Raw genomic sequence first — 1,153,433 nt, forward strand, 5'->3', positions numbered from 1 at the left:
TGTTCCTGAAGTTAAATACTTCTCCCCCACGTTTAACAGTAGAGCTCTGTTTCCTTGGTGTTTTACGGGAGGTCTGTGCGATCTTTCACTTGCAATCTGATTTGCGTTCTGAGAGTGCGTTTTGAAATACATACTGGTTTTGTTCTGACTTCACGAAACCAGGCCGTAATGCCTTTTCGTAATTTCCAAGTTTGTAGCACAGAGTAACGATCCCTTCTGTCTACTTACAGCAAGTAAAAACGTTATTTAATTGTAATTTTCACTTCTGGTGCGTTTATTTCGTAATCTAAAAAATTAGCTTCACTATATTTGAGTACGTTTCCTTTGGTTTAGCATTTGCGACCCATAAAGGACTTCTGTTGCATTTTCAGATGTCACTGTTGTGTTTAAGGAGTCCGTGTTCACTTGGTCATTCGTTTGCTACGTAAATATAACTTCTATTCTGTATGTTCTAGACTGTGTTCGGAATCGATAAAACGCCTCTGCTCATGTAAGTAAATGGTTGTTAATAATTGAAAGCTTTAAGTTCTGTTTGAGCATCCTGCTCCGTCCGCTTTATGAACCACCGAAATTCGTTTTTCTTTAAAATATTTTTATTAAAATCCTGCTCTGTCTGCTTCACAGACACGTATTGTTGGTTACTTTTCTTGAACTTTTGATTGTATTACCTGTTATTTTAGTACTGACAAACAATAATAATTTGTTATTTTCAAACTATGTGCTTTAATAATTTCACTCGTGTGCTTTGGTAAGTTCTGAAAATGCTGTTTGATCTGCTTCATAGAAAGGTGCAATTTGTTGCCCTTTAAAAATTATTTTGCATTTGTAGGTTCACTGTCTGTTTCACAGACGAGCATAGCGCTTTAAGTATCAGCTATCTGTTATAATTATTGCAAGAACTGTTCCTGAAATTTTTCTTAAATGCTTGTACATTTATCAGAATCTAAAGATTTGTTTTAAATTTGATTGTCCTTGTAATCGAATTATTGCTCGATGTGGCGAGTCAGTTTTATTTGTCTTCATAGTTGTAGTAAAGAACAGACACCACATATAAAATTCATATGAGGAAGACCAATTGATCTCTTCAGAGCGGATGTACACCAGCCTCGAACTCTTACGGCAATCGGCGATTTGCCGCGAATAATGAGGAAAATTACATTAGTAGTGCGTGGACAAGCTGAGAATTTGGGTCTGACCGTAGGCGTGCTAAAGTAGTCCGTGCAAAATGGTCCAAATCGCTCTAAGCACTACGGGACTTAACATCTGACGTCATTAGTCCCCTAGAATTTAGAACTACTTAAACCTAACTAACCTAAGGACATCACACACATCCATGCCCGAGGCAGGATTCTAACCTGCGACCGGAGAGATCGCGCTGTTCCAGACTGTAGTGCCTAGATCCGCTCGGCCTCACCAGCCGGCTAGTATGTGCAATTGAGGTGACCACTGTGTCGGGATGGCTTAATGGTCAGAGCATCTGCCTAGTAAGTGGGAGGCGCGGGATCGAATACCGGTCCGGCACAAATTTTCGACTTTTCCCATTGATTTAAATCAATGTCTAGTGGTAGCAAGTGTCATTAATTTCTCTTTGTGTCAATTAATAAATAATTATTTTATTAAAAGTATTTTGTTTACGCTCATCATGGTACTAGTCCCAATCCTAGCTTCCTACAAGTTCAAATACACAGAAACACTCTTTATTGCATGATTACCAAATCGCAGAACAATCACTGGAACGAGTTACTTCCATAAAATATCTAAAACTATGCGTTTGAAGGACGTTGAATCAAGAATAAGGCAGATGTTGCACTGAGGTTCATTGGAAGACTACTCAGGGAATCTAGTCCAACAACAAAGGGAGTATCTTACAAACCTCTCTTTCGACCAGTTTTTGAATACTGCTCGTCAGTATGGGATTCGCATTAGCCTGGACTGAGAGAGAAATTAGAGAAAATCTAAACTAAGCACTTAGTAAGACCGAAATCGTCACTGAGGTGCTTACCCACTCCCATGACAGATGGTACAATAGAGGTGGTCTGCATGACGGTATGGTCTATTGTTAATGTTCCGAGAACGTATTTTCTTAGAAGAGTTAGCCAGTACATTGCATCCTTCTAGTCATACCTCGTGAGGACAACATCAGTATAAAATTAAGTATTTACAAACATGTTACACTGCACAATGAAGCAGAATTGCATATTCCCGATATGCTGTAGTTAGAATAACGAAACAGCAATTAACATGTTATTCAAACGAGCATATATTAGTCTATAGTGGCAATTTTTTTATTTTGGCTACTGGGGTTTCTGTACGCAGTATCATGCATCGTCATGCGTGCTTCCAAGTAGGTGTGTCAAATACACACTTATAATCTGACTCATGTTGACTAGCTGTTGTGACAAATACACAGCTACTTGTGACTAGATTTTTGTGAGTGGGCAGAATTCTTATGTTCGTTCCGTTGCAAACATACGGATTGTACGTGAACTTTTTTGCCACAAGCGTAACGCTGTGCTTTTCGGGATGGGCAGTCTTGGCGTTTAAGAGGTGAATAGCACCGGGGTCATGACTTAATTCAGTTTGCCTGTTTAGACAGCTGCATGGCGAATTGTTTACACAGCGTGGCGTGCAAAAGCTACTGCTGCCTAATGGGTTGGTTGCTAGCAAAGAACTCAATTTGTCAAATTGCTGGCTGCTCAAACTTATCGGCCGAACACGACACCTGAATCGTCTCGATCTAGTGTTTGCACTGCGTGCTGAAACGATTGATCGGATTGTTTCAAAATCTGCTCTCTAAGTTCGACATCAGTTACATTGTACACGATCGCAACACGCAACATAACTTCTGAATTTAAAGCACCACAAGCACATCTGAATTTGCATTTCCTCGTCATACCTTGCAAACCTGTTACCCACTCGCAGTAAGTTTATTCTGGCCGTTTCTTGCAATTAAAGAAATAATACCTAGTGCTACACATCCAGTTGTTGGTCATAGTAGTTAGTGAGTGAATCTACAACCTGATCATAGGAAAGTTCACTCGGAGAGGCGTTAGGGAACAACTTGTGTATGAGTCTAAACACTGCACTTCCTATAATGGACAGTACCTGGTACGTGGGCTTCAAACGGCTGCAAGCACTCGAGCCATTTCTCTTCTCGTTCGTGAAACTGACGAAAAGGCAATACAACATTTGGAGCTGATGTAGGTGTCGTTTGTTGATCTATTGGGCGCGCAGCATTGACCAGAAGCTGCTGCCCTGTGTTTAAAAGTGTAGATATTTGTTGGCTCTGAAACTGAAACATCTGCATTAGCTGCAGTACACGTATCGCTTGCAGCTGAGGCGCCTGTGCAGTGAGTAGGTTAGGTGGGTTTTTTATAATGGGAGAGAGAAATGTAATAAACAGACAAGGCAAGCAATAAAAATACGTGCACAAGCAAAGAAAATTTCTGCAATACCCACCTGAAAACACTGATTAGCAACAACGCTATAAGAGACACTATTAAAGCATCGCTGAAATGAAAAAGACAAGGTAGAATTAAGACGGCCCTGATCTTGCGTGGGTGGGGGAGACACTCCGTTGGTGCTGAACGTGCGTATGGTCGAACCATGGATATGGGCATTATCCATGGTGTCCCTGGAGTTTGACAGCGTTGGCCTGGAGGGCCGCCGTTGTTGCTTAAAGGAGTGCAGGAATTTGGCGCATAAGCTGGTTCAGAGTCCGCAGAAGCGTACTGAGTTCGCTGGTGTCCAGGAGGATGTTATTCCGATGAGCAGTTTGATTTTCGTAGCGGTCATTCTAGCTCTCACCAGCTCCTGAGACTGGCAGAGCCGACGATGAGAACGCTGGAAACAAGAGAAAACCTTGGGGCAGTGTTTCTCGACATTCCCAGAGCTTTCGATGGCGTCGGTGTGCGTGCAAGCCCCTCGTACTCGGGGTACCAACATAACACGCAGTCCTCCTCAGCGGAGTGAATATCCCACGTCAGAGCAGAAGATGGTACGTCCACAGACCGACAGGTACGTGCTGGTGTTCCACTGTACACTGCCGACATACCACGGGTGGAAGGCGTCGGATTGGCTCTCTACGCCGATGACTCAGCACTGTACCCCCACAGCACGAACGAGCACACGGTGCTCCAACTCGGGTGCGGTGGATTGGGTTCGTGGTGGGCGGTTGCAATGTAACGCAGCAGCAGTGATCTTCATCCGAAGAATGTTGCCGCCAGACCTTCAACCTGTCGAAATCCTGGGAGCATCCTGTTGTAACGGCGACCGGAACAGTCGCGGGGTCGTAGTGACGGAAACGCGGGGGGACCAGTGGAGCGGCCCGCGAACAACACAACGGGAGAGGACGGACACGACCAACGAAGGACCTTACGACACAATAAGAACGGACAACAGAGTCACGAAAACCAAACAAGACAACCACGCCTTTTTGTAACGAAAACATGAAAGTCAATACGCTGTCTAATGCGAGGCGATATGTTCTGAGACGTATTCAAGGTTAGACTGGCAGGCCGAGCTTTTTTTTCTTTATTGTTATTTTTATCACCTTATACAAGGTGGGCTGTCAGCAGCAGAGTACGCCGCTCTTCAGCCTTGAGTTTCACAAAAAGTAGTACATATAGGAGGCACAGAGAAAAACAATCAAAACGGCGGACTAAAATTGTAGGCACTAAAAAACAAAAAACATGGAGGCGTTCACGCTGGACGAGAAATATCACTAACACTAGTTGACACGGCGCACATAACATGGATGACGGCGACGGCACACGTGAACAGTGGTGGCGTGACGGCGAAGAACACAAAACACAAACGAAGGCACACACACGAGACACTGGTGTGCGAGTCCGGAGACCTGCCAAGAGAGGAGGAGGAGGAAAGGGAATGGGAGAGGGAGAGGGGGGGCAGATGCCATGGGCAGGGGGGATAGTGGGAGGGGTGGAAGGGGGGAGCCCAGGGGAAGAGGGGCGGAGAAAGGGGGATGGGGAAAAGGAAAGAGAAGGGAGGGAGGGTGCCAAGAGGAGAGGACACAGGACGTGGGGGCGGGGAGGATCAAAGTTGACAGGAGGGGTAGATGGAGGGGAGGAGGACATCATCAGGGAGGGGGAGCTGGCAGAAGCCACCTTGGGAAAGGGTAAGAAGGGTGGAGAGACGGAGACCGAGTGGGATGTGGGAATACAGGCGCAGCAGCGGGCGGGGATGGGAGAGGATGGGCGAGACAAGTGGGTGAGGAGGGTCGAGTTTGCGAGAGGTGCACAGGATCCGTATCCTTTCAAGGAAAAGGAGGAGGTGGGGGAAAGGAATGAGATCGTACAGGATTCGCGTGGGGGAGAGGAGACGGATGCGATAGGCGAGGCGGAGAGCATGGCATTCAAGGATTTGAAGGGATTTATAAAAGGTAGGGGGGACGGAGATCCAGGCAGGATGGGCGTAGCAAAGGATAGGGCGGATGAGGGATTTATAGGTGTAGAGGATGGTAGAGGGGTCCAGACCCCACGTATGGCCCAAAAGGAGCTAGAGGAGACGGAGTCGGGAGTGTGCCTTGGCTCGGATTGTCCGGAGATGGGGGGTCCAGGAGAGACGACGGTCGAGGGTGATGCCAAGGTACTTGAGGGTGGGAGTGAGGGCGAGAGGACGGCCATAGACAGCGAGATAGAAATCAAGGAGGTGGAAGGAAGGGGTGGTTTTGCCTACAGTGATCGCCTGGGTTTTGAGGGATTGATCTTGAGCAACCACTGGTTGCACCAAGCGGTGAACCGGTCAAGATGGGATTGGAGAAGGTGTTGGGAGCGCTGCAGGGTGGGGACAAGGGCAAGGAAGGCGGTGTCATCAGCAAACTGGAGAAGATGGACGGGGAGTGACGGCGGCGGCATGTCTGCTGTATACAAAAGGCACAGAAGGGGGGAGAGGACAAAGCCTTGGGGCACACCAGCGGAGGGAAAAAAGGTGTAGGAGTCCGTGTTATGCATGGTGACGTAGGAAGGACGGTGGGAGAGTAAGGAGCCGATCAGACAGACGTAGTTAATGGGAAGGGCGAAGGTTTGAGCTTGAAGAGGAGACCCGAATGCCATACGCGGTCATAAGCTCGTTCGAGGTCCAGGGAGAGTAAGATAGCGGAGCGACGTTAATTAAGCTGGTCAGAAAGGAGATGAGCAAGGTGAAGGAGAAGGTCGTTGGAAGAGAATGACGGCCGAAAGCCACACTGGGTAACGGGAAGGAGGCGGTGCTGGCAGAGATGCTGGTGGATGCGTCGGGTGAGGATAGATTCCAGGACCTTGCTGAAGACTGAGGTAAGGCTGATGGGACAGTAGGAAGAGATGGTGGATGGCGGTTTGCCAGGTTTAAGGAACATCAGGATATGGGAGGTTTTCCGTGGACAGGACTACATTGTAGAGCCTGGCCAAGGTGGAGAGGAAAGAGACAGGAGCTTCATGAAAGTGACGGTAGGTGACACGATCGTGACCAGGAGCGGTGTTGCGTTTTGTGCAGAGTGTAGCAATGAGATCCTGTGTAGTGATTGTGGCATTGAGTTCTGTGTGTGCAATGTTGTCCAAGTACTGGAAACCAGGTGCGAGGGGAGGTACAGAGGTGTCAGTTCGATCACAGACATCTGGGAAGAGGGAGTAATCGAACTGGGGATCATCGGGGATGGAAAAGACATCGGACAGGTAGGAGGCAAAGTGATTGGCCTTACTAAGGGTGTCAAGGAACGGGTGATCATCATGGAGATGAGGATAGTAGGGGGAGGGTTTAGTTCCGGTAAGGCGACGGAAGGCTGACCAGAACTTGGACGAGTTGACAGGTAGGGTAGCATTTAAACAGGTGCATGTCTGTCGCCAGTCCAGTCATTTCTTGGCTGTGAGCAAATTACGAATGTGTCGTTGGAGTTGCCAGTGGCATCGTAGTGTGTCCAGGTCACACATGTGGAGGAAGGCACGGTAGAGACGTAGAGACGGCGGGATTCACGGAGGAGGAGGACGGCATGTGGGGCTAAGGTAGGACGGTGGGGGTGGATAGCGACAGTAGGGACGTGGGCCTCAAAGGTCTCAGACAAGGTCTGCTGGAGAAAGGAAGCAGCATGGGTGTAGGTGAAGGGGTGACTATCGACCTGGGTGGAGAGGGTATCCCGGTAGGCATTCCAGTTGGCATGGGAATAGTCATGGATGTACTTAGGTGGAGGGTCATTACGAGGGTTGGGGTGGGGTCGACGACGATCTGAAATGGTGAGGAGGAAAGGGAAATGGTCGCTACCAATAGGCTCCAGGACATCCACCGTTATGCGGCCTTGGAGGTTGTGGAGGAAACGACAACATCAGGAGTGGAGTTGGATTCGGGACGGGTGTGCTGGGGGATGGGGATGAGGTCCCCTTGAAGGGAGGAGAGAAACCGATGCCACCGCCGTAACTGGGCAGCGGAACGACTGTGGATGTTAAGGTCGGCGGCGATCACGTAGGAGGAGAAGGTACGGTCAACATGTGAGAGGAAGTCGAAGGGAATAGGGGCATTATGGCGGACATAGATGGTGGCGCAGGTAACGGTAAGGCTGGGGAAGAAGAGGCTAAGGATCAGGTGTTCGGTGGGGTTGGGAAGGAGAGGTTGGAGCAGAACAGGGATCTGGCGGCGGTGACCAGTGGCAACTCCGCCACGCGCAGTTGGGAAGGGATTATCACAATGGTGAAGGAGGTAATGCAAAGTGTGGACGGTGTGGTGGGGTTGGAGGAAGGATTCATTGAGGAGGAAGACGTCCACGTGGTGGATGGCAAGGGTGTGCAGGAAAAGGTTCTTGTTGGCAGGAAGGGAGCGGATGTTGTTGAAAAGGATATGGTGCTGTCGCGCCATGACAGGGATTTAGACAAGGGTGTCAAGACGAGAGAAGGTGAAATGGGCCTGGTTGTAGGAGTAGGTACATTTTCAGGTGGAAATCGGAACGGGCAGCGAGGGATACCTGTTGGAGGGTGTGGGGGCGCTGAAAAGGATGAACTTTCTGAAGGCCGATGGTGAGGAATCTGATGATGTCCTCAGCGGTAGGGGGTGGATGAAGGGAATTGCTGGGAGGGGTGGGGGCGTCCAGAGGGCGGACAGGAACGGTGAGCTCCGGAGTGGTAGGAGGGGGTCGGGCTTTACATTTCTGGGAGTAAGTGGGGTGAGGGAGGTTACAGGTATTACAGGAAAGGGGGGGGGGGGGTGACTGGAGATTGGGGCACTGGCAGGCCGAGCGACAGGCAGGCGTTTAAGTAGTCGACCGGGGACGCCGCTATTGGCCGCTGCAACCACGTGTTACACTGTGGCGCCCTCACTCTCAATGCGGGCCAGGGGGCGCGCGCCGCCACAGCTTACGGCGCGATGGTACAGAGAACTCTATGGGTCTTCGACGTCCATGACGCCTGGCGGGGATTCAAATTCCGCGGCGCGGTATACCAGACATCCATCCCATGGAGCAAGACGGCGAAGTGTCTAGGTGCTACCCTAGACCAAAGGCTTTCCTAGGACCCTCATAGCCGACTCGACAAAAGCAGAGCCAAGGGGCGCCTTCGCGCTCTTTACCCGCTGCTGAACACCCAGTCATCACTGCCGCCACACCTCGGCATCACGTTGTACCTAACACTGATTCGACCAGTGTGGGAATACGCAGTTGTGGTGTGGAGAAAGGCCGCAAATTCGCTCGTAGCACCACTGCGTAAAATCCAAAACTGACCTCTGAAGACGGCCGGTGTGACCTTGCGGTTCTAGGCGTTTCGGTCTGGAACCGCGTGACCGCTACGGTCGCAGGTTCGAATCCTGCATGGGGCATGGATGTGTGTAATGTCCTTAGGTTAGTTAGGTTTAAGTAGTTCTATGTTCTAGGGGACTAATGACTACAGATGTTAAGTCCCGTAGTGCTCAGAGCCATTTGAACCAATTTTGTGACCTCTGAAGACCGCTCTTCGTTCCACTCGCCTGCTGCACAAGAACAGATTTAGGACAGATTTGGGATCATCGCGAGGTGCGTCTACGAGAAGACGGGGCTATCCCGTAACCGGATCCGTGATTTGTGCCACCAACCACAGCACAGACAACAACATTTTATCCTGGCCTGCTTCGAGAATAATTTCTTGCAGCAGACACAGCATGTCATCACCACATCACTCAAAGACAATTCGTATAGGTAAGGTTCTTTTCTTTTCTTCCCTGACAGGAACAGCAGGAACAGCATTTTATGGTTACACTGCTCAACATGCCGAGCAAGGAAAGCTCACCAATGGAGCAATAGCGCCAGAACCCGTGACTTTGCCTGAAAATGACAACTAGGGAACTTGAAACGTTGCCGCAGAATGACGCCTTGACTCGGTTGATAATTCAGCATGCTTGGAAAATAAACATATTAGTTTAAAAGCTGATTATGTTTCTGTAGGACAGTTTTGAACAATTTTGTGTGTGTGTTTACCATGCTATATTTTGCGACTGTAAATACTCAGCATAGCAAGCTGAAGTTTAATTCACACATATAAACCCTTTCACTTACGATATATTCATTATCATAAATCGAGAAACAAGCAACATAAAACTATTTTTGTTACTCACTTTCCTCTTTTAGTCATGTGTAGCGGTATTTCCGTTTTAGACAAATACACCACGTACTTCAAAGAGGTCACGTATATATCTGGTTCCACTACTACCGCTGAACAGGTCAGACGGAATGGACAGTGTCTTGAAAGGAGGATATAAGATGAACATTAACAAAATCAAAACGAGGATAATGGAATGTAGTCAAATTAAATCGGGTGATGCTGAGAGAATTAGATTAGGAAATGAGACACTTAAAGTAGTAAAGGAGTTTTGTTATTTAGGAAGTAAAATAACTGATGATGGTCGAAGTAGAGAGGATATAAAATGTAGACTGGTAATGGCAAGAAAATCGTTTCTGAAGAAGAGAAATTTGTTAACATCGAGTATAGATTTAAGTGTCAGGAAGTCTTTTCTGAAAGTATTTGTATGGAGTGTAGCCGTGTATGTAAGTGAAACATGGACGATAAATAGTTTGGACAAGAAGAGATTAGAAGCTTTCGAAATGTGGTGCTACAGAAGAATGCTGAAGATTAGATGGGTAGATCACATAACTAATGAGGAGGTATTGAATAGAATTGGGGAGAAGAGCAGTTTGTGGCACAACTTGACAAAAAGAAGGGACCGGTTGTCAGGACATTTTTTGAGGCATCAAGAGATCACCAGTTTAGTATTGGAGGGCAGCGTGGAGGGTAAAAATCAGAGAGGGAGACCAAGAGATGAAAGCAGATTCAGAAGGATGTAGGTTGCACATGAAGAAGCTTGCACAGGATAGAGTAGCGTACAGAGCTGCATCAGACCAGTCTCAGGACTGAAGACCACAACAACAACAGTAGAACCTGAAATCAAAGAAAGTGAAGTGTTAAATGCAACAAAAAATACACTCCTGGAAATGGAAAAAAGAACACATTGACACCGGTGTGTCACACCCACCATACTTGCTCCGGACACTGCCAGAGGGCTGTACAAGCAATGATCACACGCACGGCACAGCGGACACACCAGGAACCGCGGTGTTGGCCGTCGAATGGCGCTAGCTGCGCAGCATTTGTGCACCGCCGCCGTCAGTGTCAGCCAGTTTGCCGTGGCATACGGAGCTCCATCGCAGTCTTTAACACTGGTAGCATGCCGCGACAGCGTGCACGTGAACCGTATGTGCAGTTGATGGACTTTGAGCGAGGGCGTATTGTGGGCATGCGGGAGGCCGGCTGGACGTACCGCCGAATTGCTCAACACGTGGGGCGTGAGGTCTCCACAGTACATCGATGTTGTCGCCAGTGGTCGGCGGAAGGTGCACGTGCCCGTCGACCTGACACCGGACCGCAGCGACGCACGGATGCACGCCAAGACCATAGGATCCTACGCAGTGCCGTAGGGGACCGCACCGCCACTTACCAGAAAATTAGGGACACTGTTGCTCCTGGGGTATCGGCGAAGACCATTCGCAACCGTCTCCATGTAGCTGGGCTACGGTCCCGCACACCGTTACGCCGTCTTCCGCTCACGCCCCAACATCGTGCAGCCCGCCTCCAGTGGTGTCGCGACAGGCGTGAATGGAGGGACGAATGGAGACGTGTCGTCTTCAGCGATGAGAGTCACTTCTGCCTTGGTGCCAATGATGGTCGTATGCGTGTTTGGCGCCGTGTAGGTGAGCGCCACAATCAGGACTGCATACGACCGAGGCACACAGGGCCAACACCAGGCATCATGGTGTGGGGAGCGATCTCCTACACTGGCCGTAGACCTCTGGTGATCGTCAAGGGGACATTGAATAGTGCACGGTACATCCAAACCGTCATCGAACCCATCGTTCTACCATTCCTAGACCGGCAAGGGAACTTGCTGTTCCAACAGGACAATGCACGTCCGCATGTATCCCGTGCCACCCAACGTGCTCTAGAAGGTGTAAGTCAACTACCCTGGCCAGCAAGATCTCCGGATTTGTCCCCCATTGAGCATGTTTGGGACTGGATGAAGCGTCGTCTCACGCGGTCTGCACGTCCAGCACGAACGCTGGTCCAACTGTGGCGCCAGGTGGAAATGGCATGGCAAGCCGTTCCACAGGACTACATCCAGCATCTCTACGATCGTCTCCATGGGAGAATAGCAGCCTGCATTGCTGCGAAAGGTGGATATACACTGTACTAGTGCCGACATTGTGCATGCTCTGTTGCCTGTGTGTATGTGCCTGTGGTTCTGTCAGTGTGATCATGTGATGTATCTGACCCCAGGAATGTGTCAATAAAGTTTCCCCTTCCTGGGACAATGAATTCACGGTGTTCTTATTTCAATTTCCAGGAGTGTATTGTGTTTTTAGGAGCTAATGACTAAATTATAATCAGTGACAGAAACCTTAATCAGTGAGAGAACTGATGGCACATAAGTTTACCACCACAATGGCTGCTGGGACGCTACTCAGTTTCACAGTAAACCACTTACGAGATAGTGAGGCCTTCGCCCATACTTACATTTGACGAGATGAATTGCCATGAACAGTTTAAAGTGACAGTTTCTGGCAGTACTACTATTTAAATTATAAAACTGCTGGAGGAATTGCTATCCATTGGCATGGTAGATCTTGGAGTGCATTGGAAACTTCGTCTAATGAACATGAAAATATAAGAGGATCTAAAATTACTACTGGAAAGAAACTGACGTTGTAAATAATTTTTACCTCTAATAAGGATATCATGGCCTCAAAAATAATTGCTTAATATGTGTGTACACAATGGAATGCATAGACAAAACGCTCGTTTTAGGTTGGTGCATACGTTCGTAGCGTTTTTCCATAAATTTAATAAACACAACTTATACACAAAACAGAGGCTTTAGTCATCAATAACACGTGGCTGCGAAATTTAATTTTCGTTCAAAGCTTTTAATCTTGAAGGGTGATGTTTATTAACTGCTGGCCCCAGCTGAAGAATGCGATGTCAGATTTTGGCTCTCACACATGAGAAAACTTTAATAATGCTATAAAGAATTGTCGTATTTATACAATATTTAAAAAAAATTAATGTGTTATTGAAGACACTTACAGCCTATGCTAGTAATCTGTAAACTGTTTACAAATGTATTCAGTAAAAAAAATCAAACAGCATTCTTTTTTTTCACAGACCCAATCTCAATTTAATTTCAACATATTGTTACTCTTACGGAGATACTGTACTTTTTCAGTACACTTTCTCTTTATAATGAAATTGTATCTCCGCGATTTTCTCCTATGCTGTCGCTCTACCATTATGTCTTTTTAGAGACCAGCGCTTGTCAACCATTATCCTTTCATCCCACCTGCCTTGATAATGTGATTCTATTCCTTTTATATCTTTAGGAGCTCTTTATCCATGATCTTGGCTAACGTCTCCAAGTTTTTCAGGGATGAAATCAAGATGGCTACGAAGAAAATGGATTTTAGGGCTCGTATTGTCTCTAAATTTTTCAGAACTGTCAACATATTTTCCACCAAGAGTTTGAAATTTGCGTGTTTTCTAATCCCTAAGAAGTCACCAACCACGTTCTTAAATCACGTCTAAGCAAGTAGCTCTTCATGTGTTACTACGTTTTCAGATATTTCTTCTTTCATCATGCTTCTCATGTCCGATCCCACAAATATTCCTTCTTTGTACTTAACCTCAGAAAAACAAGACAATGCTTTGACTATTGTTTCAACATTTCCTGTTTAATATGAAGTGGTGGCAGGATGATTCTCTCTCGTTTCACCAGAGACTCTCTTTTGACATTTTTCACCCCAGGGTTCATTGCTGTCCTGGCAGGCCATTGTATTCTGCTCCAGTGCGAGTCACGGGTGCGACTGTCACAGAGGCAAGGGAAACAAGGAAACTTCGAGAAGCCTGACTTTTATCCTAGCAGCATTCCTATTACATTCAGCCGTCCACATACAGTCCATTGGTTTTTCGAATAGTTTAATAGCTTCAGCAGATTCTCCACATTTGTAAGCGCACAGAAGATACTACTGATACTGATCCATATTTATTTCCATTGTGTAGAAGTACGGACTGGAGGCTTCTTTTGTTAGACTCTATAAATAGTGTCCATTCATTCGTGTTGTGTGTAACACCATAACTTAATAACACACCTTCAATGTTCTTACATTCAATGTTCTTACATTCAATGTTCTTACAATAAACAAGAGAGCCTTCAGTAGTGAAATACTCACGAAATTCCGATTCTCTTGATCGAAATCAGTAGAATTTTGTGGCCAGGGTAAGCAAAGCCTTTCATCGACATCGTCTTTTCGCAGAGCCAGAGCTCTCACCAACTCATTCAGATCTTCTTTTGTAAACCACTGGCCGGCCGCGGTGGTCTCGCGGTTCTAGGCGCGCAATCCGGAACCGTGCGACTGCCACGGTCACAGGTTCGAATCCTGCCTTGGGCATGGATGTGTGTGATGTCCTTAGGTTAGTTAGGTTTAAGTAGTTCTAAGTTCTAGGGGACTGATGACCACAGCAGTTGAGTCCCATAGTGCTCAGAGCCATTTGAACCATTTTTTTTGTAAACCGCTCTTGTTGTCCTTTTGTACATGTGGAGTCATAATCAAGATCTGAAGTCCACATGACGATGATGATGATGTTGGTGATTCTGAAGTAGTGGGCGGCTCAGGTAGGTGAATATTAGTACCATGTCGTATGAGTCTTATGGCCGATTTTAGGTTTGGATAAACAAGTTCTTGCATACTGTTCTAGTAATGACAGCCAATTTTCACCTTACAAAAACAGAAATCATGTACATGGTTTTCTTGTTCTGTCCACACGACTGGAATACCCTACGGTACAGATTTCTGCTTGCGTTGTGTCCATTTCCTCAACCCTGCAACGCATGTATGACAAACAGACTGTGCCGAAAAAGTTTTGTTCTGATCTCCTAACTTATGGGTATTGTGGCATAGCCGCCTCACTGATGACCGTGGAACACGACTAGAACAAGCCATTCTTGAGCTCAGTCTACAGGTACTGAGTGCTTCTCACAATCCTCTAACCTACAAAGGGGAGACCGGAGCAACGTCTAATCTTGACGTCACCTTAGCAAATACGGCCACGGCGTGCCGTGTGAAAAGTTAGAAGTTTGCGAGTGGAATGACATCGAGTGATCACAATATCTTACGCTACACCATCACTGGAAAGGAAATGCAGGACGCCACATAAAACGTGCACTTAAGGCCCAAATATAGGCTCAAGGGTGATAACTGGAAAGAGCTAAGAAGAGTGTTTCAGTGTCCAAGAAGCCCACGGCTGGGTGATAATGCAGATGTTAAAACGCAAGAACTGACAGTGGCTATACATAAGGCAATTGAGGCATCGACAGCTATCAGCAGAGGTCATTCTAAAGGAGTACCTTGCATCTGGACCGAGGTGATGCAGAAACTAAGATGCGAGACAAGGAGAGCCATGTAGCTGTACCAGACCAGCCTGGCCCAGGAAGAAAGTCCAAAGGTCACGTAGATACGCGGTATGTCAAACAACGTTGTAAGGAAGAGTTGTGAAAAACATATATGGACAATGGAAGCAATTCGTGAAGACTAACTCAGAAACCGATCACTGCGTTGTACAATATAAAATAATCTGCTAGAAAATACGATCTCCAACGGTCTTATCTACGCTCCAAAGGAACAATGGGGCGGTAACAGAAAGTTGGGAGCAGTCAGCTGCCCTCACAATGGAAACACTGCTTCCTGACAGTGGAGAAGAAGGCGAGACGGATGATCAGCATAGGTTACGGAAAGCGTTATGGAAAGAATGTACGAACGATAAACTTCTGCACCTCTTCGTAAAAGAAAAAAATAGGCGAACAATTTTAAGACTGAAGAAGGAAAAATCTCCAAGAGTGAACGGGATCCCTGCCGAAGTAACATACTCCTTTGTGACGAATTAAATAGTTACATGTGCCAACTGCACAGTAAGGGTCTCTTGCAAGGAAGAACGCTGAAGTGGTAATAATTAGTAAAGAGCAAAATAAGGATCCAGTTATATCTAAACCCTGCAGATCAATTTGTCTTTTGAACGGTCTCGGCAAGATATTTGAAGAACTTCTTTGCAAAAGATTATAAGATCACAGACTGTTACATTGGATGATCTGTCGCCACTACGGTTTTAGAAGAGGCAAGTCAACTGAGGATGCAATTAATAAGGCGATTTCGCTAGCGACGGATACTCATTCTACGTACACTCTAGCTTTCGATAACCTACGGTGGTCGTCTTTCTTTGGGATTTGGAAAGTACCGAAGCACTGTGTAATTTCCTGAGAGATTATTGCCACGGGCGACATGCTTCTTTAACATGATCAGGAAAGAAAGTAACAAAAACAATAACATAAGGCTGTCCGCAGGGATCAGTGCGCTGTCCGGAGTTTTGGGATTTAGTACTGAAACCCATACAACAGGATGTTACATGACAGGGGTAATATAAGCGGATGGCGGCGTTTGCAGATGACGTTCTGTTCGTTGTAAGTGGGGACTCCAAAAGAATAATAGAAGACAAATGTAATGCGCCTCTCCATGAACTTGGAGGTGGTGTCGAAACGTTAAATTGTCACTAACACCTCAGAAAACAACGTACCTCCTGCTGAAAACGAAACTAATAAGAAACCCTAAAATAAAACTAAATGATGTAAAGATTAGGAGAAGCGCAGTAACGAGATATTTAGGGGTCTTTCTGTACAAGCGGCGTAACCTTGCACATCATGTACAGGAAACAGGCAGAAAAGATACAAACGAGATGAATAAAGTTATAACCGTTGCAAACAGGCAATTCCGGCTTCCTTTGAAGACAGAGTATAGCACCAATCTACATTAGCATCAGTCGTATGATATTGTGTGATTGTCTGGGCTCATAGAGTACAGCTACAGAAGCCAGGCTCAATAGAGAAGAGCTGAATGAGGCTAGTAAGATAACGAGTATCTGCTCCACTCAGTATTTCTAGAAATATGCCTAGTGGACTTAGAAATTATGAAAAGGTAAGCCTTTTACTGGATAAAGAAAGGCAATCAGATGGAAGTACGAAGAGTGCCTGGAACTGAAGCCAATACGAAAAAGGCAATAAAAGATAGCATATTACAACTTTGGTAAAATGAATGGGCCACTTCAGGCAGTGGCACAAGAACAAACGATTTTACCCCTAAATCAGAGAGAGATTAAAAATTAGATTTATTAACCCATCGAGCTGAGAGCTACATTATATGACTGGCCATGGCCCTTGTGCCATGTATCTATACAAAATCAGAAGACGGATAAATGATTGCTACGCCTGAGGCACTGTGTGCATACCAGAACACAAATTGTGGGGTCTCGCGTTCCATGAAGATACAGCGCGTAATGGACGTCAGGTTTTAAGGATACTGGATCCCAAAGCAGCGCTAAGGAGCGAGTCGATTTGGAGCATCTTGTACAATGCTGCAGCCACAGTATCCAGGAACTCTAAGGAAGACTTCGCGAAGCATTCAACCATGTCATCATGCTGCCATCCTGGTTAGACAACATACTATGCAGATTGAGAGAAGATGACTGAAGTTGGCGACAACCGTGTGAAATACTGTCGCAAGAATCTGCCTAGCGTTGGTGCAAGTGATCATGGAAGTGTGGACTTTAAGAAGTAACGGTGATGGATGGTCATACTTGCTGTAGTGGAAACGCTGCTGACGTGCAACCCGACGCTCAAGGAATCCAGGCTGCTGACAGGATAGTATGAGGGCGGATCCAGTAGCGGTGACAACCGTCTACAAGTTAAATGCGCCAAAACAAATGAACAAACACAGAACAAATTCTGTAGTGTTCGTCGCAGATTAGCAGCGGGTATGGGATTAAGGGTTTTAATGTAGCTTTGTAGTAGCAGAAATAGTTGTAGTCTTTTTTACCTCTCTTCTTTTAAATAAATTGCATATGGGAAATAAGTGATACATAAATAATTAATATCCAAAGAAATGGGATTTCATGGCCTATTTTAGCTTTTCAGATACTAGGCTGTAATTATGAAGAATATGTAAATTAAAATACAAATAAAAAATTACAATCAGTAAATAAACCCATAGCAACCGGAATATCAACACGCAAAACAAAAACGCTATGTATTTATGTACCAACATAATGTAGCTGTTATTTCTAAATTCTTCTAAACTAAACGAGCGAAACGATGTGAACAACAACTAGATAGCGATAGTTCACAAGCAATAAGATTTCTGGCGAGTCTACGTTTACACCTTTGCCTACAACGATGGTGTTTATTTATTGACATCAGGGGAATAATGTACTTGGAAGCATGATGGACGTTCTGCAAACGGTTTGTTTGTCATGGTGTGGTTTCAATTGGTCACATTGAAAGGTAGATTACTATGAATATGTATGAAACCATTTTAGGTGATGTATTTAATGGTGCAGATGTTCTTCCAGTTGGGGTCTGCGTAGTCAACAATGATAATGCCTCCATTCACATTGCTGCAATCTTTCCAAATTGGTTTTCTGAATATTAGATTCATACAACAATTACATCTTTTGTGACTAATACAAACGCAGTTTTCAAATATTCTGGAAGCATTTGCTTTGTATTTGCAAAGTACTTAAGTGCCCACTAACGTCTCGCAAGAAATGGTAACAGTTTATGTGGAACGGACTAATAACCCTCGATCATCATTGACCTGCAAGAATTTTCTGGATAATGTGGATATAAAAAGCAGCGTCGCAGATTACTACATTCATTCTGTGCAGTGCCAGTCTTGACATCAACTTCATAATTTTTCAGTATCTAATTCAATATTATAAAAAGAGTAAAAGACTATTTTGTTCTAGATAATGGTGTCATCTTCTAGAAGTCGAAACTCAAAGTGATACTACCCAAAACGTCTTTATACATAAGAGGAACTATAACAAACCTATCACGTGACTCTGGGACTCTGTCCATCGTCGTTCATCCTGTCAATAGTCTCTCAGTCCTAGTAATAAACCTGACTTGATATCCCTCTAAACAGAGATTCCTTTAGCAGGTGTCGGTGCAGTACCGAACCAGTGGGTTTCCTACACCCTACAAACATCACAATCGTCTGCTTTCTTCGTTCCTCGGCTCCTAGATTATTACGTGTCTCGAGCACAAGTCATGTAAGAGCCTACGGAATATCAGACCAGCTGCGTGGCTGGATTGAAGAGGTTTCAGCAAACAGAACACAGCATGTTGTTATCAATGGAGAGACGTCTACAGACGTTAAAGTAGCCTCTGGCGTGCCACAGGGGAGTGTTATGGGACCATTGCTTTTCACAATATATATATAAATGACCTAGTAGATAGTGTCGCAAGTTCCATGCGGCTTTTCGCGGATGATGCTGTAGTATACAGAGAAGCTGCACCATTAGAAAATTGCAGCGAAACGCAGGAAGATCTGCAGCGGATAGGCACTTGGTGCAGGGAGTGGCAACTTACCCTTAACATAGACAAATGTAATGTACTGCGAATGCATAGAAAGAAGGATCCTTTATTGTATAATTGTATGATAGCGGAACAAACACTGGTAGCAGTTACTTTTGTAAAATATCTGGGAGTGTGCTTGCGGAACGATTTGAAGTGGAATGATCATATAAAATTAATTGTTGGTAAGGCGCGTACCACGTTGAGATTCATTGGGAGAGTCCTTAGAAAATGTAGTCCATCAACAAAGGAGGTGGCTTACAAAACACTCGTTCGACCTATACTTGAGTATTGCTCATCAGTGTGGGATCCGTACCAGGTCGGGTTGACGGAGGAGATAGAGAAGATCCAAAGAAGAGCCGCGCCTTTCGTCACTGGGTTATTTGGTAAGCGTGATAGCGTTACGGAGATGTTTAGCAAACTCAAGTGGCAGACTCTGCAAGAGAGGCGCTCTGCATCGCGGTGTAGCTTGCTGTGCAGGTTTCGAGAGGGTGTGTTTCTGGATGAGGTATCGATTATAATGCTTCCCTTTACTTATACCTCCCGAGGAGATCACGAATGTAAAATTAGAGAGATTCGAGCGTGCACGGAGGCTTTCAGACAGTCGTTCTTCCCGCGAACCATACGCGACTGGAACAGGAAAGGGAGGTTATGGCAGTGGCACGTAAAGTGCCCTCCGCTACACGCCGTTGGCTTGCGGAGTATAAATGTAGATTTAGATGTAGATGTAGATCACGTCAAATTCTTGATACGTTCCTAACCTGGCGCCGAAGTTACTGCGGCAAGTTTCATGAAATTATCTGCGTAAGACATATAAGTCAGAGCCATGTTGAAAGTTGTTATCAGATAATGTTAAAAGCTGATTATATATTTCGATTATTAAAATTACATTGATTCACCGTAGTGTTAAATCACGTTAACTTGCTAGGTTACTCCATATAAAAAGCAGTGCATTATATACTTGTAAATATTTTTGAGAGAAACACTGATAAATCCAATTATATGTACACAGCTACAAAGCTGCTGTAATCTACAGAATTTAAAATGGTGTCCATTAATTCAAAATAATGAACAACTGGTGTACACTATTTTAAATTATTAACTGTACCAGACGATGATTTATTATCGAAATTAGTTGCCATCTAAGAGGGATTTTTAGCAGCACTGTGATGCGTACATAAGGAAATATTTTATAAGAGCTGTGGAGCACGAACTAAAGAAGTTTTTGTAATGATAGAATCACCGAATTTCTGTGGAACACTATGTACGTTGTACGTGACACAGAAACAAGAGACAGACTTAAGGCAAAGGTTCCAATGGATGGTGTCATGTCATATTGCTTTATGGCAGCTTTGATAATTATCTAAGCGGCCTACCTTACTGAATATGAAACAAGACGGTCTTTAGTCCATACAACATCTATCCTGTGAAGGACATTTCATTCAAGCCAATAAAGTTGCACTCCATCCCGAGTGGGTAGCAACTGTGACTTTAGACAATAATAGTTCTTATTATCGCTCCTACATAACGCTGGCACTGTTCTTTAATTTTAATCACAGACTAATTACTATTGCGAATCTCCGTAGGTATAGCTGCTGAAATTATCAACGGTGCAGAACACACGCAGGACATGAAGAGGAAGCAGTACTCCAGAATGGAGTGGTTGGTATTGTGTTGTATGCTCAGAGTTACTCAGTGTCTACAGTGGACAAACACTCAAAGATAAATTTTGGAAAGGGCATAAAAGTTCAGGAAGAAGGAATTAAGATTCAAAGGTCTATCAGGAACGGCTTTGACCAGGGAGATCACCTGAACACAACGGGCAGTGTCTTGACAAGAGATTAGAAGACTAATACCCTTAAAAGAACGCTAAGGTCAGGGTGACCAATAGACCATCCAAAATAACACATTAATTTTAGCGTTTACATTTTTACATACAACATAATAATTCTTCATCCAAAATAACACTTTAATTTTAGCGTTTACATTTTTACATACAACATAATAATTCTTCAAAGTTTTCGGCTAACTTTTGGGAAATGAATTACCATGAAATCTAAAGAATCTCGAAAACGGCAAGAAATTCTGGGAAATGAGATATGTTTAACGCAGCGTACTTTTCACGTGTGCGGCTCTGAAGCCTGAGACGCTCCAAGGAGAACAATCCAACAAGTAAAGGTGCCCATTAAAAGCCTGACAATAAATGTTCGGGAATAAAATCGACAGACTTACGTTGACACTCGTAGTGGTAAGTGAAACATTGATAACAGTGACTGCAAACATTGATTACATATCGTGGAGTTATGCAGTCAAAGTCTGAGAGTTTATTGTTATTATCGCTGATAAACCAATTGCATGAGGATGAACTTCTCAAATTTGTTGGACAAATTCGTTCGAAATGATGTATTTCTTTGAAGTGAAATTTGTTACAAGTTATGCTAAAGAGACGTACTGAGGACTGATATAAACATATTGTTGTAATTATTATATTTTAATATTTTGTATATTTTAATGTTGTTATTAAACTTTTACGTATAAATGGCTCGTTTAAAGAGATGGAGTTAGTACGTTTACGTGTTTATTTGGGGGTGGGGGGTGGAAGGGGAGGTAAACAGTAACAAACGGTGACCCCAGCTCCATAGAACGGATCCCTGAATCCATACCTGGACGAGGTCGAATTAATCAAAGCGACGCTAAGAGGAAACGAGACGCTAAAAGTTGTCATGAGTTTTGCTGTTTGGACAGAAAAATACGTTGCCAGACAAAGTTTAGCTTCCTGAAGGGGAAGAGGAGACGAAACGAGACTTCTTAGAGTGAAAGGACTATGATGTAATTTCAGTGATTACAAAGCCGAGTCGCATTTACAAAGTATGAACCCACTTATCAGCATGGTGTTGCACCCTTCCTGGCCTGGTTACAGGCATTGATTTTGTAGCGAGGAGTGACATAGAGCCACTGTACGTTCTCCTAAGGCAAGCTGTAGTACAACTGTTGTGACTGGTCCTTGATATCCTGCTACTGGGACGGAGTAGACGTCCGAGCTGGTCGCACACGTGTTCCATCGGGGATAGATACGGGGACCTTGCTGCCTACGGCAGCACTGTCCTGCTGAAAAATGGCAAGACATTACTGTCGTGTGAGGGCCGAAACACGAGAAATTAGAATGTCCGTGGTGTATCTTTCCTGATCCACAGCCGTAATCAGAAATCACACCTAAAGGCTCCCCAGTAGCATTTTCATCATCGTAATCGTCTTGGACAGTTTCCAGCCTCTTGCGGGGTCTCTATGGAACATAGGCCTCTCCATCGTCTTCTGTCTTGCACCATCTCTCCGTCTTCACCTTGGTCCAGCCTTCTCCTTTCTTCTTTCTTCTGGACGCATACCTCTGCTCCTTTCAGCCATCTGTCTCTTGGTCTTCCTCGTGGTCTCTTTCCTTCCATTTTCATCTCGTGTATCCTCCTGGGTATCCTCTTTTCCTCCATTCTCTTAACGTGTCCATACAATCTCAGCCTTGATTTCTGTGTCTCGTCCTGTAATGGTTCCACCTTCATTAACTCTCTGATTCATTTCTTAACCTGTCTATCTTTGTTACTCCAATACTCTTTCTCAAGAATTTCATCTCACTAGCTTGTACATTGCTTTACTCTCGTCCTTTCATAAGCCATGTTTCTGATGCATATGTCAGGATTGGGACATAAAGTATGACCGATATATAACCTTTTTACTGATTTGGGGTACATCGTCGCTCCATGTCAGGCTTCTGACACTCTTCCGAAATGCTTCTGCTTTTCTCCCTCGCTCATTTATTTTTCTGGCGTTTTTTCAGTCTCCCTGCATTAGACTTCCTAGGTACTTGAAACTCTCCACTCCCCTCAATCGTTCCTCACAAATTGTTATTCCAGTTGTTCCTCTCTCCTTCTTCCTTGTTGTGATAATCATCCCACATTCTTGAACTGTTCGTTCCCATACGTCTAACTGCTCTTGTACTTCCTCCTCCTTATTCCCTAACATCATCAGGTCATCTGCAAATACCATAGTTTTCATCTTCCTTTCACCAACTACTTGTGCTACTGTACTCATTACATCATCCATCACTACAATGAAGAGTAATGGTGGGAGTACACTTCCCTGGCTCAAGCCATTCTTCTGTTCAATCGAAGGTGGTCTCTCTCCTCCCACTTTCACACAGCTCACACTTCCATGGTACAATTCTCTTATCCTCTAAATAACCTGTTTTGCTACTCCTCTGTTCTCCAGGGCTTTCCACACTTTGCTTCTACGTACACTATCATACGCTTTTTCAATGTCCGGGAAGGTCATTAGTACACTCCTGGAAATGGAAAAAAGAACAAATTGACACCGTTGTGTCAGACCCACCATACTTGCTCCGGACACTGCCAGAGGGCTGTACAAGCAATGATCACACGCACGGCACAGCGGACACACCAGGAACCGCGGTGTTGGCCGTCGAATGGCGCTAGCTGCGCAGCATTTGTGCACCGCCGCCGTCAGTGTCAGCCAGTTTGCCGTGGCATACGGAGCTCCATCGCAGTCTTTAACACTGGTAGCATGCCGCGACAGCGTGCACGTGAACCGTATGTGCAGTTGACGGACTTTGAGCGAGGGCGTATAGTGGGCATGCGGGAGGCCGGCTGGACGTACCGCCGAATTGCTCAACACGTGGGGCGTGAGGTCTCCACAGTACATCGATGTTGTCGCCAGTGGTCGGCGGAAGGTGCACGTGCCCGTCGACCTGGGACCGGACCGCAGCGACGCACGGATGCACGCCAAGACCGTAGGATCCTACACAGTGCCGTAGGGGACCGCACCGCCACTTCCCAGAAAATTAGGGACACTGTTGCTCCTAGGGTATCAGCGAGGACCATTCGCAACCGTCTCCATGAAGCTGGGCTACGGTCCCGCACACCGTTACGCCGTCTTCCGCTCACGCCCCAACATCGTGCAGCCCGCCTCCAGTGGTGTCGCGACAGGCGTGAATGGAGGGACGAATGGAGACGTGTCGTCTTCAGCGATGAGAGTCGCTTCTGCCTTGGTGCCAATGATGGTCGTATGCGTGTTTGGCGCCGTGCAGGGGAGCGCCACAATCAGGACTGCATACGACCGAGGCACACAGGGCCAACACCCGGCATCATGGTGTGGGGAGCGATCTCCTACACTGGCCGTACACCTCTGGTGGTCGTCGAGGGGACACTGAATAGTGCACGGTACATCCAAACCGTCATCGAACCCATCGTTCTACCATTCCTAGACCGGCAAGGGAACTTGCTGTTCCAACAGGACAATGCACGTCCGCATGTATCCCGTGCCACCCAACGTGCTCTATAAGGTGTAAGTCAACTACCCTGGCCAGCAAGATCTCCGGATCTGTCCCCCATTGAGCATGTTTGGGACTGGATGAAGCGTCGTCTCACGCGGTCTGCACGTCCAGCAAGAACGCTGGTCCAACTGAGGCGCCAGGTGGAAATGGCATGGCAAGCCGTTCCACAGGACTACATCCAGCATCTGTACGATCGTCTCCATGGGAGAATAGCAGCCTGCATTGCTGCGAAAGGTGGATATACACTGTACTAGTGCCGAAATTGTGCATGCTCTGTTGCCTGTGTCTATGTGCCTGTGGTTCTGTCAGTGTGATCATATGATGTATCTGACCCCAGGAATGTGTCAATAAAGTTTCCCCTTCCTGGGACAATGAATTCACGGTGTTCTTATTTCAATTTCCAGGAGTGTAGATGTATTCCATATTCATAGTGCCGTTCCTGCAGTTGTCTTACAGCAAGAATTAGATCCACCGTGTACCTTCCTGTTCTGAAGCCATGTTGCTCCTCCTTCATTCTTCCTTCTAATTTTGCCCGAATTCATGTTTCCAAAATTTTCTCAAAAATCTTTGCACAATGACTCATCAATATTATCCCCCGATAGTTCTTGCACACAGTATCCTATTCAGGAGACGGTAATTCCATAGTCCCACTGCTGATGGTCTTTGATGGATGGGTGGATTTGAGATTGTTGGGTGCTAAAAGGCGTCGTCATCAGCGCCCTTTCTCAAATCGTGGTACGGAAGTATGAGTACATATAGTTGTTAAAACGAAAAACAAAGGCCGTATAAGTACAGCTGCAGCCATAAAAAAAAATCATATTCAGTCTCCAGTATATCTATTCACGCCGCTGTCATTCGTTAGTAGTATCAGTAAAACAGTGTATGGCATTAAGATAGCTGGTTAATCACGGTAATAATATATTAAAACCGTGCAGGAGTCCTGTCGCCACACAAACTGTCAACAATTTATTTAGTAGTTTTCGTCATCGCCTGAAATTGAGGGTAAGTTCCTATCTAAGCTACAGGCTTCCCTCTTATCTACGTACAAAACACGCGACGTTAAAATCTAATGCAACGTGAGTGTAACTCCGTAAACACTGCAGTCCGATGGGTCTTCAAGAGATACACTTCCCGGTAGCGACACCGCTCCATCGCAACCCTCTGTGTTGTTGTGTTAACAACCGCCTACGTATGGAATGGTAATTCCCCGGTTCGACAGCTTTTGGTCTCCGACCAATGATGCGGGATGGCGCAGAATGTTACAGAGATCCGTTACTGTACTAGGATGCTAGGCGCTGACATGAAGGGATCACGATGTGTTTACCTGCACAACACAGTAATCCTCCATTGTGTTGGCCAGGCGTGGTCGACTGGAAGTTCGAATACGAGTACTGGCCTTATGTTCCCATGCAGTCCAACATCGGTCCACTGTCACATTCGAGTAGAGCCGGCCGCTGTGACGGAGCGCTTCTAGGCCTTGAGTCTGGCACCGCGATGCTGCTACGGTCGCAGGTTCGAATCCTGCCTCGGGCATGGATGTGTGTGATGTGTTAGATTAGTTGGGTTTAAGTACGTCTAAGTCTAGGGGACTGACGACCTCAGATTTTAAGTCCCATTGTACTTAGAGTCATTTGAACCATTCGAGAAGGTATGGCAGTTATCTCTGACATTACCGGTTTTCAGTTATACCGCTTCTTCATCTCTAGTGTTTTTTTTTTAAAAAAAAAAAAAGAAACCTCAAAACACCCGGTTTCTGAAACAACCGATTCTCGTTTTTTTATTGCTGTTATTTCCATCAATAAACTGAGACATAAAACAAAGGTTCAGAAACGCCCATAAATTTTTGCATTATATGTTTATAGATTCTTAGAATCAACATATCAAATAAAATAGGAAAATAAAAGAAAACTTTGTCTGTCCACAGTTCTCTAATTATTTCGAAAAGTAATAATGGGTTCAAATTACCAATATTCTCGTATTGATTCTAATTCTTTTGAAACTTTGTTCAAAACTCATGATGCAATCGAAGATTATACCACGTTTTGGGCGTTACGAATAGACAGTGCTAAAGTGTGAAATCTTAGGTTGGAGAATGTTTTTCGTGTTATGTTGTCCGTTTCCAAGAGCTACAACCAGATAAAGGTATATTATGTACGAGCAGGCACAGCAGCTACTTTCTGTTTTTATTGAAAGCTAAGAATGAATGAATGAATGAATGAATGAATGACTGTCTTCAGAAACGATAGGGCAGGTGTGGACAATTCTTTGACACTGCTCATGCATTGGGGTTTTCTAACTGGCCACGCTGGCACCAGTTATATTTTTGTCTCAGAAAAGCTGTACTGATTCTTACGTAATGTGTTTGTTGCTAGTTTCTAACTGCCGATTTTGTTGTTAAAACAGCAATGATTACTTTTCCCTTATTCGATGATAAGTCAATTTTTCAAATCACTGATAATCTTACGAGTAAATATAACTTATTCTTTCATTTTATTTGTAAACCAAAAAATTTAGCACTCTTGCTACGGAAAACTGATACGCTGTTTGTTTAATCCTGTTATTATTTTAAAAAATACTGTTATGACTGAGACTGAACAAATACTTAAAAATATAGGTTATTCCGAACTAAAATATCGGTATCGGTAGTAATCGGTTATTTTTCTTCCTAGCCCTACACATGAGCGCCACTCAAGTCTGAATATGAAACGGTTCGACCAGACAGATGGCCACATGGAGATCCACACTGAGAGCCATGTTAGCCCCTGCTGGTGCTGATAACGCTGTCTCACGTGAGTACGCGGAACTTCAGTGTCCTTCACGGTGATCACTCAGTACTTGACGCTGTTCACGCCCCTTGCGTATCCTACCAGGCCTGATTACAACATTAAACACGAACAACACTGACTCACTCTAGTAGCCATACTACCTCTCACATAGAACGGTGCAACTACAATCATTTACACATTCGCCGATCGTGAGTACGTGTCCCTATAAATTGATATCCGATAATGTCTTCTGGGTGCTTCACAAATTTTGGCAGGCAGTTAATACTCTCATCCGTGCAGACCACAACCAGTCGCATAGATCCAAAGCCACTATCGGCATCGTCCACGGGAACTCCGCGTCAGTAACCGCTACACCACGCTGCGACGTTGACCAGTAGCATCATCTCTGAGACAGGTAATACTGACATCGGGGGTAAGGAGGCTCGTGAGGAGGCCAGCAGCACACGTCACTTTCGCTGCGACAACGGACGGCGGAGACGACTTTCGCAGCGGGATTCCGCCGAAGTGCTCGCGCGCAGTGCCGTTACACTGCGTAAGGAAAGGGCTCTCGTCTCCTCGTTTCGCGGCATCCCGTACCTTCCCTTCCCTTCCCTTGTCTGTCCTGGTCGCACGCACTTTCCCGGCGGCGGGAGGCACGAGTAGCACGGGAGAAACCCCTGTGAGGCCGCTAGTTTCCGCCTGCCAGGTCACAGGCGCGTACACCGCCAGCGACAGTGTCCTTGTGCTACGAGTGTCATTCCTCCGACTCAGGTCGTGGTCGAGAAAGTGTTCTGTCAAAGGTAGGCGAGGTGCGGATTGTGAACTGACTAGTGACTAAATTTTAGTTACGTTTTCTTCTTGTCTATCGCATTTTTAAACTTACGGAAATATATTTTAAGCAGCGTACACACCAGACGTTATTTGATAGGCCTACTACGTCGACGTTCTTTCGGTTACGTGTCTAATCCAACTAGGTTTCCACTTTTTCTTTATCGATGCGCATTTCCAGATACATGTTACATCTTGACGAAGTCCATTTGTACTCTCTGAGCGACAGTTTTACGTACGACGAAGGATACACAGTGTACTAGTTTCGTCCACGCCCCTCCCTCTCTACTTCCCCCTCTTTACAACTCTATTCGGTAGAGAAGTCCCTGCTGTTATGGCTCCGTATTAGACGACTTCAGTCTAATTTTACCTGCATGGAAATTGTGTGGAAGGAGTACTATCTTTCTTGACTCAAATTGGAACATTCGCTCTGAGAGAAAAACTATGCATTTCCTCGTAGCATAACGTCACAGTGTCTCCTCCTGGAGTTACTTTGATAACTCTAGCGATGCTCTCGCGTACTTGACAACTCCAATGGCGAATCGTGCAAATCTTCACAGATTCTTCTCTATCAGTTGTGTAAATCCAATCAGTACGGCGAACATCGCTCGACAGTCTACAGTTTTTAACACGGTGTCTTCGTCGATGAATTAGATTTCCTTAATATGCGTCCAAGTTCAGCATCGTTCTTACCTACAACAGAGTCGCCAACAACATTTAACCTGAATGAGATTTTCACTCTGCAGCGAAGTGTGCGTTGACATGAAATTTCCTGGCAGATTAAAACTGTGTACCGGACCGAGATTCGAACTCGGGAACTTTGCCTTTTGCGGGCAAGTGCTCTATCATCTGATGTCTGCAAGGTCTGCAGGAGAGCTTCTGTAAAGTTTGGAAGGTAGGAGACAAGGTACTGGCAGAAGTTAACCAGTGAGGACGGGGCGTGAGTCGTGCTTGGGTATCTCAGTTGATAGAGCACTTGCCCGTGAAAGGCAAAGGTCCGGAGCTCGAATCTCGGTATGGTACATAGTTCTAATCTGCCAGGAAATTTCACATTTAACCTCTCTGAACGGGCACCCAAAGATGTTTTATGGATGCTGACTGACTCCATTATTTTTTTACCTCTTTACTCACATTAGGTTTAGCTTGTTTAAGCCAGTGACAAGTGTGAGCGTGTGCGCCAAACAGTTGCAACCTACATGCCTTCCTCGCCTTCACAACAGTTTCCTACTCCTATAAGCTCCTCGCACACGGAATTACAATCTCCGCGAACACCCTCCAAGGAGCTACCGACATCATCTGCCACATCATGTGTGATGTTGTTGCTGTTGTCTGTAGACTGGTTTGATGCAGCTCAGCAAGGTAGTCTGTGCCGTGCAAATCTCTTCATCTCTGCATGACTTCTGCATCTCACATGCAAGTGAACCTGTTTATTATAGTCAACCCTTGATCCCCCTCTACAATTTTTAACTTTCCACATTTCCCTGCATTTCCAAATCTACTTTTTCTTAATGCCTCATGATGTGTCCCAACAACCAATCCTTTCTTTTAGTCAAATGTGCCTTAGCGTTATTTTCTTCCGGCTCCCTTCAGTACCTCTTAATTGGTTTTCTGTCTAATTCAGTCCTATCTTATCGTCAGCATTCTTCTGTTATCTTCTTTTATGTACTGGCTATCGTCCACATTCAATTATAAATAATGTCACACCCCACATAAATACTTTTCAACACCATTTCCTAACATTCAAATTTGTATTCAATGCTAACATGTATTTCCGCTTTACTCGCTGTTGCCAGTCTGCATCGTTTACGCTTCCGTCACTGCTAGTTACTTCGCTGCAAAAATGGCAGAACTCATCAACTTTTTCAGCGCCTAATTTCCCATTGTAATTCCCTCAGCACCGTCTAATTTAATTCAGCCACACTAAATTTCGTCTGTTCCACTTTTGTTGATACTCATAATCTCTTCTTGTTCAACTGACCTTCCAAATTATATTGCGTGTCTGTCAAAATTATACTCATAATGTCACCAGAGATCCAAAAAGTTTTTATTTATTCGCGCTGAAATTAGACTTCCTTCCAGAGTTCTTCTCAGTTTCTATTACTGCTTGCGCAGTAATAATATATTAATATATGTAACTATTTGCACACGTTACTGATGGTCTGTTTTACTAGACATACTGCTCTCGCTTTTGATAATACTGACCATTCGAGCTGACATACTGAGTAGTGCATACTGGTAGCCCGCAGTCCAATAATTTTTCATGTTATGTATTGCTGAAGGAAGCATATAACAAGTTTAATGGCGATAGGTGGAAATGAGTGGAAGACATGTAGGTCTCCCTCCCATAAGCTGTACAGGCCCATGCCGTTCATATTAATCTTAGTAACCTTTTAAAGCCATATTGACCGTTGATCGACAGTGACAGATTCAAAAACATGAAAAAGTTTTATGAAGACAGTTTTCACTCACAAATTTTCTTGACTGATTTAAATTATTTAATAAAGCAACATGTTTCGAGGTCCAAACCTTATCTTCAGGCACAATGGTAGAAAAAAAGAAGTGCAGAAGAATTAAAGTTTTTCTTTGCAATCTTGGCATGTGCTGTCACAATCCCGTCGAGAATCCTAATATGATGGAATATCCACATCTGCATCTACACCTACATGCCTACTTCGCAAGCGAAGGGTATCCTGTACCATCACTAGTCATTTCCTTTCCTGTTCCACTCATAAAGAGAGTGACGAAGAAATGACTGTCTACATGCCTCCGCTGTTGTTGTGGTCTTCAACCCGAAGACTAGTTTGACGTACCTCTCCATGCTATTGAATCCTGTGCGAACCTTTCCATCTCCGAATAACTATGGCAACCTACATTGGTTAGGTTAGGTTAGTGTTCTTTTAACGTCCCGTCGACAACGAGGTCATTAGAGACGGAGCACAAGCTCGGGTTGGGGAAGGATGGGAAAGGAAATCGGCCGTGCCCTTTCAAAGGAACCATCCCGGCACTTGCCTGAAACGATTTAGGGAAATCACGGAAAACCTAAATCAGGATGGCTGGAGACGGGATTGAACCGTCGTCCTCCCCCCCCCCCCCCCCCCAACCTACAGCCTTCTGAGTATGCTTACTGTATGCATATCTTGGTCTCCCTTTATGATTTTAATCCTCCCCCCCCCCCCCATAATTCTCTCCAATACGAAATTGATGATCCTCTGATGTCTCACAATGTATCGTATCAATCTTCATAACTCTTCCGTAGCACTACATTTCGAAAGCTTCTATTCTCTTTTTGTATGAACTGTTAATGGTCCATATTTCACTTCAGTATGTAGCTAACTCCAGACAAATACATTCAGAATAGTCCTCCTAACATTTAAATCTACACTAAAGCGCCAAAGAAACTGGTACACCAGCCTAATGTTGTGTAGGACCTCCCGCGAGCACGCTGAAGTGCCACAACACGACGTGTCATGGACTCGACTAATGTCTGAAGTAGTGCTGGATGGAACTGACACCATGAATCCTGCAGGACTGTCCATAAATCCGTAAGAGTATGACGGGTGGAGATCTCTTCAGCACAGCACGTTGCAAGGCATCCCAGATATGCTCAATAATGTTCATGTCTGTGGAGCCTCGTGGCCAGCGGAAGTGCTTAAACTCGGAAAAGTGTTCCTGGAGCCTCTCTTAGCAGTTCTGGACGTATTGAGTGTCGCATTGTCCTGCTGGAATTGCGCAAGTCACAATGGACATGACATGAATGGACGCAGTTGATCAGACAGCATGCTTACGTACGCGTCACCTGCCAGAGTCATCACCTGCACACGCCCCACACCATTAAAGAGGCTCCACAATCTTGAACATTCCCCTGTTGTCATGTAGGATCCATGGATTCATGAGGTTATTTCCATACCTGTTCAAGTCCAACTGCTCGATACGATTTGAAACGAGACTCGTCCGACCAGGTAACAGGTTTCCAGTTATCCATAGTCCTATGTAGGTGTTGAAGACCCGAAGCGAGAAGTAAAGCTTTGTGTCGTGCAGTCATCAAGAGTACACGAGTGGGCATTTGGCTCCGAAAGTCCATATCGATGGTGTTTCATCGAACGGTTCGCATGCTGACAAATGTTGATGGCCCCGCAGAAGTGTTCTGCAGCCATCTTCAAATGACGGTTCTCTAAATTTTCTCAACAGTGTTCCTCAAAAATAACATCTTTTTCCTCCAGTGGATTCCCATTTGAGTTCCCGAAGCGTCTGCGTAATACTTGCACGTTGTTCGAACCTATCGGTGAAAAATCCAGCAGCTCGCCGCTGAACTACTTCGATGTCCTCGTTCAATCCGACCTGGTGCATATTGCAAACATTCTAGCAATACTCAAGAACGGGCGATACTAGTGTCCTCTTTTAGACATGAACCACACTTTCCTAAAATGCTCCCAACAAACCAAAGTCGACCATTCCCCTTTGTTATTATAATACTCACATGTTCGTTCTAATTCTAATCACTTTGCATCGTTACGCCTAGATTTGTAATCAACCTGAGTCTGCCAAGTAGCACCTTACCAATTCTGTATCGAGCATTACGAGTTTATTTCTTGTGCTCCTTTTCTGCTACATTTTTCTACATTTTGAACTAGCTGCCACTCACCAAAAAAACTACAAATTTTCTGTAAGAGATCGTGTACCTTCCTACTCTCACTCAACGACGGTATCTTCCCGTATATTACTGCCTCATCAGCAAATAGCCGGTGATTACTAGTCGCCATGTCCGCTACAGAATTTATACATTTAGAAAATAACAGTGGTTCTATCACACCGCCCTGGGGCACTCTTGGCCACAGCCTCGTCTCTGATAAACACTTGCTGTCGAGGATAACGCACTTAAGAATTCTTTGAATCACTCACGTAACTACGAAACTATTCCGTATGCTCTTAGTGTGCAACGCGGCACAGTGTCAAACGCTTTTCGGAAATCTAGGTATAATGGAGTCTTCCTGTTGCCCTTCATCCATAGTTTGCAGTATGTCATGTGAAAAAAAAGGAAAGTTGAGTTTCACGCGAGCGACGCTTTCTAAAAACTGTGCTGATCTGTGGAGAGAAGGTTTTCGGTCTCAAGGAAATTTGTAAAATTCGAACTCAGAATATGTTTGACAATTTTGCAGCGAAATGATGTTACGAATACTGATGTGTAACTTTGCGGGTCCGTCCTTTTACACTTTTTACGTATAGGGGTCACCTGAGCTTTTTCCCAGTCTTTTAGGACTGCGCTGGGCGAGGAATTCGCGATAAATGCAAGCTCAGTAAGAGGCCAGTGCCGAAGAGCAATCTTTGTAAAACCGAGCTGGAATTCCATCCGCACCTGATACCTAATTAGTTTTCGACTCTTTCAGTTCTTTCTCTACACCAGGCATATTTGTTGCCGTGCGGTCCATTCGGGAGGCTTTGCGACGGTCAAACGATGATATTTTTGTACGATTTTCCTGCTTGCACGATTTTTCACGCGCGAAATTCAAAACTTCGGCTTTCGTTTTGCTATCTTCAACTGCCACACCAGACTGGTCAACGAGTGATTGGATGAAGCCTTACAACCGTTTAGCGATTTTTTATAATCCCAGTATTTGCTCGGGTTTTCGGACATATGTTTTGCTGAGGTATGTCGGTGATAGTTACTGTGCTCTTCGTGCATAGATCGTCTTACAGACACACTAATCTCTACTAACCCCTGCCCGTCGTCATTTGCGTGTTATCTTTTGAACCGAATGTGCACCAGCCTTTGTTTCCTCAGCATTTACCGAATTTCAGTTCTAAACCTTTCCGTCCCTGATGCACTTACTCGGCACATATATCTCCAGAGTACGATTTGCAATCCATTTAAACTTTGCCAAAATTCCTCTACATTCATCATAATGGATCTAAGTGCTGTCAATTCATTGTCTAAGGGGGAAGCTAACAACTGATTGATCATTTGCTATTTCTACCAGAAGTACTCTCCTAACATTCTTGATTGATTTATTCACTTTAGAAACCATAGTCCCTATGATGGCATTTCTGTCTCTATATTGAACCCGTCGATAAGAACAGGCCTGTTTGTAGCTACAAGGTCTAAAATATTTCCATTGCGTGTGGGCTCGCTAACTATTTGCTCAAGGCTGTGTTCGGAAAACGTGTTCAAAAGTGCTTTTCAAGACTGTCTCTCTGTATCCACTGTAATAAATCCGTGCATATCCCAGTCTACACTCGATAGGTTAAAGTCGCCTCCAAATAATATTGCATGAACTGTGTATTTGTATGCTACTGACAGCAGTCTTTCATTCAATGACTCTAAAACTGTCAAGGCGGAATCGGGTGGCCACTAAAAACGTCCAACAATTAACTTGATTTCACCTATGTCTGTTATATGCCGCCGGACTACTTCACTGTCACACGCAAATTCGATCTCAATGGAGACAATACTTCCGTCAGCTGCAATGAGCTCTACCCCCTCCCATAGCGTATAAGCTATCTTTTCAACACACAGTCCATGAATCACTAGATATCTCAGAGGTTTCTTTTTCGGCTTTTAGCCAGCTACCAGATCTCGGTCCCGAGAACAATTTCAGCGCGAGATATTTCCTGAACGGCAATAAATTCGGCGAGTTTGTTAGTAATAATTCAACAATTTACTGATCAAATTGAAACAGTCACATTGCAAGTGATAGATAACACCAAGTTCTGGGGGACTGATGACCACAGATGTTAAGTCCCATTGTGCTCAGAGCAATTTGAACCATTTGATTCCCTGATTTCCTCTACGCTGTAATTTTCAGAATACATTCATAAATCTAATCTCTACCTACCATTACATCTTACTGCCGTTTCAATTCTGATCATATTTACCTTTTCGATACAGGGAAAAACTCAATATGTATTTCTAGTGAAAGCAGCAACCTTTGCGTGTTGCGCTGCAATCGCGTTGCAGCATTACCGAAATCCACAGTGTAACTCAAGTTTCGGATGACTGCATGACTGCGTAAACAATATCTCACACACGTGAGAAAGCAAATGTTAACAATTTGTGGCATTCCCAGGGATTTACAAAAATCAGTCTTCTTCTGCGTGCTGTATAGGTCATTATTTTACATTTTTAAATGTATTTGCTGCAGTACAGCCATTGGTTGATGTAAAGATAAAAGCGAGAAATCGGAGGCTTTTACTAGCTATTCTTAAAGTTATTTGCCGGAATACTTCCATTTAAATATATCTGACGTTGTCAGAAGAGCACGTAGCAGTGGTACGCAAACAATAACGCGTAAAACTATAAACATTTTGAAAACTTCCTATAAAACTTTGTAATATTTTCTGAATTTTCTATAAATTGTCTCAGCCGTATTTAGCACCATAAATCTTTTTGCAACGTGATAACCACTTTCAGTAGCTTAACTACCATCTTCAGATCTGAGGATAGGCAAACCAAAAGAAAATTTATATTGCTATTGGTTCATTGTTAAACAATTTACAGAGAATTAACGTACCACGTGTAGTGTTATAAATGCACTCGCAGCGTACAACACAGTTGCGTTGACCATAACATTCTTATTTTAAATCATCAGGTAACATGTGATATGAATACCCTAAAGCGAATGTAAGGGAAAATGTATTATGTACTGGCAAATAATTAAAAATAAGAAATAATTGCTGAGAGAAAGGATTAGGTCGCTGAAAGTACCGCGCTACCTGGGACAGCAAAAAAATGGTTCAAATGGCTCTGAGCACTATGGGACTTAACATTTATTGTCATCAGTCCCCTAGAACTTAGAACTACTTAAATATAACTAACCTAAGGACGTCACACAACACCCAGTCATCACGAGGCAGAAAAAATCCCTAACCCCGCCGGGAATCGAATCCAGGAACCCGGGCTGGGGAAGCGAGAACGCTACCGCACAACCACGAGCTGCGGACTGAGACAGCACCTGAAACATAAATCCTGTGCAGTATCATAAAAAATTTTATACATTGGAACGTCCATATAATCATTTCCGTTACAGTCATAACTACAAGCAGATTTGCGTATGAAAAGGTAGAAGCAAGGCACAAATGTTTGTTTTTAGTTAACAGCGCATAAAAGTAATACGATTATTGAAAATAGTAAAATGTTCATAGTGAAACAGCGAGCGAGGTGGCGCAGTGGTTAGACACTGGACTCGCATTCGGGAGGACGACCGTACAATCCCGCGTCCGGCCATCCTCATTTAGGTTTCCCGTGATTTACCTAAATCGCTCCAGGCGAATGCCGGAATGGTTCCTTTCAAAGGGCACGGCCGTCTTCCTTCCCCGTCCTTCCTTAATCCGATGAGACCGATGACCTCGCTGTCTGGTCTCCTTCCCCCAACCAACCAACCATAGTGAAACACAACATGTAAGCTGTGCTTGTAATCAAAAGTAAAACATGAAATATACATACGATATCGTTACAAGTCCAAACAGTAAAGATATATGCACACTGGGTGACACATGACTTCCACGTACTCGTAACTACAGCTATACTGACCGTTGTGTTTTCATACAGATCGAGAGTTAACAGTTACAGACACTGTCAATAGTTAGCGTTTTGGTATACAAGCGACAGGCGTGAGAAAAGATTTTTTTTCTCTTTTCTCCTCCTTTTTTCAAACAGAAAGAAATTAATTTAAAACTATGTTAATGCATTAATAAAGAGTACGAACCTACGTTCTAAAGTTTGTAAGATTATACGTTTTTCGTGCATAAGTTAGACGAAGCAAACAAATGCTGTAGTTTACTGCAAGGCATAATTCATCGTCATTCATTACCAATACAATATAAGTTAATAAATATATTCGCCAGTACACAACGTGGAACAATTAATAACATATATTTAACATGAAATACAACTTTTGAGCACGTCACGGCATTTCATGGGCCGTGACAGCAAGAGGAATCGTTGTTGAGTTTGCAGGCGCCACTTAACGGAGATATGTTTCACTAAGAATACTTTTCTTTCAAATGGTTCAAATTGCTCTGAGCACTACGGAACTTAACATCTGAGGTCATCAGTCCCCTAGAACTTAGAACTACTTAAACCTAACTTACTTAAGGTTATCGCACACAGCCATGCCCGAGGCAGGATTCGAACCTGCGACCGTAGCAGCAGCGCGGTTCCAGACTGAAGCGCCTAGAACCGCTCGGCCACACCGGCCGTCAATGCTTTACTGTTTCAATAATCATATTACTTTGATGCGGTGTTAACTAAAAGCCTAATATTTGTTACTTACTTCATTGCCTTCATAGGCAAATTTCTGTTTGTTGTTACTGACTGTAATGGAAATAATGATACGGACGTTTAAATGCATAAAAGTGTTTACGACGCTGTACTGGCTTTTGTTTCAACCGGTGTCACAGACAGCACGGTACGGTGTACAAACTAGACGTTTCTTTAAATAATTATTTCTTATTCTTGTTTGTTTGCTAGTACATGCTATATTTGTCCTTACGTTCGTTTTAGGCTTCACGTAGCGCATTTTACCTGAAGATTTAAAGGGAGAATGTTATGGACCATGCGACCCCGTTGTACACTGCGAGTGCATTTATAATACTACATGTGGTATGCTAATTGCCTGTACATTTCTTAAAAGCAAGCCAACAGCAATTTTTATATAACTTGATCACTTAAGCCAGGTTTTCTTTTGGTTTGTCTGTCCTCAGATCTGAAGATGGTAGCCAAGCTACCCAAACTGGTTATCATTTTGTAAAAAAAAAAAAAATAATAATAAAAAAATATGTTAGAAGCGACTTACACAATACATAATAGATTTCGAAAGCTTTAGCCGGCCGCAGTGGCCGAGCGGTTCTAGACGCTACAGTCCCGAACTACGTGGCTCCTGCGGTCGCAGGTTCGAATCCTGCCTCGGGCAAGGATGTGTGTGATGTCCTTAGGTTAGTTTGGTTTAAATAGTTCTAAGTATAGGGGACTGATGACCTCAGATGTTAAGTCCCATGGTGCTTAGAGCCATTTGAACCATTTTTTTTAAGCTTTGAAAAGTTATACAGAAAATTTTTAATCCTTTTATAACTTTACAGTTGATTATATAGTTCCATTTGTTGACTTCTAGATAAATCGAGAATTCTGAAACCGCTAGTATAGCATCCTAAATTAAAATCACCGTCTCTGTATTTACGACGTCTGACAAAAATGAAACAGGACTGCTCTCATTACTAAGGAACCACTGGCGTATCGTATCATTGCGGGTGTGTTTTTAAATCTTGAACTATGTATTCGCTTCGTGACCCTTCTATAATTTCAGAGGTAGTCGATGAGGAAATTAATACACACTGGAGCTCTTTCCTTTTTATCTTACAGTGGAGCGGAAGACCACTTCTGTAGTAAACTTCTCGTCCACTGCCATTGAGGTAATCTTTTTTGCTTAAACTTGCCACAGCATCAGGACAGACAGGACAAAGCTCTTAAACCAGTCGTGTACTGATACGCTGTTTCAAATAGTTCCTCAGTGATTCCCACTTCAGTTTTCATCAGACCTTGTATTTCTCCGACGTGTTTCTAGTTCGCTGCAACAACGAAGCGAGTCACGTATCTGGAAATAGAAGTTCGTTCCAGCCTATACGAAGCGCCTCAGAACAGATGAGTGGAACTCTGGGCACGTCTCACTAACGTTACTGCACATGGTTTGTTAGAGAAAATTCTGTATGTCTCGCACGATCAATCTCATCTCGACCTTTACGTCCTATTACAAGTGATACTACTGATCATTCTTTTGTAAGATCATTTCAAAAGGGCAGAAGGAATTGAAATCAGCTTATTATGTGAAACCTGAAGACTTTCGTATAATTATCACAGCCACACAAAGGAAAAACGTCTTCACGTAGTAATTTTATACAGGCTGTGGATTCAATTATCAGCCTCCGCTGAGCGGCCAGCGCGGCTGATTGCAGTGCGGAGGATCCGGGTTCGATTCCCAGTGCTTTCAGGGATTTTTCCTTGGTGACAGTCCAGTAACGGGATGCTCTCTGCTTCATGTTACTGACTGAGGAGGCATTTGACAAAGTAATAGTGGTTCCAGATCGCGAAAACTGACAAGGACTGGGAGAGCGGTGTGCTGACCCCACGCCCCTTCATACCGCATCCAATTACGCCATTGGCGAAGGATGCCAGCCCGGTTGGTTCTTACCGATAGGCCCTCCAGGGCCTGTGGATTGAGTTTACGTAGTTTCCTATGTGGACTAATTTCGAAGACATTATTATCAATATCTTTTATAACAGTGGTATATACACATATCAAAAAAGTTTGGCATCAACCCGGTTCCCAGAACTCCTGAAGATAGATGTAGACTGTGGATATTGTATCACAGACACAGTCCCTTTGACTGTTCATAGATGTCACTAAAACCGCCCAAAGATGTAAACAACCATGCACGAGCAGCGCCTATTAGACGGAGGGGCTCCGACAGACAATCAGTTCCAGTCATTCAAGGAGGTACGTACGTCTCGTGTTGTCTTGTAGTTAAATCTAGCCTAGACAGTCAAAACCGCGCTTCGATCGTATCCGCATTGTTACTTTGTGCCAGGAAGGGCTCTCAAGCAATGGATGTGTCCAGGCGTTTCGGAGTAAACCAAAGCGACGTTTTTCGGACACGGAAGAGATACAGAGAGACAGGAACTGTCGATATCATGCCTCGCTCAGGCCGCCCAAGGGCTCCTACTGCAGTGGATGACCGCTACCTACGGATTATATCTTGGAGTAACCTTGACAGCAACACCAACATGTTGAATAACGCTTTTCGGGCAGCCACTGGACATCGTGTTACGACTCAATTGTACGCAATAGGCTGCATGATGCGCAACTTCACTCCCAACGTCCATGGCTATGTCCATCTATACAACCACGACACCATGCAGAGCCCAACAACATGCCGAATGGATTTTTCAGGGCTGGCATCACGTTCTCTTCACCGATAAGTGTCGCATATGTCTTCAACCAGTCAACCCGGTCAGGCTGAACGCCTAAGACACACTGTCCAGCGAGTGCAGCAAGGGGGAGGTTCCCTGCTGTTTTGGGTGGCATTATGTAGGGCCGTCGTATGCCGCTGGTGATTATGGAAGGCGCCGTAACGGCTGTACGATACGTGAATGCCATCCTCCAACCGATAGTGCAACCGTATCGGCAGTATATTGGGGCGGCAATCGTCTTCATGGACGGCAATTCGCGCTTCCATCGTGCACATCTTGTGAATGACTTCCTTCAGGATAACATGAACCCTATCCAACATGCCTGGGATAGACTGAAAAGGGCTGTTTATGAACGACGTGACCCACAAACCACTCTGAGGATCTGTACCGAATCGCCGTTGAGGATTGGGACAATCTGGACCAACAGTGCGTTGATGAACTAGTGGATAGTATGCCACGACGAATACAGGCATGTATTAATGCAAGAAGACGTGCTACTAGATATTAGAGGTACCAGTGTGTACAGCAATCTGGAACACCACCTCTGTAAGGTTTGGAAGGTAGGAGACGAGATACTGGCAGAAGTAAAGCTGTGAGTACCTGGCGTGAGTCGTGTTTCGGTAGCTCAGATGGTAGAGCACTTGCTCGCGGAAGGCAAAGGTCCCGAGTTCGAGTCTCGGTCGGGCACACAGTTTTAATCTGCCAGGAAGTTTCATATCAGCGCACACTCCGCTGCAAAGTGAAAATCTAATTCTGGGAACATCCCCCAGGCTGTGGCTAAGCCATGTCTCCACTATATCCTTTCTTTCAGGAGTGCTAGTTCTGCAAGTTTCGCAGGAGAGCTTCTGTAAGGTTTGGAAGATAGGAGACGAGATACTGGCAGAAGTAAAGCTGTGAGTACCGGGCGTGAGTCGTGTTTCGGTAGCTCAGATGGTAGAGCACTTGCTCGCGGAAGGCAAAGGTCCCGAGTTCGAGTCTCGGTCGGGCACACAGTTTTAATCTGCCAGGAAGTTTCATATCAGCGCACACTCCGCTGCAAAGTGAAAATCTAATTCTGGGAACATCCCCCAGGCTGTGGCTAAGCCATGTCTCCACTATATCCTTTCTTTCAGGAGTGCTAGTTCTGCAAGTTTCGCAGGAGAGCTTCTGTAAGGTTTGGAAGATAGGAGACGAGATACTGGCAGAAGTAAAGCTGTGAGTACCGGGCGTGAGTCGTGTTTCGGTAGCTCAGATGGTAGAGCACTTGCCCGCGAAAGACGAAGGTCCCGAGTTCGAGTCTCGGTCGGGCACACATTTTTAATCTGCCAGTAAGTTTCATGCAATGTGTGGTTTTCATGAACAATAAAAAGGGCGGAAATGTTGTTTACGTTGATCTCTATTCCAATTTTCTGTACAGATTCCAGTCCTCTCGGAACAGAGTTGATGCAAACCTTTTTGAGTGTATTTTGTGATAATGTATATAGACTTTTCTAGAGACCGAATGTTCCTCTGTAGGATTCAATATGATTTCCACAAGCACCGATGGTGTAAAAACAAATTGCTTTCTTAATGAGATCTAGAAAGCACGGAGTAGTGACGTTTTGTTTGTTGACTTATAAGAGCCTGCAAAAGAGTTCGAGGCCATCTTCTTATAAAAAAAAAAAAACACACGTTCATACGGTATAGCCGAAGAGATATGCCATGTAATTAAAGACTTCTATCATCAGCATCATCATCGTCATGAAATCGACTATGAGGGTCCTGTTGATCATGCGCCGGCCTCACAATGCTCCTCCTTAGATGGCGATCTGGTGCACTTTGGATCCAGTTGTCACGGACTCCTAACTGGCAAAGATCCTTCTGTAGCTCTTCCTCCCATCCCTTTCTGGGTCTTCCGATTGGACGAGTACCATCAGTTCTTCCCATAAGTACGACTTTTGACCGAGAGGCGTCTGGTCTCCTATCATTGTGGCCTACCAAGCTTATTCTCCTCGCTTCCAGTTTTTGAACGATGTTCGGTTGCCTCATCAGCTCATACTACGTCTTCTTTCTACGTCTCCCCGAGCTCTCTTTTTGGACAAAATGGTTCAAATGTCTCTGAGCACTATGGTACTGAACTTCTGAGGTCATCAGTCCCCTAGAACTTAGAACTACTTAAACCTAACCAACCTAAGGACATGACACACATCCATGTCCCAGGCAGGATTCGAATCTGCGACCGTAGCGATCACAAGGTTCCATATTGAAGCGCTTAGAACCTCACGGCCACATCGGCCGGCGTCTTCTTGGACAGGCCCAAAGATCTTTCTCATAATTTTTTGTTCGAAGACCAACAAGTTTTCTTCATCCTTCTTTGTCGTGCTTAGGGTTTCTGCCCCATACAACAATACCGGCACAATCACGGTATTTTATGCTTTAAGTCTGGTCTTAATTGACAGATTTTCGGATGACATTATCTGCTTTAGACTGAAATAAGTTTTAGACCAATTCACAATGCGTGTGTTTATTTGCTCTTTTAAATTATTTTGCATGTTGAACCATGTATCAAGGTACTTAAAATCTTACAGTTCAACAGATTTCCATATCCCTACCTGTTATAATGGGATGTCATTATGGTCTTGTTTTGATAGCTCCATTACCTCAGTCTTTTCCGCATTAATCCATAACGCGATCTTACTTGCATTCTCCAGTAGGTCCTCTAAAGTTTCTGCCATTTCTTCCTCTGATTGTTCTAGAACTGCGATGTCGTCTGCATAACCCAATAAATCTGAACTATCATTTAGCGTCACCTCTTTGTTTTCCCTTTTCATTTCTCGCATTACTTTCTCTTGGACCAGATTAAATAACAATGAAATAACATCACCTCGTCTCACACCCGTTCTGATATGGAGTTCCTTGGACATCTCCCATTGGTATTTTACTTTGGCTTTTGTCTCCCCTCTGCACACCTTGGCCATATTAACTTCATTGGTGTACCAAGCTCTCTCAGGATGTTCTACATACTTAAACTGTGGATACTGTCATAAGCCTTGGACAATTCCAGGGACGCCACCAGAAACCGATGGTAGAATTTCCAGCACTTTTACTAAATTCGCCTCATGGTGAAAATTTGATCGATGGTCGATCATCCATCCAGAAAACCTGCCTGGTACTCTCCTACAATATCTTCAGCAAATGGCTTAAGTTTCTCAAGTGTTATCAAAGGTAGAAGTTTATAAGGCACACTTAAGAGAGAAAGGCCTCTGTAGTTTTTACAGTTCCTATTATAGTTCTTTTTTGTGCTCTTGGATAATGACGGCTAATTTCCACGCTTCTGGAATTTCCTCTTTTTCCCATATTTATTTTATGAGACTTTATTGCTCTTTCTGAAGTGTTTCTCCTCCTGCCTTTAACATCTGTGTCTTTATCCTATCTTTTCCTGGTGCCTTATTATTCTTTAGTTTCCTCATTGCTCTTTATACATCTTGTCGAGTCATTTGAACGTTTGCGGCTTAAGCAAACAAAATTTAATACGGCGCTCTTAATGGGAAGACGTTGTGAGAAGCACAAGCAGCGTCTGGCGTACCTCAAGGTCGTGTGACTGGACCAGTACACTTCACGATATTGTCCATGACCTGATGGACAACCTCTCTGGCTTTCTGAAGCTGTTAGCAGACAGGGAGCTTGCATAGGTATACAAAAACCATCGTTTGACTGCAGCAATTTTCAAGCTTCTAGGAGTGTGCACGTGGAGAGATTTACGTGGGACGACATAAATCTGCCAGTGGGGTGGACAGACGCTAGACTCCGAGCCACCAAGTCCTCTCCCGTGTCACCTTTTCCACCTGAGTGTAACACTTGCACCCAACGTCCTCAGTTATTTGTTGGGTGTATCTCAGTCTCCGCCATCCGGTACAGTTTTTGCCCTCTACAGATCTGTCAGGTACCATGGACGTCATTCCTTGACAACTTAATACGTGTATTATCCTGCCTTTTTTTTCTTTTCAGTTTTTTCCACATTTCTTTCCTCGCTGATTCTGTGGAGAGCCTTCTCATTTCTATCTTATCAGTCCATTCAATATTCTACGTCCTTCTATAGCACCACATATCAAAAACTTCGATTCTCTTCCTTTCCGGTTTCTGCAATTCACTACCATAAAATATAGTGCTCCTTCTATAGCAACTCATATCAAAAACTTTGATTCCCTTCTTTCCGGTTTTTACAATTCATTATCATAAAATGTTGTGCTCCAAATATACGTTCTCAGAATTTTTTTCCTCAAATTAAGTCCGATGTTTAATATTAACAGACTTTTTTTGACCTAGTATGTCCGTGTAACCTGTGCTTGTCTGCTTTCTGTGTCCTCCTTGCCCCGTCTGTCATCTTATTTTCCTTTCAAACAGGCAAAATTCCTTCAGTTTGTCGCCCCACCTTTGATGTCAAGTTGGGCCCTAATTACAATTTTTGCTACTCCTCATTGCTTCGGTTTACTCCCAGTCCATGTTCTGCGCTCATTAGGCTGTTCTTGCAATTCTTCCTCACTTTCACTGAGGATAGCACTGTCATCAATGAATCTTGTTGATATCCTTTGACCTTGAATTTTAATCACACTGATGAAACTGTACTTAATTTCCTTCACTACTTCTTCGATGTACCAGCTGAACATTATGGAGAAAGACGCCATCCTCACCTTCGCCCTTTTTAATCCGAGAAATTTATCATTCGTCTTCCATCCTTATTGTTCCCTCTTGGTTCTCATGTATAATGTGTGTTACCCATCTTTCAGTACAGTTACCCCCATTTTTGTGAGAAATTCTAACATCTTGTACCACTTTACGTTGCCAAAGTTTTTCCCTAGCGCGACAAACCCTGTCACTGTATACTGATTTTTCTTAAGTCTTCCTTCCATTATCCAGCACATCAGAACTGCCTCTCTTTACCTTTCCTAAAATCAAACTGATCGTCACCTATGCGGTCCTTAGTTTTCTTTTCCATCCTTGTGTGTATTATTTTTGTCAGGAACTTGTATGCATGAGGTGTTAATCTGATTCTGCTATATTTCTCTCACTTGACATCTTGGGGATTGTCTCCAGACTCATAGACTGAAACATGCCACCTTGAACAGTCGTTTGGCTGCCATTGTCGCCAGTGATTTCAGGAATTCCAAGAAAATTTTACCATGCCTCCTGCCTTATATGACCGCAGATGCCAGACTCAGATTTACTGGAAGAACCCTACCGAAGTATAATTCACTCAGCCGCCCGGTGAGCACTGCTTTCCTGGCGGGAAGGCGTGCCGGTCACCGGCACAAATCCGCCCACTGGATTAGTGTCGAGGTCCGGTGTGCCGGCCAGTCTGTGGATGGTTTTTAAGAAGGTTTTCCATCTGCCTCGGCGAATGCGTGCTGGTTCTCCTTATTCCGCCTCAGTTACATTATGTAGGTGATTGCTGTGCAAACACTTTCTCCACGTAAGCGTACACCATAATTACTGTACCACACAAACATTGGAGCTACACTTGTCCAGTGTGAGAGGTTCCAAGGGAAGGGGAGGTGGAGAGTCCACTGGGAGCCGAACCGTACAGTAACCCAGGGTTCGGTGTGGGGCTGCGGTGGGGTGAGTGGACTGCTGTAGCCTGTTGTGTACCACTGAGGGCTGCGGCGTGGACGAAGACTCTCCGTCGTTTCTAGGTCCCCAGTTCCATACAATACAATACCTATACAACAATTCACTTACGACAGAACGCATTCGCAATACCCTCATCAGTTATGTTCTAAGGTTTACTTAGTCATCATGAATGTGTAACAGAAATCAAACGATTGTAGTGTGAGTTGCTGCAAGAAATACTTTGTGCTTCACTTAGAGCATTACTCACAAGAACCCATGCTAAAAATGAATCAAGAAATATGTGACTTTCCCCAAAACACATCCCGCGTAATGTCAATGATGGTAAATAAGAGAAATTCGGTATTATGAAGGCCTGTGTCAACCGTCTTCCGTACCGCCAGCTAGCTTCGAATATAAGAGGTAGACAGTAAACTGAACTCGTTTCAAGATATGCATTCAGTCACACACATCGACGCGAGATGTGCAAAGCACAAATGCATATGTGAATAAAGACTGCAATTTAAAATAAGCATAAACAGTCTCCACCTCAGGGAACCTTTATTTTTGTGGTTACTGACCATCTTCAGACCTCCTCCAGTGTTGGTAGGCGGTAGTGGTGCACGTAGCAGGCATTACGAACTCCACGAACGTCAACTGCTGGAGTTCGTAACACCTGCTCCGTTCACCGCCACCGCCTGCAAACAGGTCTGAAGGTGGTCAGTAACTGACCGAAACCGGTTACCACATAAATAAAGGCTTCTTGCGGGCGAGACTGTTTACGACAATTTTAAAGTACTGTTCTCCATGAGAAATGTTGTCAAAAATTAAGAGCTGTAACGTCACGTAAAAAATTCTCTGTGTCCCTTAAAATTTTGTCTTAGTTGTTTTCACTATTTCATACGAGTTCTCCCTTAAACTTTAGCATTTCAGCACTTTGTTCGTTTTTTAACTTTGTTTGTAGAATGCCAAACCTGAAGTAAATGTCCTAACAAATCCTAGCTGTTATTTCAGTAAATATGAATGTTCTGAAACGAACAAAATAGCTATGTAGTAAGGGTTTCAAAGAACGTCTGACACATAATCAAAGCTACTGAGATGAGGTCGAGCTACTTCCGCAGGCTACCTGTGTTTTACAGCCTTAATTTAAGACATGTTATTCGTAGTTTGCTGTAAATTTGTAATTTTCTTTTTCTTTTTTTTTATCTTAGCCATGATTTGAAACGTGAGTGCTGTAAATTACACGACCAATCAATGCATCTCAAAATCCGGATCTCAACAATTGCGGGCAACGAACTACTGATTTAACCATCCCAGCACGCGCTACGGGCCAAATTAATGCTATAGCCTATGACGATACTCTCCCCGTTTCCCAGCGATAAATGAAATTTCTGAGTAGGTCCGCGTTGAGTGCTAGAGTGGTACAAATAAATGCAGTTTAACCTTGCAGCAGTATAGAGCGCATTTATTTCAACTGTAACAATTCATTATTGTCAGCTTAACGTTTTTCAAACGGGCTCTAAAATTGCCAGGACACACAAAACTGCCCCACATTTTCTCGATAAGAGCAAGATTGGTGACACCTCTTGATATTCAAAAGTATCCGGTCATAAGAAATTCAAGTCATTAATACACTACTGGCCATTAAAATTGCTACACCAAGAAGAAATGCAGATGATAAACGGCTGTTCACTGGACAAATATATTATACTAGAACTGACATATGATTACATTTTCACGCAATGTGGGTGCATAAATCCTGAGAAATCAGAAAACCGCCTTGATACGCCTAGGAATTGAGTCAAACAAAGCTTGGGTGGCGTGTAAAGGTACAGCTGCCGATGCAGCTTCAACACGATACCACAGTTCATCAAGAGTAGTGACTGGCGTATTGTGACGAGCTACACTCCTGAAAATTGAAATAAGAACACCGTGAATTCATTGTCCCAGGAAGGGGAAACTTTATTGACACATTCCTGGGGTCAGATACATCACATGATCACACTGACAGAACCACAGGCACATAGACACAAGCAACAGAGCATGCACAATGTCGGCACTAGTACAGTGTATATCCACCTTTCGCAGCAATGCACGCTGCTATTCTCCCATGGAGACGATCGTAGAGATGCTGGATGTAGTCCTGTGGAACGGCTTGCCATGCCATTTCCATCTGGCGCCTCAGTTGGACCAGCGTTCGTGCTGGACGTGCAGACCGCGTGAGACGACGCTTCATACAGTCCCAAACATGCTCAATGGGGACAGATCCGGAGATCTTGCTGGCTAGAGCACGTTGGGTGGCACGAGATACATACGGACGTGCATTGTCCTGTTGGAACAGCAAGTTCCCTTGCCGGTCTAGGAATGGTAGACCGATTGGTTCGATGACGGTTTGGATGTACCGTGCACTATTCAGTGTCCCCTCGACGATCACCACAGGTGTATGGCCAGTGTAGGAGATCGCTCCCCACACCATGATGCCGGGTGTTGGCCCTGTGTGCCTCGGTCGTATGCAGTCCTGATTGTGGCGCTCACCTGCACGGCGCCAAACACGCATACGAACATCATTGGCACCAAGGCAGAAGCGACTCTCATCGCTGAAGACGACACGTCTCCATTCATCCCTCCATTCACGCCTGTCGCGACACCACTGGAGGCGGACTGCACGATGTTGGGGTGTGAGCGGAAGACGGCCTAACGGTGTGCGGGACCGTAGCCCAGCTTCATAGAGACGGTTGCGAATGGTCCTCGACGATACCCCAGGAGCAACAGTGTCCCTAATTTGCTGGGAAGTGGCGGTGCGGTCCCCTACGGCACTGTGTAGGATCCTACGGTCTTGGCTTGCATCCGTGCGTCGCTGCGGTCCGGTCCCAGGTCGACGGGCACGTGCACCTTCCGCCGACCACTGGCGACAACATCGATGTACTGTGGAGACTTCACGCCCCACGTGTTGAGCAATTCGGCGGTACGTCCACCCGGCCTCCCGCATGCCCACTATACGCCCTTGCTCAAAGTCCGTCAACTGCACATACGGTTCACGTCCACGCTGTCGCGGCATGCTACCAGTGTTAAAGACTGCGATGGAGCTCCGTATGCCACGGCAAACTGGCTGACACTGACGGCAGCGGTGCACAAATGCTGCGCAGCTGGCGCCATTCGACGGCCAACACCGCGGTTCCTGGTGTGTTCGCTGTGCCGTGCGTGTGATCATTGCTTGTACAGCCATCTCGCAGTGTCCGGAGCAAGTATGGTGGGTCTGACACACCGGTGTCAGTGTGTTCTTTACACCATTTCCAGGAGTGTAGTTGCTCGGCCACCATTGACCAGACGTTTTCAGTTGGTGAGAGATCTGGAGCATGTGCTGGCCAGGGCAGCAGTCGAACATTTTCTGTATCCAGAATGGCCCATACAGGACCTATAACATTCGGTCGTGCATTATCCTGTTGAAATATAGGACTTCGTAGGGATTAAATGAAGGGTAGAGCCACTGGTCGTAACATATCTGAAACGTAACGTCCACTGTTCAAAGTGCCGTCAGTGCGAGCAAGAGGTAACCGAGATGTGTAACCAAAGGCACAACATACCATCACGCCGGGCGATACACCAGTATGGCGATGACGAATACACGCTTGCAATATGCGTTCACCACGATGTCGTCAAACACGGATGCGAGCATCATGATGCTGTAAACAGAACCGGGATTCATCCGAAAAATGACGTTTTGCCATTCTTGCACCTAGGTTCGTCGTTGAGTACACCATCGCAGGCGCTCCTGTCTGTGATGCAGCGTCAAGGGTAACCGCAGCCAAGGTCTCCGAGCTGATAGTCCATGCTGCTGCAAAAGTCGTCGAACAGTTCGTGCAGATGGTTGTTGTCTTGCAAACGGCCCCATCTGTTGACTCAGGGATCGAGACTTGGCAGCACGATCCGTTACAGCCATGCGGATAAGATGCCTGTGATCTAGAATGCCAGTGATACGAGGCCGTTGGGACCCAGCACGGCGTTCCGTATTACCCTCCTGAACCCACCGATTCCATATTCTGATCAGATCTCGACCAACGCGAGCAGCAATGTCACGATACGATAAACCGCAATGGTGATAGGCTGCAATCCGACCTTTATCAAAGTCGGAAACGTGACGGTACGCATTTCTCCCCCTTACACGAGGCATCGCAACAACGTTTCACCAGGCAACGGCGGTCAACTGCAGTTTGTGTATGAGACATCGGTTGGAAACTTTCCTCATGAGAGCACCTCTGATGCAAGAGGTTCGGTTTAGCGAATGCCTGGAACAGGTTACCTGCAATCTTGTGTAGTGCCAAAAGTGAAGTTCACAGGAAGTACTCTTAACGTATGGTTCTATTTTCCGTGGTTAGGATGTGGTCCACTTTATGTTCTAAAGGAAACGCTGAAACGTCCCATTAGAAAAGTTAATTAATTACTGTGCTGATAAACCTCTAACAGTATTTGAGTTTCAAGCGGCTGAGCAGAACTGAACGCACTCAGACATTTCTCTCTTTACCGATTCTGATCAACACTAAACTGACAGACAATATTTTTAGCGCAACGCAATCTGACTTTCAAAAATCCCAACAAAAGAATGGCCCTGTCTAACATTAACCTATACCTTTCACAAATCACTTACCTCACCAAAAACCTTCGTTACTCGAACTACTGCAATACAGCGAGCACCACTACTGCCAGCTAAGTAAAAGATTCAAACTACTGAAGGCACTAACTACTGATAGGCATAGTTAGTAAATGAAAGATTATGATAGAGGACAAACGTCGTATTTACCTTAATAGCGTTTAAAAGTCATAATATATTTAGCAGTTCATGACATCCAGTCTTTTAAATTTCAAAACACCGCCATTTCTCTCCCCACGTCCACCACTGCTGACGGCTCACCTCCAACTGCGCAACGCTACGCGCTGTTAACATCCAGCTGCCCAACACTACAATGGGAAACAACAATGCAAACTAGACACAGACTGCACACAGCACAGTCAGTGATTTTCATACAGAGCGCTACGTGGCATTACCAATAAGAAAACATAAACAGCCTACTTACATAGCCCCCATGCTCCTCACAAAAATTTTTACATATTGTTTTGGGGCAGTGGCCAATACAGATTTGAAAAAATTTATCATAATTACAATAACAAAGAAATCAAATCCACACACTTACTGATGCAATGTTGGTCAAAAGCTAAAATTTTCTCACAGTCCATAATGACAGTCCTGATCTTTCATCACAGTAGAATAGCAGTGTCTTTCTCAAAGTCTGAGCAGTAAAAGAAAATGCACACGGAAGTAGTGTTGTCCTTCCAACAGAAAGACAGTGCTGACTCTTGACATGCAGACAGGTAATGGGACACAACAGAGCAAACCCACAGCAGAGTCAGTCGAAGTTTTGAAGTATATTGGTAGGTAGGTCATCACAGAGCAGACCCACTGTATTCCTCGTAGAGATTATGGTATTGATGGGCCACCAGAGGTGCAGACCCAGTGAAGACCTTGTAGAAATAATGGTATTGGTGAGTCATCAAAGGTGTAGACCCACTGTAGTCCTTGAAGAGATGGCTAGCAGCCATCCATTGCGACTGTGCAGGTACACAATCACCATTGAAGAATATAGCAAGTCCATAAACCACCACTTGTGCACTCACAAAAATTTTTTTGGAAATGTCCTTAGAACCAGCAATGCTGCTACCCAGTTCCTTGCTGTATTATTAACACATGTGCAAACACTAACAGTCCTAACTTCTCGCATATCGTCCATATACTATGACCAACAGAAATGTGTGCAGTGAAATGTAACTAACAAGTTACTTAATTTGATGAACTGGTGTCAATTACAATTTTATAACATAAGAATACAATAACAAAGGTACAAAATACATCATTAAAACATAATAATACAGATAACATTTGTAGTAATACAGGCTTTGCAAATCAATAGAAATAAACATATACATTAGTGTTACAGGAATTATGACATAAGTAAATACATAAAGCAATGAGAATAGTTTTCGAAACATTAATTTCACGTATGAACATTGAAGCAGAACAGAATTAATAATGTCTAAACATCTTTACAAAGTCAATAACGTATCATTAATGCAAATTATATTTGAGGATAACAGTATTCCTCATCATAGTGAGTGTAGCTGAGTATTAGAAAACTTCTACAACATAAATCCTATCAGAAAAACACATAAAGACAGGAAGAACACAAATATACACAAGGACACACAAACACATAGCGGAATAATACAAAAGGAAAGGACAGGGTTTGTTTTACTGCAGCATTTTGCAAACAAAACTTTCTTCACTTCTTGGAGATCTCCCTTCATTCATCATTATTCCCAAACAGTCCTGTCTATACCTCCTTTCTGTATTCTATTCATATTTCTTTCAAAATAATTATTTATCATTGTACAATACTCCTTTTGGCCCAAAAATTTTTCATATAACTTCTCAATGTTTTCTTTCCCTAATCTCCATAGTCAGTTTCTTATATAGTCTACCCCCTCTTAAGCTAACTTAAATCTACTGAGCTCAGGTGCTAAACTAATTGACGAGGCAATGCAGCAGAACAAAGCAATTAACACAAACAGCAATGGCAAAAAATGCAAGTTGGCAAAGCAAACAGCATTATAGAAAATAGTAAAGGAAATATAACTAATATGAGGCAATGAGCAGCATCAAGAAAAATAAATCAGTAGTAAAACTAGCTTAATACAATGTAAAATTCAGTAGAACTATGCCTGGCAAACAGCAGCAGCAAATACAATAACTTATACCTCAACATGACAAAGTTCAAGCAGAAGTAATATTACAGTAAAGATAACAATGCAGATAAGGGAAATGTATATTCACATCTTAATGTCTATGTAATTAAAGCGGTGCACCACAAGAAGTTATTCTACCATAATAATTACCAAGTACTTGAAAAGAAAATTATGTATGCAGTTCCTGTGAAGGGAAATGTCTTTTAGTGCTCCCTCATTTTTTTGGAAGTATATCATAAAATTATTATTTACTGGATCTGTAATCAGAAAATATTTATATTAGTACATCTATTAAATTTTATTTTAACCTATGCTGTAGTGCAGCTAGAATCTAGATATTAAACAAAATAGGCAAATTTATATATAAAGCAACATATGAAACGTCATTCACTAGGCAAATGGCGTCTCCAAAGGCAAAAAATCTCTCAACTAGAAAGACAATAGATGTAAAATGTTTCTCATCATTTCATTAGGCATTTTAGTAAATATCATAAATTACGAGCTCCACAATGTAATCATATGTTTTCAAGTTTGATCGTGTCGTATTTGCGATGCTTTCTACAAATGAATGTCAATAGCGAGGATAATGGCCTCCTTTTTTCCTCCACTTGTCCCTCTGAAAGGCACACACTAATGGCTTTTTTCCAGGCGACTGTCGCGCAGCTGGATGCCCATGACGCATTACGTGAAGGTGGTCACTTAACTTTCTTACCGAATTATTTACATCAGTTTTTCACTACAGTGACAGTCTCATATAAAAATTTCACAGGTCGAGAATTTGTGTTGCAAATGTGTAGAAACAAAATCCTATGAGTATAACAGTGTGCAAAAAATTTTCGCCTGCATTGTGATACATTCACGCATTTACACACATTTCATAACTATTAAAGTACGATTCTCAGCTTATTGATCATAAACATACCTTAACAGCATAATACACATTGTCATCGTAATAATATCATAAAAACTCAGCCAAATCTCAAAAACGTCGTAGCTTTCTACAATAATTTCAAAACCTAAAAAGAATTCTCTCTCATTTCAATAGTGTCATCTACTAGCAACGTACTTAAAAAATCATGACCCCATAACAAATGTGACATTCAGACCTCTCATAGTATCACAATGGTTCCAAAAAATATATGAACAGTTCACAAAGTACAGACAAAATACAATTTCATAAGTGTGAAGTTGTCCAACTGTGTAATTACGAGCCGGCCGCGGTGGTCTCGCGATTCTAGTCGCTCAGTCCAGAGCCGTGCGACTGGTACGGCCGCAGGTTCGAATCCTGCCTCGGGCATGGATGTGTGTGATGTCCTTAGGTTAGTTAGGTTTAAGTAGTTCTAAGTTCTAGGGGACTAATGACCACAGCAGTTGAGTCCCATAGTGCTCAGAGCCATTTGAATTTTGTAATTACGTAAACATCTGTCACTGATGTAGTAACATAAATGTTTGTCTCTCCCAGTTAAATGATCAGATAGCTGTGTAATTTATGTGTTATAGAAATATAGTACCGATGTGTAAAGTTGTGTAGACAAATACCATATTAGCTAGGGCTCCTTGTGATTGCCAAACACATGGTACACAAAGTAGGCGTGTACCACCCTGAGGATTAATGTAATTATACCCTCAAGTGTTACAGATTACAGCAATGGAATGAAATGTACCACGGAAAACTTTCTTTGTAATTCAAAAATCTTGAAAAAAATGGTTCAAGTACAAGATTAATCAATCAAATGCGTGTCCTGTAGCGCTAAATGTGCGTCTTGGTGTAAGATAATTCTGTGGAAGTTTCGTAGTTATCGTCCTCTGTAATCAAAGTTCTGCTGAAGTCAATGTACTTACCTCATCATAAACGAAATTGAAATGCTTTGCGTATAGATATCGTAGTTATTATGCTTATTGCGGTAATGAAAAAAGTACTGTACTGTAACATACTGTTGTGCTCCGGAAAAGGCTGTCTCATTGTGGCTATACCACAAAAGTTACTACAAAAACATGTTTTACTTTCCTGAATAATACAGAAAAGCTGTGCAGATATAAAACAGATACAGCGCAAAAGCAACAATGTAAATTGTGTCACATATTAGCAGTGTCGTGATATAATCGTGTAGCTATCAAAGAAACCAAATGCTAAGTCATCTTTAATCTCATCGAATGTACTTCAAATAAAGAGTATCTTTTCAAGTACCAAAATGTTGCAGTAAAATCTCATTAGCAGTATATGTTCTAAGTATGTATGCCTGATAGTCGTTACGTAATCATGCAACTAACAAGCAAGAATGTACAAATAACAACACTGTGTCGTCTGTTCACTATAACAATGCATTCGTAATTTCTGTTTAAATAAGTTCTCTTGGTTCTTGACTGGATATTTAACTTCAAACATTGTTGCATGTTGACAGATTCTAAGTCTGACAAAGCATACCAGTAAAGTGAAAAATTTTATAGCAAAGACTAAGTTAAAAAGCAGATTCTCTCTCAATAAACGGTTTTACATGTGAAATGTGGTGCAATCCTTTACTCTTCATAGTACTCAGAGTTTCAAGTTGAACGCAATTATCATGCAGTATACGTCGGTAAAGAATACTGGAATTTTTCTCAAGGTTAGTGTCTATTTTATTTTTCTCTGAGCCAGCCGGCGCACGCGGCTGCCTGCGGTGCGAGTCATTGTCTGTCTCTTTGTTGGCGCGTGTCGTTATTAGGATTAGGAGACCTAACTTCTACAAATTCACCTTGTCGAGAGGGCCCAGCTCTGTTTGAATCCCGCCAGTTCTGATGCAATTCAGGTTTGTCGTTACGATCATATCGTCTGTCGTCATGTCGGTCGGTAGATTCCATAGTTTCTTTCTTGTCGGTCACGTGGTGGAGAATTTCTCCCTGAATCGTAACTGCGCGCTGGACCGTTGCGTCTAAAGTTATTCTGTCTCTCTTGATAATAATTATTTTGGTTCCCATATTGTCTGTTTCTCTGATTGTTTCTGTGATACTCACTACTGCGGAGAGGTGATCTTTCCCTGTAATTATTACTACTCTGCCAACGGTTGTCATACGGCTGGTGTCTGTTTTGGTCACGATTTGTGTTGTGAGAATAGCCTTGTCGTGTCCAGCTATTATTTCTTTCATCTCGAAATTGTGACGGATGTGACCTGTAATTGTTGTTTTCTTGTTTTCGCATCCCGCAATTGTCATTGTCGATTTCCAATTCTTGTAAGAGTCCCTGAAAAGCTTCAATGTCGTCTTTGCAACGTCCTGCCAAAATAATGTGTTGTAAATATTCAGGCAATTTGATTAAGCAAATGCGGATGAGTTCTGAGGGGCTGTAAGGATTTGACAGGTACTGATTCTTATGTAACATGTCTTCAAAATATTTCACAAGACTGGAGAATTCAGATTGTTCGAAATGTTTCATCATTATGATGCTATGTTTTACTCGGTCTTGTGTAGCTTGAGACCAATATGCTGAGAGGAAAGCATGATAAAATTCTCCTTCACTGTGGCAATCGTGAATGACCGATTGCATTCTTACAGCTGGTTCATTCTCTAAATAGCCACACATTAATACTAATCTGTGCTCTAATGACCAGTTGGGAGGAAAACAATGATAGAATTGATGAAGCCACGCTTGTGGATGAATGTCGTTGCCGGAATTCTTAAATGTTTTGAATTTACTTGTAGTAATGAACAGCTTATACTCAAAATCATCGTCTCGACGAGTAGCATATCGGTCATTGTTACGTCGTGTTGGCGGTTCCATCTCAAAATTCGGTGCACCTTACCAGTTTCTTTCATAACTTCCGAAATGCCCTGTGTTATTATTTTGTGGCTTTTCCGTATTTCTAAGTTCCTCTTCCGTGTTGGAGCGCGAGTGTCCTCTGAAATATGTAATTTTTGTATTACTTGTGCCAACTGATCTTGTACTTCCCAGATTTCTTTTTTGTGTTGCGTATTAATTTGATTCTGATTTTCTTTGAATTTCTTAATTTGTTCATACTCTTCTGTGACAGTGATGGCTACAGGTCTTGTGTCATTCAGATCATCGTCTACCTTTGCAGATAAGTTAGTGAACTGATCCGAAAGTTTGGCTACTTTCTCCGATAGTGTACTTATTTCCTCAGTGTGTTTTTCTGAACCAAGTTTCAGAGTGTCCATTTGTGTTGAAATCGTATCTACTGTGTCCTTTAAGTTTTCCTGAGTTTTTGCAAGTAGCGTAACCGAATCGGTAGATGCAACTGAGTCAATTTTAGCCCACAAGGTCTCATGATTTTCATGAACAATGGTTTGCAGTTCCTTTATGGCTGCTTCGTGTTTTTGTAATGCATTTTCATGCCGCGAAAAAATAGGTTGAAAATGCTCAAAAATTTGTGTTTTTACGTCATTACAGACTTTTTGACATTTCGATTCAATGTTATGTAACTCAGTAGTTAAATCATCATGTGTTTGTTCAAGTGTGGTGTCTAACTTTTGAAGCTTTTGCTGTGTTTGTCTCTGATTTTGTTCCATTGTGTATAACTTTTGAAGTTTTTGCTGTGTTTGTCTCTGATTTTGTTCCATTGTGTCTGACTGTTGCTGTGTTTGTCTCTGGTGTTGTTCCATTGTGTCTAACTTTTGAAGATTTTGTTCCATTGTGTCTAACTTTTCAAGCTTTTGTCCCATTTGTTGCATTAATTGTAATAACAATGCACTGGTGTCTGAAACATGTCCCTCAGTGCTATTCGGCAATGCATTTGAACCCCCAATATTCGCGTTTTGAAAAACAGAAAATGTGTCTTGACTTATTTGAGAAAATGGCGAGGATGCAAAACCTGATTCTACACAATTTGCAAGATTGTGTCCTGTCATTTCGGATTCCTGAAGCAAGCTGTTGGCGACCGATCGATCGATAATGCGTCCCTGTTCACTAATTGTTTCACTGCCTACACCATTATTTGCCGCCCGCTCCATTTCCCTATGCACAGTTACCAAATTACTACTTTGAATGTCTGTTAATTCATTACACAATGGTGCTGGTAAGCTACGCTCGACGTCACTATTATTTCTCAATTTACTTTGGAGCCTAGTATTACGTTTCTCACACGCCATTATTGTCACAATATTTCACACGACAACACAGAAAAGCACAATTTGAAGAACAAAATAAGAAAACATATTAACATAGCATTGAAAATAATATCTCGTTAATTGCAAGCACAGCTGCGAAATACTTGGTGCAAATCTACATGCATGCCGCAAATGTTGTACTGTACAAGAATGAAAAACTACAACTACAAAGGAAATTCTCTCTACAATTACGCGCTAGCAATAAATAAAGGCTGCACTAATTACACAAACTACAAGAAAAAATCAGAAGATTCCAGTGAGGTATCCTCGGCTAAGGGTCGACATATGAAACGTCCCCTTAGGAAAATTAATTAATTACTGCGCTGATAAACCTCTTACAGTATTTTATTTTCAAACAGCTGAGCAGAACTGAACGCACTCAGACATTTCGCTCTTTACCTATTCTGATCAACACTAAAATGACAGACTATATTTTTAGCGCAATGCAATCTGACTTTCAAAAATCCTTACAAAAGAATGGCCCTCACTAACATTAACCTATACCTTTCACAAATCACTTACCTCACCAAAAATCTTCGTTACTCGAACTACTGCAACACAGCGAGCGCCACTACTGCCAGCTAAATAAAAGATTCAAACTACTGAAGGCACTAACTACTGATAGGCATAGTTAGCAAATGAAAGATTTTGATAGAGAACAAACAATCTATTTACCTTAATAGGGTTCAAAAGTCGTAATATATATAGCAGTTCATGACATCCAGTCTTTCAAATTTCAAAACTCCGCCATTTCTCTCCCCACATCCACCACTGCTAGCGGCTCACCTCCAACTGCGCAACGCTACGCGCTGTTAACATCCAGCTTCCCAACACTACAATGGCATGCAAACTAGCCACAGATTGCACACAGCACAGCCAGTGATTTTCATACAGAATGCTACATGGCGTTACCAATAAGATAACATAAAAAGCCTACTTACAACGCTAATGTGGAAAGATACGAACAAATTGCACAGCAATGTGTACTGCACACAGTAATTCGGAGACGGTGACTGTGTATCAGCATGATAATGTAGACTGCCACAAAATAGCAATTGTAAGGTATTGGTTTGTGGGGTATAATATCCATGAAATGAACAGCCCAGAATCGTTACCAACCCAGTGCAACACTTTTGGGATGTGTTACAAGGCTTTGCTACAGACCCCAGGGTCCAACATCAATACATTCCCTGGTTTCGCCTCCTGAATGCTTGAATTGGCTGCCATTCCCCCACAGACTTGCAGTCACTGATTGAAAGTGCCCGCAGCAAAGTTTAAGTCGTCATAGAGGTCAATCGCGGGCACAGCATACATTAATGTCTACAAATAGGTGTTCGGATACTTTTGATGAGATAGTGTGTTTTCATATTGGTGGGTGCAATTCACCAACAGAAGTAATGCGTACTTTACAATGTTCATGGGAAGAAATCCCCAAAGTTGTGAGAAGTATTTGACTACGAAGCCTTTGGACGAGAGTTGAATGAAAAGTAATGGCTCTACCTCTGTTAATTGGATATGGATGGGAATATTTTAATAAATCGAACGCAGAAATTATCCTTAGAATGTGATCTTTAATTATCAATATTCACTTTTCCACATAATCACCAGCCAATTGGATTCATTTCTGCCAACGATGAACAAATTTTCTGAAGCCGTCACGGAAAAAGGGGACACTCTATTTCCGCAACCACAGTCTCACAGTTCTCTCAACGTCTTCATCAGAGGCATAATGATGTCCCGGCAGATCGTCTTTCAATATGGGGAACAGATGGAAGTCAGGCGGTGCTAAATCTGGACTGTATGGAGGATGCCGTACGGTGGTGAGATTCAGTCTCTGAAGTTCTGCTGTGGTGGCACGTGAAGAGTGCGGTTTGGCACTGTCATGCTGAAGGAAAATATTTCCCTTTTCCTATCAGACCCTTGTTAACCGTCGTTTTAGAGTCCGCAGCGTTGTTATGTAACGCTCTGAATTTATTGTTATTCCACGATCACGGAAATAAACATGGGTAACTTCATTTGCGTCCCAGAACAATGTGGCCATGATTTTTCCATCAGAGGGCTGCGCCTTGAATTTCTTTTTCTGGGGCGAGTCTTTGTGTCAATATTCCATAAACTCACGTTTCATCTCCAGGCCGTAATGGTGTACCCACGTTTCGTCTCGTGTCGCAATTGAATGGAGAAAGGCGTCACTTTCTTTCTCGTAACGCGAGAGAAGTTCCTGGCAAATTTCAAATCCGCGCGCTTTCATTTCAGGAGTCAGCATCTGGGGTACCCATCGTGTACAGATCTTCCGATAGACAAGAAAAGCAATAACGTGACCCACACGTTCTTGTGTAATGCCTATTGTGCTTGCAGTTTCTCTCTGAGTTATACGACGATCGTCCTGAATCAATCTGTCAACATTTTGCCCGTGAAACTCGGTAGCTGCTGTCACAGGACGCAGGTTTGTTTGTTTGTCACGAATGTCAGATGTTCCCGCCTCAACATCTTTAAACGTACTCGCCCAACGGCGCATAGTACTCAAATCAACACAATTACCATAAACTGCTTTCATTCTCCTATGAATCTCCTTTGGGGTGACACCTTCTGCTGTCTTCAATTCAATGAATGCACGTTGCCTAAATCGCATTGACCGACCGTCTGTGCAGGGTTCCGTACTTTACACTGTAACAAGACAACTGTTCAATGCTAAGGTTTTCCGCCAACTGTAGCTATAGATAAGAGGCTACGGAACAAGCCAGTACCTGCAGCATACCAATGTTGCCAACTGTTGAAGAGCTACAAAGGTGGAAGCATTACTTTTCAATCAACCCTCGTATAAAACCATGGTTTGCTAGTAAATTTTCGGCTGTCACACTGATATCAGGTGGTCCAGCCCTATTGCTCAATAATTTTTAAGGACGAGAAAGCTACTTTGAGTGGGATTGTTCCGATGGGGGTCACGAGTACCTGAATTCAACACCTTATAGCACGTCATCTCTCATCAACCTGCACTTTAATGTTTGTTCAATTAATTGTGAGCATTTTGTTTCGTTTTTTGGGAGTAGGACGGCAGCTTGCTCGAGCCAGTTTATTTCAAATGGACGATCATGCAGTTGCTTCAGTAAGGAACTAGTGGCATTGATGGATTAGTTGCCTTTGAATCCGAAACTGCTATTCGAGACAAGACACTCCTACAGCAACATATTCGAGTTTACTCCCTTTCCTTCATTTTATAAATCTTTACCACTAAAGAAAAATCAATCATTTTCTGTACGTTGCTTACCCTTCTGGTGTCACTGCAATATGGCTCTGGCGGTCTACTAGGCACAGCAGTGGACTTGGAGTCCAGGAGGTCTCGGGTTCAATCCCGCATAGTGACAGGTTCTTTTCCTCGTTCTAGTCCCACTAGGACGACCCCGCGTCCACTCATCATGGTGCCAAATTAATACCGGGGTCTTTCCGGGGGTTAAATGCGACCCTCTCCTAGTGCCTCTGGGTTCAAAAATGGCTCCGACCACTATGGGACTTAAGGTCATAAGTCCCCTAGAACTCAGAACTACTTAAACCTAACTAAACTAAGGACATCACACACATCCATGCCTGAGGCAGGATTCGAACCTGCTACCGAAGGGGTCGCGCGGTTCCAGACTGTTACGCGTAGAACCGCTCGGCAATCACGGCCGGCAGTGCCTCTGTGTACGAAGTCTGTACTCTACCTATAGTTACGGTAGCAGTCTGGTCACAGGCTTGCACCACAGCCTTACCTTTACTACCATATTGTTCTTAGCGGTATGGCTAATTTACAAGTATGAGGAGATTAGTAACGGTAGCAAAATACATATCGCTACAAATTTTTTTTCCTATGCAAACTTGAGTTTCGTCGTCCTACGTTTCTGAGAACGAATATCCTCTGGAAGCTTATTATTCGGTCTTGTCTTCCTAGAGTCACATTATCCGTTCAGTATCAGTTTTCACTGCACCTGGGAGTGAGAACGCCAGTAGCAGAAATCCTCGTAGCAGCCGGTCGTATCTCATTCCCCGCTGCTGTGAGTACACTGCTGACAGTGTCGTATTAAATTTAGTAGGTACTTGATTTCGAGAATAGCTAAGTCAGTGTCTGGTGCTTATTTTATCAATACATCAGATTCAAACAAAGCTTACAATAAGAATATATGAGGATTAATACAACGATGTCATCATAAATTATAAAGGTCACAAAGGCTACAAAAGGTCACATTTACAGCTGCTTATGGAATTTAATGCTACAATTAAGGATTAAAAATCAACTCTGCAATGAATGTCTGTTATTCAGCAATAGGAACATAAGCAAAGTAATTCACGAGAATGTATATAAAACTTTGGTACGCTCAATACTCCGAGAACCTAACATCAGGTGCTAGTAATTTTTTTTGTTTTTTGGATGGCTTAGCCACCATTGTCCGACAAAAAGGAGGATTAGGAGATTAGTGTTTCAATTCCCGTCAATAGCGTGGTCACTAGCTCTGGTTATGGAAGCATGGGAAAGGAAATCGGCCAGCCCTTTCAAAGGAATCGTTCTGACATTTGCTTGAAGCGATTTAGGGATATCACGGAAAACCTAAATCAGGATGACCGGATGCGATTTTCAATCATCGTCCTGCAGAATGCGAGTCCAGTGTGCTAACCACTGCGACATCTCGCTTGGTTCCATTATATGGTGATAGGGAAAACGTAAACAAAAAAAGGAGAAAGGAAAACAGTCAAAGAACAGTAAATAAAAGAAAATTCAAACATACAGAATCAGTGACAATAATAGCATAGAAACTGTTTATGTAGACTGTGAAAGAAGATTGCCACAGAACAACTCAGAGAACTGAAAGAGAAGTGGAATACGTCGCACCTCCAGGACTGTTACTGAGATGGTGACCATCTCAGCTAAAATATCCTCAGGCATGTATGCGTCTCCCATTGGTGAGTTTTCGAATTTCTGCTTGTTGAACGCAATGGCTAGATGCACGGCGAAATAAACAGAGGAGTAAAATATGGTCTGGAGTGTTAAATATGACCTGGAGTGTTTTGATCGACTAAACAGAGTTTACGAAACTAAGAAGCCAACTTGACTGAAACTAAAACTTTAGAGTCACTATTTGTGACGAGAGGATTGTCTTATGGCAGCTAGACACGGACTTATAACTGAAAAATCAATGAGTTCTGCGAGCATTCGGAGAGATGAATATTCGGAATTATGATGAGAGACAGGACAACATGTAGTTAGAGTAGGAAACAGACTGGAGCGGAAGACGCAATTACTACTACAATGAAAATGAAATGGAAATTTATGTGACATGGAAGATGGACAAAGGAAGCTCTTTATTAGATTTTAAGACATAAAATCGAAATGATGTACTAGTGAATGGTGGTTAGATGGCTTCAGAGCATATGCAAGAGCAACATGAATCGTTTGGACATGTGTGAAAAGTCGGTATACGGATGCGAACGGCTGATGATGATATAAGTGACTAAACATCGCGGAACTAATATAACGGAGAACTGGACAGATCAATGCATGCAAAAAATGTATTGAAATCCAAGGGCCATCATAATTTTTTTTTCACTCGCCGTCTTTCTATGGAAAAAGTAAAGTGCAGGTGAACATTTTCCGAAAAACAATGCAACCACCGTAATACCTCAAACTGTAAAGATTATTAAAAAGTAACCCATTATCCATTCTGTGAAACTAGCTGACTTATTATAACGAAATTTGAACAAGTTTCGATTATCTGTGTACGACCAAGATCAACAAGCATTTACCTATGACGTTGATTAGGATTCAGAGAGCACTGATTTACATTGGAACAGTCGAATGTATCTGCCATTGTTGGAATAGGAGAAAGCGATCGTAAGCAGATAATCAAAGACAAAATTACAAAAAAGTTTAAAAATTTTTTGTTTAATTTTTCAAAATATTTAAAACTTTTATATATTTGTCTGAATCACATTTTTTTATACGTCTGTGTAATTATTTTCGTTGCTTACGTCTTTTAATATCTCCTGCTAAGCTCTGTTACCTGTTGTGTAATTATTTTCGTTACTTATCTGTTTTAATATCTTCTGATAAAATCATGAGAGAGAAAGAAAGCTCTATGTTTCAATTTCTGTTTCAGTTAAAGTAGCTAAATACAACAGATATTACCTTAATGTTTAAAATAAGAATGTTACGGACGATGCAGCAATGTTGTACATTGCTAGTTGCGTTTATAATATATACCACATGTGATTTGAAGAAATACTTAACCTGCCGAAACTGATATCACTTTGTAAATGTTTTTATGTTAAATGGGATAGAGGGAGTACATACCACATTTTTGAAAGTTTTAAAAAGTTTTGTATAAAGTTTTTAAAAAAATTGTGATTTTATACTTGTCTACAAATTAATTTGGGAGCAATCAAGCCTTGATTTTTTAATTTGAAGGGCTCTGTTAATGAAAAGCAGATATCTACCTTTCACACTGCGTACGGGACAAAACTTTAATGTTGTAGATTTTTATTGTAGTATATAGTATAAAACACTTTAGCTGGGCAACCAAATCAGAAGAAAATTTAAAAAGGAAACTCTCTAACTACTCAGTCTTCAAATTGCGAGTATCAAGATCCATATTCTAATAATTTATATTATCTACATAGCAACTAACACAGTTCTTTAAAATATAGCGTTATAAACAGGACGTTTGATTTACAGGTGTAGTTAAACAAGTAAATATTAAGCTAGTAATAAGAGACAAAGAACAGCTGTTTATGTAATAGAGGTTTAACAGCTCGTTTCAAAGCAACAGCCTTGTTTGCTGTTTGCTTTCTTAAGTCTAACAGGCATAAGAACGAATGGTAATTCATAGCTGAAACATTGCGCAGATGAAGCTTATGTGTTTATTTGTCTTTTGTTAATATATTACGTGACCCGTACGAGATCCCTAATGGTTCTGCTTATTGATGGAATTCGCGGAATGCGATGAATGACTGATTGAATGAACCTATGTATCAGAATGGGTTTTTCCAGCAGAAAAGCTTTCAGCTTGAGTTTGAAACTTTGTATTTTGACACTAACAGTTTTGACTGCAAGTAAATATCAGAGTAGTGCACATTTTTGTAATGATACTTGCGGATATTGTCACACATCGTTCAGCTGTGTTGGATTCGGTGCCAGGGTGCTTTCACTCTTATAAAACACGTTTGTTCTCCACAATAAATCACATAAGCCAATAGATATACAGCAGTGTCTGTATAAGAGTCACTAACGCATTACAATGGAACCTATGACGGACAGACAAATTGCAACAACGTGACCTTGCTTTGAGACTACGATACCTCAAAATAGAAACATGCAAAGTAAACAATTACCGTCGCCGTTACTAATCATGGACTATATCTTAGTCATAAGGTATTTGAAATGATCTTTTGCATAAGGTCGTCAAACTATGCCTTCCACGAGAGGTTCCCAGACACCAGTCAGTCTCGAAACTCTAGAGTCTTCTGCTGCATTAACCAAGTTACTAATGCAGAAGGGCAAATTAGCAACATTAAGAGAACATGCTGCAATAAAATAGAAACATTGTGTTCTACTGCAGTGAATGTTGGGGACTGGGTTGCCTCCAATTCAAAAAATGGCTTAAATGGCTCTGAGCACTATGGGACTTAACATCTGGGTTCATCAGTCCCCTAGAACTTAGACCTACTTAAACCTAACTAACCTAAGGACATCACACACATCCATGCCAGAGGCAGGATTCGAACCTGCGGCCGTAACGTGACGCGGTTCCAGGCTGAAGCGCCCAGAACCGCTCGGCCACACCGGCCGGCTGCCTCCAGTTCGTAAATTTCGAGCGCTAAGACAGATAGCAGCAGGCGGAGGCTATGAATAATGCATTCCTCTCGTTTTATTTCGCTCTTTCTTGTAGAGGCAACAACATTTCCATACTTAAAATTAGACGAGCTGATAAGCATACTTTTAATATGAATATCTTAGATGGAGGTTCAGAAAAGCATAAAGGATTCTCTCTCATAAGGTGCGCGTTTGCCTACCAGGAAGTAAGCAAGGCATGTGTAAAAATCCACTGAATGCATGCGTAACCAAGGAGTTGGAGGAACAAAGGTAAGGTGGAGAGAAAGCACCCCTCATTGTCGAGTTATCTTATCGTTCAGGGAAGCCATCACACCAGAAAAAGCACTGCAGCAGCAGCAGCAGCAGCAGCAGGCGATAAGCCACGACCCCATTCTCGGGCACGCGGACGCACGTCTGGGACCACAACTGTGGTCAGGAGCGAGCATCTGAAGGACGTGTGTGTTTCTACCACTTGAAGTGAGTCCAGAGAGGACAAAAGTATATGGTACAATAAAAATAAAGCTAGAACTGCCATCTATGTTTAAAGAAATCTTCAGGAAACAACGTAGTTTATAGAACGGAATTCTACCAAATGAATCCCTGGCATAAAATTCTGTCGTGCTTAAAATCGTTTGATGAAACATTCATGGTGACGAGATAGGTACGCGTATGTGAGCTGAGTGGTTAAACAGTACGTTGCTGGAAGTGTCTACGAAGCTCTGTCTCTCCATTGCGAAAGTAATTCAAAAGAGACATTCACCACATTTTTTCGCTTGTAGGAAGTGCACACAGAGAACAGCTTCCCCATGAACTGGAGAGGACTGTCGTCAATCAATCGACTTCCGTCAAGTATCTCCTACGTACCAACAATCCATAATATACGGTGCTCTTTGGGGGTATATTTTTACAGCGAAAATTAAGTGGTGTCCATATAATGTGTATGCATATTGGTTTTCACTTATTCGTGATGAACTGTGAATATCAAATACTCAGTTCTTGGTCTTGCGGTAGCGTTCACGTTTCCGGCGCACGGGGTCCCCGGTTCGATTCCCGGCGGGGTCAAGGATTTTCTCTGCCTCGTGATGACTGGGTGTTGTGTGTTTTTCATCATCATTGACGCGCAAGTCGCCGAAGTGGCGTCAACTAAAAGGACTTTCAATACGGCAGCCGAACTTCCCCGCATGGGGCCTCCCGGCCAACAATGCCATACGATAATTTCATTTCATTGTGAATTTTAAATTGTAACGACATCATGCTTATGTGTACCATTCGATATATGTTATGTTTTAAGTGATACTTTGGCTCTTCTTAATGTTCTTCGCACCCGGTAGCTGAGTGGTCAGCGCGACAGGCTGTCAATCCTAAAGGCTCGGGTTCGATTCCCGGCTGGGTCGGAGATTTTCTCCGCTCAGGGACTGGGTTTTGTGTTGCCCTAATCATCAGCATTTCCTCCCCAATGACGCGCAGGTCGCCGACGTGGCGTCAAATCGAAAGACTTGCACCAGGTGAGCGGACTACCTGACGGGAGGCCCACGTCACACAAAAAAAAAGAAAAAAAACTTAATGTTACACTTTATGTACATCGTTCGTAGCTATGTGATTTGTTTTCCAAGGCCAAATGACAAAAATTATCGTTGGTCGTGAGCAGATCGTGCGGTACTCGGCGATAGCCACCTGCTATCTGCTTTGTCGGCGAGCACGAATGGGTGAGAAAATGGTCCAAATGGCTCAAAGCACTATGGGACTTATCTTCTGAGGTCATCAGTCGCCTAGAACTCAGAACTACTTAAACATAACTAACCTAAGGACATCACACACATCCATGACCGAGGCAGGATTCGAATCTGCGACCGTAGCGGTCGCGCGGTTCCAGACTGTAGCGACGAATGCGTGAAGCTGCGCTCCCGAGCCGTGAGGGCACACGGAAAGTTTAGGTGAGGTTCGCCGCGTGAGTTGTTCTCTGAGCGACTTTTGAGCTGCTCGCTTGTACGTTGCTTACTCCTTTAGGCATTTAATTACTTTTGAGTACTCTCAAGGATACAATTTATTAATTACACTGGTGTGCAAAATTAAAGCAATAAAGGAAATTTTGCAAGGTTGCTTTTATTTTGCCACAAAACAGGTGATAGTGATGTACTAACAATGTAAAGAACACAGAACGTTAACAATATCAACATGCATAGCTATAGACAAAAATGTTCTTAGTTTTTTTCTATCTTAACCGGTTTGCACACTCAGTCCGTCAACTGGTTAATGCGCTCAGCATTGGGTGTTACTACCTCTGGCAGCAGTACAGGCCTGAAACGACGAGGCATTTTGTGAGTGATGTCATTCAGATGTTCAAATATGTGTGAACTCCTAAGGGACCAAACTGCTGTGGTCATCGGTACCTAGACTTACATACTACTTAACTTAAACTAACTTAAGCTAAGAACAACACACGCACTCATGCCCCAGGGAGGACTCGAAACCTCCGGCGGGATGGGCCGCGCAATCCGCGACAGGGCGCCTCAAACCGCGCGTCCACTTCGCGTGGTAGTGATATCATCAGTCTCTGCAGAGCTGCTCGCAAATCTTGAAGAGATGATGATGGATGCTGACGTAATGCAGTCGTTCTCCCTAGCGCATCCCAACATGCCTTGTGGGATTCGAATCTGGAGATCGAACAGGCATAAGGGGAAATTAAGTGGAATGGATTCCATCAATAGAGGCAATGGAGTAATTTCCAGTCACAGATGTGATATGTACCTGTCGGGTGAGCTGTGTTGTATCTCAGTTAGGTAACTTAACGACTCTCCATTAATTCTATTATTTTACTGTGGCGCCGGCAGCTGTGGCCGAGCTGTTCTAGGTTCTTAATTCCGGAAACGCGCTGCTGTCACAGTCGCAGGTTCGAATCCTGCCTCGGGCATGGATGTGTGTGATGTCCTTAGGTTAGTTAGGTTTAAGTAGATCTAAATTCTAGGGGTCTGATGACCTCAGGTGTTTAGTCCCATAGTGCTCAGAGCCATTTTTTTTTTTTTATTAACGATGGGGGTCCGTGTGCCAGCCAACCGGGTTGTGGCTTGTGGACGGTTTCCCACATCCCACTACGTGAATACCTGGCTGGTACACAATTTCCGCCTCAGCTACACAATTCGTAAATGTCTAGAAAACCTTTACACACTGTCACATGGATAGTGGGACACGCAGGCAGTTGGTGTAGACACCTTCCTCCAGGAGGGTTGTGGGATGGCGACAGGAAGGGCATCAGTTCCCCTTGTAACTATGCCGATCCCACGTCGATGCGGGACAAAGGCAAAAGTAAACGATGAGGTATAAAGGAAAATAATTAGGTTCTTGCCTTCATAGTTGACTAACATCACTGTGCAGACGAATATAGTAAACGTCGATTTTCAACGATATATTGGGTGAGTCGGAGGTAACGGAAATGAATCTGATCACAAAGTGGAAAGACAGCAATGATTATTTCAGCTAATGAACAGTTTGGTTGAATGACACAATACTATAGATTACCACCGTGATTTATGACGTTCATGGCATATAGCAGCGCTTTTACTAATAAGCTCTAAACAGCGTTGCCAAATGACGTAAACAATTCTCCTGAAAGTCCAGCTGTGCTTGCCAACGCTAGCACAAACAATCAATCTAAACCAACTATCCTGTCCGCACTGCATCACAGAACTGTAGGCCTTTTACTAATGTTGTTAGATTTTTTGCGGCCTAATCGCACAAAAAGTGGAAAAATATTACAGTTTGCTTTATAAGATGTGGCTATTCAATAAAAAGGACTTTGAATATCCTACTACCAGCTTTCAGATCCACAATTTGGTAACAGTAACGTCTGTGAATCGTTCCGATATGAATATTACGCGTCACTGTCAAGAGCACGTAGACATTATTACAACAATTCTGAAATCTCTGCTCATGCTACACTTCTAGATTAACAAAAGGCGGCCGGCCGATGTGGCCGAGCGGTTCTAGGCGCTTCAGTCTGGAACCGCGCGAACGCTACGGTCGCAGGTTCGAATCCTGCCTCGGGCATAGTTGTTTGTGATGTCCTTAGCTTAGTTATGTTTAAGTAGTTCTAAATTCTAGGGGACTGATGACCTCAGATGTTAAGTCCCATAGTGCTCAGAGCCATTTGAACCATTTTTCACAAAAGTAGGTATGTGAACTCTGAGTTGGTTCTCTGCTGTATGGCGTTAGAGAAAGCTAGAGACTCGGGACATCAATTAGAATTCATCATAAGGTTCTTCAGTCAAATATAACGGAATTATGTGTCCATGACATGAAATGTCGTCGTGCTGGAATGTATCACGCCTTTGAACGGTCGCAACTGACGAAGTTATTGAGCCTAAGAAGTCTTACATATGGGCTGACTGTTGTGGAAATCCAGTAGCAACAACGTGTGATGAATGGTACGCTTCAAGACAGCTGTATATTCCCTAGCACTAAACTGCACAGTTCGCTGCGTCAAACACCTTGTCGTTTAGCTGCCGTTTCACCGACATCGTTCATATAGGTGGCTTCGATGGCAGCACCTCAGCGTGTGGTACTCATTCTTAGCTGCGTCGGCGTCGCAGCTTTGCTCTACTAAACCAACTTAAATCTTCTTCTGTGCCCATTCTTCGTGTACACAGATGACAGAATAAATTCTCTTTGATCTTGAAGCCTGTTTCGAATCTCTCTTAGAACGTCCATGTCTACTAACGACCTAGCTCTCATTTCAATGTCAAGGAACTGGTCACAACTTTCTGTTTCACTACGGTATGCTGCACATTGCCGGCCCTGGTGGCCGTGTGGTTCTAGGCACTTCAGTCCGGAATTTCGAGACTGCTACGGTCGCAGGTTCGAATCCTGCCTCGGGCATGGATGTGTGTGATGTCATTAGGTGAGTTAGGTTTAAGTAGTTCTGAGTTCTAGGGGGCTGATGACCTCAGATGTTAAGTCCCATAGTGCTCAGAGCTATTTTTTTGCTGCACATTCAGATCTCCGTCATACTGACAGATAAAATAAAATAGGTCTCTCTGATTAGATGCGACAGTTTATACGTCAGCGCTTGATTCGTCCAGGAAACCGGGCCAAGACCTGGAGTGTAAGTTGCCCAATGAGCACGCAAAAACTTAGAAGTTATTTATGTGTAATGACCAGCTTATGCGATCTTAGTGTGCTATTTAATGCAACGTAGGCGATGGTTCAGACCTTTATTCGTCATGCAATGTGGACTTAACACTATGAGAAACCGAGTGAACGATGGCCTACACATCAGTTAGGTAGCTTACCTAGAGTTTAAACTTATCATGATCGTGCAGACTCTTCCATTACTGTGTACGTCTACTGTAGGTTTGTACAGCCAACAGATGTAGCATGCACCTGCAGTCTGGTCTATCTCCAAACATTTTCGCTATTGTATACTACGGGTTTGCTAAACGGTGCACGACATAATGGACGATTCTCAATATAGCATTTGGGCAGCATGTTTGCTTATAAACCGGTAAACAGCCAAACGCAACGTTTAAAGGCTCAATGTGCCCAGTTTTACTTGAATGTCATGTACGCCACCTAGATGGGGTCTAATCTGTTGGCCCTCTTGTTCATATGGAATCGGAGTTTCACCCTGTCATTAGCTCATCTTTCCTTCCTTTGTAGCCATGTAGTGTATTCGGTAAACTCAAGAGGTAAAACACTCTCACAAAGAAGAGATATACTGATTCGGCACATAGTGTTAATTAGTTGCACAGAATAAAGTGTTTAATTTGTTAAAAATGAACTGGCGCGCGGGATTAGCCGAGCGGTCTAGGGCGCTGCAGTCATGGACTGTGCGGCTGATCCCGGCTGAGGTTCGAGTCCTCCCTCGGGCATGGGTGTGTGTGTTTGTCCTCAGGATAATTTAGGTTAAGTAGTGTGTAAGCATAGGGACTGATGACCTTAGCAGTTAAGTCCCATAAGTTTTCACACACAAAAAAGTAACTAATGTATTTACAGGTTACGTTCTATGAAATCAAAGTAAAGAATTATTGTTAAACATTTCTAACTATATCTCTATGTAGTAAAAAGCTAAATCTTTATACATGACTTTCCTCCCTAAAAGCAATACTTTTACTTCTACGATAAAGTATCATGGCTGCAGGAGAATGCTGCAATGACCATGTCTTACACTACGACGAAATGTTGACCTATTAGTTCCTGAAAGGAGATATTTGCCTCTTTCGTACGTTTAATATATATATATATATATATATATATATATATATATATATATATATATATATATATATATATTCAGACAAAAATACAGAAACGTGATCTTCAGTTTTCTTCCACGGTTACTACAGATAGCTTAACCACCCTCCTCGTTTCCTAAATCTGAGAAGCTGACACACAGTATGCAAATGTACAAGCGCTCGTTAGCTGCAGCCAAATTCAGAAACTAGAAATTGAGTTGTGTTATCTGACGTCCTAGTACGTCATAGATTACCTAACATCATACGCAACTTCAGTGAGGTAAGACAAGCCGAGTCACGTTACCAGCTCCAACTCCCGTGCTACCTTGATCTCAGTTGCGACGAGAGTGGGGTAATTTGATACTCTGCATGCAAACCGGGTTTGGAGACTGCGTTTGTTTCGTAACTACTAGAATGTTTTAGCACTTTGTTTTCGAAGCAATCACGGATCCCTCGCACGCGGCTGAAGGAACAAGTGATGACTGCTTTCCTAATGAATTCATACCGTTCTGGGCCGGTCACGATTTCCGAATGGCAATCTGCACAGCAGCTCCAACAACTCGTCGAAGGCATCTCGGAGAGAAATAATGCTCTCGCGCTTCAGTCACGACGTGGCGGAACAATAAGCAGCCGGCACGCTCTCCCTGCATTTCTAGCAAACGGGTGTTCGTTATTTAACAGAAGTCATTACGACAAACAATTCTAACAAACGCCCGTGTAGCGTTCCGCTGTGCTCACGGAATGGGGCTGCCAGAAGAGAGCAGATTTACTCCTTTCCAAACCACAGGAAACAGCGAAGATTGCAGTTCTGTAAAACGGAATTTCGTCCAAAGGAGGGAAGTGACTCGGCTATAACCAGTCTGCTATACTAACCTGTGACACACCTGAGCCCTACGGTTATAGTAATCGTCCAAAGTTTATTTTAGGAGCCGCTCATTTTGTTTTGGGTCTAATCTATTTCTGTGAATCTGTTAACAGCAGATGATAACGACAACCACTAATCGCTTCCAGGCAAAGTCTACAATTTAAGAAAGGATAGTTTATTAATCAATTTCATGGCTACTCTTCTGAATGATCGTAGATCAGCTTCCGAGAGCAACATAGACAGCGAAGGGTGCATCTAAGTTTACTCACTTCAATCATTTTCAACATTTGGTACTCCTCATCTTATGCTTAACGTGTGAAGATGGTGACTGTAGATCAGTAATAGTTTCTGCAAGGCCTGTTACATCACCCTAGAGGAATTCCTCCAACCATTTAAAGAACATGCAGAGCATTAGAAAATTAAAGTCTATGGATTCCAGAAAAAGCAACCTGTGAGCGTTCCTAGAAGTACCCAAACAACGTGAAACGTCAATCGTATACATCGTGGAAAGCCAGTGACCCAACATTTGAGCACTTATGACAACCACCTGACCCTAACGAAAATATGTGGTATAGAATAGAAATCAGACGTAAGAACGATCGTGGAATTAGTGTTAGTGATTTATGGAAATTAAAGGAAATATCAATGAGTCTATGGCGTCAGACTGTAAATTTAGATCAACTTTACCTCAAAGTGAGTCCAACTATGTCGTTTGGTATATAAACGTTGAAGTCGGAACGTGAACATGTGCTTCACCTCCTCACGATACGAAAATACTTTTCGTAGAAGACGATGTGTAGAAATTCAGATTATATGCGATATGTTTTTGTTGGTACGAACTGATTTGAAGTGTTTAAATTGTAGCAAAATGGAACAATAAACGTCAACCTTACTGACATGGTAATATTTGGCAACGTCTGGAGGAAAAATACAGCCATCGAAAGATTAATTGGCAAATGTTTATTCAGTTTAGATTGCCATCTGGTAGAATACCCGATAACATTTCAAAACCATCAAACGCCGGAAAAGCCTAATATAATTTTAAATTACCGGTTACGACCAATTAAGACACTCAACTGATATCATGATGTATATTAGTCACAAAGCGGTTCATCATAAATAAACATTTCCTCTGCCTCCATTGCGTGAATCTGAAAATCACAAATTACACCCATAGTTCTTTCTCATTTTCTTTAGTGTATTTTACGAAAATTTTTATTTAGGCTTGTGGCGAATCACTAGTGACCCAGATTCGTCACCTCTTCAGATAATGGGGCAAATTTACAGAAACGGCTAATATGAAATTATCTTGTTTCCCTTGTAAAATAAATAAATATTAAATATTTTTCAGTACTGGGTAATCAATACTAGCTGTTTCCAATGATTTCTTTCTTAGAAGGTAACATTAACATGAGGCACATAGACAAATAGTTACCGGTGATTAAAAACGTATAAGTGATGAAGTATATCTAGACATCCAACAAAAATTGCTACGGGATGTCATCTCGTGGATTCCCCCTATCCTTATGGCATTAAGACGATTTTTTGCCTATCCGCTTCGTTTCTACAGCCTGCGCGCTTTCAAGCACACTAAAATCTGAGGGTGCCTGGATTTCGCAGAAACGGGAACACGTTCTTTGTGAAGGCGTGCGGTGAGTTCTTGGGCCTATGAGTGTTTGTGGTTTGAGCGGAGGTCGGCATTGCTAGACACAGCAGTGTCTTTCGGTGCTTCATATTAGGATTACTACAAAGTTTGGTTGTACTGAGAAATTTATGGCGTAAGATAGTTCCGCTTCAGAGCACCTAGCATGAACCGGCCTGCTGCGTGCTAATAAGTACAGTGCACACTAGTAACTTCTGAACTATGTCTAGGCGCCGCAACGTAGATGCAACCATAACGGAGGGGGATCTATGGAAGTAGCAGACAAACTGTGGTCCTTGAAGAGGGACATAGCCCTTTTCAGTAATTAGAGGGGGTATGGGCTGGATTATTAATTGATATGACTTTGTAACATTAGCCTATTGATATGACCTTGTAACATTAACCAACGTGTCCTTGCTGTGCTGGTACTGCAAATTGCTGAAAGCTTAGGGAAACTACAGCCGTCATTTTCTTCCCGAGGGCATGCAGCTCTGCTGTGCGGCTTAATGATGACAGCATCCTCTTGGGTAAAATATTCTAGACCTGAAATAATCCCCCACACAGATCTCCGGGCGGGGCCTACTCAGAAGGATATCTTCGTTAGGGAAAACAAAACTGACATTCTACAGGGCTCCTGGAAAGGTCTGCACAGAGTTATCAACACAGATTCAAATAGAGGCCCTGCAGGAAGAGGTCTAATAATAAATAATGATACAGCAATGTGCATAGTGAATGAATTGTAACAGCTAACGTAGCCAACACTCACCACACCAGTACAAGTTTATGTGCCAACTAGCTCCGAAGACGAGGAAGAAATTGAAAGAATGTTCATGAGATAAAAGAAATTACTCGGATAGTTACGGGAGAAGAAAATTAAACTGTGGCAGGTGATTAGCATTCGATAGTAAGAAAAGAAAGAGGAGAAAATTGATAAGAGAATATGGACTGGGAGAAAGGATTGAAAGGGGAAGCCGCCTGAGAGAATTTTTCACAGTGCATAACTTAATCTTGACTAACACTTGGTTTAAGAATCATGAAAGAAGACTGTATACACAGAAGAGACCTCGTGTCACGGGAAGGTTACAGATTGGTTATATAATGGTAAGACAGAGATTTCGAAATCACGTTTTAAACCGTAGACCATTTCTACGAGGAGATGAGATCTGGATAAGCTGAAAGAACCAGAGGATGTTGGAGGTTTCAGAGGGAACATTTGCCAACGAAGAACTGAAACAGGGGATATGAATACATTAGAGGCAAGGGGTAGCACTGAGAGATGAACTAGAGAAGGCAGCAGACGATCACAGGTTACAAAGACAATATTTGGTAGAAATCTTGGATAATACGGGAAATACTGAGTTTAACTTAGGAAATGAGAAAATATAAAAACGTAGCACATGAAACTGGTGAAAGGGAGTACAGACGTCTGCAAAATGAAACTGACAGAAAATGCAAATTGGCTAAGCGTGAACTGCTAGAGGACAAACGTAAGGCTGTTGAAATATGCTTGAATAGGGGAAAGATAGGTACCTCCTATAGGAAACTTAAAGAGATCTTTGGAGAAAAGAAAAGCAGTTGTATGAATATCAAGAGCTCAGATGACAAGACAACACAAAACAAAGAAGGGAAAGCTATATGCACGGTCTACATAATTGAAATGAACTTTAGGACAAAATTATGGAATGAGAAGGGACAGTAGGTGAAGATGAAGTGGGAGATTTCGTACTGCGCGAAAAATGAAAAATTTGACAGAGCGATGAAAGATACAACTAGAAACAAGGCCACTGGCGTTTACGACATTCCCTCAGAATTACTGAGCGCATTGGGAGAACCAGTCATGACGAAACTTTCCACGTGGTATGCAAGATTTATGGAAGAGGGTAAATACTGTATGGCTTCAGAGAGAATAAGGTTAATTCCAAAGAAGGTACGTGCTGACAATGGTGAATACAGCCAAAGCATCACATTAATAAGTCATGGTTGCAAACTGTTGACTCGAATTATTTACAGCAGAATGGAAATACTGGTAGAAAACCGAACTAGGGGACGATCAGTTTATGTTCCGGAGAAATATAGGAACACGCGGAGCAATATTGACCCTACGACTTATCTTCGAACGTAGGTTGAAGACAGGAAACGCATTTCCAAATTTAGAGAAAACTTTTGACGTTATTCACCAGACTACACTCTTCTAAATTCTCGAGGTATCAGGGACAAAATACAAGGGATAAAAGGTTATTCACAACGTGAACGGAAACCAGACTGCAGTTATACGAGTTGAAGGACAGAAGAGGGAAGCTGTAATGGAGAAGGCAGTGAGACATAGTTGTAAGCTATACCCCATGTTGTTTAATATGTACATACATTGAGCAAGCAGTGAAGGAAAACAAGGAGAAATGTGCAAAAGTAACTAAAGTTCATGGAGAAGAAATGAAAAATTTGAAATTAACTGATGGCAACTTATTCTGTCAGAAATGGCAAAGAACTTGTAAGAGGAGTTCAATGGAATTTATAGTGTCTTAGAAACAGATTGCAAGATGAACATCAACAAAAGTAAAACAAAGGTCATGGAGTAGAGTCGAATTAAATTAGCTGATGCTGAGGGAATTAGATTACGAAATGAGGCACTAAAAGTAGTGAATGACGTTAGGTATTTGGGCAGCATTCTAACTGGTGACAGCCGAGAAACAGAGTATATAAAATCTACATTGGCAATAGGACGACAAGAATTTCTGAAAAAGATGGATTTGTTAATATCTAACAACAATTTAAGTGGTATTTAGTTTTTCTGGACTGTAGCTTGCACATAAGTGAAACTTAGACAATAAGCAATTCAGGCAAGAAGAAAATAGATGCTTTTAAATGTGCTGTTACAGGAGAAAGTTGAAGATTAGATGGATAGATCGAATAACTAACGAGGAGGTGCTGAATCGAATTGTGGGAAAAAAGTTCTGCACAGTTTGAATGAAAGAAGTGATCGGTTGGTGGGCTACGCCCTGAAGCATCAAGTGATGTAAGTTTCGTGATACAGGGAAGTGAGAGGGTGAAAACTGTAGTGGGAGACCTATATGGCTATATATGAATGCAGTAAAAGGTAAAAATGGACCTGGCTTGGACTAGTCCAAGGGACATGCACTCTTCGGACATGAAGAGACTTGCACTAGTTACGTAGCGTGGAGATCTGCGTCGAACCAATTTTTGCACCGAACACAGCAACAACATGAGGAACGACTCCATAAAGTCTTCTGCCAATACCTCGTCTCCTACCTTCCAAACTTAACAGAAGCTGTCCTGCGAACCTTGCAGAATTAGCACTCTTGAAAGGTTCGCAGGAGAGATTCTGTAAGTTTGTAAGGTAGGAGACGAGGTACTGGTAGAAGTAAACCAGTGAGGACGGGGCGTGAGTCGTGCTTGGGTATCTCAGTTGGTAGAGCACTTGCCCGCCAAAGGCAAAGGTCCCGAGTTCGAGTCTCGGTCCGGCACGCAATTTTAATCTTCCAGAAAGTTTCATACCAGCGCACACTTCGCTGCATAGTGAAAATTTCATTCTGGTTACATAAAGTCTATCTGTTAAGGGTACAGCGTTGTGTCATGTTTGTATTGAATAACGGTCACAGAAGAAAGAAGGTGAAACCCGGTGTCGGCGCATAGCCTACTCCTTTCGAATAGCAGCAAGAGGAACGCCCAAGTTTATCGGCCCCATCTGACGAATCACTGTCAACAGCCTGACATGCTCTCACTCCGAGAGACTGAGGACAGGTTGGAAATGTCATCCAGAACGTCGGCGCGACGACCGGTGGTCAGAACTTTTACGCCACGGACTCTCGTTCCATAGTAACCCAAGCACTGGTGAAGAAATTTTCTTCTGGCACCGGGGCTCGAACCGGGAACAAATCGAGCGCCACCATAAATAAGCGTCAGCAACCTCGGTTATAAATAAGGGACATCGCTTTCGTACTGAACTACTAATTCTCCCTTCGCTCAGGGTGCGAATCGAGTCCCCATTTCCAGAAATTGTCGATCGTTTACATTTGGGCACAATAGCAAGGAGAGGTCGACCTTTGGTCTGCTAGGAAACTCTAAACAACATCTGACGACATGGCAAATACGTAAGTTTTAACGAGATGAAAGGCGACATAATGTTGTCACAGTTGTAACTATGCCGAGCGTCTACTGGAGCAAGAAAAGGGACGTAATCTCTCAGTTTTTCTCGGCGACATTGTTTACGGTGTGTTTTCCGATGTTCTATCAAGCTAATGGTTTTATTTTACTGTTCGATGTTCGACCACCGACCCTGTCGACTACTTCAGATGCTGCGACTGTGTCGCTAGGTATATTCACTGCCTGGATTCCAACCAGACTGTGAACGTGGCATATGACACACACACATACACGCACTAATCAGCTGTTACCGACGACTGCTGCAAACGTAATCACGAAATAAAATATGACGATACCAGTCACTAACATGGTGCAAAATACCAAGTTTCTGGAACAATGTCATTAACTAGTCTTGTAAGCAGGCTGTTTAGGTTTTTATATTGGTAACGCCACGTAGCGCTGTGTATGGAAATCACTGGCTGTGCTGTGTGCAGTCTGTGGCTGGTTAACATTGTTGGAATATTCGCTATTGTAGTGTTGGGCAGTTGGCTGTTAACAGCGTGTAGCGTTGCGCAGTTGGAGGTGAGCCGCCAGCAGTGGTGGATGTGGGGAGTGAGATGGCGGAGTTTTGGCGTCGGATGTTGTCTTTCAGCATCGTTAGAGATGTCGGTCGATCACGATACACTTGCGACTTCAGGTAACCCCAATGCCAATAATCGTACCGACTGAGGTCTGGGGACCTGGGAGGCCAAGCATGACGAAAGTGGCGGCTGAGCACACAATCATCACCAAACAACGCGCGCAAGAGATCTTCCACTCGTCTAGCAATTTGGGGTGGAGCGCCATCCTGTATAAACATCGTACGTTCCAGCAGGTGTTTATCAGCCAGGCGATTCTGTAACATATCGGCGTACCTCTCAACCGTCATGGTAGCAGTTACTGAAGTTTTGCTGTCCAGCGCCATCTGTCGAACATGTTGTGAACTTTTTTTTGTTTTGTTTTAATAAAACCCCATGTCATTCCTAGCACGTTTGTACATTTTTACCTCTCTATCTACATTATTAAGTTTTCAAATTTATACTGACTTTTAGATCACCCTGTATATATACTTGAATATTTCTGGTATCTCAACTGCGGATTTTTCAGCGCTCATTTAACTTTAGGACTCTGTATCTCAGAATGAACAAAAATGGACTTGTGCCACTATTGAAATAAGCCCTTCATATGATTCTTCATATTTCTGCGGCTTCTTCAATGATCTATTAGATTTCGAGCGTGCAGACGTAGAAACTCCAGTTCCTCAATTGATACTTTGACCGTGTAACCTTAGGCCAACTTCTCCCTGTGCTCAAAGTCTGAAGCAACTGCGCTCGCACCCGTTATTCGAAATAGGAGAGCGGCTGTATATACCCAAAATCTAGTGGATCAAAGAACGGGACAGTTTGAACACTGCTCGAGTGTCTAGCCCTTCAACAAACGCCTGCACCAGATGTGCCCGGAAGGTGTTGCCCTGCGTAGCAGAGGTCGCTTGCAGGAGTGTAGAGACAGCGCACAGCGTACTGTGTGGAGCTCTGCCCCCCGAGCAGAGGAACCCGGGCGGTGCCGGCGCGGGGACAGCCCACCGGCCAGGGAGGGAGGCGCGCCGCCGCTCAATGAGACGCTCGGTGGCACCAGAGTGTCGTGATTGGAGGAGCCGGCCACGGGATGAGAGAGAGTGACCCACATCTGGGCGTACGCCGGGGATGGGATGTGGGTCGGCGCGGAGCGGCGCTGCGCCGCGCGGCTCCTCTCTCGGCCAGTGTGCCGGCGACAGTGACAGTGCGTGCTTCAGCCTGACATGCAGACCGGCGGACGCAGCTGACGCCAGTGCCTCAGTCCTGACCACCGCGCCAGCGCAGCGCCCGCGCCCGCGCCTGCGACAGACAGACTCCGCCGGCAGAGTCCGCTACAGACGCCGCGGCCGCAGGTGAGCTCCGCGCATGCGCGCTGCGGCCACCAACAGCTGATCGCTGGCCGCGCTTTTCGACTCGCGCCGATGGGCCGACAAAGTCGCTGGAGCGCCGTAGCTGGCTGGACCTTACCGGGACCTATCCCTGCGTCTATACTCTCCAAACGACAGTGAAGTGCATAGCAGAGGGTATTCCTCTTTGAACCATTTATCATAAGTCTTCCCGTTCTATTCACATATGAAGCGCTGGAAGAATGATTGAGCCAAACGTTTAGGTGCGCGCCCGTGATATAGTCCAGACATGGTCAGTCTGGGGCGGTCTGCAGTGTATCGTAACCGAAGAAAACATCACTAGCCAAGATCGGTAAAAAGACATTTTACTGAATGGCCGGTTACGATAGAGCTACGCTGTCATCGTGGAATTTGTAGCACGTAGCGTTTCTCACACGAACACACTGAAACTGTGTATATTTTCTAATAATATCAGTCAATTTCGATTTTGGTTTGTGAAGTTTTTTTCAGCTATGATACATTTACCGAAACCTTGGCTTTCCGATCAGCACGGGAGCGATGCATTTGGGATGTAGTTGATTCCTAGATTCCTCGCTTAAAGCTAATTCTTGAAATTTTGTATGCTTTCACGGGACTGTCTGTCTTCAAGCGTCTACCAGTACAGGTATTTCGGCGTTCTCATGACACTCTCCCCTTTGTTAAATAGATTTGAGGCTATTTGTCCTGCCCTACTATGTATACGTTCAATAACGTAATCGTGTTTGGTATGGGTCCTACACAGCTGAGCAGTATTCTACGACCACTTTGTGGGCTGAATATTTTCCCACTACCTTGTCAATGAACAAAAATATACCACTTCCTTTACTTGCGACTGAGCTTATGCAGTCGTTCCATTTCATATCCCCACAAATGATTTCAACCTGATTTTTGTATGAGTGTACTGTTTAAAATTGTGACTCTCTCGTATTGTAGTCATAGGATCCTACGTTTCTTGTCGTTTCTCCGTCTCTCTCCTCCTCAAGCCAGGCAGCTTTTGAGACCCTTATTAGCTTGTTTTTCTGATTACGATGCTGTACTATCTCCAAGGTTTACGAATAAAATCTGTTTCCAAACAGGCGATTCGTGACGTGATCTGTGCGTTCCACATCACTCCAGCAATGTATCAGCGAAATGTGAAATCACGCTAATCTCTGTGCTTTGCCACTGCGCTATCTCATGTAGTCCTATAGTGAATGTCACCATAATTCTGCCGGTTTTGCTTCTACGTAGTCTCAAACCCTGTGTTGATAACAAATCTCATATGCGATTCTGACCGACATTTCTCTTCCGTTTGTTTTACCATTCAAATATTCGAGTTTTTCTTTAGATATGGCCCTCGATTTATACAAACGACTTGGTACTTTCTTCCTGGGATTTAACGTCAGCCCTTATCGTGGTTATCAGAAGCGATGTAAAGCTTCAGATGGACGTGGCTAGTGATAAATTCTGTAATTGTGAATATCGTTTTCTCTACCCTACATCCAAACTCTTTCAACGCTTCGTTGCCTATTATAAGGAAGGTAAACTAGTACGTTGTTCGAGCATTTTTCTACCAACCTGCTGTCACTAGCGTGCTAGTTGGTCGTCCATTTTTACGGTGAGAGTGGCGTAGGTGGTTCCGTTAAAACCCGCTGACTATTGAAGATACATCAAGTCTAGGAGAATGTGAAATACAATATTTACTAACTAACATATCCAGAATTATTCCTACGTCGGTATATGTGCCGTGTTCGATAGAAATACAGAAGCTCAACTGTTCCTTATCAATCATTAAGTTAGATAAGAATATTCACAAGGAAGTAATTCTGCAGTTTTTTAATTGGCTTTCGGAACGTGTCCATACAACCATCCCAACAGTGGAATGTCATTTATGAGGATACTAACGTACGGACAACACATCACCCGGTACACGAGTGGAGAAAATCTTCGACCCTGCCGGGAATCGAATCAGGGCCCCTTCGCTTAGAAATACGCAGAGCTGAGTCTGGAGTTAATAGTTGCGTCTGTGTCAACGTCATTAGAGACTAAGATGCTACAAAACTATGGAGACAGGAAATCTCCTGTGGCCTTCTTGATGGAAATCTTACCAACAATTAACCTGAAGTGATTTAAGGAAACAAAAGCCAACCTAGTTAGGTTGACTGAAAAACAAAATTACTCCCACTACGTCACGTGTCGCAGCACTCAGTTCCTGTTCCGAATAATACTTGACTACAGTTAGCGCAATACCTGTGCATTCTCCTCTTTGTCCTCGGAGTTCTCTTTTCGTTCCGTGGTATAATCGTTTGCTTTCTTACCAAAATCTACTCCAGAAAAATACGTATGAGAGAACGACGATACTTAGATAAAAGAGATAAAATGACGATGACAGGCCAAACGTAATCAAACTCATTCAATACAGAGAAGTCGCAGTTGATGGGAGGCGCTTATATGAAACATTTGTTGTCGCTGTAGAATAGAAGGGGCAGCCTCTTTGAGTTTTCTGATTTTTGGGGTCACTTTTTAATTGAATTCTGCGCTGCCTGTCTGTCAGTTCTTCCTTAATATGAGCGTCTCCTCGCAGGAAAGATCTATCCTTACAAGTAGGGATATGTTAGTTATATACCAAAGAATAGAACTCATTTTATGACTGTTTCTTTGTAACAAAAAGATCATGCTGCTTTACATGGGAAAATAACTACAAATCCTGTTGAGGAAAAACTGTTATTTTCTGTGATAAGCTAAGAAATACTCATAGTTACATGCTATAGTACATGGTTTGATTTTCACCTGTAAGGTTCAGAATGACCAGTGTACACTTTCTGTGCTAGTCGCTGAATGACCATCACTTGAAACACATGATAAACGATTTCTAAATGGACGACAATTTATGAGAGTTCTTTAATGGGTTTTATTTATGATCCCCATTTAGTTTCCTTTCTAATGAAGACACAGGGTTTTCATTTGTACTGTTAGGTCCGCGTGTATAACTGAGCCGGACCATAACAGTTCCTTGCTGCTGCTTGTAGACTCGACTCGCTGGGTTGGTCGTGTATTATTTATTTATTGACTGTACGGGCGACGATCAGGCGCTTCGATATTGTTTTTCAATCAGCTCGACGAATGCAGGTTTTTCTCCAAGTTCTCCGCCACTTATATATGCTGAAAGCATTACCCAAGGGATTGTAACTAATATTATAGATTTAACTATCGGCTGACACCATAACACTACCGGTCTAGCTTGGGCAGCGATCAACACACTGGAGAAGCATACGGAAGGACGACGGCTAAATCCTGCGTCCGGCCATCCTGATTCAGATTTTCCGTGAGTTCCCTAAATCGCTCCAGGCGAAAGCCGCGTTGGTTCATTTGAAAGGGCACAGCCGACTTCCTTCCCCATCGTTCCCTAATCCAATGGGACGATAACCTCGCTGCTTGATCCCCTCCTCCAAATCAACCACCCAACCATAACACTGCTCTTACCACACGACCCAGAGAACAGAAGCCTTAGTATACATGTCGTAGCAGCTATACGGACCCGGATGAAATTATGTAATGCTTTTATTATACGATAAACGAAACTGAACACTATGTTGAGGATGTTCATGATAGTATGTGGAGACGCTATTAAACACGATTAAGTTTGTAATAGGCGGCCTGTTAAAACTGTTCTAGTATTGTGATTTTAAATGGTGGTTATGTGTTTTCTGTTGTGTTGGATGAAGAGCCAATACCGTGTTACTAGAGGAGGCCGAAATGCACGCGTTTTAGCACACGCAGGGTGGCGTGAGGAGGGAAGGACTATACTGATGTGAGATCTGGAACATGATAAGGAATTTGAATTCAGAAAGCGGACGTAATTAGTTTGCTACTTAACTTTAATCCATTAATGATGAACGTCGCTCCGTAAGGCGTTCGATACAGTTCCGCACTGCCGCCTGATAAACAAAGTAAGAGCCTACGGCATATCAGACCAGCTGTGTGGTCGGACTGAAGAGCTTTTAGCAAACAGAGCACAGCATGTTGTTATCAATGGAGAGACGTCTACAGACGTTAAAGTAACTTCTGGCATGCCACAGGGGAGTGTTATGGGACCATTGCTTTTCACAATATATTTAAATGACCTAGTAGATAGTGTCGCAAGTTCCGTGCGGCTTTTCACGGATAATGCTGTTGTATACAGAGAAGTTGCAGCATTAGAAAATTGTAGCGAAATGCAGGAAGATCTGCACCGGATAGGCACTTGGTGCAGGGAGTGGCAACTGATCCTTAATATAGACAAATGTAATATATTGCGAATACATAAAAAGAAGGATCCTTTATTGTATGATTATATGATAGCGGAACAAACACTGGTAGCAGTTACTTCTGTAAAATATCTGGGAGTATGCGGAACGATTTGAAGTGGAATGATCATATAAAATTAATTGTTGGTAAGGAGGGTGCCAGGTTGAGATTCATTGGGAGAGTCCTTAGAAAATGTAGTCCATCAACAAAGGAGGTGGCTTACAAAACACTCGTTCGACCTACACTTGAGTATTGCTCATCAGTGTGGGATCCGTACCAGATCGGGTTGACGGAGGAGATAGAGAAGATCCAAAGAAGAGCGGCACGTTTCGTCACTGGGTTATTTGGTAACGGAGATGTTTAACAAACTCAAGTGGCAGACTCTGCAAGAGAGGCGCTCTGCATCGCGGTGTAGCTTGCTCGCTAGGTTTCGAGAGGGTGCGTTTGTGGATGAGGTATCGAATATATTGCTTCCCCCTACTTATACGTCCCTAGGAGATCACGAATGTAAAATTAGAGTGATTGGAGCGCGCACGGAGGCTTTTAGGCAGTCGTTCTTCCCGCGAACCATACGCGACTGGAACTGGAAAGGGAGGTAATGGCAGTGGCACGTAAAGTGCCCTCCGCCACAGACCGTTGGGTGGCTTGCGGAGTATAAATGCAGATGTAGATGTACATGATTCACAATATTGTCTGTTCAGAAGACATATAGCAAGTGAATATGGCACCTTGCTAGGTCGTAGCAAATGACGTAGCTGAAGGCTATGCTAAACTGTCGTCTCTGCAAATGAGAGCGTATGTAGGCAGTGAACCATCGCTAGCAAAGTCGGCTGTAAAACTGGGGCGAGTGCTAGGGAGTCTCTCTAGACTAGACCTGCCGTGTGGCGGCGCTCGGTCTGCAATCACTGATGGTGGCGACACGCGGGTCCGACGCATACTAATGGACCGCGTCCGATTTAAAAGCTACCACCTAGCAAAGTGTGGTGTCTGGCGGTGACACCACATTTTCATTTACACCTGATAAACCGCAATAAAAGCCGTTCCCAGTAGAATATTGAGCAACTAGTTGTTGGGTGATCAGGTTCATATAATCTACCCAAAGGCTAAGCTCTGAAGACGTACATAAAACAATTTATTCGACTACCGCATAGTTCGTACAGTAAATCATTACGCTCAGGTGAATAATTGTGTGTTACAACACAGGTCGTAGCAAGAGGACGAGGATAGTATGTGGCCAAATTTTACCTCCATATTTCAGATCATCAGCTGAATGCTCTCACTAGAACACGAAAAAATTCAACATCCTTAGCAACTTAAAACTCAACGTCCTTAGCAACCTCACTATGTTCCCATGAAAGAAAGAAAAAATTCGCAGTCATCAGACCAATTGGTTGTCAACCGTCCCAGTAAAGATGCACGCCGAATAAATTCGGTCAAGTCTTGCAATTGTAAAACCACGTACACTACTAATACAAGGCAGAAACATTGCTGTCGGGACAGATCGCCAACAGCTTACTAGGCATGCGGAAACTGAAAGTGACAGGCAGAGGCCTGGCTTTGGATCCCTGCCAAAGCGAGCTAGCAATTCATATGGTAATGCGTCCGTACAGCTATGCACGAAATAACTTAATCGCCGGCTAGCGCGGCATGATGCGATGTGTGGGTGCCGCTTCTTGTTCTGACGGTGGTGCGGTATCAGTGGCCTTTCCGGGATGGCGGAGTCACGTGGGCTCCTGAGTCACACGGCCTGTGTCACGCGACACAGGTTCCGGGGAAGCCGGTGAGTGAAGCGGACATCCCGGAGAAAGTAGCAGTGAGCCGAGGACAAAAGAGGCTGTTAGTATACGCCTGTAAAGCGTAAGAAAATAGTTTATAATTGAAATACCAACTCCGGCGTTCACTGCTTCTCATGGTTGATGCAACATTCGAATCACGGCACAATTGCTTAGTGATAGTGTGGCACTCATAGTAACAAATCTGTTCCCGCCCTCTGATCATAATGACTAAACTGTGTTAGCTGCAGAACAATATAAATTTACCGAAGATGTTACTCAGATCCGTTTCTCGCCACTATCTGGGCCAGACATAATGTTCTTTTTCCATGGGACTCTTCTTTTTTTTTTGAGTATATGTGATCTTGTTAGAAACTCAGTTTCAGAAACAGAGTACTTTGTCTGTTACTGACAGATATAGTGTAACTTATTGAGATGTTCAAAGAGACCACCTTGCATCTGCAAATACCTTGCTGCTCGCTGGAACATACTTTGCTGGACCCTACGCAACACAACTGCACCCACCATTGCCAGAGAGGCATGCACGTGAGCTATTAGATCGCGTAAATCTATGAGTGGACCACTGTAAACTTGTTCCTCTAAGTTTTCCCACATTTGAAAATCTAGTAGATTAAGGTCTGGGGAACGCAGGGGTCAGAACAATGGACTCCGAGATTAAACCATATCCATGGAGACATTTTACTTAATTAGCTACACGCATCCATTCCGAAGTGTGGCGGCGCAGCGTCACAATAAAACCATAGCTGTTACCGAACACCAAGTGAAACATTTTCTCAGGCGTCAGGCAAACTACTGCAAAGAAACGTACAATACATGCAACTTCGAAAAGGCGCAAAATCATTTGCCCTACTATTCCAGCCCACAGGTTTGTGACATGTGGATTGTGCTCCTACCAATAATGGCTACTGTTGATGTTAAAAGCACCTTCACGAGTGAAGCTAGATTCTTCAGTCCGTATCAAGTTGTTCACAAAATGTTCTTCATCTTCCACTTGATGGAAAATCCATTCACAGAACTGTACTCATCGAATCCGGTCTTCTGGCCGCTGGTGTTGAGTGTAATTATATGGATGAAGTTGTGCGTTGCGCAACGCTTCAACAACCAGTCTTTGAGATATCTAAAACTGCCTTCCAGTATCACGGATACTTCGTGGAGATGATTGTGAACGGTCCAAGAATCGCGTCCGCTGTTTGTAAAGGACGTCTAGCCCCTCGATGACCTCTGTCCATTGCCTTTGGATGAAGATTACTGGTATCCCGAAAGCGCACTTCCAGACGACGAAAAACATTCTTATCGGGGTGGCTCCTTTCGTCGTTTGTGTACTTCACCGCGGAGCCGCCCTACATGAACGTGCCAGAGCAGTTACGCCTTCGTGTAAGGTGAGGTTAGTAGACACATGCATGCAGTTTAACTATGAACAGGCGTCTAAAAAAGCAAAAACCAAAAAGGCTGAGACAGCAGTGTGGGGTGATGTACATTCCTCTGTACATTCTGTTGCACTGCAAACTATGACAGTGTTGTCAGCTATGAGTTTTCATACATGTGTTTTCAAAATGCACCCGCATCTGATTTTCCTAGATAAACTTCCGCTTGCGGGCGCGAGCGCGCGTCTATGTGTATGTGTATCTGTGTTTTGTAGTACTCCAGTTGGAAAAATGACTATCTAAGCCACCTACACGAACTCTAGAGCTCAACATTATCAAGCAACATGCTTTTCCTTGCTGTATGAGTCAAAATGTTACTTTTATAATGTTTTTTGTTACTTTTGAACTATTAATAGGGTTAGACAGTAATTGAATGCAGATAATTTGTACAAATAGTAACTAAGAATGAATTTAATGAATTTCCTAATACATATAGACAGCCGGCCGGGCTGGCCGAGTGGTTATAGGCGCTACAGTCTGGAACCTCGCAACCGCTATGGTCGCAGGTTCGAATCCTGCCTCGTGCATTGATGTATGTGATGTCCTTAGATTAGTTAGGTTTAACTAGTTCTAAGTTCTAGGGGACTGAGGACCTCAGAAGTCCCATAGTGCTCAGAGCCATTTGAACCATATAAACGGATAGTAAAAAGTCTTTTGTCTGTCTTACAGGTCATTATTTTCGTGCCACGTGTTTAGTTTCAAAAATCACAGATTTTCATTAAGGCGTAAAAATGATGCAAGAGTTCCAAGATACACGTCTGCGCTTAATACTCTCCTACCTGCTGTTTACAGGATTTTTATTGACCACTTTTTGCGAAATGTTATTGCCACAATTTGAGTGTAATACAATGGAGACACAGCAACCGCCAAACAGATATTTATTGCTTATGCCGCTAGTGAGTCGCTGAGGGACGTGCACGTTTCTGGTAAGTCGTGTTCCGTTGTGTGAGGGCAACCTTGAGATACCGTTGCGGTAAGGTCAAGTTGACGGAGAACAGCAAGTCCGCCGCGACAATGAGTCCTCTGTCTCACTGTATAACCGTAGAAGATGGCGAGTGCTCTTAGGAGGGGCCGCACTCGTAAGGCAATAACCGTAAGCGGTGGGGCGACGCTATGGCAGCAGCAGAGTCAGTGGGCACTGCCTATCAGAGCGGCAACTGGGCGCACGCGATGGGATGGCACTGCTGCGCCTTGCCTTCTGCTCGTCACGCACTGGGGACAACCTCAGGCACAAGACTCAAGGCCCAAGTACACCGCTCAAAATTCCTATACCAGGAGCGACAGACAATCGTGGCATTTAACTTATTGTGCGTATAGAATACAGTAGAAAGAATGCGTGATTAAATTTCTACAGCCGCCACTTCTTACGGCAACAGTGGCTTAAGGCGCGATGCGTATCGAGGAATTCTTAAATTATGCAATATCAGTAGGTCATTCCAAGCTGCTCGAGAAATTCGGGCCGCGGGGCATACGCCTTACGAAAGAAGAAAGGAAGGAAATTTGAGTTTAACGTCCCGTCAACGTCGAGATCATTGGAGACGGAGCACAAGCTCGGATTGCGGCAAATGGAGAAGGAAATCGGCAGCTCCCTTTTAGACAACCCGCCATTTACCTTGGCCGATCTGGGGAAATCACGGAAAACTTAAATGTACACTTTTGGCCATTAAAATTGCTACACCCAAAGGCAATTCAGATGATAAACGGGTATGTTATACTAGAACTGAGGAACCGAGCGACCGCTACTGTCGCAGGTTCGAATCCTGCCTCAGGCATGGACGTGTGTGATGTCCTTAGGTTAGTTAGGATTAAGTAGTTCTAACTTCTAGGGTACTGATGACCTCAGAACTTAAGTCCCATAGTGCTCAGAGCCATTTGAACCATACTAGATCTGACATGTGATTACATTTTCGCGCAATTTGGGTGCATAATTCGTGAGAAATCAGTACCCAGAACAACCACCTCTGGCCGTAATAACGGCCTTGATACGCCTGGGCATTGAGTCAAACAGAGCTTGGATGGCGTGTACAGGTACAGCTGCCCGTGCAGCTTCAACACGGTACCACAGTTCATAAAAAGTAGTGACTAGCGTATTGTGACGAGCCAGTTGCTCGGTCACCTTTGAGCAGACGTTTTCAGTTGGTGAGAGATCTGGAGAAAGTGCTGGACAGGGCAGCAGAGCAACATTTTCTGTATCCATAAAGGCGCGTACAGGACCTGCAACATGCGGTCGTGCGTTATCCTGCTGAAATGTAGGTTTCCGCACGGATCGAATGAAGGGTACAGCCACTGGTCGTAACACATCTGAAAGGTAACGACCACTGCTAAAAGAACTGTCAATTCGAAAAAGAGGTGACCGAGACGTGAAACCAATGTCACCGCATACCATCACGCCGGGTGATACGCCAGTATGGCGATGACGAGTACACGCTTCCAATGTGCGCTCACCGCGACGTGGCCAAACACGGATGCGACCATTATGACGCTGTAAACAGAATCTTGATTCATACGAAAACATGACGTTTTGCCATTCGTGCACCCAGGTTCCTTGTTGATTACACCATCGCAGGCGCTCCTGTTTGTGACGCAGCGTCAAGGGTAACCGCAGCCATGGTCTCCGAGCTGATAGTCCATGCTGATGCACACGTTGTCGAACTGCTCGTGCAGATGGTTGTTGTCTTGCAAACGTCCCCATGTGTTGACTCAGGGATCGAGACGTGGCTGCACGATCCGTTACAGCCATGCGGATAAGATGCCTGTCATCTCGGCTGCTAGTGGTATGAGGCCGTTAGGATCCAGCACGGCGTTCCGTATTACACTCCTGAACCCACCGATTCCATATTCTGCTAACAGTCATTGGATCTCGACCAACGCGAACAGCAATGTCGCGATACGATAAACCGCATAACTTTCCTCATGTCAGCACGTTGTACGTGTCGCCACCGGAGCCAACCGTGTGTGAATGCTCTGAAAAGCTAAATATTAGCATATCACAGCATCTTCTTCCTGTCGGTTAAATTTCGCGTCTGTAGCAAGTCACCTTCGTGGTGTAGCAATTTTAAAGGCCAGTAGTGTAGATGGGTGGACGCAGATTTGTACAGTCATCCTGCCGAATGCAAGTCGAGTGTGGAATCCTCTGCTCCACCTTGCTTGGTCTTACAAATAGCGGCAGCCGTCTCCGACGGGGAGCGAGTAGCTACTAGGTGTCTTGGGAAGGTAACGTCCAATTAGGCGCGAAATGGAAACCACTACGAAAATCCGATGAAACTTTGCACAGATGTGTTGGGCAGTGTCTTTAGTTTGCATCTCAATCGCTTCACGTCACTCTTTTCAGTTCAGAGTGCAAAGAGTTCAAGTAGAAATGCCTAAGCCCTTAATTGGCTCCCTCGTTGTTCATCTTTGCTCACATTACTCACATGAACCGCTGGCCTCGAAGACAGTGTTTGGGCACAAACAACGAAAGGCGGACCAGCGTTGAGAATTGGCGAAGAGCACTGGCGGCTGCTTTCTTTGACGAGGATGATGGAAAGTCGGAGCGGCGACTATTTAGAGAGGTGTGGTTTCCATTTCGCGACCAATCGGATCTTACATTCCGAACAGCCCTCGTATTTCAGACGAGTTTTACAATTCCTAACAGCGCCCTCGGTATTACACAACAACATTAAGACCTTTAGTAGGTACCTTTTCACTGACATCGATTTCCCGTGCGACCTGCTCGGAGCTCAGCATTAGCGAAATATGACTTACAAAGTGACAACTGTGACGCCGCAAGCTCGTTCTGGGGCCCGATTTCCCTTGAGCTGCAGTGGTGCTCTATCTAGTTCTTTGCTAGTTTACCAGTCGCAGTGGCCGGCGCGTGGTAGCATGTCACTCTCTCCTAAACCCATGACCAGATCTCTTCAGTGGGTGCAGCAGATTACGAAAGGACGCAGAACAAGTTGTCTTGCGTTATCTTTTTGAAAGATTATGCAATAGTACATCCGGGTCTTCGACGAATTCCGACATGTGTCACTAGACGTTTCTTCTTCTGAAACAAGATCTTCTCACAGAAACCCAACATACAAGATCAATTTCTGAATAAGAAACCTAGTGCGTAATCCTTTCCTATATGCAGGATGTGTGTGTTTCTACTCCCAGCTACTTCGCGCAGTTGCGCTGAGATGCTAATCATTTGCATGTCCAAGCCTGCGTTATACTTGGTAGCAATTTGACTTATCTTACATGCTGCCTTCGTGGTGCTGCATCTTTAATGTTGAAATTTACTGCCTGATGAAGAGCACTACATGTTCTACATGGGTTTTAGTGCGGCCAAATGTATAACTTCCCTAACAGTCGTTGTAGTATCTGCTCTAAAGCTAAACCTGCTGTCACATAAATTTAATTAACCAAGTAATAATTATAAAACGAAAGATCGGCAAATTACGCTTTCATGATCTTTAGCTAACAAATTTTTACCGTTCTATCCCATTAACTTTCACACTAAAATTCCACAAATTAACACTCTACCATTACTTGGAAACGCCTTTTACTATCAAACAAATCGTACACAATGCACCCATATTACTAAAACCACTACATCGCTGAATGGGTTCCCGTGGACTGGCATGTTACAATTCGCCAGCCACTACGACAGATGAACTCTAGCATAGAGCTGAGGCAGTATGGAATGATAGAGATTCCATTTACTGATCTGTGACTGAGCATAGTAGCTACGTTCCATTATGGTTCAAAATACGGCAAAAATATGACTTTATATTCGCCTAATTAACTGCATACTCTGTTAGTCGTCTGTTTGTTGCGTCGCAGGTCACTCTCGACACGTAGTATCGCAATCCCCAGTTTATCTCAATTTCATTACTTTATCGATAGTAACTTGACAAACGGGAACTTATCCGTTGGCAGGTCATCTTTAACCGTACGGGAGAGTGAGGGAAATAACACTGAAGAAAATTATAAGTATGTATCCCACGGCTGTAGGAATAAAAGTCGATGTTAGCAATGAAACGAAAACCGTTCACAAAGGGCTCATTTTGAGACGAACCTACAGGTCACTTTGAATTTGCGTGTCGGTAGCGGAATGCCAAGGCTGCGAGCAGACACGCAAACATTACTGCGTTTCAGACACGCAAGCTCTCTACAGAGATGATGTTGGATTCAGGAGATCCTTTGTAAGTTGGTTGTTTAGGTTGTTTTTTTTGGTAACGCTACCTAGCGCTCTATATGAAAATCACTGACTGTGCTGTGTGAAGTCTGTGGCTAGTTTGCATTGTTGTTTGCTATTGTAGTGTTGGGCAGTTGGCTGTTAACAGTGCGTAGCGTTGCTCAGTTGGAGGTGAGCCGCCAGCAGTGGTGGATGTGGGAAGAGAAATGGTGGAGTTTTGAGAGCGGATGATCTAGACGTGTATCCATCATAGACAGTAAATTTCTAAGACTGGATGTGATGAACTCATATATATATATATATATATATGACTTTTGAACACAATTAAGGTAAATACATTGTTTGTTCTCTATTAAAATCTTTCATTTGCTAACTATGCCTATCAGTAGTTTGTGCCTTCAGTAGTTAGAATCTTTTATATAGCTGGCAGTAGTGGCGCTCGCTGTATTGCAGTAGTTCGAGTAATGAAGATTTTTGTGAGGTAAGTGATTTGGTGATTTGTGAAAGGTATAGGTTAATGTTAGTCAGGGCCATTCTTTTGTAGGGATTATTGAAAGTCAGATTGCGTTGCGCTAAAAATATTGTCTGTCAGTTTAGTGTTGATCAGAATAGGTAAAGAGCGAAATGTCTGAGTACGTTCAGTTCTGCTCAGCTGTTTGAAAATCAAGTAATGTAAGAAGTTTATCTGCATAGTAATTCATAAATTTTTTCTAAGGGGATGTTTCAACTTCTGGCGCCCGGGAGACGGTGAATATTCCCCTTTTCTAAGGGGACGTTTCACCTTTTATTCTTCATTTGTAAGCGACAGTCTGGAAAAACCGATTGAATCATTTAAACTTTCATTACCTCCATGATTATTTTTAATATTTACCGGTTAGTGTATATTTCCCAGGGGTGACTGCGTTATAATCTGGACGACGGATGTAAACAGAGATGAGATAAGAAGCAATGTTAGAGGTTGTCAGGACATCTTCGCGTGCCCATCAAGGAGAAGTGTCAAGCATTACACTAAGCTTCATACGGGACACATTTCACTCGAGAACACCCATGTTGCTATGCAGAGAGCAACATAAACAGGTGGAGAGCTTTTACGTGTCTGTGCCGGTGCTACTGTCGTTGGTGTTACCGCAGCAGCGGCGTCGAGGAGGCAGTCCCAGCTGCGTGGGCCTGACGGATACAGCGGCTGTCGGCGGCCCGTTACCGGGGGACGGCTTCCACAGCCAGACCGGTGGCTCGTGCGTCTGTGTGGCATTCCTGCCTGCCGACTTCTCTCCAGCCTGGGCCACGTACACTCAGCCGTGTCTTCTTTGTCCTTTCATTCCACGCTGGGCCGATTCAAACGGACAGAAAACGTTAAAAAAGGTGAATAGTTCTATCACCGCAAGAGAAAGAATCACCATACGACTAGCGAATCACTGTTGACATTTTTTCCGTGGCTAAACTACACTACTGGCCATTAAAATTGCTACACCAAGAAGATGACGTGCTACAGACGCGAAATTTAACCGACAGGAAGGAGATGATGTGATATGCAAATGATTAGCATTCGCATAAAGTTGGCGCCAGTGGCGACACCTACAACGTGCTGACATGAGGAAAGTTTCCAACCGATTTCTCATATGCAAACAGCAGTTGACCGGCGCTGCCTGGTGAAACGTTGTTGTGATGCCTTGTGTAAGGAGGAGAAACGCGTACCATCACGTTTCCGACTTTGATAAAGGTCGGATTGTAGCCTATCGCCATTGCGGTTTATCGTATCGCGATATTGCTGCTCGCGTTGGTCGAGATCCAATGACTGTTAGCAGAATATGGAATCGGTGGGTTCAGGAGTGTAATACGGAACGCTGTGCTTGATCTCAACGGCCTCGTATCACTAGTAGTCAAGATGACAGGCATCTTATCCGCATGGCTGTAACGGATCGTGCAGCCACGCCTCGATCCCTGAGTCAACAGATGGAGACGTTTGCAAGACAACAACCATCTGCACGAACAGTTCGACGACGTTTGCAGCAGCATGGACTATCAGCCCGGAGACCATAGCTGCGATTACCCTTCACGCTGCATCACAGACAGGAGCGCCTGCGATGGTGTACTCAATGACGAATCTGGGTACACGAATGGCAAAACGTCTTTTTTCGAATGAATGCAGGTTCTGTTTACAGCATCACCATGGTCGCATCCGTGTTTGGCGACACACATTGGAAGCGTGTATTCGTCATCGTCATACTGGCGTATCACCCGGTGTGATGGCATGGGGTGCCATTGGCTACACGTTTTCGGTCACCCCTTGTTTGCATTGACGGCACTTTGAACAGTGGACGCTACATTCCAGATGTGTTACAACTCGTGGCTCTACCCTTCATTCGATCCCTGTGAAACCCTACATTTCAGCAGGATAATCCACGAACTCATTTTGCAGATCCTGTACGGGCCTTTCTGGATACAGAAAATGTTCTACTGCTGCCCTGACCAGCAGATCTCTCACCAACTGTAAACGTCTGGTCAATGGTGGCCGAGCAACTGGCTCGTGACAATACGCCAGTCACTACTCTTGATGAACTGTGGTATCGTGTTGAAGCTGCATAGGCAGCTGTAGGTGTACGCGCCATTCAAGCTCTGTTTGACTCAATGCCCAGGCGCATCAAAGCAGTTATTACGGTCAGTGGTGGTTGTTCTGGGTACTGATTTCTTAGGATCTATGCACTCGAATTGCGTCAAAATGTAATCACATGTCAGTTCTAGTATAATATAATTGTCCAATGAATACCCGTTTATCACCTGCATTTCTTCTTGGTGTAGCAATTTTTATGGCGAGTAGTGTATTTCAGTGACTCAACAGGGCGGTCGGAGGAAACGTTGTGTAAGCTTGTGTCACACGCAATTCCATTAATGTTGCAGCCAAAACACACGACTGATAGTGAAAGGAGTTCCACTTGTTAACCATGATTAACTATACGTACAGTGATGCATAATAATCAACTGAATGTTTGGCGACAATAGTAGAAACAAAAGCAGATAAACAAAATAATGTGATAGATATTGTGAACTTCGTTCACTATTCGGTCAGTACTCAGAACAGGAAAAATATTGACATAATGATTCACACAGACATCATACGTACGAAGCTCGTGATCTAGTGGCTAGCGTTGCTGCTTCTGGATCACAGGGTACCCGGTTCGATTCCCGGCCGGGTCTGGGACTTTCTCCGCCCAAGGACTGGGTGTTTGTGTTGTCCTCGTCCTCTCATCATCATACGGAATATGCCGAGACTCGAAATGGAAAGACTTGGAACTTGTTCAAAATGGTTCAAATGGCTCTGAGCACTATGGGACTTAACATCTGAGGTCATCAGTCCCCTAGAACTTAGAACTGCTTAAACCTAACTAACCGAAGGACATGACACACATCCATGCCTTAGGCCGAAGCACGCAGAACCTCTCGGTCACTCCGCCGACGGGCTGTAACTTGTACGGGCGCTTATGACCACGATGTCGATCGCCCCACAAACCAACATAATCATCATCACAGATGTAACATGACATGTAACGGTCGATTTTTATTATAAAATATGTAGACTAGAATGGATGAATATACAGCACAAAATTTCATGGAATATATAGGGTGATTAGAAAGGTTGACCAGAGATTATAGGAGCTGATATAGGACTCTGAGTACAACTTTGGAAGCAATCCTAAACCAGCGAAAGCTCTGCAATGTCAGAAAAAGTAAGGACAACAATGCACATGCGCCTTAAGTTCAGCAAACATAGCGTACTGTTTGCTGAATAATGTTGTACATTGCAGAAGGTGTTCAAAATACTTACCACCACGTTCCGCCGGCCGAAGTGGCCAAGCGGTTCTAGGCGCTACAGTCTGGAACCGCGCGACCGCTACAGTCGCAGGTTTGAATCCTACCTCGGGCATGGATGTGTGTGATGTTCTTAGGTTAGTTAGTTTTAAGTAGTTCTAAGTTCTAGGGGACTGATGCCCTCAGAAGTTAAGTACCATAGTGCCCAGACCCATTTGAACCATTTGAACCACCACGTTCAGTACAGGCGGAAAATCTTCGTAGTACTCTATCAAGTACACCAAGCATCGCACGAACCTCGTAAGAGAGCCGGCCGCGGTGGTCTCGCGGTTCTAGGCGCGCAGTCCAGAACCGTGCGACCGCTACGGTCGCAGGTTCGAATCCTGCCTCGGGCATGGATGTGTGTCATGTCCTTAGGTTAGTTAGGTTTAAGTAGTTCTAAGTTCTAGGGGACTGATGACCACAGCAGTTGAGTCCCATAGTGCTCAGAGCCATTTTTTAAACCTCGACAGAGGCTGCAAGTATCCTGTGCTGTGTTGCTGATGTAGCCTACACGAAACTTGGTGAATTGCTTGTCCGTATGGTTGTTAACAAATGGTTCAAATGGCTCTGAGCGCTATGGGACTTAACTTCTGAGGCCACCAGTCCTCAAGAACTTAGAACTACTTAAACCTAACTAACCTAAGGACATCACACACATCCATGCCCGAGGCAGGATTCTAACCTGCGACCGTAGCGGTCGCGCGGTTCCAGACTGAAGCGCCTAGAACCGGATTTAAAGAGTTTTTAAGACCGTTATTTACGGTGTATATCACGTACATCATTGTCTGCCCCTGGCAGCGGAGTGGTCAGCGCGATGGAGTGTCATACGTAACGGCCCGGGTTCGAATCCTGGGTGGGTCAGAGATTTTGTCAGCTCAGGGTCTGGGTATTGTGTTGTCCTTATCATCATCATTTCATCCCCATCGACTCGCAAGTCGCCGAAGTGGCGTCAACACGGAAGACTTGCACCGGGCGAACGGTATACCCGAGGAGAGGCCCTAGCCACACGGCATTTCCATTACCTCATAACTGTTACGTCCTCATTTTCCAAAGAACATTTCGGTGTTTTAAGCCGGGACACTGGTACATAGCTTGATACCCAGGAAATGTAAGTCACCATTTGTTAAAATCTTACTTGTCGCATATTGGTGTCGAAAATTTCTAATACTACCACCATTCGAAATAGGAACACCCGAATAGTACTCGGTTCGTTAGCGACCTCGAGTGCACAACAGAGCGAGGTTGCGTAGTGTTTAACACACTGCACTAGCATTGGAGAGGACGACGGTTCAAATCCGCGTCCGGCCGTGAAATTTAGATTTTCCATAATTTCCCTGTACCACTCCAGACAAACGCTGGGATGGTTCCTTTGAGAGGGCACGGATGATTTCCTTCCCCATCTTTGTAACAATCCAATCTTATACTTCGTTTCTAAAGGCTTCGATGTCGAAGGGACACTAAACCCCAATATTCATTCCTTTCTTGGATTACACAGGCAGTTGTCTAACAGAGTGAGCGTGGACATTATTAACATATTTCCTAGTACTTGTTACCGTAAGGCCATTAGCGGCCCTACAGCGCACTACTCGAGACGTGAGGCGCCATACACACCAGCAAAGCGACATTGTAGTGAGGGAGAGGTGGCTGCGGAAGAGAACGCTGGCTGCGTCCGTGATTGCGTCGGCTCGCTTTGTGACAACACCCATTCAGGCGCCGCGCCGTGTCAGATTCATGGGTGGTCGCCTTAGTACTTTGCCGGCCGCGTATGCTATATCACTGTGACGTTTAAAGCAAGGTCAATTTATTACACCGAGACAAGTATTCGTGTTACACTAAACTACTCAGAAAAAAATGTAGGTACCTTCATTTGCCCGGCAAGCGTACATTCCATGTCAACGAGTAACTAAAACCACGGGTTTATTTCCTGTTGATAACCTGTCTCAATGAACGTCTCCTCAGTCTCCTCAGGTTTGTTTAAAAAAAGAAAAAAAACTTTGTTTTTCCATAAAGGACGGAAGCTATATCCTATAATTTAATTGCAAACATGAATGAAGCTCTCTGGTAATAAATTCAAGAATTTTGCTGACATTGTCCTTATAGACTAAAAGTGCACACCCCGATGACAACATACCCAGCACACATTAATCACAATGTTGTAACGTTTCTTCCCGGTCTTTCTGTGCTTTTTATTTCTTTGCCTTAAAAGCCATTCGTTACGGTGAATCAGGTAATAGTTATAGTCTTGATAAAGCGCACGACATGCCACCATGTAGGCTGAATAACGGAATTTTTGGTAGCTGGACAAGGCTTTGAAGACAGCTCCTAGTCATAGATCCACGCTAATAACGTAACCATAAAAAAACTAAATTAACTCTCTTTCTGAAAAAAGAATTTACAGAATGTAGAAGGAGACTAACAATATTGTTTTGAAGAATCAGGTGAAATTTTATCAGAATATAATCTTATCCATATTGTAATGTTTCCCCTCCACGTTCACGTCAAATGACTGAAGTGTAGGTGACGCAAGGTTGAAATAAACGTATTTTAAGGCAGTTGCATTGGGGGAAGTAGATGCCGTAATGTAATTCGAAGTTAAACGTCTTTGGGAGTGATTGGCATACATTAAATGCGTGTAAGTCGTGGTTGTCATCTTAACGGATGTAACGTTTCATACAAAAGCTAAATTGAAAAACAGTGAATAGCTTTGGTTTGGGAATACAGTTATTCGTCGTTGCACACATACATCATAGTGGCAAACAAGTGTTTAACAAAAAACTAAACCAATATTTAAGTTTTTTTCACAATACAACCAAATTTCAAATTTCTGTCATAGCTCGAGGCATATTATATTTTTAAACAATCATCGTTGTATTTTAAAATGTTGGGAATATCTGTATGCACGAATCCAACCGTTTGAAACGCAAAAAGAAATTTTCAGAAGCTGTATCGATAGGTTCACAGATCTTTAATACTGGAATAAAATATAATACTCATGATATTTTGTCGTAACTTCATGGTACATTGATTCTTAGTTCACAGTCGAAAGACAAAGGATTAACTACTACGATATTACGTCTACAGCATGTAATGAAACCCTTTTAGAACGGACAATATAATGTCTGAAGATACCAGTTCCTCTACTTTCGTTACGTATCAGCCTACGTCGCCTGTCATGGCAATGTTGTTCTTTCAATATTTCTCTTGGCCATCTCAGTGCTCCTAGTTCCCCGATCGACACGTATTTACTATATGAGTGGTGCTCAAGATATTTATTTCTCCATTGTCTGCTAGAGTTCAGTTTTAATACTTTGTTGGACAGCTATCACCTGTACCCTTTTTACTTTTTTGTGTGTAACTACTTACCGTTCTTCCCAGGTACATAATTTCTGCTCTCTTAGGCTTGTTTTCTTTCTCTTTTGTCAGAATCCATAAATTATTTTCACACAAGACACTAAGAAAAATCTTATCTTTAATTCTTAAATTTCATTATGAACTGTCTTTGTACTTAATTTCTTAAATTTCTGTAGAGTGAACTTTTATTGTAACTGAACTTTCCTATTTTATTTCTAGTATCTACTTTTGCGCGAAAAGACAAGTGGTAAAAACTAAAATAATGCAAATTTTCATTTGTTTATTTTTGTCGAACAACTAAACATCATGACGGTTGTCAAAAAATTAAGGCTGTGCTCTGAAGCTATAAATCAAAATGAGGAGATGCTGTTTACAACTAATCCTCATCATCAGCAGTTGTTGACTATTGATCGGCATATAACTCTGTTATCATATGTTTAATACTATGTGTACTTCTTAATCTCATTCATGCACTGCTGTCATGCACTGCCTGGTTTAAAATAAGAAGTAAGGGTCTCATACCGCCCCTGAATTTCTGTGTAAGCATTTTACCTCTTTCATCACTTGTGACGCTACCCTCCTTCTCTCCATAACAAACCGCAGCTTATCACATTTTGTTTTATCTAATGCTTCCATCCAATCTATAAACATCTACATCTACATCTACATCTACATCCGTACTCCGCAAGCCACCTGACGGTGTGTGGCGGAGGGTACCCTGAGTACCTCTATCGGTTCTCCCTTCTATTCCAGTCTCGTATTGTACGTGGAAAGAAGGATTGTCGGTATGCTTCTGTGTGGGCTCTAATCTCTCTGATTTTATCCTCATGGTCTCTTCGCGAGATATACGTAGGAGGGAGCAATATACTGCTTGACTCTTCGGTGAAGGTATGTTCTCGAAACTTTAACAAAAGCCCGTACCGAGCTACTGAGCGTCTCTCCTGCAGAGTCTTCCACTGGAGTTTATCTATCATCTCCGTAACGCTTTCGCAATTACTAAATGATCCTGTAACGAAGCGCGCTGCTCTCCGTTGGATCTTCTCTATCTCTTCTATCAACCCTACCTGGTGCGGATCCCACACTGCTGAGCAGTATTCAAGCATTGGGCGAACAAGCGTACTGTAACCTACTTCCTTTGTTGTCGGATTGCATTTCCTTAGGATTCTTCCAATGAATCTCAGTCTGGCATCTGCTTTACCGACGATCAACTTCATATGATCATTCCATTTTAAATCACTCCTAATGCGTACTCCCAGATAATTTATGGAATTAACTGCTTCCAGTTGCTGACCTGCTATTTTGTAGCTAAATGATAAGGGACCTATCTTTCTATGTATTCGCATCACATTACACTTCGCTACATTGAGATTCAATTGCCATTCCGTGCACCATGCGTCAATTCGCTGCAGATCCTCCTGCATTTCAGTACAATTTTCCATTGTTGCAACCTTTCGATACACCACAGCATCATCTGCAAAAAGCCTCAGTGAACTTCCGATGTCATCCACCAGGTCATTTATGTATATTGTGAATAGCAACGGTCCTATGACACTCCCCTGCGGCACACCTGAAATCACTCTTACTTCGGAAGACTTCTCTCCATTGAGAATGACGTGCTGCGTTCTGTTATCTAGGAACTCCTCAATCCAATCACACAATTGATCTGATAGTCCGTATGCTCTTACTTTGTTCATTAAACGATTGTGGGGAACTGTGTCAAACGCCTTGCGGAAGTCAAGAAACACGGCATCTACCTGTGAACCCGTGTCTAAGGCCCTCTGAGTCTCGTGGACGAATAGCGCGAGCTGGGTTTCACACGATCGTCTTTTTCGAAACCCATGCTGATTCCTACAGAGTAGATTTCTAGTCTCCAGAAAAGACATTATACTCGAACATAATACGTGTTCCAAAATTCTACAACTGATCGACGTTAGAGATATAGGTCTATAGTTCTGCACATCTGTTCGACGTCCCTTCTTGAGAACGGGGATGACCTGTGCCCTTTTCCAATCCTTTGGAACGCTTCGCTCTTCTAGAGACCTACGGTACACCGCTGCAAGAAGGGGGGCAAGTTCCTTCGCGTACTCTGTGTAAAATCGAACTGGTATCCCATCAGGACCAGCGGCCTTTCCTCATATGTATCTTTTCATTCAAAGCTCTTGATGGATCACAGATATTAATATAAACATGCACTGTTTTCATGTCTTCAAGATTATGTCAGAACAGTTCTAAATGGCGTCACGTAACAGACGTTCCTATTTCAATCAGCATTGTATGCTCCACATTCTGGAGCTACGATGCTTACAAGGGGAAGGTGTAAGACACGGCCAACCGATTCGGCTTTTGGCAGGTGATTTGTTAACAGCCTAAAATGAAATGTTCTAAGATATTTTGATTCAGTAACCCCCAGTTTTTGAGGATACTACGTCTAAAGTACATGACGGGCAATGTACATGTACATCTACATCATACTCTGCAAGTCACCCTATGGTATGAGGTGGAGGTTGTTTTTTCTACCACTCAAAATTGTACGACTCAAAATTGACGAGAGATAAATCGAGAATTTTCTTATCATCGTTTATGGAGTCCGGAAACGCATACTTTTCTAGAAATCGAGGAAATAAAGTTCTACGACTGCCGCTTAGGAACCCATAAGGTAAAAGATATTCAACAAAAGCCCCATTGGCGTAACGACCAACACGTGGTGGCTGGGGAGCAGACAATATTTGTTCGATTCCCAAATGAACTCAGCCGTTTTTTTTATTTATATTTTATTCCGAATCAAGATCGTCAGGACTAACAGGATTCATATGGCAAGTAAATCAATAAGGAATACGTGATTAAATGTCTCAAACGACTTAGATTAGTAAAGAATTAAAATTTTAGTTCTGGTTGATTTATAATGTCTATTTCACTCACTGTGTTACACGATCTCACTTTCCTTCGAACAAATGGATATATGTTACTTGTCATATAAACATTCGAAGCAAATACACTTGCGGCGTAATGAACATCTAATGAACGCAGTTTTCATTCAGTTACATCGTTGCTTCCAAAGATTTGATGGAAAACAGACATAGTTTACATTTAAACATATTTCTTTTTTGAGAATTAATTTTGATGCACACCACGTTCCTGGCGTTGTAAGAAAACGTCTGCGGTCCCTCTTGACGAATTCGCAACAGTCGTACCCGGAATTATTTTCATACAAGAAGGCTTCAGATTTTAATTCTTTGCTCTTCCAAGTAGTTTGAGACATTTATTTGCCTATCTGGTCATTATTACTGGCGGAAAAATTACAAACTAAAAAAAAAAAAGATGCAGGATTAATTGGGTAATCGAAGACGGGTTCTCCCCTCTCCAGCGAAATGCCTCGCATGCTACGGCAGCGGTGCTTTCAAAAAAATGGTTCAAATGGCTCTGAGCACTATGGGACTTAACATCTGTAGTCATTAGTCCCCGAGAACGCAGAACTACTTAAACCTAACTAACCTAAGGACATCACACACATCCATGCCCGAGGCAGGATTCGAACCTGCGACCGTACAGGTCGCGCGGGTGGTGCTTTTGTTGAACAGAATTTACCTTGAGGATATATAAGCGACAGTCTTGAAAGTTAGTTTTCTAGCAAAATATGTGTTTTCGGATCCTATATATGACTAGGTATAGCACCCGCTGGTTTGCTCGCCTAGACCATATGGCCCGCATAGAATTTTTTTCTGTAATCGAATTTTTATGTTATTCACAGACTGCAACATCATCTAAAGTTTTGACGCTATTTAAGGCCATAGAAGCGTCGTCATTGCCGAATGTTCTTCTGACGAAAAATCAATTCTGGTAGCTGGAGTCTGCGGTCGTTGTTGTTGCTGCCTTCGAGTTCGTGCGCTGATATTTCCATAAAAACTTTCATCCCTTGACATCTATTTCTTTAGAACTAATGTTCAAAGATTTACATTTAAATAACTTTTAATCTAATTAAACGTTTTCAAATATTTTTCACCCACTATTTCATCTACTCAGGTGTTGAATTTCCAAAAAACACTAAAGCAGATTATTTTTAATGTCTAACTAGAAGACAAATACAAATTTTAAGAGATTTGGTTTTTTAAAATGCTTTCATAATGCAATATTTCGATGAAAAATTTCGTCCCCTATTTTACTCCCTTAGGGATTGAATTTCTAAAAACAGTGAAACACTTTTTTCTGAAACACTTTTTTGAAATCAAACCAAGAAGCCAATTACAAATTTTCTTACATTCAGCTTTAAAATTCTTTCGTAATGAAATAGTTTCATAAACATTTTCGTCCCTCTTTTATGGGTTAAATTGCCTAAAAGCAATGAAATATGTATTTTTTTGTTTGTAACTGAAAAATCAAACAGCAATTTTCATAGATGTGTCTTTAAAAATGCTTTTGCACTTCTTTAACGAAGATTTATTTTCAGAAAACCTTGCGTCCATTATTTCATCCCTACAGGTGTTGAATTTACAAAACTGCTGAAACAAGTGTTTCTTTATTTCTGACCATGGAACCAAATACCAAATTTCGTATTCTAGCTTCAAAACTGCGTTCATAGTGACATAATTTCAAAAACTCTTTCATCACGTATTTCATCCCTAGCGGGTGCATTTCGAAAAATTCCTTCTTAAACAATGTCTATTGTAGACGATCAACACCCTCTCTGAATAACCATCTTTGGGGTTGAAGCTCTTTTCTTCCGTGTTTGCTTTAACAATACGTATGTTTTTGGATAGGGCCCACTCGTTCTCTGCCTTCAAAGAATTATTAGACAAGACCAACCTATAGAGCTGTGACACCCCTCCCTAGCACCCCCCACACACACAAAAAAATACTAAGACCTACTGCCACTCTCTCTCTCTCTCTCTCTCTCTCTCTCTCTCTCTCTAAAATCTACTGTCACCCATCTCTCTCTCTCTCTCTCTCTCTCTCTCACACACACACACACACACACACACACACACACACACACACACACACAGATTCCTCTGAAAGATTCAGAACAATAGCCAGGAACACCTTCAACTTTTCCACTGTCCACCGTGTTTGTTTTTACAGCTGGTAAACAGTGTAACAGTGACAGTGGCAACTCAATATATAATGTTTGACAGTGATGAAGATGAATAAAAATAAAATTTAAGTGAAACATTATTTAAATAGACACACACACACACAAACACACACACACACACATAGAATTAAATAATTTCAGGCATAGAAATAACAAGTTTTCAAATCGTAATTTTGGCTTGAACTATTTATGTACAATGAGGTATAAGTGGTTGCAGATGACAAACTGTGGAACAAAACGGTCACTGTAGAAACACATCAGAAAAACCACACCATGTGCTAAAAAGGCATGAATTCATAATTTATGTGTTTTTTCAAATATCTGTAATTAATATTTTTTAAAAAATATGTATACAAACAGCAAAAAACACTCTTTATCTTTAACAGATGAAAAATAAAAGCCCACTGAAGATGCTACAACTGCAGTGAAAGATGTTTGGGTTAAAAAACAAAATTATGTTTTGCTAAAGGCGGACCCTATCCACAAACATACCCTCTCTCAAGTTTCTATCCTTAGCAGTTTGGGCCCGACGCTGATGAATCAGTCAGTCAGGAAATCGATCACGTCAAGTTGGAGTCACTTGGGTGTCATGAACTTTAGGGGTGTCTTTCTCAAAAGACGGGAAGGAATAGTGACAAAATTTTGTATATTCTTTCGTTTTAGATTGTACACAAGTGACTTGCTAAATATGAGCGGAATGCGTTGGCCACGCCTAAGGCGTTCCCCTTGTTAGAGCAGAGTTGGAGACGTGGCGCTAGAGGACGCCGAAGCGATAAACAATGGCGAGGCGGCAGCGGAGAGGGCCCGCCGAGTTGATGGCTGTAATCAGCAGCGTAACGGATATCGGCGCGCGCCCGGCGCTGGTGGCTGGTGGGCGCCTCCAGTTATGCGCTAAGTGGTCGTTGTTTTTCATTTCAATTGCGCCCCCCTCCTCCCCCTCCTCCTCCCCCCCACCCCTTCCCAATCTGGGCGCATCGCGCTCCGCACCTCGCCGCGAGACAACCTGTTTACTGAAGGCCAGCCCTTTCCTTTCCCTGGTATTACGGCCCGCCGCGGCCTGTCCTGGAGAACTGAATTCTCGTCGTAATGGCGGCGTTTCTTGCCGAGTATTTGTTCCCGCGCAGGAAAGTGTTTCTTTGTTTATCTGTCGCCATTAGCTCCAAGCGGGCGTACAATCCCATTAGTGTGCCATCTTTACTTAGGGCCCGAGTGTTCCACGCAACTGACCGTCTCCTGAGGTGAGAGCCGATCAACATCAGCGGTTTCACAAGTAATCGCTTTTGCCTCGCTAGTGATTCCAATACGAGTATCTCATTAATCAACTGTGGATTTTATTAGATCATCATCGAATCAATTCACACAATTAAGAGTGTCGTACCGTGTTCTGACAGTTTTTTCTAAAATTTGCAGGTAAAAGCAAGAAAAATAAGAAAGAAGACTCCGATAGTATGAGGTTAGATTCGGGTAAACGTCTGGGACATGCCACATTAATATGGTACAAAATGGAACGAACATGTGATATCAGTAGAAAGAAGTCGAGTGTTCTTGTGAGGATTCTAAGAAAGACTAAGGTACCTGCACTACCGTGTAGACGGTAGTGCGACTTATTCTTTAGTACTGGCCTGGAAACGAATGGAACATCAAGTGGTGCCCAAAGTGGAAGAGTAAGTTTTGGGAATCGCCTGTACAGCAGACAGCTGAGCACATCGTGCGATGCAAGATATGTTGGACAAACAAGGATAAGGTTCTTGATCGGATATAAGTGCATTAAGATACCATCACGCTATATAATTACGACAAATTAAAAATAGCTAATCACATGAGATGCTCGAACAGTTTAACTCACAGCGCATTACATGGCTAGACGGATGGATGGTTGACACGTGAACAGAATCCGCGAGGCGTTTTGCCGGCGTTTCTCCACGCTCATTTGGACAAAATATGGGTGGATCCCCAATCTCCATCTCAAATAATTCGATACATAAATAGTTAAAATTTGATGTCACACTGAACAAAGTTTGCACCCTTCTCAGACATGTGGTACACACGACTTCCCTTCACCGGACGGCGACAGATCGTGCAACAGTGGACCCAGCACGGCGCACTAAACACCAGGAAAGAGAAAGACGGCAACAGCTAATCAAATATAGCTCCAGCTTTTCCTGGGCTCCTCGCTTTTCCTTCCGAAATTTGCAGAAATTCTCCCATGGAACTGAGAGACTACATCCGAGAGGAGAAAAGATACGGTTGGGATTTTGGTTCATCCGTAGCTTCAGAAATTTTGCTGATAGTATACGGCTTGGAGCAAAATATTTAATTCCAAACTGTAGTGCATTCTTTTTAGTTGCTAGAAAATTGATCACTTCGTCAGTGAAACAGATGGTAATTAGTTATTAATTGCCATTTGCCAGCATTGTGTTACACGGGCCAAGTGGATAATTTCTGCAACTTGTTCAAGGCAATTATTTGTTACGGGCATTGTTATTTGTACAAGACGTATCTTCATACGTACTTACCATTTCTTTCTTAACGAACTTAAAAAAAATTCCTTCCCTGCATAGCGTAACTATAGAGGAATTGGTTGCTGTTGTGTTTCTTTTGGGTCTATGTCTCACGTATACTGGAGTACATAGTTATTTTTTCTGTACCTGCTGCAACATTCAGAAAGTTGTGCCATCATTCACGAGCCACCTTATTTAAAACATCAGCGTGGTGTGGAATTCACTGGCCACCACTTACAGGGAAATGAAGAAAACATAGAAATGAAAGGAAAGGTAAGGAAAGAAGCTTAATGTACGGGGGGAGAAAGAACTGCAAATAGGTACTCACGAAATTAAATGCAAATATGTTTAGAACATGAGTTTTTAACAGGTTTATAAACATATCTACATCTACATCTACAAGGATACTCTGCAAATCACATTTAAGTGCCTGGCAGAGGGTTTATCGAACCACCTGAACAATTATCTTTTATTCCAAACTCGTATAGGGCGCGGAAAGAACGAACACAAATATCTTTCCGTACGATCTCTAATTTCCCTTATTTTATCGTGGTGATCGTTTCTCCCTATGTAGGTCAGTGTCAACAACATATTTTCGCATTCGAAGGAGAAAGTTGGAATTTCGTGAGAAGATTCCGTCGCAACGGAATACGCCTTTCTTTTAATGATTTCCAGCCCATACCCTGTATCATTTCAGTGACACTCTCTCCCACATTTCGCGATAATACAAAACGTGCTGCCCTTCTTAAAATTTAAACCTCTCTAGTGATAAACCAGAAACTTAACAAAAAGCAAGTAACCACTTGGCAGCATTTTTCCTCGGTCGAGAGCGCCACACGCGTTTCTCCCGCGAGACAGGGGGTGTATAATTGCTGCTAGTCGGTAGGTGTGTTACCGGGTTAACATGGTCGGGCATATGAAATCATTTTCATGCAGTCCGCCTGCTTAGCTGGGTGATACCGTGCTTGCCTCCCTTACAAGAGGGGTCGGGTTCGATTCCCGGCCGGGTTGGAGATTTTCTCCGCTCGTGGACTGGGTGTTGTATCGTCTTCAACATTTCATCCTCACTCCGGCACGCGAGTCGTCCAATGTGGCGTCGAATGCAATAAGAATTGCACTTGACGGCCGAACTTCCCCGAACTTCCTGGCCAACGATGCCATATGCTCATTTCATTTCCATTTTGATGCAGTATGGACGAACATTGGATAACGTGCATTATCAACTTTCCAGACTTTAAAGCTCCTCAATTGGCCTCGCGAGGCTCAGTGCACCCTGTCCCGGTCATCCTACTACGGAAAAATCCGTGCCAGTACCTGGAATAGACCCCAGGTCTTCCGCATAACAAAGCGCAGGGCGCTCAGCTACGGAGGTGTACACTGTAAGGAATGTGCGCTTCTAAACATTAGCTAATAAAAGATCTTTAAATAGCTGGTGAGCAAACTGGCGAATAATCAGAAAACAGCTTGTAAAATTCAAGAAATGGAAAGACTGAGTTGCTTAGTTTCAAAACAAGAGCCAGTGTCTCTCAGAGAAGTGAAAAGTTTCTTAACACTGAAAATCTAAAACACTATGCTGTAATACTATATTTTACGGCGTGATGGAGAGAACACTGAAACTGACAAAGAACCAATTGCACTTTTTTCCCCCTTTTTTTCATAATACAGCAGCAGGAAGTGAAAGCCGGCCGCGGTGATCTCGCGGTTCTAGGCGCTCAGTCCGGGGCCGCGAGACTGCTACGGTCGCAGGTTCGAATCCTGCCTCGGGCATGGATGTGTGTGATGTCCTTAGGTTAGTTAGGTTTAAGTAGTTCTAAGTTCTAGGGGACTGATGACCACATATGTTAAGTCTCAAAGTGCTCAGAGCCATTTAGAAAGTGAAAAACGAGATAAAAGACGAAGGCCTAGCGGCCGGTGACCAATGGAAAAATCTCAAAACTGTGTGCGTAAGAACGTGGTAGTCGTTGGCATGCTGCGTCTGGAACGGAAGGCGTCTGTGGAGAGGAACGTATCGCGAGAGGATTCCGTTTTCTTGCGCCGTTTCGCTGCGGTTGGAACTGTGGATGGGACTGTAGCGAATACTCGCAATTACGGATGTCCGTGGAGCGTGACGGCGAGACGGTGAGTTGTTTACACAGGGGCGCAAGTAGAGCCTGAAGCTGATGTGGGGCAGTGGGTGTTGGGCCGCCGCGAGGCGCTGCGCCGGCCGCCGACGCCCGAGTCTCGCAGTGTGCGCCGCGGAAAGCGCCTAGACGCCAAGGCTAGATCCCTCGTGAACCGAGCAGTACTGCTTCCACAAACTGATCTCTTACCCTGCAGCAGTAGGGTGCAAGTCCCCATTCGACCACGTCAATTTAAATTTCTCACGATTTCTCTAAACCATTTGATGCGAATACCGCGGAAGATATTATCTTACTTTGCCACAGACACTCCATTCGCCAACTCTTATCCAACAGAGGTAGAAATCATTCTCTTACATTAGCAACGTCTGCGAAATAGGGGCGTCAGAGGTATCTGCATATGTGCCCAGCTTATCACGTTTCAACGATTGGTAGGACACAAAAGTACTTCTACGTCTTATCGTGTTCTCATTTTTCTCCACAGTGACTGTGAAACACTAATATAAATCACAATTAATCTGCAAATCTTTTCATTACACAGTTACATACTTGAACGATGATACATAAAGTAATACTGGGAAAAGAAATCGACATGCCACTTCCATTTCTACAAATGCATAGACAGATATTTGAAGTGTTTGCATTGCCAAGTTTCCAGTAAAGATTAATAAAGTCACATCCTTCGAACTGCGCATCGTCAAAAGATACACACAAAATGTGTGCCTCTAAGGTTTCATTATATTTGAACATGCTTTAAAACAGATCTGCAGATAGTAATCGCTGTCCACACAAAATGTGTGCCTCTAAGGTTTCATTATATTTGAACATGTTTTAAACAGATCTGCAGATAATAATCGCTGACCAAAACAGTATGTCTAAGGACCTAACTGGCGGAAATAAAAGAAATTTACTCTGCATTATCTGCATCACCGTTCTATTAGCGACCATGTCGCATCTTGTGATGCATCGAAAATAACACACTTACGTAAATGAACAGTTAAAAATATGTTTTTAGATGTAGTTAACTGAGATGACGCTATAGGTCTTACACCTAGTATGACATACTTTTGTACAGAGTGTATTTAACTTAACAATGTGTGTGGAAGGCCTACAGCATCATCTCTGTTAACTACGTCTAAAAACATATCCGTAACTGTTTATGTAAGTTCGTCATTCTCGATGTACACATTGCACAGGAAATTGTGTATGACGTTTAACATGTGTGAGACTGCATAAATGGACCGCAAAAAACCTTTAAATACAAGATCTACAAAATTCCGCCATTAACTATGTATAAAGATCTACTAAAAATTGCGCCTTTACTGAAGTGTGTAAACACTGCAGTAAAGGCAACAGAACAATGCAGACCGTCACACATCAAAAACGAAAATGGTATAGCAAATATAAATAAATGTAAATCGCAACTCGTAGCTGAAAAGTTATTTATAAACAAAGTTTTCAAAAGTTGCAGGCCTTCACAATCATTTCTGATGGATCAAATCAGATTATTTATGTGATCTAACAAACTAATGTGTTCTTTACCCTGATCTGATAGATTTCTTGCTATATTGACTTGGAACCGTTTGAAAACCCGCTGTTGTGAATGTAGTATCCTGTGCTATTTGTGCAGATGCATAAGTTATTACAAAGATGTGTCTACTTGTGTTTATATCATCGCCGCTAGACCAATAGTAAAATCGAAACGTTCTAATTTTCGAACTTTGGACTCAGTTGCCCTGGACCATTCTTCCTTGGTACAAAATATTTCATACGTCTTCCTTCAACATCCCTGGCAATTCGTTCCATCATTGCGCAAACAATCTATACGACTGACAGATAACGGTGGCCACTTTTTGTAGTACAAAATGATAAATTCTGTCAACTGTCTCAAAACTGAGAACATAACTGAATTCGTACAGCTGACAGTTGTCAGAAATATCTATACTGTTACGCAGTATGCGATGAAACATCTCTTCAGTATCGTATTAAACTTCTATTTTTAGTTGGCTACAAGTCTGACGATGAAGTGTGTTTCAAAATGTACGTTCACGGCTAGTGAAAACTCTCTCGTTACGTCCGTTGACGGAATATATCCTTTCGCTTAACTCATTGCTAGAGATTCTAAACAGAGCACTGCGTACACCATAAAAAGAGAAAGTACACTATATGATCAAAAGTATCCGGACACCTGGCTGAAAATGACTCTCAAGTTCGTGGCACCCTCCATCGGTAAGGCTGGAATTCAATATGGTCTTGATGACAGCTTCCACTCCCGCAGGCATACGATCATTCAGGTGCAGGAAGGTTTCTTGGGGAATGCCAGCCCATTCTTCACGCAGTGCTGCAATGAGGAGAGGTATCGATGTCGGTCGGCGAGGTCTGGCACGAAATCGGTGTTCCAAAACATCACAGAGGTGTTCTATAGCATTCAGGCCAGGACTTTGTGCAGGCCAGTCCATTACAGGGATGTAACCACTCAGTCACAGGCCGTGCATTATGAATAGTTGTTCGATCGTGTTGAAAGATGCAATCGCCATCCCCGAATTGCTCTTCAACAGTGGAAAGGAAGAAGGTGCTTAAAACATCAATGTAGGCCTGTGCTGTGATAGTGCCACGCAAAACAGAAGCGGTGCAAGTCCCCTCCATGAAAAACACGACCGCACCATAATGCCACCGGTTCCGAATTTTACTGTTGGCACTACACACACTGGCAGATGACGTTCACCGGGCATTCGCCATACCCACATCCTGCTATCGGATCGCCATGTTGTGTACCGTGATTCGTCACTCCACACGACGTTTTCCCACAGTTCAATCGCCCAGAGTTTACGCTCCTTACACCAAGAGTCGCATCGTTTGGCATTTACCGGAGTGATGTGTGGCTTATGAGCAGCCACTCGACCGTGAAATCCAAGTTTTCTCCCTCCCGCATAACTGTTAATACTTGCAATGGATACTGATGCAGTTTGGAATTCCTGTGTGATGCTCTCGACATTACGACCCTCTTCAACTGTCGGCAATCTGTCAGTCAACAGACGAGGTCGGCCTGTACGCTTTTTTGCTGTACGTGTCCCTTCACGTTTCCACTTCACTATCACATCGGAATCTGTGGACCTAGGGATGTTTAGCAGTGTGGAAATCTCTCGTACAGACGCATGAAGCAAGTGACACACAATCACCTGACTACGTTCGAAGCCGGGAGATCCACGGAGTGCCCCATTTGGTCTCTCACGATGATTAATGACTACTAAGGTTGCTGATATGGAGTACCTGGCAGCAGGTGGCAGCACAATGCACCTAATCTGAAAAACGTATGTTTCTGGGGGTGTCCGGATGCTTTTGATCACATAGTGCATATTTGCCTCTCCTTGTTGTTGTTTCAGAGAAAAAGTAAAGTCTGTACAACACTTAAATATAAGACTTCCAACACTGCAGAAAGGTGGTGTTTGTATCACTGAATTGGTGTTTTTGACACATCGGTACATGTTGCACGAATACATAAGACAGACGTCAACATCATCTACGAAATAATTTCGTTTGCACAGTTTATTAAAGTTGACTTATAATTCGTTCAGACGAATAAACAAGAATACTCTATCAAAATACCGGAATTATGGTGTGCGCTTATAAGGCGTCTGTTGCTAAGGACGCCAGCCGCTGTGACCGAGCGGTTGTAGGGGCTTCAGCCCGAAACATCGCGGCTATTACGGTCGCAGGTTCTTCGAATCCAGCCTCAGGCATAGGTGTGTGTGATGTCCTTAGGTTTACGTAGTTCTAACTCTAGGGGACTGATGACCTCAGATGTTAAGTCCCATAGTGCTTAGAGCCATTTGAACCCAGTACATTTAATCTAATGGGGAAGATTAGGACTAGTGTTTTTAGGCATAAAAAGAAATTTCGTATGCCTAGATACCTTATAAAGGGCGAAACAATAGCTGGAGAATAGCGCGCCAGTCTTGTGGATCTTCTGTGTGGAGAAATACATAAAATGAGACCGGACTGCAAAGGAAAAAGAACTGTATTTCATTTCTCTCTTAATAGGTAAAACCGAGGGATTTAAAATAAGAATTGTTGAAATTTCCACCTTAATATCTGGATCTGGCACCCTTATATTCCCACCTACTCCCACATCTAAGAAATTTATGCCTGGAAAACGTTTTGAATTTATCATGAGTTTGTAGTTGCCTTGATGGGTAATTTGCAAATTTTCCACACTCGAATTCAGTAATGGAACTGATTCTACATCTACATCCATACTCCACAAGCCACCTGACGGTGTGTGGCGGTGGGTACCTTGAGTACCTCTATCGGTTCTCCCTTCTATTCCAGTCTCGTATTGTTCGTGGAAAGAAGGATTGTCGTTATGCTTCTGTGTGGGCTCTAATCTCTCTGATTTTATCCTCATGGCCTCTTCGCGAGATATACGTAGGAGGGAGCAATATACTGCTTGATTCCTTGATGAAGGTATGTTCTCGAAACTTCAACAAAAGCCCGTACCGAGCTACTGAGCATTTCTCCTGCAGAGTCTTCCACTGGAGTTTATCTATCATCTCCGTAACGCTTTCGCGATTATTAAACGATCCTGGAAGGAAGCGCGCTGCTCTCCGTTGGATCTTCTCTATCTCCTCTATCAACCCTATCCGTACGGATTCCACACTGGTGAGCAACATTTAAGCAGTGGGCGAACAAGTGTACTGTAACCTACTTCCTTTGTTTTCGGATTGCTTTTCCTTAGGATTCTTCCAATGAATCTCAGTCTGGCATCAACTTTACCGACGATCAACTTTATATGATCATTCCATTTTACATGATTCCTAATGCCTACTCCCAGATAATTTATGGAATTAACTGCTTCCAGTTGCTGACCTGCTAAATTGTAGCTAAATGATGAAGGATCTTTCTCTCTATCTATTCGCAGCACATTACACTTGTCTACATTGAGATTCAATTGCCATTCCCTCCACTAGGCGTCAATTCGTTGCAGATCCTCCTCCATTTCATTACAATTTTCCATTGTTACAACCTTTCGGTATACTACAGCATCCTCCGCAAAAAGCCTTTATTGAACTTCCGATGTTATCCACAAGGTCATTTATGTATATCGTGAATAGCAACGGTCCTACGACACTCCCCAGCGGTACATCTGAAATCTCTTACTTCGGAAGACTTCTCTCCATTGAGAATGACATGCTGCGTTCTGTTATCTAGGAACTCTGATTTATTCGATGTACGTTGGATGATTTGCATTAACTTGAAAAAAAATGTCGAAAGTGCAGTACTGACCTACAAAACACAGTGCGCCGGGATAAGACCTATTTTCGCCACGTACTTTCCACTGGGAACTAAATGCTTACAGTGACATAACTGCAGACGCGAATGTGCCTGTTGGTGTGCATCCTGCTTTTCCCAGGCAGAGGAAGGCGAGAGTCTGGTGCGGTAGCAGAGCAGTTAACGGGTAGCCGCGATCCCCTCATTAGCCAGTGGCTGCGCGGGCCACTTAGGAGAGGCGATACACGGCTGCAGCACCGACAGCTCCTTCTGCGCGACATCTTATTACGCCGTATGCACAACCATCATTTTGCGGTCGCCTTCCTGCAACCTGTGATCACATCAGTTATGCCAGACCTTAATTATTCGCACAATTGTCAAGAGCTCAACCAGGCGCTCCCGCATTCTGTTATGAATTTCAATAAGACTGTTGCATCTTTAGCGGATGGGAAGGACGTAGTCTTCGGTGGTTAATGAAATGGCGGTATAGGACAAAAGCAGGCAACAAGAAAGCGTCTTTCCTTGAGTGTCCAGCCTAGCAGTATCGCTTACAAGTCCATTACATCGTAAGAGCCAAATTTTTCATTAGTTACTGGCTTCTTACTTTCAAACTGCTTAATAAGACATCACGGTAATTGTCTAGGGTAAGGTATGTTACTCACGTAGTGGCCGGGGAGAACGAAAAACATGTTTTTATCAGATATCTAAGATATTCTACAATAAAAAAAGAGTTGCTCATTCAATATGGCTTGACATGGTTGCATATGTGGAGTACGCGATCTTAGTTTTAATTGCACATTTATAAAATGATGACCGGCTTCGATTGCTGCAGTAAACATCTTAACGTCATTAAAAGATCGTCATTGGGAGTAACACCTCACACGTAGTGAAAGCACGAACTTAGTCACCACTCACAGATTTTAATGATCTGAAAACAGTTGCTGGAACAATCGAAATCGGCCGTAACTTTATAAATATTCGATCAAGCCAAATTAATTGTATATTTCATATATTCTAGGTTACATAGGTACTGTCCTCTCATTCTTGCTCGGAGACCTATTGATCTTGCCGGAAGTTTGCATGTTCTCATGAGATAAACAGAAAACATATATTAAGCACTGATAAGGAGAGGACAGAGTGCATTAGTATTCCTCAGACCGTTGTGATTTACCGCTGTTGTTTTTATCATTCTATTTTCATAGATGTTGCTAATTACTCGTCTCTCTTTGTATCAGTATTCTTCTCGAGATTTCGTCCAGTTTATACTGTCAGAGTCATCTTGGACTAGCCAGAACAAAATGTTTGTACTTACAACTTCCTCCTCTGAGCGGTGCTGTATAAAATATCTTCAGTTACAAAACAGTCCAGAGCACATGCAAAACTAGAGGAGATCCATACTTTCAATTACTCGCATTTGTGTTGAAGGCAATTAAACGTTGTAATTTACTGTACTTTAAATAATAAAAAACAGAGTGACTGTTATTTAATCTTTTCCTGTTTCTACAGACAAAATTTGGGAAGGGCCACAGAACTGTATACCATACCACCTGATGGACTCACCTGATTATCGTTGTCATCGTATCACAAATACAACATACAGAGTCATCATGGACATTTAAAGAGATTGTAGCCTGCGTTAAGAGGGATAGCGGTAAGCGCTAATTATCTCCTCCTAAAAATAATGTTTCATAATTAATTGGTCGTTTGCTGGTACATGTATGCAGTGCTGGTGTATAATGAAATCTTACTGCCACACTTGCATAGCGCACCTCTGGAAGAGTTCAAACCAAATAGTGCAGGCCGATGTAAATAAGCGATATGCTATCATAGTTTGTTTCTTTTATTTCCATCCATGATCACAATACTGTCAACTCCTTAGACGTCCGGTTTCGGCCAGTGATGACCATTTTCAGACCTCCGTGGTGGTTCGCGGCTTCAGTTTACAGCCTTTTGACTCATTAGTAAGCGCGAGATGATTTCCGAAGATAGTCATCGCTGACAGAATCCGGTAGTTTAAGGACCTGACAATTTTGTGATCATAGACTGGAATAAGAGAAATTTATTCTGCACTATCTAGATCACTGTTCTATTCGCAACCATGTCGCAGTTTGTGAAATGATACTTTGTTCTCGCTCCTCTAGCGGCGTGCTTCGTTACTGTAGTGAGAGGATTTAAACTAATACCAGAACCGCGTAAGTGTACCTGTAAACGAACCACTAATTACGTAACTTTATTTTTACGAAGAGAAAATTAGCACTTTATTACTATCCCTAGTAGAATTTAATGTATTTCGACGGAGAGCTTGTGTAATAGTGATATATATATATATATATATATATATATATATATATATATATATATATATATATATATATATATATGTATTCAGTTATCAGATGTGCCACTTGTATAGTATGGTGTTGACTACATGGAGCGTACAAGAGAAGCCATTTTTAAAGAGTCCTCTAAATTTTTCCAAGGGTAGGAATGCCACGTCCGGTGGTTTCGTGTCTACATTGTTTCAATAGCCGCGTCACCGGTGCGTGGCGTGGCGCAACGGTAGCTTCGCATAGTGTCCAAATATTTGACAAGGTAATGGCTGCCGTGGTGAGGCAGCAGAGCCGGCGCTCTCTCCTCGCTCCTTTCCCTGCGCACCTTTTCCTCCCGCTTAGGCACGTCCGCGTGTGAGCGTGAGCAGCGCGCAGGCCACCGAACCTGTTATTAGTCCTCGGCTGCAGCACGTGTACGCTTGCTCGGACCACGCCTGCCCGACAGGGACTCCACGTGGCTCAACTTTTCTTACCGAGCTCTGCCGTGAGCCAACGCTGTAGCCTGTCCTTCCACATACGGACATCCATCATCAAGAGGAGGTTCATTCCGACAGGATACTGTAGCCCGTCACATCCCCAGCCAAAGAAGGATGCAAGACGTGGGCGTAACGCTCAGTCGACGAGGTGATTAGAAATGGAGAAGATTTTCGGATCGGGGAAGAAAAACGGCCGTGCTTTTTCATAGAAACCGTCCTTGCTTTCGCCACACGCTTTAACTTGGATGACAGGATGAGGATTTTAAATGCCGTCCTCTCGAACACGGATACAGTGAATTCAGTGGCTTACCGCAACACCACTTTACTCGATCCTGGCGAATGAGTTGACATTGGGTGAAGAAAAAACCGCTGTATCATCAAGAGAACCGAAATAATGTGAAAAAAAGCTACTTAAGTTTGCAGTCAGGTTGAACATTTTACCCGGACGCTAAACACAATGCCTTTGCTTGGCTTGTCGGTCAAGCACAAGGGCGGTGAAACAGGAATTTATTGAATTTTTGTCACAGCAAGACTGTAGCCTCAGATCTCCTCTAAGAGCTAGATACGAGCCGTCAGTGCGCAATTAATTGCTCGTGACTCTCTAGACAAACTAATAACTGGAAATCACGAGTTCTCATTCAAATCAGTAACAACGACTGGTTATAATTAAAGTGCAGCCACTCACACAGGTCCAGCGTGGCCTGTAACTATCGCATGACAACGAATTTTATCCACCAGGTGCAAATGTGGCGATATGAATGCCAGATGGACTTACACAAATGTTTCTTTATCTGACAGATTAGGAATGAGACATGGGAAAATGAATCCGAGCACAATGGGACTTAACATCTGAAGTCATCAGTCCCCTAGAACTAAGAATTACTTAAACCTAACTAACCTAAGGACATCACACAAATCCATCCGAGGCAGAATTCGAACCTCCGACCGTAGCAGTCGTGCGGTTACGGACTGAATCGCCTAGAACCGCTCGGCCACCGCGGCCGGCGGACAAGGGCACAATAGGTCAAATAAATGATTGGTTGGTTGGTTGATTGGGACCAAACTGTGGGGTCATCGGTCCCATCGGATTAGGGAAGGATGGGGAAGGAAGTTGGCCACGCCCTTTCAAGGAAAACATCCCGGAATTTGCCTGAACCGATTTAGGGAAATCACGGGAAACCTAAATCAGAATGGCCAGACGCCGGTTTGAACCGTCGTTGGGGGTTTCTTTTTGGGGAAGGAGACCAGACAGCGAGGTCATCGGTCTCAACAGATTAGAGAAGGACGGGGAAGGAAGTCGGCAGTGCCCTTTCAAAGGAACCATCCCGGCATTTACCTGAAGCGATTTAAGGAAATCACGGAATCAGAATAGCCAGACGCCTGTTTGAACCGTCGTCCTCCCGAATACGAGTCCACTGTGCTAACCACACCGCCATCTCACTTGCTCAGACAAACGAGAAAGGCATAACGTTTATAATATTTTAACAGTCGCTTTCAAAATTTTTTCAATATAAGCACCGGAGACGTCGACGAGGTGCTACACAGCGCCAGATTTGTGTCTTGTGACCAAACCGGGAACTATTTTTCTTTTTTTTTACAGCGCAAATTGGAGAGTGACATTTACGATAAGTTGGCAGTGCTAATAAACGAGCAACTCTGCGTGAAATAACTGCAGAAAACAATGTGGCGCGTACGACGAACGTATCCGTTAGGACATCGCAGTGAAATTTTGAGGTAATGGACTATGGTCAACACGAATGCTTTTGCTCAGAGCACATCGTCTGCAGCGGCTCTCCTGGGCCGGTAACCCTATCGGTTGCAACTGGAAAACTGTGACCTGATCAGGTGAGTCCCAATTTAGTTTGGCTAGAGCTAATGGTAGGGTTCGAGTGCGGTGCATACCCCGAAGCCAAGGACTCAAGTAGTGAACAAGGCGCTGTGCAAACTGGTGGCGGCTCGATGTGTGGGCTGTGTTTACGTGGAATGGACTGGGTACTCTAGTCCGGTTATTGACTGTAAATGGTTCAGTTAAGCTACATAGAGACTATTTGCAGCCATTCATGGACTCCATCTTCCCGAACAACGAGATCGTGTCACCGGCTCACAGTTGTTCGCGATTCCTTTGAAGAACATTTTAAGCAATTCGAGCGAATGACTTGGCCACACAGATCGCCTGATATGAATCCAATCGAAAATTTATGGTACATAATCGTGAGGTCAGTTCGTGCAGAACATCCTGCTCCGGCAACACTTCCTCAATTATGGACGGCTATAGAGGCAGCATGGCGCAATAATTCTGTAGGGGGCTTCTAGCGACTTGCTGAGTCCATGCCACGTCGAGCTGGTGAGGAGGTCCGACACGATATTAGGACGTATCTCGTGACTTCTCTTACCTCAGTGTATAACGACCTGGTACCATCACCAAACATAACAAGACAACTGAGAACAGTCTTTTGTAAAAATACACACGAAACAGACGACGTATCAGAAAGCAATGCAGTCAGAGGTATTGTATTGTGTAATATTGGACTATTTTTGTCACGAAGACGAAGAAAATAATGTGTGATGTATTTCATGTCTTAATTTCATTTCGCGCACAGTTCACTTAATAAACATTGGGAATAATCACTTTAATCTACAACGAATTTGAACAAATCATTCATTTCACTAACAAAAGTATCACATGTTTATTTTTTCTACTACTACATGCGAAATTTTTATTTTAGCATAACATATACTCTGCAGCAATTGCTGCAATTCTCATTTTTCATTTCACTAATTTATATCTGAAACCAATTCACGCAGTATATCAATTCAGCACAGAAAAAATGTGCACAGAGATGTTAAAACCAATTCATGTTCTTCAAAAAATATACTCTTGAGGATACAAAATATACACTATTTAGTTGTTAATTTTTTTAATTCTTTCTTTAATGTAAATAATTTGAAATATATGTTGATAAAGATGAAGCTTTGTATGGACATGTGTACATCATTGTAGTTAACCGCATTTCAATACAATAAAAAGCTTCTACTTAAAAATAGTTGGCGTAGTCGTTAAGATCAGATGTGGGCGTCTGCACCTGCCACGACCTTTCTTTCGATGCTGTGATCCAAACTTTCTCTACGATAGTAATGTTTTGTGCATTAATTTTTCGTTCACACAGTCGAAACGAACTGCAGATGAGTCTAAAAGGCTGTGAGAAAGATTATCTTTGCTTGTTTCTTTATTTACAATGTGGTTTTTTTGAATAGGATATGCTACAAACTAATTTCAGTTTTTAATTTTGCATATAATAACCTGTTCTGCTCTAAATGGGTCGTCCCTCTTGAGGCATACTCAAAAAAGTGAGGAAATATCGAATTTCTAGAGTAAAAAGTACAGGAAATTTAAATACCAGTGTTACAGACGCTGCTCCTAAGTGTGAAGAACAACTTTCGACAAATTCACTGACCTCATCTAAGAAGAAAATGAGTGAACAAATTGATGATGCTGTGTACAGCACCAAAGACGAGTTTTGCAGTGGATTTAGATTAAAGATACTTCTCCATATGATTAATTCTTCATGTACTCGTGGTAATTTTGGGTCAAAGGGCCTAAGACTGTTTGATGATAGTGACAGATTTGGTATTGTAATATACATATCTTGTGAACAGTTTGTACGTATGATGTTAGAACAAGACTTCTACTCTCCATGGGAAGATTTATGAGGCGAACAAGACTGTTTTACGCCGTGAGATGAGGTGTAGGCAGAGAAGGTCTGCACCAGTTACTAAATTCACTGATTATAACAGAATACTCCTCGATGCTCCTGAAGTTGAGTGCACGGAGGACATGAAAGTAGCTGTTGAGGAACTTGTAGGTATTAACAATAAAGGGGAAGAAAGACACTGTGTAGCGAAGACAGGTAGATCTATGTGTCTCTTGTGTGGAGTCTGGATGAAGAGAGGCATACATCACTTCTTAGTGTATCGTCTGTTATTGGTGTGGCTACAGGGATAATCTTAGACTTACAGGTAATCAGCAAAGATTGCTCTCAGTGTGACAGAAGAAAGAAGAATAATGGCAGTGAAGAAGAAAGGTGGCAGCAAGAAGACGAGAATGTGTGCAGCAAGAATTATCAGGGGTCAAATGGTGGGATGGACGCAGGTGGGATGAAACTAATATTCCAGTTGAACAATATGGCGTTAGATATGTGAAGTACCTAGCTGATGGAGAGTCTAGTGCTTTTAAGACAGTTTTGGAAAGGAATCCTTATGACTCAGAAACAAAAATTGAAATACTGGAATGTGTGGGACTTGTTCAAAAGCGAATGAGAGGTAGACTTCTCAAATTGAAATGAAAGGAAAGAAATTAGAAGATGGAAAGCCGGTGGGAAATGTTAACAGAATGACAGAAAGGAAATTAAGCTTTGTAAATACATTCCGGGAAAGCTATCAACGATAACTTACATAGTGTGATAACATTGCAACAACCTGTGTGGGCAATATTGTTTCAAAACTTTCGACTGATGGTAAACCTCAACATTCCCCTTGTGACATATCGTGGTGTAAATATCTTCAGGCAGAAGGCAGTGGAAAGCCATACAGCAACAATCATGGTTTTCCACTTGCTGTTTTACATTTTATAAAACCGACTTTCAAGTACCTAGTGCTGAAAGAATGTGTACATGGGAAAACACGTAATACAAATAAGAACGACACTCACCTTATATGGATGCGTTGTCCAAAAATAGTATTTTTGTCCTCAATTGTGGCGAAGGTAGTTCAATGTGACGCCTGTCTAGTGTTCAATAGTAGAAATTTAGGTAGGATTAAGTGCCTGCAGAGATTAGGTTTCCAACAAAGGTGCGTTCACACGGAAGACATTGAGAAGCACTGATGAAGCGTGACTGGACAAAGCTCAGGCAGCAGAAGGAAAAATGCAGAAGTTGGATAGGCGAAGGAGAAAGAGGAAGATATTATTCCAGGAAGACGAGGAAGAGATTATGGATGTGAACAGCATTAGTCGCTAGAGGTATAGCAATATTGTCAAAAACTTAAAAAAACTTTAAATGTGAACTGCTGTAAACTGACTTAATTTTGAGCTATAATGTACCTTTTTTCAGAAACTCCAATAGCTAACATCCTGAAATCTGGCATAGTTCTTAAGAATTACGTAGTGAATGATCCTGTGCGGAACTTCTCCGTTATCTTTTCTCTGAGAAAAGTTCTCCTTTAAAATTTGAGAAAAATAGATGAGTCTTGGGTAACACAAAACTGTCAAATTAATTTCAAAGCAACTATGACCTTCAGCAAAAGTCTGTTCCATACGTTTTATTAGCCTCTCATGCAAATTTAAACAGCGAAATTCCAGTCAAATGTAAACAGCGAAATTCAAGTTTTATTGCTTGATTAGTTTACGAGAAAAGGTACATTATGGAAGAAATGATAATTAAAAATTCAAATCCTTACCAAATGTATGACTATGTGCATTTTCAAACAAAAATTGCACAAACTATCAAGCATTACGTTGAACATAATAGTCTCAAGTTTTACTCTTTTAGCTGTAAGATTTTTGGAAGCATATATGTTTGAGTACAAGGATTTATTGTACTCTACATCTGTACTTGAGACAGTAGAATGACATTCCAGACAACTTCAGGATTAATGTTTCCCAAGGTCTTCTCTAAATCCCTCAACGCAGAGCTAGGACGGATCATTCGAAAAAGACACGATTAATTTTATCCTCATTTAGTTTTTTATGTTATAACACCAGAAATGTATGCAATATATATATCGTGTATTAGGACATCAAAAACAAAAAAGAAGAAATCATTTTTGTGTGCACCTCGCACGCTCCCTGTAACCGCTGTGCCAGGTGGCAGGAACCGTTGCAGCCGGAACATTAATCATCGAGAGAATTCCCGAAACTCTCCTATTGAACCAGCAACGAAATAATTTTTATTAGTGGTTTTCAATAAATTTTCAGTCGTCATAAATAGGATAATTAAAAAATATTAACTATACCAAAATGGTGAAACAAATGTCACTTTCTTCGCCCGCAAAACCAAGACAAACGCGTGCACCAAAATCAGATTTTTGAAGATATCACAAAACGGTTATGTACGGTCATAGCGATTTCAATTCAGAGTGTCGGAATCAAAGTCCGATCAAAATCGTGTGTACCATTATCAAGTCATGTTTTCCACAATTTGAAAAATATGTTTTCGAGAGAAACACGTTTAGAATTTTCGGTTACATGATATGTAGTTAAGTTAAAATACCTCTAGTCAGCGATCCCTGTATCATGCAGCAATCCTTCCAATCCCAAAGGAGGTCCTCCTCCGTCTCCTTCGTGATGATGATCGTCCTACGGGCCTCTTTGGCAGCTTTTGCCATCCGCTGCTCTGCCCGCTCGATACGCTTTTCATCCGGGTGTTCACATAATTTGTAACAGGGTGGTCTGAGCTCAAGCTCGAACGCGTTCATTATTTAGGCCGTTGTTAAAACCACATGCTGCAATGTTCACTATTTTTTTCCCTCTGCGAATCGTTTTCGGGGGCGCTTTCTCACAAATGGCCATGTAACTCGATAACATAGTTTCTGAAGCACAGTACAATGAAAAAAAAAAACATCCCAGAGCACATTTTAAGCGAAAGAAAGAAAAATAATATTTTGAAATTGTCAAAGAGGGCTACACTATTAATTACTCCTTTTTTAAGCTTGCAGCAACTTTGTTACCTGGTCACACAGTTTGGCACAATGTACTTCGTTGTTCTTTTAATCATGCAAATGTTCCTTTCTTGTATCATCCTCATCATCATCATTTAAGACTGATTATGCCTTTCAGCGTTCAGTCTGGAGCAGAGTCCCCCTTATAAAATTCCTCCACGATCCTCTATTCAGTGCTAACATTGGTGCCTCTTCTGATGTTAAGCCTATTACTTCAAAATCTTTCTTAACCGAGTCCAGGTACCTTCTCCTTGGTCTGCCCCGACTCCTCCTACCCTCTACTGCTGAACCCATGAGTCTTTTGGGTAACCTTGCTTCTGCCATGCGTGTAACATGACCCCACCATCTAAGCCTGATTGCCCTGACTGCTACATCTGTAGAGTTCAGTCCCAATTTTTCTTTGATTTCCTCATTGTGGACACCCTCCTACCTTTGTTCGCATCTACTTGTACCTGCAATCATCCTAGCTACTTTCATACCCGTAACCTGAATCCACCCAGCTTTCGCTCCCATACAACAAAGTTGGTCGAAAGATTGAACGCCTCGCGGGATTAGCCGAAAGGTCTTAGGCGTTGCAGTCATGGTCTGTGCGGCTGGTCCCGGCGGAGGTTCGAGTCCTCCCTCGGGCATGGGTGTGTGTGTTTCTCCTTAGGATAATTTAGGTTAAGTAGTGTGCAAGCTTAGCGACTGATGACCTTAGCAGTTAAGTCTCATAAGATTTCACACACATTTTTTTTCTGAAAGATTGAATGGTGCACAGATAATCTTGGTACTGACTTCCTTCTTGCAGAAGAGAGTAGATCGTAGCTGAGCGCTCACTGCATTAGCTTTGCTACACCTCGCTTCCAGTTCTTTCACTATGTTCCCATCCTGTGAGAATATGCATCCTAAGTACCTGTTTTAAGTTTGTTCCTCCTATTTGGCACTCAATCAGTTTATATCTCTTTCCCACTGACATTACTTTCGTTTTGGAGATGCTAATCTTCATCCCATAGTCCTTACGTTTCTGATCTAGCTCTGAAATATTACTTTGCAAACTTTCAATCGAATCTGCCATCACAACTAAGTCATCCGCATATGCGAGAGTCCTTATTTTTTGTTTACATATCTTAATCTCACCCAGCCAGTCTATTGTTTTCAACATATGATCCATAAATAATATGAACAACAGTGGAGACAGGTTGTAGCCTTGTCTTGCCCCTGAAACTACTCTGAACCATGAACTCAATTTACCGTCAATTCTAACTGCTGCCCGACTATCCACGTAAAGACCTTTAATTGCTTACAAAAGTTTGCCTCCTATTCCATAAACTCATAGAACAGACAATAACTTCCTCCTAGGAACCCGCTCATATGCCTTTTCTATATCTATAAAGCATAGATACAATTCCCTGTTCCACTCGTAATACTTCTCCATTATTTGGCGTAAGCTAAAGACCTGGTCCTGACAACCTCTAAGAGGCCTAAACCCACACTGCAGATGGACACAAAAAAATGTTGTTCGTTCGCAACATTAATCTGTTCATATTTCATTTAGGATCTTGATTTCTCTTCTTTAATAAAATGCCAAGGCACTGTCTTTTTTTATGTCTCTTACAGAATCGAAATTTATCCGCAAAAATTTGTAGTGATCGTTTATTGTGTCCTTTTGCTTGTGATATTTCAAACACATCTGACATTTTCTTGTAGAATCATGCATACATATTTTAGAGTTGTTAAATTCTCATTTGATGACGCTGTGCATATACGAAAGGCAGGACTCTTGTTATTTAAAAATTCGTGTTGTTTTCAGACGATTTGACTGCTGAGACACTGGATGAGGATGCATCTTTGACATTTCGACGAGTAAGGAAGAGATATCGACGATTTTGAAATCGCTGAACTCAAAACAGGGAGGTAAGCAACAGCTTCTTCGTTTGCCTCTTTCTCTCTCTTATTGCAAACATTAACGTCACAATCGTAAGTTTCTAATAGAATATGCGTTTATTAAAACATTCAGTCGCCACTGTGGGGGTGAAAAATCTTTAATTGCATGATGTAATTTGATGGATGTTGAAAGTTTTTATATTTTGAGCCATCATCGATGAATCCGGCTTTCATAGCGTATAGGAAGATTCGGTGTAGAGGAAATGATCCTCTAAATGTACACCTTATGTGACATATCTTTTTATGGAAGCGCGTTGTAGGTAATACTTGTCGTACAATACCTTAATATAATCTTACGTTAACTTATTCCACTTCTGATAAGTTACTGAAAATTTTCAAGCACTCATCACATTGCTTATTTCGTGTATGTTAAAATTTTGCTCAGAAGGTTTCATTTTGTCGTGACGAGGTGCCTGTCGTTACATACATCGTTTATATTCACGCAAATTTGTTTTGGCATTTGTTGTCTTCGGCTTTCTCGAGATACAAAGCATAACAAAGATTTCATTATGATTCCGCATAAATTGACTAGTGCGTAATAGTTAGTATCAGGGGCATATCGCAGAAGATAGTCAGTATGACAAAAGAATAATTTCACTCCTTTGAAAAAGTATCGTGAAGACTGTTGTTTCAGAAGGCTTTTTCTAGAACTAAACTAAACAATACATATATTTCATACAAATTTCCTGCACAGTTTTAATACGCAATAAGCAACCTTTGTGAACGAAGTATTTAATATGGTCATTAACGCCAGTAAATTCTAGTAGTAAGCAAAGTAAGCAGTAAATGAACTACGAGGCCCTAAGCTTAACCGTGAATAACTTCTAACTCTGATATTTGTTCTGCATAAGTTCGCCAGTAGTGTCTTCTGTCTTGTTTTTTGTGCTACGGAGGCTGATACAACGAAAGGCCAGATATGCCAAATGGAAGACACTTCACCATAGATAGGACGATGTTCCATATTCGCTCTACAAGAAACAGACAATTCTGTGACTGTTTCCTTTGTCTCCTGTATCTTGATCCCTTTTATGATATTTCACAGCTGTTACTCCGTGTTTTATGTTGTTTCCCATGCGAAAAAACGTAACTTGGTCACGAAGAAAGCAAATCACATAGCTCGATTGGAACGTTAAATGAAGATAATGATTTATATTACTTCTGCCTGTTTCATTGAGCTTAAAGCTTTGATCACTATACTAGTGTCTCCGTGTTTCGTGTCTTTAGGCTCTATGGAGCAAGGCGATACAGATACTGACATAATGGATCGGCACTCGTCAGGCGTAAAGGTACGAAGCCTGTCCTAGCCATCTAGAATTGAGCTTTCTTTGAATTGCCAGACTGTTGTCTTTTACAGTTACCACGTCCATAGTTACCTAACTGAGTTAAATGTTCCGCGCTTGATAACCGTGAAGTCGACAAGACGTCAAACAGTGCCCTTCCTGAATACTTCCGGCTTCATTTACTTTTTATACATTTCTGGTTAATACCTGGCATGGCGGCCGTAATATTCTGGATATAATTTAACTGCTCCATCACCACTCTTAGCTGCAGTCGTCCTGTTTATAATCTCGTATTTCGTCTGTACTGATGTGAAACAACGAACTGTATTGAGTGTGAAAGATGATCAATATTGTTGCTGATAACTCTCCCGGGTTATATGGCCGTGGTCCCTGAAATACTTCTATTCCTAACGTTTCGTCCAATACTACGTTGGACATCTTCAGAGGTATGGCTGGTCCTGTTGAGTCCTGCCGACTGACCAATATTGTCACTTGGTGAGCACAAACATCCAGAAATTTATCAGCGCAAGAAGAAGGAATACTTCTGAGAAATTGCTTCTGACAGTTGCATGAAACTTTGAAATCTGGTTCAGTGAGGGGGATAAACTCCTGGCAATTGGTGACTTAGTTAAAGATCTAAGGTCAAGAGACTGCAGTTCAAAATACTTAGGAAGAGAAGTGCCACACCTTGGGTCTGGTGCGACGATCTACTTTTGTCATTGTAGGAGGAAGTAAATGAAGTTGTCAGTTTCATTATACGTGACCTTCCGCTTGAATAGTCACAATTTTTCGAAGGTAAGAAATTGTTGCTAGTGACGCTAGGGCACCATAGAGTGGGTATCTGATTGGTTTCGAAGATAAAAACTAAATCTTTTCAAAACCAAAGACTGACAGTCTGTGGCCATTTTTTTAATTAATTAATTTATTTATTTTCTTCAAACCATATTAGTAGAGGAAGTATTTTCCGTGTCATACCTGTTGAGGAAATGTCGTGTACGATATCCGATTTTTAGGATCACAACACATTTTTTTCTTTTTTCAAGTCATCAGACCCCTGACTGGATCAATGTGGCCCGCCAGGAGGTCCTCTCCTGTGGCAACATTTTCACCTCAGAGTAGCACTCGCACCCTACGTCCTAAATTATTTGTTGATGTATTCCAATCACTGTCTTACTCTACAGTTTTTACACCCCAAGCCCCATCTAGTACCATGAAAGTAGTATGTGTCTCGCACACTGATCAGAATAATATTTCATTAAAACTGCAATAATTACTATGTCACAAACGTGGTGCGCATCATTTTTGTACTTTAGGAGGTAAGTTAGGCGTTACACAACAAATACCATCGGATAAAAAGTTACATTGTTCTTCCATTTAAGGTGGCTGAGCTGCTCATGTCTTTCGCCCCTCCAGACGCTAATAGGGCCATCGCAAGCAAGAGTTTAAAAAACAACTGTCAGTACAACGATTCGAGGACAGTGAATAAGCGATAATGTAGATACATAGATGAACGATCTCTCAGGTCGCAGAATTACATCGCTGAGGGTTGTAAAGCCTGTTCCATTAAACGAAACTTCCTGGCAGATTAAAACTGTGTGCCCGACCGAGACTCGAACTCGGGACCTTTGCCTTTCGCGGGCAAGTGCTCTACCATCTGAGCTACCGAAGCACGACTCATGCCCGGTACTCACAGCTTTACTTCTGCCAGTATCCGTCTCCTACCTTCCAAACTTTACAGAAGCTCTCCTGCGAACCTTGCAGAACTAGCACTCCTGAAAGAAAGGATATTGTGGAGACATGGCTTAGCCGGCTGTGGCTAAGCCATGTCTCCACAATATCCTTTCTTTCAGGAGTGCTAGTTCTGCAAGGTTCGCAGGAGAGCTTCTGTAAAGTTTGGAAGGTAGGAGACGGATACTGGCAGAAGTAAAGCTGTGAGTACCGGGCGTGAGTCGTGCTTCGGTAGCTCAGATGGTAGAGCACTTGCCCGCGAAAGGCAAAGGTCCCGAGTTCGAGTCTCGGTCGGGCACACAGTTTTAATCTGCCAGGAAGTTTCATATCAGCGCACACTCCGCTGCAGAGTGAAAATCTCATTCTGGAAACATCCTGTTCCATTACTTTGAAAGTCCATGCAACGACAATCGGAGAGAACTGGTGTTGAGTTGCCTGAATTAGAAATTACTACAAAATTACTCAATGTCTTACTTTCTCCTTCTACAACTGTGTCTTGTATGTTTGATATACTTGTCATAGATATTAGCTTCATACTGCTGTGAACTTCGCTGCACGTGTAGAGAGACTAATGTTCGCGAGATGATAGATCTGCGTGGAATACAGGTATGTGCTGACCGGTATTTAGAGTCTGTATCGGAGTGAGTAATGGTTGGAGGGTAAGGCAGGATACGGTAAGAGGAGAACGCCATCAGCAGAGTAAGCTATAAGTGGCGTGCCAAATAGCCACTGGAAAGTGAGCGGCCTGGTCGTTAGCATCCAAGGGCAGCGGTTGCCGGCTTCCGTGGCGTGCGGCTGTGTGCGGGGCTTTCTCTAGGGACGGCCGGCAAACACAGTCCCGGCCCGGATATCCTCCAGAGCTCTCCCGAATTCGTTACTCGAAACTTTGGCGGAAACGCCTTCTGCGTGCTTGCGTGCGTGCGTCAATAAACACCGAGCGCGGCCACATCTCGTAAATTCACTCAGCAGCTACGGCCACTGCATGAGGCAGTTGGGAGATACAAAGCAAAAAGTCCAATAACACAAGACCACACAACTGTTGCTTCACTAGATTGCTGCGGGAATATTTTACGACCAGATTGAAACCGGACTTTTGCTGATGTTAAAATAATTATGGGAGTTAGCAGATCAAACAAATTCAGAAGATAAAGCTAATTCTCAACAATAAAGACTCTGGCGATATCATTATACTGTCGTAGAATCCTTTTCAATCTTCAGCCTCTCCTAGGTCGTTCGGATTAAAACGAAATGCACCGCGAACTCAAACTTGACCGACAAATTGTTAGTCCATGAGTGCTTTGGTAGAAGGGTACTTCGTCTCCGGTGCTTGTCACAGAGTAATAGCAATTCGACCCCCCATTTATCTTTGTATTTTTGTAATATCTGTATTATACTGTATTTGCACAACAGTGAAAATTCGATGACATGCGGTGTACGTCTTGTTTGGTAACAAGCTTGTTCCATTGATTCACGATACTTGCTGCTGGCCACAGTAACGCACATTTCATTTTTCACCCGCAAGCATGCATTGAGTACTATTCGCTTGTGACTCGGGTTTCTTTCCCCGGCGGTGTTAGTTGCACCTTTACAGTGACACATGTATGAGCAAAATGTATAGGCTTACTGATGAAGCACTGGCCGAGATGTGTGTACTATTCAGTCAACATAATACGGCACATCGAAGCTATGCTGAATTGCAAACACGGCAACCACATCACAGTACTTTTGCCTCTATACAAAGGCACATTGGAGAAACAGGATCATTGCATTACAGTTATTACGACTTTGTTACTGTAGTCTACAGTTCGAAGAATGGTATGAAGTATATCTTCACTTTAACCGAGTCGTTTCATAGCTGCATAACAACGCCACCTGCTCTGACCAAGGCTCACAATTCCTTCCCGTATCCAATTAATTTTTCCTTAATGCCCCAGGATGTGTCCAATCAACGGGATCCTTCTTGCAGTCAATCTGTGCAATAAATTTCTTTTTGTCTCGATTTTATTCACTGCGTTATCATTAGACAATCTGTCTACTTTATCTTCAGTATTCTTCCAAAGCACCAAATTCAAAAGCTTCTATTCTCTTTTTATTGTAATGTATTCCATACACATTTCAGATCCTTATAAGTAAACACTGCTGGCAAATACTTTCGGAAAATATGTCCTAACACTTAAATTTGTGGTGAACACATGGTGTGTCGTGGCGCGATCACTCTGCTTTTAAAATAATTGAAAAGCCACGATCGCTTCAATCGTTTATTGGATGACCGGTTTCAGCACTCTGAAGGTGCCATCATCAGATATGTGAAGGTATAACATAACAGGTTTGAGGGAGGGCTCACATGAGTTAACTATATACACTCCTGGAAATTGAAATAAGAACGCCGTGAATTCATTGTCCCAGGAAGGGGAAACTTTATTGACACATTGCTGGGGTCAGATACATCACATGATCACACTGACAGAACCACAGGCCCGTAGACACAGGCAACAGAGCATGCACAATGTCGGCACTAGTACAGGGTATATCCACCTTTCGCAGCAATGCAGGCTGCTATTCTCCCATGGAGACGATCGTAGAGATGCCATTCCCACCTGGCGCCTCAGTTGGACCATCGTTCGTGCTGGACGTGCAGACCGCGTGAGACGACGCTTCATCCAGTCCCAAACATGCTCAATGGGGGACAGATCCGGAGATCTTGCTGGCCAGGGTAGTTGACTTACACCTTCTAGAGCACGTTGGGTGGCACGGAATACATGTGGACGTGCATTGTCCTGTTGGAAGAGGAAGTTCCCTTTCCGGTCTAGGAATGGTAGAACGATGGGTTCGATGACGGTTTGGATGTACCGTGCACTATTCAGTGTCCCCTCGACGATCACCAGAGGTGCACGGCAAGTGTAGTAGATCGCTCCCCACACCATGATGCCGGGTGTTGGCCCTGTGTGCCTCGGTCGTATGCAGTTCTGATTGTGGCGCTCACCTGCACGGCGCCAAACACGCATACGACCATCATTGGCACCAAGGCAGAAGCGACTCTCATCGCTGAAGACGACACGTCTCCATTCGTCCCTCCATTCACGCCTGTCGCGACACCACTGAAGGCGGGCTGCACGATGTTGGGGCGTGAGCGGTAGACGGCCTAACGGTGTGCGGGACCGTAGCCCAGCTTCATGGAGACGGTTGCGAATGGTCCTCGCCGATACCCTAGGAGCACAGTGTCCCTAATTTGCTGGGAAGTGGCGGTGCGGTCCCCTACGGCACTGCGTAGGATCCTACGGTCTTGGCGTGCATCCGTGCGTCGCTGCGGTCCGGTCCCAGGTCGACGGGCACGTGCACCTTCCGCCGACCACTGGCGACAACATCGATGTACTGTGGAGACCTCACGCCCCACGTGTTGAGCAATTCGGCGGTGCGTCCACCCGGCCTCCCGCATGCCCACTATACGCCCTCGCTCAAAGTCCGTCAACTGCACATACGGTTCACGTCCACGCTGTCACGGCATGCTAACAGTGTTAAAGACTGCGATGGAGCTCCGTATGCCACGGCAAACTGGCTGACACTGACGGCGGCGGTGCACAAATGCTGCGCAGCTAGCTCCATTCGACGGCCAACACCGCGGTTCCTGGTGTGTCCGCTGTGCCGTGCGTGTGATCATTGCTTGTACAGCCCTCTCGCAGTGTCCAGAGCAAGTATGGTGGGTGTGACACACCGGTGTCAATGTGTTCTTTTTTCCATTTCCAGGAGTGTATGTCCATATGGTTTTATAAATGTTAATTATAACATTACAATTATTACAGAACCACATACCTGAAACCTGGATTAACATTTATAAAAGCCCTCCCTCAAACCTGTTGTGTTATATCTTCACAGATCTGATGATGGCACCTTCAGAGTGCTGAAACCGGTCATGTAATAAACGATTGAAGCGATAGTGGCTTTTAAATTATTTTGAAAACTTAAATTTGTTTTCAGTAGTAATATATTTCTTTTCTTGGAGACCTATGTTTCTTTCTATTGACGGTCAACATTTTATATATCCTTTGTTTCTGTCGTCGTCACTTATTTTGCTGCCCAAAGGCAAAACTTGTTTACTTTTTTCAGCGCCTCACATAATTAATTCAACCACTCAACGCTGCCATTATTTTACTTACACATTATAACCTCTTTTGGAGACATTATCCATTCCTTTCAGGTAGTGTTCCCAAATGCTTTACCGCAAATGACATAATTCCCTTCCTAAATCTCTTCTTACTTTTCCTTTTCCGCATGCAGAATGTACAGAGTAAAGAACATGAGAGATGGACTACAAAAATCCCTTTGTCCATTTTATTGCTGAAAGAACAAAATTTAAAAATCCGAGAAAGGAAAGAGGTCTTTTAAATGAAGTATCATATAATTCCAGAGCTGAAAGTTAACGTCTACGTGCGTAAAGTAAAATAAAGCAGTGTGGTATGAATACCTGAGAGACCCAGAAGGGCAGGTTAACCGCCTAATTGGAAAGGTCTTTTCGATCACCAGCGTTTGCAGGCATCTTTCCTTCGCGGCGTATGAGAGCTGTGTGCGTAAGTATATCTGTTCACAGTAGGTGACTGTAGTGAATGTATGGTAGTGTAGTATCATGTTCGTGCTGGAGGTGACGAAAGAAGGGAGAGGTGAAAGCCGGTAGCGGAACATAGCCTACTCCTCTCAAAGACCACAAGGGGTCCGTCGAGCTTAACGTCACCATCCGATGGGCGGATCACCAACAGCGTCGCATGCCCTCACTTCATGAGGCTCTGTGGAGAGGTTTGGAATTTAATCCAGGACAGTGGTTCAAGGCATGACAATTAGAGACTTTGTGTCAGCAACCCTCCTGTCCCCTCTGCCGTCAAGGGAGGTTTGTCAACGGCGAGCGTACCCGGATGGTCGCCTGTTCTAGTAGTGGCCACACGCAACCGTACTTAACTTCGCTGATCCGACGGAAACCTCGGAACCGCCGCTAAGTAAACGTACTTGAATACTTCAAATATTGTCCTCTATTCTAATCGGAAGCTGCCTAATTATATGAGCATTTAAACTCGATACGTAAAATGTTTAATATGCGAGGGTAATCCCAAAAGAAGGTCTCCTATTTGTTTTATAAGTACAGAACTCTGATTGAGTGACAGTTGGTCACACTGTTATGAAGAGTTCTTCACGCGCTGTGTGTAAACATGCGCACGGCGCGCTGAGGCGCTCAGTCGTGCCTTGGCAGCCGTTGAGAATGGAGCTCCAGTTGGATGTTACCGCCAAGTGCGAATTGCGTGCAGTTATTCGGTTTTTTGAACGCAAAGTTCACTGCGCCGATTGAAATCCATCGCTGATTGACGGAAGTGTATGATGAGTTGTGCATGGATGTCAAAAATGTTCGTAAGTGGTGTAGAGAGTTTGCAGCTGGTCAGACCTAAATTCACGACGAACGAAGGAGCGGGAGACCATCAACCTCTGAGGAGACAGTGTTGAAGGTTGAGCAAAGCATGTGTGAAGATCGGAGGATCACCCTGTATGATCTCTGCACATTGGTTCTTGAGGTTTTCCGAAGCACCGCTCACAGAATTTTAACGGGAACATTGAACTACCGGAAGATGTGCGCCAGATGGATGCCACGTATGCTGACTGAGGACCACATGCGGCAACAAGCTGATGCTTCCCGCTCATTTCTTCACCGCCTTGCAGCCGAACAGGACAACTTTCTGGACTCAGTTGCCACGGGTGACGAAACCTGGGTATACCACTTTACACCTGAGACCAAGCAACAATCACGCCAGTGGCGGCATCCTTCTTCGCTAAAGCCGCGGAAATTGAAAGAAACATAATTTTCCGGTAAAGTCATGACAACCGTTTCTTGAGATCGGAAAGGGATTTGTTGGTCGACTTTATGCCCACTGGGACCACAGTTAACGCTGACAGGTACTGTGAGACTCAGAAAAAATTCAAACGGGCAATTCAGGACCGGAGAAGAAAAATGTTGAGCAAGGGCTTACACATTCTCCATGACAACGCTCGCCCACACATCGCTCGGCAAACCATCGCTCTCCTGCAACAGTTTCAGTGGAACATAATCACCCACCCACCCTATAGTCCTGACTTGGCACCCAGTGACTACCACCTGTTCCCTGGGTTAAAAGAACATTTTGCTGGAAAGTGATGCAGTTCCGACGACGAGGTGAAAGAACAGGTTCATAACTTTCTGAACAGCATGGTAGCGAGCTGGTATGACATGGGCATACAAAAACTGCCTCAGCGTCTACGAAAATGCATAGACAGAAATGGTGATTATGTCGAAAAATAGCTAAATGTTTAAGCTGTAAATTGATGTAAACCATTGTAGAAATAAACAGTTCCACGTTCTTATTAAAAAAAGAGATCTTACTTTTGGGATTACCCTCGTACTTATGATATGATTTACAGCTATTACGCTATTACGGTTGCTAAGGAACGGAATTCGTGGCGGGCCGCATCAAACCAGTCAGTAGACTGATGACAAAAAAAAGAAGGAATGAACACTGTAGCACTGAATATTCTCTCAAGCATTACTATAATCTGCTAGGTGTTACAAGACTTCGAGAGTTTCAAATAATATAGCGCCAGAATCGGGGGGCCAATCAGTCTTCAGTCTGTTCTAGGATTCTTGTCTTTTTTCAACTCAGCCAATGATATTTAAGAAATTCCAAGTTGTACATTACCTCTTAATCCACGGTAACAGTAGGTTCTCCTATAGCTGACTGAGTAACTCATTTCAAAGTTCGCAAAATTGGCAAGGCCATATCACATAGTAAACCACTGGGCTGTTCGTGTCTGTGCTGTTTGGACTGAAGATAGCTTACTGTTTAAAAGTAGCAACTGCTTACAGCTTGCACTGCTTGATTGCTGCCTTTGCATTTTGTCGTGACAGCCAACATAAATTGTAAGTAGGCTGTTTAGGTTTTTTATGTTGGTAACGCCACGTAGCGCTCTGTATGAAAATCACTAACTGTGCTGGTCACTGCCCAAATCAATTTGTAAAATGTTTTTGGGGAGCATGGGGGCTAAGCAAATAGGCTGTTTAGGTTTTTATGTTGATAATGCCACGTAGCGCTCTGTATGAAAATCACTGGCTGTGCTGTGTGCAGTCTGTGGCTAGTTTGCATTGTTGTCTGCCATTGTAGTGTTGGGCAGCTGGATGTTAACAGCGCGTAACGTTGCGCAGTTGGAGGTGAGCCGCCAGCAGTGGTGGATGTGGGGAGAGAAATGGCGGAGTTTTGAAATTTGAAAGACTGGATGTCATGAACTGCTATATATATTATGACTTTTGAACGCTATGAAGGTAAATACATTGTTTGTTCTCTATCAAAATCTTTCATTTACTAACTATGCCTATCAGAAGTTAGTGCCTGCAGTAGTTTTAACCTTTTATTTAGCTGGCAGTAGTGGCGCTCGCTGTGTTGCAGTCGTTCGAGTAACGAAGATTCTTGGTGAGGTAAGTGATTTGTGAAAGGTATAGGTTAATGTTAGTCAGGGCCATTCATTTGTAGGGATTTTTGAAAGTCAGATTGCATTGCGCTAAAAATATTGTGTCAGTTTAGTGTTGATCAGAATAGGTAATGAGCGAAATGTCTGAGTACGTTCAGTTCTGCTCAGCTGTTTGAAAACCAAATAATGTAAGGGGTTTATCAGTACAGTAAGTCATTAATTTTTCTAAGGGGATGTTTAAAAATGAGCTACTTCGCAGCTGGAACCAGTGGGTTTGGGTGCGGCGCGAGGAAGGGCGCTGCAGTGCGATATCGAACGCAGGATGCCTTCCTTTCTCTGTTCCGTTAGTCCGGAAAGCAGGCCTACGCCGCTCATAAACACAGGCCCGCATTCCCCTGACCAGCCTAACAGAGCAATAAAAGCCACTAACGGCCGAGCCGGCGCCCGGTCATGGCCTTGTTTTTGTTCTAAAGCGTTTAACGTCAGTTTCGAACAGATAAAAAAACACTATCATGCGTTTTTTCCTTCCTCCGTTCCTCCAATATTCATTTATATTTCCGACGCCGCTATAGGATGTATGAAGCTTATTCAATAAAAAATAGCAGTAATTATTATTCTTTGTGCCCACCTAGAAATCGCCTTTGAATTTATAGAGCTGTTCTTTTCTACTTTTCCTCCCAACAGCTCTTGATCCATTCGCAGAGTTTCTTTTTCTATTCTGATATCCTTCCTGTCGAAGAGGCTGCTAACCGTGTTTGTGACTGTTAATTTTGGCTCGAAATTGTGTTTGATCTTGAATGATTTCTTCTTGTACGTCAATATCTTTGATTTTTCTCTAATATCCAGGATATACAATCTAGACTGGCAATAGCAAGGAAAGCGTTTCTGAAGAAGAGAAATTTGTTAACGTCGAGTATAGATTTTAATGTCAGGAAGGCGTTTCTGAAAGCATTTACGTGGAGTGTAGCCATGCATGGAAGCGAAACGTAGACGATAAATAGTTTAGACAAGAAGAGAATAGAAGCTTTCGAAATTTGCTGAAGGATAGATGGATGTATCACGAAACTAATGAGGAGGTATTGAATAGAATTGGGGAGAAGACAAATTTGTAGCACAACTTGACTAGAAGAAGGGATCGGTTGGTAGGACATGTTCTGAGGCATCAAGGGATCAACAATTTAGTACTGGAAGGTAGCCTGGAGGGTAAGAATCGTAGAGGGAGACCAAGAGATGAATACACTAAGCAGATTCAGAAGGATGTAGGTTGCAGTAGGTACTGGGAGATGAAGAAGCTTGCACAGGATAGAGTAGCATAGAGAGCGGCATCAAACCAGTCTCTGGACTGAAGACCGAAACAACAAAATCCATTTCTTTCCGTTATACATGGACAAAGCTAAGTTCAGAATTTTGGGATGAGCCTGCTCCTATTCATTCCATGTAGACAGCCATAACTTTATGATCATTATTTTCTGATGAATATGCACTTCATTTTCCACAACCTGATAATTTCCTTATATTTCTTCTTCATGTAAATTCCTTTTTCTCATTTTCGATCCAGGACGTTTCTCAGGTTTTTCTTTCTTATTTTTCGATACATTTCCTTTGAAATCTGCCACAAATTATCACAGTTTCAAATTCATAAAGAGTGGTTACGTAATACCGTAAAGCTGTTTTAAAAACGGACTACTTCACAAGGCGCCGGAAGAATATTAAAAAGATAATGAAGGTAGGAGACCGTGCTGGAATAACACTTGCAGGAAACAAAGGAGAAGTTATTTCTGGCGTCGAGCTGAACGCTTCTCACGCCTCTGAGCGTTCTCTTCCGCCTCGCGTAGCTATTAGACAGAGTGTTACGGTGAGAATCTGAACTGCGTAATGAAAAAAGTCTGCTTCCTAAGAATACGTTGGGCTTACGTCACGGCAATGTTTTGAAGAGTTTAACTTCTTTCTTGTTTACTCACGAACGATGACACATCCGAAGCCGGCTCCTGTGGCCGAGCGGTTCTAGGCACTTCATTCCGGAACCACGCTGCTGCTACGGTCGCAAGATCGAATCCTGCCTCGTGCATGGATGTGTGTGATGTCCTTAGGTTAGTTAGGTTTAAGTAGTTCTTAGTCTAGAGGACTGATGACCTCAGATGTTAAGTCCCATAGTGCTTACAGCCATTTGGACCACACATCCGAAGATATTCGTCCTGAGTTTGAAGCTTACACTTTGTCCGTGTTAGCTTTCAAATAAACATGTTTTGGGAAAGCGTAAATTGACCTAAACATGGAAGGATTAAATATAAGAAAACTGTATTTGCCCAAGGCAGAATCATTTTCCGAAACATACATCTGAATGTGTGTTGCTGACAAGCTACAATTGTGTGCTGGACGGCATTTCAAAGCTCGAAACTCTGCTCTCACTAACAACTCTGTTACCAACTAAACTGAAGAAGAGACTGCCTGGCGCGTGGGTATTAACGAGAGACTCTGAGCCGGGCCCGTCAGTGGTGACTTGATTGCTAAGCTGTTAATGGCAACCCCTGTTGTCCATCACGCAGTTTTAATCTCTCATTACGTTTCTTTACAGAGTGCAGTCTGCATCACAATGATGGGTAACGTATTAGTTTGCCAACAGCCAGGACTCATTAGCCCGAAATGCTTTTAAACTCGGTTCAAATGGTTCAAATGGCTCTGAGCAGTATGGGACTTAACATATGAGGTCATCAGTCCTCTGGACTTAGAACTAAGACTAACCTACGACTAACCTAAGGACATCACACACATCCATGACCGATGCAGGATTCGAACTTGCGACTTTAGCAGCAGCGCGGTTCCGGAATGAAGCGCCTAGAACCGCTCAGCCACACCGGCCGGCTTTGAATCTGTCTGGACAACCTTCTGCAGAATGCTACATTCATAGCAGAAACCACCGCCACGCTGTGGATATATCCCTTTTCCCATGGGTGCTAATTCAGCAAGGTGGCCAGATGAACTACTGAAGAGTTTGGAAAGTAGGAGAGAAGTAATGACAGAGACGAAGCTGTGTAGGTCGCGCCTGGGTAACGCAGCCGTTAAGAGAATTTAACAGCCGTGAAAAGCTAACTGCGGAGTACGGATGCTCGCCCGCCACACAGTTTTAATATAGTTTAAAGCTTAAAACGGTTGTGCTATTTCTATCGCTTCTTTTCGTAATCTGTAGGGGGAAGAGTGGAGCGTAGGCAAGGCTCAGAGTTAGAACAGTTAATATTTTCATTCCGTTCGCGAATATAATGTTTGAGCCAGTGAAAGATAATGCCACTAAATATTCTTCGCCATGCTCTGGCGAGTGAGTTGCAGAGTACAGAATAACTTTCCCCAAGCAACACTCGAGTATGTGGCCAAGTGGGACAGAGGTTTAGCGCAATCATCTCTGTACCCAAAACGAAGCAGTTGAATGGAGTCGTATTTCTCAAGATGCATGGCACATCTGTTGCGTCCTGGTCAAAAGCAAGATCAAAAACCAATGTTTCCGTAACGTCTATGTCGTTTTAAAAGGAATAAAACTAGTTTCATGCCCTGATTTGTTACTGTGGACACGACGACAGTTCACCACTTCACACCAGTAACGAAATAGTAATCAAGGTAATGACTGTGAGTATGTGGTTCTTCATCAAAAAAGGCTAAGTCGATTTCCCTTGGTTTCTAGGACGCTAAAGCTATTTTATTGTTTGATTCTTTGCGGTGGGTGAAACAGTAATGTGTAATACTATGCAAGTCTTCCCTTACAAACAGACGAAAAGAAAATACATATGATAAAAACAGGACTGGGAAAGAATATTTTGTAATAGAACAACACACCTGCTCACACTTTTGGCAATAATAAAACAAGTGTTTCATGTATAAACTTGTTGAAACATCCTACTCATTCATCATGTCTATCACCTAACTTCTAAATAAATGTATGGTAGATATGGATAGACATGGTTTAGGGTCCAATAAAGAATGTATGACAGCCGTACAAGGGTGTTTAGGAGGCCACTCATAGTTACGTTTGGGATACTTAACACATACTAACACGATTCTCTGAAATAGAAAAGGGACTAAGTCGAAAAATGATATCATTTGGGATCTAAATTTTAACTTCAGTCCGAGGAATTTCTCCTCGCACTTGTGATGACACAAAAAGCCTCAACGGCGCTGAAATCAGCGTTCAGACAGTTGGTGCTCACATCTCATCGCCATAGTTCGGATTATTTTTTAATATAAATGTGTCAACAAGTTCTCTTACGTCTAGCACTACCATTACGGCTATCTTCTACCAATGTTTGCATGTCTAATTGCACGGGCACAGATTTTCCTGTAAGGAACCGTAGACAAACACACATTGGAGTCCTCTCGAGAAACGAGGCCAGTTCCACACTGTTGTGCTCAGCCCCTTTATTAGTCGAGAATAACACTCCTGCGACTTGCCGTCTGCTTGTGAGTGGCGTCATAAACGATCTCTCCCGCACCTGCTCTCAGCAAAATCACAAGCAGGCAGTTCTGCAATGCTGTGACAAATATCGCAGATTAAACTTCAACGCCAAGCATCATACCAAAGCGATGTGCTAGCGTTAGCGAGTGGAATATCCATCCCTTGTTCACTCTGAGTCCATTTCACAGTCTACGCTTTTTTAATAGGATGGTCATTAAGAGACAAAATGTAATATCTGCAACCTGATATATCGGTTTCCGGATAGCGAAATTTAGCTCCCCTAACATTTCGTTTGTACATTCATTAAAAAAGTAGGCTTTTCATGAAGTGCTATACGAGGGTAGCCTCAAAAGTAAGGTCTCTTTTATTTCTACAATGGTTTACATAAGTTTACAGCTTCAACATATAGCTATTTTTCGACATAATCAGAATTTCTGTCCAGTGGATGCATTTTTGTAGACGCTGTGGCAATTTTTGTATGCCAGCTCCGCGGCTTTGGCGAAGAAGGATGCTGCCACTGGCGTGACTGTTGCTTGGTCTCAGGTGTAAAGTGGTAGGCCGAGGTTTCGTCACCCGTTACAATTGAGTCTAGAAAATTGTCCTGTTCGACTGCAAGGCGGTGAAGAAACGTGCGGGAAGCATCAACTCGTTGCCGCATGTGGTCCTCAGTCAGCATGCGTGGCACCCATCTGGAGCACACCTTCCGGTAGTTCAATGTTCCCGTTAAAATTATGTGAGCGGTGCTTCGGGAAGCCTCAGGAACCAACGTGCAGAGATCATCCAGGGCGATCCGCCGATCTTCACGCATGGTTTGCTCAGCCTTCAATACTGTCTCCTCAGAAATTGATGGTCTCCCGCTCCTTTGTTCGTCGTGAATTTCGGTCCGACCAGCTACAAACTCTCTACACGACTTAAGAACATTGTTGACACCCCTGCACGACTTACCGTACACTTCCGTCAATCAGCGATGGATTTCAATCGGCGCAGTGACCTTTGCGTTCAGAAACCGAGTAGCTGCGCGCAGTTCGCACTTGGCGGTAACATCCAACGGGAGCTCCATTCTGAACGGCTGCCAAACCAAGACTGAGCGCCTGAGCGTGGCGTGCGCATGTTTACACACAGCGCGTGAAGCACTGTTCATAATAGTGTGACCTACTGCCACACAAACAGAATACTGTACTTATAAAAAAATTGGAGACCTGACTTTTGGGATCACCCTCATATATACGACACATCAGATTACGAGCATTTGCTTTTGGTGGGACTCCAGGACTTACAAGGGAGGTATAACCCAAAGGGTCATCCACTTCAATCTTTTTTTATGTTATGGGACTTAACTGCTAAGGTCATCAGTTCCTAAGCTTACACACTACTTAACCTAAATTATCCTAAGGACAAACACACACACACATGCCCCAAGGAGGACTCGAACCTCCGCCGGGACCAGCCGCACCGTCCATGACTGTCCACTCTGTTCATCTTTCGCGTGTCTGCAGTACAAATGTAGACGTACAAATACTGCACTACCGAAGGTTGTAAGAAACAGTGTGAAAAGTTTGTAAGGGTGTTTCAGGATGGGTTCTGTTGAAAAAAATTGTTAAGGACAAAATTCAATACGTTGAGCAGTTTCCGCGTTAATTGATATTGCAGTTAGCCAATCTGGGCGTTGCGCATGCAAATGCGAAAGGCCCGCCAGAGGCGGAGTCGCCAAACGTGTTCTTCGTTTGGTTTCCCAAAACAGAACAATAGAGCGATACAAAAATTGCAGATGGGACGGTAGTAATGATAGAACCTGAGCTCAAAATGGTTCAAATGGCTCTGAGCACTAGGGGACGCAACATCTGAGGTCATTAGTCCCCTAGAACTTAGAACTACTTAAACCTAACTAACCTAAGGCCATCACACATATCTATGCCCGAGGCAGGATTCGAACCTGCGAGCGTAGCAGTTGCCGAACCTGAGCCGAAGGCTGAGCAGTCTCGTGCGCTGTCGCCTACGCTATGTTAAGGACAAAATTCAATACGTTGAGCAGTTTCCGCGTTAATTGATATTGCAGTTAGCCAATCTGGGCGTTGCTATGAGAACAACTGACACTGATTGTATCTGGCAGGCCGCTTGAGTTTACGCACGCAATCGCCTGATTATCTAACTTCAATGTTGATTAGCTTGGAAAAGGCGCAACGTATCGAATATTTTTCTTAACAAATGGTTCAAATGGCTCTGAGCACTATGGGACTTAACTTCTGAGGTCACCAGTCGGCTAGAACTTAGAACTAATTAAACCTAACTAAGCTAAGGACGTCACACACATCAATGCCCGAGGCAGGATTCGAACCTGCGACAGTAGCGGTCGCCCGGTGCCAGATTGTAGCGCCTTTTTCTTAACAGTTGTTTCTCAGCACAACCTACGTTGCAACATCCTTACAAGATTTTCAGACTGTATCTGACCATCCTGTATAGTACGATGCCTTTTCCAAGCATTTTCCAGAAATCGATGTCCAGACTCTTACGAGCCTGTTGGATATTATATGCTGAGCACCAGCAGTGGAACAGTGGCGCTATCGCATCTGCCTATAGCGGCAAACTACGTAGTAATCTATTCGTACTGTGTTCAATTGACCCCATCTTTTTTCCTAATCTTCCGCCAAACACTTGTTTCGTTACAACGAATCACGTATCTTCTGAAAAGAAAAATAATAATAATTATAATCATTAGGTGCAGTCCTGGTGCAGTATAAAGTGCTGTAATATAGAATCGTGATGAATATTTCTTTGCCATTACATGCATGCACGTATCTCAGTGAAATTGTACCAGGCAATGCTTGCTTTGGATGATGTACATTCTATCTTCAATAAGTGCATGAATGAATAGATAAATAAATGTTCACTTTATCACGATTCGTTATTACTGTAACGTACGCTGCACGTCGGTGTTTCGTAGTGAAACCATACTGGACTATCCGAGTGCGATGAGTAATGTACACTGTATTTACACAGTACACGCATGATAAATGGTTCAAATGGCTCTGAGCACTATGGGACTTAACATCTGAGGTCATCAGTCCCCTAGAACTTAGAACTACTTAAACCTAACTAACCTAAGGACATCACATACATCCATGCCTGAGCCAGGATTCGAACCTGTGGCCGTAGCAGTCGCGCGATTCCGGACTGAAGCGCCTAGATCCGCTCGGCCACCGCGGCCGGCCATGACAAATAAATGATCATTTCATCATGATTCCTTTCTATATCTTGTTCCGAATGTAAACCAATACTAAAAACAGTTATAATTATTTCTTTCCGAAGAAACAGAAACCGCTGGAGTAAGAGAAGTGTTTGGTGGAAACTTAGAAAACGTAGAAGAAAACGAGACTCCAACGAGGTAAGGGCAGAATTCTCGTTTACCGCCTTAGTCGGTTGCGTTAATGCTGTTTATCGACGACAAGCGCTCTCGTATAGTATTCAATATTCTCTTCAGACTTCTAATCCTCAGTTCTCAAAAACACTCAAGAGGCATCGCGTGCAGAATCAGTACTTATGACATTTAATTGATCAGTGAAAAACAACTATCCGCAAAGTCAAATACAGCTGGGCATCAGTTTAAGATTTTCGATCAGATGTGTGATGTGTGTGTGTGTGTGTGTGTGTGTGTGTGTGTGTGTGTGTGTGTGCGTGTGTGTGTGTGTGTGTGTGTGTGTGTGTGTGCGTGTGTGTGTCTGTGTGTGTGTGTGTCACTTGGGGAAAAATGCTTTGCAATTGTCAATGCGTGGGTAATACTAAAACGAGATTTAAAAAATGGAAAATGAAAACATTAGTTGTAGCACTAAGGTAAGCAAAACTCAAACCCTTTCCTTATTCATTCCGGAAAAGTGATGTGGCTGAAGAAGTAATTGTTTCACGCATCCCTAAAAACAAATTAACCGCCTGAAGAGGTGTGACCCAGTAATAGGAAAAGAAAAAAGCTGGCTGACATAGTAAACCTACGGCTACACACGAAGTACGCAAGACACCGTATGATGCGTGGCGGAGGGCACCTTGTACCACTACGGCTATTTCCATTCCTGTTCAAAAAATGGTTTAAATGGCTCTGAGCACTATGGAACTTAACATCTGAGGTCATTACTCCCCTAGAACGTAGAACTACTTAAACCTAACTAACCTAAGGATATCCATGCCCGCCTCCCCCCATGAACCATGGACCTTGCCGTTGGTGGGGAGGCTTGCGTGCCTCAGCGATACAGATGGCCGTACCGTAGGTGCAACCACAACGGAGGGGTATCTGTTGAGAGGCCAGACAAACGTGTGGTTCCTGAAGAGGGGCAGCAGCCTTTTCAGTAGTTGCAGGGGCAACAGTCTGGATGATTGACTGATCTGGCCTTGCAACATTAACCAAAACGGCTTTGCTGTGCTGGTACTGCGAACGGCTGAAAGCAAGGGGAAACTACAGCCGTAATTTTTCCCGAGGACATGCAGCTTTACTGTATGATTAAATGATGATGGCATCCTCTTGGGTAAAATATTCCGGAGGTAAAATAGTCCCCCATTCGGATCTCCGGGCGGGGACTACTCAGGAGGATGCCGTTATCAGGAGAAAGAAAACTGGCGTTCTACGGATCGGAGCGTGGAATGTCAGATCCCTTAATCGGGCAGGTAGGTTAGAAAATTTAAAAAGGGAAATGGATAGGTTAAAGTTAGATATAGTGGGAATTAGTGAAGTTCGGTGGCAGGAGGAACAAGACCTCTGGTCAGGTGACTACAGGGTTATAAACACAAAATCAAATAGGGGTAATGCAGGAGTAGGTTTAATAATGAATAGGAAAATAGGAATGCGGGTAAGCTACTACAAACAGCATAGTGAACGCATTATTGTGGCCAAGATAGATACGAAGCCCACACCTACTACAGTAGTACAAGTTTATATGCCAACTAGCTCTGCAGATGATGAAGAAATTGAAGAAATGTACGATGAAATAAAAGAAATTATTCAGATAGTGAAGGGAGACGAAAATTTAATAGTAATGGGTGACTGGAATTCGAGTGTAGGAAAAGGGAGAGAAGGAAACATAGTAGGTGAATATGGATTGGGGCTAAGAAATGAAAGAGGAAGCCGCCTAGTAGAATTTTGCACAGAGCACAACTTAATCATAGCTAACACTTGGTTTAAGAATCACGAAAGAAGGTTGTATACGTGGAAGAACCCTGGAGATACTAAAAGGTATCAGATAGATTATATAATGGTAAGACAGAGATTTAGGAACCAGGTTTTAAGTTGTAAGACATTTCCAGGGGCAGATGTGGACTCTGACCACAATCTATTGGTTATGACCTGTAGATTAAAACTGAAGAAACTGCAAAAATGTGGGAAATTAAGGAGATGGTACCTGGATAAACTGAAAGAACCAGAGGTTGTACAGAGTTTCAGAGATAGCATAAGGGAACAATTGACAGGAATAGGGGAAAGAAATACAGTAGAAGAAGAATGGGTAGCTCTGAGGGATGTAGTAGTGAAGGCAGCAGAGGATAAAGTAGGTACAAAGACGAGGGCTGCTAGAAATCCTTGGGTAACAGAAGAAATATTGAATTTAATTGATGAAAGGAGAAAATATAAAAATGCAGTAAATGAAGCAGGCAAAAAGGAATACAAACGTCTCAAAAATGAGATCGACAGGAAGTGCAAAATGGCTAAACAGGGATGGCTAGAGGACAAATGTAAGGATGTAGAAGCTTATCTCACTAGGGGTAAGATAGATACTGCCTACAGGAAAATTAAAGAGACCTTTGGAGAGAAGAGAACCACGTGTATGAATATCAAGAGCTCAGACGGCAGCCCAGTTCTAAGCAAAGAAGGGAAGGCAGAAAGGTGGAAGGAGTATATAGAAGGTTTATACAAGGGCGATGTACTTGAGGACAATATTATGGAAATAGAAGAGGATGTAGATGAAGACGAAATGGGAGATACGATACTGCGTGAAGAGTTTGACAGAGCACTGAAAGACCTCAGTCGAAACAGGGCCCCCGGAGTAGACAACATTCCATTAGAACTACTGACGGCCTTGGGAGAGCCAGTAATGACAAAACTCTACCAGCTGGTGAGCAAGATGTATGAGACAGGCGAAATACCCTCTGACTTCAAGAAGAATATAATAATTCCAATCCCAAAGAAAGCAGGTGCTGACAGATGTGAAAATTACCGAACTATCAGTTTAATAAGCCACGGCTGCAAAATACTAACGCGAATTCTTTACAGACGAATGGAAAAACTGGTAGATGCAGACCTCGGGGAAGATCAGTTTGGATTCCGTAGAAATGTTGGAACACGTGAGGCAATACTGACCTTACGACTTATCTTAGAAGAAAGATTAAGAAAAGGCAAACCTACGTTTCTAGCATTTGTAGACTTAGAGAAAGCTTTTGACAATGTTGACTGGAATACTCTTTTTCAAATTCTAAAGGTGGCAGGGGTAAAATACAGGGAGCGAAAGGCTATTTACAATTTGTACAGAAACCAGATGGCAGTAATAAGAGTCGAGGGGCATGAAAGGGAAGCAGTGGTTGGGAAAGGAGTGAGACAGGGTTGTAGCCTCTCCCCGATGTTATTCAATCTGTATATTGAGCAAGCAGTAAAGGAAACAAAAGAAAAATTTGGAGTAGGTATTAAAATTCATGGAGACGAAGTAAAAACATTGAGGTTCGCCGATGACATTGTAATTCTGTCAGAGACGGCAAAGGACTTGGAAGAGCAGTTGAACGGAATGGACAGTGTCTTGAAAGGAGGATATAAGATGAACATTAACAAAAGCAAAACGAGGATAATGGAATGTAGTCAAATTAAATCGGGTGATGCTGAGGGAATTAGATTAGGAAATGAGACACTTAAAGTAGTAAAGGAGTTTTGCTATTTAGGAAGTAAAATAACTGATGATGGTCGAAGTAGAGAGGATATAAAATGTAGACTGGCAATGGCAAGGAAAGCGTTTCTGAAGAAGAGAAATTTGTTAACATCGAATATAGATTTATGTATCAGGAAGTCCTTTCTGAAAGTATTTGTTTGGAGTGTAGCCATGTATGGAAGTGAAACATGGACGATAACTAGTTTGGACAAGAAGAGAATAGAAGCTTTCGAAATGTGGTGCTACAGAAGAATACTGAAGATAAGGTGGATAGATCACGTAACTAATGAGGAGGTATTGAATAGGATTGGGGAGAAGAGAAGTTTGTGGCACAACTTGACTAGAAGAAGGGATCGGTTGGTAGGACATGTTTTGAGGCATCAAGGGATCACAAATTTAGCATTGGAGGGCAGCGTGGAGGGTAAAAATCGTAGAGGGAGACCGAGAGATGAGTACACTAAGCAGATTCAGAAGGATGTAGGTTGCAGTAGGTACTGGGAGATGAAGCAGCTTGCACAGGATAGAGTAGCATGGAGAGCTGCATCAAACCAGTCTCAGGACTGAAGACAACAACAACAACAACAACATCCATGCCCGAGGCAGGATTCGAACCTGCGACCGTAGCAGCAGCTCGTTTCCGGACTGAATCGCCTAGAACCGCTCTCCCACAACGGTCGGCTAGAAAATCTCTCGAAATAACTTTCGAGAACACAAATGGGCACTTTTAGGGAAGGATAGCAAAGCACGTGCTAAAATGTGTTCAATGCCCTCTAGGCAAGCTGTGTAGACCACAATAGCTTTCCTTATGTCTGCACGAAGTTCCCTTCGCCACTGTAGCTGAGTGGCGATCCATCGGGTTGCTTTGCGCGATACATATCGCGAGAATGATGTGTATTACTGTACAGTTCTCATTAAGAAGCTGCACGTGTTCGTGATCTTCGGCACGGTTTTTGAGTTAATCTCACAACACCCAGAAGCGGTTAACTTGCCAGAGAGAAAGATAGGTCGGAGTTCTGTTTGTTTATAAGCGCGTAAATTCTATTGCTTCGTTGCCATTACCCAACAAATTTTGTTCGGGCCTGGCTATTGAGGAACTCGTTCCTGACTGCACTGTATCGTTAACGACTATGAAATAATGTCTTGAAAGAAAACGAGTTCGCCTTTCCGCTACCTTTTAAAATTGTATCTTGCTTTTTTCTGGAATATTTACGAGCTGTTGGCTGCAGGCAACTGATATATAGGCGCTACAGCAAGAGAACGCTCTCTAGAAAGATAGCTGTTTCGAAATGCTGCGTCACGTTTGATGACTAATGAGTCGCTAAAATTAATTGCATCACTTTCGCAGACACTTCTTGCTTTAGCACCAGTCTAAACCTTTGTGTCTGTAAAGAAGTTAGTTTAGCAAATTACAGAAACAGAAACGATGCATAGTTCAGAAGAAACTTCCAAATTTACAGCCGCATACGTGGTTTCTGCGAAATACGAGTATTTACTGTGTCTATCGCAAAAAAGAAAAAAAAATTGCTATGCGCAGACATGAATGCATAAGAGGAAAAATCTTATCGTGTTTTTATAGCTTATTTGGTATTCAGACAAATATTTAATGTAATGTTGAGTTAATAGGAAATATTCATTTCTACAACTTGGCATTTCGGAGTATATTTACACACACACGTTTCACATTATATCCACAAAGGTAACAAACTACCGATTTTTCTGTATACATCTTACTTTCTGATTCATTTCACTCTTTGCTGTACAGAAAGCAGACTGATATAAATCCTGCTATGCGACAGCACAGACTGATCAGGTATTATTATAGAACAGCAAAGTTTCCAGTGCGAATACAGTAGTTTTCTGGACCAAAGTCTGAACAAGACTGGGAAAATTCTTCACCCTAGAGAGGACAACACACTCAGATATATTTTATTGTTTGTAAGGTTTGTGAACTGAATGAAATGGTCCAGAAATAACTTTCCACAGAGGCCCAATCTCTTTCGCTGCTAAAGAAAATCATGAAAACCTGGCCACTTAGAACAGCAGTATGCAGAGAGTATTTTCCAGTCATACTAGAATTTGATCATAAGCTACAGCAACAGCAACCGTGGCACATCCGACAAGGTTCATGTCTCCTCTCCTTTATTATACAATGATTCCACGCAAGATGCTGTCCTAACAAATGTACTTCATTTGGATTTGCGCTATCTCGCCGAAGCTAAATGACGCCCCACTTTACAACGTCATGCGCATTTAGGTTAGGTTAGGTTAGTGTTTTTTAACGTCCCGTCGACAACGAGGTCATTGGAGACGGAGCACAAGCTCGGGTTATGGAAGGATGGGGAAGGAAATCGGGCGTGCCCTTTCAAAGGAACCATTCCGGCATTTGCCTGACACTATTTAGGGAAATCACGAAAAACCTAAATCAGGACGGCTGGAGACGGGATTGAACCGTCGTCCCCCCGAATCATGCGCATTTCACAGTTTGATCAGAGTACGGCAATGCCAAGTTTGCAGTGTGGTTTATCTTTTGCTACAGATAATTTTGCTATTAGACTTAAAAAGGATAGAGTCCAATGCGATGAGGTTATTAGTGATGAACCAATATCTGAGCCAGCCGCGGTGGTCGTGCGGTTCTAGACACTGCAGTCCGAAACCGCGGGACTGCTACGGTCGCAGGTTCGAATCCTGCCTTGGGCATGGATGTATGTGATGTCCTTAGGTTAGTTAGGTTTAAGTAGTTGTAAGTTCTAGGGGACTGATGACCTAATATGTTAAGTCCCATAGTGCTCAGAGCTATTTTTGAACCAATATCTGAGTTGTACAGCGACGGTGCAGGGAATCTACCGAGGCATATTTAATGGAAGAGGATAGAGAAACCACGGGAGCAAAATTCTGGATGACTAGTCGGGATTAGAGTTCCGACGATACGGAATACAAAAAAACCTAATTCTACCATGTACCAATAACACATGTTGTACGAGGACATCTGTAAGAATCCGAGATTTGGGTGGAAAAATTTCGGATACTTTTCGGATACTCAGAAGATATCGCAAATAGAATATTCCATTCTTCAGTCACTAACTAGCACGACCGTTCAAAATTTGGAAGTTCGTTTCGTCAATGCCATAGAGGGACTCGTGTTGAATCCATGTAAATACTTGTGAGACAATCAACACCCTTGCAGGAACATTATATTTTTCCATTGTGTCTGTTTACGTATATTGTGCTTGTCTGCAGATTTTATGTATTGCATGAGAGATATGATATTCATTCGAAGTTCCCATTCCAAAGTAGAAAAAAAATCATAAAAGATATAATAAGTATTAGAGCAGGCAGTATGTAAACGTTAACATTGAAAACAATAAATTGTTATTAGCTACAAAAACAGAATAGGTCCGTCGTTACCAAAGAACATATCTATAGAACTATCAAGGTTACCGATAATAATACATGCGTCGTGTAAGTGATTGTTATCTTAACAACAAGATCTCTGGACGTACATTAACGCCTTGAAACCAACGTAAATGTTATTAACCAAGCAACTAAATGTTAGTGCGGATTAGGTACCTCTCTCAGATTCGTTTTGTACCGGTTGAAACGTTCCTTTCATCTGTACTCGAAATTTCCGAAGCTCCGCGCGGAATCAGACTCGCAGCCGTGGCTAGAATAAACGCTTTATTGGAGACGTGTGATACCCAATGCAGAGTACTGCTCCTCAGATTTAGTCAAATGTGTTTATTGTCGGATCCGGATTAATGTTATGCACCGCTGTACATATAAAATAAAAGTCGCTAGCCTCGTTTTGACCCGTGAGACAGGGTGAAACTTCTTACCACTCTAAAGTCTATACCACTTCCTATCAAGCACTCGCATGCTCACTAAAAGGAAGCAGAATTAGACTCCTACACATGGGACTGTTCTTCCGGTAATTGAAGTCTTTCCGTATTTGAAAAGTAGTTTTGTAGATGACGAAAGATCCCCTACTCCCGATCAGGAAAACACCACTTGTAGCCCAGAGGGAACCCGACTTCAACATCCGCTCCTCGCCAATATTTAACAGTCAAGCCTTTCAGTCAATCAGACTTAGCAGATGCATGCAGACGATTTCACTGGCCATTTCTCTCCCAACACTAATGGCACCACGGCAAAACATTAGTTCCTGCTAGGTGTTTGAAAACACCTTATTTCGTGCGATACGCACTCGCTCTCGAACCAGCCCCGTAGGCGTACGTATAAAAAGTCATTTAGGAGCTTCAGGGATAGACCAGCCCGTCATCTTCAGGCTGGAGGAATATCCCCTGTCTTCCGTGCACCAGAAGATAGCCCTGCCGAGCACAATAGCGAATAGAATTGGTACAGAGGACCTGAGTGCAATGGTACATCAAACGGTGCCGATTGACAGTGAGTATAACTGGAAACTAATTTTGAAAATAAAAGCAAAACACTGTCACTTCTTTGATTGCATTATACTGTTTTTCTCTCTGCTCATCACCGAAGTGCATTACACTTACGTTTTCGGTGTCGCAGGTTTAGTTACATGTATTCTGATAATCTGATTAATACTCGGGTATACACTACGTCATCCCATTTGTTTCTGAAACGTCTACGAACTTTTTGTCCCAGGCCCCAGATTTTTTATTTCAATCGATAGATCGTGTTGTGATGCCTGCATCGAAACTATCGGTCACTGGTTTCAACAACTTCTATGAGCTTAAGGTGCTGCTATAAGGAGTAAATATTTTATGTCTATGGAAGTCTATATATATATATATATATGACCATTTATGAACATTAGCTCCTTACTTTGTTCAGGATTCTACTCCAACTGTACAATTTTGACGCTGAAGGTTAGAGGCACCGTGTTCGTCAAGAAATGCATATGTGCCCTCGCACATTGTAGTATACTACACCCCTGTTGGGTCTGGTAGTGTAGTGGCAAACCGCATGGCTGAAAATCGAAAGTCTGCGAGGGTGAATCCCGACCGAGGCTGAAAATTTTTAGCCTTCCTTTACATTAGTCTTGGCCTCTCAGTGATGTGAAGCTGTACAGGAACGACACGTGGTTAGGATTCCACGATGTACTCTAGGCCCCCTTTCCCCTGTCGGATTACTGGGCGCACCCAATCTCCGAATTGGTGTCCAAGTGAAGAGTTGTACCAGGTGACATTCCTTTTGAGAGGTACCTAGACAATTATGACATACAACTATTTACATTCCACCTCAAACAATAAGCACGCATAAAGGGAGGAAGTAACGAAATGAAACTTCACCGGTTGAAAGAAAATTTGATGTGATTTCAGTGATTACGAAATAGGAAATTAACAAAGAAGGCATCAGTATGAGCCCTCATATTGGTATAACGCTTCTCCCTATCTCGTCAGGATTCATGCACTGATTCGGTAGGACTGAGTGTAATAAAGCTGTTGTATTCTGTCCTGGAGCAAGCTGCCCGACAACTGCAATAACTAGTCCTTCATACCCTGGGTTCTGGATCTGGGACGCAGTTAACCTCCGCTGAGAACCCACACATGTTCTGTTGGGAAGAGATCTGGGGATCTTGCTCTCTATTGGAGCACTTCAGTGTCACATAGACATTTCGTAGAAATGCACTATGTGATCAAAAGTATCCGGACACTCCCAAAAACACACGTTTTTCATATTAGTACCACCTACTGCCAGGTACTCCATATCAGCGACCTCAGTAGTCATTGGACATAGTGAGAAAGCAGAATGGGGCGATCTGCGGAACTCACGGACTGCGAACGCGGTCAGGCGATAGGGTGTCACTTGTCTCATACGTCTGTACGCTAGATTTCCACACTCCTAAACATCCCTACGTCCACTGTTGCCGATGTGATAGTGAAGCGGAAACATGAAGCAAAAGCGTACAGGCCGAACTCGTCTGTTCACTGACAGAGATCGTCACAGTTGAAGAGGGTCGTAATGTGTAATAGGCAGACTTGTATCCAGACCATCACGCAGGAATTCCAAACTGCATCAGGATACACTGCAAGTACTATAACAGTTAGGCGGGAGGTGAGAAAACTTGGATTTCATGGTCGACCTGCTGCTCATAGGCCACACATCCCGCCGGTAAATGCCAAACGGCGCATCACTTGGTGTAAGGAGCGCAAACATTGGACGATTGAACAGTGGAAACACGTTGTGTGGAGTGACGAATCACGGTATACAATGTGGCAGTCCGATGGCAGGGTGTGGGTATGGCGAATTCCCGGTGAACGTCAATCTGCCAACGTGTGTAGTGCCAACAGTAAAATTCGGAGGCGATGTTGTTACGGAGTGGTCGTGTTTCTCATGGAGGGGGCTTGCACACCTTGTTGTTTTGCGTGACACAATCACAGCACAGGCCTACATTGAAGTTTTAAGCTCCTTCCTGCTTTCCACGGTTGAAGAGCAATTCGAGAATGGCGACTGCATCTTTCAACACGGTCGAACGCGTGTTCATAATGCACGGCCTAGGGCGGAGTGGATACACGACAATAACATCCCTGCAATGGACTGGTCTGCACAGAGCCCTGAGCTGAATCCTGCAGAAGACCTTAGGAATGTTTTGGAACGTCGACTTCGTACCAGGCGTCACCGACCGACGTCGATACTTCTCTTCAGTATGCACTCCGTGAAGACTGGGCTCTCATTGCCGAAGAAACCCTCTATCACCTGATTGATAGTATGCCTGCGAGAGTGGAAGCTGTCATCAAAACTATGTGTGGGCCAACATCGTATTGAATTCTAGCATTACCGATGGAGGACGCCACGAAGTTGTAAGTCATTTTCAGCAAGGTGTCCGAATATTTTTGATCACATAGTGCATGTGACATGTGAGGACGAGCACTGTCCTGTGGCACCACAATACTGTTACATCAGAAGTAACACACGAAAGACGACGAATGTCTGTGACGTACCGTTGTGCCGTTAGAGTTCCCTCTGTCACTACCAGACATGACCTGAAGTCATACGACTTTGGTCGCCACGCTAAACGTGGGAGATTGTGACCTCTCCCCAAGGCGCTTCCATATTCGCCTACATTGGTCATCCGAGGTAGACAAGAAAAGTTTCCTCACGAAGAAAGCAGTGCGGGGCCATAGCAGTCTGTACACCCCGATCATGACACTACCCCAATCGGAGCCGTTTGCGTTGTGAGGTTAACACCAGCCTACGGATGGGACGGTAATTCCTTAGACCGGATGCTGCTACTATCCGACCATCGGTGCGGGATGACACCGAATGTTGCTGGGAATCCATTTCATGTTCTCGGATGGTGTGCGCAGATACGAAAGGGTTACCGTGTCCTCGGTGCACAATATAGCGTTCCTGCCTTTTGACGGTCAGGCAGGATCGACCGAAACCTTAACGACGAGTATGCATGTCGTCACGTTCCCATGCATTCCAACATCGAGTCGTCCGAATGCCCCACAAGTCTCGATATTGCACGATTCGACCATTCATACAATGGAGATCCTCAATGAAGCCTCTTTTAAACTCTGAAAGACACTCGCAGTCACGAATACGAACAACCATCAGCTGTAAAAGGGAATGCCGACAGTGAAAATCTGCGCCGGACTGGGATTCGAAACCGGAGCTCCCGCTTTACCAGAGTGGTCGCCTTAACCGCTTTGGCTACCCGCGGACCACTCACGGCCACACATAAACGTCCGTATGTTGTAGTTCTTGCGTCACAAACTGTATTCGTACACATACTACGTAAGTCCCGTACAAGGGGAGTGCATTTTAATTGAAATTCTCTGCCTGGTATCGGCGTATAAATACGATACTGTAATGCCTGTGCTGTTAAGAGGAGCAGTGGAACTAAGCGTCCACGTCAGAGGAAACTTGCACGGTTCTTCTCGGCAATACAAGCCCGCTATATCATAATAATCGTCTTTTAAACTCTGTCAGGTCCTGATAAAGTTGTCTCACGTACGTGCGAGGCCCCTCCCTGTCCTGGGGATCACATTCGTCGCATTTCACACCGCTTACATGTCCTATTACGTTTGTCAACACCAAGGTGTAACACGAACAACACTAACACCCTGTAGTGGCAGTTCTACCTGTCACAAAGAATTGCATTACTACCTATTCACACACCCACGTGTACGAAGTTACACTACTGGCCATTAAAATTGCTACACCAAGAAGAAATGCAGATGATAAACAGGTATTCATTGGACAAATATATTATACTAGAACTGACATGTGATTACATTTTCACGCAGTTTGGGTGCATAGATCCCGAGAAATCAGTATCCAGACCAACCACCTCTTGCAGTAATAACGGCCTTGATACACCTGGGCATTTAGTCAAACAGAGCATGGAAGGTGTGTACAGGTGCAGCTGCCCATGCAGCTTCAACACGATACCACAGTTCATCAAGAGTAGTGACTGGCGTATTGTCACGAGCCAGTTGCTCGGCCACCATTGACCAGACGTTTCCAGTTGGTGAGAGATCTGGAGATTGTGCTGGCCAGGGTAGAAGACCAAAATTTTCTGTATCCAGAAAGGCCCGTAAAGAACCTGCAACATGCGGTCGTGCATTATCCTGCTGAAATATAGGGTTTCGCAGGGATCGAATGAAGGGATCGTAACACATCTGAAATATAACGTCCACTGATCAAAGTGCCGTCAATGAAAACTAGAGGTGACCGAGACGGGTGATACGCCAGTATGGCGATGACGAATACACGCTTCCAATGTTCGTTCACCGCGATGTCGCCAAACACGGATGCGACCATCATGATGCTGTAAACAGGATTTGGATTCACCCGAAAAAGGACGTTTTGCCATTCGTGCACCCAGATCCGCCGTTGAGTACACCATCGCAGGCGCTCCTGTCTGTGATGTAGCCTCAAGGGAACCGCAGCCATGGTCTCCGAGCTGATAGTCCGTGCTGCTGCAAATGTTTTCGATCTGTTCGTGCAGATGGTTGTTCTCTTGCAAACGTCCCCATCTGTTGACTCAGTTATCGAGACGTGGTTGCACGATCCATTACAGCCATGCGGATAAGATACCTGTCATCTCGATTGCTAGTGATACGAGGCCGTTGGGATCCAGCACGGCGTTCCGTATTACCCTCCTGAACCCACCGATTCCATATTCTGCTAACAGTCGTTGGATCTCGACCAACGCGATACGATAAACCGCAATCGCGATAGGCTGCAATCCGACCTTTATCAAAGTAGGAAAAGTGATGTTACGCATTTCTCGTCCTTACACGAGGCATCAGAACAACGTTTCACCAGGCAACGCCGGTCAACTGCTGTTTGTGTGTCAGAAATCGGTTGGAAACTTTCCTCATGTCAGCACGTTGTAGGTGTCGCCACCGGCGCCAACCTTGTGTGACTGCTCTGAAAAGCTAATCATTTGCATATCACAGAATCTTGTTCCTGTCGGTTAAATTTCGCGTCTGTAGCAGGTCATCTTCGTGGTGTAGCAATTTTAATGGCCAGTAGTGTACTTTTACGTCCGATCAGTGTATTTTAAAATTCTTCTTCCCTCGTGCGGAACAGCGCCACGGCAGGAATTACGAGTTAAAAAGAGAGACTCCTTTTGCAGTGATAGTTATCTTTTAGCTCACTGTATTCTGAAACGGCGCAGAATACGAACTTGGCGTTAGGGCAGATACAGTGGAGGAGGTACCGGGAGGCAGCGGCGATGCGGCGACGCTCTACCCTGCCCGGGTAGACGCAGACGCTGAGACAGACGCGGCCACACCTGGTGACCTGCTGACCGCTGCCGCCGTACTCCGAATTCCGATCCCCGGAAGCTGCTCGCTCGCGGCGGCACCACCAGCACAACATCCTTCCCCGTAGCCGCGGGGCATCCGCTGAATCGCCACCAGCGTGCTGCTTCCCAGACACGACGCCAGAGATATCAGAGCGGACCCGATTTTCTCATCGACCGGAGCTTTCCAAAGATCTCGCCATCTAGAAACGGATTCTACCGCACGTGCGCGGTGGGTGAATTTCCTTTATCTTCGACAAAAGCAATATCAGTAAAGGGCAGCGAGGAAGCAGAGTTGTGCTAACTTATCTCTTTGCATCAAGAATTGAAATCGTGTCTTTCCGTTAACAATGTTGCGATAGCCGCACGGGAGGAAATGGAGCGGGAAAACAACTACGATGTTTTTCGCTACGAGCTGAAAACAAAAATAAAGGTATCGGGTCTCCAATGGGCTACAATTCGTCGAAGTAGCTCGACGTTTCGAAGAGTGTCGTCCATTGATAAAGACCAGAGTGCGATCTTCGTCAGAAAACACAGTAGTAACACTGGAAACCTTAGAACTTCATGTAACTTGACAAAATAGCGAGTTACATTCTCGTGATTTGTCGCTATGGTTGGGTCTACCACTATAGATTGTACCCAGCCGAATGATACATGTTTGTAAATGAACTGACATCTCGCAATGTTATAGGGTATCGGTTGTTATAAAACGTCCTGACGACTAAGTACTAGTCTGAGATTAAACTTGTACATCAGTAACAATAGCGACAACAATTACAAAAATCCTAATTTATTATCGTTTCGTGATGCATTTTGAAACCTATCGAGTGGTCTACAATTGGCATTTACAATACATCTACATCTACAGCCATACTTCGGAAACCACATTACCAGTGTGTGAGCGGGGGTATTTCGAGTGCCACTCTCATTTCTTCCCTTTCCTCTTCCAGTCACGAATGCTGTGCAGGGAGCCCCTTGTGAGCTTTAATCTCTCTCATTTTATCTTCGTAGCTTTTTCGCGAGATGCACACACATGTTACTTGACTCTTCAAGGAAGGCAAGTCGTCGGAATATCAACGGTAAACAACACCGCAATGCGCGATGCGTATCTTACTGCCATGGGAGTTGGATGAATGTCTCCGACACGGTTTAGCGCTTACAAGAAACCGCGACAAAGCACGCTGTTCTGTTTCGGATATTCTCTATTTCCTGTATCAGTCCTACATGACAAGGCTACCAGACTGAGGAGTAATGCTGTAATGCTCACGTATCGACTGGAGTAAGGTGTTGTAAGATACCTCATCTGTAGCTGAACTGAACTTGTTAACGCTTTTTCCAGTGAAACTGTCATCTGCCTTTCCTACTACATGGTGTTTCACTTTAAATCGTTCCGTACTCGTACTCCATGACGTGACTGCTTCTAGTGAATTTTTGCCAGTCGCGTGACTAAAATAACGGGTTTTCCACCTGTTTATGTACAATATGTTGTATTTAGAATTAGTAGCCGTCATTTCTCTGCACCCTGGCCGTCCAGGTCACCTTACCTCAATCTGTGTGACTTCTGGCTGTGGGGTTATCTGAAACATGTTGTGTTCAGTGCTCCAGTTAAGACCGTAGCTAAACTGAAGGCACGCATTGTCAAACGCGTTCTGAACGGTATGATGTAGCACAACCTGTTTCCCGAGTTCAACTTGTGGCAGAAAACGGTTGACAGTATATTGTCAGGCCAGTCTCATGACTGTTAAAGCTTAGCAACGTATTTCATCAAAATCGGATCACGAAAAAAAAAGATATTGTAACTGAAAGTTTTGTCCAGGTAATATTATTAATGCGAAAGTAGCGCTGTCCATCACGTTTTCACGACCAACCCAATGAACCAAGTTCGATGAAATTTGACATGGAGACAGCTTGAACGCTGAGGAAGAACGTAAGCTGCCTTAAAAAATGAGCAGTCCACAATTCTTATTGATGTGAGGAATATTTTGCGAATTACGAAAAAAATTTGCTCTTTGAAAAAGTTATCTATCCTCTGACTTATGATCTTCATTATATTTGTCAAAATGCAAATGTTCAAATGGCTCTGAGCACTATGGGACTTAACTACTGTGGTCATCAGTCCCCTAGAACTTAAGAACTACTTAAACCTAACTAAGCTAAGGACATCACACACATCCATGCCCGAGGCAGGATTCAAACCTGCGACCGTAACGGTCGCGCGGTTCCAGATCGACGCGCCTAGAACCGCTCGGCCACTTCGGCCGGCGTCCAAATGCATTTATTGGTTGATATGTGCTACGTGATCAGGTTTATCGCATTGAATAAACCTTCAGTGTAATCAATCCATATTCCCATAATTGACACGTTGTATACTTCAGTAACACGATGCATAGATGTCCTCGCCTGCCCAAGCTCCTCTGTGCGCAGTGCGAGGCAGCGACGCTATACACGTCGACGCGCCGTACGTTAGGACAGCTTGGGTGATGTGGAGGAAGGGGGGTGGGGGGAAGAGGCAGCGGGTCGCACATCATGGTTCAAATGGCTCTGAGCATATGGGACTTAACATCTGAGGTCATCAGTCCCCTAGAACTTAAGAACTACTTAAACCTAACTAACCTAAGGACATCACACACATCCATGCCCGAGGCAGGATTCCAACCTGCGACCGTAGCAGTCGCGCGGTTCCGGACTGAAGCGCCTAGAACCGCTCGGCCACCGCCGCACATCATGATCTGTGCTTACCTGGAAGACAGACAAATGAGGGCAGCTGACATTATTGCACGGACACTAGATCACTTACTCGCCACTACTCATCATATCAAAAATACTGATTTGTGAGCACAGCTGCTGGTAAGAGCTAGTTTTTTTAACAAAAGGAATTTTCAAAATAGACCGCGTCCACAAATGTCAATTTTCATTTCACAAGGAAAGCATTGTACAAAGCTAATTCACACAGTAAAGACATCGTTAAAGAAATTGCAATGTTGGTCTAAAAATTTGCCCTTCATTGCAAAGCCGAGAACTTTTTAAGCTGGTCCTAATATGAACAACGACCCGATGAAGAGATCATATTTCGTAAAAAGACCTGCCAGAAGAGTAGAATTCATTGTGCGGCGCAGCAAGTAGGGCTGGCCTAGCTGATTGACTTGCGGCAGGTTTCGCTGCCGCGGGCCGGTGGTTCGAAACCGGTCGGCGGCCTCGCCGGCGGCTGCGGCTGCGCCGGGGCTGTGGGGACGCGAGCGCCGCTTCTGCCAACTTTCCCGCAGCTAACGACACCCCGGGGCGCGCCGGCCGTCATTACGGGCGATCCGATCTGGCGGCCGCTTTCAGTTGGCAGCCGCTGCGCCGCCCTCATACTAATGCGCCAGAACCGGCGAGAGAGTGCGCCAGAGGAAGCAGGGCTGGATGCTGAGCGGTCGGCGGGATGCTTTGCATAGCCGGGAATCGCGCCGGCCGGAAAGGCAAAGGAGTGCGTTCGCATCTCAGCATGCATTGTGGCCAGAAACGGGGAAGAGCTAACAAGCACTGCGAGGCTCGTTAGCGGCTAGCGCCAGGGGTAAACAGCTCAGCTCTTCCTGCTGCTCACCTAAGCGATGCATACCGAAACTAGCGGAGACTGTTACGGACTTCTAGATTCGCTCATTGCGAAAACAAATTTCTATCGCTTACCTGCGTAAAAAGTTTTCAAGAATTTCTTATAATGGACTATCTGCGCAGTATCAGTTTCGTTATGTAAAACTGTCTTGAACATCACGAATCACTGCAGATTTGGAAGACGAAAATTAATGTTTCTTCGCATTCAACCAACCGCAGGACAGCGACAGCCTCCACGTAGTCCTGTGGACAAACTGGTTTATCACATCACCTAAATCTGAAAGCAATGCCGCCACTAGCAGAGCCACCGGTACGGCTTTCCAAACTCCTAACAGGCAGTGTCTGCTCCACTCTTGTTTTAAAATCCGGCTTTCATGCGAACTTCAGCTACACTTTCGAATAAATCACCATTCGCTCTTAGCAGCAGATGATTTCTAGTGCAAGAAATTTTCAAACGCTACTCTTAATCATTCTACTCGTTCAGAATCGAAGTTTAAGACTAGTTGGATGACAAGGCTAACATACGATGAACCGAAGCGTGAACATTGTGAGGAGAGTGAATGGGAATAGATTAGAAAGACGAATAGGCCAAGTAAGAACTAATGTGAGTCAATGACATAATATGGGAATTGCATAAGGATTTCAGTCACCGGTATGTAGGTTTACATACCAGTATCAACAGCTGATGACGATGAAATAATACTTCTGAGAGAATAACGGAAGTCATCAAATAAAGAAAGACAAAAATCTAACAGACCTGAATGAATGTAGCGCAACAGCTGGATGGACAAGATCAAAAACGGGTGAAAGGCTTATAGGACAGCTACGCATAGGATAATTAATGGAATTTCGGGGAAAGGAAACGTAAAGTTTTCAGAACAAATTTTCAATCTACAGCTCAATGTGCGCTGACTTGAAAATTCCTGGCGGATTGAAACAGGACGCCGCATTGGGACTCGAACATGGGATTCTCCCCTTTATCGGGCAGATGGTCTGCCGATTTCATTTTTTTCATCATTGATCTAGTCATTTTACTTGGGTGGATGTCATATGATACCTCTTGAAGTTGACCGAACACGCTGAGGTACCGTGCCGGGTTGGCCGGAGGAGCCGAGCGGTTCTAGGCGCTACAGTCTGGAACCACGAGACTGCTACCGTCGCAGGTTCGAATCCTCCCTCGGGCATGGATGTGTGTGTGATGTCCTTAGGTTAGTTAGGTTTAAGTAGTTCTAAGTTCTAGAGACTGATGACCTCAGAAGTTAAGTCCCATAGTGCTCAGAGCCATTTGATTTTATCGTGCTACCGAATCACGATCTAGGAATGGCCCTCACAGCTTCATTTTCATCAGTAACTCATTTCCTACATTCTAAACTTCACGGACGCTCTCCTGTTCATCTTGCGCTACTAGAACTCTTGGAAGAAAGGATATTGCGGGGGAATGCCTTCGCCATAGCATAGGGAATTGTTTCCAGAATGCGGAAAATTTGGAAATTAGGAGAAGAGGTACTGGCGGAAGTGTAGCTGTGAGTGTGGGTCCTAAGTAGTAATTGGATAGCTCAGTCGATGGAGCACTTAGCTGCGAAAAGCAAACGTCCTTTGTTGGAGTCCTGGCGAGGCAAGTTTCAGACAGAGTGTTGTTACGCTGCAGTGTGAATATGGTAAAATTATGGCAAGTCAACTTCATCGAAACTGTTGATAAGAGGCTGTCTGATTTGTAATTTTTGTGATACCTGTAGCCTTTCTTTGATTTTGGTATAGTAACTACTTTGGCACGTTTCCACTCACTGGGAAAATGCCTCGGCGTTAACAGTGCATTGTCAAATGGTTCAAATGGCTCTGAGCACTATGGGACTTAACAGCTATGGTCATCAGTCCCTTAGAACTTGGAACTACTTAAACCTAACTAACCTAAGGACATCACACAACACCCAGTCATTACGAGCGCATTGTCTATGGCGACCAACAATCTTTTAGCACTTGAAGGCAAGCTTTTCACCATCATGTTGCTTGTCCCTTCAGTATCGGGGGATTTACATGATTTTAGGTCAGACAGTAGGAAGAAACAGATTGATGCTTAGGGTAAAGAAGACACGTAAAGTTGCAGACAGACACAATTAACTGACCATTACACAAAGCTTTCGGCCACAGCCTTAGTCAGTAAAGAAGAAACACGCAGCATTCGTACACACAAGCAAGCACACCTCATTCACACACGACCGCCAACTCCGGGAGCTCGGACCGATATCAATACGCATCGTGTGCGTTACGTAAACTTGAACTCATATAACTGATTATTAACAATGAGTGAGCGTAGGTGCTCAGGTACAAATGAAACACTACGTAATAATTTACCTTAATTTAATAAATCTTGTTTCAGTGGTAACAGTACATGACCGACTCGTCCCTGAGACAGGTTTTAGTATAGAATACACATGTACTGAGTTGTAAAATGAATGCTAATGCGACTAGTCGAAATTTGCGTCCTGCTCGTTTTCAAATTGGGAGGAGTACATACTGAGTACGAAACAGTCTCACTTCGATCAACAGTAGTGCTGGACGACGATGTAATATTTACTATATTAGTAGCTTCCGTGTGTCAGTGATTAGTTACTGAGCAAAATTACATTAATACATCAAGAAAAATAGTGACGGATAATTTACATGACGCCAAGTTACAAAACATGGGAATAGTTAGTAGCACAATTCTTACACTGATATCGTGGATATACCAAATAACTTAGTGAACACACTCTCGTAAAAGCACTAGTGATCCAATAAACAGCATTTCAGTGAACGAGGCTGCACTGCCGATTACTAGCCTCGGACTGACATCTAAACCCTGAACGACGTTAGCCGTAAAGCAGTACTCTGATGCAAACGGTCCACTTTATTCGTGCAATGCTAGATTGCCCAGTATCCGTGCAAAATCTGACAGTCAACTACTGACATGGCTACTAGTTCCATAACAGTAGTTCCCACATATTACAACGAAACACATAGGAGCGGGCATAAAGGCATAAAGAGAGAAGTGACTGAACAAAACGGACACAACTTCTAAAAAAAAAAAGTCAGTATTGTTACAATATCTTGAAGGACAAGACATAAAGAACACCGGCTTGGAGAATCAAGGCTTGAAATCGTGACGCTAAAGAAGAAAAAGTCGTGAAAAAAAACCTGTCCGTCTGATGGAAGAAATAAATGAAGCAGAGAACGAACGCCGTAGCAGTCATTTGCAACGTGTACCTTATCGGACAAGCAATTAACGCGATATTTATCTTCGTTAATGAAACGCTCAGTCAACTGCTAAGGACGGGCAACAAGTGCTTGAGCTCCATGTTCGGCGAAGCCCATCCAGCAGCTGGTTAACTGGACCAACCAGTCGCAAACAACATGTGTTCTCCCCAAAGGCTTCGCAACCCGCCTAAGACAACTCGTGTCCGTGAAATGAGGCGTCAGCGCACGTGACAGCCGACTGTCAAGATTGTGCCGCGCGTTAAGGCCCGCCGGCTGCTCGGCCGGCCGCAACAGCACGGCGAAGCGTCATCAGCAGATTCTCCGCCTTAAGAGGTCGCCCTTCTTTTATTTTGTTTAATTTACTGTAAAGGAAACTCTCTTCCAAAACAAATGGACTATAGTGACGTGTGAGGCTGCCACGAGAAACTTTATGTGGTCTGAAACCGACGTAAATTAAATGCTCTTGAAAACATTGCAGGGAGTAAAATATGATTATACGACTAATGGCTTAAGGCACCATCCCGCAGCCACTGTCGAGGGATGAGAGAGGGGAAAGTGCTTAGTGAGAGGAACTTATGTTCAGCCGTTGACAGCAAAATCTGTCCACGCGTACTATTGGCGGCTCTTGACAGAATAATAAGTAAGATGTCAAACAGTTTGAAAAGCTCCAGTCGTGTCTTTCTATGCATTAAAGCGTTGGCAGATTTCTACGTGTGGTTTCAGGCCGCTTGCTCAATATACTGACATAGGAAACTCGTGGCCTCTGTGTTCTCTCAGTGCAGTTTGTCTGACGGTAAAAATTGTTTCAGTCAGTATCCTGCTAAACAGAATGAGGTTTTCACTCTGCAGTGTAGTGTGCGCTGGCATGAAACTTCCTGGCACAATCAGACTGTATGCCGAACCGAGACTCGAACTCTGGACCTTTGCCTTTCGCGGGGAAGTGCTCTACCATCTGAGCTACCCAAGCACGACTCAAGCGCCGTCCTCACAGCTGTACATCCCCCAGTGCCTCGTCTCCTACTTTCCAAACTTCACAGAAGCTCTCCTGCGAACCTTCTGCAAAGGATAAGGTCCCGAGTTCGAGTGTCGGTCCGGCACACAGTTTTAATCTACCAGGAAGTTTTGTATACTGCTGTTTGATCTGAAATATTTCTTTAGTGACAATAATAACGTGAATCTATACGACCGTGAAAACAGTATAGTATCGCTGTTCAACGTTGACACATTCAAAATCCTTAACTTCGATTGATAGTCATGGATTTACCCTCATGACGAAGGTCTTCCACGACCTCCAAAATAAGTCTGCCGTCAGGCCTGTGCCCACCAGATGGTGTCTCAGGAAAAGTTGAAGTGTTTCACATAAGGAAACCTTTTTCTTTCTTCCCCGGCTTTCTACGATACTTCACCCTTGTTAGGACGTAACTTTTAAATGGTCAGTTCGGATTTTGAGCCCCACCAATCGAATTACTTGTTCGTTCGTCTTGATTATCTCTCTCTCTATTCATCCATCATACACAATAAAAGAAATTATTGCGTTCAAAAGCATTCCATAGCGGTTTTTGAAGAGATGAACAGACCTGTCTGCAAAATGGCCTTTATTATTTTATATTTTTCTAATAACGCGTTTTACTTTATTTAAAGCATTTTCAAACTGTCTGGCACGATGGATGTTAAATACGTAGGCTGCCGTCCCTGCAGATGTCTGACAGGCCAACACCTTTGTCAATATTTTAAGAACATTACCTGGTGCCCTGATATAAAATAGTGTTGAGTACATGGGATGTCATGTTTAAGATACATAAAAGACGTGAGTAGATAGTTGCCCTTGTCGAATTTTAAGAGACCTCGTGCTGTGTTCTTGTAGAGTATATTGCGCTGTCCAAAAGACACTAAAAACGGGATGAAGCCTAGAGAAATGCATCATAAAATGTAAATACGTAAGAAATGCCGTTTTACATCTTCTGGCCAAGCAAGTAATACTGGATGGCACCAGGTAATGTTCTTAAAATATTGATAATGGCGTTGGCCTGCTAAGGTACTTGCAGGAACGTCAGACAATGTGTTTAACACCTGTTGTACCAGCCAATCTGAAAATGCCGTAAACGAGATGAAACGCGTTATTGGCAAAACGTAAAATGATATAACCTGCTTTGCAGCCAAAACTGTTTATCTCTTCAAAACATTTATCACTAGCTGCTGTATCACGCCGCTATGAATTAGAGAAAGTTCTTACATAGTAATGTTTAATTTCGCCGACCTTTCGCCTAAAAAACTCCGCGTCACACAGGTTTTTAAAGTTTCATGATCTCTGATCGGATCTCTGACACATCCATTCTGTACTGTCGTCGTCTATGAACAACAGCAAGTATCAGGAGACTGCTGCAAGTACGGCAGAGTGTTTTAGCAAGCCCAGGACTTCATTTTTGGTGAGATATGTGTCTCTGTAATCACATTTTACACATGCGAATTACAGCTTTCTACCTCTTTAGTTTAGGAAGAGTATGTTCGCTGCAACATACTGTAACCTATACAAAAACTGCAGATATCGTTCATGCTCTTGCCGTTTCGCTCCCTTGGCCCATATTTTCCTCTCATTCTGCCTGCCTTTTACTCCCTTATTGTACCATTCCGATCGTGCAAAACTTTATTTACTACTTTGTCCTCTCAAATATTATATCAGTTACTTCATCACATATAATTCTAACGTAACTGTATCCGTCTCTACGGTGACTCCCATTTCGCACATCCCAGAAAGCTCGTTGCCTTTCATAAAATTTTAACGTTGTTTGTACACAGATAAGCCAAAAAATTATTACCACTGTCAATCACGAGACTGAATGCTTCCTGGTGGTGTTCTGGGCACTTGACACGGTAAGGGAAGTAGGTTCTATAAGCGGATCAGCGACGAAAGGTGAATCATTCCCGCGACGGCGCGAGTGACAACTGGGGAAATCCACTGACTGATAGTTATGGCCCAGTTCCTGGTAATGGGCATCAGGTAAACGGTGAAGGTGGTCGGCTGTTAGCATGGTACTGTTTTGAACATCTCTGGAAAGTAGTGAAAAGTCGAGAAGGCGACAAACTGTTGGACGTCCGGTCCCTAACGGGAAACGAGAAGTTTGCCCGCTGAGTACAGTGCTGGTGCAGGCACAGGCGTTTCGGAACACAGCATTCAGCACACATTGTTGAAAGTGGGGTTCCCCATTAGACTACCTCTACATGTCCCCAAGCTCACGCTCGGTTCCCGGCGGGGTCATGGATTTTTACCTGCCTCGAGATGACTGGATGTTTGTGATGTCCTCATCATTTCATCATTATTCATGAAAGTGGAGAGACTGGACTGAGCGCCCGACAAACCAAACATCATCACCCAAGCTGACAGAACGACAATGTCTATCACGACTGCAGAGAGCACGAGATCATCGAGATTGGACCGCTGATGAATGGGAAACATGTCGCTTGATGGGATGAATCGCGTTTCATCTTGCACAAGGGCGACGTTCGCGACCGAATACGTCGTCATTAAGGGGTGCGACTGAACATTTAGGTATAGGCGGAGGCACCATGACAACTGTAGACGACATGAACATTGTTCCCAAATCACCTGTATTCCTTCATGCTTGATGTCCCCCAAGAGATATGGCATTTCCCAGTAGGATATCTACTCGTGTCACAACGACAGAACGGTGATACAAGGTTTCAGAAGCACTATAGTAAACTCACCTCGACGTCTTAGCAACTAAATTCGCTACATCTGAACCCAACGAATGAGTCCCTAGGGTGGTATCTAGTGTCAACTCGGTGTCCACAAACCACAGGGCGTAATTTACGGTAACTGTGTGACGCGAGCGTGGACATCTGGTGCGTCATATCTCCAATTGCCTATCGAGGATTTTTTGAACCATTGCATGCAGAACTGTTGCTGTTGTGCGTGCCGAAGGCGGACAGACATGATTTTAAGCATGCAATTGTGACGTTCCCAACGAGAGATCCGACTGAGAGAGTAGTCTGCTACTTCAAGTTTTAGCTACGAAAGACATTACCGTAGGGTCATCGCATATTCTGTCAAACAGCTTCTGAACCTAGTACGACAGAAACGGTCAGTTTCTTACCTATGTCTTGTTGATAGTGAACTAATGATTCGTATGTTAAGTAGTAACTGTCAACAGAACATTAGGTCACAACAAGAACAAGTCACTGTAAAAAATCTTTTGTGGAGCACTTTGGTCATTTTCACGAATCATACGGAAATCACCCCCTGTTGTTTTTTTATCCTGTAGTATATTGCGATATAGATTTATTTCAGGACTCGTTTAAATTTTTGTCCAAATACTGCGGTATTGTATAAGTTCGTAGCGGTTCTCTGTAAACTTAATAAACACAACATATACATTTAACACAGACTTTAGTTATCAATAATATATTCTGATTCACTATTTATAGTATTGTGTCAACTCTGGGTAGCTTCTCGGTTCTGAGACTGTAGAAATCACGTGGTTTTGAGGCGAAGAACTCGTCGGTCCGTGTTCGGAGAGCATTTTCATTCGGAAACGAAGTTCGTTCGAAGCTGCTCGATAGATAGTGGAAAAGATGAAAAACTGAGGGCACAAGATCAAGCGTGAGTGCGAAGTGACTTCCCAACCAAATTCCTGCACAGAGGTTCTTGTCAGTCTTTCAGAATGCTAGCGGGCGTTACCGTGGAGTGGCATCACTTCACGGTCCTCCTAGTCGTTGTTCTTGGATTGCGTTTGCAAGTCGTCTAAGTTGTTAACAATAAATATCAGCGGTGGTGATTATACCTCGGGGAGGCAATTCATACCACACCACACCGTCACTGTTCTACCAGATGTATTATCTTTTGTGGATGTGCTCAGGTCTTTTTAAGGGGAGTAGCTGCTTTGTTTGGGATCAACCATTGATTTATTTTCCTTATGTTAACTGTAACGATTCAAGATAGGAATGGTCGGTGTTGCTCACGAGCCAATTGATGACGAGAGAGTAGAGAGGCATATTTGGACACCCGCTGATTTTTGTTATTTTGGCTTGGAGAAAGCGCCTTTTTAACCTTCCACATTGTATTCAAATGTCACACGATAGTGGAATGACCACATTTCATAACATTTGCCAGTTTTCGAGAACGCTAATATGGATCATTCTGGATTAATGCGTTTAAACGATTTCCATCAAACCCCGAATGCCTTCCCGAACGTGGAGAATCATCGATGTCAAAATTATCCTCCCTAAAACGAGAAAATCATTTTCTTATCGTGCTCTGTCCAATGACACTACCCCGCGCACGGCGCAAATATTTATGACTGCCTCTGCTTCTGTCACGGCTCTGTTGAACTCAAACAGAAAAATATGTTGGAAACGTTCCGATTTATCCACATGGCACTTCCTTTTGTAGCGCGTACAATCCTACTATCACCAAGCCGGCCAGAGTGGCCGTGCGGTTCTAGGCGCTACAGTCTGGAACCGGGTGACCGCTACGGTCGCAGGTTCGAATCCTGCCTCGGTCATGGATGTGTGTGATTAGATTAGTTAGGTTTAAGTAGTTCTAAGTTCTAGGGGACTGATGACCTCAGCAGTTAAGTCCCATAGCGCTCAGAGCCAATAGAACCATTTTTTGAACTATCACCAAATAACAAAATCACAGTATGTGAACTCAAACAGCAACAGTGAAATACAAATAAAAAAATTTCAGACGACAAATAAACCGATAGCAACAGTAATACCAACAAGCAAGATAAAAACGCTACGATGCTGTGCATCAAGCTAATACGTATTTTGGAATTCACGAGCACGTACTAAATCAAAATACGGACCAAGAGTCGAAGAACGATTTCCGAATCAGCTCTTCTCGACATACTGATATTGTCAGTCAGTATTTGCGTACACATATTCGCAAAATGAACCTCTGTAGCACAGTTCTAGTCGCTTACCAAATATTACAAATATTAGTTTCTTGCGCCTTGGGGTATCATTTATGAAACTCGCGTACATAGTAACTAAGTGCTATAGAGAACAGCGCAGCGTTCTTTGATGAAGTGGAAACGAGCTGTCGGTGCAGCCGAAAGGCAACGTCTCGCATTTACTATGCGGCGGAGATAGTGAAGCACAGCTTTCGCTTTTGCTAACAGTGAATCGTCGGCTGTCGTTTGTAACACCTATGCAAATGCTGCTCTGAGGCCCAGTTACAGGTGCCTTGAAAAAGTGTGTACTAGTTTTCGCGAGACGGGCCTTGCAGCACGTGTGTTGCATCTGGGAACTGAGCTCGCATTAGCCATTCATCTGGTCCAGCAAGACTGCATCCCGCTCTCAGAATACAAAGTAGCCCGCGTACCACGTTTCATGTTCACGTTCTCTGTCCTGAGCATTTAGTGTGGTACTGGATCTCTTGCTTCAGTGCATAGATACCAAGTTAAGAAGTCAGCTTTCTATTAACTGTGAACGTTTCACTACTTTTTTTTTTACTTTTTTTGTGGCAGAGGCACGGGAACCAATTATGAATGAGCGAGAAAGCTACCCAAAGTAACATTTTTAAAATCGCATTGCTCTCAAAGTTTCCATCGAGCGATTTGGCGTAGTAATAACGTGTAGGACTCGTATTTTAGATGATGATGCTACAAATACCAACTCGTCATCCTAGATTTATGTTTTTGTTGACTGCCCAAAGCATTAAAGGCGGAAGCTGAGATGATCCCTTTGAACGGTTGAGGCCTATTTCCTTCTCCATACTTCTCCAGTCCAAACTTGTGATTTATCTCTGATGACGATGCCGTCAACGGGATGTTAAATTCAAAATGTTCTTCCTTCCTTCCTCAAAGCTTCCGCAAGGCAACAAGAGTCTTACATAATGCCAGCATAAAAAGGCAGCTCTTTGGTAGTGGAGTGATCTGTAAATTACCTGTATTGGAAGGTTGGGAATGGGAATGTTGAGGTAGCTGATTGAATGAGAAGTAGTCGCTCCATGATCAAGAAAGCTGACAACGGTCCAGATAACAGTTTGTTGACCCCATGCCTTCCATACCGCGTGCGATGAGACCGTTGGCAGAGGATGACGCGGCCATCAATCGGTCCCAGTTGACCCATTAGGGCAAGAACTACGAATTTTGATTTGCTTTACAGCGAAAGAGAAACAAAACAATAACCAAAAAGTCAAGCTGTTCGGCAGTGCACATGCGAGGAAGCAAAATACTGCGTGGTAATATTTAATATGGTGCTGCCACACCTCGTCCATTGTAACATAGTCAGAAGCTCCTTGGCATGCTGTTTACAAGGTGGTGGAGCTGTTGCTTACCCACTCTTCCAACGCGGCCGTCACGGGGTCATCCTGTGTGGGACGACGCACTGCAAATGGCCAATCGGGTCAACAGCAATCAAAGCAGGCCGTTGCATACGATTGATTCGTCCCACCTAGAGAAAGATGTTCACGAAGTAAGCTCAATGTACTTGTGTATAATCTTGGGGACACAAATCAAGGGATTGTAGGGCTGGACGGTACGTATAAAGATCCTGTCCCATTACTGCACGCCACTCAAGCCACCCACTGCAGCGATGAAGGCATCCGACATTCTTACAAGAAACCAGCTCGAAACGTGAGTAACGCACCTGCCCGTTAAACCTATGGATATACAAGGCTGATATGGTCACTGGCTGCCTCCACATCCTTCTACGTCGATGAACAGGTGTCAAACAAGCCCTACATCCGTCAATTAAGAGAAATAGACATCATTGGTCCACGTTCCATTCCAGGTGTTTCCTTATCCACCTTGCTGCACGGAAAGGCCGCGCGGTTAGAGGCGCCATGCCACGTATCGCGCAGCGCCTCCTGCCGGAAGTTCGAGTCTTCCCCCGGCATTGATATGTGTGTTGATCTTAGCATAAGTTAGTTTAAATAGTGTGTATGTCTAGAGGCCGATGACCTCAGCAATTTGGCCCCTTAGGAACTCACACACATTTGTCAACCTTCTACGCGCACGACGGTATCGTGGGGTCTGACCTGTTGTTGGTAATAGACGCCTAGATGCCAAATTGCTCTTGTGGAGAGGTCGTACGATACCGGGTCGACACAGCCTTCCCAGTTACCTTCAAGAACGCACCACACACTTCCACTGTGTTTTCCTGTGGATTTCTTCAATGCATAATTCATCAGTAGCAAGTAGCTCGTGATGGGAACAGCTGGGAACTACTAGGGGGCAAGTGTTCAATATTTCGTGTCTTAAAAAAGCGGCTGAATCATCGAATGACTTCGCTACGGAGCACGCCCATTCGCCTGGTAGCTTGCCGTCCTGACCGCCTTTTCTGCCGCGTCGCGAGGTGTGCTTTGGCAGCTCAGATGGTAGAGCACTTGCCCGCGAAAGCAAAGGCCCCGAGTTTGAGTCTCGGTCCGGCACACAGTTTCAATCTGCCAGGAAGTTTCAGTAAAGGCACTGGTTTCTGGGACTCAACTGTAGCGAGAGTCATAAGTTGTATTTTTTATCGAAATGTCCTGGGAAATTAAAATTATACTATGAACCTTTACTACAACCACGAATCTTGACCTTTTTCAGACAGTATTTTTACTTCGTGAGCTATCCAGGTATGTCTCATGACCCACACTCACAAAATCAACTGCTGTCTTTCATGGATTCACCGTGATTTTCGTTTAAACGGAGACTGAAATGTATGTGCAAGCGAGAGAAAGCAGTGTGACATTCCGATTCGTGTACTTGTCTGAAAGTCTTGCAGAACTTTATCAGCCTAAATGCAAAATTATTCTCTTACGAGTTTCGTAAATCATTTAGTTACACCGAACGTCTCTCTCTTTCCGGGTGATCAAAAAGTCAGTATAAATTTGGAAACTTAATAAACTAACGAATAATGTAGATAGAGGGGTAAAAATTGACACACATGTTTGGAATGACATGGGGTTTGATTAGAACAAAAAAAAAAAGCAAAGTTTACAAAATGGCTGACTGATGGCGCTGGACAGCAACACGACAGTGACTGCGCATGACAATCGTGTATAAAAGGAGCTGTAATGAGAGAGAGAATCAGATGCGCCAGCAGTCGCAGCACGTTGACGTTACCTAAAAGGTGCTTTTAGCGAAGCTGTATTATCAGAACGGGGAATATGCTAGTTCAGCGTTACGATCCCATCGCCATAGGAAAGGGGTTCGAACGGTTAAAGGTCCGTTAACAAATGCAGCTGTGGCGAGAATGATTTCGAAGTTGTTTAGACTACAGACGTCGTAGTGACCGACTGAGCACAAGGCGTAATGCTGCTGAGACCGTTCAGGAAGAAATGCAGACCGTAGCGGGATCGTCTATGTACGGGGAAGTCAGCGCTGGTGCAGTCGCACGTTGCACCGGAATTCCATATACAACTGTTCGGTTGGCACCGAGGCGTACCCTCCGATGCTATCCGTACAAATTCCATCGGCATCGTGAACTATTACCTGGCGAATTAGTGAAGCGGAGGGCATTTGCGGTGTGGGCGTTTCAAAAGATGGCGGAAGATGACGATTGGTTGAGTAACGTGTTGAGGACCGGCGAAGCTCATTTCACGCACCGGGGGTCTGTCAACGCCCACAACGGCAGAATTTGGGCTACCGAAAATCCTAGAACTGTCGTGGAAACTCCATTGCATGACGAGAAAGTCAAGGTATGGGTTGGATTTACCGCATCTACCGTTAGCGGGCCATTTTTCTTCGAAGAAATACGTGATTCTGGTTTTGTAACTGCTACCGTAACGGGTGAGAGGTACGCCGATATGTTACAGAATCGCATCATCCCCAGTATGGCTGATAAACACCTACTGGAACGTACGATATTTATGCTGGATGGCGCTTCACCCCATATTGCTAGACGCGTGAAAGATCTCTTGCGCGCGTCGTTTGGTGATGATCGTGTGCTCAGCCACCCCTTTCGTCATGCTTGGCCTCCCAGGTCCCCAGACCTCAGTCGGTGCGATTATTGGCTGTGGGGTTACCTGAAGTCGCAAGTGTATCGTGATCGACCGACGTCTCTAGGGATGCTGAAAGAGAACATCTGACACCAATGCCTCACCGTAACTCCGGACATGCTTTACGGTGCTGTTCACAACATTATTCCTCGACTACAGCTATTGTTGAGGAATGATGGTGGACATATTGAGCATTTCCTGTAAAAGAGCATCATCTTAGCTTTATCTTACTTTGTTATGCTATTTATTGCTATACTGATCAGATGAAGCGCCATCTGTCGGACATTTTTTGAACTTTTTTTGTTCTAATAAAATCCCATGTCATTCTAAGCGTGTGTGTCAATTTGTACCTTTCTGTCACCATTCTCCAGAAATGTGTTGGCAGTCCTGCATCCAAAACGTACACTCATTCGTCGCTTACAGATTGTCAAGGCTGTGGAGAAAGGCGAAAGTGCGACAGGGACGTTGCGTCACAGCAGAGCGGTACAATATGAAGGCGCAGAGGCAGGCCGCCTCTCTCCTGGGATGGGCCACGCCGGCCATTGTGCGCGGGCGCTGGAGCGCGCTGATGCGCTTACCCAGCTAACTCGCACACGGTGAGGGTGAAAGCCTGCAGCCAGCGACCAGAATAGAGATATTGTTGCCGCAGTGCACAAAGTTGTTACGACGCGTGTGTCCAACAGGATCGCTCCATCTCCGACTCCGAACGAGGTAACGTAGCAAGTTACCCGCATTCGGGAGAACGAGAGCTCGATTCCTCCCTCCGCCCTCCAAACTTGGGTTTACTGTCTTTCTTGTAAATCACTTAATGCAAATTCTTTGTGAAAAGAGTACGGCCGGCTTCCTTCCTCTTCTTCTCCAATCCGAGCTTGTGCTCCAGCTTAACTGACAACATCATCAAAGGGATGCTAAAATCCAATCTTTTCACTCAACTACTTACAGCAATAAGACCGTCACTGGCGAAGAATATTGTTGGAGATAGAAAGTGTGAGTTTGCGTCGTCATTCAACTATAATACTATTTTACACTATATCCGTGGAAATATAATTTTTGTCTCACAGTAACAGGGAATCCTAGTCCGTTTAAGTTCCTGCTCTACTACAAAAAATTCTTGAGCTGAAATGGCTGTAAATATCGAGCATCTTTCACCCCCTTGAAGCTACTCTCCACCGGCGTTAAGAATGGCCAGAGAGTTATAAAACAACACCAAAACATGTATACGATTTCGGTACCCCCGAGATACACAGTATTTTCATGTTTTTCTTTTTTACCATATCAGCAGATCTGTAAGGAACAAATGAAATAACTGCGGCAGGTAATTCTATATTAAAAATAGAGTAAATGAATATGCTGATTACTATGTTTTGAAGGGCACTAGAATAGCGCTCCGCCATAAGTTTCCTCCACCCTCCGTGAAGAGTGACTTATACATCATACACCTCTTGCCTTGTCGGCGCTAATTTCTGTACACATTAGTATTCTGTCTCTTGTTTGGCTATTTACTATTCGTGTCCATAAACGTCGTCTACATCGTGTTGATAGCTTACGTGGCACCCGACTCGCTTGCCATACTTCGCTCACACTGAGCTTCGCGGCCCTCCCGTAACTTTCTCATTCGTTTCACAGACGTGGCCCCAAAAGTTTTAGACTGTGCTACGCGTCCATATCGTTCTCTATTGATAATAGTTCATCTTTCCTTTATGTGTGAGCTTCATAATTTGGCTTCTTGCTAATTGGAATTTTTAATAACTTACATCATAATCTGTTGTTTATTTATGCTCATGCTGCTTTATTATTGTTGTGGTCTTCAGTTCGAAGACTGGCCTGATGTAGCTTTCCACGCTAATCTACGCTGCTGAAGTTCATCTCCAAAATATCATTACAACTTAAGTCTATTCGAACCTAACGGTTGTATGTATTCCTCGATCTTCATTTTATGCTCCACACAGTTCCCTACATTGCCAAATTGAAGCTTTCTTAATCCCTCAAGCCGAGCGATGTGGTGCAGTTGTCAGTACACCGGACACGCGTTCGGAAGGACGACGTTTCAAATCCGTTTCCTACCATCCAGATTTAGATTTTCAGTGATTTTCCTAAATCTCTCATGGCAAATGCCGCGATGGTTCCTTTGAAAGGACATGGCTAATCTCCGTCCCCACAAGTTGAGTCCAATCAACCGATCCTCTTTTTACACAAGTTGTGCTATAAATTTCTTTCTTTATTCAGTTCATCAGTACTTTCTCATTGGCTACTCAATCTACCCATAAAGTCTTCAGAATTCTCCTGTAGCACTATATTTCAAAAATTTCCATTTTCTTCTTGTTTGAACTGTTTATTGTCCTCGTTTCACAAGGCTACAACTCAAGTCACTTTAGGAAGATATAAAAAAGCTTCTAACTGTAGTTATAGGAATTACACTTCTGTTTCATTCACTTACTCATATATAACTAATACCTCGTTGTGCCAGAGCGCAAATCGATATCCCAATGGATTGGCCTCCACTTGATGTTACGATGGCGCAACGTACAGTATTTGTGTTCAGAGAAGTAGCTATGTTCTTCTGTTAGGTTGTAGTGACACGTGAACAAGTTAAAATAGACACCACTGGCGTCATATTCAACCATTAGGTCATATAACTAATAAAGAAAACAAATGTGACATGATTCCGATTTTATGGATACTTGTTTACGAGTGTAACCAATTGTCACCAGCTTACTGTAACGATGCTTTTTTAAGAGCTGACGGTGGGCGTAAAGCCACACCCGGTTATGTTTCTAAAGTTTAGTTACATATCAAAGACATCAGTGTGTTTAAAAGATCAAATAGATCTCATTGTACGACTGTAAATGGATCTTAAAGTCTATTGTTACAAACTAAAAACCGGAAAATGAAATAAATACGCTGTATTCTGATTGGAAACGAGGCAACGAACACATTTCAGATCATCACCCGTAACACATGATGAAGGGGGCCAAGGTCACACGCCGGAATTAATTTTATTTTTAATAATCAACTGCCTCAATTGCACCGTTTACCTAGAATTTACCTACGTTTCAGTCGGGATAAACCGGCCTTCTTCAGAATTGGGGCTGTTGATTATTAAAATTAAAATTAATATTTATACAGTTGCTGACAGGGCCGCGAAATGTTGAAGACGCCGGAATGTTGTACAGAGGTGTGGAATCCTCACCTGGGCTCCACGCCCCGAACTGCATTTTCTAAAAACAAAACAATGAAGACTAAATCAACAGCTCTTCGTGGCTGATACTCAGGCACTCAAACAGGGGCGAAAAGAGAACAACTGAGTTTGTACGCCCCTGATGCGGGAAAATGAGAATCTACATGGCTGTGCAGAAACTATGATACGGCCAGCCTGAGACTAATGCCTAGCATATTTCTCCGGCGGTGTTTGCGGTGGCGGGGTTGAGCGGGCAAATGAGAGCGAAAAGCTGGTAGCCTGTCCGCTATTAGTTCCGCCGGGTGGCCGCAGTTCCGGATGGTTGCCGCCTGATGACGGCTCATTACGGCAGATAAGCCGCCGACACCTGCCGCCCAAGGTCATGTCCAGTAGTTCTGGTACGCCGTACTCGCCCCTTCCGATCCGTGAAGACAGTCGATTTTCTTCCATAATCTCCAGTTTCTGCGGATGATTCTGCAAAGATAAAGCTTTTTTAGAAATTTACTGCGAAACATAGGTAGGTCTACAAAGGAGCATAGCTTCATAGAAATAATGGTTGTGGACGAACTCCGTAAGGAGGTATATTAAAACGCACATACCCATGTAAAAAGGTTGAATATATTTTGATAATACACTACTGGCCATTAAAATTGCTACATCAAGAGGATATGCAGATGATAAACGGGTATTCACTGGACAAATATATTATACTATAACTGACATATGATTACCTTTTCACGCAATTTGGGTGCATGTTGTTGTTGTTGTCTTCAGTCCTGAGACTGGTTTGATGCAGCTCTCCATGCAACTCTATCCTGTGCAAGCTGCTTCATCTCCCAGTACCTACTGCAACCTACATCCTTCTGAATCTGCATAGTGTACTCATCTCTCGGTCTCCCTCTACGATTTTTACCCTCCACGCTGCCCTCCAATGCTAAATTTGTGATCCCTTGAGGCCTCAAAACATGTCCTACCAACCGATCCCTTCTTCTAGTCAAGTTGTGCCACAAACTTCTCTTCTCCCCAATCCTATTCAATACCTCCTCATTAGTTACGTGATCTATCCACCTTATCTTCAGTATTCTTCTGTATCACCACATTTCGAAAGCTTCTATTCTCTTCTTGTCCAAACTAGTAATCGTCCATGTTTCACTTCCATACATGGCTACACTCCAAACAAATACTTTCAGAAACGACTTCCTGATACATAAATCTATATTCGATGTTAACAAATTTCTCTTCTTCAGAAAAGCTTTCCTTGCCATTGCCAGTCTACATTTTATATCCTCTCTACTTCGACCATCATCAGTTACTTTACTTCCTAAATAGCAAAACTCCTTTACTACTTTAAGTGTCTCATTTCCTAATCTAATTCCCTCAGCATCACCCGATTTAATCTGACTACATTCCATTATCCTCGTTTTGCTTTTGTTAATGTTCATCTTATATCCTCCTTTCAAGACACTGTCCATTCCGTTCAACTGCTCTTCCAAGTCCTTTGCCGTCTCTGACAGAATTACAATGTCATCGGCGAACCTCAAAGTTTTTACTTCGTCTCCATGAATTTTAATACCTACTCCAATTTTTTCTTTTGTTTCCTTTACTGCTTGCTCAATATACAGATTGAATAACATCGGGGAGAGGCTACAACCCTGTCTCACTCCTTTCCCAACCACTGCTTCCCTTTCATGCCCCTCGACTCTTATTACTGCCATCTGGTTTCTGTACAAATTATAAATAGCCTTTCGCTCCCTGTATTTTACCCCTGCCACTTTTAGAATTTGAAAAAAGAGTATTCCAGTCAACATTGTCAAAAGCTTTCTCTAAGTCTACAAATGCTAGAAACGTAGGTTTGCCTTTTCTTAATCTTTCTTCTAAGATAAGTCGTAAGGTCAGTATTGCCTCACGTGTTCCAACATTTCGACGGAATCCAAACTGATCCTCCCCGAGGTCTGCATCTACGAGTTTTTCCATTCGTCTGTAAAGAATTCGCGTTAGTATTTTGCAGCCGTGGCTTATTAAACTGATAGTTCGGTAATTTTCACATCTGTCAGCACCTGCTTTCTTTGGGATTGGAATTATTATATTCTTCTTGAAGTCTGAGGGTATTTCGCCTGTCTCATACATCTTGCTCACCAGCTGGTAGAGTTTTGTCATGACTGGCTCTCCCAAGGCCGTCAGTAGTTCTAATGGAATGTTGTCTACTCCGGGGGCCTTGTTTCGACTCAGGTCTTTCAGTGCTCTGTCAAACTCTTCACGCAGTATCGTATCTCCCATTTCGTCTTCATCTACATCCTCTTCTATTTTCATAATATTGTCCTCAAGTACATCGCCCTTGTATAAGCCTTCTATATACTCCTTCCACCTTTCTGCCTTCCCTTCTTTGCTTAGAACTAGGCTGCCATCTGAGCTCTTGATATTCATACACGTGGTTCTCTTCTCTCCAAAGGTCTCTTTAATTTTCCTGTAGGCAGTATCTATCTTACCCCTAGTGAGATAAGCTTCTACATCCTTACATTTGTCCTCTAGCCATCCCTGTTTAGCCATTTTGCACTTCCTGTCGATCTCATTTTTGAGACGTTTGTATTCCTTTTTGCCTTCTTCATTTACTGCATTTTTATATTTTCTCCTTTCATCAATTAAATTCAATATTTCTTCTGTTACCCAAGGATTTCTAGCAGCCCTCGTCTTTGTACCTACTTTATCCTCTGCTGCCTTCACTACTACATCCCTCAGAGCTATCCATTCTTCTTCTACTGTATTTCTTTCCCCTATTCCTGTCAATTGTTCCCTTATGCTCTCTCTGAAACTCTGTACAACCTCTGGTTCTTTCAGTTTATCCAGGTCCCATCTCCTTAATTTCTCAAATTTTTGCAGTTTCTTCAGTTTTAATCTACAGGTCATAACCAATAGATTGTGGTCAGAGTCCACATCTGCCCCTGGAAATGTCTTACAACTTAAAACCTGGTTCCTAAATCTCTGTCTTACCATTATATAATCTATCTGATACCTTTTAGTATCTCCAGGGTTCTTCCACGTATACAACCTTCTTTCATGATTTCATGATTTAATGCATAGATCCTGAGAAATCAGTACCCAGGACAGCCACCTCTGGCCATAATAACGGCCTTGATGCGCCTAGGCATTGAGTCACACAGAGCTTGGATGCCGTTTACAGGTACAGCTGCCCATGCAGCTTCAACACAATACCACAGTTCATCAAGAGTAGTGACTGGCGTATTGTCACGAGCCAGTTGCTCGGCCACCATTGACCAGACGTTTTCAGTTTGTGAGGGATCTGGAGAATGTGCTGGCCAGGGAAGCAGTCGAACATTATCTGTATCCAGAAAGGCCCGTACAGGACCTGCAACATGCGGTCGTGCATTATCCTTCTGAAATGTAGGGTTTCGTAGGGATCGAATGAACGGTAGAGCCACGGGTGGTAACACAACTGAAATGTAACGTCCACTGTTCAAAGTGCCGTCAATGCGAAAAAGAGGTGACCGAGACGTGTAACCAATGGCACCCCATACCATCACGCCGGTTGATACGCCAGTATGGCGATGACGAATACACGCTTCCAATGTGCGTTCACCGCGATGTCGCCAAACACGGATGCGACCATCATGATGCTGTAAACAGAACTTGGATTCATCCGAAGAAATATCGTTTTGCCATTCGTGCACCCAGGTTCGTCGCTGAGTACACCATCGCAGGCGCTCCTGTCTGTGATGCAGCGTCAAGGGTAATCGCGGCCATGGTCTCCGACCTGATAGTCCATGCTGCTGCAAACGTCGTCGAACTGTTCGTGCAGATGGTTGTTGTCTTGCACATGTTCCCATCTGTTGACTCAGGGATCGAGACGTGGCTGCACGATCCGCTACAGCCTACAGCCATGCGGATAAGATACCTGTCACTGCTAGTGATACGAGGCCGTTGGGATCCAGCACGGCGTTCCGTATTACCCTCCTGAACAGACCGATTCCATATTCTGCTAACAGTCATATGTTCTCGACCAACGCAAGCAGCAGTGTCTCGATACTATAAACCGCAATCGCGATGGGCTATAATCCGACCTTTATCAAAGTCGGAAACGTGACGGTACGCATTTCTCCTCCTTACACGAGGCATCAGAACAACGTTTCACCAGGCAACGCCGGTAAACTGCTGTTTGTGTGTGAGAAATCGGTTAGAAACTTTCCTCATGTCAGCACGTTGTAGGTATCGCCACCGGCGCTAACCTTGTGTGAATGCTCTGAAAAGCTAATCATTTGCATATCACAGCATCTTCTTCCCGTCGGTTACATTTCGTGTGTGTAGCACGTCATCTTCGTGGTGTAGTAGTTTTAATGGCCTGTAGTGTATCTACTGCGACCAATTATTGCACCCAGTCACAACTGCCCAACGTCTAGGTTTATATGGTCAGACCCATTTACGGTGCAATGGCCGCATAAATTGAAATGTGGAGACGACAAACACCAGTTTGAGTTTTGCTCAGTAAATCTCGGACAAGGAGATCGCTCTCAACAGTGTCCTCAAATATGTCCATCGGTATTATTTGTCAGTCGAGAACGTTACTAGGTTGCTGGATGAATGACAAATAATCAGAAGAATCAGACGACAGTGGAGCCGTTCATCAAGGATACTTGTAGTCTCCACAAGATGTTGTAGAAATGCTAAAATGTCACCACTGGAAGTTGCTGAAATGTCTCCCAGAAACTGTAAACGGGAGGCACTGTCATTTAACACGTATATTAACACACAATTTAAAAGGACTTTGAGCCAAATTTATCTGATGCTTAAATCGAAAATGGAAACAAAATTCTTTTGAATATTCAACAAAAGGTTTATTTCTTCTTGAAGTCTTTGGGTCCAAAAAACAGAATTTCTCAGTTCCTAGATGCAGACTCAAATAACACTTGGAAGAAAAATAGGCGAAGTCACTACCCGAGCGTATAGTATGTCCTGTCTTAGTTCTGAGCTAAAGCCCGTGTCCAGAACCGGACATAAAATTTGTCTAAGTTTAGTAATCACCACTGAGGCGTTCTCAAGTCCGAAAGTGGGACCCATCCCCAGAAGCGCGACGTTGAAGACGGTGGGTGACGGCGGCGAGCGGTGGACAGGCCGGCAGCAGCTGCGGCGACTCAGATGAACGTCAGTCTTCAGCTGCCTCTCGCGGCCAGAGCGCGGTGTCAAATCCTGGCTGTGAAGGTGACTACAACTTTCTTGTTCGCTGGTTCCCTTGTTGATGAATGCATAATGTACTCCGATCGGCGCTGCACACCACTGCACGTGTCGGTTTCTGGCCTGGTGTGGCCGTTAGTATAGCCCTCTGATGGATGACCCGCCGGTCGACTTTTGGTAGTGGTCCGGAGATCGGCTGCTGGTAATGGGGAACTGAACGCTGTGGCTCGCGGTCCGTCGGCTGTCGATGCTTTCCGGAGGGTGGGCCATAGCATTTGTCAATCTCATCAAAATTATTCAAATGGTTCTGAGCACTATGGGACTTAACATATGTGGTCTAGTCCCCTAGAAGTTAGAACTACTTAAACCTAACTAACCTAAGGACATCACATACACATCCATGCCCGAGGCAGGATTCGAACCTGCGACCGTAGCAGTCACGTGGTTCCGGACTGAGCGCCTAGAACCGCTAGACCACCGCGGCCGGCGTCAATCTCATCATTTAAGGCTACATGACAAGAAACAACAGTAATAAAATCAAATATATTACATTTGCGTTTAACAGCGCGGAGACAACGGGTTCATTACAGATGGAACAGAATCACAGACTGGACGAGGATCAGGACGAAAATCATCTGTCTCTTCAAAGCGTTGTCGAATTCGGTTTACTCGATGAAGGGAAAAAACCTTAATGAGGTTGCCCGGTCTAAACCAAGAATGATTGTTCCCCAAAACGGGAGACGATTGCCGTAACTACTTGCACCACATCATTTGCTCGTATCAAGTAACACTCTACTTCCTCCTACACAAATTCCACAGAACGACCATGACTACAACATTAGGCATTTTCGCTATTACGTGCAGGTGTACCAATAGAAGTTCCCACGCATCCTCCGCTATTAGAATATGAGTTTTTAAGAAGGCATCGCGCGTATCCGCCGCCCCAGGCGGCGTAAGACGGCTTGTATTGTGGATGGTTCAAATGGCTCTGAGCACTATGGGACTCAACTGCTGTGGTCATTAGTCCCCTAGAACTTAGAACTACTTAAACCTAACTAACCTAAGGACATCACACACAGCCATGCCCGAGGCAGGATTCGAACTTTGCGACCGTAGCAGTCTCACGGTTCCGGACTGCGCGCCTAGAACCGCGAGACCAACGCGGCCGGCTGTATAGTGGAGACATAGATTTGGGTATAAATATAGTTGAGTTGTCGACATCAGTTACCACGCGTACTCGCTCCAAGCATAAATCAGAAAACTAAATAATGGCTTAATTGCAAACCTAACGCTCTATTTCTTGCAGTGAAACCAAACGGGTGGCAGCTGAGGGTTTCACGAACGAGCGCAACATCCAGCGTCATATTACCACAAGTTATCTCGTCTTAGAAATCTGCAAGAGAGTCCAGATTCGGAGCAAATGACAGCATGACGTTTTCTTAAGATTTCGTTTGCATAATGTGGTCATCTAAATTCAATAAACAAAAAGTTTTCCGCATATAGAAAATTCGGCAACGTCGTCAGGAAAAGCATTTTAGTAAACTCTCAGTGTATTGCCTTAATTTTTTTACCTGAATAAAACTAAAACGAAAACATCTATGTCTACATCTACGTGATTATTCCGCTATTCACAATAAAGTGCCTGGCAGAAGTTTCAATGAACCTGTCTCTCTACCATTCCATTATCGGACGGAGCGCAGGAAAAACGAGCACTTAAATGTTTTTGTGCGAGCCCTGATCTCTCTTATTTTATCGTAATGATCATTTGTCCCTATGTAGGTGGGTGACAACAGAATGTTATCGCAGTAGGTGGAGAAAACTGGTGACTGAAATTTGAGAAGATCCCGTTGCAACGAAAAACTCCTTTCCTTTAATGATGGCCACTCCCATTCACGTATCATGTCTGTGACACTATCTCCACTACTTCGCGACAATACAAAACGAGCTGCCCTTCTTTCCACTTTTTCGATGTCATCCGCCAGTCCCACCTGATGCAGATCCCTCACGGCACAGCAATACTCCAGAATAGGGCGAACAAGCGTGGTGTAAGCATTCTCTTTAGTAGACCTGTTGCACCTTCTAAGTGTTCTGCCAATGAATCGCAGTGTCTTGTTTGCTCTACCCACAACATTATGTGATCGTTCCAATTTAGGTTATCTGTAATTGTAATCCATAAGTATCTCGTTGAATTTACAGCCTTATGATTTGTGTGATTTATCGCGTCGGGCATGGATGTGTGTGACGTCTTTAGGTTAGTTAGGTTTAATTAGTTCTAAGTTCTAGGCGACTCATTACCTCAGAAGTTAAGTCGCATAATGCTCAGAGCCATTTATCGCGTAATCGAAATTTAGCGGATTTCTTTCAGTACTCATGTGAATAAATTCACCCTTTACTTTATTCTGGGTCAGTTGCCACTTTTCGCACCTTACATATACCTGATCTAAATCATTTTGTAATTCGATTTGGTCATCTGATGACTTTAGAAGACGGTAAATGACAGCATCATCTGCAAACAATCTAAGATGGCTGTTCAGATTGTCTCCTGTATCGGTTATATAGATCCGTAGCAATAGAGGGCGTGTAACACTTCCTTGGGGAACACTGGATATTACTACTGGTTTACTCGATGACTTCCCGTCAATTACTATGAACTGTGAGCTTTGTGACAGGAAACCACGAATCCAGTCGCACAACTGAGGAGATATTCCATAGGCACTCAGTTTGGTTAGAAGACGTTTGTGAGGAACGTGCAGGTCTTCCAGAAGACGCTGATGCCAGTTCCATCTTTGTACATCGAATATTTCCGCTTGCTTCAGTGAGCTGAATGAAACATAAGACATTATGCTTGTGCTCCATGCAGGACGTGGCAACTCTGCTCCGTCCCCCCCCCCCCCCCCCCCTGCCCCCTCCACGCCTTGATGACGAAGTTCAAATGGTTCACATGGCTCTGAGCACTATGGGACTTCACTTCTAAGGTCATCAGTCCCCTAGAACTTAGAACTACTTAAACCTAACTAACCTAAGGACATCACACACATCCATGACCGAGGCAGGATTAGAACCTGCGACCGTAGCGGTCGCGCGGTTCCAGACTGCAGCCTCTAGAACCGTTCGGCCACCCAGCTGGCCTTCATGGTGAAGTGCCAATCACAAAAAAATACTTTGAACGGAGTCTAGCATACGTTCTCGCTTCCCACGCTCGGGTTCCCGAGTTCGATTCCCGGCGGGGTCAGGGATTTCCTCTGCCTCGTAATGACTGGGTGTTGTGTGATGTCCTTAGGTTATGTTTAAGTAGTTCTAAGCTCTAGGGGACTGATGACTATAGATGTTAAGACTCATAGTGCTCAGAGCCATCTAGCATATGTTTCCATGAGATTGATTGTGTACATGGGAGTCAGAATTTCATGTTGTTAGCCAAGCAAAATTTTACCTTAGCAGAGTACACGACCGTGAATAACTTGGGCTTTGAAAAGCACAATGATGAGACTTTTGGCCTTCTTCATAGGTCGTTAACACACGTAATGTGAGATGTCCTGTTGTTGGAGCAGCTTTCGTTGAGAGGTAGTCGCATGGGAAGCGGTGACTCTACTGCACTTCGTGGGAGATGTAGGTGGCGAGTGTCTGTGGCGGTTTACTGCGCATTATCAATAATGTATCGACACACGAGCGTTCACATAGCCAAGCATTATGTATTTTTTTTTTGCCAGTTAAAAGACGATAAAACATAAGCTCTACTTCAAGAAGAATAACAGGACATCAATATTTGAATTTACGATGAATGGTAGAAAGGACACAGAAACACAGTACTAGAACTGGATATGCGACAATGGCGAAAAACGAATAGCATATTTCCACCCAGCGGCGAACATTCATTTCTCACCTTTTTTACACTATTGGCCATTAAAATAGTTACACTACGAAGATGGCGCACTATAGACGCGAAAGTTAACCTACAGGAAGAAGACGCTGTGATATGCAAATGATTAGCTTTTCAGAGCATTCACACAAGGTTGGCGCCGGTGGCGACACCTACAACATGCTGATATCAGGAACGTTTCCAACCGATTTCTCATGCAAACAGCAGTTAACCGGCGTTCCCTAGTGAAACGTTGTTGAGATGCCTCGTGTAAGGAGGAGAAATGCGTACCATCACGTTTTCCACTTTGATAAAGGTCGGATTGTAGCCTATCGCGATTGCGGTTTATCGCATCGCGACATTGCTGCGCGCGTTGGTCGAGATCCAATGACTGTTAGCAGAATATGGAATCGGTGGGTTCAGGAGGGTAATACGGAACGTCGTGGTGGATCCCAACGGCCTCGTATCACTAACAGTCGAGATGACAGCTATCTTATTAGCATGGCTGTAACGGATCGTGCAGACACGTCTCCATCCCTGAGTTAACAGATGGGGACGTTTACAAGACAACAACCATCTGCACGAACAGTTCGACGACGTTTGCAGCAGCATGGACTGTCAGCTCGGAGACCATGGCTGCGGTTACCCTTGGCGCTGCATCACAGACAGGAGCGCCTGCGATGGTGTACTCAACGACGAACCTGGGTGCACGAATGGCAAACCGTCATTTTTTCGGATGAATCCAGGTTCTGTTTACAGCATCATGATGATCGCATCCGTGTTTGGCGACATCGCGGTGAACGCACATTGGAAGCGTGTATTCGTCATCGCCATACTGGCGTATCACCCGGCGTGATGGTATGGGGTGCCATTGGTTACACGTCTCGGTCACCTCTTTTTTCGCAATGACGACACTTTGTACAGTGGACGTTGCATTCCAGATGTGTTACGACCCGTGGCAGCAGGATAATGCACGACCTCATGGTGCAGGTCCTGTACAGGCCTTTTTGGATACAGAAAATGTTCGACTGCTGCCCTGACCAGCACATTCTCCAGATCTCTCACCAATTGAAAACGTCTGGTCAATGGTGGCCGAGCAACTACTCTTGAGCACTACTCTTGGTGAACTGTGGTATCGTGTTGAAGCTGCATTGGCAGCTATACCTGTACACGCCATCCAAGCTCTGTTTGACTCAATGCCCATGCGTATGAAGGCCGTTATTATGGTCAGAGGTGATTGTTCTGGGTATTGAAATCTCAGGATCTATGCACCCAAAGAGCGTGAAAATGAAATCACATGTCAGTTCTAGTATAACATATTTGTCCAATGAATACCCGTTTATAATCTGCATTTCTTCTTGGTGTAGCAATTTTAATGGCCAATAACGTATATCTTATGTCAATGTGTATCTAGAAAGTGATATGTACACCATGGTACTGTAGAATTCCTCTGGTGAAATAAATTAAATCAACAGAAAGGGAGAAACGCTAATAGGCAACACAGTTTTCCAGATCGTCAGGAAAACTTAACAGTAGAGTGAGCCTCGTAGCAATGTTTTTACTTTGCAGCAGACATACCCCTCCTCTCCCTCCCGTGCCGAATGCTGAGGGAAAGCAGCTGACAGTCCATCAGCTACCGCTGGTGAAGTGTAAAGTGGAACTGCTAAAATACAGGACAAGGATTATTGGAAATACAAAAATATGCCACTAACATAGGGACTGATTTAGCATTACAAAATTGTATCTTTTGTTATGAGTACTACGTTATTAGTGTTCTGCTGTATCAATAGGCTTTTTCTTTCCCCACTATAGTATCGCTGAAACATTAGAATGAAAGGAGAACTGTACGATCGTTTTCTGTTTTCTGTTTACGTCACAGGAAACACCGTTTCGTTTGAACACAAGCCGGTAGTACATCTAGATTGCAGGCTGATTAGAAAATGGTGCAAACCAGGTAAATAAATTCGTCATCCATCTTTAACTGACGGAGTAGTAGGCAAATGATTCGCGAAATACAAATGTGCATCGTAGGGAGTGGGTGAATAAAGACTCACTTGTTAAGGCCTGTTCATTATAAGCAGAGCGATTATCTAGCGAAGTGCGAGACGTTTCCTCACTGACAAATGACCCACAGAACGCTGTACTAAACCCTTCTGTGTTCAAGATCTGCTGTGGGTGGTGGATATCTCGAATGGTGGACGAATACTGTCTCCGCATAAGTCTGTCACACTTGCCATTAGTTTTGAGCCTAATTTCGGAACTAAACTGGAATGGATGATCATGCTCTCCACGTGACTTTCGAACATGTTTATTTTTGGTCTTAAAAGCTCGTTTGCATTGTACACTAAAAACGCCACAGATGTCCGTTGCAAGTCGCCGGTACGATAAGTATTTTATAATTTGGTCTTAAATGTTTTATAATACCTTCTAGATGAATAGCGACTCCCATCGGTATCCGGACACACTGGGAACTTAACTCCTGTATTAAGAAGGTGATATGGAGCCGGATTTTTACTATACATAATAATAAAAAACAACTCTACAGTATATATCGTTTTAATAACGTTCATATCATGTGGTAGCCAGCTGTCAACCAAGTATGAAAGATCGTCGGTTAACGATTATGTTATGTTTTGGAAAAGAGCAAGATGGATTCGTTTTATAGTTAAAAACACAACTTTTTTGCTGCAGTGTATCTTATTTCTTCCACAAGCGCTTCGCCTTATGCTTCAAGCCATCTTCAGTGAGCTCTAGAATCAAAATGGCTCTCAGCACTATGGGACTTAACATCTGAGGTCATCAGTTCCCTAGAACTTAGAACTACTGAAACCTAACTAACCTAAGGACATCACACTCGTCCATGCCCGAGGCAGGATTCGAACCTGCGACCGCAGCGGTCGCGCGGTTCCAGACTGAACCGCCTAGAACCGCTCGACCACACTTTCCGGCGCTCTACAATCATAAAGTTTTGTTTTGATATGCGTCGTTTGTGAATTATAAAACAGTTCACGTTTTATTTTTTACGTAAATAAGTGATTACTTTCAGTTTTTGAAATTTTGACTGATATCTGCGTTTCCTCTCATCTGGTCACTTGCTGGAGATTGCACAATAACTTCACTTAAGAAACGTAAGCACACTTTCGAGTTACGAAATTTTTTATTCACAATTTTCATGTTCTTTGCGCTAATTGCTGTGGAGCACTATTATTCTTCTGTCACTAGCTGTAGATATTTTACTGAAAACTGAGATTTAAAGTCGTAACTTCAGTATGTATACTTTATGTCTCTTTCTGTTCGATTTGTTTATGCACATGTTGTCAACCTAACGGAGTATACGCGGAAAACTAACGTACGTTCATTTTTATTCTATTTATATCTGTGTGTATTTCTGTGTGTGTAAGAGAGCTCTCTTGTGTGCACGCACGCAGACACACACACACACACACGCACTCACAGATATAAAGACAACAAAAATGAACGTACGTTAGTTTTCAGCATATACTTCGTTAGGTTGACAATATATACATAAAAAATAGAGAGGGAGATAAAGTGTACACAGAGTAGTTACGAATTTAAATCATAGCTTTCTGTAAATTATCTACAGCTAGTGACAGAAGAGTATAGTGCTCCACAGCAATTAGCGCAAAGAAAGTTCGGAGCTTGAAACTGTGCTTATGATTTGTAAGTGAACTTCAAAAATTGTAAGTAATAGCTTATTTGCGTAAAAAATAATACGTGAACTGTTTTATTATCTATAAATGGAGCATACCAAAAGAAAACTGTATCATTGCAGATTTCACCGAAGAAGCTTTATACTAAAAGGCGAAACGCATCTGGAATAAATAAAACACATTGCAGCAAGAAAGGCGTTGCTTTATTTACAAAACGAATATTTCTGTGCTTGCTTCGGATGATGGCCACGCAAACAAACTTGTTAAGTAGAAGATGAATTGCCCAGTTAGAACGAAAAACCTCTCACTTCCGCCACCATGCCATTTCCTTAATTGCAACTCCCAGCGCAGCTGCGACATCGTTATTATCATGCGTGTGGCTGAGGCAATCACCTCGCCTTCCGCAGAAGCGGCTCTCTAATAGCTATTTGGTCCTCTAGATTCAGCTTTCCTATCGTTTCACTAAATCGATTAACACGAATGCCACTATGGTTTCTATGAATAGGAGCGTATGCTGTGTATCTTCATTTATTAAGAAAATAGAAATACAAACCTATAGAATCTATTTCGACCAATTTATTCGTTCGAGAGACCAGTGCACGCAAATTAATTTTCACTAAAATATCTATACACGTGATACCGTCTAAACTTGCTGTGAGTAATTCGAGAAAACTTACGAAAATGTGAGTGAATTTTTTAATGCTTCTTAAGATGTGCAACTTCTCGTCTCTGTTACGATAAAGTTACTGAGACGATACTGTGCCAGAGTCTTGTACTCGGAGAGAAACTCGCCGGAAGCTGCACATGCAGACGATACTTTTTTGCATGTTGCTTCAAAATGCTGTCAGTCAGTTGTGAACAACGAGAGCCAGCCTGTCGCAGCAAGTTTCCACCCTGGACGGCGCGCTTAAAGGTAGTTTTTGTGTGAAAACTCTTGATGCTTTCTATATAAAACGAAAAATATTAACATGTCACATCTTCATTCTTCGTGTGTACATCTCGTAGTCACGTTGGCGACGAACACAAATTTCCCAACGAGAGACCAGTTTGTTGACCCGTCTCTGAAGAATGTTTGACTTCATTGACGGAGACACAGCGTCACCTCTTTTTCCACCGCTCCATCACTATCAAAGTGAAGCTCTCGAAGGTGTCCTTTAAGTTTTGGAAACTGATGAATATCGGATGGGGCCAAGTCGGGACGGTATGAGGAATGATCGACGACACCGAACCAAAGGCGTGCGTTTGTTGCAGTGTCGCAGCGCTCGTGGGCTGGCATTGTCACGATCAAGGAGAGATTGTTCCGCTTGTCTTCAAATTCGAAACTCGGTTACAGCACTCTGTTTCTCAATCACTGGCAAAGTTACGTTACGCACCGCAGAGTTATACGCTACAATTCGCAGTCCTGTAGCGGCAGAGGACTGCAAATATGTAGACATGAAGAATAAAGATGTAAAATGTTAATAACGTTTGTTTCATTTTAAAAGCTGTGAGGGTTTTCATGTAAGAAATTCGGCAGCTTTACTTTTCAGCAAGCCCTCGTATAATGAAAGGACGCTGCGGCAAACGCTGACACATACATTTTCTTTGGACATTGTTTCTGCTAGCGGTTTTGTTTTTCATTTATTTTTCATAAGATTCCATCTTTGCGTCTAAATATGTCATGACTAATCCCTCTTTAATCTTTTCTTGTACTGTCAGGGTGCCCCGTGCTTCGGAGTCCACATTAAACTTTAGTCCTCCCAACCCCTACACAAAGTCTCACTGGGGAAGTTCATTTAAAGCTCAGAGGAACACGAGTTCACACTACCTTCAATGGTATCAAGACTCGTAACACACTGCGATGCTCAAACCAACCTTCGGATTGAGGACAGCTTTGCTTTACTTATTTACAATTTTGAACACGGCTGTTTTTCGGCTGTTGTCCCTTGCAAAGTGCACGTACCAAAGGCTGGAACGTTTTTAAATTTCAATTTTTGACTTAAGCATGTCTGCTCTAAACTTTGAATATTGCCTACTCGCAATCCAACTTTACAGTTTTTTTTTTAATTTTCATTCTGATGAAGACATCCTTAGACGTGCAGAAAACGTAGGTAAATGTATTAAGCAATTATTTGTTGCAGCCGGTTGTCTGTGTTCTTATTTATTATGCATCCTGCAGCTATTCACATAGATGCCATGTACGTCTATATCCGCAGGTGTCCAGAATGTGGCAAATGGTGATATTGTTTCACAGCTTCGACTTCGTATACGTCACTTTCCGTCCAACATAGCCACAATCTCTGATCTTTTAAGTCTGCTGTCGTGTGCACGTATTCTGGCACTCACACATCATCTCTTGTACGTACGCACAAATTTATTCATCGTTCCCGTGTCGTTTAAACGAACAATCTTAAAAACATTGTGCATGCTCTCAAAAGAAATTTGTATTTCAATATACTTATTTCAGGAACAATACGTATCGTTAATAGTGACGCTTATATTCTTAATATCAGAGTGGTCACATCGAGTATTAATGCATTCATTATTCTGTCATGGACAAGAGAACCAATCTGTTAGATACCACCATCGTAATAAATACGTACTAGAGCGAGTTAAAAATTTCCTGATGCAATAGTTTTTTAGATCATTGATTCTCTTGTCCACTACGTCCCCTTTTCATACAACGCGCTTTGTACAAGGTTTTACCAGTTTCGACACCGGAAGTTCGGTTGTGCAAGCGCTGAAAAAGCCTACGCACTGCTATCTTCAACCATCCATTGGATTCATATTTACTTATATGTTAAGAAAAGTTGGTCATAAGCTGCTAAAATTGACGAATATTGAGGGTGTTTCACTAAATAATGCTTCTAAATCCTTAGAATTTTGCTTGTCAGAGGATCCTTTCAGGCAGCAGTATTACCCTATAGAAAGATTATTTTTATTTTCTTTCGCCCTGTAGACCTCTTTCATTTGCGATTTTTTTTCATCCAACTGAGTAGAATATCATTGCAAAGTAGCCAGTGTGAGCTCATCTTTAGCACGGCGAAAAACAGTACCTACAAAATTTGCAGCAGAAGGAACCTAATCTGCGGTTTTGGTGGAGAGTCACCGGTTTCTCCCGCTATTTTCTTCGCTGTTTCTTTTCTAATATGATATTGTGGATCTGCGTCTCATTCACGGGTACAAATTGCTGTGCAAAATTAGTTTCTTTTATAATGCTGCAAACACTGCTGATAAATTAGAGTCTGCATTTCATTTTTATTAGTCTGTTGTCAAGATTTCTTAATGTTAGTTGATCTTTTGAACTGTGCCGTATTCTTCCTAGTCATAAGCCTAAGATGTTAGCAATTTCATGCAAGGCTAATAAAAAAAAATGTTTAAATGTGTGTGAAATCTTATGGGACTTAACTGCTAAGGTCATCAGTCCCTAAGTTTACACACTACTTAACCTAAATTATCCTAAGGACAAACACACACACCCATGCCCGAGGGATGACTCGAATCTCCGCCGGAACCAGCCGCATAGTCCATGACTGCAGCAATGTTAATCTGCGTTTTTTTCCAGTATCAGATATTTTCTCGCCTTTTTGCTTGTTGTTGTAGTTTTGGGACATTATTCACGTTAATTATTTTGAAGAGACATATGATTAGATTTGAATACAGCTACCTTTTCGTAACTGTTAGACATAAAGGGACAGAGACCTGACGTTCGCCAACGTCGAATGAATTTCGTGTCCGTGGCACCTGGAGGAAACATACACTCCATATCCACTTCAGGCAGCTCTATAAACATGACTATTCCTCAGAAGAAGTTTGCATTTGACGTATGCTATTTCGCAAGTTAACTGAAGAGATTAAACAGAAAGGATATCAACACTTATCCATATTAAGCCGACGTGATTTGCCTACCACCGCACGTTATGAGACAGGAAAATTTAGCCCATTTTTATGGCTTCTACAATTTTCAGACCACAGCTGTAGGAAGAGTACATAACAGACAAGGATTCATACTGAATGAAAGAAATGTATTTTATTTTTTTATTTTGAGCTTTTCCTCATTACAGAGGCTTATCTCCAATATAATAATTTACTTGGAAATTACAATACAAACAATAAACGTTCTTAAACTATACATTCAAAATATTCCTCCAGGTGTTTCGATCTTGTGTGTCCTCTTCCTCTGCGTCCATTCTCCTCATTGTGTGCTGCACATTTTGGAGCCAGGTGGTCATAGGTCGTCCTCTTCTTCTTCTGCCCTCCGGTTCCCACTCCACTATCAATTTTGGTGTTCTGGTTTTCTCCATTCGTCGTACATGCCCGTACCACTGTAATTTGTTCCTATCCATTACGTCATATATTCTTCCTTTTATTTCCATGAAAGAAATGTATACATATTATAAAAATGTATGTATGTATGTATGTGTGTGTGTGTGTGTGTGTGTGTGGGGGGGGAGGGGGGGGGGGTTCAAATGGCTCTGAGTACTATGGGACTTAACATCTGAGGTCATCAGTCCCCTACTTAAACCTAACTAACCTAAGGACATCACACACATCCATGCCCGAGGGAGGATTCGAACCTGCGACCTTTGCAGTATCGCAGTTCCTGACTAAAGCGCCTAAAACCAGTCGGCCATCGCTGCCGGCGTGTGTGTGTGTGTGTGTGTGTGTGTGCGTGCGTGCGTGAGTGTGTGTGTCCCCCCTCCTAAACCACTGGACCATTTCATCCAAACTTGGTACACGTATCCCTTACAGTCAGGCAACAATCGCTGTGGGGGTAAGTACCACCTACCTTTCATGTCAAGGAAATATGAGGTTATAAGGAATGAGATGTGTGAGCAAATGCCGTATATTGCATGAAGTTTTAATACGCTTATTCTTTACTGCTAAGGCACTCCTGCAGTGGAGCCATCTTAAGAAAATCCTTGACAACAGGCAACACATTTCATAGTTTTCAAATGGGAAACGCAAACGTCTTTAGACAAAAACAACAGCCGTCTATAGTAGTACGAAGAGACGTTGCCCTAGAGACGTCTAAAAAATTGCGTTGTAAACACGCGAAGCAACTGTGGTTGCACATTTGTACATGATGCATATTTCTGTATACGATTGCTTCATAATTTGAGAGGTAATTTTACGAGTACATGGAAAATTTTTTTTTCGATATTGCACTACAAACACAGTTCATTTTTTGCTTCCGTTTCTGACAGAAAACTGGCAAAATGAGGATCCGGGCAACGCCGGGTTTGTCAGCTAATATTCTGATATAATGATGGGTCCACATCAATCGGTCACATTGTAGATCTCCCAGGAAAAAGATTTAAGTGCAAATGAGGGCTAATCTAATTCGCTTTCTCCTGCTGCCTCCACGCGCGCGGATAATGTCGGAGCAATTCATCCGCCACAATATCCATATCTCATGTTGCCGAGAGCGCCGTGTGGTCCCGCCATCACGCCCGGCGCGGACAATGGGCGGCTGTGATGGACGATAGCGGCCGCTCGCGCCTAACCGCCACTTTGCGCTGCCCCTGATTTGAATATCGCCGTTTACTGTGCGCCGTCATTACAGCTGGTAGTTCTTTCCGCTGCGGTCAGCGGCCGGCGGCTGTTATTTGAGCTGGGCCCGAAGGGAAAGGTTAGTGTTCGGCGCCGCCCGGCATCCTCGACCTTCGCTGGAAATGTTTCCTTACGTGACCGATCGAGATGGTGAGTATTATCGCTCACAATGCCAATCACTCACGTACCCGTAAAAGAAAAAAAAAGTTTTCACATTTGACAGGCGCTTTACCACATGGTACCTCTTGGGAAAGTAAAAACGTCCTGTAATTTATCTTCAGGACTATTGAGAGTGTTGATCCTCCGGAATTGTTTCCACTTATAACTACTCGTTGTGGTTTGCACGTTATTTCAGAGAACATTTGACGCAGGAACTTCCCTTTCTGGAAAGCCTCACAATCCGCTTTTGCCATACAAACAATAATAATAATGTCGTGTGACGAGGGCCTTCCCGTCGGGTAGACCGCTCGCCTGGTGCAAGTCTTTCGATTTGACGCCACTTCGGCGACTTGCGCGTCGATGGGGATGAAGGTGAAAGATGATGATTAGGACAACACAACACCCTGCCCCTAAACGGAGAAAATCTCCGACCCAGCCGGGAATCGAACCCGGGCCCTTAGAATTGACAGTCTGTCGCGCTGACCACTCATCTACCGTGGGCGGACATACAAACAACCACAATCATCATCTAAATGGTTAATTATTTATCAGCTACCTTCGTGACCACTAGGATAACAGCGTTCAGTGGAGTAAACAATTGGGTAAATTAATCGAGTAAGCATAATTCGCAATACTTTTCAGTTAGAAGTGTCTCATTATACTCTCTCATAATTATCGGCTTATTTTGTCACTGCTTTCTTGTCGGTATATCCAGTCGCAATGCGGCGGAAGTAAGGCGAAAATAAGTAAAGTACTTTAAAAGTAATAGCGGACAACAGTGACAATATGTAAAGTGGTAAGTGCACGTCTCTTAAAGTCATCTAGCTAAGTCTTGAGGTTCTTATATTCACATCTCAATACCCATGCTTAATGGTTTCATATGAACTTTAATTTACCCAGTCACAATACAACTTATTAAAGCAATTTATATGTTGACTTTACTGTCTTGTCTCGCATTCTGATTCAGGTCCTTAGTAAGCTGCTGGCTGATGCCACGTAATAAACTAAGAATCTTATTAGGAAAATTAATAATGTTTTATATTAGCCACTCCTTATGCAAAGTATCTGAGGTTCTAGATTCAAGAATGTATGTACATTTAAATATGAAACAGTAGCAGTACATAAAAAACAGCTACTTCTCAGGACCAGTTTCGACAATGAATCAAAAATGAAACAAAATACTGTCCACTTCTAAGAAAGTACCAATAGTCTCGGGAGATATTCTGGTCAACGCAATGGATTCAAAGATCCCTTTATTCAGAATTTCTTTGTTTCTCCTTGTAGAGTTTCCAGAAGTACTACAACTAACCACCAATGTGAGCAACATGACTAGTGAATTTACGGACTGTTTCATTTAGATACGTGCTCTATTCCTCGACATACATTATTTCACCAGCCATTGTACGAGTTCCTGCAATGGTTAATACGCGGAATTGGAGGTTTTTTCTGTCGTTTCCTGAAAATCACATTAGACTATCGCACAAACAAATTACTAGACAGAGCACATCGCTTTCTCCTTCAAATCAACTCCAACTGAGAATTTTTCTTCGACTCTAAGAATGCCGAAGTCCGAGACACGTCAAATTTTCAGCGTCCCTCCTTCATTTTCCACTGGTGCAGAGTGATGCCAGAAGACAACCGGTCACCACTGTTTCTACTCGATGAATAGTGCGTGTTGCCATTTAAACACTATACAGATTAGTGAGGGTTATACTCCATGGTACACGTCGTTACTTCAGGGAAAACCAGTAAACTCCCGTTTAAGAATAACTGTGAAATGCACGCTTCCAAGCTACCATTAACCGCGTCAGAGAATTGTGATATAACACAATTTTAAAACCTCTGTGTCTAGTGGTAGGCTGATTCGTGGTTGTCAATTGTTCCTAATCTATGCGCTCGGCGTTTTATGTCATACATTTGCCTTATAGACAACTTAAAAACTACACTGTCTTGTAAGTAGCCCGCAGTTCATCCCTTTGTCACGTGCAGTGGGAGTAGTATAGAATCTGCAACACTCCGTTCCGGCATTTGGAGGTACTCGACTTGCGTCAGACACAGCCGTGATAGTCCACGCACTATGCCCTGATCAGTGGTTGCAATGTTAACCTTTATGTAAAGCTGCTTTTACCTTTAACAGAGAGAAAAAGTTAGAAATTGTCTTAGAGCCATTATGAAATTAACAAGCTTCACGAAAAAAGTCATGAATGAGAGCAGTGACAGAAGGGTGTTGGTGTCCTTTTGTAATGCACGAGAACTGCAACTCCGAAGACATAGGACCTACAAAGTACTCTCGGACTGAAGCAAAGTAGATTGAATGTCAAATCAAAATCAGGACAGAGACTTCTACTTATTCATCTATACCCAACGAGTCACTGCAATGGAAAAAGAACATGTTGACAACTGTGATAAAATTACTAAAAGCAAATGCAGAAAGGGTAATTTTAATAAATAAACAGATAAAAGTTAATTATTAATCATTACTAAAACTGATCTCAGATAAAAGAAAGTAAAAACAAATACGCTACTTGTTATGACTGGAGCCAAAGTAATAACACAGCAGCTGCAGACTAGATGTGTTGAAGGTGGCCACCGTAGAAAACGTAGGAATAATGTCATTTTAGAAAGAACTGTCAGAACACCAAATTAACGCAGTGTAATCATAGTGTTGCAATGCTGTGGTAGATTGCTGTTGTACGTTTCTGTGACACGTGAAGAGACAAGATGAAAAAAAAAAGCAATAAGTACTGAGGTAAGAAATACTGAATTGAGAATCTAAACGAATATTTGACCTCATAACAATCATAAATTAGTGTACAAAAACTATTATGCACTTTATTATATTTTCAGATCCTATTAGTTCTACATCTACATATATACTCCCTAAGCCACCATATGATGCCTGGCAGAAGATAACTTGTACAGCTACTTACCCAGTCCTCTCCTAACAGACCTAGGAAAAAACACTATCTATATGCCTATCTACGAACTTTAATTTCTTTTATCCACAAGGTCCTCCAGCAAAGTATACGTTGGCAGCAGAAGAAACTTTCTGCAATCGGCTTCAAACGACGGCTCTCTAAATTCAATAGTGTTTCGCGGAAGAACGCCGTCATCTCTCAATGGATTCCCAATTGAGTTCAAGAAACATTTCCATAATATTCGCGTGCCCATCGAACATAGTGGTAACCCGCCTCTGTATTTCTTCGATGTCTGCCTTTAATGTAACCTGGTAGAAATACTCAAGAATGGGTCTACTAGTGTTCAGTAAGCTGTCACTTCTGTAGATGAGCTGCAGTTTCCTAATGCACGAAAGTCAACCATTGACCTTCCGTGCTAGCGCCCTGAAATGCTCGACCCATTTTATATAGCTTTGCAATGTCACGCCTAGGTATTTAATATAGCTTTGCAACGTCGCGCCTAGGAATTTAATACACTCCTGGAAATTGAAATAAGAACACCGTGAATTCATTGTCCCAGGAAGAGGAAACTTTATTGACACATTCCTGGGGTCAGATACATCACATGATCACACTGACAGAACCACAGGCACATAGACACAGGCAACAGAGCATGCACAATGTCGGCACTAGTACAGTGTATATCCACCTTTCGCAGCAATGCAGGCTGCTATTCTCCCATGGAGACGATCGTAGAGATGCTGGATGTAGTCCTGTGGAACGGCTTGCCATGCCATTTCCACCTGGCGCCTCAGTTGGACCAGCGTTCGTGCTGGACGTGCAGACCGCGTGAGACGACGCTTCATCCAATCCCAAACATGCTCAATGTGGGACAGATCCGGAGATCTTGCTGGCCAGGGTAGTTGACTTACACCTTCTAGAGCACGTTGGGTGGCACGGGATACATGCGGACGTGCATTGTCCTGTTGGAACAGCAAGTTCCCTTGCCGGTCTAGGAATGGTAGAACGATGGGTTCGATGACGGTTTGGATGTACCGTGCACTATTCAGTGTCTCCTCGACGATCACCAGAGTTGTACGGCCAGTGTAGGAGATCGCTCCCCACACCATGATGCCGGGTGTTGGCCCTGTGTGCCTCGGTCGTATGCAGTCCTGATTGTGGCGCTCACCTGCACGGCGCCAAACACGCATACGACCATCATTGGCACCAAGGCAGAAGCGACTCTCATCGCTGAAGACGACACGTCTCCATTCGTCCCTCCATTCACGCCTGTCGCGACACCACTGGAGGCGGGCTGCACGATGTTGGGGAGTGAGCTGAAGACGGCCTAACGGTGTGCGGGACCGTAGCCCAGCTTCATGGAGACGGTTGCGAATGGTCCTCGCCGATACCCCTGGAGCAACAGTGTCCCTAATTTGCTGGGAAGTGGCGGTGCGGTCCCCTACTGCACTGCGTAGGATCCTACGGTCTTGGCGTGCATCCGTGCGTCGCTGCGGTCCAGTCCCAGGTCGACGGGCACGTGCACCTTCCGCCGACCACTGGCGACAACATCGATGTACTGTGGAGACCTCACGCCCCACGTGTTGAGCAATTCGGCGGTACGTCCACCCGGCCTCCCGCATGCCCACTATACGCCCTCGCTCAAAGTCCGTCAACTGCACATACGGTTCACGTCCACGCTGTCGCGGCATGCTACCAGTGTTAAAGACTGCGATGGAGCTCCGTATGCCACGGCAAACTGGCTGACACTGACGGCGGCGGTGCACAAATGCTGCGCAGCTAGCGCCATTCGACGGCCAACACCGCGGTTCCTGGTGCGTCCGCTGTGCCGTGCGTGTGATCATTGCTTGCACAGCCCTCTCGCAGTGTCCGGAGCAAGTATGGTGGGTCTGACACACCGGTGTCAATGTGTTCTTTTTTCCATTTCCAGGAGTGTATATGTTACTGTGTCAAGCAGCACAGTAATAATACTGGATTCCAACATCAAGAGGTTGTTTTTCCTTCTCATTTACATTAATTTATATTTTTATATATTTAGAGCAAGGTGACATTCATATCACCAACTAGAAATTTTGTCTAAGTAATTTTGAATCTTCCTACAGTCACTCAATTACGACAACATCCCTGCACCACAGCGTCATCTGCGAGCAGCGAGAGACTGCTGCTCACCCTATCCGTACACTTTTAGGTATATGAAGAATAAGTGCCGTCCTATCACACTGTCCTCGGGGACTTCTGACGATTCCCTTGTCCCTGATAAACACATACTGCCGAGAAAAACGTACTGAGTTCTTTTATGTAAGAAATCCTCGAGCCGCTCAAATATCTGGGAACCTATTCCGTACTCTCGCACGTTGCTTAACAGACAGCAGTGGGAGACATTGTCAAACGATTCCTGGAAATCTAGGAATAAGGAATCTGCTTTTTGCCTCTCATCCATGGTTCTCAGGACACCGTGAGAGAAAAGAGTAAGCTGAACTTTACATGAGCGATGGTTTCTAAACCAGTGCTGTTCTGTGGACAGAAGCTTTTCCATCTCAATAAAATTTAATATATCCGAAGCGAGAATGTGTTCTAGGAAAAAAACTGAAATACAAGCCGTAAATATATACATCGGTTTAGACTCTTGTGTAAAAGACGGAAAGTGGATAAACATAGTGAAAGATTAAAACTAGCAATTAAGAATAAGATAGGTCCAAGTATTTAAAACTATGAGCCATAAGCTTCTCATCTAAGGGTTTAGTATTTAGCTGCATTTGAGACCCTTGATAAGAGAAGGTTAGTGATAGGTTGTGATGAATATGCTAAACGTAAAGGACAAGATTGCGGCCACAGTGTACCTTCAACAGGCTATCCACATAAAGGTAGGGAAACGAGACGGAGCCTGTGCTATGGTGGCTGTCTTTGAGTTTCATCTTTAGCACATCCCCCCCCCCCCCCCCCCCTCTTTCTGCAGAAAAATTCGACGCGAACGTATAGGCGAGTCATATCGATATAATTCTACTTTAAATGGCTACGGAAAGAGATAGTTTAACAGTTAAGGCCAGTTGCAGTGTCTATGTAATTCTTGCTAGCAATAGACAACTAACAAACACGACTGATAGTTCAAATTCTGGAATGTTGCTCTTATGTTTGTTTTGGAGAGTCGCCGCCAGGGGTAGACGTGTGGTCTCACGCGTCTTGTCACGATTCGCGCGGTTCCCCACGTCGGAGGTTCGAGTCCTCCCTCGGTGTGTGTGTGTGTGTGTGTGTGTGTGTGTGTGTGTGTGTGTGTGTGTGTGTGTCTTGTCCTTAGCGTAGGTTAGTTAGCTTAAGATAAATTAAGTAGTGCCTAAGCCTAGGGAACCCTGACCTCAGTAGTTTGGTCTCATAGTCCTCACCACAAATTTACAAATTTTGTGGAGCGACTGCAAGAGAATGGCTGTGTAAAGAACAACCGTAACTAATCACTTCCGTGTTGTTCCATTATGGTTGGTGTATTCACCTTCCTGCAAGTCTGACTGGGCTGCGCTCACTTTCCTCATTCCTTTAGTTTAATTTATTTGATTGTTCATTGCCGTCTACGTAGTCTCCATATTTAGGCCACAGAGTAGAAAGTAACGTTGGTTCGGCAATGTAAGCCGTAATAAGTTAGAGTTTACTTCTGGCTGTCGCCTCCGTTTGTCCCCCCGTCACGCTACTTCCTGTTTGTCCACAGACGTGGCCTTCTTACAAACCTCTGTCCTTCCGAAACACTTTCTTCGACTTTCCCTTAATAAGACGCTCTTCATAAGTAGTTCGTCGCGCATTATGCTCCTCGGTACGCTTTCCCTTGTTTTTACAGCCGCGTTCCTACTGCTGTGCATGCGACATTCTTCTTGAGACTTTCGCTCGCTTTGTTCAAAAAATTCGGACTGTTTTATTACGTTTTATGCATCCAGTCTTGCATAATCTGCCTCATCTTCGAGTAATTTTGTAAGCAAAGTTTCATCTACATATACATCTACACGAACACTCTGCAATTCACAGTTAAGTTCCTGGCAGAGGAGTCATCGCTCCACCTGCACATTATTTCACACTATGGAAAATAACGCGGACGAACGAATACCAAATCTTTCAGTGTGAGTTCTTATTTTACTACTAGGATCATTTCTCCCTGGTTATGTGCGTGTGTCAAATAATATTTCCTATTTGGAGGAGAAATTCCGTGAAAGATCTCGCCGCAACAAAAACGCCTTTGATTTCATCATTGTCATCCCAACTCACGCATCAATCACTCTCTCTACCTCCTGTTCCGCTATAATACAAAGAGAGTTGCCATTCTTTGCACTTTTTCAATGCTCTCCACCAAACTGTCAGATACGGATCCCACACCGCGCAGCAGTACTCTAGAAGAGGACGGACAATCTTAGTATAGGCAGTCTTTTTAGTAGATCTGTTGCATCTTCTATGTGTTCTGACAATAAAACGTAGTCTTTGGTTCGTTTTCCCCATAGTATTATCTACGTAATCGCTCTTATACAAGTTACTCGTAACTGTAATCCCCAAGTATTTTATTGAATTGACTGCCTACAGATTTGTTTTCTTTTTTTTTATTTTATACTAGAAATTTAACGGATTCGTTCTAGTATTCACGTGGCTAACCTCACACTTTCCATCACTCAGAGTCAATTCCGTCTCAAATCGACTATTACCGCCGACATTCGTGAATACACCTATCAGCCGGCAGGAGTGGCCGAGCGGTTCCAGGCTCTTCAGTCTGGAACCGCGCGACCGCTATGGTCGCAGGTTCGAATCCTGCCTCGGGCATGGATGTGTGTGATGTCCTTAGGTCAGTTAGGTTTAAGTAGTTCTACGTTCTAGGGGACTGATGACCTTAGAAGTTAAGTCCCATAGTGCTCAGAGTCATTTGAACCAATACATCTATCAGGCAGTTATATCAACGCGAAATTTTATGATGGTTTCTTCATTACATCACTACTGCTAAATTTCTTTGTTTCTAGATGACAGATCCTATGTTCAACATTTCCAGTGTAATAAGGTATGCGAATACTGGCAAATCTTACTTTTTCTGCGTTAAGGACATCACGTGCCATATGACGGCCTAGAAAATTATTAGTACCTGGAACTATTGAATAGTTACAGTGGTTTTCATATTCTGGATTGGTTGGTTTTCTTCCTACTCGCGTTTGAGCGAGTTTAGAATCATCATCAACAACAACAAGCTGCATCTTCAATTATGAACGCTACGTTCGTTTACCGGAAGCTCTTCTTAAGATTCACCTCCAGTGTCTGCAATTCTCAGAGATTCCTAATCGACGGCAGACCTTAGCACTTCATCTACACAACATTTACGGGGTTTACGCGTTTAAGCATCAAGTCGCTTAATTAGTTATTCCTCCTCTTCACCGAAACATATATGACTCATTGACCAGACCATTTAACGTCTGAGTAAGTTGTGAACAAGACATAAAACCTACCTTCAGATTGCGACAGCAATATTCGTAGGATTCAGTCCACGACTTCTCAAACTCACAAATCTACAAGTCCAACACTTAAAGCTACAACCGACCGCAACCCTGTTACTCAGACGATAGCACCTGCGCCCGGTCATTTAGGCTACAGTAGAGATTGTGTATTTGCACTTCTTCCAAAATGTGCTTTCTTATCGGATCAGAAATTGCTGCAGCGCAGGGTTATTGCACATTATTGGAGCAGTTTCATGACTTTGCCGTAGGTATATTTTTGACACGATACTGAATAATTTAGCTGCCACAATATGGAAAGTGAAAAAGTTTTGCATCGTTGTAGCAGTTTCCGCATTCTTCCAGCAGAGTCACTCCGTTAGGAATTAATAACATGGCCACCGGATATAAAGAAACTCATATTCTGCTTATATTTCATTCATACTGCTCGGAACGTGTTTTTTCGGTGACGCACTGGTTGTCTTCGTCATTCGGGAATGGTATTTACTGTTTACAGCCGTAGACTGCCGTGGTAAGGAGTAAATGGATGGGCCGATTGACAACGATCGAAGAGACGACTGAGCGGATGCAAGCGAGTTTCCTTGGAAGATCTAATGGAAACAATTGAGACAGAAATTTTTTCGCTTGTGGTTTCTGCAAGCTTTGATCGAGGAATTGAGAAGCTTTCAATTTTCCTATATAAATGTAACATTATGTGGAAAAGGGGCGGCTTTTACTGTGGAAAAGTGTTATAATTGTCGACGAAGCAACATTCTTAAAAAAAATTTATAAGTATAGTGACCAGACGCAGTATGTTAATGTGATGTACAAGAAAAGTTTGCATTGTGGTGCAGCGCATTCGAAACTCAACAAACGCTAATGTCTTCTGTACACAATCTCTTAACAACCGGCCGCAGCTCGTGGTCTTGCGGTAGCGTTCTCGCTTCCCGTGCCTGGGTTTCCGGTTTCGATTCCCGGCGGAGTCGAGGATTTTCTCTGCCTCGTGATGACTGGGTGTTGTGTTATGTCCTTAGGTTAGTTAGGTTTAAATAGTTATAAGTTCTAGGGGATTGATGTCCATAGCTGTTAAGTCCCATAGTGCTCAGAGCCATTTGAACCATTTTTTCTTAACAACCACTTTTCCTCAGACAATTACAACACAAATAGCTATCTTCCAAATTGGATCATGTCACATACAGAGGACGACAATATGCATTTCATCTAGCAACTAGATGGTATTCCACCCCACACCTCTCTAAGGTCGTGATGTGTCGTGTACGGGTTGGTGATAGCAAAATACTATAATGGACTCCATGCTCACCTGCTTAACCCCATGCGATTTTTTGCGTAGGGTTGTGTGTGTGTGTGTGTGTGTGTGTGCCTTATTTATCAACGAACTGGGAGTTAATATTGCAAATTCCTTCAATCAGGCTGATATGAGCTTGTTACTTCGAGTTTAGGGTGTACATGATTACAGAATTGTATCTGTTTAATAAGTAATTATTGAGCATACATTGAGCACTCGTTACAATAACGTTATGAAATTTCCTGCGAAACTGCAGACACGAAAGTCTCGTGTAACAAAAATAAAAAAAATAAAAAAAATAAAGCTGGTGACTTACGTTAATTGAGCGCTCCCGCCATTTCTAACCTCTCTGTGCAACAAGTGCTACTCTGATGCAGCGTTTTCTCTCCCTGGTGAGCATCCGTAGCTTCAGGAGCGCAGCGCACATGTCAGATTAACAGGTTTGATGAATTCGTGTGAGGCCTTAAAGTGGCGAACAATGGCGACAAGTGCGGAGGCCCTCCATCTCTCAGCGGTAATCCCACGCGCTCGTGCCAGCAGCCACTGGGCAGCTGCTGTGGCCCGCTGTGAGCTAATGAAATGCGGGGGCGGTAGCCGAGGCCGACAAGGTAATTTAGCCGTCGCCGTTCGTCTTAATTTCCACTACCGAGGGTGCTGGTTAGATTAACGTGCATTGCGTGTCTTACTCGTACGCAGCCAGCGAATGATAACAGTCACGGCCGGCAGTAAATTACATGCACTTATATTCAATCCGTCCTGAAGGTATCGCACCTAGAATTTACCGCAATTTAGTTCAGTTCATTATTTACAGTTTAAATTCCACATTCTCTTTAAGACTCAAAGGCACGGTCCTGGAAGCCCTGTGGCACATAACGAAGTGTTTAGCATATTATGCCTTCTCAGCATTTGTGTTCTTGAAACAAATTTTGCACTGTGATTAACATGACAATGATAACAGTTTCCCCGTCAAGACGATTCTAGTTAAGTGCTCTAGTCGGTTTCTGACGAGCAGCACGTGTTCGTTTCTCCTATATGACTATGGCAATAGCCTCCGTAGCTGGCCAAGCAGCCACATCTACACTTATTGTTCAAATGCCTCCTTATGATGTGTCGTGGGCGATATTTCTTGCACGAATCTCATTCTTTCCACCGTTCCTCGTTCTTCCCCCACTCCGTTCCCTCCCAATTTCCATTCGAAAATGATGTGATGTAGGAATGATTAGCGGTAGACCACTCAATGAACTCAATGAATCAGAGTTTCTGCTATTTTAGAATCACAGCCAGTTTGTATGACACTGCCACTGACTGAACATCTCATGGCGCTTTTGTGCTGACTAAATGAACCCTAAACTGTATGTGTACATTTTTTCTTCTTCCTGTTACATCGTTCCACCAAATCTGCGTCGTTAGTGCTGCAAACTGAGGAAATGTTCTCAAAAATCGGTGAAATTTCAATTTTAGTAGCTAACTCCTCAATGGATTTCTCCCAGGACTCTTTTATCGAATCTCAGAATTGCAGCTGCCTTGCTTACAGCTAGTTTTATGTGCTCATCCCATCTCAGGTTTTTGTATCCCGCCTGGAAGGCGGCGCGTGGGTTGTATAAGGAAAAGGTAAAACACGTCGGTACTGGTGTATGAATTTAAATCCCCTTTACTCAAGCAATAAGAATATATAACTTGGAATGAGGTGCGAAGCTGAAGCGATGTGTCCTGGGTGGCTGCACCTGTTGAAATGGGCAGAATCTGTAGCGGAGCTCGTAGAGCTGCACAGCAGCAGCTAGAGGACGATGCCGTTGGTTTCTCGTGGTTGTACCAGACTTTGAAACTATGTGGTATCGTTACTATCGATACCACACAGATCAATCCGAAAGCTTACTCCCAGTCATTTTACGGTTGTGATTGTTGTCAGTAATTGATCGCCAATGACTTAAACAAATACGACTATGACATCTGCGCGCGATAGTTGTATTTTTCTAATTTACGACCAACTGATAATCCCTTTACCAAGTATCGATACTCAGCAGGCTTTCACTAAATGCGCTCAATTTTCTAGCTTTACGAGTTCCATAAATACAAACGCATCGAACGAATGCCACACGGACGACCCATCTTCACTACCAGGTATTACACTGACCAGTGATATTAATGTGAGCACCTCTCAGAGACTGACTAACAGTCTTTTGCAGCGCGAACCTCTACGAGACGTACAGAAAGAAAGTCAGTGAGGCTTTGGAAGGTACCGGCACGGACGTGGTGCCATCCTAACTCCAGTGTCGTGGCCACCTGCACGAGGTTCCTCGGTTTATGTTCCGTGGTGCGTATAGCCCGGTCGAGATGATCCCAAAGATTTTCGAGCGGATTTAAATGTGGGGAATTCAGTGGCAGGTGGAGTATGGTAAACTCATTCTGGCACTCTTCGTTCGAACGACGCACGGACACAGCGAGCTGTGTGACTCGTTGCATTGTTCTGCTAGTAGATGCCATCGTACCTCGGAAAAACAAAGTCCATGTAGAGGTGTAAACGGTCCCCAAGGATATATTCATACATTAATAAACTAGAAGCCCGCCTCGATTGCGAAAAAGGCACCTAGGTTTCGGCGTAGATGCAGTTTTTGGCGGCTCATGGCCCATCGAACATAGGCCGATGTGAGGTGCAGCGTGCACCATTAAGTTAAGTAGTGGTTTTGCCTTTGTACATTTGCACTGTTTGTGTTTTCCTTTTTTTCGTCTATAAATGTGTAGCCATGGTGTTCTTTCAATCACTGACAAAGGTCTCCTTAGACACTTGTGGGCTTTATCGTTCTGAAGAAGGTGTAGTTATCTACGCCGAAACCTAGGTTAACACTAGGTGCCTTTTTCGCAATCGAGGCGGATGTCTAGTTTTTTAATATATTAACCAACGATTGCTGACGCGCTGCGATGTTGAAGGTTCATATATTCATACTTTGTTGATCCAGTGTGCCTTCTAGAATGACGAGATCACGCAGGGAATGCCCTCTGCCCTGAACCCTTTCTGCGATTGTTACAGGCTTGTTTCAAACGTTTCACGCTGAACATGCCAATGGACATCTGAAAATGCACCTGTTGCCACTTGTGGACGTCGGGTTGCGGCACTGGCGTGCGAATTCTAGCCTTCGACAACGATGAATGGCAGTCGTCAGACGTACGTGAACTAGGAGCCTGCTGCGAAGGCTCATACGCTACTGTTTTCAGATAACAGTCGTCGAGGAGACACTGCTAGGAGCCTCTTTATTCTTCTGGGCAGTCAGTTGCTCAACAGTAGCACGTCTGTTGTCCGTTCACATCTCTGCAGTCGTCATTCTCTCCTGTCATCCACGGCCCGTGGTGCACCGAAGTTGCCCCGGCGCCGGTTTTAGGTTGCGCTCATTTGCCATGTACGGTGTACTTTATAGCACAGCGGCACGCGAACAGCTTACAGACTTATCAGTTTCGGAAATGCTTCCGCCTTTGGCTCAAAAGCCAATGATCATGCTCTTTTGGACATCAGATAAATCGCCCCGTTTCCGCATTACGACAACGACTGCACTATTTTCAGTGCCCCCGCCCCCACCTCCCCTACTAGATTTGTATATCCCCCACTGCTAGTGCTACCACATTCCATCTGTGAGTGGTTGTTGCACGTTGGCGTCGAACACAGGCGATGGTCACGTTAATGTTACTGGACCATGTATTAGTGTTGGTAATATGAAACGGGATGCATTCAGTGGAGCACAGAAGAAATAAACCCTTTCCAGACCAGTGGGTCAGTCTGGACCCATTACAGGCTATAGATATTTCTTCAGCGTTCGCGAAAGCCTACTGGTTCCACAAGGCACCAATCCATTCTAGTTTTGCAAAAACAGACATAATGTCTTATGGGACAACAGCAATCAGTGAAATTATAATGTTACTTAAAAACCATCTTGATTGCAAATATTTTTATTCATATGACCGGTTTCGGTTCATTCAGAACCATCTTCAGATCTGATATTTCAGTTACAAGAGTAACCCGTCCAAATCCAGCAGTTTTCACATGCTACGTCACATGTGGATTTGGACGGGTTACTCTTGTAACTGAAATATCAGATCTGAAGATGGTTCTGAATGGACCGAAACCGGTCATCTGAATAAAAATATTTGCAATCAAGACGGTTTTTAAGTAACATTACCATTCTAGTTTGTAAACTAGATCATTAGATGGCAGCAGCAACATGATGAGAAAAAATTTCAGTAATTGAAAAAGTTGAAATCATGTTTATTATATTTAGAGAAAAATTTAAAAATGAAACACAATGTTTAAAATTTATTTTCGAAAGCCATCGTTGGCGACCGAAAAGCGGCATGCTGGATTCTTAACCCTCCAGCAGGATCGTCCATTGACGATTTAGATAGCAAATGAAGCGGAATTTGAGAGTCATTATGCGGCCCCAACCGTTGGCACAAGAATTATTTTTCTCTCAATAATAGAGCTGTAGGTGACACAGGAAGGCCTTTGTATAAAGTATTTACTGCTGGTATCTAACCAAGGCAAACAGCTGAGAAGCATCTAAAGAGTTACGTGCCAAAGTACCTTGATTTGGATTTATCTGTCCTTCAAATTCTTCAGGCACAGTCACATAACAGCCATTCGCTGTTAGCGAATTTGACCTTGGAAGTCGGCCATTTTCACATCAGTCACTGACTTAGCAGCGTTTTCAACTCCTCAGTAGCATCTTACGAAGTACGTGCTGACAAACAAACCATGTTAGCTGTAGATGGTAGTATCAATTACTTCAGCAACAACCTTGTGGGTTGAATTTTTTTTTTTTTCACTATTCTGATGACAGTCTTGATGTGATAGAAACTATATTCTGTTCGAAGGTACCACAGGCTCTGAATATAGTGCATTGACTAAGCCATGCAACCGCTGTTGCGAAGCGAGAGCGATTGGCTCCAACGCCAAATCCTGTCTATTATTGTATTTGACAACGTATTTTACTCAATATATTATGATATTTGCCAACTGTCGAATTTGTCAGCAATACGTAGGAATCACGGTCTTTTTTTTATCATGGTATCTCCACCACGACCCAAAGTATTGCACAAACGTTTTAAGATAATTCAGATTATTATTTTTACCGATGGATAATTTATTCAACCACTAAATAAATATGATATTTGTCTACTCAACTACTAACGAAACATTCTTTTTAGATAGCGTGTTCATCAATCAATTTTCGTGGAGTCCTGTTCTAGATGACGACGTCATTCAAACGTAGACATAGTGAACATACTTTCTTTCCTTTCGGTCTTCAATCGACGTAGTTAGTTGCAAAAGCAATGTCACATAATCAAATTTATAAATGCTTCTTATATTTTGCCAGTTGATCTTACAGACACTGCACTCAACTAACTACCTACGACAGCTACGAATATAATTGATGGTTTTCCCTGTCTTTAGAGTGAATTTCGATATGGCTCTCTCTAATGACCTACGTTTGGTCTTAGTAGCCGCTGAGGAACTGGCGAAAATTGTGATACTTTCGTACCTTCCACGTCGCTGAAAGATAGGCCACCACTGCCCCTTACGAACTGCAATTGACGATTCGCGCACACGGTACCGGCACACGACGAATTTACCTCACGATCGGCGAAGAAAAAAAGTATTCCTTGTATCCAGCCCACGTCCTTCACTGCAGTTGTTTGAACAAGTTCCTCCAGCTTCGTTCGACAAAGTTACTTAGTCACAGCTCCACTGCTAATTTTCCCCTGTTCCTCTTTTCCTGCACTCAGAAAATCCTCACACACGACCTTTTGGCTGGAAGTTTAAAGCTGTCTCCTGCTCATCATAACTTTGTCGAAAGTTTGCGAGGAAAACTCTCAGAATAACCGAAAAGACGACGTTTATACTCACCTGAACATAAACATACTACTTTCCAAAATATTCGCTTTAATCGCGACTAATTGAGTTTGTTAGAATTTATTCCAGTGTTTCTTTCATCTCCCTTATGTAATGGACTTTCAAACTTTCACTCACGCCCCCCCCCCCCCCCCCCACACACACACCAAAAAAAATATAAACATAAAATATAAATAAAAAATTACAATAAAGGAACAGTATAAAACGTCGTTTACGGACGCATAAAACGTTCTCAAACGGGGCAAAAATTGTAGGTTTTCGCTCAGCCATACTAAATTACATAGCACGCCATTCCCGCACGCCGTTACAGCATTATATAGTGATTAGTGCTATGGGGTTGCGAAATTAAAGTCTACATCCGACCATCCAGATTTAAATGTTCTATGGTTTGCTGAAACCACTCAAGACGAATAACGGGATGATTCCGTAATAAAATTAAGAAAATAAAAAAGAAACGTCCGAGTTTCTGCTCCATCCATTCTTTGTTCTTACTCCCTGTGCTGCTTCCTTACTTTTTAGTGCACTGCAGTCAATTTGTAGTTACTAATGGATCTTTTACTGCCACAGTTTAATAAGTCACTAAAAGAACAAGTTACAATACCGGTAGGAGGAATGTATGGGAGGATTCCAGCAGTATGTGATTGGAAAACGTTTTCAAAGACTCAGTTGTGCTGTCGAATATTGTTGATGTAGAGTAAGTTATCGACGAAACTACCCCTCACATAAATATAACAGCTGATGGGAGCCATACAGATTATAAGGGACTAATGGAACACTTCGTCAGCACTTGCATTGTCTTAAGAAGCGTTACACTCACCTCAGTTGCCATAAAGTGCTAACGGTGTGGTAACACACTGTTACGGCGATGTGTCCTTATGGGAAGCATGTGGAAGTGAATTGTGGTCTACTGCAAACAGACACATAAAAGAATTTGTAGCGAGCAACCCCATGAAAAAACCTAGTGCAGTAGCTGGGGACAGAATCGTCATGTGCTTTTCACGTCTTATATTCCTTTACATGAGACATGAAAGCATTTGTAACGGAAGGATCGCAGTGGGCCAGGTAGAAGCTGTAAGGTAGCGGTTACAGAAGTTATTCAAGTGCGATGACTGTACGACCATTTGAAAGCCATTAACAGATGTCCATCTGGGGACTTCAGGCAAGCAAACGAGCGAACGGCACGGAGGAGTAAGATGCTTGAATTTCGCAGCTTGCTACACAAAGCGCCGTTCGGAGACTTTCACGAGCCCAATAGAAATTTCATTGCAGGAGGTGCTTGAACTTAATCTCAGAATAATTGAGGGCGGTTGGCCAGAGTTTCCCCTCGCCCAGCAGTAACGCTCTCACCATTCTGAGCGCCAGGCTAGGCCACGCCAGCGAGGTGGCGGCAGCCGCTCTCGGAGATCGTGATTCAAGCGGCCTGTGGGCTGTTGCGGGCAACTCCTCCGTCCGCTTTTCTCGGCATAAACGCTTCTTCGATTTATGTGCCCATTCATTGGCCACAATCGTGGCGATCCATCTCTGTCGAGGTTTTCACTTGAATTCAGAGAAAGGAAACTTTGTGCGTCATCGCAAGCAGCGGCTTCGTTAAGGGCAGTCCTTGACAGGCGGAGCAAGTAGGATAGTGGGTACTTGCCTAAATACCAGCGTCCTTTCCCCAGAGACGGTGTGCACCCAGAGAAATTTCCAACCCGTACCGACAAGCGGTTCAGAAAAAGTATATACGAGGGCTGTCCAGAAAGTATGTTACGATCGGTCACGAAATGGAAACGACTATGAAAATCCGATAAAGCTTTGCAAAGATGTGTTGGGCAGTGTCTCTAGTATGACTCTAGTTAGAATTATGTCGTTCTTTTCATTCCTGGGCTCTTAGTGAGCGCGTAAAGATGTTATAGAAAATAGTGTCTCCCCCCAAGTACGAGGGCCTGGTGAGAATTTTCCCCTGAAGCTATGCAGCCAATATTACATAACTGTCGTGCGGTTTCATCTTCAAGACAATTCTCAGCCTCATTCTGCAGGGGCAATGAAAATGTTCCTGCATCGTTTCAATTGGAAATGTTTGGTTACCCACAATACAGCCCGTAATTGTCTCCCACTGAGTTTCATCTCTGCTCAAACGAACCGCTGGCTATTAAGACAACATTTTGGTACAGACAACGAGCTTTAGGCCAGCGTAGAGAATTGGCGGAAAGCATGAGGGTATTGGAAAGTTGGTACAACGCTACGACGAATGTCTGAGTCAGAACGGCGACTACGTAGAGAAGTAGCTGAAAGGTGTAGCTAACTGTTACAAATGAAACATTTCTGATTTTCACTGCGATTTTCATTTCGCGATCAATCGTAACTTACTTCCTGCACAGCCCTCGTAGATTATTTAAACAAACAGTGATTGAGGATGTAATCTTCGTGCACTTATTATACTTTATTGTACTGTCGTACGAAGGGGTGCTGGACAGTAACGCCTCCCAATTCATTATTTGTAAACTCTTAAAGCTTTTTAAATAAATAAGCGTTATTAACATTCTACATCTTTAATCTTCATGTCTACGTATGTATTTCTCAAAATAGTAACATTAGCGTCAAACACTTTTCTTCCAACGTGAGACCAGTTCATTGATATCGTCACTATAGACCGTTTGACTTTTGTTGACGGAACCACTATCTCACCTCTTCTTACGCTGCTTCGTCACTATCAAAGTGAAGTCCTCGAAGGTGTCGTTTAAGTTTTGGCAGAGATGAAAATAGGATGTGGCCACGCTGGGACTGTACGAAGGATGGTCGATTACAGTGAACCCAAGGAGTCAGATTGTTACAGGTAATGCAGCACTCGTATATGGTCTGACATTGTCATGCTCTACGAGGTGTATTCAAGTTCTAAGGCCTCCTTTTTTTTTCTCCCGTCTGGAAAGAGATAGAAACATGCGCATTGTTTTACAATGACGCCGCGTTCATTGTCAATACGTCCCAGAGATGGCAGCACCGTACGGGAGATGGAATTTTACCTCCAGCGGCGAGAATGAGAACTGTTTTAAGTACTTAAACCAATTGAAATTCATCAACAGTTGAAGGAGACATGTGGTGATGCAGTTATGGATGTGTCAAAAGTGCGTTCGTGGGTGCGACAGTTTAATGAAGGCAGAACACCGTGTGACAACAAACCGAAACAACCTCGGGCTCGCACAAGCCGGTCTGACGACATGATCGAGAAAGTGGAGAGAATTGTTTTGGGGGATCGCCGAATGACTGTTGAACAGATCGCCTCCAGAGTTGGCATTTCTGTAGGTTCTGTGCACACAATCCTGCATGACGACCTGCTATTAGAAAAGGGTCATCCAGGTGGGTGCCACGAATGCTGACGGACGACCACATGGCTGCCCGTGTGGCATGTTGCCAAGCAATGTTGAAGTGCAACGACAGCATGAATGGGACTTTCTTTTCGTCGGTTGTGACAATGGATGAGACATGGATGTCAGTTTTCAGTCCAGAAACAAAGAGCCAGTCAGCTCAATGGAAGCACTCAGATTCACCGGCACCAAAAAAATTTCGGGTAACCGCCAGTGCTGAACAAATGATGGTGTCCACGTTCTGGGACAGCGAGGGCTTAATCCTTACCCATTGCGTTCCAGAGGGCACTACGGTAACAGGTGCATCTTACGAAAATGTTTTGAAGAACAAATTCTTTCCTGCACTGCAACAAAAACCTCTGGGAAGGGCGGCGTATGTGCTGTTTCACCTAGACAACGCACCCGCACATCGAGCTAACGTTACGCAATAGTTCCTTCGTGATAACAACTTTGAAGTGATTCCTCATGCTCCCTACTCACCTGACCTGGCTCCTAGTGACTTTTGGCTTTTACCAAGAATGAAAGACACTCTCCGTGGCCGCACATTCACCAGCCGTGGTGCTATTGCCTCAGCGATTTTCCAGTGGTCAAAACAGACTCCTAAAGAAGCCTTCGTCGCTGCCATGGAATCATGGCGTCAGCGTTGTGAAAAATGTGTACGTCTGCAGGGCGATTACATTGAGAAGTAACGCCAGTTTCATCTATTTCGGGTGAGTAGTTAATTAGAAAAAAAATTGGAGGCCTTAGAACTTGAATGCACCTCATATGTGCTCTCCAATTCTGGACACGTGCTTTCAGTTTTCTGAGAGTCTCGCAGTACCTTGCCTTCAGGCAAGAATTCCAAATTCAACACACCTTGAACATCCGAGAACACTGTGAACATGACTGTCTGCTGATGGCACAGTCTTTAACTTTTCTTGGCCTCGGTGACGGTTTGTGGCGTAACTCCATTGATGCTCACTTGTTTTCTGAACACTTCTTTCGCCACACGTAACACTCGTCACCCTCACGCTCTAAACGTTGAAGAAGTTTTCCGACAGATGTAGAACCTCCCTTGTTTCACGTCACGAGTGAGCGTTCGAGCCACCAGCGGTGCACAGTTCTGTGGTGATGGCCTGTACACGCTCTGGTCGCATGCTTCACTTACTTCACTGCTGTGTCTTCGTCGTCCGACAGTTCACCAGCCCGATTCCGATGAGTCCCTTCATTTACCGTAGGCGGACGTCCTCTCCGAGCTCAGTCACACATGGCAACGTTGGCGCCACCGTTTCCTTCCTTACGAGCACGGTCAGCCTAATGTCGCACCTTACTGATGTCTTCTGTGGGTTCTGACTGGACGCATGTTTTCTGCGATTGGAAACTAGATTACAACACACCGTTTCTCGTGCTAGTTACATTACACGTCGCCACGTTACACGCTGCAATTTCGAGCCATTTAGCGCCAGTGGGCTGCAACTTGTGGCAGCGAAGCGGGGAAATCGACCGAATGGTACGCAAGCCGTGTAACACATCAACCGATACTGAGAACAGAATTAAAGATTCGGTGGAACTACTTTTCAGCACGCCCTCGTACTTATCAGCATGATAATGTAGACTTAATACTCGTTAATGCAACCAATAAACATCTCGACACCACAATTACTATTTTTTCTCCCTATTAAGAGTACTACTGTTTACGAGCATTACACCAAATGGGTTTCACGTTTATTGGCAGAACATCATCACTGGGGGTTCTGTAAATATTGCATATGTGAGACGTTTCTGCATATTGATTCTTATGAGCTTAAAACAGATTTTGATAATGAATGTGATGTACAATTTACTTACAGCGTTTACTGTTATTTTTACATATTTCCAAGCAAATAGTTTTTTCTCCAGTTGTTGTCAAAGGGTTTTCTCGGAAAGGCTTTGTGTCACTGTCCCTACTAGCGGTGTTTTTTTTATTTTTTATTCCGTTCGGTCTCTTTCTACTTCACTTTCCATTCGTAAAAGTCGCAAAAATTGCCTTTATATAAATTTTCCTATGGATTCACTTGTTTAATGTTTACCCACATACCACTCCCTCCCCTCACCGTCCCCAAATGTAGAAACAAAGCCGCCACCGTTCCTCTCTCTCTCTCTCTCTATGTTTTTAACCTGACGGTTTTGAGAGCGAAACCGTTGTCAAAGAACTCGATATGTGTTTCGTAAATTAAAAGTACAAACTAATATCCCTTTCGTGTACTGTATTTCATAGTCATGCATCAGTGTATTTGTTTCGCGGGGGCTGAAATTTTTGTAGCTATTTAGTAGCGATTTGCATCAGGTTAATAGAACTGAATACTTTTAGAGTACGAAACTACGCGAGTAACGTCGGACTGAAACCAGTATTTCAGTTCTGAAACTTCGCAGTAAGGTAACGCTCTCAGTACGAGAGGAGAAAGACGCCTCGAGGGATATATTCGTGGTTAAGATAAGATAAAAGATAATAATACAATATTGCGCATAGCTAGAATTTTAACGAGTCCATCTTATACTACAAATAGCTTTCACTGCCCAGAGTAGCTGGCAGTAGATATGCGGTGAAGTGATCATGTTTTCACTTCTCCTGTGCAGAAGCATAATCATTTGTTGGAAAATTCCTTGTTGATAGTGTATTTATCTGTTTCTATTAGTACTGTATGTTCATGAAGTACTTAGCAATTAATGTAAGTGTTCGGCACCTAATATTAAACCCAAGTTCCACTACCTGTGCTATTACACTTGACTGCATGAACATGGCAAAATATTTACAATATATCTAAACACCATTTAATTGGCATGTAAACTCATATCCGTTTTTGAGAACCAGAAATAAGTATTGCACTGTGGTGTCAGTATAAGGAATAAACTGCTCCAAGACAACACGGAAACATGTGTCATACATGGCACATCAGCCTGGATTCACTTAGCGTGGTTGTAAAACCTACATGGCAAGAGGTATTGAATGTACCGGTAAAAACCGACTTGCAGACAGGTGTTGGATAGTATTTTTACTAAGGGAAATCGGAAACCGTTGGGAACATTTCTGGATGAAATTAGACGTGGCCGGATCAGTACAGACGAGAATGTTGGCCCCTGACTGCACGAGGTGGATCGGCTGTACGACGTCGATGCTGTGGTAATACCATTGCTTGGGAAACGTTTTTAGGAATGAGGAACATGCAAGGCAGCCAATGTACTACAAACCGGCGTCAGGCATCTCTGAAAAGTACGATGTATGGTCTCAAAAAATTAAAGAAACAAGAGCTGCAAACATAACGCCATTACTAGCCTTCAAAGTATTCACCATTAGCTATAACACAAGTCTGGAATCGGTTGTAAAACTGTTGAGAACTGCCAGCAGACGCTTTCTGTGGAATCGCCCGAAGCACCGTTGTTACGCGTTGTCAGATATGCACATCATTACATTAGATGGTACGTGATGCTACCAATATGATCCGGAAACCAAGCGACAGTCAGTCGCATGCTGCTCATCGTCTTCCACGCCTCTTCAGGAAGAAAAATCACGACGAATCAAATCCTTGCTGCAAAAAAGGCGATCAGCATGTACTAATGTATTTTGCTAAACAACTTTTTTGGGGGGGCTGGGAAGACATTGAACACCATGCCACTGACTGTCGCGTCACCTCCGGAGCCTGGTGGTACCACAAGGTACCATCTGCCGTAATGATGCGGGTATCAAACAAACCGTGACCACGGCGCTTTGATCGATTCCACAAGAAGTGTTTGCAGACAGCTTCCAGCAGCTTTACAACCGATTATAGAAGTGTGTTGTAGCTAATGGTGCTTATTTTGAAGCCCAGTGAAAGTATTTTGTTTGTAACCCTTGCTTCCTTTATTTTCTGATACCATTCAACGAACTCTTCTGATGCGCCTTGTATGTACCAAATGTTCAAATGTGTGTGAATTCCTAAGAAACCAAACTGCTGATGTCATCGGTCCCTAGACTTACACACTACTTAAATTACCTTATGCTAACAGCAACACACACGCACCCCTACCTGAGGGTAGACTCGAACCTCCGGCGGGAGGGGCCGCGCAATTCGTGACAAGGCGTCTCAAATCGCTCGGCCACTCCGCACGACTTGTATATACCACTGGTAATCAATAGAAAGTACCATATGTAATAATTGTTTTTCTCCTGATTATTTGGTAGGACTGTTTATTTTTCTCCTGATTCATTGGTAGGACTATTTACCACTGCGTACCTCATGGCAGATTTAAAAATTAGTAAAACAATGAACCAGAGGCTGTAGTAATGTGTGAATGAGTTGCGTTTGTGGTGTGTGTGTGTGTGTGTGTGTGTGTGTGTGTGTGTGTGTGTGTGTGTGTGTGTGTGTATGTGTGTATTGTCTATTTTTGATAAAGGCCTTCTTGGCTGAAAGCTAACGTTCCAACAGTCTTTTTGTTGTGCCTTTCGGCGACTCAGCACCTCAGCTATACGGTGAGTAGCAACTACCCTTTTCATTATATTGTTAAGTTCGATCCAGGATTTTCCATTGTTTAATACACTGAGCCACTTTATTCATTCCTATTCCCAAAGAGCAGATACTGTCACGTATTTCATCGTTCTGTTGAAAAAAAACCGTTTGCCATTTAAGTACCCTAAGAGTCCTAAGCAGCTGAGTACCTGCCCTGGCTAGAGACCTCACGGCAGCCTCCGGCTCACACATTTCCCTTCGCGCTGCCCTATCTCCCACCTCTAACAGGCTCTGTAGGCTCGGCCACCCTCAGGCGCATTCCTTTCACAGAAACAACCCTCTCAGCGAGTGCGTTGTCTTTCCAGCCGTAAAATTAAGTGCAACGGTTTCACGGAGCCTCATCTGGAACGTCATGGAACACGTTACAACATTTTCAATATTATTAAAAAGGTCCACAAGGTGTACAAAATGGAACGATGAAATTCGAGGGGCTGTACAGGCGATCTGAGGCGCAAGAATAGACACCCGCGTCTGGAAATGTCATCCAATGCCGCGACGGAGCGTCAACTTTACTGGGGCCAACGCCTGCCACTAGGCCGCCCCCTGTTGTTTCGTGTGGTGACAGACCGCAAGCAGTCTTGACAGCATTCAGAACGTTGCATGACCTATGAATGCGTCCACGTTGGTCACAGCGCCGTACACTACAACGATATGGGGCTCCCAAAACTAGATTTCGTTATCCGATTTCCCCACGCCTCTTCCAGAATCGATTATGGAACTGCGGTTCTAACTCCCGGTTTTTCTCTTCTACAATCGACATCCGCTCCCATTTAAACGTCCAACAACTTTTAATATGTCTTGTTTTTAACAAATTTACCACTAATCAGGACAGAGTGACTTTTTGTGCAGTAGAGGGAAAGTAGAACAGACTTACAGCCGTTGTTCTGATTTAACCGCAACATTTGAATTCCTGAGGCCATTTGCGTAAAACAACTGACGATCGGAAAACCGATATTTGACCTATCTAGCAAAATCGCTTCAGGCCTTAACATGTAAACGCGACTGCGAAAAGCGGTTGCTGTTATTCGGTTTTCCTATCCCAGAAGTTGTCTCTCGTATAAACGTAGGAGTGTAGATAGTTAAGCTTAACGGTGGCAGCGTACACACTTGTTCGCTGAAGGGTTTCCTAGCAGCAGGCGCGTCACGGGTCTCTTGTGCTCGATTTGTGCCTCCTCTCGTGACCTACGAGACGACAGAATGTTTTTACAGATGCTATAGTTTTAGAAGTGTTTATGTATTCCACTGACTTCCTTCCTGAAAATACCGTAGTGGCTTCAACGTGCAATGCAGAGGTCTCCAATGTAATCCAGGATATTGCGCAAACTCTGGTGATCACGAAGTTTACGCCACCACTCGTCTTCACCTTTGACAGAAAATCAAAGGGAAAATTACGAACAGAACGTTGCTGTTACCCTCTCCAAACACCGGTCACAACCGACGTTGCTTAACTTCGGTGATCTGATATTAACCCATGTATTCCACGAAACAAAGCCGTCAGCGGTGTAGGGAATGATATGGAAGGGACGCGATAAGTTCGACGTAGTGAGCGTAGATTCCCTAATATGAGATAACGAGCCTGCCATTTATGCAGGAAAGAGACTATGTTACTCCAATGAGTTATTTTAACGGTAACGGTTCACTGTTCCTGAAGTAAATTAAATTCCACTCGAACGTCTTTTGATAGCAGGTGACGTCGGGAGACGAGTAACCTTTCAGCTCGCTAGGTGTCAGACATTGATAAACCACGTCACCTTGCAATTTCTAACTCTTTATCGCGACTCTTCGCCATATTAATTATGTGCCAAAAGTCATCGTCAAAGAGCGGTACTCTCCACACACTCTACGGAAGTTAAATATTTGCGATTCAATTTTCACTACTCAATTACTGGAACAGATACTGGCGAGCAGGCTACGTCGATAGTAGTCGTGTTCTTTCTCTTCAAAGAGACAAAAGAAAAGAAAAAAAATTAGGATCCAACATCGCGTCGCCGACGAAGCTGCTTGAGATGGAGCTCAAGGTCACAATGGGGAAATAAAATGGTTATGACCTTTTCAAGAGAAACTTTCCCGACATTTACCTTGAGCGATTTAGCGAAATCACGGAAAACCTAAATCTTGATGGATAGTAGGGCATCCGAACTGCAGCCTCCGGAATGCGATCCAGTGTGCTACCACTGATCACCACACTCCGTTACTTAAAAGGGCAGAACAAGTCCCAAAAGCATGTTCCATCCACCGCGTTAATCTTATTTCATAGTTCTTCCATGACAATTGCAACGCAATCACAGGCCACTCGCACTTGTTCCAGACAAGACAATTTGTTCTGGTAGATTATCGCGAACATGACACGACGAAATCTCTCACGCCTTCACAAATCGTGTGACAACAAACTTGCCTAGATTTGGGAAAACATACAGCATGAGCGTAGTTCCATTTTTCTTATCCTTGTCTATTACATACTGTTATTCCCATTAAAAGCAGAAACCTTGTAGGCGCTTAGAATGATGTTAAATACAGACTTTTCTTTCTAAGATCTTTCCACTTCTTAGCACGTCTGAATACGTATCTCACAATTTTACAAAGGTTTCTCACTCGCTGAAGTTTAGTAATGGGTTGCCTAGAACCTGGGTCGTAGTGGTTCGCCAGTCACTACGATTAATGGCATAGAGCTGAGGCAGCGTGGCGGAATGACGTGCACAGTTCTATCATGGAGCTCTCTCTTCGACTCAATGACCAGCTGCATTGTTGCAGATAGAGGTGACAGCTGTGTGTAGTAAATTTCGCACCCTGCACGTACACAAATCACTTAAATTTTCATGGAGGGTGGCTCAAATAGAACGACCAGCTTCAGTTGTAAACTGTGGTATAATTGTATGGCGTAAATGATTTTCCTTGTGATACTGCTGCATTATAGCTCTGAAAATTTTAAGCTCATTCGTAGAGGCCTCAGTTCACTTTTCCCAGCGAAGTACTAATATTAGAACAGCGTTTTTTTATCGTAAAGATATTTTACACGAATTCAGAATTTACCTGTAACGTTGTGGCGAGACGCACATTTGATCCAAGAACTTCACCATCCGGAATAACCGTTTCTTGTTGAGATTACTGTACAGAATTAAAGTCAAATTGTGGTGACAAAATTTAAGCATCCTCTGATAGGATTACACTGTACAGGTAGCAAGAAGGGCCACCCAGGACGACCAGCTTCAGCTGCAAACTGGAGAAAAATGTGTGTGAAATCCTATGGGACCTAACTGCTAAGGTTATCAGTCCCTAAGCTTACACACTATTGAACCTAAATTATCGCATCGAAAAACACACACACCCTTGCCCGAGGGAGGACTCGAACCTCCGCCGGGACCAGCCGCACAGTCCATGATTGCAGCGCCCTAGACCGCTGGACTAATACCGCGCGGTTGAACTGGAGAAGTGCAACGAGTGAAAACCGTATTCAACGTCAAGAGACATGCAGCAGAGAAACTCAGGATGTTGCAATGGTCTCTCCAGAGGGTAACGAAAGACAAACGTAACCTTTCCCCTCACAAAATTCAGCGGTACTAAACTTTGAAGGACGGGGCTGAGACCTTTGCAGAAGGAACAGTCGACACGCGTCAGACCAGTGATGAGACACAGAATTGGTACTACTGGGCTGCTGAGAAGCCACACATTCAAGCTGCTGCTTCATCTTACCAACAAAAAATCACTGTTTGGTGCGCAATCAGTACACACTGCGTTATTGGGCCCATTTTTATTGAGGAACTTGACACAACAGACAAAGACAGACGGGAACATGAATTTCTACCGGCCGGCAAGATCCGCCGAATTCTTCGAAACTACCAGTTCATGGAGAATGGAGCGTGTCCACACTGTGCTGCGGACATCTTCGATTTCTTTCGGGACGACGGACGGCGTCCGCAGCTTTTTTTCCGTTCGTTGTATCTGTTCGGGGCGGACGTCGTAAGACATCCGTTTAAGTTCGTTGTTGATCGATTAACTCAGTTTTTTTTTATTACAGAGGGCAGCTAACCCTCTGACCGAACACGCTGAGCTACCGTGCCGGCTAACAGCTCTTGGTCATGCGGTAGCGTTCTCACTTCCCGCGCTCGGGTTCCCGGGTTCGATTCCCGGTGGGGTCAGGGATTTTCTCTGCCTCGTGCTGACGGGGTGTTGTGTGCTGCCCTTAGATTAGTTAGGTTTAAGTAGTTCTAAGTTCTAGAGGACTGATGACCATAGATGTTAAGTCCCATAGTGCTCAGAGCCATTTGAACCATTTGAATCTTTCGGGACGTTCAGAGACCAGAAGTTTCACTGGAGATGGTGTGGCATGGCCCTCTTATAGTCCTGATCTCAACTCGTGTGATTGTTTCTAATGGGGTTTGTCCAGAGTCCATAAGGTTGCGCCTGCAACACTCTAGGTTACTGATACTGCAATTTCCACAGAGATTCATGCAGTCTAAAAATGATGTTCTCCAGAAAGTCATCACGGAATTCAGTTCAAAGCTCTACACACTCACTGCTGCAGCAGAAAAGCGCATTGGAAACCATTTGTCCTAAATTTCAGGTCGTCTGCTACAGCATAAATGTGATAAGGAGAATCTATCAAACCATGCTATACTGTTATAGCCAATAATTTTCTAACATGTGTTTTACACCACACTGTATGTAATCATGAATTCTTGTATCACACTATGTACCTGTAATACGTAAAGTTTCATTATTTACTACACTTCAATGTGTTCCAATTTTAATGAACCTAAAAGTATCTCGCATAATTCGTAGCTCCCAAACATGAAAGGTATACATACGTAGCAAATCGTTCCAAAGCGATTCATTTCTGTAACTGCTATAAGTTATATTTGCAGATTACTTACAAAAAGTAAATGCACTAATGTATTATCTTATTTTACTTACTCCCATTGCCTGCATCATTATAAATTTAATTATGAGGACAGCAAACATCCATCAACTTTAATGTTTTCTCTTTGTTGGGGTAATTATCATAATATTATAATTAAATTTGCCCTGACATTTAAGTCTCGTGTTTATCTACGATAATGTTGGAAGCTGAAGAAATGAATTACAATTTGTACAAGAAGACCCCGGTTCGAGTCCCGGCCACGGTAAAAAAATTATTTATTTCTTCAGCTTCCAACATTAATACAATTTATTATATTATTATTATTATTATTATTATTATTATTATCACTATTACTACTTTCAGAAATTACAGAGTGAATGAAGCGCGTCGAAAACAATCTTGTGAGACGTGAATATGAGCCGAACCTGTAAAAAAATCCATGTCTGGTGCACGAGCCAGACACTCTGCTGTTTGTACACAGTTTTACATAAACGTTCAGGAGGTACTTTACACGCGTAGGCTCCATCTCGTCATCATTCAAACAGTCAGACAACTGCACAAGCGAGACACGGCTTACAACGTTCCCATACATGTAGCGGGCACAAGTTCACTCCTTAGATTAAAGCGAAGTTTTCCCAACGAATGTACCTGTCCGTAGAAACAGTTCACGAAGAACAGGGACTCAACCAGTGCGGATCACGGAATACGTATCTATCCTTCTAAGGACTGTCGCAAAACCTGTTCCTAGTTACAGGTTGCGTACCTAGCAGGGGCAGCAATAATTTGATTTTCGATATTTCGCTTAGTTACTGGCCGAATTAAAATATTCTAAATGCTCTCATAATGTACTCATTAAGAGGTATAATACTGTGTTAAAAGTATGGCATATCAAGACAACTGTTATACTTAGAAACTGAGTGTTTGTCCTCAGGCAGCGTAACTCATGGCGCGCAAGTACCCGGATTTCATTCATCAATTATTTGAGAATGACAGCACCTTGCGACTTCCAGCAAACCTTACACATAACGTCAAACCTTTTTAGCTAATACCCCAACAAAATGATGAAAGAAAAAAGGTTTATCGGTCATTACACTGTCGCTGTTCCTGTAGTAAAATTTCAGCAATAGAGATGACGCTATAATTTATTATTTCTTTACTACCAACTCCATTCACAACACAATCTGCAGACGGTATCCATGTATACCACTAAACGTAACTGCAAAATTATTTAATTGTGTGCCACATAGTTCACGAACTACGACGTCTTAAACATTGAGCTGTGTGAAAAACTTGCTTTTGCTTAAAACAGAGCGCAAATTATGCAAACTATACTCATCCAGTGGTTCATAATGAGAGCACTTAGAGACTTCCAACAAACTTTAGGCGTAAATTCGAACTCTGTCCAAGCTTACGTTCTTAACGTCAAATATTTAAAACAATAACTCATTTGTAAATTAATCGCACATATGGATGGATGGATGGATATGGTGGAAATGGGTGCTCAACAGTGTAGTCTTTAGCACCCGAACGGAAATAACAACGGACAAGTGTCACTAAAATGCAGCAAGTGCTAAAATAGGACTAAAATTAAAGGTGAAAGGCTACATAGGCAGTTTGCACGTCAACAGTTGCAAAGTGGAATGCAGCACATAAAGAGGATAACTGCAAGAGAACGTAGGTGAAAGGGTTAAAATGAAACACATAGCACATGTTTGGAACTGGCCTATTACAAGTATAAAAGGAGTGGTAAGCCACTCGGCAACACACTAAAAATTCCAACCTAAAATTTTTGGCTGAAGGCCAGAAACATCACAGTACCTTAAACCTTTCTTGACACTCGCCTCGTCATCGGCTAGAATCGAGGGCGGATCACCACTAATATTAGCGCGAACTGCTCCACCTGGTCACTTCACACTCAATGGAGCACGTTACCGGCGGCGATAGAGAGCACTGGGTGCACCCGACTGCAAATTGTTGCTCATGTCGGCACCAATGACTCCTGCCGTCTGGGTTCAGAGGTCATCCTAAGTTCGTACAGGCGGCTGGCGGAGTTGGTGAAGGCGGAAAGCCTCGCTCGCGGGGTGGAATCAGAGCTAACTATTTGTAGTATCGTTCCCAGAACCGATCGCGGTCCTCTGGTTTGGAGCCGAGTGGAAGGCTTAAACCAGAGGCTCAGACGATTCTGCGGAGAGCTGGGGTGCAAATTTCTCGACCTCCGCTATCGGGTGGAGAAATGTAGGGTCCCCCTGAATAGGTCAGGCGTGCACTACACGCCGGAAGCGGCTACGAGGGTAGCGGAGTACGTGTGGAGTGCACATGGGGTTTTTTTAGGTTAGAGAATTCCCTCCCTAGGCCCTACAAGACGCCTCCTGAGACGCGGCAAGGCAGTAGGCAAAATGCAACAAGGAATAACAATATTAATGTGCTTATAGTAAACTGCAGGAGCGTCTATAGAAAGGTCCCACAACTGCTCTCATTAATAAACGGTCACAACGCCCATATAGTACTAGGAACAGAAAGTTGGCTGAAACCAGACGTAAACAGTAATGAAATGCTAAACTCGGATTGGAATGTATACCGCAGAGATAGGCTGGACAGTGAAGGGGGAGGCGTGTTTATAGCGATAAGAAGTGCAATAGTATCGAAGGAAATTGACGGAGATTCGAATTGTGAAATGATTTGGGTGAAGGTCACGGTTAAAGCAGGCTCAGACATGGTAATTGGATGTCTCTATAGGCCCCCGGGCTCAGCAGCTGTTGTGGCTCAGCACCTGAAGAATAATTTGGAAAATATTTCGAGTAGATTTCCCCACCATGTTATAGTTCTGGGTGGAGATTTTAATTTGCCGGATATAGACTGGGAGACTCAGACGTTCATAACGGGTGGCAGGGACAAAGAATCTAGTGAAATATTTTTAAGTGCTTTATCTGAAAACTACCTTGAGCAGTTAAACAGAAAACCAACTCGTGGCGATAACATATTAGACCTTCTGGTGACAAACAGACCCGAACTATTTGAATCAGTTAATGCAGAACAGGGAATCAGCGATCATAAAGCGGTTACTGCATCAATGATTTCAGCCGTAAATAGAAATATTAAAAAAGGTAGGAAGATTTTTCTGTTTAGCAAAAGTGACAAAAAGCAGATTTCAGAGTACTTGGTGGCTCAACACAAAAGTTTTGTCTCAAGTACAGACAGTGTTGAGGATCAGTGGACAAAGTTCAAAACCATGGTACAATATGCGTTAGATGAGTATGTGCCAAGCAGGATCGTAAGAGATGGGAAAGAGCCACCGTGGTACAACAACCGAGTTAGAAAACTGCTGCGGAAGCAAAGGGAACTTCACAGCAAACATAAACATAGCCAAAGCCTTGCAGACAAACAAAAATTACGCGAAGCGAAATGCAGTGTGAGGAGGGCTATGCGAGAGGCTTTCAATGAATTCGAAAGTAAAGTTCTATGTACTGACTTGGCAGAAAATCCTAAGAAATTTTGGTCCTATGTCAAAGCGGTAGGTGGATCAAAACAAAATGTCCAGACACTCTGTGACCAAAATGGTACTGAAACAGAGGATGACAGACTAAAGGCCGAATTACTAAATGTCTTCTTCCAAAGCTGTTTCACAGAGGAAGACTGCACTGTAGTTCCTTCTCTAGATTGTCGCACAGTTGACAAAATGGTAGATATCGAAATAGACGACAGAGGGATAGAGAAACAATTAAAATCGCTCAAAAGAGGAAAGGCCGCTGGTCCTGATGGAATACCAGTTCGATTTTACACAGAGTACGCGAAGGAACTTGCCCCCCTTCTTGCAGCGGTGTACCGTAGGTCTCTAGAAGAGCGAAGCGTTCCAAAGGATTGGAAAAGGGCACAGGTCATCCCCGTTTTCAAGAAGGGACGTCAAACAGATGTGCAGAACTATAGACCTATATCTCTAACGTCGATCAGTTGTAGAATTTTGGAACACGTATTATGTTCGAGTATAATGTCTTTTCTGGAGGCTAGAAATCTACTCTGTAGGAATCAGCATGGGTTTCGAAAAAGACGGTCGTGTGAAACCCAGCTCTCGCTATTCGTCCACGAGACTCAGAGGGCCTTAGACACGGGTTCACAGGTAGATGCCGTGTTTCTTGACTTCCGCAAGGCGTTTGACACAGTTCCCCACAGTCGTTTAATGAACAAAGTAAGAGCATACGGACTATCAGATCAATTGTGTGATTGGATTGAGGAGTTCCTAGATAACAGAACTCAGCATGTCATTCTCAATGGAGAGAAGTCTTCCGAAGTAAGAGTGATTTCAGGTGTGCCGCAGGGGAGTGTCATAGGACCGTTGCTATTCACAATATACATAAATGACCTGGTGGATGACATCGGAAGTTCACTGAGGCTTTTTGCAGATGATGCTGTGGTGTATCGAGAGGTTGCAACAATGGAAAATTGTACTGAAATGCAGGAGGATCTGCAGCGAATTGACGCATGGTGCAAGGAATGGCAATTGAATCTCAATGTAGACAAGTGTAATGTGATGCGAATACATAGAAAGATAGGTCCCTTATCATTTAGCTACAAAATAGCAGGTCAGCAACTGGAAGTAGTTAATTCCATAAATTATCTGGGAGTACTCATTAGGAGTGATTTAAAATGGAATGATCATATAAAGTTGATCGTCGGTAAAGCAGATGCCAGACTGAGATTCATTGGAAGAATCTTAAGGAAATGCAATCCGACAACAAAGGAAGTAGGTTACAGTACGCTTGTTCGTCCAATGCTTGAATACTGCTCAGCAGTGTGGGATCCGCACCAGGTAGGGTTGATAGAAGAGATAGAGAAGATCCAACGGAGAGCAGCGCGCTTCGTTACAGGATCATTTAGTAATTGCGAAAGCGTTACGGAGATGATAGATAAACTCCAGTGGAAGACTCTGCAGGAGAGACGCTCAGTAGCTCGGTACGGGCTTTTGTTAAAGTTTCGAGAACATACCTTCACCGAAGAGTCAAGCAGTATATTGCTCCCTCCTACGTATATCTCGCGAAGAGACCATGAGGATAAAATCAGAGAGATTAGAGCCCACACAGAAGCATACCGACAATCCTTCTTTCCACGTACAATACGAGACTGGAATAGAAGGGAGAACCGATAGAGGTACTCAGGGTACCCTCCGCCACACACCGTCGGGTGGCTTGCGGAGTATGGATGTAGATGTAGATGTAGATCATGATTTCATACGGGATACTCTAACCGTGCTGCTAGAACATGGGCCTTCACAAGTACGACACATATGAACCTGTTCATACATGAGAGTTCGGATCTTTAAGGAATGGGGTGGGGGGAGGGGGTTATTGGCTTAGTAGTAACTGATAATGAGGTAGTGCTGATAACGGAACTGTTACAGATTCCGCCAACTAAAATTAAATAGAATTGCAGCTGTTCTTTCGCGGCCCCCTGAGACCTACCTACCAATCCGAGGCTGTTTAGCGCGCAGACAGGCAAATAGCAGGAGCAGCGGCATTTAAATTACGCAGGCGAGAACAGCAGTGATCATAAGATCGGCGCTCGCCCGCCGCTATCTGTTATCGAGCCCGCCGGCGCGGGCGGCTGTGCCCTCCAAGTGCACCGGGCATCTGGTAGCACGTGCCGGCACCGGCGTTCACTGACACCCAGCGCGAACTGCTCCACCTGGCCACTTCACACCCAGCACCGACGACGCTAAGTTACCTTCCAGACATCGCGGCTTCTCTGCCGCTAAACTACTGGTAGCTACGCGTGCTCACTAGACATCTTTCGGCACCACCTGTCTAAGAATCTACTGGGTGTTACAAAAAGGTACGGCCAAACTTTCAGGAAGAATTCCTCACACACAAATAAAGAGAAGATGTTATGTGAACATGTGTCCGGAAACGCTCAATTTCCATTGTAGAGCTCATTTTAGTTTCGTTCACCTAAGCTCAATGGAGCACGTTATCTTGATTTCATACGGGATACTCTACCTGTGCTGCTAGAACATGTGCCTTCACAAGTACGACACAACATGTGGTTCATGCACGAAGGAGCTCCTGCAAATTTCAGTCAATGTGTTAGTACGCTTCTCGACAGTAGATTCGGTGACCGATGGATTGGTAGAGGCGGACCAATTACATGGCCTCCACGCTCTCCTGACCTCGACCCTCTTCACTTTCATTTATGGGGGCATTTGAAAGCTCTTGTCTACGCAACCCCGTATTGTGGACGGCTGTGATGAAATACGCCATTCTCCAGGGCTGCATCAGAGCATCAGTGATTCCATGCGACGGAGGGTGGATGCATGTATCCTCGCTAACGGAGGACATTTTGAACATTTCCTGTAACAAAGTGTTTGAAGTCATGCTGATACGTTCTGTTGCTGTGTGTTTCCATTCCATGATTAATGTGAAGAGAAGTAATAACATGTGCTCTAATATGGAAAGTAAGTGTTTCCGGACACATGTCCACATAACATGTTTTCTTTCTTTGTGTGTGAGGAATGTTTCCTGAAAGTTTGGCCGTACCTTTTTGTAACACCTTGTATACTTACTACTTCTGTTGTTATTTTGTACATTCCGTTTGTTCTGAAGGGTTAATTTTCCCAAACAATTATTATTACACTGCCGGGAAAAAGAAAATCGCAGCACCAAGAATGAGTTGTGCTGCCGGCAGGAGTGGCCGTGCGGTTCTAGGCGCTTCAGTCTGGAGCCGCGCGACCTCTACCGTCGCAGGTTCAAATCCTGCTTCGGGCATGGATGTGTGTGATGTCCTTACGGTATTTAGGTTTAAGTAGTTCTAAGTTCTAGGGGACTGATGACCTCAGAAGTTAAGTCCCATAGTGCTCAGAGCCATTTTTCGAACTGTGCGACATAAAGTTGGTTCAAATGGCTCTGAGCACTGGGACTTAACATCTATGATCATCAGTCCCCTAGAACTAAGAACTACTTAAACCTGACTAACCTAAGGACATCACACAACACACAGTCATCACGAAATAGAGAAAATCCCTGACCCCGCCGGGAATCGAACCCGGGAACCCGGGCGCAGGAAGCGAGAACGCTACCGCACGACCACGAGCTGCTGACGGACGTAAGGTTGTTAGGCGTGTTTCTGCATCTAAAAGTGATGTCTGTTCAAATTTCACGCCAGTCGTATAACAGCGGTGCTAGTAGCGTCACAGTGAGGACTCAAATCAGGTTTGCTTGAAATACACGCTGTAACGGCCGCGAGCGTTAGCTACCTTTCAGATTGGACGTGGTAAGCGAGAGTGCCTTTAAGGCGACAAAGGCGCTATTCTCAACAACTCACTGAGTTTGCACGAGGTCGGGTAATAGGGCTACGAGAAACTGGATGTTCGCTCTGCGATATTGCAGTAAGACGTGGCACAAATTTAGCCACTGTACATGATTGCTGGCAGCGATGGTGACGAGAATGTTCGATCGCAAGGAGACCAGGCTCCGGACGGCCACGTGGCACTGCCGAGAGGGAAGACCATCGTGTTTGGTGAGCAGTACTTGGCACTGCATTGCCACAAGGAACTGTTCCAAATCGGTTACTTCAGGGAGCTCCGAGCTAGATAACGTGTAGCGTGCATTCTACTGACCGCAAACCACCACAATTTGTGAGTTCAGTGGTGTCAAGCGAGCTCATTGGGGTGCTGGGTGCAGGTCTGTCGTGTTTTCTGATGAAAGCTGACTCTATCTCGGTGCCAGTGAAGGCAATGTGTTGGTTAGAAGGAGGCAGGCTAAACTCTGCAACCAACCTCTCTGCGTGCGAGACACGCTGGACCTATGTATGGAGTTATGGTCTGCGATGCGATTTCGTTCGATAGCAAGAGGACTGTTATGGTTATCCCACGCATGCTGATTGCAAATTTGTACATCAATCTGGTTATATGGCTTGTTGAGCTACCATTCTTAGAAATCATCCCAAAGGGGGTTTTACAAAGAGACAGCACTCGCCCAGACATCGCTGCTATAAACCAACATACTCTATAGAGCGTCGTTATTCTGGTCTGCTCGCTCACCAGATCTGTCTCCAACCGATCACGTATGAAACATCATCGGACAACTCCAGAGTCGTCCACAACCAGCATTAACCGTCCTGTATTCACCGACCAAGTGCAACAGGCATGGAACTCCATTTCACAAACTGGCATCCGCCATCCTGAAGAGGCACATACTTGCATTCAACATTCTGGCGATTACCTCGGTCATTAATGTATCAGCATTTCACATTTACAATGGCCATCTCTCGCTTACATTAACCTCTGATTTAAGTATGATACCTAGATAAATGTATTCCCGCAACTTGATACTCTACATTGATTATTTTTTTAGTGTTTCGATTTTTTTCGTCAGTGTATTATACACTCCTGGAAATGGAAAAAAGAACACATTGACACCGGTGTGTCAGACCCACCATACTTGCTCCGGACACTGCGAGAGGGCTGTACAAGCAATGATCACACGCACGGCACAGCGGACACACCAGGAACCGCGGTGTTGGCCGTCGAATGGCGCTGGCTGCGCAGCATTTGTGCACCGCCGCCGTCAGTGTCAGCCAGTTTGCCGTGGCATACGGAGCTCCATCGCAGTCTTTAACACTGGTAGCATGCCGCGACAGCGTGGACGTGAACCGTACGTGCAGTTGACGGACGTTGAGCGAGGGCGTATAGTGGGCATGCGGGAGGCCGGGTGGACGTACCGCCGAATTGCTCAACACGTGGGGCGTGAGGTCTCCACAATACATCGATGTTGTCGCCAGTGGTCGGCGGAAGGTGCACGTGCCCGTCGACCTGGAACCGGACCGCAGCGACGCACGGATGCACGCCAAGACCGTAGGATCCAACGCAGTGCCGTAGGGGACCGCACCGCCACTTCCCAACAAATTAGGGACACTGTTGCTCCTGGGGTATCGGCGAGGACCATTCGCAACCGTCTCCATGAAGCTGGGCTACGGTCCCGCACACCGTTAGGCCGTCTTCCGCTCACGCCCCAACATCGTGCAGCCCGCCTCCAGTGGTGTCGCGACAGGCGTGAATGGAGGGACGAATGGAGACGTGTCGTCTTCAGCGATGAGAGTCGCTTCTGCCTTGGTGCCAATGATGGTCGTATGCGTGTTTGGCGCCGTGCAGGTGAGCGCCACAATCAGGACTGCATACGACCGAGGCACACAGGGCCAACACCCGGCATCATGGTGTGGGGAGCAATCTCCTACACTGGCCGTACACCTCTGGTGATCGTCGAGGGGACACTGAATAGTGCACGGTACATCCAAACCGTCATCGAACCCATCGTTCTACCATTCCTAGACCGGCAAGGGAACTTGCTGTTCCAACAGGACAATGCACGTCCGTATGTATCCCGTGCCACCCAACGTGCTCTAGAAGGTGTAAGTCAACTACCCTGGCCAGCAAGATCTCCGCATCTGTCCCTCATTGAGCATGTTTGAGACTGGATGAAGCGTCGTCTCACGCGGTCTGCACGTCCAGTACGAACGCTGGTCCAACTGAGGCGCCAGGTGGAAATGGCATGGCAAACCGTTCCACAGGACTACATCCAGCATCTCTACGATCGTCTCCATGGGAGAATAGCAGCCTGCATTGCTGCGAAAGGTGGATATACACTGTACTAGTGCCGACATTCTGCATGCTCTGTTGCCTGTGTCTATGTGCCTGTGGTTCTGTCAGTGTGATCATGTGATGTATCTGACCCCAGGAATGTGTCAATAAAGTTTCCCCTTCCTGGGACAATGAATTCACGGTGTTCTTATTTCAATTTCCAGGAGTGTAGTATAGCAGCAAAGAACACATTTATATACAAACACAAGAAATTTGTGTATTTATATTTGACGCCTGGACAGCAACACTGTGTGTCACTTCATGTTAGTTTTTCAGACCTCCTGTAAACCGAGCAGCTGGCAGTTCGGCACGTGGTATTGTCCATTCCTCTGGTCCATAGTCACAGCGCAGTCATGCGCAGCACTTTCAAAATAACCCGTTCAAGACGTGACCACATATCCCTTGTCAATTTCAGATGTGACTGAGTCTCGACCGTTCGCGGTGGGGAAGACCAAACCCTGCAACCTTGGGTTTTGACTTGGGATGGATATTAGTTCCAGTATCCTTTCCACTTATCGTTGACATCGAAAACGTATGTGATCGATGTGATGTACGTGACAGCCGTATACATGTTCCATTATCGAAAGCGCTACTTAGAAATGAGTCCTCAAGGGACTGTGTCTTTTTAAGAATTTGTATCTAGACAATTTTTGTTCTGAGATACGGAGGAGCAATATTGAATTCAAGAAATAACTACTGAATAGAAGTAGACGTGAAAGAGCCAGTAATGGGTCTCATGCCCTTATTCAGACGTACATCTATGGTTATTTGTGTCTTACTTTTCCTATACAGGTGCACAGTATTCAGCAACTGACTACCCAAGTTCAATTACAGCGTCTGTAGCGTATTTCCATTTGTTCCCCACTACTTACAGCTGTTTTGTAGAGCAGATTTACTCTTGGGCCAAGCTTCACTGGCAAGCTATAAGGTTGTGTTTGCTTGACTTTTGTACTTGAGATTTTAGTGTGCTTTTCCAGAAACCAGATGTATGGAATGGTAATGTCACGAGAGAGACAGAGACAGAGACAGAGACAGAGAGGGGTGTTTCAGAGGGATAGACAGAGAGAATGGAAACTGATTCCTTTTGTGACACTAATTTTTTACGGGAGTTCTGCATATCCATAAAAACCACATCTTCCTTGCAGAATTTTTTGTCGTGATATCGCCTCCATTGTCGTTTCAGTGTTACGGTACGAAAACTGTTTTATTGTATGTAGCAGAGTACACTTCGATATACAGTAAATAGATAAGTAATGCAAGGTCCATTAAATTGGCACTAATTTCACTTCAACTCTTTCCATGGCTACTTGTTCATCCATTGTTCCACCAATAGATAATGACTACTAAAACGCTTTTTAAAGAAAGTATTTTGAGAAACACTATAGACAGCTAATTAAAATGTGTTGTTACTACTAGTTTCTGTGCTGATCGTCGTATGTTCGAAGACGTATTGCAGTACAATTTGATTACGGAGTTAATCTGGTTACGTCTAGGCTATACGCAAGAAACATAAAAAAAACATAAAGTACCCCACTGATGTTACACAGACGATCGATATAATTTATTTTAGCATTATTAACAATGAACGTTACGCAACGTAACATCCACTGTGTTTCATATTCTTGGCAACAGTTTATCGTACTATTAATATAATTATATGATGAATACTTGAGTGACATCGTAGCGCTGTTCATTGTTTGTCGGCGTCACTCAGTGATAAGAGGACATTGGACTCCTATTCAGGATAATGGTAGTGCAAATAGTCGTCCTTATATTCAGATTTACATTCTCTATACTTTCATCAAATCGCTTAAGGCGGATGCCGGAATGGCTTCTTTGAAAGGGATCGGCTGAATTTCTTCCGGCTGAGTTCCTTGTTCCAGCCGAGCGGTTCTACGCGGTACATTCTGGAACCGGGCGATCGCTGCTGTCACAGGTTCGAATCCTGCCTCGGGCATGGATGTGTGTGATGTCCTTAGGTTAGTTAGGTTTAAGTAATTCTAAGTTCTAGGGGACTGATGACCAAAGCAGTTAAGTCCCATAGTGCTCAGAGCCATTTGAACCCAGTTCCTTGCGCCATCCCTTTGCAGTCCGAGCTTGTGTTCCGCCTGAAATGACCTCAAGATCGACGGATCTTTTCTTTCTTCTCGTTTTCGATCTATGCTTTCGGAACTGTAATCTAGATTTCACGAAGCTAGTTCCGTAAACAGTGTAATGTTCGTGTCATTTAGAATTTGACCAATACAGACTAAAACCATTTGTCGCAACAAACAGATTTCAACGTGGCATTTTAAGAAGGTTCACAAAATTATGTTTGTTTACTTTCTGAAATTGTTGACCATTCTTAGTACAAAATAACATTTCTCATTAACGTCGCTAGAGACCAGTTCTCGTCAGATCAGAATGCCTTTGTTAACTAAATACGAAGCAGTGTCCATTTCGTTCGTAATCATACTAGCGTAACCATAGATACGTGTACTGGCACTGACTCTCATTAAGAGAATTACGGAGAACTGTTTTACCGTGACACACGACCGCGGAAAGTCGGCATCATTGGCTCCTGAGCACTGAATGACTTGCTTCAACACCTTTTCCTATTATTTTATCGACAATTTCCGGCCGCAGTCATTCATCTCCGGACGCATTTTGATAAACCTTTTTGGTGTTTAAAGCTTATCGTTTCGAGATATCAACGAAACTTTTTACGAACGAAAGTGTCCTTGGAACTCAATATCACATAGCTTCCTTACCATATGCCGCTACTACAAGCGAACTTCCACAAGTGACCCGGCACACCCAGCTCTTGACCGAAGGCAGCAATGCCAGGTGATCAGCTACAGTCAGGCTACGCAGGTCGCTACGGTCTCTGGAAAAACGTGTCATCCTACTTTCGTCAACTCTTGTTTTACTCTCATATTTTATTGAAGTCATGAGAAAATCGGTGTAAAGGACAACATCTCAACGGCATAGATCGTCCTTTATTAACAGGCATCATCGTGTTGTCAAAGGTGGAGATAATGGTCTTTTATGATACCAGTAAAATATTTTTAGATGTTATTTTCTTCCTCTGTTGCATTTAGCTAACATAGCTTTAGATCTCCTCCATAAAATACGTAATGGTGACCATAAGCGTACACCGAAACAAATTTCTCTTCTAGTGTGTCATTTAAATACTATAATAACAACGACATCGTCGAAGTTCTGACAATGTATACAGTGGTACTGTTCGTGTGACGTAACGTAAATGGTGCATAATGTTTGGGAACGGAGCTTCGAGGCGGACTGATGGTTACGTTCCTTCCTTTTGTTTGTAATACCGAACTGCATAGCAAGGGTCGTTATCTTGCAAACACGCAGAAAAATCGCTCGTCGGATAGCAAATGGGCTCCTGTACATGTACGCGAAGACCTCCTCTGATTACGTCTAGGACGCTTTAACTAGGGCCGATTGATGCGGTTACGTCACGACGCACTGTCGTTAAGTGAAAAGTGTGCGTTCAGGCTGCAATTACCGGCTAATGGTAAGTGGTTAGGCGGCGAGTTGGCGCCGGACTGACGGCTGTCCGTCTGGAGTCTGCTGCCAGCAGATCCTCTGAGGAACAGGCAGCGCGGCCTACTCACTGGCTCTCGCTGCTTGACTTAAAAGCACGCTAGAGGGCAGCTCAGTTGGGACGCGTCTACTGTAATGAGCGGCACAGTACGCCATCTTGATGATGGACGACGATTCCTCGTGAAATAAAATTCACAAGAATTGCTGCTCAGCAAGCTACAGCCAACGTAACTCTAAGGCTGTCTGTAGAAACCTACAAAATGGGAACTCCCTCTCGATGCCACGCCACATATTTTACCCTCGATAGCACTTCACATGTGCTACCCTCTCGATACTACGTCACATGTTCTACCCTCTCGATACCATGTCACATATGCTACCCTCTCCATAACACTTCAGACGTGCTACCTTCTCGATACTACATCACATGTGCTACCATCTTGATAGCACGTCATACGCGCTACATTCTCACTACCACGTCACGAATGTTACTCTCTCGATACGTCACATGTAATATACTCTCGATACAACGTGAAATGTGCTATTCTCTCAATAACACATCAAATGTCCTACCCTCTCTATACCATGTTGGTAGTACTAAGCTCTCTATGACATGTCGGATGTGCTACTCCCTCTATACCATGTTAGCTGTGCTACCGGTGTGTACCACGTCAGATGTACTAACGAGTGAGGTGGCGCAGCGTTTAATACACTGGACTCTATTTGTGATAGCAAGGCCCATCTTACCATCCCGATTTAGTTTTCTGTTGTTTCCCTAAAGCCCCGGAAGCCCAGGACAGAACTGCTTCTTAAGCAAGTCCACAGCCTATTTGCTCCTGCATCTCAGTGAAACTCGATCTTGGACTCCGTTTCTCGCAACCTGGACGTCACCAGAACGTCAAATTCCAAACGTAATTTTTTTTCATATATAGTACATGATCGGTATGACAGGTTGGGCAAACACGTGGCCAGACATGTGCTTTCATGACTGCGTTTATTCTACGACAATGCAAGAACAGAGTAGTTCGATGCATTGTTGTGCTGAAAGTATTGGCCCTCTGCAGGGAGTATGAACAGGTGCAGATGACCCGCTAGCAGATTCCTGCATAGTTCGACTCTGAAGACGCACAAGAGGTCCACCAGTAACGTATAGTGCTTCCCACATGAGGACAATGTTACCGGAATGAAATTTACCTTTATATCGAGAGAGGTCTACAGCAATATAGTCATTTCGATACACACGTGGGGTAGCATAACACCAACACATGCACCGTGAATCATCATAACAGTCGACCTTTCCTTTTTATTTGGTGACTCTAAGATGTATATTCCTGCACTTATAAAGTGATGAAACGATACTCGTAAGGGATTATGGTCTTTTACCTGTGTGGGGTTTTAGGTATTAACGTTATTGTCTCCCGCCAACGAAATTAGTTTGTTATTGCACTGTTGCTAACTCTATGCGCAATTATACCGGAGCTAGTCAACAGAGAGTCCTTTTTTCCACACTTTCTTATCTTACCGTAGGTGGTTCATTGCATCCAAGCACTGAATGTGAGCAATTGGCACAGTAGCCCTTGAAGTGTCCAAAGCCAGCGCAACATTGAACACAGGGTGATTCAGACCTCAGGCGTCAATGATCTGATCATACTGAGGCTTAGCTTCGTGCCCTTCGTGTGGACTAAGTTTTTAAAAAAATTACTTATTTTTCTATCCTTGAGAGAGACAGCTTAACGGAGACAGCATATCATCCCTTGAATAAACTTTCACAATGAATTATTAATGATGTTTCACGAAATTCTGTTGTTTTACTCCTTCCACTGTCAAATGTAGCACTAATGCATCGTTGCAACCTAGTATAAATTTTATTCGTGAATTCAAAGTTATTCCAGATAACATATTAGAATTAAAATGTTTAGCACTGAATGAAAAATCGTAACAGTATGCACGACGTTTACAATTATTCGTGTTAGCGTATTCATATTTTCAATTGATGGGTCGCGTGATGCTACTAAATTATCCTTATAACTTTCACGAAGCGAGTTCCTAATTCCATTTAGTTTCAAAAAGTCTTGTCTTCAGTAACCGATGTATGAATAAAGCTGCAATTTGCATGCAGACCACCAGGAACTCAAGTGAACCAAATTCCAGGCCGGTAGCTGGAACCTAGCGTGTAAGAATAAGGCGAAAACGAACAAAAATGTGTAGAAAGCGGCCACTCTTCTTAATTAAAAGCACGGCTGAGATTGCCGACCGGTCTGACTTCCTAAATACAGTGTCGTCCGGTTGGTTAACTGCACACGCTGCAGACTCAAAAGATGAACATGTCCATCTTACACAGCCATATCCCGACCCCCTTTATTATGGGAGATCATATCCGCTGGAATGCGACTTTAGGTAGATGATACAAAGAAGTGTCAGAGGACATTGAATGTGAATGTCGACACATCATTCTACAAGTCATAGAATTTAATTACACTTGATTTCTGGAATAAAAGGGAGTGATAGTTACTGTTTTTTGTTTTGTTTTTATTGTTATCTGCAAGCGGGATAACGCACTTTTTGCTAAATTCCCAGACTCTGGTTGGAAATGTAAGAATGAAAAAGGAGTATAGTGAAACGAGACTGATTAACTGCGATTCGGATGTCTGATACAGACTTTCTGTCTCAGCGTCTTCGTGGTTCTCAATATAATACGAACCAAATGCAGGAATAACCTTTAAATGAGTGCATGCGTCACTCTTCCCCACACAGTGAATCCACCTGAGAAGGTAGTACGCCTATTATGGAATCCTATAACGTTTCCACAGTCGACTATGATGTTTCTTCGTCGGATGCATCAGTCCACAAAAAGAGTTCTGACTTACCCAGGAATTTCCCATTACTGGATTTCTCATCCACTTCCTTTCCACAACAAACCTCGTCCAGCTAGTAGCAAATGTACTGCGGGGAGACAAAGAAATAAATAAAAACAGTCCACAGTTACCATTATACGGTCATCAACCAGGTGTACATAGACTCAAGACATGCAATAGATTGAGGATGGAAACAAATAAGCTGAAATACTTTAGAAACGAAGGGATGAGTATCTGCGTTTTATTTTTGTACCAACGGGAGAGTATACAGACAGATATTTAGAAGCTGTCTTACACTACATGGAACACTCAGAAACGACTTCACACTGGAGTGTCGATGTGAATTCAGTATAGTGGGAAATGCTATCTCCAGGAGAAAAGGAACAGTGAATTTCTACTCTTACATCCATGGCAGAATCCTGATCGAAGGTGATCTGCTGATGATACATGACGAAGCTGTTAATGGCACAAAATATTGAATGAACTGATCTGGCAACAGAAAATATACAGGTATATTATTTTCTCAAGGGGATTAAAATAACAACACGTGGGCTATTCTTTTAAAGACAAAATTGACTTGGTATTACCTTCTTATGAATTTATTGTCGTTAACTCATAATGTAACTTCGCACACCATATAACGTAGACAGTTCCTGAACCATAACAGCATATGGTTCCTCTGAGGTAAATAAAGCAGCTTTATCAGAATCTTCCACTCGCGACGCACATTTAGAAGCACCTAATAAATCTCCTACGCTCAACGTACGAATTTCTGTTTAAGAGTAGTAACACACTGATGAGCCTGCTACGGTCGCAGGTTCGAATCCTGCCTCGGGCATGGATGTGTGTGATGTCTTTAGGTCAGGTTTAAGTAGTTATAAGTTCTAGGGGACTAATGACCACAGCAGTTGAGTCCCATAGTGCTCAGAGCCATTTGGACCATTTGGACACTGATGAGCCAAAATATTATGGCCACGTACTTAACAGCTTATTTTTCCGCCCTTGGAGCGAAATACTTCACTGATTCTGCTTATCAGGGATCCGAAATTCTGTTCGTGGGGTTATGGAGGTATGTCATATTAGGTGTCAACGCACATGCCATGCTAAATGACGGGCTGCTGATCTGTGTCAGCAGTGATACCGCCCGATAGCGACCCAGATGGGTTCAATAGGATTTACGTCAGGCGAATCTGGTCACCGAGACATCAGTGTGAGTTCACTATAATGCTCCTCAAAGCACTGTAGCACGGTTCTGCCTCCGAAACACAGACAATATGACGACGCCGTCCGGGAAGACATCAAGCATGAAGCGATGCAGGTAATTCGCAGCTGTCAGCGTGTCTTCGATTACTATCACAGGCCCCATGCAAGCGTATGACAATGTCTCCCATATCATAATACTGCTCCCACCAGCCTGCATCCGTGGCGCGCTGCACGTTGCGATCCGTCGTTCACCTCGATGACGACGTTCATGGAGACGACCATTGAACTATTATAGCAGAAATGTGAATCACCTGAAGAGCATACATGATTCCATTGAACGGCTGTCGGATCCCGAAGGTCCCGTTCCCACTGCAACCGTGACTAATAATGTCGCATGGTCAACATGTGAACACGTGGGGGGGGGGGGGGGGGGGGAGACTGATGCGGAGCTCCATGTTTAACAACAATGTACGATGAACAGTGTGCCCCGAAACACTTGTGCGTTGCACCAGCATTGTGCTCTTACGATAGAGATGCCACAGATCACCATCTATCCTACTTTACAGAGCAAACTAACGTCCAACCTTTTAGCGCCTAGTGGGAGTTTCACTGTCCTGCTTCTTTCTGCAGACGCTCACGACAGTGGCGTGTGAACATTCGACCAGCTTCGCCGTTTCCGAGGTACTGGTTCACAGGCTCTGCGTAATAACAATCTGCCCTTTGTCAAAGTCGCTTTTCTATGTGGGTTTCCCCATTTTCGGTCCATATCTCCGCAAGGGCGATCCCCCGACCTTGTCTGCCACCCTTACGTACTTCTGTAACTGTGTGACGTGCCCGCAACGCCACCAGGCGGCATCCAACGTCACGGTGGACAGGGTTCATACTATCTTGGTCTATCTCAAATACTTGTTTTATGAAGGCAATTCGTTACAAGTTGACGGGAATTTTTGCGTAGAATTCTGTTTTTTATTTCCTTGATCTCGGAATAATAGGCCTCATATCCAACACAAGACAACTAGTTATGCAGCGTTGGGCGACATCTCGAATCTTGGCTTTTTGGAAATCACAGTCGTCCTTAATAAAAAAAAAGTTACGTTCCTTTAGACTTACTTCGCGTTTAGTGGCATATTATATCTTTGAAGTCCAGTTTTGAAACTTTCGTACTTGCCAGTTTTCACAGAGAATGAAAATTGCGACTTCCAGTTTCAAATTTGACAGGGTTATACCATTTTATTATAGTGAACTTCAAAAAGGACTCTTGCTTTGTTATCTCAAGTATCCCAGAATAAGTTTCCATAGGTATGTGCCGGCCGGTGTGGCCGAGCGGTTCTAGGCACAACAGTCTGGAACCGCGTGACCACTACGGTCGCAGATTCGAATCCTGCCTCGGGCATGGATGTGTGTGATATCCCTAGGTTAGTTAGGTTTAAGTAGTTCTAAGTTCTAGGGGACTGATGACCTGAGAAGTTAAGTCCCATAGTGCTCAGAGCCATTTGAACCATAGGTATGTAAGGTAACGAATTCATACGGAGTAGTTCCTTTACAAACGAGTGGAATAAGGTCCAGTGGAACACAAATAAGATTATATTTGCATCAACTCCCAGGAAAATTCGTGCCGTATTTGAACCGAAGAAATTTGGTTCAAATGGTTCAAATGGCTCTGAGCACTATGGGACTTAACTTCTCAGGTCATCAGTCCCCTAGAACTTAGAACTACTTAAACCTAACTAACCTAAGGACATCACACAAATCCATGCCCGAGGCAGGATTCGAACCTGCGACCGTAGCGGTCGTGTGGTTCCAGACTGTAGTGCCTAGAACCGCTCGGCCACTCCGGCTGGCGAAGAAATTTGGTATTAAATTCGAAAGGAAGTATATGACAACAGACAATTTGTTGGCATTACATAACTGTACATAATGTCTGATTTTTAAACTTGAAGTTCGAAGTTCCAACGTGTCCTTCTAAAAGTCATAGCACTTAAAACTGTGGGTATATTACTGGAGAAGCTGCACTGACAAAGCATACGCTGTAGTGGGTGGAGGTACGTGAGGTGCAAGTTGCCGATCAACCACACACCAGGCATGTGTGTAGGGTGACGAATCATACACACGTACAAAGAAGGGAAGCAGTGAAGCCTGACGTTCTTCGGAAGTGCTTGAACATTCTTTCCTGCACGTGGCGCGGCATTTCCCTGCTCATATACGGCATGTGGAGCCACTTGAAGGTGGGAGACTACCTCTATCTCTCACTGAAACAGTAGCTGCTATCTTGATTGCCCTCAGACTGCATGATGCCTCCAGATCTACTGCCTCCACCTACGCCTTCACTTCTTCGTTATTCCGCTCGGTAATGTTGACTGCCATATTAAAACAACCACAGTGTCTTCTAACACGTTTGGGGACAACACTGCAGGATATGTTGCAGCTCGTTATGGAAAAGTTCATCTCTCCACTCAGAAGCGTTAATATGCCCAAACATTTCCTGATAGTGCAAGCCGACAGACATGAGAGTTAGGGGTGGGTTGCAGCACCCCCTCCCCCTTCCCGCGGAATATGGACGCCCTTTCCAAAGGTTCAGCCTTCAATAGACGGCGTCGAACAGTCTACACTGATAGGTCCACGTCTTTCGCTGAGCTGTAAGGTTGAACCATAACGATGGACGAAGCTGTGCAGTTCGTTATGGCCATGCGAAAAAAATGGCAATCACATCGTATTGTGGTGTCATTGCGTGGCTCTGAACCCTCTCGATGCTTTCTATGAACCTGTTGCATCCACTGATATCACTGTGGCAGCAGCATACGCTGTACGACGCTAATTCTCGCGGCACGACAAAACAGTTTTCTAGGGATCGATCATTCTACACTTGTCCAAACTGGAGGACATGCTGACGTCTATGAGACATACTGGAACGTACTACCATCTTTCGCTTGACAGCTCTTCTGTTACTAATCTTGGAGCAACACTGTACCCACCGCCACGTTAAAACAGATGGTGCTGGGCCTACGTGAAATTCTCGTGTCTGCGATTTCACCATTTATTCCATAATACGCCTGTTCATTCACATCTTGTATTCTTCCTAAATAGTACCAACTTTCACGCAGATACCGCGTACGAGCCTCATTAAAGAAGCAAGTCGTTTTACGGCTGTATGGCTCTCACAATATCTCACTTTACCTTCACACTCACAAGAGACAACGACTATCGACCCACAAAATTTTTTTACACCATCTAACTACTTGAATCTTGACGAATTCTCGCTATTTCACTGAATCGAACCAGTCTAGGAAGATTATAAACAGGACAAACTCTGTCAAAATATATCACACAAAATCACCGAAAGAAACAGAAATGGTACACTGCGCAAAGGAAAGTAGTCAACAGAAATGGAACTAAAAGAAAAGCTTTATTTAATTAAACACAACTGGATCCCAGGCCAATTTAGCAAAAATAATAAAATTTTCACCAAGCTTATGACTTCACTACAGCACAGGAAAATCGTTATAAATTATAACACGTCTCTACCAGTCTGTTATCGAAAACTCTGCTATTCAGTTCTCCATTTCTGCATCTTTTCCTACGCTAGAATGCCTTATTAATTTCTACCCAATCCCACTCGTCTAACATAGATGAAGTGGTTCAGTGTTTTATCTTTGTGCCACTCGGATGGCTGTTAGCTATCCAAGCCTACACTCGTCCTTGGCTTCCCGAGTTCTCCGCTACTCTCGCCAACCCCATCCCCGCCTGGTAGCTGCCACTTTTGGTCTGTCGTCCAAGTCCCTCTGCCCTCTCACGATACGTTGACCCCATCATTCAGTACTCACCGATTTTCCGTTCCCTAACCAATTATCTGCCTCGGAATTGTTAATGATCATCTTTTACGATTGGTGTAAACATTCACCTTCTCTGCAATACTTTGATGACACCAACCTTGTGCCACACCATGAACATTCCATTGCTTAAGTACTACATACATGTTTTCATCGTCGGGAAGCGTGGAACCCCGGATACCTATTTTCGTGTGAAAGTTCGCAGGACTACGTAAGGCACAATACTAATCTAGGCGGAACATCTACCGGTCGTCTTGCCCAACTTATCTGCTAGTTTCTAAGGAAACTTCACGATAGGGGTCATCTGCAGAAAACACCCATGACGCATTATTTGTATATCCCGTGGAATGTACGTTTTCGAATCCCTATGCCCCGCTGCTTCGTCTCCCAATAAAAAAATATAGGTTATTCCTTGGTGATCATTTGAACTGAACACCATGAAGACAGCACGCAACAACCTTCAAATTGGTATGCAGTGTATTATATTCTCGGATGTGCAAATGATTAACATTTCAGCGCAGCAGTAATGCCGTATAGATTTTGTACATCAGGAAAGATTAGTAGCGGATTTCTCATTTGTAAATCATATTTGAATATTGTCTGATTTTGAGAAGATCGTGCTACACATCATGTACGACTGAGAAACATCTACCGGAACGTGTCGGAATTTGATAGCGAAGGGATCGTGGCCTATTCATACTGATTTACCGTTCCGTAGTATTGAAGCAGTCATTAGTCGGTCTCACCGACTGTCAGATGTATGTGGAATCGATGCGCTGAGGAGGGCCATACTCAGTGCCATACCGTATCTCCGCGACAAGGAGTGACTAGAGGCCAGGAGGAGGTACATATTGAGCGTCCAAACGTGGAGAATCCTACAGCCACTCCACATACCTTTCATCAGGAAGTGGGCTTGTTTGATGCGTAACGACATATCGAGCACTACAGACTGTCAGAAAGTGACCATTGTTGTTGCTTATTTTCTTGTCGCGGCGGCAGAGAGAGGGGCTCCGTCAGTGGAGCGCCCAGCGACAACAAGCCGCCGGCCGCGGTGGTCTCGCGGTTCTAGGCGCGCAGTCCGGAACCGTGCGACTGCTACGGTCGCAGGTTCGAATCCTGCCTCGGGCATGGATGTGTGTGTTGTCCTTAGGTTAGTTGGGTTTAAGTAGTTCTAAGTTCTAGGGGACTGATGACCACAGCAGTTGAGTCCCATAGTGCTCAGAGCCATTTGAACCATTTTGACAACAAGCCACAGGAGTGGCACCACGTCTGCTTTTCAGACTGGCCCCAGTTTTGTGTGGAGCGTAACGGCTGATACGTGTTTAGAGATTCTGAGGAAAGCGAATGTTTCCAGACTGCTGTCGTCATCGCCATACCCTCCCGCCGGAGGTTCGAGTCTTCCCTCGGGCATGGGTTCAAAATGGTTCAAATGGCTCTGAGCACTATGGGACTTAACTGCTGTGGTCATCAGTCCCCTAGAACGTAGAACTACTTAAACCTAACTAACCTAAGGACATCACACACATCCATGCCCCAGGCAGGATTCGAACCTGCGACCGTAGCAGCAGCGCGGTTCCAGACTGAAGCGCCTATAACCGCACGGCCACACCGGCCGGCACATACCTATGGAAACTTATTCTGGGATACTTGAGATAACAAAGCAAGAGTCCTTTTTGAAGTTCACTATAATAAAATGGCCGGCTCGGGCATCGGTGTGTGTGTTGTTCTTCGCATAAGTTAGTTTAAGTAGTGTTTAAGTCTAGGGACCGATGACATTACCAGTTTGGTCCCTTAGGAATTCAAACACATTTGAGCATTTGAACTCAGCCATACAAAATCAATAACAAGATCGCGCAGCCGATAATTCTGACGTCAATTCCGTGTTAAGGCCGTGTTAGTGACGTTATTTTTCAAGGTAAAGCTAGGCTGAATGTACCACTCCTGTCCTACCTCGACGCAGAGCGTGTTCGACTGTTGAGCTGACGAGTATACAAGGTGTTACAAAAAGGTACGGCCAAACTTTAAGGAACCATTCCTCACACACAAATAAAGAAAAAATGTTATGTGGACATGTGTCCGGAAACGCTCAATTTCCATGTTAGAGCTCATTTTAGTTTCGTCAGTATGTACTGTACTTCCTCGATTCACCGCTATGATTTCATACGGGATACTCTACCTGTGCTGCTAGAACATGTGCCTTTACAAGTACGACACAATATGTGGTTCGTGCTCGATGGAGCTCCTGCACATTTCAATCGAAGTGTTCGTACGCTTCTCAACAACAAATTCGGTGACCGATGGATTGGTAGAGGCGGACAAATTCCATGGCCTCCACGCTCTCCTGACCTCAACCCTCTTCACTTTCATTTATGGGGGCATTTGAAAGCTCTTGTCTACGCAACCCCGGTACCAAATGTAGACTGTTCGTGCTCGTATTGTGGACGGCTGTGATACAATAGGCCATTCTCCAGTGTTACATCAGCGCATCAGGGATTCCATGCGACGGAGGGTGGATGCATGTATCCTCGCTAACGGAGGACATTTTGAACATTTCCTGTAACAAAGTGTCTGAAGTCACGCTGGTACGTTCTGTTGCTGTGTGTTTCCATTCCATGATTAATGTGATTTGAAGAGAAGTAATAAAATGAGCTCTAACATGGAAAGTAAGCGATTCCGGACGCATGTCCACACAACATATTTTCTTTCTTTGTGTGTGAGGAATGTTCCTGAAAGTTTGGCCGCACCTTTTTGTAACACCCTGTGTAATCGAGATGTCTCAGCAATTGCAACAATCTGACCACAATTAGTTAGAGAATGGCACGTCACCCCACGCAAGCCACAACGGCTGACGAACTCTGGTGTAGAATTGAAGCAATAATGAACGTACCCGTATGTGTCACTGAAGTTTGTTTCGTTTCTATTACTAGTTGTCTTACAGCTACTCATGCTCCCATAAGCTGTAGCTATTTCTCCTAAACTTAATATCCTGAATATCTTAAATCACCTAAAAATTTAATCATGAAATGAAAATTCCTTATTTATTATGCATTATGGTGTTCCAGATTTAATGACTAGCACTGTGCAAATGGTAGAACGTTGTTCTGCGATTTCTCTTGGTTCGAATTTACTGGCGTAATCTTTTATACATATTGCAGCGTTCACAATTGTCAGTACTTTTACGGCGTTTCAAAGTACTTGCTACCAATGTGAATGACCACAGTATGGGGTAGAACTTTGGTTACGGATGAAATGTTCACTGACGCTTCCTGGCGACGTAGACATTGCTTATAATTGATTACGCCCTTTAATATTTTCCACTGTGTAGGTACCCTGCGGCATTCTTATGCATGTATGTGCCTATGAGGCAGCTATGAGCTCAATGTTAAACGTGGCAGGCTGAGCTTCTAAAATATTTCTGTCCACTCACAGTAGACCTGCTATTTCGGTGAAAGCTCGTCGTCCCATGGCCGGCGAATTTAATAAAACTATGCCTAGCTTCGTCGGGAAGTGTCAGCAAACATTTTGTCTCTAACAAAAGGTGTCCTGCATGGCGTGATCTACACTGTCCGGTCACGTTAATGAGTCCACATGTCAAAAGCGAGAATAATCACATTTTTCAAGACGGTGCGCTGTGAAATGCGCAGAAAGAGGGTCAGTGTGATTCTGGAATATACCGACAGAGATGTGAAGCCATTCCAAATGAATGTATCGTGACCGGCCGCACTAGATTTCTCTGTTCAGGATCCATGGTGCATACAGCCCGATCGAGAACATCCCATAGATTCTCGATTGCATTGGAATCCGCGGAGTTCGGTGGCCAGGGGAGTAGAGGAAATTCCGCTTGGCGCTCTTCGAAGCACGCACGTACACTGTGCGCACGTTGCATTATCCTGCTGGTGGATGCCGTCGTGTCGAGGAAAAACAGACTGCATGTAGGGGTGGACATGGTCCTCAAGGACCGATGCGTGCTTGCGTCCATTCAGAACGGCGAGATAAACAAGAGATGCCATGAAAATGTTCCCTGGACAGTAATGCCCCCTCCTCCGGCTTGGGCTCTTCCGACTTTTGTTGCAGTGTGTTTGCCACACACGTCAATGGCCGTCCATCACATGAACAGGCAATCTGTTGAGTCTCAGTGGACGTGCAGTTGCGGTACTGCTGTACAAGTTCCAGCTTTCGTTGCCGAAGAACAGCAGTCAGCACGGGTGCATGAAACAGGTGGCTATTAAGGAAGCTCATACGCAGCAACGTTCGCTGACGAGACATGTTGGTAGCCCCTTAGTTCATCTCGACTACCAGTTGCTCAAACGTTGCATGTATTATTCACCCGTATACGTCTCCTCAGTAGTCGTTCACCGCTGTCATCTGCGGCTCTTGGTGCACCACACTCTGCTCGGCGCCGGTTTGGGATAGCGTCATTTTGCCAGGCACGATTTCCGTCAGCCGAAGAGGCACGCGAACAGTTGGCAAACTTATATGTTTCGGAAATGTTTCCACGACTGGTCCGAAAAGCAATGATCATGCTCCTCTAAACGTCAAATAAGTCGCTCCATTTCCGCGTTACGACAACGACTTGCAATGTTTCTCGCGTCTCACCAATCGCTTTATACAGGGTGGTCCATTGATAGTGTCCGGGCCAAATATCTCACGAAATAAGCGTCAAACGAAAAAACTACAAACAACGAAACTCGTCTAGCTTGAAGGGAAAAACCAGATGGCACTGTGATTGGCCCGCTAGATGGTGCTGCCATTGGTCAAACGAATATCAAATGCGTTTTTTTTATAAATAGTAACCCCCATTTTTATTACATATTCGTGTAGTACGTAAAGAAATATGAATGTTTTAGTTGGACCATTTTTTTCGCTTTGTGATAGATGGTGCTGTAATAGTCACAAACATGTAAGTACGTGGTATCACGTAACATTCCACTAGACAGGACGGTATTTGCTACGTGATACATTACCCGTGTTAAAACGGAACGTTCACCAATTGCCGAAAAGGTCGATATCGTGTTGATGTATGACAACTGTGATCAAAATGCCCAACGGGCGTGTGCTATGTATGCTACTCGTTATCCTGGACGACATCATACAACTGTCCGGACCGTTCGACGGATAGTTACGTTATTTAAGGAAACAGGAAGTGTTCAGCCACATGTGAAACGTTAACCACGACCTGCAACAAATGATGATGCTCGAGTAGTTGTTATAGATGCTGTCGCGGCTAATCTGCACATCAGTAGCAGACAAATTGCGCGACAATCGGGAATCTAAAAAGCGTCGGTCTTGAGAATGTTGCATCAACATCGATTGCACCAGTACCATATTTCTAAGCACCAGGAATTGCATGGCGACGACTTTGAACGTCGTGTACAGTCTGCCACTGGGCACAAGAGAAATTACGGGACGATGACACATTTTTTGCACGCATTCTATTTAGCGACGAAGCGTTATTCAGCAACAGCGGTAACGTAAACCGGCATAATATGGACTTTTGAGCAACGGAAAATCCACGATGACTGCGACAAGTGGAACATCAGCGACCTTGGCGGGTTAATGCATGGTGCGGCATTATAGGAGGAAGGATAATTGGCCCCATTTTATCGCTGGCAATCTAAATGGTGCAATGCATGCTGATTTCGTACGTAATGCTCTACCGATGTTACTACAAGATGTTTCACTGCATGACAGAATGACGATGTACTTCCAACATGATGGATGTACGGCACACTGCTCGCGTGCGGTTGAAGCGCTATTGAATAGCATATTTCATGACAGGTGAATTGGTCGTCGAAGCACCACACCATGGCCTGCGCGTTCACCGGATCTGACGTCCCCGGATTTCTTTCTGTGGAGAAAGTTGAAGGATATTGGCTATCGTGATCCACCGACAACGCCTGACAACATGCGTCAGCGCATTGTCAATGCATGTGCGAACATTAGGGAAGGCGAACTACTCGCTGTTGAGAGGAATGTCGATACACGTATTTCCAAATGCATTGAGGTTGACGGACATCATTCTGAGCATTTATTGCATTAATGTGGTTCCAAATGGCTCTGAGCACTATGGGACTTAACTGCTGAGGTCATCAGTCCGCTAGAACTTAGAACTACTTAAACCTAACTAACATAAGGATATCACACACATCGATGCCAGGGGCAGGATTCGAGCCTGCGACCACAGTGGTCGCGCGGTTCCAGTCTGTAGCGCCTAGAACCGCTCGGCCACCCCGGCCGGCATTAATGTGGTATTTGCAGGTAATCGCGCTGTAACAGCATGCGTTCTCATAAATGATAAGTACACAAAGGTAAATGTATCACATTGGAACAACCGAAATAAAATGTTCAAACGTACCTACGTTCTGTATTTTAACTTAAAAAACCTACGTGTTACTAACTGTTCGTCTGAAACTGTGAGGCATATGTTTGTGACTAGTACAGCGCCATGTATCACAAAGCGAAAAAAGTGGTCCAACTAAAACATTCATATTTCTTTACATACTATACGAATATGTAATAAAAAAAATGGGGGTTCCTATTTATAAAAAAAACGCAGTTGATATTCGTTTGACCAGTGGCAGCACCATCAAGCGGGCCAACCACAGTGCCATCTGGTTTTCCCCTTCAAGCTAGACAAGTTTCGTTCTTTGTAGTTTTTTCGTTTGAGGCTCATTTCGTGAGATATTTGGCCCGGTCCCTATCAGTGGACCACCCTGATCACGACCCCCCCCCCCCCTGTTAGTACTGCCATCTGCCGTCATGAGGGGTTATTGCGTGCTGACATCGAACACGGTTGGCAGTCACATTAATGTATGTGGACCGTGTACACCAGTAAACGTTTATCGCAATGACTTTGAAACTCCCTTTATGTGGTCGGACGCCTCCAATAATAGGCTATAAGAAGATAGAACAGATGCACACCACCCGCTCGGCCCCTCTCTCGGCGTTGGGAGCAGTCGGCGTTCTCGCTTAACGGCGAGCGACGCAAACTCGGCCCGGGTAGCGGCCGCGCGACACGGCCTGCGCCTTGTAAGGGGACCTCCGGCGCAGCGGGGAGCCGTGTCCTGGCCAGCAGAGGCGGCCGGCGCGGCTCTGCAATTAGCGGCCGAGTTACGACCTGCCACACGGCGCCGCCGCTTCTTGCAGACCTGTGGCGCGCGTCCGTTCCACCGCTCCGGCGCCACAGCCTGCAACAGCTGATGCACCGGCTACCGTCGCTCACTCACGTCCGTGACTTTACTGTGAGCCAAGGTCTATCAGCTTGTTACACTTTCTTCAGCCCTCTGGCTACTTCAGTCTCGGAAACGTGCTGATAGTTCACTGGACTGCACCAGTGTGTTAAGACTATCAAATAGACAACGACGGAAGAAATAAACAATAGCGAAGAAAATACAGGATATACAACTTCAAGATGACCATTCTTTAACAAAACTGTATTCCGAGCACAGTCATGAGTCACTACTCGCCATTAAAATTGCTACACCACGAAGATGACGTGCTACAGACGCAAAATTTAATCTACAGCAATAAATTGTTGTGATATGCAAATTATTAGCTTTTCAGAGCATTCACACAAGGTTGGCGCCTGTGGCGACACCTACAACGTGCTGAGATGAGGAAAGCTTCCAACTGATTTCTCATACACAAACAGCAGTTCACCGGCGTTGCCTGGTGAAACGTTATTGTGATGCCTCGTGTAAGGAGGAGAAATGCGTAACATCACTTTTCCGACTTTGATAAAGGTCGGATTGTAGCCTATCGCGATTGCGGTTTATCGTAGCGCGACATTGCTGCTCGCGTTGCTCGAGGTCCAATGACTGTTAGCAGAATATGGAATCGGTGGGTTCAGGAGGGTAATACGGAACGCCGTGCTGGATCCCAACGGCCTCGTATCAGTAGCAGTCGAGATGACAGGCATCTTATCCGCATGGCTGTAACGGATCGTTCAAGCACGTCTCGATCCCTGAGTCAACGGATGGAGACGTTTGCAAGACAACAACCATCTGCACGAACAGTTCGACGACGTTTGCAGCAGCATGGACTATCAGCTCGGAGACCGTGGCTGCGGTCACCCTTGACGCTGCATCACACACAGGAGCGCTTGCGATGGTGTACTCAACGACGAACCTGGGTGCACGAATGGCAAAACGTCATTTTTTCGGATGAATCCAGGTTCTGTTTACAGCATCATGATGGTCGCATCCGTGTTTGGCGACATCGCGGTGAACGCACATTGGAAGCGTGTATTCGTCATCGCCATACTGGCGTATCAACCGGCGTGATGTTATGGGGTGCCATTGGTTACACGTCTCGGTTACCTCTTTTTCGCATTGACGGCACTTTGAACAGTGGACGTTACATTTCAGTTGTGTTACCACCCGTGGCTCTACCGTTCATTCGATCCCTTCGAAACGCTACATTTCAGGAGGATAATGCACGACCGTATGTTGCAGGTGCTGTACGGGCCCTTCTGATACAGCAAATGTTCGACTGCTGACCTGGCCAGCACACTCTCCAGATCTGTTACAAATTGAAAACGTCTGGTCAATGCTGGTCGAGCAACTGGCTCGTCACAATACGCCAGTCACTACTCTTGATGAATCGTGTTATCATGTTGAAGCTGCATGGGCAGCTGTACCTGTACACGCGATCCAAGCTCTGTTTGAGTCATAGCCCAGGCGTATCAAGGCCGTTATCACGGCCAGAGGTGGTTGTTCAGGGTACTGATTTCTCAGGACCTGTGCACCCAAACTGTGTGAAAATGTAATCACTTGTGTGTTCTAGTATAATATATTTGTCCAATGAATAGCCGTTTATCAGCTGCATTTCTTCTTGGTATAGCAATTTTAATGGCCAGTAGTGTAATAAGGTTCCAGTGCTCTGGTGCTATAACATGCAACAGCTGAAACAGTACTTGCTGTCAACCATGTCCCCTTAATTTCTAAATCAGCTGAGAGATCTCTTTAACAAATAAAGGAACTTTTCTACTGATTACGGAGCGCCTTAGTGACGAGTCGGCAGCAGTAGTGTTTCTGTCAGAGTCTCCAGAGTAATCTCATTGTCTACATTGTAGACTTCTCGTTCAATTTCTGAGGAACTGATAAAGGTGGTACGGCACATGTTCTGCGATTTTTGCAACATTCATGATTTACGGAAGAAATGATACAACAAGAAATTTTGTCTGAAAGAGGGTAACTACAGTTGACGTCGAAGATTTGAAATAAGCTCATGGAGATGATTCTCTACTGATACACGGTCCTCTCAATTCGAAAGCTGCCGTCACTCAGTTGAAGATGACCCTCGACCACGCAGGTGCTCTACCTCACTGATATTGCTCAGAGACAGAAAATAAACGATCTGGTGCGCTCTAACCGTCATCTGTCATCGAACTTCTGGGTAAGATCGAAATTTTGACTGTCTCTTGTAATTAGCTTTTAACCAACGAAATGAACATGCATCTGTTTTGGCAAGGTTGTTCTTCGTTTGGTTATCGAAAACTAGATGGAGCATCGTGTGAATGTTCGAAAGAGTGGAGATGAATAACGAAGAAGCAATCATACAAAGGAGATAAGTTTTCTGTTGATGTCTGCGACATTGCGACAAAACTCGTCATCCCAGTGGTTTGACTCGCGATATCCGTCCAAAAAAGCATCTCGGTATCAGACCATAGTCAAAATGATTCTAACGGCCTTTTAATTGTTTTAGATGTCACTGGAATCGTCCAGTTCTCCTACATTAATTTTTGCGTCGGCGCCAAAAAGCCATCCACCATTACTGTGCAAGCTTCCGTAAAAGAGGCCACGCCTGTCCACTCACCTCCGTCAGTTCTCAGACTTTGCTTAAAACCCAGATGAATGACCTCCCCTAGCTGCATTCCTCTCTAGAACGCATCGATGCTGAGAAGACGTCCTGTAGGCACGCACCGTTTATGATGTTAATGAGAACCGTTGGGCCAGTCCAGGACATTCCAAAAATATTTTGAACGTAACTGCGCATTGAAGTTGAAACATTGCTAGGAAATGAACGTGAATAGAAGAGGGGACAGTTCTGTTGGAGACATGGTCCTGTCAAGTTATCATATTTAAACTCCACACCAGCAGCCTCCCTTTCGTTCATTCAGTTGCCAGTCTTCCAATAGATCGCTTCAACACAATCCTTAACAATTGCAGATCTTCGTGTGACCTTTCGGATGGAATAACGATTCCCGTTAAAACAATAGCTGTTGTATTATAACGACTCTACCTCGCTATGGAGTGATATGATGTAGTGATTAAGACAATGGAGTTGTATTGGTGAAAAGCAGGATCAATTCCTTGTTGGGTTATCCAGATTTAGGATTTTTTTGATATCCCTAAAGCAGTTCATACGAAATCCGCAATGGTTTCTTCGAAAATGCTACGTCCAGTTCATTTCCTCATTTTCGTCCTGCACGAACTTGTGCTCCGTATCTAACAAACTTGTCATAGGCTGAGCGTTTAACTATAACTTTTCTTTCTTTTTGTTTCGTTTCTTTTTTTTTAACTAGAAGTATATCTATACACAGGGGTTGAACATAATATGGAAACACTGCGAGAAATGCACGTTTGAATATACACTCCTGGAAATTGAAATAAGAACACCGTGAATTCATTGTCCCAGGAAGGGGAAACTTTATTGACACATGCCTGGGGTCAGATACATCACATGATCACACTGACAGAACCACAGGCACATAGACACAGGCAACACAGCATGCACAATGTCGGCACTAGTACAGTGTATATCCACCTTTCGCAGCAATGCAGGCTGCTATTCTCCCATGGAGACGATCGTAGAGATGCTGGATGTAGTCCTGTGGAACGGCTTGCCATGCCATTTCCACCTGGCGCCTCAGTTGGACCAGCGTTCGTGCTGGACGTGCAGACCGCGTCAGAAGACGCTTCATCCAGTCCCAAACATGCTCAATGGGGGACAGATCCGGAGATCTTGTTGGCCAGGGTAGTTGAGTTACACCTTCTAGAGCACGTTGGGTGGCACGGGATACATGCGGACGTGCATTGTCCTGTTGGAACAGCAAGTTCCCTTGCCGGTCTAGGAATGGTAGAACGATGGGTTCGATGACGGTTTGGATGTACCGTGCACTATTCAGTGTCCCCTCGACGATCACCAGAGGTGTACGGCCAGTGTAGGAGATCGCTCCCCACACCATGATGCCGGTGTTGGCCCTGTATGCCTCGGTCGTATGCAATCCTGATTGTGGCGCTCACCTGCACGGCGCCAAACACGCATACGACCATCATTGGCACCAAGGCAGAAGCGACTCTCATCGCTGAAGACGACACGTCTCCATTCGTCCCTCCATTCACGCCTGTCGCGACAACACTGGAGGCGGGCTGCACGATGTTGGGGCGTGAGCGGAAGACGGCCTAACGGTGTGCGGTACCGTAGCCCAGCTTCATGGAGACGGTTGCGAATGGTCCTCGCCGATACCCCAGGAGCAACAGTGTCCCTAATTTGCTGGGAAGTGGCGGTGCGGTCCCCTACGGCACTGCGTAGGATCCTACGGTCTTGGCGTGCATCCGTGCGTCGCTGAGGTCCGGTCCCAGGTCGACGGGCACGTGCACCTTCCGCTGACCACTGGCCCCAACATCGATGTACTGTGGAGACCTCACGCCCCACGTGTTGAGCAATTCGGCGGTACGTCCACCCGGCCTCCCGCATGCCCACTATACGCCCTCGCTCAAAGTCCGTCAACTGCACATACGGTTCACATCCACGCTGTCGCGGCATGCTACCAGTGTTAAGGACTGCGATGGAGCTCCGTATGCCACGGCAAACTGGCTGACACTGACGGCGGTGGTGCACAAATGCTGCGCAGCTAGCGCCATTCGACGGCCAACACCGCGGTTCCTGGTGTGTCCGCTGTGCCGTGCGTGTGATCATTGCTTGTACAGCCCTCTCGCAGTGTCCGGAGCAAGTATGGTGGGTCTGACACACCGGTGTCAATGTGTTCTTTTTTCCATTTCCAGGAGTGTATATGAAGATGCTAGCCAAGCCTGCGGTTCGCGTTTTGCACTTGACCACGAACTGCTCTTATGCAACACCCGCAACACATTACAAGTGTCATTCGTGGTCAGAAGAGTGTTCTGTGTAGTTGTAAGTGCATTATGTCATACCTACGTGAATTCGAGCGTAGGTAATTACACACATAAAAAATAGTTTTGCATCACCCCAGTTGTCGGAACACTTGAAGATAGACCTTGACTGTGGATTCTGTATCATAGACAGTCCCTTTGACTGTTCAGAGATGTCACTAAACCCGCCCAAAGATGTAAACATCCATGTATGAGCAGCGCCTATTAGATGGCGGTGCAAATGGGCCCAACAATATTCCGAATGGAACGCACAGGACTGGCATCACGTTCTCTTCACCGATGAGTGTCGCAAATGCTTTCAAACAGACAATCGTCGGAGACGTGTTTGGAGGTAACCTGATCAGGCTGAACGCCTTAGACACACTGTCGAGCTGGTGCACCAAGTTGGAGGTTCCCTGATGTTTTGGGGTGGCATTATGTGGAGCCAACGTACGCCGTGGTTGGTCATAGAAGGTGCTGTAACGGCTGTACTGTAAGTGAATGCCATCCTCCGACCGATAGTGCAACCATATTGGCAGCATTTTGGCGACGCATTCATCTTCATGGACGACAATTCTCGCCGTCATCGTGCACATCTAATGAATGACTTCGTTTAGGATAATGACATCGTTCGATTAGAATGGCCAGCATGTTCTCCAGACATGAACCATATCGAACATGCCTGGGATGGATTGAAAAGGTCTGTTAATGGACGATGTGACCCACGAACCACTCTGAGGGATGTACTCCGAATCGCCGTTGAGGAGTGGGACAATGTGGACCAACACTGCCTTGATGAACTTCTGGATAGTATGTCACGACGATTACAGGCATGCATCAGTGCAAGAGGGCGCGCTACTGGGCATGAGAGGTACCAGTGTGTACAGCATTCTCGACCACCACCTTTGAAGAATTTTTTGATAGCACAGAGCTGAGGAGAGAGAAGTAAGTTTCGTGGCACCCGTGTTACGGCCGCCCTGTGATTGCTCTCCCAGATGCCATCTAGTGCTTATGGGCGCATTCTTTCCTCATTTTTGGAGAATGTAAATTTCGCCATCTGCAGTAGCCATGTTCTGTACTCTGAGCAGCTGGCTACTTATTTGTTTTGGCACGCAGCTTGAGTTGCCCATTTGATTATCTTGTGATTTTGTCTCATTGAATTTTGCAAACTACCCAGGTAATGGTAACTTCTTGCATTTTCTCCACGCACTTTGCCTCATAATCTGGTACCTCCGAACAATGCTAGCATAATTCTTTTGTAAAATCAAACCAGATTTTTAGACAACTTTGTTGTGTTTTAACACATTGTATATTGCGTCCAATAGCTAGCGAATATTAAAATCTGTTAACACTGAGACTTGATTTAAATTATAAGATCCTGTAATTGTCCTACAGCTTTCCATTGTTAGGAGACCCGCTAACAATAAGCTTGTTGTTCTCACTGTGATTGTGTTATCGTTGTGCAGAGTGGCCAAAGTAAATGATCATTCTGTTGTTACTCAGTAGAGGTAACGAGCATTGTACTCCTTTGTCTTGTTTGACTATAAACCAGTTTCTTCACTAGCGAGAGCTCTGTGGAATTCCCCTAGAATTATAGGTTTGTTGACTGTTTTTTCATGACTATTTAGCTAACTATATTGCAGTATTCAGGCGTAAAATGCAACATTTTATAGCAAATGCATTGCGTAGTGCACGTCTAGGGTCACTGCCCACGCAAACAGCTTACACTTTCAAATAAGTAAATAAATTAATAAAAAAGCGTCATATCTCTGGCCTTTATCAACACAGTTCTTGTCAGCACAATAAAGTATCTTCTTATGTCTTGGGAAGATGGTCATCTTTGTCAAGAAGCAGCTTCGAGGGGCGCTTAATAAAACCCATGGTGAAAAACAGCCAGGAAACGGTGTTTTTGTGTGTGCTTGAAGAATCTGCATACAATGGACTGGCTGTTCGGCAGGCGCCGAAAAACCAACACAACAGGGTACGGTGGCACGAGCTACGTCTTGCCTGATGGCAAAGAGCGATAAATATTTATGCCCAGATGCTTACTCGCCGCGGCGGTAGCTGTAAATTTGAGATGCAGCCGCAAGCCGGCAGCAGCGGTAGCTTGAGTCGGCCGACCCCGGGTCATCAGCCAAAAGAACCGCACAGCGTCCTTCCGCGAAACGGGCGAATATCGTCTGACCTGTACTTGCTGGCCATAAAATGTCAGTACTTGTGCAATGTTGCCTTCGTAAAACGCTTGACTGGTCACAGTACAGGGTAAGGAGTGCTGACCCGTGTGGAGACATCAGAGGGGAACACTACATATTTCTCACGCTGATTAATTTTGCAACAAGTAAGCCACTGTAAACGGCATTTCATTGCCACCAACTGATCCAGTAAAGTAAAGATGTAATGCTACCACATAATTTTAATATTAACTAGTTAGATTTCCTCATTTTTCTTACACAGTACCCATGTAATAGCTTTGAAGAACTCTCTCACATTTGATCTTTTCTCTTTTAAAAGCTCTATATTTTCGGTGTAATCGTTCGTGTGCATTTCACACGTAGCGTGCAGGTCAGGTGACGGTAAGACAATCAGTTTCTTAACGCATTTTACTGTTCTTCATCGTTGAAAACAGTTGTTCACAGACGTGCGACTAAACGAGCTTCGACATTACGCCAGTTACCCTCTCCTATAAACAGGGAAATCGATCTCGAAGGAAATGGTTGTAGAACTGTAGAATACTACTATCTGCCTTTTGTATTTCCTGTAGCACCACAGGTCAGTTACTTCCAGCTCCAGATCAGCTATAAAACTGTTAAATCGGAACTGGGAAACTATTTTGAGATTACATAGAATAAGTGGCAAGCGTTCGAAGTCTGTGAATCTTCAGTGAAGATAATTTTGAGAACTGAGCAGCATTTTCTTTGTCCAACCGATTTTCTCAGAATGACAGTTTCATCTTGAATTCTTGTCGTATATGGTCGATGAAATTCGTTGTCAACAGAGCCTTACCCTGAAGTGATTTGTTAAAACCGTTCAGATGGCTGGTTATATCAACAAGGAATGCTAGGTCAATTTTCCATGAAGGGAGTTTCGGTTCAGTGACGTGTAAGCGTTTTAAATGTTGTCCCCCTCTAAGCCAGCATGCCACACTGTAACAATGCCGACTTCCGTTCTAGTTGTCGATATTTTCAAGAAACTTCTTGAACTGACGTTGTTGAAACCCATACGACAAGTGTTATGAACAACAACAGTCATCACGAAACATTCTTATAAATTCTCCTAGTGAATCAATCAGCCAATACCTCTTATTTGATTGGATGCTGGTTTTTTTTCCATTTTGTCTATCAGTTGCGCTATAGATCCTGATTTACTTCCCAAAATGATTGGTGATCTGTTTGAAGACGCAGAAACTAACAAATTCCACAATAAAGTCATATTTTTTACACTTTCTCCAATGCTCTTGAGAATGTCACATCCAGTTGTGTCATTCATTGCTACAATGTCCAAAAGCTCTCCTCTGACCCCAAGTCTACTGTTTACGCTTCTGACAAAAATAGCTAGCTGGGCCGTGCCCGTGATACCTACATCCATCGAACACTGAGGAATATGCAACAAATTTTCTACATATGTTTACAGGGTGACTCTGAACGGAATCTGTCACATCAAGTATGTGACGCGTGGTTGTCAGATAGCGACACCTCGCTGTCCTGTCTGAAATGGACGTATGAGTTCAGCTACAACTACCAAGCATTCTCTTATTAAATCACCAGGGCGAAAAAGTTTCGCTAGAAATAGTACACTTTTGTAGCTCACCCGATGAATAGACTTACTGCATTTTTCTTGGTCTCTTTACTCCTATTCAGCGAGCTTCCTTTTAAGTTTTAAAACTTCTTGAACACGGCCGGGTCCTTGACATTTCTGTATTCGTATTTTTTGACGGGCGAAGACAAGTAGCGCCTCTGTCAATTAAACTTCCTAAAAGTATTCTATTTCTTCTTTCACACGGAAAAAATTTCGTGAAACCGTATTTTTATGAAAGAAGATAAGAGTCAGTCCACTGTGGATTGAAGTGCGGAGACATTGCCCGTGTTACACAGCGATGACTTCCAGTGCTGCTGTTGGGCATTGTCACTGTCTAAAGTAACCCCCCCCCCCCCAAAATTCACAGTTAGAGCTCCTCCCACACTGTCGCGACCACAGTGGGCGCGAGCATTTCCCCACTCTCCGCCATGCCCCTACCGCTCTACTCGTGAGAAGAGCCTGGGCAGGCACGAGTGCTCGCGCTCAAAATCAGCGAGTTGTTAAGCCTCAAGCTAAGTGACACTGTTCAGGAAATAAATACAAGCAAATGTATGCCTAAGCTGTGAGTTTATTCCGACGACCTAAGAGGTCGACAAATATCACTCAAACAAATATCACATCGACCATAAACCAAGCTTAATGAACATACATCTACAGTAAATTGATGAAAACAGAATTTCTGCCCTTGTAGTAGACAGTAAGGTATCAACAAGTTACATTACGCAATGATGTTGACCAACAACTCATCAACCACGTACTACCCTGAAGAGCCAAAGAAACTGGCACACCTGCTTAATATCACGTAGTGCCCCCGCGAGGACGCAGGAGTGCTGCAATACGACGTGGCATCGACTCGACTAATGTCTGAAGTATTTCTGGACATCATGAATCCTGCAGGGGTGCGGGCTGATCAGGGCGGAGGTTCGAGTCCTCCCTCGGGCATGTGTGTGTGTGTTTGTCCTTAGGATAATTTATGTTAAGTAGCGTGTAAGCTTAGAGACTGATGACCTTAGTAGTTAAGTCCCATAAGATTTCACACACACACACACACACACACACAAACACACACACACACACACAGACACACACACACAATCCTGCAGGGCTGTCCATAAATGCGTAAGAGTACGACGAGGTGGTTGCAAGGCATCGCAGAGATGTTCAATAATGTTCATTAATGGGAAGTTTTCTGGCCCGTGAAAGTGCTTCTGGAGCCAGTCTGTAATAATACTGGAGGTGTGGAGTGTTGCATTCTCCTGCTAGAATTGCCCAAATCCGTCGGAATACACAATGGACGCGAATGGATGCGGATGGTCAGAAGGAATCGTTAAGTACGTATGCTGTGTCCCATATTTCTCCAACCGCACACGCCCCACACCACCATTACAGAGCCTCCTCCAGGTTTCACAGTGTCCTGCTGACATACAGGGCCGATGGAATCATGAGGTTGTCTTCGTACAAGTACACGTCCATCCTCTCGATGCAATTTTAAACGAGAATCGTCCGATCAGGCAACAGGTTTCTACTCATCCAGAGTCCAAAGTCGTTGTTGACCGGCCCAGGCGAGGCATAAAGTTTTGTGTCGTGCTGTCATCAAGGGTGCACTGGTAGACCCTCAGCTCCGAAAGCCCATATCGATGATGTTTCGTTGAATGTTCCGGGCGCTGACACTTGTTCATGGCCCAACACTGAAATCTGCATTAATTTGCGGAACGGTTGCACTTCTGTCATAATGTAAGATTTTCTTCAGTCGTCGTTGGTCACGTTCTTGCAGGATCTTTTTCCGGCCGCAGCAATGTCGGAGATTTGATGTTTTACCGGACTCCTGATATTCGCGGTACACTCGTGAAGTGGTGGCACGGGAAAATCCCTACTTCATCGCTCCCTCACAGATTCCGCGTTCCATAGTTAGTGTGCCGACTGTAACACCACGTTCAAACTCACTTAAATCCTGATAACCTACCGTTGTAGCAGCAGTAACCGATCTAACAACTGCGCCAGACACTTGTTGTCTTATATAGGCGTTGCTACTGCAGCGCCGTACTCTGCCTGTTTAAATATCTATGCCTCTGAATACACGTGCCTATACTACTTTCAAAAAAATTTCGAGTGGCTCTGAGTACTATGCGACTTAACTTCTGAGATCATCAGTCCCCTAGAACTTAGAACTACTTAAACCTAACTAACCTAAGGACATCACACACATCCACGCCCGAGGCAGGATTCGAATCTGCGACCGTAGCGCTCGTGCGGTTCCAGATTGTAGCGCCTAGACCGCTCGGCCACACCCGGCTGGCCCTATACTAGTTTCTTTGACACTTTAGAGAATATCACAGCTCACTAAAAGCCAACGTCTGGCTCCTCGGCCGGTTCTTCACCATGTGAGCGAGCTTGGGTCACCCTGAACGTTTCCTGGAATTTATACGGAGTAAAATTGTTCTGTCCAGTGCTCATGCCAGTTCTGTGGGGGTCCTTTAAACTTCCATAATAGTGGACGCCGAGATCAGCACGGAATTCGCTCTCTTGGATCGTTGTGTTCGTAGAACGCAACTCATGTCCCGTTACGCCATGAGCTTCCTTGTCTTGGCGGCGTGTGGAAGAGGTTTCGTTGTGTTCCAAAAACGACGTGGTCGTTTCCAACCAGCATGTAGCGCTAGAAAACTGTGCACTTCTTTCTGGCGCAGTGAGTATTCTTACCGCTGCAGCGCAATTAATAAATTATTTGCGAATTCATAACTCTCTTTACTATAGCAAACCGCTAGCGCGTTTTGCGATTCATCCTCGACACGCTTCCCCGTCATCTACCCAGCCCTCACTTTGACTGATGTAATAGGCGTCTCTTCTCACCATCTGTTGTCTCAACGATCGCAACACAAACTGCAGTTTCTCTGCTTTCTTCGACATTTTGATAGCTGTGAAATAACGGAGAAGCGATAGTTGGCATAACAATCATACACCTTTACTCAATGAGACATTTCAGAGAAGACTGTGTTTTAACACAGGGCTTTCGCAAACAGCTTGATAATCAGTGGCGATGCGCCACCACACATTCTCCTTCTTCGTTTTTTTCCCGGCACTGGAACTGAAATAGACTATCTCTGACATGAGCCTCACCACACGGTCTGCACTAGCAACAACGGCTAAGGAAGCAAGCTAATAAATACACTACATTCGAAGGTGACTGCATGCTACCATTTCACAAAGTAAATGAACTGAAGGCATTGGAAATACCAATCTGTAATTACAGGATTATTTGAAATCAACCTTGTCGGATGTATTAGAAGGTTTGTAAAATTTACCCCTGTTAATGTTGGAAGAAACATCGTGTATGTGGAGAGTATCATTCCACAGACGAATTAAATTATAAATAAGTTACCTACGTACGTCTGGTGTCAAGCGAAAGTCTAGCAAGTCGTTCGGTAACTCTGATCTCCTAGATCCTGCAAACAGCACTGCGATACCAGTCAAAGAACCATTGCTCTCTGGAAATGAATCATGGACGCAAACTGACGTCGGTTCCTATTCAAAATATTGCCTATTTTTTGTATCCACTCCCCTCTACAAGTTCATGAAGGTTCTGTTATTACTATTATTATTATTAATATTATTATTATTATTATTATTATTTTCCTGTGCCAACCTTTTCATCTCAGAGGACCAAATGCAGAGTACGTCCTCAGTTAGTTGTTGGATGTACTCTAATTTCTCTCTTCCTGTGCCGTGTTTACCCTCTACAGATCTTTCTACCATCATGTAAGTCACTCCCTGATATCTGAACATAAAAGTTATCATCCTGTCCATTCCTCTTATCAGTATTTTCCATGTGTTCCTTTCCTTGTCGATTTTGTAGAGAACCTAGTCAGACCACCTAATTTTCGACATTCTTCTATAACGCCACATCTCTCTTCCGGTTTTCTCACACCCATGGTTCACTACCATACATTGTTGTGCCTCAGACATACATTCTCAGAAATTTCTTCCTCAAATTAAGTGTAAGGAAATCTGAGAATAGCTTCTATACTGCTAAACGGAACGGGGCAGATAAAAATGTTTTAAGGAGCCGACGTTGATTGGAAGACATCCAACAGACAATGGAGGACTTTAAAGACTGGCCCTCTTCGATTTTCTTCCCAACTAAATCATCCTGACGAAGTTGTGAAGGGAAACTCGAAAAAATCGCCTTTGAAGATATCCGAACTCTGTTGAGTACAGCTTGAGTACAGCTTGTTAACACATTCACCGGTAGCTGAGTGCGCAAAGAGGTGCAAGAGAGTGTCTGCTTCACATGCAGAAAGTACTGTGTTTACATTGCAGCTGCTCCTTTCTTTTATAAATATACCATGTTTAACTTCTGTAAATTGTTTCAGTTATCCCGTAGTTTCGAATTATTATGTACATATATGAGGAAACAATAATTTAAAAAGTTAACAGGAAAGTCCATTGTTTATTATTTCGGTAGCCGTCAAATCCCTTGTTCGAATCTCACTAATAGCAATATTTCTCTTTATTTTTATTTAAATTCCATATTTATTAACAGATGAAAATGTTAACTAACATTTATTTGCACGTAATGTTTTAATAGAAATATCATTTTTTTATCTACAAAAATCGTAAATTAACATTTATTTGCGCATAATGTTTTAATAGAAATAATATTTTTTTGTAATTGCTGGCGAAATGGAAATGAATTAAACATAATACGCTCATACGAAATGCATTATTCCAAAATAAAAAAAATTACCTCAGTAATCCGATTTAATCTCTAGAATAAAGGAGTATTTTACATTCTATTTTATTTCTCTTATTTTCGCACCAAATTTTTATTTATTGTGAATACTTGCATTTTTATGGTCGTAATAATTGAAATAAAAGATTTTAGTCTTATCAAAAAATTATGCATTAATATTTGTTCATTAACATCCCATTTGTTATGATATTTCAATAAAAATAAAAAAAGTTTACTAGTGAGTTACGAACCAGAGACTTTACACAATTACTAGGCTTCCACGCTACGCACTCGGCTACCAGTGAAAATAATAATAAGCTTTCACTGTTTTCTGCTGAATAGTGCTAGAAAATCTAATCTTCTCCGATGACATTTTCAACTATTTTTGATAATTCCGTCGTCCTACTTTAGGAAATCGATGTCCAGGCACTGATTTTAAAAAGTGTGAATGAACTCGATAAGGGCCTGCCCCTGAAGTCCCGTGCGAATTCTATTCGGAGATGAAGAGATTGACGTAAGAGAGCAAATTTTGACGTTGCTGAAGAAACCAGTCATGAAATGAAGAAAAAGATTCAGTCGCACTTATGGTTTCTGTCAGCTACCGAAGAAACTCTCACCAGCAGCTGTAGTCCAACCAGTATTTTCTACTAGGCACACAGCCTTAATGGGAGGCCGTAGATGCAACATAGCGGTAAGATAATGACATCGAATAAGCGCAATGCAAGCTTGTGTAATGATCTGGATACAATGAACTGTGCAACATTCGCCATTTGCAGCTCGCATCTTTTCCCATTTCTCTACTCGTCATAAATTCGCGCCGGAAATGACTAGGTAAAAGTGGTGGATGGCTACGTGACAGGCGAGGAGTGGAGAGGAGGATCTGAGAATCTGGAACAGCTAACAGTTCTGCGGGGACGCAGTTTGCGGTAGGCGGATTAGGCAGGCGCTGGTACCTTCCGCTGATGCGGCACGGCGCGGCGCGGCGCGGCCTGCCTGCGCTCAAAAACCGCCGCCAGACTCTGCTCTCGCATAGTCCACGTCCTCGCACTGCCTGAGGATAATCTGAACGCTGCTACAAACTGCAGTTTAGACATCCCGCATCTTACACGTCTAATGCAGTAATTGCGCTTGACTCCTTCTGTAAAAAATTGCAGCGAAATTAGAAGTTATGCTCGAGGGAAATGTAAGCCGTGAATAAGCAAGCACAACTTTTCTTTCACATCTAACAGTTCATTAAATACTGCCCATACATATCAAAGGAGAGAACGTGCTGGTACTAATTAATACGCGAATTTCCTTTTGAGTCATCATTCTCCACAGTGGTTTGGTGCAACAAGCCACGATTAACTTTCCTGTACCAACCTCTTATTCTCGCAATAGTACGTCTACACAAATTATTTGTCGATACCTGCCATTTACTGTCTACCTCTACAGTTTTCTTCCTCTGCAACCCCTTGTAGTACCATGAAGCTTACAGCCTACCGTCCTACAACATCTCAATCGTCCTACTCCGCCTTGTTATCAGTGTTTTCCGCATATTTCTTTCCTCTTCGATTCTGCGGAGAGCCTCCTCATTTGTGATCTTATCAGTCCATTCACTTTTCAATATCCTTTTACAGAATCACATCCCAGACATATCAGTTCTCTTCATTGCTGCTTTCCTCACAGTTTATGGTTTACTTCTACAGAGCTGTGCTCCAGACCTACATCGTCTAAAATTCCTTCCTCAAATTACTGTCAATGTTTGATACTAGTAGAGTTCTTTAGTCCATAAATGATCTCTTCTTAGGGCGCTGATGACCTCGATGTTGAGCGCCCATAAAGCCCCAACACACCACCACGGTCTCTTCTTCTTGTTATGTCCCCCTTCCCTCGTCCGTCGCACACTGTAATCGCATTCGGGAGGAGGACGGTTGAATCCCGTGTCCGGCCATGCTGATTTAGGTTTTCCGTGATTTCCCTAAATCGCTCCAGGCAAATATCGGGATGGCTCCTTTGAAAGGGCAGGGCCGACTTCCTTCCCCATCTTTCAATAAACCGTCGAGACCTATGACCTCGATGATTGGTTTCTACCACCAAATCACCCCCCGATCCCATCGTTCGTCATACGTTACTTTGCTGCCAAGGTAGCAGGATTGTTTCATTTCGTCTACTTCACAGTCTCCTACTTTGATGTCAAGTTCATCGCTCATCTCATTTCTGCTACTGGTCACTTCTTTCATATTTCTTCGGTTTACTCTCACGCCGTATTCTTTGTTAAGTAGACTGTTCATTCCATTCAGTATTTCTTGAAATTCTTCCTCGCTTTTGTTGGCGATAGCAATTTAATCAACGAATCTTATCGTTGATATTCTTTTACCCTGAATTGTGGCCCCGCCCTGACTCAATCATTGGTTTCCGAAACTGGCTCTTCGATATTTACACTGAACATTAGGAGATAAAGACTGTACCCTTGTTTCACACCCTTTTTAATCCAAGCATTTTGTTATCATATACTAAATAACTATCAATAATTCCCTCCACTTTTGTATGTTTTAAAGCTCCCTCTCATTTCTATTATTTGCACTCTCCTTATTCGTAATCTCACAAATCTCTGCATTGTACCTATTACCATTTGCATTGTAGCTACTACCATTCTCACTAAAGATTGTTACGACACAAATTTTTTTCATCAATAATTACCGTATATTAACAGATTTGTACATACTTTCAGTTAACACACTTTTTCATACATTTTCATAAATTCAGTCGCTCTTCTTCCTCCTTCCGCTTCTTCAGCTTATCTGTGACCCGATGTTACGTTATGGGTGCAATTCTCCAGGTATTGACTCAATCTTCTATTTGGTTTACCAACATTTCTTCTTCCTCCTGGATGGTAGTGAAATAATATTTTCCGTAATGTTTCAATGGGCAACTAATATTCCTCACTGCACAATTTCTTTCTATAATTTACTACTTTGTCTCCTAAACCGCAGCTATCCAGTTGGTTGCAGTTTTTCAAAACGACGAGCATTGGAGTGGTCAACATAGTTTCCTTGATATGAGTCTGAGCAAGAAAGTCAGCTTAAATTTTCTTGCAGGTAATTGTGTTCGAAAGTCTCCAGTATGTGGTGAAAATGCATGTCCGAACTCCATGCTCACCACACTTGTTTCTATTTTAAGGGAAAATGGCCGAAACTACCGTTTTATATCAAGAATTTAGCAAGGTCAGCGTAGTCTTCTTCCTTAAGAAACACAGAGCAGTTCGTTTCAAACGTTCACACGTTTCTTTTTCAGTTCAGGAGTCAGCTGGCGTGGTACCTCAGCTAATAAAATCTTGAGTATATCGCGCATAACACCTCATACTGAAGCCTGGTTAGCCCTAAATAAGCAGTTTCCCATCACAATTTTCTCTAGAGTCCCAGCGAAATCGGACTATGAGACTGCGCCGCTAAAATCAAACCATTCCCGAGCTTTCTTCTCAAGCTGTTTAGTTGCTGCTGGGAAACGTGCAGCACAATCTGTAACTGTTGCTTTTGTGGATTTCACTAAGTGTCATATCTTTGTCATTCAACAGGCGTCCAACAGAATTGCTGAAGAGGTAGTCGTAACTATTTTTATCCGTACACCACGCGCTTAGTTTGTAATTCCAATGAAGAAAATTATTGGACAGTACATTTCCTCAGGGTAACTGATCAGACATAGTTAATGCAAAATGGTAGACGTTCAAGACGTCCCATGAGAGAAAACTTTTCGTTTTACGAATATGTGTACTTTGAGCAAATTTATCAAAAGTAACCATGTCGAAAGTGATGGCAGTGGAAGTAGCTTTTGATAAGGCAATATTATAGCAGAATAATGCTGGACGAAAACCAGTTTTCAGAGAGCTGGCTCGCCCGTCACTGAAGCAGATACTCGCAAGAAATAGCAGAGTTAATAAGAATCAAGCAACGTGTGAACCATAACTGCTGCCTGTACACCCTGTTTCTGACCTACGTGTTCTACAGGAGCCCAGAGCGTCGACAATGTTTAGACCACATATCGTCTGTTCTCTTCTACGTGACGAAGGACTTCCTCTTTAAAATCAAGAGTGCTGTGCATACGTGGAGTTTCACGGTGAACACTGCTGGTTGCGAACGAACCAGCTTCTCGCAGCGGTTGTTATTGTCGGACGAAAGTTGTATTAGACGTCACGATTGAAACGCCGACTGAGAACGGCACCCTCTTTTCAGTTCGCGTCCTCACCGTGAAGCGGGAGATTTGAAAGTGGTTCGATCTTCGAACTTATTCCATATCCAAACGATACATTTTCGGAGAAGTATTTCGTATTAAAACTCTCCACAGCCAGTAGTGCCCTGCAAAAGAATTTGTGAAACACCGGTTATTTCTTCTACTATGAGCTTATGTAATCGGACTAAGCGATTTTTAGGTGTATATGTACTTCTAATACGGGACATATCAATACTAGTGCTATTGTCAACGTTTATTTGTATAGACTAGTCATGACAATTGCGTCCTGGCGATTATTAATAGCAGCGGGCGGTGGCGAAAACCCATCGTAGCGTGATAATTACCGTTCACATGAACCAGGGGATAATTCAGATGAGATGTCCCTCCCCAACTGCGAAGTGATTGTTACAACCCTGAGCGTATCACGTAACTTGATTCTGATCACTCACCAACACATCACCGAAATACATTTTTTCAGTTTCACAAAGACGCGCTGGTTTATAATTCTCGTGAAGTATGCTGCAGATTTCTTTCGCAATACAGAGTCCGGTTATCTTTCGAACGCTCTAAAAATTGAACACTTTGACCCAGTACATTGGGAGTGAGTCTTCAATCGCTGCTTACAAAGCTGGCAATAGAAATACACTGAAGAGCCAAAGAATCTGGTATAGGCATGTGTATTCAAACAAAGATATATGTAAACAGGCAGAATACATGCTGCAGTCGGCAACGCCTATATAAGACAAGTGTCTGGGGTAGTTGTTAGATTGGTTACTGGTGCTACAATGGCAGGTTATCAAGATTTAATTGAGTTTTCAAGTGATCTTATACTCGGCGCATGAGCGATGGGACACAGTATCAGCGAGGTAGCAATTAAGTGGGGACTTTCCCGCACGACCATTTCACGAGTGCATCGTGAATATTAGGAATCCGGTAAAACGTTAAATCTCCGATAAATCTGCGCCTGGAAAAAGATACTGCAAGAACGCAACCAACGACGACTACAAAGAATCGTTCAATGTGACGGAAGTGCAACCCTTCCGCAAATTGCTGCAGATTTTATTGCTGGGCCATCAACAAGTGTCACCATGCGAACCATTCAACGAAACATCATCGACATGGGCTTTCGGTGCCGAAGCCCCACCCGTGTACACTTGACGGCTGCACGATACAAAAGCTTTACGCCTCGCCTGGGCCCGCCAACACCGACAATGGGCTGCTGATGACTGGAAACATGTTACCTGGTCGGACACTCTGATTTCAAACTGTATGGAGCGGATGTATGTATGGAGACAACCTCATGAATCCATGGACCCTTCATGTCAGCAAAGGACTGTTCAATCTGGTGGAGGCTCTGTAATGGTGTGGGACGTGTGCAGTTGGAGTGATATGGAACCCCTGGTACGTCTAGATACGACTCTGACAGGCGACACGTACGTAAGCACCTTTTCTGATCACCTGCGTTCATTCATGTCCATTGTGCATTCCGACGGACTTGGGCAATGCCAGGAGTACAATGCGATACCACACACGCCCAGAGTTGCTACAGAGTGGCTCCAGGAACACTCTTCTGAGTTTAAACACTACCGCTGGCCACCAAACTCCCCAGACATGCACATTATTGGGATGCCTTGCTACGTGCTGTTCAGAAGAGATCTCCACCCCTCTTACTATTACGGATTTGCGGACAGCCTTGCAAGATTCGAGGAGTCAGTTCCCTCCAGCACTACTTCAGACATTAGTCGAGTCCATGCCACGTCGTGTTGCGGCACTTGTGCTTGCTCGCGAGGCCCTGCACTATATTAGACAGGTGTACCAGCTTCTTTTGGTCTTCAGAGTAGATGTATCACCGTGGTACACTTCTACAGCATCCCACAGCAGTTCATATGCTGATGATATTAAGTTCTAATCATACAATGAAGACTTTCACGACCGGATGATACTGTTGTTGATAATTCTTCCGGGTTATATGGCCGTGGTCCATGGAATACTTCTATTCCTAACGTTTCGTCCAATACTTCGTTGGACATCCTCAGAGGTATGGCTGGTCCTGTTGAGTCCTGCCATACCTCTGACGATGTCCAACGTAGTATTGGACGAAACGTTAGGAATAGAAGTATTCCATGGACCACGGCCATATAACCCGGAAGAATTATCAACAACGATATTAAGTTCTGTTTTGTTTTTTTCAGCGTGATGTTATCTATTCTCAGCGCCCCAGTGACGTCTCGATTATCAACACCACTGTCATTACCAGGAGCAGCTAATTTCCTGTATACTTATGTGGTCTCCTTTAAAAAACTAGTGAGCTAGTAATCGACCATTATATATCACCCTGTCGTCAAGGATACGGTAAAAAGCTTGTATGCTTCTGTTGCTAAAGATTATTTCAATAATTTTTATGTGTATTTATCAGAATTGTGCGCCATTCTTCGATGTACCAATAAAAGTATAATCACTGTGCCGATAAAAATTGTTGCTACACAGTTATTTTTCAGTTGCCTTATTGCCAAAATCCCATTAAGCAAATGCTTAGAAAAACAGTAACTTCGTCAGACAGAATGCTTTTCTTGTTTGTAACATAGCGCTCAGCCATGTGTCAGAGTTTTGGTTCCCGATGTGTCAAGGTGTTCTGCACAGCGATCTGACACAGCACGTCGACGACGTGGTCAAGAGGAACTCTCAGCTGAGACTTCATAAGGACGTGGCCGCAAAGGACCTCGTTCTCGTATAGGAGGTCTCACTTCTTGCCTTTTTTTGTGCACGGTCGTACCATCTGACATAGTTTCAGAGATTCGCTCCATTGTTAGCCAGTCTCGGGTGATGCTGCAGTACAGGCGATGTTAAACTGTAAATGCAATACCACCTGCCGTCGGCTTGGAGAAGGCAGACTCAGGTCGGCGCTTGTTTTCCGAGAAGGTCGGGCTTCGTGGCCGGGCCAGACCGGCACGGCTCGCAGTAAAGTTGTCAGCGGTTATCCGCGGTGGGAATGCAGGAAGCCGCGCCGCGCCGACCTCTGCAGCCTCTCTTGCCGGGTGACGCCGCTCTGCTGGAATGCCGCATTAGCGCCTCGTCACACGATGACCAATGGGGGAATTCCGTTTTCCTTCACTGCGGGCCGTCAAAAATACAACACCAGGAAGGACAGCAAATAACGCTGATACATTCCACCGTGTGCCCTAGAGGTGTTGCGACTAACTATGAAGGATTGTAGAGGGAGTCTCGAGGAAGCAAGTCGAGGATAGGAACCCGTGTCCGGAAACGCCATCCAAAGACACTACAGAGCGTCGAAATTATAGGCTTCGACCCCAGAGCCTGCCACTATGTTATCTCTTCGGTAGAAAACGTCACGTTTTACGCTGACGAACCGTATGCGGAGCATCTCGCAATGTTGCTTGTTATTCAGTGATAGCAACTGATTTCCGCGATCGCCAGTGGATGTGTCCTACCAATTCGGTACTCTATTGCCTCAGAGGATAATGATTTCTGACACTGGTTTCCATCTGCTGTTTATTTTTCTCCTGTATAGCGAGAAACATTGGAAATTTTAGACGTTTCCACGAGAAAAATGAACTGCTTTGGAAATTCGCGTCCGAAACCATCATCCACCAAGACAGAAGAGCACACATTCATAGAAGAGAAAGCCGTTCGCAATAGCACCTAGCTCCATCTTCTTCACTGGCGATCGTGGGAATCCGTTGCCATCACTGAATAACGAACAACATTGCGAGATGTTCCACCTACGGTCCGTCAGCGTACAAAGTCACGTTTTCTGCCGAATGGGCTGCCTGGTGACAGACACCAGCGTCTACAGTATCAAAATGGCTTGGTTCAAATGACTCTGAGCACTATGGGACTCAACATCTGAGGTCATCAGTCCCCTAGAACTTAGAACTACTTAAACCTAACTAACCTAAGGACATCACACACATCCATGCCCGAGGCAGGATTCGAACCTGCGACCGTAGCGGTCGCGCGGTTCCAGACTGAAGCGCCTAGAACCGCTCGGCCACACTGGCCCGCGTCTACAGTATTAACGCTCTCTAGCATCATTGGATAACTTTTCTGGACAATCGTTTCTATCCTCGGTTTCTTCCTCAAGACACAGTCTACAATCCTTCGAAGTTTGTCGCAACATTCCTTGGGGTCCCTGTGTAATAAAATGAACACCTGATAAAATTTGTAAACACAATCTTCCTTCCTTTCCTACGTTGATAAAATTTGTAGGTGATTTGGCTGTACACATGGTGCGTCATTCATTGCAGAGCTGCCATCTGTGCCCCAGAGTTAGTTCAAAGTGGTTCAAATGGCTCTGAGCACTATGGGACTTAACATCTGAGGTCATCAGTCCCCTAGACTTAGAACTACTTAAACCTAACTAACCTAAGGACATCACACACATCTATGCTCGAGGCAGGATTCGAACCTGCGACCGTAGCAGCAGCGCGGTTCCTGACTGAAACGCTTAGAACCGCTCGGCCACAACGGCCGGCCCAGAGTTAGTCAACAGTAATGGATGACTACAGGCAGCGTGCCAGCTTCCAGCAAACCATTGCCAGCTGTTGTTAGTCGATGAGATATGGGGAGAATCGGCTGACCAGGACAAAGTAGATCAGGACAGCATGCGCAACATGCTTTTTTGCGTATCTTGTAGAAAGATGAAACGTCTGTCGCCGCAGATTATCGGCTATGGCACCTCAGATTGTCACATCAGGTGGGCCGTATCACGAAAACGAATGCAATCTGGAAACGTTCGTTCTCCTCTGTGTCTCCACAGAAAGATCTGTACATCGTCATGCTGTACGCAGAACAGACACGTCTGAAAAGACGATATCGAGCAATTCCTGTGTCCAGTAGCTAGTTCACCCCTCTTTTGACAAATATCACACCTGGTGTAAATATTCTCAAACTGATTACGGAGCTTTGTTGGTGTTAGGGCTATTGAATTTCCTCTAAAACAAACTACGGCCCTGCAGTCTTAGGGGTGGGTTATACACTGTTATACATGTACCCTAATAACAGCACCAGATGTCCAAAAACGGTTTTATCATGCAAGCACCAATCACAGACGTAGAGTTAGACATATACATGGTGTAACAAAGAGAATCATCCGGTTTGGCCATGTCGATATTTCTGAAACTAATAAACATATTCAATGAATTTTCTTTTCTGATGAACAGGAAACTCAGAAAGCTTTTTTCGTACCTTTTGATAGGCGTCGTTCAATATGCCCCCTTGAGATGGACGGTACATGTCACTGAATCATTCATATTGTTCCGACACTGCAGCCAGCATGTCTTGAGCTACAGATTCTATAGTTGCATTTATGCGATGTCCCTGTTCATTCATTGCTACTGGTAACGGATGCCCATAAACAGAGTCTTTTATACCCGCCCCCCCACACCCCCACAGGAAATAATCACATACAGTCAGGTCCGGTGATCCTGGAGGCCGGTAATGTAAGGCTGATTCATTTGGTCCTGTGCGACCGATCCATCGTTCAGTCATCCTTTGATTTAATAAGTTATCAAGCATATCGAGATATGTGCTTCTTGTAACAGTGTCCTCGGCAAAGAAACGTGGACCGTACGTCTTTCCCTGTGAAACTGCATAAAACACATTAAATTTTGTAGAGTCCCTCTCATTTGGTACAAGCTCATGTGTTGGTTTTGTACCCCATACTCTCACATTATGACGGTTCACCTTTCCATTTAAATGGAATGTTGTTTCGTCATTTAACACTAAGCGTGAAAGAAAACTGTCATCCTCCATCTTGCCAAGACGAAATTACGGAATTCCTAGCGGGAACCGCGTAAAACTCTATAGTTTTCTCTTTCCAACAGTACGTTGTTCACGTACATACCTCAAATAACATAATAGTTATGATTTTTTAAAGTCGGGTGATTCTTTTCTATTCGCCCTTTATTTCAATAAAAAGTAAGTAAATAAATTCAATAAAATATATGGTGAAAGAGTGGAAACAAATAATGAATGTAGTCGATACAATAGCGAAGTTAAGCTTGAATTCAATATATTACTCAATTTGAAACAGAAAATATGTAAAGGCCTCGCATCAACTGATTAAAAGCGTATGGACTATCACGTCAAACTGAAAGAAATGAATTATTGTCTGTGCAGTTAAGATTTTGGAACAGGGAATAATCTTTGGCTGATTTCCCAATTAAATAACCTACCACAATAGAAGAACCAATAACAAAGCTCTACCATGCATCAATATTAAAGTTAGTCACTGATGCTACTCCATCACTCACAAAAGTTCATCACAAAATATAACTCTCAAAATTAGTCTTTCAGACGCAGAAATTCAGACTTGAAAGTAATGTAAAAATGCCTAATTTGCCAAGTGCTGCCTAAAATTCTATCAAACACAAAATTTTAAAGTATTGTAACGTCGTGGCTGACTTGACAAAAACTGCGAATCGCTGGAGGTGTTCACCGGCACAGAATCAGCACTGACGTCTCGCCGAATGACCGACAAAACGACCGCCAGCGAAGCGACGGCTGCGTATTTAAAACCTTGGAAATCCATGCCACGTTAGTCATGTTCACAATCTCTTAAAACTTTACGATAAGATAACCGTAATTTAAACTGTTGTGTTGGCAGAAGAGCCAACACCGTGTTACTAGAGGAGGCTGAAATGCACGCGTTTTAGCTCACGCAGGCTGGCGTGAGGAGGGAAGAACTATACTGACGTGAGGACTGGAACATGACAAGGAATGCGAATTCAGAAATGGACGTAATTAGTTTTAGACTTAACTTTAATCCATTAATGATGAAAGTCGCTCTTGACGGAACATGATACACAATATTATCTGTTAGTAACTGAATATGGCACCTTGCTAGGTCGTAGCAACTGACGTAGCTGAAGGCTATGCTAAACTGTCGTTTCTGCAAATGAGAGCGTATGTAGTCAGTGGACCATCGCTAGCAAAGTCGGCTGTACAACTGGGGCGAGTGCTAGGAAGTCTCTCTAGACCTGCCGTGTGGCGGCGCTCGGTCCGCTATCACTGATAGTGGCGACACGCGGGTCCTACGTATACTACCGGACCGCGGCCGATTTAAAGGCTACCACCTAGCAAGTGTGGTGTCTGGCGGTGACACCACATAAACTGCATTCTTTTTCTTAACACTATGCGTACTGAAAGGAGTGCATTCCCACAGTGGTCAGTTTCTGACAGTAAAAACATTACCATGTACATATTATGTTGTATATTAATAAAAACATGACGTTGTGCTATCATACACAACTGTCAAGAATAATCAGTAAAGGTATATATTTCACACATGTAAGTGTTGTGTATCAGGTCAGGAAATATTTTCCTGTTGGTTTAAGTGGTGCCGTTGACTTTTACTTAGCATTGTCCTCATTTAAATTATGTTTAACATAAATGGAGATCTGATTCAGTCAGGCAGAGTAATGCTTAATTTAACACAGTAAAAGCTTAGATGTCTCAACCTAAATACACTTAGGAAGAGGATGATATAGCGCATCACATATGACCTTCATAATACGTGTAAGTGTGGAACACTTCTAGTTTTGTTTAATTTCATTGAAAGGTTTTAATCGAAGCGTCAGTATTCTGGACCCATTCAAGTTACAGTCAGTGTCCATCAGCATGCATTCACTGTACATTTCAGTTAGTGTTCGACATATTGTTAGTGATTGCAGCCATTTTGCTTAACTAGGAGCGAAGTATGAATCGTTTCTGTAGTCGTTGCTTTTGATAATCCATGTCATTTAAAAACCAAGAGTATATACACTACTGGCCGTTAAAATTGCTACACCACGAATATGACGTGACAGACGCGAAATTTAACCGACAGGAAGAAGATGCTCTGATATGCAAATGATTGGCTTTTCAGAGCATTCCCACAACGTTGGCGCCGGTGGCGACACCTACAGCGCCCTGACATGAGGAAAGTTTCCAACCGATTTCTCATACACAAACAGCAGTTGACCGGCGTTGCCTGATGAAACGTTGATGTGATGCCTCGTGTAAAAAGGAGAAATGCGTACCATCACGTTTCTGACTTTGATAAAGGTCGAATCGTAGCCTATCGCGATTGCGTATCGCAACATTGCTGCTCGCGTTGGTGGAGATCAAATGACTGTTAGCAGAATATGGAATCGGTGGGTTCAGGAGAGCAATACGGAACGCCGTGCTTGATCCCAACGGCCTCGTATCACTAGCAGTCGAGATGACAGGCATCTTATCCGCATGGCTGTAACGGATCGTTCAAGCACGTCTCGATCCCTGAGTCAACAGATGGGGTTGTTTGCAAGACAACAACCATCTGCACGAACAGTTCGACGACGTTTTCAACAGCACGGACTATCAGTTCGGAGACCATGGCTGCGGTTACCCTTGACGCTGCATCACCGACAGGAGCGCCTGCGATGGTGTACTCAACGACGAACCTGGGTGCACGAATGGCAAAACGTCATTTTTTCGGATGAATCCAGGTTCTGTTCACAACATCATGATGGTCGCATCTGTTTGGCGACATCGCGGTGAACGCACATTGGAAGTGTGTATTCGTCATCGCCATACTGGCTTATCACCCGGTGTGATGGTATGGGGTGCCGTTGGTTACACGTCTCGGTCACCTCTTGTTCGCACTGACGGCACTTTGAACAGTGGACGCTACATTTCAGATGTGTTACGACCGTGGTTTCAACCTTCATTCGATCCATGCGAAACCCTACATTTCAACACGATAATGCACTACCGCATGTTGCAGGTCCTGTACGGGCCTTTCTGGATATAGAAAATGTTCGACTGTTGCCCTGGCGAGCACATTCTCCAGATCTCTCACCAACTGAAAACGTCTGGTCAATGGTCGCCGAGCAACTGGCTGGTCACAATACTCCAGTCACTAGTCTTGATGAACTGTGGTATTCTGTTGAAGCTTCATGGTCACCTGTACACGCCATCCAAGTTCTGTTTGAATCAATGCCCAGGCGTATCAAGGCCGTTATTACGGCCAGAGGTGGTTGTTCTGGGCACTGATTTCTCGGGATCTATGCACCCAAATTGCGTGAAAATGTAATCACATGTCGGTTCTAGTGTAATATATTTGTTCAATGAATATCCGTTTATCATCTGCATTTCTTATTGGAGTAGAAATTTTAATGGCCAGTGGTGTACATCCTGCACAAAACTTGTTAATTGGAGACTTGATTTGATGTCCTTGTCTATTATGCAAGTCCACTAGAATCAGTATTTCCTATTGTAGTATTTGAGAATACTATTTCTCTGGCGGAAAAAGACAGCTTGGCAATCGGCCGCTCGTCCGTTGATCTTCAGAATCTTTCCTCAAAATTCCAGTCCGTTACCTGCAGTGTCCTTCTTACTGTTCTCTGCCCCTTGCTCTGGCCAATCCCGCAAAAGTCCATTCCGTCGCCTGTATGACCACCTTGATCCAAGCCAGGAAACATCCAGGCATGCAAACACACACTGCGCCTGCTTCTGCTGCCGCGTCAAGTGTAGCCGCACCGGTGGTTGTCATGTTGACAGTCTGAGGCGCTCCAGACATCGTCGCATTTTTTCTCTGGACACTTTTCCTGTTGCAAGCTAGCATGCTGCCTGACTCAAGGTACTTGGCGAGGACGCACTACACTTTATGGCCAGGTGCTAGTTGCGTGGGGCCGCTGAGATCCTGCGAGGTGTTGAGCACAGCCATCCTGAACCGGTCGATTCCACATTCACATGACATTTATGGAATCCCAACCAATGTGAACAACAATGGCATGAAGCAATAAACCGTGGTCTCGATAGAGCACGATTCTGAGGCATTTGAATTCCGACACTTGTCGAGAGGTGTTTGTTGTTCTTTTACGAGACGTAACAATCAAAACAAACCACATTCAAATGCCATTTCTGAATGAGAAAGACACTGTGTAATCTGCCCTTGTATGGAGGACGCTGATGCCGTTACTCCTGGGGGTATTGAAATGCTAAGTTGTTACTTACATAAGCATGCAGTTGATTGCATGCTGTCTGATGTATTTGCAAGCCACCTTCATGGCAGTTTTATTGGCAGCAATGCAGATTTACGAAAAGCCTCTGATTCCGAAGTACGACCATATTGAGGATCTCCGGAAATACGTGACAGAATGTGGGGCTGAGTAACTCAGTACACTCTACTAGCTGGTAAACGAAACTAATTTAACCTCTGGACCAGTAATCAAATGCGAACTCTCGCCTTTCGCTAGAAGGACCCTACTGCTAAGTTTACCTGTTCTGTATTCTAATTACAGTCGTTTTCTACGAAGCTTTCAATATAACACAGCTGATGAGTTTAATAAATTTTTAAGAACTTTCTGTCAGTTACATTTACCTTCAAAAAAGTAAACGATTTGTGATCATACACTGATAAGGACGGATCAATGAAAATAGGAACAGCTATCCACGTATGCCTTTGCGACACACCATTGTAACTTCAATTACGTCAGTGTCTTCTTGCTGCTTTTAAATTCTACAGAGCTCCTCCTGCTTATCTTGCTGGATTAGGACCCCTGAGATTAAGGTGTTTTTAAAATAGCAGTCAGTTACTGAAACAACTGAAAGTCTTTTATTCAGAATACGGAGCACCCGTGAAACATTGGTACCTACTGATAGAATTTAAACTCTTTTATTGAGAATATGGAGACAAAGACGTTTTATAATTTAATGTGAATAACGTAACTTAACAATGTTCGAGAAACTAGTATGTTACGTACCCACAACGAGCAGCAGACGTGGATACTTCCCCCAGTTTCATTGATAAAAATACATAATCATTATTAGAATTTTACGTATCGCCTGCACTTAGATAATATCAGGCGGCGGGCGTCACGTATTTGATATTCACTCCTCGTGAGACATGGTGAACCTATTTTGAAATCATTAAAAACGTAGTAATCTGGATTCTTTAGAGGTGTGGGAACATATCAGCTTCACTTTTCATTTTTTATACAAGGATATTATCAGTGACAGCATACAGCAGCTTACAGAGCTATGAGTCGTGGGCAAAATCAGTATTTTTATTTTGTTTTCATGAAAGAGTGAAAGAAATGCTGCGACTACGTGAACTTACTTATCTGTAGATGTTTATATCCAAAACACAATGAAAAGTATTATAAATATCTAAGAATACTTCTCTTTCTGTTTCAGGTAAGTTTTCAGCGCTTGACACCTACATCATTATATTGCTCCGGCGCTCTTCAGCGTTTAGAGAATCTCTGGTATGCGCCATTGATGTGGTATGTAATAATTATTTTACAAACATTTTGACCGCATATTTTAGGCGATGTTTTCCTGAACGTATCAAAATGCAGGTGAATTTAACGAACTGGCATAATGACATTTGGACATGTCTCACAGTTGATCATTTTCTGTCTTTACAAAATCGTCTGCAGTTCATGAGTGATACATACACTGATCAGCCGTAACAGTACGACCTCCGACCTACTTTCGATATAAACATGTCCAGGCGATCTGGCGAGGAATGACTGATACTTAGACACACAGGGTACATGTGGTATCAGTGAGCGTGCTGTCCGTGGGTAGAAAGGGGAAGACGCTCGATCTGTCTGACTAAGGACAGACTGTGATGGCACGGAGGCTCGGCATGAGCATTTTGGAAACTACACGACTTGTCGCATGTTCGAGGAGTGTCGCGGTGAGTTTTTTTCAATAAGTGGCGAAAGCAAAGAGAAACCACGTCCAGACGTTAGGCGGCCACCCCTCATTACAGATGCTGGACGTCGTAGGCTGGGCAGACTGGGAAAAAAACAGGACAGGCGGCCTCCGCAGCCTACAACCATGCATGTGCCAATGTTAGCTCCACGACATCGAGAACTACGACTTAAATGGGCACGTCGCCTTCAGCACTGGACGTTGGCGCAGTAGCACAGCGTTGCATGGTCTGATGACTCCCAATACCTTCTTCGTCATGCCGATGGGAGAGAGCGCATCCGCCGTCTTCCAGGAGAACGCTCCTTGACATCTGTACTGCGGGGCGGAGGCAAGCCGGCTAATGGTTTTATTATGATCTGGGAAACATCCATTTGGACATCTATGGATTCAGTGGTTAGCTCGTGCAAGGCACTATGACGGCCAAAGAGTATCGCAGACTGGTTTTCAGACCGCGTACACCCCTTCATGACGATCATGTTTCCCAATGGCAGTGGCATTTTTCAGCAAGGTAATGAGCCATGTCTCAAGGTCAGGAAAGTGATGGAGTGATTCGAGGAATACAGAACCAAGTTCGAATTGGTGTGCTGGCCCCCCAGTTCATCATACCTGCCCAATAGAACAAATGTGGGATGTGATTGAATGTGGCGTCAGAGCTGATCACTCCCCACCACAGAGTTTATGGGTATCAGGTGACTTGTGTGTGCAGATGTGGTGCCACTTGCCTCCAGCGACCTACCAAGGCCTCATTGATTCCATGCCACGACACGTCGCCGCTGTTATCCGTGCCAAAGATGGACATATCGGCTATTAGGTAGATGGTCGTCATGTTCTGGATGAACAGTGTAATTCAGTAGCCATTATTAGCATAGACATCACAGCACCTACAAATGGTGTACTTAAATTGATATTTGGTCTACTTCGAGGAGAAACTCCTACCAGATAATGTAATTAATGTTCATAGCGTTATTCACTTTTATTTACCACGTTATAGTGTGTGTATGAAAAATAGATGCTTCCACTACATATAGATGTAGTAATGAATCAATAAGCAAAATAAAGATTTTAACAAACATGAGCAAGTTGTCATTTAGAGTAAAGGATAACCTCCTCTATCAGGTGTAAGTAACACAATAATGCCGTCATATAGTCACATACGTTACTATCACTCTCGTTGCCAGGTTTTGACCCCATAACAACGCCGCTACTACCTGTGCCACAACTTTAAGTTGGCTGGTACCTCTAACCAAGAACCTAAATGGAACTAAGATTACTCAGATTGTGCTCCCCTCAACTGAATCGAACTTCAGCACATAAATAAATGAAATATACAGTCATAAAACTCTTTCATAATCTGTCAATGAAAATAAAACGTCCAACAGACACCAGTAGCGTTTTCAAATGTAGATTTTGTTTCTCCTTAATAGCTACCAATAGACTGTAGATGAATTTTTGAACAGAAGCCGGGAGAGCGCTGTGCTGACCTCGTGCCCCTCCACCTCCTCCTTCAGTGACGCCTGTGAGCTGAAGATGACAAGGCGGGCGGTCGGCACCGTTGGGCCTTCATGGCCTGTTCGGGTGGAGTTCACTTTAATTTTAGGCAGTTATAAACCTGTAAATAGCCATATAAGTTTTTTATTTGTTTACGACGTATATTGTTCAATTCTTACTTTTCACAGCAGAACATTTATGGTGAATATGATCTACATGATATGTGACTTAAACATACACTCCTGGAAATTGAAATAAGAACACCGTGAATTCATTGTCCCAGGAAGGGGAAACTTTATAGACACATTCCTGGGGGCAGATACATCTCATGATCACACTGACAGAACCACAGGCACATAGACACAAGCAACAGAGCATGCACAATGTCGGCACTAGTACAGTGTATATCCACCTTTCGCAGCAATGCAGGCTGCTATTCTCCCATGAAGACGATCGTAGAGATGCTGGATGTAGTCCTGTGGAACGGCTTGCCATGCCATTTCCACCTGGCGTCTCAGTTGGACCAGCGTTCGTGCTGGACGTGCAGACCGCGTGAGACGACGCTTCATCCAGTCCCAAACATGCTCAATGGGGGACAGATCCGGAGATCTTGCTGGCCAGGGTAGTTGACTTACACCTTCTAGAGCACGTTGGGTGGCACGGGATACATGCGGACGTGCATTGTCCTGTTGGAACAGCAAGTTCCCTTGCCGGTCTAGGAATGGTAGAACGATGGGTTCGATGACGGTTTGGATGTACCGTGCACTATTCAGTGTCCCCTCGACGATCACCAGAGGTGTACGGCCAGTGTAGGAGATCGCTCCCCACACCATGATGCCGGGTGTTGGCCCTGTGTGCCTCGGTCTTATGCAGTCCTGATTGTGGTGCTCACCTGCACGGCGCCAAACACGCATACGACCATCATTGGCACCAAGGCAGAAGCGACTCTCATCGCTGAAGACGACACGTCTCCATTCGTCCCTCCATTCACGCCTGTCGCGACACCACTGGAGGCGGGCTGCACGATGTTGGGGCGTGAGCGGAAAACGGCCTAACGGTGTGCGGGACCGTAGCCCAGCTTCATGGAGACGGTTGCGAATGGTCCTCGCCGATACCCCAGGAGCAACAGTGTCCCTAATTTGCTGGGAAGTGGCGATGCGGTCCCCTACGGCACTGCGTAGGATCCTACGGTCTTGGCGTGCATCCGTGCGATGCTGCGGTCCGGTCCCAGGTCGACGGGCACGTGCACCTTCCGCCGACCACTGGCGACAACATCGATGTACTGTGGAGACCTCACGCCCCACGTGTTGAGCAATTCGGCGGTACGTCCACCCGGCCTCCCGCATGCCCACTATACGCCCTCGCTCAAAGTCCGTCAACTGCACATACGGTTCACGTCCACGCTGTCGCGGCATGCTACCAGTGTAATGACTGCGATGGAGCTCCGTATGCCACGGCAAACTGGCTGACACTGACGGCGGCGGTGCACAAATGCTGCGCAGCTAGCGCCATTCGACGGCCAACACCGCGGTTCCTGGTGTGTCCGCTGTGCCGTGCGTGTGATCATTGCTTGTACAGTCCTCTCGCAGTGTCCGGAGCAAGTATGGTGGGTCTGACACACCGGTGTCAATGTGTTCTTTTTTCCATTTCCAGGAGTGTACTATGTGAGTACATTTTTCGTTCGACAACGTCTAAGGGTAATAATCATTTTCCAGTAACAGTGTGTGACATGGATATCTCATCCTTCGCAAAAGTGGTGACTATTAATTTGCGTTTCGTAAATTGGATGATTTTTCCGAATTCTCTCCGAGTGAAACTTACTTTATATTGGTCTCTGCAGTGATTTGTTTCCGAATGTACTGGGGCGTGATACGGCGGCATACAATTATTTATGGGATTAGTATACTACCGAACAGTCCCGAACAGAAGAATAAGGCACTGTAATGCTTGACATCTATTCTAACACACAGGAATATTTACTCAAATAATCACGATTTAAAATGCCTTCATGTTATTCAAATTATTGTTCTAATTTACCGCATAACTTAATTAGTTTAAACTGCGGCATTAATGGGGCCATGGATTTGGCTCAAATATTGATAAACATCGAATGATATTAGATGGCGTTGACGTTTCTCCATTTAGTTGTAACTGAACGATCTGTAACTCGCAGCATTCGCATATTGTGTTATCATATAACCGCATTCAGCAATGAAACTGTGGAGCTGGACTCGCACATACTTCTTCTGATGGTTCCTGGTGATAGTCAGACCTATGTGACGGACAAGATGGCGAAAGAGCTGAAACCATAAATATGTGGTGGAGCTGAGACGGTAATCGGTTGTGATACTAAACTGCATACTCACTTACTCGCCTCAGTGCCTCAGTGAAACGTCTTGATCGGCGGTGGTACTTTATACAAGATGCCCAGGCACGTACACACAAACACAAACACACACACACCCACACACACACACACACACACACACACACACACACACACACACACACATGCACACATACACTGAGAGAGAGAGAGAAAAGGGGGAGGGGAGGAGAGAGGAGGAGGAGGAGAAGAAGAAGAAGAAGAAGAAGAAAGGAAGGTTAGTGTCTAACGTTCCGTCCATAGCTAGGTCATTGTAGCACAAGCTCTGATTACGAAAGGCTGGGGAAGCAAGTCAGCCAAGCTCTATCCAAAGGAACCACCTCAGCCTTAAACTGGAATATTGTGCTGGTACCATCACGGCTTGCAGAGATGCGGTAAAATAAAATCTGCGTTTAGGGAGAAGTAGGTCATAAGAACAAGTAGCATTCTCCAGTGACTCTTGCGATAGTTAATTCATAAACACTGCCGATCTTCACGCATTACATTCTAATGGATGTCAGCTATCGGTGAAACAACTGGTTTTCGGTTTATCGGTTTCTTTCAACGTTAGTTTGACCTGAATATTGAAACCGCTCATAACCGCTTTGTAACATAAACGGTTTCCAATTCTTTATTATTACTTGCTGTAATTAATGTAGAAATCGAACAAACGTTGAAAAATTTCGACTTATTCATATTCAAAATACGTAGAATCACAATATTAAATTAAACAGGCACATATAAAAGGATCTTAGTCCGTCTACCGGCCGGCCGGTGTGGCCGTGCGTTCTAGGCGCTTGAGTCTGGAACCGCGTGACCGCTACGATCGCAGGTTCGAATCCTGCCTCGGGCACGGATGTGTGTGATGTCCTTATGTTAGTTAGGTTTAAGTGGTTCTAAGTTCGAGGGGACTGATGACCACAGATGTTAAGTCCCATAGTGCTCAGAGCCATTTGAAACATTTTTTCCATCCACCGTTCGCTGCTTTTCTTGAAAAGTGACACGTGCTTGAATGCTACAAAAATTACCAGTATTCTCCTATTGCTTCTAATTTTTTGAAACTCTGCTCAGAAACCATGTTGTAATCGAGCATCGTATTTGTGTATTACGAATAGTTTGTGGGATAGGGTGCAAACTTAGGTCGAGGAACTATTTATCATGTTAATTTGTCCGTTTTCAATACCTAAAGTCAGATAGAGGCATACTATTTAGACACAGAGAGCAGATCAGCTACTCCCGATTTTTACTGTAAACTATGAATGAATTGTTATGTTTTATGTTTTCTCCTTATATGACATGCAAGTTTCTTGTTGCTCCTCCCGTATTTAATCTTTGAAGGGAAATGGGGCAGTATACTTTATTGATCCCGCACTACGTAAAATACTTTCAGGCTGAAGACCGTGTCATTCTGCAGTAAAAATAATGTCGACGACAACAACGCGAGACCACCGTACAGACACCAGAGGGTGCAAGTCTCGCACACTGCATGTAGACGCGTAGGATATAAATAGGCCGCGCCACATGCTAATATGTACATTACTGTCACAACAATGCTGTACCAATTCGTAAGCCATGCGTTTCTTGCTCGTTTTTGTCGGCATTGTTATTGAAAGAGCAGTGATCGCTTCTCCAGTTTTCCATAAATACGCAATATTTTAAACCCACAAAAATCTTACAAACTGAAATTCCTCTGTTTTAAAAAGGTTTATTTAAACACGAAAAATTTTAGCACTGCTGCTATGGCTAATTGATACTTGGATTTTTTTAACAGGTTTCTAGAAAACAAAATAACACTTCTTATAATTAAGACCATTCAAATACCGAAAAATACCGGTTATTCTGAACTAAAATACCGGTATCGGTTCTTCCCATCCCTACTCCTCGGCAAGTGTCCTAATATACATTCATGATGCTACGTTTAACGTATGGTAGGAAAACGTGACATTCCTAAATGATTTCGACTTTACACCTCAGTCTAACGCATCCCGAGGACCATCACTACTTCAGTAACAGTTCGCATCTCGATGGAAAGCTGTATTGTTAAGATCAGCTGATTCGTAGAGCAGTACAATAGTCTGGGCGACTTGGCAGTGGAAAAATGACGTACATGTCAGCTGCTGGGAGTCATGTGTGCATGCCGGAATACGATACGAGCAAACCCACAAGCTAAACGAACTCGAAAAAATATGTTTGCAATTGTGATTTATTGCCATATTACAATTGTGCATGTAGGGCGGGCCTTTAGTTGTCCTTTTAACGTTTCAAACGTTATGTGGAGTTTTCTCAGTGCACACGCGAGTAGCGTTGTTTCATGAGATATCTATACTGCTTTCATTTAGTGCCTATAAAAGGCTCACATTTTTTAGTGTGAATATCGTAGCGTGATGCTCAACAGTAGTGTTACATAACAAACCTCTTTCCTATAACAGCGCTTCTTTTATACCACATTTTTTCAAATATCAAGACCTCAGATAGAAGGCAAAAAATTTTTTTAATGAAAACCAAGATTTTAGTTAATATTCACGACAGGAATCAAATAGAAATCGCGTCTATTTTACGCATTTTTAAACGAATTATGTTCGTAGGGTTTCATGATCTGCGTATCTACAAATTAAATTTTTGAGTTATCAACCGTTTCATGGTTCAGATATTTTTCATTTTCTATTTTCAGTTTTTCTAATATTGTGACCAGTGGGGGATAGACTTTTCTGCGATTCCAAAATGAAGTCATAGGTTGACTCATTGAAATTGGAACTCTGATAATCAATTACTGAGAATTTTACAATTTAACTAAAATAAAAACTGCCGGGTTTTACCCCATAAATTGGAGTAAAGCTTTGCAGTGCAACTGTTTGCCCCATTTAAGATAAATATGGATAAAAATGTATGACTGTATAAAAACACTTGAAATAATTGTTTGTAATACTGTTGTGTTGTAGCGAAGTTGGCCAACACAAAACTGAACAGAAATATCTCGTGACTTTGAAAACAACGCTTAAAAATACTTCTACAAAAATAATACTTTCTTCTTCACGAAAGAAGAAATAGTAGTGTAACCTAAAACATTTCCATTGCTGAGACTAAGCTATTCGGGTACCGAATAAGGAGTGTAGATTGTTAGGTTCTCAGACTCTTCTTTTAGTTCCCAGGCCCTTGCTGTTCTTCTTCGGATATTTTTTCGTCAAATACTAAGTCCATATCTATATATGAGCTCCTTTCATGATTTCAGAAATGTGAAGCTGACTCTGAAGAATAATCAGCTGGCTGTTTGAACTGTTTTCTTCCTTTTTTTTCACTGATGTAATGCAATCTAGGTTACATCCTTTTTTTCTGTAGTAAGCCCTTTTCTTTCTTGGTACCCCTTCCCGTGTATTCTTCTTCCCTTCGTTCTTTATTCGGTGTCGACGTTAGAACCACAGATTTCGATGCTTTGTCAGAAGACAACGGAATCATACGTTTACGTGAGATAATTTCACGTAGTGTGCACTAAATACCATCTATTGCGGGGATTATCATTTCACCAGTTTCTGACAAATACGCCACTGTTCATTGTTCATTTTGGGGACTACTGGGAACAGTTATTTCCATGCGGAAGTGAAGCTTTAATTCAGTAACAACAACGAGCTATGCGTTGATTATTCTTCTCAAAACTTACGTTATACAACGTTCAAGTAAAACATCAGAAAAGTTATTTGTGTGTGGTAAGACGCAGACTTCTGTAAGTTTCTCATCTGTGGAGCAAACTGCCGCAAAACCTTCGTGGAACAATAAGTTACAATACGACAAACCTATTATATAAAAAGGCCAGTCGGAGCTCATTTGCAAAAACCGTTCACGTAATTGTTGACAAACACCAACAGTAGTGTGTAGTTACTGTTCTTTGTACATTAGATTATACATTCCATTACAATAGTGAGTACACTGCACCCTATTTCCACCAATACGAGGGTCAGTCCCCATTTTATCAATGTGCTGCGCCATTTTGTTTTGGTCCCTCTAGCGGCGTGATGCGGTACTCTGGCGCATGGATTTTAATGTGCACCAGCACTACAAACATATTGCAAACAAACAGAAAATTACCTAGGTAATTTTTTTTTTCAAGGTGAAAAATATAACTGTATGGTGATAGGAATCTTGATTTTGTTGTTGTCTTCAGTCCTGAGACTGGTTTGATGCAGCTCTCCATGCTACTGTATCCTGTGCAAACTTCTTCGTCTCCCAGTACCTACTGCAACCTACATCCTTCTGAATCTGCTTAGTGTATTCATCTCTTGGTCTCCTTCTACGATTTTTACCATCCACGGTGACCTCCAATACTAAATTGGTGATCCCTCGATGCCTCAGACCATGTCCTACCAATCGATCCCTTCTTCTGGTCAAGTTGTGCCACAAACTTCTCTTCTCCCCAATCCTATTCAATACTTCCTCATTAGTTATGGGATCTACCCATCTAATCTTCAGCATTCTTCTGTAGCACCACATTTCGAAAGCTTCTATTCTCTTCTAGTCCAAACTATTTATCGTCCATGTTTCACTTCCATACATGGCTACACTCCATACAAATACTTTCAGAAATGACTTCCTGACATTTAAATCTACACTCGATGTTAACAAATTTCCCTTCTTCAGAAACGCTTTCCTTGCCATTGCCTGTCTACATTTTCTATCCTCTCTACTTCGACCATCATCACTTATTTTGCTCCCCAAATAGCAAAATTCCTTTACTACTTTAAGAGTCTCATTTCCTAATCTAATTCTCTCAGCATCACCCGACTTAATTCGACTACATTCCATTTGTTGATGTTCATCTTATATCCTCCTTTCAAGACACTGTAAATTCCCTTCAACTGCTCCTCCAAGTCCTTTGCTGTCTCTGACAGAATTACAATGTCATCGGCAAAACCTCAAAGTTTTTATTTCTTCTCCATGGATTTTAATACCTACTCCGAATTTTTCTTTTGTTTCCTTTACTGCTTGCTCAATATACAGATTGAATAACATCGGGGAGAGGCTGCAACCCTGTCTCTCTCCTTTCCCAACCACTGCTTCCCTATCATGCCCCTCGACTCAAATAACTGCCATCTGGTTTCTGTACAAATTGTAAATAGCCTTTCGCTCCCTGTATTTTACCCCTGCCTTCCCTTAATCTTTCTTCTAAGATAAGTCGTAAGGTCAGTATTGCCTCTCGTGTTCCAGTATTTCTACGGAATCCAAACTGATATTCCCTGAGATCGACTTCTACTAGTTTTTCCATTCGTCTGTAAAGAATTCGAGTTAGTATTTTGCAGATGTGGCTTATTAAACTGATTGTTCGGTAATTTTCGCATCTGTCAACACCTGATTTCTTTGGGATTGGAATTATTATATTCTTCATGAAGTCTGAGGGTATTTTGCCTGTTTCGTACATCTTACTCACCAGATGGTACAGTTTTGTCAGGACTGGCTCTCCCAAGGCCGTCAGTAGTTCCAATGGAATATTGTCTACTCCGGGGGCCTTGTTTCTTTTAGTGCTCTGTCAAACTCTTCACGCAGTATCGTATCTCCCATTTTATCTTCATCTACATCCTCTTCCATTTCCATAATATTGTGCTCAAGTACATCGCCCTTGTATAGACCCTCTATATACTCCTTCCACCTTTGTGCTTTCCCTTCTTTGCTTAGAACAGGGTTTCCATCTGAGCTATTGTTGTTCATACAAGTGGTTCTCTTATCTCCAAAGGTCTCTTTAATTTTCCTGTAGGCAGTATCTATCTTACCCCTAGTGAGATAAGCCTCTATACTTACATTTGTCCTCTGGCCATCCCTGCTTAGCCATTTTGCACTTCCTGTCGATCTCATTTCTGAGACGTTTGTATTCCTTTTTGCGTGCTTCATTTACTGCGTTTTTATATTTTCTCCTTTCATCAATTAAATTCAATATTTCTTCTGTTACCCAAGGATTTCTACTAGCCCTCGTCTTTTTACCTACTTGATCCTCTGCTGCCTTCACTACTTCATCTCTCAAAGCTACCCATTCTTCTTCTACTGTATTTCTTTCCTCCGTTTCTGTCAATTGTTCCCTTATGCTGTCCCTGAAATTCTGTACAACCTCTGGTTCTTTCAGTTTATCCAGGTCCCATCTCCTTAAATTCCCACCTTTTTACATAGCACAGTTTTTTCAACAGTTTTATGTGAATAGCGAACAAATTATCACGAATCACTAAAACGTATTCATCGTTTTAATCTTTTCTTTATGAACCAAGCCAATATGTTCAATCGACATCATCGTTAGTTTTATACAGTGTAGTTATATAAGGGACGGAGAAGTTCACTAATGTTTCGTAAGTAACATCGGAAGGAAATCATTTTGTGTGCCACAGACAAAGAGAACTGCACTACTCAATACTCAGTTAGACGTATGAGAGTCCTCTCTGCTTTTAAAACAGGTAGTTACACAACATTGTTGCAACCGCTGCGCACAGAGCCATTGTCTCCATCCTGCTGGCTTATCTCTACAAGCAGCGGAGACCATGTAACCGGTTAATTGCTCGGCGCGTCCTGCACCTCCGCGGCATTGTCCTATGGCAACCACAACATCCACTGGAATGCTGCTAGTACTTGTAAGGAAGAACACGCTGTAATAATAGCTGCGTCGTTGAAATACCGCCGAGAGGAAATGTTCTTGCTACACAATGAACCCAGAAGTACAGCTGCAGCGGCATTAGAGTATCGTAGCTGTGTTTGTACGCTAACATTTGCGCTTTTTTCGTAGGCTCCAGATATTCATTCACTGACGAAAAGAGGTACACGCGTCTCATATATTTTACTGTGAAGCACTGGTCGACTTCTTCTGGGTGGTCACCAAAGCCGCAATAAATTTAAAGAACGACGCTGTCAGGTTAAATGAATACTTTATCAAGGGCTACTAGCTACTTTCAGGCGCACTCATTATCAAGTGCACGATGCATGTGGTGATCTCTGTTTTTTTTTTTTTTTTTTTTTTTCTACTTACGAAGTATCAAGTGTCGTCGCCTGTTGTAGATCTGAGAATTAGCTCGCGGTTGAAACTAGCTAGTAGTTCTTAATACAATGCTCATTCAATACTGCTTGAAAGAAACAATGTCGTTCTGTGGTTCGGAAAGAAAACCACTGCTTAACTGGCTCTGAAAGCAGACAAGTAGTAAATGCGGCAAGCAGCCGTTTTGCTTGAGTGTAGAGAGAATGCACCGCTGCCTTCAAGTCATTTCGTTATCGACTCAGGTTAGGTTATAGTAGCAAGCTAGAGACCAGTGAGTCGAAGGGGAGTGTGGATGTTGTAGCATCGGATGCATTAACTGTTGACTTTATATCCTCAAATTCTGGCTATCGCGCCGTATGCAATGCTGTATGTTTCCACAAGTTAACATTACTCCACATTTTAGTGTTAATTGTTGATTACAAAAGATCCAATTTTTACAAGAAAAGGTTGATGCATTAGTAATTACTATACGCTTAGTCCCGTTTAGCAAGAGACACAGAGGGCTGCGAGAGAGAGTACAGTAGGACAGAGTCAAAGCCAACTCTCTCTTTTCTTTGCTTTGTTGCATCTCTCTCTCTCTCTCTCTCTCTCTCTCTCTCTCTCTCTTTCTCTTCCCAACATGTATCTCAGTCCCTAATGTTCTTTACCACGTATGCAGTCCGGTACATGTCTGCGAATGTGGAAAGAGTAGGGGGCGTAATTGTGGAGGGAAATGAATGGAAGATATTTTTTCTCTTAAGTACATGATTTATGACGGTAGCTATTATGCGTTAATTAAGGCTTTACCTTCCGTAAAACCACTGGCAAGCTGCGTTTGCTAGAGATTAGAAGGGGTGGAAGTGGTTCGTCACTGTACTACACAGATAGACATTTTATTTCTTCTTAAGCAAATGATTTATTACAGGAAGCGCTGTGCGGTATTAAGACTTAACCGGCTGTTAGTATTTCTTCCCCCGCGTTTCTCAGCCAGTAATATTCTTTGTGTAATGTGTAGCTATATTTCTTGTAACACATTCGTCCTTCGTTCAAATGAAGCGCATTATAACACAGCTCCTGTATGTTCTTTGTGCTGGTTATAAATGGTCTTAGATTTCATTTTTTTCTTTTGCAGAACTGACATTTCCATGACAACTGCAACGGAGGAATAACATAATTCTACTGCATAAGAACCGTTATAGCAAAAACAAAATTTCGTTTCCATCCCAGTATTAATGAACCAAGACAGCACTCACGTGTTGTTTTAAAGTCTTTGCATCAAACTTCTAGCTGTGATGGATCACAAAATGAGGAAAAACTTTTGTCAGGGACAAAATGTTCGCTGACTCTTCCTGGCGACGCTAGACATCCTGTACTATTCGCAGGCCCTGGGGCAACGAGTTTCAGCGAGCTGTGATCAAAAGTATCCAGACACTCCCAAAAACATACGTTTTTCATATTAGGTGCAATTTGCTGCCACCTACTGCCAAGTACTCCATATCAGCGGCCTCAGTAGTCATTAGACATCGTGAAAGAGCAGAATGGGGCGCTCCGCGGAACTCACGGACTTCGAATGTGGTCAGATGATTGGGTGTCACTTGTGCCGTACGTGTGTACGCGAGATTTCCACACTCCTAAACATCCCTTTGTCCACTGTTACCGATGTGACAGTGAAGTGGAGACGTGAAGGAACACGTACAGCACAATAGCATACACGCCGCTATCGTCTATTGACTAACAGAGGTTGGTTCAAATGGCTCTGAGCACTATGGGACTTAACTTCTGAGGTCATCAGTCCCCTAGAACTTAGAACTACTTAAACCTAACTATCCTAAGGACATCACACACATCCATGCCCGAGACAGGATTCGAACCTGCGACCGTAGCGGTCGCGCGGTTCCAGACTGAAGCGCCAAGAACTGCTCGGTCACCACGGCCGGCTGACTGACAGAGACCGCCGACAATTGAAGAGGGCCATAACTTGTAATAGGCAGACATCTATCCAGACCACGACACAGGAATTCCAAACTGCATCAGCATCCACTGCAAGTACTATGACAGTTAGGCGGGAGGTGAGAAAACTTGGATTTCATGGTCGAGCGGCTGCTCATAAGCCACACGTCACACTGGTAAATGCCAAACGACGCTTCGCTTGGTGTAAGGAGCGTAAACATTGGACGATTGAACAGTGGAAAAACGTTGTGTGGAGTGACGAAACACGGTACACAATGTGGCGATCCAGTGGCAGGGTGTGGGTGTAGCGAATGCCCGGTGAACGCCATCTTACAGCGTGTGTTGTGCCAACAGTTGCACCCCTTGCTGTTTTGCGTGGCACTATCAAAGCACAGGCCTATATTGATGTTCTAAGCACCTTCTTGCTTCCCACTGTTGAAGAGCAATTCGGGGATGGCGACTGCATCTTTCAACACGACCGTTCATAATGCACGGTCTGTGGCGGAGCGGTGACACGACAATAACATCCCTGTATTGGAGTGACCTGCACAGAGCCTGACCTGCGGGAGTGGAAGCTGTCATCAAGGTAAGGGTGGGCCAACACCATATTGAATTCCAACATTACCCATGTACGGCGCTACGAAGTTGTAAGTCATTTTCAGGCAGGTATCTGGGTGCTTTTGATCACATAGTGTAACAGTTTCAACAAACCAGGTGTGCTTGGTGGTACCTGCCCCAGTAAAGTAATAGAATGATTATCAACAAATAAAAACCTTAAGAATTTGTGTCTCTGGATGGAGAAAGCTATTTTAGTAGCGAACCACAAAGCTTAACTTTTTCTTTTGGCCTACCACATTTCACGCGGACCTGACGTCTGAAATTGTAGTCAACACACGTTCACACGTTGCGTATGTACGCCACAAACTGCCTACGCCCTGCTGCCTCTCAGGTAGATAAACTAACGTCGCCAGGAACCGTCAGCGAACATTTTGACTCTAATAAAAGTTGTTCCCAGTTACATGATCTATCATCTCTATGTATTTGATGCAAAGATCTTTAAACCGACTGTACCTGGTTCCACTTGAGTAAATGCATCGATAACTAAATGAATTGATAACTGTGGCTAGATTAAGAAAGAGACTGAACTACTCTCACAAATCATTATTCCTCTGAAGTCTAAGAGCAATAGCAAACTCTACCCACTCCTTTACCTGTATCATCCTGAATTTGTATATGAAGGGTAAAAAAAAGGAATGTATTCAAAACTTTAGTCCATAAAATTATTGCTTGCCTGCGCAACTTTCAATCTTTCGCCCTCACGTTAAGAGTAATGATGATTTCCAAAAGATATCGTTAGCCACCCAGTGTGGCATCTACAAAAAAAAAAAAAAAAAAAAAAAAAAAAAAAAAAAAAAAAAAAAAAAAAAACAGACCAGAGGGAGTTGTGGGGGTGAGAGCACCAGTTCAGTCAGTGAACGAACTGACCCTTATAATTAACGTATTTCAAATCCATCTTGGCTCTGGATCTATTTACAGTTTGAGTTTTGGCTCTAGATCTGAAAACAATTCACTTTGTAAGCTACTGAAGTGTCAGTTTTTCTCACTGCATTTACTTCTAATTAATGCTTACACCGCGATGTGTCGTCTGCACTCACATTTGTTATGTATTTCTGTATTTGGCATCCGTATTTTGGCCTAGTTTCACTTAGACTTGAAGCGATACACATTTTATAACGTAACACACAGTTACATATTGCACCATTAATCCTTATTACCGTTCCTTTTGTAAAATATATGTTGTGTGCTTTGGATGTGTAGTGTATTTCCCTATCGTAATCCTGTAATTGGCATTTGCACAACTGCAGAATTTCTCTCTCTCTCTCTTTTTTTTAATTTCACATTTGTTTCTGTGAATCGATGCCATTTCGAATGTCACATCGTAACCTAAGTTTGAAAGAGGAATCTCGTGCATACCACGTGTGTAGTGTAAACTCGCTTCTGTGGTTTTGTACCTGCTTGTATGTGGAGTTTCTTAGCGGAGGTACAGCATTCACGAAAACGCATGTGAGTAACTGGCTAAAAACTACACCTGTGCTGACCAATTTATCACACGAACAGTCGTTGTACGGTGCGCAGATTCGATACCGGTCTACCTCACTTTCCTGTCTCTCAAGCAACCACTTCATACATTATGCTACACGAATACATTTCAACAAATCGAATAATCTAAACGACAGCGGCGTCGTGCAACTGAAAGGTTGGATACGTACACAGCACCATTCGAAGTAAGGAGAGAAGAACGATAATTTGTTTTGACAGTACAACTGCGAACACAACCGCCGGGGAAGCATGTCGGAGGCGCATTCCACGTTTTGCGGCTGTAATTTACGCCCGTGATTTCCGCCAGAGGCGGTACACGTGTGCGGCGTGCGGGCTGGACGACTAACGGGGACGTCTGCGTCAGTCGCCGCTGTGCAAACTGAGGTAGACCGCGTACCACATGAACGCGCCAATACGAGACTCCATTCAGTACGCCTGGCTGTTGGCTTTTGGCTCCAGTTCTTACATGTATCTGTATCAAACAAGTCGTAGTAAAGCTTAACACTAAATTCGTATCCCTATCCATGTTTACAGTCACCTCATGGCATATGTACTTCCCATTTAGTAACAGGGCAACAACGGCAGCACCAGGAAGGATACAAAATTCTAAAACTTTATTTATTTTGGTTATACAGAAAAATCAGGAAGAATACATGATTAAATTTGTAGGCTTTGTGGGCGTATACGTGGTGTGAAAATTAGTACAAAAAGCTGCAACCTCTGGCAGAATGAACATGCACCCCTTCTTGCAGCGGTGCACCGTAGGTCTCTAGAAGAGCGTAGCGTTCCAAAGGATTGGAAAAGGGCACAGGTCATCCCCGTTTTCAAGAGGGGACGTCGAACAGATGTGCAGAACTATAGACCTATATCTCTAACGTCTATCAGTTGTAGAATTTTGGAACACGTATTATGTTCGAGTATAATGACTTTTCTGGAAACTAGAAATCTACTCTGTAGGAATCAGCATGGGTTTCTAAAAAGACGATCGTGTGAAACCTAGCTCGCGCTATTCGTCCACGAGACTTAGATGACCATAGTCACGGGTTCCCAGGTAGATGCCCTGTTTCTTGACTTCCGCAAGGCGTTCGATACAGTCCCCCACAGTCGTTTAATGAACAAAGTAAAAGCAAATGGACTATCAGACCAATTGTGTGATTGGATTGAAGAGTTCGTAGATAACAGACCGCAGCAGTCTTCCGAAGTAAGAGTGATTTCAGGTGTGCCGCAGGGGAGTGTCGTAGGACCGTTGCTATTCACAATATAGATAAATGACCTTTTGGATGACATCGGAAGTTCACTGAGGCTTTTTGCGGATGATGCTGTGGTATTTCGAGATGTTGTAACAATGGAAAACTGTACTGAAATGCAGGAGGATCTGCAGCGAATTGACGCATGCTGCAGGGAATGGCAATTGAATCTCAATGTAGACAAGTGTAATGTGCTGCGAATACATAGAAAGATCTCATATCATTTAGCTACAAAATAGCAGGTCAGCAACTGGAAGAAGTTAATTCCATAAATTATCTGGGAGTACGCATTAGGAGTGATTTAAAATGGAATGATCATATAAAGTTGATCGTCGGTAAAGCAGATGCCGGACTGAGATTCATTGGAAGAATCCTAAGGAAATGCAATCCGAAAACAAGGGAAGTAGGTTACAGCACGCTTGTTCGCCCACTGCTTGAATACTGCTCAGCAGTGTGGGATCCGTACCAGATAGGGTTGATAGAGGAGCTAGACAAGATCCAACGGAGAGCAGCGCGCTTCGTTACAGGATCATTTAGTAATAGCGAAAGCGTTACGGAGATGATAGATAAACTCCAGTGGAAGACTGCAGGAGAGACGCCCAGTAGCTCGGTACGGACTTTTGTTGAAGTTTCGAGAACATACCTTCACTGAGGAGTCCAGCAGTATATTGCTCCCTCCAACATATATCTCGCGAAGAGACCATGAGGATAAAATCAGAGAGATTAGAGCCCATATAGAGGCATACCGAAAATCCTTCTTTCCACGAACATTACGTGACTGGAATAGAAGGGAGAACCGATAGAGGTACTCACGGTACCCTCCGCCACACACCGTCAGGTGGCTTGCGGAGTATGGATGTAGATGTAGATGTAGAAATACTGGCTCTAAAACAGCTGAGCATCGAGTCGTGTAAGACATAAGAATATGCTTCAACTCTGCGCCAGAGTTAATCAACTGCAGTGCCTGGCGAGTGGTGGCGCGCTTGTGTCTCGGTAAATAAATAGATGTCGTGTGACTAGGGTTCACTCTCGGGTAGACCGTTCGATTTGATGCCACTTCGACGACTTGTGCGTCGATGAGGATGAAATGATGATGATTAGAACAACACAACACCCAGTCCCGGAGCGGAGAAAATCTCCGACCTAGCCGGAATCGAACCAGGGCCCTTAGGATTGACATTCTGTCGCGCTGACCACTTTTTTTGTTCGTTGGTGATCGGTGTGTTTTTGATCGTTGTGGAGTCACATGACATCCATTTGAGTTCGTTTGTTGATCCTTCCACTCAGTTTTTTATTACAGAGGCCAACCAGCTCTCTGACTGAACACCCTGAGCTACCGCGCCGTCATTTTAATGATGATTATTAGAACAACACAACACCCAGCTGCCGGGGGCTGTGTCTCTGTTACCTACGGCTAATTGTTTTCATTGGGTGAGGGAGCTGGAGAACGTTCTCGCCAGGGCAACCGTCGAACACCTCTATGTCGTAATAAGTCAGGACAGCACGATGAACATACGGTATTGCGTTGTCTTGTTGAAAGATTACGTTATAAGGAATTCAAAAATAAGGCACAGCCATCGGACATAACACGTAAGAAAATTAAGAAATGCAATCCAATTTACGGGCTATGCAAACCAGAGCTGTTTGTGTAGTGTACCAAATGGTGCCCCATACCAGCACTCGAGATGCTGGGCCTGTATCACGACGACGGATGCCATCTAAGAACGTTCGTTACTCCTCAGAGCCTTCACACACACAGACAGTCCATCGTGCTGCTGTACGCTGAACCGTGATTCCACTTAAAAGATGGCGTGATTCCATTCCTCTGTCCCGTGTCGCCACTGGGCGCAGTGTGTTGGACGTTTTTCGCTGTGCTTTCATGTCAAGGGAAGCCACCACAACAATGGTCGCCATGCCGATAGGTCGTGGTGCTCCCGACGTCGTTGCACTGACCGTCTGGATCCTGGTGTTGCTGCAAACAAGTTCGTTTCCTGACGCAAAGTGCATGACGTGGCTGTTCATTCATACGTGGCCGAGCCAACAGTGTGCTTATCCTCTCGGTCGCTAAACACACGTAGCTATGGAAATTCTGCATTGCCTTCAGTAAAGCCCTCCTAAACTCATCGATTCCATGTTCACATTACAATCGTGGACTCCTGACCCACGCAAGCAGAACGACAAACACCAGTCTCGATAGGCTTGCAACTGTCGAATTCCGACACGTTCTGGTAGCTGTTTCTCAGAGACCTAACGCGATCTTCTGGCTTAAAAAAAAAAAAGTGGCTGTCGTTGCTTGTCCTTTTCTTTTTCTCACTTGGTGCTATAGCTCTTCAATTACCAGAGATGTAGTCTCAACACAATATTAGAAACACTAAGATATTTGACTACTACAGGAATCTGTCCGTCCTAGTTAACCACGAGGGCTGCACTATTGAAGAAAACAAATTTCGAAAATATGTGAGGTGCCGAGCAACACTCTCATCGAATATCGCGCCTCACTTGTAACGTGATTTCTGTACAAGCATTGTGCATAAGGATGCCCGTTGTAAATTTTACAATTACGCTGCAAGGTGTATCGATTAAATCTTCTTCAATACGCTTTCTTGAGACGAATAGTCAACCCTTCTCTGTCACCATCCTGGCCGATACATATCACCTGTGCTGTTGATTTCCTAGTAATGTCTGTACTGCAGCTGTACAAAACGGTATTGAAATCCCGCTCTTAATCTAGAAAATAGGCTGTAGCTGGTGTTTCAAAGGGTCATTTAAAATCACCTTTAGTGAAATCTCAATCCGACTTTAACCGTCTCACACACGCGGACACGTAACAGTAGGTCTTGAAATTTATCCAACTGCCCTTTGCTAATTGACCTCTCTCATCACTGGTGCGCTTTTATATGCGCCATTACTTAGCGGCACAAATAACTCAAACATGTTCTTCCATTCATAAACCTGTGCTTATTACTGAGTCAACTTCTACTTACAGATTTTCACGTCAGTCTCTCCTAGTAACACGCACTTCAACGTGGTGTCGGCCTTGTTACTATGGATTTAGCGATGTTAGTGTCAGAGGGTCGTGGGATGCCCTTCCTGGCACCACCCTACATCTCCCAGGTCGGAATTAGTGTACCCCAGCTGTCTGCGTCTAGAGTAAGCCATGAAATAGTGCAAACGTTTTCAAGTGTCTCCGAGTCGGTTAACTGAGGTGGGACGTGAGGACCAGCTCTGTATTTGCCTATCGGTATTTGGAAAACCGCCTAAAAACCACATCCAGGATGGCCGGCACACCGGCCCTCGTCGTTAATACGCCGGGCGGATTCGATCCGGGCCGCCGCGCCTACCCAAGTCCAGGAAACAGCGCATTAGCGGTCCCGGCTAACCTGGCGGGTTCGTAATACATACTACATATGACTTAAAAAGTAATAGCGCAGTTCTTATAAATGCGTTGCTACACCTTTTCGGCCGTCTAGGACCAAAAGTACTTCCCCATTTCGTTGGTCTGCTAACACGCGGTTGCCGACAGGCAAATAACACCTCTCGTGGACATTCCCTCAAGGCAGTTATTTGACGAGTGGATCCTCAAATGTGCACATATATTTTATATTTTGCGAGCATCTGCACAGTATAAACGTTTAGCATGATAGTAGAAACTTCGCAACTGGCCTTGTCCTATTGCGGCCCTCTGAACCAACTCTTGCATTTTACTTGCGTTATGGAACATGAGGAAGATTTCTTTGTTGGCTTATCGGTAAGAAGTCACGAGTCTAATCTGATTTCTGTTAAAACCGAAAAACGTCTAAACTCCACGAATGTGAGTGAGCACTGTGGCGAAGTTGTATCGGCACGATGAACAGCGTCTCACACAGTTGAACTGATTAAATTTGTAGTTTGAGATTCTGTCACCAGAAAGGTTGTGACAGCTCTCATAACGAAAAGGTATCGTCACTGTACATTCACCAGGCTTTCTACAACATCTAACATGCATTTGTTACTGACCGCTTTGCACTTCGGAAAACAATAATATGAGAGAGGGAGGACTACAACTCTTACAGTATGTATCCACAGGAATGTGACGAAAGCTCAATTCGTTCGAAATTTCAGCAGCTGCTGATACCTTGCTGAACTCCAACTCATCCATCTCTCCGAATGTTTCCGAAACCATGCAGTTCAAAAATATCTGTTAAGGATGGTCAGTCTCACCTGAAATCATTTCTCTTTCTCCAGATGGTCTTTTTCTGTGATGTTCTGGTTTTAAATTCGGAAATGTTGGCTGAATTCCAAAAATAAATCGGATTACCATCACTGTACGTCTTGTATTTACATTGGTGACATCTGCTGCTAAAACATTCATCTGAATTCAAAGTCACTTCATGTAATGCGATTGGTTCTGTCACTCACTCCTTTCACTTCTGGTAATGATTTCTTAATGTGCTAAGTATCAAGCTGCACCGTCGATCGGAGTCCAAGTTGAACTGTAGGTCTCCCTAAAACTTGTTTCGTAAGGCAGTTCGAAAGATGGTGGAAGATGTCTGTGTGCCATCTCCAACAGAACCAAGCCTAGGAACGTTCTGTGGTGTTCAACTCAATCTACGGGTTGATAATAGTTTTATCTCATCTTAAACGGAGAAGTACTGTTCTTCTGAGGAAATCTGGGTGATTAAGGTTAATTGTCAAAGGTCGGTGAGGTGTTATCTCCCGTGGAATGGCCACCCATCTCACATAAAGAAATGCGCCATGCCGTGGCTCCCTTACGTGCCACATCAAGTGCTGGGTGCACATGTGTTGCTATTACGTCCTGCTATCAAATGGCCGTGGAGAAGCACGGAACAGCGTTATAACGGCAATCCTGCCGCGTTATGGTCCTGTTCTAAAAAAGAAAAGTAAAAGAAAACTTGTCTGTCGGCCTGGAATAAAACGTACTCGGGTGAATTTACTAACATTCAGTAGTTGTTACTTTTAAACTTTAAGACACACTGGAAGTGACATGTAGATTGGAATTATGACTAAAAATTATATGAGAATATAAACACACGGTGCTGTATTTGACACGGATTACTGAACGACGATTATAGGTGTGCAAGGATAGAAGCACACTGGGTGGAGAGAGATGAGGGATTAGACCAGATCAGTCGAAGTACTGTGCAAGAGTATACTCAGAATCTGAGGAGTGGGAAGGGAAGACGCAGTGGGGAGGACGCAACAGATCTTAATTTCGCAGCGATTAAGGAAATAGTTACGAGAGTTCACGACATATGGTTCCGGTTACACTTTCTACGAGTCAGTATCCATTATACGTCCCGTCTTTCTTCGAGCTGAAACCGAACTGATACATCTGCCCGTCTGTGTAGCCATAGGGGGAAAGCTGCTTTCTTTGCTTGGTACACTCATGGCACCGTAGCCCGCTGTCAGTAGTTAAGCGACTGCTGGTTTAAGAAGTATCACATGATTTCTCCTTTTTTGTGCAATATCAGATGTTCTTCACGACCGGAAACAGAAATCGCATTGGACTGTTCTTACTGAGTGGAATTTTAAAGATACATGAGAAGGAGATCTCTCCGAAAAGGTACGTGTGAACCACAACTACAGTAGTAAGATTAAAACACTGACCTCTCCATTACAATTCCTTGCCTCGTTTTTTCTCTCCCTTTCACAGCCTGTATTGCAAGAGGTCGCTTGCTTTAATCATAAACATATGTCCATGTAATGAGAAATGTTACTTTCGTTAAATAAAGAAAAGTATTATCTCCTCAACAATCTCCAAATGGTGAGCTACACCCGTAATTTTTATCTGTGAAATTAGTGAATTTACTCATGGCACTTTTACTGCCTATATCTGCGGTCACATTCAGCACTCAAATTAATCATCAAATTAACTAATTTGGTACGATTTTATTTTCAATTGCTGGTGTATCCATGTATCATCACAATAAAATGAAAGTAGTGAAATGTTGGAGGAGTGCGAATGAGTACAGTGGCGTATTTCAGTTTACAAAAATATTTACAAGTTTTTTCAGACTTTTATAACTACAGTCGAGCTGATAAATCTTACAAAGAAAATGACAAACATAAATCAGGAATCCCACATCTCGTGGTCGTGCGGTAGCGTTCTCGCTTCCCACGCTCGGGTTCCCGGGTTCGATTCCCGGCGGGGTCAGGGATTTTCTCTGCCTCGTGATGGCTGGGTGTTGTGTGATGTCCTTAGGTTAGTTAGGTTTAAGTAGTTCTAAGTTCTAGGGGACTGATGACCATAGATGTTAAGTCCCATAGTGCTCAGAGCTATTTAAACCATTTGAACCATAAATCAGGAAAGTGGTGGTGCTTGACTGGCAAAGCATTCATTGGGGTGGGAACTATACAAATTCTCACATACGTTAGCCCCTTTTACAACGGAATAGCACTTTGCTCACATGAATCCACTGTGAGGCCGAATTCGATTCAAATGGAATCAGCTGCGACCAAGGACATCACAGACTATCGTTCATGGAGAACAGGAAACTATGACTATCATTTAGCAACCCAACGCCGCTGCACCAATACTGTACCGCTTCACCTTGATTGAGGCGGCAGCAGAAAATAGCACGCTGTAGGCGAGGAGCCTAGCGCAGGAGCCATTGCCACGAAAATTTTCAAACTACGGGGACTGGTGTTCTGATCATTAGACCGCGGAAAATTCCCAATCAGAACCCTAAAATCCCGGCAGATTTCAGTGTAAGATGCACCTGCTTGCTGGTCTGGCCAATCAATTTGACTCACAGGCACGATAGCACATGCTGGAATTGTCAAATGTCATTCGGCCCACTGAGGACGAGTAAGCTCACCACGGCGACACACGATATATCCGAAATGATATACAGTTGCACTGTCGGTACAGTTGGAAACTTAGTCCACCTGTAGCTGCAGACTGTAAGTCTCACCCACTAGGGAAAGACCTGAAGTTTTCCACCAGGGGAGGACCAGATGTTGAAGAAGGCAAAGAATCACAATCACTTTCCCGAATTAGCAGAAAAAACTGTCTCCAAGTTGTACAAACCAATCGAACTGTCCTTCATTCACTGAATTTTCCCTCTTGAATTTTCTGCTGACCTGGTAGACAATCCAGACATAATACCGGGGTACCAACACAGGGGGAGCAAGCCCCTGCTTTGCATATTCTGAGAGGAGCCAATCAGCGACTCAAAATCTCTCTTGTCTGAGAGAAGAAGATTTTCGACTAGGGAGTCGTCATTCTCTTGATAAGCATGCATTCTTTCGGCAAAAGACATCTATCTAGAGGGGACCATAGTACCTTATTTACAGAGAGATCTAATCTTTCCAGGTCGATAACTTCCAATTTCTGAAAGAAGAATGTTAAACTTCTCAGACAATCGTGACCATGAAATATATGTTTTGCTGCTCCAGGCGATTGTCAGGGTAGTTACAGTCTTGCGTCCACTAAACGCACGCACCAGCCGCTCTGTTCGCATTGTCCCAGCTTCTAACATGAGAATGCTTGTAGTTTTATGACGTCTTGCCATTTGCACGAAAGCTCAGTTTACAGCAGTCTCTCGTAAATGACTGGCCGCCTTCGTGACAGTCTGCCGCCTGGCCCAGTTTAAATGTTTTGCGCGCTGCCGCCCTCCATACCCTAAGTGGTAAGAGTGGAATGCCATGGGCCGAGGTCCTTCTGCAGGTACAATTCACAGTGCGCTACTTCCGCGAATCACTCGTACAGCCAGTTCGCTGGACGCAACATTTATGGTCCGCAATCCATCTTTCTCCCTGTTCGCCTTTGCCTGCACCATGATCCTTCGGGTACAAGTTCTCTACAGGCTAGGCATGCAATTATATGAACATTCTGCCCACAGTTTCCTCATTTAAAAAAGTCATAAGCCACACTTACCAAATGTACTACTGGGGAACACAGATATCATGACCTAAAATACGAAATTAATCTGACCGACAGAGCCAATATGGCTTTTTCGTGTTCGATTTTATCGTCTTTCTGCCATTTCTTTCCAGCATACATTGTTCTGTTACAGCCTGTCTGTCTTATTTCCTATAATGCTTCCTTCCTGCTGTTCTCTCTACCGCAAATTGAATCATCCTGCATTCTGTGAGCTCGCCTCTCACTCATTTCCTTTTTAATTACCCCTCTTCTTTTCGGTTACGTACTGTTTCTTAATTACCATTATAATTATGATGATTGTTTCGCGGGTGTTCATTAGGAACACACTAATGGAATGTTACTAATAGTTTATTATATTTTTTGTGGGAAGCTAGTCGTGAATTATATGTAGTAACAAACTTAGGCCACGAGATCCACATAAAACTTCAGCTTTCAACCATGTATCAGTCTTAGACGACATTCTGCTTTGCGAATTACTATTATTCCCCATACACGCCCTAAAATTCAGTGCGCTGTCCTGTTAGGAATCGACTGCTTCCTCCGAATGTCCGCGACCGACAACAACTGTAGACTCAGCCTCAACAGCCCTTCAGATGGCTGTAAGCACTATGGGACTTAACATCTGAGGTCACAAGTCCCATAGACTTAGAACTATGTAAACCTAACTAATCTAAGGACATCACCCACAGGGTTCGAATCGGCGACCGTAGCAGCAACGCGGTTCCTGACTGAAGCGCTTAGAACCGCTCGGCGACATCGGCCGGCTCAACGGCTCTTGCGCAGGCGTGTGCTCAGAACAAGAAACAGCGAAACTCTTTGTTTATCCGAGAGATGCTTAACAATAACATGTTGTCGCACCTCACAGAAGCTGTAATCTGTTCTCGTATCGACCGAGACGCAGCATCGCTGATCTACAATGCCTTCGCAAATGTTCCTTCCTCTACGGTGTCCATTGTTTCCCCTAGAGTTTATTCTTCGATCTGTCTGTCTAAAAAGTTTCCATTTCGCCCTTCTCTAACCTTTAATCCTTCTGCAGAAACATGTTTAATAATGTTTTTCTTTCCTTTTCTTTCTTATAGACCCGTCTCATTTTTCATTCGTTTGACACACTGTAGACTGTTAACGAAGATCGTACCATATGAAGTAGATTATCAGATATGTGTATGACTGGATACCTTTAAGTTATAGATCCAGCACGTTCTCTGTACTGTGAGTGTTCATTAGAGACAAAGCTACTGACAGCAGCGCCCCAGAAAAAGATGACAGGACGGTATTTATATGTCATCTGATGAATGTTAGCGTGTCTCAAATGTAGAATAATATAAATTATTGCAGGGGAATAGAACAAAAAATTCTGTAGTCTTCGAATGCAATATCAGTGGCGTGCTACTTGAAACAGTCATATGGATTATATACCTAGGTGTAACGTCATAAAGCGACATGAAGTGGAAGAGCACGTAAGGTCGGTTGCAGAGAAGGCGAATGGTCAACTCCGGTTTGATCGAGAACCAAAGGGGCCGCGTGCAAAACACTTGCGCGACTCATACTCGAGAACTACTCGTGCATTTTGGATCCGAGCCAGGTCAGATTAATTGCAGATATCGAAGAACGCGCTGTTACAATACTGACCGGTAGGTTTGCTGAACACTAAACAGTTACGAAATTGTTCTGTGAAGTCATGTTGGTACACGACGTTCTTTTTTTGCGAAACACTATTGAGGAATTTTAGAGGACTGGAATTTCCTACAGATCTTAGAACGTTCTACTGCCGCCAATACGTATCTCCATTAAGTATCACGAAGAAAGGTAGATCAGGCTCGTACGGAAGCATACAGACAGTCGTTTCTGGCTCCCTCCATTTGCGAGTGGAAGAGGAAAAACAGCCATTTAGTAGTAGAACAAGGTACTCTCCTCCATTAACCATATGGTGGCTTGCTACGTATGTAGGTAAGATAATTTGCTCTCAGAGAATGACAGGAAAACTATTCCCAAAGCATTTGACAGTGTTTCCGCCAACTCGTATATTTACAGCAGACGGTGGACTGTGATCCTTTCCATTCTGATAGCTCCCATCAGGCATTGCGCAGGATAAAATAGTGGTTGAGAAACATAGTAGATTAGTATGAGGAAGGAACGAGGTTCAAATCCTCGTCCAGACATTTTCATTTAGGTTCCAACTAATACTCACAATTCACTGCGGACAGATGCTGGGGTGTTTCCATATAAGGCCATCACTGGCTTCCTCGTACTTCTTCAACTGAGATTTTGCTGGTTCCAATTGTCTTTGATGCTAACGCAAAATACAACTTTATGTTCCCTTCTTCCTCACAACGCCAGTAAGTGTCTGCTTGACGAAGCGGAAAATGAGACTCAGAGAAAAAAATAAAATTTTATGTTTTCTTTGGCTCCTTGCGCTCAATGAATAATAATAATTGATATCTTTACAGAGCCGTGTAACTATGCCACCCTCACAGTTCATCTACGCAGTGTAACTGTCACTTGATAAGCAAAGAAGACGTTTTATTTTCTGACCTGAACAAAGGAGTTTCACCCCTGCGTTCCTCAAACAGTTTTAATAAAACGCGCCAGCCTCGCTTTGGCCCACGAGTAAGGGCTAATTATCTGAAGCAACAGACTTCATTGTAAGTTTAATGAAACTTCGCCAAGTCCATTGCTTTGACAGAAGCTTCCTCCAAATAAGAATTAGTTATAAACTTAGAATGAAGCCTTCGTTATAAAATATTGCTTGCGGAGATAAAACATCAAGCGTATCACAAGACTGTCATATAATATTTATTCCACGATTGGCAGGACACCCATATAATCGTCCCACACTACTTTGCTGAATTCTATATCGCCATACGTCTGAACTTCTCTAATTCAGGAAATCTACCAAAAATTATCTTTCATTTAGCACTGTATTCAGAGAGCGATTGGCTTCACTGGATGATTGCAAAATTACTCCCCAAATCAAAATTAAGATTCAATGAGTTACTACTAAAAACATTTGTTCCTTTAAGGCTCAAAAACTATTTGGTAATCCTTTGGCAGTCACTAAGCGAGATGACACAATGGTTAAGACGTGGGATACGTTTACGAATGCAGCAAATTGCTAATTACCATCTAGTCCTTTTAGTTTAGACTTACCACGAATTTCCTAAATCGGCCTATGCCAATTTTCGGGTAGTTTCTTGAAGAAGACTACTGTAGCTCATTTTCTTTCACAGCTGCGCTCATCTTCGATTTTTAACTATGTGGATGATGAAGACAGTTTCAACTGTAATCTTTCTTTCTTCACTAATTAATTAGATTCAATTCAGTACCATTACTCAAATGAACTTTTTCCGATCTCGCAATTTATTAACTCTGGTACCAGCATCTCATTTCTTTAATACGTAACATACATCCTTGAACCTTCGTTTTAGGGAGGACAGTAACACGGGAAACTGCATCAAACCATTATTCGAACTTAACACCACAACAAAAATAACGTCAATAACTGCACCCATTGCGAAATGCAGCGCAGTTCCCTTAGCAACTTGGTTCGCGCAGAAGAAACACGAAAGTTCACATGGAATTGAACTTGGATCAGCGGCTTTCGGCTTTCTTCAGCGACGAATTCACGATTTTTCTAATACTTGCTGATCATTGTCGAAGAGAGTGGTGGGGACCATATACCAATGTGTAAATATGTCTCGCGCACACAGCCGAAGAGGTTCTGCAGGGAGGCCGGTCAGTCATACTTTGGACCGATAGCAAATGGTTCAAATGGCTGTAAGCACTATCGGACTTAACATCTGAGATCATCAGTCCCCTAGACTTAGAACTACTTAAACCTAACTAACCTAAGGTCAGCACACACATCCATGTCCGAGACAGGATTCGAACCTGCGACAGTAGCAGCAGCGCCGTTCCGGACTGAAGCGCCTAGAACCGCTCGGCCACAGCGGCAGGCGGAACGGAAGCAAGCTGGAAGCTTGTCATCCCTGCTGAAGGAGGTCTGAGGACTGCAGTATCGTCATAGGTTCTTCTCGCCTATTTTTCAGCCATTCAGTGAATATCTCTCCAATGGATCCGTATTTTAAAACGGTAATCTGCGGGCGCACCTGCCAAAGCACGCGAACTCCCTCCTGGAGGCTGGGATAAGGGCTTATCTGCTGAAATTGGCTCGACTGAACATGATTGAAGCCAGTGGAAACTTAGTTACGTCGTGACAGGAACCCTACTCACACACGAAATGACGTCTGGAAAGCCATTGTCAAAGAGTGGGACAGCGTGAGCTGAAGCGTCTTGACTACCCCGTGGACATGTAAAGGAGGATCCAAGCATGTTACAATGCCCCAGGTAAAGCAGAAAGGTGTTGAACGCTATTAGCAATGGGGTTTGGAGTTTATTACGTGCTTACGCTCTAGGAGGACAAAAAAGAGAGAAAAAGAAAGAACGCATGACGAAGGAATTATCCGAATGGGCGGAGATCGATATGTGATGTACATGTGCAGATAAACAAACGATTACAATTTCAAAAATAAAAAAAATGGGTGATTTATTCAAGAGAAAGAGTTTCCGTATTGAGCAAGTCAATAATGCGTTTGTCCACCTCTGGCCTTTATGACTGAGTTGTTGGGTGCCCTCCTCAGGGATATCGTGCCAAATTCTGTCCAACGATCGTGTTAGATGTCAAAATCTCGAACTGGTTGGAGGGGCCTTACCGTAATGCTCTAAACATTCTCATTTGGCGAGAGGTTCGGTGACGTTCCTGGCCAAGGTAGGGTTTGGCAAGCACGAATGCAAGCAGTAGAAACCCTCGACTCGAGCGGGCGAGCATTATCTTGCTGAAATGTAAACCCAGGATGGCTTTGCAATGCAAAGCTGTAGGTTGAATGTCGTCGGTGTACCGCTGTGCTGTGAGGGTGCCACGATGACAACAAAGGGGTCCTGTTATGAGCAGAAATGGCAGCCCTAATGATCACTCCTGGTTTTCGGGTCGTATGGCGGGCGACAGTCCGGTTGGTATCCCACCGCAGTCTGGGGCGACTCGAGACACGTCTTCGCTGTTTCAAATGGTTCAAATGGCTCTGAGCACTATGGGACTCAACTGCTGAGGTCATCAGTTCCCTAGAACTTAGAACTACTTAAACCTAACTAACCTAAGGACGTCACACACATCCATGCCCGAGGCAGGATTCGAACATGCGACCGTAGCGGTCGCGCAAATCCAGACTGTAGCGCCTAGAACCGCTCGGCCAATTCGGCCAGCCTTTTCGCTGGTCACCGGGGCTTAATTCGAAGTGGGACTCGTCAATAAAGACTATTCTACCCCAGGCAATAAGATTCCAGGTCGAAGAACCATTTGTTTGCCTGTAAATATGCATTACATCAACCGATTTCCGTTCCATCGAATAATTGGAATTCTTTATTTACTTAGGGTCTATTATCGCCACCCATGGATTAGAGTGATTACAGATTAACCAGTGTCTCAGACCACCGGAGACATTTATGTGCTAAGCAATTATGACCAATAATTTATCTGCGATGTTATGTGTGTTTTGAGGGCAAACGAGAGATATTAAAGAGTGGTGATTTCACAGTACTGAAGTATTATACGTAAATTCGTTGTTACTGTTAATTCAGAAGTTAGAAATTTTTGCTAAAATGATGGTGTTCTACATCTACATCTACATGGATACCCTGCGAATGACATTTAAGTTCCTGCCAGAGGGTTCATCGAACCACCTTCACAATTCTCTATTATTCCACTCTCGTATAGCGCGCGGGAAGAATGAACACCTATATCTTTCCGTACGAGCTCTGATTTCCCTTATTTTATCTTTGTGATCGTTCCTCCCTATGTAAGTCGGTGTCAACAAAATATTTTTGCATACGGAGGAGAAAGTTGGTGATTGGAATTCCGTGAGAAGATTCCGTCGCAACGAAAAACGCCTTTCTTTTAGTGATGTCCATCCCAAATCCTGTATCATTTCTGTGACACTCTCTCCCATATTTCGCGGTAATACAAAACGTGCTGCCTTTCTTTGAATTCTTTCGATGTACTCAGTCAGTCATATCTGGTAAGGATCCCACACCGCGCAACAGTATTCTAAAAGAGGACGTACAAGCGTAGTGTAGGCAGTCTCCTTTTAGGTCTGTTACATTTTCTAAGTGTCCTGCCAATGAAACGCAGTCTTTGGTTAGCCTTCCCCACAACATTTTCTGTGTGTTCCTTCCAATTTGAATTGTTCGTAATTGTAATTCCTAGGTATTTAGTTGAATTTACGGCTTTTAGATTAGACTGATTTATCGTGTAACCGAAGTTTAACGCGTTTTCGTTGTAAGGTTTCCCTTTGTGCTTAGTTTGAACGGTCCTTCGTGCACGGATGCACCAAAGAGGCTCGAAAAAAAAGCTATCCTCACTGTTAGAGGAAGGCAGTGCTAACTAACTTTGTAGATGGCCCAAAACTGTTCAAATGAGCGGGTTGGCTGCGAAAAGTAGTGTCTTCCGCGGAGCAGAGCGTATTCTCCGAACACGGAAGTGTTAAATAAACCGTACAGCAAGAGCTCAGCCTCATTCGGCCTTTCCTTTTTGGCAGCGTAGACGCGCTTCCGTGACTAGTGCAGTCAGTCCCGACAACATGGTCCAAACAGTTTAACTCAGGAGGTCGCTCTAATACTAAAGGTTAGCCGGACAATACATACATGGTATTGTCGGCTGCTAGTTGCGACAATAAGACCATCTAAAATTACGATGACCATTCAATTACGACCGCAGCCTAACCACCTGTACATGTGTATCACACATTACGATTTCCGGCCCATTCGCAAAATTCCTTCGTGGTGCTTAAGTAGCCTTTGAGGCAATGGTCATCTGCCTCGTTGTAGTGCAATGTTTCATAATTAGACCACTTTTCTTTCTCGCGCTCGCCTAATTTACTTCTTCTTTCTGAAGTGTTGCCGCCCGGAGTGGACGAGCGGTTCTAGGCGCTTCAGTCTGGAACCGCACTACCGCTACGATTACAGGTTCGAATCCTGCCTCGGGTTAGTTAGGTTTAAGTAGTTCTAAGTCGTAGGGGACTGATGACTTCAGATGTTAAGTGCCATCTGTACGTGTTCAATAATTTATGCGTGCAGTCACCAAGCGATGTTTCCCGCTTCTGTAATCTCTATATCCAAGTACTTTCGCCATAGATTTCAATACATTTTTACCTTGAGTGAGTTGCATTACTGATGCAATTTTGATACTTTTTTTGAAATTATGCCGTTTAAAATAGTCTGCAATCGCCTGTCATTCCAGTAGAGCTATGCTTCTGTCTTGAATCTGTCATCACGCCGGTCTACTTCTAAGTGATCGTGCACACAAGATCGAATCAGAGAGGAGGGTAATAGGTTTCCAAGAGACGCATCCGGTAACGAGCACGACGTTTTCACACCCACATATGACCGCAGATACTCAGGTAGCCCAGAATTTTTTTTTTCTTTTGAAATGCTGTGTGAGAAGTAAAGTCAACACCCTTACCGTTCGTCCACATACCGGCGCCAACATTGCCCGATATTTATGGGACGCACCCACACACTGCAGCCAAAATTCTTTTGAATCCGCATAGAGCCAACGTAAACATGACTGACGCACAGATCGCGGCCGGTGCGTTTGCGATTTTTAGCGTGAATAACATTACTTCACTTTATCCTGAGAAATTTCAAAGAACTCAGGTTGGAAATAAATGTGGCGATGACGACGACGACGAGGAATGATCAACAAACGAACACATAAACTCGGTTTCGAAGCGGTAAAGATAGAAAACAAACAATGTTGGAGCTAGTGTGTCATCGGCTGTCGATATTGGCCCAACGTTCTTTGATGTTCGGTCGAAATACCGACAAGCAGCGAAGTCTAATCATCATTGGGGCCAACGTTGTTTACAGTGCTGTTTCACCGAACCACACATTGGACGGACACTGTTGGCACGTGTAGAGCAGGCCTTACTGACTCCGCTTCACTAAAAGATGACAATAGAAGCATGTAGAACCTGTTTATCACGGCAATTACACTACTATCCATTAAAATTGCTACACCAAGAACAAATACAGATGATAAACGGGTATTTATAGGACAAAATTATTATATTAGAACTGACATGTGATTACATTTTCACGTAGTAACAGCCTTGATACGCCTGGGCGTTGAGTCAAACAGAGCTTGAATGGCGTGTACAGGTAGAGCTGCCCATGCAGCTTCAACACGATACCACAGTTCATCAAGAGTAGTCACTGGCGTATTGTGTTCGAGCCAGTTACTCGGCCACCATTAATCAGAAGTTTTCAATTGGTGAGAGATCTGGAGAATTTGCTGGCCAGGTCAGCTGTCGAACATTTTCTGTACCCAGAAATGCCCGTACAGGACCTGCAACATGTGGTCGTGCGTTATCCTGCTCAAAGGTAGGGTTTCGCAAGGGTCGAATGAAGGGTACAACCACGTGTCGGAACACATATGAAATGTAATATTCACTGTTCAAAGTGCCGTCAATGCGAACAAGAGGTGACCGAGACGTGTACCATTGGCACCCCATACCATCACGCCAGCTGATACGCCAGTAAGGCGATGACGAATCCACGCTTCCAATGTGCATTCACCGTGATGTCGCTAAACACGGATGCGACCATCATGATGCTGTAAACAGAACCTGGATTCATCGGAAAAATGACGTTTTGCCATTCGTGCACCCAGGTTCGTCGTTGAGTACACCATCGCACGGACTCCTGTCTGTGATGCAGCGTCTCCGGGCTGATAGTCCATGCTGCTGCAAACGTCGCCGAACTGTTCGTGCAGATGGTTGTTGTCTTGCAAACGTCCCCATCTGTTGACTCAGGGATCGAGACGTTACAGCCATGCGGATAAGATACCTGTCATCTCGACTGCTAGTGATACGAGGCCGTTGGGATCCAGCACGGCGTTCCGTATTACCCTCTTGAACCCACCGATTCCATATTCTGCTAACAGTCACTGGATCTCCACCAACGCGGGCGATACGATAATCCGCAATGGCGATAGGCTACAATCCGACCTTTATCAAGTCGGAAAAGTAATGGTACGCATTTCTCCTCCTTACATGAGGCATCGCAACAACGTTTCACCAGGCAACGCCGGTCAACTGCTGTTTGTGTGTGAGAAATTGGCTGAAAACTTTACTCATGTCAGCACGTTGTAGGTGTCGCCACAGGCGCCAAGCTTGTGTGAATGCTCTGAAAAGTTAATAATTTGCATATGACAGCATCTTCTCCCGGTCGGTTAAATTTCGCGTCATCTTTGTGGTGTAGCAATTTTAATGACGAGTAGTGTGTGTTCGCCTGTGAAACTCGCAGCCGAGTCCGCCGCCAGTGTTTCCCACGCAGTGGCGCTTCCGGCAGCGCCGCCAGTAGGGTAGCACGTGGCCGGCGCGCGGCGCGCGGCGCGGCTTGCGGGCGTCCTTGAGCGAGAGCACCCAGCGCCGGAGGCTGCGCTGGCGGTCGCGGTCGGCGCCCGGCCGGCCAGCCCCCGCGGACTAACGGCAACTGCAGGCGGCGGCTGCCGTTACCCCGGCGACGCGCCGCCGACGCGGGCGCCGCTCGCACCTGCTGCGCGTCAGTCGGACATGCAGCCTGCCAGCGGCCGCGCCGCCGCGACGCGCCTCCTCCTGCCCCCGGCCGACGTACCGCGCTCCCCTCCGCGGCGGGCACAGATCGTCCTTTAATGACGCCCGCCGACGCAGTTTCGTTTCCGGCCGGCAGCCTTTCAGCGTCGCCACGAGCTTTCCTGTGACTCAGTGTCGTCTTCTGCCGGATAATCCATCACCCTGAGGATTCTTTCGCGTATTGGGAAGTATGGTGAGTAGAACGAACTTATTTCGAAATTTTTTTGTACTCAGCCTTGAACTTCTTTGAAGCCCATAATACAGATGACCTCATACACGTTACTTTTACTTTCGCAATCTGTGAATGACAACAAAATTTACGAGCACATATTTTGTACAATGCGATGGTCCCGGGCGCGAATCCGACCGTCGGATTTGTGTCGAGGTTTAGTGAACCGGCCAGTCTGTGATGGTTTTTAGGCGGTTTTCCATATGTCTTGGCGAATGCGGGCTGGTTCCCCTTATTCCGCCTCAGCTACACTATGTGGGCGATTGCTGCGCAAACAAGTTCTCCACGTACGCGTACACCACCATTATTCTAACACGCAAATATAGGGGTTACACTCGTCTGGTGTGAGACGTTCCCTGGGGGTCCAACGGGGGCCGAACCGCACAATAACCCTGGGTTCGGTGTGGAGCGGCGGAGGGGAGAAGTGGACTGCGGTAGTCGTCGTGGGGTTGCGCACCGCTGCGAATGCGGCGGTGACGGAGCCTCTCCGTCGTTTCTAGGTCCCCGGTTAACATACAGTACAATACAGTACTACGCGTTTGTTTCAGCCACTTTCGTGGGTCAAACGCACGGTCGAATTCAACTCTTCTGCTTCGACAGGTGACGTCTCGTGTGACGTCATAAGTTTACGATGCAATCTGTAGTTGTCTTGATAACTGGTGAAAACTCGGCTGTTTATTCCAGACATGTAATGATTTACGAGACTGTCTTCGGTAGGCAGCTGTGAGCACACCTTAAGCTCTTGCGAGTGAAACGAGTAGTGATCTTATTTATAATTTCACTTCTTACAAATATTTGATTTTTTTTTTCGAAAGTGATGTGGAGACGTGGCATATTTAAAATGGATTGCCTTTTTTGGGGTCCTATTGTTGTCAAGTTATATTTGCGATAATCACTATTATGATTCTGTGAAGTGGGTATCTGGTATCGTTGTCCTCGTTTGAGCTATAGCTGAAGTGGAATATTCGGTTTTTGTTATGAGGTTTTTCGTTGTTTCGCATTCTTTCTGTTAATTGTCTCATTAATTTCGTTTCATTAGGCGACTGAAATATTTCGCCAAGTTTTTTTGTTTGTTGCCGAAATTATTTATCTTGTTTTCGCCATGTTGAAGGCTGTAAAGGCCTCTTACAAAATATCATTTGTGGTTGTCTTACTAACTGGTGTAAACTATGCTGTTTATCAAGATATGACGCCATGGGTCAAAACAGATGGGTGGTATCGGACAGTACTCTAATCCCACTTTCGTTTACAGATGAAACGTTGGAGGAATGATTGCTTATGCATTTCTGCGTTCGCTATTACTAATCTAATATTAACTTCACGTTCACTACGTAAGGGAAAGGTGGAAGTATGGACAGTTTTTGTCGATTCTGCCGTATACCTGGATACAATAACAAATTGACTGACAGCTACTTGCTTACATACGGCTACCTTAGCAACAACCAATCAGAGCACGAATTTGCTCATAGCTAGTGTCATGTGCACAGTTGTCATATCACTCTACTACCTCTGCTCTAAACAAGTGTGGTCCACCACGATTGTTCTTAAAAAAAGTGGTTCAAATGGCTCTGAGCACTATGGGACTCAACTGCTGTGGTCATAAGTCCCCTAGAACTTAGAACTACTTAAACCTAACTAACCTAAGGACAACACGCACATCCATGCCCGAGGCAGGATTCGAACGTGCGACCGTAGCGGTCGCGCGGATCCAGTCTGTAGCGCCAGAACCGCTCGGCCACCAGCGGCCGGCGATTGTTCTTATATGCTTTGTTTTACAGTGCAGTGCAGTTGCGAATCTTAGAGAAGTTATAAAACTATCATGATCCTGCATAGCGAAATCGATACTGCACGTTCAAGGGGAAAGAATTAGGTGTAAACGTACTCAGTACGGAACTGCACAGCTGCTGATACCGAAGACAGCCTAAGTTACATACCTGTTGGCTTCACACCTTACAGCATTTCTCTCAAGAGACAAAGGTCCAGCTTTGCAACCCACGTCTATACGCATTTCTTAATTACTCCAGAAGTTTCACTTCTCATTTTTCCTAGTAGTTGGTGTAACTTGCATTCAGACAATCCATTCGAAATTCTCGAAAGGTAACACATTTTCCGAATCGGTGATTCGTATACTTCCGTAACTCCTCTGATTCTGAACGTGGTCCAATAACTGATTTTCAGTTGGTGATGCGCCACATTACTTGCGTGATATACAGTTCAAAAAAATGTTCAAATGTGTATGAAATCTTATGGGACTTACCTGCTAGGGTCATCAGTCCCTAAGCTTACACACTTCTTAACCTAAATTATCCTAAGGAGAAACACACACACCCAAGCCCGAGGGAGGACTCGAACTTCCGCCGGGACCAGCAGCACAGTTCCATACTGAAGTGCCCTAGACCGCTCGGCTAATCCCGCGAGGCGATACACAGTTTTCCGTATGCAATTGGAGATCTGCATAAATCAGATGGTTGAGGTTAAGAAATCTTATTCAAAAATAGAAAATGTTGACAATTCATAATGTAGGATATTCCTGAAATCATAAGAGTACAAAAATGGAAAAACACAGTATAAAAGTTTCGAAGCATACTGAGCTCGAAAGGTTTGATATTCACGTTCGCATTATTACTTTCATGAACAACGGTGAAACGCTGTTAATAATAAAGCTGTACTGAAATAAAGAAAAAGAATAGAAAAAAATTAATGAAATCGTTTCATTGCGATAGCTGTTCTTTTAGATGTGACACAAAGTAGACTGTGTACTAACGGCGGTCCTTGACTTCATGTTTAACTACGGAGAAATTTACTCATGGCACAGGTACAGAAAAAGAAACCCGGTTAAAATAAACCGCAAGGAATTGTATGCTTTCTTGTGATGCAGGTAGAGTTCTCTCCTTGTCTGCTATGGGGAAAGTGGAGTTCCTGAAGTTCTGTGTTAAATATAATATGCGCTCCTTCTCTATAGGCCTTTATCAAAACGTGTCACGAACAATGCCACTATAATTACCAAATCGAACTTTGGTTAGTTACCTTTTTCTGTCACTACAGGAATTATAGTGATCTTCGAGCTGTACACAAGGTTTTTTGAGGCACGTTAGATGGTGTCCACAGCGATGAAGTCATGTGAGAGATCATTTTACTTCAAACGAGAACTGAAATAATCTATAAGCTGCTTTCTGTCTTTCAGACCTGATTATAAAGAAGTGTGGAGAATCCCAGTTAAGCCGACCAGTATTTCTACATGCTTACTTCCAAAAAGGTATTTGTTGTACTGTTGTAGTACTGAGAGGATCAGTCATCTTTTAAAGGTTGATCTGAACACTACAGTGCTTTCCCAGGCGTAGCGTCATTCCACTGCTCTCCTCGGCTAAAGTTTAACGTGAAACCTGAACATGTCGGAGGTTTGAGCTTTCACTCACACGGAGCACTGTAATAAGCGAAAGTTATGTAGCGTGCCGCTGGATTCAGCAAGGGTAAATTGCTGGTACAAGTTCTTTTATTCTCCGTAGGTTTACTTCATGATCCGTTTACGAAGTGTGTAAATATCAATTACTAATCATTACCGTTGGATACGTTGCGGTTCGAATTCTAACAGAGATATTACAATACGTCGTGTATGTGAATACAAAGACCTCTGTATTTGTTTAGATATTGCCAGATCTACCTCCACCAATGTCCTTCTCATTGAATTCAATGAGATCCCACTTCACCTGATGTATGAACGTCTCGACCATACGTACTGAAGCGAACGCTTCTAGTTACGAGCGAATCTCTTCTACACGAGGTCCGCGACTCAGTGAATGATACTACCACTTTAAGAATTTAGCAGAAGTGAACTTTGACATACCCTATTTTTCTCAAGAGTATGCCTCTTCAAAAATCTTAAGCGCTTTTCTAGTAATTTTTCCTTAACCCATCACCATTCGTTAAGTCAGAACTCATTAATTAAATGTGGGTAGTTATCGGCTGATAGGATATCTGAACTGATCGGAACTATTAGTGACTCTGTTACAGCCGGTGGGAAATGATGCATATTTTCCGACGAAAGGAAGGATAAACTCTCCTATGAGGAATAAATAACGACGTGCTAAATTAGAAGACCTCGAACATGCAAAAGACGTCCACGAAAACAGAACAGCGTTCATCCCAGATTCATACTCTTCATTTTCATTAACAAAAACTTTTTCGAGATCTGCAAGACTGGTATGAATATACCAGCTGGAAACACGGAAGTAACAATCATTTGCCGTCGCTGACAGAATTACAGCGACATCGGCGAACTTCAAGGTTTTTATTTCTTCTCCCTGAACTTCAGCTCCATTTCTCAATTTCTCTCTAGTTTCCTTCACAGCTTGTTCAGTGTACAGACTCAATAACATATGGGCAGGATACAACCCCGTCTATTACTGAAAACTGTGGGAGTGACTTACACCCTCCCCATTAGGGTCAATATTTTTCTTGAACGAATGCACGCTCTGTGTAACAAATCCCTCGTGGGCATTTCAACGCTTCTAAAGCAGTCCTTGTCCACTGCTTGTGACGCAGGTGTGAACTGGAAACGAGAGGCAACACCCACAGCTATAGCAAGGCCAGAAAACCTCATGTATTGGCGAACAGGGAGCGTCGAGCCTAACGGAGGTCGGTTATAAAAAATCCCACGAAATCACTAGAATAAAGTGCTTCCAACAGTCCAGGTATCAAAATGACAGTGCATATGGAGTTAAAAAGGATGAAGTGCAACGGTCGAGCAGTTCTGCTTAAACCGCACACTTCTGTACTAAGGGACGCTTAGAATCGTGCAAAGAGCGACGTCACCTGAAACGAATGATTTGGAGAGACGAACACGCTACACCATGTGGCAATCTGATGGAAAAGTTGGAGTTTGGCTAATACAGCATGAACGTTACCTACCATCATATGTAGTACCAACGATGGAGAGAAAAGGAGGTTGTATTACGGTATTGCGGTGTTCATCGTGGTTAGGATGTGGTCCCCTTGTTGTGCGTGCCTACGGAGTATCGCCTCAGCTGTGCGACTGGATTCGTGATTTCCTGTCAGAAAGGTCACAGTTCGTAGTAATAGACGGAAAGTCATCGAGTAAAACAGATGTAATATCCGGCGTTCCCCAAGGAAGTATTATAGGCCCTCTATTGTTCCTGATCTATATTAACAACATAGGAGACAATCTGAGTAACCGTCTTAGATTGTTTGCAGATGATACTGTCATTTACCGTCTTCTAAAGTCATTAGATGATCAAAACGACTTGCAAAATGATTTAGATAAGATATCTGTATGGTGTGAAAAGTGGCAGTTGACCCTAAATAAAGAAAAGTGCCAAGTTATTCATATCAGTACTAAAAGAAATCAGCTAAATTTCGATTACGCGATAACTCACACAAATCTGAGGGCTGTAAATTCAACGAAATACTTAGGGATTACAATTAGAAATTACCTAAACTGGAGCAATCACACAGAAAATTTTGTGGGTGGAGCAAACCAAAGACTGCGATTCATTGGCAGAACACTTAGAAGGTTCAACAGGTCTACTAAAGAGAATGCTTACACCACGCTTGTCCGCCCTATTCTGGAGTATTGCTGTGCCGTAAGGGATCCGCATCAGGTGGGACTGACGGATGACAACAAAAAAGTACAAAGAAGGGCAGCTCGTTTTGTATTATCGCGAAGTAGGGGAGATAGTGTCACAGACATGATACGTGAATTGGAGTGGCAATCATTAAAACAAAGGCGGTTTTCGTTGCAACAGGATCTTCTCATGAAATTTTAATCACCAGTTTTCTCCTCTGATTGCGAAAACATTCTGTTGGCACCCACTTATATAGGGAGAAACGATCATCATGATAAAATAAGAGAAATTAGGGCTCGCACAGAAAAATTTAAATGCTCGTTTTTCCCGCGCTCCGTTCGAGAGTGTAACGGTAGAGAGACAGGTTGAAGGTGACTCATTGAACACTCTGCCAGGCACTTTATTGTGAATAGCAGGGTAATCACATAGATTTAGATAGATGTAGATGCTTAAGAAAATGCTAAATACTGAAGGACATGAACACATTTTACAGCATTGTGTTATACGCACAGTATAAGAACGTGTAAGAGTCGATGATGGTATCAGCATTACGATACACCCTGTCATAAAATATCATATGTGAGGCAATGGTTTGTGGACAATACCATTCCTGAAATTGACTGGCCAGCCCAGAATCGCGACCTGAACCCACTGGAACTCATTTGGAATGAGTTAGAACGTCACCTTCGCTTCACAATCCGGTGTCTAACATCACTATCTTCACTATCTTCTCTGGTTTCGGCTCTTGAGGAAGACTGGAGTGCCATTCCTCCACAGACATCCAGACACGTGATTGAAGAGTCTAGAGCAGAGTTCAAGCAGACCAATAGGCAATTGATGTACCCCATATTAATGTTCACTAATATGCGTCCTGATATTGTAATCAGAGAGTTCACAAACTGTTTTAAATGTTTGACGCCTAAGTATTTGCGTTAATTTTAGATCTATATCATTTTTTATATTAACTATACTGTGACTGTTTAATGAAAACGTCTTAATTTTACAACTTAATGTACGTGCGTGAGGTTGGTTGAATAGCTAACATCGAAAGCCCATATAAACAAAAAAAAACAATGAACAACACCTGTACGGCAGTTCATCCATATAGGTAAATTATAATAACGTTCGACAGCTCGCAAAGTGTTGATCCTAACTTTGCACACGGAAGCTAATCATTTGTTACTAATATGCGTAACAATATCGCAAGGAAGTTGTAGCACTTTGACAAATGGAAGACATTGTTCTAACATGGTGCTGAAGTGGTTTTTTATTCTTTTAACTAGCTTAGGAAGACGCTCATGACATACAACGTTGTAATGCCTTGTGAGATAGAGAAGAAGGAACAATTGCTAGCTCATGAGAGTGCACAATGGAAGAAAGAAGGCATTGTCCTCAACGCAGTGGCGCGGGAGGCTGTCACGGCCTCAGCTTCCCCACCGGAGAGGAACGCGTGCTTGCTAGACAGGCAACATTCTGAAAGCATCTGTGTGCACCCGCAGGTTAAATTCTAAAGGAATTACTACTTCATTACGAACTCGCGACAGAAAAAGGATTCCATCGAGGAACTTCCTTGTTCGCACTAAGTACTTGATTATTGTCCAGATCAACCCTTGCCAGAACGTGCCATGCCAGATATTATTCTGAAAAGGACCTCACGCGAGACTAGTAGCTTCCCTTACAAATAAGGAGACTTGTTCCAACTTGACCGAAAATGGCGGTAACGAATTGTGCGTAAAATTTTAAATTGGATGCTAATGAAGCTTTTATCTGTTAATGTAGACATACCAGACGCATTACTTAGTATTAAAATGTGATGACTTGCCTTACTTGCAGGGCAGTGTCGTCATTTGATATGATTACGACACAAGTGTTCGTATCAACTTGCAAATAAATTCATATTATAATAATAATCAGCGAAGCAACGACCAAAAATGACACTTCTTAAAATAAAAAAAAAACACGCTGACATGTCGAACCGTTAAAAGGCTCTTAGGAGATTTAAGACGACAGAAAATGTCTCCCATATGAGGACAAAGCGTGGAAGGAGATGGTAAATCCTTATTCTTTTGCCGTAATGGACACATTGCTGATAGAACGACAAGATGAGCTACGGTTACCCGCCGTTCAGATAAAGTAGCGACTTACGAGAAATGGGACGAGCAGAGTATTTAGCCTTTTAAAATGTGACTCTGCCGATGTCAGAACTCTAATCGCTCAGACGAAGCCGCGACGGACGAATTATTGGTGCCTTGCAACAAAAAACAAGATTGTAAATTAAAACATACTAAATAAGTTTGGAGCTTATGCATCAAATATATCATCGACTTTGCTTTAAAATCAACACAGATTTCCTCTGCAGCTTCTGGCAGCTGAGACCGCGAGATCTGCATATCTCTACATGTCCACCTATTGCAGCCATGTAATTGCCACGAAATGTAACGATTAATTACGTCCAACTGATAGAACAATGAAATTTATCAGTTAATGAAGCAACTCACTATCATCCAGAAATTAAATAGTAGGAGACTGCAATGGGCTGGACACGTGGCTAGAATGGAAAACAACAGAATCACCAAGAAAGCATTTGAAGGAACTCTCCGGGCCACAAGGCCATTGAGCCGCCCCAAACAAGGTGGAACGTTAACATAGAGGAGGACATCGCAGCATTAGGAGTTTCCACATGGAGGAGAGATGGCTCTCAATGGCTCTGAGCACTATGGGACTTAACATCTATGGCCATCAGTCTCCTAGAACTTAGAACTACTTAAACCTAACTAGCCTAAGGACATCACACAACACCCAGCCATCACGAGGCAGAGAAAATCCCTGACCCCGCCGGGAATCGAACCCGGGAATCCGTTGGTAGCTCATCTCTTGTGGATACTATTGGCGGTCCGTCGTCATTGGATAGAAAGGAACTATTGCACACTTATTCTGGAGAAGGGTTATTGGTTGAATGCCGCCAACGGTATCCACACGGGATGAGCTACCAACGCCCCCTTCTCTGCATCAGAGCGGGAATATTAGCCAATGACTATAGCCCACCAAGGGTAGCCATATGAATTTTAACCAATACTATCACTTCCCCAACACGAACGCGTGAAAACTCCGCCTTTATAAGAGGACGCGACACTCGTCTCTGACAGTGTTCTAGCAGTAGTGGACAACAGAAGATCCTGAGGAAGATCCCAGCAGAGGGGTCGAAACGTCGATCACTTTAGAAGAAACAAGACGCGGCCTAATAACCCAGAAGATTTTAACTTCAGTGACAATGGCCACGAAAGCCTGCAGTCTTACATATTCTCTGTTGTTTCGGAACCTTAAGTTTGGTACCCATCACGTCCAGGAGGCACAGTAAGATACAGTTGGCCGTCAGATCGAGAGCGGGCCCTTGGCTCGTCAGCTGTAGTTGTTAGCGGATAAACACCTGGTGTGGCTATAGCGAGTGTGTTTGCACAATGCGGCAGGAAACTCCCGTTACAACAGGACCAGGTAATTAGCGAATTAAGTGCAGCGCGTGCCGGCCGGCGGGCGCAGGACGAGGTCAGCGCGCGAGCAGCGGTCGCCGGGCAGCCCAACCTGCTGGCGGGAGAGTCCGCCTCCCGGCTGTACCGTAACGCCCGCAAAAAGGGAATTAGTCCGCCCGGCTGGCAACGCTCTTCAGGGTCGTTTTGCCTCGGGATGATGAGCGAACGCACTTTGTCTTTCGTCTGCGGCCCTGAGTGACGTCCTCTAGAGTAGCGTTCCGTGGCGTGTTGACGGGTACAGAGAAGCAAAGAATGAGTAAGGTTTAACGGCCGTCGTCGGAGAGGTTTAGAGACGGAGCACAAGCTCAGATTTGTGATCGGAAGGAAATCGGCCGTCTGCTCTCCAAAAGAAGCGTACTGTTACTTACCTTAAACCATTTAGTAAAACGAGTGCAAACCTTAATCTAACTGGCCAGAGCTGGATCTGAACTCCCGTTGTCAGGAATATAAGTCCAGTGCCTTACCACTGCGCCACCTCGTTTGTTAGCTGAAACACATGTATGGAAATCTTCCTCCCGTGTTGGCGAAAGATACAGTGAAGTCAACTGTTCAATACTCACAAAACATATTCTTCGTGTATATACATTTTTTTCCTTCAGCTGTGTTTATTGATGTTAGCGGTACAAGCCGGGCAGCTACATCCTCAGTCATCTGGATGTCAATATTAACACCAGTTACATGTACCAAAAATAACGTCTAGGTAATAAAAGGTACAAAAGTAACGTCCTTGTAGTTAACTAGCGAACCTGGCAGTGTTTCGCAATTGCTAAATATCTATGGGAATTAAATGTACTTCCTAATCTCCTTCCCCCATCTTTCTCCCTCTCTGCCAATTTCCTCCTAAACCTGTCCATGTCCAGTTTCTCCCTCCTCCCCCCCCCCCCCTCTCTCTCTCGGTGTCACGTTACCACTCCCTCTGATCTACAGCTGTGTGAAAACAAACTTCATTGGGAATTGCAGTCACTTAAAATGAATAAGTATCTGAAATTATATACACTGAGGTGGAAAAAGTCATGAGATACCTCCTAATATCATGTCGGAGCTCCTTTCGCCTGACATAGTGGAACAACTCCACGTGACAAAGACTCAATAAGTAGTTGGAAGTCCCCTGCAGAAGTATTGAGCCATGGTATGGTGCCTCTATTGCCGCCCATATTAACAGCGTTGCGGGTGCAGGATTTTGTGCCATTATGTCACTTATATGTTAGATGGGATTCATGTCGATCTGCGTGGCCATATCATTCGCTCGAATTGTTCAGAATGTACTTCACACCTATCGAAAACAATTTTGGCCCTGTAACATCACGGCAGGCAAATTTCTCTCCTTCACAGCTCCTCTGTGTTACCACAGATGAACTTTCACTGGTCTCATTTGTACTAGGATAACAAGACAAGCGAAGTGCCCATTTGATTCCACCGGCCTAAGTGGAGTGCATAAGTTGTTGTCCCCTGCGCAAAAAACAGCACGTAGGTCGTGAATACGTTATCTTGAGGCTGTAATAAACTCTCGTCGACGAACTGATATTCTACGAATAATTAAATACTCTATTAGTTTGTTTATACGGGATGCCACTCGCTTTTTATTAGCAGAATACGAGAAACTGCACAGTTGCATTTTACTTAATGAATCACAGATAATTGGCATTCTTCAAAACAAAATAATGAACTGTATAGTTGCATAATTACTATGAAATTGTTCTCAGTTATATATCCAAATAATCAGAGCTTGCTAATGAAATCCTTAACCGATACCGACTATGACATACAACATGTCTCTCTTCCGAGGCTGCCGAACCAGCTCTGATCTTACAGCCGAACCACTTCGTCCGCCATCCCAGTTAGGCGCGTTCCAAAGATATCCGAAGTGCTTCACCTGCCTTTTCGTTTAGTAACTGTTTATTATCCTACTGGTAATCAACGTTTTTGAAATAATGGAATGATAGTCTGCTATTGAGTGATATTTTATTTGAAATGCACGTAAATTCGCTGTTGAGTTTTTCTCATATTAATAACAGATGTTTACCATTTTGGAGCTGCTTCCGAAAGCAGCAGCCAATCACAGTGAAGGATCACAATTTACGCGGTCTTCCTCACGGTCGCCGTATCGAATAACCCATCTGCCACCGGTATCTCACACAACATTACGCCACCTTTCCACTGCTGCCTTCTCAACTCCTCTAAGAAGAGCTTCTTATGGCTGAAGATGATGGCTGCAAAGCCAGAAATATTACAACATGTCGTATTGACATCCAACACCGAAATAATAAGGTGAAGCGAAATAAAAGAAAGAATATGTGACGTAATGGATAGGAAGAAATTGCAGTGGTACGGGCATGTAAGACGAATGGAGGAAGCCAGAATACCAAAATTGATACTGGAGTGAGAACCAGACAGGAGGGGAAGAAGTGGACGACCTATGACCACCTGGCTCCAAAATCTACAGCACACAATGAGGACAATGGGCGCACAGGAAGAGGACACACAAGACCGAAACACCTGGAGAAATATTTTGAAAATATAGTTTAAGAACGTTTATTCTTTGTATAGTAATTTCCGAGTAAATTATTATGTTGGAGAAATGTCTCTGTAATGAGGCAAAAGCTCAAAATAAAAAATAAAAAAATACAATCATCAAGCTTCTAGTTCCTCTATCACCCACAGACTTCGGCGACATCATCAACTACTGCGACCTTGTTTCAGCTCAGATGATTCAGTGAACGACAATTTTTAACAGCGTTGCTGGATGACCTGTATCACTCACTTCAACTTCCTTCCCCTCTTCTATTAAAATTTGGTACAGTTCGTCTCCATAATGCAGACTTTTGATTTGTTCCTGCAATACGTCAGTCTTTCCTTCAGCATCTAATAGAGGTTTTCGTTTTACATCTGGAAGTTTAACACCTTTCTTTTTTACTACCCATACGTTAACCTTCCTTTACGCTGTATCGACTTTCTGCTCTATATCTCTCTCATCCACACTGGCGTAGCTTGTTTGGAACTCATTCACAACAGGTCTATACTACTTCTTTTCTATTTCATTCTAAGGTTTCTTATTTTTTCTTTTTCCATCCGTAAGTTCGAGTATTTCCTGAGTCGTTCATGTCTTCTGCACCTCTGATTTCGCTATACTCTCTGCGTCCTGTTCTGACTCAGTTCCCTTCCGTATTAAATTCCCGTCCTCTTACATTTAATTGCTCTCGGAGCTTTTGCTTAGACCATTGGTCACTGACACTGAGAATTTCACTCTGTCCTAAATTTTTCCTGTTCCAAAACATTGTACTCTTCTTTCTTTATCGTCTTGTTTTTCAACCTCCTGTTCACAACCACTAGGTTATATGTCATTTTAGTCCGAAACTTTTTCAGTCAAATTATTGAACGTAACGCGACATAAAGTTCTTGAATGGCAAACACTTATTCAGCATTATCTCTTACGCATGAGCTGATATACGACTTTTGCGATGTACTTGAGGCAATGAATCATGTTGACTCCTTCTCAACTCATCAATGGCAGCAACATCGGTGTCTGTTCTCGAGATTAAAGATCTTCCTGATCTCTTCGCATCTGCCACTTATACCGCTGCTTACTATTTTCTCCATAAGTTTAGTTGTCTTGGCCGGCCGGAGTGGCCGAGCGGTTCTAGGCGCTACGGTCGCAGGTTCGAATCCTGCCTTGGGCATCGATGTGTGTGATGCCCTTAGGTTACTTAGATTTAAATAGTTCTATGTTCCAGGGGACTGAAGACCTCAGAAGTCAAGTCTCATAGTGCTAACGAGCCATTTTTTTAGTTGTCTTGAGTATAATTTCTAATGAGTCTGCTTAATGCCACGCATCTTTTCTGCACGCGTACCACTGATCTCGAAACGGGCTGCTACATTGTTTGGATCTCTATACAATTGTTAACATGTGCGCCATAATTTGTCCATAATGTAGGAAAGACGTGTCCTACAATAAAAGTCTAGTGTGAGTAATCACTGTGTTTTAAAGCTGTTTGTTAAACAATAATAAAGTCACAGTAATATGAAAACAGAGAACGACTTAACTCGATGCCACGTGGGGCATAGAAGGAAAACCTAACGGACGTAAAAGTGAAGAGCAGAAAGCAAAAGACGGTGGCTTACGTATCAAATTGATTAGTTCCTGGAACACTGCATCACGGACTACCACTGTTCGAGCTGCCGGCAGCTACGAGTCGGTAGCAGTGCTCGCTGCTGCTGCTGCCGGAGATGTGTATGATGTTCAGTGACCCGCGTCTCGGGCCGCGCTATCAGTTACCGCGCACCACCGGCGCACACTGCGCAGGCGCAGACGCGGCCGGGGAACCCCCCACGCGGCCGACGGCCGGCTGCGCGAGATGGCGTGCGCAGATGGCGCTGGCGGCGCGGTATCGCACAAATCAGCGTGACTGATGGCGACGCTAATGCCGCCAGCCGCGCCATTACTGGCCGCAGCCACAGAGGAGCTGCCGCTCCCCGCCGGCTGAGTTTTGTCTCGAGACGAACAACATTCCTTATCGGCGGACCTGCGCCTTTGGGCCAAAGAAACTATGCTGTCGCGTTGTCGACGAGATTACTTAGTTACCATGGACAGAACAGACAAAATCTCTTGTGGTGTTGCGCACACTCCTTTTTATGCTGCGACTATCTGATCCTTTTTGCTTCACACAACGTCGAATAATGTCTGTGACACGTTCCTCTTCTTTGCTTCACCTGTAAAAGTAATGCTCTGACATTCCTTCCATTGCCAAAATACCTGTCCATTTGCTTAAGTTTTTGTGCAGGTTATGGGGAAAAGAGTCATTTAGTTCAGTTTCCTACCTCACAGACGACATCTCGCTTTCTATGTTGTACGTACTTAAGCAATTTTATGTTTTATTCCTTTTTTCAATAAGAATTCTTGAATTTCTTCCTTCTGTACATATAATACACTAATAATACTACAATATATCTGTATATCTGCAAGATGGTTATAATCAAACTTTCGCTACTTGAGAAAGAGGAGACGGAAAAATATTTGCCATTTCTATACCCAGCTTTATACGAATGACGTTCAGACTGTGCGTTGCACGATTTGCGTTCTTAGTAGTGTTAGTTTCATGTGTGTTATATGAGACGCTGCTCGACCATTGTACCGCATCATTTTTTTCGACTCCCTAAGCTAGCTGGACCGCTAGTAGCACTTTGGAGCTCAAGCGTGCTTTCTTCTGCCGATTGCATGCCATTTTACACAGCCACCCTCTTCGGTGCTCGATGGCGTCTGTCCCTCAGTACATAATGTATTCTCAGTCTTTGAAACTTCCTAGCATGTTGAAACTGTGTGCCGGGCCGAGACTCGAACACGGGACCTTTCCCTTTCGCGGGCAAGTGCTCTACCAACTGAGCTACCCAAGCACGACTCACGCCCCGTCCTCACAGCCTTACTTCCGCTAGTACCTCGTCTCCTACTTTCCAAACTTCACAGAAAGCCAGGAAGTTTCATATCAGCGCACACTCCACTGCAGAGTGAAAATCTGATTCTGTCTCCACAATATCCTTTCTTCCAGGAGTGCAAGGTTTGCACGAGAGGTTATGTGAAGTTTGTAAAGTAGGAGACTAGGTACTGGCGGAAGTAAAGCTGTGAGGAGGGGGTGAACGTCGTGCTTGGGTAGCTCAGATGGTAAAGCACTTGCCCGCTAAGGGCACTATGGGACTTGACTACTGTGGTCATCAGTACCCTAGAGCTTAGAACTACTTAAACCTAAGGACATCACACACATCCATGCCCGAGGCAGGATTCGAACCTGCGACCGTAGCGGTCACGCGGTTCCAGACTGAAGCGCCTAGAACCGCACGGCGACACCGGCCGGCCCCCGCTAAGGGCAAAGGTCCCAAGTTCGAGTCTCGGTCCGGCATACAGTTTTAATCTGCCAGGAAGTTTCATATCAGAGCGCACTCCGCTGCAGAATAAAAATCTCGTTCTCAGCCTTTCTTTACCTGTGCTTGTTGCTTCGAGTATCCATTCCACAATAACACCACCGATAGCCTGACTAGTCCACGTTCGAAGTCACTGAGCTTTCCTGACCGACCCATTCTGCTGCAACTTTTATGCTGACGGGTCTGCCTCTTCTGGCATCTTGTCATCAGTTCCGAATTACATGGGAGTGTCTGTGGATACTCTTGATCGTATAGTGTACGTAGTGTCTCTCACAATCTTTCTATTAACAATAAATAAAAGGAAAGGTGAAAGAAAGAAAGAAATGTGCGAACGCTTACAGATGTGTCAGTGCCGCATACGGACATTCACCCTGTCGGATTTCAGGCTGGTTGTCACATGCATATTCCTGACTGCAGTCTGTGACGACGTGCTATGGGACTGATTTATAATCACTTCAACAACACGTCCTCATGGTGAATAATTTAATTAGGAAATAGACCTACACTGACTGCAGTAAGCAAAAACTGTAAAAATTATTGCAATTATCACGGGAATACTCTGTGATAAATCGATTGAGCAAATTTCGTGTACTTTATTACAACTATTCCAGTTTCCCATCGGATGAATACAATTTACTAAAACTTGATAACGCAGTTAACATAAAAGTTCAGCATTTGTTTGTTTTTGTCTGTTATTGCAAAACTCCTTAAAATTGAAACATCAGGAAGGATACATGATAAACTACACCGCAGATGAGGGACAGTTAGCTAAAAACTACTTGTCCAATATTAAAAAGTTGAAATTTTTTTTCATTTTATAGTAGTCACAATAGTAGTACAATGAATCCTTAATGGCTACACAAAATGGTTCAAATGGCTGTGAGCTCTATGGGACTTAACTTCTGAGGTCGTCAGTCTCCTAGAACTTAGAACTACTTAAACCTAACTAACCTAAGGACATCTCACACATTCATGCCCGAGGCAGCATTCGAACCTCCGACCGTAGCAGTCGCGCGGATCCAGACTGTAGCGCCTAGAACCGCTCGGCGACTACACAAAGCTCATGTGCCCAGACCTCGCACCTTCCACAATGGACACAGATTTCTTCAAAAAAATTCATCACAAACGAAGTTGGTTTTAAATACCATATCTGCGATGCCACATATGTCTGCTCATCTCGTTTACTGTTTAGTTCGAGGAACATTAAAACGATTAAAAGTAGTCCTTTCGGTCATTCCGCTTTCCAAACCGTTTGAAACAGCTTGCTTCATTGCAGTCGCACCATATTCCTTTCGATACCCGCCTGTAAGCATCTTCTCGAATCTTGTGATCACGCCCTAAAACAAAAATAAAAAGTTACTTATATAACCGACACTAGTTGACACTGCTACGGTCCGTACTACTCGACTGACACTGAACATGCTGGTAACAGAGACCTAATTCAGTGAGTTGGGATTTCATTATTACAATACACTCTGCGTTAGAATACTTAAGAAACAATTTACTTCTTCCCTTCAAGAGTATAAACCGATGCAGAAAATGACATGGTTCACCCTCTTCGACACTCAAAAAAAAAAAAAAAAAAAAAAAAATTATTTGTGACGGAAACTCATCAGTTATGTCATAAAAGTCGCAGCAAACGGTGGAGTAATGAATGCCGTTTATTGCAAGCTCTGCCTGAGCCCACTTTTAACGGCAAACCGCATACACAGCGTGTGGCCCATGCTTCCCACCGGCCATTACTAAGTACCGTTCCCCTAATAAGGAGAATAAAATATTATTGGCGTAGGCGACAACCGCCTGCAGCACGGAGGGAAAGCAATTTCGCCTCGTTTCGCTGCCGAAGCGCCCTCGCTGGTTGAGCGAAAGTACGGCGTAACTGTCTGAGCACCTGCGGCCAGCTTCCCGTCCTCCCACGGAGGCGTCGCAGGCTCGTTCGCTAAAGGAAGCGCCAGCTTCGTGGGAAGCGGAGACCGCCGCTGCGGAAGCAGTCGTTGTACACCACGAGTGGTCCCACGAGTTCAACCCATCTCCGTTCTTACGTAACAGACCGGCTTCAAAGGTAAGCGATTAACCTGTGGGAATCGTATAGTTTTCTCAGCTGCTTGCTTCTTTGGAATCTTAACTGCTACACTGTGTACTGTAATTCAGAACGACTTTCTGCTTAAATCATCTTTTGAAGTCTATAATCGCAAAAGAATACGCACTGTGGCGTAACCTGTATACATTTCCAACAGTTCGTCTGATCTCGCCGGTGTGACAGTCTAAGCAAACTATTAATATTGTGTCTCCTAATGCAGCAACACATATTTTTGTCGTTTACAAAATAATGTTATCGATGAATATCGTACAAAATCCTGACTGCTGTAAAAAACACACTACTGTTTCTTAAAATGGTAACACTTTCTCTACAGTCGCGTCACTCACACCAGCCTCTATCCAGGTGGTCGCTCGCGCTTACAGTTGGCCGTCCGCTTACATTTATCTTTTCAAATTATTCATGCCGAAGTGGAAGTTTAGATTCAAGTTACATTTTATAGTTGCCCCTTTACTCTCACATATTACGTTATGGTCTCGTTCCCCACGTGATCCATCGCAGGAATGCGGCTCTTTCTCCTACAAAAGTTCAGTTCCACTGTGAGATATCTTTGCATTGTCCCTCGTTCACCATTTAAAATCTTCTATTCCAAATTTCTTCCTCTTTTGTAGACAATAGGTCAGTGTACGTTGATAAATTTGTGCTCCACGGTGCAGATTTCAGCTCAGATGTTGCACACTTACCCTGTTCGATTTTACACTTTATGCCATCCATGGCTCATAAGTATTTAAACGATTTGTAACCTTCAGTCTTCTCTATTTTTGTACTTCATCTTATCCTAGTTGCACACTTCACCTTATCCTAGTTGAACACTTCGTATATTTCTTATTGACTGTTATTTCATGTTTTACATAGTCTTCTTTTAACCCTAGAAGCACATAATTTACACCTTCAGCTGCCATTAACTGACTGCCGTCAAAACGTAATGTGTATCTTCCTCGTATAACTATTTACGATACTTTTTACCAAGTCACTGTAATTTGATCTAAGTACATCTCGAAAAGAGTTGTTCTTATAATACATTCCTATCACATTCGATTTGCGACCGCAAATTCTACAGAATTTTAGTCCCATTGGTACATTGTAGTAGTACAGAATTACTTGATGCTTACCATGTATCAGTTTCATACAACTATTCCACAAATAGCTCTGCAATTTATTTCACTGTACAGGCAGAAATCTCTGTATGGTAAGCAGCTACACGGTGCAGTAAGAATATTTCCAAGTCATAGCAGCATCTCAAAAATATTCTTCAGTTGTTACTGACGAATGACATTTCAGAGAGCTTATATGCGAATGTAAGGTTTTTATGCATTCCGCTAAGTTCATGTTTTACAAGTGCGCTAGTCGGCCCGCAAAAAAATGTAGAATCAATAGGTTTTGGCGTGCCAAATACCAAAGCAGTTTATCACCGCAGCACCTTCTCCACATTTTACTGACTATATCCCCAACATGGTCAACGGATCACACACCAGGGAAAAGATCGGAAGCGAGAAGAGGGGGTTTGTGTATTGTCAAGGGTCCTAAAATGTCTTGAAACACATAAAGTAGTATTTCATCCTTGGAATAAAGTTCAATGACGGCGCTCAATGAGTCCCACTTTGAGCTCTACAAAATTTCTGATCTAACGATCACTATTGAGAGTTATCTAAAGTATTGTCGCCCATTAATAAATAATGAAATCCTATACCATACTGCCAAGAAATTCGGAAGCTTTCAGTAAAGTTTTCTACAATTTTCTTTCGTCTCTGCCACCAAACTTGTCCGACTATTGTCGTCCAAACTGACAAACAATTCCAAAAGACGTTTAGTTGCCATTTGACAGTCTACTGTCTGTTAAAAATTCCATGTACTTGTCTTTGAGTTCTGATACAACGATGTAGCACAAGTCAAGATAGTTTTTAACTTAAAGGCTGGCCGGGGTGGCCGAGCGGTTCTAGGCGCTACAGTCTGGAACCGCGCGACCGCTACGGACGCAGGTTCGAATCCTGCCTCGGGCATGGATGTGTGTGATGTCCTTAGATTAGTTAGATTTAAGTATTTCTAGTGCTGAGCGCCATTTGTACCAGTTTTTAACTTAAAAGGAGCAGACCATCTCTTTTGAAGCTGCACACCCTCTGTGACAAGTAAAGGCATGACGGAGGTGATATTTCAATCCCACGTATAGAACATATGTGCCAATATATTTGCCCAGATGGTTGATGTGGGATGTTGCGCACGTTCAATTATTTCGGACGTTCCAGGATGATTTTTACCACAAAATACTCCATGATACTGAAATATGTAAATTTTATCTGAGGTAAATAAGTTACGAATGCTAAATAGCGTGCCGGCCGGTGTGGCCGAGCGGTTCTATGCGTTTCAGTCCGGAACCGCGCGACCGCTACGGTCGCAGGTTCGAATCCTGCCTCGGGCATGGATGTGTGTGATGTCCTTAGGTTAGTTAGGTTTAAGTAGTTCTGAGTTCTGGGGGACTGATGACCTTAGATGTTCAGTCCCATAGTGCTCAGAACCATTTGAACCATTTTGCTAAATAGCGTTTCGGTTCACATTTGGAACTCAAAGCAGCGGCGAGTCTGCGCGACGCGGATTCGTTAATTCGTTGGTAGGTTTCCGGAGGTGTTCGGCTCCAGACGTGTAAGCACAGTCACGCACTTCCCTTAAATTACGGGCCGGTGGTTGGTGGACACGGAGTTGGCGTCCGATAGCGCCCCAGGTGTGGTCCATTGGGTTGAGGTAAGACAAATTTGGTGATCAAGACATCAACGTGAGTTTGCTGTCATGCTTTTCAAACCACAGCAGTACGAATATGGTCCTGTGAGAACAATATTATCCCACCCGTCGGATAAGACGTTAAGCACGAAGGGATACAGGTGATCCACAACAATGTTCACTGCCAGATGTCCAGTGGAGAGCAGGTAAATACCCCGCATGGTTTAATACTGCCATCACCAGCCTGCGCCCGTTGCACGGTGCCTGTTTCGAGCACTCGTTCGCCTGGATGACGGATCATCCAGACAGGACCCAGACCTTCTGTAACAAGAAACTTTTAATCTGACCAGGGACACGTTTAAATTGACCCACGGTCCAATCACGATGATCTCCTCCGCAGTACAGCCGTAGCCAACCAAGTCGTTGTATCCACATGGGAACACGTACGGGCCTTCTGCTGCAGACACACAACAGCGTGTCCTGCACGGTATACTCTGTAACACTGGTTGTTCTGCGTCGTCATATATGCCATAGATCGCAGCCTATTCTGTTTTACAGAACTGGCAATTCTTCTCCCTCCACATTTTGTAATGAGACGTGGACGTTCAATACTTCGCATCTACTCGTAGGTTCGTCGTCTTTCAGACACTTTCCACGGATGCTCACAACAGGGTCCGTGATACTCCGTTCCTGGCGCCGAATCACAACAATTCGCTCTTTTTCAAAGTATCTTATGCCGGTGGATGTACCTTTTTGCGGCTCGTATCGTCGCTGGATAATTGCCCATCCGTCTCTTCCCCGCTTATACAGGATGAGTCAGGAGGAAAGGTGCATGCTTTGAAAGGTGATAGTATTAGCGATTCTGAACAAGAAACGTCATCTGAACACATCTCTTTTTCGTAACTGTTTCCGAGTAAGCTAATCTAAACAGTAGCGAACAGGACAAATGCTGGCAATACTAAATGAAACATTGTGATCTAACGTTTTGTTTGTTTACATTTCCTCACAAAATAGGTTCAAAAAGTCCACAGTTAACTGCAATACATTTTGCACCCCTTTCAGACGGCTGTTATTTAGTTCATTTCATCACATTCGTACAGTCCTTTACTTGAGGCAAGCGTCTGAAATACGAGCCAGAAGTTCCTCCCTTGTGTCCACTCTTCGCTTATAGACGTCGCTCTTAAGCCAAACCACAAACAGCAGTCGAATGGAGTAAGACTGGGTGACCTCGATGGCTAGGAAATGACTCCAAGGCGAGCGATCCGGCTCCCAGGAGGCGCCTCTGTGAGGTCCTGTGTCACTGGCCGTACGGCGTGTGCAGGATCTCCGTCGTGCTGAAAATAAATACGACGTCGTGTTGCGAAAGGAATATCTACCAGATATTGTGGTAATACAAAAATAGTTCAAATGGCTCTAGGCACTGTGGGTCTTAACATCTGAAGTCATCAGTCCCCTAGACGTAGAGCTACGTAAACCTAACCTAAGGACACCATACACCTCCATGCCCGAGGCAAGATTCGAACCTGTGACCGTAGCAGACGCGTGGTTCCGGACTGAAGCGTCTAGAACCACTCGACCCTGGTAAGAAATTTTGAAGGAAATAAAGACTGGTCATCACCAACACCGGGTTGAAATCGTCAATAAAGACAGTACTGCAGAGTCCAATTCTCGATTTGGTCCTATCCTATTCGCGTGTGACTGTTCGTGAAGAAGCACAAGCGACTGAAGCATGATTTTCAAACAGTTGTACGTAGTATAAGGTTATGGAAAGGGTCTATGTTCATTCGAAGTCTTTTGTTCAGTATCAGCAATACTATCACCGCTGAAAGCATGTACCTTTCTTCCTGACTCACCCTGTATTCTGTCCTTACTGCGTCAAAGGCTCGCAACAACACCAGATGGCATTCACTGTAGCGGTAAGCAATGGTCATAAATAATATTTTGGCTGGTCAGTGTACGTATAGTAAGCAATTTATCGGTAAGTGCTAGGTCATCTGCTAATGAAAGGAAGTTAACGTTAAGCAACATTAAAATACTGTTTCTTTTATTAAGCTGCAGTGCAGATAATTAATTTTGGTTAGCGTGATATGGTGTCTATTTGCGATGGCGAACACAGTTCGTTTTAGCTGCTGCTTATCACAATTGCAGCGAGCCTTTCTGCCTGATGCATATTTTACCTCTGCCAACAAAGCCCCGTCCCTATACTTATGTACACAACCAGACACGGGGTGGTTCACTGCAGCCTAATGTTGCGTCTTAACAGCTTTATCTCCTGGTTCCGTAGTACGCCGAAGCGACACGGGCGGAACTGCAGTCGTTAATTCGTGGCGTCGGCTGTCGCTAATGTACGCCTCGACCGGCGCGTGCTGGCTTTATCGCGGCATCGGTCTGGGGTCGGACGAGGTGTTCCATAAATATGGCCCGTCGTAACGAGAAGCGGGCGTCCCCTGCTCGCGCCCTACTCAGTTCCGGATCGGACGGCCAGATAAGATGACGGCGACGCTGCTAAATCTCGGCCCGTGTAACGCCGAAAAGTCCGCCAACAGGTTCTGCCACCGTGTCGTGACCGCAAGACACACCGCTTTATCTCCGTAGGCGCTGCCGTACCCGTGTTCAGAGAACGAGGTGCCGCAGCGCCAAAGCCTGGGCTCGCTTCCAGAAGGATGTACAACGACCTGCGCGATTTGAATTTGCCGTAATTCTTCTAAACCTCTACAAGACGATGTGGAGACGATGCTTCCAGTACTTATCAACTCATATAATACAAGGGTCGTTCAATATACAGGCTGTTACAAAAAGGTACGGCGAAACTTTCAGGAAACATTCCTCACACACAAAGAAAGAAAATATGTTATGTGGACATGTGTCCGGAAACGCTTACTTTCCATGTTAGAGCTCATTTTATTACTTCTCTCCAAATCACATTAATCATGGAATGGAAATACACTGCAAAAGGACGTACCACCGTGACTTCAAACACTTTGTTACAGGAAATGTTCAAAATGTTCTCCGTTAGCGAGGATACATGCATTCATCCTCCGTCGCATGGAGTCCCTGACGCGCTGATGCAGTCTTGAAGAATGGCGTATTGTATCACAGCCGTCCACAATACGAGCGCGAACAGTCTCTACATTTGGTACCGGGGTTGCGTAAACAAGAGCTTTCAAATGCCCCATAAATGAAAGTCAAGAGAGCGTGGAGGCCATGGAAATTGTCCGCCTCTACCAATCCATCGGTCACCGAATCTGTTGTTGAGAAGCGTACGAACACTTCGACTGAAATGTGCAGGAGCTCCATCGAGCATAAACCACATATTGTGTCGTAATTGTAAAGGCACATGTTCTAGCAACACAGGTATAGTACCCGTATGAAATCATGATAACGTGCTCCATTGAGCGTCGGTGGAAGAACATGGAGCCCAATCAAGACATCACCAACAATCCCTGCCCAAACGTTCACAGAAAATCTGTGTTGATGACGTGATTGCACAACTGCGTGCGGATTCTCGTCAGCCCACACATGTTGATTGTGAAAATTTACAATTTGATCACGTTGGAATGAAGCCTTATCCGCAAAGAGAATATTTGCACTGAAATGAGGATTGACACATTGTTCGATGAACCATTCGCACAAGTGTACCCGTGAAGGCTGATGATAGTGCCTGCACACGCTGTACATGGTACGGAAACAACTGGTTCTCCCGTAGCACTCTCCATACAGTGACGTGGACAACGTTACCTTGTACAGCAGCAACTTCTCTGATGCTGACATTAGGGTTATCGTCAACTGCACGAAGAATTGCCTCGTCCATTGCAGGTGTCCTGGTCGTTCTAGGTCTTCCCCAGTCGCGAGTCGTAGACTGGAATGTTCCGTGCTCCCTAAGACGCCGATCAATTGCTTCGAACGTCTTCCTGCCGGGACACCTTCGTTCTGGAAATCTGTCTCGATACAAACGTACCGCGCCACGGCAATTGCCCCGTGCTAATCTATACATCAAATGGGCATCTGCCAACTCCGCATTTGTAAACATTGTACTGACTGCAAAACCACGTTCGTGATGAACACTAACCTGTTGATCCTACGTACTGATGTGCTTGATGTTAGTACTGTACAGGGATGAGTCGCATGTCAACACAAGCACCGAAATCAACATTACCTTCCTTCAATTGGGCCAACTGGCGGTGAATCGAGGAAGTACAGTACACACTGACGAAACTAAAATGAGCTCTAACACGGAAATTAAGCGTTGCCGGACACATGTCTACATAACATCTTTTCTTTATTTGTGTGTGAGGAATGTTTCCTGAAAGTTTGGCCGTACCTTTTTGTAACACGCTGCATAATGCTCCAGTTACTTCTTTTTCACAGCCCGTAACACATACAAGAAAACGTCATTTTTGCTGTTTCAAATTTGTTGTTGATTCTGCACGTGTGCGAAGTTTCGGGCCATTTCAGCATATGGCTGGACAGTAGTGAACTATCCAAATGGTGCCTGTTGAAGACACTCGTTACACGTAGCGTCCCGTGACTGAAATCTGTGGTATGCAGAAAGAAACCGTTGTGAACACCCATAACATTTGTGTGCAGTTTATGGTAATATATGCTGTTGATTGAAGTAATGTTCGGTGATGAATAGGCCTAAAGTGCGACAACGCGTCAGGAAGTGCAAAAACGGAGCTCAACGGCTGACCACATTCGGGACGTCCTGTCAGTGCTTGTACAGAAAAATTTAAGTGCTCGTTTTTCCCGCGTGCCGTTCCAGAGTGGAACGGTAGAGAGACAGCTTGAAGGTGGTTCATTGAACCCTCTGCCAAGCACTTTATTGTGAACAGCAGAGTAATCACTTAGATGTAGGTGTAGATATTACCGACATGGTGAATCACACGGGTGACACGATTTGTACATAGCTGCGCTTCACAACTCTACAGTTCATCTACGTCTACATCTTCATGGATTCTCTGCAAATCACACAAGTCCTTGGCAAAGGTTTCACGGAACCACCTTCACAATAGTTCTCTATCACTCCACTCGCGAACAGCACGCCGAAAAAGCGAACGTCTATATCTTTCTGTGAGAGCGCTAGTTTCCCTTGTTTTATTATACAGGTCCCTATACAGGTCGGCGTCAACAATATATTTTCGAATTTGGTGGAAAAGGTTAGTGATTGAAATTCTGTGAGAAGATCCCACCGCAACAAAAAACAGTATCCCCTATTTCTCGACAATACAAAACGTGCAGCTCTTCTTTGAACTTGCTCGATGTACTCCACTGATCCTGTCTGGTAAGAATCCCACGCCGAGCAACAGTACTTCAAAAGAGGCCAGACAAGAGTGGTGCAGGGAGTCTCTTTAATAGATCTGTAGAATCTTCTGTTTAGCCATTAAAACGCATTCTTTGGTTCGCCTTCCCCATAACATTTTCTATGTGTTCCTTCCAATTTAAGCTGTTTGTAATTGTAGCTCCTGTCCGTCCCCTGTAGTTGGGTGGTCAGCGTGACAGAATGTCAGTCCTAAGGACCCGAGTTCGATTCCAGACTGAGTCGGAGATTTACTCCGCTCAGGGAATGACTGTTGTGTTGTCCTAATCATCATCATTTTTTCTCCATCGACGCGCAAGTCCCACGATATTTACATTTTTTTTTATTGTAGCTCCTGGGTATTTAGTTAAATACCCAGGCCTTTAGAATAGACTGATTTATCGTGTAGCCGAAATTCAACGGATTCCGTTTAGCACTCATGTGGATGACCGCACACTTTTTATTACTTAGGGCAATTGCCAATTTTCGCACCATACAGATATCTTTCCTAAATCGTTTTGAAATTTGTTTTGATCTTCTGATGACTCTATTAGACGTTAAATGACAGCATCAGCGGCAATCAACCTAAGACGGTTGCTCAGATTGTCTTCTAAATCGTCTGCACAGATAAGGAACAGCAAAGGACCCGTTTCATATCTGGAATGACTTCACCTGGTGTACACATGGAGTGCACATTGGATTTCTTCCCCTTCTTGACAGCCATGTCCATAAGGAGCACCATAACGCGCCTAACATTGGAGCTCCAAACTAGCAATGTCCCACTCACTGTGACTGCCTGATCTTGTAGGCTGAGAGGTTTCCTCTAAAATACAATCTGCTGCGTCTGGCTGGCGGACAGTATCAGCCACAGGCAGCACCTGCAACCTGTTTGTCACACGGGCAGGCCTTACGTTCGGCCCCTGGAAAGTCTTTCCGCGTCTGCCACGCCCCGAGACGACACACTCGACCACAGGTGAGGGGTCAACCTCTGTGCGAGCAGCAACTGGGTTAGCCATCGATGCGGACCGATCCGCAGACTCGTGGGTCATGCTGGACGTCTGTTGGATCCCCACACCCAGTCCACAACAGTGATTTCCATCAAGCTGTGTAACGGAAGCCATCACAGCCTGGAGCTGAGATTGAAGTGTCACCAACTCGGCTCACATCTGCACACAACAATCACAGACCCTAACCATACTAAAGACCGTCGTTTCTAGGTCCCCAGTTCCATACAATACAATACATGTAATATGTATAGGTGCTGCTGGTCAATTTTCTCTGCTCTCTGGAGTTGTGGCAGCTGTTCTATGGTTTCCCCACCTCTTCTGTAGATGGTCAGCTCCTAACTCACGTGACTGCCATGAGATGTCACTGCGAGCACCAATTAAATGTGAAGCAGATAACGATATATTACACCCTCATTAGGAATCAGCCGGACCAGCCATACCTCTGAAGATGTACAACGTAGTATTGGACGAAACGTTAGGAATAAAAGAATTCCATGGACCAAGGCCATATAATCTGAAAGAATTATCAACAACAGTACCATTCGGTCGCGAAAGCCTTCATTGTATAATTATAAATTACTAATAACGAGACCCAGCTGGTACAGTTTGTCTGGCGGTACAGTTTGTCTGGCGTGATGATAAAAAATTACAAGCACAAATCTTCTTCCTGAACAATCTATTTATTAGTTTGGTTTGGTTTGTGGGGCGCTCAACTGCGCAGTCATCATCACCAGTCCAATTTTATTCACAGCCCAATCTAGCCACGGTCACTAATGATGATGATGATGAAATGATGAGGACGACACAAACATCCAGTCCCCAGGTAGAGAAAATCTCCAGCCCGATCCACAGGCAGCAACGCTAGCCATTATACCACGAGCTGCGGACGTAATTATTAGTGACCACTGTTTCAAAAATCCCTACTTTAGTTCCTGAGATTTGCTATCACATACAGACAGCAAAACGCAGTGGGGAACTTTAATTTATAATATACACTCCTGGAAATTGAAATAAGAACACCGTGAATTCATTGTCCCAGGAAGGGGAAACTTTATTGACACATTCCTGGGGTCAGATACATCACATGATCACACTGACAGAACCACAGGCACATAGACACAGGCAACAGAGCATGCACAATATCGGCACTAGTACAGTGTATATCCACCTTTCGCAGCAATGCAGGCTGCTATTCTCCCATGGAGACGATCGTAGAGAAGCTGGATGTAGTCCTGTGGAACGGCTTGCCATGCCATTTCCACCTGGCGCCTCAGTTGGACCAGCGTTCGTGCTGGACGTGCAGACCGCGTGAGACGACGCTTCATCCAGTCCCAAACATGCTCAATGGGGGACAGATCCGGAGATCTTGCTGGCCAGGGTAGTTGACTTACACCTTCTAGAGCACGTTGGGTGGCACGGGATACATGCGAACGCGCATTGTCCAGTTTGAAGAGCAAGTTCCCTTGCCGGTCTAGGAATGGTAGAACGATGGGTTCGATGACGGTTTGGATGTACCGTGCACTATTCAGTGTCCCCTCGACGCTCACCAGAGGTGTACGGCCAGTGTAGGAGATCGCCCCCCACGCCATGATGCCGGGTGTTGGCCCTGTGTGCCTCGGTCATATGCAGTCCTTATTGTGGCGCTCACCTGCACGGCGCCAAACACGCATACGACCATCATTGGCACCAAGGCAGAAGCGACTCTCATCGCTGAAGACGACACGTTTCCATTCGTCCCTCCATTCACGCCTGTCGCGACACCACTGGAGGCGGGCTGCACGATGTTGGGGCGTGAGCGGAAGACGGCCTAACGGTGTGCGGGACCGTAGCCCAGCTTCATGGAGACGGTTGCGAATGGTCCTTGCCGATACCCCAGGAGCAACAGTGTCCCTAATTTGCTGGGAAGTGGCGGTGCGGTCCCCTACGGCACTGCGTAGGATCCTACGGTCTTGGCGTGCATCCATGCGTCGCTGCGGTCCGGTCCCAGGTCGACGGGCACGTGCACCTTCCGCTGACCACTGGCGACAACATCGATGTGCTGTGGAGACCTCACGCCCCACGTGTTGAGCAATTCGGCGGTACGTCCACCCGGCCTCCCGCATGCCCACTATACGCCCTTGCTCAAAGTACGTCAACTGCACATACGGTTCACGTCCACGCTGTCGCGGCGTGCTACCAGTGTTAAAGACTGCGATGGAGCTCCGTATGCCACGGCAAACTGGCTGACACTGACGGCTGCGGTGCACAAATGCTGGGCAGCTTGCGCCATTCGACGGCCAATACCGAGGTTCCTGGTGTGTCCGCTGTGCCGTGCGTGTGATCATTGCTTGTACAGCCCTCTCGCAGTGTCCGGAGCAAGTATGGTGGGTCTGACACACCGGTGTCAATGTGTTCTTTTTTACATTTCCAGGAGTGTATATTGATGTTCGCGTTTTACTGTACATTCAAGGTCGGTAAAGTAGCATATAAGGCCACCTACATAATATATCAAAGGTGTTGGCAAAGAATTCCAGAGAAGTAAAAAGATCCACATTGTGTTAAGAGGACATCATATACTTACTTACTGCAAGGTGCCCAATATAACACGGGTTCGGAAGAGATAAGAGAGTCTGAATTGCACAACTAACCAATGCTGCCTCTTTATCGGATTTTGCCGCAGAGTATCTTTTATTTGAGGAATTTCTACTGGAGAACAATTCTTCAATATTGCAACGACGTTACCAGTGCAAGTCACTCCTAAATTTTCCGGGCCAGTTTTATTTTGTCCACGGTTCCACCCTACACCAACTTATCGAATATTTCCATTGATGACTTTGGGTCTCCGTCGTTCTCCTCGAGCTCTTCGCGATTACACAACCAATGCCCCAGCTAAAAGCGTTTCGGCTGACGAGCGAATAGACATTGTCACGTCTGGTTGTGGAGCTCTCCGGCTCTCACTGCATGGTTCGCACGTGATAGGCATTATCTCATTCACAAGAGTCATTTATTTATGCGGCAAATGGGCTTGCAGTCGGCATCGTGACGATCCACAGTCACATTTGCAGTCTGCAAGTCAATGGACAATTTCATCGCGTGTTCGTAATGTACCAGGGTCGCTAGACTCTTTCCTAATCCATTCATGGATGGTAATTCCGGATTTTTCGCTTTTCACTCCACCACTCATAATTAAAACTGCAATATCACGGCATTAAATTATGAATTTTTATTTTAATTACACAGTATAGTAGAAATAGTACGTGATTAAACTTGTAGATTATTTTCGGCTGCACAGGATGCGAAATTTACTACGCACAACTGGTATCTCTGGTAGTAACAACGGCTCTAGCCCCGTCGCGTATTGGGTCGAACTGAGAGTTTGGTAGATGAGGTTACGTCGTTTCAGGTCGATTCAGCTTCATGAAAGGTAGCATCTATAGTAGTGACTTGCGAGTGGTGTCACTCACTCTGTATCGGGGTAGGTCAAGTCACCGCTAGCATAATACGATCTTGACGTTTCTTGTTGAACCGCATCGTCACAGAGTCTCTGAAGGTAACGCACAAGGACCGGCCTTAACACGTCAGAAGGTTAACTCCTGCTGCCCAAATTAGGGGCTACGAGAACCAGAGATGATAGTGTTGTGTGACACAACATACCATCAGGCCTGGTACTAGGACCGTATGACGCAGATGCATGCAATCTGGTGACGCCCGTTCTCCTCGGAGACTCCAGACAGGGTACATCCATCGCAATACCGGAAATCATCTGAAAAGATACCGTGGCGCCACTCCTGTACCCAGTATTGCTGTTGGGCGCACCACCATACCTCTCTCTGCTGCCGCTTCAGAGAACGGCACAACAGTGGTGGCATTGATGACTGTCGTTGGAGCTCCTGACGTCGTCTTATTATCAATGTGTATAACTGTCCTGCAGCAGTCAAGTCCGTGTCCTGGCTCAGGGTTTGTGAAGTGGCTGTATGATCTTGCACGGCCTAGCGAGCAATGGGCACGGCCTAGAGAGCAATTCGTCTGCTCTCTTTACCGACCGTCTAATGGGGCAGCTGAGATCTAGCACAGCGTTGAGCAGAGCTGTTGGTGTTTATAAGACAGTATTGGGTTTGTTTAGCATGAGCAGCAATACAGGGTGTCTCATACTGGCCTATCACAAAAGTCACCAAGCGCCGACGCCAGACGACAACACACCGCCGTCGTGTTGGTTGCCAGTTCAGCCCCTGCGACTACACGACATTCCGACTCGCATGATTTGCAGCGCGACCTGCAGAGGGCTTTCGCACAAGCGGACCACAGTACAGAGTGCGTGTAAGTCAGCTCATACCACGAACCTTTTGCTGCATCCGCCAACGTCACGGTCAGCCAGTCAGGAAGAAGTGTACCTCCCCCGTGCGAGTATTTAGGGCCGCGTCTGCGACGATTTTGGGAATTACGATACAGCCAGCCAAGGGAGGATGTCTGCTCCGGATCCAGCACGGCCGACAACACGCCGCCGTCGCCACCAAGGATCTTCGGAACCGGCTCGAGGTCCTGTCGGTATTCTGTCAGACTCACTTTGCAAGACTGTACAAACTGTGAACCCGTACAGACGGTAACTTAAGTGTTAATCTCTTCCAATGTGCGCCGCCGTGCCAACCGGATGTTGAGGCGGTCGCCCTTCCACGACCAGTGTTAGCAGAATATCCTGGGGCGATCTTGGGGGACCAACGAAGTGTTCCAAGTTCAGGGAAAACACTGGAGCCTCCAACAACTGTCCTGCGGTTTCCTGACTGTCGCAAATTGGTTTCAAATAGCCTACTTTCCTGCAGACGACACACATCGCGTCTACATACGGGCAATATGTCTAATGTGCACCAAATGACAGTCGGACCAGGACCGCCGGCTTGCACATTGAGAAGAAGCGGGTATAGAAGGAGAGAGACTCCGAGAGGCCGACAAACGTAGCAAGCAGGGATCACGACTCTTCGACTTACTTGTACACGACGAGCTCTCCGCGCATGACAATAATCACAGGACGCAAATTGACGATGTTGTCATCACATGACGTCTCAGCAGAAGGCGAGTTCGCCTGGTCCCCCCCGCGGACACCAGGAGCATTTACTATGCATATCTAACTTCACCAAGTGTCCGCCCCGATAGCTGAGTGGTCAGCGTGACGGATTGCCGTCCTACGGGCCCGGGTTCGATTCCCGGCTGGGTCGGCGATTTTCTGCGCTCAGGGACTGGGTATTGTGCTGTCTTCATCATCATCATTTCATCCCCATCCGGTGCGCAGGTCGCCCAGTGTGGCGTCTAATGTAATAAGACCTGCACCAAGGCGGCTGAACCTGCCCTGCAAGGGGCCTCCCGGTCAATGACGCCAAACGCTCACTTCCATTTCACCAAGTGCCAAGTAATTCCCTCGCCCCTGGCGTAAGTTCACGTAATTCAGCAGTCTGGGCAACTATGGTTCAATAAGGGTCGGACAAGGCCACTGCCCGAGTTCTGCTCTCAGAATCGGATGCTGATCGGACGATCACATCTCCAATTAACGAGTCCTCATCCGAGATACGACATTGGGAACAGTCAAACCGACGCTTGTTCTAGAAACCTGGCGGGTTACCGATCCGGACCACATAGGACTTGTGGTGCTGGTTGAGCCGCAGCCATGCCACCACGACATGTGTCTGAGTACAAAATACTGCGTGAGCAACCAACATAGTTCCTCAAAGTTTCTGGACAGTGACAAGGTGGACTTATAAGGTGGACTGACGATAAGCCTTACGTGGCAGTACAGCAAGAACCGGTGCAGGTAATTATCCCACCCATCCGTATACTCGTCGAAACTGGCGAAGGGCATCGAGGGTGGCGGGTAAGAAGTCTGCTCTGCTGGCGCCCGGCCCGCGACCAGCATAGCGTGAGACTGGGTCAATTCCAGATTCTGTTCCCGCAGCTACTGCTTCTGCTGGAGCTGGTGCTGTTGTTATTGCTTCTGAGGGCGCTACTGTTCCGCCAGCATTGCAAAATGACGCTCGATGGTCACCACAAATTAACGCTAAGTGAACAAAATACTAGTAAGAACGTCCTCCATCGCCACTATTGTAGCTGCATTGGCGTGACAACACCGCTAAAGGGCTCTGTTCACACATACGTCATTAATCAGCCGCCAGTGTGTGCTCGACCGGGAAACTGTGGACATAATCCCAGAAGATCGAAAAATTGATGTGCGGATCAATCAGGGAGGAGCAAAGAGTCGAACACGTGTAGAGATAGCACGGAAGAAGCATAAACGCGACCAGCGCGAAAGAACGGAACAACTTGCATCTGGAAGCAAGAACATACGGGATGCGGATGACAAGTCAGCGTAAGAACTGACTGGCACGGTCTATCGCCACCGACAAGTAAACACCTAAGTATGTGCTTCTGCCTGTACTATACTCGTGCGTGCTATCCCTTATAGTTATCCGCACTACTCTCCCATGAGACGCTTGCCAGCTCACCTGTGTCCATATTTATTTCCGCTGGCAGGGATATTACACTACTGGTCATTAAAATTGCTACAACGAGAAGAAATGCAGATGATAAACTGGTAGTCATTGGACAAATATATTGTATTAGAACTGACATGTGATTACATTTTCACGCAATTTAAGTGCAAAGATCCTGAGAAATCAGTAACTAGAACAACCACCTCTGGCCGTAATAACGGCCTTGATACGCCTGGGCACTGAGTCAAACAGAGCTTGGATAGCGTGTGCAGATACAGCTGCCTATGCAGCTTCAACTCTGCACCACAGTTCATCAAGAGTAGTGACTGACATACTGTGACGAGCCAGTTGCTCGACCACCATTGACCAGACGATTCCAATTGGTGAGAGATCTGGAGAATTTGCTGGCCAGGGCAGCCGTCGAACATATTCTGTATCCAGAAAGTCCCGTACAGGACCTGCAAGATGCAGTCGTGCATTATCCTGCTGAAATGTAGGGTTTCGCAGGGATCGAATGGAGGGTAGAGCCACCGGTCGTAACACATCCGAAATGTGACGTCCACTATTCAAAGTGCCGTCAATGCGAACAAGAGGTGACCGAGAAGTGTAACCAATGGCACCCCATACCATCATGCCGGGTGATACGCCAGTATGGCGATGACGGATACACGCTTTCAATGTGCGTTAACCGTGATGTCGCCAAACACGTATGCGACGATCATGATGCTGTAAGCAGAACTTGTATTCATCCGAAAAAATGTCGTTTTGACATTCGTGCACCCAGTTTCCTCGTTGAGTACACCATCGCAGGCGCTCCTATCTGTGATGGAGCGTCAAGGGTAACCGCAGCCATGGTCTCCGAGCTGATAGTCCATGCTGCTGCAAACGTCGTCGAACTGTTCGTGCAGATGGTTGTTGTTTTGCAAACGTCCCCATCTGTTGACTACCGGCCGCGGTGGTCTCGCGGTTCTAGGCGCGCAGTCCGGAACCGTGTGACTGCTACGGTCGCAGGTTCGAATCCTGCCTCGGGCATGGATGTGTGTAATGTCCTTAGGTTAGTTAAGTTTAAGTAGTTCTAAGTTCTAGGGGACTGATGACCACAGCTGTTTAGTCCCATAGTGCTCAGAACCGTTTGAACCATTTGAACCATTTGTTGACTCAGGGATCGAGACGTGGTGGCTACACGATTCATTACAGCCATGCAGATAAGATGCCTGTAAGCTCGACTGCTAGTGATACGAGGTCGTTGGGATCCAGCACGGCCTTCCGTATTACCCTCCTGAACCCACCGATTCCATATTCTGCTAACAGTCATTAGATCTCGACCAACACGAGCAGCAATGTCGTGATACGATAAACCGCAATCTCGATGGGCTACAATCCGACCTTTATCAAAGTCGGAAACGTAATGGTACACATTTCTCCTCCTTACACGAGGCATCACAACAACGTGTCACCAGGCAACACTGGTCAACTGCTGTTTGTGCATGAGAAATCGGTTGGAAACTTTCCTCATGTCAGCACGTTGTAGGTGTCGCCACCGGCGCCACCCATGTGTGAATGTTCTGTAAAGCTAATCATTTGCATATCAGAGCATATTCTACCTGTCGGTTAAATTTCGCGTCTGTAGCACGTCATCTTCGTGGTGTAGCAATCTTAATGGCCAGTAGTGTAAACCTGTATTTGTATTATCACGAATAAACGGTAGTGCCTCAGTATTTATGGCACTTGGGAGAAAACTTTCTTTCTGCTATTTTGTCGAAAACTGACTTTTTGAGACCATAGCTGTATACAAAATACAAGTTGCTTGTTGAAAAGAAGAAAACAGCCACCAACCAAATAATACAGCTTATTTACGCAAACGAAGCCGTTGTCGATTTCGAAGTGAAAGTTCATCTTTAGGCAGATGTTCACATTTATGTTACATTTGATCTTATTTACATTAGTTATTGGGAAAAAAACAGTCAACAGCTAATGTAGACGTGTATAACTCTCTGAAGATATGCCTGTCGGTTCGAAATCGTAACGGCGCTATTTATGTACACAAATATCATTGTTAATAGTGGCTGGTTGCTGTTTTCTTCTTCGTAAAAATTAACTTGTGAAAACTTCCTTATTATCACTTAGAACGTGACAGTTTCCTGGAACGGCATTTAGAGAGTTAGTTTATTTTCTAATGTGTCTCACTTTGCTGCGAAGATGTGAGCAGCACAATTGTGTAGTATCCGAGTATCACGAGTGTCTTCACTTATACACACGGTTTCGTATTGCAGCCCGTACTTCTTTCCAACCTGACTGAAGGTATATAATAGTACACGTTTGGTGTGTTGAAAGATACGACGTTTGCAAATGCACAGGTGGTATGCAACGCGAGGTGAGGTAATCGCCGCGTCTCGGTCAACAAGAGAAGACGTTTACCTCTGGCACCAACCTGTTCCTGTGAGCCGAGTGATCAGGCCGGAGACCCATAAACTGTGCCCTCGGGTCGCAGCGGCGTGCCAACCCATCGCCGCCGAAGGCACCTCTGGCCCCGCGACGCGCCACTGTCTAACGGATAGGCAGCACCGCGAGTCTTCTCTTTATCACTACCGCTGTTCTTCCTACGCTCAACTTCTCTCATCTGCTATTGCAACATCGTAAAATTCTGTAGTATTGTCAATTTAGTTCTGCAATTTAGGACATTAAAAGAAGGCGCCCTATTCACTATCCCCTGTCACTATAATTTGTCTTTTTTCTGAGGGCTATTCTTACCTTGTACTGCAGTGAGTAACAAGGAAAAGAAAATCATGTAACTGATCTCAAATGTTTGGTCTCTTAATTTCTGTACCATAAATAATACACATAAGAGACCAAGCTTTACCAGAGAAACTCTAGAAGGAAATTTTGAGTACTCATTGTTCCATTCACCGAGATTCATTCTGGGATAAAGCCATGTAAGTCAGCTACATAACTAAAGATGTGATAAATAATGGAAATTTTATACTGAGTGGGCGTATAAACTAGTTCTTTCCACAAAAAGCTTGACACCATATCTTAATACAGTCTCTCTTTAAAAAGTGGTTGGCTCCTATGTCCTAATAAAATAGCATGCAAGGAGGCCACCCTTTTATAATACTGATTAATGTTTGAGTGATTAGAAGTAACGTTAAGTCGTTACTTCTCGCAGCACGGCGTTATTAAAAGTTATGTACAGAGCAATCCATAAGTGTGAGATACTGTTAATTGGTTCAGATGGCTCTGAGCACTATGGGACTTAACTGCTGAGGTTGTCAGTACCCTAGGACTTAGAACTACTTAAGCCTAACTAACCTAAGGACATCATACACGTCCAAGACCAAGGCAGGATTCGAACATGCGGCCGTAGCGGTCGCACGGTTCCAGACTGTAGCGCCTAGAACCGCTCGGCCACACTGTCCGGCTACTGTTAATTGGAAACTTCTACTGTGCGAATCTAGTGCCTACAAAAACCAATGGACACACGAAAAGAATAGGAAAAATAAAAGTAAGTTATAAATCACAGTCTATTTAAACCTTGTTCCAGGAAACACTAAATGTATCCTAACAAAATGTGTATAGTTAAATAATATTATTTTGTCGATCACAGATGAAGCGTAAAATGAATAGGTGAAACATAACTGGTTAACACAAAATCAACAATGAGTAGCAAATTACAGACATTAATTTCTCTTGCCTGTGTGATAAACACGTGACAGTTGAGGAAGAAAAAAATGATTCAAATGGCTCTGAGCACTATGGGACTTAACGTCTGAGGTCATCAGTGCCCTAGAACTTAGAACTACTTAACTAACCTAAAGACATCACACGCATCCACGCCCGAGGCAGGATTCGAACCTGCGACCGTAGCGGTCGCTCGGTTCTAGGCTGTAGTGCCTAGAACCACTCGGCCATGCCGGCCGGCAGTTGAGGAGGAATATCAGAAACTATTAAGAATGTAATCATGATGACAGGATAAAAACCACGTAATTTGTTGCACCATATTGGTACTCTGTAGCTCCGTCAAATTTGGACTTATGAGTGCCTACTTTAAGGAAAGCTCTAGTGAATGGGCTAACACAAGTTACACTTGTACCGATGCAATAGCGACACACAGATTTCAGTTCGTTTCCGTTACAAACAACTTGAATCCTGTTACACAGGGAGGCCATAACAGAACTGGCCCAAAGCAATGTTTTCTGGTATTCGAAATCTTTTCGGATAGTTGGAATTTTTATTCTTTACTGAACGATTTTGCGACATTTTGCCACTAAGTTCTCCATTACAGACTTAGCTGTAGGGTTTGCCGAAATACTTCCTGTCTTAAACTCTTGCTAAAATGGTTCTGCACACGTTATCCACAAACTGTGCTTTGCATAACACTCGGAAATGAACGCGCGCTGTTTAACCGAGATCGCCCATTCGTGTTCCACTCAGCTGGTCACTAATGATCACTAAACGTATGTAGTCCACTCATTCGCTCAAACGTTCTGACCTAGCGACATACACTCCTGGAAATTGAAATAAGAACACGGTGAATTCATTGTCCCAGGAAGGGGAAACTTTATTGACACATTCCTGGGGTCAGATACATCACATGATCTCACTGTCAGAACCACAGGCACATAGACACAGGCAACAGAGCATGTACAATGTCGGCACTAGTACAGTGTATATCCACCTTTCGCAGCAATGCACTCTGCTATTCTCCCATGGAGACGATCGTAGAGATGCTGGATGTAGTCCTGTGGAACGGCTTGCCATGCCATTTCCACCTGGCGCCTCAGTTGGACCAGCGTTCGTGCTGGACGTGCAGACCGCGTGAGACGACGCTTCATCCAGTCCCAAACATGCTCAATGGGGGACAGATCCGGAGATCTTGCTGGCCAGGGTAGTTGACTTACACCTTCTAGAGCACGTTGGGTGGCACGGGATACATGCGGACGTGCATTGTCCTGTTGGAACAGCAAGTTCCTTTGCCGGTCTAGGAATGGTAGAACGATGGGTTCGATGACGGTTTGGATGTACCGTGCACTATTCAGTGTCCCCTCGACGATCACCAGAGGTGTACGGCCAGTGTAGGAGATCGCTTCCCACACCATGATGCCGTGTGTTGGCCCTGTGTGCCTCGGTCGTATGCAGTCCTGATTGTGGCGCTCACCTGCACGGCGCCAAACTCGCATACGACCATCTTTGGCACCAAGACCTCACGCCCCATGTGTTGAGCATTTCGGCGGTACGTCCACCCGGACTCCCGCATGCCCACTATACGCCCTCGCTCAAAGTCCGTCAACTGCACATACGGTTCACGTCCACGCTGTCGCGGCATGCTACCAGTGTTAAAGACTGCGATGGAGCTCCGTATGCCACGGCAAACTGGCTGACACTGACGGCGGCGGTGCACAAATGCTGCGCAGCTAGCGCCATTCGACGGCCAACGCCGCGGTTCCTGGTGTGTCCGCTGTGCCGTGCGTGTGATCATTGCTTGTACAGCCCTCTCGCAGTGTCCGGAGCAAGTATGGTGGGTCTGACACACCGGTGTCAATGTGTTCTTTTTTCCATTTCCAGGAGTGTACTTAATGATCACTAAACGTATGTAGTCCACTCATTCGCTCAAACGTTCTGACCTAGCGACGTACTTGGGACAGAACACTTCTGGGTATGTGCACATGCAGACAAGTGATAGCGATCGATTGGTGCAGCGAAATCGCAGTTTCCGGCATTTACTGTGATGGGCAGTCCTGTCCACCAACAAATCTCAGTTCCGCGTCAGTCTCATAAATTTCTGGGCCAGGAGCACTGCCCTCGCCTACCTTATGGTGCTAATGGCTACCAGCGATCTGGGAGAGAAAATACGTGTATCCGAATTCTTTTGAGTCACCTACATTGTACAACGCACGTCTGTGCTGGTACGTCGCCTGAGCTGGCTTGCCTCCAAAAGGGACCACGATGTTCCGTAAGCAGGGTCGAGCGGCTGCTCCTTAATGGAACTTGTCGCTGCCAGACGCATCCTCTCCGCACTGGGAACTCTCGCGTGGGACGATCAGTGGAGTCGGACTACAATGTACTGGCAGTTTCGCTCTGTATAAGGCGGCACAGAAGCCGTAGAGAGGACACCAGACAAGGCGAGGCGTGGGCTGTGAACAGGATGCGACGCGCGACCCCAACTGTCTCCGCTATTCTCGCTGCAGACTAATTACACAGGCGCTCCGGGCAAATCAGGCCTCGCTGAAATGAACCGTTCTTGTCTACAAGTACACGCCACGCTTGGCTGTAAGCGACTACTAAAATACCACAGAGTGTACCAAAGTAGCGGTCCGCGTTCAAAAGAATTGTAGCTAGGAAACCATTAGAAATGGAGTGACACAGTTGGTTGGTGCCAGAATTAACGGCTATCAAAGATTTTTTTTTAACGCCAGAATACTCGTAGAGCATTAACGATACTCAAGTTCTGCTCATGTAGAGGTCAGCATTACAATATCAACAGTCCTGACTACTACACTACTGGCCATTAAAATTGCTACACCACGAAAATGACGTGCTACAGACGCGAAATTTAACCGACAGGAAGAAGATGCTGTGGCACGTAAATGACCGGCTTTTTAGAGCATTCACACAAGGCTGGCGCCGGTAGCGACACCTACAACGTGCTGACACGAGGAAAGTTTCCAAACGGTTTCTCATACACAAACAGCAGTTGACCGCCGCTGCTTGGTGAAACGTTGTTGTGATGCATCGTGTAAGGAGGAGAAATGCGTACCATCACGTTTCCGACTTTGATAAAGGTCGGATTCTAGCCTATCGTGATTGTAGTTTATCGTATCGCGACATTGCTGCTCGAGTTGGTCGAGATCCAATGACTGTTAGCAGAATATGGAATCGGTGGGTTCAGGAGGGTAATACGGAACGTCGTACTGGATTCCAACGCCCTCTTATCACTAGCAGTCGAGATGACAGGCATCTTAGCCGCATGGCTGTAACGGATCGTGCAGCCACGTCTCGATCTCTGAGTCAACAGATAGGGACATTTGCAAGGCAACAACCATGTGCACGAACAGTTCGACGACGTTTGCAGCAGCATGGACTATCAGCTCGGAGCCCATGCCTGCGGTTACCCTTGACGCTGCATCACAGACAGGAGCGCCTGCGATAGTGTACTCAACGACGAACCTGGGGGCACGAATGGCAAAACGTCATTTTTCCGATGAATCCAGGTTGTGTTTACAGCATCACCATGGTCGCATCCGTGTTTGGCGACATCGCGGTGAACGCACATTGGAAGCGTGTATTCGTCATCGCCATACTGGCGTATCACTCGGTGTGATGGCATGGGGTGCCATTGGCTACACGTCTCGGTCACCTCTTGTTTGCATTGACGGCACTTTGAACAGTGGACGTTAGATTTCAGATGTGTTACGACCGGTGGCTCTACCCTTCATTCGATCCCTGCGAAACCCTACATTTCAGCAGGATAATGCACGACCGCATGTTGCAGGTCCTGCACGGGCCTTTCTGGATACAGGAAATGTTCGACTGCTGCTTTGGCCAGCACATTCACCAGATATCAGACCAATTGAAAACGTCTGGCCAATGGTGACTGAACAACTGGCTCGTCACTATACGCCAGTCACTACTCTTGATGAACTGTGGCATCGTGTTGAAGCTGCATGGGCAGCTGTACCTGTACACGCCATCCAAGCTCTGTTTGACTCAAAGCCCAGGCGTATCAAGGTCGTTATTACTGCCAGAGATGGTTGTTCTGGATACTGACTTCTCAGGATCTATTCACCCAAATTGCGTTAAAATGTCATTACATGGCAGTTCTAGTATAATATATTTGTCCAATGAATACCTGTTTATCATCTGCATTTGTTCTTGGTGTAGCAATTTTAATGGCCAGTAGTGTATATTTGATTCATGCGGGAAGGATACCAGTGTCACTGACTGGTGATGTCTCACCGCTATCATTGACGGAAATCCACTAAAAGAAGTCAAATGGAGTGACATCACGAGGGCGTGGGCTGTTGTCACGGGATCATGCACTCCTCCAGCGCGATAGTGCGAGCCCACATTGGAGTTTGAAAAGGCGTCATGTGCTGAGTGACACATTTCATGTGAAATGGATGGGTTGTGATGGTCCTTTCGCATGACCCCCACTCTCTCCCGATCCTCTACTCGAAGACCCGCCTGTTCGAATAATGGTGATGGGTACAGTTTTCAGTCCCTGTTTTTGGCCAGGAAAGGTGACGGGAGCTGGTGGCGTAAAGTTTCTGATCACTGCTCTTTGCACCAGTGTCCTGGATTAAATTTCAAACCTCCCCGCAGTGTTTCATGAAGTGAGAGCGGGTGACACTGTTGATTGTGATCCGCCCTGTAGTACGCGGGAACGTTAAGTTCAGTAGTCGTCTTCCATGGTCCTATTCGGAAGGAGTACTATGTGCTGGCGCTGGGTTTTACTCTCAATTTTCTCTCAACTTCGTCGTTATCACAAACAACAAGCCGGCCGCTGTGACCTAGCGGTTCCTGGTGCTTCAGTCCGGAACCGTGCTGCTGCTACGGTCGTAGGTTCGAATCCTATCTCAGGCACGGATGTGTGTGATGTCCTTAGGTTAGTTGGGTTTAAGTAGTTCTAAGTCTAGGGGACTGATGACCTCAGATGTTAAGTCACATAGTGCTTACAGCCATTTGATTTGAATCTCGGTTCTGTGAGTTCCGTAACCTGTACAGAAAATTGGAATAGAGATCAACATAAACATCATTTCCGCCGTTCTTATTGCTCATGAAAACAACACATCATACAGTGGGACCTTCAGAGGTAGTGGTCCAGATTCCTGTACACACGGTACCTCTAATACCCAGTAGCACGTCCTCTTGCATTGATGCATGGCTGTATTCGTCGTGGCACACTATTCACAAGTTCCTCAAGGCACTGTTGGTCCAGATTGTCCCACCCCTCAACGGCGATTCGGCGTAGATCCCTCAGAGTGGTTGGTGGGTCACATCGACCAAAAACAGGCAAGTTCTATAGGGTTCAGATGTTAAGTCCCATCGTGCTCAGAGCCATTTGAGCCATTTTTGAACAAACTCCAAAAACATAACACTGCATTGTACACGAGTCCATTACACTCACGAACACTGCACATACGACACAATTCTCATATATCCTCAAGGAAAGGGGTCCGTCAGGGTGCGTGGAGGTTGCTTCTAACCACGACTTTTCAAAGTTTATTTTCAACTGGTGCTGGAAAGCACCAGTCGCCCTGTGAGAGTCACTCACTTTTTAATAGAACATATTTGGCGCATATGATCACTCATTCAACGGGGTTAACGGAAATGCGTCCATATTATCTGCAAGCCGGAAGGTAGCCCCCCCCCCCCCCCCCTCCAGATTACTGGAAAACCGGTCTCGGCATTCGCAATATGGCTAGCACGAACCGAGAGCTCGGCCAGGAGACGATATGTTACAGAGTAAGCTGTTTGAACTTCTGGGAAGAAGACCTCAGTTTGTGGCTGACCCTTGAACACTTTAACGGTGAGAATAGACAGAAACGTAGAGTCGTAACTGGCGAATGTAAAGTAGTTTTATAACGTAAGTTGTCTAGAATGCCTCTTCAAAGCTACTCGGGAAACTGTATGATTAATTTAAGCACGTTTTACAAGTGAGTGGCCAGCACTGTTCGGAGCTCACCGAGCAGCCGACACGCAGGGTAGGCGGCCCGACGACACGGGCAGCGCGCCTCCCGTGTAACTTTCCGGAGTCGTAAGCGAGCAGGTAAGGCGATCCGATCCGATCCGCCTGTAACAGTACTCCACGGCTGAGCGCCGTAAGCCGCAGCGCTGCGCCGACAGATCCGGATTCCGGCCCGGAAGGGCATTAAGGACTGCTTCTGAAATACGGCCGCCACCGCGTCTGTCTGCGCCACAGAGCACACCGACAAACAGCGCTTTAATTTCCAGCCTCCTCTTTTTTCTTCGTTCGTTACTTCGTGACGTCTCAAAAGACTTCATAAGAAAAGGAGTCGTTAACCCGAAGGCTGATTTGACCACCTCAGTCAGTGCCCAAGAAGGCACTTTTTTTTGTTGGATGTGGTAGAGCATTGCCTTCCTCATCCCTAGGAACTAACTAGCCTACTTGTAACGAAACATGCAACTAATCGTAAAAAGTTAAGCATCACGCAGTTTAACTAGGATCTTTTACGACCATTGTTACTGTGTCAAGTTATATGGTTGCAACTGGTACGCTATTCCGTGTACACAATTTGGACAAACCGTGTTGATACACCAACAGATCGGGCAACTTTATTCACTGTGTGGTCACGGAGATGTCCGGTAACTATTGCTCATTTCTGCCATTCTGGCACGTCTCCGCGCCTACCCATTTTACTGCGTTGATACCATGCAACCGACTGGCACGAAAGCATCGCTCCATTGTCGTGACGTACATCAACGGTGTGGGCCACATTTCCAGCCAGGACCAGTTCTATACCACTTACAGCGTTCCAAAGCGATCGTTTCCATTTTGATGTAAAATTGTTCAAAAGTGTGTGAAATCTCATGGGACTTAACTGCTAAGTTCATCAGTCCCTAAGCTTACACACTACTTAATCTAAATTATCCTAAGGACAAACACACACGCCCATGCCCGAGGGAGGACTCGAACCTCCGCCGGGACCAGCCGCACAGTCCATGATTTGGGATGTAATAATGCTTTTCCTTGTGAGCTTACGATATGCCAGGAAGGTCGCTGACAACCTAAAACATGCACTGACTGCGTAACAAAAACGCCAAAACGTTTATGTTAGTTTCTTGTAGAAATTGCGTATCACAGTGATACCATTCAAGATAAGTTGTCAGTCTTATGCCGAAATTTGGATGAATATCAAATTCCGTTTTAAAACAACTGTTTTCGTTGGCTCGTGTATGCCGAGTGAGGTAACTCTGATCAAACACTTGTATTATCGCCGAAAAAGTTGTTAGTGGCTTCGAGCAACAATCGTGTATGAAGAAAACGAAGGTGTTAGAGCGTGCAGTGAAAAAACGGTAAAAGATAACAAACAAAAGTGAATGAACCAACATAAAGAAGTTGGATAGTTCGAAAATGTAGATCAGAAAAGTTGTAGATGGAACAAATCTATCACGCATGTACAAAAAACAGGAGGCACGACGCTACTAAACAACATTTTAGGTACGTACGGTAAAACGATCAGTTTACACATAGGAATGAAATATAGGAAGAAAAAAAGGACGTGAGTAGTAAGACGGAACAGTAAATAAGTGAGTAGCAGTACCTCCAGTATGTGCAAATATTCACGTAATACAGAAAACTTCTCTTCGTTTTCTGTAATTACCAGACGTCGGCGCCATAACACGCAAAGAGTTTCCGTTTGTTGGAACAGACTATGTGGGAGAAAAAACATGCCACGTAAAGACTTGCGCTGTATATAAATTAAAGTGTAAAATCAATTCAAATGCTAATATCACAAGATGTTAATGCCGACTCTTGAGTGACTACCAGTTTTACTGTCCGCGGCGGCGAGCAAGCTTTCAAAGCAACTGCCCGCCGCCAGCTGCCTGGCCGTAACATAGAACGTAAAGCGGATTTTCATTCAGCTCATCAGCTTTTGCGGCTGGGAGAAACTCTGCGTTCCTCTGATCTCCCTGAGATATGCAACCTCTTCTCAAAGCCTCAGAAAAAGTAGGTTACGCGTACTAATTACATTGACATTTCAAGCAGTCAGCACAAAACGAACTGCGTTGATTTTAAACTAACTAAAGAGTTGTTTAGATGCAAATCTTCACACTATTTTTGAATCATCGTACGACTTTCATCACAAAACTACGTTAAATCAGTACGCTATTAAACAATACGGCATTGAACCACGTTGTTCTGTATGTAAAGTGAGGCAGCGCACCATTCTAGCACTGGATTCGTTTGTAGGAGGCAAAGAGTTCGAACTCCGGCCCAGTCTTCCTGATTTAGTTTTCCGTAGTTTTCAAGTATAATATACAAGGTCTTTGTCCGTCATAGGTACAAACGAAAGGGGCAAGTAGAGGACAATGAAACAAACAAATAATCCTAACATAGGTTTCCCCGATACGGCGTATTACGACTGTGTATGGAACGCCTTACAACAGAGAGTCCGAGAATTTAAACTGAAGATATGCATTTGAAGGCATGGGCCTACAAGTGATCCATTTGGCCACCATTCATGTGAAGGCACTCGTGCCAACTTCATATAGTGGTTCAAAATGGTTCAAATGGCTCTGAGCACTATGGGACTCAACTGCTGTGGTCATTAGTCCCCTAGAACTTAGAACTACTTAAACCTAACTAACCTAAGAACATCACACACATCCATGCCCGAGGCAGGATTCGAACCTGCGACCGTAGCAGTCGCACGGTTCCGGACTGCGCGCCTAGAACCGCGAGACCACCGCGGCCGGCCATATAGTGGAAACCATTGATTTTCGGACCTATATTTGCTGAGATTGTTGTCCTCTTCCAACTTGCTAGACACACTGCCTATGAAACATTCCATCGCGTTGTCGTCAGATTTGCGTATAATTAGGACAATGACATTCTTTCCCCAGATTCTACCCAAGTAATATTGAAGGAGCGCCATGACTCACAGATGATACATTAGAACCGAAATGTGCATGAAAATGCAAAACCGGCCAAAGCAGAGTATCGGTAACACTTTAATTCGGAGTCCGGTGGTGGTATGCTAGAAACTCTGTCCAAACACACAGTTTCAGATTTCTGTCAACGTTCAGCTTCAAAAATTTCCCCTTCAACAATGTCGAAATCGATTCCTCCGTCCATGTATACGCAGACTCTGATATTAGTGAAACCAAAACATGTCATATATCAGAGTATGTAGCATGGCAGGACACATTGAAGACGGCTTTTAAACATAATAGTGACTTCAGCTCTCTTATTTACACAATTCATATGAGATTTTTGGGTCACTGTTGTCAATGCATTAGCGAATATTAAGACCACATACGTAATTTAAAAGGTTTGAGCAATTTGCTATTACCCTGGACTTAAACAAAATTTTCTGTACCTTAGAGATATGACACCGAAATACAGAAATCGCTAGTGGTAAGAAATCACTTCAGTATGAACGACTGTAGGATTGGTAACATTCTTACCTGCAAAAATTCGTTTATCTTTATTCATCGATGTTTCATGACATACTCAGGCGTTACGCTTCTTTCGCTATTATTTTATCCACTGTCTTATGTTTTTCTTTTAGAACTGATATACTGAACGGATGAATGTGGCAGTTCCCTTCAAGTAGATTCAACGGAGCCTAAAACTAAGCAAATATTTTGTTGAACAATCTGTGACTGACCGATTGTTCCAAACGGGAGGAGGGTCAGGCATATACCTTCAATTACTGGACAGGACTGCAGCAACTGAGCTATCCTAACACGTCTCACTGCCCCTAACATGCCTCACTGTCCAAGTTCTAAATGCTCTTTAGTTTCTCTCCATACCGTCAAACTCCGCACGGGCTGTCCCTCAATGCTGCAGAACCATCACTCTTGTGAAGAAAGATATAATCACAGCCTTTGGAATGTTACTCAGATTTGCTATTCACCAGAATATACGACCTAATTGACATTTTGTGACACAGTAAAATAGGGTAGTCTTCGGAAATTATGAAGAAAATTAACAAAATTTCAAACTTGCAGTCGATACTCACATTCGGATAGCGCAATTTAGAGCCCGTAAAGACACATCTGGGCCGAAGGACCTATTCGTTACTCAGTTTTGACGTGTCACGAAATGTTCATACTCCAGGGAAGAATAAAAATATTTAATTTTGTTAATTTTCTACAATTTTAGCGACGTTGACAAAATGTATTATATGTTATTGCCAACCGATAAGACACGGGTTAAAAGTTTTGTGGTTTTCTGTGGTAAAAAAGTCCATAGCGACGAGATCAAGCCTTTCGCTGGTCACCCGTCAGTTTGGGAGGAACACAAGTACACGAACAGAACGATGAATGTAATCTCTTGGAATCTATTGCCTTCATATGTTCTGTTCACTGAGTAGACGGAGAGAAAATACTATTAAAGGGTGACTTTTTCGAAACCCCCGTAATTGTCTCCATTTACGACGCAAAAGTTTGAAATTTTTCTCAAACGTGCGAACGCCCTTGCTCTATAATTGTGCAAAAGCGTGGGGCCTTGTGACGTCAGCCTCAGGCTTCAAATAGCAGGGTGTCGACAAGTGCGGAAAAAGACCAGAGCTCAGTAGTTGATATGAGGTGTAAGGTGCGTTAATGATGTCACACTGGTATCGAATTTAACCTCAGTTCTTCCCAATGCCACCGTGGACGTGGCACACGTCGGGAGGTGGTCACACCGCCTCTTACCTACGTTTCACCCTTTCGTTTCACGCCTCTGCGCTCAGAGTTGAAATCAAGCTTTTTCTTTTGGGTGGCCGACAAAAACATTTCAGAGACACCGTCGCTCATAATCGACACAAAAAGAACTTAGGGAGTCACTGAAATGACCGCTTCCCTAGGGACGTTGATTTCCACATACAGGGTGTGACAAAAAAGTACGGCCAAACTTTCAGGATACATTCCTCACACACAAATAAAGAAAAGATGTTATGTGGACATGTGTCCGGAAACGCTTAATTTCCATGTTAGAGCTCATTTTAGTTTCGTCAGTATGTACTGTACTTCATCGATTCACCGCCATGATTTCATACGGAATACTCTACCTGTGCTTCTAGAACATGTGCCTTTACAAGTGCGACACAACATGTGGTTCATGCACGATGGAGCTCCTGCACATTTCAGTCGAAGTGCTCGTACGCTTCTCAACAGATTCGGTGACCGATGGATTGGCAGAGGCGGACCATTTCCATCGCGTCCATGCTCTCCTGACCTCAACCCTCTTGACTTTCATTTATGGGGGCATTTGAAAGCTCTTGTCTACGCAACCTCGGTACCAAATGTAGCGACTCTTCGTGCTCGTATTGTGGACGGCTGTGATACAATGCGCCATTCTCCAGGGCTGCATCGGCGCATCAGGGATTCCATGCGACGGCGGGTTGATGCATGTATCCTCGCTAACGGAGGACATTTTGACCATTTCCTGTAACGCTGGTACGTTCTGTTGCTGTGTGTTTCCATTCCATGATTAATGTGATTTGAAGAGAAGTAATAAAATGAGCTCTAACATGGAAAGTAAGCGTTTCCGAACACATGTCCACATAACATATTTTCTTCGTTTGTGTGTGAGGAATGTTTCCTGAAAGTTTGGCCGTACCTTTTTGTAACACCCTGTATATCGCGGTCGGAAACAGTTCGCAAAGCTATGAGTAACAGGACAACCATTGACACTTCTGACAACCATCGGTCAATTCAACCGTTCTGTAAGGACGCCGTAAGCTGCAGCCCCACTGAAAGTGATCGCTCCCCTTTGGAGTACAGCGCGTCGCAATTTTTGCTCCGATATACAACGCAAAACCACTAGGGACCATTTAAAACCATTCGACGAACGTTGAAACTTGACTGGAAGCAAAAAAGAGTGTATATAGTTTTCCAACCATCATGTTTCGCGCCCTCCTGTGACGTGATCACAGGGGTTTGCCACATTGACATGTGCGTGAATAAAAGGCAAATGGTCCCCCACTGCCACTTGTGTATCTTTGGTGGACACTTCAAAAATGTACCCATACAGATAAAGCCAGTCACTGATGACTGGGCGCCGGTGTGACATACAACCATTCTGACATCCCTGAGCTGAATGGCGCAGCTAGCACCTGCTGGCCTCATGCGAAATTTGAGGTCGCAGGGTGCCTCGCTTTTGCACTACTGCAGCGGAAGGTTGTAGTCGCCTTTGAGCCAAATTTCAAACATATACGCTGCAATGGGAGACAGTTCCGTGTTTCAAAATGTGGTCTTCTAATTCACATATTTCAGTAGCAAATATCATTTTTCGAACCAAATTAAAGTCTAATTTAATGCAGTTCCTCTCCCCAGTTGAACTACTGTTTTTAAAGCCGTAGCGCAGTTCCCTTCACATCTGAAACCAAAATAAGTTCACACATACATGACAACTTGGGAGTGGAGACATAACATCAGAGGTTCTGAATACAATGCATTTAAATTGAAATGAGTGTATAGTAGTGAGAATTGTTGCTTACAGTCTAATTCAAAGCCATTTCTTAGGAACCTAACCGTTCACAATAAGTTTATTTTGGAAAGGGGAGGGGGGTTGAAGGGTTTTGAGTAAATAATAAAACTGAAGCAAACGTAATAAGACAGCGTCTGACAGTTACAAAAGTTCAAGGTATAATAATAAGTGCTTGTAAACTTCTTAGGACCCGTTGCGAGATACTTCTTACGCGACTAAATTGTATTGTATGTATAGTATGTACAGTATATCGTTTCAATGATGCTTTTGAATGTCAATCTAATTCGAAGGTTTGAATTACTGTGTTGACGGAAGCATTTTCAGTGAAATCATGATAAACTGGTGACTGTCCCTTATGTATTATGAGATGCTAGTTGATAATTATGGTAAAGTAGTTTGATTCTTAACAGGTGAAGTACAGCTGATCTCCTAGTTCATATGTCGTGTGCTGCAAAGGTGGCAAGGTTATCTCCTATACTTCCCAGTAGTAACTCCAACGAAATCGTTATGGATTATGTGCACTGCACAATTAGTCTCAATAAATGAATGCGATTGGTTTTCGCACGCGACTATATACAGACGCGAACTACACACGCAAAAAGATAGCCGAAATATCTTAAAACTTCTGAGTTTTGTGCGAAACACTAAATGATAAGAATAATGACTGTTTCCACAGGACTGACTTTTACTTCTTCAGTTTATGTTTCTTCGGAAAATGTCTCTCATAAACCCACAGTTTAACGCGATATTAAAAATGAAAATAACGAGACGCTTGTCCTAGAAAAAAACTCCTTAAGAGCCGGAAAAGGATATTGTAAATGAAATCACTTGTCGGCTCTCTGTATTACCAGTTGGGCGGCAGCATCACATTTATTACAGGTAGTTTAAGAAAAAATCCATTCTCGAGTTTCTGAGAGAGGATGCAGTTTCTTCCGGAAACCACATGTAAGGGTCACTTTTTCTCTAATCAACAACTTCAATAGAGCTCACTGTTACAAAGTGACTATTCAAGCTGGATCCTGAGTTGTTGTTTCATTTACTTCTCACATAAAAAGAAAATGCAAAAGTATACTTCGTAAGGAATCACGGAGCAGCTGAGATCCTTGAAGAATCGCTGCAAGAAAAGGCACTGGGGTGCAAACTGTAGCCTCTAGTGTACCTCAACATCCCAACCAGTGATGGTCCGATCCGCCGGTAAGAACAGTGCGATGCGGTGGAGTGTACATTAATTTCTTCATTTACTTTTTCTGTGAGCAAATGTCGTGTATTTGACTGCCCCATTAAAATAAACATAATTAAGCTTGCGCTATAGTACAGAAAATAAAAATATCAATTCTAAGCCTGTATTCTCCAATTCTTCATCTTATCGCTTTTTGACGTTTTCTAACTGGTTTACTAGGGCGATTTTGTCATGATATTTAACTCTTTCACTATGTCTTACTTTTTGGCATATGTGCTTCTTGCTCATTTAAGGGGAAGTTCTGCCGTTTCTTGACTCTGTAGTACAGCAAAGGTTAGTTGGATGAAATGTTAAGCACTTGTTAACTGCTTATTGGCAGTTTTAAATAACGAAGGGCGTGGTCGTGTGGGGCTAAACAGCCTCCATAAATTATGGTTATCGACCACTGTCAGGCAGCATCAAATCAGAAGGCATGCAACATGGCTGTACAGCTCCTGTCTGCAGTACAGCTTTTGAAACTTCCACATTCCAGCATCTTCTAGAGGGGGAAATGTATTTGACAAGCCACTTTAAGCTTCTTGATTCTCAAAAAGCTACAACACAAATCAGTTCCGCCTATATTGCCGAAAGGGACAAAAAAAACGATTGGAAACTCTAACACAACAGATAGTCTTTCTGTTGCTTTCCATCTGTTCTACAATCTCAGCAGTTATATAATACGACTGCTTGTAGTGATAAGAAGTGGGAATTGTTCATGGACCTAGCACGAAGCGACGTTAATTACGCGATGCCTTCGCCCCACGCAAGGCACAGTTGCCATTACGCGACAGATGACAAATGCCCGCTGGGAATATTAATGGTCAGCGTATGACTGCAAGAGGGCCTCTATAACCGTTTAGTAGCGCCTCCTGCTGCTCTCTATTAATCCGTCTGCAGGGAACAGAGTAAGATCCCGATGATTTGCTGCAAGCGATCTCAGATCTGTAACCGCGCGGTTAGAGGCATCATTACGCGGACTCTCTCGCCGGAGATTCGAGTACTCCCACGGGCATGGGTGTGTGTGGTGTTCTTAGCGTAAGTCAGCTTAAGTAGTGTGTAAGTCTAGGGAGCGATGACCTCAGCAGTTTGGTCCCTTAGGAATTCACACACATTTGAACATTTTCAGATCTCTAATAAAACCCAAAGCGGCAAACTGTTCACTCTCTTTTTGAACAAAGCTGTTCCGAAACGCCATGAAAGTATACATGTTCTTGTATAATCGTAACACTTATGACCTAACTCAAACCTTCACCGTAGCGGAACTCCTGCGTTTTTCAAACTCTTTAATCCTTCACTTGGTTATACACCCTCATATCATTTCTCCCAAATGTGTACAGTAGGGTCCACAGATGAGGGTTGATGGTGTTTCTAAGAATAGAAGGAATTTGGTGGAACTTAACTCTTTCAGTAGGGGCGTGAGGTGTTCTTGGATAGCCGGCCGGGTGGCCGAGTGGTTATAGGCGCTACAGTCTGGAACCGCGTGACTGCTACGGTCGCAGGTTCGAATCCTGCCTCGGGCATGGATGTGTGTGATGTCCTTAGGTTAGTTAGGTTTAAGTAGTTCTAAGTTCTAAGGGATTGATGACCTGAGAAGTTAAGTCCCATAGCGCTCAGAGCCATTTGAACCATTTTGAACGTTCTTGGATAGTTAACTGTGACTGACGAAGGGTAAAAGCAGGAAAATTGGAAATTTGTGGTAATATCTTATGGGGCCAAACTGCTGAGGTCATCGGTCCCTAGGCTTACCCACTACGTAGTCTAACTTAAATTAACTTACCCGAAGAACAACACACATATCCATGCCCGAGGGAGGACTCGAATCTCCGACGGGAGGAGCCGCGTGAACCTTGACAGATCGCCTCCGGCTTTGATCTACATTTCATTATTGCGTACGCCACTGTAAAGTGACAGTTTCAGTCTCAAAACGCATAATTTCATTTATGTTCAAGGAAAGGTGCTAGCGTAAATCAGTTACTTTAAAGATATCACGCGCAAATATTTCAGTGACCATGTTCTTGTGTGGAGAGCTATATTGGACGTTCTGCCTGACTTTCTCTTGATACTGATCTCAATGACTTTTCAGTGCACGTCTTAACGAGATTCTTTATGAATCCATTTTACTGTCGAAAATGAGAGAAAAAATACAGACTGATTTATAGTTATTGAACAATATCCTGCTGCTACGATTTCGCCAAAGCTGAAGGAGACGAACTCTTAAGACAGGTCAGAGATTGTTGTTTTTACACCGACTTTATACGGTTTCCTTCTAAACTCCGAGTGTAACAGGACAGGCATGAAAAGGGAACGTCATTCTTGAAAAGCTTTCTCGTGTACGTCAGATGTGGCTACCGATAGTGCTCAGGAAGTGCAGTAATGGGAACTTCCTTCTTCACTAAGCTACTTTGTAAGGTAAGACACACCAAGAAACCAGACAATGGAAAAAGGCATAAACAAATGTTAGCAGACTGTACACGATCAGTTCTTTGACCTGGAAGGTGTCAGGTGATGAGTTCGCGGACATTTTTACACCTATGTCGTCGTGCTAAATGTTGCCGAAAAATCTTTTTTTCTTCCCTCCTCCATGCTGTTACCGTTTGTTGAGCGTAAACCAATCATACAACATGTTCACCTTCATGTCTCTGTGATACATTCCTGCGCATGAAGAACGAATGAAAACGCCCCGTTTTTCTGCACAAAAAAATTCTTGCTTTTGGGTGTTGCTTTCGATCTCAGTGAAATAACGAGTATGAACAGGAACCGCAGGCTTTTCCGGATAAATGAAACGTTCCTTCTTCAGTATTAAGAATTCGTTTACACGTACCCTCAGCTTGTTCGTTAAAGACCACTACTGTGATTTAGTTCAGATAAACAGCATGATTTAAAATAAGTGTTATGTTTATGATTCTGGTGAGTTTACGCTTACTGTTCATGGTAGCCGTTAAATGTAATTCTTCATTCTGTGTCTGTGACAGCATTGTGCTCTCCTTTGCTTAACCGTAACTGATACTGCTGTCACTGAAAGCGTTACCCCGGGATATCAAAGCAGCGAAACTTTACAAGTGCTGCAGCGTGCACGTGTACTGCAGAGCGTGGATAAAGCACTGCTCTCTCGAGAGCTGTTACTCTTATGGCGTCGCGAAACACGCCGCCGCCTCGGCCTCACATGAAAGCGTCTTAATACAGCGGAGATTTATGTTAGATACGTTTAAACACGTTTTACATGTATCGTAATGAGGCGCTGCACAGCTGGCCGTGGTGTTGCCATAATGGTATTGCAACGCTCTCGGTTATACAGTCGTGCACGTAAAATCGCGTCCCTGCATAACTGACGCATTTTCGCTGCAATGACTATATCACGATGTTGCTGACTAACTCATTTTGTTGCTGGTGTAGTATCGTCGTTTCGATCTGACGCTTGGTTGTCTTTTGCGTTTTTTTCCAAAAAGTAGATATGTACTGTATTTTCTATTCGTTGTTTTGTTCATAAAAAGAATCAGATCACATCCTCATAAGACAATACTTTTCTCTTGTTTGCAAGTTACGTCATTTTATCCCCAGTCAATTATTCCTACGACTGTGCTTATTCCAGGCAATTCAGTTCGTAACTAAAATTTTCCTTCAGTCTCAGAAATATATTCTTATGCTCAAAATATTGTCCTGAAGGTGAAGGAATCCTGTGAGTATGCTAAAATATAGGTTATATAGATTTAATAACAGCCATTCACATGTTATGAAAGAACTATATTCCATTAAACAAAGACCTTTTTCGGAGATTTTCTGTTCATTTGCTGATTTAGACGATACACACTTTAGTCGCTGTACATGCTTGGCCAGACTGTCAGTAGGAGAAGTTCTGACTAAAAATGGTAAAACTACGGTTGGCCTTACTGAGAATAGTGACCAAAAGTTTGCTTGAGCTTACATGGAATACTTCGTTTGTAATATATAACCCTAATGAAGCAAGAGCTGCATCGTCAGCTATAAATGAACATAGTATGTTACTCGTGTAAAAGGCATCGCTATGACGTCAAAAAGTGCGTTTTGCAGCATTTAAATGGCGTCGAGTTCCAAAGAGTTTACTGCTAAAAATAGCTTTACTTGTACCAAAAGAATGTGGGAATCACGCAGCAAATATGTTCTGCTTCGTATGAAATTATTATCTGTCAGAATGCTAAGTGGGATCTAGTGGAAAGCTGTTATAGATACAAGTGCTTAGATGCATTTTTTTTTTATTATACCTTTCTATAAATTAAATTGTATTAGTAAAGTTCCCACACTCATTCTCCCGCTGAAAAAAATTATCCCGTAAACTTAGCAAGCTGCTCATATAACATCTGTTGCATGGATGTAATTTTGTCTGTTATGAACTAAGTATAGCTTCCAGTCTGTAGATAAGCACCCATGTCTGTTATTATTTTCACTCGATAATGTGTCGTCAAAGTTCTCTCAGTTCTGCAATTGTATGGTTACGTCCAAGTTATTTTACTGGTTGATCCACAACCGTATGGTCTGCTGAAGCTAACGCGTGGCAGTTAGGCAAGCATCAAGCAGCCTAGATCTTAAGGCAAAGCGAACTTCCTCTTTACCTGTATAACACTCTTCGTAATGAACATGGTACTGATGCGAAATCTGAGCGTGTTCTGAATAATTGTGCGGATCATGCTGTGAAGTACAGAATGCCTGATCAATTTCTCTCGCTAAGCAGTGAGCTCATTGTTTTAGGTAAGTAAAATTTTCGCATCACTATTGCGGGTACAATTCAGTTGAAAACATTATTAACACTGAGATAGCAGCATATTTATAGGTTTCTTTGTAGGCTGCTTTTACCAGGGTATTAATTCACAGTAATTCTTATACGTGAACGCTGCACCGTCTCCTAAATTTGCAGGAAATTATACGTGGTAATTCAAATAGCTGAACCCAGTTTAATCACTGTTTACTCATGTCAGTATAAACTGGACATGAACAATCTACAGACCATTGGAAAGAAGAAGATTTTAAGTTTTGATTATGACCGCTAGAACTCTGATAGTTTGATAAACGATAGCTAGAGTGGTCACGCTAACAGAAGCCAGTTCACGTCTGTTGTGAGGAAGATAGCAATGATGCAGAGTAAGGTTTTTTGCGTTCTTGAGCTCGGAAGGAGTGGGTCGGTTGTACACATTTAGAATGCATTTCGTCTCCGATTCGGCACTAGCTGTGTTAAGGAGTTTAAGCAGTTTCAACAAAGTGCATATCTTTGAAAACAACGAAGCATGGCCGAGATCCTCTCATTTCATACTCTCATTTCATTCATACTTTTTTCTTGCGGAGCTCTATGATAGTTCAAATGGCTCTAAGCACTATGGGACTTAACATCTGAGGTTATAAGTCCCCTAGAACTTAGAACTACTTAAACCTAACTAACCTAAGGACATCACACACATCCATGTTCGAGTGAGGATTCGAACCTACGACCGCTGCAGCAGCGCGGTTCCGGACTGAAGCGCCTAGAACCGCTCGGCCACAGCGGCCGGCTGGGCTTGGTGAAACAGGCAGTTTACGTTCCACCTCTACCAAGAACTCCGGCCGACCTGCTGATCAGTGCCATAGCTGTTGTGAACTCATTAACTCAAGAGGCGACCCTGCTCGTATGAGATGGGTTCGGCTACCGCTTAGATGTTTGCCGTGCCACAACAGGGGGACACCATAAACATTTTAAACCTATGTTTCTAACCTTTAAAACTTATAAAGTCCACCTGTACATAGATTTCTTAAATTCGCTTTTTATTTCAAGGAAAAAAATTCTATTAAACAGTCTATCCTCTTTGAAAAACTTAGTAATTACGCTGTAAGCAGCAATGTTGGTGTACCACATCTATCCAGCGCAGTACGTGTCAGGCGCAGTTGTCGCTCTCGGTACATGACTGCCCGTCTCTCCTGCTGTCTGCAACATGTACGGCCAGTCTCATCACTACCACCTGTAACGGTCTGTCAGACAGGCTGCGATCGCATCTACATCACACCACATTTGTGTCGATGAGAAATGGTTACATTACTAACAGCATTTAATAACATTCATATAAACACACTCTAAGAGAAGGGAAAAATGACGCACCGTGAAGGAATTATCCGAATGGGACAGAAATCGGTAGGTATGATGCACATGTACAGACAGACAAATGATTACAGTGTCAGAAGAGTTGGATGATTTATTAAAGAGAGAAAGTCTTACAAATTTATACAGGGTGAAAAGTATTTAAACCGACAAACTCTGGCAGGTTGTAGGGGACATCAAAACAAATACTTTTCCCTAATGTCATTTTTATCTTATGAGGATTATTTAAACCGGTGGAGGCCGTATTACGCTCTTCAGTTGTTAGAGGCTGCATTACGCTCTTCAGTTGTAGGCAACTGCTGTCCACCAGTGTAGTAGTGCATTGTCTCTGTTTACTAATGGAGCGATACACCTGGAGTGAGTACACTGATATGGTTGGTGCGTACTACGTAGCGCACAACAACGGACTAGCTGCACAGCGGGTTTATCAACGACAATATCCTAATCGCCGTATCCCGCATCATACGACCTTTGATGCTGTGTACCAACGTCTGCGTGAGACCGGGTCATTTAGCAGATTACCTGGACAGGGGTGCCGTCACACGGTAAGAACGCTGCAATTTGAGGAAGTTGTTTTGCAGCATGTGGAGCGGGATCCTTCAATCAGCACTCGTACAATTGCACTTCACATGGGGACGAATCAGACGAATGTAAGAACAGTCCTTCGAGAGCAGTTGCTACGTCCATTTCACTTACAGCGTGTCCACAACCTGGAACCAGTTGATTATCCACCCAGAGCACAGTTTTCGCAGTGGTACCTGGAACAGTGTGAAATGCATCCTACATTTCCATCCTCTGAGTTGTTTACCGATGAAGCAACGTTCTGACATGATGGAGTCTTCAACATGCACAATTCACATGTTTGGGGAGCGGATAACCCACATGCCACAGTTACTAGCGCTCATCAAGTGCGGTTGTTCGTTAATGTGTGTGCCGGTATTGTTGGGGACTGTTTAACTGGGTCGTATCTGCTACATAGGCCAGAGAGATGCGCAACCTTGTTTACGCAACTCCTGTAGCATCAGAAGAGGATCTGGTTGCCTGGATAGTAGCAGCAGCAGGAACAATTCGGGATACTGCTGGGGTTTTTGCCAGTATCAGACATAACATGAGCCGACGGTGTAAACTTTGTTTACGTGTCAACGGAGGCATTTTTGAAAATCTAATGTAATTGAAATTGGGTTGTGTTAATGTGTTGTCTCTTGGTCATAAAAATGGAAAAGTGTATGTTGGTTTAATTAATTTGCTGTCAGAGAAATCTTCCTATGCCGGTATAAATACTCCTCAAAGGAAAAATTACATTAGGGAAAATTATTTGTTTTGATGTCCCTTACAACCTCCCTGAGTTTGTAGGTGTATATACTTTTCACCCTGTATAATAAAAGGATGGTGCACCACTAAGGAATTATCCAAATGGGACAGAACCCGGTAGATGTCATGTGCATGTACACAGAAACAAATGATTCCAATTTCAGAAAAATTTGGGTGATTAATTGAAGAAAAATAGTTTCGCAAACAGAGCAAGTCAGTAACGCGTTTGGCCACCTCTGGCCCTTATGCAAGCAGTTCTTGGGATTGGCACTAGATACATGTCATGTGACTAGGGCCTCTTTCGATTTGACGCCACTTCGGGGACTTGCGCGTCGATGGGGATGAAATGATGATGATTAGGACAACACAACACTCAGTCCCTGAGCGGATAAAATCTCCGACCCAGCCTGGAATCGAACCAGGGCCCTTTGGATTGAGTCTCTGTCGAGAAGAACAATTTTTTTTTTAATCTCATTTTTTTGTTCGTTTTCGTTCGTTGTATCTGCTCTGGGCGGACGTCGAAAGACACCAGTTTCAGTTCGTTGTTGATCCACTAACTCAGTTTTTTTCTTACAGAGGGCAGCTGTCCCTCTGTCCGAACACGCTGAGCTACCGTGCCGGCGACCACTCAGCTACCGGGGGCGGACGGCTCGGCACTGATTGATAGAGTTATGAGTAATTGCTGTAGCCACAGTTCTCGTCTCCAAATCGACTTTCGCAACGGCAGGTTGTAATCCTCCTGTCATGGGGATATGCTGTTCCACTTCAGCTCTGGTGAGTTCGGGTGGTATCCCCTGGCCTTTTTCCTCGTCCGCTGTGTGCGCTGAGACCGGCGCGACAGGCTGTAAGGCAGGTGCCACTCCGGCCGCCCCTCCCGTCGCGGGGGCGGCTGATGCTGCTCCGTTGACTCAGTGCGGAGTTACCGACCGCAGGCGCAGGCCCCGTGGGCCGCCAGCCGCTCCCACCTTGCGCTGTACTCCCCATTTTCCACCCCGCCGACAACTTTGCACTTCGACCGCCGTCTCCGCGTATAGGGAGCAAACCAACACAGGCTGTGGCTCCGCCTCCCAGCCGTGAGAAAAGGTATATTCTTAAAGCAGCACTGTGCTTTGCAGCTGAAGTTAGCGAGCACGGGAAGTGGCAAATAGATCCTCTAGTGCAGGCAACTTGTAAGTGGGGCACCCACAGCCGTGAATATTCATCTTGGACGCAGCCGCGTCCCCTGTGGGCGGTTCCAAATAGGAGGGTCATTCAATGATTAAAGAGACAAATTGGTCTGGGGAAAAATCTGTTAGTAGGGCAAGTTTGGTACTTTTATGGCTTTAATCTGGTATCACTTGGATGAGCCCTCATCAGCTAATGCATCACATTGTTTTGTTTATAACCTCAAAAATACATTTCAAGTTGGCGCGCCCGCTTGAAACGATCACATTAGTTGAACAACGTTCTGTTATTCGTTTTTTACTTGCTGAAGGCGAGAAACCAGTGAATATATACAGTATACTGTCTACAGTTTATTTCGAAGGTTGTATGAATCGTGCAAATTTTTACAAGTTTGTAGAGCAGTTCAAAAATGGTCGCGAGTCAGTGACTGACGAACACCGTTTTGGCCGACCAGTTGCAGTTTCAACTCCCTCACTTGAAAGTCGAATTGATGACATTATACGTGCCGACCGCCATGAGACTGCGGAAATGATAATTGATAAGGTTCAAGTTAGTACTGGTACAATTCATAACATTACCTGTAACAAGCTGAAGTACCGCAAAACAGGTGCAAGATGGGTCCCAAAGGAGTTGACGCGGCTACACCAGGAAAAAAGATTGAGAGCGTGCACAGAGCTAGAGGAATGTTGTAAAAGAGAAGTTGAGCACTTCCTCAACAAAATTTTAACTTGTGATGAAACTTGTGTTTGCTATTATGAGCCAGAATCAAAAATACAAGGCATGGAGTGGGAACACACCAACTCACCTGTCATCAGCAGAATGCTGAAGGTCCAGTTTTTTTGTGTTTATCTCGAAGGGCAGAATACAGTGGACAGCCTATACTATTCGGATTTGCTTTTAAACAAGGTGAAGCCAGCCATGTGAGAGAGACGTCTTGGATCTCAGAGGAGAAGTGTGTTTCTCCAACAAGACAACACACGTCCTCATATTGCTCAACTTTCCCGTTAAATAATCGACAAAATGGGCTGGGAAGTACTGCCTCAGCCCTCTTACAGTTTGTAAGAAGCACGGAAGGAGGCATTACGTGGGAAGAGGTTCCAGAACAACGAGGACGTGAAAAAGTTTGTGGCAAATTGGTTCAAACATCAAGATAAAGAGTTCTTTGCAGCCGGAATAAAAAAGCTTGTACCCTGTTGAAACATGTGCATAAATGTTCAAGGGGATTATGTTGAAAAATAGAAAAAGTATTGTCTTCTAAAAATAAACACTTTTTTCTCCAGACCAATTTTCCTCTTTAATTATTGAATGAGCCTCGTAGATTGGATAAGTGATCACTATTATACGCTTTGTTTTGAGACCCATCCACTAAATAAAAATTTGGAAGCTTTTAATCCATGACATACCGTCTTTTAGTGGTGTTTTGTATTTGACAGAAACTCTCTAATGTTTTAATCATATTTCACCTGAAGATGTGGCTTTAACGCCACGAAACCGGTAGCGGTACAGTAATAAAGAAGCAAAATACAGCTGAAGCGATTATTAATATCCAAAATCTTCTAATGTTCCGTATTACTCATTCGACACTTAAAATGTTCCTGTCCATTTTTTCATCGTCACTAGCAACACCACCACCAACAAGGCCAATAAGGCTTTGCTGCCTATCCCGAACCATCAGCTGGTGTTCTTTATAGTGCTGCGCTTCCTCTCCCTTTTGGCTGCTACCCACGATCAAGATTCGTTAAAAATTGGCTTTCATTTTTTAAATAATCTGTTTAGTCAAAAGAATCAGCTCATCTCTTTGTAATGTGGAATTGACCGCTATATGTCACGAGAGGTCGACCCGCCATTATGAAATAGGGCCGAGAGCATTGTGACGTCCGTAAAATTGTAGTAATAGCAAAATAGGCCAGTCAGGAAAATTCAGTGACTTCCAAAGTGTCCGCAGCTCGTCGTCTAGTGGCTAGCGTTGATGCCTTTGGATCACGGGGTCCCGGGTTCGATTCCTGGCCGGCTTGGGCATTTCCTCCCCCCCGGGGACTGGCTGTTTGTGTTGTCCTTATCATTTCATCATCATCATGCACAGATTTTCACTGTTAGAATGTGGTCAATATATTGTGCTTAACAAAACGCTAAATGGGGAACGATATGAACACAGTTTGCAGCATTGTATGCTGGGTACAGTAGAGAAGCAGTTAGGAGATGATGACTGTGCTAGCGTGACATTGCATCCTGTCATAAAGCAGCATCCGTGAAGCAATAACATTTATAACATTTCTGAGATGGACTCGCATGTCCATAGTTCCAACCTGCACCCAGTGGTTTATCTTCGCTCTCGAATCCAGCGTCGATTATGACTACCTCCTCTGGTTTCGGCTCTTGAGAAAGATTGGGCTGCCGTTCGTCCACAGACATTCAGACGCCTCATTAAAAATGTCCTTAACAGAGTTCAAGCCGCCACAAAGGTGAAGGGTGCACCCACCGCACATTATTGTCCACTAACAGGTATCTGGATACTTTTTATTATGTAGAGTATGTCGATGTCACGTCAAAACTATACCACACCATCGTTTAAAATGTATACTTGTTAATATATTTGTTTTCTTAACAGACTTTCGTTACCATACAGAAATCTCGCCATTACAACCATTTCATACATTTCATAAAATTTCACACGCCTGCCTTTTATATAGCAGCAAAACCTTCAGCCTCATAAAATGAAAAAGGGTATGTTTCTCAGTAGTAGTGGACCCACAACATATCCTTCGGTTTCTAACTAACGTCACATCAACACTAGACTTAGACTCGCTACGACAACAATAATGGCGTTATAGATCCCTTGCTGAAACGGACATATAAGCGAAATGCGTTATAAATAGAAAATTGATAAACGGCCACTGAAGATTCCACAACTGATGTGAAAAACATATGGGTATACTCAAGTAAATACCTATTTTATGATATATTTTATACAAGGATGGGCACAGAGCTTAAATAATGATAACTTGATTTAAATAAACGTGCCAATGAGAAAGACTCACGGTTTTTAATCCACGTGGTAGCCCATAATGATGATAATTGTGTGACGAACGTAACTACAAGGACTGATTAGAACAGAAGAGACGTTCCGAAATCCAGCCCTCCTAAACTATGAGTTGAAATCAATTAGCGCCTCTCTCCCTGACCCCAAAAACCAAGAGTGAACCACACTTATGAAGCCGTCAGTTTATTACACAGCGTGACTCGACAAACCTGCTCACAGCGAAAATCTTCTGACCTGCAGAAGAGATCAACATTCCACTATCACGCAGATAAATATCAATAGACGCACCTATAACTGTCGTATGACATTTTAACATATTTTGTAATAGTTAATTACCGACATGTCAATATCAGCATTCATTCACCGAGAGAATTTTCTAATAGTGCTTTCTATCATCGTGCTTAAAGGCACAAAATCTTACCCCAATCGCAACACTCGGTTGTTAAAAATGAAACAGTATGCAAATTAAGGCTTCTTTTCCTCAGTATTTATCTGACATAAACAACATAATACATAAACCAAAATTTTGCGTCTTTCGGGTGAGTTATTGCATATTGATAAAGTCCAGTATTAAGAGTTTTCATATTATTTCTCTGCATCAAAATGAATTTTTATTTTTTCTTTCTTAACTGCGTAAGAATACAACAGATCACGGCATTTTACATCTCCTGAGTGCTGCAGAAACTAGCGTGTAATAATATTCATGTTTATATATTCAAACAGAGCTATCATAACTTTTAATCATTGTCTTGCTTCAAAAGACTTGTCATACTGCCAAGAGCGGGACGTTTCTCAGTTTGTCTAGTTCATGAACCTACCATCGAGGAAGAAATAACTTTAGTTCCATTACAAGAACGAAAACACATCAAGGTATGATTGTAAGAAAAATGGCTCTGAGCAATATGGGACTTAACTTAAAACTACTTAAACCTAACTAACCTAAGGACATCACAAACACCCATGCCCGAGGCAGGATTCAAACCTGCGACCGTAGAAGTCGCGCGGTTCCAGACTGTAGCGCCTAGAGCCGCTCGGCCACCTCGGCCGTCTATGATTGTAAGATACATGTTGTTTGTGAAGACTAAAGCACAAAATAACTAGCAAATGTAGAGTAGCAAAGAATGTAAACCACTCGAAAGGCATTTTAAAGAAACTAGTTAAGTGTTGTCCAGTATTAACCAAATAGCTGACAGAACTAAAAGAAACTCACAGAGCAGCAATCAACATAAAAATTATGACATTGTCTATGTCCACTATGAATTACCTTCAGCACAGCTGCAATAACTGCCTTTGCAAACAAAGTTAGACTTTATTCGCGACCGTTAAGTACGTAAAAGACAACTTCTCAGTCAAGATCGAGATATATTTGCACAAAGCAATTTTGTAACAGAATCTTGGCAATTTATGTGTTTACAGTGTTCAGAGTAAATTGTTGTATACCGGAGCGGTAATTAGAGTGTCGTTATTTCCCCGTATTTCTGTATATCATGAAACAGTAGTTCAAATGGCCCTAAGCACTATGGGATTTAACATCTGTGACATCAGTCCCCTAGAACTTAGAACTACTTAAACCTAACTAACCTAAGGACATCACACACATCCATGCCCGAGGCAGGATTCGAACCTGCGACCGTAGCGGTCACGCGGTTCCAGACTGAAATGCCTAGAACCGCACGCCCACACCGGCCGGCTGAATCAGTAGTAATCATGAAATTAATACAGATACTAATGGCTTGTGTGAAAAAGTGGACGCCACTAGTCGAATGTTAAGACAGTAAATCGAGTATCAAAAAGTCCGTAGACTACTTGAGAAATTTTCGAAGTCTCTAAATTCAGTTGCGACTGCTGTGATTCTGAAAGAACTTATTACCGAAATCGGTCTTCCAGTATCTTTTGAGTGAGTTAGTGGGAATGCCGCCAAGTTTCACGGTTTTTATATTGTTAACAAACACTATGAGTATGTTTCAATTCTGTTAACAAGGAACGGTATTGATTCCCGCCTATAGAAGTCTTTGGTTGTTAAGAACATATGGTCGGCGAGACTCCACATGGATAGACTGTAAGGCGGCTATAGTGGCCTAGCGGTTCTAGGTGCTTCAGCCTGGAACCACGCGACCGCAACGGTCGCAGGTTCGAATCCTGCCTCTGTGATGGATGTGTGTGATGTCCTTAGGTTAGTTAGGTTTAAGTAGTTCTAAGTTCTAGGGGACTGATGACCTCAGATGTTAAGTCCCATGGTGCTCATAGCCATTTGAATCATTTTTAATAGACTGTAAAAAAAATCGGTTACCCGTCGCGCGTGTTTGTTGGGTTAGTAAATTCTACAGTCTCATAATAAAAAAAATCCATGAACACAACAGAAATGTTGCTTTGTGAGTGTCAGACTGTGTGCCACTTGGTCCGAAGGGCTGTACAGCAGGTAACTGCTCGCAGATCAACGACGTGAACACGCTTTTAAGGTTTGCGAAGTTACAGCGCTTCGCAGTAACAGGAGCGAGTCCTGTTAAAATGCCTGAAGGGCTAGAGACACTAACGAAGTACTGTATTTCTGACGTTATCGGCCAAGAAATTTTATTTGAATGGTAAACTTCAAACACTAGAAAAAAAATTATAGCAGTGAGGAAAATAAGCAAGAAGGTGCTTTAATAACAGACAAAAATTTGAGTGGGAGGTAGTGCTCGAAATTGTCTGAACACGAAAAAACACTCGTAGCAATGCGTTTCTAGGTAGTAAATGGTAGACAAACTGAAATGATGGAGGTGACATTGGGGGTAAGATGAGAATATGACACGATTCAGAGAATACGATCAACGTTCCTGTGCCTACCGAAACCTAGAATTGTATTACAGATAATTATTTCTATCATTACTAAAATGGAGAGGAAAAACTAAAAGACTGCACAGTATTGGTCCAAAACAGGACTGAAAGTATGATTAAAAATTCGTAGGGCACTGAGTTGAGACTTTAGGACAACCTTGCTATTTACAAAACATTACTAACGAAATTGGCGTGATACAGATGTAATTCTTTTTATGAACTGCATTATCTATAATTAAATTTAATTATTATGGTTAGTTTTCATACTTAATGTATTTTAAAAGATATGGAAGATGTAGTTCTCAGATTTACTGGGTAATTGCAGTGAAGTCAAAGAGAAAGATTGCTCGGAAGAACCTAGTAGATTACCCGAGGCAGCTATGAGCTGCAATAATATACTTCACGATGTTTGCCATTGACAATGAGTAAGCTATCGCGCCACAAAAATTGTTCCACACACTCTTCAGATTTAGTATATTATTCCTGCCCATCTCAGAACACGTTCCTGCTAAGGGTTTGAAATTTGAGGATCAGAGGATCAACAATAAAACGAACCCCAGAAACCAACAGTAGTGCGTTAGGTGTTAATGTGTGTGAAATCTTATGGGACTTAACTGCTAAGGTCATCAGTCCCTAAGCGTACACACTACTTAACCTAAATCATCCTAAGGACAAACACACACACCCATGCCCGAGGGAGGACTCGAACCTCCACCGGGACCAGCCGCACAGTCCATGACAGTGCGTTAGATCGCGTGGAAATATTTAGACGTTAAAATCTTCAACCGGGAAGTGTACACATTGTTCCACAAAGAAAAATCTCACTGTAACTGGAATTTATGATCAAAATTTGAGACGAATTTCGCACCAGATACTGGAAAAGCTTTAGAAGCTTTCGTCGAGAAGCTCATCAATAAACAGCCTTTCCAGTCTTCGCCTCACTTTGCACATTGAGTTCTGTATGCAGGAAGGGTACATCTTAGCCTAGATTGGGAAGCGAGTTCCACACATGAGCTAAAGTGAATGCAGACTACTGGCCTTACTTGAGAAGGATGCCATATTTTAAGAGGACGGGGAAATGGAACATTTTGTGGATGTTTACTATCAACTTTGGTAATGTTCCACTGTTTATTATCGTTGGTGATATTGGCTTGCCCGACTTTTTACCTGATATTACCCCATATGATTCTCGATGGACACTTTAAAGCTAAGGAGCAGTCTACCCTGAAACTACTAAATATGAATGGAAGCAATATCACGAGATCTCCCAGAAAAACTTGAGCAGTTATCTGTAATTGCAGCAGCTTCATGGATATTTTTATCTTTTAAGAGGACTGAAAAATAAAAATCGTATAGGTTTTTCTGCTTTTGTCACGTAAAAAAGAATTTATTGTACACTGAACTGAAAAAAGCCGTGGGATAGCAATATGAGCATACATAGGTGGCGGTAGTATTGCGTACACACGGTATAAAAAGACAGTGCATTGGCGGATCTGTTACTTGTACTCACGCGATTCATGTGAAAAGGTTTCCGACATGATTATGGCCGCACTACGGGAATCAATAGACTCTGAACGCGGAATGGTTGTTGGAGCTAGACACATGGGACGTTCGATTTGGGAAATCGTTGGGGAATTCAGTATTCTGATATCCACAGTGAAAAGGATTATGGCGTAACTATTTGAAAAGTGAATGAAATATGGTAAATTATTCTCTTACATTTGGAATGAAATGTTTTCTTAAAAAATCTCTTTTATGTTTGTTAAAAGCCACGACTAATTATTCTCAGGGCGCTATTGCCAAAAATATAATACGTATTCCAACGTGAAGACATCCGTCTTACTCACGATGGATATAAAAAAATCTTTCTTTAATGTTACCTGATAGGGAAATTTAACACAATACTTAGTTAATTATTTATTTTTCTCAGTAAGGCTTGATGCTCCAGCATAGCGGCCTATGTGCAATGGCAGCATATACAATTGAAGTAATTGTTTTTAATGAATCTATACCTAAAATGAAGCAGAAAATTTTATAAGACGCCATTTTCTATTTATTGAGAATAGATCCTTTCAATGCTTTCAGAATTAAATGACTGCTAAAAAAGTTTTTATTATTTTAATACCCATGGCGTCTCTTCAAAAATCCACTTATACAGCCGGCCACTGATGGCCGAGCGGTTCTAGGCGCTTCAGTCTGGAACCTCGCGACCGCTACGGTCGTAGGTTCGAATCCTGCGTCGGGCATGGATGTGTGTTATGTCCTTAGGTAAGTTAGGGTTAAGTAGTTCTAAGTTTTAGGGGACTGATGACCACAGCAGTTAAGTCCCATAGTGCTCAGAGCCATGTGAACCATTTGCACTTACACAAAATGGCCAGGGCAACATTTAATTGTTGCGTAATTAAATAAGGGACAGGGAAGGTACTTTCTTGCTACTAACAAAAACACGCGCTACATTGGATACTGACGTATATATTTAACAAAAGTTATAATTACACTACATATACTTAAATTATTTACAGACCGTGATCTATATGCGACCTTCAGCTAGGACCTCAGAACCAAGAATACGAAAGAGAAGCAGAGCATAAAGAAACAAAAGTTCTTTTCTCATATATTACGAGACAAATATCGTGCTTATTACAATCCTAGGAGCGTGTGCAGCGCTTTCACTGTCGCTGAATATCAATTACTAGATTTTATATTCCTTTTTTTAAAAAAGCAATGCTATAGGGTGTGCCGAGGATGTGAATTTTCAGGCTTTACCTCTCACCATGGACAACGGCATTCACGTAACGACCGAGTACAGCAGCGTTTGCGTAGAGTTGTCAGTGCTAGAAAGCCAGGCAACACTGCGTGAAATAATCGTCGAAACCATTGTGGAACGTATGACGATGGTATTCGCTAGAACAGTGCGCGCGCATGTGGCGTTAATGGGCTACGGCAGCAAACGACCGATACTATTGCCTTTAATACCAGCACAAAGTCGCCTGCGGTCTCGTGACCATATCTGTTGGACCCTAGACAACTGGAAAACCGTCGCCTGGTCAGATGAGTACCGATTTCAGCTCGTAAGAGCTGATGGTAGGGTTCGAGGATGGCACAGACACCACGAAGCCATCGACCCAAGTTGTCATCAAGGCAGTGCGCGAAGTGTTGGTGGGTCCACAATGGTGTGGGCCGTGTTTACATGGAATGAACTGGGTCTCTGTCCAACTGAACCAGACTGGAACTGGTTATGTTCGCCTACTTCGAGACCACTTGCAGCCGTCCAAGGACTTCATTTATGTGGATGACAATGCGCAATGTTACCGGGCCGCAATTGTTCGCAACTGGTTTATAGAACATTCTGGACAATTCGAAGGAATGATTTGGCCACCGAGATCGCCCTGCATGAATCCTGTCGAACGTTTATGTGTCATAATCGAGAGGTGAGTTCATGCACAAAATTGTGCACGGGCAACATCTTCGCAGTTATAGACGGCTAAAGAGGCAAGGGACGAAGAGTGACGTTTTGAGTCCATGCCCCGTCGAATTGGTGCACTACGCCAGGCGAAAGGAGGACTGCCGGTCGGGGTGGCCGAGCGGTTCTAGGCGCTTCAGTCTGGAACCGCGCGACCGCTACGGTCGCAGGTACGAATCCTGCCTCGGGCATGGATATATGCGATGTCCTTAGGTTAGTTAGGTCTAACTAGTTCTAAGTTCTAGGGGACTGATGACCTCAGATGTCAAGTCTCATAGTGCTCAGAGTCATTTGAAACATTTGAAAGGAGGACCGACAGGATGTCAGCAGGTATCCCACAGCTTTTGCCACTTCAGTGATATATTTTTTGTGTAACTTTCATTGCCCCATCGCATGTGGATGCTATTATTCCCGCACACCCTGTATTGTGTACACTGGCCGCTTAAAATCCTCACTACAAGCAATTTGGGCATCAAAATAGAAAAACGCAACTGAAACTTCCACTGTATCAGTTCACCGCTCTACGCAGAAAAAGCGCCGGAAACATAACGCGGCGCCATTTAGCTTTAGGCGACTGCATTGTGTGGGATCGGCGTGGCCACAGCGAAAATTGTTATTCCATTGTCCAGGCTCGGCAATAGCAGAGGGCGATCAATCGAGAGAAATCTCCTCTCTTCTTCTATTAGAGGAAATGCGCGAATGAAAGCGTGTCTGTAATATGTATTGGCGACGATAATAACAGCACATCAGACGCCATTAGGACTCGTCTCTGCGCAGCCGGACGCTCAAGTCAAAAGCTGTCACGCACAAAGAGGTGCGAGCTTTGTTAAGCGAGGTGAGCGCGGCGTCCGTGGGTGAATGAAGGCGGGTGTGAATGAGAGTGGCGGCGAGGTCGTCGTCCGGCTTCTTTGGGGATATTTCGATGGCGGGAAGCGCGCAGACATCCGCTGGACGGACAGCCTCTTTGGTTCAACAACCGCGTCCTGCGGACGGCCCGAGCGTCCGGCGCCGCGGCAGTAGCGCCGTCGCAGAGCCGCGGGGCGCCACGGCAGTTCCCGCCCTCCAGGTCAGTGCGAGCGGGTGACGCTCTTATTAGATGCTAAGTGCTTCTCGTGACTCACTCGCGACACGGGGCACACCGGCCGTGGCCTGCATTAGCAAACAGTCGCCGCCTCCGTGTCCGCTCACTTATCGACTCCATCGTCAGCACCGGGAAGCGGCCCTCTGTGCTGATGGTGCGACTTTCCGTTTGGAAGCGTCTGTCCACTCCCGCTGCAATTACCGTAAAACTGAAAGGGTGAACAGGTAGCTCGCGAGGGGTCGTTCACCCGCAGGGCTTTGAAACGGTCTTTCAAACACATGCAGTTTCTCGTCCAGCTTGGAGAATAAACTGTTGACCATTAAAATTGCAATATCCGATAATCGTCAAATTAACGTGAAATGTACTCCGGGCTTGGCAACGGCCTTGCCGCAGTGGATACACCGGTTCCTGTCAGATCACCGAAGTTAAGCGCTGTCGGGCGTGGCCATCTGGGCCGCCATGCGCTGTTGCCATTTTTCGGGGTGCACTCAGCCTCGTGATGCCAATTGAGGAGCTACTCGACCGAATAGTAGCGACTACGGTCAAAAAAAAAAAAAAAAAAAAAACATCATAACGACCGGGAGAGCGGTGTGCTGACCCCACGCCCCTCCTATCCGCATCCTCAACTGAGGATGACACGGCGGTCGGATGGCCCCGATGGGTCACTTGTATCCTGATGACGGAGTGCTATTACTACTCCGGGCTTGGATACGTAAATAATCAGCACTTCGGTGCAACTGCACAAAGTAGTTAGGAGTAACACCATCTGCATATTGTGCAGGGTGTTCTGAAACTCAAAATGGTTCAAATGGCTCTGAGCACTTAAGATCTGAGGTCATCAGCCCCTAGACTTAGAACTACTGAAACATAACTAACCCAAGGACATCACACACACCCATGCCCGAGGCAGGATTCGAACCTGCGACCGTAGCAGGCACGCGGTTCCGGACTGAAGCGCCAAGAACCGCTCGGCCACAGAGGCCGGCCGTTGCGAAACTATTCGTTCAGATTAATACACGTGGTAGAGAACATCAAAACAAATATATTTCGATAAGGAACATACGGTCTCTGACATGACTTGTAATATTGGGGAACATTTTGTTAAGGTTTCTGACGTAACCTGTTGAGTCATTGCCAATGACTTGGAATGTGAACCGAGATTCAAAACTATTCTGTGTACGCTTGTTTGGCCACAAGTGAATTCACACGGTACTCGACGACGTGCTGATCAGCAACGATCCGGTGTTAATATGGGCGACGGCAGTATCGGTGATAGGTTGACTGGACCATAAATTCTTCCATTCGCCTCAGTGAATGAAGATATCGCAACTTTGTAGAACATGTGTCGGAAAATGTACGAGATATGTAAGAAAAGTAATGAGACTGAGTTTTTTATCTATCAAAATTTTCATTTACTTTTTTTTTAAACAATATTATTTTCCCTCAAAGTAGTTCCCCTCCGGCAGCTACGTACCGGCGGGGTAACAGTTGGTAACAGCGCTGAAAGGCTTCAACTCTTAAGTTCTTTAAAATAACGATTATGTTCTTTTGAATGTTCTCCAGGGTCTGCAAAAGACATTTTTCAATTTCGGATAAAGAAAAATTCACAAGGACTCACATCAGGTGAATGCCTTTTGAGGTCAAAAATTCTGTGATGGAAGTGGCCGTGGTACAGGGGGGGAGGGGAGGGGGCGTTGTCGTGATGCATCATCCATTTGTGTGCAGTGTACAAAACATCAATCAAAATTCGACGTACGGTGAAAGTGTTTACGCTTGATAGGTAAATCATCATCCTTATTGTTAAACATCGGTCTGTCTCATAACAGCACTCACATGTTCGACGTTTTCGCCGGTTTTTGAAGCTGAAGGTATCCCTCAGGGACGTTCATCTTCAACGTGTTCTCGGGCTTCCAAAAATTATTTGTGCCAGCGAAAAATGTATGCTCTTGAGGACGAACATTTCCCCTAACACTGTTTCAACGCCGGCCGGGCTGACCGAGCGGTTGTAGGTGCTACAGTCTGGAACCGCGCTACCGCTACGGTCGCAGGTTCGAATCTTGCCTCGGGCATGGATGTGTGTGATGTCCTTAAGTTAGTTAGGTTTAAGTAGTTCTAAGTTCTAGGGGACTGATGACCTCAGAAGTTAAGTCCGATATTGCTCAGAGCCATTTGAACCATTTGAACTATTTCAACTTTTCAGATGACACACTCACGAATTCCTTAAGTTAAACACAAAACGTTGCTCTAAATTCCACCGTTCCATTTTCGTTACACACAACAATAACGCAACTTCACTGAAGGCGCTCTCAAAAATCACATGATGGCTGTTCGGAGCTGAAACTCGGAGTGAGCATCTAGAACGGATGAACACAGCGGTATACACAAGGAGAACAACACAGCTTTGCCAGCTCGCTTGCAGTGTTGTCAGCATCATTATATTTCTCACACATCTTGTATCTCTGAATGTTCAAGTACGATGTGGAGCCGGCCCATTTCAGCATTGTTGTCAGGAATCATCTGAGAGCCACCTTCGGGGTCCGATGGATCGGTCGAAGTAGCTGTGTGGCCTGGCTACACATGACACCTGAACTTACGTGCCTGGACTTCTTGCCCGCAAATCGTGGCCGTGCGGTAGCGTTCTCGCTTCCCGCGCCCGGGTTCCCGGGTTCGATTCCCGGCGGGGTCAGGGATTCTCTCTGCCTCGTGATGGTTGGGTGTTGTGTGTTGTCCTTAGGTTAGTTAGGTTTAAGTAGTTCTAAATTCTAGGGGACTGATGACCATAGATGTTATGTCCCATAGTGCTCAGAGCCATTTGAACCATTTTGAACCTGGAGTTGTTCCGCTGGTGGACATATGAAGCAGCTGGTGCGTGAAACCGTTGTGCAGCAGAAGACCACCTCTTCGCTATAATTGCTGCGGCTACTGGTACCATTATCGACAAGAAAGGGATCTTCGGACGGACATGACAATCAACGGTTCCAATGATGTCCTGCGTTCATACGGGCCAATCGTCACTCATTCGAGCAGTTACTGGGACTGCCGCTGCTGTAATTAGCATGCTAAACTACCTTCTGTGTAAATCGTCCCTATGTCGGCACGGTGACCATTGCTACGGCTTACCTTGAGACGGCAAGGAGACGCGTGCCGATAATGGTGAGTCCAACAGCAATACTGGACACGTGGTCTTTTCAGACGCCAACCACTTCTGTGTGCAGCATCATGTAGAACCTGTCCGTGTGCACGTGCTCTGAAGGGAAAGAACTTTGTCAGAATACATTCATCATCATCATAAGGGGCCAGTAATAGGCTTGATGGTATGGGGTGGCAATGGGTACAAAACACGATCGCTTCTGCTGATTTGGACACCAGAAGCTACTTTCAGACGCTTTAAGGCTACTGGAAATGTATTTTTTAAGTCACCTTGAAGTTATGTTCCAACAAGATAACATCATACTGCCGCAGACGCTATCTTCCAGCAAGATAACATAACACTGCATGCTGACCGCTCAGTCCTCACCTAGTCCGATACAGAGAGCGTTCGGCTGTTGTACTGGATAGTATGTTCACATGATCTCTTACGCCAAAACTTGTGATCATGGGTGGCCACCACCATCCAGTCACAATTACTGATGAGCTCTGTCACAGAACAGAAGAAGTAGGAAATGCCGTACCCTGTCTGTCACCCAAGCTTAGTTTGTCTCAATACCTAGTTGGGTAAGAGCCGCAGTCGGTGCCAGAGTAGCAGTTCTTGCTCTTTGTACTAAATTACACTCCATTTGTACACCAAAATCAACTAGAAACTGTAGGCCATTGTGGAACGTTTTCTTTGATTTTATGTGTGTGTCTGTGTGTGTGTGTGTGCGCGCGCGAGTGAGTGCGTGCATGTGATTGTGTTGCTTTGTGCATTTAGCTACTGTTTTGAACGTGTGTAGTTTTTGCTCTGTATTTTAGTTTTATTTCTGTAATTCAGCTTGTATTTTAGTTTTATTTCTGTAACTCAGCTTGTTTACGATACGTGTATCATACTCACTGTCGATTGATGATTGATTTATTGTTTGCACTTCATAATTGCTGTTGTTATGTAGGACCCTATTTGCTCTACAAAACATGTGTCAGTACAGCTTGCTTTTGGTAATGGGGATTATTGTAGTGTAGTATTGTGTATTGGCTATAGATTTCAGAGTACGCTGTAGTTCTTTTTAGGTAGTTATTCTTGTTTCTGCATTTAACTTCCTGACATCACTTCCGTCAAGGACACGGCGGTATCCAGCTGAAATAACTATGCCGGAAGAAGTTTTCGTCGTCAAAAGGTAACTGGCGAAAAGAGGAAAAGAAAAGGAAGTAAGGATGAGTTTACAAATCGATGTAGCGGAGATTACTAACGCGATGATTTTATTTTATTTTATTTTATTTTTTTAGCCCCTCCACGCTCACACCGGCTTGATGGCCACCTCAATAGGTCTACTGCCATCTCTGCATAAGGGTTAGTTTTCATTAAAGTGAGGTATCTCAGGATGTGGGTACTGCGATGTTTGCGCTGGGTGCCGGTGTAGAGTTCTCGTTCAGCGTCAGCTCCGATAGGTCATATATCGGATGCACAGTGTAGGGTGAAGTTGGCGGATTGTTTGTGCTTCAGTGGGCGAGCTCGTCGGTGTCCCTGCTGTGGCCTGTTGGTCATCTCTAATGGTAGCTGGTAATTACCAGTCAGTGTTGCTGATATGCAGGGGCTTGCCGACGTTTGTCGCTCGTTAGTGTATGTTAGTTTACCATAGGTGGCTATGTCCCAGCTAGTAGTGTATTTGGCCGCTTGTTCTTCCACCTATGGTTGTGATCGTAGTTTCCCAGAGTGAGGATGAAAGTATTGTTCGAGTGTCTCGAGTTCCTGTATAGTCGTGTGGCGTGATTTTGGAATACTTCCTTGAGGGTATCAAGGCGGGATTCTTGGTGAAGATACACCGTTGCGTGTGTAGCGTGGAGCGCTGCTAATGATGCGTAGCACTTTGTTCTGTATGATCTGCAGGCGATGCAATCGTGTAGGAGCTGCATATTGCCAGAAGGGAGCTGCGTACGTCATCAGAGGTCTAATCAGTGTCATGTGTATGGACCTCGGCGCCCTCCTGTTCAGTGTGCTTTCCCTGTCGAGCAATGGGTAGAGTTGTTTGAGCCACGCGCGCAATCTGTTGACAACGTACTTGATGTGCCCCCCCCCCCCCCCCCCATGTAAGTTTCCGGTCCAGCCAGACACCTAGGTATCTGACTTTCTCTCGGAAACGTATTGGGCGTGTATGTAGTGTTATCGGTCTACTGTGTTGATGTTCGTGCAGCAGTTTCGGTCTCCGTGTGAACAGAACTACTTCGCACTTGTCGATGCGATGATGCGTTCCTGTGCCTTTTATGGAATGACACCGCAAGGTGACGTTGTTGGTATATCAAGGTAACGGCCAGCGTTCATTTTCCGCTCCTCCTTTCTTAGTACAGTCATCTACTTCAAATACTTTAAAGTGTGTAACACGCATGAACAACTTGGACATAAAATAGAACTGAAGGATATGAAACGGCGCAAGTAATTGAGGGAAGACACTGTGTCACTGTTATAACACATTCCCGGTATTATTGTCTCTATTTGAAGACAACAGAGAAGAAATCATGAAACATAATTAAATTTCAGAAGAAACAAATAAAAACTTTGTTGATTGTCGATGACACTGTATTTATGTCGTAGAGAGCAAAAGACTTGGAAGAGCACTTGGACAGAGTTGATACTGTCTCGAAAAGAGGAGTGAGATAAACATAAAAATGTTAAACAAGATTAAATAGAATATACACGAATTAAATTAGGCGGTGCTGAGGGATTCGAATGGGAAATGAGTTTTGTGACTTGGGTTATAAAATAACTCATGATGATAGAAGTAGACAGGGCGTAGAAAAGCAGACTGTCAACAGCAAGAAAACCTTTTTAGAGAAAAGGAAATGTGTTAACATCATATATAAATTGTGTTTTAAGAAGTCTTTTCTGGAAGTGTTTATGTGGTGTGTTGTTGTTGTTGTGGTCTTCAGTCCTGAGACTGGTTTGATGAAGCTCTCCATGCTACTCTATCCTGTGCAAGCTCCTTCATCTCCCAGTACCTACTGCAACCTACATCCTTCTGAATCTATATAGTGTATTCATCTCTTGGTCTCCCTCTACGATTTTTACCCTCCACGCTACCCTCCACGCTACTCTCAAATACTGAACTGGTGATCCCTTGATGTCACAGAATATGTCTTACCAACCGATCCCTTCTTCTAGTCAAGTTGTTGCACAAACTTCTCTTCTCCCCAATCCTACTCAATACTTTCTCATTAGTTATGTGATCTAACCATCTAATCTTCAGCATTCTTTTGTAGCACCACATTTCAAAAGCTTCTATTCTCTTCTTGTCCAAACTATTTATCGTCCATGTTTCACTTCCATACATGGCTACACTCCCTACAAATACTTTCAGAAACAACTTCCTGACACTTAAATCTATACTCGATGTTAACAAATTTCTCGTCCTCAGAAATGCTTTCCTTGCCATTGCCAGTCTACATTTTATATCCTCTCTACTTCGACCATCATCAGTTATTTTGCTCCCCTAGTAGCAAAACTCCTAATCTAATTCCCTCAGCGTCACCCGACTTAATTCCACTACATTCCATTATCCTCGTTTTGCTTTTGTTAATGTTCGTCTTATATCCTCCTTTCAAGATACTGTCCATTCCGTTCAACTGCTCTTCTGCTTTGCTGTCTCTGACAGAATTACAATATCATCGGCAAACCTCAAAGTTTTTATTTCTTCTCCATGGATTTTAATACCTACTACAAATTTTTCTTTTGTTTCCTTCACTGCTTGCTCAATATAGAGATTGAATAACATCGGGGAGAGGCTACAACCCTGTCTCACTCCCTTCCCAACCACTGCTTCCCTTTGATGTCCCACGATTCTTATAACTGCCATCTGGTTTCTGTACAAATTGTAAATTGCATTTCGCTCTCTGTATTTTACCACTGCCACCTTCAGAATTTTAAAGAGAGTATTCCAGTCAACTTTGTCAAAAGCTTTCTCTAAGTCTACAAATGCTAGAAACGTAGGTTTCCTTAATCTAGCTTCTAAGATAAGTCGTAGGGTCAATATTGCCTCACGTGTTCCGATATTTCTACGGAATCCAAACTAATCTTCCCCGAGGTCGGCTTCTACTAGTTTTTCCATTCGTCTGTAAAGAATTCGCGTTAGTATTTTGCAGATCTGGTGAGTAGCCTTATATGAAAGTGAAATGTGGAGGATAAACAGTAAGGCAAGGAGAGTAGCTAATAGAATCTTTTGACACGTGATGTTACGTCAGAATGCTGGATTTGTTGGGCAGATCGGATCAGTAATGAGAAAGTACTGAATCGAACTGGGGCGAAAAGAAATTTATGACACAACTTCACTAAAAAGAACGATAGCTTAGCATGTCACTTCCTGAAAGTATTAAGGAACCCTTAGTTTGGTAATGGAGTGAAGTATTAAGGGGGAAGGGAAGAAGAGGAGAGGACAGTGGTGGGAGATCAGGCTTTGCTGTAGAAAGCTGATTCAAATGGATGTAGGTTGTGGTGGTTATACAGACAGGAGAGGCTTGGACAGGTTGGACTAGAGTGGAGAGCTGCGCAAAAGCAGTCTTCGGATGAAGACCGCAGCAGCAATTACTTCCATGTTGTGAATTAATATCAGTGGATGAGTCGTATTTGTTAGGAGTGGAGAACAAAAAAAATTATTCAAATGGCTCTAAGCAATATGGGACTTAACATCTGAGGTCATCATCCCCTAGACTTAGAACTACTTAAACCTAACCTAAGGACATCACACACATCCGTGCCTGAGGCATGATTCGAACCTGCGACAATAGCAGCAGCGCGATTGCGGACTGAAGCACCTCCGAAATTCCTTCACCAAATAAGACGAAGTAAATATTCCAGAATGCGAATCGAGAATAGCTGCCAACATGAGTAATTTAGAAGTAGATATTGTCGGGGTAATGAAGCAACTTAAGCCACTTATTAAAAGCAAGTCTTCTGGTCCAGACTGTACACCAGTTAGGTTCCTTTCAGAGCATGATGATGCAATAGTTCCATACGTAACAATCAAATACACCCGCTCGCTCGACGATAGATCCACACCCGAAGACTGGAAAGTTGCACAGGTGAAACCAGGTGTTCCAGAAAGGCAATAGGAGGAATCCACTAAATTACAGGCCCATATCATTAACGTCGTTGTGATGCAGGATTTTGGATCATATGTTTGGTTCGAACATTATGAATTATCTCGAAAAGAACAGTCTATTCGCATACAGTCAACACGGATTTAGAAATTATCGTTCTTGTGCAACACAGCCAGCTCTTTATACATACAAAATTGATTCCGTATTTCAAGGTTTCGAATAGGCTTTTGATACCGTACCACTCAAGTGGCTTGCAGTGAAATCGCTCGCTTGTGGATCATCATCTCAGTTATGTGACTGGATTCATGATTTCCTGTTGAAGTAACTGAAGGAAAGTCATGGAGTAAAACAGGAGTGAAATCTGACGTTCCCACATGTTATGTTATGAGCCCTCTGCTTTCCTTATTTATATAAACGATTTAGGAGACAATCTGAGCAGCCGTCTTATGTTGTTTGCCGATGATGCTACCTGTATCGTCTATTAATCTCAATAGAAGATAAAAATAAACTGCGAAACGACTTTGAAAACGTATCTGAATGGTGCTTAACTTGGTAATTTAACCTAAATAATGAAAACTGTGAGGACATCCATATGAATACTAAAAGGAATCACCTAAACTTCAGTTACACGGTAAATCAAACAAATCTAACGGCTATAAAACCAACTAAACACCTACGAATTACAATCAGGAACATTTTAAATTGGAAATAACACATAGAAAATGTTCTGGGGAAGGCAAAACAAAGACTGCGTTTTATTGGTAGAACACTTAGAAAATATAACAGGTCTACTAAAGAGACTGCCTATACTACGCTTGTCCGTTTTCTTTTGGAGTAGTGCTGGGCCGTCTACGACCCCTGCCGGACAGGATTAACGGAGTAAATAGAGTAAGTTCCAAGAAGAGCAGCACGTTTTGTACCTACTATCCCGAAATAGGGGAAAGAGTGCCACAGACATGATACAGAATTTGGATTGGACACCATTAAAACATAGGCGTCTTTTGTTACGACTGAATCTTCTTGCTTTGTTGATGCCGACCTACATAGGGAGAAACGATCATCATAATAACATAAAGTAAATCAGAGCTCGTACGGAAATATATGTGTGTTCGTATTTTCCGAGCGCTGCTCGAGAACGGAATAGTAGAAAAATTACTGTGAAGATGGTCCGATGGTTCCCATGCCAGGCACTTAAGTGTGATTTACAGAATATCCATGTAGACGCAGAGAAATCTATAATACTCGTCGTTGTTGTGTCATGACTGATTCTTAACTGTTGCTGTTGACACATGAAACAGCTATATAAATCACAGCCTACGTCAATAGTCTGCTACAAAAAAAAAAAAGAAACAATACTGAAATATGTTTGACCGACATCGATACATTTACTGCACGTGTTCTTGGCTATCAAAACAACACAGGTAAGTCTTCAACGTGTCACACGTTCCGGTAACATGCCACCCCACTTTCTGCGTCCATCTTGCTACGTACCGGCAACATCAATGCTGGACGACTTATCTACCGAACAGAAGTGGCTAATCTCTCCAGAGTCTAGCGCCGAAAATGGTTGGTATCATAATGATTCCAAGCGTGCAGTCTCTTCGTCAGCTTCTTATATTCACTTCAGCGTTACACGTAGTTGTATAATCTGCCCCTACTGTCCTGTTGCCGGCTGTCCCTGTTCAGTGTGACACCAACCAGCATGCCGTCTGTCCGTCCTCTTCTACAGCTTGTGCTGTATGCGAGACACGCTGATCCACTAACTTCTTACGGCAACTAGTCGTGATGCCACATAAAGCGACATGTATCGGTGTTGTACACGCGATGGAAAAAATAAAAACAACGCCACGGAGTGAAAACCTCACTTCTCGAGCGTGTTTTCCGGAACGCACTATCTTTTTGCATCGCATTCCACAGTAACATCTGTGGAAGCACTCTAAGCCATCAGTACATTACCGTCCTGCGTCTCATTGAAGTATGAACTGGAGGAGGATAAAGCAAAAAATCTGCCAAGGCCTATCCAAAGGAATCATCCAACCGTCACCTTAACTGACATTAGGAAACCACAAAAGCGCAAATGAGAATGATTGATATGGTATCTGAGGACCACTCATCTCGAATGCGAGTCCAGTACCTGTAAACATTCCTTTAGAAATTTTTTGTCCATGAATTGAGGACGTTTCTTTATAATGAATATTTTGACAACCGGAACTAAAATTGGTTTGATCCATTACCAAATAGATGTCGCTTGTCAGCTATACTCTTCAGATTCGTAATACTTCTGCGTTCTTTAAGGTCAACGATCGCCCTTGAGATGCTGTAGTTATTTCGCCATTCTCCGAATTTAATGTCGGTAAATGTTCGCTGTATTTCATCGATATTTGCACTGTGTTCTTTCACAGTTCTTGGAAAGAACAGTCTCTCGAATCATTTTGTCTATTTTATTTTCAGTCAAAGAACTTTTACAGCTATTATAGGTTTCGACGTTCATGTCCCCTTCAGATGGCCAACTCTGTAGTTGCTCTCTAGACTTCTGGGATCGTCGACCTAAAAACTAATGCATAACTGAACATTCAACTGTTGATCAGCTTCTGAGCAATTGGCAATAGGTTTGGAAATTTGTGGTAATGTCTTATGATACCAAACGGCTTAGGCCATCGGTCCCTAAGCTTACACACTACTTAATGTAACTTAAACTAAATTACACACACACACTATATATATATATATATATATATATATATATATATATATATATATATATATATATATATATATATATATATTGTTGTGGTCTTCAGTCCTGAGACTGGTTTGATGCAGCTCTCCATGGTACTCTATCATGTGCAAGCTTCTTCATCTCCCAGTACTTACTACAACCTACATCTTTCTGAATCTGCTTAGTGTATTCATCTCTTGGTCTCCCTCTACGATTTTTACCCTCCACGCTGCTATCCAATGCTAAATTTGTGATCCCTTGATGCCTCAGAACATGTCCTACCAAACTGCCCCTTCTTTTTGTCAAGTTGTGCCACAAACTCCTCTTCTCCACAATTCTATTCAATACCTCCTCATTAGTTATGTGATCTACCCATCTAATCTTAAGCATTCTTCTGTAGCACCACATTTCGAAAGCTTCTATTCTCTTCTTCTCCAAACTATTTATCGTCCATGTTTCACTTCCATATATATATATATATATATATATATATATATATATATATATATATATATATATATATATCACTTTCTCAAGTTTATCAATAAACGAGACATCACAGGGTTAAATCTACACTGACAGAAATGGAAAGAGCAAAGCAATGAACATCTGACCGAAACCTAGTAGACGGATACCCCATACTTTCCATGCCTGTGGGATTTGTTGATGATGGTGTCATCCGTATGCGAGTTTATTTTCGACATTTTCAGTAGTAAAAAAAGCTGTCCAACAGCCAAAGGAAGGTGTGAATACATGACAGCTACTGGGTGTGACAAACGTTACTGCAGCTTTTCTGGTGGCCGATCACAACACAACATGTCCAGAGAATGGGCAGTTTATTGTCATCTTTCGGACGTTTAGAAACGCTGAATCATTGGCATGAGATACAGGGTTACATCATGCTGACAGACCGCACAGGCAATGACTGCAGAACGAGTGGTGACGCCATAGTCTCAGGAAAGCACGGCAGCGAGGAGAGCAGGCGAGGGTACTTTCAGTCAGAAAGACTACGCCACAGCAAGATCGTAGGAGTGTTCGACTACGTCGAATAGACGGATAGCAACTACTGAAGTCTGGGAAGAGGTTACGCGCAGCGTCGCCACGAATAACCGTGTACAGAATCCTGGCGCTTGATTGAGATATCGAGTTGCCATATATCGTTTACCGCGATACGATAAACCGCAATCGCGATAGACTACAATCCGACCTTTGTCAAAGTCGGAAACGTGATGGTATGCATCACAGCAACGTTCCACCAGGCAACGCCGGTCAACTGCTGTTTGTGTATGAGAAATCTGTTGGAAACTTTTCTCATGTCAGCACGTTGTAGGTGTCACCACCGGCGGCAACCTTGGGTGAATGCTCTAAAAAGCTAATCATTTGCATATCACAGCATCTTCTTCTTGTCGGTTAAATTCCGCGTCTGTAGCACGTCGTCTTCGTGGTGTAGCAATTTTAATGGCCTGTAGTGTAATTCCTGTATTTCCTCTGTTGGTCGTGGGTGCCTCTTCCTGCCTTTAGCAACTCTAACCAGCTGTATACCTGACGTTGCCGTGTGATTATTGTTTCCAAACGTCTGTTAGTCCATCTTCTCCTGCCCCCGCTCTCTGTCCATCTCCACTTCTCCCTCTCTCTGACGTCTCCTCCTCCCTTCTCTCTCCACCCATCTACTCCTCCATTCTCCCCGATCATTACTTTCCTTTCATCTCCTCCTCCCCCTCTCTATGTCCATCTTCTCCTCTGTCTCTTTCCATTTTCTCCTCTCCTCTGCCTGTTCCTCTTCTCTTCCTCCTCCCTCTCTCTGCCTATCTCTTCCTCCTCTTGTCTCTGTTCATCTCCTCCTCTTTTATTTCTCTGTCCATCTCTTCGTCTTCTCTCTCTTTGTTTGTTTCCTCCTCCCTCCATTTCCTCCTCCACCTAAGTGGGCTCATCTCTTCATTCCCCTCGCTGCCTTTCCAGCTCCTCCTACTCACTTCTCTCTCCACGGTGTCATGCACGCCGCAATAGAAGGCTCGTATTTCTTACCTCATATAATTTCTTTCCTCATTGTAAGTAATATGTGCATCAAATTTCGTTGAAATCGTTTCAGGGGTTCTGGATGAGCTTTTAACCAGTGGTTTTGCTCATGTGTGTGGTAGTCATATATACTTAATATATATTTAACATACTTCATAAGTATTTGTACACATATTTCATCTGTACCTCTAACAAATTCCACCCTGCAGTTTCATTTTCAGGCAGATAAATGCTTATCACCTCGCTTCTTCTGATCTGTATGCTGCATAGTGATATAACTTTGTAGGTACATCCAATAGTTTATGTCCCTACTATCTGCGAAATGTGTCGTGAACAGAATTAGAAGTAAGGAAGTAACAAACCAAAAGGTCCTGCAGGATTCGGTAGTTTTTCGTGCATCACAGTATTTGACATCGTATCTCGTGAACTGTGTGCTGTAAAGTGGTATATTTTTGTAGGTACAGTCAACGGCAGGTGTGGATAACGTCTGCCAAAGTGCGAAGCAAGGAAGCCAATAAATTTCAATGTCTTGCTTGACGTGGCCGTTTTTCACGCATCTAAATGCTTATGACGTTGTAAATCCTGTACTATGTGTCGTACAACTCAATAGTATGTATGAATACTGTCTGCAATATGTGTTGCGAATACAGTTAGTAGAAAAAAAGTAATCAATTAAAACGTAATATTTCAGCTGCAGTTTTACTGCATGAACAGTGAGAATGTAGTAATAGATAAACTTTATTCGTTTCATCCTTTTTTAGGGCTGTCAGGGAGAAAAAACTTCGTGGAGGTTTCAAATTATGTGCAATGTTTGATGCAAATCTTTAAGTATGATCATTCTCAAATACTGGATCACTCGTCGTGAGCTACACAGCTTTTTCACCCCCACAGCTTTGAAAGGTAGGTTGTTCTTATCCCTGCAAAGACGATTTCCAGACAGTGAGTAATATGTGTACGAAATTAAGTTGAAATCGGTTCAGTTGTTTAGGGGGAAATGTGGTACAAATACACATAAATTCCTAGATACATATATACCGGGTTATCAAAAATTCAGTATAAATTTGAAAACTGAATAAATCGCGGAATAATGTAGATAGAGAGGTAGAAATTGACACACATGCTTGGGATGATATGGGGTTTTATTAGAACCCAAAAAGCAAACGTTCACAAAACGTCCGACAGAAAGCGCTTCATCTGATCAGAATAGCAATAATTAGCGTAACAAAGTAAGGCAAAGCAAGGGTGATGTTCTTTACAGGAAATGCTCAATATGTCCACCATGATTCCTCAACAATAGCTGTATTCGAGGAATAATGTTGTGAACAGCACTGTAAAGCATGCCCGGAGCTATTGTGAGGCATTGGCGTCAGATGTTGTCTTTCAGCATTCCTAGAGATGTCGGTCGATCACGATACACTTGCGTCTTCAGGTAACCCAAAAGCCAACAATCGCACGGACTGAGGTCTGGGAACCTGGGAGGCCAAGCATGAGCAAAGTGGCGGCTGAGCTCACGATCATAACCAAATGACGCGCGCAAGAGATCTTTCACGCGTCTAGCAATACGGGGAGGAGCGCCATCCTGCATAAACATCGTACGTTCCAGCAGGTGTTTATCAGCCAGGGCGGTGATGATGATATTGTGTACCACGATTGTCACTGGCGTTTTGTCGTCTAGCGCCATCTGTCAGACATTTTGTGAACTTTTTTTGTTGTTCTAATAAAACCCCATGTCATTCCAAGCATGTGTGTCAATTTTTACCTCTCAATCTGCATTATTCTGTGTTTTATTAAGTTTTCAAATTTATACTGACTTTTTGATCACCCGGTACGTACATCTCATTTTGTAATATGCACGGATATCTTTCCTGTTCCATCAGTTTTCCATGCTATTTTTCTACTAGAGACACTACGGAAAGAACTTGTTGAGGTAACGTCGTGTTTCGCACAAAGGGAAGCTGGGAATGGGAACAAAAAATGGTACGTCACAGGGAGAATGTACGCGTTTCATGCAAGGATGGTTTTTAACACTCACTAAGCGGAGATCATAAATTGTAATCTGGCGGAGACTAGCCATTATATGACGAGAAGACTCGATCTTGTATCGCAGCTTCCCGGGAGGATCGTTAATCATTGGCCAGTAAGTTAAATAATGCATGAAGGCGGATGGAAAAGCGAGCCAGCTAACTGGTCGCGGAGGGTATTTGCAGGGCTGAGGCGTCTGGCGCAGATGTCAGGCCGGGAGACGAACAGCGGCGGTGAGTACATCCAGCAGCTGCTCGCCGGTTATCAGCGCGTGGCCGGCTACAAATGGCCGCGCCGCGCCACACGTCACGCCGGCCTCCACAATGAGGCGGCGCGCGTCTCGACCGCCCAGGCGACGCTGCTTTGACAGCCCCAGTATTGGAGCTTCCAGGCACAAGCACTCTGCAGGACGCTCCCGGTGGTAACACGTAAACATGAGCTCTGCTCCAATTATCGTCTTTAGAAACAAACAAAGAGGGATAATAAGAGTATAGTACTTGACTTAAAAAGTGAAGGAGAGGACGAAAGGAAGCATGACTAGTTGAGACGGTATGGGGTGTTGCTGAAGTGACTGTAAAATCTGCTGGCCTGCTCTACCTCGCGAGTTCGCTACTAGGAGCATTCTTAGCTCTCTGCAGCAATGCAGATTATCGTGAACCGGATGTTCACAGCTAGTTAACTACTGTGGCATAGATGTAGCATGTGTATCTGCATCAGTTACATGCAGACGCGGTGTTCGCGGCTTTACGAATTGATATACGAGGGCTATCCACAAAGTACACTACGTTTTGGAATTAAAAATAAATAAAGTATTGGAATTTTTTTATTGTATACGGATGAAAGCCACACTTAAATACTACTTTTCTACATAGTTGCCATTTAAATTAAGGCTCTTATCGAAGCGATGGACGAGCTTGGAAATTCCTTCGTCGTAAAATTCGGCCACCTGCGCCTTCAACCACGTGGTTACCTCTTCTTGAAGCTGTGCGTCGTCATCAAACCGCTTCATTGCTGGGAATAAGAGGAAGTCGCTCGGTGCCAGGTCGAGACTGTACGGCGGATGAGGAAGCAACTCTCACTTAAAAGATTCGAGAACTTCACGAGTGGCATTTGCCTTGTGGGCCCGGGCGTTGTCGTGAATCAGACAGATCTTTGAGCCCAACTTTCCCCTGCTCTTCTGAGGTTGTACAGAGTTTGGCAATACCTTTGAGAGATTATTGTAGTGCCTCTTTCCAGGAAATCCACAAAAATCACACCTTTTCTGTTCCAAAAGAGGTAAGCACGTGGTTGAAGGCGCAGGCGGCCGAATTTTACGACGAAGGAATTTCCAAGCTCGTCCATCGCTACGATAGGTGCCTTAATTTAAATGGCAACAATGTAGAAAAGTAGTATTTAAGTGTGGCTTTCACCTGTGTATAATAAAAAAATTCCAATACTTTATTTATTTTTAATTCCAAAACGTAATGTACTTTGTGGATAGCCCTCGTACTTAATGTACCCGCTGATCATCTGCTGCCGGCCGGAGTGGCCGAGCGGTTCTAGGCGCTTCAGTCTGGAACCGCGGGACCGCTATGGTCCCCGGTTCGAATCTTGCCTCGGGCATGGATCAGTGTGATGTCCTTAGTTTAGTTAGGTTCAAGTAGTTCTAAGTTCTAGGGGACTGATGACCTCAGATGTTTAAGTCCCATAGTGTTCAGAGCCATTTGAACCATTTGTAAAATCTAGTCAAATTTACGATGACCGTATGAATCTACTTATCGTTTGACGTTGCACACCCTTTGGCCTGGATGCAAACAGTGATTCGATCGGGCATGGTGACATAAAGCCATTGATCGTCTCCTGAGGCCAAATGGCCCAGCTGCGGCTGTTCTTGATATCCTGAACACTGGGATGGAATTGACATTGTCACAAGTCAACAACGCACGTCGTCAATTGTTTGTTTCCTCATTCACTCTCGTGCTATGTGTTGAATATATTATCGGCTGCAAGTTTAGTTTAGGCAATCGGAATGTATTCACCTGGAGGTGAAGAAATCGCATACCGATAAACAAAGCAAGATTAAGAGCTGTGATAGTGTACGTAGTGTCTGTCCCACGTCCATTGCACATTAAACACAACTTCAGTATAATTCGTTTTATTTCATATAGTCAAAGATATGTGAATGATTTATGGTCAGAAATTCAGGGTGAGCAAAACGTGTAAATATTGTCAATCTTGTCCATTGATGAGAAACAGCATGAAAGAATGTCTGCCGTAAAATATGTGAGGGTAACTATCCAGAGCGACGTGAAGTGGAATAAAACAAACAGAAGGAAGAAGCAGAGAAGATCAGCCGAAGAGCAGCACGTTTTGTCACATGATCATTTACAGAGTTGCTCAACAACTCTAGTAGCAGACGCTAGAAGAGAAACATTGTGCAACACGGAGAGTTTTACTACTGCAATATCGACAGAGCACTTTGCAGAGTGAGTCGAACATGTTACTTCCACCTGCATGCTTCTCTCGAAATTTACACAACGAGAAACGTCGATAACTTAGAGGCAATATAAAATCTTACCTATAATTATTCTTACCATGCGCTATTCGAGAATGGAACAGTTAGTGGCACCAGGTGTACCCTCCGTTAGGTTTCGTGCAGAGTATGATGTGGATATAGGTACAGATGTGGATGTAGAAGGATTTCAATCTCAGCAGTTCTATTTTGTGATTGCACTCCGTACAACTGATATGATACCGAACTATAGTTAGTGTCACTGTGGACTTTACCCCATGAAAACCACGAAAATGTAGATGAAACTTCGTAAATAAAGGTTATTGGTTCTTATTATCAACACTCAACACTTAAGCCACTCTCAATCAGAGCACTACTTCATTAGTATTTAATGTCGTGTGACTAGGGCCTCCCGTCGGATAGACCGTTCGCCGTGTGCAAGTCTTTCGATTTGACGCCAGTTCGGCGACTTGCGTGCCGATGGGGATGAAATGATGATGATTAGGACAACACAACACCCTGTCACTGAGCGGAGAAAATTTCCGACCCAGCTGGGAATCGAACCGGCCCTTAGGATTGACATACTGTCGCGCTGACCACTCATCTACCGGGGGCGGACACTTCATTAGTAACTGCCTCGTATTACTAAACATATTGATGCTCTCACTACGCTTCCCTTGCTTCACTCATCAGTTACATTGATCGGATTTCATACCGGTTACTGTTCCACTTAACAGACAACTCTTCCAACTCTGACCAACTGAGAATTCTGACTGCCTCAACCCGACTCAAACTAATCAGTGCTAAATAAAGACGGACACGTGCTCGATTGAAACCCCACAGATTGTCGACACTACAATGCCCGAGAGCCTGTTGGGTTACCACAGGACTTCGCCTTAGGAGAAACGGAACGCCTGCAAAATTTAGGTTTGTGTATGAAGATGTGAACCTTCGCTTAAAGTAGTGGGCGGTTAAGGGGAGTGGGCGCCTGGTCCCCATGACAACTATCATTCATCACTGCACCCTCTGATAATGGTATGATCGAACTAGACACGTTCCATTGAGAGTTCGGTTCAATAGTATCTGAGTGTCTGAAAGCAAGAACGATGGCTCAGCAAAAACTAGTCGCCACCTCTTCACGCTTACTGTCATCTCTTCCTCAGTCCGCCCCCGGTAGCTGAGTGGTCAGCGCGACAGACTGTCAATCCAAAGGGCCCGGGTTCGGTTCCCAGCTGGGTCGGAGATTTTCTCCGCTCAGTGACAGGGTGTTGTGTTGTCCTAATCATCATCATTTCATCCCCATCGACGCGCAAGTCGCCGAAGTGGCGTCAAATCGAAATACTTGCACCAGGCGAACGGTCTACCCGACGGGAAGCCTTTGTCACACGACATTTCCATTTATCTCTTCCTCGATGATTCCCACATCTGCTCGTCCACTGCTTCCTACATCATTCTGTCGGGATATATCTACAACTCGCATACTACGTCTTGCACCAGCTTTCAAAGGGATTCAGCTTTTGACTTAATGCAGCGAAAGATACGTGGCCAGTAATGAAAGATCGAAAGTCATACTTTTTAAACTTCAAAAGGAATTACCTCTCTCCTTGCCTATGCTGTAGTACGAGTCACGGCTAGCATTGCTACTGATTGAAACTTCCTACTAGATTAAAACTGTGTGACGGACCGAGACTCGAACTCGGGACCTTTGTCTTTCGCGGGTAAGTGCTTACCAACTGCGCTACCCAAGCACGACTCACGCCACGTCCTCACAGCTGGCGGAAGTAAAGCTGTGAGGACGGGGCGTGAGTCGTGCTTGGGTAGCTCAGTTGGTAGAGCACTTAACCGCGAAAGGCAAAGGTCCCGAGTTCGAGTCTCGGTCCATCACACAGTTTTAATCTGCCAGGAAGCTTCATATCGGCGCACACTCCGCTGCAGAGTGAAAATCTCATTCTGGATTTACACTGATTCATTGTAACGTCCTTCCATGTGGAACCTTACGTCGAGATGGAAACAATTTCATCGACTACGTGAAGGGTGTTTTAAATTGCTGCATCTTAGAGCGTTTTTCGGGAGGGGGCAGATAGCGGTGCAGCATTTCCCAAACATGTGGACTCGCACGTGGAGGAGCGGATGTTCACACTGGCCGCGTCCGTGACGGCCGCCAGACCGGTTCCCTGCAGTGGCTGCGGCTGTGACGTCTGCAGTGGTCGGCGACGCTCGACGTAGCACACGCACGTGTTTGTAGGCTTCGAGATGCTCTCCCCAGCGTCTGGTGAAAGTAGGTTGGGAGAGCTAGAGCAGATTATCCTCAACCTGGAACGCAACTCAATATGAAGACAAAATGTTTAGTTTAGCGAATCGAGGATAATGAGCTGACGTGTAACAGAAGAAATTGTAATCCTGCGACTCTGAGTAGCTTTTGTTTGCCGTTGAAGGTCTCATTAACTGGTTAACCATGACTGTGATGCTATTAGCTCTCGGTGAGGACCTGGGGTTAAAAATGATATACGCATGTTTCTTCCTTATCTGCACCGTTTACAACTTGTTAAATTGTCAATCTACATTTGTTGACCGTCACAAGGACAAATTATAAAAATACACTCCTGGAAATGGAAAAAAGAACACATTGACACAGGTGTGTCAGACCCACCATACTTGCTCCGGACACTGCGAGAGGGCTGTACAACCAATGATCACACGCACGGCACAGCGGACACACCAGGAACCGCGGTGTTGGAGGTCGAATGGCGCTAGCTGCGCAGCATTTGTGCACCGCCGCCGTCAGTGTCAGCCTGTTTGCCGTGGCATACGGAGCTCCATCGCAGTCTTTAACACTGGTAGCATGCCGCGACAGCGTGGACGTGAACCGTATGTGCAGTTGACTGACTTTGAGCGAGGGCGTATAGTGGGCATGTGGGAGGCCGGATGGACGTACCGCCGAATTGCTCAACACGTGGGGCGTGAGGTCTCCACAGTACATCGATGTTGTCGCCAGTGGTCGGCGGAAAGTGCACGTGCCCGTCTACCTGGGACCGGACCGCAGCGACGCACGGATGCACGCCAAGACCGTAGGATCCTACACAGTGCCGTAGGGGACCGCACCGCCACTTCCCAGCAAATTAGGGACACTGTTGCTCCTGGGGTATCGGCGAGGACCATTCGCAACCGTCTCCATGAAGCTGGGCTACGGTCCCGCACACCGTTAGGCCGTCTTCCGCTCACGCCCCAACATCGTGCAGCCCGCCTCCAGTGGTGTCGCGACAGGAGTGAATGGACGGACGAATGGAGACGTGTCGTCTTCAGCGATGAGAGTCGCTTCTGCCTTGGTGCCAATGACGGTCGTATGCGTGTTTGGCGCCGTGCAGGTGAGCGCCACAATCAGGACTGCATACGACCGAGGCACACAGGGCCAACACCCGGCATCATGGTGTGGGGAGCGATCTCCTACACTGGCCGTACACCTCTGGTGATCGTCGAGGGGACACTGAATAGTCCACGGTACATCCAAACAGTCATCGAACCCATCGTTCTACCATTCCTAGACCGGCAAGGGAACTTGCTGTTCCAACAGGACAATGCACGTCCGCATGTATCCCGTGCCACCCAACGTGCTCTAGAAGGTGTAAGTCAACTACCCTGGCCAGCAAGATCTCCGGATCTGTCCCCCATTGAGCACGTTTGGGACTGGATGAAGCGTCGTCTCATGCGGTCTGCACGTCCAGCACGAACGCTGGTCCAACTGAGGCGCCAGGTGGCAATGGCATGGCAAGCCGTTCCACAGGACTACATCCAGGATCTCTACGATCGTCTCCATGGGAGAATAGCAGCCTGCATTGCTGCGAAAGGTGGATATACACTGTACTAGTGCCGACATTGTGCACGCTCTGTTGCCTGTGTCTACGTGCCTGTGGTTCTGTCAGTGTGATCATGTGATGTATCTGACCCCAGGAATGTGTCAATAAAGTTTCCCCTTCCTGGGACAATGAATTCACGGTGTTCTTATTTCAATTTCCAGGAGTGTAGATAAACTGTATTTTGTATCAATTATCCCAAAAACACAATTTAAAAAAATATGATATCCAAAAAAGTTAATAGTGAAAGATAATTGACCAATAACTAACAAAAGCATCTATTGTGTAAGATGGACCTATCGTCGAAACAGCTGTTCTACACTGATGGAAGATTCACACACACTCTGACAACGACTCCACACTACGGATATTATGTGTCTATTTTACAAATTGCACACTGTGTACGCATCTGGGCAGACTGTCTAGTACAATTTCTGTATATTGTATAGCCTCCAAAACTACAATGGCTCATTGCTACTCGAAGGAGGACACGCACATGAATTGACGAACTTGTTTGTGAGCGAGTTTGGTACAGCATAAGGGCGTGCGCTGAAATTGGCTTCTTACAAAAGAACCTTTCCCTGACGCTATAGGGACGGCAATGGGATGCGCTCGAGAATGTTCTGAATGTGATATAATTTCTCAAAATATTCCACAGCCATATTGTATTAGGCTGTGGCTCCCTACATCTTATGATGCCCAAAATCGTCCCTGTAGGTGGCATTCTTGATGCACTCCCTTAGTGGCCGCTGTCTGGGTTGATACTGCGTTTGCAAACGATCAATGACAAGGCAGAACGTGCACTAGAAAAAAGAGACATTTCACTCCTACTGCAGGGGAGAGCTATTGATGGTTTTGAAAATAATTTACTGTCTAACACAACCACAAATTTTAGTACGAAATTACCAGTTTCGGCCTTCAATCCAATGGAAATTGGGTTTTTGCAGTGGTTGAAGTGAAACGCGGAATCTGTCTTATGATCTGAGAATGGTCAGTGACCACCGAAACAAGTAATTTAGTATCGAAATTGTGGTGACTCTGTCGAATAATAAATTATTTTCAGAATTTGCTCTCATCACTTGCGCTACACACACTCCTATAGCATTGTGCCTTTGCAGCAGAGGATCTTCCAACACTCTGAATGGGACTTTGTTCCGTATTGATGCTGTAGTGTTGTTGACCAAAAGTAGCTCCTGGTGTGTTGAGGCGGTACTGATGGTAATCTGCATGGATCAGTCCTCCAGAACCAGCAGTACAGACATGTACATCATGCTTGAACCATCGGTGCCAATATCGGCACACAGCTGATAACTATCTTGGAACGTGGTGGGCCATTCTTCGGTCCAGTCTTCTGGCTGGTTTGATGTGGCCTCTCAGGAATTCCTCTCCTATGCCGGCATCATCGTCTTGGACTAAGACTTACATCCAACGTCTACAATTGTTCGTTGAATGTGTTCCAATCTCTGTCCCCCTCTGCAGTTTTTACCCTCTAATACCAAGGAAGTTATTCCCTGATGTCTTAACACATATCCTACTAGCCTGTCCTTTCTACTTTCAATATTTTCACATGTTCCTCTCCTCGCCTTTGCGGAGAGCCTCATCATTTAGTATCAGTCCACCTACTTTTCAACGTTATTCTACAGCAGCACGTATTAAACGCATCGATTGTCATATTTTCCTGTCTTCTCACTGGCCATGTTCTACTGCGATACAGTATTGTGCTCCAAACGTATATTGTCAGAATTTTCTTTCTCAAATTGAAACGTATGGGTGATACTAGCAGACTTCTTTTGGCCAGCAATGTTCTCATTGGTAGTGCTTGTCTGCTTTTTATGTCCTTATGTCCGTCCATCATAGGTTAATTTGCTTCCAAGGTAGCAGAATTCCTTAACCTTTGTGGTCTCCAATTTTGATGTTGAGTGGCTAATCTCATTTCGGCTACTCTTCATTATTTTAGTCTATCTTTCGTTTACTCTGCATCCATATGAGTGCTCATTCCATTCAACCGATCTCGTAATTCTTCTTCACTTTCACTGAGGATTACAACGTTATCGGAAAGTCTCATCGTTGGTGTCCTTCTAGCTTGAATTTTAATTCCACTCTTGAACGTTTCTTTCATTTCCGTCACTGCTTCTTCGTTGTATAGATTGTACAATAGGGGCGAAGGATTGCATCCCTGTCTGTATATTACACATCCATCCTTGTCGATTACTCCTATTATCCTTGTAACTGCGAATATCCTGCGCCGCTCTACATTTTTGAATGCTTTTACTATGTCGATAAATCCTATGAACAAGTCTTGATTTATGTTAAGTCTTGCTTCTACTATCATGCGTTTGTCCTGGATTGCCCCTTTTGTGCCTTTACCTTCCCAAAATCGAAACTTATCGTCATCTAATAGATTTTTACTTTTCTTTTTCATTCATCTGTATTTTATTTTTGTTAGCAACTTGGATGTAGGAGTTCACTGTGCGATAAATCTTGCTGTTAGTATCTTCGGGATGGTGTAGATAATACTTTTCCGAAAGTCTGATGGCGTGTTTTCAGACTCACAGATTCTACACAGTAACTTCGATAGTCATTGGGTTTCCACTTCCTCCAATAATTTTAGTAATTGCGAAGGAGTGTTATCTACCCCTTCCCCTTATTTGACCGAGATCTTCCAAAACTCTGTTAAACTCTGCCTCTATTACTGGATCCCCTTTGCCTTCCATAGTCACTTCCATTTCTTCTTCTATCATGTCATGAGACAAGTCCTCACCCTCGTAGAGGTCTTCACTCTCCACGTACCTATCCTCTTACTTTACTGAGTTTGACAGTGGAATTGTTATTGCACTTTTGATGTAGCCGCACTTGCTTTCAGTTTCACCTAAGGTTATCTCGGTTAACTACAAGAATGGTCTAGGTGCATGCCGTCCTGGAGCTTTCACAATATTTACTGCTGCTATAAAATGGTTGAAACAAACTCTATCTGTGTAAAAGGCAATGCCCTGACTAACTGACTCATCATCATCGTTCACCCCAAACCGCTAAGGTTAGAAACTTGAAATTTAGAGAAGGTGTGAATAATTCATTGTAAACGTCGTTTTAGAAGGGATTTTTCGAAATTCCAACCGTAAGGGAGTGAAATAGGGGATGAAGGGTTTCTCTGAAAATATCACTGTTAAGGTAATTTTGAAACCAAACCTACGAAAATTGGTTTTTGGTTTCTCGTTCAGAAATAAAGAGATGAGTGTTTCAGTATTTTTGGAGATTTAAGCATATGGGGGCGAAATAGTGGATGAAAACTTTTCTTGAAAATATATCGTTATTAAAGGACTACTAAAGTAGTTTTAAAGCTACATTTATGAACATTGGAATTTGACTTCTCGGGTACAAATAAATAAGCACGTGTTCCAGTGTTTATGGATACTGAACCCCTAAGGGGGCGGGGAAATAAGAGATGAGATTTTTTTATGAAAATATTTTATTCTCAAAGCATTTTTAAATCTAAATCAATGAAAATTTTAATTTAGCTTTTCAGTTATAAATAAAGGAATAAATATTTCACTATTTTTGGAAATTCAGTACCCTCTGGGGAAACTGGGGATGAAAGTTGATATGGAAATACTTTATTGTGCAATCATTTTTGAAGCTAAATCTATGAAATTTGTATTTGGCTTCTGTGTCAGAAATAAAACATACGCAGGTCACTGTTTTTGGAAGTTCAACCCCTAAGGAGGTTAAGTAGGGTCAGACTAATTTGCGGACTCATCATCGCCATGGCCAAACCGCTGAGGGTAGGAACTTGAAGTTTCGAAAGGGTGTGGACTTTATAATGTAGGCATCGCTTAAGAAGGAATTGTCCGAAATTCCACTTCTAAGGGGGTGAAGTAGGAGATGAAAGGCTTTTTGATACTATGTCGCAATTAAGGGAATTTTGAAACTGGAACTATCAAAGTGGTATTTGTTTTCTCAGTCAGAAAATAAAAAGAACATTTTTCAGCATTTTTGGAAATTCGATCACTGAGGGGGTAGAATTGTGGGCGATAGTTTTCTTGAAAATGAATAGTTACTAAAGAACTATTAAAAGATTTTAAGGCTACATATGTGTAACTGATACTTCACTTATTGGTTAGAAATTAAAAAAAATATCCTGGTTCAGTGTTTGTGGAAATTCAACCAATAAGGGAGCGGAACAGGGGTGAAAATGTTTAAGAAAATATTTCATCACATTCAAAAAATTTTAATGCCAAATTTACGAAAATTGATATTTCACTTCTCAGTTAGATAGAAAGAAATAGTTGTTAGGGGATGTCAGTTGCTATGGAAATATCTCCACAAGAACGCAAAAGACGTGATTAATAAAAAGTTCGGATTCCAGCTACCAGAATCGGTTTTTGGTTGGAAGTACATCGGAAAAGATCATGGTTATATGGCCTTAATTAACGTGAAAAACTTAGAAGGTGTTGCAATTTGTGAACGACAGAAGAATTCGATTAAATACAAACATAAAAATCTCTGCAGGCCATGTAGTCTACTCGAGGGAAGCAGCGGGGGCCCAGCTAGTAGATCGCATTTTCAGTAAGTCAAATTCAGGAGGCAAGGGGTCAACAGCATTATATTTAGAGCGTGGTTCATATCCAGTGTACACAAGGGTATTTAACTGCCTGCTATTGTTTCCCCAGAAATTTAGTATGCGTCATACAATATGGAATAGGACTGCAGACAAACTAAAATTGAAATACATAGTATTAACTTTGCTGGATTGTATTGATTTTATATTTTGTTGTGAATCGGCTTTCAGCACTCTAGGCCTTTTTCTCAAGAATGAACCGAGAGTCGTGTGGAGCTTCTAGCTAAGACTGCTTTTAATTAATGTGGGTGAAATCTTATGGGACTTAACTGCTAAGGTCATCAGTCCCTAAGCTTACATACTACCTAACCTAAATCATCCTAAGGACAAACACACACACCCATGCCCGAGGGAGGACTCGAACCTCCGCCGGGACCAGCCGCACAATCCATGACTGGAGCGCCCCAAGGCCGCTCGGCTAATCCCGCGGGGCAAGAAGACGGCTGTTTGCAATTATACGTGATATTTAAAGACTATGCATACATGAGAGAAATACAAAATTAGAGTGCTTCATCACGATATGGGCACAAAACAGTAAGTATTATGTAATGATACACGTACACTGAGGTGACAAAAGTTATGGGACACGTCCTAATAGCGTGCCGGTCCTCCTTTCGCCCGGCGCAGTACAGCAATTCGACATGGCGTGGACTCAACAAGTTGTTGGAAGTCCCCCTGCAGTCGTATTGAGCCATGCTGACCTTATAGCCGTCTATAAATGCGAAAGTGTTGTCGGTGCAGGATTTTGTGCACGAACTGGCATCTCGATTATATCCCACATATCCTCGATTGTATTCATGTCGGCCCATCTGGGTGACCAAATCATTCGTTCAAATTTTACGGAATGTTCCACAAAACAATCGCGAACGGTTGTGGCGAGTGACATGGCGCATTGTCACGAAGTCCATGAACGGCTGCAAATGATCTAGAAGGAGCCAAACATAACCGAGGACCGTGTCCATTCCATGGAAAAACAAAAAACAGCCCACACCATAACGGAGCCACCATCAGCTTGCAGAGTGTCTTGTTGAAAACCTGGGTCCATGGCTTCTGGAGTCTGCGCCAAACTCGAATCTTACCATCAACTCTTACGATCTGCAAATTGGGACTCATCTGACCATGCCACGGATTTCCGTCGTCAATGGTCCAACCGATATGGTCAAGATCCCAGGAGACGAGCTATGTCGTGCTGTTAGCGGAGGCACTCGTGTCGATCGCCTGCTGCCACAGCCCATTAACGTCGAATTTCACCGCACTGTCCTATCGGATACGTTCGTCGTACTTTCCATATTGATTTCTGAATCCACGCAACCACCGCTGCTCTCTGTCGTTAAGTAAAGGCCGTCCGCCCCTGCGTGATGTGAGGTAATGACTGAAATGTGGTACTAGCGGCACATTCCTTACATCTCGGAACCTTGAATTCCCTAATTATTTGCAAAATGGAATTTCCCATATGTCTAGTTCCAACTACTATCCCGCTTTAAAAGTCTGTTAATTGCCGTCGTGTGCATATAATCCCATCGGAAACGTTTGGACACGAATCACCTGAGTACAAATGACAGCTCCACCAATGAACTGCCTTTTTATACCTTGTGTAAGCGATACTTCCGCTATCTGTCAATCGCTTTCTCGTGACCTTTGGCACCTCAGTGTAATGTTTTAGGCTCTGAGGATGGAAGTATAAATCCATAAACGCATTGTTTAAGTGACTTAAACATACTGAACTACACATGTTATACAGATATTAGCTAAAATCGCTAAAGTATGATAAACTGATAAATGTGGAGACGGCCTCCCGTCGGGTACACCGTTCGCCGGGTGCAAGGCTCTCGATTTGACGCCACTTCGACGATTTGCGCGTCGATGGGGATGAAATTATGACAACACAACACTCAATCTCTAGGCGGAGAAAATCTCCGACCCAGCTGGAAATCGAACCCAGACCCTTAGGATTGACATTCTGTCGCGCTGACTACTGAGCTACCTGGGGCGGACGGTAAACTGATATTGAAATATGCGTAAGAAGGTGTGTGCAAATAAACCATATATTACATTGTAATCCAAGATTAAAGGCATGTGAATGTAAAGTGCAGAACAGTATACCAAGCGATTTCTGGCACAGACTGTTAATACGTTGGGGATCTTGTTGAGCCGGCCGGGTTGGCCGAGTGGTTCTAGCCGCTACAGTCTGGAACAGCGCGACCGCTACGCTCGCAGGTTCGAATCCTGCCTCGGGCATGGATGTGTGTGTTGTCCTTAGGTTAGTTAGGTTTAAGTAGTTCTAAGTTCTAGGGGACTGATGGCCTTAGAAGTTAAGTCCCATAGAGCTCAGAGCCATTTGAACCATTTGACCTTGTTGACCCTTAAGAGAGAGTGGGAGAAGGGGGGAAGGGGGGGAGTTGAGGGGGGGGGGGGGGAGAGGAAGGACACACTGGAATGTGAGTAGGAAATGTTACGTAATTTACAACAAGCATAACACCATAGTATGAGAACAATGTTAAACGGTTGCACCTTCTTTAGCAAGTGTGAATAGCTTGGATCTGTATTTGATCATTAAGCTTTAAGTTAGGATTCTGTGACGTTTATGGACTGCTACTGTTTCCATCAACATTAGCTTTGTGCTTTTATTTTACCTATGAAATACATCACATTTGATATCATAATAAAGTCATTCATTAAGAACATTCTTAAAAAGAGAGACTCCTTTTTTTCTAGCCTCCAAATCCTTTCATGTTCAGTCAGTCTGGCTTAATATAAAATAAATATTATTTTGGAACATAATACTGTGTATTCCAGTTTTTAATGTCTATGGTCCTCCAAGCACCGATTGAATATTGCATTCAAAGACAGAAATTAAACAGTAGCTCTATTCACAAGCTGCGACATCGTCGCGAAAAAACAGTGACCCGTATATTTAATAAGTTTCCTTTAATTTACGTCTTTAAGTTTCCTTTAATTTACGTCTATGGTCATAAACTTTTTGTTAACAGATTACCGGTTTCGGCCTTTAATGACCATCATCAGATCTGTTTCTGTTAGGACTTTGTTTTTATGAAACAGATCTGAAGATGGTCATTAAAGACCGAAACCGGTAATCTGTTAACAAAAAGTTTGTGACCATAGACGTAAATTAAAGGAAACTTCGTAGCTTTATTTTTTGGAAGTAATAATTGAAACGTTATGACAACCAATCTTAGAGCTCCTGTACTACAGTTGCAGAGTTCTCCGAGCAAGACAACGTTCCCCACCGCAAGCACTGCTCGCTCTTTACTTAACAGAGGGCTACAAATGATTCGAGACAGTTTTGCTATCTGCTAACTGTCGACTATTCTGCGCCTTGTTAATGTCGGCACTGTACACGGCGGTTACTCAGTACATTAGCCGGTGCACGGTGTCAGAGCAGCGGCCGCGGCTGAGTGGTCACACCCACGGCCGGTAGCCTCCACGTGCTTGCCGCAGACCACCGGCGAGGCAGCGTGTGACCCTGCAGCGCGGACGGCGACAGCTGTCGGCTGGGTGCGGTGAGGTGCCCCTCCGCCTGCAGGCACCTCCTAAGTGATAAAGCTGTCGTTACCGTAATGCCCTTCAATTTGGACCCGCGGCGCTTGGTGGCAACGCCCTCATGCATTATTCACGGCCCGTAGCACCTCCAGGGGAAGCAGCACGAATCCGGCGAAACGCTCATGAAAATTAAACAGCGACCAGCCGGCTATTAAACATTTCGCGCACGTAATAATCGATAGCTCCGTCGACGTTATATGTTGTCTTTAATTTATGTGCACAGCAATTACTTACAATAAATAAAAATTACATAATTCGTTTAGCACGACAAAGCACCTGCAGAAGTAGTCGGAGCTGAAAGGAAAGTTGGGAACCGAGCACGCGCATCAGACAGAGCGCCGAGTGGACCGTGGTTACTCGTTAATGATTTCCCAGAGTTGCCTCTGAAAGGAAATTCGCGGAAACTTGACTACAAGTTCTAAGCGCCCGCACTGCCCGCTCTTCTGCTAATCCCCTTATTAATCGATCAAAAAATGGCCACTGTGCTTTGATTTTATCCATACTGGATGAGAGGTCGTGGTTGTGAATGTCAATGTTACAAAATATATCGGCTCAACCACTTGTTTATAGCGTAAAACACTAACCTTTCGGAAGTCAAGCTTCCATCGTCAGAATAATAAAAATTAAAAGAACCTGTTAAAACTCGCTAAAATGGAACAGCCCCAGGCACAATAAAATTGATAATAAAATTAAAACATCGTGGCTACTTCCCTTGTTGCAGCCGTATCTTCCCATGTTGACGACTATGTGGAGATACAAAACGTGCTACTCTTCTTAGAACTTTCTCGATGTACTCCGCTAGTCGTGTCTGGTAAGGATCCCAGACCGCGCAGCAGTGCTCCGAAAGAGGATGGACAAGCGTAGCGTAGGAAGTCTCTTTAGTAGATCTGCCGAACTGAGTGGCCGAGCGGTTCTAGGCGCTACAATCTGAAACCACGTGGCCGTTACGGTCGTAGGTTAGAATCCAGCCTCGGGCATGGATGTGTGTGATGTCCTTAGGTTAGTTAGGTTTAAGTAGTTCTAAGTTCTAGGGGGTTGATTACCTCAGAAGTTAGGTCCCATAGTGCTCAGAGCCATTTGAACCATTTTTAATACATCAGTTACATTGTTTAACTGTTCTGCAAATAAATCGCAGTCTTTCCATTCACCACAACATTTTCTGTGTGTTCTTTCCAAATTCAAATATTCGTGATTGTAATTCCTACGCATTTAGTTGATTTTACAGACTTTAGATTTGACTGATTTATCGGACAACCGAAGTTTATCTGATTTCTTTTTGCAGTCATATGATGACATCACACTTTTCATTATTTAGGTTCACTTACCAAGTTATGCACCACTCACATACGTTTTCTAAGTCGTTTGCTATGTGCGCTTTCCAACTTAAATTGTTCGTAATTGTAAATCGTGGGTATGTAGTTGAATATAAGGCCTTTAGAATAGACTGATTTATCGTGTATTCATTTTAGCACTCACATGGATGATCTCATATTATCGTTTTTCAGGATCAGTTGCCAATTTTAGCACCATACATATATATATTTTCTAAATCTTTTTGCAATTTATTTTGACCTACTGATGACTTTGGTAGACGATAAACGACAGCGTCATCTGCAAACAACCTAAGACGGCTGCTCGGATTGTCTCCTAAACTATTCATACAGATAAGGAACAGCAGAGGGCCTATAACGCTACCTTGGGGAACGCCAGAAATCACTTCTGTTTTACTCGATGACTTTCCGTCAGTTACTGTGATCTGTGACGTCTCTGACAGGAAATTACGAATCCAGTCACATAACTGAGACGATATTCCGTAAGCATGCAATTTCACTACAAGCAGCTTGTGTTGTCCAGTGTCAGAGTCCTTTTGGGAATCTAGAAATACGGAATCAATTTGAGATCCCTTGTCAGCAGCACTCGACACTTCGTCTCTGTACGCAGAACACAATGCTTTAAAATGTGTTCTTGTCGTTTCACATTTAGCGTTGTTTAAGCTTAACAAGGGGACCACAGGATAACCACGAAAACACCCCAATAGCGTATCACAACCTCTTCCAAAACTCATTGTTGTCCTTACACATGATGGGAGGTAACCTTCACCACGTATTCGCCAAACCCAAACCCGTTCATCGGACTGCCATAGGGTTATTGGACAGCTTGCGGCACTTTGGAGGTCATGAGTGATTCCAACCGCTGATATCATGCCTTTTTTTTAAAACCATCTTCCGCAGTCTGCCTGTTTGGCTGTGTTTGTTGTTTCGCGTTTTCATTTCACAATACTATCAGCGACTGTGGATCCAGACAGCTTTAGAGGGATTGGAATATACTGATGTGTTTGTTACTACAGTGGCATCCAGTGACTAGTCCACGTTCGAGCTCTCCTGGTCGCACCATTCTTCTGTTACTGCTTCTCTGCTGACAGTACAATACTTCCCGGCTCCTTTTATACTGGTGAGTCGGCCTCTCGTGAGACATCTAGTTGTCAGTTCCTCATTACATAGAGACATCCGGATACTTTTGATCAGATAGTATAATACCGGGTGATCGAAAAGTCAGTATAAATTTGAAAACTTAATAAACCACGGAATAACGTAGATAGAGAGGTAAAAATTGACACACATGCTTGGAATGACATGGGGTTTTATTAGAACAAAAAAAAACAAAGTTCACAACATTTCTGACAGATGACGCTGGACAGCAAAACTGCTACCGTGACGGGTGAGAGGTACGCCGATATGTTACAGAGTCGCGTCATCCCCAGCCTGGCTGATAAACAACTGCTGGAACGTACGATGTTTATGCAGGATGGCACTCCACCCCATATTGCTAGACGCGTGAAAGATCCCCTGCGTGCGCCGTTTGATGATGATCGTGTGCTCAGCAGCCACTTTGCTCATGCTTGGCCTCCCAGGTCCCCAGACCTCAGTCCGTTCGATTATTGGCTTTGGGGTTACCTGAAGTCGCAAGTGTACCGTGATCGATCGACATCTCTAGGGATGCTGAAAGACAACATTCGACGCCAGTGCCTCACCATAACTTCGGACATGCTTTACAGTGCTGTTCACAACATTATTCCTCGAATACAGCTATTGTCGAGGAATGATGGTGGACATATTGAGCATTTACTGTAAAGAACATCATCTTTGCTTTGTCTTACTTTGTTATGGTAATTATTGCTATTCTGATCAGATGAAGCGCCATCTGTCGTACATTTTTTGAACTTTTGTATTTTTTCGGTTCTAATGAAACCCCATGTCATTCCAACCATGTGTGTCAATTGGTACCTCTCTATCTACATTATTCCGAGATCTATTCAGTTTTCAAATTTATACTGACTTTTTGATCACCCGGTAGTTCCTGACGCTCTAGGAAAGCATCAAGCATTAAGTAAAATTGTCTTGAATTATAGACCACTGACGGAACTATTTTTCGAAGCAGATGAAAATTTGATTTATTCTTAAGATTTCTTTGGATGAAATTTGAACCTATCTTGAATAACATACAAGTTTCCCACTCAACGAAAAATCGGTTATTTCATTAGAAATGAGTTCTCCTGCACTTGCCATCGACAAGTTCTCAGAATCCTACAGACGTCGTTGGCACAGCAGGATCTGCATCTGGGTGTGTTTGCTTCATGGACTGATAGTGCGACGACTGGAACATTCCAGCATTTAAAGTAAATCGAAAAACTAATTCAACTTCGAAAAAGGCACTGATGCCAGTTCTATCTTTCTACACTGAAGAATAAACGAGTTGAATAAAATGTACGATTACGTGTATATTGAGTGCCATGCTTGCAAAGCTGCTTCGCTCATCCACATGCTCCGTATCATCTCTGAAGCAATTTTGAACAGTGTATCTATTCGCTGATGAGCTTCCAGCAGTAATGGGTAAACACTGATTTGCCTCACTCTTCGACAGTTCAATGAAGCTCGACGTTTTCCAATTGGAGCACGTGATCTAATTAAACATACCGTTTCATTCATAAATCCATGGATCGCTTTTGGCAGATATTTACAGTTAACGGTTTCGCAGCTAATGAGTCATCATCAGAAATAAATAATCATTGTGCTCACTTACTATTAATGTTTAGCCACCGCTATGAATACTTGATTGTGGCTTTCGTAACAAAAAAGAAAATATGGATATTTGGATGTGACAGAGACTCATTGGAGTCGAAACCGCCGGCTAACTGTAATTGTCAAATCCCGTCCAGAGTCTTATGAATGACAGAGTTTCCAATTAATGTCGGTGTAACTCCAGTGCCTCTTCAAACTGTTTTCTTCGCTTCACAGCCAACGACTGGTCAATTTTGAGCCATCTGCGAAATATGAAAGCGTTTCCTTCTTAAAAAAAGAAGAGTCGTGTAAAAACTTTTGCGACAAAGATGCCATACAGTTTAGCGGAGTACGGCAGATGGTACCGCCTTCGCTCCTGGTTTGTAGGCCAGGGAACAGAGCGTAGCGGCGCAGACTCGCCTCGAACAGGTTCTCAGACGACGGAACCAATCGGCGGCTGGAGAAACGCTAAGCGGCGGCGGTGGCGCGATCGCATCGCAGATAGTATCGGCCGCTCGTCTAATATACCTGTGGGTTCTCCGCCGTGCACACACGGCTGCCCCCGCCGTCCCGTCCACGGCCCCTGAGCGCACCACTCAACAGGCCTACTGGTATGCGCCTGCCTCGTTCGTGCATATTTAAGCCTTAATTGTCACCAGCGTCAGGCTGCTAGATCCATCTCGGCGGCTGGCGCTGCTGAGCGACCGCGGCACGAACCAGGCCTTCGATAGTCCATAGAGCGCTTCCATACTCCAGTCGAGAAACTTCTTCCAGTTTTTATTCTGATAGCTGGATACGTATCATTCAACACCGATTTCTATCTCCTACAGAGAAATATTCAAACGTAGTTCGAAACGCAAATACTGCTAGATTTTATTTACAGTCTTACATACACCAACTCGAGTATTTGACAAATGAAGGGATATAACAATACTTTTACGAAGAAACCGATACCGCACCCTTGAAACCTTCAGTGCAATTAAAACTAATTTTTATACTAATATTTCGCCTGTTTAGGTGTCTTACATTTACTGTGACGTGGTTGTTAGATGTATGTGGTCATTTCTACTGCAAATCATCGAGACAATTACAGCTACAGTGACGGAGATGGAAAGCGTTGCACCGTGAACACCTTGACCTAACGCTGCCAAATTGACACTCCAGTCTTTCCATGCCTGTGCAATATAACGATTAAAATTTCATGCTTATGTAAGCTTATTTTCAGCATTTGTACAAATGGTGACTGGCATGAATACGTAATGGCTGCTAGATGTGCCTAACGTTACTAGAACTTACCTTGATGGAGATCCCATCATAACATGCCAACATGCAGCTCATCGTCAGCCGTCAGACTCAGACAAAGGTGAGCTCACTGGTACAAGGAACGTCGCAGCGTCATACCGATATATCACACAGGCTATAGGACGACGACAGAACGAGTGTCCACGGCATACATTCAAGGTAACAGAGTATATCAGGGCAGACGTTACAGGCAGAGTATCGCCATAAACAGTCGGGAACAGATACACTGTGTCATCAAAAGTATCCGGACGCCTGGCTGAAAATGACTTACAAGTTCGAGGCGCCCTTCATCGGTAATGCTGGAATTCAATATGGTGTTGGCCCACCCTTGGTCTTGATGACAGCTTCCACTTTCCCACGCATACGTTCAATCAGCTGCTGGAAGTTTCAAAATGACTCTAAGCACTATGGGACTTAACATCGGAGGTCATCAGTCCCCTAGACTTAGAACTACTTAAACCTAACTAACCTAAGGACATAACACACACCCATGCCCGAGGCAGGATTCGAACCTGCGACCGTAGCAGCAGCGCGCTCCCGGACTGAAGGAGCTGGAGAGTTTCTTGGGGAATGGTGGCCCGTTATTCAGGAATGCTGCACTGAAAAGAGGTAGCGATGTCGGTCAGTGAGGCCTGGCACGAAGTCGGCGTTCCAAAACATCCCAAAGGTGTTCCATAGGATTCAGGTCAGGATTCTGTGCAGGCCAGTCCATCATAGGGATGTTATTATCGTGTAACCACTCAGCCACAGGCCGCGTACTATGAACAGGTGCTCGATCGTGTTGGAAGATTCAATCGCTGTCCTCGAATTGCTCTTCAACAGTGTGAAGCAAGAAAGTACTTAAAACATTAATGATAGTGCCACGCAAAACAACTAGAGGTGCAAGCCCCATCCATGAAAAAACACGACCACATCATAACACCACCGCCTCCGAATCTTACTGTTGGCACTACACACGCTGGCAGATGACATTCACCGGGCATTCGCCATACTCACACCCTGCCGTCGGATCGGCACATTGTGTACCGTGATTCGGAGGCGTGATATGTGGCTTATGAACTGCCGCTCCACCATGAAATCCAACTTCTCTCACTTCCCGCCTAACTATCATAGTACTTGCAGGGGATACTGATGGAGTTTGGAATTCCCGTGTGATGGTCTGGATAGATGTCTGCCTATTACACATTCCGACCGTCTTCAACTGTCGGCGGTCTCTACCAGTCAACAGACGAGGTCGGCCTGTACGCTTTTGTGCTGTACGTGTCCCTTCACGTTTCCACTTCACTATCACATAGGAAACAGTGGATCTAGGGATGTTTAGGAGTGTGGAAATCTCGCGTACAGACGTACGACACAAGCGACACCCAGTCACCCGACCACCTTCAAAGTCCGTCAGTTGCGTAGAGCTCCCCATTCTGCTCTCTCACGATGCCAAATGACTACAGAGGTCGCTGATATGGAGTACCTGCCAGTAGGTTGCAGCCCATTGCACCTAATATGAAAAACGTATGTTTTGGGGGGTGTCCGGATACTTTTGATCACATATTGTAACTGGTAGCCAGAAAATTTATCCATATCGTCCCGTCTCGCCCTATAGTTATCCAATGACGACACTTTTCCAAACACTACAGTCATCAGCAGTCTCAGATTCTTGCCTACACCATCCGTCAAATCGTTTATGTAATGGTGCATAACAGCCGTCGTATTACCCCGTCCTGGGCCACTCCTGACGATACATTTATCTATTATGGACACTGTGTTCTATTACTAAAAATTCTTCGAGCAATTTGCATGTTTGAGAACCTATTCCGTATTCTCAGACCTTCATTAACAGTGGGCAGTGTGCACTGTATCAGGTGTTTTCCGGAAATCGAGGAATATGGAATTTTCGTGTTGTCCTACAACAATGGTTCAAATAATGTTGTACGAGAAGAGGATAAGCTGTGTTTCGTACGAGCAATGTATTCTAAATTCGTGTTGACTGGAATATGCTCAAGAGTTCTGCAGCAAAACGATGTTAAGAATATTGAGCTGTAATTTTGCCAGTCCGATCTTTTAACCTTATATACAGGAGTCACCTGCGCTCTTTCCCAATCGCTTGGTACTTTGCATTGGGAGACAAATTCGCGATAAATTCAAGCTAAGTGTGGGGCAAAAGCTGAAAAGTTCACTCTGAAACAGCTGATTGGGATTCCATACTTACCCGGCGCACTACTAGTTTCCAACTCTATCTTTATGGGAAGTTAATTTTTCGCGGAACAGTTCGGAAGTTCAACGCTTTTCTCAGCTTAGAGGATGTACGAATACAGAGTTAAGCACCACACACAGACACATACCTAAATACTTCATCATTGAAAAGATTGACACGTATTGAACGGCTCTGCAAATCCTGGTGAACTGCTGCTAATATTTATTATTTTGAATCAACATGGATCGCAGAAGATGCTGAAGTCAAAATTCATTCGCTCCAACAACAAGCAGCAGTGTATGGCTATGTTACGGATAACGCAATAATAATGAAATTAAACTTTTTCGACAATGCTCACTTTCTAAACTATACGATCTGAGCAAATAGTTTAGGAAGCAATATGTACTGCCATTTCACAAATTCTGCCTCCAGTAAGATCAACAAAAATGTTGCAACAAGTACGAGGTACACGGAACCATGCCGTTCACATATTTCGTGTCCCATTAAATTAACATTGTTATTGTGATAACTTGTCTTCTGTAAAATTACCGTTATATAAGGGGCGACCAGAAAGTTTCTGCTCGCATCTCGTGGTCGTGCGGTAGCGTTCTCGCTTCCCACGCCCGGGTTCCCGGGTTTGATTCCCGGCGGGGTCAGGGATTTTCCCTGCCTCGTGATGGCTGGGTGTTATGTGATGTTCTTAGGTTAGTTAGGTTTAAGTAGTTCTAAGTTCTAGGGGACTGATGACCATTGATGTTAAGTCCCATAGTGCTCAGAGCCATTTGAACGAAGGAAGTTTCTGTTCGAATGGTGGGTCGGTGCTCTTATAGACTCGGCGGATTCGCGCTGGATTGCATATATGTCGCAGAAATGCCCTCAAACGGAAGATTTTTGATCGCCTCTTCCACAAATTGTGATTCGGCTGCCCGTACCTATGTGCTTTCATGCAACCCGCAAAGTTATTTCTTCCTTTCAGAAATCACATGCGAGATTTTCGTATTCTCTCTCTCACTACACACAGAGCATTAGTCCTACAGAAAAAATGAAGAGGACATTTGTAGGATATTTAATGTAGCTAAATTTTGTATTGGGATATGTTTTCGCTGGATGCCAGAGTTTTCGAGTTATTCAAGAGAAATGTGCAAAAGTGGCCTCCAAACGCAACTCCACCCCCACACTCAGCCCTTGCCAGTCAGGATTTCTTGTATATTGTTCGTGGCCCTCTCTCGCCACTGTACAAAAACTTCCATCTACTCGAGCTGTTCCCGATATTGCATCGTTTTTGGTCTCAATTGATTCGGCTATTACGCCCCACCATATTTAACATTATTTGTTTCAATGTGCCTGTGAGGGTAATGAAAAAAAGACGACTTTTGTAAACGTTATGTTAAATCTAATTAAGTTGACAGTTCGATCCTACTAGCATTGTAGTTTCGTAGACAGAATGCCTGACGAGTACATCGATGTAATTGTTATTTTATACTATTAAAATTCACAAAATTGTATGGTAAAACTTGCACAAGCGTCAATTTTACTATGTCTAAGTCCTCGACTAAGCCAGTGGCCTAATAAGGCCAGTCAATGAAGACCAAAAAAGGTCGAATTTGTGAAATAATTGATGCAGACGGAAATTTTTGTGCAGTGATAGGAAAGAGTGCCTTGAATAACATACAAGAAATGCTGACTTGTGGGGGCTGAGTGTAGGAGTGCGGCTGTACTTGACGTACTGCCGTCTCTAGCAAAAACGTATCCCAGTACAAAATTTAGCTCCATTGAACTTCCCCCGAAAAGATCCTTTTCATTTTCCCGTACGACTAATAATTTGTGCGTTGCGAGCGAGAGAATACGAAAACCTGGCGCGTAGTTATTGACTGCCACTGCGGGATGCATAACACGACATCGGTAGGGGCAGCTTGACTACCCTGTATACACTTATGTAAAAATAACAAAATCAGTCTTATCTTTTCTAGCAGAAATTGCAGAGAAAATGAGAGTTAAAAATATAATAGGAGTTAAAACTATCTTGCCGTATTTTATACTGTTAAAATTCACGAAATTGTTTGCTAAAATTATTGTTATTGGCACTTGCTGCTGCCATTACTCTTAGAAATATTGTAGCCTCCCATTCTCCAAAGTGTATGAAATTGGAAGTCACAGAAGGGGCGTCTATTTCTGGACTCGACCTATAGTTACTATTTTGGTAGTGCTAAAAAAACTTAGGACAAACACGAAAAGTATGGCTCAGGATGAATAATGTCAAACCTATCACAAGCTGCTCTGCGTCTCAGTGGCATATTAAATCATACCCACATAAAGCCCACTTGCTACTTTTTCTCGCTGTCTCTTCCATCGTACAACAGAACTAATCGGTCATTCTTCACACACATGAGGGAATTTTATCTTTGCCTTCGGTGAATGTAATTAACTTTTTTATCATTAGATTAAGTCGCCTCTGAGGACTATTATCTGGGAACGCTACGTGTAATGTCTGTCGTAAATTTCATTACCATCCAGAGCGAGATGTTGTGGACGCTTGTGTTCGACATGCGTTTATTTCTCAGCTCAATAGGCTGGATAATTTGACACGACAAGGGCAAGATTGGCTTTCGTGTAATATGCAATCACGTTTTTTTTCTATCGTAGAACGTATGGTGTTCAGAAGATCAAGACACGGCATTGGTCACTGTGGTAGTTAATGTACGGTATTCATTATAGTTTGTCCCGTCGGAAAAAAGGATCATGGGCGACACAAACGCTCATGCATAGTTCAATTACCTCTAAGTATCGAACATTAGAGGTGTCTCCAGTAGGATGATAGCCAGGAGGATAATGACGCAATCGAAATGTAGAATTACGTATTGTGTAATTACTGTCCCAGTCATTTTCCATAATAGTCGTTGTGATACCCTCATTCTATTTCACATTAAGAAATTCATCTCTTTGTTGCAAGGACTTCCCTATTCCTTGACAGACAGAACGTTTCTGCATTTTAGAAAGTACTTTGGTAACCAGACGTGTTTTGTATGCTTTAGACATCCAAGCTTATTGCACATCGAATACGCAGTTATCGCACATATTTTTGTTTTACGTCACAGTTTGTCAGCAGTAAGTGCAATAAGAATCTCTGTGATATTACTTCATTTCTGTAAACTCTGGACTTTAATCCTGTAACGACTCGTTGTCGAACGAACTTAAAACTCCGTAAAACAAATTATTCGATTCAAGGCTATAATTATAAGAGTATAGATATGAATCGAAATTATCGTGGTCTGATGAAGCAGAAATACTTGAATTTTGGGACAATCTACTTCTTGTAATCCCTGAAGATGTAGATTTACCTCCTAAATACTGCTATATTATATTATTTGTCGTGCTGTTTTATGTTGTGTTGGAATATTATTTGGACGAGATTATTTTTGTACTGTTGGCTTTCGATTCATGAATTGTTAACTAAACTCGTGGTTTCCGTAATACGTTGACTGACGAAATCTTGGTAACACTGTTAATGCTATGTAATTGCGAGTTCTTGAGTCTGTAAAGAATCGCCATGTGATGCAGTTTCGTTCGCCACGTCTCCAACGTCTCTCCAGATGCACGTCAACGTAGATATCTGGAACTCTCTAGATATTTATGAGAATGTAATTGTAGAGGAATAATTTATTTCGAGTCTCATCTATTAATCAGTTGAGATGAGATCTTTCATTTCTTCTGATACGATAAAATATATCTATAGAGCTGTAGTAGTTACAAGACAATCATAACGAGAACAATAATCCGAACCAATAGACAGAATAATTAATATTCCAGATAACAGCAAAATGTGCATATAAATTAGAAATGATAGTATTGTTCATATCTCTCTGAGGATTATAGAGCCTTTGATTTCTGCATACGTCGCACAGTGTCAAACAATCATTTCAGTAATAAAATTTTTCATATTAGATTGTGAAATTACAATACATAGATAACAAAAGGAAATTACTTTTTAAAAATCTGAACTGCCGTAAAAAAGATAAGACAAAATATTTATTTCTCGCAGCTTAAACGCATTAGTCGACTTCAAGTTTTCTACTTTAATCCACAAACGGATCAAATATGTCTGCTGCATGACTCCGAGAGAACACAGATAGATAAATAGACAGACAGAAAATTGGTCTTTTAGTTCCACATATTACTGTAACAATTCCATGTGCCAGATTGCAGTCGCATATATATCAGTACATTATCCACCCATTCGTGGTCATTCAAGTGTCAGGGCTGCGCTGAATAATAATCACGACCAGAAGAAATTTTCATAAAATGATTTCCCCATTTCAGGTATAGTTCTAACGGACTCTTCCATCCAATACGATCCTGACATTCTTGAGTCATCAATCTAGAGTTCTCCTGTGGACATTTAATACATTATTCTTTATCGCATATTACTCTTCAGTAAGTTGCTTCACAACTGATTGCATAGCGAAATTTGTAGCCACTCAGCTGGTGAGAAAGCTGTGATATAAATTTTAAATGTGCTGCCGGTGACAGAATCTATATTTAAGACTAAATTAGTGTATTAAGCATACTTTTATTCAATTCTGGTTGAATATGGAACATTTCTAATAGGATTGCTAGTAAAAAATACGACTCTTTTCTCTATAAGAACCATATATCAGCAAATACAGCGATGCTCTAAGTACAAGATAGATGATTATAAAATGTGCCATTAGCGTGATTACAGGTGCTGAACGACTACGCTTCGACGAAGAAGGCGTGCTCCATAAATCAGTTATAGCGGAGAAGCACGGGAGGAAGTTGCAGACCAACTATGTAATACTGGTAGAATTTGGCTGTTTGCACTTGTAATAAAAATTATAAAAATATCACCCAAAACGATAAGTGAGATATACTATTGGGAAGTCATCAGTTCAGAAGTAGCGACCACGCCCTACTTTGCCCGAAAGAAATGATAAATAACCTGTAGGTGCTGCCAGTATGGTGAAAGCTGCCTTTTGTAATGACGTGCTGCTTGTTAGATCTTGCCACGGATCTGCACAATAACGAACAAATGGGCACTGCACATTAAGTAGACGTGCGGAATACGCCACCCGCAGCCATCGCAAAGCCAGAAAAGTAGAGTACTGCTCACCGCTAGCACCTCACTTAGCGTCAGCCTAGGCCGAGTCCAACTCTGGAGTGCTTTCACGATTCGAGTCCATGTTATGAGAAAGAACTGAAGTAAATTTGACACCAGAGAACGGATTGTTTTGAGGACAACTGGACACAAAATCACAATCATTCAGTAAGACAACGCCTATTTGATGCAGCCATTCTTGCCCGTCTTCCTGCGTTGATACAGTCCTGTAGTGAGTGTTGCAGCTCATTTCACAAAACCTCCTCGCAGCATGCATGTTGCGTACCTACGTCTTTATTTTTTTCTTCAGGGATTCTCTTTGCGTAATTTGAGTAAAAAATTAGGTTCCCATTTTTTAATCCTTGTGCTGAAAAACTGCGATCACATAACAACTTCTGTTACTCTACTTTATTTGTTCCTCCTTCCTTTTCCAGTACTCTTTCATTTACTCCCTCTGATGTCTTTTCCTTTGTTCTGTCCGTATTGTTCGTAATTTCTTACTTTTCAGCATAGAAAGCATCCTAATATTAATATTTTGTTCTCAAACATTTCATCTTGCTTCCCCTCGCCCGGGTTCCCGGGTTCGATTCCCGGCGGGGTCACGGATTTTCTCTGTCTCGTAATGACTGGGTGTTATGTGATGTCCTTAGGTTAGTTAGGTTTAAGCAGTTCTAAGTTCCAGGGGACTGATGACCATAGATGTTAAGTCCCATAGTGCTCAGAGCCATTTGAACCATTTTTTTAAAAAACATTCCAAATATTTGTTAACTTTTAACTCAAGTATTATTTTTCATACAGCCTGTTAATGAGCTGTGCGATTTACACATTTATCCTTATCAGTTACTGAATCGACACACTTCTCGATTTTAGTCACACCGTAAGATGTGATTACAGTGTAGCAAGAACACTCCACTATTCCTTCTTTGATTGTGCTCTATAAAACGCTTAATAGTATTGAATTTTCCACACTTAACCTATTTATTTTGCTGTTATCTGACATACACTTGCAGTGAAGAAGTGTGGCCAAAGTAACGATATAATAGAATACAAGAGATTCAGTTTGACGCAGATATCAGCACCTCAGTTCCATCTTGCGGAGGCAGTGTCAATCACTGGCACCTAGTGATAACTACTGGAGTCCCGGATGGCTGACAAAGGATCTTATCAGTACTGAAACACGAGAACCCCAGTACATTCCAGTCGGAATAGCAAAGAATAAGTAGGCAAATTTTGGCTCGCACACCTTTCCAACCTTAGTCATCAGACTGGAGGTGGCTCCTTCAGACTTCTGACTTTCTAACCTTTTGTTTGTGCTGTACTTCCCTTTCACGCCTATGTGAAACTTGTATCGTTCTGCTGCTGATGCCGTGTACGAGCGCAGTCTGGAAGCCTCTTATTGTGGTATCAGTTAACACTTCTCATTATCAAATAATATTATTCAACACCTTGGATTTGCTTTAATTTCCGTATGGTGAGAACAACATGTAGGCAGCTTCCTTGCCATACAAATGTTCAAATGTGTGTGAAATCTTATGGGACTTAACAGCTAAGGTCATCACTCCCTAATCTTACACGTTACTTAACCTAAATTATCCTAAGGACAAACACACACCCCCATACGCGAGGGAGGACTCGAACCTCCGTCGGGACCAGCCGCACAGTCCATGCAGCGCCCTCGACCGCTCGACTAATCCCGCGCGGCTCCTTGCCATACACATTTGGAGAATTACGCGTCATTCATGACTAATGACACCGGGAGGAACGTTGACAACAACATCCCGTCGTCATCATTAGGGACATCATTAGGGTGTAAACTTTGTTAGGTGGACAGGCAAACTGTAAGGAAACAGCGTCATCTTGCAGAAGAAACCTCGACGATAATCGCCTAAAGTCATTTAGGGATACCGAAACAACCAAATTCAAGACAAATGTCGTAATTTTCCTGCAGAGGCTATCTCTGTATTAAGAAATGTGGTAACGGCCGGTTGCGACAGCTATATCTTTCTCAAGCTGGTAATAATATATTTTTCAATAAAGAGGCGGTTACTAAAAAACAGGCGACTACAAAAAAAATGGTTCAAATGGCTCTGGGCACTATGGGACTCAACTTCTGAGGTCATCAGTCCCCTAGAACATAGAGCTACTTAAACCTAACCAACCTAAGGACATCACACACATCCATGCCAGATGCAGGATTTGAACCTGCGACCGTTGCGGTCTCGCGGTTCCAGACTGTAGCGCCTAGAACCGCACGGCCACTCCGGCCGGCTCAGGTGACTACAAGCAACCACTTTGGAGAGACCTTGAGGCCCTGACTGTTGAACACGGATTTCTACTTCACTCCCTTCGAATATGAATTGCGCGTCTTAGCCAAAATCACTCTTATAAAATGACCCACTTCGAAGAGGAAATAATACGACACTGTTAAGACAAGCTTCTGGGATGGCGACCCACCTCCGTAAGAAGACAAAAGTCTGTACCACATTCTGTGCCTGCAGTTCATTCGTCGATACTGACGTACAGTACCCTTGCTTCTTCAGATCAGTTTCAGTTACTGACGTTCTCGTCATATTTAAAAACACTATAAGCCACTGAAAGATACTTCCTCTGTGTATCTACTTTTCTTTTGGTTTCACAGTTGCAGCTTCACTCCTTTATATTCCAATTATTAAACTTTCAGTTAACTATTCTTAACCGCATGAAGCTTCATATATACGGGATTCACCTTCCTGTCATTATTTTTGTTCAGGTGTCAAAAACTTCGCCACCGAGATATGTTCAGTGGTCTCATTTCCGACATACATCCTCCAGGGTATCCGACCCTTCTGCGGGCCAGCCTCTCCGGTACATCGCCAGTGGGTGGGTGCCTTCGCGTAGCCTGCTGGCTGCACCTTATAATTACGGAGGTTAATTAAAAATCATCACGTAGGCAGCGCCTCCCTGCCCTCCCGGTAATAGCGCTCGGCCCCCAGGACCCTCACTACACCCTGCTCTATCACGTATCAACCCACTGCTCTTCTGTTCTCCTGAGCACAACGTTACGGTCTTCTTCAACATCATTCCTTACGAGGGAAAGGTGAAAATTTCTCGGGCTATCTATGAAAGGCTGTTTAAGGATACAGGCTACTTTTTCCGGCTCAATATTATGTAAAGATCAACACCTATTTCTTTCAGGCACTGTTTATAATGTATATATTTTACAGATTTTTTGTTGATATCGGGTAATGCAGCACACTTTTTAAACAAATTAGAAGTATTTTCAATATATTTTAACATGTTTAGGGTTATTAAAAAAATTGATGCAATTTTTTTTTTTTTCAAAATGCTTCCTCAAATTGAGGTACCATTTAATCCAGCGTTATACATTTGAAGAAGACCAAATTTTTACCTCATATGCATGACAATTTGGCTGAGGTACTAAACCTATTTAATTCTACATTTTATGTATATTACAAGGATAAAAATACTACATCTTACATTTTAATTTTAATAATTTTTTCCTAATTTTTTTTCTATAATTTAATTGATTCTACAATAAAGCTTAGGTCTGCTACATAAGTATGGACAACTGAAAATTACAGAAAAATGAGAGCAATGCCTTATAAACTTTAGGAAATATTTGTACCTGAATTCTGAAAAATACAACTTGCGAGAAATTGCGAATGAAGATATGATTTCAATTAAACTGTGCCACAGAACATTCCTGAAGCATAGTCTTCATCCTGCAGCATTTCTTCATCTTCAAGCTTCCTCTTGGCAGTCCCTTTAGCACTTCTTCCTTCTTCGGTAACTTGAAGACCGAATCTTTCAGCTTCATGCACCCGTTGTCTGTCACACGCAAGCAATTGATCTTCCATATTAGAGCCACGTTTTCTGCCTAAATTTCTCGGACTTTGCAGTATTTCAACAAGGCGCCATTACACACCCTCAAAAATTTCTTTTAAACTGACAATGATTGCGCAAGCACACTCTTTGCTACACAATATTACTAACTTTTTGAACAGAAAACGGCAAAGACGCTGTTAAATATCCATATGAGAGAAAAATTTCCTTTTGTTTCTCACATTAAATATAACTGCAGTAGACGTTGTCCATCTGTTAATGATGGAGTTTCTAACATTCTGAGATACACAGCTATAATTTTTTAACGATTAGGTAAACCGGCCTGTAAGTTAGTAGCCAGTTTCTAAATTTTAAGCATATAGTATTCCAGGTCAACAAATAGTTTCGTAGTAATCGCTTCTTAGTTGTAGTGGTTCATTCCCTATACTACTAGGATGTGAACAACATTTTTGTTTTCTATTTTTCGTAACTTTCAGATATTGAACTGTCATGCGCTATAGTTATTGAACTCGGAAACTCTTTGCAGAGCAAATTTTACTGGAACGCGTTCTCAATGCGCGTAAAACGATATGGGGAATTTTTCATCTGTGCGTGGCCCTTAACTTGCCAACGCATTCGCCGTGATGCGCCATGATTACAGTATGCATCGCTTTACCAGGCGCCTTACATGCGCTTATAGTCTGGCAAACGATGCTAAAATATTGTACTTTTACCTGTCAGACAAGTTTTTCTTATGGCGTAATTATTAAAGCCCTCAGACAAATATCATTACTAATCATAATCCAGTCTTTGATTTCTTTTTTCATTGTCATTAACGACCTTCCGTGTAGTGTCTGGGTAAAGAAATCGAAATTTAGAGACTTAATGCCACAGATGTTGTAAGCTGAACATGCTCGTTCCGTGTGGCTATTAGGCCGCGCCATTTTGTTACACTAAAACGAACTACTTAAAAAGCCTTTGCAACGGACCCGTTCCTCTTCGCCGCTCTGATGAGGATGGCTGCAGAGACTTCTGAAACGTCTGTTTTGTTGTGTATTTCATTTTTATACTAAAAAATGAGGCAGCCTAACACCCTAATGCATTTAAGTTTGTGAACTTTCTGCGTTTTTGGCAATAACAGTCAACATTTCGAAGCTAACGCAGCTTCATAATGTTCTTAGGTCAAGATCTAGGTGAGGTTCCACTACAAGCCCTCCCCCCACCTACGTACCTCCTTCGGGAAAGTTGAAGCTGAATATTCTCTGGAACGCATATACGGCTTCAGGCGGGGCCGCTGTTTTGTCTGGGAACGAGACTGGTCTGTGTCTCACTAATTGGACGCGGGTTTCAAGCGGCGGCTGACAGCTGACAGGCGTGCGACACGCGAGTAACGTGATCGTGATCGTGGCCACGGGTCACGACGGGAACGGAGGCGCTACAGAAGGCCTCTGATCGATTCGTGGCTCGGTGAAGCATGACGCTCCTGTCTGCTTCCTCTTTGTATCGTCTTCAAAACACTTGCTCCCTTATGCGCCCATACTCAAGTTTATTCACTGCTGAATACAGATCAACCGTGTCGCTCAACAGTTGACACACCCACTCAGTGGAAGTTCAGCTTCGCCAGGCCACCACACACATTGCACCGAGTGGTTATATAATCAAAGTGCAGCTATTCATGAAGGTCCAGTGTGATCTATAATTGTAGTGCGAGGTGCCGGGGCTAGCAGTGTATTTAACACTAAATTCTTCTCGGATCTTCATATGGAAATGATGCTCTAAGCCCCCCTTTTCTAACTCCTACTTTTGCTGTTGCATATGCATTAAGAAGAAACGCGAACTGACTGTAATCGACCCTGCAAGTGGAGTAGAAAAGAGTTTGGCACCTGCAATAATTTAATTGGATAGAAATTAAGGAAAGTTTCACTAACATAGTGAGAAATGAAAGGGTTACTCTACCGGTTAACAGAATGAAACTTGTGTCGAAAATAACAATTTGATTTATTATGACTAAACTCAAAATAATAAACAAAACACACGAAACAATACATCAGATTAGATACTCAAATAAATACTGTGAAGGCGAAGTTGTCCATTAACTAGATTGTGACATTTATGACCAAGTGGTATGTGGAGCCAATTCCTTGCAAATCAAATCTTAAAAGAAACACCCAGCCAACCCAACATTAATTGCTGCTACAGTAGTGATAACTCAGACAATGAACACCCAAGACAGAACAAAGTTAGAAAAGACGAACAGGCGCGCTCACCTAGCAAAATTCCCTGATTTGGCGGCGCTGCGGACGTACATTACCAAGCAGTCTTCTTAACTGCAAGGACACGATCTGGCATACCGGAGGCGATGGCTGGTTGCTTCGACGTCCCGTCGTGGTGATGATAATGTCGTGAGTATAGCCCGAAACAAATTCTCCTGGTCTGGTTCTTCCAGACTAAAGACTTCATATCAACACAAATACGCCTCTGAGGGAGATGAAGGGCTCGCTACACGATCACGGTCGGTACGGTGAGTGATTTTAACAAGAGAAGTCACACAGTAACTCCGGTACAGTCAATTTTAGCCAAAACTGCTCGAGTTGGAAAACATAGGACGCTCGTACGCAGAACGCTCAATTGCCAACTGTACTCGGAAAGTTACGTTGAAGTCGAAACTTCAGCAACTTCGTCAAACAGTTACAATTAAATGAAAGTATATTAGACAGCCAACGGAAGGCAGGCTGTCCAGAGCAGCGAGAGCTCAGTCTTGTAACCTACTCAGACCGAAAGGCGAGAGCCGACCATCTCAAGAGCACCTGTACAAGCCGAACACAGAACATTCTCACCCCCACGACAGTGGCCATGGTTAAACGTTCCAATCAGCAACTCGAAAACCGGCGGAAAGTTCCACTCTATTGCCGACGCACTAATATTCCACCAATGGAGATACCTGATGCCAATTTCTGCGCCGATTTTGCTACGTCACAGAGCTATCCTCTGAGAAAGTTATGATTTTGCAGAAAACGCGGGAATTCGTCCGCCAAGACTGCCTGGGAACACAAGTCATTCCCACGCCTCGCTGGTAGCCCGCCAGAAAGTGTTTTCAGTAAGTTTCTGCGAAGTAGCGGAATCTCTAGCCCAGCGTCTCCGTCAGACCCGTGTGGGCATGTCTCTCCCGCCCTTATGACAATGACGGCGTCTGGAAAGCATCCACTAAGCTCCCTCACACCTTTTGGCTTAACCCTTTCAAGTTCAGCAGAGCCCGCCTGTCACCGGACCACCCGGGTGACGAGAGACGCTGCGTGGGCAGTCCGCATGTGAAGGAATAGCGACTTTTCACCGCATGCAATTAGAGAGGAAGGTCGAATTACTCATAAATATGAGAGGAGGCTCATGCCATCTCTCAATGGTATGGCGGCGAAACCTGGCAGATTTGATAATGCATTAATGCGGGACCGAGTTACGCTGGCAAAAATAGTTCACATTTTGGCCACCAGGTGCAAATCTGGCGCCGTGCATTGTTTGTATGACAGTATCACAACCATGCTGTCATTTGATAAGCCAACACTTGAGTAGACAGCGTGGCTATCGAGAAGTGAGACACTGTGAAACTGTTCTGTGTCAACGGCAGCGATATTGAGGGAGTACCGCCGAGTGAAAGATCTGAGGAGAGGCCTGACGTTATTAAATGCCTTAAAGGTGATTTTAATGGAATCTGAAGAGACGAGGATCAAGTTTGGTACCTGGAAGAGGGAGGCGTCCTATCCCCAATATTGACGAGGTTCCTGTAGCTGTAACTGAACATTGATGCGCAGCAACTTTCTGAATTTACTCTTCTCATTCCGGCACGGATAGAAGTTGATGACTCGTCGCAAGGCAAAATTTTATGGAGTGACGCGGCAAATTTTACAGTACGGAGTGCAGTGGATAAACAAAACAGTCGAATCTGGAGTACTAATAAACAGCATGTTGTACACGAAGAGCCATTGCACACGCCGCATATAATTGCGTAGTGGGGATTCACAAACACCTTTATTCTCGGTCCTTTCTTGTTTGAAGATAATACACTGAGAGGGACTGTCAGGTGTACTGTGACGGCTGCACGTTATCGAGACGTCCTTGTGTAGCATATTATTCCTGCTTTGGAAGAGCGCAACTGTTTGAAAACCACTGTTTTCATTAAACATAGGGAACACCTGATTTCTCTCGCCCAGTGAAAGGCCTGCTTAATGAATCTTTCCACGAATGTGTTCTCTCCAAAGGTTTTCCAAATGAAGGGCATGCAAGATCACCTGTTCTGAATCCATGTGACTTTTGGCGCTGGGGATATCTAAAAGAACACGTTTGCCAGGGACTTGTTTGGTCTGAAAACCATTATGCAGGAACACATTGCTCAGGTTCCATTGTAACTGCTGGGAACATCTGTTGATCACATAGTTTTCGAATGCATGCTGCCGACGCTCATATTGAACAAGCTGTATAGGCGTCGGTTAATAATAAAATCAACATTTCGCATTTATCGCTTATGTGATGTGTCCTTCCGACGTCTCGTTCCCAACCCATTACACATGGAAACATTTCTATATGTCTTTTATTGCATTCACTGTACCAACTTTGCACCTGGTGGCCAAAATTGGAACAATTTCCGTTTAGCGTAGATCTTTTCCGTATTAACGCAAAAATGTCTCTGAGCACTATGCGACTTAACATCTGTGGTCATCAGTCGCCTAGAACTTAGAACTAATTAAACCTAACTAACCTAAGGACATCATACACATCCATGCCCGAGGCAGGATTCGAACCTGAGACCGGACTGAGCGCCGGCCGCCTGTTAACGCATTGCCGGCGTCTGTGGCCGAGCGGTTCTAGGCGCTTCAGTCCGTAACCGCGCTGCTGCTACGGTCGCAGGTTCGAATCCTGCCTCGGGCATGGATGTGTGTGATGTCCTTAGGTTAGTTAGGTTTAGGTAGTTCTAACTCTAGGGGACTGATGACCTCAGATGTTAAGTCCCATAGTGCTTACAGCCATTTGATTTGAACCTCGGTTCTGTGAGTTCCGGAACGTGTACAGAAAATTGGAATAGAGGTCAACATAAACATCATTTCCGCCGTTTTATTGCTCTTGAAAACAACACATTGCATGTTGTACCATCATACAGTGGGACCTTCAGAGGTAGCGGTCCAGATTCCTGTACACACGGCACCTCTAATACCCAGTAGCACGTCATCTTGCATTGATGCATGGCTGTATTCGTCGTGGCATACTATCCACAAGTTCCTCAAGGCACTGTTTGTCCAGATTGTCCCACCCCTCAACGGCGATTCGGCGTAGATCCCTCAGAGTGGTTGGTGGGTCACATCGACCAAAAACAGGCAAGTTCTATAGGGTTCATGTCTGGAGAACATGCTGGCCACCCTAGTCGAGTGATGTCGTTATCCTGAAGGAAGTCATTCACGATGTGTGCGCGAATTATCGTGCATGCAGACAAATGCCTCGCCAAAATGGTGCCGATATGGTTGCTCTATCGGTTGGGGGATGGCATTCGCGTATCGTACAGCCGTTACAGTAACAATGCGGACGCGATCGAACCGCGGCATTGACCGTCTAGACATGGTTGAACTACAGACAATGTAGCTCCTTCCTGGTGGAATCACTAGAACTGATCCGGACTCCCTTCGTCTAATAGACGCTGCTCATTCATGGTTGTTTACCTCTTTGGGCGGTTTTAGTGACACCTCTGAACAGTCAAAGGGACTGTGTCTGTGATACAATACCCACGTCATAAAAAAAGACTTTTATGGCTTGTATGGCTCTCTTACGTCATTCACTAATATCTCTCTTGGCTCGATGTCTATGCCACAGTTGCATACCGCATATTCTTCCCCTCCATGCGGTTTTAGTAGACTTCTGAGCTTTGTTCGCGTTCCTGATTACTGCACAATTGTTTATTTGAATCAATGATTTATTTCAGGTTATATAGTCTCAACCTATTATTCTACTTCTTTCCTCTTTACACGTAACTCCAAATGCACGACAGTGATCCTTAACAATGGAAATACAGTCTCGAGCTTCGGGTGCCGGACCGAAAGCAGTTATGATCAGTCAAGAAGGTTCGTTTACTTGCTCTGTATGTGTCTTGCTAAATACGCACGTATGGTAAGTACAAACACTCTTAACCGTCATCTACCCCAGAAAAAGGCAATATACGTTCACCAGTTCGTGTACGCACTAGACGTCAGAGGCCATTATTTAAAATGCAAAAACAATTACACCTCTGGTTGCACGTCGAAATCTCGGACTCGCTACTGACTTTCACCCATTAAGTGCCTTCTTCTTAAACGACGCAACCCATTATTTGCATTATTTATGGGCGCAGATTTGATCAGTACTTAATGACTTAATCGTACGTGTCTTCGACGTTCACGTCTGTGAGCAAACGCAATTAATAACCACAGTTAGTCATTGGTCTGGGTATTCGCCAGACCGTTTTCTCGAGATGCGTGCCGCATAAGGAGCTACCTAATTGCTTGGAAACTTTTAGGTTTTATTTGGCTGGTTCCATATTTACAGACTCTTTCTCACAACCGCAACAGGAGACTGTTGCAAACTTTTCAGAATTAGCTTCTCCATGTTTAAGATGGTTCATTGCGAGAGCCTAATTTTGGACTTTACTTTTTAAGCAGGTGTTTAGGTGTTTAAGCCCCGTTGACACTTATTTATTTCTTTACAGTTAGTTCGACTTAAGTTTACTTCCATTCATTCTTAACAAAAATTTGCTAATTTCTAAACATAATAGATATTTATAACAAGATTTACTGCGTAGGAACTAAATTAACTCGTTGTTAAGTCGATGCTACTTGTAAAATGATATACACGACGTTTGTTTTTCTCTCGCTACTGCTTCTCAAGCCTCAACTTGTTTCATTCCTTTGCTGCTTTGCTGAAATGCGCTGTTGTCAAACTTTATTACTTGCTACCGGCGAAAGTTTATAGCTGCACTGGATTTGCGCACAAGTAGAAACAAGGTAATAACTCCGGTCTGCATGCTTGTATTGCAGTTGCAGGCTTGAGACACACCCTCTAGCCCATATGTAGTAATGCTTTCGGAACCGGAGAAACACCCACTACGCAAAAGTGCCCATTTTCTTTACAGAGTTATCTTTATTCTCCATCATTTACAACACCATACTTATTTTGTTTCTTTCATTTCCACATCTGATCCTCTGCACCCATTCCTGATGCTCTGGCGTTTGAACTCGAAACCGTCCTCGTAACAAAACTCAGAAAGTCGATTAAGAGGAAGTGACTTCGTCACTTCAAAATGGTTCAAATGGCTCTGAGCACTATGGGACTTAACTTCAAAGGTCGTCAGTCCCCTAGAACTTAGAACTACTTAAACCTAACTAACCTAAGGACATCACAAACATCCATGCCCGAGGCAGGATTCGAACCTGCGACCGTAGCAGTCGCGCGGTTCCAGACTGTAGCGCCTAGAACCACTCGACCACCACAGCCGGCGCTTCGTCACTATTTCGATTTAAAGCGATTTGTTAGTTTATTTCTCCTGTTTTACAAGGAATTCCCGAAATTTCTGCCTAAGTGCTGCTCAGTGTGAGCTCTTCCACATAATTTTTTTCATATGTCATGCACGCTGAATAGTTTGTACTGATTTGGTACAGCAAAGGGTCCTCTGTTTGTTTCCCTTTGGCTTTCATTTTCATATTATGTCTATGTAGCCTTATTTATGAGGCACTCTGAATATCATGCATTTACGGCTGCTCGTAGAGAAACGGTCTCTGACAGGCAATCACATTATATCAGCATTAAACCATTACCGGTGGCAATTTGTTATACTAATATTTCTGATCGCATCGGCTCGACTGCAGTACGTAGCTGCACTGAACAGCACCTTGACGACAACTAAACCAAATTCTTCTGTTCCGTGAAGGGCATCCAGCCACATCAGTTGACTGCCCGCTATGCCACAACACGGTCGTACACAAGGAATCTCAAACCACAGGTCACTGGCGATCCGCTCTTCTCATGAACCTATTCCGCGCAGTCGGCCTCTGTTCTAGGCACTTAAGTCTGGAACCGCGGGACCGCTTCGGTCGCAGATTTGAATCCTGCCTCGGGCATGGATGTGTGTGATGTCCTCAGGTTAGTTAGGTTTAAGTAGTTCTAGGTTCTAGGGGACTGATGATCTCAGATGTTAAGTCCCATAGTGCCATTTGAACCATATTCCGCGCGTGCTTGACACAGATATTTCTTGCCGACACACAGATGATTCATCCCAGAAATGTTGTTCCAGTTTCTTCACTGTTTAAAACGAAGATTTTCTTGCTGCCATATCCTAGTATATCCACTATATTTAACTGTTGCAAAAAGTGAATGTAGTCATATAATATGATTGCATTGAAAGTATACAATCGGGATGTTACAACAAACAATTTACTTTCAAATTACTGTGGTTGAAGAATGTTCACCAATCGCTAATTTTCAATCTTTGTACAGTAAAGAGCCAAAGAAACTGGTACACCTGCCTAATATCGTGAAGGGCACGCGCAAACACGCAGAAGTGCTGCAATACGACGTGGTATGAACTCGACTAACGTCTGAAGTAGTGCTGGAGGGAACTGACACCATGAATCCTGCAGGGTTGCCATAAAATCCATAAAAGTACGAGCGGACGGAGATCTCTTCAGAACACCACGTAGCAAGTCATCCCAGATATGCTCAATAATGTTCGTTTCTGTGGAATCTGGTGGCCACCATAAGTGTTTAAACTCAGAAGAGTGTTCCTGAACCATTCTGTGGCAATTCTGGACATTTGGGGTGTCGAATTGTCCTGCTGGAATTGTCCAAGTCCGTCGGAATGCACAATGGACATGAATGGTTGCTGGCATCAGTAGGATGTTTACGTACGTGTCGCCTGCCAGAGTCGTATCTAGATGCATCAGTAGTCCCATACGACTCCAACTGCACACGCCCCACACCATTACAGGGCCTTCATCACCTTGAACAGTCCCCTGCTGACATGAAGGGTCCACGGATTCATGAGGTTGTCTCCCTACCCGTACACGTCCATCCGCTCGATACAATTTGAAACGACACTCCTCCAACCAGGTGACATGTTTCCAGTCATCAACAGTCCAGTGTCGGTATTTAAGGGTCCTGGTAAGGCGTAAAGCAATGTGTCATGCCCTATCAAGGGTACACCAATGGGCCTTCGACTCCGAGAGGCCATATCGATGATGTTTCGTTGAACGGTTCGCACGCTGACGCTTGTTGATGGCCCAGAATTGAAATCTGCAGCAATTCGCAGAAGGGTTCCACTTCTGTCACGTTTAACGATTCTCTTCAGTCGTCGTTGGTCCCGTTCTTGCAGGATCTTTTTCCGGCCGTAACGATGTCGGAGATTTGATGTTTTACCGGATTCCTGGTATTAAAGGTACACTCGCGAAATGGTCGTACGGGAAAATCCCCACTTCATCACTAATTCGAAAATGCTGTATCCAATCTCTCGTGCGCCGACTATAATACCACTTTCAGACTCACTTAAATCTTGATAAGCCACCATTGCAGCAGCAGTAAGTGATCTAACAACTGTCTTATACATAGGGGTTGCCGACTGCAGTGCCGTACTCTGCCTGTTTACAAATCTGTGTATTTGTATACGCGTACCTATACCAGTTTGTTTGGCGGTTCAGTGAATAATGGTCTCATTAAAACTACGTATGCTGCTACGGTAGATACCCCAAGGCTATTATCAGCTTCTCAGCTGCAGACCATATTTATTAGTTCCCGAGAGCTGGTAGTGTGAGAAGAGAATGTTACCAAACAAATAAAAAGGATATTATTTGAAATTATTGTGCTGGCCAGGCAGCTTTTAACTCTTCTCGTGTGTCATGGCCATCTAGATCTCTTTGGCTGTTGGGAGCCACACAGCTGACACCCGTGACCTTCTTGTTAGTTGAGTCATATTTCATCGTTTTAGATTTTTCTCTTGCTCGCATCTTCTATAAATGTTGCATTGCTTAGATAGCATATGTGCACTGTTAGGATCTACACATTTTCGACAGTCTTCCTCGTGCTCCGCTTCTTCAGATTTCACATAGACTACTGTTTTATACTCACATCGCTTCAAGAACTTCTGAGTTGTGGAAAAGACCAAGCGGGTCTATAGAAGCTGGAAGAAAGTCTACTACGTTGTTCTGAATGAAAATGTATGTTTTATTTCGCTTCCCTGAGGAATATTTTCCATTTCCTGTTGGGTGTGGTGCGCAGTCCCGGTCTGTCTTCTCTGCGCCTTCATAGAATTGACAACTGAAGGCAATTTTTATGAGTTTGCTTTCATAACTTTCAGCGATGGCTGTTTTATTTATCACATCTTCTTGTGGATACCATTCAGTGCTGATTTATTTAAGACCGTGTTCTTTGTATTATGTGCGAAATATTGTCCAACACCTCATAATCTACGAAGTACGTGTAGTTGGCCATTCTGATGCCGAAGTAGTAGACGATACTTCCAGGTAGGCTTCATGTTTGACGCTGAAAATGAATACTGAAAGGTGGGCAACTTCGGAAAAGGAGTTTCTCAGGCGTTCGGTTTCAGCTGACGTGTAATATTCGTCATTCACTCTTCACCAGATTAAAACACGTTCTGGAACACGTGGGAGATTCCAAATGAACCAAATGATTATGCACTACTTGTTTATATAGCCTCGTCCCGGTTTCAACGGAATATTCCCATTTCCGTGTTACCATGCCATAGATATTGGCAGCTCGACTTAAACTCTGCTTCGTTTTGAATTTTTTTTAAATACATGTAAGTCTTTCAACAACTTTCATGCAACCTAACTTTAAATAAAATTAGAATTGTATTAGTACCCTCAGCTGCTAACGGGCGCTAATATATATCAGTGGGGACAGGTCAAAATGTGTGCCCCGACTGGGAATCGAACCCAGGATCTCCTGCCACGTAAGCTCGACATGTCCGAAAGAACAGACACCACATCCATATAACTTTAAATAATCTTTCATACTGTACGTTTTTGAACCTCACACGCGTTCCTCTTACCTTCAGTTTCTTAAACAATAATATCTTTAACAAAGTAGATCAATAACTCTTCAAGTATGGTTGAACAGTGAAACAACTCTATCGAGGAACCATTCTGTTTTTGCGATTTCTTCCATCGAAGACTGAAAAATTAGTCAGCTTTATCTATAAGAAGACGAAATTTAGTTTTTTATTTACAAAAAGACATAAAACCTAAACTTTATTTAGCATGCTAGTTGTAGATTACACTTCATTTATCCACATCAACTACAAAAATGGTTCAAATGGCTCTGAGCACTTTAGGACTTAACTTCTGAGGTCATCAGTCCCTAGAACTTAGACCTACTTAAACCTAACTAACCTAAGGACATCACACACATCCATGCCCTAGGCAGGATTCGAACCTGCTACCGTAGCGGTCGCGCGGTTCCAGACTGTAGCGCCCAGAACCGCTCGGCCACCCCGGCCGGCCCACATCAACTACACATTTCGGCAGATCGTCACTGTTTGTTCCTGTTATGAAAACACGAAGATGAGTTAACTTAAAATATTTGAAGATTTTCTTAAAAAGAAAACAGCCGAAACATATGTTTTTCAGTTGATTTGGATAAATAATGTATGACTTAGACAGTTCTTTTCGTGTATATCTTTAGAAAGTATTCTGCGAAACACTATAAGAAACTGACAGTTGTTAGTGCCGGAAAAATAAAACTTCCGTCAGTTTGCCCATGAGCTCTCTGTAATTTATGTATAGTAAAAACTACTTCGAAATGGCTTTCCGGCCAGCGGTCATAAATTCGGTAACTGTGGCCCTACACGTCGGTGACGGCTGTGACTGTCGTCAGGCGCACAAGCGCGGCAGATGGAAACGTTTATTCAGCTGGCCTCAACGGGACAGCTTATTAACCCAGCGTAAACACGTGCGCCCCTAAAAGGCGTGGACGCGCCTGTCAACAAACACGCGCAGCGCGACGAGACACACAAATGCAAATGCCGGCCGCGCCGAACTGTGATGTATGGTTCGCGCCACCAGAGGAAAGCCGCCAGCGGGCCCGGATCTCTCGTTCACTACAACACAACGTGGTGTCACTGGCCTAGACGATGTGAAGATGAATAGTTTAGGTTCAACTGGCGTACAAACTAGAATAAAAGAAAGAGAAATTTCTCCCGACTCCCCAGTTCGTCGGCATATTTCACTCCATATAGCCACTTGTTAACCTTAGGTATTGTGTGTTGAACCGGGGACCTAGAAACGACGGATAGGCTTCGCCCCGCCGTAGCCCTCAGTGGTTCACGACCCCGCAACAGGCCACAGCAGTCCACCCACCCCACCGCCCACCCACACCGAACCCAGGGTTATTGTTTATTGTGCAGTTCGGCTCCCAGTGGACATCCCCCTTCCCTCCCCGGGAACGTCTCATACCACACGAGTGTAGCTCCAAATGTTTGCGTGGTAGAGTAATTATTGTGTACGCGTATGTAAAGACAGTGTTTGCGCAGCAATCGCCGACATAGTGTAACTGAGGCGGAATAAGGGGAATCAGCCCGCATTTACCGAGGCAGATGGAAACACGCCTTAAAAATCATGCTCAGGCTGGGCGGCACACCGAACCTCGACAGCACGCCATCCCGCTCGGGAAGCAGCACGTTAGACCGAGCGGCTAGCCGGGCGAGCCACCTTAGGTATGATCCCGGACTATCTGGCTGCAACAGCACTTGTAACACAGATTGCGTTTCACCTGCTTTGCTTTTCTACTCTTCCTTAGCGTCTGTCCGTCCACCATAGAGTCCATTTTTTTCCAGGATTTGGGAAATACTGTTGTTTAACGTCGTGGACAGATGCCCATAAGCCGAGCGGTGTAAGGCGCTGCAGTCATACACTGAGCGGCTGGTCCCGGCGGAGGTTCGAGTCCTCCCTTGGGCACGGGTGTGTGTGTTTGTCCTTAGGATAATTTAGGTTAAGTAGTGCGTAAGCTTAGGGACTGATGACCTTAGCAGTTAAGTCCCATAAGATTTCACACACATTTGAACATTTTTGAGATGCCCATTCTGATGCTGCAAGGTCTCAAGGTAAACTAACAGAGGGAAGTCATATGCACAGTCTGTGAACAGTGTAAACTTAGTCCGCCGCATTATTGTATTTCAGCTGTTTGTATATGTATTCTTTGCGTCGGAATTTGGCGATCAACCCAGCATTTATCTAAACGAGCGTGGGAAACTGCCTGAAAACCACATTCGGTCTGGTCGCTGTACAAGCCACCTGTCGCTACTCTGTCTCGCGGATGCGATCTTGCACTGTCTCCCCCCCCCCCCCCCCCCTCCCCCCGCCCCAAAGTCTCACAAGCTGCACATTGAAAGTTACGTTATACGAGCACATTATTATGTTAATACTTACAAATGCGTTATTAATAGACGTAATAGCGACACCATTTAGCCTAAGAAGACGATGATTGTCTAAAAATTATTCCCTGTCATGAGGATCAATTATTGAACATCCAGCTCATCTAAAATCAGTTGCATTTCGATCCACACAGTTGAATCGAACATACACAAAACTTACAGCATTTTCTTACAGCTATGTGGCGAGGATCCATATATTATACACTAAGGTGACAAAGGTGGTGGTATAACTCCTGATATCGTCACGGACCTCGTTTTGCCAAGGTTAGTGCACCAACTCGACATGGTACGCACTCAACAAGTCACTGGTTCCCTGCAGAAACAGTGAGCCATACTGGCTCTGTAGTCGTCCATAAATGCGAACTTGTTGCCGGTGCAGGATTTTGTGCACTAACTGTCCTATAAATGTTCGATGGGATTCGTGTCGGATGATCTGACTGGTCTAACCATTCGCTCGAAATGTCCACAATGTTCTTCAAACCAATCGCGAACAGTTGGGTCGCCTGGTGATATGGCACTTTGTCATCCATTAAAAGTCCATCGTTGTTTGAGAACATTCCTTTAAAAGAATACACTGGGCAGTTTGGAGGGCTATAGACGATGTGGACAGGCGGCCCTCCACCGCTGACGTAAATGAGGTGGTATGTATGTACCAGTCAGTTTTATGGAATTAGTGTAGTAAGATGGGTTGACTTAAAGATGTGGCACAATAGCTAAAAGGAACTATGGTGTCTGGACGTATCCATGACTACACCGTGAATGTAGTTGTCCCATTCGCTTATTTACCAATGCAGGCTGTACGAGGTATCTACAAGAAGTGATGTGCCATTCATATCCCAGTTATCCCACTGTGGAAAGGGAACCTACAGTTTTACATGGAACTCGAAACACTTGCCGTTCCCGGAAAATCGTCACCTTGAGAGGTGTATCGACCATGGTCGATCCCGCGACCTCTCAGTTTAGAGTCACGCTCTTCGTCACTCAAAAAAAGTGGCGGCAGCCTGGAAGCGGAGAAGAGCGTCACACGTTGTCAAATCCGAAAGAAATGCTTTTGTCAGTAAATGCATTCCATCTCAACCATTTTCCCAGCAAAAATATGGAACAGTATTGCATACAACAGACATTTGGAGGTAAGTACCTTATAAAACTCATAGTTCACATCGGTACGTAAATATGCAAGTCCTTAATGGGCCACACCACGTTATAACTGGGCAGTCGCTGGCTGGAGGTGCGTTGTGCGGTCCGACAAGTCGCCGTTTTACCTCGTTTCGAATAGTGCAACGACGGACCGAAAGTCTCTTTTAGCCCGCAGTCTGCAGAGAGTATCATTCAGATCGGAGGTTTTGGGGGTGTTTCTCATCCCATGACTTGGATGCACTTAATCATCAGTGACTAACATAACGGAAGAAACATGTTAATCCTTTTTCCTCAATGACTTGCGGACACTATACAGTGTGCTTAAAAAAGTTTTCCATGTTTTGAGTGATGATATTCTGGATGAAAAAAAGACAAAGCTGTCCAGAAAATATGGGCTATAAAATGCACACCTCAAGAGCTATGAGTACTTGTTCATCTTCCTTACTGTAAAACATCTCGCCTACTGCAGGTTCTTTACTATTTCGAACGACCTACGGAGTGCAGTAAATAAATGAGGACACATTCCTCTGCCGTTATCCAAGGATACAGCATCCAGTACACATTTGTTAGTGTTATTACTGTACACCGAATTCACATATCTAGGTAAGTGGAATGCATACATTTATCCTAGTGGTACCAGTACGTGTTCTGATAGGTTTTTGAAACGCTTTTATGTTGTAGTTTTACCTTCGCTCCTAGCCTCATAATGGAAATCTGTTATTCCACTCGGGAAACTGTATACATGATCTCCTATTATGGTCTGACAAATGCATCTACCCAGAACTGTGAATACGGTTCACAACAACCCTAACATATGTTTACTGCATACGCTGTGCATGGACGATAGCAGAAGAATGTATCCTCGTGTTTTTACTACATTTCAAAGAGCTTTCAGTGGGAGAGAAGTGTTTCACAGTTGCCACGATGAACAACTGCTCATAGTTCTTAATGTTTGCCGTGTTAGCTGGACTTCTTTTCTTGTTTTGATCCATACTACCAACTCACAAAACATGGACTTTTTCAACACAGTGTATGGACGCTATTATCTGGAGGCGGTGTTAATACGGTATCAGCGTGGCATCTCTAGTAGGGGAGAAGGGGGGGGGGGGGGGTTTCGATATCATCAGTATAGTTATAGAAATTAACGTAATTGGTTTAGGGCGGGCATGGGCTACCTTTTATGAAACGAGGACATTATTCACCTCAAAAAACCTGTTTTAGAAGGTATATTCAATTTGTGTATAGTCTTATTTCACTGAAAAAATACGGCAACCAGCCACTTTTTAATGCGTTTTTTATTTACGCCAATATGCATTTCGGGTTTGCACCCATCTTCAGCTGGCAAATTACATGGATCTTCAGTTACTACAGTAGTACAATCTCGACAGCAGTTTGTATGCTGCTGTCGAGATTGTACTACTGTAGTAACTGAAGATCCATGTAATTTGCCAGCTGAAGATGGGTGCAAACCCGAAATGCATATTGGCGTAAATAAAAAACGCATTAAAAAGTGGCTGGTTGCCTTATTTTTTCAGTGAAATATTATTATCCACGGCCACGGAGCTCAACAGTCCAAATAAAATGGACAAATTGTTATTGTGTATAGTCTATCTTCGAACGTTAACATTCATTTTCGTGTCGTGAACACTGTTTCTTTATGTAGACGTTTACAATCGCTGACTTAAAAAAAATTTTCTGTTGCAAAATTCTGCAACGCCGTTAACAAAGATACAATGCTCACGACATGTAAATAAATGTAAACACTGAACATGGGGTTCCTGGCATCTTGAAATGTCGTCATGAAAAAAATAAACGACTATACAAGAAACACAGGCAGCTCATTAGAGTGTTTGAAATTTAGTATGTTAAAGTATTAGCATCAGTCAGTCAGCAGCAGTCGGCCGAGACACAAGCAGCAACAGGAAAGTTACCGATTTTGTGATATTTACGAGTTCCTAACCAGGAGCGAATTGTGTAGTTTCATCTGTGTGCTTTGGTAGTTTAGTTTCTGAGTGTCTCCTTGTTGATTTAAGGTGAGTTACAACGGAAATTTTTTTCACATTTTCGAATATATATACAGGTATATATCACTTATAAACTCACAAGGGAGTATTTTTTCTAATATAATCTACAACGGTTGAAAATGTTAAAATTTTTACGTGCACTACTTCAAGATCTAATAAAATCGGCAATTTTTTATATAGAAGGTTGTGGATTGCTGAGTTTCAAAGGCTAAATTACGTGTTTGTATTGGTAGCACTGTCAAAAACAGTATCGTATCGTTTCATAGTACAAACACGCGTTGTATGTCGAAGTGATAACCTTCTTCCGAGGAAAACTGACGAATAGACTGGGAAATCTCTCAAAATGTGAAGTATGATGCCAAAACGAAGTGTTTTTAAGAGACGTGGATTTCATGCTAATAGATTTTCGAATAAGGGGAAACATTGTGTCCAACACGTGGTGCGTGTAGTTACAGACAATGAAATACAGGCAAACTCGTCAATATCTAGAGAAACATCCATTAGTGCTTCAAAGACTAACATAAAACGTTGTGATATTTAGTATAAAACGTTGCGACACACAGTTTTCTCAATACGAAAGTGATGTAAATGATAAGTTATATTGTGATACATTTACACATCCTAACAAGGGTGTTAGGTGAATGTGTGTTGTAAAATATGTGGAGGGCCAGTTAGTTTACATGAAGACAGTGAGGTATCAAATGGAATAGCCAGGAAACTTGTTAACTGTGCCAGTTGTAAATATGCTCATTCATTTTGGAATTTTGATAAGTCTAAAGATAATTATTTTGAAGTAAATGTTAGGTGGTTTTATGGATTGAGAGCTATTGGCAGTTGGCGGTAGCGTGTTTGTTACTGTTAGAAGTAGTTTATCTTGTAGCGAAACAGAAGCAGACAGTTCCTGTGAGTTATTATGGGCAGAGGTCATTCTTGGCAACCGGAATAAAATGATAACTGGACTCTGCTACCGACCTCCCAACTCAAATGATACATTTGCTGAAAAGTTCAAAGATAACTTGCATTTAATTTCAAATACGTAACCGAATCACACAATTACAGTTGTTGGTGACTGTAATTTACCCTCGATGTGCCTGCCAAAAAGCATGTTTAAACCCGAAGACATAAAATAAATACAGAGATTAGTGAACACAGGACTGTCGTAGCGAGACTGACTGTTGTAAACCCCAAATCCTCCGAAAATAAACGAAAAATATACCTATTCAGAAAAGCAGACAAAAATTCGCTTGACGCCTTCTTGAGAGACGATCTCCACCCCTACAAAATTAACAATGGAAGTGTAGACCAGATGTGGCTTGAATTCAAAGAAATATTATCGACAGAAATTGAGAGATTTATATCAAATAATTAACAGAAGACGGAGCTGATCTTCCTTGTTACACATAACGAGTCGGAAGATTGTTGTAGAAACAACGGCCGCCCGGGGTGGCCGATCGGTTCTAGGCGCTACAGTCTGGAACCGCGCGACCGCTACGGTCGCAGGTTCGAATCCTGCCTCGGGCATGGATGTGTGTGATGTCTTTAGGTTAGTTAGGTTTCAGCAGTTCTAAGTTCTAGGGGACTTATGACCTCAGCAGTTAAGTCCCATAGTGCTCAGAGCCATTTGAACCATTTAGAAACAACGAGAAAAATATGCTAAATCCCTACCAGGTAGGACTGACTGAGTACATCGAGGAAGTTCAAAGAAGAGCAGCACGTTTGGTATTACCATAAAATAGGGGAGATAGTGTCACGGACATGGTACGGGATTTGGAATAGACACCATTAAAACAAAGACTTTTTCGTTGCGGCGGGATCTTCTCATGAAATTTAAGTCACCAACTATCTCCCTCGAAAGCGAAAACATTTTATTGATGCCGACCTACACAGGGAGAAACGATCATCTAAAGAAAATAAGGGAAATCAGTGCTCGTACGGAAAGATGTAGGTGTTCGTTATTTCCTCGCGCTGTTAGAGAGTGGAATAATAGAGAATTATTGTAAAGGTGGTTTGATGAACCATCTGCCAGGCACTTAAGTTTGATTTGCAGAGTATCCATGTATTTGTCAAAAAATTCTTTTAATGAGTGATCGCACGGGCATAAGTTATTTCTGTAGCTCTACATAAATTAAGCCATGATTCCTTTGTTAATTTCGAAAAATTTAAATGTCTCAGTCACTTGAACTTCTCCATTACACAGAAGCCAAACTGGAAAAATACGAAAAGCGAAAATATGTAAATACACTACTGGTCATTAAAAATACTACACCACGAAGATGACGTGCTACAGATACGAAATTTAACCGACCGGAATAAGATGCTGAGATATGAAAAATGATTAGCTTTTCACAGCATTCACATAAGGTTGGCGCCGGTGGCGACACCTACAATGTGCTGACATGAGGAAAGTTTCCAACCAATTTCTCATACACAAACAGCAGTTGACCGGCGTTGCCTCGTGCAACATTGTTGTGATGTCTCGTGTAAGGAGGAAAAATGCGTACCATCACGTTTCCGACTTTGATAAAGGTGGGATTGTAGCCTATCGCGAATGTGGTTTATCGTATCGCGACATTGCTCTTCGCTTTGCTCGAGATCCAATGACTGTTAGCAGAATATGGAATCGGTGGGTTCAGGAGGGTAATACGGAACGCTGTGCTGGATCCCAACGGCTTCGTGTCACTAGCAGTCGAGATGACAGGCATCTTATCCGCATGGCTGTTACGGATCGTGCAGCCGCGTCTCGATCCCTGAGTCAACACATGGGGACGTTTGCAAGACAACAACCATCTGCACGAACAGTTCGATGACGTTTGCAACAGCATAGACTATCAGCTCGGAGACCATGGCTGCGGTTACCCTTGACGCTGCAGCACAGACAGGAGCACCTGCGATGGTGTACTCAAAGACGAACCTGGGTGCACGAATGGCAAAACATCATTTCTTCGGATGAATCCAGGTTCTGTTTACAGCATCATGGTGGTCGCAACCGTGTTTGATGAAATCGCGGTGAACGCACATTGGAAGCGTGTATTCGTCATCGCCATACTGGCATATCAGCTGCCGTGATGATATGGGTTGCCATTGGTTAGACTTCTCGGTCATCTCTTGTTCGCATTGACGTCCTTTGAACAGTGGACGTTACATTTCAGATGTGTTACGACCCGTGGCTCTACCCTTCATTCGATACCCGCGAAAGCCTACATTTCAGCAGGATAATTCACAACCACGTGTTGCAGGTCCTGTACAGGTCTTTCTGGATACGGAAAATGTTCGACTGCTGCCCTGGCCAGCACATTCTCCAGATCTCTCACCAATTGAAAACGACTGGTCTATGATGGCCGAGCAACCAGCTCGTCACAATACGGCAGTCACTACTCTTGATGAACTGTGGTATCGTGTTGAAGCTGCATATGCAGCTGTATCTGTACACTCCATCCAAGCTCTGTTTGACTCAATGCCCAGGCGAATCAAGGCCGTTATTACGGCTAGAGGTGGTTGTTTTGGGCACAGATTTCTCAGGATCTATGCACCCAAATTGCGTGAAAATGTTATCACTTGTCAGTTCTAGTATAATATATTTGTCCTATGAATACCCGTTTATCATCTGCATTTGTTCTTGGTGTAGCAATTTTAATGGCCGGTAGTGTACATCCTGGTCGGAACACACTGTGAATACCTCGCTGTCCCTCGTAAGAATTTCTTCTGCGGGCTGGATAACTGCGCTTAATGATTCGTCGTTTTCCTTTAGGAGAGGGGGGAGGAGGAGGGGGAGTAGACAGGTAAACATGTCAACAACCAATAGGCGCAGTGCATGACGGACTAGCATAATTTGTAACATTTTCAGTTCCATATCGAGGAGTCAGTATACCGTGATCATTATCTACAGTTCGAGCTCATTCGTAGAATGTTTCACAGTACGCGCACCTTGCAGCAGAATCGACGCTCTCTAATCGCCAGTGACTCAGGGGACTGCTGGAGACGCGTGGTGAGCCAGCGGAGCAGCCGGACCTGCGTGGGCACGCACTTTCGCTGGCCATAACTCTCTTACCCAACCGCCGGACCGCCGGCCGCCCACACGTCGTCTGCAGAGCCGCCAGCTGCCAGCCGCCACGTCATGCCCGCTGGGAAGTCCCGCAGCGGCTTTTCTTGTCCGGACGCCTCTCTCTCCCATTCCATCATCCGAAGTCTGCTCCTATAACTGAGAGCAAAGCAATCTTTGTCTCCAGGAGAAAAAGGAAGGTTAGTGTCCGATGTCTCGTCCGGCCTGCAGCGTGTTGTACGAACATTCGTCGTATTTCGTAAGGCCATGTCTTGCACATGAATGAGTATAGAAAGTTGGGCTTAATTTTAACTCCCCCAAGGCACTATTTACTTTTTTTCTTTTCTTTCTCAAAAGGACCATCCGATTTTGCAAGAGTATATCGTTTGCATGCTTGAACAGACATCCTTGGGGTATTTTTTACAATTATTTTTAGGATCAAAGATTTCATTTACTCGCATTGTACAAAAAAGACGCCATTTTCTTGCTGCAATATATTTAATTTTTTCCAGGCGCGTTCCACCTTCCACTCTAAGGCAACATAAGTGGAATGATACAGTTTTGATACGCTTGTAGATTATAAAACAGTTCGCGTCTCATTTTTCCGTAAAATCAGTGACTGCTTACAGTTATTCGAGCTTTTGGCTGGCGTTTCATCTTAGGTTGGCACATATAACCTCACTTACGGAACATAAGCACATTTTCACGTTACAAACATTTTTCTTCGGAGTTTTCGTGTTGTTTGCCCAAATTGCTGTAAAGCACTATTATTATTCCCTCGTCCACAGAATATTTAAACCAAAACCCAAATCAGCCGAATACAAAAAGTTTCAGCCACAGCTATTACATTAACACTCATATTTATACAACTCGTCCTAACTACCCCCCCCCCCCCCCCACACACACACACACACAGAGAGAGAGAGAGAAAGAGAGAGAGAAAGAGATTAAATCAACAGAAATAAACAGACGTTAGTTTTCAGCACAGACTTCGTTAGGTTGGCGATATGAATGCAAACAAACTAAATGAGAAGAGACAAAATGAACACACAGCACTGACGACTTTAGATGGTCGTTTTCGGTAAAATACCTGCGGCTAGTACAGAAGAATAACAGTACTCCGCAGCAACTAGCGCGAAGTACATGAAAATGGCAACTTGAAAATTCGCTTATGTTTCGTATGAGAAGTTGTAGCGCCACTTACAGCTTGTGAACAGACGATGAGAAACGCCAACCAAAAACTCGAATAACTGTAAGCAGTCACTAATTTACGGAAAAATGAGACGCGAACTATTTTATAATCTACAAATATGGCATATCAAACGAAAACTGTATCAAGCTAGATATCACTTGTCTTAAAGTAAATGGTAAAACGCACCTGGAACATTTAGAATGCTCTGCAGCAAGAAAAAGGCGTTTTTATTTATAAAACGTATATTCCTTGCCTTACTGAGGATGACTGACACGCAGACAAACTTTTTTTCATTTGTCTTTCACAAATGTTCACTGCACACGCCAGTTAACATAGGACAAACGTCCGGGCGACAGTCAAACTCGTCCCATAGTTTGGGAGTGTGGAGTTAGTCAATTTATTGCTGTTGCTATACAGCGTCGCTGTTTATCAAAGTTGTTGGACAGAGAGGCACACAGACGCACTCATTCACAATCCATCATTTAAAAAATAATATACCGTGAGGTCACGAGATGTTTAAGGCCAGTGGTGCAATGCCAGATCCAGCCACCCGTCAAGGCCTAACCTTCGTAGGCAATGAAGTGCCCTTCTAAACACACCTCAAGACACAGATTGACTGTGGATATTGTATCACAGGCACAGTCCCTTTAACTGTTCAGAGATGTCACTAAACCCGTCCAAAGATGTAAACAACCATGCATGAGCAGCGCCTATTAGACGGAAGGGGTCCGACAGCCGATCAGTTCCAGTCATTACACCATGAAGGTGGTACACGGTGCTTGTTGTCTGTAGTTCAACCATGCCTAGACGCTCAATACCGCATTCGGTCGCATCCGCATTGTTACTTTGTACGAGGAAGGCCTCTCAATAAGAGAAGTGTCCATGCGTCTCTGAGTGAACCAAAGCGATGTTGTTCGGACATGGAAGAGATACAGAGAGACAGGAACTGTCGATGACATGCCTCGCTCAGGCTGCCCAAGGGCTAGTACTGCAGTGGATGACCGCTACCTACAGATTATGGTTCGAAAGAACCCTTACAGCAACGCCATCATGTTGAATAGTGCTTTTCGTCCAGCCACAGAAGTGTTACGACTCAAACTGGGTGCAACAGGCTGCCAATAGGGTGCATAATGCGCAACTTCACTCCCGACGTCCATGGCGAGGTGTGTCTTTGCAACCACGACACCATGCAGCGCGGTATAGATGAGCCCAACAACATGATTAATGGACCGCCCAGGATTGGCATCACTTTGTCTTCACCGATAAGTGTCGCATATGCCTTCAACCAGACAATCGTCGCGGCCGTGTTCGGAGGCAACCCGGTCTGGCTGAACGCCTTAGACACACTGTCCAGCGAGTGTAGCAAGATGGAGGTGCCCTTCTGTTTTGGGGTGTCATTATGTGGGGCTGACGTACTCCGCTGATGGTCCTGGAAGGCGCCGTAACGGCTGTACCATACTTGAATGCCATCCTCCAACTGATAGTGCAACCATATCGGCAGCATATTGTCGAGGCATTCGTCTTCATGGATAACAATTCGCGCCCGTATCGTGCACATCTTGTGAATGACTTCCTTCGGGATAACGACATCGCTCAACTAGAGTGGCCAGAATTTTCCCCAGGCATAAACCCTGTAGAACATGCCTGGAATAGATTGAGAAGGGCTGTTTATGGACGACGTGACCCACCAACCACTCTGAGGGATCTACGCCGAATCGCCGTTGAGGAGTGGGACAGTCTGGACCGACAGTGCCTCGATACTATGCCACGACGAATAGAGGCATGCATCAATGCAAGATTACGTGTTACTTGGTGTTAGAGGTACCGGTGCGTACAGCAATCTGGACCACGATGTCTGAAGGTCTCGCTATATGGTGGTACAACGTGCAATGTGTGGTTTTCATGAGCAATAAAAACGGTTAAAATCATGTTTATTTTGATCTCTTTTCCAATTTTCTGTACAGGTTCTGGAATTCTCGGAACCGAGGTGATGTAAAACTTTTTTTGATTTGTGTATAATCAGTCCGCACAGTTGCACCTGTTGAGACGCAGAAGGCGAAACGCCTTTCCTTGCTGCCTGATTCCCATCGTCACTCTCTCATCAGGTGACGGACGACCAAGCAAGAGAGAAAGAAATGAGCAGACATTAGTTCTCAGCATATAATTCGTTTGGTTGGCAACGTGAACATAAACAAACTAGCTAGATACATCAACGAGACGGCTGTCTGTAACAACATGAATAGGGAACTTATAACTGTCGCAAAGATAGTTTCGATCCGTAAGTTAAAATTTAACCAAGTTTCTATCTTTATGTGTGTAGAGCATAGACTTGTGAAATAGGACGAGTGTTTCTGAAACTACCTATTCATTTGTATTGTACAGGTTACATCATAGTATGTGGCAGCGGGTACATATTGTACCAAATACATTTCCCCCTCCCTTCCCTCTTCCATTCGCGATTGTTTTATGTATCTCCACTGCAGGATGTGATTTTAGTGTACTTTTGCTTCGGAAGAAGATGTATTTAGAAATACCGAAACCATGGCCAAGGATTTCATCAAATATTTATCCTGCAACTGTTTGGCTGTTATCATTTACCGTGAAGAGGAGAAATACTTTCTGCAAAGCGTGTTCTTTGGCTTTCTTACTTTGACTAAGCGAACACGTAAAGAAGCACATAGCTCTTCATTATTCTTGTTTCTCTTCTCCGTTAATCCAGCTTGGTGACGCTCCCAGACGGTCGAATACTGTTAAAGAACTGGATGAAACAGGGTTTTGAAAGAAAGCTTGTTCGCCAGTGAATTTCACTTCCTTAGGATACTGCCAATAAATCTGAGTCTAGCAATAAAAACAATAACTCATGTATTAAATATTAGTCTTTAGAACTCACAGACCCCTGGCTCACTGTAAAATGTCTTGCTTATCGAGTTACTCTTACCTAATGATGCTTACAATAATTATGTCAGGGTTTACTTTTTGTGCTTCCGGAATTCATAGAAGTTCCCTACGTGCCAAAATAATTATAAAGAAATAGCAATATAATGATGATAACTGCAGATACATTGCAATGATTACAGGCGGAAGGAAAGTGGGAACCACAGTTTTGCTTCGCATTGTTATATTGTTTTCAGAATGCATTTTAAACACTTTCAATTTTATACGATTTTACAATACGATATACAGTGATCAGTCAAAACATTATGACCACTGCTCACCGCGGCGTTGGACACCACCTGGTGCCGTAGAGGACACGTGACGCAGTAACAAGAGTATGTAAGCGGAGCAGACACGGAAGGGGAATCACCCTAGCAAAGATATGTACTGCAAATGGGGAAATACATTGAGATGTGTGACTCCGACAAAGGATAGATTATTATTACGCTGAGCCTGTGAACGAGAATCTCGAAAACGGCTAAAGTTGGTCGAATGTTCACGTGCTGCTGTCCTGGGCATCTACAGAAGGAGGTGGAACTACCACTACACCCTAAATGGATAGACGTCCACGACTCTTTATAGAACGTGAGATTCGGAGACTTATCGGCTCTGGAAAGTAGGATAGATGGTGATCTGTGGCACCTCTGGCGAAAGAGCACAATGCTGTTTGCAAGCATATGTGTTTCAGAGCACACCGTTCATCGTATATTGCTGAAATGGAGCTCCGAAGCAGACTAGCCCCACTGTTCATATGTTAATCTAGTTACATGTTGAATTACGATTTCAGTGGGCACGCTACCATCGGGATTCAACCGTCGATCAACAGAAAAATTTCGGCTATTCGAGTGAATCACATTTTTGCTACAATAGCTCGCTGGTCGTCTCCACGAATGCCGTCATTGAGGTGGGCTTGAAAAGCGCAGCGCGCTACGGACGCAAGCTGATGGGAGCAGTATTGTATTATTGGAGATTCTCCTGCGCTTTCTTGGGACCTGTGATAGAAATCGAGGACACACTGTCAGTTACGAACGACCTGCATCCCATCGTGTTTGGTGTCCTCTCCGACGGCCATGTCATCTTTCAGCAGTATAATTGGCCTTGTTTCGGAGACAGAATCGTGCTACAGTGATTTGAGGAGCATTATAGTGGATTCACATTGTTGTCTTGGTGGCCATATTCCCCTGATGTAAACCCTATGGAACCTACATGGGTTGCCGTCGGGTGCCATCACCGTGTTTGCAAATCAGAGGCTCGTTATTTAGGTGAATTATACGACCTTTGTGTAGACGTCTAATGCCACCTCCCCCGCCCCCCCCTCCATAAATTTACCAACAAACTACACTCCTGGAAATGGAAAAAAGAAAACATTGACACCGGTGTGTCAGACCCACCATACTTGCTCCGGACACTGCGAGAGGGCTGTACAAGCTATGATCACACGCACGGTACAGCGGACACACCAGGAACCGCGGTGTTGGCCGTCGAATGGCCGGGTGGACGTACCGCCGAATTGCTCAACACGTGGGGCGTGAGGTCTCCACTGTACATCGATGTTGTCGCCAGTGGTCGGCGGAAGGTGCACATGTCCGTCGACCTGGGACCGGACCGCAGCGACGCACGGATGCACGCCAAGACCGTAGGATCCTACGCAGTGCCGCAGGGGACCGCACCGCCACTTCCCAGCAAATTAGGGACACTGTTGCTCCTGGGGTATCGGCGAGGACCATTCGCAACCGTCTCCATGAAGCTGGGCTACGGTCCCGCACACCGTTAGGCCGTCTTCCGCTCACGCCCCAACATCGTGCAGCCCGCCTCCAGTGGTATCGCGACAGGCGTGAATGGAGGGACGAATGGAGACGTGTCGTCTTCAGCGATGAGAGTCGCTTCTACCTTGGTGCCAATGATGGTCGTATGCGTGTTTGGCGCCGTGCAGGTGAGCGCCACAATCAGGACTGCATACGACCGAGGCACACAGGGCCAACACCCGGCATCATGGTGTGGGGAGCGATCTCCTACACTGGCCGTACACCTCTGGTGATCGTCGAGGGGACACTGAATAGTGCACGGTACATCCAAACCGTCATCGAACCCATCGTTCTACCATTCCTAGACCGGCAAGGGAACTTGCTGTTCCAACAGGACAATGCACGTCCGCATGTATCCCGTGCCACCCAACGTGCTCTAGAAGGTGTAAGTCAACTACCCTCGCCAGCAAGATCTCCGGATCTGTCCCCCATTGAGCATGTTTCGCACTGGATGAAGCGTCGTCTCACGCGGTCTGAACGTCCAGCACGAACGCTGGTCCAACTGAGGCGCCAGGTGGAAATGGCATGGCAAGCCGTTCCACAGGACTACATCCAGCATCTCTACGATCGTCTCCATGGGAGAATAGCAGCCTGCATTGCTGCGAAAGGTGGATATACACTGTACTAGTGCCAACATTGTGCATGCTCTGTTGCCTGTGTCTTTGTGCCTGTGGTTCTGTCAGTGTGATCATGTGATGTATCTGACCCCAGGAATGTGTCAATAAAGTTTCCCCTTCCTGGGACAATGAATTCACGGTGTTCTTATTTCAATTTCCAGGAGTGTATCTGATCCCTGATAAGATGTATTTCGTTTAAAAGAAGGACAAACAAACTATTTAGCCGGTGGTCATAGTGATTTGGCTCATCAGCGAACAGGGAAACGCGAATGCAGTGACTGAAAAATGTGGTAACACAGAAGTGACGTACTTAGAATATCTGAGTCTCCAAACATACTAGTGTTTTCTACTAGACCAAGTCAAACTGAATAATAGAACCTCTGCAGATAGCAAAAACATCACGTCAATCCAAAATCTTTCGAGAGTGACTTAGTAAAAAATAAATTGAACGTCGTTGATGCTGTCAAAGCATAGATCCTTCGTATGAATTCCTGAACCTTGTCGTTTTGCGTTGAGTTGATAAGACCAAATTATTTCACCTGTGATTATGTTTTCTAGGAAATAATTGTCCCTGTCTTGCATTTCAGTCAAATCGCTGCAGGCGTCAACGCATCGTTGCTTTTGTTCGGGAGCAAGGTGGCCATGACAATCTTTACACACACTCCTCTCTTCTTCAAAACATTTTAGAGAATGCCTTGAACACTTTCTTTACAGACGTTGTGACGGCCGGACGTCCATTACTTAACATTGCCTGCTCACAACTTACTGTAGAATGAACTTCTGTTATTCGAGTGGTTAGTTAAGATTACTCCGTAAGTACTTCTCTGGCATCGCTCATACACCAGGAATAAAATCAGTCTCGGAATCTTTTGGACTGACTATCTGTTTTACGAACAGGAAGTAGATGGCGATATAGTACACCGCAGAAATACTCTCTGACTACAGGCGTCAGTTTCTTGCAATCTTAATGGACGCCTGGACGCAATCGACTCTTTCCCCTCGGTCTCGCAGACATGGGAATCTGAACACACACCTACACTTGCGTGGAATCTGGGAGCCAACACTGAAGGAACAGAAGAAAAGACAAAGCTGGAAAAATTCCAAAACTGGATGCAGTCTTTGACTCCAGGACTCACTGGAGAAATTCTTCAAGAAAGATTTTGGCTGCATATTTCCCCCTCCTGGAGACTGCCATCAGAAATCAGAGTCGGAGTAGCACGAGGGTACAACGAAAACTTCACTCGTTGCAAGCGATGTGAATAGAATAGCGTAAACAGTGAACGGCAGCCGGTGACGGTAGCCTTCGCCTAGGCTGGGTGACATTCACCATTTTACAACTATATCCACGCTCTACAGGGCACTGTAAAGCACAGAATGATTTTTTTGACGAGATATAACAGTTGGTATGGTAGATGGCAGCTTCTTTCAAACATGGATAGATGCAAATTAATATGGAGAGGCAGGAGAAACAGTCCTGAAATCTTCTAATATAGAATTCTTGACTTAGTGACGCCGATTAATTATGTAAGTGTAACGTTGTAAGCCGTCTTGATATGAAAAGAGCACATAAAGGTCTCTTACGGAAAAAGTACATGTTCGACTGCGATTTACTGGTGGAGTTCTGGGAATGTGTAACACACCTATAAAGAACACTGGTGCTTCTATTCTTGAGTACTGTTAGAGTGTTTGGGAACCCAGACAGGTCTAATTAAGAAATACATGGAACCAAATCACAGGTTTGCTACTAGATTTGTTACCAGTCGGTTCCAGTGGTAAGAGACTATTACCTAAATCCCCCGTGAGCTTAGATGGGAATTTTTCGAGAGAAAAAGACGATCTTTTAACTAGACGCTGTTGATGAGTTGTGGAGGATCAAAATTTGTGGCACATTGCAGAACCATTCCACTGCCTCCAACATCCATGCCGCAAAAGGACTTTCAGGAATATATCACATACAGAAATTTACAGATATAAATTGTATCCTCAGGAAAGAGAACGAATGAATCAGCAAAGTTCATTATTAGCAATTGTACAAAGCTTATCGTGCTTCACTGCTGTACAAAGGATTCTTGATTATGGAGAGGTTTATTCATTTATAGACTAAGGTTTCAGAAGACGATGCGCGAAAACTACAAAATATACAGCAAAACGACACATATCAATGGACAGAGCAGCATTCCAAGTTTTTATTCGTAACACGCACCATAGCGCAATAGAACTAGACGGCGGGCGTGTCAGAACGCGTAAGTAAATCATTCGTTCCATGTTGTCGCAGCGAATTAGTTCGCCACTTCAGGTAGACAACTCAGTGAACACGCATCCAAAGCGTGCTGCAGTTGCATCTTCCTGGGCAATTCGTTTTATTGACTTCAATGAACTGCTTGCACATGATGACATTTGCCATGTCACAAATGGTACCCATACTGAGTACCTGTACTGTAAGTTAAACCTTGGAGAGTTGGCCTGTCCACTTGTATGTATCTATTTTATGTATGTTTTGTAGTTGTGGACAGCCCTCTTCTGAAAACCCTTATGTACTTACGAGTAAATCTGTATGTAGATGCAGATGGATTATATGTATGTCATTTTTCACCCCTGTCCAAGTAATCCGAATTATTAAATTTAGAAATATATAGCTACCAGAATGATAGTCTGTGAAAGCGTAGGGGTTTGTTGCTATAGCAAAATGTAACGCATCTGCTTCTGAAGTAGTAACGCCACAAGATGTAGAGGGTGGGCTAGAAGTCCCCATACCCCCTGGTATCGAATGCTAATTGATTTTATTTATTTTGGCACAAGTATTACTTACATTTTAACTGTCCAATGTGTATGCATGTTCCCCTACATGTTGGCCCGCCGGTGTGGCCGTGCAGTTTTAGGCATCGCGTGACCGCTACGGTCGCAGGTTCGAATCCTGCCTCGGGCATGGATGTGTGTGATGTCCTTAAGTTAGTTAGGTTTAAGTAGTTCTAAGTTCTAGGGGACTGATGACCTCAGATGTTGAGTCCCATAGTGCTCAGAGCCATTTGAACCATCATTTTGAAAACAGCTTTTCCCTACGCCTCCGTGTTCCTGACATATTTTTTAAACGTGTCTGGTGTTGCAGAGCAAGTAGAGCAGAATGCATCCTCTACACCATTGCGCAGTTCTTCGTTTGTAGCGCAGCGATGTGCAGTTCCATACGCTTTAATGACCCCCATAACGTGATGTCAGGTGTGGTGAGGTCAGAACTTCTTCATGGTCATTTCAAGGGAAATGGTGTTGCTGATGAGTCATGACCTATCCACCGTCCTTCATTTAGGAAATCATGCACTGCAAGAGCGTAGTGAGGAGGAGATCCGTCTTGGTTCAAAAATATGCGTTCTGCGACGACCTTTTTCTTCAATCTGAGATGTTAACCATGTTTGTAACATGATTAAATAATCTGCGTCATTCAAAGTCCCTTCAAAAAATTGCGATCCAAGCAGATGTTAAGATGTCATCACTGCGCATATCATTACGTGAAGTAGGTTCTTTCCTAACTCGATTGTGGAAAGAGCATTTTCCTTGGCCCAAATGACTATATTTCTAGTGCGTGATCTGTGATAAATGGCACATTCGTCAGAAAACATAACCTTGACATGGTTCACTGATTTTCTAAACCGAGTTAACAAAATACGGCATGCTAAAACGTGCTTATTCCGGTCTGTATGTGATAAAGCGTTTACGAACGTCGGCTTGAAAGGTCAGACTTTAACGTCTTTTCTCGTGTGATCTCGCACTGTTCCCCTCAGTATACGGAGTTCCGAAGCACTTTTACGTGTCGACGTCATAGGAAATTGTTCAATCGAAGCATAGAATCCAGCACATGTTTCTTCTCACGTCTTCTTTCTTCCATTCTGTAGGAGCGTTGCCTTTCGTGGTGGGGCCTCGTTAGGTCTTTCCTGATAGCTCCCATAGTCTGTCTCTGGGGCATCAAGTATCGATGTCACCCTCGATATCACCCTGCCAGTGTTTTACACTTGGTGACAGAATAGCAAGTTTGCTCTGATGCCGATAGCGGTCACGTGGAATCTAGTGGACCCAATGGTTGGCGCCTGAACTAAGAGCGCCTTCTGCCGAGGCAATGTAGGATGGCCGGTGGCAGCCCTTCAACCATCTAGGGCTCAGAGCCGTTCTTGCTGTAGTCCTGTGAGCCTCTGCCTAATTAACATTGTGATAGCTGGATGCTGTTTCTTGGTGCATTATTTGTAGTGTGTCGTTGTACGAGAGAAATACGAGTTAAGTAAATCTTCGGTTTTCTGTGATAGCTTGTTCGCTAGTCGTTTCTGCTCCTGTTCAGCTTTCCTCCGACGGCAGTTGCCGCGCCACTCTGTAATCCACATCTCCTTACAGTTGTGTACGAAGATCTACAGAATACTCTCATTCTCTACCCTGTGTGTTGCCGTTCGTGCACACCCACACACTTGTCACTAAGCGCTCCATAGTAACGTAAATATGACCACTCACATCTGTGGTGGCTACTAATTAAAATTGACTGCGACTGTGAAAAAATGTGAACGTGAATTCCAATAATTGGTCAGACGTAACATAGCAACCAGCCTGCATATTAATACGAGGGTACTCCCAAAAGTATGTCTCCCATTTTTTTATAAGTACATAGACCTGCTTTATTTCTACAATGGTTTACATCAGTTTACAGCTTTAACATTTAGCTATTTTTCGACATAATCACCATTTCTGTCGATGCAGTTTTTTAGACGCCGTGGCAGTTATTGTATGCCCATGTTATACCAGTTCACCGCCATGCTGTTCAGAAAGTTATGAACTGGCGTGATTGTTGCTTGGTCTCAGGTGTAAATTCGTATGCCCAGGTTTCGTCACCCCAGAAAGTTGACCTGTTCGGCTGCAAGACGGTGAAGAAATGCGCGAGAAGCATCAGCTCGTTGCCGCATCTGGCACTCAGTCAGCATGCGTGGCACCCATCTCGCGCACACCTTCTGGTAGTTCAATGTTTCGGATAAAATTCTGTAAGCGGTGCTTCGGAAAACGTCAGGAACCAAAGAGCAGAGATCATCCTGGGTGAACTTAACGCATGCTTTGCTCAACCTTCACTGTCTCCCCAGAAACTGACGGTCTCCTGCTACTTTGTTCGTCGTGAATTTCGGTCGGACCAGCTGCAAACTCTCTACACTACTCTAACATTCTGCATGGTGTCTGTCTGTTCTAAGTCGTGTCTCCCTACCACTTTCGCGCAACGACGCTCTGAGCGTGTTTTTTAGGGAATTGACTAGTTTGAACCTGGGACCTGTTGCTGGTAAGGAGACGCCAGACCACACTTAATGATTTCAGCGTCAGCTCCACTGCACCCCCTGTAAAAGAATCTTAATACTAACTAAATTTAGTGGAAGGGGTTTAAGGCTTTCCTATTTTTAGTTAGCAGGTAAAAAAACGTCGAAAAAGCAATTAAGTTTACCATTGGAATTTTTATTCTACTCACAAAACATTGTTTATAAATTGCGCTATTGATGTAAGGAAATATTTTCATACAGGATGATAAAAACCAACTACGTTCAAAAAAATGTGAACGAATATTCCCTGAATGGGTTTCCAAGTTCTATAATGGATCGAAGGATGACCTAGGCCATATCACATCTATAATCTAGGTTTAAATTAAGTTTCATAAAAGAGAAAACTATCAAAAATGATCTACAGTGACCCTCAATTATCTTTAATTACTTATTTAACTTGTCATAAATTACAGTGGCTGATTTATCTTCTCAGTAATTATATAACAGAATAATCATCGCGTTTCAGATTTTAATTTCCAGTAGCAAATGTGAACACCATGAGCTTTAATTGACTATCGACACGAGTATTACGTAAAAAGGGGATGTAACAGATGAGACTTGTGCAGTTCTGAGTGAAGCCTTATGCGCTCTTATGCGGCATCACGTGCGTTCATTACCATGTCTGTGGTTAGGCAGTGTCAGGGTCGGCGGGCGGCGCAGCTCCACACGCCTCGCCATCTCGGTAGCAACTCTCCAACATCTCTTTACTACAATTTACTGAAGTGGGTGTAAGAAAAAGGTATCTGGCTGTATTTTCAACTGGCCAATCAGGGTCTCAACGTTAACCTTAAGCTCTGCCTACAAAAATTCTGTCAATCCAATGAGAAACGTTATACTTTTCGTGGTGGGGCAATGTTTTTAATGTCTGCTACGTAACAGAGACGCGTATAGTCTCACACTAAAACTTGCAGCTGCTGTGGCCCTTTTAGTGTTATCGTAACATCTATACCGTTCTTCTGGAGGGCTCTATCTTTTAACATGGGCTAGGCGCTGCTCTTCGCGATCGGCGGGCGATGTGGGTGTCCTTTATCGTAGGGCCTTCTAGCCTACACGGCTCTGCTCTCGGCTTCTGTTCTCGTTTCTCCCCTCGGAACTGCGTCTGTTTCATGCATGCATTTAGGCGTTCTTGTGTTAGTCAGTGGTATTCCATTTGCTCACTCGTTGATCGTATTACTTTGGTTGATATAATGTCAGGATTTATTCGGAGCTATGTGACGTACTGCCGGACTTGCTATCATGTCAGGGTTTCCATGGAAGGTGTTGGATTTGCCTGACACCTTACACCACTTACAAACATTTTTGACATCCATGTACTACTCACCATACACTTCCGTCAATTGGCGATGGATTTCAATCAGCGCAGTGCCCTTTGCGTTCAAAAACCGAATAACTGCGCGCAATTCGCACTTGGTGCTAACATCCAACGGGAGCTCCATTCATAATGGCTGTCAAGCCAAGACTGAGCGCCTCAGAGCGACGTGCGCATGTTTACACACAGCGCGTGAAGCACTCTTCATAACAGTGTGACCAACTGCCATACAAACAGAGTTCTGTACTTATAAAAAAATAGGAGACACTTTTGTTATTACTGTCGTATTTGATATTAAACATGGGTTACAGAGATACGGGGACTTCTCGCTCACCTTATAGGAGACCTTGTAACCTCCCCCTCACTTATCGACGTTAGTGAAAAATTAAACCTTGTGCTCCTAATGGAAATTTGCGAAAAGCAATCGTCACCAAAGTTAATTTGTCGGTAAAGAGGGAGGAAAGGGTTACATCTAAATGAAAGGGAAAATGCAAATGAAATTGGTGGAAATTAATTTTGAGAAAAGGGTAAAATTAATAAAGAAAGTAAATTTTCAGTCGTTACGTTAATAATTAAATGACGTTAATTAGATATTTGAGATTTGGGGAAAATGACGGTCGCCAGTCCTATGAACAACTACTATAATAATTGAAAATGAAAGATTAATGCACACATAATTAGTACTAAAAGCGTGGCAACTGAAGGTTGACACGTGTTGTGTGAAAACTGAATGTTTTTCAGAAGTAATAAATTTCGCTACACTCTGACTTGATTTAGCAAATGAATGAATAAAACCGGAAAATTGAAAGTTAATTTAGTGACTGAAATTAATAGTGAACTTAGTTTCTGAAGCACTACGAAATTCAATAATATAAGATTAGTCTTGGGCTACCTCAACAATCATTTCAAAAGCTACTTGAATCTACGCAATTTAGAAAAAAGAGATTTAACTTTGAACTTGAGTTAAATGATTCTGAACAATTAACAATAGTAAAATTGAGTACATACCAAGCTGAGCTGTAGTCACAGGTAAACTAAAATATGGTAACAAAACTCGCACTCTTAATTTGTGCTTGTGTAACATAAATATTGTAGCCAGCTATGAATACTTTAACTGAACTAATTAAAGCCGTGAAATGGAATGATATTACTTTAATGCTGGCGTTTGAATATCAACGACACTCGGGTTCATTCCGGAAAAGGAAGGTACCCTGCTTGGTAATGCAATTGGGACAATGAGCAACAAAGGTTCATGCTACGTTGTTGTAATTTTGTGAGACAAATTGAACAGTTTGCAAAGCTGAGGTCTGCCATACAGTTCTAAAACTTTTTGTGCTTCCAGTCTTCCTTGTTGGTTGACTGAAGGTTTGAAGTCGTAGATCGAGGAGGTGGCGACAGTCACTCATTGTCGGCCGTCGCTGTTGCAAAAGCTGGATGTTGGCGCGCCTTCTTCCCGACACGGTCACCGGGCAAAACGGGCTCTCGATGTGCGCCAGCTAATGCTTCCCGTCCGCGACACCGTGTCAGAAACTATCATAGCAAGTCGAGCGGAATCACATGCTGCCAAACCCCGAAAGCGCGGCAACTCGCGGGAGCGTCACACAACACACCTGCTCCACCGCCCTACTCCAGCCAGACTCTCCCTGCCCGGGCTCCATGCGGCAGAGTTAATCCTACCAAAGATTCTAAACTCTTCGGTTCTCCACACGACCAATCGATGTAATCGTTCGGTAGCATAGTTTATCCTAGGCCAGACCCAGCGTAAAAATACAAATAATATTTACAAAACAAAACAATTATACATCGACAAATAGTAATACGATTACAATTTATAAAGACACAGAAATGTCATATCTTCAGGTAAAAAAATTAGGAAAAAAATTTATAGTACACTAGATGGAAATAGGAGGACATGCATTTCCGGCGTTACAAACTGCAGAAATAGATGTAGGAGGAAGCAATGTGCGGGTGGAGGCGAAGGTGGAGCCGCGCATCCGGCCCCCGCAGCGGGACTTTCACTGGCTGGCGCTGCCGTCGCTTAATTACGCGCCGCTGCGCGGTCGCAGCCGCAGCGCAGCCGCCCATCCGGGACAAGGCGCGCGCCTTTGATCGCCGCCGCCCGCCGCGCTGTCCCAGATACCGCCGGCCCCGCCTTATCGCGGCCCCATCGCCCAGCTCCAGACACTCCTTTCGCTCGGCCCACAATGACGTTTTCTCCAGAATCGCCGGTCAGTACCTACCTGCTCGCGTTCCGCCAGACAATGACGCCTCTGGGTGCCGCTACCTGTGCCGGGTGGATCCCGTTCCGGAAAGCCGACTCGACCGGTTTATCCGTTTCAGACACGCGTTGCGCCTCTAAACGTCTGATCCCGGAGTGGGCGGAGCACGCATTTGTCAGCACCAGCCCAGATTTCCTCTCGCCTCGTCACCTCCGCGCTGCTCGTTACAGGTGCGAACTATTTACACTCAGTCGCAAAAGTATTCGGACAGTGGGAAGTTTCACAATGAGTACTCGAGAAACACAGACTATGAAACCCAAACATGTTTATTAGCAATATATATGCATAACTACATTAATTATAAAATAATTATTGTATTATTTCGTTTCCAAAACATAAATAACAGAAAAATTAACAACAAAAATGGAACATCCTGCACACTCTTCTGCTACAAAAGTATCTGACACTGCCCAATAAATGTTCATAAGTTGTACGACGAAAATGTCAATACCTTGTGGGTTCACCTTTCATTTTCAATACCTCCTCCAATCTACTAGGCATACTTTCCACGAGTTTGTTCGTGAAATCTGGTCCTATATTTGCCCATTCTTGGCGCAGTTTCTCTTTCAACGTCTCCTTCGTATAGATGTCGTCCGCGTGGAAGGTCCGTTTCAATTCATCCCACAAATGTTCGATTGGGTTAAGGTCTGGTGATTGGGAAGGGGGATGCAATACTTTCGGGCAATTGAAGAGCAACCGCATTTGTACAATATGCGCGGTATGCTTGAGATCATTATCCTGATAAAAATGAAAGTTGTCCGCGATACCTAGATGTCGTGCACTCTGCTTCAAATGTCCTCGCAGTATATTCAAATACGCTTCCTTGTTCATCGTATCAGCAATGAACACTAAATCACCCACACCATTGCCGGACATGCATCCCCACACCATGATGCTCCCATCTCCAAACTTTACTGTCGGTTTGAGGTTCCTGGGATTCAGCTCTTCATTGGTATTTCGCCACACGTTTGCCTTTCCGTCGCTTTGCCGTAATGTAAATTTACATTCGTCGCAAAATATCACCCGATTCCACCAAGCCTGATCGTATTCGGCGTATTCCCTCGCAAACTGCATACGTTTCTTCTGGCTCACTGCATTTATGAATGGCTTTCGCGGTGCCTCTCGACCATGGTACTGCGATCGTCGTGGTACTGTCCGCACGGTTTCGGAATGAACTTTTATACCAAGGTATCCCTCCACCTCACTTGCAATTCGTGTGGCAGATATTTTCGGATTCTGTTGTATCTCGCACAATCACACGTTCATCTCTCTGTGAAAATGTTCGTGGCCGTCCTGTACTGCAACGGAATTCCAATCGGTCTTCTTTCTGGAACCGTTTACTAATCTCGTGAACTGTACTTTTCTTCATGCACACTATTGCGCCAATTTCCCTGCAGGTTTTCCCCTTCGCGTGATGATAAACGACAAGTTGCCTTTACTCGAACGTAGAACACTTCCCTCTACGTCCCATCGTCGACCTGCACAGTCTCGCGATACGTATTTACTAATCATCGCTATCGTCTTACGGAAATGTCGTACAGACTGCAGTCGCTTCAGCCTCTGTGCGTCTCGGAATGAACTATTCTCTCACGTTTGCCGCCTTTGTCCGAATACTTTTGTTGCACCTTCCCATGCTGTTTTCAGGAAATATTACATGACAGACACATGTCCAACAACAATTCTTCATATTTGACGCGTATTTCACGTTGCGACATCGTACCCAGAGTCCCAAATACATTACAAAGTGCAATTTCTGTATTTGTTCATGCTGCATACTGCAAAATTATGCGCCGTTACGTGCTGTCCTAATACTTTAGAGACTGAGTGTATCTCGTGACTTATCCCTCACTTGTGCTCTCTACTAGCTGCTAAAGCTCCCACGCCTTTCTTTATATCACGAATACCTTCACCTACCATAAAATCAAATTCTGTTTTCCCAGTGTATTCCCTATTCTTTGCGAACCAAAGGCCGGGTACCCCACATCGCTCCCCACATTCCCTCTTGCTCACGTCTGCATACACTCCACATCCTTTGCTAAGGTAATTTCAACTGCCTTTGCCTACCATAAAATCGTTCGTGAAATCTACCCTTCCTATCAACTAAAACCTACTCTGCCTTTTTCTGTTCGGATTGATGGCTCCATCCAACACTTTCCCTGCATAATTGCAATATTACCCGCCTCTCACGACCTACATTTCACATTTTCGCCCTTCCCAATACCCGTTGCACATCCTTTCTCATTTTACTTCTAAATATTTGCATACAAACTATAAGAAATGTTGCCAGGAGTCCAAACATCCTCATTATTTCAAGCTCCGCGTCACATCGTATTTTAATCTATGTATCGCCTTTTCAACACAATGAGAATTTTGTCGAATGGTGCCGCCACGGAAAACACCGGGGCCGCTTCAATATAATGCTACACATCGGGCGTTTAGTAAAAGTGTCACATATTCCTGCAGGAGGTAGTATTGGTTAAAACTAGAAAAAAGTTCATATGATTTGTCTGGAAACCAGTTCCTCTTGAGATACAGGCGAATTTTTTCTCTCATCCCCATCTGTTTATTGCGTAGGATGGTCCAGTGATCGTGACCGGGCCACATATCTCACGACATACGCGCCAAACGAAAAAACTACAAAGAACGAAATTTGTCTAGCTTGAAGGGGGAAACTAGATGGCTCTATAGTTGGCTCGCTATATGGCGCTGCCATAGGCCAAAAGGATGTCAACAGCGTTTTTTTTTTTTTTAATAGGAACCTCCATTTTTATGACATATTCGTGTAGTACGTAAAGAAATATAAATGTTTTAGTTGGACCACTTTTTTCGCTTTCTGACAGATGCCACTCTAAAGGTCATAAACATATGGCTCACAATTTTAGACGAACAGTTGGTAACAGGTAGGTTTTTAAATTAAAATACAAAACGTAGGTACATTTGAAAATTTTATTTCGGTTGTTCCCATGTGATACATGTACCTTTGTGAACTTATCATTTCTGAGAACGGATGCTCTTATAGTTTGATTGCCTGTATAAACCACAAAAAAATTGTTCAAATGGCTCTGAGCACTATGGACTTAACTTCTGAGGTCATTAGTCGCCTAGAACTGAGAACTAATTAAACCCAACTAACCGAAGGACATCACACACATCCATGCCCGAGGCAGGATTCGAACCTGCGACCGTAGCGATCGCTCGGCTCCAGACTGTAGCACCTAGAACCGCACGGCCACTCCGGCCAGCTAAACACCATATTAATGCAATAAATGCTCAAAATGATGTCCGTCAACCTCAGTGCATTTGGCAATACGTGTAACGACATTACTCTCAACAGCGAATAATTCGCCTTCCATAATGTTCGCACATGCATTGACAATGCGCTGACGCATGTTGTCAAGCGTTGTCGGTGGATAACGATAGCAAATATCCTTCAACTTTCCCCACAGAAAGAAATCCGGGGACGTCAGATCCGTTGAACGTGCGGGCCAATCCACCAGTCATGAAATATGCTATTCAATACCGCTTCAACCGCGCGCGAACTATGTGCCGGACATCCATCATGTTGGAAGTATATCGGCATTCTGTCATGCAGTGAAACATCTTGTAGTAACATCGGTAGAACATACGTAGGAAATCAGCATACATTGCACCATTTAGACTGCCATCGATAAAATGGGGGCCAATTATCCTTCCTCCCATAATGCCGCACCATACATTAACCCGCCGAGGTCGGTGATGCTCCACTTGTCGGAGCCATCGTGGATTTTCCGTTGTCCAATAGTGCATATTATGCCGGTTTACGTTACCGCTGTTGGTGAATGACGCTTCGTCGCTAACTAGAACGCGTGCAAAAAAAAATCTGTCATCTTCCCGTAACTGCTCTTGTGCCCAGTGGCAGAACTGTACACGACGTTCAAATTCGTCGCCATGTATTTCCTGGTGCATAGAAATATGTTACGGGTGCAATCGATGTTGATGTAGCATTGTCAACACCGACGTTTTTGAGATTCCCAATTCTCGCGCAATTTGTCTGCTACTGAAGCTAACCAGGCACGACAGCAGCTAAAACACCTACTTGGGCATCATAATTCGTTACAACTCGTAGTTGACGTTTCATATGTGGTTGAACACTTCCTGTTTGCTTACATTACGTAACTATCCGGCGAAAGGTCCGGACACTTGGATACCGAGCAGCATACATAGCACACGTCCGTTGGGCATTTTGATCACAATAGCCATACATCAACACGATATCGGCCTTTTCCGCAATTGGTAAACGGTCCATTTTAACACGGGTAATGTAGCACGAAGAAAATACCGTCCGCACTAGCGGAATGTTACGTGAAACGACTTACTTATACGTTTGTGACTATTACAGCGCCATCTATCACAAAGCGAAAAAAGTGGTCCAACTAAGACAGTCATATTTCTTTACGTACTACACGAATATGTAATAAAAAATGGGGCCTCCTATTTAAGAAAAACTCAGTTGGTATTCGTTTGAACTATGGCAGCGCCATCTAGCGGACCAACTATAGCGCCGTCTGGTTTCCCCCTTCAAGCTAGACGAGTTTCGTTCTTTGTAGTTTTTTCGTTTTATGCTTATTTCGTGGGATATTTGGCCCGGTCACTATCAATGGACAACGCATGTGGTTGCCTCGCATCCTGAATCATTATTTAGCCCTTCCCCACAGTACGAGTAAATTACGCACTTTTTCAAATATACCTGCCTCAATTCTGATTACTCCAGGGCCCCTCGACGAACTTGTGACGTCACATTGGTCGCCTTGTCCACCATACTTTGCGAACGCTCGGCTCCGTGCTGGGCCAAAGTGATATCACTATGTCCATGAAAGATACCCTCTTGGGGACAACTTTGTTGTGTGCTATGGTCGGCATGGTTGCATTTAATGGTGCAGTTAAGGATTATTTAACTTTTCTGAAACAGTTTATCGCACCCTACTGAAGATGCTTGCTGCCGCTTGTAAAACCTGCAGTGTCACGTGCTCTGACGTAAGCGCCAGGGCCAGTCTTCTTCCTGGGCTTTATATTGGTCACACGTTCTTGTAATGTCTGCACATTGCCGATGTGCTGGGCTTCCACCAATGCCTTTGAAGTGAAATGGTAATTAAATCAAGACCTTAAGTGATATACATCAAAGGAGACAGTTGATAATGTGTGCTCCGACCGAGACAGGAAACCGGGATCTCCTGCTTACATGACAGACGCTCTATCCACCTGAGCCACCGAGGGCACAGAGGCTAGTGCGACTGCGGGAATTTATCCCTTGCACGCTCCCCGTGAGACTCACATTCCCAACTTAATGTCGACACACTAAATTCGTAGTGCCCCTGCACATTACACTCATTACTCGCGGCAGACAATCTTACCGAGTCCCGTAAGAGTTCGGGCAATGGCGCATTGTTGTTGCTCGCTATATAGATCAGGGGCCTGGCGATTACTGCCATAGTCTAACCTACGGCCAGCAACAGCATGCCAAACCGGACGCGAGCTGGATGTGCAAGCCGAGGACCGGCCTGTTTCGGCTTTGCTCGGACCTTCTCAGAAGTACCCGACACCTCGCGACATTTCAATTAGAATCACGGTGTGACATATTTCGGTAACACAACTCTCTTCACTTCAGCAAAATTGTGGTGTCAGCGCCGTTTACCCTTCGCTGTTTGTTAGTGGTGTTAAAGACGTTCACAGGTCCAGTGGATATTTGCACAAAAAGAGACATTCTAGCGATCTATCGTCACAAGCCTTTAATAGTGAATGGGATTTACCGAAGTGAGTGATGAGATATCTCAGTACGCATTATGAAGTCGCATAAGCGACGTGTACTCCAAATTTACTATGAAACTACTTTGTTACACCATGCATAAAGAATTTAAAGATTTGGTTAACAATGAAGAGCAAAAATTACAACGATGGACAGACGGAATTCATTGTTTTACTCAACAAGAAAAATCTGCAGGCATGGAAGACGTGAAGAAATTGGTGGTACGAATAATAAAATTTCTGAAGTCGCACGCATTATTCCACTGTCAGTTCCAGCAATTTTCTATGGAACTGAATGAAGATCGTGGAGACTTAATATATTGCTGCGAATTACGTTGTTGAAGGCAAGGGGCATACCTGGAACGATTTTTCAAATTAAATGTCACTATTGTTGAATTTATTAAGGAAAAAGGAATGCAAGAACGCAAATTAGAACGTCCGGAATGGATTTACAGACCTCACATTTTAAGTGGACTTGACTGCACATAATGCAGGTTGAGAAACAACTAATTTCTGATTTAATGAGGATGCATATAAAAAGAAAATCGCACTGTAGAAGTCACAAATTCTGAAAAACATAGTCCAGCTCCCAAGCTAAATGACATTAAGGAAAACGCGACGTTTGAAGAACTGGTTTTGTCTTTGAAAGAATTACAGAGATGGTTTGCTGAACGTTTTGCTAATCTTACATCTGTTTTCGAACTGTTTTCGAGACCGTTTGCCTGTTCAGTTGGAAGTGCCTCCGTGCATCTGCAGACGTAACTGATTAATCTACAAAGCAGCTCCCGTTTTAAAGACAAAGTCTTGAGCGTTTTCATCAGGTGGAGTTTCCACATCTCGATAACGAGGTTGCAAATGTGATAAAATATTTCGATCAATAAGTGTGTGCGAAAGACTTTTATCGAACATGAAACTAAGTTAATCACCATTACGTGGCAACCTGAGTGCGAAAATCTGTGACATTGTCTTTGTCTGTGTAGATGCCGACAGTTCTACCACATAAAAATTGTTATCCCTCCAGCATGCAAAAAATAAGTAATATCAATTTTTTTGTGTTGTACATTATTGAGAAATATCATGTCAAATATGAAACCAAGTCTTACGCAGCGCGACTACATTGCCATCAAAGTTTTCTCCCGTTCCCCCACCTCCCACTCAGACATTGTGGTTTGGAGATTGGGCAAGCGAGCTGAATACATGGCAGCCCCTGGGCTGACCCATCACAGAATACCATATCTGCCGTTTTCCTTGTGTAATAGTACGCCTCCACTACACTGTTTACAGAACAGTTTGTTCACACTGCACAGAATGACTAATCTTGTTCTGCTAATGTAATGCGTGGGCTGCACAACATATACTGATTGATGTAGCAGATCGTAACACTGCTAAGACTGTTATTAGCGCCACCAGCAGTGTCCTGGAAATCAGCATCATTCAGACATGAGCAATGAACTCCAACAATAAGACAGCCTACACCTGCAAATACTACACTTGAATCTTCATCAATAAAACGACCCACATTCGAAAAATATTGGGTTCTGGACATATAGTTGTAGGACATTGGTTTCAAACTTTGATCAGTACTATTTCCTATAGGTATACGTCACATTTCTTTTGAACGTCTTGTATAAAGCAGTTACGTATTAGATCAAATCCTTAGTTACACCCTGCTCAAATTATCATCCTTTATGAATCCTCTGATTTTCTGTACCGAAGAATTCGAAAGCTCGCCAGACAGTATGGAATTCGATTTCGGCCGGTGGGCGGAGCTGTTAGCACTGAGAGCGCTAGCGCAGCCTGCTGCGGAGTCACACGCTATTCCGCTGTCCAATTACAGCTCCCGACCGTCCTATAAATTCTGCACACAACGACACGGGACTCAGTCGTGTACGCATCGCTATCGTCTCGTTGTCGTAAAAGCACCGTTCGTTCTTGGTCTCCGCTTTCGCTGAGTCTCAGATTTTCTCTCACCGGCTTACTCGCTGTACTTTATTTATATGTAGTTCTGTCCCCGCATGTCTCGTTGTCTTTTACATTCCCATTTGGCGATCTCTTTTTGACACTCCCAGACAAGCCAACCCAAGCTCATCGGGCCTCTTATGAGTCGCCCCCGACGTTTCGTCGATAATAAGAAATTCTTCCACTGGAATGTAGCATTTCAGTGACAGAATGTCTTGAAGCTGCCTTTCTAGGAATGTAATTTGCTCTTAAGGATGGCTTGCTTTACTCATAATTTCAACTTTGGATAGGAAACATAAGGGTTTACTTAAGCGTGGGAAAAGGTTTTTTTTATAATTTCCCATTGCTATCAAGCGCAAATTAAAAGGTACACACAATACTAAAAGTTCTGACAAACTTCAGCAGCACGGAAACTGAGGAGTAATTTCAACAGATGCTTCAGCACACTATTTTGTGACACACAAAAACCTAAATATCTACCGCAACAGGCGTAATCCATCAAACTTATAATTTTTATGATTTTGTGAGAAAAACCGTACATTATATATTTCAAGATCACTATAAAATGAGATACTGCCGAAAAGAGATTGTCGTATGTAAATAAAGAGCTAATAAAATCAGGGTGCAGCCAAAACCAGGAAAATACTTAATATGTCATACTATTTTAATGACATATTCCAAATGACTATAATGTCGTACTTTTCGTCTATTGATGTCAGTAGCATTTCATAATGTTTCAATTGCAGAAGTATATTTGACTGATTCACATATAATTGTCTCTTTTTCCAAATTCAGTCCAAGGAAACGGTATTTCTGTGTCAATGTCTTTCATTGAAACAAGATCATCAACCGCCCATGTACCCTAGGGTGTTACTGCGCCGCAATCCAGGGTTCGGGGAAGCGCAACGACCCGTTTCGAATCCATCCGGCGGATTAACGACGAGCGACGGAGCACCAGCCAGCGTAGATGTGATTTTTAAGGTTTCCCTCATCTGAACAGGTGAATACCGGGCTGATACCCAAGTCCCGCCTCAGTTACGCGGTTCACAAACGTATCCAAAACATTCTCACACTTTCCCATGGGATAACACTAGACGCGGGCATATATGCAAATTCCGTCCCAATGTGGGGAGGGGGCCCGCATCTCGTGGTCGTGCGGTAGCGTTCTCGCTTCCCACGCCCGGGTTCCCGGGTTCTATTCCCGGCGGGGTCAGGGATTTTCTCTGCCTCGTGATGGCTGGGTGTTGTGTGATGTCCTTAGGTTAGTTAGGTTTAAGTAGTTCTAAGTTCTAGGGGACTGATGACCATAGATGTTAAGTCCCATAGTGCTCAGAGCCATTTTTTTGTGGGGAGGGGTGGCGCGAGGAAGTGCATCCAGCCACCCTCTACGACTAACATTGCCGAATACAGAATAACACGTCAACCCTGAAAAGATATAGGAGAAATATCGATTGAAACAAGATAGCCACGAAAAAAAGAGCGCTCGCAGCTTACTGCCAGTATATTATCACCTGTCATATAAGAATTGATGTATGTCTATGTGTCTAACAGTGCAATTACTATAGATCAAAGATGAGACAACTGTACCACGCCTGTAACTATATAATGTCTGTGTATATGAATTACATCATTTTCGCTGCTCTTAAATTGTAATACCACTACATGTCCAATATCCTTGTAAAAGTGATCTAAGAATGAATAAAACTACTGCCGGCCAGACTGGTCGAGCGGTCCTAGGCGCTTCAGTGTGGAACCGCACGACTACTACGGTCGCAGGTTCGAATCCTGCCTCGGGCATGGATGTGTGTGATGTCCTTAGGTTAGTTAGGTTCAAGTAGTTCTAAGTTCTATGGGACTGATGACCTCAGAGACATCTGATTTGAACCAATAAAACTACTACTATATTTGACTGTCTCAAGAAGAACGGACGCGTCGTGCATGTTTTCTAGACACCGTCCCAGTGGTTGGTTTTGATGCTTAGTAATCAACACAAATCTATGACACATTCCTTAGTTTTCCCCTCTTCAGTCCATGCCTTTTCTGTTACATCTTCATGACTGTTCTGTGCGCTATGTATAGGAAGGAAGTTGGAAGTGATGCTGAATGGTTGTTTTAATAGCAGAATGTTACTAAATGGTGCGAGAGCACATCTATTTAGTAACAAGGGATTATTTCTGAAAATTCGAATTCAGCCTCTATTAATCGTGAGGAAAGTCCATGCCGGCCGGGAAGGCCGAGCGGTTCTAGGCGCTACAGTCTGGAGCTGCGCGACCGCTACGGTCGCAGGTTCGAATCCTGCCTCGGGCGTGGATGTGTGTGATGTCCTTACGTTAGTTAGGTTTAAGTAGTTCTAAGTTCTAGGGGACTAATGACCTTAGAAGTTAAGTCCCATAGTGCTCAGAGCCATTTGAACCATTTCAACGAAAGTCCATAGGATTTCTTGAAAGGCGCCATCTTTACTTGCATTAGCTGGTGTTGAATTTTCCGTGTTGGTTTTGTTAGCTGTTAGTTTTCCTGGTTGTCAGAATAGATAGAGACAAATGTACCACCGTGTATAAAATTTAATGGTAGGACTTTGCATGTTGCTCATAGTGTACTAAGATCAGTGACGTAACTGATAATCTGCGTGAAGTTCTGTTTTAATTGTTGCTACCCACAATTAGTTTCGAGTGTTAAACACTCGCCATGAAGTGTATTGCCTCGTTCATTTCTCCGCTCCTGGATCTACTGTCTCATTTGTTTGTATTAAATTTTCTCTCCGCGTGCAGTTCCTCAGCGTTAATTTAATTACATTCACAAAAACTATGTAGGGTGGCCACATGGTGTATTTTTTTTAATTGCTCTAAGTGAATGATGCCGTCGCCTCCTGTGGATACTCAAGATGGAAATTATGTGAGTAAAATAAACATATAAGGAAACTTAACGAAAGTGTCAAAATACGTCGTAAAGCCATTCCCCATTTAATTAAAGTTAAACTCGAGAGAATTTGCAGTCGTATTTTGAGCAGTTCGAGAGAAGTGAAAATACGCAACAGTTTGGTGTAATAAACATCACATGATAAGTATTTCGCCATGAAAACATGTTACTTGCAGGTTTTATGAAACAGTTGACTGCGATCATGCATTTAAAAAATATACCTGGAAAAATTATACGGCGAGGAGAAAAGTGGTCGCAGCGAGCAACTGGTCCTAGTGGTAAGAGGATGAGTGGCGAACGCTACAAATACGTACCCCGAGTCCCCTGCTGTTAAAACTGTTTTCAAAGTCACGTAAAATTCGTAATCGTGCGCTCGGTCCATAACTTCGGAAGTGTGCTATTGCGTTTGTTCTTGCACGCAAAACGAGTCTGCTGCTCAGTGTCGGTGCTGGAAGAGGATTAACGACAGCTACAGAAAAGCTGCTTTTGTTCTCAGAATGGAATCGCAAGAATGGAGATGCTCCGAGTTCCATATCTTTTCACAAGATCCTCTCTACCGCATTATGTCCGTACCAATGTGAAATGAAATGATATTGATGTAGTACCGTTTTTTATTCTTGGACGGAACACTACAGTATTCGTAGAAGTGGTATTTCGAAGGTCAAAGGGCCTGACATTTCTGAGATCGAAAGCATTTCGCATTTGTGCAGACTTCTTTCATTGGAATACAAACACTAAGATAAATACGAGGGCTGTCCAGAAAGTAAGTTACGATTGATCGCGAAATGAAAATCACAGTGAAAATCAGAAATGTTTCATTTGTAACAGTTAGCTATACCTTTCAGCTACTTCTCTACGTAGTCGCCGTTCTGACTCAGACATTCGTAGTAGCGTTGTACCAACTTTCCAATACCCTCATCATAGAAGGCAGCCGCCAGTGCTTTCCGCCAATTCTCTACGCTGGCCTAAAGCTCGTTGTCTGTGCCAAAATGTTGTCTTCATAGCCAGCGGCTCGTTTGAGCAGAGATGAAACTCAGTGGAAGAAAATTACGGGGCTGTATTGCGGGTAACCAAACATTTACAATTGAAACGATGCAGGAACATCATCATTCCCCCCTGCAGAATGAGGCTGAGAATTGTCTTGAAGAAGAAACCACACAACAGTTATGTAATGTTGGTTGCATAGCTTCAGGGGAAAATTCTCACCAGGCCTTCGTACTTGACGGGAGACACTATTTTCTATAACATCTTTACGCGCTCACTAAGAGCTCAGGAATGAAAAGAGCGACATAATTCTACCTAGAGTCATACTAGAGACACTGCCCAACACATCTTTGCAAAGCTTTATCGGATTTTCATAGTCGTTTCCATTTCGCGACCGATCGTAACTTACTTTCTGGACAGCCCTCGTATGTGTAAGAAATCAAACGAAATGAAATGTAATGAGTCTGTTATCAGCCACTGCAGATCATCGGAAAATATTCCTGCACAACCTTCGAAATTTTGTCAGTGGAGATCCGGTTCACCCTGCATAAATTTCAGTAAATAGTTAATAGTAGAATTAAAGCCAATGCCAGCTCCCGAAGGGCAGCTTATTCTTGATGCCAGCCTGAAATGTAGAAGCTGCTTTTTCTTTTATAACCCGAGTCCTACTCAGAATTAGGCGTCCAAGTATTTTCAAACTGACTTCCGCAGTGCGATTGATCGACAGCTAGAAACATCTTCGCCGGCCGCTGTGGACGAGCGGTTCTAGGCACTTCAGTCCGCAGCCGCGCTGCTGCTACGGTCGCAGGTTCGAATCCTGCCTCGGACATGGATGTGTGTGTAGTTCTAAGTCTAGGGGAGTGATAACCTCAGATGTTAAGTCCCATAGTGCTTGGAGCTGGGTTTAAGGATTGACAAAGTGTGTGCAATTTTAAATTGAGGAGGGATTTATCCGATGTTCAGTGCATCTTTATAAAATTATTAATTTCACTCAAGATTTTCCCTGCTCCCCTATGTGTTTTACAATTCTGTGAATATCTCATTAAACCCTGCTGCTTTTCCAATTTTGAAAGTTTTCATTGCCTCTTTTATCTCCTGTTCGCCGAAGAGATGTGGTAGGGTGATGGTATGCTGTAGGTCGTTCTCGATCTGTTTCGCTCCTGATTTGTTTGTATTTCGGTGCTGCGGTCCAAGTGAACTTGTGTTTATTTGCAGAGGGTTTGGGAATAATATTTCTTATTCCCCTTGAAATATTCCGATTAGCTACTTCTAAAATGATCACCAAGTATATTTCGTAATGCTGGGTGTACTGTTAGCTTCCTCAAAGCTCCGTTTGGGGCTATTGTTGGATTTTGTTAACGGGTATTTTAACACCAATGTTGATTTTTTTGAGAGGCACTGTGAGCTTCCTGGAAAATGTTTTAGTTCTTTTCTTGAATTATCCAGTGGTAGTTTGTTCTCGTCGGTGGAGAATATGGATAGGTCAGGGTTTGTATCCGTTTCCCATCTGTCTCTTCGGAACATTTTAAATACCTGGGTATCATAATATACGTCGATCCGTTTGGACCTTTTTTTTCTTCGTTTCCGTCTGCATCATCAGGTTGTGTTTCGGTTGTTAAAATCTCCCTCATACAGTCAAATCATAGTCGCTGCGGAAAAGACTAGTGTTTACTAATTTACGTTTGGTGGTTTCGGCTGATCTAATAGCCAGATCTTTAAGTTCTATCATAATTATCGGTATGGCATTAATTTTCTGGCTCGTAACCTCAGAAATGAACGGATCAAATGAGATGCGAAAGGTTTTCCAGGTCGTTCATCAAAGCAGGTTCGTATGCGTGCAGCCATGTGTACAAACACGTTGTCATCTTGGAAAACGTGGGTGTCCGCAGTACCATAAACATTTCGCAGGACGAGCAATACTTGATAACCGAGAATGTCGAAATTAATCATCCTAGTTCAATTGCAAGGTAAAACGGCCGAGTTTACCGGAGTATAATTCGAAATGCTATTGTGGATCTATTGATAGATAAGAGGAACATTGAAAGCGTTTTATACCTTGCATCTAGCCGCTGAGTTGCTATCACGTAACAGAACTATAACGTCGATGTCACTATCATCAGCCAATTTACTCAGGCAGTCGAAATTGTCTTTTGTGGGGGACGCTTCGTCCAACATTTTTTACATGTGGACTCCGAGGATAGCTATTATCTACTTCTGTTTGCTGTTGCTTTCGTTGTCCGTGACATATCTAGTTCGGCCACCTTTTGTGTAAATCTGCTATTGCAGTCCGTTGCCCGCGGCGCACCATCTTGGAAGTTCTACAGATATGTGTTGCTATTTTATGAGCATGAAGTTGAAATTGTATGTGAACGGTCACGTCCAAAGCCCCCAGAGTTTCTTCTTCTTCGCCTTCCACTTCGGCCTCTGTACTTCGGCTAATGCTGGCTTTCCCTGCATGCAGATAGCTTATAACTATTTCAGGATATCTGCCACCATTCATCCATTATACGAGACTCATATATCCGTCAGAACACTTATCAACTGCCTCTACAATATTATGAGAGCTGCTCGGAAAGTGAGGTCCGATTGGTCGCGAAATGGAAATACAGTGCAAATCAAAAATGTTTTATATGCGACAGTTTGTTACACCTTCCAGCAACTGTTGTACACAGTCACCGCTCAGACTTAGATATTTGCGTTATATTGTACCAACTTTCCAATACACTCGTGATGCAAGGCAGCCGCATCTGCATTCCACCACTTCTCTACGCTGGTCTGAAGTACGTTGTCTGTGCCAAAATTTTGTCTTCATTACCAGCCGTTCATTTGAGCAGAGATGAACATCAGAGGGAGCCAAGTCAAGGCTGTGTGCTGGGTGATCACACACTTCCCATCGAAAACGCTCCAGGACCTTCCTCGTTCCATTTCGCTACCTACTGGAGCTTACTTTCCGAATGGGCTCATAAACACTTTGGACTTGTCGTTGTCTTCTTCATTCCTTACGTTTCCCTATGGGAAGTCGCATTTTCACTGCTTGAACTCTGCTACTGTCTTCGCACGCCATATCCGTGTAACTTTGTAGGGTCTCAAGATCGGTAGCAACTACCATAAAAATGTTGTAGTATTATACAGGGTGTTAAAAAAGGTGCGGCCAAACTTTCAGGAAACATTCCTCACACACAAAGAAAGAAAATATGTTATGTGGACATGTGTCCAGAAACGCTTACTTTCCTTGTTAGAGCTCATTTTATTACTTCTCTTCAAATCACATTAATCATGGAATAGAAACACACAGCAACAGAACGTACCAGTGTCACTTCAAACACTTTGTTACAGGAAATGTTCAAAATGTCCTCCGTTAGCGAGGATACATGCATCCACCCTCCGTCGCATGGAGTCCCTGATGCGCTGATGCAGTCCTGGAGAATGGCGTATTGTATCACAGCCATCCACAATACGAGCACGAAGAGTCTCTACATTTGGTACCGGGGTTGCGTATACAAGAGCTTTCAAATGCCCCCACAAGTGAAAGTCAAGAGGATTGAGGTCAGGAGAGCGTGGAGGCCATGGAATTGGTCCGCCTCTACCAACCCATCGGTCACCGAATCTGTTGTTGAGAAGCGTACCAACATTTCGACTGAAATGTGCAGGAGCTCCATCGTGCATGAACCACATATTGTATCGTTATTGTAAAGGCATATGTTCTAGCAACACAGGTAGAGTATCCCGTATGAAATCATGATAACGTGCTCCATTGAGCGTAGGTGGAAGAACATGGGGCCCAATCAAGACATCGCCAATAATGCCTTCCCAAACGTTCACAGAAAATCTGTGTTGATGACTTGATTGCACAATTGCGCGGGGATTCTCGTCAGTACACATATGTTGATTGTGAAAATTTACAATTTGATCACGTTGGAATGAAGCCTCATCCGTAAAGAGAACATTTGCACTGAAATGAGGATTGACACATTGTTGGATGAACCATTCGCAGAAGTGTACCCGCGAAGGCCAATCAGTTGCTGATAGTGCCTGCACACGCTGTACATGGTACGGAAACAACTGGTTCTCCCGTAGCACTCTCCATACAGTGACGTGGTACAGCAGCAACTTCTCTGACTCTGACATTACGGTTATCTTCAACTGCACGAAGAATTGCGTCGTCCATTGCAGATGTCCTCGTCGTTCTAGGTCTTCCCCAGTCGCGAGTCATAGGCTGGAACGTTCCGTGTCGGGAATGTTCCTGTCGGGACACCTTCGTTCTGGAAACCTGTCTCGATACAAACGTACCGCGCCACGGCTATTGCCCCGCGCTAATCCATACATCAAATGGGCATCTGCCAACTCCGCATTTGTAAACATTGCACTGACTGCAAAACCACGTTCGTGATGAACACTAACCTGTTGATTCTACGTACTGATGTGCTTGATGCTAGTACTGTAGAGGGATGAGTCGCATGTCAACACAACCACCGAAGTCAACATTACCTTCCTTCAATTGGGCCAACTGGCGGTGAATCGAGGAAGTACAGTACATACTGACGAAACTAAAATGAGCTCTAACACGGAAATTAAGCGTTTCCGGACATATGTCCACACAACATCTTTTCTTTATTTGTGTGTGAGGAATGTTCCCTGAAAGTTTGGCCGTACATTTTTGTAACACCCTGTATACCCAGATGAAGAACAGTGACCGAAACGTTGCTACATCAATATATGACAGGTAAATTATGTAGAAAAACTCATTGTCTCTACTATGGCAGCATACTCATTTAAAGAAGTTTCCTTATGGGAGAAAACTCCTAACAACAAATCGTGCCTGGGCAGAGACAGAAAAGTGGGAGCCCCACTCCTTGGCTAATATCGAGCAAAGGTCATAACGCAGCCAGATGACATCCTAAAAAGAAATAGCCAGAAGAAATCCGGATTTGCGATCCGTATCGAAACGACTATTAAGGACTCGCTACTCTTCTTCACAGTTTTCGAAGAACTGGTGCAGCTCCTTACCGAGGAGAGCTATAAACCCTAACTGTCATTCAGTATTTAGATGTAACTGCTCCTAGGACGATGGTACATTCACAACCAAATATGGCCTTCACATATTAGGTTGGACCTTGTTTTACTCTGCCCCAGCCTTAGATGTGGCGAAAAGTTGTCTCAGACACGCGAGAAGCCAGCTCACCTGTTGGGGAGACAGTTGAATGACGGGTGCGACAAGAGCAGCTGATTGGGTCGTCAGGGCAGGGCCCCCGCTGCGATAAGTGCGCGCGCAGGCTGCATTATTCACCAGCCAGGTGGCAACTACCTGACAAGTCGCGTCGTACGCAAAAAGGACGCCCGCCGACAACAAACGGACGCGACGCGCCGCTGCGCCTAATTGGCAGAGTGCCGCCGCCTTAGAGCCGCGTCACCGGGCGTAAAAAGTGACGGCAGCACCGGGTGGACGCCAGGAATTTTCATGAGAGGTGCCACGTTGGATACAATTCTGCTCTAGAAACTCGCTGTGTCCACGAACGCGCTGTGTGTTTCCCGATCTGGAAGCAAGCTGGCAGTTAATCTGACAACTCTCAGTGTCGAGTACATAAATTCTTCCGGTGGAGTCGATTCGAACGGTGTAGGATTCAAACAGGTACTTTAAAGAACATAGATTTAGCGTCAGGAATAGCAGTTGCTGCATCGCTGCTTTTTCCAGCCGTACGCATTCTACTCGACGCGCCGTGTCAGTTTCGAGCTGTGCTTTCCATACCTACAGGCAGCCGGTATCGGATAGCTTAATCCCACTATCTGCTGTCGACAGTTATCTGTCGCGACAGAATTACAGCCACATATTTCAGCTGCCAGAGACAAGTTTTATCCTCGAAGCCGTATTAGAAAGCTTCACTAGACAGCAAAACAGTGTTAGGCATTTATGACGTTCTGAAATGTGTACGCTTAAAACACTGGGAAACATTGGTCATCCGTTGCCCATATATGAGCCACCTTTCTTAGCCAAGCCGGCCGCGGTGGTCTAGCGGTTCTAGGCGCTCAGTCCGGAGCCGCGCGACTGCTACGGTCGCAGGTTCGAATCCTGCCTCGGGCATGGATGTCTGTGATGTCCTTAGGTTAGTTAGGTTTAAGTAGTTCTAAGTTCTAGGGGACTGATGACCTCAGATGTTAACTCCCATAGTGCTCAGAGCCATTTGAACCATTTCTTAGCCAAATAGGATCACGGAATTTACCAAGCGTTCTTTGGATGCTTATTCGTTTCAGATATCAACATTTAACAGCCAATGAGCAAAATAAAAACGATTCGAAGCATTTTAATAGACATTAACAGTCCCATGACAGTACTGTTTCGGCAGTATTAATTTGAGATGTCTTAAACATTGAAGTGACAAAAGTACGGGATAGCGATATGCATATACCTATACTGATGACGATAGTGTAGCGGACACATAGCATAAAAGAACAGCGTATTGCCTGAGCTGCCATTTGTACTCAGGTGATTCATGTGAAAAGGTTTCCGAAGTTATTACGGCCGCATTACGGTAATTTAAACGGACTTTGAACGTGGAGTCGTAGTTGGAGCAAGATGCATGGCACATTTCATTTCGGAGATCCACAGTGTGAAGAGTGTGCCGAGAATACCAAATTCCATACATTACCTCTCACCATGGACAACGCAGTGGCTGATTACCTTCACTTAGCGACGGAGGGCAGTGGCGTTTGCGTGTGGTTGTAGGTGCTAACAGACAAGCAAAACAGCGTGAAATACCCTTAGGTATCAAAGTGGGACGTCGTAAGAACGTATCCGTTGGACAGCGCTGCGAAATTTGGTGTTAAGGGCTATGGCAGTTCCGACCGACAAGGCCGCCTTTGGTTACTGTCTTCTGCGCCTCTCCTGGGCTCGTGACCGTATCAATTGGACCCCAGACGCGTGCAAAATCATGGTCTGGTCAGATGAGTCCCTATTTTAGTTGGTAAGAGTTCATGGTGGGGTTCTGGTTTGGCGCAGACCCTACGAAGCCATGGACCCGAGTTGTCAACAAGATACTGTGCAAACTGGTGGTGGCTCCATAATGTTGTGGGCTATCTGTACATGGAGTGGATTCTGGTTCAATTGAACCGATCATTGAATGGAAATGGCAATTTTGGGCTATTTGGAGACCTCCGAAGATCAGTTACAGTTTTTATGGATGACAATGGGCAGTTTCACTGGGCCTCAGTACTGTTCGCAATTCGTTTAAAGAACATTCTGGACATTCGATAAATCCTATCGAATATTTATGGAGCACATCGAGAGGTCAGTTCGTGCACGAAATCTTGCACCGGCAATACTTTCGTAATTATGGACAATTATAGAGGCATCATAGTAGACCCGCCAGGGTAGCCGAGAGCGCTAACGCGCAGCATCCTGTACGCGGGTAAGCGCGCCGGCCCCGGGTAGAATCCGTCCGGCGGATTAACGACGAGGGCCAGTGTGCCGGCCAGCCTGGATGTGGTTTTTAGGCGGTTCTCCACATCCCACTAGGTGAATACCGGGCTTGTCGGATCGAATCCGCCTGGCGGATTAACGACGAGGGCCGGTGTGCCAGCCAGCATGGATGTAGTTTTTAAGCGGGTTTCCACATACCACTAGGTGAATACCGGGCTTGTCCACAAATTCAGCCTCAGTTACATTGCTCGCAGACATCTGAATCCATTCGCACTATTCCATGGATTACACTGGACGCAGAATGTTGGGGTACACTAATTCCGTCCCAGGGGGTATGGGGTGGCGATAGGAAGGACATCCAGCCACCCCGTTCAATTAACATGCCATATCCGTTTAACCAACAGTCCCCACAAATCGGGATAAATGCTTGGAAAGAGAGACAGAGGCATAATAGTTCAATATTTCTCCTGGAGATTTACAACTACTTGAATCCATGCCACGTCGAGTTTCTGCAGTAAACCCGGCAAAACGATTTCCCACATGGCCCTGGAGGATATCCCATGACTTTTTTCACCTCATTGTGTAGTGTCAGTCATTGATAACCTTTTCTGGATAAAGGCCACTTCCAGATTTCCCAATTTCTTAAGCGAATCTTATCAGTGTAGTAGATCCTACATGTCATACAATGTTATTTACCCATCTGTCATTAACTGGGCGTTACAGTCTTTTCTTATCACAAGGAATCCAGCAAAGTCCTTCGCTCCATCTATCAACCGTTAGCGCAGCTGTACATTGTAGCGAACTTCACTTTTATTACGTTCATAATTACGCTGGAGATAACTACATGAACACCGAGGATGCAACTATGTCACTGTCTGATAACGTACGTGACTGTTATTCAAAAAATGTCACATACCGACTTAAAAAAAGAAATAACTGAAAACTTTCCAACACTACGCTTCCTTTTGCGCACTAAACGTTAACATTAATATACATAAATTAGCATTTTATGCGGTAACTTACAGTAAAGGCGGAAGGTATCTTGTGCCACCAAGCGTCATTGTAGAGTGATTTAGTAGTACAAGAAAGTTTATAGCCTAGAGAATCGCCAGTGAAACATGGACTGTGGGAAAACTGGAACAGAAGAGAATTAAGGCATTTGATATGTGGTGCTACAGAAGAATGCTGAAAATTTGATGGACTGATAAGACATGTAACGAGGAGGTTCTCCGTAAAAATAAAAAAAAAAATCGAGGAAAGGAACATGTGGAAAAAACTAACTAGAAGAAGGGACATGTAAGACACCATGGGATACCTTCCATGGTACTAGAGGGAGCTGTAGAGGGTGAAAACTATAGAGGAAGACAGGTATTGGAACACATCCAGCTAATAATGGGGATGTGTGCTCAAGTGCTATTCGGAAGACTGATGACACTAAAAAAAGGTGACAGAATTGTCGTTTTTGTTGTAATCGGAAGACTGGTTTGACGCTAATTCATCGTATGCATGCTTCTTCATCTCAGAATTACTACTGCAACCTACATCCTTTTGAACTTCTGTATTCAGTTCTTAGTCTCCCTCTACAATTTTTACCCTCACCTCCATCATCAAACTAATGGTTCTTTGATGCCTCAAGATGTTTCCCATCGACTTACTTTAATTAAGTTATGCCTCAAATTTCTTTTTTACCTAATTTGATTCAGTATCCTCTCAAGTTCTCCGATCCGTTCATCTTAGTAAAGTGCATTTTAAAAGAACAGATTGCGGAAACGATGGCATTCTTTACATTAAACAAGCAACACTATTTTCATCTTCCTAGAGTCACCTTGGAAGAAACTGTAACTATACAGTAACGAATTAAGCATGGGTCCTCGTTTTTGCGAAGTACACAAATCATAGCTTTTTGTTATCCAAACCTGCTTCACCACAGCTGTGGCAATCTTGAGTGTTGTTTTTTTTTTGTATTTTCCTGAAATAACAACAACATATTTTTGGGTTAATGGATATGATACACCATATTTTGTTATTTAAATTGTATGTGCAATTTACCTTTTATTTTACATTGTGTGTGTCCTTTGGTTGCCAACCAAAATCAGCCACAAGTCTAAATTAGTGCACCACGTCATCTGCAAACATGAGAGATATTAGAAAACCATCTGCATTGAATTTTTTGTCTGTTATCCAGTCTTCAAAATGTGTGTTCTGAAGAAATTCGTGGCATTCTCCCCTCTTTGGTCTTACCATTGTAATATTTTTCTAATTCTTAGCTGTCACAGATTTGTTTTTGTGTAGCTGAGCTGACCTGCGGACATCGGTAAAAGTTTTGTGAAGGCTACCTATGACGAAGTATTTCGTGTAGCTTGCTATTTATGTATCATGTTTCGTATTTTGACAGTGTTTGTTCACGTTTTCTCACACTCTTTTCTAAACACTGCTCTAGCTTTCACACACGTTTCACGGCGCGAGTTTACGTCTCTGGTGCACTTCCGACTGTCATTTGTGTACTTTTTTGTTTTGATTGGGTCTCTCCCGTTTGTTTCCTTTCTCTCTCTCTCTCTCTCTCTCTCTCTCTCTCTCTCTCTCTGTGTGTGTGTGTGTGTGTGTGTGTGTGTGTGTGTGTGTGTGTGTGTGTGTGCTTGTGTATTTTATTTTATGTTGTCCGATAAATCGTTGAGAGTGCTGTATATTGTTTTGTTACATAGTGCTGTTTGGTCATTGATAACTTTGTTCCCTATGTGATAGCTTTTTGGATGTGGTAATTTTCTCCAGTTGTTAAAATTGCTCCAGATGGTTACTGTGTTTTAGGATTTGGACGTCTGTTTCCAAGCCACTGGGGTGATGGTTATTTTTGATGAGGTGGTCTGCAAATGTGGAATGTGTGTTATTTATTTATTTATGCATTTATTTTACCTGGCAAGATTAGGGCCTTCAGGCCCTCTCTTACACCTACCCAGGCATACTCAAATTGAACGAATTTCAGTTTGTACAGAACATTAAGGACATATAACGTGTTATACAGTATTAATGATAAAGAAGAAAGAATAGAGATTATAACAGTAGTACAATGATAATTATAACAAACAAAATAATAATTATAGCAATCAATAATAATAATTATAATAATGACTAAGTATATGAAAGTAAACATATTTTTCTTTTATGAATGACAGTCCTTTTGCTAGTTAGGAATTTTCTCGTTATGTTCTTGCAGCTTGTGAGTTATTCTCATCGAGCAGACATAAGACGATGGAATGGGGTGAAAGAGATATACAATAGGTAGCTAGGTTAGAGGAAGAGAAATGGAATGGTAAAATTAGAAGCTATGATGGAGAGGAGAAAGAAAGAGATGAGAGGGGTACGACAATGGTGACTATACCGTCCCTAATATGTGAGTTTTCAACGCTCTTAAATGTTCCGAGTATCTTATCCTGAAATGTCTGTCCGATATATAATGGATCATAGTCTTTGCACGTTAGCTGGTGTATACCAGCTTTGTTGAATTTACCTATGGCGGTGTAATTACACAGTTTACGTTCTTTCCTCGCCTGTCTAAGCTCCATACTCGCCGTGTTGAATAATTCGGAGCCAGTGTCGTTCACTGAAGTGGAGGCTGGGCGAGAGCTGGGAGATGTGGGTTAATGGCAGCCCAGAGCGGTGCTAATGAGGCGCCGTGTTCACAGGCCAGATGAGATACCGTCGCCGGGCGGCTGGCGGCCATCGGCAGAGGTCGCGACCCGCGTCGCCTTCCCAGTGCGGGCTTAACCGGCACACGCCGCGCCCGGGAATCGGAAGGCGCCGTAGCGCGAACACCACGGCGCTGCAGCCCGGTTTCCGTCCCCCGATTTACTGCCGGTGGCTCGCGGTAACCAAAAGTGCAGATGCCGCCTTTCTTGCTCCTCCATGTGAGGTCATTAGGGTCGAATTTCTCTCCGGTATCTCTCGGAATTTCTTTTTGCTCTCTGTGCCGGGAGGACAGAGGTTTCAAGCGACGCAAGTCTTCCTCCCAAACCTTCTGGGAATCAGAAGGTAGATGGTGCATATAAGTTTCGATGTACGAGGGGTGCTGAGTAAGTAATGCAACACCTTTTTCTTCTGCAAGCAAGTTGGTTTTATTCAGGATTTTTCGAAGTATATTTCAAATGCATGCTCTCAGTCTGTTGTTCCATAATGCTTGCAGCAATTTGTTTTCAGCGTGAAATGTTTACCGTCTGATATTTATTACACTAAACTGTTGTGTATTGTCACTTGCCTCGAGCTATTACTTAGTTAAAATGCGAGTGTGCTGCAAATGGTGTAGAGCTTAAATTTAATTAAATGACTTTACGTCGTATTCGTGAAGTTTCCTTTTTATGTTCACTGTCACTCATGAAATTTCCATTCGGAGTATCCACTTAAGACCATGATCTTAGTCACTTTGCGCAAGAAAAAATTATACCATGTGCCCACCATATTAATTTTTGGCGAATGTAATTAAATTGAGACTAAACAGTTGCGCGTGGAGAGAAAATGTGATATAAAGAAATGGGACAATAGTTCCACGAGTGGTGAAGTAATCGAGACAATGTATTTCATGGCGAATACTCGAAAATAACTGTGGATAGCAACAATCAAAATAAAATTTCAGAAACTTTAATGGTAATGTCACTGTGCGTGGTATCATACAGAAAGACTTGGACCAGGTGGCCGAACATCCCCAGATGTGGTCTCCTGCCAATAATGCCACATGATTATTGTTATTATTTTTTCCACGTTCTACTTGACTGGCGGCAGTGACCGTCCTAGTTGGTTTTAGGTTACGACACAAAAGGTACCAAGTTTGCCGGCCGGTGTGGCCGAGCGGTTCTAGGCGCTTCAGTCTGTAACCGCTCAACCGCTACGGTCGCAGGTTCGAATCCTGCCTCGGGCATGGATGTGTGTGACGTCCTTAGGTGAGTTAGGTTTAAGTAGTCCTAAGTTCTAGGGGACTGATGACCTCAGAAGTTAAGTCCCATAGTGCTCAGAGCCATTTGAACCATTTGGCACCAAGTTTGAGCAGATGCGCATGGTCGCCGTTCTTTGTTATTGTACCCAAAATCGCATGCTGATTGCATGAAATTGTGCTAGAATTAAAGATGGCAGTAAGACATAAGTCAATGGGAATGGCAATGCATCTCGCAATACGATGCAACATATTTTGCAAATTTTTCTTTTTTTTTGTGAGGGAGCAATATCGACTGTTTACAAGATGTTGCAGTATCTGTCCAATGACCCTGGCTTCAGCACAAACTGCTGTGACGGCCGAGTTGCATAACGTGCAGTAGATGCGAACGGTAACGTACAAAGTGGATGAAGTCCAGTCACATTAGTGTGACCACCTGCTAGAAGCGTGAATAACCCACTTTTGCACCATCCACCGGTGTGAGATGTGCAGAAAAAGAGTCAATGATGTTCTGGAAGGTACTGGCAGGGATGTGGAGCTGTGGCCAGCTGCGGTAGGTTTCTCGGGTCAGGATCCATGGTACGAAAAGCACAATCGAGGTGGTCCCACATATTCTCAGCTTGGTTTAAATACGGGGACTTTGGCGGCCAGGGTAATACGGTAAACTCATTCTGTTGCCCTTAGAACCACGCACGTACTCTGCGAGCTGCGTGACACGTTGCATCGTCCACCTGGTAGTTGCAATCGTGCCGAGGAAGAACAAACTGTGTGCGCGGGTGGACATGCTGATAATTGTGTTGATCCATTGTGCCTTTCAGAATGGCGAGATCACCAGGGAACGCCACGAAAGCATTCCCCAGACGTTAACGACTCCTGCTCTTGCCTGGACCCTTCCGATGTTTGTTTCAAGGTGTCGGCTATCTGTCCAGTAGAGCACAAAACGTGATTAATTAGGAAAAGGCCACCTCCCGGTATTCGGTTGCAAATCCCAGTGTTCGTACCGATGGAACGCAGTCAGCATGGGTGCATGAACCAGGTACCTTGTGCGATGGTCCATATTCAGCACGGTTCGCTGAACGGTCGTTGCAGGGACGCTGTTGGTAGCTACTTGGTTCATCTGTGCTGTCAGCCGCTGAACAGTTGCACGTCTATTCGCCCGTATACATCGCGGCCAAACAGAGGTCGTCCACACCTGTCATTTATGGACCTCGGTGCCGGCTTTGGATAGTGCCGCTTTGCCATGCACGGTGTACAATTACGATGGCACGCGATCAGGTTACAAACTTGGCCGCTACGGAAACGCTTCCACCATTGGTCCGAAAGCCAATGATCATGCCCCTCTGGATGTCAGATAAAGCGCTGATTTTCCGCATTATGACAACGACAGCACTGCTTTCCACGTTTCCCCGACACCCTCCACTGCAAATGGTGTCACCTGCCGTCTGTGATTAGTTATTGCACGTTGACGTCGAACGTACGCGGTGGTCAAATTAATGTGAGTAGACCGTGTATGAAATAAACTACTGGAGTGAACCACAGTCGAAGGCGATCGCTGTAACAGGGAAGCTCTCCGGACTGGAATGCTGGTCTCCCTTCAACGAAAACATGGGGTAACATTCTAAGGAACCATCTGCAACGATCGTCCATAGGTTTGGTAGAATAGTCAGTACTGCTTGAAAGTATACAGCACTTTATATATTCGCAAGTCATGTTGCCCACGGAAGATTTCTGGATTTCTTTGGTCAGTGATCCGTTCACGATGCTCGTCAGATATACAACGCAGCTGATCTTCAGGGTCAGATGGCGGCTATCCATAATTCTGTTTATCAGTGACATCTGTTTTACTCCTATGCCACAACATCTGGAGCCTTTTTATTGAGGAGCAGGTTCAAATGCTTCAAATGGCTCAGAGCACTATGGGACTTAACATCTGTGGTCATCAGTCCCCTAAAACTTAGAACTACTTAAACCTAACCAACCTAAGGTCATCACACACATCCATGCCCGAGGCAGGATTCGAGCCTGCGACCGTAGCCGTCACGCGGTTCCAGACTGAAGCGCCTAGAACCGCACGGCCACATCGGCCGGCTATTGACGAGCAGGACTGCCGCGTCAAAGCTCTGTATATTTAACTGTTTTCTTCTAACCCTCTATCACTATATCACTTTTTAAGGTTTTCAAGCTACTGCAGAGAGAAGAAGGAAGCGTTGGGATTAATCACTCGTCGACGAGAAGATTACTGGAAGCGGAGCCTTACTCGAGCGATAAAAAAACCTAAATGCGATTCGATGGGTGGTAGTCTGACGTCCGTTCCTCCCGCAAAAAAGTACACTGTCCAACGCTGGGCCACTAGCACTGTTTCTTTCCATATTTTTGTAGCAAGAACGCTGTCTTTAGGTTACTACGTCAAAGCGTGTGTAAAATGAAGGAAAACTTAATTCACAACATTCAATTATTATAAATTCCTGACTTTTTTTTAACTATTCAGTAACTGAATATAACAACTTTTTAATAAATGAAAAGCATTGTATTGCTAATCTTCTACAGGATTAATTTCTTCAGGTTTAACTGACTATCATCGCCAAAGAAGCTACAATGTTCATAAACAACGTTAGAAGAGATTTCACTCTTCTGCACGAAGCCACAAACATATAGAACATGTTATTTCCGGCAGGGCGGTGGTAATGCAATTTAAAAGGTAAAAAGTTGAATAATAAATGACTATAAAGGGAGCAAATAGGATAAACGTTAACAGTTAACTCGAAAAGCAATCCCTGCATAACAGTTTACATGAAATAAACAAACCCAATAAAACAAAAATAAAAATACAACAAAAAATATAAAAACAAAAAATGTAGTAAAATTATTTCTATTCTATTGGTTTTTTTTATTTAATGTAAAAATTACACAGGCTTTGCTTTTCGAATTAATTGTCAATGTTTTTCCTGTTTGCTCCCTCTATATTTATTAAATATTCAGCTTCTTATCTCTAACCTGCTTTCCCACCGCACTGTCAAATGGCTCCCACTGTATGTTTGTGCCTCGGTCCAGATGAGTAACACCTTTCAAAAATGTGTGTGGAATCTTATGGGACTTAACTGCTAAGGTCATCAGTCCCTAAGCTTACACACTACTTAACCTAAATCATCCTAAGGACAAACATACACACACCCGTGCCCGAGGGAGGACTCGAAACTAAGCTGGGACCAGCCGCACAATCCGAGTAACACTTTTCCCAACATTGTCTACGAACATTGTACTTTCTTCGGCTACGGTAGTCAGTTGAAGTCTGATAATGGACTTGCAAGCAGAAAAACGGTTAACCTGAATAAATTAATCTTGCAGACTATAGAACGTAAACAATATATTGCTTTGCATGTGTTGTGGCGTAAGTCTATCAAGAAGAGATCGAAGAATCATTCAAAATAACATTTTTTTTATTACATAGACTCGTAAATTCTACTGGAAGGCATGCGATCATATTTCTGTAGTTAGCAAATATATGATTTAATTTTGTGTGCCACTTTCCCTAAACGATTTGGTGACGTCAACTTTCATCCATTCTCAATACAGTCATTCGCATACCCTTTGTTTTCTGGTGGGTAATCAACCAGTCAGTGATGCCGGTCAGATATGGAACTAGTTAATTAACTGCTGAATATTCATCAGGACGCTGGATCATCCCGGCAAAGATGTTTCGGCCTGTATTCTGTTTTAGGGACACTGTAATTACCGCACTGCTCAGGTTGATAGGAAATAATTCTTAACAATTGCAACCTTCAAGTGGCGAAAACTTCATACTGCGACATTTTCCCCAAACTGATCAAGGGTACATAAAAACGCATTGTCGTTGTACCACATAAGACAAAAAAATCGAACGTCCTCAGATCCTCGCGGAATTAAAGGCTAGAGTTCTACGTCTTCTCGCTTGTTTGGTACAAGGCCGTAGCAAATCTCAAATAAGGAAGGAGTGGGTGAGGAGACGCCCGACATCTTTTCAGATAATTTTTCCTGCTAATTGCTTCGTAAGACTCCTTGGGAACTGAAATCTTGAGGACTATATGGAGATCAGGAGCCTAAATTTGCCGATTGCGGATCCATTGTCTTAACCACTGCACTGTCTCTGTTTGCAAATTCTTAGTTCACGCTAAACACGTGGCTTTACCTCTATGCCAACTGAGTCATTAAAATAAGAGAACCGTTAGGCAGAGATAACTTTCTATCTACTGACGATGATCGACGCGGTTTTATTTGCTTAGTTGCTTAGGAGTAAAAGGAACTGCACACCTATTCTGGTTTTATGAGTGGCCAGAGAGAACAAAGGACAATACAAGGCAATCATTTTGCTACATAATACTTTCCAAGTTTATCTTTTAAAAAGGGATGATATATTATTAATATCGGTTTTTCACTGGTATTCGTATCTTGAATTTGTTACGTAAATGACCAGTGAGCATGTATGTTGAATGTTGTTGTCGACGGATGGAACGAGCACAGTTATATTTAGAAGCTTCGTTCTTCATTCCACAATAAGCAGACTGTTCAAAAATAGATAGTTACAACAATAAGTGCTTCGACTTCATTCTAAAATGCAGTTTTGGTCGCGATGTGTTCCAAGATGGCCGGGCGCGGTGGCTCCGTTACCTGTGGCCGAGGGGTTTTAGGCGCTTCAGTCCGGAACCGCGCTGCTGCTACGGTCGCAGATTCGAATCCTGCCTCGGGCATGGACGTGTGTGATGCCCTTAAGTTAGTTAGCTTGAAGCAGTTCTAAGTCTAGGTAACTGATGACCTCAGATGTTAAGTCCCATAGTGCTTAGAGCCATTATTTTGTTCCAAAATGATTTCTTCACCCAGGAGCATGAAAAGAAGGAATATCGACAGCTGTATCAGTGCAACACGGCGAATTCTCGACAAATGACATTTTACAGTTCCTGAGTTGATGCTAGAGATCTAATTCAATCTAAACGTGCTCATTGCGAAGAATATATAACGGGTGTCAATTACTGAGGAAACATAATAGTTTTTCAACCGGTTACCGTAGTCAGAGCAAGTAACAGGTGACCAAAATAAATTCTGACAGCAAAATGTTTCAAGTCTGCTACGGAATAAGTCTGCAAAGGGGAACAGCTATTTAGAGAAAAGTCTCATTCAACTGTTACGCTCCGAATTTACAATGATCTCTTCGCTTTAAGTTGTCATCAAATACCTAAAGTACTTTTCGTACCAGTTTTGCTTCGGTCTTGTGCGATAGGCTTGTCTTCGACAGTCCGAACTGTTAATACCTCGCGATTGCCAGTATGAGAATGAAGGGAGAACAGGCACTCATGGTTTCGTCGACAAAGAAGTCATTAGAGACAGTGAATAAGCTCGGGTTGGACAGCAATGAGGAAAGAACTCATAGTCGGCAGTTAAAAAAAAAACTGCAACAACCCTAAAAGACGTAAGAAAATCATCGTTCAAGATACCACAAGAGATTCATGAACGTCCTTAAGTATTAAGCAATGTCTTTAAGAACATGTTATTTGAATTACTGCTGAGTACAATTAACTAGTTACTGTTCATCAAAACAACAGAAAATTGCTAGTTTCTCCTCTCTGAGTTCTATCGAATTTGTCGAGTTTGTCTTGTGGCCCACGCGCCGAGTTGGTGAGGCGTCTCAATCTCACATGCAGTACGCGCGCGCCGAACTCTGCTGCCACAGGTGTTATCCAAGCTGTCGGTTCCACCTGCCTTGACAAGCCAGACAGCGATTGTAGAGATAAGTCATCACGCCAGGCATAGGTGTCAGGCATAGGTGCACCCACGTCGGCTGCCCCGTTCGATAACCCGGCAGCTGATTCGGCTCCTGACGCGTGGATGAAGAGCTCACCTTCCACCACGCAAAATGGAAAGAGACAGTCGCCTTTCATGAATAACCGTTACCTTTTAATCTTAAGGTGAGGCATCTAACGCCCCGTCAACGTCGAGAGTAAACGCAAGCTTCGATTGTACGGAGTAGGTAATCACCATGGACTTGGGTGTGTTACACGCCGTCATTAAACTGAAGTGTTCTAGAGAAACAATGGAACACCTGTGTGTGAATAAGATTTGAACCTGTCACTTCCTAGTACAAGTATATTGTCTTAATAACAGTGCCTCTTGGCTCGGTTCGCGGCTGGCGTTTCGGGCAAACGTATTGCAACACGGAATCTTCATGTTAAGAAAAAAATGTGATTACTCACATACCCCCTACCTCTTTCCTCTCTCCCCTGCCCCCCCCTCTCTCTCTCTCTCTCTCTGTCTCTCTCTCTCTCTCTCTCTGTCTCTCTCTCTCTCACACACACACACGCACACATAAAAAACAAACACATAGATAGATATACCATCATATGATTTGAAATCATCATATCTGTCAAGAAAATGCCGTAATTCATAGACGCCGCCCTAATACTCCAAGCTGGGAACAATTTTCGGTGGTATTTGGTTTTAAAGAATCTAATTCCACAACAGCTCATTCTGCGCTCTTGGGTAATGAGTGAAAGATACAAAAAAAAATGAATTAAAATCTTACGCTACTAATAAATTATAAATTTGTCATTTCGTTTCGTCGTCTGCAAACAACGTCAACGCATTTCCTTTTTTTCCGTAGGCATTTCAATTTGCAAGACAGAACGCACCAATCAGCTACGAGTTAGCCCTTAGAATTTTAATTGATGTTCACAGAGAGATTATTTTCATTGTTCCAGTTCATTCTGGACAAAAAAAGAGGACGGATGGGTCATGGTGTTGCCAACAAAACAATCACACAGCAGATGTAAGATGACGTACACAAACGCCGAAAATAAACTTTGTTACCGGTGGATTAGAAGATGAGCCCTGCTTTTTTCCGTTCCAAAGTCAAGCGAATGACAGACGCACCCCGTGAATCCGTATTTCAAAAACGTTGCTTAAGGAGTGGTTATCCATTTTACTGCTATAGGAGAAGATATGCCAATCACATACATGATTAAGTTTTACTGACGTACATGTAACCTTTCTTTTATCTTACAACGGCTTCGTCAGTAATAAGCACTTCGCTTGTAGCTGTCAGAGGCATCTTTACGAGTGAAATGTTTTCACTGTTAACCCTTGCCTGTATACATATGACAGAAAACTTCTGTAGTGGTAGATATTATAATTTGTTTCGAATAAGCTATGTATATGCTGCAGCTTAAAGTCGTGTTTCTCTCTTTTCCAGGTAAGTCGGGATAAACTGGCACTAAGCACCGCAGCTTTTTATCCTCGATGAAATTTTAGCTGTGGAGGAATTCAAGAAGGTAATTAATTCCTACGGGACTCTGTATTTTAATACGTTCCTTAAAATAAAAGAAATTAAAAAACGCTGTCCATTTTCAACTGTAGGAGAAAGTACGGCAAACATATTTGAGACATGCTTCTATTTTACTTCGTATATAACACTTTTCTTTTGTTTTTTAAAGATTTCGACGGAAACTAGCACTTCGTACGTAACAGCCAGTGGTTTTTTTGTGTGTGGAAGCTTGCGTCAAGATTTATGGGTATACATAGGTCTACAGAAGCAAGCCTCCACGCTTATCTCTTTACAGCAGAGAGAATACCTGTTAAATACACCTGTTAAACGGCAATGACGTTCGTTGCAGGTGGTCATTGACAACTCTGCCTTTTGGAAGACTTTTAAAATTGTGAGGCATATAACTGCAAATAGATTTAATCAGAATCTCATTAACATATCGATAAATGAAATTAGTAGATGTAGAAATCAACATTGACAATTCTAACGCTTACAACAAGTAACAATAAGCATTCTCAAGTTGACTAGGTTTTTTGGTGTCGTTCTGTCATGGTTTATATTCAATGTATTATCTGTAATAATCTGTTCAAAGTCCTCCTCCTGTTGTAAAATGGGAATTCCACTTTTCAGCGATCAGTGGCGTAATGCCTGTATTCATACGAGATCTCTGTCTCTGTGTACAGTTTGGGAACACGAAATAGAGATAATTGATAGCTGAATGTTTGACTCCGTTTACGAAGCGTACATGGTTGATTTACCTGGTATCTGTTCAAAGCCCTCCTCCTGTTGTGAAAAACGAAGTCCACTTTACAACGATCAGTGGCGTAATGCCTGTATTCATACGAGATTTCTGTCTCCGTGTACAGTTTGGGAACACGAAATAGAGGTAATTGATAGCTGAATGTTTGACTCAGTTTACGAAGCGTACTTGGTTGATTTACATGATACGAGGATAGCTATGACCTTCAGGAATCACGTTTCTAATGTGGAGAAAATATCGGTTAGCCGCAAAAGTTCTTACATGGCTGTTTTAACTATATTGTTTTTCAGAAAAAAATGATCTTATCCAATAACTGTCGGATTTCCTGGTGCTGTGACTAAAATGTCCCTCCACAAGAAAGTCAATCGCTGATTTTATAACAAAACGTGATGTCTGCCACTGAAATATTTGTGCCAAAAAGGAAGCATAATTGGATGAAATGATTCACCCTGAAGTTTATTTAACAGCAAAGTGATTGTAATGTATTGACTCCAACATTATCACAGGTAATTGCGCCACTCGGAGTGTCGACACAGTTACCAGATGCCTGGTTTCTGTGGACACGGAATACATGCTTCCACTGATGCATAAGTGGCATTGTTGTACTAGTAACTACTCATTTCCAGTTTCAAAATAGGCGAAAGCAAAAAATGAAGACTGCTGGCACTATATCGTTCCTTTTAAGTCAGCAAATTTCAAATCAGCGCACACTTCGACGCAAATAATCTATTTTAACGAGCACAGCGTACAAAGAGTATAGTGAAAGTGAATTTTGTATGATCTCGCATTGGCAGGATAAAACTGTGCACTACACTTTGACTCGAAACCTTAATCTTTGACTTTCGCGGAGAAGTGATCTACCGACTTGAACTATCCATGCACATACAACTCATGACCTGCCCTCTCACAGTTTTCCTTCTGCCAGTACCTCTTTCTTACTATCTAAACTTCACAGAACTTCTCCTGTATATCTTGCGGGACTAGCCCTGGCGGAAGAAAGGATATTGTGGAGGAATGGCTTAGCCACAGCCTTGGAGAGCCTTTAAAGAATGACTGGTTACTTTGCAGCAGAGTATGCGCTGAACTGGAACTGCGTGGCAAATTAAAACTGTGTGCCGGACCAAGGGTCGCTACCGAAGTGCGTATCAAGAGTCGTACTTGGATACCTCAATCTATAGAGCATTTTTCTGCGTAGAACATTTTACGGGGTTCAAGTTCCAATCCAGCACACTTATTTAACCTGCCAGGAAGTTTCAAATTAGCGCATACTCTGAAGCAGAGTTAAAATCCATTCTGGCTCTTGTACTGGATAATCATTAAATCACTCATGAGATTCAACTAAGTGTGTTACTAGCCCATCAATAAATCAACTACGCTCATGTACAGCGGAATTAAACACCTACGTACGAGCATGCAGCACCCCTTCTCTCACTGTCAATGGTGGTGATACGACGTGGCGTTGTCTCCATGGGGCACCGAAAGCGTTGGGGGATCATCCTGATCCATGGTCGCTCAACCGCTGCCCCTAGTTCACTAAGACTGGCCGGTGCTGTAACAAAGATGCGTGTCTAGCTCAGTAGCGACACAGATTTGCTCAACGGAGTAAGGTGAGGTGACACGTGGGACAAGAATCCTCTACTCCGTGGCTATTCCGACACACTTCGGAAGCGATCAAGTGGTAGGGCCTTTTTTTGCGTTGTTGATGGTACAGGTCACTTGCGAGTTGCTGTAAACGTACAAGTGGATGCACATAATCGGGGGGGGGGGGGGGGGGGGGTACCTATACTATTCCGTAGGAGATTGTTCTGGAAGCTCACTTCACCCAGTGTAAACAACATCGTCTCCCACACGACAATACCTTCACTAGGTGCCTCATGAGTTCTAGCAGAGTCTCTTGTTCTTTCGACACACTCGTACCCTCGCATTTGCTACTAACAAAGGCAGCAGGAACATTCTCTCTCTCTCTCTCTCTCTCTCTCTCTCTCTCTCTCTCTCTCTCTCTCTCCCCTCCCTCTTCCCCCCCCCCCCCTCTCTTTCTCTCTTTCTCTCTATGTCCGTCTCTCGCCTGTTTCTCATTCTCTCATACGCTCACTCAAGCACACTCACATTATCACAACAGTCATCTCTAATAGAATTCTCATGTGTTTACAGTAGATTTATGACTCCATTGCACATGACTCCCAACGATGCAAAGTATCTGCTTAATTTGCTTAATGGCTAGCGTATGTCATGTCAAAACTCGTTTCGGCTTATAAATGGGCGGGAATTCTGCATTTTCTTTTCTTTTTTTCTTTTTTTAGTCATCAGTCTTTTGACTGCTTTGATGCTGCCCGCCACGAAATCCTGTCCTGTGGCAACCTCTTCGGTTTTTGCCCTCAACACAGCTCCCTCTAGTACCAAGGAAGTTACTCCCTGGCGTCTTAACAGATGTCCTATCATCCTTTCCCTCTCCGTGTCAGTGTTTTCCACATATTCATTTCCGATTCCGCGCAGAGCCTCCTCATTCCTTACCTTATCAGCCCACCTAATTTTGAACACTCGTCTGTAGCACAATGTCTCAAATGCTTCGATTCTCTTCTGTTCCGGTTTTCCCGCTGTGTTCCAAACGTACATTCTCAGAAATTTCTTTGTTAAATCAAGGCCTGTTTATGATACTAGTAGACTCCTCTTGGGCAGGAATACCCTTTTTACCAGTGCTAGTCTGCTTTTGATGTCCTCCTTGGTCCATCCACCACTGGTTATTTTGCTGCGACTTCGTGACCATCAATCCTGATGTTAATTTTCTCGTTGCTATCATTTCTGCTACTTATCATTACTTTCGTCTTTCTTCGATTTTCTGTCAGTCCATATTCTGTAGTTAATTAGACTGTTCACTCTATTGAGCAGATCCTGTAATTCCTCTTCATTTACACTCAGGATGGCCTACAAATCCAGTACGACCATGCCTAATGAAGCATGACGGACTGTAATGCTGTAGTACTGTCATCTGCTTCCGGATACAGGGAACCAGCTTGAACTGCGATAATTGAATCGTTAATAATCTCTCCCGTAGCTCCTGTCAGCGCGGCTTAGCCCTGCCGATCACGCCACATATCTGATCGTAGGATGGACTCGTGACCATTCGAGGCAGAACTGGTGAAGGCGCCTATTCTTCGGGCTATGGCGACGTCCTGGACGTGACAGTGCGTGTGCAGCGAGTCAGCAGAGAATTGAGTGCTGGTGTCGATGACATTTGCATGACGCCTGTGACGTTGAGCTAGGGAGCAGTGTTGTCGTAATAGACAGTGCTGCCTCCGCTGCAGCTTTGTGCGGTACGTGCGCCAGACTGCACCGTTCTGGCGATGTGCGCAGGTCTGGGTTGCTTGATTACTAGCAATATCCTGCACCGCACGACGGTTTACCATACCAGCAACGGACAGAGCTAGAACTGGATAATACGCTGGAATCTTGTTACTCACAGGTGGGCCGTCTGTAGATTGTGTAACACTTGTGACTGTTCGTTTGTTTTGTTTCTCTTTAGGGAGCAAAAAGCAATTGGGGTCACACGCGCCCAAGTCAAAACTATAGAACACGAAGACAGAGAGGAGTTAAAAACCGACTATACGTCAATCCTAATGGACATAACAGAAGTCAGCTAAAAACAAGCACCGGGAAAAAGGGCCAAAAAAGACATTTATGACGTGTACTACTGTCGGCAGCTCGAGAGTACTGCAATGTAGGCAGTTGCACCCTTTACGTACCGCTGGTTGTCTAGAACATTTGGGGCTGAGCGCGTCTTTTCTGGTAGGAGGCACAGTCTTACTGTTTCGTTCAGCAGCTCCCAACTCTCAAGCGCTCTCCTTTAACCGAAAAAAAAATTATTCAAATGGCTCTAAGCACTATGGGGCTTAACATCTGAGATCATTAGTCCCCTAGACTCAGAAGTACGTAAACCGAACTAACGTAAGGACATCACACACATCCACGCCCGAGGTAGGATTCGAATCGTAGCAGCCGCGTAGTCCCGGACTGAAGCGCCTAGAACCACTCGACCACAGCGGCCGGCCTTTAAGCGAAGCGAGGGCATTCTTGCTTCATGATTAACGTGGAACGGTCGTAGGTAGTTCATTCACACCAAAACTTAAGAACGGTTTGCAAATGATGATGAAATAAGAGTTAAGAGTTTTCCGTCGGATAGTAGAGCAACAATCAGAGATTAATCGGTTTATTCGTGGAGTGTGCCTGTATTTACACATGAAACCAGAGGACAAATCAGCATAGTCAATCTTAGGCAGTAGCATCCGTTGGCAGGCTTTATTATTACCCGAACAGTTTTCAAGTTTACCGTGACCTTTCATAACGTTTTATTTAGGGAAGCAATACAGCAATAGTGAAAGTTACGGTGAAAGTGGAACTAAATTTAAGCTGCTAACATGAGAATGGTTGTATCTCGTCATCGTTAGGCAGTGTGTTACTTGTGAACTCAATAACTGAAGTAAATTATATGAAACGTTATCGTTCAAAAGAACCATTTGAATTAAGAACTGATGACTTTAATATTCGTAACCGAAAAAGTCACATTTTTGTTTTAGGTGATACGGTCGGGTTTCGTTTGAAGAATATTCTCTTTGTTAACCATCCTTTACCCGTGTTTGTTCGAAGCAAAGAAAACAGTTTCATTTAAAAATCAGCAATAACAGCAACAACAGCTACAAACATCAGAGGAAAGCTACATACTTATGTCCAGTTAGTCTTGGGCTTTTTTCCTCCTGCATTTGGTGAACTTACATGTATTATTTTGTGATGTAGTTTTTTATTCTGTCCACACAGAGTTGCCGCTCGGTTTGAGGCATTATGTAACGGATTGAGCGGCCCCTCCCGCCGGATTTTCGAGTCCTCTCTCGGGCATGGGTGTGTGTGTGTTGTTCTTAGCATAAGTTAGTTTAAATAGTGTGTAAGTCTAGGCACCGATGACCTCATCAGTTTGGTCCTTTAGGAATTCACATACATTTGAACATTTTTTATTCTGTTATATCTTCCGTACACGGTAATCACTGGAGAACAAAGAGGCTGTTGATGACAATTTGAGAAACATATTAACGCTGGACCCTCTACAGCAAGAAGTAAATTTGGTAAGACGTTGCAATCTACTATCAGGTTTATGCAGCACCTAAAACTCGCCATTGCGCTCTCAACTGGATGGTTTCATCTTTTATCACATTTCGGTTAAAATGAAGCGAGGTCATTTCGAAAAATGTAAAATTTTGAAAAGTGTGTGAGGGAGGACACATTCATAGTTTTCCCGATTGGGTTCCGAAGCCATAGGCAGGGGGGAGAGAAGACTTAACACACTGTTTGGCTGAGTGTTGACGACGCCGCGAACTTGGGCAGAGGTCAGTGGCACAAGTGCGCCGAGGTGAGTCGTAAATCACAGGCTGGTTTCACGCGGCGCTCACTGGGCAATATTTCACGCCGCCCGTGGCACGAGCTAAGCGCTCCCCAGCGGGGTCCGGCGCAGCGCGCAATGGACGAGAGGCAGGTGAAGGCAGGCGCCGGTACAAAGGCTCGGGGCCCGGCCTCTCCACAAATCAACCTCCGCGCCCGCCACTCTCTCCTCGTCTTCGTTTTCGACTCTTCACTGCCAGTGCTCGCTTCGCCCGTTACAGCTGTCGGGAGGACTGCGTGAGGCGGCAACCACCAAGCAGACAGAAAACACACAGGGACACTATTTCAAATATCACTTGTACGCTGACGACCTCTAGTTATACCAAATTTTAAGTCTAATTGATTTGTACATAGTCATCCAGTGACTTACCTGCCTCATAAGAGTGGGTGCAGAACATGGATTTGAAACTTAAACCACTGAAACAGAAGTTATCTTACTCGCTCACCAAGGTTGTTACTCCTCAGATCAGGAAATCTCTTCCACCCTTAATTCTAAATGGCAAAGAAGTAATGTTCTCTCTCTGCAAAGAACTTGGGTATGCTTTTGGACCATTATGAAGGTGCAGTCTGTAAGGAAGTGTCACCATCACTTCATTCAGTACACACAAAAAAAAGGATTTCCTCTCAGGCTAAGAAATAACTCTTAGAATCACTAATACTGCCCACAATTGGCTATGGTGATCCTATTCTGCAGGTTCTCACATATGAGAACTCACGCAGGCTGGAACTAGCGTTGACTGTGTGTGATACATGTGTGAAGTTAGTTACTTCTCCCATATCACTCCTGCCTATGAAAAGTTATCATGGATATGCGCTGTTAAGCATAAAGACTATAATTCCCTGTGTTTGCTCTATCGTCTTCTCAGTTATTGCACTCCCTCTTAGCCATCTTCAGCCCTTACACTACAACCTGAACAACACAACAGAAACAATCGTTCTCAACAAATTTAAGATCTCTCTACATCACAACATAATACAGACCTTCTCAGAATCATTTTTTGTTCAAATGGTTCAAATGGCTCTGAGCACTATGGGACACAACTGCTGTGGTCATTAGTCCCCTAGAACTTAGAACTACTTAAACCTAACTAACCTAAGGACATCACACACATCCATGCCCGAGGCAGGATTCGAACCTGCGACCGTAGCAGTCGCACGGTTCCGGACTGCGCGCCTAGAACTGCGAGACCACCGCGGCCGGCTCATTTTTTGTATCAGGGACCCGACTCTGGAATGTGCTTCTTCGAAATATCGGAGAAATTAAACTCCTTTCAAACCCGCTAATAATAGCTGTAACCTGATGCACACGTAAACTTGTGTTTCTCACTGTGACAGCGTTACCGTTGTGCACAGTGGTCAAACTCACTTATATTAAGAATCTAGAGCAAAGACAGGGACCCAACTTTCAACTTGTCTACAAGCCACTCCAGTCAACACCTTCTCCCTAAACAGTTTTCCATCCTCCTTGTCTTTCTTAACAGCTTTTGTAACTCTCAGTTCAATCTTCTCTTTCACTATCCGTTTCGTAACTGACGATACTAAATACGAATTCAAGTATGCTCATCTTATCAATATTATTGTAATTCTTAATACCTTTATAATAATAATAATAATAATTATTATTATTATTATTATTATTATTATTATTATTATTAATTCCAATCACTCTTATCATTTCTTCTTATTACTTGTGTTGGTAATTGTAATTGCTCACGTAATAACTGAAGCAGAAATATGCATACGAATTGAAAACGTTTTTGTAATTTTGTTAATGTGTTGTTCCTAGTCTGATAGAAGGCCTTAAGGCTGAATAAACATCCAAAAATAAAACAACGAAAACAATGCTGTTGCGGATGCAACTCGTTCCCATTGGTGCAATTGTCAAAAGGGCTTCTGTGTTCAGGACACAGTTGAAATCAAATGTGGTGGCTACGGTTACACACTCACGTGAAGCAAGGAGTGGGGTCGTGTCGTTCTTACGAGATATTACGCTGATTTTAAAATCATTATGCTTATCCTTAAGTAGTCATGGCAGGAAGCTTTACTACTAGTAGCTATGAGCTTTTCTGACATATCAGTCACCAACTAAATGGTTGATCCTAAGTTACTCGTGAGGACCTCGACTGCATGGAAACGATTAAAAACAGAGAATAAATTAATGATAATGTGCGAATAATGTTAGAGTCTCACTTTTATCCACGTGAAGTTTATTCCGCGATGTAGTAGACAATTATACTTAAAATGTGCGAAATAAATAAGGTAAATTGTAAAATATTGTTTTGGTCTTGCCCATTATAATCAGAAAAATGGATAGTCATATATCACTAACCCAAATTTGATCGTTCTCAGGATACTTTCACTTTGCACTATTAGAAAGACAATTCACAATACCACTGTAGCATTATTTTGGAAGTAGGCTGTTTAGGTTTTTATGTTTGTAACGGCACGTAGCGCTCTGTATGAAAATCACTGACTGTGCTGAGTGCAGTCTGTGGCTAGTTTGCATTGTTGGAATAGTCGCTATTGTAGTGTTGGGTAGCTGCATGTGAACAGCGCGTAGCGTTGTACAGTTGGAGGTGTGCCGCCAGCAGAGGTGGATGTGTGGAGAGTGATGGCGGCGTTTTGAGAGCGGATGATCTGGACTTGTGTCCATCAGAAAGAGTAAATTTGTAAGACTGGATATCATGAACTGATATATATATATATATATATATATATATATATATATATATATATATATATATATATATATTATGACTTTTGAACACTATTAAGGTAAATACATTGTTTGTTCTCCATCAGATGGTTCAAATGGCTCTGAGCACTATGGGACTTAACATCTATGGTCATCAGTCCCCTAGAACTTAGAACTACTTAAACCTAACTAACCTAAGGACATCATACAACACCCAGCCATCACGAGGCAGAGAAAATCCCTGACCCAGCCGGGAATCGAACCCGGGAACCCGGGCGTGGGAAGCGAGAACGCTACCGCACGACCACGAGCTGCGGACTGTTCTCCATCAAAATCTTTCGTTTGCTAAGTATGCCTGTCTGTAGTTAGTGCCTTCAGTAGTTAGAATCTTTTATTTAGCTGGCAGTATTGGCGCTCGCTTTATTGCAGTAGTTCGAGTAACGAAGGTTTTTGTGAGGTAAGCGATTCATTATTGTTAGTCAGGGCCATTCTTTTGTAGGGATTATTGAAAGTCAGATTGCGTTGCGCTAAAAATATTGTGTGTCAGTTTAGTGATGATCAGAATAAGTAAAGAGTGAAGTGTCTGAGTACGTTCAGTTTTCCTCATCTGTTTGAAAATCAAATAACGTAAGAGGCTTATCAGCACAGTCATTTATAATTTTTCTAAGGGGACGTTTCAGTTTATTAAAAGAGAGACTCCACAATACGAACTAATGCAGTAAAAAACCTAAACTAAAGCTGTAGTGTTAGTTCTTTTTCAGTAATAAAAAATTTGGTATCTGAGCTGTGACACTTGTCACCAAAACACGAAACCACCGTGCATTCATCTCTCCATAGTTTTAAGTAACTTCATTCTACACATCAAATTCTAATTGTTACGATGCGTATGCAACGCATTTAAAAGACTCACACAACGTGTCAAGGTGATTTGTCTGTACCATCACGAGCGATGTAATGACGTTCAAATCCTGTGCAGCGCTTAGGCGTTATGTCGCATGTGATATAGGAGCCAAAAATTTTGGTGTCAAAAATTCTGTTCGGTGCATCTGAAACCTCACTCCATACACACCAATGAAATTTGCTCCTAGAAGCAAACATGGCCTAAAAATTGGTGTTGCAGCAGGTGATCAGGACCGCCGATTCGGTTGAGGCGTTAGTCACACAGCATGTGCGCACCACCTGGCAGGACCAGCAGTTTCCAGCAGATTTGTCTAACACCGTTTCACTTCCATTCTCATCAATTCAGTGAATGGCCCAAAGGCAAGCCGACGCCAGCGCATAGTTTCCTTAGATCAGGCTTATCGGTTTGCGTTCTCCAGTCCGTTCATCCATTCCACAAGTGAAGCTCAGCTTGTGTTCCCTCCATTATTTTACCCTGTGCTTGAAAATAAAGTTGAGCCCTGCTGAGTGCTGGACCGGGACTCTAATTCGAAATCTTGCCATATGAGGGTCTCTGCTTTAATTCTGCCATGAGGGCGGTTCGCGAGTCGTTCCGATGTGATGGAAATAGTATGTGTTGTAGTTCTTGCATTAATTCCACGTGTAGAAATTTCACGATTTGTTTCTGTGTGGGATCACAGGTTATTACTTTTTTAGTATAATATCGATCAACTATTGAGCTACGTTCTTGACAGACTGTAAGACTGTACCGGAACGAGACGAGAATACGAAACAATACGTTTCGCGGGCAGTACTCTTAAATGCAGCAAAACTTGTCTGCGTAAGTCCTAAGCACATCACACTTCAGCATCAAGTCCATGTTGCGATTGATAAGAGTGCAGGCATCTGCCGTGCATTCGGCCGAAACTCTGAGACATCTGTCACACATTCAATTGAAGAATAACAACACCATCAATCTCACAGCCTTGGCAACAAGGTAACTTGCACAATATTTCGCCAAGACGTGCCTCACCACTATCAGTGTTTCCCTAAACGCTACTACTGCGAGAACACGTGTGCAGAATACGGATCTCCGGGGGACACTTTGCTCCTTTCAATTGTTCCCTCAAGTTTGGGAAGTTAGGCTTACTATCTTTTTTAGGGTCCCGTATCTTAGTCGGTGAAAGCAGATCCTTATAGGATCACTTCGTTGTCCGTCTGTTAAGACTCCTCTTTCTCAGGAACACATAGACGTATCACGTTGAAATTCATATCACATACTAAGGTCTACGGTCCCTTGACAAAGTAAAAAATTTAAGCTTCTAAGTCAATGCAATCCAAAGGAATGGCCGTTTATGGCACATATTTTAATACTCGCGAGCACACTCATCACAACCTGTAGATGGACTATTTATAGGTCTGTATATAAACAAATTTGTGCGAGAGCCTCAGACCAGGACTCCTGCTAGCACTTTTCCGTTTTTTTCTTTCTGACTAGCGGTATTTTCTTTTCTGTATTCTCTCATTAGAGTGTTTTGTCGGTTCCGCCTGTTGAGTCACGAACTGTGTCGGATTTGTTGTTGACTGTTGACAGCCGGTGCGGTCAGCGTACGAATGCGCACCTTTACCTGCAGGAATGTTACTGGGCAGGCTGCAAGACCATGTACGTGGCCAGGCCTTCACGCAAGCAACTGAAAACTGTCATATCATAGAAGTTCCGGTCGTTTTAGAGACTCATGACTCCTCCCGCCCCGTCCTTGGATCCGTTCCTGCGCTATCCACTGCAGGGTGAAAAGATTGTTTATAAGATTTCATCTGTAGCAACACAAGACGATATCTCAGAAGAACAACCCACCATATATCGCTCTCTGATGCAGTCGGAACTTGTTATGGTGATAGGAGGATGAAAATAGTGGAACACCTGTTTTGGCTTACGTACCAACACTCAATAGTATGTGAGGAAACATCGAAATTTCGCACCCGTGTTCAGAAACAAGCTTATGTTTGGTTTTGTTGTCACGAAAGTATGCGATATTAATATTCTTCATGACATCATCGAATATAATGGAGTTAATGACAAAGGAAATAATGAGTTTAAATCTTGCTATAAATGGATTTTATCATCACATTTGCTACTGATAAACACCTTCCAGGAAGCTGCTACCAACAGTTTCCGTCTGTCTCAAGACGTTAATAATAAATTTGGTCCTCGAGTCTTTCAAGACGTAAAACAGTTAACGGAACGAGATCACATTGCCCAAGCAACAGCTAAAAAATTTTGGAAGTTCGCGAGAGAAACCTATCACCGGTTTCTGAACGAAGTTCTGCCAACTTACGTTACTGTACATTATTGTCTCTTGGGAGTGGGCAAAACGATCCCTCCTTATACGATAGGCTGTTTGTCGATGAAATCGGAATACCGACAGGATATTTAAACGCAATTCTGTCAAAGTTTACTCCATTCGGTAAATCGTGCGACGTTAACTTTTACTGGCGGGTGTAGAATTACATGTAAAATCCCTACTCTCAAATATTTTTTTATTTTCGATTTTTACGCTACTTACACTGCAAATAAACTGAAATAATGCTCACCACATTGTATTTATTAATATTTTCATCAAACGCATGAAAAGGAAAGATAAAGGAAACTTTGATATGGTACATACAACTACAGTCTGTAGCAAAACAATTCGTGTAACGCTCTCTCACATCGCACAATTTGCCAACAAACAAAGCGTAACGCATCATTTCACCAAATATTTGCGAGGGTAGTTGGTAATGTGGAATGAAATGTATTTTGATGCACTGTCCTCGGAGTATGATTTCTTTTTCTTTCTCGATGGGCTGATCTTTTTCTCCAGTGGGAACTTACTGTTCACGTATAGTTGCCAAGGGCTGCTAGAAGCTCAAAATGAAGCTAATGGAATGCGAAGTCCTTTACACCTTACTTACAATCCTTTCTAGACGCTTTAAGAACAATCCTTTCTTAGAAATTTGTTTTAAATACCAAATTTTACTTTGCCTTTCCTTTTCTTGCCTTTTACGAAAATTTTAATGAATGAAATAGACTGAGCAATATTTCGAGGTATATGCAATCTAAGTAACACAAAAATTGAGACTGAAACAATAAAAAAAAGTTTCTACGTAGGAGCTCGACCCCTCGAACCTCGGATTACCGTTGTTGCTTTTTCCGTTGAGCCAAACGCTGCCTGAACCCAACGCTGACATCCTCATCCGAAAGCCTATTTTTTTCTGGCGATTGGCCACCTGGAGTTCCCACTTCTGTCACTTTTATTTCTGACGAAGTACTGCGTATATCACAAATTTGGATGAAATCACTGATAGCGAGGAGGTGCTGTCCCCTTGTAGCTTCTCCTGACAACCTCTAGCGACTGTCATTGTCTTTTCCTTCGCGAGGCGGTTCTTGCAGTCCTGTCCCCAGGCCCTTACCGCGTCCACTTTCTATCTCCAGCATGCATGTAACGATTCGTTGCCGTCTCTCGCCATGTGGTAATCCATATGTTACTGCGTTCCAAACATGTAAGTCGACATCAGAACACAGAATACAGGTGCCACAATATTGTCGACAGGCCTTCCAGTCATCGTCTGCTGCCAGTTAAGAACAAAACAACTGGCGCGAGAAGAACTCTGCTTAATAACAGATGCGAAATATAAACGTATTTCATGACAGTCATATAACATTTCTCAACGAACCGTCTCTTCTCATGTACAGGTTTTACAATGAAACTTTTTTACTTTTGGTATTTTTGTCTGATACAGAATTAATTTTATACTTATAATGTTCGTTTTATTATCTACATACTTCCATAAGACTACACATTTCAGATCACTTTTGAGTCTTTTTTTACCGATTTCGTGATAGCTTCCTTTTTGGTTCGAGGACGACGCTCTCTGTACAATACAGATTTCTTCCGCAATAACTGCATGCTCGTTATAACTGAAATTTTTTTATCTCACAAGTCTTGTTTAGTCGACAGCAGAACATGGAAATCTTGTATGCTCGATGCTCTGCAGCTTGCAATATTCCTTAAAAGTCATCCAGCTGCACACCGTGAACTGTACCTGCGAGTGAAACAGGAATGGAAGCGACTAGCAGTGGTACGGGGTACCCTCCGCCAGGCACCGTACTGTGGCTTGCGGATATGTATGTAGATGTGGAACACGCAGGAGGATTCGATGTTTACCTGGCAGTTGTTCCTGCCTGATAATCGTAATAAATTTTCTCTTTGGTTCATCTCATGTTTAGAAGTTTGTCCACTAAATATCATAGCTCTTATTGTAATTTTTATTTGCAGCCAGAATATCGATACCATGTATTGCTAGTAAACTAATCGCCGTAGTTGGATACTCAGATTTGCCCCAAATAGCTATCAGTGTGCTTCCTTACGTCCGAAATACACCTTTTTGCTACTGCCTCTATCCCTCATTGTGCGCAGGGTCGGCAGGGTTAAGTACGGAATTGGCATGGTTAATTTTAACGGGTGGCCGGGCCCTTCTTGCCGCCACCCCATGCCCCCGGGACGGTAGTAGTGTACCCCAGCTGTCCGCGTTTAGTGTAAATCGTGAAATAGTGTGAATGTGTTTGAAATGTCTGCCAGTCATGTAACTTAGGCAGGACGTGGGGACCAGCCCGGTAATCACCTAGTAGGATGTGGAAAACCGCCTAAAAACCATATCCAGGCTGGCCGGCACACCGGCCGTCGTCGTTAATCCTACGGGCGGATTCGATACGGGGCCGGCTCGCCTACCCGAGTCCAGGAAGCAGCGCGTTAGAACTCACGGCTACCCTGGCGGGTTTACGTCAAAAATACACTATTTCGTGTAAATTCAGAGCAGTCTCCCACGCCCGGGTTCCCGGGTTCGATTCCCGGCGGGGCCAGGGGTTTTCTCTGCCTCGTGATGGCTGGGTGTTGTGTGATGTCCTTAGGTTAGTCAGGTTTAAGTAGTTCTAAGTTCTAGGGGACTGATGACCATAGATGTTAAGTCCCATAGTGCTCAGAGCCATTCAGAGCAGTCTGACAAAATTATTATGAAATAAATGAAATTTCATGTGTCAATCAGACACAGATGGCTTGTAGATAGAAGAGTATTAGCGGGTTGCACCAAGAAAGATATGTTTCTAGTGTATGTACGTATGTGTGTGTGTGTGTGTGTGTGTGTGTGTGTGTGTGTGTGTGTGTTTACGCACGTGACCCTACGCAAGCATGGTCGCTCTGTTTTGATGTACGTTCTTCTTATGTAGCTGCTTGCATATCAAGTAAACCATAAATGGTGTACGTGCGCTGAATCTCGTTGGCAAGTCAACGGACGACCAGTCTTTAAAGCGTCGACCCTAGGTTGTTCAGTTCAACAGACCAACCGCGGAGACAAATTCAGATCAACTATGATACGCCTTCTCTCCCTACTCACCACACGATTTGCTTTACTGCATGTTTTTCTTTATTTCTTTATCAGCAACAGTTTCTGTTTCTTGCGTGTCCCAGATAACTCTCTGCTGCTTTTTCTCTTCTGTGACAATCGATTGTGGAACCAGTAACATTGTCGTCCTCAGCCTACGAGGCTTCCTTTTTCCTGTCTGGAATAACATGAGTAAATGTGCCCCCAGCTGTAGTGACATATTGATGGTATTAACTCACTTCATTTCGAAAACATCCCTCTTCAGTTTCCCATTGTGTTCCAACCCTTTTCCTAGTGTAATTGTAATAAACACACCTTACACGACTTGATCAAGATCCCGGCTCGACATCACAAAGGAGTGCCACGAAATACTGCAGTCTATAGTTCCACGTTATAATTCAGCGAAAAATAACTGGGTATCCCTAAAATGAAGACTTCACGAAAACTCCATTACATATGTATTCAATTATTCTTCAAAAACGAGAGTAAAACCTAAATTTTAGGACACATCGGATAGAGAGCATAAAGCTTTTATAAGACCAAAGTTAAGATTTTGTCACACATCGTTCTAAGTCTGCATGATGTAAGCGATATCGGTTTCAAGATACATCCACGAAAATAAATCCTGGAAAGAACATAACTAGTTTCAAATTATTGTATACTAGGTTACTCTGGGAAGGCCTGACTGATCAATAATTATTCATACAGAAAACACCGTTTTATTTTCATTTTATGTGGACTGAATGGCACCTTTGGATTCACGGAAGCGTCCCCTCAGTTGGTAAAAAGCAGTGTACGAAATAGAAGCAGTAGCATTGATTCTTTGTCGATTTCACGAGCGGAGCGAATGGCTCTCACCATATGGGAAAAAAGCCAGCGGGTACCACTTGTGGTTGGCCGCAGTGAGCGCTCCAATTTTACCGTTAGGGACCTGGAGTAGCTTTCGACTGAAAGAGAAACCGTACGTCGCTATGAAAGAGTAGCTGCTCGAATTGTTTCCGGCTGAGCTAATGCAACAAAACGAACTACTCCTTCTTACTGCCACGCACACCAAAGAATCTCTGCCTTTTTTTTTTTTGTAGTTCTGAAATGTTCAGAGCTATTAAAAAAGCGACGCCCTTTGAACTGCGCTGCAGGATGCGGAGTACTTTTATAGCAAAACGTGGCACCCACAGAGATGGGTTACAAGATGCGAACAGCGTAGTCAGCAAGTGCACCGGATTGCACGACTCGTACAAAACATTGGAAGAGAAGCACATTCCTACGTTTTCACACGGCAACAGAATTTGCCTCGTCGACTTCACTTTCGCGGTAATATATTTAAAACACTTGAGTCGTAGCGCCGAATCGCTTAGCCTGAACACTACGTCATCAAAAGCGTGCATCTGAAACGAATGAAAAAAAGTGATTTCAGGATAATACCCCATTTTATCATTCAGTTCATTCAGACCCTCAGTATAGGAAGCAGTACGTGCAGAAGTGTGTAAAACTCATCGAAATGGCTCTAAGCACTATGGGATTTAACATCTGAGGTCATCAGTCCCCTAGACTTAGAACTACTTAAACCTAACTAACTAAGGACATCACACACACACACACACACACACACACACACACATACACACATACACACATCCATGCCCGAGGCAGGATTCAAACCTGCGACCGTAGCAGCAGCGCGGTTCCGGATTGAAGCGCTTAGAACGCTCGGCCACAGCGGCTCATCATCATCATCAAAGAAAAAAAATCTGCAATTTATAAAGGGTGCTCGGTAATTCTCGTGACAGACTTCTAGGACCTGTGGAGTGGAGCGAGTACATAATATTTCGACTTAGAACTCATGTCCGAAAAGGTATTGGTTTTGTTCTACGACGATTTCAATTCAGATGTTTAACTTCTTCTGCGAAAGTAAACAGAAAAGTCTGTGAGTTGTTTGTCCTGGTGCGCAATAGGGCAGACGTGTATTACGTCACACGGTCACCTGATGTCACTCAACATCTGCTTTGCAGTGAGACTCGTGTAGAGACAGAGGAGAATCTGCTGGCAGAAGTTGTGGGCGCTGCACTAGAAATTGAAGTGACACCAGGAGGAATGGAGAGTGTGTATCGGAATATGCTTCGTAGATACTAGGTCTATAACGATGTTGGTGGTCGCCACATCGAGCCGCTGTTGTAATGCATAAGTACTGTTTTGTATGCTCAGTGTGCTAAATTTTTTTTGTTTTGTTTTGGAATAATGAAACACGTAATGTTTAAGTTTTAATACAAACAACTGTGCTTGAGTGATAAATGGATGTTTTGTTATGTATCCTTTCGAGCTGCTACCTAATAATGCTGCTGCGTCACGCCTAAATCAATTCCTCACGCAGAAGTGGATGAGTTAAACATCTGAATTAAAACTGTCGTAGAACGGAAGCAGCACTTTCCGGACATGGGTTGATATTTAAAATATTATGTACACACTCCTCTCCACAAGTTCTAGAAGTCTGCAGTGCTAATTTCTAAACACCCTGTATAATATATTAAATTTTCAAGGTGTGTAAAGGTATCCGACAAGGGGACGGTCAGACCCTTCTTCTATAAAACTTAAAATAAAACCACACGGGCATTGGAATATTGTATTTCTTTATATGTACGGTACATGAAGTTTAGAATTCAAATATCATTCTTTCAAAACAGACACAACTTTCAAAAATTTTAAAGATGATGATGGACTTTGAAGTTTTCCGAGAGTCCTTAATTGACTAAAGGACGGACGATTGTTCAGCGGGTTACGTGGTTGTGCGGTGGAATACTAGCTTGTCCTGTGGTTGGTCTGGATTCGATTCATGGCGAATGCAAATTCTTAAACAAAGGAGGACGTGAATAAGGTTTTCTTTCCAATAGATACATTGAAAAAAATGCAGGGTTTCCCGCGGTGTGCTCGATGCCGTGAAAATTATTGTTTCCCACGTTTTTACGATGCTTAATACTGTCACTGTTTTTATTTTTGCCCAGGTATTCATATGAGTTGACTGGTCCCTTGTACGCACTATTCACTGATGTTGTAGTCATAGGATTCTACGTCTTTCCTTTTTTGATGGGCGTAATTTTATATAATTGTAGACTTAAAGCAAGTTACCAATCTTAGCACCACTCTGAACCCTTACGAAAATGTGGTTGGAAATTCATGTAGCTTCGTTTAGACGGTACTTCATTACAGATAAGTGCGTCGGTTGCAAGAAGTATAACGCTACTAATAATACTGTCTGCTCTGGGGCACACCTGAAATCACTAGCACTTCTGTCTTCAGCCGCCACCCTCATCCCCCCCCCCCCCCCCCCCCCCACCGCCAAAAAAATCCTGTTTAGTCGCACATGTAGTCTGATGCTCCATCTGATCATACTTTCGTTAATAAACGTTGGCGTGGTACTGAAACAGATTTTATCCAGAAGTCAGTAAATATTGTATCCTCCTGTTTACCTTTAATAATGGCTATCTTCTTTCTTTCTTTTGCTACTGCCTTCATCCCGCGTTGTGCCCAGAGTCAGCGGGGTTAAATACGGATTTGGCATGGTGAATTTTGAGGGGTGGCCGGATTCCCTTCCTGCCGCCACCCCATACCCCCCAGGACAGAAGTAGTGTACCCCAGATGTCTGCATCTAGTGTAAATCGTGAAATAGTGTGAATGTGTTACAAATGTCTGCGAGCCGTGTAACTGAGACGGGACGTGGGGACCAGTCCAGTATTCACCTAGTGGGATGTGGAAAACCGCCTAAAACCACATCCAGGCTGGCCGGCATACCGGACGTCGTCGTTAATCCTCCGGTCGGATTCGATCCGGGGCCAGCGCGCCTGCCCGCGTCCAGGAAGCAGCGCGTTAGCGCTCTCGGCTATCCTGGCGGGTCGAACACTGGTTATCAGAAACGTTAAAGTTTGGCGGGTCTGGGGGGGGGGGGGGGGAAGAGTGATAGTGTGCAGTTTCTTCATCATCTATTTCATGATCGAGCACATTGGTTTAAAAGGAAAAAGCTTGGCGTTTTCTAGGTGTTTGTGTTTCGTAAGAGGAATAAACTAATGTATTTTTCTCTACTGTGCCTTTCTATAGCTAAAAATACCTCTAATAATTCAAAATAGCTGTATTGTAAATACGTTCAGAGTGTTAGACATTTGCTCCTCTAAATATTCCGCAAAAAGGAAAAAAGCTGGGTGGATAACGACTCTAAGTCACCTAGCACTGTGCTTTTTCAATTCCGTTGCCAGGTAAACATCAACTCTGGTATCTGGAACTGTGTGTGCTGTGTCGGCTACTTTGGCTTCCCTTTTTCCATGTCTCCCAGATATGTTAGCAACACGTTTCGCTACGTATATTCATCTTATTTCTCTGCAAACGAACAATCAAACGCCAACAAACACTGAAATCGACCAATTTATAAACCATAATTGCTTCAATATTTTGCAAGATAAAACGGTGATTGCACAGCAAAATACCCTTTGTGTGCTATCGTGTGGTGACAGTCTTGTGTGTGTGTGTGTGGTTGTGTTTGTGTGTGTGTGTGTGTGTGTGCGTGTAGTGTGTGTGTGAGTGTGTGTGTGTGTGTGTGTGTGTGTGTGTATAAACCATAATTGCTTCAATATTTTGCAAGATAAAACGGTGATTGCACAGCAAAATACCCTTTGTGTGCTATCGTGTGGCGACAGTCTTGTGTGTGTGTGTGTGTGTGTGTGTGTGTGTATGTGTGTGTGTGTGTGTGGCTAATTTACACACAGTTCTCACTTCGGTCCATTATCGACGGAGGTGACGTTGTAGTAAAGGTTCTGTATTAGGGAGCATAAGATTACGACCATGCGTGGTCTTTACTGATAGTATCTACAGTTTCATAAGCGCAATTCAGACAGCTGCTGGTATGATTTCTTAGACGAAAACTGGTAATATTTATACGACTCTTCTACCGTTCCGCTAGTAATGAGCTCGCGGCCGTGAGAACGTAGCAGTAAAACCTTCCTAGTTTAGACCTCGCTTGGACTGGCTAAATCCTCCCTATAAACATTAGCTACGTTAAAAGAAAACCAAGAACATAGTAAAAATCACCAGCTGGAAATCTCAATTGCAGCTATAGAACTGGTCTCTAAATAGCGAGACTGCGAGTACATGGCCCCTAATTAGCAGCAGCGTGAAATTTTTGATACCATCTCGCGTTACCGCGTGTAAGCAGCTTCCAGCGGTCACCTGCGGCTACGAGCCCGTGGTCGGCCAATCAGCGGCGGTGAGCCAGTGTCTGCATCACCAGACCGGGCCACCGCCCGAGGACGGCCACCGCCAACTCCGCCTGCCCTGTGATCGCCCGACAGTCGCCGGCCCGCGATTGTGGGTCAGCGATTTGCAATGTTCCGCTGTTCCCGCGCCGTCCGGCGACTTGCCTCCGACGCGATTATCCTCTAATTTTCTGCGCACCGCCGTTCATTGACTCCTCCGGTCTCGCCCGGAACGTTAATTTTCTATGAAGCGAGCGACTGCCACCCGACCTGTGCCGGTCGTAATTCATGCCAGCTCCAGGCGGTCCAGCCCGCTGAGGACCGCAGCAGAACACTGTCCTGTTATTGCGCCAGTTTCCTACGTAGCTATTAATTTAATAACAAATAAAAGTAAGAGGTTACACAGCCTCATACGTTAACAAGGTTTTCATTCAGATGGCGATTTAAGTTTTACTGCCGAGAGGTAAACACATTAGTAAAAAAATTAGGCATCACTTTGTCCTCGACCGTGAGTGTTCATCAGAGACAAGGGTATCATCAGGAGAGCCCCAGGTAAATGTGAAAGGGCCGCTCTCATTCCCTATGCACAGGATGTTTCAGAAAGAATGATCTTATTTTGGACGGTAACAATTACGAAACATGAGAAGTGCCGGGGGGAAATGTGTCTTGTTCGAATGGGCTTGGTCCCGAGTTTCAGAAAATCGCCGTAGGATTTCAGCTAGTCTGTCTTCTCAGTTTGCATCCGGTCAGAAGTAAAATGGCGCCCGCTCAATAGAAGGTACTTTGTGTGCTGCCGTTTGGAAAAAGTGAGTTAGAAATTTCTGTCCTGCGTTCTTTTCGTCGGTAATTTGGCACTGATGCGCTTGCTCCCAAAAACATTCGTCATTGGTATCGCCAATCTGAAGAGACAGGGTGCATGTGACACTTCTCGTGAAAATGTACGCGGCCGCTTCTGTTTTCAGAAAACACTGACTGGAACAAGCTATCTTGAAATGCTGCAGAACTGGCTCTTCCCCCAACTTCAGCAGGACTCCGCTGACTTCATTTTCCAACAGAATGGAACTCCGTTACCCTGCCAAAACAATGTAGATCTGTTTCTCAATGATACTCTGCCTTAACAGTGGATAGGTTTCACGGGAGCCCGAGGCACTCTGTAAGTAGGCTGTTTATCTTTTTATGTTGGTAATGTCACGTAGCGCTCTGTATGAAAATCGCTGTCTACAGTCTGTAGCTCGTTGGACTCATTGTTGGTATATTCGCTTGTGTAGTGTTGGATGTAAACAGCGCGTAGCGTTGTGCCGTTGGAGGTGAGCCACCAGCACTGGTTGATGTGGAGAGAGAGATGCGAGAGTTTTGAGAGGTTTCTATAAGCGGACGATCTGGACGTGTGTCCACCAGATAAAGAAAATATGTAAAGATGGATGTCAGGAATTGATGACTTTTGAACGATATTAAGGTAAATACATTGTTTGTTCTCCATCAAAACCTTTCGTTTGCTAACTATGCCTATCAGTAATTAGTGCCTTCAGTAGTTAGAATCTTTTATTTAGCTGGCAGTATTGGCGCTCGCTGTATTGCGGTAGTTCGACTAACGAAGACTTTTGTGAGGTAAGTGATTCATGAAAGGTATAGGTTATTGTTAGTCAGGGCCATTCTTTTGTAGGCATTATTGAAAGTCACACTGCGTTGCGCTAAAAATATTGTGTGTCAATTTAATGATGACCAGAATAACCATGAACCATGTACCTTGCCGTTGGTGGGGAGGCTTGCGTGCCTCAGCGATACAGATAGGCGTACCGTAGGTACAACCACAACGGAGGGGTATCTGTTGAGAGGCCAGACAAACGTGTGGTTCCTGAAGAGGGGCAGCAGCCTTTTCAGTAGTTGCAAGGGCAACAGTCTGGATGACTGACCGATCTGGCCTTGTAACAATAACCAAAACAGCCTTGCTGTGCTGGTACCGCGAACGGTTGAAAGCAAGGGGAAACTACGGCCGTAATTTCTCCCGAAGGCAAGCAGCTTCACTGTATGATTAAATGATGGTGACGTCCTCTTGGGTAAAATATTCCGGAGGTAAAATAGTCCCCCATTCGGATCTCCGGCGGGGACAACTCAAGAGGGCGTAGTTATCAGGAGAAATAAAACTGGCGTTCTACGGATCGGAGCGTGGAATGTCAGATCTATAATCGGGCAGGTAGGTTAGAAAATTTAAAAAGGGAAATGGATAGGTTAAAGTTAGATACAGGGGGAATTAGTGAAGTTCGGTGGCAGGAGGAACAAGACTTCTGGTCAGGTGACTACAGGGTTATAAACACAAAATCAAATAGGGGTAATGCAGGAGTAGGTTTAATAATGAACAGGAAAATAGGAATGCGGGTAAGCTACTAGAAACAGCATAGTGAACGCATTATTGCGGCCAAGATAGATACGAAGCCCACACCTACTACAGTAGTACAAGTTTATATGCCAACTAGCTCTGCAGATGACGAAGAAATTGAAGAAATGTATGATGAAATAAAAGAAATTATTCAGATAGTGAAGAGAGACGAAAATTTAATAGTCATGGGTGACTGGAATTCGAGTGTAGAAAAAGGGAGAGAAGGAAACGTAGTAGGTGGATATGGATTAGGGCTAAGAAATGAAAGAGGAAGCCGCCTGGTAGAATTTTGCACAGAGCACTTCTTAATCATAGCTAACACTTGGTTTAAGAATCATGAAAGAAGGTTGTATACATGGAAGTACCGTCGAAATACTGAATTGTATCCGATAGACAGAGATTTAGGAACCAGGTTTTGAATTGTAAGACATTTCCAGGGGCAGATGTGGACCCTGGCCACAATCTATTGCTTATGACCTGTAGATTAAAACTGAAGAAACTGCAAAAAGGTGGGAATTTAAGGAGATGGGACCTGGATAAACTGAAAAAACCAGAGTTTGTACAGAGTTTCAGGGAGAGCATAAGGGAACAATTGACAGGAATGGGGGAAAGAAATACAGTAGAAGAAGAATGGGTAGCTTTGAGGGATGAAGTAGTGAAGGCAGCAGAGGATCAAGTAGGTAAAAAGACGAGGGCTAGTAGAAATCCTTGGGTAACAGAAGAAATATTGAATTTAATTTATGAAAGGAGAAAATATAAAAATGCAGTAAATGAAGCAGGCAAGGAATACAAACGTCTCAAAAATGAGATCGACAGGAAGTGGAAAATGGCTAAGCAGGGATGGCTAGAGGACAAATGTAAGGATGTAGAGGCTTATCTCACTAGGGGTAAGATATATACTGCCTACAGAAAAATTAAAGAGACTTTTGGAGATAAGAGAACCACTTGTATGAACATCAAGAGCGCAGATGGAAACCCAGTTCTAAGCAAAGAAGGGAAAGCAGAAAGGTGGAAGGAGTATATAGAGGGTCTATACAAGGGCGCTGTACTTGAGGACAATATTATGGAAATGGAAGAGGAAGTAGATGAAGATGAAATGGGAGATGCGATACTGCGTGAAGAGTTTGACAGAACACTGAAAGACCTGAGTCGAAACAAGGCCCCCGGAGTAGACAACATTCCATTAGAACTACTGACGGCCTTGGGAGAGCCAGTCCTGACAAAACTCTACCATCTGGTGAGCGAGATGTATGAGACAGGCGAAATACCCTCAGACTTCAAGAAGAATATAATAATTCCAATCCCAAAGAAAGCAGGTGTTGACAGATGTGAAAATTACCGAACAATCAGATTAATAAGTCACAGCTGCAAAATACTATCATGAATTGTTTACAGCCGAATGGAAAAACTAGTAGAAGCCGACCTCGGGGATGATCAGTTTGGATTCCGTAGAAATACTGGAACATGTGAGGCAATACTGACCTTACGACTTATCTTAGAAGAAAGATTAAGGAAAGGCAAACCTACGTTTCTAGCATTTGTAGACTTAGAGAAAGCTTTTGACAATGTTGACTGGAATACTCTCAAATTCTAAAGATGGCAGGGGTAAAATACACGGAGCGAAAGGCTATTTACAATTTGCACAGAAACCAGATGGCAGTTATAAGAGTCGAGGGTCATGAAAGGGAAGCAGTTGTTGAGAAGGGAGTAAGACAGGGTTGTAGCCTCTCCCCGATGTTATTCAATCTATATATTCAGCAAGCAGTAAAGGAAACAAAAGAAAAATTCGGAGTAGGTATTGAAATCCATGGAGGAGAAATAAAAACTTTGAGGGTCGCCGATGACATTGTAATTCTGTCAGAGACAGCAAAGGACTTGGAAGAGCAGTTGAATGGAATGGACAGTGTCTTGAAAGGAGAATATAAGCTGAACATCAACAAAATCAAAACGAGGATAATGGAATGTGGTCGATTTATGTCGGGTGATGCTGAGGGAATTAGATTAGGAAATGAGATACTTAAAATAGTAAAGGAGTTTTGCTATTTGGGGAGCAAAATAACTGATGATGGTCGAAGTAGAGAGGATATAAAATGTACACTGGCAATGGCAAGGAAAGCGTTTCTGAAGAAGAGAAATTTGTTAACATCGAGTATAGATTTAAGTGTCAGGAAGTCTTTTCTGAAAGTATTTGTATGGAGTGTAGCCATGTATGGAAGTGAAACATGGACGATAAATAGTTTGGACAAGAAGAGAATAGAAGCTTTCGAAATGTGGTGCTACAGAAGAATGCTGAAGATTAGATGGGTAGATCACGTAACTAATGAGGAAGTGTTGAATAGGATTGGGGAGAAGAGAAGTTTGTGGCACAACTTGACGAGAAGAAGAGACTGGTTGGTAGGACATGTTCTGAGGCATCAAGGGATCACCAATTTAGTATTGGAAGGCAGTGTGTAGGGTAAAAATCGTAGAGGGAGACCAGACATGAACCCCACTTGATTTTTTTTCTTTTGGAGATATGCGAAGGGAAGAGTGTTCATATGTCCTTACCTCATGACATAGAAAAAGTGAAGAACCAAATAACAGCCGCCATAACTTCTGAAAAAATAAATATGCAGTATTGTATAAAGGGTATAAAGAACTTAGTTATCGTCTATACGGTGTTTGTGCTACTGCTGGTGGACCACATAGAGTATTTGTAATAGTATAGCTAAAACTTTAGGATTTCCTTAGTATTTTGCAATTATTTGTAATAGTACAGCTACGACTTTAGGATTTCCTGAGTATTTTGCAATTCACCCCATGTTTGTAGCACTTTTTTTTCAATAAATATGAAGTAAGATCACTCTTTTTGAAACACCCTGTACATAAACGTTCTGAAGGCCGGGGTGAGCAGCATTCTGCGACTGTTTCCTGATGACGTTGTAGTATATGAGAAAGTATCTTCTTTTAATATCTGCAGAACGATACAGGATGGCTTCCACAGAATTTGTATTCAGCGTCGTGTGTGGGAGCTTGTTTTAAACATATAAAAATGTAAGTTAATACAGATGAGAAGGAGCAATAATCCCCTAATGTTCTAAAACAGGTTTGGTACAGAAGAGCTTGGCACAGTCACATCAGTTAAATACCTAGACGTAACCTTGGAAAGCTATATGGAATGTAATGAGCACGTAAGGACGGTAGCAGGTAAGGCGAATGTTCGACTTTGGTTTATTGAGAGAATTTTGGAAAGTGTAGCTCATCTATAAAGGAGACGGCGTATACAACCAATTCTTGTGTACTGTTCGAGTTTTTGGGATCGCCACCAGCCCGGATTGACAAAAGGCATCAAGCTATTCAGAAGCCGGCTGCTAGATTACCTTTAGATTCGATAAACGCAAGAACGTTACGGAGATGTTTGGACAAGTTAAAAGAGTGAGACAAGAAAAACTTCCAAAAAGAGCTCTGGTAGGTACAGAAGATGTAAGTCCATCAGCAAGATGGAGAGACTAGGTTAAGGATGATATGAACCGAAGAGGACCATAATGGGAGGAAATGCTGAGCTAGAGACTGTAGGAGGAAAGAGAAGATTGGAAGAGGCTATGCCAACGACCTGCATAACAAAAACTGCTTCTGCAAGAAAAAAGTAGAAGAAGAAATCGAGGTGCATTAGGACGGCTGAGTGTTAATCAAACCACGAACGCATGTGTGTGTGAACTGGGCTGTTCTCATCTTGCAAGATGGAAGTGTCCACAGCATACTAATCACGAAGTTATAAAATAAAGGGCAACAATTGGTCACGAAAGATTTTGAATTAAACATAATGGATTACGTTCATTGTAACCTGAATGAGTGATCCCAAGGTGTGGAGCGAAAAACTACCCCACAGACCTGATCTTCACCCACCTCACACTGTTGGTTGAACTCCCCGCGGGCAGTTGGTGCGCTCTGCGCCTTGCACCGCTTGAAAAGACGCTGAAACGTGGCAGTTATTTCCCTGGCCACGTTTTCCTCCGAACATAATATGAACCAATCTATTAAGTTAAGGAAAAGTATAACTTTTTGTAGACACATCGCAAAATATGCTGCCGGAATTTTACAGTTTATTAGTGTAGCCCACATCTAAATCCGACGTTTGGTTCGAGTATCATGTTATTTTTAAGTGAAAAGAGCATCAGAATTCTGGGAGGAGGGCAGGAACCGTGTTTAGCCACTGTCACACAAGCTGACGAGGCTCAGCATCGGGAGACGCGAGTCTGTTGATGCGAGCGGAAGCCAGGTCACAGAGAGAGGAGAAGGAGGCGTCCCGAATGTCTTAGGAGTCTGGCGTAGGAACACCTCCGTCGAAACTAAAATGTAGGGCACAGTTTGAGCGGAGAGACACCCCTTGGTAACAGCAAGAGAATGTACTCATCACAGGCCCCGCTGGATGGGAGAAAAGAAATAGTCCAAGCGTACAAAAAAAAAAAAAAAAAAAAAAAAAACTTATGTATCCCACAGATTGATCCTAAAAAATTACAAGAAGGGCTCGTGACGAGTATAAGGTTGGGATGTTGTTGTGACCCATAAAGAAAGCTTAATAACGGATACTGGGAAAAACGAAGAGCCAGATGTCACATGCTGAGAAAAAATGTTGGTGGTGTCCCCTTGTTGTAGGTAGATCGCAACGGATGTTGGCTAAGGTAAGGCTAGGTACCTGATGGCAGCTACATCTCAGCGGCGCATGTTCGCCAAGTATAACTACGTACAGTCGTGTAGGGAGTGAATTTTATTGCAGCTAGAAACTGACAATACCTACAGATGTAGTCGTGATTAGATAAGATGAACAAAGCTCATGCCCTTCTATTGTATCGAGTCTCACAGTGGCACTGGGAAGTATGGTAAGATTATTATCGTACTGTGCATATACTCAGACTGCGGTAGATAATCTCAGATGGCCTTCTTAAAAGTCGTGGTGAAACTTGTGAATGAGGTGTTCAAAAAATGGCTCTGAGCACTATGGGACTCAACATCTGTGGTCATCAGTCCCCTAGAACTTAGTACTACTTAAACCTAACTAACTTAAGGACATCACACACATCCATGCCCGAGGCAGGATTCGAACCTGCGACCGTAGCGGTCACGCGGTTCCAGACTGACGCGCCTAGAACCGCACGGCCACACCGGCCGGCGTGAATGAGGTGTTATTTAATAACACAACTAGCCTGGTGTTCCACATATAATAGCCCATGTGGAAGCTTAAATGGTATGATACCGCACTGAAGCCGCCAATTCATCAAAGTTAGTCGGGTAGATGATTACTTTTAACTAGTTGCTTCTGTAGAGGCTCCTTGAATTCTAGTCTGATACACATTATCTTTGATTTGAAGTTGATACTAATGTACACCAACTTAATTAGAGGATACATGTCTGTGTTTACCAACGGGTTGGGGATTTCTTACTCACCACCTTAGCTCTTCCCAGGCCAATAATTTCAAAAGTTATGCGTGTAGCAACAGCTTGGGTGCCAAGTTAGAACTGGTATAGTACAGGTAAGGCAGGTCAGTTATTAGAAGGCTGCAGCGGCGTCAATACGGACCGACTGGCAGAAACCAACAGGTGGGATTGCAGTAGAACTAGATCATGCGTGCCTGAAACTCAACCAGCCACGGCTGCGAAGAGATCTTTTTCATAGACGTGTTTCATGTTTCGCACTTTTAAGCTAAATTTTATGGCTCGATGCATCAACATTAATTGACGGGTGAATGAGTTACAGGCAGAATCACGACTGGTGAGACCACCCTAGAAGTCTCCAGTCAGCTACTGAGTGTAGCCTTGTGTGGAGTGAAATCGTAGACAACAAAAAGATCAGAATAGAAGCTTTTAAATGTGCTACTACAGAAAAATGTTTATGATTATACGGTTCTATCAAGTAACTAATGAGGTATTGAATAGAATTGTGAGAGAAAATAAATTTATGCCACACCACAAGGGAAGGGACTGGTTGATAGGAAACGTTCTGAGGCATCAAGCAGTCGCACTTTGGTAATGGAGGAAAGGGTGGATAGTAAAAATTCTAGATAGAGGCCACTGCCCGAATTTAGCAAGCATCTAAAATGGATTTATGTTGCATTACTTATGTAGATATGGAAAGACTTGCATAGGATATACTAGCGCTGACAACTGCATCTAAACTTGGTTGGCTCTGAGCACTATGGGACTTAACATCTTTGGTCATCAGTCTCCTAGACCTTAGAACTACTTAAACCTAACTAACCTAAGGACAACACACAACACCCAGCCATCACGAGGCAGAGAAAATCACTGATCCCACCGAGAATCGAATCCGGGACCCGGGCGCGGGAAGCGAGAACGCTACCGCACGACCACGAGATGCGGGCGCATCTAAACTTGGACTGAAAATCACCACAGCAACAATATGAACAGCAACAGCAGGGACGGAACAGATGTCATACCTATTCGTAGCAGCGACACTAGAGTGAAGCATTTGGAGTTCATTGTGCCAGTAAGAACTATCCTTTGATTCGAATTCCACGCGGGTTCATGGCGATACTGTGTCGACTAAAGTGCGGCGGAAGAACGCAGATGCATGGGACATACTTCGCACGTCACGCGAGACCGCTTCTTGTTCCACCAACAATGCATCTGTGAGCGGAGTTTTAGGTTATACTAGTTCTGACTGTGCGCTGTGTATATTTCAAAAATGTTCAAATGTGTGTGGGACTTAACTGCTAAGGTCATCAGTCCCTAAGCTTACACACTACTTAATCTAAATTATCCTAATGACAAACACACACACCCATGACCGAAGAAGGACTCGAACCTCCGCCGGGACCAGCCGCTGCGTATATTTCGTCACATTAGTCTAGTCGTGGAGAATATTATGTATGGCGTATTAAACGCTTTTCATGGACAGTAACGGCAAAATGAATCACTTGGTTTAACCCAAAGCGAGAAGTGTTTTCTTTCCTTAGTTGTCCTATGACGTCCTTCCAATACAGCATTTGTGTGACATCAGCTACTGGATGAAACGTCTGGTCATTGATGCTGTGTGTGTGTGTGTGTGTGTGTGTGTGTGTGTGTGTGTGTGTGTGTATGTGTGTTTTTGTGTGTGTGATCTGCTCTGTCGGCCAGCCGCTGGATGCGATAGTCTCAGATCTAAGGGAGGCGGGGCTTGGAGAAAGCGGCATGTCCTTCAGTGTAAGTGACTACCTCCAGTACCATCGCACTAGCGACTTTTAGGGCCCTCGACGTCGTAAATGGGTATGCAGATACGATAGCCAATTCTCAGGATAAAATTAAATCCATGCGGTCATTTGTGAAGGAATTGTCTAATCAGCAGCAGTAGGGTGAGGATACAAAGTAGTGGAAATGTTTCAGTGACTGTTAAATGGGATATATGTACAGTATTTAATAATCAGTCTGAATATAGCAGGTGAACTACATAGAAGCTTAGTTCCTACAGGCAATAATACAGCTCTCTTAAGAAATAGCTTTGCGAGACTGTTATTTGAAAAATTGCTCCATGGTACTGACAAAGGGAGGAGGGGGGGGGGGGGGGACTGAGTCAGTAATTAAACCACTAAAGACTAAGGGCTCTCATGGATACAAGGGGTATCTAGCAGAATACTGAAGTACTGTTCTGCATGCGTTAACCCAGTACTTCCCCACATCTCTAAAGTTTCCTTTCGTAACCCCGGTTCCCTTACCGAGTAAAGTACTCCGCAGTGAAGCAACTTTAGAAAAAAAGGAGAAATGGACAATGTACACAACTTAGACCTTTTTCTATGCCACCGATGTTTGCTAACGTTATTGCAAAAGCAAAATATTCAAAGATAATCGATCATTTTAATTCACATATTTTGCTGTCAAATGTACGGTAGGTTTTAGAAGTGATTTAACAACTGAAAATGCTATGTTTTCATTTCTCTGTCAGGCTATAGACGGATTAAATAAAAGGTTGCGAAATTTAAATAAGGCGTTTGATTGTGTTGATTACAAAATATTTCTGCCATTATGGAATAAAGGGAGTAGCTCACAACAGGATCACCTCTTCTTTGAGAACAGACAGCAGGTTATTCTCCGCAGTATTGTGAATGGCTACGACGTGCAGTCCCAAGGGGGCAAAGTGATGTGGGAGGTGCCGTAGGAGTCAGTTCTGGGGCCGCTACTGTTTCTTTTTTTATATAAATGATATGCTTTCTACTATTACAGGGAACTCTAAAATATTTCTGTTTGCTGATGACACCACCACGGTAGTGAAGGACGTTGCGTGCAACGTTGATACAGTATCAAATAATGCAGTTCAGTACATAAATTCTACATCTACATCTACATCCGTACTCCGCAAGCCACCTGACGGTGTGTGGCGGACGGTACCCTGAGTACCTCTATCGGTTCTCCCTTCTATTCCAGTCTCGTATTGTACGTGGAAAGAAGGATTGTCGGTATGCTTCTGTGTGGGCTCTAATCTCTCTGATTTTATCCTCATGGTCTCTTCGCGAGATATACGTAGGAGGGAGCAATATACTGCTTGACTCTTCGGTGAAGGTATGTTCTCGAAACTTCAACAAAAGCCCGTACCGAGCTACTGAGCGTCTCTCCTGCAGAGTCTTCCACTGGAGTTTATCTATCATCTCCGTAACGCTTTCGCAATTACTAAATGATCCTGTAACGAAGCGCGCTGCTCTCCGTTGGATCTTCTCTATCTCTTCTATCAACCCTACCTGGTGCGGATCCCACACTGCTGAGCAGTATTCAAGCATTGGGCGAACAAGCGTACTGTAACCTACTTCCTTTGTTGTCGGATTGCATTTCAAGGCTTGTAGATAATAAACTGGTGTTAAATCACATTAAGACTCAGTTTTCACAGTCTCTGACACACAATTCAACAAAAACTGACTTTTTGATTGCACAGAATGGGTATATGATTAGTGAGACTGAACAGCTCAAATTCCTAGGCGTTCTGCTAGATAGTAAGCTGTCATGAAAAGCCAATGTTCAGGGTATTGCGCAAAAATTAAACGCTGCTTTGTATACCATTAGAACAATATTTTAAATAAATGATAGTTCATCACTAAAAGTACTCTACGAGTACTCTCCTTATTTACATTCGCATATATCGAATGTTATTATTTTTTGGGGCAACTCTTCTGATTCGTCAAGGTTATTTTTGGCTCAGAAAGGGGCACTTGAAGCAATATGTGGTGTAAGTTCGCGAACCTCTTGTCGATCCCCGTTCAGTAGTCTGGGAATTCTGACACTGGCTTCTCAATAGATATTTTCTGTAATGTCGATTGTTGTTACTATTATCAGCTTATTCCTGAGAGTTGCCAGTTTAACACTAGGCAGAAATGCAATGTGCATTTCGAGCGCATCTCCTTAACTCTTGTGCAGAAAGGCGTGCAATATTCTGCTGCGTTCATTTTCAGTAAGCTGCCACTAGAATCAAAAAATCTTAGCAGTAATCCAAGCACTTTCAGGTCCAAACTGAAGAGTTTACTCATGGCTCACTCTTTCTGTTCTGTCGAGAAACTCCCGGAAATACTAAAAAAAATTAAGCTAATTACTGTGTTACGTTGTTGAATAGGTTTATCGAAACTTACGGATTGTCGTCGGCAAGAATTCATGTACGTTGCATTTTATGTATTGTTACTCCTCTGTCATAATTTCCCATGACAACGGAGATTTGTTGCTTAATTTGATTCTACGGAACATGGCATACCAACTTTTACTGAAGTGACATTTACTGGCGAGATCAAGCATTACCAATCACAGTATTTAAGTTAAAGTATGAATAATATGATGATCTCCGCGCAAAAAACTTTTGCTTCGTTCGAGTTCAATTAGTCTGCTGTGTCACTGCAACTACTACACTGAGGGTGGAGGAGGAGGAGGGAGAAAAACTGAAATTCTGGAAATTTTGTACGTGACAAATGATTTACTCGTTATCGATAGTTCCGTGCCCCGTATTCCACTTTCCTCTTGATTTAAGTTTCTTTCCTAATGCACATATCGGTATTTCTGGATGAGAACAGGTAAAAGAGCCAATGTAATGAATTTAAAAGGACATTACTAATTAATGCTTCATTAAAAACTGAGAAAGGTGCTCCGTTAAGGTACATATAGCACGGATGGGAAATTTTTGACTGGTGCTATTCAGAAATAAGGTTCAAGAAATTTTAGAAGCGTACAAAAAACGTGAAGTCTGTAGTATAAAATTATTTCTTCTAATCTTTTTACATTCCGTAGTCGGTGATGGAAACGACCATTTTCCTAACAGCAAAGTTAAGGTATTGGCACATGGCTCACAGTGTAATCGGAAGAGCGTTTCTCACCGTCTTTGGTCTTTAGCGATCCTGGGACATACTACAACCCTACCAATATTGTAGAAACTTGGCAGTATGTCGGTCATCACGCTGACGTCTGGGGTTAACATCATATTTCTAGTACATATTCCAGTGCACTTATTTACTGGGGATATTAAAACGCCTTCGGTCTACAGGATCGGCATCCATCTAAGACAGATGCACCCTTTTTATGTTGGCTATGACCTGGGTTGCACCTGTTGGATGAAAACGACCAAGCACGGAGGGCTGTTTTGGTGGATGAATGCTCCCGTCAGGACTACGTGATGCTCTAACTGCCTCCTCACTTTGTAGACTTGAACCCCATTAAACTAGCTTAGGACGATCTACAGTCTACATAGAACATTTGCAGCCGTAACGCAGCTATCAGAGCCATTGGTAATCACCAGAACGCCTTTATCTAAGAAATAGAGGCGTCACCACAGGCCGTGTTAGGCGGCCTGTGATCTGGTCTTCAATACTGGAAGTAATTATGGATAGTGTATTGATATGAAAGGGCATCAGGCACTTCCTTGATTAATATTAAAGTATATGAAATAATGGCCGCTATCGACAGGGGATCTCAAGTTGATTCCGTATTTCTAGATTTCCGGAAAGCTTCTGACACCGTTCCTCACAAGCGACTTCTAATCAAGCTGCGGAGCTATGGGGTATCGTCTCAGTTGTGCGACTGGATTCATGATTTCCTGTCAGGAAGGTCGCAGTTCGTAGAAATAGACGGCAAATCATCGAGTAAAACTGAAGTGATATAAGGTGTTCCGCAGGGAAGCGTCCTGGGACCTCTGTGTTCCTGATCTATATAAATGCCCTGGGTGACAATCTGAGCAGTTCTCTTAGATTGTTCGCAGATGATGCTGTAATTTACCGTCTAGTAAGGTCATCCGAAGACCAGTATCAGTTGCAAAGCGATTTAGAAAAGATTGCTGTATGGTGTGTCAGGTGGCAGTTGACGCTAAATAACGAAAAGTGTGAGATGATCCACATGAGTTCCAAAAGAAATCCGTTGGAATTCGATTACTCGATAAATAGTACAATTCTCAAGGCTGTCAATTCAACTAAGTACCTGGATGTTAAAATTAAGAACAACTTCAGTTGAAAGGACCACATAGATAATATTGTCGGGAAGGCGAGCCAAAGGTTGCGTTTCATTGGCAGGACACTTAGAAGATGCAACAAGTCCACTAAAGAGTCAGCTTACACTACACTCGTTCGTCCTCTGTTAGAATATTGCTGCGCGGTGTGGGATCCTTACCAGGTGGGATTGACGGAGGACAGCGAAAGGGTGCAAAAAAGGGCAGCTCGTTTTGTATTATCACGTTATAGGGGAGAGAGTGTGGCAGATATGATACACGAGTTGGGATGGAAGTCATTACAGCATAGAAGTTTTTCGTCGCGGCGAGACCTTTTTACGAAATTTCAGTCACCAACTTTCTCTTCCGAATGCGAAAATATTTTGTTGAGCCCAACCTACATAGGTAGGAATGATCATCAAAATAAAATAAGATAAATCAGAGCTCGAACAGAAAGGTTTAGGTGTTCGTTTTTCCCGCTCGCTGTTCGGGAGTGGAATAGTAGAGGGATAGTATGATTGTGGTTCGATGAACCCTCTGCCAAGCACTTAAATGTGAATTGCAGAGTAGTCATGTAGAAGTAGAAGTATATGTAATGTATATATAATATCAATGTATGACACTGCCTGCCCGGCTAGCCGCGCGGTCTAACGGAGAGCAGCGCGCTTCGTTACAGGATCATTTAGTAATCGCGAAAGCGTTACGGAGATGATAGATAAACTCCAGTGGAAGACTCTGCAGAAGAGACGCTCAGTAGCTCGCTACGGGCTTTTTTGAAGTTTCGAGAAAATACCTTCACCGACGAGTCAAGCAGTGTATTGCTCCCTCCAACGTATATCTCGCGAAGAGACCATGAGGATAAAATCAGAGAGATTAGAGCCCACACAGAGGCATACCGAAAATCCTTCTTTCCGCGAACAATACGAAACTGGAATAAAAGGGAGAACCGATAGAGGTACTCAAGGTACCCTCCGCCACACACCGTCAGGTGGCTTGCGGAGTATGGATTTAGATGTAGAGATGCTTCCCGAGTGGGAAGGCTTGCCGGTCCCCTGCACGAATCCACCCGGCGGATTAGTGTCGAGGTTCTGTGTGCCAGCCAGCCTGTGGATGGTTTTAAGGCGAATGCGGGCTGATTCCCCTTATTCCACCTCAGGTATACTATGTCAGCGATTGCTGTGCAAACACTATCTCCATGTATGCGTACACTGTAATTATTCTACCACGCAAATCTTTGGGGTACACTCGTCTGGTATCAGACATTCCCGGGGAGGGGGGGGGGGGGGGGGGGGGGTTCCACTGGGGACCGAACCGCACAATAATTCTGTGTTCGGTGTGGGGCGGCGGTGGGGTGGTTGCACTGCTGTGGCCTGTTGTTGGGTTGTAAACCACTGAGGGATTCGACGGGTCGAAGCCTTTCCGTCGTTTCTAAGTCCCCAGTTTCTTACAATACAATACAATGTATTACATTGGCGTGTTTGCCTCAGGTACCATTTGGGAATTCCACCGATTTCGCAGAACATGCCGATGACACAGTGGATGTAGTCACTGCTACTACTCGGAGGAGGTTCTTACTGGGTTCTGAGCTAGACTGGAGATCTTTCCAGGACACTCACTTAACCAGAGAATGTGTGGGAGAATTTATGGAAGTCGTGATGTCCAGTCGGGCGTTATGGTTGCTAGTCCTACGTTCCCATGCTTTTGTTTGACGTTTATGTGATCCCCTATGACAGATTGGCCCGAACGCCACGCATTTTATGTTCCCATAATTATTTAGTGGGCGCAGAAGGTGAATCTTTAAGCTTCAGAACCGCTTGTGGAATAAATTAAGAAAATTACTGGCAACTGAAGCGGGAACCGAAGCAATTATTTCAAGGATAGTATGTTGCTTGCAACTAATTTTAGGAACAAGTCAATTGTTTTAACAAATTCAGTAATAAATAGTGAGACCGGCTTAGAGACACGGAGAAGTGCTAAGCATACCCCATAGCATATCCCTATACTCTAGATGGGTATCCCTGCTGCACGTGCCATAATTTTGACACTACACCTTTTCAACACACTCTATCATCGTCTACTTGTGCGTCTCGTGGACCTTCACATGAATGCATTTTCTATCAACGAAAAAAACTGTTAACAAAGAGGACACAAGACGCTCACAGTAGAAGGTTTGATTTGTAGACACCGTATACAAAGGCTAGAGAAAAACGTATGTATACGATTCTGCTTGTATGATCTGCTACTATATCTGTGGATTTCATATACAGACATGAAAACACAAAACAGCTTGACAAGAAAGAGAATGAGAAGGCGGGGATCATCAGTCTGTGAAAGTTGACATGTTAGTAGACATCCCTTGTAAGTATGTTGCTACGCATTAATGTACTTCCGTGAAGATTTAATTAGCAGCACATTCATTTAATGAGATAAAAGTAGCGAAAAGGGAAATAAAATCTTGGAAGTACGAACGGAAATTCCTTGTAAACATATGCTACAGTTTGCTACAAGCTTCCATTATTTGCAGCAATGATTGCATTACGTGACGCCTAAATATTATCTCATGAGTAAATAGGTCACAGTTATTAAGTGGCTCTTAATTATTTCTGAGATAAATAATGCAGATGCCGCGCAAAGAACTAATTACAATGAGGGGATGACTGCGCTAAATACTCCCATTATACTGTCTGTTAGCTGGCATTTAGTAAAAATATCCTGTGACTTCATCACACAGAAAACAGGACCGTGGCAGTTCCTTATTACACTGAGACGCGAAGACTGAATTATAATTAACTAAGAAGAGTTCGTGACATTATGAAATAAAAAGCCTTATTTCTCAGGAATTTTCAATTCATTTCATCACAGTACTGAAAGAACCAACTACCGAGTTCTGGAAACGACACTCAAAGTGAGTATGAAATCCACTTTCATATTCTCTACTACATACCAATAAATGAAACATTTGGCAATTTTATCTAAGTACTAATTTTTACTACTGTTTCTATATTACACGCCGCTGGCTGCCTTCTGTTGGTCCTTTATATCGTCATCCACGGCAAGAATCAAATTAAAAATCAAGAAATAAGATGCATTTTCAGGAATTCGTCGGAAACTGCGTTTCTCTCTTTGGAGAAGTCGATTGTCTGACAGTATTATCACCGTAATCTGTTTATTTTTTGCGGGATTCGACTTGCACAAAAACTAAGTGGATCTATGAACTACCATAGACCTTTTACCACACATTGATCAAAAACCATTAAGCACTTATATGATTACATTAACAATTACACAAAAAATACAGTCACCATCTCTTCATTATTTTTGTTTACCTGTCTCAAACATATGTCGATGGCGATGTATTCTAATTTAACTATCCTGTTAGTATATTATTGAGATGAGGAATAATTTTACATTAAACATACTTCATATTTGTTGAACGCATCTAACATTTATTGTGTCATACTTGCGGGTAGCACCAGTCAAGAAGTTTCGAGGCTGTGCTCTTCTAAATTCTATCACGATCCACTAAATTTCTTAGTTTGTAATAATTCTTTAATTAGCAAGGTCCTATTACATTCATTACATTGCCTCGGATGTTAGTTCATCTTAAGTGTATTCCAAGCAGAAATACTGACATCTAGGAAAACACTTTAAACAAAACGCAAGGTGAAATTTGTTCACAGACCAGGATTTTGACTGATATCTGCTTTCATAGTCGCACACTGCAACTTCGTTTTGAAAAAGTTACGTTTAATTGCAAATTATAATAAATGGTATATACTTCACGATACTTCATTTCGAACATACGCATAGTTCTCTCCAAATACGTCTATTATCGCTGGACAGCGAAAGAAAGAACATTTTATTTGTAATGGCTGAACCTATTGATTAACATACAAGGCTTCTGTAATCCCGGTTTGAAACTTCTAGGTCTTGTGGAGGGGAGCGAGTACACAATATTTTGAAAGAAACCCATTTCCGGGATTGTACCGTTCCTGTTTTACAACATTTCAATTCAGAAGTTTAATTCATCCACTTTTTTTGAGGAATTGAATTAGGCTTCACGCAGTACAGCTATTAACGAATAGTTAGAAAGGAAACAAACGAAACATATGTTTGTCACTAAGCACATATGTTTGTATTAACGCTTAAACATAAAGTATTTACATAATTCCCAAACAAAAAAAGAACTCAGCATATTGTATATACAGAACGTAATGTTCAAGTGTTAATAAAAACAAATGTGCTTAAGTGTTACATGGGTGTTTCGTTTTGGTTCCTTTCGAATTGTTACTTAATAATTGTACTGTGTCAGGCCTAATTTAATTCCTGAAGCAGAAGTGGATGTGTAAAACATCTGAACTAAAATCGTCATTGAACGGAAACAGTGCATTTCTGGACATGGGTTCATATTCAAAATGTTGTGTACTGACTCCCCTCTACAAGTCCTAGAAGTTTGTAACGGTAACTCCCGAAGATTACAATCGGAAGACTAATGACAGAATTTGTATGACTAAGAAACGAAACGCAAACCAACAGGAAAGTGAAAAATGGTACTTGTGTTATCGATAGTGGATAAATCATTCCTAATGTGTAACGTTGATAAACTCCGAATTGCTTTTTTTTTTTTCATTAAGAGATGCTTCATTATGCAGCTCGTTGGATTTTTCCTATGAATGTAATCTGCTTCCCACGTACACTGCTACGGGCGCAATCGGTCGCTATTCAGATACGCTAGACTCGAAGGCAGCCGACTCGTATCTTAATTCTCACCACTGTTAATAGAGTGACGATGAGGACTGGCGTGTGGAAGATGTTCAGCAGGCTGCGCGCCTGTGTCTTACATAAATTCCAAACCTGTTTGTACTGAATCGTGGACTGAGGACACGGAAAGTCCATTATGATGGTGTGTCCGTCATACGGAACACAGTTGGTGCTATTGTATAAGAGTAATCTACATGCCGGCATCTAATTGAACCACTTCGATTTCCCGCACCTTCTATAACAACATAGGCTCAACACCAAGCTGTGCTAATATCCGCCTCAAATTTCTGCACTAAACAGCTGAATTTAAGTTTCTTTGCTATGGGAACTGTAGTATATATCATGTCGCAGTAGCACATTATGCACAGAATTAATAAACAATATGCTGCGTGATATTTTATTGCCGGCCGGATTGGCCGAGCGGTTCTAGGCGCTTCAGTCTGGAAACGCGCTACCGCTACGGTCGCAAGTTCCAATCCTGCCTCGGGCATGGATGTGTGTGATGCCCTTAGGATAGTAAGTTTTAAGTAGTTCTAAGTTCTAGGGGACTGATGACCTCAGATGTTTAGTCCCATGGTGCTCAGAGCCATTTGAACCATTTGATATTTTATTTTTATATATAGGCTTATTTCAGCTTTATTGTCTTAATCAGCACATTTCCTGACGCTGTAAACGCTTATATGTCAACTACAGCATACTTGACGGATATAAAATGTTTTCAGTTAAGTTTTAAAGTAAACAACAAGCTGTCAAACTTGAATTTCTACGACTGTCAAAATAATAAAATATGTATTATGATATACGTGAAGCATAAGATCATCGGACAACTTCCAAACGTAACTGAAAAAATATTACATTCAACAACTACAGACAGCAGCAGTTATTTACTCAAAGTTCACGCACGTCCTAACTTCAGGATATGTAGATGAACGCAATAAATCTGAAATAAGCTTATACACAACAATAAAATCTCAGGCAGCACATCGTTCACTAATTCTGTGCAGCTGAACTTACTTAATTTTCGCTAAAGTATCCGCGCCCACAAAGACAGAAAACGTACCCACCGCGTCGTACCCCTCGTTGACATGATGAGGTCAGACTACTTCTGCCACTGACACAAACTTTCCTATGATTCCATTCTACCTTCAACACACCAGTCAACGCGTTGGTGGAAAAAATAAATGAAAGTTGATTAGTATTTATCGCCCCGTCGACGACGATGTCATTAGAGATGGCGCATTAGCGTCAACTGGAAAGGCGGTAAAGTTTTCATAAACCCGAGAGTTGGTTTTAGAATCAAAGGGCATTACTGGCAATGGTCCCGTTATAAGAGCTATGACCTTTCCTTACTTCGACCTGTCCAGTGACATATCCAGCCACCCACAGGTGACCTACAGTTTAATGTGGGCTCCGGGAAGTGGAGCATTTTGGCGTTTCTCACGTAAAAAATCATTGTTGAGGTAAATGGAACAACAAGTGGCAGAAAAAATTTTGGAACGACTGGAAGTTGAAACCCGGATTTTCAGTGTGGTAGTTTGACGCTTGACCTACTAAGACAATGAGCCACACTAAAAAACGGAATGAAGGAAGAAACCAGCAGTCCGCATTACGAAGGAACCATTCCGGAATCTGCCGTAATCTGTTTAGGGAATCACGGGAAATCTAAATATGGATGGCCATATAGAGCTTTGAAACAGGATTCTCCCGAACGCGGGCCCAGTTTCTTAACCAGTGTATCTCACAGATAGGTACGCATGTGCAGCCTTCTTCTTTTGTCGTCTTTCAGCCGATACCAAAACTTTTGGTACTCGTGAGTTTATATTTTCGCCCTTTCATAAGATTTAATACCTCTCGATTACAATGTCACAAAACACGTTGTTGCGTTGATTCCAAAAAACAAGTTGTTTGTGCTGCTATAACGTTGACTCGCTTTTGACTGTAAACAGTGGTCTTTCAAGTAACTGCCACATAAAAGTTCTATACACGGTTTGATGGTAGATTACGAAACATTATGTTTGCCAGGTTTCAGAATATAATATGCAAATCATTTAAAGCGTCTGTTAATCTGCTCAAATGTTCTCTAGTATTGCGTATAAAAGTGTACTTTTTAAAGAATCATAAATATTTGCTATAATTTAATTATAATTCAGATTCTCATATGCCATTGGCCAGAAAGTTCCTGCTAGAATTTGTTCTGACAACGATGACGTCAATATGACGGTATGGTTTTTTTTTCGCTTCTATGCATCCCAAACAGAAACAAATATTTTTTAGATTTGTTTGTTTTTAATAGACAGCTGTGTATTATCGGCTATCATAATTGAACTATCCCGCATCTCGTGGTCGTGCGTTAGCTTCCCACCCCCGGGTTCCCGGGTTCGATTCCAGTCGGGGTCAGGGATTTTCTCTCCCTCGTAATGGCTGGGTGTTGTGTGTTGTCCTTAGGTTAGTTAGGTTTAAGTAGTTCTAAGTTCTAGGGGACTGATGACCATAGATGTTAAGTCCCATAGTGCTCAGAGCGATTTGAACCATTTGAACCATAATCGAACTAAACCACCTTCCATCTGAAAGTAATATGAGACGTAGAAAATACAGCAGGTACGGCTTATTTGATTCACTGCGCAAATTTTATGCAGCTTTCTGGCTGTTTCCACATTATTTTACTTAAATGCACATATGACTCTTCAACTACGTCCTACACACAGGAATGATCATAAAATGGCACAGAACACATTCTTACAACGCTCATGATGTGGTAACCAGTATCACGAGCAGCGCCTAGCTTATGAAACCAGTGCAACAACTAGCAACTCCATGAGGGCTAACAGTGACGTTACTGGAGAACGCAAGTTGGACAAAAGACGCTACATCGTATCTCAATACTCGACGCGTAGAATTTTAAAAGCAGATATATTTAAGGTTAGCCGTGCCGTTACTATTTATGACGGTAGTTTAAAAACAACGAACAGAACATCGTTAACAGTCACGACCTACTGCCTCAATTTTGTAAAACGCGTTTTACTGTTTAATATACATCTTCTGATACATATCCCCTACACTCAACTTCGAAGCTATGTTATTGAAAGTAAGGAGATATTTGGAACTAGCTTTAAACTTTAAGGAGAGAGAGAACAAGGACTCAAAGCTTCCCGATAACATTGTGATACTGGTGGAGATTACGAAGGACTTGTAAGTTAATTTGGATGGAATGGATATTGTCTTCAAAAGCGCTTGTGACGTGAATATCAATAAAAGTAAAACAGGGATAATGCAGTTCAGTCAAATTATATCAGGTAATCCAGAGGAAATTCGAGTGGGAAATGAGACAATAAGAGCAGTAAATGAGTTGTTCTATTCGTACTTTGGACGGAGTGGAGAGAGTATAAAATGTATAGACTGACAATAAGAAGGAATGTCTTCTGAGAAACAGAAATCAGTATCATCAAATATACATTTAATTGTTAGGATCTTTTCTGAAAGTATTTGTTTGGAATGTGGCCTTATATGAAGGTGAAATGTGGTCGATAGGCACTACAAACAAGAAGAGAACAGAAGATTTTGGGGTATGGTGTTAAAAAAAAGGACATTTAACATTACGTGGGCACACAAGATAACCAATAAGTACGTACCGAATCGACCGGAGCAGAAGATGTATTTACGGTACAACGTGACTAAAATAAGGGAAAATCCTATAGGTCACACTGTGAGACGTCAAGGAATATTTAATCTGGTGGAGGGAAGTCTGAGAGGATGGAGGGGATCTCCACTGTAGTATGTAGATAGTTGTGGGTGTAGGCTGCAGGAGTTGTGCAGGAATAAAAATAGTTATGCTAGGCCATGTGGAGTTGAACCAGAGCAGTCTGCGGAATGAACAACAAGTGATTGTGATGTTTTGTCGAAATGCACTGTTTTCTACTGATAGGCGAAGACACACAATATATAATATCACTCCACTCATTCACTCGTATGTCACAGATAAGTTTTCTTTAAGTTGTGCTCCACAGCTCTTATAAAAGACATTTTTATGTATAACCACCAAACGCTACTATTTTTTAATATTATTATGCAACCAATTTCAATACTATGTGATCATCTGACACCATTTTAAAAGTCTAATTATGCTAGGTGACGACATACTAGTTGGCTAATTGCAGAAGAGTACAGATATTAACGGCTTCGTGGTGATTATACATAAAAATGTCGCACGTAAGTGCTACATCATTACCTGAAGATGAAAAAGTAACATTAGAACTGCTCTCTGTGAGATTATCGCGTCGAATTGTGACTGCTTACGTTGCACAATGTGTTGTTTTTGCCCTACTTGCCACGTGGTTAATCCTTAGCGGAGTAACGGGAGTTTCCGCACTAGAAAGCCAACACCGGAGCTAGGGGCCAGAGGCAGACACGCGCACCGTTTCCAGGGTTGTTTCGCATTCTTCCGTCTGAGCGGACGAGTCACGCGTGACGGTATCCACAGGCGGGCAGTCGTGGGCGTGGGGAGAGCAGGGAGCACAGAGCAGGGAGCACACATCAGCCCCGTCGATAGCATCGGCTGTTGGCGGCAGGTGCCGGCGCGCAAGTAGGTCGCCCTCGTTCCTCCGCGCGCACTCTGCAACAATCGGCGGCGTGAGGGCCTTTTTGTCGCGTCCTCAGTGGCGGACACACTGACCTCCATCGCGTGCGCTCATTGGTCCCCCACCACAGCCGGCCGGGTACTCTGGCGGAGGAAAGTGCGCAAACACAGTGCCCGCCGTTCTTCTGGCCTGCCCCTTGGGAACCGCCGTCTGGAGCTGGACGTGCGCGCCGTCCCGTATCCCCGTTTCTCCAGACGCGCGCACTTTCGAACCGCCCTTCCGTCGGGCTTATTAGCGCCATAAAATATCGAGGCTGTCCAGTGGCCGAGCTAGGAGAGACTGAGCGAGGCGCCGCAGTGGCCAATATATTGGTCTCGCACCTGAGAAGACCGAAATTCACGTCCCTGTCTGGAAATCCACTTTCAAAAACAACCTGAAAAATTAAAGCTGTGTGCCGGACCAGGATTAACGTCAATTTTGTGCGTTCACTTGCTACTAGACGGTATACGTTTCATGCTCGGCCCGTTTTCAATCTGTTACTGAATTGATACGCACAGTATGTATGTATGGCGGGCACGATACGTTCTCGGTTCCTGAAGATCATTCTTATCTGAAGATGGAGGAGGAGGGATAGGACGAGGACGGAGGAGGGCTACGTCCATGCTGAGATATCCAGTTGTCACGACGACCCGCCCAGTCTCCCATTCCGACGCTTCACAGAAGTTCTGCTACACACCTTGCGGAAACAGCAGTCGTAGGAGAAAAGGCTCAGTTACACCCTTAGATGTTGTTTGTAGAATACACTCTAAGATTTTTTTTTAAAAAAAAGAGAAGCATCGCTAAGTAATTACCCTGCTGCCCGTCTGGTTGGCCGCAAGGTCTAACGCACGGCTTTCCGGGCTGGGAAGGAGCGTCTGGCTCCCGGCATGAATCTGCCCGGCAGATTTGTGTCGAGGTCCGGTTAACCGGCCAGTCTGTGGATGGTTTTTAGGCGGTTTTCCATGTGCCTCGGCGAATACGAGCTGGTTCCCTTGTTCCGCCTCAGTTACACTATGTCAGCGATTGCTGTGCAATCAAGTTCTCCACGTACGCGTACACCACCATCAGTCTACCACGCACATAGGGGTTACACTTGTTTGGTGTGAGACGTTCCCTGGGAGGTCCACCAGGGGCCGAACCGCACAGTAACCCTGACTTCGGTGTGGGGCGGCGGAGAGGTGAAGTGCATTGCCGTAGTAGTCGTGGGATTGTGGACGGAGCCTCTCCGTCGTTTCTAGGTTCAAAAAAAATGGTTCAAATGACTCTGAGTACTGTGGGACTTAACATCTGAGGTCATCAGTCCCCTATAAGTTAGAACTACTTAAACCTAAGTAACCTAAGGACAGCACACACATCCATGCCCGAGGCAGGATTCGAACCTGCGAACTTAGCGGTCACGCGGTTCCGGACTGAAGCGCCCAGAACCGCACGGCCACCATCGTTTCTGGGTCCCCGGTTAACATACAATACATACAATACAATTACCCTGCTAGGACGGTAATCGGTTGAAGTGATGTACATCTAGAGACAAACAAATGATAATAATTTCAGAAAAATTGCATGATTTATTCAAGAGAATTAACTTCACAAATTGAGCAAGTCAATAACGCATTGGCCCATCTCTGACCCATACACAAGCAGTCGGGTTGACATTGATTGTCAGAGTTGTTGGATGTCCTGAGTTATATCGTGCCAAGTTCTCTTCAATTCGTGCGTTAGATCGTCAAGATACCGAATTGGTTGGAGGGCCCTGCTCATGATGATCCAAAAGTCCTCCGTTGGGGAGATAACCAGCGACCTTACTGGCAAATTTAGGGTTTCGCAAGCATCAAGACAAGCAGTCGAAACTCCCGCCGTGTGTGGGCAGACATTATCTATGTCAACGTACCACTATACTGTAAAGGTGCCGCGGAAACAACCAAAGACGTCGTGCTATCAAAAGAAATGGCGGGCGACATTCATGCTGGTATCCCACTGCCGTCCAGGAAATATCCAAATCCGTCGTCGCTGGTCATAGGGGCTCAGTTCGGAACGGGAAAAATTCTACTCCGGTCAATACGATTTAAGGCCGAAGTTTCAAAACAGCGCACACTGCGCAACAGAGTGAAATATTCAATATTTGGTTTTCCGTAACTTCCCACAATCACTTAAGGCAAACGTGAAAACGATTCCTATGAAAAGAAGATGGCTTCTCGCGTTTGCGTGTCTTCTAACTTATTTGTCAGAGTTGTTGGATGTCCTGAGTTATATCGTGCCAAGTTCTCTTCAATTCGTGCGTTAGATCGTCAAGATACGTCGAATCCCTCTCCTGTGCCAACCTCTTCATCACTGAATTGCACATGCACCCCACGTCGTTAATTATTTGTTGGAAGTGTTCAAGTCTCCTACAGTTTTCGTTCTCTACAACTCCCTCTAGTCTCACCTGATGTCTAAAAGCATTTAACATTATCCTGTCCCTCCTTTTTGTCAGTGTCTTTCATACCTCCATTTCTCAATGATTCTGCAGAGAACTTCCTCGTCCATTGTCTTCTGTAACACCACATCACAAACGCTTGGATTCTCTTCTCTTCCTTTTCCCCACAGCCCATACTTCACTTGCATATAATTTGTGCTCCAGACATACAATCTTTAAAAAAACTTAACTCCGTCCGAACAGGCCTTGGAAGGCCCAATGGTACCGACCGGCCGACGTGTCATCCTGAGCCGTCACTGGATGCGCATATGGAGGGGCACGTGGTCAGCGCACCGCTCTCCCGGTCGTATGTCAGTTTACGAGACCGGAGCCGCTACTTCTCAATCAAGTAGCTCCTCAGTTTGCCTCACAAGGACTGAGTGTACCCCACTTGCCAACAGCGCTCGGCAGACCGGATGGTCACCCACCCAAGTGTTAGCCCAGCCCGACAGCGCTTAACTTCGGTGATCTGACGGGAACCTGTGTTACCATTGCGGCAAGGGCGTCGACAATCTCAGACTTACCTTGCTCAAATTAAAGCCAATTGACACTAGAAGACTTCTTTTGAACAAGAATATTCCCTTTCCTTGTCGTAGTCTGCTTTTTATGTACTCCTTGTCTCGTCCGTCTTGTGTTATTTTGCTTCCCACATAACAGAATTCCTTAACTTCGTTTAATTCGTGGCTACTAATTTTGCTGTGAATTTCATCTCTCATTTCTGCTACTCTTCATTACTTTAGTCTTACTTCGGTTGACTCTCAACCACTATTCTGCGATCAGTAGACTGTTCATTCCATTTAGTATCTCTTGCAACATTTTCAAACTTTCGCTGAGAATAAATAGCAATGTTATCTGCGAAAATTATCGTTGATATTCTTTCACCCTTTATTATAACCCCATTTCTTCCCTAAGCTTATCCAATACGAGTTTGTGCTTCACCTTTAATGAACTCGTCATCAACAAGCGTTTGATCTTGATCATCCATTTCATGGTATTCTGATCATCGTCTGTCCCTACGGCTCCTTCCAAAGTTAAGCTACCTTTTTATAAATGCATTATCCCACTAATCTGTTACCTTCATTTTGACAAATTTCCCAAAAACTTTTTATTTTGCTAAATCGTACAGATACCACTTCGTTTCGTGGTATACTTGACCACATAACTTTTGGCATCCTTTCGTTGCACGAGATTTCAAATGTTCTCTTTTCCACCGGCAGTTTCCTCACAATCCACGTCAAAGTACAATACAATGACGTTCTAAAACGGTACAGTACGTAGAATGACTTCCCCATTCGCTCTTTGGTTGATACCAGCACTACCTGAACACCTACAAGAGTAGAAAAAACATATTATTTTCGATAACTAACATATATTTCTTGCAATGATGTTATGAGTCTCCATTTCGGCTTACGAATGGTACTTGCGAATGGTACATTAGCCCATAACATAGTAGAAATACACCGACGGAAAAAATCGCAACATAAAAAAATAATTCATGTAGACTAATGACTTTTTGGGAATACGTTTGTCTAAGTAACATATCTACATCTACATCTACATCTACATCTACATTTATACTCTGCAAGCCACCCAACGGAGGGCACTTTACGTGCCACTGTCATTACCTCCCTTTCCTGTTCCAGTCGCGTATGGTTCGCGGGAAGAACGACTGTCTGAAAGCCTCCGTACGCGCTCGAATCTCTCTAATTTTACATTCGTGATCTCCTCGGGAGGTATAAGTAGGGGGAAGCAATATATTCGATACCTCATCCAGAAACGCACCCTCTCGAAACCTGGCGAGCAAGCTACACCACGATGAAGAGCGCCTCTCTTGCAGAGTCTGCCACTTGAGTTTGCTAAACATCTCCGTAACACTCTCACGCTTACCAAATAACCCTGTGACGAAACGCGCCGCTCTTCTTTGGATCTTCTCTATCTCCTCCGTCAACCCTATCTGGTACGTATCCCACACTGATGAGCAATACTCAAGTATAGGTCGAACGAGTCTTTTGTAAGCCACCTCCTTTGTTGATGGACTACATTTTCTAAGGCTCTCCCAATGAATCTCAACCTGGTACCCGCCTTACCAACAATTAATTTTATATGATCGTTCCACTTCAAATCGTTCCGCACGCATACTCCCAGATATTTTACAGAAGTAACTGCTACCAGTGTTTATTCCGCTATCATATAATCATACAATAAAGGATCCTTATTTCTATGTATTCGCAATACATTACATTTGTCTATGTTAAGAGTCAGTTGCCACTCCCTGCACCAAGTGCCTATCCGCTGCAGATCTTCCTGCATTTCGCTACAATTTTCTATTGCTGCAACTTCTCAGTATACTACAGCATCATCCGCGAAAAGCCGCATGGAACTTCCGACACTATCTACTAGGTCATTTATATATATTGTGAAAAGTAATGGTCCCATAACACACCCCTGTGGCACGCCAGAGGTTACTTTAACGTCTGTAGACGTCTCTCCATTGATAACAACATACTATGTTCTGTTTGCTAAAAACTCTTCAATCCAGCCACACAGCTGGTCTGATATTCCGTAGGCTCTTACTTTGTTTATCAGGCGACAGTCAAGGAAAATAGCATCTACCTGGGAGCCTGTATCTAATATTTTCTGGGTCTCATGAACAAATAAAGTGAGTTGGGTCTCACACGATCGCTGTTTCCGGAATCCATGTTGATTCCTACAGAGTAGATTCTGGGTTTCCAAAAACATGATACTCGAGCAAAAAACATGTTCTAAAATTCTACAACAGATCGACGTCAAAGATATAGGTCTATAGTTTTGCGCATCTGCTCGACAACCCTTCTTGAAGACTGGGACTACCTGTGCTCTTTTTCAATCATTTGGAACCTTCCGTTCCTCTAGAGACTTGCGGTACACGGCTGTTAGAAGGGGGACAAGTTCTTTCGCGTACTCTGTGTAGAATCGAATTGGCATCCCGTCAGGTCCAGTGGACTTTCCTCTGTTGAGTGATTCCAGTTGCTTTTCTATTCCATGGACACTTATTTCTAAGTGATTAACATCGGAAGATCACAGGTTAATTTAAGTGCTAAATAAGCCATTGCAAATGTGAAATGCTGGTAAAATTATGTAGAATAATAACCGGTGGAACCGACAGAATGTTTAATGTAAGCATGAAAATGTGCATGAATTGTTTTGTACAGTTGTCGCATGTCAGTTTGTGGGATGGACTTTCATGCGTTTACACTGGGTCGGTCAATACAGGGACAGTTAATGTTGTTTGTGTATGACGCTGGATTTGTCTACCGATGATGTCCCATATGTGCTCTGTTTGAGACTGATCTGGAGATCGAGCAGGCCAAGGCATCATGAAGACTTACTGCAGAACAGCGGTATGTGAGCGGGCGTTTTCTCGTTGGGAAACAACACCTCGAATGCTGTTCATAAATGGCAGCACAACAGGTCGAATCATTGGACTGGCGTACAAACTTGCAATCAGGATGCTTTGGATAACCACTATATTGCTCCTACTGTCAACTAATTCGCACCCCAAACCGTAACTCCAGGTGTAGGTGCAGTGGTCTAGCAGGCAGACAGGTTGGTTGCAGGCGCTGAACTGGTCTCTCCTAACCAACTCACGGCCAACACTGATACCGAGGCAGAACCGACTTTCTTCAGAAAACGATAAATCTCCAGTCCGCCATACAGTGAGCTCTCGACTGACATCACTGTAGAAGCAAATGAAAGTGGTTTGGTGTCAGTGAATGTACACCTATGTACGCCAAAACGCGTCTGACACTGTGGTGCCAACCGCTGCTTACACTGCTGTTCTAGATACAGTACGATACGCCAGAGCCTTACGCCTTACGCCTTCTCTCTCAGTAGTGCTACGTGGTCGTTTGGAGCTCGGTCTTCTTGCGACCGTACATTCTAGTGACTCATCAACTCACCACGTCCAATCTCAAAGATAACTAACGCTCACGACCGTTACAGCGTGTATTTAAAGCACACCTGATTTACCGCTACTAGCGGCACTCTTCTGTCACTGGCACGAAATCTGAGTAGGCATCATCTGTCAAATGTAGAAACACGCGTATCAGCTTTCGTTTATGTCGCACAGCTCCTTCGTGTTGAGTTTTTTTCCATCAATCTACTTTTCTCTATTTTTATAGCTTACGTTTGCTGATAACGTTGGTATGGAAACCAAAAATATGACAACGAATCAATGAAAAAATGCTCATCCTTCATAGCTGCATAGTTGAAAATATACGAAAATTTACTAATTAGATCGAAACCGTTAGCTCTGTCACCAACTGAAACAGTAACGATATCGGAGCAGTCGTTTGGTTCTTGTTCATTAAAAACTTTGGTAATAAAGGAGTAGAGTTGCTGTCAGTATTCATTAAAAGATTCAGCTGTACACTTATCAACTCTAATCTAAAATATAACAGTGTTACTGTTTGCGTTACTGCTGGTCCTCGTTCGGAAAGATACACCTGCAATATTTGCTGAAGCAAATTATTCCGCGTAAATGTTTTTACTATATTATCATGCTGCAGATTACAAATTATATTGCATTCTACAGACGAGCTGGAAAAGCAAATACCGTTAGAATGCATTGACGACAAGGATTAAACAACTGTGACATTGATATCCTCGTACAGATTCTAAAAGCTAAAACTTAGGCCCAAGTTTCGTTGACTGTGCCATTTCAGACAATGACTTTTAGTGCGTATCTACATTTCTTTATGATACAGCGTCGTTTAATTGAGGTTTTTTTATTAACCTCCCCTCCGTACCCCCAGAGTGAAGCTTTATGACACAACCCTTGCAGACGCAGAAATACTTTCCTAAGCCGAGTTCATTTAACAAAGAATATACTCGAGATGAGGTTTAGCAACTGTTTTTTTGGTTAATGTGGTGTGATTTATAGGCCCGAAAATTGCCCTCCACCACCTGTTTCGATATAGCTATGAAAACTAACGTCATCGATAGCTTAGCGGTTTACTAACAGTAGTTTTACTCATAAAATCGTCAACTGGTATGAAACTGAAATGTTGTTCATTTCTGCTACGTAACATATTTGAACACCTCGGAGGATTTACACTATGTGATCAAACGTATCTGGACACCTGGCTGAAAATGATTTACAAGTTCGTGGCGCCCTCCATCGGTAATGCTGGAATTAAGCATGGTATTGGCCCACCCTTAGCCTCGATGACACCTTCCACTCTCGCAGGCATATGTTCAATCAGGTGCTGGAAGGTTTCTTTGGGAATGGCAGCCCATTCTTCATGGAGTGCTGCACTGAGGAGAGGTATCGATGTCGGTGTGAGGCCTGGCACAAAGTCTACGTTCCAAAACATCCCACAGGTGTTGTATATGTTTCAGGTCTGTACTCTGTGCAGGCCAGCTCATTACAGGGGTGTTATTGTCGTGTAACCACTCCGCCACAGGCCGTCGTTTTGAACATGTGCTTGATCGTGTTGAAAGATGCATTAAAACGGAAACAATGTGCAACTACAGTATCACTTCAGGTTCATCTGATTTTATTCTCCACCGTTTCCTTCATTAATGTGAATGAGATTCGCACCGCGTGTATGCATTTATCGTTGCATTTCTTCTTCTTTTTGACTACCGACTTGCAGGAAAATTTTTGTTCCTTACATACATAATGAATTTCAACGCAACAGCTTTAAAATTTCCATAATTTCCACAGCAGGTCCTCTGTTTAACGAGCAAGTTCGCATTAAATCTGCGTCCAAGAGCAGCGAGTTCCGTCCGTAATATTCTCTCTTTCAGCTAAAAGTTAAACTTCTACCAAAGGAAACGACGGCATAGTTAGTAATAACAGAAATTGAGAATGCTGAGGAAGAATTGCCGTAGAGAACCATTTAATAAGCTGTGATATATGCAGGAAGTGAAGTGTAAGGCTTAATATACCAACGGTATTTCAATATTCCTATGGATGTCACAAAGGGAAATTGCATATTCCTTGTGTCATTATGTAAGCTTCCTCTGGATTATCCTTCTTTTACAAAGTAATTCACTATTAAAATTGGTGGGCGGTGACCTTCCACTTCTGAGACGGGTTGCAGGCACTCTCCTGGCATTTTCTAAGCAGGGTGACGAAATACGTACGCGTCGAAAGACGGATACTTTTCCGAACGATCCGACACTAAAGAAGCCTGGCACGACTGTCTTATGCTTGTTTTAATAGGTACATACTTGTGACTTTTTTTTACTTTCTTTATTATCAAGGCTTTAATTCATCTTTCGTCTAATCCACGCCTTTTAAAATGAGTACACTATTTGATCAAAAAAAGTCAGTATATCTGTTAGTTGGGAGTAATAGGGCGTGTATCCACCATTTGCCTTTACGACAGCTTGAACTGTGCTTTCAATTAGGTGCCTGGTTGTCTGTGGAGGAATGGTATGCCATTCTTCCTCAAGCGCTGGAACCAGACAAGGTAGTGATGTTGGATTCCGGGGTCTGGAGTGAAATTGGCGTCATAATTCTTCCCAGCGGTATTCCGTTGACTTCAGGTCGTGATTCTGGGCAAACCAGTCCATTTCAGGAATGTTATTACCCACAAATCATTGCCTCACGGATTTTGTTTTATGAAAAGGTCCATAGTCATGCTTATACGAACAATCGTCGTCTCCGAACTGTTTCTCTTCTGTTTGCAGTGTACAGTGCTGTCAAATACTTTCATGTCCTTCGGGATTTAGCGTTCTCTTAAGTTGAGCCAAGGGGATCACACCCTAAGCAACGAAAAACACCCCTACACCGTAACTTCACTATTAGCGTTACACATGATGGCAGGCAATGTTCTCCAGGCGTTCGTCAAACACAAACTCTTCCGTAAGACTGACGCAGGGTATGGCGAGATTTTCATCTGTGTCTCTCATTTCCACTCATCCACCGTCCTATGGCGTCGCTCCTCAGACCACCTTAAGCTTCTCTTCGCACTGAGTACAGACATTTGTTGCTTATGAGGAGGTACTATACCGTTGTATCCCATTCATTTTAATCCCCTATGCACAGACGTGCTGCTAGCTGGAGAGCTGGCAACACTTTGGAACTCATCACTGATTCCTTCAGCTGATTTAAGCCGATTTTTTACAGCCACCATCCACAGTGCTCAACGGTTCCTGTCCACCATTACACGCTGTCTACCTGGTGTTGGTGTGGCTGTGGTTGTTCCTTGAGTTTCCACTTGATAATGAGATAGCCACCAGTCAGACTTGGGCAGTTTTAGAAGAGATGAATTGTGCGTGATATACTTGTTACTCCAATGACAAGAAACATTTTCATACTCTAAGTATCGACTGCGATGGAACTATTTAACGCAATTAATGACTAGATATAGCCTTTTTCGTGAGACTGTTGTTGTAGAAGACTGCCTTGTTTATTAAGCTCTCTTTGTATTCAAAAGTTTAATTTACGTATCAAGGTGTCAGAAAAGACAAATACACAAGAACAATGACGAAATGTGATATACACAAACAAGCGTAAGAGGTGAAGAAAAACCCAAATGTGCAGACAATGCAACTGAGAAAGAAGGAAGACCAATATAAAAGTGTTGTCGATCAAACGCAGAGCGCGGCGGCCTTACCCCATACATCATACCTGTCATCAGCTAAGATTAGCAGGGAATGATGATGAAATACAGCTTTCATGAATATTCCCCTGGCGTCTGTTCTAAATTACTGGTAATTCTACCCATCAAAGACTGTGATGGGTGGAAAGAGAAATTAAGTGCAATTAAATTAATGAGAAAAATTCCCGAAAATTATAGTAATCAATTATTCTATGCTTTCAGGCAGTAGCTCAGTTACGCCTCTGTCTCCTCGTCTCTCTCTCTCTCCCTCTCTCTCTCTCTCTCTCTCTCTCTCTCTCTCTCTCTCTCTCTCTCCTCTCTCTCTCTCTGTGTGTGTGTGTGTGTGTGTGTGTGTGTGTGTGTGTGTGTGTGTGTGTGTGTGTGTGTGTGTGTGTGTGTCATGCCTTCTCGTCGCTCTATAAACAGGTAGAATCACCGCAAATGAAGAAAACGGTATCACTCAAAAATTGCGTTTTTCTGAATATTTCTCAAGTTTTTTTCCTCAGATGCTGTCCATTTTGCGGACGTCAGAAACTTTTCTCGGCTAAACCGTTCTCGTACAACCAACGAACTCTACGAAAGATGGTAAGCACTTATGTTGGTGGTGCTAATTCAATAGGATCCTTTTCTTTGCTAATGAAAAAAAAAAACACTACGACTGTTATGTTCCAAAGAGCTCCGTCCTCAGAAGACAGACTTCCACAACACAGAAATGCAGAAGTTGACCCCACCATGCGACAAGTACATCAATTCCGACGGCTATTACGCCAAAAAATAGATCAAACAGTGCTATATCTGCTGCCAGGAAAGTTTTCATGTAACTATAGCCGGCCAGTGTGGCTGAGCGGTTCTAGGCGCTTCAGTCTGGAAAAGCGCGACCGCTGCGGTTGCAGGTTCGAATCCTGCCTCGGGCATGGATGCGTGTCATTTCCTTAGTTTAGTAAGGTTCAAGTAGTTCTAAGTTCTAGGAGACTGATGACCTCAAATGTTAACTCCTATAGCGCTCAGAGCCATTTGCACCATGTAATTATACTTCCTTTTTTAAAACGAATTGGGAATCTAAATGACTGGATGACCCTCGTAATTTTTTAAATTATGGTTGTAGTTGATCATTCGTGACAAAGTTGCTGCGACAGTACTAGCAGCTTGGGATCTACTTCATGGAATTCATCTCACTACAAGCCAGAACCTATTCGCACAGTTATGGTCCATGTTTCTGAATTATGGGATTACGTTTGAATACGAAATGTGTTACACTCTAAAACAGGAGAATTCCAGTTTGAATTACGTTCACAACTCGATGGAAGTGAGATAGCGATTGTAATTTAACAACACACATATACCCCGTCACTCCAAAAAGTTTCAGGACTGGATTAATAAAAGAAAATACAGAAAAATTATGATGGTGGTTTTAATACTATAGTTGTTCTACATGGCATCTCCCCACTTCAGTACATCGCCCAGAATATTCATAAAACCATCCTGAAACTGTCAGGACATCTCTCTTTTGAAGTTTTACAGTTGGCGATCGCAGTGATTTGAAAGTGAATTTCTGCTCTTTGTTGTTTTGTGGTGAATTTGTATTGGTAACACCACGGCTCGTCAGCTGCAACGATTTTTACCAGGTAAGAATTCTCCGCGTTTCGCATTTCAGTCAAGTCGCGGCATGCGTCCACGTGCCGTTGTGTCTGTTCAGGAGCAAGGTGGGCGGAATAAATTTTACACACATTTTTCTCTTCTTCAAAACATTCTGTAGAATGTCTTGAACACTTGACTGTGAGATGTTGCTCCAATGCGATTTGTGACACAACGACGATAACGTACTTACGGCCCCTCGGCCGCTACTTAACACTGCCTGCTCACAACTGACTGGTCGAATGCATATCTATTGTTTGCGGTTGATAGTTCAAGCTGCCACCGTAATTACCGTGCTAACGTCGCTTATAGGGCACGAAGAAAATCAGTCTCGGATATTTTGGGCGGACCGAGTACAGTGTTAATCAAACTAAAATGTGATCACATTAAAAGCGAATGACTAATTTGCGCTTTTATTCATTCAGGTATTCTAGTACTTGCGCCGGTGTATCTGAACATGGAATCTTGTTCGTCCGAAACGCGTCAGATTTAATGTGATCAGGTTTTAACGGGGCTAATATTATAGGTATGACTGTGTGAATTATTTTTATAAATTGTCCGTTTTGGAATATTTTAAATTATGTAGTGGAAAAGAAAACTACTTGCAGAGTAGTCTTATGACATCGGCTGTATCAGCAATGTCTGACAGATGAATAAATCTATGGAAATTATGGTACTATTTTATTTTAACTAATGAATGTTTCAGCGGATATGTTTCAACTTTAAAGCTGCAGTGATTATTATTAAAGAGAATCCATTATTATATTAATATGTGTGTTGCTATTGGTCCCCACAAAACTACATTTTATGACTGTAGAATAACACTCCCAGCGCAGTTGCTAGTAGCGCCTTCATGAACGTTATTAAAATCTGTTAGAAATGATTACGATTAATTTAAAAAGAGGTAGCATATTAGAATGATACTCTTTCTCCACGCATCTGCCCGGCGTCTTCATTGAAACCAATAAAAAAAATACTGCACTGTTACATAAATCTCCATTAGTAGTAATATAAATCATAATAAAATAATAAGTTCCTTTTCAAATGCTCACCAGAACATAAGACTTTTGCATCGTCTTTAATCTCTGTAGAACACATGACGGCTTAATCGCACGTAATGAATATTTGTGTCTTATTAGGCGAATATCTGAAGATATAATTACGTTAATTTCCCTCCTCCTGTATGAAATCGAAGTCAGCGAGCTAATGTACATATGATGGCAGAAATTAAAACAACCCATACAATGTCTCAAGTGTAGCAGCCATACACTACTAGACCTGAGACATACTTCGCTTTCTCTTAAAATATCGTACTTTTAACACTGTTTAACACAAACACTACAAGCTGACAGATAAAGGGGCTCAGCATATATTTCCTAACGATCACGTTCACAAAATAAAGATTTTTCAGCTTCATTTCGGTTTCAGTATTACACGAGTAGATTGGTCAAATTGTGGTCTTCTCGGACACTCCTCTACACTGACGGCAGTATATAAGCTCACCATCCCTTCTGTTCCAATAACTGATGATGGTAACTATTCAGTGTACCACAGTAGCACGTAGTGATGCTAAGGAAGAGTAGTTTGCAAACCGAATGAGTATTCTTTAGTGCAACTGTTCATCTGATTTAATTTACTACTTTATAACGTCAACCTCTGTCGCGATTTGTTCATGTTAATGCTAGCAACTTGACAACTCTTCCCGACATTATGAATATGCAGAATCTTTGTTTGTCTCTGCTACAGTGACACCGTTTGCATAATTATTGGCATTACCTGTTCAGCGTGTGAACGTAGACAGTTATCGCGATGAAGCATAAACATGTTGAGCCAGGTAGAAGATAAATTTGTACACATCCCGTATCATACTACTAGTGGTATATACTTAATTAATATTTATGAGTAAGAACTTGCGAGAATAAGTTTTCTTGCACTAGAGGTAATGGGATATCAATCAGTGTGCAACTTTAGGTTGTCTAATTAGTTTTTGTCACTTACTGTATATATCGACTTGTAAAGATATCGTTCGTGTACCAGTTCCTTTGCTGCTGCATTATGCAAATATATCATGTTTTTGACACTGTGGGTGTTTAAATATTCAAAAAGACCTGAAAATAAGTTCGTTGCTAAGCCAAGTGTACATGTATGAGGAAGCCAGCAAGTTAAATGTCGCTTTTCTCACCCGCTCCTGCCCCTCATCATTCTCCCTCTCTGCTTCTCTGTCTATGAAGCACTCGTTTATAAACACGTATCATGTCTTCCTATCTTTTAGCTCAGTTCCAAATTTCAGATTATTTTTCCTATGGTACGACATCCACTGAAGATAGAGATTTGTGAGCTTGCGGCAAATCAGTATTGTGGGTACTTGTCGCTATCTGTACAGCTTTTAAATTATGCAACTTTTCACAATCATTATAATACTCTCGTCAATGGGCTTCTATTTTAGAAATATCTGCAGCTGTTTCAATTGATGTAGCCTTAAAAAAACAGTAGTTGGGTATGATAATAAAAGATAACGATTCACGTCAAAGACTCTGCATTTTCCTTCTGCGAGTATTTAGATAAGTCCTGTAGATTACAGGTGATTAATTGGCACAGCATTCAAGTATAGTAGGTGACAATCTGGCAAACTGCAGCAACTGTGTTGGCGCATATTCACGGTATTTGAGTCAAATAACATGAATAAACATTACTCATGTAGAGAAAATTCAAATGTTCAAATATGTGTGAATTACTAAGGGACCAAACTTAGTCTTACACACTACTTAAATTTATGCTAAGAACGACACATACACATGCCCTAAGGAGGACTCGAACCTCCGGCGGTAGGGGCCGTGCAGTCCGTGACATGACGCCTCAAACCGCGCGGAAACTCAGCGCGGCTAGAGCAAACTAATATCTAGTCATCGTTAGTTTCACATCAAATAATTTGAGTTGATTGTCGGAAAGACAAAAAGCGAAGGAAGTTAAGGCACATTCGTTTATCAGAAATTGCTCCATGTTTCATGTTGTTGTTGTTGTTGTTGTTGTGGTCTTCAGTCCTGAGACTGGTTTGATGCAGCTCTCCATGCTAATCTATCGTGTGCGAGCACCTTCATCTTCCAGTACGTACTGCAACCTACATCTTTCTGAATCTGCTTAGTGTATTCATTTCTTGGTCTCCCTCTACGATTTTTACCCTCCACGCTTCCCTCCAATGCTAAATTTGTGATCCATTGATGCCTCAGGACGTGTCCTACCAACCGATCCCTTCTTTTAGTCAAGTTGTGCCACAAACTTCTCTTCTCCCCAATCCTATTCAATACCTCCTCATTAGTTACGTGATCTACCCATCTAATCTTCAGGATTCTTCAGTAGCACCACATTTCGAAAGCTTCTATTCTCTTCTTGTCCAAACTATTTATTGTCCACGTTTCATAGGTGCTACAAATCTGAATGAAACTGTGTGAGTTAGTGAATATGGAAGACACCCCGAAAACAACTGTGCCGAGACTAAGTCATCATTTATTAGGAAACTTTGTTGCCGTTACTGCATTAACCTATATTCATTTAACTTTAAATCTGATAATTTTCTGTTTTAAAGTACTTTGGATAATTTGATTTCTTACATTTTGTATCTGAAAAGGAGATGACCTGTTACATGGCATACGAGTAATGCTTTTATTCACATGAAATATTGTTAGCGGGCACAGTTTGCGAATTCATATATTTGCTTACTTGTCCGTAGTTCTGCCATAATCAACCAAAATTACTTAACTTTAACCGCAATTGCTAGTGTTGAAGTCGTGACAACGAAATAGCATAAATGTAAAGCAGCCGTGAGTAGGTCTTCAGTGCTTGGCTGACACTAGGTAGCACATGTTTCCTTGCACTTTGCCTTTAAAAAATGATAACTCTTACTCTGAAGAAAACCGGACTTCGACTAGTGTTATTTGAAATTCCGAACCACGCGGGATGATGGACAGTCTGCATCCAGTTCGCCGCCGATTTGAATGTGGGGCGTTTCTGCCAAGTGTGTACAGAGACAAATGCATAGACTTTAGCAGCTGACGACTGAACATCGCATGTTGTGCCTTCGTGTACACAGAGGGTGTTGAAAGAAAGTACTCCATGTTTTGAGAGGTGGTAGTATGGACCAAACCTGCTACATTGGGACTTAGCGCCTGCAGTATCAGCAACCAACATGACACGTTGCTTGGAAGAGGCCTAACACAGTAAGGACGATTTTCCGAAAGACGTATAGCCATACTGAACTTACACCAGGAGACGACCCAAGCGCTGCTGGAGGCCGAGGGCGACGGTCCTACACTTTTCTGTATGTGATCGAAAATAGGGTCGGCTCTGTATCCTAGCACCGACTGATATTTAGGGTACAGCAAGGGTCGGTTCGCTCTGAGTTTCCTGGGACAGGTACAGATTCCGCAAGGATTCCATCAATTATGATCTCAATCGAGAGCTCCCCCGCTTCTCAACCCAGTAGTTAGCAGCTGTCGACTTCACAGTGTTCGTTGCCTCCTCGCCGAAGAAAATCGAAGGATCGTCGTCATGGCAGACGCTGTGGACTTGTAAATTTAGTCCTATTAAAATTTCAAAAGGCTACATTCTAGTCTTAGAACTGCTCCTTATGGGATTTAAACTTTGTTCATGCAGTTTATAATTTAACACTGAGCGTCCTACGGTACATTTACTTAAAAAAAATGCATGTTTAATGAACTTAGTCACAATGTAACCGTCTCCGGCCGGCAGAAGTATTATTGTTCTACTTCCATAAGTGACTTATTTTATGTTTGGTTTCAATCCACGTCGGAGTAAATGTGTTATTAATCTTTGACAAATTAACTCTTTCAGTCATTGCTACCTGGAAATCTTTTGTCCATAGGCGGACAAATTAAAAACAAACGAAAATGTCCAATAAACATGGGCTCCAAAATGCATTCCTCACGAGCTACGAGTACTTGTTCATCTTCGCCACTGTGAAAGACATCTGTTCCACTGCAAGCGTTTTGCTATTACGAACGACGCACAGAATGCAGTAAACAAATAGGAACACGTTTTACTACCGTGCGTCCCGTATCTACTTCAGCACAGAGAACATGAGCTCGACGGTCGCTTCTACTTGCTAGTGCATTATAGATGTCTGCCATATATATTGTGGAATAATAGGCTTCCGTTATGTTGGTAAGAGCAGAGATAAAACCACATCGTAAAAGCATTCCACAGACTTATCAAAACAAAAACTGGTTCCATTAGGGCTAATGCATAGGCTGCACGTATCCGGAACTGTGAGTATGGTTTACAGCAACAATACTAACGGATGCTTACTGCATGCTGTATCCATGGACAATAACAGAGGAATGTGTCCTCATTACAAGAGCTGAAATAGAAAATGTTTTAGTGCCAAATCTGACACTGGACAGGAGAATGGTTCAAATGGCTCTGAGCGCTACGGGACTTAACTTCTGAGGTCATCAGTCCCGTAGAACTTAGAACTACTTAAACGCAACTAACCTAAGGACATCACACATATCCATGCCCGAGGCAGGAAATGGTTCAAATGGCTCTGAGCACTATGGGACTTAACATCTATGGTCATCAGTCCCCTAGAACTTAGAACTACTTAAACCTAACTAACCTAAGGACATCACACACATCCATGCCCGAGGCAGGATTCGAACCTGCGACCGTAGCAGTCACGCGGTTCCGGACTGAGCGCCTTAACCGCGAGACCACCGCGGCCGGCGAAGCAGGATTCGAACATGCGACCGTAACGGTCGCGCGGTTCCAGACTGTAGTGCCTAGAACCGCTCGGCCACCCCGGCCGGCACAGGAGAATGAAAACACAATTATCTCTGTTTGTATATAACTGATTTGTGTCCAAAAAATTGAGAAGTATTCTGTTACCACAGAATTTGATGCTCACAAAAATAATTAGACAAATTAGAAAATAAATGCTTATTTTATTAACAACGTTCTAAGTCCATACCAAGAAACTGACTGCTGACCACTCATCCGCCACCGCCTACCATCTTGGTGTGCGTGTCTCAGCATGCTCAAAACACTGGCCGAAACCGGTTCCCATCAAATAAATTCTTTTGCGGTCGAGACTGTCTGTGTCCATTTTCAAAATACTTTTTGCCAGACCGCTGTTCTCCACGAGAAATGTTCTTAAACATTGTTAAATGATGGGCTGGTTTGTTGAAGAGGAACGAACGATTTTGTCCCCCATCCTTCCCTCAATCCGGGCCTGCGTTTAGAGTCTAATGACCTCGTCGTAAACAGGACGTAAAATTCTAATATTCATTTCTTTTACATGATATTTCACGCCAGAAAGAAGATACAATCTAATGAGTGGACGGGAGCCGGCTGCCCAACGCCATAAAGAAGACGAAGTGCAGTTCACCTGTTTCATAGTAGCCGGCCGCTATGGCCGAGTGGTTCTAGCGCTTCAATGTGGAAGCGCGCGACTGCTACGGTCGCAGATTCGAATGCTGCCTCGGGCGCGGATGTGTGTGATGTCCATAGGTTAGTAAGGTTTAAGTAGTTCTAAGTTCTAGGGGACTGAAGAGCTCCGATGTTAAGTCCCATAGTGCTCAGAGCCATTTGAACCATTTGTTGCAAAGTATATGACAAGTGGTTTCTACCATCAGTCTTAATCACTACTTTAGGAAGGACATAGTAATAATTGATGATTATTGTGCAGCTGTACCGTAGAAACTCAGTCAAAAAATGTTCTTCACCATAAACGTGCATTACTAATTGGAAAAATGTAGGGACTGGAATAGGAGTTGTTAGAGCGTCTACCAGAGTCACCAGCATTCTTCTTTATTCAACTGTTCTTGCATATTTAAAAATAATACGACTAGAGAACGTTTTGAGTACAACAAAGGTGTCATTGTAACACCAGGATAGAATGTGCTCACAGATAAACGCAGATTGAAATGCATCAACTGTAGAGAGAACTACACCGAAATTCTACTGTATTGCTTTTTAGCTACAAAAAGCCTTATCTCCTTGGAAAATACTTTTAACCTCACTCTCATATTATCTTTCATGGTTAAGGGCAGCTATATAGGAAGAAAACGCTAAGCAGTCATATCGTCATCGATTGCAAGCACTTCAGCATTTAGCGGTACTGAAGTGACTGTTACGCACACGCAACTGTTAAGAATCAACATGTGGTTGAGCGGCGGTAACGGAGAAAGGCGGAAAGGGGCCGGGTGAAACTGAAGGTAAGGGGGAAATAAAAACGGCGAACCTACCCACAAGTTAAGCCCCCTCCTCTCGACACTCAATTTGCATCGACTTAAAAGCGAAACGAGGCGTATCATTAGGCGAAATCTCCAGCTAGTAAAACTGAGCTGTTACCAGGTAATGAGTGCGATGTTTGCCGGGGAGGGATTCGCTTCCTGCTCGTTACTCTCACCGGCAGTGGCATGAGCCTAACGCTCTCTGTACACAGAGGAATCGCTTCGCAGATGTGTTTAGCGCCACCTGTCCGGGGCACTAAGTGGCGAGCAAACTCAATGGCAGCGTCAAACTGTATGCCATTCCGAACTGCAGGTAGCGGAAGCCGCACCTACTCCCGTCTTGCGAGGGTCGCTAATGACATGGACGCCAGTCAGTATGGTGGAACTTCAAACAGCCAAGGTGCAACGATTTAGATTTGGTAGTGAAAGACTGTGATTTTTAGATAAACATACACTTATTTACCGACACTGTCCCTTTTCTGGATTAATCTACTTTGTTAAAATTTTTCCTGATCAGTAAAGTCCTCGCTTGAAGTGCAATTCGAGGGAAGTCAGTTATACATCAATTTACTGTTGTCACAGCCTCTTCGCTGAATTCTAAAATTTACCTTGGATGTACGCATTTTTAGCTTAAATTTACCCATATTACCTGGAACTCGATGAGATCTGCGGCTGTTTTATGGATTTTACAAGTGACAAGTTTTGCTACTTGAGTCACATTTAATAGTAGAAACTACTGTTATTTGTTAGGGAATTTTCTGGATTACTAAAGTTCACCTGCAGTTACTTGAGAGGTGGCTTTTCGGGGCCGTGGAATGGTGCGTTTCGGCAGCATGTTGCAATTATCAGGAGCCCGCCTACCATCATAAATTGTTTTGTATGACCGCGTTTATCACATACGTGGTGTTTGGTTATTGTTGTATGTGCTGCTGAAGTTAAGTGGCGAAGTTTCTGCAAAGAGTTTTCCTGTGAATTACAATCCAAAAAATAGTACCTTTACATGACGTTTACACAGGACAGCAAATTAAACGACGTACATACAAACAAAAAAGTTTTGCATCACCTCGGTTCCGAGGGTTCCAGAACCTGTACTGAAAACTGGAATAGAGATCAACATAAACCTCATTTCCGCCCTCTTTATTGCTCACGAAAGCCACACACTGCTTGTTGTACCACCATACAGCAAAATCTTCAGAGGTGGTGGTCCAGATTGCTGTACACACCGCTACCTCAAATAGCCAGTAGCACGTCCGCTTGGATTGATACATGTTTTCATCCGTCGTGGTATACTATTCACAAGTTCACTGTTGTTCCAGATTGTCCCACTCCTCAACGGCGATTCGGCGTAGATCCCTCAGAGTGGTTGGTGGGTCTCGCCGTCCATAAACAACCCTTTTCAATATATCCCAGGCATGTTCGATAGGCTTCATGTCTGGAGAAAATGCTGGCCATTCTAGTCGAGCGATGTCGTTACCTTGGAGGAAGGCTTTTCCAAGATGTGCGCATTGGGGGTGCGAATTGTCGTCCATGAAGACGAATGCCTCGCCAATATGCTGCCGATATGGTTGCACTATCGGTCGGAGGTTGTCATTCACGTATCGTACAGCCGTTACGGTGCCCTACATAACCGGCAGCGGCGTTACGTCGGCCCCACATCATGCCATCTCAAAACAACAGCGAACCTCCACCTTGCTGCCCTCGCTGGACAGTGTGTCTAAGGCGTTCAGCCTGACCGAGTTGCCTCCAAACACGTCTCCGACGATTGTCTGGCTGAAGGCATATTCGACACTCATCGGTGAAGAGAACGTGATGCCAACCCAGAGTGGTCCATTCGGCATGTTGTTGGATCCAGCTGTACCGCGCTGCATGGTGTCGTGGTTGCAAAGATGGACCTCGCCATGGCCGTCGGGAGTGAAGTTGGACATCATGCAGCCTGTTGCACACAGTTTGAGTCGTAACACGACGTCCTGAACGAAAAGCATTATTCAACATGGAGGCGTTGATGTCAGGGTTTCTCCGAGCCGTAATCCGTAGGTGGCGGTCATCCATTGCAGCAATAAATAACCCTGTGGCGGCCTGAACGAGACCTGTCATCAACAGTTCCTCTCTGTCTGTATCTCCTCCATGTCTGAACAACATCGCTTTAGTTCACTCCGAGACACCTGGACACTTCGCTTGTTGGGAGTCCTTCCTGGCACAAAGTAACAATGCGGGCGCGGTCGAACCGCTGTATTGACCGTCTTGGCATGGTTGAACTACAGACAACACGAGCCGTGGACCTCCTTCATGGTGGAATGAGTGGAATTGATCGGCTGTCGGACCCCCTCCGTCTAATGGGCGCTGCTAATGCATGGTTTTTACATCTTTGGGCAGGTTTCTTTCCTTTTCTTTTTACCACGAAAACCTATATACACAGTACTATCGCTATGTTTCTGTATCTCACAAATGATATGGTGGAAGAACATTAAACTGATCCATATGTGAAACTATCACATTATAAAGGTATCTTGGAGCTGCTTCGTCTAAAAGAAGCACGTTGGTCGCTAAATACACACAAGGTTTCAGTAGCGAACCAAGCGAAAGAGAAACGCCGTATCTTTTCCAGGCATGGCTGGAAGCGCTATTCAGCGTATACCGTCGAGCGAAAATGATATATTTTTGTTGTACGCGACCGCAGCACATTGTCAGTTCGAACGATGAATTCATTTTTACGATGTATGGCAGCTCAGTAGGAATTTAATTCTTACGAAAATCCTACGCTGAAATCTGTCGAACAAATATTCAATTTCTTTTGGAGGTCATCCCGATTTCATCAAGAAAGTACGCTTCGCTACTCATCTACTTATCACACTTCTTTAAAAGTAATCATCTTAGATTCGCAGCCTCCTGTTATTTGGCCCACAGTTTGCTAATTAAAGTTGAATATTACTTTTACTTTTGTTTCACCAACTTCTAAATTAAATTTTTCTCTTTATTATTGATATGAATATTATCTATTAATAACAAAATGCAACGAAAGGCGTTACTTACACACAATGATGCTCTAGATATCGATTAATATACTAAACATTAAACTTTTTAATTAGCAAATGAGCATGTTGCTGCTGATGTATTACATGAGGCTAGCAATTTAATTTACATGTACAGAAATTGAAATATAGCGGAATGTTATGTAATATTAGTAACTTACCTTTCTGTATTTATTGCATGACATTAACATACTATTATTTGCTCCTTCAGTACGAACGTTAAGTAAAAGCAATTGTTACATCGCTTCTTCAGTATGAATGTTAATTTAATGTAATTCTTACTACATGATTAAATAATTAAATTGAGATTTTTATGTACATCCCTCAGATTCCGAGTATACAAAACAAAAGTTGTTTTACGTGAAAGACGCGCTATATTCTCCACCTAGCTTGCCTGATACGTCGTGAACAATAGAGCAGTAGGTTGCTCTTTGAAAGAGCGTGGCAAGTTGCACGTTGAAAAGTGTTATCCCAGCACTTTCATTTCCTCGCAGTATATTTTGCCTTTTGTGCATCGCGATGCTTGTGTTGGCTATAATCTGTGATATATTGCTGTAACGAGTTTCGAAATACCAATACAGGCTCTTAACAGCATCTTTGAGTGATCACTGTAAAGTCTTTGGCGAGTCGGTTTGTTCTCGACCTACAAAGTATGATATCCGTTCGCGCATTTAGGAGAGTTAGCTTTCTCGTTTCAATGTGGTTCGCCATTACTCTTGGTCACTACTTTTTCGGACTTGGAATGGTAAAGTCCAAGAGGCACTTTTTGTTGTGTTTCTGGTGTTGGGAAAGAAGCTGCCTTTGTCTGGCTGAAGTCCACGCTGTTGAGCGAGCAGACATAGCAATGTCTAAGGATCGGTTGACACGATCTCAATTTCTTCACTGCTGTGACTTCAAGTCAATGTTTGGAGACTGGTTTAGGAGCGTTCATGTGTATTATTACAGCGTAGATGTCCGAAAACGCGTTTTCGCACAATGTGATAAATGCTCAAAGGTTGCAGTCAGGAACTGTTTGAAGGCTGCGTGTTGCATCAGATATGACTTTATTTCATTCCGTGTTATTATGAATACAAAGATATAAACTTTTCCCGAAGTTCAAAGATTTAATTTTCAAGGAATCAGAATCACGTATTTCAAGCGATGTTGAAGATTAATCATAGAACTGTAAGTGAAAGTATCTCAACTGAGCAGTAAAATTTTCCATAAATTGCTTGCTGAATTAACGTCCTATGATTTCATTTCCCAGAACCATACCATTATTGATGTTTGATCTGTTTGAAAGAGCTACTCTGCCACGCCGCTGTCTTGCTGTGTTATGAAAGTTGAATACCTGAGTCACAGTCACTCTGGCCTCTTCCCGCTCGACTACTGAGTAGGAAGCGAGAATTACGAACCATAATCTGATATTTAGTTTGCCGATGGTAATGAAAATGTCGTCGCGTGCTGGACCGCGGACTGCCACTATGAGACATCGTGTTGTGCCTTATGTAATACGATAACTCCGATAATCTACTACTTTTTGCAAACTGAACTTATGTACACACAAAATGGGAAACAATCCCACTGCACAGCTGGATGCTGTAAGTGGAAAGCTAACACATGTTGAAAGTAATTTATTGCCTTTATTAACCTGACCATTTATGTGCTACTGACACACATTAGATATGCAGCCTCTCATTTCTTCACTCCGCTGCAGAGTGAAAATCTCATTCTGGAAACGTCCCCCAGGCTGTGGCTAAGCCATGTCTCCGCAGTATCCTTTCTTTCAGGAGTGCTAGTTCTGCAAGTTTCGCAGAAGAGCTTCTGTAAAGTTTGGAATGGGGGGGGGGGGGGGGCGTAGCTCAGATGGTAAAGCGCTCGCTTAGCTTGCGAGAGGTACTGGGATCGATACCCAGCGCCTCCAGAATTTTATGCCGGCACGGTAGCTCAGCGTGTCCGGTCAGAGGGTTACGCGCCCTCTGTAATAAAAAAACTGAGTCAATCGATCAAAAACGAACATAAATGGATGTCTTACGACGTCCGCCCCGAGCATATGCAACGAACAAAAGCAAACACAAAAAAAAAAAAGAAGTTGGTAGAGCACTTGCCCGCGAAAGGCAAAGGTCCCGAGTTCGAGTCTCGGTCGGGCACACAGTTTTAATCTGCCAGGAAGTTTCATATCAGCGCACACTCCGCTGCAGAGTGAAAATCTCATTCTACTTTCTACTTATTTTCGAATCAAATCACATAAATAGGTTTGTTCTGTTGGACATTATAAATTTACATTTTGTTTATTTTCATCGTATCAGCGCTCATTTATCATTGACTATGAGTGCTTCTGCGCGTCCACACACACACACACACACACACACACACACACACACACACACACGCACACGCACACACGCCGCTTGTCCTGTTTCACCAATATGAAGAGTCTAAGACGTCTGACATCTGTAACGAGGTGCGTTCGCCCAACCCCACAACGGCTGCACGTGGTTTCAACTGGGTTTCGCACTCCTGGAACTCCCGATAAGTCGTGTAGTTTCCGAAAAGCTCGTGCCGAGCCTCCGGGCCATCACAATCTGCTCTCAGTCAAACTCAGATATATCGCTTGCACCCGGACAGCACCCACACTGATACTAGGCACCTACATATACCCTGTGTGTTTGCAGTCATTCCTCGCCAAGCCTTAATGGGTTTATATCGATATTAGGGCAGTCGTCATAATTTTCTGGCTATAAATGTACACTTACTTAAATAGATAGTATTCCACAGCTTTGCGAAAAGGCGTTTTCTATGAATACCATCAAAAAACTGCTAAAATGTTCACGAGGGGCCTTCAGTAAGCAATGCAACAAATTTTTTTCTCTTTTAATTTCGGTTGAAAATATGCTGAATTTGCTGTGGGACAGCCAGCATGTGTGGCCGTGCGGTTCTAGGCGCTTCAGTCTGGAACCGCGTGGCCGCTACGGTCGCAGGTTCGAATCCTGCCTCGGGCATGGACGTGTGTGATGTCCTTAGGTTAGTTAGGTTTAAGTAGTTCTGAGTTCTAGGGGACTGATGACCACAGATGTTAAGTCCAATAGTGCTCGGAGCCATTTGAATTTTGTTGTGGGACATGGCGAAATATTCCCACTTCATACCCTGTAGTTTCATGAAGTTCCAATAAGTTGCGACGCTGTATGTAGCCTTCAAAGTTACATCTGTCAATGTGGTGATTTTCTTTTTGCGGAGCATAGGCGGTTGCAGAATATCTACGGAGACCTATCAGTGAACAAAACCACGACGAGTCGTTGAGCGAGGGGTCTGTCATCACCTCAACGTGGTCGCGCAGAGTTGTCTGATCTCCCTGTCTGATCACACAGCTACCACTCCTACGATGTTGGAACGTGTGGACTATCTCCTTCGAGGTGAAAGACGGATGCAAACGATCTACTCGTTCTCCACTATAACGCAAAGTCTCAGACAAGTCTGTGCACCCGGGAGGAGTTCAGAAAACTTCATCGGACTCTTCTTCTTCAGCCACCCGACAGCTCGGATCTCGCATAGCAGTGTCACCTGGCGAGGTATGACAGCTAGTCAGACACACAGGGTGTAGTATATGTGAGCTTATTGTCCGTGTGGAGAATGTGGAAGGCGGGCGAACTATCTAATTTTGACTGCGTGCAGATTGTCGGGTATTCGAGGAGTGCTATGGTGAGTGTCTTCAATACGTGGCGAATCCAAGGCGAAACCACGTGCAGACGTTGTTAGGTTTGGCGACCACCCGTCCTTCAGATGTCAGACGTCGTAGACTGGCGGAACTAAAATCAGACTTCGATGCTGGTCAGAGTACAAGTGTGTCTGAACACACAATGCACTGAACACTCCTAACGATGGGCCTCCGCCACCAGCGACCCACGCATGTGCCAATGTTAGCACTACGACTTCGGCAGCTACAACTGAAATGTGCTTGTGAACATCGGCACAGGGCGTTCCATGGCCAGATGAATCCCATCATGCCGATGGGAGAGTGGGAATACTTTGCCTTTCAGGGGACAGCTCCTTGCTTGACACCTGTACTGCGTGGGCGGAGACAAGCTGGCGTCGGCTGCATAATGGTCTGGAGAACATTCATGTGCGCGTCCATGAGTTCAGTGGAGCTCGTGCAAGGCACCATGACGGCCAAGGAGCATCGCAGACTGGTTGCCAGCACGTACACCTCTTCATGACGATCATTTTTCCAGATGACAGAGGCAATTATCAGCAAGAGAACATGACGATCATGTTTCCCGACGACAGTGGCATTTTTCAACAAGACAATGCGCCGTGTCACAAGACCAGGATTTTGAGGGAGTGGTTCGAGGAACGTAGTTGCGAATTCCAATTGATGTGCTGCCCCCAACTCGACAGATCTGAACCCGATCGAACTCATCCGACATGTGATGTAACGTGGCGTCAGAGCTCATGTACGACGAACGTATCCGTTAGAACAGAGAGGCTAAATGTGCCGTTAATGGCCGAGCGGTTCTAGGCGTTTCACTCCGTAACCGCGCGACTGCTACGGTCGCAGGTTGGAATCCTGCCTCGGGCATGGATGTGTGTGATGTCCTTAGGTTAGTTAGGTGTAAGTAGTTCTAAGTTCTAGGGGACTGATGACCTAAGATGGTAAGTCCCATAGGGCTCAGAGCCATTTGCACCAAGATCTGTGCCACGACGCCTCGCCGCTGTTATCCGTGCCAAAGGTGGACATCTCGGCCGTTACGTAGGTAATCGTAATGTTCTGGCTGGTCACGTTCTTGGATCAAAGAGAAACACACAGAGTATAAATTTCATGTAAACGCCAACGAATTGGGTGGATGAGATCAAACACATGGAGTGCAAATATTTCTTTCTGACGTTAATTAGGAAAATTGCAATCTAAGAACACTTCCAACAAGGCCTGGAATCAAATCCAGGTCACCGCGATCTACAGGCAGCGACGTTAACTACGAGGCCACGAGCTGTAGGTATCACTACCGTAGTAATGTCAGACAAATTAGAACTCACGCGGAAATATTTAGGTGTTCGTTTTTATGACGTGTGATTTGGAAAGTACCGGCCGAGAAATAGTCGGAAAGTGGTTCTCTGACTGCCATGAAGTTAAGTGCGAATTGCGAAGTCGTCTTGTCGCCCTCGAAATTAGCAGCCAAACCACCACCGGCGCCACGTGCGTCGTAACGCCAGAAAAGCGCACCGTAAGTCACAGCTGAATTCGAACCATCCGGGCAGGAAATAGCGAGGTTACGCGAAAGCAGCAGCGGGCGGCAGCAGCGGAAGGTCGTTAGACGTGGAAGAAACAGGCAATAACCACGCTTACACGTGTGCGTTTGCGCGAGTGGGCTGCCATTAGAGGCGAGCGGTGTGAAGCAGGCGACGACGCGCGTCTCGCCTAATGACGGCCCGCAGTTGGCGCCATTACGGCCGCATTCGCTGCCGCTGCCGCATGAGGCTCCGGAGCCCGCGCCCCCAAATTATCACCAGGCGCGGGGGTTTCATGCCGAGGGCTCGCGCGCTTAGCTGGGAAAGCGCGGTAAACGCCAGCGACACGCCGCCACCTATACTCCTCTGCGCTCGACCTTCCTGCACATGGCAGCAGTCTAGGGACCTGATCCACAAAGGAGCCTATTCCAAAGTGACGACAGCTTTGGCTAATTTAAGGTAGTCATTCCACTGGTGACGAGGCATTTCGCTACCTTTTTACTAGTGACTTCCAACTCTTGAAAGAGGCAGTAGTTGCCTCGTGTTCGTCGTCATCGCTGTTGTAGATGTCGTCATCTTCGAAGTTTGTCGAGCTCCTCGGAAGTTGATGATTGGTCGTGTTTATTTCCTTACAATCTAGTACAGAAATTAACGCCTTAGCGAGCCGATCACACACCGCATGGGAACGATGCTGTGAGCAAGGAAAAATTCGGCTAAAAGCGGGTATCTTCAAGGAAGCTAGGCGTTTCGAGGTGGTCGACTTCCACATCCTCCCAGGGAAATCTTCATGGAGACCCTCACTAAAGCGGGTCTGCCGCATCGCCGTGACAAGATGTCGATTGCCGCGGGTCCTTGACTCAGCCAGATTTCTCAGATACATAAAAAGTACCTTCTCAGCATGAATAAAGGCGTGATGACTGGAGGGCGGGGGGGGGGGGGGGGGGAGGAGGTGAAGGTGGAAAAAACTCTCTCTTTTCTCCATCGCACAAAGCCTACAAAGGACTCAGTTTTCGACTAAAGGTTGAGGCCATTCTGGCCCAAAATGACATTTCTTCAGCCCTGTGTCTACGAGGATTGCCTGGTTTGGGTGAAAGCCTTCGCCTAAGGATTCACAGTCTCTCCTCAGGTAACGAGACATTTGACTACTTTAACACAGTCACAGCCTACGCTCCGGAGAAATGTGGAACCACATGAAGCGATTCTGACCCTACGACGCGTACCATAAGATAGGTTAAAAAGAGGCAAACCTACATTCGTAGTGTTTGTACATTTAAAGAAAGCTTTTGACAATGTTGACTACACTAGCATCTTCTAATTCTGGAGGTAGGAGTGCTAATGTACAAGGAGCGAAAGGTTATTCACAACTTGAACAGGACCATGACTGTAGTTGTAGGAATCGACAGTCATAAAAGGGAAGTCATAGTTGAGAAGGGAATGTGACAGGGTTGTTGTCCATTCCTGATGTTATTCAGTCTGCATCTTGAGCAAACTGTGAAGGAAACCAACGAAAATCTAGGAAAAGGGATTACAATTCAGGGAGAGGCGATAAAACCTTTGAGGTTTCCCGGTTACCCTGAAATTCTGTCAGAGGCAGCTAAGTACTTGGAACAGAATTGATAGTTTCTTGAAAGGACGTTGTAAGATGAATTTCAAGAAAAGTAAAACAAGCGCAATGAATTTAGTCGAATAAAATCTCATGATTTTTGGGGAAATTGTATTAGTAGAAGAGATACTTAGAGTAGTAAATGAGTTTTGCTGTTTCGGCAGCAAAACAACTGGCGATGGCCGAAGTAAAAATGCAGTTTGGCAATAGCTGAGAACCAGGACATCGCTAGCATCCGATATAAATTTGAATGCTATGCAGTCTTTTCTGGAGATATTTTTCTTGAGTCTAGCCTTGCACGGAGGAGGAACACATACGAAAATGTGTCGAGACAAGAAGAGAATAGGTTTTGAAACGTGATGCTTCAAAAAATGCTGACGACTAGATGGATAGACAGAATAATTGAGAACGTACTGCTTCACATTGCGGAAAAAAATAAATTTATAACAAAGCTTTACTGAAAGAAGGAATCCGTTGATAGGACACATCGTAAGGCATCAGGGAAAAGTCAATTTGGTTATGGATTGAAGTGTGGATAGGGATAGAGGGGTAGGGAGTAGAAATTGCAAAGGGATACGTAGGCATGAATACCGCAAGTAGATACAAATGTATTGGGTTCAGGTAGTTATAGATGAAGAAGCTTACACAGGATAGATAAGCGTAGAGCGCTACATCAAACCTGTCTTCGTACTAACGACGATAGTAACAATTTTTGCTCCCTAAGAGAATCAGCCTTTGTATATCTGAAACCAATATGACTTGACTACCTTAACACTGTCATAGTTACTTCTAAACTGAAGAGCCATTTAGATATATCAATAGAGCTATAGTTACTGCAAAAGTGACAAGACATGGTTAGTCCCCAAGTGACAAGCCATTTGGTTGCCTGAAGAGAGTCATAGTGATGTCTTATTGTAAAAAGTATATGTATATATGGGCTTATGAGGCTGAAGTTTTCAGTGGACATGACTTAAGTCAACACTCCATAAAGTACGTGCTCCCTCGTGTAAAGTTCACAAGGCACTCACTCAGTCTAATACCTTGCACTTCAATGGAAAAATCTTACGCACTTTTGAAAGAACTAATAAGGAAATTTTGCAGGTTTAAAGAGACTTACATTTATCCGAAAATCGAGTCCTTTCATACCTTATTTCATCCAAACCAGAACCCATAAACCTTTTCACTTCCTGTCGCCACTTGCCGATTCTTGAACGCTTGAAGCTGCGGAAAACCATTTCCATGTAACTTCGTTAACATACGTTGTGGGAAAGGACTGAATTTGAATTTAATGCAAGTAAAATTTTCTTAGTTCTTACATTTCTTTTATCTTGCGTATGCCTAATAAATACTTATGATTATAGTTACAATACGTCATTTTTAAAATGGACGTTCAAATTTTTGCATGAACCTGAATCTCAAATTTCTGTTCTTTTTTAAAAAGAAATAGTTATTCACTGCAACGTTAATAAATATTTCTGAATGCCCAGAAGGATTTCAATTATTTTCGTCTTTAATTTCATCAGTTCATTAAATTATAATTTTTATTGCAAAATTATATACAATTAATTAATGCATCTTAAATACTGCGTTATAAGCATTTAATTTGGAAAATGTTCTAAATAGCTGTTTTATCGGATTATCACAAAAGTTTCCCTAGCAGTGGGACCTCAACCTGAGGCTCAGCCTTAGGGTCTCTTTTACGAGTAGATTCTATGTACGGTCCTGATCCCGGACGCTCTCTGTCCGGTAGACAATATATCTTTTTCCAAGTAGCTTCGTAACGCTCAAGTTGTTCGTTTCATTAACTTACGTTAAAAACAACTCCGAAAAAATGCAGCAGGAAGTCAATTAATAAAGACAACGTTTGTTCTACTCCACAAGTATACGAAAGAACTTGCTCCTCTTCTAGTAGCAGTCTATTGTAGGAATGAGGAGGAACGAACTGTTCCAAGGCACAGGTCATTCCCGTTACCCAGAAGATTCGTCGAACAGACAAACACAACTGTAGGGCTAAATCACTTATGTGTCTCTTGAAGAATTTTGAAAGACGTGTTATACTTATGTATTAAGACCTTTCTGCAGGCTGAAAAATCTCCTCTTTTGGAACCGACATGGATTCTACGAACGACAGTCGCTTGAAACGCAGCTAGCTCACAAGATACAGAAGGCGCCCAACTTAATTCTGTTTTCGTTGACTTCGAGTAGGCATTTGATATAGTTTCGCACTTAACCTAATGAACAAAAAACGACACGGAATATCACTTCAGGTTTGTGACTGGGTTAAACAGTTCCTAGCAAACAGAGTGCAGCATGTCATTTTTGACAGAGTGAAATCTTCAGACATAAGAGTAATTTTTTTTTGACATATATCAAGAGCGTATCTAGGACCATTGTTTCAAGGCTACAGGGATCTCTCCTAACAATCGTCAGGTGCATTTTTTCTGGCGTTTCGGCAGATATTTGCAGTTTCACCTCTGAAATTTATAGATAAAGTGGACCCGAACAAACGATCACCTTCATATGTTTCACGTGATGCCCAATGTTAACGCAAAGTGTCAATGTGTTTCCCGCTACAGAAATCATTTTTAAAGAGGAAATTTACGTGCCACTTCGATAGAGTGGTCTCAGATTACTCTAGTGAGATATTTGTTTTACAGACATGTAGTAACAGGGATAGTAAAACACAAAGAATAACCAGTATTCCATTATTCCCTAAAAAACATCTTGTTTGTAACGGGAAACAAATCGACTTGTTTGTGATTTGAATCGCTTCATGCGAGACTGATTCATTTGGATTCAAAAGAAGGAGAAAATGTCATAACGCTCCAAAATAAAAATGTCTCTCTGTCCTAATGAACTTAAAGGAGGTCCCGAGACTATTAAAGCCAAGGAGCGAAAAAGAAATTTTTGTAACCAGATTTTTTTATTTTCGCCTTATCTTATAATTTTTGTCTTTTTTCGTTAAAGCAAAGGCTTTACTCGACTTTAAATTACGACTGGAACGGTGTAATAGGTTTCATGTTTTCGTTGCAAGTTTCAAATGGAGTACGCACCGTTGTAAAGCTTCCTGACAAATTGTACTGTATTTTTACTGTTTTATTTGGGTTTTTAATCTGCAGTAAGCACATACATCTGACCAATTAAAACTTGGTATTCGGCTATCACTCCTTGACTCATGCACGACTTCTGACCCATCCCCTCCACCCTCTCCATCCTCACCCATCATGACTTTCATTCTGGCAATGCTTCGAATACCTGTTTCCTACTCTCCAATAAAACAAGCTCTCCCGCTTATCTCGCTGAAAAAGCACGCTGTTTACAAAGAACATCGCGGAAAAATTGCTTAGCCATAGCCCAGAAGTTGTTTCTGGAAAGATTTCTTCATTCTGCAGCAGACTGTGCGCTGTTGTGAGCCTGTGGATGGCAGTTACTTATTTCTGGCACTGTGCTATACAATTATTCAAAGCTACAGAGTAATGGTCTCAAGTATACTCACTCTTTGTATTGCAACTATAGTGTGACAAGCAGGATTCTAGGGTTCGATTCCTGGCACCAATCTTCCTTTTATCTTCCTTTTATATGCAACTAAGTTCCACAAAGCAAGTCAGTTTCCAGTATCAATATTATCTCCCTTAAAATATTTTATTCAACTCGTTACATTGCTTAATCATACAATGGTTGTCATACATTTTCTGCAGTCATTAATAAACATGCAATGCGAAGTGGCAGAATTTACCACTGTCTAAGTGTTATTATACGATTCGTATTGTATTCGTTTTCTTGAATGTTGTGTGGAAGCCGGCCGCTGTGGCCGAGCGGTTATAGGCGCTTCAGTTCGGAACCGCGCTTCTGCTACGGTCTCAGGTTCGAATCCTGCCTCGGTCATGGATGTGTGTGATGTCCTTAGGTTAATTAGGTGTAAGTAGTTCACAGTCTAGGGGGCTGATGACCTCAGATGTTAAGCCCCATAGTGCTTAGATCCATTTGAACCTTTTTTTGTGTGGAATATAGAAAAACAGTAAGTTTTTCGTAGCATATCAGAACTAGTTAAATACCATTCGTATTACAATTTCCAGTACTTTTTAATGCAAGCATATTCGGTATAATATTTACGTTCACTGTAATAACTAATGAGAATCTTTTCGAGTTACCTGCTGTTGTACTATGCGAACGTACTAGTCATCTCTGCAAAGCACTGTGACTAAACCGGCACACTATTTTTGTGTCTATCAGCTCCCTTTAAATTGTCTGCAAGCAATGAATGTGCCTCAGTTCTGGAAAAGACAGTCGGAATTCAAGTATCTTTTGTTGTGATGCATCCGCTGGTGACTGTGATATCACAATGTATTTCATGCATATCGTACGTACGTACCCAATGCAACAGTACGTAATTTGTTTATAGGACAGTGCCCTCTTTTCTACCTAAATGGCTTATCTGGGTTTACAACTCTCAGTTGCTGCCAAGTATAAACATGTTTCCTTACGGAACCGCACGAGGTCGTCACCTTGAACAGAACTCGGAATATCCGTCTCAGAAGCCACTAACGCTAACCACTAGCTTACTAACAAGCTAATTTGTATAGACACCCACAGAGAGCCGCCAAAACCACTGAAATTGAATTTACATTGCTTACAACTGAAAATTTACTACTCCCACAAATCAAGCACATTACCACACCAACAGAATTTTTGACCAGAAAACAATTTTTACTAAAAGAAAGAGTGCTACTGCAATTCGGCTCTCGGGAAAAAAAATTATGAGCGATATATGATACTGTTAAGTCATAACGTCTGGTGCTATAGAAAGTAGGTACTCTGATACTTGAGCAAATCTACGGAGAGATGACACTCTGTATCACAAGAAGCGTAAGTATTGAAGTGTGAGTAACTGCTTGCTGTTTTAACATAAATCTACATGTTCGATGTCACGACAACGCAGTGCGAATTGCAGGGGCTTTTAACATGTCATTTCTGAGAAGTACTGTTTGCGCTCCTAGTTGTCCACACATACTGTACTATGCTGAATGTCGATACTGTTAAATTTCTTGAGGTATTTGTGCCTTAAAACATCTCGAGTGGTCGCTTCATGCATTGAACAGTTTGCATCCAAAGATTATTCTGTTTTCAGCAAAATCATCGGCCTAAGGTTGCAGCTTACTCTTTCAGTGCACATGACGTCAGTTGCTTTGTAAGTCACGATTAAATTACCACTAAAATATTCTGCAATGATATAGTATAGTTTTCTCTTATCCGCTACACTATCCAGGAAAATAGTTAAAGCAAAACTCTCCATTAAGGTATTCACTAACTTGGTAACAATTGCAAATCCCAATTTTTCTGACGTGCTATAAAATCGAAAGTAATGAAATGAAATCAATGAGGTTTTTTGGAATTACGTACATTATAAACAATCCAAGTGATCAATGCTTATACAACTAACACCCTGGTAACATCAGTAAAACGTTCAATAGCAAACCTGGAATGGAAGTACCTGCGCTCTTCGTCTGAAGATGTGCTATAATTGCGATAGATATCACGAGACGAGGACATACGCCTTTTACTTCTCGGCTCAGCAGTGAAAAAGTGAGTTTCTGTAGCTGACTGTTTTATTAGTTTCTCAAATGAGTGTGTGTCAGGTCCTTATTCGACCACGGTCAGCTGTTACTAACAAAATAGTTTACGCGACTTTATAATTGCATAAAATGTGTATGACAACAGCACAAATCAAACTTGGGATCCACTGTAGAGTTCCAGGACTTTTTGTACTGTCTTCCATTGAATGCCCTAAATAATGAGATTGTGTATACACTTTTCCTTTGTCACGCGTGTTTTCGTCTCTTCGCAAGCAGAGAACGACCGCAACAAGCAGTTGAAAAGACTTATTCTAACAAAAGCAACGAAGGATAACCACAAAAATAAATCAGAAACTCGGATGAGAAATTTCTCTTTTCGCAGCGGTAATCTTTCAACTCACTGTAATGTGATTCATAGTGTATTACACCTATACATACAGGGCGTCTGCGTGTCCTATTGCACTTTCCTGTATGTTATTGTGGTCACAACGTAGACACGTAGACGCCCTGTAATCGCATCTGTACGACTCAGTATACGAGAGGCAAATTCAGTTAAGAAGCAGCTGCAGTTAGAACTCAATAATACGATGTATGGTCGCGTCTGAGTGACAGAGTTTTTAAGACTGTTGATGAGCACCGAACAGACCTTTTGCCACTCCTAAAAAAGAAATATTCTCCTGCTCTGCCGTAGAGCACTGATTTAGAGGAAACTTACAACTCAATTAAAAAAATATTAAACAAATGATATGTACACAATTCAATTTATATTAACAACGTCACACCAAACCTGATAGTAGTATAAGAAAAGGGACGATGATCAGTATTTAACATCCCGTAGTCGAGGATATCATTGGAGATGGTGCTTGTGCTCGAGTTGGGAAAGGACGGAGTAGGTAACAGCCAGTTCCCTGCAGTTGTCTCAACTGATGTACTGAACCAGAGCGGATGTAAATTTGGATGGTCGAGTGGTGTTTAACCCCGTCTTCTGTCGGAGATGACGACGAAAGGAAACCTGATGTTTCAACATCTTGTGTGACACAAAGGCAAGCATGTTTGTCGCATAAGTCGACAGACTGATATTTACAACAAAAATGGTCTTGTTTAGCAGACGTAGAAGTATAATAGAGCAGGAGCCGGGAGAAGAGCTTTTACTTGTATCTGCTTTTGCCGCCGAGCGTCAATCAAGAATAGCTGTGCTGTGTAATGATATTATAGAAATACATCAGTGATCAGTATCTCCGTGGAGATGTTGAAAAGTTTGTTTACATTGATAAGATCGATTTTATTTTATTTTTATTGCTTTTGAGAAACTTCTTCATTTCCAGGAAGTAATTTGTTTCCATTGTCATACGTGATCCGTATAGTACACGCCAGTAACGAAATATCTTTCTTAAGTAAGGTGTGGTGTAATTTCGAGATGCATGAGCGAATTTTCGTAAACGAATTAATCCATGAGCTTGAATTGGTGACTTCCATTCTCGAACTGAAGTATAAATTAAATTAATTTTAACTAGGGATTGGGAACTACTCGTAATTCGAACTTTGAGAACGTTATTGTAAGAATTGACCCCAGCACCAATGGCTTTTCTTTTTCATCAGTCTTCTAACTAATTTGATTCAGCGCATTACGATTTCCTGTCCTATGTCAATCTGTTCATCTCGGAGTACCATTTACACCAGCACCGTTAATTGTCTGATGTATATTTTTCCATACCTGAATTTTCCTATGATTTTTGTCCTCTGCTGCTCTTTCCAGTGCCATGAAGGTATGTCTTAACATATGCCATACCGTACTGTCCCTTCTTCACAGTAGTTTGCAAAGTCACAAAATGTAGATTCTGCAGAGACCTCGTTGCATATATATAAGTTCATTTAATTTTCAATTTCCTCTAACACCATGTTCCAAACGCTAAGATTACCTCCTTTCCCAGACGCACGTCCTCAGGAATACTTTCCTCCAATTAAGGCCAATGTTTGATGCTACTAGATTTCTCTTAGCTTTGATACAATTAGACTTCTTCTAGCGAGGAGTAATCCCGTTACCTGTGCTAGTCTGCTTCTCATGTCATGCTTTATTTGTCTATCATACCCCATTTTAACTTTAAAGCAGTAGAATTTCTTCTATTCCTCCATTTCCTGGTCGACATTTTGATATTAAGACTGTCGTAAATCTCATTTCCACTACTCCCCAGTATTTCTGTCTTTTTTGGTTTACTCTCTAACCGTATTCTGAGCTCATTTTATGTTTCGTTCTGTTCAAAAGATCCTGTAATTCCTCCTTAATGTTACAAAGGATTTCAGTGTCATCGGTTGTTTGCACATGACGCTATCATTTATCGACTAATAGAGTCATCAGAAGATCAAAACAAACTGCAAAACGATTTGGAAAAGATATCTGAATGGTGCGAAAAGTGGCAGTTGACCCTAAATACAAAAAGTGTGAGGTCATCCACATGAGTGCTAAAAGGAACTTGTTAAACTTCGGTTACACGATAAATCACTCTAATCTAAAAGCCATAAATTCAACTAAATACCTACGTATTACAACTACGAACAACTTAAATTGGAAGAAACACATAGAAAATGTTGTGGGGAAGCCTAACCAAAGACTGCGTTTTCTTCAGTCTGGAACCGCGCGACCTCTCCTGTCGTAGGTTCGAATCCTGCCTCGGGCATGGATGTGTGTGATGTCATTAGGTTATTTAGGTTTAAGCAGTTCTAAGTTCTAGGGGACTGATGACCTCAGAAGTTACGTCCCATAGTGCTCAAGGCCATTTGAACCATTTTTAGAGTGAGTTTTATTGGCAGGACACTTAGAAAATGTAAAAGACCTACTAAGGAGACTGCCTGCACTAGGCTTGTCTGTCCTCTTTTATAATAGTGCTGCGCGGTGTGGGATCCTTACCAGATAGCACTGACGGAGAACATCGAAAAAGTTCAAAGAAAGGCAGCACGTTTTGTATTATCGCGAAATTTAGGAGAGAGTGTCACAGAAATGAGACAGGATTTGGGCTGGAAATCATTAAAAGAAAGGCGTTTTTCGTTGTGACGGAATTTTCTCACGAAATTCCAATCACCAACTTTCTCCTCCGAATGCGAAAATATTTTGTTGACACCGACCTACATAGGGATGAACGATCACCACGATAAAATAAGGGAAATCAGAGCTCGTACGGGAAGATATAGGTGTTCATTCTTTCCGCGCGCTGTACAAGATCTGAATTTTTAGAGAATTGTGAAGGTGGTTCGATGAATCCTCTGCCAGGCACTTGAATGTGATCTGCAGAGTATCCATGTAGATGTACATGTAGATGAGTGTCATCAGCGAGCCTCATCAGTAATTTCTTTCACCATGAATTCTAATCGCACAACGAACTTGTCCGGCCTTTCGCGATTGTAGAGATCAAAGTGTCTTGACCGTACATTCTCAGTTCAGGAAAGGAGCGTTAGCGCACAACAGCTTTCTGGAAGGTGGGTACACTTACATCTACGAAGAGAGGCGATGGCGTGCACGAGAAATATCCCATTTATGTGTCAGTAGGCCGCGGAAAGGTACGCGACGAGCGTAGGCTTTACGGTGGGGTTCAAGCAGTCAGTGGAGGATGTGGGAACTTGCTTCCCTCCCGCAAAGAGTCGCTATTTGCGCGGATGACCGCAGCCGGCGCCTCCTTTGGCCGGTGCTATTGGAGAATAGGCAGCCGCCGTGGCGCCGGGGCGATCGCAGGCCGCGATGCCGCTAATGGGGAGCTCCGCAAACGGGCCGTTTACTGCTGCACCGCGCTCTTCGTTTTGTACGGCGGCTACTGCGTTTCCATCAGCGGGCGGCGTTCTATCAACTCCAGAAGCACCTCGTCCTCATATTTACGCCGGCACTGACTTCTCGAGTAAGTGAAAGTGCTGCGGCAGTCTGGCATACACCGTCGATACACTCACAGCTGTGTGTTATTATTGCGAGACAGCTGGAGAAACACTTCATTGTCAGTTAACGTCATATGCGCCGTATCATTAACGTTTTATTTAATTCTTATTCTACTTTACCTACGGAAGAGTTATAATATTTTTGCGTCCCACACATTAGTAAAAAACAACTATTTGATTTTTCTTCCACTTCACGACTTTCAAACACAATTTTTTTTTCAAAGAAATAATTACTTATTCTTCAAAAGAAGACTGTACTGAAAAATTCTGACGTTTATGACCCAGATGCAGCAACAACTGTGGAACTGGATAGTTTTGAGCTGGAAAACTATTTTGCCGATTTTCACGCCTATGTTGTAGCTTTCTCAAAAAATGGTTCAAATGGCTCTGAGCACTATGGGACTTAACTGCTGTGGTCATCAGTCCCCTGGAACTTAGAACTACTTAAACCTAACTAACGTAAGGACATCACACACATGCATACCCGAAGCAGGATTCGAACCTGCGACCGCAGGAGCAGCGCGGCTCTGGAATGAACCGCCCGGAACCGCTCGGGCACAGAGGCCGGCGGTAGCGTTCTCTTCAGTTACAGTTATCGTGGTATACACAATACATTAAATAATACAATGGGGCATTCCATGCATATTTCCTGCTTTATACCTCCACAAACTGGTTTTGTCCGAAGAGTAGCGAACAAAAGTTCATTTTAATGTGTAGATCTACCAGCCTTTCCTGCAACAGGTCGTATCGTCTGCTATTTATTATCAGCCAACTGTTCTGAAAACGAAACGTTATTCTTCAGTAAAATGTCCGTGGATTACAAGAGAATCTCAGTTAAATAGATGTGTAAGGTGTTGTTCATACCTCTCATGATCCTTATGGAACCTAAAGAACGACAAGTGTGGTGTCTTCGTTTCATACCTACTGTATGTGGGTCCGCCTTGATGCAAAACACTTTTGTTATTTGTTTATTTACTCCCAAATTAGCTCAAAAATGTTCAAATGTGTGTGAAATCTTATGGGACTTAACTGCTAAGGTCATCAGTTCCTAAGCTTACACACTACTTAACCTAAACTATCGGAAGGACAAACAAACACGCACACACACACACACACACACACACACCCATGCCCGAAGGAGGATTCGAACCTCCGCGGGGGACCAGCCGCACATTACATGACTGCAGTACATGACCGCTTGGCTAATCCCGCACGGTCCCAAATTAGTTTCAGCGACAATATCGACATCATAAATGGATTCTTTGATTCTAAAGAATACAAAAATAGTATAATTATAAACATTTTAAAACATTATTACATATGTACTATTTGGTTCCAAACATTCTTTTCTGCGAATAATTTCATAATACTTTATTTACTTGACGTCACAGTATGGTTTTTTGGTATTGTTGCCGGTGTTTCCGATCGTTTTCTTGTCGTGTTTCTCGGCGTACATCGTGTTAAGTGCAACTGTATTAGTAGCTGTCAGTAAATAAATACGATAACTTGAACTTATGTATGTCTGCGTTGTACAATTGTGGTTGCGGTAGGGTTTTGGATACAGTTTTGGTGTGTACTAGGTTGTTACATAGCTTATCATGTACTCACGTTTGTTGGACGGCTTGCAGCTACTTTTAGACACAGACAAACAGTAGCTGCATGCCGTCCAACGAACGTGACTACATGACAAACTACGTAATAACCTAGTACACACCAAAACTTCATCGACAACACTACCGCAATCTCTCGTTGCGGATGGCTACCGACCTTAGCTCAGCAAGCAGTACTGTCTACAGTGGAACTGTTTTCTTCATTATCTATAGTCTTTGGTGTGCAGAGTTTTGTTTCGTGTGGCGCTAACTTTTGTATACAGAAGGAGACGTCGTGCTAACCTCAGTCCTCTCCTCTAATGAGTCACGCTAGATTGACGGGAAGCTGTCAGTCGCCGTCGGGTAAATGCGATTTGTATCGTGTGACCTGGCCCCCATCACAGAAAGCGTCGAGTGTCTTCAAGCACTGCGGGAATTTATTTATGTTGTGCCACAGCGTTGTAAGCGATAAAGCTGCAATTTTTGTTACCGAGAGAGGTGGCGCACAACGTTCTCTCATTCCGGAGGACGAGGGTTCAAACCCGCGCCTGGCCATCTAGATTTAGGTTTAGCGTGATTTCCGTAAATCCCCCCAAACAAATACCGAGATGGTTCCTTTGAGCGGCCACGGCCGAAATCCACATCCGTGACACAATTCATCTAAATGGTGACGGGATGTTAAACCCAATCTTACTTCCTTTTCCCTTTTTTGCAACTTTTATTGTTGTTTTTTTAATAGCGTTGAATACAGTATTAGTATCGTAATTTAGCGTGTCTTAATCTGCTTTGGTTCTTGCACTGCATTAATTCCATGTTATTTTTTTTATAATTACAAGTCTAAATACATGCATTGCCTAGCATCTAGTACAATAACCAGTCAAAAACTATCCTACATGGGAGGAGGAGGAGGAGGGGATTAGAGTTTAACGTCCCGTCGACAACGAGGTCATTAGAGACGGAGCGCAAGCTCGGATGATGGAAGGATGGGGACCCATGCCCGGGTTCCCGGGTTCGATTCCCGGCGGAGTCAGGGATTTTCTCTGCCTCGTGATGACTGGGTGTTGTGTGCTGTCCTTAGGTTTAAGTAGTTCTAAGTTCTAGGGGACTGATGACCATAGATGTTAAGTCCCATAGTGCTCAGAGCCATTTGAATTTTTTTTTTTTTTTTTTTTTTTTTTTTTTTAAGGATGGGGAAGGAACTCGGCCGTGCCCTTTCCGAGGAACCATCCCGGCATTTGCCTGAAGCGATTTAGGGAAATCACGGAAAACCTAAATCAGGATGGCCGGAGACGGGATTGCACCGTCGTCCTCCCGAAAGCGAGTCCAGTGTGCTAACCTACATACTCTGTTGACGGGTTTCTTTTTTTTACATTTGCATGATTGCTCTGCATTTCACACATAGCGCCTGCCAGAGGGTACTTCAAACCACCTTACGACTATTTCACTACCGCTTACCACTCTCAAACAGCGTTTGGGAAAAATGAACACTTAAATCTTTCTGTAGGTGTTCTGATTTCTCCTATTTATTAGATTTATCTTATTTTATTATGATCATCATTTCTCTCTATGTATGTAGACAACAGTAAAATATTTTGACATTCAGGGGAGAATGTTGGTGATTGAAGTTGCTTGGAGACATCCCACCGCAACGAAAAACGTCTTTGTTTCAATTATTGCCGTCCCATCTCGCGTATCATATCCGTGATAGTGTCTCTCCCATTTCGCGATAGCACAAAACGAGCTGCTCTCCTTTGAAATTTTTCGACGTCCTCCGATAAGCCTATCGGGTAAGGATCCGATACAGCACAGCAAAACTTCAGCAGGAAACGGACAAGTGAAGTGTAAGCAGTCTCTTTACTAGACCTGTTGCACCGTCTAAATGTTCTGCCAATAAAACGTAGTCTTTGGTTTGCCTTCACAGAACATGCGATCGTTCCAACGCGACGGCACGGTAGCTCAGCGTGTTCGTTTAGGGAGCTGGCTGATCTCTGTAATAAAAAAACTGAGTGAAGAGATCAATAATGGATTTCAACGGATGTCATATGATGTCCGTCAGGATCAAATACAAAAGAAAACTTATAAATTGTTCCTAATTATAGCTCCTAGGTATTCAGTCGAATTGACAGTGTTTAGATTTGTGTGATTTATCGTTTAATCAAAATTTAACGGATTTCTTTTTGTACTCGTGTGGATGACATCACAGATTTCCTTATTGAAAGACAATGGTAAATTTTCACACACATCGTGTCTAAGTCATTTTGCAGTTGGTTTTGACCTTCTGATGACTTTACTAGAAGATAGATGACAACATCATCAGGAAAAAAAATTTAAGAAGGTTGCTCCTAAATCGTTTATGTAGATTAGGAACAGCAGTGGGCCTATAACACTTCTTGGGGAACGCCGGATACACTTCTGTTTCATACGAGGGTTGGAACTTTAATAGTGGCAACTATTTATTTACAGCTCGTACAAAATAGATACGTGTTTCAAAGTTTTACTGACCTTCAAAGTAATCACCAGCATTGTGTATAACCCGTTGTCAGCGATGTGGAAGTCGTAGGATACTCTTAGCAGTGCCAGTTGTGTTGACCTAGCGGCGCTGTCTATTGCCCGACGAATTTGTAGCAGTTTTGAAGTGAATGCCGTGAAGTGTTCCCTTCACTTTATAAATCAAGTTGAACTGACGAGGTCTTGAGTCAGGGGAGTGGATTAGGTGGTACAGAACTTAGCACCTCATCAGTCGAACAAATCAGTAACAGCTTTCACTGTACGTGCTTGAGCATTGTCCTGCAAAATGATGATCAGGTCCTGCAGAAAGTGTCATCACTTCTGTCTCTGAGCTAGTCGTAGGTTGTGCTCCAAAAATGAAATGGGTCGCTTTGGGTAATGTCATTTTTGCGCTTTCTACAGATGTCAATCGCATGTAGTTCTCTTAACAAAGCTCGCTAGGAAACTGGTTGAGACGGCTCAGCGTTTACTAGCAGCAACAGTTGAGGTCAAGTTTGAAACCTATTGCCACTGACAAGGCGTGGCATCCGCCTTTGCGCTCTGTGGGTTATGACATTTCTACGATCTCCGTTCTCAGTTCGTGTTACTTGGCTGCGAGTAACACACTGTACCTTACAGATATACTAGACAGTCGTCGTTGTTACATTACCATCTGATAACTTCATACACGGTATGAGACCTGTCAAAGACGGTAGCTCATTTCTACCACTGTGTCACGTCTTCACATCAACCCATGTTACGGAGCTGATTCTGTCGCGGACACACCACTTCACTGTCACAAATGGCGGCGGAGACTCACATGACTGCCTGGAACAGTTCCAGGCCACCTATAACGCTCCAGAGCGACCAGTTATTACAGTCTGGCGGAAAAAACATCAAGAAGGAGTTGTGTGGTACGAAAGTCTGTTCAGATTTGGTGCCAGTCGCAAAAGAGTGACGCTAGCGGCGCGACTGTGTGAATGCAAATGAGGCTTCCTTTAAATACAGGTCTGTAACGGTCGTGAGCGTTGTTGATCTTTGGGATTGGACGCGGTGCATTAGAATGCCTTAAACGCGACAAATACGCCGTTATTGACACTTCACTGACTTTGAACGAGGATGTGTAATAGGGCGACGAGAAGCTGGATGTTCCCTCCGGCATACTGCAGGAAGATTTGGTAGGAATGTAACCACTGTGCATAATTTGCTGGCAGCGGTAGCCACGTAAATGTATGGTCGCAAGAAGACCGGGCTCCACGCGGCCACATACACCCTAGCACTACCTAGAGGGAAGAACATCGAGTTCGGCATGCGGTCCTGGCGCATCGTACTGCGTCTGCAGCAGCTTTTGAGCAGCAGTTGGCACCACAGTGGCACAATGAATTGTTACAAATCGGTAACATCAAGCACAGCTCCGAGTCACTCGCCCTCTAGCGTGCATCCCACTGGCCGCAAACCACCGCCATTTTCGATTTAACTAGTGTCAAGCGAGAGTTCATTGGAAGGCTGACGTTGCGGACAGCTCAGGTTCTGCTTCGGTGGCAGTGATGGCCGTGTGCTAGTTAGGAGGAGGGCCTGGAACCAACCTGTCTGCGTGCTAGACCACTGGATCTACAGCTGCAATTGTGGTCTGGGATGCGATTTCGTATGACAGCAGGAGCAATGCTGTGGCTATCCCACGTCCCCTAACTACAAATCTGTACGTCAGTCTGGTGATTCGCATTGCCGTGGTGCCATTCATGAAGAGGATCCTAGGGGATGTTTTCCAACAGGATAAAGCTCTACATCTACATCTACATATATACTCCTCTAGCCACCAAGCAGTGTGTGGCAAGAGGGCACAATTCGCGCCAAGGTCATAATTTACCCCCTTTGTTACACTCGCGGATCACGTGGGGGAAAAACAACTGTCTGAACGCCTCAGTACGAGCTCTAGTTTCCATTTTCTTTGAATGGTGATCACTGTGCGATTTGAAAGTTGGTGGTAATAACATATGCTCTACATCCTCGGCGAAGATCGGATTTCGGAATTTAGTGAGTAGCCCTTCCCGTTTAGCGCGTCGTCTATCTGCAAGTGTGTTCCACTTGAAATTTTCTATGAGATTTGTAACGCTCTCGCGATGGCTAAATGTACCAGTCACGAATCTTGCTGCTCTTCTTTGGACCTTCTCAATCTTTTGAATCAGAACCAACTGGTAAGGGTTCCATACAGAAGAAAAATACTCCAATATTGGACGAACTAACGTATTCCAAGCAATTTCCTTTGTTGAAGGTCTGCATCGCTTCAGGATTCTACCATTAAACCGCAATCTAGAGTTCGCCTTACCCGTTACTTGTGTAATCTGACCATTCCATTTGAGATCATTTCGAATAGTCACACCCGGATTCTTGACGGATGTTACCGCTTCCAAATACAGGGCATTTATTATGTATTCGTACATCAATGGGGATTTTCGCCTTGTTATACGCAGTAAGTTACACTTACTAACATTGAGAGATAACTGCCATTCATTACACCACGCATTTATTTTCTGCAAATCCTCATTGATTTGTTCACAACTTTCGTGTGATACTACTTTCCTGTAGACTACAGCATCATCGGCAAACAATCTAATGCCGCTGTCAATACCATCAACCAGATCGTTTATGTAAATCGTAAAAAGCAGCGGACCTACACTCCTGGAAATGGAAAAAAGAACACATTGACACCGGTGTGTCAGACCCACCATACTTGCTCCGGACACTGCGAGAAGACTGTACAAGCAATGATCACACGCACGGCACAGCGGACACACCAGGAACCGCGGTGTTGGCCGTCGAATTGCTCAACACGTGGGGGCGTGAGGTCTACACAGTACATCGATGTTGTCGCCAGTGGTCGGCGGAAGGTGCACGTGCCCGTCCACCTGGGACCGGACCGCAGCGACGCACGGATGCACGCCAAGACCGTAGGATCCTACGCAGTGCCGTAGGGGACCGCACCGCCAATTCCCAGCAAATTAGGGACACTGTTGCTCCTGGGGTATCGGCGAGGACCATTCGCAACCGTCTCCATGAAGCTGGGCTACGGTCCCGCACACCGCTAGGCCGTCTTCCGCTCACGCCCCAACATCGTGCAGCCCGCCTCCAGTGGTGTCGCGACAGGCGTGAATGGAGGGACGAATGGAGACGTGTCGTCTTCAGCGATGAGAGTCGCTTCTGCCTTGGTGCCAATGATGGTCGTATGCGTGTTTGGCGCCGTGGAGGTGAGCGCCACAATCAGGACTGCATACGACCGAGGCACACAGGGCCAACACCCGGCATCATGGTGTGGGGAGCGATCTCCTACACTGGCCGTACACCTCTGGTGATCGTCGAGGGGACACTGAATAGTGCACGGTACATCCAAACCGTCATCGAACCCATCGTTCTACCATTCCTAGACCGACAAGGGAACTTGTTGTTCCAACAGGACAATGCACGTCCGCATGTATCCCGTGCCACCGAACGTGCTCTAGAAGGTGTAAGTCAACTACCCTGGCCAGCAAGATCTCCGGATCTGTCCCCCATTGAGCATGTTTGGGACTGGATGAAGCGTCGTCTCACGCGGTCTGCACGTCCAGCACGAACGCTGGTCCAACTGAGGCGCCAGGTGGAAATGGCATGGCAAGCCGTTCCACAGGACTACATCCAGGATCTCTACGATCGTCTCCATGAGAGAATAGCAGCCTGCATTGCTGCGAAAGGTGGATATACACTGTACTAGTGCCCACATTGTGCATGCTCTGTTGCCTGTGTCTATGTGTCTGTGGTTCTGTCAGTGTGATCATGTGATGTATCTGACCCCAGGAATGTGTCAATAAAGTTTCCCCTTCCTGGGACAATGAATTCACGGTGTTCTTATTTCAATTTCCAGGAGTGTATTACGCTGCCCTAGGGCACACCTGAAGTGACGCTTGTTTCTGTTGAAGCTCACATACCGCTGTTGTAACCTAATACTCTCTACAGGGTGTCGACATGTTGCCTTGGCCTGCTCGATCACCAGAACTATCTCCAATCGAGAGCATATGGTACATCATCGGAAGACAAGTTTACCATCATCCACAAACAGCATTAACCGACTCGTATTGAGCGACCGAATACAACACGCATGGAACTCCATCCCACAAACTGACATCCGGCACCTGTACAACACAATGCACGCACTTTTGCACGCTTTCATTCGACATTCTGGCGGCTACATGGGTTATTAATGTACCAGCATTTCACATTTACAGTGGCTTGTCTCGTGGTTACATTAACATGTGACCGAGCGAGGTGGCGCAGTGGCTAGCACACTGTACTCGCATTCGGGAGGACGACGATTCAATCCCGCGACCAGCCGTCCTGATTTACGTTTTCCGTTATTTCCCTAAATCGCTCCAGCAAAAAGCCAGGATGTTTCCTTTGAAAGGGCACGGCCGACTTCCTGCCCCGTCCTTCCCTAATCCGATGAGAACCATGACATCGCTGTCTGGTCTCCTTACCCAAAGAAACCAACCAAACATTAACATGTGATCTTGTGATGTTAATCACTTAAATGTGTTCCCTTGACAAATGTACACTACTGGCCATTAAAATTGCTACACCAAGAAGAAATACAGATGATAAACTGGTATTCATTAGACAAATATATTATACTAGAACTAACATGTGATTACATTTTCACGCAGTTTGGGTGCATAGATCCTGAGAAATCAGTATGCAGAACAACCACCTCTGGCCGTAATAACGGCCTTGATACGACTGGGCATTGAGTCAAACAGAGCTTGGATGGTGTGTACAGGTACAGCTGCCCTTGCACCTTCAACACCATACAATAATTCATCAACAGTAGCGACTGGCGTATTGTGAGGAGCCAGTTACTCGGCCACCATTGACCAAACGTTTTCAGTTGGTGAGAGATCCGGAGAATGTGCTGGCCAGGGCAGCAGTCGAACATTTTCTGTATTCAGAAAGGCCCGTACAGGACCTGCAACATGCGGTCGAGCATTATCCTGCTGAAATGTAGGATTTCGCAGGGATCGAATGAAGGGTAGATCCACGGGTCGTAACACATGTTCAAACTGCCGTCAATGCGAACAAAAGGTGACCGAGACGTGTAACTAATGGCACCCCATACCATCAGGCTGGGTGATACGCCAGTATGGCGATGACGAATACACGCTTCCAATGTGCGTGCACCGCGATGTCGCCAAACACGGATGCGAGCATCATGATGCTGTAAACAGAACCTGGATTCATCTGAAAAAATGTCGTTTTGCCATTCGTGCACCCAGGTTCGTCGTTGGGTATACCATCGAAGGCGCTCCTGTCTGTAATGCAGCGGTAACCGCAGCCATGGTCTCCGAGCTGATAGTCCATGCTGCTGCAAACGACGTCGAACTGTTCAAGTAGACGGTTATTTTCTTGCATACGTCCCTATCTGTTGACTCAGGAATCGATATGTGGCTGCACGATGCGTTACAGCCATGCGGATAACATGCCTGTCATCTCGAGTACCAGTGATACGAGGTCGTTGGGCTCCAGCACGGCGTTCCGTATTACCCTCCTGAAACCGCCGATTCCATATTCTGCTAACAGTCATTGGATCTCGACCAACGCGAGCAGCAATGTCGCGATACGGTAAACCGCAACCGCGATAGGCTACAATCCGAACTTTATCATAGTCGGAAACTTGATGGTACGCATTTCTCTTCCTCACACGAGGCATCTTAACAACGTTTCACCAGGCAACGCCGGTCAACTGCCGTTTTTGTATGAGAAATCGGTTGGAAACTTTCCTAATGTCAGCACGTTGTGGGTGTCGCCACCGGCGCCAGCCTTGTGTGAATGCTCTGAAAAGCTAATCATTTGCATATCACAGCATCTTCTTCCTGTCGGTTAAATTTCGCGTCTGTAGCACGTCATCTTGGTGGTGTAGCAATTTTAATGGCCAGTAGTGTACAAATGTATTGCCGAAATATGATTACTCTACATTAACTAATTCTTGGTGCTCCACTTTTTTCGTCAGTGTATTGTAATGTATTATGTTACCTTGCATATTAACTTACTTAGTAGTCTATAAATTTTAACAAAGCAGTCCCAAAATGTCACAAACTGTTTATGCGCTGTTGTGTAAGTTGACACACATAGTTTTATCAGGAAAGCTGAGCCGTCGGTAGTGTCGGCCTTACAGGTGAGAGTGACTGCTGCGTCTGTGTTGCAGGCATGAGGATGCGGTGGGTGCTGGTGGTGGGCGCCGTGTCGCTGCTTGTGCCGCCGCCCGCCGCCTGCGCGCTCCGGTCGCTGCAGCGAGGACACAGTGAGTACTCTGAAGGGCACCACTTCCCACTCCACCAGTGACACTGTTTGTAGACTGAAGCGCCGAGTGAATATTTGTACCAAGGCCGGGAATCGCACCCGGGTCTCCAGTTTATTACGCAGGTGCGTTAGCCACTTAGCCACCTTCGCACAGTGGTTCACGCAACTGGCCGGATTACCCTGGCACGCCTCTCTCCTCGATCCAAATTCTCACTGTCGCCCCAGTCTACTTTAAATTCCCCGTCACGCACGAACAGAATTTTCGAGGCTCTCCATGTTCTGGAATAGCACCTCCGAATCGAACGTAAATGGGGCATCCAGCCTGAAACCCATGTGCAGGTACTTACACAAAACAAATGACACAGCTTCAGAGTCTTTACCGGTCTCATACAGGTATGGATATGTGTATGTAAGAGGCCAGTGTTACTGTCCGTCCCCGGTAGCTTAGTGGAAGCCGCCACGGTAACTCAGCGTGTTCGGTCAGAGGGTTAGCTGCTCTCTGTAATAAAAAAAACTGACTTAATGGATCAACAACGAACTGAAACGGGTGTCTTGCGACGTCCGCACCGACCAGATGAAACGAACGAAAACGAACAAAATGAGATCACAAAGGAAAAGTGGTAAGCGCGACAGAATGTCAACCCTAAGGACCCTGGTACGATTCCTGGCTGGGTCGGAGGTTCTCTCCGCTCAAGGACTGGGTGTTGTGTTTTCCTAATCATCATTATTTCATCCCCAACGTCGCCGAAGTGGCGTCAAATCGAAAGACCTGCACCCGACGAACGGTCTATCCGACGGGAGGGCCTAGTCACCAGTGTTATTTCATTTGTATAGTTTTAATTAACACCTGCCGCCCGGGTATGGTCAAGCGGTCTCGGGCGCAGCAGTCATGGACTATGCGGCTGGTCTCGGCGGAGGTTCGAGTCCTCCCTCGGGCATGGGTGTGTGTGTTTGTCCTTAGGATAATTTAGGTTAAGTAGTGTGTAAGCTTAAGGACTGATGACCTAAGCAGTTAAGTCCCATAAGGTTTCACACACATTTGATTATTTTTTAAATTAACACCTCACAAAAATAAAATTACGCTAGGGGAGTGCAAACAAAACAAAATTACAGAGCGTATTCCACCTTATCGATAGTCCGCGTCGTTTTGTTTCGCTTTGGATCCTGCAGCGACGTACTGCCGTATTGTGGGGCGGCAATTTCAGTGTATACCAGGAATGCAGACGAGCCCCTTTTTAGCCCTCTACCAGCAAGTTGTTATCAAAATTGAATTCAAAATGTTCAAATGTGTATGAATTCCTATGGGACCAAACCACTGAAGTCATCGATCCCTAGACATACACACTACTTGAACTAACTTACGCTAAGAACAACACACACACCCCCATGCCCGAGGGAGGACTCGAACCTCCGGCGGGAGTGGCCGCCCGATCCGTGACATGGCGCCTCTAACCGCGCGGCCACTTACCGCGGCCAAAATTTAATTAAACGCCGGCAGTCGGGCTCATTCATTGGTTGTAGAGTTAACATCCGTTGTTCGTATTCGCTTCTAACAATAATCGCTTGTTGTAATCAGTACGACCCTATTTAACGTTACTGCTATGAGTATGTAACGCTCACGAAACCGCCTCCGTAGCCAATAACTAAAGTTTTGGAACCCAGATGGAAATGTTACCTGTCCGGAAATAGTAACAGTTACTCATGGCTCATGGGACAGATTGTCTTTTATGTGCTAAGAAACAAAACGTCGAACTTAGAAGAATACATGTTTTGCATTGCAGAAGAGCATTTTGAGTTGCGGAAGAATAACAAACATGAGGATTAGTTTCACAATTTATTACGTGTTTCTTTATGTGGGCTACCATAAGGAGTACAGTTATGCTATTTGAACGAGAAAACTCATTATTTTCTCTTCCGTTATTACTCGACAAACTCTATTATGTAGGTACTAAAATGAAAGCTGATCTAATATGGCAAAATTCCTCCCACGATGAGTTTTGTTTCACTTCACGGAAGCTTGCTTACAGGCATCACATTGAATCCAGTGCCCCGCACTTTAAGTTGCCGAAATTTTTTCGAATGAGTGTTTGTGTAGCAATTTGACAGTTTTTGAACTACGTCGATAGGAAGAACTCACGCCGTTGGAAATGACAACCTTATTTATTTCTTCTCCTTCAATCTGGTTAATTGCTCAAATGGTTCAAATGGCTCTGAGCACTATGGGACTTAACATCTATGGTCATCAGTCCCCTAGAACTTGTAACTACTTAAACCTAACTAACCTAAGGACATCACACAACGCCCAGTAATCTGGTTAATGGCTCTGAGCACTATGGGACTCAACTGCTGAGGTCATAAGTCCCCTAGAACTTAGAACAACTTAAACCCAACTAACCTAAGGACATCACAAACATCCATGCCCGAGGCAGGATTCGAACCTGTGACCGTAGGCGTCGCGCGGTTCCAGACTGTAGCGACTACAAGCGCTCGGCCACCCTGGCCGACCTTCAGTATGATTTTACAATTTAAGGCATATATGAAAACAAACATCTGACAGTGCCAAACGTCGAATTTTATTTTATCTACGAGTGATAATTCGGGAAATTATGGCCTATGTGCCAGCGCCGACTAAGGCGACAAAAAAAAAAATTAAAATTTTAAATAAATAATATTTGAAATGGTTAAGACTACCGAAAAAAAGAAAATAAAAGTAGGTGGGCTCGCTAACGCGCGCCTGTGTGTTGGCGCTAGACTTGGATTTAAGCCGTTCGAATCCTGGAGATGGATAAAATTTTAACTACCAGTATTTGGGCGGCAGGGAAGGAGAGGTTTTGGCGTAAGGCTCCTAGTCGCCAGTGTTCTCGCCAATTTTCTGCTTTAAATTCCAAAACACCTCACAGTGTTTCATGACGTGTCGACACCTGACACTCTTGACGATAATCTCAGCAGGCCCTTGGTGCTGTTCGATAGGAGTACTATTTGCCAACACCGCCTTGCACTCTCCCCATTCTCATCATCATCATCATCACCACACAACACACGTACAACATTACAGTATACGTGCATTCGTTACGCTTACTTACAAAATACTCATGCGACAAACTTTTCAAACAAACGCAAGGAAAGGACCAATTTGCGTGAAGGAAGAACACACTATCCGACAGGTGGCTGAGCCCACCCCGAGGGTATCCAAAGCAACAACGCCATACGACACTGACATGTGTTACTATTTATGACTGAATAAAACTTGGATGTTTTCCGAACAAGGTGCACGGATCACACGAGAGCTCTAAAGACTGACAGCACACATTCAACTTTCGCCGAACACCTAATGAACGAAAACCATAACCACACTAATATCTAAAGCGATCTATACATCCTGAAACTCAGCAAAAGTCTTTACCGACAACTAACAATGGAAGAAAATTACTACATACAAAAGTCTATAGTGGAAGGGAAATATATAATAAACGAAAACACACCACTTGGCAACAACACACTCTTTACCGCTCTGAGAGAACTGACCCAGGGCACAGTAAAGAAAACACACACACGCAAAAGTACCATTCCCTCATCACAAACATAGACATAAATAAGGAACAGAAGTCGTCGCAACTCCCGCTACAGTTTTCACAGCGTTCTCGCAACATGCGATATGCTTCTCGCGACACACGCGAACAGCAATATGGCGTAATGTTTTGATCATAAACAAAGTGCGGAAGTTTTGCTTTTCTGTCTATAAAAGTAGCTGCAAGCTGTCCAATGAACGTCGGTACACGACTAACTAAGTAAGAGCCTAGTACACACCAATACTGTATCCACAACACTACCCCAATCCCAGTTGTATAACGCTTACATAGGTAAGTTCACGTTTTAACATTTGTTCACTAATCGCCGCTCACACAGATGCAGGTGACGTGATGTATGCCGAAAAAAACGGGAACAAGAAATATATCGCAAACAGCGACAACAAGCCTGAAAACATGCTATAACGTACAATAAGTAAGGTAGTATGAAAGTATCCACAGAAAACTATATTAAAAAAAAATAGACAGTACAAATGTAATAATGTGTTTCTCCATGTTATTTTCTGCATGTTCTAGATTTAAATAACCCACTGATGCTAGCGATATTTGTCGTTGAAAGTAGTTTTGGGAATAAAAAAAGCAAATACCGGCCGTCGTGACCGAGCGGTTCTTGGCGCTTCAGTCTGGAACCGCGCTGCTGCTGCGGTCGCAGGTTCGAATTCTGCCTCGGACATGGATGTGTGTGATGTCCTTAGCTTAGTTATGTTTAAGTAGTTCTAAGTCTAGGGGACTGATGACCTCAGATGTTAAATCTCATAGTGCTCAGAGCCATATGAACCATTTTGTAACAAGCAAATAAATAAGAAAAAGTGTTTTGCATCACGGTGGACTTACAATTCCCTTATTTTTGTTTTTCTATGCGAACACGGACCAAATGGAAGAGCTGCAAGATAAAGTTATTGTAGCCTAGGTAGTTTTACAACTCTAATCTGCAAGCACCTCGGCATCTGACTAATACTCTCGACTCTTGTCAAGGAAAATCAGGTAAAATATTTTAGTCGCATTGCCAGAAGGCAAAAGACATTTGAAAGGACGAGGACAGCGGGAGAAGTCGATGGCCGAAGACCTAGACGTCGCTCACCTTTGTGGTGGACAGGCCAGAGCTCAACGGGGATGCGCAAGCAAGTCAGCATGCCTAAGACAGAGCTCCGTGGACTAACCTAACCTAAGACAGGTCTTCAAGGAAATTACAATGTGACGTCACTACACACTTGCGTAGGGATATTGCGCGTAGCCACTTAGAATATTTGCGGATACGTTCGCACAGTATTAGACAGCCATCTGTGTGCTGAAATCAGCATCAGTAAACTACTGCCTCGGGTCAAAAGAGCCTGGCGCGCAGTACTTCACCTACCTGTCAAACTAGACGCAGACCTGATGCTGCGATGTAAACAATAGCTCCAGATGGCCTCACAAAATACCTGTTTCGTTTAGTGGTAATGTAGTTGTATTAATCCGCAGTTTTGACATTTAACTATACCGCTATTAGATATTTTATGCTTCTTCTGAAAAATTATTTACGGTGTCGCCATCTTCCTGTCCCGGAGTATGTATAAAAAAAAGATAATGTCCTCGATATCTCCATAAGAAGCAGCCCACCGAATACGGGAAGTTAGAATTACTGCTCCTTTGTATCAACGTAAGGAATGGAATGTCCGTGAAAAAGAAAATAAAAGACCAGTAGCGGACTAAAACGGCCGAGTCTGCGGCGGAACAAACGACCGGGTGGCACAAACTACCACGTCCAGATTCCGGCCGGAATGTAAAGCGGCTGCGGACCCGTCCGGCGCCCGGGCCGGCGGCGGCGGCGGCCGCAAAGGCAGCGGTCGCCGCGTTCCTGCACGCGCCGCGCGCATTATGCGTGAAGGTGACGGCAGAGTTACCGGGGAGCCCCCCGGCCGCGTCACCCGCCGGAGACTTCACGCTAAACGTCCGCCAGCTCCATCACTGTCCCCCGCACCTTCACCACTCATACGTCTGTACAGCACACCTTCTGCTCGTGCTTTTTCTCCTTTTCTTACGCGGAAAGCAGATATAAACTCCCACTGGATTTTTCATTTGGGTATATTGATTCATGAACAAGGTTCTCAGAGTTGTTTTCCATTTGCGCAATGGCTAACGGTCACTCTGAATGCTAGCTTGAAAATATGTACTTTCCAAACGTTTCCAAAAAGAAAACAGGCAAGAAACAGATGCACCACGAAGCAATTATCCAAACGGGACGGAAATCGGTAGATATTATGTACATGTACACGCAAACAAACAATTACAGTTTTTCAGAAAAAAATAATGATTTATTTAAGAGAATGACCTTCACGGATAGATCAAGTCAATAATGCGTTGGTCCACGTCTGACCCTTATGCAAGCAGTTATTCGATTTGGCACTCATATACCGCTGTCGCAACCCAACATGCTCTACAGTGTCGACATGTTGCCTTGGATCGCTCGATCACCATATCTGTCTCCAATCAGGACATCTGGGATATCGTCGGATGCCAATTCCAGCATTATCCACAAACGGCATTAACCCTCTCTGTACTGATGGACCAAGTGTGACAGGCATGGAGCTCCATCCCACAAACTGACATACGGCACCTGTGCAAACACAAACAATGCGCGTTTGCATTCTTACATTCAACATTCTAGCGGTTACACCATTAATCTACCAGCATTACTCGTTTGCAATGGCTTATCTCGCGTTTACATTGACTTATGATCTTGCAATATTAATCACTTAAATTCCCGAAATTTCTTTACTCTAGAATAATTTTTTTCTGTGTTGCGATTTTTTACCGTCAGTGTGTTTCCAAAATTATTTACAATCAAAGAAATTTTTAATCTTCACGAACACTTCAAGATGGTTTATTTATCACTACAGAGCACAAAATGATGCCACGAATTCAGGAAACTTCAACCACTGTCAAACATGTATGTGTACTATGTCGTGGCCGAAACCAACTAGTTAGAAGATTGATACATTCAATCATTCATACATTGTTCATTTTGTATCAATGGATAGTGATAACAGCCGCAGGAGATTTGGCACGGCTTCGGGCTTCCTCTTCCGGCAGACGTCCGAGTACCAGGTGAAAATTTACCCCGGCGGTGAAATTACCGTGCCGCGGGAAGAACAACCGTTCGCTCACGCCTGATCTCTGCCTCGCTCAAATGACTGAAAAAAACACAAAACGAACACGTTGTAGTTATATGTTTCATTGTAACTACTAAAAAAATCATTAACGTTCGTATATAACATATTGTGTAGTACACTTTATCATGACTCTTGGATGCGACAAAATCCGCAGTGGTACAGCACAAAATCTGTATCACAACACGTTACAAAAAAGTCAAGAGAGTGGAAGCAAGATAAAGGTCAGGATGTGTTAAAAAGGATCTAGGACCGAATTTTCGTTTTTTAAACTGAACAATTTTTCTTATAAGTCAAAAGAGTATTTGAGTAAGAGATTGAACAACTCGTGAAAATACTAAAACTATAAAGATAACAAGTGCTAAGGTGCACACCGAGTGATGTAGCGCAGAGGCTGATATGAGAAAAGTATTAGTGAGGAATGAGATTTGGTCAAATTGATTAGTTTTCCGTGATTTACTTATATACACTCCTGGAATTGGAAAACAGAACACATTGACACCGGTGTGTCAGACCCACCATACTTGCTCCGGACACTGCGACAGGGCTGTACAAGCAATGACCACACGCACGGCACAGCGGACACACTAGGAACCGCGGTGTTGGCCGTCGAATGGCGCTAGCTGCGCAGCATTTGTACACCGCCGCCGTCAGTGTCAGCCAGTTTGCCGTGGCATACGGAGCTCCATCGCAGTCTTTAACACTGGTAGCATGCCGCGACAGCGTGGACGTGAACCGTATGTGCAATTGACGGACTTTGAGCGACGGCGTATAGTGGACATGCGGGAGGCCGGGTGGACGTACCGCCGAATTGCTCAACACGTGGGGCGTGAGGTCTACACAGTACATCGATGTTGTCGCCAGTGGTCGGCGGAAGGTGCACGTGCCAGTCGACCTGGGACCGGATCGTAGCGACGCACGGATGCACGCCAAGACCGTAGGATCCTACGTAGTGCCGTAGGGGACCGCATCGCCACTTCCCAGCAAATTAGGGACACTGTTGCTCCTGGGGTATCGGCGAGGACCATTCGCAACCGTCTCCATGAAGCTGGGCTACGGTCCCTAACACCGTTAGGCCGTCTTCTGCTCACGCCCCAACATCGTGCAGCCCGCCTCCAGTGGTGTCGCGACAGGCGTGAATGGAGGGACGAATGGAGACGTGTCGTCTTCAGCGATGAGAGTCGCTTCTGCCTTGGTGCCAATGATGGTCGTATGCGTGTTTGGCGCCGTGCAGGTGAGCGCCACAATCAGGACTGCATACGAAGGAGGCACACAGGGCCAACACCCGGCATCATGGTGTAGGGAGCGATCTCCTACACTGGCCGTACACCTCTGGTGATCGTCGAGGGGACACTGAATAGTGCACGGTACATCCAAACCGTCATCGAACCCATCGTTCTACCATTCCTAGACCGGCAAGGGAACTTGCTGTTCCAACAGGACAATGCACGTCCGCATGTATCCCGTGCCACCCAACGTGCTCTAGAAGGTGTAAGTCAACTACCCTGGTCAGCAAGATCTCCGGATCTGTCCCCCATTGAGCATGTTTGGGACTGGATGAAGCGTCGTCTCACGCGGTCTGCACGTCCAGCACGAACGCTGGTCCAACTGAGGCGCCAGGTGGAAATGGCATGGCAAACAGTTCCACAGGACTACATCCAGCATCTCTACGATCGTCTCCATGGGAGAATAGCAGTCTGCATTGCTGCGAAAGGTGGATATACACTGTACTAGTGCCGACATTGTGCATGCTCTGTTGCCTGTGTCTATGTGCCTGTGGTTCTGTCAGTGTGATCATGTGATGTATGTGACCCCAGGAATGTGTCAATAAAGTTTCCCCTTGCTGGGACAATGAATTCACGGTGTTCTTATTTCAATTTCCAGGAGTGTAGATTCGTGGGACTGGTTACCATGAGATTTCCGTCTCTGTTGAACACAGACTGCGTACCTACTCAGATGACCTAGGCATTACTGGATATTAAACGTTACCTTAATGTATTGCGTTGTATAAAGAATGAACGCAGCGGAGATGAAGAGATCGGTACACGACAGAACGATGAAGTGAGATGAAATTAGTCAAAAGACCGTACACTCGACCCGAACTGGAAACGTATGAGGGTGACTAAAGAGCTTACGGCAGCCTCTGTTTAGTGTTTTGTATGCCCTTCGAAACTGCGCCTCAGAGACGAGATGTACTGGCTGCTCTTAGTCCTAGCGCGTTTGCTTGAAAGGGGGCTATTGTGAAAAACGTGTACATTTCTGGCCTAAATAAACAGTCCTTAAATCTTAGGCTGAGAAATTTTCCCAAAGCCGCTTGTCCACAGTACTGTAAAGGTAATTGGGGATATTTTTTATGGGTCGCGCTCTGTAGCAGGAGACAGTTGAATGTGCAGCCGGTGGCCGGCGGCGGTGCGTTACGCCGGCGACATTACGGCCGCTAATAACCCGCCTACTAGGCCGATGAATAATAATTTGCATAGCGACGGAGACGATGGACACCAGGAGCATTGGTACCCAAACGAGGAGAGAAAACGGAAACCTAAGACAAGGCACTGCGAGCAGTAAAAACGCAATAATGGCTCTTTAGGTGTGCAGATTTAATTTAGGCTTTTGTTGGTGCATTTTAATGTAGATTTTTCTTTCATGCTGAACAGATGTGTTATTAATTTTTTTTTAAAGAAAAGACGCCACTTTTCGTCTCGGAAATGTGATCGAATTGCACAAAAAAGAACTATACACCACGAAGGAATTATCCATATGAGAAGGAAATCGGTAGATGCGATATGCATGTACAGACAAACAAGTGATTACAATTTCAGAAAAAATCTGATGATCGATTCAAGGGAAAGAGTTTCACAAATTGATCAAGTCAGTAATGCGTTTGTCCACCCCCGGCCCTTATGCGAGCATTTATTAGACTTGGCATTGATTCAGACAGTTGTTGCATGTCCTTTTGGCGGATATCGTGCCAAATCCAGGCCAACTGGCGCGTTAGTGTGTCGAAATCCCGAGCTGGTTGGAAGGCCCTGCGCTTAACACTCCAAACATTGTCAGTTGTGGAAAGATCCGGCGAGCTTGCTGGCCGAGGTAGGGTTTGGCAAGCATAAAGACAAGCAGTCGAAACTCTCGTCGTGTGCGGATGTGCATTATCTTGCTGAACTGTAATTCGAAGATGGCTTGCCGTGAAGGGTAAAAAAACGGGGCATAGAATATCGTCGACGTACCGCTGTGCTATAAGGGTGCCGCGAAAGACAGCCAAACGGGTCTGTTATGAAAGGAAATGACGCCCCGGACATCGGTGTAATTCTGACGATGTAAAGCGACGATTGGACAGAATCTGGCACGATACCTCTTCGGAGGTCATGCAACAGCTGTTCAATCAATTCCAGCTCAATAACTTCTTGCATAAGGACTAGGGAGCGACCAAAGCGTTATTGGCTTGCTCAAGCCCTTTTTTTTTTAACCAAACATCCAATTTTCCTGAAACTGAAATCATTTGTCTTTCTGTACATTTCCATTGCACCTACCGATTTCCGTCCCAGTCAGATAATTCCTTCGTGCCGCGTCACCGTTTTTTGTCTTAGAATGTATTTACCATGAGAAAACGCAAAACAGCTATGCCCTGCACACCTAATAGTGGTCCACTAGTGTTTTTATTGCTTGATTAATTTTATTTAACCTTAATTCTGAACTTTGGTTGTGTTCCAAATGTGAGATACACACTTACTGGTTTTCTACAAGGAACATGTATTGGGAAACGCAGGCTTGGGCGCTGGAGAATGTCGAAATCTGGGAACGAACACATGTAACGATTTGTTCCCATCGTCCCGGTGCATGAATACGAGAGATATGCAACCCTTCAGCCATCTGTGTACTGCAGATCGACGATGTAAGCCTAATAACATTCTTCTGCGTGCACTACATTCCTTCACATAGTTCTTGTGTGCATCGTACTGCGAACCTTGTGTTACTGTCAGTCCAGTATTGTTCCTGAGAGCAGTACAACATATACCAGTACACAGCTGCGGACATGATGTACATGGTGCCTGTATACGGTAAAGCGTATTGCAATGGGTGAACTGCTGCAATATTGTATGCGGAACGTTTTCCCAACAGATGTATCCCACACCATTCCACGTTCGCGGTCATCGAAAGACGCCTCATGGAAGTCGGGAAGCTGCACTCAGATGCTGCACTATTGGATGTAATACTCCTAGATATTCGGATGGACATGTGGCTGCAACACCACAGAGCTCCAGCACACTGTGACGTCGATGTACGAAATCACTTCATTGTCACATATCTCATTCGATGATTTGGTGGGGGTGGACCTGTTCCATGGCCAACACGGTCGCCAGACTTGACACCTCTCAACAATTTTTTGTGGGACAGTATAAAGATTCTGGGTTATGGCACACCTGTAATGTCAGCGAAGGACCGTCTTGCTGAAGTCCACGAAACAACTGAAATACTTCAAAGACAACCGCACGTATTGGCTCATGTGCGTGAGGCTCAGTACCGCTGTGGGTGCACAACAAAGCTTTATGCCTCGCTTGGGCCTGTCAACACTGACATTGGGCTGTTGATGACTGAAAACATGTTTCCTGGTCGGAAGAGTCTCGTTTCAAATTATACCGGGCGGTTGGAGACAACCTCATCAATCCATGGACCCCGCATGTCAGCCGGGGACTGTTCAAGCTAGTGAAGGCTCTGTAATGGTGTGGAGCGTGTGTAGTTGGAGTGATATATGACCGCTGACACATCTGACAGGTGACACGTACGTAAGCACCCTGTCTGATCACTTGCATGCATTCATGTCCATTGTGCACTCCGACGGATTTGCGTAATTCCAACAGGACAATGAGATATCCCACACGTCCAGAATTGCTAAACTCTTCTGAGTTTCAACACTTCCGCTGGCTACGAAACTCCCCAGACATGGACATTATTGAGCATATCTGTGATACCTTGCAACATGCTGTTCAGAAGAGGACACCACCCCGTAGTATCTTACGGATTTATGGACAGCGCTGCATAATTCATAATGTCAGTTCCCTCCAGCACTACGTGAAACATTAGTCAAGTCCATGCCACGTCGTGTTGCGGCACTTCTACGTGCTCTCGGGGGTCCTACACGATATTAGGCAGGTATACTAGTTTCTTTGGCTCTTCGGTGTACCACAATACGCTATTGCAATAATGACTCACATCGCTCGGACATTCGATAATCTCTGGTGGCCCAGAATGTTTCAAAGGTTAGACTAGGACATTCGGACGCATCTCAATTACCGCACAACAGTTTCCTAGACTACTGCAAAAACCAAGTAGTTGAATGGCGGCCAGAAAGTAATTGAAAAGATTACCAAAGGCGGTCCTCAAGGGTCGATCTGCGGTCCCATCTTCTGGGATAAAGCAAGGGAACCCCTCTTACAACTTCTATATGGGGATAACTGGTTAGACAGAATTGCCGCCTCCTCAATGACCTATTAGTTGTAGTCGCTGCAAACAGAGCCCAGCTAGAAGAGGAAGCCAGAGCAACACTACAAACAATTACACAGTAGCGTCACAACATCAAACTCACGAGAGCCGAAAACAAAACAACATACACATTACTGAAAGTATCACTCCAAAGGAATCTTTAGGTTAAAACAGGGGACTCAAACATCAAACGGGCACCTGTTATACTCTATCTTGGGGTACATATAGATGAAAAATTGAATTTTCACGAACACATAAGGCTAACAGCACACAAAGCAGAAAAAATACGACATAAACCAGTGAGCATACATTCAAAGCAGTACATGCTATCTCTACCAGTCATATGGACATACCATTATGAACTCTTCGAATTAGTACTCAGCTCCGCATCTAGCACAAGGGCACACACACTGAACCTGGTCTCCAGAAAGCACCAGTCAGACAAGTTCAGAGACGTATCCTGGTTATCTGGAGCCGTCGGCACCACCTCACTGGATGCACTGTGTGTGGTGCCTGGAATATGCCCTATAGATATCACAAATACGGAGCTAGGTACTCGTTAAAGATGGAGAAACTAGATAAGGCACACACAATAACCACTGTATCGATACAGACTGCACATGCTACATTTCTTAAATGGGTACAGACCTTACCCCACGCACTTATACCGCGTTAGTCTGAGGTAGACACACACACACATGAACATTCGGGGAAGAACACACTGCCTTCTGCGGGCAATACGCGAACAATAGACATACACCACACTTAGACTACATATACGCACAGCACTAAGAGACGAAGGGCAATGCATACACCTAAGTACATTAACAAACAGTATTTCAAAAACAACATATGAACAGTACCTGCGGGCAAGACAAAACAGGTAGACCTACATCCAACGTAACAATAATCTCCAGGGGGTGCACAACGACGCATGCATCCAGTGACATTGGAGCAGGAGGAAGGGGAAGACGTAAATAAGACACATACAACTATCAGTCAGAACTAACTACACATTTTTGTTGTGACTGCTGGTCAACAGCTCGATGAAACCATTCACAATCGGTAACGCCACTAACAAGTCTCTCTTCTCTCTTATCATCTTTTCACATCCTTCTTAAAACAACAAAATTTTACTTATCTTTGTCGAATGCTGTAATAAAACTAGACAAATAAACCTACAAAAAAGGTGGTAGATGAAAATTGTAAGATGTACGACCTGTTTTAAAACACCAGGAACAGGTCAAGAAATTGGCAATAAATACACTCCTGCAAATGGAAAAAAGAACACATTGACACCGGTGTGTCAGACCCACCATACTTGCTCCGGACACTGCGAGAGGGCTGTACAAGAAATGATCACACGCACGGCACAGCGGACACACCAGGAACCGCGGTGTTGGCCGTCGAATGGCGCTAGCTGCGCAGCATTTGTGCACCGCCGCCGTCAGTGTCAGCCAGTTTGCCGTGGCATACGGAGCTCCATCGCAGTCTTTAACACTGGTAGCATGCCGCAACAGCGTGGACGTGAACCGTAAGTGCAGTTGACGGACTTTGAGCGAGGGCGTATAGTGGGCATGCGGGAGGCCGGGTGGACGTACCGCCGAATTGCTCAACACGTGGGGCGTGAGGTCTCCATAGTACATCGATGTTGTCCCCAGTGGTCGGCGGAAGGTGCACGTGCCCGTCGACCTGGGACCGGACCGCAGCGACGCACGGATGCACGCCAAGACCGTAGGATCCTACGCAGTGCAGTAGGGGACTACACCGCCACTTCCCAGCAAATTAGGGACACTGTTGCTCCTGGGGTATCGGCGAGGACCATTCGCAACCGTCTCCATGAAGCTGGGCTACGGTCCCGCACACCGTTAGGCCGTCTTCCGCTCACGCCCCAACATCGTGCAGCCCGCCTCCAGTGGTGGCGCGACAGGCGTGAATAGAGGGACGAATAGAGACGTGTCGTCTTCAGCAATGAGAGTCGCTTCTGCCTTGGTGCCAATGATGGTCGTATGCGTGTTTGGCGCCGTGCAGGTGATCGCCATAATCAGGACTGGGACTGCATACCACCGAGCCACACAGGGCCAATACCCGGCATCATGGTGTGGGGAGCGATCTCCTACACTGGCCGTACACCTCTGGTGATGAACGAGGGGACACTGAATAGTGCACGGTACATCCAAACCGTCATCGACCCCATCGTTCTACGATTCCTAGACCGGCAAGGGAACTTGCTGTTCCAACAGGACAAAGCACGTCCGCATGTATCCCGTGCCACCCAACGTGCTCTAGAAGGTGTAAGTCAACTACCCTGGCCAGCAAGATCTCCGGATCTGTCCCCCATTGAGCATGTTTGGGACTGGATGAAGCGTCGTCTCACGCGTTCTGCACGTCCAGCGCGAACGCTGGTCCAACTGAGGCGCCAGGTGGAAATGGCATGGCAAGCCGTTCCACAGGACTACATCCAGCATCTCTACGATCGTCTCCATAGGAGAATAGCAGCCTGCATTGCTGCGAAAGGTGGATATACACTGTACTAGTGCCGAAATTGTGCATGCTCAGTTGCCTGTGTCTACACTCCTGGAAATTGAAATAAGAACACCGTGAATTCATTGTCCCAGGAAGGGGAAACTTTATTGACACATTCCTGGGGTCAGATACATCACATGATCACACTGACAGAACCACAGGCACATAGACACAGGCAACAGAGCATGCACAATGTCGGCACTAGTACAGTGTATATCCACCTTTCGCAGCAATGCAGGCTGCTATTCTCCCATGGAGACGATCGTAGAGATGCTGGATGTAGTCCTGTGGAACGGCTTGCCATGCCATTTCCACCTGGCGCCTCAGTTGGACCAGCGTTCGTGCTGGACGTGCAGAACGCGTGAGACGATGCTTCATCCAGTCCCAAACATGCTCAATGGGGGACAGATCCGGAGATCTTGCTGGCCAGGGTAGTTGACTTACACCTTCTAGAGCGCGTTGGGTGGCACGGGATACATGCGGACGTGCATTGTCCTGTTGGAACAGCAAGTTCCCTTGCCGGTCTAGGAATGGTAGAACGATGGGTTCGATGACGGTTTGGATGTACCGTTCACTATTCAGTGTCCCTTCGACGATCACCAAAGGTGTACGGCCAGTGTAGGAGATCGCTCCCCACACCATGATGCCGGGTGTTGGCCCTGTGTGCCTCGGTCGTATGCAGTCCTGATTGTGGCGCTCACTTGCACGGCGCCAAACACGCATACGACCATCATTGGCGCCAAGGCAGAAGCGACTCTCATCGCTGAAGACGACACGTCTCCATTCGTCCCTCCATTCACGCCTGTCGCGACACCACTGGAGGGCGTTGTTGGGGCGTTGGGGCGTTGTTGGGGCGTGAGCGGAAGACGGCCTAACGGTGTGCGGGACCGTAGCCCAGCTTCATGGAGACGGTTGCGAATGGTCCTCGCCGATACCCCAGTAGCAACAGTGTCCCTAATTTGCTGGGAAGTGGCGGTGCGGTCCCCTACGGCACTGCGTAGGATCCTACGGTCTTGGCGTGCATCCGTGCGTCGCTGCGGTCCGGTCCCAGGTCGACTGGCACGTGCACCTTCCGCCGACCACTGGCGACAACATCGATGTACTGTGTAGACCTCACGCCCCACGTGTTGAGCAATTCGGCGGTACGTCCACCCGGCCTCCCGCATGCCCACTATACGCCCTCGCTCAAAGTCCGTCAACTGCACATACGGTTCACGTCCACGCTGTCGCGGCATGCTACCAGTGTTAAAGACTGCGATGGAGCTCCGTATGCCACGGCAATCTGGCTGACACTGACGGCGGCGGTGCACAAATGCTGTGCAGCTAGCGCCATTCAACGGCCAACACCGCGGTTCCTGGTGTGTCCGCTGTGCCGTGCGTGTGATCATTGCTTGTACAGCCCTCTCGCAGTGTCCGGAGCAAGTATGGTGGGTCTGACACGCCGGTGTCAATGTGTTCTTTTTTCCATTTCCAGGAGTGTATGTGCCTGTGGTTCTGTCAGTGTGCTCATGTGATGTATCTGACCCCAGGAATGTGTCAATGAAGTTTCCCCTTCCTGGGACAATGAATTCACGGTGTTCTTATTTCAATTTCCAGGAGTGTATTACCACATTCAGTGTTCCTTGTTCCCTGCTGAATCCTTCAGCAGGTGACACTGTCACTCGGCGATAGGTCCCGACCGGAACGGCCGCTCGCTGCTCCCGATGTATATGCGACATATGCTGTCCGCAATATTAGATTGCAGATGTGGTGTCAAAGCTACATTTGTAGGTGAGGGGGGCGCGGTCAGGTAGTGGAAACAGTCGAAAGTTCTTGCATCCGAAACTGAGAATATCATAAAATGGCATTAGACATGGGGTAAATGGAAGAATCAGACTCAGAGTGCGAAAACGCAGTACAGAACAGGCTGCCATGCCTCTAGAATGCCTTACGTAAAACTATTCACAAATCACTTGACCTCGTATGAAAATCTTCCGAAGACATCTCCCAAATGAATCTCTCATTGTTTCTCTAAATGGCTCTTAGTGACTTCAATACTTGTTTCTCAGTACTCTCCGAATGATCTCTTTAATGAGCCAGCTCATGAACTGTGTTCTTCGTTCCCCTCTCTTGCCCTCTGGGTGCTGAATTTCCCACCGTACCGGCTTGTTATTGGAGGACTCAGTTTGCAATGCCATCCAGTGAACGATCGATCCTGGATAACTCCACCCTGTCATGGTGCTGGTCTTTTCGATCTCACTTCAGATAGTCCCTGGTTGGTGGCTGCATACAGCACATGCACTCTGACCAACTTCTGTCGCAGCACCATCCATTCACTGCAGCCAGTTCCCTAGCGGATTACACGCCAGATTTTCTTGATAAAACAGCTGTCAATCCTCTAGGTGCTTCTCTGCATGCCTGGAGCGCCAGAAAGGCTGCAGCTCATCAGCAGCTGTTTGTTTATGATGGGATAGCCTTTGCTGATATGTCTTAGGTCTTTTAGAAATTGACGGGTTCCATCAGCTGTCAGTCAGTTTTTGAATGAGAAACCCCATTCAGAGTGAAGTACAACAGTTGTAAACCGCACCTGTCCGCCTGCTGTGGCTTTGGGGAAAGTATCACTATAACAAGGCATGGATAAACTGGAACCAGTTTATCTAGTGGCATTCTGCAACGCATTACAATAGGTATGGCCACCTGTCCAATGAAGATGAAATGCAGCACCGTGCAAGATGATAGATGTTACACATATTAGTCTATCAATGTATTTCCCACTATTCATCAAGTGAACTATAGTTAGCAAGCAAAGCTGGCTTATTTTATTTGAATTTCACAAATTTGGGGTACTCTAAGTCATTTCAGTCCACTATTTTGAACAGTGAAACTCTACGAAGACGTCATTAAAACACGCATGCTTAAAGTGCAGTTTCCAAGCGATAGTAATGGAAGAAAGTATGTTGTGGCCCACTCTGCACTGCTGCCTTGTCCGTCCCGTAGATCAAAAACAAAGATCACTCCTTCCCCTCTTTCCCTTCTCCTAAAACCTAGGACAATTGTGTAAGATATAAATAGTGGGAAATCCAGAAACGTGAGAAGGGACGTTGCCCTATTGGTTGAGGCATCCTGGCACAGCATGCATGGTTGCCAGCCTCTTTAAAGATGGCGGATCCAGTATGTCCAACACACTCTTTTTTTTTCTGTTGGCCTAATAGTTTTAATATAGCAACAGAATAAGAAAATCTCCTGTGTGTTTTTTGAAGGACAGATATAACTTTGCGGGTTGTATAAAACGACAGCGGTAGGGGCAGGTGAACCAGCCTGCATGTACCTGTAGATGAGATTGAAAGTGAATTTTAACACTCTTGTTTCTTTGTTTCTTCAGGGTCTGCCCCTAATCTACATCGCTTGGTGATGTTACATAGAACAACGAGGTTATCACATTCTTAATCCATACTGTACAGAGTTGGATTTTCGTTTAATCATCTTGCTGAAATCTACTTTCGGCGATTCGCGGTAGAACACGGGGAACATTCTTCCATCTGGGAGAAATAGCCACCAGTGACATACTGTCGCAAGGTTCGTCAGTAGCGTAGAACAAAGCAATTAAACTGCAGGCAAAGTCATTAAGGCTCCATTCATATGACAAGGCAGCTGGAAAATAATCTGGATGTGTGTGCGAATGGAACTACCTGTTTGCATGCCGAGTGTGATAGAATCACTAAGTTTGGTTAAGGGGTCATTAGTTGCTAATTTAGACTTGCTAGACTAAAATGATCTAGGCACGCAAAATAAACATAGCCAGAAGCAAACCATCAGTACATCTGAATTGTGTGCAAAAGTGGATCATTTGAGGGTGTCGCGAGAATAGGTTTGGAGAAGCTGTTCTAGGAACTCGAGGATATGCGTAATACTCACGGCCATTTAATGACAATACCCATAACACAGCACAAACTTACGACTGGAGATAAACCAATTGTGTGTCGAAAACTATATGGAGTCCCCCCACTCTTACAGCCGTTTATGAAAGAATTAACAATTGGCAATTGAACGGTTGTGTAATAGAGGAAAGCCATTGTGCCTAGGGAGCTCCTGCCATCATTGTGCCAAAGAGGTCATCAGACTGAGCGAAGAAGCTTGGGTTTTATCGTGGATACCACTACAGAATAGTGAGAGAAGTATATCATTTCCCTAGAATTATAGAAACTCCGTATAATTTTGGATAGTGTAATCACTTTCGCGCGGTAGACGTAAAGAGTTATTATCATCAAGTGCCAGAGGTTCTAAATACAGTGCGCCTTTTCGAACAGTATACACACCCATATTAATGTCGTCTAGTCGATCACCATATACTTTTGGATCAGATGGCGATGCAGGATTCACATAACGCATCATGTTATAAGCGGTTAACAGGGAAACGAGTTCATCTCCGCTGGTGTACTCAGTTTTCTTCACAATTTAATGTCCGTGTTAATACACATCAGTTAAATGAATATTACACTAGAATAATGTGAGACTATTCTATCGAATGTGCACGTAAAGTTCCGCTTTAAAAATCATTTCGGTCGTAATGGGAAACGAAAGCAGTGCTTTTCGTAGACATAGGGAATCGCTCGAAAAACGAGATGAGCTGTATCGTGTAACATCGGCGCGATCGCTGAGGCAGAATGAGTAAAGAAAGTAGACTGCTTTAAGCAGTACTGTTAAAAAAAATTAATCACTTATTTTACACCTCTGTTTAGAGGATCCTTACGAGAAAAACAGGTACATTTAACAAAGTACCCTCTGTACAAGGTAGTTAGTTCAATATGTTGGAGACTTAGGTACAAATTCAACAGTACAAGGAAAAATGTCACACAGCATTAAATAGAATATTCTGAGCAAATGCACGTTATATTTAGAAACAAAGTGGAAAATAAAACTTTAAGAGAACACTGTTCCTAATAATCTCTGGAAATACCTTTTTCCCTTTCCAATGGCTAAAGAAAATTTTTTGTAAAAATTTAACTCATATGCAGTACTAGTGACAACAGCCCCCCCCCCCCCCCCCCCGCAACTCACACTTGCCCCCTTGCCCCCCAGCTCCTCACCACTAGCGGTATGTACCGCCTGCTGACATGTCCCGTGTAGCAGAAGCCGTATCAAAATTCCTACAGCAGTTTCTGAGATAAATTATCACATACAGATAGAAAAAGTGGGTTTAAATTTGTAACTCGTATGTATGAAAGATTCTAAGGAGTCTGCCATTCAGTGGTCGATGGCACTGGTATTGTTTCCACAGCGGCTGCATCAGTTTATCTGTTAGTGAAACCGTAACAAAAATCCTACAGCAGTTCCTGAATGAGTCCTTAATATACAGACAGAACTGTTGGTGGGGCAGATGATCTGCACGTGTGAGTTATTTATATCAGAATAGATTATGTTAGTCAGTTCTTCACAATGATGGGCGATAGTAGAAAGTCTCTATGAAATGGACAGTTGCACAAATGGTTTCTTGACTAGCTCAAGCGTATTGAATGTACCTATAGAGAACACGGTTAATGGTTGTGCTATGTAGGAACGTATTGCAGCAGAGCTATTTATTGAATTGCGACCCTGACTACAGTCTTAAGGAACGGAAAAGCTGCTGTCAAAAAGAAATACACAACTCACTCACTTTTTTATGGTAGGAGTGAGTCTTGAACCACGGATCACTTTTCAGCCTTTCGCCTCTAGTCAGCACTGTAACAGTAGTTTAGTATACATACATATTCCATTTTTTAAGGATAGCATTCACAGTTTGACCACTACTGCGTTTTTCTGAAATTACAAAAAGTTACTGCAGATAAAGTAAGGCATTTCCAAAACATGAATAACTGTTCCAACGTATGGCATTATCATTTCCGTAGAAACAAATATTATATTGAAATTTAAAAGTGCTGCAGTCGCGAAAATCAAGTCAGTATTGTATTCAGTAGTGTGCCTCCTACATATCAAAACACTTCACGTCAATGATCAGTAAGTAAAACGAAATTAAGTAAAAATAGTATAAAAACCGGTTACAACTTAAATAGATTTGTCAGAGGTTGAAAATACCAACCCAGTTGTTAATTTCTTTATTTTCACACGATCGGTTTCGGACTGTTATAACCCATCCTCAGGTGTCGTAGCTGTGGTCCCCGAGAGCCGCGTGTGCCAGGCGCGATTTGCTGCCTATGAGCGCAGAACAGGAGCAGCGAGGGAGAAATAATAATAAATGGAAATACGCACTGATTAGAAACAAGACCCATTTAAACATACACTAAAAACTTCCGAATAACGTTAATAATCATCCGAACAGCCTTTGGTCCGGGTTAAACAATTTATAAATTTAGGCACTAAAAATCTTACTTAGTACCGTTCTACCTGTTAAAGCAGCTACCTTTTCCAACATGATTTCTGGTGTTGTTTTATGAATGAAAGCGCACATTAGATGCAGTAATTTGTCTCAGCTATGTTACAATCATTAAAACTGATACTAAATCCTGAACTCTAAACGGGTGTAGAGTCATTTAAGCAATATATATACAGGGTGGCCAGAAACAGTCTGAAAAGCTCGTAAGAGTACTGCTGAAGAGTTTCTGCTGAGAAATAATTCTTGAGAAAAAATTCAATACGTTGCTTCCGGGCTTAAATAGCGTTGAAGTTAGCAACTCGTACCGTTGCGTACACACATTCAAGAGGCCCTGCAGGTACAATGAGTTTTAATTGTTCTCATAGCATAGATAATAGCACACACGATTGCTTAGCCTTTGGCTCTGGTTCCATCCTTACTACCGTCCCCGTGCCCAGTTTTGTGTATCGCTCTCTTGTTCAGTTTTACAAAAACCAAACGAAGAACACATGTTGAGACACCGTCACTGGCAGCCAGGCCGCTTGTATTTGAGCGGGAAGCTACCTAACTGGCTAATTACAATGCTAATTAACTCGGGAACAGCGCAACTTAACGAATTTTTTCTTAACAATTACTCAGAAAAATCTACCTTGCAACATCCTTATCTGCTATTCAGACTGTTTCTGACCACCCTTTATATACACTTTGCAGTTTCTGTAGCAACGACTATGCTCCTTAAACAGTATTTCAGTACATCGGCGGCTTACACACTGAAGCGGTAAAAGTCATGAGATACCTCGTAATATCCCAGACCTCCTTTTGCCAGCCCTCGTACAACGTCTCGACGTGTCATGGACACAATAAGTCGTTGAAAGGCTCTGCAGAAATATTGAACCATACTATCTGTGTAGACATCCATAACTCAAAAATGGCTCTAAACACTATGGGATGGTCATCAGTCCCCTAGACTTAGAACTACTTAAACATAACTAACCGAAGGACGTCACACACATCCATACCCGAGGCAGGATTCGAACCTGCAACCTTAGCGGTCGCGCGGTTCCAGACTGTAGCCCCTGAACCGCTCGGCCACAGCGGACGGCCCGTCCACAACTGTGAAAGTGTTGCCGGTGCAGGATTTTTGTACACGAACTTAACCTCTCGACTGTATCCCGTAAATGTTCGATGGGATTCATGTCGAGCGGTCTGGGTGGCCAAATCATTCGCTCGAATTGTCCAGAATGTCTTCGAACCAGTCGCGAACAACAGAGTCCCAGAGAATAACATGTCATCCATAAAAATTCTATAGTCGAGTGGCAACAAATGGTTTCCAAGTAGCCGAACATAACCATCTCCAGTCAATGATCCGTTCGATTGGACCAGAGTATACAGTCCATTACATACAAACACAGCCCACACCTTTATGGAGTCACCGCCAGCTTGCACAGTTTCTTGTTGACAGCCTGGGTCCACGATTTCGTGTGGTCTGCACTACACTCGAACCCTGCCGTCATCTCTTACCAAATGAAATCGGGACTCGTCTGGTTCAAATGGCTCTGAGCACTATGGGACTTAACTACTGTGGTCATCAGTCCCCTAGAACTTAAAAACTACTTAAACCTAACTAACCTAAGGACATCACACACATCCATGCCCGAGGCAGGATTCGAACCTGCGACCGTAGCAGTCCCGCGGTTCCGGACTGCGCGCCTAGAACTGCTCGGCCACCGCGGCCGGCGGGACTCGTCTGACCAGGCCACAGTTTTCCTAGTTTTCCTATCATCTAGGGTCCAAACGATATGGTCACTAACCCAGGAAGGCGCTGGAGGATATGTAGTGCTGGTAGCAAATGTACTCGCGGCGGTCGTCTGCTGTGGTACTTGTCTGTTAGCACTGACACCTCTACGCAAACGTCGCTGCTGTCGGTCGTTAAGTGAAGGCCATCGGTCACTGAGTTGTACATGGTGAACGACACTGCATGAAATTTGGTATTCTTGACACACTTGAAAGTGTGGATAGTGGAATATTGAATTCCCTAATTATTTTCGAAGTGGAATGTCCCATGCGTCTAGCTCCAAATACCATTCCACGTTCATAGCCTATTAATGACAGCTCCGCCAATGCACTGCCCTTTTACATCTTGTGTACACCTTCTGCATAAGTGCATATCGCTATCCCATGTCCGGCCAGGGTGGCCGAGCGGTTCTAGGCGCTACAGTCTGGAACCGCGCGACCACTACAGTCGCAGGTTCGAATCCTCCCTCGGGCATGGATGTGTGTGATGTCCTTAGGTTAGTTAGGTTTAAGTAGTTCTAAGTTCTAGGGGACAGGATGACCTTAGCAGTTAAGTCCCATGGTGCTCAGAGCCATTTGAGCGTTTTTTTTCTATCCCATGACTATTGCACCTCAATGTAAGTTTGAGCACAAGTACGGACTAGAAGGGACGTTAGGCGTGTCCTTCCAAAAGAAAAGTCCCAGAATCACGTAAAACCTACATCTGGATGGCCAGACGAGTTTTTGAAACGCTTTCCTGCCGAATACTACGAATCCAGAGTATTATGACTGTGCGATCTCTGTCTGTTTTTCTTGGCTCTAGAAGACTAGACCCATTATATACAGAACATTACAAAGAAAAGAAACTGCTTTGCTCCTGCAATAAACAGGAACTATGTCTGAAGACTGATATATAATTACAATTCCTCGCCTGTGTTTTCAGTAATAGACGAGTAATTTCCTTAAGCAAGCACTAATTTTAGTTTTGTTACCCAGTTTTGCTGAGTACAATCTGAAAAATGCATACATGTATTCTTTACCATAAAATAACGCTTCCTTTCTTAGTAAATAGCTTTCATTGAAGTAGGCCAACGGTATTTCTTGTGAAAAGTAGTACATGAGATTCGTACGAGGGTTGTCCAGAAAGTAAGTTCCAACCTGTCGCTAAATGGAAACCACAGTGAAAACCAAAAACATTTTGCTTGCAAGAGTTAGCTACACTTTCCAGATACTTCTCTACTTAGTCGCCGCTCCGACTTAGACATTTGTCGGAGCGTTAAACCAAATTTCCAACACCATCGTCATGGAAGGCAGCCCCCTGTGTCTTCCCATAATTCTCTACACTGGTCTATAGCGCGTAGCCTGCGCCCAAGTGTTGTTTCCGTATCCAGCGTTTCATGTGAACAGAGATGATACCCAGGACTAGCCAATTACGGCTGTTTTGTGGTTGATCGAACATTTCCCATCGAAAAGGCTGCAGGAGCCTCTTCACTGCTCCTGCAGAGTGCATCTGAGAATTGCCTTGAAGAAGAAATGCCTGGCAGTTGTGTTAGGTGGGCTGCATTCAGTAAGGCGAAGCCTCTTAGCGGGCCCTCGTACTTGGCGGGAAACATCTTTGTTGTAGGCACCTTTACTCGCTCAAAGTGCGCTCACAACTGGAAAGAGCGTATTGATGCGATCGACTGTCATACTAGAGACACTACCCAACACATCTGTGCAAAGCTTCGTCGGGTTTTCACTGTGGTGTCCATTTTAGGACCAATCGGAACTTGCTTTCTGGAAAACGATCGTGTTTCGAAGAAGATACGGTAAAAAAAGTGCCCACTCAGAAATGATGCAGTGAACATAATTAGCGCCAATACTGTGAAAGAGAAGGCAACAATGTTTTGCATTCACATCTAGCACACTGAAATTATGCATTTTTTCTTGGTTATTTTAAGGAAGAAGAAAGGTTAGAGTTTAATATCCCATCGTAATCGAACATCGAGATTGTTGAGGCAACAGGTAAGTTTGATAAAGGGGAGTGGAGAAGAAGAGGGAGGCAGCTGTAAGTTGTTTTCAAGGAATCATTTCAGGATTCGTATGCGAAGACTTACCGAAATCGTAGAAGAACAAAAACAGAATGCCAGTAGTGGAATTTGAACGCCTCCCCGGTATCACAACCTGTTCTTCTAGCTGGGTAAAACAATTTTTCAAAATCATTGACAATGCAGATGCCTGCAACCGTAGATTACATTAAAACAAGTTTCACAGCGTGCTTATGGTGCGCTAGTTCGGCTACAGTAAATACTATCGATACTTCCTACACATTTACTGCTAAGTGATCGGTAGCTGGTCTTATAATGCTGGAGTTGGTAGTATGAGCTTATTATTGATACGTAGGAAACTGCAAAGATTTTTTAGTATGCAAATACGATTACGGCCAACTTTATAATTTCGTGAATGCTCTAATTTTTACCTTCTTTAAATCCTCGCTGCGTTACTACTTAATTCTATGGTGAGCTACATTAAGTATTTTACAATTCTGAGTTATTTAACAGATTTAGAAACTGGATCACGAACGTCCAATATGTTGTATTACGTTTTCGGTATTTCTAATTGATTTACAACTACAACAGAATGTACCACCACGTACAATGTTTGGATTATGTAATAGACATGGAATCGTTTCCCTTATAACGCGTGAAAAATATTCGCTGCGGACAGGATTCGAACCTGTGCGGGGAGACCCCATTGGATTTCGAGTCCAACTCCTTAACCACTCGGACACCGCAGCTACCACCTCCGAGCACCAACTAATGCCATAGAACGAAGGGGTATTATGTGCTGCTATCAATAACCGGTTTTCTAGCGGAAATATTCTGCAACAAGTCTGTGGTGGGGTGCCACGGTAAAGTAACTGACGTCTACGGCGACTCCAATTAAATAGTAAATTAAGTTAGTTAAATTTCAAAAGAGCACTCACCGTTCTTCGTTTTAGCAACAAACAGCAGCGAGGATTTGCTAACAACAATTACAGTTATCTAGATACACTGGGCATACGAATGTCGTAACTGAAAAGCCATGATCTTAAAAACCTTATGGAAGATCCTCAGTCGCTTCGGGTACACAAGTGCACAATGAAATATAACGCTGCTTGGAGCTTAAATAATTTGGTCCCCCTAGAGGTCCTGAGCCATTAACAGATATTGATCTTCTCTCTCACCAAGTTCCAGCTCAGATGTTCGCAATTAATACGGCACATCAGCTTTTAAGGTGTTTATCAATCGCAGAATGTGGACGTTTCTTTTGCTGTTTTCTTGCGAATTTCATCAATGTTAATGCCGGACACTACATAATCTATCTCCTTGTTCTTTCCTCGACCGTTTTTCACTGCAGTGTAGTGGATTTTGTTGACCGGCTCTTCAACTCTCACATACCAGGTGATCAAAATGTCAGTATAAATTTGAAAACTGAATAAATCAGGGAATAATGTAGACAGAGATGTACAAATTGACACACATGCTTGGAATGACATGGGGTTTTATAGAACCAGAAAAATACAAAAGTTCAAAAAATGTCCGACAGATGGCGCTTGATCTGATCAGAATAGCAATAATTAGCATAATGAAGTTGGGCAAATCAAAGATGATGTTCTTTACAGGAAATGCTCAATATGTCCACTATCATTCCTCACCAATAGCTGCAGTCAAGGAATAATGTGAACAGCACTGTAAAGCATGTCTGGAGTTATGGTGAGGCATTGGCGTCGGATGTTGTCTTTCGGCATCCCTAGAGATGTCGGTCGATCACGATACACTTGCGAGTCGGCCCGAGTGGCCGAGCGGTTCTAGGCCCTTCAGTCTGGAACCGCGCGACCAATATGATCGCAGGTTCGAATCCTGCCTCGGGCATTGATGTATGTCATGTCCTTAGGTTAGTTAGGTTTAGTAGTTCTAAGTTCTAAGGGACTTATGACCTCAGATGTTAAAGTCCCATAGTGCTTAGAGCCATTTGATACACTTGCGACTTCAGGTAACCCCAAAGCCAATAATCGCACGGACTGAGTCTGGGGACCTGGCAGGCCAAGCATGACGAAAATGGCGGCTGGGCACACGATCACCACCAAACGACACGCATCTGTCGGACATTTTGTGAACTTTTTTTTGTTCTAATAAAAACCCATGTCATTCCAAGCATATGTGCCAATTTTTACCTCTCTATTATATTATTCCGTGGTTTATTAAGTTTTCAAATTTATAATGACTTTTTGATCACCCGGTACATTTAACTTCCAGTCACATGACTCACTCGTGCTGGTATGACCGCGATAAAATTCAGCGAAGTACATGGCCAGCATATCGCGTGATGGACAAGAGTCTCCACAAATCTTTTCAAAAATTTATTCCTACTTTCTTGGTTGCCTTTTTTTTTTTTTTTTTTTTTTTTTTTTTTTTTTTTCAAGTAGTAACTACTGCTTCACCGACACTAGGCATCAGACGTAGCGCGTGATATTTCTGTAGTGCTGCAGAAGTCCCAATAACCATACACTTATTGGTCAGCTTTCCTTCTAATCTTTTAATATAATAAGCCTAAGAATTCCCATAAAAATGTAAAAATGAACCACGATTCATCGTTCAACGTCCCGATGCTTCCTAATGCACCAATAAACTCTGGCGGGTTCGAATCAAAACCGGAGGTTGCTTTCCTATTGCAGCTCCCCAACGGCAGCAAACCACAGTGTAGTTTCAGCAGGGGTGAGCCTGCCTTTGTAGCACCCACGCCAGAACCTGTCCTTGGGTGTTGCAGCGCGGTATCAAACACTCTATGACCAAACAGCTCCGAATGTGCCTATGAGGATCCACCTGTCTGCGGAGATGATTTCACCCGTGCGTCCTCGTCTCTCGCAATGACCAGTTTCTTTCCACATGCAAGGTTACGCCTTACCGCCCCCGTCCACCCCAGCATTACCATCATTGGTATTTCATCATCAAGCATTAACATTTTGGATCATACATAAATTTGTTATAAATATAGAGTTTCTGAGGAACTGTTTTCTCATCAGCATAATTTCGTTTTATATTTTTGTCAACTGAAACCGAGCTTAGTGTCAACATTATCACATGTGGTAGTCTTACTGGCTGATGACAGAATATGCGTGTCTTAGGTGTTGAATTCAACTAAAGTCATCGTATTTCATACATTTTTAATTTTTTGTACTGTAGTCTTCTTTTGAAAACCAATTTATTTGACAAGATCGCTGATTTGACGTAGTTATTGGATTACTAGTTTCAGGAATGCGTTTTGCCATCCTCAGATCCATAAAACCATGCAGTCGTAGTTACATCATACAATGCTGGCACCACTCAGTCTCATTGTAACTGTAGAACATTCATAAACAATTCATAAAAATGATCATTTCTCAAATTTTTATGAATATTGTGTATTCATCATGTGACAGAGTGGTGCAATCATTGCACGACGTAATTACCACCTACACAGTCTTAGGTTAAGAGGGTGGCATTAAAGGGCTAACGAAACTAGTAATCCAGTATTTGTGTTAACGTAGCGATCTTGGCAAATAAATTGGTTTTCCTCCTGCACTGAATGATCATGTCACGTATCCATAACATTTTTCTTTCTTGTAATTTGGTGTGTGAACTTAAGTTTCTACTGTGATAATCTGCACATGCTCTCTTAAAGTAATATTTTGAATTATAATTTGTTGGGATGGTGTTACGGGAAGGAAGCTGCCGAGTTAAAAAATGAGGCCCTTCTGATGTACTCGTATGAAAATTGGATAGTCGAAAGTATGGTGCAACCCCCAACTTCAAATAACTCCAGCCGCCACTGCTAGACAGTCACCAACGAAGTACACATTATCTTAGATTTCGATGCTCTTTGTAAAAAATCGAGTTGCCTCTCTCACATGCCCTTGCCGCTGGCTATCACATTTATAAACAAAGTAAATCTATCCTGTTATCGGTTATTTTAACCCATTCTGCTACTTCACCACTCAGCATTCCTTCATAAATTATACAGCGAAGCAATCATTCTTTTATTATTATTATTTTTTGCTGGTTTTATTTGGCAAATCCTGATTTTGGCTAGTGCCTAGCAATATTCAAAGACTGACGCCCGAACAACAGGGAACTGAGATGCATTGAGACTAGAAAATAGTGCATTCATAGTGGCTAGGCACTAGCCGAAATCTGGATTTGCCAAATAAAACCTGCAAAGAAAAGGACGCCTATTGCTGCTCTGTATACTTTATAAATCAGATCACAGTCTCTGAGTGCACCTACGTTCCTAATGGAAGGTGACCTGATCAGCATTCCTTTCTTCGTGACATTTCAAATGGTTCAGATGGCTCTGAGCACTATGGGACTTAACTTCTGAGATCATCAATCCCCTAGAACTTTGAACTACTTAAACCTAACTAAGGACATCACACACATCCACGTCCTAGGCAGGATTCGACCGTAGCGGTCGCGCGGTTCCAGACTGTAGGCCTAGAACCGCTCGGACTCTCCGGCCGGCTCGTGACATTTATACAGCAGGTTATCACCGTGTGACTGACACGAGATGAGCAGCTGTGGTCATCAGTCAAAAAGAGCAGATACCGAAGAGTGTTAGTGTTCCGAATTGACCATGACAAGCTATTCGTAAAGCAAAACGTTAAACTATGACAGACAGTATATTGACTTGAGCATTTAGTTTCGATAGGTATTGGCTGTGGTGTGGTTCTGTAGGCTCTTGTTTGGAAACCGAATAACAACCTCTGGCCGGCCTCTGTGGCAGAGCGATTCTAGGCGCTTCAGTCCGAACCGCGCTGCTGCTACGGTCGCAGGTTCGAATCCTGCGTCGGGCATGGATGTGTGTGGTGTCCTTAGGCTAGTTAGGTTTAAGTAGTTCTAAGTTATAGGTGACTGACGACCTCGGATGTTAAGTCCCATAGTGCTCAGAGCCACTTGAACTTGAACTTCACCTCTGGCAGCAGTGCGATGCGCTAGCCTTGACCGCCTGGATAAATTTCCTTTATTGCACCGCAGCACCCTCTCCAATATCACCTTCCAGTGGAAGCCTAGGCCAGCTACGTTGCGTGCTTAGGGAAAACCCGTTATTAGGATTTCCGCAAAACAAGACGCTAATATGACAGAGAAAACGATTTACAACCCGAACTCTAATAGCTCCCTACGCCAACTGCTACGACTTGCTGTTTTTGCCTGAGCCCACGTTCACCACTACTGTGTTGGTAGTTCCTTCTACTTTGTGGAACACCTTCGTGACAGCAGTTCTTCAGCTGCGCTCAGTAGCAAGAGACAACAGTCCACTCACTTTAAAGGTAGTACTCTTCTATCTGATGGTTTTAACAGTACCCAATCGTAAAATGATATTACTTGAGAAATTTACCACAAGGACCATGTACACGAAGGACAATAATGCCAATAGCTCTTATTTAAGCAGAGCTTCTCCGGGAGTCGTTGTGAATGACTTTTCAGTCACAAATACCTTGCTAAAACAGAGTAATAGTTCACAGTGTTCTAAAAACAAAGTCAATCGAGCTGTAACTGACAAACAAAGAGGTTTCGGTATTGTGGCCCTGGATGAGAACGTAGCTCTACACATCGAAAAAAAATACAAGTTTTAGACTACTGTAGCAAACAATGAAAGGACAATCAAGACTGAGTTTTTGATTAGCTCTTATTTAGGCCCTCATCATCAGTGGCACGGCTCAATTAATACCAGTTGGTTTTCCCTTCATGTCAGATGGAGGAGGAGGAGGAGATTAGTGTTTAAAGTCCCGTCGACAACGAGGTCATTTCAGACGCAGCGCAAGCTCGGGTGGGGGAAGGATGGGGAAGGAAATCGGCCGTGCCCTTTCAAAGAAGGAACCATCGCGGCATTTGCCTAAAGCGATTTAGGGAAATCACGGAAAACCTAAATCAGGATGGCCGGAGACGGGATTGAACCGTCGTCCTCCCGAATGCGAGTCCAGTGCGCTAACCACTGCGCCATCTCGCTCAGTTTCATGTCAGATGAGCTAAATTCTCCAAAGTACGACAGTTGCCCCGTCGTTGAGTTCACGAATTAGAAATGTTGACTGCTGGGAGTCACAATGTGTGTGCAGAACCTTCTAGAGGTTCCTGTAACAGTGCGTGCATAAACTCGGCCGACGCCTTTCCACTCTGCCGTTTCGCGCGTATAAGAACACCGTGCCGTATCCAGTATTCAGTGTATTTAATTCCCAAAGGCAAAGGTCGCGACAGATTTCGAGTGTTACAGAATTCAAACTCAATTGACGCGGCTTGAAGACCGAAAAGATTTTATTAAAGACAGTGACTGAGGAAAGAGAATTAATCAGAAAATATATTTACGTTTGCAAGAGAGTTGACTAGGGAAGCATTATTATCTTACTTGTTCGAAGTCGTCTCTACTACTTTGCCCTTGCTCAGTATCCGTGACCCACTCCCAGCGATGACGTATTGTTGCTTTCGAGCTGAAGAATCCACCAAGTCAACTTGGAAAAGTAACTTCCACATCAAAGGAACTATGTCGAAGATTATTGACAGAGATCGGAAAAGTGAAAGTATGAGGACGCAAAATCAAGATAGTTTCAAGGAGTGAATCATATTACAAACAATGTCGTTTGTAGCTGTTTTCAACATATTAGTGACATACGAATATACACAAACAACGGGCATCTTGCAGCGATGTAAGTTCCTGAGTATTTTTCTTCAGTTGGGTTTTAAGACCTCTTGTTTAGTGATAATCAATGATAGTATATATTTCTGGTTATATTCCCAGGGAACGAAAATTAGCGTAACATGTTTTGTACTTACGACGACGCACGTAATATTCCATTAATGGGAAGCAACTTACGTACTGCGTGAGTTCTTCCCGTCTTCAATATTGGTCATAAGCAGTCGTTCTTCCATATGCGGTTTATTGTAACGGGAAGAAGCCCTGACTTGTGGTACCGTGCTAAGTAACCTTTGCCAAGCGTTCTATAGTGGTTAGCAGAGTATACGCGCAGATACAGGTACGCTACAACGCACTGCCGTCTAGTGTCCCTCGGGTAATGGCGGACTCGGATCTAACGCACAGATCCTGGTGGATTATGCGACAGCCATGCTGTGAGCAAGATCCGTGGCGGCATTGGCGATCATTAATCACTTTACAGAGCAGATGTCAGATGGCATTGTACATGGCTCAAGTGTATCTCGATTCGAAGCATCTACATCTACACTCTGTAATCCGCTGTGAAGTATATGGCAGAGGGTACATCCCACTGTAATAATCCCAATCCAATCCTAAAGAAAACAGGTGCTGACAGATGTAAAAATTACGGAACAATCAGTTTAATAAGTCACGGATGCAAAATACTAACGCGAATTCTTTACAGACGAATGGAAAAACTGGTAGAAGCCGACCTCGGGAAAGATCAGTTTGGATTCCGTAGAAATATTGGAAGAGGTGAGGCAATACTGGCCCTACGACTTATCTTAGAAGCTACATTAAGGAAAGGCAAACCTACGTTTCTAGCATTTGTAGACTTAGAGAAAGCTTTTGACAATGTTGACTGAAATACTCTCTTTCAAATTCTGAAGGTGGCAGGAGTGAAATACAGGGAGCGAAAGGCTATTTACAATTAGTACAGAAACCAGATGGCAGTTATAAGAGTCGAGGCGCATTAAAGGGAAGCAGTGGTTGGGAAGGGAGTGAGACAGTGCTGTAGCCTCTCCCCAATGTAATTCAATCTGTATATTGAGCAAGCTGTGAAGGAAACAAAAGAAAAATTCGGAGTAGGAATTAAAATCCATGGAGAAGAAATAAAAACTTTGAGGGTCGCCGATGACATTGTAATTCTGTCAGAGACAGCAAAGGACTTGGAAGAGCAGTTGAATGGAATGGACAGTGTCATGAAAGGAGGGTGTAAGATGAACATCGACAAAAGCAAAACGAGGATAATGGAATGTAGTCAAATTAAGTCGGGTGATGCTGAGGGAATTAGAACTTAAAATAGTAAAGGAGTTTTGCTATTTGGGGAGCAAAATAACTGATGATGGTCGAAGTAGAGAGGATATAAAATGTAGAGTGCCAATGGCAAGGAAAACGTTTCTGAAGAAGAGAAATTTGTTAACATCGAGTATAGATTTAAGTGTCAGGAAGTCATTTCTGAAAGTATTTGTATGGAGTGTAGCCATCTATGGAAGTGAAACATGGACGATAACTAGTTTGGACAAAAAGAGAATAGAAGCTTTCAAAATGTGGTGCGACAGAAGAATGCTGAAGATTAGATGGGTAGATCCCATAGCTAATGAGAAGGTATTGAACAGAATTGGGGAGAAGAGGAGTTTGTTGCACAACTTGACTAGAAGAAGGGATCGGTTGCTAGGACATGTTCTGAGGAATAAAGGGATCACTAATTTAGTATTGGAAGGCAGCGTGGAGGGTAAAAATCAACCTTTTCATCACTTTGAAATCTTATCGTGATCTCACTGAATATTTATGCAGCCTGTTTCAGACAATACCTCACTGTAGATAAATGCATCATCTGAAAAAATCTAAGGTTAGTATTAACATTGTCTGCAATGTCATTAATATACAGGGTGAGTCACCTAACGTTACCGCTGGATATATTTCGTAAACCACATCAAATACTGACGAACGGATTCCACACACCGAACGTGAGGAGAGGGGCTAGTGTAATTGTTTAATACAAACCATGCAAAAATGCACGGAAGTAGTTTTTTAACACAAACCTACGTTTTTTTAAATGGAACCATGTTAGTTTTGTTAGCACATCTGAACATATAAACAAATACGTAATCAGTGCCGTTTGTTACATTGCAAAATGTTAATATCATCCGGAGATATTGTAACCTAAAGTTGACGCTTGAAACCTCCGACGTTCAGTTGCGTGTTGTAACAAACAAAGGCCACGGTCGGCGAGCAGCATCTGCAGGGATATGTTTACGATGACGACCGTGTTTACGAGTGTGGCTGTGGTGCATTGTTGTGGTTTGGTCTAGCTGTCGCAGTGTCCGCTTGTAGCGCTTGCTGCTATTGTTATTCTGCATTCGCCTCCGCACACAGACCAACTGTAGTACACCGTGTTACCAGACGTCTGTGGTAGTGTAGTTTTGTAGGAACTGTGACCATGTTGTATTCGAACTCTGAAAAGGCGGAGATGATACTCATCTATGGCGAGTGTCGACGAAATGCAGTTGAAGCCTGCAGGATGTATGCAGAACGGTTCCCGGACAGAGAGCATCCAACGTGCCGCACATTGCAAAACATCTACCGCCAACTGTATGCAACAGGTATGGTCGTAGCACGCAAACGGGTCCGTAACAGGCCCGTCACAGGAGAAGCGGATGCAGTTGGTGTGTTAGCTGCTGTTGCCATGAACCCACACATGACTACACGGGACATTGCGAGAGCCGGTGGACTGAGCCAAAGTAGTGTCATGCGCATACTGCATCGTCACCGCTTTCACCCGTTTCATGTGTCGCTACATCAGCAATTACATGGTGATGACTTTAATCATCGAGTGCTATTCTGTCAGTGGGCATTAACAGAGAATGCGTTGCAGTTCTACCTGTTTACCAATGAAGCGGGTTTCACAAACCACGGGGCAGTGAATCTACGGAATATGCATTACTGGTCCGTGGACAATCCTCGCTGGCTCAGGCACGTAGAGCGACAGCGACCGTAGACTGTAAATGTATGGTGCGGAATCATTGGCGACCACCTCATTGGTCCTCACTTCATTGCAGGGGCCCAAACAGCTGCAACATACGTCGTGCTTCTACAGAATGATCTGCCAACGTAGCTCGAAAATGTCCCACTGGAAACGCGTCGACGTATGTGGTATCAGCATGATGGTGTACCTGCACATTCCGCAATTAATACTAGGCTGACCCTTGACAAGATGTTCGACGGGCGTTTCATAGGAAGTTGAGGACGCATAAATTGGCCAGCCCGTTCTCCTCATCTTACACCTCTGGCCTTCTTTCTGTGGGGTACGTTAAAGGAGAACGTGTACCGTGATGTGCCTACAACCCCAGAGGATATGAAACAACGTATTGTGGCAGCCTGCGGCGACATTACACCAGATGTACTGAAGCGTGTACGACATTCATTACGCCAGAGATAGCAATTGTGTGCAGCAAATGATGGCCACCACATTGAACATCTATTGGCCTGACATGTCGGGACACACTCTATTGCCGGCCGCGGTGGTCTCGCGGTTCTAGGCGCGCAGTCCGGAACCGCGCGACTGCTACGGTCGCAGGTTCGAATCCTGCCTCGGGGATGGATGTGTGTGATGTTAGGTTTAAGTAGTTCTAAGTTCTAGGGGACTGATGACCACAGCTGTTAAGTCCCATAGTCCTCAGAGCCATTTGAACCATTTTGAACACACTCTATTCCACTCCGTAATTGAAAACGAAAACCACGTGTGTACGTGTACCTCACCCCTCATGGTAATGTACATGTGCGTCAATGAAAAAGACCAATAAAAAGGTGTTAGCATGTGGACGTTAAGTGCTGTTCCAGTCTCTTCTGTACCTAAGGTCAATCACCGTTCCCTTTGGATCCCTACGTAATTCTGTGCTCTCCGATACATTCGATCGAACAGTGGAGGAGTGGAACTCAAGCGTCAACTTTAGGTTACAATATCTCCGGATGTAATTAACATTTTACAATGCAATAAACGGCACTGATTACGTATTTGTTTATATGTTCAGATGTGCTAACAAAATTAACGGGGTATGTGTTAAGAAAATACTTTCGTGCATTTTTTTATGGTTCGTATTAACCAATTACACTAGCCCCTCTCCTCAAGTTCGGTCTGTGGAATCGATTCGGGGATGTGGTTTACGAAATACATCCAGCGGTTATGTTAGGTGACTCACCCTGTATATAATGAACAGCAAGGGTCCCAATAAAATTCTCTGCAGCACACCCAAAGTTACATCTATATCTGTTGAAGACTCTCTACCTAACTTGCTGCATCCTTCCTACCAAAATATCATCAATCCAGTCACGAATTTCTTTTTATATCCCATACGAACGCACTTCTGATAATAAGCATAGATGTGCTACTGAGTCAAGTACTCTTTCGAAGTCAAGGAAACTACATTTACCTAACTGCCTTGGTCCAACTTCATACGTGCAAAGTGCGGCCTGGTTTTCACACGATTTGTTTTTAGAATCCAAGCTGATTGTCATGGAGGAGATCGTACTGCTCGAGATACCTCATTAAGTTTAAGTTCAGAATATGACCTAAGAATCGAAAATATATCGATGTCAAGGATATTGGACAGTAGTTCTGTGGATTACTTCTACTATTCTTCTCGTAATCGGGTGTGACCTGTGCTTTCTTCCTACTGCAGGACATGACCATTTCATTTGTGGTACCTACGACATATTACAGTTAACAGAGGTGCTAACACAGCCGCAAATTCAGTATAGAATCTGATAAGGATTCCATCGGTCCCTGGAGCTTTGTTTAATTTTAATGACTGCATATGTTTCTCAACGTCACTAACAATAATGCTATTTCATTCATCTTTTCTGTGATACGAAGATTAAATTGGCCCAGTTCTCCTGAGTTTTCCTTTGTAAAGAAATATTTGAGAACGAAGTTAAGCATTTCAGGTTTTGCTTTGCTTTGAACTTGACCCATAGTTGTTCTACAAGATCCTGTCCTCTGCAAAGAGTCCCAGGTTCCTCACTGAAATATGACACTTTTTATTTTTTCATCTACTTTGTTGAAGATATAGATCCTTCTTCTTGTTTTAGTTGCGCTTTGCACTTTGGTATTAACAGTTGTCACAATCTCCTCGTTGTCACTGATACTAATTTCGATATGGATATCCTCAAAGAGATCGTGTTTATTTACTTCCATTAGCTCTAAAATATTTCCATTAGGCCTATGAGTGCGGCTCCGAACTATCTGTTCTCAGTAGCTCTCAGAGCAGGCATTTAGTAATGTTTCTCAGGATGTCTTGTCACGCCCATCACTAACAAAACCAATTTCCCAATTGATTGTTGGATGATGACAGTCTCCAGCGATGATTACAGTATGACTGTGGAACTTATAAACAATCGAACTGTTCTCCAAAGTTTTCGATTACATCATGAGGTAAGTCTGGTCGTCGATAGAAGGATCTCATTACAGTTTTACACTAGCCGCCGAACTATCTCGCATGCAGCTTCAATTTCTATCTTCGTGGATTTGAGTTTCTTGTCTACCGCGACCAATACACCACCTCCATTTCCCATTTTAGCATGTCCTTTCGATACAAACTTAGATTTTCCCTAAAAATCACACTGCTATCAGATTCATGTTTTAACCACCTTCATCTGCCTATTATTATGTGAGCTTGACTGCTTTACAGCAGTGCTTCGAACTCGGACACTCTGCTGCGAATGCTTTGACATTTAACTGCAAGAATTTTAATACTCTCGCCTTTGTGGAGGGGGGGCATTCCTTTGCATCTTATATTAATGTTTACGGGCATCCTACAGCTGACGTTATCTGGACTGGATGGAGAGCCATCTGATCTGAAAATCCCTTGTGTGCACCCCACATACAGTCCGCTAAACAGGCAGTAGCCTCTAGTGTATAGCGCGCACCTGATTCATTTAGTGGAACCCTACAGTTCCCAACTCTGTGAAGCAAGTCCAAGAAGTCGCAGCTTAGCCTGTCACAGAACCTTCGAATTTCTTGTTAAATTCTTTCACTTGGCTCAGAACCATGTGACGACGATCCATTCTGGGACAATGTTGCGAATTGTGAACTTCGCTGAAACTCCATGCACGTGGTTGGTCTTCTCAACTTTTTCTGCCAGACTAGAACGATCCAATTACGAACTCAGAGCCCAGAGGACAGGTATCGTTCGTTCCAACATGCACCACTGTTCTGTTACTGACAATCCTGTCTGTCAGTGTTGGTTGACTGTTGCATTTATTCGTGTTGATACTACTACTAAGTCTACTGCAACGTCTTTGGAGCAGATTTATCCTCGTGATGTTCTCTGTTATCGGACGTTCATGGTAACCATGTCTCAAGTTCGTGGTGTTGGTGAAACATCGACAAATTTTTTTATTGATAAACCACTGTGATTTGGAACCCGTAGGTCTTGTAAACTGTCCATGATGATAATATCTGTGTCCTTTTCCGTGGTAGAGGTGTTGATATGAAATGTAAAATAGTTGGTGATATGAGTGTATATAATACACTACTGGAAATTGAAATAAGAACACCGTGAATTCATTGTCCCAGGAAGGGGAAATTTTATTGACACATTCCTGGGGTCAGATACATCACATGATCACACTGACAGAACCACAGGCACATAGACACAGGCAACAGAGCATGCACAATATCGGCACTAGTACAGTGTATATTCACCTTTCGCAGCAATGCAGGCTCCTATTCTCCCATGGAGACGATCGTAGAGATGCTGGATGTAGTCCTGTGGAACGGCTTGCCATGCCATTTCCACCTGGCGCCTCAGTTGGACCAGCGTTCGTGCTGGACGTGCAGACAGCGTGAGACAACGCTTCATCCAGTCCCAAACATGCTCAATGGGGGACAGATCCGGAGATCTTGCTGGCCAGGGTAGTTGACTTACACCTTCTAGAGCACGTTGGGTGGCACGGGATACATGCGGACGTGCATTGTCCTGTTGGAACAGCAAGTTCCCTTGCCGGTCTAGGAATGGTAGAACGATGGGTTCGATGGCGGTTTGGATGTACCGTGCAATATTCAGTGTCCCCTCGACGATCACCAGAGGTGTACGGCCAGTGTAGGAGATCGCTCCCCACACCATGATGCCGGGTGTTGGCCCTGTGTGCCTCGGTCGTATGCAGTCCTGATTGTGGCGCTCACCTGCACGGCGCCAAACACGCATACGACCATCATTGGCACCAAGGCAGAAGCGACTCTCATCGCTGAAGACGACACGTCTCCACTCGTCCCTCCATTCACGCCTGTCGAGACACCACTGGAGGCGGGCTGCACGATGTTGGGGCGTGAGCGGAAGACGGCTTAACGGTGTGCGGGACCGTAGCCCAGCTTCATGGAGACGGTTGCGAATGGTCCTCGCCGATACCCTAGGAGCAACAGTGTCCCTAATTTGCTGGGAAGTGGCGGTGCCGTCCCCTACGGCACTGCGTAGGATCCTACGGTCTTGGCGTGCATCCGTGCGTCGCTGCGGTCCGGTCCCAGGTCGACGGGCACGTGCACCTTCCGCCGACCACTGGCGACAACATCGATGTACTGTGGAGACCTCACGCCCCACGTGTTGAGCAATTCGGCGGTACGTCCACCCGGCCTCCCGCATGCTCACTATACGCCCTCGCTCAAAGTCCGTCAACTGCACATACGGTTCACGTCCACGCTGTCGCGGCATGCTACCAGTGTTAAAGACTGCGATGGAGCTCCGTATGCCACGGCAAACTGGCTGACACTGACGGCGGTGGTGCACAAATGCTGCGCAGCTAGCGCCATTCGACGGCCAACACCGCGGTTCCTGGTGTGTCCGCCGCTGTGCCGTGCGTGTGATCATTGCTTGTACAGCCCTCTCGCAGTGTCCGGAGCAAATATGGTGGGTCTGACACACCGGTGTCAATGTGTTCTTTTTTCCATTTCCAGGAGTGTAGTATGTAATAAAGTGGTGGTACATCCTCTGAACTGTTGACATAGAGCTGTATCCCTGTTCTCTCAATGGCTACCCTAATAGCCTCTTCAACGGGGTGAATGAGATCCCAAAGCACATAAATTGAGGATGCCCAGAGTTCCTTCCTGTCTCTTAATGCCTTTTCCCCAAGTGATACCATTATTCGTAGTACATTTTAACTGTCAACGATTAATAGACCTCCTACTATTCTGCGTTTGTCTCCTCTTGACCCAGGACAAAGTAGGTTTCCCAACAGAAGAAGTAAATCTCACTGGCTGAATGGCAGTTTCAGTGGCAGGCAGCACCTCGATCCTCTGTCCTCCACAGTCCTTGACTACCGTGAACAGGATGCCTATACCTACCACTGACATTACACCCGCAGTCAAGCAATGTCAGAATCCTCAAAGAAAGCTCATTACTTTACCCGACAAAGAAGGACGTTTTTGTGATTTGCAAGTAAGTTTAATTTAGAAAGTCAGACGGCTGGTTTTAGTATCTTGTGTGCCAGTTGACAAGCCACATAAAGGAACTGGGTTGGAATAAATTTAAAACTCTTATATGTGTCCAAATATTCGTGTTTAAATATTCGGATTAATGATCGAACTGGTAACTGGTAACCGAGAGCTCCCGTCTTTTACAGTCACCACAACATGTAGGGTCTAGTCTTCACGAACAATCATGTAGATTCAAGCGTCCACTGTGTCTTCCATTGTCAAAAGTATTTCATAAAGAGTATTACTTTTATGCACTTGCTTGCGTGCGAGGGACTCGAGAGCTTTTTCACAATACGCGTGTGCTATATTTCTTCTGCTGTCAAGCACGAGACTCTCGGTTAATTATAGGTGTACCGATCAGCGCTTTGGGGGCTGTCATCTCATTTACTTCCATCGCTATAATGATTTACTGGTCTGCACGGAACGCATCGTTAACGGCGCGCGTTTGCCGAAAGCGGAAAAATTCATCATTTTTGATCTCAGCCTAAAGAGACCGTAATGCGATTATTAAGCTGGGTATAAATCTCCAGCGGTGCTATCAGCAGGAGATCTGGGAGCCTGACACGAAAGTAAAAGACGACCTCGTGCCGGGAGCGAGTGGCTGGGGTCACCTGGAGAGCTGGAGAGCCCCGCTGGAGTTCGGAGGTCAAGGCGACCGCTTCCAGCAGGAGCTGAACCCGGCCCAGCTTAACGATACGGTTCGCAGTGACTCGTCCCATAAAATGGTGGAACTGTGTTTCTCGCCAGACTACAAGCCACATATCTTGTATACTGCCTAACTTCTCGAGTATATTTATGACTGTCATAAACGGTAAATCAAGTCAGAAAAAAATGGCTGAGTTAACTTCAGAATATTCGGAACATTATTGATTGTTATATAATTTTTAATAATAGAAAAGCGGGAGAATAAAGGAGTATTCTATTTTACTTGACCTTTTCGTATCCGGAGACAATGTTTTTCTGCTCAGAATTTGGCTACGTCCACTGCTTCCTTGTTTCCCTGCCACAATTCATTCAGGATGTATTTACTGGGACAGTTAGTATACGTAAGGACATGTTCCATATCTTGACATTCGCTACAATCACATATGTCGTCAAATTCAACTTCAAGCCCCTTTGGATCTGGTTGGCGTTCACTGGTGCTACATCCATTCTGATGTGGTTCACGCTCCTTCAAACCTTCCACTCAACTCGCAGCTGGGTGTCTCCTGTATATGAGTTTAAGCTTGTTAAGTTCTTTTTTCACGAATCCCTTGCTTTATTTAAGTCTCCCGGGTCCTGGTGTCTTCAAAGGTGTGACTAAGCTTCTTATTGTATTCATAACCAATTTTGTATAAAATCAATCGGTGTGGGTTTCACCCAACAGTTGTTAGTCGGCATGTTTTATTTAAGGTTATGTTGATCTTTTTGGATGAAAAGCGTCAAGCCATTCTCAGCCTGATATTTTTCATTTTATTCTATATGCGAATAACATCTGACACCGATTAAAGTTATATGTAGACCTGTCAAGCCATTATTTTTTATCCAAATGAGGGGTATTATGACAGTAATTGTGAGAGTCGAGGCATAATTATTAATCTCCTTTTTATATGGTAACTGCGAATTGGTTTATGTATGTAGAATATTTGCTTGCAAACCAAAGCGATGAGCATTCAGCGCTGAAGCCACCCATTCACAGACTCACAAGTCAGCAAACACCTCCACTGACTGTGTTGCCAATCTGTCCTACAGGTTTTGGGCACATTGCGATTGCGTAGCGGACCCTAACTGCGCCCTCTTTATGGCAGCTTTCACCATCCAAAAACAGGAGGCAAAATGGCGGAGTGTGGGATAGTAGGTAACAGACAGGGCTAGCAGGTAGCATTGTAGCAGCTGGCGTGCCCAAACCATAGACCCAATCACTATACAATCGCCTACTTAAAGGCGAATATTTAGGTGAAACCCACATGTCAGTGGGAGGTTGGAGGTTTGCTGAACCTGATCCCCCCGCCCCCTGCTGAGCAGATCACCAACTCTTCTGACTGTGCGTGGACACACTGCAAGTGCATGGAAGATCTCACCTACCTGCACTGATGGAGGGTGGGATGGGAGGTAGCGATTGGCGCAACAGGCAGTGGTCTGCCATCAAACTGATTCACCCAGACCATGGACCCGACCGCTATAAATCCGTCCACACAAAGGCGAATGGGTCAGGGCAGACACACTTGGCAGGCCAGGTCAGCTGACTGGTCGGCCTGTATATAGAGTGAAGGGCAGTGACTGGCACACACTGCCATGCTACTCCCAGAGGATTTTTGGGGCAACTTAAAATTGGGTTGCCAACTGAGGGCAGAGGTGCTCTTAGCCGCTCACAAGGCAGATATGTGGGAAATGTATTGTTCTGCTGGCCCTGTATTAGCGGAAAAAGCAGTAGATTATTGCGAAATCTGGAAGTTGAAGAGTTGCCCTTGGTCCTAGTGAATACACTGAAGAGAGTCATGGCGACAGGCCTCCTGCAATGTGTTTTCTGCACAGGTTATGGCTCTTTGATCAGAGAGGTCACAGAAGGCAGGTCAAGTGAGAGGAAACTTTCCCATGGTCGTGAAATCTAAAACTTTGTTGTTCTGAAAAAGACAGTTAAGAGAGAAAACTACTCGTTATAAAAACGTTGTACAAGGTTATTGTCTAGAAGTGGACAACGTCGACGAGTAAGTGCATTTTTACCTAAAAACCTTTCATTGTCGTACCGGTAACTTTTTCCCACGGCATCTCGCTGGTTCAGAAATGAAATTTCGGGACTGCACTTTTCAGGAAGAGTCAGACATTATTCCCCTCCCTCCCCCCCCCCCCCCCCCCCCCACATACATCTCGACTATTGGCCACGAGGAGAAAATTCGAGAAATTAGAGCCAATACAGAGACGCACTATTCGCAAGTGGAACAGGGTTGGACGGATCAGATAGTGGTACCGAAAGTACCCACCATTGGGTGGCTGGCGGAGTATGATGAAGATGTAGAAGTAGCCACCACTCTTCTGCACGGGGACAGCGGACATCCGCCCCTGTTACAAGAAAGACTTGGACTGTGTGTCACTGCGAAATTATTTGCTAGCGACCTCGCTAATTCCGTCGTTTCGCGGTGTGGATTTGCACGTCGGGTCCTCCTCAGGCCGAAAGCTGCGGAAGGACCGACGAGCCGCAGACTGGGCCCAGCGACCGCAACATAAATGGAATTCTGCGGCCAGACGCTTCCCGTTCTGCTCCATGGGAACGAAAGCGCTCCTCAGCCGGCGGAATTGGTCTTCGACGGGGCTGCGCGGACGTGTCCTTCACGCTCCACGCCTTGGAACCATTCTGCGTTGTTATCCTGGCACAGTCTGCCCAGTCTATCGTAGCTGTGGCATGTTGTGTGTTCACGAAACAAGTTACTCCTAATAACTAAAATACCAGAACTGTGTAGAAGATAGAGGAGAACAGGGAGTACATCAGTGTAGATTACGTCAGAGCAGGGAAGAACAGAGACTTCAAATAGCTGGTCCATATGGAATGCTCCACTCGCATTACAAGCGACGGTTAACACGAAATATACAGACAATTCTTAATCATTGCAGAGACAGTAGTTTAAACGTCTGTTTCTTCTGCTATGATACCATTCTTATCAAAATGGCTCTGAGCACTATGGGACTTAACTTCTGAGGTCATCACTCTCCTAGAACTTAGAACTACTTCAACCTAACTAACCTAAGGACATCACACACATTCATGCCCGAGGCAGCATTCGAACCTGCGACCGTAGTGGTCGCGCGGTTCCAGACTGTAGCGCCTAGAATCGCTCGGCTACCCATGCCGGCACCATTCTTATCACTGCAGCTAATAATGTCTGATGTCTTGAATGTGGAATTTGTTTCTGCTCTTCCCAAAGTGTGGTGAATAGTCGTCGCCAAAGTTTTGGTCAAATTCATCTAACTTGCACGGAACTCTCACGCTCACTGTAATTATGGTCAATAAAGTTTTGCTCGGCTCCTTGAGAAAACTATAAAAAACCATCTCATTTTATTTAAATCGAGTTAAAATGTTTGTCACTTTGTAAAAGGGGTATTATTGTGCGGGTATAGAAAACATACGATTATAGCCTCTTGACTGAAATGATTTCCTTAATTCTGCGGACAGTTTTGTACCAGTGAAAACTAATTCTCTGGGCCTAAATCGGACCCAATCTTCCTCTGCTCCACAGATCAAAGAACATATTGTTTGAACCACTCAATTTGTCCTTGTACATGGCGGTTTCTGCGGCAGAACTATGATGACTGCCAAATCCTACTGCCTCAAGAAGGATCGCCCCGCCACTCGCTTCAGTATCTGACCTGTGACGAAGTTCTCTGCAACAGCTCGGAGTTTGTGACAATTGCTTCGTAGCACATTAATAATGTTACCGCGAGCTTTTCTTCTTAACAGCACGATGTCGTTAAAGCCCATCTTTACTACAATATACTTGCTCCAGTTTCTTGCAACATACGCAAACGCCCTAGACGGTAAATACGCACAACAGTCGGCGAAGGACCAGTCAATCGGCGGACTCGCACCAACTCTTTGTACAGCTATATTTGAGAAATAGTTTAGACAAAGGTCACCAGCCTCGCTTTAACCCACGATACGAGATTAAAGAATCACATCTGTGACGAAATTGGTAACTATGTGGTAGGATTCCGAGTGCATTTATAAGGACAGCAATGAAGCTCTAAGAGCTGAAGCCGAATAAAAATGAGCGTGAAATGCCATCAGTCATGTCTTTTATCCTTAACTTTCCGTTAGTCGCGCCCCTTTTCCTCCCTTCCACAGTCGCGCTGCCCATGCAAGGTGTTTTATCAATTTTTACAAGTAAATAAAATTTACAAGCACCTGTGCTCTTTGTAATAGCTACTGACTGAGATTGGGCTATGGCATAGTAGAATGGAAACTCGTTTCAGAAATGTGATTATAGTGATCATCACGTTCCAGTAATGTAATGACAGGGATCGAGAAAAAGTGCCAAAAGACAACAAACCGGACCTGTGAGTTATCTACAAGTGAATTGAACAATGAGTCTCAATAACCGTTGAATCGAAACTACAGATTTTTCTCAGCTCAGAATTACATGGATCAACTGAAGTTATACTGTTTCCTGTATGGGTAATGGCTTCTGCTATTGTATGACTCGGGACGGTCTGACCAAAAAAAAAAAGAAAAGAAAAAAAAGTGTACCTCTCACTTTTCAGTCAGTATTTGTTATATTACTCTGTCAGCGTGATGTATTGCGTTGCCCGAGAGATGACTTTCTCCGTCATAGATTTATACAACTACAACCGCTGTACCACACGCCAGATCGTTAAACCACTTTCTACCAAATTTCACGATGCTATGATAAAGGCTTTCAGAAATAAAGTTCGTTTTAGTTTATATCACCATCAATTAATAAATTAATGCCGGCAGCGGTGGCCGAGCGGTTCTAGGCGCTTCAGTCCGGAACCGCGCGACTGCCACGGTCGCAGGATCGAATCCTGCCTCGGGCATGGATGTGTGTGATGTCCTTAAGTTAGTTAGGTTTAAGTTCTAGGGGACTGATGATCTCTGATGTTAAGTTCCATAGTGCTCAGAGCCATTTGAACCATTTAATAAATTAATGAAGACTCAGTACTCCTTACACAGAAGCCGGATGGCAAAAACCGGATTCCGTATGAAACTTGCTCACACAGAGTTGTTAGTGCTGAGATGAATGCGAGTCAACATGGGGGCCTTCCTCTCTTCCCCTATAATCTGAGTTACAATCTTTGCCTACAATGACTTCTCTCATTCAGTACCTCACACAGTTCCAGTTTAGAAAGCACGTGTTGTCTTAGCAAACAACTGTTCATAACATTCACTTCCAAATTTGTAATTTAAGGACTGCCAATAATTAGAGAAATTAATTATAAATGAAATAGAAAATTTATAAGATATTAAATGAATAGGAAAAAACACACAAAACTTTAAACAATGCCAGTCCCCTCAGCATGCATTAATCACCTCCATTACCATCACAACAGATGTCTTATTGGTATTTCTTAAACTTAACCAATGGAAAACTTCAGGGCTAAGGAAGATGCATTCTCCAGGAAGCCGGTTTTGCAGAATTCTACATCCGTGATCCATGTTACCATTACTTACCTCTATGCGAGTAAATCCCTGATTGCGGGGGACAACAAGCTAAATCTCTGTAACCGGATATCCAGCAAACCATTACCAGCCCCAAACCAGTCCGTGCCCAACGCGTGTGTGTCGTGAGCTGGACCACAGGTAAGGTAGCGCCGGCGCCCGCAGTCCCAGAGGAGTCAGTCAATGAAACCTAACGGATTCACTACGCCTGTCCCTGCACAGCCTGTTCTTTCTGGGTCACCTATAAGTTCCCATTCATTCTGCCGGTTCTGCCATAGCCGCAGCGTTGTTGATGACGTATCCACTGCTCCTGGTCGTCCTCTGCTCTGGCGTCAGTGAATCCTCGGTGACACTCATTTACTCACTAACATTATTCACTTCACTAATGTCACTTACAAGTGGGTTTCTCTTATACTCTAAATACACTACTGGCCATTAAAATTGCTACAGCACGGAGATGACGTGCTACAGACGCGAAACTTAACCGGAAGGAGGAAGATGCTGTGATATGCAAATGATTAGCTTTTCAGAGCATACACACTAGGTTGGCGCCGGTGGCGACACATACAGCGTGCTGACACGAGGAAAGTTTCCAGCCGATTTCTCATACACAAACAGCAGTTCACCGGCGTTGCCTGGTGAAACGTTGTTGTGATGCCGCGTGTAAGGAGGAGAAATGCCTACCATCACGTTTCCGACTTTGATAAAGGTCGGATTGCAGCCTATCGCAATTGCGGTTTATGGTATCGCGACATTGCTGCTCGCGTTGGTCGAGATCCAATGACTGTTAGCAGGATATGGAATCGGGGGGTTCAGGGGGGTAATACGGAATGCCGTGCTGGATCCCAACAGCCTCGTATCACTAGCAGTCGAGATGACTGGCATCTTATCCGCATAGTTGTAATGGATCGTGCAGCCACGTCTCGATCTTTGAGTCAACAGTCCAACAGTCCTTTGCAAGACAACAACCATCTGCACGAACAGTTCGACGACGTTCGCAGCAGCATGGACTATCAGCTCGGAGACCATGGCTACGGTTACCTTTGATGCTGCATCACGCACAGGAACGCCTGCGATGGTGTACTCAACGACGAACCTGGGTACACGAATGGCAAAACGTCATTTTACGGATGAATCCAGGTTCTGTTTACAGCATCATTATGGTCGCATCCGTGTTTGGCGACATCGCGGTGAACGTACATTGGATGCGTGTATTCTTCATCGCCATACTGGCGTATCATCCGACGTGATGGTATAAGGTGCCATTGGTTACACGCCTCGGTCACCTCTTGTTCGCACTGACGGCACTTTGAACAGTGGACGTTAGATTTCAGATGTGTTACGACCCGTGGCTCTACCCTTCATTCGATCCCTGCGAAACCCTATATTTCATCAGGATAATGCACGACCCCATGTTGCAGGTCCTGTACGGGCCTTTCTGGATACAGAAAATGTTCGACTGCTGCCCTGGCCAGCACATTCTCCAGATCTGTCACCAATTGAAAATGTCTGGTCAATGGTGGCCCAGCAACTGGCTCGTCACAATACGCCAGTCACTACTCTTGATGAACTGTGGTATCGCGTTGAAGCTGCATGGACAGTTGTACCTGTACATGCCATCCAAGCTCTGTTTGACTCAATGCCCAGGCGTATCAATGCCGTTATTATGGCCAGAGGTGGTTGTTCTGGGTACTGATTTCTCAGGATCTATGCACACAAATTGCTTGAAAATGTAATCACATGTCAGCTCTAGCTTAATATATTTGTCCAGTCATCTGAGATAACAAATATTTGTACGCTGGGCATTCTAATAAAATATAGTGTGCTGTACCAATGTCACCATATGCACGCATATTTGCCTGGCGTTTCTTTATCCTGTATAATTATCCAGGGTATGATCCATGGTCTAACCGTCAGTGAGCCATATCACTATATAGATTTACATGGCTCATAAGGAGCCTCTATTTGATATTTGGAAATGTGCCATATAGCCTGCCACCTCCTGTGATGTCATCCCAGTCTCTTTGCCATTTACACAGTTTCCCTAACAGCTCTTGTTTTGTTGTTATCTCCTAACCAGTAATTTCTCTCACCTTGGGAAGATTCCCTCGAAGAAGCCAGCAGAGAGACCTTTTGGATCTGACAGTAATATCAATTGAGCACTCTCTTACTATGACTAGTAGTGCCTCCACCTTTGTTATTTGGATAGAGTCCTGTGAGCCTCAGCAGCACATTCCTCTGTGTACGCCTTAGGATTGGCTTGTATCGATTGTATCGCAGTTTGTGTGCCCAGACAGTGGCGGAAAAATCCTAAGATAACATGATAGAAACTAAGCTGCAGCAAATGTGTCTTAAAACCAATTATGCCTAATCTTGTCAATTTTTTCATACCTTTAGTAGCTGTCTGGTATATCTGAGAGATATATCTGTGGAAGTTTCGCCTCTCTACATGAGTATCCTCAATTACTTCAATGCCTCATAGCACCGCACTGAAGTTTCAGCTATTTTCAGTTCTCAGTATAGGACTCCGCAAACAGTGGAGTCTGTCTTTGAGCAGCTGGTAGCTATAGCGCTATTTCCTGTGATTTCTAATTTTTTATCTGAACAGTATCTTTACACCTGAGAAAACACACCACACACTTTTTTTCTAGCCTAGCTTTTGAGTCCTACCGCCACAACCACTACGTCATCGGCACAGGCTAAAACTCTGACGTCCACATATAGATCCCTGTGGCCAACTATTGGTAATTCACCTCATTACTTTTCTGGATGTTGTGTCCATTCCACGGTGCGCCCTTCACATTAATCTAGGAAGCTCTGGCACAAACATTCTAGGACCTATAAGCGTCGTAGGCAAGCTAACACCGCGGGCCACCACAGACTGTCGTAACCATGATACTTACCACCTACTTGCTGCTACAGTTGTCCACAATGCTGAGAGTGCATTTAATTTTCATCGTCTACCGTTCTGCTCCTTCTGAAGTCGCACTGACTGCGGCTGAGGCCCTGTAGTTACCTGTAGGACTGTAATCTTCTGCGCAGCGCGCTTTATCCAAGGTGCTGTAAAGACAGATTGGTCTGTATTCTTAGAGAGCTTTGTATCTCTATGCACACTGTCCTGAATTAATAAAACTTGTGCATTTTTCTAGACTACAGAAATGTTTCCTTGCCTTAACGTTTGATTCAGTAAGTGGGTGAAGAATGGAACTATTTCTTTCTTAGCTGCTTTCAGCGTTTCGTCATGAATGTAATCAGGAGTTTTCCATTTTTAGCTGGGCCATAGCAACTACATTTTCTTCCTGTGCAAATGTTACAACTACACCCGGACTTTCATATGGTGCATACCCACTTCCTCGTGTCTCTCTTTGACGATAAACATCATTTTCGCTGTTACCTTGTGGAAGAAAAGGCTTCAGCAGGTATTCAACTGAGTCTCTCCAAACTCTGGTAATAGTCCCACCCTCGTTACGCAACGCAGAGAGCACAGTTGGTGTTTTTGCTTTTTCTATTACTATTATATAAGGAGTATCCAACGCTTCTCTTACTGTTTCCTTTGAACGTATTGCTCCCAATGCCTTTTTTCATGGTATCTATGAAAACTCGGTATTCGATTCACTGATCTAAAGCTCTCTGATAAAGTTTGCACAGTTGTTGCACTTGTGTTTTTCAGATTTGTAAGCTCTGCACTCGAAGGCGTACCGCAATATGTAGTAGTTTTATGTATTGGAATAGTAACATTTTGTGATCAACTTGTGCGCTTAGTTTTTTTCAGTTACCCTTTTTAAAATTATATCGAAGGTGATTGTGTTCCTCTCCCATAATCCTTAATTGTAAACCAGTATCCTCAAAATCTGTCGTAATCGCACTGTGAGCTCTTCTAGTAGCATGCCGAAAGACTCTCCAAGACTTGATTTTGTTAGCTGCAGACTCATTTGCCGACGTGATGTCAAGGTTGGTTGCGGCACCAGCACTGTTTTTATAAGTGTCTGGACAGCCCGACCCGTTCGGCAACGAATACAGTTAAGGAATACAGGAACTTATCGCCACCCATTCTCAAGAAATGTATCTGCACGGAGTGCAGCTCCTGATCCGCTCGATAAACCGTTAATTGCAAGCAGATGATGAATAGGAGTTTAATGAACAGCCAGAAGCAGCGCAAGGCGCAGGCGTTGCGGTCCAAATTCTTAATGAGTCATGATTAAGCGTTACCCGCCAGCTCCTGATTGTAGGGCGTTGCAAGAAAGTCAATTTAAGTGTTAGAGTAGTAATTACTTAAGTTTCTATCGGTATTTCTCATCTAAAGCCGGAACCAGTCGATTCAAAAATGTAACGACTTCGTTAGAAGTTGGCAGGATTTCAGTGACACCAGAAGTTGCGAAGAAGTCTTTCTCTAGTGCTTTTTAGAGTCTGTTCTGGCTTCTTCAGCTGCAGAACGCAGCAACTGTCGAATCTTACAACAAATAAACCATTTAACTTTATTAAGAAGTGGTTTTCAGTTAAATACACTGATTACAGTAGGTGATATACGACAATCACGACAAAGCACTTACTAAATTATGGTTTTGTGATGATCGTATCACTCCTATTCACTTTGTATCAATACTAGCTTCCCTAGCTTTTAAGAGGAAATGTCTTAACATTGTTCCACTACAGGTTCCTAAGAAGTTACGATTATGATAAAATTATAAGTTATAAAATTACAAGTTCTATGTTTTCGTTATACTTTACGTTTGAGTGGTTCATGCTTTAATGACAGACCTTATGCTGCTTCTCTTCTGTGGGTCCAGCGACCTTTTGAACGACGTAGATAGTCGGATTAGGGAAGGAAATCGGCCGTGCCCTTTCAAAGGAACCAACCCGCCATTTGCCTGAAGTGATTTAGGAAATCATGGAAAGCCTAAGTCAGGATGGCCGGACGCGGATTTGAACCGTCGTCCTCTCGAATGCGACTCCAGTGTGCTAAACATTGCGCCACCTCGCTCGGTTCTCTCCCACGTTCATCGGCGAGAGGAAAACGGGGTGAGAGCGGTACTGATCGGCAGTCTTGTCGACGAAAAAGACGGTGGCAGTTCAGCAATGGAAAGAGAGGGTCTCGTGATAGTTATACTAGTCTCTAACTCAAACGTTATACACTCCTGGAAATTGAAATAAGAACACCGTGAATTCATTGTCCCAACAAGGGGAAACTTTATTGACACATTCCTGGGGTCAGATACATCACATGATCACACTGACAGAACCACAGGCACATAGACACAGGCAACAGAGCATGCACAATGTCGGCACTAGTACAGTGTATATCCACCTGTCGCAGCAATGCAGGCTGCTATTCTCCCATGGAGACGATCGTAGAGATGCTGGATGTAGTCCTGTGGAACCGCTTGCCATGCCATTTCCACCTGGCGCCTCAGTTGGACCAGCGTTCGTGCTGGACGTGCAGACCGCGTGAGACGACGCTTCATCCAGTCCCAAACATGCTCATTGGGGGAAAGATCCGGAGATCTTGCTGACGAGGGTAGTTGACTTACACCTTCTAGAGCACGTTGGGTGGCACGGGATACATGCGGACGTGCATTGTCCTGTTGAAACACCAAGTTCCCTTGGCGGTCTAGGAATGGTAGAACGATGGGTTCGAAGACGGTTTGGATGTACCGTGCACTATTCAGTGTCCCTCGACGATCACCAGAGGTGTACGGCCAGTGTAGGAGATCGCTCCCCACACCATGATGCCGGGTGTTGGCCCTGTGTGCCTCGGTCGTATGCAGTCCTGATTGTGGCGCTCACCTGCACGGCGCCAAACACGCATACGACCGTCATTGGCACCAAGGCAGAAGCGACTCTCATCGCTGAAGACGACACGTCTCCATTCGTCCCTCCATTCACGCCTGTCGCGACACCACTGGAGGCGGGCTGCACGATGTTGGGGCGTGAGCGGAAGACGGCCTAACGGTGTTCGGGACCGTAGCCCAGCTTCATGGAGACGGTTGCGAATGGTCCTCGCCGATACCCCAGGAGCAACAGTGTCCCTAATTTGCTGGGAAGTGGCGGTGCGGTCCCCTACGGCACTGTGTAGGATCCTACGGTCTTGGCGTGCATCCGTGCGTCCCTGCGGTCCGGTCCCAGGTCGACGGGCACGTGCACCTTCCGCCGACCACTGGCGACAACATCGATGTACTGTGGAGACCTCACGCCCCACGTGTTGAGCAATTCGGAGGTACGTCCACCCGGCCTCCCGCATGCCCACTATATGCCGTCGCTCAAAGTCCGTCAACTGCATATACGGTTCACGTCCACGCTGTCGCGGCATGCTACCAGTGTTAAAGACTGCGATGGAGCTCCGTATGCCACGGCAAACTGGTTAACACTGACGGCGGCGGTGCACAAATGCTGCGCAGCTAGCGCCATTCGACGGCCAACACCGCGGTTCCTGGTGTGTCCGCTGTGCCGTGCGTGTGATCATTGCTTGTGCAGCCCTCTCGCAGTGTCCGGAGCAAGTATGGTGGGTTTGACACACCGGTGTCAATGTGTTCTTTTTTCCATTTCCAGGAGTGTAAGAAACGAAGATAAGCATTATTAAATATTTCTGCAGGTCGTGCCCGGCAGCTTGCATATCCATACTAAAAACCATCCTGTGCCGCCATCAGCTGCTGTGAAAACTTGTATTATTGCTACCATTTTCGATTTTCACAGATCTTCATCAGGATTAGTAAGTTGTTCAGTCATATTATCTCAACGGATACACGCATGTCGTTCAGTCCCACGCCACATCCCAAAAACGCTAACTGAACACCAGTAATTATTACATAAAATTTAAGCATTGTACCACGACGATGCGTCGTTAAGGCGTCTAGCATGGATGTTTTCCAAACACTTCCATTTCCAGTGCTTGGATCAACTGTACTTCTGAATTGCTTACATGTGACAAATGGCTCTGAGCACTACGCGACTTAACATCTGAGGTCATCAGTCCCCTAGAACTTAGAACTACTTAAACCTAACTAACCTAAGGACATCACACACATCCATGCCCGAGGCAGGATTCCAACCTGCAACCTTAGCGGTCGCGCGGTTCCAGACTGTAGCGCCTGGAACCGCTCGGCCACCCCGGCCGGCTTCTATGTGTCAATCCACACTGGTAACAATAACAAACATTTTGCATAGCAGCTGATAGTGGTACAACATTATTTTCGATCAGAAATGATAATTAAATAAAAATATAAATCGAGCAACGAATCACAAATATAAGAGCAAGGTGCACCAGGATGTATGAATATGGAGACGGCTAGCTAGTAGTAGTCAAACGGAAACTGACAACAAGGCTCTTGAAACAAGCTTGCCGACGGTCCTGTAACTGTATTTCCGAAGACAATCGAAGCCGATTCATAGAGTATTTGCATAAACATTGAACTTCTATGCAGCTAAGCAAAACATAACCATCTGCAGTAGTAACGATATTTAGAAATACATAACGCATTTGTAAGCCTTTTATAACTACACAGTTTTCAAGACGACCACTTTCTGGTTCACACGATAAAACTTTTATAGATCATTACTTTCGTTATCTATGTTGCAAGTACACTCAGATACATATGAATTTTCATTCCTTCTCGCATTTCAATACGCATATAAAAAGATCTGTAGTGTCACTAATTCTATCCACCGTATTATTTTGGTTATTCGGATATTATTTTAAAGTACACAGTGAATGCTGATCGAGTGTTTACCGCAGTATATCTCTTTGAAACGTTCCATTTAAATAAAGAACGTCTTTATCTTAGATCTACACCACGGAAGGAAAAGGGTAAACTCGTTCTGTCAATAACTTCAGTAAAAGCAGGCTACATCTGCGTCAGCTACCAACATGTTAAAATTTTGAAGATTTGACAATCCTTTCTTTCCCTCAAAAAAGGGCTGATGTACAAAATTCAATTTGTTCGAAAGGAAATGGGTGTCGTATGCTAGCTAACAACGTCGTGTAGCGACAATACAGTTGCTCCTCTGTTTATGTTCAGTAAATGAACAAAAAATTCCCAGTCCGTTAAAATGGACGGAAAATGGTCAACAACACTGAAGCCGTCACGTGTATCCCAAGAAAGCATTGTCGGATCCGCTAATGCTATCAAGCTACACAAATGATATGTCTGATGTTAGCAGCTCTCACACACTGTTAGGTGTCAATGACGTCCTCCACAGGAAGGTATTATCGCTCGATTATTCTAGGGGCAGAACGACGATTTCAATTTAACGGAGTTTTAGAAAACTTGCGATAAAGATATGTAGAATAGACAGACAATAACTGTAATATAAAAAAAAACGCAGCATGAAGGAATTACGCGAACAGGACGAAAATCGATGGATATGATGTACAATTACAAACAAACAATCGATTACCATTTCCGAAATATTTGATGATTTATTAAAGAGAACAACTTCACAAATTGAGCAAATCAGTAATGCGTTGGTTCACCTCTACCCCATGTGCAATCGCTGGCCGGGGTGGCCGTGCGGTCCTAGGCGCTTCAGTCTGGAACCGCGCGAACGCTATGGTCGCAGGTTCGAATCCTGCCTCTGGCATGGATGTGTGTGATGTGCTTAGGTTAGTTAGATTAAAGTAGTTCTAAGTTCTAGGGCACTGATGACCTCAGATGTTAAGTCCCATAGTGCTCAGAGCCATTTTGAACCATACGCAAGCAGTTATTCGACTTGGCACTGATTGATAGAATTGTTGCATGATAAATGCCAAATTCTGTCGAATTGTCACATCCGATCGTCCAACTGCCGAAATGGCTGGAGGCACTGCCCATTATACTTCAAATGCTCTTAATTTCAGAGCGACGCGGCGTTCTTGCTGGCCAAGATGGGGTTTGGCAAGTATGAACACAAGCAGTAAAAACTCTCGCCGTATACGCCTGACATTACCTTGCCGAAATATAAGCCCAGTATGGCATGCCTTGAAGGGAGAGAAAAGGGGCGTAGAATATCGCCGACGTACCGCTTTATACACGCTGACACATTTATATGTCGTTATCATTTGCTGTTATATACATTCGTAACGCTGCTAAGTAGTGAGAACAAACGTCCATATATCGTAAAACAGCACAGTCTGTACATACACATGTTTGTTCCACCATCACTAGTAACATTTGCACTAAATCACAGCACCGAACGATTGTTTACAGGCTACTGGTAGCCGTTTTGGCGCGTAAACGGATCCGTTTATGCCCCAAAAGGGCCTAAGCCCGAAATTGCAATAGTGGAAACAAAAAGTTTAACAGTCACTGGCGTAAACATGATGTCTTTCATAAAAGAGGAGAGAGTGTCACCGATATGATACGCGAGTCTGAGTGGCAATCACAAAGGCGTTTTTCGTTGCGGTGAGATCTTTACACGAAGTTTCAATCTCCATCGTTCTGCTCTTGATGTGAAAATATTTTGGTGACACTATCTACTTAGGAAGAAATTATCAATGCAGTAATGTACGAGAAGTCAGAGCTTACATGGAAAGATTTAAGTGCTACCAAGACCGGTTCGAGAGTGGAATGGTAAAGAAATGAGTGAAAGTGGTCGGATGAACGCTTTTCCTGGCACTTGAATGTGAATTCCAGAGTAGGCATGTAGATGTAGATGTCCATAATCTGCTGTATAATAATTTTGTTTGCATCTTCAAGTTTGTAAAACGTCTCGAGCTTTCTTATTAATCTAATACAAGTTTCTTCTGAAGTCTAATATCCATGTTACTTACATATAAGAGCGGTCTATTTCAGGAGTGAGTTTATTCGATTTTGTAACTGAAGTCTGATTAGAAAATCGAAACACTGAATTACTGCAATAATAATAACGTTTATATCCTCACTTGTCACAAATATGCACTCCTGCGTTTGATAAATCATAAAGTTGCATTGTCCATTTACTGTACTACTTGACGAACTGGATTGAAATTGTTGTCTTAGCACATGTACGATTTTTTATGCAAGCGTTTAATTTCCTTGATAGGTCAACGTTGGTACAGCCTTGTCGACTTTGACTTTCAAACCATTATCGTTAATTTCTATAAAGGCTAGCGAAGACTTCAGAGGAGAACATCTATAAATCATAAAATTTTGGAGCATTTCTATCGGTTTTGTCTTTCTGATGGCAATGAACAAACTGTAATATCTTACAGTAATATTCTTTTAACAAATACGGTCAGAGAGAAAAACGTATTAATTTTGTTGAAACGCAGACTTCACATAATATTATTCCCTTCCACTGTCTTTCTGTTCTATTTCAAATGTCCTAATTTCCCAATTTATATACACAATGACATGGAACTCATGTTCCTGGGAGAACGATTAGTTGTAGCTGCCAGAACACGCTTAAAGGATAAAGTCTAGAGGGTATAAATTAACATTTGTAGATGCAGCGACTGTTAACCAACTTATAACCCTCCGTAAAAAAAGGTTCCGCCTAAGTATTTCAGTCTGTCATCCGCTTTCAAAAAATGGTTCAAATGGCTCTGAGAACTATGGGACTTAACATCTGAGGTCATCAGTCCCCTAGAACGTCTTAAACCTAACTAACCTAAGGACATCACACACATCCATGCCCGAGGCAGGATTCGAACCTGCGACAATAGCGGTCGCGGAGTTCCAGACTATAGCGCCTAGAACCGCTCGGCCTCAACATCCGCTTTTCTGAGTATTTGTTTTGCTTGGTTGTTCCCTTAAGAGTGACATGTTGAGTTCTATCGGCAGGTAAGTCTTGGATTCAGTCGCAAATCTGATCCGATATTCGATAAGCTCGAATTTTTTTCACTAAGCGACAGTACGGGACGGCGTCAAATGGCTTCCTGACTTCAAAAAACACGGTATCGACCTGTACACCGGTGTCTACAGTGCCGTGGATCTCGTGGGCAAACAGAGCGAGCTGAGTATCTCTATTTGCCGAATCCATATTGATTTTTATAGAGGAAATTTTCGCTCTCCAAAAATGTCGTAATAAGTGAGCAGAAAACATGGGCCATAATTCTACAACTTACTGACGGCAACGATATCGATCTACAACTATATGCATCTGTCCTACGACCCTTCATGAAAGCGGAAATAACCTGCGATTTTTCCCAATCGCTAGGTACTCTCTGTTGCTCCAGTGACTTAACCATAAATTTCTGCTGGAAGGAGAACAAGTTCTTTGGTACAATCATTGTAGAATCTTACAGGTATCTCATCTGATCCAGGTGCGTTTCCACTACTAAGCGATTGTAGTTACTTTTCTATTCAATGATCAATTATCTCAATATCTATCATTCAGGCGCTCATGTAGTGACTAGAACGAGAGTCCATATCAGGATCATCCACTGTGAAACAGCTTCGGAAGACCAAATTTAGTATTTCAATCTATTAAAATCTTACATTTTGATGCCAGTATGGTTCCTGAGTGACTGAATAAGTGATCTCGAAACTGATTTTACGTAAGACTAAAATTTCTGAGGGCTTGCAGTCATATCGGACGGCAAAATTTTACTTTCTTCGGCTTACAGGAAGGACTGCACATTCGTTTCAGATCCATGCGTACATTTGTGCTCAAAGTACCCTTGAAAATGTTTAGACATTAATAAGTGTCCTAGTTCTAACCTGAACATTGTTAGCCACTTTCATAGTCTTTCTGCATTCAGCTCAATTTTCATGGCTTTACGACTTTCCTATGTACAAGAGGATCATTCGTGGAGAGCCTCACTGAGCTTCTGACGTTATCCACCAGATGATTCAAACATATCGTGAACACTGACGCTCCTGTAGCTCCCTTTTCGAGTAGGACCGAGGTTACTCTAACATCTGACTGTTGGAGAAACCAAGGATAGCTGGTTACGAGGAGCAGATTTTGCGCAAGCAAAAGCACAGTTCGAAGAGGTATGGAGAACTACTCAAGCAACCCCGCGGAGAGCAAAGAGAATGTATATCAAAGCAATGGTAGAAGAAGCTCAAAACGATATCTTGGGAAAAGAGAAGCAAAATATGCACCATAAAGTCATCTTCTAAGAGGGAATACCGGAGCCGCCAAAGACGCATTAAGGAGAATAATGGGGCCATACTGGCTAATGAAGTCAGCATTGTTGAGAGAGCCTGCGGAGAGCAAAGAGAATGTACGTCACAGCAGTGGTAGAGAAAGCTCAAAAAGATATCTTGGGAAAAGAGGCGCAAAAGATGCACTATAAAGTCACCTTCTAAGAGAGAATACCGGAGCTGCCAAAGATTTATTAAGGAGAATAATGGGACCAATGGGACCATATTGGCTAATGAGTTCAGCATTGTTGAGATCGAAACAATATTTAAGAGAGCTCCTCAACTGTAATGAACCTAAAGATCTATTCAAATTTCAGACTCCTGACACTGCAGATTCGGCTTATACGCCACATGTACTGAAGGAAATTAAGAATTAGATAAGAATCTGAAGTCCAGGAAAAGATGGAATCCAGGCAGAAGTCATTCAAGCTGGAGGGGAGAGACTCCACAAGAAAATTGAGCATCTAGTCAAAAGCACCAGGATTTTAGAGGATATCGTACGTAAACGCAGGGTTGAGACAGTGAGATGGAGTATCATCGATATTGTTCAAACTGGCGCTCGAAAAGGCAATGAGAGAAGCATTCCATAAGAACTTCGAGGGGATGAAGGAAGAAAAAGAGGAGATGATACATCTCCCACTTGCCGACGTTGTAGGCCTGTTGTCCAGATACAAAGGAGAACTGATGCACATGAGCGACAGTGTAAATGCGGCAGCGACCGGAATCAAGGACCCAGTGTCTCGAAATGAGCAGGATTCATGCTTATTCAAGAGAAACATTCCAACTCCTTGTAGTCAGAATCAGATTATATGAAAGGATCCACATTCTTAAATATCTGAGGATAATCTTTACAGAGGACGCACTGTCTGAGACAGAAATCAATGCGAGGGTCCAAGCCGTCAACTGTTTATACTTCAGACTGAGTCTGCTTTTAAATCGCCCACTCTTTCAAGGAATTTGAAACTCCAGTTGTACAAAACACCGATCCAATCCATAGACCTGTGTGGTTGCGAAACTTAAATAACGTTCTCGTTTTCGAGGGAAGAGACTTAAGCAAGATCTATGCTCCGGTACAAAATGAGATCGCTGAAGAACGGGGGATCCGGTGTAATTGTGAGCTCGATGATATTTGCAATAGGCCAAACGTTGAAGGCCTGATGAGAAGCAAGCAGCTCGTATGGGCAGAACATGTCGCACCGATCTATAAACACCGCCGGCCTGTGAGATTCACAGATGTGGAAGAAGACCACTAGGGAGAGCAAAGAGAAATTGTTGTTGTTGCTGTTGTGGTCTTCAGTCCTTAGACTGGTTTGATGCAGCTGTCCATGCTATTGTATCCTGTGCAAGCCTCTTCATCTCCCAGTACCTACTGCAACCTACATCCTTTTGAATCTGCTTAGTGTATTCATCTCTTGGTCTCCCTCTACGACTTTCACTCTCCACGCTGCCCTCCAGTACCAAATTGGTGATCCCTTGATGCCTCAGAACATGTCCTACCAACTGATCCCTTCTTCTTGTCAAGTTGTGCCACAAACTTCCCCCCAATCCTATTCAATACCTCCTCATTAGTTATGTGATCTACCCATCTAATCTTCAGCATTCTTCTGTAGCACCACATTTCGAAAGCTTCTATTCTCTTCTTGTCCAAACTATTTATCGCCCATGTTTCACTTACATACATGGCTACACTCCACACAAATACTTTCAGAAATGTCTTCCTGACACTTAAATCTATACTCGATGTTAACAAATTTCTCTTCTTCAGAAACGCTTTCCTTGCCATTGCCAGTCTACATTTTATATCCTCTCTACTTCTACTATCATCAGTTATTTTGCTCCCCAAATAGCAAAACTCCTTTACTACTTTAAGTGTCTTATTTCCTGTTCTAATTCCCTCAGCATCACCCGAAATTAGAGAGATGGAATAGATGAGAACTTGTTGTAGATCGGCAGAGATCATGATTGGTGAGAGAAAGCACAAAACAGAATCCGGTGGAAGAGGAGTCTTCTAGCTGTGGGTGTGTGTTGCTTAAAGTAAATAAGTAAGGATATCAATACGAACTTAAGCTCGTGATGGAACTGTTCCAGATCCTTGAGAAATAGCGGAGGAGAACCTTAATTGGTTTTCTAATTCAGACCGCAAGTGAGGCAAGAACCTATATGGAAAAGGTAGGGCAGATGGGAACATGCTACCTTCATGCTGAAGGGAAAACGCTGCCGAGCGTTGATAACCTCAGCTGTGGGGACGTAAGCATATTAATGCAAGAGTATCATTACGGTGGCGCCGCACCTGAAAGACACTCGTTCAGTGTCAGGCTTGAAGGTGGCTCCGGGCCGGAATTTGCCTCTCAGATTACCGCCCTCCACCGCCGGCTGCCTAGGCGCAAACTCGCTGTGATGTATACGCTGCGCCAAAGTGGCCAGCCACGCCCTCATGTCGCGACTCGACGCGCCGCAGCGCTCCCGATGCCGTCCTTATCGCCAGCCTATCGCAGGACCGGTCGCAGGGGCCCCAGACATGGCAAAGCCAAGTCCGGCTGGCCACACTGGTCCTCAAGTCCTACCTACAAGCAAAAGTTCAGAGTCTCACATTATAGGTTGACACTGTATACAGCTGAATGCGCACACTGCTGGTTATAATTTTATTTAGTCTCCACTGACGACTGTAACGAAGAAAAAAAACACTAAACCTTTTTGGAGATATGATATTTTGAATCGTCTCCTTTTTACTCTCTTTCAAATTCTGAAGGTGGCAGGGGTAAAATAAAGGGAGCGAAAGGCTATTTACAATTTGTACAGAAACCAGATGGCAGTTATAAGAGTCGAAGGGACGGAAAAAGAAGCAGTGGTTAGAAAGGGAGTGAGACGAGGTTGAAGCCTCTCCCCGATGTTATTCAAGCTGAATATTGAGCAAGCAATAAATGAAACAAAAGAAAAATTCGGAGTAGGTATTAAAATCCATGGAGAAGAAATAAAAACTTCGAGATTTGCCGATGACTTTATAATTCTGTCAGAGACAGCAAAGAACTGGGAAGAGCATTTGAAAGAAATGGACAGTGTCTTGAAATGAGGATATAAGATGAACATCAACAAAAGCAAAACGAGAATAATGGAAAGTAGTCAAGTTAACTCGGCTGATGCTGCGGGAATTAGATTAGGGAATGAGACACTTAAAGTAGAAAAAGAGTTTTGCTATTTGGGGAGCAAAATAATTGATGATGGTCGAAGTAGAGGGTATATAAAATGTAGACTGGCAATGGCAAGGAAAGCGTTTCTGAAGAAGAGAAATTTGTTAACATCAAATATAGATTTAAGTGTCAGGGAACCGTTTCTGAGAGTAATTGTATGGAGTGTATCCATGTATGGCAGTGTAACATGGACGATAAATAGTTCGGACAAGAAGAGAATAGAAGCTTTCGAAATGTGGTGCTACAGAAGACTGCTGAAGATTAGATGGGTAGATCACATAACTAGTGAGGGGGAAGAGGAGTTTGTGGCACAACTTCAGAAGAAGAAGGGATCGGTTGGCAGGGTATGTTCTGAGGCATCAAGGGATTACCAATTTAGTACTGGAGGGCAGCTGGGAGGGTAAAAATCGTAGAGGGAGACCAAGAGATGAATACACTAAACAGATTCAGAAGGATGTAGGCTGCAGTACGTACTGGGAGATGAAGCAGCTTGCACAGGATAGAGTAGCATCAAGAGCTGCATCAAACCAGTATAAGGACTGAAGACCACAACAACAACAACAACAACTCCTTTTTAGCGCCTTCTTCCCTGGTTTGTGGCCTCGAAAAGGACAGAATGTTTTCCTCCCCCTCCTAACGCCGCCCCGTAACAAAAAAGCTGCCATAAATTCTAATAAACACATACGACAAAAAAACTAGTTACCCCAATGGTTCATCACGCTAATACCGCCTTACACCGCCTCAGGCCTGGCTAATGCCATCAGTTCTTCGAATAAAAGAGCCTGTACCTTTCGCCAGATACGCCACACCAAACTGACCCTCTAAAGCTATCATATAGCAAGGGTGTTGACGTAACGTCTCACCTGCTGCTATAGATAGCCCCACAAGTTTTGTATGAGATTGAGATCGGATGGTTCAGCGTGCGAGTCGAGATGCGATAGCCTGCCTGAGTGTTTGTCAAACCAGCTGCAGCAATGTGATTACGGGTGTTGTCGAGAATGTTACAATATCTGAATGCGTGGAACCGAATCCTGGTACGACTTCTTTCCAAGACCAACTTTCGTAAATTCGACTGAAACCGATACTCCACTTGTCAGAATTCGAGGAACATGACGGAGCACATTTTGGCTATCGCAGATAGCCTCTTCGGAATTCCTATCTGCGCACGGTGGAGTCAACACTGCGTGCTCACATCATATTCTTACACGCAGTACCTGATGAAGGCGGATACATTAGCCATTGAAATATTGTACATACAAATGAATTCTTAAGTTCGGCCGTATATCAGAGAATATACTGTCTAATTACATTACCTTTTTCATACGCGACCTGTCTAGAAGACACTTAGAAGTAAATAATTTCATTAAGAGAGACCATACTGAGAAAGTAGACATAAAAATCGTTAACGTTTGTTTTGTCGGAACTAGTGTTATAAGCATTCTGAATACAGAGGTCGTCACGGAATATCTGGCGCTCACCACTTCGACCCCTTTCTTACTAAAAGCCGCTGGCAGACCTGTTGTGCTTGATTGTTTTCTGTAGTTTTGTTTGTCTTCGTTTGTGTTAACGGGTTCTACTTCATCGTCCCTAAAAAAAATCATCTAGTCTGTCTGCTTGGTTTATTCATTTATGCGGCAGAAGAGATGAGTAACGGAGCCTTCAATATCTTTCTTAACATGTTGACAGTCACCTTCAGCCTTCCTTCTTTTGACAAGTAACCATTAAGTGGTTTGAATTTCAAAAGAAACAGACGAAAGTATTACAGATTGTGTAGGAACTGAATAAACGTAGACTAGAATTCAGATTTTTTAAAGCGTTTACATATTACTATCCACCCAAATGGCTGCTTCGAGGATCTGTATTTGCATAAACAGGGGTCATTTGGAAGCGGAATCACCGCGCATTTGCGTCGCTTTAGCTAAGTGCATTGGTAGCCAACGCTACTAATGCGCTAAATGATATAACTCTATCTTTTAGGCCATCTTACCTTATCAATCCATTAACTGTATCGAGTACTAAGCATTCACAATGCAGATGATAACGATTTTAATTTTTCTCTTCATTCTTTTCCTTTCCTTCACAAGTTCGACCACTTGATCTTTTGGAAGAAGCTAGTTCCTTTTTCTACGGTAGATTTTTTTTTAAATTTAGGAATGAAAAACAAACTGTGTGTGTTCTAACGTATTTATGTTTCTCATTAACCGGTTTTCGACTTACAATGCCATCATCAGACATCGACCATCGTGGAGTGCGACAGAACATCGCGAAAAAAATTGCCAGTAGTATTCATTCGATGGCAGAGCGTCAACGATTATCAATTCTGTCCGCTAAAGTGACGTCATTTACAGTCTCAGCCCCATAACAACTCTAACAGCTATCAACAGTTTCAACAGTCACATCATTCTGAGATATCAAGTGCTTACATTCGTCTCTTCTAACCCGCTATCTGTCTGCATGTCGTCTTCTTTAACTTTCAGCAATCTGAAAATACAGCTACTGATTAACTTCTCTTGACTGACATCACCCTCAGATAAGGACAGGCTGTCTAATGAAGCTCTAACTGTAGATACTGGCAATAGTTGTTAAAATTTTGACAAATGTGACTGCAGATAAAATTTGTTTTTTAAATACTGGTAAACAATATCAGAAGCAAAGATACTGCTGAGAGGTTTGTTAGTTGACTCACGGAGTGAAACCTATTTTTATTGTCCTAACTTCGGCCTTTAATTTTTGACTGAGCTTCACACGCTTTAATTTTTGACTGAGCCTCAGGTGAGTAGTTTGGTAGCCGACTTGTAGCACTAAAAATGGTCGCCTTGATCAAATCTTCTAACATTTCGCAATTTACGTCCAGAATGTATCCAGAAGAAACAATTGTGAGAACTTGATACATAGACACAGCACTGAATAGTGATAGACACACATACCGAAAGCGGTAGTATCACGTCCACAATATATTAAAATGCAATTAATTGGCAGAGCTGTCATTTGGACTCGGGTGATTCACGTGAAAAAGTTTCCGACGTAATTATAGCCGGCCGACGTGAATTAAAAGACGTCTAACAGAATAACTTTCTAGAAGCAGGCAACAGATGAAATCCGGACAAGCTCCCGATCACAACTAATCTGGTAGTTTTTTTATTGTTTTTCATCCCCCTCGTCTCATATGAGTGGACTATGGACTGTTAGCGGAACATTCATCCCGCTCTTCAGCCAAAGACCATGCAACATATACGAAAATAAGACAAAACAAACATAAATTAAACGGAGAGGTATCTAAAAGGATTTTAAAAGTTTCAAAGACAAATTTATGGAAGGTTATACATAAAAAAACTTGCTTTTCTTCGTTGTTACTTTAAAACAGGAATAAGAAAAGGTAACGCGAAAACAGTAAGAATACAACATTTCAAAAACGATGTAAAACTCTGATCTTAAAAATGAAGCACTTCGTTATCATTAATAGTTGAAGGATCTGCCAGGGGCTGAAGGTCTGTTGTAGGAGGGGAAAAGGAGGGTGTGGGTGTAAAAATGGAGGAATAATGGATAGTATGGATGGAGATGGAGTGTACGATGGGGAGGCAGAAAAGGAAGGAATACTTGATGTATGTAGATGATGTAGATGTAGATAGCGTAGCTTGGCTATTCATCGCTGTATCTGTCGGATGTAGCAGTTTCTATTTCCTGCCAGGACCTTCAGAAATTTCCATCCATCAGGTGCTGTAAAACACTTAGCATCCTCGGGAACTCGCAAACGCTTGAGCTAGAGTAGAATGTCTTGACCACAACCGATGTAGGAGGATTAAGACAAGACTGGCCCGTCATCTCGAGGCTCGACAAGAAACCTCGTACCTTGGATATATCGGAGACCAGCACTGGCGTCCACGAAAGTGAACAGGAGAAGCACACAGGCGAGGCCAAAAAATAATGCGTTACAAAGTATCAACTAGTAAGCAAATTTAATGATACTAAGGGCACTTGCACCTCAGGTATCACTGCGCTATACGTCGTGACACGTCGCGCTGGTGCAGAGGCGAGAGGAGCAGCGCGCTTCGCGTGACGGAGCCCGCGCTCCACTTGCTGCTGCGGCCGCTGGTTAATTACGCGATCCGCGCCGTAAATCCCGAGCTACCTGCCGCTCCCACGGGACGCCCCGCTTCCCGGGCACACCGGCCAATTAAGTGGCGCGCCATCGCCAGCGCCTGCTTTCGGACTTCTCTCCTCCGCCTTGTCCGCTCTAATAGGGCAGCCAGCTCGTCCAGCATTGAGACAGATTGCTACGCTCGCATCACGCTTTCCGTATTATAAACGGGGAGGGAGGAGGGGGGAGGTGTTCACATTTCCCGCTCCACTCATCTTCCGCTCGCATCCCAGCTGCAGGTGGGCGGAGTGTGTAATACGGAGGAACCTGATGGTCTAGTATCTGTGCCATGAGGTGCAGCCATCCCAGATGAATAACATGATTTCCTTCACCATCCTTCCTCAGAAAAAGATTTGAATTCTTCTCCACAGCTGTGAGTATCAATAAAGGTGTAAACCAACCATATTAAACTACTGGCCATTAAAATTCCTACACCACGAAGATGACGTGCTACAGACGTGAAATTTAAACGACGGGAAGGAGATGCTGTGATATGAAAATGATTAGCTTTTCAGAGCATTCACACAAGGTTGGCGCCGGTGGCGACACCTACAACGTGCTGACATGAGGAAAGTTTCCAACCGATTTCTCATACACAAACAACAATTGACCGGCTTTGCCTGGTAAAACGTTGTTGTGATGCCTTGTGTAAGGAGGAGAATTGCTTACCATCACGTTTCCGACACTGATAAAGGTCGCATTGTAGCCTATCGCGATCGCGATTTATCGTATTGCGACATTGCTGCTCGCTTTGGTCGAGATCCAATGACTGTTAGCAGAATATGGAATCGGTGGGTTCAGGAGGGTAATACTGAACGCGCTGCTGGATCCCAACGGCCTCGTATCACTAGCAGTCGAGAGGACTGGCATCTTAACCGCATGGCTCTAACGGATCGTGCAGCCACGTCTCGATCCCTGAGTCAACAGCTGGAACCATCTGCACGAAAAGTTCGACGGCGTTTGCAGCAGCATGGACTATCAGCTCGGAGACCATGGCTACGGTTACTCTTGACGCTGCATTACAGACAGGAGCGCCTGCGATGCTGTACTCAACGACGAACCTGGGTGCACCTATGGCAAAACGTCATTTTTTCGGATTAATCCAGGTTCTGTTTACAGCATTATGATGGTCTCATCCGTGTTTGGCGATATCGCGGTGAACGCATACTGGAAGCGTGTATTCATCATCGCCATACTGGCGTATGACCCGGCATGATGGTATGAGGTGCCATTGGTTACACGGCTCGGTCACCTCTTGTTCGCATTGACGGCACTTTGAACAGTGGACGTTACATTTCAGATGTGTTACGACCCGTGGCTCTATCCTACATTCGATCCCTGCGAAACCCTTCATTTCAGCAGGATAATGCACGTCCGCATGTTGCACGTCCTGTATGGGCCTTTCTGGATACAGAAAATGTTCGACTGCTGCCCTGGCCAGCACATTCTCCAGATCTCTCACCAAGTGAAAACGTCTGGTCAATGGTGGCCGAGCAACTGGCTAGTCGCAATACGCCAGTCACTACTCTTGACGAACCGTGGTATCGTGTTGAAGCTGCATGGGCAGCTGTACCTGTACCCACCATCCAAGCTCTGTTTGACTCCAGGGCCAGGTGTATCAAGGCTGTTATTACGGCCAGAAGTGATTGTTCTGGGTACTGATTTCTCAGGATCTGTGCACCCAATTAGCGTGAAAATGTAATCACATGTCATTTCTAGTATAATATATTTGTCCAATGAATACCCGTTTATCATATACATTTCTTCTTGGTGTAGCAAATTTTAATGGCCAGTAGTGTATTTAGCCAATCCAACATCTCTGTTGTAGGCAGGATAGATGGGTCACTGAATCAACTGAGTGCTATGCTGAAACTTCCTGGCAGATTAAAACTATGTGCAGCACCGAGAATCGAATTCGGGTCTTTGCCTTTCGCGGACAAGTACTCTACCATCAGAGCTACCCAAATACGACTCACGCCCCGTCCTCACAGCTTTACTTCTGCCAGTACCTCGTCCCCTAACTTCCAAACTTCACAGAAGCTATCCTGCGAAACTTGCAGGAAGTTTTATATCAGCGAATACTCCGCTGCAGAGTGAAAATCTCATTCTGGAAACATCCCCCAGGCTGTGGCTAAGCCATGACTCCGCATGTATCCTTTCTTTCAGGAGTGCTAGTTCTGCAAGTTTCCCAGGAGAGTTTCTGTGAAGTCGGGAAGGTAGGAGACGAGATACTGGTAGAAGTAAACCTGTGAGGACGGGGCGTCAGTCGTGTTTGGGTAGCTCAGTTGGTAGAGCACTTGCCCGCGGAAGGCAAAAGCCCTGAGTTCGAGTATCGGTCCGGCACACAGTTTTAATCTGGCAGGAAGTTTCATATCAGCGCACACTCCGCTACAGAGTGAAAATCTCATTCTGAGTGCTATGCTGTCCAAAGCTCCCTACTGCGTTAGCACTCTCTTGGCAACTGCAGACGTTAGGTGTATAAACTCATGTACACAGCTCCCAAGGAATTAAGAGTGTCCGTAGAATCCGCCACGTCAAAATCTAGATCCTATGAGTACGGCAGGGAGTAGGAGGAAACCGCTAACACAAGGCCATAGGCGAGAACGGCCACTCTGAGGGGCAGAGCAGAAACGAAAAACTGCATTATTAAAGTTTTAAACATAGCTGCGTGGTCAGCGACCGTTTACAAATTAAAATTAAAGCAATTATAGCCCTCGTTCGGAAAAATTAAGTCTTTTGACCTGGTTTCGACACTTCTATGAATGTCTTGGTTAAATGGGTGTGAGCACTATGGGACTTAACATCTGTGGTCATCAGTCCCCTAGAACTTAGAACTACTTAAACCTAACTGACCTAAGGACATCTCACACATCCATGCCCGAGGCAGGATTCGAACCTGCGACCGTAGCGGTCACGCAGTTCCAGACTGAAGCGCCTAGAACCGCACGGCCACACCGGCCGGCTATGAATGTCTTCCTCATAAATTAAACATTTATACTTGCCTATAATATAAGTACAAAAATTATGCGGAAATATTTTTATAAAAGTGTAAGTACTGACAAACAGTACAAAAAAGAAACAGTACTTACATATCACGTATAAAATAAATATCAAGCGATAAAGCTTTAGTGACTAAATATAGCTTGATATTTATTTTATAAAGCGATAAAGCTTTATTGACTAAATATGACTTGGTATTTATTTCATGCATGACATGTAAGTACTGTTTCTTTCGTGTACTGTTAGTAGATACTTACACTTTTATAAAAATATTTCCCCATAATTTTTGTACATATATTATAGGCCAGTTTGAATGTTTAGTTTCTGATGAAGGGACTCATAGAAGTGCTAAAACCAGGTCAAAAGAATTAATTTTTGCGACCGAGAACTGTAATTGCTCTAATTTTAAAAACTTCATTGCTTCCAGGGCGGATCCCAGTAACCCAATATATCGAAAGACAAATCGGACACATAAATTGAAGTGTTGTTTTCATCATGGCAGCAACATCAGCAACCGTTACGAAATTTTTTCGAATGAAAAACAGCCCACAGTTGCACTAATTATGTTAATTAACGTAATTAGTGCAACTATGGACTGTTTTTCATTCGAGATTAATTGATGTGCATTTGTACACAGTTATTTAGTTCAAGTAATACACTTTTGTTATAACTTAAGTTGGTTGGTTGGTTGGTTTGTGGGGGTAAAGGGACCAGACTGCTACGGTCATCGGTCCCTTTTTCCAAATACTAAAAACACCCACAGAGAATGTGTTATAACTTACATTAAATCAAATTTTGCTATAAATAAACGTAGTGTACGCAAACCAGTGTTGTAAAATTTATACTTCCATTGCTATAAATGACTTGAAATCTGTGCATAGATAGTAATCAAAACTGACAATTCTTACCGAAGTGTTTAAACTATGGTTGGTTGAATGGTCATGAAACCAAAAACCAAAAGACATCTCTGTCCCTTTTTTAATTTTAGAGTTCTCTCTTCCGCAGTTGCAGTTTCACAAGTAATGTGGCACTTATTAAGTCTTTTGCGACTAAGAAGAGTCTTATTTGGGCGAGATACGTTTCGCTTTTATTTACAATATCTTCAGTGGTCTCTGTAATAGTTGCGATTTTGCTTATAAATCGGTTTATCGAGATCACAAATAGTTCCTGTGATTAACATTACAAATTACTCGCGTTTTTGCTTCTAGTAGTAGTAGTAGTAGTAGTAGTAATAGTAGTAGTTCTGTTCATCCCCAGATGTTATTTCATGTATCATTCAATTGCACTACGCTATAAATCGTACATCTGTGCGTGACTGAACCCTTGAAATATGTAGGAGCCAAAAAATGTGACTAATAAAAATAATTTTAAACATGAGAACTATTTATGATTTGTAAACAAAATTCCAATCTTATAGAGACCACTGAAGATACTTTAAATGAAAGCGAAAGGGATTTGTTCCAAACAAGATTTAATTACAGTGCCAAAAGACGGAATAACTCCCATGTTACTTATCTGTCATTACGACTAATTGTAGTCTGACGCGAAGTCGAAAGGCCTGTAAGCCTTTTTCGTGCAGAAACGCTACTTAATTGAAGTACTTTGGAAAAAAAGATAAGGAGGATAAAAGTTTAGCGCCCCATCGACAACAGGATCATTAGAGACGGAGAATAAGCCATCATTACGAAAAGTGGAGAAAGAAATCTCCCGTGCCCCTTCAAAGGACCCACCCGGCATTTGCCTTAACCGGGAAATCAAGGAAAATGTCAGTGTGAATGATCGGACGGGAATATGAATGGGCGTCCTCGCAAATGAGAGTCCAATGCGCCGACAACTTCCCTGAAAAGAGGCGACTTACGTCGTGTGTTAATTGTTGTGGTGGCGCCTGCGAGCCTGTTGATGTTTTTAAAAATACGTGCAACTGATTACTACTCACAAACTGAAAATCAACGATCAACCGCGAAGGTAGCGAGGAGGGACTCTAAAGAAAGCACGCCAAGACTCAGGCTTTATTAAACAAAGTACGTTTGTTTAACTATGCGCATTACTAATGTGACCACATGGGGCAACACACGCCTGTACTTTGTCAACAAAAAAAGAAATTACGCAGCAGACATTTAATACACGGCCCCTTTATAGCCACAGCCTGTCTCTTACAATCCGGATTACCCCAAGTATGAAGCATAACCCTGTAAATGAAAAAGAATTTTCAAATGATCGCCTACCACCTGGCGCGTCACTGTCTATATCACGCCAGTGAGTGACTGACCCATATACATTTTAGGGTGCTCACTTATGGAGCCCACAGAGCTTCCGCACTTCGATATGAAGATACATGCTTGAGTTTTTGCTGTCACGGATTATATCGAAAACTTCACTTAGCGCCGGCCGTAGTGGCCGTGCGGTTAAAGGCGCTACAGTCTGGAACCGCACGACCGCTACGGTCGCAGGTTCGAATCCTGCCTCGGGCATGGATGTGTGTGATGACCTTAGGGTAATTAGGTTTAAGTATTTCTAAGTTCTAGGGGACTGATGACCACAGCAGTTAAGTCCCATCGTGCTCAGCGCCATTTGAACCATTTTGAACTTCACTTAGCGATCCTGAGTTAAATTATTATGTGGCGAGGCGATGACTGATGACACAATTAATGTGCAAACAGAAATAACTCCAAGCACGCCGACAAGAAAACCTTTCAAGGAGTGGGGTCAAAGCACTACAGAGCTGAGATATGCAGTGAACTTCTGCGGCTTTGGCTCCAGCAAAAGCTCCAAATATCAAGGGAACTTGTACATTTGCCGCCGAAGGGCTGGATGACTCGAGGGCTTGAAGGCTAATATAGGTCAGTTTGTGTCGCCAACGAAGGGGTGTCACTGGAGACGGGTCACTAGCTCAGTTGCACGTGGTTAGAGGAACACATTTGCCGCCACCGTAATAGAAACAAGTCCCATCTATAGCCTGTTTTTTTTTAACGTCATATAAATCTATTTCAGAATGACCGAAGGAAATTAAACGTCCCTCTTTTGGGATATGAGTGATGGGCCACCTCTGTCTCCGTCAATTGCAGAGAAAGGCGGCTAGAAGTGAGCATCCTTTCCACATCCAAGAAATCAGAGGCAGAGAACTAATTCAGCTGTGCAAGCATGCGACAACACATTAGTTACAAACTCTTGAAAGACACCGTGCCGACATACCGTTCACGTACCTCAAGGAAAACGCGGGAAATGTAACTCTGCAATTCCGGGATACGAATCCAGTATCATAATTTTGCTCCAACCTTTTAGGTTATACTCAGGAAACTCAGATAGTATTTCTGGACCTGTAAGTGGAGACAAGCTACCATATTTCTTATTCCGCTTTTCACACAAGGAAAAGAAAAGTTATGGTATATCCAATTAGAAACGTGCGACAAAAATTTCTGCTTATGTACATATAGGACAAGAAGTAACAAAGTTCTAACAAACCAAATCAGCCGCAGTCAGTATATTCATTATGCCACTACCAGTTTCAGAATTCCTTCTCACTCTCGAATCGTATGAATTCCTTTGTGTAACATTCAGTGCGTGTGTCCAGTATTGTTGTACAGGTAATAAAATCCGTCAAACCAAATAACAAAAGGACACCAATCGACCGGGAGTGGGAGCGGCAATTCATCACATCTGAACCATCAGCATGCAGCAGCAAAGCCTTGCACGCCGTGTTCCCACGCGAATCACGTAGCAGTAAAAGCAATTCATGAACCATAGATATATTATCCTTGGTGATAAATCTTTAGGAACACTGAGAACGCATAATGGGGCTTAAGAAAGAGTCGATACACCGTCCTCAAGCAATATTCTATATTTAAAGAATAAAAGAACAAATACAAGCTAAATAAGAAGAAACGCTGAAAAATTAACGCAAAGCTCCTGTAGCTGAAGTGCACTATACTGATAAGACATTTGGATTTTTTCTGTTTGGTGTTGGTGGATATGAAGTGGCACTATCATTAAAGACGAAGAAACAGAGGGAGAAAGTACCTGTATAGTACTAACAAAATTAAATAACCACATCTAAAGATAGTCAACAAATATCGAGGAGTTTGAAGCTCTGCCAGTAAAACGGTTAACTTCACAAAATGAGTGATATTACCGGTTCTTCAAGACATCAGTAATGTCTCACACTCATTCACTTGAGTGATATATAAGGCACTTGGAAGAAGCTTGTCGTTTTCTGCAACTGTACGTTGCAAGTATTCGTAAATCGGAATACACGTGGGACTTTGATTGGTAGCATTTGCAGTCCAGAATGTGGATACGAAGCAACAGTTTTTCGGGATACGTCTGTCGCATTTTATCTAGGCTTACAGGGGTTATAGTCAAATGAGTCTCTTTTTCTAATAAAAATCTTCTTTTCCGTAAAAATGTAGTGTTTCTCAGAGATGTTAGTTTTTAGGCACTTCACTTCTCATATTCTAGTGTTGCAGTCATCGCGATTCAGTCTAGATATAGAGGTGACGGAGTGGCAATCGTAAGACTTGCCAGAATCCTTTAAGAACGCCAACAGGGCGTCACAAACATGACGTTTTCATTAATGATAAACACATTTTTACGTTTTTTAAAACAGTGAACACAACAGCGAACTCCAGATTTCTGTGTCATCTGCAAGTTTATTAACGTCTTAAATAATTTCGGTTTGCGTCACTTAATGAGAGTGACCCATTTACTAAAATTCTGGAAAATTTGACAGCGATGTGACAGGGAGGTTCAAAATCTGAAAAATACCTTATTCTTTCTTATGAAGGGGAAGCTAATGGGGATCATATTTGGGGCTGTAAAATGTGTTTATCAAATACATATTTCATCTCTGTCAACAGTGAAGATCATATATGTGTTCAAACATCACATTCAGAACTGCTGATCTGTCAGGATTTCTTCAGGCCGGAACCGAGCTGCTGCTACTGTCGCAGGTTCGAATCCTGCCTCGGGCATGGATGTGTGTCATGTCCTTTGGTTGGTTAGGTTTAAGTAGTTGTAAGTCTAGGGGACTGATGACCTCAGCTGTTAAGTCCGGTAGTGCTTAGAGTCATTTGAACCATTTTTTTGTCAGGATATTTCACGGTCCTAGTAGAATTGTTTGAGATTCTAGCAATTAGCTGCCCACAAGAACTTTGCATTTCGAACGAAACCCATCACATTTCCTCCACTGTTTCCTCATAAGTGCACTAGACAAAATATTAGACATGCCATTAAAACAGCACACTTGTTGCTATGGAGCTCTGGTACAAGGCGACCTTGTGATCCTCCAAACTTGATGTTAAGTAAGGGCAGTGGAGTGGTGTGAATGTACCAGTCTGCTTTGTGGAATCGACGGAATAAGATGGATCGACGTGGAGTCGTGACAGACTGGTGTTTGGACGTGCGTATGACCACGCCCTGAACGAAGAAGCCTGATCTGTAGGTACATCAGAGTGGACGATCCGACGAGAGTACGAGGGATGGTGTAGGACTCGCAACTATGTAACCCGGCGTAAGAACAGTGGCTGCAAAAAGTTCCTAACCGACTGGGACAGGAAAGGAGTGTCACGCCATGTCAGTGACAACAAATTGCTGTTGTCACAAAATGCAGGTCTATTGCAACCAGTTTTCGAGTGAGCATTGCGAGAGGATATGTGTACAATGGACTCTTGAAGTCGTGAACCTCGCTACATGTAGTTGATCACACTGCCACATGAAGCTGCGTGTCTTTAGTTGAGCCAAACAACACAGAAACTGGTCAGTAGTGATTTTGTTTCTTTTCAAATTACGCACATACGTCGACTGCACCAATGGACCAATGAAACGCTTAACCCACAGTGTGCGGTACTTTATCTCAGGCCGGAGAGTGTTCTGCTATTTTTTTGGGGGGGGGGGGGGGGGCGCTGCACCACAGTTTGGGCCCGTAATTCAGGTACCCTACTGTTGCACCTCGACTGCCCCATCACCCGATCTGAATCCCATACAAAACCTCTGCGATTGTTTGGAAGAGCCGCTGAAACATAGCAATCAATATCTTCATAACTGGGTAACTCTTATGGATCTGATCATCAGCCAGTGGGTTCAGCTGGATATGGCATACCTTAAGAAACTCATAGAGTCTCTTCTTCGATGGGTCCTTTATCGAGGCTAGAGGCAGTGTAATACTGTATTAATATGACGTGATGTACAGGTAATTAAATTTCTGTGCGATTTGCGTAGCGTAATTGCTGTATGTTTGCATTTCATTGTGAATTTTTGTTCTAGAATTCAGCAAAAATCACAATTCTCACCTTAAGCTATAAGTTACAGTATCAACAACTGTTGTATCTAAGAACGAAAGGCCTCAGAATTTAGTGAAAACAAAATATGTCTATATATTGATACATGATTGGTGAGAACGCTGCCTGCCTATCGGCAAGTAACACTTGTTCTGCCGAGCCCGGAAGCAGGACTCGGCCGATACGGGGCACGGCCCGGGGCTGACGGCCCCAGCCTCTCCTCCTAATTAGGATCGCATTTCTTCACAACCCGAGGCGCTGGCTGAGGACGAACACCTGTGGCGCACATTTCCACCGCGGAAGCGACCTCGCCGGCCTCCTGGCTAGTATAATTTTTCAAAGCGGTTTATTGCTCCTAAACCGTAATCGAGAAACGGAAACATGCAATAACTTCGCAAGTTTCGTCCCAAAAGTATCTAACTGCAGCAAGACTGGGATGCTGGCTCAAACGAAAGTTTAGTGAAACCTGAATCATGCCGAATATTTAATGAACCTGACCGTCTGCGGTTACAGACCCTCGTGATTTTAGTTTTCACCTTGATATTTTGACAATTTTTTCTTGTTTTATGTTGTCACAGAAATATTTATTTCAGGATGCAATAGAACACAAATTATGATTCCTTTAAATAGTGTAACTAAAAAATCGTTACGTATCTTGCAAGTCAAAGCAAATGAATGAGGGGGCAACATCCTACTAGACTAGCTAATGGAAACACAGAATGTAAATATTCTGAAACTTCTTGGCAGATTAAAACTGTATCCCTGACCGAGACTCGAACTCGGGACCTTTGCCTTTCGCGGACAAGTGCTCTACCATCTGAGCTACCGAAGCACGACTCACGCCCGGTCCTCACAGCTTTCCTTCTGCCAGTATCTCGTCTCCTACCATCCAAACTTTACAGAAGCTCTCCTGCGAACCTTGCAGAACTAGCACTCCTGAAAGAAAGGATACTGCGGAGACATGGCTTAGCGCACGCTCCGCTGCAGAGTGAAAATCTCATTCTGTAAATATTCTATTTGAAATAGTGACATAAGTAAAAGAGTTCCAAACCTGTAGGTATCGAAGTCAGTATTAGACGTCCGTGAGGATTTTATATCACCAATTTTATTAGCTAGAACTCCAAGGACACTTGTTTGTACAACAAACTCCCACACAATCGGTTCTCTTATCGGCGTAGTTCAGTTCTGCCCCTTTTCAGCCTTTATCTACATAGCGCTTTCTTAGATGAACTGAACAGTTTTTTAAAAGCAAAAATGACAGAATTATAGGTCGTGTAACAATGTCCGCCTTTAGCGAGTGTGGTTAGTGCTTAACGTGTGTGTGTGGTTTTACTTTATTGCTATAAAAACTATTAGTTTTTTAAGCTAACATATCTTATGACAGAAAATCATGTTCAGTAATGACCTGAGTTCCGCCCTTTTAATGATAGAAGACAAGTAACCACAGTTACTTTGCGTCCTACATTTTGTAATTCCGGCTTCACCTCGTAGTGAGCAGAGAGAACGATGACACACTTTTAGACGTGGATGGTAAAATCTTTCCAAGAGTAAAAGAGCTCAAATATTTAGGAGCAATACTCAGTGAAAGAAAAGAGAAGGACCAAGAAATAATGACAAGAATTCAAGCAGGAAACAGGATAAGGTTAGCAAATGGTTCAAATGGCTCTGAGCACTATGAGACTTAACATCTGAGGTCATCAGTCCCCTAGACTAGAACTACTTAAACCTAACTAACCTAAGGACATCACACACATCCATGCCCGAGGCCGGATTCGAACCTGCGACCGTAGCGGTCGCGCGGTTACAGACTGAAGCACCTAGAACCGCTCGGCCACCTCGTCCGGCCAAGGTTAGCATTCGGAAAGCTGTTCAAGTCTCAGCTTCTATCGATATCCACGAAGATTAGGATCTACAAGGTTGTAATACAACTCGTGGTACTGTACGGATCAGAGACCTGGACTCACACCCAAAAGGGAGAAAGAAAATTCCTGACATCTGAGAATACTGTTCTGAGACATAGTTTTGTACAAGTGAAGGATGGAGACGACTGAAGAAAAAGGAACTTCAGGAGTTTTACAAATCACTGAACGTTGTGTTAGTGATTAAAGGGAGGGGACTAGAGTGGTGCGGGCACGTAATGCGCCGATAAAGCCAGATCACCAGGCAGGTAGCGGAACAAGACGTCAAGAGTTCACATACTGAGAGGAAGGTCCGCCTGCTTAGCTGGGTGTTAACGTGCTCGCCTCCCGTGCAAGCGGGCCCGGGTTCGATTCCCGGCCGGGTTGGAGATATCCTCCGCTCGTGGACTGGGTTTTGTGTTCTCCTCGTCATTTCACCCCCATCACCAGATAACTAGTCGCCCATGTGGCGTCGACTGCAATAAGACATGCACTCGGTGGCTGAACTCCCCCGAATGGGGCCTCCCGGCCAACGATGCCATACGCTCATTTCCATTTTTACCGAGAGGAAGGCAACGAATGAGATGGGCTGATGCCATCAGAGAGGATATGATTACGATGGGACTAGCTGGAAAACAACACATGGACCAGAGAAGTGGGAGGAGACTAATTGTCAAGGCCAAACACCGGCTGCGGCTTGTGTGGCCAACATATTAAGTTCACAACTTCAGCTGTGTCACTTAGAATTTCGGTTACCTCTCAGACGATGGTTTTCCGACTGACACCTCGCCGCTAATTTTTTGTATTGTTTCCATCGCTTACTTTGATTTCTTTTTATTGCTACATTTTCTACTTTTATAGCATTGCTATGCACGATCTCCTCCTTAGCTGTTGCTTTGACTTTTTTCTACCAGTGTATTCATGGTATCATTGAATGTCTTGCTAGCAGACTTGCTGCATGTTTTCCTCCGGAGTTAGCGCACGTTGGTCGGTCTTGTAGTTGCTTTGTGAATGTGCTAATCTCGTATACGAAGGCAAATTTAAAAGTGACAATTGCAACATTTCTCAACGCGCTTCGAGAATTCAGTTTGGTGTGATAAAGAGTTTCGCTGTGTAATGCATCAGATCCTTTTGCTCAAAGCCTAGTTGATGCTTTTCGTTCCAGGCGTAATTAGGGACTTCCCGTTGCAAGCCATGATCTTAAACCAAGTGGATAGAACTATTATTTTGTCAGAGCTTATCGCAAGTCCTCTACTTTTGCAAACCAAGGACTTGATATGACTGGTGGTTGTATGGTCACCGCGTTGGACTGGGAAGGAGGAGATCATTTTGTAACATGAAACGCTCTCATGGACTACGACGTGAAAATGGTCTATTAATCCTAACCACATGTAGGATAAAATGTGGTTCTGTGATCTACTGCGTTGGACTGGGAAGGAGGAGATCCGTGTTTAAATCTCTATCGTTCCCCATATTTGTTTCACGAAATTATGAACTGAACGTCCGTCCACTGACGTGTCTGTTCGCTGTATTCAGATAAGTGTCTGCTTCGTGATGTAACGTGCGTTTGCAGCAGCGAGGTGTAAGGAAGGGACCTCCAGACGCACATACCTCCCATTTGTTCTACACAAGTATCACTTGTTATGACTCTTGCGTTTCTTTTTGGAAGCCTTGCCTCCTGAATTCCTTTGTTCTAACATAGTTCACACCCGTTTTTTCTGTTGTTTTCATTTCTGTGAGAGGACTGTGCGGCATCTCGCACTATTCGTCTCGTTTGCTGGCGACGGTAATATGTTTTTATTACATGACTCATATTCCATAATCAATATATAGTACAACAATTGCCAAGAACACAGAAGGAGAACAGACACGCAATGACCGGCCGGAAAGTTCATAATTTTGCGAAAAAAGAAGTGGCACGAGGGAGTTTTGAACACGGATCTTCCGTTTCACTGAGCATCACCATGACCACACAACTACGACGACGTAACTTTCATAATTCCGTCATGTTGCACATCATGAGCTTGCATCGTTTATTTTATTTCTTTTTCCACAGCTCAGTACATCATGTTCCAGTTTTCATGCTTGATCTGTGCTCACTTTTTGACGGGCTATCCACTGGGTCATTTTACTACTAAATCTGAGCGGGGTGTGACATTTACTTTCCCTACTAAGCATTATCTTGCTCCGTCGTCGTGCATCGTGTATCTCGAAGTAATTATAGTTAATGGCGATTCGTAAGTTTTCCGAATTCGATCTTTCATTTCATCTTCCATAATAACATAGTTTCTGAAAGGTCTCATCAGTGATACAGCATAACATAGTTCACAAAATTTCGAAACTGATTCGATTCCTTCTGTTTCCAGTGGATTCTTGGCAACACACGCGACGGAATTTGTGTCTGAATTACGTAAAGGGTGAGGTGCCTAACTTATTTACCACAAACTATTTTTGACTCATTAAAGGCATTTGTAATCTTAATCCAGAGGCGCAGGGAGAAGAGATTCATAATATAAATATATTGTGTTCGAACCTCGAAGAAAACGGCCTATTGATATACAGTCAACAGGGGTTTAGAAAACATCGTTCTTGTGAAACACAACTAGCTCTTTATTCGCATGAAGTGTTGAGCGCTATTGACAAGGGATTTCAGATCGATTCCGTATTTCTGGATTTCCGAAAGGCTTTTGACACTGTACCACACAAGTGGCTTGTAGTGAAATCGCTTGCTTATGGAATATCGTCTCATGTGATTGGATTTGTGATTTCCTGTCAGGGAGCTCACAGTTCGTAGCATTTGACAGAAAGCTATCGAGTAAAACAGAAGGGATTTCTGGCTTTCCCCAAGGTAGTGCTATAGGCCCTTTGCTGTTCCTTATCTATGTAAACGATTTGGGAGACAATCTGAGCAGCCATCTTAGATTGTTTGCAGTTGACGCTATCGTTTATCGACTAATAAAGTCACCAAAACATCAAAACAAATTGCAGAACGATTTAGAAAAAGATATCTGAATAGTGCGAAAATTGGCAGTTGACTCTAAATAACGAAAAGTGTGAGGTCATCCACATGAGTGCTAAAAGGAATTAGTTAAACTTCGATTACATAATAAATCAGTCAAATCTAAAGGCCGTAATACCTAGGAATTACAATTACGAACAACTTAAATACGAAGGAACACATAGAAAATGTTGTGGGGAAGGCTAACCAAAGACTGTGTTTTATTGACAGGACCCTTAGAAAATGTATCAGATCTACCACGCAGAATGCCTACGCTGCGTTTGTCCGTCCTCGTTTAGAATACTGCTGCGCGGTGTAGGATCCTTACCAGATAGGACTGATGGAGTACATCGAAAAAGTCCAAAGAAGGCAGCACGTTTCGTATTCTCACAAAATATGGTACATCGAAAAAGTTCAAAGAAGGGGAGAGAGTGTCACTGAAATGACACAGGATTTGGGCAGGATATCATTAAAATAAAGGCGTTTTTTGTTGCGGCGGAATCTACTCACCAAATTCCCATCACAAACTTTCTCGTCCGAATGTGAAAATATTTTGTTGACACCGACCTACAATGGGAGAAACGATCACGGTGATAAAATAAGGTAAATCAGCGTCCGTATGGAAAGATATAGGTGTTCCTTCTTTCCGAGCACTACACGAGATTGGAATAATAGAGACTTGTGAAGGTGGTTCGATGAATCCTGTGCCAGTCACTTAAATGTGATTTGCGGAGTATCCATGCAGATGCAGATGTAGATGAATGCCATTACTTTTTCGCAGTTTCATTGGTCATCGGGCTACATGTATCAATTTGTTTTTTTAATGCAATTATAGCATTTTTGGGTGAAAACACCGGATATGTATGAGAGAGAATCAGTGATATCTTTTTATGTATGATTTAAATTGCAAAGTAAAAATAAATTGATTTGCGGATTTTTGTGCATTTCTTGTGGCCGTATTAACGGCGTGTTGGCCAAAAGATTCCTTCCACTTCCCGTCGAAGGTAGTGTAAACATCAAGTATCGCTTGCCTCGATGGTGACAGATTCCATGCCTAATGGTGTAGACTTCCGAAACGGTCCACCATTAAAACGGGCACAACACAACAACAGTACAAAAATCACCATACCAAAAGTATTTTTACTCCGTATTTTCTTTTCATTGTACACTACAGGATGGACTGACCGATAGAGGTCGACCTGTCAGTAGATCAATTTGAGTTCCGGAAAAATGTAGAAACACGCAAGGCACTAAAGGCAATTCTATATGTATAGCATCTGTATTTTAGAAAATACTTTCGATAATGTTCGCTGGAACACTGTCTTTGAAACCGTGATATCGCCTAGGATAAAATATTGGAAGCGAAAGCTATCTACAACTTGAACAGAATCCAGACAGCAGTTATAAAAGTCAAAGGACCTGAAATGGAGACAGTAATAGAGACGAGAGTAGGACTGTGTACTAGCCTATCCCCACTGCTATTTAGTTCATAGACCAAGCAATACAGGAGACCAACGAGAAATTTGGGAAGAGAATTAAAGTTCAGAAATAAGAAATAAAATCTTAACCTTAAGATTTGGCGATGACATTGTAATTCTGTCAGAGACTGCAAAGGACTTGCAAAAGCAGTTTAACGGAATGGTTGTCTTTAAAAGGTGTCATAAAAAGAATATCGATATGATGGTGTGTATTCTAATTAAATCAAGTAACTATAGAGATAAGATAAGGAAATGAGGAGTTGATACTAGTAAGCAAGTCATTCTATTTGGGCACAAAGGTAAGAGACGATGGCTGAAATACCGGCGATATAAAATGCTAACTTGCAATATAAAGGAAAGTGTTTACGAAAAATAGAAATTTTCTTAACAATGATTATAAATTTCGGGAATTTCTTGAAGTATTTGTTCGGATTGCAATGTTATGTGGCAGTGAAAAATGTCCGGTAAGATAAGAAGCGAATAGAAATGCTGTGCATTAGAAGAATGCTAAAAATTGGAATGAAATATCAGTAAGTAATGAAGAGGTTGAAACTTCCTGGCAGATTCCGAGACTCGAACTCGGGACCTTTGCCTTTCGCGGGCAATTGCTCAACCGACTATTTTTTTTAAATCTCATTTTGTTCGTTTCATCTGCTCGGGGCGGACGTCGCAAGACACCCGTTTCAGTTCATCGTTGATCCATTTACTCAGTTTTTTTTTTATTACAGAGGGCAGCTAACCCTCTGACCGAACACGCTGAGCTACCGTTCCGGCAATCGACTGAGCTACCCAAACACGACTCAAGCCCCGTCCTCACAGCTTTACTTCTGTCATTACCTCGTCTCCTACCTTCCAAATTTTGCAGAAGCTCTCCCACGAAACGTGCAGAACCAGAACTTGCCCGCGAAAGGCAAAGGTCCCGAGTTCGAGTCTCGGTCCGGCACACAGCTTTAATCTGCCAGGAAGTTTCATATCAGCACACACTCCGCAGCAGAGTGAAAATTTCGTTCTTGTAATGAAGAGGTTACTTGAAGAAATGAAGCAAACATCCAGTTTTTAAACAGCATTACGATTTGTCGTTTTGCACACGTCACGTTATATCGACGAAGATATAAATTTTGTTTCGCCAATTGAAGATGGGTGCAAGACCGAAACGCTTCTTGACGCAGATAAAAGTGTACAAAAGTGGATTGTTGCTGTATTTCTTCGAGTAACGAGAAAGAGCTAAATCACCAAACACATGGATAAATTAATACCGGAGAAATGGGCTTTATGGGAAATCTTGACTAAAAGAAGGTATTGGTTGATAGAACACATCCTGAGCCGTCAAAGAATTGTTAATTTGGTCATGGAAGGAAGTGGTACGGAGATAAAAAATCGTAGAGGAAGATCAAATTCAAGGAGATGTAGGATGCAGGAAGCATGCAGATATGAATATTCGTAGGCTAGACTTGCGTAGAGAACTGCGTGAAAGCCGTCGTCGATCTGACGTTCAAATGTGTGTGAAATCTTATGGGACTTAACTGCTGAGGTCATCAGTCCCTAAGCTTACACACTACTTAACCTAAATTATCCTAAGGGCAAACACACACACCCATCCCCGAGGGAGGACTCTAACCTCCGCCAGGACCAGCCGCACAGTCCATGACTGCAGCGCCCTAGACCGCTCAGCTAATCCCGCGCGGCTCATCGATCTGAGGATCACTGCACAATTTCTCGTCAGGCCTACGGCACTGTTGTATCATTGAATTTCTGTCAGAAGAGTCGGTCGTTCTGGCCCAAAAATGTCGAAGTTGATGCCTATATGACAGTTATTAATGATTTACGTCAATGCTTTACTTTTTGTTTCATGAGCCAGTTTGTCTAGGTGACAAGAGATTACAATTAATATCTTTAACGAGCCAAAAGTAATTTAAGAGGTGATTCCGCCGTACACGAGGTCGCTGTTAAGCCCGGAGAGGAAGAATACAGAGACGATACCACGGGTGCTCCGAAGCTGAAACCTACATGGGACGCGGTTGCTGTGTTGCAGGCTACAAGATCAGCCCGAAGCCGTGCTCGGTGAACAGCGTGGAGGGCACGTGCATGTTCGTGTGGGAGTGCATCAAGAGCGAGGGCCGGCACGTGGGCATGTGCGTGGACACGTTCATGTTCGGCAGCTGCTGCGCGCACAACGACTCCAGCAACGAGGCGCTGCCGCCGCCGCTGCCGCCGGGCCCGCCGGGAACCCCGGCCGTGCTCTACGTCCCCCCGGATCCTCCAGTCACCTCGGCCAGCGGCATCCAGTGAGTACGCTGCACCTGCTACTTTTAGCAAACACCTGTTTTGTGGCCGTTGGAAACGCTCACCGGGACGCCACACAAGGACGCTATAAGCGTCAAATTCGTTAAAGGCGTCAAAAACATTCCAGTTTACCTGGTAAGGGGACATGTGCAGATTACCTGCGCGCTTTTAACTGTGCATTTTTACCTGTACAAGTTTACCTGCACAAGATTATCTGCATTTGTGATAATGAATTCGGCTGCTGGAAACACTTTGCCCTTAGAAATCTTATCAGATCCTCCTTTTTATTAATTTTGTGTAAGTTCCCATTTCCTCGAGGGTGGTAACTTTTTATTTATTTATTTATTGTTCTGTGGGACCAAATTAGGGAGAAGTTTCCATGGTCATGGAACGAGTCAATACATGAAATTATAACACGATAGTAGAAACAGATAAAGTGAAATATAAGAAATGTATTCAGGCGACAATTTGTAAGTTTAAATAAAGAAAATCAACAATGCAACACTGCAATTTGCTTAATTTTTCAGCTCTTCCAGGAGCTCCTAGACAGAATAGAAGGAGTGAGCCATGAGGAAACTCTTCAGATTAGACTTAAAAGTGTCTGGGCTGCTGCTAAGATTTTTGAGTTCTTGTGGTAGCTTATCAAAAATGGATGCAGCAGAATAGTGCACTCCTTTCTGCACAAGAGTCAATGAAGTGCATTCCACATGACCTGAGTGAAAGCTGCTAACTCTTGGGAATAAGCTAATATTGCTAACAACAAACGACATTAAAGAAAATATATATTGTGAGGGCAATGTCAGAATTCCCAGACTATTGAATAGGGGTCGACAAGAGATTCTCGAACTTACACCACACATATCTCGAACAGCCCGTTTTTGAGCCAAAAATACCCTTTTTGGATCAGAAGAATTACCCCAAAAAATAATACCATATGACATAAGCGTATGAAAAAATGCTAAGTAGACTACTTTTCGTGTTGAACTGTCACTTATTTCAGATACTGTTCTTCTTGTTTTTTGCTTTCGATAAATCAGGTTACTACTTATATTAGTGAGTTCAGTGGTGTTCTTCGCTTTATAATTCTCCATGTTGGCAAAGGAACACACTACCATTTAAGGGGCAACACTAATTACTCGGAAACAACACAACTAATCAGAAATACTAAAAATTATAAATTGTATTATAAGAGCCCTGCCGAGGATACAAGACACCGGAAAAGAAAAAAAATTGTCACCTGTCGAAGTGCAGTATGATATCAGATGAAGGTGGCAGGTGTGGCTCTCATCCTGTGTATTGAAATAAAACCACAAGTTACGACACTTCTTGCTAATCAGAAACGATACACAATCCAATTTATTATTTGAGGACTCACCTGACAATTTCTATCCACACAATAATAGTTCACAAGGGTAATAGTGCGGAACGTATTTTTCAGAAGGTACAGCTTTCAACACATGAAAAGTGAGACTATCAAATAAACGTCAAAATTTTACACTTGCATAAATGTCACGATTGATATCCACCAACCGCAGTGGTTTGAAGTATGGACAGCAGTGTCTCAGAACAAACGAACATGGATAATTTAACACGGCTTACAGAACAGATGCCACATTCGAATCTATTCGAGGTAATCATACAATGCAGGCTTTCATGACCGACGTCTTCTTCAGTTAAAACATCCGGGCTGATATGCCGTGGTCGATGTGTAAAACTGCTTGCTAACGATTCGCCTCCCGACTGCGGGAGAAATCTTCGGAGGTAATTTGCTACTGCTTCTCAGGTTTGAGGGGCTCTCGCATTTATAGACAGATGCTGGCCCTGACTGTGTGACTATCTCTGAATGGTGTCATCACTCTCGATTAAAAATAATCGACTGCAACTCTATTGCCGCCAAGTCTACGTCCATATTTTATCTAACTTCATACCTTCTTCTTTTCTATTAAAGTTATTATGACGTTTATGAATCTCTGTTGCTTCTCTACACATGCCTGCATGATAATGCGATGGCCTTGTTAAAACTTTCGTCTCGTTGAATTTTATTTTGTAGTTCCCATGTCGAAAAACATGTTCTCCTAGGGCCGATTTTTAGATCTGTCCCAGACGACAGTTCCTTTTGCTGTTCGGTTCTGTGTGTGTCGAACCTCTTCTTCTGAGTTCAAGTGTATTACTCGCGCAAACAAAGTTGACACTCGGCGCGCTGGCTGATGGGAGCGACTGTAAATGGGAAATGCCTTTGCGCGAGTAATACACTTGCCTGCAACTGCATGGAATTTTATTTACCCGGTTCTGCTAGCGGGTGCCATGCAATATTCGCTAATCTAGTCCATTAAATTTTGGGCATGCAGCCCCGCAAAAATTTTCCTCCACTGATATTTCGGCCGCGTTATCGTCCGGCTCTCCTCAGAGTGAGTCACTATACTGACACAAGATACCAATCGCGGCCTTATATGCTCCACTGCGGCGGTACTGCGTATGCGGGTCACACAGATGCTGGTCGGCGGCAAAGAAATAGGCTTACACACGCTCCGCCTGTGACGAAAGCGTCCAGACATTCGACTCGCTTATCGATGTATGATCGGCGGCGGTGACACCATGACGACTTCTCTGCAGTTTAATTACCCCAAGAGGCGGATTCCATGCTTTGTCCAAATTAAAACCATTATCTCTATTTATTAAATTATTAGCTAAGCTAATCTCTATAGCTTCCTTGAAGACAGATTCCCAAAAGGAAGAGTGGATGTTAAAATCTTGACATAACTGTAACTCGTGGAATGCCATGTATCAATACGGTGTTCGGCCACAGCTGAATTACCTGGCTATAATAATCTTGAGTATCTTCGATGTTCCACACATTTCTCTTGAACGGTGCATGTTGTTTGACCTATGTACGACTTCTCACAATTTCCGCAAGGAATCTGATACACACCCGCTGTACAAAGCTGTAAATCGTCCTTCACAGAGCCGACTAAAGCTGCAATCTTCGTGGGATGGGAGTGGGGGGGGGGGGCGGGGGGGCGGGGGGGGGGGGGGGTTTGGCGGAAGATCACCGTAACATAGTGTTCCTCAAGAATACTGCCTATCTTCGAGGAAAGAGCACCCCCATAGAGCAAAAACGCATTAGATCTGAAGGAATTACTATCTCATTCCCCATCACATACCTACATTCAAGATTTTGAATTGAGTGCTCTGCGAATTTGTTACGGAGAAAATCCATTCGATTTAAAAATGCTCTTGGGGTATGTGAGCTCTTCTTGCAAATTATCTTTATTGTATATACTGTGCGCCCTATGCACTAAGATCTTAAGGACACCTATGGTCTATGAAGGGTGATGGCAGCTACTGGCATGTAGATATAGATTTGTGTGTGTTTGTTTCCGATACACGGCACGTCCTAATGTACCACCAACTTTAAGGCGAGCGACAACATCCAAAACGGGGAGGCAGCCGTCTTCTTCTGTCTCCATAGTAAATTTGATACTAGCACGGGTAAAATCAAATACTCAAGAAATCGATGTAATTCATGCATCCCGTGCGGCCATACCACAAATGTGTCGTCCACCTACTTCCAGAAGACCGTTGGTTTAAAACTTGCTGAGTCTAGTGCCTTGTCCTCGAAGTCTTCGATGAACAAATTAGCTACCAGAGGGGAGAGGATGCTTCCCATAGCAACGCCATCAATCTACTCATAAAATTCACCATGAAACTGAAAATAAGATAATAAAAGCACATGTTAAAATAGGGCCGTAATTTTCGTATCAGAAGTTGGCCGATAAGAGATAAAGATACTATGTCAAAACTAAAAGGCACATCCGTACTATTTAGCCTGCCATTGCTAAGTCTCTGAAAAAAATCCATAGAATTACGAATGTGGTGACTACATTTTCCTACCAGTAGTTTTAATAAGGAAGCTAAATATTTGGCAGAAAAATACGTTGGTCAACCAATAGTGCTCGTTATAGGTCTCACAAACAAGTCTTCTAGACTTGTTCAGCTCCAGACTAGAGAATTTTTTTTCAACTGTGCAGGAAAGAGAGAAAGCAATAGAAGAGAAAATGTTTCTGACCAGTTTATGTATACTACATATGGCTTTTCCTTGTAACGGCCAAATAACATTAAAAACTTTTAAATCACTCGAATGTTTCATATCTGAATTTTATTCTAGAAAATATTAACATTTAGTTTCGTACAGAATTGAGTAATGGGTTAATACAACCGTGAAAGTATTTGTGACTTTAAATTTTTTTTCAGAATTTAGATTTTATTACAAGAATTTGGGAAGAATTATCGAAAATTTATATAAGCAGGCGTACTGTTTCTCATATCCGATTCCTAGCATCTTATCGGAAAACACAAATGAATTTAATGGGTGAAAAATAAGTCAAATTTCCACCCCAAAAGGGTAAAAAGCGTTTGCATTCCATAGCTTCTCCTTAGGTACAAAGGAGTCCGTAAACATTAGAATGACGTCTAGTGACACGAGTGGTCCACAGAAGTGATGAAGGGTTTTTCGTATAGTATTTTGGTGAAGTTGAGCTCGTCATATGTTAAACAAATCTCCACCAGCGGCCACTGAATGAATGTCCTCGACAAAGCTATTAACTTTATGTTGACTGGCAGCGGTCTTTTATCTTAAAATACCGACAATTCAGGATGAAGTGCTGCCAAGGGAAATGCAAAAACTTATGATAGATATAATCTGCTCTAGTGAAACACTTTTATATTTGAAATAAATATTTGATGGGTGTTCCCCTATGAACACATGCCTTTGATCGACATCGCATTGTCTTCTTCGCACTCACGATATTAATGACAGAGTATTATACCCCTCTTAAATGCACGCTGCCATGATGTAACATACAAATGCAAAGTTCTAGACACAGTCGTTTGTTCGGCGAATCGATGTCCTGTACGGCATGTTGTTGAGCAATATCTTGAATGTAATCTAGAGCCAGCTATTGTAGTCGATATAAACAGTGACACCCCGCCTTATCTCCTAACACGCCAAGTGAAGTTGTCGTAGGTGAGTATAATACGTTCATGAATAATTCCATGACAGCCGACGCCTGAAGGGAACAAGTCGGCAACCAGCTTTACAAAGAAGCTTTGTGGAAAGAAAGTGCCCAAGGCGCAAGAAACCACTGCTACTTCCACAACAGGTATAAAGTTGTAAACGTACTATATGCGTCTACATTCTCGTTATAAGCTCTAGTTGCATATCAATGGCCCAGTTTTACAGTGAGTGGGATAAGAATATATCTGCAGACGAAACATGTGTATGCTACGATAGCAAAGTTACGAAATAAAATGTTCCACTACCTTGCATCTACTGGGTGAAAAAAAGATAGTACTTCCTGTCACTCTGTTAATTACTAGATCTGTTAGCATCTAACTAATTTAGGAATAGAGCCCATTACTAATGATTGCACTAAACTAGCTAAACTCAAGTGCCATTCTACAGAGCCGGTGTCTCTTCTTCAGTCGTTATTCCTCATTCCCTCCCACCACAGCAACATTAGACATCATTGCCGCATTACTTGTTATCCACAGATGTAATAATTACCGGAGCCACAGCAATTTTTGTCTGTCTTTCAGTCAGCAGACACAACACAGTGGACCACTTTGTTTTCCATGTTTCTCTGTAGCACGAAAACAAAGGTTTCTCTTCAGATCATTAACCACTAAACAATTTTTAAGGAATATTCAAAAACACTCCATATACGTCTTTTGAACTATTATTGGCATACGATTCTTAGAAATTAGGTCGTTTTTCTTTTCCTGAGAGATGAAATGAGTCGGAAGCAATAAACTGGGCACTCTGTCTTCACTGGTTCAGTCCTGTTCAGGTTCAAGTACCGAGTCTATTTTAATCAGTTTCGGTCCCTGTGGTACTAAGAAGTCCGAATAATTCTCTCTCTCCATTATCATCTGAAGTACATGTCGCAGACTTAAGCTTTGCGTACTACCAATTTTAACGTGGTAGCGAGAACAACGTATACCGCTTGGATGTTATATTCTTTTATTCCCTCAAGTTTCGTAACGACTACGGGAGAAAATTCGATTTTCTAGGACTACGTCATACATTTCCAATGTGATTTGAATATGATATATAACACCCATTCCATAATTTTTTTACCTATGTACAGTGTATACAGTGAATTGCCACAAACTTGAAATTTTATGGCTCTCTGGGCTGTCACTGATAGAATAGGAAGCAAAAAAATTAAATCCTATTTCTGACGTCACTAAATTAGAGAATTATATTCGGATTGATAAAGCAGTGTGCGTGGCAGTAGACAATGACTGCACATTCTGAAAATAGAACGTAAGGTGACTGGAGATCAAAACGAGCTGCGCTCAGAAACCGAAAGATGAAGGTGGCTGAATATCTTCTGTAAAAGGCCGCGTATGTAAGATAGCAACTGCGGTTCACAAACTTAGAATAATAGAAGCGGAACAAGTAAGTCACGCAGAAGACGGAGCAGAGAGAAAGGTAGCAGGAAAAGTTTAGTAGGTGATGGAATCCTATAAACGCTGGGTGCGAGAATCGCAACGAACTGGAAAAGCAATCAACTGAATTTTGTGCTCTGTTTTGCAAGGTAATGAGGAACTATGTATACGCCACACTGCGACAACAATGACCTTGCCACAGTGGTGAACACCTTCATGTACGTATGAAAAGCTGTGTTGCTGCGGATGCAGACCGGCTTCGCACATTTATCATTGATTATTTGTCTTTGATCGTGATTATGAAACAGATAGAACAGAGTACAGTGGGTCTTATGGATAAATCATGCTGTCACATGTGGCCGGCTTTTTGTGGTAAAATGTCGCTGGTAGCGGACTATATCACTTTGCAGTGGCTAATGTTTTTCTTTGGAGGCAACATGAGACTGTTCTACTGTGTAGTATAATGCTGCGAGGATTTCCAGAATAGTTTCAGCATCGCTGGGTGCAGAGTGGATCGTCTTACTAAAAGACCGGCGTTTGATGTGCCAGTCCACGTCAACAAAATGCAAGCTTTTCAAAAGCATGAGAAACAAATATGATCACGTACAATTCATTACGAGAATTGCGAGATACGTTGGTCGGCTTACCTCACCGGCTTGTTGAAGATCTTGGACATATCACTTAGAAGTAATCGATCCATTTAGTGGCCCTTAAATCCAGCGCTACAGACAGCACAGTAGCACAAGAACAATGCTCAGTGAACTAATTTTAAATGGCCAATCAAATACGGTGCTAAACATCGCTTACTCTCGACAACTATTTCTCGCACAAACTGAGCGGATATCCACGAAGTCTCATAAGTGTTCTATATGGTTGAGACCTGATGAACTTAAGAGCTGTCAAGGACGATAGTAGTCCTCTCCATGTTCTTCAGACTATTGCACCACGGCTTGTGGATGATTTGTAATCCTAGAGCCTCCCATCGCTATTACACGTCGAACCCGACTCGCAAGACATCGCGTCGTCAAAAACTACTACGACAGCTTTCAGGCAATATCAGCCCTCAAAGATGAATATAAGCTGGCTCATTGGCTTACATTGTACTAATCGTGTATGACGACAGACACGCTCATACCCATCGATCAATTCGAGTATCAACTACGGCTGTTCCAACAGACTCTGTGACTATCCCGCTGGCAACTTTGTTAAAAAAGGCATTTCACTTTCATTAAGACTGCATGTGAGAAGAAAGTGACAGTGGATTTCTATTTGAACAGACGGCACACGTGAAACTGTGAGAAATAATCTTCATAGACGTCGTCGGATTGACCAATAGCAGTGTTTCACGGTGGTTGCAAATGGCTTCGCCTGTAGTAAGGTCATCCGAAGACCAGTATCAGCAGCAAAGCGATTTAGAAAAGATTGCTGTATGGTGTGTCAGGTGGCAGTTGACGCTAAATAACGAAAAGTGTGAGATGATCCACAAGAGTTCCAAAAGAAATCCGTTGGAATTCGATTACTCGATAAATAGTACAATTCTCAAGGCTGTCAATTCAACTAAGTACCTGGGTGTTAAAATTACGAACAACTTCAGTTGGAAGGACCACATAGATAATATTGTCGGGAAGGCGAGCCAAAGGTTGCGTTTCATTGGTAGGACACTTAGAAGATGCAACAAGTCCACTAAAGAGGCAGCTTACACTACACTCGTTCGTCCTCTGTTAGAATATTGCTGCGCGGTGTAGGATCCTTACCAGGTGGGATTGACGGAGGACATCGAAAGGGTGCAAAAAAGGGCAGCTCGTTTTGTATTATCGCGTTATAGGGGAGAGAGTGTGGCAGATATGATACACGAGTTGGGATGGAAGTCATTACAGCATAGACGTTTTTCGTCGCGGCGAGACCTTTTTACGAAATTTCAGTCACCAACTTTCTCTTCCGAATGCGAAAATATTTTGTTGAGCCCAACCTACATAGGTAGGAATGATCATCAAAATAAAATAAGAGAAATCAGAGCTCGAACAGAAAGGTTTAGGTGTTCGTTTTTCCCGCTCGCTGTTCGGGAGTGGAATTGTAGAGAGATAGTATGATTGTGGTTCGATGAACCCTCTGCCAAGCACTTAAATGTGAATTGCAGAGAAGTCATGTAGATGTAGATGTAGTACATACGGCTTACAAAAACTGGCACGTGACTCAGTAACAGCGGTCCACTATCGTTACCATGCGATAGACCCGACCTTACGTAGTTATTCTGTGTCTAGAACGATATCGTAAGGAAATAATAAGGACCCAAGGGTAGCCTCTCAATCAACGAACTCTACTTTCACACCAAGCATGAAAAGTCGTTACCTGTGAAATGGAATGTACCATCGCTAATGGCCGCAGACCTGGACAATGATTCATAACAGACATTATTTGATCAGATGGCTGAAACTGCAGACTAAGGAGGCAGTAATAATTCGGTCACAATTCACTGCATAAGGGCAGTGACTTGTCACAGGAGAACTTTGCCAATGTTTTGATACTATGTGCTACATCGATAATGTTTCCGTCGTATGACGTAGTAATGACACTCTGTTTCACACAGAACAGGCATATGAATCTGATTGATCTAATTTGAAAATCCTGTTAGACTGAAACTGTGTGCTGGAGCGAGACATTAATCTTGAGCTTCGCCATTTTCGCACAGTTCTCCTACCCACTGAGACATCTAGGCACCACCCACAGTCCTCCCTGAAAGCTTCACGTCTGCTAGGAACCCTCTCCTGGTTTCCAGACTCCATAAAACCTCTCCTCCATATCCAGCTGGACTGACACTGACACTCATGGAAGTGCGGAGAAATATCTTAGACACAGCTAAATGGATGGTTTCCATAACGAATCTGTCACTCTTTTGAAACGGTGAGCATTGCTTCCAAACGTCAAGTTTACGGGTTCGAGCGCTGGTGGGGGGGGGGGGGGGGTAGTGTTTTTATGCTCCAACAAGTTTGAAAACTTCACAAACTACGTTCTAAGAGTGAAAGATTAACTGTCGTGCTTGTTTCATTGTAATAAAACTAGAAGCTACTGAGAACTTTGGGAGAGAACGCAATACGTAAGCACAGTGCATAAAGAAACCCCAACAGACAATGTACCAGTACAGTGTTACATTGTCTGTAGCCCTCTTATCTATCTCACTTTGGCGAGGAAGATGGTCTACAAGTTTCAGCTAAAGCCATTCATTAATAATTAGTTTCAGTAGAGCTACCAAATTGCGGAGGTGCCACATTTCACCCGCTGCTCCAAGTAGTCGCAGACATTTTCTATGAGATTACCATCGGGTGAGTTAGGGTAGCAGTCGAGCGGGAAAAGGGTGCATGAGTATTATTCAAACCAGGAACGAATGTGTGGAGCCATATGATTGCGGCTGTTGTCGTCTTGGAAGATGGGAGTGTCCACAGCGCACTCATCTCGAAGACATAGAGGAAAGGGCGAGACTTGATTGCAGAGAATGTTGAAATAAACATCCTGGTTCGTATTAATTGTAACCTGAAAGAGTGTGCTCAAGTCATGGTACCAAAACACGCCCAAAAATAACAGAGAACCACTTGGGCCTGAACTACGGCCCCCACACATTCCGGGTTGGACCTCTCATTGGATCGTCGATGGAATCGACACCTTACCTCATTTGAAAAGAGACAAAACACGACTTGTCGGATCACACTACACGCCTCCAGTCCGCTACCGGCAAATTTCTGTGCAGTTTGGTACGCTGAAGACGAACAGCTTTACATATCCCTGTGAACGAGGTTGTTGTTGTTGTGGTCTTCAGTCCTGAGATTGGTTTGATGCAGCTCTCCATGCTACTCTATCCTGTGCAAGCTTCTTCATCTCCCAGTACCTACTGCAACCTACATCCTTCTGAATCTGTTTAGTGTATTCATCTCTTGGTCTCCCTCTACGATTTTTACCCTCCACGCAGGCCTCCAATACTAAATTGGTGATCCCTCGATGTCTCAGAACATGTCCTACCAACCGATCCCTTCTTCTAGTCAAGTTGTGCCACAAGCTCCTCTTCTCCCCAATTCTATTCAATACCTCCTCATTAGTTATGTGATCGACCCATCTAATCTTCAGCATTCTTCTGCAGCACCACATTTCGAAAACTTCTATTCTCTTCTTGTCTAAGCATCGTCCACGTTTCACTTCCATACATGGCTACACTCCACACAAATACTTTCTGAAACGACGTTCTGGCACTTAAATCAATACTCGATGTTAACAAATTTCTCTTCTTAAGAAACACTTTCCTTGCCATTGCCAGTCTACATTTTATATCCTCTCTACTTCGACCATCATCAGTTATTTTGCTCCCCAAATAGCAAAACTCCTTTACTACTTTTACTGTCTCATTTCCTAATCTAATTCCCTCAGCATCACCCGACTTAATTCGACTACATTCCATTATCCTCGTTTTCCTTTTGTTGATGTTCATCTTATATCCTCCTTTCAAGACACTGTCCATTCCGTTCAATTGCTCTTCCAAGTCCTTTGCTGTCCCTGACAGAACTGCAATGTCATCGGCGAACCTCAAAGTTTTTATTTCTTCTCCATGGATTTTAATACCTACTCCCAATTTTTCTTTTGTTTCCTTTACTGCTTGCTCAATATACAGATTGAATAACATCGGGGATAGGCTACAACCCTGTCTCACTCGTTTCCCAACCACTGCTTCCCTTTCATACCCCTAGATTCTTATAACTGCCATCTTGTTTCTGTACAAATTGTAAATAGCCTTTCGCTCTCTGTATTTTACCCCTGCCACCTTCAGAATTTGAAAGAGAGTATGTGCTAATGTATAAATGTCAAAATTTGCTTGCAGATCCCTTAACAATGTGAACCGCAATTTTAGCTTTCAAAATCTTTTCTTAAATAATTTATTTTATTTACTCGCGATTCACCAAGAACATTAGCACATTTAATCTCGCTAGGTGAGCGTGAAAGTAGTTGCGAGGATGTAACTGATGGAAAATAAAATTACGTTTAATAAATGTGAATTTTATTTTTTAAAACCTTTTCAACAAGAGATTTAAAATTACAATCTGAAAGCACCCTCTAAATATCAATTTACAATTATTCAGAGGCAGAATAACATTTTTTTTCTGCAGCAACCAACCCCGTAAGAGGGATGGAAATGGTACAAACACTCACACTAAAAAATTATTTGCCACCAAAAGTGCAATTTGTTTTTGAAAGGGCTCTTGCGGTGGAAGGGTGGCAACATTATAGAAATGACTATTTCAATAAAACCCATGAAATTCAGGCTTACATTAAGTGTACAACATGATCTTCATTACACATATACCGCCTCGCAAGATGATAGGCAAGATAAAAAGATATTTCAGGAATTCGGCCTTTATCTTAATTCTATAAATTCGTTAACACCGAATAGGACAAACATGACAGAGGCAGCTATTAACGTACGGCAGACCGACAGACAGACAGAGAGACACTAACTGCCTAACAAATGCGGACGAAAGACAAACGAGCAAAAACAAGTAGAATTTAACAAGTAACTGAAACAACATATCACACATCACTTAACTTCTAATGACTGCGATTTCTGGTGAAGACCTGGCGCAGCACCCCCAACGCTCTCCCGAACCGTCCGCTGCCAGCCACTTCAACGGACGCAGGAAGGCGCGCCGATTCCCGTCTCTCGGCGTCGCAGCTCGCCCCGGCCAGCCCGATGTTGTGGTTTCGCTCCTGTTGCTCTCTTGTGAACCGCGAAGCCACTACCCCTTTCTATACGGCGCTGCCCACTGCACTCACGTGGGGAGCTCACATGCGCCGACGCTCAAGGCGGACAAGTCATCTCGTGTCTCAGTGCGCGACCGACCAACCGACCGATGGAAACGCCAATGACAGTTGCCCGAACAACTCGAGCAGACTAGCGGCCTAACGCGCAGACTCAGATGCAGAAACTCAGCCCCGAACGGGCGACCACTAGCTGAGTTCTGTTAGTGGCGGAGTGGCAAAACTCTCATTTTCTGGCTTTAAAGTTTGATCCAAACGATAGACATACTAGCACTCCGACGACAGACAGACACTAACTACCGCACAAATGCAGACGAGAGACAGACTAGTGACGCAGGACTGACCTGGCCTCACTCCGACTCATTCCCTTAATGTACGGCAGACCGACAGACAGACAGACACTGACTGCCCAACTGCCCGACACTGAGCTGGCGAACCAACTGACTAGACTCAGACTGACAGACTGACCCTCTGCGGAGCTCATAGCGCCCCTTAAATGCACTTTTACAGCCAACTTTTCCCCTTTCCCACCAGATGAGACACCAAAGCTGCGATTGCCATAGCGGCGCCACCACCAGAAACGGAAAGCGAGTGCTTTACACTACGCGCTGCGGCGCGCTATTGAAAACAGCAAATTTTACTACGGCTCACAATGTTCAGTCGGATGGAACTGAATTCGTCAATGGTAGCAATTCCTGTCGAATTTGAAACCGACTGTCATAGTGGTACTGTCGGCTAGGCTCTTCTTATGACCACTGTTCTTACACCCTGTTACTTAGTTGATACTCCGGGCAACTTCATTAACCAAGTGATCTTGTGTACATACAAAAGCGATAGCATAGCTCGTTGCTGAATTCTGTCTCCGCGTCGATCCATGTTACTAGGTGCATTCAAGTTCTAAGTCCTCCGATTTTTTTTTTAATTAACTACTCTCACGAAATCGATGAAACAGGCGTTACTTCTCGACGTAATCGCCCTGCAGACGTACACATTGTTAACAACGCTGACGCCATGATTCCATGGAAGCGGCGAAGGCTTCTTTAGGAGTCAGTTTTGACCACTGGAAAATCGCTGAGGCAATAGCAGCACGGCTGGTGAATGTGCGGCCACGGAGAGTGTCTTTCATTGTTGGAAAAAGCGAAGAGTCACAAGGAGCCAGGTCAGGTGAGTAGGGAGCATGAGGAATCACTTCAAAGTTGTTATCACGAAGAAACTGTTGCGTAACGTTAGCCCGATGTGCGGGTGCGTTGTCTTGGTGAAACAGCACACGCGTAGCCCTTCCCGGACATTTTTGTTGCAGTGCAGGAAGGAATTTGTTCTTCAAAACATTTTCGTAGGATGCACCTATTACCGTAGTGCTCCTTGGAACGCAATGAGTAAGGATTACGCCCTCGCTGTCCCAGAACATGGACACCATCATTTTTTCGGCACTGGCGGTTACCCGTAATTTTTTTGGTGGCGGTGAATCTGTGTGCCTCCATTGAGCAGACTGGCGCTTTGTTTCTGGATTGAAAAATGGCATCCACGTCTCATCCATTGTCACAACCGACGAAAAGAAAGTCCCATTCATGCTGTCGTTTCGTTTCAACATTTCTTGGCAACATGCCACACGGACAGCCATGTGGTCGTCCTTCGCATTCGTGGCACCCACTTGGATGACACTTTTCGCATTTTCAGGTCGTCATGCAGGATTGTGTGCACAGAACCTACAGAAATGCCAACTCTGGATGCGATCTGTTCAACAGTCATTCGGCGATCCCCCAAAACAATTCTCTCCACTTTCTCGATCATGTCGTCAGACCGGCTTGTGCGAGCCCGAGGTTGTTCCGGTTTGTTGTCACACGATGTTCTGCCTTCATTAAACTGTCGCACGCACGAACGCACTTTCGACACATCCATAACTCCATCACCACATGTCTCCTTCAACTGTCGATGAATTTCAATTGGTTTCACACCACGCAAATTCAGAAAACGAATGATTGCACGCTGTTCAAGTAAGGAAAACGTCGCCATTTTAAGTATTTAAAACAGTTCTCATTCTCGCCGATGGCGGTAAAATTCCATCTGCCGTACGGTGCTGCTATCACTGGGACGTATTGACAATGAACGCGGCCTCGTTTTAAAACAATGTTTCTCTTTCCAGTCCGGAGAAAAAAAATCGGAGGCCTGAGAACTTGAATACACCTCGTACTGTGTTGATTCCATACAGCCGACTGGCACACACACACACACACACACACACACACACACACACACACACACATACACATACACACCACTTAATAGCCTTAGTCAACAGCAGTAGAGGGTCACACGTCCGCCTGGTACCAGCTATGCACGATGTACAGCCCTCTGAAGCGACCGGTGTGCTCTGATATTTTTCCCGATGCGCGCACGATTGTTGCGGACGGCTACTGAGGTGGCACGGTGGTGTTTCAGCTGGAGCTCGAAGCCGGCGAGCACGTGGGGCGTGTGGCAGCAGCCCAGCAGCACGGAGCCGCCGTTCGTGACGCGGCCCCGACCAAGGCCGCGCCCGCCGCGCCCGACTCGCCGCCCCACGCCGCCACCCCCACCCACTCCGCCGCCCACGCGCCGCCCCACGCCACCGCCTCCAACCACGCCACCGCCCACTCGACGCCCCCCGTCGACTCACTACACTGCTGGAGCTACCGCCACCACCGTCACGCGCCGCCGCCCGAGCACCACGACCACCAGCACGACAACCACCACCACAACGACCACTACCACCACCACGACCACAACCACGACTACCCCGCGGCCAACGACGACCACCACCACCAGTACGACGACGACGACGCCGCGGCCAACGAGCCCCGCGCAGCCTTCCGTGTCGACCGTGTCGGCCACTGGCGAAGGCGGCGTCCGTAAGTACTCCCTCTGATACGGCTACAGAGAGGCCCGTTTTGGTCGATTCACACTCTATGTCAATGGGGCGGGACGAAACTCAAACGGACATGTATTCACCCTACACGAAACTCCGGTTGGCTTAGCCCTGTTCCGGACGATGAAACCGCGTTACTGAGATAACATGCGAGATACTAAAAGCCCGAATATAGTATAATAATTAAGGAACAACCAATGATAAGGTTTGTCAATGGTCAAAGAGAAATTCGTTATGGATCTTCCTGATAAATGTTTTATGGTAAATCTTCTGCATTTAAGAAAACTGAAAGACTGGGAAGAGTAATAGCCAAATTTTTCAAAACGACCTTTGTTGCTCCATAAAATATCTACATACAAACGCATCAAACAGTATTTATACGGGAATACACAGAGCCTGTTTACCTTATCCACAGCGTATTTTTTATTTTCGGGTACAAAATAACGTCAGAAGAAACGTTTTTTTTCCTACAATAGGGCTGACTATTTCACTTTTTAGAAATGCTTGTTATGAAAATTGCATCATTAATTTACGTTATTATTTATGAAGAGTGTACAAAATTTCTTTATCCACATATTGTAAAACCTAAATCATTCTATTTCTCCATGGAGAAGAAATAAAAACTTCGAGGTTCGCCGATGACATTGCAATTCTGTCAGAGACAGCAAAGGTCCTGGAAGAGCATCTGAACGGAATGGACAGTGTCTTGAAAGGAGGATATAAGATGAACACCAACAAAAGCAAAGCGAGGATAATGGAACGTAGTCGAATTAAATCGGGTGATGCTGCGGGAATTATATTAGGTAATGAGACACTTAAAGTAGTAAAGGAGTTTTGCTATTTGGGGAGCAAAAGAACGGATGATGGTCAAAGTAGAGAGGATATAAAATGTAGACTGGCAAAGGCAAGGAAAGCGTTTCTTAAGAAGAGAAATTTGTTAACATCGAGTATAGATTTAAGTGTCAGGAAGTTGTTTCTTAAAGTATGGAGTGTAGCCATGTATGGAAGTGAAACATGGACGATAAATAGTTTGGACAAGGAGAGAATAGAAGCTTTCGAAATGTGGTGCTACAGAAGAATGCTGAAGATTAGATGGGTAGATTACATAACTAATGAGAAGGTATTGAACATAATTGGCGAGAAGAGGAGTTTGTAGCACAACTTGACTAGAAGAAGGGATCGGTTGGTAGTACATTTTCTGAGGCATCAGGTCATCACCAATTTAGTACTGGGGGGCAGCGTGGAGGGTAAAAATCGTAGAGGGAGACCAAGAGATGAATACACTAAACACATTCAGACGGATGTAGGATGCAGTAGGTACTGGGAGATGAAGAAGCTTTCACAGGATAGAGCAGCATGGAGAGCTGCATCAAACGAGTCTCTGGACTGAAGAACTACCTTTACCTCATTAACAGCGTCTGTAAATTTGGAAATTTGTGGTAAGTTCTATGGGACTAAACTGCAGAGGTCATCGGTCCCTAGCCTTACACACTACTTACTCTAACTTAAACTAAATTTCGCTAAGGACACACACCCATGCCAGAGGGAGGACTCGAACCTCCGACGGAGGGAGCCGCGCGGACCGTGGCAAGACGCCCCAAACCGCGCTGCTACCCCGCGCGGCAGCATCTGGATTTTCTAGATAATAGCCTATGCAGGAATCCATAAAGTGCAGCTTCAATCTCATTGAAGACTCCAATACTTTGAAGCTCTTACTAATTACAGAGGCCCAAGCACAGAGTCCTCTGCGTGAAGTTAGGGTAGGTGTTGGAAATCTGTGAAGCATAAACAACGCCAGTAAGACATTATTCGAGTTCAGTTATTTATTCACAATGTTTACAAGACAGCCTCGGTTATTCAGCTGCGTTTTGGATTCTAGCTGACGTCCGTCGAAACAGTTCAGCGTTTGCACGCCCGGTAGGTGATGTCAGCGACCCTGGCGGCGAGGCGACTGCAACAGGGTGGGGCAGCGACTGCCCGGCGCGAGGCGGTTCTCGCCCCGGCTGCAGACTGTACTCGGTTCCACTCCGAATTCAACGATGACCCTTGATGACCTATCCGCTATGTATCTGATGTCAGTGGTCTTGTGGTCGGTTGATCTCTTCCGTACCCCTGGTAGGATTCAGCACCCGAAGGCGCCTGCGTGCTGAATAGGAACGTCGACGCCAAGAGCCCCCGTTGTTGGCTTCTGCGTTGGAGTCCGGTATCGGCAGCACATTGTGAAGTGGTGTTGTCGGAAGACAATCAATTTCTCCAGTAGATGGTAGGCGGCGAGCAGCATGAAGCTCATCCGGTGAAGGCCATCATCATCGGTACGTCTTCGGCTAGTCCATAGACGGTTGCTGGAGCGTCTAGGACATAGACTCACTATAGCAACATAATCGTGGAATCGAGTGCGATTATTGTGAATGCAATCGATCTCAATGTCAACTCAAGACAGGAGCCGGAGTATTTAAAGGGGCCTAGCGTGAGGCTAAACCGCAAAGCTCGGTTCGTAATGACCGAATGGTCCTCCCAATTCTGCTCCTTTCACTTAACAAGCCGTTAACTGGTGCATCAGTCCCGAGCTACATACTCTCGTGAAATAGCTACAGTTTCTTGCTACATGGTCAACGGCCTTGCCGCAGTGGATACACCGGTTCCGGTGAGATAACCGAAGTTAAGCGCTGTCGGGCGTAGTCGGCACTTGGATGGATGACCATCTAGGCCGCCATGCGCTGTTGCAATTTTTCGTGGCGCACTCAGCCTCGTGATGCCAATTGAGGTGCTACTCGACCGAATAGTAGCGGCGTCGCTCAATAGTAACATCATGACGACCCGGAGAGCGGTGTGCCGACCCCACGCCCCTCCTATCCGCATCCTCCACTGAGGACGACATGGCGGTCGGATGGTCCCAGTAGGCCACTCATGGCCTGAAGACGGATTGCTTTCTTGCCACATGCCTTACGATATAATGAATATGCTTGTCTCTCTTTCTTTAGGTTTCCGTCCTCTTTTCTGCCGAATGCTTATTCCTTACTCGGCGGGCAGTGTTCTCGACCTGACTTACTTGCGACATAATGACTCGCTTCCTGCTTGCGCCTCTGTCTCTGGCATGACTTGAATTTGCTTGAGGCAATGTGAATGATTTTGATAAAAAAATTCTAATTTCTGCCCCTTTCTATTCTATACCGTAACATAATTCCGGCACTCAAGTTTTTGCAGTTGCCAACAGACTCGTTGACATTTTGATTAAAGAATATTCAAGATGATCCTTAAATTTAATTCATTTTGTCTTCAAGTGTTTCGTCTTTAATTAGTTTCCGGACGTCAGAGCTGACAACAACTCCCTTCTTTTATCTCAGCCTCTGACAGCAACTGTAACTTGCTTGCCAGATACTTGAAACTGTCAGCATCTTTGAATAGGGCTTTAATTAATTGTTTTATAATGACAAGTTTTATACGGAAAGCAGACAGAAGCTCTTTTTGGGTGCACCTTTGAATCGAGTAGTACGTTCTTTCCTCCAACTTTTGGCGTTCACATTCGCCAGAATTTCTGAGACTAGTGCTTGTCTTTTGCATAACTGCCCCATTCGCAAAGGATCACGGGTCCTCCCTCACAACTTGAACATACTCGATATGGACCCACGACTTGTCCTGGCCCCCAACCTTCACGTCAAAGTACGTAAAATACACTTACCTGATAACTACAAGTTTGCCACAGATGTATCAGAAGTAGTCAGCAGAACTAACGTAACCTCTTGAAACTAATAAACTCACAAAATCAGGCAGCAGTCGATATTTAAAACAAACTTATGAGAATCAACATTACAGTATCACCGAAGTACATAGGTAATGGTATTATAGACCATAAAATTAAACATACCTTTAGCATGTTACATTGAAAATCTTAAAAAAAATACTGGTATTTGCACAACGATTAAACAGCTGCATTTTGCAGACCTCGCGAATTCCTCTCCTGTGACAACCTCTTCATCACAGAATAGCACTTGCAGCCTGCGTCGTCAATAACACCTCATATAAATTCTAAATATGTGTCAAAACTGTATGTGATTGAAATATTCTAATTACTTTGCCTGAAATCAGCACCTAAAAATACACCAGCAAGCCCTTTAGCTTCGAGAAAAAAATGTCATTGCCATCCAGACTATTGTCCTCATTTGCTGTTTTTTGTTTCAACTAGGCGTTTCTGTTAGTTCTTCGTGCCCAGCATGGAGTTCATCCGATCTTTCCTCGCCCAGCGTCAAAACAAATGTTCTGAATATGTTTCGCCGGCCGCGGTGGTCTCGCGGTTCTAGGCGCGCAGTCCGGAACCGTGCGACTGCTACGGTCGCAGGTTCGAATCCTGCTTCGGGCATGGATGTGTGTGATGTCCTTAGGTTAGTTAGGTTTAAATAGTTCTAAGTTCTAGGGGACTAATGACCACAGCAGTTGAGTCCCATAGTGCTCAGAGCCATTTTGAATATGTTTCGAAATTCAGTTGCCGGCCGTTGTGGCTTCAGTCTGGAACCGCGCTGCTGCTACGGTCGCAAGCTCGAATCCTGCCTCGGGCATGGTTTTGTGTGCTGTTTAGGTTAGTTATGTTTTAGTAGTTCTAATTCTAGGGGACTGATGACCTCCGATGTTAAGTCCCACCAGTGTCCCATACACTTAAAGCCATTCACACATTTTAATATCACATTTCTGGCATTTATGTGGGGTAGCAATGTCCTTGTTGTTTGAAACATTTCTAACAAATAAAATACATTTTTCTGCTATGCTTTCTTTATGGTTACACTTCTTTCATTTTCTCATAACTGTCTCTCTTCCTATCCTCAGTCGAGGTGTTCCGGCCTTTTTGGCTTTTTATCGCGAGCAGTTGTCAGTCTGTTTTGATTTCTGTTTCTTATTGTGTTATTGTGGTGTGTCCATTGAGGGTTTAGCATACCCCTGAGATGCTATGAGACAAAATGCTCCCCTTGAGATAACGTAGAATAAAAAACCAGAATCACACAACGTATAACTAATAGCCTACCGGAATTAAATTGGGGTGGCCAATTGCACATGAAATATGGGTAGCAGAACTCGCATAGAATTATTGATAAAGGTTTCTAAAGTGTCTGCGGAAGATGGGACAAGGAAAAACAGCCAGGTAGAATATGCTTCAATGATTTATTAAATTTAAACAATCTGCTCTGACAGGAGGACGGATGGAACACACTGACTTCAACAAAGTTAACTCTTTGAATATTTCACCGACGTTTGTAGCGAAACACCCACTGAACCAAAAATATTATGCAATTAGGGAATATAAATAATGTTTTTCCTACAAAGATTGTTACAGAATCTTGGATCGTTGGAACTCTGTTTGCAGAAACTTTGATTGTGAATATTACACTACTACATTCACACGTAAAGGACCCAAGAGGAAGAGTCAAAGTCCGTTGCATATTGATTTCTGAAACTTGGTACGTGGTTCTATCTTCGTACTTAGCGCGACGATTACGGCTATCTGTAAGAGACACATCGGAATATTACATTTTAAGTCATGGCTTATTAATTTTCATTCTTCAATTGTACGTACTACTTGTTCTGTTTTTCCAAAGAGAAACAGTCACAAGAACAATTTACGGCGTGTAAAGTGTGTAACTGCAGATATTTTTATTGGTGATTGAGGTCGGTATACTGAACGACATTACATTAGTATTTACGTCATTTGCAGACTAATAATTATAGCCATTACAAGTCGTATGTTTTTAGGTTTGTTAGTACCAGGAAGTACATGTAGAAAGAGCAATCCATCAATGCTTATTTTCCCCTGGGAAACAGGTCCGGTGTTGAAGTGTGAATCGAAACGGTTAGTCTACAGTCCACTTAGTGGTGCAGTACAACCGTGCAGAAAATATCAGGTCGTAAAATTCATGTGTTTGTGGGAAGACTATTCGACGCAGAGAAAAAATAACCAACACAATGAAGTGTGTGCATACTGAGGTAACACATCTAAAAATGTCTACACTTATACTTATTACACCCTGTATAAGGAGACTGGACAAATCTTAGACATATTCTGAAGAGATAACTCAAATGTCACGTAACACCATCTCTAGCCTTGATAAAGGCCTCTGTTCGGCGAGGTAGAGTTTCCACAAGTTACTTCATGTGTGTCGTATCCATCTGAAGCCACTCATTGATGAAAAGATCCTATAGAGCTACCAAACAGCAAGGACGTTGATTGCCACGTTTCACCCGCTGTTCCAGACATTTTCCACGGGATTAAGATCGGAAGATGCCAGACTGATTGACAAGCCAGAATGTGTGCACACAGCCGTCTGAACATGGCTGTTATCATCTTGGAAGACGGGACTGTCGACAGTACAATTATAGCGGTCAGCGAGAATGCTGGAAAAAAACATCCTGGTTCATGTGATGGTAAAGTGAAAGAGGGGACCGAACTCATCCCACGAAAATAAAACCCAAAAGATCACGGAACAACTTCTCCTGAAACAGCGACTCTTAGGGTCGCAATACACGCCTCCAGTCACCCGCCATCCCGTTTCTGGTCTGTTTAGCCCAACACTTCCACGACTTAGGTCAGCGGTGGTGGTCACATGACCACATTGTTCCATTTCATATGCAGCGATCGAAAGCGACCATTTTGCTCTTTTATATAAAGGACGATCAAAAAGTTTCCGTTTGAAGCCGTTGCTGGAGCGTATATGTAGCGTAGCGCGACTCCGATGCAGGTAAACAAACACCACCCTATAGACAAAGAATTAGTGTATCACTCGTGTCTTTTCGACATGCGTGCTATAAATGCGGAAAAGTCAACTGTGGCGAAGTTATTGCCAAATGCGTCCAAACAGGACCAACGTGCTGTTATTCTTTTCTTGGCTGCCAAATCACAAACACCGGTAGACATTCATCGGAGAATGAAGAATGCGTAGGGGGCAAAATGCAAGTCGAAAACAACCGTTGTGGAATGCAAATTGCGCCAAGAGGTGCTGCTGCTTCATGATCACTCACGTCCACATATTGCAACTGTCGTAACGCAGAAGCTACGCCAAATGAAGTGGGAAACACTAGAGCACCCGCCCTATAATCCTAATCTCTCCCAATGCGATTATCACAGCTTCGGTCGCTAAAAGAAGGCCTCGAAGGATCGATGATTCTTTTGGACGAGGATGTGCAACAGGTAGTTAAGGGCTCCTTCACTTAGTAGGACTACTTTTAGAAAAGCTCAAGTACTGTGGTATGAATGGGACAGCGCTCAAATGGTTTAAATCATACCTAAATAGAAGAGTGCAGAAAGTGGAAATAAGCAGTTAACATAATATGCAAAAAACTGGTCATTCCTCAAACTGGGGAACAATCAAGGATGGTGTACCGCAAGGTTAGGTCTTGGGTCCTCTGCTGTTCTCAATATATATTAATGACTTGCCATTATATATTCACGAAGATGCAAAGCTGGTACTTATTGCCGATGATACAAGTTTAGCTATCACGCCCAACAGACAAGAAGTAACCGATGAAATTTTAAACGACGTTTTTCAGAAAATCATTAAGTGGTTCTCTGCAAATAGGCTCTCATTAAACTTTGACAAAACACAGTATATACAGTTCCACACAGCAAATGGTATGACACCATTAATAAATATAGACTTAGATCATAAATCGGTAGCTAAGGTAGAATATTCAAAATTTCTAGGTGTATACATTGGTGAGGGGTTGAAATGGAAAATACACACTGAAGATCTGCTGAAACGTTTGAGTGCAGCTACTTGTGCTATTAGAGTCATTGCAAATTTTGGCGATAGACATCTCAGTAAATTAGCTTACTACGTCTATTTTCAATCTCTGCTTTCATATGGCATCATTTTCTGGGGTAACTCATCATCGAGTAATAGAGTGTTCATTGCACAAAAGCGTGTAATCAGAATAATTGCTGGAGCTCATCCGAGATCATCCTGCAGACACTTGTTTAAAGAGCTAGGGACCTTCACTTTAGCCTCACTATATATATATATATATATATATATATATATATATATATATATATATATATATATATATATATATATTCACATATGAAATTTGTTATTAACAATCCAAACGAATTCAAAAGTAATAGCAGTGTACATGGCTATAACACTAGGAGAAAGGATGATCTTCACTACTCTAGGTTAAATCTAACTTTGGCTCAGAAGGGGGTAAATTATGCTGCCACAAAAGTCTTTGGTCACTTACCTAATAGCATCAAAAGCCTGACATATAGCCATATAGCATTTAAAAGGAAATTAAAAGAATTTCTGAATGGCAACTCCTTCTGCTCATTAGATGTATTTTTGGATTTAGTAAGTGGGTAATTTCCCCCCACTCTCACCCAAAAAAATTGAAAATATTAAGTCATGTAATATTTTGTGTAATGTAGTATCTTGTATACAAAGCTTTTATTAATCTCACACGTTACGCGTCATTACGAAGTGTCGCAGTCATGATCTATGGAACAAGTTCTAGTCCAGTCTAATCTAATCCTCAATGCCCACGGCGATTCTGGACTGTAATGCCTTCGAACGGAAACGTTTCGATCGTGACTTGTAATTACGATTCGGAAAAATAGTGGAAGGGTAGAAAATCGAGCATGTGCACGTTCTGTTATCTTAAACTTACGCAGTAACGAGCAAAGAGAGCAGAACGTGCACGCAGAGCCTACTGGGTTTCGCGGTCTACGATTTCTCTTCGGATGTGCTGCCTCGTCTGGCGCAGTACTTTCCCGTGTGCGAGATCGCCGCAGCCCAAGACACGCGCACGAGCTCTCCTGCGTGAGCCATTCATCAGCATCCAGCTGCGGTGCGCGGTCTACACCTCGACGTGCCGCCGCAGGGGAAATCGCATGCCTTCGCAGCAGAGTATTTCGACCTTCCGCATCGCGGAAAAATACACGTCGAGTCTTCTCTTCCTGCCTTCTCCCCTACTTCTGCGAGATCTCTCGTTCTGACGCCTGAAACCGAAGGTTCAGTAACCATATTTGTTAGTACAAGCAGTCAAAGACATTACTTCCAAGAAGGACATGAATTGCTTACTGTCTGTATCGGTTTTTCAATGTCGAAGCGATACAAATAATAAACTACAGAGATCTTAATTTGTCAGGAATAAGCCAGTAATAGTACTGTATCGTAGACGACATAAGCATTTTGCTGGATTGTTTTGTGAAAATGCTGCCCGAAGAGTATTTATTCTTCTTTAATGCTTTGTACATCGCGACGTCCAGGCTTCAGTAGTGACAAATGAGTTTCTGAAAAAAGCGCGAAATAATATTTCAATTGACTGTCCTGTCAAATTGAATATCACACCAGTGAGTAAATCATCTCACAGCATACTCGGAAACTGTCGACAGCTCTGTTCACTGAAAACAATGCATTTATTGTCAGACTGGGCCTTAAAAGTTTAGTTGTTGGATGCTATATCGCGCCTATTACGTGGTTTTTGTGTCAGTATTAACTAAGGCCAGCTGCTTAGTAGCAAATGTATCTATCTAGTGCTATATGTACTTGAGATGTTCTTGAAGTTAACGTAGTGTGTGCTAGACTAAAAATTTCCCAGATTGGCACACTGACAGCGCTAATAAAAAAGATATTTCTTTTTTATTGATTAATGTTACGTAATAACGTAAATCAAACAGTAACTAATTCTGCGAAATACTTTTCTTTATACGGATTATCAATGTCGTATTGTGAGCATCTAGATGGAAAAGTGCAGTACAGTGTTGCAAAAAAGACTATGTTCTGTACTATTTATCTCAAATGGAATTTCACTTCAGTTAGTGAAAGTTCATAATAAATTTCCTCCTACTTTTGCAGCATTTAAGGCACAAATGACTCATTTCGAAAGTGCTGTGACTCCTTTGAACATGGTCCATGCTAAGTACGTCTCGAGACGTCGGAAAAGTGCACTATACCAAAGGCCCTAAATGATAATGCTTTGGAAAATATCGGTGTCTAATTTGTTGAATGCTGGCCAAAAGTAAATCCAAAAACGTATTTTCCACCTAAGTTACGATCGATCTGAAATCAAACCAATTGATTCATTACTGTGTATGAGACTTGAAAAGCTTGGACAGTGTTTTTGTTACTTTGCTTAGGGTAGAACAATATCTGATCAACACTACGTACGTATTACAGATCACCTGTGCGAGAGCATGCTTGAAAAGACACTTGAAGCAAAGCAAATGTCATCTTTCATCAGAATAACGCTCCTGCCCACAAAATTGTTTTGGCAATAGGAAAAAAAGAGGAAACCGACGCATGAATAGTTGCATAACCTACTCTGTACGTAAGAGATGTTAGCCTCTGACTTCCACGTAACCCCACATCCAAAGAAAATTATTTTACAGAAATGAGTTTTAATCCATCTTTCGTCTGTTTTAGTCCAGCCTTAGGTGACTATTTTGTGGGCCATACAGAATAGTATCTTATGAATGTAGTCTACCCACTGGAAAAACTCCAGACAAAGTGCATTGACATAAAAGGCGACTACTTTTCTTTAAAAAAAGTGCCTTCTGTCCTTAAAAAAGTCGTTGTATCATTGATAGACCGAAAAGTTTATATTGTTTCTGTCCATCCAAAGGAAGAGAGAGAATTCTAACAAACCTTCTTCTGACAGCTATGAAGACTATCAGTTTTGTTGTTAGTACGACTAACAACATGATGAAGCCCTGTAGGTCAAAGCGTGCATTCTTGTTAGCCTAAAAGAGCAAAATGTAAACGTCTGACACACCTACTGGCGCTCCTGACCTTATTGATTCACTATCTGATCCAGACGCCTATTAACGGAACGTGCTTTTTAGTAAACACGAGCAAAGGAAAAACAACAAAATTCATATAACCCTTTGTAGACATGATAATAAGTTGCCTACATTACTCACCGATGCTCATAATGTTGCCATGGAATCAGCAGCTTTATTAAATTTCCTAAAGCTTTTATTAAAGATTTCGTCAACCGTTACAGTATCTATATTAGGCGACCAGTTTCGAACATCACAAGTTTATTTTCGAGCCTGGCCTACTGCGGCTCCCTGGCAGTGAATGATCCTAATAATAAACATCAACGTGGGAAGAAATGCTTTCCATGTGTTTGCAAAATGAGTGCCACAAACCACACATCCCAGTTTGATATATATTAGGATCGGACACTGCCAGTGTAGTCTCAATAGGTCAGTGACTGGGTGTTTGTGTTGTCCTCATCATTTCATCCTCATTCATGGAAGTGGCGAGATTGGGCTGAGCAAAGTTTGGGAATTTGTACGCGCGCTGATAACCGCGCAGTTGAGCGCCCCACAAACAAAATATCATCATCATCGTCATCAATAGGCCAGGCTTGAAAACGAATCTGTAAGGTTCGAAACTAGTCGCCTAATATAAAATACTGCAACTGTTGACAGAATCGTTAGTAAACGCTTTAGGGAAACTGAGCTTGGTGGACATCAAAGTATGAAAACTTTTAGCATATGGAGCACTCATGTTTAATTCATTCACTGACGTCATTGGAAAGATGACACTGCCACCAAGTTCATTCAGTTCGTCCTTGCGTTACGTAATGATCGCAGATGTTGCTTATAGCTACCGATCGTAGACAATTACGTTTTTTAACTGTGGTGAATTTTTAAACAACTATTGCTCCAGTTCATCAATCTAAAAGTCCTGTATGTTAACACTGTAAAGACAGATACAGAAAAGTGTTTTCCAGTTTTGTCACTGTAATCAGCAACTCAAGTGTCGAGGACTTGGGACGTCCTTTAGAAATCACAATGATCCACTCATGACTCACGATTCGTCTTTCAACAGGCTAACACGACATTTTTGCTTTCCCAGTGAACTGTCAATGTTCTTGCCTTTGAAGGCAAATAGTTTGCTACTTCATTGAATTAGGAACTGCTGAACCGCCGAAATCATACTCAGAAGCAAATTCTCTTCTAACGGACCAACCATAGCGCCATCTGGTTTCCCCCTTCAAGCTAGACGAGTTTCGTTCCTTGTAGTTTTTCGTTTGATGCGTATTTCGTGAGGTATTTGGCCCGGCCACTATCAATGGACCACCCTGTACACACCTAGACATTTTATGGTGGTTACTGTTTCCCGCAATTTGTCATAAACAGCGAAGTTGAATGGTAGTGGGTTTATTTCCTATACATTCGCAATATGTTACATTTATTTGTGCTCAGGGTCAACTGCCAGAGACTTCACCGTTCATCAAACTTCTGTAGGTCATTCTGCAGATCGTTACTGTCTTCTGCCATTGCTCCTTATTAGAGACACCCGCGTCATTTGTGAACTGCCTTAAAGAGCTTCCGACGCATTCTGCTACATGATTTATGAACATTGTAATCAGCAACGGTCCTATAGACTTCCTTGAGGTACCTCCAAAATTATATTTGCATCTGCTGATTTTGTTCTGTTAACAACGACGTGTTGAATTATAACTGCAACGCAGTCTTGAATCTAACCTCAAAACTAGTCCACGACTCCAAAAACTCGTATTTTTTTACTAGACGTCAATGCTGCAGTCAAGGAACGCGGCATCAACCTAGGCACCGATGTCTACTGCACTGTGGATCTCATGGAGGAACAGGGCGACTTGAGTTTCGTAAGGTCTCTGTTAGCGGAATCCGTGCGCATTTTTACAGGGGAGACTCTCGTTCTCCAAAAACGTCATAATTCTTGAGCATAAAAATGTTCTGTAATCTTACAACGCATCGACATCAACGATATAGGCCTACAATTATGTGCATCTGCGCTACGATCCTTCTTCTAAACGGGACTGACCCGTCATATTTTCCTGTCGCTTCGGAAGGTCGCGTCCCAGCTTGTCGCCACTTCGAAGTTCATACGATGATTGAAATGAGGAAGCGTGTTACGATCTTCCGCCTTGAAACAGATTCGGATGACCGAATTCAATATTTCTGCCTTCCCTTTGTCTTTTTCCGTTTTGGTTCCATTATGTACAGTGAAAATACCCTCAGACTTCAAGAAGAGTATAATAATTACAATCCCAAAAAAAGTTGGTGTTGACAGATGTGAAAATTACCGAACTATGAGTTTAATAAGTCACAGCTGCAAAATACTATGCGAATTCTCTACAGACGAATGGAAAAACTTGTAGAAGCCGACCTCGGGGAAGATCAGTTTGGATTCCGTAGAAATGTTGGAACACGTGAGGCAATACTGACCCTACGACTTATCTTAGAAGGAAGATTAAGGAAAGGCAAACCTACGTTTCTAGCATTTGTAGACTTAGAGAAAGCTTTTGACAATGTTGACTGGAATACTGTCTTCCAAATTTTAAAGGTGGCAGGGGTAAAATACAGCGAGTGAAAGGCTATTTAAAATTTGTACAGAAACCAGATGGCAGTTATAAGAGTCGAGGGGCATGAAAGGGAAGCAGTGGTTGGGAAGAGAGTGAGACAGGGTTGTAGCCTACCACCGATGTTATTCAATCTGTATATTGAGCAAGCAGTAAAGGAAACAAAAGAAAAATTCGGTGTAGAAACTAAATTCCATGGAGAAGAAATAAAAACTTTGAGGTTCGCCGATGACATTGTAATTCTGTCAGAGACGGCAAAAGACTTGGAAGAGCAGGTGAACGGAATGGACAGTGTCTTGAAATGAAGATATAAGATGAACATCAACAAATCAAAACGAGGATAATGGAATGTAGTCGAATTAAGTCGGGTGATGCTGAGGGAATTAGATTATGAAATGAGACACTTAAAGTAGTAAAGGAGTTTTGCTATTTGGGGAGCAAAATAACTGATGATGGTCGAAGTAGAGAGGATATAAAATGTAGACTGGCAATGGCAAGGAAAGCGTTTCTGAAGAAGAGAAATTTGTTAACATCGAGTATAGATTTAAGTGTCAGGAAGTCGTTTCTGAAAGTATTTGTATGGAGTGTAGCCATGTATGGAAGTGAAACATGGACGATAAATAGTTTGGACAAGACGAGAACAGAAGCTTTCGAAATGTGGTGCTACAGAAGAATGTTGAAGATAAGGTGGGTAGATCACATAACTAATGGGGAGGTATTGAATAGGATTGGGGAGAAGAGAAGTTTGTGACACAACTTGACTATAAGAAGGGATCGGTTGGTAGGACATGTTCTGAGGCATCGAGGGATCACCAATTTAGCATTGGAGGGCAGCGTGGAGGGTAAAATCGTAGAGGGAGACCAAGAGATGAATACACTAAGCAGATTCAGAAGGAAGTAGACTGCAGTAGGTACTGGGAGATGAAGGAGATTGCACAGGATAGAGTAGCATGGAGAGCTGCATCAAACTAGTCTCAGGACTGAAGACCACAACAACAAAACAACATGTTCACTGAGTGATTAAATAATTGACTTCAAACTTCTTATTTATTTCACGTAAGTCTCTACTCTATTAGGGGTTTTAGTCACATTGGTTGACAAAATTTTACTTTCAAAATCATTGAACGCTTCTCTCACCACTCTGCTTACGCTCATTTTCGTTTCGTTCAGCTTCTGTCTGTCAGCTAGTTTTTGACGTCTCTTGAATCTAAGAGGAAACTCTGTTTATTTACGGAGTAGTTTTCGAATACGGCTATTAAACAACGGTAGATATTTCCCATCCCTAAAGACCTTGCTCGGAACATACTTGTTGAAGACATATTGAACGACACTTCTGAATTTTTTCCATTTGAGCTCGACATCATCGTCCCCGGAACTGAATATTTTATGTTGCCTACTAAGATACTCAGCAATTTGTATCCTGTCACTCTTGCTAAGCAAAAATATTTTCCTACGTTTCTTGAAATTCCTTGTAATACCCTCAGTCATAGATGCTATCACATCCTGATGATTACTGACCGACTTGAGAAGTTCAGGTTTGCTTGTTGCTAGGAGGTCTAAGATGTTACCACCACGAGATGGTTCTGCGACTATCTTCTCGGAGTAATTTTCGAACAAGACATTCGGAACAATATCACACGAATACCAGACTATAATTTGCAAACTGAAGTCATCCCCTATTAAAACAGGAAACTTACACACTGCAGCTCCTGACGCAGGTGGCCTATAAAATAATCCGATTATCATTTTTGACACACCGATGATGCTGAACTTCACCACTAATTCACCTGCGGAATTCGTGGTAAACTCGTTGGTATTATAGGATTATTTTTGGCAATAAAGTACGCCGTCACCATTGGTGACTAATCAATCCTCACGATAAATATTCCGATCTGAATCTAGGATATCTTTGCTATTGACTTCCAGTTTCAACCAACTTTTTGTTCTTAAAACTCTCTGGACATTATAACCTACAATTAGCGATACTAATCCTGGGACGTTACCGTGGACGCTTCTGCAATTCACTAATCTCATATTTTCCTTCTCTATTTGCGACCTGCAAGAACGAACATTCTCTGTGACTGATGGGGCTGATGTATCTTCGATTTCGGCAGACAATTCATCGCTCATCGCAAGGTGGGAGGGGGATGGGAGGTTCCTGTGACCTAAAAAACCGCCATGTGCAAGCCACATGTAGTGTAGTGTACGCCTGGCCTATTAAAGGAAACTCTACAATTCTCCACCCGATAGCTTAGGTCGCGATATTCGCAAATTGATTAAACTTCCTAAAAAACCGAAAATGAAACAGAATACACCTGTTTTTGTTGTGGCCGTGGTGATCTAACGAATGTGGTTTCGGTTGCTACCGATACTTCTATTTGGATTTTGATAAGGCTTTCAATTTCTATCGTGTATATCATGTATTCCTGCTTCAGATTCTGGAGATGATAGGGTTTACTATTGAGGGTCGTAGGAGTGCTAGCGAACGTGTTAACGGGCATCGCAGCTTCAGTAGTTGTCAATGGGCAAATGATTCCTCTTATTACCATCCGTCAGGTAGTACCTCTGCTTCAGAAGGTTGCGTTTTCAAGACTGGACGCTTTCTGGAAGGATCCCCACTGTTGGCGCGTATGCTGATGATATAATGGGTTTACTGCGTCGATGTGAAAAGATACCACTACTGAAGTACGTGATGATTGCTGCTTTTTCTCAGGAGCGCGACATAACGAGGGCAAAAGTAAACTTCTTAATTTACAGGGTTTCGTGGAGCAGTAATAATGTGGGCTACTGCCATGAATCGACATACGTCACTGGCAGTTGTTATTGATCGTTGTCTGCTCCAAAGGGCGACTCTCAACTGGAATTCGGTTACTGATAAGATCCAGGGGGCAATACTGGAACACTAAAGACGCTTTCTTACCCTTCTTCAGAAGGTACGAATGTTAAGTACGTGTCTGTTGTGCAAGGCATATTATACAGAAAAAATTTTCCCGCTCCGCTCCTTGATGGCTCAGAAACTGAAGCAGTCGTACAGTCCTCTTTTTATGGAAGCTTCGGTTTGCGATACGAGATATTGACGAAGTCTCGTTCCCTGCGCGGATTGAGCCTTTCTAACAGTAAGTGGAAGGCATCTGTATTATATGTTCGGCGCACCACATTGGCGACTCGGGAATTCACTTTAGTGGGTCCAACGAGTCTTCATCCGCTATTGACGTTGGTATTCTGAATTTTAAACTGAGACAAACTCGAGAGTTTTCCCTAGCTGTGAGGTGTTTGGGAGCTGAAGTATTGCAGCGGCCGCTGCTCACGGCCAAATTTTTGTTCACCCGCTGGGAAGGATTTCCCTGTCCTAAGCCACTTACACCACTATGACCGAGAACATCCAGAAAAACTGTGTGGGCCAAGATCAGCCTCTCGGCTCTAACGATACCAACGTCCTCCTCCTGGTACAGGATGGTAACAACTTTATTTCCACCAACGACCATCTACACAGTATCGGAATTAGTGATACAGGTAATTGCAGCAGATGCGTGTTCCTAGATAAGGCAAAACACCGATTTACTTGTCGTGGTCACTTAGCAAACTGGTGCTGGCCCAAGAAGCAATTGGTTATTCTCAGTCGTCCTGTTGAGGCTCCATAGTACACAGATATAACTTTTTTTTACGAAGGCAAAGACTAGTACGATCGTATGGTTGATTGGTCACTTCGAACATTTTGCCGTTGGTGGTGATGACCAATTAGCTTTTCGTCAGCTTTGTCTACTGGTCTGCTTCCAACTGGCCCGATTTCAAGCACTCTTTGTCAATAAGCTGAATCTATGTTTCAAAGAGAAGGCGTTGGATAGTTCCGGCAGCATCTGCTGCCCTCATATTGTTTTTGCTCTGTGCTCCTTCTTTCGGCCCAGTGACAGGATGGGGGGGGGGGGGGGGAGGAGGAATCCTGGACAGGCCTCTTGATTTGACCTCTACCCACCTTGTCTCCGCCAGCCTGAAGCTCACTGTAACCATTGTTTTGCACAAATATACAGATATGTCTGTTGTGCTGCTTCTAATTAATTCTGTTTTCATACTTGTAAAATGTGTCGTGCTCATGTTTATTATCTTTATTTCAATGTTAGTAAACTGTAAATATAGAATACTCAGTAAATTACTGTTATGTAAAAAAATGGGTAGAAATCTAGATTCCGGCCCTGGAGGTCTCGGATTGAATTACGTACTGGGGCGGGGATCTCACCTCGTTTCAGTCCCTCTATGACGGACACAGATCCATTCACCCTGCTGTCAAATGAGTATCGGGGATCTTTAGCGGGGTTTAAGAGGCGGCCGGGCCTATGGCCCCCTCCTACTGCCGCTGCATTCTACCCATAATCAGGCCACTAGTGCGGTCACAGGCTGTGCAGCAAGGACTCTAACTTTTAGTATGTTCATTCTTTACGGCAGGTACTGTACTTTGGTTTTAGTCTGATGTAGAACGAAGAACAGATTTTATTTGCTTCTCACAAATTAATGATAATCCTCAGTCTACAAAAAACGGCAAAAATCGGAAGCGTTTTCTCAAGCAAGACACTTACTTCGGCTTTGAGATTCTACAATGCAGTATCCAAGTAACAGCAAGAACACCATTGCTGAACATAGGCGCCAGCTGCGTGAACCAAGAGCACCGTGTCAACTACAGTCGATTCTGTGTTATGCTACTTGGGTGTAATGAAACTGCAAATATAGCGAACATGTATAAAAAAATCCGGGAATATGACTGTGAAATGAATAAGAATTTCATATTTCCTTACTATTCACTGAAAGAATGTTGTAGAGGTGCGTTTATACAGCGCTCTAAACAGGTCCTGCAACATTTTTCCCGGCTTGTACAGAAATATCCATGCAACATGTTTCCAACAAAATACCAGTGTTCCACGGCTGTGTTGGTACTAGAAGCGTAGATATTTTTTAAAAATATTGGGCATCCAATACATCGATATTTAAATGATACCATTGTCGGACTTATTATATCGAAAAAACATCAATATATAGACATGAGGTACTGGCGGAATTAAAGCTGTGAGGACGGGGCTTGAGTCGTGCTTGGGCAGCTCAGTCGGTAGAGCACATGCCCGCGAAAGGCAAAGGTCCCGAGTTCGAGTCTCGGTCCGGCACACAGTTTTAATCTGCCAGGAAGTTTCATATCAGCGCACGCTCCGCTGTAGAGTGAAAATTTCTTTCTAGAAATATATAGACATGTCGACGAAAAGAATTTCTATTTATAGACAAAAAAGTGTCGGGTGCACATTGTAAATATACTGCCAGTTTTAGAGCTGTATATTTAAGTATTGATTTATTATTAGATATTCTGTACATCAACAAGCTAGCTGCCTGCTTATCTCCTTTACAGGAAGAACTGAAACCAAAGTGATGCACGTCCACGCTTGGCGATAACCGCTTTGCTCACAGTGGTAAAGGCCCGCAAGCAGCACAATAGAAGGTCACCGATGAGTCTGTCGTTCGGTTTCGTCACATATCGGATTTGTCTGGAAGACTTTATGTTGACTTCCTTGTTATTTCATTTCTGCAAACGCCAGCGACCTAGCAGTTTTACTGTCAAAATTGCGTGGTGATGTTAAACGTTGCAGTTTCTGTTGGTAGCATCGAGCGCCGATTACGTCGGCATTTCCCCTCACACATCCCCGCCCACTGCAAAGACCAATCTTGTCATTTAGATTTTTGTTCATCAGTTTCAGCAACTGTTTTCAATGAACACACATATGAAGAAATAGCACGCTAATTGCGCTAAAAATTGTTTTTAACGCAACTTTTGTGCTATTTCTTCACATCGGATATCTTGTTATTCCATTCATACCGTCACCCCCCCCCCCCCCAACCCTACCCCCTCACCAGTGCCATAGGACGTCTTCTTCGTGCAATCTATACTTGCTTTACACAGTCAAAGAAAAAGACTGCGCGTGACGAAAGCTCAAAATTAGTAAGACCCCTTTACAGAGTGATAGTAAAATTATCTTCTACTATAGAATGAAAACATCAACTTCAAACATTTATCTAAAATTGCGAAAAAGATATAAAATAAAAATATCGGCACTCGATATTGACTTTTCCATATCGATATATCGGTTAAGAAATGTCGCTTACATGTATCGATTTCAATGGGAAAATTTCTATATATCGATATCTTACCGTCAGTCTTTCAGTAAAGATCAAAGGAACATTGTTCGTGGCCTGCTACCACTAAAAGCCTCTGCGCAGGGTTAGTGTTTGTTTTTGCTCTGTCTACAGTGTTGTCTTTCCCTGCGTTCCTTTACGAAATGGAGTGAACAAGAAGCAAAACTGTCACACTCTTTGAGGCTGTGGAGTACCCCTGGAATTGTCTATGAACAAGAAGCAAAATTTACGAACTTGTGACACTATATGAGGATGAGGAGTGCCACTGGAATGTTCTAAGTTATAGTTACAAAAATATTAAACAGAAGGATGATTCTCTACAAAAAAAATACTGTGTTGCTTGGCAGCAGCAGCAGCAGTGACGTAGGTAAAAAAGTCGAGTCTCTCATTCAAAATACCGCAACTATAACACAACGAGAACAGGATTCGTTACCTGACTTGTGGAAAAATGTGTCGTCACCAAGTTACTTGAACTGCAGCCGAATGAAAGGGCGGTGACAACAATAAAAAATTTACGACGCTTCCAATGAGGAAGAAATGGACGTAGGCTATATAGGAGGCAGTAGTCACTAGTAAACATGGACGTCGCAGGCGGGTAATCAACTGCAGATTCCCCTGTAACATTCACTGGAGGTGCGAGTAAAGTTGAACCTGGAGAAGTTTTCTGTATTGAAAACGATTATTTGGCTTAATTTTAATATGAAAATTAAAATGTAAATTAAAAATATGTTTCGGTGCTATCAACATAACATAATAACAGAATCAGATTTTCACTCTGCAGATGAATGTGCGCTGATATGAAGCTTCCTGCCTGGAAGATTAAAACTGTGTGCCGGACCGTGACTCGAACTCGGGAACTTTGCCTTTCGCGGTCTAGTGCTCTACCGACCGAACTATCCAAGCACGACTCACGACCCTGCCTCACAGCTTCAGTTCTGCCAGTGCTTCGTCTCCTACCTTCCAAGCTTCACAGAAGCTCTTCTGCGAACCTTGCAGAACTAGCACTCCTGGAAGAAAAGATATTGTAGAGACATGACTTAGCCACAGCCCGGGGGATGTTTCCAAAATGAGATTTTCCCTCTTCAGCGGAGTATGCGCTGATATGAAACTTCCTAGCAGGTTAAAACTGTGTGCCTTACCGAGACTTTGCCTTTCGCGGGAAAATAAAGTAGGGGACGAGGTATTGGCAGAATTGAAGCGGTGAGGACGGGGCGTGAGTCATGCTTGGGTAGCTCAGTTGGTAGAGCACTTGCCCGCGAAAAGCAAACGTCCCGAGTTCGAGTCTCGGTCCAGCACACAGTTTTCATCTGCCAGGAAGTTTCATAACACAATTACGTTTACATAATCCTCCAATCAAAGCTTGACAATTTGCAGGAACTATTTGAGATACGGCTGCCTTTGAAATGTGGAATAACTATGCAAGGCTTTGATACGAGGGTTGGCCAGAAAGTAATTAACCGCATTTTTTTCTTCAACAATTCTTTATTGAATATAAAGAGAATTACACACACGAAAGAATGGTGTTGTATCTACACTTCCTATTTTAACGCGTTCTAAGGCCTGCCTCCAGCGCGAAACAAGGGCGTGTATGCCCTGTCGGTACCAATATTTGTCCTTGGGGCGCAGCCACTGCTTCACTGTGTGACTCAGCTACTGATCGTTCTCAAAATGTTTTCCGCGAATGGCCCAAACATGTGGAAGTCCGAGGGGGCTAGGTCAGGTGTGACAGCCGTGGATGGTCTCCCCGACAGCTGCAAATTGTGGAGCTCCGCAGAACCGCCTTCTGACCACCCCATCCTCCGTGCCCAGCGACTAACTCTTTTTGTCGATAGCAGATGCTCCATACACTTTGCACAAGCGTTTGTGAATATTCCCAACAGTTTCTTTCTCTGCAGTGAGAAATTCAATGTAACGTACATCACCTACAGAAGCCATTTTGAAACTGTGCCATCTGTAGGAAGTAACGGAACCTTGGCGCGTTCACTCAGGAGACTTCAAATAATACATACGTAACGTTTCGCATTCGTAGCACTGTTTTCAGCTGAGAAAAAAAAATGTGGTGCATTATTTTTGAAACGTCCCCTTGGAAAAATTATAAATGACTGTGCTTAAACTGACACACAATATTTTTAGCGCAACGCAATCTGACTTCCAATAATCCCTACAAAAGAATGGCCCTGACTACCATTAAACTATACCTTTCACAAATCACTTACATCACAAATATCTTCGTTATTCGAACTACTGCAATACAGCGAGCGCCACTACTGCCAGCTAAATAAAAGATTCAAACTACTGAAGGCACTAACTACTGATAGGAATAGTTAGCAAATGAAAGATTTTGATAGAGAACAAACAATGTATTTACCTTAATAGTGTTCAAAAGTCATAATATATATAGCATTTCATGACATCCAGTCTTACAAATTTACTGTCTCTGATGGACACACTTCCAGATCATCCGCTCTCAAAACTCCGCTATTTCTCTCCCCACATCCACCACTGCTGGCGGCTCACCTCCAACTGCGCAATGCTACGCGCTGTTAACAACCAACTGCCCAACACTACAATAGCGGATATTACAACAATGCCAACCAGCTACAGACTGCACACAGTACATCCAGTGATTTACATACAGAGCGCTACGTGATGTTACCAATAAACAAAACCTAAACAGCCTACTTACACTTTCTGGGCAACCCTCGAAGGAAGGAATCTCCTGCCGCCAAATAAATGAAGATTAACAACAAGTCTTTTCTTCGCAGGAATTGCTTCTCTAAAATTTGTGTGTTTCTTTAAAACAACTGAGTCTATAGAATGTTCATCAGAATTCCAAAATCGGACGGCGACATCCTAGTGAAGCTACAAAAACCAGAACCGTCTTCCAAATTCAGCTCATACAGCATGTCATTCCTGTCACGTCTCCTACAATATGTTTTTGTCCACTAAGTCTCTTTCTTCGCCTGCTTATCTCTTCGAGTATTTTAATGTAGCATCATCTACCATTATTTTTTCCTCTTCACTTATCACAGCATAACTCATGATGCGAATGCACAATGTGAAATGTTTGCTGTCAGTTCAGCATAGCGGATGATGCTATTACATACGCATAAATGTTTGTCGCTACTGTAAACGGCGACGCAAACAACGAGCAATGTCGTCAACATATTGCGGAACAAGTTGAAAACAATGTTCCGAACAGAAAGATGTTTTTAAATACATTGTAAACGAGGTGAGGTTGAGACATTCATGCATTTTTCGAAATATCCTTCTTACTGCTAGAGTATTGGGCATTTAGTACTGGATCGCAACAGACGTTCCTAACATTCTTCCTGGATTTTCTCTTACACATTGTTTGAAGGATTATTTACTTTTACAGTGTGGCATTCTCCAAATCGAGCGCGTGGCATACTACACTACTGACCCTTAAAACTGCTACACCACGAAGATGACGTACTACAGAAGTCAAATTTAACCGACAGGAAGAAGATGCTGTGATATGCAAATTATTAGCTTTTCAGAGCATTCACACAAGGGTGACGCCGGTGGCGACGCCCTCAACGTGCTGACATGAGGAAAGTTTCCAACCGATTTCTCATACACAAACAGCAATTGACCGGCGGTGCCTGGTGAAACGTTGTTGTGATGCCTCGTGTAAGGAGGAGAAATGCGTACCATCACGTTTCCGACTTTGATAAAGGTCGGATTGTAGCCAATCGCGATTGCGGTTTATCATATCGCGACATTGCTGCTCGCGTTGGTCGAGATCCAACGACTGTTAGCAGAATATGGAATCGGTGGGTTCAGGAGGGTAATGCGGAACGCCGTGCTGGATTCCAATGGCCTCGTATCACTAGCAGTCCAAATGACACGCATCTTATCCGCATGGCTGTAACGGATCGTGCAGCCATGTCTCGATCCCTGAACGTTTGCAAGACAACAACCATCTGCACAAACAGTTCGACGACGTTTGCAGCAGCATGGACTATCAGGTCGGAGACCATGGCTGTGGTTACCCTTGACGCTGCATCACAGACAGGAGCGCCTGCGATGGTGTACTCGACGACGAACCTGAGTGCATGAATGGAAAAACGTCATGTTTTCGGATGAATACAGGTTCTGTTTACAGCATTATGATGGTCGCATCCGTGTTTGGCGACATCGCGGTGAACGCACATTGGAAGCGTTTATTCGTCATCGCCATACTGGCGTATCACCCGACGTGATGATATGGGGTGCCATTGGTTACACGTCTCGATCACTTCTTGTTCGCATTGACGGCGCTTCAAACAGTGGACGTTACGTTTCAGATGTGTTACGGCCAGTGGCTCTACCCTTCATTCGATCCCTGTGAAACCCCACATTTCAGCAGGATAATGCACGACCACATGTTGCAGGTCCTGTACGGGCCCTTCTGGTTAGAGAAAATGTTCGACTGCTGCCTTGGGCAGCACATTCTCCAGAGCTCTCACCAATTGAAAACGTTGGTCAATGGTGGCCGAGCAACTGGCTCGTCACAATACGCCAGTCACTACTCTTGATGAACTATGGTATCGTGTTGAAGTTGCATGGGCAGCTGTACATGTACACGCCATCCAAGCTCTGTTTGACTCAACGCCCAGGCGTATCAAGGCCGTTATTACGGCTAGAGGTGGTTATTCTGGGTACTGATTTCTCAGGACCTATGCACCCAAATTGCGTGAAAATGTAATCACATGTCAGTTCTAGTACAATGTATTTGTCCAATAAATACCCGTTTATCATCTGCATTTCTTCTTGGTGTAGCAATTTTAATGGCCAGTAGTGTATTTCCTTCTGGAATGCAATGAAAGCTTTGTTAGCTACTGATGGGACCCTCCAGAGGACAGAGGGGACAGCAAGTGGGAAACGTCCGCCTGCGGCCGGTGCAGCGTCTGCAGAACAGCTTTCCCTCGGGAGCGCCAGCCGACCGCGACGGGTTCGCAAATCAAGTGGTGCACACTCTTCCGCCAGCACGTAGTTATTAGGATCACGGCCACTGCGCCGCACTTATTTTTTTCTTTGGCCGGGACATCGTTTGCGGTTTGCAGCTCTGGCCTGAGTCCAGGTCCGGAGGAAACTTGCTGCTGCGGAGACGCCCTGGCCTACAAAATTGACGGAACGCCACCATTGATATGTGGTACTCCATATATAGTGTACCACAACGATCACACTAGCCTCTATGTTGTGTGATTCAAAATAAAATGTCTTCTTGCCTAAATTTTTTATGCTGATTTCAAAACGGTTCTTCGTTATTTTCTATCAAGCGGAGTTTCTTCATAATACAGTGACCGAGAAAAATCGCAACATCAAGAAATAATCAGTGTACAATAATCAAATTTCGGGAATACATTTGTCTAGGTAACATATTTAAGTGATTAACGTTCCAAGATCACAGGTTAATGTAAGCCCGAAAGAAGTCATTGCAAATGTGAAATGCTGGCACGTTTATAACCGGTATAATCGCTAGAATGTTGAATGCAAGCATGCAAACGTGCATGTATTGTGTCGTATAGGTTTCGAATGTCAGTTTGTGGGATGAAATTCCACTCCTATTGCACTTGGTCGGTCAATACAGGAGCAGTTAATGCTGGTTGTGGATGACACTGTATTTGTCGTCTGACGATGTCCCACGTGTGCTTTACTGGAAGCCGATCTGGTGCTCGAGCAGGCTAAAGCAACTTGACACTAGAGCATGTTGGATTACAACAGCTGCATATGAATGACCGTTGTCCTGTGGGGAAACACACCCTGGAATGTTGTTCATGAATGGCAACCCAAGTCGAATCGCCATAATGACGTCCAGATTTGCAGTCACGGCACCTGGCATAACCTCGAGAGTGCTCCGGCTGTCTTAAGAAACTGCGCCCCAAACTATAGCTCCACGTCTGGGTCTAGTGTGACTAGGCCCTCAGACAAGTTGTGTGCAGGCGTCCACCTGGCCTCCTTCTCACCAACAGACGACAGTTACTGGCACAGAGGCAGAACCGGCTTACGACGGAAAGCACAGCACACCTTCAATCCGCCCTCCAATGAGCTCTCGCTTGACACCACTGAAGTCGCAAACAGCTGTGGTTTGGGGTCAGTGGAAAGCACACTACAGGGCGTCTGGCTCGAAGCTGACCTTGAAACGGCCGATTTGTAACAGTTTGTGGTTTCGCTGTGGTGCTACCTGCCGCTCGACTCAGCACGATGCACCACAGCCGTGCTCGAAAAACTACGGTCTTCCCTCTCGGTAGTGCTACGTGGCCGTCCGGATGCAGGTATTCTTGCGACCATACATTCTCGTAAATAAGAAAAACAATATTGTTTCCACGATTAAAGAGCAAATTGTGATTAATGAAGCAAGTTATAAGATAACTTCACAAGATGGATTCTGATTTAAACATATTGCTACGAAATTTCCATTCATCAGCCACGAAAACTTAAAAGATATAATTTTTGTTGGTCCTCAAATTCACAGTTGACGAAGAATCAAGAATTTGATAATATAATGAATGACAGAAAAAAAAGATGCATGGGCACCTTTCAGATCTTTAACTCAAAATTTTTTATGGAATAAAAAACATATAAGTTACAAGACCATTGTCTAAATCACTTGGGAAAATTTCGGGAAGTTGTATTGTACCATGAGAATAAATGTCCCCTTCCTTCAGTCAAATATTGGTTACTCCCTTGAAAATCTGAGTCACTGTAGGGAAGAGCGAGGAGGTTTCCATCAAGACATTCAATAGTTGGTGAAGGCGTACCAGAGAAGCTTGAATGTTGAAGAGAAACAGCAATTATACAGGTTCTGCAAGGAAATCGAAAACGAGAAAGTTTGAAACTAAATGTAATTGATTACTTACGCATAATATTGCTAACACAAATGTTTGAAGTGTTACAAGTACATGTCCAGAAAGTAAAACAAAAATTATAAAAATATATGTCTTGACTGAAATTTTATTTTAAAAATTATAGTTCAGTCCGTGAAATCTTTAAAATGTGAGATCTAATTCTGAGAAAAACGAAAGCAATTTTAGAAATCCACACTACAAAATTTTTCTAGAACACCTGTTTTTGAGAAATACTTCGAAACATTTTTTAAAAATTCAAGCCTGCGTTGTCTTCATTTCTTCCATTCGCCGACGGTAACCGCAAGATAAATTATCCTTCTGTACAAGTCCAAATTTCTCAGTTTTTCCGTCGTCGTGCACAGGGACAGAGGAAGAGGCACGTACAAGAGATTAGCTTTTCCGTAAAGTCTGTACTGAGCAACAACTACATTATAATAGACGGCCCTGTACTATGTTTAAGTGTATGATGTCCATCTGAGGAAAATGGAATGGATTGATATCTAATGTGTTGTCAGAGAATGCAGGGCAAAATAGTGGAAGACGGAGCCTGTAATGTACCCAGCAAATTACAGGGACAGTAGGTGTAAGCGCTACTCTGAGATGAAGAGATTCCTACAGGAGAGGAAGCCGTGGTGCGTCACGTCGAACCAGGCAGAAGTCTTGATAAACCCAAGAGAGGGCAGTGTGTCAATACACAGGATTATTTAGTTGCCCCTAACGATGTCGTTTTATGCAGCCCGCACTACGTCAGTGTCAGGAACAGTACCCAAGAAGGCGACAGCCACGTAATAGATACAAGTTCCCTCTCAGAGCTGTAGGCAACTGCTGGTAAACGGAATCATACACATGAAAACAAGCCAAGAGTCACACGGTATTTTTAAACTCAGATATACCATACTTAGGCCATACTTACGCAAGTTTCTGCAATCTTTCTTTGCCTAATTAGCGGTGTGATCATACAGGTTTTGGGTGTCTCTGTCAGTTTATCCGGTTTAGAGTACTTAATCTTTCGAAATGATTAAGACACATTGCCTTCTAAGTTTGTTTCACTATCCGGAACAACGAAATTAACAGGAACTATCGAACTGCGAAGCAAAGAAGTAACAACTTCCCAGTACGTAACCCAATGAAAAGATTAATATGACACGCCGCATTAATGCGCTAAAGTAGCTTCAGAAACAAAATTTGTACGATAGGTCTAAGATATCTTCGTATACTTTACTACTACAATGTGCGTCACATCTCCAGAGCGAACTGGCCAACACCATTGTTGTGTCATGTAGGGTTTCATGAAAGGACATCCGTAGGGGCGGCTGAATCACCCTACATATCAAATATGGACCTTGACACTCTTCCTCTCTCTGTACACCAAAGCTTCATTTTACACACACACACACACACACACACACACACACACACACACACACACACACACACACACACACCTCATTTCGGCAAATCCAAGTGCCGAAACACCTACATAAAATTTCCTTCACAATCGTCGCACAAGTCCCACATCAAGCTTCTAACGTTTCTCTTTCCATGGCAACATCCATCAAGTCACCTACTCCTACCAGCAAACATTTAATCATTCACCTACGCTGCACAGTTCCTTGTCATTATAACTGGCATCTTATATAAATCAGCTCATTTTATATAATGTAATACTATATATCATACTGCGGAGAGTAAGAATGATAGTGCAAAAAGAAATCGCTTCTAGGAGATTCTTGCGGGACTTCAAATGGAATTCAGAGAATCGACAGAAAACGTCCATCAGATGTTCAGTTTCACTCAAGAACTATACGACGTCCATTTCTACATATATTTATGTCGCCCTGTCATTTTTGTAGAGGGTTACCTGTCTGTTTGTAGGTATACGTACCGGTTACCAGCATAGGTGAACCACGTTTTACGGTGCCTGGTCTCCATGTTGTTTGTAGTTTCCTGTTATGGAATGATTTGTGTTAGACGAATTTAGACGTGTTAAGAAAGAAAGTAAGTCTCAATCAAAGAACTGCACTGAGTCTCGCACATATCCCTGGATATAAGCATGAATACTTTTACTGTACGCTGATATGTAACGTCGGTATTCCGAAAAAAAACTGCGTGACCTGTGTATCGTTGATTTGGAATGGTCTCTGCAGTGCAGATACCACCAACTATGAAGTACACACTTCCTCTTTTATTTTAGGTATCAGAAAAAATCCCCAGACTTTCTCCGTGTAGTTAGTAAGATTTAAGAGAAATTTTTTAAGAGTGGCAGTTCAATGAAACAATACTGTCACATTTTTCGGATGGACGAGTAATTGTGTATGGACTCTGACAAACTGTTACGACTTTATCAGCGCCTCCCCGCCTTTATTCGATATCTTCTGCCATGCTTAGTTGACGAGGGCTACAAAACCTAAAGCAATACTCTATAACTGACCGCACTAGGTTCTAGTATGCGAAGTCCTCTTACGATGCACTGCATGTTCAGGGATACTTTTCAACACATCTCAGTCTTCAATTCCCTACAGCCTATTTTATATGTTTGTCGCATTTCACACAGCTGTTAGTATCACTCCTTGTCGACGATGTGTCATACTACAGACGTTTACCACTAACCTTGATAAAAAGAGAAAGAGTTTTATGTCCATGTTGGCTAGGAGATTTCGAGACGTAGGTTTGACCGCCCACTCGGAAAGGGATTTCTTCCTCGGCGCAAAGTGGCCTCTTTCCTCGCGATAAACGAGAGTTATGTTGTTCTCACTGTTGAGCGTAGGTGACCGTAATGGATAGGTGTGCACTGTGATGTCATGTTTACGTTGTATGCTGCTAAGAGAAGGGAAAGGATGATACCCGATGCCGATACACAGCCTACTCCTCTCTAACAGCCGAACTTACAGTTCCCATCCGTCGACGGGATCACCGCAAAAAGTATCGCATTCTCCTACTCTATGAGACACTATAGAGAGTTATAGAAAATAATATGGGACAATGGCGCGAAGTCAGATGATCGCAAACGTAGGCCATCAATTTTTTTTTACTTGAGTTATTGCCAACTGGAATATGCGACCTCTATTATGTTTGTATAATAATTTATTACGTCAGCGATCGCTTAAATACGAGAGTTGTCCAGAAAGTGAGTTCCGATGGGTCGCGAAATGGAAACCACAGTGAAAACCAGAAACGTTTTATTTCCAACAGTTAGGTACACCTTCCACCTACTTCTCTACGTAGTCGCCGCTCCAACTTCGAGTGTTGTCGTAGTGTTGCATCAACTTTCCAGTATGCTCGTCATAGAAAGCAGCCGCCTTTGCTTTCGGCCAGTTATCTGAACTGGTCTGCAGCTCGTTGTCTGAGGAAAAATTTTGTCTTCATTGTCAGCGATTCTTGTGAGCAGAAATGAGCCTCAGGGGGAGCCAATTACGGACTGTACTGTGGGTGTTCAATCATTTCTAATCGGAAACGCTGCAGGAGCGTCTTCATTGCCGCTGCAGTGTGCGGCCGAGAATTGGCATGAACAAGGAACTGCTCGACAGTTGTGTTATGTGGGCTGCATGACACAGGCTCTCATACTTGGCGGGAGACACTATTCCCTACGCAGCTTTACGTGCTCACTGTTCATTCAAATTTGAAAAGAGCGACGCCACACGATCGACGGGCATGCTAGAGAGACTGCCCAACACATTTGTGCAAAGCTTTACCGGACTTTCCCAGTGGTTTCAATTTCGCGACAGATCGGAACTTACTTTCTGGACAAGCCTCGTATACTTAAACTAACTTACGCTGAGGACAACACACACACCCAAGCCCAAGGGAAGACTCGAGCCTCCGACGGGGGGAACCGCGCAAAGCGTGGCAAGGCGCCGTACAACTCACGGCTACCCCGCGCGGTCTCACATGGGCAGAGGCTGTTTACACAAAGCAAGGCAGTCTAACGATGTCTCGTCACAATCTTTAAAAATGAATCGCAATGATAGAGAAGAGGGGTGAGAATACTCAGCATGTACTGTGCAGTCGCATAAGCGACGGAACTGCAAGCTTGTTATGAAACGATCTTGCAATACGACGCTGAAAGAACTTAAAGATTTAGTTGCCAAAGAAAAAGCCAGAACTTACAGCGATTGCTAGACAGAATTCGTTGTTCTGCAGATCTGAAAGTACTTCGTGCTATGTTTGCAGGTATGGAGCACGATGAAACTGAACGAAGATTATGGTGACTTTATACCGTATTACTGAAAAGTACTTTGATCAAATCAAGGGGCATGCCGGGAACGATTTCTCGATTTAAAACTCGCTATTGATGAATTTCTGAAGGAAAAAGGTATGCAGGAACGAAAATTACAACATCCGGAATGGATTGCAGACCTCGCATTTTAAGTGGACTAGACTGCACACTGCTCACAATAGGAAATTACAAGGAGAGAGATAACTTCTTTCTAATTTCTTTGGTATGGATTTAAAGAGAGAATCACGTTAGGAGGGTGACTTCCTGGCAAACACTGTCCAGTTCCCTAAGCTCATTGGTATTAAAGAGAATGCTAGGTGTGAAGCATTCATTGTAGCTTTCAAAGAATTACAGATATAGTTTCCTAAACGTTTTGAGGGCACTGTCAGTTTTACACCTGTTTTAGAGTTGTTTACGATACTGTTTGCCGTTTCAGTCGAAAGCGCCCCTGATGCAACTAACTGATCTGCAAGGTAATTTAAGTTTCGAAGATAAATCCCTTTTAACGTTAACACTCTTTAGGAAATGTGCATTGCTTTCCTCAGATAGAGTTTCCACGTCTCCTCTGTGAGATAGTAAAAGCGCTACAATATTTCGATCAACATGTGTATGTGAATGACTTAGTTTCGATTATGAAACTAAATAAATCGCGATTACATGGGAACTTGAGCGCGAAAATCTGGGAAATTATCTGCGTCTGTTCATATGCCGACAGTTAGTACCAGATAAAAATTATATATCTTTATGGCGCGGAGAATAATTAATTATCGAAACTTTGTTCTGTTTTTGATCTACGTTGTTGAGAAACATGAAATATAAAACTAAGTCTTACGCAGAGCAACTGCATTTGCCATTTAAATGCGGCGCGTTCGCAGGTTCGCCCTCCTTTCGGTCTCAGCGTGACGTGGCGGTGGGACAAACGTTCCAGCCAGGCTTAGCTCTACGGCACTCTAGCCAGGGCGCGACCCACGAATCGAGTTGTTGGCCACTCCTGTGGCAAGGCGGTCAAATTCCCCATCGCGGTTGACAACTGGGAAATGGTCATCGGTGCATGTGTACGTGCCGCTATAAGTCTCCCCAACATATCATGTAGGTGCTCGATGGAATTTAAGTTGGAGAAACAAGCAGGCCAGTACATTCGCCGTATATCCTCTCGTCCAGAGAGCTCTGCCGTCTGCGCTTTTCGATGCGATCGCGCATGTCATCCATAAAAATGAATTCAGAATCGAGTGCACCCCTGAAAAGACGCAAGTGAGAAAGGATTGCAAGACACGCAGTCTCTGACTCCACAGTGGCACAGCAACTACATAGGGGCGGTCTCTTTGCGGACGACCGTAGAGGCATTGTTGCTCAATATTTTTGCAAGAAACTTCCAGCTATTTGTCGGGTCCATGCCCCTTCGAGCTGCTGCAATTCAGTGAAGACGTCGAAGGTAACTGATCTCTACACTGTTTGCCAACGGCAGTGTGCCGCAGCGACAGTGTGGTGCATTGAGAACCTGCTCATCAGCAAGTGATTTCCCTGAATATTGTGCTGAGAGCCATATCGCGTTTACACACAACGTTTTCCCCTCACTCGCAGTTCTCCTGCTTCCCGTGGAGCTGGCAGCGGTGGGACGGGGAGGAGAAACGCGCGCACCTGAGAGCCCTGGTCGCAGCGGACACATCCGGCTGCTCGCGATGCGGCTCAGGCGCCACGTTCCGCAGCGCGGGTACAGGTTCCGCGAGACGCGCTGTCCAGGGCAGAAGACAGCGCCGCGCGGGGCTCAATCGCCGGCAGCGCGTGTCGCTATGCGGTCCGCCGCCCCCTACAGCGGGCAGTTTTAATTCCCACTTCCGTATCGGCCCGTCCCATCGCAGGGCGCTAGACCGTGGCAGTCGCAGCACGCATTCCATTTCGGTTATACCGCTGCTGCGCGCAATACAGACTCGTTGTCTACCTTTCCTCCTCTTTCTTTACTTTCTCTCTGTTCCACAGTTGTAAAACTACCATAGACTAGCGTAAGTAAACGTGGTTTTCCTAAATACACTGCTGGCCATTAAAGTTGCTACACCATGATGAAATGCCAATGATAAACGGGTATTCATTGGACAAATATATTATACTAGAACTGACATGTGATTACATTTCCACGCAATTTGGGTGCATAGATTCTGAGAAATCAGCACCACCTCTGGCCGTAATAACGGCCTTGATACGCCTGGGCATTGAGTCAAACACAACTTGGATGGCGTGTACAGCTACAGTTGCCTATGCAGCTTCAACACGATACCACAGTTCATCAAGAGTAGTGACTGGCGTATTATGACGAGCCAGTTACTCGGCCACCATTTACCAGACGTTTTCAATTGGCGAGAGATCTGGAGAATGTGCTGGCCAAGGCAGCAATCGAACATTTTCTGTATCCAGAAAGGCCCGTACAGGACCTGGAACATGCGGTCGTGCATTATCCCGCAGGGATAGAATGAAGGGTAGAGACACGTGTCGTAACACATCTGAAATGTAACGTCCACTGTTCAAAGTGCCGTCAATGCGAACTAGAGGTGACCGAGACGTGTAACCAATAGCACCCCATACCATCACGCCGGGTGATACGCGAGTATGGCAATGACGAATACACGCTTCCAATGTGCGTTCACCGTGATGTCGCCAAACACGGATGCGACCATCATAATGCTTTAAACAGAACCTGGATTCATCCGAAAACATGACGTTTTGCCATTCGTGCCTCCCAGGTTCGTCGTTGAGTACACCATCGTAGACGCTCCTGTCTGTGATGCAGCGTCAAGGGTAACTGCACCTATGGTCTCCGAGCTGATAGTCCATGCTGCTCCAAACGTCGGCGAACTGTTCGTGCTGATGGTTGTTGTCTTGCAAACGTCCCTATCTGTTGACTCAGGGATCGAGACGTGGCTGCACGACCCGTTACAGTCATGCGGATAAGATGCCTGTCATCTCGACTGCTAGTGATACGAGGCCGTTGGGATCCAACACGGCGTTCCGTATTACCCTCCTGAACGCACCGATTCCATATTCTGCTAACAGTCATTGGATCTCGACCAATCCGACCTTTCTCAAAGTCGGAAACGTGATGGTACGCATTTCTCCTCCTTACACGAGGCATCACAACAACGTTTCACCAGGCAACGCCGGTCAACTGCTGTTTGTGTATGAGAAATCGGTTGGGAACTTTCCTCATGTCAGCACGTTGTAGGTGTCGCCACCCACGCCAACCTTGTATTAATGCTCTGGAAAGCTAAACATTTGCATATCACAGCATCTTCTTCCTATCGGTTAAATTTCGCAATTTTTACGGCCAGTAGTGTAGCTTTGGTCAGTTAAGGTCGTACCCGCGTTGCCTGTACGTTAAGTATGTTGCATACCACTCGGCTGTTACCTCAAAAGATCGCTTCCCTTGCATATGCATTCAGTATCTCACTATATTGCCCTGAAAACCGTCTAGATACTGAGTGTCGATATGTAGGGTGTTCGCGTAAGAGCGTACATAAATTTAACAGGACATAGAGGTCGCTCCACAGACCTAGTTGGGATAAGGAACCTGGGATTGAAGAAGCCAGCTTAAGGAGAGAATAGGACTAAACTCACATTACTGTGTCCTTTTTTATTTGCATTAGTTAACTGAAAATACTGTCGTTGACAGAATGAACCTACCATTTGTACTGTATCTTAAAAAACGCCTTAAACTGACGGCCATGAACCTCAACGCAATCATGACATGTGTGAACAAGATACTGAGGCACTCTGGCAATTATCCCTGGAGTGTTTCGAATCACATCACAGGCAGCTACAATTCTGGCAACTAATTCCATTTCCGCATTCTCGGGGTCTCATACACAAGTGACTAGATATGCGCATAGAAAATAATCAAGGGGATTCAGGCCGTGGAATAGGACTTCTCCTTCTGAATAGCACTAGTGAAGAATGGGTCTGTCGTTGATTCGTATTTACTTTGTAACAGGGCAAAGTAAATATGACACAACACAGCCACCTTATGAACAAATAAAGTAAACATTACCTGCATCATGACTTCCAGGAATCAGGCTCGTCCTCCTTGTTTCCTTGCAGGAAATAAAGAATGTACTTGTAAATAAATACCACAGTACGTGTACGCATGTTAGTTGTAAATAAGCTGGAAAATCGTAATGCTGAATAAAGCGGTAGACAAGTTTACTTGGATATCTCCTTAAGCTGGCTTCACCGACCCCAAGTTCCCTATCTCAAGTTGTTCAGAGGAGCATTCTCTACATCCTGTTATATTTTTCGATGCCCTTACGGAAACACCCTATATAAAATGCTGGCTAGTGTTTGGACTAATTTTGTTCTACACTCCTGGAAATGGAAAAAAGAACACATTGACACCGGTGTGTCAGACCCACCATACTTGCTCCGGACACTGCGAGAGGGCTGTACAAGCAATGATCACACTCACGGCACAGCGGACACACCAGGAACCGCGGTGTTGGCCGTCGAATGGCGCTAGCTGCGCAGCATTTGTGCACCGTCGCCGTCAGTGTCAGCCAGTTTGCCGTGGCATACGGAGCTCCATCGCAGTCTTTAACACTGGTAGCATGCCGCGACAGCGTGGACGTGAACCGTATGTGCAGCTGACGGACTTTTAGCGAGGGCGTATAGTGGGCATGCGGGAGGCCGGGTGGACGTACCGCCGAATTGCTCAACACGTGGGGCGTGAGGTCTCCACAGTACATCGATGTTGTCGCCAGTGGTCGGCGGAAGGTGCACGTGCCCGTCGACCTGGGACCGGACCGCAGCGACGCACGGATGCACGCCAAGACCGTAGGATCCTACGCAGTGCCTTAGGGGACCGCACCGCCACTTCCCAAGCAAATTAGGGACACTGTTGCTCCTGGGGTATCGGCGAGGACCATTCGCAACCGTCTCCATGAAGCTGGGCTATGGTCCCGCACACCGTTAGGCCGTCTTCCACTCACGCCCCAACATCGTGCAGTCCGCCTCTAGCAGTGGCGCGACAGGCGTGAATGGAGGGACGAATGGAGACGTGTCGTCTTCAGAGATGAGAGTCGCTTCTGCCTTGGTGCCAATGATGGTCGTATGAGTGTTTGGCGCCGTGCAGGTGAGCGCCACAATCAGGACTGCATACGACCGAGACACACAGGGCCAACACCCGGCATCATGGTGTGGGGAGCGATCTCCTACACTGGCCGTACACCTCTGGTGATCGTCGAGGGGACACTGAATAGTGCACGGTACATCCAAACCGTCATCGAACCCATCGTTCTACCATTCCTAGACCGGCAAGGGAACTTGCTGTTCCAACAGGACAATGCACGTCCGCATGTATCCTGTGCCACCCAACGTGCTCTAGAAGGTGTAAGTCAACTACCCTGGCCAGCAAGATCTCCGGATCTGTCCCCCATTGAGCATGTTTGGAACTGGATGAAGCGTCGTCTCACGCGGTCTGCACGTCCAGCACGAACGCTGATCCAACTGAGGCGCCAGGTGGCAATGGCATGGAAAGCCGTTCCACAGGACTACATCCAGCATCTCTATGATCGTCTCCATGGGAGAATAGCAGCCTGCATTGCTGCGAAAGGTGGATATACACTGTACTAGTGCCGACATTGTGCATGCTCTGTTGCCTGTGTCTATGTGCCTGCGGTTCTGTCAGTGTGATCATGTGATGTATCTGACCCCTAGGAATGTGTCTATAAAGTTTCCCCTTCCTGGGACAATGAATTCACGGTGTTCTTATTTCAATTTCCAGGAGTGTATATAGTAATCCTCCTGTCTGTTACTAAAGAATAAATAGTATTTATAGTAAAACTGATATTGTCAGTGTTTAATTGACGACCCTCTTCAACTGTCGGCAATCTCTATCAGTGAACAGACGAGGTCGGCCAGTATGCTTTTGTGCTGTGCGTTGCTTTCACGTTTCCACTTCACTATCACGTCGGGAACAGTGGACCTAGGGATGTTTAAGAGTGTAGAAATCTCGCGTATAGACGTTGTGGTGTCACCGCCAGACACCACGCTTGCTAGGTGGTAGCCTTTAAATCGGCCGCGGTCCGTTAGTATACGTCGGACCCGCGTGTCGCCACTATCAGTGATTGCAGACCGAGCGCCGCCACACGGCAGGTCTAGAGAGACTTCCTAGCGCTCGCCCCAGTTGTACAGCCGACTTTGCTAGTGATGGTTAACTGACTTCTACGCTCTCATTTGCCGAGACGATAGTTAGCATACCCTTCAGCTACGTTATTTGCTACGACCTAGCAATGCGCCATTATCAGTACTATTGATATTGTAAACCATGTATCGTCAAGAGCGACGTTCATCTTTAATGGATTAAAGTTAAGTATTCCACCAGCTACGTCCGTTTTTCTCAATTCTAATTCCCTTGTCATGTTCCAGACCTCACGCCAGCCTGCGTGAGCTAAAACGAGTGCATTTCGGCCTCCTTTAGTAACCCTGTGTTGGCTCTCCTGCCGACCACGACAGATGTATGACGCAAGTGACAGGCAATCACCTGACCACGTTCGAAGTCCGTGACTTCCGCGTAGCGCCACATTCTGCTCTCTCACGATGTCTAATGACTACTGAGGTCGCTGATATGGAGTACCTGGCAGTAAGTCCGGACACTTTTGATCACATAGTGTACATACTCTCCACATCCTGTCCCAAACATCTCCCCTTACTTGATCACGACATTTGCCCTGAGATCCACCGAACGTCGCAGCTTCAACAAACACTCTTCTTGCTCTTCATGTCAGCGCTCCTCTTTGCCGCCTCCTACCCCCTCTCCCCTTCCTCTCTTTCCAAATGCTTGGATCGAGAGCCTCCTCCGTCCATTCCATAAACTTTCTAAGCACTCTCTTTCCAACATTCTTCACCTACATTGCTCTGTTTTCGTAGATACTGCCGTAAATTCACTGCGTTTAAAAAATAAAATAATATTTTCTTAATGTCTTCATCGTACAATAGCCTGCTTAAATAATTTTAAAACGTACACATATTTTATATGTTTTAGAAACTATGTTCGGATATTTTGTTAATGCTACCAGCCAATGCAAACAATGAAGTTAGAAAATGATCCTACCCATGATGAAATCTACGTTGCCTACAAAAAAAACTGAAGCACTCAGAAGGGAGAAGACAACGAAATATGTGATGTTATTTCAATGATTGAAAAACTGAGTCGCATTTACAAAGCACTTAGCGCTATGAACCCAAATATCAGTACGACATTGTCCCCCCTCTGGCCTGGATGCATGCACTGATTCGCTTGGGAGGGAAGCTCTAAAGCCGTTGTATCGTCCCCTCAGGCAATCTGGCCCGTAACTATTGCAACTGCTCCTTGGTATCGTAGACACTGGCACTGGGACCGAGTCGACTTGCGAGATGTCTGGGCACATCCTCTATCAGGGACAGATTTGGTAATCTTGCTAAGCGCGGGAGTACTTCAACATCATGCAGATACTTCATAAAGACACGTACCATATCTGGAAGAGCATTGTCCTACTGAAAAATGGCACCACTATACTGTCGCATGAGAGGTAACGAACACATGAGGAAGCAGGACGTCCGTGACGTACCGTGGAGCCATCGTAGTCCCCTCAATGACTACCAGCCACGAGTTGCCCTTATACTCAATACCTCCACACATCATGACGGCAGGAGTAACCCTGCTCTAACTCTCCAAAACATCGGATGAATGGCTCGTCTCCCAAGGTCGCCACCATACTCGCCGACCATAGAAATTGGGAGTATCACAGACCGATCTGAACATATGGAGACACCATTCATCAGCCAGCCGAGGTGGCCGAGTGGCTCTAGGCGCTACAGTCTAGAACCGCGTGACCGCTACGGTCGCAGGTTCGAATCCTGCCTCGGGCATGGATGTGTGCGATGTCCTTAAGTTAGCTAGGTTTAAGTAGTCCTAAGTTCTAGGGGACTGATGACCTCAGCAGTTAAGTCCCATAGTGCTCAGAGTCATTTGAACCATTTTGAACCATTCATCAGCAGGACATGCTGATCGGTCACGGAAGCAATCCAAACATAGCCGTTTCTGTTGTGCCGTTAACGTCAGCATGCGAAGGACGGTAGTTCCCTAGTCCGGCTGCGCCAGTCTCCGACCAATGGTGGGAAGTAACACAGAATATTGCAGGTAATCCATTACATGTTCTCCGATGGCAGGCGCAGATGTGAAGCGGTAACGACGTGCTTGGTGCACAATAAGGCGGTCCTACTTTGCGATGGTTAGATGTGGTAGAATGGAACCTCGACGACGAGTATGCCTGCGCTTACGTGCCCGTGCAGTCCAACATCGGGCCATATCATATCCGAATACCCCTCAAATTTGGGTGTTGCCCGATACTACCAGCCGGCCAAATGGCGACCCAGAATAAAGTCTCTTACAAACGCTGTCTCGTTCGACTGTTTGGCACCTCTGTACTCTTCACAGTGATCACGTAACATCTGACGCTGTTTACTCCCCTTGTATACCTACCATGCTTGGTAACAACATTAAACACGAATACCACTAATACACCCTAGTATTCGTTCTACCTGTCACAGAGAACTGCAACTCTAAACATTAACATACCTGCCGGTGGTGTGACGTGTACCAGGCTACATTGACAGCCGACCATGATTTCTTAGTGCTTTACCGCTTTTGTCAGGCGGAGTATTTGAAATAGCTGTTTTCCATCTACCTCGGCGAATGCGGGCTGGTCCCCCTAAAGTGCGAGGCACCTTCTGCATGTTATTTCCCACCTGAGAAATAAAAGATGTAACAAAAAAGTACAGCTATACTATCAGGACCAATCGTCACACACTGAAAAAGAAAGCACATAGTTCGTACAAGGGTCCGGAAAGTCTTCATTTTCATGTGAGAACTCATTATCTTCAACTCTTCACAGCACATTAACTATCGGAAACACACAGCGTACCAGCGTACCGTGTGAAACTATTTGTTACATAAAATGTTCAACATAGCGTCATTTAGCACTAGTACATGCACCAATGTACCATCGCAATGGATCCCAGGTGTGCTGGTGTATCCCTGGAATAATGAAAAGATTTCGCAGCCTTTCACAATATGGTAATAAAGACTCTCCGTATTTTGTGTCGAGATTCGACATATAAGAGCTTGCAAATAAAAAGCTAGTGCGTTTAGGTCTTTCCAATGTGGAGCAAAGGAACTGGCCCACTTCTTCCTACCTATCCGTCATGAAACCTGTTATTCACAAAAAAAGCTCGTGACGATAAAGGGCATTTTTAACATTTTATGTAAAAAGGTCTGTCGCTACTTTCTGTTCCTTCATGTTTTTTCTTCATTAATATTGTAAGAAAAGTTGAGTAAAACGAGTTGTAAAATTTTCGCCATAAATTCAGGAAATTTCAACATATTCGGTTTTGTGCCTGTTTAAGTTGTCTTGCGGCTACTCCAGCCCCAGTCACTTGCAATCCCACTAGAAAATGACACTACATGGCAACCGACAATTGATACTCCTGCGCTCCGATCGGCACCAAGTTGAATGCGACTGTTAAAGGGAAAAAAAAGTGCTAACTCAAGTGTGTGAAGAGAGAACATTCCCTCCTGTCCCCAACAACCAGACCCCTCGCCACTTCTTCTAACGTCATCCCTTCATGCCATGTCTGTTCCGCATCATACAAGCACTGTTGTTTTAATAACACAATTGAATTGTGTTCATTCCAATGACTGATTTTAACGCAGTTTTGTTTACACATTCCTTGAGAAGGACGTATGATTTCCAGTCTGCAAGTAATATAATTGAATTTCATAGGAACAATGCGTAATAATTTTATGTCATTTATTTTACGATAAATCTCATGACTCAAGAGCGATAGCTTTCAGTAGCAGCAGAGTAATTACCTCCTGTATTTTGTTACCAGATTTGATTGGAGGGCAAGGGCACCGGATCAATTACCTGGAAAAAATTTGGAGCTATCTACGATTTTTCCTGCTTTCAGAAACATTTTTCAGTATAATGGGCACCAAATAATACAGCGAATACTCCGCAACAGCGGCTACATTATTTAAAATAATGACTGTAGTACTGAGGATAGGTCACACTTTACATACTAAGGTAATAATTATTTAGTAAGTCCCATTTCAATTATCTTAATATTAGTAAACTTCGTGCAAAAGTGGGCATTTTAAAACAAGTGAAAAGATTGTGAAGTATATCTATGTACATGTCCTTTAATATATTCCCTTAATTGTGACAGTCTGTTAAATTTCTGTCATGCAGGTTATCCCTTTTTTGTACTTGAATCTCGCAAATTATTTTGAAACAACTTTTAGCATGTTCTACGATTTGTACTGTCAATATCATGTGATAATTTTCAGCTGTTTTTTTTTTCTGGTGATGGTTGTCAAAAGAGGTCATGAGGAAATGTACAGTTGCTATATAAAAAGGAGAGAAATTAACTCCAAAGAATAGTAAGTGGTCACTGAAGTCTTTGCACACCCTATATTAACATGTAGGGGTTATTTCCCCAATATCCGTGGGACGCAACAAGTGAACTCTGAGGCAGCGAAGGAGACACGGTGGGAGACTTGTCACGGTCACTCAGCCGACTTCTTCCCTCATCTTAGCTACAATGCATCAGCGCTGCATCTTGTTTTCGTCCTTGGAACGGTCGTAGTATACCGGCTGACAAAAAAAATGAAGCAGCACCATTGGTCTGAGATTATTCCGGGCGTCAAGGCGTGGGGAGCCATCGGGTGGGATTTCAGGACTCGGCAGGTATCGACTGAGGGAGTTCTGATGGCTCAACGGAATGTCGCGGACACCCTGCGTCTTTGTGTGTTTCTTCTTAAGCTGCAGTGGCGTGGTGACGTTTTTCTCCGGAAAATGCTCGCCCTAACGTGGCACGTGTCTCCTTGAACTGTCTGCATGATGTTGAGGCGCTCCCGTCGCCACCACCGATGTCCCAAGATCTGCCCCGTTAGGGACCAGTTAGGACGTCAACTCCCTCCCAGTGCCACGGGATGCAACGTCCCACTAATAAAGAGGACTCATACTTCCACGTTCCTTGTAAATATGATTCGATTTTGTAATCACATAACAACAAACAGCCTCTCAACCCATGAAGCTTCTTTCCTCTTCCTCCTCCGCTTCTTCTGTGGTCGAGCGGTTCTAGGCGCTTCAGTCCGGAACCACGCAGCTGCTACGGTCGCAGGTTCGAATCCTGCCTCGGGCATGGATGCGTGTGATGTCCTTAGGTTAGTTAGGTTTAAGTAGTTCTAAGTCTAGGGGACTGATGACCTCAGATGTTCAGTCCCATAGTGCTCAGAGCCATTTGAAGCTCCGTTTCTTGGCGCTTCACTCTCTTTGCCAGGCAGTGTGATAATGCTACGCAACCCGTGACCACGTGCTGGCCGTATGTTTCAGAGTGCGGCGTGCCCCCGCTGTTCCCGCGGCCCGAGATGCGCATCGTGGGTGGCAAGAACGCGCCTTTCGGCGGCTGGCCGTGGCAGGTAAGCTAATGTCTCTTCAGCCGTTTCCTGTAGTTCCCGATTTTGTCGAGTGTGTTTACACGAGCAATGTGTTGCCACTTGCATCGTGTTTTGAAACGGAAATGTAGGACAGGGAAGGGAAAGGAAAGGGTAGACGGGAAATCGTGACGGCTAGCCGCGTCATCACGAGTGACGTTTGTTTTATCGGACATGTTCAACAAAACAGACCCTACTCAGATATATACATTTCATATACATTTCGGAATTATCTTAATCCGCTTTTACCGTTCAATTAATAGCACCTTCCCAACTGCACCGCCCTCAGCCATTGGTTATAGCCTATTGCACACTTCAGAAATGTGAGAGGAAGCACATGAACTGTTTCTCTGCGAAAATTATACTTCTACAAAACATCTATGTCTGCTTGGAGAATAGGCTTAAACTATTCTACGAGGGCTTACTGAAAAGTAATGCCGTCGATTGTTTATATGAACGCTCTTATACATTGTTGAGGGTGTTTTTGTTCTGTTTTTGAAACTGTAAAAGTGAGCGATTTTTTTCACAAGACGCGTTTCGCTTTATTGAGCTACAGCATCATCAGTGGTCTGTCATTAAGTTATTTACATTTTGATTTGCTTTAAGATCGAAAAACTGTTCGTTAAGAAAATGTTGATTTGTACTTACAGTGATTTTCGTTTGTTTTCTTGCTTGCACAAAGTGTGCGGTGAAAATCATAAGAAATGCGTACTGCCGCAGAACAATTAAATATTAGACCAAAATTATCAGTGTCTAAAGCAGAAAAATATCAACGATGTGCTAACAGGCTGCATTTCTCGGTATTTGCGAGAAATCAAGCGAAAACCGCTGTCACTACAAATCAACATACTCTTAACGAACCCCTGTTGTTCCATTTTAAATCAAATCAAAATGTAAATAACTTAATTACAGACCACTGAGTGTGTTTTACCTCAATAAATCGAAACGCGCCTGGTGAAAAAAAAAAATCACGCATTGTTTAGTTGCAACGACAGAACAAAAATGCCCTCAAGAATTGTGAAGAAAATACTGACAATAAGGTCACGCAAGTGAAGAATTTTATATATTTGTAAATAAAATGAAGGTTATTAACATTTTACTTCTTGTAATTCTTCAGGCTTTCCCGGCGATCTAATGGCATCTTGGGTTGTCGGGTGTTGTGCCGGATACCAGCGTCGTACTTGCACTACGATGTTGATATCCGGCAGAACAGCCGCAACCCAAGTTGTCATTCTACTTCTTTATTAATAAAAAATTCTCGTGTCTCAATCCGCGTCAAGTGGTTAAATGCCCACGAGCTTCCGGCAGACACCTCCTCTGCCGTTGTCAAGTGGTTTATTGGTGTATGAATGCCGCTGCCGTACTTATACAGCCGCGCCGCAGCTGGTGATGTCACTAGAGCCCACTCGGGACCAACGAGTTATGGTGGCCCTGCAACGAACTTGTGACGTCACATTAATCGTCTTGTCCACCACACTCCGTGTAAGGCCCACGGGAAATCAATATTAAATTGAATAAAGGTCTTAATTTTGTCGTGTGCTATTGAGGACTTCCAAGCATTTCAACACGCGGCTAATAATTATTAAATTCGTTTGAAATAGTTACTCGCTTCCTGCCGGAGATGGCTGCTGGCAGTCGTAAGACCTGTGACGCGCGCACCCTGGCCTGCCTTTCTCGTGAGTCTCGTGCTTGTTTTGGTGGCGCGGCTGCCACGCCTGTTTCAGCTTCCCAATCACAGGATCCCAGGCCGTACTCAGCTGCAATACACCGTCTTTATTGAGGGTATTACCCGATATTTTGACCTCTATTTCCCCACTTATTACGCTATCTCCGGAGCCGTTGTTCCGTTCGATAACAGAAACATCGTCTACTGCAATTCATGTCCGTTTTCAAATGCATGCTGCGCTGCAGCTGCCGTATCGGGATTACGTAGACGGAAACACCTTTCATGTTCTATGCGGAGCTATTCAACAGTGCGGACAGTCCGACCGGCATAAAACTTCCCACACTCACGCTGTATTTTGTACATTCCAGGTGCTCTGAGGCCTACATCGTCTTTCACAGACTTCATTAGTTGCCGATCTTTGCTGCGGACCTGAAGACAGTTTCGATTTCATGTTTCTTCAGGAGCCGGCTAATCTTCCCTCTTATTGAGCCACGAAACGGTAAACGCAATCGTCTTCGTGTCTTCTTCGTAGGCCTTCTGCTTCCGCGGCTTAGATGAAACTCCTTGCCAAATTAATCTGTTGTTGAAATCGTTTTCCTTGAAAACTTCACGGAAGTGGCTCAGTTCCCCGGGCTGCTTTTTTTCCCTTTATTCTGCATGCCTATGTATGTCTGTGACTAGACGGCTCCGAACTGTAGAGTGTAACATGGCCGTGTGTAACTTAACTATGTCGGCGTGTGAGAAACAGCGTACTGTAATCGAGTTTAGGTTTCGAAGAGTTCGTCCACACGTCCAGCACGTTCTCCTTCAGCGTGACAGTGTCACACCACAAACGATCGCTGCGATATCTGCAACAATCCGCCTCCATTAAGTTCCATTCTTCCCCCATTCGATTTTCAGCTGTTCTCAGATCCTAAGCAACTCCTTCGAGGACATTTTAATTTGACAGTGATGAAGCGGCACAAACAGAGGTGTGGTTCAGGCTCCGACACTCTACTAAACGGTATCAACAAATTGGTCTCTCGTTGGGAGAACTGTGTTTGTCGCTAGGGTGACTATGTTGAGAGATAAATATGTAGACTTGGAGAATAAAGAAGTAGAATGTTGATTACAGTTGATTTATTCGAAAATCTTTAAGAGTTTTCGCATAAAAAATTCGAAGGCATTACTTTTTAGCGCGACCTGTATATCCATCGGTCACGCTCTTTCACTTTCAGTACCGTTATAAAAACATAAAGTCCAGCATAAAACTAAACATCATCAGCTTTTTTAAATGAATCTTCAGTCATCTTTGGAAAGCGTAGGCCTATTTTTTTTTATAGTGGACTGCAATTTGACGTTCAGTAGGCCTCAACAGGTCAAAACGTACGAAATGATGATATCATAACGTTATTCGAACAAGTGACACACCATATTTATAGTCTCGGATAGAGAAAGTACTTGCTAAGTAGTTACTTCTGCAAGAAAATCGAAGTTTTGAAGCTCCGTCCAAGGAAGACTGATTTTTTAACGAAGGTGGTGGTTCACAACCTATTCTCCAGGATTCTTTGTCACCCTAAGTTTAACAGAGCAGGAAGAGAATTTGCCAACGTCGGAATGTCACAAAATCATCAGTAAACTCAAATGCAAGGCGTCACAGGAAAGACGTTACATATAACGGAAAATTTTCTCCTGAAATTTCGATAGCGAATGTTCCCAAATGAGTTATTAAACACGTTTATTCCTATCACGTATTTTTACTTATTTGGTTGCCTCCCTAGCGGATATTCTCGCGCACCATCCACAAAAGGAAAAGAAGGAAAAAAAGGTCCCATAAGAACAAAAAAAAGAGAGAGTATCTTATGGGACACTGCTGTTTCTATTACCTGCAACGCACCGCTTGCTTGCAGTCCACATACGTAGGTGCAGATATGTGCTGTGCTTCCCTGTCTATCAGTACAATCGGTAGATTATCAAAACTGTCGTCAGATTCCATTGCGCCTTCGTTTCACGCCCAATTGGAATCGCTTTTGACATGACTGCTTTTGTCTAGTGTATCATTCACGGACTATGCAAATTCTTTATAAAGTGCAATGACTAGCCCCTTTCCCAGTAGGAAAATACCAAACAAATTACATTCCCTTCAAAAAGTTTACGTTCTACTGAAAAGAGCTCGTCTATCACAGTAGTCACGATTTCATATGGTTTCTTATGATTTTCATGGAGAAAAGTCACAGTTGTTTTAGATTTTCCAGCACTGGAATTTCTTTTCTTTTAAGGCATTTCCATTAGAGGCGAATGTGTCTTGGCTTCCTTCGATCTGAAAATCTGTTAAACCAGCAACTTGTAGGAAACCTTATAGTTTAGCGCGGAGTGAAATCTGCTGTCGAAATAGGAATGTTTTATATACACAGCATATTTCCGGAGTTGGAACTTACGTTAGGTGTAATGGAAAATCCTACGAGGAAAAGGGGGGGGGGGGTCGAACCACTGAATTGACCCGCCAAAACCCACACTATAATAACTATCTGGCGTATACTACAATGTTCTTGCGAAATTCTGATGATATAAGAGTCCGATTATATTTTAACAAAATACTGGCGTTACTCTGTATTTTTAAAGAGAGTAGTTTCTTGGAACTGGTGATCAGACTATAAGTTACCTGGAAAAGATGGAAACACACGTGGATCATGTGATGTCTGCATATAGACACCGCAGCCTACGGACAAAAGAAAACCAACATATGTATTTCACAATAAAGTACATACGGTATGTAGGCATAAAACTATCAGTAATTCGCTAGAGCGCTTCCTTACCACAACCGTAGTATGAACCCACGTTTTGGAACGTTATCGGTTATTCGTAAGTTACAAGGAAATAGGCAAGTTGCAACACATAAATGTTGAAACGTTTTCCTAGAGAGGCGTTTGGATGTCTTTTTGAAGAATCTTGCTTCAATACGTATTTTTCTTGGAGTAAAGTCGATCTTCCTCTTAAGCCAGAATTTACATAAGTTTTTCCATTTCTGTCGTTATATTGATGTATTTCTTCTTAGTTAACGAGAAGAAATTGTTGGTTGATGAGACCTGATTGTTCACAACAGGAGCGTCTGCGATGGTGTACTCAACGACGAACCTGGGTGCACGAATGGCAAAACGTCATTTTTTCGGATGAATCCAGGTTCTGTTTACAGCATCATGATGGTCGCATCCGTGTTTGGCGACATCGCGGTGAACGCACATTGGAAGCGTATATTCGTCATCGCCATACTGGCGTATCACCCGGCGTGATGGGATAGGGTGCCATTGGTTACACGTCTCGGTAACCTCTTGTTCGCATTGACGGCACTTTGAACAGAAGGCGTTACATTTCACATGTGTTACGACCCGTGGATCTATCCTTCATACGATCCCTGCGAAACCCTACATTCCAGCAGGATAGCGCACGGCCGCACGTTGCAGGTCCTGTGCGGGCCTTTCTGGATACAGAAAATGTTCGACTGCTGCCCTGGCCAGCACATTCTCCAGATCTGTCACCAACTGAAAACGTCTGGTCAATGGTGGCCGAGCAACTGGCTCGTCAGAATACGCCAGTCACTTCTCTTGATGAACTGTGGTATCGTGTTGAAGCTGCATGGGCAGCTGTAGCTGTACACGACATCCAAGCTCTGTTTGACTCAATGCCCAGGCGTATGAAACCCATTATTACGGCTAGAGGTCGTTGTTCTGGATACTGATTTCTTAGGATCTATGCACCCAAATTGCGTGAAAATGTAATCACATGTCAGTTCTAGTATAACTTATTTTCCAATGAATACCCGTTTATCATCTGCATTTCTTCTTGGTGTAGCAATTTTAATGGCCAGTAGTGTATATCATGTTAATGTACCCTAGCATCTTGTATTGTGGTAGCTATAAGCAAATCGCGTCGTCAACTCTTTAATACCGGCGGTTTCCGCAGGTTTCGGTGCGCCGGACGTCGTTCTTCGGCTTCTCGAGTACCCACCGCTGCGGCGGCGCGCTGCTCAACGAGAACTGGATCGCCACCGCTGGCCACTGCGTTGACGAGTGAGTACGCCACTTGGTTTCCTTCAGCTCTGAAATCTTAAGAACCCAGTTCGTCTTTCCCTGGATCTCTGCAGCTTCATTATCGTACTACAGTAAGACACTTTCCCCCCAGATACCAATAACACCCTAACGACATAAGCATTATCTAGATCTAGTTTCTCTCACCCGATGTGCTCTCTGCCAAAAACCATCATGTCTGACACCAGTGATTCCTAGTACACGAGTCCCCTGCTTACGGCACAAACTATTTCTGACAGGTTCTGACAAAACGTAAAGGAAACTCGCTACGATTGTTTGGTTCTTCCTCCTTCAGAACCGCGCCCCCCCCCCCCACCCCAATCCCACCGACAAAAAAGGTCAAATTAACAATTAATGACAAGGAGATTAATCCATATTGACAGCCCAAAAGAAAGAATCAATAGTTTTTTGGATGCATGGGCCCAAGGCTGCTACCAGTTTCTTGACGGAAGTCATTTTCCTGAGTCGGTTGTTTTTATTTCTCAAATAAACAATTTGTCATGCTCTTTCCATTAGCTCATTTCGCCCCCTTCGGCATTTTCAAACTATCATGTAGTAAAACAATATCAAAAGTTTCAGCAACTTCAAGAATATATAAAATAAAATGAGAAATTAACATAAAAAACCTCTACTGCTTGTGTCACAGTAAAAAGCTGTTGTCCCATAACATCTTATCTCCCACATATTAGCGGGGAGGAAGCTCCAGTTTTTTTTTCCTTTATTGTATTTCAATTCCACATCGGGGAGGGCTGGCAACAGCATCTGCGCTGCTCTTCAGCCGAAAGACATAGAACAAACAACAGGAAACGTTTAAAAATAACAAAGGAGAAAACATGGTGAACATTGATATAAAAAAGGGGAACATCATGGAAGACAACAGACAAAAAAGGGTCGACTGTAAAATGGAGATAAAAACCGTAAAAAAGTAGCGCACAAAAAAACCACACACGGGGACAATTAAAAGAACACAAGGCGCAGTATGACCGGAGCATAAAAGTATTGACGGATGGCGTAGCACATAACAAATACTGACAGTAACACTAAGTACAAAGCCAGCACACAATTAAAATCACACCTCTCGACGCACAGGAGAAACAGCACTAAACACAACACTGATGTGGCACTCTGACGATGAGTAAAACGGAGGATCTGCCAGGCGCAAGGAGACGAGGAAGAAGGGAGGGAGGGAAGCTCCAGCTAATGATGTCCTTAGTAAACGTTTCCATGATCATGGTTGCAACGGGCACAACTCGCATTACAGCACACCATTATCTAGCACAGCTCACTTTAAAGGCGTAAAAATATCAATTTAAATTGGTATTTCCATCAAATGACGTTACCAACTACTATCACAGATGTGAAATCCGTTCGCAAAATGCGAAAAATGCAACGCTGAACCGGGTTTTGTCGCTGTATCAGCGTACACCGCATTGAAATTCGTTAGTTTCCGGTCTCAAACTAAACTACACACGACATGGTCAACTTCTTAAAATCAAGATAAACTGTAATCCTACACTACAGCAAAATATCTGTTAGAATTGCCCCTTTGTTCTTCAATGTAGGAGTCCACGTCTGTTCGTTCTTTCAAATGGCTCTGAGCACTATGGGACTTAACTTCTGAGGTCATCAGTCCCCTTGAACTTAGAACTACTTAAACCTAACTAACCTAAGGACATCACACATATACATGCCCGAGGCAGGATTCGAACCTGCGACCGTAGCGGACGCGCGGTTCCAGACTGTAGCGCCTAGAACCGCTCGGCCACCCCGGCCGCCACGTCTTTTCGAGATCCAGCAAGAGGACATACAGTCCGCCACACGGAAACGTATCGCATTTACTCAGTCGATGATTTACAAAATCAACTGTCGCACGTGTGGTAATTTCTACATCGGACAGACGGACAGATGACTTAACAGGAGATTCATGAAACACATTTTTATTAACTATAGCAACACTTCGTCATTTAAGTCTCACCTGTATGGTAAGAGCCTTGTCCCTGAAGACGCTGACGCCGCTCCGCATATATTACATAAAATGGATAGGAGGAAATTTTTGGAAAAGATCGATATTTAGAAAATATTTTAAATGAATAGACAGAGTGAAAAATAGACGGTTTTCAGATAATTTTTGTACGACATGGAAACATGCAGCCTTTTCCCTTCTGTTTCGAATGGATTTTCTTACCTAATATTGTATAACACATAATTTTCTCCTTTTTTAATAGACCTTCCTGCCACAAAAAGCATAAGATATAGTTATTATAACTTTTATAATGGACATTCTAGCCACAAACAGTATATGATTCTTAGACATATGAGACGATTATCAGACGATACTTGTTTCAGTATATTCCTTGTTATTTTCAACACAATTTTAAGAGATCCCAATTTGCGAGATATCACGCAGCATTTACATGAAATGGTGTCTCTGGTTGTGGGAATATGGCACGCGGTCCCTCTTCGAGCTGGCAGAAGACTTGAAAGACACTTTCGATATATACGTGGATTGAAACGCTCTTGTACCTAATTAAATGACAGCGTTTATTGTATTTTGGCTGGTTCTTTGCCCCCCCCCCCCCCTCACACACACACACACACACACACACACACACACACACACACACACACACACACACACACACACATACGTAGTAAGGAACCTGTGCATTCCTGAGCCTGCCTGACGTTTTAAAACTTCACTTGCGTCTGGTATAACCATGTTTCGCTTAACGAGATTTTGTGCAAAAGTTTTAGATAAAGTATAATATGTGATACGTAGTAATGTCTTTGATCAAGTGTTTAGTTCTTTTCGTATAAGCTATCTTTTATATCGCTGACGACGCAGTCGCGCAGTTAAATTCGCTGACATGTATGCAATTTCACTGTAAGGCTTCGACCATGTCATGTCTAGTTTTCTTTAAAATGTGAAACTAACGGATTGTAAAGCGTTGTACACTGAGACAATGAAAAAACCAGCATAAGGGCTGCATATTTCTCATTTTGCATACGATATTCATATCTATGAGAACAAACTGTAATGTCACTTGACGGTAACACCAAATTAACTTCAGATTTTTCCTTTTTTAAAGTAAACTGCGCTAAATAGTGACGTACTGTATATGCAGGTTGTGATCGTTACCACCATGATCATAGGAGATATTTATTAAGGATGCCGTTTGATGGATCTTCCTGCCGGCCGCGGTGGTCTCGCGGTTCTAGGCGCGCAGTCCGGAACCGTGCGACTGCTACGGTCGCAGGTTCGAATCCTGCCTCGGGCATGGATGTGTGTGATGTCCTTAGGTTAGTTAGGTTTAAGTAGTTCTAAGTTCTAGGGGACTGATGACCACAGCAGTTGAGTCCCATAGTGCTCAGAGCCATTTGAACCATTTGATGGATCTTCCTCCTCACAAATTGTGGAAGATGCTATGTGACCACAGTTTTTCACTGTGACACAAATAGAGGAGGAGTGTATAAATATTAGGAACATTTTTTATTTTATTTTGTCCGTTCTTCAAGCTGCTTTAAATTCTGATCCTGTTTTATCACCAGGTAGCTTGAAAGTACCCAAGGGGGCGAAATTAGTTAATAACAAATGCATGAAGTAAAATAAAACATTCTACACCTGGAAATGACTTCAATCAAGAAAGAAAAAATCGTATGAGGCTGTTGGCTTGAAGACAAAGACCCTGTGGGAAAGGTTTTCTTTCTCCGCGCACAAACGTGCCTTTCCTCGCGGTGTGTGGAAGTCGTGTCTCGTTTACATCTTTTTCGTGTAGGTGGCTCCAATACGCGTGTGTGTGGTGTGGTTTCGTGTGTCATGTTTGTGTTGCACGATGATGAGAGAAGGGAGAGGGTACACCTCGATGCCGTCACATAGCCTACTCCTTTCGAATGGCGCCGAGCCTAACGTCCCCATCCGATGGCCGTGTCACCGTCAACTGGGTCTATGTGTCCCCGGTAAGATATTCGTAATTTAATCAAGCACACTGGTACAAAATCTGGTGGCCAGTAACTTTATCCTACCACATTTCCTTCACCTGACGGCCAAACACTGGCGGCGGAAATTTTTCCCACCTCCATAATTCGAACCGTCTACTCTCGAGTCGAACTCTGCTGCATAGGTTCGTGTCACCGACCTCGCTACAGAAAGGGGTCACTGGTAGCCAGATATGTGGAAAGTGTCGTGTCCGGCCCAGTCGTCTACTATAGGGTGCCTAGGAAGCTGTTTTCTCTGATAGCTAGACAACAATTCAAGCAAATCATATTAATGGAGCTTATTATAGTAAACTGAACTGACAACACTTAACTTTGCCTTTTTACAAAGAGGCACCGCAAACAATTGGTGACATGCTATCAATCAATGTCCTTCGATATATACAATTTCCATGCAAGCAGTTATCTGAGATCACAAGTCACGTCTAAATCGTTTGGATCACGACTCGCCTTCTAGTGCGGCTCTTCTAGTGCCCGTCATCTAGTGAGACTACAGCAAGTTTTTTTTTCTTTATTGGGTTTCGATTCCCCCTCAAGGGGGCGGGCTGGCAGCAGCTTATTACGCCGCTCTTCAGCCTACAGAATTTGTTTTAAAAAGATGAAGATAATAAATAATAAATGTTGGCAATAAAATCGGTACTTAATTGTAACATGGCGGAAAATTGTGGAACTTAAAACATAAAACAAAGGGCTGATGACGCTAATAAAATACACAGGAAGCAGAAAAATAATAGACAGACAATTAAAAAACACGGCGACAGTCTGGTTCCTCTTCGCAAGAGATATAAAATTCACACCCAGCGACAGCATGATTTCAGTTCGCAACACTTTGGAAAGACGCACAACACTGAACACTCACTTAAACATTGCACTAAAAAGTTGGCACAAATATAACGTACCCACAGCCGAGAGCAGGTGGGGGGAAACAGGACAGAAGATGGTAAAATAAAAAAGGGGGGAAGGAGAGGAAAAGCGAAGGGGGGAGGGGGGAAAGGAGCCAATGGAGGATGAGGATCCATAAGAGGGTTGGGGGGTGCTGAGCAGACGCGATAGGGAGTGAGGAAGGCAGAGGAGGGGAATACAAAAGGACTGGGGGGGGGGGGGGGGAGAACGGAGGTAGGGAGAGGTTAGGCGGTGAGAAAACACAGGATGGAAGGGGGAAGAGAGAGCCCAGGGAAAGGACGGAGGAAAGGAGGGGGGGGGGGTGAGGATCAGAATTGATAGGAGGGATAAATGGAGGGAGAGAGGGCATCATCCAGGAGGGGGAGTTGATTTAAGCCACTGTGGAAAGGAGATGAAGGGTGTAGAGATGGAGGGTATGGGGGACACAACAGTGAAGACGTGGCAGGGGGCGGGGATGGGAGAAGAGAGTAGCAACCGGGGGGGGGGGGGGGGGGGTGAGGGGGATCAAGACGGCAGGAGGTGTAGAGTATGTGGATATGTTCGAGGAATAGGAGCAGATGGGAGGTCATAGAGGATCCGTGTGGGGGACGAGAGGTGTATACAGAAGGCGAGGCAGAGTGCATGACGCTCAAGGATCTGGAGGGACTTATAGAATTTGGGAGTGGGGGGCAGATATCCAGGAGGAACTGGCATAACAGAGGATGGAAAAGATTAAGGATTTGTAGGTGTAGAGGATGATAGAGGGGTGCAACCCCCATGTTCGGCCAGAGAGGAGTTTGAGGAGTCAAGAGGTGGTTGTGGGCTTTGGATTGGATGGAGCGGATATGAGGGATCCAGGTGAGGTGATAGTCAATGGTGAGGCCAAGGTAGGTGAGGGTGGGGGTGAGGCGGACAGAACAGGCGCAGACGGTAAGGGAGAAATCCAGGAGCCGGAAGGAGCGAGTGGTACGACCTACGAAGATTGCCTGGGTCTTGGAAGGATTGATTTTTAGGAGCCACTGGTTACACCATGCCGCAAAAAGGTCAAGGTGATTCTGGAGAAGGCGTTGGGACCATTGGGGGGGTAGGAGCGAGGGCGAGGAATGCGGTGTCAAGAGGTGTACTGGAGTGGAGGGGGGGAGGGGGTGTTGGGGCATATCTGCCGTGTACAGGGGGGTAGAGGAGAGGGGAGAGGACAGAGCCCTGGGGCACACCTGCAAAGGGTTAGAAGGTGTGGTAATTGGCATTATGGATGGTAACATAGGAGGAGCGGCGGGAGAGGAAGGAGGCATTCAGACGGATGTAGTTGACAGGAACGGCGTAGGTTTGGAGTTTAACTACAGCTAGCGTGGAGCGGCGCTTATATTCTCTTCGTGCAGGGGCCGCTCCTGGCGTGGTGCGGTTCTAGTCAGCGTACTACTGGCTGACGTCGTCTCACTGCCTTCTCTGTTGTTACGTTCAGGCCGACGTGCCGGCGGTTGATTAGAGGCGGAACGACCACCAGATTACATCTGCGCTGTTCATGTTCACTGTTGTTACTAGGCCTAGTACGGTATATAAGAAGCCTGAACACCGTCAGATACTGAGCGTCCACTCTGAAGGAATTTCCTCTGTAGGGACCAACATGGGTTCCACAAACAATGATCGTGCGAAACACAGTTCGCTCAGTTCGTCCACGAGACACAGAAAGCAGTAGCCTAGATACAGGCGCCCAGGTAGTTGCCGCGTTGCTTGATTTCCGGAAGGCATTCGATATAGTTTCGCACTGCCGTCTAATATGGAAAATGCGAACATAAAGAACATTAAACCAACTGTATGACTGGATTGAACAGTTTCTAGCACGTCACTCTGAATGGAGAGAATTCTTTAGGTGTATAAGGAAGTTCGGGCGTGTCCCAGAGGAGTGTTCTAGGACAATTACTTTTCACAATTATATGTAAATAGCCTAGCAGATAACGTCGAAAGTTCCATAAGGTTTTCCGTGGATGATGCTGTTGTATGCGAAAAGTATACGAAAAGTGGTGACAGTAGAAGATTGTAGCGACATGCATGAAGACCTGTAGAGGTTTGACACTTGGTGCAGGGAGCAGCTCTGAATCTCAACATAAATGTAACGTGTTATAAGTACATAGACAGAAAGTCCCTGTGCTGTATGATTACACAACTGCAGAACAATTACTGGAAGCAGTTCCTTCCATAAAATATATAGAAGTATGCGTTCGGACGATTTGAAGTGGAACGACCAGATAAAATTAATCGCGAGTGAGACAGATGCCAGACAGATTAATTGAAAAATCCCCAGGAAATGTAGTCCATCAACAAAGCAGTAGCTTAAAAACATTCTTTCATCCAGTATTTGAATACTGCTCGTCAGTTATGGGATCCGTATCGCACAGGACTGATAGAGCAGACAGAGAAGATCCAAGGAAGAGCAGCGCATTTCGTTATCGGTTCATTTAGAAAGCACGAAAGCGTCACAGAGATGATGAACCAACTACAGTGGCAGACACTGCAAAACGGGCGTTCTGCGTCACGGTGTGGTTTACTGTTAAAGTTCCGACAGCGCACATTCCTACAACAGGTGTCAATAAATATATTGCTTCCTCCTACGTATGTCCCACCTAAATGCCATGAAAATAAAATTAGAGAGATTCGAGCTCACACAGATAAAAACCAACAATTGTTTCCCCCGCGAACTATTCGGTACTGGAACAGGAAATGCGGAAGTGACAGAGATACATGAAAATAAAATCAGAGAGATTCGAGTTCACACGGATCTAATCATTCATGGTGGTGTCTGTTTGTTCTATATCGTGTCTCCCTACCACTTTCGCGCAACGACGCTCTGAGCGTGTTTTTTAGGGAATTGACTAGTTTGAACCTGGGACCTGTTGCTGGTAAGGAGACGCCAGACCACACACGACATGTAGAATTCAGAAGAGTTCAGTGAGACTAGCGATGATATAACCAAATACTTAATGATTTCAGCGTCAGCTCCACTGCACTCCCTGTAAAAGAATCTTAATACTAACTAAATTTAGTGGAAGGGGTTCAAGGCTTTCCTATTTTTAGTTAGCTGGTAAAATAACGTCGAAAAAGCAGTTAAGTTTACCATTGGAAATTTTATTCTACTCACAAAACATCGTTTATAAATTGCACTATTGATAAAAGGAAATGTTTTAATACAGGATGGTAAAAACCAACTGCGTTCAACCAAAATGTGAACAAATATTCCCTGAATGGGTTTCCAAGTTCTACAATGGATCTAAGGATGACCTATGCCATATCACATCTATAATCTAGTTTTAAATTAAGTTTCAGAAAAGAGAAAACTATCAAAATTGTCTACAGTGACCCTCAATTATCTTTAATTACTTATCTAACTTGTCGTAAATTACAGTGGCTGATGTGGCATCTCAATAATTATATAACAAAGAAATCATCACGTTTCAGATTTTTACTTCAAGTGGCAAATGTGAACACCATGAGCTTTAATTAACGATCGACACTAGTATTACGCAAAAAAGGGGGTATAACAGATGAGACTTCTGCAGTTCTGAGTGAAGCCTTATGCGCTCAAAAATGCGGCATCGGGTGCGTTCATTACCATGTCGGTGTTTAGGCAGCGTCAGGCCGGCAGCGGCCGGCGTAGCAGCCATTCAGCTCGCTGTCTCGGAACTAACTCACCTCTCCTAACTTCTCCTTACTACCATTTACCGAAGTTGGTTAAAAAAAAACTATCTGGCTGTGTTTTCATCTGACCAATCAGGGTCTCAATGTTAACCTTAAGCTCCGCTTACAAAAATTCTGTCTATCCAATGAGAAACGTTATACTTTTCGTGGTGGGGCAATGTTTTTAAAGTTTGCAGCGTAACAGAGACGCGAAAAAGTCTCACACTAAAACTCGCAGCTGGTGTAGTCCTTTTAGCGTTATCGTAAGATCTATACTGTTCTCCTGGAGGGCTCTATCTTTTAACATGGGCTGGGGGTGGTCCTAACGTAACAGAGACACGAAAAAGTCTCACGCTAAAACTTGCGGTTGGTAGTGGCCCTTTTTGTGTTATCGTAAGATCTATACTGTTTTTCTGGAGGGCTCTAGCTTTTAACATGGGCTGGAGGGTGGTCCTTGACGTACCTGAGACGCAAAAACGTGCGGGTTGTGTGGCCCTACTGGTTAGCTGGCGCCGTAGGTGTCCAGTCCGTCCCTTATCGTAGGGCCTTTTAGCTTAACACGGTTCCGCTCTCGGCTTCTGTTCTCGTTTCTCCCCTCAGAACTGCGTCTGTCTCATGGTGGGAAGGTATGACATGCATTTAGGCATTCTTGTGTTAGTCTGTGGTATTCCATTTGCTCACTCGTTACTCATATTACTTTGGTTAATTTAATGTCACGATTTATTCGGAGCTATGTGAAATACCACTGGATTTGCTTATCATGTCAGGGTTTTCATGGAAGGTGTTGGATTTGCCTGACACCTTACACGGATACTCACCAACAATTGTTTTCCCGCGAACTATTCGGTAATGGAACAGGAAATGGGGAAGTGACAGTGATACACAAAGTACCCTCCACCAGACACCGCTAAGTGGCTTGCAGAGTATAAATGTAGATGTAGATGAACACAGAGAGGCTGCGTACTCGTGAGAGACAATGTTATCATCAAATGACAAAGTCTAAAAGGGGTTTCATTTGGCCGGCTAGTCAAATGGTGAAGTATCCAGATTTGGCGGGCACTCGGATTTGACAGTGACCCGATATGGAGCTGCAAGGGAAAGTGAGTACAGACATACTCGTCGTCCAGGAGCTGGTCGACCACCGTGTGACCGTCCCAAGTGAGGGAAGTTGTACTGTGCACCAATGACATTGTAACCCTTTCACATCTATACCTGCAATCCGAGAACAAGAAATGGTTTCTCTGCAACATTCTGTCCTCCCGCACCTTTTGTCAGCAGATGGACAGTAATAATTAAAGTCCCGTGCGTAATCTGCCGCTACCGTCGCAGCACAAACACTTGTGTCTGGAGTGGTGCCGCGACTGTGAAGCATGGACCGCTGATTATGGGTTGAGTTGTTTGGGGAAGGAGACCAGGCAGCGAGGTCATCGGTCTCATCGGATTAGGCAAGGACGGGAAGGAAGTCGGCCGTGCCCTTTGAAAGGAACCATCCCGGCATTTGCCTGGAGCGATTTAGGAAAATCACGGAAAACCTAAGTCAGGATGGCCGGACGTGGGATTGAACCGTCGTCCTCCCGAATGCGAGTCCGCTGATTATGTCTATAATAATACTTTCGTGCAGTCTGCTGAGGAAAGAATCGAACACTTACGTGGAGACAAAGACTTTTTGTAACGTTCTTTGTGTACGTATCGGTATTCCAGATTTTCCTCGGAACATCCAGCGAGAGTATTTTTATTGAAAAAGTGAAATAGTCTATGCTTACGTTAAAATCGTTTGTTTTATCATGAATACCTGGCTAATTTCCGAAAACCACCAACATAAATGTAGACTGATGCTTAAACTATAATCTCTGTATGTGCTAATGTGTAGGAGTAAAAGAATTAAAATTCGCTTAAAATGTATGCTTAGAAATATACAGTTTGCCAACAGCAAAAATTATTGTCTCTATTTTGGAATTTTTTGACATCTGCTGTTTCTCTTAAGAAATATACACACTAGAAATTCGGTAAAATTTATAAACTTCGTCTGACCTTCATGAACGCGTCACAAAAAATGCGTAGCAGTTTTTATGACCTAGCCTCTCAAGTTTCATTTTCTCAGGACAACGTGCATTAGTTTTGCTTGTGTTTCGATACCCCTCTTATATCGCATGCGCCAGCAGCCGCAAATGTGGAGCGGGTTGCCTATCTCGCGTAAGGGCAGAGATCCGTAAATGAGTGAATCTGTGCTGGCACATCTTTAAAGCACCCAGCAAAGGCGCTGGAGTCGCACCCAGGGTGTGCCGAAATGAAGGGTGGGGATGGGGGTGGGTGTCTCAGAGAGACTCTTTGCCATTTCATTCACGTGTCTGTCAATCAACGAAGCATGACCCGCCACAGGAGTGCGCGAAAAAGGAAGGGATGAAAAAAGCATAAATATGGTATTGTGCTTCGGATCACGTTTAAATTTCATAAAATGGTTTTGAACAGGCTCTAGGGGCCCGCGCTGTACATGAGAGCAAACATTGCAGTCACGCTACACTCCAAAGGGGTGAGATTACACTCAAGAGGACTGTAGCTCGCGATGATCGTAGAAAGGGGTTGAATCATCCGGGGAGGGAGGGAAGGGGGGGTCAGCAATGTCACAATTTGTACAGAACGTTATCCCGTTGTCCATCGCCCTGCGAACGGTCTTTTTCGAGCCTCTGTTATGCCACCTCCTGAGTGTCGATTCTGAGCGGGTGGAAATGCCTTTCAAAGAATGTACACCCAATTTAAGGTGGAGATGGAAGATCTTTGGCAGTACAGGTTTCCGTGATTGAAAGTGGTAGTGTTTCTCCGTACCAGTGTTTTAGCTCCACATTTAAGAGAGCAGTGAGCTGGAACACCGTGATCATGTAGCTGCCACCTTACCCTTCGTACCACCAAAGGCACGTCTCCAGCAGAGGGAGGAGGGTCAACTGCGGGAAGTGCAGATATACTTCGCCAGTGACACTCTGCGGACGGATGACTGGTACCGGACACAGTCACCAGTAATCCGCGCGCACGAGGTAAATCCCCAAGTAATGGATGGTTACAATTAAAGTGTAGCTACTCACGGAGGGCCAGAGTGGGCTGTAATTATCGTATGGCACCGTAGTAAATATGCTAAAGCGTTAATGCGCAGCAGATTTACGCTGAAAAAACCGTTAGTTCCACACGCGGCCACCAGATGCAAATCTGGCGCGGTACACTGTTTGTATGACGGTATGACATCCACGCTATCATTTGACAAGCTGTAACATGAGTGAACAGTATAGCTCTTGAGAAGAGAGACCGTGCGCTGTTAGGGAACTGTTTTATGTGAGCGGCAGCAATTACAGCGCTCTATTGATAGAGTATCGCCTACTGTAAGGTCTGAGGAAAGACGACATGATGTCATTAAATGGTTTGAAGATGATGATGATGATGATGATGATGATGATGATGATAATGAAACTGGAAAACACGGGTGAGTTTGGTGTGGCACGTGGAAGAGGAAGACGTTCTACCCTGGTGGAAGTTATTGACAAGGTGACTGTTACTGTAACCGACAATGTAGTACGTGCTTCGGGTAATGCCAGTGCTCGTGCAGTATCGCCAGAATTGTCCACCCCACAGTCAACAGCACGGAAAGTCTTGCAGTCTGTTTTACACTGATCTGCTTAATGCAACCTTCGACAAACGTATTATCTTCAAACCTTTCCTATATGCCAGAATGAGATTTTCACTCTGCAGCGGAGTGTGCGCTGATATGAAATTTCCTGTCAGATTAAAACTGTGTGCCAGGCCGAGACTCGAACTCGGGAAATTTGCCTTTCGCGGGCAAGTACTCTAGCAACTGAGCTACCCAAGCGCGAATCACGCCCCGTCCTCACAGCTTTGCTTCCGGCAGTACCTCGTCTCCTACTTCCCAAACTTCACAGAAGCTCTCCTGCGAACATTGCAAAACTCTCACTCATTCTAGAAACATCACCCAGGCTGTGGCTAAGCCATGTCTCGGCAATATCCTTTCTTCCAGGAGTGCTAGTTCTGCAAGGTTCGCAGGAGAGCTTCTGTTAAATTTGGAAGGTAGGAGACGAGGTACTGGCGGAATTAAAGCTGTGAGGACGGGGCGTGAGTCGTAATTGGGCAGCTCCGTTGGTAGAGCACTTGCCCGCGAAAGGCAAAGGTCCCGAGTTCGAGTCTCGGTCCCGGACACAGTTTTAATCTGCCAGGAAGTTTCATATCAGCGCACACTCCGCTGCAGAGTGAAAATCTCATTCTATAAACTTCCTTGCTCCTCATCCACTCACAAGCCGTTTCCTGCAGTTTGCCCTTATTCAGCAAACTCACGATGCCGTAGCGGGCGGGCCGTACGTGGTCGAATGAGACCGTGTGCTCTTGTGTGCGCGCAGCCTGCTGACGTCGCAGATCCGCGTGCGCGTGGGCGAGTACGACTTCTCGAGCGTGCAGGAGCCACTGCCGTTCGTGGAACGCGGCGTGGCGCGCAAGGTGGTGCACCCGCGCTACAACTTCTTCACGTACGAACACGACCTGGCGCTCGTGCAGCTGGAGCGGGCGCTCGAGTTCGCGCCGCACATCGCGCCCATCTGCCTGCCCGCCACCGACGACCTGCTCGTCGGCGAGAACGCCACCGTCACCGGCTGGGGCCGCCTCAGCGAGGGCGGGACGCTGCCCTCCGTCCTCCAGGAGGTACGGCGCTCGCGCTTCCCGCCTAACACTGCACACTGTACGCTAGCGTAAACAAATAAAAATCCCATATCCAAGTCCTCATATTCGCTACGCCACCGCAGAATGTATGGCAGGTAATCTCTACCATTCACTTCTCACAAGGGAACCTCCCCATTACACACCCCTCAGATTTACACTACTGGCCGTTAAAATTGCTACACCACGAAGATGACGTGATACAGACGCGAAATTTAGCCGACAGGAAGAAGATCCTGTGATATGCAAATGATTAGCTTTTCAGAGAATTCACACAAGGTTGGCGCCTGTGGCGACACCTACAACATGCTGACATGAGCAAAGTTTCCAACAGATTTCTCATACACAAACGGCAGTTGACCGGCGTTGCCTGGTGAAACGTTGTTGTGATGCCTCGTGTAAGGGGGAGAAATGCGTACCATCACGTTTCCGACTTTGATAAAGGTCGGATTGTAGCCTATCGCGATTGCGGTTTATCGTATCGCGACACAGCTGCTCGCGTTGGTCGAGATCCAATCACTGTTAGCAGAATATGGAATCGGTGGATTCAGGAGGGTAATACGGAACGCCGTGCTGGATCCCAATGGCCTCGTACCACTAGCAGTCGAGATGACAGGCATCTTATCCACATGGCTGTAACAATCGTGCAGCCACGTCTCGATCCCTGAGTCAACAGATGGGGACGTTTGCAAGACAACAACCATCTGCACGATCAGTTCGGCGACGTTTGCAGCAGCATGGACTATCAGCTCAGAGACCATGGCTGCGGTTACCCTTGACGCTGCATCACAAACAGGAGCGTCTGCGATGGTGTACTCAACGACGAACCTGGGTGCACGAATGGCAAAACGTCATTTTTTCGGATGAATCCAGGTTCTGTTTACAGCATCATTATGGTCGCATCCGTGTTTGGCGACATCGCGGTGAACGCACATTGGAAGCGTGTATTCGTCATCGCCATACTGGCGTATCGCCCGGCGTGATGGGATGGGGTGCCATTGGTTACACGTCTCGGTAACCTCTTGTTCGCATTGACGGCACTTTGAACAGTAGGCGTTACATTTCAGATGTGTTACGACCCGTGGATCTACCCTTCATACGATCCCTGCGAAACCCTACGTTTCAGCAGGATAGCGCACGACCGCACGTTGCAGGTCCTGTGCGGGCCTTTCTGGATACAGAAAATGTTCGACTGCTGCCCTGGCCAGCACATTCTCCAGATCTCTCACCAATTGAAAACGTCTGGTCAATGGTGACCGAGCAACTAGCTCGTCACAATACGCCAGTCACTTCTCTTGATGAACTATGGTATCGTGTTGAAGCTGCATGGGCACGCCATCCAAGCTCTGTTTGACTCAATGCCCAGGCGTATCAAACCCGTTATTACGGCCAGAGGTGGTTGTTCTGGGTACTGATTTCTCAGGATCTATGTGCCCAAATTGCGTGAAAATGTAATCACATGTCAGTTCTAGTATAATATATTTTTCCAATCAATACCCGATTATCATCTGCATTTCTTCTTGGTGTAGCAAATTAAATGGCCCGTAGTGTAGTTATAAGTTGGCACAGTGGATAGGCCTTGAAAAACTGAACACGGATCAATCGAGAAAACAAGAAGTTGTGTGGCCCTATGAAAAAAATAAGCAAAATATACAAACTGAGTAGTCCATGCGCAAGATAGGCAACATCCGTGGTCCCGTAGTTAGCGTGAGCAGCTGCGGAACGAGAGAATATGTGGTTCAAGTCTTCCCTCGAGCGAAAAGTTTACTTTCTTTATTTTCGCAAAGTTATGATCTGAACGTTCGTTCTTGACCTCTCTGTTCACTGTAATAATTTTAGTGTCTGTGTTTTGCGACCGCACAACAAAACCGTGCGATTAGTAGACGAAAGGACGCGCCTCTCCAATGGGAACCGAAAACATCTGATCGCAAGGTCATAGGTCAACCGATTCCTCCACAGGAAAACACGTCTGATATATTCTTTACGACACTGCTGACGGCATGTGCGTCACATGACAGGAATATGTTGTCGACCCACCTAACTTGTACACTTGGCGAATGGGTAGAAAGATTCTTCTACCTTGCCCGATTTAGGTTTTTTTTGTGGATGTGATAATCACTCCCAAAAAAGTGATGAAAACATAAGAGTTTGTCACATAGACTGCAACAAATGAATGCAACAGTTTCACAGTCGAACAGTTTTCCCTGTGCTCTGTCAAAACATATGTTTTTACCTCGCATCGGACGGACGGACAGATAATAATTGTCTGAAAATAAAAAATTAAACTTTTCACTTTTTTTATCTCATTTTGTCTAGATTGTTCGTTGGATTTGTTCGTGGCGGACGTCCGATGACGCCTGTTCAGGGTGATTGTTGATTCGTTCACTCAGTTTTTTTTGTTACAGAGGGTAGCTAACCCCTCTGACCGAACACGCTGAGCTACCGTGTCGGCTTTCACTCGAGAGAAGACTTGAACCAAGGACCTCTCGTTCCGCAGCTGCTCACGCTACCAACGGGACCAAGGCGCTCCTGAGCTCATATTATCCTTGATGTTGCGTATCTTGCGCATGGACAACTCAGTTTGTATATTTTGCTTATTTTTTTCATAGTTCCACACAACTTCTTCCTGTTTTCCCGATTGATCTGTGTTCAGTTTTTCAAGGCCTATCCACTGTGCCAACTTATAACTAAATCTGAGGGGGTGCGATGGGGAGGTTCCCTTGTCTGTGTTTCACAGAATATGTATGAAGATGTGGAACTGCTCAAAGACAATTTTCACTACCTTCAACTACTGCATAGTTTTGTTTGTGTGCGTGTGTGTGTGTGTGTGTGTGTGTGTGTGTATGTGTGTGTGTGAGAGAGAGAGAGAGAGAGAGAGAGAGAGAGAGAGAGAGAGAGAGAGAGAGAAACATCGAAAACTTACACCCCTTTTATACTGCCACAAAAAGAAAAATTAGTGCACTCTTTTAGTCGTTTCCTACTCACTCGAGATTTATGTTGCCACAGTACATGTGGAGTACATGAAATGACTGTATTTACAGATCAGTAGCACACGTATCAATAACCCCCGTAAATCACATCGGTCATCAAAAATGGCTCTCAGCACTATGGGATTAACTTCTGAGGTCATCAGTCCCCTAGAACTTAGAACTACTTAAACCTAACTAGTCTAAGGACATCACACACAGCCATGCCCGAGGCAGGATTCGAACCTGCGACCGTAGTGGTCGCGCGGTTCCAGACTGTAGCGCCTAGAACCGCTCGGCCACTTCGGCTGGCACATCGGTCATCCAACGAAAACCTACATCCCTTTGTGGCAACACATTTTCAAGAACGGTTCTCTGTCCATTTGTGATGTGATATGAAACACAATTGGCTGACTGAATCTGTTCCGTTACAGTATCGCCGTATAGTGACCCATTATCTAGACTTTCTTCAAAATGAGTTCCTAGTATTATTGGACGACATTTGAGCCACAATGATAAGTAAGATATTCCAGCACGACGAGTCCTGCCATATTCTAGTTGTCAGGTGACACATCATCTAAACCTAATGTTTTTCAGAATACGGTTGACAGAAATGGTCACATTTCCTAGGCGCCAAGGTCCCCTGACGTTATCCATTTCGATTTTTGCTCGTGGGGATGATTGAAAGGTGAAGTCTACAAAGAATAAGTAAACACAAGAGACGCACTGGTCGTTCAAATTTTGAAAGCTGCTGCAGTCATAGAACAATTCCAAGACACCCTCAGAGGAGCAATATGGTACGTGGCTTTAACACGAGAATTCGAAAGTGCAATGAAGACAGAGCTGGAATTCATAAAAATCAACTTTAAACTTAATCATCTGCCTTTGCTGTATTTGTCTGGGTTCCATTCTCATAGCTGTATCTCAGTATTCGATACAACTTGAAGATATGTTATAAGGATTCGATTTACTCTATTCTACCACATCCAGAAATATTAGCAAATCCTTCTGAAACACCGTACAGACGTAATCTTCAAAATTAACGATCTCATCACTCTTCTTTGGGGTACATCAAATGCTGCTTCGTTTCGGATAATTAAGAAAGATGTACTTGCACTGTTACCAAGTTCCGTTCGTTAAAAACAACATTTATATTCACTGTAGTTTATTTCGAGACGAAAAGCTTGCCACATTAAAGACATTCGTGGCAGGCCACTTCGAACCATTTAGAATACTGACGAATCCTCCCATCCACCATCATCACCACCAAAAAAAAAAAGGCAGCGTTGTAGAACTGTGGTCTAGGCGTAGCGTCTTTGACCGTAACTAAAACGTCATGGGTCCCCGGTTCTAATCTAACCACCACTTAAATTCTGAACAAAAACCATCAGCAATGGCAGTCGAAGATTCCCCGTGTAAGGAGTCACCCTCGTTCCTTTGACGGTAGAGGAGCGGACAGAGCTTCAGGACGACCTCTTGTCTATTGTCTTCCATGCAGAAGACAATGGAAACATACGTTAAAGCCACATAATGTTTATCCACAGGATATGTGGCTTGTAATTGAAAAAGTGTCTGATAATTTCTCCGTTGGCAAAAGATTCCAGATTAATTCCTCATTCGGACCTCTGGGAGAGAAAGATTGAATCACAAACAAAAGGATAACGACTAAGACGAATGACACAAGTTTGAAAAAGATAGGTAAGCCAGCAAATCTGAAAAGTCAAATGCAAAGGCTCAGTCTTGATGAAATGTGCGGCAGTGAAGTGATACAAAAAGAATATAAGGATTTCTGGTCAGGTGAATACAGGATAATTTGAACAACTGAAGAAAATGGTATAACGGGAGTGGGGTTCGTTAAAAATAAGAAAGTAAGGCAGAAAATGAGTTATTGCAAACAGTTCAATGATGGTTTGTTCTCATCAGAATTGACAGCAAACCAAGACCAACAACAATAAACCATGTATACATGACGACTTCACAAGCAGATGATGAAGAGATGGAGAAAATATGTTAAATTGGAACGATCACATAAATAATGTTCTGGAGAAGGCAAAGCAAAGACTGCATTTTATTGGAAGAACATTTGTCAGAAGAAGCAGCAGGTCTATTAAAGAGACTGCTTACACTGCACTTGTCAGTCCTCTGCTTGAGTACTGCTGTGTGATATGGGACCCTTGTCAGATAGAATTTAAGGAGGACATTGGAAAAGTCCAGAGATGGACAGTTCGTTTTGTATTATTGCGAAACAGGGTAGAGAGTGTCACGGATATGCCAAGTGAGTTGGGGTGGCAATCACTGAACAAAGGCGTTTTCTGTTGCGGCGAGAGCTCTTCACGAAATTTCGAATTTCAGTCACCAACTTTCACCTCTGAAGACGAAAATTCACACTAAGATAAAAAAAGACACGCCACAAAAGAATTATTTTAACTGTACGGAAACCTGTAGAGGTGATGTACATGTACAGACGAACAAATGATTACAGTTTCAGGAAAATTGAATGATTTATTCAAAAGAAGGGGCTTCACAAACTGAGTAATTCAAGAACGCATTAGTCCACATCTGGCCCTTATGCAACCAGTTATTCGGCTTGGCATTGATTGGTAGAGTTGCTGGATGTCCTCCTGAGAGATATCGTGCCAAATTCTGTCCAATTGACGTTTTAGATCGTCAAAATCCCGAGCTGGTTGGAGGATCCTGCCCATAACGCTTCAAACATTCTCAGTTGGGGAGAGATACAGCAATCTTGCTGGCCAAAGTAGAGTTTGCCAAGCACGAAGACAGGCAGCAAAATGCTCGTAGTGTGTGAGTGGCCATTATCTTCCTGCAATGTAAACCCAAGATGGCTCGCCATGAAGGGCAATAAAACAGAGTGTATAATATCTTCGACATTCCGATGTGTTGTAAGAATTCCACAGATGACAGCCAAAGGGGTCCTCCTGTGAAAAGAAATGGCGCCCTAGATCATCACATCTGGTTGTCAGGCCATAAAGCGAGCGACAGTCAGGTTGGTATCCCACTGTTGTCTGGGGCACCTCCACACAAGTCTTCGTTGGTCACGAGGGCTCAGTTCGAAGCAGGATTCATCACTGAAGGCAGTTCAGTTCCATTCAATGAGATTCCAGGTCAAAGATACGTCCAGAGGCGCCCCAGACAGCGGCAGGGTACCAACCTGTTACCCGCCATAAGGCCCCACAGCCAAATATGATAGTCTGAGGTGCCATTTCTTTTCATAGCAAGACACCTTGGTTGTCATTCACGGCGTATTTTATGGCCCATTTTGTTGCCCTTTATGGCAAGCCATCCTGAGTTTACATTTCAGCAAGATAATATCTACTCACACACGGTGAGAGTTACTGCTGCTCGTCTTTGTGCTTGCCAAGCCCTACCTCGGTCAGCAAGGTCGCCAGATCTCTCTCCAATTGTCCAATTGAGAACGTTTGGTGTATTATGGGCAGGGCTCTCCAACCAGATCGGGATTTTGACGATCTAACGCAACAATTGAACAGAATTTGGCACGATATCCCTCAGAAGGACATCCAGCAGCTCTGTCAATCAGTGTCAAGCTAAAGAACTGCTAGCAAAAGGACTAGATGTGGATGAAGGCATTAATGACTTGCTCAATTTCTGATACTCTTTCTTCTGAATAAATAAACAATTTTTTCTTAAATTGTAATTATTTGTTCGTCTGTACATGTATATCACATCTGTCCTATTCAGATAATTCTTTTGTGTGGTGCTTCGTTTTTCTTTTCCAGCTTACATAGAGAGAAATGATCACTGGAATAAAATGAGAGGAATCAGAGGACATTAAACGAGTAATTCATTAAGTGAAAGGACACAATACTCTAATAACCATGGTGGATTGGAACAGGTAGTACAGTAGGGTAGAGAAGAAAGAGTTATGAGAGAATATGGACTTTGTAGGAGTAATGTGAGAGGAGAAAGTCTATTGAGCTTTTTGATAAATTTTAGCTCTTAGTGGCAAATACGGTGTTCAAAAATCACAAGAGGAGGAGGTGTACCTGGAAAAAGCCTGGAGACATGGGAAGATTCTAGTTGGATTACTTCAGAATCAGGGATTCAGAAATCGGGTACTGGATTGAGTGGATATAGATTCACATTGCAATTTAGGAATGATGAAGAGTAGTCTGAAGTTTCTACATCTACAACCATACCTATTCAGCACACCACTGTGAAGTGAATGGTAGAAGGTATGTACCACTGTACAATTTGTTGGGGTTTATTCCCTGTTCTATTGGCATATGGAGCTTGGGCAAAATGGTTTTTTAAATTCCTCTTTGTGTGCTGCAATTACTTTGATCTTGTCCTGAGAATCCCTATGGTAGTGATCCCCTTTTACACTAGTGTACCAAAGATAAACACTGCAGCTTCAGTATATCTCTTAAAAGTAATGTGAAATGTAGAGTAAAACAGATGAAGTTTAAGAGACTCTTTGGAAATATCAATGTGGAAAGAAGTGGGAAACTGGAGAACTGAGGATTGATGAGAGTCATTTAAAGTTCTCTAAGGCTATAGATCTGCAATTCTAAATACTGGAACCATAGTATATAATTTGATAAGACAAATATAGGTACAAGGAAGGTAATTAGGAAGAAATCTTTGCTTACAAAATAAATACTTCAATTGTTCAATGAAACAATGAGGTACAAAAATGGTCAAGGAAAGGCAGGAATACAATATAATAAGTCATTTAGGAATGAAATAAATAGGAAGTGTAAGGAGAAATGCAACAATACTGGAAAGGAAATGATCGTCAGAATGATTGATTAAACATCTAGAAATGTCAAAGCAACCACCATTAAAATTAAAAACAAGGGTGTTAACATCAAAAGTGGAATGGCAATTACTCTGCTACATACAGAGGAGAGAATGGTTAAGTGGAAAGACTAGGTTGATGACCTATACAAGGCAGAAGACTTGTTTGGTGATATGACTCAGGAATAAGTCAGCATCAATACAGAAGACATAGTGAACCTAGTATTAGAGTCAGTTTAATATAGAGCTTTGGAAGATTTGCAGTCAAATAAGAAGGAGGGACAGATGACATTACTTTGGGATTTCTGGGATCATTGGGGGGGGGGGGGGGGGGGGGACAACCAAGCAACTATTCAAGATGGTGTGTAGAATCTATGAGTCTAGAGACATTTCATCAGATGTTCAGGAAAACATCACCCACTCACCCATACCATCTCAAAGATAGTAAAACCAGATAAGTGTGAGAACTATAGCACAACATCAGCTCAATGGATCATGCATTGATATTGCTGAAAGAATAGTACATAGAAAAATGGAAAAGAAAATTGAGGATATTTTAGATGACAAATGGTTTGGCTTTCAGAATGGTATAGATACCAGAGAGCAGTTTTGAAGCTGATTTTGATAATGGTAGCAAGACTTAAGAACAATCGAGACACATTTACAGGATCTTTTGTATCTAGGAAAATTGTCTGACAGTTTAAAATGGAGCATGACGTTCACAATTTTAAGGGAAACAAGAGCAAACTATAGGTAAAGATGGATAATATACAACATATACAAGAACAAAGAGGGTACAATAGGAATGGAAGACCAAGAATGAAGGGCTCATTTTTAAAATAGTGTAAGACTGGGTTGCAGTCTTTCACCCCTATTGTTTAATAAATATTTCAAAAAAGCAATGACAGAAATAAAAAGAAGGTCCAAGATTGAGATTAAAATTTAATGTAAAAAGATATGAACAATAAGATTCACTGATGACACTACTATCCTGAAACTGAAGAAGAATCACAGGACATGTATGGAAGGGCATGTATGGAATGAACAGTGTAATGAAGACAAACTGAAGAAAGATTAAAGTAATGAGGAGTGACAGAAATGAGATTAGCAATACACTTAACATCAAAATTGAGGACCAATAAGTAGATCAAGTTAAGGAATTCCTTTAGCTAGGAAGCAAAAAATATATGATGGATATCATATAAAAGACATAAAAAAGTAGCTTAGTGTAGGCAAAGAGGACATTCATGACCATGAGAAGTCTGCTAGTATCAAACAATGGCCTTAAGCTCAAGAAGAAATTGCTGAGAATGTGTGTTTGGGGCACAGCACTGCATTGTAGTGAATGATGAACTGTGGGAAAATTGGAAAAGAAGAAAAATAAAGCAGTTGAGATGTGGTATTAAAGAATCATGCTGAAAATTAGATGGACTGATAAAATAAGCAATGTGGAGGATCTCTGCAGAACTGGATAAGAAAGGAACATACAGAAAACACTGACAAGAGGAGAGACAGGATTATAGGATATGTGTTAAGACATTAAGAAACAATTCCATCATACTAGCAGCAACTGCAGAGGGCAGAAACTGTAGGGAAAGACAGATATTGAAATACATCTAACAAATAACTGAGGACATAGTGTGTAAATACTTCTCACTGATGAAGGAGTTAGCACAAATGAGGCATTTGTGGAGGGCTGCAACAAGCCAGTCAGAAGACTGATGACTCAAAAAAAATCATCAAACTGAGCAGGTGGTGCTGTGATAAGGCACTAGACTCATATTTGGGAAGGCTGTTATTCAAATCCCCAATCAGTCACCCTGATTTAAGTTTTCTGTGGTTTCCATACATCACTAACAGTGAATTCCAGGATGGTCCACTAACAGGACAAGGCTAATTTCCTTACCCATTCTCAATTTGTACTCCATCTGTAATGATCTTGCCAACAGCACCTAATTTTCTGTGTCCCGTAAGCAAATGTAGCAGCCTGATTTTCATAAAAGCAATGTTTACAGAATCACATAAAGCCTGGAATAAATTGATACAATGAAATATTTCAGATCAACATATTATCTGCAATATCTGGTTTTTATTAGCCAAATATTTTGTCCTTCTTTAAAATCATGTTTTTGTAAATCAAGAAATTTGTGCTTGTCTCATGATGCCAACAAAAGATGTTAAATTTTAGCAGTGGTCTGTGCCTGAGATAGTCAACAATTATGAAAAAAATCACTTATTATAAATATATAACTATCACTTTTGTGTCTGCTGAAACTATAAAATGGTCATTCTTTCATTGTTGTAGTTCAGATAAAGTGCAGGGTGTTCATTTTAACCAAAGATATTGAAAAGTCTCAAAAACTACACATTGGATCAAAAAAAGTTATAATTCCAATTTGTTTGTATTGGAGGGGAACATCCAATCCCCCACCCCACTCCTTCCTTGAGTAGATTGTTGTGGAGGGGGGGAGGGTGGAGGTAGGGAGGGAAGGGGGCAACTTTAACTTTGAAATCTTCAATGGGAAGCCCTGTTTTTTATTACTTTTTATTACAACTTATGATTCTAAGGCAAATCTACATATGTTTTGTCTGACACATTTCTTCATTTTGCCACATGGGTTGAGAGGCATGTGATGCTATTTCAGCAATTACAATATTGAGTAGAGTTTATGAAGAACTTGGTAGTATGCGCCCACTTTCCAGTACGACATTGCACCCCCCCTGACCTGGATGCATACACTCGTTCAGTTGGGAAGGTGTCATAAAACTGTTGTATGCTCTCCCAAGGTAGGTTGGTGCACAGATATTTCCACTGGTATTGATATCCCTGGTACTGGCAATGGAATAGAGTTGACATCAAAACCAGTTTTCCACACTTTCTATTAGGACCAGTTCACAGATACATGTGTCATATGTGGATGAGCAGTGCCCTGTGAGTGTTGCAATAGAGGTAACACATTAGAACACAGGATGTCCCTGCCATATTGTTGTGCTGTCAGAGTTCCTTCAGTAAATTACTATCTGTGACCTGAAATCAGATACAGTGGTTCTCCACACCAATGATCCCAGGACAGGATGTTCCGACTCGAGCACTTGCCTGTGAGCTGGGGAGAGTGTTCACGTGCCTGTGGGGCACTACCTCTCAGCCCTGGACAGCAGTAAACATGTGTACAAGTGGAGGGGCAGGCTCAGGCCTGATGTCATGAGAAACTGCAGCTGCACTCAAAATTCTGCCTCAGGCATGGCTGTATGTGAAATCACTCTAATTTAATCTACATGAAATTAGTGAGAGTAAGAAATTGAGGTCAATGGACGTGTAACAGCTGGTAAGGGATGAGCTGGCTGTATGGAAATGGTGAGCAGAGCAAATTAATGAGTATCCATCACACAACTAACAACAAATTGATTGATTTTGTTGTTTTTACAGATCTTTTGGGAGACAAGTGTACTTTTGTCAGGTGATACCTGATTTACTGCAGTGATGCACAGCATACTCTTCACTGTAGGGTCCTGAAGCAATTATCTGTCATTGTTTTTAATTCTCTTCATTGCAGAGAATAACTCCTCACAACAAGTATGTTGATCTTAACATGCACAAAATCACAGTAGTATTCCTGTGTTACTTTGTTTGTTTCTGTCTTTAAATTTTGAGACAAATTTAAACTGTAGTGCATGTCCTTTAAAATGTTGAATTTTGCAAGCCAGTTTTAGATGTCACAGAATCAGGTACACCTGAAAAAGGAGTACCAACCAACTGATATTCCTTCTCTTAAAAGTTCAGTTCTTGGAACCACAACTAGCTATTAGCTGATTAATTATATGTATGTAGTTTATAAAAGAGATCTGGGCAGGTAAAGGTATAGAATCAAGGTTTCTGTTCCTCATTTGTCTTTTATATAAACCAAACTTATCTTTGACTGTCCCGAGTTTGTCTTGCATTTGTACTATCAAAAATCTTCCCTCTGTAATGACACATTCAGTGCATTTAGGTTCATTTTTATATCAACCAGAAAGCAAAAAATAACCTTGAACAACCTTACTTATGCTTATACACTGAACTATGCACTGGTAAGGTATATCTCCACACATAGCTTCACTATCATGAACAGACCATTTGAACTGATGATAGCTGACACTGTACCACTGTACAGAATTCATACAGGTCACCATAATTTCCATTGCACCACAAAGTTCCTCAGTCTCAGCACATAATGCCTCCTGATGAAATAAACACTGTACACTGTAGATGTCCTTTTTGAAGTCACTCTTAAATTTCTTTTTTAAGTGAGAGACAAAATCTTGCCAGCCATTTGTGGCACCCTGGCTGTGGCCACAAAATGAAGGTTTTCCCACAGCAAATTCACACTGTCTACCCAGTCACATACAGCTTCAAAAATTTTGAGCCCAGTTGTCATATAATCCAGTGGTACCATTTCTAGCATCTCCTCCAAAACATGCAGTTGCACGTCCACACTACATACAAGAATAGCAAGCTGAGCACATTCAGATATACCTGTGCTCTCATAGAGAGTGAGAGGAAAAACTGTGAAACTCTGAGTGTTATTCCTGAGTTGTGCCTCCAAATCAGCCCCCATGTCTAGGATTCAATAGGACACCATTTTTTTGAGAGGCAAATACCTTCAAAGTTCCTAATTCCCTTGGAACTATGCATTCTGCCACTGCTACCAGACATGATTTAATGCAAGGTCTTGAAGAGAATGGTTTGCCCATCAGTGCTATTATGGGAGCTACTTTTGAATTTGCATGAATTACAGCTTCATTTAGGTTTTCTGCAGCATTATTACTTAAAATGAGTAAACATATTACAGTAGTAAAAGACATTTTTCACACTCCCACAAAACTCCTCAGTCACAATATGTTTCCTGTATGCTGACCTTCAATTTGGAAATCAAATTACTTGCAAGCATACCCTTCTATTCAGTCATAGCCTATTGCTTGAAGGCAATTGTAATGATGCTGCAAATTGTATTTCTTTGCAGAAACAAGCATTTTGTGAAACATCAGGCACTGTGGCCTTCCATCTCTGTCACTGAACAGATATGTTTCTTGTAATGAGATTTCTTATAATGGGCTTTCACAAATAGACTTTTTTATAGCTGCCACATTTACACATCCACAATATCTAAAAAAGAAGAGGCAAATCTGTTTGCTTCTGCCTCCAGAGTACTAGTGTGCATGACATCAGCTCCCCTCACCACCACTGCTCTGAGATGAGGCCCTGAGTGCTTGTAAATGCTCCTGCTCATGGGGCATAAATTGAAACAATCTGCCCTAGGAGAATTACTTCTGTGCCTCTCCTAACCACTGGAAGAACGGGATCTCTAACCATGTCACTTCCATACTCACTGACGATGATGATCTGGGGTAGTGCAAAACTGCAGGCCATTGCTCAACACAGTGCAAAGCCACTCATCAGTTCATGCTTCCCGGACACACCATCACTCCACACACAGCCATTTGTGTAGTGGTGTTAACAGCATCTTATGTATGGGACCGTAATTCCCTAGGCCGGCTAGTCTTCGACTAATGAAGCTGGATGACACAGAATGTTGCAGGAATCCCATTACTTGTTCTCAGGTGGCAGGCACATATGTGAAGGGGATGCCCTGTGCTTGGTGCACAATATAGTGATCCTCACTTGTAGTGGTCAGACATGGTCGCCTGGAATCTTGATGATGAGTGTGTCTGACCTCACATACCCATGGAGCCATACATTAGTCGATTGTCACATCTGAATACCCCACAAATCTGGATACTGTACAGTTCAACCAGTTAGCCAAATGGAAATCCACGATGAGGCCACTTTCAAACTTTGTCAGGTGCTGATAATGCTATTTCATGCATGTACGCAGCACCTCTATCTCCTTCACAGTGATCACCAAACATCTGAGACTGTTCATATCCCTCATATAACCTACCATGCCTGGTAACAAGACTAAAAACAAACAACAATAATGCACTCTGGTGGCTGTTCTACTTGTCTCAGGAAATTGCATCTCTAATAATATACATACCCACCAATATGTAGGAAGTTACACTAACATCCATCCATGTCTCCTGTGGGCTTCACTTTTTTTGTCAGGCAGTAAGATTGTATTTAGGCATGTACTTCTAAATCTACATCTACATACATACTTGCAAACCACTGTACAAAGCATTGCAGAGAGTGTCTGTAACATTACTAGTTATTTCCTTTCCTGTTCTAGTTCTCTAAATTTTCTCAATAGTGTTTCTCAAAAAGAATGTTGCCTCCCCTCCAGGGATTCCCATTTGAGTACCCAAAGCATCTTTGTAACACTTCTAAGCTGTTCAAACCTACTGGTAACAAATCTGGAACCCTGTCTGTGAATTGCTTCATTGTCTTCCCTCAATCCAACCTAGTACAGATCCCAAACACTCAATCAGTATTCAAGAATAGGTCACACCAGCATTCTGTATACAATCTCCTTTAAAGGTGAACCCCTTCTCCCAGTAAACTACAGCTGGCCATTCACCTTCCCTACGACAGTCCTCACATGCTTGTTCCATTTTATACCATTTTGCAATATACACAGGTATTTAAACAACTTGACTGTGCCAAGGAAGACACTAGTAATAGTGTATCTGAACATTACAGGTTTGTCCTTACTACACATGTACATTAAATTCTGTATTCCCACATTTAGAGTTAGCTGCCATTCATCACACCAAAAATAAATTTTGTCTAAGTCGTCTTGTATCTTCCTACAATAACTCAACTTTGACACCTTACTGCATCATCAGCAAACAATTGCAGATTGCTGTCCACCCTGTCTACCAAATCATTTATGTATATAGAGAACAACAGCAGTCTGACCACACTTCCCTAGGGCTCCTGACAATACCCTTGTCTCTGATGAACACTTGTCATCAAGGACAACATACTAAGTTCTGTTACTTAAGAAGGCTTCAAGCCACTCACATATAAGTGAACTTATTCCACATGCTTGTACATTCATTAACAGCCTGCAATTGGGCACCATTTCAAATCCTTTCTGGACATCTAAAAATATGAAATATGTCTGTTGCCTTTCATCCATAGTTCACAATACATCATTACATCATGTGAGAAAAGGGCAAGCTGACATTTGCATGAGTGATAATTTCTAAAACCATGGTGAGTGATGGACTTAAGCTTCTCATTCTCAAGAAAGACTTAGTGCAACACAAACTGCAATCACCAACCAATCACACTTCATAACAATTATTTTATATAGCAACAGTAGCAGCAGCAACAGCAACAGCAACAGCAACAACAACAATAGCGCTGTTAAATTGGATGTATATGTCCTACCACTCTTCCTATGCCTTTATTAAGGATCTTACTTTCTTTCCTCTACCATCCTCTTACATCTGACTCAGCCTTTTATCCTTTCCATTGAGTCAACATTTTATATAATTCTCTATTTCTATGTTTATTTGTTATTTTAGTATATATTCCATTAAATCCATACATGAGTATCACATTTCAATTCCTTACACAGTATGTGGCAGCTTGCCTAATGCAAAATTAGTTTTGTAACATCTTACAAATGAAAATATTTGGGGATGTTTTTCACCTTGTTCAGTATTAAAAGCTAGTTACTCAGCCCTTCACTGAAATAGTGACTGGTGAATGTTTATATAAGCATTACTTGGTTTTGAAATTTCCACATACATCAAAAACTACAGATATAATTAGTACATATTCATTTCAGAAATAATACTTACATAAGGCACCCAACTTCACAAAAATGCTGTGCCCCTGGAAATAAACACCTATCAATGCAACCACTGTTTCACTATATACACTGGCATAAATTTTCCCTCTCCCTCACAATTTCTCTCAACCATCCTGGCACATAGTGGCCCATAATAAGACAGATCATTACAAAAACAAGAATAACCTGTGAATCTGAAGTTTAGATTACATTTTGTACAGTATTTAAAACCTTTCTTGCATCATGTTTTGCTTTGTAGCTAATAAGGCAAAAAATTAAAAGATTCTTTTGACAATATTTTACTGTGTATATAAGAAAGAAATGAAACTGGAATGCATGAAAAGTGTAATCTGTAGTAAACACAACAATGGCATTATTTACAATATTAAGAAGTGCAAGATTTCTCATGCAGGGAATAAAAAGTGAACACTTTGGTCCACTTGCAATAAATTTCTACACAAAAAATCTATATACTCCATTCTTGCCTGTTCATTCCTGTGGATTAATTTCTTTTTTATGTGTTACACTATGCAGGCACTCAAAACTCTTCAGTTTAGTTCTGTTCCTCATAGTTATATTTCCACACTGTGTCCTAGCTTCGTCTGATTAAGGCAGCATTTTTAGTTTTTACTCATTTGTCCTTGCATTTATATCTGTTCCAACACTTTCACTTCAACTGTAACTGTTGACATGAGTGGATGTTGTAGGAGCTGGTTCCCTTTGCCTTTTCATCATCTCTCTCAGTCTACAACATCTCTATTGCTCTATAATTCATGACAGTGCTGGATCATACAAGTCAAGAAGAATTTCTCATGTCAGTTCTATTCTTCTCACTCAAATGGACCTCATGCTCATGTTCCTTTTTTTCACACTTCCTGCTCAGGTGATCCTCATCCTTGGATTCACTTGATGTAAACATTTCACCTTTCATGTATGTCTATTTATTTTTGTTGAATTTTCTTACAACATGGATTACCTTCATCTGATGCTACAAATGTTGGAAATCAACAAACATTCATAATACATGAAAGTATTAGGCTATTGTGGCAAGCAACTCTCATGAAATATTAGCATATATACTTCATTTTTCCTTTAGCAATAGATAGAATAATATTGAAAACAACATGTTGCAAATGTAATTACTATAATCAGATTTGTTTGTCACAGGTCTCAGTTCCAATTGTAAGCAACGACAAATGCAAGTCAATGTTTCTTCGTGCTGGTAGACATGAGTTCATTCCAGAAATATTCTTGTGTGCAGGCTATGAAAATGGAGGACAGGACTCCTGCCAGGTCAGTATACCATCCATCACTGTTACTGACATGAAGAACAAGGAAACAGGAATAAGCACTGTGTATGAATTATTAACTGTACTATAGTGGTTTTATTTCTTGTTATTTCATATCTACTGTCTAAGATTCTTCTTTCTACCATTTTTGTTCCAATATTTTCATTGTAAGCTAATGGGATGTATTTACTTCATTATCAGACAATAATTAAATGGTGCCTCATCTTCATAGTTGTACAGATGTTTCAGGATGATCAGAAACCTTAATTTGTGAAGAATGCAATCCTTTATTAATTGTGTTGGTTTTTAAAAAAAGTGAGAAATAACAGTGAAATGTATTGACAGTGAATGTAGATATTTGAACTGATAATTTCATTATGATAATATGTAATCAGTAATATGTAATCAATCAATGAAGACAATAGAAAGAACCCACAGAGGGTAGAAGAATTTTGGTCACAACTCGAAGAAGAACTGTTCAGAATCCCAGACAAGCATGTCACGATCCTTAAGGGGGACTTCAATGCCCAGATTGTAAAAGAGAGAAAATTCCAGAACACATTAGGGAAATATGTAGCTCACATATTGTTCGATGTTTGTGAATCGTTTGGAATGAAAATGATGTTCACCCAGTTTAAGAGGGCTCCAAAGCAGATTAAAACAGGGTGATCACCCAATCCCATGTTAGGAGAATTTCAGGTTGATCACGTAGCGACCACCAGCCTGAAGGAAATAGTGAATGGCAAAGTGCAGAAAGGTGCTAATTTTGACTCTGACCATTATCTGACAAGGGTCAAAGTGAAACCAATCCCTGGCAATCAGAGAAGGAAAACCCTCAGAATACAGAAGTACAGATTTGAAGAACTGAAAATCAGTGAAGAAATAGTTGTGAAGTATCAGCATGAACTTGACATTTAAACTCTAACGAGTGGGACAAAATGGCTCAGAAGATTCAGCAAGCAGTGCAGCAAACAATTTTCCTTTCTAAGAAAAAAAAAAACATCCATGGTGAGATGATGAATGTGAAGATGCCTTACAGAAATGTTCTGAATCTTGGAACAAATGGAATTCTACCAAACAGAACTTCAAAGAATTTAAAACCCAAAGGAGTACAACTGCAAAAGTATTTAGGACCACCAAATGAAGGTTTGAAAGAGTTCAATTAAAAGAGCTAGAAGTGAATTTCCAGAAGATCAACACCAGAAATTTTTGTCAGACATTTAAATCAAAATTCAAAGGTTACTCATCACCCAACACCTGTTTCAAAAATGATCAGGGCAAATTTATTATGAACAACAAACAGAATTGTGAACACTTGGCTAGATACTTCAAAGAGTTGCTCAACTGTGACCCACCACCAGAAAAATTAACCTTCCAGAAACCACAAAACAAACTTACTGATTCCACCCCACCAGATAAAAAGGAAGTATGAGAGATCATCAGGGACTTGAAAAACAACAAAGTGTCTGGCAAAGATTCAGTTGTTGCAGAACTTATGAAGTACGCAGGAGATAGTTTCCTGGAACAGCTTGAAAGACTCTTTCAAAAAAATCTGGCTCACGGTAGAGAACCCAGAAGAATGGAGAGATGCTGTCATCCGTCCATTGCACAAGAAAGAAGACAAATCCAATGTCAATAATTAAAGAGGAATATCACTTCTACCAGTAGCATACAAGATCCTTGCCATTGCTCTCAAACATAGAATAGAACAACACATAGATCAACAACTAGGTGAATATCAAGCCGGCTTTAGGACAGGAAGATCGTGTGCAGGGTAGATCTTTACCATCAAAACCTTAATCAAAACTACGACACTAGCAGCTGATAAGAAAGTGATCATGACATTTGTGGACTTTAAAAAGGTGTACAACTCTGTAGATAGAGACACATTAAGAGAAGTGCTGAAAGAATTTGGAATGTATCATAAGACAACGAGGCTTATTCAGCAAACACTAACAAACAACCAACCACAAATTAAATTTTTAGGAAAACTGTCGGAGCCCTTTGAAATCAAAACAGTTTTGAGACAATGAGACAGTCTCTCTCCAATATTGTTCACCTGCGTTTTAGAAAAAGTTATCAGAGAATGGCAAAAAGAAATGAGTCAGTCCAACTTTTCCGAATTGAATCAGGCTAAGCTGCCAACAGTTTGGGCTCACATTTGAATGCCTCGTTCTTGCATATGACATAATGTTTTTGCAGAGAATCTGCAAATTGCAACTAAACAGATTTAAGTCCTTAAGGAAACAGCAGTGAACATAAATGCCACTGATCCAGTTTGGACAATGAGCACCACGTATGGCAACATCAAAAGAGTTCAGAAGTTAAAGTACCTAGGAGAGATTTTGACTCCAAACAACAATGAAAAGGCAGCAATTGAAGAATGGGCAAGAAAAATGGAAATATCGTTCAGATTGTGTCAGAACACATACAAATCTAAATCACTCTCATACCAGGCCAAATTCCAACACTACAGCACAGTCATCAAGCCTGAATGTTTATGTGCATTGGAGACAATAGCCAGGAAGGGACTTTCAGACTTGGAAAAGAAAGAAAGGAAATTCCTTAGAAGGATTCTTGGGCCCAGAAAAATATCTAATGAATTTATGTTCTGCCTAAGATCAAATCAAGAACTTTATCAACGATTTGAAAATATCACCACCATAATGAAGAAAAGAAGACTGTCTTTCTATGAACATATTAAAAGAATGGAATCAGAGAGGCTCGCCAACAAGATTATTTTCTTCCAGGAGAATAGGAAGACACAAGTTCCATGGGTGAAAGAAGTGCTCTGGGATATAGAAATATGCGGGATCACGGCAGAAGAAATTGTGAACAGGCAGATCTGTATAAAAAAGGTTACGGAGGTGAAGGATTTCTTTGTGGAGAAAATGAAGAAGAAGAGTATTCTTGACAGAAGAACATGCACGAGTGAGCCAACAGATGAAGGAGTACTGTCAAAAGAGGAAGGCAGAGAACTTAAAAAAGTGAGAAAAGTTGTGTAAATGTAGCCCATAGATGGATGTAATGAAAATAAATAAATAAATAAATAAATAATATATAATATTTGTAACTGAAGAAACATATCCATTTCCACAGGTTCAGTTAAGATATGATAGGGAATAGTGAGAAGTGAAGATGGATGAAAAGGAAAAACAATGATAAGTGCAAGTAAGAATTGAGAGGAATGCGTGAAAGGAGATAGGGAAAAACTAAAGAGATAGGGAAAGATGAAAAAAATATACATAAGTCGAGGGAATTCTTAGTGGGAATGCCCATTGCGAAATGTAAGGAGCAGATGAGTGGGATTAATACAAATTTCATTGTCTAATATGGAGATGCAACAACACATGTGTACACAGTATGACAGCATACAGAAGACTGACATCTCAAAGATTCCCAGTCTGCATTGAGATCATCATGTTGTTGTGGAGGAATGCTGGGTTGCAGAAGTGATGGGGTAGTGGGTGCAGTTCCATCAGGCTCTACTTGTTTGCTTAGAGGCAAGTGTTTTGTCCTGTAAGCCATGATGGTTAGGAACCTATCAACAGACAATCTTGTAAAAGTGGCCAGTCCAATGCCAGTGAGCAGACTGCAGCTCTGCATAAACTGTCTGGAAATAAAACTGTTGTCAAACTGTCATTTCTCATGCTGTCCATTGACCAAGCAACCTCTTGTAGAAGGAATTCAATGTGCAGTTTCATGTTGAATACTACTGTGTTGAATCATCACAAGTGAGACCCAAAGGACAGGAGGATCACACCAGTAGGATACATCCACACTGCAAAAAGTACTCACCATACTGGCCTATGTCTGCAATGGAATAGGTATTGCATCCTGTCTCATCTGTATGTGAGTGTCCGCTGCCTACTCTATGATGGTTTCTGTCTCATTTTTGTGGATCATGCAGGAAGCTGCCTGTGGACTAGTGTCCTCTACAGGCAGGCAGCTACATATAAAGTGGTTAACAACTGTTGATGGAGTGTTCAGATTATCTGCCACTAGTTTGCATAAGGGTTCCTCATGACAAATCTGGGGAGAGATGAGAGCAACAGAGAAAATCCATGCTGAAGAGCTGTTCTCAAATGTCAGTGAACAAAAGCTGCCATGAAAATTTTTCACATTGACGAAGGTCTATGGCTTTGTGCACTGCATGTGGCAATGTGAGAATCTTCTCACTTGCTTCAGCTGCCTGGGTCCTTCTTGAGCTTATGAATGCATTTGACTGGGCTGTGATCAATGTGGAAGGAGTGGTAAAATTACATGGGTTGCTGCTATGTAGACATGCAGTAGATAGGCAGAATATAGACTTGTTGGTGTTTGGACAATTAAGATGGCACTAAAATCAATGAGAAGGTCAGAAGTCCACACACACTGTTGGTGTACATGAGCATCATTATTGTAGTCCATGGAATGGCATGACAGAATGCCGTTTTGTGTTTTGCATATACAGTAGTCTGATCTGGGTACTGAAAAACATTATACAAAGCACCATGAGAGTCACTTTCTTGTACCTGTTGTTCACAAGAGTACCAGTTGTGGGATGGCTCCATAGTCATAGTGAAGACAGTCAATCGGTGTACACTGATTAAGATGGATAGCTGTTGTTGTTCACTGCAGGATCACCACTGTATGTATTCCTGGTGCAAATGCTCATAGCGAAATTCAGAGAGCAGATGGATGGAATTCACTCACACTTTATTGCTTAATATGAAGATACAACAAGATGCATGTACATGATACAATAACATACAGCAGACTGACAACATCAAAAGTACTCTCCTTGCAGAAACTCAACCACTGAGCAAAGATTCTTATTAATCTGCACTTTCTTTATCAATAATAAGGTTCCCACAAAGTAGCAGAGAAACTAATGAAACTCTATCATTGAAAAAAAAATCCAACAGTTGGGAAAATAGGGGGGAGAATGTATTTTAATACTTGAGAGGGTGCGCCACTTTTTATAACATGAGCACGCATGTGGCTCATTTTGTACACACATGAAGAATAGTTGACTTTATGTTACCAAGGTAAACATATATGCGCAAAATCACAGTTCAATCTTAGTTTAATTAAAGAATGATAAAATGACATACATTATAGGAGCTAAATCACTGTTTAATTAAAGAAATACTCAAATAAATCTTATATTGCTCTGATGCCACATACAAGTGTTATCGCGCAGTGACAATCCACTTGAAGCATTTAACTGCAGAGCTGCAATAGATCCCTGCCAACTGCATATTTAATTACTAATTATTTCATAGATAGCTGCCTGATTGTGGGATTGTGGTGCTAGCTCGGTATCTGGGGATTTTCTTGCATGGATCGCAAATTTTTTCTGACCTAGGTTGCTGTTTATTCTAAGTTACTGCTGCTAATTTAAACTTATGACAACACAACTTATTACTCTGTTAGGTGAAGCAATAATGAAGGAATAGGTATGGATTCACAATTGTAAAACAACAATGGAACAGATTTAGAAAATGTTATTTGTGATTGGCACATTTTATATGCAGTTGCACCCACTTGAGAGTTAATGGAGAGGAGTCCAGAATTATGCCAGGATGTGGGAAATTTTTGAGGGTAAATTATTGACTCTGGTATTGAGGGAAGCTAATAGAGGGCAGAGGATCTAAATGGCCAATTTGGCTTTGCAGTTACTCAGATCCCATGAATCATATTGTGGAGTACACTCAGCTAACTAAGTACTGGGTTTCTCAATTGTACATACTTCTATGTATACCCACGTGTTCAGCCACTTTGGAGGTGCTCATTCCTTTGTGAAAATCCGTGCAATGAATGCATGCTAGTTACAAAACAAGTGGTGTGGTTTCCCATCTCACTCTACCTCTGATATTGTAGAAAATACCAGTGATGGGGTTGGAGTAAGTAGTAGTCAGTGGAAGCATGGGGGCAGGTTTCATAGTGAGAATGATTGCAGGGGTAAGAATTTTGGGGCAAATATAATTATCATACACTTTCATAAGGATCTTATAGAGGTTATGAGGGCAATACACAAAGCTTCCCTTGGGTAGTGCCTATCAGTCAGCATCTATGCCACAGATGTGCCTATAAGGCAGTGTCCATGCCATGGATGTAATCAGCTTCTGTACATCATACACTAAAATTAGATTAACATGGCCTAACACCATTTCCACTGCCACCAGAGTGAGCTTCCACTATCAATCAAAGCTTATCGCCTAGCTTTCAACTCTGCAAGATGCTTTGTTGCAAAAACTTGTAATCCAAATCTTGACAGTATCCTCAGTACAGTGAAAATATTTTGTTAGTCCAGGAGGGATTGACTGTGAGAACACACCCAAGTACCATCAATTAGCTTGTATGTTTTGTTCAACATTTTATTACTGACACCAAGCTATCAGGTAGCTAACTTACCCTTTTCTTTACCCTCCTTTATCTCAATTTTATATTCAGTTTCTTGTAGTGTAGATTTCATCTTTGATTTATACATTACCAACGGATTATTATTATGAGTCCTCCAATATTTAAATCATGGATAGTTACTGTCTAGTAATTTCCTGTAATTTATGTCTTTCCGTGTCTGGGATAGGGACCAATTTTTCCTTTTTTTTGGAAGCTGTGCCTATACCTTCATCCTGATGTAAAACATTAGAAAATTCTTAAATATTGACAGCCAGTCATAGTTCAATATTTGTGTGCTGTTTTTTATCCACTTACCCAGATTACCCTACTTAAGAGCCTTATCAGTTGTTGCTTTTCTGTCACAAATTACATAGTATTCACTCTTTCTCTTTAAAAGTAGGCTATTAACATATTAAAAATATAAACTTTCTTCTAATTAAAGGAATTACATTTATCTGTTACTACCAAATAAGTAAACTGTCTTCATAATTTCCAAGCTACAGTTATGTGAGAGAGACTCACTAATGTGTCTAATATGCAGAATAATTCATTATAAGCAATAACTAACTTTTATTGCAAGTAATGTCTTAACTGATTTTATGAGTCTTTGAAATGACACATAACATTAATGTGTAAGCAATTTGCCAATATTATAAGCCATAAAAAAAATTGTGCTTTCTTCTCAAGTAGAAAACATAAGTCTGAAAACTTATACTTGACTATTGGCAAACTGTAATTATCTTGTATGCTCTGCTCACCTTTTTTATCACAATGAAACTCAGACATGTCAAAACAATTTCTGTTGACAGGGTGATTCTGGTGGCCCACTGCAAGTTCGTGGTAAAGATGGGCATTACTTTCTAGCAGGGATCATCAGTTGGGGCATCGGATGTGCTGAAGCCAACCTGCCTGGAGTTTGCACACGGATATCGAAATTTGTACCATGGATACTTGAAAATGTGACATAGTTCCTCATACTTGTTATTGAGGCAGTTTCCTTGAAAAATAACTCTGCCAATACTGTGAAAGTTCCAGAAATATCATTGAATCAGAGTCAGAACAGTAGACCATCAATGCAAAGAAAATCTGACACAACAACTATGATTAGGTTTAATGATGCAATTTACTTTTCATGGACTCATTGGTCATTACCAAAAGTGATTAAGCAGCATGCCACATGAACTGTCAACTTGTATTTTTGCTTTACACTGTTGGAAATGTATCAACCACATAATGTGAATGTTGTAACAAATGACTTCAGAGTAATTTGTATTATGAATGTTTTGTGTAATGTATTATCTTTGCATTAACACGCAAAGGATTCAAATCAAATAATGGTCAAAACATAAAAGGAGAGAGACCATACTTGCTGCCCTAGGGAGAAAATATTTTTTAAAGCCAAAGACATAGCTTTTATTTACTTCTATTTATAAAAATAAAGTTTATTATACAAATTTTTATTGTTATTAATGTTTAATAACCCATAAAACACTATTCCTTTCATTTGGTTTTAACTGTTGACATTCAGCAATAGAGACGGAGAGAAAATAAAAATGATGTAAAATAAAAATACAAAAAGGTAAGTCAAAAATATTATGTAAGTGACCTTAAAATTTATATTACTATGGAATACGTACAAAATCTCAACAAGCATGCATAATTTATGTAATGCTGTCACCCTAATACTATTATAACAAAAAAGAGAAAATACAGTCTTCTGTAGATAATCTGTTCTGCACATTTGTGATGTGCAATCTAACAGCAACTGAAACTGTCAGTATTATGAATACCTCATTTCTTTCTGTGTTTGTACATAAAAAGAGACAGTCAAAACAACAGCCAGGCTACTGCATTTATGTTAATGACTGTTTTACCAAATGGCCTATACAGTAATAACTTGTAATTACATGGTGAATGGGGTATTTAAAAGAAAAAGGTAGAGAATTTTAAAGATTTTCAATTAATTTTGAAAACTGAAGGAAAAATGCATAAGAGTACATACTTTTCTACATATAAGGACTAACCCACCAAAGTGTAATCATTAATATTTTTTTGAGAGTGTCAGTTCAAAAAGACAAAGAGAGTAAAAGCTAATATCAATAAAAGAAGGTATAAAGCAAACAAGAAGTGAGGAGTAGTGATAGAAAATAGCTCAAAAATAAACAAAGTATATAAAACTTTCAATAATATAAAGTACAATAACAGGATCAAGGAGTAAAGAAAAAATATGTTGTCAATACATCACAATAAAGTATGGCAAAGATACAAAAGTGAGAGAAGGAGAATGGGGAACTGGAGGTTTTTGGAGGTGTCAGAATATTATGAAATATTCAAACCTAGTAGGTTTGCAAGGAGAGATTATATGCTGAAAGATTAAATCCCATATACAATCTCAGACAATGGAGGGAAACCTTTTGGAAATAATGGTGATTTAGAATCTAGAATGCTTTGTTTTAGAAGTTTCTTGATGATCTAGTTGCCATAATGTTGGTCCAAAAATGTAATTCAAATCAGTGCAAAGCTTATTCATTACTACACCTACCTAAATCTGTACAAAGGATGTTATTGATAAATGACACAAATCTTTGACAAATTTGGGGATAATTAAGCTGCTGTCTGATTATAAAGTGATGTTTATGTAATAAATGTTGTGATGACATGTAGGAGACAATAAGAAATGTAAATTACAAGGAGGCACTTATTATCTTCAGGAGGCAACAGTGTGAATGTTGCATTGCATCAATGCTCCAGTGCAGCTAAAAGTATATATTATGGATACAAAATCAAAACAAGACACTACAAGCTTCAGACTAAAATGCAACTGCAGTATTCAAAATGCAATCAACAAAAGATTACTACTTATGAAGCTATACATGTATTACACCAGCTGAAATTTGGTGAAAACATAAATTCTTGTTGGTATTTTATTGTATTTATTCAAGTAATTTAATACGTAGCCACAACACTCAATCATTATTATCATCAAAAGACTACTCTAGAAAAAGCTGTTCTCAACTTTTAGAATTGTTAGTCGCTTCCTCAGGGAATTAAGGAGGAACTCACTAGGAAGGAGAGGTAGGTCCCTCACATAGTTCCCTCGCCCTGTTGGGACAAAGGAGGGAGGAAAAGACAAAAGAGCTCGCTGGACACAGAAAAAAAGTTTTCCAGCACAGGAAACAGCATTAAAACAAGCACACACAAAACATAAAACTAGCTATCTTTATAAAGCAGAGCCAACAAGCACTGGACTCCACAGTCAACAGCAACAGAATTAGGGAAATGCTAAAAAATTTGGGGTCTGGAGTGAGCAGGAAGCAGAAAGCCAAAAGGCAAAAACAAAACATACGCAACACAAAAATGACTAAGTGCGCCTTGGATTTTACACTCATCCACAAAAGGACAAAAGAAACTTTCTGTGATGCGGCACTGCCAAGTAACATAGTTCAATGAAACTTGGACGATACATAGAAAGTACGGCTACAGTGTAGTACAGAAGGTAAATGAAAGAAATACACAATGAGACACACAGAAATGTCACATTTTTATTCAAAGACAATAATTACACTGAAATCTCTGTGATATATGTTGGTCCCCTATTACACTGAACTTACTGCAAATATAATGGTCCCCCAGGCATTACAAAAAGATGGACTTGGTTCTCAACAGTGTGTGTGATACCCAAAAATGGCACTGCATACTCTGAAATGTGCTTTCATGCTGGCTCAAGGCTGGTAAGGAATTCTCAGGGGTGGATGTTCCATTCCTCCACCAGCCCATATGACAACTGCTGGACGATAGTTTGTGCATTTGGATGTGGTGCAGTGTGGTGCAGTATGCACCCCCCCCCCCCCCCCCCCCCTCCTGTGCATTTCACACATACTCAATGGGTATTAAGTTGGAGGATTAGCAAGTCAGTCCATTTGCTGAATTTCCTCTCATTCCAAGAGACCATACACTTGCACTGTTCGATGCAGCTGCACCTATAACAATGAAGTCAGGGCTGATGCCCATGCAACATTATGCTTCCATGCACTATAACACATCAACCACCAAAACAACTATGTTTGTCAGCTGGCTGGTGTGGCTGAGCAGTTCTAGGTGCTTCAGTCAGAAACTGTGCAACCGCTACAGTCACAGGTTTGAATCCTGCCTCAGGCATGGCTGTGTGTGATGTCGTTAGGTTTAAGTATTTCTAAGTTCTATGGGACTGATGACCTCAGATATTACATCATCCTCTGTAGGAATCAGCATGGGTTTCAAAAGAGACAGTTGTGTGAAACCCAGCTCGCGCTATTCGTCCACGAGACTCAGAGGGCCATAGACACGGGTTCGCAGGTAGATGCCATGTTTCTTGACTTCCGCAAGGCGTTTGACACAGTTCCCCACAGTCGTTTAATGAACAAAGTAAGAGCATACAGACTATCAGACCAATTGTGTGATTGGATTGAAGAGTTCCTAGATAACGGAATGCAGCATGTCATTCTCAATGGAGAGAAGTCTTCCGAAGTAAGAGTGATTTCAGGTGTGCCGCAGGGGAGTGTCATAGGACCATTGCTATTCACAATACACATAAATGACCTGGTGGATGACATCAGAAGTAAACTGAGGCTTTTTGCAGATGATGCTGTGGTGTATTGAGAGGTTGCAACAATGAAAAACTGTACTGAAATGCAGGAGGATCTGCAGCGGATTGACGCATGGTGCAGGGAATGGCAATTGAATCTCAATGTAGACAAGTGAAATGTGCTGTGAATACATAGAAAGATAGGTCCCTTATCATTTAGCTACAAAATAGCAGGTCAGCAACTGGAAGCAGTTAATTCCATAAATTATCTGGGAGTACGCATTAGGAGTGATTCAAAATGGAATGATGATATAAAGTTGATCGTCAGTAAAGCAGATGCCAGACTGAGATTCATTGGAAGAATCCTAAGGAAATGCAATCCGAAAACAAAGAAAGTAGGTTACAGTACGCTTGTTCGCCCACTGCTTGAATACTGCTCAACAGTGTGGGATCCATACCAGATAGGGTTGATAGAAGAGATAGAGAAGATCCAACAGAGAGCAGCGCACTTCATTACAGGATCATTTAGTAATCGCGAAAGCGTTAAGGAGATGATAGATAAACTCCAGTGGAAGACTCTGCAGGAGAGACGCTCAGTAGCTCGGTATGGGCTTTTGTTAAAGTTTTGAGAACATACCTTCATCAAAGAGTCAAGCAGTATATTGCTCGTTCCTACGCATATCTCGCGAAGAGACCATGAGGATAAAATCAGAGAGATTAGAGCCCACACAGAAGCATACCGACAATCCTTCTTTCCACGAACAATACAAGACTGGAATAGAAGGGAGAACCGATAGAGGTACTCAGGGTACCCTCTGCCACACACCATCAGGTGGCTTGCGGAATATGGATGTAGATGTAGATGTAGATATGCTTAGAGCCATTTGAACCATTTTTGAATTATGTTTGTTGATGTTCCTGGACAAATTACACATTCCCAGCTATAGCCATATGATGGTTGAGCGTGACCATTTTGATGGTCCTTGTGTTAACAGTGCGGGGAGCACAATGACCTTTCCCACTATTATTACAAAAAACCATCTGGAATTGTTCATATTTGAAAATTGTCAAATCAAGTGTACATTTTTAGCTATTTTAACACTATTGTAGTGCAGCTAATAATTGTGTAAGAAGGATGATTATGTGATGATAAAACCTAGTTTACTCTCTTTCCTTTAGCTCAATGTCAAAAATGTGGCTTGATGAAAAATATGGCTTGCTGGAAAAATAACTGTTCATCTACGAAGTATGATCCAGGCGTTTCTTTGAAATAAGAATGTGGTAGAATTTTATCCATGCATTTTCTATATTTCATATTTAATAATTTCATGTCTCAACATGAATAACATTACAATGGTTCATCATGACAACTTCATCTTACAATAGCACAAGCAGGTTCCAGGCTAAAAAAGATAACAACTAACTCATGCCAAAACATGTTGATTCAAGAAGAACAAAGTTATAATAACTAATAGCACAGTAGTCTAATGAAGTATTGATTTTATTTCTAAAAACAAAGATGATATGACTTACCAAATAAAAGCGCTGGCAGGTCGATAGACACACAAACATACACACAAAATTTGAGCTTTCACAACCAGCGGTTGCTTCGTCAGGAATGAGGGAAGGACAGGGAAAGAAGAAAGGATGTGGGTTTTAAGGGAGAGGGTAAGGAGTCATTCCAATCCCGGGAGCGGAAAGACTTATCTTAGGGGTAAAGAGGGATAGGTATACACTTACGCACACACACACACATATCCAACCGCACATACACAGACACAAGCAGACATTTGTAAAGGCCAATGTCTGCTTGTGTCTGTGTATGTGCGGTTGGATATGTGTGTGTGTGTGTGCGTGTGTATATCTATCCCTTTTTACCCCTAAAGTAAATCTTTCTGCTCCCGGGATTGGAATGACTCCTTACCCTCTCCCTTAAAACCCACATCCTTTCATCTTTCCCTGTCCTTCCCTCATTCCTGACGAAGCAACCGCCGGTTGCAAAAGCTCGAATTTTGTGTGTATGTTTGTGTTTGTTTGTGTGTCTATCGACCTGCCAGCGCTTTTGTTTGGTAAGTCACTTCATCTTTGTTTTTAGATATATTTTTCCCACGTGGAATGTTTCCCTCTATTATGTTCATATCATTCGAAATATTTGCTTTTTACGTCCATAGAAATTTGTACATGATTAATTCTTTAATTTCTAATTATTACTCAGAACAAATTATAGAAACAACAATAATGACTATAATAATTATTAATTTTAAATATCTTTTTAAAATGTAGAAAAACATAATAACTATAAACTGGAAATAAATATCATATGATCTGGTTATTTTAGAGTTTTGAGTATTCTGAGTACTTGTACGTACTAAGTACTCCAGAATAAAAAGAAGTGATTTTCTGATCAATTCCATTGCAGGAAGCATAATGTTGCATGGGTACACTAACCTCCACATCTTTGAAAACTATACATACACTGGTCAACATTACTGTGAAACTGTACTCCTTCCCCAGATGCAGCTTTTCTGGCTGCATTTGGCTCTGACTCAATTTTTATGGATGATAATTCACAACTGCATCAAATAGCACCTGTAAAGAAGCTCTTTGAATAAGAAGATATTTAACAAATCAATTGTCCAGCCCATTTCCTTAACTTAAATCGCATCGAGCACATGTGGGGTGCCCTGGGGAGATGGACTGCAGCACATCCACATGCACCAATAACCATCCAGAAGTTGTCAATCACACTGGGGGGAGAATGGAATGCCTTACATCAAGAGCTCCTGACCTACCCTGTGGTCTGCCATCCGAGGTGATCACACACCCATTATTAACCATATCCATCCTTCTGTAATGGCCAGGGGACCATCATAAATCATGGCGACTTTGGTGTAGTTATTATTTATGAGTAAAAGTTTCACTTCTTTTAGTCTCATAGTGTATTTCTTTCAGATACCTTCCCTACTATACTGTAGTAATTGTTTCTATGTATGGTCCAAGTTCCAATGAAGTATGTTACTTAGCAGTGAAAGTTACTTTCATCGTTAATCCCTACACCATCAGGTGTGGTCCCTCAGACTTTTTTTTGTTACTGACATATGTTGTGGTCTCCTAGACCATGCCTTGTGACTTACATACCTGTTTTCTTCAGTATAGTGCAAAATGTGCTCGCAGGTTGTGTCAGCTTTACGATCCTAAGTTTGATATGAAATTGTTTGCCAATGGATGGAGGAAGGCATCAGTGATATACATCAAGGAAGAGCTCAAAAGGCTATGATTTTACAATAGCCAGTGATCACAGTTGTGCTAACAAAGGGAAGAACTTCAGGGCAATTGTGATGGGGTGCTCTGTTTCTCCAGTACAATGCTTAAAGTGTTAAGTAAAACCAAATGTATGTTCTGTAGTGATAAAGAAAACTGAGGAGACCAGCACTGAATGCTACTTTTGCAGACTTCCTTTTGTACTGATCAAGGTCAGTTTTGTGTGCAAGTTTAATTCCTATAGTTTAATTTTATGTGAAAATTTACTTGCCACAGAGATGATATAATTTCTCAGAATGTAAAATCCAGTTCTTTATCAGTTCATTATGTGTACTATTTAAAAACCATGTAAAATTTGTGATTTTGTGTCAGATCACCTTGTGAATTAAGTGCTATGTTTTGCACACCAGGATATTTCAATAACTTGAACATATAACAAGAAGATAGGAGCAGTCAGCAAGGACAAAAAAATCGCCAGAAGGTAGAGAGTACTTCAACAAAGAATCTGTGTTACTCCATAATAAACATAATTACAAGGCTGAAGGAATTTCCGGAAGCTTGAGGCATTCAGTAAAATATAACACACATGTTAAACTTGCGCTTTGAAACTGAACCTCCATAAACAACAGGAAAGTCTTATGATAATCATGATCTTATGGTAATCAAGGTGTTGACATACTTCTTCACAGTTTGTTTAAAAATACCAAAAAAGAAATTTTTCATAAATCATTGATTACATATGCATATTATTGGAAGTTTCTTGTTGAGTATTCCAAAGTATAAATACACTTTCTGCAGTGCCCTGGTATGTATCTGAATGCTTAGGTTCCCTCTTTACCAATATGCCCTCCTCTGCTTCTAAATGTGTTTAAAAATCTAAACAATACACAATGAGGTAAATTTATGAGCACTTCCACTGACAACCATTTCAGACAAAATACAACTACACACACCCAACAATATGTCTTAAAGAAAAGAACCATCTGAAAAATAGAATCTCTGTTAAATTGTAGTGGTAGTATCAAAATTAGTATGTGAAAAATAATTGCAGTCTTGGGCCAATTGTAATTTTTGATGTGCATAATGTATACATATGCACCCACACACAAGGTAACAGTGAGCAACATTTATATATTTTTTTATATGTACAGCATGTTCCTCCTAAGAGTGAACAGGGATATTTTCTTTAGTTTTTCAGCAGATATTTGCAATCTCATTTTTGCATTGTGTAGCTGGAGTCAGCCCAAACAAACAGTACTCATCTCATCTTTCAGGCAACACCCAGACTTGGCGAGCGAGAGAGCCAGAATCAAGATGTCCCTGGAACATGATGATGATGATGATGATGATGATGATGATTGGTAATCACTTTCCTGTCCATTTGTGTAAGGAATATGAGAAAAATATCCGCCTGTCTGCCTTTATGCGTGCCTTAATCAGTTTTGTCTTGTTGTTATATTATATATATGATGTAGGCAATAGATTGTTTTACAGCCTGAAATAGATTATCTGAACTTTTGAACTCTCAAATAGTCTTTCACAAAAAAGGGCATCTTTTTAGTACTCTCAAACCACTGAATTTTTCTTTTAGTGCAGGCACTTAAGCTGTACTCAAGAAGAGGTGCATAAGCACTTTGCAAGTAATCTCATTTATGTTTCCTCTCACACAACTGCATTTCTGTTCCCATTTAATTCCATGTCAATTAATTTTATTATGCTTAGAAATGCAAGGGATGTGCAGAAATTCATGAGAATGTCGCTAATGATATACTTGTCCAGTTTTAGACTGTTTCTCATGTTCATGGTCATTATTTTGCATGTACTACTATCATGAAAAACTTGCAGCCACATAACAGATAAAATATATTGAACAATTAGTTATACAGCGGATTCATTAGGGTAAAACTTTTAATATTCTGGGAACAAACATCATTGAATGTACAGATCTAATATAATTAAGTTTTCCGCGAGCTATTTGAATCTCATCTTTATCTACAATAATGATGATAGCTGATGAAATGAATTAAAATTTGTGCCATGAATGTCTCAATTCACTCCACACAGAAGTAAAGAATCAGTGACCAAAAGGTTATTACAGAAGCAATGACTATGAGCAAGCACCATCTGATAGCAGTAGTAATGTTACCAATGACAGCACCACTAATATGGAGTTATTAATATGCTTTTCTGGAATTCCTTTGCAAAAATGATGAAGTGAATGTTCCAGAATTTGAACAGAACAGCTGCAAACATGAGACACTTAGAAACTGATATCCTCAACCTAGCAAAGCAACTTAATCACTTAATAACAGCAAGTCTTCCAGACCATATTGTGTATCAATTAGGTTCTTTTCAGGGCAAGCTGATAAAACAGCTCCACATTTAGAAATCATTAACAACCACTTGCTCAATGAAACATCCATACCTAAAGACAAAATTTGCATAGGTCACAGCTGTACACAAGGAAGGAAATGGAATTGATTCACTGAATTGCTGTCCCATATTACTGATGTCAGTATCGATTTTGGAAGATATACCTTTTTCAACCATTATGAATTATTTCAAAGAAAAACATCCATTGTCATATAATCGACACAGGTTCAGAAAATCTCATTCTTCTGAAGCACGACTAGATCTTTATTCACATGAAATAATGTGTGCTATTCACAGGGTATTTCAAATTAATTCCATACTTTTAGATTTCCAGAAGACTTTTGATGTTGTTCCTCACACCTGGTTTCTAATCAAACTGTGTAGCTATGGAGTATTGGCTGGGCAACTGGAGTCGTGATTTCTTGTTAGAAAAGTTGCAGTTCATAGTGACTGATGGAAAGTAATTGATTAAGTCTGGAAATACATGGCACTCCCCAAGGAAGGGTTATAGGCCCTCTGATGTTCTTAATCTAAGCAAACATTTCAGAGATAATTTGAAGCCATCTTAGATTGTTTGCAGATTATGCTGTCATTTACTTACTAGCAAAGTCATTAAAGGTCAAAACTAATTGCAAAATGATTTAGTCAAGATACCTGTATAGTGCAAAAGGTGACATGTTGCCCTAAATAATGACAAGTATGAATTGACTCACATGAGTGCTAAAAGGAATCCATTAGATGACAGAAAACAAGAGGCTCTCATTTAAAATAAATACTTAGGGAGTACAATAATAACAGCTTAAATTGGAATGATAAAATACATAACATTGTGGGGAAGGTGAATCAAAGGCTGCATTTTACTGGCAGAACACTTAGAAACTGCAATAAATCTACTGAATAGACTGCCTACACTATGCTTGTCTGTCCTCTTCTGGAGCAATGCTGTACAGTTCAGGATCCTTAACAGATAGGTTTGTTGGAGAGCATCAAACAAGTTCACGGAAGGGAAACTCCCTTTACAGTGTCATGAAAAAAGGGAGAGCATCTATCAGGTATGATACATGAGCTGGGGTAATAACCATTAAAACAAAGGCATTTTCATTGCGATGAGATCTTTTTGTGAAATTTCTAAGTTTCTCATGTTTGCAGTGGTTCTGTCCTCTGAATGCAAAAGTATTTTGTTGATGTTCACTTACATAGGGAGATATTATCATCGTAGTAAAATAAGAGATATCAGAGCTCATGCTGAAAGATGTAACTGTTTGTTTTTTCACATGTTGTCCAAGAGTGGAATGACAGAAGAAATAGTCTAACCATGGTTTGATGTGCGCTCTGCCAGCCAGATAAATCTCACAAAAGAAACAAGAAAATATACCGACTATTTCTTTGGAGGAAGAAGTTACCAATTTTACTTACCTCTATTCGATCTAAACGTGCGTTCTGGTGTGTTCATGACTTTCTGAGGTACTTATTGCGGCCTGAACTACTATATGGAGTTAGAAAATACATTACTCACTTATCATTAGCCACCAACCCATCAGAAAAACATATAAACTTTTTGGTTGATTGATTGACTGATTTGAGGGAAGGGACCAAGCAGTAACGTCATCGGTCCCATAGGAACAAAGAAGGATGGGGAAGGAAGATGACTACGCCCTTTCACAGGAACCATCACAGCATTTGCCTGAAGTGATTTAGGGAAATTACAGAAAGCCTAAATCAGGATGGCCAGATGCAGGTTTGAACCATCGTCCTCCTGAATGCGAGTCCAGTGTGCTAACCACTGTGCCACCTCCCTTGGTAAATTTGTTGGAAAAGACACTAAACAAATTCTCTGAAGCAGGTCTTACAGTGAATATGCAAAAGTCAAAACAGGTGAGGAACAAGATAAAGTTTCTTGATCTCATAATCTCATCCGCAGGAAACACACCAGACCCATCCAAAATCAATGCTATAAGGAATTTTCCTTATCCTAGCACAAAAAATAGCTAAATGTATGTTTTGGTGTGCGCTCATTTGTTTGAAGGTTTGTGCCAAATCAGCTTCTACATAGTATAGTTCTGTTAAGTCTATTGAAGGAAAATGCACTGTGTGTGTGCACAAGTGAATGTAAAAGAGTGTTTGATCTGATAAAGGGTGCTTTAGTTAACTCTGATATTTTACAGCAACCAGACATGATCAAAGATTTTTGCCTAGTGACTCATGCCACATTGTCTGGCTTAGAAACCTGCCTATTTCAAGTAAAGCAAGATATTCATGTTATTAATTCTGTGAGCCACGTAGTGTCAGAGTGTTAATGTGACTGTTCTGCTACTGTGGTGAAAATTGTAGCAGTTGTATTGGCCTTTGTATAAATCAGTTGCTATACGTATGGAAAAAAAAATATTAAAGTTTACTGTGATCATAAGGTGTTGAGCTTTCTAATGACATGCAAACTAGGACTACTCCATGCATTGTTAGAACATTTGTCTTTGTTTTTACAAGACCACAATTTTGGGTTCATTGGTGATTCAGGAAAAGGTAACATCATGGCATATGTTATGTCATACATACCCCAGGGATTACTAAAATACACAGAGCTTATAGAACAATCTACTGACTACCACATCTTACTCATGAAGGATAGCACTTCTGCCAATATTACTTAAATACGTGTAGAAATGTGGTTGCTTTACAATGTTCCCCAGCATGGGTTTGACAGAAAATCCTACAAATACTCTAAAACAACATTACAGAATACAGAGTGATGTTCTATTTTATAGATACTATACATGATGTGACATATGATGCATTTGTATTCCAGTTGCATGAAAGGATCATTAATTTGATAGAAACATAACCCATAGTGTCACTATGGCACATCTAAATGTATCAGACAAACCATTCATTTTACATTGTTGTTTTCCTAACATACAGCAGCTATGAAGAAATGCTGTCATACAGAACTATGTCCCTTTAATACCAACAAAAACACTGCAGATTGTCTCAATAGATGTAGCAGGACCTTTGTTCTCAGCTAGAGGAGGAGTTAAGTATGTGGTAGTACTTTGACATTTTTACAAAGTATGTTAAATTATATGTTACAAAGTCTACTGCAGCAGGTCTGATCATTAGAAGAATAGTAAACAGTTAAATACCAATAGTGGTGCAGCCTGACACTTTGTTGTCATGCAACTCTTCAAAATTCACTTGTCAAACATGGAGAACACACTTATGAGAAGAAAATCACAACATCAAAAAGTAATTAATGCAGAGTAATGAAATTTCAGAAATGTATTTGTTTAGGTAATTTATTTAAGTGATTAACTTCGCAAGAACACAGGTTAATGTAAGCATGAGATAAGAAATTGGAAATGTGAAATGTTGGTACATTAATAACCAGTGTAACTGCCAGAATGTTGGATGTAAACATGCAAATGCACATATATTGTGTTGTATGGGTTCTGGATGTCAGTTTGTGAGATGTTCCATGCCTGTTGCATGTGGTCGGTCAATACAGGAATGGTTAATACAGTTTGTGAATAATGCTGCAGTTGTCGTCCAAAGATATCCCACATGTCCATGACTGGAGAGAGATATGGCCGTAAAGCAACAGTTCGACACTGTAGAGCATGTTCGGTTACAACAGTGACATGTGGGTAAGTCTTCTCTGGCTGGAAAATGCCCCCAGAAATGCTGTTAATTAATTGTGGCACAACAGGTTGAATCACCAGATTGATGTACAAATTTGCAGTCAAGGTGCATGGGTTAACCACAAAAGTGCTCCTGCTGTCATATGAAATTGCACTCCACAGTATAACTGTAGGTTAAACCAACACAAAGTCATCACTGGTACCAAGGCAGTACCAGCTTTCATGAGAAAACACAACATACCTCCACCCTGCCATCCAATGAGCTCTCACTTGACACCAATGAAGTCACAAATAAGAGTAGTTTGGGATCAGTGGAATGCACACTACAGGGCGTCTGTCTCAGAGCTATCCTTGAAGTAACTGATTTGTGAGAGTTTTTTGCATCACTAGTGTCCAACTGCTGCTCATTTTGCTGCTGCAGGTGCTCTATGATATGCCAGAGTCATACACCAAACACAATGGTCTTCCCTCTCAGCAGTGCCACATGACCATCTGCAGCTTCATCTTGCAACCATACATTCTCATGACCACCTCTGCCTACAAACATGTACAGCAGCTAAATTGTTGCAAAGTCTTTATGCAATATTGCAGAAAGAACATCCAATTTCTTGTAGTCCTATTACACAGCCTCAATCAAACTCATTGGGGCGTTGGTAGTGGTGTCTTTGTTGCCTTAAAGGCATTCTTGAATAACACCAACCCGCCATATGCAATCTCAAAGGTACTTAATGCTCAAGACCATTGAAGTGTGTATTTAAAGCAAACGAGATCTGCATCCTCATAATGGCGCTACTAGTGACATACCTATGTGACTCGCAAGAAATTTGAGTAGACATTATCCTTCAGATGTAGAAACATGCCTAAGAACATTCTTATTTGTCATGTAACTTCTTCTTGGAGTTGCAATTTTGTTTCATCAGTGTATAAGTGAAATTGTGGAATGGAGAAGAATTACTGCTATCTTTAATGAAAATTAATTTGTGTATTTTTTTTTAATGTAAGGTAATAGCCTATTGTATATGCTTTTAAGAATAGTTAGGGCAGTGACTGAGTTTTAGAAAAAGAGGTTCCAGAACTGTGACTTTCTGATAGTGGGAGAGGGGTGGGGGTGAGACTGCTTATGATATTTTGACTTCTTAAAATGTAATCTTAAACTGTATTAAAAGTTTGAACCTGACCTTGCATGTAAGGAAGGTGACAAAGGTTTTGGTCTTGCTGAACAGGCAACACTTCAAAAATGTATTTGTTCCCCAAGACAGGATGGAAGCAGCAAAGCAGGTCAGCAGAAAGTTTTCTGTACTGGAAATAAAAAATGAAAAGTTTCTTTTAATTAATGCCAAGGAAGCCATGACAAAGAATAAAGTTGCTAGAGACACAGAAGGATACAAAATAGAATGGAAGAATACCAGGTGGGTCTAAATCAGGAGAGAAAATCCTCTTACGCTGCAGTTCAAGCATTCATTAAACTGGGTTCTTGAATTTATAGAAGCAGATTTTAGAAGGTGTAATATTGATCCTCCATCAATACCTCTTGGCACCAAGACGAGTTTGAATTAAAATTTGTGAAACAGAAAATTCTTTAGGACACAAAGAACTATATCCCTCCACTTCACCATGAGTTTGATAAAATATCCCATACCCAGACAGCAGTTACCATGAGTGTAAGATGAAGGAGTGAAGAAAGAAGAAGATGCAGTCAAAGAAGGGGATGAGGAAGGTTGAAAAATTCAAAACATAATGGCACAGCATCATGAGTGTTGCCCAATTATGACATTCTTCAAGAGGTACCATAGAAGGAAATGATTATCATTCAGTGTCTGACCCCTGGTAGCTGAGTGGTCAGCACGACAGAATGTCAATCCTAAGGACCTGAATTCGATTCCCGGCTGGGTCAGTAATTTTCTCCTCTCAGGGACTGGGTGTTGTGTTGTCCTAATCATCATCATTTCATCCCCATTGGGGCCCAGGTTGCTGAAGTAATGTCAAATTGAAAGACTTGCACCCGACAAATGGTCTACCCGACGGGAGGCCCTAGTCACACAACATTTACATTTTTATTCTCATTCAGTAGGCACTGATGGCGAGGGGAATATAGGATGTGACTATGAATAATCTCTTGTATGTGTTGGAACTACACTAATATATTTCCATATTTTGTTGTCAGGACCAAAGACACTGCTGTGTTTGATGATATTGTTTATTACAATAGTCCTATGTTGGCATGATTGCCATCTTCAGGTTATCTGTGAAAAGCACACAGTTTTATAAAATATTTCTAATTTTTAAGCACATAATTTAACCTATTATATAAGGGGTGTTCAAAAAAGAAATGAGCCAGAGGCATAATTACAGAAACCAGTATGTTGACCACGGCTCTTGAGACACTTGTTCCACTGTGACACAAGGCGGAAAATGGCTATCGCATAAAATTCCTGAGGCTGCAATGCTAACCAGTTCTGCACATACAGCTGGAAGTCATCAGCAGAGGTGAATTGTTTGCTCCTTAGAGCCTTTTTAAGGGGACCAAAAATGGCGTAATCACAGGGAGAGATGTCCGGGCTGTATGGAAGGTGGCCGAGAACCTCCCATTTGAATTTCTGCAGGAGTGCTGTGACTGTGTTGGCTGTATGAGGCTTTGCATTGTCATGGAGCAGAATGACTCCATGGGTGAGACTGCCTGGTCGCCTTGATTTGATCGCTTGGTGAAGGGTGGTCAAGGCTTGCAAGTAATGCTGGGCATTCACTGTTGTCCTGTGTTGCAGGAAGTGAATCAGAAGGGGATCATCTAGGTCAAAGAAGAATGTCAGCATAACCTTTCCTGCACTCATGTGAATGGCCTTGGCTTTTTTGGTGGTGATGACCCTGGATGCTTTCTCTGGAGACTTTGTTGTTTTGATTCTGGTCTAGCCACCATTGTGCCAGGAATAAATTCCCTTCCCAGGCATAGCACTGCAGATGAGCAAGACAGTGGGCCATTCAATATGCTTCCTGGTGTGGTTGAAGACTGTGGGGCACCCATTGGGCACACAATTTGCACATGTGCAGTCATTCCTCCATGATGGTATAAACACTTCCAACGCTTAATTTGACAGTTATGGCTTTCACTGTCACTCGGTGGTCCTGGGTAATGAGTGCATCCATCTGCTGGAAGATATCATCAGTAATGTAGTGTGGTGCTCCAGACCAATCATCATCGGCTAACAACACCCGTCCTTCCATGAAGCACTTATGCGATGCCTTGACCCTTGCAAGGGACATGCAATGTTTGCCGTACACTTGTGACATTCGTTGTTAAATATATGTTTCTCCTACTCCTTCCACTGTCATAAAATGAACAACAGCTCTTTTCTCTTCTGTTGATGCCTCCATGTCACTGTTTGCAACGCAACTGGCAGTGTTGGATGATTTATGCATGCTGCTGCTAGCTCTGTGTAGTCATGTGACACATGTGTGCCCTCTATAGATGGGCTTTGAACTTCCACACTCTGGTCGGAACGACATCTCGTTACACACACCATGATATTACCCTCCTGTCACTGGTTTGTGCATTCCAGACTCTGGCTAGTTTCTTTTTGAATGTCACTTATAGAATTATGGCTTGCTATGTACATGAGATGGTCTTCATATTCACGTGACATTGATGTCTCAGTTTCTGAAATGCTGTTTTATGAGTTTGTCCCTTTGATGCTGCTGGGGCTACAATAGATGTAAATTTTTATTGGGATAGATATTTGAGTAACTGTCAAATTATGAAAGTTTATTTCATAAAGGTGTTTCAAGACAGCTATATTAACAGTTGAGTGAGCAATGTTACATGGTTACAGGTAGCTTGCTTCTTTGGTATTCTTCAGGTCATATCATCCTTCTTATCAGATATTTTATATTGTGTGTATTATTCATGTTTATGTGGCTCTGTGAACAAAGGTAATTTAATCTTATTGCTTTTTATGGAATTGGTTATGTCACATAGTGTTGTAGTGTGTGAGGTTTGTAACAATTTCCTAGTGTTATTTATGTAAATGCATGCTTTCTGGTTACTTTTAATTTCATGTTAACATGATCTCTGAGAGGTTTGTAGATTTAGTTTTTCTCACCATCTCTTGTTTCATAGGATAATTCCAATAAAATTTCCTATGTAATGTTTGTGTTTCTAATTGATTTATTTATTCAGAAATTTTTTAGGATAATTTTGTGTGTGAATATATTTCAACTTCAAGAATACTCGTTAATGGTCCTTTTGGTGCAATGTGTAAAATCTCAATGGCCCTTTCTACACTCCTGGAAATTGAAATAAGAACACCGTGAATTCATTGTCCCAGGAAGGGGAAACTTTATTGACACATTCCTGGGCTCAGATACATTACATGATCACACTGACAGAACCACAGGCACATAGACACAGGCAACAGAGCATGCACAATGTCGGCACTAGTACAGTGTATATCCACCTTTCGCAGCAATGCAGGCTGCTATTGTCCCATGGAGACGATCGTAGAGATGCTGGATGTAGTCCTGTGGAACGGCTTGCCACGCCATTTCCATCTGGCGCCTCAGTTGGACCAGCGTTCGTGCTGGACGTGCAGACCACGTGAGACGACGCTTCATCCAGTCCCAAACATGCTCAATGGGGGACAGATCCAGAGATCTTGCTGGCCAGGGTAGTTGACTTACACCTTCTAGAGCACGTTGGGTGGCACGGGATACATGCGGACGTGCATGGTCCTGTTGGAACAGCAAGTGCCCTTGCCGGTCTAGGAATGGTAGAACGATGGGTTCGATGACGGTTTGGATGTACCGTGCACTATTCAGTGTCTCCTCGACGATCATCAGAGGTGTATGGCCAGTGTAGGAGATCGCTCCCCACACCATGATGCCGGGTGTTGGCCCTGTGTGCCTCGGTCGTATGCAGTCCTGATTGTGGCGCTCACCTGCACAGCGCCAAACACGCATACGACCATCATTGGCACCAAGGCAGAAGCGACTCTCATCGCTGAAGACGACACGTCTCCATTCGTCCCTCCATTCACGCCTGTCGCGACACCACTGGAGGCGGGCTGCACGATGTTGGGGCGTGAGCGGAAGACGGCCTAACAGTGTGCAGGACCGTAGCCCAGCTTCATGGAGACTGTTGCGAATCGTCCTCGCCGATACCCCAGGAGCAACAGTGTCCCTAATTTGCTGGGAAGTGGCGGTGCGGTCCCCTAAGGCACTGCGTAGGATCCTACGGTCTTGGCGTGCATCCGTGCGTCGCTGCGGTCCGATCCCAGGTCGACGGGCACGTGCACCTTCCGCTGACCACTGGCGACAACATCGATGTACTGTGGAGACCTCACGCTCCACGTGTTGAGCAATTCGGCGGTACGTCCACCCGGCCTCCCGCATGCCCACTATACGCCGTCGCTCAAAGTCCGTCAACTGCACATACGGTTCACGTCCACGCTATCGCAGCATGCTACCAGTGTTAAAGACTGCGATGGAGCTCCGTATGCCATGGCAAACTGGCTGACACTGACGGCGGCGGTGCACAAATGCTGCGAAGCTAGCGCCATTCGACGGCCAACACCGCGGTTCCTGGTGTGTCCGCTGTGCCGTGCGTGTGATCATTGCTTGTACAGCCCTCTCGCAGTGTCCGGAGCAAGTATGGTGGGTCTGACACACCGGTGTCAATGTGTTCTTTTTTCCATTTCCAGGAGTGTGTATCATCCACTGTATGTTGTTTCGTTTTCAGATGGTGGAAAAAAGATGATGCGTTACTGTCACTATTGCTACTATGTCCTTTGTATCAAATACTGATATGCCATCCAGTTCACCTATACAAAATTTATCACATACTTTATGTTGAATTAAGTATTTTCTTGGATTTAGTTTTCTTTGTCTGGAATGCATTAGTATTTGAAAACAGTGTCGTGTGTGGTATGCAAATTTTATGTTAGTGTGTTTTAGTAATGTCAGTACATTGTGTGTGATATTGTTTTGTTGGTGATTGTCTTATCAACATTATTTTATGATGGATTGTATAAGAACAGTGTATTCATTGTATAGGTATCTGATAATTTTAGGATTAAAATCACTCCATTCTGCTATATATTTTAGGATTTGTCTCTCTTTTTGTATCTTGTCAAGCTACAAAGGCAGGTTTATTTATCAGTTAATTATAGCATGGATATATATGCATTTTTGCAGTTTTGGATGGCAGTAATGTGTGTCAATAACATTGTCTGTTCCGGTTATTTTGTGATAAATCTTGAATTTGTGTGCATAACTGATCTTTATCATGATCATCGACATGATATTTTGTTTTGTTATTTTCTAATTATATTGTAAATTTTATTTTGGGGTGCAAATTGTTGAGAACATTATGTATTACTTGGATGTCTTCATGATTTCCATTTATTAAGATCCGTATGTTATCAGCATATCTACTGTAATGTATTAGTTTGGAGATTATTGTGATTTTTTCCTACATTAATTTAGAAAATTCCCACTGTTAAGCTTACAATGCTGTATCCCATAACTACACCATCGAGTTCAGTGTACAATTTACCATTGAATTGAAAGTAACTTTGCTTCACTATTAATTTCAACAAGTGAATGATCTCACTCATTCTCGTTACTGCAGTTTTTCTGCAACATAGTAAATTATGTTCTATTATGGCAATTGTTTCATCAATTGGAATGTCTGTATAAAAATTTGATATAACAAATGTAATAAATTTGCCATTTTTGGGATTTTGATGTGTCTTATTTTTTACTAGTAATCTAGTGATTTTTATTGTATCTGTTTATTAAAGGCATATAGTTTCCTTAAAAATAAAAAATATGAATGCAGATAAGCTACTATGAACAGCATAGTGAACTCATTATTGTAGCCAAAACAGACATGAAGCACATGCCTATCACAGTAGTATAAGTTTACATCCCATCTAGCTCTGCAGATGATGAAGAGATTGAAGAAATGTATGATGCAATAAAAGAAATTATTCATATAGGGAAGATGAAAATTTAATAGTCATCGAGGAATGGAATCTGATAGTAGGAAAAGGAAGAAAAGGAAAAGTAGTAGGTGAATATGGACTGGGGGTAAGGAATGACAGAGGAAGCTGCCTGGTAGAGTTTTGCACACAGCATGATTTAATCATAGCTAACAGTTGGTTTAAGAATCATGAAAAAAGGTTCTATAAGTGGAAGAGACCTGGAGACACTGGAAGGTTTCAGATAGATTATATAATGGTAAGACAGAGATTTAGGAAAACGGATTTAAATTGTAGGGCATTTCCAGGGCAGATGTGAACTCTGAGAACAATTTATCAGTCATGAATTGTAGATTAAAAGTGAAGAAACTGCAAAAAGGTAGTAACTTCAGGAGATGGGACCTGAATACAGAAAGAACCAGAGGTTGTAGAGAATTTCAGAGGGAGCATTAGGGGACGATTGACAAGAACGGGGAAAAGAAATACAGTAGAAGAAGAATGGGTAGCTTTGAGAGATGAAACAGTGAAGACAGCAGAGTATCAAGTAGGTAAAAAGGTGAGGGCTAGTAGAAATCATTGGGTAACAGAAGAGATACTGCATTTAATTCATGAGAGGAGGAAAAAAAAGCAATAAATGAAGCAGGCAAAAAGGAATACAATTGTCTCAAAACTAAGATCGACAGGAAGTGCAAAATGGCTAACCAGGGATGGCTAGAGGACAAGTGTAAGGATGCAGAGGCTTATATCACTAGGGGTAATATAGATACTGCCTACAGGAAAACTAAAGAGACTTTTGGAATAAAGGGAACCCCCCATATGAATATCAAGAGCTCAGATGGAAAACCAGTCCTAAGCAAAGAAGAGAAAGCAGAAAGGTTGAAGGAGTATACAGAGGACCTATACAAGGGCAGTGTACTTGAGGGCAATATTATGGGAACAGAAGAGGATGTAGATGAAAGTGAGATGGGAGATATGATAATTTGACAGAGAACTGAAAGACCTAAGGCCCCAGGAGTAGACAACATTCCATTAGGACTACTGATAGCTTCAGGAGAGCCAGCCATGACAAAACTCTACCACCTGGTGAGCAAGACATATGAGAGAGGTGAAATACCCTCAGACTTAAAGAAGAATGTAATAATTTGAATCCCATAGAAAGCAAGGGTTCACAAGTGTGAAAATTACCTAACTATCAGTTTAATAAATCATGGCTGCAAAATACTAATGCGAATTCATTACAGATGAATGGAAAAACTAGTAGAAGCTGACCTCACGGAAGATCAATTTGGATTCCGTAGAAATGTTGGAACATGTGTGGCAATACTGACCCTGTGACTTATCTTAGAAGATAGGTTAAGAAAAGACAAACCTACGTTTCTATCATTTGTAGAGTTAAGAGAAAGTATTTGACAATGTTGACTGGAATCAAATTCTGAAGGTGGGAGGGGTCAAATACAGGGAGAAAAGGCTATTTACAATTTGTACAGAAACCAGATTGTAGTTATAAGTGTCAAGGGGCATGAAAAGGAAGCACTGGTTGGGAAGGGAGTGACACAGGGTTGTAGCCTATTCCTGAAGTTATTCAATCTATATATTGAGCAAGCAGTAAAGGAAACTAAAGAAAAATTTGGATTAGGAATTAAAATCCATGGAGAAGAAAAAAATACTTGATAATGACATTGTAATTCTGTCAGAGCCAATAAAGGACTTGGAAGAGCAGTTGAACGGAATGGACAGTGTCTTGAAAGGAGGATATAAGATGAACATCAACAAGAGTAAAATGAGGATAATGGAATGTAGTCAAATTAAATCAGGTGATGCTGAGGGAATTAGATTAGGAAATGAGATTAAGGTAGTAGATGAGTTTTGTAATTGGGAAGCAAAATAACTGATGATCAAAGTAGAGAGGATATACAATATAGATTGGCTATGTTAAGGAAAGTGCTTCTGAATAAGAGGAATTTGTTAACATTGAGTATAGATTTAAGTGTCAGGAAGTCCTTGGTGAAAGTATGTAATTTAGGTGTTCTAGGATCCACTACCAAACATGCTCCTTTTTCACAATTGGGTAGAGTAGTTTACACTGTTTGATGATTATCTTTGTTCATGCTGTATGTGTTTGTAAGATCTGTAGTGAATTTTATGATGTTATTTACTGTGAAAAAGACATTTATAATTTGTAAATAGTCATTTTGTTTTAGCTGACTAAACTATTATCGTAGCCTGATTTTATTGTTGATGTGTTATTAGCTCTATTCTATTCTACTCCTTTCATTTATCATTAATATGATGTAATATCATGTAGTCTTTATAGTGGTTTTTGCAATTATTGGTGCCTTCTTTTTCTCTTCCTTTCAATGTCCCCATACCAATTTAAGTCTGTTGTTTCTTGTGTAATCTATATGCATCAACTACTGTTTTAGTTGTTAATTCAACTTGTTTCTTGATAGTGCTGTGGAATATGGGTTCTATATTAACAGAATTTACGCATAATTTGTGGATACTATGTCATCCAGGTTTTTGTTCTGTTATACAATTGTGTGATTGATTTAGTCCTTATCAATGAATTTGTCATGCATTGGTTGGTATAATTGCAGGTATTGTGACAATATTGATGCTGACATATGTACGATTAAATTTCTTCTTCATGCATAACATGTTGAATTTTAAGTCTTCAAGTAATTTAACAATTTTTATCTTCAATCAGAGAAATTGTAAGTGTTTTCCCATTACATTATATGACACTAACATTTACAATTTGTTCTCATCTTGGTCATTTGAACCCTATATGTCATATAAGGAGATTTCTATATTATGTTGTGAGATCAAACATACTGATGTGTTTGATTATATTGTTTATTACAATAGGCCTATAATATATATGATGCAGTGGGCCCAGATGAGTACAAATTGTTAACCTTAATGTCATACAATATAATGGTTAAATTCTTACAATTTATCCAGTTGAATATAAAACAGGTTAAATTACTTGAAAGCATAAAATTTAACAAGCGGAAAATATAAGTTCATTCAATTAATAAACTTAATACTGAACCAAAATTTCTTTCATTAAGATAGTACATTTTATATTTAACCAGATCGTGTAGCCATGGCATGTAGCATCGCAAGCTGAATAGTGTACATTTTCTTAAATAATGTAGAAGAGAATTACTTCATGCCACAAACACAAAATTTCCAAAATTGTATATTACAATAGATACTGGTATGTTCATGGCTCTTAAAAATGATGGAAATAATGAAGACATACAACTAATACATCTGCACCACAAAATAAAATTACCATAGAACTACAAAATAACAGAACAATAAATTACCTGTATTTGACCATAATAAACATCAATTACGCACACAATTTTGAGATTTATCTGAAACTACCCAGAAATACACCATTATTAGGTCATTGGTCAGTGAGGTCATTGGTCTCATTGGAGAAGGGAAGGAAGTCGGCATGCCATTTCAAAGGAACCATCCTGGCATTTGCCTGGAGTGATTTAGGGAAACCACGGAAAACCTAAATCAGGATGGCCAGTTGCAGGATTTTCTGTTTATAAAAATGTTTTGAGTGATCAGAGACACAATCTTACTACCGAACATTTTGAACAGTAATTGGTCGTTTAGGTTTAGAATAGTAGAAAAATGTAAAATAAATTGTAAATGATGCATTGGTTTAATAGTATTAGTTAAAAGTTAATGCTATTCAAAACAATTCATGATTGTATGTTGTTTGTTAAATAAAATATTATGGAGTTTTTGAGTGTGGCCCTCTGTGTGCCATATATCTCAAAGTTGGTCCTATACATATTGATTGTTTTGCTGCGACTCTCCTGTATCACATCCGCCTGTTATTGACAACAATAGAAAAGAAGGAACAGTTCTTGAAACATGCCATGGATTGCCAATTTGCAAATTTTTAGAAAATAATCCCAGAAAGAACCCCTCCCAAGTCTATACTATCAAGTATTCAGAGAATGATATCAGCATTCTAAATGTACCAATTTTTTGTATGACCAGCACTCTTCCTCATAATTTATATGCACAGGTTTGACTTTGAGATATGAAGCATGCAGTAAATAAGTGTTTTTTTATTATTTGAATTTTAATATTTCAACACTTTCCATGCATTTTTAAGCATTTTTCATGCACATTTTAAGGTTTTAATGATGCGTAACATCTGGTCTCTACTGGTTACTAAACCTACCTTCGGAGGATGACACCATACAAAAAGAGATACAAGTCCTAAAATATCTTGCAGAACAAAATGATTTTGAACCTAAAATTGTCACATACCTACACAATAAATGCAGTATGTGTAAACAAACAATCATACATAAGGAAACAATGCTGACAAGAGAAACAAAAGCAAAACAAAAATTTAATCATGTACCTACTAGATACCTAGACATGATACTGCATGGAATCAACACATTGCTAAAACCCACTAATGTCAGATCTGCCTACCAGACATGACACTATCATCTAAAACTACTACATTCCAGACAAACAAAACCAACCATATATTTAAATCCAGGCACAGTATATATAAAATTTAATGTAAAGTAAGTGATTGCTGATTTAAATAGTATTTGCTATTCACATACTGTTTTTCATATTGTTGTATTCATATCATTTTAACTACTCACATATCTTTGTTTTATAATGTACATTCATGTGTGATGTGGCTGTTTTATTCTATGAAGTTTTAAAATAAAATTTTAATATATCAGTGTTATAAAAGAAATAATGGTGGGGACCTACAATTTCTAACAATACCTCCAACTACACACAGACTAACTGACCATTAGGAAAGAATATCTGATCTTTCGATAGTCATGCTCGTATTTTATAAATAGCCATTTAATGTTGGCAGAAATGTACTCAGCTTGCTTCAGCAAGCGCTTGCACCATGTCTACTCTCGGCCCCTCAATTACCTAATACTGCCATAAAATGTGCCGGAAGCAGCTTCATAATTGATTAAATGTAACTACTATTGTTTTGTACTAAGAGTTTATTTGAAAAACAGCAACAGGAGAACAGTTGAATGACTTTTGCAACATTATTAACAAATGTTGCCATAGCCATTCAATGTGGAATTGTAATAAATTAACTATCTCTCTAAATCAGAGATTAAATTGTACCCTGTACCAATACAAATATATGCCATTTTTAAATAATTTTGTTTTTCACTTTTTTAAATAATTGAGGCACAAAATGCCTTGTGCTCTTCACTGTGTTCTTACATCTTGTATCATGTAAGCCTGCCATTTTTCTTGCTTTCTTTAATATTACTATGATAATAAGATTAGGATGAGACATGTTTTATTTCTTAGAAAAGTACCAATGTCCTTTAATAATAATCTGTAAATTATTTGTCCATGTTTCAGATTTCAATAACATTGGGAAGTAACTGATTTTGCAAAATGTTGATTATGTGTCATTCACAAACAATTATAGTATGTACATTTGCATTCTTTATATGCCAAGTATTTCTATCTAACTTTCTTGGCATGTAGTCCCATTACAGTTTTTGTGTAATGCAGAATATTCTGTTGTATCATACAACATATGACAATGGTCTGCCATCATAAAGCCTTTCCAGTCCCCAATGATGACCCTGCACCTGAATCCAAGAAAAAATTATAACAGCAGGTAACAGAGACATTTTGGCCAAGTAGAACAATTGACATTAATATTCTACTCCTGGAGAGGCCACTATGATGTAACCTGACTCCAAAGAATTAGGTTTTGGAGGATTGAATTTTAATCATTTTCTTTCACAAGAACTATTCTTTTTGAGGGATACATTACCAATTACCCACATAGAAATATTGAAGAGTTTTCCCACTGCATTCTAGATTGGTAGTTACAGTCAATGTGATCTGCACCCTGATGTATGTGTATCAATTTAACCTGATAAATAATTTCTGGTCACTGTTCTTGAAGTTAATTACTTTCTTTCACAGCCCTGCTATGCAGTACGACAATGCCATGCTGCTGGACTTTTCCTTGTTATGAGGTGTGGTTGCTGGATGGGAGCATTAATCTGTCCAAACCACTAATTAACACAAACAGCTTAGCATAGCTTTTCTGTATTTTATATTCATTGTTTTTGGTATATATCTTCTATTATAATGATGGGTGAACAGGTTTTGTAGCTTATGACAGCCTATTGCAACACACATGCATTTTGCTTGAACATTAGGAACCGAAAGAGGCAGTTCTTATAATGATTTGTAGTTCTTTATTATTGTTTACATTCTTGTGCTCACCCTTTTTGCTCCTTGACCTCCAAGACACTGGCAAGCCATGATATCAAAAGGACAAGTGCTCTGCTACAGCAGGTAGAGAAGTTTATTCATTGGCACGTCTTGCCAATGTCCAGAGCTGGCTTGAATTACACTTTATCTGCACAGATATAAACCTAGAGCAGGCACAGTGGGATGTTTTCTACTTTACATGTACCTAAAGTATGTTTTCAGTTCTCACAAATACCATTTGTTGGCCAAAGAGGATCAGAGTGGAATGTGTTATTCCAAAGAATCCCATGTTACGTCACAGGTTCCATCACGTAGATGGAACATGTGTAATTTAATTTACATGACCAGTTACAGTCATTTTATAATCTAAACTTTTGTTAACTTGCTTTCATTATTAAAATTACAGTCTTACAAAACCAAATTCAATTTTATTCCTTCACAACATGAAACACGAGTGAGCATATTTCTTAGCTCAGTCTCTTCTGTTTATTATCACTCAATCTACCAAGAATTGCACTTTCCTTCTGGGGAACACTTACTCAGTTGAAAACTTGATTGTGTTTTTAATAACCTTGTGGAAAATGGCATACTTGCGGTGCAATAGCAGGAAAGTGACACAACGTAGAGATATGATTTCCACGCTATTTATTAGTGAGCACATATACACAACAAATGCTAGCATTAACAAATGTTAGCATACTCCTTTCCTATAGCTTTGTGGGCAGCAATCCTCATTTACAGAGTCAGAGATGTTACACTGCCACAGAGGCACTCCCCACAGTGTGGAGCATGTGAGGAGAGGTTGTGATGGTGCATTGTCCATCTGAAGCGGTGTGTGATGTTGGGTGCAGTGGAAGACACAACACATAGTCACCAAGGTGTGCTGGGGGGTGGGGGGTACAGGGCCTGCCAAAGCACTACATCAGCGGTGAGATTAACGGTTTGCCACCGCCAGCATTAACAGACAAGGAAGTAGTCTCAGTGGCACCTATAATTAATTGTTGCTCACTCAGCTGCAGAATTTTAGGAGAGAGGCACGTTGGTGGCGTGGCCTCGCATTGTTGTGACCACAAGAAGTGTTGCAGGGCTGGTAGCATTTAAAGCCAGTGTGGCAAGTGTGCCACCTGCTAAAAACAGGAGGTGAGTTCTGCCGTATCAACTTATGGTGGGACATGAGTGGTGTACACAAAACTGTGTGTGACAGTGCTTACACACACATGTCTGTCCATGTGGTAACAGTAATCAAGAGGTCGGTATCATGTAACGTGATGCAGATGTCGTCAGGCAGAAAATCGTAGAGATTCACACACACTTTGATTAGCAAATGAGTAGGAGGTGGTGGGGTGGGAAGCATCTGTTGTGACCTGCTTAAGTCCACATCAGCTTAAGCTGGTTCACCAACACTGTTGTTTGTTTTCCAGTGATTACTATATCAAAAATGTTTGTCTCACAATTCAGCTCCTGGTATTTTCCTGTAAATAGTGGTTGTAGGGTGGATTTCACTGTGTCTGTATGTAGTATCACATGAGAACACATGGCTTGGTCTTTATGAATAACAATTTATTGTGTCATGTGATGGAACAGGGTGGCACATGAATGGTTTGTATGTGTGCACACGCATGCAATTAAGTCTGGTAAGTCCTGGCATGTGGGGACCTTTTCTTGTGCTACAAATTCAGTAGATAGAGTGAGGAGCTTGTTGTATAATATTTTGGCAAGCGATGCATGGTCATCGTTATGAGCCATGCAAATGCCCAGGAGAACCCATGGAAGGGCTTCCAACCAAGGTTCTGAGTGGCACATGAGAGCAGCTTTCATCATCTGATGCCACTATTCCATGAGTCATTGGATTGGGAATAGTAGAAGGTTGTGTGGAACTAGTGGCATCTGCATAGGTAGCATAAGTTATTGAACAGTTGAGAATCCAACTGCTAGCCCTGGTCTGATGTTAAAGAGGCCAGTCAGCCAAATCTTGCAATCCAACTGTGATGAAAGTTTTTGTTACTGTCTCTAATAGTGTGTCAGAAATTGGTGTGACTTCCACCCATCATACCACACAATCTATCATTGTGAGAATGTAATGGTAACCCTGCGATTCAGGGAGTGGCTCTATAGTGTCAATGTGGACATGCTTGAACAGCCCATTTGGAATCAGGAATTTACCAAAATGGGGCTGCGCATGGTGGTCAGTTTTGGCTGCTGGCTAGGATGCTAGTCCTGGTCCACATGACATAATCCTTTTTAAAGTTACGCCAGACAAATCATTCCATGATGAGGTGTGTGGTAGGGTGCATGCTCAGAGGTGCAAGGTTGTGGAGAAGCTCAAAAACTGTCCTGCAATATCGCTCCGCAACAACTGCCCAACCTATTCATTCAAAGCAACACACCAAACTTGTTTGGTTGTGCTGAGTAAAGTGAATTGTTGCAATTGGGGCCCGGTGTCTGGTTTGTTGAACAAGCTATGGATATCAGCACCTGTCAATTATGCATTGAAGCCCAACAGCGTGGAGGCAGCTGCAATACAGGAAAAACAGTCCACCACAATATTATTGGCACCTTCAAAGTATTGGAGGTTGATAGTGAATGGTGCTACAAAATGTAGGTAGCGGAGTCTCTTGGGCACAGAATCTGCCAAAGGGTTGGGGAATGCATCTGCCAACGAGCAATAATCTGTAAATATAGTAAGGGGTCTCCTCTCAACATCATCTTGGAATTGACAAACTGCTTTATATATGGCTAGCAGTTTATGGGTAAATGTGGACCTTTTTCTTTGGGGGGGGGGGGGGGAGGTTGGTAAGTTCGCACAAGGAAAACATGAACAGATGAGTGATTTCAACTACCTCTTGCTGTAAAGCAGCCCTGATTGGATAGTCATTAGCATAAGATGTGATAATTAGATGTGTGTCAGATGGTGGCTGGGTGAGGACTGTGGCCTGTAACATGTGCTCCTTTATTTTCTCAAAAATTGCTTGAAATTTTTGCATCCAACCAAGGCATCATTTGCCAGATGTATTTTTGGTGCACAATGCTTGGGTGAGTGTTAGGAAAGTCTCAGCAATGTGTGGGAATTGGTCCCTGTAGATGATGACGCCCCCCAGTTTCTGGGAGACAGATGGAGGCATATTTGGTCATTTTGCTCTGGATTAGGGTGCATTCCAGACACATCGGCATAGTGTCCGACAAGGGTAATGGAGCGTTGCCAAAGTTAGCACTTGTTATTTTTTATGATAACCCCATGAGAAGGCAGCTTATCAAGGGCAATATGCAGGTGGTCATCGTGATCTTGCACGTTTTGAAAAAAGATTATTATGTCATCTACACAGGTACAACAAAAAGACAAATTGAGCAGTACACTATCAGTAAATCTTTGCCATGTCTGTGTTGCATTGAGAGAACATTTAGAGGAACTCAAAGAGACCAAATGGCATGATTATAACAGTTTTTTGTATGTTTTCCTCTCCCATCAGAATTTTCAGGTATGCCGTTTTGCAATTGATGATGCTGAAAGGTGTGGGAAAAATCGTGCAAGTTGGAATGGGGAAGCTGTCAATGATTGTATAGGCACTGAGGTAGTAGTAGTCACTGCTCCAAGTGCCATTCCTTTTAGCATTCCTTTTAGGAAGTAGTTAAACTTGGGACCCAACTATGCAAGCTCGAAAAATTCGTCCATTGCAGCTTTAGCTGCTTTAAGTTTGTGGGGAGCTAGACAATGGGGTCAGCAACAGACAGGGGGAGATGATGTAGTGGTAATGTGGTGGACTGTACTATCTTGCATTGTACAGATTGTATGTGATCCAATTTGGGAAGTTGGAGCAGTCCACGAAGTGGTGCACAATGTGATTCACAGTCATTGTTAACATTACATGGCATTTTCTCAGGAGCACACTCAAATGGGGGTTGTGATGCTTCACTAACCTGAGAAGTGTCCATAGTAGCAGTACTATGGTAATGACTGATGGTGAGGTGATGAAGGATGTCGAGATGCAGATGAGCTGCATGTAGTGATGTGGTGGCATCGACAATTCATTTCTGTAGTTGTTAGTTGGTGAGGTACACGATCTCATTGTCATGATGTAATCATGAGTACTTGGCTGCCTTTAAGCACAGTCATTTGCTTTGTAGCTTCAGGTTGAGTGGTGTGTTCAATGCTAGCTGCAGGACCAAGGGCATGACAGTGCCAGCAAGTAGTATATCTCTGATGACACCATGGATCAACTGCTGGCCATCCCATTGTAATAGGAGGGTGCAATTTAAATCCAGCAGTAGTTGGTAGTGCAAGAGAAAATTGCCAGGACTGATTCAACTGTCTCTTCCACTGGGAATGTCCAAGGTATTTGTGTATCTGTGCCGATTTCAAGCATGTTGTGTGCAAGTTCAGCAACTGTGATTACACTGGTTGTTTTGGGGAAGGAGACCAGACAGCGACATCATCAGTCTCATTGGATTAGGGAAGGACGGGGAAGGAAGTCGGCTGTGCCCTTTGAAAGGAAGCATCCCGGCATTTGCCTGGAGCAATTTAGGGAAATCATGGAAAACCTAAATCAGGATGGCCGGACGCGGGATTGAACCATCGTCCACCCGAATGGCGAGTCCAGTGTCTAACCACTGCGCCACCTCGCTCGGTGTGATTACACTGTCATTGGCCACATGCAGTTGCAGTGGCAACAGTGACAGTATAGCAGGCATGAGAGCAAGCAGTAGAATGCTCACATTGGCTCCAGTATTGATGAGGAAATAGGTGTGGCAGGTGCCTGTCATGCACGAATAATCATGGACATTCTGCCTGTTGAAGTGCTGTGTTGGTGGTGTATTATTGTGGTGTACAGAGGTGTCTTGATAATGAAGAGAGGCCTGGTGCACCTATGTCAAGTCATCATAATAGTTTGGGTAGGAGCAGAATCATCTGCAGTGCTGTGCATCTTACCCAAATCTGGTGTGAACCGTGCAGTAGCATTGTTGTGGGCTGGGCGTGGAGCAGGATATGCACTTGGTCGGTGCAGCTTGTGTTTATACGCAGCAGCTTGCGTTTATATGCAGTGTCAGGGGCAGTGGCAAGCTGGGGAAAGGGGGGGGGGGGGGGGCAACCTCAGCTGTCACAGTATGTGACTGTTGTCCACCAGAGTAGTGAAAGGCACTCTAGGTGGTAGAGGCAAGGGGCATGGCCTGATTTGCATCAGTCAGGCAATTGTCAAGCAGTCTGCAGCTGTGCAGATTATCAGTGCAGCTCGGCGGTGATTGTGCATGTGGCATAGTGATAGAGCCTGCATTCTGTCACCTAGTCAAGGTTTGAACACCAGCATTGCCTCCTCTTGTGCTAGCATTGCTATTTGGATGTTCTTTGGCAGTTTTAGGAGCCAAAATGTGTATAGTGTGTGATCAGACAAGAGAATTTGATCAATTAGAACTTACAGGCAATGCCACATAGAGACAGTGTATTATTGCCCAAAGTAGTCTTGCTAATGGCAAGAGTAGCTGCTGATCAGGTGTGCATGTTAGTTATTGTAGCAGTAGGGTCTTGGCTGTTTTGTATTTGTGAGAAGTCGGAATGCCCAAAAGCAAGTCGATAATATGGTCCGCATTGTCTCTGAGGTGGTTAAGAAAGGTAATGAACTTCCAATTGTCCCCAATGATACCACTCATTAATGTCAAACACTCACTGAGGGCAAACCACATTGAAGGAGAATCCACATGGAGCAATGGTAATTTTGGATGGTAATGGTCAGTATGATGGTTGTCAGTAGTTTAATTGTAAGGCACCAACACAATGTGGGTGTGGCACCACATAGGTGATGCAGGAGGCACGGGAGCATTGGTGCACAAGATGGGCAGGAAATGCAGCTATATGTGGGGTAGCGCATGATGAGACAGGTCATGCCACACCTTGGGTGGTGTCAGCATCACACAATAATGTACATAGAACTCGGGTGGCTGTTCAAAGAATGGTTGCACGTAAGAGTGAAGTTCCAGGGCCAACAAGGTAGGTACAACTTTGCCAATGTCAGATGCCTGAGAAACTGTAAAATTGCATGTGAGAGTGTGCATGGGGTCCTTGCTCCATAAAGAAGGAAGGCATAGTCCATTTATTGTCCAGCAGCTCTGTCTGTGGCTCATGGATTTTGTGCAGATGTGCAGTCATTTGTAGCATGGCTGATGAAGGTGTAGTGTCACTCAAACCAGGAGGCAGGGGTATCTAAAATTGCTGGTGAGGCTGGGATGTGAGTGACGCCGTAGTCTGTCTTGTGGAACTTGAATTTAGTCACAATAGTCAGAAAAGGTTTTGGAAAATCTGAAGGCACAGCCACTGAAAGGTCATTTAAACCTTGATCTGCAGTCTGTTGGCAGATGGATGATGAAGCGGAACAATGTTCTTCAACTCTGTGAATTGTCTGACCTATTTAGGTGCTGCCACATTCACAAGAGCGATGTTGTATTTATCAGGGTACAGCATATCTCTTATCTTGGGGTGGCCTACAACACTGGTCTCACTCTGCGATACACATCGTAACTTGCTTCTCATTGCCCAGGAAAGCCATTGGCTTGCCTTCTTCTGCTGATTCACAAGGCATCTTTCTTCAGTGACACCTGAAAACATTTGCAGTTTCCCTCTTCCTATAACCATTCTTTCTAAAAATGTGTCTCAAGTGCTGCAATTTGGACTGTAGGTGTTCATTGTGAGAAATAACTTTTGCTCTGTGTATTAACGTGTGCAGGACCACTTTCTTGTGTACAGGGTGGTGGAAACTATCAGCATTCAAATATCAATCAGTGTGCATTGGTTTCCTGCACCAAGCTGGCCTCCTGCCTTCTGCTCGATTAAAACATCCGAGAATGGTAGCTTACAATCCTTCTCCATCTCTATGGTAAACTTAATGTTGGGATGGACACCATACATGTGATTCATGAACTGGTAGTGTGCATTCACTGTGAGGCCACATCAGGAAGGTGTCACTGACGTACCTTAGGAAGCAAGATGGATGCAAAATGCAGAGTTCAGAGACTACTCCTCAAAGTGCTCCGTGAAGAAATTTGCAACTGCAGGAGACAGTGGTGCACCCATCACTGTGCCATTGATCATTTCATAATATTCAACTTGTTACAAGATGTATGTTGACATTAGAACATGACAGTACAACTTGACAATTCCAGATAGAAACATGTTGGGCCAAAGATGCAGTGTGTCTTGTACTGTCACTCTCATAAAAGTGACACTATGTCCAGACTAATCATTATGTTATTTTGATGTTATTGAGTGTTTCCATAATGTCTGCAATTTTACAATGTGGTGTTCACAATGCCCCAGTTTTGGTACTAATAATCCTGCAAGATGTTGTGCCAGTCTGTAGGTGCATGAGCTGATTGCACTAACAATTGGCCTAAAAGGGACATTTTCCTTATGTATCTTTGGCAGTCCATAAAGTCTGAGATGTCTGGTGGCATAAGGCATTAATTTCACCACCACTTCATCTGATAAACCAGAGTTTTTTAATAACTTCCCTCTCTTCCTGATTATGGCCTGTTTCAGATCATGACTAAGCTTCTGGTACGCACCATCTTGTAATAAATGTGTCTCCTCCAGGTGGTTGTCTTCAGTGTTCAAAACCGCAGTGGAATTTCCTTTGCTGACTAGCAAAATAACTAAGTCCTTGTTCTCATGCAGTAAGTGTAAGCCATGTCATTCCTCCTGGTTAATATTAGATTTTGGTGGCTTAGCTTTTGCCAGTACACGGCTGGTAATTAGGCTGACATCCTCAGCTGTATCGTGTGAGAGGTGCAAATTTCCATGCTCTATTCCACTAATAATATCCAAAATTGGTAGACATAGTGAGATTGGTGAAAAATTGAGACCTTTATTCAGAGCAGGCACAGAGCCGTTGCTCAGTTCTTGTTTGGAGAGATTAACAACTGTTGCTATGTCATTTGGCACTGTAGTATTGTCCAAGCCTAGGTGGATATTTAACAGTTTTCACATGGGAGTTCATGGTATTCAAGAGCACTTGTTGGGAGATGTTGTTGTCATTGCTGAAGAAACATTGAGGTTGTACTGTCTGTAACAGCAGCATTCTCAATGGTGTAACCAGCACAGTAGATTTTCAACTCAACAGCAGAACTGTGATACAATGTACAGATCTGGGGTCACCATTGTGGGAAATGGGATACCAATGGTGTGATAGTAGAATAGTGAGTGGCACAGTATAGTCATACCAGTTCCACACTATTTATTAGTAAGCACATATACGTAACATGCGTATGTGTTACAAGCATACAGAGCATACTCCTTTCCTACTGCCTCCTGGGGCAGTGTTCCTCCTTCACAGAGTCAAAGATGTTATGCTGCCACCTCATTTCTTTCTTAATATAATTACTACTGAATATCTATTTAACTATTATGTTGTTTCTTGTATCCTATTCTAATAAATTACTTTCATCTTACACACTTTATTGTACTATTATCACTCTCCAACTATTTCATATGTAAACTAATAGATTTTTATAGTTAAAGAAATTCCATTGGAGGTATTGGTCCTATTTGAACAGGCTTCATGATTATCTTGTTACTTTTACTCATATGTTACTTGCTTTACACTGTTTCTAAATCATGGCCCGTAACAGTAAAATATTCCCAAATTTATTGAGGCAAACAAATTTTAAGTCTTAATATACCATAAGGAGATATGTACTGACATATTAATCTAAACCTCTGTCCAGTATTTCAAATCTCAGATCTGTGGTACATCAAACATTTATGGAAATGAAAATTCTGAATATTATCATTATTGAGGTAAGACTTAATGTTTGGCTACTTTGGAGAACCTTTCAACAGTACGGCTAACTATCACTGTACAGCGTCATATCCCTGTAAGAGATGCACTCACTCCTTATCCTATAGATGATGCTGTGTACATATTTTTTAGTATTTTAAATGTGAGTGTCTCTCTCCTGATATCTCTACATAAAGGGAATGTTATAGATAATTCCTTCCATGGATTCAATTGACCTAGATGTAGGCCATCCCTTCTCTGATTTTGCCTACCCTTTACTCTCCAATATCTGCCCAAAATCAGGCACACTCCTCCTTAAATCTTTAACAGTATGCACAGGATCAAATCACTTTCCCTTCTACATTCTAATGTTGAAGTTATTCTGTAGCAAAGTACTCTACCCATTTATTCCAAACATGTGTTTCCTAACTACTCCTTTTATAGCTTTTATCCACTTCTCTTGCAATGTTATAAGTTTCATATAAGAAAGTAACTAATAAGAGATCTGGTCTCAAAGTATTCTTCCAATGTTTGTTGCTTTTCTTGTTACCGACAACATTCCTGCACTTTTCTACATGGTCTTCACCTACTCCTACATGTTTGATACAAATGAATGGGATCAAAAGTACCAGACATACTTTTTCAGCCTTTCACACCATCACTCACAATATATTAAATGGTAGTTTCTCAGGTTCTATTGAGTATAATCCTATATTTGCTTTTATGTTATATTTACTCTTCTCTGTAAGTATAAAGCATTTGCTCAATGATTTGCAATCTCCAGAATGCTTATATGTTAATATGTCATAATTGATGTAAATAAAATAGAAAGAAACTTCCACATGGGAAAAATATATTAAAAACAGAGATTCCAAGACTTACCAAGTGGGAAAGCGCCGGTAGACAGGCACAATAAATAAAACACACAAACACACACACAGAATTTCTAGCTTTCGCAACCGACAATTGCTTCTTCAGGAAAGAGGGAAGGAGAGGGAAAGACGAAAGGATGTGGGTTTTAAGGGAGAGGGTAAGGAGTCATTCCAATCCCGGGAGCTGAAAGACGTACCTTAGGGGGAAAAAAGGACAGGTGTACACTTGCACACACACACATATCCATCCGCACATACACAGACACAAGCAGACATAATTGATGCCATCTAGAAAAAGTTCCTGTTTCTGTTCACCCTGTTTTTGTGATGTGGCTGCAACATTGTAAGGGAAGTAGGGAACACACATTTGGAATGAAAAGGTGGAGTCACTATTCTGCAGAGAAACTTCACCATTAGAATGCAGAAGGAAAAGGGGTTTGAGGCTGTGCATACTGTGTTAGTTAACCGTATGTGGCTTGCCATTGTACACTTGTTACTGTTCCATATTGTGCTACATTAGTAGGTTGAATTTATCATGATGTGGTCTGCAGAAAAGATTGGTTTCTGTGGTAGGAATGTCCAAATGTAGAAAGAGGGATAACATAATAGGTACTCCAGTTAAAGACATAAGGAAAAGAAAATTAAGAATGAATTGTTGAGAATCAAAGAGAGGAAGAAGACATGAAGCATGGTCAGCATACCCTACAGAATGAACTTGTAATGGCTTCCACTATACAGGCCCTGAAAATTTATTCTAACACATCCGTATTGTAAGTATGATGATATGGAGTAACAAAATGATTGTAATTCATCAAGCAGTCAATGTTACAAGTTAATTAGTGTGTTGCCACTGTCTCCCCAAGTTGCTACTGGCTTATGGTATGTCACCTCTCATACAAAAAAGTTGTAGAAACACAACTATAATGTGTCATATTATAGAAAAAGTATAAAAGAAATTTCATTATACCTAAGTTATGTTGTTCATTCTACAATGATAGTAACAAGAAAAGGATAGTCGCTACTCACCATGTAGCAAAGGTGCATGCACACACATGCAAGCATGCACATATGCAAACATGTGCCTCCCCCCCTCCCACACACAAACACAATCCAGAGAGTTACTTTCGGATTTAATCACAGCTGATGAAACTCAGCTACATCATTTTGATCCTGAGAGCAAACAGCAAAGCTGAGTGTGGAAATCTCCTTCATCACCAACTCCCAAAAAACCAAAAGTGGTTGCTTCTGCTGGGAAAGTTATGGTCATCTCATTCTTTGATATTCATGGCATGGTTTATCAGCATGTTGTACTTGCACACACATCAGTAACTGGACAATACTACAGGGATATCCTGAAAAAATCGTTGAAATGGCTCTGAGAACTATGGGACTTAACTTCTGAGGTCATCAGTCCCCTATAACTTAGAACTACTTAAACCTAACTAACCTAACGACATCACACACATCCATGCCCGAGGCAGGATTCGAACCTGCAACCGTAGTGGTCACGCGGTTCCAGACTGTAGTGCCTAGAACAGCTTGGCCACCCTGGCTGGCGATATCCTGAAAACATTGCAAGTCTATATCAGGTGCGAAAGACCACATTTCTGTGAATCAGGCAGGATGCTGCACTACGATAATGCACAGCATCATATTGTCAATGTTGTAGAATATATTACAAAACTCAGTGTGAAGTCCATCCCTCACCCTCCCTCTAGTCTATTCCCTAACATGAAGAAACGCCTTCGTGGGAGGCATTATCAATCATCAGAAGCAGTGATGAAGGCTGCAGAGGTGATTTTGAAGGACCTCTCAAAAAATGGTTTTCAGCATGTATTTGAAGACTGGTAGAAACACTGGAACTAGTGCATCACATTCATGGGAGACTACTTTCAGAAGGACCATCAAAATTATGAGGATGAGTAATGGTATGTTGTCAAAAAAAAATTATGATCACTCTTTATTGAACAGTCCTCATAATTAATAAGCTCTAATTCACTTGCAGCACAAAATACAATTCCGAAAAACATTTTAGACCAAAAGCTGTGGTTCACACATCAAAATGTTCCCAAAAGATCTGTTAAAGGATGGCAAGCATTACATGGGTTTATAACTCTTTTCTTTGAGCTATATTATTTAGAAAACTTAAAGTTTTTCAAGATTTCTCCTTGTGTTCATAAACCACTCACCTTAAGTTCACACTGGGTGCTTTCTGTGGCTGTCCACAACTTCTGCAATTCCTGCTGACTTGTTACCATACAGTTCATAGAATTTATGGCAGCACTAGATCTGATAGGTTCAGCATTCTCTTGTATTTTTTGTTTGACTAACTCTTGTAGTATCTCCTCCAAACTAGCCAAAGGATTTGAGACACTAATCACTTTGAAAGAAAAGCAGTTTTGTTCTAGTTCCTCTACCTGGTCTCATTCAACAACTGACTAAGTATGCCTTCAAGTTCCTATAGGTTCAGCATTCTCTTGTATTTTTTGTTTGACTAACTCTTGTAGTATCTCCTCCAAACTAGCCAAAGCATTTGAGGCACTAATCACTTTGAAAGAAAAGCAGTTTTGTTCTAGTTCCTCTACCTGGTCTCATTCAACAACTGACTAAGTATGCCTTCAAGTTCCTGATTGGAAAATTTCTCCAATTTTTACATTTTATAATTTATTAAACTGTTCCTTAAATTTTTTTCATACCAAATCACACTGATTCTCTATTTCGAGATGTAGCTCCTCAGATAAGTTTAATAGGGTTTCCCCTATCTTAAAAATTTTGTTCAGTTTACTGGCTACTTCCCCCTCTTCTGCTTTTAAACTTTTAAAACTATTTGATAATTCTTTTTTGGTGGTTTTAACACCATTTGTCAGTTTGTCTAGATCTTCTAATTTCTTTAATTTCTCTACTTGAGCTTTACTACTTTTTGGCAATTCTTTTAGTTTCCTTGAGGTTTCTAACATATTGCTTTCCATTCTGTAAGCAGTAATTGGCACTGGCACCCAGTAAAAAAATACTTAATTACATTGAAAAATATTTCTACAACTCTTCACAACAGATTACTAAAATAAAATAAACTTGAGGCTGTTTATAATTCACCTAATCGGGTGCACAGCAAGCTTCACTGCACTGCCAATGTGCTTTGTGTGGGCTTGGTGAGTCAGATATGAGCCTCTGTGTACTATTTGCATCATCAGCTGATTGTTGCAAGAGCAGCACTTTCATGGTGGTGACTCTAGTTCAGAGTCAAACAGTGAATGATGACCAATGAAGATGGCTGTTCAAATTCGAGAAGTATCCTAAAATTCAGGTTGTATTGTTATGTGTGCACAACCTGAGAAGTCATTACAATGCAAGACACCAGTTTCAGTGTCTATGGTATTTGGCAATACTGTACAAGGAAACGATGTCTTTCATGATGGCACTGATGTGTAAAACATTCTTGGTTTCCTTGCTGTGTCAGTTCAGGGTAAAATCTGCAGCTTTCGATGATAGCCTCCATCTTCATTGTCAGGAGCAACTGACTGTCTTCACTGCTGCTGTGGTACCTTATATAGCATGTGGATAGCTTCTGATTGGTTGGTTTGTGATTGGTCAGTGATTACGTAGTGCTGTCGCAGGCAGTGTCAATGTCTGTGCTGGTGGCACCACTGGTTCTGTGGGAAAGTAAACCCTGCAAGCAATGTTTCTGCTGCTTCTCTGCATCGAGTGCTCATTTCCATGCACTGCTCAGATAGTATCTGCTGTCACAGTTACTGTTCTTCTCGCTCGTTCTTATTTCAACAACCTTCTTAATAACAGAATCCCAGTATGTGGAGGCATGAGACAAAATTTTTGTTTCATCAAACAGTATTTTATGTTTGTTCATGAGGCTGTGCTCTGCAATTGTGGATTTCTCCAGTTTTCTACTTTTAATATGCCGTTGGATTTTGCACAGTGGTCGTCCTCCTAAGAAAATTAAGGAGATGATGCACCCTGTTAAGAACAGCCTCAGCCTTAGGGTCCCTGGAATTTATAATATCCCTTGTGAGTGTGGAAGCAATTATATAGTTCAGACCATTCATACCATTTCTGATCACTGTGCAGAACACCAACAGCGTATTAAAAATAGAGAACTGGAGAAATCGGCAATTGCGGAGCACAGCCTCACAAACAAACATATGAATGGTTTGACCTATATAATTGCTTCAACACTGACAGGGGATATTATAAATTCCAGGGACCCTGAGGCCAAGACTGTCCTTAACAGGGTGCATAATCTCCTTGATTTTCTTAGGAGGACAAAAAATCGGTCCTATACCCCGGTTACACAGGGCTCCTCCTATTTTGCTGTATATAGCACCACAAAGAGGAAGAACCGCAATCAGTGTTTCATCCTGTGAGTGTGCAGCATTTTCACATTTCATTTTTGTGGAGAATGCTGCCTTTATATTGCATGCACCATAGCCATCCTTTAAGAACACGTACTTCAGGTGGTTAATTTTGGATTTCAAGTGTCCTCCTCAGAAACAGTTTTTGCTCTATGTACCAATGTGTTCAAGATGACTCTCTCCTGAACAGGATGATGGAAACTCTGTGCGTTAAGATACAAATCAGTATGCATTGGGTTGCGGTACACAGAGTGGCCAGGTCGACCGTCCGCCTGTCATTATACTAAAATGTCTAAGAATGGCAGCCTTCCTTCCTTCTCCATCACAACAGTGAACCATGTGTTCTTATGTATGCTGTTCATGTGGTCCACGAATTGTTCAAGAGCTTCTGTGCCATGTGACCAGATCATAAATGTATCGTCAACATAATGATAAAATAAAGATGGACAGATGGGATATAAGACCGATTTTTCATCCTCCTAAGAAAATTAAGGAGATGATGCACCCTGTTAAGAACAGTCTTGGCCTCAGAGTCCCTGGAATTTATAATATCCCTTATGAGTGTGGAACCAATTATATAGGTCAGACCATTCATACCATTTCTGATCACCGTGCAGAACACCAACAGCATATCAAAAATAGAGAACTGGAGAAATCGGCAATTGCGGAGCACAGCCTCACAAACAAACATAAAATACTGTTTGATGAAACAAAAATTTTGTCCCGTGCCTCCACATGCTGGGATTCTGTTATTAAGGAAGCTTCTGAAATAAGAATGAGCGAGAAGAACTTTAACCATGATAGCAGATACTATCTGAGGAGTGCATGTAAACAAGCGCTCAATGCAGAGAAGCAGGAGAGACACTCCATGCAGCAGAATGTAATTGCTGATCAATCACAAGCTGACCAATCAAAAGCCATCTATGGGCTATAAGGCCACCACAGCAGCAGTGAAGACAGTCACTTGCTCCTCACAATGATGATGGTGGCTATCATCAAAAGCTTGAGATTTTATGTCGTATTGAAGAAAACAAAGAATGTTCTACATAATACTGTTCAACTTTCATGTCATCTTATGTTAACTGTAGGTACCATGAGTGCTGAAAGAGTATTTTCTCCACCTCATAGAAGAGAAAGTGGAAGTAGGGGTGTCACACAGAATAGCAATATTTCTGTGGCCACCCTCCTGACTACTAAAATGACATCCGCTGCTGATAGGAATGAGCTGTTCAATGAAATGTGTCAAAAATTAAGTGTCTGTTTTCAGAGTGGCTTGATTGTGGGTCAAGTGATACTCAATCTACTGGTGAGTTTGATCTGTATTTATTCAGAATGTATGGTGGTGGTGGTGGTGGTGATGACAATCCATTTGAGAGGTGGAAGCACAGCAGTAGTCTTTTTCCCAAGCTTTCTACTTAAGTGAAAAGAGTATGTGTGTTCCAGCCTTAAATGCAGCCAGTGAAAGAAATTTCAGTGTACCGAGGAACATTATCTTGCACAGAAAAGCAAACATGATTTTTTAATGCATTTATGAAGTCTTGACTACTAATTGTAATTACAATGCTAACAGATAATAGTTTGTAGACCATTTTATTTCTATTATATTTCTAATGTATTATATGGTAACACTTATGTATGCAAATTTGGATCAGTACAGCAGATGGCATAAAAAAAACAGCAATATGATTTTTCATTATGTAAATTGGTAGTTGCTTAGTTTTTCTGCAAAACTTTTAACTGCTCCCATGTTTTCTTTGTCACCAAAAACATTAGATGCTACAATGCAGAAATATAAATGTATGGCATGACTAAAGTGATCCAAGTGTAGTTCCATCAGTTGATGGAAATGTAACAGGAGCAACACCAGCCTGCATATACACAGATCTGATATGACAGCCACAACAACAGAGCGATACGTCTGCTGGGCCAAGTGGCCTCTATCCTCCATTCCTCATGGTTCCTTGTTCAACCACACTATGCCTCCTGCCCACTCTGAGCATTCATACTCAAACACTCCATTCCTCAAGCATTGTGCACTTGAGGAAGTATAGACAAGCAAATTCCCCAATCTTCAGACCCGTGCTATGTGTCAACTGAAACACCAGTCACTGCCAATCCACTGTTTTATTGTCCCACTTCTGGCCCACTCTACTCATCCTTTAACTGATAGTGTTTTCTCAGTAGTCTTAATACACAAGGGCATCGGCATCCCAAGAGGAAGATCTACCTAGTGTCTTGTTCCTATTGCTATTGGATGCAGTAACTTGGGTCTCTATCTTAGAGACATGTGTGATTACTGCCACCTGTCCTGTTTCATATTAAATCAACAAGTTGCCTGGCTTGCTTCAGAGGTGTGGAGGTGACAGACACTTGTGACACCACTTGTTGGTGTCAGGGGTGGATGACCTCTATGGTGGGTGGTGGAGCCGAGCTGTTGGTGGTCAGGAGATCTGCATTTCACCAGCCAGAGCATGGTTGCAGTGGTGTTATGGGTTGGTGCCAGGCAGTGGCACAAGTCCCATCATAGAAACAGCATTGTTAAATATTCTTTTTGTTCTGCATAACAAACAACAACAGTCATGGGGGCACTGGGCAGAGGACAATGCTCACAGGAAACCAGTGAAGCATGCTTACTCAGCAATGGCCTGTTGTAATAGCCAATGGGGGCATGGCAAGGCTATGACGACAGCACTCTGGTTGTGCTGACCCTGGTTCAGGGTCAGGCAGTGAATGGTGGCCAGTGAAGGGGGCTGTGCTGACAGGCTCAAAATGTGATAGATTGTATAAATCTATTACTAAGCATCACACAAAAATGGATTAGAGACACTATTTCCTATGCCCCCATCAGTAGACTATAGCACAACGAACACCCAAAGAATGTATAACATTAATACGTTAAACATCACAACCATGGAAAAACATACACCTATCGTTAAGCTCAATAAATGTTCACACAAAATACAATAACAAACCCTCTCTTACCATTGCCAACAAAAGTTCACACACATGAAAATAAAACACAATTAGATTCAACTCTTCATAAAAAAGGACCTTCCCACTGTCCACAACTCTGATGATGCTGCTTGGGCAGAAAGGAAGCTGCAATCGTTCTACCTCTGTCTTCTCAAAATATCCAATGTTTGTGATCCACATTCATAGATACACTATCAATTACACAAAATCTCCCATATGTTATCACACTCTTGTCTTACTCAATAAGTTGCCATGACCAACCTCATGAATAGCACTCACAAAATAAATAAAAAAAGGATAAACCTCAAACTCTTTACATTAGAAAAGCAATATCGCAAGCAAAAGTTATGCAAACAAGGTACAACCATTAGTTTTGATTCCCATGAATCTTATACACAAACCCTAATTCAACAATTCAAGCAAAATTCCTACATGCAAAAATATAATATAAACTCCTTCAACAAGAAAACACACTTAAAATAAAACATGTTACTTCACGCATCTGATTTTACGGTCTTAATGCATATGGTGGTTTGAGCGTAGGTTACGCAAGTGTTCCTGGCACTCTACACTTTATTTCACTACTTACTCGCTTCTTAAGGAGTGATGCTGCTACTTTTCACAAAGAGTGTATTGGAAATTGTAATTTTATACAACGTCCTTTTAATCATTTTAAATGAATCAACTGTGGGTTCTTGGTGAAACTTTGTAAATTTAACTGAACAAACACTGTTTTTGCCTTGTTTCATAAATTTTATTATTAATGTTACTGCACTACTAAGTTTCAGGTTATAAGCCCATTTCCAGGTACATTACTAATTCCCAAAAATGATAATGTACAGATAAACATGATGACAGGGCAAGGATAATCATCTCAACTTCTTCAGGTATCAATTCATAGCTAAATGTAAAATTATGTTAATGACCTTTTTTAACAAATTACATATGTAATTACACAATTCAGCAATTACACTAACATGACAGACAAAAGTTATGCATCAGCCCGTAACTTTTTATCTACTAATGGACTTAGGCCCCAATGTTTTGCTTTTATCCTGTGGTTGTGATCTCATCTAAAAGAGGTGAATAATTAAATTGGTTTGATTGTTTAATGATAGGTGTGGGGACGTACACAGCTGTCTTTTAATTTCTAAAATTTCTAATTGGTTGAGTTTAGTCCCCTTTTCCTCTGCGTGTAAGACTTGTACATCTATTATACATTTGTGGTTATTGTTCAGGCAATATTCTGCAAAGGCTGAATCGAGCTTCTTCAATCTCCAGCTTTAAGCCTGGTGCAGATTGACCTCCCATCTGTCCAAAGTAGCAAGACTGACACTCACAACATGTGAATTTATAAACTCCACTTTTTGTTTTGGCTGAATGTTTGTCTTTTGCATTGAACAAGCAACTCCCTGTTGTCTGATGGACATAGAAAAACAGAGAGAAAACCTTTGCCTTCGAAATGTTACATATCCTACTTGACATTTTTCCTATCAAATACCATGAGTGTCAGTCTTGCTACCTCTCACCCAAAACATTCTCCCCTCCTGAATTGTCTGTATTACCCAGTGGTCTCAGTTTTAGCCATAAACCTGCATTTAATCATGTTGCTTTGGTGAAGTACGTATTTTCCTTCACATGTAATGTCAACTGGAAATATCACTTCGCAACCTAATCCCAAAACCATTCTAACAGCAATCCTGACATTGAACCCTGCCTCAAACAGTTCTGAGCATAATCCCAACTTGATCCACAACCACTACCTCAAAATCATCACTTACAAGCCTTCCAAGGACTCCTCACATGCAGCATAGCTTCCCAACCATTCCTCAGGTCCCTGCAACATGACGCTAACCTGCCCTCTGCAGAACTCCAGGTTCTTCCTTTACTAAAAGCTGGATACTCTGTTACTATCCTCCCAGCAGTCAATGGATCTACAACTGTTGTACTTGACTGATGGGAGTACATAAGCAAAGGTCTATGCCAAGACACCAGTTTCTCAGAACTCCACAAGTAGGAATTGGCATTACAAAATGTCCTTGTTTCTTGCCATCCATCTTACCTTCACTTACGTTAATTTCTTCAGTCTCAGCATTTCCTTACAGTAGCTATTTCTTTCCTCACAACCTTTTAGTGTTCTGTATCATTCATTTACTGATCTGTCTACTTTTCTCTGCCCCCCTCCCACCACTGTCACATAAATCGCACCTGGATCACCACTCTTATTAACTCTTGCATGTTGTTTTGGTGGTAATCTCTGTCTTGCATATTACCCTATCTTCATCTTTTAAGCTATCAGATTTTCAAATCTTGTCCAGTGCAGACCCCAACAATCAGTCTTTCCTTCTCATCCCTTATGATAAGTTTGCCCTTACCCATGGTGGTGTGGCTGGCTTTTCTGAACTCTACCCCTTCTCCTAGACCTCACCAGTCTTTCTTTCAGCTGTCCTCCTTTCTCTTCAACCCTTCCTCCAGAAGAAGGAGCTACTGGCTCTGAAAGTTTTTGAACTTTAATACCTTTACAAGTGTGTTATCCTACTGCTAGTTGGAGAGCAGATTTTTTATCTGTCGAGCTACATTATAAATATTAGGTGAGAAGGATAAGTATCCGATACCCGTTCTTTGCTGCCCCTAGATAAATATCTTGTTTGTAAGATACTGTGAGTCATTCTAAAAAAGAATGTTCATATCTACTGGACTTGATTTGGTTCAGTATATAATTCAGATACTGATTCCATCTCTTTCTTCATCAGCTGTTTTATTTTCTTCATTTCCCCAAAATTAAATTTTATTGTAACATACACATCAATCAAGTTTATAGCCCAACAGCTCATGCCAACTCACTACTCCATAACTGAGTCCATGCTACTTGCTACACAATTATAAACAACTGCAGCAACACATGAAGTCACAGTTCAGTGGTCAAAGATGAATAAATCTTTCACATCAAAAACGTTTGTTGCACATTCAAATACTTCTTGTTAAATGTTTTCAGAATAAGTCATACAAACATGAATAATGACAATTTTAAATTACAGTTTTAATTTATAATTACAATTTCAAATTATTTGGTAATAAATCTTTCATCATTTTTTATATTTTAATTCAATCCATGACAAAGTATGAGAATAATTTTGGCTTTTAAATTTACAGTTTTGATTCTGCTGGATCATGCCATAAATATAATGTGAGTATCATATTCAGCGATAAGAAAGAGAGATAGGAGCTCCACCACTACACAAAGTTCCGTTTGTCTGGGTGTGCAAGGTGTTTGTTTGTCTGTATATTATTTACTCTTAATAATTTACACACTCTCTTAAATACTTTCATTAAAAAACTAGAGTCTTTATCCATTAACAAAAACACCATACTTTAATATAATCTCCTGACACTGTAGCTGCATCTTGTCTTTCTAGTGGAGTAACTACTGCAAACTTGTGCAAATTATCCTGAAATGTCAAAATACATCTATAGCTCTGTTTCTAAGTCTAATGGACCTGCTATGTCAAATTACATTTGTCAAAAATGGTTTCTGCAGTGTGCTGTGTTGTCCAAACAAGACACAGTGAGGGCAAAAGCACCACAGGTGCAAACATGCAAGCTGGTACCAGTACCATAGAGACTCACCACTTGCACGAGTTCCGCCAGTGCCTGAGGTGGCACTGAGGATAAAGATATTGACTTTGCCTTGGCCAATTATTCCCCGAGTACAATTTACCAATGACCAGACAATGATGAACAGAAGCCTAGTCAGAAGACAGAGCAGCAGCTCTCACCCACTTCATTATAGATCATTGTCCGTGGCTGACTTAGACAGGGAATGTCATTTAGTGACCTCTTTGAAGTGAACAGACAGTTGTTGCAAATTGCATTTGCTATATACTGTGAAGTTTACCTACGATTATTTGCTCTTAGCCACTGAGGGCCTTTTTTGTGTTATATTACATACAGTGTTGCAGACTCCATTACTTAAAAGGTCACAAAGATAAGTAAACCTTTTTAACTCATTTGTGTGACTTTGTTACTAATTTGTTGGAGTGTTGTAGAACCTTCTTCTCAGATTCTGTTACCTAACCCTGCGGCATAGCTGTGTAATAGTGTCAGGGAGAAATTGTCTTAGAAGTGCACTGCACCAGAAGCTGTTTCACGAATTCACAAACTCGGCCTACCGTAACAACAGCGGCAACTCTGCCTCCACAGCAGAAGTGACATGGTCTTTACACAACTGGCGATGAGGTTTTACAAAACAATGTCTATAATCTCTAATGGCATCTTTGTCATACTTGTCTCATTCTTTCAGCATTGGTCCCACGCTGTAATATATTTCCCTGGATTCCTTTTCATTCTTTTCCATGTGCAATATTTCTGTAGTCAGTCCTGCACTCTGTGGATCCCTTGGTGACTACCTAATCGACTGTCGCATACTTCTTTCACGATTTCTCCTTTCTGCTTATTGGTAACTTCTAGTGTGTCCTCATACAGTTCTTCATGGTTGCATCATCATGTGCTTATCTCATTCCACTAAATACATCTACACTAGTGTTTAAGTGACCTGGGTTGAATACAACTGCATATGAATATGTTTCAAGTTCCAGTCTCAATTTCAAAAAATGGGAGGATGGATCTTTTATAGTGATGATCCAAGTTAGCAGTTTATGATCATGAATTTCCTTCTATACCTGAAGTTTTTTCATTGCTCAATACATTACCAAACACTCCATATCAGTGCTGAATAGTCTTTTTCTGCTTTATTTAGCAATCACAAAGCATACACTATCGGTAGATCACCTCCAATATTGCCTAATGATAGAACTGCTCTTACTTCTTCACCACTTGCATTCTCTCTTCCCTGTACATGTCTTTCCATTTTGTCTTTCCTTCGGACATGTTGTGGGCACCCACCCTCTTGAATCAAAGCCAGGTCACCAGGATGGGTGTCACTACATCTTGCAGATGAGCCTCTAACTTTGTGAAAGCTCCTAAGCTCCATGAGATGTTCCTTGGTCCATCTCGTCTAGAAGTTGATTGCTCATTTCTGACATAGTTTAAATTTTTTGATCAGGTAGGCCTGGAGATTACTGCAGCTTCCATATTAACTAAGGGGGTATAGAGTTGTTCTGCAGTTAGTCTTGATCATCCCAACACTTTCTGTAAGCATTGCTTGACAGTTTCAACTATTCACTCCCACCAACACAGCCCCAGTGCAATGAATTTCCAAGTAATTCCATTTATGATGAGGAAGCAGTGGGTCCGCAAGTTTGTCAGCAAGTTCCATAGTTCCAACAATTCTGTGTTGGCAGTGCGAAAGGACTTTGTATTGTCAGTGTACATGGTGTTCACCAATCCACTACTATTAGCAAAGCTTCATAAAGCCACAAAAATGTGTCGCTATTCATGTTGGAGCAGAGTTCTAATGTTTTAACCCTACTGTGTGTCTTGTTGCACAAGTGAAGAGCATTATACTGGCCCTTTCTATAGTCATGTCCATAATGGCAGAGAGAGGGCTTGCAAAGTCTATGGTGGTGGTGGTGGTGGTGGTGGTGGTGGTAGAGGAGGAGGGGGTCATAGTTGTTCTTTCTGTCAACATACATATATTGTATGTGACTGCCAAGAAGTCCCCATGTTAAGGAATTCGCTGGGGTATCATGTCCAGGAAAATGTCTCTACTGACTAGGTGATGTATATGTATGAATTTCTGTCACTCTGTCATGGATGAAAGTCTTCCATCGATTACCATCACTAAGTATCCAACCTAAGATCACTTTAGCAGCCATCCACAACACTGCATAAGTAATACTGTCTTAGAAATCCTGTGCCAACAATTGCACCTAGAAATTCGAGACATGGCAGTGTTATTCTTTTAATAGATGCCAGCCTGCTCTTGCTGCAGGCCAAGTGAATCAAAGTGTTGCTCTGTGAAACACTGTGGATGTATAGAGCTGCTCCATAAACTCGTTCTGAAGCATCACAAAATACGTGAATCTGAACATTGTGACTTAGTAATTGATAACCATCATTAACATGAATACAAGACAACTAAGTGTTGTCAGGTTGTTGGCTAGCATTTCATTCCAGTAAATTCCCCTTCACCAAGTTTCTTGGCATAACAGTTTTGCCATGATTGACTTTGGCTAGAATAGTGCTAGTGTGTGTCAAAATTTAACTACAGTCTGTAATAGTTTCCTTTTGGTAGTAGGTCCATCATGTAATTTTTCTGTGACACCATTTGTGTAAATGAACAAATTGTCCATTGCTGCATTCCATTACACACCTCCATCTTGACTATATGGATTAATCTCTTGCCCTTAGGTTCTCCATTTGTCTTGGAATTAGTCCATTTCATTTGTTGAAGGCTCAATAATTTCATGAGAGCCATTAGTTGATAACACACAGCAATAGTTTCAGTGTCATTATCTGCACTATATGTGAAGTAATCAATGACACATTGTTGGCTTGTATCTGTGTGGTGATGGAAAATGTAGTGTCATGCCTAGAAGCATGTTCCTTCAGCGCTGCAAAAAGCAAGAATGGTCTCCGACGAGACACAACCATACTGAAGGCACCTTCAGTGCCAGATGGGAGCGTTTACATACTCCAGCATGTCGGCGGTAGCATAGCTGCAGGCAGGGTCACCCAAGCCGGACGGGACTCAACAGAGGTGCCAGACAAATTGTGTCTCACTTAGGGCAGGGGAATGTCTTCTACAGGTTAAAGGAAGTCAACCTGTCTATGAAAGTAAACTCCAAAGGAAAATACTGGTACTCCAAGTTGGGGGTTGGGTGCGGGGCTAACACCTCACATTGTAAAATGAAATTTTTACAGATAACACACATTGGTCACGTAATCTGAAGACAAACACTGGGAAAAGTAGTAGTCTGTAGAAACATAAAGGAAAAGAAACCCTGCATGAAGTCAGTAATGGTAAAGGACTGTGGCTGACAGACTTTGCTAGTGGCAAGGAGTTGATGATAAAAAGCACATGGAATCCAAGGAAAGATATTAAGAAAGTACATGGTAATTGCCATACATAATTACAAAAAACAAGATAGACCATGTGATTATAGATAAATACATTCATCACACATTATGGAAGTTAGTAGCTGTAGATGGGAAGGAGACACAGAATTATCAATAGATAGATGTGTCACAAAAAAAAATGAGTAGGGGAAAAGTGAATCACAATACAGAAGGTCTAAAAATTAAAGAAAAACAGGAAGAATATGAGAAGAAATTAGAAGAGATTACCAAGACAAGAAAGAGCACATGAAATGAATGGGATGGAAACTAAATGGGCATACTGAAAACAGTCATCAGTGTAGCCACGGAAGAAATGCTAGGGAAGTGAAAATACCAAAGAACGGAGAAGTCATTCAGTGGGAAATACTTAGTGGTAATCCAACAGAGAAATGAAAATGAGGCTAACAGTGGAAGACTTGAGAGAGAAGAGGACAAGACTGGATAAGTTACTAGAGTGAAGAAAAGCAAAACGAAAGGAGGAAGATAGAGCAATTGGACAAAATTATGGATCATAATAAGATATGAAAGTTCTATAAGAGATCTAGAGAAATGATGAGAGAGTTCCAGCTGAGAGCAGTCTTCTATAAGGGTAAAGACTGAAACCTAACATGGCAAGGGTATTTTGTTGAGTTACTTAAAGGAAATTGGAAAGGGAACAGAGAGGAGAAACCTTGAATGACAACGAAGAGGAACTGCATTTGGAATTGGAATTAGAAACAGAAGCGGAGGAGCAGGAAGCCAAATCACCAGACTTAGAGGAAGTGAAGAATGCAATTAAAAACTAAAAGAATAATTTAACAGCAGAGGAAGATGGCATAGAGGCCAAATTATTACAATCTGAGTAAGAGAAGGTGGAAATGGCTGTTCATCAACTAATAAAGTTTGTATGGATAAAGGAAAAAATGCCCGATGAGAATAATCTGCCCAGTACATAAGAAAGTTGATAAGGCAGATTGCAGCAATTACCAACAATCACTCCCTCAGATACAACATACAAGGTGTTTAATAAGATTTCAGTTATTAATCCTTGCAGAATTCATTAAAGGTCAGAAATGTTAGTTGAAACACAAAAACTCAAATATATTTGACTATATAAAGACCTATAGCAATGTATGTGTTGGTGATGATACAAAGAAGGAAGGCTGATTCTTAAGATGGAAAAGAAAGACTTTGAGAAAGATATTTGGCGAAGTGAAAGAGGAAGGAAGCTGGAGAATAAGTGCGAATGCAGGGCCACAGACACTTTTTGGACACATGAATATTATAGCGAAAATCAAGCAAGGAAGAATAAGATGGGCTGGTCAAGTACACAGAAGGACAGAAACTTAGCATTAAGAGAGTGTTTATAGGAATGCCTGAAGGAGGAAGGAGAAGAGGATGATGCTAGAAAAGGCGGCTTGATAATATGGAGGAGGACCTCAAAGCAATGGAAAAGGAAGGCAATGGACAGAGAAGAATGGAGGCACGTAACAAAGGAGGCCAAGGTTCTATGAGGACTGTAGTGCCGGCCAGTAATTAAGAACATAAGAAAGCAAGAATGGACGGCATGTCAGGCTGAATGTAATTCAAGTGAAACCATAAGTCGTTACTTTGTTCGTGGTATGATAATTTCCGTGACTACCTTGAAAAATGTTGTGTGGTAGAAAACATGTAAAATCCCTGATGTTCTTGTGCAAGACATGTTGCAGAAATCCTTCCATAATATCATTAATAGCAGTCATGCGATGTGCTTGGAACCATAACACAACAGCAATTATTTCTGGAAGGAGATTTGTTCCCACCTATAACATGTTGTTGTGAGAGGTTGAGCTTATGATAAGACACATTGAATACAATCCTCCACTTTATTTTATCAAGTTTTTCCGTCTTAACTGCTGATAAACATTCAGTTAAAATGTTCCAGCAATCATCATTATAAACTTGATGGGCATATCTTCTTGGGAATCTGTTTGTGGATGAGCTAACTGCAGTGATTTGGGTTTGGAAAGTGTTTGGCCTTAATATATTCCAAATAATTCAGATGAGTTTGGATAATTCTACTAGGTGGTTATAATTAAACTTTCCTTATTTACACATTATAACATAGAAACTAATTACTGTACAAGTACCAAATTTGGTAGCATTAATGTCCAGAGTATGGGGTGCATGATTTCCATGTGTTACAGTGCCACCATCCAGTTCCAACTATGGCCACCAGGTACAGGGAGCAGCCATCGAAATTCGTAGCTTCATACATCTGACCAAACACAGTGCAAAGGAGCAGGGCATTGTTGGTAAAGCTCTATTAGCGAAACAACAGTAATGCTGCAGCTGCACTTCAACAGTGTTGCCAGCTGAAAGCATTGTGGAATGGTCCTCTTTCTCCACCTGCTGTGCAGAACATGATAAAGACATTTGAATCTACTGGAGAAATGGGTGTCACACTAGGAAGAGGCGAACAACCAGTTGCACCACAAGTGGTGTGCCACGACAGTTGAACATCTCGTGGTCCACTCTACAGAAGGTGCTTTGAAACATTCTCAAATGGTATCAGTACAATATCCATATCATACAGAAGTTTGCACCAAAGAACACACAACAATGTGTTGCCTCCAGTCTCCACTTTCGCGCAAGGACTGAAGTTGACGAGGGCTGGCCCTGGACCATCCTATGGTCAGACAAAGCTCATTTTTTCTCTGAGGGGTGAGGTAAACACACAGAATTGTCAAGTGTGAGGATCTTCACCTTCTGTCACTGTGAATGAAGCTCTTCTGCATGGAGAACATGTCACCATATGCTATGGCTTCATGGCTATGTTTGTCATTGGCCCATTCGTCCTTGAACGGGCTGGTGCTCAAAGACCAAAGACATGGCCAGCGTTACTGCGACATGCTTTGCCATCATGTCATACCCACCGTGCAGGAATGAGATGCATTGAACTCAACAGTTTTCATACAAGATGGGGCCTCACCCCACATCCTTAGTGAAGTTCACCTTCTTCTCAGAAATACATTTGGAAACAATTGAATTATTAGCCAATCTTTTCGAAATGCTCGGTCAGCACAATCACATGATCTCACTCCCTGTGATTTCTGATTGTGGGGCTACTTTAAGAACAGGGACCATTCACACACGTGCTGATCTGAAGCACAGCATATCAAGAGAGGTAGCCAGCATATCTACAGATAGGTTTCATTCTGCTCTGCAGAATGCAATCTTGTACTTTCAGACTCTTCTTGACACTTGTAGGTGCAATGCTAAGCCTCTTTGGTAACAGTAATGGTATCAGTATGTAATGGTATGATGTACCATAGCAGCACATCAAAAGTGTTAATTGAATTGAGTCTGCATTATTTATCTTCCTCATGTCCTTGACATTAATGGGGCATATTTGGTACATGTACGGTAACTAGTTTCTGTGTTATAATGTGTTAAATAGGGAAAGTTTAGTAATAATCTTATTGTATTTTTATTGTCCTAGCAAGCTGTGATGATTCTTTCATTTTTTTCGTAGGTCGGAGATGCTGCCAGAAAAATACTTTGGTTCCCATTATAAGCAACCGTGGAAAAATGTGAATTTATGAATGGTGGTATCATGGGATCCTAATCAGTTGATTGCTGGAACTGTTGCCAAAAACAAGATCAGGTCTCAAGCATTATAATTGATTGTTGGTTGACTTGGAGTGAGAGGACCAAATAGTGAGGTCGTCCATCACATCGGTAAGGAGAAGATGGGGAAGGAAGTCAGCTGTGCCCTTTCAAAGGAACCATCCTGGCATTTGCCTGAAACAATTTACGGGAATCATGGAAAACATAAATCACGATGGCTGGACACAAGTCAACTGATTTTTGCTATCACCATTTTCTGTGTCCCACTTTCTGAAATGATTGCAATTGTCTAAGCGGGCAATGCAGTACACAGTTTGATAAGCAAATATAAGCCATAAGCAAGCTACAGGCTTACTGTAAGATCTGACACTATTAAAGTGTCAACCAAGCAGCCACAATAACAGTATAGAACACAACAGGGAATCAACTGTTTACAAGTGGCATTACAAAATATGAGCCATGAAAATTCAGTGAAATTTAGCTACCTATGCAGTCAGTCATCATCAGATGAGTTTGGTGCCTGGCATGACAAATCACTGCAGTGAACCATTACAGCATCATCACATGATGTACATTCTAAAAATCATGGTGTCTCAGCAACAATTATGGGAATCTTCCCAGGTTTCATCAGCAGTTTTTATGCTGTGAATGACAGTAGCAGGCAGCAATTTGCCGTCTGTCACAACTCTTTATGTCCGAGTCACAGAACACATATAACAAAAGAGTTTACAAGCCACAGAAAACATTTAATGAAAGAGTTTACAAGTCATACACTATAAATCAGCACTACCAATCAGAGATATAAATATGTTGATGTTGATTACATCAATCACCAACAACTAGGAACTTCTTCACGTTCTCTACATTTTCTCATCTGGCTGTAGTCTAATATCCACATCTTATGTCCAAAGAATAAGACCCTTCACAGAAACTCACACTTGTCCGATTGTAGCTTCAGCGTATGTTCCATTAGTCTGTCAAAAATCTCTCATAATTTCTCCCACAGAATTTCCATAGTGAATAGTATAATCGAGATATACTAAACATTTTGTTTCCTGCAACTCTGCTAATACGACATTCATTAAATTCATTAATCTATGGAATGTACTCAAGTGCACCTTTCAATACCACTGGCATCCTCTTGGATTCATAGTGCTAGCAGTTAGCACTAATAGAAGTTTTCTCTCTGTCCTGTGGAGTCCACTAATATCTGGTGATACTCACTTGCAAACCCCAAAGTGGGAAAATATTTGGTCTTTCCTAACTGGACCTGTATTTCAGATATGTTTGGAACTCCTCTACCAAAATGCCAATCAATTTATAGTAGTCCGCCACTAACCTACACAGTGCACCTCATTTATATGTTCCTCAGCTCTGCGTTTTTTGCACTTGTACATTTTATAATGTGCACTTTTTTCGATTTTGCATGCAAAGTTACCCCACTTTCATTTTTTCCATTTATATGTTTTTGTTCTTTTACACTATTATTTTTACTGTGCAGTCATTTTTGTTTCACTTATACATTATAAAGACCAAGAAATTGTTTTGAAATGTTTCGTGTATGGTGTAGTCAGTGATTTTAGATTTGTTGTCTGCATGGAAAGCCACAGTTACTATTGCAGGCCTATGCTACTGTACACATGGCGACACTGTTGTGGACCTTGTGGCATTCGGTTTCAGATCATATAACTTGGTGGGAACACTGTTCCCAATAACGTCCTCCACATGACGCTATACGGGGATCTGTTGATTAGCCAAGCTGCGGGTAGCTGCTTATGAACAATCGGCATAAGGCGTCAGCAAATATAGCAGCAGTGGCAGCAGCATCAAAGTTGCTCACAGCAACAGCTGCACCTGTTCTCAGTAGTGGCATGATATGCTGCGCCATGTGAATTCATGAGTGCTGCGGAGTGGTGTCGCGTAATGGGGACCTGAGGACAGGTCCCACAGTCCAACAATCACACAACACAGTACATACAAGTGGCACTTGATGGTAGTGTAAGCAGGTGGAAAGGCACAATGAGTAAAACTAGGACTGTTTTTGTAAGGGGTGTACTTAATTTCTTTAGTGTAGTTTTCAATTTTCACGCTTTTGAAAATGTTAGAGTTTGTCACAAAATTAAAGGTGCCTTCCATGCAGGAGAAAATAAACGAAATTGTAGAAGTGCAAAGACGTCCTAGTGAACCTAAAGTGAGCATTGCAAAGCATCCCATATTCTACCTTAACTACCATACTGGCTAATGAAACGCAGATAAGATCTAATGTTTCGAAAGCCAGGCCAAGTGGTGAGAAACACACATGTATCCAAGGTGGAAAGTTTGAAAAAATGGAAAAATACCCACAGACTTTGTTTCAGCTACAGCGTGCAGCTAATGTACCTATCTCAAGCACAAAACTGAAAGAAAAAGCTTTAGAATTTGCAAAAAAGTTAAATGTTGAAAACTTTCATTCTTCTTCTGGTTTGTTACACTGATTCAAAGTAAGATGTGGCATTACTGATAGCAGAGTTTGTGGGGAAGCTAACAGTGTGGATAATGTCACCATAGGATATTGGAAAGAGCATCATCTCCCAAGTACAACTGCAAAATACGGTCTGAAAGATATTTACAACACAGACGAAAAGAAACTTTTTTTAAACTTGTTGCTGGACAAAACAATGGCATTTATGGGCAATCCCTGCTTTGGAGGAAAGAGAAGCAACAAAAGAGTGATGGTACTCCTTACTGTACACACAGATGGATCTGATAAATTCCGTCCACTAGTGAAAGGGAAGTCACCAAAGCCTCAATGTTTCAAGGGCACAAAATCATATCCCACCTACTATGAGTCAAACAAGAAGCTAAGGATGACTGCAAACCTGTTAAAAAGTCATCTCAATAAGCTTAGTGCCCACAGGCATCATGAGAAGAGGAAAATACATTTGCTTCTAGACAACTGTTGGCCCATTCTTCAGCACTACAGTTTAGCAATATAGAACTTCTTTGCAGCACGTTGCACAACCCATGTTCAGTCAAGACTTGAGCATCCCTGCAGCCAAAAAAGCAAAATACAGGAAAATGCTGGTTCAATGTGTTATCACACATCTCAACAGCTGGGAGGAAGATCCTAAACTGGACATTTTGCAGGTAAACCAAAGAATTGTATTGTAGGTTACGACACTGCTTGGGATCAATTGAATCCAAACACAAAACTGAGGTGCTTTCCAAAAGCTGGCCTCACAAAAGATGAAATTCAAGCTCACCGTGGAAATGCTGAACATTTTGATGTAGATTTCAATATACCGGAAGATAATGACTGGGCTCGTATTTGACATGGAATTGATTTTGATGGTTTTGTTGATTGTGATGCTGATACTGTCGTGTGTTGTGTACGAAATAAGAATGAAATAATTAAAGAAGTAGTGTTAGTGTAAGTTAAAATAAATAGTTCTGAGGAACCCAAAGAATCAGATGGTGAATCTGTGGACCCTCCCAATCTGTCAGAAGCACTTACTGCATTGGAAGTAACATAACATCAAGAAACATTAGTGATGACAAGATGTGCCCAGTGGTTGCATAAGAAAACTTGATTTATGAATGCAGTATTGCTTCCAAAAAGAAAATTACAATTGATTCATTCTTTAGCTCTAAATAACTTTAATTGTCCATAACTTAGGCACAAGCCTGTTTGAGCTACTGTACTATTACTGTACAGTACATGTATCATCTGTTTGCATGCATTTGAGTTTAATAGAAATATATTAAAGTGTTTCATTTTAATGTTAACCGCACTTATACATTTATTTTATCATCCCCTTTCAAAAACATATACACAAAGTTTAGTTTTCCACTAGTATCTACCTTTTTAAACAACAGTAATACTGGTGTGTTCAACAAGCTTTGACTCTCCACAGTATCATCAGGGATCATTTCTTCTGGATGTTCTTTTAATTCTTTCTTCTGTGCCTCTGGGATCTTGATCATTTATAACCTTGTTTTTATGTTCCAGCAGTATAGAAAGTATGCCTCACAGTTTTGGCATGTGACAATCTGTCACCCTTCAAATGGAAATACATCAACAAGCATTGCACAGTTTTCCTAATTTATTCTTTTCTTAAGAATTTAGATGTCCTGTTTGCAGAGCATCAAGCACCTGCAAAATGTGATTCTCACATTGATGTGCCTGTTCCAGCATATTTTGAACTCTTCTTACTGTTGCTGCTTTGCATAGAGCTCTAGCAATTTCATACACTGAACTTACATCACACACTTCCTCATTTGTATTCACAGCATTGATAATGCACTCTCCTTGTATAGTTCATCCTAGAGCTTCTGAAATGAAACCTCATTTTGTACTACTTGCTTTTTAACTATAATTTCTTTACCTTCTGAAACAATTCTGTTGTGATAGTGCTCTTACTTTGGACAACATTTTACATGCTAATTTTAACACTGTATTATGACGCTGCAGTTGACAGCAGTAATTTGATTTCTTGAGCAACAGTGTAGAAAGCTATAGCAATTAATAACAAGCAGTTACTACATCTGGAACATAAGAAGCGAGGCTGGCTACATCATATGGCACTGAAGTATGAAGTATGCCACTGCCACTGGCATGAGAGTGGCTCTGACGCAGTGACTGAATGATGGGGACCATCAACATACAGGGACAAAATTAAGTCATTTTCTGTATCAAATGTTAATTGGTAGAGAACACTTTTGGCATATTAAATGCTGAGTGGAGCAAAAGTGTCGTTCATGTCTTGCTTCTATCGTGTTAATGTGCACTAGATTATTTACATCAGGGAACAAATGACAATTATTAATCTCCCAGCAATGTATGAGTAGCTCCAAAGTTTTATGAACTTAACTAAAGATTTCTGTTGTTCATCAAGCTCTTCTGTTGGCATTAGGAAGCAATCCAGACATGATCCCTATGCAAAACTTGCTGTTGATTTTAAGCAATTTTGAAGTTATTTATGTTTAACTGTATGATTGTTAACTACTTTATGGTGTTTGTCAATAAACTCACTATAATTGAATCCTGGAAGTTAGTTAAAGTAGATTAGCTACCCACATTTACATTCATAGTAATGGAAGCAAACTTCTTGGAGCTATGAATGAATCCAATAGCGCTAGAGCAAATGCTTCAAGGCACTATGTCAGTAGAAGAATGGTATAGAACTGGTAGGGAGGAGTTCAAAGCATCAGTTCATTAAGTTGATCCAGGAATGAGTTTACTTTTGCAGTCTCGAGTGGGAAAGGTTTTCAGTTGTACCGTACATTGCCTATACCACTTTCTATGGACTCATGGCTAGCCCGAGAAACTTTTATGGTGGCTCAGTATCAAAGGAAGATCTTGCACCGTGTTTCTTTATTTGCATCTTCATGACCTTCTCCTCCTTTGGCCTGATATTTGCCTCCCAACCGTGTAGTTCACTTCCCCTTTATTTAGGGAGAGCAATCCAATTTACTTGCAGCATTAAATAAATATTAACAATGGAAAATTGAGAATGGAATGTAATAATATTATGGAAAGAATAATTGCTACTCACCGTACAGTGGAGATGCTGAGTCGCAGATGGGAACAACAAAAATACAGTCAGAAAATGAGCTTTGAGCCTTTATGAGAATAAAACACACACACACACACCCACACACATGACCACAGACTCTGGCTGCTGAGACCACATTGCAAGCAGCAGTGCATGATGGGAGACACAACGGGATGGTGGAGTTAGGGAGGAGCTTGGGGCCAAAAGAGGGTGAAGTAGCAGGATAGGGGTGGGGAATGGTGATGTGCTGTTTGTGGGAGCATATAGCAATGCCTCCACTTCGACAGCTGCAACCCATTCCATACCATGAAGTCCCTTCCATACTGCCTTGTCACTTCTGCCTGACACATCTGTAGTGATGAGTGGTCCCTCTCGAACTTCATCGCAGGTCTCACTGAGACCTTCACAGACCATAATTATCCTCCCAATCTTGTAAAAAAAACAGGTCTCCTGTGCCTTATCTCTCGAGGCACCCACCACCTCCAAAAGTCCCATCATCCAGTCTCAGAGGAGCATTCCCTCATGACTTAGTACCATCCTAGACTGGAGCATCACATGTTCCGCCAGGGTTTCGACTACCTCTTGCCGTGCCCTAAAATGAGGAATGTCATACCCTCTATCCTTCCCATCCCTTCCACAGTGGTATTCGGTTGCCTACTGAATCTACACAATATCCTGGTCCATCCCTACACAACTTTTTCACCTAACCCCTTGACTCATGGTTCATATACCTGTAATAGCCATAATTGCAAGACCTGTCCCATTACATTGTCCCACTGTGAATTCTTTACAGATGAATGGGAAAACTGGCAAAAGTCGACCTCGGGGAAGATCAGTTTGGATTCCGTAGAAATGTTGGAACACATGAGGCAATATTGACCTTACGCCTTATCTTAGAAGAAAGATTAAGGAAATGCAAACCTACGTTTCTAGCATTTGTAGACTTAGAGAAAGCTTTTGACAATGTTGACTGGATTAATCTCCTTCAAATTCTAAAGGTGGCAGGGGATCGAAAGGCTATTTACAATTTGTACAGGAACCAGATGGCAGTTATAAGAGTCGAGGTGCATGAAAGGGAAGCAGTGGTTGGGAAGGGAGTGAGACAGGGTTGTAGTCTCTCCCCGATGTTATTCAATCTGTATATTGAGCAAGCAGCAAAGGAAACAAAAGAAAAATTCGGAGTAGGTATTAAAATCCATGGAGAAGAAATAAAAATGTTGAGGTTCGCCAATGACATTGTAATTCTGTCAGAGACAGCAAAGGACTCGGAAGAGCAGTTGAACGGAATGGACAGTGTCTTGAAAGGAGGCTATAAGATGGACATCAACAAAAGCAAAACGAGGGCAATATAATTAGATTAGGAAATGAGACACTTAAAGTAGTAAAGGAGTTTTGCTATTTGGGAAGCAAAATAACTGATGATGGTCCAAGTAGAGAGGATATCAAATGTAGACTGGCAATGGCATGGAAAGCGTTTCTGAAGAAGAGAAATTTGTTAACATTGAGTATTGATTTAAGTCTCAGGAAGTCGTTTCGGAAAGTATTTGTATGGAGTGTAGCCATGTATGGAAGTGAAACATGGATAATAAATAGTTTGGACAGGAAGAGAATAGAAGCTTTCGAAATGTGGTGCTACAGAAAAATGCTGAAGATTAGATGGGTAGATCACATAACTAATGAGGAGGTATTGAATAGAATAGGAGAGAAGAGGAGTTTGTGGCACAACTTGACAAGAAGAAGGGACCGGTTGGTAGGCCATGTTCTGAGGCATCAAGGGATCACAAATTTAGAATTGGAGGGCAGCGTGGAGGGTAAAAATCGTATAGGGAGACCAAGAGATGAATACATTAAGCAGATTCACAAGGATGTAGGTTGCAGTAAGTACTGAGAGATGAAGAAGCTTTCACAGGATAGAGTAGCATGGAGAGCTGCATCAAACCAGTCTCAGGACTGAAGACCACAACAACAACTGCCACCTACTCCAATTCGGTCACAAGCATCACCTATCCCATCAAAGGTAGGGCTACCTGTGAAACCAATCATGTGATCTACAAGCTAAACTGTAATCACTGTGCTGCATTCTGCACTGACATAACAACCAACAACCTGTCTGTCCACATGAATGGCCACCAACAAACTGTGCCCAAAAAACAGCAGGACCACCCACTGCTGAGCACACCTACACAATGCTCTTCACTTCAATGACTGTTTCACAGCCTGTGCCATCTTGATCCTTCTCACCAACATCAGCTTTTCTGAATAATGTATCTGGGAATCCTCCCTGCAATATATCCTATGTTTCCATAACCTTCCTGGCCTCATCCCTCATTAGTCTTTGTCATTACCTTTTAGCCCCTTTCCTTTTTCATTCCTGCAGGCACAGTCCTCTAGTCCACCAATGCACCCACAGTCTTTTCACCTCTCCTTTTCTGCTAACCCTTCCCCGCATCCATCTAACCTCTGTACTGAACCTAGCTGCCCTACCATCTCTCCATGCCGTTCCTATATGCTTCCCCAAGTAGCATTTTACTGTCCCCCATCCGTATCCTGCTATCACTCCCCTCCCTGCCCCAGCCTCCTCCCTACACCTACCACCTGGTTGCATCACCCATCATGCGCTGCCGCTCACAGTGTGGCTTCAGCAACCATAGACTGCAGTCATGTGTGTATGAGTTGCATTTGCGTGCATGTACATTTGGATGTTCTATCTCCAATGAAGGTCTCATTGACCGAAAGCTCATTTTCTGACAGTCTTTTTGTTGTGCCTATCTGTGACTCTGCTGCATGGTTAGCAGCAACGATCCTTTTCATATCATCACAGAAAAAATATTTTAAGTCATAGTTCTTTCTGGTAAGAAGTAAACATGACAGTTTGGTACTGTATGGTGCTAACAGAAATCTGTGCATCATCCCATGTGACTCACTCATAACTCACAGCTGTTTTGGTTGGTCCCTTGTATGTCTTTGGTGTATCATTAATCACATTCTTCTCTTCCTTCTCCTAATAGCCTCTCATAGTTCCATTGATCCTTTTGGTGTCTTGCAGTTGGGTACTCTAAAAAACAGTGTGTCCCAGTAATTGACTTCTAGCTGTCTAGTCCTATAGCTAACCATCACTATCAGTCCTTTTTGGAAATAATTTCCTACAAAACCACTATTAGGGATGTTAGATCCCTTTCTCAAAAAGTGGAATTTGTGCTCTTCTAAAAACATGCTGGTTATCCTTAAATTCAGCATTCCCATCAAAAGAGTGCTCACTTTCAATCTTTGAACCTAACGACTGTCAACAGAAAAGAGCTAATACAGCAAAGAGAAGGCTGTCAGTTGGGAGCAATTACTGATTTCAAATAACAGGAAATAGATCCAAGGCAGTGATTGAGTCTTGGAAGGCGCTAAAATAGAAATAAAAAATAAATAAAGTAAAAAATTAAAAAAAAGTTGAGGGAGAAAAATAAAAACAGTAAGAATAAATCCTAAAATGAAAGGGAGTGATACAAAAACATGAAGAAAGTGAAGTTATCCTCACATTTACAAAAAAAGAGTTGGAAAAAGTAAGAAAGAGAAAATAGTATAGATTTTAAAGGAAAAGGAGGTAAAACAAGGTGGAGAAGAGTAGGAAAGACAGTAGTACAATAAATAAGAAAAAGTTACACCCTTGCAGACAGCAGGAAGCCATCACATACCTCTAGGAGGAATAGTTCAAACCTATAATTATTTACGAGAGCAAAAAAATTACTCGAGGTTTCAAATAAAAATTAAGCTACAGTTTTTTCTAAGAAATAGACAGGGCAGTTGGGGATTGTACAGTGCAAATAAAAATCCATGTGACTCTCTCTTACCTCACAACTACTTCAGTCTTTCACTTTCGCTGACAATGCTCTACACCTTCAAATTCCTTTGACCTGACTTGTTTCTTTGTCTCTTCCCCTTGTAGAAGTTTGGTGTCTCATTTTTCACATCCTTCTCTTCCTTCTACCAACAGCCTGTTGTGGTTCTGTTGGCCCTTTTCGTGCCTCACCTTTGTGTACCATCAACAACAAGGCGTCCCAACCATTGACTTCTAGCTGTTTGCTCTTATAGGTAATGACAGATCTTTGTCTTTTTAGGAAATTCTTTCCTACCAAACCATTACAAGGGACCCCTTCCTCAAAACATGGAATTTGTGCTTAACAACTAATTACTGATTATCCATAAATTCAGGGTCACCATCACAAACATGCTCACTGTTCCATATGTGGCACCTTTCAATCTCCAAACCTCACTACTATTAACCAGTACATGCATGTTCACAGCTTCTTCTGTAATTGAAACTGATATGCACAGCTGAGTCTATTAGAAAATTCATTTCTTTACCTAATTCTTTGCAATTGGCCTTCATTACACCATTCTCTGCCTTGCAGTCTACAACCACAACTTCAGGCCATTTAACTCTGGTGACACATTACTGCTGCATGTACCTCCTGTTTATTTCCCCATCTTTTTGCCTGGGGCCTTTCCCAGCTTTTCTTTACACTGAGGCCCTATGGGTTCACACTTATTACATTTATAACATCCGGGAGTCCGACAGTACTGTGCTTTATGTCCACACCTCTGACATCACTATGGTACCAGAAATTCTGACATGTCCTACCTTGTTCTGCTCTGGTGGGTACCTGCTCCCATTTTACCATGGTGTTCTTTGAGACTTGGCACATATCTAGCTACATGCCAGATTTTAATACAATTGTAACACTTCGCACTAAATGTCTGCTTGTTCTTAACCTTCTAGCATGTTCCTATAGAAATTTGATTCTTCTCCTTCATGGAAATCCTAGTGCTTTCTTCTTGCAGTGCTGTCGTAACTGCATCTCTCAGACTCATACCCTCGCCCCTACTGAGCACAATGGTCGGTATCTGATCATTTGCTGGCACCTGAATAAAACATGCATGTCCAATGCATAAAATAATTCTGCCACACCTTTCAACTGAGCCTTTTCTATTACCCGAGTTATGGCTTTCCCAAATGATATGGGTAGTTCATCTATCCGATTTTCGCAAACTATTCCTCTGTACATTGTCTGACTTAAAATCAATGATCTGCTTATTCGAATAGTTTTTTTTTTTGTTGTATGTTTTTGTATGTCTGGCCAATTATTCACATTACCTGTAACTGTCAGCTTGGTCCTTGCATTTCTCATAATTTTTGACTTCACATACTGAAATAATAGTTCCTTATTCTCACTTTTAACAACACTGAAATCCACGTTCACCTTCTGAATGAGCCTTCTGTAGTTCTCTTGTCAACCTTGAAAGTGTTTGTGATTAATACTAATGCACTACTTGCACTAACACTGCATCTATCACTACTGGAGGACAAAATTCTACGTAATTACAATGAACCTTACATTTATTTGTCATGCTGTCTTGCCTCTTCTGATGTCTTGATGTTGTCATTTGCTTTGTTCAACCTGCTGTGCTCTTCTGGTCTTCTGTTTCTTGCTGGGCTTGTCTTCCATTCTCAGGAATTGCTTCTTTTTTAAGCAATAATTCACAAAATTTCTGATAGATCTGCTAGGTTCTCCTGTGTTCCCTGATCTACTTTTTAGATATTAAGAAATCAGATTTTTATCCCACAATCCCGACATCTGGCCTCAAATTTTCTGTTCTGTCCCAGCACAGGTCCAGTCTACCAATATAGAGTTAGTGTGGTCTGCATAGCGTAGTCAAGATGTTGATGACAGTATCATTCTGTAGTGAGGGAGGTTCGCCTAATTAACCTTTACAGTGGGGTTGAGAGACAGCTTATCGGTTGCTCAGGGTTGTTTCAGGGGCATACATAAGGGTACACAATAGGAATGATGATCTGTGAAGGTAGCAAGGTGACACAAATTTTTAATTACTTCTAAATAAGTTTATTCGCTGCCAAATATATTTACACATGAGACATCTGACAAACAACCCCATGAACGGTGTGTCAAATGAAACATCTTTCATTACCTTACCACTGGTTAATTGCCCTGCTGTGTGTGTCCTTCAACTGATAATGTCCTCAACAGTCATATTATGCAAAGGTATCACCCTTTCATCCTTCCAGGAAACAGAGGTATATAGTGTCTTGTTCTTACTATGGCAGAAAGACTTGTACACATTTTAACTTTTGACTATAAACCTGCCTTCTGAAGTTGGCCAAAAGCTAAAATGTCTAGAAGTATTTTCACTGCATCTGTCTTCGCAGACAGGTGCAATGAAACTACTAGACATTTTAGCTTTTGCCAACTTCAGAAGGCAGGTTTATGGTCACAAGCTAAAATGTGTAGAAGTCTTTTCGTTGCACTTATCTGCGATTCTGTCTCCTCTATGTGGGGAGCAGCAATCTATTCTTTTCAAATATTACTGTTATTCCATCCTTACCTTTTCACTGTCTTATCACTGTCAGCTGCACTTACATGGATGTCTAGCTCAGAGTTACATGCAATTATTGCCATTCACTCTCTCTTCTACTGAATCAGTGGGCTCCTTGGGTTGTTTCACAATTGTAGATGAGACAGACATGTCCAGCTGATCATTGTCTGAGCTGCTTAAACCCGCTTCTTGCACTAATCTGCGATGTCTTTCTTCTTATTTTAACATACCAATTACAACTGATGCGGTACAACACAGGAGACAAGTATTATGCAGCTCCTTGTTCCTACTTAACAACTGAGTACTGGGGGCTACCTAAGTGAGACAAAGGCGAATTTCCTTGTTAGACACTAAACATGAAAGTATATCACACAGTAGTGCATTTGCTGTTTATCTACGGTTGTGGGTCTTTGCTGAATTATTACACTCTTTTAATGGAGCTTCTCTGTCAGTTGCTGCTGCTGTTATAACAATAACTTCTTCCCTCCGAGTGTCACTTTTCACTGTCTCAACCTTGACTGCTTGATGATGTCTGACTTTCTCCTGCCAGCGTTACTCTTTTACATGCCTTGTGAAGGCTCTTCTCAATGTGTACAGTGCCTTGTTCCTGGTTTCCATCCAGTACCTTCTTGTTTTTCATGGCTTTCAGAATACTCCATCTCTTCATGTCCTTGGTTCGTTTCTTTCTGATACATTGACGTCCTGGTCAAAATCTTCCTAAGATGAGTGTATAAGCTTATAAATATCTAACTCCCATGGCCTTGCAGTGTTTACCACAGAACTGCTGCTATTCTCAGTCATAACAATTACTCTACATGTTCTGCACACCTGTGTGTTGCGAGAAGAACACACAGATGTGTTTGCACTCCCCTGATGGAGACTATGACTGAATATTTTCCCTTGCTTGTATGACTGATAATTAAAATATTCTATGGTCATGGCAGTTGGTCAAAATGTGAGGTATAATATTTATGGAAACCACAAAGCTGTTTTTGCAATCTATTATATCCTCCATCATTAACCAGGGAACATGTTAGACAAAAGCTTCTCTTCAGGTCAATTTGTGTGTACTATTATGGAAAAGTGAACACAAGCAGGTAGTATCAAGCATGATTGCTGTTCTAAACACACTAGTTACACTAGTATCGTACACTATGACAAGTACATCATCTTTTTGATATGTGCAGCCCTTGATCAAGTACACAGCTCATCATAATCACAAAACCATGTCTCACTTACCCAGTACCCTAAATGTATCAAGAAATGAAACAAAGACACTCTCAGACTTTCTCTACATTGCTGCTGCCCACCTTTGCCACCTCTGGAACAAGCTATCCTGCATTGGGCACATAATTTAATAATCTACTGCAGTTAATAAAATGCCAAACACTACCCTTCTGTCATTTTTACAGATATCTTCAGGGGGAGGGGGTTAGGAGGTGGTCAGGGGAGATGAGGAGGGGGAGATAAACAAATTCTGCAATTTTAACAATAACTGAATTCTTTATTTTACAAAAAAGGATGATATCTTATCAAAGATAGCACCATGACATGTGGACACAGGAGCAGAGAATAAACTTAAGTTCAAAATCATAGCAAAACACTGCAACAAGTGACAATGAAATACTTCATGGAGTAATATAATGAGTTTTAATTTCAACTTGTCTCAATATTAGAATTCTTTCCCATTTGCTCACTTTTTTCTCTCTTTTTCATATCTCCTTCAGTGTGGCATTTTGAGGGACTGACTGGTAAAACAAACTACAAGATTTCAAAGACTATAGGAAATAAAGCAATGAAGAAAGGAATAATGGGCAGTTAAATGATACTGTCTGAATTATGTATGAAAATATCTACCTATAACCTGAGAAGTACTTGACAAGCAACACAGTGCATTAACTTAATTTTAATAGACTAGTTTCTTCAATTACTATATAACATCTTTCTTTTGTCTGAACTATTTCAAACAGTGATGAGACGCAAAATGGAAAAAAAAATGTTGCATCAACTGCAATCTATGACAACCAATATTCTCAGCTATGTATAGGATTAGAAGGGCTGTCACATATTTCATCACTTGACTGATCACTATCTATACGGCTAATTCCTTGCTGCAAGGAATGAATGTCCTTTCCCTGGGCATCCCTTTCCCCTATCTTAAGAGGAGAATTTTTATTAGTTAAAATTATTTTCGTGTACTTGACACCTTGATTCTGATTTCCAGTTATATGACTGGTTTTATTTGCTGTCTGAAGTACTCTCTGAGCTTTTGGTACATACCTGCGACTACCCCGACCTCTACCTCTGTTACTCCTAATTATGTAAACATTAGGCATGTTCCCAACGGAACTACATGTTTTAGTCTCAAGTGAACCCTCCCTCTCGCTGTCTTCCAATGGGAAAGAAATAGTGTCACCAACAGTAACTTTCTGTTGCAATGACACATCAGAAGTAGTGCAAGAATTCATTGAAACTGCTGCTGTGTCAGCAATGGCTGATTCTGATTTTGGGTCCAAAAACAGATTATCTCCATCCTTGGCAAAAATTATAGGTAATTCCAGGATTTTATCAGGTGTCAGAGTATCATCATCATCTCGAGCTTTTGAAGTAACTGTTGGTGGCACTGAAGATTCTTCTCGCTGATGGGTGTTTCTCAATTGTGTAGGTGCCACAGTGTACCCAGGCAACTTTGTTCCAGTGTGGCTTAACTGTTGTTCATTACTCAACTTCAAAGAAGGTACAGATATTTTAGGTACAACAGCATATGATCTTTGTCGGGGCAGCACAGTAAAAGACTGATTACCAGATACAGGAACTAGCACTTGTTGTCCTCCGACTCTTACACCAGTGTTTGCATTGCTTGTGCTAGCTAGCATGACAACATTGCCTGATGATGTTGTGCCTAGTACATTCTTGGCTGTAGTTGATGTTATACCGCTTGCCCCAGAAGTCAGCACGGTCAGTTTTGACAGGTCCACTACACGACCACTGGATGTGCGAACACGTGTTCCACTACCTTGAGCTAGAAAAAGAAAGAAAAGAAAAATATGATTTACACCAGTAAAAATATCTGTGTTACTGGCCTCAATGGCAGTTCTTTACAGAAATACATTTTGGTACAGTTGATACTGAAAGTAGATATGTAAAGTGCATTTGACATTAAGTGTGTAAAGTGATAAAAACTATACAATAATTTACCATCTTTCCAAGTGTAAACATTATTAATACAATGTCAACACATAAAAATGAGGAAGTAAAATACAAAAAAATCAGCTTCTAGCCTGATATTTTAACTTTTCTTTCAAACATTGCCCACAGCACTGTCAAGTCTTCATGTCATTAATTATTGCTTTAAGTAATTAAGACATGTACAAGTGATCATTCTGACTAATCAAAAGTATTTAATCCAACTTTGAATTTAGGAAACAAGCAATTAAAATAATCCAATTCCATTCACAGGCGCTGGAGAGTCTATGGGTACCGACTGACTGTAGTGTCATCCTCTGCCAATGGTGTCACTGGATGCAGCATGGAGGGGTATGGGATCAGCACACAGTTCCCCCTTGCATTGTCAGTTTTTGTGACCAGGAGTTGATGCTGCTCGGTCAAGTAGCTCCTCAACTGGCATCATGAGGTCGGGTACACCCCATTCCAGTACTCCCACCAGGGGAAAGTCCCAGCACTACCAGAAGTCAAAACCAGGTCCTCCACATGGAAGTCAGCCACATTGATCTTTCAGCTCTGGATGCTGACAATCCTACAGTAGCACCTTTCTTAATTATTGGACTCTTGTAAAGTTCAAGGTTACGGTTCTAAAACCAAAATCACACAACACCAGAGCTAACATGATGTTATAGGAAGAATAAAGGTGATGTAATAAACTGAAACATACTTAGGCATGTTTTCGTAGTCATTACTGGAGTATCAAAGCAAGGGGGAAGGCCAAGAGGTGAGTGGGGGTTGGGATACTGTGAGATTGCAGTTGAAGTGGGGGGAAGGGGGGGGGGGGGAAATAAAAGAAGTAAGATAACATTCTAAATTGAAAGTGAGTGAAAGAAAAACATTACGAAAGTGAGGTTGTCTGCACATTTATGGAAGAGTTGAAAAAGGTAAGAAAGAGAAAATGATGTAGATTTTAAAGGGGACAAAGGTACAACAAAAAGGTGGAGAAGGGTAGGAAACATTATAATACAATAAATAAGAAACAGTTGTACCTTAGCAGATAACAGGAAGCAATCGGCTACCTCTAGGGGAAATAATTTTGACCTATAATTACTCTGGGAGAGCAATCAAATTTACTTGAGGCATGAAATACACTCCTGGAAATGGAAAAAAGAACACATTGACACCTGTGTGTCAGACCCACCATACTTGCTCCGGACACTGCGAGAGGGCTGTACAAGCAATGATCACATGCACGGCACAGCGGACACACCAGGAACCGCGGTGTTGGCCGTCGAATGGCGCTAGCTGCGCAGCATTTGTGCACCGCCGCCGTCAGTGTCAGCCAGTTTGCCATGGCATACGGAGCTCCATCGCAGTCTTTAACACTGGTAGCATGCCGCGACAGCGTGGACGTGAACCGTATGTGCACCCACTTTGAGCGAGGGCGTATAGTGGGCATGCGGGAGGCCGGGTGGACGTACCGCCGAATTGCTCAACACGTGGGGCGTGAGGTCTCCACAGTACATCGATGTTGTCGCCAGTGGTCGGCGGAAGGTGCACGTGCCCGTCGACCTGGGACCGGACCGCAGCGACGCACGGATGCACACCAAGACCGTAGGATCCTACGCAGTGCCGTAGGGGACCGCACCGCCACTTCCCAGCAAATTAGGGACACTGTTGCTCCTGGGGTATCGGCGAGGACCATTCGCAACCGTCTCCATGAAGCTGGGCTACGGTCCCGCACACCGTTAGGCCGTCTTCCGCTCACACCCCAACATCGTGCAGCCCGCCTCCAGTGGTGTCGCGACAAGCGTGAATGGAGGGACGAATGGAAACGTGTCGTCTTCAGCGATGAGAGTCGCTTCTGCCTTGGTGCCAATGATGGTCGAATGCGTGTTTGGTGCCGTGCAGGTGAGGGCCACAATCAGGACTGCATACGACCAAGGCACACAGGGCCAACACCCGGCATCATGGTGTGGGGAGTGATCTCCTACACTGGCCGTACACCTCTGGTGATCGTCGAGGGGACACTGAATAGTGCACGGTACATCCAAACCATCATCGAACCCATCGTTCTACCATTCCTAGATCGGCAAGGGAACTTGCTGTTCCAACAGGACAATGCACGTCCGCATGTATCCCGTGCCACCCAACGTGCTCTAGAAGGTGTAAGTCAACTACCCTGGCCAGCAAGATCTCCGGATCTGTCCCCCATTGAGCATGTTTGGGACTGGATGAAGCATCGTCTCACGCGGTCTGCACGTCCAGCACGAACGCTGGTCCAACTGAGGCGCCAGGTGGAAATGGCATGGCAAGCCGTTCCACAGGACTACATCCAGCATCTCTACAATCGTCTCCATGGGAGAATAGCAGCCTGCATTGCTGCGAAAGGTGGATATACACTGTACTAGTGCCGACATTGTGCATGCTCTGTGTCTATGTGCCTGTGGTTCTGTCAGTGTGATCATGTGATGTATCTGACCCCAGGAATGTGTCAATAAAGTTTCCCCTTCCTGGGACAATGAATTCACGGTGTTCTTATTTCAATTTCCAGGAGTATAAATATTAAATTACAGTTGTTTGTGTTAAGAACTAAAAATGGCTATTGGGTACTGTATGGCGACAACAGAAATCTCTTCCCAAACTAGTTGAAAGGAAGAGGCTTTCAAGAGAAAGACAAAAGTATTTTTATGCAACACTCATTTTTGAGCTGACTGATACAAGAAAATTTTTACATGTGGCTGTTTACAGTGATATTGTTTGTAGCAATGTGTTGTCACATATTCTGTAACTATTCTCACCTTTGACAGTACAATGTAATTGGATAGATATAAAATCTTCTCACCAAGTGGCAGCAGCAGAACACACATGCAAAAAAAGTTTTACTTACGCAAGCTTTTGGAGCCTTCTCTTGGCAGAAGAGATGAGGGGGAAGCAAAAGGGGTGAAGGGAAGAGAATTGGAGAGTTTTAGAAAAAGGGGTAAAGTTTGGAAAAGTCACCCAGAACCCCAAATCAGGTGTTCTGAACTCTACTCCTTTTCCTAAACCTCTCCATTTACCTTTCTCATCATCCCCCTTCCTTCCACTTCAACTATTCTGCTGGAAGGAGTCACTGGCTCTACAGCTTGCATAAGTAGAACCTTTTTTTTTTTTTTTATAGATGTGTTCTCCTAATGCCACTTTCTGAGTCACCTTTTTATCTATCCAATTACATTATATTGTCAAAAATTGATTATTTTCATTGTCATATTTCTCATCTTTGCCACTGTACTTATGCCTCATTATACATTAATTATATTATTTTTCTTCTTCTATTACCATTTATCTTATTTCTTCTCTCATTCTTTTCATTCTCTGCTATATTGCTTCTACCTATATATGCATATTTGTTTAAAAACAGGCTGTTCCAGTTATTCACCTCAACTCAAACAACATTGGGTGCCAATACACAGACATAAATTGAAAATCCGAGTTCTTACTATATTTTAAACTAGTGCAACTCTTCTGAGGTGGCTCATATAATACTAGGTCATACAGGAATTAAAAAATAAACTTTCCTCCTCAAGTCAGTGAGTTGTCTGCTATACAAATATTTTGAGTTTTCACAATGTTGATTTAAAAAAATATATAATAAAATAGAAAAACTGTATATGAATACAGCGTATTGAAGTGGCAATCAACAAATCCTAAGATTCAGTCTGTGCTTTCATTTTTGCTTTGCATAAACACACAACATACTGTTTTTTGTTTGGCTTCTATCCTAGGTCTTCCTAATTTTTTCCAAAAAATATTTTCTCCATGTCAGCCTCAATAACACTGCTGTGCTAATTCTTATTGTGCCCTATTTGAATTCTGTCAGATCTCTACAGATAATGCCATAAACAAGTTTTCCAGTTACTTTGTTCCACAGTATTCAGAGACTAACTATGACAAATAAAACTACTCAAAGTGGCCTTGAACAGAACCAAATTACAGTTCACAACATTTAGACATAAATTTTAGAACAGTATTAGAATCTGGGATATCTATCTCTATATACATATCAGCTACATTATATCTCTATTAAAAAAAATTAACTTGGCAAACAAACTGTGTGGCATGTGTGATAAGTGATACATAGTGTGTAATGTATCAATGAATCACATCACATTTGAAAAAAAGTATGGATGCTCACACACTCTGCAGCCAAGGGGTGAATTATGTATGCATATGCACATGAATGTGTGTGTCAGGTGTGTAAATAACAAAAAGTATACATGTGTGATTAATGTAATGCAGTTAAACTCCCAAGTCACTGACTATCGCCAGGTTGTGCTAATAGCTACAGATCTTATTTATCTAATTCTGTAAGATCTTTAAGAGCAAGCTGACATGTGAAAATATGTAAACTACTTTGTGTGTTAAATTAATAAATTGGGTAATGTATTTATATGTTTTACGTATTGTTACTGACAAGAAAACATGTGGAGGAACAGGTATTGTGTGTGAGAGAGAAAACTTTAGAAACAATTTTGTTTATAAAAAGTAATAAGGAAATTACTTATTACACTGGCAGCTTGACAAATATTAAGTACCTTGGAAGGTGTGGTTTATCAATGGGAAGAGACTTTCTTCGAGTCCAATATGTATTAAAATGTCTAAGTAAGTCAGACAATCTGTATTGGTGCAAAGATATGATAATATGTCTTTAAGATGTGAGATGACAGTGAAGACCCAGTTTGGCATTAAAGACTTGACATCTGAGCTATATTAATGTGGTTTGGCTGAAGAATAAGTAGCAAAATGAAAACACTCTGACCACACTTCAAGATTATTATTACAAGTGCTTAGATAAGTGATCATGAAAACTTAACGGAAACAGATGTGAATTTAGTACATGTGAATCTTCATTGTAAGTCCTAGAAATGCCTCTTGTGCAACTGTGGTAAACAGTGACATAAACTACAAGCTCATTTAATCAGTCATTACAGATCCACTCTCTCACAAATTTTCTATGAAAAACTACAATAAATCTTATTTGTGTAAAAGGAGTCGAGTTATATTCTTGTCACTAACATAGAACCTTTTTAGTGCATCGAGAGAACTATAACTATGTTGAATCTTTGATGGTAATACAGAAGTTGTTTAGCATGAATTTACAAACCAGTATAGGGATATGACATAATACAAAAGAAAGGAAGATAAATAATAACTGGAAGAAAAGGTGCTGCTGTTGTTTCTGAAATACAATCTTTCCAACCTCACTGAAATAACAACTAAATCTGTATGAACTTAACTCTCTAAAATGATGCACAAATGTACCATTATCAACTTTTCATGTCTCTCAGTTTACTTTCAAAAGAGTGTCTGTTTGTTTGTCTGTTTATTACTGATGATAGACCTGATTTATACACTAAGTACACTCATTTTACAAACAGCTACACAAGCTGCTGTAATTTACTGATTGTGTCCTCCAGTCAAACATGTGGGCAAGATGAAACAGTGGTATATCATGGAAATAACTGCTTTATGAGGCTTTGTCATCAACAATGAAGTCAACACAACCTCCAATCACTGCTTAAAGCGTTAGACTATTCACAGAACCTCTTCCCTAAATCCCTTTCCTTTCACCCCTACGATATCCTGCACACCCACCTTCTACATGCTCCCCAAAATCCATAAACCCAACAATTCTGGAGGCCCGTTGTGGCTGTTTGATGTGCCTGCAATGAAAGAATTTTGACCCTCACTGACCAACACCTCCAACCAATTGCCTGTAATCTAGCCTCCCATGTCAAAGAAACCAACCACTTCCTTCACCAACTCTCAACCATCACCACTGATTTACCTCATGGATCCCTACTTGTAACTGTTGACATCAGATCCCTATACACCAACATCCCTCATGCCCATGGCCTTACTGCTCCTGAACACTACCTTTCTCAATGTGCTTCAGACTCCAAACCCACTACCTCATTTCTCATACACCTTACTAACTTTATCCTAACCCACAACTATTTCTTCTTTGAAGGAAGGTACACAAAAAAAATCTGTGACAGCCACGGGCATCCGCATGGCACCCTCCTATGCCAACCTGTTTATGTGCCATCTAGAGGAGACTTTCCTTGTATCTCAATACGGCAAACACCCTTACCCTTTCAACATGGCCTCAGTCTCCACTAACCCCTGTCCCCACACCCTCTACCCAACAGTTTCTCTTCCTTCATCCTGTCAGCCTCTCCAAATTCACACCTCCACACCATCTTCATAGTACACCATGCCTCACCAACTCAGATATCTGTATATTGCATGCCTAGCTCATGCACCTAGCACCCTCCCCTCCCACATCCCAACCTAGCACACTTGCTGCCCCCTCCAAATTGGTATGTACCCATCCCTAAACCCTCTTCCTGCTTATCTCACCTTTCTTCCACTACCCACTGTCATTGTTCTTGTACATTGGTATTCTTGAAATGAACTTCCCCAGTCTTTAACTTTGAAAATAAAAGCTAAAAATTGTAATTACTTAAATGTTGTTTCAAAATTTTTGGGATAATTCTAATTATAACAAAACATTGAGCCTAATGCACTGGTACATGGCTGGAGCCAGTACTACTTCACCACACACCTAAGTTAAAGATTTAAATAATTTAATTTATTAATAGCCAGTAGTATGAACAGTGTAATGTCTAGCCTTAACATAACCTCCTAACCATTTATAGAACTGTGCTAATACCCTTGACCTAGACAGTACTCAGAATCTATGCTTAAGTCAACCTATGCTCTCAACAGGTGCTATTGGTGCTTAGTGGGTTTAATATGGCAGGGCTGAAGCCATTGGAGAGGAGGTCAATGTCCAGGAAGATGGCAGGTTGCATTGAGAAGGGCAGGTGAAGCAGATGGGGGAGAAGTTCTGCCTGGCAAAAAATTTCTATTTGTCACATTCTCCAAAACTCTCTTCCAATACTATATGAAATCCAGAATCCAAACTGCTGGTATTAACCTTTCTACCTAAAAGCTCAATCCCACAGATGTTCCACTCCTATCCAAAGGCCTCATCTTCATCACCACACCCAATTTCAACAAGGTTGGACTCATGAAATCCTGAAATCTTTAGGCCATATCCTCAGCCACTCAATCATAGTCTGCATAAAGATTTCCCATGCCATATCCTCACACATCTGTAATCTTCGCACTTTTCAAGAATCATCTACAAAGGAGTACACTCCTCATCACCCAATACATCCTGGACTGGAGCAACTGAATCACATCATTTGCCAGGGCTCAGATTATCTGTCACCATGCCTAGAAATGAAGGACTGGTATTCTGTTCGACTACTCAACGTACACAACATGATGGTGTTTTGGCATCGAGTCTACATGATGAAGATATCATCAGTGCACCTGAAACAGACAAGGGGTTTGGAATTTTAAGAGGTCAGGAAGCTTTGCTTTAGATGGTCCATGGAAACAGTTGTATTTGAAGATATATTGTTAATGAGTGAGGAATGAGGGCACTGTAAAAGAGAGTATCCAATAGTGTTAAGGCCATGGACATGAGGGATGTTGGTATATATGGAAGTGGCATTAACACTGACAACTAGGGATCCAGGTGGTAAAGGGGCAGGTATGACAGAGAGTTTGTGAAGGAAGTGATTAATATCTTTGATTTGAGAGACTTTGCTTTGGGTACTTGGTTGGAGGAGTTGGTCGACAAGGGGGATATGGTTTCAATGGGACCCAATAAGCAGCAACAATGAGTTGTCCAGGATTGTTGGGTTTGTGGATTTTGGCGGCCTGTAGAATGTGGGTGTGTCAGGAATTGTTGGAGGTGAGGAGGGAGATGGACTCAATGGGGAGATTGTTCAGGATTTCGGTAGGGAATGATGATTATGTTGGACTTCAAAGATGGGAGATACTGTTACTGTGCAATCTCAACTACATACACCACATATCCAAAATCGAAGCCCTTCCAGCCCTCAGACACCACGAACAGCACACCAGACATCATCCCTATAAATTATCCAATGTGGTGACATCCTACTCCCACCTTGATCCTTTAACACCTATCCTACCTACAGTTAACTCCCTCACCAATACCTCACAGCACCCAGACACTGCCTGGCAGAAATTTTCTATTTGTCACATACTCCAAAACTCCCTCCCAACACTCCATGAAATTCAGAATCGAAAACACTGTTATAGGCCTGCTGCGCATAGGTGAAACGGGCAGCTTGGGTGCGCTAGTAAAATTTTTCTGGGTAGCATCTGGCTGTTTGCTGCTGCTTGTACAACTAAGTCACATTTCTGTATCCAGAAGTGGGAGAAGGTACAACTCATATGCAACTCAACAGCGCATGCGCAAGAGCCAATTCGCAACTGCTCAAATGAATATAAGGTAAACAGCTGTGACGTCATGCTCATTGGAAGTAATTTGTTATTATAAAGCATTGCATTGTCTTCCTAAAGCTTTGACACATTTTGCTGTTGGCAGATGCTTGTATGAGCACTGTGTTTTGTTGTTGTATATGGCGCATTTCCTTTGCAACCTACGTTTTATTTTTGTTTTTTCTCTCATTCATGTTTTATTGCTGCACTATTATTCTGCAGTAGCAGGATACAGTAGTATCCTTTGTTAGAGAATTGGTTCTTACCAGTCAAAATTACAAAAATTTAACTGAAAACTAAAACAATGAAAAATTACCAGAATTCTAAAAAATTCCCAGGTTTTTCCCAATTTCTTCCCGGATGAAAAAATTCCCAGGTTTATCCCGGATCTCCCGGTTGTCCCGGGTTGTATACATCCTGTCATTGTATCTAATTCAAAGGAGGTCATATGTATATACAGAATCACTTCAGAATTACACAGTAAAATCTCCTATAACTGCAATTTCACACAAATGTTTAGTATTGTGATTTCATCATTTTCTGCTTAAAATCTGCAAAAATTCTTATCAAATGTATTACACCACAAGTCTTCATCTACACTGCACTGTTGGAGAGGGAAAATGGCTAAGAGTAGGAGGGGACAGATTTGCCACTGCTCTTCACACTGTTGGATGAGCCGTAAACAACTGCAGCATTAATGAAACTATGCATAATCATACTGACATACCTGAACACAGCACGGAAACAATCATGCTCTTTCTGCATGAGAGCACCATTTAGGGACTCCTGTATAAATTACAATTTCTAATGAGAGGTTGAGAGAAAAAGGAAGGAAAGAAGAGACTAGGGTGTAATGTTCCACTGACATCAAAGTCTTTAGAGATGTAGCTCAAGCTCTGACTTTTGCATGGATGCGAAAGGAACTCAGTAGTGCCCTTTCAAAGGAGCCATCCCAGTATTTGCCTTGAGTGGTTTAGGAAAATCAAGAAAAACCTAAATCTGGATGGCTGGACTGAGGTTTGAACCACTGTCCCTTCCGACAGTGAGTCCAGTGTGCTAACCGTTGTGCAACCTCACTTGGTGGGGTCAAGTGATGCAGGAACCATAAACACAATGTATGTACAAAAAGGAAAAATGAGAGGGAGGGTCTTTCATATTAGAGGTGAAGCAGTGTAAAGGATGTTGAGTCAAGAAAATATTTCAAAATAAAGTTAGCAGATGCACCATTGTGAGCTACAGGTGTACAACGAAATCAGTTAGCAATGAACATGGAGAAGTTTGCCTGCTAAGGAGAACGGGTTGGGTGAATATGACAGAATTAATTTGTCACACTAAGCTCTCATTGTGGTGGTATACTGCATGTTGTATTGTATTCAAGTCTATGTGATTTAACAGCCAAACTTTAGCCAATATCCTTTACCATAAACTTCCACAACATAAACTGGCTTGGTTAAGAAAGAAGTTTGCATAGGTTCTAATGTTTGGGTTAAGTACATAACTTTTAAGTAATTTCACCTGTATTTGCACTCTTTAGAAAAACAGACAAGTTAGGATAAATCCACTAACTTCCAAATGCTCATCATTGCTTAATGATTTTACTATTCTGTTATTACAGTATGCTGTATATATAAAAATGAAAGATAATGTCAAGAAAGTGTGCGAGTAAAATTATGGAAGACAGTCTTTTAAAGCATGCATGGGTCCGAAAAAAACAAGCAATTCATTGTAAAGGTGTTCGTTATGTTTCTACGTGATTGTATTTGATGAAATTACTTCTATAACTGCATAGTACTGAAATTGAGATGCACAATCTACTTGTGAGGAGAGGGGAATACAAAGCGAGTTTTTCACTCCCCTCAAAACATTTTCTACCCTTTTAAAATATTTTGCATTTATTCCAATGAATATACAAACACGTTTTCTTCAGTAGACTGCCCTTTTAAAAAAAAAAAAAAAGGAGGAGGAGGAGGAGAGAGAGAGAGAGAGAGAGAGAGAGAGAGAGAGAGAGAGAAACAGCAATTGTCTTCATTAGATTAATCAGACTTGAGGAAAGATATATCAGTTACGCAACATGTACAAAATATAACAGTACCTTTAGCTTGTTGTCCGGCAGTGGTGGTAACAGGACTAACTGCAGAAGAGGCCTGCCCCAAAAGCAAGCTAGAGGCAGAAGAGACAACAAGGCGTGCAGCACCACCTTGCAGTAGAGATGACAATGATGTTAGCTGATTGTCAGGTAGAGTTTTTCCAGTTGATGCTCCCACTGTTCGTGCATGCTTTCCTTGTAGGCTAACACTGGTCTTTCCAGATCCCCTTCCACCTATACGAGTCTCCGCAACTCCTATTCCTCCTGATGACACGACACCTCCTTGAATTGTGAGTGAAGTGCCACCAGTACCACGACCATGTGCCACAGGCTGCCGTTCTGTTTCAGTCAGCTGCTGCGAATCACTGCCGGCCACATGTCCTAGCCTTAGAGGACCTAGTGGTGCCAAACTGCCTAGTGATCCTAAATTCACTGTAATCCCATTTGTCGCACTTCCCTGTAAGAGGGAAACAACATGAAAATAGGTTTCCAAACAATTTTTATATAGTACATTTCTAAGTAAACAGAAAACTAAATTCCGTGAGGATAACAGTTTATTTACTGAACTCAAGACTAATTCATACTCATAACAAGAATGAGGAATATGAAAGTGTCAATTATTTGTCATCAAAATTATTAATTCTTTTGTTTATCTTTTGGCCAGCATAATGGAAAATTTTGGATGAGATGTAAATCACTGAATGAGGGCAGACAACTACCTACCACAAAGAAACAGCATTCTACAGCGAGCATTCAGATAAATGTAGAGACTGTCGCTTAGCGATCTATCAAATAATAGTTCACATGTACAACCCCCCCACCCCCCCCCCCCCTCCAGCAGCCCCAATTTTTTTTAATAATACAGCCTGAGTGGATGGCATGAGACTACAAATAAACCACATGGCCAGCTCATAGAAACCCCTACCCCCCTCCTTCTCTCTCTCAGTGTGTGTGTGTGTGTGGGCGGAGGGGGGGGGGGGGGGGGGGGGGGGGACGTGCTCGCTTGCGTGTGCATGTGTGTGTTTTCCAACAAAAATCAAATCAGTAATTGAGCTACAGTACATAAAAGATCTTGAACTGACAAAGAGAGGTCGCCAGTGGAGCGATCGACTTTTTGAAACCATGCATATGGTGACGTAGGTTATTTACAATGTGTCATTTGCTACTTGGTGTTTTCTTCTGTAAGGTGACTGATTGTCCTTTCTCTTCTTATTGTTTAAGAATATCTAATCTTTCTATTACTTTACTGCCACTGGCATAGTCTTCACCTAATCTTATTGTAAGCTCATTCCCTTAACCTTATATTATTAAAATATTAGTGAATTGGTGTCACAATGAAGCCAGAGATCTGCACATACTAAAACAGCAGAACTAAAAAAAGAAAATCAGTGGAAAGTAAGTGATTGATTACAATATAGTGACACTATTAACACCCAAAAGAGCTAGTTAATAAAGAAATGCTATACTTTGTACTGATACACAGCATTCTACAGGATTGAGATATCACTGCACCTTCATACCTACAAATGACATTTGCAACAAAAGTTATTTATTCAGCAATAAAACAACAATATAAATTAATATCTCATTAAATATTCAGACATTGTGGATTTTTTATTTTATTATACACGTGGTAAGCTATATTGAATGATAACATATGTCTTCAGCATGTGATGGTGGTCGTGGAAATTTGGCAAGATGAAATACCTGCTCGTACATGACAGTAAGTATTTCATGGATCATTATTCCACTCTGGATATGTGCTAACTTCCCCAGAAAATGCATCACAACAATACAGGCTAGAGCAATGTCTGAGTGAGAAAGAGCTGTCATAGTTTCAAGAACAAACATCTCCCATTTGTGCAAGTTATTCATGTATTTGAAGTCTGGACAAATATGTCCAATGTTAGATTACACCTGGTACCAAATGTTTATTTATATGGTGTACAAGAGGTAAGACTTTTTGAGTTTAAAAGAATAAGTACAACAACAGTAATGAAGTAGAGATGAGCAATGTGGGCAGCACACTATCAAACTTCTGGTAAGTGCAACTAACAAAACCACCCCACATCAGAAGCAGCTGTTACATTGCAACTGTCTACTAATTGGTGTTACATTTAATTTTCATGTGACGAATAGCTAATTTCAACACTTACCAAAGATAAAATGAAGTGCACTTGCCTACTAATGAAGCTCATGGCATATGGTGAAAAACTCAATTCAGCTCCCCAAATAGCAAAACTCCTTTACTATTTTAAGTGTCTCATTTCCTAATCTAATTCCCTCAGCATCACCCGACTTAATTCGACTACATTCCATTATCCTCATTTTGCTTTTGTTGATGTTCATTTTATATCCTCCTTTCAAGACACTGTCCATTCCGTTTAACTGCTCTTCCAAGTCCTTTGCTGTCTCTGACAGAATTACAATGTCATTGGCGAACCTCAACATTTTTATTTCTTCTCCATGGACTTTAATACCTACTCCGAATTTTTCTTTTGTTTCCTTCACTGCTTGCTCAATATACAGATTAAATAACATCGGGGACAGGCTACAACCCTGTCTCACTCCCTTCCCAACCGCTGTTTCCCTTGCATGCCCCTAGACTCTTATAACTGCCATCTGGTTTCTGTACATATTGTAAATAGGCTTTCGTTCCCTGTATTTTACCCCTGTCATCCTTAGAATTTGAAAGACAGTATTCCAGTCAACATTGTCGAAAGCTTTCTGTAAGTCTACAAATGCTAGAAACGGAAGTTTGCCTTTCCTTAATCTATTTTTTAAGATAAGTCGTAGGGTCAGTATTGCTTCACATGTTCCAACATTTCTTGGAATCCAAATTGATCTTCCCCGAGGTCGGCTTCTACCAGTTTTTCCATTTGTCTGTTAATAATTTGTGTTAGTATTTTGCAGCAGTGACTTATTAAACTGATAGTTCGATAATTTTCACATCTGTCAACACCTGCTTTCTTTGGGATTGGAATTATTATATTCTTCTTGAAGTCTGAGGGTATTTCACCTGTCTCATACATCTTGCTCACCAGATGGTAGAGTTTTGTCAGGACTGGCTCTCCCAAGGCTGTCGGTAGTTCCAATGGAGAAAGCCTACTTACAACGTTTCAAGAATGGACTTTAAATGACAACTCTAGGGATTTACTGACAGAGCACTGTAAGTAAATCCCTAGAGTTGTCATTTAAAGTCCGTTCTTGAAACTTTGTAAGTAGGCTTTCTCACGTTAGTTTATGTCTACCTTCAAAACAGTGCCAGTTCAGCTTCTTCAGAATCTCTGAGACACTCTACCTATGTATAAACAAACCTGTGGCCATTCATGCTGCCCTTTTCTATAGATGTTTAATATCCCCTTTTAGTCCTATTTGGTATGGGCCTCATGCAGTTGAACAGTAGTCTAGAACGGGCTGCACAAGTTATTTGTACGCAATCTCCTCTGTATAATACTGATTGCACTTCCCTGGTATTCTACCAATAAACCAAAGAGTATCACTTATTTTACTCACGACTGTGCCTATATGGTCATTCCATTTTATATCCCTACAAAACGTTACAAACAGATATTTGTATGACTTGGTCAATTCCAACTGTGACTCATTGCTATTACAGTCATAGAAACCATTTTGTGAAGTGCACAATTTTACATTTTTGAACATTTAAAAAAAAGTTTACAGTCACTGCACCACTTTGAAATCTCATCGAGTTCTGGCTGAATATTTATGCAGCTTCTTTCAGACAGCGCTTCACTACAGACAACTCCATCATTTGCAGAAAGTCTGAGGTTATTATTAATTTTGTCAGTAAGGTCATTAATATAAAACATGAACAGCAAGAGTCCCAACACTTCCCTGGAGCACATCCAAGGAATATAATGTGTCCTCCCTATCAAAATAATCCTCAATCCAGTCAAAAATTTTGCTTGATACCACTTTGATCATACTTTTGATAATAAGCATATATGTGGTACTGAGTAAATTTTTTTCAAAAATCAAGAAATATTGCATCTACTTGATTGCCTTGGTCCAAAGTCTTCAGTATGTCAGGTGAGAAAACTGTGGGTTGAATTTCACATGATAAATGTTTTTGGAATCCATGCTGATTTGCGTGGAGGAGGTTGCTCTGTTCGAGGTATCTCATTATGTTTGAACTCAGAATACGTTCTAAAGTTCTACAACAAATCGATGTCAAGGATACTGGATGGTAGTTTTGTGGATCTCTTCTTTTACCCTTCCTGTGCTTCTTCCAACTACTGAAAATGATTTTTGTTCAAGGGATCTGTGATAGATTATAGTTACAAAGAGTTACAAAGCAAGCTGGAATCTTTTTACTTCCTCTCTTGTTTTGTTATCTGCCTCCTTAAATTCATTTTATTTTCATTTATGACTAATTACCATTAACGTTCCTGAGTAAATCTGCATTTCCATAAAAGAGAAAGGCTGGCCCTCAATACAGCTCCATACCTAATTTTGTGCTTAGTTTTGTGTATTTAATCAATTTCCTAATTTACTTTGACTACTCCTAGTTAATATCTTTTGTTATAGGGTGAAACCAGTAATTGTTTCGCGACTTAAATTCTATTGTTGACTTATAAACAAATATAAATTCTGTACTAGTTATAAACATTTGGAAGAAGAACTCCTAGCATTATTAAAGTACTTATTTGGCTATATTCGAAAATATATTTGCAAAGATAGACCTCAATTAATTCCAAAGCAATTATCAGTTTTGTCAAAAGTATTGTTTGTATAACCATATCTCTTAATTTTGTCATTTAAACAAATAATTCAGCTTAACCCATTCAGTAGAAGAAACTGTTAAAAAGTAGGAATTTTTCTATATATTCAGTTAATTGAATGAGTTATGTTTTAATTGTAATTTCTGTAACTTAAACATCGAACAATGTATAGCTTCAGTGCCCATTATTGTGAGGATATATAAAGGCCTGATTTTTGGTCCTGAGACAGATCGATTTTCAGATGAGAAACCTGTATTCGTTAGATCAACAACAATGCATCAACTTAACTGCGAAATAAGTGTAACACAAAGAGGTCATGTGTTAAAATAATGACAGTGTCTGGTCAATAGTGCCACACATACCGAATTATTCTGCAGGAACTGTGTGATTAGGTTTTTACTGTGCCACAGATGTTCAACGGTAAACTATTGTAGCAGTATGCTGACGTTTGCCAGCAAACTATTAATGAGGCTTATCAAAAGTTAATCAATAAACGAACTGGTCATATTAACTGTGTAATATTGCGGGGTTGTGAACAGTGATAGTAAAGAATTGTGTAACTCAACTGTTCAACTGCCGGCTACATCATTTGCAGTAGTCAGTGTTGAACTTCAACCTCCAACCCCCCCCTTTCCCCCATTTCTCAGCCAGTATAACAATACAGTACGCCGACACTGAGGACTATCAACCAAGAAATAAAGCAGGCGAATGCCACAAAGGGGGCTAAGTCAACTGCAAATTCAGTATAGTATCTGATACGGATTCCATTGGAGCTTCGTTCTATTTTAACAATTCCAACTGTCTCTCAACACCACTGACACTTATTTCATTCATCTTTTTAGTACTACAGGGATTAAATTGGGACAATTCTTCTGCAGTTTACTCTGTAAAGGAATATTTGAAAATGGAGTTACCCATTTCAGCTGTTGCTTTGCTACCCTCAAATTCAGTTCCTGTCTCATTCACTATTAACTAAACACTAACTTTGGTGCCATTAACAGCTTTTACATAAGACCAGAATTTCAATGGGCTTTATGAAAGATCCTTTGACAATATCCTGCTACAGTTGTCACTAAAGGTTTTACACACTGCTCTCTTGGCAGTGAAATGCTTTGAGCACCTCTCTATCTATAGTCTTATGCTTTGTTTTACAGTTATTATGCAGTAGTCTCTGTATACCTATCATGCAGTAGTCTCCATACATGTGAGACCAATGAGGTGTATTGTGCCTGTATTGGAATGTATACTAGTTTACCTATATGGGTATATGTTTTATTTTTTACATTTGCCTTAGTAGTTTATGGTAAAGATTAACACACAGTATGCCCACAGCAATCAAGCCTGTGAAACTAGCAAGAAAAGATGAAAAATATTAATTTTCTTCCGTTTGTAGACACTCTTATTGGATGTTTCATCTATCTTGTACTGACTGTCTTTTCCTGTCTATGACAGAGGGAGGACGTGAATTTCTGTTTAGTTCACTAATAATGTGAAATATATTAACTCTTACGTTATGAAGTCAATGAGTCTTATTAGTTCCTTATTTCACCTGCTCCATCTATCTGCATCATTGTTACCTGTAATACTTCATAGAAGCAAGAAATTTAAGCAGAGCAAGCTGGATGTCATAACATTGTCTTCAAAGAAGAAGAGGAGGAGGTAAATAATTTCAGGGCTCAAACAACTATCAACTAATAATACAATATTATACGTTGGAAAAATCATAAGCCTGACTGACTGGAGTGTCGTAGCTGTGCTAGACTAGCTGGGACACATTCTCCTGAGCAAACTCACTATTTTGTCATCTCCTGTGTGGTGCCAGCAAATTTCCATCATAATTATTATTCTTAAAATTACTACTTGATCAGTAGATGCTTTAACTGATATAACACAGCTCCACTCTCATTACTTTCTTCAAGTAAAGTATATCTTCCTGACAATCTTCTGCTTTCATTTCGCCCAACCTGTGCATTAAAGCTTCCTAAAACCGGCTACAGGTTTTACTTTACTACGTGTACTTTCAAGGTCATCATGCCCAAGAGCTTGAACCATAGATGGAGTGAAACAGGGCGATGGTCTCTCTGGAGCAGTATTTAACTTACAACTCCACAGTTTGATACAAAAAACAGACAAGAGAGGGGCAATACTTATGAAATCCAGTTAGATCTGTACATGCGCAGTAACATTGCAGTTATGGCGAGAAATGTAAACACCCTTATGGAAATGTTTGAAATAATGAAAGCAGAAAGAGTACAAATTGGATTTAATTATAAATGAGAAAAGACAAAATACATGGTAATGTCCAATTCTAACATGGCATGACCTGAGAGCCTCTAATAAGTGTTTTAAAGCTTGTAGCTGTTTCCATTACCTATAGCTCTGGCCAGACATACCAGTAGTGGCTGCAAGTGTGGTGATGCCACACTTATGCCTAGTCTTGCATAGTGCTCTCTCTCTAACATTTGAAAATGGCAATTCTGAGCATCCATAGATGCCCCGTTTGAGTGCCAGCTGAGTGTCAGTAACAAGATAGTTTGTTAATTTCACACAGTTTTCGTTTTCCATTCCTTACAGATTTATTAGTTTTGGCCATTTTACTTGAAATAAAAAACATATTTTATGTTACTTGTGTAATTTATTTACTGAGTGAAAGTATTTGTGTAAGTTGAAAATGGAAGGGCAGGAAGAAAGAGAGACTTCCCCTTTGCCATGTGGGACAGATTAGCAAACAACTCCAATAAGACACACTTTGACAGCATGAAGAATATGACTTAAAAAGGGTAACTGATTTCCTGCAGCATAGCAAATCCGCAATGTTTATCAATACTTAAAACATCATGTAGATCATGCTGGTGAAATGTTGGCATCCACATGCACTCTCTGGAAAGATTAGCATAAAGTATATGTAATCAGTAGCAATGATATCAAAAAATGGTAGTGATGATATCAAGAAATGCAATACCGTGTAACCAAAAAACAACCATTGTAAGAAAAAGCCTTGCTGATGTACAGGCTATTTGTGCCGGAACTTATGGCATTGGTTTAAGAACTATCTAGTGTGTGTGTTGTGAGGGGGAAAATCCCCATGTTCACTTCTCCTAGGAAAAATATAAAGCAACACAGGTCTTTAACCAAATTAAACAACTTTGATAAAGGCGCTGTCAGGTGGACAGTCTAAGAATTTTACGTCAATGATGAGTATCCAACATCAGAAAAATCGAGAAAAAAGGTAACGGGGATCTACTACATATGCATATTAAGCAATATAGGATTTAAATGCAAGTTTCAGAATGATTACAAAATGATGATTACAAAATTTTTACTTCAACTCAAAGACATAATAGCCGCCAGAATTAAATTTTTGCAGACGATGAACTTGCTGTAGTCTTCAGGTGATATGCAACGCATACTCTATGTGGATAAAATTTCACTCAAAACCATCTGGTAGTATTCAAGCCCAAGTGGAGGCCTTAAGGCAATTGTTGGTAAAGGGGCCAGATTGATCGTTGTGCATGTGGGGTCAGCAACGACTGGATTTCTTAAAAAATAAAAATAAATAAATAAATAAATACATTAGTTTACAAACAAATTAGAAGATTATCATTATGAAATGGACACAGCTAAGTTAACAACTGGTTTGAGAAGAATGTTTTGAATTTATTGGAGGAAGGTTCAATTATTATCATGGACAATCTTTCCGTGATCATGAACCGAGCACCGACAATGAAAACACAGAAGGCTGACATAGCATCTTGGCTACCTACACAAAACACTGCCTTCTCATCTACAGAAACAAGAGCTGAGATGTTGGATAAGGTTCGTTTAAATGAAGAACAATCTATTTATGAGCTACTTGTAGCAAATGAGAGTGGACACCAAGTAGAATGCTTACCAACTTATCACTGTCAGTTCAAGCTGATTGAGCTCATCTGGGCCCAAGTCAAGAGAAAAGTAGCCATGAAAAATAACTGGTTTAAAATTGCAGATGTTGAACACTTACTTCATGGGGCCTTCGAAAACATCACAACAGAACAATGACAGAAATGTGTTCGGCACGTTGTTGATGGAAACGAGGTTTTGATAAAGAAGTCATCTGAGACACTGTAATAGAACCCACAGTCATCAAATGTAATGAGGACTCAACCACAGACAATGAGAACAATGAAGAAGAAGAAGATGGGATGAAGCGGATGAGCCAACTGAAGACAACTGAGATGGGTCATCTGAAACATTTTACACTTCTCGCCCAGTATACTGTGCTATTATAACACCAACATTTCATACGTAACAGTGTAATAGAATACTGTATTGTAACCAAATCATATTGTCAGTATTTTGAATTCATTCACTTCCAAAACCCATATACACCACACTGGATTCCATAGGGAACTGGTGTGCTCAGCAAGTATATAGGATTTTGAATACAAGGTAGGCACTTACAGCAATAAGTAGCATAGCAATCTGGTTTTATCGCAGATCTAGATTTCAGCTATCTTACAGATAACAGCAGTGCATTTGGAGTATGTCAACATTCAATTAAGCTTTTCATTAGTGTGCTAATTTTCTTGATATTCTAGTAGATACACTATATGATCAAAAGTATCTGGACACCTGGCCGAAAATGACTCGCCAAGTTCACGGTGCCCTCCATCGGTAATGCTGGAATTCAATGTGGTGTTGGCCCACCCTTAGCCTTGATGGCAGCTTCCACTTGTGCAGGCATATGTTCAGTCAGGTGGTGGAAGGTTTCTTGGGGAATGGCAGCCCAGTCTTCATGAAGTACTGCACTGAGGAGAGGTATCGATGTCATTCATTGAGACCTGACATGAAGTCGGTGTTCCAAAACGTTTCAAAGGTGTTCTACAGGATTCAGGTCAGGACTCTGTGCAGGCCAGACCATTACAGGGATGTTATTGTTGTGTAACCACTCCGCCACAGGCCGTGCATTATGAATGTGTACTCAATACTGTTGAAAGATGCAAACGCCATCTCCGAATTGTGCTTCAACAGTTGGAAGCAAGAAGGTGCTTAAAACATCACTGTAGGCCTGTGTTGTGATAGTGACAAGCAAAACAACAAGGGGTGCAAGCCCCCTCCACAAAAAACACGACTACACCATAACACCACCGCCTCCGAATTTTACTGTTGGCACTATACACACTGGCAGATGACATTCACCATACCCACACCTGCCGTTGGCTCGCCACATTGTGTAGCATGAGTCATCACTCCCCGCAACATTTATCCACTGTTCAGTTGTCCAATGTATATGCTCCTTACACCAAGTGAGGCGTCGTTTGGCATTTACCAGTGTGATGTGTGGCTTATGAGCAGCCGCTCAACCATGAAATCCGAGTTTTATCACCTCCCACCTAACTGTCACAGTATTTGCAGTGGATCTAGATGCAGTTTGGGATTCCTGTGCGATAGTTAGGATAGATATCTGCCTATTACATATTACAATGCTCTTCAGCTGTCGGTGGTCTCTGTCAGTCAACAGACGAGGTCAGCCTGTACACGTCTGGGCTGTATGTGTTCCTTCACATCTCCACTTCACTATTACATTGAAAACAGTGGAACTAGGGATGTTTAGGAGTGTGGAAATCTTGTGTACAGATGTAAGATACAAGTGACACCCAGTCACTTGACCACGTTCGAAGTCCGTGAGTTCTGTGGAGCACCCCATTCTGCTCTCTCATAATGTCTAATGACTACTGAGGTCGCTGACATGGAGAACCTGGCAGTAGGTGGCAGCACAATGGACCTAATATGAAAAACATATGTTTTTGGGGGCGTCCGAATACTTTTGATCACATAGTGTATATTTTTATTCCAATTTACACACATTTCCAATTCATATAGACATATAATACCTAATGTCTATAGTAATTTTTCCCACATCAGATGGCAAATAAGGAATTCAATGACATGTTTTTTAAAATGTTTTTAAATTAAAGCAATGTACAGTTATATTGCTTACATTAAGACATGACTGACACAGCCTGAATCAATATTTCACCGCAAAAATGCAATTATATTGATTTTTGCCAATGCAGAAACTGTTACGAGTTATAGAGGTGCATGTGACTGTGAAGTGCAAGTGACTGACAGTCCAGCAAAAGTGCTCTAATAATCATCCACCATTACACCTGACTGGAGCTACTGATTTACTCTTAACCAGTGAAAATAATATGAGATCATGTATTAGAGAATGGATATGTGCAGGAAATGGGCCCTATTACGCGAACTTACTGGTATTTAAGAATTCCCTATTTAAAAGAACAACCAAGTTTAGAGTATTGTACTTCCTGGAACAATCAGATGCTATATATGGGTTACAGATCTGGACAATTCCCGAAACAGATAAGAAGAATGTAAGGGCATTCAGAAGAAAAACCCTGTGAAAAATTTGTGGGCTCGTGAGAGAGGCAGATGGACAGAGAGTAAGCTACAACCATGAAATACAAGAGCATATAAAAATAAAAAAATAAAAAAACACTGGTTAGGACATACAGAGGGTATGACAGGATGCCCAAACAAATAACGAAAGGGCGACTGTATTCCACCAGAAGCAAGGACTGATCCAGAGCTAGATAGCTGGACAATGAGACAGCTTACCTTACCCAGATGGAGATCTGATGATGGAAGAAAAATGCAAAGAACAGAGTTGTATGGAGGAAGATTGATGATTAGGCCGAGGTCTATCACGGGCTGTAGTGATGAATGAGAAGACGACGAAGAAGAAGAAGAAGTTCACCCTGCATGTATTAAAATATTTAAAATACTGAAGAAGTTTTACACATTATATAATTTAATTACTAACCTGCTCAGATCCCACCTTCTGATTTGTCCATTTTGTCTCTTGAGATCCCTGTAACTTCTGTAATCCCATTACCCGTGATTTCTGACGACCTCCTAGCAACAACACAAAAATAAATATTTATAGCATAAGGTGCAATTCAATTTAAACCAAAGAGATGTGAAATAACTTTTTTTATTGTTCATCTGGGAAACATTCAAATTTATTCAGTGTGATGAAAGTATGTTGTCTATAATGAGTGTTTTAAAATTGTTCCACATTATACTACAGCAATCGCTGCAAAAAGCATGTCTGTTGAATTTGCTGCACTATCAGAATACCTACAAATCATTACTAGAGGGAACATAAAGTCATACCAACAACTCCGTATGGCATGTTTCATTCTACATCACTGACAGACTGTGTTCTCTTTCCTCAGTGCAGCCAATGCCAAACTGAGATACACTGCTGAAAATGATGCAGCATGGTACTTACTTAATGATACATTCTTGCCTTTTAGAATATAAGTCCAAATAAATCCATCTTAGTTAATGATGCATTCTTGCCTTTTAGAATATAAGTCCAAATAAATCCATCTGTGCTTTGATGTTGATAACAATTTACACGTGAAACTAGTTGTGATGTGCCAATTGGCCAAACAGTGATACTGAATGATTCAGGATGTTACAAAGTCAAATGCTCATGTCTGCATGAAACAAGCAGAAGTGGCGAGAGTTGAGAACTGTTTAACACACAATACAGTGATCCACCACTGACATGTACAAATTTGATTAACTAAAACATTCACATCACAAGAAAGTGCCCAACATGTTCAGCAACAGTGGAATTGTAGCACTGGGCCTCATGCACATTCTCAATGCAGAAATTATCAAACACCACTGGTATCTGACACATTCCATACACATTATTAACTGTACCATGTCATATTTTTACGAGGTGGGGGGGGGGGGCAACTTATGAACTTTGGCAGCCATTCTGAACAATATTTACCCAGTGTGAGAAGTACAAAAACCCAACATCCAATTGGAAAACTCTTCCTTTTTTCCCTGTGTACTTTCAAAATGTTATCCCATGCATACGAAATTTGTGGTTGATATTAAGAATGTCGCAGGAAACACTTTTTACATGTTGTCTGCAGCTTAATGATCAAATGACTACAGCCCAATAAACAAAAATAAAATGTATGGGGTATTCTGTAAATAAGTACTTAAAACAATTTCAATACTTATGGTGCTGCACACCAATAAGTGGATGAGCAATCCTAGAAAGGAGGATATTTTTTGCAAAAATTAATTGATTGATTATTAATTACTATTAATACTCAATCAATTAATTTCTGCAAAAATTAATTATTATTAATACTCAGTCAATTAATTTATCCTTTTTTCTAAAATTGCTCATCCACTTATTGGTCTGATGCACTAATGCTTATAGGAGTTTCAAACACCAGAGTCTAGAATTTATTTCAAATTGTACTACAATGATAATGTCAAGTAGTCTGATTCTATTGTAATTACCTCTGCAACATTGAGTTTATAGCTAATTACAGCCACACCTTTCTTGCCATGCCTTTCTCCACTAGCATATGTAGACTTCTCTCCTTGCACTGGTACCGTGCATAAACACCAATGGACTTGCAATGATATTAAATATTTTAAAATATAAACTGCAAGCTTCAAAGTATCTCTAGTCAACCTCCAACTGAGTTGCAGTCTCCAACTAAGTGCATAGTGAAGAAACGTAAGGACCTACCAAAAGTAGTTGCTTGACATATTTTAAGCACTAGTTGTAATTTGTTGTCAGTATTCTTTGAAGAGGTAGTCTGCAGTGGCTGCTTCCAACACTTAATTTATAACTTAGATAATTGTACATCCATGAGAGCTCTCTTTCAAGATGCAGTTTACAGAACAAATATAAACAACAGTACCAATTATTTTTCTTAATTATGACCACATATAATCCAATTCGTCATAGCACACAATTTCACTATATCCCTAGTTCGGTGCCCGGAAATTTTTAAAAGAATGACTATCTATTACCTAATATTGTGAAATATGAAGGTTGAAGTAATTGTTACTAGTCACTATTAAAATACAAAACAGTTGTTTTTTTAATACTTTGCCTAAATGTAAAACTGGATTTACCATATAAAAAACTAACTGGCTGCAGACTTCATTTCCACTTCCATTATCACAGAATTTGTAAATATTCAATAGGCATACAAAAAATCTGCACCAGGCAATAACCAAATTTTCACAATACATATTGTTCTGAAGACACTGGGTGGGAAAGTAACAGGAGGCTAGTTTAATGATTACACGGGGCAAAATTGGTGATTGCTTATGCTCCCAAACTAAATAGTGAAAGAAAGGTGTTATTCTAATTAATCACATTGTTCAAATATTTAAATGTGTAGCACTCATAACACTTGTGGCACTGATGATGTGATACATCAATGACCACACTAATCACACAAAAGATGATATAAAAAAGGGTTCTTGCCAGTGAATACAGGAATTAATATCTATCTTCTACAGACATTAATGATGGCAGGAATAGAAGTACAATGCTTTACTACTTCCCATTTTTCACCTGATCGCTGATGTAAATGTAGATGTATATTCATTATCTTTTGATTCACTTTTCTAATTTCTATTTTATTTGAAGGATACATAATGCTTTTGTTACTTAAAAGTAAGTACCCAAAACTAGTTGTTAGATAAGGAATTAAAAAACAAGCACTACAATAAGCAATTCTTAACTAACCTCTCATACTGCCTGTATTGCTCACAGAGACATATGTAGGCAGTGTTGAAAGTGATGACTTAGGTGGTGATTCTAGCCCAGGTGCAGATTGATTTGGGGTGCTGGTTGCTGCTTGTTGTGAGATATCTGAAAAACAAAGGACATATCTAGAAGATAAACACAATATACTACCCGAACAGATGCTAACTGTACAGTAAAACCAATATGTTTCTCACCTGCACTTCAACACCACATGTAAAAAAGTCCTGTAAGCCTAAAAATGCAGGAATTTTCAAAGTACCCTTTCCCAGTTTAAAAAACATCCAAGTTTCTTTGCGTTGGGTACTAACAATTACTTCAAAGTTATTGAAAGGCCAAATCAAAAGGAGTTGTGTCAGTTGGAACAGGTGATAGGAGGAAAGAGGCATGGAGTGGGAGGGAGGGCAGGTGAAGGGCAACTGATGGCTGGGAGGGAGATGCAGAAGGTGCACTTGATAGGAATGGAACACAGTCACTCACACCAGTAAGCCTGAGATTGTGCAACACACAATGATAATAGCTTGGAAGAGTGGATTGGGAGGGGGAGACAACACAGAGGAGAGAGAGGAGGGAGAGAGTGTGGGGTTGAGGGCACAAAAACTGTATGACTGAAGTTAGGATTCTAGGCAGGGGACTAATGGGGTTTGAGGCCAGAAGGATTACAGGAATGAAGGATGTGTAGTAAGGATAACTCTCGTCAATGTAGTTCCAAAAAGGTGCTGGGGGCATGGATCCAGATGGCAAGTGTTGTGAAAAAGCTATTCAAATTGAGAAAGTTGTGCTCAGCAGTGTGTTCTGTCCCTGGGCACTCAACTCTGCTCATGGGCACTTTAGTGTTGGTCATTCATTCAAACAAACAATTGAAAGGTAGTCATGCCCACATAATATGCCGTGCAGAAACTGCTGGTATATGACATAGCTCCTTTCACAGACAGCCCTTAATCTGCTGCGAGACAATAAGCCTATGGCGGGAGTTGATGAGCATGAGCTGGGTGAGTGAAGTGAGCATGTGCCACACCTGAGGCAGAGGGGTGGGAGTGAGAGTGGCATCTGGATATTGTGTCAGTTGGGTAGGCAACAAAATACAACTTTAGGAGGGGTGGAAAGGATGTAGGTAGAATGCCCCAATTTCTGAGCATGATGACACATGACTGACATCATGGCGATGGTATGGTTCAGTTGCTCCGATCTGGGATGTTACATGATCCCTATACACTAACTACCCCCATGCCCCAGGTCTCATTTCTATTGAACTCTAGCTCTCCCAAGACCCCCACCTAATTCCTTATACATGTACCTAATAACATTTCCACATATAGCTACTTCTTGTTTGAGGTAAAGATATGTACTAAAATCCACAATATGACCATTGGCACGAACGTGCCACCTCTTGTACCAGTCTGTCTGTGAATTGTAGAAAGGGAATTTTACTGAACTCCCAAAATGCAAAATGTCTTGTCTGGTTCAGGTAGACTACTGATATCTTCATGCTCTGTACCCTGGGACAAGTTGCTATTTTCCTTTGCACTGTATACTGATGGTCTGACAAAGGCCATCACAGACAAGCACACTAACCATCAAACCTAGTCCATAAACAGATTTCCTGCACCGTATCCTCACACACCCATAATAGTGCAACATCTCCAAGAACCAACATCATTCCAAGGTTGCAGTAACTGAATCATGTTCTTTGCTACATCCATCATCATCCTTGGGAATGAGGGACATTCGACCTACAATCCTTCAAACTTCTCCTAAAGTGCATAATTTGGTTGCCTGCTCAACCTACATAATATCTTGGTCCGTCTCTATACTGCTCCCACTGCCAAGCTTTTACCACATGGGTCATATCACAGTGGAAGACTCAAGTGCAAGACTTGTCAATTCACCCTCACATGCCAGCTCCGCTACAATTTCTGCACAGTATTTTATTAGGTATTACCACCAACAGACTATCCACTTGAATGAACTAACACTGCCAAACTGTGGTCAAGAGCAGAGTTGACTCCTCAGTGGTGGAACACACTGCTGAATACAGCATGCTCAATTTCAGTGGCTGATACACAAACTGTGCTGCCTGTATCCTTCCCAGGAGTACCATCTTTTCTAACTACAAAGATTGGAGTCATTCCTGCTGCACACCCTTTACTCCATTATCCTGGCCTCAATCTCCATTATCTTCCTGCAGCCACACCCTCCTTCATAACATTCATCTTTTCTGCCCCCCACCCCCCACCCCCACCACCACCCCGATACACACCCCTACATCAAATGCTGCACTAACTTTACGGTTCCAGTACCCCTGCTTCGCTTTCGTATAACACATACCTGCTGCCTCTCACTCCCACATTACTACTATCTCAAACACCCAATGCCACCCTCTGAGTCATCCTTCTCCAACCCTTCCACTTGCTCCCTGCCTCTTTTCTTTTGTCATCCACACCACCCAACACAACTGCTCCAGCTCAAAATTGAATTTGTCCAAAATGTAATGAAGTTTTCATTCTTTAAGTGTTACTGTCGACTACTCAATATTTCTACTATTCGGCGAGTTGGTACCTTCACTTCTAAATTATTTATATTCTACCAGAACTTTCGTTAGCAGCCGTTATGTTATGTCTCATATGACACGAATGTGCTAGAAAACAGCTGCCACACAATCAAGCCATCTTAGCAGTTGACATCCACACATTCTGAAATTGCACCAGCATTTATTTGAAGATGACTTAGATCAGTGAGAAGAGTTTTATGAATGGATAAAAGCGGACAGAAATGAGGGCAGATCATAATTAAATGAACTGAATACACGGGAACAGTTTAAAGAATAGCAAATAAATAAAAAATGCATTCTTATGATAAAATTGAAAACTTGCTTCCAAAATTCTAGCTTCATTCAGATTTTACATGCAAAATCTACATTTTTGTGTTTTTATACACACCACTTCTTTGCTTCAAACTTGTGCGAATCAATTCAGAGTTTATAAGAAGGTACACAAATACATGTAATTAATGGTTGTCCAGATGTATTACGAGTTTTATCCATTTGGTCATCCTGTTGTTTTGTGAAAGTTTTATCCATTACCCTGATACAGTGGTCTTAAGTTGCACATACAATCTGGTTTTATGCAATTCACACATGCTGAGACAGTTTAAAATGATACAGATGATGGCAAAAAATATATTCTTGTGGGAATAATAGGAAATATTTGCATACCAGAATTATGCCCAGACCTGTACAAAATGATATACTGTTTGATCAAGGATTTAAAGCTTTATCAATAACCACATAGAAAATTAAACTAACATGAAAACTGCCATAAAAGTAACTGTCAGAAAAAAGGTCGCCTTCTTTTAACTGCTAGAAAATGCTTTGCTTCGCTTTCTTCAAAAACTACTACACTATCTTGGATAAATTTTATTTTGGGAGAAAATAAGCTTAAGTTCATCAATTTTCATAAAGAATTGAAAATTTGATAGAATTTTGTCATGCATAAACTGTTTAGCAATTTTTCTGTTTATTTCAGCCAATGTTATTCAGGTTCAATTAGGGCTGGATGTTGCAACATTTCACACCAAAATTATTCAAGCTGAGTTTTTCTAGCAGTGGTTTCACAATTTTCAGGGTTTTTTTTTTTTTTTTTTAAAGAATTTTAAGTTAAGTGACAATAACAAAGTGTGCAATTTTCAATAGTTTATTAATTGTTGTGTGAATAATTGAGCTTGCAATATAATAAGCTTTTAAGTAGGTTTAACTATGTAATATGGTCGTACTGTAAGTCTGTCTATGTAACAAGGTGGTGCACTTGCTAGCATGCTGGACTCACATTCGGGAGGAGGACAGTTCAAACCCGCATCTGGCCGTCCTGATTTAGGTTTCTGTGATTTTCCTAAATCACTTCAAGCAAATGCTGAGTGCTTCCTTCGAAAGGACACAACTGACTTCCTTCCCCATTCTTCCCTAATCCGATGCGACTGATGACCTCACTATTTGGTACCATCCCCCAAATCAACCCAACAATTTACATACATTATCATCAAAAATTTCACACAGTATTTAATATTTCATTTGATACTGTATTTATCTTTGCTGTTATTTTGTGCACTGTATTAACTAATTATGGTACTTTTCATACGTTTGCTTATAAAGTCTCATATGTAAATGAACAAAATTTGAGTAGCTAATGAAAAAAATAAAATAAAAAAATAAAAAAAATGAAGAAAAGTAACAAAAATTAAAAATACTTTACAAAATTAAAAATACAACAAAAAATTAAAAAAAAAACAATACAACTCCCATGGGTATGTGACCTTGACGATGTGGTGAGACTTGCTTGCTCTGAGGACACAGTAGGCTATAGCGGACAAGTTCAGCTATACCAGGCAAGCAAGTACCCATAGATGAACCACATTAATGATGCCCAACTCAAGCAACATTGTTTCAAAGACAATATAAAATTTACATCAGATCAGTTGGCACTCAAGTTGACAAAAATCTACGTCTGTTGTCAAACTTTGGTGTTCTAGCATCAAAATTATGGTAGAGTAAAAGTTAGGAAACAGAATGAAAACTTCTCCTATCATAACATAAAAAAGGCGAACACGTACTGGGCAGACTTAGTGATGTAAAGGAATCACGATAGTTTTTTGACTTATCTGGCAGCTTCAAAGCATTGACAGGGTGTATACGTGCACAAGGAAAAAAAATTCCCAGGTTTCTCCCGGATTTCCCGGTTAAAAATACACTTTCTCCCAGGTGGAAACATAGTTTTTCCCTGTTAATTGACACTATATTTTCTCTCGGAACTGTATAACTTATCAATCCTTTGAATGGTTATGGTTTTATACATGGGCGTAGAATTTCCCGGTGCTTTAGAAAGCGAAACACCTTTTGGAAAGATGTTTGATGTGCAGTAACATGTACGCTGCATATTTTTGTATTACGAAAGTATAAATTCGAATTCCACCAAACACCGCATGTTACTTTCCGAAGCATTGACATCGATCTTGCCAGCCGATGACAGCAGATATTCAGAGCTTCGGACACGTGGTGTAGTCAGCCAATAGCAACAACACTTCAGTAGCGAGAACACACAAACAGGAAAAGTTAATGGTTTAAATTAATATTTATAATGTTGCTACAAGAAAAACAAAGCTTCCACATATAATGTTAGTCTCAGGGCCAATACGCTGTAAGACAAGCTAACATTTTAAGATATATCACACAAATACGCCAGTAAATTTTTTAATAAGGATATAAAAGTGTGATCTTCTGGGCTATAAATTCTTCTACATGGCTCGTCATCAAAGATCTGATTTTTAAATGAGCTCCAGATTCCCAGTGAAGTAGGCTTCGGCCTGATATTTAACTTTTCAATGTGGTTTCGGGATGTAAATTTCCTTGGGTACCAGTACTTTTGTCATCTCATATCTGGTTCTTTGTTACGACATAATGCCATACGTGCTAGAAGATAAAAACGTACACTTGAAATGCAGTGAACAGTTGAAACTAGCCAATAGTTTGGAATTAAACCCTTTGTTTCAAATATATTGAATGCCTCAGCGGAAAAGATTAATAAAAGAAAATTTCTTCAGCAAACCGATAAAAATAACTTCTTTGTTCTGCATGGCAATTAATGTTTGACTGTCAGAAAGGTGGAAATAAAATAAAATCTGAAATAAATAACGTATTTTAGCCTTCCGTAATTATGTGAATGTATTTTAATTCACATGATAGCTCCCGGCCAAAGAAATCGATTTTGTTTTCATTTGACGTGAGTGCAGTAGGCAAAGAGGAAGCAGCAAAATCACTAAATGTAAACACGGGTCACGTGGAGACTACCCGCTTCCCTATTATAACTCAGACTGCTCTGCGCATCAGACCCGTATCCACGATATTTACGAACCGGCGCAATAGTAGATAGTGGCGTCCCTTGTGCTTTTGAGATAGGACGTCAAAATAAAAAAATTAAAAAATCGAATTTTCAAAAATACGTTCATTTTGTAGAGCACATCTTTCTGAAGACTCTGATACATAAAACATACGTGTCTGAGGAATTGTAAGACATGTTATTTGATCTTAAGTGTGCCAAAGAGCAGCACCACACCTCTTCACACAGCATTCTTCTATCGCACGTCACTGTATTTCGGTCTGTGGAATTTAAACGTGTATATTTTGTACTGGAAGCCATCAAACTATATTCAGGACAGGGGAAATTAAAATGTCCTATGGTGCCTCTCCTGCTTCCAGTCGGCGGGTTTGACATCCTGCCCCTCCTTATTTTTAAAAAATAAAACTCTTCAGAAAATTTGTACTCTTTATTCCCTATTACCTAACAACTTGCTGCTTTGTGTGACATAAAATTAAGTATAGGATACATAAAACCGGTAAAGAGAAGAGACAAGCAATACAGTACATATTTCTTCAATCCTTAGCTCCTAGAATTTTTTTTCTCTCTAATCTTGCCATCGCTACAGCTTTATATGGCGTACCTTCCTTTCTGTGAAAGGATCTGTTACCTCATCAAAGTTCGTCAAACGTTTTCTACCGAAAAATCTGTAATTACAAATAGGCCCAAGACTGGTGTCGTTTCTCGACCTCATTACCTATATTTTGTCACTGTCTGCGAGATAAAACAAAATAGGCCTCTGTAATACTGCAGCAATTGTAACACACGCCAACTAAATGAGACGGTTTTGGCAGAAATTGTCATTTTTATAACACAGCAGAATATAATTCACGAAGTACCAATATCAAATGCCTATTAAGCCTACTACAAGCAAAAAGCTTTACGTTAGGAAATAGTTTTACACTTCATTCATACGCTCCAGTTTCACAAGCATGAGATTGAAAAGTAGCAGTGCGAAATTTTTATATAAATTTGGAATAGTCATATTCTTCCATAATTTAAGTGATGTCACCGTTTCTTCTCCTTCCTCATTCTAACAAACAATGTTGTCATCACTAATTCTGTATCTATTCCTGCCAGTGTCAAAGTTTATTCGCCGGTTAACTTGACTAACTCTGCTAGAATCACCAGTTTAGTTATCCTGCGATTATTCTCCGGTGAGGCGTTATTACGTGTACGTACAGCGCGTTTTCCCCGCCACTTCCAGAACAGACCTTAAAGCAGCTGCTAGCCGGAGACTGTACAACTGGCCCTTGCTAGTATATCGATCTGGCCAAAAATTTTCTGTCAAAATTTCATTTTCTTGGACACACCGAGAAGATAATACATGCCGCCGTTGGATAAGCAGCTGCAGCAGCAAGTCGTATACCCCTAGCTTACTTATTTGTTACATAGTTTAATTCTTAATTTCTTTGCGTGTTTTTGGGTACTTGCATTGTTTAATTCATAAATTTAGGACGAATTATAGTATTTGAGAGTTGTAGCATCGCACTTTAGTGTTTACTTCGTAGATTCTTACTTAAACTGCGTGTGAATTTCGTATAGGAAGTGTAATTTCAAGTTTTAGTTAGTGTAATTGTAAATTCAGGCAGTTGTAGCGCAGTCGTTAGGCATTTGTACAGGTTAGTTCATACATTCTTTGCGTGTTTCCCTTGCGTTATCTAGGCACGGACTCGTCTTTCAGTAACTGTGTTCAACATCGATTAGAATGTACAGGGACTGTGACTGCTGTGTTCAGATGAGGGCTGAGTTGGCATCCCTTCGCTCACAGCTGCAAGCAGTGCTGACTTCGGTCGCGCAGCTTGAGGCTGTTGCCAATGGGCACCACTGTCGGGAGCCAGAGTTGGGTATCACGGGGATGTCTACCTCGTCCCGTGTGTCCCCAGATCGGTCTGCCGCTGTGGTTGCCCCGGTTGCTGCCCGCAGTGGGGCTGAGCCCTCGCCTGTGGTTGATTGGGAGGTCGTTCCAAGGCGTGGCAGGCAGCGAAAGCCGTCCCTGGAGGCTGATCAGAAAGCCTCCCCGGTGCGTCTGACAAACAGGATTCAGGCACTGTCTCTGGCTCAGCCAGATGCAGCTTCCTGCCCTGTTTCAGAGGATGATTCTCAGCCTTCAAGGTCCGGGCAATCGCACAGGGTGGGCTTATTGGTAGTTGGGAGCTCCAATGTTAGGCACGTAATGGGGCCCCTTAGGGATATGGCGGCTAAGGAGGGGAAGAAATCCATTGTGCACTCCGTGTGCATTCCGGGTGGAGTCATTCCTGATGTGGAAAGGGTCCTTCTGGATGCCATGAAGAGCACAGGGTGCAGTCAGCTGCAGGTGGTGGCACATGTCGGAACTAATGACATGCGTCGCTTTGGATCTGAGGAAATTCTCTCTGTATTCCAGCGGCTATCTGATTTGGTGAAGGCTGCCGGTCTTGCTTACGAGATGAAGGCAGAGCTCACCATCTGCAGCATCGTTGAAACAACCAACTGCAGACCTTTGGTGCAGAACAGGGTGGAGGGTCTGAAAGAAGCTCATACGGTTTTGCGACCGTGTTGGCTGCAGATTCCTTGACTTGCGCAAAAGGGTGGTGGGGTTTCGGGTTCCGCTGAATAGGTCAGCTGGCGGCTACACGGGTAGCGGAGGCTGTGTGGTGTGGACTGGGCTGTTTTTTAGGTTAGAAGGCCTCAGGAAAGTACGAGGTGCACTGCAATCTCAAAGGGTGCATGGCAAATACAGGACGTGCTTGAATCAAGGAACAGTCGGAACTGTAGTTGTAAATTGTTGTAGTTGTGCTGGGAAAGCCCCTGAGCTAAAAGCGTTAATAGAAAGCACAGACGCTGAAAACAAATAAATACCCCACTCATACGGTTATGGTTGGTGGGGACTTCAACCTTCCCTCGATATGTTGGCAAAAATACTTGTTCAAAACCAGTGGTAGGCAGAAAACATCTTCCGAGATTATCCTAAATGCTTTCTCCGAAAATTATTTCGAGCAGTTAGTCCACGAACCCACGCGAATTGTAAATGTTTGTGAAAACACACCTGATCTCTTAGCCACCAACAATCCAGAGCTAATAGAGAGCATCATGACTGATACAGGGTTAGTGATCACAGGGTCATTGTAGCTAGGCTCAATACCGTTTCTTTCAAATCCACCAGAAACAAACGCAAAATAATTTTATTTAAAAAAGCGCATAAAATGTCACTAGAAGCCTTCCTAAGAGACAATCTCCATTCCTTCCGAACTGACTATGCAAATGTAGACGAGTTGTGGCTCAAATTCAAAGATATAGCAGCAACAGCAATTGAAAGATTCATACCTCATAAATTGGTAAGAGATGGAAGTGATCCCCCATGGTACACAAATCAGGTCCGAACACTGTTGCAGAGGCAACGAAAAAAACGTGGAGTTCAGAAGAATGCAAAATCCCAAAGATTGGCTAAAATTTACAGACGCGTGAAATTTTGCACGGACTTCAATGCGAGATGCCTTTAATAGGTTCCACAACGAAACATTGTCTCCAAATTTGGTAGAAAATCCAAAGAAATTCTGGTCATATGTAAAGTACACAAGCGGCAAGACGCAGTCAATATCTACGCTGCGCAGTGCCGATGGTACTGTTACCTACAACTGTGCCGCTAAAGCGGAGTTATTGAATGCAGTTTTCCAAAATTCCTGCACCAGGGAAGACGAATGGAATATTCCAGAATTTGAAACACGAACAGCTGCTAGCATGAGTTTCTTAGACGTAGATACCTAGATTATGCTGATACAATAGCTCCCTACTTAGCAATTATATACAACTGCTTGCTCACCGATAGATCTGTACCTACAGATTGGAAAATCGCGCAGGTTGCACCAGTGTTTAAGAAGGGTAGTAGGAGTAATCCATCGAACTACAGACCTATGTCATTGACATCGGTTTGCAGTAGTGTTTTGGAGCATATACTGTATTAAAACATTATGAATCACCTCGAAGGAAATGATCTATTGATACGTAATAAGCATGGTTTCAGAAAACATAGTTCTTGTGCAACGCAGCTAGCTCTTTATTCGCACGAAGTAATGGCCACTATCGACAGGGGATCTCAGGTTGATTCTGTATTTCTGGATGTCCGGAGGGCTTTTGACACCGTTCCTCACAAGCAACTTCTATATCAAGCTGCGGGCCTATGGGCTATCGTCTCAGTTGTGCGACTGGATTCGTGATTTCCTGTCAGGAAGGTCACAGTTCGTAGTAATAGACGGCAAATCATCGAGTAAAACTAAAGTGATATCAGGTGTTCCCCAGGGAAGCGACCTGGGACCTCTGCTGTTCCTTATCTATATAAATGACCTGGGTGACAATCTGAGCAGTTTTCTTAGGTTGTTCGCAGATGATGCTGTAATTTACCGTCTAGTAAGGTCAACCGAAGACCAGTATCAGTTGCAAAGAGATTTAGAAAAGATTGCTCTATGGTGTGACAGGTGGCAATTGACGCTAAATAACGAAAAGTGTGAGGTGATCCACATGAGTTCCAAAAGAAATCCGTTGGAATTCTATTACTTGATAAATAGTAAAATTCTCAAGGCTGTCAATTCAACTAAGTACCTGGGTGTTAAAATTACGAACAACTTCAGTTGGAAAGACCACATAGATAATATTGTGGGGAAGGCAAGCCAAAGGTTGCGTTTCATTGGCAGGACACTTAGAAGATGCAAAAAGTCCACTAAAGACACAGCTTACACTACACTCGTTCGTCCTCTGTTAGAATATTGCTGCGCAGTGTGGGATCCTTACCAGGTGAGATTGGTGGAGGACATTAAAAAGGTTCAAAAAAGGGCAGCTCGTTTTGTATTATCACGTAATAGGGAAGAGAGTGTGGCAGATATGATACGCGAGTTGGGATGGAGGTCATTAAAGCAAACACGTTTTTCGCCGCGGCAAGATCTATTTACGAAATTTCAGTCACCAACTTTCTCTTCAGAATGCGAAATAAATTTTGTTCAGCCCAACCTACATAGGCAGGAATGATCATCAAAATAATATAAGAGAAATCAGAGCTCGAACAGAAAGGTTTAGGTGTTCGTTCTTCCCGCGCGCTGTTCAGGAGTGGAATGGTAGAGAGATAGTATGATTGTGGTTCGATGAACCCTCTGCCAAGCACTTAAATGTGAATTGCAGAGTAGTCATGTAGTTGTAGATGTAGATGTAATCTCTGTTACCTGTTATTCCTGTTAGTCATTTATTCGCACTCTGGTAGTCTGAATCAATGGATTTCGCTGGTAATCATAACATCGCTCATCATTCGCAAACCCAATCAACCACATAATCAGACAATGGTTGGCTTTCTTTCGTTCGGCTATACTCTGCTCAGCTCGTATAGCCCCTTTGTCTGCAGGAAAATTTATTTCTAGATGTGACGAGGATTCCACTGACACAGACATCACGTACACTATGCACGCATTCACAAATCAACTTATGATTCATTCAGAAATCAACTTAGAATGTGTTCAACCATGTTCAAAAACCGACAGGGACACATTTCAAAGCCATACAAATAATCGATAGACCAACGTGCGCTGGATGCTAGGCACTTTGTGAAACAAAGAATATGAATTGCACCCCCCACCCCCACCCAACAAACACACACACACACACACCCACACACACCCACACCCACACCCACACCCACACCCACCCACACACCCACACCACACACACACACACACACACACACACACACACACACACTCCTAGATCCAGGGCTGCTAAAATTTTTCCCGGTAGCACCTAGCTGTCCCCCCCCCCCCCCCCCCCCCTCCCAACGTTTCTGTAGCCACAAGCAGAAGAAGGTAATACACAACTGCGCATACGCATGATCCCACTCGTAACTGCTAAAACATATCTAATGTTAACAGTTGTGACGTCATGCTCGTTGGAGGCACTGCATAGCCTTCCTAAAGCCTTTGACACATTTTGCTGTTGGCAGACGCTTGTATGAGCACTGTAGATGGCTCATTTCCTTTGCCATTTAAGTTTTATTTAATTTTTTTCTCTCGTTCATGTTTTACTGCTGTAGTATGATTCTGCAGTAGCAAGATACAGTAATATCCTTTGTCAGAGTATTGGTTCTTACCAGTCAAAATTACAAAAATTTAACTAAGAACAAACAAAATGAAAAATTCCCGCGTTTTTCCCGGTTTTCTTCCGGCCGAAAATATTCCCGGCTTTTTCCCGGATCTCCAAGTTGTCCCGGGTCATAGATACCCTGATTTAAATCGAAATATCTTGACATTTTCACCTTTTTATGAGTTAACCTACTTCCCCAGCACAATGAACACTCTCAGTTGCAAGACGTTGCGATACCTGCATCTTGCAATTTATAGGCTAAAGACACTGATACCATGCCCAAAACCCAGAAGATTTGCCAGCCATCATAAACAATGTATAATATTATATGGCTGAAGAGGATACATATACTAGCTGAGAAAGTTTTTCGGGTGAAATAAAATTTCTTGGCTTAGTGGTGGTGGTGGTAGTGGGGTGGGGGGGGGGGGGGGGGGGCAATACTACAATTTCTTTTATTTCTGGGTGGAGGGGGTTGATTATTTTCCCCAAGGGAACCACATTTCTCCCCCAAATCCACACTCCCATTACATGTATGGTGAGAGGTGTAAGAATCAACAGACAGAAGCTTGTGCACTTCTATTGAATGGTAAGCATCTACAAAACAACGTATCCCAGAATGGAAATGTATGCATCCTGAACTTTAATTACATGTTGTGTCATCTTGCACGACATGACAAATGCCATATTGGATGACATTGTGGCATGTGTCATGTTATACACAAGACATCACATAATATGCTACTTTACACAATGCATTATATAACATGACAGGGGTACTAATGCTAACAAGTAACGAAAGTGTGAATAAGTCAAGATGTTTTGATTTAAATGTCTTTGAAGCTGCCACATGTCAAAAAGCTAGTTCCCTTCTTTTACAAAGCTAACTCCGCTATGATAGGGACATTTTTCATTCTAGAATGCTTATGAATAAAGTTTTAAAATACAATAACAACATTAATGTAACAAACTAAAGGTCTTACCAGAACGGGGACGCTTGACTGATGAAGAAGTCATCTCAGTGAAAGGTAGTTTCCGTTTTCCTTCTAGCTTATTAGTTACACTATTTTCTGTCACACTACTTGCTGCTGTGACTGTATGATTTGTAATTGGTCTTAACTGTGGCCTTGGTGTTATTAACAAAGTTCCTAAAAATTCAGCTACTTCATCCTGTGAAAAAGAATTGGAATGCAATACCTTGAGAAAATTTTTGAATAATGATATAATTCATATGTAAACATGCAACATGAATCACTCCTCCAAACGATTGATTGCTGCTCATTATTTGTCTACAACTAACAATGTGATAATTATTTTGATGGTTGTGCATTTCGTGACTATGTGCCCTTATACCCCTGACATCACTTGCTAAGATCTGGGGGACTAACATTTAAATTAGACATTAACATCTGCTATTTCAGAAAGGGATAAAAATAATGCAATAACGAGTCCACAAGCTTTATCTAATCCTCTGAGTACAGTACTTTTCTTTTAGAAATTGCAGAACAATAATGGTTGTGTATGCAAAGCTTCGGTGAAATTAACGATCTGAATGAAGTAACAATCATTCCTTTGACAATTAAATACTGCAATTCTAAACACTCAAAATACATATGGAATGTGTAGGAAGTGCACATATTCACGAGTACAAATGGTATGGATGCCAATGTATAATCACAGGAAGTGTAATATGTGAGGCATGTCTGTAAAATAAGGTCTCCATTTTCATTTTTCTTTCCAAATAGAAAACACATTTAATGGCAATGAATATTACATTGAAAGTCTGGCTTTCAGATATTTTCCAATGTTATCACCTTTGTGATCAACGTACATCTGCATGCACTGTGGCATTTTTCATACACCCTTGTGATGGAAATCTCCCACTACATTGCACAGGTAGTGCACAACCTCGTTTTTCAACTTGTCGTCAGTCTGGAAATGCATTTCACTCAGGTGTGACTTCGACTCAAGAAACATGAAATCACTAGGTGCCAAGTCTTTACTGTAGGGAGGATGGGTGAGGATGTCCCATCTGAACTGGACTGGAGATAGGCTGTTGCACGGGCAGTATGGAGGTGTATTATCATGATGAAAACACACTCCCGTCATCAGCATTCCCCTCCTTCGATTTTGAATGGTACAATGCAGTCGTTTCAAAGTGTCACAGTAGTGAGTAGCATTTATTATTGTGCTGGTGGGCATAAACTCTTACAGCAATACACCTTTTCTGTCCCAGAACACACTGGACATCACTTAGCCGACAGAGAATGTTGGTTCGAATTTTCACAGTCTCACTAAACTTGAATGCTGCCACTGACAAGAATTTTCCTTAGTTTCAAGTCTCGTATAGCATACCCAGGTTTCATCGTCAGTGACAACAGAACCCAAAAACTGCTTGCCCTGTTCTGCATAGTGCTCCAGGACTCTGTGAGCTGCTTCAACATGTTGCTGTTTACAGTCTTCAGTGAGCATTTTAGGGACCTACCTCGCACAAACCTTACAATCATGCAAATGTTTGGTCAAAATCTTTCCAACTGAACTCTTACTGACTTCAGAAATCTGTTCACACAGCTCATGAACTGTGACACACCAATCTTCAATAATTTATTTCTCCACTTTTGCAATTGTTTCGGCCAAAACTGAAGGCCAACCAGAATGCTCTTCGTCATGGACATCTGTATGTCTATAATTGAGCTCTCTGACCCACTTCACATACATTTTTGACATCCATTCGTTGTGGCCCACAGACTTCGCATGACTGACCATGAATATCAATGGGGGTAGTACCCGTGGCACTCAAAAAAAGGATTACTACACACAACTCACATCTGACAAGAGAAGTGAGGGGGAGTCAAGACTGAGTGTCACATTGCGCTAGGGTTGGTGGTGATCTAAAGGACAAGAGCCAAACTACAAGCCAGTGTTGCCAGATCTCATGTAAAAGTGTTCGTCACAGCTCTAGCATCTTGGAGACCTTAATTTATAAACACACCTCTTATCATGGGTTATATTGACACACATGATCTCTTTCTGCAGCATTACCTGTATGGTCACAAGACGAATCCCTTTTATACAGTAAATTTGTGCTTTGCTGATACCAAACAAAGCTTCCTGTGTTACTGAGAGATAAACTCGTGTTAGTTACATCCTATCTATCACAAGTAGTAGATTAATAGTTCACCAAGCATAAAAAACTGATTCATTAGTTTCCATACATTGCAATGTAAATCATTCATATAATCAACTGATGAAGTAATGCACAAGTGACTAAAAGTTAAAATACTGAGCAAACCCCCCCGCCCCCCATTTCCGTTGCATGAATGTACAATCTTTGCTGCAAGGATGCCGGTTTTGGCTCACACGTCCATTCTCAATCAACACACCTTGTTATTAACTGTAACTAGTCATACAGTATGGTGACAAAAGGTACAAACAGCTTCTGTACAGAAAATCAAAATTTGAGCAACAAGTACTCTCATTGATAAGTCAGCCTATGTGTCTACTGTTTTACCAGAACAGTTTGGTTGTCATTCTAGTGTCACAATAGACACATGGGCTAGCTTACCAGTGAAAGCAATTGTCACCCACAATTTGACTTTCTGTACAGAAGCTATTCGTGCCTTTTGGCACTATAATGCATGACTAGTTACAGTTAATAACTGGTATGTGGTTTGAGAATGGGCATGTCAGTCCAAAACTGGTAACCACCGCAGCAAAGATTGTATATTCATGCAACTGAGATGGACAAAATAATTTAAAAAAATTATCGGATTTCCTCAATACTATAATGACTGCAGGCCTACCGTCCCAATGCAGCATGCCTCAAATCAACAAGGAAAATTATAGTCCAAATATGTGACAAGTACAGATAAAAAGCCATATTCTTAGATTTATTAAAAATAAATAAAACACCACTCACGAATTGGGCCTTAGGTCTGTCTCGACTGGCCTACCTCTGCCTACGAGACAAGGAAATGATATATGATTGTGGGACATACATTCTCCATATTGTCAATCCCTTCGGATGTTATTGCCAGTAAATTAATTCTGATGCAACTTCAACATGCGCAAACAAAACAACTGGCAAGATGCTGTTCAATAATGAAACCTCACTGTTCTTGGCCAAGTCACATGTTCATCCAGTGTAGTGCCGCTAACAGGGTAGGAGTACAATTTGTGACAAGGTGTGAAGGAACACTGCATTAACTGTCTGGGAATGGTGCATGTGGCATGTCAACATTTGAGTTAAGACAACAAGCAGGTGAAGTTATTGCACTGCAGCAGTAATCCGTGATGCAGGCAATGCAATGTCTTCATCATCGAGGTTTCAGTGGTGTTGCAGTACATAGCCAGGAGTGATGCACTGAAAAAAGTGCAATGCAATTTGTTATAAATAACCAATGATTCTTTAGCAGAGTTACTCAAAGTCCAGCAGTACCACCAGGTCACAGTGGCTATGCCAGACGAGGAGACAACAAGGAGTCATCAGCTGCAGCCACAGGTTCGACTTGCCACCTGGGTACCTGCTTCTTGCACCAAGTCCTCCAACCGGATTTGCTGCCACTGTGCAGTGGGCTGGATGATCCAGTCCAGCAGCCACCAGACTCATGACGGAAAGCAACAGGTAGGGCCTTGGGCTCAGCAGCCACCTTCTGACAACAAGGTTGGTGCACCTCTTGCCGTTCACTTTGGTTGCCTGCATGTGGTCATTACCGAAAATCCCAGTAACTGCCATTGATGTCAGTGCTGTGGCTCAGGCAAGACAGCCACAGGCCTGGCACCAGGTGCAGATGTCAGCAAAGCAAGGCACCGGTATTTGTTGAGCAGTCATCTGGGTGGACTCTAGCTGCAGGCTGACCATTACCGGCCCACCAAACCACAAAGTAAAAGTAACAATTGACGATAAAGTGTTAATTTCAACAGCTGCTCCTTTCTGGGCCTCCCACTCAGCCCCACCCCATGGCCACTCAGCCTCCTGACTATGTAACTGCCCAGGTTGGCTAGACCAACACAGAACTGTGCAATACTACAGACTTACTGTAACCTGGACTCATTGCACTGGGATCTCCGTTTGTTGTCAGTAATACCAGTGCTGCTAGACACATTAATTTTCACGTGTGTAACTTTACAAGCTGCATTAAGTTATAACTACTCTGACTGGAAACAGATAGAAACAGCTGGTTTGTTTTGAAATACACATATGCTCACTGTGAGTGAAAGAGAGAGATGGCAGCAGTGTATGGCATACAAAACCTAGAGGCAGTGATGAGAGTGAGGACTGTTTTTGCCTTAAAAATGCAGCGTTTTTCATTATTCTAAAAATGACCCCAAAAATTTTTTGTCATATGTAAAATCTATGAACGCTACGAATAATTCAATACCTTCTCTTGCTGACAGTACTGGTAATGTAACTGATGATGATAAACAGAAGGCCGACATTATAAACCTAGCTTTCAAAAACTCGTTTACGATAGAGGACTGCAGCACCATTCCCCCTTTCAATTATTGAACAAATGAAAGGATGGCTGACATAGTGTTTAGTGTATCTAGGATTGTAAAACAGTTAAGATCCTTTGACGCCAGAAGGCGTCTGGCCCAGACGGTAACCCTATAAGATTTTATGTTGACTATGCTACAAATATAGCACCATTCTTATCTGTCAACTATCAGAGATCACTGGAATGGCGGCAAGTTCCACGGGACTGGAAGAAGGCCCAGGTCATAGCAATCTATATAAAGGGTAGAAAATCGGATGCACATAATTACCAGCCAATTTCACTGACATCAATTTGTTGTAGAATCGTGGAACATGACCTTTCTAGACTCTGAGAAGCTCATCTGCAGAAACCAGCACAGTTTTAGGAAACAGCAGTCATGCGAGACACAGCTGGCCCTCTTTGTGCATGACATACAACAGGCTCTAGATACTGGCTCCCAGGTTGATGAAATATTTCTCGGCTTACGAAAGGCGTTCGACTCAGTTCCGCACTGTCGCTTGCTACAAAAAGTGCGCGCTTATGGTCTATCCTATGACATATGAAGTTGGATAGAAAGTTTTCTAACAGACAGGGAGCAGTATGTCATCCTGAACAGGGTAACTTCAACAGAAACAAGAGTAACTTCAGGTGTGCCCCAGGGCAGCGTAATAGGTCCTCTGCTTTTTACAATTTACATGAACGATCTGGTTGATGGTACTGACAGCGGCCTTAGACTGTTTGCCGATGACGCTGTAGTCTACAGGAAAGGAGTATCACATGAAAGTTGCGAACAAATCAATGAGGATTTTCAGAAAATAAATGCGTGGTGTAATGACTGGCAGTTATCTCTCAATATTAGTAAGTGTAACCTACTGCGTATAACAAGGCAAAAATAAATGAGCAGTCTTTGGAAGCGGTAACGTCAGTCAAGTATCTGGATGTGACTATTTGAAATGATCTCAAATAGAATGATCAGATAACACAAGTAAAGGATAAGGTGAACTCTAGACTGGGGTTTATTGGTAGAATCCTGAAGCGATGCAGTCATTCAACAAAGGAAATAGCTTACAATACGTTAGTTCATCCAGTCTTAGAGTACTGTTCACCTGTATGGGACCCTTACCAGTAGGGTCTGATTCAAGAGACTAAGATGGTCCAAAGAAAAGTGGCAAGATTCACGACGAGTACATTTAGCCATCGCGAGAGTGTTACAAATCTCATAAAAAGTTTGAAATGGGACACACTTGCAGATAGATGACGCGCTAAACAGAAGGGGCAGCTCACTAAATTCAGAAATCAAATCTTCGCCAAGGATGTAGAACATATGTTATTACCACCAACTTTCAAATCGCGTAATGATCATCATTCAAAGATAAGGGAAATAAGAGCTCGTACTGAGGCGTTCAGACAGTCGTTTTTTCCTCGCGTGATCCACGAGTGGAACAGAGGGGGGGAAATATGACTTTGGCGCGAATTGTTCCCTCCGCCACACAATGCCTGGTGGCTAGCAGAGTATATATGTAGATGTCGATTACAAAACATTTGTGTAATCATTTGTTTTCCCAATTACACCAACTGAAATTCATCATCAATTCAGTGACACATGTGGTGATGGTATCATGGATGTGTCTGATGTTGTTTGAGTGTGACAATTTAAAGAAGGTAGAATGTCATGCTACAACACGAGCTGGTATAACAACATGATTAAGCAACAGGAGAAAGTTGATTTGGAGGATTGCAAAAGTAGTATGGAACACATTGCCTACAAGTAAACACTTCAATGGGATCTGTACACAGAATCGTGCATGGAGACATGAAAATACATAAAATGTCTTCCAGGTGGGTTGCACAAATGCTGACAGACAACCGCAAGACTGTGCATGTTGCACACAGCCAGGCAAGATTATAAAATGAATGGTACTTTCTTTTCACTGACTGTGACAATGGATGAGACATGAATGCCATTTTTCAATCTTGAAATCAAGAGCCAGTCAGCTCAGTGGAAGCACACACATCCACCAACACGAAAAAAATTCGGGTAAGTTTCAGTGCTGATAAAATTATGGTGGGTGTGGTCTGGAAAAGCAGTGGTGTATTCCTTACTCACTGCATACCAAAGGGCACTATGGTCAAACGTACATGCTACCGAGATCTTTTGAATAACAAGCTCCTTCCAGCATTACATGAAAAACAATGTACCATTGCATAGGATGAATGTGACACTTCAGTTTCTTAGTAATAATAACTTTAAAGTGATTTTTCCTGCTTCCTACTTGCCTGACCTGGCTCTTAGTGACTTTCAGTTGTTTCCAATGATGAAAGAAACTCTTCTTGGCCACTCAGACACTAGTTGCATCACTATTGCATCAGCAATTTTCCAAACATCAAATCAAACTCCTAAAGAAGCATTCACAGCAACCATGGAATAATTGTGTCAAAGTTGTGAAAAACGTGTAAGGCTGCAGGGAGTTATGTTGAGAATTGATGCAAGTTTCACAGTTCTTACGTGATTAGATTGTGAGATAAAAAGAAAATAGAAGCTTTCAAAATGTTGTGGTACAGAACAATGCTGCAGATGAGATGGGTTGATCACATAACTAATTAGGTAATTAGGACACATAACTAATTAGGAGATACTGAAAAGAATTTGGGGAGACAAGAAATTTGTGGCACAACTTGACCAAAAGGAGAGATCAGATGGTAGACACTTTCTGAGACATCAAGGAATCGCCAATTTAGTACTGGAGGGAAGTGTGGGTGGTAAAAATTGTAGAGTGACATGAAGAGATGAGTATGGTAAGCAGATCCAGAAAGATATACATTGCATTAGGTATCTGTAGATGTAGAGGCCTGCACAAGATAGAGTAGCATGGAGAGCTGCATCAAACTAGTCTTTGGACCAAAGACAACTACAAGAGATTGTGAGAAAAGAAACCAATGTCATAACTTGAAAGCTCAAAGTATGAAAGCACTGTAGAAAGTTCATTCAAAATGTACAGTAGACACACCTCACAACTGATAGCAAATTAATTCACATTTCGTTGCGTGCAGTGGTTCCTAAGCTAGAAGAGACCACCTGATACCAATGAAATGACAGCAGTACCTTAAGAAAGGAATAGCAGTACCTTAAGAAAGGAATTTTCCTCAATACTCACTGACCCCTGTACAGCAACAGTTCATGTTTTCCAGTAGTAATTTACACCTCAGAAAAAAGGAAAGCCCCGTTCTCAGCCCAGGGAAAGAAAGATATGTTCAGCAGCAGAAGGAAGGTGCAAGCAAGAAGTCTTCATGCCATGCCATGCCGTGCGGTGATGTGCCGTGTCGTGGTGTGTGTGTGTGTGTGTGTGTGTGTGTGTGATTACATTATTTCAAGACAAGTGCTGAAATAGGTATTGGCTTAGAGCCTGAAGGATAAAGCTTTCCATTAATGGACCCACTGTAATTTTTTTCCTAGTTATTTGACACATTTCAATAAAGTGACACAGAGAGCAAAAATGGACCTCCTGTTGGAGAAGTAAAATTTTCAGTACAAGCAAAAACATTTGATAATATCTGTTTTTATTTATTTATTTATTTATTTATTTATTTATTTATTGTTTAATGTAGTAATTTACATCATTCTGTACATGCTCATATCAATTTGAAAGGTGTTTGAATCCAACAGCAGTCAACATTATCATTAAAAGCAATCAATGTCAGTCTTCTGAAAAAGGACCTCTTAATCACTATGGAGAAATAATGTTGGTCCGAAAGAGGGCCCTTTTCCAAATCTCTCAGATGCATGTTTGATGCTTCACAAAATAGTTTCTCCAAAATGTTATAGGCATTTTAAGGAGCTCAGTTTTGTGAATACAAAAATGCCAAACAAGACAAGTGGTCCCTTTTTATACTAGAGTCATAAATGCCTACAGACATGGTAGCAACAAAAATCTATACCTACAGTACATGTAAACTCTGTTGTTGCTGCCAGAAACAAAGAACATGAAGTGGTAATGGGTACACATGACTGGCTTTATGTCCCAAAGAACAGTAATGCTAACATAGTACCTGGCAAAACTAAATATATCCACTTTGAGCTCATCTGTCGCTGAAAAGATATGTACATTGGAAAGTGGACGTTGATGGAAATGAATTTGCACACCACACTTTTCCAGAAGAAAATGGATCCACTCAGCTTCCTGGAGCAGTAATTCCAGAACAAAGGGAAGAAATGCTGTTTGTGTACAATTGTGATCCCTTTCAGGCCCAAATATTTTAGAACTAGAAAATCAGATCCTCTGACCACTATAAAATACAGGATCTCAGTAATGTACTTTTGGGGGTTTAGTGAATCCAAAATTTTGGGTTGTTTTGGGCCCCCTAATGGGTTCAAAATCAAAGTTTGGTCTGAAATATGCCACAAGATGTAATAAAAATATCAATTTTTGGGAAAAAAAGAAAAACCGTGCAGTGTCTGCTAATTTTTCTTAATCTGGAACCAATTTATTTGATTTTAAATGTTTGTACACTATGATGTGCTATATACCAAAAGGTGTTAGCCACTTAATATGTAATGTTAACTTAAAGAAATCTGTACCATTTGAAAAAGGACTTTTTCAGGGTAATATAAACACACAATTTGTTTCTTAAATATGTGAAATCAAACAATGGCAACAAAGTGAAACTTCAATACACATGATCTCAAAACACCCATTTTCCGTCACCAACATTCAAACCTGTCATAAGTCACTCAAATTTAAAGACAGAAATCTATTTATTTATTACAAATTACTCATAATTAATGCTGAACATGAAAATAACAATAGCTCAAAAGCCAAATTTTTGACAAGAGGCCCCTTTTTGCTTTCTGGCTCACAAATATAAAATGAAGTGAAGCACAATAAATATCATTTTACTTCTGAATCCCATTTAACAATTAAGTACTATGGCCATCCATGAAGGAAAGAATATTTGAACTTATTGAAATAACACAGACCCAATATGGCTGACATTTTATTTTTACTGCCACAAATATAGCCGAGAATAAACCAAGCAAGCCATCTCAAAAATCAACTTCTTACTAAGAAGTAGGAACTGGTAAAATTTGCAATAAATGCAAAATAGATTCAAAAAGTTTGAAAAAGCCTTATTTTCTGCATATAAATATCGAAAAGGTAACCAATTTTCAGTTACTGGTATTGTACGTTATCTGACAAAGCCCAGTTTCGAAAGATAATGTGCGTTAAAATGTCTGTGAAATCACAAGTGTATGAATGCAACAATATATATATCAATTAAAAACAAAGATTCCAAGACTTACCAAGCGGGAAAGCACCGCCAGACAGGCACATGAACAAAACACGCAAACACACACACAAATTACTATCTTTCGCAACCGATGGTTGCTTCTTCAGGAAGGAGAGGGAAAGACGAAAGGATGTGGGTTTTAAGGGAGAGGGTAAAGAGTCATTCCAATCCCAGGAGCGGAAAGACTTCCCTTAGGGGAAAAAAAGGACAGGTGTACAATCGCGCGCGCGCACACACACACACACACACACACACACACACACACACACACACACACATATCCATCCGCACATACACAGACACAAGCAGACATATTTAAAGGCAAAGAGTAAGGGCAGAGATGTCAGTCGAGGCGGAAGTACAGAGGCAAAGAAGTTGTTGAAAGACAGGTGAGGTATGAGCGGCGGCAACTTGAAATTAGCGGAGGTTGAGGCCTGGCGGATATCGAGAAGAGAGGACATACTGAAGGGCGAGTTCCCATCTCCGGAGTTCGGATAGGTTGGTGTTGGTGGGAAGTATCCAGATAACTCGGACGGTGTAACACTGTGCCAAGATGTGCTGGCCGTGCATCAAGGCATGTTTAGCCACAGGGTGATCCTCATTACCAACAAACACTGTCTGCCTGTGTCCATTCATGCGAATGGACAGTTTGTTGCTGGTCATTCCCACATAGAAAGTGTCACAGTGCAGGCAGGTCAGTTGGTAAATCACGTGGGTGCTTTCACACGTGGCTCTCCCTTTGATCGTGTACACCTCCCGGGTTACATGACTGGAGTAGGTGGTGGTGGGAGGGTGCATAGGACAGGTTTTACACCGGGGGCGGTTGCAAGGGTAGGAGCCAGAGGGTAGGGAAGGTGGTTTGGGGATTTCATAGGGATGAACCAAGAGATTACGAAGGTTAGGTGGACAGCGGAAAGACACTCTTGGTGGAGTGGGGAGGATTTCATGAAGGATGGATCTCATTTCGGGGCAGGATTTTAGGAAGTCGTATCCCTGCTGGAGAGCCACATTCAAGGTCTGATCCAGTCCTGGGAAGTATTCTGTCACAAGTGTGGCACTTTTGGGGTTCTTCTGTGAGAGGTTCTGGGTTTGAGGGGATGAGGAAGTGGCTCTGGTTATCTGCTTCTGTACCAGGTTGGGAGGGTAGTTGCGAGATGCGAAAGCTGTTTTCAGGTTGTTGGTGTAATGGTCGAGGGATTCAGGACTGGAGCAGATTCGTTTGCCACGAAGGCCTAGGTTGTAGGGAAGGGACCATTTGATATGGAATGGGTGGCAGCTGTCATAATGGAGGTACTGTTTGGCCATTGGACAGATGGAGGTCAACGTCTAGGAAAGTGGCATGGGATTTGGAGTAGGACCAGGTGAATCTGATGGAACCAAAGGAGTTGAGGTTGGAGAGGAAATTCTGGAGTTGTTCTTCACTGTGAGTCCAGATCATGAAGATGTCATCAATAAATCTGTACCAAACTTTGGGTTGGCAGGCTTGGGTAACCAAGAAGGCTTCCTCTAAGCGACCCATAAATAGGTTGGCATATGAGAGGGCCATCCTGGTACCCATGGCTGTTCCCTTTAATTGTTGGTATGTCTGGCCTTCAAAAGTGAAGAAGTTGTGGGTCAGGATGAAGCTGGCTAAGGTGACGAGGAAAGAGGTTTTAGGTAGGGTGGCAGGTGATCGGCGTGAAAGGAAGTGCTCCATTGCAGCGAGGCCCTGGACGTGCGGGATATTTGTGTATAGGGAAGTGGCATCAATGGTTACAAGGATGGTTTCCGGGGGTAACAGACTGGGTACGGATTCCAGGCGTTCGAGAAAGTGGTTGGTGTCTTTGATGAAGGATGGGAGACTGCATGTAATGGGTTGAAGGTGTTGATCTACGTAGGCAGAAATACGTTCTGTGGGGGCTTGGTAACCAGCTACAATGGGGCGGCCAGGATGTTTGGGTTTGTGAATTTTAGGAAGTAGGTAGAAGGTAGGAGTGTGAGGTGTCGGTGGGGTGAGGAGTTTGATGGAGTCAGGTGAAAGGTTTTGTAGGGGGCCTAAGGTTCTGAGGATTCCTTGAAGCTCCACCTGTCAAAGTGCACAATAATCTGTGGCCATGCCTATTATGGATGGTTGAATGGCCTGTTTACGGTACACACCACGAAATACAACGTAGTAGTACTCAGCATTTTACAACAAATAAATGCATATGTTTGTTCATTATCTAAATCCCAAACAATAGAGTAATGCGGACACTTTTAATGTGGCAAATTTGGTGGCGGATGTTTTGAACTATGGTCGCATCGAGTACCAGTAGAGTGCGGGCCTGAGCTGCGTATTCTATAACAATGAAAACAATCAGTTTTTGACAAAAAATTTAATTGGATAGATAAATAAATAGTCTACTGACCAAACAGTGGCAGAACCTCCCAGGAGGTTATAATTAGGCAAGCTTTTCAGACAGAAGGGTTGAAGGGGAAAGAAGAAGGGTGAAGGAAAAGAACTGAAGAGGTCTAGGAAAATGGATAGATTTCAGAAAAGTCAGCCAGTACCATGGTTCAGGCGAGACTTATTGCATGGTATGAGAAGGAAAGATCTTTCCTCCCCTGAACTGCAGTTTCGCTGACTTTCCCGAAATCTGCCCAATTCCTAGAGTTCTCCAAACTGGCTAGGTAAGCTTGCCTAATTATAACCTCCTTTTACATGTCTGTTCTGTTGCTGCGTGGTGAGTTGATTTTTCAGTTAACAATACTCTGCTACCCTCTTTTCTTATTTCGAAGCAAGTGAAGCAACTAATCCTAGTCCACCACAATTTTTGATTACCACCCTTACAACACCAGACGAGATTGGCGATGTCTGTAACAATGTACCAGTTGCTTTAGGCCGGTGCCCTGCTAAAGGAATGTGGGACTTGTTTCCCTGGACCGCTCCTCTCCCATCTGGCGGTCAAAACTCTGGGTTGCTTATACTCACAGGCATCTGTCACTATAGCACTCTGTGCTATAATGACTGGAAAACAAAATCTGTAGCTTTCTTCAAGTGTGCTGAAATCCTTCCCCTAAAGTAAAAATGTAGTTAACGTACATTTGGTTCTACTTTCACTCTAAATAATTTGTCAGCTCAATCTTCAGTATTGTCAAGCATGTGTTGCACAAATATGGATGCCCACGAAAGGTTGAAATAAACAGTCTGCAGATCTTGTAATTATCTAACTGAGCAAAAGAAGACAAGTAATATCTAAAAACACCTTCATTTGGCGACACATTCAGTTCACTGGCAGGGAAAATGCTGCTGCTTTTCAACATAACAATCATTCTTGAAAGCATAAGTACTGCCAATGGAGAAAACAAAGGCCATTTCAGAACAAAAGCATACAGTCCAGTCAAAAATTTATCATCAATCAGCACTTTTTTTAACGATCAGATTAAAAGAAAAAAACCTTCAAATTTTGCCAAAAATTTTCCGGTCCCTTCTTGTAAGACTTAAAAATGTGTAACCAAATAAAAAATCTTTCCGAGTGTAGGGTTTAGTGTGTCATGCTTTCTGAGGGCCAGGAAACTTTCCTTCATTTTACCTGAATGATAAATAAGTAGGTAATGCAGGTGCAATGAACACTGTGTCTTTTAACAACCATTGCATCAGTTTCAAATGCAGAGGGTGAAATGAGCATGATTAACAGTCTGGCTGATTGATTATTGTTGTAGAAGATCTGAACAAGAGGGCAAACAGGTAAATTTATAGAACTGCAAGAGTGAGTATATCTCTAATTTTAAGGTTCTGATTATTCATGAAGCTGCCACCGATTCAATGATTTCAAACCTGCTATACCAGTTGGGTCTCTGGAATTTTGATACAGGGTAAGAAAATGTACAGGCTTTTCCAAAAGTAACCAAATACATGATAATGTTTACAGCATAGATGGATCATTCTGCTTCATATCAATGTTTGTTCTTATAATGTGGCACAAAATCACTAACTGCATTAATTTAACATTATTTTTCTAACTACTCAAATATTTTTAGTAACAACCAACCATTATGCAATAGTCCACCATTGTCTGTGTTACACCTGCTCTAAATTTGGTTAACTTTGACATCCTGAGCTGGTCATCAGCAGCTCCAACCACCACCAATCCTGTTTCCACTCTCATTTTCTCTCTTATTTCTTCTATGTCTTCACATCTGAAACAAAGCATATACCAAACAAAGCCATACAACTCATACGTGTCAAGTAGATTAATACAAGCACTGAGCCTTCTCCAATGGCCTTTTGAAGCCACAAACCAACTGATTAATCTTAAAGAGATTTTAGTATCTTTAGTTTTTAACTTGCATTGGTCAACCTTCAGTTGAAAAGAAAAGCAAAATGTCTTAATTATTAATTCAGAAAGTTTGGGGAAAAACTGTGATTTATCTTTAATTTCCAGCCCCATTCCCCAAATTACATTAATGACTTAGTGCTCCTTGAGTGGTTGCAAAAGAAAGGTTATTTATTGTAGTATTTATTCCACATTTGCTTTCAGAGTAGTAATAATTTAACAAATTGTCTGTTTATAAGATACAGTACAATTCAGCCTGAGGATGGTTTTATAATGAAACATAGTGTGTTAAATGTTCTTCACGCATTGTCATTAAAGCACCTACACTGACAGCAAATATCCAATCTCATATCTCCACTCATCAGCACACCATTATCAGTTCAGATGTGTGTGTGTGTGTGTGTGTGTGTGTGTGTGTATTGGAGCCCAAGCTCAGATTGGGGAAGGATAGGGGTGTAAATTAGCTATGTCTTTTCAAAGGAACTGATCCTCCATTTGCCTTAAGCAATTCTGAGGATCACAAACAACATAAAGTTGAATGGCTGTGTGGTGTTACTTTGCTCAACAGTAGGGGGTGAGGAGGAGAAAACTATAGGATGCTGCTGCATGGTCAAAGGCAAAATAAACTTAACTGATCATCACTAGGTAGTGCACAATACACAAAATGTCAAGGATCTGTGGGTCGATTGTGTTGCAAAACATTGTATGTGTTACCTAAATTAGCTTCAGAGAACTTTAACCACAATCACAATTTTCCTAGTATAAAAAAGAAAAATTTTAAAAAATGAAAAAAAACTAACTAAAATACTCACATAATGACAGAACCTCTCTAATACTAGTTTACAAAACACAAAGTGTCTTGCATCAAGGTAGAACCACAGCTACTCCATTACATTTTGCAGGCACAGCCCAAACAGGAGAAGAGTAAAGGGGTATAAATAACTGAAGCTTAAGAGTACTCTGAAACTTTTGCAAAAGAAACAAAGACAATACTAATTTATTTGCGACACATCCTTGTTGCTATTCAGTTTTTGGGACATTTTTATGTCAATTTAGATAAAACATGGGTTAGTTTCTTTTCTAGTGTCATATAAACTACAAACACTGACACAACACAAGGAGATCAGATTACATGTAGAGTGCATAGACAATTCAAAAATGTTAACATTCTGCTTTTAGTCATTAACAGCTGGTACAATGTATAGACTTGAAATGCCAGAAGTGAACATGGATGGAGGAATTAATGACTGAAAATTCTGGGAATGGAAACAGTAGCCAGGCACCAGTGCTTGAAAATCATGCTAGTGACAATACTAATGTCTACACAGTGTTCGTCCCAATTCTATTGATTTTATAATAAGGCATTTTAGATAGCATTTTTACCTTTCAAAATACTACTTCCTGACAATATTTGAGACTAATGAGGATAACCTGCTTAACTAACAGTGAATTAGCAATTTTTGGATTATGGCTCACGTCTAAATAAGTAAAACAAAACAGAAAGGAGAGAATACATCTGTCAGATTGAAACATTATTGTTATTTGATGTGTGACAAGGAAATTAAAGGTAAGCCAAACTCATGATAAATAGTGAAGAGGAGAGAGAGAGGAAGAGAGAGAGAGAAAGAGAGAGACCTACCTACCTGAGACAGGAGATATATCTATAATCTGTTTCTCTGTACCCACAAAGTGACAATTAGGATCATTAACATCTACACATTAATATTATACAGTAATAGCCAAATAAACAGCATTAAACATGCAATAAAACACCAACAATCAAACTGTAATAAAAATGTAATAGGAAAATGCTAAAAGATTAACTTACATGTGGTGCTGATGGATTCATTAAAGTACATTGTCACCATGACGCAGGCCCAATTGAAAATTCATGGAGGTAAAATCCAAACAGGTCCCCAGATAACTTGAGGAATAGTTTAGCATATAAAGTATTCAGACTGATCAATCCAAAATTGACAGAAAACGGTGCCTTCGGAGATAACTATTTACTTTGTAGCAGTATGGTTGTAATTATCCCAATTAAGGAGTCATCCCTAACTGCCAAATCACAGTTCATAACTATTTACTTTGTAGCAGTATGGTTGTAATTATCCCAATTAAGGAGTCATCCCTAACTGCCAAATCACAGTTCATATTCCTAAGTATCAAGAATCTACACAAAAAAGTGCCAGTAGATGAAGTGCTTCCAACTAATATCCTCAAACATTAACCACTATCAATAAGTGAAACCATGGAATTTATCAAGCTGCTGGAAATAATTTTAAAATACAACAAATTCTCATTTAACAATAAATTTGATGCATGAGAAAATGTTTTAGGATCAAGTATTTCTGGTATTAATGAAGACATATTTATAAAATCACCTTGGAGAGAAAATTCTTCAGAGGGCCAACATTCAATAAACACGATTTTCCATTACAGGTGTTACATCGGCAACATTGCGATCACTATAGCCCAATTAAATATACTTGATAGTTGATACTTCACGCAATGTAGCTGGTATCCTATGATGAGAGCACTCACCGTCACAACCAAAGCGTTCACTGTTTCCACACTGCCACATACAGTTATTATACTTACAGAGATCAGCTTATATTAAATATGCTGCACATAATATCGTCGCAGAAGGAGCTGAGTAGCTCCATGGTGTAGTGGTTATGATACTAACCTACTGCATGCAGGTTCAAAACTCACCTGGACTGTACAATTAAATTTCTATATTTGGTTCGAGTACATTCTAGAAGTATCCACAAACGTCAAGGATCATTGTACTGGAATGTTCTGTAGCTATGTATGTACTGTACGTGTTCTGGCCGGAGGCAGTTCTCTCCGCACTCTTCTATGTGCAAGTGCTGAATAAACCTTCGTTAAGTGAAGTTAGTGTTTGTCATTCATCTAATTACACCTTCTTCTATGTAACATTATTCTGGTGGTGACACTGGGTAACGGAGCTTGTGATAGTGTACATTATCGACGACACAGTGGCTCCTATCAGGCCACAACAGAGCCGCTGTTTACGTGGTGAGAAACCAGAGTTCGAGCCATATTCAACAGATCGCAACCTATTGGAGACAGAAGAAGTAGTAGACATTACGATGACAGCAACTGTGTGCCATGACATGAGACATCCTTCTGGGTTCTCTGGTGATGATGGCCAAGATCCAAACAAGCGGTTGAAGGTATATGAGCATATAGCCAAATTTAACAAATGGGATGACACCGTGTGTTTGGCTAACATATTTTTCAATGGTATGAGCACAATGAGGAGAAGTTCACAAACAAGGAAGTATTCCAGGTGGAACTGCGCAAGCACAGCAACAGAAGTGCAAGGCTGAAGATAAATTAAAGTGCAGGACACAGTGCCCAGGAGAAACTACAGCATCCTATATTAAGACGTCGTGGAGCTACTTAAAAAAGTGAAACATAAAATGAAGGATGAAGATAAGGTTACACATCTCATGAAGGATGTTGCTGAGGACATGTATCAAGTACTACTCCTGAAGGAGGTTCCAACAGCAGACAACTTCATAAAATGGTGCCAGTATGTTGAGACAATGCATCAAACAAGAATTACACGTAAGGAGTTTGAATGGCTTCAAAATCTCATATCAATGTCTGTGATGGATGAAGGAACTGATTTCACAAGTGTTCATCAGATAGTGAGAGAGGACGTTCAGAAGGCACTTGGGTTGCACAGCAAGCAAAAAACCGAGACATTTCAAGAGGTCATATGGGAGGAAGTGGAACAGACATTGAACCCAATCTCTTATCCTTCATTTCCCTTTGAAACGGTGAAAAAGTCGAAACGCAGGTGAAGTTACTTTCCTACAATGTCGCATGAAGAACATGTTTGGGAACCAAGGAAGACTGACATCTGGAGGATGCAGGATAACCAACCAGTATGTTTCCACTGCAGACGGCCGGGATATGTGGTGCGCTATTGTTGAGAAAGGTGGCGGATATTTTATGACGCCCACGCTAGGAGACAGCAGAGCGATCTTAGCTGATGCCAACTTCGGGACGGCAAAGATGAACAAGAAGATGTGGGTGCAGGACGACGTAGGTCACCATCGCCACTAGTTAGCCGCTGGAGAGGATGCTCCCCAACATGCCTATCAAGGTCTCCATCGCCATTTAGAAGCTTCAGCCAATCACCTAGCGCCTGCAACCTGGAAAACTAAAGGATGTGACCTTCCTTGGAGGTGAGGCTGCCAAAGAGAAAAATCCTCCGCCTTCAATCACTACAAAAGGTAGGAAAGTACATTGATATCCTCACGGAAGGTCGACCAGCCCAAGCTCTTGTGGACTCCGGAACATCATATTCAGTCAAACATCTCCTGAAGGTAGCTAATGGGAAATATGTAAAACCTACAGGAAGATGTATCATTCGTGCGGGTATAAGTGGCCATACATAGCCCTTAGACTTCATAGTCTTACAAGAGTGTAGTCATGATATAATTCTCAGATGGGACTTTTTGAAAGCTTCTCAGGCAATTATAGACCGTGGTCACTCGAAAATCATGCTAGACGAGATGAGATACTGTGGATGGGAAGACGCGCATCCAAATGTGTGGAGACTGTGTGCTGGATGAAGTGGTCATTCTTGCAGTCAGCGCTAGAAAGATAACTGTCAAGTGTCATGTCATGCGTCAAACCATGGATCTTGAAGTGGAATGTAAGAGAAGCATACCACTAAGGAATAACTTGGTCATCCCATGCCAAGTCTGTGGGCGAAATTAGTGCTACCACTATGAGAAAAGATCTTCTAGCTCAATTATCACCAGATCTCACTAAGGAGCAACAGAAGAAGCTAATTGCCATTCTTCAAGAGTTCTCTGAATGTTTCAATCCACAGGTAAAGAGCAAATTATACAAATCAATGGTGAAGCACCGGATTAGCACTGGAGACCATCAACCAATAAGCCAGAGAACATACCATGTGTCAGCAATGGAACATCGAATAATTCGCGACGAGGTAGAGAAAATGATGAAGAATGTCATCATTCAGCCTTTGCAGAGCCCGTGGTTGTCACCAGTGGTCATCATCAGGAAGAAGGATGGCAGTGGCACTTATGTGTTGATTACAGGAAGCTTAATAAGGTAACTAAAAGGGCGTTTACCCTCTTCCACGAATTGATGATACACTGGATTGTCTGACAGGTGCTAAGTTTTTCTCAACCATGGACATGTACTCGGGATACTGGCAAATCAAAGTAGATGAAGCTGATCGTGAGAAAACTGCATTCATCACCCCTGAGGGCCTGAAGAGTTTAAGGTAATTCTGTTTTGTTTGTGTAATGCACCAGCAACTTTTGAACATGGATAATCTTCTAAGGCACCTGAAATGGATGATGTGTCTTTGTTATTTAGATAACATTATAGTGTTTCAGAGACATTTGATAAACATATAAAAAGCCTGAGGGCTGCTCTTAAGTTTCTCCAACAAGGCGGATTGAAACTTAATCCAAGATAGTGTCTTTTCGAAGCAAAAGAAGTCGAAACACTTAGAAACCTTGTGTCCAATGAAGGTGTGTGGCCAGGCCTAGAAAAGGTGATATCTATAACGGAATTTCCTATTCCTAAAAGTATTAGAGACGTGAGAAGCTTCCTTGAATTACGTTCTTATTACCGTTGTTTTATCAAAGACTTTTGTATCAAAGCCACGCCACTCCAAGAGTTGTTAAAAGCTGATGCTAAATTTATCTGGGGTGGTGCTAAACAAGATTCTTTTGATGTGCTGCAAAGGGCTTTGACGACTGACCCTGTACTTGGTCTGTATGAAGGAAACCGGCCGTGCCCTTTCAAAGGAACCACCCCGGCATTTGCCTGGAGCGATTTAGGGAAATCACGGAAAACCCAATCACGATGGCCGGATGCGGGATTGAACCGTCGTCCTCGCGAATGTGAGTCCAGTGTGCTAACCACTGCGCCACCTTGCTCAGTTTGCAAGAGAAACTTTGATCTGTTTGGAAAGAGTTGGCTATCAGTGATTCCTAAACATACCCGCGCTTAGATGTTCTACAGACATTCCAGGACACACCTGAGGCCGGACATCTAGGATTTATTAAGACATACAATAGAATCCACAAGAGATTTTTCTGTCCAGTTTTATTTAGGAGTGCCCGTCACTATGTGTCGCACTGTTAAGAGTGCCACAGGAGAAAGGCAGTTCCTCAGAAACCACCTGGCCGACTCATATCAATCCCGCAAGCCAAAACTCCTTTCCAGCATGTTGGGATTGACCTCATTGGACGATTTCCAATGTCTGCTAGTGGCAATAGATGGATTATAGTTTGCACTGATTATCTGATATGCTATGCCATTACAAAAGCCGCGAAAACAGTCAATGCATGCGAGGTAGGCAAATTTATTGTGGAAGACATTGTTTTAAAACAGGATGCCCCCAAGGTCATTAGTTACAGATTGAGGGAAAGTTTTTCAATTGAATCTTATGACAGAGATAAACCGTTGGTGCCACATTACTCATCACATGACGACTGCCTACCATCCACAAACTAACGGGCTTACTGCACACCTTAAAAGATCTTGGCCGACATGCTATCAATGTTCATCAATGTTGAGCAAAGCAACTGGGATGAGGTGCTACCTTTCACAATGTTTGCCTACAACACTGCCAAACAAGGCACCACAGGATTTACGCCATTTTTCCTGGTGCCTGGGCATGAGGCGACTACGATGATGGACACTGTGCTTCCGTCACATCCTGATGACATGGACGACGACTATATCAGCCAGGTGTTAACCAGAGATTAGGAAGTTTGGCAGTTAGCTCGACTCCGCACGCTGCAGGCTCAAGAAAACAATATTCGAAGGTACGGCACGAGCCACCGCCCTGTTGTCTACCAGCCTGGTGACCTCGTCTGGATCTTCACTCCTGTTCAGAAGGTTGATCTCTCTGAGAAGCTCCTCAGGCACTACTTTGGAACTTACAAGGTTGTAAGACAGTTGTCTGATGTTACTTACGAAGTTGAAGATTTCGACCCCGACACAAGACAACGAAAGAGCAGAGATACAGTCCACATCCTTCAAATGAAGCCCTATAAGGATCCTGCAACCCAGGGAAAATTCAAAGCTCCAGCAACAGGCAACAAGCGGAAAGGTGAAGAAGAGCGTTGCAGCAAAATAAGTTCTAAGATCACCGCCCTGGCGAGAGTCAGTCATCAGGAGTCGGAGTACACAGGATCAATGACTCAGTCCCGGACTAGGAGGACGTAACACCAAGTACATTCTAGAAGTACCCACAAATGTCAAGAACCACTGTACTGGAATGTTCTGTAGTTGTGTATATACTTTACGTGTTCTGGCCGGAGGCAGTTCACTATGTACTCTTATATGTGCAAGTACTGAATAAACTGAATAAACCTTCACTGAATAAACCTTCATTAAGTGAATTTAGTGTTTTTCATTCATCTAATTACACCTCCTTCTATGCAACATTATTGTGAGAAGCTAAATTTTTGAAGTCCGCAATTAATCATTGCAACTGGATCACCATAATCATAAATACAACAATGTTCCATAGTTTAATGGCATAGTGCAATGGATATTTAAGTTTTACATGTGAAGGTCGTATGATGGAATCACGGGCGATTTTGTGGAATTTACTGTTTTGCTCAACCCAATCAAAAGACTTTGACTGTTATTTTTATTCTATTAATTGTTTTTAGTTCTTATTTCTAATACTTAACCTCATAATTTTCATTACCATATTGACTTTTTTATTTGCTCTTATTTCTTTTTCCTATCATTATTTTTTTCACTTGCAATCTGCTAGCATCATCTGTAATCTACAACCAAATGCCAATCAGGACTGCTCGTGGTTGGTGTAGCCACTGTGGGGATAGTTTCAGTTAACAAATGAGAGTGAGAAATATGGTTTGCTATTACCACTTAAACTGAAATTCTTCTGCCTTGAGGTTTCTCATAGAGAGAAACGTTAACGCCGTGAACAATGCAATCATGATGTTAGTTCTGCCACAGATTGTTGATTGCTGTTCTTTGGATACAATGTATATTATAAGAAGTTGTAGTTAAGTTAGGACATGCTCCAAAACTTGTCTTCTCCTGCAATTTGATGATTGGGCACTTGTATTTGTGAAGTGACCTGTTGTTTTTGTCACAACTGCTTTGTCCCAGGCAATTACATATTATCAGTACCACAATTCATACAGGTGATGACATTCAGTGATCCTACAACTGATGTAGCCAGGCATATCATGCAGTTTGTATGTACTATTTGAGAAGAAGTCTTCGGAATAAGGGGAGAACACAATGTATTATAGCACTTTTCTTGCAAAAGGTTTTCTAAATGACTCGATTTACTGTTTCATCTAGTTTTCATTATTTGTTTCAATAATGCTGTTCCTGATTTTTTATAAACTGCCTGTATTCCCCGCACTCCCTGCTATAAATATCTGAAGCTGCCCCCTCCCCCCCTTTTCTCCCTCCCTCCCCGCAGGTTGGTAACCCCTCACTGGCCTAACCTAAGAAAACCATGTACAATCCACAAGTATACTGCTACCCAAGCAGCTGCTTCCTATGTGTAAGCTACCCCATAACTTGCAGATCCAGAAATCTACAGATAAGGCAGTCTCATTTTAAATCAGAACTGACTCTAATAAGGAATCATTCAGAAAAACTATTAACGTGGCATATGTAATGTCAAGAAGTGTGCTTTTTAAAGTGTGTGGGCGTGGAGGGCAGGTGTGTGTGTGTGTAGGGGGGGGGGGGGGGGGGTTGCAGAGTATTGTTTAACAGAAGTAAAATAAAGAAGGAAATACACAAACAAAAAGAAAACAAAGAGAAGCTTAATAAGATGTAGGTGGCAGTTTTATCATTACTCACCGTGATGTAGCAGCATTCTCTCCTATAACAAAGAAAACTGGACATCGAATATCTAAGAGAGTGTCATTTGCCTCCCCACGTTTTCCTTCAACAGTATGCACTGAGAAACCCATACATACAACAGCCTGAACCTGCTCCAACAGTGCCACCTACGGAACAGAAATAGGTTTTTTTTTTTTTTTTTTTTTTTTTAAAAGAAAAGAAACATAATATTATTGGAACACATATATCAAAAGTACATTTTTTATGGAATAATATATATTGCACAAGCATCTATTTCATAAAAATCTTACAATACAATCACAGCCCTCAAACAACATCCATATAACATGGCTAAGTTTTAAAATACATTTATTATGCAATGAACTGAAACAGTATTTACAATTAAAACTACAGCAGCAAACTTGTAAATCCTTCATTGGATCACTCTACAATTGTACACATACATGTGGCTGACTTTATAACCCCCTACTGATATTTCAATGCATCACATCTGCAAAAAGCTAGAAAGATCACAGTGTGATGTTTCTGTAAACTCATCAATAGCAATTACAACTCCTTCAAAATAGCAGTACTCAACTAAAACTCAACATCTGCCCTTCCCCAAAAATTGAAATTCAAACACACAGAATTACAGACATGATCAAAGTCAAAGTTTTGTGCACTAATTAGACAAAATATGTGAGAATGGAAAAACGAACAGCAGTGAAGAATTTTGTTATAGTTTTTTTTTTTTCTGACAGCTTGTAAACAATCTCTCTGTCATTGAAATACAAGGATGCCGTCTTTGATAAATCTACCACAGGTAGTCAGCTTTAACAAATTCACAACCAACAATGATCATTACTATTATGGAATATCATAAATTATTAGGAAGTGTGAGAGGGTGTGCACAGCTGGAAATGATACGACATGAAAGGAGTATGAGGTCATGGAGTAAACAGCTAGAGGTTTGACAACTATCTTAACATTCTGTACCTAGCAAGTGATACTCTAGACTGCACAGGATTGACTGAATAGCATTTTATGTCAACTGCTTTAGATGTACTGAGATCAGTCATATTTGCAGTACATCTGCTGATAGTGAGGGTAGTAAGAGCTTGTATTGGCAGATCAAAGACTGACTTCAGTCTAAATATATTTCCTTTTCTATTACAGATGCTGTGAAAAGTTAAACTAATTGCAATTTATTTTAATGCTACTGAGGTATAGCAATGAATATTGCAGACAGATACAAAACATTTACCAAAACTAGTCAGCAAAGTGCTCTTGAAACACAAAAAAGTGTGATGACTGCAGCGGGTTATTTTCAAAATATAAAATATACATGCCCTACCCACAAAGATTCTGAATATCACAAATTAGATATTTTTTATCCATATGCTGTGAAAGTACTGTTGAAGGTTTGGAGCTATTTGTGACATGTTCAAACAAATTTCAGGCTTGCAGCCGGTCGTCGTTGAATACCTTGCACGATATTTTAACTGGGCACCTGCCAGTCATCTTCAGGTGAACCATCACAGACTGGCGAAAACGTTCACCGTTCCTCAATATATAGCGGGCTGTAACTATTCTGCGCAGGTGTTGAAAATTTGATAGATGGACCACACTCCCTGCTGGGAGCACCCTTCCTGATGGAATAGCGGAACTCAGTCACCCTCTGTGTTGCTGTTTGCCGCGGCCATCGGCGCACTCTGTAGTCTTCGATTTGAGCAAATCATGGAGATGATGGGATTCCATGCACTGTACAGCTGGTAGCTGCTGTCATGGTTCAACAGATTTTCTGCCAGGCGTATTTCTACGAATTCTTTAATAATGGAGTCCCAGAAAAATGTTGCTGTGGACAAAATCATTGTTTTCTCATAGTCCATTGAATGTCCGGTGGAAATACAATGTTAAGCAATAGCGGGCTTGCTTGGCTGCAAAAGGCGGGTTTAACACTGATGTTCAGTGCAGCATTCTTTCACAATGTGTGTGGTTTGGCTTATATAAGACATGCCACATTGCCACAGTATCTTGTAAATTCCTGCCGTTCGTAGTAACAGATTGTTCTTCACTGATCCCACAAGGTTCGCAATCTTCAATGATGGGTGGAAAACCACTTTTAGCCGAAATTTTTGTAAGATTCTTGCTATTTTAAATGAAGTGTTGCCAACGAAAGGAAGAAAAGCTAAAGATTGTTCCGGCATGTTCTCCTCTTTATCCACTTCCTGCTACTTACTTTTAACTGTTAGTGCCCTGTTAATCTGCCAGGTAGAATACCCATTTTCACTGAATACTGTCTTTAGATGGGCGAGTTCTTGAGGTAAACTATCTAGATCTGAGACAGTTTGAACTCCATGAACAAGTTTTTTAAGCACACTCGTGGTTTGCAACGGGTGATGGCAACTTGATGCTTGCACGTACAAATCAGTATGAGTGGGCTTCCGATACACTGAATGCCCTAGAGAACCATCACTCTTCCTTTGAACCAGGACATCCAAGAAAGGCAAACAACCATCTTTTTCTATTGCCATGGTGAACCGGATGTTGTTATGAATGGAGTTGAGGTGCTGTAGAAATGCAATTAATTTGTCTTCTTCATGAGGCCACACTATGAAGGTATCATCCACATACCTCCAAAACATTGCTGGTTTCAGGACAGCTTGATTCAAGCGCTCTCTCCTCAAAATCCTTCATAAAAAGGTTGGCGGTGCTGTAGGTGTAGGTGCAAAATTGAGTCCCTTGCTCAATGCAGACAGCATAGCATTGTTCAAATTTTTCTCCACGAGATTGGCAATGGAACGTCATACAATTATCCCTTCTGGCGATGGCTTCTGTGGCAACAGGTGATCAAATTTTGATATCTGTCGACAATTAGCATCCTTGTGGATCCACTCAAACTTGGCCCAAGTCACTCCATCAACCCAGTCCCATGATACAGGAGAACGATACCTTTCAATCTTTAGATGTAACTGGTAAAATTCTGCTGAAATAGCATTTAACCTTCATCTTGTACAGCAAATCCTCTCTTTGACAATAGCATGACTAGCCTTCTCAGTACGCTATTGCTGAAACTCTTATTTCCAGTGGACATTCAATGGAGTATGAGAAAACAATGATTTTGTCCACAGCAACATCTTTCTGAAACTCCGTTATTGAAGAATTCGTAGAAATATGCCTGGCGGAAAATCTGCTGAACCATGACAGTAGCTACCATCTGGACAGTGCATGAAATCCCATCATCTCCAGGATTTGCTCAAATCAAAGATGACAGTGTGCACCGATGGCCAAGCAAACAGCAACGCAGAGGGCGACTGAGTTCCACTATTCCACCAGAGAGGGCATTACCGGCGGGCAATGTGGTCCACCTATTAAGTTTTAGACGCATGCGCAGAATAGTTACAGCGCGCTATATATTGCAGAACAGCAGACGTTTTCGCCAGTCTGCAACGGCTCACCTGAATATGACTGGCAGGTGACCAGTTGAAATACTGTGCAAGGTATTGAACGACAACCGGCTGCAAACCCGAAATTTGTTTGAACAGTCAATTGGTCGGGAAAATTTTTAAATTCTCAACGTATTTGTGACATGTCACAACAGGCCACAAATGATGTTGCAAGACTGCAAAGCAAATTAACTTACTTAAAGAACATCCATTAGAAATAACAGGCAGTATGTGAGACAGCACTGACAATATGTCTTGGAGAGAAACACAGTTATAAAGAGGAACAAGTACCTTGTATACTATACCTAGTTTTGTATCTTTCAAGGTTCTGTTAATGCAGATTGCATTTTTTTGAGAGATTACAAAGACGGTATTGGGTGTTTTCACGGAGCATCTGACAGTGAGCCAATGGCATTATCTACTACAGAAACAATTTGCCCTAATTGGGTACCCCTGCAAGGTTCTACTTGGGTACCCCTGCAAGGTTCTACTTGCAGAAAGAAACTTGAGAACATTTTATATCAAAATTTTTGGTCATAGCGCCGAATCACTGCATGTAGTGATGTTCACATAATGAACTGTACTGAATCAAATACAGTGCGTATCTGCAACACCATGTTCCAGGCAATGACCACTGCAGTCAATGACTCCTGCCGACACAATACTCTCAAGCTGCATGCCATTCCTACAATGTGATCTACTTTCACAAGGAAATGATGAAAACCTCAGACACTGACCATCCTTTGAGAAGCTCCTGAATGACAGAAGAACTTGGCAGTGCCACATCTTCCACAAAATTAGCCATCTGACAGCAACATTTATACCTCCTGTGACCAGCCAGTCATCATCAGACAGCTGGGCCAAATCATGAAGTCCATCCTGTGTCGGATGCTGCCATAAAGACTATAACGTATCCACGATGCAGCTGCAGCACTGTCACTGGGCCTCAAACCCTCTAGAGCTGCCTGACCATCCAGGCTCTTGGAGGCCCTGTGGTCTGCTGCCACCAATGGTCTACTTGCTGGAATCCAGCTGCCGGCCCATGTTTTCAGTTTTTAACTAAGGCCTTGCATCCCTGCACAACATAGGTCTTGCACAGTCAGCTGGAGCTGTCCATCCTCTGTTGCAGAGTTTGGGACACTGGGTTGCCCTACCATAAACTTGGCCGCCACCATCAGGATACAGTAGAAGCAGTGGCCAGGTTATGTGGGATGTCCACAGGGCCCAAAGCAGCATCAGGAGGCACTTGGCATGCACTGCTCCTGACAAGGATGGCACTATAGAGACAAGTGCACTGGGAGATGCTGTGGATGCATGTTTGTCGCGCTCATTGAGGCCCCAGAGATCAACACCCGTGGCCAGAAAACACTGAATTATTGTGAATAATTTAAAAGAAAAGGGTGTTTGCATCCACAGGCTGCCTTCTTCTGCTGCACCCACATTCATCTCTGGTGAAGAATATCTTGCCCACTTCAAGCCATTCTGACACCACCTAACTTTTGGTGCCAGAAATGAAGTGAATGGAAAAGAAGATTGATTCATGAAAAGAACTACTATAATAGGAGAAGGCAGAAGGAAGAGATGAATGAAGACAGAATGCTAAATACTCATCATGGATGACACTAACATATTTAGGTGGCAGCTTGGACTGTTCTTTAAAACCACTTGTGGGATTCTCTAATCTTTGGGTTTGAGCTTTCCCCAATTTTACCTTAATGTTGGGACAAGATACAGTTGTAGTATGTGGTGAGGGATGAACAGTTAACACCTCTACTATGCGCCAAATTGTATGCTGCAGTGTGCTCGGTATGATACCTAAAAGGGCACTGTACCAGCCAATTTCGGTAATTTTTTAGGAATGGTTAGAATAGCCATAAGATTAAAAAATTCAGGAATTTTACAGAATAGAGTGAATATTTAGGAATAATTACTGGCAATGTGAGTACCATATACCTCAGTGATGAAGGATACAAATCACATAGGATTTAAGGCCTTAGTTAATGAGATTAACACAGGAACACAAGAAAATGTAATTTGAGGATAACGTGATTCTCAGGGAAATAATTAACTGGTACTATTCAGTCTGATAAGACAAGTTTACAACATGACACAGTGCCAAAGAATTAGAACAAGAAGTAGCAATGGTATTGATTTGTTAGGTCATACTGTCTTCAATATAATTTGGCATTGCCTCAAAGCAGCAAAGCATCATCAACTGAACCACTTCATGTCCCTCGAGACGCAATGCTGATGAAAGCTGTAAATCCACCAACAATAGCTGGCCAAATGAAGGACGAGACATAGCAGGAAAGAGTATCACGTGTTAGGAAGATATATGGAAGTACAGAGATTAAAGAGATTTGAATACATTACAGGTGGAGCTGGTATAGTGCCTGTAGACTGGGAAAAAATTAAGTAGAACTATGTTATTACTGGACAGCACAGGCATAACTGGTGCAGCATCCATAACTGGGGCGTGGTATCAGAGGGCTCTTTAAGCCCTTGTAGTTTGAAGCTACATTGCACAAATTTCTTGGAGTAAGAAAAATTAATTAACAGTAATAAGAGTAGTAGGTCATTGAAGTTATGATAAGATTCCACTGTCATCATGTCTTGAGAGCACAACTAAAGTAAGGCTGACATCGATTTGTTACTGCTGTGAATAAATTTTTCCTAACTACTAAGAGATATAAAATACAGAGAACACTACACAAACTGCAGAGCTCATGAAGACTAATATCACAAATCAACATGAGAGCATACATACAATTCATTTCATGTAGGTGAGAATGTTCCCCATGGCTTATTGAAAAGCCTAGCCCAAAGGAGTTGTATTGTACTGGATAGTCATTACAGACAGTTAGTAAACTATTGAAATGAACTTACAGAAGATATTATGGGAAAGAGTAGATATATGTAAATAAGAGCGTACTATTAAGAAGCCACTCTGATTGTCACGCCCTTGCTGTTGGCGGGGAGGCTTGCGTGCCTCAGCGATACAGATGGCCGTACCGTAGGTGCAACCACAACGGAGGGGTATCTGTTGAGAGGCCAGACAAACGTGTGGTTCCTGAAGAGGGGCAGCAGCCTTTTCAGTAGTTGCAGGGGCAACAGTCTGGATGATTGACTGATCTGGCCTTGCAACATTAACCAAAACGGCGTTGCTGTGCTGGTACTGCGAACGGCTGAAAGCAAGGGGAAACTACAGCCGTAATTTTTCCCGAGGACATGCAGCTTTACTGTATGATTAAATGATGATGGCATCCTCTTGGGTAAAATATTCCGGAGGTAAAATAGTCCCCCATTCGGATCTCCGGGCGGGGACTACTCAGGAGGATGTCGTTATCAGGAGAAAGAAAACTGGCGTTCTACGGATCGGAGCGTGGAATGTCAGATCCCTTACTCGGGCAGGTAGGTTAGAAAATTTAAAAAGGGAAATGGATAGGTTAAAGTTAGATATAGTGGGAATTAGTGAAGTTCGGTGGCAGGAGGAACAAGACTTCTGGTCAGGTGATTACAGGGTTATAAACACAAAATCAAATAGGGGTAATGCAGGAGTAGGTTTAATAATGAATAGGAAAATAGGAATGCGGGTAAGCTACTACAAACAGCATAGTGAATGCATTATTGTGGCCAAGATAGATACGAAGCCCACACCTACTACAGTAGTACAAGTTTATATGTCAACTAGCTCTGCAGATGACGAAGAAATTGAAGAAATGTACGATGAAATAAAAGAAATTATTCAGATAGTGAAGGGAGACGAATATTTAATAGTAATGGGTGACTGGAATTCGAGTGTAGGAAAAGGGAGAGAAGGAAACATAGTAGGTGAATATGGATTGGGGCTAAGAAATGAAAGAGGAAGCCGCCTAATAGAATTTTGTACAGAGCACAACTTAGTCATAGGTAACACTTGGTTTAAGAATCATGAAAGAAGGTTGTATACGTGGAAGAACCCTGGAGATACTAAAAGGTATCAGATAGATTATATAATGGTAAGACAGAGATTTAGGAACCAGGTTTTAAGTTGTAAGACATTTCCAGGGGCAGATGTGGACTCTGACCACAATCTATTGGTTATGACCTGTAGATTAAAACTGAAGAAACTGCAAAAATGTGGGAAATTAAGGAGATGGGACCTGGATAAACTGAAAGAACCAGAGGTTGTACAGAGTTTCAGGGAGAGCATAAGGGAACAATTGACAGGAATAGGGGAAAGAAATACAGTAGAAGAAGAATGGGTAGCTCTGAGGGATGAAGTAGTGAAGGCAGCAGAGGATAAAGTAGGTAAAAAGACGAGGGCTGCTAGAAATCCTTGGGTAACAGAAGAAATATTGAATTTAATTGATGAAAGGAGAAAATATAAAAATGCAGTAAATGAAGCAGGCAAAAAGGAATACAAACGTCTCAAAAATGAGATCGACAGGAAGTGCAAAATGGCTAAACAGGGATGGCTAGAGGACAAATGTAAGGATGTAGAAGCTTATCTCACTAGGCGTAAGATAGATACTGCCTACAGGAAAATTAAAGAGACCTTTGGAGAGAAGAGGACCACGTGTATGAATATCAAGAGCTCAGATGGCAACCCAGTTCTAAGCAAAGAAGGGAAGGCAGAAAGGTGGAAGGAGTATATAGAAGGTTTATACAAGGGTGATGTATTTGAGGACAATATTATGGAAATGGAAGAGGATGTAGATGAAGACGAAATGGGTGATACGATACTGCGTGAAGAGTATGACAGAGCACTGAAAGACCTGAGTCGAAACAAGGCCCCCGGAGTAGACAACATTCCATTAGAACTACTGACGGCCTTGGGAGAGCCAGTCAGGACAAAACTCTACCATCTGGTGAGCAAGATGTATGAGACAGGCGAAATACCCTCAGACTTCAAGAAGAATATAATAATTCCAATCCCAAAGAAAGCAGGTGCTGACAGATGTGAAAACTACTGAACTATCAGTTTAATAAGTCACAGCTGCAAAATACTAACGCGAATTCTTTACAGACGAATGGAAAAACTGGTAGATGCGGACCTCGGGGAGGATCAGTTTGGATTCCGTCGAAATGTTGGAACACGTGAGGCAATACTGACCTTACGACTTATCTTAGAAGAAAGATTAAGAAAAGGCAAACCTACGTTTCTAGCATTTGTAGACTTAGAGAAAGCTTTTGACAATGTTGACTGGAATACTCTTTCAAATTCTAAAGGTGGCAGGGGTAAAATACAGGGAGCGAAAGGCTATTTACAATTTGTACAGAAACCAGATGGCAGTCATCAGAGTCGAGGGGCGTGAAAGGGAAGCAGTGGTTGGGAAAGGAGTGAGACAGGGTTGTAGCCTCTCCCCGATGTTATTCAATCTGTATATTGAGCAAGCAGTAGAGGAAACAAAAGAAAAATTTGGAGTAGGTATTAAAATTCATGGAGACGAAGTAAAAACTTTGAGGTTCGCCGATGACATTGTAATTCTGTCAGAGACGGCAAAGGACTTGGAAGAGCAGTTGAACGGAATGGACAGTGTCTTGAAAGGAGGATATAAGATGAACATCAACAAAAGCAAAACGAGGATAATGGAATGTAGTCCAATTAAATCGGGTGATGCTGAGGGAATTAGATTAGGAAATGAGACACTTAAAGTAGTAAAGGAGTTTTGCTATTTAGGAAGTAAAATAACTGATGATGGTCGAAGTAGAGAGGATATAAAATGTAGACTGGCAATGGCAAGGAAAGCGTTTCTGAAGAAGAGAAATTTGTTAACATCGAACATAGATTTAAGTGTCAGGAAGTCATTTCTGAAAATATTTGTTTGGAGTGTAGCCATGTATGGAAGTGAAACATGGACGATAACTAGTTTGGACAAGAAGAGAATAGAAGCTTTCGAAATGTGGTGCTACAGAAGAATACTGAAGATAAGGTGGATAGATCACGTAACTAATGAGGAGGTATTGAATAGGATTGGGGAGAAGAGAAGTTTGTGGCACAACTTGACTAGAAGAAGGGATCGGTTGGTAGGACATGTTTTGAGGCATCAAGGGATCACAAATTTAGCATTGGAGGGCAGTGTGGAGGGTAAAAATCGTAGAGGGAGACCGAGAGATGAGTACACTAAGCAGATTCAGAAGGATGTAGGTTGCAGTAGGTACTGGGAGATGAAGAAGCTAGCACAGGATAGAGTAGCATGGAGAGCTGCATCAAACCAGTCTCAGGAATGAAGACAACAACAACAGGTAGAAGGTAGGAGTGCGAGGTGTCGGTGGGGTCAGGAGTTTGATGGAGTCAGGTGAATTGTTTTGTAGGGGGCCTAAGGTTCTGAGGATTCCTTGAAGCTCCGCCTGGACATCAGGAATGGGATTACCTTCACAAACTTTGTATGTAGAGTTGTCTGAAAGCTGACGCAGTCCCTCAGCAACATACTCCCGACGATCAAGTACTACGGTCATGGAACCCTTGTCAGCCGGAAGAATGATGATGGATCGGTCAGCTTTCAGATCACGGATAGCCTGGGCTTCGGCTGTGGTGATGCTGGGAGTAGGATTAAGGTTTTTCAAGAAAGATTGGGAGGCAAGGCTGGAAGTGAGAAATTCCTGGAAGGTTTAAACGTTATTATTTCTTCATCAAACAATTGTTAGCCTCATTCTCATAACCTGCCAGTACACAACCAGTCCTTTGAATACATTTACACGCATTTTTTTTCGAGATATTTTTCGAGAGTTTTTTGGGGAAATTTTTTTCGAAACTTTTATCGAATTTTTTTTTTTTTTCGAAACTTTTTTCGAAATTTTCCTGAATTTCCCCACCCTTTAACGTGTTTTGGAGACAACACAACTACCTAACCTTTGCACCCATTGTTGTTCACCAACCTAAGTTCAGCACAGGATCAACATAGCTCATCTCAAACCAACACTTTTTCGACTTTTTTCACACCTTTATGTAAATCCCTGGACCATTACACCAACAACCTGAAAACAGCTTTCACATCCTGCAACTACCCTCCCGACCTGGTACAGAAGCAGATAACCAGAGCCACTTCCTCATCCCCTCAAACCCAGAACCTCTCACAGAAGAACCCCAAAAGTGCCACACTTGTGACAGGATACTTCCCGGGACTGGATCAGACTCTGAATGTGGCTCTCCAGCAGGGATACGATTTCCTAAAATCCTGCCCTGAAATGAGATCCATCATTCATGAAAACCTCTCCACTCCACCAAGAGTGTCTTCCCGCAGTCCACCTAACCTTCGTAATCTCTTGGTTCATCCCTATGAAATCCCCAAACCACCTTCCCTACCCTATGGCTCCTACCCTTGCAACCGCCCCCGGTGTAAAACCTGTCCTATGCATCCTCCCACCACCACCTACTCCAGTCCTGTAACCCGGGAGGTGTACACGATCAAAGGCAGAGCCACGTGTGAAAGCACCCACATGATTTACCAACTGACCTGCCTACACTGTGACGCTTTCTATGTGGGAATGACCAGCAACAAACTGTCCATTCGCATGAATGGACACAGGCAGACAGTGTTTGTTGGTAATGAGGATCACCCTGTGGCTAAACATGCCTTGGTGCATGGCCAGCACATCTTGGCACAGTGTTACACTGCCCGAGTTATCTGGATACTTCCCACCAACAGCAACCTATCCAAACTCCGGAGATGGGAACTTGCCCTTCAGTATATCCTCTCTTCTCGTTATCCACCAGGCCTCAATCTCCGCTAATTTCAAGTTGCCGCCACTCATACCTCACCTGTCATTCAACACCATCTTTGCCTCCACACTTCCGCCTCGACTTACATCTCAGCCCATACTCTTTGCCTTTAAATATGTCTGCTTGTGTCTGTGTATGTATGGATGGATATGTGTGTGTGTGTGTGTGTGTGTGTGTGTGTGTGTGTGTGTGTGTGCGCGCGAGTATATACCTATCCTTTTTTCCCCCTAAGGTAAGTCTTTCGGCTCCCGGGATTGGAATGACTCCTTACCCTCTCCCTTAAAACCCACAGCCTTTCATCTTTCCTTTTCCTTCCTTCTTTCCTGACGAAGCAGCCGCCAGTTATGAAAGCTCGAAATTCTGTGTGTGTGTTTGTGCGTTTTATTTATTGCGCCTATCCACCGGTGCTTTCCCGCTTGGTAAGTCTTGGAATCTTTGTTTTTAATATATTTTTCCCATGTACAAGTTTAACAGAAAGAAACTTCCACATGGGAAAAATATCTTAAAAACAAAGATTCCAAGACTTACCAAGCGGGAAAGCGCCGCCAGACAGGCACAATGAAGAAAACACACAAACACACACACAGAATTACTAGCTTTCGCAACCGATGGTTGCTTCTTCAGGAAAGAGAGGGAAAGACGAAAGGATGTGGGTTTTAAGGGAGAGGGTAAGGAGTCATTCCAATCCCGGGAGCAGAAAGACTTCCCTTAGGGGAAAAATAGGACAGGTGTACACACACACACACACACACACACACACACACACACACACACACATACATATCCATCCGCACATACACAGACACAAGCAGACATATTTAAAGGCAAAGAGTAAGGGCAGAGATGTCAGTCGAGGCGGAAGTACAGAGGCAAAGAAGTTGTTGAAAGACAGGTGAGGTATGAGTGGCAGCAACTTGAAATTAGCGGAGATTGAGGCCTGGCGGATATCGAGAAGAGAGGATATACTGAAGGGCGAGTTCCCATCCCCGGAGTTCGGATAGGTTGGTGTTGGTGGGAAGTATCCAGATAACTCGGACGGTGTAACACTGTGCTAAGATGTGCTGGCCGTGCATCAAGGCATGTTTAGCCATAGGGTGATCCTCATTACCAACAAACACTGTCTGCCTGTGTCCATTCATGCGAATGGACAGTTTGTTGCTGGTCATTCCCACATAGAAAGCGTCACAGTGCAGGCAGGTCAGTTGGTAAATCACGTGGGTGCTTTCACACGTGGCTCTCCCTTTGATCGTGTACACCTTCCGGGTTAAAGGACTGGAGTAGGTGGTGGTGGGAGGGTGCATAGGACAGGTTTTACACTGGTGGCAGTTGCAAGGGTAGGAGCCAGAGGGTAGGGAAGGTGGTTTGGGGATTTCATAGGGATGAACCATGAGGTTATGAAGGTTAGGTGGACGGCGGAAAGACACTCTTGGTGGAGTGGGGAGGATTTTGTGAAAGATGGATCTCATTTCAGGGCAGGATTTGAGGATATGAAATGTCAGTTTGTCATGGACACACATCACGAGTCTTATGCTGATTCAATGGTTAGGGATGCTATTCTAAGGCTTGCTCCTGATAAAGAAGTTTGGCAATGTGCCCTACAATTGCCAAACCCGTCGTTGTCGGAAGTTCTAAGCATCGCTCAATCCTTTGAAGTGTCTCATGCTGCTGGTGCGCAAATAGACGCATGGTGTGATGTAGGCGCTGTACAGTCAACTCTCGACACGGGCAATTTGCCTGTTTCACAGGAGAACGACGATGTGGCGGCGGTTCACTCGCGTCAAGAACGTCGCGTTGGGCCGCAACGCTCGCAGCGAAACCAGCAACCACAGAAGCCGGTTTGTTCCGCACTTCCTTCTTGCCCCCATATTCGTACAGCATGACAGGGCATCGTGTCCAAAACGTCGGGCCACGTGTAATTCATGTAGGAAAAAGGCCACATTGCTTCTGTGTGTCAGTCCCCTAAAGTTCCTGTCGATGAGGACGAGGCGTCGGACATGGATGTTCACTGTGTGCTTCCTCAAACAAATAAATTGTTTGTTACTGTTCGTGTTCTGGATAAAGACATCCGCATGCAAGTGCACACTGGCTCTGCAGTAACTCTCATTAATTCTCGCACGTATTTGGTGTTGGGCTCCCCTCCTTTGTCTCCAGTTATGCGAAATCTGAGGACTTATAATAAACAGAAAATTCCTATCATGGGCCAGTTTGATGCTTCCACTGCCTACAAGTCTGTTGTTCGGCCCCTCACATTTTATGTGGTGGATCATGCGAGCACTGAAAACCTCTTCGGTTATGATGCTTTCCCGTTGTTCGGGTTCTCCACTGATGATGATGTGCACCTCATATCTGAGGATATTCTGTATCAACAGCTGGATGGATTGTGTTCTGAATTTTCGTCTGTGTTCTCTGCTGGTCTGGGTTGTGCCAAGGATTTTGAAGCCCACATTACTCTTAAACCTACGGCTCGCCCTAAGTTTTTCCGGGCACACCCTATTCCGGTGGCGTTGCGTGCACCTATCAAGGTTGAGCTAGACAGGTTAACAGCTTCAGGGATTCTCCTTCCGGTTACCTCCAGCGAATGGGCATCGCCGATCGTGGTGGTTTCTAAACCAAACAGGAGTCTGCGATTGTGTGGTGACTTTAAAGCCACTGTCAACGCTCAGAGCCTCATTGACACTTATCCCCTTCCCCGTCCTGAGGAGTTGTTTGCCAAGCTCGCTGGGGGCCAGTTCTTTTCCAAACTTGACTTATCGGAGGCGTACCATCAGTTGCCGTTGGACGCTACTTCCAAAAAATTTCTCATTATCAACACTCCTTGTGGGTTGTATCAGTACCAGCGATTACCATTTGGCATCGCTAGCACACCAGCCATTTTTCAGCGGTTTTTGGAACAGCTCACGGCTTCCGTTCCCGGCTGCATAAACTATCTGGATGACATTGTTGTCACGGGGGCCTCCACTGAGGAGCACCTTCGTAATTTGCGTTCACGGTTTTGGGTTTTGCATTCGGCTGGGTTGAGGTGCAATCTGGACAAGTCACAGTTCTTCCAACCCTCCATTGAGTATCTTGGTTTCCACTTGTCCTGTCAGGGTATACGTCCTCTCCGTCAGCACGTTGCGGCCATTACGCTCTACCCCGGCCGTCTACGGTCAAAGAACTTCAGGCGTTTCTAGGCAAGATTGCTTATTATCACAAATTCATTCCATCTGCAGCGGCGGTAGCTTATCCTCTGCATCAGCTGTTACGCAAAAACGTCCCCTTCTGTTGGTCCGACGGGTGTGAGCAGGCTTTTGTCCGCCTGAAGGCTCATTTGCAGTCGGCGCCTTGTCTTGCCACATTCCTTCCGGGTCAGCACTTGGTTCTTGTGACTGACGCGTCACAGTATGGCCTAGGGGCTGTTCTCGCCCATCGGTATGAGGATGGTCCGAACGACCCATCGCCTATGCTTCCAAGACCCTCAACGAGGCGCAACGGCATTACTCTCAAATTGAAAAGGAGGCACTCGCTATCATTTATGCTCTAAAAAAATTCAGCATTTTTTTGTATGGTTCTAAGTTGCACCTCATCACAGACCACAAACCGCTGGTCTCCCTGTTCAGCCCATCGGCGACGCTTCCGGATAAGGCGGCTCACTGCCTGCAACGTTGGGCCTTATACTTGTCTCGTTTTCATTATGAGATTCACTATTGCCCCATGGCCCAGCACGCCAACGCTGACGCATTGTCGCGATTGCCAATGGGCCCCGACCCTGTTTTCGATCGTGACGAACTCCTCTGTTTCCACATTGATGAGGAAGAACGTCGTGCGGTCGAGGGCTTTCCACTTACAGGTTCGCAGGTCGCTTCGACTACTGCGCAGGACCCGGTCCTGCGTCGGGTGATTGGTTTTCTTTAAAGAGGTTGGCCGGACAGGACCATGGGCACATTTATTGGCCCGGTATTGATTCGGACATCGCCCATATGGTTGCTGCATGTGGCCAGGGTGCTCAACAACTGGCGGCACCTCGTACAATGCCCTCTCCGTGGCCTGATCCAGCTCAGCCATGGGAACGGGTGCACGCCGACTTTGCCGGCCCCTTCCTCGGTACTTATTGGCTACTGTTGATTGACGCCTTCTCGAAGTTTCTGTTTGTTGTTAGATGTCTGTCACCCACCACTGCGGCGACGACGCTGGCTTTGTCCAAAATCTTTGCGATAGAAGGTCTTCCATCCACGATCGTCACGGACAATGGCCCTCAGTTCTCTTCGCAGGCCTTCCATGATTTTAGTACTGGACAAGGGATTCATCATGTTACAGCACCTCCCTTCCATCTGCAATCAAATGGGGAGGTCGAGCGCCTTGTCCGCACTTTCAAATGCCAGATGAAAAAATTCTTTAGTGATTTTTCCACAGATGACGCTCTGCTGCAATTTCTGAGTTCTTATCGCTTCATGCCTCTGGGTGATCGTAGCCCTGCTGAACTCTTGCATGGCCGCCAACTGCGCACTCTACTGCACCTGCTTCACCCTGTCAGGCCTTGTACTATGTCTCCTAGTGCGGGAAAATACTCGTTGGGCACCGACGTATGGGCACGAGGGTATGGATCTCGCCCTAAATGGATTCCAGGGGTGGTCAAGGCTCTTCGCGGCCGCCGGCTTTGTGAAATCCATACGGGCGACGGCACAATTGTTCGCCATTACGACCAGATGCGCCCACGAGTGGTGGCCACGCCGGTGCCACCGCCCCATCCTTCGCCTCCACCAGCCCGAGACGCCAGTCCTGTCGCTGCTGCCGATCTACCGTCCGTGTTGATGCAGCCGACGTCGCTGTCGCTTCCGAGTATGCCGGAACCGGCCCCAGTCGCGACGCCGCCTTCTCCGGGACCCATCTCGCTGGAGCACACTCCCAGGTCCATGACACCTATGGATGCTGCTCCCGTTCCACAGTCTGAACTATGGTGCCCCCAGCCCTGTTCCACCAGAGTCTGATACAGCCAGCTATAGCCGTCAATCTTCTGGTGTGGAGTTTGAGGCATGTCCTACTGTCACTTTATTGTTGCCCAGGAACAACAGCAGATGCCATGGCCAGGTCTGCTATCGGCCCAGTAACGCGAGACGTTCATGGGGCCAGACGCAGCAACAGTGGGCACTCAGTATGTGCTGCTGCTGACAAGGACAGCACTGTACTGCACTGCACTGACAACCGAACTGCAAGACACTGCGGCAGCACATTTTCTGCACTTGCCAAGATCCCCAGAGATCACCATCCATAAGTAAGAAGACAGAATGACTGTAAACAATAAACAAGAAGGGCTTTTGTATCCATGGAGTGCCTTCTTTCAGTGCACTCATATTTGTTTCTGATAGAGAATCTCTCACCCACTCAAAGTGAACCCGAAACTCTACTGTCAAAAATTTATTTCATTCTTCACCAGTGTGTTTGCTGTTTCTGAAACTTGTGGGCAGAACGAAATTGTGTGTTGGATCGGGAATCAAACCCAGACTACTATCTTTCATGGGCAATGCTGACTCAGCTATCTACTTGTGACACATGATCACCCTTCGCAGCTTCGCTTCTAACAGTACCCCTGCACAGTGAAAGATTAATTTTGGAAACAATCCCTTGAGCTGTGGCTAAGCCATTTCTCTGGAACACCCTTTCTTCCAGCAATGCTAATCCAGCAAAGTTACGCATGAGAGCTTCTGTGAAATTGAGTAGGTAAGACAAACATACCGGCAAAAGTGAAGCGAAGAGTGCAGGTTGTGAAGCTGTGAGTGCAGATTGTGAGAAACACCTGGACAGCTCAGTCAGTAAGAGCACTGCTAATGAAAGGTAAGGTTCTGAGTATAAGTCCACAAAATTTCAACAGTGATGTTGCATTCTGGTTCAAAGTTGGACTACAATTCTATGAATAGCCTTGATGAATGCACAGCTGGATGGAAAAACACTGAAGAAAATTATTATATTGAAATTTTGCTTAAGTATGGCATAGTAGTTTGTCAATGCTATAAATTATTAAATAAATGCACTCATTGTCATTAAATAAACTCACTCAACTGATGTTAGGCAAAGTGCCAATTTGACATTGATATTTTTGTTTACTATAGTATGCAAATATATGGTATATTTTAAGAATAAAATTCTCTTGATAAATGATGACCAGAGTATTCTACTGTGCAATACTTGTTCCTTGGTCAAGAATAAGTCAAAATAATTCCTGGTACATTGGGGCAGGAGTAGCAAAGGAAACCTTTTTCGTGTCAGTGCACATCACATTATTTGTAGAGCTTAAAATTTTCCCCAAAAATGTTGTTAATTTGCAATACACTGGATACAGACTGACTGCTTCTGCTAAATGCATTCAAGCATTTACAATGTTTAGCCACAAAGCATAATGACCAACATAAATAACACAATGTGTCTACAAAGAACAAATTAACTATACAAACAAGAAGCCATGTAACAGCACCCACTAACCCTAACAGGAAAACATTGTTCCTGGCAGTTGGCCATTAGACGTTCAATCATTTTTATGCTTAAAATCAGCAATAGTGTATGATAAGCCTCACCCTTTGACTGTGCTGGACCAACAATGTTTTAAGACTAGAAATGCCAGTTCTGACATTCAAACAAGATGGCTGAAGTAACAACTTCTTTCATTTTAATTTTCAATGTGACAATACATTTTACCTAGAAGAACAATAATGAAAGAAAATAAGAAGAAAGAAAACTATTAACAATTTATAACTACTTAGTGATTAAAATTGTGTGTCAGGGAAGGGATCACAAGAGGGGGTTCTTTTTACCCCTCCTATTAGTATCTCAGCATCTCTGGTAACTATAGGGTTATCTCTCCCCTCTGCCATCTATTCAACAATCATGCCATTGTCAGTTGTTTACAAGAGTAGCCTCATCTCATGTCAGGAACTCCATGAGATTGTTCGCAGATAATGTTAACATCTTATATCTAAGAAGATTGGAAAGCGAGAAGACTGTAGACAGATGGGAAAAAACCGACTAGATTCAAGTAGTACATGTGTACTGGGGGTTCCGTACAAACTTAATTACGTGTATAGACAGTTCATCCATTCCAAGATTGAGGATCTCAACCATTTCTGCCTATTAACAACATTGATAATGGCCAGATATCGGTCCCATCGATTCCAAGATTTCTGAGAATATTTTAATTTTAATAATGAAAATGTGACAAAGTCATGCAGGAGGCAAGTGGTCATTATAATAATAATCAGTAGTTCTCCATTCAGGTTGACTGGGTCACAATGTAAAAGTCAAATGTCAGGCAAGGAAAGACTTTATTGCTCATATGAAGTGTTTCAGGATTTATCTGACATCAGATATCCGGGAGCAATACTGTAGGTAGATATGGCATTTGAAGCTGCATGTGAAATGAACATACACAAAATTTGAAATGCCATATCTACATTCAGTAATCACTCCTGGATATCTGATGATGGATAAATTTTGAAATTCTGTATGAGACATAATTTTCAACTTGATCCATCTAATCATTCCTGAGAGAAAGGGGTGTTCACAGATAGATAGTCAGTCAGTCTGATAATAAATGTTTCATGTGATATAACTACAAATCTATCAAGGAAATACGAAAACACCTTAACAGCTGCATAACTAGTAAGTCAGTCGCAGCCACAGCATCAGTGCAGCCAGGATCATCACTTGAACAAGAAGAGGCAGCGCCAGAATCATCTTCAACAAAAACAGCGAGAAAATGTGAGGATCCAACGGAAGAAACAGTGGCCAGTCCATCAATCAGTAGGATAACCATAACACCCCATCACCAAAAGGATTTTTTAGACCAAGGCAAGAGAAACGTAAAGACTACAAGGTAAGCAGTGCTCAGTGCTTCTCAGTCTTCCACCAAAATATGCAATGCATAAGAAACAAAGTGCAACAATTAGAAGTGGAACTGCAGTCTATTGACAGCTCACTTGTTTGCTTAACAGAACATTGGTGTAACGGTTCAGAATTATCAAATGTAGCACTACATTCATACATTCTAGCTTGTCATTACAGTAGAAACACTATGAAATGTGGTGGATCATGCATATACGTGAAAGAGGGGATTATGTATAAAATTAGGAATGACGTCATGGCATTAAGTGAAGATAAACACATAGAAATATCTGCTTTAGATATAAAAAACCTAGATGTATTCCAAAGACTAACAGTACTATGTATTTATCGTGCTCCCAGTGGTGACATGGACACATTCACTACAAAGTTAACCCAAGCATTAGATATGGTCTCCAGCCCCAAAGGCAAAATTATCATTTGTGGAGATCTAAACATTAACATGATGAACCCAGATATGTTGTACAATAATTTTCTGAACATTATGTATGCCTATGGTGTATCACCATTAATTAACACTGCCACTAGGATAACCAGACATTCAGCTTCAAGTATTGACCATATGCTAACAGACATAGAGAAAGATAGATGTGACGTTGTCATAGATGACCTTGGCATCGCAGACCATTCCAGTCAGTTATTAAAATTGGGTATAGAATTAGATAATAACACTAAAATACACAAGTACAGTAGGGTTTTCTCTAAGTCAAAAAGAGCTCTATTTGCTGCACTACTTAACAGTGAAACATGGGAGGAAGTGTACAGAGAACCTACTATAAATGGGAAGTTTTCAAAGTTTCTGTCAGTATTTAAATTCAGGTTTGAAGAAGTGTTCCCTAAAGTTCTAAGAATCACTAAATCATGCAACAACAACAGCTGGGTAACCAATGGAATAAGGAAATCTGCTGAAACACTCAAGCACCTCAGCTCAATGAAAAACTACTGTAATGATTCAGCATTTCATAACTATTATCATAGATACAGAAAGATCTATAGAAAAGTATTGTTAGTGACTAAAAGGTACCAAAATGACAAATTTATAGAAAAAGCCAGTAATAAAATCAAAGCAGCATGGAAAATCACCAAACAAGAAACTAATAGGAAAAAATTAAAGCCAGTAAACATACAGTTTCAGCATAATGATACCAAAATAAATGAACCCAAAAAACTAGCAAACTTTGCCAATCAATATTTCAGTAACATAGCTACCAGACTGCAACAGAAGTTCAACAAAACAAAGCAATCACAAACTCTGAACAAAATAGCACACACAATGATGCTACGACCAACCACAGCAGCAGAAGTATCCAATGTTGTGAGTAACCTAAAATGTAAAAATTCAGCAGGCATAGATGAAATACCTGTGTGCTTACTGAAGGACTGCATAGACAACATCAAAGACCCATTAGTGCACATCATCAATGAATCCTTCTCCATGGGTTGCTTCCCAGAAATACTAAAGCATGCAAAAATCCTACCTATATATAAGAAAGGTGACCCAGAAATCATAGAAAACTACAGACCAATCTCATTACTGTCATCCTTCTCAAAAGTCATAGAGACCATAATAAAAAACAGGCTCATGGGGTACTTAACAAAGTTCAATCTTCTGAGTAAAGAGCAATTTGGTTTCTGGGCTGGCAAAAGCACAAATTCAGCTGTAGCTCACTTCTCAAATGTTATCCTCGAAGCACTAGACAAAGGAGACCACATATCAGGGATCTTCCTTGATTTGACCAAAGCATTTGACACGGTAGACCACACAATTTTGCTAAACAAACTAAATGCACTAGGAGTAAGAGGAGTAACAAACATGTGGTTTCATTCATACCTGCAAAACAGGGTCCAACAGGTGGAGATCAATCAAACCAACTCCAATCACACCTTTTCACACCTTTCAAACCCAGAATACATCAACATAGGAGTCCCCCAAGGAAGTGTGCTGGGCCCAATCCTCTTTTTAATATACATAAACGATTTTCGACAAAGTGTCTAACATGGTGAAGCAGTACTGTTTGCTGATGACAGTAACATCCTAATCAAAGCTGAGTCACCAAGTGCACTCAATGAAAAAGCTGAGGAAACACTTAAGCATGTATGCCAATGGATAGAGACTAATAAATTAACCCTAAATGTAAAAAAAACCAACAGTATTAGCTTCCACTTAAACAGAAAACCGAACAGTAGCAAGCTAAAAGTTAATGACGAGCACATAGAATGTGTACCATCAACAAAATTTTTAGGCATGCATGTCGACTCTCAACTAAATTGGACCAAGCACACTGCGGTACTTGGAAAGCGAATAGCTTCAGCATGCTATGCACTTAGGATTATAAATTCAGTGTGTAGTAGCCGGTGTACTAGAACTGCATATTTTGCGTATGTCCACTCTATAATTAGTTATGGCATAACCTTCTGGGGATCAACAGAGCAGAACAGACAAACAATATTTAAGTTGCAAAAACGGGCCGTACGAATCATAACAAAAAGTAGCAGTAGATCCCATTGCACAGAGTTATTTAAATCTTTGGGTATATTGACAGTTCCGTGTGAATACATTTTGCAGACAGTAATATAAATAAAAAGACACATTGAACAGTTCCCGATAAACAGTTCCATACATGCACATGACACCAGACACAGACAACACTTACACCTCTATAGGAAAAACAAATCAAAAACTCAATTATAATGGAATTAAATTATACAATAAACTTCCACAAGAGATCAAAGACATAAGCAAAATAGATAACTTGAGGAAATCGCTAAAAAAATATCTCTTGGAAAAGTGCTTTTATACTGTCAATGATTACTTGAGATGATGTGAATGCATAGAAATATGTAAAAATTAGCAACTGTGTCATTAAGTGGTTTAAAAATGCATCTTGTTATAATATTCATGAATTCCGATTGTGACAATTATAAATTTGTGTACCTATTGTATATACTCATGTTGACAACATCCATACAATCCTGATTGTCTACGGATGGATAAATAAATAAATAAATAAAATAAATAAATAAATAAATTCACAATTTTCAGACTTTTTCCTTTGCTTGTAGTGTGAAACCACTCTTCTTTCCAAATTTCATGATTCTGCATCAAGGGTACGTACCCTATACGTTTCGAGGAGTGGGTTTGTCAGTATCAAAATATGTGACATAAAATGGCCATATCTTTTGACTGTATTAAACTTAGAAGCCTCAAAGTTTTACACCGCCAAGGGACTGTAGGCTTTAGTATCTGACTAAATTTCATCAAGATATGTGTACAAATTCCTGAGAAAAAGGGTTCTTGCCAGACAGATGGACAAAGAAGACCTGAAAATAATTAATTTGTAATTACACCACACAAAAAATATTTGTTTTTCCACTTGTTATCTGACTTCGAACTTGATATTAAAACAATCTTGAAAGTCTTGGAACTCCTGGGACCAATATCTTGCCAGTATCAATGTAGATACAGTAACAGGCAAAAATCTCAGAGATCTTCGATTCCCAGAATGGATGAACTGTCTATATACATAATTGAGTTGTGAGTCCTACTCACACTTGGCAATTCTTTTTTTCTTTAACTTGTACTGCAAAAACTTGCTTCTTGCCAAATTACATTATTATATGTCAACGGAAAGCACCCTATAGGTTTTTATGAGTGAGTTCACTGATATCAAAATATATGACATAAATGACCATACCATATGCTGCAGTGATTTAGAAGCTAACGTTTATTATATTGGCAAAGGCCTATGTATCTTAGTACACTACTGGCTGTTAAAATTGCTACACCAAGAAGAAATGCAGATGATAAACAGGTATTCATTGGACAAATATATTGTACTATAACTGACATGTGATTACATTTTCACGCAATTTGGGTGCATAGATCCTGAGAAATCAGTACCCAGAACAACCACCTCTGGCCATAATAACGGCCTTGATACGCCTGGGCAATGAGTCAAACAGAGCTTGGATGGTGTGTACAGGTACAGCTGCCCATGCAGCTTCAACACAATACCACAGTTAATCAAGAGTAGTGACTGGCGTAATGTGACGAGCTAGTTGCTCAGCCACCATTGACCAGACTTTTTCAATTGGTGAGAGATCCGGAGAATGTGCTGGCCAGCGCAGCAGTCGAACACTTTCTGTATCCAGAAAGTCCCGTACAGGACCTGCAACATGCGGTCGTGCATTATCCTGCTGAAATGTAGGGTTTCGCATGGATCGAACGGAGGGTAGAGCCACGGGTGGTAACACATCTGAAATGTAACATCGACTGTTCAAAGTGCCGTCAATGTGAACAAGAGGTGAGAGATGTGTAACCCCATACCATCATGCCGGGTGATACGCCAATATGGCAATGACGAATACACGCTTCCAATGTGCGTTCACCGTGATGTCGCCAAACACGGATGCGACCATAATAATGCTGTAAACAGAACCTGAACTCATCCAAAAAAAGGACGTTTTACCATTTGTGCACCAAGGTTCGTCGTTGAGTAAACCATCGCAGGCGCTCCTGTCTGTGATGCAGCATCAAGGGTAACTGCAGCCATGGTCTCTGAGCTGATAGTCTATGCTGGTGCAAACGTCGTCAAACTGTTCATGCAGATGGCTATTGTTTTGCAAATGTCCCCATCTGGTGACTCAGGGATTGAGACGTGGCTGCACGGTCCGTTGCAGCCATGCGGATAGGATGCCTGTCATCTCGACTGCTAGTGATACGAGGCCATTGGGATCCAGCATGGCATTTCGTATTACCCTCCTGAACCCACCGATTCCATATTCTGTTAACAGTCATTGGATCTCGACCAACGCGAGTAGCAATGTCACGATACAATAAACTGCAATCGCGATAGGCTACAATCCGACCTTTATCAAAGTCGGAAATGTGATGGTACGCATTTCTCCTCCTTACACAAGGCATCACAACAATGTTTCACCAGGCATTGCCGGTCAACTGCTGTTTGTGTATGAGAAATCGGTTGTAAACTTTCTTCATGTCAGCACGTTGTAGGTGTCGCCACTGGCGCCAATCTTGTGTGAATGCTCTGTAAAGCTAATCATTTGCATATCACAGCATCTTTCTCCTCTTGGTTAAGTTTCACATCTGTAGCATGTCATCTTCATGGTGTAGCAATTTTAATGGCCAGTAGTGTATGTGACATGAATTTCAACTTCATACAACTACCCATTCCTGAGAAAAAGGTGTCTCAACAGTCAGGTGAAAATGCAGAGAATCAGAAAAGACATGACTTCCTGTTCCTTGGCTCTACAGTTCACGATGAGCCTTGGCTTCTTCTACAATTTCCTTCCATTTCTCTCGGTCCTTTGTCAATACTCTCCAGTTTCTATAACCCATCTTCCTAACATCTTCGATTACTCCATCTTTCCATCTGGCTCTTGGTCGACCATGTCCTCTCTGCCCTCCTGGTTTTCCTTGTAATATTCTTTTTGGTAATATTCTTTTGGTATCATTCATGCGAGCCACATGTCCTCTCCACCTCAGTCTGGATGATTTCACTATCCTTTTGATGGGTTGGTCTTTGTATATGATATACAACTCATGGTTGTATCTCCTCCTCCATCTTCCTCTTTCACAGATTGGGCCGATAATTCATTTAAGTACCTTTCTTTCAAATGCAACAGTGTTTCAATATCTTTAGTTGTTAATGTCCGGGCTTCAGAGGCATATGTAAGCACTGGTCGTATAAGTGATTTATACATAGTTAATTTCGTGGTATGAGTCCGGAGCCTTGAGGATAGAAGTCTTGTTAGGGAAAATAAGCTCTGTTGGCTAGTATTAATATCTACTTCATTTCATAGCAGGTATCATTTAGATGTGTAACTGTCAAGCCCAGGTACTTGAAATGTTCAACTCTCTCAAATGTATAATTGCCCATTGTTATTTCATTTGGCATATTTTCTCTATGTGCTTTTCGGGCTGCCATATATTTTGGTTTTTGTTCATTAATAATTAACCCCATGTTCCGACTGGCCTGTTCAAGAGCTGTAAATGTCTCTTCCATTGCTTTTTGGGTTCCTGCTATTGTATCTATGTCATCTGTGTAGGCCAGTATCTGCACTGATTTATAGAAGATCGTTCCCCTATTCAGAGGGTTTGCGTTTCTCATCACCTTCTCCAGGGCGACATTAAAGAGAAGGCATCCCCTTATCGCACTCCATTTTTAATACTCAATGTATTGAACATCATTCCTCCTGTTCTTACACTACCTTGCGTTTCGCTTATTGTCATTCTCACCAGCCTTACCAACTTTCTAGAGATTCCCAGTTCACCTAGATCTTGATATAAATGCTCTCTATTTATGCTATCGTAAGCTGCTTTGTAATCTATAAAGAAGTGATGCGTACCCACTCCGTATTCATTTGTTTTTTTTCCAGGATTTGTCTTAAGGTGAATATCTGATCTATAGTTGACTTCCCCGGAAGGAATCCGCACTGGTACAGCCCCGTCTCCCTCTGTATGATCGGGAGTATTCTGTCGAATAGTATATTAGAGAGTATTTTATATCCCAAATTAAATAGTGTGATTCCTCTGTAACTGCCACACTCCATCTTATCTCCTTTCTTATATATGGGACATATGATACCTTTTTCCATTGTTGGGGCATTTTCTCCTCTTCCCATATTCTGGTGACCATTTTCAGAAGGCTTTGTTACAGCTCTCTGCCTCCCTGCTTAAACAGTTCTGCTGGAATACCATCTGTTCCTGCCGCCTTGTCGTTTTTCAATTTCTTCATGGCAGTTTTCACTTCTTCTATATTTGGTGCTATAGTGTTGTTGTCTGGGTCCTCTTCCCCATTCGTGCCTGTTGGTTTCTCTGGTACAGTTATTCTAGGGTTGAGGAGACTATCAAAATACCTGCGCCATCTTTTGCATATTCCCTTCCCTTCACTTATTATATTCCCTGTCTCATCTTTTATTAAGCTTTTCTGCTACCAAAAGGCTTCTATGCCACATTCACCTCTCTATAGAATTTTCTTATTTCATATTTCATTTTTGCTTCTCATGAGCTCTGTTTCTTTGACAATTGCTTTCATCCATTCTCTCTTTTTTTCTTTGGTGAGTCCTCTTTCGAATCCTCTGTTTTTCTTTGTATTCTTCTACTATCCTCCTCATATAGTATGATCGCAGTGTCCTTCTATATGCTTTGTTATTTTCTTCATTTACTATTTCGCATTCAGTATCAAACCATGATGATCTTACTTGTCTTGTCCCAATTCCAACTATCTCTCTTGCCGATGTCTCCACTGCCGTTTTTATCGCTTCTCACTGATCTTAAATATTGTTATATTCTCCAGCGTTTTCCAGAATCAGAGTTATCTTCTCCTGATACTGTTCTCTCACATCCACTGATTCTAAAGTTGTTATGTTATATTTCTGTGCCCTGGGCCAGTCTCCTTTCTCTGCATTAGATATCCTTGCCCTCACCTGTGGCCATACCAGAAAATGACCTGTATCTATGTGTGGGCTTCTGAGACTCCTCATGTCCAATAGGTTAGATTTGTGTCTCAGATCTATCAACACATGGTCAATCTGGTTTACTGTGTTTCCATCTGGCGAGTTCCATGTTCCCTTATGTATTTCTTTATGTGGGAACAGTGTTGATCCTATTACCATATTTCTAAATGTTGATAACAGTAAGCCTTGTTCCATTCATATTACTTGTTGCGTGTTTGCTGTGGGGGCCAATTATAGGCCTATAAATCTGTTCTTTCCCCACCTGAGTGTTTAGGTCTCTGACTATTATTTTAATATCATGCCCTGGGTACTCATCGTATACTCTTTCCAAAAATTCATACAATACTTCTTTCTCTTCTTCCTCGGATTCTTCTGTTTAAGGGGACCAAACTGTCGTAATCACAGGGAGAAAGGTTCAGACTGTATAGAGAATGGCTGAGAACCACCCACTTGAATTTCTGCAGGAGTGCCATGACTGTGTTGGCCACATGAAGCTTTGCATTGTTGTGGAGCATAATGACCCCACGAGTGAGACTGCCTGGTTGTTTTGATTTGATCACTTGGTGAAGGGTGGTCAAGGTTTGCGAGTAACGCTGGGCATTCACTGTTGTCCAGTGCTGCAGGAAGTGAATCAGAAGGGGGCCATCTTGGTCAGCACAGGCAAACAATTCACCTCGGACTACGATGTCCAGCTGTACGTGTAGAACTGGTAAACATCGCAGCCACAGGAATTTTATGAGACAGCCATCCACCACCTTGTGTCACAGTGGGACAAGTATCTCAACAGCCAGGGTCAATATTTCTAACATACAAGTACTAGTGTCTGTAATTACGCCTCCAGTTTGTTTCTTTTTGAATGCCCCTTACATAAGGGTTTTCATTTAACCAATTGAGGTATAGAGCCCTAAAAACTACCAGGGGATCCACAACTGGCGCACACACTGGTGACTGACTCTGAATGTAAATTATAGCACATAAAAAGGGGAAGAGATTCATTGCTCCTTGATTACACTAGTTACAATAAATAACTGAAAACAGTAACTGGAATGAGTAACCATCCACAGCAACCTAAAGTGGAAAATAACATAAAAATAGTTGTAGGAAAAGCAGATGCCAGACTGAGATTCACAGGAGAATCTTAGGAAAACGTAATTCATTCATGAAACTAAGACAAAACCACTTGTCTGATGGATTCTTAAGAGTTTTTCACATCTGCAACCCAGGATTAATATGAGAGAGAGTGAAGATGCAATGACGAAGGGCACTTTTGTCACTAGATCATTTAGCAGCTTTTGCCGTTGGATTGTTTAGTGTGTGTCAAAGTATTATGATGATGCTCAATGAACTCCAGTGGCAGACAATACAAGACAGATGCTCTGCGCCACAGTGAAGGTAACTTTTGAAATTCTGAGAACATACATTCCTAGAAGAGTCAAGCAACATATTAGTTTCTCCCACACGTTCCACAAAATGACCATGACAAGAAAATCAGAGAAGTTAGAGCTTATTTGGAGGCTCAACAACAGTCACTCTTCACACACATTACTTGTAAATGGAATGGAAATGGGGGAAATTACAGCGGTACCATGACAGCCTTCCACCATTCACCATGAAGTAGCTTGTGTATAGATGCAGGTGCAAATGCAGATGTGTTGTACTTGATGAGATAGTAATAATTACACTGAAAGCTTATCACACTCCTAAAACCTTATACTGTCGGTATAACACAGCAATATCTAAAACCTTTGTACCATCTAAGCGTCATTCTGCAAATTCTACTCAGATATTAAAGTGCTGCACATCAATATGCCAAGTTTGGTGAAATATTTTTTTCCTGGCATCACTACTTGATATGAGAAAGATTTAAATGGGAAGAATCTCATTACTGCAGACAGCTTTTACAGCTGATACACGTTTCAGGAGCACTTTGTGGCACCTATAAATCATGAAGAAACCTATGGATGAATCGATATAATGGAAATAATTTATCTGCACACACTGCATGTTAATGATGAAGATCTCACCTTCTGTTTACTGAGTGAGGTGGAACATTAATTAAGAAACTGGACTTGTGATTGGAAGGCAATATTTTAAATCCCTATCTGGCAACTAGATTTAGGTTTTCTGCTACTTTCCTAAGTCTTTTGGGACAAATAATGAGATAGTTCCTTTGAAAATGACAAAGTCGATTTCCTTTAACAATCTGAGCTTGTGCTCTGCATGCCTTCTATTTATTTCTGAATGACAGGATAAAAAGCCTACCTGGCATGCAATTGCAGCTCCAGCATTCCAACCAACAAGGATGACAGGTTTTCCAGGATATTCAGCTCGCACTTGTGCTGTCTTCATGCGAGCTGCACAGAGCATTTGGTCTAAACACGTTGAGAGACTTGCTTTCGCTGTTTCATTGCCTGCAGAAAGAAAGGAACACTCAAAGAAAATAATTTAATTTTTATGTACTGTACTCTGTCAAGTATCTTTATACAAACAATAAGTTACATCAACAAAATTACCTACTCACAACATGTATTTTCAGAATAAGTGACATTAAGTATCATTAATAACTCTGTACTTCAATTAATTGAATTTCGAACCTGAGCATCAAGTTACATATTTCACAATGTTAATTACAAGAACCAACCAAAACAATCAACAGTAAATAAATAAAAATAAACTGACAATGAAGTCATTATAGTTTCAAAATTTGATCAGAGAGACAAAAACAGGCAAGGAAATCTAATATGTCCTTTAAAAGTGAAATATCTTGGCATTCGGGTTAGGCAGTATTAGGAAACCTTATAAAACCCAAATCTGGATGGCCTGACAGAGATTACATCTATCTCAGAAATTTACATATTCCACAAGCCACCATACATTGCATGTTAAATAGAGCTAGGGAAAAATGACTACCTGTATACCTCTGTACGAACCTTAATGTCTTTTCTATTGTCTTGTCTTATGGGTCCTTACACAAAATGTAGTCGCAGTAGAATTGTTATACAGTCAGCTGCAAACACCTGTTATCTAAATTTCATGAAAAGGATGTTGTCTTCCCTCCTGGGACTCCCATCTGAGTTCAGAAAGCACCTCCCATAATATTCGCGTGTTCATCACACCTACCAGTAAAATATTTAACACCACATCTATGACTGCTTCGTTGATTTCCTTTAATCTGACCTGGTGCAAATCTCAAACATTTGAGCAGAACACAAGAATGGGTCACTCTAGTGTTCTATGTGCAGTCTCCTGTACAGATGAGCTACATTGTTCTAAAAGTCTCCCAATAAACCAAAGATGACCTCTTGCTGCCTACCAAACTTAGGTGCTCGTTGCATTTCATACTGATCTGCAATGTTATCCATTGATGATTGATTTACTGTGTCAAACAGCACACCACTAATGCTGTATTCAAACATTACTGGATTGATTTTCCTATTCGTTGCATTAACTTACATTTAAAGTGAACTGCCATTCAACATACTACACAGGTATTCTACTGAAATCATTCTGTATCCTCCAACAGTCACTCAACAAGGACACTATCCCATACATTACAGCTTCATCATCAAACATTCACTGATTGGTGCTCACCCTATCAGTCAATTCCTCATTGTATATAGAAAACAAAACCAGCCCCATCACACTTCCCTGAGGCACTTTCGATGATACCTTTGTCTCTGATAAACATTTGCTCTCAATGACAGTGTATTGGGTTGTATTACCTGAGAGATCTTCAAACAATTTCACACATATGGAAACTTATTCCAAATGTGCAGACCTGCGTTAGCAGTCTGCTGTGGAGCACTGTGTGAAACACTTTCTGGAAATCTAGGAATATGGAATGTACATTTGCCCCTCATCCACAGTTCAGAGGATATCACATGAGAAGAGGGCAAGCCGAGTTTCACACCAGCAGTACTTTCTAAATTTGTGCCAAATTGTGGACTGAAAATTTTCAGTCTCAAGAAAATTTATTATATTCAAACTTATAATATATTCAAGAATTCTGCAGCAAACCAATATTAAGGATATCGGTCTGCAATTTTATGGATCCATCCTTTTACCATTCTCATACACCAGAGTCACTTGCACTTTTTTGCAGTCACTTTGGACTTTGTGCTCGATGAGTGATTCATGATAAATGTAAGCTAGGTAAGGGGCCAATGCTGTAGAGTACTCTCCGTGAAACCAAATTAGGATTCTGTCCAGACCTGGTGACCTATTTGTTTTCAGTTCTTTCAGTTGCTTCTCTATGTCAGGGGTGCCTATTGCTATGATCTCTACACAGGAGACTGTGCAATGTTCAGACAGCAGTGTCTCTGTACAATCCCTCAGTGTGAACTATTTCCTAAATGCAAAATGCCAGCCCTCCCAAAAGTGAGTCCACTGCCTTTAACCATTGGGCCACCTATCTCATTTGCAAACTTCATGGTAAATGTACCACATACCACCAGAAAATTGATGAACAATGAGAATAACACAACTTTTAAATACATAGTTCTTGTGATTGCTGTAAGACCCAAAAAACAAATTTTAAACTTTTTTAAGGAGAAAAAAAAACAATCAAAACTAATCATCTTAATACTGTTATTACAATATTTACCAAAATCATAAGAAATAAACTCCATATAATCTCTCATGAAAATCATTTAGGGGACCAGGCAGGACAGGTATGAAGGACATATTCACCACAGATGATGTTTTCATTTTGAAGTAGGCAACTGAGTAAAAGAGCTAAATTTAAATTAAGAACAAAATTCATTGACTGGTCACAAAATAAAAGCTTTTGGGACAATTGAGAAAAATTTGTTGTGGAGAGCAATAACAAAAAGAAGAATATGCAAGCATCTGATCCAAGTTGTCAAGCAAGAGAATAAAAAATTATTGCAATTAAGGCAGACTTAGGACAAGAGGAGTCTCTCTCTCTCTCACCAAGCATGGAACTGTTCATGGACAGAAAAATACAATCAAAGCACAAAAAAGTTTAACAGATTGCAGATTGTTTAACTAAATTATGAGTTACAACTATAATGGAAATTTCTAGACGAGACAATACATAAAATAAGGGAAAGACAACCACACGCGCACACACACTCACACCAATGTACCCTCCCACAGCCAAGACGAGACTGATAAGTCTCGCTGTAACTGCAGGAGCATACCTTGTAGTATATGTGTCATCGTGTGTGTACTTGTATTTGAAAATGAGCAAGACCTCAGAAGATACTGTAAACACTGTTTCCTCTGTTACTTGCTCCTATGATCCACATATTAGTCGGCCATAGATGAGTGGTTGCCTTCTCTGTTTTAAATAATGTGTTATTTGCTAATGGCCAAATAATCCCACAAGAATCAGAAAAAAAACCTATAATGAAAATATAAGATTCATCAATTTGAGGGTGAACATCTAAGTAGAAAAATTCAAAACCATAGCATTAAAAGTGAATGAAGGTCAAAAATAGTTGCAGATAATAAGCCATATGAAACAATTTCAAACATCAAAAGGTGAATTGTAGCCTGTCCACTAAATATTAATACAAATTGCTAAGATATAAGCAGCAAGAAAAAATATTAAATAGCAAAATTAAATAATTTATGAGTAAAGAAAACTGCTCAATGAATATAATAAATACTGAGTCGTCATTAGTGGCACACATATAGAAGAAAGAAAACTTGCTAGCTTTTAGAATAAATTCTTTGTTGAGCTAGAGTACAAATACACACCCACAAAACACACATTGGGGGGGGGGGGGGGGGGGGGTGCGCACGGTGGTGCAAGTGTTGCATTGCATGCATGTGCTCTTGCTCGACAAAGGATTTATTCTGAAAGCTGACAAGTTTTCTTTCTATGTATGAGTACGTCTGTCAATGGCTCAATAGTTCTGCTATTTGTGATTAGTCTCCTATATTCCTAAGTTACTAACATTTGCTACAAATTCCACTACTGTATAAATAGCAAAATTATAGTGAGAAGGAAACAAAAGCTAGAAATAATAGATCACACTATTCCTGAAAAGAATCAAAACAGCCTTTGGTGTAGTGTGCAGCCTGAAAAAGGCAAAAAGGTTTGCTATGATAGACAGCTGGGCCGGAGGAGATTCAACTGATTCAAGTGAAATTGTTTGATACAAGAAACAAAAAAAAACCACTTACAGTACACTTAGTATCTGCACAGGTGTGACAACGATGCTTCACTATCTGGTTGGCGCGATACTTCAGGGGCCAAAGGTGGCTTGAGAATAGCTGAGAAACAGAATCCGGTGAGATGGAAATGAATTTGCTATGCGAACTGACCTAGGGGAAGCAGGTAGTCTGAAACCATAAGCACAGAAAGAACTCGGCACGTAGCTGGCATGTATGACTAATGTCTAACCACCTAACACAACACATGGCATTATACACTAGCTGAGGTCCACATTGGTCTAACTCAGAGTAAGCACTGGCCCACCCAGCCTATTTCTGCCTGCAGATAAACGCCTCACCAGCAGGTCCGCTTATACCAAATGTCGTGTGTGCCCTCCATGGAAGGTTTCTGCACTATCCAGCTACGCTACCCATGCCAGCTTGTCTGCCTCCATCATTATGTCCGCTTGTGGAGATACTAAATCCCTCCTCCCTGAAAAGGCCACATAGGGCTGAAAGTGACCAGGCTTGGGATGTGAAATTCAGCACAGAACTAGAGAGGCATCTGGAGAACATTACAGCAGAGGCAACACTGATGGCTCTGCTGGTAGGGTGGATGGGCACAGATGCTGCAGCAGTAGGTGGTTGACTAGCCACAGTGGAGCCAATGCCACTTCCATTGGAAGAGGAGGAAGGTGGAAGGGGGGGGGGGGAGGGGCTGGGGGATCGAGGCAGCGGAGGAGGAGGAGGAGGAGGAGGAGGAGGAGGAGGAGGAGGGTGGATTAAAATTATGGGCTCCACATCGGTAGGCACAGGTGCCCCTTCACAGGGGCTGTTGCTGTAGGTGACCAGAGGGCAGCAGAATGCAGGGAGGGGACGGCAAAAGGAAAGTAAGCCGCTACAAGTGGCAGCACTCAGTCTGAACAATGTCATGACCAAATCTGCTGCTTGGCAGACCAGCAGACTACAGCATTGACGTTCCAAAGGGTGTGAGCATAGCTGATTTGCATGGCAAGTCAGCTGACCCCTTTGACATCCACCACAAATGACTGTTGACCTTTGTGGCCCACCATGACACCCAGCAACCACCAATGCTGCCAGCCAAAGGACAGAGCCAAAATGGCAGGCACTGGAGAAAAAAAACTGTGGCTGTCCACAGTGGTCCTCGGTCTGCAGCTCAGGGTGCAGTAAATTCAGGATAGCCTGCAGCTGGTACCCCTGCAAACATTTTGCCAGACTGCTGGGTGTCATGGCATCGCCCAGTACCTACCCACAAAACCTGACAAAGCATTGTCACGGGAAGTGTCAGACATGGACTTCTCCACTTGGATCTAAAATTTATGCATGAAGTGTTCCACCTCCAAGCTAGAAGCCAAGTGGAACATAACAGTACTTACGATGCTGAAATCCACGACAAATCAAAAGTTCTCGAACTCCTGTGGCACACAATGGTGACTGCTGTCAGATACCATGGTCCTGGGGGGATCACTCAAGGAAACCATTACTGACAATGAATGAACCATGGCAGTTGACAACATGGAGAACAGCTTGGCTACATACAGGAAATTGGACAATACATCATCTACCAATAACCACTTGCTGCCTAAAAGGGCCCGTGAAATAGCGTAACCCCTGTCCCGAGGGTGCTCAAGGACCAGCAAAGGTGAGAACTATGGCAGCAGTGCATCCTGGTTCTGAGCACAAGAATACACCAGATGTTCGATGTCACGATCAATCACTGGACAGCAGATGTGACGCTACAGCAATGCCTTCATATGAGTCATACCCCAGAGGGATGCACACAGCAACTTGAGTCAGCAAGGATGCAATGCCAGGGGAAAAACTGCCTAGCAGCACTGTTCCTCCATGGAAAGCATGAGCACCCCAGGACAACATTGAGCCAATCACATTGTAGGAAAAAAATGTATGCCATGTACCAGAAGAGATGTGCTCCAGTCAACCCACCTGTACTGCCGAAATGATATTCTGAAAAAGTGAGTCAGTGGCCGTGGTGGTCTTGACTTTGCATGCTGTCAATGGAAAGATCGATGAGGTTTGCTGCACAGCATCATCCACCACGAACACAAGAGCCTACTGCTGACCGAACCCTGGATCAGGCCTCACTAGTTTCCATGACAGCACATAAGAATTGTTATGCTGGGCACTAAGAGTGGTAATGAATGTCAATGGCTTATAGTTAGTGACGAGGAGGAACCTCACACCATATGAGAAGATGTGGAACTTTTTAACTCCCAAAAATAATAGTGAGTGCCTCCTTTTCCACTTGTGAATAATTACGCTGGACAGCAGAAAATATCTTTGTGTGTAAGTCATGAGCTGTTCAGTGCCATCCAGGTTCCTACAGGACAGGATGGCACCAGTGGCATACTGAGATGTGTTACAGGCCAGGGTTAAAGGTTTACCCAGTGTAAAGGAGACCAGATAGGAAGCAGAACACAAATAAAGTTTGAGAGACTGCAAAGCCCTTGATAATCTGCAGACCACACAAACTTAATCCCCTCTTAAACCAATTAAGAGGCTGGTAGGTGTTGTGACCTGGGGAATGAACTGAGCAAAAATTAAGTACTAATGAAAAAAAGACTGGAGCTCCTTCATATTCTTGGTTGGTAGTTGCCTTGATGTGACTGTCTGTGAGGACAAGACCATCTTTACAAAGCACTTGACTCAAAAAATGCACTCCTCCAGCTTGCAGTGGAGGCCATTTTCCAGGAGTGGTTGGAAAACCAGCTGAAGGTTTCACAAATGCTCCTCCCAAGTAGGACCCATGATCCAGATGTCGTCAAGAAGGTGGCTACTCAAATACGGGGGAGAGGAAAAAAAAATGGGGAGAGTGACGGAAGGGCACAGCATACCACAATAATGACTTTCCCTGCCTCTCTGTTGCGCTATATACCAGCCATACACAATAGTTTAACCACAGTTTTTAAACATCAATAATTTGTGTGGAATAATATTCATGTAATTAACACACTTTGAGATATTATTTTAAAAATAAAAATATAACATAAAAAATGCAGAATCCCTGATTTTTTTAAATTCCTGATATTCTAAGTGATTTCCCTAATTTTACCAGCTAAAACGTAATTCCCTAGGAATTCCAAGTTTTCCAGAAGGATTGTCACCCTGATCAAGGTAACTGATGCAACTGGGAATGTCTTGAATCAAATGCTCCAAATACTGCTGGTAAATTTCCAGTGCAGACGAGATTCCAAAACACAAGTGATTCAACTGTTAAGACCTTAAGGGGGTTTTAAGGATCAGGAAAGTTCAAGAAACAACTTCCAAGCAACTGCAGGTAACCATCATGCAAGTTGATGCAGGAAAGATACTGGCACACTGGCAACTTTGCCAACAATTCTGCCCACTGTGGAATGGGATATGAATCTGCAACATATTGCTTGTTAACCACCTGTTTAAAATCACTGCAAAGGCGTACAACACTGTGGGGCTCCTGAATCACCACCAAAGGGGTGGCCCACTGACTCAACGAAACAGGAGAAACAATGACCCAATCCAGGTGATGCTGCAACTCAGTCTCTACATTGTTGTATATGGTGAAGGGGATGGCGAAGGAACGACAAAATTTGGGTACTGCTGACACCTTACGAGAAATATGTGCCTCGAAATTTTCTGATTGGCCCAAGGTATTCTCAAACAGCAGGCTTTAGGAACACAGTAAGGGATCCAAAGCATGAAAAGGAACAGACTGAGACACTAAATGCACTTTATCAACAATCTGGAAGCCAAAAACAGGAAACGCATCAGGCCCAAAGATATTAATTGACCACTAACGTGCGGAGATGGACAATTGCCATTACAAAGGGAGATACGATTTACTATAACAATTCGGCAGAGCGGCCGTTGCAACTCAGGGCACCCCGGCCGTTGCAACTCTGGGCACCCCAAGAACCCGTACATTCGTAAATTAATGACGCTGACTATCACTCCCTTGTCTATCTGAAATTCGACTGGTCACACATCTACTACCAAAGTCAGCAATATATACTGGGATGACACATGCAAGGCATCGGAGACAGCCCCAGAGTCCAGTGGAAACACAAGGGTGTCCGATGATTGACTCATACCCTGTCGACTGTCACGAACAGTTTATAAATGACCTATTCATCGGCATATGCCAAACATGACCTCCAAGTCTGGGCAGTCATGGTGCACATGTAGCAAATAACAATTGGGGCCAGACTACTGGCTTGCCTAATGAGCACAAGGAGAAAGATGCTAAGAAGCCAAAAAATGATGGGAATTAGGACACTGCAAGTGGCATGAACCCACCGAGCTCAGCACGAGTGAGGACGGGCCAGGTCACAATGCCACTGCACTGGTATTGTCATTGGCAGCAACACATGGTGACTCAGCAGGAGGTAAGCTTGCATGGTGTATCCTGTGGGGCACCAAGGGCCGTTTGCCACGCACACTCAATTGAGCCACCTACCAATCGTCAGAAAGGATGTTCCTTGCCACTGCCGTAAGCTCATACAGTTTCACAATTTGAGCAACGTCAGCTAAAGAAGGATCAGACAAAGTCAACAACCTAGCCTGAACTTCATGCTCAGGAGCTAACCTGACAATCACATCCAGAATTAACAAGCCTTCATCTGGGACACTCAAATTTACACTTGCGTATGAGGTCCAGCAAACTGACGATCCAGGCCATATACAACTGCCCAGGCCACTTGTGTTGCTGGTTAATATGCAACCACACTGCCACCATGTGGGTTTCATGTCCAAAATACCATGCACACAACCAACAAAGCTCAGCAAAGGGAAGCTTCTCAGGCCAGTGGAGAGCATCAAATTTTGGACAACTTCATACAAACTTGTGTTGCTGGATAGAAACAAGAGAATTTTATTGACTGGAATGGCAATATGCCTTACCTACCAGTGAGCAAGAATTGGCACAGGTAATTCACCTTCCTTTTTGCTGAACGATTGAAGCCCACAAATAGTGTTGGAACGGGGGCAGAAAACAGAACAGTGGGCACCTGCCTTCCTCTCCCCCTCCCCCAGCGAGGCAAGGGCATGAAGAAAGTCCATATTCTGGGTTATCCAGTGTCTGCGTATGCTGCTGCAGGAGCTGTTGCAGCTCCTCCTGTAGGTGCGACCATTCCTGCCAGCATTCCTGAAATGCCAGGGCCATGGTGGCTGAAGTGACTACAAGAATAAGGTGAAAGTCAATGTGCAAGTTGATCTATGGGCAGCAAAGAATCTGAACCCACTTAGAGACTAGCACAGGAAGAACTCCATGTGCAGCTGTAATTGACAGCTAATGTCTAAGTACTCTGTACAACACATGGAACAATACACTAGATGAGGTCCACATTAGTCAAACTCAGAGCAAGCACTGGCCCACACCACCTACTGCCACCTGCAGGTAAATGGGTGTGAATATCTAGGGGACCAACTGCTGAGGTCATCAGTCCCTAGACTTACACACTACTTAAACTAACTTATGCTACGAACCACACACACACACACACACACACACACACACACAAGGGAGGACTGAAACCTTCAGCAGGAGGGGCTGCGCAATGTGTGATGGCGCCTCAATCCGCGCAGCCTCTCCGCGCGGCACCACCCGCAGGTAAACAACTCTGCCCACACCACATGTTACATACACCCTCTATGGCAGGTTTCTGCACTGTCCCACTATGCTACCAATGCCAGCTCATCTGCCTCTATTGTGGCTTGCACTGGTAGGGATACTAAGTACAGGTGGAGATTTTAGGACAGGAAGTGTGTGACAGGTATAATAAACATAATAATTAGCTAAACTGGTTAGGACAACTCCAAAAAGCACTAACCTGCCTTTAGAACAACAGTAACAACTGTTCCCAGTGCTGAAAGGTATGATTCCCATTGTCTCATTCTTGGGCTGTGGGAACCACCAAGAACAGGATGTGATGGCACTACCAGCATTATAGGATTACCAGGCAGCCTCCTCTACAAAACATACACAAGTATAACTATCAAACCATATGTAAATATTATTACAATAAAATATAAGAAAGGAAGTAAACTACATCCACAAGAACCACTGAAATTCAAGAAGTATTTGGCATTATTGCCATCCTATCTATATTTTCATTCTGTTCATTAGTTGCTTATATGAAATATGATTATCTGTATATCTCAATTTATGTCTCCACTTTTCTAATATTGTAAAATGTACTGTAACTCTCGTAAATAATGGAAAGGCAGTGTGTTCATAGACATTTGGGAGACATTTTTAAAGTATTTTCTGTTTGAAAAAAGTCATTGTTTTAGTACACTGGCAGGATCTACACAGACTTAATCATAGAAATCCACTAATGATAGTCAGAAGTTGATCATGCACTACTACCCGGTAAGAAGGGCTACAGAAGGATTTAAATTCTCCTTACAAGCTGTCATAGAAATAGAATTTAGTTCATTGCATGTTTTTTAATTGATGGTTCTTTGTAATGGCTACAAACTGACTGTGCAATTTTAGTGGAGTCTTAAATACAAAAACAGCAGCACTTTGTGGTTAGCAGCAGTTTCCTATAATGTCATTATTAATGTTGCCTACAATGTTGTTTTTGTATTTATCACAAGAAGAAAATAAAGTCATGAGTTTCTCATTATAGGGAGATCTTCTCTTACTTAGGTAAGCCACGTGTCCAGCTGAAATATCATGGAATGTATTGAACAATGACTGGCTGAAAGCTTAAAGTTTGTTCGAACATTCAAATCACTGGGAAGATTGGAAAATTCACATAGTAAAATGCTGTGAGAAGGAAAGTTGCTACTCACCATATAGCGGAGATGCTCAGTCACAAATAGGCACAACAGAAAGGCTCTCACAATTAAAGCTTTCAGCCTTTAAGGCCTTCATCAACAAATAGACTCACATACACTGTCTAATGTTGACGAAGATCTTAATGGTCGAAAACTTTAATTGTGAGAGTCTTTTCGTTGTGCCTATCTGCAACTCAGCATCTCCGCTATGTGGTGAGTAGCAACTTTCCATCTCATAAATTGTTACATTCCATCCTGGATTTTCCACTGTTTGACATATTAAAATGCATTATCAGCGCCTTAAAATCATACAAAAGAGAGTAATTAGATTCAGTTACATTTCATGCATTTCTATTTCCGCTGGAAAAAAAATGTTTACAAGAGCAATCATGAATTACTGATTTTGGTGAACCACAGGACTTATTTAAGCAAAACTGTGTAATTTTTTTAACAAAGATAAAAATATTAAGTGAATGCTGTAGAAATAACTCTTTGGATGTAATTAAAATGTGTGTGTATTAAATATTTCCTCACAATGATAATTTCAACTAAATAACATTCACATGCCTCCTAAACTCCATCTGAACAGGCCTTGCAAGACCTCACACTACTGGTGGTTGTTGGGATGTTTAAGGGGGACTAAACAGCTATCACAGTACTGACTGACACCCATGCCATCATCAGCCTATAGGTGTCAGTGGATATGGAGGGAAATGTGGACAGCACACTGCTCTCCCAGCTGTTCTCAGTTTTCGTGAATGGAGCTGCTCCTTCTCAGTCAAGCAGCTCCTAAATTTGCCTTATGAGGGCTTAGTGCACCTTGCTCGGCAACAGTGCTTGGCAGACTGGATGGTCAACCACGCAGGTACTAGCCAAGCCTGACAGCACTTAACTTTGGTGATCTGATGGGAACTGGTGTTACCTCGGCAGCAAGGCCCTTGACACATTCACATGCCTTGAGTAAGAAATTAATACTGAATTTTATGTCATAAGGGATAAGGGGCGTTCAAAAAGAAATGAGCCGGAGGCATAATTACAGAAATCACTACCTGTATGTTAGAAGTATTGACACTGGCTATTGAGATACTTGTCCCACTGTGACACAAGACAGTGAATGGCTATCTCATAAAATTCCCGGGGATGCAATGTTAACCAGTTCCACACATACAGTTCGGATGTCGTTGCCTGAGGTGAAGATTATGCTGACGTTCTTCTTTGACCCAGATGGGCCCCTTCTGATTCACTTCCTGCAGCACGGGACAACAATGAATGCCCAGCATTACTCGCAAACCTTGACCACCCTTCGCCAAGCGATCAAATCAAAACGACGAGGCAATCTCACCCATGGGGTCATTCTGCTCCATGACAATGCAAAGCCTCATATGGCCAATACAGTCGCAGCATTCCTGCATAAATTCAAATGGGAGGTTCTCGGCCACCCTCTATACAGTCTGGACCTCTCTCACTGTGATTACACCATTTTTGGCCCCCTTAAAAAGGCTCTGAGGGGGCAAACGATTCACCTCAGATGATGACGTCCAGCTACACGTGCGGAACTGGTTAACATCGCCGCCGTAGGAATTTTATGAGACAGCCATTCACTGCCTTGTGGCACAGTGGGACAAGTGTCGCATTAGCCAGGGTCAATATTTCTAACATACAGGTACTGGTTTCTGTAATTATGCCGCCAGCTCGTTTCTTTTTGAACGACCCTTATCACAACAGCAAATTAGTTATTACCAGTTGGTTAGCATCATGACACCATTTTGTCCATTGTGATGTGTAGTTCTTACCCACAACGCCTTCATAAAATTCCTATTGTATGTACAGAAGGCACACTCACAGCTGGATTTCTGCAACAGACCTTGTTCAGACAAGTCCATGAATTTTCGGCAAGCTGATGGCTGATGTGCTACTCTGGCAGAATGATGTGCCCTCATTGGCAACTCTGCCACCTCTCTCACACTATTATAAAGAAACCATTTGGTAAATAAGTGGTTTTGGTGTCAATTATAACTTCATATATCAGTTTCATGATGAAGTGCCTATCACTTCACTAATAATCACAGTTATTGGGATATTTTGCATGTTAGTATCGCACTGGCTGAAATTCAAAAATTTTGCAATGAAAAACAGGGGTCACTGTGAATTTGCATCTAGTGCATATTACACCATATACTGCTGTGTACGAAATTTAGCTAACACACTTAATTTTCTTTAGACTTAGGAAGAGGTCTCCATCTATCACCAATCTCGAGAAAGTTGATGTTATGTAGCCGCACTCATTCTTGATGATAACACCCTGCATATCTCACAAGCAGTTTGTGATATTGAAATGAGATTTTGGCAAATGATAGCACACAAAGAGGAGAGTTGTCTTACAACACATTCTCCATTCCTGAAAGTATACTAGCCGCTACTTAAGGTAACCCACTCTCTAACACCCTCCACCCAACAGTTTCTGTCCCCTCTGTCCTATACCCTCTTTCCATTTTACATCCCCTCTCTTTCATCATGTGCCATTCTCTGTCAATGCATTCACGAGCTTTCTCCCTTCCTCTGTTCTTTCCTTTCCCGATCTCTCAATCCCCCTCGACCCAGACTTGCACGAGCTGCCAGAGTTGGCAGTCATGGGTGTGTTTTTCTCTTTTTGTGATGAAGGTTACTGTAAGCTTGCATGCATGTCTTACTGTAAGCATGCATGCCGGTCCAAGGGAACTTTGCATCGTAATCAGAATAACGGAGGCACTGCAATATCACATTTACCTGCCGATACCGAGCAAGTGACTTTCAAGCATAACATCTCACCTGTATGGAAATATGCAAAATGGATGTATGAGCATAGGCCGTAGATGCAGAGTTGACGACATATGGAAGTTTGGGTCTGGCCACAAGTTGTCCACTGATAGCCAAACGGTAAGGCAACCACTTGTGAAAGCAGGAAATCCAGTTTTGAGTCTCGGTCTGGCACAAATTTTCATTGCCATCATTTCATTCTACAGCTGATAGTTGTCATTATTTGCAATCACGAATTCATGCATGCACGTCCAAAGGAACTTCGCATCGTAATCAGAATAACAGAAGCACTGCAATATCGTGTTGTGTACTGTAAGTGACCTAACTATGCCTGTCTGCAACTTAACATTGTCATCTTTGAGGGAAGTAGCAATCCATCATTTCCTACATTGTTCTCCATCTGCTATCATTTTTACCAACTACATGATTACCCAAATCAACTAGAAAGTTAATATCTCTTAAAATACTGTGCTACAAGGTAGTGTTGCAACTGTTGCTATTTGTAATGTACAAAAATGTCACAACAGAATTAGCCGATTGAATGGCTGGATATATTTCTTTGCACTCTCTTGAAAGTGGCTAATCAAGGTTTCTTGCCTTGTCAATTTGTATTTTGTGTGCAGGACGTTCTAGAAGGCATACATACTCCTTCCATCCTCTGGCCAATTGTTACTAAACTACAGTAATCTGCACCTTATTTACATTCTTTTCTCCTGTTCAGTACCTCTTTCTATCATTGAGTATTGTCGTATAAATTGCCACAGCCTGGTACTCTATGAGCTCCCGTCTAATATAAGACAAGAAATTGGAAATTCATACCAATAAACAAGAAAATCAGTGCCTCATAAACTATTCCTTCTATAAATTATCTGATTACCTAGATTCATGGATTGAAAATTCATGTCAGCTACGTGGTACGAAGCACTGTTCATTGTAAAGTGGCACGATAAGTAGTTGTCTACTGTAAACATGATGCAGTTGTTACACACACAGGTAATTATTTTCTTTGAAAAATCAAATGTAATCAAGTAATAATTAAGACAAGAATATAAGATAAACAACAATAATGAGAATCCAAGATGGAACAATGCATATAATAGGGGAAAGGAAAGCACACACCTATGGCAGATCAATGCTTGAAGCACATACTGGTAAATACGTGACAGAAAACACCATTCACATTAGTTTTCAAGCGCTAGCTCTTTCTCTAGCAAAAGTACACACATTCACACACACAACTACACAGACATCCAAACGTACACTCCAGGGCCAAGGCAAGACTGCTTGTGTTTGAAAGCTTGTGTGAACACTGTTTTCGGTAATGTTTCATGCATCAATCCACTACAGGTGAGTGGTTGCCTTTCCCTTATTTTATGAAGATAAACAATGGTTCTTCACTGTAACTGAGGGATTGGCACCTATTTTCAAACAAATGGCTTTCCTTTTAATTTATTACTTTATATTTAGTTAGTGCAAGGACAAACAATATTCAACAGCGCACACAGAGTTTATTATTAACACAGTACACAGATTCAGTTTCCATGATTTGCTTGTCTTTTGTTAATTTTTACTTCGACTTGTTCCACAGCTCTAATGGAATCTATGAAACATGATGAATGAATGAAAATAATAAAAAAGCTTTCAAGGACTGATGGAATCATTTGCATAAATATAAAGGATGAGAAGTGCTGTGACATTCAGGTGATTTGCTGAATGTCAACACTCAGAATTACTGCATAAGTAAACACCTGCACAAAAGTAACAGCTTACAAGTGTGATGTCTATGAAATTAATTGGTTTTGCTTGTACTCACACCATAGCAGCGAGCCAAACTTATTTTCTTTGAAATGTTGGCAGCTGTACCTGGAGATATATGATGTGCAATTGCAGCAGGCAGAGCACACAACCGAAATTCATGAAGTCCGTCAGGCCAAAAGTGCTCATAGAGATGCAGATATTAATATAGTCCATAAAGACTCCTACAAATGACCTATGTTTGAGCAAGATGAAAAGGAGTATCACAGATTACTCTGAAGTTAGTTTGAAACATTGCAAAATGGAATATCCCCATGTGCTATAATTCTACTCCTTGGATAAGTAATTCCTTTTCCTCTTTTCGAGTGTAATGCTGTAACTACAGCTCACTTTCTTAAAATACCAAAATTGTTATGTAAGGGAAATTATGTTGAAATTTATTATCTACAAGATTATTTGGGCTCTGCTAATTCCATCCAATGGTATATTGATTTCATCATGAAAAATTATGTTTTAAGAGTTACCTGTAAGTTATGGTGTTCAGAAACCATGTGCTCATGATAATGTCATCACATTTACTTCCAATTTCCAACAGAACATAGATCATTTGAAAGCCCAGATTTCACTCTTTCCAGTGAACATATTACCTTTCAGAAAAGTCCTTAAGAGAAAAGTTGTTTGTATTTAAAGTTTCCCACATCCAGAAAATACTTTTGTTATTTTTAGCTTTGAGCATATTTAATTCCAAGAAATTATGTCATGATTATGTTGCCCTAATTTGTCTGGATAATTTTAAGAATTAAGCAAACTAGGAAAATTGTAAACATGTGAAATTTACATGAAGCTTGGTAAATTTCTGCTGAAGTATACATGGTGTTAACAAAATAGTTCGTGTAACTTCCTTAATTTTACGTTATATAATATATATTTAAATTAAATTACTGCTTCGTTCACTAGAATACAATTAGAACTAAATTTGGTCTTTATATTGTTATAGATTAACATGTATTTACTTACTGCATCAACACCCATATGCTCTTCTATATATAGAATCATAAGACAATATTTTAATCATCTATTAATTATTATGATAACATCTCCATACAAAAGTCAGCTTCTAATAGTTAACATGCCAACATCTCTGTGCAATATTTCTCACCTAGCTATATTTATGTGAACAACTATATTCAAATGTGGACATCTTATGGTCCTTACAAGTCAAAATGTACATTTAAACAATGGAAACTCCAGGCTGGAATACCAACAACATAAAGAGAAGGATAAAGTGCTATGCACCATACAGATGACATGATGAGTTGCATGCAGGCATAATGAAAAGGCTTTGTTAATACTCCTGAAGATGCATACACATATAAACTGTGTCACTCAGTCTGCAATGGATATTGATCTACATCTACATCTACAGCCATACTCCGCAAGCCACCTGTCGGTGTGTGGCGGAGGGTTCCCTGAGTACCTCTATCGGTTCTCCCTTCTATTCCAGTCTCGTATTGTATGTGGAAAGAAGGATTGTCGGTATGCTTCTGTGTGGGCTCTAATCTCTCTGATTTTATCCTCATGGTCTCTTCGTGAGATATACACAGGAGGGAGCAATATACTGCTTGACTCTTCGGTGAAGGTATGTTCTCGAAACTTTAACAAAAGCCCGTACCAAGCTACTGAGCGTCTCTCCTGCAGAGTCTTCCACTGGAATTTATCTATCGTCTCTGTAACGCTTTCGCGATTACTAAATGATCCTGTAACGAAGCGCGCTGCTCTCCGTTGGATCTTCTCTATCTCTTCTATCAACCCTATCTGGTGCGGATCCCATACTGCTGAGCAGTATTCAAGCAGTGGGCGAACAAGCGTATTGTAACCTACTTCCTTTGTTGTCGGATTGCATTTCCTTAGGATTCTTCCAATGAATCTCAGTCTGGTATCTGCTTTACCGACGATCAACTTTATATGATCATTCCATTTTAAATCACTCCTAATGCGTACTCCCAGATAATTTATGGAATTAACTGCTTCCAGTTGCTGACCTTCTATGTTGTAGCTAAATGATAAGAGACCTATCTTTCTATGTATTCGCATTACATTACACTTGTCTACATTGAGATTCAATAGCCATTCCGTGCACCATGCGTCAATTCGTTGCAGATCCTCCTGCATTTCAGTACAATTTTTCATTGTTGCAACCTCTCGATACACCACAGCATCATCTGCAAAAAGCCCCAGTGAACTTCGATGTCATCCACCAGGTCATTTATGTATATTGTGAATAGCAACGGTCCTATGACACTCCCCTGCGGCACACCTGAAATCACTCTTACTTCGGAAGACTTCCCTCCATTGAGAATGACATGCTGCGTTCTGTTATCTAGGAACTCCTCAATCCAATCACACAATTGATCTGATAGTCCGTATGCTCTTACTATGTTCATTAAACGACTGTGGGGAACTGTGTCAAACGCCTTGCGGAAGTCAAGAAACACGGCATCTACCTGTGAACCCGTATTTAAGGCCCTCTGAGTCTCGTGGACGAATAGCGCGAGCTGGGTTTCACACGACCGTCTTTTTCTAAACCCATGCTGATACCTACAGAGTAGATTTCTAGTCTCCAGAAAAGCCATTATACTCTAACATAATACGTGTTCCAAAATTCTACAACTGATCGACGTTAGAGATATAGGTCTATAGTTCTGCACATCTGTTCAACGTCCCTTCTTGAAAACAGGGATGACCTGTGCCTTTTTCCAATCCTTTGGAACGCTTCGCTCTTCTAGAGACCTACGGTACACCGCTGCAAGAAGGGGGGCAAGTTCCTTCGCATATTCTGTGTAAAATCGAACTGGTATCCCATCAGGACCGGCGGCCTTTCCACTTTTGAGCGATTTTAATTGTTTCTCTATCCCTCTGTCGTCTATTTCGATATCAACCATTTTGTCAACTGTGCGACAATCTAGAGAAGGAAGCACAGTGCAGTCTTCCTCTGTGAAAGAGCTTTGGAAGAAGACATTTAGTATTTAGGCCTTTAGTCTGTCATCCTCTGTTTCAGTACCATTTTGGTCACAGAGTGTCTGGACATTTTGTTTTGATCCACCTACCGCTTTGACATAGGACCAAAATTTCTTAAGATTTTCTGCCAAGTCAGTACATAGAACTTTACTTTCAAATTCATTGAAAGCCTCTCGCATAGCCCTCCTCACATTACATTTCGCTTCGCGTAATTTTTGTTTGTCTGCAAGGCTTTGGCTATGTTTATGTTTGCTGTGAAGTTCCCTTTGCTTCCGCAGCAGTTTTCTAACTCGGTTGTTGTACCACGGTGGATCTTTCACATCTCTTACGATCTTGCTTGGCACATACTCATGTAACGCATATTGTACGATGGTTTTGAACTTTGTCCACTGATCCTCAACACTATCTGTACTTCAGACAAAACTTTTGTGTTGAGCCATCAGGTACTCTGTAATCTGCTTTTTGTCACTTTTGCTAAACAGAAAAATATTCCTACCTTTTTTAATATTTCTATTTACGGCTGAAATCATCGATGCAGTAACCGCTTTATGATCGCTGATTCCTTGTTCTGCATTAACTGATTCAAATAGTTCGGGTCTGTTTGTCACCAGAAGGTCTAATATGTTATCGCCACGAGTCGGTTCTCTGTTTAACTGCTCAAGGTAGTTTTCAGATAAAGCACTTAAAAATATGTTGTTAGCATTGACATGTCATCTATTTGGGACCCACTCTGAGACTTATAGTTTTCTTTATAGTGTGATTGGTGAATGTCTATTGTTTGTGGACACATTAGTGCCAAAATTCACCATATGTAAATGTATACTATAGAGGTTCCTACTGTTTTAAAGTCTAATAACTGCAGTTTGTGTGAACTACAAACAAAGTTTCTGTAAAAAGCTGATCATTGTGATGTGTTCCAGAAGTAATAGACATCAAATATGTTAAGTTGAACTCAATGGTGTTACGAATCCAACATATTCCAGGGAGTGATATATTTATATTTTAGTGCTACCAAGAAACTGTGGTGATTGTCACCAACAAGGTTAATAAATTTACGTGTTGCTCATTTAGCAACAACACAAAAATATTCATGGAAAAGAAATACTGAAAGTTCTTAGATGTTTTTCTATTCTTTAGCAAAATGTACACACACAATGATGATTTGCAAAAATTTTCACTTATCACTTGCTTCTCTTCAGTCTTTCTCTCTGCTCTCACTTAACAAATGTAGTGAATCCCTTAATTTAGACACATCAGCTTCCAAGTCTATGCCTTACAAATATATAGCGAGATGGCTGTAAAGTGACGTTTTCTTCCAAGTATTTAAAATTATTATACCAAGTTCCTGTAAACTCTGTCACACTGCACTCACTGATATTAATTATGTATGGATATAATGTAAAGTGATACTGGGACGTATTCTAGTCACAGGCATTATACTGCTTCCCAGAAAAATAAACCGAGATCTCTTCATTGTGAGCACAACATGACAAGTGGCTCCAATTGTTGTAAATGGCTATTAAATTAGTTCATAGCTATGTCTAGAAGCCAGCGCATCATTTCCACTTTAACTGCTTTGCATATCACTTTCTGACTACCCCATTTTATCATAAAATTAACCTACCTGCACTCATTTCCAAAGCTGTAAATGAGAAACTGATACCCCTTAATGAGACTGGTTTACAATGTGACTGCATGGGCCAAGCATTTAATACCATTTTCTCCTTGAGATCAGACAATCACTTTAAAAATTTTAAAAATTGGTGCCTGTCATTTGAGGAGTTTATTTTATCTGTGTGGGAGCACTGCAAGAATACCTCTGTCAAATGCCATAAAGTTACTTGCAGAGCATGATAACAAATACAGACTTCCAAGACATACTACAATAATGTGTACAGAGGAGATTACAACAGGATAAAGAAATGCAGATCCCTGGTAACTTCAGTTTTGTCTTTCAGTGGTCTGCACAATACAGAGTTACTAAGATAACAAAAAGTGTCTATGATTAGTGCATACAAATAAATGTTTAAAGACATGAATATGTCACATCAATCAAATTGAGTGTTTATATTGTCACTGCCATTTACAGATTAATCCTACAAATAGTTTTTCGATGCTCTCATAGAGGGGACTAGTCAATTTTCTCTAAGCCTAATATTTTTTTTAATTTTTTCAGCAGTCTTCTGACTGGTTTGTTGCAAATGCTACAAATTCCTCTCCCGCGCCAACCTCTTCATCTCCGAGTAGTACTTGCATTCAATGTCCTCAATCATTTGTTACATACATTACAATCTCTGTCTTCTGCTACAGTTGTTCCTTTCTACAGTACTCTCTAGTACCATGTTAGTTATTTTGATGTCTTAACAATTGTCCTATCACCCTGTCCCTTTTTCTTGTCAAGATTTTCCACATGTTACTTTTGAATACATTATGGGAGTGAACAGTGATCAATAGGTTGCAAATATTTACTAACAAAAATAGTCTTGATCACAATTTATTTACTATGGTGACTGGTTTTGACAACTGCTGTGGTCATCTTCAGACCAATGAGTAAGAATCTTCTTCTGGTGGTAAATCACTACCACCAGAAGGAGGTTCTTACTCATTGGTCTGAAGATGACCACAGTAGTGGTCTAAACCAGTCACCGCAATAAATAAATTGTGATCAAGACTGTTTTTGATAGTAAATATTTTCCACATGTTTCTCTTCTTGCAAATTTTGCAAAGAACCACCTCATTTCTTACCAGTCACCTACTTTTCATTATACTTCTTTCCAATTTCCCCCCAGTCCTTGATTCATTTCCATGCATTCAAAGAAATTTCTTCCCCAAATTAAGGCTGATGTCTGATACTAACAGTTTTTTTGGCCAGGAATAATCTCTTTGCCTGCGTTAATCTGCTTTTTACATCTTGCTAGCTTTGTCCATCATTCATTATTTTACTCCAAGGTAGCAGAGTTCCTTCACTTTGTCTACTTCATGGTCCCCAATTTGATGGCAAGTTTACACATAATCTCATTTCTACAGCTTCTTACTATTTTCTCTTTTTTCCATTAACTCTCAATATGTTGTGTGTAATTATTAGATCTTTCATTCAATTCAACGGGTCTTGCAACTGTTGCACTGAGAACAGCAATGTCATCAACAAATTTATCAATGATTAAATTTCACCCTAAATTTTTATAATGTTCCTGAACCTTTCTTTTATTACTGTCACTGATACTTCAACGTATAGATTAAATAGTAGGGCAGTAGACTAACTACATCCCTGTCTTACACCTTTTCCAATCCAAGTACTCTGTGTTCCAAGTCTTACAGTCTTATTTTCCTCTCTTGGTGCTTGTACATATTAATTATACATTGCTGGAAGCTGTGGTGCATGCCATGTGGTGTAGTGGTTAGTGCTGCTGGGTGACGTGCTGTGGGTCACTAGTTCAAACCCAAACATTAGCAATTATTTGTTATTTAGCATTTTTGGAAAACTTTTGAAATATCTTACATTTGTAATGTTTGTACATTCTGGAATATTCAGTATTCGTATAAATACCAGCACTGTGGAATATTCAGTGTTTATATAAATAGCTGCACACTTTGTCCAGGAGACCAGTTCTGCTCTGGTTAGACATTGGTTTTCGTAATAAACACACTTTCAGTGCTAAGTGTTGTATTCATTGACGATCCTGCTTTTGAATTTGGGCTTGACTGTGATTATAATGTGACAATATTATCCGCATTTCCCTATAGCCTACAGCTTCTTTCCTGAGACTTTTGACACTTTTTCTAAGTTGACAAATTTGACGAATGTGTTTTGATTTTTTTAAAGTCTTGCTTTCATTATTAAGTACAACCTCAGAAATGTCTCTCTGGTGGCTTTACTTTTCTTAACGCCTTACTGATTGTCACCTATATCCTTAATTTTCTTTTCCATTCTTCCACATATTATTGTTGTAAGCAACTTCAATGCATACACAAGTATAATAGTACAGAAACTGATGAATATTAATACAAATGACTCACTGCTATGCAGATTACATATGAAAACACAGATATGCCATAGCATACCACTTGAGTCACATCACAGAAGAGTAGACTAAAAGTTCAAGTGACTAGTCAGCAAGAATCAACATACAAAGACGTGCGATACAGAAGTAATGAAGAGGCATGCTTGACGTTATCTGAGCTTTAGTTATTGTGAGGAATAACTCGGAAGGCAGTTCAGTTGAAGAGGAATGGACATCTCTGAAAAGGGCAAAAACAGAAGTTGGAAAGAAAAGCATAGATACAAATAACAAAACTGCAAAGAAACCATGGGTAACAGAAGAAATATTTCAGTTGATCGATGGAAGACGACAGTACAAAAATGTTCAGGGAAATTCAGGAATACAAAAATACAAGTCACTTAGGAATGAAATAAACAGGAAGTGAAGGGGAAACTAAAGCAAAATAGCTGCATGAAAAATGTGAAGAAATTGAAAAGGAAATGACCGACAGAAGAACTGACTCAGCATACAGGAAGGTCAAAATAGCCTTTGGTAAAATTAAAAGGAAAGGTGCTAACATTAACAGTGCAATGGGAATTCCACAGTTAAAATCAGGGGAGAGAGCATTTAGATGGAAAAAGTACACTGAAAGCCTCTATGAAGTGCAAGGCTAATAATGTGATAAAAGAAGAAACAGGACTTGATACAGAACAGATAGGAGATCCAGTATTAGGATCAGAGTTTAAAAGTGGGTTGGAAGACTTAAGATTGAATAAGACAGAAGGGGTGGATAAAATTCCATCAGCATTTCTAAAATCAATGGGGGAATTGGCAACAAAATGACTATTCACACTGATGTGAAGAATGTATGAGACTGGCGATATACCATCAGGCTTTCAATAAACATCATCCACAAAATTCTGATGATTGCATGAGCCAACAAGTGTGAGAATTATCACACAATCAGCATAACAGCTCAAGCATCTATGTTCGTAACAAGAATAATATACAGAAGAATGAAAAAGAGAATCGAGGATGTGTTAGATGATGAGAAGTGTGGCTTTAGGAAAGGTAAATGCACCAGAGAGGCAGTTCTGATGCTGCAGTTGATAATGGAAGCAAGACTACGAAAAGTCAAGACATGTTCCCAGGATTTGACGACCTGGTAAAACAATAAAAAATGTAAAAGGGTGAAAGATGTTCAAAATTCTGAGATAAGTAGAGGTAAGCTATAGGGAGAGATGGGTAATATACAATATGTACAGGAGCCAAGAGGGAGCAATAAAGGTGGAAGATCAAGAACAAAGTGCTCAGATTAGAAAAGATGTCAGACAGGGATGTAGTCTTTCACCCGTACTATTCAATCTATACACTGAAGAAGCAATGACGGTAATAAGAGAAAGGTCCAAGTGTGTAATTCAAATTAAAGGTGAAAGGATATCAATGATAAGATTCACTGATGACATTGCTACCCTCTGTGGTAGAGAGGAAGAATTACAGATCTGCTGAATGGAATGAATAGTCTAATGTGTACAGGATATGGACTGAGAGTAAATCAAAGAAAGACAAAAGTACGAGAAGTAGCAGAAATGAGAACAGCAAGAAACCTAACATGAAATTTGGTTATCACAAAGTAGATAAACGAAGCAAGGAAGACTTGAAAACCAGTCTAGCACTGGTAAAAAGGCCATTCCTGCCCAAGAGAAGTCGACTAATATCAAACATATACCTTAATTTCAGGAAGAAATTCTGAGAATTTATGTTTGGAGCAGAGCATTGTGTGATAGTGAAACATGGACTGTGATAAAACCAGAATAGAAGAAAATCGAAACATTTGAGAAGTGGTCCTAGAGAAGAATGTTGAAAATTAGGTGGACTGATACAGTAAGGAATGAGGAGGTACTGCACAGAGTCAGAGAGGAAAGGAAAATATGGAAAACACTTACAAGAAGAAGGGATATTATAGTTGGGCATCTGGAATAATTTCTCTGGTACTAGAGGGAGCTGTAGAGGGTAAAAACTATAGAGGAAGACAGAGACTGGAATATATGCAGCAAAGAGAAAGAAAAACCAGAATAACACATTGGCAATGAGTCAAATTACATCCAAATTGTTTCTATTGTACCATGGCAGGTCTCAGAGGTGACTTATTGATAGAGCCTCTCCAAATCTTTCTTGCCTTTGAGTTCCTACCAGAGCCTCATGACAACTTGCTTCATGAAGACCTCATTTGCTTCAAGTCATACTTTAAAAAACTGTGGCAAAGCCTCCAACACAAAACTGAACTATAGTAGAACATAGCTCTCATTTGTGTATGTGCATTATTTTGAAACCCGTCAAACAGTGTTTCATGGTTTTACCAACAGTGGACTGAGGAGGGAGGCATACTACAGAAGTCCATGCAGCTGTGCAAAGCCACTGTGGCAAAGTGGTGTAGTGGTTAGCGCATCTACCTAGTGAGCAGGAGACTTAGGTTTGAATCCCAGCCTTGGTAAAAATTTTCTTTCGTCACTTCAGTCTGCATATATACATCATGATGTTTGAGACTTAAAAAGATATCTGGAACCATATGGTTTCATTTGTAAATTTAGTTTATGATTTTCCCATGATCGGATCTGGTCCCCATATTTGTTTCAATTTGATAAATTTGTTTGAGGAGCACCCCAACAATTCCCATAAACAGAAAAAAAATCTGGTTGTCTAGGCCACCAAAGCGATTTTCAGAGATAATGAAACACGTATACTAAATGTGTCGATTAACACCTTTATTCATGAAGCAACAATATCTTGTAGTGTAATGAAGAGTGGTCATGAGCTTTATAGGAGATTAGCCACAACACTTCTGCCTAATTTGTCTTCAGACCCGTGTGCGTGTTCATCATATTCGTAAAGAATAATGTATTTCACATCATAGTTTCATCAATAAAATTTGTAGCTATTATGTTTACTGAGTTACACTATATCCACTAGAATTAGTTTCTTACTGTGTACTCCGATTTCTATTTTTGCACCACAGTCAGTGCATCAAAATAAAGATGTTCAACTCATTTGCCCATGAAATGTTACAGTTCACATCACATTGCTACTTTATTAAAAGATTTCCAGATGACAGTTATCTTTAGAAAACATGAGATACAAATTGGAAGGACAAGATTATGGTGAATGCGTTCTCACACTAGTTATTATGCCAATCAATTAAAACCACAAATTCAAATGTTGAGATTTAGGTCAATTTATACTTACAGGTTTGTTCTCATTTATACATTCAAAAACAGGATCCCAAGGGTGCTTCATGACTATATTAACTGCATCTGAAACTCCAGAACGTGACGTTCCTCCAATAAGTCTCTCAGTCAGAGTAGGTACCTTTGCTTTGAGGGCCTGCGAACAATAAATATCTGGCATTTACTTCACAAATAATGAAAGAAAGTATCCTGTGCATATGGGAGAGAGAGAGGAGGGGGGAAGGGGGAGGAGACGGAGTGAGGGGAGGGAGGAGACGGAGGGAGGGGTGGGAGGAGATGGAGGTAGGGGAGGGAGGGGAGGGAGGAGACAGAGGGAGGGAGGTGGGGAAGAGAAAGAGAGAGATGTCTACAACTCTTTGTAGCCCGACCAACATTACAAAAGTTCCAAAAGGAGAAACAGATCTGTACTTCTAGCTTACTACCAACAGTAAAGTAATACTGCGAAGAGTTTTGAAAAGTCTTCAGTTATTTTCTTCGATCTTCTGCTTAAGACACCAATGAAAATTGAGTGATAGTTAAGACATTTCTCTTAACATGCAAGAGAAAGTTACAGAACTTTGCACCATTATAGCAGGCAATGGCACTATAGTGCTTCATTTCTTCTCAATCTGTGCACAGAATTTTGCTGTAAATTTGATTTATCAATACCCATGAGAAATGTCAACTTCATTTACATAATTTTATTCTACAAGAGACTAATCACACCATTAGACAAGTGCAATAACAACAGTTGCAGAAGGAGAAGAATAAGAAGAAATAATAATATTAATGTTATTGTATAAGACGTCAATTTAAAATTACTTGTAATGAAACGAAAAGGTGGTGGCCATGGGCTCTAGTTAGAAATCATCCTGGGATACACCTGGAATTAATGGGAAAAATCATGATAAATCAGAATGATTTAAGTCTGATTGTTCAACTGCCGCTGACTGGAGATCAATTTTAACCTTAGTTCAGAAGTTGAATTCAGTTCAGGAATTCATTCTGTGGTATAATACTATAATTGGCCGAATTAGACATGGTTCAATGTTGACATAAAATAGCATGAAACACGTTTGGCAACATTGTGAAAATCAGTTTTCGACACAAATTTTGTGTCTCGACCATATACATTAATTGTAAACTGTAGGTACACAGTATTTATTATTGTTGGTGCCATGTTGTAAAGATGGAGGAAAATAGGAAGAAAAAGATGCACTCTTCAAGCTTCTTCACAGGCAAAAATTACTTAATGATTTACTGCTGAAAATTGTATTGGGTTACCCTAAAGACACAGTAGAAGGCAAAAAGAAAGATGAAATTATGACAGCTAAAAACGAAAATGTGTGGAAAGTAGTTGCTGCTGACTGTAATTCATAAAACAAAGGAACAAACTGCGACTAGTAAAGTTTGAAAATGTGCTAGGACATTATAAACAAAAGGGCCAAGAAAGGATTCACAGATGGCAAGAAATAATTTTACGGTGCACTTTACAATGATTACATTTCACCTTTATTTAATTTCATGTGATATTTAAACTCAGTCTGCCGCTCGTGGTCGCGTGGTAGTGTTCTCACTTCCAGAGCAAGGGGCCCGGGTTGGATTCCCGGCGGGGTCAGGGATTTTCATCTGCCCCGACATGACTGGGTGTTGTTGTGTCATCATCGTCATCCTCATTCATCCACATTACAGTCAGAGGAAGGCAACGGCAAACCACCTCAATTAGGACCTTGCCTTGTACGGTGGTGCGGGTCTCCCGCATCGTTCCCCTACACTTTATCAAGAAGCATGGGACTTCATTTCCATTTTCCATTTAAACTCACGTAAAAACAGTATAAAAACTTTTCAAAGTTGAAATGCACAGAACTGGTGACAGTAATTTCATCAGGCCTAATGTTACGGAAAAGTGGACAGAAGCTAACCAAAGCTGAAGCCACAATTTATTCCTATTGCCAGGCCCTTCATTCTGCAGTTAAATGTGGTGGTTTCTATACATTTTAAAATGCCCAAATTATTTTTTTGAGACAAATTTGCTGCATACAAAGTAGTTATTATTTATGTACTTGTTCATATCTTGTTGCAGGACAGATTTAAATAACACGAAAGGCTGTAGTTCATTTTCAACATCAGTAAATGAGGAAATGACTTTAACTTTAAAGGAAAATGTTTTAATCCTTGTTGATGACAATGAAAATGAGATAAAATACCAAATATTTGCACTGAGCTGGTAAGAATGATAGTGCAAGTTAAGTGTAACAGCAATACACAATGTGTTTTGAATAAAAAAAAAATAAACTCCAAATACTAACAGATGTGGAAGAAGCAGGCCTGGATTCTGTAACAGAACCTACAGTGGGGGTGAGAGTTCTCAATATGAAATACTGATTTTTTTTTTAAAGAAGAGTTTGTCCAGCAAGAACATAAAATAAAAGCACAGTGCATAAGATGAATTAAAGAACTAAATCTACTACATATGGAAAAGAAAAAGAAGAATCAGGTTTCCAAACTGGCATTTGGTAAATTTATTCAAATTTTTAAACTGCTTTTGTCAAAATAGATAAATACCACGCTCATTGCATTGTGACTCCTATTAGCTTCATTTTCTATTTGTACCAAAATTTCTACGTAGGCTCCTCTTCTAACATAGTGTCATGTGTTTAAGGCTCTTCATCTAATGCACCAATATCTCACTTATGCGAGACAAGTGCTATAATGATAATAAGTGCAGTGTGATTTAGTTTTATTATGAGTGCTAAACTTAAACAGCTTGGCATTTTGCACAGTAATAAACAATACCAAAGGTGAAAGCACTGGCAAGTGAAAAAGATTCTACAAACTGACTGGATTTTGAACCTGAGATCCTCAAGACACTTCACATTTTTGTGTTAATAATAACTTCTTTATTATTTACTTCTTTTCAACTTGTGTTTGGACAAAACAAGAGTTTTGTTTTCTAATGTCAATAGGTTGAAAACTGACAACTCCACTTGAATTTGAATTGATCCACAAATTTTCACCAGTCAAAACATGATCCTAGTTCATAGTGATATAATCTACCAAGGGGATAGTTCCTACTCGTCATTACCAGTTTTGTTCAAATTTATGATATACAGGGCGAGTCAAAGGTCCTTGGACACCTTCGTAAATTGGAAGCTTAAAGGGAAAATTGAAATGTGATGATGGGAACATAGGTTTGACGTGGGGCCGCAACTTTTGGAGTGAAGGTCATTCATGGTCGCCATCTTGAAACCCACCTTTTTGATTCATTTTTTTTTTTTTTTTTTTTTTTTTTTTTTAATGAGAAGGGGAGTGTATGACACATCAAATAACACTCGCTTGAGCTCTGGAATTGAGTAGTGTAATTTGTTTTTGTCTATCTTGTACAGATTAGAGGTTATTAACATTCCAAGTTGGGAAATTACCTTCATACCGACTGGTACAACACATGTTCTACGTGTTGTCCATCCCATGCAATGCACAACTATAGTCGCCACAACCACTCTGATTGTACACGGAGAAGAGTGTCTCCTGCAATTTTGTCACAGGCGTGTTGTATGCGTTCCTCCAGGTGTCTCAAATCATGGATGCTCTCAGCATACACTATCTGCTTAAGATGTCCCCATAGATAAAAATCAAGGGGCGTTAAGTCAGGGGATTCAATATGGCGGCCATGAATGACATTCACTCCAAAAGTTGCGGCCCCACATCAAACGTATGTTCCCATCACCACATTTCAATTTTCCCTTTAATCTTCCAACTTATTAAGGTGTCCAAGGACTTTTGACTCGCCCTGTATGTTGGGTTTGGGCAAACATAAAAGAGTTTAGAAAAAAAAAATAGTGTTCTTTTGGCACGGGTTGGGCAAGGCATGAGCTATTCATGTTAATCTACTCTGCAGCCACTGGTTGGCACAACAGAAAGAGTACAGAATGGTAAACCTAGCGACACAGGATCGAGCTCCAATGTGGAGACCTTTTGAATTTTCATTTTTTTTATGTCATTGACACTGCAAATAAACCAAAATAATGCTTGATGTTTTGTATTTATTAATATTTTCATAAAAGGCATCAAAAGGAAAACTCGAGATCACAAATAAATTTCTGAGAAAGGATTGTAATTACTGTGTCCATGAGGATTCTGAAAATTACTTTTTGAGAAGGAACTGTAATCAAAGCATAAAGAACTTCAAATGCCTACAAGAGAATACCAGTTCTTTTGGACAAAGGAATGAAAAAACAGTGGATGAGAACACAGCAAGATATAGGAATGTTGCCACTACTTCATCAAAATCTGGAAATTTATAACAGCCTTCTTCTGTTAATTGACTTTTGGGGAAAGGCAAATTACTATTAAACATGAAGATTTCTCAAGATGATGGAGGTTTGCCACCACGCAGTATGAAAGTGATTTCCTCAAGTGCACACCGCTGGTGCAATCCTCCGATACCTATTTTTATCATGAGGAATGAAACTGACCAAAAAGTTTCAATACTTCTCTTATCTCATTGAGACTGAGAAAGAAATCACATCTTAGGTGACTGCACCAAAATAAATTTCACTGTACAGTACCAAAATATCCTTGCCAATGTCTGGCAAAATGGTAAACCAAGTTTGTTCTTCTATAGGAACTTTAAAACAACCATGTAATTGTAGAAATGCAACATTTATAATGCATGCAAGATGGTGAGAAAATTACTGCTTCCCGTTTTTTTTATGACGAATATCACACCAGCATGTGCAAATCATTAAGTGTAAAAGATAAAAGAATGTAATTTTATATATAAATAGTTATTTAACATGTTACAATGTCTTCCTGTAAATTTATTTGCAATCCCAAATTTTCCTTTGCCTTTCCTGTTCATGCCTTACATGAAAATATTAATACAACATACTGAGCATTGTTTTAAAAAAGGAGAAGAAAAAGAAAAACAAGGGAAGAAGAAGAAGAAATACAAAAAGAAAGAAACCTTCCGTATAGAAGCTCAACCCCATGACCATCAGACTACCGTTCTGTACTGTTCTGCTGTCACTATGCAAACATACACTGCTCATGCCTCGCCCGATTCAAGCCAAAAGAATGCTTTTTTTTCTGAATGCAGGAATTTCTGGAGCTCCCACTCCTGTCATTTTCATTTTTGGTCAATCTGGACGAAACCGGTGATGACGAACAAGTGGCCACAGCTCCCTTGTGAAATTAGCTTTCACACAATACAGATTTCTGAGTTCAGTTTGATCCAACTTCATTTTCTGTGCTAATCTAATATCATCTGCATTACACAATCTGCCCTAAATCAGATAACAATCACGAGTCTCCACTACAGTAAGAATAATTCCTAATTTTCCTTCACTGTAGTACGATAAAATAACGAAAATCAAAATTAACTGGATTTTACAAATTTCTGTAGAGTGCACAAGTTTTCTGAGAGTGAAGCATTTAGTTTGAGCAACAAAAATACTTCTGTCATTGACCAACTTTGAATTTTCCACAGGCCTGTTGAAAATATATGTATACTTTTCAAATTACAGACAAAGACCATTCCCTACAAATAGGGTGTTTCTCTTTCTTGTGGCCAATGAAAGGAAACAACAGTGCCTTTAAATGAACACGTTGGCAAAAACAAATTCCATGTAGGAGCATCCATGCTTCAATGTCAGGACAAGATTCCTCAGTTTTTTAAGTGGCGACGTACATGAGGTTATGGGCTATCTGGAATGCTTCTAAACTAAAAAGATACCCTGGATCAAAATCAGCTGTCAATAATACATGACATCACGGTACAAAACTATGCAAAATAAACCAGCCTAAGTGTAAAGTCAGCTATCTTATGATTCTGCAGGTCGTGAAATGTGCCTTCTGTGGAGGCTTCTCTTCGAACATCAAACCAAAAAATATAATGCCTCCCTTTAAAGGGAGGTTTACTATCTTTTGGTTAGAAATATCAATTTTTTTTTTAAATTGCATTTTTGGATCCATAAAATTGTATAGAATCCACCCCCAAAACAGATTTTCCGAATATGCGGTTGAACAAAAAATGCACCTGCCTGAAATCGGCCTTTTTCAAGCACCAGTTTTTTTCCTTCGTAAGACAAGTTATTGTACCGATGCTTGGGAGGAAACACACAAAATTCAAATGAAAGTTTGAACGCGTGTGTTTGGAAGTTAGCCACCAAGCATTTGCATTCTGGTGTGAAGATTGTGGAGATTGCGACTTTCCTGGCAGTGAGCAGCGTCAACATAGGGTATCACCCTGGGACTCTACTCAACGCAGTTCGCCAAGCATTCAGACGACCACCAGATTCAAGCGGCCGAAAACCACTTGTCACCAGCCATACAAGCAGCGCAGGATGGCCCAGATCGAGCAGAACACCCTCTATGAGGAAGAGAAAGGACTTGTTTATGGACCCAGAATAGCAGATTTAACATACGTGGCATAATATCGCATTGATATGTAGTCAAAACTTCAAACGCGTTTTTCTCGAAATGACCCTTTTTTGTCGCGTGTTATGGTAACTTCAATTCTACTGAACCGATTGGCATGATTCTTTGTTTCTGACGAGGCTAACTAAATTGTCTAGGAGTTATACCACTTTTATTCCGATCCATCAACTGCAAAAATTTTTACTTGGCCGACAAAGTCGAAAAATCGATGAAAAAATCCCTATTTTTTTCAAATGGCCACCATTTTGTTTCCTATGGTCCAAACATCTTAAGTAAGGTACAACTCCTAAAGATCTCATATATTTCACTAATGTCAACTCAATTTTGATGTCAGACGAGCCAGCTGACCTGTGACATACCGCGTATGGAAGTCTACATCGAAATTTTGTTTCGTTCAGATGATACTTCCACCTTTGCTCTTCGACATTTCTGGTCGAAAAAATTTGAGTTTGTAGAGAAAATATCAATAAACATTTTGACGAAATTTGACATTGATATCTATAACACATCCCAAGAAAAAAATTCTCAAAGAACATGCTTTTTTCGAGCCAAAGATAGTAAAACGCCCCTTAACTTACCATGCCATATATTGGAGGGAATAGAATGATCCCAGTAGTAAAATTATATGTGAGAAACTGTATGTATTTTGTTAATGCAACTGAAAGTCAGCCTATGTGAAGTGAACTAGCAGCTGATTCTCTCAAATTTATTATCTGCTTTATCATTCAGTTTATGGCCCCAATTCCTAGTAATAGGTAAACTTTTTTATCATGGCAGTTTTAGGTGGTTTGGGGGGTGGGGGGGGGGGGGAGGATGTTTTGATCTAGAGCTGCTTAAGATACTAGTAGATGTCAGACCTGAACTACAGGAGTTGTTTATGACACTATCAAACTCAGCAAACAATTATGCTGCAGTCATTAGCAAATGCTTTTTGTACTCCATTTTATAACACACTACCAAGGTGGAGAAGTGCCCCTTGGTGGTTTCAGAGGAAAATAATGAGCGCCCAAAAAGAACTGAGTGCATGATGGTAAACTGTACATTCACAAATCAAAGAGGACAAATTGAGTACCAAGAATCGTCAACAGTGTGCGAACAAAACCTGAATAGCAACAAATCAAGGAAAATAATAAAAATCCTCTCTAGAGTTAATTCTTTGAATTTTGAGCCTGAATTGTAATCATTTGCATAGTAAATTTTAACTTTCTTTTGATGACTCAGTGGCCAGTTCCCACACTAACTGATATTTTCTCCCTCTACACATATTAACCTATGGAATTGGCTTTCCTTTTGGCACAATAAGAAGTTCGTAAGATAAAATGCAGTGTTTACAAGACAAGAAACAAAAATTTTTAAATCAGGAGTTGTGTAACAAAATCTATGAATGAACTGTAAAGCTGCCACACAGGCAACATGCACATTCATCTCTTTCAATTTATTTTTTATTTCCTCTTAAGACCTCAAAAGTATTCTATAAGTTTGAAAGACTGGAACATTGGTAATAACTTCATTATAATTGTCTGAATTAATCATATTAAGCAATTAGTACACTTAACAGTGCAAAAATCAGCTGTTGAAGTCTTGGCCAGAGCTGAAGTTGAACGTTTTCTTGTATGTTTTTATACGGTGCATTCTTTCACTAGCTTATTTACAAATATATATATAAATTTATATGAACAATGCCATCATATGATTAGCACCTGCTTAACTTGACAAACAGCTCAAATCTCAGCTCTGGCTATTATGTGTGCTGTCAACTGCAGTTATTAACACTGCACATAAGCAAATCTGAAAATTTCAAGTATTACCTGTAATGCATCTAAGTAAGCTGCTAGGTATGCATTGCTAAGTGTGTCTACAAGTGTTGTGTGAAGCCACTGCACAAGACGCATTTCCCAGTTTACACTGGCCAGCAACTGTCGCAGTCGTCGAGCTGTTGTGTCTGCAACTATACGCCGCTTTGCAGCTTCTGACGGTGATCCCTCACACAGAAGCCGTGACAGCCGATCTTGATTTAGAGCACGAACAGCCTTGCTGAACAATCGTATCTGCTGTGCTGTCCAATTACTTCTACAAATGTAAACAAATAATACTTACAGAAACTTCTTTTTGCAGCATTTAGAATACAGCAATGCAATAGAAAAGTATGAAACATAATAGTTAGAAAACATTAATGCTGCATATTATTTATTTCACCAACAGACAATGTTTCCTTCACACTATTGTTTTCCCATCCAATTACTGTGTAGGTTTACTTCCATCTCCTTGCCATCCTCAAAGTAAGTGCTTGCCCATTTCCAGTTCTTTTTTAGGAGTGGCTTACTTGCTGGCCAAAATAGGTATACATTAGAATTGGAGTGGAAATGACACAAAGCTATACAGCCTGCCAATCACTAGTGAATATAATCTCCAACATCCATATTTGGAGTATAGAGAATAGATTCATCCATCAGATCCAATGTTAAACTCAGTAGCATTAGGACAGAAAAGTAAGTTATCATCTTTTATCTCTCTCTTTCCTTCATTTCATACATCCATCCAATTCGATGCATTGTTGGGGTTATTCTCAGTTATCAGTTTTTCACATTATTTATGAAATACAAAAATAAGACTTAGAGAAATGCAAAAGACATTTAGTATTGGTGCAATGACTAATATATAGCAATAAATGTATTTTTAGAGAATTGTTGTGAGGAATGAGTATGACAACCTGCTTGTGATGGTAAACTTTGATTCCTAGCAACAAATGGGGTGGGGGATTATGTCAAGGACATACACAACACTTGAGAACATTGAAGGAAATGCACCAGTAAGTATGGGCTGTGGTGCAAAAGAGTCAGGCAAATGACCACCTAGTGTGGTTTAATAATAATGCTAGGAAGTTATAGTAAAGTTGCAAGTGCATGAGTAGAGAATTGTTTATAAGAGATAATAAAGAGGGAATGGCCAGTAGCGTAAAAGAGAATTGTAAGATACTTGCAGAAAACTTTCATGACTGGCTGAACTGCGAAGCACCTGAAGACTAGCTGGAATTGGAATCATACACAGAGGAGGGATGACGAGTCACAACTCCCAACCAGAATTATTGCTGCACAAGCCATAAGCTAATTAAAGAATAATAAGGCAACTGAAGAATATAGGACAGTAGCCAAGATGATGAAACAGGGAGACTGAAAGGCAGTCTAGGCATGATCAATGTTATCTGTCAGATTTGGTGGATGTAGAAGCTATCAGAAGAATGAAAGAATGCTATCATAGTGCCAATACATCAGAAGGGAGACAAGATGAATGCAAACAACTGAAGACAAACATCGCTGCTAGATGTCGGCTATAAGATGCTGCTGAAATTACACCTGAAGAGAGGATTTAGGAAAGGGAGAGGATTCAATTGATAGAACATAGGGTCTTACAGAACAAGAAAGATAGCAGTAACCTTAGCAGATTCCACAAAGGCCTATGACTTCATCAAAAGGCACTCTCTTGGAAGGATTGTGAAGAACAGAGGACTAAACAGCACTACTAAAGGACCAATAAAGGAAATTCTGATAAACACAAAGACAAGAGTAAGATTCAGAGGAACGCTATTGGAAGATTTTTAGATCAAGACCTGTTTCATATAGGGAGATGGATTGCCACAATTTTTTTTCGACATAATGGCGTACAAAGTGATCAGACAGTGGAGAGCAATAAATGAGAAAATGGGAACAGAAGGACTCAAAGGGAAAGGAGGAGGGGGGGGGGAGAGGGCAGAAGGATAATAGGGTCCAAGCAGACTGCCAAGACTCGGTGAAAAATAAAGTGATTAGGAGACAAAAGTAGTAGTAGAAGAAGAAGAAGAAATGGTGGAACTGATGATCACCTACGAGACACAGACACTGATTACCAATGAGGATTGGAAAACTCCAGAATACATCATACAAAATGTGGATAGATTTAAATATCTAGGGCATATATGAGGGACATTTCAAAAGTCCTGGACACTGCATATCCACGACTGCTAAGGTGTGTGATCAAGTTGAAATTCAAGTCAGTTGTGAGCAAGACTTTAGGCTTTAAGGTTGTATATTTGTTTGCTGGATAACATGGCTGTGTAATGAGTAATTCAGTTTTAAAATATAAGCTGAAACTGAGTCAGGTCAGATGAGATGTAGTGACCAGCATTTCTACATCAAATTTGAATCCCTATGTGGAAAGAAGTCAATGGAAATTTACAATGCTTTTAGAGAGATGTGAGTGAATAGGGTAGTGGATCACAGCACAGTAGCACAGTGGTCTCCTCGTTTCTGGCAAGGTGTCGAATAAGCACTGAAGACAACCCAAGAAGTGTAAGGTCATCAACTGTTATTGTTAATGACACAGAGAGGATCGACAAAAAAAAAAAGAGGAAACTATACATGAAATGGGAGTGTTTGTCATTTCAGTTTAAAGAATCATAACTGAAAAGTTAAAGTTGACAAAATTTGCTTCCAGATGGGTTCTGCATGATCTGTGTGAAGAGCAGAAAGCAGCACATCAAAGAGTCACAGAATTGCTTCAACATTATCAAACAGAAGAACAGTTTCTGAAAAGGATTGTTGCACTTGATGAAACCAGGGTATAAGATTTTGAGCCAGAACTGATGTCTCTGTTGTCACAATGGAAAAGTTCCAATTCTTGACACTGAGTCACAGCTACAAAGAGAGGACATTTGTAACAGGTGTGCACCACAACTTGTTTCTGTAAAATATTTTGCACCTGAAAACTCATCAAAGAAGGCCTGATATGCTTGCACATGGTGTCCTCATTTTGCACATTAATGCAATACCACATATTGCCCAACCATTGACAGAGACGATCAAAAAATCTGGATTGGAAATACTTCCCCACCAACCATAAGGTCCTAATATGAGCCCACAAGACTGAGTTATTTCCCCAACTGAAGGAACAACTCCATGGAAAAGGTTTTGATAAAACTGATAAACCTCCCAGTAAGGTGACCCGAGTAATCAGACAGCTCAACACTGAAGGTGTCCTATCTGGGATACAGACATTGTGAAGACATTGCAAAGTTGTCATACGCAAGAATGAAGACTGTATTGAAGACCTGAAAAGGTATTTTGTAAAATAAATTGTTTTCTTCATTTCTGCCTACAGTGTGCAGAACTTTTGAAATGACACTCCTATAACAAGAAGAAACAGGGTCAATGGCAGAAAAACACACAGGGTAAAATACAAGGAATGCTTTCTTTATGAAAAGTGGTATATATATATATATATTAAAAACAAAGATTCCAAGACTTACCAAGCGGGAAAGCGCCGGCAGACAGACAAATGAACAAAACACACAAACACACACACAGAATTACGAGCTTTCGCAACTGGCAGTTGCTTCGTCAGGAAAGAGGGAAGGAGAGGGAAAAATGAAAGGATGTGGGTTTTAAGGTAGAGGGTAAGGAGTCATTCCAATCCCGGGAGCGGAAAGACTTCCCTTAGGGGAAAAAAAGGACAGGTGTACACTCGCACACACACCCACACACATATCCCATTCCCATGTGGAAGTTTCTTTCTGTTTTATATATATATATATATATATATATATATATATATATATATATATATATATATATATAAGCAAAATAATGTAGCTACAGAGGCAAAATCCAGATACAAAAAGGCAATGTTGAGGAATGTGGTACTATACATGGCCGAGACAAGAACAATGGGAAAATATGGTATAGCACAACTAGAAAAAGAAGAGAAAAAAATATTGGGGAAAATAGTGGGTCCTAAAAGAGGTGGTGAGAGATTGGTGCAAAAACTTAGGGAAGAACTGTACCACAGCATGAGGACTATTATCAGGAGAAATCAAACTAGGAAGGTCTCAGTTTGTAGGACATGTGAGCAGGATGAATATGGATATAATGATGAAAAGAGTAGGGGAAACAATGAGGAGGACAAGAGGAAAGGCAGGAACAAAGTGTGTTGTTGAAAGCAGGAAGGGTTGGTCTGAATTGGTGATTGAAGTGGAAGGCAAAGAAAATTGGAGAAGCAAAGCACACCAGCCAATATGCCAAAGAGTAAAACAGCAATGACAGAGAAGAATACAGGAAAAAGGTTGAGTGAGTCATCAGTGAATCAGTTCCTCGGTACAGAGTGAGAGCATCTGGATGGGCTCAGATACTGAAAGTATGTAGGAGTGGTAAAATTGAAGCATTAAAGGTAGTACTGATGTCACAGCTACAAAATGAATTATGGGGAAATAAAACATATGTATGAGGTGCTACAAAAATTATCTGAGAATTTCACTGTACTGGTCAAGCTATCTGGAATACAACATTCTGCCACTAGATGTCTCGATGTACAGGTCTTAGCTGCTGCAGCACAAAGTTGTATCATCTTTGGCACACACAGTGAGAGTTTTGGTGATGCATGTCATGACATGTTGCAGCACTTCTGTGAACTGTTAAACGGACAATGCTAAGGAGCAAAGGATTTGCATCAAATTCTGTTTCAAGTTAAGGAAAACTCCAGCTCAAACAGAACACATGCTGACAGAGGCATTTGGTGAGATTGCAGTGAGATAAGCAAGAACATTTGAGTAGTTCAAACGCTTCGAGGAAGGCCAAAGAAACTGTGGAAGATGACAAAAATTCCGGTTGACCGGCAACATGACCCACAACGAAAATGATCCTGAAACTGCATGACGTGATTCAGGAAGGCCAAAATTTGACAATTCACAATGTTTGTAACTGACTTGTGCTGTCATACAGCATACATCAATAAATTCTAGCCAATGAACTGAACATGAGATGAACAGAATGCAAAGTTTGTCCCTTGCCTTCTCAGCATTGACCAACAAAATCTCAGGATTCAGATGTGCACTGAGTTACAACAAAGAGTTCGAGTGTGTCCAAAATTCTTATCCAGAGTCATAAACGGTGATGAATCTTGGCTCTATGGTTATGAACCTCAAACAAAGCAGCAATCATCATAACGGAAAACACCAACTTCTCCAAGGTCGAGGAAAGCTCAAGAAGTTCAAAGCAACTTGAAGTTAATGCAGTCATTTTTTTGACATTTGGAGAATAGAGCATAAGGAGTTTGTTCCACCTAGTCAGACTGTCAACAAGCAGTCTGAGGTGACTAAGGGAAAACGTTCAGCACAAAAGGACAGAGTTGTGGGAAAAGAAAAACTGGTTGGTACACCATGACAATGAATCAGTGCACACTTCACTTATGAAGGGATTCCTGGCCAAAATCAACACTGCAGTGGTTTCCAGTCTCCCTACTCACCAGACCTAGCCCCATGCAAATTCTACCTGTTCCAGAAGATGAAAATCACACTGAAAGGACGAGATTTTGACTCCAACCAATACATCCAAGTGGAATCACAATGTGTCCTTTCACACTGCAGACTTCCAGAAGTGTTTCCAAAAATTGGAACAGCACTAGTAATATGCCAGAGGTTACTACTTTGCAGGTGACAGAAGACATTAGGATTCTGATCCTGATTTTTCAAATGATATTCTTGGATATTTTGAGAAGCATCTCATAGATAAGTTTGGTACATAAGACTGAGCAGACAAGACATTTCCCAAGGCTCATCTGTGGCAAGAGAAAGCCCTCCTGCATCTAGTCACAACCAATCTGATTAAGGGCAAAGACAGTTACAGAGTTAACAACGCCTATCAGTCAAGAGATTCAGAACAGTAAAAGAAAGAAAAACTAAAATAAATATGAAATACTAACCTTGAAGAGTGGTCTTTTTTAAGCATGTGCTACCCTTTAAGTAGTATCAAACACAAATATGCCAGTAAAATTTTAAATGGTGGCATAAATGGCTGGTCTTCTGGGCCTGAAATTTTTCTAAGCGGCTGGTCCTCAAATTGTTAAGTTTTGAAAGAGTCAAATGCTCCCTGATTTGAGAAATTCGTCACACATTCTCTAACATAACATAATTTGTCTTGTATAAAAGGAAATTTGTTATGAAAGTAGCGCTTTTGAAACCACCATTCAAAATATTTTTGCGGGACCTGTTACAAATGAAAACAGCTGTAACATCATGCTCATCAAAAGCAGATTGTTGTTATAAAGAATTACTTAAATCTTTTTCCTAAAGCCTTTGACACATTTTGTTATCAGCAGACACTTGTATGTGCACTGTGTTTTGTTGGTGTAAATACTGCACTTCCTTTGAAATTTAAGTTTTATTTTGGGTGTTATTCTCATATTATGTTTTATTGCTGCATTATTATTCTGCATTAGCAGACTGAAGTCAAATTTTCTGTTTGAGTATCTGTTCTTATCACCCCAAATTACAAAAATTAAATTGAAAACTAAAATAATGAAAAATTCCCCGAATCCTAAAAAATTCCTATTTGCTTTCCAGATGAAAAAATTCCCCAGTTTTTCCCAGTTGTCCCAGGGTGTATGCACCTTGTAAATGCAATTAAAACAGAGTAAGAGAGGGATGACAGAGGCAGCTGCAGAGGAGGAAGAGTTGGGAGGTCCCCCACAGCCAGCATGTAGCAGGAGACACTGTAATCTCAACATTCCCACCCCAAAGGGAGTTTAAAATATTATACCTGAAAATAAAAACAACTTTAAAGGAGAAAAAAGAAGCAGTACAACCACTCATGAAACTGAGAAGACCATGCTTAACTTGGAGAGCAAGGAGGAGTTGACATTCTGCCATGGTACGATCCCTATCTGTAGGGCTCTGCAACCACAATGCTCATTACATAAAGTAAAATTATGAGTTAGCCTGGTATGTTGAATGCGAAGAGAACTAGGACAATGGATTCCTTCCAGGAAGAATGGAGAATGCAGCACCAGTAGCCAACCAGAAGTTGTTCATCCCTATATGAAGAGAGGTGTTACTTGCACCCGCACATCGGCACATGGGATCATCAAAGTTAATGTTAGGTGACTTAACTGCTTCTCTTGCCAAATTGTCAGCCATTTCATTCCCTGGGATACCCATATGACTTGGGACCTAGACAAAGACAACTCAGCTGGCAACATGACTAAGGTTAGAGAGAAAGTCACGAATAGCAGATTTCATACGGCGAGTAACATTGATAAATGCCCTACAGACTGTTCATTAAGTCACCGCAAATTAAAACACACTCAAGGGAGATCTATATGATAAAACACACAGTTCTGTTAATGGCAATTAGCTCCACTTGACTGGTGGAAGATGTAAACGCATATTCCATCTTACCCATGATTTTAGACACAATAGTGTAAATCACAGCAGTGCCCTGATACTCCTGACAAACCAAGACAAAAAGGTGCCAAAAAGTCATGGACGTGACTGAAAATTTGGAACCTTGAAATATATCAAACCTAATTCATGGTCTGGGTAGTAACAGGAGAGGTGACACAAGTCCTGGTAGAGAGCTCAAGATGCATTCCAACTGGGAATACCACAACCAGGTAGGTGTCATGGGGTCAAAGCCCCTGTTACGCAAATACAATGTGATAAATTGGATTATTAGGGAACTGTCAGACGGTAACGATAAATGAGCAAGAGTTGGCACCACTGGAACCAATGAGGGAAGATTCCAGCTTCAGCGAAGACGCTGTCTTAGGTCTAGTCTGAAAGGCAGTCAGTCTCACTCCACGATGACAGACTGGATCCAACAATTTCAAAGCTGAAGATGACACTGAGCCACAAGTCTGTCAACCATAGTCCAACTGCGACAAAAGCAGGGCACAGTCAATATGGAGGAGAGTAGTACAATCTACACCCAAAGTGTTGTTGGCAAAGAAGCAATGTGTTAAGCTTCCACATACAATTAAGTCTGTAGCTGATGAACATGGGGCAGTTAAGAGTTCTGGGTCAGGGTGGAACACAACACACTGACAGAAATGCATTACTCCATTTTCGCAGGAGAGAACTGAAAACCACGGGAAAGGGTCCAAGCAGAGGTCCTTCAGAAAACATTCTGATTCTGGTTTTCAGCCAAGGCAACAAAATGGATGCTATACCAAAAGCAAAAGTCATCAGAATAAAACACGGGGGTGACCAGTGGCCTACTGGAAATTCCCAGTCAATTGATGGGAGATGAAAAATGCTGTAAATCTCAGCAAGGGGCCCAGTAGTATGCTGTTTTCTTGGATCCATGGGGAGCTGAGTGATGTACCAGTTCTAACCCAAAAAAACTGGCGGGTAAAAAGTGATGAATAAAAATTGGTAGTGAGCCTCAACTGCCTCAATCATGAAGGGTAAGTAAAATGTGATGGCAACAAGTGGTATCTGCTGCATTTGGGTCAAAAAAGACTACAATGAGGTGTCGGTGTTTAGAAAATGTCTGCCTGGCTGCCTTTCTCAACCTGACCAGATGGTCAGCTGTGGATTAGCCCTCCCGGAAATCACACTGACAAGGAGATGAAAGGCCCCAAGATTCAAGAACTTGGCCTAACTGGTGGACGGTCACCCTTTCAAGCAGTTTCCAAAGCACATTGGTGAGGCTAATTGGACACTAGCTGCCAATTGATGATGGGTTTTTGCCTGGCTTAAGGACTGGTATGACAATACTATATCGCCATTGCAAAGGAAAGACACCTACGAGCCAAATACAACTGAACCCTCTGAGCAGATGAAGCTTTGGATAACAGTCAGAGGTTGAATCATCTGATTTTGCATCTAATCAGGGCCTGGGGCCGTAACATGCGACAAGGTAAGAGCCTGAAGCAGTTCCCAGTCAGTGAACAGTTCATTACATAATTTGGTGTGGCAGGGAATGATAGATATGGAGATGTCTTCAACTTTCTGCTTACGCATTCAAATGGAAGCTGGGTAAGATGATGACATGGATGTTGTCACAAACTGGCCTGAAAAGTGTACAACAAGGAACAATGCATTAATACAAAGATGTCACCCTGCAGGAAGTGACCCAGAACAGTAGTTGATCTTTGGCAGCCCAGAAGAAAACATCAACCCAGAAGACTATGGAGCTTAGTCAACACCTAGGATGATGAGGCATGTTGTCCCAGGAAAGAGATGTAGCACTCTTAACATTCCCCATTACTGTGTTTTATTAGATGGCAAGCTTTAGCATGAACTAACTTTTAAGGGATGTTGCTTGAAATGTTGCAGGGCTCCTCAGCAATACTGAACACCTGTTGCTATGTTGTTGGTCCACCATGGCAGCGGATGGCAGTACAGAGATTTGTAGAAAGGGTAACAACAGTTCCAGTAGTGCAGTCGATTGTGTCAAAAACACGTAGACATGTCCCACAAGCTACTCAATGGAATCTGACAGAGATGAGGGCAAAGGTGACAGTAAAGGCAAACAACTGTCAGTCAGATCTTTGAAGTGCCCAATGTGGTAGCTGACAAAGAAATGGCAGGATTACCAGAAAGTGATCATTCTCACAAAGATGTGCCTAGCAACCACTGGAGCGAAGACACAATTCTGACAGAAGAGATCGTAAAGTCAAATAGCTAAAAAAGTGTCATGGGCAGCTCTAAAATGGATAGGAATAGCATCATTGGGGAGACACTGATCAAGATCAAAACAAATTGGTCAATCAGAACAAACTGGTCAATCAGAATGTCCCTACCAGATGAGGTGGTACTGTCTGATGTGGGGGGGTGCACGTTGATATACACAAGCAGGAGAAAAATAGGGGTGGAGAATTGTGAGGTTAAGGTGGTCAACTTAAGGTAAGTGGTCTGCCTGGAGGTAAATAAACACTATACAATGGTAATCACCAGTTTCATTTGCACTTACACTGTTATTGTTTCCAACATGGTATGGAGGGCATTCCACTCACTGATAACATCTGTGGGTACCAACACACAGATTCCTCCAGGTAAAAAGCAACTGAGATCGCAGAATAGAGGAAAGTAGCTGTTGCATTTCTGGCAAGGGCCTGTAATATCCTTTACAATTCCTTTGGATCATCACATTGAGGGTGTTATGGTTAGGGGTGGAGGGGCCAGAAAAACAGGTCACGTCCCAGGACCACGTCTGTCACTGTTGGGGGTGGAACAACATCAATAACGACTGGTTCAAAACCTGATGGCATGCAGTAATCTGATATCTTCAGAGTCATCAGAGGAGCCTTCAACTGCGACTACTCCTGTTTTACAATTTTTGGCTGTTGAGATTCTTGTGAGGGCCTATCTATTGTGGGCGTAGGAATGGAGGAAGAACAGGCAGTCTTTGGATCCAGAGTCTGTGCTGTCTACAGCTACTGGCTAGCTTTGAGCCTCTGATCTGTGGATTTCCAGGGAGATGGGGCCCAAGAGGGAGCCCTATCACGGGCAGACAACAGAGGAGGAACCTGCTTTCTGGCTGGGTAGACATTAAAAAATAAGCTGATGTAGGTGGAGTGATAGCTGCAACTTTTACATAATTTGTCATTATACTGATTGGATGCATGAATTCATTTTTTTCCTTGCAAGAATATATTACAGGCAGTCAAGTAATGTTTCGTACAATTCACATACAAAGGCAGTTGTTCGCAAGTATAAGTTTCGCGAAATGATCTTTCATTTTGGGTCTGCTGGGCAATGGGATGAAATGCAACCAAAGTAATAAACATTGGAAACATCTCATGGACAACAGGACTTAAGATTTCCAGTTGCACCTACACACGTTTTTTTTTAATTTTTTTTTGTGGGGGGGGGGGGGGGGTGTCCATTTCCTTCATTAGCTAAGATGAGGGTGATTGTATATATTCGGTTATCTTTCGCACCTTTTTGTACACATCAGACAGAATATACACTTCATCTTCTAGATTACCGTAATCTACCAAAAAATGTGAGTCAAACTTCAAGGGGGGGGGGGGGGGGGCTGTACGCCACATTCCAATATTGAAACAAAGTTGGTTCATTCTAACATGAGATACAAATTAGATACAACAGATGAAGCTACAGTTACAATAGTTGGGTTAGAGACGTAGGCTTAGCAGTCAAGCATAAGTAAGGATATTTTACACATTAATGTACTGTTTCAAACATTTAAAATCACATAACTTGCCTGTGCTGAATTTGTAGTTGTAGACGATTTAAAGATCAATACCAGAAATTAGTTGTCATGCTTCATTCCTGATGTATAACTATTCAGCACAAGAATAAAATGAATGTAAACATTACATTATATGTATATTCTTCAGTGTTTGCCATTGTCTCACTTGAGTTTATTAGGCTTACAGGATTTAAATGAGGTAACAGCTAACACAGAAGAATGTATGGTGTAATGTTAATATTCTTATGGTGAAGAGTGTATGTGATTCATGATTCATAGGAACCATCTCTTGCCATGCGTAGGAAAACATCCAAAATCCAACTTTGGCCATACTGATGTGCACAAAGGCTTGCAAATTGCCTTTTTAATGGTAGACTTCAAATGTACGACTAGCAACACTTACAAAATAAGAATGGAAGTAACTTAGAAATTAAAGGCAGAAATGTAAAACAAAGTTTTATCACATTTATAACACAAATTTTATGAAAGGTTTAAAATATCAGTTGAATAATTCTGAATCATTAACATTCAATTCCTTGTTGTTCAGTTATTCATACAGAGAATCATCCTCTGTATTATCTAGCGCATTTGATATCTGGCCTTTTTTTCAAATGTCTGTTGCACAGTCCGATTTGGAACACACTTCCATGCATCATCAATCCACTGGCACACTTGCAACAAACCTGCACGTATAAATTGCCCCGTTGGTGTCATTTGTCTGTCATTTTCCGAAAACCAGCCAATGTTCATGTGTTTAAGCTTGCCTCTAAATGGTTTATTCACACAGGCATGAAGTGATTGCAGAACTGACACCACCCCACCAAGAAATACTGCCAAGTCTGTTTTGCTTTCTAATAATTTTTGTTCTACTGCAGGTGTTGTACGGCCTGCATGTGCATCTAACACCAGCAGACTGTATAAACCAAGCAATGCGACAGGGCAATTATTCAGCATAAGCCTAATCCATTCCACCACCATATCCTCCAAAAACTGCTCAATTTCATTTACTTCTACAATTATAGTTTTTGGAAACGCTTCCAATTTCAGTAAATTATTTCACTTGAAAACTACAAATAGGAGTAATTTATGTTTATCTGCTGTGCAGGCAAGCATGACAAACATCTGCTGTCTTTCGCTTCATGACACATGAATACTTATATTTTTCTTTCCTCTGGCATCAAGCATATAATTCTACAGCACGTCAAAATGTATGGGAGTTTGGTCAGCATTCCCTATCTGGCCAAGAAGGTAATAGTTTTCAGTGTGTCACCTAGTTATGAAGCACCTTTTACTTGTAATTTTATGGCAATTTTCTGAGTTCACCTCTAAAGTGAAAAACTCCAGCACTTCATAAAAAGACCAATTCAGTTGCAGGTAGCCTTGAAATTTTCAATTTCTTGCAATGGAGCAATTTCATGTGCCTTAATTTTTAAAAATTCAGCATTCACAGGCATGCATTTCTGATGCTGTTCCTTAACAAATTCATTTAAAATTACTTCAAGACCATTATACTTCCCAAATTTTGGTCCACTAAAGGTTTTCCTGCTACCGGAAAATTAAAAAAATTTGTCTCTTTGCAGTCACCATGTCTGACGTTGCTCCCATCAATCACATGATTGGAGCATTTTTGCACAAAAAGAAATAACACCCTTCTTGAATTTGGCACTACAATAAAAGCACTTCACTATGGTTCACTAACACAAGAACTTCAAAAAATTCTATAAAACAATACATAAAATCAGAATGAGGCACAGCTTGTCAACTCATGCAACAATCCTAAAGCCTTGTGCATCATTGGTACTTGTGTAAAGAATACTTGAAAGGCTGCTACATTTGAAGATGAGCAGTACTGAATTTCTATTTCCTTCATTGGATAATGTATTAAAATTCAATGATTGACCCTGATAAAAAATTAGACTCCTCTTCTAACCTTTTTTAATGCAGAAGTTTTGGTGCCAGTATTTAGACTTGTATTTGCAAAGCATGTCAGTGTAGCACTGCTTGTATTCAACAGAGAAAGTTAGTTTTGGAGGCTCCTAGTGCCATTTTTAAGAACTTCCATTTGCTTTGTACTTGATTATAAGTGGCAGACACTTTTCAAATCCTGAAAACAGGAAAAGAAATTGTGGCTTAGACTCGAGTATATAAGGTAGCTCATAGCCCCTCACCTATCTAGAGTGTGACGTCTCAGTGAAAGGTAACTCCTTGTACCATATTCAAAGTTTCATGTGGAGTAATAGTCAATGTTATGTCACCCAGCCTTTCACAAGTCTTAAATCTACAAGATTGTGCACCAGAGGAGATTTTAATCAAAAGTAACTCATTTTGCAAAGAGTGCACTTCTCCAAATTTGTCTTCCTTTGTGTTGGTAAAAATACAGTTTTCATCACTGTAAAAGCATCTCATTCTGTTATAGTACACACCAGGTATTGAATGAATTATTTCATTCCCAATCTGCTGGTTGGTCACTTTTCCCGTGCAAAATGTTTCATTATTTGTGGAAATGGACGAGAGTTCTTAAATTCTGACCAAATATCTCTTGAATTACCATTCTAATAAACTATGCTGTTGTTCTGATGGATGACTACTAATCTGCTGTAACAATATCAATAGTGAAAATTGTGAGGTGCTTACTTACATCTTTGACTTTCTACTAAATTAATACAAGTACTTCTCTTTAGAATGACAATTCAGCTTCATCAATTGCTCCCCTGATGAAATATCAATTGTCATGGTACTCTTTACCACATGGCACATGGTGGGTGTCTATCATTATTTGTTGGTACTATAGACGTTATGCAGCATATGTTATACCACACCATAATAGGGAAAGCAGTAGAATCTTAATTGATCCCATTGAATTATCAATACTTGTCTGTTGAGACAGTTGGATCAGTATGGCCATTATTCTGATTTAGTCTAAAGCATTTCATGTGTGAAATATCTGCCCTGATGCCATCTACTCCTATTAATGGCTCTTCACACTGCTGACACCAACCGCAGCAAAGGGCATCTGGCATGACAGCAACTGCTGGGAGCCCTGTTGCCCCAAGAGGACAAGCATACACTTCTTTGCAGAAGTGTGAACCCTGTGTTGTAAGGAGCCTGTACCAAAATGTTAAGTAACGACTTCATCACTTTAAGATTGGCTACCATGTTAAGTTTTTAAACACATATATCAACGGATCTGTAACACTGTAGGTAGCAGGCACTTTTTAAGGCATTCTTTCCTAGTTGGCCCACACCACAAAAAAATGAAAGTAGAAGTTATCTAGAATGAGGACCAAAAGTTACTTCTGCCACAAATTAATGTAAAATAAAACAATATGCATATAGATGAAAGACAGCACTACTTAGAGAAATAGCCACATCAACAAGCCTGCCTCATGATAAATAAAGTAAGAATAGTTAGAGATGGGAGAGTGCAGCACAAAGAAATGAAGTAAGTGCTGCAATAGCTTAGGGCCCTGTACTCACCATGCACATACTCAATGAGTTGTAAGCTGCCTGAACAGGAGAACAGAATAGAAAGTATGAAGAGGTTCTGCGAGCAGAAGTAGTAGTAGTAGTAGTAGTAGTAGTAGTAGTAGTAGTAAAAGAAGAAGAAGAAGAAGGAGAAATTGCAATTCAATCATGAAGGAGCTACACATGGCCCTACATAAACCATAACAGAAGAGGAAGATGAAGAAATCACATATTGGATGGGATAAGAAAGTAATATTTTATATGACAAATTTTGGATAACAGCTTAGCAATTTTTCCAATTGAGTAGGGCTTTCATAACAGTAGCATTGAACCAAAAATAAATGCAGTTGCTCAGGAGAGGAAATGCCACGGGACTTGAGTAGACATCTGACAGATTCTGCACTGAGTACAGAAAGAACTGGTCCTTATAACGACAATATAATAGCGATCTCTGGAGAAAGTGAATGTTGAATATCATTGGAAAAACTCACTAGTTGGTCTAACTTTTAAGATAAGTCTGAGAACTAATGCAAGTAACTACAAGCCTGTATCATTAATACCAATTGGCTGTGCAGTTTTGGAACTTATGCAACTTTCACTAAATAGCTTTTTAAAAAAAAATAAGAGTGTGTATTCTGCAACATTAATTGTGAAGAACCAAGATCAAGAAGGCTGAAGAAATATGACAACCAATTTTAATCATCACTTGCAGTGACAGTATAATCACAGTAAAGCTCTGGCTGCATCTGAGCTGAACAGTTATTCTGAAATTTATATCAGTAAAATAACTGAGCATTTCTTTTTCCTTTTTTTCCTTCAAAAAATCAATAAATGTTCAGCATTTCAGAATTTAGATTTTTATAGTTGCAAATCAAGTTTGTTGCCATTCATGACCAGTTGAAACAGTTTTCTCAAAAACCAATATTGAGATTCTGATTAGACAGAATTCCTGGATATGGGCCATGAATAGATTGGCATTGTAGGGTGCCATGGGGGTGCCCACTACAATACACCACATCTGTTTGTAGGTGATGGCTTCAAAGGAAAAGTAATTGTAGGTGAGGATGTAGTTGGTCATGGTGACTAGCAAGGAGGTTGTAGGTTTGCAATCTGTTGGGCACTGTGAAAGCTAGTACCCAAGAGTGGTAAGGCCATGGACATTAGTGTCAACGGAGGTGTCATGAAAAGAGACGAGCAGGCAGCATGTGGTAAAGGAACGAGAGCTGTGGAGGGTCGGTGGAGGAAATGGTTGGGTCTTTTAATAGGTGGGTACATTGTGGGAAATAGGCTGAAGGTAATGGTCTACATGAGCAGAGATTCTCTCAGTGGAGGCACAGTAGCTGGCCCCAATGGGGTGCCCTGGGTGGTTGAGTTTATGGACTTTATGAACATGAAGAACTTAGGGGTGTGGAGAGTGGTAGGGGTGAGGAGAGATATGGACGTTGGGGAAAGATTCTGGGATGGGCATAGAAAATCCTCACAGTTCAGAACAACAGTGGTGGAGCCTTTCTCAGCAGGTAGGGTCATCAGGTCTGGCACAGCATTTTAAAAATACGGAAGCAGCTAAAATGTTATATCTCATAAATACACTCACTTGTCAATTTTATCCTCCCAGTCATCACCTTTATCTTCACGTCTAATAGATTTAACAAATGCTTCACATTCTCTCATTAGACGGGATGTAATTTCTTTGTTGTAAGGAGGAGTAAGAGTAGTTGGTTCTTCTTCAATGTCAATACCATCTTTTGATTTCCAGCTGCAAATAAGTAGACACTGAATCTTAAAATCAGGCAACATAAAAACAAAAAGTGAAATCTGATGTTTTTCAAGAAAGAAGAAACAAAGTAATACAAAATGTATTGGTACTCACAAATTCTCAGTTGGTGAAAAATTAAACATAAATAATTTTTTGGTAGGTTTTAGGTACGTGTTTTCTGGAGACCAGTCTCCTGGTTTTGAATATGCATGGTCCAACATCACCATGTTGATTTCTCTTCCCTGTGAACACAATAAATGACTGGCTTGAAAAAGAAGTAATAATCATGCAACTAATGTTAATACTGGGTAATAATGTTTCCTTTACTATGAATAGTAGTGAGTGAACACACTTTCAACCTTGCAGCCTATTGGATGGAACAACTTCATATTACACAAGAAATAGTCAAGAACAATTTGCAGCATTTTTCACATTTCTCAAAGGACTGAAGAACACACAAAACATGGCAAGTTGTGATGTGCATGGACACATACATCTCCTGCAATATCCCCTTATTATGATACACAATGTAAGCAGATCTTACTGTTTCTGGAACATATCCTAATATCATATACAAATAATTCACTGAAATATCAGTATGGATTTAGGCATAATCACTTCTGAGAAATATATCTAATTTTTTAAGTAATATCAGGAGAACAAAGAATATATACCATAAAAGCTAATGGCAGCTGTGACTTGCATTAATGAAGCTCTCCAAGCTGTTTTTAACAAAATAGGACATTAATAAAACTCAGTTAAATAGCAAGCAATCATCATGCCACCTCATATCTTTGAGATAAATGTCACTTCATTTATTAGGAAAAAAAATTTTTTTTCAAAGACTTCAAAGTGAAAACCACTCAGGGGCTAGCTACACCTATATTTGACTATTATGACATCCTACAACAATTTATGAAATTTATTGACAATTATGGAATCTTTCCAATGTTAGCTGTGTTAGGTATGTAGGTATTACCCATTTTACTTATTGGTCACACACAACAATTTGTGCCAGATGAAGTTTCCTGCTTGACACGAGTGGTCACCTTAACCACTTCATCTATTTGAGCATACTTACAGACCAACCCAAACTTCCACTTGTCATAATTTCTACGCCTCTTCAGCTCGCAACTATACTTCAGTTTCTGCCACAGTATTTCAAGGAGACAAACATATTCAACCTTAGTATCGCAATCGCCATTTTACCCTTAGAGGCCTATAATACTTATCTTCAACAATGTCTGGAGAAATAAAGACATTGGTATTCCAGCAGTACTAAATTTATGAAATTTATTTGCAATTGAGTAATCTTTTTGACTTTAGCTGTATGAAGTACGAAGGCCTTACATTTTAGGGACCCATGAAAATTTGTGCCAGAACAGGACTCAAACCTGGATGACCCTCTTATTGTGAGAGGTTGCCTTAACCACTTTGGCTATCTGAACAAGCTTCAAGCACCACGAGATTCTGAGAATTTTCACAAGTGATACTACTGTCAAGAGAAAACTTTGCTGCTGTCAACAGAAAACACTAGTTACCAAGGAACCGTACGATGTATGGCACAGTTCTTACATCTAGGTCTACATGAACCCTGAACTAAAGGGTTGGGAGCTGGGGTAGAGTACGGATGAACAACAATATTCTGCAGGTTCGCTGGGTGGTGGAATACCAGTGTGGGAGGGGTGGGAAGGGTAGTAAATAGGACATTCGCCACATACCGAAAAAATTCATATTTTGCAATAAATGTGAAATAGGTACGAATTCTGCCTCAAAATGCAAAAACATAAAATTACTTAATAGATGCTGTTTCACACAGAACTGCATCCAGATGAGCTATTTATCAGAGACAGTTTGAAATAGGTATATTTTCTGAATACAATATCAAAAATGTAAGCAGCTACTAGCAGCTATTGGGATTGTACATCATCTTGCGAAGCCCAATTTGGAAAGATAATGTGCGCAAGAACCTGCTTGCAAAATACAGTGTATGAACGCAATGTTGTATCAATACGCTCAATGATCTGGTGCCATGCCAATATGGATGGTTGAATGGTCAGTTTAAGTTACACATCGCATAATGCAACATAGTACTCAGCCATGGGACCTAAAATTTTATAAGAAGGAAACACGTATGTTCGTTTGTTAGTTAAAACTCGAAAGATAGATAATGTGGACAGTTTTATTAGGTGGCAGATGTTTTGAACTGTAATTGCATCAAATACCACTATAGGTCGGGCCTTAACTACGTCATTAACAATACTCCACGAACTTCAACATGCAATTGCGCAGTAGCCATCCCCGAATGCTTTGTGTTGTGCATGGATCATTGTTTTCTTTTCTTCTTTTGAAATAAGTGAAGTGACTGATCCTGGTCCATCATAAATTTCAATTACAACCTTTACAGCACCAGAAGAGATCGGTGATCCCTGTGACAATGTGTCAGTTCTGCTGTAGGCTGCTGCCCAGAGAAATGCAGGCACACTACTCCTTTCCCTGTGGCAGTCACAATTCTAGTCTGTTTACACTCGTAGCCATCTGTGACTATAGCGTATAGTGCCAGCTCTCTGAGCTCAGTGACTCGAACACAAAATCTGTCACATTTTTCTACTGTGCAGAAATTCTTCCCCTAATGTTAAAATCAAGTTACCGTACATTCAGTTCTATTTCTACGCTAAGTGCCTAGTCAGTACTATCTGTAGCATTGTCAACTAAGGGTCATAGGGCTATTAATGCCCACGAAAGGTCGAAGCTAGTAGTCTGCCTATTTTTTAATCTTCAAATTGGGCAGGAAAAGACAAATAATGTCCAGAAACACCTTCTATGGAGACACATTCGCTTACCTGGCGAGAAAATGCTGCTGCTTGTCAACAGAGCAGTCATTTCTGAAAGCATAAATGCAGCCAAATGAAGAAACGGAAGGCCATCACACAAAGAAAATGTGTTGCAGCTTTTGCAAAAGCAAACATTCCAGTAAAAAAGTTCCGAATCAGCACTTTTTTTTAACAGTCAAAGAACTAATAATTTGCTTGTCTTCACTCATATAGTGTGACAAGCTTTTAAATTTTTGTGTCTAATCATTTACAGACAAAGAAAATATAGATGTGAATTTTGACAAAATAGATATGAATTTTGCCAAAAATAGATACCACATTTTCCACTCCATAGACGTTCCTCATTTTAGGGCATGATGAAAGATAGTCAAAACCCTGGTGGAGAATGTGATTCAGTTGCTCCAATCCTGGGTGGTACTGAATGCTTCTATGTGGCCGAACAGTGGTACTTTGGGAGGTGGTGGCTGACTGGAGAGGTAAGGCATGGGAGATCTGTTTTTCTACAAGGCTGGAAGGCTGAGAGGGTTATTTTAGTAAGTGAAGGCCTCAGTGAAACCAATGATGATTGGTTATCGCTATATATGTGATGGCTGTTGGTGGCTATGTGGTATGAAAGGGATTTCTTGGTATGGAATGGGTGGCAGCTATCAAGGTAAAGGTATTGCTGGTGGCTGGTAGGTTTGGTATGGACGGAGATACTGATGTAGCCATCTTTGAGGTGGAGGTTAACATTGAGGAAGGTGGCTTGTTGGGTTAAGGAGGACCAGATGAAGTGACTGGCAGAGATGATGATGAAGTTCTGGAGGAATGTGTGTAGGCTATCCTCACCCTAGATCCGGATCAGGGAGATGTCATCAATGAATCTGATCCAGGTGAGAGGTTTGTGATTCTGGGTGGTTAGAAAGGATTCCTCTAGATGGCCCATGAATAGATTGGCATAGGATAGTGCCACATGGGTGTCCATTGCTGGACCATGGACTTGTCTGTAGACAATGCCTTTAAGTGAAGTTGGTCATGGTGATCAGAAAGAAGGTTGTAGGTTTGGAATATGTTGGCTGTTGGGAAAGATAGCATTCAATAGCAGCAAGGCCATGGACGTTATGGCTGTTAGTATAGGGGGAGGTGGTATCAATTGTGACAAGTAGGGCACCCTGTGGTAAGGTAACAGGAATGTGGAGAAAATGGTTGGTATCTTTTATACAGGAAGGTAGGCTGAGGATAACAGGCTGAAGGTAATGGTCTACGGGAGCAAAATTTCTCTTACTGAAGGGACAGGAACCGGTCATAATTGGGCACTATGGGTGGCTGGGTTCATGGACTTTAGGAAGCTTGTAGGAAGTAGGAGTACAGCTAATGGTGGGAGTGAGGAGAGAGACAGACATATGGGAGGGGTTCTGGGATGGGCCTAAGGATTTGAAGAGAGACTGGAGATCCTGTTGGATTTCTGGAATGGGATCACTGCCTGTGGGTAGGTTTGTAGATGGATGAAACTGACAGCTCAATGAGCCCTTCTGCCAGGTAATCCTTACTGTTTAAAGCCACAAATCCTACCTGTTGACAAAGACTCCATGACTATGGTTTCAAACCACATGGATTACCCGGTGGAAGGACTCTGCAGCAGTCAGTCTCTCCCAAAATATACCAAGGGTGTCATTGCACCTTCCACAGGTCAAAATTAGCCTCCCAACTTGTACAGAACCAAATATCACATGCTTTACCTCTCCAGTCACTCCCCACTACCCAAAATCCCACTGTCCAATCATAAAGGGGCATTCCCCTTAAGGCTCAGTACCACCCAGGACTGGGGCAACTGATTCACATTCACCACCTGGTTTTTGACTACCTCTTGTTGTGCCCTTATGTGAGATATGTCCTACTCATTATCCTTCCCACCCTTCCCACAGTGGCATTCTGCCAGCCACAAATGTTGCACAATATCTCCGTCCATCCCTACTTCGCCCCTGACCCCAATCCTTTGCTCCAGGCTCTTACAGACCTAGATGCAGGATCTGTCCCATACACCCTCTTCCCACTACCTCCACCACCACCATCACAGTTGCCAACTCCATTCTGGTCAGACGCATCACCTATCCAAACAAAGGCAGAGCTGCCATTAAAAGTTATCAAGTGATCTACAAGCTACGCTGCAGCCACTATACTACCTTCTACATGGGCATTACAACCAACCAACCAACCAGCTGTCTATCCACATGAATAGCCACTTGCAAACTGTGGCTAAGAAACAGCTGGACTACTGGGCTGCTGAGTACACTTCCCAACAAAACATTCTTCATTTCAATGACTGTTTCACTGCTTGTGCAATCCAAATCCGGGTCCTTCCTACCAACATCAACTTTTCTGAATTGTGCAGTGGGGAACTCTCTCTGCAATATTTTCTATGGTCCCATAATGCCCCTGGCCTCAACCTTAGTCACTGTCCTTCACCCACCTATCCCCTTTCCTGTTCCCATCCTGATACTACACAGCCTTCAATTTCCGCCAATACACCCACAGTCTTTTTACTTCTCTCCTTTTCCACTCCCTTCCAACCTCCCATCTCTAACATGCTGCCCTCCATCTAATCTCCTGACTGCACCACTTGCCCTATCGTCTCTCTATCATGTTCCTGTATGCTCCCACAGGCAGCACTTTATTGTTTCCGCCCCTGATGCCTAACCTGCCATCCCTCTCCCTCCCCAACCCAGCCTCCTCCTCATCACCACTGCCCAGATTGGTTCTCCCATCATGCATAGTTGCTTACAGTCTGGGCTTGGTGGCCAGAGATGGTGGTCATGTGTGTGAGTTGTTTTTGCATGATTGTTGATGTGGTGTACTTTAGAAGCTTGCTTTTTTAGCAGTCTATCTGTTGTGCCTGTCTGCGAGTCAACATTTCCACTATGTAGTGAGTAGTGACCTATCCTTTTCATAATATCATCAAAGTTCAACATTTTGTATTCATGTACTGATTTGTAGCAATGAATAATGAACATTTGATTATGCATATGTAAATTGTTGGACTGTATGATTATACTTATGTCTAAGGCTATGGTTTGGAAATGAGTGTGATGCTCTGACACTAATCACTGCAAAGAAATTACTATTATCGCAACTGTGACAGATATTGGATGAAAATAAAAATATTTAATACTCAAGTTGCTGGTCCTACCCTCCATCAGTATGGTGGAACCTCATAAAAATAAGTAAACTAGTTTTTATCCTAAGAACTTATTACATCCCACAGAACTCATTTCTAGATGTGCATAATTCTGGAATGGATTAAAACTATGTACTCCAGACTCCAAGAGAGGGGGAGGACACCAAATGCCCCTTTGCACAAGGCAAAGACTGTGCTTGAAGCTGAATGAAATAAATTTTGTCCTTCACCACCCCAGACAAAAGTGGTGCATGATAAGGAGAAACTTTTAATTACAAAAAATATTTCCATTACATACTGAGGCTCGTACAGTACACTTGTATGCAATATCAATGCTCTAGTGGTTGAAGAGACAAATTTATGAAAGTTTATGAAAATTTTATGAAGACAGCACACAGACTGAAATCTCATACTGGAAAGTCACATTAATCTCTCCCCATATCATAATCTCTCCCTCTCTCCCCTCATACACAGAAGGTTGAATCCTACCATGAATTAATTCATTGTATGGAAATACAGAACAAGTCAGTTGATGTCTTACATTTATGTTATTTTATGATTTTAAAGAATGTTGGTGTATCACATAGTTTTCTCTTGTTCTTAGCAGCTTTTGAAGGAATTCTGATGGCAGTGTGTGAAGAAATCTGTACACTATCCCAATGTATCCTTTTGTTAATAGTTTGATGTAGTAGTTACCTATTCCTTAAACAAATGATTTGATCAAATACTTTACACACCGTTAACTGCAGCTGGTTTGTAGAGACAAGTACTTGGCCTCTAAGATTGCATCTTCTCGTTCCCCACATTGAGCTACTGTCCATCTCTGCTTAGTGACTATATTCTTTAGAAAAAGAGGTTTGTGGTGGACTCCTGAAGAAGGTGTGTGTTATTTATTAGCTTCCCCTGTGTTTGCATCATTTTAATTACTTCATATTTCCTTGCTCTTGGCAAAACAGAGCCTACTTATTCCAATTATTCATTTACAAGGATGTGTCATGAATGCCCCAAATAATTTTATCTGCTGGATTTATTACCATATTTCTTGGTAACTGCATCAATGGGCAAGGTTACTAATGCATTCTGGAGGTAGATGGTTTCTAAAGAACCCACAATTTTTTTCATCTTGCAATTTAGACCACTATTTGTAAACACATCAATGAAAACCAAATTTTTATGAAAAAAAACAAACAAACAAACAAAAAAGAGGCGTTTTTAACATTCTACAGTATTGTTGTGCTGTACATCACATTAAAGCTTAAATCAAGAACTTTTCAATGACACCGGTTTCACCTTCCTAGAATGAACAGCTTTCAAGTTACGAACATTTTGGTGACTTTATTTTCTTGAAATTTGAAAAAGGAATTCTATATGTAGAAAAATGTTGAGGCTTCTGGGCCCACTTGTTGACGTAGGCTTTCATCTTAGGATCTTCAATCAATGTTCATTTAATAGCTTTTCTGAAATTTCACCAGTGAAGCAGCTGGCACTGCCAAATTTTCAGCCATAATTGGTAGTGAGTAACTGCAAGTGCAACCATTCGTGGAGGTGAAACGAGACAAAAGTAATTAAAGCAATGTCAGCCAAAGAGGCTGAGACAAAAGCCAAAACATCAAATCATCTATGCACAAGAAAGGCATGAAAATCTGTATTTTTCATTCACTCTATGAGTACAGGCAATAAACAAAAATAAATATATTGCTGACATTATGAGGTCCAACTTTTGGTTGATTTGATATACACCAACCCATTCAGGTGAACCAATACCTGTTTCAATATAAGTTAAACAGTACTATATGTACAAATTAGCGAAAATGTCAATATGAAGAAAATACAGAAATGGAAACAAACCACTATCCAGAAAGTGGGAGTGCTTGGTATACAGCTATCATCTTGTTAAGAACTTGTCAAAGTGAATGAAGTGAACGATGAACTGTTCACATAATGCAAACAATTTATATCATCTGCCACACAAGTGTCATTCGGCCTTGAGTTTATCATGTGTAGCTCCTCCTACAGTTCTCCCGTTGGTTACTTCCAACCTTAAATGGTCAGAACCAGGTGTCGGCCTTGACTTCTGACATCATTATGTACTGGCAAGTAACACAACATATAGGAAAATTATTTAAAATGTAGTGTGAAAGAACAGAGTATTTTGTAGTAGATATGTTGCTTGGGCTGATGGTATCTAGTGATGGATTTTGATGCCAGGAGAGATGTTGGTTGCATAATTTGTTAATAGGCTGTACTGTGGGGTAAGATGACATGGATCAGGCTTCAAAATATAATAAATGCATGTTGAACAAGGTGATGGTTGATATGCCAAGCACGTAGAGTTTTCTAATAAATATGGTGTTTGGCAGATTATGTTGTCACTGTCATGGGAAGGGAATGAAAATCATGATGGTTGCTCTGTCATTAACTAGTGATGCTTTCAACCGGCGATGTCATGAGGACAACAAGCGAAGGCCTACAAGGTGTGAAATGTGGTTTGACACTTCTAGATTGGCTAACTTATTCGACTTACTATTTCTGCAACATCCATCCATGTGTTTTTCTGCCCATGGGATAGGTATTAACAAATTTTCTGATATTGGTTTTTCTTTTTGTCTTCCAAAAGCTCACACTATAAGTGCAAAATTGCAGAGGTCACATTGTAATGAGAATCAATGACAGCTAGGCATATGGGACTTTATTACAGAAACAATACAGAACATCGGAATTATTACATACCTTTATTTTCCATCAATAGCTAAGCAATTGTTGGCATCTCACTTAGTTCCAGTAAGATGGACATAGAGGAAAAAGTGAAAGCAGATTGTGAATAGTGGTCTGGAGAGTTATGTGCCTAGTACATGGATAAAGGGTGGAAAAGACCACCATGGCTTAATAACAAACTTTGGAAGATGCTGAGGAAGCAGAGGTTGTTGCACTCTCAGTTCAAAAGAGAATGCACAAATGACAACAAGCCAAGGTTAGAAGAGATTTGTGTGTTTGTGAAAAGATCTATGCATGAAGCAAATAACAACTGCCACAGTCACACCTTACCAAAAGATCTGACAGAGAACACGAGAAAATTCTGATTCTATGTAAGATCATTAAGAGGGCCTATGGCTTCTGTTCAGTCCCTTGTCGAGCAGTCGGGTGTAACAGTTGAAGATGGCAAAGCAAAAGCCAAAGTTTTAAATTTCATGTTCATGAAACCGTTCACAAAGGAGAATCATACAAATAAACCGTCATTCGAACACTGGACAGACTCCCATTTGGATGACACAGTAGTTAGCATCCCTGGCAACAGAAATAACTGAAAAATTTGAGAGCAAATAAATCAGCAGTCAGGATGAAATCCAAATTCAGGTTTACTAAGAGTACTCTACGGCACTGGCCCCTTATCTAGTTTGCATTTATCGTGAATTCCTCGCCCATCGCAAACTCCCAAGGGATTGGAAAAAAAATGCAGGTGACACCTGCATATAAGAAGGATAAAAATGAAGGGACCCACAAAATTACAGCCCAATATCCCTAAATTCAGTTTGCTGCAGAATCTTTGAACATATTCTCAGTTCAAATATAGTAAACTTGCTTGAGACTGAGGAGCTTACATCCATGAATCACCATGGTTTTAGAAACACTGCATGTGTGAAACTCTTTTCTAACATGATATACTGCGAACTATGGCTGTGGGGCAACAGGCAGAGGCCATATTTCCAGGTTTCTGGAAGGCATTGGACATGGTGCCCCATTACACCCTGTTGATGAAGGTACATGTATACGGAATAAGTTCACAGCTATGTGAGTGCTTTGAAGAATTCTTAAGTAATAGAACCCACTATGTTGCCATTGATGGTGAGTGTTCATCAAAGACAAGGGTATTGTCAGGAGTGTCCCAGGGAAGCGTGATACAACTGCTGTTGTTCTCTATAGACATAGATGATTTGGCTGACAGGGTGGGCAGCTATTTGGAGCTGTTTGCTGATGATGTGCGGCATATGGTGTAATCTACCCCCTCCTTCCTACTGCCATCTATTGTACACATTAAGCAAAGTATCTTGTCTAGGGGTCTGATTCTTGAAGATTTAAATCTCAAATTCTGGTTCTCATGGTTTGTTTGAACTAAATAAATCTGAAGATTGTTGATGCATCACTTTTTTCTTGTGTAAATATATTTTCTCACATTTTACAATATCATACAGTATTTTTGATTTTTCACATTAACAAAGCCAAAATTACACTGTTTGCACAAAAATACGTCTGATCTCACCAAAGGCATGCTTACGATTGCCCCACATTGTGCTGAAGTAACCATATTCCAAACAGTTTACAATTTTTCTTAACACACGATTTGCTACTAGATTTAGTTACATTATTAATTTCAATTATTAATTCATAATTGACTCCAAAAATAAAGGTAGTAAACAGTAGGGAATTGTGTAATTAATAACAGAAATTTTATGCATACCTATAATTTATAATTTCAAATGTTTCTGAAAAAATAATTTTAACTGTACACTCAGAACAAGCACTTATTGATTAAAACATCGAAATTAAAATATTTTATAAAGTAATTCCTTTTCATAAATATTAACTTGAAATATAACATACTGTGTACAAAATTATATGAAAGATTTCAAAAAAGCAACAGATAATACTGACCTGCCCAACAATACACATATCGACAACTACTGTTGGGGAAAAATAATGTTAGAGGGAGATGTCCCATTACAACAGTAAGGTGCCAAAGACATAAGACAATTTAGACAAAATTTCTAGTTGATGTGATGAATTGTAGCTAGCCATGAATGTGGGAAATGTAAGTTAATGCAGATGCGTAGGAAGAACAAACCTGTAATGTTTGGATACAGTCAAGCTTGACACAGTCAAGTTGTTTAAATACCTGGGCATAAAATTACACAGCAGGGTGATACAGCCAATAGTTGATCAATTAACAATTTGAGTTTATGTTTATATTTTTTATAGAACATCTAGTAAGTTGATAACAACAAATATCACAGAGAAAAGTTTCCTGTAAAGAATGACATACATACAATTAACTACGTTTTCTGAATTTCAGTTCAGTGGTCAGAAATTACCAATAGTTGATCATAGAGTTCCACAAAATGATTGCCCATAGTCCAGTAGCTGACCAATATGCAAAAATAAAATCATCTGACATTAAATTGATAATTACATCTAGGAACTTAATTTTAACACACTTACATGAATGACTAACATACTGAACATTTTTTTTAAAAAAATGAAATAAAACAATATAACATAGTAGCCTACACACAACAATAAACTATACACAAGTCTGCTCAGTTTCATTCCAGTTTTCCAATATCAACAGGACATTGAAACTTGTAACGCAGCCTGCCTCCTGTAGAGATAATCGAGGGTTCTGGAAGTATTGCTAAAATTTGTGAAGAGTGAACAGTGCTTATATCATCTTCATCAGCCTTAAACAGTGTATTTCTTTCATCGCAGCTTTTCAAACCCATTACCTCAATGTCCTCTTCTGTGGTAACTCTTTGAACAGGGCACAGAAATTTATACTTATTATTCTTTTGGCCTGGAAAGAAGATCAAAGCAAAATCTCCTTCTCTGAATGCAGGCCTTCCATTGTCATGCCTCTTCTCAGTGGTAGAAAGATTTTTATTACAGTCAGACTCATTTTCTGATGTGTCTTCACGAGGGCTCCATTCATCACTGATGGATTATAACTCTGAACTGTCTTTTCTTACAGGTTTCTTTTTTGGTGGTTTTTCCTTCTCAGCCTCTGGAAACTGTTTCCTTCCTTTTCTTTTTTTTCTCATTCGTCTGTTTTGCCATTTTACATTGTTCTATTCTAGCTCGTTTGGCAGCTTCTGTGTTGGCTTTTAGTTCTTCCTTTGATTTTTTTCCAGTCTAGCCACTGTTTGGATGTTGTTGCATATGGTATGTACTCTCTTTTCCTTCCAGCCTTTATAGGGGATTCAGTAGACCAAGTAATATGATTAGCAAAATGTGGACTGTTTCTGTTTTTCTGAGATGATTGGGATGAATGGCATTTTGGAGTGTCTGCTTCAGGGTTGACTGGACTTTTCATTATGACGAGATGATGACTCATCTTCTGAGTCACAAGGTATTTTGTTGTTAGTACACACTTGAGGATCTCCTGCTGGATTTTCTGATGTAGGGGTGGATTGTTCTGTACTACACAAATGCAGAGATAGCATGTTAGCATCTGTAGTTTTATTTGTTGAAGGTGATTTACAAGCAGCACGAATTTTACGCCAAACCTGAAACATTTCTTCTGCTCCTGAATCGCCTTCCCATTCATTTATCTCTACTGCACGGAATTCTTCTGCTCTACCTCTCTTCATTAAAGATTCAAGATGCAAAAGATGTTCAACACCAAATGATGACAGTTTTATTGCATTACCACACATTATAGCAGGTGCACAATGTCTAGATTTGCTGGACATGCATCTAGCATAGTCCACTGCATCAGGATCATAAGAGAAAAGACCACACTTCCTGAAGCCATTTTTCACTGTTTCAGTAGTAGCCTTTTCATTGAAAACAGTCTCAAGCAATGGGCCAAATACAGTTTTTGTTACAACTTTGTTTCCAGTTTTGTGTTTCCAATTATATACAGCATCTCTCCATCCAGATTTCAGAGGACAAAATATTGCCACATCAGCTGGTTGAAGCACATGAGTCACATTTGGATACAATGCAAATTGTATTATCCCATTGTCGGCACAAAACATAGCAACTTTATATGATGTATGAGATTTGTGCCCATCTACCAATAAAATGACAGGAAATTTGACTCTCTCTCTCTTCAGCCATGGAAGGAAAATGTTGGCAATGTATTCAAAGTAGAGGGCTCCTGTCATCCAGCCTTTTTTTTGACTGCCCAATGCCCCAATCACTGTTCAAATTCTCGGATATGTCCCTTGAAATTTTCTGAAGTGGAAATACGACCATTGGGGGTACAGTGTCTCCAGCAGCATTGAAATTTGCCATTACAGTAATGGCCTCCTTTTCATTGCCACTTTTGACTTCATACAGATTGTCAAAAGAAATTGGACCCAGAACTTTCCCAGTTTTAGGACATGTTTCAAATCCTGTTTCATCTGCATTATAAATTCTGTTTGGTTCATTTAAAATGTCCAAATTATTACCCTGCTGAAGATGCTGATGAAGTTCATTGAACCACTGCCAGATATTTTCCTCAGTAACAGCTGCTCTGGCAGTATTTATGCTCTCAGCATGCCGTTCTGATACATCAGGGTGACGTTTCATGAATGACTTAAACCATTTTTCACCAGGCCTTCCATCTTTGAATGGTGTAGGTCTTCCATTTGCCAAAACAATGTCACTCAATTTCATACAGAGTCCTTCGCTTTATTGGAAAGCCTTTTTTAGCGTTGGCATGGATGCAGCGAACCAATAAATTCACTTCAGCCTCTGTCAAAACTGAACTTGGTCCCATCTTACGCTGCATAGGTACTTTTCCTTTAATTTTGTTATTTAGCATACTAAATGCGATACCAAAATGTTTTGCAGCTTTCCTCATACTACTGCCACCCGCTTGAACTGCTTCTACTGCACACTGTAAGTCTTCCTCAGAATACTTAAAAAATTCTTTTGGAGCCATTTATTAATTCAGTCTGCAGATTTCACTCCTGCAAATAGAGGGATGAAACTAATGACTGATAAAAATTTTACCTGTATGCCTCAATACTTGTTGGTTGATCATATGTAAACCAGTAGATGATCACCCCGATCAACTACTGGAGGCCATATAAATTTCACATTTCCATCAGTATGGGACAGAAGAAAGGAATGCCTACTTGGTCCATGGTTAAAAGCAACTCTTTGTGAGAACATTCTAAAAAGTGCCAGTAATTGATCATTATGACCAACTACAGGAAAACATGCTTTCATGCTCTCCAGTAGTTGATATCCCCCCACCCCTTTAAAGAAGACTGAAGCAATAATTTGCACTTCCTTTATGGTAAATGACACAATCAGTCATTCATAATGAGTTATTTGTTAACACAGTTCATCATATTTCAGTATTTAGTACTTGTGTCAATAAATATCTGTATCACTGTAACCTACCTTCCAATTAGTCTAGACACCCTGACACTCCACTTCTCAGCACAGCACAAAAGGAAAGATTTTCTCAAAGCTACCAGTTCACTCCAATTGTTGTAACAACAGAAGAAATAGGTTTGCCAACATATGTTCTTTATATGCTCTTACATTTTTAAAAGTGTCAGTGCTGCCAACTCTTATGATTTAAAGATTAGAATGAAACTGACCAACTACTGGGTGGCGATCAACTACTGGCTGGGGCACCCCATTATGAAATAGAATGGGCATGTGAGAACTGTGGTTGAGAAGGCAAATGGTCAACTTCAGTTTATTGGGAGAATTGTAGGAAAGAATGGTTCTCCTATATAGGAGACCGCATATAGGATGCTCATGCAACCTATCCTTGAGTACTGCTCAAGTGTTTGGGATCCATAATAGGTTCGACTGAAGGAAGATACTGAAGCAGTTCAGATGTGGGCTGCTAGGTTTGTTACCATTAGGTTCGAGCAACACATAAGTGTTATGGAGACACTTAGAGGAATTTCTGGAAGGAAAGCAATGTTCTTTTCGAGAAAAGTGTTATGGAGAAACTAAGAGGTATTTCTGGAAGGAAAGCAATGTTCTTTTCGAGAAAAACTATTGAGAAACTTAAGAGAACCAACATTTGAAACTGAGTGCTGAACAATTCTACTGCCGCTAACTTGCACTGCATGTAAAGACCATGAAAATAAGATATGAGAAGTTAGGAGTGATAAGGAGGCATATAGACAGTCATTTTTCCCTCATTGTATTTGCATGTGGATCAGGAAAGGAAATGACTAGTAGTGGTACAGAGTACCCTGTGCCATGCACTGTACAGTGGCTTACAAAGTATCTATGCAAATGTATAAGCAAATTCAAAGGATGTTACTGAATAAATCCTAAATAATTACCTACAGAGTTTATTAGCTTTTGAGAGCTTCCCATGAAAGAAGCTGTGTATCTAATTTCAAGTAACAGATTACATAAAGAGTTGCAATGCGTAAACTGGGCTGTAAAATAATAATAATAATAATAATAATCACAAAGTGATATATTTTCTACAGAGAAATTCCATCAAAGATCCATCACACAATATTGTGCAATATTAACTCTTCTCTGTACAAATTAAGAATAAGATGGTATTTATTATCGTACAGGTCAACCTATTGTCTGCAAAACATGATCTACACCAATAAACAAACAACACTTGTAAAACAGACATGACTAAGAAACAAACAGGTAAATGTGTCCTCATGTTCACATAAATCTTAGAAACTACTGTGTAATATAAGCTTTATCCAGAAATGCATATTAAAACAACTGTGTGAAAAATAATGTGTTCCTGTGCTCACTAAAGAAGGTATCAATCACAAATTTGACAGAAATTCGGGACGTCTTAATTCCTAAATACAATGACGATTGCGTATATGAATTTTTACACTGAAGTTGTCTTTTTTTTTTTTGTAGTACAATTATGTAGTACAAGGCTAACTGAGAACTAGCAGTAAAGTTACTCACACATTCTTTCGCAAGCTGCGATAAAAATCTGCTTAATTTGGTACAATTTTCTTCAGCAGCATCAACTGCTGGGCTCTGTGCGTTGTATAAACCTTCCACAAATGCAGTTGTGGGGCCCGAGCTCTGCAAAATATCCAGCTTTAATACGTCGCATGAAAGAAATTATAAGTCGACAAACATTGATGTTTATGTTTACTAGTACATTCAATAACTATTGTGCATATTTCTCCAGTACTGTATGGTTTCAACATTCGTAACAAAGATGCGTGTAAATACGAATTTTCATACATTCTGATTACTCGCTATTTAACTTGTAGAAGGTACTTACAGACACTGTCCCATGAATATTTGGTGCCGACAACAGCTTCTTCATTAGACTGTCTCTTCCCTTCATTATGCCGCCGACTATAGGACATCTACTAACACATCATCCTGAAGTGTCACAATTTCTCACGACTTATCTTTTTTTTATTTCAACTGACAATGCCTTTACTAACAGCTCTACCCAAAAATATTTTTTGTAAGAATATTGGAAAAGTGGAGGCTAAAACATATGATCTGAAACACAATTACATCGTCGTACACATCGTCGCACTCCACAACACAACAACCATAACACAAAACAACATCCTTTCACTTTGACGCTACATACTAACATTGAACATGCAAAGTTCATAACCATCACACAAATCACATTTTTCTTTGCAGTCTGTAGCTTCGAAATTCTTTGGTAGCTACCATAGTGTATACATACGATGTAGCGCTCTGCGCATGCCCTTACGCTCGCAGGTAACTGCGCTAAAGGCTCGTCTTCGTTGGCACAACTTGCAATATTGTGGCATGCTACGAAAATGTGTACGCCACAAAGGGCAACATCTAGCGGCTTATGTTGCTTGCGGCAGGTTAATTTATATCGAAGCAACAGAATTTGTGGCACACTGAGTCGGTCTTGCAGGAGAATGGCTGATAAAGTGATTGCGGCGGCTGCTTACTTTGTCATCGCACATGCCGCTAACAATGGAAATGAAAATAAACGGAAAAGAAAACGATGGTGGAAGAGAATACTTACTTACAGAAGGCCCACGAACGGGGATAATAGGGGATCTAGCAGCAGATGATTGTGCATTATTTAGTAATTTTACGACAATGTCTAATGAGGACTTCAATTATGTTCTACAATTAACTACACCTCTTACTCTAAAGAAAGATACCTACTTGCAAGACAGTGTTTCGCCAAGAAATCGAATGGCCATTGCATTACGATTATTAGCCACTGGGGATTCGTGCAAGTCGCTAATGTACTTATTCAGAATATCACATTCTTCCATTTCCCTCTTACTGCTAGAAGTATGTGAAACTATTCCATTAGTTTTGAAGAATTACATAAAGATAAGTATACAACATTCACTTTTTAAATAAGTTTTTATTTTCATTTTTAAGTAAGTTATAATAAAAATGAAATAATTGGTACAAAGTATTTCACTTATTTTTTAAATTGCAAAAATTGATGGAGCTCTTCTGATGTACCGGGTACTTCAATGAATTATTCACTCTCACCAATATCATTGTCAACGTATGTAATTTCGCAGTTAGCTTCTGGACAACTTATTTTTGCGCTGTTTTCCGGTACGACAACCGGTAATGATGTGATGTTGGGACTTTGCTTCTCATACTCCCTCAACGCTGCTTTGAGTGGCACAAGATGTGCTTCGCAGACGTTCGTGTTGTCGGTGGAAATTTTCTTATCTCATTGGCGATGGGCTCCCCATACGCACTCCTTTTATCCGTTGTTACCAGCCGGCCAGTGTGACCGTGCCCTTCTAGGCGCTTCAGTCTGGAACCGCGTGACCGCTACGGTCGCAGGTTCGAATCCTGCCTCGGGCATGGATGTGTGTAATGTCCTTAGTTTAGTTGGCTTTAAGTAGTTCTAAGTTCTTGGGGACTGATGACCTCGAATGTTAAGTCCCATAGTGCTCAGAGCCATTTGAACCATTTTTGTTGTTGTTACCAGTTTTTAAAAGCTGGTAAGCTTCCTTAACTCAAGCATCTCTCTCCATTTCCTGACCTGTTCTTTTTATGGGTTTAGTGATTCTCTTTCTCTGTGTTTCCTCATGAGATGTAGTTGGTGTTTGGGGCACACATTTTCTTCAGAAGGTTGACTTGAATCTTCATCTTTGGTTTGTGCCCTCTGTGTCGTCATTCTGAAAAATAGGTTAAATAATGATAATGTTTTACTTTTCAGATTCTAAAGGACATTGAATGTTGCCAGAAATTTCGAAGTGTGCAGGAGCCATAGATGGCAAACGTGCAAATTATGTCATGCCAATACTGGAAGTGAATATATCAACAAACAAAAAATTACTATCGTCCTTATGGCGATTGCAGACGCAAATTATTGGTTACAATATGTACATGTTGGTTGTCAGCTCCGCATATGAGTTGGAGGAGTTTTTAAGAATACTTCATTTCATAAAGCGTTAACGGAAAATAAATTAAACGTTCCTCCCCCAGAATGTCTTCCAGGAGAAGAAAATCAGACTCCACTCTCACAAACTAAACTCCTCAACGTCGTGACGTCACACACGACAGCAACCTTACGTCACGGACCAAAGCCGACGGGTGGAACCGGACACTTCGGTTGACCCCTTTGAACACACAATTTTTTGCGGCGGGGAAGATAACTGTTTGCCATTGTTTTCGTCGATATTGTAGATCGTGCACTGTACTGTAGAAGTTACTCAGCCATAGGCTTTGGGCTATTCTGATGTCAAAGAGACGAATATCGGAACGCAAAATTGTTGGAGAGAGAATAGGGAATGTAAGAAACGTAAACATTCTGAGAGGCGAGTAAGTTGATCGGTTAAAATGATCGGAGTTAGAATATCCTATTTTTTCGTAGAATATAAATGTACATAATTAATTTAATACTGTGACATATGAATTAAAGCCGCAAAAGAGTGTTGTACTGATCAACATCACAAACTGCACATTTGGTTTCATAGCTGTGTGCATACGAAAGGAAAACAGCTGTACTGTATGCATCTTAGTACTGTTGTAATGATTGTTGAAAGGCTTCTTCAAAGTTAACTCTCATTTGAATAGTGTTCTTGAACTTTATTTTCAGTCACTAAAGTATTAAACGATGAAACTTGCTGAAAGCAAGAGGAGACGTGTAGCAAAACTGGAGATACTATGGGAAATATGCATTTGGAAGGGGGGAAAAAATGCTGAAGCAGGAGGTAAAGATCTATGTGAATGACTCAGCTCACACTAAGAGGATTCGTAAATAAAATCAGTGTGTACTAATTTCACTCATTATTATTAATGATAAGTACCATTGGGGAGTAAATGCTTCAGGACGTAAATAGAATAATTTGAGTTAGACTGGACAATTTTAGGTCTTAGCTGCACTGCTTGAAAAGAAAATGCTTTTGGACAGATTGAATGAAAGTATGCTCTCAGTCCTGTTTGTGGGCCAGTACAGTGAGAAAGATGTCTAAGCAAAAAGCAGGCAATACCGACCTTTTTGGATTGTACAAAAAAGACAAATGTTCCAACAGAAATTAAGCATCATTCTAGATAATTTAGTCCTGATTTCTTGCCATTTGGCAATCATTGTCTCATCACTGTTTACTACTTGAGGGTAATGTAAGGCTATTTGTACAGAATCAGGTGCTGATGCAACACCAATCTGCTTTCACCTGTGATGTCATGGTGAGGCTGATTGTGTTTGTAGATGGTGTGTTGTAGTATTTGGTGGTGCTCTCTTGAGCTGGATGATTGTTGGTGAGTTGTTTGACGTGAATCGAATGTTTCAGATTGTAATGGAAGAATTTGTGCTGGTTTGGTGGTAAGTTACTTTGAACTTGCATATTGTGGCTAGTGGACTTATTATCATTTTTGGAAATATTAGTGCCGCATGTTTCTTATGGTCAGAGATTTCATATTATTTTTCTTTTGTCTTCAGTTCTGACTAAGATACAGATACTTATGAGTATGTTATTACTCGTTGTAAACAACGAAGTTGTTTGTGTATATTGAAATTGGTGATGATCTGTTTGCAGGTGTAATTAGTGACATTCTGGTCACCTTATTGAATGTGCTTGAAATAGAAGTGTACACCGCATTAATGACATTACTGGTGAAAATAGGTAGGTGGAGTCATGACTTTCAGCTATGCCAGTCTACATTTTATAATAGTTAGCAATAGATTGCTTCATGTGGAATGATTCTATTCTTCTGGTGTAGCATGTATGTGATTTGATTTGTTAAAAATAGTGCTGTGTTCCAAGGATCACTGGTCTATTTCTATCAGAATGGCATAGATTACATTGGTTTTACACTCTGGATCTTCTTTGTGTTTATGGCTACATACAAGCCATTTACAGATTACCAGCTAGCTCGCTGGTTGAAAAGTAATAATAATGAACATATTGATCTGTCACTGCTCATGTTACTGTTAAGGAATGTTTACCTCTACTTCTTAGTTGCACAATGAATCATTTTAGTCTTTTATGGTACAAGATTTTTGTTAAATATTTACCTTCAAAGTAGGAGTTGCCAGCAGAAGCAATTTTAGCTCTGATTTAAAAATGTGTAAAGGTTTCCAACAGCCAGTCCTTAGGTTTTATTCATCGGTTTGTATTTACAATGACTGGTTTTGAATTGACAAGCGATTTATCATCAGATGGTACATATTTATTGCATATTTGCAGCATTGTTGAGGTCATATAGCAATGGAAAGATGTGAGAACGAAACATACATGCACTGTATGTTCGAGTCTCGGTCTGGCAAACAGTTTTAATCTACCAGGAAGTTTCATATCAGCAGTCACTCCACTGCAGAGTGAAAATCTCATTCTGGAGACATCCCCCAGGCTGTGGCTAAGCCATATCTCTGCAATATCCTTTCTTTCAGGAGTGCTAGTTCTGCAAGGTTCATGGGTGAGCTTCTGTAAAGTTTGGAAGGTAGGAGACGAGGTACTGGCAGAAGTAAATCTATGAGGATGGGGCGTGAGTCATGCACTTGGGTAGCTCAGTTGGTAGAGCACTTGCCCACGAGAGGCAAAGGTCCTGATCTCAGGGGCGTGAGTCGTGCTTGGGTAGCTCCGTTGGTAGAGCACTTGCCCGCGAGCGGCAAAGATCCCGAGTTCGAGTCTCAGTCTGGCACACAGTTTTAATCTGCCAGGAAGTTTCATATCAGTGCACACTCTGCTGCAGAGTGAAAATCTCATTCTGGAAAAGGTGGCTGATTACAGTAATTTATGGAAAACTTTATTCATCACAGTCACAATGTCCCACATCTATTGTGTATATGCCTGTCAGATAATGTTAATGGGAAAATAATAGAAGACTCTTATGGCTATTCTTGAATGCTTTTTTGATAAACAGTTATTATGTTTTCTTCAAAATTTTGATTAGAATAATTTATTTGCTGACAGACAACTATGATGGTGCAGGGTTGTTGGTTGTATACAACTATAGACCATTCCATGTGCTTAGAATGAACAACAGCTGCACATGCAATGCAAATGGAGCAAAACATGCATCAGATTATTTTTATTATTGTCATTGTCAGCAGCAGTGGGAAGTACATAAGTGGGGGGAGGGGGGATTAGGGCAACAGTTGGCTCTCCCCTTCCTGTGCATCCTACAGCACCTGAGAAACTTGTGTGGTGCCTAAAAATAATCAGTCATTATAGCGGGCACATAGGTGTGATGAAAGAACTGCTGTTGGCTGACTCCTAGCCACTGGCACAATCTCAGAGTTATTTTAGTCAAGGTGTAGTTTGGTCGTGAAAAATCAATTCAAGCTCAACTGTGATCTGCACTATCGATACAAGACAGAAGTGTAACTTTTGTGAAAATTCTGCACCCTTACCTGGGATTTGTCAAAGTTAAGTACTATGGTGTGAAGGTATCTGAGAAGCTCCCACCTAACATATAGCAAGTAATTGGTTATCTCAGCCAATTAAAAAGAACCTTTAAACATACCTCGTTAGTGACTCCCACTGATTATCTTAGTCTAAGGATTTGAAGTCTCCTTTAACTAGATGGCAAGTAGTATGTTGTGAATTGTCCTGAATTGTTAAATATTTAGGTTACTGTTTTCTTTGAAAAATACTTGATTAATGAAGTACCTATTAAGTTTTCTATAAGATAGCCTGCAGCTACCTAATACAACTGAAGTAGCAGCAGTTTTCTTTTTAATTCACTATAGCACATTGAACTGGCATGAACAGAACTCGTATCTAGCAGTATTGTGGTAGTTTACTGTTAATATAGTGTACATCTTGTTTGGTTGTCTTTTGTTGATATGTACGTTGTCTTTTGTTGATAACTGAGTGGAATAAATCACTGTACTTTCGAAACTGTGATGGTTTATTTATGTCAAGCCACATTTGTAAATATATATTGTGTGAAGATGCTGTTAGAATACTTAATTCCTTGAAGATGTATCTACAAAACAACTGTCGGTAAACACTAGCATCACTGCCTCCGGCTGCCCACTTACAATGTGAATGCAAGACCTAATCAAATTAGTTGATTATATGCTTCACCATTTGACAACTTAATATTTACTCAAATGCAGGAGTTTTTACTCCTAGGCACTTCATTTGAGATTTATATGCACCACATTGGTGACAGAGTGCTACGTGCTACATATAAAATTCATGTTACTAATTAGTACATGCTTAATTCTTTTCTAAATTGACATGTAGATACCTTATTCTACTTATGTTTGCTCTTTCTGTTATTGTCAGATTCAATCAATAAATATTGAATAATACATTAAATGTACCTGTGACTTATTTCCAGAAACATATCACAAATCCAGTACCACACCAGAATGACTACAGGATTGCAATACCAAATTTTCTCTACCACCACCCTATATTTTATGGGATGGTTACGAATGAGAGGCCATGGCCAAAACTCAAGATCATTATTTGATATTTTACCATCTGTGCCAAATTAATGTGTCTGGTAATATATTAATGTTATGACACTGTCAACAGTAGTATCAAAGATACACTTTCAAAAACTGAAATGGTTCACACTGCACTGTGAAAACCTGCTGTCATAAAATGTTTATTGAAGTGGATGACACTTGTCTCTCGTGTGTTGGTGCTACTGTTGTAACGAATGTGTTCAAAACAGCTCCAGTAAAATAAATTTGTTTCTTGCAAAAGGAGTCATGTCTCTTATATATGTTATATTGTCCTGTTTTATAAATGTGTGTGTTTCACTCCCTACTCCCATCTCCACCCCAGAGAAAGTAATTACAGAACCATTGCATCATGTTATGTGTGTGTGTGTGTGTTTTTTTTGGAAAAGGGGGGGGGGGGGGGGCAGATCCATGTTTGAGAAGAGAATTTATTGGCCCATCCTGCACTAATTATTATAAGCCCAAGGATAATATTTTTGACTGAGTTGCTTAAATTTCTTCAACAGTAAAGCTGTGAAAAGCACAAAATTAGAATATGTTGTGATTAACTCTGCATGGAATGTTGAATGTTTTTTATAATATATTCAATTATTCAAAATTTCTTCGCTCGCTGTGAACTGTTAAACATCAGCAGTATTAGGTATAGATGTAATACCTATTAATGACAAATGTAAATTTCTGCTGGGCCATGACTTGAACACACATTTCTATTATTGCAAGGAAATATTTTGTGAATTTCTGGGTTTGCAGTCAGATACTGCTGAACCAGTCTTTTGACTGCATAACTTCCACCAATACCAAACATGAATGGGGTGAAGAAATACAGAATATTCATCTGTCCTAGAAACCTCATCAATTATTTAATGTGTATATGTTTAGAATAGGGTATAATGAGCCAATTGTAAAACATTCATCCAATGATACACAGCTTCTTATTTTTCATGTGCTCAGTAGTTTTTCCTTGGTTCTCTCCATATGTCACCTCTCCTCTGCTTATAACTTCAGATTGATCAATCTCTAAGAGTATACAGGGTGGTCCATTGATCGTGACCAGTCCAAATATCTCACAAAAAAGTGTAAAATAAAAAAACTACAAAGAACGAAACTTGTCTAGCTTGAAGGGGGAAACCAGATGGCACTATAGTTGGGCCGCTAGATGATGCTGTCATAGGTCAAACGGACCTCAACTGCATTTTTTAAAATAGGAACCCCCCGTTTTTATTACATATTTGTGTAGTGCATAAAAAAATATATGTTTTGGTTTGACCACTTTTTTCGCTTTGTGATAGATGGCGCTGTAATAGTCACAAACATGTGACTGACAATTTTAGATGAACAGTTGGTAACAGGTAGGTTTTTTTAAATTAAAATATACAGCATAGGTGTGTTTGAACATTTTATTTTGGTTGTTCCAATGTGATACATGTACCTTTGTGAACTTATCATTTCTGAGAACGCATGTTGTTACAGCGTGATTACCTGTAAATATCACATTAATGCAATGAATTCTCAAAATGATGTCCATTTGGCTATAGGTGTAACGACATTCCTCTGAACAGTGAGTAGTTCGCCTTCCGTAATGTTCACACAAGCATTGACAATGCGCTGACGCATGTTGTCAGGCGTTGTCGGCAGATAACGATACCAAATATCTTTCAGCTTTCGCCACAGGAAGAAATCTGGGGATGTCAGATCTGGTGAACATGCAGGCCATGGTATGGTGCTTCGATGACCAATCCACTTGTCATGCAGTATGCTATTCAATACCGCTTCAACCGCACACGAGCTATGTGCCGGACATCCATCATGTTGGAAGTACATCTGCATTCTGTCATGCAGTGAAACATCTTGTAGTAACATCGGTAGAACATTACATAGGAAATAACATAAATTGCACCATTTAGATAAAATGGGAGCCAATTATCCTTCCGCCCATAATGCTGCACCATACATTAACCCGCCAAGGTCGCTGATGTTCCACGTGTCGCAGCCAACGTGGATTTTCCATTGTCCAATATTCATATTATGCCGGTTTACATTACCACTGTTGGTAAATGATGCTTCGTCACTAAATAGAACATGTGCAATAAATCTGTCATCATCCCGTAATTTCTCTTGTGCCCAGTGGCAGAACTGTACACAACGTTCAAAGTCATCAGCATGCAATTCCTGGTGCATAGAAATGTGGTACGGGTGCAATCGATGTTGATGTAGCATTCTCAACACAAGCGTGTTTGAGATTCCCGATTCTCATGCAATTTGTCTGCTACTGATGTGTTGATTAGCTGTGACAGTAAGAAGAACACCTACTTGGGCATCATCATTTGTTGCAGGTTGTGGCTGACATTTCACATATGGCTGAATACTTCCTGTTTCCTTAAATAACGTAACTATCTGGCAAACAGTCCAGACACTTGGATGATGTCGTCCAGGATACCGAGCAGCATACATAGCACATGCCCCGTTGGGCATTTTGATCACAATAGCCATATATCAACACAATCTCGACCTTTTCCGCAATTGGTAAATGGTCCATTTTAACATGGGTAGTGTATCATGAAGCAAATACCGTTCACACTGGTGGAATGTTACATGATACCACGTTTCAGTTTACTCAGTTCCCAGCACCTTAAATTCCTTCCTTTTTGCAGCTTCTTCAGTTTTAATCTACAGTTCATAACCAATAAATTGTATTCAGAGTCTACATCCCCCCTTGTAAATGTCTTACAATTTAAGATTGGTTCCTAAATCTCTGTCTTAGCATAATATAATCTATCTAAAAACTTCTGGTATCTCCACGTTTCTTCCACGTATACAACCTTGCATGGTTCTTAAACCAAGTGTTAGCTATGATTAAGTTATGCTCTGTGCAAAACTCTGTCAGGCAGCTTCCCCTTTTATTCCTTATCACCAGTCCAACTTCACCTACTACTTTCGTCTTCCTTAAGTATCTGCATAATTTCTTTTATTGCACCATACATTTCTTCAATCTCTTAGTCATCTGTGTAGCTAGTTGACATATAAAATTGCACTACTGTGGTAGGCATGGTTTTCATGTCTATCTTGGCTACAATAATGCCTTCACTATGCTGTTTGTAGTAGCTTATCCAAGTTCCTATTCTTTTATTCATTTTAAACCTACTCCTGCATTAGCATTATTCGATTTTGTATTTATAACCCTGTATTCACCTGACCAGAAGTCTTGTTCCTTCTGCCACTGAACTTCATTAATTCCCACTATATCTAACTTTAACCTATCCATTTCCGTTTTTAAATTTTCTAACCTACCTGTCCGATTAAGGGATCTGACATTCCGTGCTCCAATCCATAAAACGCCAGTTTTTGTTCTCCTGATAATAACGGCCTCCTGAGTATTCCCCACCCAGAGATTTGAATGGGGGACTATTTTACCTCCAGAATATTTTATCCAGTAGGATGCCATCATCATTTTTACCATACAGTTGCTTGCCCTCAGGAAATTTACAGCTGCAGTTTCCCCTTGATTTTAGCCATTCAGCAATTTCAGTTCAGATTTAAAATTGTGCAAAGGTTTCCAGCAGCCAGTCACCTTCGGTTTTATTCCTCAGTTTTTATTTACCATGACTGGTTTTGAATGGACAAGCAACTTATCATCAGATGGTACATATTTATTCATATTTGTAGCATTGTGGCAGTCATGTAGCAATGACAAGATGTGAAAATGAAACATACATGCACTGAATGTGGTGAGAAGTATGTACAGTTCAAGTTTGCCACAGCTGCACAACTCTAACAATGCTGCAAACATGCGTTAAACATGTACCCTCTGATGATTGTGATTCAAAACTATTCACGGTAACTAATGATTGAAAAATAATACAGTAATTTACAGTAGGTGATTACAGTAATTTATGGAAACCTTTATTCATCACAGTCACAGTGCCCCACTTTTCATTGAAAAGTTAATGCCAAACGCATACATATGCTAAAAGTACAGCACAATAGTTTCTCATTACTCCACATTACCAATTTTCTCCCCTTTTTGAGTCACTGAAGTGTTAAAAGAGAGCAAATGATCTGCTTTTATTATTTAATAAATAGTAGTTCTTTTCGTAACTGATATTCACATATGGTATGTCTTTTCCACAGATCAGATGATATTAATGTTACGTGCTTCCAGCATATGAATTTGTCATTATTTGCTCAAGAGAGGAAAGAGGAAGACTCTTAACTGTCAGTATGGTTTTAAATAAGGTATAATCAAAGAATATTATGTCCATATTAATGTTTATTATATCATTTTGTTATTCTGATTATTGAGATTCTTTTGTAGGATATAAAATGCTAACAGCTTTAAGTGCTGAAGTACTGTATATACAAGGTGATTCTTTGTCCATCTTCCATAAGTTACTTCACATGTTTTTCAACTATTTATACAAATGCACAGAAACGAAAGAGAAATACACAAGCTTCTCTGAAAGTGTAATGTATTCTGTGTTTGACTGTATATGATAGGTGGCCTCATATTTATTTCTATGACATGCTTCTTAATTCATTTTATAAAGATGTTTATCACGTTAAAAGAACTTGGTATCCACCAAGTGAAATAAATAACAATATGTAAAGGTATATTTATAAATGTATTTTTTTCCCACCTAGTGGATGTTTATGTAGAAGACATGACTCTTTAAGAAATATAATATTTGTTGAGATGCATGAAGTGCGGTTATAATAAAAAAATATTGTTTTGTTTGCTATAAAGGTTCTGAATTGATTTCTCAACAATAGCCAGATATCATCAAAAGTACTCCTATCACTGTATATCTTGATACTTTAGTGTAACTTTCTGTCATTAAAATTTGTACAACTCATATTAGCAACACTTTATGTTCCATGTCTTATTGATATGTATATTATTTTCAATACCTATTGAGGTAGGCAATCTCTAACAGATGTTCCAAAACTGGTATTAAATATCTCAGTATTTTCATTAACATTATGATGTTATGATAATATTAACAAAGTTGAGCATCTGTGTAGAATTCTTTAGAACAATTGAGAAATTTGCACAAAAATCTACATCTGAATGCTCATTTATGCTAGTTACCAGATGATATTTAACCCATCTGGCATGCCATTTTCCATACCTGGAATGTGCATGCAGCACACTTTGTGAATGGCTGTCTTTATTTTCCCAAGGTAATGATGTATGAACAAAATCACAGTTAATCTTGGTTTAATTAAACAATGATAAAATAAACTTACATAATACAATCTAAGCCACTGTTTAATTAAACAATAGTGAAATCAAGATATTACCCTGTTGCCATCGACAAATGGGATCGACCGAAGCGTCCGATCCCGCCTGTCAGCTTTGACCGTGATGTAAGGCTGCTGTGGTGTGTGACGTCACAACAGTGCAGAATTTAGTTTGTGAGAGTGGCGTGTTTGTAGGTGTCGTTTTGATGCGATCGGTGGTGCTCTCTGGTGGTGTGTTAGGTGATGTTTTTGGTTTAGTTTGCGAGTGTGGCGTCGTGTGTGAATTTTGGTAAATTGCTTTTTTTTTATGTCTTTGGTAGGTATGGATATGACTGACAGGGTCAACAGTTTTTGGTTGTTGGCTATGATGGGGGACAGTGTGTTGTCTCTAATAAAATTTCTTCAACTATTCCAATTTTTGGATGAAGTCGCGAAGTGTTCAGTATGTCGTGAAGAAATGAGGCTTACTTAAAGTTCCAGCGTCTCAGACCATGGACGGCTTTATGTGGAGATGTCGTAAGGATAACAGGTCAAGGCAAGTGTTCGATCTCGATGTGTGGCTGTGAATGTTGGTGTTGGTATCGGGAGATGTTTTTGAGCTATGTAGGTCAAGGGAAGTGTTAGATCCTAATTTATGGGATCGGGAGCTGCTGTTGAGCTATATAGGTCTAGGGAAGTGTCAGATTCCGGATGGTACGGTGTTTAGTGGTATTTGGTGAGTTTTGTGACGGTTTTTTTCGTCGTTTTGCGTGGTTTTGTATGGGGGGTGGGTGTGTAAATTTGTTTATATTTAGTTTGTCCCCACCCAAACACCCCCTATTTCCCGCGCTTGTCCCATTTGTGTCATTAGGCTTTTTGTGGTACATGTGTGTGTGTGTTTTTCGATGGGGTCCTCATAATGTGTACGTAATGACTTTATATGCACCATATTGGAATCGTGGTTTATGGTCGTTTCCGCCATATTTGTGACGTCATGGGTAAAAGCAGATGGGCAGGATCGGACGCTTCCATATTTCCGACAAATGTTATCACACAGTAATGAACCACTGGAAGCATTAAACAATGCAGTTGCATTAGATCCTAGCCTAGGGCATATTCAGTTGCTAATTATTTCATAGACAACTACCTCACTGTTGGACCATGTTGCTAGCTAGGAATCTGGGTCATTTTCTTCCACAAATTGTAAACTTTTTCTCATCTTGCTCACTGTGTATTTTATATTACTGCTGTTCACTTCAACATATGTTAATGCAATTTATCCCTTCAATAGCTAAATCAAAAAATGGACGAATAGATATGGGCTCTTGCAGTTGAAAAACAACAATGAAATGGTGAAAAACAATTTTATTTGTGGTCGACACACTTCATACATAGGTATGTCTGCTAGACGGTTAAGCACTATACTGTCAGCTTTTTAGAGTTTCCTCTTTTAACGAACAGTTTTACAAAATTTTGAGAAATGATAGTGAATGCTGAGAATAGGTGTGATAGGCAGTATGGAGATGAAGGCTGGATCTCCATTGGTGCCCATGTTCACCAAACTAGTTTTGTGCACAGGCAGTGTGCACATGGGAACCTTCTCTGTGCCACAGTTTATATCTGCTCAGTAAGCAGGCACTAAGCTAAAGTTTCCTTCCACACCATTTACTTGATGTAGCAACTAGAGAACCAATGGTCACAGAGCTCCAGAATTATCAAACTGCTGCAGCAGGATGCCATGTAGGGCATTGTGGAACATGTAAAACAATGTTGGGGTGTGTCCAGGAATCCAATCTGACCACACCTGTCGTACATAGATGAGGTCCTGACTACGTACAGGAACTGTGGTGATCGTGAATGGAAATCAGTCCAAAGTATGTTATGATCTTTGGCCTAATTAAAAATACAATATTTCTTATCAATCAGAATCATTGTATGAGTCAATTAGGAACCAAACAGGTGATAATAAAGACAATACTGAGGTAGAGCACTAATCTTAAGCAACATATTTCTCTTTTATCAAATGAATATGCTAACAAAACATAAAGTATAATCATGAACTTGTAACGTGTTATGAGATTGAACTTTATCTCTGTAACAACACAAAACTATTTTATCCTATAAGTGATATCCAATGCTTCTGTTCAAAATGGTGAGTAATCGATTTTAGTAGTCAATAAAGATATCAAAGCATATGCAACTGGTAGCTTTGAGCAGAAGTTTTAAGATCTAAACCATGGAACTAAATTGAAAGATTTATTCATCATCAGTGTAAATAAATTTGTTGGATTTGTTTGCCACCAATGTTGTCAAACCTCAAAGTGTGAAAATACACCAACATATGAATAAAGGTTAAACTACAATAATTTTTTGAGCAAATCTAAATAGTATTCAAATCATTTAAACTCATGCTTGTAAGTGTAAAGTTATTGTGTATTTATATTTAGACATGTGGCAAGAAATATATTTTCATATACACTTGTGTGCACACAATTAGCAATAAGGAAAAAGTAGAGCAAAAGGCTAGTATATACATCACATAAAAAAATTGCAGAAAGGTGTTCATTACATTCAAATAATACAGGGAGGATTAGGTAGCAAATCAGCATGCACAAAAAATAACTTGGGCACCCACCTGCACAGATGGTGCAGCAAGAGAAGGGAAATTAGTAGTTGTGGGTGTTCACTTGTGAACGATGACCACATGGCGAGAAATGCAGTTTGTCATCTGAAGCTAAAACCAAACTTTTATCTCAAAGAACTTATAAGCAACAGCTCGCAAGTCTGCAAACAACTGTTTTGATGAGATGCATCAGTATGACCAGTTATTCAACAAATAAAGAAAATCAAAATCATACCGTCAAACACAATATCAAAGTTACTCGATAATTTGGGTATTAATTTATATTCCAGATACCTAATACAAAAAACAATACTTCTTTATCTGGGCATTTTATGTGAATAGTAATTGTTTAAAAATACACAACATTCATCTCTTCTTGGTAATCTCTTGTTTTATTCCCTAACCTCCATATTAGAAGCGAATCTGGATCAAAAGCAGATTCTCCTCCTGTAGGGGGTGCCATTTACGTGTTCCAAAGAGATGAAAAAGTTTCTTGTGTACTGTACAACTGTACATTCCCATGATGTATGTTTTTTATCTGCATGTACTACCACGAAACATCGACTTTTCAAAAGAGGCACTTTTATTCCGTCCCTTGATCCATCTGATCACTCATTGAGTCTGCTCTGAGAATTAACAATATATGTTTCATCAACATATATGATGGATTTGCCTGCCTTATGGTAATTTTCAAGTTATTCAAAAAGTCAGTATATTTACTTTGTACTTTTAAAAATTCAGCTAACATTTAACATCATCTGATGACCTTCCCCACCTAGCAAATGTTACAAAATATAAATAAGATAGAACAAAAATGTAATAAATTGGTGCACCTAAAACCTAACTTGTGTGGTAAGGAGAGTAATGATGAAGTGCCTCCTTTAAATGACATCTTTTCTCTGATTAACATAACTATGGCTGTAATGGCAGTTCTGTTTGGGTTGCCTGGAAAATACTTATTAGTCTCCTGATAACTGTTCATCAAAATTATCTAAATGCAACATTTTGTTCTCCTTCTTCTGAATTTTCATGGAATAAGGCAGCCTTGGGAAGTACCTATAGCTGGATATTCCCCCTCTTTCCTTACGGCAATGCACGTACGGTGTATGGTGACTGTGATGTCATGCTGTATAGAAGATAGCAACCAATGAGAATGGTGGGCACCTGTCATGTGCACGACCCATGGAAGCTTAAACCGCTGGGTACAAGGCTTTTCCTCGTTTCGCGTCTGATGTTCTCCATGACTGTCTCAATGAAGATTGCTCTCTGCTTGTAAAGCTGTATTACGAGAATGATGATTGTGCACACATCAGTCTGCAGAAGTTCTAGACACTGAAGGGTAGAAGGAGAAAACGAATTGATCCAACGTCAGTGGAAGCAGTGGCCACAGCAATGCAGGAGGAGATGAGTGGCGGTGTGCACATGTGTAGTGCATGGAGAATTGCCTAAACATTGGACACACCCATGAGCACGGTGTATAAACACATACAAAACATACTTTTTGCTATCCGTTCAAAATTACCCAGATGCACGACTTGCTTCCTGTTGACCTGCCAGAAAGAGAGACCTCTGGTTTAGAATTTCTTCTTCGCATGGAACTGGACAATGATTGGCTATGGAATATTTTGTGAGCAGATGAAGTCGACTTCCATCTTACAGGATATGTCAATACACAGAATTGTAGAATATTGGCAATGGAAGATCCACACACAAATCAACCAGTACCACTTCATCCTGGAATGATCAATGCGTGGTGCGGGTTTACAGCATCGTTTATCGTAGGACCATATTTTTAGACAGGAGTTTCCGGTCCTGTTACCTGTACAGTCGCTGGTAAGCGCTAAGAGTGTCTTTTGCGCAACCACTCATTCCAGCTCTCAAACAGCGTGGATTTGTGGATGGGGTCATTTTTATGCAAGATGCGCACCTCTGCAAATTGCAAATCCAGTTAAGCAGCTACTGAAGGACCATTTCGGAAATGCTAGAATTATCAACCGCTTTTTCTCTACAGCCTGGCCGTCCCGATCACCTGATTAATCTGTGTGACTTCTGGCTGTTGAGCTATCTGAAAGATGTTGTGTTCAGTGTTCTGACTGCAAACTTAGAGCTGCACTGAAGGCATGCATTGCACAACACATTCTGAACGTAATCACGGAAACACTTCCATCAGTTGTGGAACATGCTATTTGTCGATTTAAACTTGTTGCAGAAAACAGTGGACAGCTTATTGAACATGTTTTGCGGCAGTCACACGGATATTAATAATCCGATTTGCTTATGATTCATGCTTTTTATGCGGTTTTTGGCCTCAGGACAATTAAAAGCCGATGTGAGTGATGCTTTTTATGCGGTTTTTGGCCCCAGGACAATTAAAAGCAGATTTTTCCCATCTGATGCGATATGACCTTGCCATGCTGGATGGGTACTAACGGTATCACACCGAGTAATATAGTTTGTTTAACGTCAAACGTACACCTTAGGCATTATTGTATGATTCATTTGTCATTTGTAGTCGACCACTATTAAATTATGATGCTTACAGCGCCATCTATTGCTACGTTTTGTAACTATTTATTTTTCTTCTGCGATACGTTTTCCCCCTTCTCCGATAACATTCCATTGCCATTTGACGTCATTCTGGCCAGTGGTGTTATTTTATAGCGGTTTGAAAGTTTAACTTTAATTATAATCACCCTGTATAATCATGTCCAGATCGTATAGCTTTCTCAGAGGTGATAGCAGGTCACTTAACCCATACCCACCATTTTCACGCTCCCTATAAACATGAAACTTCGCACCAGAAATATCACAGCGTGAAACGCAACTGTGATACGCTATCTTCCGGAAACCTCTTGGACAATTCTCCTGAGTAATTCATCTGTTTAACAAGGGTCCATAATCTATTCACTTCTTTTGTACTGTCTTTTAACGTAGTTGATTGTAGCAGTTCACCTCAATAGGCCTGTCGCCAGAGGCCACTGCTCACATAATCTTCTGCGTCAACAATCGCTGTTTGCAGGGCGTCGTCATTGTTACTGATTAAAATTCACTACACTGAACGGTATGCATCGTGAGTGTTGCGCACCATATGACCCTGTTTGCGTTTGGATACCACTGTAGTGCTCTATTCACCACATAATTCAAAACAGGTCCATTACATGTAAGTGCCGTACATAAGTGCATCGAAAAATACACACATCAAAAAAGTTTTGCGTCACCCTGGTTCCCAGAACTCCTGAAGATAGATGTTCGCTGTGGATATTGCATCACAGACACAGTCCCTTTAACTGCTCAGAGAAGTCACTATACCCACCCAAAGATGTAAACAACCATGCATGAGCAGCACCTAATAGATGGAGGGGAGGTACACGGCCCATGTTGTCTGTAATTCAACCATGCCTAGACGGTCAATACCGCTGTTTGATCGCGTCCACAGTGTTACTTTGTGCCAGGATGCGCTCTCAACAAGGTAAGTGTCCAGGTCTCTCGGAGTGAACCAAAGCTATATTGTTCGGACTTGGAGGAGATGCAGAGAGACAGGAACTGTCAATGACACGCTTCTTTCAGGTTGCCCAAGGGATGCAGTGGATGACCGCTACCTACGGATTATGGCTGACAGCATCACCACCATGTTGAATAATGCTTTTAGTGCAGCCACAGGAATCCGTGTTATGACTCAAACTGTGGCAATAGGCTGCACAACTTCACTCACGACATTCCTGACAAGGTCCATCTTTACAGCCACGACACCATGCAGCGTGGCAGAGATGGGCCCAACAACATGCCAAATGGACCGCTCAGGATTGGCATCACGTTCTCTTCACCGATGAGTGTCGCATATGCCTTCAACCAGATAATTGTCAGAGGCATGTTTGGAAGCAACCTGGTCAGGCTGAAGGCCATAGACACACTGTTCAGCAAGTACAGCAAGATGAAGGTTCCCTGCTGCTTTAGGGTGGCATTATGTGGTGCCGACGTAAGCCGCTGGTGGTCATAAAGGTGCCGTCACAGCTGTATGATATGTGAATGTCATCCTCCAACCGATAGTGCAACCATATCGGTAGCATATTGGCGAGGCATTCGTCTTCATGAACGACAGTTCCCACCCCCATTGTGCACATCTTGTGAATGACTTCCTTCGGGATAATGACATCACTCGACTATAGTGGCCAGCATGTTCTCCAGGCATGAACCCTATCGAACATGCCTGGGATATATTCAAAAGTGCTGCTTATGGACGACATGACCTACCAACCACTCTGAGGCATCTACGTCGAATCACCGTTGAGGAGTGGGACAATCTGGACCAAAACTGCCTTGATGAACTTGTGGATAGTATGTCACGATGAATACAGGCATGCATCAATGTAAGAAGACGTGCTATTGGATGTTAGAGGAACCGGTGTGTACAGCAATCTCTACCACCACCTCTGAAGGTCACACTGTATGGTGGTATAACATGCAATATGTAGTTTTCATGAGCAATAAAAAAGGCAGAAATGATGTGGCCAGCATGTTCTTCAGACATGAACCCTATCGAACATGCCTGGGATATATTGAAAAGGGCTACTTGTGGACGACATGACCCACCAACCACTCTGAGGCATCTACGTCGAATCATCATTGAGGAGTGGGACATCTGGACCAACACTGCCTTGATGAACTTGTGGGTAGTATGTCACGATGAATACAGGCATGCATCAATGTAAGAGGACGTGCTATTGGATATTAGAGGAACCGGTGTGTACAGCAATCTCTACCACCACCTTTGAAGGTCACACTGTGTGGTGGTATAACATGCAATATGTAGTTTTCATGAGCAGTAAAAAAGGCAGAAATGATGTTTGTGTTGATCTGCATTTCAATTTTCTGTACAGGTTCCGGAACTCTTGGAAACGAGGTGATGCAAAACCTTTTTTGATGTATGTGTGATTGTGTTTCCTTACTGTCGAGTAACAGATAAATGTCATTAGACTCATCAATGGTTTGGTAGGCTGATCGCCTATCGTCCCATTCATGGACTACACTCACTCACACACACACACACACACACACACACACACACACACACTTAATTTAAAAATAAAACCATAATTCTCTAAGAATTACATTATTCTGAATCAATCAAGACATATTTCCTTCTGCTCACCTCTATACATACAAAAGGAGACCCACAACACACCTAACCAACATGTTGTTGCATGTCAGGAAAACCATGAATAATGGTTTATTGCTGCATGACCAGCTCGTATTAGTGAGTATAAAACCTGATCTACAATTCTACCAAACGAAATAGGCACAAACTGGAACAGAAAAGAAAGCAGATCATTCATGACGAAACCGAGCGAGGTGGCGCAGTGGTTAGCACACTGGACTCCCGTTCGGGAGAACGACGGTTCAATCCCGTCTCCGGCCATCCTGATTTAGGTTTTCCGTGATTTCCCTAAATCGTTTCAGGTAAATGCCGGGATGGTTACTTTGAAAGGGCACGGCCGATTTTCTTCCCAATCCTTCCCTACCTCGAGCTTGCGCTCCGTCTCTAATGACCTCGTTGTCGACGGGACGTTAAACACTAACCACCATCACCACCATTCATGACGAAAGTATGCACACTTCACAGAAATTACGAAATCGCTACATAAATCAAAACTAAACATGCCTTCGTCCCCACGAAAACTCCAGATGAAACAAACCGCAAATCCAACCAATAAATCAGTCATGAAATGCCTCGGCCTAACATGTAAAATATGACTAAGCATATTATTATGACACCCATGAACTTTTAATGCATATGCACCAAAATACCAACTAGTAGCTAGCCGATGTTACTACTGCAGACATGTAGTAACTTTTTGCTATCGGTGGGATCATCAAGGAAATCATTTCAAGTCGTGGAAGGCGTATAAGCATTTAATTCGACTCTGTTGTGCATAATGTGGCAAATAGAGATAAGGATGTGCTATTCTAACAATCACATGAGGTCTAGTTTATCATTTTCTCGTCCTCTAAGCTGATACTCGGATTGGTAGATGATGGGTACGACCGTAAATGAGTCCGCCATTTAACACTTGGCTGGTAACATGGTTTAGCAGGGCGTTCTGGAGAACATCTGCTCGACAGGGGGATCAGTAGTTGGAACATCCACCTGTGACGCATAGATTAATATTTCATGGATTTTATTGTACCATGTCCGCAGCTCGTGGTTGTGCGGTAGCGTTCTCACTTCCCACGCCCTGGTTCCCGGGTTCAATTCCCGGCGGGGTTGTGTGCTGTCCTTAGGTTAGTTAGGTTTAAGTATTGCTACGTTCTAGGGGACTGATGATCAAAATGGCTCTGAGCACTATGGGACTTAACATCTATGGTCATCAGTCCCCTAGAACTTAGAACTACTCAAACCTAACTAACCTAAGGACATCACACCACACCCAGCCATCACGAGGCAGAGAATATTCCTGACCCCGCCGGGAATCGAACCCGGGAACCCGGGCGTGGAAAGCGAGAACGCTACCGCACGACCACGAGCTGCAGGCGGGGACTGATGACCATAGATGTTAAGTCCCATAGTGCTCAGAGCCATTTGAACCATTTTATTGTACCATACAATTTTTTGTTTTGTTTTCCTTGATCTGATGGTTCACAGTGAATGAAGCGTAGAAATTCAGACATTTAAGGACATTTCAGACATTTAAAGAAGAAAATACATTAATATAAGACATACTTTTATCAGTCTTGTACACTTTTTAGGTTTACAGCTTTGTTGACTTAAAGTCACTTGGATCAAGTACTATAAAGAATAAAATATTGTGAAATAACTTTCTTGCAACCTGAAAATCTTAAGAAATTACAATAAATGAAAACAGATCTATCTGTACAACCACATTACAAATGTATTGTTGGTAAGGAAACAAGGTATCAAAACTTGGTATCACAGATATAGTTGTTCAGTCACATTCTCAAGAACGAAAAATAATAAATCTACTTCATTGTATCTGTTGAGCACAGTTTCATAAATCAAACATAACACAATTTCTTGGAACACTGCAAGGGGTGATGCAGTTGACGCACTTGTAAGTTGTCATCCTGTTTTTGTGGTAACGACAATAATGGAAACTTTTTCGTCCTTGAAGCTTACCACTCTTCATTGTTGTTGCAGTTAGTGACAAGTTGTACTTGTATCAGTAGAGCACTCTGATTTCGAAGAACGTTTTTCTGTGACAAGTGTACTGATCAGATTTTTCAGTTCATCGGTAATGTTGGGAGTTTTCAGACATTCTTGAAGATGAGCCTTTATAAGAGATCGTCCAAGCTGATGCAAGAAATCAAACCTTGATGTGTCGTCTTTTTTGAACTATGAATAAAGTATGTATCTGTTGGACCCACGTACGGTAAAAAATAGCCAATGGCCAGTGATGAATTCTTAAATTGGCACAGTAATTGCTGCATTTCATATTTAATACATCATCACGACACTTTGTGGCATTGTGTGTTGAGATGATTTCTGGCTTTTCACTCACTGAGTCAGTGCGTTCTTTGTGGTGCATGGACGACAAGAAAATAACAGCCTTAAGTTTCTTGGGGACATATGACAGGAGCGTGAGTTCCTTCATAAACCCATATAGTGTAGAACTGATTTCTCTAGATCCCCGTTGGGAGAAAGTCCGGAGGAATCTCGACTTTATTCTTTTTCAACATTCCAACAATTGTCATGCCATTGTTCCATAGCCATTTAGCAGCTTCTACGGAAGTGAACCAATTATCACAGGTTATGTTCCTGTGACTATCTTTCAGACTTTGGGTAAGTCTGATGAGGGCCTGAGTGGGTTTTTGGGATTTCTTCTGTTCTGAAGTTAGCGTAAATTCATCAGTTCCCTGTCCAGTGTAAATTTAGGAATCAGCCAGGTGGCTATTTCTAGCATCAGTAAGGGCAACAATTTTAATGCCATACTTAGCAGGTTTTAGAGACATGTACATTTTGAGATGTACTCTGCCTCCAAATGGTAAAACGTTTCATCAACGCATGCAAATGTCCCAATAGCATAATTATTTTGAAAATTCTTCATCAGTGTTTGATAAATGTCACTTATTGCAGCTGTTGAGTCAGTTTCTTGACGAGCTGAACGTGCAGAACTGTCATAAAATCTCAACCCTCTAAGTAAAATGTGACAACGCTTCTTGGACAGAATGCATCTAAATATGGGTCGTCCAGCGGATACTGTAGAAAAGAGTGATTTGAGTGATTCTCGAGATGATTTGAAGATGCAGCAAAACATCAGAACTTCCAGGAGCGCGTTCATCTCTGTAAAGTTTGTATTTTTATAAGAAACATCCTCTGGATCTTTTCAGATACAATGGCATTGATATCAGTTTCTCATTAGTTCTGAGAACAATTTCTCGTATGATGTCATCGGTGAAAAACCAGTACCATATTTCATTGGGGGTTGGGTTTTCCCCTAAGTGTGAGCTAGGCCAGTGGGTTTTGACAGTCGAATTTTTATTATGTTGTGGGCTGATCTAGAGTTAGAAGCACACTGAGGTATAGAGCTCCAAGTAAAACAGTTTCTTTTGCCTTGGAAATAGCGAACAGTCACTTTGGTAGTCCTGATGTGAACCAGTAGAAAAGTTCTGAGCCAAAGTTGAATCTGAAGGGTCATGTTCTGTGCATTTTGTAGATGGCACATTATCGTGAGAACTGAGATTGCTCACAGTCACTGTCGAATGTTGCTGATCAACTTCACTTGAATTGTACACATTCTCTTCTTGAAAAATATCCAGTTCCTTTCCAGATATTTATGAGGCAGTATCGTGTTCTGAGGTCGATAGATCGCTTTTATCAGGGTCATAGCAGTTTCCGGAGTCAACTTCAGAATCATGGTCTTCAGAAAACATCGCCTTTGTTATCTCCATAATCTTTCTGCTTCTGTTTGACAATATTAGTTGCTATTTTTTCAGCCATTGCAGTCTCTAAAGCAAACAGTTGGAGTAAGAAAAAATTCATGCTGTAACTTTCTTACTGAATGTAATGACAGGGAAAGCTGTAAACATATAGGTGTACCTGTCTTCATAAAATGAAATAACAATTGAGAATAAACACTAAACCGAATAATATCATGATAAACTGGCTGAAAAGTGGCTAAATAGTGCAGAAAATATTTTGAGAGGTAACAATTAGTAACAATTATGATTCTACATAAAGAAAAGAAACACAGTGGAATAATTTAAAACTGCATTTGAAACTGATTAATTTGGCAGTAGTGTTTAACCCCATATAGTCGAAAAACCTCCCTTAAACATTTAATGTACTCCAGGGATGTAAAATGAAACGCCTAAGAACCTAAATAATAACACTGACTATCCGCCGGTGAGACATAATGGAGAAAATAGTGCGGCGGGAAAATATTTTCTCTTACCTGGAACATCCGCCTGTAAGGCGGCGTGGGTCTGGAATGGACGAAGGTACACTGGGTAATATGGCTTGATGAGGCCCGTGACCGCTGCACAACAACTAAATATCCACTGAGATTCTGGTGGCCGGTACTTCACTACTGTGATTATCAGCACCTCTAGCGGAACAAACGTAAATCAATTCCGTCTCTCAGGCGGCTGTTCCGTTCTAAGTTTTAAGATCGGAGTGGACGAGTAATAGTGACTTCCACTTCTAGAAATTCTTTTTCAGCAACGATGACTCAGGTCGACTGCATATTAATACAAGTGCACTATTGCCAAACGGTCGTCTCTGTGTGCTGTTTCTCCGATAAGGTAACCATAGAACTTAGCAGTTTCTGCTTTTGAGTCATTGTCATTCCTCTCTCGTTTACAAATCGGCTTGTGCCAATTTCTCCTTTCCTCTCCAAACAGTAATTCAAATGGTTCAAATGGCTCTGAGCATTATGGGACTTAACATCTATGGTCATCAGTTCCCTAGAACTTAGAACTATTTAAACCTAACTAACCTAAGGACAACACACAACACCCAGCCATCACGAGGCAGAGAAAATCCCTGACCCCGCCGGGAATCGAACCCGGGAACCCGGGCGCGGGAAGCGAGAACGCTACCGCAAGACCACGAGATGCGGGCAACAGTAATTCGTGTGGCCTTTAATCAGTAGACGAATACGACTTTTCAGTTTCCATTTGAATGTTACAGATGGTTGAACCACTTGCTTTGTCTTTTCGAACAGTACAGACGCATGCATCTGTTTAATGCAATGAACACACGCCCCTTCGGGTTAGCTTCTGGGTGATAGGTACCAAAATTTGTTTGTCCCAATTTTTGACCAGAAACTGTCTCTGTTTCTTATCGAGAAACTAGAGCCATTATCATTGAGTATTGGTGGTGGCCTACGCACGTCACTTTTGTTATCTTCGTGAATGTGTTTGATAATGGATGTGTTTACAGCGTTTTTCGGTTCGTAGAATTTCAATGAGATGACGAAGCTTCACCTCCACGCAGAACACCCCAGACAGTGCAATTTTGCCAAGTGTTTTTTTTTTAGGAATGATGAGGTGCAGAACACCCTTTCTGCGCTGTTTACTATCTTCGTTTTGTGGCATCAGAAATCAGTCGCCATCTGTTTGTCTTGTTGATCATGAGTTTCCCTTAGTCGGCCCTATCCTCTCCTGCGATGTATGAATATTTACCGCGTCTGCGTACTTACTACATTTACAAACTACACAACTGTCAGAACACAAAAATCCAGTTGTGAAAATCGATTTTCACCAACATGTTTAAATGTTAGGTCCAAATCGATTTTGTTAGCTCGATCAAATGTTTTTACACAAATGCTGTCTGCAAAGTAGCTGTTCCGTTTTCGTTACGGTGATGAAGTGGGATTATTAATCATTGTCGTCGTCGTTGTTGTCGTATCCAGTCCAAAGACTGATTGACCAAGTTCTCCGCGTTAGTTTACCCTGCGCAGGTATTTTCATCTCCGCTTAATTACTATAGCCTACAACGATTTGAACCCGTTTACTGTCTTCGTGCCTGAATCTCCCTCTACAATTTTTCCCTCACTTGCTGTTGTGTCGTCCCAACAAGACGAAGCCAGGGCAAAGATGCGAGCTGATGCCAGCGCCATGGAGACTTGCCACTTGCGCCAGTTCCACTAGCACCACGGGCGGCGCTGGTGATAAAGTTGATGATGATGTTTGGTTTGTGGGGCGCTCAAATGCGCTGTCATCAGCGCCCGTACAAAGTCCCAATTTTGACACAGTCCATTTTTTTACACTGTACAATCTAGCCACTGTGACGAATGATGATGATGATGATGGTGGTGAAATGACGAGGACAACACTAACACCCAGTACTCGGGCAGAGAAAATCCCCAACCCGGCCAGGAATCGCACCCGGGACCCCTTGATCCAGAGGCAACAACGCTAGCTGTGGATGAAGATATCGACTTCGCCTCGGCCAATTGGCGGCCGAGTGCAGTCCGCCAATAACAGTACGACAACGGACAGAAAACTACTCGGAAGACAGAAGAGCAGCTCTCGCCCACTTGGTTAGAGATCATCATTCAGGGCTGACTTAGACAGAGAGCGTCGTTTAGTGAACTCTTATAAGTGAATAGACAGTTGTTGTAAACTGTATTTGTTATGTACCGTGAAGTTTACCTACTATTATTTCCGCTTAGCAATTGATGACTTTTTTGTGTTATATTACATGCAGTGTTGCAGACTTAATTATTCGACAAGTCACAAAGATTAGTAAACCTTCTTAACTCATTTGTGTGACTTTGTTACTAACTTGTTGGAGTGTTGTAGAACCTTCGTTCTCCTACCCTGTTACCTGACCCTGGGGCATAGTTGTGTAATAGTGGCAGGGGGAAATTGTCCTAGCAATGTACTGCACCAGAAGCTGTTTCACGAAGTCACAAACTCGGCCCTCCGTAACAACAGTGGCAACTCGGCTTCCACAGCAGTAGCGACGAGGCTTTTAAAAAACTGGCGACGAGGGTTTTACAAAACTTCCCCCCGTTAATAAACTGACTATGTCTTAACGCCTCATGATGTGCTCTATCAACAGCTCATTTCTTTTAGTGAAGATTTGTCATCTTCTTTTTTCCTTAGTTCGATTCAGTAAATCGTTATTCGACCTACCCATCAAATCTTCTGCAGCACCACATTTCAAAACCTTCTGTTCTCTTCCTGTCTGAACTGTTTATCGTCCGGGATTCGCTTTCATAGAAGGCTACGCTCCAAACAAATGACTTTAGAAAGGAATTTCTAACAGAAATTTATATCAGATGTTAACAAATTCCTCTTTTTCAGAAATGCTTGATGTGTCATGCCAATCTGAATTTCATATTTTTTCTACTTCAGACAGTAAGACTCATCTACAAGTTTTAATGTGAGATTTCATTTTCTAATTCCTTCAGCGCTGTCTGATCTAATCCAAATACATTCCATTACCATTGTTTTACTTTTGTTAATGTTTACCCTAAACTTCCTTTTTGAGACACTATACATTCCAAAAATAATGTTTATACAGTCGGGTGACGTGTTCGACAACTGTCGGTATTTCGACAGTTGCACAACCATTTTCGAGGCACAGTACGACGAGAAAGCGCTGTGCACGTAAATTTAAAACCTCAGTATGCAATGCAAATGTTGAAAGACAACACAAACCCATTCACTCACAAACACACACACACACACACACACACACACACACACACACACACACACACACACACACACGCACAGACACATATACCGCAACCACTAACATCACCATTCAACAAAAAATGAGCAACTTCAGAAGTCGTTGACAGTGAACATGAATTAACAACGGGTAAAGCACCATTAACTTTGCCCTTCTTTTGTTTGATCGAGGAAAAAGCAGGATTCAAAGCAGCATTCAAACATAAATCTCCATCTTTATTTGTGTTGTCGCTGCTGCTGCTACTGCTGAGTAAGTGTGTGGTGCCACTACCATTTTATGGGCAAAACACGTGACAATATGTGGTGGAGTATCGCAGCAGTCACTGGCAGCTGCCGAGTGTGTAATGAGATGTTAGCATTTTGATTAGAGTAAAGAGATGTTGAATTATTGCGAGACGCAGTATTGCTTGGCTCGTATGCTACAAGATCTGTAGTTCCTACCTTTCCTTAATTGAAATTAGGGTTGAGGTGGTTAGCCCACAACAGATAAAAAATAATGTTCCTCTTTGCATTTGTTACAACCTGATGTGTAATGGCTTGTAGATGCTTTTAAATATTTTGATAGGGTCTTTATTTGCTTGAGATTCACTTTTAGTGGATATTCATAGGTAGGCTCATCATCTGTTTGGTATCGATTCGTTTTACAACTGTGAACACGCGCGATTACAAAATGATAATGTGTGGAAATAAATGTAATCTGAAAGGCAATCGGACTTCTTTTACACAACACAGCAAGTTCTACATTGGAAATACTGAAAATGGAGCAAAATGGCCCTCAACAATGACTTCGCTAAAAGTACGAATCGAAACCGTTTACGTACGGCGGCCACATTAACATTTGTTGAGAAAATCATTATACTGGCGGGGAGGATAACTTTAAATCAATAACACGACACATATTTAAGCAAACTGGATTATTATTTCAATAATATAAATCACTTATGCAAAGGATGACACCCAAGACAGTACAAGAGTCTAATCAGCTTCACAGTCAGAGTCAGAGAGAGATCAACACTGATAATGTTATCGTTTTTATAAGAGAATTGACTAAAAAGTAATGCCTCCACCTTCGTAACTCTTAAACAGTTGGCAGCATTGGTATGCGGCAGGTACTGGCTTGTTCCCCAGCCTCTTCTCTACAGCTCCAGTTGGCGGGAAGTTTTAGCATCGAACGGTTGTGATTTTACAGTGTAAAGTATGGAACCCTGCGCAGACGGTCGGTCAATGCTGTTTAATCAACGTGCCGCCATTGTATTCTTGACAGCAGAAGGTGTCACCCTAAAGGAGATTCATCAGAGAATGAAAGCAGTTTATGGTGATTGTGTTGATGTGAGTACTGTGCGTCGTTGGGCGATTAAGTTCAAAGATGTTGAGGTGGGAACAGCTGACCTGCGTGACAAACAGAGAGTTGGACGGCCTGTGACGGCGACCACCGAGGTCCACAAGCAAATGTTGACAGATTGATTCAGGACGATAGTCCTATCACTCAGAGAGAAATTGCAAGCACAATTGGCGTTTCACAAGAACGTGTGGGTCACTATTGATTTGCTTTGCTATCGTAAGATCCGTGCACTATGGGTACCCCAGATGCTGACTCCTGAAATGAAAGTGCACAGACTTGAAATTTGCCAGGAACTCCTCTTGCGTTACGAGAGTGAAGGTAACAGCTTTCTCCATTCAATTGTAACAGGATACGAAACGTGGATACACCATTACGATCTGGAGACGAAACGTCAGTCTATGGAATATCGACACAAAGACTCACCCCAGAAAAAGAAATTCAAGACGCAGCCCTCAGCTGAAAAAATCATGGCCACAGTGTTCTGGGACGCAGATGGTGTTACCAATGTTGATTTCCTTGATTGTGGAACAACAATAAATCCAGAGCATTACATCACAACGCTGCGAACTCTGAAACAATGGCAAACAAGGGGCCGAAAGGAAAGGGAAAAATGTTGCCCTGCAGCATGACAATGCCAAACCACACACTTCACGTGCCACCACAGCAGAACTTCAGAAATTGAATCTCACCACTGTATGGCATCCTCTATACAGTCCAGATTTAACACCGTCTGACTTCCATCTGTTCCCGATAATACTATCTGCGTGGACATCATTATGCTTCTGATGAAGATGTTGAGCGAACTGTGAGACTGGTTGCGGAAGCAGAGTGTCGACTTCTTCTGTGATGGCTTCAGAAAACTTGTTCATCGTTGACAGAAGTGTATCCAACTGGCTGGTGACTATGTGGAAAAGTGAATATTGGTAATTAAAGATCACATTCTAAGGATTATTTCTGCTTTTGATTTATTAAAATATTCCCATCCAAACCCAATTAACGGAGGTGGAGGCATTACTTTTCATTCAACCCTCATAGATCAAGAACAAAGATCATTTGTCGGGGTTTAGTTACATTCAATTTGCTTTAAGAAAAGGGATGCTAGAATGAGGCCAGCTCAGATCAGATTAACTTGCCGACACAGTGCTAAGGCATGGTTCTTGCAGTACAGACAAGAAGAGTTTTACATCGACGAGTTTCGGTGTGTTGTGAAAATACGAATACAGGCAGCACATTAGCATAACATATGTCTTTTTATTCTGTATAAATTATTCGCAGGCAGGCAATTCCACCAGGGCTTGGGGACATTACACAAGAAGACCACACACAGTAGCCCATAGTGGTCAACCGGTCAGGTCTCTATCGTGGTACCTACTTCTGCTCACGGTCCACCCCCAGACTCAGTGTAACGGAGTAGAGGGCTATTGCAGGCCATTCAGTCAACAAGGGACAGTGGGTCATGTCCCGTGCACTAATCCGTCTTCCACCATAGCGATGTGGGCAATGCTGCACCAACCAACAATGGCTACTGGGACTGGGACACAGTCTTTCTTTGCAGAGCTGGCTACTGGAGAAAGATTCCCTGTCATCCTCGAGTGTCATGACATACGTTGCTTGTGGCACGATTGATGCAAGGGGGTTGCATGCTGCACAGTGAGTACTGGCACCAGCAAAGGTGGGAGTGCATATTGCAGCCAGATAGCTGGACACTGTCAGGCACCTCGTGGCTCATAAGGCCTTTCCCACGAGCAGTAGGGGTTGGGGAGCCGTGGTAACTTCCCAGCACCAGCAATCACAGATGTGTGAATAAATTACAGTGTTGATTTTGATAGCCGAGTCTCTCTCTGGGCCATCAGCGTCCTGCAGTCCCGCATCAACCTTTCGTTGTCTGTCATCATAAGACTGTAGCTACTCCGTCACTTCTGGGGTCAGCTCCAGAAGAGACTAAACATGTAAGGTTACCAGTCTCTTATCCCTCCCCCCTCCAGAACGAAATTTGTGAAACCAATCTTTCCGCGTCTAAAGTTAATCCTACGAGCAAGTGTGAGGACGTTTCTCTAAATGTTTGTGTATCATGTATCTGAAGCCGGACATGGCTACCAGCTGGGTATTTATCTAGTGGGATGTGGTAAACCACCTAAAAACCACATACAGGCTGGCGAGTGTCCCTGTGTTTTAATTTCAACTGATTCCTTTATAGAACTATCGCAATATATGGAATTGCACGGTAGAATCTAAGACTTATTTCCATAGGATGACCGGTGCGAAAGCAGTATAATGCAACAATAGTTTTGCTCGGCTGGTGTGTGTGTGATGCTTATCGTACGTGCGTCCTCCAAGACCCTGACGACTTGACCAATGTATATGATATTGCAGTGCCTGTGTTCGTAAGACATGCATGCATGTCCGAAGGAACATAGCAGCGTTTTTCTTAACAACACAGGCACTGCAATATCGTATTTATCCGCCAATACCAGGCAGCGAATTACAGTCAAAATATCCTCCCTTGTACAGTAGTTACATTATGTGTGTACAAGTTGTGACGCAAGTTGAGGACGACATATGGACGTTGGGGCCGTGAATCGTACACGGATAGTCAAAGCAATTTAGGCAACCGCTCATGTAAAACGGGAAATTCGGATACGAGTCCTAGACCGACACATATTTTCATTGTCATCATTCCCTTATACAGTTGATGGCTGTTTGTATTCGTAACGGCGAATACATTTCATGACCAAATTTCAAGGGATGCGATGGACCATTAGAACCGAGAAGAACCAGCTTAGCTACGAAGCATGTGTCACACACGCTTACAATAGCCAAGCTAATCGTCTATTGAAGAACACTGCCTTCACACTGTTCATCCTGTGGAACATAACAACACGGAGATTCTGCAATGCACTTCCAGCTACTGGGATAGTATTATTATGGAAGTAGTTGAAATTAAATCATCAAATGACCTTATAAACAGAGACGAAAGTTTTTGCTTAAATTCTGCTTGGAATACTGCTCTCACCCTCATCAGAGGGACATGAGTTAATGCTGCCTCATCCTTTGGTAATTAATATTCACTATAGATAACTACTGACGTTGGTCACCTTTGGTTGTGTTGCGACGTTAGCGTTATAATGTGTGCATGTTGCCTTACGACATATGCCCTGCACATCGAAGTTTTAAATTTCCTTGCACAGAGTTTCCTTGCTGCAGTTTTGACCTGAAAATGACAGAGTGTGCACCTGTCGAAATATCGGCCGTTGTCGAAGACGTCACCCCGCTGCATTCCCAGAAGTTGGTTGAACGTTTTGGGCAAATGGCCACTGTTTGAAGGGAATCGGGAATAGGTTATTACAAAATCTTCGGTTTAGGAGATTTTCTTTTCTCTGGTCAAGGCTTGTTGTTTGCTGGGAGTCCGCTACTACGGTTTGCTGCTCACTACGAGCTCATGTTGCTAGGCTAGGTTAAGGATTGCTGACAAATGGACGCCTAAACGAATGACGCCTGCAGCCCTCGACCTACGGAAGCGTGGGAGGATGTGAAACCACTATAGGCGAGATCGGAGTGCTGGTTCTAGAACACACTCTCTCTCTCTCTCTCTCTCTCTGCAAGTGGCTCACGTCCTATCTTTCGCATCCTCCTGCATCTCCTTGATCCTCTACATATTTTAGCCTTTATAACTTCATTCGAACAATTGGCGTCTTCCAAGGGTGTACCATATATATTCTTAATCATTGAATAAAAACATATAACTCATCCAACATTTTTCGCCTTCTCATTCAAAAATTCACTCTCACTGGTTGTCTGCCCTTCAGCCTGCCCCCTCCCATGTCGAGCGATTTTACACGCGGGAGATGTTCAAGTTTCACTATCCTTCCCGTTCAAATGCTCTTCCACGTCCATTGGCGTCTCTGACAGAACTACAATGTTATCGGCTAATATCCTTTTCAAATTTCTCCTTGTTCTCCCTTTCTGCTTGCTCAGTGTACAGACTGAATAACTTTGGGATAGGCTACAACCCTGTCTCCGTCTCTTCTCAACCACTACTTCTCTTTCGTGATTTCTGACCCTTATAACTACACTCTGGTTTCTGTACAAGTTGTATTTAACATTTCGTTCCCTGTATTTTATTCCTGCTTCCTTCAAACTTCCAAAGTGTGTAATCCAGTGAACACTGTGAACAACTTTTTACAAATCTGCAAACGCTATAAACGTAGGTTTGCCTTTCTTCAGTCTGTCTTCTAGGAGAAGCCGTAGGATCAGTTGGTGAGAGTTCTGGAGAATGTGCAGGTCAGGGCAGCAGTCGAACATTTTCTGTATCCAGAAAGGCCCGTACAGGAACTGCTACATGCGGTCGTGCATTATCCTGCTGAAATGTAGGGTTTCGCAGGGATCGAATGAAGGGTAGAGCCACGGGTCGTAACACATCTGAAATGTAACGTCCATTGTTCAGAGTACCGTCAATGCGAACAACAGATGACCGAGACGTGTAACCAATGACATTCAATACCATCACGCCGGGTGATATGCCAGTATGGCGATGAAGAATACGCACTTCCAATGCGCGTTCACTGCGATGTCGCCAAACACGGATGCCACCATCGTGATGCTATAAACAGAACCTCGATTCACCTGAAAAAAGGACGTTTTGCCATTCGTGCACCTAGGTTCGTCGTTGAGTACACCATCGCAGGCGCCCATGTGTGTGATACAGCGTCAAGGGTAACCGCAGCCATGGTCACCGAGCTGATATTCCATGCTGCTGCAAACGTCGTCGAACTGTTCGTGCAGATGGTTGTTGTCTTGCAAACGTCCCCATCAGTTGACTCAGGGATCGAGACGTGGCTGCACAATCCGTTACAGCCATGCGGATAAGATGCTTGTCACCTCGACTGCTAGTGATTCGAGGCCGTTGGGATCCAGCACGGCGTTCCGTATTACCCCCCTGAACCCACAGATTCCATATTCTGCTAACAATCATTGTATCTCGACCAACGCGAGCAGAAATGTCGAAATACGATAGACCGCAATCGCGATAGGCTACAATCCTACCTTTATCAAAGTCGGCAACGTGATGGTACCCATTTTTTCTCCTTACACGAGGCATCACAAGAACGTTTCACCAGGCAACGCCGGTAAACTGCTGTTTGTGTATGAGAAATCGGTTGGAAACTTTCTTCATGTCAGCACGTCGTAGGTGTCGCCACCGGCGCTGCTCTGGAAGGCTAATCATTTTCGTATCACAGCATCTTCTTCCTGTCGGTTAAATTTCACGTCTGTAGCACGTCATCTTCGTGGTGTAGCAATTTTAATGGTCAGTTGTGTAAATTAGCCAGCTTCGCTCAGTGTAGGTTTTTCTGCTGCTTCAGAAAATAAGCCAGCATATATGCATCTCTTTCAATCTAATAATCACAAAATGTGCTTTTTTTCAGTTGAGTAAAGGGAATGAATTACTTACAGGTCAGTCCAATACTCCTTTTCCATCAATACGCATAAAATAACTTCATTCACGTTAAGTAACATTTAAAAAGCAAGTAGCAACCTAACAAACCAATCACCACTCACATTCGTATAGCGTTTCATGGAAGCGGGTGTTTCGTGACCAACTAGAAGCGGTTCTGGGAAATTGATTAACGGTAAACCGAATAAGGAGCAAATATACAAAGTATTGTGTTGCTTAAACATTGCTCTGGCAGTTTATGGCATTTGACATACTGCTGAGACAGCAGATTGTACCTAGCGTGATTGAAGGCGCCCGAGAATTTTACTTTGCAAATCAGATCACAAATAGATTCTTTGCAACATTGCATTTTAAACTTCACCTAGAAACGGTATTCCATTCACTTCGAAAGTTCAAACACTGAAGTACAGCACCGACAGAATAAATTGCTATTTTCCAACTTTGAATCAAGTGCCTGTTATAGTTAGGGCGTACTCCTAGCCAAGACGGATATCATAATTCAGATTTTTGAGGAAATCTTGATGGTGATTTATACTGAACTGCTCACCATCTTTCTTTCGATTTCCCACTTTGACCGCATGTGTTTAATTTTTGCACGCTGTTGTATTTACCACATGTAATTCTCTGGATATATATGTGTGAGACAACTAAGGTTCAGTGCTCAAAGCTCGATAAAGCTCTATTTCATACATATCGCTGACTTGTAAAAGTAACTGATTTTTATTCGTAATCTTAATGCTGTAAATCGATGATTTTTAATAAATTACTGAGTGTATTTCTACGTGCCATTACATGCTCCTTTTACCATAAAATTTCTGCTTGGTCTTAATTTACAATGTAACATATAAAGATATACCAAAAATAAATCAGATTTCTTGCTGTTAAGTTGAATAACATTGATCCCAGAACAAAAACATCCCCAGAAAAAAGTGACCATCTAAAGCAGAGTATATAATATCGTAGACTCTCGATACTGGTTTTATCTTTGGCTGATGGCAGCGCGCTTTTGTGGTACGAGCAGCTACGTTGTCTAAAATGGCTCGACCAAGTGCAAAACAGAAGACTAAGGAACCTGCCCTTGAAATATTTGATGTAAGAGAAGTTGAAATCGATGATGAAAGTTGGGAGTGTTTAATATGCTTTTTGATGGAGGTAGATATGGATTCGGTGCCTTACGCTAAATCTATAATCAATGTTGTTCAAAACGGAATGCGGTGGGTAGTGAAGTGCATATCGTATACGGATATTTTGAAAACTGTGGAGCAAAGTCCATTTAAACAGGGAAACTATTCCGGAAGGACGTCGATCTATGAAGCTACTCACGACAAACTGTGTGCAGAAGCTTTGGAGTTTTTGGAGAGTGACGAAGAGAAGAAAATTCCGACCAGTCTGATAGCTCAATTGATAAAATGCGAAATACTAAAAATGAAAGAAGAAGATCTGAGACGAAGAGAAATGAGACAGATAATAGCTGCAGAAAAGAAAGATGAGGTGAAAAGAAGATTTGACCCTGAATATGGGCAGTCAGCAGTCAAGAAAGATGTGAAAAATCCCGGAAAGGCTGAGAAGTCTCCAAAGGCAGACAAAAATGCTGGTCGTCCGGTAGTAACAGTGAAAAGAGATACCAAGTTGAGAAGAAGAGGTGAAGAGTGGATGGACATTGAATATATTGAAGACGCACCTGATGACGGGCCTGATGCGTACATAATGTTGATGGAATTTCTGGACGCTGATCTTCCGTTAGTGCTACTTCAAACAGGAATAAATCTGAGGTACGTGATACGCATTAACGCAAACCCTCCTGTGATTGATACCAGCATCCTAAAACATAGAGTAAGTGGAAATGAAATGAAAAAGATTATCAAGAGGAATATTGCTGAACTGAGACGTATTGAAACTAAAAATTTTGCAATCAGGGCCGAAGATCCAGACTTATACGAGGTCAAGAAAAAGCTTATAAACAGGACGAAGAAGGTCCTGAAATTCTGGGAATATTTAAATGACGATTTATCAGATCTACCTACAATGTTGCATTACAAGGATATCGGATTTGTTGATTTCGTGATTTCGGAGAAGCCGCAATCTTTAAACGCTGCTGGAGATTATTTGTCCGCAGAAATTGTTCTGTACGATGAAATATCTTATTTCCTATACAGTTTACAAAAGACGCTCGAAAATTATATAATGTACTTGAAAGACATGCAGGTCTGCGATTTAAAATACAAACCAGATGATTCTTTGCAGGAAATGCTAGTCTACGAACGCCTAGCTCAATCTATCCCCCAAGAGTGTACGGATGCGGCTACTGTTCTGCACTGTATGCTCGAGGAGATAGAATATTCTGAGGAAGCTGACTACGTCACCGTTCACGATTACGTGACGCTTGTCGGTGCAAGCCTGACAGCCAAGTACGAAGGAATACCCGACCCCGTCAAGGAATTTCTTGAAGATGTTTTACAGTCTCTTGATGATTCAGGTTCCTTTGCCGACACAGTGTCGCTTGCCGAATTCCCCGAACCGTTGGTTGTTATTCACAGAGATGAAATATTACGCAAAAATTACCACTACAAGTTCGAATTCGTCGACATCGAGAATGTTCACTTGGACTTCATGAGGCTTTTGCCGCCAATAACGCTGTGGGACCGTTACATAACGAATAACAACGAAAATAAACTCAATACCCGATGCCACACAAATGTTTTAATGTCGTGCATGCAAGACATATCATCGTATACAGTTATGTTTGACAATCTGTATGTCTACTTGTTCCACAGGCTATGTTGCCCCCGTAAACGAGCTAGCATCGAGTCTTCGTCAAAACTAACAACGGGTGTCCCTCTGAGAAGCAAAGAATCGCCTCAATCACACTATCGTTGTATGTGCAGGGAATACCCTTTTGCACATCCAGACGTTCTCGATCTATGGGATCACAACGATGGACACGACGGAGAAGCAGAAAACCAAAAAGGTATTTCGTTTTTCGATAAATATAGATTCGTGGAACAAATGGGTGCCAATATTTTGTTACAAGCCTTACAAACCGCTTTCTATGATTTCGGTAGACCAGCTCACTTTTACTGTGCGTTATCTGACGCTATTGTTTTGGCATTTTCGTGTCTCCGCGATGAAAATGGAATTAAGGAAACCCGATTCGTCAGTCCTTTGGCGACACCGGTGGGGTTCAGAGATTTTTGCGCGTTCGTTATGAACGGAGAATGGGAACCACCGCTGGCTGGGGAGCACCCGTCATACACAAGCAGCTCTTGGATACAGAAAAGCAAGATTTCTTCGCTTCCTGGTACGCCAATTCTCTTCCCAGACACAGTGTTCCTTAAGCAGGGCTCTATCAAATGGCAACTGTGGCAGCAAGAGCTTGCAGCCGCAGCTGAAGCAGAGGCCCTGCTGAACGCAAAGAGTTTGCAGACATCCTCCCGTTCAGAAATGATGCGAGCGCGATCGTCGGTGAGCAGGCAGCAAGAGATCGAAACTGGGGCGCAGGAGGACAGTTCTGATGTCCTCACCCCGTCGCAGCTAAATGGGGAAGGCAGCGGCACAGGAATGCCGGGCTACCCGCTGGGACCGCATAGAGTCCAGTTTTCGTCTGTCGCTAAGGAATGCCGTCTCATGGTAAGCCAGTCATAGGCTTCGATCCAGGGTTCAGTTCTGGTGTGTGTGTTTGGGGGGAGGGGGGGGGGCGGTGAGTCAAAGTTTGTTTTTGTCACTGTCTCTGTGTCCCATCACCAAGTATAGCTTGCACTTTCACCCTCACAGATGGGTACGATTTCAATGCTATCAATAAAACATAGTAATCTTCAACAATAATAATAATAATTTTTAAAAAATTGCGTTTTGAGAATGAAAACATGCTTCAAGAAGGCTGTAATCTGTTTATTATCTGTGCAACTAGCCAGTTTCTGCTGTGGGTCATTTTCCAGCACCTGTAATACATTCATGCCAACGACCTTGGTGCAATGGTAACACCGGTTCCCGTCAGATCACTGAAGTTAAGCGCTGTCGGGCTGGGCTAGCACTTGGATGGGTGACCATCCGGTCTGGGGAGCGCTGTTTCAAGCCGTGTGCACTCAGCCCTTGTAGGCAAATGAGGAGCAAATTGACTAAGATGTAGCGGCTCCGGTCACGAAATCACAACGGTCGGGAGAGCTGTGTGCTGACCACATGCCCCTTCATATTCGCATCCAGTGATGCTCCTGGGCTGAGAGGATGACACGGCGGCCGGCCGGCACCGTTGGGCCTTCCAAGGCCTGTTCGGACGGAGTTTAGTTTAGTTTGGTGTAATACATTCATGTAATGGTGACATTGGTTTACACATTGACTGTCCGCACATTCTTGCATATACATACATACATAACCCAGGTTAGTTACATATTTTAAGCTTCACGCTTTATTTCACGTTTTACTGTATCACTGGTACGTGTGGTCAGGTACACATCGTTTTTCTGTGCGCATCTTTATGTACATCACTGGTACATGTAGACAGCGCTTTTTTGTCGTTTACGCAGAGAAATACAATGTCACCTGTCCACATGTACCAGTAGTAAAATGTGAAATAAAGCGAGAAGCTTAGAAAGTTTAAAATATGTAAGTAACTTCGGTTATGAAGTTTATGTGTAGGCGACAGCTTGTACACGATCAATGTATAAACCAATATCAACATTTTATGAATGTATTAGTGGTGCTTGGAAATGATACACAGTTGAACTTGACTAACTGCACATATAATAAAGAGATTACAGTCTTTTTGGACCATGTTTTCATTCTCAAAACAGATTGTTTGATTGCCATAAGTAGGTAAAATATTTTAATGTAATAATAATAGTTGGGTTCCATCAGTAAATATTACTTTGCTATAGGATTATTTCTAAGAAATTGCAATTCTTAAAAATGTAAGCATTGAAAAGAATACGTTCGAAAATCGGAGAAGCCTTTGTGTCACGCACATGACGTCCGCAGAAATTTATCCAAGAGGGACAAGATTTTGAAACTGCCATTTTTGACACAACTGATCCGGTGAATTGGGGGACTGTATTTGCAGGAAGCGCACAAAACTTACTTTATGTCAAACGAGTGTGTCCACACTATGTTTTTAAGGTGGATTACTTTGAATCCAAATGGTCAACGTATTTCAATAGTAATGTAAAGGACACATTTTTATATTATTAATAAAATATAAATGCTACGTATTTGATTCGTCGATGTGAATATATATATATAGCGGTATAACACGAATGTTTGGTTGACACGGAAAATTAAAAACGTGGTATTGGGGGAAATAAGAATAAATGACAAAAATCCTGTTGGTTTACAACGAAAACAGCAAAAAAGTTGCCATGTCAATATTCCAAGTAGAGGAAAATGAAATAAACTTGTGGGAGAAAACTCTTATTCAACTTTGATGCCATCTGCAACATTTAGTTCAGTTACCATTTTAATGGATTTATTGCATTATTTTCACACTTTATTTTATTTAATAGCCTGTCATTGCTGCCACAGTGTTGCTGCAGTGACCACCTTAAACATATCGCCCACCACCAGAGTTGCGTGATCGATTTAGGTTCGCACGTTCGATATGCATCGTTTGGACCCCGTGACTTCGATCAATCATTCTTGGAAACTACCCTGTCGACTGACATAATTAAAATTGAGCGAAACGTATTTTGAAAGGCACATTTGGTACGTTTTTGTGTAAAGTGTAACCTGAGATGAGCATTCCACTACATTAACGTGGGAAAACATTCCGAAACCATCCTCAAATCGACCAGTAGAATCGACTTTTAACAAACGGCCAATAATCGTTCCCCGACGCTGCAGTGGGCTGGGCGCGGGAGCTTCGCGCGGGTATCTCAACCAATAACGCAACGCAAGTTTGTAAACGTCTCCACGCCAACAGCTCTGACTTGCTACGATGGAGGTAGGAAAGGAAGGGGAGCTGGCACTACTATGGAGGTAAAAAGAGAAGGGAGGTGTCACTGCAGACTTAACGCTGTACGTAGTTTTGAAGCCAGAGTGGGCGAGGCCTGCCGTCATTTTAAGTAGCCCAAAACATTAGCAGACTACTGTTTACGATTGCTTTTTGTTCATTATTTATGTCGTGTGCGCCAATAACTGTTTTAAATATTAAAAATTATAAAGCTTACGTGAATAACATAGCGTCAGGAATGCAATTTCGAACGTTTTTCTGTTTCTGAATGCATATTTGCTTTACCTCGTTAACGAAACTTTATTTTTGCTGCTATATTTCGGATAACCGGAAACAGAAGGAAGTGATGTGAAAAACATGCTTTCGCAATCCTTGTAATTCCACTTCTACTGTATTTTTGTATTGATAGCAAATGAAACTGCAATCGAAACCAATGATCGTTTACTATCAGTAGTGATTCTTGTTCGTTACATTTTCAGCTTTCAACTCGTTCGCACAACATTTTTTGTGTTCACGTTTGCAAGAAACTTCTCTACGTGTTCTTTACTAGCCCATAAATGTGTGCAATGAGCAAGGGAGCAAGGCATGCTATATATCGTATCTTGTGCTTGTCAACTAAGTTAATGATTATCGAAATGTCAGAGAGACAGAACTGCATAGAGATGTACCTCCATGCAGAATAGAGTTTTTGTTTTATTAGACTGTCAATGCCTTAGTCTCACTGTAGTTTGCACATCTCACTTTGAAATATTACTTACGATGCGTTATTAAGCGTGTGGCCAATAATAGCAACTTACAGGTAAGAAGACGATATAATTTTTTAAACATCTTCGAGCATTGTGGAATGCTCTAAATGTGATTAAGGGAATGGTCTCAAACATTTAAGATTTCTTAAAGTGGATGTTTTGCTTTAACATGTACTACGTTAGTAACTTTTTAGTAACGTTAATCTAACCTGTGTAAGATGTAGGCCCACCTTTCCAACAGTAGCTTACTTGTTTTTTTTTTTTTTTTTTTTGCTGTGTGTTACGGAATAAGTGATCAAAACGTTTGGTTGCAGCGTTATCAACCCCTGTTTGTGCTACAGACAACGTTAATGTGGCGTAATGAATGTAATTTTTTCCTTCTGGTATTGTAATTATGAGCGTCATTTTGCTGTTGAAGTGCAGATGGTTAGTTACAACAAACTTCATGAGAGAATAACGACACTGTGAAACGGATAGATTTCTACTCACGCCGAGCACAAGGCAGTCACGACGAAAAATGCGTTCACATAAATTTTCATCCAGTCTTCTCCAGAAAGGAAGCACAGCACACGTACACTTTCATGCATTCATACACACAAAACACACATACACATGACTGCTGTCTCCGTCTGTTATATCCAGAATCTTTTTCAAAGGAGGAGGAAATGTGAACAATGAACAATAATTATCAGCGAGAGGAATTTAGGGCATCAGATGCTGCGCCAACAATCAGCGCGGTTACGTAGCCGTGTGTTGTGCGCGAATGAAGCCGTTGATACAATATGGCTCGGATGTTGGAGCGTTTGAGACTTGGGAGACAATGAAAAACACTGGAAAGAAAGAGAAAGAACGGACAACGAGTAATGTAAGACAAATCTAACGTCAAATGACGAAATTAAAACCATTTCAATAAAAGTAAACAGTGCGACACTAATTCATGTGTACAAAAGAAAATATTGCTTTAATTGCTCCACTTACGAATGAAATGTGGTTCTTTTAAACTTCAGATTACTATCGGATCGATTCATACAACGGCAAACAACACAAGCTGGCATTTTTGATGAAACAACTAGTCTCCACTCAAAGCAACAACTATGTCGCCTGGGCATGGGTACGTTAGAGTGACGTAACGGCGAAGTATCACCGCTGTCAACCATGGAGGTATGAATGCGGTGAACCTAATGTTTTGCGATAGTTAGGATGGCAGACATAGGCTTTAAGTTTGTAACGTTATTACACCTACCGTTTTTTTTTTTTTTTTTTTTTTTTACCACCATGGTTGTCACAGCTCTGTAGGGGCTACTGTTTTCACTTGCAGCACTTTTTAGCGCTTCGCAGTTGAAAGCTGGCAACAGTGCTGCGAATTACCGAGGCTCCTCCTTGCTGTCTCTATTATAGGACTGAACCAAGGCAGTTCTCGTCTCCCCAGTTTGACATACTATTATGAAGCGATGTCGGTATCTCCCGTCGTGTTCGGTAACGTAAGAATGTGGTTTAGTAGAATCACTGGCATTGTTGCGAGAAATGTGTGAGAATTTTGAAACTAATAAAAAGTGTGTACCTACAGTTTACAGGAAGGGGAAAATCAACTCCACCTAAAGACAAGCCAAACAATCGTACCGTGACGTCATCCCCAAGTTGCGATCGTAATAAAGTACAGTTTAAAGCAGCCAACACCATAAGAATTGCGTGGCTCGTAATATTATAGACTTTGGAAGATAGTTAACAGAGGTAACACATGTAGTTGTTAAACTGGAAATGAGAAAAAAACAGTTAACACATAACTGCGATTAATTTGGTGCATAGCATGTACTACACGACTAGCACGTCTGTAAAGACAGTTGCTCATGTGTTAGAAAAAAAAGTGTCATATACCTAGGTATGAACTGATAGAAACATCTGAAGCATTTTTAAATGTACGGTACTTCTTTAGTAAAACACATTTCCCAATAAAATTTTCATACAAAACAGCGAGGAGCACACGATACCGTCAGTTTGCTTAATACAATTTTCTGCTACCGGTATAACTTCAAGAAAAAATTCAGTGATCAGAGTTTTGTTGAACGAAACTCCTTTTGAACAGACCTCCACTTTTCAAATGATTATCAGTCACTCTAAATACTAAATAATGGAATTGCACAAATAAATCGCTACATGTAAAAATAATGCACTCTTCTTTCACTATTTTCAGACCGATCTTTTGTAAATCTACTCTTTATCTTTCAGTTTCTGAACGTTTTTATATGAAATTCTTTTCAAAAACTCATTACGGCTTGCTACACTAATGTTGACGCTTTCCCGCAATACAGCTTCCTCCGGCGTGCTCCTTTTCTTTATTTGTTCCCTCTGTGGATGGTCCTACAGCTGAAGATAGGTAGGCTAAACATGTTGAAAAAGGGTATGGCACAGCATTTGAATCAAGCCGTGGTTTTGAATGTGGAGCAGTTATGGTTTTTCCGTCTGTGACAGATTTGGATTGGTGCATGAGTTCGTAGCGTTTCTCCATAAGTTTAATAAAAACAACAGATACATACAACAGAGACTTTAGTCATCAACAATTCTCCTTCGCTATTTTACAACAGTCTGCGAACGCTGGAGTAACTTTCGCATTGCGAGGCCTTAGAAATCACCTGGTTTTGAGGCGAAGAACTCGTCGAAACATGTTCGGAGCGCATTTCCATCCCGAAAAGAAGTTCGTTGGAGGTTGTTCGACAGAGAGCGGAAAAGATGAAAATCTGATGGTGCCAGATTAGGTGAATAAGGTGGGTGCGGAATGACTTCACAACTCAATTCCTAGCAGAATTCGAGCGGTCGTTATCATGGAGAAGCATGAGTCTAGAGGAATGTTCGATACTAGCCGTTAGCTTTGACTTGTGACGTATGGCAGCTGTGACGTCTCGTTTCGGTGCTTGCTTTGGATTGAACTTCTGTGTAGTCTTATGCCGTCAGCACACGGTAGAGGTAATAATTATGTCGTGTGACTAGGGCCTCCCGTCGGGTAGACCGTTCGCCGGGTGAAAGTCTTTCGATTTGACGCCTCTTCAGCGACTTATGCGTCGATGGGGATGAAATGATGATGATTAGGACAACACAACACCCAGTCCCTGAGCAGAGACAATCTCTTACCCAGCCGGGAATCGAACCCGGGCCCTTAGAGGATTGACATTGTGTCGCGTTGACCACTCAGCTACCGGGGGGCGGACTCAGTACGAGGTAGCTAACGTTGACGTGGCGCTCAACGACTTTTGCGACGTCATTTCCTGCTATTTCTTGTTGAGACGCCGTTTCGTCACGTGAAACACAAAATAAGTTCTGTGATATTTCGGCTTCATGCCACGTAAAGTAAAAACAATACGTTACAAGCAGAAAACAAGACGCCGTACTGCACTCGTCGTGTTCAGCAGAAGCCCATATTCAGTGGGTTTTATGTTTCCGCTACACCCTACGAACACATGCTGTTTTTAAGCACCAGCAGGTTGGATGCCTAGAGATAAATCGTTGTTGATACGAAATGTAACAAAATGACTGGAAACGTAATATTTGTTGTAGTGTGTAGGAATGCTGCATACTCGGTTTGCTAGACAAACAATCAAAGAAGTCGTATTTATAAGTTTTATTGTAATTAATCAAATCCAATACTTAACTTTGGCAACTACACAGCTGTGTCGCAAGCAAAGGGAGAGTTACGAAATAAACAGCTTTGCAGTGACTGCTGATCTCAAACTGGCTAATGTCTTTCCTGAACTACTATCTTGAAGCTGCTATTGCACTGGGCCGTCATCAGTCGGCCGCGGCGCTTACGTCCTCTTCACACAGGGGCGGCTGCTGTTGCATTGTCGTCCTGGAGGAAGGTCCGGTCAGCGTGCGAATGGCTGACTTCACACAGCTTTCTTTTCCCTGTCGTTACCGCCCGGAGTGCAGGCGTTTGAAGTTACGCCGTAACACTGTTGGTGGTTAAAAAAGTTTTTTTCTAGTTGTTTTCGCGTTATAGCTCGTGTGCAGTGAGAGGAAGCCATTTTAAAGCAACGACCCATTTAAGATTCCTGAAAATATGTCGTTCATATTATCATTTATTACATAATTAAGAATAATAACATTTTGGAGAATAAAATAAAAAAAGACGACGGTATAGGTGCGTTTCAGCTCAGCATAGTTGGCTTAGGGACTGCTTGAGAGAATGAGCAATACAGTAGACACGGGTACGCGGCTCGCTGTATCCAAATTTTGTCTCCACCTTTGCGTGCTCCAAAAGGTTGTGGGAGTTTCATTTGAAATTAATACACTACTGACCATTAAAATTGCTACACCAAGAAGAAATGCAGGTGACAAACGGGTATTCGTTAGACAAATATATTATACTAGAACTGACATGTGATTACATTTTCACGCAAAACGGTTGCATAGATCCTGAGAAATCAGTACCCAGAACAACCACCTGTGGCCGTGATAACGGCCTTGATACGCCTGGGCATTGAGTCAAACAGAGCTTGGATGGTTTGTACTGGTACAGCTGCCCATGCAGCTTCAGCACGATACCACAGTTCATCAAGAGTATTGACTGGCGTATTGTCACGAGCCAGTTGCTCGGCCACCATTGACCAGACATTTTCAATTGGTGAGAAATCTGGAGAATCTGCTGGCCAGGGCAGCAGTCAAACATTTTCTGTATCCAGAAAGGCCCGTACAGGACGCGCAACATGCAGTCGTGCATTATCCTGCTGAAATGTAGGGTTTTGCAGGGATCGAATGAAGGGTAGAGCTACAATTCGTAACATATCTGAAATGTAACATCCACTGTTCAAAGCGCCGTCAATGCGAACAAGAGGTGACCGAGACGTGTAACCAATGGCACCCCATACCATCACGCCGCGTATACGCCAGTATGGCGATAACGAATACACGCTTCCAATGTGCGTTTACCGCGATGTCGCCAAACACGGATGCGACCATAATGATGCTGTAAACAGAACGTGGATTCATCCGAAACAATGACGTTTTGCCATTCGTGCAACCAGGTTCGTCGTTAAGTACACCATCGTAGGCGCTTCTGTCTGTAGCCATGGTCTCCGAGCTGATAGTCCATGCTGCTGCAAACGTCGTTGAACTGTTCGTGCAGATGGTTGTTGTCTTGCAAACGTCCCCATCTGTTGACTCGGGGATCGAGACGTGGCTGCACGATCCGTTACAGCCATGCGGATAAGATGCCTGTCATCTCGACTGCTAGTGATACGAGCCCGTTAGGATCCAGCACGGCGTTCCGTATTACCCTCCTGAAACCACCGATTCCATGTTCTGCTAACAGTCATTGGATCTCGACCAACACGAGCAGCAATGTCGCAATACGATAAACCGTAATCGCGATAGGCTACAATCTGACCTTAAGAAAGTCGGAAACGTGATGGTACACATTTCTCATCCTTACTTGAGGCATGACAACAACGTTTCACTAGGCAACGCCGGTCAGCTCTTGTTTGTGTATGAGAAACCGGTTAGAAACTTTCCTCATGTCAGCACGTTGTAGGTGTCGTCACCGGCGCCAATCTTGTGTGAATGCTCTGAAAAGCTAATTATTTGCATATTACAGCATCTTCTTCCTGTCGGTTAAATTTCGCGTCTGTAGCACATATTCGTGGTGCTATCAGGGAAGTTAGATGGTTCAAATGTCTCTGAGCACTATGCGACTTAACATCTGTGGTCATCAGTCCCCTAGAACTTAGAACTACTTAAACCTAACTAACCTAAGGACATCACACACATCCATGCCCGAGGCACGGTTCCGGACTGCGCGCCTAGAAGCGCGAGACCACCGCGGCCGGCACGGAAGTTAGAATTTTTATTTATGTATACCACAGAGAGTAACATGACTTGCGTACGGCCAGGAAACGAAATCTTCGTGTTAACAGAGCAAAGGTAGGAATTCCACGCGCATTCATTTTTGTGAACGAACTGTATGGTTTTGGAGCCGAATAAATCCGACAATCGCCGATGGAGAACGCTGAGGGCGCTAAATCATGTCAGACAGCTCGTCCCGTGTGCCGATGGCTTTACATTTTATCGATCGTAATCTCGTTGGTTTAGACAGAAAGTAATTTGTTAATTTTAGAGCGGGATTTGAAACTGATTTTGAAGTATTAGTAGCATCGCGAAATATGAGACAATTTTGGGGCCAAGATCTGCTCCTGAGTTTGAAGATGTGGAAAGTAGTGGGAATGGGGAATATTCCTCACGTTTACTTCACTATTGTGAAATAGGCTGATGAATTGAGGGAACCAATGAATGCCATCAGTTTTGCCAGACAGTACAATTTAATAGCTTCATATTATAAGTATAGTTTGTGCGGCAACAACATAACATTTTCCATGGTTTCGAAGAAACGCACAAGCGGTTTGGACATGGTTTTAGAAATCAAGGCTTCCTATGAAAAGTATTTTATTACTTACTTACATTCTTTGTTTAAGATCTCCTATTTGGGTTGTTGCTCATGGGACAGAAACGGACCGTAAAACGGTTATAGGCTGGTATTCGTTTTGCAGGGAAGTTTGTTCGGATTTTATTATGGAAAGGGGCAAAATTCGTGGGCCGGGGGTTATTATAGAAATTGACGAATCACAATTTGAAAAAAAAAATAAGGGTGAGAGAGGGCGTGATGTTGTTGGACCATGGGTGTAGGGGGGCAGTTATTTCAGGGAATCACTCTTTATTTCTTGTTGAAATAAAGAGTCAAGGGTAGCTTCAATGTGTCACGTAAAAGACTAACTGTCAGTAGACCGGCAGCGCTGTAAAGCGAGTAGTTGAAGAACTACAGCCGTTGGCCATCTCCACTGAACGGTTGTCTATGCTATACTACCCTATTATAGAAAACGGGAAAATCAATCAGTGCTATTTCCATAACACAGAAGCAGGTAGGAACAAGCAAGAAACACATTACAAGGAATCGGTACAGTATTGGTGAAACAATAAGGTAGCTCATGGCCTGTGGTGTGGCCTATCTGACGGTACTCACTACGTGCAGTGCGCAAGACTTGCCCCGGCGGTGTATACAGTTGTTGCTCGCTGTCGTCCTCGGACATTGGTTGTCTTAGAGCATTGCACCCACCCTAGTTTGGAAGTGTTTTACGAAGCGCAGTAGCAATGAAGTACAATGCTCCACTTTGTTTAAAAGGTTAAAAACGGGAGGAGACACAACAAACTTGCGAGATCATACAAGGAGAAAACATTCACAACGTCCCTTGGATCATAAGGTAAATTTGATTGACGTATATATAATTTTATTGATGTTCTATAAACCTGGGCCAATAACTGAATCCTTAGTTTTGTTTTGAGAATGAAAACATGGCCCATGTAGGCTGTTTTTTTTATTATTTGTGCAATTGCTCAGTTTCAATCTTTGGTCATTTTCGTGCACGTATGTTAAGCCTCCAGCTTCCCTTTACGTTATAATATATTACAGGCACACGTGGGCAGGAATACATCTTACTTCTGTCGGTATGTGACACAAAAACAATACATTACTGTACATGTACAAATGGTTCAAATGACTCTGAGCACTATGCGACTTAACATCTGTGGTCATCAGTCGCCTAGAACTTAGAACTAATTAAACCTAACTAACCTAAGGATATCACACACATCCATGCCCGAGGCAGGATTCGAACCTGCGACTGTAGCAGTCGCGCTGTTTCGGACTGAGCGCCTAGAACGGCGAGACCACCGCGGCCGACGTACATGTACTATCATATACAATAGGGTATTGGTTTTATGCCACATACATGCACAGAAATAACATGCATTCCTGTCCACATGTGCCAGTGATATGTTAAAATGTGAAATGAAGCTGGAAGTTTAAGATAAGCGCTTGAAAAGGACCAAAGATTGAAACTCGCCAGTCGCATAGGTAATAAAAAGAATACAACCTACATGGATCATGTTTCCAACTTCAAAATACGTTGAGGCTGTGCACCTCCACAAAAATAAAACTTTAATTTTGTTTCCAGAAATTAGATTTTCACTCTGTAGTGGAGTGTGCGCTGATATGAAACTTTTTGGCAGATTAAAACTGTGTGTCTGACCGAGACTCGAATTCGAGACCTTTGCCTTTCGCGAGCAAGCGCTCTACCATCTTTTTTTTTCGATGTAGTTCGTTGCGTTTGGAGTGGATGGACGTCACAAGACATCCGTTCAAGGTGGTCGTTGATTCCTTTACTCAGTTTTTTATTACAGAGGGCAAGCAGCCCTCTGATCCAACACGCTGAGCTACCGTGAGGGCCCCATCTGAGCAGCCCAAACACGACTCACGACCCGTCCTCACAGCTTCAATTCTGCCAGTACCTCGCCTCTTACCTTCCAACCTTCACAGAAGCTCTTCTGCGAGCCTCGCAGAACTAGCACTCCTGGAAGAAAGGATTTTCGGAGACATGGCTTAGTCACAGCCCGGGGGATGTTTCCAAAATGAGATTTTCAGTGTGCGCTGATATGAAATATGATATATGATATAGTTCTGCGAGGTTCGCAGAAGAGCTTCTGTAAAGTTTGGAGGGTAGGAGGCGAGGTACTGGCAGAAGTGAAGCTATGACGATGGCTCGTGAGCCGTGCTTGGGTAGCTCAGATGATAGAGCCCTTGCACGCGAAAGGAAAAGGTCCGGCACACAGTTTTAATTTTGTTGTTGCTTCAGGGAGAAAAACAGATTTCATCCAAAAGTGATGATCTTGGAAAGTCATCACCTTGTGAACTATCTCTCTCGCCCTCGCCATACCCGTCCCCGTCATCCTCGCCATCTTTACTGGAGTCACTGAGACCGATTTCTACCACAGCCTCATATCAACCGAAATCTCAACCGAAATCTCGTACTCCTTCCCCTTCATTAGTATTTTTGAATTCTTATTCAAGGATGTACGTCTGGAGTACAGCATTGTATGGTAGTGAAACATGGACTGTGGGAAAACCGGAACAGAAGAGAATCGAAGCATTTGAGATGTGGTGCTATAGACGAATGTTGAAAATTAGGTGGACTGATAAGGTAAGGAATGAGGAGGTTCTACGCAGAATCGGAGAGGAAAGGAATATGTGGAAAACACTGATAAGGAGAAGGGACAGGATGATAGGACATCTGCTAAGACATGAGGGAATGACTTCCATGGTACTTGAGGGAGCTGTAGAGGGCAAAAACAGTAGAGGAAGACAGAGATTGGAATACGTCAGGCAAATAATTGAGGACGTAGGTTGCAAGTGCTACTCTGAGATGAAGAGGTTAGCACAGGAAAGGAATTCGTGGCGGGCCGCATCAAACCAGTCAGTAGACTGATGACCAAAAAAAAAAAAAAGGCCTATGTTTATTGCTAGGAATATCAGCAATGAAAAAGCTAAAATCGTTTCTTTCAGAAACCGCTTATTCCCAGCGCTTTTAACAATCGGGTTATACTGTAGTCAGTTGGCAGTTGATGGTTGTAGTGCTGACGCATTATCTGCGAGTCTAGTAATGCTGGCAACTGATTTGATATACAGGGTGGTCCATTGATAGTGACCGGGCCAAATATCTCACGAAATAAGCGTCAAATGAAAAAACTACAAAGAACGAAACTCGTCTAGCTTGAAGGGGGAAACAAGATGGCGCTATGGTTGGCCCGCTAGATGACGCTGCCATAGGACAAACGGCTATCAACTGCGTTTTTTAAAAATAGGAACCCACATTTCTTATTACATATTCGTGTAGTACGTAACGAAATATGAATGTTTTAGTTGGACCACTTTTTTCGCTTTGTGATATATGGCGCTGTAATAGTCACAAACGTGGTATCACGTAAGATTCCGCCAGTGCGGACGGTATTTACTTCGTGATACATTAACCGTTTACCAATTGCGGAAAAGGTCGATATCGTGGTGATGTATGGCTATTGTGATCAGAATGCCCAACGGGCGTGTGCTATGTATGCTGCTCGGTATCCTGAACGACACCATCCAAGTGTGCGGACCGTTCGCCGGATAGTTACGTTATTTAAGGAAACAGAAAGTGTCCAGCCACATGTGAAACGTTAACCACGACCTGCAACAAATGATGATGCCCGAGTAGGTGTTATAGCTGCTGCCGCGGCTAATCCGCACATCAATAGCAGACAAATTCCGCGAGAATCGGGAATCTCAAAAACGTCGGTGTTGAGAATGCTACATCAACATCGATTGCACCCGTACCATATTTCTGTGCACCAGGAATTGCATGGCGACGATTTTGAAGGTCGTGTACAGTTCTGCCACTAGGCACAAGAGAAATTACGGGACGATGACAGATTTTTTTGGCCGGCCGCGTGGGCGAGCGAATCTAGGCGCTTCAGACCGGAGCCGTGCGACAGCTACGGTCGCAGGTTCGAATCCGGCCTCCGGCATGGATGTGTGTGGTGTCCTTAAGTTAGTTACGTTTACTTAATTGTAAGTTCCAGCGGCCTGATGACCTCAGATGTTAAGTCCCATAGTGTTCAGAGCCATTTTTGAACAGATTTTTTGCACTCGTTCTATTTAGCTACGAAGCGTTATTCATCAACAGCGGTAACATAAACCGGCATAATATGCACTATTGGGCAACGGAAAATCTACGATGGCTGCGACAAGTGGAACATCAGCGACCTTGGCGGGTTAATGTATGGTGCGACATTATGGGAGGAAGAAATTTGGGCCCCATTTTGTCGATGGCAATCTAAATGGTGCATTGTATGCTGGTTTGCTATGTAATGTTCCACCGATGTTAGTACAAGATGTTTCACTGCATGACAAAATGGCGATGTACTTCCAACATGATGGATGTCCGGCACATAGCTCGCGTGTGGCTGAAGCGGTATTGAATAGCATGTTTCATGCCAGGTGGATTGGTCGTCGAAGCACCATACCAGTGCCCGCACGTTGACCGGATCTGACGTCGCCGGATTTCTTTCTATGGGGAAAGATCAAGGATATTTGCTATCGTGATGCACCGACAACGCCTGAGAACATGCGTCAGCGCACTGTCAATGCATGTCCGAACATTACAGAAGGCGAACTACTCGCTGTTGAGAGGAATGTAGTTACACGTATTGCCAAATGCATTGAGGTTGACGGACATCATTTTGATCATTTATTGCACTAATGTGGTATTTACAGGTAATCACGCTGCAACAGCATGCGTTCTCAGAAATGATAAGTTCACAAAGGTACGTTTATTACATTGGAACAACCGAAATAAAATGTTCAAATGTACCTACATTCTGTATTTTAATTTAAAAAAACCTACTTGTTACCAACGGTTCGTCTAAAATTGTGACCCATATGTCTGTGACTATTACAGCGCCATCTATCACAAAGCAAAAAAAGTGTTTCAACTAAAACATTCATATTTCTTTACGTACTACACGAATATGTAATAAAAAATGGGGGTGACTATTTAATGAAACGCAGTTGATATTCGTTTGACCTATGGCAGCGCCATCTAGGGGGCCAAACATAGCGCCATCTGGATTCCCCCTTCAAGCTAGACTAGTTTCGTTCTATGTAGTTTTTTCGTTTGACGCTTATTTCGTGGGATATTTGGGCCGCTCACGATCAATGGAGCATCCTCTATATAGGCATCATATCAACCCGTACCGCATCAACAGCCTGAAGATGACGCATTGAAGCGTTGAAACTGGTCGCAATAAAATAAAATCATAAGGACGGCTGTAGGTGTTTTATTTTGTCACAATAGTAACCGGCCGTCCCCAGAGTCCTCCTGCCAAAAGGATGGTCATACAGAAAAAAAGCGTTATAATCGGAATCCAGTTGTTTCGGCTATAGCTGCCGGCGCTACGGTGTTGCGCAGGACTGCTGCGAGGTGGAGGTTCGTCTGCTGGAGCGGCTGTACAGCCAGCAGTGGATGAGCCTGCGGCTGCGCAAGGCGGGCCATGAGCTGTGGCTGCACGCGCCCACCTGGCCGCCCGTGGCCGGCGAGCAGGCAGAGCGCGACCGCCCGCTCGGCTTCTTGCTGCGCCTGCGCTCCGGCATCATCCTCTCCTTCAGGTAACTGCTGGCAGTTCACATCGGTGCATACGAAAACACATATACAGGGTGACTGAGATGCTCCTCCCGCTGTCGTTTTAAGCAACCGACAAAGTTACAGCTGGCCTTCGTAAACAAACTGGTCGACTTTCGTTTTCTCTCGCTCGTTATCCGCCAACTATTAGACCTACAGAAAAAAATGAACAGGGCATTTTTGCAGGAAATGTAATGTAGTTAGATTTTGTTGCGGCATACGTTTCTCGCTGGAAGCCACGCTTTTCGCGCTATTCAAGAAAAAGTATAAAAATGGCCTTCAAGCCTTCAAACGCATCCTCACCAGATACTCATCCCTCACGAGGCAGGATTTCTAGAGTGTTGTTCGTGGCGCTCCCTCGTACCACTTGTACTACATGAACTATTCCCGATATTCGACCTTTTTTGGTATCTACACTACTGGCCATTGAAACTGCTACACCACGAAGATGACGTGCCACAGACGCGAAATTTAACTGACAGGAATAAGATGCTGTGATATGCAAATGATTAGCTTTTCAGAGCATTCAGGGAAGGTTGGCCTGTGGCGCAACCTACAACTTGCTGAAATGGTTCAAATGGCTCTGAGCACTATAAGACTCAACTTCTCAGGTCATCAGTCCCCTAGGACTTACGACTACTTAAACCTAACTAACCTAAGGACATCACACACATCCATGCCCGAGGCAGGATTCGAACGTGCGATCGCCTAGAACCGCTCGGCCACTCTGGCCGGCCAACGTGCTGACATGAGGAAAGTTTTCAGCCGATTTCTTATACACAAACAGCAGTTGACCGACGTTGCCTGGTGAAACGTTTTTGTGATGCCTCGTGTAAGGAGGAGAAATGCCTACCATCACGTTTCCGACTTTGATAAAGGTCGGATTGTAGCCTATCGCTGTTGCTGTTTATCGCATCGCGACATTGCTGCTCGCGTTGGTCGAGATCCAATGACTGTTAGCAGAATATGGAATCGGTGGGTTCACGAGAGTAATACGGAACGCCGTGATGGATCGCAACGGACTCGTATCACTAGCAGTAGAGATGACAGGGATCTTTTCCGCATGGCTGTACCGGATCGTGCAGCCACCTCTCGATCCCTGAGTCAACAGATGGGGACGTTTGGAAGGCAACAACCATCTGCACGAACAGTTCAATGACGTTTGCAGCAGCATGGACTATCAGCTCGGAGACCATGACTGCGTTTACCCATCACAGACAGGAACGCCTGCGATGGTGTACTCAACGACTAACCTGGGTGCACGAATGGCAAACCGTCATTTTTTCGGATGAATCCAGGTTCTGTTTACAGCATCATGATGGTCGCATCCGTGTTTGGCGACATCGCGGTGAACGCAGATTGCAAGCGTGTATTCGTCATCGCCATACTGGCATATCACCCGGCGTGATGGTACGGGGTGCCATTGGTTACACGTCTCGGTCACCTCTTGTTGGCATTGACGGCACTTTGAACAGTGGACGTTACATTTCAGATGCGTTACGAATTGTAGCTCTACCCTTCATTCGATCCCTGCGAAACCCTACATTTCAGCAGGATAATGCACGACCGCATGTTGCAGGTCCTGTACGGGCCTTTCTGGATACAGAAAATGCTCGACTGCTGCCCTGGCCAGCACATTCTCCAGATCTCTCACCAACTGAAAACGTCTGGTCAATTGCGGCCGAACAACTAGCTCGTCACAATACGCCAGGTATTACTCTTGATGAACTGTGGTATCGTGTTGAAGCTACTTGGGCAGCTGTACCTGTACAAGACATCCAAGCTCTGTTTGACTCAATGCCCAGGCGTATCAAGGCCGTTATTACGGCCAGAGGTGGTTGTTCAGGGTTCTGATTTTTCAGGATCTATGCACCCAAATTGCGTGAAAATGTAATCACATGTCAGTTCTAGTATAATATATTTGTCCAATGAATACCCGTTTATCGTCTGCATTTCTTCTTGGTGTAGCAATTTTAATGGCCAGTAGTGTATTTACTGGGCTATTACGACACTAGCATAATCGATTACTTCGTTAACATTATTATCTAAACGCGCCCGTGTGGGTAATGAATGAAAAACGACTTTTGTAAACGTGATCCTAGAACTAATTACGTTGACGATTCCACCCGATCTTAACCCTTAGAAGCACAGTAGTTTCGGAATAAGAAGGCCTGACGAATACAACGATGTAATTACTTTTCACTGTTAAAATGTACAAAACTACCAGCTAAAATTTACGAAAACATCAGTTTCACAATTTGTAAAGTCTCGATTAAGATGGTGACGCAATAAGGCCAGTCAGTGAAGAGCATAAAATGTCGTTATGTGTGTGTCTATGTGTGTTTGTGGATTCCTAAGGGACCAAACTGCTGAGGTCATCGGTCCCTAGACTTACACACTACTTAAACTAACTTATGTTAATTACAACACACACACCCGCGCCCGAGGGAGGACTCGAACCTGCGGCGGGAGGAGATGCAGAATCCGTGACATGGCGCCTCAAACGGCGCGGCCACTCGCGAGGCAAAACGTCGAAGGTGGGAAATAATCCGCACAGTCGCAAATATTTGTACAGCGGTAGGAGGGAGCGCCATAAACAACATACTAGAAATCCTGGCTGGTGGGGCTGGAGACGGGGAATAACTTTTGTACGATTTCCTTGAATAGCTCTAGAACAATGGTCTCTATCGAAAAGATATCCCAGTACAAAATTTAATTACATTACATTTCCTACAAAATGCCCTACCAATTTTTTCTGTAGGAGTAACAGTTTGCGTGTAACGAGCGAGAGAAGATGAAATTCTCACGCTTGATTTATTAAAGCCAGCTACAACATTGCGGGTTTCGGAGAACGACTGCGGTAGGGACACTCAAGTCGTTCTGTACACGGGGCGTTTCAGCAGGAATAGTAAATATTTTAGGGGTTCTACACAAACTAATTGCAATAAAACTTTACATATAATATGAATACAACTTTTATTGATTACAGAGATTCACCTGATCACAGACATTAATTCTGATTTGACGTATTGGTATTCCAAATTCTATGGACTGCCATCTTTGGTTTTAAATTGAAGTTGCAAAATTATGCTTGAGTTTACAAAATTCTTTTTCTCAATAGCGATTGTGATTTGTCTTGCATTTCCACTTTACCGTTTAACTGACTGCACACTCAATGCCTCACAAAAAATACTAAGTCCCCAAAAAGGGAAGAAGGAAACGAAATGTAACTTCATGGCTCGAAAGGGATGTTATTTTGATTGCAATATCGAGTCATGAACTTGCCGATATGAGCCTGCTTATCAGTAACAGGCTGTGCCCCCTTTGGCCTGGATACGTGCACTATATCAGTTGGGAAGGGTGTCGTAAAGCCGTTGAATCCTCTCTTGAGCAAGCAGGGCCACAGTTGCTGTAGCTGGCCCTTGATACCCTTCTACTGGCACTGGGACGGAGTTGGCGTCCGAGCTGATTCCGTACACGATCTATCGGGGACAAATGTGGCAATCTTCCTAGCTAGGGGAGTACCTCAGCATGACACAGACACGTACCATGTATGGTCGAACATTATCCTGTCGAAAAATGGCGCTGCGATACTGTCGCACGAGAGCTGACACGTGAGTACGCAGCATGTCCGTGATGGTCCTTCGTGGCGCCAGAGTTCCCTAGTCATACCCCACGGCTCCCCATACCAGGACCCCAGGAGACATACGGCTATGCCACTCCTAAACGTTGGTACGATGGGGCCTCTTTCCAGGTCACCGCCGCACTCGCTAATGGTGGTCAACCAGGGTAATCCAGAACCGTGATTCATCCCTGAATGTAATGCGATGCCATTCATTAGCAGTCCATCCTTCTCTGTCATGGCAGTACTCCATACACAGCCGTTTGTGTTGTGGTGTAAATGGCAGCCTCGCATGGGACTGTAATTATCTAGTATGGCCGCCGCTAGTCCCCGATCAATAAAACTGGATTACACAGAATGTTCCAGCACATGGGTGACAGACACAGATGTGAAGCGCTACGATGCGTTAGGTGCACCGTACGGCGACCTTGCCTCGTGCTGGTCACGTGGCCGGTGGGAACCTTGATGACGAGTGTGCTAGCCCTCACTGTCTCTTGCAGTCATACATTGAGCCCCTGTCACATCCAAATGCTCTTCAAATTTGGATATGCGAGATTCGACCAGCCGGTCAAATGGAGAATCCTTTCAAACTCTGTTAGGTGCTGATGGCACTGCCAGACAAGAGTACTCGGCACCTCCATGTCCAAAGTGATTACTCCACATATGACGCTGTTGACACCTCGTATCAATCCTATCAAAAATGGTTCAAATGGCTCTGAGCACTGTGGGACTTAACTTCTGAGGTCATCAGTCCCATAGAACTACTCAAACCTAACTAACCTAAGGACATCACACACATCCATGCCCGAGGCAGGATTCGAAACTATGACCGTAGCGGTCGCGCGGTTCCAGACTGTAGCGTCTAGAACCGCTCGACCACTCCGGCCGGACAATCTTACCAGGTCTCGTAATAACACTAAGCGTGAACAACGCTATTACTATCTGGTAGCCATACTGCCTGTCACACAGAGTTGCAGCTCGAATCATTCACACACTTGCCAATTGTGCGAATGTGTACAGAGTTACACTGACATCGACCATGTCGTCTGGATGCTTCACTTTTTTATCAGCCAGTAAGCATATAATTACAGAACAATAATAATAGTAATTGTAATAATAATAATGCCAACGGCCTTTCCGCAATGGTAACTCCGGCTCCCGTCAGGTTACCGAAGTTAAGCGTAGTCGGGCTGGGCTAGCACTTGGATGGGTGACCATCCGGTCTGCTGAGCGCTGTTGGCAAGCGGGGTGCACTCAGCCCTTGTGAGGCAAACTGAGGATCTACTTGATTGAGAAATAGCGGTTCCGGCCCCGTAAACTGACATACGGCCGGGAGAGCGTTACGCTGACCGCATGCCCCTTCATATCCGCATCCAGTGACGCCTGTGGGTTGAGGATAATACGGCGGCCGGTCGGCACCATTGGGCCTTCCAAGGCCTCTTCGGACGGAGTTTAGTTTTTAATAACAATAATAATATAGTTGACGTTAGCAGTAGGTTTAATCATCCTGTGAATGGGTGTCTTTTCCTGGCTTGAATGTTATTATTGTTATTACTATTTTACCTCAGTATTTAGTAGAAAGCTTTAGGATAACTACCAGTAAATTACAATTCAGAGGAATAGATGGTTCTAGAAGTACATGTGACAGGCAATTTATTTAAGAAGCATAATAGTAACAAGCTCTCACACCTTTGAAAAACTGGTAATTTACACGATCTAAAATCTGTACTCTCCATGATTACCTTTTACACTACGATTGTGTGTACAGGACTATATGGCAATGGGGCAGTGTTGTTTCTTTCCGTCTTTATTTGCAAAAACCAGTTGTCCTGTTATTTGTTTTTTCCCTTCGTGGGAGATATGCCTGTTGCTGTCTGCTTTATTTCCTGTGGTTCAATGATTCTACCTATGATTCTAGACTGATGTATTTGATGTTGGCAGTAGGTTTGATGATCCTGTGGATGGGTGACTTTTCCTGGCAGTCAGATGGAAGCCCATAGATGTGGCCAAATCCTCACACAAGCAGCTGAAATGAATCCTCTGTTAAACATAGCTTGTAGTTTCTAGAATTACTTGTCGTGTTCGCGATGTTAATTACGCACTTTAGTCACCAAAAACTAGGTGATATTTTACACAGTAATCGATGTTCAGGGATATGACAGGAAAGATATTCGAAGAAAAAAGTCTGGTAAACATGGGATCTAAAATGCATACCTTAAGAGCTGTGAACACTTTTTCATCTTCCCTACTGCGAAACACATGTTTTCTACTGAAAAAAAAATGCTCCTAGCTCTTAATGTGTGCATTTTAGCGCCAATGTTTACAATGCTTTTTTTTATTTTTGTTCGTACTACTTCTTCCCAAAATAGGGAAAGCAAAGAGATAATAGAAGAGATTAGTTTCACAGTATCGAGGTTGAAAAAATGCTCAATATCTCTTAAGGTATGCATTTTAGGGCATATGTTTACTAGGCTCTTTTGTCTCGAATGATCGTTCCTGTCACACCCCAGAAAATTGACCATCCCTCCTAGCAAATTCTCTACAAAATTTAAATTTTTTTGGCGGGGGGGGGGGGGGGCGTTATGACCCGTGACAATCTCCCTCCACCTTTAATCTTTGATTGAGCACGGAAGCGCCCATGTAATTAGGCCCCAATTTGAACCTTGTTCAACCTTAACAAAATGTACAATACTTGTGCAACATGTTAATTGTTGCGATTCACTGTAAAGTAGTGCCTATTAAAGGATGTGTCCCACATGTCCTCGCATTTGGACGCAATATTTCCACTCGTTTCTGTAGTAGGTTACGAATTCTTTCAACAACCCTCTGATGATCTTGTGAATCTTGACAAGAGTGCACAATTCGCTGCTCCAATTCTTCAACCGTGTTAGTGGGTGTGCTCTACATTTCACATTTATGACGTCAGACATAAAAATCGAGAGGACTAATGTCAGATGATCTTGAAGGCCAAGGGGCAGGTAGTTCTCGACCTGTTCCATCTTCGGTTATACGTCATCTTACATGCACAACAAAATGTGCCGGTGCTTCATCACGCATGTATCACGTTCCCCAACTATGCACATGAGTATAATTTCGACCTAGTTAGATGGGGAGTTAAAGGAAAAGTTTACATTTCAAACAAATTGGTATTAGCTAGGAAACTATTTCATACTGGTGTCAGTGTTGGCTCATAACCACACATTAGAAAATATCTCCCAAATGGCTCGTTCACGGGCCATGTTAACGAGAACGTTTTTGCGTCCCTTATCTTATACATACATATCAGTTCTCACTGCATTAGTACAAATGAAATGAGAAGCGTAAAATACTTACGGAACTGACGAATAAGAAAATTGAATGGAAGACTCAGTTACAGCAGAGATGTTGAAAAGTGAGGATGAAATCTCAAGGACTGGTTTGAAGCAAGAAAATAAATGGGAACATGAAGTAATGAATCACGAATGGGAAACTGCTCTCATTAATCCTTTAGATATAAAAAGGTGGTAGAAAGGGTGCCAATAACTATTGTTATCTCTGTAATATACAATGTACTGTCCGCAGAACTGCAGACGAGGCAATAGGACCAAAATATCATTTTTTTTTCTTTTAGACAGTAGAGTGTACAGCTGTGAGAAAGAATTGTTTGTGAATCGTCCCCCAAGAGATGATTGCCCTAGAATTTTAACGCATCTTTATCATCCATTTTTTGAACAATGTTCTGAAGGTGTAATTTTCTCATTTAACTCCACCCTTGATGTCACGTTTACATGTAAAAACTACGATACACCTGAGCTACCCTTTACACTAAAATTGAACAATAGTGGATTAATCTTGAATGCCACACATTGTGATTTATCATGTGAACTATTTGATATGCCTAGTGTGTTGCCAACTACATTTCATGCAACCGGACATTTGCCATTAACTAGAATATCTGTTTATTACAATGATTCATACATATTAACATATGGAAAGCATTCCTTTTCAAGCTTTTCTGAAGACAATAATTTGATTAAGGACATCCATGAAAATGTAATTTCTTCAAATAATGAGTTAAATTTCATTGAAGCAGCAAATAGAATTAAGTCCTTCGATTCATCCAGTAATGTTAATGCTTACTTGATTGTCAGTATTGTGTTTTTACTGCTTTTATTAATTTGTCTTTTGTCAACATCATTTGTCACGTATGAAACTGTCATCTTGAAGGCACGCTTCTCTGTACTGAACGGTACTGTGTCTGCAAATGAAATCATGTTGCGATGCCTTCTGATGCCACAAATGGCGAAATAGATTCGTAACGCCCAGGAGGTCGTTTTGAGCCACGTATGGCTGCTCTTTTTCTCTGGGGAGAGCGATGTAAGGGTGTACGGATTGCGCGCAGCCGTACTGTGCGTTAACACGCGCTCGCCAGCCGACCTGACTGGAATGATGACAATTTGCTTGGTCAGTAGACGCGCGTCCGGCCGCAGAGCGGCGGAAAGTACGCGACTGGCCGCCGTCCGCAGCGGGCAGTATTAACTAGCGCGGCATGGGGCGCGAATATGTCTCTTTTCTCAGCTCACCGTGGAGCCTTTCGATACGACCGTAATTAGCCGGTTTTAGGATGTCAGACACAGTGATGATGGGTGCGCGTAGCGTGCATCTTTTATAATCCGCCTTTGTTAATAAAACTGTTTTAACTTACTTCTCGTGTTCGCGTATTGCCGTACCTGAAGAACCCACCACTTACAAATTTTGACAAAATATTCGTGTAATCATCATCCGAGGCAACAACACAGACTAATATATGCACTCATGCTCATAAATTAAGGCTAAGCGCAGAATGTGGTGCCACACAACGTGGCACTACACAAAACTGTCGCTAATAGCATAGGCACATAGGGAACACATACAACGACATCAGTATGGGATATGATCACCATGCACACGTACACAGGCCACACAACGAGTTGGCATACTCTGGATCAGGTAGTCGAGCAGCTGTTGGGATATAGCCTCCCATTCTTGCATCAGTACCTCTCGGAGCTCCTGAAGTGTCGTAGGGGTTTGAAGACGTCCAGCTATTTGTTGACCGGGAACATCCCAGACGTGCTCGATGGGGTTTAGGTCTGGAGAACAAGCAGTCCGCTCAATTCGCCTGATATCTTCTGTTTCAAGGTACTCCTCCACGGTGGCAGCTCGGTTGGGTCGTGCGTTATCATCCGTCAGGAGAAAGGTGGGACTCACTGAAAAGGTAGACATACTGGTGCAAAATGACGTCCCGATACAACTGACCTGTTACAGTTCCTCTGCCAAAGGCTTGCAGGGATGTACGTGCACCATTTATAATCCCACCCCACACCATTAAGCCACGACCTCCATACAGGTCCCATTCAAGGACATTAAGGGGTTGGTATCTGGTACCTGGTTCGCGCCAGATGAAAATCCGGTGAGAATCACTGTTCAGACTACACCTGGATTCGTCTGTGAACATAACCCGGGACCACTGTTCCAATTACCATGTACTGTGTTCTTGACACCAGGCTTTACAGGCTCTCCTCTGACCAGGAGTCAGTGGGATGCACTTTGCAGGTCTCCAGGCGAATATACCACGTCTGTTCAGTCGTCTGTAGACTGTGTGTCTGGAGAAAACTGTTCCAGTGGCTGCGGTAAGGTCCCGAGCAACGCTACCTGCAGTACTCCGTGGCCGTCTATGGGCACTGATGGTGAGATACCGGTCTTCTTGCTGTGTTGTACACTGTGGACGTCCCGTACTGTAGCGCATGGACACGTTTCCTGTCTGCTGGAATCGTTGCCATAATCTTGAGATTACACTTTGTGGCACATGGAGGGCCCGTGCTACGCCCTGCTGTGTTTGACCAGCCTCCAGTCGCCCTAGTATTCTACCCCTCATAACGTCATAAATATGTGTTCTTTGAGCCATTTTCAACACACAGTCACCATTAGCACGCCTGAAAACGTCTGGACACTTACTCGCTGAACCGTACTCTGACATGAACCAAGACACCTTTGCGAATGTGCGAATGTGGACTACTGCCAGCGCCACCGTGCGACGACCGCAGGTCAAATGCACCGCATGGTCATACCCCGAGGTGATTTGAAGATCGTAGTTGGACTAAACTACATGGCCAATTCCTTTTGCTGCCTTCCTTGCTGCCCAAACTACCCTCATTAGCTCGCAGTGTTTCTGTCCATGCTTCTTGTCGGCTTCATGTCTTCGGCTTCGTCTTGATTGCCTTTGTGGGTGCCCATATTTCTTTCATCTTCCGGCTGTGATCTTGCTTGCGTTCTTCGGTCCATTTTACGCCTGTTCGTTTGTCACAGTATATCTCATGTGGTTTACTTTTCTTAATGATGTTACTCAATTTTATTCTGTCGTTTATTGTGTGTGCTGTTGAGTTGGTTCAGGTCGTTTTTTACCTCTGCCACCCATTTGTTGTTTCTAGTGGTTACCCAGTCAAAGATCTGTTTGGTCAGTCTGTGTGATAGCATTCTGTATAGGTCTCCATAGAATTGTAGTCTGCGTTTTCTAATCTTTTCTGTGATTGTCTCCGTATTCTTGTATAGTTCCTCTGTAGGTTTCTTGATCCATATTCCATTGTTATTAGTTGGACCATATATTTTCCAAAGTATTTTCCGTTCTACTTTTTCTAGTTGTCTGATATGCGTATGCCCTAGGATTACTGTGGTCTCTGCTGCGTGTAGTGCCTCGGGGAGCACCACCGTGTCGTAGTGACGTAATTGGCTTTTTGTGAGATAGACTTCTTGTTCTAATGATTCCACACTACTTTGTATGTCTTGTCCAGTTTAGTTTTCCTTTTTTCGTTTGAGTCTCTGTTATGTCCGCTCATTTGTAGTGTTTCACCGAGCTATTTGAAGTTTGACGTTTTGTAAATCGTGCCGTACTTTGTGTTAAGAGATGAGGGTTTCTTTGTGCTCATAAACTGTGTCTTTTCGTAAGAGATCTGTAGTTCAGTTTTGGAAACGATTTCGTGTAGTTTTTCAATAGCGTCTTTTGTTTCGTTTATACCTTTCGTGACAATGTCCAAAGCGTCTGCAAAAGCCAGGCATTTAATCTGTACGTTTCCTATGGTTAGCCCGTACTGTGATCTTTCCCGTTCTTTTTTACCTTACCTAACACTAGATTGAAAAGGATAGGTGAGAGGCCTTCTCTTTGTCGGACACCTGTGCGAATTTCAAAGGGTTCTGATAGTTCCCCACAGAACTTTACTTTGGAGGTCATGTTGGTCAAGGTTTGCTCTATGATAGTCCGTGCTTTGTTGTCTACTTTGTATTCTGCTAGAATTTTGAAGAGAGTTTTCCGGCCGATAGAGTCGTATGCCTTATGAGGTCGACAAAGGTAATGATCAGGTACTGTTTGTGTTGTAAAATCATTTTCAGGTTCCAAATTTGTTCCGCACAAGACCGCCCTTTATGGAAGCCTGCTTTGTATTCCCCAATCAAGTACTCGGTCTGGCATTCTAGTCTTTAGTAAAGCTTTAGAGAGGATCTTGTATATGACCGGTAGTATGGATATTCTTCTGTAGTTGTTCGGGTCAGTCTTGTCACCTTTTTTGTGCAGTGGGTGTATCAGGGCAGTTTTCCAGTCGTTAGGAATTTTCATGGCCTTCCAGATATCTTCCAAGTTGCTGTGGATGTCTTTGGTGAGTTCTGGGTCTTGTAACTTCCAGATTTCCGCGATGATACCGTCTTCTCCTCGTGCTGTACGATTCTTGAGTGACGTAATTATTTCTTTAACTTCTTCTAGAGTTGGAGGTTCACTATCTGGATTGTACGTGCTCGTTTCTGACATCATTTTTTCCATAAGGGGGGGGGGGGGGGCGTGTTGAGGAGTTTTTCAAAGTACTGTGCCAGAATGTCACAGTTGTTTTTGGTATTGGTTTCCAGGGTTCCATCCGGTCTTCTGAAGCACAAGTTGGGTGGTTGATATCCAGTCCTATTTTCTCTGAACTTTCTGTAGAAACTGTTCTTCGTGAAGTCCGATTCGATCTCTGTCAGTCGCCGTTTATCATACTGTCGTTTTTCATTGCGAATGGGTTTGCTTGATTGTTTCTGTGTTTGCAGGAAGTTCATCCAATTCTCTTGGGATTTATGGCTACTAAATTTTTTTCATGCACTGATTCGTAGCTTGGTCACCTGTGTGGTTCCACCAACGGTGTTTCCTTGTGCGTGCTGCTTGTTCTAGTTTCATGGCCTCTCGGGTTCTCCCAGAAAGTTGTGTCTAGTCTGTCGTTTTCTCCATTCTAATTTTGTTTAATATTTGTGTCTGGTTTAAAGTAAGGTATTCTGGATCTGGTCTAACAATTTTGTTCTTCTTGAGTTTTTTCTTGGGCAAAAGACGAATCCTGATCTGTAGTAGGTGGTGGTCTGAGTCGAAGTAGCCTTTACATGTGTCTGTGTTCAAAATTTCTTTTTGTAGGTCTTTCTGGACTATTTGTAGTTTTTGCTTTCCGCTGGGTAATTTCCATGTGGTAAGTTTCCGTGTTGGTTTCTTGGATGTTGTTGACATAATGACGAGGTCGTGGCTTTTGCAAAAGTCTATCAGGTGTTTTCCATTTTTGTTTGTGTTCTTGTGTGGAGTATGTTTTCCTGTGGTATGTCTGTATATCTTTTCTTTTCCGAGTTTAGCGTTGAAGTCTCCCAGTATTATTTTGACTCTGTGTGCAGGAATGTTCCTGATAGTTTCTTCCTTTGTCGTGCAGAAGTCATCAATTTGGTCCGAGTTTTTCCTGTTGTAGTCATTAGTCGGTGCATGTGCTTTGATTACTGTGTAGGATTTGTTCACTGATTTCACCGTGATGGTGCTGCTTCTTTCGTTTGGTGACGAAAAGTCGATTATGCTGTCCGTGATGGACCTGTGTATTGCAAATCCTGTGCCAAAAAGCCGTAGGTTTTTCAGTTGTCTCGATAGTTTTCTTTTGTATATTCTAAAGTTCTCCGTGTTGAAATGGTCTTCGTCTGTGAATCGTGTTTCGTGCAGTACACATATTTTGATTTGAAATTTTTCGAGAGTGTCTGTGAGTTGCTTCATCTTTCCTGTCTTCATCAGTGTGTTCACGTTGAGTGTGCCGATATAGTGTTTGCGTTTGGTCTTGAGGTAGTTTGAGAAGCTCCTATTCTTCTCATGATGTCCACGAGCCCCCGGAATCCGATGCTCACACTACTGACTGGGGCCCGGTATAATGAGATTTTTCTCGTTGTACCATAATGATGTTTAGTAGTTGATATATAAGTTCTGCATCACTTCGGTTCCCAGAACTCCTGAAGACAGACGTTGACTGTGGATATTGTACCACAGACGCAGTCCCTTTGACTGTTCAGAAATGTCACTAAACCCGCCCAAAGCTGTAAACAACCATGCATGAGCAGCGCCTCTTAGACGGAGGGGGTCCGACAGCCGATCAGTTCCAGTCATTCCACAAGGAAGGAGGTACACGGCTCGTGTTGTCTGTAGTTCAACCATGCCTAGGCGGTCAATACCACGGTTCGATCGCGTTTGCATTGAAACTCTGTACCAGAAAGGGCTTCTACTGCAGTGGAGTCCGTTACCTACGGATTATGGCTCGGAGGAACCCTGACAGCAACGTCACCCGGTTGAATAATGCCTTTAGTACAGCCATAGGACATCGTGTTACGACTCAAACTGTGCGCAGTAGGCTGCATGATGCGCAACTTCACTCCCGACGTCCATGGCGAGGTCCATCTTTGTAACCACGATACCATGCAGCGCGGTACAGATGGGCCCAACAAAATGCCGAATAGACCGCTCAGGACTGGCATCACGTTCTCTTCACCGATGAGTGTCGCATATTCCTTCCACAAGACAATCGCCGGAGACGTGTTTGGCGGCAACCCGGTCAGGCTGAACGCCTTAGACACACTGTCCAGCGAGTGCAGCAAGGTGGAGCTTCCCTACTTTTTGGGGTGGCATTATGTGGGGCCTACGTATGCCGCTGGTGGTCATGAAAGGCGCCGTAACGGCTGTACGATACGTGAATGCCATCCTCCGATCGATAGTGCAACCATATCGGGAGCATACTAGCGAGGCAATCGTCTTCATAGACGACAATTCGCGCCTCGATCATGCACATCTTGTGAATGACTTCTTTCAGGATAACGACATCGTTAGACAAGAGGGGCCAGCATGTTCTCCAGACATGAACCCTATCGCACATGCCTGGGATAGGTTGAAAAGGGCGTTTTATGGACGACGTGACCCACCAACCACTCTGAGGGATCTACGTGGAATCACCGTTGAGGAGTGGGACGATGTGGACCAACAGTGTCTTGATGAACTTGTGGATAGTATGCCACGACGAATACAGGCATGCATCACTGCAAGAGGACGTGCTACTGGCTATTAGAGGTATCGGTGTGAACAGTAATCTGGACCACTACCTCGAAGGTCTCACTGTGTGATGGTACAACATGCAGTGTCTGGTTTTCTTGAGCAATAAAAAGGGCGGAAATGATGTTTATGTTGATCTGTATTCCAGTTTTGTGTTCAGGTCCCAGAACTATCGGAACCGAGATGATGCAAAACTTATTTTGATATATATATATATATATATATATATATATATATATATATATATATATATATATATATATAGTACTGATTAACACCATTGAAATAATATGCTGAACAGAAGTATTCTTTATAAGTTGTTACAGAATGTTGATCTTTTTTCACAAATCCCTTCAGCTCATGTAAAAAAAAGAGAGAAAGAAATAAAGAGGTTGAAAAAGATGGTTAGGGCAGACAGTCTAGATACGAGGTGTACCTGGTTTCGATTCCTGGTTTGGCACAAATTTTCACATGTCGCCATTGCATCTAACGCAATGTCCATATGTAGATAGGTTCGGAAAATTTCTCTTCCAAGAAATTTACTTATACGGATGGAAGGGCTGTCAAGGGACTGATACAATTTTCATGTTCTTTGGTATACACTGGCAGTATCAGAGTAACTGACTTTACCCCTGTGCTACATATTCTCCCCATATTGTTTCACGACTTTTCCTTGTGGCAACATGTTGGCGAACCCTATATTTACATGTATACTTATTTTTCAGTACTCTAATAAGAAAGTAGCCAACGGCCTTGGCGCAGTGGTAACACCGATTCCCGTCATATCACCGAAGTTAAGCTCTGTCGGGCTGACTGTTGTGTTGGCAGAAGAGCCAACACCGTGTTACTAGAGGAGGCCGAAATGCACGCGTCTTAGCTCACGCAGGCTGGAGTGAGGAGGGAAGAACTTTACTGACGTGAGGTCTGGAACATGACAAGGTATGAGAATTCAGAAAGCGGACGTAATTAGTTTGATACTTTAATCCATTAATGACGAACGTCGCTCTTGGCGATACTTGATTCACAATATTATTTGTTCAGAATACATTCGTAGTAACTGAATATGACGCCTTTCTAGGTACTAGCAAATGACGTAGCTGAAGGCTATGCTAAACTGTCGTCTCTGCAAATGAGAGCGTATGTAGGCAGTGAACTATCGCTAGCAAAGTCGGCTGTACAACTAGGGCGAGTTCTAGGGAGTCTCTCTAGACTAGACGTGCCGTGTGGCGGCGCTCGGTTTGCAATCACTGATAGTGGCGACACGCGGGTCCGACGTATACCGCCGCCGATTTAAAGGCTACCACCTAGCAAGTGTGGTGTCTGGCGGTGACACCACACTGACCATCCGGTTTGTCAAGCGCTTTTGGCAAGCGAGTTGCACTCAGCCCTTGTGAGGCAACCTGATCGAGAAGTAGCGGCTCCGGTCTCGTAAAGTAATATGTGGTGTGCTGACCACATGCCCCTCCATTTCCACATCCAGCGACGCCTGTGGGCTGAGGATGACACGGCGGCCTGTCGGTACCGTTGGGGCTTTCCAAGGCCTGTTCGGACGGGATAAGAAAGTTGTTGTTGTCGTGGTCTTCAGTCCTGAGACTGGTTTGATGCAGCTCTCCATGCTACCCTATCCTGTGCAAGCTTCTGCATCTCCCAGTACGTACTGCAGCTTACATCCTTCTGAATCTGATTAGTGTATTCATCTCTTGGTCTCCCTCTACGATTCTTACCCTCCACGCTGCCCTCCAATGCTAAATTTGTGATCCCTTGATGCCTCAAAACATGTTCTACTAACCGGTCCCTTCTTTTTGTCAAGTTGTGCCACATACTCCTCTTCTCCCCAATTCTATTCAATACTTCATCATTAGTTATGTGCTCTACCCATCTGATCTTCAGCATTCTTCTGTAGCACCACATTTCGAAAGCTTCTATTCCCTTCTTGTCCAAATCTTTATCTGTACTGACTTTTGTATTCTCTTCTTGTCCAAACTATTTATCTGTACTGACTTTTAATACGTAGAACTGTCCAATTATTGGTCGTACTGGCAGAATCTGGTAATGCACTAGCTGGAGAATCCATAGCTATAGCTTGCAAGCTATGTGAGATACTTGTTCGTGCGTAGGCTTCGGCCGTCGAACCTCATCTCACCTTGCACATTGTTACCATTCATAACGGAGCCCCGAACACTCCCGTTGTCTCCTTCAGCGCCGTCTGTACAACTAGGGACCGAGTTACTTTGTGCGCACCATCGTGCGCTCAAGATCAGCATGAAGAGAGAGAGAGAGAGAGAAGCGTTTGCAACCACAAGAGACGCGCTCCGTGCCACAGGAAGGTGGTGTCGCCGGCGCCGTTCGCGTGCCGCTGCGCAGAGGTGCCCTTCACGATGGAGGTCTCGTGGCCGTGCGGTCTCCACCTGCAGCTGGTCCCGGCGGCAGGCGACGCTCCGTTCTTCGTCCGGCAGAGGTACCTGGTGCACCACAACGACGTGCGGCCCTCTATCGCCAGCGAGAAGAAGCGCTGCTTCCTCGCCAACGGCCACGTGCTGAAGTTCACAGACGACAACAAGGTGCACGTACTTTGCCCCAACAGCTCCATCTTCAAGTGTCAGGTGGAGCTCGATGTCAACCAGAGTCCCAGCCCGGATAGCTCCGACACCAAGGTCTCTGACGCCAGGACGTCTGCCCGAAAGGGCCGCAACAACTCCAAGTTCAAGAAAAGGACGAGCTCCAGGATGTCGCGCATTATGAAGTCGGAAAACGAGTTGCCGATAGAGAGCCCAGTGGAACAAGCGGAAGTGACAGGTCTGTAACTCTAACGTTCTTACTCCTGATTTCTGCAAGGACAGCAGGTTTGACGAAGACAAGGTGGAATTTTCTCCCTTTAGACAGAGTTGGAGCTGCTGTAACACTGCAAAGACGAAAAAAAAACAATGCACCACGAAGGAATTATCCGAATATGGCGGAAATGTGTATATGTGATGTACAGGGTGATCAAAAAGTCAGTATAAATTTGAAAACTTAATAAACCACGGAATAATGTAGATAGAGAGGTAAAAATTGACACACATGCTTGGAATGACATGGGGTTTTATTAGAACAAAAAAAAAACCAAAGTTCACAAAATGCCGACAGATGGCGCTGGACAGCAAAACGACAGTGACTGCGCATGACAATCGTGTATAAAAGGAGCTGTAATGAGAGAGAGAATCAGATGCGCCAGCAGTCGCAGCATGTTTACGTTACCGGAAAAGGCGCGTTTAGTGAAGCTGTATTACCAGAGCTGGCCGGTGTAGCCGTGCGGCTCTAGGGGCTTCAGGATGGAACCGCGTGACTGCTACCGTCGCAGGTTCGAATCCTGCATCGGGCGTGGATGTGTGTGATGTTCTTAGGTTAGTTAGGTTTAAGTAGTTCGAAGTTCTAGGGGACTGATGACCACAGATGTTAAGTCCATAGTGCTCAGAGCCATTTGAACCATTTGTATTATCAGAATGGGGGATGTGCTAGTTCAACGTTACGATCCTATCGCCATAGGAAGGGAATTCGAACGGGTGAAGGTCCGCTGACTAATGCAGCTGTGGCGAGAATGATTTCGAAGACGATGGACCCCGTAGTGGCCGACCGAGCAGAAGGCGTAATGCTGCTGAGACAGTTCAGGAAGAAATGGAGACTGTAGCGGGTTCGTCTATGCACGGGGAAGCCAGCGTCATGCAGTCGCACCGGCATTCCATACACTACTGTTTCGTTGGCACTTAGGCGTACTTCCCGATGCTATCCGTACAAAATCCAACGGCATCATGAACTGTTACCTGGCGATTTAGTGAAACGGAGGGATTTTGTGGTGTGGGCGTTTCAAAAGACGGTGGAGGATGACGATTGGTTGAGGAACGTTTTGTGGACCGACGAAGTTCATTTCACGCTCCGAGGGTCTGTCAACGCCCACAATTGCAGATTTTTGGCTACCGAAAATCCTATAACTGTCGTAGAAACTCCATTGCACGACGAGAAAGTCACGGTATGGGTTGGATTTACCACATCTACTGTATTCGGGCCTTTTTTCTTCGAGGAAATGCGTGATTCTGGTTTTGTAACTGCTACCGTGACGGAGGAGAGGTACGCCGATATGTTACAGAATAGCATCTTCCCCAGCCTGGCTGATAAACACCTGCTGGAACGTACAATGTTTATGCAGGATGGCGCTCCACCCCATATTGCGTGAAAGATCTCTTGCGGTCGTCGTTTGGTGATCATCGTGTGCTCAGCCGCCAATGCCTCACCATAACTCCAGACATGCTTTACAGTGCTGTTCATAACATTATTCCTCGACTACAGCTATTGTTGAGGAATGATGGTGGACGTATGTAGCATTTCCTGTAAAAAACATCATCTTTGCGTTGTCTTACTTTGTTATGCTGATTATTGCTATTCTGATCAGATGAAGCGCCATCTGTCGGACATTTTTTGAACTTTTGTATTTTTTTTGGTTCTAATAAAACCCCATGTCATCCCAAGCATGTGTGTCAATTTGTACCTCTCTATCTACATTATTCCGTGATTTATTCAGTTTTCAAATTTATACTGACTTTTTGATCGCCCTGTAAATATACAGACAGACAAATAATTACAATTTCAGAAAAATGGACGATTTATTCAAGAGAAAGAGCTTCACAGACTGAGCAAGTCAATGTAGCATCGGTCCACCTCTGTCTCTTAGCCGACCGGAGTGGCCGTGCAGTTCTAGGCGCTACAGTCTGGAACCGAGCGACCGCTACGGTCGCAGGTTCGAATCCTGCCTCGGGCATGGATGTGTGTGATGTCCTTACGTTAGTTAGGTTTAATTAGTTCTAAGTTCTAGGCGACTGATGACCTTAGAAGTTACGTGGCATAGTGCTCAGAGCCATTTTCTGTCTCTCATGCAAGCAGTTATTCGGCTTGCCATTGGTTGACAGAGTTGTTGGATGTCCTTCTCAGCGATATCGTGACAATTTCTCTCCAATTGGCGCGTTTTATTGTCAAAATCCCGAACTGGTTGGAGGGCCATACCCAGAATGGAGCAAACCTTCTCAGTTACGGAGAGATCTGGTGACCTTGCTGGCCAAAGATGGTTTGGCAAGCACGAAGACAAGCAGTAGAAACTCTCACCATGTGGAGAAGTACGTTATGTTGCTGAAATGTAAGCCCACTATGGCTTCCCATGAAGGGCCACAAAACGGGGCTTAGAATATACTCGACATACCACTGTGCTTTAGAAGCTAGATTAAGGAAAGACAAACCTACGTTTCTTGCATTTGTAGACTTAGAGAAAGCATTTGACACTGTTGACTGGAATACTCTCTTTCAAGTTCTGAAGGTGGCAGGTGTAAAATACAGGGAGCGAAAGGCTATTTGCAATTTGTACAGAAACCAGATGGCATTTATAAGAGTCGAGTGACATGAAATGGAAGCAGTGGCTGGGAAAGGAGTGAGACAGGGTTGTAGCCTCTCCCCGATGTTATTCAATCTGTATATTGAGCAAGCAGTGAAGGAAACAAAAGAAAAATTCTGAGTAGGTATTAAAATCCATGGAGAAGAAATAAAAACTTTGAGGTTCACCGATGACATTGTAATTCTGTCAGAGACAGCAAAGGACTTGGAAGGGCAGTTGAACGGAATGGATAGTGTCTTGAAAGGAGGATATAAGATGAATATCAACAAAAGCAAAACGAGGGTATGGAATGTAGTCGAATTAAGTCGGGCATACTGAGGGAATTAGATTAGAAAATGTGACACTTAAAGTAGTAAAGGAGTTTTGCTATTTGGGGAGCAAAATAACTGATGATGGTCGAAGTAGAGAGGATATAAAATGTAGACTGGCACTGGCAAGGAAAGCGTTTCTGAAGAAGAGGAATTTGTTAACATCGAGTATAGATTTAAGTGTCAGGAAGTCGTTTCTGAAAGTATTTGTATGGAGTGTAGCCAAGTATGGAAGTGAAACATGGACGATAAATAGTTTGGACAAGAAGAGATTAGAAGCTTTCGAAATGTGGTGCTACAGAAGAATGCTGAAGATCACATAACTAATGAGAAGGTATTGAATAGGATTGGGGAGAAGAGAAGTTTGTGGCACAACTTGGATAGAAGAAGGGGTCGGTTGGTAGGACATATTCTGAGGCATCAAGGGATCACCAATTTAGAATTGGAGGGCAACGTGGAGGGTAAAAATCATAGAGAGAGACCAAGAGATGAATACACTAAGCAGATTCAGAAGGATGTAGGTTGCAGTAGGTACTAGGAGATGAAGAAGCTTGCACAGGATAGAGTAGCATGGAGACCTGCATCAAACCAGTCTCAGGACTGAAGACCACAACAACAACAACCACTGTGCTATAAGGATACTGAGGATGACAACCGAAGGGGTCCTGCCGTGAAATGAAATGGCACCTCAGACTATCACTGCTGGTGGTCTGGTCGTTTGGCGGGTGAAAATCATGATGGTGTCTCACCACTGCCTCCAGACACGTTTTCGCTGCCCACTGGGGCTCAGCTCGTAGCAGGACATATCACTGAAGACAATTCTACTCCAGTAAATGAAATTCCAGATTTAGGTGACCAGCAAAGAGATGTCTCGAGACGCCCTGGACATTGATGGGTCACCAACCAGGTTGTCACCCACCATACTGCCCTACAACTAGGTCTGGAGTGTCATTTAGTTTCACATCGGGACTCCCCTGATTGTCATCCGCGGCACTCTTATAGTACAGCGGTACGTCGTCGATACTCTATGCTCCATTTTGTTGCCCTTCGTGACATGTCATCCTGGGCATACATTTCTACAAGATAATGACCGCTCGCACATGGCAAGAGTTTCTACTGCTTTTCTTCATGCTTGCAAAACACTGTCTTGGCCAGAAAGGTTACCGGATTCACCCCAATTGAGGACGTTTGGAAATGTATGGGCAGGGAATTCCAACCAGCTCGGTATTTTGACAGTCTAACGGACCAGTTGGAGGAATCTGGCATGCTATTCGGTACGAGGACATTCAACAACTCTGTCAATCAATGCTAAGCCAAATAACTGCTTACATAAGCGCCAGGTGTGGACAAACGGATTATTGACTTACTCAGTTTGTGAAGCTCGTCCGCGTGGATAACTCATCCTGTTTTCCTGATACATGAATCATTTGTTTGTCTTTACATGTACTTCACATATAATGATTTCTGTTTCTATCCTTCGTTGTGCGTCGTACTTATCTTGGAGTGTGTATGTATTAGAAAATATTTTTACACAACTGGCCATTAAAATTGCTACACCACGAAGATGACGTGCTACAGACGCGAAATTTAATCGACAGGAAGAAGATACTGTGTTATACAAATGATTAGCTTTTCAGAGGATTCACACAAGGTTGGCGCCGGTGGAGACACCTACAACGTGCTGACATGAGGGAAGTTTCCAACGATTTCTCATACACAAACAGCAGTTGACTGGCGTTGTTTGCTGAAACGTTGTTGTGATGCTTCGAGTAAGGAGGAGAAATGCGTACCATCACGTTTCCACCGCGAGACCGATACGGTCGTAGGTTCGAATCCTGCCTCAGCTATGGATGTGTGTGATGTCCTTGGCTTAGTTAGGTTTAAGTAGTTCTAAGTTCTAGGGGACTGATGACCTCAGAAGTTGAGTCCCATAGTACTCAGAGCCATTTGAACCATTTTTTTTTCACGTTTCCAACTTTGATAAAGGTCGGATTGTAGCCTATCGCGATTGCTGTTTATCGTATCGCGACATTGCTGCTCGCGTTGGTCGACATCCAATGACTGTTAGCAGAACATGGAATCGGTTCAGGAGGGTAATACGGAACGCCGTGCTGGATCCCAATGGCCTCGTATCACTAGCAGTCGAGATGACAGGCATCTTATGCGCATCCCTGAGTCAACAGATGGGGACGTTTGCAAGACAACCATCTGCAGGAAAAGTTCGAAGACATTTGCAGCAGCATGGACTATCAGCTCGGAGACCATGGCTGCGGTTAGCCTTGACGCTGCATCACAAACAGGAGCGCCTGCGATGGTATACTCAACGACGAACCTGGGTGCACGAATGGCAAAACGTCATTTTTTCGGATGACTCCAGGTTCTGTTTACGGTCGCATCCGTGTTTGGCGACATCGCGGTGATCGCACATTGGAAGTGTGTATTCGTCAGCGCCATACTGGCGTATCACCCGGTGTGATGGTATGGGGTGCCATTGGTTACACGTCTCGGTCACCTCTTGCTCGCATTGACGGCACTTGTAACAGTGGATGTTACATTTCAGATGTATTATAGGATAATGCACGACCGCATGTTGCAGGTCCTGTACGGGCCTTTCTGGATACAGAAAGTGTTCGACTGCTGCCCTGGCCAGCACATTCTCCAGATCTCTCACCAATTGAAAACATCCGGTCAATGGTGGCCGAGCAACTGGCTCGTCACAATACGCCAGTCAATACTCTTGACGAACTGTGGTATTGTGTTGAAGCTACATGGGCAGCTGTACCTGTACAAGCCATCCAAGCTCTGTTTTACTCAATGCCCAGGCGTATCAAGGCCGTTATTACGGTCAGAGGTGGTTGTTCTGGGTTCTGATTTCTCAGGATCTATGCACCCAGATTGCGTGAAAATGTAATCACATGTCAGTTCTAGTATAATATATTTTTCCAATGAATACCCGTTTATCATCTACGTTTCTTCTTGGTGTAGCAATTTTAATGGCCAGTAGTGTATGTTCAGAGGTGTTTAAAGTAGCCATATGTATTCCTTCAAATGCCGCCAAAATGTTCTTTATTATCGTCAGTTATCACCAACGAAATTCGTTCGTCCAGGTCGTATAAGGAGTATATTTCTTAACTTTTAAAACTTTGGAATAGGTACCTAAATTCAAACATGATTTAATTCCCTTGAAAATCATCCACATCAAGCCCGTCCCAGAACTAGAAGCTGGAATCATGTGCAACATCGACGAAGTCCACAAGGTGGTCTGGACGACCGGCGATTAAGAGTGCACGAAGTAGCTGACTCTGCACGCATGTCAGTAGGTGTAGTAAGGTATATTTTGCACGAAAAATTAGCAATGAAGAAGGTTTGTGTAATATGAGGACTCCATATGTTGAATTCTGACCAAAAACAAATGTTGTTATTATTGTTTCTTTTGAGATCTTCAGTGCGAACCTTGTTTTGGTGCAGCTCTCCACTGTATCTTGCACAAGCCTCTTCATCTCTCCGTACCTGTTCAGTCTATATACACCTCAACGTGTTTACTATTGTCAAGACTCTGTTTCGCGCTTGTGCAGTCTCCACTCTTCGTCCCCATCCCGCTCCGCCCCCAACAACGACACTTCCATCTACTGCCAAATTGTCGAATTGATATTTGAGGATGTGTCCTACCAAACGACTTTTTTTTCAATGAAATTGTGCCACGAAAATTCTTTTCTCTACAATTCGATTCACTATCTGTTTACTCATTCAGCGAGGTTCGTAAATTTAGCTTTTTCAGAAACACTTTTCTTGTTACCAGTTTGCATTTTATGTCCTTTCTACTTCCGCTGTCTTGAACTATTCTGCTGCCGGTTACTTATGTAGTGTCTCTTTTCCTAATCTGATTTCCTCAGCAATCCGTGACGTCCTTGTTCCGACTATCTGTTCTTTACCTTTTGTTGATGTTCATCTTATAATCGCTTTTTAAGAAACTATTCATTCCATTCAATTGCTGTTCTATGTACTTTGTCGTTTCTGACAGAATTGCAGTGTCAGTGGCAAATCGTAAAATTTAAATTTCTTCTCCCTGAACTGTAATTCAGTTTCAGAATATCCCCTTGAGTTTCTTTCCTGCTTTCTCAGTGTACAGACTGAATAACCTGAGGGACAGGCTACAACCCTGTCACACCCCCTTCTCAACTACTGCCCCCGTTTCGAGTACTTCCACTCTTATAACTCTAATATGGGGTCTGTCCAAGGTATAGATAACCATTCGCTTCCTATATTTTGACCATACTACTTCAAACGGTATACTGTAGTCAGTACTGTCAAAGGCTTTCTCTGAATCTATTATACATGCTAAAAAATAACGTAGGTCTGTTTTTCTTCAGTTTGTCTTCTAAGACACACCGAAGAATCATTGTCGCCTCGTATGTTGATATAGTACTCCAGAACCCAAACTCGTCTTCCCTAAAGTTGGCTTGTATAAGTTTTTCCATTATTCTACAAATAATCCATGTCGGTTTCTGCAATCATTTATTTTCGTATTTATTCATGTATTTAATTGACCTGACAAAATTAGGCCCATTCTTACATCTAGCGAGACACCCTTGGAAAGATATGATTAGAATCTGTAAAATGTATGTCAGTGTTAGGTAAAAATAATAATAAGAAGAAGATGGAGAAGAAGAAGAAACATGAAAAATAAGCTAGAAAATCAAAATAACCTTTGAAAATTCTCAGCATATGGAAAAAAGAAAATTTTACCAGAAATAAGAACATAAATTTGTACTAAACTTTAAAGCCTGTAATTCAAGGGTATCAAGCACCAAGTACTTGTTTCAAAGATGACAGTGACATAATACTATTAAATAACAAAGAAAATTGTGAAATACTAGCAAAATTTTTGACATGGTCTTGCACTATTCAGTTCCTACAGTTAAATTGGAATTTCCAGCAATACTACAAAAACTGGAGGAAGATTTCCCGCTAAAAGAGCAAGAAATTCATGAAGCCAGCATATCACTCAAAAACAACAAAGCAAGTGGTGAAAAAGATTACAAATGATCAACAATTGCTTTTTCACAATATTTGGAAAACTGGAAAGATTCAAGAATAGTGGAAAATTGCATTACTCCGCTCTCTACATAAAAATGAAAACCAACTGTCAAGAATTACAGAGGAATGTCACTTCTGCCAGTGAGGTGCAAAATATTACCAAAAATTCTCCTGGACTAGGCTGTAAAAATTGTAGAGAAACAACTGGGAGGATATCAGGGTGGTCCCCGAAAGGGAAACCCTGCACAGAACAGATTTTTAACTTTAATCAATAATTCGCCACAGAATGTCAGCCAACAAACCTGCAATAGTATCATTTATTGGTTTCAAGAAAGCATTTGATTCGATAGACTCACAAACAATAGGTCAAATGATTAGAGGATTTGGTGTTGAAGTGAAATTAGCAAATATAATTCATGAAACTAACAAATACGACATCTACAGTTAAGTTCATGGGATTAGTATCTCTGCCATTCAAAAAAAAATGATGTTGGGCAAGGAATGGTTTATCACTTTTACTGATCGAGTGTTCTAAAAATTTGAAAGGCTCTGGAATTTGGAGCTAAAAATCATGAAAATGAACCAATGATTTGGGAAGGAAAACAAATGGAAATAACATTAACTACTTGGTTTTTGCAGAAATTTAGCAATATTTTCAGAAAATCTGACAGATGCAGTTATTCAGATAAATCTTCTACAAGAAACAGAAAATATAACAGAAAAAAATTCAGACCATATATGAAACTGCATCAAAAATCATAGAAACACAAATACAAAAAATAATGTGACTAAGTAAGTTTAAATATCTTGGAAAACTATGTAACAGAATAAACTGCAAAAATTTATAGTGGATGTAAGAATTAACAAAATGGAAAGAGTATATGGTTTGACAAAGAATATCATAACATGAAATACTTATCTCGAAAAACAAATCTAGAACCCTACACGACACTGGTACGATCATAATGCTCATATGGATCGAATACCTAACGATGAACAGTAAGCTAGACAGAATAGAGTTACTTGAAAGTTGGATTTTTAGGAAAGTAATGGATGCAATACAAACTACAGATGGTTAAAGAATGAGAAGTAGGCCTAATGTGTACATCTACAAAAATATAGAGAAAATATCGGAAGGAATAGCTAAGCGAAGATGCATATTTGTTGAACGCCTCTACCTAACGAACGAGAACAGACCAAAGAAACAAATATGCTTATATTGCTGGAAGTACAGATCGACAATGGCATGGATTGCAGGCACAAGGAAAAAACTAGAAAGAATGAACATCAAATAATCGAACATGACAGACAGAAGCGTTTTGGGAATAGAATACTAAATTTAGAACGACTTAAATGCAGAAGAAATAAGAAATCGGGAATAATATGGCGAAAGAGTGGAGAGGACATCAGGGCGTACTGGAAAAAAAGGAAAACACAAAGAAAGAAGGAAGAGGAACGCTGGTCGTGAGGAGAGGTACTGAGAACAGGAGTGACTAAGAAACCTATGATCGTAGTTGGTCAACACAAAAACAAAAATAAGATGATATGTGTAGTAATGAATATATGAAATTTAAGAAATCTCAGTCTAATTATCACTGTGTTCAGCAATTTTCTCATTACTTTCTTGTTAAATGTAAATAATGAGATTTAACAGAAATGTGTGGCCATGGTACTCAAACAATCAATGTGAAGTTGACTGACTAGACTAAGAATGAGAAATAGTACGATAAGCTTAGCAGGTGAGACGGAAGGATGAAAACAGTAACAGAAATGGATGGAATGGAAATAAGGGTTTGGCGTCATTGGCCTGGAGGCCCCTTACAGGGCAGGTCCGGCCGCCTTGGTGTAGGTCTTATTACATTCGACGCCACATTGGGCGACCTGCGCGCCGGATGGGGATGAAATGATGATGAAGACAACACAACACTCAGTCCCTGATCGGAGAAAGTCCCCGATCCAGCCGGGAATCGAACTCGGGCCCCTTAGGACGACAGTCCGTCACGCTGATCATTCAGATATCGGGGCGGATAATAGAAATGGTTGAGAAAAGCATAGATAATTCGCAATGTGACAGAGATACTGTTTCCCTTTTGGACAGAACGATAACTTCTGGTATATGCCGAGAAGGAAGTTATGACCATGATAACATATAAAGCCTTAAACTACTCTTGAATGTATAGAGTTTTTGCATAAGAAGCAGGTTACAGAGTAGTTTGTTCCACAGTCGTATGAGGAAATAGACGAGGCGGAGAAAGTGCAGCTAAGATGCTGGTCGTGGGGAGAACAGGAGTGACTAAGAAATTTATGAACTAAAGAGAGCATTTGAAAATCAAGTCACTTGGCTGTCGCATCCAACTGAGCGTAGGAAGGACTGATGTGATCAAACAACCACATGTTCTACAAGTATCTTATGCAAGCATTCATAGCTAGCTCGAGTCGTCATGAGGTTTAACTGTTTGTGTCGCATGGAACTACGCCACAGTAGTAAAGGTTTGGCAGGACTACAGACGGACCTGATTTTTAATTTAAGGTGGAAATGAGTTTCAAAATTTTTGGATTGCATGTAGGCAGCATTGAGCTTTTCTATGTGCTGCAAGCGCTTGTTCCTCAGAGTTTAGATGTTCATCTAAGGTTATGTCAAGGTCATCAACTGTTGAAACTTCCTGGCAGAATAAAACTGTGTGCCGGACCGACTCTCGAACTCCAGACGTTTGCCTTTCGCGAGCAAGTGCTCTACTAACTGAGCTACCCAAGCACGATTTACACCCTCTCCTCACAGCTTTACTTCTGCCAGTATCTCGTCTCCTGCCTTCCAAAATGTACAGAAACTCTTCTGCGAACCTTGCAGAACTAGCACTCCTGAAAGAAAGGATATTGCGGAGACGTGGCTTAGCCACAGACTTGGGGTTGTTTCCAGAATGAGAGTTTCACTCCGCAGCGGAGTGTGGGCTGATATGTAACTTCCTGGCAGATTAAAACTGTGTGCCGGACCGAGACTCGAACTCGGGAGCTTTGCCTTTCGTGGGCAAGCTCTCTTCCAACTGAGCTACCCAATCACGAATATTGCCCCGTCCAACTAAAAACAGAGGTCCACCTAAAACATATATATTTCTTTACGTACTACACAAATGTATAATAAAAATGGATGTTCCTATTAAACAAACGCAGTTGTTATCCGTTTGACCTATGGCAGCCATCTAGCGGGCCAACCATAGCGCCACCTGGTTTCCCCCTTAAGCTAGACGAGTTTCGTTCTTTGTAATTTTTTCGTTTGATGCTTATTTCGTGAGATATTTGGCCCGGTCACTATCAATTGACCACTCTGCATACATACATACGTTTTTATAATATGAATGGATTTTGCAGCCAAGAGTTCTTTTGAAACACTGATCTGAAGCCATTTGCAGGTCGCATCGCCTCTTACACGGCTGTGACCGCCGACGGCCGGCAGTGGCGCATGGAGGACGGAGTGGAGACGGAGGTGCTGCCCAGGCACCTGCTGCGCACCTACACGGACTGGGAGATTCACGAGACCTTCCAGAGGCGCGGGGACGACACCAACATCCTCACCAAGGCCGACGGCACCCACGTCGTCAGCTTTCCGGGAGGCACTCTCATCACCACTTCCATCCGGGAGAACGAAACCGAGGTCTTCTGCGAATGGTCGTCAGAGGAGCTCGACCAGTATTGCGAGTGGTACGCTCTCCGAAAGGACACCCGTTTCCTTCGAAGGAAACTGTTACCTACGGGCGCCATCGCGTTGCTCGACGAGGGCTACGTGTACGTGAGAATCAGATTCTGCATGGAGCATCCGAACTACGCCACAGTGGTGGCCAGCGGGCGAGATCTACCGCTGAAGTTGGTCATGCCGCAGCAGACTAGCGTCCTGGTGTACCCGGACGGAAGATTCCACGTGGAGGCACCCGACAGGGTTACGCTGGATGTCAGATGCAGCTCTGCAGTCTTCGCACACTCTGACAGGTGCGAGTCCGAGCTCGACTTCAACGGGTACAACTTCACCGACGATACCAGGAACTGGTCGAAAACCCTGTGTCGCACCGTCGACTACACCGGGAAGAGGTTCGACGTGAACTACGCGGGAGAAACGACGTGCGAGGCCGATCCGAAGGTGGAGGTGCCGCAACCTTACAAAGACTACCGCTGCCTGATCGTGAACCGCAACCTCTCCGGCCGGGAGCTGATCCACGAGGAGGAAGCGGCCGAGTGGCTGAGCGGCGCGCTGAGCAGACCCGAGGAGGCCGTAGTCAGGCACCGGCTGGCGTTCGCGCCGCACCTCAACTACCACCTGACGATGGGCCCGCTCGGCGAGAACGAGTCGCAGCGCTGGCTCGTGCAGCCGCAGCAGGCGGCGATCTCGCAGGAAGAGAGACGCGGCGTCAACAGGATACCCTCCACGTACGGCTGCCCGCCATCTTGGTTCCACCCGTTTCCCAAGCGACAAGTAAGCAACACAAAATTCCGTCAAGCATGTATAAATAAAGTACCTTAGCGCCCACTGCTTCGCTCTCGTGCATTGTACCGTCTTCACAGCCTTTTTTTTATTTAACCGAATTTTTATGTTGTTCACAAATTGCAACACCTAAATTTTCACACTAAATAAGATCACAGGAGCCGGATGTGCTTATGATCTAAAAGCGATCCTGGCAGCTGGATTCCATGGTTGGCTCAGAGCCAAATGGCTCTGAGCACCATGGGACTTAACTTCTGAGGTCATCAGTCCCCTAGAACTTAGAACTACTTAAACCTAACTAACCTAAGGATATCACACACATCCATGCCCGAGGCAGGATTCGAACCTGCGACCGTAGCGGTCGCGCGGTTCCAGACTGTAGCGCCTAGAACCGCTCGGCCACTCCGGCCGGCCTTGTGGTGGCAATTCCATAGAAACGACATCTTCTAACACGTATTTCTTTACGTCTAACCGAGAAGCGAAATACCAGGTTTCATCGATTTATCCTTTAAAGTTTTTAATATAACGGTATATTTTTTCATTTCTAACTGAGAAGCCAAGCCGGACGGGGTGGCCGAGCGGTTCTAGGCGCTACAGTCTGGAACCGCTACGGTTTCAGGTTCGAATCCTACCTCGAGCATGGATGTGTGTGATGTCCTTAGGTTAGTTAGGTTTAAGTAGTTCTAAGTTCTAGGGGACTGATGACCTCAGAAGTTAAGTCCCATAGTGCTCAGAGCCATTTGAACCATTTTTGAGAACCCAAATACCAATTCTCATAGATATAGCTTTAAAAATGCTTTCACAGTGAAATATTCTGACTAGCCGAGCGGTCTAAGGCGCTGCAGTCTTGGGCTGTGAGGCTGGTCCCGGCGGAGGTTCGAGCCCTCTCTCGGGCATGGGTGTGTGTGTTTCTCCTTAGGATAATTTAGGTTAAGTACTGTGTAAGCTTAGGGACTGATAACCTTAGCAGTTAAGTCCTATAAGATTTCACACACATTTTTTTGAAATATTCTCATAAAACATATCACCGAGCTATTACACACCCTTAGGCGCCGAGTATCCAGAAACAGCGAAATGCTTATTTTTCATTTCTAACAGAGAAGGCAAATACAAAATTTCATACATTTATCTTCAAAAACCCTTGCATAATAAAATCTTCTTATTTTCCTTCAGCGTTTGTCCCGCGTTAGCCGACCGAGGTGGCCGAGCGGTTCTAGACGCTTCAGTCCGGAACCGCGCGACTGGTACGGTCGCAGGTTCGAATCCTGTCTCGGGCATGGATGTGTGTGATGTCCTTAAGTTAGTTAGGTTTAAGTTGTTCTAAGTTCTAGGGGACTGATGACCTCAGATGTTAAGTCCCTTAGTGCTCAGAGCCATATGAACCATTTTGTCCCGCGTGCCTGCGGGGTTCGCTACGTGGGTCCGATGTCTCCATTTCACTCTATCACGGGCTGCTTCTGGGTGGAGGTTCACACATTCAAGCTCTTTATGAATCGTATCAGCCCAACATTGCTCAGGTCGTCCTTTGGGTCTTCTACCGACGACTTCAAGTGTGTAGCCCGCCTTGACAATAGAGTCATCACCGGCCAGTAAAACATGATCGCACCTTCGAAGACGACTCTCACGCATCTTGTCTTCGATCGGTACAACACCAGACTGTTTCCTAATGCTGCCATTGGAAACGTGGTCTGACTTAGAGAGGTCTGCTGTCCATCTTAGCATCCTCGTTTCCGTTACACTTAGGCGGCTTTCTGTCTCAACTGCAGTCGGCCAGCACTCACAACCATACAAAGCGACTTGTCGGATGACCGTGCGATCGATTTTTGATATTAAATTATCGTTCATGCTGCGGTCGCAAGTGACTCCCGTTGTGTTCGCCACTTCCTCCAGGCTGCCTGAGTTCTGGTGTTGACCTCTTCGGTAACTCGGTCGTCATCAGTGCTCCTGGAACGAAGGTACTTAAACTTACTCACACGAGTCAGATCTTCACCATTAATCGTGATGGTTCCCATTTCATGTCTGTCTGATGCCATGTACTCGGGTTTCTTCAAATTAAGGCGCAAATCGTGTTGCGTCAACCGTTGACTACATTTTTGAGTTCGGCTCTGCAGATCTTCTTGAAGTAGCTGCTTGCATAATGAAATACGCCCATAAAAACTTTGAGCTCCTATTTCATTCCAAATTTCACAAAACTGTGAAACACTTATTTTTTATTTCTAACCAAGAAGCCAAATTCAAATTTTCATAGATCTAGTTTTAAAAATGCTGTCATAATGAAATATTTCATAAAAAACCCTTAGGGGTTGAATTTCCAAAAACACTGAGACACATTTTTTTATTTCTAACCGAAAAGTCAAATACCAGTTTTAATAAGTCTAGCTTTAAAAATATTTTAGTAATTCTTAAATAATGATTTATGTTCAAAAACTTACAGCCACTATTCTGGTCCCCTTAGGACTAAATTCCAAAAATGCTGGACAATGTACTTCTTTATTTCTGGCTGAGAAACCAAATACTGATCAGTTAACGAGTTGCAAAACAAATGTTTATTAGGCTTTGTCCCAGGTTACGATATTTCTATAAATATATCTTCTTCAGAAGGAGTGGGCTATATATATTTTTGGGGTCCAGTCTTTCTCAAGAGAATATTTTTAGAAATATAGAAACCTAGGACAGGGGCTAATAAACCTTTGTTTTGCAGCTGGTTGGCTGATTTTTTTCAACCTCTTCAGATTTATACAGTTGCTGATTCTCAGGCATGTTTTAGATTTTCAAACACCGATTTTCGCTGGTCTAGCTTCAAAATTTTCTTAATAGTTGTCACATGTTTTCAAAACATCTTTCATACCCTATTTCACTCCCTTAGGGGTGGAATTTCGAAAAATTTCGTCTTAAACGACGCCTACTGTACGCCTTCTGCTAATTTCAGGTTTCTATCCTAGTTGCTTGGGCTGAGCGATGACGAATCACTGACTGAGGACACGTTGCAGTGAGATAAGAACTATGTTCTGTGCAGTTGAGAGTGCATTATGTCGGAGCTAAGTAAACTAGAACGTCGGCAGATGGATGATGTTTGTATGGTGGGTAGTTCCGTAATCAAGGTAGTCAAAGTGTTTTGTGTTTCAAGAGGCACCGTATCGAAGATTTGTACCGCATACAGGGAAAGCGGAAACACGTAATCAGCTAAGTCACAACGCAGACGAAAGTATGTACTGAGTGATCTTGACAGACGGTCATTGGAGAGGGCTGTGATAAAAAGTAAGGGGACGAAAGCTGCAAAACTCAAACAGAAATGAATGTCGCATCAGCGAACCCTGTCAGCACCAAAACAGCACGGAGGGAGGTCCACAAGCAGTGATTTGCAGGGCGATGTGGAACTTCACAACCACTCATCAGAGATGCAAAGCATCATAACAGGAAAACGCGGTGCCGAAATTATAAAATCTGGACTATGAATGAATGGAAGAAAGTCTTTTGGTCGGATGAGTCTTGTTTCACAGTTTCCAACTTCCGGCGGAGTCTACGTCCCAAGTGTGAAACAAGACGGGGGTTGACTAATGATTTCGGCGTCCATGTCGTGGTATTCCTTGAGCCACACGTTTGCTCTGCAAGTTAGGACTACTGTCAAGAATTATGTGAGCATTTTGACTTATTATCCCATGGCATAATGTTTCTTCCCCAATGGTGATGCTGTGTTCCTAGACGGCACGCCCCTGTTCAGGCAGCTCGCATCGTCCACGTCTGATTTCGTGACGACGAGGATGAATTGTCGCCTTTCACATGACCACCACAGTCACCAGATCTCAACATTATTCATCCTTTGTTGTCTACTTTGGAGAGATGGATGCTGGATCTCTGTTGCCTCCATCGCCATTACCTGAACTTAATACTGTTTTCTCAGATACCCTGAGAATCATACAAGACCCATATTTATACAGCTTGAGGTGATTGGGAGCCGATTTAAATGCCAAGGGTTTTCGTATACCTTATCAGGTATGGTAATTTTTTGAGTTTTTGGTATTTCCTTATTTTTGTCCCGTCCATAGTAATCGTGCTTTGTCAGAATATGTTTAAGATGAAGGGGGATTTCTACCCCTCAGTAACTTCTCAGAAATAGACTGTCTGACAATGCAGCTAAGTACCAGAAAAGAAGAAGGAAATGAAATTAAACTTGATGGGTTGGGAGGAGTTATGTTATTTCTGTGATTACAAAATGGAGTCAAATGTTAAAGAACTTTGCATTATGAGATCACTTATCAGTTCGAGATTTCAGTCCCTTTGGTATGGGATTCGGTTGAAAACGATGTCATAAAACCGTTTTATCCTTTCTAAGGCAAGCTGGCCCACAACTGTTGTAACTGGTCCTTGGTATCCCAGATTATAACATAGGATATAGGAGCAAAAGGGCGGATATGCCATTCAAGCTGGTCCCATATATGTTCCATTGGAGACGGACCTGGGGATCTTGCGGGGTATGGAAATACGTCAACATCATGCAGACAGTTCATAGAGACACGTGTCGTGTGTGGACGAGCATCGTTCTGTTGAAAAATGGCACCGCGATACTATCACGTGAGTGGTAACACATGAAAATACGGGGTATCAGTGAAGTACCGCTGTGCCCTCAGAGACCTCTCAGTTACTACCAGCCCGACCTCAGATCGTAGCTGATGGCTCCTCAAACCCTGACGCCAAGAGCAACACTGATATGCCTCTCCCCAGGTCGCCACCATACTCAGCGACGTCTGTCATCCATTGTGGTGCAGAACCACGATTCATCCGTGTAGGGAACGGGTCGCCCATCACCAGAAGTCCACGGTACCTGGACATACCTCAATTCCAGACGCAGCCGTTTGTGTTGAGGTGTTCACGGCAGTCTACGCTTGGGCTGGTAGTTTCCTAGTCCGGTTGCTGCGGGATGGTATAGAATATCGGATCCCGCCATTTTTGAGGCCATTACTCCTAAGCGCAAGCAAATATTAGCTATTACCCTCTCCCTGTAACATCGTCCACATCAGCGCCTAGCTACAATTCAGAATGAAAAAGAATTCCCTTGAACTCTTTTGCTTTGATAATTTTGTATCCCGCCTGGAAGGCGGTGCGTGGGCCCGCGCCTGTAAACTGAAGGGTAGGCCGAATGTAGGAAGTGAGTAGGAGCAGGAAAAGGTGAAAATGCTACGGTAATGCAATTAAAAGTGGTTTTACTATATCACAACACAATAACTTGAATACATCAATTTTACTTAACTTGAGATGAGCACGTAGGTGCGACGCTGTACACCAAGTTTCAAAGGCAAAATCTGTAGTGGCTAGCCCATTCTGAAACAGAAACAGTGTTTCTTGGTCGTTTACTTGGAATCAAGAGGGTTGAAACGGGAGCGGCGCTCGTAGAGGTGCATAGCGCCAGAGCGCTGTCGTCGGTGTCGGTGTCGGAGTGCCAACCTAGCAGAGCGCACCTACGTTGTGGTATCGTAGCTATCGATACCACAGATAATGATGAAATATAAATGATATTTGGTTTTGTAGGTGTTTTATGAAATCACGACCTAATAAGCCAATGAAACAATTGGTTCTTATCTGTAAAAAAATACATATGTAGCATGTTGAAGCAATTCTCAGAGCATCGCAAGAGCTGCTCACAAATGCTTCTCGGAAAATAATGTTAACAATACACAGTGAGAGCAGACACTTGCTACTGCCTCACTCCTCTCGCTATCTTCACTTGCTTCCTCCATACCGTGCAACCCCACTAAAAGTCACAAAGTTAAATGTGTGCACTATAGTTTGTAAATCACTGGACCGCTGGACTCCTCACTTCTGAACTGGTTTTCGTGGGCCGATAGTAATGATGAAGCCGTTTCATAGTTACTGTTGTGTTGAGCGGTGAATTACTTCGTTTATTTGTTGCGAAGTTAATAATGAAGCTGTTACTTACCAACTGTGGTAACTAACTAGAATTCTGGGGAGGTGTTTCCGTGAGATATTTAATATATGATTTACGAGGGCGTGCTGAAAAGTAATGCCTCCGAATTTTTTATTTGAAAGCTCTCAGAGCTTTTTAAACTAAGAAAACGTTATTAACATTCTACGTATTCTTCATGTCTACGTAATTACTTCTCAACATAGTTACCCTAATGGCGAACACGTTTCTCCTAATGAAAGACCAATTTGTTGATACCATCACTGTAGAATATCTGACATTGTTGACGAAGCAGCGATCTCGCCTCCGCTTGCACCGTTTCATCACAATCAAAGTGCAAAAAATGGCTCTGAGCACTATGGGACTTAACATCTGAGGTCATCGGTCCCCTATAACTTAGAACTACTTAAACATAACTAACCTAAGGATAACACACACATCCATGCCTGAGGCAAGATTCGAATCTGCCACCGTAGCAAACGCGCGGTTCCGGACAGAAGCGCCTAGAACCGCTCGGCCACCGCGGCCGGCTAATCAAAGTGGAGTCTTCGAAGACGTTCTTTTAGTTTTGGAAACAGATGAAAATCGGACGGGGAAAGTTGCGACTGTATGGAGGATGATCAATGACAGCGAACCCAAGGCGTCGGATTCTTGCAGACGTCGCAGCGCTAATGTGTGGTGTATCATTGTCATCATCAAGGAGAAAGAGCTCCTTGTGTGGACGAAATCTTCGAATTCGAAACTCTATTACAGCACACTGTTCCTGAAGCATTGACATAGTTACATTACACACCGCCACCGCCACCGCCATGCTACATGTTACAATTCATAGCCCTCTAGCGGCTGAGGGTTTCAAATAAGTTGAGATGAAGAATAAATATGAAGATGGTATCTGTTCATTTGGACATGTCCGAAAGAACAGATACCATCTTCATATATATATATAAGGCTCACCGGGCATTTGACCATCTTCTGTGCGGATGCAAACACATTGCCCGAACTCTTACGGGAATCGGTAAAGCCGCGAGTAACGAGTGTAATGGGCAGGGACACCACGAATATAGTGCGGGACAATAAGTTGGGAATGTGGGTCTTACGAGAGGCGTACCAGGCATAAGTCCCTGTAGTCGCACTCTGGTCTGTGCCCTCGGTGGGTCAGCCATGTAAGCGGGAGATCCCGGGTTCGAGTCCTGGTCAAGACACACATTTTCAACTGTTCCCGTTGACGTATATCAACGTCTGTATGCAGCTAAGGGTATTCATTTAATTTTGTTGATCTAACTGTAAATGAAGAATAAAGGAGTAGAATGACAACGTTTGTCTTTTTTTTTTTTTTAAATTGAAGAGTTTTCAGATCTAAAATTTGGAGGCAATACGTTTCAACAAGCCTTCGTGTATGTCTCAATTTTCCTGTCATTTGTGTGTGTTATAAAGGGCAATAAAATGAAAACGAGACGGATGGAAAAAGTAAGTAATTTTTCTAAATTATTATTTAAAAGTAATCACTATAACTGTTAGTATGTCTACGTCATTGCGGGACGGTATGGTCATTGCCATCATGAGAAAATATTTGCGGTTGCCTCTAGACTGAAGCTCCAAAGAAACTGGTATACGCATACGTATTCAAATACGAAGATATGTACAGAGGCAGAATACGTCGCTACGTTTGGCAACGCCTATATAAGACAAGTGTCTGTCGGAGTTGTTAGATCGGTTACTACTGCTACAATGGCAGATTATCAAGATTTAAGTGAGTCTGAACGTGGTGTTATAGTTGGCGCACAAGCGATGGGACACTTCATCTCCGACGCCCCGATGAAGTGGGGATTTTCCCTTACGACCATTTCACGAATGTACCATCAATATCAGGAATCCGGTAAAATATCAAATCTCCGACGTCGCTGCGCCCGGAAAAATATCCTGTAAGAACGGGACCAACGACGACTGAAGAGAACCGTTAAATGTGACAGAAGTGCAACCCATCCGCAGATTGCTTCAGATTTCAATGCTGGGCTATAAACAAGTGACAGCGTGAGAACCATTCAACGAAACATCATCGTTATGAGCTTTCGGAGTACTCTTGATGACTTCACGACAAAAAGCTTTACGCCTCGCCTGGGCCTTTCAGCAGCGACGTTAGATTGTTGATGATTGGAAACATGTTGCCTGATCGGCCGAGTCTCGTTTCAGATTGTATCGATCGCACAGACGTTTACGGGTATGGAGACAACCTCATAAATCCATGGACCTTGCATATCAGCAGGGGCTGTCCAAACTGGTGGAGGCTCTGTCATGGTGTTGGGTGTGTGCAGTTGGTGTGATATGGGACCTCTGATACGGCTAGGTATGACTCTGAGAGGCGACACGTACGTAAGCATCCTGTCTGATCACCTGCATCCATTCACGTGCATTGTGCATTCCGACGGACTTGGGCAATTCCTGCAGGACATTTCGACACCAAACACGCCCAGAATTGCTACCGAGTGGCTCCAGGAACACTCTTCTGAGTTTGGACACTTCCGCTGGCCACCAAACTCCCCACACATGAACATTTAGTGTCATAACTGGGAAGCCTTGCAACGAGCTATTCAGAAGAGATCTCCATCCCCTCGTATTCTTACGGATTTATGGACAGCCCTGCAGGATTCATGGTGTCAGTTCCCTCCAGCACTACGTCAGACAAAAGTCGAGCCCGTGCCATGTCGTGTTGCGGCAATTTTGCTTGCCCGCGGGTCCCCGATACAATATTAGGCAGGTGTAACAGTTCTTGTGGCTCTTCAGTGTATAATCCATCTTCTACAATAGTTCACTGACAGTAATAGAAAAATTATCCCACTTGCATATTAATGAACTATCGTATTTTTGCAAGAAAAAAGATAGTTTAGTGAGAGACATATAAAAACATCGCTCTGTACTTATCTTATTGTTTGATAGCTTCAGGCCGGCCGGGGTGGCCGAGCGGTTGTAGGCGCTACAGTCTGCAACCGCGCGACCGCAGGTTCGAATCCTGCCCGGGGCATGGATGTTTGTGATGTCCTTCGGTTAGTTAGGCTTAAGTAGGCCTAAGGTCTAGGAGTCTGATGACCTCAGAAGTTAAGTCCCATAGTGCTCAGAGCCATTTGAACCATTTAATTGCTTCAGGGTCCAGGACCTGCAATTGATCAAAAATTTCAAATTATTTGTTCCGGTTTGTGATTTTGAAATGACAAACACTAATTTTGTTTTCCTTTTGCTGATTTATTTCGCCATTTTTCTTGAATCAAAACATAATACTTCTCAAAGTTCCCATCACATAGTTCGTCAAATGGGATTCAAATTTTTTAACGCGTGACATTATTTTACAAAACAGAGACGAAGTTTAACTCTGTGGAGTCATAACCACGACTTATCACAGACGACCACCGCAACATGGTAACAACTTAAGATCAAGAACGATCGTATCTCAGAGATGATTTTCAAAGAAGTTAACATTGATCAATTCGGTGACAATTTTGTACGTTTGAAAAACAGAGTTTTATGTATTGTTTTAAAATATAATTTGTGTTGACTTTAATAATTATTTCTGTCCATTTTGTATGAGGTAAATCTAAAAAATACTTGTATGACTACTTTTTTATAATGCACATATTTTTTATAAAAATCATACCGAATATTTTCATACTTATTTAATAGGATAAAAAATAGAAATATCGAATAAATACAATAAAAGGCAACAGCTTGTCAGTAGCAGAGAATCACGCAAATATCAACAAAAAGTAATTTCGAGCCATTCATTAACAGTGAGACCGGTATCTACAGAGTTAGTGAGCGAGAGAGAAGCTGCCCTTTGTTACACTGCGGAATCACGAATGTTCGTAGGCGTGACATCTTCGTCTTCGGAGAAAAGAGACGCCAGTGAATGCCTTACTCCAAGGCATCAAAATTACGGAAATCGCATGGGGAGAGATGGGGGCTGTGTGGAGGATGTGTGCAGTCTTTCCAGCGAAACTTACGCAGCTTAGTATAAACAACATGGCCTGTGAGCCCGCTCATATGTTGCTATGGTTGTTTCGAGTAGCTGCAGAAGTTTCACTGGGAAGCTCTTACGATCGCAAACATTTTACCACGAAGGCCCTGGCCGTCTTGTTTCACGATGGGATAAATAGCGTTTAATTTTGAAGTAGTAAACAGTTTATTTACTTTTTAACCCTCTGACTCGTTTTAATTTGACTGCCCTTTATACATACTACAAGATATATATGTGTAATGGGTGGACCGTGTGAGGGAGGAGATGTTAATACACTCCTGGAAATTGAAATAAGAACACCGTGGATTAATTGTCCCAGAAAGGGCAAACTTTATTGACACATTCCTGGGGTCAGATACATCACATGATCACACTGACAGAACCACAGGCACATAGACACAGGCAACACAGCATGCACAATGTCGGCACTAGTACAGTGTATATCCACCTTTCGCAGCAATGCAGGCTGCTATTCTCCCATGGAGACGATCGTAGAGATGCTGGATGTAGTCCTGTGGAACGGCTTGCCATGCCATTTCCACCTGGCGCCTCAGTTGGACCAGCGTTCGTGCTGGACGTGTCGATCGCGTGAGACGACGCTTCATCCAGTCCCAAACATGCTCAATGGGGGACAGATCCGGAGATCTTGCTGGCCAGGGTAGTTGACTTACACCTTCTAGAGCACGTTGGGTGGCACTGGATACATGCGGACGTGCATTGTCCTGTTGGAACAGCAAGTTCCCTTGCCTGTCTAGGAATGGGTTCGATGACGGTTTGGATGTACCGTGCACTATTCAGTGTCCCCTCGACGATCACCAGAGGTGTACGGCCAGTGTAGGAGATCGCTCCCCACACCATGATGCCGGGTGTTGGCCCTGTGTGCCTCGGTCGCATGCAGTCCTGATTGTGGCGCTCACCTGCACGCCGCCAAACACGCATACGACCATCATTGGCACCAAGGCAGAAGCGACTCTCATCGCTGAAGACGAGACGTCTCCATTCGTCCCTCCATTCACGCCTGTCGCGACACCACTGGAGGCGGGCTGCACGATGTTGGGGCGTGAGCGGAAGACGGCCTAACGGTGTGCGGGACCGTAGCCCAGCTTCATGGAGACGGTTGCGAATGGTCCTCGCCGATACCCCAAGGGCAACAGTGTCCCTAATTTGCTCGAAAGTGGCGGTGCGGGTCCCCTACGGCACTGCGTAGGATCCTACGGTCTTGGCGTGCATCCGTGCGTCGCTGCGGTCCGGTCCCAGGTCGACGGGCACGTGCACCTTCCGCCGATCACTGGCGACAACATCGATGTACTGTGGAGACCTCACGCCCCACGTGTTGAGCAATTCGGCGGTTCGTCCACCCGGCCTCCCGCATGCCCACTATACGCCCTCGCTCAAAGTCCGTCAACTGCACATACGGTTCACGTCCACGCTGTCGCGGCATGCTACCAGTGTTAAAGACTGCGATGGAGCTCCGTATGCCACGGCAAACTGGCTGACACTGACGGCGGCGGTGCACAAATGCTGCGCAGCTAGCGCCATTCGACGGCCAACACCGCGGTTCCTGGTGTGTCCGCTGTGCGGTGCGTGTGATCATTGCTTGTACAGCCCTGTCGCAGTGTCCGGAGCAAGTATGGTGTGTCTGACACACCGGTGTCAATGTGTTCTTTTTTCTATTTCCAGGAGTGTACATTCTTTTCACAAGCTGTAATCTCCGCAACAATATGTCCCGCATCGGTGCTTGTATTTAAAAAAAATGTAATTGTTTGTCAGTTTTATAATCGGTATTACATACTAATAAAAGTAAAAACTTTTAAAAATAATTTAGTTTTGACACCGAAATACAATCGAAGCCTTTTCTTTTTTAATCTTTATAAAATTTTATACTGCCCCTCTGGGGGTAATTACTTCCGGGTTGGGAACCAGTGACATAGAATGTTACAGGGAGTCCATTAATTATTTGTTCTTGGATGGCAGGCGCAAATATGAAGAAGGGGTTAAGACGTTCTTTCTGCACAATACAGCACTCCTGCATTGTGCTGATATCAGGCATGGTCGATCGTAACCATGACGATGAGTATGCCTGCCCCCACGTTCCCATGCAGCCCAATAACGAGCCTCTGTCACATCCAAATGTCCCACAAATCTGGATACTGCGTGATTCGACCAGCCGGACAAATGGTGCTCCAAAATGAGGCCCCTTCCAACCTATGGCAGGTGCTGATGACGCTGTCTCCCATGAGTTTGTGGTATGTCCATGTCCTTCACAGTGATCACTCAACATGTGACGCTCTTCAGCCTCTTATGTACCCTACCAGGCCTGGTGATCATTATCATCTCGGACAGTATCGAGCCTCTGGCCGGGCCTCTATGGAACAGAGGCCTCTCCATCCTCTTGCCACCATCTCTCCACCTTCACCTTGGCCCAATCTTCTCCTTTCTTCTGGACGCATTCCTCTTTGTTTCTTTCCTTCCAGTTTCATCTCGTGTTCCTCCTGGGTATCCTATTCTCCTCCATTCCCTTAACATGTCCATACCATCTCAGCCTTGATTTCTCTATCTCCTCCTGTAATGGTTCCACCTTCACTAACTCTCTGATCCTCTCATTTCTTAACCTGTCTTCTTTGCTTTTCTCTCTTCCTTTCATAACACCACTAACATACTCTAGTAGCTATTCATCCTGTCACAGGAAATAGCAACTCACAACTCATATCATTTACATACCTGGGGGCGACGGCGTGTAAGCATCTTCTGGGTGCTACTTATTTTGTAATGTATTATTTGTTCTCATATTCTTAAACGTATTATTTTAACGGCATACAGTATGTAAAGACGACGCCTAACACAATTTAATTTCACTAATTTAACATTAACAGATGATATACACTGCATTTGAGCTACTACCTGACTTACTTCATAAACATTACTCTTGACACTAAAACTACCAGTCACTGTTGTCTTTTTTTGGTACCGTTAATTTAGAAAGGAAAATACACATTTTGTAAATAATAAGACTCTGCATCATGAAATTGAAATACAACTTTTGGACCGACACTTACTTATGTTGCATATACACTCCCACTGATGAAATGACAACGATATTCTTACTCTTGTTTTCATAGCATGGAACAATTAAGGTAACTAATGCTGCACGTTTTTACTGCCACTTGAATTGCCAGCAATCAGAATTATGAGGGTCACTCCAAAAGAAATGCACAAATTTTTTTTAATCCATCTTTTATTCTACATGTTTGAAAGTTTTACAGTGTGTAGATACATCCTTTAGGAACAATATTTTCGTTTCTCCACATAATTTCCATCCCTCTCAACTGCCTTACGCCATCTTGGAACCAGCGCCTGTATACCCGCATGGTAAAACTCTGGACCAACCTGCTGGAGCCACTGTTTGGCAGGAAGTAATCATCTTCAAACCTTGTTCCACGAAGAGAGTCTTTCAGTTTCCTAAAGGCATGATAGTCACATGGAGCCAGGTCAGGACTGCTGTAAGGTGGGTGTTTCAGTGTTGTCCATCCGAGTTTTGTGATCGCTTCCGTGTTTTTTTGACTGACATGTGGCCGTGAATTTTCGTGCAACAGCAAAACATCCTGCTTTTGCCGATGTGGTCGAATACGACTCAGTCGAGCTTGAAGTTTCTTCAGTGTCGTCACATATGCATCAGAATTTATGGTGGTTTCGGAATCGAAAAACACTGTAGCCATAACTTTTCCAGCACAAGGTGTGGTTTTGAATTTTTTTCTTGGGTCAATTTGCATAATGCCACTCCATTGATTTTCTCTTCGTCTCTGGTGAAAAATGATGAAGCCATGTTTCATCACCCGTCATAATTCTTTCAAGAAATTCATCTCCACCATTCTCGCACAGTTCCAAACTTTGCTACATACCGTTTTCCTTGTTTCTTTGTGAGCCACTGTCAACATCCTGGGATCCCACCTGGCTCAAACCTTTTTTAACGCCAACACTTCAAGTATTCTGCAAACACTTCCTTCCCCTATCCCAACGCAGTGTGACAATTCGTTCACTGTGATGCGCCTGTCAGCAGTCACCAGTTCGTTAACTCTCTGCACATTGTCTGGAGTGTGTGCAGTACAAGGCCTGCCACTGAGAGGACAATCCATAACATTGCAGTGCCCGCTTTCATCACGTAACCTGCTTGCCCACCGACTAACTGTGCTACGACCGACAGCAGCATCTCCAAACAATTGTTTCAACCTCTTGTGGATGTTTCCCACTGTCTCGTTTTCACAGCATAGGAATTCTATGACAGCACGTTGCTTCTGACGCACGTCAAGTGTAGCAGCCATCTTGAAGACATGCTGTGACGGCGCCACTCACGGGAACAGGTTGAACTAAGTTTAAAAACAAGAGGGAATGATGTATCTACACACTGTACAACTTTGACACATGCAGAATGAAAACTGTATTTTTACAAAAACAGTGAGCATTTCTTTTGGAGTGACCCTCATAATAGTCGCCCAGCATTGCAAGCCCTGATTAGTAAAGACTGTAACAAAATTGATTATACACAATTGAAGCTCAATCTGAAACGTTAAATGTGTCGTATTGTGGACTTATGAGGTTCAGATGAGTGGACAGAACAAAAACAGTAATACTCCACACAGTAAAACGTGCCGACACACCAGTTGCGAAAGCTTGATCTACATTGTGTTCTGAGATGGGAGCTGCAAACATAGTAGTGACACTTAACGGCGACAGAGATTGAGTTACTGGCGTACCTCAATTGTTTAAACATTAAAGAATGCATGGGTTAAATTGTGGTAGGCAAACATACCACACAGGCACCCTATGACTGAACTCACAGTTATTTAAACGAACGTAAAACCGTACAACAAAAACAGGACAGGGTGGACTATATTGTTACTAACCTTAGCGTAGCTATCAGTCTAAGAGATTATTCAGGTTTTCCAACTTCTTCGCATGGCCGATACAGTAGTATGTGTGACACAAGTTTGTAATTATGCACAGCAGAACAAATGGGAACAAAACATGAAAATAAAACTCTTGCGCCTATTTTCGTAGCACGTAAAATGTTCTTTAATCAAGTAGAAGTACAAGACTGCATCCTTCAAATGTTCGAAAACAATACATTTTTTGTCAGTTATCTATTATTTAAGGGGTACATAATCCTAAACTTCATTAGTATTTTCAGTTCAAAACTGTCAAAATTTAATTTTCCCCCAAAAAACTGAGTAGTGGAGCTGTGTGTCACCCTGATGCCGTGGAGTTCGTAACGTGTGCTACGTGCAAAAACGGTGTATTCAGTTTGTTAATACTCGAATTGAGTAGCGGGCTCACAAGCGTAGTGGTGGTGGTGGTTAGTGTTTAACGTCCCGTCGACAACGAGGTCATTAGAGACGGAGCGCAAGCTCGGGTTAGGGAAGGATTGGGAAGGAAATCGGCCGTGCCCTTTCAAAGGAACCATCCCGGCATTGGCCTGTAACGATTTAGGGAAATCACGGAAAACCTAAATCAGGATGGCTGGAGACGGGATTGAACCGTCGTCCTCCCGAATGCGAGTCCAGTGTGCTAACCACTGCGCCACCTCGCTCGGTCACAAGCGTAGTAACATTCTGCGTTAACAATGACCGTGAACCTTAACAAATACGATTATGGTTTATTTCTTACTTCAAATAATGTGTTATTAATAAAATTTAATCTTCAAATAAGAAGGGATTTGTTCTTGAGTTTCACTATTGCTTGAGTTTATTTTTAAGTAGTTAGTTAATACCCGTGTGCTCCAAAATCTCACACATTCAGTTCGTAGTTCAACAGTTAGCTAAACGACATATCGGATTATTACCACTCAGTCAGTTTAGCGTGTGTTTGGATTCTAGCTCCTATCACTCTCGGTCGCAAAACTTTAGAACTAGTGTTTAAAGTATATTCGACAATCACTTTAACGCTATTATGAGCGTGCATCTGGCTGTTAGGAATTTCAATTAAAGCAACAGAAATTCGGCTGATTTTTAGCACTTTGAGGTAGCGGGAATTTCGATGCTGTTGAAGATATCGTAATATAAACTTTACTCGAAGAGTAAATCATTTTAAAAAAATACTCGCAAAATATTTCACATTTCTCATACACATAGATCGTATTCTTGGCGGACTCTGCTACAACGCAACCAGCCACCTCGCAGTTCTGTAGAGTGCTCTCACATTGGTACCACAGTCACATGACTTAACGGTCGCCTGAAGTCGCAAGTCATCGCGTCAACAACCCCAAGGGCTAACACTGCAAGCAAATCAGTAGCACGGCTACGTGCATAGATGCTATGTGGAATGTGTCTGAGGTCGTCTTTCGCTTCTTTTGCACATCACGTCTATCGACACCTTCCTACGTCTCAGCCTCCACCAGAACAAAAGAGTTGTAATCCCTTATGTCAACTGGAAAACGTGAGACAGTCTGACGAATTCGGATGCATTATGGGACTCAGGTCGTACGACGTTGTGCGACTAGTGTGGCTTCGCTTCAGTGTGCGCGTTGTCTTTCTGCTACGACAAAACCTAAAGTAGTGACAGCCGGGCGGTAGCTCACAGATAGCCATCGGTCGAAGGAAAGGTGCAACCCGTCGCCGAGATTCAGCGCACTCGATCCTCATCAAGATGGAATAAACGAGTATTAGGAAATCTTTACTGGAAATGTGTGTCTGAAGCGTAGCTGTGCAGGGAAGTGAAATATGGACGCTGAATTAAACAGATAAGAAGAGAGTAGAAACTCTTAAAATGTTGTGCCAGTGGAGAATGCTGAAGATGGGTAGATCGGATAACTATTGCGGAGGTACTGAATCGATTTGATGAGAAAAGAAATTTATGGCATAACTAAAAAGCGGGATCGCTCGACAGATCACATTATAGCGTACTGGGTGGTTATAATTAAAATGCAGCTACTCACGGGAGTCCAGTGTGGGCTGTAACTATACGGTCACAGCGAAATTTGGTAAATATGCTAATGTGTTAATGCGGGATCGATTTACGCTGTTTTAAGTCAACTGCAGCAATTACAGTGCTGTATTGAGAGAATATCCCCGACTGAAAGGTCTGAGCAGAGGTTCGACGTCATTAAATCGTTTAAAGAAGAAGATAATGAAATTGGAAAACAACTGGAAGAGGTAGACGTCCTTTCCCAGTGGTCGTTGTTGACGAGGTTGCTGCTGCTGTAACTGACGGGGCAGAAAGTGCTCCGGGTAGTGCTAGTGTTCGTGCAGTGTCACGAGAATTGTCCATCACGTGATCAACAGTAGGGAATTTTTATTTACTTCGCTACTAGTTTCGGCGTTGCGTCAACGCAATCTTCAGGCCCTGTATAACAACACCACAAACACAACAAACACTGTGAGACATCAGTAGTCTGTGAACTAGTGTACAAAATAAATATATTATAAACATATTATACATTGGATGAATTCATTAAAAGTAGTTACATTTTGTTCATTTTCACTCAGATGCGTGGTACAAACACGTACAAATGATGTTAAATATACACGGTTGTTCCCGTTATAGATCAATACCAGACATTGGAATAAAAATGGGGTGTATATAAGTCTAGGTGACATGCCATTACTCTTAGATATAATAATATAGGAATAAAACAGTACTAAAATTGTGTAAAAACGAATAATAATCCCCAAAAAACTCTTCTTTGTGTGTACAGTTTAACTAACACGAAGGAAAATATGCATTGTCAGATATATGTAAGGTATGATTCCATTGTTTATAAATAGTGAATGGTAGGAAAGGTGGAAAGGATTTACGTCTGCATAACAGTGTATCGTCATCACTATAAGGTAACAAAGTGAAACAGGTTACTGAAACAACATCATTAATAACGATACGAAACACAAGTGAGGAGGAACTGGAAGAATGGTGTGGAACCGAGTTAATATATTAAAAGGTAGTCAGTGGTGTAAAATAAATGCATTTGAGTAAATTCATTCATCTACTCATTCCAACAAGGGAAATGTAAGCTAACATGCCACCAAAATGTTCCATTTCAATGTCGGTGCCTCATTTACATGGTACTAGTAGCGAAGTAAATAAAAAATCTTAAGTTCAGCTGCAGGAATTTCATTTTAATAAAAATTAAACCAGCTGTGTCCCACCTTCAAGCAGTTTAAATATGGATGTACGAAGAACAGTAGGGAAGGTAGTCGAATTAAAATCAGGTGATGCTGAGGGAATTAGATTAGGAAATGAGACACTTAAAGTAGTAAAGGAGATTTGCTATTTGGGGACCAAAATAACTGATGATGGTCGAAGTAGAGAGGGTGTAAAATGTAGACTGACAATGGCAAGAAAAGCGTTTCTGAAGAGGAGAAATTTAACATCGAGTACAGACTTAAGTGCCAGGAAACCTTTTCTAAAAGTATTTGTATGGAGTGTAGCCATGTATGGATGTGAAACGTGGACCATAAATAGTTTAGACAAGAAGTGAATAGAAGCTTTCGAAATGTGGTTCTACAGAAGAATGCTGAACAGTAGATGGGTAGATCGCGTAACTAATGAGGCACTGAATAGAATTGGGACGAAGAGGAATTTGTGGCACAACTTGACTAGAAGAAGGGATCGGTTGGTAGGGTATGTTATGAGGCACCACGGATCACCAATTTAGTACTGGAGGGCAGCGTGGATGGTAAAAGTCGTAGAGGGAGACCAAGAGATGAATACACTAAGCAGATTCAGAAGGATGTAGGGTACAGTAGTTACTTGGAGGTGAAGAAGCTTGCACAGGATAGAGTTGCATGGAGAGCCGCATCAAACCAGTCTCTGAACTGCAGACCGCAACAATATACACAAGATTTAGACGGTGCAGCAACTCAACCCTCATTATCCACAGGAACATTCTGAACTTGCTCATCGATTACTGGCAGGGATCGAAGTTGACATGTGATCGGGAAATACTCCGTGGAGTGAAGACGCGCATTTTACACTGCAGGATGCAGGGAATGCACAGAACTACCGAGTTTAGGGTACTGTTAAACCGCGTGTTGTGCACGAAGAGAAATTGCACTCGCCGCATGTGACAGTGTGATTCGGATTCACAAGCACCTTGATTCTCGGTCCTTTCTTCTCTGAAGAGTATACACACGGAGGGCCTGTCAGACGTCTGCACATTATCGAAGTCTCCTTGTACAGCATGTGAGTCATGCTTTGCAGGAGCGCTACTATTTGGAAATAAATATTTTCATGCAAGATTGCTCAACATCTCATGTCACTCGTCCAGGAAAAGATCTCCTTAATGCAAAGATACACGAATGTGTTATCCCCATAGGTTTTCCAGATGCATGGCCTGCAAGCTCACATGATTTAGATCTATGTGACTTTTGACTGAGGGGGTATTTAAAAGAACGCGTTTACCATGAACGCCTTCGGTCTCTACTCGAGCTGAATGCCAATGTACAGGAACACATTTCTCAGTTTCCTCCAGAGCTGCTGCGAGCATTTGTTCATCACGTCGTTTTACAGAGGCAGCATCTCGTCGTCATATTCAGTGCCCATATTGAACAAATTGTGTAAGCGGTGGTTAATAATGAAACCAAATAATGAAATATGCCCATATCCCTTTCCTAACCCATTACATATGGAAACAATTCTGTCAGTCTTTCTTGCATTTACGACGCCAGATTTGCACCTGGTGGCCATAGCAGGAACTAATTTTTTCAGTTGTAAATCGATTCTGCATTAACATGTTAGGATAACTACCAAGTTTCGGTGCCATATACCGGGTGACCAAAAAGTTAGTATAAATCTGAAAACTTAATAAACCACAGAATAATGTAGATAGACAGGTAAAAATTGACACACATGCTTGGAACGACATGAGGTTTTATTATAACCAAAAAAGTTTACAAAATGTCCGACAGATGGCGCTGGATAGCAAAGCGTCAGTGACTGCGCATGACAATCGTGTATAAAAGGAGCTGAAATGAGAGAGAGAATCAGATGCGTCAGCAGCAGCAGCATGTTGATGTTACCTGAACAGGCGCCTTTAGTGAAGCTGTATTATCAGAATGGGGAATATGCTAGTTCAGTGTTACGATCCTATCACCATAGGAAGGGGATTCGAACGGGTAAAGGTCCGTTGACAAATGAAGTTCAGAAAGAAATGGAGACTGCAGCGGGTTCGTCAGCGCTCGTGCAATCGCACGTCACACCAGCATTCCACACACTACTGTTTGGTTGGCACTGAGGCGTACCCTCCGATCCTATCCGTACAAAATCCATCGGCATCATGAACTGTTACCTGGCGATTTAGTGAAGCAGATGGCCTTTGCGGTGTGGGCGTTTCAAAAGACGGCGGAAGATGACGATTGGTTGAGTAACGTGTTGTGGACCGACGAAGTTCATTTCACGCTCCGAGGGTCTGTCAACGCCCACAGCTGCAGAAATTGGGCTACCGAAAATACTAGAACTGTGTGGAAACTCCATTGCACGACGAGAAAGTCACGGTATGGGTTGGATTCACCACATGTACCGCATCGGGCCTTTTTTCTTCAAGGAAATGCATGGTTCTGGTTTGGTAGCTGCTACCGCGAAGGGAGAGAGGTATCCAGTATGTTACAGAATCGCATCACCCCCAATCTGGCTGATAAACACCTGCTGGAACGCACGATGTTTATGCAGGATGGCGCTCCACCCCATACTGCTAGATGCGTGAAAGATCCCTTGCGCGCGTCATTTGGTGATGATCGTGTGCTCAGCCGCCACTTTTGTCATGCTTGGCCTCCCAGGTTCCCAGACCCCAGTCCGTGCGATTATTGGCTTTGGGGTTACCTGAAGTCGCGAGTGTATCGTGATCGACCGACATCTATAGGGATGCTGAAAGACAACATCCGACGCCAATGCCTCACCATAACTCCGGATATGCTTTACAGTGCTGTTCACAACATTATTCCTCGACTACCGCAATTGTTGAGGAATGATGGACATATTGAGCATTTCCTGTAAAGAACATCATCTTGGCTTTGTCTTACTTTGTTATGCTAGTTATTGCTATTCTGATCAGATGAAGCACCATCTGTCGGACATTTTTTGAACTTTTTTTTGGTTCTAATAAAACCCCATGTCGGTCCAAGCATGTGTGTCAATTTGTACCTCTCTACCTACATTATTCCGTGATTTATTCAGTTTTTAATTTATACTGACTTTTTGATCACTCGTTATTTGCAGCCCACACTGGTTCTCTGTGAGAAGCCTACAACCAGTGCGAAGGAATTGTCAGTTGAGTAATCAGGGGAAACGTAGGGAGTACAAATTTTAGAGCGTGATCAAAGCTCGAATACAGTAGGCAGGTTATAATGCATGTATGGTGCAGTAGTTGTTCGTGATACAGTATCGTGGACAGCTGCGTCAGAGCAGTCTCTGGACTGACGACAGCAGTAACGGGACAGGCTTGGGAGTGACGGGGGCGCCGGCTTTTGCAGGAGCAGAGGGAGGAGGAGCGCGAGCTGGTGTCGAACCCGGACGTTATGCAGGTGCGGCTGCTGAGCGAAGCGGCGCCGGAGGGCGCCCGTGTCGTCTCCGCCGTGGCGGCCGCTCTGCGGCAGTACCTGCAGCGTGGCGCGGACCTCATCGAAGAATTGTCCTGCGCCTCTGACAACCTCGTAAGTCGCACGTGCTTACTGTGCTTTCAAAAAATTGTTCAAATGGCCCTGAGCTGTCGATAAAATAAAACAGCCTTATCTTTCCAAGCACTAAAATGCCACATTTCTTTCTCTACCGCCATCGTACGAGAGGCATTCAGTAAGTAATGCAACACATTTGTTTTCTTCGGCCAGTTTCGGTTGAAAAAAATTCGAAACTTATTGTGCGACATTGTGGAATATTCCCGCTTCATCCCCCATACTATCATGAAATTTCGATTGGTGGCGGCGCTAAACATATCGGTCAAAATAGCGCCTGTAACTTGTAACTGAGTTGCGTTCGAAGCAGAGAGCTGTCACTCAGTTCCTTTTGCCAGCATCGCAAATAATAGGCTCTTGCAGAGTGTCTACGGAGATCTGGCAGTGAATAAAAGCACGGTCAGTAGTTGGACAAGGCGTCTGTCACCATCGCAAAAAGGTGCTTCCCTGTCGGCCGCACACAGCTGTGACTGCTGGAATATTGGAATGTGCGGACATTATCATTCGATATACTTATGTGGATACGGTGTCAGGCACCATTGATAACCTCCATCCATCTATAAAGAAATTATAATTAATTTTTAGGACCTTCAGCTGCTGATGCGGGCTGATTGACAATACTGGCCATTAAAATTCCTACATCAAGAAGATGACGTGCTACAGACGCGAAATTTAACCGACAGGAATAAGATGCTGTGATATGCAAATGATTAGTATTTCAGAGCATTCACACAAGATTGGCGCCGGTGGCGACACCTACAACGTGCTGACATGAGGCAAGTTTCCAGCCGATTTCTCATACACAAACAGCAGTTGACCGGCGTTGCCTGGTGAAATGTTGTTGTGAAGCCTCGTGTAAGGAGGAGAAAAGTGTACCATAACGTTTCCGGACTTGTATCCCATCGCGATTGCTGTTTGTCTGATCGCGACATGGCTGCTCGCGTTAGTCGAGATCCAACGACTGTTAGCAGAATATGGAATCGGTGGGCTCAGGAAGGGAGGGGAACGCCGTGCTGGATCACAACGGCCTCGTATCACTAGCAATCGAGGTGTCAGGCATCTTATCCGCATGGCTGTAACGGATCGTGCAGCCACCTCTCGATCCCTGAGTCAACAGATGGGGACGTTTGGAAGGCAACAACCATCTGCACGAACAGTTCAACGACGTTTGCAGCAGCATGGACTATCAGCTCGGAGACCATGGCTGCGTTTACCCTTGACGCTGCATCACAGACAGGAACGCCTGCGATGGTGCACGAATGGCAAACCGTCATTTTTTCGGATGATTCCAGGTTCTGTTTACAGCATCATGATGGTCGCATTCGTGTTAGGCGACATCGTGGTGAACGCAGATTGGAAGCGTGTATTCGTCGTCGCCATACTGGCGTATCACCCGGCGTGATGGTATGGTGTGCCATTGGTTACACGACTCGGTCACCTCTTGTTGGCATTGACGGCACTTTGAACAGTGGACGTTACATTTCAGGTGTTTTACGACCCGTGGGTCTACCCTTCATTCGATCCCTGCAAAACCCTACATTTCAGTAGGATAATGCACGACCGCATGTTTGCAGGTCCTGCACGGGACTTTCTGGATACAGAAAATGTTCGACTGCTGCTCTGACCAGCACATTCTCCAGATCTGTCACCAATTGAAAACGCCTGGTCAATTGTGGTCGAGCAACTCGCTCGTCACAATACGCCAGTCACTACTTTTGATAAACTGTGGCATCGTGTTGAAGCTGCATGGGCAGCTGTAGCTGAACACGCCATCCAAGCTCTTTTTGACTCAATGCCCAGGCGTATGAAGGCCGTTATTACGGCCAGAGGAAGTTGTTCTGGGTACTGATTTCTCAGGATCTATGCACCCAAATTGCGTGAAAATGTAATCACATGTCAGTTATAGTATAATATATTTGTCCAATGAATACCCGTTTATCATCTGCATTACTTCTTGGTGTAGCAATTTTAATGGCCAGTAGTGTATATCCATGGGGACAGGTGAAAATGTGTGCCCCGACCGGGACTCGAACTCGGGGTCTCCTGCTTACATGGCAGACGCCCTATCCATCTGAGCCATCGAAGGCACAGAGGATAGTGCAACTGCAGGGACTATCTCGCGCACGCTTCCCGCGAGTCTCACATTCTCACCTTGTACGTCCACACACTACATTTGTAGTGTTCCACCCCAACACACTCATTACTCGTGGAAGGCATTCTTACCAAGTCCCGTAAGAGTTCGGGGAATATGTGTGCATCTGCATGGAAAATAAGGTCATGGCCGGTATTTCCAGAGCAATATACTTATATGGATATGATGTCTGTTCTTTCAGACATGCGGGAGGCGTGCGCGAGATAGTCTCTGCTGTCGCACTGTCCTCTGTCCCCTCGGTGGCTCAGATGGATAGAGGGTCTGTCATGTAAGCAGGAGATCCAGGGTTCGAGTCCCAGTCGGGGTACACATTTCACCTGTCCCCATTGATATATATAAACGCGCGTCAGCAGCTGAATGTCTTAAAAATTAGTTCCAATTTAATTCTCATTCGAGGTAAACAACGGATCACAATTAAGCGCCTCACTGTTCAACTGGATATCTGTGTTGGTAGTGCTGAACCACTCGTCCACCACTTGGGGTACCCAAAGATGTGTGCTCGCTGGCCTCCTGTCCACCTAACAGAAGAGCAACGAAGGGCCACCTTTACGGAATTGCTTGGGTGTTACGTGGATGATTGTGACAGTTTTTTGTCGAACTGCTTCACGGGCGATGAAACGTGGATCCATTGCTTCGAACCGGAATCAAAAGGGCAATCCATGGGCTGGAGCCATATCACCTCTCCTCCGAAGAAAATGCTCAAAGCCGCATCGTCAGTCGATGAAGTAATGGTGAAGAACTTCTGGACTCTGAAGGGATTATTCCTCTTGATGTCTTTCCTCATGATGCAACAATAAACTCTGAAGGGTACTGTGCTATCCTCAGGACATTATAGAAACACGTCAGCGTGTTCGTTGCTACAAAAATGCAAAAGAATTCTCCTTCTCTACGATAATGCAAGACCTCACCCATGTCTCTTCATCCGAGAGGAGTTCACAAAACTTCATTGGACTGTTGCTCCTCATCCACCTTACAGCCCGGTCTCGCACCTACCGTCTTCCATCTGTTTGGCTCATTGAAGCATGCACTCTGCGCGAATCGGTAGGTGGGTAATGGGGAGGTTATTGATGAAGCAAGATTTTAGATCCGAATGGACCAGGAGAGTGGTGCTATGTGAACATGCAGCCCCTGCCAGTAGGGTGGCGAAAGGGCGTCCCATTGAACGGAGATAATGCTGAAAATAGAGTTTTGTAGCAAAAAGCGTGGGGATTAATTTGGTGTATTTAAATCCTGAATAAAACCAACGGGCTTTCAGAAAGAAAAAATTGTTGCAATACTTATTGAACGTGCCTCGTAGTAGCACATAGTGGGATCTGATGCTCACTTTCGCTGAAGGGGCCCAGATATAAAGACAATACACTTTATAACGTAATGGTTCTGAATTGTTTGTTATATAATATTATGTCATACCGCATAAAAAAGGCAGAAAAATGGTAAATATCGTAATTACACAGTTATAAATATATGTTTAATCAGTGGAATACTGTCGCTAATAATTAAAGTATATAGAGAAGTGAATTCAATAGCTTTTTGTGTTGTATGTGTAATATTGTAATTTGTTGATGTGCTCCTAACTGTTTGTTTTCTAGCTTCTCTTCCATACTTAATGAACTGAAGAGCGCTTTAGCAAACATTTTCTTTTACTTGTTTTAAAACCACTGTAAGAATACTCGAATTTCAACCACGTAGCTCCAGAATACGGAACGCTACTGGAAGATGGCCACATTTTCGGACTGCGATATTTTCTCCCTGAGGGATGGCAGCTTGGGGTGCGGAGAAGGTGCAGAGGGATGCATTAAGGTATTTGACAGTAACAGCCGGGTGCACAAAGTGTTGTGAGTGAAAATTCTGACTTAGGGCAGGGCTGTACCGAGGACATGGTGAGATAGCCCGCCGCCACGTAAGCCACTACTATCGGACATCCGTCACTTAGGTCGTGTGTCAACAGAGCGCTTGGTTCATACAGCTGCTGCCTACACAGCTAGCTCAGGTTCAACATTGGAATTTTTGCTGCTACTTCGCTACAGAATTGCAAGATCTCAAAGGTTGGACACCGTCTCTTCAAGCAAATAATACGCTACTTTACAGAAGGTTTCTTATTTTTTCCGATTTCTGCCAACTGAGGAGTAGAGTGAAACTGTTTAAGCTAGACTGCTTCAAAATATTTCATAGAACAATAAGTGAAATCGGAAAGAGATTTCTCGTACAACGCACCGTTTCACCTCATTTTAATTTCCAGACAGGAAAGCTTTAAATGAGAGCTTTGTATCTGTGCAACAGATTTTGATGCCAAATAGGATAAAAATATCGATAAAGTAGAGCTACGTAACGAAATACAGGAACTTGTTTCCAATTCCATTAGAAAGAGCTGACAAAGAGCGTTGGGACAGATTCCCAATCCGATACTTTGAATTATATTTTTCTTCAAAGTATGGTTTACAACATGCTTATTGAAACATCGAAATGGCTCTGAGGATAATTACAATTTCAACGCAGTTTCAACCAATTTGAGAAGATAAAAAGCTACTTCAGGTCGAGCAAAAATGAATGAGATTGTCAGTTTCAGTTATCTTGTCGGCAGAATATGACACAGCTGCTGAATTTGACTTCAATAGTGTTATCAGTGAGTTTTCTGCTGCCGAAAGAGGGAAATTAAAAGTAATATTATGACGGGAACACAATTCTTGGAAAGGAATGTGTTTTGACAATTTAATTATAGCGCCTTTCTTTTCGCCTGTATAGCTCATTTAAGTAATACAGGTATTTATCAGTAATACTTCATTTTCATTTAACCCATCTTACAATTTCCAGAATTTCGTGTATCTATGTACGAAAATTGCAGAAAGGTAGATTTTTGTGGGGTGGAAGTTGGGAGGGGGGGGGGGTCCACTGGTTTGGGAGTTCTGTCAAGAACGCAGCTTAAGCTCCGTACAGTTCTGGCTAAGGGCCGCCAACTGCCCCAAATTTCGTGTAGGTTTGCTGACAGGTAGTCAAAGAGGGGGGGAGGGAGGGGGAGGAGAGAGAGAACAAGGTTCGCTGCAATGGGGTGAAAGGGAGGTTTGCGTGAGCTCATCCATCCCTCCTCCTCCCCCACCCTCCCGAGATGGAAAAAGGGAAACAGCTTGTTCACCCCGTTGTGACTGCAGTTTGAGGAGCTGGGGGTTTGTAAGGAGTAGAGGTCATCTGACACCGGAAAGGGGAAAGGAAAATAGTTTCGGCTCTGTAGAACAGGGATTCACAAACTCTTCCTCTGGCGGAAACCTAATAATCCTGGTACTTTGATGGAACACCCTGTTTATTTAAAATATTAATAAAATTAATAAAATTTCAGAAAATAAGAAAAACTTATTTCATTCACTGATTACTCCAGTGTTAAATCATAAACTCATACCATATAAATCATAATGCCTTAAAAAAAAAAGTAAACAGGTCGAAAATAAACGCCATGTAATCAACTGTTTTTCGTGCACCTCTTATTCTTTTCTTGGAACGCCAATATTCCGCAGAAGACAGTATGGAAAACCCTGCTGTAGAACGATACACTGGATACACTTTGGGGAGGGGCAAAAGAGAGGTAGCAGCGAGATCTGGCCCGGCTACAGGCAGTTTAGAGTAACATTGTGTCTCTGCAAAGAAACAGTGGAAACTGGGCCTGATCACCTCTATCGCTCTTACTTCACAAAAATCATGTCACTGTAATACAGTTCGATATAATACTGAAAAACTGGACAGAATACAATTATATCACAAAATTTCTGGCGAGGGAGGGCCTCTCGGGCCCTCAAGAACGAGCCACCTCTTGCACCATGTTCTTTCCCTGTTATATTTTAGTTATAGTTTTCCAGGGCGGGACTGAGGGAGTGGCAATCGCGGTGGGCAGTTGGTGCCAGATTTGTGTTTTGCCACCCTTGCAGAAAAAAAATCTGCGAATGAGCTGGATCGCCTACTTGCAGAGGCAGATCTGCAGTGATGGAATAACATCATCAGTGGCAGAGGGTATTTCCTACCAATGTTCTATGGCCACAGCGTGCTCTTGACACACTGTATACTAACAGATTCATAGAAGAAAATCCTCTAATGATCTTTCATCACGTGCATAGCCTCTCCCTTCGCCTCTCCTCTCCCCGTCGCTTGCCCCCTACCCGCGTATGCTTTGCTTATCTGCACTCAGCCAAGTACTTTCACTGAAAACTATCGCGTGACAATCTATGCAACGCAAGAAGGAGACGGAATGTTCTGTCCGGTACGGAAGTTGTAACAGCCGTGATAGATGTAGAACACAAGCAAAACACTGAAATATGTGACACTGATTTAAATTTCTGTGATCAACAATGTAATATTTCTTTTCGTGTAATGTAGAAATCCCTTTATTCCGAGCCCCTGGCACGTTGACCCTCCATTCTTTGAACACAGTGGAGGATCAAACAGACGTTCATATAAAAATGCTCATTACCTCAAAAATGTCCATAGACATCCCTGCACACTGAGAGGCTGGTAGATGTTGTATCATGGTCCAGCTATAGAGACTGTTGATATGGAGAAATTCATAAGGGGCAGGCAAATAAAAACGAGACATATGGAAGAAACGTAAGTCAACTGCTTATCCCACTCTGAGGTAAGATGGTCAGTGCCATGAACAATGATTGGACACAGGTGTGCCCCTCTTCTTCCAAAGCGAACCGATGGCCACAAATATTGTTCTTCAGAGCTCCAAAAATATGGAAATCGTGTGGAGAAGGATTGGGACTATGTGGAGGATGTGTAACGGTTTCCCAACTAAACTTCTGGTAATCGGGACGGCATCATTCTATTGCAGGATAATGCCTGTCCACATGTTGCCAAGGTTGTTTCGAATATGGCTCAGAAGTTTCGTTTGGGAAGCCCTTATACATCCGACATACAGAACGGATCTCGCCCCGTGCGATTTACATTTTTTAGAGCCCTGAAGAAAGAAACTTGTGGCCGCTAATTTGCTTTGGACAAAGTGGTCCACGCCTGTGTGCTACTATGGTTCGATAGGTAACTGCAAACATTTTTCCTTGAAGTCATTGACTATCTTCTCTCACAGTGGGACAAACGTATTTGGAGTTATTGCCGTGACTGTTGACATAATAAACAGTTTACTTACTTTTTCTCAATCTGTCTTTTATCCATTTGACTGCCCCTTGTAATACTCATACAAGATGCATATTTATTTTTACCATAATCAGCCGTGAATCTATTGTTTACAACCGAATGACAATGTGAACAGTAAACAGTACCACCTCTGATGCCGCGCTCAACGTATTGTAATTGTTCTCTGTCCACAATTAGCTGCAGTTTCACATGAGTAGTTTCCAGAAGTACATCCAGTGCAAAGCCAGGTGAAGTAACGTAATGGGCTGGATCTAGTTTGTATGTTTTAAGAAAGTGCACAGAAATTTTCTAAAACATCAGCCAAAAGCAAGACATCCCGTTTCAAATAACTTGCAAGTGGGAGTAATCTCCCAATGTCTTGCATTCAGATAAACGCCTATCTTTTCACACTCTTCAGTATTCTAGTTCTTTGATTGTTGTTTCACCAGTCAGTAAGCTTTTGGGTTGCTCATTTTCTGGCAATTGTTCTTCCAACAAAACTGATTTGTCAGTTACATGCTTTCTTATTGATCAAATTGTGCTACTCGCTGTCGAGGAATTACTCTCTTGTTATTTTCAATTTTTCAGGCTTTAAATACTAGACAAATTATTCTTGACAGGAAGCCAGAAAGTTGAAGGAATGTATACACTTAAATTTTATGTTCCTACAGTAGCCCACTGCGATAGATTTAGTAATTTTTTTGTAATTTTCCGCATTCGTCGCGATCACAGAATCATCACTTTGATTTATTTTGGTCATTTCTTCCACTCATTTGCACAAGGCCACTATATAAAATGTGCGCCACAATTCATTAGACTGTGGAACACAGCAGCTGCCATATTATGTACAGCTCATCGAAATCTACGTATAAAGTGGCAGATATCTCTGATTAACATCGGTCTATTTGGAGCGTTCCTTTTGTAAACCTTTCCATGCAACAAACATACGAAATCTGCATAAATGAGCTTCAATTGCTTGTTATATGAGATGACTGTTTAGTATTGTTTCTGTTTTCTCGGCATGACACAGCGCTGTTGACTGGTTCGAATTGTGAAAAAAATAAGTGAATGCGCGCTAACTTCTCTTTAGACTGGAAATAACACAAACATCGCTCACATTAGTCAGTTGAATGGTGATGAGCAATAATTCTAAAGGTTTTGTATGTGTGTTTTCCACAAGTATCATCAACAGATTCACATGTTTCTCACATTTATAATGATTCATCACATACAACACAAGCACTGTAAATTCTTTTCTTTTGTGTTTTTCTCTCCTTCCTTTCACGATCCACCCGTGGTATGAGTACTGTGCACTGTACGCATTAACAGATACAGTTTCATTGTTTTCCTCAAATATTTGCAGATCAGTATGAAATGATAGATTTTCAAAGTTTAATGCATGTGAATATGGAATATAATCAGACCCATGGCTTAGGTGCTCATTTTCTGCGTACAAATCGGCTGTGATTGACCACAGGGATAAATAATCATCGTTCTTTGACTGAACATTTATCATAGCTTGTTTGTTTTCAATCACTTTTGGCACTCTTCTGAGCATTTCCACATAAAATCCTTTATTTATATCAACGTTAACGTAACTGGAAACATGAACTTGGAGAGTTACACATTTTTTTAAAAAGAATATGAATCTCAATACTTACCTTTTAAAGCGCAAGAGTATTTTGTATGTATGTGTCCAAAATCTCTGGGTGACTCACACAGGAGGATAACAGTAGCATCAATAAATTGCTATCAATAGTCGCTTGGCTTTAAATATCTGTCTACCCAGCAAATATGGGCTTAGAGATTCCAGAAACAGCTGACAAAATCTTCAAGTGCATCAGCATAAATGCACAGATGACTTGCTTCTTTATTGCCTGTGTTGGAAACGATGTAACATTCGACATAGAACATGAGAGTGAGTATGAAAGAGATTTGGCATATATAGTTAAAAACCAACTTTCGCTTATACAATTTCATTAAGGAGTTAGGAAAATGTGGTTGCCAAAGATGAGGTCTGCTTCTTCTACTATTTACAAAACTTTCTCCAGCCTGCATTTCAAGTCCCTGCGGTGCTGGCACCATCGTAAATGGTGCCGCATACGGGCGAGTGTCAACGGAACATAACGTACTGGCCGCCAGACAAAGACGGCACACGGTGCCACAGTGGAGCATGAGACTGCGTTCCTTGCCGTCCTGTTAAATGTATTCGCAGCCGCACCCACCGTTTGACGTGGGCGACTTTTTGCCTGTCGCACAAGGTAGCGGTCTTCTGCTGCCGCAGTCGACCGCGGTCGGCCGCCTCCTGTACAGGGCGTACATAAAGTCCGGAAACACTTTCAATTTTATACTGGAGAAGAACCAAATATTGTCAGATGTCATACATATGTCATTTTGAAGAGAAACCCCGAAAGCTTTTTTTTTTTTTTTTTTCATGAATACCGCCACAGCGTAGTTTGCTAATTTGCCGATAGTCGGCGCTAGTCGCAAACGTGGAGAGTTCAAGTGCGGAGCTAGCTTTCTGTGCGTTGGAGTTCGACAAAAACAATTGTGCTACAGCTGTTTCAACGGATGTTTGGAACCAAGTACGGGAAGAAGCCACCAATAAGGAAGGCTATTTACCACTGGCACAACAAATTCGTTACGACGGGTTGCTTGTGCCTGGCAAGGAGAAGCGGACGTTCCAGTATGAGTGAAGTGAACTTGGAGCGCGCACGAGAGACACTCATAAGGAATCCAAAGAGATCGGTGGATCGTGCATTCGCGAACTCGAAATTGCTCCATTGTCAGTGTGGAAAGTCGTACGACAGAAGCTGTCTATGAAACCAAATTGGAGCTAGCGCAGAATCTCAGTGATGACGACAAAGACTAGCGTTTTGGGATTTTTCGCAGTTGCAACGATTGAATGAGGATGGGGATGGCATTGTTGATCGCTTAATTTTTAGCGACGAAGCCACTTTTCACATTAATGAAAAAATGAACAGGCATAATTGTCGAATCTGGGGTACAAAGCATCCGCACAATGCATTGAATTTGAGCGTGATTCCCCAGAGGTAATGTTTTTTGTGCCTCGTCACATCGAAAACTGTATGGGCCATTGTTCTTCGCCGAGAGGACTGTACCTGGATATTCCTACTTGGACATGTTGCAGCAATGGGTGATGCCTCAAATTCAATCGGACTCTCTATTCATCTTTCAGCAGGATGGGGCTACACTCTATTTTCACTGTGAGGTTCGCGGATACCTGAACGCGGAGCTGTCGCATCTATGGATGGGCTGTGCTACAGAAGGGGACTTTTTTCTGTGAGGACACATTAAAGATCTGGTGGAGGTACAGCCTCTACTACGTGATGTAGCAGAGCTCCGGGAGAGAATACGAGAAGCGACTGCCACAGTCGACGATGCCGTGCTGGGGTGGGTATGGCAAGAATTCGATTACCGTACTGACGTCTGCTTGGTCACCCGTGGTTCGCTAATCGAATGTTTGTAAAAAAAAATCTTTCAGAGTTTCTCGTCTAAATGGAATATGTATGACATCTGTGCAATGTTTAGTTCTAGTGCAATAATCAGTTGGAAGTATTCCCGGAATTCATGTACACCCTGCGGTTCGGAATGCTCCTCAGGCATCTGAAATGATGCTGTGAGCAATATCAAACTCCTGGGCTACACTTGTCACACTTTATCCTTCTTCCAGTTTCTCGATGATTCTTCCCAGTGTGAAGTCATACAATTGTTGTCTCTGGGTCATGTTGTAATGAAGAACATCAACACACTGCACCGTAAATGCTCGCTGATGGACGTTCTGTCTTTTCCCGTTTCCTCAAACACCCCGTGTTACGAGAGCAGCCCCGTCCGGCGCCATAGTCAAGCTGATCGCACGCCATGTGACATCCAGCTTTCTGTGCTCGACTGGGAGCCCTCTGGCGAGATGTTCCCGCACTTTCCTTCATTTGCACCGCGTTGTTAATGCGTCATGTTACTTTGTCTATCTCGTCCTTAAGTTCTGCACAGCATTGTCTTTCTTTTTTTTTACGGTGCGTGTCGGATCTTCCAAAACTGAATTCTCTGTTTCCATGCGCAACAGATATTTGTGCAGTTTACATATATGTTGAGATTTTTTATTATACTAGAGGACTGAATTTTTTCTTTCATCGTGATAAATTGTGCCTATAAACTATCTGATCAAAAGTATCCGCTCAGCCGTATGTAAATTGGATTTGGGCAGTAGATGTCATAAGAGGCGGACTCCCCAACATGAAAGGAGACGGGTACTATTATATTTTCAGTAGAGAAGGAGTAACATCAGTATAGGTTGGTCAGGAAAGCTCAGTGACTGAACGTGGACTAGTCAGTTGCATATTACTGAGTAGTGTATCCATCAGGAACATTACAACACTTCTAACGCTGTCGAAGTCGACTGTTGGTGATGTGACTGTGAAGTGGAAACGCGAAAGAACAGCCACATCGAAACCAACACCAGGCACACCTCATGAACTGACAGACAGGAATTGACGAGCATCACGGAGACTGGCTGTAAAACATAATTTGAGATCATCAGAAGGAATACGTCGTGAGTTCTAAAATACTACCAAGAGTCAAGCTAGTACAATGACTGTTCATAAGGATTTATAAAGAGTGGGGTACGATGGTCGAACAGCTCCTCGTAAGCCACATAGAATAAGTGGTAAGCGACGCTTCAAATGGTGTAAAGACCAATGCTGCTGGACAGTGAATGACTGGACACGAGTGATGAGTCACGCTATTCTCTATAGCAATTCGACAGGAGGGTTTGGACTTGGCAAATGCCTTGCGACCATTACCTGCTATCATTTGTAATGCCAACAGTGAAATACAGAGGATGTGGTATTACAGTATGGGGGTATTTATTGTGATCCCCTTGTTTCGATTAAGAAAAAGCTAAATACGGAAGGATATGAACACGTTTTATATTATTATGTACTATGGACAGTAGAAGAACAGGTCGGAGACGATGAGTGTTCGTATTACCATGACAATATACTCTGTCATAAAGCAGCAGCTGTGAGGCAGTGTTTTGTGGGCAACAACATCGCTGAAACGGACTGGTGTGTCCAGAGTGCAGACCTGTACCCAAAGGAACAGCTTTGGGATGAGTTAGGACGTCCACTTCGTTCCAGGTCCCAGCGTCCACAATCACTAGTTCTCTGATTTCAGCCCCAGACAAAGAATGAATTGCCATTCTTCCACAGACATTCAGATACCTCATTGAAAGTGTTCCACCAGAGTGCAAGACGTCATAATGTCGACTAATTGGTGTCCATATATTTTTTATCAGATAGTGTAGTTTAGATGTTTATGAGGAAGGTATACTATCTGTGGGAGTGATTTGATTAGCTGCCAGGATGAATCACCTTTACACATCATTCACTGTGCACATCAAAGCTGTTTTAACGCTAGTTGTACCACTGCAATTCACATATGAGAGATTAAAATGAGCTTCACTTTATTGAATCACTGAGAATATACGGCATGGAAAATGGTAATGAGCTGGAGTCGACTTCCAACATAGCACCAACATTCTCCTATCTAAAAATCAACCCCCAAAGCAGCATCAACTTTTGATACATCACCTGTAATGGAAAGTCTCCACTAACTGAAACTGATCAAAAGACAAGTGAAGAATCCAAACGAATGACTTTAATAACTGAAGCTCTTAGAAAGCGGATCTTACAGCACATGATACATTTCAGAGTATCCAAACAAATAAAAGTTCACATGACATGATGGGAAATTCAAGCCACGTCACAGGTACCTACATTGTTCATGTGTAATTAAGACATGTACCGACAATGCGCCACAGAAGTCAAACCAATGGTCGTTGTGTACCTAAAGCGTGCTGCAAGACTGACTGGATAGCGATGGGAGTAGGGAGACAAAGACAGCGTCACATACATTGCAGGTTGCCTACACCATAGGCAAGTATACATTCAGGGGCAAACCTACTGTCTTTTGATTGACATGTCAACCTTAACCTATTGTTCCGCTAATGCTTTAATCCGTCCTTTTGATTATTGCGAGCACGCAAGCGTTTGGTACAGGCAGGCATGGCCTGCACGGGTGTGGGTCTCTCTCCTGGCCGGTGTGGACGAGGCACGCAGTAGTCGATGGACGGCGCACGCCTCGCGATCGCCAGCTTGTGTGATCGGTTGGATTCTTTTTTTCAGCAGGTATGTTTAGGGGAGACGTTGGGGGAGGGGGGGGGGGGCGAGAAGAGTGTGTGTTCTCTCATACGTCGATGCATACAAGATCTCAATATATTTAGTGCGACGGTCTATTTGTGGTAGGAATTTTATTACTTGATTTACGTAATGTTTGCTTGTGATACTCAAACGTTGAAAATATGTTTTATTACAAAGAAGAATCACCGTAAGGTGCAGGTGAGTGTTTTATGTGACATATTTCTCTCCTGTAAATTAGAGACTTCAATCTGCCCTCGATATGGTGGAAAAGTTATGCGTATAAAGCCAGTGGCAGGCAGAAAAATTCATCCGATATCGTACTGACTGCTTTCTCAGGAAATTATTTTGAACAATTAGTTAATGAACCCACTCGAGCAGTAAATAGTTGCTAAAGCATAATTGACAGGTTAGCAACAAATAATCCTGGATAAATAGGGAGTATAGTGACGAATACAGGGATTAGAGACCACAAGGCAGTTGCTGCTAGGCTGAATACTGTAACACCTACAACTATCAAAAAGAAATTCATAGTATATCTATTTAAACAAGCTGATAAAAATGCTCTTAAGGCCTTTTTAAGAGACAGTCTTCACTCCTTCCGATATGATCATGTAAGCGCAGAAAACATGTGGAATGATTTCACAGGGATAGTATAGACGGCAAATATATATATATATATATATATATATATATATATATATTCCTGGAAATGGAAAAAAGAACACATTGACACCGGTGTGTCAGACCCACCTTACTTGCTCCGGACACTGCGAGAGGGCTGTACAAGCAATGATCACACGCACGGCACAGCGGACACACCAGGAACCGCGGTGTTGGCCGTAGAATGGCGCTAGCTGTGCAGCATTTGTGCACCGCCGCCGTCAGTGTCAGCCAGTTTGCCGTGGCATACGGAGCTCCATTGCAGTCTTTAACACTGGTAGCATGCCGCGACAGCGTGGACGTGAACCGTATGTGCAGTTGACGGACTTTGAGCGAGGGCGTATAGTGGGCATGCGGGAGGCCGGGTGGACGTACCGCCGAATTGCTCAACACGTGGGGCGTGAGGTCTCCACAGTACATCGATGTTGTCACTAGTGCCGACATTGTGCATGCTCTGTTGCCTGTGTCTGTGTGCCTGTGGTTCTGTCAGCGCGTACTTCAACGCGATATGCTTTTAATAATTTCCACAACGAAACTCTGTCTCGGAATCTGGCAGAAAAACCTAAAGAGATTCTGGTCATAAGTATAGCACACCAGTGACAAGACGCAATCAATACCTTCATTGCACGATAACAACAGCGAAGACACTGATGACAGTGCCACTAAAGCAGATTTATTAAACACGGTTTTCCGAAACTCCTTCAGCAAAGAAGACGAACTAAATATTTCTGATTTCTAATCAAGAACAACTGCCAAGATGAGAAACATAGAAGTAGATATCTTCGGCATAGCAAAACAGCTTAAATCACTTAATAAAGGCAAGGCCTCCGGTTCAGATTGTATACCAGTCAGGTTCCTTTTAGAGTATGCTGATAAAATAGTTCCATATTTAGCAAGATCCGCACCTAAAGACTGGAAAATTGCTCAGGTGACACCAATACCCAAAAAGGGAAGTAGGAGTAATCCACTGAATTACAGGACCATATCTCTAACGTCGATTTGTAGTAGGGTTTTGGAATATATACTGTGTTCGAACATTATGAAGTGCCTCGAAGAAAACAATTTATTGATGCATAGTCAGCACGGATTCAGAAATCATCGTTTTTGTGAAATACAACTAGCTCGTTGTACTCATGAGTGATGAGTGCTATCGACAGGGGATGTCAAACTGATTCCATATTTTTAGATTTCTAGAAGGCTTTCGACGCCATTCCTCACAAGCGTCTTCTAACCGAACTGCGTGCCAATGGAATATCGCCCCGGTTGTGTGACTGGATTCGTGATTTCCTGTCAGCAAGGTCATAGTTCGTAGCAACTGACGAAAAATCATCGTGTAAAACAGAAGTAATGTAATAATACGGCGTTCCCAAAGGAAGTGTTATAAGCCATCTGTTGTTCCTCATCTATATTAACGACGTAGGAGACAATCTGAGTAGCCGTCTTAGATTGTTTGCAGATGATGCTGTCATTTACCGTCTTCTAAAGTCATCAGATGACCAAAACGAATTGCAAAATGATTTAGCTAAGATATCTGTATGGTGCGAAAAGTGGCATTTAACCCTGGATAAGGAAAAGTGTGAAGTTATTCACATGAGTACTAAAATAAATCAGGTAATTTTCGATTACGCGATAAGTCACACAAATCTGAAGGCTGTAAATTCAGCTAAATACATAGAGATTACAAGTAAAAATAACTTAAATTGGAACGATCACATAGAAAATGTTGTGGGTAGAGCAAGCCAAAGACTGCGCTTCATTGGCAGAACACTTAGAAGGTGCAACAGGTCTACTAAAGAGACTGCTTACACCATGCTTGTCCGCCCTGTTCTGGAGTTTTGCTGTGCGGTGTGGGATCCGAATCAGGTGGGACCGATGAATGACATCGAAAAAGTACAAAGAAGGGCAGCTCGTTTTGTACTATCGTAAAATAGGGGAGATAGTGCCACAGACATGATAGGTGAGTTGTAGTGGCAGCCATTAAAACAAAGGCGTTTTTCGTTGCGATGTGATCTTCTCATGGAATTCCAATCACCAGTTTTCTTCTCTGATTGCGAAAACATTCCGTTGGCACCCACCTACTTAGGGAGAAAAGATCATCACGATAAAATAAGAGAAATCATGGCTGGTACAGAAAAATTTAAGTGCTCGTTTTCCCCGCGCCCCATTCGAGAGTGGAACGGTAGAGAGACAGCTCGAAGGTGGTTCATTGAACCCTCTGCCAGGCACTTTATTGTGAATAGCAGGGTATCACGTAGTCATAGACGTAGAGGGAGATGATTAATTGATCTATTTAAGCGGAGAGTGGGGGAGGTAGCTCCGATAGGCAATTGTTTTCCTTTCGCTTTTATCGGTTGACTCTTCTTTACATTAACTAGATGAACTAACAGAGTGGCACTAATAATGGAATTAATTTTACTATGTTATATCTTCTAGTTTGTTTGTGCTCTTATGCTCAGTTTATAGTGATTTTTACGCCACTGTAAATATCTGTATTTGCTGCCTTTTTCATACAGTCATCGTGTACTGTGAGCATTCTTACTGAGCTAGAGTGTAGTATATTTTTAATTATCATCAATATCACCATCATCATCATCATCATTGGCGTGACAGCCCTTCGGGAACCTTGGCCTTTTGCAGAAGATTATTTCAACCTTCGTTTAGTGACGAACTCTTCCAATTCTGAATCCAATGTTCGTTATGTCCTCTCTGACACCTTCCTCCCATCTTAGTTTTGGTCTTCCAACTCTCCTGATTTCTTCAGGAATTGCGCTGAATATGTTCTTAATCATTTTGTCGTTTGCTTTCACTACATGTCCTGTCCATTAGAGCCTTTCAATATTAATGTAGCTGACAATTCATAGTTGAATCTCCTTCAGAAACCATTTCGTTCCACTGGCCCAAGTACTTGTCTCAAGATCATTCTTTCAAATACGCTCAGTTACATTTCATAAAATTTTGTTTATGTCCAAGTTTCAGCATCATGTATTAGCCCAAGCTTAACTGAAACTTTACACATCATAACTTTAATTTTCCTGAAAAACGACGTAGATTTCAGATGTGTTCTGAGGCTATGATAGCACTTGTTGGAGGACAGAAGGGAGCAATACCTAGCATTGGAATAGTTAGAGACTTCTAATAAATTGATTGCCTTAGTAGACCTACCATGGAAAGCAGCCGGAGTCGAGTTAAATTATAGGATATGTTACCAACTGCTGTGGCCACCAACAATAGAGTACGATAGCAAGATGCATTAGCCTGCCTTCTGTTTCATATAGGCTCAGAAAACGTTATAAGACACGTGAGTATCAATACAAGAGGAGCTATCGTGCAGAAGTTATTGCAGGAGCTGGCGCATGCAGATGATATTGATATAATGGCGCCGCGCGGTCTAAGGCGCTCTGTCACGGTCCGTGCGGCACCCCCTGTCGGGGGTTCGAGTCCTCCCTCCGGCATGGGTGTATGTGTTGTCCATAGCGTAATTTAGTTTAGGTTAGATTAAGTTGTCTGTAGGCTTAGGGACCGATGACCTCAGCAGTTTGGTCCCAAATTTTCAAAAAACGAATAATGGGAAGAACGCCAAAAGCAATGGAAAAAGTCTTGAAAGAGATGCTATAAAGTTGAACATACAGAAAAAAGAAGGGAAAACTACGTAACAGTAACCAAGAAAGATCATCCAAATGAGCCACCAATCATTGAAGTTGGTTCATGTTATTTTAATATCATGTGCACTTAACTTAGATCAGAAGTAGGACCGTTGAGTTTTTAAAAATCCGATATATTGATATTTAAAATCTGCCATTAACGGCTTTCGATGTATCGAGAAAAGGTCTCAACATTTAGAAAAATCGACGGAAAAAATATCGATGTACCTGCCTATAAATATATCGGCTGCACATTGTAAATGTACTTCCGATTTTAGAGCTGTATATTTAAGTTTTGATTTATGGTTTGATATTCTATACATCAAGAAGCTAGCAACATGACCTATCCCGCTCAGAGCAAGTATTGAAAGGAAAACGATGCATGTTCACTCTTGGCGATAACCACTTTGCTAACAATGGTAACTGCAGGTAAGTGGCACAATAAAAGGTATCCGATGGGTCCGTCGTTCGGTTTCGTCACGTATCAGATTTGCCTGGAGCACTTCATGTCGACTTCCCTTCTTTTTCTCATTTCTCCCAACGCCAACAACCTAGCAATTGTAGTGTCAAAATTGCGTGGTGATGTTAAACGTTGCAGTTTCTGTTTGTAGCGCCGTGCGCCGATAACGTCAGCATTTCCCCTCACACTCCTCCGCCCACAGCAAAGACCAATATTGTCCTATAGATTTTTGTTCATGTTTCAGCAACTGGTTTTGAAGAATGACGATGTGAAGATATAGCACGTAAGTTGCGTTGTAAAGTGTTTTTTAAAGCAACTGGTGTGCTGTTTCTTTACATTAGAAATCTTGTTTTCCATTCACTCCACCACCCCACACTGGAATCATACTATTTTTTCGCTACCTATGCTTGCTTCACACAGTCAAAGAGAAAGACTGGACGTGAGGAAATCTCAACAAGTAGTAAGACTCCTTCGCACAATGAAAGTAAAATTACGCTCTACTATTATTTCAAAAGAACAACTTCAAATATTTACCAAAAATTGCGAAAAAATGTAATACAAAATATAAATATCGGCATTTGATACTTATGTTTTTATATCGATACGTCTACATATCGGTGAAGATAATATCTCCTCATATACACCGATATTTATTGGAAAATACACTCCTGGAAATGGAAAAAAGAACACATTGACACCGGTGTGTCAGACCCACCATAATTGCTCCGGACACTGCGAGAGGGCTGTACAAGCAATGATCACACGCACGGCACAGCGGACACACCAGGAACCGCCGAATTGCTCAACACGTGGGGCGTGAGGTCTCCACAGTACATCGATGTTGTCGCCAGTGGTCGGCGGAAGGTGCACGTGCCGGTCGACCTGGGACCGGACCGCAGCGACGCACGAATGCACGCCAAGACCGTAGGATCCTACGCAGTGCCGTAGGGGACCGCACCGCCACTTCCCAGCAAATTAGGGACACTGTTGCTCCTGGGGTATCGGCGAGGACCATTCGCAACCGTCTCCATGAAGCTGGGCTACGGTCCCGCACACCGTTAGGCCGTCTTCCGCTCACGCCCCAACATCGTGCAGCCCGCCTCCAGTGGTGTCGCGACAGGCGTGAATGGAGGGACGAATGGAGACGTGTCGTCTTCAGCGATGAGAGTCGCTTCTGCCTTGGTGCCAATGATGGTCGTATGCGTGTTTGGCGCCGTGCAGGTGAGCGCCACAATCAGGACTGCATACGACCGAGGCACACAGGGCCAACACCCGGCATCATGGTGTGGGGAGCGATCTCCTACACTGGCCGTACACCTCTGGTGATCGTCGAGGGGACACTGATTAGTGAACGTACATCCCAACCGTCATCGAACCCATCGTTCTACCATTCCTAGACCGGCAAGGGAACTTGCTGTTCCAACAGGACAATGCATGTCCGCATGTATCCCGTGCCACCCAACGTGCTCTAGAAGGCGTAAGTCAACTACCCTGGCCAGCAAGATCTCCGGATCTGTCCCCCATTGAGCATGTTTGGGACTGGATGAAGCGTCGTCTCACGCGGTCTGCACGTCCAGCACGAACGCTGGTCCAACTGAGGCGCCAGGTGGAAATGGCATGGCAAGCCATTCCACAGGACTGTACATCCAGCATCTCTACGATCGTCTCCATGGGAGAATAGCAGCCTGCATTGCTGCGAAAGGTGGATATACACTGTACTAGTGCCGACATTGTGCATGCTCTGTTGCCTGTGTCTATGTGCCTGTGGTTCTGTCAGTGAGATCATGTGATGTATCTGACCCCAGGAATGTGTCAATAAAGTTTCCCCTTCCTGGGACAATGAATTCACGGTGTTCTTATTTCAATTTCCAGGTGTGTATATCGATGTATCCATTCGTGATCAAGAGTCCTAGTCAGAAATAAATTGTTAGTACAATGTCACATCTGGAACCAAAAACGATTATTGACTGACAACACAGCCTACGATATTTTAATTATAGTTGTTATGTATCAGTGAATTGTAAGGACATTTAACTCGATCAGTGGCAGTCGGGTAGCTATAGTAAATGGCGACAAGGGAATAGAAGTAGGGTACAGCCGGTCGATCTTATGGCAAAATTGTGAAAATGTTTTCTGTTCATGATGACACTATGATATAGCGTATGTAACAAATGATGAGGATTTTGAAAAGCCAGACGATTAGAGGAAGTTAGAGAAAACACGCTTAAAAATTTATAGAAGCAAAAATTGAGTAAGTGTTAATGGCACAACGTTGAAAAGACCATTCAGCACCCTTCAAGTTCAGATCAAATTAAAGAAAAAGAAAGAGCTCCACTTAGAGCGACATACACTCACACTTGTAAATAAAAGTGGCTGCTAAGCGACAGGATAAAACTATTAGGCGACAAATTGTACGGACACACTGTACACGAAGCACGGGAAGTGCATTTGAAACCGCAAAAAGAGATAACATTCCTCACGGACTTTCTGATGGAGAACGATTGGCAGGGAAAAGCTGAAGTGGTACATTTTTGAAAAGTAACACAGCATTAAGCATTATGAGACCCAAACCAACAACGATTTACTAGTTTACCGGCTGTAACAAAAGAGATATTAAAAACCATTTTGAAAACCACTAGGAAGCTTCTTTTTCTGAACGTGAGTTCATATCAAATCCTATATACTTGTAAAATGCAGGCGAAAGTGGAAGCAAGCACAGATGTAAAAGAGCTAGGCATAATATCTGCCAGACACGCTCTAAACTACTTTCGTAAGTGAAAATGGATTTTTTAATACATTACATGTCATTTTGCTCTATATTACATAAAAAAAATTGATCTCTAATTGTACTATTCGAAATTCATGGGGAACCCATTCGTTGCTATTACCATATGTGTTTTGAAAATAGCAGTAGATGTAAACACTTCATTTTTTAAAATCATATCTTTTCCCACAGAATTAACCTGAATAAAATGGAAAAATTTGTCTACAAGTTAAAAATCGTGAGGCAGCTGTTGATTGGTCATAGTAAAATTTACAACAAAGATTACTTAATCTATTACCTTTCATCATTCTCTACGTAGCAGCTAGAGGTAAAAAGTGAAGCCGTGTGTTATAATTGACTTGGAGAATCCGAAGGACAGGTTCGGCCGCCTGATTGGAAAGGTTTTGTGTCCTTCGCGCCCACACGTACTTTTCCTTCTCGAAGGCTAAGAGCTGTATGTTAAATTAACTAATGCGTGTAGATGAAGTTCCTGGCACAGTTAAACTGTGTACCGTACCGAGACTCCAGTTTCGGTCCGGCACATAGTTTTACTCTTCCAGGAAGTTTTATATCAGGGCACACTCCGCTGCAAAGTTAAAATCTCATTCTGGATACGTATAGATGACAGTAATGTGTGTGTGTGTGTGTGTGTGTGTGTGTGTGTGTGTGTGTGTGTGTGTGTGTGCACGCGCGCGCGCTTGTGCATCTGTAGTGTAGCGTAACGTTTGCGTCGGATGATGATGATGATGATGATAATGATGATGATGATGATGATCATGTTGGTGGTGATGCATACTACTCGCGAATAGCATCAAGGGGCCGACCGAGCTTAACGTCCCCATCCGACGTATCGATCACCATGCTCAGAAACTTTACACCACCATCCATAATCCGCTTTGCTGGAAAGGCAAAGGATTACTGCTATTTTAGAAGAAAATTTATTTTGTTTACTTTTTTGAAACGTTTGTTTCAACTTAAGAAATTTTCTACACTACTGGCCATTAAAAAAGCTACACCACGAAGATGACGTGCTACAGACGCGAAATTTAACCGACAGGAAGAAGATGTTGTGATATGCAAATGATTAGCTTTTCAGAGCATTCACACAACGTTGGCGCTTGTGGCGACACCTACAACGTGCTGACATGAGGGAAGTTTCCAACCGATTTCTCATTCACAAACAGCAGTTGACCGGCGTTGCCTGGTGAAACGTTTTTGTGATGCTTCGTGTAAGGAGAAAAAATGCGCACCATCACGCTTCCGACTTTGATAAAGGTCGGATTCTAGCCTATCGCGATTGCTTCTTATCATATAGCGACATTGCTGCTCGCGTTGGTCGAGATCCAATGACTGTTAGCAGAATATGGAATCGGTGGGTTCAGGAGGGTAATACGGAAAGCCTTGCTGGATCCCAATGGCCTCGTATCCCTGACAGTCGAGTTGACAGGCATCTTATCCTCATGGCTGTAACGGATCGTGCAGCTACGTCACGAAGCCTGAGTCAACAGATGGGGACGTTTGCAACAATCTGCACGAACAGTTCGACGACGTTTGCAGCAGCATGGACTATCAGCTCGGAGACCATGGCTGTATCACAGACAGGAGCGCCTGCGATAGTGTACTCAACGACGAACCTGGGTGCACGAATGGCAAAAAGTCATATTTTCGGATGAATCCAGGTTCTGTTTACAGCATCATGATGGTTGCATCCGTGTTTGGCGTCCTCGCGGTGAACGCACATTGGAAGCGTGAATTTGTCATCGCCATACTGGCGTATCACCCGGCGTGATGGTATGGGGTGCCATTGGTTACACGTCTCGGTCACCTCTTGTTCGTATTGACGGCACTTTGAACAGTGGACGTTACATTTGAGATGTGTTACGACTCGTGACCCTGCCTTACATTCGATCCCTGCAAAACCCTACATTTCAGCAGGATAATGCGCTACCGCATGTTGCAGGTCCTGTACGGGCCTTTCTGGATACAGAAAATGTTCTATGCTACGCTGGCCATCACATTCTCCAGATCTCTCACCAATTGAAAACGTCTGGTCAATTTTGGCCGAGCAACTGGCTCGTCACAATACGCCGTGAATTGTGGTACCGTGTTGAAGCTGCATGGGCAGCTATACCTGTACACGCCATCCAAGCTCTGTTTGACTCAATGCCCAGGCGTATCAAGGCCGTTATTACGGCCAGTGGTGGTTGTTCTGGGTACTGATTTCTCTGGATCTATGCACCCAAATTGTGTGAAAATGCAATCACATGTGAGTTTTAGTATAATGTATTTGTCCAATGAAAACCCTTTTATCATCTGCATTTCTTCTTGGTGTAGCAATTTTAATGGCCAATAGTGTATTTACATGTTTTGGACGGAGTTGTACGTCATATCTCTCGTGATGAAGTTGTACCTAATACTATACCCAATATGGCACCCTGTTTCGGGAATGTGTCTTTATTTCTTCATTTTGCTTAAGTTTCTGGTGGTAGCGCGGATGCAAACGCTGAACAAATGGCACGATGTTTCCGCAGTTGCCGTACTGCAGCAGCGACGAGCTGGTGCGACAGCTGCGGAAGTCCACGACGCGGCAGAACTTCATATCTCGAGCGCACATGCGGCCCCGCTGGCAGGTAAGTACGGGCAGGGCGCCCTCAGAGCGGTCACGCGCATGCGCAGACCGTCGCTGGAGTGGTGAGCAATGAAACGTCACTTCCGGTGCAACTGCTAACACTTCTTCTGGCTGACTTGCCCTGGAGAGTAATCGTAAAGAAGACTAGAATGCGGGGTTTTAATAAAAAAAACTGTCCATGTAAATCAAAACAAAGTCTAGGGTGAGAAGCGAGATAAAAGAGGCGGGGGAAGGGGGTATTTAATGAAGATATACTAAAGAAATAAAAACAATACATCTTAGGCAAGGGTGCCTCAGCCAGAAACGGTTAGACTCCTGTCCTAGCGTTACGTTCATTACCTACTAACTTTATGAGTTTACGTAGACCCAATAAACCATTAATACTGATTAATAAGTACAAGGGATAATTCGGATATGTTATGGCATAAGCAAAGTGGCAACACAAGGACTGCCGTGGGTTTCATAATTACAGATCAGTTACATTCCCTAGCTAAAGCAATGTTCAAATCATGTTGTTGGAACCCCTTGAGTCTACGAAGCTGTGTCGAGTTTGGAATTGTGTCGGGTATAAAGAAAAAATGGAGAACGACAGTTTAATTACGATTGAAAAAGTAAGAGTGCCATGGCTATTCACAAGGAGGGAACGTATAGCTTCTAACATACTCACAGTTCACAAAAGAAAGTAATTTTCTATTAGCAGCCTCTCATGGCGTTCATATAGCAAAAGGATCCCTTAACACAGACAACAGAGCAAAGCGAATGGTCTCTGAGAACTATGGAAAACATAGCTCGAGACAATATGAATTACTCGCACATGTCACAACTACAATTAAGACCACCGGAATACAAGTATGGAAAGCACAGGCCGATTACAGACCCAGTATCTTGGTACCAAAAGTGGATTCAAGTCTATAAATAACAAATGAAAAATATTGTTAATTCCTATTGCTAGTCGTTCGACACACAATTTCACAGATTACATGAAGGGATACACCGCTACGTGATGGATATATTTGGTAAGGAATTGTGGTGTCACCGCCTGACACCACACTTGCTAGGTGGTAGCCTTTAAATCGGCCGCGGTATACGTCGGACCCGCGTGGCCGCCACACGGCAGATCTAGTCTAGAGAGACTCCCTAGCACTCGCCCCAGTTGTACAGCCGACTTTGCTAGCGATGGTTCACTGCCTACATACGCTCTCATTTGCAGAGACGACAGTTTAGCATAGCCTTCAGCTACGTCATTTGCTACGACCTAGCAAGGCGCCATATTCAGTTACTATATGTCTTCTGAACAGATAATACTGTGAATCATGTACCGTCAAGAGCGACGTTCATCATTGATGGATTAAAGTTAAGTATCAAACTAATTATGTCCGCTTTATGAATTCTAATTGCTTGTCGTGTTCCAGACCTCACGTCAGTGTAGTTCTTCCCTCCCCACGCCAGCCTGCGTGAGCTAAAACACGTGCATTTCGGCCTCCTCTTGTAACTCGGTGTTGGCTCTTCTGCCAACACAACACGAATACTTGGCGTGAAATGCCCACCAAGAGTATGTCCAACACTGTCAAACACTGCAACACATGTGAAACGAGCAGACGAGAATCGCCTTGAAATGACCAAATTAGTTCACCGAAGGCTGTTGCCTTTAGTCTTTACACTAATCAGCTCATTGTCAGAATGAATTCAGTCAGACCATGACGCCACATCACAGATACACAAACAAAGAACCGAAGTCTAAAATACTGTTTAATGTGAAAAATTTTGGCCTCGCGAACTCAGGGAGGTGGAAAAACTTAATTATGCATGCAGAGAGTTCATCCATCCCGGGAATCGAGAATCTCGACGATTTTTTGCGGTTATCGATATCGATATTGGCAAGACATCGGTCACGGGAATTCCAAGACCATATAAAACTCCCCACAGTAATTCCTGAGACTAGCATGGACGCTCAAAAAGAAGCGAACAGGGACTTTTGTCAATACAGAAGAGAGAGAAGCTTTAGTAAAACATGTTTTATTAACGTACTAAAACATGACAAGAACTTAAATTTTATTTTTGCTTGCAATAATATTTTTCTATTATACTTTTGACGGAAGTTGAATGCAATGCGTGTTTTAACGGCAAAACAATCTTTTATGTGATATAATTACAATTTAACAAATTTCGAATTTTTCCTTTTACTTGCGCTAAATCTTCTTTTCTTCCCAAATTTCGTAATTGCACCAGGTGATCAAAATGTCAGTATAAATTTGAAAACTTAATCAACCACTAAATAATGTAGATAGAGAGGTAAAAATTGACACACATGCTTGGAAAGACATGGGGTTTTTTTGGAACAAAAAAAAAAATGCAATGCTCCACCTCATATTGCTAGACGGGTGAAAGATCTCTTGCGCGCGTCGTTTGGTGATGATCGTGTGCTGAGCCGCCACTTTCGTCATGCTTGGCCTCCCAGGTCCCCAGACCTCAGTCCGTCCGATTGTTGGCTTTGGGATTACCTGAAGTCGCAAGTGTATCGTGATCGACCGACATCTCTAGGGATGCTGAAAGACAACATCCGACGCCAATGCCTCATCATAAATCCGGACATGCTTTACAGTGCTGTTCACAACATTATTCCTCGACTACAGCTGTTGTTGAGGAATGATGGTGGACATATTGAGCATTTCCTGTAAAGAACATCATCTTCGCTTTGTCTTACTTTGTTATGCTAATTATTGCTATTCTAATCAGATGAAGCGCCATCTGTCGGACATTTTTTGAACTTTTGTATTTTTCGGTTCTAATAAAACCCCATGTCATTCCAAGCATGTGTGTCAATTTGTACCTCTCTATCTACATTATTCCGTGATTTATTCAGTTTTCAGATTTATACTGACTTTTTGATCACCCGGTAGAATTGATGAGTAAGTTTGCGAGTATCAAAATGTGTGACGTAAATGGCCACATCTTTTGGATGCCTTGACGTAGAAGATAAACTGTTATACTCCTCCAGGAGGACGTAGAAGTTTGTTCGTGACATAAATTTGAATTTCATACGACGAGCCGTTCTGAGAAAAGCGGCCTTAAAGGACCGACAGACAGGCATACGAATAAAAAATGACAATAATATTTTTCTCGTGATATTTAATTACAGACACTATGTGATCAAAAGTATCCGGACACCCACAAAAACATTCGTTTTTCATATTAGGTGCATTGTGCTGCCACCTACTGCCAGATACTCTATATCAGCATACTCAGTAGTCATTAGATATCGTGAGAGAGCAGAATGGGGCGCTACTTGGAACTCAAGGACTTCTATCGTGGTCAGATGATTGGGTGTCACTTGTGTCATATGTCTGTACGCGAGATTTTCACACTCCTAAACATCCCTAGGTGCACTGTTTCTGATGTGATAGCGAAGTGGAAACGTGAAGGGACACGTACAGCACAAAGGCATACAGGAAAACCTCGTCTGTCGACTGACAGACACCGCCAACAGTTGGCGAGGGTCTTAATGTGTAATGGGCAAATATCTATCCAGACCATCACACAGGAATTCCAAACTGGGTCAGGATTCACTGCAATTACTATGACAGTTAGGCAAGATGTGATAAAACTTGGATTTCATGGCCGAGCTGCTGATCATGAACCACACATCACGCTGTAAATGCCAAACGACGCCTTGCTTGGTGTTAGGAGCGTAAACATTGGATGATTGAACAGTGGAGAAACGTTGTGTGGAGTGACGAAGCACGGTACACAGTGTGGCGATCGGATGGCAGGGTGTCGGTATGGCGAATGCCCGGTGTACGTCATCTGCCAGCCTGTGTAGTGCCAATGGTAAAATTCGAAGGCGGTGATGTTATGGTGTGGTCGTGTTTTTCATGGGGGGGGGGGGGGGGGGCTTGCACCTCTTGTTATTTTGCGTGGCTCTCTGACAGCACATGCCTAAATCGATGTTTTAAGCACCTTCTCGCATCTCACTGTTGAAGAGCAATTCGGAGATGTCGATTGCATCTTTCAACACGATCGAGCACCTGTTCATAATGCACCGTCAGTGGTGGAGAGGTAACACGACAATAACGTCCCTGTAATGGACTGGCCTGCACAGAGTCCTGACCTGAACCCTACAGAACACCTTTGGGATGTTTTGGAACGCCGACTTCAAGCCAGGCCTCACCGACCGACATCGATACCTCTTCTCAGTGCAGCACTTGTTGAAGAATGGTCTGCCATTCTCCAAGAAACCTTCCAGCACCTGACTGAACGTGTGCCTGCGAGAATGGAAGCTGTCATCAAAGCTAAGGGTGGGCCAACAGCATATTGAATTCCATCATTACCGATGGAGGGCGCCACGAGCTTGTGACCAGTTTTCAGCCAGGCATCTGGATACTTTTGATCACATATTGTAATAACAATTTTCATATTTTTGCCTGTACTTGTTCTTTGAAATCTTGCTCTTTGACAAGTGTCATGATTCTAGGCCAAAGGGAAGTACGCTATAGGTATCGATTAGTATGTCTGCAAGTATCAAAATAGCCGTATTTCTTGACTGCACTGACTTAGGAACTTAAATTTCTTATACCGCCGTGGACCTTAGTATTCGACAAATTTAAACTTGACACGTCAACTCGGTCCTGAGAAAAGGGTTATCAAGAGTCAGACATACGGATAGACGACAAATCGACCGCATAAGGGTTCCTTTTTTACGAACTGAGGTACGTAACCGTAAAAATGACGAAAATTGGAGAAGATGATATCCGAAAACCTCGTGAACAAATACGCGTACAAATTTGTAACAAAGCGATTCAATAGAGAGGGGCACTGGTTAATAAGTAAAAAGTTGGCTGAGAGCGAGTAGGACTCACCAACTGCGGGATCTGTAAAAACTTAATTATGTACACTACTGGCCATTAAAATTGCTACACCACGAAGATGGCGTGCTACAGATGCGAAATTTAACCGACAGGAAGAAGATGCTGTTATATATAAAAAGATTAGCATTTCAGAGCATTCACACAAGATTGGCGCCGGGGCCGACACCTACAACGTGCTGACATGAGGAACGTTTCCAACCGTTTTCTCATACGCAAACAGCAGTTGATCGGTGTTGCCTGGTGAAACGTTGTTGTGATGCCTCGTGTAAGGACTCATCCGTACCATCACGTTTCCGACTTTGATAAAGGTCGGATTGTAGCCTATCGCGATTGCACTTTATCTTATCGCGACATTGCTGCTCGGGTTGGTCGAGATCCAATGACTGTTAGCAGAATATGGAATCGGTGCGTTCAGGAGGGTAATACGGAACGCCGTGTTGGATCCCAACGGCCTCGTATCACTAGCAGTCGAGATGACAGGCATCTTATCCGCATGGCTGTAACGGATCGTGCAGCCACGTCTAGATCCCTGAATCAACAGATGGGGACGTTTGCAAGACAACAACCATCTGCCCGAACAGTTCGACTACGTTTGCAGCAGCATGGACTATCAGCTCGGAGACCATGGCTGCGGTTACCCTTGTCTCTGCATCACAGACAGGAGCGCCTGCGCGTACTCAGCGACGAACCTAGGTGCACAAACAGCAAAACTTCATTTTTTCGGATGAATCCAAGTTCTCTTTACGGCATCATCATGGTCGCATCCGTGTTTGGCGACATCGCGGTGAACGCACATTGGAAGCGTGAATTCGTCATCGCCATACTGGCGTATCACCAGGCATGATGGTATGGGGTGCCATTGGTTACACGTCTCGGTCACATCTTGTTCGCATTGACGGTACTTTAAACAGAGGACGTTACATTTGGGATGTGTTACGATCCGTGGCTGTATCCTTCATGCGATCCCTACGAAACCCTACATTTCAGCAGGATAATGCACGACCGCATATTGCAGGTCCTGCACGGGCCTTTCTGGATACAGAAAGTGTTCGACTGCTGCCCTGGCCAACATATTCTCCAGATCTCTCACCAATTAAAAACGTTCGGTCAATGGTGGTCGAGCAACCGGCTCGTCACAATATGCCAGTCACTACTCTTGATGAACTGTGGTATCGTGTTGAAGCTGCATGAGCAGCTGTACCTGTACACGCTATCCAAGCTCTGTTTCACTCAATGCCCAGGCGTATCAAGGCCGTTATTACGGCCAGAGGTATTGGTTCTGGGTACTGATTTCTCAGGATCTATGCACCCAAATTTCGGGAAAGTGTAATCACATGTCAGTTCTAGTATAATATATTTGTCCAATGAATACCGGTTTGCCCGCATCTCGTGGTCGTGCGGTAGCATTCTCGCTTCCCACGCCCGGGTTCCCGGGTTCGATTCCCGGCGGGGTCAGGGATTATCTCTGCCTCGTGATGGCTGGGTGTTGTGTGATGTCCTTAGGTTAGTTAGGTTTAAGTAGTTCTAAGTTCTAGGGGACTGATGACCATAGATGTTAAGTCCCATAGTGCTCAGAGCCATTTGAACCATTTTTGAATACCGGTTTATTATCTGGATTTCTTCTTGGTGTAGCAATTTTAATGACCAGTAGTGTATATAGAGAGTTCATCCATCCCGGGAATTTAGTTATTCGTGGGTGCATTTTGTACTGGTCAAAGACTTCCCTACTAAACTGCACTCTTACAGTAAAATTAGATGACACAGATCTAAAATGTTTTCGCAAAACATTCTGTCGAGTAAAATTAGATAACAGAAATCTAAAATGTAATCGCAAAACACACTGTCAAATCACACTGCTGAAAGAACGAGATTATGTCTCGCTATGTGTTGAAATAACTGGAACCGTTACGTGACACCAAAATGTAAAAGTAAACTCTACAGAGCACGCACTTAAGCTTACGTGTTCGGAACACGAATTCTTGCCGATTGGCGATTTTTACCGGTCGCGTCCTAATGTAGTATGTAGGGCAGAATGACCCCATTACCTAGTGACAACCCAAGCATACGTGTGTTTGCGCGGAAATGATGCGCCCATGACCTGACCCGACACCACTGCTATAACCTACTATATGAGTGCTGTTATGTTGTCAAAGCTAAAACATACTGTCGTTAACACTCTGTTTCCCCCCAGGAACTTAAAAGAGAGTGATTCATTCATCAAATTGCGCCGAAGGGTGGACAGGATAAGATATGGATCAAATCACTTGGTATGAGGGACAAACACAACTGTGATAATATATTTCAACTGATGAAATCCGCAGGTGCTATGTCAAAATAATTTATTTACCACGACTAGTTTCAAAGCACTGCAGTCACATCTTCAGGTAAATGGAAATGAGCGCTTAGCGACATTGGCCGCGAGGCCCGTTGCGGGACAGGTCCGGCCGCTTTGGTTCAGGTCTCATTACATTCGACGCCACATTCGGCGACCTGCGCGCCGGATGGGGATGAAATGATGATGAAGACAGCGCAACAGCCAGTCCCTGAGCGGAGAAAAACTCCGACCCAGCCGGGAATCGAATCCGGGCCCGTGGCAGTCAGCTATCGGGGCGGACACATTTTCACGTGACAAACTATTGACCTGTAGTAGACACAAAAATCGTTATTAGAACTATTTTAACCAAGATGTACCGCATTGATACAATATTGATTAGCAAGTGAGGAGTACGGATCTTTCAATATGTGTGTCCTCGAAAACTCCGTAAGGGCATATAATAGAAGTTGCCTATATTCCTGCACAAAACTGGCGTCAATAAAACCACCAATAAAATAACCGTAGGAACAGGAGCAGGATGTAACCGTAGAAACGGAAATTGTTGAATAAGAAGTGACATCATAAACGTGGAAAAGAATCCCCTAACCTATAAGAGCTTGCCGGTCAAATGCGGCACATTTTCTCAGGAACTGCGGCCAGTCAACTAGTGGAACATACACAGAATAAGAACTCTCAACAGCGCATGCGTAGAACCAGAGGAACCGACATAGCAGGCCAGAGGCCGCAAACATGCGAAAAGCGGCGGAAGAGTACTAAACCAAATCGATGTAAAAAATCTATATAGCCGTTTGAGAGCCGACTATATTCCCAAAAAAGTTTCCATCCATGTTCTAATTAACTTGACATCAGATGCTTTCTTTCCAGAATGGGACACAAGCTTTCTTTGCACACTAATCGGTGATTTGGTTTCCGCTAGCCAAACAACACATTGATGTTTCTCCTGAGGGGAGGCCGTTTATACGATATAGCTCAGACAGCGCGCCTTGTGGCAGAAGTGTTGATGACAGACAGCTGTACAGAAATTTCATGATTTTCCTAGTAGACCTGTCCCAAAAAACAAACGTTACCGTCGTGAATATAATTAATATTTGTGATTTGAAATCAGTGTAAACATTTACGGACTCCTTGCATACTAAAGCTGTTTAGAGGATATTGTTAATTCTTCAGCTACAGAATTTTATTGTGAGTAAAGTTCGGTATCTTTTTAAAATTAGTACGATAGTGAGTGGGCTGTTAAGCTTTGCTTCCTTAGTTGTGCACCATCTTCTACCTTGAAACAGAATGTCTCTTTGCCATATTTGAAAATGAACTGAGTTTGTTTAATGACTCAAACCAATTTTCCCTGTCTCAAAAATTAAAATTTATGTTAGTTACCAGTGCTTTCATTTCAAAATGTTTTTTGCTTGTATATTGGCTTTTGATAGTACTGTTTAACTTGATTTCCCTTACCGGGTATTGGTATACAGTAGAGTAACAATGTAACAGAGACCGTTAAATAAGGTATTGACAAGCTTTTTCTCGAATGGAACATTTTTAAATTTGAATAGAATATTTATTCCTAAGTACATGACAATGTTGTCTCTTGGAGCAGTTTTTCACATTTAGAAAAACCTCACTCTTCCGGAGTAATTTTAGTCATATGAGAAGAAAGCTGGAGCAGATATAAAGATAATACTATCATTTCGAAGTGGAATAAGATTGATTTGGACAGCTATTTCTGCTATAGGCGTACTGAGTATGCCGGTAACGGCCAACCAATAACATGACCCCTTTACCTTTGTAACTGTCAATGAATTTGTCCTTCTGAGCCAAGTATTGTGAACAGTGCCATATTGGCACTGTACTAATTCACGAAGTATCAACGAATGCATGGCATTATTCTTGAGATCCGCAGTCTGAAGCAGAAACAATTGCTTATATTACGAGGTTAGCCAACTGTAGAACGTTTTCCACAGATATACACTGCGTGACCAAGAAGGTGAATCACGCAAAAGACAGAGTAAGATGTTAAAAATCACTTTGTACACGTGCACACCATGAGTCGGTATGTAAATGATTAGAGCTGCAGTGCCCTGTGACAAGTAGAACGGCCTCTAGATTGCATTAGCGTTCTTCATGTTTACGCTGGCAGCCTATAATACAAGGGATGTGAACAGTGTCACATGAATGGTCATTCTGAAGAACATGCAGATAGTGCTTACTTGTGTGAGACAACTTTATCAGTACCTGACAGAGTTTGTAAGAGGACTCTTTGTGAGTCAAACGGTGCAATCTCTATCTTTGTGTGGCACTCAGATATGAGAGGGCCCGATGTTGGACTGCATGGGAAAGTGAGAGCAGAAGTACTTGTCATCAAGATTCCAGTCGTCTGTCTCTGACCACCACATGGGAGGATCGCTGTATTATGGACCAAGCATACCATAAACCCTTCACATGGTGCACCTGCCATCCGAGAATAAATACTGGACTCCTGACAACGTTCTGTCTCATCTCACACCTTTTCTCAGATGTTAGCAGCGTACAGACTATGGAATTACCTACCGTTGACATTCCAACTCAATTAGTGGTGTTTGGAGTGGTGCCATGATTGGGAAGTATGGATTGCTGACAAATGGAAACACATTGCGTTGAGTGGATCATGGTAGTTCTGCTCTATTCCGGATGATCACTGTCAGCGAGTATGGAGGAAACTGGTGAGAAGTCCCATTTTTCAGTGTTTTGAGGTGAGACTGCGCGGTTACTGCTAATGTCGTGGAGAACCATTGAGTCATGAGAGGTGACAACTGGTACTGATTGAGAGATCTGTGGCAGAACAATGTTAAGTCACAGATATTGGCTGTTCGCAAGCGTTTCATTGTAAGGCGCAGACCAAGCCTAGAAAGATTCGCAAGATTGTGCATGCAAATGACAAAGCCTGCTCAGTAATGGATGAACTCCAAAATCCCTGGCCAGATGTTCATTCAAGGCACCTAATCAACTTTAGAAGCTAGATATAAAAAAACGTCTAAGTGCTTTCCTTTGAGTTGCCCTGTGCTGCAAGATAATCACACCACAGTTGATGACTCGGAGAGCTAAGTGCTGCATGTAGCGGACTCTCCTGCCAGCCGCTAGTTATCAGACGGCTTCATTAAACATTGGCCAGTGAGGATTTTTTAAACAGCTGTCCAACACCCTATCTAGGAAATATGTTGGAAGTTATCCAATGAGCTGCTTTAGGCGCATATAATCCTGAGAAAACCGAACACCAGAGTCCCACTTCTCAGTTATCTTTTTATGTTGCGTAACGGGCTGTCTTGCCATATCCAAAATTTCTAGAAGGCATTAACCTGAGCTGCCACTTAGAGATATGTTTTAGAACACCAGAAGGGCTTGCTTCCCTCACTGCAAAGGGAAAAAGTCATTACTCCGCTTTCAGTAGTGTTTGGCTGTCACACTTACTACCCCACGAGGGGAGAAGAAACGATTTTTAACAAGCTGCTGAGCTTCGCATGAGAAAGTATGGGGGAATACTTCCCAACCAGCCTGATACCCTCCGTTTTTCTAGGAGAAAACAGCATTCAGCTAGGTGTTCTTTGAGTAGAGAGACCAAGTTGCAAAAATAATTTCTTGTGCACTGGCTGGATGTGGAACACGGTTCGTTACGCTGGGCGTCCACATGCGCACAGCGCGTGGTTGCGGTTGGTGCAGTCTCGATTACTCGCGCCCAGCCAGCATGGGACCGGACAACAAACGCCTACCTGATGGCCGGTGTTCGGTTCACTGCCCTTGCTCTAAGCGGCCTAGTCCCTACAAGCTGCCTATTGAGCCTACGGATCTACAGGATTTCGCCGCCAGTGGCCCTTGCTTCCTCCTCTGAGGACCTATCCAAGACTGTGCAGATTCATACAGCACAATCAGTAGAGAACGTGCAGTTAACTACAGAAGTAGAGGGAAATTATGGCTTGTGTCAGCAGCTCAACCGTCGCAGTCACTGGTATTACCCATATCATGAGCATCACATATTCATTGACAGATAAGAACGTGATACAGATTTTGTTTAATAGAATCAAAATCAACCATATACGAGGTGTGTCAGTCCACCATTTGATTTTGATGAAATAAATGAAAATCTGTGAGACGTGTCAGTGCACTACTTCACTGATGTGTGCAAACCCCTTATTGTGCAGTCTTATGGTGCCATTTCTCAACAGAACACTGCTGGTCCAGAAATGACACGTGTCTGTGTAGTCTGTCTGCGTGATGCAGGTGCATTCCTGTGCATCACTAGATCCCCACATCGGCCCGAATTGAACGTGTGTGGAACGAGCTCGAACTGAAGCTCTGACCCATTGCCATTATTCAGCATCTCAAGAACCATTTACAACAATTGTGAGCTAGCTTGCTTTAAGAGAGGATACTCATACAATGGCCATCCGGATTGGTGCACACGTCCAGGCCAGAGGGCGTGCAACGTCATTCTGATAAGTCAGTTGATCCTTGATTTATAATGACTAAAATAACATTATAGACTCTCTCAGCCCGAAAAGCTACATTTCGTTTCTCCCGCCCCCCTCCCCTTTTTCAACCTTCAGGCTGCGCTGCTTCCCTTTTTCCTCAGGCAGTGTGGCAGTGTACTACTTGAGGAATTACTGAAAATATATGATAACAGATCATTTCAAGTAACCTTTTGCGATACACCTGTGTGAGGACATATTTGTAAATAAAAATAGTTAGAATTTTCATTTTAAAGTTGGTAATCTTTTGTTATATGACGTAAAAATTGGCCCCAAAATAATTTTGTCGTTTTCTGGGCTCAGACCCCTTTAATGTCCGTGAGTAATTCAAAAGTACACTGAGATGACGTAAGTCATGGGACATCTCCTAATATCGAGCTAGACCTTCTCTTGCCCAGCATAGTGTAACATCTCAATGTTGCATGGACTCAACAACTCGCTGGAAGTCCCCTGCAGAAATACTGACCCAGGCCGTCTGTATAGCCACCCACAACTGCGAGAGTGTTACCAGTGCAGCTTTTTTTACCCGAATTGATCTTTCTATTATGTCCCACAAATCTTCGATGGGATTCATGTTGGGTGATACTGGTGGCCAAGTCATTTGCTCGAACTCTCTCAAATGTTCTTCAAACCAGTTGTGAATGATTGTGGCCTGGTGACGTGGCGAATTGCCATCCACAAAAGTTTTTCGTTGTGGTAAGATGAAGTCCTTGACTGGGTCCAAATGGCCTCCAGTTAGCTGAACACAACCATTTACTGTCAATGACCAGTTGAGTAGGACGAGAGGACTCAGTCCGTTCCATGTAAATACAGCCCACGCCATGATGGAGCCACAACCAACTTGCGCATTGCCTTGTGACAACTTCAGTCGATGGCTTCATGGGGTATGCCCCACGCTCTAACCCTACCATCAGTTCTTATGAACTGAAATCGGGACTCATTTGACCACGTCACGGTTTTCAAGTCGCCTGGGGTCCAATCGATATGCTCAAGAACCCACAAGAGGTTCTGCAGGCGATGCCGTGCTGTTAGCAATGGAACTTGGGTCAGTCGTCTGCTGCTATAGCCCATTAACGCCATATTTCGGCGCACAGTCCTAATAGATCGTTCACCGTACGTGCGAAATTGATTTCTATGTTCATTTCAAGCACTGTGTCTTGTCTGTTAGTACTAACAAATGCCGCTGCTCTTGGTCGTTAAATGAAAGCCGCCAGGCATTGCGTTCTCTGTGATGAGAGGTAAAGCCTGAAATTTAGTATTCTCGGCACACTCTCGACACTGTGGATTTTGGAATATTGAATTTCCTAACGATTTACGAAAGGGAGTGTGCCATGCGTCTGGGTCCAACTGCTATTTGTTTGGGATATGTGAACAAACATTTTCCAGCGTGCATAGTGGCGCACAAGATATGATGTGTAGAGTGCATTAGACTCTATGGAATATACATGTTCCGTGTTTGTTGTTGTGGAAACGGAATATTATTTGGTAGTCAGATGTATTAATATGTGTTGTGTGAATAAAGCATAAGTTTATTTTGTCCCTTAAATCGTGTTACCTGTCATTTAGCTGCGATAACCTGCATAAACTACAACAGGTTATGGGCCCAGGTACTGGATTAAAGAAATAATAAGCTTTAAGGTGAAGTGTATTTGCGCAAAAGGTGCGCGGAAGTTCGTATAAATTTGGATGGTGTACCCTATACGAAGAAGAAAATAACTGTAAAACGAGTACAACACAAATACCGCAAATAGAGCGGCTTGTAAGGCGCGAAAATTACGCGACTGGAAATTTGCCGTTGAGGCGTATTTGCACATGGATGACTTAAGGGACGTCGTAAACGGTAAATTGGCACCTACGGAATCAAGTATTGCTGCTAAGGATCGGAAGGCGAAATCAAAACTAATCCTTTTGATTGATCCAGTGAATTATGTTCACATAGAAAAGGCTACGTCAGCAAAGGATGTACGGCACTAACTGCAAAACGCATTTGAAGATGGTGGTTCAACAGGAAAGTAGGATTACTTTGTGAGCTGATAACTACAAGATTGAATAAGTGTAAAAGCGCCGATGAATATGTGAATAAAATAATTTCAATCTCCAACCGTCTGAGGAACATTGGTTTTGAAATTGCGGATGAATGGACTGAAACTTTGTTGTTAGCTGTACTCCCTGAGCAATATTCTCCAATGATCATGGGTTTGGAAAGTTCGGGAATATCCATTACAGTGGATAGTGTTAAGGTAAAGATTCTACAGCACGTGAAGAATGAAGCAAATTGTAATGCTTCCGAAAAAGAACCAGCGTCGGTTTTATACTCTAAATACAAGAAGAAGAAGCCAATAAGATGTTTCAGATGCCAGAAAATTGGACATATTGCTTCAAAGTGTAACGAAAAGTTATCAACTGAGGAACATTGGTTTTGAAATTGCGGATGAATGGACTGAAACTTTATTGTTAGCTGGACTACCTGAGAAATATTCTTCAATGATTATGGGTTTGGAAAGTTCGGGAATATCCATTACAGCGGATAGTGTTAAGGTAAAGATTCTACAGCACGTGAAGAATGAAGCAGATTGTAATGCTTCAGAAAAAGAACAAGCGTCGGCTTTATACTCTAAGTACAAGAAGAAAAAGCCAATAAGATGTTTCAGATGCCAGAAACTTGAACATATTGCTTCAAAGTGTAACGAAAAGTTAAGTGTAAAAGCAAAGAAGCATATTAATTCTAGTAATCCTGAGAGAAATACTACTGATAAAGGTAGGGCATTTTATATTTTTTACTCTTTTAATGAAGCGAGAATGGTTTCTAGATTCAGGAGCATCTGTGCACATTACCAAAGCTCCGTCAATTTTTGTATGATGTTCAGTCAAGGACTGACACTGGAATTTCTACAGTTGACGGATCTAAGTTAAGGTGTGAACTTGCAGGAAAAGTGGATCTTAATTTGCTTATGAATGGGGAACAGGAAATTGTTACTGCTCATGATGTACATTATGTAAAGGATATCGCAACTAATTTGTTGTCAGTAAGCGAAATAGTAAAGAAGGCTAATAAAGTTATCTTCGATATAGAGGGAGGCAAAGTGATAGATTCTTGTGGAGACATTGTAGCTACTGCAAGTAATGTTAGAGGTATTTACAAAGTGAATACAGTTCGAAATACTGCTTAAACAGGAAATCACTCTGTTTATACTGCAAAAGGTTCCTTGTGGCATAGGAGACTTGGACATTTGAATAGGAAAAGCATGACTTTACTGAAGAATATGGCAACTAGGGTGGAAAATTATAGAATGAATAATGTTCAGTGTGAGGTGTGTTTGCAAGCAGGTTAGATTGCCATTTAAATCGAGTCAGACCAGATCTACTGAAGTCTTACAACTCATACATTCAGATCTCTGTGGACCTATGGAGAATGAATCCTTAGAAGGTAGCTTCTATTTCTTGACGTTCATAGATGATTTTTCTAGATACATGCATGTTTATTTTATAAGTAGCAAGGATCAAGTGAATGATGTATTTGTTGTTTATTGCAAAATGGTCGAAATACAGACTGGGAAGAAAATTAAAATCATTAGATCAGACAATGGATCAGAATATGTAAACAGACGGTTTAAGGAACAGTTGAATGGAATGGGTATTAGGCATCAGACTACCATTCGCTACAGTCCTTCTCAGAATGGAGTTACAGAACGAGCCAACTGAACCATTGTAGAAAAGGCAAGTAGTATTTTAAGCGACGCTGGACTACCTAAGTGTTTTTGGGCCGAGGCTGTGTCAACAGCAGTGTATTTAATTAACAGATCACCTACCAAAGCTGTGAGACGCAAGCCACCTTATGCAGTATGGACTGGGAAGAAACCGGATCTAAAGCCCTTAAAAGTCTTTGGATGTGAAGCCATAGTTCAGATTCCAAAACCATTAAGAGGAAAGTGGGATGCAAAATCTCAAAAATATATTTTTGTTGAGTACTGTGAGGATTCAAAAGGCTAAAGATTTTATAATCCTGTGAATAAGAAGATAACAAGTAGTAGAGATGTATTAATATGTGTTGTGCGAATAAAGCATAAGTTTATTTTGTCCCTTAAATCGTGTTAACTGTCATTTACCTGCGTTAACCTGCATAAACTACAACACTATCCCGCGTTCAGAGTCTGTTAATTACAGTAGTGCGGCCATAATCACGTCGGAAACCTTTTATCAAATGAATCACCTGAGTGCAGATCCAGCCCTGCCAGTGCCCTGCTCTTTTATACCTCGTGCACGTGATATTACAGCCATCTGTGTATGTGTATATCGCTATCCTATGACTTGTCACCTCAGTGTAGATTCTTTCGTCGTGGGACACCCAGCGCGCATCAATACACTACTGGCCATTAAAATTGCTACACCACGAAGATGACGTGCTGCAGACGTGACATTTAGCCGACGGGAAGAAGATGCTGTTATATGCAAATGATTAGCTTTTCAGAGCATTCACACAAGGTTGGCGCCAGTGGCGACACCTACAACGTGCTGGCATAAGGAAAGTTTCCAACCGATTTCTCATAGGCAAACAGCAGTTGACCGCCGTTGCCTGGTGAAACGTTGTTAGGATGCCTCGTGAAAGAGGAGAAATACGTACCATCACGTTTCCGACTTTGATAATGGTCGGATTGTAGCCTATCGCGATTGCAGTTTATCGTATCGCGACATTGCTGCTTGCGTTGGTCGAGATCCAATGCTGTTAGCAGAATATGGAATCGGTGGGTTCAGGAGGGTAATACGGAAAGCCGTGCTGGATCCCAGTAGCCTTGTATCCCTAACAGTCGAGTTGACAGGCATCTTATCCTCATGGCTGTAACGGATCGTGCAGCCACGTCACGGACGTTTGCAGCAGCATGGACTATCAGCTCGGAGACCTTGGCTACGGTTACTGTTGACGCTGCATCACAGATAGGAGCGCCTGCGATGTACTCAACGACGAACCTGGGTGTACGAATGGCAAAACGTCATATTTTCGGATGAATCCAGGGTCTGTTTACAGCATCATGATAGTAGCATCCGTGTTTGGCGACATCGCGGTGAACGCACATTGGAAGCGTGTATTCGTCATCGCCATACTGGCGTATCACCCGGCGTGATGGTATGGGGTGCCATTGGTTGTTCGCATTGACGGCACTTTGAACAGTGGGCGCTACATTTCGTATGTGTTACGACCCGTGGCTCTACCCTTCATTCGATCCCTGCGAAACCCTACATTTCAGCCGGATAATGCAGGTCCTGTACGGGCCTTTCTGGATACAGAAAATGTTCGACTGCTGCTCTGGCCAGCACATTCTCTTGATCTCTCACCAACTGAAAACGTCTGGCCAATGGTGGCCGAGCAACTGGCTCGTCACAATACGCCAGTCACTACTCTTGACGAACTGTGGTATCGTGTTGAAGCTGCATGGGCAGCTGTACCTGTACACGCCATCCAAGCTCTGTTTGACTCAATGCTCAGGCGTATCAAGGCCGTTACTACGGCCAGAGTTGGTTGTTCTGGATACCTATTTCTCAGGATCTATGCACCTAAATTGCGTGAAAATGTAAGCACATGTCAGTTGTAGTATATTTGTCCAATGAATACCCGTTTATCATCTGCATTCCTTATTGGTGTAAGAATTTTATTGGCCAGTAGTGTAGTTGAGTCTGCTGACAGCTAGCAACGCTGTTGCCAACTGTCAACTGAGGCGTTGCCATAGAGGTGTTTACAAATTGGCGTCACGTGATTGGTTGAGGTAGGCTCGCTAAGTTGGCGCGGCCAGCTCACTGCAGCTGTCAGGGAGCAGCTTGCAGCGACTCTACTGCAGCTCCAGAGTGTGTGGGGGGACGTGCCGCAGGACAAGACGTCGCCGGCGGCGCTGGAGCTGTACCACGAGGTGATGGCGCGGCGCGGCCGCCTCAGCGCCGAGGAGCTGGCCGAGTCGGGACGTCGCTGGGTGGACCAGACGGCGTGCCTGGCCGTGGCGCTGTCGCGCATCCGCCGGCGTCTGCGCGTCGCCGACCAGAACCGCCTGGCGCTGCGGCTGCGCGCCGTGCCGCCCTACTTCCGCAGCGTCTGGGGGCAAGCCTTCACCTTCACCGACGGCATCACCACCAGGTCAGCGCCGCCGGTGTCGCTTCACTCCCAGAGCCACGGCGAAGGGTACTCCTCACGCCGCTATCTTTCCTCCCTCTCCCTATTTTCATTCACGAATGTCACGCGGGGACAACTATGTTGGTTAACCTCTGCATTGTAGGCAATTTTGCAAGTCCAACTGTCAGTGCAATTAAGCGGTCTGTGCAAAATAAGCACAGAAAGCCTTGGAAGAAAAAGTTGATCGTGCTTCGATACCAGCTGCATCACTAATTCGTCGGGTAAATTCGATAAGAGCGAATCAGAATGCTCGACTGATTGTGGTGGGATATAGGAGGGAACGTCTGCGTGTGTTGAGAGCTGGAAGGGTACCATGTTAGGAGCATTGGGAAGAGTGGATTCGATGTTATTTTCGTAAACAGGTTCTGTTATGGGAAGAATTTCTGTGCACACAACCAGAGATATCTAGAAAGCGATCGTTAACTATTTCTGGGACATTATACAATTTCTGAGAGGTTGACTTTGGTGTTATTTTCTTAAAGAGCGATGTGAAGTAAGAATAAGGTTGAGAACGTTTTAGATGGCGAGTCGTCACGCCGACGTTTCTCTGCGAGTCGAGAGCCGTGCTGGGTAGTTAAGTATGGTTAAACCTGTGTGTGTGTGTCAACACGCCCTGCTTTCAGTGGTAGAGACAAGTGACACCTGAAGATGCCTGGCATATGAGACTGGCGCGAGCGCTGCTTGGAATGCAACTCTCACCGGTGTTCGACGATGCTGACTCGGGGCCCGAGATGCGGCTGCCTCAGTTCGCGGTGGTATGTAGCTATGTGCGGTGAAGTGTGAGTCAAACGTGATCCCACGCTCGGGTTCCCGGGTTCGGTTCCCGGCGGGGTCAGGGATTTTCTCTGCTTCGTGATGGCTGGGTGTTGTGTGATGTCCGTAGGTTAGTTAGGTTTAAGTAGTTCTAAATTCTAGGGGACTGTTGACCATCGATGTTCCCATAGTGCACATAGTGTTCCAATAGTGCACATAGTGTTCCCATAGTGCATCCCATAGTGCACAGAGCCATTTGAACCATTTCAAACGTGATGTAGGGTCTGTTAGAATCGCTAAGGAGAAAGCAGGTTCTGCTATTGTGGAACTGAATTCTGCAACGTCTTCGCCAGACCGCAGTTAACAGTGAGGGTATAGAGGAACGCCGAACGCGCGCTGCTCTGCTTGGAGTGCGCACTCTGTAAATAAACGCCCAGTCATTAATGGCGCCTATATACATCTTTGGCCTGTGTTCGGCTGCAGCTAGCGGTTGCGCTCCCGCCTGACCACATCAGCATGTGTGTGTAGGTGAACACGTATTTGGATCGGAATTTCTCAGGTGTTACGTATGCATGGGAGGTGCCGCCACCTCATGCTTGCGTAAGCCGAGCAGGGTCTGTGCACGGTTTGACGTCTGAGGGATACATCACTTGTCGCTACCTCCTGTGTACTCAATGGACAGGAGGGCTGCGGACTGTGCTTGCGGGCGTTGATTGCAGTATTTCGGGAGCGGGTCTGTAGGCCTTGATATGCGCTATTTGAACAGTTTATGGGTACTTAATGTGTCTACACATCATTGTGCTCTATTATTTAGGAGCAGTTTGGAGGACTGCAATGAAATTATTTCGGAAAATTAGGAGTTGTTTGCGTGTCTGCAGACTGTGTATTGTGACGCCAAACACATTAGGGTGGATTTTTTGTATCACTGTGATGGATATACTCTATGATTAAATACGTTGTTTGAAAAGGAATAGAGTGCACTCCATCCTTACTCTCCCCAGCAGCCCAGAGCAGGCTGGGTAGTTTTCCCTCTCCTTCTTGGTTTACGCCACAAAAAGGAAGACAGCGTTCTCTGCTGGTGGTACTGCCTACTAGACCTCATGGAGAACACACAGATTGCCGCCATCATGGATAACTGTACTTGCGTGATCACCTGGTGTCACGGTGGCATCCTCTGGCGGGGACGAAATGAACTAAGACAGTTGGGGTCTGGAGCCCGTAGTGAACACACTAGGTGCCGTCATCTTAGATTGAGGTACTTGGGTCACTACGGAGTCCTCTTGTGGCATCGATGTGAACTAAGTCAGTTGGACTATGGACTCAGTGGTGAATACATTTGGTTGCGGTGCTGCCTCTAATTGTGTAAATAATGACTGGTGTATGATTTCGAGAGTTGACGATTAGCAAGCAGAGTGTTTTAGATGGGTTAATATTATTAAAATTTATTTGGCTATCTCGACATAAATTTATTGCATTATTTAGTAGTGGTTCGCATGTTTGTAGGTTGTTCAAAAATGGCTCTGAGCCCTATGGGACTTAACATCTGAAGTCACTGGTCCAATAGACCTTAGAACTACTTATACCTCACTAACCTAAGGACATCATACACATCTATGCCTGAGGCAGGATTCGAACCTGCGACCGTAGCGGTCGCGTGGTTCAAGACTGTAGCACCTAGAACCGGTCGGCCACACCGGCCGGCTCTGTAGGCTGTGCAATGGGTTATTTTTGATGGTTCACAATTAGCAAGCGTGTGTGTAGAGCCTTATACATGAGTTATGTAGGAGTAGTTTGCAGGTCTGTATGCTGTGGGATATGTCAGAGCGTGTGTTCTGGGATAAATATACTCCACCCCTAAATAAATTGCTCCAAAATAAATAAAGTACACTCATTCCTCTCTCCATCACCCTAGTGCAGGCTGAGTCCTTTTACCACTTGCCACTAGGAGGAAGTTGCGGCCTGGTGACTTAGGTCAGTGGTGGTGGAGAGCTTCGTTTGCAACAATTTTCTTACGTTGGTAGCGAAAGCGGAAGTGATCTTTCTTTACTGCCAGAATTCAAACTTGGCTCCAGTTCCCAGGGGGAGGTGGCGATCGGGTAGATGAGGTTAGTACAAGTATCCTTTCTTTGCCACAAGTGAACTATCTTCCCGCGATTTTCTTAGGTATGACACAATATAATGTTGGAATTTGGACTTCACACGATTTTTATTGTGGTTGGGGTTAGGTTAGTGGAGGTAGGCCAAGTGTACAATCTTACATCACATAGTGGATACAGAGGGTGCAGCCATCTTGAATAACAGTACATGCATCATGTTCTGACGTGAAGGTGGTGCTCTCTGGTGTAATTGATGTGAAGTAGACCTCATGGTGGTGGACACACTGGGTGTCGCCATCTTGGATTACATCATAGACGAGAGCGCCCTTTGGTGGTGGCGTTGTGCACTAAGTCAGTTGGAGTCCTGACCTTGTGGTGCATGGAATTGTTTAAATGTAGTGTTATGCCCAAGTACTTTTCCCATGAATCCTTAGGAGGCGGTGACAGTCTGGTGACTTAGAGTAGTACAAGTGTCTTTTCTTTCTCGCCATTTTCTTAGCTTAGTAGAGATATGTGAATTGAATTTTGTTTACCGCCAAAATTAAAAGCTGGTGCAAGTTCGTAGGAAGAGGTGGTGGTCGGGTCACTTAGGTTAGTCGAGGTAGGCCAAGTGAGCTATTTTCATCCGATTTTCTTTGCTTAGTAGAGATAAGAGCGTTGTGCTGCAATAACCTGTTGGAATTCAAACTTGGCGCCAGTTTGTAGGAGGAAGTGGGAAGTGGCGGTCGGGCCCAATTGACTTTCTTCCCACGATTTTCTTAGGAGTAACGCATTAACCTGTTGGAATTTGAACTTCCCACCGTTTTGTAGGGGGTTGGGAGTAAGGTTACTGGAGGTAGCACAATTCCCTTCTTCCCGCCAAAATTCAAACTTCCCGCCAATTCCGCCATCTTGGATGACATCATGGTAGCGCTCTCTGGTGGCGCAATGTCTACTAAGCCAGTTGGGCTATAGAGCTTGTGGAGAACACACATGCTTGAAACTGGTTAAATAATAAAGACATGTCCCTTTTTCCCGTCAGTTTTCTTGTGGTGACGCATTCTTCTGTTGGAATTTGAACTTTCCACCACTTTGCTGGGAGCACTTCTGCCAAAATTCAAACTTCCCCCCAAAATCCACCACCTTGGACGACGTCACGGCGGCCATATTGGACGACGTCATCGCCGCCATCTTGGAAGACGTCATCGCCGCCATCTTGAATAACGGTACTTTGGGGTGTAGCCACAAATCTCAGGGTAATACCAGTTGTGTGGCATCACCAATTTTTGAGCTGTATTGAGATTTTAGGCACTCCTTATGTAGCACTATGCGTATAGTTGTGTAACTTGGAGTCCGCAGCTCGTGGTCGTGCGGTAGCGTTCTCGCTTCCCGCTCCCGGGTTCGATTCCCGGCGGGATCAGGGATTTTCTCTGCCTCGTGATGACTGGGTGTCGTGTGATGTCCTTACGTTAATTAGGTTTAAGTAGTTCTAAGTTGTAGGGGACTGATGACCATAGATGTTAAGTCCCATAGTGCTCAGAGCCATTTGAACCATTTTTTTTTTTTGTAACTGGGACCGATTTTTATGATTGATAATGTAATTAAGACCAATATTTAAACCAGCTTCCGAACCAAAATAAATAAAGTACACTAACCTAACCTAACCTTCCTTACCTACATCTGGGCAGCTTCCAAGTGTTAGGGTGTGCACTTACGCTTAGCACCTAGAAGGGCCAGGATTTCCTTAGGAAAGGCACCACCGTTTTTAATTTCCCGACATTTACCGGGAGTGCGGCGAGGTGGGACTTCATCACAGCCCTGGGACAAAGAAATTCGCATCCAAAAGTCGAAATTGCTGACAAAATGGGGTACAGTCTATAGTAGAGAGTGGAGTCTGTCCAGGAAGCCTGGCTGTGGTATTCCAGGCAGAGATGTTTCCTGCCAGGGTTTGCGCTGAGGAGATCAACTGAGGTGCTACGATGTCTGTTAGCCCCTACAAAGAGATGAAAGATCATTACAGAATCCCATGAAACTTTTGTGAGGTTAGGGGAAAGCAAGAGGGTAAACATGTGGCTGGTTCCTGGTCATTCAGGACTCTGTGGCAATGAACAAACTAATAGCCCGGCCAGGACAAGTGCGGCGACTCCATTTATTGGACCGGAACCTGTCCTAACCATAGATAATGTGATGGTAAAATGTAGCTGAATGAGGAGGCAACATGTAAAATATTGGCGTAAATCCAAAAGCAAAATCACGACAAGCTAATGGTGCTGAAGCCATGTTCCAAGCTCTGAATTCTGGGCTTGAACAAGACACATATAAAATGGTAGGATTAGTGACTGAGCATGGGGACTCTAAGGAACACCTACACACGATAGATACACAGAAAGAAGTGTCTAAATGTACACTATGAGATGAGGAAGGCGAAACCGTACAACATTTAAGTACGGAAGTCAAAAGACACAATGCATTGGGTCATTAATTTGTTCCTGAAGGAATTGTGACTAACACAGATGTAATAGAGGGACCCTTACTGCTCCTTAAGGGTACTGATTGGCTTTTGTAGACTGGCAGGTAAAAATACTGTAGAATAATTCGATTTCAGTGAGGGCAACAGGGGGCTAAGGTCACTGCTGTTTTGTGTCCCTGTCTACATCAAATGAGAACAAATCAAGATTCTCTCAATGAGTCTCAGCCTGGCAAATGCTTTACCTACTACTAGTTTTATGTGTTCATCGCGCTGTAGGTCGCTCCGGTCGGTTACTCTTAAGTATTTTATGGCAGTTGTTGTCTCCAGGCATTTGTCACCAAAAGTTCAGCTCATCAGTGGTGCATCCCCTCGTGTATTTATGCATAACACGTTACATTTACTTACATCCAGGTTCAACTGCCAGTCCCTGTGCCCACTGTTCATCCTATGCATATCTTTCTGCGCTTCGCTAAAGTTCTACGACGTTGCAGCCTTCATATACAGAACAGCATCGGCCGCGAATAATCTCACGGAGCTTCGAACTGTATCCACTAGATGATAATTTAAAGGGTAAACTCGAATTTCATCGATAAAATTTCGAAGATAGTTCCGGGATACTTTCTAAATATTTTGGTGTAGGAGACCGGTGGTCTACGGTAGCTGACTACAAAGTAATTGCATTTCGCTTGATTTCTAACCCACATTTATTTTTATCTATACTGAACTGATAACATCTGCACAACAGTGCAAATGTCAACGGTATACGTTTTGCATCTGGTCTGCAAAGAAACTTGTTGCATTCAAGCACGGTACATACTGTTGACAACGGCAAGGAGCCCTTCTGACATCGACAGCAAAGGGCCGATCTGTAGCATTATGAACACTTAGTAAATTCTCAAAGCCAAGGTCGCTAAAATTATTTATTAATGTAGATTTCCGGCTTCGGCAACTCTCTGTTGCCATTTTCGGATCTGCAAAATATGAGACTGAAAATTTTAGGATACTACTTCTAACATAAAAGCACACTAAATATGTTCTCAATTGACAATGCATGGAATAGCAACATACTTATGTTTACATCATTACAAAATCTCTTCCATCAGTACAGTAAGTGGTGCTATACAATGTATATCGATGTTGGTATCGTGAGGTAAAGCCAGCAGATCAGTTTTAAAATGACAGCTATGTACACACGTTTTTGCGCCACTTTACGACTGGCGGAGCCAGCGTAAACATTCTTACTGGTACATTATATGATCAAAAGTATTCGGACACAGCCCGCATCTCGTGGTCGTGCGGTAGCGTTCTCGCTTCCCGCGCCCCTGTTCCCGGGTTCCATTCCTGGTGGGGTCAGGGATTTTCTCTGCCTCGTGATGGCTGGGTGTTGTGTGTTGTCCTTTGGTTAGTTAGGTTTAAGTAGTTCTATGGGACTGATGACCATAGATGTTAAGTCCCTTAGTGCTCAGAGCCATTTGAACCATTTTTTATTCGGACACTCGCCAAAACATACGTTATTCATATTAGGTCCATTGTGCTGCCACCTACTGCCAGGTACTCTATATCATCATACTCAGTAGTCATTAGAAATCGTGAGAGAGCAGAATGGGGCGCTCCGCGGAACTCACTGACTTAGAACGTGGTCAGGTGATTGGGTGTCACTTGTGTCATATGTCTGTACGCGAGATTTCCACACTCCTAAACATCCCTAGGTCCACTGTTTCTAATGTGATAGTGAAGTGCAAACGTGAAGGGACACGTACAGACAAAAACATACAGGCCGACCTCGTCTGTTGACTGACAGAGACCGCCAACGGAGAAGGTCGTAATGTGTACTAGGCAGAGATCCACCCAGACCATCACAAAGGAATTCCAAAATACATCCGGATTCATTGCAAGTACTATGACAGTTAGGCGGGAGGTGAGAAAACTTGGATTTCATGGTCGAGCGGCTGCTCATGGGCCACACATCACGCTGTAAATGCCAAACGACGCCTCGCTTGGTGTAAGGAGCGTAAACATTGGACGATTGAGTAGTGGAAAACGTTGTGTGGAGTGACGAATCACGGTACAAAATGTGGCGATCCGATGGCAGGGTGTGTGTGTGTGTGGCGAATGCCCGGTGAACGTCATCTGACAGCGTGTGTTGTAGTGCCAACAGTAAAATTCGGAGGTAGTGGTGTTATAGTGTGGTCGTGTTTTTCATGGAGGGGCCTTGCACCCCTTGTTGTTTTGTGTAGCACTATCACAGCACAGGCCTACATTGATGTTTTGAGCACCTTCTTGTTTCGTATTGTTGAAGAGCAATTCGGGGATGGCGATTGCACCTTTCAATACGATCGAGCATCTGTTCATAATGCACGGCCTGTGGCGGAGTGGTTACACGACAATAACATCCCTGTAATGGACTGGCCTGCACAGTGTTCTGACGTGAATCCTATGCAACACCTTTGGAATGTTTTGGAACGCCGACTTCGTGCCAGGTCTCACCGACCGACATCGATACCTCTCGTCAGTGCAGCACTCTGTGAAGGAAGGGCTGCCATTCCCCAAGAAACCTTCCAGCACCTGATTGAACGTGTGCCTGCGAGAGTAACTTGTAAGTCATTTTCAGCCAAGTGTCCGGATACTTTTGATCACATAGTGTATATAAGTCCATCAGATGGCGCAGTGGTAGTACAAATGGGTAGTATCATCTCATATCAGATTAAGGGATGTATTTACTATCCAATGTAATTACATATGCCTAAATTACCATCAGAACATATATCCAAGTGAGTATTCTACGGTTTCAAAAACTATCTGTGATACAATGTGAAATTTTCATAAAACGTCAACCTCATATTAGTTTAGAAAATTTCCAGGAACATTTTATAAACATTCACAGTAATTATTTACCAATATTTCATTTATAAGAAATCACAATCAATACGACAATCAATAGTACGGGTGGATGCAAGCTTGGGCAGAGGGGGATAGAATAGGCAGGAAAACAGACGCGAGCTGGCGCCAGACGTGGACAGAGAAGCGGTCGCGCCGGGTAGGTATGCAGAAGCGGCTTAGAGGGACGAGACGGCGCAGATGCGTGAATAGTGGAGCAGAGATGCTTTTTATTGAATTACGCGAAGAAATAATGACACAGTTAACCGTGTTCAGACAGTGTTGAATATTATACAGAAAAGTGATGGAAGCAATTGGTTTTTAATGCAGTCCTACATAGTGTTCGCGGATTCGGTTACAGATAATAACAGTGTCAATATAAGTTGCTATAGAACGAAACATCAGTTCAAACAATAATTCCTGATATAAAAAGAACGAGTGTAGGTCACTATTGTATTAAATAACCATTTACCTACAAAAATAACGCAAGGAAAGATCGTCGAAACACAGTAAAGCGCCTCCAAAGATCAAGGTGACTAAGACCTGAATACCACTGCATGTGTATACAACTTACACCGAACGAAATAGACGATATATAGGAGTTAATGATAGAACTGTAACACAGTGTTAAAAACTTTACTTGGTTCGAATTTCAATCGCAGAGTGGTAAATAACTTTCCTCGAAATCAGATTCTTGTAATAATCGCAGAATATTAAGTAACTTTTCTTGAACTCAGTTTCCAATGATAATCTCAGTTAGGTACCAGTATTACACTCCATCAGATCAGAAAATACTGAGAGATGTAAAAATTCCGTTGCGCTAAAACATCAACTTTCACCAGACAGGTAAAAGTAGGCACATTATAGTTGCTGGGACATGCCAGTGTAAGATAGCAAGTAGTTTTACTTTGATTACGATACAAAAATATAAACAAAGTGATAACGAAAGATACCTGTACATAATTATCAAGGTATGAATAAACAGTAACATAATTACCAGTGTCATATGACCAAACGGTAGTTATACTGTACTTGACTCCGCAAACTAGGATAAAACTCATAACTTTGTCCATTACTTAACACGCCAGGTTAAAACACTGATATAAGCCTAATGAGTGGCTACGTTATACATTGCTCAGCCAAAGAATATTAAATGTAACTGTGTTGCCCATTTTATAATTTAGCTCCACGTGTAAGTCAGTAACCAATAATCGACAGATCAGGATAAATAATCGTCAGTGGTAAACTTCTAATACAGTTTACCGTCACTTTAATCCCTAAGGCAAAGTTAAAATTATACACTACTAAAAGTCATTACATCACCTGCAACTCGTCCCTTTCAACTTTCACAGATTGCCTCCACAGCCGACCGCAGTGGCCGAGCGGTTCTAGGCGCTTCAGTTTGGAACCGCGCGACCGTTCGAATCCTGCCTCGGGCATGGATGTGTGTGATGTCCTTAAGTTAGTTAGGTTTAAGTAATTCTAAATTCTAGGGGACTGATGACCTCAGATGTTAAGTCCCATAGTGCTCAGAGCCATTTGAACCATTTTTTGTCACCACAAAGGTAAAGCAAGATAACAGTCACTAGGTCCAAAGTCACACAAAAAACAGCACTCTGCAGGATTTCGCGGAAGCAAATAAAGATTACTGCCTTCATCATATGTCACCATCAAACGCCGCCTCCAGCTAAGTAATGGCTCCACGACCTTATACAAGGGTCTTGCCTGCCGTGTACGCGCAATGCAGCAGTACTCGAATAGAAAACCGGAAAATGACTGAGCAGAACTCTACGCCCATGCATGGGGACGCTATGTCAAGCTGTTACATAACTCCCGAATCGTAAAAATTTCTTTGTTGATCTCTAGTTGT

The 1,153,433-nt window shown here is 42.8% G+C and overlaps 2 protein-coding genes, 1 long non-coding RNA gene and 3 other non-coding genes across 10 annotated transcripts; 3 read left to right on the forward strand and 3 right to left on the reverse strand.

Annotated features, from left to right (window-relative positions):
* Window positions 1-27,762: 27,762 nt before the first annotated feature.
* On the forward strand, window positions 27,763-774,709 carry LOC126343123 (serine proteinase stubble). 3 transcript variants are annotated; one of them, XM_050001914.1, is made up of 10 exons: window positions 27,763-27,854; window positions 126,092-126,195; window positions 590,325-590,420; window positions 673,624-673,876; window positions 688,560-689,005; window positions 731,013-731,098; window positions 736,719-736,825; window positions 749,785-750,082; window positions 766,746-766,871; window positions 774,064-774,682. In XM_050001914.1, exons 3-10 carry the CDS (start codon window positions 590,327-590,329, stop codon window positions 774,220-774,222), a joined length of 1,569 nt encoding a protein of 522 aa, XP_049857871.1. In that variant the 5' UTR covers window positions 27,763-27,854; window positions 126,092-126,195; window positions 590,325-590,326; the 3' UTR covers window positions 774,223-774,682. The 3 variants fall into 3 exon arrangements, with proteins under 3 accessions (XP_049857871.1, XP_049857872.1, XP_049857873.1); XM_050001915.1 differs by lacking the exon at window positions 27,763-27,854 and adding an exon at window positions 79,706-79,930 and having other exon boundaries at window positions 774,064-774,708; XM_050001916.1 differs by lacking the exons at window positions 27,763-27,854; window positions 126,092-126,195 and adding an exon at window positions 315,542-315,866 and having other exon boundaries at window positions 774,064-774,709.
* Trnaa-agc (transfer RNA alanine (anticodon AGC)) lies at window positions 565,557-565,629 on the forward strand. Its single transcript has one exon. It is a non-coding gene; the product is annotated as a tRNA-Ala (tRNA).
* On the reverse strand, window positions 615,955-616,036 carry Trnas-cga (transfer RNA serine (anticodon CGA)). The gene has a single exon. It is a non-coding gene; the product is annotated as a tRNA-Ser (tRNA).
* On the reverse strand, window positions 621,192-621,264 carry Trnaa-cgc (transfer RNA alanine (anticodon CGC)). The gene has a single exon. It is a non-coding gene; the product is annotated as a tRNA-Ala (tRNA).
* Window positions 774,710-841,332: 66,623 nt separating the features above from the next.
* LOC126343159 (KAT8 regulatory NSL complex subunit 3) lies at window positions 841,333-998,954 on the reverse strand. Its single transcript, XM_050001917.1, has 15 exons — window positions 998,469-998,954; window positions 998,141-998,263; window positions 982,643-982,770; window positions 982,367-982,528; window positions 966,154-966,415; window positions 957,927-958,064; window positions 942,180-942,318; window positions 932,476-932,624; window positions 903,733-903,881; window positions 894,562-894,709; window positions 880,772-880,958; window positions 867,769-867,894; window positions 865,006-865,097; window positions 853,444-853,894; window positions 841,333-842,841 (listed from the first exon to the last, which is right to left on the reverse strand). The coding sequence occupies exons 1-15, from the start codon at window positions 998,532-998,534 to the stop codon at window positions 841,853-841,855; spliced, it is 3,309 nt and encodes a 1,102-aa protein (XP_049857874.1). The 5' UTR covers window positions 998,535-998,954; the 3' UTR covers window positions 841,333-841,852.
* A 997-nt stretch (window positions 998,955-999,951) lies between these two features.
* LOC126353701 (uncharacterized) lies at window positions 999,952-1,005,296 on the forward strand. Of its 3 annotated transcripts, none has more exons than XR_007565315.1 (3): window positions 999,952-1,000,029; window positions 1,002,205-1,002,291; window positions 1,004,960-1,005,296. It is a non-coding gene; the product is annotated as an uncharacterized LOC126353701 (long non-coding RNA). The 3 variants fall into 3 exon arrangements; XR_007565270.1 differs by lacking the exon at window positions 999,952-1,000,029 and adding an exon at window positions 1,000,389-1,000,987; XR_007565242.1 differs by lacking the exon at window positions 999,952-1,000,029 and adding an exon at window positions 1,001,234-1,001,379.
* Window positions 1,005,297-1,153,433: the final 148,137 nt, after the last annotated feature.

This window comes from Schistocerca gregaria, chromosome 1 (genome assembly GCF_023897955.1).
Source record: "Schistocerca gregaria isolate iqSchGreg1 chromosome 1, iqSchGreg1.2, whole genome shotgun sequence".
In the NCBI taxonomy this organism is placed as follows: Eukaryota; Metazoa; Arthropoda; class Insecta; order Orthoptera; family Acrididae; genus Schistocerca; species Schistocerca gregaria.

What these genes read in the sequence shown, in the direction of transcription:
- LOC126343159 (XM_050001917.1), bottom strand. Translation starts at nt 998,534, where the DNA reads ATGAAGGGAAGAGACAGTCTAATGAAGAAGCTGTTGTCGGCACCAAAT. An exon ending in GAGCTGCAATTGCATGCCAG is followed by an intron (nt 903,882 to 932,475) that starts GTAGGCTTTTTA and finishes TCTGTTCCGTAG; the next exon opens with GTGGCACTGTTGGAGCAGGT. An exon ending in TGCCGGACAACAAGCTAAAG is followed by an intron (nt 842,842 to 853,443) that starts GTACTGTTATAT and finishes TTCTTTTTCTAG; the next exon opens with CTCAAGGTAGTGGAACACGT.
- LOC126343123 (XM_050001914.1), top strand. Translation starts at nt 590,327, where the DNA reads ATGAGGATGCGGTGGGTGCTGGTGGTGGGCGCCGTGTCGCTGCTTGTG. An exon ending in ACCTCGGCCAGCGGCATCCA is followed by an intron (nt 673,877 to 688,559) that starts GTGAGTACGCTG and finishes GTGGTGTTTCAG; the next exon opens with CTGGAGCTCGAAGCCGGCGA. An exon ending in CACTGGCGAAGGCGGCGTCC is followed by an intron (nt 689,006 to 731,012) that starts GTAAGTACTCCC and finishes CGTATGTTTCAG; the next exon opens with AGTGCGGCGTGCCCCCGCTG.